At 38.0% G+C, this 1153433-nt stretch overlaps 1 protein-coding gene, 2 non-coding genes and 1 pseudogene across 8 annotated transcripts; 1 reads left to right on the top strand and 3 right to left on the bottom strand.

Moving 5' to 3' along the window:
• Positions 1-55460: 55460 nt before the first annotated feature.
• Positions 55461-55542, bottom strand: TRNAL-AAG (transfer RNA leucine (anticodon AAG)). The gene has a single exon. It is a non-coding gene; the product is annotated as a tRNA-Leu (tRNA).
• Positions 55543-170730: 115188 nt separating this feature from the next.
• On the bottom strand, positions 170731-170812 carry TRNAL-AAG (transfer RNA leucine (anticodon AAG)). Its single transcript has one exon. It is a non-coding gene; the product is annotated as a tRNA-Leu (tRNA).
• A 136749-nt stretch (positions 170813-307561) lies between these two features.
• TAFA5 (TAFA chemokine like family member 5) lies at positions 307562-823942 on the top strand. 6 transcript variants are annotated; one of them, XR_008575467.1, is made up of 7 exons: positions 307562-308793; positions 419046-419132; positions 549149-549298; positions 662605-662732; positions 670194-670313; positions 739828-739920; positions 741228-743516. XR_008575467.1 is itself a non-coding variant. In XM_054813305.1 (5 exons), the coding sequence occupies exons 1-5, from the start codon at positions 308682-308684 to the stop codon at positions 823844-823846; spliced, it is 486 nt and encodes a 161-aa protein (XP_054669280.1). In that variant the 5' UTR covers positions 307562-308681; the 3' UTR covers positions 823847-823942. The 6 variants fall into 6 exon arrangements, 3 of the variants coding, with proteins under 3 accessions (XP_054669280.1, XP_054669279.1, XP_054669281.1); XR_008575468.1 differs by lacking the exon at positions 739828-739920; XR_008575469.1 differs by lacking the exon at positions 670194-670313.
• A 12212-nt stretch (positions 823943-836154) lies between these two features.
• Positions 836155-838219, bottom strand: LOC129197276 (uncharacterized; annotated as a pseudogene).
• Positions 838220-1153433: the final 315214 nt, after the last annotated feature.

Here is a 1153433-nt window from a genome sequence, read left to right on the forward strand (position 1 = left end):
GTAACCTTTTACTTCTGTGATACTACGCTGGTTTTACTTCTATTTGTAGCGCTCCTTTTATAACTTTCTTCACTTGCAACCCACACACAGACATCTCCTCTCTTGTATTCAGTGTGGTACAAATACTAATTTCCTGTCATGCATTTCCCATCCAAATTTTTTTTTTTTTTCAATTTTGGAAAAAATGTATATAAATACCTTCATTTTTGTTTAAAAAATGTAAAGGACAAAGTTATTTTTAAATATGCCTGACAAATACATTAAGTTTGGGACTGAGGACACAGTTGACATGAATTTTTCTATCACTGAAGCAAAGCAAAAGAAATGCAAACTAATAGTTTTCTGAGACCCTAAGAAAAAAGAACCAAGTTTAAACATGACTTTTACATTTGTTTTTTATGCCTCTTCCCTTTAAAACACTCACAACACGCGTCATGTTTCTGGAGATGTCTTTTAGAGTCTTCTACTCTCCTTGGTTTCAGAGGGAGGCAGAAGTACTTGCAACTCCCCTACAAACAAGACACTAGTTTTTATTTTGGTCTTCTGTTTTGTATTTTATCAAGCATTACAGGAGTTTATGGCATTTTAACAGCATAGAAGATATGCTATCACACTACGAGGACTTATAAAGGCCAAAGCAATTTAATATCAGAGGCTACAGAGACAAGTTGTTAAAGGGCCATGGGACCTGAACTGCATTGCAGGAAGAGTATATTTTAAGGAATATTACAGCTTGGTAAGGAATTTGGCTTACATTCATCTTCCTAAAATTCAAATTTAAATTTACATAACTGGTTCAGCAGCTCTCTGGCTGCAACTTAAATGCCCAAAACAAAGATTAAATTGCTAACAAGGATACTTTTAATTTTAGATTACTCTTTGAAATAATAGAAAATACTGGAATATATATAAAAAAAATGAGAACACTCAGAGTCTTGGGGAACTATTAAGAAAAAGAGTAAAATACAAAACCATTTAAATGATGACCAGAGAAGACCAAGATCTTTTGATGGAAAAATGCTCCTTCCTGACTTTTTACTAACCTTATAAGACAAATGATCATATCTTACCCAGGCTATGTACATCACTAACAAAACAAACAAACCAACAAAAACAACAACAAAAAATCTGTAGGGCTTTTTTTACTATAAGGTGTTAACTTTTTTGTGTATCATCTGCTTTTCATACCAGCACCCTCTTATGTTTTGTCTTGGAACTGACTGTTCCAGAGGTAGGTACGTAACACTAAACATCACAAATCATGTAAGAAACATGCTAATAACCATGACAATCCAGTCTTTTACTCTCAAAGTTACAGAAGAAGCAAAGAGGGCTCAAAACGTAAACTGCTATATATTCTCCCTAGCAAAATCTTTCTTGTGGGTTTATATATGCCTACAGTTCCTAATATTAGACTCCACTAACTCCTTTCCATGTGTATATATGAGATAGGCATCAAAGTAGCATTAATTATATCATACTAAAACATGTTTTAGAGGTGTGGAGTGATTTGACTCTGAAGGCAGCTAGCCAGAAATACCCTGGATTACTTAATGTGAAACTCACCAAAACACACAAATTCAGAAGTTTCTATGTGTTAAAAAGGAGTCAGCATTTGATGTTTCAGCAGTAAAGCATTTTGCACACAGGTTTCATGAGAAATCTTTGTGACTTAACTGTTTTGTACGATATGTTTAGCAGATACAATTCCAGAATTATAATTCTTAATTTTACATCAACAGCAGTTGATTATATGTCATTAGTTTTAATTATAGATGTGAAGATTTTCTTGATTTCAGGATTGGTGATACAAAGTCATGAGCACTCTTAACTCCACCAGAGCCAATGTCTTTGCCATTCACATGTTGTTATTTAGGTACAGCCTTTGTAAATCAGTATCATATGGAGAGTTTTTATAAGGCTATTTTAAAATAGATCCTAGGATATAGACAGTGGATAAAATTTCCACTGATTTCAGTGAAAGAATTATGAAGTATCATTTGGAATCAGAGTTTTAGAGAATGTGAAAAAGCGGAAATAGTCATAATGGAAGATACAGGAGAGTTAACACTGTAAATTCTAATAGCTCCTTCATCAGAACCATATTCTATTATCTAGATGTATAATAAAAACTTATTAAAAACATATCTTGTGTGTTATATGTCTGAAAAATATTTTGAAGAATGTTTTTGTTATTAGGTTAATGTGTCCTTGTAGTCAATGAATCAAGTGTTTCTTTTGTGTGTCCATTAAGATGCTTATGAATCTACAGTTTCATGTGCCTTCATAGACCTACTGCATACATAGATCTACAGTCTAGACTGACTGGCAAAAAAAGTGCAGTATGCCATAGATTTTAGTTCTAAAACAGCAGGCCTGCTATCTTAATAGTAAATTGCTCCCAGGCCAAGGATGTGTACACCAGGTTTAATCCACAAGTTAATTAATATGACTGACTAAGAAGCCCTCTGAGAAAAATTTTAAAAAATGGAAAGGACAAGACAAATCAGCCACTGCTGCTGGGGCAGCAATAATTGCACTACTGCCTTAGATAACTGTTTTTCTGAATATCAGGACTACTTGAATTGAGATTTTTCAAATGTACATGATCTTCATGGCCATTATTCCCAATGAGATGTTTTCAAATTGGCACATTTATCTACAACACAACTTCCCTAACATAATACCAAAATTTTTCTTATTTTAAAATTGTAGAAACTATTTACCTGAACCATTTGAAAGAATCCTGTTTTTTTGCTGCTGTTTAAAACAGCATTTTACCGCTAGTAATATTGCAATGATATTGCCAGCTAGGTCTGAAAGCCAGACCTGTTGCACAGCAGGCGTTCTGCTTGATTACGTAAAATTAGTTTTCTTGCTAATAGGAACTACATGAAAGATTCCAGAATGATTTTGCTATCAATTAGAAGTGATGAAACATCTGGTTTCTTGAATCAACTTTTTTTTCTTTCCAGCAGAATTTAGATTTTTTAAGAACTGAAGTAGAAAATTTATAATTCAATATTTCAATAGGAGATCATTATTCTGTAGAAGTAAATGAGATGTTATACAAAAATTATACAAAATTATATATGGCTTTAAAGAAAAGAAAAAAAAAAAAAAGCAAAAACCAACAGTGTGACACTTTTGATAAAAACAGTCCCCCAGAGCTTTAGTATGTGTATGCGGTGGGGAAATTTAAAACAAAAACAAAAACAATAAAAAAACCCCCAAACAACAAACAACAAGCTCTGCTTGCGCTAAAACATCTGCATGTACTTTGCAAAATAAAGTATACAAAGTAAACTTCTATACATTTGGTCCAAAGAGAATCTAAACTGAACAACACTGGCAGACTCACATTCCTGGAGTACTTGAAAAAGTAGAGACAACCATATTATTCACATGAGTAATCATTTCAAATATAGGAAGTTATTACATGCTTTAAGAGACAACATTGGCTATTTCAGAATACAACCAGGAAGAATTTAACTACATTACTGAGAAATAAATCTTTTAGCATGTAGGTTTCCTGAACATTTTCTTATGGTAGAAATTTGAGCAAGTTGCAAATGATTCTGAAACTTTTTTTTTTTTTTTTTTTTTGGTGATAGAAGCAGTAATTACACAAGTATCATTACATTTCAGTAACTGTGAAAAGGATGCTACATAATTTAGGAAGCTATTTTGTTTTTATTTTCACTCTAGAGATGCTTCTAATCTTTCACTGGTAGCTATCTGCTCTGCACCTGGTGAAATTGATAAGAAGCTCTGTTGGGCAGACAGATAAGTATATGCTGTAAGAAAATAGAGTAAAAACACATCAGAATTTCAAAGATGTTTGTCTTATATGTACATTTAAAAGTAAATCCATAACCATCCCCTTAGGTTCTTATGTGATTTAACATTACATTTAAGTCAATTCTTAAATTGTAACACTAGACTTGCAAAAAATGTTTTATGTCCACAAGAGGAGGTTTTGATCTCTGCAAAATTAGGTAAAACCAGAATAATCCCAAAGATTTAACTGAAACAGAAATTAGCCCGTAGGTTTTATTACAAATTGGAAAAGAACACCTATAAATCCCTTGTCATGGCTGTTGCTTTAAAGGAGAAGGGATGTAAACATAGATAAGAACAATATTCATGGAAGAAAAAAACCTTCACAACTTTTCCACTGTTGAGTTTATGTTTAAAATTATGAATTCTGAGTAACTTTGTTATAGCTGTGAAAGCCATGTATAGTCTTATTTCTCATTAAAAATATTCAACTTTTTTAAACTCTTCAGATTTGATATGCATAATACATTGTAAGTTAAATCTGACTGTAGCATTCCACTTTATAAAGACTGAGAGGGGATCTCATCAAGGCTTATAAATATCTAAAGGGTGGATGTCAAGAAGATGGGGCCAGACTTTCTCAATGGTGCCCAGTGACAGGACAAGGGGCAACGGGCACAAACTGGAACACAGGAAGTTCCATCTCAATATGAGGAAAAACTTCTTTACTCTGAGGGTGACCGAGCACTGGGACAGGCTGCCCAGAGAGGTTGTGGAGTCTCCTTCTCTGGAAATATTCAAAACCCGCCTGGACACGATCCTGTGCAACCTGCTGTAGGTGATCCTGATTTAGCAGGGGGGTTGGACTAGATGATCTCCAGAGGTCCCTTCCAACTCTGACCGTTCTGGGTGATTCTGTGATTCCCATATGCACTTTTTCTGGGAATCATTCTGCAGAGTAACTGTCTTCCTGGGCTTCTCTCTGCCTTTGGACAAGTGAGGGAGAACAAGGCAGCAAAGGAGTCTGGAGTAAGAAATTGCGTATCTCTTGCAAGTTACATCCCCAACTCAAAGTCTGTCTGTGTATGTACCAAACACCAGGAAGAAAGCAGTAGATGGGGAACTGAAAAAGATGTATAGCCTTATGCCTAAGAGTTCAACAGCAACTCTGTACGCAGCAATCAAAGATTCAATTAATACATTTACCTACTGAACCCACCAGAAGTTTCTGATTCTGAGTTCTTCCTGGCTGCACTGAGGCAGGAGCTCTGCTCTGTAAGGAGCTTTGCTCTAAAAAATGAAAGTGTGCTATATCTGAATCCCATGCTCAGGATCCCAGTGAAAACACAAACAGAAACAAAGATCCACGTTTAAAAGAGGAACATCCTACATCTGTAGCAAACGCAGGGATAAATATTTTTCATGTCTTGCTGTATACTGAATGCTCATGCAGAGCCATGCGATCCAGCCGGGGTTCAGCCTCATCTCAGGTCTGTACAGAGAGCAGAAAGTGTCAACCCAGATTGTCGCAAGCAGAAAGTATATCCATACTGCCTATGAAGAGGCTGAGAAGAATCAAATAGTAGGGCCTTTGCTAGCCAATAAAGAAAGTTTTCTTTCTTCTTTCTCATTCTACTTCGTTTGTTTGTTTGTTTGTTTTCTGAACTGTAACTGTTCTGCACAGTTGCCTGTGCAATGTACCAGCATTAATTTTAAATGCCTTCACTCCTTCCACACCCTCAGATGCCAAGGCAAGGGAACACCACTTTGAAGAGGAAATGGCGCCAACAGGACACACAGGAAACTCTGGATGAGCCCAGATGACTCTCAAAATTGCAGGAACCAAAGGGGAAAGGGGAAATAAGGTCTAAGCTCAGAATAAACTGAAGAATTAATTTTAAGAGACAAAGGGATTACCACACAAAGAGCAGCTGTTGCAGGTGGAATTACTTGTAACTGAAATGGAGACATGCATGTTGAACTTGTGTATAAAATGAGGTCTGCTACATACACCTTAAGCACCACCCTGATGAATCCTGCCAGCAGCTTGGAAGAGACCAGGCTCCCGGGTGCCTTGGCCATGTTAAAACACATTTGTTCCACTGAAAAGCACAGACACCTTGCTAATTCTTTGTTTCCCTGTTGCAGGTAGTATTTATTAGACTGCCCCAAATTTGTATAGTCAAGATGCCTTTAATCATCTGGGGAAGGAGGGAGGAAAGAATGAAAGGAGAAAGAGGAAATTAAACCAACACTAACTAAAGTCATTGTCTGTTTCCAGGGCATGTAGGCAGCAATAAATGTCTCACACGGATTTTTATGAAACAAGGTGTTTGCTTGTTTGTTTTTCTCAATAGGGTGTACATGAAAAGCATAAAGAGCATTGAAGTTTAGGGGATGTTTACTATTTAATTCAGTCTAGAGGACGGCATGCATTCCTTGACATTCATAGTGCTTTACATAAACTACCCTAAAGACTTTGTTTCTCACTTTTTGTGTCAGTGTAGTAAATATTTGGGGATTTTTTTCATTTAATCTTCCCCTTGCTTTCTGGAAATAAACATTTATTTATTTATTTTTGTATGAGTGAAGAGTCATTCGGTTGGGAAGTTCACTAAGGCATTTTTGAGAAACTGCTTTTCCACCCAAATACTCAATTATATATTATATAATTTAATAATCATACTCTATCAAGGCTCTATATGCATGCTCTAACTATGTGTAAAATGAGTTCTAGAAACTTCTAATGCTTCTACCGAACACCAGAAACTCACAAAAATATCTAGCATAAGTTTTTTTTTTCTTTTCTTCTCTCATAATAATATAATTTCTTTGTTTAATGCTATATACCAAACAGAAATTAAATCCCTGGAGCACTCTTCTGTTTTCCCTTAATACTTTTAATTCTAGGTTAACTTGGGAGGGGAGTAAGGCAAAGGGATGAAATAATTTATATTAAAAATTTTAGATGAAACAGGGAGAGGACTTCTCTTTTGCTCTTGTGTTTAGGGCATAAATTCATATATCACTGTCTTGTATGCTTTAATTCTCTGTGGGCTAAAACAATTCTGTATTACACACAGAATTTTTTCGGGGGGTGGTTTGGGGGTTTTTTGGTAGTTCTTGTTGTTATTGAATTGGCTATCTGATGGTGTACTCTATCACATTATGGACATGCAAGCTGATTTTTCATCAGGCAGCCATTAATAAAATCCCCATAGCATTAATTGACCTATTGGCAATGATTTCAGTCTACAATAAAACATATCCAAATTTGTCCACCACCCTGAAGCCAGAAAAGTGTCATTTCCAAGTGGAAATGATGTTTTGCGATGTATGTTTACTGCATTTTGCAATGTGTATATTCATAACCATTCAATTCAAGCCAGCCACCTTTGTCTTTAGTTCATAGCAAGAAAGAGTCTCACAGCAAAATCTCTTGCTAGATTAAAAAAGCATATCTTTCTTTCTTTGTTTTGAAAATCCATCTATATTAAGACTAAGCAGGTAGGCATGTCATTTTGAATTTCAATATTTTCATTAAAATGCAAAAAACCTAGGATAAAATTACACTAACCAAGTGACAAGCTAAAATATGTAGCGTTACATTGCAAAGCAAGCCCGCCTGTCATATCTGGCAGAGGGGTCTTGGCATCCATTCTGCTTTCGTCTGCGTTTCTCATCCCATCATCAATGAAGCTTACAAGAGCCACTGAAATCATAGAGTAGAAGCATTTGTAAATCTGAATTCATAGGTAAACTGCATCCAAAATCTTTACAAATTGAAAAACATGTATAAAACATTTACATATATACTTTGGCACCCAGATGCAACTATGACAGATACCTGAGAAATTGTGTTAGTGAATTAATATTACAATGTCAAACTGATGGTAGAACCACATCTTTAGACAAAGAAGAAATGTCTCTGTGGTCTGAACAGTAATGGAGTCTGACCACACATTATAAAACAAAGCTTTACTGAGACAGTAGGAAAGATAAGTAACAATGCACCCTTATAGCTACTCACCCAATCACTGGTAGCAAACACAGGATCATAAGCGATGCCATGGATCCAGTGGACTGCCAGGAACACATGGTGTCCAGATCATCTGGTAGCAATAGCCAATCATACAAATACCTTTTGAATGCAGGTAAGAGTTGCACCACCCCTTGACTCCGCCAGTGGTGGTGTGATTGGAGAGAAGCATACCCTACATGAATATTGTGCGTGGCATCCTGCCTATGCTGCCGATGTCAAGCAGGGGGCAGGGTGTTGGCAGTCTGTCTACACTGCCAATACTGGTCAAGGGGCAGGGTGTCAGGAGGCAGGGTTTCAGTCTCCTAATTCAGTATTTGCGCATCTAGTAAATACAATTTTTTCAAAAAGTGAACACTAAAACCACTGAACTGGTATTACCTGAACTGTCAGGATGATTCCATACTATACAGAATCCTGTGTTATAGACTTGTGTAGAAACATTATGGCCTTCATTCAGCAAAGGACTTAAGTCTATATCTTGTATTGCACTGTGAGAGGCTTTCTAAACTGTGATGATTCATGTTTGGAAAAATGCCACCAGCTTAAATGCTCTGCTGAACATGGTTCTACAAAAAACTCCACAAGAACTAATTATCACAGCAGTAACTGGTCCTGAGTCTCCATGCAAGGTCCTCAGCAGTTGAAAACCAGGATCTTAATGCCCACTATATAGTAAAATACACCCTACTCACTATCACTTCTGTACACCTCCTTTGGAAAACACTTCTGGCATGTCTTTTATTAAAGCGTGAAATCTATTTATGCATCTTTCTGATTTTTTTTTTGCAAAGATTGAAATTCCTTATAGCCTTCATCCTTTCCAGTCAGTATTTGGTGTTCAGTCTGCCATTTCTGGGAAATATCAATGAAAAGATAATGACAATACAATATGAGAAAACTTCAAGCTTCTTGGATGACCCTCACATGTTTCAGAGCAAATCCTGGCAAAGGTAAAGGAAACCACCTAGATGACCATTGATCAATACAGGACAGCTATATTGAAGCTTGTGTAGTGATAGGACAAGGGATAATGGCCTTAAGCTGAGGGAGGGTAGGTTCAGATTAGATGTTAGAAAGAAATTCTTTACTGTTAGAGTGGTGAGGCACTGGAACAGGTTGCCCAGAGAGGTTGTGGATGCCCCCTCCCTGGAAGTGTTTAAGATCAGGTTGGATGGGGCTTTGGGCAACCTGGTCTAGTGGAGGGTGTCCCTGCCCACGGCAGGGGGTTGGAACTAAATGGTCTTTAAGGTCCCTTCCAACCCAAACCATTCTATGATTCTATGATTTTTTTCTGGTTTTGATCTTGTTACCAATACGGTCATAGACTGAAAAGAAAATGACAATACAATAATTTCATGAATTGTAATTTCATCCAGTTGCAGCATTTTTGCCTTTATGTAGCATTAAAGATTAATACTTTGTCAAACACCTTCATTACATCACCATTAGAATATTTTTGGTACAATGCTGACAGCATAATATGTGACACATATATATGGGAAGATTATCTACAGTTTTTACCCAAGGGATCTCATCCAGTTAAACACACAACATAAATGTTTTTCAAGTATTTTATTGGTTAAAAAAGACACCATCTTGAAACTGAACAAAATTTTAGGTAAGACCATTGGTGAATTCTTCAAAAAGCAATTTGTTTAAAAAGAAGTTAAAGGAAAAAAAAAGTAATTCAAAGTACCAGGGTAGCATGAAAAGGCAATGCCAGAAATTTTGCAAGGGATGCAGGTAGAAGAAGGGTTGCATGTTGATGTGTCCAAAAAATATGTAGCATTGATCCTGGGATCTTTGTGCTTCAATTTTTTCCTCTCAGCTGAGAAAGCTTGCACTTCTACTTTGATTATGATGACAGCATTGAATAATATCTCAATCTCTCTGATCTGCCAGAATTTCAGATTCATATCCAGGACAGCCATAGCAGATCCTCCAGAACTGATTACTTCTTTGATAAGACCAAGTGGCAGTTTGGGGAGGAAAGCTGGAAAGAGGCAATGATATCACGGTATGACATAAAGAGTGTTTCTCCTCCTCCTAAAAAGATGCTTAAAACAAGTCTGATGATTCTCATTCAATAAGTGCTTTATTTCTCTCCATTGACTCTATTTAAAGACCTGTCTTGGATGTTGAAATTTACATTGTAAAAATCTAGTCAGAAGAGAATAATCTTATTTCAGGACACAAATTAAAATATGAGTAGTTTTTCATCATAACTGGGTTTAAGTAACATCACCATTAAAACTGCCCCAATTTAAAATACATTACAATTAGAAGTTTCAAAATAGACAAAGGAATAGTGTCAAAAGGAATAAAGGTTATCCATTTGCCTAACTTTTGAATTGTTTGAATTTTTGTCCTATATTTTTTCAATGTCATAGTAGTGATTCTGGCCTTTAGCCTTCAAGAAACAAATACATCTCCCAGAAGACTTCACTCGTACCTGCCAGTCTCATGTAGATGTTTCAGTACCTTACAATATCTTAAATCACACTGAATACCTAATGTTTAGTGAGCTGAATTAATTCTTCTGTGACTGCATGACGTACAGGATAATAGAGAAAAAGGATCAATACCATGGGATTTTCCTTTCCTTAAGAAAGGTTTAAAGTATCTTCATAACTTAATAGAGTAACTATTGCAATCCACCTTTTTATAGGTTGTCTTAAAACATCTGAAGAATAATATATTTTAAGACAAATGCACTCTTTATTACACGTGGCAGTAAGGAGCAGTTTTATATGTCTGAAATTTTGCCAGTAATATTTTGTAATGAAAAGGCAAGATTCCATGCCCTCATCTGTGTATGAAGCTTTAAAGAAAGTGAGAACACTGAAAGAAGTGAGCAGTTGGCTAAATGTCTGGGGTATTACAGTTCACCATCAGCAGAAAGCCAGAGCAAAGAGATGTCATTTGGAACTCTGTCTAGGTGTAGACATGGTCATAGGTGAATATGCTTCTGTTTCAAGTCAGTTCCAGAGAGTGCCTGGCTTTTACCTCTCCAATGATTTTTTCCCATGAGCTAACCACCTCCAACATGATAGGAAGTCAAGCCTGGAATTTGTTTTTGGGATAACTTTGCCTTTTAGAGTGTGATAAGCAGTTTTGACTTCACGCGCATGCCTTAGTACCCTGCAAACCTTGCAGAGCCTGGGTGGAACACTGTTTCTCCCCCCAACCTCATGCAGGAGGCACCAGCTAAATCAGACTTAAAGAAGGGGCTCTCTGGACAGACCCTGATCCCATCCCCACTGGAGGCAACCAAAGGATTCCCGGGAGCTGAATCAGATCAGCAGTAGAAGGAAGTCAAGCATTAAAAATAAGGGGTGAGTGTATCACAGAGCCAAAGCAATACTGTAGAAGGTGTGGTGATTCTGCAACGTCTTTCTTGAACTGAGGACCCCAGAGCTGGACGCAGTACTCCAGGTGGTGTCTCACAAGAGCAGAGTAGAGGGGAGAATCACCTCCCTCGACCTGCTGACCATGCTACATACATGCTACCTCTCCATCTTTCTTCCAAGCTGTCAGGGTGAAGAGATCACTGCAGAGCTATCAAGACTTGTCAGTTTGGTTGGTTTGGGTTTGGTGGGCTTTTCTGTGAGCATTCTTATGTTGTTGCTGCTTTTGATTTTATAATCCTCCCACTAAGTGGCCCTAAACTTCAGAGCACAGCAGAAGAGATTTTTCTCCTGTCCTCTGAGGGGACTGGAAGTCTAGAGATACGAGCCTTGCTATCTATACATTCTATCTTCTGACATGTGAGTTAGAGATCTCTAGAGTCATGTAATACTGCTTCAGCACAAAAAAAACCTGTTGCTAATAATCCTCCACTACACAGTCAGTCTTCAAAGCAAGATGTTTTTGAATAAACACAAAAGACTGGACAATACTCTAACACAGAGACACCTTTGCTACCAAATTACATACTGGGAGAAGAGGATGCTCACTAAATACTAGAGGTGGCAAGAGATTGTAGGGAAGATCATTGCAATGTCAGAAGCATGGCTTTTGCTCTTAGTGCCTATTTTTGTCTTTTTTTTTTTCTGTTTCACTTACTGTTGAGTGCTACTAAACCTCCCAGCTGTTTTATTACATGATGTACTGTGCTAACAAACAATTCTGTTGGAAGGCTGTGGTTTTTTAAGCCACCAGCTTCAAATGTGACTGCATCTCACAGTATGTGGTAAGCATAGTGAGGTTCTTAAAAGCACTAAAGGTGATTAACTGCTGCCTCCTTCTTCAGCACATTAGTCAAAAGTAATCGTACAAATGTTCCAGGCAGGCTAACATATAGCTTCTGCTTTTGTGGATGCAGCATTGGTGACAGTGTTTGACTTGGCAAGCTCAATAGTGTTTGCCATCAGAGTAGTCTCCTGTGCCAATAGCATGTTGCACTTCGAATAGTGCAGTCTACATCAACTGCGTAAAGGACTACAGTGCTGTCGTTCTTAGCCTGACTTTGCCAATGACTTCTGTGAATTGCTTACAGCTACATTTTTCTGGTGTGATATAAATTCTATTTTAAAATTTAATTTATGCTTAGATTCACAAAAGCTCCTAAGTACCCAAAGCAGCGCTTTCACACAATTCAAGCAACGCAGTCCAGCCACACCTCCGCCTCTCAGGTGCTTGGAAATTTATAGATCCCCATATTTTCACTACCTTTGGAAACCAAATGTGTACTCTTATATCATGGTTGGGCATTGCAGTTTCCTGTTTATTTCTCTCATAAACCTATTTCACATATTACATATCTCTGTAACTAATTTTTATAGCAATAAACTCACCACACAAGTGAAGAAATCTCACCCACATTTTAAAGCATGTCACTGCAGTAATATATGTAATATTTCTCAGAAAAGAGAGAGAGAAAGCAAGCAAAGACAGGCATGATTGTAGACAAAGGAGGCATCAATTAGGAACATGGGACTTAGATTCTGATCTCTGTTTTTAACACAACTTCTCCATTTTCTCTAAAACAAGCACTGAACAACAAACACAGTAGGGACAGGGGTCCCTTAATCTCATTTCATTGACAAAAGTCCTCAAAAGTAATCATGATGCTTCTGCTTTCCCATCACCCAAACGTTGATATCCTTCATGTGTCCTTTGTGAGAGAGCTTGCTTCAGGAGTCTTTACAAACCCAACGACAGTAGGAGTGAGATAATGTGAGATATCTGGGGGATGGAACCTCTGGTCCACTGGTCTTACTTACAAGCTTGGAATAACACAGTTCAGTATCAGAAAACAGCCATTTCTGTATTGTTCTGTCACTCCCTCTTTGCTGACAGCACTCAGCCCTTCCAGTTAGTAACTGCATTACATACCTTACCATGAATAAGAATAAAAAAGGAACTCAACTTTAAAAATTAAACTATTCTTTCATCAAGACAATAATTTCAAAGGTGCTAAAATTGATGCACATCCTGTGAACAAAATCTGGCTTTTCTATGTAACTTTGGCCTTCCCTAAGCTTATAGGACATTCCACTTCAATTTCTCATGTCTTCACATTCAGTTAATCTCTTACATTGTGACCAAATAGGCCTCAGATGAGAGAACATTCTGTTACTTAACTGTTCCTGCAAATTCTTTCATTCTCCTTGGGGATGGTATAATAAATGATAGAACTAAAGTGATGTTCCTATCTAGGCAATCAAAGACACGATAAATTAGTATCCATGAAGAAACTTGACAATGCAAAATATAGAACAGAATCTTGGTCTGTGAATCATCAAGGATTTCATTCTTTTCATTCAATGGGCCTGAAAAATTAAGAAGTATTTACATTGGATGTAAGGGGTTTAATGCTTCAGTGTTCTATTTGTCAACTTAATCAAAATGCATTGATCAATGTAAAGACATAAATCACTGCACAGAAAATAGATATTAGAGTATTTTATAGCATCTGCTATTTTTTTATTTCTGTAAATGATCTGCCAATTATTGTTATATATACTATGTGCATGTTTAAACTGATGATGCTTTAATTTACTTCAGATTGTGTTAACATGAATGAGATGGTATTATAAGATGCCTTTAATTGAGTTCAAATTGGTTGACTGGACATAAAATGATGTTAAATGAAATTTTAGTTTACAGCTAAGTAGTTTATTATTTGGCTGTAAACCAAATTGGCTCAGATTGTTAAAAGTTAAACATCAAAACAAGTGAAGGTGAAAATGGAAAGCAAGTTTACTGCTTCTGGTGTGTGAATTCACATTTTTAGCTTCTGTTTGTACTGTACTTGTTGATAATATCAGTGCAATGAACTTAAGAAAAATATCTTAGATGAGAAATTAGATTTATGACCACAATAATAGAGTTATTTTTGTTGCAGTGAATCATTCTACCCTTACTCAAGTAGCAGCTTCTTTAAGGGTAAATATATTCTTCTAGAATATATTCTTCTAGAGCTTAGGTGGAAAAAGAAAGTGTATGCTCACTGGAAGCAGGGTCAGGCAACGTGGAAGGACTACAAGGATGCTGCTCACCTTTGTAGGGAGAAAATTTGTGCGGCCAAAGCTGTTAGAGTTGAAGCTGGCCAGTACTGTGGGGGACAATAAAAAGGCCTTTTTAAAGTACATTAATAACAAAAGGAGGACCAGAGAGAATATTGGCTCATTACTTGATGAGAATGGTCACCTTACAAACAGGGACATAGACAAAGCAGAGACATTTAATGCCGCCTTTGCCTCTGTCTTCAATACTGATGATGGGCTCTGGGACCCCAGTTGCCCCAAGCTGGAGGACCATGACTGCAGTAACGATAAACTCCCAGCTGACCCCGAACTTGTGCGGGACTTGCTGCTCTACCTGGATGCATACAAGTCCATGGGGCCTGATGGGATTCATCCTAGGGTGCTCAGAGAGCTGGCTGATGTCATTGTGAGACCTCTCTCAATTATTTTTCAATGGTCTTGGGAATCTGGAGAGGTCCAAGTTGACTGGAAGCTGGTAAATGTTGATCCAATCTTCAAGAAGGGCAAGAAGGAAGACCCTGGTAATTACAGGCATGTCAGTCTCACTTCAGTGCCTGGGAAAATTATGGAGAAAATTATGCTGGGAGTTATCGAAAAACACCTGAAGGACAATGCTGTCATTGGCCACAGCCAACAAGGGTTTGTGAGAGGAAGGGCCTGTTTAACAAACTTAGTTTTATTTTATGACAAGGTCACCCACTAGTTGACCAAGGAAAGCCAGCTGATGCAATTTTTTTAGATTTCAGTAAAGCTTTCGATACTGTCTCTCACAGTATCTTTCTGGACAAAATGTCCAGCATACAGCTTGACAGAAACATAGTGCAATGGGTGAGCAACTGGCTGACGGGTCAGGCCCAAAGAGTTATGGTAAACGGGGTTACATCGGGCTGGTGGCCAGTCACTAGTGGGGTTCCCCAGGGCTCCATTTTAGGGCCAGGTCTTTTTAATGTTTTCATAAATGACTTGGATGTAGGACTAGAAGGTGTTGTGAGCAAGTTTGCGGATGAGACCAAATTTGGAGGAGCTGTTGATTCTGTCGAGGGTGGAGAGGCCTTGCAGAGAGATCTGGACAGATTGGAGAACTGGGCAATCACCAGCTGCATGAGGTTTAACAAGGGCAAGTGCCAGATTCTGCACCTGGGAAGGGGCAACCCTGGCTATACATACAGACTGGGCGATGAGACGCTGGAGACCAGCCATGCTGAAAGGGACTTCGGGGTCTTGGTCAACAGCAAGTTGAACATGAGTCAGCAGTGTGCCCAGGCTGCCAGGAAGGCCAACCATATCCTGGGGTGCATCAAGCATGGCATTACTAGCCGGTGTAGGGAAGTGATTGTCCCACTCTTCACTGTGCTGGTGCGGCCTCACCTCAAGTACTGCATGCAGTTTTGGGCGCCACAGTAAAAAAGAACATAAAACTATTGGAGAGTGTCCAAAGGAGGGCAACAAAGGTCGTGAAGGGTCTAGAGGGGAAGACATATGAGGAGAGGCTGAAGTCCCTTGGTTTGTTCAGCCTAGAGAAGAGGAGACTGAGGGGAGACCTCATCGCGGCCTACAGCTTCCTCATGAGGGAGAGCGAAGCAGCAGGCACTGATCTCCTCCCTCTGGTGACCAGTGATAGAACCTGAGGGAACAGAATGAAGCTGCGATGGGGGAGGTTTAGCTGGATTTCAGGAAAAGGTTCTTCACTGAGAGGGTGGTCGGGCACTGGAACAGGCTCCCCAGGGAAGTGGTCACAGCACCGAGCTTGACTGAGTTCAGGAAGCATCTGGACAACGCTCTCAGTCATATGCTCTGATTCAGCTGGTCCTGCATGGAGCCAGGAGTTGGACTCGATAATCATTATGGGTCCTTTCCAACTCAGGATACTCTATGATTCCATGACTCTATGATATTAACATCTACATTGTGATCTGAACCTTTGGTATTGCATTTTACACAGTAACTATTGCAGATTATGGAGGAGAGGAAGAAAATGTATGAATTATTGTTTCATTTAAATACCTTATAGGTATACCATTAGGATTTGCAGTTAGTACATAAAATAACACCCTATCAGATTGTTCTGACATCATCTGTGCTGAAAATATTTTAAAATGTAACTTTTATAACTAGTTATTCTCTGATTTGCACATTCTATGTTGCTTACACTTGCACCAACTAGGTGTGAAAACTAGATGATAGCATTAGGAAGGCATGGGACTGTGGAGGTAAGGGTCACTTTTCTTGTCTCTGGTCAAACCGCACTTTGTTTCCATAATGTGGGAGGACAAGGAAGGCCACACCACTGCTAAAAAGCAGTTCTTGCGTTCCCTAGGGACACAGTCTGACACTTACCAGGCCAGTTTCCCACATTCGTTACTCTGGAGCATCCTGTCAAGTAGATACCCTGGAGAGTTCAGTCTTAAAAAATAATAATAATAAAAAAATCTTTGTGAAAGTTGGGATTTTATTCCAAATTGAAAATTTAGAAATATAAAACAAATCTGAAAATAATCTTCTCTCTCTTTACCATGTAAGGATTATGAGCATTGCTAGAATCAACTGGTTTTAGATGTTAGGAGGTTACCCATTTGCTGGCTTTATAATATTAAAATAAATAGAATAAAAGGTGCTTTGATAGTGTGAACTATTAGGTTTCTGTTTGTTAGACAACTTTAAATTGCACTGTACAAAGCAATTTAGTATAAATTCACTAAATAACTTATAAAATAGGGATCCAAATTTTTTTTCAGTAATAAGCCATTTTATCGTAATCTGCTATGCAAACCTCAGTCCAAATACATTTCTACCCATACTGCGTAGAAATACCAGCAGCCTGTTTCATGTAAGACCTCTGAGCAGGTAAACCCTGGTATGCCATGTATTTCAAACATATACTCTAAATTGTGCTATGATGCTCTTAGCTACCACAATGAAAGACACTATACCTACCCCACTGGTTTTTGCCAGCACGTCGTGAGAGGTCAGTTATGAATGCATCCTAGAAGACTACAGCATCATGTGCTCTAAGGGAAAAGATTTATAAGTAGCCTAAATAGAGATTACATATTAAATTCAGAGCAAATTCAGGCTGTCTCTGGGGATAATAGGGATGCCAAACATCGAATTTAAGGATCATTCTGGATTAAATCTACTCCCTGGACTGGGCAGCATTGTTAAAATGTATGAGTAATGCATGTAACGAACATTCTTTAAAATACGTAAATACATTTCTATTGTATTCTAGGAAATGTATTTGAAATGCACTTCCCATGTATATTAGAAACTCCAGGTTTTCAGAATGATACTTGAAGAAACTGAAACTTTTTTTAGCTTAAGAAAATTTTGCAATGCTGTGTATGCTTATTTTCTTATTGCAAGCCCATTTTATAAAACTGTGAAAGGGTTAAAATGGATTTATTTCTGGTAGCATATAAGGAATTGGATTTTATTAAATAGCAATTTCATTCAGAAGTGTTTTATTATTAGAATATACAATGTAATCCCTTTTATAACAATTAATATGCAAAAATGATACAATAAGTTACAAAATAATGAAAATGCTGTTCCAAGCTGTAGCAATAATAGTTGCAAATTTTCAAATTTTTATTGTAATAGCTCTGCTCATGATACTGAAATATGAGCTGTATTGCTCTTTCTTCTATAATAACTCTCTAATTTCAGATGTTTATAAACCAGTCATAAAAAGTCTGCTTCTGGTTTTCTTGGAATATGTAGTTCAAAACTGAAGAAAAGAAAAACTTATTAGAACTGGTTTGGTTGCCTTTGGCATTAAAGCTTTTTTCCTAACACAATCAATAATCCTCACCGCTGGAGGAATGGTTGGATAGAATACTACCCGCAAGTGTGTACATACAGGAACTGGCCTTGAGGTTTGGTGGAGGTTATAAATACAGTCTATAGTGGCAGATGTATCAATTTTATTTTCATTTTAGTCTTACTATCTGTAATTTGAGAATTTAGACATTATCTGAATTGAAATGTGTATTTCTGATATTTAAATAGAAATTCTAAACTCATAATATTTCCTTATTTACAAAAAAGTATATAAAAGTTCATTTAGCTGGCAAGTGGAATCACAATTGTAGGAGTTATTTTCTTTGTCCATAATTGGAAGTTTTTTACTTTTAGGATTCATCCTTTAAAATTTTGTCTAAGATTTTGTTTTGTTTTGTTTCCCCAGGTGTTTGTACTATACATGCTATACTATACAAGTTTCACTTTTCCTGTGTTTCTTACTGTTTTGTGAAGAAATCATGATCAGCTATCTTAAATTGGATGGCAACTTCTACTGCATTTGTTGTTATTTGGTAACCTTAAAAAAAGAATTGTTTATTTTTTAGCTTGAACCTGGATCTGGCATCTTCAAAGTTAAAAATGAAAAACTACTTTTTTTTTTTTTTTTTTTAAACATAAAATGTTTAGAAACCTGGGGTTTGTTTTGGTTTGGTTTGTTTTGGTTTGGGGTTTTTTTTTCCTGAATTAATCATTCTACTTTTTTTCATATTAAAGTAAACTTCTATGTGTCTACAGTGAAATGTAAAGGAAAGAATTCCCATATTCATAGAAAATATAGAACATTCCCTTATCTATTTACACAAAATATTATTCTATAGAAATAACTTAAGGAAAAGTATCTGTGTCAAAATTTGAGGTTGAATAACTTCACAATCAGTTATATTTCCAGACTTAATGATTGTTTGATGAAAAAATAATTATTTGAACTATAGGTTTGAAAGTTTTTTTAAAATATGGTAAAAAATCTTAGTGTCCTTAAGCAAAGTCATTGATTTTATAGGATAATAAACTTAAAGAAAAAGAAGCAAAGAGGTATAGACAGTTTTCAATAACAAAGGATTTACAAATTCAGCTATATATTTGAGTAGAAGTAAAGATCTAGACAAACCAGTCTGACTACTGTGATAGTTGGCAGCTTTGGACCAGTATTTCTCATAAGCAAATGTTTCTTCCCCTGTATCACATACATAGAAATCCAGTTGGGACACAAAAGCAAATTTGTCTGGCAAATGATCAATTCCATGCAAAAAATGTTACTACTATATTACAAATCAGAGTGTATTTCTATGTAAAATGGGTGCAGCAATTCAGGCTGACATTTATACACCAACAAATAATTTAGTACTTAGTCTTTTTTAAGTTTAGTAAGTCCATTGCTGTGCTTTTCAAACCTAAGTGATCCAAACAATCTTCACATTTAGGAACAGATGCGCCCCCCCCCCCCCATCTTCTTTTTTTTCCCCCTTTTTTTTTTTTTTTCTCTCCTGGTCATTCTGTCTAAATATGGTTGCAAACTTCAATTTCAAATTTGGATTTTGCTTCATCAGTTCCATTCTGTGCTATTAAAACTTAACTTTGGACTCTAACAATACTTAAAACTGTCAACTTCCTCTGAGTTTAATGTCATGATCTTCCAGTTCCTTTTTTGCCACATAGCAGAGAACCAATGCAGCCAGTGTCTACCTTTCAATTCTGCTCTAAGCTTCATTATACCTAAAAGTTTATTATGTTTTTCGAAATAATAGACACACATGGCACTATTAAATTTTATTGAATTACATTAAATTGACATATTTACTACCCTATAACTTAAAAATACCCATTTCATATATTGGTAATGGTTCCTTTATAATCTCAGTAAACAAACAGAATTCTAGTGGTTAAGCCTTCAGAGAACAAGAAATCATTACACCATCCATTTTCAAGGTCAGCTTCTGATCACCTGCTTTGTATTCACCATGACAATGGGTAGATCTCTGTTTAAAGTTTCTCATGTAATGGAGCACGGGGTTGGCTGGGGCTTTGGTTTCTCAGGCCAGTTTTCTACTATTCATATAACGCTTTTTCATAAGCATACTAGATTTCATGTTATAAGATGTCAGGGTGTTTGCTCTTGAGTCACTGTCAGTATGTTGCTCTGAAACCTATTACTCTGTTGCTTAAAAAATTTAATAAAAGAGAATCACTCACTGTATAGCTTTGCAATGTCTGTGGTAGGAAGAATATTTGACAGGAATCGGGAATTAGAGGGTATTGTGATCTTGTGAAGTATTCTAATTTGTATGGGAAAACCTTCCCTGAACAAAATGTCCTAGATTTTCTCATGTACAATGCTAAAAAAAACCAGAGGCAAGAGAGAGGTGAATTTGAATCCCGAAGAGGCCATCTGTGCAGTCCATAACCATACGCACTCATTTGAATGGGTTTTCAGTATATATAGCTGCTATAAAACCAGATTATTAGGTAACTCTGTATGCATCCCAGCCTGGTATTTACTACTTCAGACATCTGAGAAGCTGTATAGATGGAATGCAGCCAGACATATATTTAAGCTGATTTATCTCCTGCCCATTTGTGATGGGATCCTTCTTCCGGTACTCTTCAGGGAAAGGGTTCAAAATTCACAAGGAGAGAGATGCAATTTCCAAAAATCCCACAGGAAAGTATGGAAATTACATTGGCATATTATTCTGTCTTGACCAGTAGAATGCAAAAATATCCACAGTAATTTTTATTACAGCTGAGGAGTTTTCTTATGGATAAAGAAACAAACTTATCAACTTCCTTTCAAACCTTACCAAGTTGCTAACCCTGTAATGTGATTCTTCACTTTATAGGAAGGAAGGGGACATTATTTGCTAACAACTGCCATATAACATGTATGGAAATTGATGCATATCACATCAGTTCAGCTCCATCCTCATTACCTATATAAGTTTAGGTATAATTTTTTTCTGCTCCAAATGATTTTAATTTGGATAGCATCATGATGCATGTTGCAACTTGCTGAACAATTTAATACTTAAAATTATATAGATACTAAAATACTCCTTTGAGCCATGAATAATAAGTAAACATTTTCTGCACCTTAGAACATAAATGTAAATCTAGCATTTCATTACACCTTTAACTAAGAAGTTATTTTTATTTTTCATGCTAATACATTCCACTATTTCAGTTAAAAAACAGAAAAATTATCGTGCCAAATTTTTCCAGTTAATTAGCAAGCAGAAATCTTGATGAACAGCAGGTATTTTTATGTTACCCATGAATAGTTCCATCTACCGTGCATGCTTATTTCTATTATCTGCCCAAAAATCTATGAGCAGAAAGCAGCTGCATGCTGGGTTATTGACAGGATTAAAGGAAGCACACAGATAAAAGAAAACAATGTGCTTGGGGAAATAACTCTTTTTGCCCATAAAATATAAATCACATATTCATAATTGGAATGTGCTTTGGGATTTCTGTTCTTCCTACACTACATAAATATCTGCAGTGCTACTGCATTTCTTGAATAGAAAGGAAAACAAAAAAGTCTTTTTAAAAGAAGCATAAGAATACTTTCTTGAGTTTTCCTTTACTTTGCCTATGCTATGTGCTACAATATCACTGAGATACTGTACTTGCCTCGAAAGCAAGTTCTGTAATATCAGAATTCCATGAACTTTTCAAAGTATCATCATAGAAGCAGTAGTGCATCTTGCCAGAGACAGACACGCACTGAGCCAAGGTAAGACCCCTAGAGAAAAAACACCTAAGATATTTGTTTCATTTCTCGTACAAGTATTTAATCATTTATTTGTTGACATTTGTAACAGCTCTCATTAAAATCAAAATTATCTTCCCTGAGCGTCTAGCAATGGAATTATCACTCAAGCTAATATTGACTCAGTAACTTCATGGAATTCATTTGAAACAATCAGTGGGTAAAATGGGAAACAAACAGTCCTAGCAGCAGCATCTGCATCCAGGACTATCTTTTCCTGGGTGCCTTCTACAATCTGTGAAAAAAATCATCACTATTTTTACTTTCCTTCTTTTACTGGGCAAGTTGTGCATTCCTTTCTACAGAGCTCAATAGCTCTGAAGACAGCTGCCGCCTGGCCATGCCGGGGGAGTGGGCAGCCTGCTGGGGAGGGCACTGCCAGCGTGCTGGGGAGTGTTGGTTTCAATTCTTTCAAACAGAAGGGGGAAATGAACTTGGATCTCGCCTATTTCGGGGTAATGTTTCAAGTGGTAAAGTATAACATACAAGCTCTGCGAAGCTATCACTGCCACTTGCTGCCTGCTGTGTTTTAGAAGAGTAGGTCTGTCTGAGCTTTCAAAAGAAAGAAAAGGCTCAGCTGCGCTCCTTTGAAAGGAGATGCAACCATTAGACAAGTAAGCCATGAAGGTGGACAACAGTTAATACTGCCCTGTCCTCAGTATGTCCCTGCTGGATGGCTGTAAGTAGATCCCCTTCAGCAGCCTGATTTCTCTGGGGGCTGTTCTGTCACCTGTAGCCTTTTCTGTGCATTGTGTATGGATCCTGTGATTCCAACACAGGGCTCTGCATTTCAGATGGCTCATATGGAAACAGCAGGCATTTGAATCCCTGATATTATGGTACTTAAATCCTTATTTAGAAGTAACTCAGGTACCTAACTTTAAGCACTCCTCCCTTATTACTTTTTTTCTTTCTTCCTGTATTTTCTTTCAAACGTCCTTTTTTTGGTGTAAGTTTTGACTGTAGGAACATACTACAGTTCTACATTGTTAGAAACATACCCGTATTTTCATAAAAAATAAAATATGACTTTGAGTGGTTTATAACATAGTTGTAAAAAATGAGCTTCAGTAGAAACATGATATATATATGGCCTGCTTGGCCCAGGGGGAACACAATAGTCAGTAAAACAGCATGTATTTTTTTCCTTCATAGAATGTGTTTAGGTATATGTGGCGAGCTGTTTGAGATCATGAAAAATGGAAGAATAACAGTTACCAGAATACCTAATAAACCTATATGCCACAGTTTGCTGGTACCTTCAGCCTTGACCTAATATAGTTCAGGTTATTTTCCTAACAAGACTACCCAGTAGTGCAAAATAATCCCAAGATTTATTGTTGGACTCTGTAATGGGTGAATTTAATGAACTGTTCACTGAGATCACCAAATATATGTGACCTTGAACAGATTTTATATAAGGAATCCAAAGCAGAAAAATAATTAGATGAAAATAAAATGCAGTATGTCCCCATATCAGCCTTTCAGAGATTTTCATGCTGAACAGACATTATTTTCACACGTGATTTGGAAAGTAGGCTGACAAGATGAGCTCCTGTTTAATTCCTGGATTGGTAGAAATGGATCCCTAGAAAGTCTGTCTTAACCCTGGGAGAATTCTCCCATGAGAAAATGAAGGGGAAAGCAGTAGGTTGTTTTTCTCAGACTCCCCAGAAGGTTTGGTGCACCATGATAGATTAGCAACATAAACCCTTCTGAAAGTTCTGGGCATTACTGATGAATTTAGCATTCTGCAGGGCAAGCCAGAAAGTCTAAACTGTTCTACAATCCACCCTGTCCTTTACAACAGACCAAAAAAAAAACAGGAGAAAACAAAGTCTACCTTTGCCTTATCTTCCCTGTAGCTGCATACTGTCTGCATTTTGAGAACATAGTATAAATGTTATTTAATAATGTAAGAAATTACATGAAGAACTGCTTATTTTATACACTAAAAAAAATCCTATCAGCTCAGATTGATAAAAACAATTATGCAATTAATATTATTCCATATATACCTAATCAGATCTAAAAGAATCGTGTGTGCTCTACATCACACTTTGACTTTCAGTAATTTGGGTTTATGGCAAATACTAGGAAAGCCTACGTGTTCAGCTATGTAGTTGGCTGTTTTTCCCTACTTCTGATTTTGCAGAAGTCTTTCTACATGTAACCAACACAATCCTGCTTCTGTCATAAAAGAAGAAACTTGGATGAGATAATTCCATTCTTAGTGGCTTAATGGTACCTCCCTGGTTTTCATCAGTACCAGACTCTTACTATGACTCCTCTTGTAGTTTTCACATTAAGAAATATCCCAAGGAGCATTGTAAGCTATTGGCCAGAGGGGATTAAGAAGGAGCAGGCAGAATAGAAACATCTGTGTGAAAGCCTCTTGTGACAGTCTGTTATTCCTGGGCGTATTCTGCTAGAGTGGAGATGGAGTCTAAAATCCAGTACAAATAATTGATCTGAAGACATCTCTAGCATGTGAAACTCTAGTTTTTCACTGAATTGGTCACTTTCCATGCTCATAGAGCAATATCAGAATTCTAATACAAGGGCATCCAACATTAACATGAGACAATCTTTCTACTCTCTTGTCTTTTGTGTAGCGATATCAAAGAAGTCTGAGACTATAAACAGTTGTGACATCAGTATTCAGGGTATAACTTCTGTTACAAGAGTCAATAAATAATTCAGGACTACATTCGGAACTCAATTCTTAGCACACCATGCTGTGCCTGTCACACTCTCTTTTGGTGGTGGTGTGGCACTAGGGAAGCCTGGTGGCAATTTTTCTGAAGCTTTGCAGGAACCATGACAGTACTGCTGTATGGTGAAGCAGGAGGCTTCACTCTACTCTGAAAAAAATGGCATTTGTTGACACAATGTAATTAATTAGCATTGGTCAGAAAATGAGGAAAAACTCAGGCTGGAAATGGAAAGAAATGAATTATGAATAATCTCAGAAAATGGAGAGTCAGGGTACAATGATCAGAAGGTGACTTAAGGCTAGACCCTGGAATAAGTTTGCACCAATGTGCATACGTCAGGTGTGATAGATGATCTGAGCAAATTAATGCAATATTGCTATGTGCACTGAACTTCTTAAATACAACAGTAGGAAGAATGACAAAATGACTGGTCTTTCAAATTTAGATATTACGATTAAATCCACACTTTCTCTGACTCCATAAGAACTCTAACTGTTGAAGTCTGCCAGTAGGTAAAGAGAGAGATGGCATTGTTGGAATACAACAGAGTAATAAGTATATTTTATGTCCTGAAACACATACTAGAACTTTCCTAGAATAAGGACAGATATCACATTGCCTGGGAATCCTACGAAAGGTTAAAATTTGAAACAATTATTAGAAAGGACATCCCACAGAAATTGTGACTGCTGATTCAGAGTACTTTGGGAATATCCATAGGGAAGTGCTGCATAAAGCCAGCCCCAGATAATTTAAATAAATGGACTGGAAAAACAGGACAAGAAAAAAAAAAAAAAAAGAAGTAAGAATTAAACATTCTCTGCAGAATTCTCTATAACAATAGGTAAGCATAGAAAGACGATAATAACTACTGGATTTTAAGATTCTGTTTAAATATGTCTAGATTTATTCACACATAGAGCTTTGTAAAACAAAAGAAATAGCACTGAAAGCAATGATGACGTGTTATAAAATTATGTGATCCAGAAGATAATTGTGTCTAATATTTTCATCCTGGTGCAGGACAACTGCTAACAAAGGTTCCTGAGCCTGTTCCAGAAGATAGGATATATACCTGTAGGATACTATGGGCCCATCACATGGTGGAACCAAAGAACGGACACTGTTCTTCAATGAGAAATGCTTATGAGCGGAATTTATGTTGAGAAGTAACTGCGGACATGGTGGACTGTAAAAACTAAGCACCATGTTTACGCAAGATGATTTATGCCTACACAAGTACAATAGTTCTGTCTGCAGATAACTAAGGTGAAAGGTGAGAATTTAGTTTGGTTAAGCGGCATGGGAGAAGAGAGAATTTTAGCTGTTTTCTAGGGCTTGGACTCCTAAGAACTTCTTTGAGTACTTAAGTGGAAGATATTTCAAAATAATGACAACAAAGTACTAACTTTTTCAATTCCTATCAGGACTGCATAGAGTCTTTCATATTTGCTCATATTGGGTGTCCACGGCAAGGTTTTGGCAGTGGGAGGAATGGAAGAATTGTCCCTATGAGAAGAGGTCAAGGGCTGTCCTGTGCCAGACACAGCCCCACCAACCGCAGGATGAAGCTGAGCCCATCAGCAAAGCTGGCGGTGCCTCTGTGAAAATGTATTTAAGAAAGGAGGAAAAAAAGATGGATAAGCAGAGAGAAAGGCGGGGGGTGGGGGGAAGAGGAACATCAGAGGGAACATCAAGGTCAGAGGAGGTGCTCCAGGTGCTGGAGCAGTATTTCATGCAGCACAAGGAGGACTCTGCCCCGGAGCAAATGGATATTCCCAAAGGAACTGTGGCCTATGGAAAACCCCCACAGGAGCTGATTTTCCCTGACAGGACTGGAGCCCATGGAAAAACCCATGCTGGAGAATAGGAAAGTGTGAGGAGGAAGAAGAAGCAGGGAGAAACAGCTGTGTACTGACTGTAACCCCACACCCCGGTCCCCCTGCACAGCTTGCGGGGGCAAAGGAGACGGGAGCAAGGGAAGGAAGTTGAGCCTGAGAAAAGGGGAAAGAAAGGTGGGGGTTTTCAAATATTTGTCTTTTTAATTCTCACTACCCAATTCTACAATTAAATGCCAATTTTCATTGGCAATAATTTAGTCAATTTTCCCCAAGTTGAATCTATTTTGCCTGCGACGGTAACTGCCAAACAATTTGTCATCATTTTGACCCACGAGTTTATCGCTCCTGTGCATTTTTTTTCTATTTTCACCCCTCAACCTGCTGAGGGAAGGAGGGAGGGAGGGAAGGAGGGAAGGAGCAGCTGGGTGGCAGTTTGGCTATTAACCAAGGCTAACCCCCCACATCTCAAGACAAATTCAAATCTATACTTGCTAGCATTGCTTAACCATTTAGTTACCTCATCACTACAAAAACAATGCTTTTGTGATATGCTTTTTTGTTTGTTTGCAAATTTGAGAGCAGTAGAGGATTTTTGCTGACTTTAAATGATAACATATTATCTAGAGTCCCATATATACTTTGCAAGTTTTTATAAACAAATAAATATTTCATAGAATCTATAAAAAAATCTTTTAAGTAACTCCATCTCTATATGAAATGCAATATGGCTGTAGCTGTTGACAGAATGGAACTAACCTCTGCAGCACTTTGCAACAACTTGTTGCTTTGTTCCTCCAGTACATTCATCTGGAAATTTTCCAAGATGTCAACCACATCTGTGGTGACTGGGGATCTGTCATTGGAAAATTTTCAACAGATCGCAGACACAAGCTATTTTCTCCGCCAGAAATGCCAGCTCTAGCTGATGTATCAACAACTACACTTTGTCATAAAAAAAGTTTTGAAAAAAAGAAATCAAAATATTGATTAAAATGCAGTGGGCGTAACATGTTTGTTGCATAGCATATCTTGGGTTTTAAGAAAAAGATACCAATATAAACAGTGTTCTCCGTTTCACTGACATTTATGGACAGAAGGCACACGTCTTCACGTGTCTGGATAACTGGCATTAGAGCTGTGCAAATAATTGTGGAGTTTCTTCGTTTATCTTAGTAACTAGAGTTATATACATATATATACACTAACAGAATTACTTGAATTAGAAATATGGAAGTTTTGTGGTAAATCATACAAATCACATTTCTTCTACCTGTAAATCATATTTCTTATTCAAAATAAACATTTTATTTGCCCAACAGCTAATTACTTTGTTTAAAAGCAATCAAATGGTTTCATTGCAGCATGGGCAGGGAAAGACGTGAGTGTGTTACAACTAGCTACCCAAACCAGGAAGGAGAGGGCAGCTGAGGCTATGCCACGTCTAGCTGTATGATTCAGATATTCCCATGGAAGGTAAGGGACATGGAATAAAATCACCCACTTGTTTTATTAAAAACAAATATTTACAACACTACTGGTTTTTTGCTCTTTCTCAACCCAGTGAGTGTGCTAGCCACTACACTATAGAGCATCCTCAAGCAGGGCTTTTTTTGGTTCTTGCTGCCAAAGATGTCCTGCTTTAATAAAAATATTCCATTTGATCAAACTGAATCTGACTATATAATGTAGCAGTAAGGGTACAGGAAAAAAAAACCCCACAGACCCCTTTATGTTGGAAAACTGGATTATACAAGTGTATGCAGTGTTTAAAAGGCATTTGAACAATGTCCTTAATAATATGCTTCAACTTTTGGTCAGCCCTGAAGTGGTGAGGCAGTTGGACTAGATGATCATTGTAGGTCCCTTTCAACTGAAATTTTCTCTTTTCTTTTCTTTTCTTTTCCTTTCGCTTTTCCTTTCCTTTCCTTTCCTTTCCTTTCCTTTCCTTTCCTTTCCTTTCCTTTCCTTTCCTTTCCTTTCCTTTCCTTTCCTTTCCTTTCCTTTCCTTTCCTTTCCTTTCCTTTCCTCCCCTTTCCTCCCCTTTCCTCCCCTTTCCTCCCCTTTCCTCCCCTTTCCTCCCCTTTCCTCCCCTTTCCTTTCCTTTCCTTTCCTTTCCTTTCCTTTCCTTTCCTTTCCTTTCCTTTCCTTTCCTTTCCTTTCCTTTCCTTTCCTTTCCTTTCCTTTCCTTTCCTTTCCTTTCCTTTCCTTTCCTTTCCTTTCCTTTCCTTTCCTTTCCTTTCCTCCCCTTTCCTTTCCTTTCCTCCCCTTTCCTCCCCTTTCCTCCCCTTTCCTCCCCTTTCCTCCCCTTTCCTCCCCTTTCCTCCCCTTTCCTCCCCTTTCCTCCCCTTTCCTTTCCTTTCCTTTCCTTTCCTTTCCTTTCCTTTCCTTTCCTTTCCTTTCCTTTCCTTTCCTTTCCTTTCCTTTCCTTTCCTTTCCTTTCCTTTCCTTTCCTTTCCTTTCCTTTCCTTTCCTTTCCTTTCCTTTCCTTTCCTTTCCTTTCCTTTCCTTTCCTTTCCTTTCCTTTCCTTTCCTTTCCTTTCTTTTTCTTCTTCTTTTCTTCTTTTCTTTTCTTTTCTTCTTTTCTTCTTTTCTTTTCTTTTCTTTTCTTTTCTTTTCTTTTCTTCTTTTCTCTCTTTTCTTTTCTTTTCTTTTCTTTTCTTTTCTTTTCTTTTCTTTTCTTTTCTTTTCTTTTCTTTTCTTTTCTTTTCTTTTCTTTTCTTTTCTTTTCTTTTCTTTTCTTTTCTTTTCTTTTCTTTTCTTTTCTTTTCTTTTCTTTTCTTTTCTTTTCTTTTCTTTTCTTTTCTTTTCTTTTCTTTTCTTTTCTTTTCTTTTCTTTTCTTTTCTTTTCTCTCTATATTCTATTCCTGAACCTGAATTCCTTCTGTACTTCAGATACACACTGTAATATCACAATAGGTCTGTTTTATTAACAGTGACAAAATTCTGGTGTAAATCTAGTTCCCCTTTATAATAAAGCCTTTTGTAATTGTCATTTTCAAAATATCCTGACTACTTGAATATTTCTAAAATTAGATCATTTTTTTCCCAGAGAAAATTATATGCAGAATTTCAGTGATATTTCTTATGAGTTTCAGGCTGACCAATATTTAATTTCTTGGAAAGTGAACTATTAATCAAAAAATATTCATCCAACCATGCTGATAATGAAAACCTTAACTGACATATATTCTCAAAAACTCTTGAAGACAATAGTTTTCAAGCCTGGCAAAATATTACCCTGTCTTTATTTTTTAGTGCCAGTTATGTTTTTTTTTTTCTTAGAAGTCACCTTCCACACATTTTTTTTTTTTTTTAAATTGTTTACCAGCACACAGCTGTCTTCATTTCATGTTGCTGGAATAATGTGTAATAGGCATGCTGATGCTAAATGAACTGATGGTTTCATACACCCAATTGTCACTATTAGTAAGTCACAAATTGCCAACTGTTACCACATCATAAAATCCCTGAGAGATATAGTATGCTAAGTACAATCAAATAGTCCTGGTATCTAAGATACCAGTGCGTGGTAACTTTTGGCAGACAGTAACTGTTTAATAGCTCTCAAAAATCCCAATAATTATTACTTAGCCTGCTATCACAATTGATATCCCTGCTGGCAGGAAAAAGAAGCCAAAAACAAAATAGGCATGGAATCCAAACTAACCCTACATTCTTCAAGTATAAAGTAACTCAAACTGGAAAATATTGGAAGTTTTCCCTGGTGCTGTCTGTTTTCTGTATAAACACAACTTCTCACTTTTTAAGGTTTTACCTGTCACTTTTCAGGAATATAAATATATCTTTAAATTAAACTCAGTGAAGAAGGGAGTTAGTGTAATGTGATAATGATTAGAGGAGCATCTTGACTGTGTTACTGAAGACAGGTGACTTCATGAGTGTCATTATCAAAGGATCCCAATATTTGACAGTCCTGCTGTCCACACTATGGCTGATACAAGCCAGGATGCTCTTGGCCTTCTTGGCCACCTGGGCACACTGCTGGCTCATATTCAGCCGGCTGTCGACCAACACCTCCAGGTCCCTTTCTGCCGGGCAGCTTTCCAGCCACTCTTGCCCAAGCCTGTAGCATTGCCTGGGGTTGTTGTGACCCAAGTGCAGGATGCGGCACTTGGCCTTGTTGAACCTCATACAGTTGGCCTCAGCCCATGGATCCAGCCTGTCCAGATCCCTCTGTAGAGCCTTCCTATCCTCAAGCAGATCAACATTCTGCCTAACTTGGTGCTGTCTCAAAACTTACTGAGGGGGCACTCGATCCCCTTGTCCAGGTCCTTGATAAAGATACTAAAGAGAACTGGCCCCAGTCCTGATCCCTGGGGAACACCACTTGTGAGTGGCCACCAACTGGATTTAACTCCACTCACCACAACTCTTTGGGCCCAGCCATCCAGCCAGTTTTTTACCCAGCGAAGTGTATGCCCATCCAAGCCATGAGCAGCCACTTTCTCCAGGGGAATGCTGTGAGAAACTGTCCTGGTTTCAGCTGCGATAGAGTTAATTTTCTTCCTAGTAGTGGATATAGTGCTGTGTTTTGGATTTAGGATGATAATAATGTTGATAACACATAGATATTTTGGGTGCTGCTAGGCATTGTTTACACTAAATCAAGGAGTTTTCAGCTTCTCATACTACCCTGCTAGCGAGGAGGCTGACAGTACACAAAAAGCTGGGAGGGAAAATGTCCAGGACAGCTGACAAAAATTGGCCAAAGCAATATTCCATACCATGTGATGTCATGCTCAGTATACAACTTGGGGGAAGCTGGTCAGGGGTTTAGACCATGGCTTGGGAACTAGCTGGGCATCAGTGGTATGCAGGTGGTGAACAATTGTTCTGTGCATCACTTGTTTTGTGTATTCTATTGTTATCGTTGTTGTTGTTGTTATTATTATTATTAATCTTCCTTTTATAGAATCATAGAATCATAGAATGGTTTGGGTTGGAAGGGACCTCAAAAGATCATCTAGTTCCAACCCCCCTGCTGTGGGCAGGGACACCCTCCACTGGACCACGTTGCCCAAAGCCCCATCCAACCTGGTTTTAAACACTTCCAGGGATGGGGTCTCCACAACCTCTCTGGGCAACCTGTTCCAGTACCTCACCACTCTAACAGGAAAGAATTTCTTTCTAACATCTAACCTAAATCGACCCTCCTTCAGCTTAAACTCATTACCCCTTGTCCTGTCACTACACTCCCTGATAAACAGTCCCTCACCATCTTTCCTGTAGGCCCCTTCAGGTACTGGTAAGCTGCAATTAGATCTCCCCGGAGCCTTCTCTTCTCCAGGCTGAACAACCCCAACTCTCTCAGCCTGTCCTCATAGGAGAGGTGCTCCAGCCCTCCAATCAGCTTCGTGGCCCTCCTCTGGACTCGCTCCAACAGCTCCATGTCTGTCTTGTACTGGGGCCCCCAGAGCTGGATTCCAGGTGGGGTCTCACAAGAGCGGAGTAGAGGGGCAGGATCACCTCCCTCGACCTGCTGGTCACACCTCTTTTGATGCAGCCCAGGACACGGTTGGCTTTCTGGGGGGCTGCAAGTGCACACTGCCGGCTCATGTTGAGCTTCTCATCAATCAATACCCCCAAGTCCTTCTCCTTGGGGCTGCTTTCAATCCATTCCTCGCCCAGCCTATAGTCGTGCTTGGGATTGCGCCGATCCATGTGCAGGACCTTGCACTTGGCCTTGTTGGACTCCATGCGGTTCGCACAGGCCCACCTCTCCAGCCTGTCAAGGTCCCTCTGGATGGCATCCCTTCCCTCCTGTGTGTTGATCACACCACACAGCTTAGTGTCGTCGGCAAACTTGCTGAGGGTGCACTCGATCCCTTTGTCCATGTCACCAACAAAGATATTGAACAGTGCCGGTCCCAGTACCGACCCCTGAGGAACACCACTCATCACCATTCTCCACTTGGACATTGAGCCATTGACCACAACTCTTTGAGTGCGACCATCCAGCCAATTCCTTATCCACCGAGTGCTCCATCCATCGAATCCTTGTCTCTCCAATTTAGAGACAAGGATGTCATGTGGGACAGTGTCAAATGTCTTGCACAAGTCCAGGTAGATGATGTCAGTTGCCCTTCCCTTATCAACCGACGCTGTAACCCCATCACAGAAGGTCACCAAGTTTGTCAGGCATGATTTGCCCCTAGTGAAGCTGTGTTGGCTGTCACCAATCACCTCCTTATTTTCCATGTGCCTGAGCATAGTCTGCAGGAGGATCTCCTTCATGATCTTGCCAGGCATGGAGGTGAGACTGACCGGCCTGTAGTTCCCTGGGTCTTCCTTTTTACCCTTCTTAAAAATGGGTCATTTTCTGTCATATTAAATTGTCTTTATCTCAACCCATGAGTTTTACATTTTTTTCCAATTCTCTCCCCCATCCTACTGCATGTAGGGAGGTACTGAACAGCATTGTGGTTATTTCAGCCACCTGCTGGGTTAAACCATGACAGAAATGGTGTCAAAGGCTTTACTAAAGTCCAGGTAGACATCATCCGCAGCCTTTCCCTCATCCACTAAGCAGATCACCTCGTCACAGAAGGAGATCAGGTTGGTCAAGCAGGAGTTGCCTTTCATAAACCCACGCTGACTAGGCTTGACTACCTGGTTGTCCTGTACATGCCACATGATGGCACTCAAGATGATCTGCTCCATAACCTTCCCCAGCACCAAGGTCAGACTGACAGGTCTGTAGTTCCCCGGATCCTCCTTCAGGCCCTTCTTGTGGATGAGCATCACATTGGCTAACCTCCAGTCCACTGGGACCTCCCCGGTTAGCCAGGATGGCTGATAGATGATGGAAAGTGGCTTGGTGAGCACTCCTGACAGCTCCCTCACCACCCTTGGGTGGATCCCATCTGGCCCCATAGGCTTGTGTGTGTCGCCAACCATTTCCCCCTGGGTTATGGGGGCTTCACTCTGCTCCCCATCCCTGTCTTCCAGCTCAGGGGGCTGGGTACCCAGAGGACAACTGGCCTTGCTATTCAAGACTGAGGCAAAGAAGGCATGAAGTACCTCAGCCTTTTCCTCATCCTTTGTCACTATGTTTCCCCCTGCATCCAATAAAGGATGGAGATTCTCCTTAGCTCTCCTTTTGCTGTCAATGCATTTATAGAAACATTTTGTATTGTCTTTTATGGCAGTAGCCAGATTAAGTTCTAGCTGGGCTTTGGCCCTTCTCATTTTCTCCCTACATAGCCTCACGACATCCTTGTAGTCCCCCAGAGTTGCCTGCCCCTTCTTCCAAAGGCCATAAACTCTCCTTTTTTTCCTGAGTTCCAGCCAAAGCTCTCTGTTCAGCAAAGCCAGTCTTCTGCCCCACTGGCTCGTCTTTCATCACATGGGGACAGCCTGCTCCTGCACCTTTAAGATTTCCTTCTTGAAGAGTGTTCAGCCTTCCTGGACTCCAGTGACCTTCAGGACTGCCTCCCAAGGGCCTCTGTCAACCAGGCTCGCCTTTCTTTCCTTCCTTCCTTCCTTCCTTCCTTCCTTCCTTCCTTCCTTCCTTCCTTCCTTCCTTCCTGTCTCACAGGCAGAGTCATTTGCAGCCAAACTCTGGACACTGGTATGAGCAGAGAACCAGTGAATAGCTCACCTTCACCCTTCCCAAAATTAATTAGTCAGAGGAGTATGTATATCCATGCTTATGGTCATTTCTATACCCCTACACAATATTGCTAGATTTTCGTGTTTCGAAATCACAGGACAAAGAGGCAGTAAGACTGGTTTAAAATACATCAGAAACCATGAAAAGATTAAATTTTATTTAGGAAGCAGCATCTGGATCTTCTAGAAAAAAAAATCATCAAAGATGATTTTTTTTTTTTAAAAAAGAAAAAATTATTAGTCTAAAAAACCCCATAGGCTACCTTGGTTAATGTCCTTAATCCCTATATTTCACAGAGAGTAATTTAGTCACTTATGACTTCAAACCTAAATGACCCAATCTCTATTCTAAGCTACAGCATTGACTTTCAGTATGAATTCAGAGTGAAAGCTTTAGGTCCTTTGTAAGAAGCCATAGAGCACAATAAACCTGTGAGAATTAGCAGTCTCCATAGACCTGGAGCAAGGAAACGGGCATGCTGATGGGAGAAACAAACACACAGTAGCAAAAACAGTGAGCTGGAGGCAGAAGTCCTACAGCACAAATACCAAACCAAACGCACGGGGCATGAAGCAGAACGTGGGCGAAGAAGGCAGAAGAAAGAAGCAAGAGGAAAACAGCAAAAGAAAATGTGAGGAAATAGGACAAAAGATAAGTAAAATCAAGGAGATTTTCTTCTCCTTTCCAATACCTTCCCAGTTCCATTCCCATTCACATCTCCATAATGTGCTGCAAGCTTACTCCAGGATGAAGAACCTAGAGATTAAGCAGCACAGATCTCATGAAAATCCTATTACTCTACAAGGAAACTATTTTTAGAGCTAAACATAATTACAGTGCCAAAGTATTACATTATTGCAATTTTTTTAGCAACTAAAAACAAATCAGCTAAGTATTCTGGATCAATTTTTCAGAATTTATCTCATATATAAATTCACTCAACAAGCTTTTACATTCTGATAAAGCAATAAGCAGAGGGCATAGTCTGTAAAATGAAGACAGGCAGACAACAAATCTTCAGCTATGGATTATGTTCAAGAGATGACAAGGAAAACAGCATTTTAAGGGATAACTGTTAGATTTCCTGCACTGAGTTTTAAGCTAGGTGAGACAAATAGACTCAAGCTTATTCTACTAAATATCTATCAAGCATTTCCTTAAATGTGATTATTCTAGCTTTTCAGTGGAAGGCAGCAGGATAAGGGGAGTTTTTAAGACCATCTCAACACTTCATTATCCTTCCTTCTGGCAACTGGTGGATGTATAGAACCAAAATAGTGCAAAACCAGCATAAATTGTTACAGGATGCTGACAATTTTCTTTCTTAAAGATGAAAAAAGGAAATGGCCTCAGTGCTCTCATTGTACAGCAGTAGATTATTGTAAACAGAGGCTTTCATCCCTTGATCAGAAGAATTTTAATGTGGGGACACAGTATTAGAGTTTTTCATTTTTATCATTTGGTCTGGATAAGTCTTTCCACGCAAGGAGAAGATCTACTTCTGTGTTTTCTTTTCAAGAGTGATTTATATTTGTGAGGTTTCACCTGTGTTTTTCAGAACATTCTATAGTCTTCTGTTTCACAACAGTCCTCTTTCTTTCTTTTTTCTTTTCCCTATTTAGTTCCTACTTTCCTCCATGTCTTGCTCTGCAAAAGGTGTCAGTTCTCTTCTTCCCTTTTGTCTGGGAAATGAAATTCCAAAAAGGTAACAGTACCTCTTTCACTTAGCAGTCACCAAATACTTTATGTATGAGTAGAATATATTTTTCTCCCCCCAAGAGTATCCTCCATAAGCAAAACATGCATGTATGCAATCGGTTGCCAATAAAAAGCAGACAAGTAATATAGAAAATTAAAATGTGTTTCCTAATCCACTGAAAATTTATTATTTTCTTATTTTCTTCATCTGTTTGACTAGTTATTTGTCTTAAGTGTTAACGGTTATGTTACTAGAAAGCAAAAGAGAAAACCAGATAGTCTACCATAGTCTTTCTGTGTAATTTAAGCAATAAAAGGCAGCTGCAATTCAAAATCTTCAGTTTTAGCTAAATGTATTTTGGAGTCAATTGGGTTAGTATAAATGCGTTTCTGCAGGTACAAAGCATAAGCCTCCATTTGAGTCCATATGACCATGGCCACATAAAATCAAGTATCTATGAATTCTTCATATTTAAGTGATATCTTGTCCTAAATGCATTTCACAGTAAGAACACACTGTAATGCATGGGTGAGGGCAAGAGATGTTCAGAATATTAAGCCATTAAAAACATAAGAAAAGTATTTTCCACAAACTGTTGTTTCTAAAGTAATAAATTTTTCATGATTTATTTTATTATAAGAACATTATACCTGTTATTCATTTATCTATTAGTGTAATATAGATGTATGTGTGTGTGTGTGTATGCAAAGTATGCTTCCATGTTAAAAGAGAAAAGGCTCTTTGTTTTATTTAAAGGCTGATGAATATCATTAATCAGTAGAGCATTAGGGCTTTCCTAATGCATTTTTTAAAAGAACAAACCTCCCAAGTCTCTTTGTATTCAAAATATATTTTAAAAACCTAGAGAAAAAAAAAATCCATCTTCGGTGTTACCTCATTAATTAACACCTGAGGATAATCTGGTTCCTAGGAAAGGACAATTATTCAAAAGTAGGAGAAAGAATTATTTCTTGAAAGTGCAGGGACTGATGGTATAAATATTTGTAGAGAAATTGCCTCTCCACAATGTTTATGGATGTGGGGCTAGAAAACCCCCTTCATTTTCCACTTTGCTTTTCTGTCTGTGACTCAGTCCTTTAATTTGGATGGTTCTGGGGGCATTAATAATACAGGGAAGCCAGTGACACAATAAATCATATGGAACAGAAAAGTAGAAGTAAGAGAAAAGGTAAATAATTTGGAAAAAAGCATAGCAACCACATATGTTCAATAAATCATTGAAATGTAGAGATCGGAGTTTTGAGGGAAAGGAAAGGGCAGCAACAATCACAGTCCTTCCCCTTCTTTCACATGGATTCTGGGGATATTATCACACACCTAGAAAAATTTTTTAATGAAACAAGGTTATAGAAGCTCCCTTAATGCAAAACTTATATTTTTTTGTGTCCCCAAATAATACGGAGTAACTTCATGTCGAGTCAAAATCCTTCCTTCCCACAAGACTTGAATATACTGTACATCATGTGGTAAGATTACAAGTTGTCAAATAGGACATGTATTTGCATATGTTTTTATGCTGGTCATACTCTCTTTAAAAATGGGCAGGTTTGTAATATTTGCCAATTTATAGTATTTGTAAAAGTTATGACATGCTACCTTGCAGCATGATCCAAGACTGGATGATGAAGATATTATTTCCACCTGTACAGCCAGCGCTATTGTCTGGCTGAATATCCATAATATCCTATCCTGGATCAGCTTCATCTTCTCTGCCTTTAGGCACCTTGCAAACATTCCTAAATTAGGATCCTGCTTGCTACAGGTTCTTTATTTATGATACTGGTGAGAACGAGAGGCATCCCCAGAGGAAAATACCTTGTCTTTGATCTGAATCTCTCCCTGGAGATTCGTCTCTCTCCTTGCTGAGTATACAGGGAGCATCCATTAGCTATGTTTTAAAGCACAATGCCTGGAGATAGATGGGATGAATCAGGACTCTTGAGCCTTTTCTTTCCCTGTTACAATACTTTATCTATTTGCTCTACTTAATCATAAACTCTCTGCAGAAAGGATTGAATCTTCTGTCTTTTCATATCCAGTAGCCTGGAAAAATGTTTTTAAAAGACAATATTAAAAAAAAAAAAAAAGTATTTCAGAGTTATATGAATTACATACTTCAAACACAGCATTTTCTGTTATGCTTATCAATAACTCTGTACTTTGAAAAAGCCCATTCTCCATTAAGTTTATACTGTTGACTTAAACCTTCCACTGACTTTAGTCAGAACAAGACTGGACACTTTTTCATTACATGAACATTTTATTCAATCAGCTGTGGAATAGTTGTAATTTTGGTTTATTAGATTTGGTGCAGCTGAATTGGAAAAGGGTGACAAAGCAAGCTAAATTTTATGGCTGTTGTTACACTAGTTACTTGTAATAATCCTTGGAGTAGAAACATTACAATATTTGAGGATCTGAGATGTTATCAATCATTTACATCCAGCATTTTTGTTTGACAGCTCTTGATTAAAATCACCAAAACCCAAACAAACAGAAAGATTACAATATACAACATTTTAGAAATAAAAGTAACACTATCTAAATTAGACACATAATTATTTTTTTATACATATCCTTTTACTATTGTTTACGTGCATCGCGTTTTGTAATCTGATTGCTCAGGTAGTAGTGCATTGATCCCAACTGCAGGTCAGTGCTGTATTTACAACACAGCAGAGCTTTTCAATCCCAATGTGGAGACGTAAATCTACACTCATAGCATTCAAGACAGTACTCCAGATGCTGAGATATATCCTTCTCTTCTCAACAAAGTTTTCTTTCTTGAACCAAAAACTTTATAGGCAAAATTTGTATGGAAACAGTTACTTCTCTGTGGAACACTGAGGCTTTGGTGAACCAGTGTATTTCACCAAAATGTCACACAGGTGAAAATGTTCCAACTGCTTGTAATCCTATACCATATATTTAAGTCTTCACTAAAATATTTAAACCTTCCTTAAAATATTTAAACTGGTACAATGCAGAACTGTTAGTGCTATAATACATAATTAAAATGTGCGATCAGTTTTGAATTCTAAATTCTGCCAAATGTGATCTTAAAATGTAAGCTGAAATTCTAAAGGTTCTTTTTCATGGTCAAAGAGATTATCAAGTGTCAGTTCACAGGAAAACTCTTGCTGGAGCAAGTTAGATAATTTTGTAGAGTAATCTCTAAAGGCCATGTAAAACTTAAGTCTTTAACAATCTTCAGGGAAACTGTCTCTTCCTGATAGGAAAGACGTGGGATTTTTTAAAGCCAGTTAGATGAGTTATTATTTAACCTCTCTTGGTGACATTATTTTAGGCTGCCTTGTTATAAATTCAAAAAAGACCCTATGGATTGATTTACATTGTGAAGGTTATCTTGAAACCAGAAGACTAGAAACTTTTTTTTAAACATCTTAAATCCTGAATTATATTTGGTAAACTCTCGCAAAGGGTTTAACAATACGTCTTCATTGAATCCAGTGTGAATATCAAAGGTATTAATCTGGACTTTCTGCAGCCAATGCACAACAAACGGAGCGAGTGAATTTATACCAAGCCTGACTTCTAGGACAATCTCTATTCATCCTGAGGTTGTTGCCTCAATAGCCACATAATTACACACATCTCTGCCTACAATCATATGATTCTGCAATATTTCTTCACACCTTCATGAAAGTCACAATTAATACACAATTCATCCATTTTCTTGTTATTCCTTAGCATATGCACTCCTCTAAAATAAAAAACCCTAGTTGTACATTGCCAAAATACAGAAAGGCTGGAAGCTTGAAATATGGTTTTGTTTTTAACAAAAGCTTTCATTCTGAAGAATACAGATAGTTCAAACTGAAAAGTCTATCACTTAAAAAGATGAACATTGCCAGAAAATGGCTTTGTGGTTACTGTATTGAGTTTATTATTAAAGTAATAGGATCTTCATGCAGATTTTATCATATCTTCTGGAAGTTTAGAAGCAAATAAAAACATTAAACTGTCCAGCCCAGGTGGCTGCAAAATCATCCTGGAGAATGTAAATAGTTCTGTGTGTCTCATTTTCAAGTTGGTGGAAAGCAAGACTTAAATAATACAATTGCAACATTACTTGAAAATAACAGGAAAGTAATATGAATGAGCTAAAGGAAGGTGCAGCTGGAAAAAGAAATGCTAGAATAAGCAATGGAAGAATCACAGAGTCCTGAAGCTGGTGAATGTGAGCTTAGAGACCTGAAAAAAGCAGCAACCCTCAGCCAGACTTCTATGAGCAGAGCAAAGGAACTACAGGATATGTGCTGCTGAGGAGAGCTCATGAGTTCCGTAGAAAGTCAAATACTTTGATCTAGTTTTCTCAAATTCCTTCTTATATATCATGACATTGAAAGCAATTTTTTTGTGTAGATAATATCTTTCTAACGGACTGACACAGCAGGATCCACTTGCCCGCAGTGGGTTGCCCAGGATCTTTGTGATATTAAAACCATGCTGTGCCAGAAGTAGTTCAAGTCTGACTCAAGAAAGTCTCATTTAAGAGTCAAATGTAATGTTTACTGAGATATAAATAAATAAAAAGCACAGGGTTCATGACAAATTTGGGGGTGTTCACTGAAATTTGGTATAATATTATCAATCCAGGAATAAACTTTTTCAAATGTGATAATGCATTTGGAGTCAGGATGAAGAGGCAGAACTCAAAATCTTACGTACTAAAGCAAAAATACTGCAGTTTGAAGTGGTTTAAGGTGAAGTGGAATTGTTATAAATTTCTAGGATATGGCTGATAATTCTGATGTCTCATTTGTGCTGGTTAATATACTTCTTCCTGTATAAAATTCTCCAACCAGGTGATAAGGCTTTGAAAGGTCAGTCCTCCCTTCTTAACAAAAGCTTACTAAAATTTAGATGAATAGTCATTACACTTGGCAGTTATTATCATTCTTTCTTCAAGTTTTATTAAGGAGAAACACATTAATGTATTAGAAGAATTACCATATGTCCCATTTGTTCCTTTTCTGTACCTGTTGATATTCTTCCAATGGAAATGCACTTCAAGAAATTTTGTGGAAACTTTGGGCTGGGCTCACCAATAAACTCTATCAATCCATACTAAGCAATTAGGTAGTATATTTAATCTGTTTTACCTCAGGAGAAGGCCTGTAAATCACAACCATTAGTTAATTAACTGGCCCATTAGTTGAACTGACACCAATTTAAGGGGTTGAGAAGACAGCTTTCCTTTCACTTGCAAGTACTTTTCAAAGTCAGACTATGGTACACATATAATTAAACAACAATTTTTGCCATAGATTTTTGGGAACAAGCTTTACCCCTTAAGCATAGTCTTTGATTTACTAGGGTCAATGTGTAAGTTGCAAATAAAATCCTTAAATTTGACAGTGAAAGATATAGAGTAATGTACTTTATGTTGAATGCTAGAGGAGACTGGAGGGTATATAAAAGAACGAGCTTCCACCCCCTCTCCCTTTGACTTTATATTTTTTTCTACCCTCTGAGCTTAAAAACTCTCTTAACTAAGATTCTCTAGGACCTCAAATTAGCAGGATTAAAATAGGAATATCTTATATTCAGGTTGTCAATTTTTTTTGTATTCCTGCACAATTTAGTCCTTTTTGAGATGTTTTTGAAAGCAGTATTACTTCACTAGCTACCTCTTATCTCAATCTATCCCTTTATAAATTCTCCTCAGCAGCACATATTTTAGTCAGCTACTTGTAGGACTTTGGGAAAATTCTAACATCTTTTGGTAAAATCTTTCAGGCAGTACCAGATTGAGAAAAAACACATTTCAACCAATAAACCTGTAGTAGACATTCCAGCTTTGTACAATTCACTTTCTGTGACGATGCTGTCTAGCATGTCCTTTAGAACAAATTGGCATCTGGACAATCAGTCCAGATTGTATTCCAAATGAAATGGGAGCAGTCAGTGTCCAGATAAATAAGGACAAGGATGGGTAGTATACTGTCCTTGAAATAATTCAAAGGTTTTCAGCCATTCTTAAAATTTCTGCTAACTTCAGCAAAATGACTGTACAGCATTGTGATCGTATCTCAGTCTTCAGATTTCTGAATTTTGTGGCATGAAAATCTATTTCAGAAAATACAGCAAAAAATTGTTGCAGATTTTTTTCAGATTTTTTAGTTAATCAAAAAATTCAAGGCTTATAAATGTAGTTTGAATTGGTTTGCTCTTGTGGTATGGCTATGGTAGATATGTTTTGAAGTAACTGCATTTGTAGTTTACAGCATGGTACTGTGATATTGTTCTAGTTCCGGTTTTAGCATATTTTCTCTGGTAGGACTATATACAAGTATGTACAGTGACAGTATACAGAGAGACATTTGGGAAATGATTTATGAAAAACAAGCTGATCAGTATTCAGTATTGTCAGGATGACATCTGATTGCTCACATGGCATTCTTTCTGTAGTATGCCATCAGAATACAGTCCTTCACGCTAGATCTGGATTTAGGGTAGTTTATGAGAAAATTGCAGGCTATACCCAGAGATTACAGAAGTATGAATAGCTCTAGCAAAATTATATTGATTTACATAGGTTAAGAATTTTCCTGTGCCTTTATTATGAAGCTAGCATACAAGGCACTGAAATCTTAGTGAAATAACCCTCTCGTCATGTATTGTGTAAACTTACCTGATCATATCTTTGTTTGTTTGTTTGTTTAATTAATTTAACTATTCTGCAGGAAGGAATGAAACCCTACCATCCCAAACAGGAGGGCTATTACTTTGGGAATAAATAGTATTGCCACTAAATACTTCTAGCAAAGTGAGCACTCCAGTGTGTGCTCTAGCAGAGATCTTCATGTTGATAAGACTTAACATACGACAGGAGATTGCAATTTCTGTCCTACACCACATTCTCAAATACAGTGCAACCCATTTGAGTGAGAAATAATTTGGTCTTTATGCTATTTCCTTCCTGAAACTCTCTTCAAAAGAGACAAATTGTGATAAATTATGTGTGGTGGTACTCTCTTGTGATTGATGGCAGAGAAAATCAAGCTATTTCACTTAGGTGTTCACTGTGGAATTGAACCAGGCTTACCAGAAATGAGATAAACATTTTACATTGAGTCATCCAACCCTGTTCCTTAGTCTAGAAACTCTGTTTTTAAGTTCCAGTCACCCCCATTACTCAACAGGATCCACTTCTTTCTTTCAGTGGACTGGTAATTAGCACAAGTACAGTTATTGTAAGCTAATTATATGTTCTAAAACTAATGTACTTACGTGAACCAGAGGGTAGCTTACAATGTGAGCATTTGATAAGCAAACAGGTGCTTAAAAGATTTAATGGGTTTGTAGCCATCTGTAGTGATTAATGATGTTTGAGAACCTCACTGCAGCTTATAATATCATCATAAATGAACACTGGGACTTTTCAGTTTAAAAAAAAAGTGTAAATGATCTTAGATTTTCCTGCTCAAATCCCTTATGCTGAGTAACAATTTTATATTACAAGGGGCTATGAATAATTGAACTTTCCTGGAAGCTATGAAGAAAAAAGTAAAAATCTTCCCTCTAACTTCTCCCCACTTTTTATTGCAAGGTAGAAAGAACTATATTTTTCCCTATATGGAACAGAAAAATGGAGCAGATTTTCCTTCTTCATAACCAATTTATAGCCTCTCAATCCCCTTACTAAGTCTGAAACCTGGGTTAAACAATTTCTGCTCACCACACCCTTTAGAAATTTTGCCCCTTTTGAAATCAGTGGCAAAATTACCACTGTGGCCAGGTACTTCTCCCTATCTGGAGATGGGGAGCAAGTATGAGTAAAAGAAATTGCCCCTGCCTGTGATTGAGAAGTGATTATCATAGAATCATAGAATGGTTTGGGTTAGAAGGGACCTTTAAAGATCATCTAGTCCAACCCCTGACTGTACAGCATTAAGCTATGCATTAAGCTATAGCATTAAGCTATGGACCCACAAAAGACAGAGTGGAATACAAGATATGGGTACATCTCAGATCTTGATATCCTACAGAAGGTAGTTTTTTCTCAGGACTAAAGGGACCACATCCTTCAAGTCATGATTCACAATGTTGTAGGTCTTTCAAAATGAAGATGACGCTGTTGAGGTCCTCTGCAAGATAACTAAGCGGACCATCAATTTCAGCCAGGCTGTGGGAGATCCAGGCTACATTACTTTTACAGAAGCTGTTCTATGGAATAAATCAATTGCTGAGGCAAGGCAGAAGGTAGACTAGTCTTTATCTGGAAGGCTAGTAAACTCATATGAGAAGAACAAGTTGCAGGGCATTCGATCTACTCAAAGAAGTTTTAGTTTATGAAGTCCAAAATGGACCAGTACATAGACTTAGATCTGCATGGAGTAGAAGTTCCATTACCACCTCAACAGAATAAACCCAGTTTCTTACCCATTTGTTCCATATGGCTGCATGACTTTAGCATATAACAGAAAGATTACAAGTTCTGACTGATTTTTTTCTTGCTCACCAGGGATATTTATAAGTGTGAATTCTATGGGGCTTTCACAATGTCCAATAATGCACTCATGCCTCAGTCTTCAAAATATTTGTAGCACTTACCTGGTGTCTCCCAATACCAAAGTTCACAAACATTGTAAAAATTCACTGTCTTTGAGATCTAGGACCCTCTTTCCACTTGGGTTTAAGTTGCTTGATAGTTTCAGAAGTTTGCAAGGGAAAACATGTAGGAAACTAAGAAAAAGATTTAACTGGAAAAGGCATTTATTTCTTTTATACATATACAAATTACAGATAAAAACCTGCATCACTAGGGGATCTATAATGTTCTCAGGTAGGAGATGAACCAGAGAGAATTCTATCATTTATCTCCCTCTTATTCCCTTTTCTTTAAATGATTCTAGAAATGTTTTTAAATGGAAGAATTAAAATAGAAAATAAATTCTAAAATGCCAGATTTAACACTTAATGTATATATTATTGCAGTAATAAGAAATGACCTATTTTTAATTTATTCAAGGAATTTTCCAGTGGCCTGAAATAACTTTTCCATTCATCATTATTAAATATGATGATTAGTTGTTCATTGATATGTTGTATATTTCAGCATCTCAAACCAGGTTGCCTACTGGTCTAACTCGGCACAGCTTCATTGATTTTATTGACTCTGTTAATGGAAAGGTGACTGCAGTGCAGTTTTACCAGTTTATTCCAGCAGATTACCTGCTCCCCAGATTTTCAAGGAGATGTACCAAGTTTTCATAGAATCAGTCTAACAGGGTATATAAATTATTTATTTTTCATAAATTGGCATCCAACCAGCAACTGAGATGTATAATTTTATCTCAGATTTTTCACACATGCTTGAGTCAGCTCTAACCCAGCTAGTTTAAGTACTCTTGAATATATGGCAGCACAGCTTTCAAATGTGCCATGGTGACTCATGTAGCCCAAAGCCAATGATTCTGAAGTGTCACCTGGAATACCAACGAACTGCCAACAGTAACCACGTAGCCCTGTAATACAGTAGAGCCATTGATAGCAGCAGGCTGTATGCTTTGTACGCTCAATGGAGTTTGTAAGACCTCAGACTGAGTCTTTCCTTGACCTACCTGCAGCTTTGTTTCGCTTGGTTTAGCTACGATGGTAATTTCTCTAACTGATCAGGTGTACATAGTTGTACTTTTTGTTAGGTTATGTGATAAAAGCTCATCTGCACACCCACAAAGGAGCACAGAGGCACAAGGGCAGGTGGAGGAGCCCAGCTGGCTGCTCCCAGGCCCATTGCCGAGGAGCCACCAGCCCATCAAAAGCCCATCTCTACAAACCCAGAGAACAGGGGCACAATGGCAAACGGGGAACCTCAGAGGGAGGGACATCCTATCTAAGCCTCTTCCAGCAGAGCCTCAACCCCATTGTCCAGGTGTGAAACCCATCACGATGAGTCACTGGGACCAGACCAGACCTCCCTGTCACCCTATGAACCACAGGGGAGTTGCTGCCTAGGGGTGTGGGACACAGTATGGGAGGCAGGGAAAGAGCATGTTGGGATTGCACAGGATTTATTAGGGCATGTTTAGGGGAGGAATCAAAAGTGAGAAAAGGGAGGGGTTTTGGTGATTTGGGGAGAAACAGTTAGGGGAAGGGTGAGGGAATAGAAAGGCCTATTTAAGTGTAAGCAGGGGCTGGTCAGTACGCTTGTCTGGCCATGCCCTGTGCCTGATCACTGCATTCTGTCCTGTCTCCTTATTAAACTCCATCTTCATCTATTTTCCACTAAGGGGCTCTTTACTCTGTGTGCACACACATGTATGCAGTCTGTGGTGCCAGTGACTGGAGTGAGTGCGGGTGTGCAAGCAAGTGTGTGATCACTAGTGAAGATTAAGCTGAATGAGCCAGCGGGAAGGTGAAGTGGCCTGGGATCAAGGGGGTGTGTGGGTGCCTGTGGCCAGCTCTGGGTGTGAGAGTGCCTGTGTGTCTCTCAGGGTGGTCGGCTACGGGACCAGGGAGTCATGGACACCTGTGTGTGCATGTGTGTGTGTGTGATGGTCTGCACCAGCAACTGGAACAAGGCTGTGGCCTTGGGGGTTCATATGTCCATGTCCAGCAACTGGGGAGACTGGGATCCAGGGACAGCGACTGGGAAGGCTGGTGGTATGAGGGCAGCTGCTGGAGGGACTCACACTGTTTGTGTATATGTGTGTATATATATATATGATATATATGCCTACTAACAGGTCTCCCTCCTGCTCAGCCAGAGCTGGGAGCAGGATGAAGCCATTGCTTCTGCTTATGTTTGCGTGAGTGCTCTGTGTGTCTGTCTGTTATTTGTGTAGCCAGAGGCATATATATGTGGGGTATACCTGTGCTCAGTGTGCATGTGCCTACTGGGAATACATTTTCAGCCTCATTACTTGTTAGACCTGGGGGCATGGAGCTGCAGCAGCCTTGCTGTTGGATCCGGCATGAGATACATTTTCCTCTAACACTTTATTTTTGTGTGGTACAACCATAGTTTTATATCAATAACAGTAATAAGCAATTATTCTGTGTAATATAGAGACCTGGTACGAGAGCAGCAGCTTTAGAATTGGAGATACAGGATGTGGCATGGAGGAGTGCAGGACTGGGATGGTAAGAGAGCACAGCCTTGGCACTGGGGACCCCACAGCTGTAAGGAATTGACCAATGGTCAGTTTTAGAGATGCAAACCTGGAGCTGGACAAAACTGGTTTTAGGGGTAACAAGGAGAACAAAGAAATGGTATGCGACATACAGAAAAGGCACCATATGTAGTAAGTTTGGATGTAATGTGGAGCTGCAAACCCATGAATAAAGAGAAGGATGTAAAAATATTTAAGCAAACATATAAAAATGATTTGGAGTGGGTACTGGAGGAGGAAGAATAAAACATCAACATCACATTACTCCTGGCACAGGAGCCCAGCTACTACTGACTTTCCAGAACAGCCCCCAACTCCCACCCATAGTAGATTAAAACCACCAATATTAGGACCCAGACGAGCAGGGGACAGGTGAGCATAACACTAGGAATAGGGGTAGAAACTAAGAAGTGTATGTAAAACAATTTTAACTTTATTATTATTCTTTCTTTAACAGTTAGATCCACACTAATAATGGTTAGATTCTTAAGATTTCCATTATATGAACAATAAAATCATGGCTTTATTTACACATAAAGTTTGCTTCCTCTTTGCCCATTAACAAGATTTTGAGCATAACACTACACGTGCTGAAAGGCAGATAACCTTTAGAAATGGATGTCAGTATAAATCTGGCAGTGTGTGGACACACAAGAAGCGTGTATTCTGAAACACTGGAGGCACTAAGAGAAGGGCAATGAGAAGGATGTTGTGGTACTGCAGTGAGGTAGTCATGGTGGAAATAAAGGGAAGAAGACAATGCTGTGGACAGAGGGAAATGTTGCAGGAACAGTACCTGAAAGAAACCATGCTACATTAGTAGCAAAGTTTTAAAAAGGAATTTATCAAAAAAGTATTGTATCATTTCTATGAATGCTAGTGACAATATTCTGTTAAGTACTGTCTGCCTTTTGCCAAGCTATGAAAGCTGTTCCAAAATCAATTGGATCAATAACATGGCCTCTACAAATAAAATCCCCTACTGTTGCTCCCTTGACAGCTGTGGATCAGAGAGTCGCTTTATATAGCTGATACTTACATACAATAATGTCAGTTATATGAGTTTGAATGGACAATACCACACTCAGCACAGAAACTGTTCCTGCTGGATTTTGGATTTTGGAATTTGAAAACTTGCCATTCCAAAGTTTTATACACAACTTTTATCCACAAAAGACAAAACATTATTTAGGTTTTTTTAGAAAAATAATTACCATCTTCTACTAGGCTCAGCAGGAGCAATGTAAGTGAAAATAAAATAATTGAGATCTAAACATCTGTTCAAAGGTTTTTACTATTCTGACCTAGGTAGCTACTCATTTGAGGGTGTTTATTCTGAAAGTCAAATAACTGTGGCAGCGCTTATTTGCAGTTGCTGCTAATTCATGGGTAATGCTAATCAACACAAGAGCAATGAGCTCCAACTTGGTTGGTACCCATAACTACTGCCACATGTACTCAAGCAGTATAAACATAGGATCCTTTTCTTTGGCATGACTATTGTCACACCAAAATGAGCTGATGTCATCTAACCTAAGTAATCTCTAATCTAGTCTTTTCTTATTACCTCCCAATATTTATATGTCACCAGTGATGGTAATTGTGTTATCCATCTGATCACTGCTGACCTTTTTAATGAAAATGAAGCTGAAGGGACATTAAACTCCCCAGTCTTCTTCACATCATCTGATATTGACCCTTCTTTGTTAATAAGTATTGGAACATCCTCTCTTCAGTTTTACTGTCACTCTTAGTTTACATAAAATCTTTCTTCTTATAACCCTTCATGACCTGTGCTAGCTGTAGCTCATTTGATGCTGTACAACATTGCTACACTTCCTACTCTTTTATTCCTTGTCATTCAGCATGGGTATGGAAAGCATATCCTCTCAGTACATACACCTTTTAGAATATCATCTGATTCATATTGACAGTTCCTAGATGTACTAGTTTGGTCTGGGATAGTGTTAATTTTCTTCATAGCAGCTTGTATGGTACTACGTTTTGTATCTGTGACCAAAACAGTTTTGATAACATAGAGTGTTGGAGCTGTCGCTGAGCAGTGCTTACACAGTGCCAAGGCCTTCTCTGTTTCTCACTCTGCCCTACCGGCAAGTAGACTGGGGGTGCACAATTGGGAGGGAACACAGCCAGGATAGTTGACCCCAACTGACGAAAAGGATATCCCATACTATATGGCATTGTGTGCATCAGTAAAACCATTGATGTTTGTCTTCCCAAGTAACTGCTATACTTGATGAAGGCCTGCTTTCCTGGAAATAGCTAAACATCTGCCTGCTGATGGGAAGTAGTGAATGAATTCCTTGTTTTGCTTTGTTTGCACCAGCAGGTTTTTCTTTGCCTATTAAATTGTTGGAGCAAGTCCAGAGGAAGGCCATGAAGATGATCAGAGGGCCGAAGCACCTCTCCTATGAAGACAGGCTGAGAGAGGTGGGGTTGTTCAGCCTGGAGAAGAGAAGGCTCTGGGGAGACCTTAAAGCAGCCTTCCAGTACCTGAAAGGGCCTATAGGAAAGCTGGAGAGGGACTGTTTACAAGGGCATGGAGTGACAGGACAAGGGGGAATGGCTTTAAGCTGAAGGAGGGTAGATTTAGATCAGATATTAGGAAGAAATTCTTCCCTGTGAGGGTGGTGAGGCACTGGAACAGGTCGCCCAGAGAAGCTGTGGATGCCCCATCCCTGGAAGTGTTCAAGGCCAGGCTGGATGGGGCTTTGGACCACCTGGTTTAGCGGAGGGTGTCCCTGCTCATGGCAGGGAGGTTGGAACTAAATGACCTTAAGGTTCCTTCCAACCCAAACCATTCTATGATTCTAAACTGTCTTTATTTTGACCCACAAGTTTTCTCACTTTTACCCTTCCAGTTCTCTCCCCCATCCCATGGGGGGAGTGAATGAGCGTGGGGCGTAGCTGCCTCCTTTGGTTAGACTACAACAGTCCTTTTTGGCTCCTAGCTTGGGGCTTGAAGGGTTGCAGATAATGACAGATTTGATTGGAGTGTGCTAGACTGAAACTGTAGCTGTTATATCTGTTTAGCTACTAATTGGCAGGCTCCTGTCCTTGCCAGGGGCCTTGCTTGCCTTACTGTGTTTTAGAGTCTAGTGCTCGTTAGTGGCTGCTTTTTGTATTTGATTTTTGTTTATTATTATTATTATTATCATTATTATATTATCTTACTCTACTTAAATCTTACATTTTGATAACAGTAATGGCAATGCACCTGGGCTGGCTGATGGCCAGGGCATGGCTGCAGTTCCTGTGCTGCTGTACTGGACAAGCTGGAACTCCACTGTGAACTCCACTCGAAGGGACTGTGACCTGTGGATAAGTACACACAGGAGTAGGTACACATCAAAGTGTCTGTGGCTGCAGATATGTCCACACTGCAGCAAGTACACTCCTGAAGGGACTGTGGCCCAAGGTTAAGTCCACGCTGAAGCAGGTACACTTTAACACATCTGTGGCCATGGGTAGGCCATGCCAGAACACCTCAAAGTGTCTGTGGATGTGGATAAGTCCATGCTGCAGCAGGTTTACCCCTGAAGATACTGTGGCCCATGGTCAAGGCCACAACACAGAAGGTACACGTGTAAGAGATGGTGGTGTAAGGCCATGCTGGAGCAGGTACACCCCTGAAGAGACTGTGGTTCATGAATAAGTCCCTGCTGGAGAAGGGCCAAGGTAGGAGTTCCATGTTAAACCCTATGGCCTGATCCAAAAAGACCAGGAATGGAGATTGTAATTGATATACCTTTAAATTGTTGTAACCTATGATTTGAGTTGCATGTTATAGGAAATACTATAGCAGGAACCACCCAAAACAATGGAGGATGAGCGTCCTAAGAAACAGTGCAAATGCTGCAGTGACTTGACCTGGGGTGGCTTTGGTGCCCAATAGCTCCATGGAACACACCACCTCTCCTGTCCTCAGTGACCACCATAACAGATGGAGCCCAAAGTGTGGTGGGTTGACCCTGGCTGGAGGCCAGGTGCCCACCAGAGCCGCTCTCTCACTCCCCTTATTCACTAAACAGGGGAGAAAAGGCATAATGAAATGCTTGCAGGTCAAGATAAGGACAGGGAAAGATCACTCACCAATTATTGTCATGAGCAAAACAGACCGAACTTAGAGAGGGAATTCATCTGATTTATTACTAGGCAAAACAGAGTAGAGGAATGAGAAATAAAATCAACTCTTAAAACACCTCCCCCCACCCCTCCCATCTTCCCAGGCTCAACTTCACTCCCAGCTTCAACCTTCCCCCCCTCAGTGGGGCAGGGGGACAGGGAATGGGGGTTACGGTCAGTTCAGCACACGGTGCCTCTGCCGCTTCTTCATCCTCAGGGGGAGGACTCCTCTCATCGTTCCCCTGCTCCAGCATGGAGTCCCTCTCACGGGGTGCAGACCTTCAGGAGCAAACTGCTCCAGCGTGGGGTCCCCCACGGGGTCACAAGTCCTGCCAGCAAACCTGCTCTGGCGTGGGCTCCCCTCCTCACGGGTCCATCGGTCCGGCCAGGAACTTGCTCCAGCGTGGGCTTCCCACGGGCCACAGCCTCCTTCAGGTGCCTCCACCTGCTCCAGCGTGGGGTCCTCCACGGGCTGCAGGTGGAATCTCTACACCCCCTCATCCTTCCTCCATGGGCTGCAGGGGGACAGCCTGCTTCACCATGGTCTTCACCACGGGCTGCAGGGGGATCTCTGCTCTGGTGTCTGGAGCACCTCCTCCCCCTCCATCTGCACTGACCTTGGTGTCTGCAGAGTTTCTTACATCTTCTCACTCCTCTCTCCGGCTGCAAAAGCTCTCTCTAACTGTTTTTCTTCTTAAATATGTTATCACAGAGGCGCTGATTGGCTTGGCCTTGGCCAGGGGCGGGCCTGTCTTAGAGCCGGCTGGCAGTGGCTCTGTCAGACACAGGGGGAGCTTCTAGCAGCTTCTCACAGAAGCCACCCCTGTAGCCCCCCCCCGCTACCAAAACCTTGCCACGCAAACCCAACACACAAAGTCATGGACTAAATGAACTCAATGCACATTTTATGGACATTTTACAGGGATGGCCCATAGATGAAGGGGAAAAAAAAAAAAAAGCTGTCTATTGGGATTAGTCCACAACACTTGTGATGTGGTTAGTCGAGTTCTAGGCGTTAATTTACTTGGTATGACATGGCAAGGCAAAGTTGATTAAGAAGCTGAAGTGATATCTAACCACACGGAAGATGGTACCTGGATTGAAATCTCATAGGATTCAAACAATAATTTTAAGCAGGTAATTAGAACTGATTGTGCTTTCACTGAGGTCCAACAGGATTGGCTTTTATTCGGCCATACGTTATTTAACATCTTGAAACACTTGGAATAAAACAAATGACCAATAAAGCTGCAGATGAGCAAAGAATGCTAAATAATGAAGCAGAAAGGACACCATGTTACTTTTAAACAATGCATTACCAAACAGTATACATTTTAGCACAGAAAAATAAAGACACAAACCTTGGAGCAAAGAACACTGGGCTCTAGAGATGAAGCCCTGGGAAGCACTGTCTCTGAGTAGGACACAGAGATCATAGTGGATAAGTAGGCAAATATGAGCAGAGAATATGGCCACTGTTGCAAAAATCTGTCAATTTACAAATTAAAATATTGATAAAAATACCTGACTTATTCTGCTTTTGCATTTGACACTATTTCAGCTTCTATTAATATAATATGTCCGGTTCTGGTATTCATAATTCAAGAAGTAGGTTGTAAAGTTGGAGATGATTCAAAGAAAAGCCTCAAGACTAATTGTGGTATTGGGGATAAAGAGAGTGGGAGTATTCACGAAGCTAATCGCTTTAGCATCATGTAGTCATAAATGGAAAAAGATTATTGGACCAATGCCTCAGTCCTGTTCTGAAACTATCTCTGAGAAAGAGTCTGTTGAAAATAGAATAAATCTAGAGAGTATTTGCCTCTGTAGGCTAAGATAGTTTCCGTGAATTTCTCTCCTGTTATAGCCGTAGGAAACAGCTATGTGATAAGAGCAGATTTTTCAATCTAGTAAAACAAATTATAACAGAACCCAATGTCTGGAAATTGAAACCAAAAAAATTCTGCATATTTTAAAGTTGAGAAATTAACTACGGGAAAAGTTTACAAAAGATCACTTGGCAGTTCATCACTAAAAATATGAAAATCAAGACAATTTTTTTCCTCTGAGATATATTCTCACTTGAACTGAAATCAGTACAGGAAAGTTGTGTAGAAAGTCAGGCTAGGTGACCACAATTTCCTTTTCTGATTTTATGGGTCTGTGATGTTCAGAAATTTGAATTAGAAACATAACTTCATTTCAGTCTAGTTAAGAGATGGCTACCACATATCCTGAGCTGGTAAAAATCTAGGACCTAGACACATACTATTTTGAAATTTTCAGACTTAAACAACAAATCATTAGTTTTATGAATCTCAAAGAAGTTGATGAACAGTGTTCAAAAAGAAACTACTTTCCAAGCAAATATTTCCATGTCTAATAAGCCATAACGTAGAGATGTATTACTGATATTTAAATTTATATATAAAAGAACCAAGAAATAAATACATTTTTAGAATCAGCAGGAGAAGAACATTTTCAGACAGTTTCATAACTGCTGAATGATATTTAAACATTGAGAATGTTAGGCCCAGATGGGCATGCTGTGAACTATTCATAATGTTAAATACTAATATTCATAAAACAACAGCTTTCACCCTTTATGGACTGAAATACATAAAACTCTTGCTGGTCTATTATTGTTGCTTTCATCTGTGAACCTTGAAGAGGTTTTGATTTAGCAGTTAATTGTATATCAGCAGAGAATTTCCCCCACTTGTCCTACCTTTAACATGTAGTAAAGTCATAAGTGCCTAAGAGTTAAGATTAGTGATCTGTGTGGGCTTGAGAGTCAAGATATGAATATTGTGTCATTGCCCACAATGCACTATAGGCTACCCATGCCAAGGGAATGGGACAACCTGCTCATGCATTTTCATGACACACACCAAACATAACCAACACACATACCAAACCTCAGCATACTGCAGTATTGGGTAGTGCTGCTTTAAAGGACAGTATTTCCTGAAAATCTGTGTGAAGTATTGTGAAGCATCTGTTACCGTGCACAGTTCAGTAGAACAACACCCCAAATAAAGCAGGTCATGGTAACATTTTTAAATGGTAAGTGAGCACTAAGTGTTATTTTACTCATACTGCCTCTTTAGCAAGGAAGCAAAACACAGTACAAATTAATCAGAAAAGGCTAGAAGACACAATTTTCTTGAAAAAGAAAAGTAGGGTGAACCAAAATTGTCTTTACCTGTACGTTGCTCAAAACCATAGTTCTGTTTACTGTGTTAACTGCATGTACAGCTCAGAGGTCACTGATCAATTTACTAAAGCAAATAAAGACAAAACTCACTTTCCAGGGTCAGGAGGTGAGGTCTGGGGGGCACCAATTTTTATTTCAGTGAAAGACTTAAATGTCTCCAGGCTTAGCTGAAAAAAACCCCAAAAACTCTTTCTATTGCAATGATTTATGGGAGGCATATCTGAGTTGCTTTTTATCTCCATTTTCCCCTGTGTTCTCAGTTCCCAAAACAAGCTGCCTCTCCAATGATTCACTGGGGTCATGGAACCATAGTGCATCATGAAAAAATGCAGCCTGGTCAGAAAGCTTAATTGAGCTGATTGTGAAGACAGAAAACAACAAAATTAGACTAGACTATTTCAGTGGGACGGGACCTACAATGATCATCTAGTCCAACTGCCTGATCAACTCAAGGCTGACCAAAAGTTAAAGCATGTTATTAAGGGCATTATCCAAACGCCTCTTAAACACCAACAGACTTGGGGCACCAGCCACCTCTCTAGGAAGCCTGTTCCATTGTTTCACCACTCTCTCCGTAAAGAAATGCTTCCTAATGTCCAGTCTGAACCTCCCCTGACTGATGTAGCTTTGAACTGTTCCTTTCACTGGATACCAGGAAGAAGCATCTCCCTCCCCCCCCCCCCCCCCCCTCCTCAGGAGGCTGGTAGCGAACAATGAGGTCACCCCTCACCCTCCTTTTCTCCAAACTGGACAGACCCATAATCCTCAGCCACTCCTCATAGGACATTCCTTCCAGCCCTTTCACCAGCTTTGTTTCCCTCCTCTGGAGGCATCTAAGGATCTTCATCTTTCTTACATTGTTGGGCCCAGGACTGCAGGTGAGGCTGTACCAATACTGAAAACAGTGGGATACAGCAGGCTAACCACCTCTTCTGATCAGCTGGTTAAGCCGTGCTTGATGCACCCCAGGAAGCTGTTATCCCTCATTTGCCAGGCAGCACTGCTCACCTACATGTAGGCTGCTGGTGGGCAGATCCCTCTCTGCAGGGCTACTTCTCCAGCCTCTCCTCTCCCAATCTGTACTTGTGCCTGATGTTACTTCCACCTAGAAAACATTCCTGAGTCCTTGCACCCGGTGTTACTTCTGCCTACAAAACCTTCCTGGCAGCGGTGGGATTCGAACCCACGCCCCCGAAGAGACTGGAGCCTTAATCCAGCGCCTTAGACCGCTCGGCCACACTACCTTGCTGGTTAAAGCTCCTCCCTCTCCAGTAACTCTATGTCCCCGCCAGAATTCAACCTCTCACACGATGGTTTTAAACAATAATCCTCATACATGACCTAAATATAGTAGGAAAAAGGCTCAGGAATGGCTCTTTCTACAAGTAGAGCTAAACACTCTTTGCAGTGCACCACATATTTCTAGTCCCCTCCTTAGCTGTCAGGGAACGTCAGCTGGAAAGTTCTACAAATATCTCCTTGCCTGTGAACCTGTGATCCCTTTTCTGAAGAAAAGAAAGGGTGATGGCATATTTTGGGGAAGAATGCATGTTGACTTTCCATTCAACTTTATATTTTCATATTTTTGGAGTGTAATGAGACTCGGGCAATGAAACATTAGTCCCTTCATGAAAACACAGTCACTGCAGTGACCCTCTAACAGACGCCATTTGGAGGATCGATGTTAAGTACCAAAGTCCCCTAATGAATGAATGAACATAAGTCCATAGATCAAAGCAAGTCAGAGCATCAAAATTAGATATCTAAAACAAGGAATGTGGGTACTCTGCTGCTATGCAATATGCCATGGCATGAAGGCAAAACCAGAGCGAGGTCCTAAGTGTTTATGCTTTAATCTGTGATGTCTGTAGAGCATGGAATTCAAGGTCTTGTTTTATGATCATTTTGACATTTCCAGGGACATTTCCAGGGATCATTTTGACATTTCAGTTCAACTGAAACATGTATTACAGATATCTTTGATTCTACTTAAATGCTTTGACACCTAGGTAGCTGCTTTCCCGATTCTGGTCTTCTTTGGTGCTGGATTTGCTCTCTGTGCCCTCCTGCCAAGTAGATAATCTGTTGTCAATAACTCAGCAATACTAGATGCTTCAGCAACTTTAACAAACTTCGTATATATGTAACTATACAAAAGCTGGATGATGAAATTTCTTTAAACTTGTTAAAGTACTGTATAGCACACAATTGTTCCAAATACTGGATATAACATATACACTTACCAGGGGTAGAGTGTGCAGATGCTGCATGTAATTTTGTAGGTTTATATTTCTGGGCCAAATTTTTCTTAATCCTTCACACAAACTAAGCCAGTAACAGAAACAATTTAAGTCTCTTATAACATGAAGAACCCTACTTGGATTATTTCTAACATTCAGATGCTGATTCTGTGTATATAGCTAATAGCCCAGTCTCCTATGGACCTGATCTTCCCAGATGGACAACTGTGTAAGATTCAAAACATATGAGCCTCACCAGGAAGTGCTAATAGCCTGATGTCTAGGTTCTGTGACATCGTATTAACCTGTAACTTATGACACAGTTCTTACAAATCCTGTCCTCTTATCTTTGTGCTAGAGTCAAGTGAATTTTTCTTTTTTCTTTCCTTTGAAGGGAAGAAGGAAGTTTACAGAATGTGGAAAAAGGGACTGGGCACTTGGGAGGAATATAGCAATAGTCAGAGTATGTAGGGATGCAACAAGGAAGGCTAAGGCCCACTTGGAATTCCCTAGGGAGGAATAACCCCAGGCGCCAGTACAGGTTAGGGGTTGACCTGCTGGGAAGCAGCTCTGCGGAGAAGGACCTGGGAGTCCTGCTGGACAACAAGTCATCCATGAGCCAGCAATGTGCCCTTGTGGCCAAGAAGGCCAATGGTATCCTGGGGTGCATTAAGAAGAGGGTGGCCAGCAGTTGAGGGAGGTTATCCTCCCCCTCTACTCTGCCCTGGTGAGGCCACATCTGGAGTTCTGTGTCCAGTTCTGGGCTCCCCAGTTCAAGAAAGACAAAGAACTACTGGACAGCGTCCAGCGGAGGGCTACAAGGATGGTGAGGGTACTGGAGCATCCCTCCAATGAGGAAAGGCTGAGAGAGCTGGGGCTGTTTAGGCTGGAGAAGAGAAGACTGAGAGGGGATCTCATCAATGCTTATAAATATCTAAATGGCGGATGTCTAGAGGAAGGGGCCAAACTCTTTTCAGTGGTGCCCAGTGACAGGACAAGGGGCAACAGGCACAAACTGGAACACAGGAAGTTCCATCTCAATATGAGGAAAAACTTCTTTACTCTGAGGGTGACCGAGCACTGGGACAGGCTGCCCAGAGAGGCTGTGGAGTCTCCTTCTGTGGAGATATTCAAAACCCGCCTGGACACGATCCTGTGCAACCTGGTCTAGGTGATCCTGCTCTAGCAGGGGGGTTTGACTAGATGATCTCTAGAGGTCCCTTCCAACCCCTACCATTCTGTGATACTGTGATATAAGCTGCCTTGATGTTTATGGAATGGCATTGCTCCTGGGATTCAGCTCCAATGCCTTGATGCTTTCGCAATATAAACTGATACCATCTCTCTACTTGTTTTCAATTATATTAGTAGTTGCTCCCTCTTGCCTAAGTAAATTTTGCATTTAATATTAACTGCTGCATAATTAAGGTCTCTAAGGAGTCATTAGTGAAAAATATTTTCCAATATGCAAGTGAACCTAACTTTTTTCTTACATGAAGAATTGTATTTCTACTCCTCTTGATTTAGGTGTAAGCACACAGTTTATATTCTGTAGCTCTACATTAGGTTTTTCCAGCTCTTTTCTCTTTGTACGCTTTTTTTAGATCATTCCCCCAGCATGCAGATGCACAGCGGAAGACTTGCTAATATGGAGTGCTCTGTTCAATCAGGAAGTGTTTAATCAGGTCACCCATTTTATCAGGTTATCTTTGCAGGAGTTGGTGTGCATAATGATAATGTCAATGATTAGAGACAAAACCTATGGCAATGCGTTATATTTGGCCAGTGTTATATTTCAAGCTTATTTCAAGCATTTCATGTATCTTTATGGACTTTATATTGCTGCCTATCATAGAATCACAGAACCATTTTGATTGGAAAAGACCTTTAAGATCATCAAGTCCAACCATTAACCTAGCACTGCCAAGTCCAGCCACTAAACCGTGTCCCTAAACACCACATCTACATGTGTTTTAAATACCTCCAGGGATGGTGTTTCAATCATTTCCCTGGGCGGCCTGTTCCAATGATTGATAACCCTTTTGGTGAAGAAATTTTTCCTAAGTTTCCTAATTTTCCTAATACCATCTAAGAGGGTAACATAAAGTAGACATCCTGCAATAACTAAAGACACTAGGGATGGAAAATAATCCCTGCAGCTGAAGCAACATTTTTTTCTTGGGGCTTATATGCATCTGGCTTGATATGCCAGCAGGAGAAAAAAAATTGAAGAGGATTATTCTATATGAAAAGACAAGCTAGATGTGGAAGAGGAACACACTCTGGTTAAACACACAGGACAGAAAGGCCCTGGGAAAGAGTGTACAGGAAGTTCAAATCCACTAGGATGTTCAAGCAGAGGAAGAGTGACTATGTAGGAGGCTCATGTACACCCAGCCATATAAGCAGTTTCTCGTTTTAGGATCATGGGATCGTAGGATAGGATCTTGTGATAATTTAATGTGGAAGGCACCTGTGCTGATTTCTAGTCCAAATTCCTGCTCAAAACAAGATAATCTCTGTGATCAGACCAGATTCTTCTGGATTTTATCCTGCTGGGTCTTGAAAACCTCCAGGGAAGGACAGAGACTGCACAACTCTGATTAACCTGCTTGCAACCAAAATTCCACTCCTTGCTTCTGCAGAAGTTTCTCCTTATATTCGGTATGAACCTTTTTTCAACTTACACCCATTGCCTCTTCTCTTCCTTCCACTCACCACTATGCCAAACTTAGCTCTGTCTTCTGTATAACCTCCCCATAGGTACCGGGGGCGGGGGGGAACGGGGGGGGCAGCTGTTCAGTCTCCTTGAAGTCTTCTCTTCTCCAGGCTAAACAAATCACGCTCCCTTTGCTTCTTACAGGGCAGGTGCTCCAACCCCCACCTATCTTGGTAGCCCTTTGATGAACTTGCTACAGTTTGTCAACGTCTATCTTGTACTGGGGAGGCTGAAACCAGACACAGTACTCCAGATGCAGTCTAATGAGTGGTGAATGAAGGATAACCCATCCCCTTGATCCACCAGTTCTTCTGTTAATATAGCCCAGGAGGCTGTTGGATTTCTTTTCTGCCAGGACATGCTGTTGGTTCATTTTCAGCTAGCTGTCTGACAAGACCACAGGGCCTTTTTTCACACAGCTGCCCTCCAGCTGGACTGTCCCCAGCCTCTGTCACTGTAGGGGGTTCTTCCTTTCCATGTGCACGTCTTCGTATTGGGCCCTGTTGAAATTCACAAGGTTCCTGTCAGCCCATTCCTTCAGCCTGTCCTTCTATATGGCAGCCCTGCTGTCAAGCATATCGACTGGTTTCCTCAATTCTATATTATCTCCAAAGCTGATGAGAGTACACTTCATTGCCTTTTCCAGACCATTGATAAAGACATTAAACACAACAGTTCCCAGGTTAGACCTCTCTGGCACTTGATTTGTTACCAGCCTCCAATATGAACATGACCTATTAACATCTACCTTTCGAGCCCGATCATTCTACTAGATTTTTCCCTATTGGTTGATCACTCACCCAGCCTTTAGTGTTCTAACTCATGGGCAAGAATATGGTAGAAAACAATGTTGAAAGCCTTGCTGAAATTTATATAAATTACATCCCTCATTCTCCCCTCCTCTATAAATCTAGTCATTTTATCACAGAGGAAACCAGGTTGGTCAGGCATAATTTACCCTCAGTAACACTTCTCCTTCATGTGCCTAGAGGTGTGTGCCAAGAGGACTTGCATTATGATTTTCCCAGAGACAAAGTGAGGTTGAATGGCCTGTAGTTCACCAGCTTTTCTTTTTTGATCCTTTTTGAAGATGAGTGCTTTTCTTCACTCAGACATTACATGTTGTGTTGGGTTTGCATGGCAAGGGTTTGGTAGTGGGGGGGCTACAGGGGTGGCTTCTGTGAGAAGCTGCTAGAAGCTTCCCCTGTGTCTGATAGAGCCAATGCCAGCCGACTCTAAGACGGACCCGCCCCTGGCCAAGGCCAAGCCAATCAGCGCCTCTGTGATAACATATTTAAGACAGAAAAAAAGTACCAAGTTAGGGAAAGCTTTTGCAGCCAGAGAGAGGAGTGAGAAGATGTAAGAAACTCTGCAGACACCAAGGTCAGTGCAGATGGAGGGGGAGGAGGAGCTCCAGGCACCGGAGCAGAGATCCCCCTGCAGCCCGTGGTGAAGGCCATGGTGAAGCAGGCTGTCCCCCTGCAGCCCATGGAGGAAGGATGAGGGGGTGTAGAGATTCCACCTGCAGCCCGTGGAGGACCCCACGCCGGAGCAGGTGGAGGCACCTGAAGGAGGCTGTGTCCCTGTGGGAAGCCCATGCTGGAGCAAGTTCCTGGCAGGACCGGTGGACCCATGAAGAGGGGAGCCCACGCCAGGGCAGGTTTGCAGGCAGGACTTGTGACCTTGTGGGGGACCCCATGCTGGAGCAGTTTGCTCCTGAAGGTCTGCACCCCGTGAGAGGGACTCCATGCTGGAGCAGGGGAACGATGAGAGGAGTCCTCCCCCTGAGGATGAAGAAGCGGCAGAGACACCGTGAGATGAACTGACCGTAACCCCCATTCCCTGTCCCCCTGCCCCACTGAGGGGGGGAAGGTTGAAGCTGGGAGTGTAGTTGAGCCTGGGAAGATGGGAGGGGTGGGGGGAGGTGTTTTAAGATTTGATTTTATTTCTCATTCCTCTACTCTGTTTTGCCTAGTAATAAATTAGATGAATTCCCTCTCTAAGTTCGGTCTGTTTTGCTCATGATGATAATTAGTGAGTGATCTCTCCCTGTCCTTATCTCGACCCACAAGCTTTTTGTTGTACTTTTTCTCCCCTGTTTAGTGAATGAGGGGAGTGAGAGAGCGGCTCTGGTGGGCACCTGGCCCCCAGCCAGGGTCAACCTACCACACATGTATATATGGATTTTTTTTTCAGGTAACACCAGTCTTGGTTCTCATCCACTATTAATAGTTCTTTCCCTCTTTCAAGCTTTTCATTAATCACAGAGGCCTGAGAGACCCCATTGATGATAAATAAGGCAAAAGTGGCACTGGGTAACTCAATCTAGTTTGCATCTACTATCTCTAAGTCACCTGTCCCATTCAGCAATGTTCCTACATTTTCCTTTAGAATGTTTTGCTACTAATGTAGACATAGACATTAATTTCTTGTTGTTTTTTTGTGTTCCTTGCAAGTATCACATCTCAATGAGTTTTAGCTTTCCTAACACAGTTCCTACATGCCTAGGTAATGATTCTAAATTCTTCTTTTGTAGCTTGTCCAGCTTCCACCTCCTCTTTTTTCTGCTGGGACAGATCCTACAAGATCCCACCAAGAAGTTTCCTGAATACCCTTAAGGATACTTGCCTGAAGTCCAAGGTCAGTATTCATGCTCCTCTCTTCTGTCACTCCCGTAGCATTCTGAGCTCTACTGCTTCAAGGTCACTACAGCCACGACTGCTATTGGTTACCATCTCCCCAACCAGTTATCCCTTGCCTGTGAATAGCAGAACCAGCTGCATGTCACATAGGGTTTGTCCACCCTGTACTTCTGTCACCTTCAGAAATCTGCTTGACTGCTTGCATCCCACTGCATTGTCATTCCAGCAAGGAACAAGGAGGTCAAAATCTCCCATAAGAACCAGGACCTGTGATACAGAAACTTCCAGGAATTCTTCTCCTTTTATGCCTTCTCTGAAATACTATTTATTTGAATAAATCGAATGAGAGGAGTCTGGCCACAAAATAACCTTGCCATTGCCCCTAAGAGAGCAGAAATTCAGATACTGAACTGCAGTGATGTGCTGTGGTGAACAAGGCAGATTCTCAACGTGGAGTCCAGGGACTGCAGTCCTGACAAGTGCAGGCTTGAAAACTAGGTGGGTTAGCCCTTTCAGCATGTATGAGAGTCTTGAAGGTAGGGTAAATCTAGGACTGCAGATAGATGGCTATAGCCTGCACTCTGAATGCAAGTACTTCACAGAAACAGAGCACAAGATCAAAGCCATGGCAGAGCTGAATGTGGTGGCTTACATTCACCTTGAAAAGTCATAGCAATGACTAATGTTAAATTTACAGAACTGTAGTCAGTCATCTACTTAAAATATTCAGGATTCATGGTTTAAATGGCAGACCCACTGCCTAGGTGGCATAAACCAGTCATACAGTCAGCAGATCTGACCCTTTGAGTACTGCACTTCCAGTGAAGAATATTTGGACAGCAGTGGGAAGTCATTCAGCACAAGATTCGCTAGCCTCAGTTATGAGTTTCATTCAGTCCCAAACCTTGGTCATTTTAATAGCAAAAAGATACAGAGAAAATGCAGCAAGGAAATTTTCCAAGCCTTTGTGGATTTCTGCCAGACTTCATTTAATTTTAAATCTTAACTAAAAAAAAAAAAAAAAAAAAAGCCTATGCCCTTGGAGTTCACTTACAGTTCCTATGATGAGAACCACAACCAGTTTAGGGTTGGAAGAGGTGCTGTGAACAGAGGATCTGTACAGGAGTCCAGGGGGAAAAAAAACTCTGGCATTTTAAAGCGGACTAGCTAATCTTTAACAGAGAGATGTGCTGCACCTCATTCAGACACTTTCTGGGTCCATAAGAACTGCTGACCACAAACACCTAAGAGGTATGCACTTTTACTGATTACAGACAATAAATTTATGACTGCATTGGAATGGAATAAAATTATTATGCTTTTCCATCACCATTAGGCTTGAACAACCATGATTAAACTCATAATCCTTAACACTCTCAAGTGTTGGGATAGCCTCTTAGATCCCTGTTGTGCAGATATACTTGAGTGAGTTCTCAGACAGCTCGACCTGAACTTTGAAACAGTACACTTATAGCAGCACTATACCTAGCTTTGATTTATTTTTTTTATTTCTGAAATACAGGCTTATTACTTCAGGATGTTGCTTTGCTGGGTCATGCAGAGGTACTAGCTCACTCAGAGGTAACACAGGACAACACTGTTTAGTGTAGAATGATGTGCAAATTCAAAAACCAGCAAATTAAACCTCCAAATTTAATGTGGAAGCTGCATTTTATTTGCCACTTCTACCTGTCAGGGCCTACCTGTGGTTATTCTAGTGTGGCTAGATACAAAACGGTTATGGTAATGCTTTCTTAAGGTACTGTATTTTACAAAAAAAATAGCTTTCCATTATGATTTGCATTACATCTTGATCTTAAAAATTTTATTTTTTTTCTAGTAGGGATGATATTTTACAAATCTAAACAGTTGCAAATACATTAAGTTATATCTGCTTTGAGGATTTTTTTATATTATTATTTCTTATCAGATTTGCAATAAACTGCAGGAGTCTGCACATCTGTTATAAGATTGCCCCATTGCTTTTCCACATAAAGCATGTTTGAATTGATAAAGTATGTAATTTTAATGCTGCCTTTGTTTTAATCTTAATCTTGACTTCACTGCAAATGGAGTCTTGGTAAATAGTAATGTTAAGTGATGTAGTTTTTGTTACCAAGAAAGTTTTTCACTGATTAGTAAAAATGTCTGCATGGGGCAATGTACAAATCCATGTATATTTACACATATATATGTATGTATGTATGTATAAACATTTTGAAAATCACATTGGTATTCTGAAAAGTTTATTACTCAGGATAACTTTCATGTGGTTTCATTTATATTATCCTCTGAAGTAAAATATAAAGGCAAGCTCAGATGTTACCCTGTTAAATTATTCTATGATCGAAATATACTGAAGTAGAAAACTATCCAGTCAGCTAATAACATGATGCTGGTTATTCTATAAATACCCACGAAATGCTAGAAAATTTAAAATCATAAATTTTTATTCTTATTGGACACATTACTGCACTTGGAAATATAAACATGTATTACCTGAATATCGACTTGTAAATTACATTTTCTATAAAGATGAATAGTAGTACCTAGATTTCATGGAATGGCATCCTTCTGGGGTATCATGTTGCAATTATTAGTACTGTGTCCTTGATGCTTGAAATTTTGATTCATGCACAAAGTTTAAATATTCGGACACTTGAATGGAATCATTTACCATATGTCAGAAGTTCAAAAATCTCTATTACTTACACTAAAATTGTGTCAAGGGTGTGTTTTTTTCTGGAGCAAGGGATAGGTTGTTGGCTGGAATGTTGAATGTTTCTGCAGGAAAAACATATTTTTCTATGTAAGTCTTACTGAAAAGAAAGAACCTCCAGATGTGACCATTTCCCTGAAACATTTTAAAAAATACTCATTATCTTTTTGTTTCTCTCTTCTTCATGTTTCTGACTTTTTCCTCAACCTCCCTTTCTTCTCACCAATTAGACTGCCTTTTTTTGCCACTATAATTCATCTATTCTAAAATCCTCCCAGCTGATTCTTACTTCAGCCTTGATTTCTCTTCGTTATCCTCAATATTCCTTTTTTCTTCTCCAATAAAAATTAAGTCTTCTTGACAGCTTCCAAATGTTGTTGTGGGAATTGAGCCAGTTTTGCAATGGCATTTGTTGTCTCTTTTGTCTGGTCTCAACCTCAGCTTGCTGATGTTTTCACCAATCTCTTTCCCTCAGAGACTCCTTTGGTCATAAGTGTCAAAGACAAACCTGAGTACCTCCTGCCTGGTAAAGCCTCAGGGAATTTAATAAGTACTTTCAAATTTGAAAAGTGTATATATGCTTAATTAGTACACACAATAAATACACACTGTAGAAGTCAGGAATTCTCATATTCAGAGACGGCGGTTAATGAGAAATCTTTTTTGTACCTACAATGACGCTTTAGTAAAAGAACAAGTGGGTTAATAAACCCTAGACGGAAGAATTTTGAGGAATCAGATCCATCTGTCTGATTCAGTCACTCTTCCAGCATATTCTAACAAGCAACGGAATGAAGGTATTCCAGGACCTGGAGGATTTCAGCTCCTGCTTCTGGAAGGGCCAGTCGCCTTTAGAGATGCTCTTTACATAACCCATAGAAGACCAGAGTTTGCCCTGTCTTCTTGTAAGGACAGCAACACCACATCTCTTGGAGGGAAGGACAAGTCTCAAGTACATGCAGAGCTGTCAGATAAAATATAACTCTTCCCTCTTTCATGTTTGGCCCTGTATTTCTGCAGAAAGAGGAGAAAAAAACAACGAAGGAATACAGCTGACTGAGAAATCAATGAACTCTGCTAAGATTTAAACTTCCCAATTAATAACCTGCCCTGCTTTATTTTTAATTGTGTGTCCTGTGAACTGGTATTACTATGGCATCCAAAATCTTTCAAATCTTATTGTAGCTATTACCTTTTATGATTAGCTTCCTATAAGTACATCAGAGCTATTAATGAGTAAAATAAAAATACTTCACAAAAAGAAGACATTGGCACTATGTTTCTTGTGGGTTTTTTTAAATGAATCTACAGTATAAAATGAAGCCACATTGTTCCCCTTAATTTATGAAGAGAAGTACAAAGAAATATCATAGAGGTATACAAAAAACTTAATATTATCTCAAGTTGCTGTTATTTTGTGAGCAAAGCTTAGAACTCCCTCAGTTTTGTTACATTTGAAGAACAAAGCCAAGGAAATGGAATAATTCCAGCTAAACTCATATAAGTGTTAGATTCTACAAAATTTCTGCCAGGCTTTTATTATCTGCTCGTACACAGATGTGGTTGCTTAGCATCTTTCATATTATTTTCTTAGTTTTCTCTCACCAAATGATAGAGTGAAGCAAGTTTTTCAACCACACCAAGTAAACTCCAGGGATATTTCTCCTGGTCTTCCGAAACTGCAGTTCTAGCATCTTTGAATAGAAGCAAAAGCATATATTTAATTTTACTAATATTGCAGGAAGCTAGCAGAGGCAAAATAACATTATGACAGTAGTTCTTTTCAACAACTTTGTTATTCTGAAGAAGTCAAAGCATTTTAGAAACACTATTTTAGTCTTGAAATAACTACTGCCTACCTCTGTTTAAAAGATTCATACACTAAAATCCCATAAGGTTTAGTGAGCTACTTGAAATAAATAAATGCGTTAGAGAGAGCACTTAGGGAACCTAAACTGGTTATAAACTTACGAGAGTTTGTGTGAATAAGAAAATCTTGAACTATCAAACATATCGTAATGGTTAAACGGCAGTCAGAAATTAAGTGGAGAAATGGAGCTGGGGACGATTCAAGCTTTGATTTGGTCTTTTCAGCAGGTGAGGAGACTGCAGAGGGGGCAGCTGTTCTCCAGCCTCTTTGCAGCACCTTCCGCCATGGCAGAGACTCCCAGCCCTGGGTACGCAGTGCCAGAGCCATCACTCAGCAGGCTGGGAGACATGTAGTGGTCTTCATCTCACCTTGCTGCGTGGACATACAACGGAAGTTAACCAAAAGTTGATTGCTAAAGAAACTACAGAAGAAGTATGACAGAATAGCATAAGGTAAGAAACATAAATTATCCTCTGTATGCTCTCATTTCTGATTATTAGTTTTGGGGGGTTCATTTGTTAGTTTGGTTTTGGGGGATTTTTTTAAAAATCAAGTTTCTTCCCTTGCCAATTGCATTTTTCTGAATTTTTCACTTGCTTTTCACTTATGACGTATTTATTATAGAGTGTATTGAATACTAAACTGGAATTCATTCCGACATGAAAAAGAGGAGAGGAGAGGAAAGGAGAGGAGAGAGGAGGAGAAAGAGAGAAAGAGAAAACTAAAGAAAGGAAAAAGGGAGGGGGAGGGAGAGATAGGAAAAGCGCAGCCCCAAAAATAATTCCACAATTGTTTCCAAAGTTACTTTCAATTCTATGCATTTAAAATTCAACTTAATCCATGAGGTGACCACCTTCTGAACACTGTGTATCAATTTGTCAACATACCTCTTTTTTTGCTGCACAGTCTAGCATGATGCAAGTTTTTTTTCCTGTATCATGACCAGTTTCTTCCACAGCAGTACCAGTTCACACAAGAATGACAGCAGGCACACAGCTGTCAGACTAAAGATATTTGGTTTGTTTAGTTTTGACAGTGAGAAACCCAGAGTATTTGTTATTTCATGAACGGTACAAACATCCCAGCTATTTTTAACCTATGTCATCATGATCAAAAATAAAACTTACATGAAACACAGCATGAGCCAGGCTGCTTTGGATCCATTTCAAAAATTGCACCCCTTGGGGTTTCTGTTCACATCTCAGCCAACTGGGTAGAGCTTGAAGGCACAGGGACAGAAACAGCTGCCTACAGAATAACTGATCATATTCACCTCACATGCTCAAAGCTAGAATCAACTAAAGCTCTCGTCTACTGTAACCAATGGCTATCTGAGTTTCCTGTTTTCTGACAAGTTATTTTAAGCAATGAAGACAACTTAAGAGACTTAGTGCTGTGTTGCATGAAAGCCCAGAAAACCTTTCTCGTGCCATTGGGTAGTCTAACAGCTTATGCTTATTTTCATACAGTGTCATCCTTTATCATGATCCCATGGCACATGCAAAACAAAACCACTCTCCATTCCCTCTCAACAAAGTTTTTATTATTGTATATTTTCTGTTTCCTGAAAGAAATGCAATGTGAGGAAAAAAAATAATTCAGAATTCCAGAACACAAAATGCAACATACATCAGTTAGGAGGAATTCTTAAATTACTCTCTGAAAGAATCTAATTGGTAGTGTATCTCTAGATTATAATGAGGCAGAAAAAATAGCTGGTTTGAAATTTAAGGATTTGTGATCTCTTTGCCTTTATATCCTGTGGCACTTGCAGTAAATCCAGAGTAAAACACTGCGCTTGGTAGCATTGCAGGCAGACTAACATCATGGTTAGAGAGAGTAGAATCAAGCTGAACAAGTTTAAGGCTTTATAGTCCGGTCACTGCATTTATTTTACTAGATAGTTCGAGAGGCTTTCTTGCTTCATTCAGTGTTTTACCAACTATCTCCTTTGTAAGCTACAGTTAGTTATTTGTTTTTATATTTAAATAGGGCCCTGTTTAAAACACCCTTGCCAAAATCTCAGAAGACGGTGCTCTTCCTGCGAGTACTGATACAGTGCTGTAATCAGTGCTGCAAGCACCACAACACTGCTGGCAGCATTAATGGGGGAAACACAGAATACCTTTTCTCCCTTCAGGCTTACATAGATATTGTAAGAAATATATCATTGTTGATTTACAGGACCGCTGCATAGCTTCCAACATCCTATCAATTCTTCCCAGAAGGTGTCACAGAAGCAGCACTTTCAAAGAGTGATTTAGCAATATAGCATTTTCTCTAACAAAGAATGTATTTTTAATGACATTTCACCATTTTTTGACAATGGCTTTTCATGTTCATTTATTTTAATTATGCTGTGTATGTGTTAAAAGATCATTCCCAAATCCATGAAGACAAGACTCATCTTTAAAATTAATCGATTACATTAAAAAAACCCAACACCAGTAGTAAATGATTTTACTGAAATTTAAGAATAAGGTGAAATGCTCTGAAGACATTTTAATAACAAGGAGGGGAAAGTCTGTGTGACTCCCCCTTTCTCTGTGAAATGTCTGGACAAGGGGCCATAAGTATACTCATGGAGCAATGCATGTGTAGCAGACTCAGTTAAAAATTAAGAATTTTTATCTGATTATTATAAACCTAGTATACAATTTCTCCTGTAGGCTTCAGTATAGTCATTATCTCTCACATTTCTGTTGTGCAGAGTTATCTTTTTACACCACAAATTTTTTCTCTAGTCAGCATATTCAAACCCATTCAAATAATTAAGATTTATAATACACTACATAAGTGTGACCGGTAAGACAGCGCATATTAGCACAAGCCTTCTAAAGTTCTTAGAAATTGAATTTTCCAACAGTCTTTCAAAAGCAAAGCCTAGCCTGGTGTAACAGATATAATGTTTTTCCACATTGATAAAATGGAAAAGGTTTTATCCACACTTAATAAGTTGCAAGTTTTGCTTACATAGACATAAATGTTTGAAATAATAAATCAGCATATCCATATACATGAATCTAATCATAGCAAAACAGAAATAGGGGATACGGGCAATTCCCACTGACTCATGGCCTGAACTGTGGAAGGGATGAGCAGCTGTGTGTGGTGTTCAGCTTTTCTTGAGCTGCATCAAAACTTCAGGGTCTTTCTGCGGTACTCTAACTAAGCATTTATTTACAAAAGACCTGGCTAGGATCATGGCATTCGATTATGATTGCTTTTTTTAAAGGCTTAGCTTCATTTTCATGAGTCCAATATTCTTGTGTAAATTTACTGCTTAGTTTGTGTGTTGTAACTTCCTCCATGGTGGATCTCTGGGAGGCAAGAGTATCTTAGAGAATATAAGTTTGATTGCTTGGACTGGTGAACCCCAGAAGCTGATTTCTGAGCTCTCAGTAAATTCCCAAGTGGGTGCCCAGCCATCTGAATGACCAGAGTGAAGAGTGGGGATCCACCCATTAGGTCCTTGGTAAAATAATTTTCATGATGCCCCAGATTGAGCTTCGTGAAAGAGACAGCTAACGATGAAACATGAAGGATGCATTCAAAAAACCATGAGGTTTTGTGATAAGTTGCTTGACATATGGTAAGTTGACATATTTACTGTAACTGAAATGAAAATTAAAGATACACTGTAAAAAATGTTACAAAGTCATAAAAACAGATATTCTTTTCTCTGCACAGGTTGAAGTGTTAGTCATAACAGAAGCAGAGAAACTACAGAATTACATTATAAGGATGATCTTTTCCTTGTTGAATTAAAACACCAATTATTTCAAAGATCAGCTCAGGGGGTTATAAATGTGTTTTTTGATGCAGTATTCTGTATTCTGTCTTTGAAGAAACACAGTAACATACTAAATTTGAAATAACTAGTGTATGAAGTGACCTTAATTTAGAGAATTAAGTTAATTCTTTTCAGTAAATTTGATTAAGTCAAATACATGGATTCAATATGGTTTAACCAATGAAGCTTAGATTCACATCTTTAACTAATTCCTTGAATGTTATATGTGGAAAAGTTGTAACTGATGATGACTGAGGCCTGAGAAGAATGAAACAAAAACACTAACTTGGTATAATGAATATTCTTTGTGTTTCTTCTGTTGCATGTTCCCACCACTTTTTAAAGCTAGAAGGTAAGTGCTTCCTTTTCTATCACACCTGGAGGCATTTTTTTTTTTTTTTTTACTTGAAAGTCTCATAGTACAGACTGAAGGCTGTACAGGGCTGTTGCATAACCTCCCACTAAGGGACATATTGTCAATTATTTTGCCTAAAAAAACAGCCGGTATGGAGTGTCTCAAATCCATATGACTGAGATTTAGCTCAATCTAGAGCACAATACATAGCATAATACGTACATAACATAATTCATAGCACAATACATAGCATTGGATGGGGCTTTGGTCAACCTGGTCTAGTGGAGGGTGTCCCTGCCCATGGCAGGGGGGTTGGAACTAGATGATCTTTAAGGTCCCTTCCAACCCAGGCCATTCTGTGATTCTATGATAATGTGCAATTATCATCTTAGATATGTTTTCCGTTCAAAATATACTAAATAAAAAGAGGTGTGTCACAGGCAACTAGAGTGAATTTTATGATGTGAAACTAAGAGTGTGGGTTGTCTATACTGTGGGCTGGCATTTGAGTGTATGGAAGTTCTTGAGGCTGCAAAGCCTTCTCAGATAGCACTGGAGGACTACATTGGGCATCTGCTGCATCTTCATCCTCATTGCTAATTAGAGATTCCCTGGAACGATCTATCTTCCGGACAATGTCCAGGCTTTTTGTCCTACATAGAGCTAGCTGAAGCAGTACCAAAAAAAAAAAACCAAACAAAAAGCAAAATAATCATTCTCCAATGTGGGCAAAAGAAGATCCAGTGTTAGAGTTGTCTCCCTGATGCTCTTTTATTTTGCAACATAGACATACTCTCTGCGTATAGACAGTAATTTGGCTCATTAAAGAGATCGTAGGACACTCCTCTAAGCGGAACTTAAACATATCTAGATACAGTTGGGACTGTGCATGAACAATGGCAGAGGAGTAGCAGTGACTCTTCTGTAGTCCAGCCTCTGCTATCATGAGTAATATCTCCTAATCCCTTTACAAATATGCCTATCTCCATCACAAAACTACATAGTAAGGACAAAGTATGTCCTCTTTCAAAACTTACAGAAAATTATAATTTTGAAATTGAAAATTATTATTACTGCTTGGGTTCCTCTCGAAGCTTCAGATAACTCATGAACAGTTTTATAGCCATTAATTTCTGTGCAACTACTGTTTATTTTGCTTAAATAACACTTTACAACCATGGTCAGAAAATGTGACCAGTAGCAGTTCAAATGATGTTTAGCTTGTGAAAATTGTCACTGAACACTACTGCACAGGGGCAGTCTATTTCCTGCTCACTACATATTTCGGTGAGTACTTCTTGTTTTGTTGTGTAGTGCCATGCTTGACACTAGCTCTGCACTTTGCATAAGAGGGAAATAAGGCTCAGAAAGACTTTCTTGAGGATTATAAAGTTTTGACGGGTGTGGACTCCATGTTCACAAGGTAGTGGACACCCCTTGCACACCGATTGCCTGGTTGCTCTTGTAGCATCAGACCTCCACAATAAGAAAAACGAGACATTCCATATTTGTTAAAAAACCCCTGCAATCTTTTGTAACATGGATATGAATGTATAAACAGAATACATGTCTGAAAGAGACAAATTGAATCTGTCTCTTCCGTTCAAATTTAGTTTCTTGGAACCATAGGATGCATAGCACATAAATTGAGCAGACTACTTACCAGACAGGAAAGTAGAAAGTTCATATGTAACCATGACATTTTGAGAATGAAAAAGCTTAGTATGCATAGCAGCTCCACATCTACATTGTGCATTCGGTGGCAAGAGGACATGTGGAAAAAAATAGAAATGTCATTGCATTAGTCACTGAATTAATGTGGTGGCTGCCTGTTACTATTAAGGTTATGACTTATACAGGACAAACTCTTAATTCTTTTTGTTTATCAGCACTAGTTATACTATTTACATGTCTTTACTTTAACTTTGTTGACAGCAGAGATGTTTTCTCTAGACTTTTACTTTTATCCGCGCAAGCAGAGCTACAGAAGCAGTCGCTTCAAATAATAAATAGCAACACAACATTTCTATGTGCAATAAACTATAATCAGTTCATGTTTTATCTAAAGCATAAGAGATTGGGGGAATATATCCTTTACTATGGAATACACTGCATTTTGGGCTTGTGGGTACATTAGTAATGGGAGCTAATAAACTAGGCGGTTTAAACTACATTTCAAATTAAGGAGGTATATTGATTATAGTATGTGTAAGCTTGAGGAACCTTCCCAAATTTTACGCAGAATATCAACACATTTTATGACTTCTTTTCATGATTTTCTACTTTCTGTTCACAGAAAATATACTTCAAATCTTATCTTTCAGTTATATAAACTAAAACTTCCAAGTTCACGTCTTGAGTAATTTAAAATTCAGTACTGTCACAGTTCTCTGAATTAACTCTTTTTCAGCTGCTGTTCCATACACCAGTATATCTGTGACATAGCAGACATCTAGTATAGATATTTTTATATCCATATTGACTGACAAGTTTAATTATCTTTCTTAAAATGTTTGGGAGAAAATTGATCATGTGATGTATGGTACTTATCTAAATCATTATGTATTTAAATCTAAGTAAAGCATATGTCTCATTTTTTTTGAACTGAAATAACATTAGCACATTTTATTAATTCTACTTAGCAGCATTTATGTCAGCAATTAGTTTAAGTGGATTTATCATGTAAGCAACATTGAGGATAGGTAAAACCTGCAAAATCACTTGCCACTCAACTAAACACTTTGAGTCTATAACTTTGCCAGAGTTGCAGAAAGAAATGAAGGTATGGCACCAGCTTCGATAAATAGTAAATCACAGATGCTTTATTTCTTCAGAACTCAAATTTACTTCTTCAGAACTCAAATTTTCACATGTTCGCACTCGCTAGCAATTTACAGAGTAATCCTCAGGAGAGCATACTGTCGTAAAGCTCATACCTGCTTCACAACTGAGACACAAATGAAGCTTAGTACTGAGTTATGCAGAGTCTGGGAGGAACATGAGCAGGCAGTACAGTAACAAGAAACAGGTTCAAAGTCCTGAGCTCAGGCAGCGGCTCAGGTAGAGAACTATCCTGGGAAAACAGCTTGCAAGAGTCTGCATTTAGCCGTCATTACGGGACTGCAAAAACCTAGGTCCTATACAAGCAGGGACTAGTATCTAAGTACAAAGCTCAGCAGCAATAAGCAACAACAGGCTCAAACTCCACCTGGAGCCAGTTGTAGGGAGTGAAGCCCAATCCACTGCAGGCATCCAGGCTACACCTGGCAGCAGCAATTGTCTGTGGAGTGGTCGGTCTTCAATGGAGGACTCAGCCTGGGTACCACCCCAGGAATTAGAGCACTTCTGGAAGCAGTTCAAGCTCTGTCAGTCTAAAATCCAGGATCATCTTTGCACAGAGAGGGCTCTGTTGTCTTCCCTTTCTCCTTCCCCCTTCTCCTTTTCTTTCTGCTCTTCTTTTAATTCCATTTCTTATTGGTTTTAAGTCACTCTCCTGAGCATTCAGGAGCCTTGCAAAGTCAGTAGACAAACACCTTATTAAAGCCTCCTCAGGCACTGTGGAGGCTGTGGATCTGCCTGTCTACACTCACTGAAGGAAGGTGCTCTGAATCATCTGGCCAAACAGACAGCAGCTCTTTAAATATTACCAGACCTAAAGTACCCATAATAGAAAGTGTAAATGTAGACAGAAAAACTAACAACACGGTCCCATTTCACACCAGAAATCTGGAACAGATAATAGAACCAAATTAAGACCAAGACCATTGTAACTTGCCTTCTCCAGCTCATCAAAACAGCTTTGCAGGATTTTCTTATCACACTTTCCATGCATTTTCCGCCTGTAAGCAGAAAGCTTTTCCACAAGCTTTACTTTGGCTCTGCAGGTTTATAGCCCCAGTCACAAATGTGTAACCCACTTTTTAATCTATGCTTATTACAACCTCTAAAAAAGTGAGCAATTCACTGAAGAAATTAGGTTATGGACAAGATTCTGAAAATCAGCATGAATATAGTACGACTCTATGTCTAACCAAAGCTTTGTGTTGTAATTGAAAGGAACAAAATACATAGTGTAATTCAGTACAAGGAAAGTCAGTTTACATTGTTAGCGTTTGGTTGGGGTTTTTTTCTAAATTAACAGCATGACATATTTTAGAATTACACTTCAGTCGTTCTGCTGTGCTCGTGTTTTAACCAGCTTGCACAACTGCTAAACAATTACATTGGCTTCAGCAACGTGTTGAAGGTGTTAAAGCTTCATTGTATTAGGGTGAAAAGAGAATGTGTCTGGCTGTAATACTGAGGTAAGAATGCTATTTCATTGATGTACACAATGGTTTCAGAGCAGATTCCAGGTTTTTAAGACAGATGTATACAAACCTGTATAATATAAAGAGATGCTCAAGCTGTGGCAGAAAGAGCTGCTGTGGCCGTACTTGGAAAATGGTACATCTGGGACCAGTGGTGTTAAGGTAGGAGTATGTGAAGCTGCAGTGTCTCAGTACCCTTGAAAATCCCTCAAAAGTGCTAAAGATGACAAAAGCATCAGCCATTTCTACAACTGAGGCAGGGAGGGTGGAGGTTGAGTCGGTGGAGAGGCAGTGGTTCTCCTGTGCCTGGTCAGAGGCAGAGCACCGCACCAGGAGAGACATGAGAAGCAGAGTGGTGGGGAGAAGGACCTGACAGAAACAATTTTTAAGAGCTGGTCTGTGAGCTTTACCTGTAATTTTAACATACAGTCTGCGAAACCAGCCTTCAGCATGGTTCTCTCCTAAATTCATAATCAGACAGGTTAGGGGTAATCAGAAATACATGCTTGGGAATGAAATATTCAGCCTAGAATAAAAATGCAATGAAGAAAACACTGGTCCTAAACCCACTGGACTTCTGAATTATCCATGAAATGATAAATGGCTCCCAGAACTTTTTTCCAGGCAATTACCAAGTATATTTCTGTGTGGAAGAGGAGGGATAAAACCTTTGGGTAGTGAAAGTTTTAAATGCCAGAAGCTATAACAGACAAACCTTTATGTGCCAGGAGTTGCATACAATTTCCTGTGCAACAACAGCTGAACATAAACTGTTATGTGCTGCTTATGCAGAGTTGTACATAAATAACACAGGGTTCATGCAGAGCTTCATATAATGAAGTTTATGTGCAAAATCTTTCCACCTCACTAACTTTTTGTGGATACATTTGTAATAAATTGAACAACCAAAAATAACCTGAAAGGCAATTAAAAAAGAAAAGCAAATGAAAAACCATGCTGCATGTTACATAATACAATTCAGAAGACTGAAATTTTGTAAAATTTCGTGTCAGAAGGTATCCAGCTTTTATTAAGTTTTCTCTACTCAGTTATAACCACAATCTGTAACACTTCCTAATTATACAATTGCCAAGAGGGAACCTCTGTTCTGGGGTTTCTAGGGAATCTGAACAAAGGATTCTTGAAGATTTGTGCAGGGAGCTGGGACCTTATTTATTCCATCCTAGCACCGTCTCTTCCGTCATCTAGGTGCACTCTCTGGATTCAGGCCTATATTTGATGAAAGTCTTTATAAACTAACAAGAAATGGGAAATTCAACAGTAATAACTCAGTTTTCCACCTGACCTGTACTTCATACAGAAACTTATGTGTCCAAGTTGCTACACCTTTCATTTCCCTTCCTATGTATAAAGCATTATAGCTGCCATAAATTCGTTAATGATGGAGTATTGTGCTTTTAGCAGCATAACAGATTTTGAAAACCAGGCCAACTATTTTGATTTGTCTTCTGTTTCAATCTCTGGAGTCCTCTTTCAAGCCAGTAAAGGTAAACTATGGCACTATTTATAACATCAGCATATTTTAATGTATTGTTTCACAACTTCCAAAGGTTACTTTTCGCACTTCATGTTTTCTATTGTGGTCTCTACAAATTTCAGCATTGTGCTATAGGCATTGTGTTACAGCTAAAACATTTGCATAGGTCTTATCTTCTACAGTTAATTTAATTTATCGAGTTCTTGAGGAATTTATGACTTGCTACACTGTGGCTTACATTTCTATTCAGGAATGCACTCATCTGTTTCATAACTAAAAATAAGCAAACATGTATTTTTGCTTTTTATGACTTGGGACTTTTCTGGCTTGTTATGTATTAAATTAGATTTCTTAGGTGTTTAACAGAAAGAAAATAGAATAAATGGAAGGATGTTAAATATTCAGTTTTAACACAAGGAATATCTAGTCGTCCTAGATTGTGGCTTCTAATACAAATTCTTTCTCCTTCTCCAGGCCCAACAGGTACTTCAGCCATTTTTTGAAGCGCTCTTTTGTGTATTCTCCTTAATAGAGACACCAATCCAAGGCCCCTAAGAAGTTCTATATTTGCTTGAAGGCTTCCTTACTCCAGAACTACTTTCTAATAACCCTCATTACTAATGCCCTACACCAAAACAGTGCTATTATTGCTTAGTTATTGCTATTTAGTTTTTGAAAATGTGATGGATTCCCTAACTAAATTGTCATAAATAGGTTAGTTTTCAGAGCTACTATTTGTCTACCAGTATTAATTCAGGTCCTTATGGAAAAAAAAAACAACAAACCAAACCAAAAAAACCCCACAAGATTGAATTTTCAAGGATTCTTTGTCAGTTCTGCCTAGCAAAAAAGAGTATTTGTCAACTTATCGAACACCACAGACTCCTGTGGTGCCCCTACTCATGCTCTTATTCTAAAAAATCGTGTTTACTCTCTGCTATCAGGGCAGACATCTTCATGACCTAAGGAGCTTCTGGATAGCTTTGGAGTGTGCTTGTGAGACATCAAAGGATCCACACCGCTCGCCCTGACAATAGTCAAAGGAGAGGGGTTGGTGTCTAGGGGAAATATTTTCTCCTGAGATGAGCAATCCATCTTTCATTGATAAACAGGAAAATGAGCATTCTCTTTAAAGCATTTTCTGCGCTAGATGTCTACCTCTTAGATGCAAGGCAAAGGTCTAAGTTATGTTTTGGTTTGTTTTTAAATTATTAAGGTACCAAACTTTTTGCAGCAGTGCCCAACAACGTAATTGTGTTAGTGGTAACAAACTGCATCTTGGAAAATTAAGATTGGACATTGGTGGGAAAAAAAGTCACTAGGTGGGTAGTACCTCACTGGAATAAATTGCACAGAGAGGCTGTGAAATCTCTCTCCTGGGCATCTTGAAGACTCTGCCAGACCCAGACACAGCTGCCCCTGTGCACTGCCGGCAATAGCCCAGGTTCAAGCAGGAGACTTCAGCCAACACTTCTATGATACTATGAAATAATTCCGGTCCCTTACTACATCCCCGAAGTAGTAATAGTTACTGTCTAGCACAGGAAATAACTCACTGTGTGCCTAAAGACTGCAGTACCTTTAAACCTTAGTGTGTTAAGAATAATACAGAAAGGAAAAAAAAACCACTAAATCCTTGCCTTTTGTTGATTGTATTTATATCCTTAATATTATTTTAACAATGCTCTTCTGTGATTTAATAAATGTTATCTTGTGCTGATCAAAGTGGAAAAAGATCTTTATAATAGGACCTGATCTTTTAAAGCTGTAAATGCTGTACAGTCTGTACTTTTGATCAGCAAGAAAAAGTAATGCATAGCAGCAGCTTTTGAGAATTACACAGATCTTGTAAGAAAATAAAAGGCCATTGTGTAGACAATGGCACAGAAGTCCAGCTCATTATTGATTTGACAAGAATGATCCTCATGGTTTGATTTTCCAGAAGAACTGAATGCATTTGAACTCTTTTATACTCTTGATAATTACCTTTAGTCAGACATAAAGTCAGGTCGGAACTGCAATCAAAAGTATAAAAGCAGAAGTTTCTGATTTCAGGGATCTTTGTTCATTCAGGATTGATCAAACTGATTTCTTAAATAAATCCTTATTGCTCTCATTTTTTCAGGGTGTTCCTTTTAAAGGTCTGCTGACAAATGAAAACAATGCTGTTGTTCCTTCACAGACCAGAGTAAATAGATGGAAACACTGATGGAATTTATATAGGAGCACATTGTCAGGAGATGGGATGTCTTATAAGGAGGAGTGTTGTCCCCTACTGTGGAGCAAGGGACTGAGACTCAGAGCTGACCCCGCCTCTACTTCTCTCTCATTAGTCGCAAATTTCTGTACCTGGTTTACTCAGTTGTTCCTGGTACTCCAGCAGACTTTCTGCAATAAGGCCAATAATCTATATAAAACCTTTTTGTTTCTTTTGATGAACAGTGCTGTAAATGCAGAAACTGGTATTAAATGCGGTCAACTGCTGTGTCTGTAAAAATGCTGCTACAATTTCTGATAAGTATACATCTCAATTGCAAAACAGTTGTAGTTCTATGGACCTTTTTACTCATTTATTCACTTTACAGAAATAATTTAGAAGAGGAGTTTACTGGCAAATGTATTCATAGAAGTAACATATTCCCATGGGATGTCTCAAATCTTTGGAAAAGAAAAATCAGAGTGGAAGTAATTTCAGATGGAACCTGATTCCAAATTACGTGTTTGCCCAAAGAGGGAACAGGAATGCAAATCAAACTAGACTTATCTAAATGATTTCCAGGAATGTCAGTAGTGACTATGATTTTGTGTAAGACCATTCACTGCAGCAAAATTCAATATCCTGGCCCCCCAAAAGATGCAAATTTCAAAAAGTAAGTTTTAGGACTGATTTATCCATTCTCATAAATAATGAGTGTCTTAAGCAATGAAGCAACAAAGCAATAAACCAACAAAGCTTCAACTTCTTCCTGAAGATATTTTTAATATGTGAGTATGGAGCATCTAGAAACAATAGAAAATATTTTAGGCCACAATAAAGAAGGGTACTTGTTTTCTGCACAGAGATTTCTGCTTGGAAATTGAGTAAGTTTGTCTTTTGCAAATTTAATATCCACTCAGCTGAAAAACTTTCTTGCCATCGATGGCTAAAAAAAGCTAAATATTGAAATTATCTTGTTTAAATTGTAGAAAAGCATTGGATGAATGACAGATTGCTAAATAATAATTAAATTTCAAATAACGCAGAATGTTAGTCAAAATAATGAAAATATCAATAATAAATACATGATAAATTTTATACACAAGCTTTCCCATAGTTCCCATCTATTGATGGTTAACTACTACACTACTACGCTTTCTAGAAATAATGACTAAATATTAACTAATCAGCATTTTTAATGATAAATTATTGGAACATATGAAGATTTCTGGAAATACCATATAAGACTAGATGAAAATGAGTGTAGTGAAGCACTAATATAGCTGGAGAAGTTTTTCTTAAATTCATCAAATTGATATGAACAGCTGCAAATTGAATTTAGAGTATTTTGGACTTTCTTAGATTCCCAGTTCCATTCGACACCTGAAGTAGTTAAGTGCCTGAATACTCTTGTGCATCTAGACCTAAGATAACTGGCAGAGAGCAGATGAGGATCTGAACTGAGCAGAGAATGGTGTAAGAATAGAGACTATATCAGCAGGAGATGGTAGACTGAGTTGCTGCTGATAGAATACAGACTATCAAGAAAAAAACTATTATTCCCACTGTGCAGGGAAAGGTATTAATTTCTTTAAAAATATATAATCTTCCAATTCTTAAGAGAGCTGTAAGAGTTCTGATTTATGCAATCAAGGTTATTTTATATAGAAAAAATATAGAGTGGTTTAAACACAGAGTGGAGACCAGTGATGAGTGGCATTCCTAAAGGGTCAGTACTGGGACCAGCACTGTTTAACATCTTTGTTGGCAACGTGGACAGTGGGACTGAGTGCACCCTCAGCAAGTTTGCCGATGACACAAACTGTGTGGTGTGGTCAACATGCTGGAGGGAAGGGATGCCATCCAGAGGGACCTTGACAGGCTGGAGAGGTGGGCCTTTGTGAACTGCTTGAAGTTCAACAAGGCCAAGTGCAAGGTCCTGCACATGGGTCAGTGCAATCCCAAGCACAACTACAGGCTGGGTAGAGAATGGATTGAGAGCAGCCCTGAGGAGAAGGACTTGGGGGTGTTGGTGGATGAGAAGCTCAACATGAGCCGGCAATGTGTGCTTGCAGCCCAGAAAGCCAACCATGTCCTGGGCTGCATCAAAAGAAGCATGACCAGCAGATTGAGGGACACCCCACCTGTAGTACTGAATCGAGCTCTGGGCTCTCCAGCACAAGAAAGACATGGACCTGTTGGATTGAGTCCAGAGGAGGGCCACAAAGACGATCAGAGGGCTGGAGCACCTCTCCTATGAAGACAGGCTGAGAGAGGTGGGCTTGTTCAGCCTGCAGAAGAGAAGGCTCCAGGGAGGCTTAGAGCAGCCTTCCAGTATCTGAAAGGGCCTACAAGAAAGCTGGAGAGGGACTGTTTACAAGGGCATGCAGTGATAGGACAAGGGATAATGGCCTTAAGCTGAAGGAGGGGAGATTTAGATTAGGTATTAGGAAGAAATTCTTCACTGTGAGGGTGGTGAGGCACTGGAACAGGTTGCCCAGAGAAGCTGTGGATGCCTCATCCCTGGAAGTGTTCAAGGCCAGGTTGGATGGGGCTTTGGGCAACCTGGTCTAGCGTAGGGTGTCCCTGCCCGTAGCAGAGGGGTTGGAACTAGATGATCTTTAAGGTCCCTTCCAACCCAAACCATTCTATGATTCTATGATTCTATGAAACAACTGCTGATGTCATAAAACCAATAGGATTTTATATATATGAAGGTTAAAACCAGACATTGTTAGAAAACATCCAAGATGAGACAATAGTTAAGAAGTGGAGAAGAATGTGGCATCCTGGCTATCAGCAGGATAAGGAGCCCTGTATTCACCAAAGATACTGTTGCAGTATTTATTAACATCGCTGCATCTGCCTACTTGTTCATAGACATTTACTGTAACTGCAACAGCTGTTACAGATTTCACTCTTCTGGTCAAATAAAAGAAGCTATCTTTCTGTTGCTTGAAGAAAGTATGGATACTCTCATTCCCAGTGCCGCCTCTTTCCTCTCACCTTACTCACTACGTGTGTATATCCTTTATAGCTCCCCCCCCCCCCATCTATTATTCATAAAAGCTCCAGCCTTTAAAAAATGAAGTGGTGCCTTTTTTGTGGGGAGAGAGGTCCCCATACCAAGGGCACATTTAAACAGACTAGGTTCTCAGAGATCTTCATCTGAGCATTTTCTGAATATCAGCTCTTTTTTGCTTTGGAAAATCTTGTACAAAAATGATAACACTTGGTGTTACTTTGGGAAAAAAAAAAACAAAAGTAAGAGGAAAAAAGTAAAAAGGAAAAAGGGGAAAGAAAAAGTGAAAAGTAAAATAAAAGAAAAAAGAAAAAGATAAAAGGAAAAAAGAAAAAAAAGAAAAAAGAAAAAGGAAACAAGAAAAAAGAAAAAAGAAAAAAGGAAAAAAGAAAAAAGTCAGAAGGAATTGAACATATATGTGACTTGGAATTGCAATAAAAAACAAAAACAAAAAAATTCTACTTCAGATCTGTGACATTTTCAGCATCTGAAATGTACTTCATTTATAGCAGCTCTCACACCTTCTGAGAGTTCTGAGTTACCTGCATCTCTGTGTCCTTCCTGCTGAAATGCTGATGAAATGTTGAGCAGAGAAAAGCAGACCTTGGAGCTATGGCAGACAGATCGCCCTCCAGCCTATATCCTTGCTGTATACAGAACCGCTTTGTCCAAACCAATAAGAGTGTGCTCTTAAAGGTGCCTCCCTACCACCAGCAGCTGATACACTGTTTACAGATGTAAATTTATTGGTGCGGTTATAACATCCAAGTCCCAGTTCATGTTCAACAGGTGTAACACTAATTGCAAGAACAGTCAAGACACCTCTAATTAGGATAAAATCCATAGACTGCATATAGGTTTTTTGTAAGGTCTGCTGAAGCAGGTTAATTGGGAATTCCCTGGTGACAGAGGATGTGTCTCATGGTCACACTGAAATGCTTCTGATATAGCACTCTTAATTCATACGCTATTCACACCATCGGCATGGTGATGCACACTACGGCTCTGCTCTGCAATATGCAAGCTGTCCTTTCGGCACGGAAGTCCGGGTGAGAAGGAGAGAGGAGTGAAGACTCAAATCCCAACCCTAGGTGCAGCATAGACAAGCTACTTTATCAGATCTGGCTCCTCCTAACTTGCTCCGCTAAGGGGATGGCTGCTGCTTGGTGCAGTAAGCAGGCTCTGGCAGTCAAGAGGCAGGGATCGGCAGGGTTTAACACTCTGCAGTGAGGTGGGGGTTTCAGAAGCAACTCTCCCTTCTCTGCCCCCAGCACTGACTCTGTATGGGGAAAAGCAGTGACGGGGTGGCAGTAACAAACACGTCACAGTCTGGACTAAATGATATGGTACCTTTGAAGTGGAAGATTACTTGCATCTCCGCCCCTGCCCCCCCAAGACTCCTTTGGTGTTGGACACTCATATGGCACATTTGCAAAGATATGAAGGATTCGTACACCCGTGCAACTCTGGGAAGTGTTTGGTCCATTCTTGGCCTCTTCAGTTCACAGATGGTCAAATCACAATGTATGATTCAGGTTTTGGCATGGTCACTCTGGTTCAGGTGGAAAAAGTATCCTTTGAGATACCAGGATGAAGCGGAAAACTTTATCTTCATCATGTAAGGCATGTTCCAGACACAGGGACAGAAACAGAGGTGTCTTTACCTTATCTTCTCTCACAGTCTCCATGGCTTCAGCATCCAGCGTAGCAGTCCGTTTGCAAACCAACAGATGCAGAACTGTTCATCACAAGGACTGATTGCTAAGGTAACATGTAGCAGCACCTCCAGCTAGTCTAGACTTCCATGAGCAGCTTATCATCATTTCAGTATTCCCTCCAGTTTACATTTACTTTCAATCAGGAAAAGCATGATGGCACAGCTGGAATAGCCAACAAGTCAATACTGAAATGTCCACTCCACTTTCAAGTGAATTAAATTCATTACTATCTCCTCATCATCATATAGAACAAGATATGGAGACAAAATATAGAACCACTGCAGGCGTGGTGTTTCTCACACAGTGCAGGTGGACCAGCTCCTTTTTTTCTGGGCAGAGATCTCAAGACCACTGCTGATACCATCTGCTGTGGGGCGGGGAAGGAGATTGATATAGGTCTTTAGTGAGGGATTAGATCATCTTGCCTTTGTAGATAGATTTGCCGACATAGCCATTTACTTCTGAATTGTGAGCCTCCTCTAGGTTTATAGTGCTGTGTCTGCTCTGTGTTGTTCACCCCACCTGAATCTGATAATTTCTGGAAGGTTTAATAGTTGCTTTCTTCACCTCTCCAAAGTTTTTTCTTAGGAAGAAGCCAACCTTAGGCAACCCTGCTGTGAAAAAACCTTTTTGCCATCAGACTATAACTTATCTGACAAAGGAGTAGCCAGTGGCATATCATCTAGGAGACACATAAAACCAGGGACACATTTCTGCCTGGAATGTGACTTTAGACTCAGGTGACGTGGAAATTTTAAGCATGGTGACTTTTGCTATTGGAGCAGTGTCCACTTCGTCCCTGTTACAATAAATATGTTTGAAATGTTCAAACTCCGTATGGATTGCCATCCACTCTGCACATTATTAGAGCCACCTTTAGAGAGGACACAGTAAAATGATAGAATGGCAGTACTGGTAACATAAGATCTATCTCTGGTAGAGGTAAATCTTGTGAAAGATACATAGAGTGTACATACAGTGGGTTTGTTGGTTTGGCTTTTTTTTTGGCGGGGGGGGAGGGTTGTTTGGTTTGTTTGGGTTTTTTTAGTAAGAGAACTTCCTTGCCACAAGAATTATCCTGCTAGACATGCCTGACACTAGACCATGGGAGACCACATGCTCTTGTTGACTCAGACTGCTGTGGGGCCTTCAGCCTTGTTTAGTGGGTGCTGAAGGGACGGAAACAATATATGGAACAGCAAAAGGGAGCAGTGCTTCTAACTATGGCCAGGAACGTGAGTATAAAGGCATTTTGCAGACAATATTTCATCATCACATCACAGAAGACAGACTCAGTGCCTGTGGTTGTGTTAGGCTAAGTGAAAGTGATCTGCAGTTAGGATAGATTCTTGGCAGCTCTGCACAACACCCTGCTGTAGGATACAGAATGACATGATGATTCACAAGGCATTTGGGATACTGTCGTTGAGGCTGTACCTGAGGACACAGTATCTCATAGTCAGCTAATTGAAAGCACACTTGACTGCTACCCAGCAGGAGTTAAGCTTCAATTTCATTTTTTCTTCAAAAAAAGGGGAAAAAAATCTCCAACTTCAGGCATTTCAAAATCTGATTCTCATCTATAAAACATTCATTTCTGATTGAACTCCCTGTGAGGCCTGGATGTTTGGGTAGAGAACTATACGACTGAAGGCAGCAAGGGATGCAGCTCATTACCCATGCAAAGATGTGCACCCTGATTTCATTCATGTTCTGTCTGTTCACAGACAAGAGTGCTAGTCTGTTTGCAGTTTAAGACTGGGAAGGTTTGTAATACATAGGTAGCATATGTTTTACATGTATGGTAGGTGGTAACTGTATTCTTGACGCAATTTGCATAACCCATGAGGGTCTATGGAATCAAAGATTCATTTCCCTGCTGATAGAGCTGTAGAGCAATGTGTGGCTATCTATTTGGGGAACCTTTCTTAAAAAGAGCACAGACTCATATCCACTCTTGCACAGCCACTGACAGACAGAGTGCTTCTTCCGAAGAAACTACTACTCTGATCATGACATAGAGTAATTCTTGGAGGAGTAATCAGGATGGTCAGTTCCTATCGGGACAGACATGGGAGCCTCCATCGCAAGGGTCCTTGAAACAATCCTTGAAGCTGGATTGAGTGAGACTCTCCAAACCACTGCTCTTCTCAGTTTTTGCAAACCAGCTGTTCTCCTATGCAACTGCCCCAACACATGCATGATCCATCTCTATTAGTTATTTTAACTGCAGGCAAAACATCTCTTGAACATCTTTACAACTTACAAAAGACAATTTCTTCATATTTGAGAATGTTTTCTATTTACTATTTACTTATCTATGAACAATTTGATAACTTCTGCAGCAACAGCTACCTGGGAATCTCTGGGAATTTCTACCCAGGGTGTTAATCAACATATAAATTAGATTTGGTGTAGCAGGAGCTGTCTGGGGGAATCTTGAGAACTGTCCAAAATCCCACGTGAAGAGTTCCTGTAAAAATCGTCCAAATACTTATTTGCGAAGTTGGCTAGGAGCTGAGTCAATCTCCAAGTCAGGTCCATTGTCTCAAACCAGCCAGCATCACACCTATGCAAATAACTTGCTGTGGAGTTCCTGGACCATCCAGGGAGTTCACGTCTTAAGAGTGCTGGATATACATAAAGGCATAGCCTTGATCATCAACTACATCTGAAATATAACAAAAGAAAAAAATTATTTTCATACATACAACTTGAAATTTTAGTTCCATATATCTTGCCACACTATTACCATATATATTAACTAATATCTAATATATTATACTACTGTGTTTACTACTCAGTAAAATCCTAAAAAAAATGTTTCAGTTATTTATGTTCTGTGTTCAGAGTCTCTTTGCTTATCGCAAGAATTAACCAAACAAAGGTGAACCAGTGACAGAGAGTCGCACAGGCCTGGAAGCTCTGAAGAAGGTCCCCTGTTGAAGATGGTTCTTCCCATGCACCTCTTTTCAAACCAGGTCAGAAGGACAGTCTATAATGATCAGTCAGTGCTGGTCTTCCTTGATTAACTAAGGGGACACTGGCCTAGTCCAAAGCTGTGGTCTAGCACATCTTTTGAGGGGAAGACAGAAGCAGCTTTGCTTTCAGGATAGTCTGTATTTCCACCATTGTCAACGATGTAACAGAAAACAGCATATTGCTTGAGTCTTTATTTTTTTCTTGTGATACGTCTGGATGGATGAAATCTGCTTACAGACCTAACTTGATGTCCCTGGTGCAGCAATAGGCAGCATAGCTATGTAGGAATTTCAGTATGGAGATGGAAGAATTTTTATATAAATATGATAGGTCCTAGGGTGTGTGAAAGGGTTGGCCACACATTTGATATGGCCAGTGGTGTTAAGATACAAAAGATGTGATGTAGTTATCAATAACCAGTGAGTTCATGCTAAAATGCTGCATGGTTATACATAGTGAGTGTTACAGCCACAGCAGCATTTATACAAGCAGTATACATCCACTGACCCATGAAAGTAAACATGTACTCAGGTACTGCTACCAAAGGCAGTATAAGTGTTAGAAGAGCTATAATATTTACTACCATTGCTTCAGAACCTGCAACATAGAGAATAATTGCTTCTCTCCTAATGTTAGCGGCAGATTAATTCAATCCCTAAGAGCTATAAACATGGATTCATGGTTCCAAAGCAAGCTTGAGTGATATTATGCAAGTAGTGGAGGTGTGTTTCATTGCCAAGAATTTCATGCAGCTCTACTGGAAAGGAATCATGGATTTACGAGGATGGCACAAATCTAATTTCTCATGGCTTGTACCAGATGTTGCTTAGAGACCAGGAGGCAACAACTGGTCATTGACTTTTGTCTCTTTTGTAACAACAAGTTTCCTTATGTTGGTCATGAACAAACATCAAAACAACTCCATAGCTGTTCTTATTTCATTCCAGGAGCTTTCATCAGTGTAAATCGGTTACGCCATATTTACACAGGCGCAGCTGAAAACAGAATGAGTTTCCTAGCAACCTCACCTTCATCAAAACTTGAAGGAAAAATAATTATATTTAATAGAAGAAATCTCTTCTAAATGAAAGGATATGACACTTCAGTTTCACTCTCCTAAAGACTACTCACAGTTCTTCCCTTGTTCTTGTTCCCTTCATTTGCTGTCAGTTACATAACTCCTTTTTTAGCTCATAGGCATCAGCATCAACTATGTTAAAAGTGTACTTTAATTTTGTTGAAATTCAAGGTCTCTGTGCCATGATACATCTTTTGTACATTTTCTTGAGAGGTGTTCAAAAGACAGAAGGAAAACACATATATCAGAGCTCAAAATATATTCAGTGGATTCAAGTTTAAAAGTTGATGCAGACGCATCATTATAAGAGTTGGATAGCTTCTTATTGTATTATTTAGAATGCCTATCTTTATAATGCAGAGGCTCAACAACTTTTTTTTTTTTTTTAAACAAGATGTGATAGAAGAATATTCTGGTTTTATGTTTAACCCTGTGCTGATGTGCAGGATGGCACTTCTGAAAAAGAACTCTAAAGAAAGTATTCTTCCATGCATTGGGTAACAGCTTCTGTCAATCTCCAGGCATGGAGGAAAGGAAGGAGACCGTTCCAGATCTGGGACTGGAACTTGAATGCCTCTCTGCTATGGTATATGTGCCTGCATAAGATAAGTACAAATTTTCATGAGCACAGAAAAGCAGATATTATGAGGCTAAGGAGAACTTTCTTAACCAAGAAACAGACATAGGTGACTGAAGAAAATAAGTGCAGTGTAGACTCAAGTTATGGGACTGAAATGAAATTAGAAGATCAGTTAGTCAAGTCTCTTGACATAGAACAGGGTACTAATCTGATACTAATCATAAACTTAAAGCCAGAAAATGAAATCCAAAGTGGAAAGGAGTCTTATGAATAGGAAGTGTAATTATTACACGTCATTATGTCTATACAAGAAACATTAAGTAGCTTTATTATTTTGTTTCTCAACTGTTTAAGACCAATATGGGTATTGGAGCCATACACAAGAGGGTTTTAGGATAACTAAGATTTATACACCTAGATGCTTTCATGTTATTCTATGACAGCTAAAATCAACATTAAAAACAAACAAACAAAATAACAAAAAAAGACCCCAAAACAATCCACCACAACTAAGCATCACAATTCTGTAGCTACACCTGATCTTCTCTATCAGGCCCTCACTCAGATTTCTTCCAGAACCAACTTGTTCAGGATTCATGGTCCAGAACCACAAAAGCAGTGACGGGCTGATAGAAAGTGGTGTGTAAAAAAAAAAAAAAAAAGAAAAAAACAAACAAACCAGGAACATTAGCTATTTTAAATAATGGCGTGTTCCAGAGCAGGAGAGTGAATGCTTATACCGGCAGCCAACTACTTCCCATCCCCTTCCCTGTCAGAGGTGAGCTATTATCATCTCGACTGAAGAGCAGGAAAAGGGGCCTCTGAAATTTCAGAGCCGACATTTTTGAGAAGACTGTTTAAAATTACATTAGTGGTGCTAATGTGTGTTCATCAGAATGCTTTCTTTACTTATTTGAAATAAAGTGATTTCACATGAAAATATATTAAATCAGGCAAATACCTTTCTTGAATAGCCAAGGCCAATTATAGGGTATGTTAACTCCATACATTATTGCAAATGCATAAGGATGTAGTGTTAATTTTGCAAGCATCTTTCTACAAATAAGATTTTTTTAATTTATACTCATACATCCATTATTGAGATCTTTTTTTTCAAGTACTACTTCTGAACCTTGGTCTGACTGTAGTATGGATTCATAAAACCAAGTCTTGAGGCCACATCAGGCTCTGACCTATAACTTTCTATTGCTGTTACAGTAGTCATTTTGTCTTGCATATAGCAGCACTTCATCCCTAATACTGACCATAACTGTCATTTTCCAAAAGCAAATAAATCACACTTACATATACATATACACATACACTTGTATTTTTATATAATAAATTTATTAAATAGTAAATAATGTTTAAAAATCATTAGAGGCAAATAATGCAAAGATTTCTTTTTTTTTTTTTAGAAATATCCTCAAAAATCAAAAAAGATGAAAAATCTGTTTTTACTCATACTTTGAAAATTTTTGCAAGATCTACATCTCCGTAGGTATCTTTATTAATTTTTCATTTATTTTAGACTAATTTTCTAGTCTTTCAAGTGTACTTGGAATTATGATACTTTTCTCCACAGTCATTTCCTTCATTTTATTTGTTAAAATTATTTATACATATCACTAAGGTACATTTTAAACATTGTAGTATATGTGTTGCTTAGGGCATTCTTTCTGTAAGTACTGTAATTTCATAGGTCTTGGGAACAGTGCATCCACTGGCTAGGGACTCCAGCTCTATTCTTATCTCATTGTACAATAGGCAAAAGAAAAGAAATGGACAATGGCAAATAGTGGGCTAAGTTCATTGTCTACATGGCATGACCCACACAAATTCATCATCTAACAGCCAAAATGTTGAAACATCTGTACCAATATCAAGCCATTAGCACAATGCTGTGCAGGCTTCTCTACACCAATGCGCATCTTAGAAGGTTTCTGAGGTGCGGTTTGTTGTTTGTTTTTTTTTCCCCTCCATAAAGTATATGTTAATATAATTAAATATTAGATTTCCCAATCTGTATGTCTATATTCCATCTGTATCACAGGGCACTGGTTCATGTTGAACTCAGCAAATGTCCTCCTTCCTTACCTTCATTATTTTATAGGACAGTTCATCTTGCACCACCCTCCAACCCTGCCAGCACATCTCTGTGTACCTCTGTTGGTTTCAGCTTCTATGGTTCAGTAAAAGCCCACACATAATCACATGTAATAACCCATGATATAGTAAGGCCTATCACAATGTTTCCTTTGGTTTTGGTTTTGGTTTGGTTTTGGTTTTTTTGGTTGTTTGTTTTTTTTTTTTTAATAAAAATGCCATGTAATTATAAAAAAATCATTCTAAATGTCAAGTTTGTATCTCACTGAAATATCTTCTATTATTATCCTTAGCAAAGTAGCCATCTTGGTGAAAATATATCGAAATCTGCATGTTTCAGTGTAAAAATATATATGCAAATGTAATAGCAGTATTAGTGGATAAGAAGACAATTTTAAGATATTCTTTTAATTCATATTGAAAATACTATTGTTAACTTGGGAGGGACTGGATCTAGACTTGATCTAGATTTAATGAGAATCTTTCTTAAATCTGATCTTGCCCCTTTTGGAAAATTTTATTCCATAGGGCACAGCTCTGGATACCTTGGGCTGTTCTGACACTGAAATTAGTTTATTGCAATTATTATGGAAATAAATAGAGTGTGAACAAACAATTCTGCACACAGTGGGAGCCTCATATTAGAATGAAATGTGACTTTGTGAAGAACAGTTCACAGCTTTTATATATCAGCTGCTGCAAAATAACTATGTGAACATCATAGGTCATTATTTAAGATAAAAATTGACAGCACTCACTTTAAGTAGTCAGGTTTTCAAGTTACTACCTAATGTATATAATTTAAAAGAATTCAAATAACTTTGGCTAAGACTCCAACCTCACAAAGACTTCCCATGGGGCACAGGATCATGTATAAAAAGTTTATTGCTAGATCTGAATCTGAAGGATCTACTTAAAAAATATTTGCTGAATGTCATTGAAGACATTCCTAGCAGCCTGTTTGAAAATCAGTCCTTAAGAACTTAATCTGACACTAGCTATATATATTTGGAAATCACCCCCTCCTGAGAACCCGGAAAGGTCTTTGCAAAACTGAAATCTCATTTAAGAGCTTGAGGCCTAATGGGATTTTAAACTTTTTACTGACACAAAAATATTTTCTTGGCACAGGCATTCCATGGGGGGTCTTTTCTATTCACACACAATTTTTTTTTTAATAGTTCCAATTACTTTTTTCCTCTACTACTAAGTAAAACAGAGATTAGAGGCAGATGAATCTTCATTAAAATTTTATACTCAGTCAGAAAAGTAGGGAATAAATACTCTAAAAACTACCATTAACAGGGTAAAAAATGCTAAAAAAAATCCTAATTAGTCTCTATTAATTAAAAAGCTCTAGGCATAAGATTGGATTGCTAAAAAACAGTAGAAATATTAAAGGGAACAGATGCCCTCCTAGAAAAAAATGATGTATTTATTTTCCCACAGTAGATGTTTATATGTAGTTCATGACATAGTTTTGTAGGAAGATATGAAAAAACAAAGGAAATAAAACCCATCTGTGTTGTCCATGTTTTTTAATAAACACTGTATTCTTACGATTTCTATAATTCAATATTTATTTACAATAGTAAATAAAATCCCTAGTAAAATTCCTAGTACCCATCTTTTTGTATAGCTATAAATACACGGCTTCCTTCCTCTTTAGGTATTGTTGGGTTGGAAAATGGAATAAATGAAAGAAGAATAAATGATTGTTTAGATGTTGCTGGCTAGTCTTAGATGGCTGAGTCACAAGTGTTTTAAAAAGATTAAAAATTTAACATTAAATTACAGTTACTCTTTGATTTATAGCAGCATAAAGAGAAATCAGTTTTAGCGTGGCCCATCCCAGCACTAGAAGTTAGGGAAATGATCTGTGAGAGGTTCCCTAAGTCTCCGAAAGTTAATATTCTAGCAAGACAAGAGAGACTAAAAGAAATGAGTTTTACCTAATCAAAATATTGAGGGATTAAAACTGGTGCAATTACCACTGAGAAGTGAAAAAATACACACTCTTAAATATGGGCAAGCTCTTTTTTTTTGCCTTGCAAATAATACCTTATTAATCAAAGAAAGAAAATTATACAGCTCTAAGCTATCTCCGATGATATGTAAACAGAGGATTTTTAGCTGCAGATGGCACATACTGCATCAAAAGCACCTCAACGACACATCTGGACAAAGAGTTGAGGTCCTCACACCTGTGGTTTTCATACTAACTCTATGTTCTCCTCATCATACCTCCTGGCAGCCCAGCCACAGGCAGTCTCACCCAAGGCAGGAACAAGAACGTCCCCCCTGTGTACTGCCCGGTGTCGAGCTGGGAGCTGAGGCAGGCTGGGGGAAGGCGGGAGAGTGAGAGATCCAGCTGCCACACCAGGCACAGCAGCAGGGAGCCTGGAGACAGCCCCAGGGGAAAACGGTGGGACATGCTGGAGAAAGGCTGTCTGCCACAGGCCGTTCGGCAATGGCTGTCACTTCAAGGGCTGTTTCAGTCAAACTCTCTCTAGCGCAGCCTTGTATGGGAAGATGAGTTTATTTGTCTTTGGTAATGTCCAAGACTCAATATATTTTGGCAGTGTTCTGAAAACAGACATGTACTTCACACTTAAAATCTGCTGGCTGCACGCTCCATGCCTTCAGAGCGCTCCTGGTCTGGTCTCCTGTCCCTCCGTCCTGGCTCCTCCGGGCATCGCATGTTACAGCCCTCTCCCCATCCGCGGGGGTGGCGGCGCAGACCTCTCCTCGTTGATCTCTACAAGTCTGCAAGAACTCAGAAAGATGCTCTTTCAAAACACGTAGAGGGAGCCTCTGTATATTAACCAGGAATTCCTTTTTTACCCTTTCTTTCTGCTTTGCTACGCATTTTGGGAAAAAAAAAAAAAAAGATAAATTTTTTCTACAGAGTTTCTTTATACGTTGTGAAGTGTACCAGTGCTGCCTTGACAGTTGAGCACTTTCAAAATTAGTGTTAACAATTGTTAATGACAGCCAAACAATATTATTTCTATTTTGTTTTCAGTGTACTGTTTTGTTTTCAGTGTACACTGTATGTAGTGTACTTAAATACTGAATATGTATTTCAGAATACAACTATCCCAGAAGTCAGAAGCTGGTTTTAGCTTTTAAAAATCTGATTTTAGGATAATATTATCTATTTTTTCTTCTAAGTACTACCTTTGGGAGTTTTTACAGTGCATGCTGAATGCCTTTACACAAATCTTTACACTTCAAAACTACCATGACTTCAGAATGTATCAGAATTCCGCTGCAATTTAGTGTTTTAGAAAACCTGTGAAAATATGTCTGGAAGGAATCCATTAAAATAAGGGCAAGCTGTTTTGACCTGTCTCTGTAGCCATAATCATAAACCCACATTCTGCCGAGGCTGACATATAGGGAACTGGAAGACAAGAGTGGCAAAGCAGTGCTGTAGGAGAGAAATAAAATGTTGTATTTTGTCCAAGTGCTCTTCTTGTAGCCCTACAAGAGATGCTCAGTAAAAATAACACAGCCTGGGAAGAGACTGGGTTTTGGTTCATTTTTGGTTTTGTTTTCTGTTCTGTTTCGGGGTTTGGGTTTCTTTTGGGGAGGATTTTTGCTGTCAAATTATTTCAGCTTTATCAGGGTTCCTAATTGTGTCTAGAAGGAAGCTAGAGTAGCCACTGCCCTTGTAGTTAAATAAACTGGTCAGTGAAAGAAATTAAGAAAATCAGTTTTCACCCCTATTCCAATGACATTTTCAAATGTATTCTTCTATGGAAATCCATCAAGGTCAATACTAGTTTATTGTTGAACGGTGGTGTGATACAGGAAATGTTTTTATGTTGTAATTCTCAGGGCAGATTAGAATAACTGTAACAATATTTTTTTTACTCTTTATTTCAACCCTGTAAAACCAAAATGGATTCTGAAAACAAAACTCAATTCTTTCTCAGTTGTGTGCCACTGCCAGTAACAAAGGTTCTTCAGACTGATTACTGCCTTCATTTACATCTGTGCAAGCCCGTGGTCATCAAATTACATTTTTTGTTACGCCATGGAAATGCTCTTCCTTCCTGTGGGCTGCTACTAATGCATATCAACAAAGAATTACATGCCCTGAAATACTAAGTAGAATATTAACAATTCTGCCAGCTGTGTGTGAACACCAGTGAGGAAAAAAAAATCAGTCAATTCTTACAGAGTTGTGTTAGTTCTACAGCCCTGATGGTAGTAAACAGTAATTTTGGAAGATATACTCCAAGTACGCAAGATATACTCCAAGGAAATGAAGATATGAAACAAGAAGGAGCATATTCACAGATTTGTTTTTTCAGACAAATACCTACATCTTATGGAATTCAATTTTTCCTATTGCATGAATATTAAATAAGTGACTTAGATAATGGATCCAAATAATACAAATTTTAAAAATGCCTTTAGTAATTTTGTTTTTATAATTGCATTTCAAAATTATTGCATTTTAATTTTTTGAAAGTTTATTTAAGACAGATTGAAACTACACTTCTACAAATCAGATAAACTGGTGAAACAGCAGGGATTTTTTTTTTTTCAATTATATTTTATATACAGTTGTACTTAAAAAGCTTTTTGTATGAACCTCTATCCATTTGTAGATCATCAACAGTATTACAACATATTCTAATACTGGAGTTAATTTTTAAAAATAACATTAAAATATCAAATATTTACAGATCGACACAATCCTGTTTAACATCTTCATTAATGATATGGATGACAGAGGAAAATGCAGCCTCAGCAAGTATGCAGACACCACTAAACTGGGAGCAGTGGCTAATACGGCAGAGGGTCATGTTGCCATCCAGAGGGACCTTGATAGGCTGGAGAAATGGGCCAACAAGAACCTCATGCAGCTCAACAAGGGAAACTGCAAAGTCCTGCACCTGGGGAAGAACACCCCCAGGCACCAGTACATGCTGAGGGCCACCCAGCTGGAAAGCAGTTTGGCAGAAATGGACCTGGAGGTGCTGGTGGACACAAAGTTGAACATGAGCCAGCAATGTGCCTTTGCTGCAAAGAAGGGTAGTGGTATCCTCAGCTGCACTAGACAAAGTACTGGCAGCAGGTCAAGAGAGGTGATCTTTCCTCTCTACTCAGCAGTGGTGAGGCCACAGCTGGAGTACTGTGTCCAATTCTGGGCTGCCCAGTACACGACAGACATGCACATACTGGAGAGAGTCCAGTAAAGGGCCAGGAAGGTGATGAAAGGATTGGAGCATCTTTCCTATGAGGAAAGGCTGGTGGAGCTGGGACTGTTCAGCCTGGAGAAGAGAAGGCTCAGGGCAGATCTCATCAATGTATATAAATATCTGAAGAGAGGGTGCAAAGATGACAGAGCCAGGCTCTTCTCAGTGGTGCCCAGTGACAGGACCAGAGGCCATGGGCACAAACTGAAACACAGGAGGTTTCATCTGAACATCAGGAAGCACTTTTTCACTTGAGGGTGACGAAGCACTGGTATAGGTTACCCAGGGAGGTTGTGGAGTCTCCATCCTTGGAGATATTAAAAAAACATCTGAACACAGTCCTGGGTAACTGTCCCTAGGTGTCCTTGCTTGAGAAGGACCTTGGATGAGATGATCCCCAGAGGTCCCTGCCAAGCTCAACCATTCTGTGATTCTGTGACTGTGCAACGTTGTCTCCCTCTATAACTGACATGACATCAGTTACGTCCCCTCTCTCAGCATGCTTTTTTACTGCAGTTTATTGCCCAGAGAGTATTTTAAAACAGCAGCATGCATATTGAGAGACTACAAATGGAGTCAGGAACTCACCTTTTGGCCCTGTGGACCCAGAGACTGTAAGCACATTTGGAAGTGACTATCTGCCCACAGATGACTGTCATTCAGATCATGTTTTTAGTACAAGTTTTTATGCATTCATCTAAAGTTATTATCAAGTTATTTGATTGTAAAATGAGTAACAGGCAGAGTAGTATCTTCCTACTATACAATCGAAGCAGTGGGTAAGGACTAACCAGTTAACCAAGGGAATATAAAATTTTTAGGGGCTGAAGTTTTCTAGTGTCTTCCTTTTACTCTTCAGACATTTTCAAAGTGCTTACTCAAAGTCAGCATAAAGATAAGCAAGGAAGTTAAGAAAAATATGAAGACATTTGTCGAAGGAGGAGTATTAATGTTCAAATCTGCCTACTAACATCTCCAGTAAAGAGGCTGTAAAGCTACTTGCTCTGCTAAATAATTCCCATTAATAAGCATTTTCTTTACATTTCTTCCTCCCCCCCCACCTCTCCATCTCCCAAATGCCAAGGACATTTGAGATTTGCAGCTTTTATATATGCTTAATAGTCATAAGTTTTTAGAAGAAGTGTCACGATTTCTCATGTCTTACTCAGGGTTTTTCATCATTTAGGATTAGCAGGACTAGAGATACATTGCTGCATTAAACTGCAGAAGGAGAGAATGCTCTCAGCATTATCTTGTCTCAGTTTGTAGGAGATAAACATTCTCCACCCTCATACAGATAGAGATAGATCTTCACTCTGAATCTAGACTTAAGGCCATTTGTCAGGAAGAGACTTCCAGATTTCTATGTGTCCAGACAATATCCCTTCATGGAAATGTAGCGTAAGACAGGGACATTTGCACTCAGAACTTAAGGGTGATTAAAACCAGATAGACCTATTTATAGTGAACCAAAAAAGGAAATACTTTACTAGTCTGGAAAAATAAGTCTGCAGTATAGTCAAGAATCCGAGAATGTTATTCAACTGATGGCAAAGAAAAGGAGTAGACAATCATAAAGTCAGGCAAACCAGTCAGCAATTACAAAAAGGATTAAAGGAAAGAGATGCAGAGATCAGAATTGAAGAGCAAGAGCCTAGAACTCACCTGTACGTAAGAAGCATATCATACAGAAATCACTGTGTTTTTTCTATACTAAGTGGATGAAGCAAAGCATCCTACAGGGCAGTCCTTCATTTCTTTGCACATTAATTACAGCCAGCTGTAGCCTGATTACCCAGGTGGAACTCACCCAGACACACAGAGGCTGGACTTCTAATTTCTTTTTGGAATAGAGGTTTCGCAGAATGCTTAACCTAGTCTTTCTTTATCTCTGAGTGTTGTTTTTTTTTTTTCCCTTAGAAACTTCCAAAGGAAAAAAAACCACACACACATACAAAAAAAAAAAAAAAAAAAAAGAGGTGGTTTGAAGGATAGCCACTCTCTTTTTGTTGCCACTCAGAATTAGCAGATGGAAACAGCAGGCTTCAGGAACTGAGCTCTCAGTTGGTGTCTGAGCAATGTTCATGCCGAGAGAATTGAGAAGGCCACAGAGGAACCAGCTCCCAGCCAGCATTTGGACAACAGCCATGCCAAGATGGTTAAGCAGCCTGCAGGGAAATCTGGTTTCTGCCAGTGTGTAGATGAAGTGCAAGGCACAGTGAAATGTGGCTCCCAGCTGGCACAAAGGCAAAAATCCATGCCAAGATAGTTGATCCAGTCACAGAAAGACTGCCTTCATTGGTACCAGGCCAGATATCAATAGCACTGAGTTGGGGACAGCTTTCAAAGCTCTCTTGTCTCTTGCTTCAAATATGAGTCCCTCAGAGCAAGCAGAAAGAGTTCATTATCATTTCCGAATCTCAGGAGAAAGCAGAGTTCCAACATCGTTTTTATAGCAACTAGGAGGAAGAAATTTCTATTCCCAGACAGAACATACGCAAGGCCAATGACGACATGCATAGCAAGGGGAGAAAAGTTCATCCTGTAGGCTGTTTACATGCACATCCTTAGCTTCCTTGAAACATTCTTAGATCTTTCTGACACCAGTTATTTATTTGCATCCAATGGATGTAATTCAGTTGCCATTGTATGAGGTTATTTCTACTTCATTGCAGACTGAAACGGAATGAGGTAGTGTTTTGTGTCTCCTGTATATGGAGATAGACCTACTTCCTTTTCTCATTGTCCCAGAGGAAATTATGGAATGGCTATTGTTTTCCTTAAAATGTACTCATACATGTCCAGAAATTGCTTGCAATTTCTCTGGTAAAAATACTCTTCCACTGAAAGGGCACCTTCCTTACACTCTCAGAAGTTTGGCATGTGGACCAATGAATGACTGTTTTCAAAGTCATCTCCTAAAGAGTGAGCAAAAAGTCTCATGAGTAAGGATCTCCAGAATTCTGTGAGGAGAAAAAGACACCTTTCAAGCTGAGACATTACTGATGCTATCAGATATGCAGATAAGATTTTCATTCAGAAGCACAAATAGAATCTAATTTCATGTGTGTTTTCAGAAAAATAACTTTCCCTTCTTCCAATCATAAATAAAAGGGAAGGGAAGGGAAGGGAAGGGAAGGGAAGGGAAGGGAAGGGAAGGGAAGGGAAGGGAAGGGATTGATAAGTCTCTTCATCTCCCTCTGTACCTTCATTGCCTTGGAGAACCTGGAAGGAACTGAAGCAAGAAACTGAGTTATTATAAACAAATTAAGAATTTTCTTTCAGACAATAACTAACTTTTCCTTTTGTAACCTCTTTTGATGTTAGACCTTTTGTCCTTCCTTTTTTTTAAGACTGAACATTTGTCTCTAGGTAATTTTTATTAAGCAGTTTGAATGGTAGAGGGATATTTCTCTAAGCAACTCTAAATTCATGTCAAGACTCCATGCTTGAGAAAAAAATTATTTGCTAGTATTTTCAACATTAATTCTGAGCAGTTTGACACGAAGGGTGGTCATAAAACAAATTCAGAGTACAGATCTGTCCTACCTGTAGTCACCAAGGAGATGGGAATTACACACTGTAAAAAATGGCTGATCTTTCCAGGAAAGTCTGAAAATAATAGCTCATAGAATAAAGGAAATATTTTCTTATCTAATATTCCCTAGTATGGACTTTACCAGGATGGATTTATCTCACTTTGCTACTTGCATTGTCTATATTATATTTGTCATATATCTGAACACCTTATACTCCTTCAAGAATGGACAATTTGTGTGCTAGGAGGGTAGATGGCACATGGCCTAAGGCTACTCAAGACGGGTACAGGGTTCAGAAGCAGGACAGAAACTGCTCTTGTCCATGGTTCTCTTCAGTGTTAGGAGCCCACCTTTGCAACGAGACATGCTGCTGCTTTTGTTTCTTCACTGGGCATCTGTGGCAAAGTTTTGGCAGTGGGGAGGCTGCAGAGGTGGCCTCTGTGAGAAGAGGCCAAGGGCTGCCCACATGTCGGACACAGCCAATTCCAGTCAGATCCAACAGAGCCCCTGTAGGACACAGCTGAGCCTGTCAGCAATGATGACGGTGCCTCTGTGAAAAGATATTTCAGAAAGGATAAAATGTTACATGTCAGTGAGGAGTGAGGAGAAAAAAAAGTGTAAAAAGGACATGCAAACACCAAGGTCAAGAAGGAGCTGAAGAGGGAGGAGGTGCTCATGCACCAGAGCAGATATTTCCCCGCAGCCTCTGGAAAAGACCATGATGGAGCAAGTATTCCCCGCAGCCTGTGTAGAAGACCACACCGAAGCAGATGTCTATGCCCTGAAGGAAGCTGCAACCTGTGTAAAGCCTATGCTGGAGCAGGTTCCCCTGACAGGAACTGTGGCCTGAGGGGGGATAAACGGTGGAGCAGGTTTATCCTGAAGGACTGCAGCCTCTGTAAAGAACCCATGCTGGAGCAGGTGAAAAGTGTGAGGAGGAACGAGAAGCAGAGAGGAACTGGTATGGACTGACCACAATCCCCCATTCCCCATCCACCCTGTGCTGAGCAATGAGGGAAGGTGGAGGTAGAGGAGTTGGGAATGAAGGAGTGAAGTTGAGCCTGGGAAAAAGAGTGGGGGGAAGGTTTTTTAATTTGCCTTTGCTTCTCATTATCTTCATGTGTTTTAACTGTCAGTAAACTAATTTTACCCAAGTCATGTCCATGATGACAATTGGTAAGTGATCTCCCTGTTTTTATCTTGACCTATGAGCTTTTCCATCTTATTTTCTGCCCCATCCTGGTTGAGAAGGGGGAGTGAGAAAGCAGCTGGTTGGGTCTCCGCCAGCTGACCAAGGTCAAGCCACCACAACTTATTTTTCTTTCTATCCTGACTTTCCAAAGGAAAGGCAGTTGATCCAGGCCATACCAAAGGGCAAATCTGAGGACATGTTTTCTCTACAGTAATATTTTCACTTGTAGGAATTTTCATCAGGAACCAAAATTTCTTTCTACTTTATCAGTCAGTCTTCATTATCACAGTACTGTTAGGCAGACAAACATACCACTTTGAAGTACCAACATGGAGTAATGTTTATGACTAATAACTTTGGGGTTATGAATTGAGATACATAAACAATTGTTTTATATTTGTGGAATTACTGAAATGAATCCTTTCTAAACCCTTTAGTCAGAAAACCACTTTTTTGATTTTGTGATTATCAACACTTCAATACATTTTAGAGTGCCAAGAAAAGATAGTTTGACTGAAGTTACTGGTTTTCAGACTAATGAATGTTTGTTACAGCTGATTTTCTAACAGTAGATTCCTAAATATTGCCTTCTAAAATAATTTTTTTCACCCATTCATACTTTCCTGAAATATTTGCCTTGGAGATTAAATTTTTCCAAGCCTAGTCTAAACCTGCAATTTGTTTATTTTTCTGCAGTGTTTGGATTAATACTGTTCAGTCCTCTGGAATATAAGAACACTAAAATTGACTTCTTCTGTTATAAACTGCCTTATGACTACTTGCTGAAGAACTGTACTGATGAATCAGCTGAACCTAGAAAATTAGAAATTGGCAGATACTTATTCCTTATTGAGAAGTAGTGCATTCAAGTGTTCCAGGAAAAATTGGGTTTGATTTGGCTGAGCTGTGAAGGTTTGAAAATAGCACCTCTAAAAAATGTCTTGTGCTTGGAAACTGATTTCTTTTAGCATGTCTCACTTGTGTTCTTAGTAAGTCAGGTTGCACTGACACCCAGCAGACTGCCCAAAGTGCAAGGGAAGCTCAGAGCATTTCTGAAAGACAAGATGGTTCCAAAGATCCTTCCTTAGTCAATCTGTATTGGCACACATGCTGACAACTATATGCACCATGTGCTCAAAGGCTTCCCGGATACTAATTGCATTCCGCTTTGTTTCGTGGCTGCTAACCAGCAAAGAAATGTATCCTCTATTTTTTTTTTTTTTTGTGATAGTGCCAGGTGGCATCTGCTGAATTGTGCATTTGGAGTTATGTTTATGTTCCCTTAATAAAGCAATTGGGTACAAAGAGTCTGTTGGGAGGAGAAGGGAGACTTTTCCTTCCTTGAGGGAGTTACTGAGCATACTCCAAGCAGAGGATCTCAGAGACAGTGAGGTATGGCTGAGACAGTCAGTTACAGTCAACAAGTAAGAGCTTTAAACTCATGAGAGGACATTACACAACTACAGTGGAGACTAGTTAGCAAAAGGCTTCAGAAGGCATCTTTGTTGAAAGAACGATGCCTAGGGTCTAGAAGGGTCTGAGATATATTTGGTGTTACTCAGAAAATGGTTGAATAGGGAAAAGTGAGGATAATGGACAAAGGATGTCTGCAAGCAAATTTTCCTTATTTGTCTTCTCTATAACTAAATTTTTGCTTTTTATTTAAAGAAAATATGTTCTTTGAGGGTTTTAAAATATTTTGATCTTACAGGGGATTCGCTAGATGCAGAAGGCACAGGCACGTCCACCTTGAAACTTTGGCTTTCATGACACCAGATCCCATCACAGTTAGAGCAGAATAAAAGCCACTGATATTCTGTGGAAGAAGAAACATGTTAGGATTTCATTCACAGAACAAAACGGAATATTCTGAATAGTATGGCCAAAACTCTCTGTTTGAAGAAAGGTTTACATTTATCAGTGTTCTAAGTGTAGGAAGAACCAATGCTTACTTAAATGGGGGTGGCTATAAAACAGCAGAAAAATGTTCATAAAACTATCTTTTGTCAATGTTACAGGATCACAGTAAAGAAAAGTGCACCAGGTGTGACACAACTTGGATTGTTGTGACTGGTTTCACTCCAGCATGCGTGGCCTGAGATAGCTATTTACGGTAACATGAATTTCTTGAGCTGGTGCTGGAATTTTCAACCACTATTCTTTTTAGATTGATGACTTCCACAAATATGTTTTAAATCCTTGAAGTGAATATTAATGGAGTATACAATGTGTTTTAAATCAAATGCATAATGCTTAAAGAGTTTAAGAAATAAAAAAAAAAACACTCAATGAAATATTGGCAAGGAAAGGGAAAGATGCATTTTCTTCTTTTCTTACAGTTTGAGAGTTATAAATGAAATAGACGTTTTTAGTTGATAATAAAGTTTATAAAGAGCTGATAAAAGGTTTCATATAGGAACTTTAATATAGCAGTTAAGCAGATGAGCCCACAAATGTACTTTTAGAACTATAGCTTCTGTGCACATACAGTTCATTTTCCCAACACAAAGGCTTCTGCAAGGTCTAAGCATGACTTCAATCCCACATGAACCTTATTAAAACATCTTTAAAGGAACGTAGTTTATTTATGGATCTTGGAAAATTCCTTGAAATGAGGATAACATTTATTTGTGATCATACAAGGATGCAGATTAAATCTCCTGACAGCCAGACAGATATAAAATAAAAGAAAATAAATGCTTTGTTTTCAAATTTGTTCTTAATCACAAAGCCCAGGAAAAAAAGAGTAGTGTTTACTGTAGAGAACAATTCAAGGGAACTTATCTGGACTAGGTTTTCTATCTGCCTCTCTGGACTATTTTCCTGTTAGACAGGTTTGCTCCTAATCATACCATCAATCAGCAGTGAAAGTACATAGGTTTAGTGTCTCAAAAGTTATAATGATTTTACTTGGATGTGTAAATTTATCCCAAGGCCCATTTTTTCATTCTTGTGTTGATCTCAAAAACAACTTGATCTCTTAATTTTCTCAAATAACTTTTGACATTGTAACTACTAGATTTGTGTTGGAAAATCTCCTGAAGGCATTAAGATTTTTCTTCTTTATAGTCGTAATAATTCATTATTGCCTAAAATGATTAACATTCTCAGGTCACTAAATTCTCTTCCATTTCCATTATGCATAATAAATACCCTTTATGAGTTGATAGCTGTAAGCTTTCCACTTGTACTGAGAATATGCTGAACCTACAGCATACTTTGATCATATTGCCTTTCTTCTAGGTTCTGATATACCCCCTTTTTGAAAACTTCATCAAATCTTTATGAAACATATGTGTATATATCCTCTCCTGCTTGGAAATTTCCTGTAGTGCTGGCTAGATAAATTCTCTGAATGGTTCTTCAGAACAGACACATCAGAAAAATGGAGACTAATGCATGCTGACCTGCCATATGGGCAGGATTTCACTGAAACCCTTCTTTTCTCCTTATGAGACATATATACAAATCCCAGAAGCTATGTACACAGTTTCGTGTTTAATAACATAGTGCAGCATACTGTTCATAAGAGTATGTAGGCACAGATGAATCATGAACATAAACAGAGGGAGACAGATTGTATACATAGAGCCTCTCTTACTGTGTCTAACTCTCACACTGAGCACAGTGGATGCCAGTCCTTATGCCTGAGGCAGCAGCTACCCAAAGAACCTCTTCCCTTGTCCTCAGAAGCATCTTATTAACCTCAAAAGAGCTGCCAATTCTGCATTACCTGCTGTAAGTCTCTCCATTGTAGACACCTGCAGCCCTCCTGTCTGCTGGGCCTTCAGCATGGAAATGATCTTCACAGTAACCCTGAGAAGCTTTATTAGGTTCCCTTGAGCTACTGCACACACAGGCTCTGCTCCTTGCCTTTTCACTCACAGCAGAATGAAGGTTCCAAAGCTGGTAAATTTTGTTGTAGAATCAGCTGCTGTGCTGCAGATGGGCACAACAAAATCTCTGCTGAACAAGTTTGAACAAGGTGAAAAAAAAAACAACAACTAATTAGGAAAAGACAAGAAAGAAGACATGCTTAAAAGATGGGAAGAGTGGAAAGGACACTATAGACACAAAAGAGCAAAAGAAGGGGAACATGCAAAAAAAGAGCAGCCAGAAGACATGAATGACAGAAGCATCTCTGCTGTGAAAGGATGAGACAAGAAGGGTTTGCAATTGATTTCTTTTTTAGAAGGAGCAAACAAAAAAATTCCCAAAGAACTGGAGTGCAGACGTCCATCCTGTTTGCGGGGGGGGGGGGGCGCAGAATAGAGCAACATTCCCTCCTTCTGCTAACATCTGGCCACAAAAGAAAGCCAAGAACCAGTCAAAGATGAGCAGTTCACTCTGGCAAACACGTGCCAGTATTCTTGCAATTACTATCATACTCACAGGTCTGACGTGTCTCAGGCACAGAGATTTAATGACTATGTGACTTGAAGGAAATAAATGCACATCAGAGTGCTTATTTTGCCCCCAAAATTATGAGGTTTGAGGTGAAAAAAATAATTTCAACCCAGAAAAAGGAAAAGAGTCAATGCTGTGTAGTCAAATTCAAGATGTTCCTCAACATGGGGCCTTTGATTGAAGTCTCTGAGAAAAGATGAAGATCCCAGCATGCCATGCAGTAATTACCTCACCTCAAGGCACACATGACACATTTCAAATATCCAGCCACAAGATGTCAGCACACTCAACAGGAATTCTTACAAAAAGAAAAATCTCTATGAATGGGATCTTTCTGTGTCACACATCTCTTTTCCCTACTAGTAGTGAAAAAAATAGATGTTTCTGAGGATTTACATGAAATTTAGCATTCATACAGTGCCTTCTAAGTGAAAATAGGTGTTCATGATCTGATCATAGTATCTTAATCACAGAATCACAGAATCACAGAATGGCAGGGGTTGGAAGGGACCTCTGGGAATCATCTAGTCCAACGCCCCTGCTAGAGCAGGATCACCTAGAGCAGGTTGCACAGGACCACGTCCAGGTGGATTTTGAATCTCTCCAGAGAAGGACACTCCACAACCTCTCTGGGCAGCCTGTTCCAGTGCTCGGTCACCCTCAAGGTGAAGAAGTTTTTCCTCATGTTCAGATGGAACTTCCTGTGTTCCAGTGTGTGCCCATTGCCCCTTGTCCTGTCACTGGGCACCACCGAAAAGATTCTGGCCCCATCCTCTTGACACTCACCCTTTAGATATTTATAAGTGTTGATCAGATCCCCTCTCAATCTTCTCCAGACTAAACAGCCCCAGCTCTCTCAGCCTTTCCTCATACAAGAGATGCTCCAGTCCCCTCATCATCCTTGTAGCCCTCCGCTGGACTCTCTCCAGCAGTTCCTCATCTTTCTTGAACTGGGGAGCCCAGAACTGGACACAATAAATGAGAGTAAAATTCTGGGACAGAATGGAGAACATGGTTTTCTCTTTTCATTGTGAAACCAGAGGATGTTGGAGAAGGATCTAAAATAGTTCATAAACACCTAACATGATTTTCAATGACAGAGTGAAAGCTCTGGCCAGCTGCTTAGATGTTTAAGACTGCAGACACTGAGCCTTGAAATCCTGCTCCAGTACCTCTCCAGAGATAATTTCATCTTAGTAAAATGTTCAGATACCTGTTTCGTGGCCTTTATAATCACTGTATCTATAAACCTTTAACTACAAATCCTATAGGTGTGCTCTGGCTTGTGTATTAAGTGCTGTAAGCAGAGAGCATATGGGATGTGGGTGTAGCACAAAATAAAGTAATCATGGCCACATTCTTTCAAAAACAGTTCAGAATCAAGATGTCATGATATCAATAATCTTTTGCAATTTGCATACTGATCAAAATATTCAGTGAGTTATTCCTATTATTGCATTTCTATCTATAAATATTCAAATATTCAGAGTCTTTCTTTAAAAATGTAGTCAGAATTTCCTCCACATTCTTTGAAACCTTTCAGCATGTCACTGTAGCCACAGCAGATGGTATATCAGAAGCTTTCTCAGGAGATTGGGGTAGCTAGATTCTCTAAGCTTGACTTCCATATTAGGTAAATTAGTAGTCAAAATGTATAGCAGAATAATTCTGGAATTATTAGTGAAGACCTGGATAAATACAAGTTACTTGGAAAGATCAACATGCCTTCTGTAGAAGGAAGTTCTGTGATGTAGATGTTTTGGCATTTTTTTGACAAAGTCATCGAACATGAAAATAAGGATAATTTAATTGATATAGTCTATCTGTATTTCCAAAAGACTTTTGACAATGGCCATTTCTCAAGCCTTTTAAAGCAAATGAGGAGTCACAGCTCATTTCAGAGCTGGGGAACTTTCTGTGGATAAAAGTATCTGATTAAGAGATAAGAAGCAGGGAAAAGGAGTAAAATGCTAATTCTTGTCAAGCAGAGAGGTGACTATGGAATTTTACAGGGGGCTGAGGTGGGACTTGTGCTTTTCAATGTCTTCATGAAAGTCCTGGAAAAGGCTTTTTGTAGGGAGCTGGGGAAGTTTGCTGGTAATACTAAATTATTCAGAATAAGAAAAATGCAGACTGACTGTGAAGAATTGCTGCAGAAACTTATGAGGCTGATTGGGCAATAAAATGGCAGATGAAATGCAGTGCAGAAAAATGTAAAGTGATGCACAAGGGAAAAAACCACACAAATTCACATATAAAATTATGAGCTCTGAGCTAAGCGTTATCACTCAGAAGAAAGATCTTGAGATAATGAGAGTTAGTTCCACAAAAATGTCAGTCCTGTGCTCAATAGCATATGAAAAAAGCAAATCAAATGTTAGTAACTGTTAGGAAAAGAATATAACAAAACAGAGAACAAGATAATGCTGAGTTAAATAAATCATGAATCACCTTTAAAACTGTGCAATTCTGTCCTCTGTTCCATTGTCCTTCCACGTCCAAAAGGATATAGTAGAATAGGAAACTATTAGCAAAATTGCTAAAACAACAAAAAATTGTTAAAGATGTGGATTTATTCACAAATGGGACAAAACTGAAGCATTTAGGGTGAGCTAGGACTCTTCTACCTAGACAGGAGACAAATTAGGAGGAAGACAAAAGGGGTTCATAAATTCAGGACTGGAGGGAGAACAGAAAGGTTTTTTTCTCACCATATCTTCCACTATATCTCCAGACTGAGCAGAGAGACAATCCTCAGCTGGATGGCCCTTTGGGTCTGACCTAGTACAGCCATTCCATTGTGCTGACCACATCCTGGGCAACAGGTAGTATGAATTGATAATAAGCATTTTGCCCATTAATTAGGCTGTTGGCTAGTATCACTTCCCGGGTTTTTATTACCTGTAATGCTGCCATTTATCATCTACATTTTGCTTAATGAATCATCTTTTTGAAAGAAAATAAATAGATAGCTTTTAGGAACAAAGTTTAGGAATAACGTAGTGATGGTGTTATGCTTATTTTAAAATAGAATTAAAATATCTATAATCTGGGAATCACCTCATATTAATCATTACCCAGGTAAAAGGATAATTGAAATTAATGAACATTTTTCTCAGAGGAAAGGTTTCAGGATTCTCTTCTATATAAATTATTTATATCATGCTCTTCACCATAGTTTCTGAATGTGTTCCAGTAGTACATTAAGCAATGTGACTAACATCTGTCACATATTTTTTTCTTCAGTCTCTCTCCAGGGAGATAAATACATGCAGTAGAGTATCTTGTATCCTTAAAGGAATTTTTCCAGGTGAAGAGGGGAAGAGAAGATAAAATAAACAGGATGGGAAAAATAAGTTTTGTTTTGTTTCTATAAATATACAATTTATTCATTTTTAGATCAGTGAAATCATGGACAAAATTATGTACTATATTTAGACCTTGTTTTTTCAATTTTATAGCCTTGCTTTTGATAAGCTTGATGCTGAATTGAGCTGCATGTACAATAAAGTTATATCTATTAATCTGACCCTCTTTCTTTCCTGAACTAGTAGCGGTAATCAGAAGACAAAAGAAAAAATATGAATCATATTTTGTTAACAAAGAAGAAAAGACAATATGGCACTGATCATGAAGTATTAAAGATTTTTCCAAGGATGATAATTGCATTGTATCTAGTTACTAAGAAACTACGTTAACATTTTAAAATATTTAATTTCTTTAAATTGTAATTGATTTGCAAAATATATATATGGATTAAGAAAAAAATATAAAAAACCCTACGACGTTTAGCAAAACCAGTACCACTCACTGTTTAACTTGGAATGCATCTGCATAATTTTTGAGCTGTACGAATTCCTAACATAGATTGATATGTAATTTTCTAAGCAAATCACTTTAACATATTTTTTCAAGGAGCAGTTTCTATGACCAAATTCTGCATTTTACAGATCAGGCTAGTGAAAGAGGAAATGACTCATCTAGTAAACCAGCAAACTAATGCTAGATTCTGGGATGCCTGTGGCCCACATTACCTCCCCAAACAAAGGAACGAACCTAAAGCAAGTAATAATGGGCCATCATGGATTAAAAGCCCTCCAGAATTTTTTTCTGAGCTCACTGTAAGTTTTTCTTATCCTTCTTTATTTAAAGGAGAAGAGGGATTGTAATCTTACCAGCAGATGAGAAGTGGAGTAGACTGCTAAAAACCATCCCATCATGGACATGACCTTGGTTGCCCCCCAACCATTTCAGATATCCAAAACCAAAGGTTGGTTTCCAGGAGGTGTATATGGCCTGTTAACAGGTACTATTCCACATACTGTGCTTGAGAGTTCTGGTAAGGATCCTAAGGAAGGACCCCAGTAGCACACATACAAAACCACCCCTACCCTGGTTTGTCAGGCTTTTGTTAAAGACCTTGATGAAATATCAGGTTGCTTAGCTCCATAATATTAAAGGAAGCTTGGCCCTGCTGATATTAAATAGATCTTCCTTTTCTCAGTGACAGTCTTCCTATTCTAGCTAATGACAGCAAACACATCTGAATATTTATTATGTGTTGAAAGCACAAATGTTGGAGAGAGACAGAATATAATAATGCCTTTTATTTTTCTTGAGGCTATCTGTCTTGGCATTCTAAGTGTCACAGATAAAAGCAGAATAAAGAAAAAAAAAGAAAAATAATATCTTAATTAAAATAACAAAGCATTACTGAATAAAATGCTAAAATCGTCTTAATGCACCAAGCTGAAAGCCATCCAAAAGTGACCTATGAGTGCATCCTGTAAAATTAGAAACCTATGCCTTTGCCAGAAAAGAAACCCTTCCTTAAGCCCCAGACTGCAAAGGTGAATTTTTTCGGAGCTTGGTTCTAGAAATAGTTCATATCTCCTAAGAGGGTTAAAAGGTAAAGAGAGTGCCAGAATTTCTGTAAGAGGTGGAAGTTGCATAATAAAACCACTGACTATGGATCTGAGACTATACCTCATTTTCTTTATGCAATTTAGTATGGCTATGTGCTAAATGAGACCAGAATTATTCATGCTGATGAATACCCAAGTAATTGCCCTATGGCAGTTCTGCATATTGTGTGTGCCAGATACACAAGAGTTAGACATGCAGTTTAACTGGGTCTAGTGACCTTTAAAATCATGCCTGTTTTTTATTCATGAATCATCACTTTGTTTAGCAAGCAGTTAATGTTCATTCACATTTCTTGCCTTTGCTGACCTCCTTCCAGCCTAAGTCACTTATTGCAGCAGATGAATGTTCTGAGGTAAGCGTAAGCCAGGGTAGAAAGCAGCAAGTTGTAGCTATTCAATGACTCTTTTATTTAAATACTCACAATGAGCTTACCCCCGCTCTGGAATTATAATCACAGAGCTCTCTGTAGGAAGAACAGTGAAAATCTTTTCCTGCAAGTTTTGTTAGTGTCTCCAAAATGTAATTGATTTATTTTAGATAAAAATGGACTGGAGAATACTGAATGTCTCCACAGTCTGTTCGCCTGCTGAAGCGAGGGCCCTGGTCAAGGTCTAATTGCCAGGATTTGATATTCTTTCCAAAGGACAATTCTTGCTAGACAACTTGTCTGATGATTTTGGCCTTCTGGCGTTATATTTCGCTAAACCAGAGAAAAATTATTTTGAGCAAAAAGAAGCACCAAGCACAAACATCTTTGCCAATCCTTTGCTTATTTCCCCTTCAGCTTTAAACCTTCCTTCCCTTTCCCATTCTGTGTATGCCCAAATCTCTTCCCCCTCTCTTTTTCCATCATATTTCTTTCACTTTGCTTGTGCAAACAGCATTTATTTTGTTTTCATTTTGCACTTACCTTATTGTTTTGCTCACTGCAGTTCCTTTGGCAGGAGGCATTCTGCTCTCTGTCTTGCTTCCCATCCACCTTCCTCCATCTTTTTAATTTCTCATCCCTTTACTTCCAACGTGACTATCTCTTTTTATACTCCCCAGTGTATCCTTTGAATGTATGTATGTAGAACAGATGATCCCATCTTTTATCACACTCTTTAAGCTGCACAGAGCTTCCAGCCCTTGATCTCCTTATCTCAAACATTCTGTGCTGTGTTCTTATGTTGTGATTAATAGAAAGTCTGTGTTGGAAGCTTTTAGCTATATAATAGCAAGTAAACTGACACTTTTTTTTTTTTTTTTTTTAAGAGACCATTAAAAAGTTAGCAAACTATCAACTCCCATGTGGCTGCTATCAGATACCTGACTGAAAGCCTAGACTTTTAGGGGTGTCTCAGCCCTGTAAGTAACAACGACCCTTGCGGCAATCCATCCAGACTTCTTCCCCACCACAAGTTCTTGCGGAATTAGAGTCCCTTCATTTCCACCTTCCTCCAAGGAAGGCACTTGCTCTTGCTATGAGTGACACAGTATGGTGAGGCTGGAGTCAGTCAGGGGTGTGAGCTGAGCTGCCACATCACTGTGCTTGGGGGATGAGGTCAGCCCTGGAGCAGCTCACCTTCAGGCAGTCAAGGTGTAGTGGAGGGGAACTTATAGCACCTGTACTAACGTTAGGTGAGAACACGATATGCTTAAGGCAGTATTTTAGCCAGGGTCTTCCCCAAAATACCTAGATCTGGAGAAGATGGTAAACTATTACACTTGCCGGTGACTTTCACCTTTAGTAATTGGTTTACTGTCTTAGTAATATGTCATCAGAATTTATTTTTGAAACCTGAGATAAACACTGGCATTAATAGGACACCAGTTTTTAGAGCTATTTAAAAAAAACAAAAAAAAAACCAAAAAAACCCACAAAACCCAAACAAAAACAAAAACCCAAACATTAGCTCTGTCTTTGCTTATAATCCAGAAGACCTTTATATGCATATTTATTGGTGATATATCATTACCTGTATGCAATAATAGCATTAAGAGGACAAACATAATTCTCAGTGCTCAACTAGTAAAAAAAGTATAATGCTTTCATCCAAACCTCAGATACATAATTTGGATAGATCCATGAGGGCAATGTTCGCTCTCTGCAATAGACCATCTGGCACAGAAGAGTCTGTGCCAATTAATATAGATGGAATGACTTTTAGCACTACAGATAGTAAATATTTCAGACTAATATTTTTTGTCATTTATCAGTTAATTTCATCCTTCAAAATTTGTGGTCACAGTCTCCAGCATTTGAAACAGATTGATCACATCCAGATTTTTACTAGCCTGCAAACCCTTTGCTTTGTTTTTAACTTTTATACAGTCCTGGTTTCCACTTATTTGTACAAGGGAGAGGGATTATTATGAAGCAGCAGCACAGTTAGCACCATTACTAGGCTGAGTTGCCTGCCTCTCTCATTAAGGTATAAGTATTGCCTTGCTAATGTTATGCTTAATTCAAAAGATTGTGGTTCACCTATTTTTCTCAAAGGAAAAGGAAAATACACTTTGAGTAATACGTCCCTAATGGCTAATGCAAAAAGAGAGAGTAAGACTATGTTTCCAATACTAACTAACAAGTTGATCCCGAGGAGGCTTGGTCAACTTTTCAGCTCTGCTAGCATCATTTACCAAGACCATATATCAGTTCTTGTCTAAAAAACCTGGGCAGTTCTTTTGTAATACCCAGGAACTATTCTTTTAATGGTCCTCAGAGAAACTTTTTCAATGTTAATTTCTTTTCCTCATCCGTTTGACAAAGCTCTAAACAAAGGTGTGTAGGAGCTGAGCCAAATATTTTTCAGAGTGTTTAGAATGCTTCAGAAACATCAGATTTTTGAATCTTAGCCTTTCATGTTGGAAACTTAGTAATGAAACATTAAAAATATTTCTCTTCAAAATACAATACTAGCAGTAAAAGAAATTGTGTGATGGTGGAAGCAGCAGAGCAAGAAGATTGCTTTAGTTTTCAGGCCATCACCTAGCAATATAAAAAAAAAAGTGAGAAAAGAAGGAAATGATCAAAACCCAGCTGATTTTGTTTATTTTCTAGTTACCTTTAAAGGTGTAGAGAGACAGGCGAAAATTTTGCATATTACTCATAGGGAAACTTGGAGTATGCATATGGAGCAGTGCAGAGCCATCCTTTGTGATATGATCAGAGAAGCATTTGCTGGGGTAGAGATGCCTTCAACACTCCTCACGTCTGACCATGTTGTGAGTTGCATCACAAGGAGCATTCAAACACATTATGAAAAAATATAGATTTTTTTAAATAACAGGATTGAAACATACCTTCACGAATGCGAGTAGCACAGGATTGTATAATAGAAGTCTTATAAAATGTCTGATTTGAAAGTTTTCTGCAAATTTTGCTATAACTGAAATCATATACTGATTTCACCAACCTGACTCTCACTATTACCTGAGGCCAAAAGTAATGCAACAGGAGTTCTCAGTAAATGAACAAATAGCTGTCTTTGGCTATTTCTGGAATCTGTGATACAGACATTCATGCTAAGCAAATTATTGTTATTTTGCAACAAGTGCACTTCATTGCTGTGTGAGAAGACAGAAATTTCTTGAGATTTGAGACATACACATACGCAAAGAGGCTTTATGAAACACTAACTCGTGCCATTTTTGTTTGTATTGCCCTTGATGAGCTGTTAAATTCCCAGAAATGAACCCTCTTTTTTCTCTTCTAGGGCAGTTAGTACTCTATGTATTTGATGGTATTGAAAGAAAATGAAATATAATAACAGGTGGGAATTTAAGATGAACTTATGCCTTTTTTTTTTTTTAACCTCTGTCTCAAATATATGGCTCTGCTTTCTTTTACACAACAGAGGTTGATGAAAAACAATAGATATCTTACAAAGAGACAGATTAGAATTTTATATCCTCATTATAGCACACATGCACGCCTCGAGAGATTGCAATCATTCCTGTTATCATAAGTAAATTTGTGTTTAAGCACCTAAAAACATAGCTAAGCCCCAGGGAGTGATTAAATTATGTCTGAAGAATTGAGTATTGCTAGAACATTGTTCTCTATGCAGACTTCGTAATTCAGGCATGACCCTGCTTGTCCTGGGTGACCTGTGGGCCAACTAATGTTATTAACTATGTGTTTACAAATGCTCATACTGGGGACACAGCCACTCACCGGTCTCCTGCATGATGCTCATTGAGGTTCTCCGTTAGGTAAACAGCAACTCAAATCCTTCAGATAATGCTGATGGCAGTAATACTGACTATCTTTTGTTTAATGGTTTGTTATTTAGATGCCTCATCCCTAAACCAAGATCCCTAGTTTCTGTCCCCTCCTCATCATGTGTTATTTAAATGTGTCTCCCAAGGAAGTTGCTTTAAGCACCAGGTATGTTAAGGTTATGCTAAGAACATGAACTTCTCCTTTTGAATCAGAGCTACCACAGGGGAATCATAGAATCATAGAATATCCTGAGTTGGAAGGGACCCATGAGGATCATTGAGTCCAACTCCTGGCTCCACACAGGACCAGCCAAATCAGACCATATGACTGAGACCATTAAGGGAACAGGGAGAGAGTTCAAAAGTTAAAAGTACCTCCCTACTACAGAATGTAGATACAGGGAATTTCCAGTGCTGGATCTTATGACGATTTTATGTACCCCGTTCTGAGGTGCCTAATTCTCCTTTTGTACTTTATCTGAAAAATATAAGAAAATTTACTTGCTCTACAGAGATTTGAAGGAGAATAAAAGAAGAATTCCAATCTCCTACTGCTGTGAATTTAGAATAGATAATATTTTAGTATGATTTATAGAGCAAGAAGTCACAACCAAACATTTACTCTTTACAGCCAGTAGTGATCCAAACTTCATGAATTTTTCTAGTTCTTGTGATTTCATCTCTATTGTGGTTTTTTTATTGTCTAAAATGTGGGACCATGTCTTGCAGAGTTCAGTTATGCTTAATGTAAAAGAAGGATTTATTTTGTTCCTGTATTTACTGTATCTGAGTTCATTCATTCATGGTTTGTAATGAAATTTGGTACACTACACAGTCACCATCTGAGATATCGTACTTGGTATCCTGAAATCACAAATGTGGGCAAGTGTGAAGAGGATTTCTAGTGTCATGACTACCTACAGGTATTCATACCCCATCACTAGGTTTCTGTATGCCACAGAGATAATGTATTTAATAATGAATCATAAAGATGCTTTGAAATGGATCTGTTTGCTTGCATCATTTAAAGACATTTTAGGAAGAAAAAGATGTGATAGGATGACAAAGTTAGATTTAAAACCCATTTACCATTTCCAAAATTATTTCAAGGTAGGGTTTCATTGTCTACATCATGTATATCTTGGACCTTCTCTTCGATTCCCCTAGTTTCATTTGTTTTCTTATATAGAATTCATTTAGTTGTTCATATAACCATCTGCTTTCTCGCACATCTTCATTTTTCTTTTTCATGTCAGGGATTTTTGCTTTTCAGCATTTTTATTGCATGTTTGCAAGTTCTTAGCTTTGAGCTATGGAAGCAACAAGAAGACTTCAAATCTCTTTTTTTTAAGATTGCTTACTTGATAATCTACTGACACGTTTTGTAGAGTGCAAATATACAAAGGCTATATTCCAGAGCTTTAGAACACTACCTAGAAAAAAGGCTGGGAAATCTCAGTTATAATAAAAAATAAGGATACTCAGCACTCCTAGGGCTAGGATATTCTCTGAACGATATGACTCCTATGAATAGCAAATGTAATTTTTTTTGTTTGTTTATTTTTGGTTTTGGAAAATAAAACACTATAGTCTGCTATTTGAAGTGCACAATTGTTTTGCTTACGTATGTGTAAAATGGGTATAAAACTTACATCATGGATCTTGCAAAGGAGTCATAATTAACTGACAGTTTTAAAGTACTTTGAGATAATTTGATGAAAAATGCTATTAAAATGTTATTATGATGATGTTTTACCATGATTTAATGATTAAATTTGTGTCTCAACATGAAAATATATTGACTTATAATTTTGAGTCTCAAACTTTAAAATGTAATTTTTAAGATCTAAGACTGTATGAGTACTTTTTTATCACTACACTGAAAAATAAATTGTACATCCATTCCATTAATATATGTTAATAGTTTCATCCCCTGCACTGTAGTTACTAATAGGGGGGTTTTAGCTGTGAACTGAGATCTGCTGCTGGTGAATGAATAAAAAGTGAGGATGCAATTTTTTATTGTCTGACCAAAGCATAAAGGAATTCACCTGTGCTGATAGCTATAAAATTCTTGAAAATGTTTACAAATACTGTCCTTTACATTTGTCTCACTAAAATCATTGTGTCCAGGCTGCCTACTGTTCTCTACCGTATACTAGCTCTTGGAGTTGAGGGGATACATTTTTTATAATGCAATGGAACAGTATGCTTCAAAGTGACTTTGTAGGCACTATTACTTTTTAAAGAACAAATAACAGGTGTGAGATATTGAGGAATTCAGTTTTGTATGAACTTGTGAATTCCATTTTATTTGGAAAAAAAACCATTTTCATTGCAACCTACACTTACATTGTAAGCTGCATCATGATTAAGATGTTTAAGGCCATGATTCCACATACATTTTTCTTGGTGGTAGAATAGCTTAAGTAGTTCTCATCTTCTCCCTCTCTTAACAGTTTACTCCTTCCCTTTCTTTCCCTTTCAATTGTCCTATGGGGTAAACCAGCTTAAGATGCAAGTTCAAGAGAAAACTATCCACTTTCTTGGCAAAACCTGGCAGAGTTTGTTTTTCTGAATATCATTTTCTGGACATTGGGATAAAATACACAATGACAGAGGCATCAATGATCCTTAGTCCTGAAAACTCACATGCACTGTAAACAGACTCCATTTGCTAAGACACTAATTTTAAAGGATCATCTTTACAGAAGCTAATAGGCTAGACTGAAGTTCCTGCTGGGACCAACCCCCTAATCGAACCTCATAGGAGCGTGTCAGAGAGATGTAAAAGGAGACTATTTTTCCAACCAGAAGTGATTTCATAGCCATGAATAATCAGGCCAGGCTGAAAAGAGATGCTATGAGAGATTATACCACTTGCAGCTGAGAAACATAAGTAAAAGTGGCATGAGACAGGTAAGAATTTATTCAGACCTGGATTTTGTTTTTCACAGATTTCTCAGGCGTTTTTTCTCAAAGTCTATGCATGCTTCAGGGATTTATTTCTCGCTTTCCTGCCATGTTCCCATATTACCTCCAACTAGGAACGCAGAATTCCCATGGTCTCCATGCAGAACAGATGTTAACACTAGATCCTTGGAAGAACTGTGACAGCCATCCTGAAAGTGTGTTCCTGAAAGTCACAGTGCTGTGAGCAGTGACCATCACTACTCACGACGTGAGACCTTAGGACCGTATGGAATTGAGTGGTTGGATCCAAGCACAGCAACCTAATGCCTGCCCAGAGACTGGACATGTGCCAGGGCGAAACAGCAATCTGTATCACTGCTCTTTAAGAGGTACCAGTTTATTGCTGAGTATTGCCAGTTTCAAAATAGCGCATTTTTATCATAAAATCATAAATATAAAATAAGATCGTGAAATCAGAGTAAGAAGCAATGAGCTAGACATGCATGAAAAACATGAATTTTTGTGTCTCAGGGCACGTTTTCCCAATCATTTTAATCTGCTTTTTCTTAAAGAATTACTTCACTGCAGGAATAAATAAAAAAAGAAACATAAATATTTTCAAAACAAAAACTGAAAGAAGAGTTATCTTGCAGTGTGCACTGTCTTCTCTGTATCCTGTCTTTTCTGAAAATTTAGCCCATGGCAGTTAGACTGTGAAGGAGGAAAGAGAAGACAGGCTCTTCTGAGTGAGCTAGAGGGAGTTCTAAGAACATGGGGTCAGATGGTGTGAGAAAATGTAAATTCAAGGGCAGAAGGAAAAGCCATTAAGAGCAGTTGAGAGCAGGGAAAAGAGGCAAATGAAGATCATGAGGGGGTGTAACATTATTGTTAGCATGATGATTAAATGTAAGGAGGGGTGGAGTTGTGCTGATAATTGAAATGAAATTAGAACACTGTAACAGCCTTCTGGAAGAACTATACTGTGCTGTTCTTACCAACAGCAGATTAATACGGGAATATTAAAAAAAAAAAAAACAAAACCAATCCCCCAAAAATCCAAACAAACAATAGCAACAAAACCCCACAACCTTTTGGTACAATTAAAATGTGACCAGATGTTTCCTACTAGAAGAATAATAACATCTTAGATTAACAATCTGATTCTTCCAAGTGAAAGGTAAGATAAATCTTCGGTGAACTTGGTTTGTTCTCCTTGCTTTTAGGAGTGCAAGGCTCGGAGTGGGCTGGTCCTTGCTGCCTGCCAGCACTAACGTGAGAAAGTTCTGATCTGCAATTCAGTAGCTGCATGCTACAACGAGGCTTTTTATGAGGAGAGGTCCCAGGCCTTTTATAGTTCAACCAGGTATCAAGATCTTTGTTTAGAGCTAGCAAACCCAGACTGTTTTCACTGCTCTGGAAGCCCAGGTGGAATAACCTTTGTAGACAGGAAGCACACAACGAAGTCCAGAGGGTTCCTTGAAGCATGGCTTTAAGCAACCAAAAATGAGAGAGGGAAGAATTCCTGCAACTTCTCCAAGGACCGAGGCAGAGTGTGCCTTTCCTCTTTGGATCTCTGATTCTGGTTTTCAAAGACCACTGTCACAGCAGTCCTTCTAAGAAGAGAGATCATTCAGTGTACTTCCTCTGCCTTAGAGGATTCTCTGATTGTCCGTTAATGTTTCTCCCTTTGGTGCATAAATGCATGCCATAGGGGGTAGATACTGATTGATATGTTTGTTTTTTTCTGGGGATGATGCATTTTTAAGCATGTGGGTTTAATGTTCTGGAATAAGCACACTGACATAAATACGGTTTTGTATGCCCACAAAGAAGATCAAGCTGCTCTTTTTCTGGAGGACAGACAGATGTAACTTATGACGGGGGACGCTAGACTGTAGTCATGTCATGACCTTGTTTAGAACCATAGTACCCCAGGGAAATCATCAGTGAGACCATGCTCTTGGGGGTATTGCTTTTTCAACACAGCGAGGACAAAGACTGTTCTGGCCTTTAACTTTCCATCTGACACATTCACCATTTATCCAATATTATAGCTTTCTTCTGTGGGTATAAGAACAAGGTATTCAGGATCTAGTATTTTGAGTGGCCTCCAAGAATCTGAACAAAGATGAAAATATATCCTGATGAAACAGGGCTGACACACAGAGCTGGTCCCATGAGATGATACTGTGCATAGTCTGAATTTATTGGTGAAATGGTAATGCAAGTTATTAACTGTCTGTCACACGAAGGTCAGGACAGATCAGCATGCGAATTGTTGCAATGGTTGACAAACACACAGTATATGGGAATGTGATGACATTTCTGCATGTTTGCACTGAGGCAGACAGTTAAAGAAAGCAGCTGGGTACATTTTTAAGAGTAGTTTATCTCAGTTAAATTCAGTAAATAGATTCATTTTTAAAAAAAAAAGCAAACAAACCACAAACCAAACAAAAACTATTTTTTTTAAGCTATTAAAAATGAAATTTAAATAAATTAATTTTAAATATAAGTTATACTCCTCAACATCCATGTAATTCCCCAAGTGAAAATACAAGTCACATAACTCTGATATGGAAAGAGATTCTGAGAGTTTGAAAAAGGGATCAGACAGAGGAGGACAGAAGATACTTTTGAGAAGAAAAAGAATAGACAGAATTAATCACTGAAATGACTCATTAAAATGTTATGACATGATAGAAAAGTGCACTCTATGGCAGGTCACACTTTGTTAGGAAAAGAAGTAAAAGCAAACTATTCAATTAACAGTGGAATTATGACCTTAATGCCCTTTATCCCTTGTGTCACTTTATTCAAGCAGACTCAGCTCTCCTCAGTACCCCTTATGACACCCCAACCTCATTTCCTTCCTTCCTTCCTTCTGTATTACTCCAACAGCTCACCATTTTAATTCTGCCAGGGCGCCCAAGTTGCAGACCTTTATCTGCAGTATATCTGGCTTCATCTACAAGTACCCTAGACCATACAAATTTTCTCATTTCTCTCCTATTTTACATGAATACCATGTAAGTAAGAGGCAGCATGTACCAGTTTTTTTCTTGAAGATGTAATTATTTTGCGAGGCCAGCCTTCCCTGGTTAGCCAGCCAAGTAGATAGCTGTTGAAGTCATTCACCTTGTAACTTTGCTCAACAGGAGAACAACGCGATGTGCCTCTTCTCTAAACAGCCACAAAGGCTCATGACAGTTGTAAGAGCTCAGGAACTATGCCTCTGTCAAATATGACTGAAATTAGCCTGTGTTCTAAGGTTATGAGAGGGTGGCTCACAGGTGGGTGGGCAAACAGCACAATCACATAATCTTTGCTTCCTTAAGCAATCAGGCTGAAAAAGAAGGCAGAAATGGAAGAGCTGAAGAAAGATCTGAGAAAGTAAGATAGGATAGGGGAAGGGGAAAGGGGAAAGGGAAGGTAAGGGAACAGTACATTGAATTTCAGATTGGTATATGGAGCTCTTATTGAGTTCAGAGTTACAAATATGTAACTTTTTTAAATAAAAAATGGGATTTAAATTCACAGCAGAATGCATTTGAAAGAATCCTAACAGGTACAAACTAAGTAACTGAGACAATATTTACCTTCTGCTAGAACTGAAACCCTTCTGTGTATTCAGAGCCATTCATGCTTTGCAGGATGAAAATTGCCTTACTCTTGCCTAATAAACAACATAAGATAAAATTATTTTATCTTGCTAATAGTGAATTTGTGGAATACCTTCCAAAACTGTTCTAGGAAGGACTTGCTCCTACTGTAAGTGTTACCTATTAATTCATGAGCTTCTTGAATGATATTGTCCAGATTGATTGCACATGTCAGTCAGGCCTTGGTACACTGTCTCATACTATTGTCCTAAATCACTGGCTGTGCTGGAATGTAAAACTCTTATGTTAACTGTTATCTTCTTTTCACTCTGAAGAATATAATCCTTCTCAAAGGGCAAAAAGAAGTATATGAGAGAAAAAAAAATTAAAGATATTCTTACTAATTTTTAATTCATCTCATGAGTGCTAATATTGCAAGCAGTTAGGTTTCTAAAATCCCATACAATCACATAGTGAAGTTATCTTATTATTAAAATGGTCATACACAAGATGTTGAAGCGCTAATGAATGAGTAGTGCAGTGTATGTTAACACACTGGCAGCTGTTTGCAAAGAGTTTAGAAGGATAAGCCTGGTGGTATTTGTATTAGGAGGCTGGAAGGCAGGTACATCTTTCTACTGAGTTGCACAATGTTTGGATTACGAAGTCCTAGAATTGACCTCAAGTGTCAAAAAAAAAAAAAAAAAAAGGATCCAAATTATCCATTTTCTCTGTGTACTCAGACAACCTGAAACTGTACAATGGCTTTCCTCAGTTTCTTTTCCCTTTTCTTACAGTTGCTTTAATTGAAGCAATGATGCAACAATGCTCTTGGAGACTGTGGTGGGTTGACCTACCTTGGCTGGATGCCAGCTGCCCATTAAAGCCGCTCTACCACTCCCCTCCTCAGCAGGACAGGGGGGAGAAAATAAGATGGAAAAATCCCTGTGGGTCAAGATAAAGGAAAATAAAGCAAATAAAGCAAAAGCAAAATGTCACACAGAAACAAAGGAAAATAAAAGATTTATTCTGTACTTCACATCAGTAGGTGATGTCCGGCCACTTCTCAGGAAGCAGGGCTTCAGTATGTGTAGTTGTTGATCCGGAAGACAAATGTCGTAAAATAACAAATGCCCCTCCCTCTGCCCCCCCTTCCTCCCTTCTCTTTGTTTTTATTGCTGAGCAAATGTCATATTGCATGGAATATCCTTCTGGTCACTTTGGGTCAGCTGTCTTGGCTATGTCCCCTCCCAAGATCTTGCCCACCCCCAGCCTACTGGTGAGAGGCTGATGTGAGCTGTGTGAGCACTGCTCAGCAGTAACCAAAACACTGGTGCGTTATCAACACCTTGCTAGCTACCAATACACAGCACAGCACTTTGAGGGCTGCTATGGGGAAAATTAACACCGTCTTGGCCAGACCCACTACCTGCCAGTGCAGGCTGAACAATACTGTCTTTTCCCTTCTCCCAGCAGTGATTGGGAGTGGACATGGCAAAATACCGCAGATATTACTATGTCATGTATATTCAGATACAGAACTTGCCTCTTTTCCCTAGATTCCCTTTGGGGTCAGTGAAAAGAGATGGGATCCTACCTAAAGGCACTTGAGAACAGAAGTCTTATACAGGCTTATACAGGGTTGTAATCCCACCTTACATTACACTCCTGGTCTCTGTTTTGTTGTAATTGTCCTTACTGTAGATGGTGTGATTGATATCCATGGCTCCCTTCTGAAGTGGATTTCCCTGAGACCAGCCTTGGAGTAATGGACAGCACAATCCTCTTGTCTAGCCCAGCTCCATCACCTGGCCCAATGGCCCTGGACAACCCTTAAGGCTGGCAAAATGTCAGTGTAAGCATAGCATTGAGTCCTTTCCCCTTATCTTTCATTGAAAATAACAGGACTCCTGGGAAGCTAAGTTGGGTGACGTGAAGAACCATGATAGCATCTTGAAAAAACATTGCTGATGATTTTTGTAGTGCTTTGAAGAAATTTACAGAACTGATCTCTGCTTTCCTCTTGGCAAATAAGAGAAGTAATCCATATCCGGTAATATGCACAGGCTGAATATTCTGATCTTTCTTTTTTCAGACAAAGTCAGCACTTTGTTTTATAAGCTTGTGACAAAGGACAACAGAAAAGGGTGCAAAGTGAAGCCATAAATAACTATGTAACAATCAGATTCTTCAAGATTAGCAATCAAAGAAAATAATGTAAAGAAGACAAAAAGCAAAGGTGATTGAACTGGAAAGGCTGAAATCTTTCAGATATGATATTCAACTAAAATAGGATTTGCTGCCTCATAGCTATCCTATTTGACACTGTTACTGGGACTTACTAAAGCTCTACCAGATTACATTTCATTTACATTCCTGAGAGTTGCCCTGTAAACATAAGACACAGCTATGACTCATGAAAAAGGAAAGATTATCTTTTGGAAGCCAATTCTTACATGAGGAATGGGTTTTGTTTCAAATTCCAGCATTATAGAATCACAGGTTTTACCTTATTGAAATTATTACTCATATAATATTTTCATGCTCTATTCATTAGTATTTCTTTATAAATATTGAGGAAAACTATACCACATCTCTGAAAGTTATAGTTCCTGTACCTTCTCTTCAACCAATAGCATTGGTTACTATAGTGTATGTTCTAAATCCTATAATGGTAACTCTACTTCTGCACATTTCATCCTTCCATCTTAAGCATTCAGGCATGGGTGTGTATCACTGTTGCTATTTGCAGTTGATTTTCATGTACTATTAAGATTAAAGGGAATTTGCGTGTTTTGGAAGTAAAAACTGAGCACTAATGAAAATTAGAGCTCAGGGGGTTGACTCTTGCCACAGAACAGAATCAGTCCTGAACAGGAGGAGCAAAGCAGAAAATGGATGGATAGGCAGCTTTAAGGAATGTTGTTGACATAATCTTTTTTTTGTCAATAGCTGCAAGGCAGAGTCAGTAGGCACTAAGAACAACTTCAATTGATAAAATGTAACTTGATTTATTACTTCTGAATATTCTATATTTTAAAGGAAGATTACCACACGACTGAGACCTAATATCAGCTTCTCCACCAAGAGAATACATGCAGCCAACAAAAAATATTTAATCATATTTTCCTTCTTCCTTTATAGTATCGTTATTATTTACGGAGATAATACTGCAGCATTTACGTCTTTTGCAATATTTTTTCTTGTTCTGAAGAGCTCTTGTGTAAATCTGTTTGCTAACCCCATGTGGTTCCCTGAGATGAATATTTTAAACTAAACATATGTTAGTAACTTGACCCCAAAAGTGTATGAAATCTAACAAAGATGCTTATATCATGCATGAAGGAAACCGTGGACCAATCAATCTATTGTATAGGTGAAATTATTATCTTATGAAGGGAAGGCAGTGGATGTAGTTTTCCTGGATTTCAGTAAGGCTTTTGATACTGTCCCTCACAGCAGCTTTCTGGACAAGTTGTCCAAATGTGAGATGAGAGGGTTTACGGTGCTCTATAAGGCCTCCTCAGAGCATTCTCTTCTCCAGGATGAACAATCCCAACTCTCTCAGCCTGTCTTCATAGGAGAGGTGCTCCAGCACTCTGATCATTTTTGTGGCCCTCCACTGGTCCCACTTGAACAAATCCATGTCTTTCTTATGTTGGGGGCCCCAGAGCTGGACGCAATACTCCAGGTGGGGTCTCACAAGAGTGGAGTAGAGGGGGAGAATCACCTCCCTTGACCTGCTGGTCACGCTTCTTTTGATGCAGCCCAGGTTACAGTTGGTTGAGCTTCTCATCCAACAAGACTCCCATGTCCTTCTCCTCAGGGCTGCTCTCAATGCATTCTCCACCCAGCCTGTAGCTGTGCTTGGGATAGCCTTGACCCATGTGCAGGACCTTGCACTTGGCCTTGCTGAACTTCAAGTAGGCCCACCTCTCCAGCCTGTCAAGGTCCCTCTGGATGGCATCCCTCCCCTCCAGCGTGTCAACTGCATCACGCAGTTTGGTGTCTTTGTCGAACTTGCTGAGGGTGCACTCAATGCTACTGTCCATGTTGCCGATAAAGATGTTAAACAGCTCCAGTGCCAATACTGACCCCTGAGGAACACCACTCACCACTGGTCTCCACTTGGACATTGAGTCGTTGACCACGACTTTTTGAGTGAGAGCATCCAGCCAATTCCTTATCAACCAAGTGGTCCATCTGTCAAATCCATGCCTCTCCACTTTAGAGACAAGGATGTTATGTGGGTCAGTGTCAAATGTTTTGCACAAGTCCAGGTAGATGTCAGTCATTCTTCCCTTATCTACCAACACTGTAACCCCATCGTAGAAGGCCACCAAATTTGTCAGGCACGATTCGCCCTTAGTGAAGCCCTGTTGGCTGTCACCAATCACGTCCTTATTTTCCATGGGAGCTGCTGTTGTCTGTCTTGAGGGACAGGAGCCCTTGCAAAGGGATCTAGATAGATTGGAGCGTCGGGCAATGATTAATGGGATGTAAATTTCATCACTTGTTAAATTTACAAGTCAAAATGCCATATTCTGCACCTAGGATGGAGTAATGCCAGGCACAAGTATGCCTATGAGGGAGAGCAGCCCTGCAGAAAGGGATCTGGGGGTGCTGGTTGACAGCAGCCCAATATGAATGAGCAGTGTGCCCTGGCAGCCAAGAGGACAAACTGCATCCTGGGGTGCATCAAATACAGCATAACCAGCCAATCAAAAGAGGTGATTAACATGCTGTATTTAAGGTTGGTGCAGGCTCACCTTGACTAATGTGTGCAGTTCTGTGCCCCACAATTTAAGAAGGATCTGAAGGTCCTTGAATGTGTCCAGAGGAGGGCAACAAAGCTGGTGAAAGGGCTAGAAGGAATGTCCTTTGAGGAGTAGCTAAGGACTTTGGGCTTGTCTAGTTTGGAGAAAAGGAGGCTGAGGGGTGACCTCATTGCTCTCTACAGCTTCCTGAGGAGGGGAAGTGGAGAGGGAGCTGCTGATCTCTTCTCCCTGGTATCCATTGATAGGACATGTGGGAATGATTCAAAGCTGCACCAGGGGAGATTTAGACTGGACATTAGGAAGCATTTCTTTACGGAGAGGGTGGTCAAACACTGGAACAGGCTTCCTAGAGAGGTGATCAATGCCCCGAGCCTGTCATTGTTTAAGAGGCAGTTGGACAATGCCCTTAGCAACATGCTTTAACATTTGGCGAGTTTGAATAGGTCATGCAGTTGAACTAAATTATTGCTGTAGGTCCCATCCAACTGAAATAGTGTATTCTCTTCTATTCTATCACCATTGGTGACTTCCTATAGCATGTACAGTTTTGCTTAGGAAAGACTTTGTTTGCAAAGAAATTTTTAAGATAGAAAAAGATACTTTTTCCTGCTTTTTTTCTCCACTTAAGAATAAATACTATAATTTCCCGGCAAAGCTTTCTAAGATAAGGAAGATTTAAAAAATTGAGATAAAAATAATTTGAATACATACTGACATAAATGGCAAAGAATTGTTGAGGCTAGAAGGAATTTAATATCATAATGGGGGTCACATGAAGAAGTGATCTGGCACAGCAGGAGAGCTAAAGCCATTAAAACTACTGTAGTCACTGCCACTTTTTTCCTTGATTTTAGTCTGTGAATCATCCACAAACACACAGAATCACAGAATCACTCAGGTTGGCAGGGACCTCTGGAAGTCATCTAGTCCAACGCTCCTGTTCAGAGCAGTGTCAGCTAGCATGAGTTGCTAAGGGCCATATGCAGTCAGGTTTTGAATGTCTCCAAGGATGGAGATTCCACGTCATCTCTGGGCAACCTCTACAGGTTTTTGACCATATTCACGATTTAAGAATAATAAAAAAAAAAATATATAAAAAAAATCTTATGCTTAGGTGGAATTTCCTATATTTCAAATTGCATCCATTGCCATCCCACCCTCTTTAATCTCCCCAAAGATATTTTTATATACATAAGAGCCTCCTGAGGCTTCTCTTCTCCAGGCTGAATAGTTCGAGCTCTTCCAGCCTCTCCTCATATGACAGATGCTCCTGGTCCTTGATTATCTTTATGATCCTTGGCTGAACTTGGCTCCAGTGTGTTTATGTCCTTCCTGTACTGGAAGCTCAGGACGGGACACAGCAGTGCTGAGTAGAGGAGGATTACCTCCCTCAACCTGTTGGCAATGCTCTACCTAATGCAGCCAAGGAGGCCTGTTTTGCTGTAAGGGTGCACTGCTCATGTTCAACTTGGTGTCCACCCACGAAATAAACATAGCCAAGACATTGGTATATTTTTATATCAAATTGAAATGAATGTGCAGTCATCACAAATTGTAGGACCTTGGAGGAGTTTAAAGGCAGTGTCAGCACTGAGGTTGTCCTATTAATAGTTTAAGCTCAAGCTGTTTTAACTATATCATCAGTTTTTTGAACTTGGCTTTGGCTTGGGGAGAACTCAAGCATTTCACAAAACTGAGTTTTCAATCAAATCTCTCTTATTTCAAAACTCAGCTCCAATCGGGGGGGGGGGGGGGAGTTTAATTACATACTTCAGTGCACTTCAGAATAGCAACAGGCCTTTGTTAATCACCACTGCAAGCTCTCAAACACCACTAAGATTCATGATCATCATTTTAAGATGAACTAAATCCACGATAACAGGGAAGTGCCCATAACAGAGAAAGCAGAAACCTGAATTCTACCTTGGATGTAATGTTGGTAGTAACAGAGCAGAATACCAAGCACCAAAAATTTGGTGGCTTCAGTCACTGCCTAACTGCAGGATATTTTAGTATTCGTGTCATGAACTGTACACAATTCTGCTTTTGCTTTCCTTTTCAGAAGAAATACCTAGTCTAAAACAGTATCTCCTTAAATCACTTTGTAAGTTTAGAAAGTAGCATCAAATTTTTATTTCTTAAAAATCGTAGTATGGACTGTGAAGAGTTAAAATAAACCTCAGAGTACATTTAGAAGATATTTTTAAAAAGAACTTGACAAGCAGTGAGCCTTTTGGAGCATGATGTTAGTTTGTTATTATTTACAGGAGCATGCTTGGAAATTAACAGAGTCTAGGCTCAAAATTTCTAAACAAAATTGAGCTTTTTGACACTGCGATCCCTACAAAGACTAGCTGTGAGAGAGAGTTTGAAGTATAGTTTACACACACCAGGAAAAGAGTCAACTACAACAGAGGAGACGTACAAGAAGGAACAGCAAGCAAGGTTAGTAGCATTAAAATGTCTGTTAATAGTTTGTCAGAATCATGATGTGCATCATTGTGTATGAGTAGAAAACAAGCAGTAAAAGAGGACTGTCAAGTGCTGAATGAAACTGGAAAGCTGCCTAGATAACACAGCAAAGCGTGCAGAGCAGGAGAAAGCCCAATAGCTGGCAGAAAGGACTGACAGGTAGAAGAAAATCCTTGATATATATAAAAGAATGCAGGATAAGCTTCAGGAAACAGTGGTATTTGCTGTTGTTCCTGAAGTGAAAAATAACATTTAAAATGTATTACCAGGGAATAAATCATTGCTTATTTTGATAGTTCTATGTACTGCCAATTTTTTACAATTTGTGTAAAAAAGGTAAAAAATAAAGATGTGGTTTTACTATACTTTACTGCAATTTTTCATGCAAAACCCAGCACAAACCATCAGATTATATGCTGTTCCAGGCAATGGTTACTCTCCCGGTTACTCTCAGCTTTCAGCTGAGACTGGGGCTGCTATTTCTTGCCTGGCTGTAAGCTTCCCCTTGCTCAGTACATGGTAACACCGAAATAGGTGTGTATGCTCCAAGGAGTCAATGGAGAGAAATAGTTTGCTAACCAAAGTAAGTACTCATAGACCCTGAGAGGGGCATACCTCTCTCCACTGTCTACTTACGGAGTCTAGACTGCTGATTTAGGTGGTTTGGATTATCCTGCTGAGGCCCACTAACGATACTTTAAGTGTTGCTTTGGCAAAATGAAGTTCCTAATGTAGTCTGAATACTGCAGACAGGTACAGCTCACAAACTTTTCTGGATCTGTCCCCAGAAGCCTCATCAAAAACTGTGCAAGAAGTTGGTACTGAGAGTGAGCTGAGTCCCTTGCACCCAGCCTTGAGCTGAAATTGCTGCCTGCCTATATACGTTAGCAGAAATCTGAAGTAAAACTGGGCTCTCTGAGTGCTGTATCCACATATAAATAAATCAGCATACATCTGTAGAATTAAGCTGTGATTTATTTAGTTCAGTTTCCTATTCATGTTTAATATTTTGATCATAAATCTTTCAGGTGCCAAAGAAAATTACCCATAAATTCCTCTTGGGAGGATCGTCTATTAACATTGCTTGCAGGACCTCACACTAGAGAGACAAACCAAATGAAACCACAAAGAATATGCAATCAAGCAAACATTGTGTGGGAACTGTAAGGCAGCAGGGAAATTTAAACATATATTCCTAAGGAAGAAAGAATAACAATAATCGGCACACGCATACGCACACACACGCACACACATGTACCAAAAAAAAAAAAAAGACATCAGCAAAACTGGTGTAAAAGCTACCAGAATAATTTTGGAGCTATTCTAACAGAGCTAAAGATGCACAAAATGATAAAGACATCCTGTGGTCCAAATGTGAATGTGAATGTTGTGCAATTAGGGTGAAATCCAATCTACTCAATTTATGCACTGTCTCACAAATAGGTTCAGAAAATGAGGACAATATAGTATGTCTAACTTCACATTCCAATAAGCAGAGAAACTTCCCTACTTGCAGAGTAGGCACACCTGAAAACCTGCAAAAGTTAAAATAGTTTGCTCAGTCTGTATGCCTACAGACTAGTGAACTGACAGGGATGTTCCTGGGATCTTTAAAAGATGTAATGAAAGAGTAGAAAGAGAAACATGGGGTGGTATTCAGCTCAGTTTCAAACATCTAGGCAATCACAATGGAAATTTTCTGCAAATGAGCCAGGTGCCGAAGCTCCCAGTACAGGCAGAGACAATGTAGGTAGCACAGCCAAGGAATCATGGAGAATAACTCAACTCATCCTGAGGAAAGCAGATAGCCACGGTTACCTCTAGGTTACACTGACTGTTAAGGATCCCATTAAGGATAACTGGAGCTTAAATTCTTAATCTATAGACATGTGGAGTCGTACATTTAGATATCATAACCTGCAAGCTGATTCCCCCTCTAAGAGTCTCCTAAGTGGAATACGTGAATTCCAGACACTATTCATCCTGGAAGGAATTGAACCTATACCTACTATATCCAAAATCAGTAGGCCATATAACTGCTTCAAGTGGAATATTCCCTACTGCTCCTGTGGAAGACACTGAAAACATTTTTACCTAACTCACATGGGCTAAAGAGCTCAGAGAAGGCCAGAAAAGGTTTCGAAATCCAGGTTCTTGACATGAGTATGTATTTTATATATGATCAAGAAAAAAAAAAACCACCAAAAAACCTCAAAATTAAAAAAGGACCATTTCCGTTCTGAGTGGCACAAAAATTCAAGTAGAGTCAGATCGCCTCTTATTCTTTCCTTCTCATCTCATTATTTTGCATCCCTGGGCTCATCTCTCCTAGGAGAGATGGTAAGGTCTGACTTAGGATGTTTTATAGGCTTGGTTAGAGCAACAATTTTGAGGTTCAGAAAGAAAAGGCTGTTATTCTCAAGTTTTAGCAGAGGCTGTAATGCAGATACACCATTTCCTGGATGAGTACCTCAAGCACTAGATCATTGTCCAAAAGGTAGGAGCAAATACTGCAAAATCAGGTGGTGGCAATTTCCATCCTGATGCCGTCTAACTTTTCAAATTTCTTCAAATGGCATATGTAAGATTTAAATGGCAGATGACTCTGTGGTGGGTTGACCCTGGCTGGAGGACAGGTGCCCACCAGAGCCGCTCTCTCACTCCCCTCATTCACTAGACAGGGGAGAAAAGGCATAACGAAACGCTTGTGGGTCGAGATAAGGACAGGGAGAGATCACTCACTAATTGTTGTCACGAGCAAAACAGACCGAACTTAGAGAGGGAATTCATCTGATTTATTACTAGGCAAAACAGAGTAGAGGAATGAGAAAAATAAAATCAACTCTTAAAACACTTCCCCCAACCCCTCCCATCTTCCCAGGCTCAACTTCACTCCCAGCTTCAACCTTCCCCCCCCCTCAGCAGCACAGGGGGACGGGGAATGGGGGTTACGGTCAGTTCATCTCACGGTGTCTCTGCCGCTTCTTCATCCTCAGGGGGAGGACTCCTCTCATCGTTCCCCTGCTCCAGCATGGAGTCCCTCTCACGGGGTGCAGACCTTCAGGAGCAAACTGCTCCAGCGTGGGGTCCCCCACGGGGTCACAAGTCCTGCCAGCAAACCTGCCCTGGCATGGGCTCCTCTCTCCACGGGTCCACCGGTCCTGCCAGGAACTTGCTCCAGCATGGGCTTCCCACAGGGACACAGCCTCCTTCAGGTGCCTCCACCTGCTCCAGCGTGGGGTCCTCCACGGGCTGCAGGTGGAATCTCTACACCCCCTCATCCTTCCTCCATGGGCTGCAGGGGGACAGCCTGCTTCACCATGGTCTTCACCACGGGCTGCAGGGGGATCTCTGCTCCGGCGCCTGGAGCACCTCCTCCCCCTCCATCTGCACTGACCTTGGTGTCTGCAGAGTTTCTTACATCTTCTCACTCCTCTCTCCGGCTGCAAAAGCTCTCTCTCTCCAAGTGTTTTTCTTCTTCTTAAATATGTTATCACAGAGGCGCTGATTGGCTTGGCCTTGGCCAGCAGCGGGCCCGTCTTAGAGCCGGCTGGCATTGGCTCTATCAGACACAGGGGAAGCTTCTAGCAGCTTCTCACAGAAGCCAGCCCTGTAGCTCCCCCACTACCAAAACCTTGCCACGCAAACCCAACACAACTCGAAGATGAACCAGCAGAGCACAGGGAGGCACACAAACTGCATTTCTTTCAATGATCATTGATTTGAATGTTTTTTTCCCTGCCTTGCTAGACTAGCTTGTAGGACTACTGTATGACTAGTTTCTATTGAAAGGTCTTCACTTTCTTCTTTCAAGATCATTCCCAGAAGATTTTTTGTAAATGAATATTGTGTCCAGGTCACGGAAACTGCTCTCTGCTTTTTCTCTACAAGTAGGGAAGAAGTCATTCCTATGATACCTCTTGGTGTGCTGAACCAGAGAATGAATCCCAGAAAGAGCCCCTGCTGAATCTGAGTCTACATCATAACCTCAGAATGACACTGCAAAGGGTAACTTACTCGAAAACAGAGAAGTGGAATAGAATAATATACGCATCCTATTACAGTTAACAATGAAAGAGAAAAGAGCTTTCTAAAAGCAAAGGTTTTCAGAAGCCATGTTCCAAATATCAGTGGTTCCTAAAAGACAAGTCATCTGTGGCACCTAAAGCTAGCCACACAGTTAACCCAGCCCTCTGGTAACCATGAAGAATGTCATTATTCTTGAGGAAGAATTAATTCTTCCCCAAGAACTTGACAGACAGGAAAAACAAGCAGAGACTGCAATAGAATTATGGGGTGAATCAGTCTCATTTTACACTTCAGCAGCCTCCAATTGCTTTGCTAGAGTGATAATCACATGGACTAAAGAACTAAGAGAAGTAGCCTCACAGGACTTTGCAATCAATTCCCTCCTAAATAAGATGTGCTTATCAACTATGTTCATGGGAAAAGTGTCTATGGACTCTATCAGCTCTTCAGCCTGCATAATGGGAACACATGCATTTGCATCTGTGGCTACAGACACTGGAGGCACAGTTGCTGTGCAAAACCTTAGGCAAACTGTTTGATCAACAATTTGAGCAAGGTAGGGGGGAACTGAGATGAGAAGGAAACAAGCCAAGCTTCTTTATTTTAAGAGTATTTAGAGATAAGTGAGAAACAGAGCAATATTTTCAGCTGAAATACTCATGTAGCTGAAAATGCAGGCTGAGCAAAGCTGAGTGTTTTGTGAAATTATTTCAGGTTGACTACGCACCTAAAAGTCAAATCTTTCTTTTTTAAATAAAAACTTTTTTGCATTTCAGGTTGAAATTTCCTTCAACTTTATGTTTAAAAAGTCATTATTTTTCTTGAGATTAATTTTTGTTGAAATTATTTTCTAGTCAAAACTTTGTATAAAAAATTGTTGGATCTAATCAAAGCAATTATTTTTAGATGGACAGAAAATTTTAAAAATCATTCTAATTCTGCTGAAAATGAGTGAGGTTCACATAACAAAACTTCCATTGAAATCAACAGATTCCATTGACTGACTGGAAGGGTTTGTACCTGATCAGCAAACAAAAATGCTCCTTGTGATTCTGCAATCGTACTGAATAGCTGAAAAAAGATTCAATATTTAAAGAAAAAAAAAAATCAGAAGAAAAATCTTCAGAAAATAATATATCTTGCATTAGTGATCAGCCTCATTTCCATAAAATGTTATCTCAAAATGAGGGGAAAGAAACCACCCTAAATGCATACACATCTCCATTTTCTCCTATGGAACAGGAAATTAAACTACTCTGTTAAGGTTGCTATAAGTAAATCTGGGACAAATTTTTTCATCAGAAAATAGAGAAGTACCAATATGTCAGTAATATTTTTAAAGGAAAAGCATAAAATAAATGAGCATTACCTTCTAGTTTTAGGTTAGTAATGCACACTTATTTCAGTAAGAAGGAGTTATTCCATTTGAACTTTATTATGGAATTTCACTTTGATATTAGAAGTTGATATTTTGTGTTAGACTATTTTTATCACATGGAATGCAAACTCATAAAAATGAAACACAGGAATGTTTAAGTGACTATTTTTTTCCAAATTTCTCTGCAGTAAGAAACACCTACACTTTCATTTTTCAATCCAAATAATAAATTTTACAATGTCAGAATTTCCTGCAGGATGGAAATAAAGTTTTTAGATCAACTATACTGATAGAAATATAAAGAGCTTTTATTCACTCTCCATCTTCCCAAGACACTAAAGAACATATCAATTTATTTGAAACTGTTGAGTGCTTCATTAAAATTAAATCAATAGAAACTTTTCAGTTGAGATTTCTTTTTAATTCTTCTAACATTGAACAGATTAAGGAACCAAGGAGAGTTATACATCCAAAGAAGTTACACAGATAAATTTCCTTACAGTTACTGAATTATTTGAAAGGATTTTGAAATGTTCTGCCCTTCCAATTAGACAATGTCATTTTAAAAGAGTTCTTGTTGACAGCATGTGTCTTATACAAGACTGATACAGCATGAAGTATCTCAATTTAGATACTTTAGAATACAGAACAATTGTTCTTCTAGTTTGTCCTCTGATTAACTCTACGGTTTGTTTTAATAACACTACTTTCCAATTTTATTTCACAACCATGTCCTTTTTTAATGTAGTGAGAGGCAAGTCTTATTTGAACTTTGTGTACTTGCTATTTCTGAGAAAATAAATTTGCATTGTACAGCTATGTTGGTTTAGAAAGTTAGTATCACCAGAGCTCCAGCTGCATCATGATGTTGCTGTGTTTTCATAAAGACGCACTGCCTATTTTGCAATAGTGGCAAGTGGCAAGAGCTCTGAATTACATTGGTCAACTATATTCATTCAGTTACACTGAAAAAAAAAAAAAAAAAGAACTTTGGATCTGAGATCAATAACCTGTAGCCCTCACCAGAAGACACAACAGTAAGTTACATACTGCATACTTTTCTGTTGAATTAAGATGTTCACTGTGATTCTTCTACACCTGAAAGGTTACAGAAGATAAAGGAATGAAATTTCCACAAAACACATATTCATCCCAGAACATGGAGCTAGATTGAAGATATTCAAGTTTTGTGATAAAATTCTCCTTTCCAGACTTAATCATGGTCATCAATTGGTCAGAATCAAAAGCCTGTGATGCAAAATTCCACATGGACAATAAATCAAGTTTATCTAAATGATCTTCCCAATGAGAAAAAGAGGTTCATAGTGTAAGCTGAAAGAATTCTGCTTATAATGTTAAATATACATGAACAATTCTGAACTACAGAACACTGTAAAATGAAAAAGGTTATGTGACAAGCTTACAGTTTTCAAGATTGCTATATGAAAGATACATATTTGATTTAAAAGTCAAAGCTAAAAAAAAATCTAAAACACACTTTAAGTAAAATAAACAAGAATACCTTCCTCACATTAAAACCACATTTCTTGATTCATCTGACTTCAGTTTCCTCAAAAGAACTGTTTTTCTGGCTCATTTCAATATTGTAATTTTGATAGATTAAAATTGTGAAGCTGTTGGATCTGTTTCATATATTTGATCAGTGTAATTGTATCATTTCTTCCAAAATTTGTTATTTGTCTGTAACATGATTAAAGCACCTGCTGTTATAAGCTTCTCATTACAATTACACTGATGGGAAGTTCACATTCTTCAGCTACTCAACACAAATCTGTTTAAAACAGAAAAAAACAAAAATACCTGACTGACATCTGGGAAATAATGTCGCTATGTTCTGATTAACAAATGAATCATGCCGTGATGTAGTTACAGACATAAACCAAAAATCTTGGAAAAAGGCATTTCCACAAACATATATTGAACACAAGTTTACAGCAGCACAAAAATTTTGGGAATTACTCTAGCAATTCTACAGTTGATGGAGCTTTAGATAAAAACACACAGGTATGTCTTCATAAAAAACTAAGGACATACAAGCCACATTTGTCAAAACAAAAGTTTTGGTATTTTTGGTGTGATACAGCCTTTAGAAGTTGTCAGGTGATAATGGACATACTCAGAAGCAAGCAGATAAAAAAATATTTTCAAACTAATATTACAATCACATTGTCATAGCCACTTCTATACAGCAACTTGGTATGTTAAGAACTCTCTCATGTGCTTACATCCCGGAAATATATTCTGGAACTTTTGTACCACTTTTACCGTAGAAATTACCTGCTGATGGATTCATATAGTACGGAAACTCCTATAGCCATCTCAACCCAAAAATCTGTCCTTTACCACAGTGCTGGTAGGTGCATCTGCGTGCAACACAGTTCTCCAAACCTAGGTCTTTTTACATATAGATAGGAACCCTTAATCCCACATGCAAAGGAGCAAGATTTAAGTCCAATAATTATTAATAAAAGTAGTAAACAATTTACTACACAGAAATCACAGATAATTTTTGTTCAACACTCACAAAAGTGTACTTTTATCTCAGTCACTTTTGTTTGTCTTTTGTAGCGCAAAGTGAGCTATTATAGAAAATTCTCAAGAAAGGTGGCATGCTCTGTCTCTGTTGTATACAAGAGTTAGACTTCTAGAGGACAAAAAAGGAGAAAAGAGTATCCTAATGCCTCAGTGAGCTTGAAAACACAGGGCAGGGATCTGAACCTTCAACAAGTGTGTGAAATATGTGACAGGTCTGCAGCAATGATTTATTGGATAGGGTGTGTTCACCTCAATATTGCAGTATAAATTATTACCTGGGTGATTAGGTATTAGTGGCAGAAAGAACTTATGATCTGTAACGTTGCTGCAGCTGAAAACTTAAGAAATGAGAGTAAATATGCACATTAATTATCATTTCAAAGACCTACATATATTTGCATTTTTTAAATAGAAAATTTGAGATACAACTGCACTGTGCTAAATATGACAAAAATGTGTCTTGTAACAGAAATGTAAAAAAAGCAGTTGGTAATATTTTAACATAAAGAACTCTGCTGTCATGTCTTAATATCTATTACAGTTTTCAGCTAGACATTGTAAAATTGATTACTGGCAAGAACACCCAGCAGAAAAACTACTGTACTGTTGAATAAAGTGTTTCTTGTGAATTTGTCCTGACTTTCGTCTATTAATTGTGGACCTATTCCTCAAAATAATAATAATAATGGTTTTGTCAAATAAATGTTCTTAAGCAGTTGAACATAAAGATACATGTAAGTCTTCTTTGCTTCCCCAACTATTTCAGCTCTGCAGGGAAGGACACAATGTTATAGTCAGCAGGTGTAATTATTGCACATTCTGCTTCCCAAGGTGTGTCTTAGTAACCTATGATATGATAAACCCATAAAGTGTCAGCAACCAAGAGTTAATTTGCTGTAATGTACATCTTAGGTGCTCAAAAAAGTCAAACCAGAAATGTCAAGGGCAGTGTGAGCCAGTATTAGATGATGTGACAATTGTTTCCATCTATACTGTTTTGTTGACATTCAGTAATAGAGATGGTCATTTCTCCTCTATCTTTTCTCTTCTACTTTCCTGAATAAGCCTTGTTGAAAATAGTTGCATTGACAAAAAGGTATTACAGAAGTGACCCTACACCTTCATCTGACATCTGTAATATCTGGCTTCTCTTAATAAATACTGTCCACATGCTCCCACATAAAAGCTAATGTAAGGGTTGGAATTACAGAGATGAAAGCAAATAGGTTTTTTCAACTCCCTTAGCTGTTTTTTAATTTTATCTTTTGTTACAACTTGCTGTAGTTTAAGGAATGGTGTATGATAAAATATGGTTTCCTCACTTGATAGTCATATATTTCTTCAGAGCACCTTTTTCATGCGAAGCTCATTTCAGTTTTCTAAAACAAATTTGGGAATGGTCGGGAAATAGAATACAGCAGCTGTGATATCTATGATAATCCATTATAACACAGCATCTGTGATAATTTCTTTTGGAGTCAGCGGAGAAACAAGCACCATAGATGTGCCACAGTCACTGAAATCTACTGAGTTCTTCAACTATTCAACTAGTTCTTCAACTATTCAACTAAACAGCTAACCACATTAGAGCTGTCTCCCCTACACCATTCGATACATTTGGAGGGAGACTTGATAGCTAACTTGAGCTGTGTAAACTAATAATCTATGGCCCCTCAACTGTGCACCTGAAGAAACTATGCATTGCTGGTGGATAGTTTACCCCATTCCAAACTAGTCTCTGAGACATGAGTCAAGGCACACTGTGCCCCTATTGCTATCTGACAGAGGGAGCTTAGGCAGCCAGCATAGACTAGTTGCCCTGCTTTTGGATGACTGAAGTTATGTAAGATGAATCCCACTCCTGATCACCTTCTGTCAAAATGTTTGTTCACATCCGCAGGGATGGCCATGGAGGAACATGACAAACTAAAAGTTTCTTTCTGCAGCAAATGTACAATAGCAAACATTTTTAACTGAACCATTTCTAAAAAGTTTTTATAAAATAGTTTCTCTAACACTTGGGGGAAGTGGGGAGAATTCAATTCTTTTGATGTTAAGACAAAAGACCATTTCTATTTAAAGAGTTTTTGTGTCCATCTATATTGTTGTGTATCTAAAATGACTACTTCACAAAAATCTATCCCTCCAATCACTTGTACCTGTCAGAATACCTCTCTCCAGCTCAGCAGAAAAAACAGCCAGAGTTTAGATGGTGGAATACTGTGAATTACCCACTCCTTAGGAAAGGTCCTTGCACAAGCCTATCAGGCCACTCTTTGACTGACTGTGATAATACAAGCAGTGCACAAACTTGAAATCCTAATAACTATGTGGTGACTTGACACTGGCTGGAGGCCAGGTGCCCATCAAAGCCACTCTGTCACTCCCCTCCTCAGCTGGACAGGGGAGAGAAAATATGATGAAAGACTCATGGGTCAAGATAAGGACAGGGAGAGATCACTCACCAATTACCTTTATGAGCAAAACAGACTTGACTTGGGGAAAATTAATTTAATTTATTACCAATCAAATCAGAGTAGGGTAATAAGAAAATAAAGACAAAACTTAAAACACCTTCCCCCTACATCTCCCTTCTTCCTGGGCTTGGCCTTGGCCAGGGGCGGGTCCATCTTGGAGCCAGCTGGCATTGGCTCTATCAGATGCTTTTAGCAGCTTCTCACAGAAGCCACTCTTGTAGGCCCCCAGCTACCAAAACCATGCCATGCCAGCCCAATACAAACTATTAGAAAAATATTGACCTATTCAGCACACATTACCGTTTATTATCTGCACTTCTCCTATATAATATATGTATTCTAATAGCATTGATATTGTGCTAGATGGAGCTGTAAACCAGGAAGACATCAGGCTAAAGACCTTATGGTACAGGAGTGAAGTTCTATAAGAACTGACAGAGCTGAGGAACCTGAGAGATTCAAGGTATCTTTGTGTCTTTTCAAGTCTGAACAATTTTGGAGCTGAAAGATGGTCTTCGTATAATTCAGAGTGTCCTAGCGGTCTTCACAGGTCATGATAACTTCATTGAACTATTTGATGCAATATTAGGCTTCCTTAAAATGCTTTAAACTACAGGTTCATACCAAGCAACAATTTTGTCTGGCCCCAGGCAGCTGGTACCCCTTACATTGGTGTTTGCAAAGGACTCCTTACCAAACAGCCTTACCATTCGTTCTCTTTCACAGTTCCTCATGCATCCTGGTATGGCTCTTCAGATATTCCCAGTCATGTGGAGGTGCATGGGGTGACTGCAGTCAGGCCACAGAGAAAGACTAAAGATTTCATCCAGCTACCCATTCACTCATCCATCCATACATGGAATCATAGAATCATAGAATAGTTTGGGTTGTAAGGGATCTTCAAAGGTCATCTTGTTCAAATCCCCCTGAAATGAGCAGGAACATCTTCAAGGAGATGGTCTATCCATCCATCCATTTCCATACTAGCTGAAGACTTCAGTATTCAAGGCTAAATTAAACTAAATCATTCAGCAGTAAAATAATAAAGTATTTGGAATATATTCCAGACATTCATTCCTTATGTATCTCATGCAGGTATTTTAATGAGGATAAAAATTATATAAGTTGCAATTCCAGATAAAACACAACTACTGCTCTGGTTTAAATGACAAAATATAGCTTTAAAAATTAATCATTTTTCTCTTTGCTGGATGGTGGTGATTCCTTTAATAGATTGGCTAATGCAATACCATTTGGAACTTGATAAGCTTTGTAGCAGATGGTAGAATGAGTTTTCTTATGTGCTATGAATTCCTAGCATTATGTCATGACACAGGCAGGATTATTTTTCCAACGTGCTAATCAGAAATGTGGCAAGCTTAATTTTTTTATTCTTTTAAAAGAAGATCAAGGTTGCTGATTCTTTCCTGTGATTTCAGAAAATTATTACTCAAAATGTTTCCTTAGTTCTCTAAAAATAAATTTGTAATTTTACCTAGCATGCCTCCCAAAAGTGTTGCTGGTTTTTCATGTTTAGTCACCCTCTTGTGGAAGAGTTTGACCCTAACTTTAGAAATTCCTTTTATGCTACACTTTACAAACAGCATGTTATTGGCTACGCTGTCCAGAGAGATGTTTGTATCTAATCTATGTGCTGTTTGGTAGAGAACTGATATTGTGATTATTTTCTGTGTTCCAGGCAGTTACCACTTGGGAGTGCTTGTAAATGAGAGGCTTATTCTCTTGATATTTATTCACATAAATAACTGAGATGTATCAATCTGCTCTAAAACAATTTAGGTGGTCAATAAGTAGGTTTTTCTGTTCAATTTGCAAGTACTGTGGGCAATTTGCTGCTCTTCATCTGTCCTGATGGAAGAAATCACACTTTAATCACATGCAGTCATAACAGCATTTAAAAGGCTCTCTGGTGAGAATTTTCTTTTATGTATCTTCACATAGCACCATGTAATTTAGTACACTTTTAATTATTATCATGGAGATTAAAGGATGGATATACAAAGTTGCAATAATTAATACATCTCAGACATTAGAAATATGGGGATGATTTCTGTATTCTGACTTGTGAGCAGGCTGAGGATTTTCTTAAAACTAGTCCTAACATTTATTCAAATCTCTTCATTTTACTCAGAATATGTCAAAATATTTTCTTTGGAGTCTTATATTTTAGTTAAAATAGTGAATGATGTCTGATATTCTCTGGGATTTTCAGATAAGATCTAAGGGACAGCAATTCAAGTGTCCTTATATAAATGTCTAGATTGATTTTAACTGCCCTAAGATAGCGTGCCTGACTTCCAGCCACTTCTCCATCACAAATCCTTATTGCTGCCAATAAGAAGGATTCCTCAAGCATTCCTTCTTCTTGATTGCGGCTAAGCAGCCTGCCTGTCTTCATTCAGATCCTCCTCAGAGTAAGTCTCTGCTCTTTTTCTAGTTCTCATTTTTTGTGTTACCTAGGCTTTTATTCTCTTTGCATTTTTAGTCCATGTTACATCACTATACAACACCAAGCTAAGTCATAGGCAGTGTTCAGTATCTAGAGGAGAGATGAGGGAGCTGAGCACATCCCACTCTAAACAGTGGGAGGAACTTTTTGGCAGAAGAAAACTACTGTGTTTCATCAAGAGTATATTGCTTATGTCTGTGGGAGCATTTTCTTCATCTCTGCATGGAATGGACTGATTGTCTTCCTCAAGAGTCTTCACTACTAATCCATTGACCAATTCCATGATTGCCTCCAACCCCCAAAAGACAATATTCTTTATGAGTTTTACAACAGCTGAAAGTGAAACTTGGGTTCATTCCTTCAAGCTCTTCTTCAGTGAACTCTTGGCATCTCATCAGGGTCTTTCATTGACCTTGATGGGCTTTGAACAGTTGTATCTGGATCTCTCTGTCTAGGGTATGAGAAAATTCAATAAAACTTTATAATCCTCCATGTTATTTAAAAGATTACTTCTTTTAACTGGGTGAACATTTTTACAATTCTTAGATATTTGTGTTATTCCTGTTCTCTGGATAGTTCTTTTTCTTTTTTAAAAACCAAAAATTTTTCATTTCATTAGATTAACCACTAATGCTGTAATATTACTGCTGAAAAAAAGAGAAATATGCTCAGAAGGTCATTGAAATTGTGTTCTATCCAAGGTATCCTTTGTACATTGTCTTGGTTTCAGCTGAGAGGGTTAATTTTCTTCACAGTAGCTAGTGTGGGGCTGTGCTTTGGATTTGTGCTGGGAACAGTGCTGGTAACACAGGGATGGTTTCGTCACTGCTAAGCAGTGCTTACACAGAGCCAAGGCTTTTTCTGCCTCTCACACCACACCACCAGCGAGGAGGCTGGGGGTGCACAAGGAGTTGGGAGGGGACACAGCCGGGACAGCTGACCCCAGCTGACCAAAGGGATATCCCATACCATATGACGTCATGCTCAGTTTATAAGTGGCTTGGGGAAGAAGGAAGGAGGTGGGGGCAGGCAGCAGCATTTGGAGCGATGGCGTTTGTCTTCCAAGTCACCATTACATGTGATGGAGCCCTGCTTTCCTGGAGATGGCTGAACACCTGCCTGCCCATGGGAAGTGGGGAATGAATTCCTTGTCTTGCTTTGCTTGTGAGTGCAGCTTTCGCTTTATCTATTAAACTGTCTTTATCTCAATCCACCAGTTTTCTCACTTTAACTTTTCCAATTCTCTCTCCGATCCCAATGCATGGGGGTGAGCGAGCAGCTGCGTGGTGCTCAGCTGCCACCTGGGGTAAAACCACGACCCACATATTCTTACAGTTTGTCTTACTCCCCTGGTTTTCTATGTTTCAGTTTATAAAAGCTTTAGAGTAATGAAACCTTTTGGAATTTCATTTAGTCCATTCCAATATACGTGTGCATGGTTAACACTTCTGTATTGTTTCATCTTCTGCGTGGTAAATATTAAGTATTTTATTTTGGTTTTTACTTTAATATTGAAATTTCTTCCTGCATATCAAACAGCTATGTCTGCAAACCACAATGGCCAAAGGTCAACATATGTTGCTCTTGAATAGATCGCTCTTCCTACGTGTTTACCTTTCTTCATGCAATGCAAAATCTTTGAACTTATTTGCACTAAACAGATCTTGAAAAAATGCAGTTACTTGAAATGTAACTTTCATTTAGCAATAAAGAACTTGTTTAATGAATGAGGTTGTAGAAATGTGAACCTGCAGGTCTAAGGATGCTAGGTACTTAGAGAGATTAGAACCTAAAAGAAAAAAAAAAATATTTTTTTCTTTAAGGCAAACCCACAACTTCATTAGCATCTAAGCTTCCACTGTGTTTCTTTAGCCCTGTTACTGATCTGTGTAAACTTTTCGGGTCTTGCAGTGATTATGTATCAGAGACCAAACACTTAGCTTTCATGTTTAGCTTTCTAAATATTCATTAAGGTATTCATATCTAACCAAATGATAGTATGTTACAACCTAAAGTGAGTTCATTTAATTTCTTCATGTGTAGAACTACTCTTTAAAACTATATAATAAGGTACACCTGAGGTAAAGATTTCCTTCTGTTTCTTTGTCATTACTGCTAGGCATGTGGTTGTATTAATTGAAGCAAATTATAAAAGTTCTGCCATTCATACAGCATGTCTCATATATCACTTAGACTATTCAAATATCCGTGAAGAAAACAGCTTTAGGCAAATATAAGTGCATTTGTTTTCTACATACTGTATTTCTATCAATCAGCTGTATTCACAGGTCTGCTGTGGTACACAAGTGAAGAAACATACACTCTCTCCTTCAGGGTGTCTTTGCTTGATTTATTTCTTGTTTTCTTGTTTCTGTAACTCTATAATAAAAGTCATACAGAATGACAGTGTTGTCTACAGGTGCCCTTCAGGTGTGGAAAAACATAACAGCTCTAGTTACAGATATGGGATTGTGAGTAAAAGCAAGGAACTCAAAGAGATTTCTCTGAAAGACAGTGCTGAGAAATTACTGGGTTTCCACAGCACTAGGTAGAAAAATGTAAGAGCTAAAATTGTATTTTCTATACGAAATAGATAAAGTAGCTTACAAGGCTTGGAGAAGTACTTACAAAGAGTTTTGTATCAAACCCAGGCTTTCTGTCTTTGCTGTATGTATTCTTTTAGAGATCGAAATCAAATGGCTACTAAGGAAGTAGGGCTGCTGTAAAACGTGCTCACCTTCTTAAATAATCGTACAGTCGAAGGACAGAAAGTCCAGCATACTTCCACAGTCCAACTGTGTCTCAGCATGCAGGATGAAGTTAGAGCAGCTCTCAGTCTGTCTGAAGTATACCAACACTGACCTGGTACCCAGACAGTCCACTGACCTGTGCCAAGCACACACTGGGAAGACAAGAATTTGGTTCTAATTCTATGACTTTTCAGCAACACATGAAAGATTTTTCCAGTTCTGTCAGCTTAAAGAGATTTGGCGGAGGGCCTCGGTACTGCTGAACGGCCTTTTACATATTTGGTATATTTAACCTTACTACTCACAGTTACACAAACTACACAAACCAGCAAACCACATCAAGTTTGATTACTTACTAGATATGTAAAGATTCTTACCTCTGAACATGTTTGTCTCAATCCCCTTTTTTTTTTCTCTGACATTAAGTTTTTATATTTATTCTATTCAGGAAGAAAATTAACAAGCAAGATCTAACCTTATGTTTTCCCATAGCACTCCAGAAGTAATAGATGAAAGAGGAAGAAAATCCTGAAATATTGTGGAAATAAACATTGGTTAAGTTTACATCCTGACTTAAGATACTATTTTAAGCACCATTCATGCAAGAAAGAATTATTTTGGAAGGTATACCATCAGACAAGGGCTGTGTCTTTAGACCACACAGAGCTCTTAAATCCATTAGAAAAAACTGTCATGCTTGGAGTAAAAACAAAATTTACTGACATTACTGATGTGATTCCCAGATTGGTGAAGACATTAAAATATGCGAGGAATATAGCTCCAAAAGATTCCACCTAGAAATGAACCTGTATCTATTTGGAAGCCTCAACACATATTTATCATGAGTAGTAGCATCTATGAAAGCTCACCTGTCCGAAAGAAAAGCAGAATAATATTTCTGAGAACCTCTCATGGCCTGCCCCAGCTATGGGCTTTCAGAGTTATTGATCTACAGAGAATATCCATCAGTCACTAAAATCTCCTCTAATTCCTTGCCTCCTCCATTATTCTGCTGTTTTTCAAGCTCTGCAGTATGGAAATAGGGAGCATGGGGGAATTTGGGGAAGATTTGTGAGACTAACAGATTGGGATCCAAAAATTAAATGCTTTAGAAGATTAGAATTAAATAACAAAATCACCTGTTTTCTCCTTCTCCTTTTATACTGTTTTATTTGTACAGTTAAGCAAATTTATCATCATGTATATTAGTTGTGTAATAATGATTTGAAGATGCACTTGGAATAAGAATCAGCTTCAGATGTTTTCTTGCTAGTACTGAAAATGACAGTGTATGGGTACAAATATTCACCAGATTATGAGAATTAAAGTGTGCCAAGGGTTAAAGAGTGCAAATTTTTTATTTGGATGGGGTATTGGTAAAAAGGGAACCTAACAGAGAAAGGAATCTTTAAGCACAAGTACAGACGGACATGAATGTATTCTGTTCATCCTCTGAGCAAGGCAACAGCCAGCCTCATCCTGGCCAGAAGCCGCGGAGCCGCATTAGCTGCACGGTGTTGTGTTTAGTTCCTGAGAGGTCGGGTTTATTAGTCCAGACTCAGTGATGCTCCATCACAGCCACATGGCTTTTAGATGGGAGCTGGAGTAAGGCCAGACAGCTTGCAGGGTGGGCAGAATGAATTTGGGTCTATCTGCATCTGTCTGCGTAGATGTGCCAGATGCTTTGAAATGGGTGGTTTTTGCGTGTTGGAAAAGCAAAAGCATGAGGAAAGCAAGGGTTGGGTTGGTTTTGTTTTTTTTCCCAAATCTAGTTTCTTAGTCAAGGCACAAGACAGAGTTAAAAGGGATGCCTTCCTCAAAAAAAAAAAAGACCCATAGAATATGCGACTGTAAACCCTCTCCCCTCACAACCCAGTGCCTAATACTTGAGGTATTTTTCAGAATTCTTCCAATATTAGAGGAAATTGATTCCTTTATATATATATATATATATATATTTTAATACTCATAGATTCTGAATGATGCAAAATAGGTTTGGCATGAGAAACTAAATGCTCTTTTCAGAAAGAAAGAAACAGAAGAGCTGTAGTGCAGGAAATAGCTCTGACAGACCCGGTAGCAGAGGAGAAAGGAGGAGGCAGGTCAAGCACCACAGGGTAGACATGTTACTCCTTTGTAGCTAAAGTTAGCTGTACTGCTAACTGTAGCAGAGTTCATTGGTTAGGTAGGCACAGGTGAGCGATTGATTGATCATCTAGATTGTCCATCTAGGTTGGTGGGGTCCACCTGGATGTCAAGAAAAATGGGGAGCTGCAGGCTCTCTCCTGCCAGATGACATGGCAGGTTAGCTGCGGAAGGCCTGGCTATTGCCTGAAACTATACCTCTGCCTTTCCCCACTCTCTCTCACACACAATACATGTGCATCTGGAAACAGCTTCCTCACTGCGCACCCAGTGATGCACCACTAATTGGAATCTCATTTCACACATATGAAGATGGGAAAGAAAACTCATCTTTTGCTTCTAGAGATCAATCATGGCAAACAGCAAGAGGCAATCATCAGCTCTATTTTTTGGAGTAATGCCATTTCATTTACATCTGTTAGGAGAAAAATTACTGTAATCATAGATAACCCATACTGCTTCCAGAGACTGGCATGTCTCAATTATTAACAGTGGCCAAGGAGAGGACACAGGCTTTGATAATAGCTGCATAACTCCATGTCATCAGGTGCAAGACTGTTCAGAGGAACATGAAAACCCAGTGTGGTATCACGATTGCCTTTAATAGTAATGCCTAGCAGAAATAAAATCATTGTTCAGATTTTCCTTTCCAGAGGACCTCTCCCTTATTGCCAAAGAAAAAGAAAAAAAAAAACCAAGCAACACAAAAACCAAAAGAGTGGTGAAATGTATTCTTTTTATATTGTGAACAGGTGAGAGATTTGGTCTTTATTAATTCAGGTGAATAAAGTAATTAATAACGAACGACTGTTTACAAGAGGACATATGGACAATGACACGCAAAAGAAGTACTTAAGGATTGTACCTGAATTGCGTGAATTTCAATAAGATGCAGTAAAATTGAAAAATTGGCCAGACTGAAATCAGGATAGAGAAAAGGAAAGGTATTCTTGATTCTTAGCAATGGTCATTAAGCCTCAGCACAGTTTAAACATTTATTTTAAGCATGAAATTAGAGTTACAGTAAGTAAACAACTTTAGCCAACTGAAAGTCGATGTTACAATACCCCATTTCTATGACATCCTACACGGGAATAAAAAGCCTAAATAAGACAAATACTATAAGTACGATGTAACCAATATAAATAATTTTCTACCTTAAATGACTTTGGGCAGACAAATATTCCTTGACAAACCCATAGAACACCATGTGCACGGCATAAACCCATAATCAGGGATGCAGAAAAAGATATATGGATTTGGGTTCCACATCTGTAATTTTCTTCTGGAGGTAGCTTTCTCTGATGAACTGAGCAAGCTTTTCTACCATTTAATAAAGGTAGAAAAAGTACACTCAGGTCAGCCTGAATGGAGTTGAATTCTCAAGAATGTCCAAATCCCATCACTGTATATTAGTCTTGAGAAGGGAGATTTCTGTTGAAGCTGTGCTCCTGAGCAAACAGAAGTGAAAATTCATTGATTTATATCAATGGCTAAGGGTTGGGTCTGTTAATACGGGATGAGTGGGGCTTGTGGTTGTTCCACCACCACTTCCCTCCTTCATCCAAGCCTGTTGAAAGACATGTCAGTAACAGGGAATGTAATATGGTGTTTAGTTTTCAGGACCCTCAGTGCTGAGTGTCACAAAACCTTCTTTTTCACCTGATGTCTACACTTGGTACAGCATCTTTTTAAAAAATCTTAGCCTAAAATACTTTTCCTTAATACAGAAAGCTTTTTCTTCTTTGAGTACTGACAGCCCAACTTATTGTCTTAGTAAAAGTTCTAAATGTCTAATGTCATCATTTCAATGCAATTGCCAGATATTTTGATTTATAAAATTAGTTTCAGATGGTATTAACATGGTTCTTTAATGAATGAAATGTGATATATGTGTACTGAATGCAGTCACGAACATTTAAAATCAGAAAATAATAAAAAGCATAAAACATCATTTTCACAACTCAAAAGGTCTGCATGGCTTTTGTCAGTGTTTCTAGCTTAGGGAAATTTTGAGGGATTTTTTCCAACGGCAGTTAAAATGTAATATGAACTATTAGCATGAGCTGTAGTGAACTACTCCATTTCAGCTAGTTCTCTTTTAGATACAGGGAATGGATTTGGCTTAAAGGAGATGGATCAATTTTGTAAACTGGTGTGATTACAATAGGTCAAGCATTTCTAATATTAAACTACTGCAATGCATTCATACTAAAAAAAAAAAAAAAAGTGAAGGTCTTTCACATGGAAAAATATTGAATTAAAATGCCCTTAATACTTTATGTCAGTGACAACATTTTCCATGATAAAGTTTTCTCTTTTAAAGCACCTATGGATTGTCATTTGCAGGAAAATGAAAACATTTTAGAAATAATTTTAAGGATGTTTTAACTGGAAACCCACACCTCATCACATGTTTTTTTGGGGGGGTTTTTTGGGGGTTTTTTTGGTAACAGCTCAGTTCATCCATTTATCTGTGAATAGCCAGGTGGGACAGATATGTCAGTCTCGAGCCATCTCTAATAGAAAATGGTTGAATATTCACTTGGCTAGATGATGTAGGTATATTATTTTGATAGAAGAGCAGTTATTTAATGTCATAGGTGATGAATGGCACAAGAACAGTTAGAAGGGAAATAATGGTGATAATTTGTCAAAGACGCTAAGAGATAGAGTGGTAGGGCAGGTGAGGTAGAATGATACACTATGTAGTTAGAATAATATGATACAATGCTGGAGGGTTGGAGAATAACTTAGTAGGACCAAAAAAAAGAAAGAAAAAAGAAATGGGCAAACACTACTGTGAACTAGAGGACTGAGAAATATTTAGGAAAATCTGAGCGCTTGGAATACTTCTGCTACAGCACAAATAAAGCCTAAGAATAAATATAATGGGAATTATGGAAATAGAGAGAAAAATAAGATACACCAATCAAAAAGATGCATGTGGGAAAAGCAGAGTAAGGGATATTCTTAACGTCAGTGGAGGGAATAAATACAATAAGAAGTGATTTTATGTATCATTCTGCTGGATTAAATCTTTCTGAGTTAATCAATTTACATGTCTCAGTACAGTCAGTGGGTAGACAAAATAAACATAGACAAGAACAGAAAGGTGTGTTTCTGGAAAGTTTCAAACAATTTGTGATTATTTCTAGCTTTTAAAAGACCTCTTTAAAGCCATTTATGACTAATCAGGACAGTGGAGTTTTTTGAAATATAATAAGTATTTGGAAATTAGATTTTTTTTATTACAAAAAAAAGAGTAAATAAAGCTGAAAACTCAGGTTATATGAGTTTTTCAATGCAACATGCAGAAATTGAAAAGATTGAACAGAGGTATGAGTCACACATAAAACAGAGTAGTTATACGGCAACAAGAGACAGAAAGAAAAGTAAGAATTTTGAGCAGCTGGTGAGGTTGCTAAACGTCTCATCGTTGTTACAGAAAACATCCCTGTGAAATTTAAAATCTAGAAGATATAAAAGGAACGATGAAGACTTCTGTTTCTGACTGCTGTGAATAACCAGTTATGTGCAAATGAGAGGAAGTGCTTTTGAAAGACAGAGTTGTCCTTTGAAAGGACAGTTCAGTTCAGTTCATTCAGTTCATTCAGCTTTCCATCAAAGAAAATAATTTCAATAATAAATAGAACCCAGAGCAACTCAGTTCCCCCCAGGCAGTGCAGCCTTCTTCCCTGGACCAGCTATGTGGACTGTTATGAGAAGGTACGGTAATGTCTCTGCAGCCTCACAATTTTCTCGTCTTTCAGGTGATTATGCCCTTTATTGCTAAGGAAGCTATCCCTATGCTTTCTCAAATACACAGACCGCGCACAGAGTTGCCCAAGCACAATACCCAATTTAAGTGCCTGGCTTTTCTCTGCCTTCATAGTTCATGCACTGGGATAAAGCAGGGATTATTCCACTGTGGTAAATACAGTTTCACCACTGCAAAATCAATAAGACGGAAGAGTCAGGCTTCTCTGTTCTTGCTTCAGCAACCAATTTCCATTGTGTTTTCTTTTCTTTTTTGTCTGAGTTCATGCTGATAACTAGAAATCTTTCTTTTTTGGGTGAGGGGCAGGGGAGGAATAAGGAGAAAGAAAATGAATTCAGAGCGTTAATAACAATGACATAAATTATGCCAATATACTTTTCTCCAGACTGGAAAGATGAGCCAGGAGGTGATCTGTCTCCAAAAGTCTAATTATTTTTGCCCCACATTGAAAAATAGACATTTCTTGTGGGATCAGAAAAATAAAAAAGTAGCAATGGATTTTCAGTGCACGTGCAATACAGATTCCTAAATCTGTTCCTGCATACCAGTGTTTCTTGCTTGTACTATTTAAGTATTCTTCTTTAGATACCTGAGTGTCAACAGGTGTAATCAAGTGTAGGGAGTCATGTTGAGAGGCAGCCTTGCTGTGACAGAGCAGAGGCTTCCTACTGAAGAACCAGCACATGCAAAGCTCTGCAAACAGCAGAATTTACTTGGCACCTATGCCCTAGCGAAGCTGACATACCACCTTGTGTGTGGGCACAGTGCCATCCTGACAGATGGGGACGACTGCAAGCAGCCAAGAGACCATGTCTGAGCATCAAAGATGTTTGTGGAGGGCAGGATTCCCAGTTAGAAATGTCAAAACAGCTGTTTGTCCTGAGTTTTGCGTGCCTACAGGTTAGGTGGTATATGCCTTTGCTAATTCATCACTGAGCTTGATCAATTTTTTAAGAGTTTCTACTATAGCAGCCAGTCGTTGAGGTTTCAGACTAGTATTGTGTACAAAGAAGCAAAATCAGTTTCTTCTTCTTTTAGACTGCTCATGACAAGACTGAAAATAGTGTCACAATAGGATGGAAGAGCTTTTCCTAAGGAAGAACTCCTTTCTGTGCCTTCTGCAGTTTCCTAAGTTATTTTGCTAAATTTACTCTTATAATATTTAGTATTAGTTCATCTCAAACCCAGCATCATTAAGCTCTCATACTCAAACCCATTAAGAACTGCAATAGTTATTTAAAACTGTTTGCCACTGTTCACAAAATAACATAGTAAAAAGCAATCAGGGCTGAAAAATAAGAAAAATGGCAAATCTTTAAAATTATACTATCTCAACCTTTCTCTAACTGTAACAATACCTACAACTTCCATTTTCATAAGAACAAAATATATTCTTTCCCACTAGATAGAGGAGTTTCAATGAATTACTACTTTTTAAATAAATATACTGTTTCATCACTTCTTAACCTTCTCTTTCAGAACTGATTTCAGACATGACTGTACTATGACTACCACTAACACAATTTTTATAATTCCTTTTTGTAACACCTCAGTTTCTATGACTCTGGTGAATAGCTTCATAATGACAGTGACGTGATTCTTTTTTGTTTAAGGCTGAAAAGATTGCCTTTCCATAGGCACTATTATAATAGCTACTTTTTGTAATTATTTTAGCTCCAAGTGCAGTGCAAACTATTACTTTACAAGGATTTTAAAATGTCTGCTATATCTATTGCCCCAGTTTGCAGTCTTTAAGTAATATCAAGCTAACTACTGAATGCCTTTATTTTTGAAAATAAAAAAAAAAAAATTGAAAATAAAGTTGTGCTTGACTTGTTTCACTATAAAACCTTGTAGAAATATTGACCCTACATAAAAGGTGTAATTTTAGAACACAGAGGACGTTCTGCATTGTAATTTATGGAATGAGGTTAAGACTTTCATACCCAGGCTTCTAAAAATGTGTACTCCAGCAAATGACCTGCCTTCGTATTCTCTGTCAGGTGACACATGTTCCCTCTGTAAAATCTTTCAGAAGGACTATGCTGACCTTGAGCAGCAATAGAGAAATGTATTTCTTAATGGGGATACAAACTGTGCTGACAACTCAGTCTACTGCTTGCATAAGTGCTATATAGATTACCAAGGGGACAATGTTTGACCAGGGGATGAATGCATGGGAAGCATTACAGTTTCTGAATGAAGAATGTTGAAGATGACAGACAGTAAGATATCATGAAAGTCAGATCTGTGTGGCTTAATCTGCTGCAAATACACCCCTATGACAACACGCCTCAGGAGATCCAGGCACCAGACTCTTTGAAACAAAGGTTGAGTAAGCAACCTCACATTCTTATTCAGAAAATAAAAGCTTAGTGGAGGGAAAAAAAAATCAAGTTCATCTAAATCATAAAAGCTATATGGGGATTAGAAATCACTTTGTTTTCTCTGTCTCCTCACTTCAATGGAAAGCTTTGACTTCTCCTGTCAATACATGCTGCCAACAACGTTCACAGCCACTGACACATATCCTGAATGTATGGTTGATTGTTAACTCTTGATAATTGTGGCACATTATTTAACTGGCATTTTGGTAACTGTTTTATATTTTAAAAGGATATCATGCTTACAGTTTGGCTGTAGCTTCTTTCCCTAGCCTGCTTGTCATCTTCCATTCCCCCTCCTGACAGCATGACATGTCTCCACTGCACATTACAGAGCTCTCCAGCTCACTACTGCAACTATAGCTGCCTGTGGTAAATGCAGTTACACCGGTATAAAACCACTGAGACTGAAGAACAGTGTGTCTGTCTTTCACTCCCAGGAGTAACGCTACCATTCAGATGGCACCCTTTAATTCACATCTCACCAACCCTTCCAGACAGACATGGGGCCTCAGGGAAAAGGACATTGCTGTCCTCCCAACTTTCACTCTGAAATTAAACACACAAGCCAAAGGATGGTGGACAGAAGTAATTATAGCTATTATTTATGACTAAACATCTGGAGATGTCATTATATCAACAAGGCTAGGTAAATAGCTTCGAGTTTGTTTGTTTGGGTTTTTTTTAACCAGAATGTACAGAATGGTTGAAGAAACAAAAAAAATCAGTGACTAATAAGAAGCTAAAGATCCAGTCTTGCAAGTTTGGTTACATGAGGAAAGGTTTGTAGATTGGAATTTAATGAATAAATGCAATAAAATACTAAGCTGTAATTTTCATTTGAGACTAAAAAGTCAGGAATACTACCGAAAACCGAAGTCTGGTAAAGCATGAACTCATCCCAGTACAAATGAAGCTGCAGACACTGCGGCAAAATACATAGGCCAAAACAATTTGGCAGAAGGTATAAAAAACCAGAGTGGGTTACATCACCTTGCAAGGCTTTGTCTCTACCTCTTGTTGGTAGAGAGCACAGCAGAGACAAATCAGGTCCACAAGCAATGTTAGAGCAATTCTTTACAGGATCAGGGCAGAGCGCTGCAAAAGAATGGAATGAAATGTCAACAGAAAAATATTTAGGACACTGACTGATTTGAAAAAGAATCCAGCCAGAACTTCTTAAAACACTTCTATGAGCATTCAGAAAGTTACTGACATTCAGGAAGTTACTGACAACATAGCATAAATAGGCAAAGCTAATAGCTCACTGCAGTAACGATTTTTTTTTTTCTTTTATGAGAGATTGGTATGTAGACTAACAAGATGTATAAATGAAAAATTGAAGAAAATATTTCCTCATCCTATTACACATTATACTATCCATTTTTGTTGAGCCCTTGATCACTTCAAGAGGATGAAGACATGGAACAGCAGAAGACAAACTCAACAGAGGGAAAAACTAAAAACAGTTCCTGGGGTTGAAGCTCACAGTGTTGCCAGATAAATAAGATTCTTGCCATTCCTAGTAAAGTGCCACAAGCTCTGCACTGACCTAAAAGCACACGTCTCAGGGCTGGCCTGGGCTCACCTTGGCGAGAGCTGGGCTGAGCTGGTTTCAGCTCCTGCCTCGGGGCCAAGTGCCTGTTGCCTGAGCTTGAGCTCTGCCACTGCCTCCGTGGGAAGGGTCTGGCAAACCCAGGGGACAAGAGACCCTGCGCAGGGGGGGAAGCTGAGCCTGGGAAGGCTGTGGGACCATGCTCACACTCAGCTGGGAGCAGCCAGAAAGCAGCAGCATGGGGCAAGGATATATTTGAAAATACACACAAGCAGGTGCCAGGACTAAAGTGGAAGACACTTCATAGAATCATAGAATGGTTTGGGTTGGAAGGGACCTTAAAGATCATCTAGTTCCAACCCCCTGCTGCGGGCAGGGACACCTTCCACTAGACCACGTTGCCCAAAGCCCCATCCAACCTGTGTTGAACACTTCCGGGGATGCGGCCTCCACAACCTCTCTGGGCAACCTGTTCCAGTGCCTCACCACTCTAACAGTAAAGTATTTCTTTCTAACACCTAATCTAAATCGACCCTCCTTCAGCTTAAACCCATTACCCCTTGTCCTGTCACTACACTTCCTGATAAACAGTACCTCTCCATCTTTCCTGTAGCTGTACTTGGGATTGCCCCGACCCACGTGCAGGACCTTGCACTTGGCCTTGTTGAACTTCAAGCAGTTCACACAGGCCCAACTCTCCAGCCTGTCCAGGTCCCTCTGGATGGCATCCCTTCCCTCCAGCATGTAGACCGTACCACACAGCTTGGTGTCGTCGGCAAACTTGCTGAGGGTGCACTCTATCCCACTGTCCATGTCGCCGACAAAGATGTTAAACAACTTCCACCATTAATGTCAACCTTCTGCTAGCAAAGACCTCCTTACACTGACAGCTCATTAAAAACCCACCACCACCTGCAATTCTTCTCAAGAAAAGCTGGAAGTCTCGGTCTTAAGACCTAAAAGGACACTGAAAGGGCAAGCACAGCACCAGGGTAAAGAGTAGGTACTAGGAAAGTTTTGAGTGTTGAGGTAGGGATTTTTTTGGTATAACAATTTAAACTGGTGTGTTGGGTTTGTGTGGCAAGGTTTTGGTAGTGGGGGGGCTACAGGGGTGGCTTCTGTGAGAAGCTGCTAGAAACTCCCCCTGTGTCTGATAGAGCCAATGCCAGCCGACTCTAAGACAGGCCCGCCGCTGGCCAAGGCCAAGCCAATCAGCGCCTCTGTGATAATATATTTAAGAAGAAGAAAAACACTTAGAGAGGGAGAGCTTTTGCAGCCGGAGAGAGGAGTGAGAAGATGTAAGAAACTCTGCAGACACCAAGGTCAGTGCAGATGGAGGGGGAGGAGGTGCTCCAGGCGCCGGAGCAGAGATCCCCCTGCAGCCCGTGGTGAAGACCATGGTGAAGCAGGCTGTCCCCCTGCAGCCCATGGAGGAAGGATGAGGGGGTGTAGAGATTCCACCTGCAGCCCGTGGAGGACCCCACGCCGGAGCAGGTGGAGGCACCTGAAGGAGGCTGCGGCCTGTGGGAAGCCCACGCTGGAGCAAGTCCAGGCCAGACTGGTGGACCCATGAAGAGGGGAGCCCACGCCAGGGCAGGTTTGCTGGCAGGACTTGTGACCCTGTGGGGGACCCCATGCTGGAGCAGTTTGCTCCTGAAGGTCTGCACCCCGTGAGAGGGACTCCATGCTGGAGCAGGGGAACGATGAGAGGAGTCCTCCCCCTGAGGATGAAGAAGCGGCAGAAACACCGTGAGATGAACTGACCACAACCCCCATTCCCCGTCCCCCTGTGCCGCTGAGGGGGAGGAGGTTGAAGCCGGGAGTGAAGTTGAGCCCAGGAAGATGGGAGGGGTGGGGGGAAGTGTTTTAAGAGTTGATTTTATTTTCTCATTCCTCTACTCTGTTTTGCCTAGTAATAAATCAGATGAATTCCCTCTCTAAGTTCGGTCTGTTTTGCTCGTGACAACAATTAGTGAGTGATCTCTCCCTGTCCTTATCTCGACCCACAAGCGTTTCGTTATACCTTTTCTCCCCTGTTTAGTGAATGAGGGGAGTGAGAGAGCGGCTCTGGTGGGCACCTGACCCCCAGCCAGGGTCAACCCACCACAACTGGTAAGATTTTTCTGTGTTACAGAATTTGGACTATTAGACTGTTAAAACATTAATTGGACTAAAAATCCTTAACTCCATAGATGCACTGAATTCTTCCTTGCCCAATACCAGGACTTGGAGTATAACAAGAGTACACAGAATAGAGATGAAAGAGACCAACTGCCTTGAAATTTATATCCATTAGTAAGTTCACCTGGCTCTAAGATGAAAGAGAAGCAGGATAAGTTCATTTTTTAGTAAGAAGTTATAGAATGAGTAAAAGAAATAACACTGTGTACTCTCGTTGCTCACTGTAAGGAAAAAACATGGATATCTTCACTTATTAATTGACTCAAAAATATATATACATGTATAAGAATAGTTCTCCACTACCACAGTAGGAGAAATTCTTGGAAAGACAGCCAATACCAAATATTTTTGTGTGGTGCATAGACGACATTTTTTATGTCAGATAAAATAGTACAGAAGTCTCAGCAAAATTGCAAAGTGCTATAACTGCTCTTATAACAGCAGTATGTTCAAAACTCAGAATAGTTTATGTATAATAGGTAATAACAAGATATAAATGTTAGTATATTAGTATATACTTCAAACAGAGAATAAAGTTCTAGCCCTAGATTATTTTTTTTAATATCTATATAGATAGATAGCATTATCAGAAAAATGGCCATGTAGTATTTATTGCCACTGCCAGAAAAGAATGCCACTGCTTGGTAAAAGAATGGCTGGAAGATCAAATAAAAGCATGAGATATGGTGGATGTGGTACACCATATCGCTGTGTACACGTGTAACACAAGTGCAATGGAATAAAATCCAAAGAGTTTGTAAATGCCATGCAGATGACAGAACTATGATCCAAGACCAATGGATTTACTGCTTCAGATCAAATGCACAATGGTTTATTATTTTGTTTACTTAATAGACAAACATAAATAATTGCACTTCTCACTTATGTTAATACCATTCGTTGATTGTTAATCTTGCTGTATTTGGGTAGGAAAAAAGATATGGGAAATGTGCCTTTGGAGAGTCTCTGGAGAGAACTGTCTGGATTGCTCTGCCCAGATCCATGCATATGAGAGGGCATTAGCAGTCAGAAGCACAACTGTGACTGACTCACTGGATCCTGGTTCTTTTAGATTTAACTTGATGCACTTGAACACCCAAGTCAGCTTTCTACTAAGAGTACAGTTAATTTTTGTAGTAGGTCACAGAGTAGCAATCTCAGGAAGCCATGGAAAGCTCAGTTCCTTGTTTGCCATTCCCTTTCTCCCACCTCTTGGGGCAATGTCCAGCAAGGAAGAAAATAAAAGATTTTCTACCAGGTATAACTCCCAGCCCATCCTTTAGTAACTGAAACAGTAAAGAAAGTCTAATAGATTGATCTGGTAATTAATTCACACAGAAATTCACCAGAAAAGAGGAAAATAAAGGAGAACAAAGAAGACCTGGTCCCCAGTCTTGCTGCAATTTATACCCAGTATATGGTTTATGAACATGCATCCTCCTTCTCTTCTTTCTTTGTTTACACTTTATGCAGGTCAAGGGAGAAAGAACATATGCTCAGGCTTTGTATCCAGCTCCTCAGATGAGTTAAGTGGAAAAACATCTTGTCCCTGACCAGAAAGTTTGATGAATATCACTTGTGAGCCAAATCCTAAACTGTTAAGCTATAGAATATCCTAAGCATGTATGGATGCAGGCCTTTGTGTGCATAGGAATCTGTAATAGTGGAAAGTGAGGTGCCTGGAGAATTTAGGCTCCACCACAGCTGAGAGCTACAAGAAACTCACAGGCAGAGTACAGGCTCCTGCTGACACAGACAGGCAGTTTATTCTTCAGTAATTCCAGCTTTTGGTTTGCATCCTAACAGAAAAAAAGTGTTTTCAGATAACTTGATCTTTGGTCAGACACTTTATACCAAGCTAAGGATTTTTTTTATAATTTCCATCATCCATGTGTCCTGAGAGGTGTCAAGGCTTTCAGTTCAATGTGGCCCTGGCTGCAACGAGCTGCCATGAGAACCCTGCACCATATCATTTCCAAAGCACCTTTTTCATGCAAACACAACAAGGCACTGTATGCTTCAAAGGGATTCAAGAGAGTCCAGATAAGAGCTATATGAAAAAGTAGACCTTCAATCCGGCCCTTAAAAGAGGTGGCGAGGGAACATTTCCTAGACCCAAAAGGCAGCAAGATCATAGAATCACAGAATAGTTTGCATTGGAAGGGACCTTTAAAGGTCATCTATTCCAACCTCCCTGCAACGAGCAGGGACATCTTCAACTAGATCAGGTTGCTCAGAGCTCCATCCAATCTGACCTTGAATGTTTCCAGACATGGGTCATCTACAACCTCTCTGGGCAACCTGTTCCAATGTTTCACCACCCTCTTCATAAAAAAAAAAAAAAAAAAAAAAAAAAAAAAAAAAATTCTTCCTTACTTCTAGTCTGAATTTACCTTCTTTGAGTTTAAAACCATTCCCCCTTGTCCTATCGCAACAGGCCCTACTAAAAAGTCTGTCCCCATCTCCCATATAATCCCCCTTTAAATACTAAATGTATTTTATTTTTTTTTTTTTTTACTCAGAAAACATGGATTCTTTTTAATGTAGCCTCCCTGAGGTTCTCTTAAATGTTGTTCTGTGTGGATTATTCCATCAAACCGATGAACAAAATTTTTTTAGGCAAAATGTGTTTACTTAAATAAAAAGTCTCAGTAAAATAAATAGATGTTTTGCTTACAGTAGAAGTCCTTATATTTGTTGAATACAGCTTTTCTTTTTAATTAATGTATACAATGATTTTAGAATGGTCCAGAAAAAGAAATATGGAGTACATCTGATTCAGGGCTCCAAAATACAGTACTTCCACCATTACCAAATTGTTTCCTTTTTTTTTTTCTATGAAAATGAGGCAAAGTCAGACTCCATGAAAGAGCGAAAGGAAAGTTTCTAATTAGACATATATATATATACGCTTTTAGAGGTGAGAAATATCAAAACATTTGCAACTCTTTTTTAGAACAGGCTTCTCAATATAGTCCATATTCTTCTTATAGAGAGATCATGAAGGAAGCAACAAGCAGCATTTATAACACAAAGCACAGACTATCTTCCACTGATGAACGGTGGCGTAAGACTGAGAAATGATAGAAGTTCTAATCAACACTAGAGACAAGGAGAGGGAAAAAACCCACCATCTTTAACAGGGTATCAAAGTCCATTTCCTCCACATTCAGAAACAGTTGCTGAATCTTCGGCCTGTTTGCACTGCAAAATGGATGGTCCTGCTAGTAACAACCTGTGGGTCAGGAAACCTGAGATACAGTTACCAGCCTTGAGAGGGCTCCTGTGTGCTCATGGACAAGGTAACCAATTAATCAGTGCACTACTTTCCCTATGTATTAATTAAGGATAATAACACTTGCTTTCTTCCTCCTTTACCTACACAAGGACCTGGAACAGCTGACTCAGATCAAGGAGAAATGCCGCTAAGCTGTAAGAGCCTTGTGCTTCTCTCAGGAGATACAGAATCTCTCTCTACATTTTCTTATCACATGCACCAGTATCTCATACGAGGAGCCTCCAGTCTCAAATGGGGCATGGACGTGCTACAGAAATACAAAGATTAAATGCTCTATTTGCTGCTTCAGTAGTTTACAGCTTTCACACACAGCAAACAAAAAGTCATTGTTCATGCTAAGCATTAATGGTTACTCTAAAAAGTTTATAGAAATGGCCAAGGACACTTTTTTTACCCAGACATTCATAGCAACTCTGCTTCACTATTACCTGATATTTTACCATCAATTTAAAGAAAACCCCTGGCTAACACCACCCAGCTGCATTGACTGACCAGTGGAAGGCACAAACACCATCCTGAAACTGGGCTAGGAAATGAGTTGCTCACTTCACCACGAATTCCTCTGACGCACAGTAACGTGAGCGTGTCTGAGGAGTAGCAGGAACAGTTCAGTTTACCTCCTTTGCTTGAGGTATTTGTGAGCTGTAAAAACACAGCGTCACCCAGAGAGGCCAGGAAATGAAGAAAAAAAAAAACAGTTGTATGTACTTTAAGAGCAAAAATCTTTTTTCATAGGTCTTCTATGTTTTATAGACAATCATTTACTTAGAAATAGTACTTGCAGTGAAGTTTTACAGCCACAGCTTAGACAGTGCTTCTGTGGATAAATGGTTAAGAGCTATTTTTCCATAAATTAGCAAGAGAGAAAACCCATAAAATTTGTCATCGGGCTTCAAAAGTGTGCTATTTTCAAGCAGTACAAATTGTGACTGGCTCGACACCATATGGTATTTAATTTTCTCTAATGTATGCATGTGCACAAATTGCATTTAGGTAACTGGAATGCTGTCAGTCTGAAGATAATTCTACATTCACTCTAACAGGTGGAAAGCAAAGGTCTCTGATAATAACTGAATCATGTCAAAAGATGGACGTTCATACACCATTCAAGTAAACGTGAAGAAATGTTAAGAGCTAGGTTCTTGGCTAGATCTGAGATTTTATTTCTGAAACGTGGCTTGATTCAAAAAAGAAATGCTCAAAATAAATATATGTGGTTTTCAAAACCATCTTCCTGGATTTTTATTAAATACAGCTTTCATGGAAACCTGATGAGTTGCTCCCACTAAGAATAATGTTCGTATTGTACCCTGCCATAGTAACATGACACAATGCAGTACAAATTCTTCTGCCTTAGGTACAACTATTATGCAAATATTTGTGCTGTATTTCCTCCCCTTTGTTCTTTGAAAGTTTTAGGAAGTAAAACACCATAGCCAGATCTTAAGCAGGGGCTATGTATGCTGCTTCACTGCCTCCTTTACAACCATACTGACATGCACCATTTGAGGGTCAGCACCATTTAAGTGTGAACCGACTGTATAATTTCTATCTATTTTAAAAACACCTTTTTGTTTACTTTATTCCTTAATAATGATTGGAGACCAGCCAGTTAAAACTGCACTCTGAATCATGTTTTAGAACAAACATAGTTTGTTTTCAGAGAAGTTCTATTAGCCTAGATATTCAGAAATCACTACTGTGATAAAATTACTTTACTGACTTGAGAGGAAGGATCATGGCTGACGTGGAGCAATGTCAGTTGAACCCATGATGGCCTCTTTCATCAACTTAAATCTCAATCACCCAATCACAAAATAAATGCCAGGAATAGAATCAGAATTTGATCAGAAAGAAAGAAATTAGACATGGGCATTCGATGTGTAATACAGCAATACAACGGAAAGCACACAAGTAACGGGGGAAATAAAATTTTACCAGATGGCTGGTGAAGAGATGCTCTGCTTTCTACTTAGGATAGTGCCCATTGCAGCTGTCACACACACACACAAAAACTTACGACAGAGAAGAATAAAATGACACCCATCAGTGGATGCAACTGATACATGAGACAGCTTGGAAGGAATGGAAATTTGAAATTTAGTGATAGCACTCGTATTAGAAGCTGCGAGCCAGTGATAAATGGCCAAAATCAGAATAATGTGCTCTGCCCTGCCAGTTAGCCAAGAATATCCCCCCTCCTTTCAAGCTCTGAAAGAGATATGGTCTAGAAATAAAAGGCAATTCTTCCCAAACTCTGGGCGGTCAGCAATGGTTAGCAGTTGACCTTGAACCTTCCATTTACATAGGCTGTTTTATAAACACAATTTGGAGGAGCAGCTAGACTTTCTTTATAGCTATGAACATTTAGATATCATTGCAGTGATTTAGAAAAACTAATTTTATTGAAATATAAAATGCTATATTATTAACATATACTCAGAATGGAAGTTAGCATTATGCTGTTGAAAATGATTACCCTAGTACTGTGTGTAAAATCAAAGGCAACAAAGCCCTAAGCTAAGACAGTGTATTTAAGTAGGTTGACTTCTCTGAGATGATGAGAGACAGTCCATAAACATACTGCATCTGAATTGGTAAGCAGGAAAAGGATCACAAACGTGCAATAGTGAAAAATTCTTGACTTCTCAGCAGTAGGTAACACTGATCTAAGGTCAGTAAGGCTTAAAGGTCTGAAACTGAATGAAAGACTAAGTCTGGGTCACAGAGCAACTTCTCAATAACTTTATTATGTTGCTGATAGATGTCTGTAGAGAAAATGTTTGAAAACACTATTATCCCAGCTGCTCCTCTGCAGACTGTGAGGAAGAATGTATGTGTGGAGCTCCTATTCTCTTTCAAGGCAAAGTCACTCCTGCTAGCTCATGCCATCTGCAATGGCAGTGTCAACTAATGTGGCAGGTTTTGCACTAAAACTAATGAGGGATACACACATGATATCTTTCATAAGCCCTGCTGTGGGCAGTCATATCCAGCGGAAAGCTAATGACAAGTAACCAAGGAGGAAGAGATAAAAGGTGGGAGACTCAGCATAACAGTTTGCAAAGTGGATATACACATAAATCTTTACAGACAAAAATCATAGCTATGTGCATTTGAGGATCAAGATAAATAATGTATGTGATATCAGTTATCCTTCTCAGAAATTCTTAGTTAATAATTTCTTAAATTAAGTTGGAATACTTCAGATTGAGGAATCTGAAAGCAGTATAATATAACCTCATTAACAGACATTAAAAAGATTTTGAGGTACATTGAAATATAAAACAACATAAGCGTATGCAAGCATCGTTTTATCCTTTTTGTTTATTCATGTGAATTTATCATAAGTTTCATAATACGTGCTATAGTTAAAATCTCCTGGAATCATCTGATTACTTGGAACCTCAGCATTTGCTAAAAATAAGTAGATGTCATATGATTATGAAGAAAAACCAAGACAAAAAAAAATTAAAAATCAACTAGGTACACATTACGAATTTACAGATGATAAACTCTGATAATTATTGTAATAGGCAGACAAAAAAAAAAAAAAGTTCTGAAGCCAGCTAGCAAACAAATCAAGTTCCTTTCATACCCTTCTTGCAATCCTTTGGGAACAAAGGGTGCAATAGGAATTCTGTACTGATGTATACGGCACATTGAGATATAAAGGAGCACTCAGAACAAAATAATTTTGCAGAAGCTGAATATATTATTTTAACTGATATTCACCTTAAAAGGAATATAGAAGGTTCCTGTCTGGATCCCTTGACAGGTTTGGGGATGGAAGGACTCAGGAGAGGCGATACCTGAAGTTGAACTAATGTGGTTATACACAACGACACAAAATGAATGTCAGCAACTCACCAGAACTAGATGGCATTCACCTAAGAGTTCAAATGTACTCAATGATAAAATAAATTAATTACTAAAAGTAGCATGTAACCTGTCACTTAAAGCTCAATACATGAAAGATAGAGGGTAGCATTCATGATACTGATCTTAAAAAAACCCCACAAACAAACAAATATAAAACCCTAACAAAAAACAACAAAACACAAAAAACTTCCATAGCAAACCAATCAGTAAAGAGCATAGGAAAGCATAAATTACTGAATGTCTCTGTATATATTTTGTGAAAATTAAATCCAGAGACTTCTGTGAAGAGTTCTGCCTCAGAAATATACTCATACTCTCTGTCAAAGTCAACAATGACAGAGATAGCAGTGATTAAGTTAATATAGCCGGACTGGATTTCCAAAAGACTTTTTACAATGATCTTCACTGCAGACTCTTTAAGGACAACAAGCAGCCATCAATCAGTGCAGGGGATCCTTACATGGACAAATGTAATGAATAAAGGGTTAAGAGAAGAGAAATAGAAAACAGGAGTGAAATGTTAGTTCCTGTGGTGCAGGGAGATCAGTAGTGGAATTCTGTGCTATTCAACACCTTCATAAACAGCCCAGTAAGGACATTGAAGTGGCTGTGCTTCCGATGATGCAAAGTAATTCAAGATACTAAGGATGATGGCAGATTGTGAAGGATCTTACAAACTGAGTAACTGGATATACAAATGGCAGATGAAATTTAGTGCAAGTAGGTGTAAACTGATACACACATGGAAAAGCAATCCTAGATTCACACACAAAATAAGAGACTTTCAGCTGACCAATAGCACTTAGAAGCAAAAGTTTAGGGTTATTATAAACCATTCTATGAAAGCTATCCAGCTAAATGCTGGATAGTATTAAATAATAATAATAATAATAATAATAATAATAATAATAATAATAAATCAACTAAATATGCAACGTTCTTGTTATACCAAATGTTCTCTGTTAGGAAAGGAGGTAGTTCCTCACCCAGCAGGTAAAACTGTAGCACTCCTTGCCAAAGGATTTTGTGAATGCAAATGATTTCTCTGAGTTAAAAGGATGACCAGACAATTTCTTAGAAGAAACATTCATCAGAGGCCACAAAGAGAAACTGCGAGAGACTCAGGAATCCTCCCCAGTTGAGAATAGTTGGAGTGTTTTAGGGACTATTACCCTATATGTTTGTCTTCCTTTTATTCTTCCTCAGGTGTTCTCTTCCTGGAGACTTACCTATCTTCACTAGAACTTTGGTTTGAATCAGCACACTGCTCTTATATTCATATGTTAGCTTCATTTTTTAACCCATTTAAACACAATTTGAATAGCAACTCTGTACAACAAAGTCATGTGGTACGCTATACGCCACATTTAGGAAAGCAGTCCCTCACACGGTTTCTCTACTAGTGACTCCCTATGCTCAGAAGACTTGCTTCTGTTTTAGTTGGTAACATGCAAAAGGAATCATTTTGGAAATCCCTGAAACATTAACTTTTATTAAGAAAACATGCAACAGCAGATCTGAGAACTTAGAGGGAAGGATGGGATGTTTTAAAAAGGTTCATAGTGATAGAGCGCAAGACCTCTTTTCTTTAATATACACCTAATTCAAGGCTCAAATAAGAAATAAAAGCATGCTCAGCAGAGACTGCAGTAGGGAAAAAAAGTCTTGAGTTAATGACCCTTTGTTTTAAATGATCATGGATCATTTTTAAAGAAATTGTGTCTTAAATAAATCAAAAAAAAAAATCAGCCCTTCCAGTAAAAATGACATCACATCAACAAGAACAATGATTTACTGGAAATAAACAGTAAGATTCTCCTCAGAGAGGCTACGGTGCAGAAGACTAAGTAAAGGCTAAAGCACCTAATACTTTTCTCCGACATATATAGCAAAATGTGTATAGTCAGCATTATATACTCTAAAATGTATTAGAGACCAAAAACTAATGTCAGAAAGAAATCTCAGAAAATGGAGATATAGATCAGTATCAAAGCAACAGTAGAGGTATTGCTTTTGTTAAATAATTTGATACTTTTGCACCTTAAATAGTGTGTGGGTTTTCTCTCGATGTTGCTCCTTTTTTTTTGTGACTGGTAGAAAAGAGAAGAGAGAAATAAATGGAATATAATGATATCCTAAATACTATCCTTGAAAGCAGATTCACAGGCTGTTTGATTTTCCAGATTTCAGAAATGGTTTCTTGGCTTTCATTTGCCTGTTGGTTTTCCTTTTAGAGGATTTTAAACCTGTATAAATATGAGCAAAAATAACTAAACCTATCTAGCATGTTGGTAGATTTTTGTAGAATAGCTTCCCACTGGCAAAATATGTTCTTTAACAACAAGCTGTACTTATCAAAGTCACAAAGCTTCACATACTGTAGGGTTTATCACTAAAGACATACTCAGAGATCTTTAGAATATTATCCTGACAGTGAACAAGAGTATTCTAATAATATTCCATATAAAAGTTCACAAACTTTATACTCACCAAAGGCAACTTTAGCCATAGGCCTCCTAGGCTTGAATTTAAGGAACAACTCAGAATTACAGAAGTTACATCTCTTCAAATTCTGTTTAAAATTAATTATATTTAATTACCAGAGGGATCTTGGACTAGGTATGTCTGATGAAGCTGCTATGCTTGGTGTCTAATAGAGTGAGCTCTACTTTAAATTTTATATCCTTGGTCACAATCTGGCTTCCTGATATATAAAAAGGACAGCACAGCATGTTGTCAGAAGCGACCATAGCCCACGCAAAGCAAGGATTTGCTGTTTTATTTGAAACCCTGTCAGTATATGAAAGTCAAAAGAAAAATGAAGAGTACCTAGAAAACATTCTTATCTTTATCTCAGTGAACTTGCTGAGGATTGGAAATAATAGAAACAAGGTTTCCACATCCATGTGAATGCCTTGGGGGAAGACAACAGAGAAGAGGCCCTACAAGTATCTCTTTTATTGCACACAGTGGGCAAGGAAGTCCTGGAAGTATTAACTCATTTTATTAGAAACCAACTGAAAATATTCCACTTCTTAGAATGAAATCCTAATACTTAGGAACTACTGTAATCCAAGAAAAGTATTGTGTTTGATCAAAATTGTGTCCTTTTCTCTTCTATACCTAGGGCTGGAGCACCTTTCCTATGAGGACAGGCTGAGAGAGTTGGGGTTGTTCATCCTGGAGAAGAGAAGGCTCCGGGGAGATCTAATTGTGGCCTTCCAGTACCTGAAGGGGCCTACAGGAAAGATGGTGAGGGACTGTTTATCAGGGAGTGTAGTGACAGGACAAGGGGAAATGGGTTTAAGCTGAAGGAGGGTCGATTTAGGTTAGATGTTAGAAAGAAATTCTTTCCTGTTAGAGTGGTGAGGCACTGGAACAGGTTGCCCAGAGAGGTTGTGGATGCCCCATCCCTGGAAGCGTTTAAGACCAGGTTGGATGAGGCTTTGGGCAATGTGGTCTAGTGGAAGGTGTCCCTGCCCGCAGCAGGGGGGCTAGAACTAGATGATCTTTAAGGTACCTTCCAACCCAAACCATTCTATGATTCTATGATTCTATGATTCTATGACAAGAGCAGATAAAACATGTAACAAAGCTGAAGGGGGGGGAAAAAGTGCCAAGTTTGGAAATACTAAGAATGGCATGCTCATATTTAGTGCTCCTACTGAAAGCAGCCTAAGAAGAAAATAGTGAAGGAACTCTAATTATAATTTGCAAAAAAAAGGTGTTACAAAAACACCACTAAGTCAAACACATGGGTTAACAGTTTCATCAAAATTAGGAAGAGAAATGGCAGATAAGAAATTCTGTATTAACAAGCATTCACAAGAGAATATCAGGTTTCTCTTGAGGTAGCATCATTCTATCTGCACACTAGTTGATATACGGCACCAACAGGCTGATAAAAACATTTTTACTGAGAACAAGGACAGGTCCTGGCAAACCAGATTGCATAATCAATCAGCTGAAGTGAGCAATTTCAAACACTATAGAGTAGCTACAAAATTATCCATTTACTTCTTGCAATGCACTGATATAGGGAATATTTTAATAGAAGAGCAAAGAAATATCTGCAGATATTTTGAACAGCCCCATGATGATGTAATAATGGCTGTATCAGCCCCAGATGAAGGCAGACACTGAGGAAAATTATGACAAGGACACAAGGATGATGTACCAAGTTCATTCTCAAAAGATCTCATCCATGAAAAAAACATTCAAATACATGGGACACATATATTCATCAAGGCATTTAAGAGCATATTGAAGCTGTAGCTGACATGAAAACCCTCCCAGAAATGTGTAGAATATCCTTGAGAATTTGCTGTACAGTACTGCACAGGTGTAACAGCTTTAACTGTTCCTCTAAAATAATTGTTTTGTGAGATCACAACTTTGCAACAGTCATGAAAAAAACCAGCAAAGTATTGCAGAAAATAAAGACAACACTCTGACATGCCCCAGTACTCACATTTAATGTTCCTACTAAGCCAGTCACCACTCAAGCAAACAAGCTTAAATATGATTTAGGAGCCTGTCTCCAAGTGGAAGCTTTGATTCATACATCTTTTGTACTCTGACAGAGAGAAAAGAAAATGATGCACAAATTGAGAAGACTCTGCTAGCACTTGTGTTTGCCACAATGATATTTCGTAAATACGCATATGTGTCAGATCACATCCAATATAGATGATAATCTTAAAACATCTTGGAAGAACATTTAACTGCTATTTTAGATGTTTCATTTGCAGAAATAATTTGAAATCTCACATAATCCAGAAAATTTAATTGCAAATAAAATCATCCAGAGTAATACAGGAATAAGATAATAAAATTCCTTCAGAAAAAAATAATCTATGTCATGGAGTCAATCCCTGTATTTATTTCAGATCTATTCTACAAATAAAGGTGCAAGATAGCCATGTTTGGAAACTTTGACATCAACCTTATTTGACTATGAAACCCACTATGACTTTATAATAACATTTGTTGAAGTTTGATCATTTGTTGCTAGTGATAAATACTTTTTACAGAAATCACATAAAACTACCAGAAAAACAATTCTTGAGACGGGCAGATATGCTGGGCTAGTGTGATTAAGCATACAGAACTGTTTTTGCATGAGATCTTTATGGTCTCAAAAGGTCCTTACCTGTCCAGTTACACAAAATAGCTGAAGGGGTTTTTTTATTTGATTGGTTGGGTTTGCTTGTTTCATTGTTTTTTGGTTTGGTTTTACTTTGGCACATAAAACCCATTTAAGGATTTTTTTTTCCACTTCCCAAAACTTTAGTCTCTCCCTGACATGTCAGTCCATTCTGCCATTGCTAAACGGAGTGTTCTGTCTTCAACACATGGCATCCCAAAATAGGTATTGAGTGATCTTCTGCAAGCAGAGAAATGTTTGACTTAGAATTATTTTAGAACAAGAAAATCAGTCATGGATACTCCCAATCTAATGAAATGACTGAAAGACTGTTCAGATGGTACAACCCATGATTTGCAATATAGCTGCATCAGACAGCAGAAGTATTCTGGCTCTTTTAAAGCTGAGAAATTAAATAGGACAGGTAGGAAACACTGTCCTGCACAGTCTCTGGTTGATAGGAGATGATTGACCAATGCTTTTGTCCTGTTACTCCTATGACCCACTGACTCGAAAGAGCTCATGATGGGTTAAAGCACTTATAGTAAAAACTGCAATGATAATGTGACCAGACAGCAAAGCTACAGTCTCTTTCATCCTGAAGATTAAATACATGTGGAAAAAATATACATAACTGATGGTTCTGAAGGTCACAGCTGAGAAGTGAAAAGTACACATCTAAAAACTGGCACCTGACACTGGGAAAAATTAAGACAGTAAGAAATACTCCAGCAGTGCTTGTGTCCGAAGAATGAGATAATCAGGTATCATGATGGAACACTAACAGCATCTGAGGAAAATCAAGAATTGCATGGGCTTGCCAGTCTAATATGAAGAGTTGCTGGACATCTGGAGCTGTTTGGCTGTGTTATCTCCCTTTGACTGACACAAAGAGCTATTAATCATAAAGTTGTCTTAATTAATATAATCATCTCCTCATGCCTCAGGTTAGATGGTGAAGATATTGAGAAGCTGTTTAACAGGAAGGGTTTTAGGAACACAGAAGGGAAATCCAGTACACTGTCCTACATTTTCTTTAAAAATAGCTATGTGTAATCACCAGAATACTACTGTTGGGAGAAATGTCTCACATGATTTTAGGTGCTGACTGAGTCTTCTGCACTGCGGTACTGTTAAAAGGTATTACTGTCTGCCATCTAATAGGGACCTCTGCTCTAAACTTAAATAGTCTTGGTGTCATTATGAGTTGCTCACACAGTGAAGATATGACATTTAGAAGCAGACACACTCTCTCTTTCTTTATCTCTGTAACTGCTGGCGACTCTGGAAACTGCTGCCATAGGGAGATACCACAATGTGCAGATACCATAATTACAAAAAAAACCCCATGCCTTCATCCCTTCCTGAAGGACTTTATTAGCTTATTTAATAGTGGTTGTACTATCTAATTGACAAGACACAGAGCTATGATTCCAGACACCTGGGCTATGCCCCGTCCATTTGGGCTAAAGGGATGGATTCCCATCAGTGACAACAACTTTCAAAAATGTTTTTTGATGTCATATTCTCTACAGCGTGATTTGGGATATTTTATGGCCTTTAATTAATGAAAACACAACTGTATTTTCAAAGATTTTGTAAGCAACTGGAAATACAAACTTTCCACAGCCAAGCAAAAGAAGGGGAGATGTCTTTAAAGGCATCTGTGGAGGTGGGGAAAGACAAGAGGATAAAAAAAAATAACATCAAAAAAAAAAAAAGAGCTAGGTGGGGAAGGTGGGAGGGAAGAGAGGAGGGAGGGCAGGAATGGGATGGTGCTCCAGGGTCTGTGGCAAACAGTAAAGAAAAATATTTAGAGGTGTCAGAGAAGTAAAGGTGTCTCCAGTGACATGATCATTTGAATTTTAAAATAGGGTCTCTGTAGGCAGTTAGGTAAGGAGATGCAGAGGAAAGGGGTGTGGAGGAGTTAAGGATGAAAGGAACTTTTTAGGATGGATCTACCTTTCACTATCATGAGCACTGAAAGGCTAGCATAAGTATGCTGCCATTTTAAACACTAATTGCTCTGTGCCAGTCAGCCATATTTTGAGATCAAGTTCCTGTAAGAGCAGGTATTTAGGCCTGTGTGAGGGTATAATTGCACATTCACAGGAAGAATCCAAGTGATTCTTGCAAAGGCAGAAATACCGATGTTTGAGATACAGTGCGGTTCTGAAAGAAAGTATGATTTCTTAGACTGATTGACTTGCATATAGATATCGGAAGAAAGTTATTTGTGACACCTGTATTTGGAAGTTGGCAGTAACCCTGAGGTGATGGGTTTGCTTCAAAATTCATATATAATGTCAATGCAGAACTGGCGCATGGACTGGGGAAGCTGGTTACCCAGGTTGACCTTGGAGACTGAGTAGTGGGAAATCAGCTCGGATGACAGCGTTTCATGGGGCTTTTCACAGCTGGCCCTGTTAGGAAGGCAGATTGCCTCAGTGAGCATGGAGTCATGAAGTCCACAAAATGGAATGGAATGGAACAGAACAGAACAGAACAGAATAGAATAGAATAGAATAGAATTACTTCATGTGGAAGGGTCCTATAATGATCATCTAGTCCAACTACTTGACCAATTCAGGGCTGACCATGTTAAAGCCTGTTATCCAAACACCTCTTAAACACTGACAGGCTTAGGGCATTGACCACCTCTCTAGGAAGCCTGTTCCAGTGTTTGATCACCCTTTCAATAAAGAAATGCTTCCTGATGTCCAGCCTAAACCCTCCCTGACTGATGTAGCTTTGAACTGTTCCTGTCACTGGATACCAGGGAGAAGAGATCGGCATCTCCCTCCTCACAGCCCCTTCTCAGGAAGCTGTAGAGAGCAACGAGGTGACACCTCAGCCTCCTTTTCTCCAACCTGGACAAACCCAGAGTCCTCAGCCACTCCTCAGAGGACATTCCTTCCAGCCCTTTCACCAGCTCTGCTGCCCTCCTCTGGGCCCAGAACTTCACACAAGGTGTACTCCATCAGCAGTCATACAGCCAGGCATCAGGCTTCACACTCAGAAGTGCTTTAATGGGCACCACTCACAGGAAGCCAGCAGAAGCATCTCCGATGCCAAAAGACCTGCAGGGTCGGTGCACAAAGCACTCCAGGTGAGGCCACATCAACGCTGAACACAGCAGGATAATCACCTCTGTTTGTGCTGTGTTTGATGCACCCCAGCATGGGGTTTGTCCTTGGTTGCCAGGGAACACTGCTGACTCACTTTGAGGGTGCGGTCGACCAGCACCCCCAAATCCTGCAGAGCTGCTGCTCTCCCAACTTTGGGCTGGTGCCCGATGTTAACTTCCGCCTACAAAACGTTCCTGGCAGCGCTGGGATTCGAACCCACGCCCCCGAAGAGACTGGAGCCTTAATCCAGCGCCTTAGACCGCTCGGCCACACTACCTCGCTGATGAGCACTCCTCCCTCTCCAGTAACTCTATGTCCCCGCCAGAATTCAACCTCTCACACGATGGTTTTAAACAATAATCCTCATCCATGACCTAAATATAGTAGGAAAAAGGCTCAGGAATGGCTCTTTCTACAAGTAGAGCTAAACACTCTTTGCAGTGCACCACATATTTCTAGTCCCCTCCTTAGCTGTCAGGGAACGTCAGCTGGAAAGTTCTACAAATATCTCCTTGCCTGTGAACCTGTGATCCCTTCTGAAGAAAAGAAAGGGTGATGGCATATTTTGGGGAAGAATGGGTGTTGACTTTCCATTCAACTTTATATTTTCATATTTTTGGAGTGTAATGAGACTTGGGCAATGAAACATTGGTCCCTTCCTGCAAACACATGAGGTTACAAATATGTATTGACCTGGTAGAAGATCAACTGCAACAGTTACGAGATGTTGACCTCTGGAGTTGAGTACCCTCGATAGAAAATAGTGGGATCAGATGGTCAGAAAGAAGGGGTTTTTTAGTGTTACCCTCTATTATTTTTTGTAATCTATCAGAGTGTGCCAATTCTGTCCTCACGTGTTTTTGTTAAACTTCCTTAGGCTGTCTCAGCTTTTAAGTGGATGCATTTATCCACATATCTACTTATCCAAGTTAGAGGATACATACGAAACTATTTTCCATCCTTGTTTGTGCATGTATCACTGCACATACAGTGGCTTGAATAGCAGCAGTATTTAAAAGATATGAATGAAAACTAAAGGAAGAAAATAGTCAGTATTATATAAAGCAAGGTAGAATTGCAAATCAGAGAAAAGAATTTTTTTTAAAGACACAAGTGATTAGGGCAGATAATGTAGGCTAATTTTGATTTCAAGGCCACAACTTTGACCCACTGACTGGGATATTCCACAGAAGCATTCAGTCTGGCTTTGTTAAGATTGAGATATGGGGATCTACCCTTGCCTTCACACTTTGCTTTAGTGGATGTTCACCTTGCATGGAAAAAAAAAAAAAAAAAAGAAAAAAAGTGTCTGATAAGTAATTTCATTTTCTCTGTCTGAATTCTTACATCTTTGGTTCCCATAGTGTTGTTTGTTGCTAGATGAAGCAGTTTTTTAATATCCTGTACTTTCTCCCTGTGAAGATAGTTAGAAACTATGATCAAATAGCCCCTCAGTCCTCTTTTGGTTGAGATAAATATATTGATCTCTTAAAGACTCTCAGTTAACACCAAATATTTTTTGTGTCTCCAAAGATTTTTGACATTCTACAATTTTCCAACTTTTCCTTCCATTGTGAAATATGATATTGGAACTGTAGCACTCTAGTATTTGTGTAGTATTCCCCTATCCGTCTGTTTCTATACCTGTAGGAAGAGGTGAAAATATCTTCCTACTTGCTACTTCCTCTATGTGCAGCCAGGGATCATTACAGCTCTTTTTTGCTATTTGTAATTCTTTCCGAACATGTCTTTAGGAACTCTTGCCAAATTGTTGGCACACTACAGCCTCCCCAAATCAATTCTTGCAGTATGATTTCTAATTTTCTTCCTAGACATTCCAGAATTATTTTACTTCTTGTATGAATCACAACACCCATCAAATATATTTTAATTCTATTTTTAATGGAACTATTTTTTAGAAATATAACTTCTACATAAACATTTGCAAGAAAAGCAATCTTTTTTTTTTTTTCTGTCTTTCATTCTTTGCCCATGTAGAGTTCTTGGAGAGAGTTGGTGTTGGGGATCCAAAGCTCCAATGGCCTTGGAAAGATTTTTATTTAAATAGTAAAATGGTCATTTTACTTGTGTGTTCCTTTAATTACTGGTGCCATGGGAAAGATATTTATTACAAGAATGTATCTAGAACTGTACAAAAAATAGAGAAATGTGTGCTCTCACAATTTACTTTGATCATTTCAAGGTTTTTGCATCACTGTATTTATCTTGCATTGCCTTGACTGTCAATACATCACTGTTTTTATGTTTTTAGAGCAACAAGAATGAAGAAGCTCAGAAATGGCTTTAGAATTCCAATCAGGGTTTCTTCCAATACTATTCAGCATAAGTAGCTGAAACAGAATATTGTATTTTTATATACTCTATAGCATTTCTTTCAAGGGGCAACTTTCTATTCACTTATTATTGTGTAGGTTATACATTGTAGTCTGCATTTCTTCTATCAAAATGCACAGCTAGTGATATTTAACTGTAAAGAAATATATCCTTGGGCAATGAATATAGTCAGAAATTACTAGATGAATTTAACCAAGAAGAGAACAATCCCATAATGATGTAGTGCATAAATTTTCAAGTGTGGGACAATGGCCCCTATTTATTAACATTTTATCTCCATATTGAAATGCCTGACCTTGCTTCAGCAGTTTTATGGCTAGCAAGATCTCTGGAAGTTCAATTTTTCCCTCTAGAAAAAGAAAGCAGCTATGGTGATGGGAATAAATACAACTCAGACGGAATTTTTCTGTTTTTCTCCAGATGTAGCAAAAAGATTAATACCTCTATAGCATAACAATTCAGATAATAAAAAGACCAACTGTCATAAAAGCGGGGAGAGGATATGCTTTGAAATAGATACCCATATTATACAGAAACAAAACACTGAAAGTATTTTTTTTGTTATGTGAATGCCGAAAGACATAGGTAAAGATTGCCTACTATCTATCTATGTTTCTCAGAATAGCCAGGCAGGCATGTAGCAAAACTTTTGGACAACCAGTGGTACTGCAGGTGAAACAGAAATCTAAGTTCAGGAAACACATTCAGGAAAAGTAAGACTCACGACCATAAGATCTTGAAATGCACAATATTTGAGGCAGTTATTTGTCAATGTCAACTTTCATCTATTTTAAGTTGGAAAGGTCACCAAATTAAAGACAAAATAACTCTGAAAGCAAAGGTAAGAACTGCCCGAAACCCATTCCCAGGGAGGTGCTGGGTACTTCAGGGCTAGAAGTGGTGCCAGGGCTCTGCTGGACTGAATCTGGGTCCTAGAGGAATGTAACCTCTGTTCTAGAGAGATACCTAAGCTCTGCTACAATGAGTGTCCCAGATGCTCTTTACCAATTCGGATGAGTAGCATGTCAGAGCTTTACTGTCCCGCATATGATGTATCTAGAGCATTGATGCCTAGTTTAGCATGCTATGAATTGCTCTCCCAGAACTGGGTGCCTGACTTCTGAAGCATAGTTTGTCTGCCCACAGGTTTTGAAAACCACATCAGCACTTTAAAAATAATAAAACAGGAAGAGAAACTCTAAACCAAAACAACAGATAACAATATCAAAAAGCTACTAGTCCCAGCATTGCATAGAAAGGAAAATAAATTTGGTATTTTGTCTGAAAATTCAGAGCAACTACTATTTACTGAGGAAGAAAAGCTCTACTTTTATACAGAAAGTTAATTTAGCATCACCATCTGACAGATGGACTCCCCAGCAGGAACTTAGTCTTCTTTTTTCCCTCCTGTTTGACAGACCCACACAGTTTTAAAAGAAGTCTGAGACAGTGAGAGGTGAGTATTCTTTCAGTATGAAGCAGAGGGCCAGTTTCCAGGCAACCTAGTATAGAGGCAACTTTATGAGTCAAGCCATGACAGACTAATCAATGGGATTTGTTTTGAACTGATCTTCAAAAAAAAGAGGAAGATATTGGTTTAAATTCTACACAGTGAAAATACATCTGAAAGGGTGCAGAGTTGTGTACTCTGAGCATCGCATTGTGGCTTTGGGCTTTCTCCTTCCAATGACTGTTTTCTTTAAACAGAAGCAAAAGATGAAACTGTTTAAGGATCCTTAAAATCTCTGTTTGATACACAAATGTCAGACTTTTATTAGTCCTGAGACTGCCACTGGGAGTCATAATCTATATAATCCTGTTGATGGTAGACTGTTAGCCAGAATAAATCAGTTTACATGGTCCTCAAACCTGAGAATTTTAGAGTGACAGCCTGCATACAAGGCAAAAGCAGTAGGCCAGGACAAGAACATAGAAATATCATTGCATAGGGAGAGGGAAGAAAGAACACGATTCACAAGAAGAACCAGAAGTGCCTGAAAATTACACTTCCAGAAGCTATGATCTGGGTATTAGCATTTCACTGACCTGGTAAGATTAATTCCAGAGATAGCCTCCACTGAAGGAAAAGCTAGATAGACTAGGACTCTTCAGGATGAAAAACAGGTGTGATAGAAGTCTACAAAATCATGAATAGCACTCAATAGGTGAACAGAGTATGAAGTTCCTACTTAAGAAAGCGAACAAATTAAACTAAGCGGCAGTTTCAACATAAGTAAGAGGAGACACTTCTTCTCATGATGATGATGAAGTAATGGAATTCTTTTCCACATGATGCTTGATTACCAAAAGATTACATAGCTTCAGAAAGGAATTAGATAAATTGTTAGAAGAAAGATAATTCAAGATTATTAAACCCAAAGACATTATCTTCAGTGTGTGTAAATTTGAACCACAAAATGTTGCAGCTTGAGAAAATATCCATAAATGCGTGTGTTCCTATATTCACAGAATCATAGAATGGTTTGGGTTGGAAGGGACCTTTAAAGGTCATCTAGTCCAATTCCCCCTGCAATAAGCAGGGACATCTTCGACTAGATCAGGTAACTCAGAGCCACATCCAACCTGACCTTGAATGTTTCCAGGGATGGGGCATCTACCACCTCTCTGGGCAACCTCTTCCAGTGTTTCACCACCCTCATCGTAAAAAATTTCTTCATTATGTCTAGTCTGAATCTACCCTCCATTAGTTTAAACCCATTACCCCTTGTCCTATCGCTACAGACTCTACTAAAAAGTCTGTCCCCATCTTTCTTATGAGCCCCCTTTAAGGGTGCTGCTGCTATAAAGGGTCTCCCCAGAGCCTTCTCTTCTCCAGGCTGAACAACCCCAACTCTCTGATCCTGTCTTCATAGCAGAGGTGCTCCATCCCTCTGATCACTTTTGTAGCCCTCCTCTGGACCTCATGTCTTGCTACACATTCATTATTGGCTGCTGTCACAGGGAGTACTAATCATTACCTATGCAAGACTTAATTACTCCGTCTTAGTTTGCTGTATATACTAAACAGGATGTGAAGATCTGTAGTAGGTTTTAAGGCATTGAGAGAACATTAAAAGCATCTAATCTGAACTATGGCAGAACATAAGACAGATCTATATTATATAATATCAGTGTCTAGCCCATAACTTAATTAAAATGGAGTATCTAAAAACATCCAGTACAGATAAGAGATTTCAAGTGCTGGATGTCTTTTGAAGAAGCAATGACAGGCCAATTCAGTAGACTTTCTTCATGGAATTTGGCTCTCACTTGGTAGCTTGTTCTCTGAGGAACATGGCTAAATTTGCTAGTCTTGAAACACTGCCATAAAAGCAAGGTTTAAACAGGACTAACTACCCATTCGCTCACAAAAAAACCCTTATCTTGCAGTTGACATCTGCATAGATGCAAACATGAACAGATCTCAACTTGCTTATTTTGATGACAATGTTCTTCTGAAGTTGACCCATTGAATTGCATTGGCAGACAGGCTACTCGGAATAGGAGTCTATCTTGTGAGCAAAAGCATATTGAATGTGTTAATAAGATTATTTTGAAAGGAAATGGGAATATAGTAGAATTAAATTGTGATGTAAATTATACTTTTAATCAGAAGTAAGCTGCAGTTGCTTTTGGATTTCAAATATAATATGAGTAAAAAAGAATAGAAACCTGAGAATGAGAAATTACAATGGTGAATAAGAACTTTACAGATATTTAGAGGACAGAAAGATATTGTAAGGATTTCAACAATAGAGTTCAGATTGTTGCATCTTTCATTTTGTCTGTGTCCTTTAATTTTGATTCTTGATTGATGAGTGAGTATTTTCCAAACAAGCTATCTGATCATTTCTTCTTTTTTTCCCCTGCCAAAAATCAGATCACAGTTTCCTCTGCTTGTTTGTTTTTCAAATTTGTTCTCAGTGTCTTCAAAAACCTTAGGGTTTTGGGGTTTTTTTTGCATGGAATGTATCTTTTCCAGAAATCAAGCTCTCTTGTTTGTGGTAATTGCCCAGGTAAGTTACATGCTGCATTTCCTGTCCCATATTTGAATGATCACAATTATTAATACAGAGGCGAAAAAAACCCCAACCACCTGACAGTTTATATGGCTGAACATCCTTTCTCTAAATGGGAATTTCAAAGACTATTTAAACAACAAGAAAAGCAGCTTATATTCAGGGAGGAAGACTGTTTCTAAACCATAAGAATATTGCAAGTAGTATACTGTCTTAGACCAAAAATCAGCCTGGGCCAGTACCCGGCTTCTAACTGTGGGCAGTAGGAGATCCTTGGGAAGGGAACAGGGCAGGCCTACACACTTATATTCTCCCTCAGCCCTTCTTCTAGTCTTCAGCCTTTGCTGCTTTTGAGCTGGAAGTTTTTTCCAGATAATTAGTAACCTTCTTCTTTTACTGCTTCCCTGTAAACCTATGTAAATTTTTAGCATGTTTAAGATCTTCTGGCAAAGAGCTAGAATGAAGTATATAGTAGAATATTTTCATCATTTATCTCCTATCCTATTTTTATATATCAGTTCTTCTTCTTGCTCAGTTTGAGGGGAGAAACTAAGGGGAAATGGTCACAGAATGAATATTCACATATGCAAATATAAAATAAAGTGTACATGAATATTAAATTCTGTGATTTTCACATTTGTTTGCCATTAACATTTTCTCCACTGACATCCAATAAATCAACATTGGTAAACTAATGCAGAAAGCAGATGCGCATGGATGCTCAATCCTGAGCTGCTTCCACTGCTGAGCATATAATTCCACTGTCTGGAATTCATTCACAGAATACAACCTTGTTCTTACCACTTTAATAATTATACTTAAATTGGAAAGGTGGTGGGATCAATTAAATTAACAATTATATATATAGAATAATATCACCTACTTAATCTCTTAAGCAGAATTTTGATAAATTGATTTAGGGAAAAAATGGCAATGGGCTCTGTTAGGATTGTAGGCAAATGTCCCTTGCCTGAGGCTGAGCTGACTGGCTTGGGCATGGAGAACTACTGGATGTGAAACTGCTGGACATAACAACCCAGTGATGTTCTGACACAAGTTACAGTTAGTGCCACAAGGATTGGATGGATTTCACAGGTCAAACGGAGAGACAGTCAAAACTGCACAGGAGTTGCTGAAGGATTGCAGACCTTTTGGAGAGTACGGTGCTGCAAGACCAACTGTGGCTAGGTAACTGTACCAGTAATACCACATAAGGATGAGATTACCTAGGTAATGTTGTCATAAATACTGAATTTGGGTTCTGTTGTAGCACAGCTGGGACAAATAAGGAAAAAGTAATTAGGATTGGATGTTTATTCGAGGCCAGAGGAGGGCCACAAAGCTGATTGGAGGGCTGGAGAACCTCTCCTGTGAGGACAGGCTGAGAGAGTTGGGGTTGTTCAGCCTGGAGAAGAGAAGGCTCTGGGGAGACCTTAGAGCAGCCTTCCAGTACCTAAAGGGGGTTACAGGAAAGCTGGAGAGGGACTGTTTACAAGGGCGTGGAGTGATAGGACAAGGGGTAATGGCCTCAAGCTAAAGGAGGGTAGGTTTAGATTAGACATTAGGAAGAAATTCTTCCCTGTGAGGGTGGTGAGGCACTGAAACAGGTTGCCCAGAGAGGTTGTGGACGCCCCCTCCCTGGAAGTGTTTAAGACGAGGTTGGATGGGGCTTTGGGCAACATGGTCTAGTGGAGGGTGTCCCTGCCTGCAGCAGGGGGGTTGGAACTAGATGATCTTTAAGGTCCCTTCCAACCCAAACCATTCTATGATTCTATGATTCTACGATTTGGGAGGAGACAAGGACAGAGAAAGAGAGAACAGTGAAAAGGCGCATCAAGAGATGGGAAAAAGGACCACAGAACATGTAACTATGTGACTGGTGCTGTCTGGGGGGGTACCTGTGGAGCAGCCCTGTGCTTGATCACCACAGCTGGAGCAGGACAATAAACCAGACCTATTGTTATGACCGTATCACATGAGTCAAACCTGCTCCTGCTATCCAGAGGATGGGGTTGTGAGTAGGGTGAGGGGTTTCCCTGACCACTGAGGGAACACCCTGAGAGACAGTCAAGTATCCAGCTACCACCATGTCAGTGCCCATTCCAGGTCTCATGGCATCAGCAGCTACTTCTCAATTTGGCTTTTACCTTGGTTGCATTGTCAAGGTAAAAATTAAGAATGAGAAAACTGCTGTTTAAAATATCAGTAGAAAATAATTTAACACTGTTTAATGTGTTAAAAGAGGAAATTTATCTATTTTTGTATAAAGAATGAGGATTTGTTACTATTTAGAACATAAATTAAAGCCAGAAGACTAATATGAAAAAAAAAATTAATTCTTTTCTAAGACTGGAACAGAAGTATTGTGTATCAGACTCTTTTTTTAAACATAAACCAGAATAAAAATATAAATACACGGTATTAGTCAATGAACTGTTTTCTCATACATGTTCAGCTTCTGGAATGATGGGAGTGGAAAGTGTATAAATGCTACTGAAATGTCATTCTATCTCTGCCTGTTCCCACAGTCTCAAAAGCAAACAAATGTTGTTGCAATGTTGCAGCAGGTGAAATGAGAAATGATGAGTTGTTGTATTTATAACATATCGTTCCACAGAATTCTACCAACTGGTTCACCAGTTCATCTGAAAAGTAGAACTACAAAAATATCAGCATATCTGGTGTGCAATCATTATTACTGTCTGGCAGCATTAAATCAGAAGAATAGAAGCTTATCTAAATCATTTAGGGTAAATACATTAAATAAAACCCCAATGCCCAAAAAAACCCCAAACCCTGCTATTTACTAAGCTTGTTTTTAAAAAAATATTTTATAGAAATGCAGGTCAAAGAAGGTTTAATTTTGCCCTCTTGACATAAAATATGAACTTTAAACAAGACTTAGGTGAAGCTCACCTGTAGATGGGAGGAGTCTAGCTTAAAACTTAAACCAGAAAAAGACATTTCAAAATATCATTTAAAATATTTCCCTTAGTTGAAAAGAATGATCATAGGTCTTCCCATGGCAGAAGACCCAGTGACAAAAGGGAAGCATTGGTAATGAAGTAGTGAATGCTGGTTTGTCATCATCAAAAATCAGAACTCTGGTTAAAATAGGAATATATTTCAATGAAATGTTCTTCATATAAGTAAGATCAGCATTACTAAGATTTAATATCTGGACATTCAACAAGGTGGTAAGGAGAAAGACTGACATCTTCTGTTAAATCCTAACTATTTTATATTTCATATACTGAAAGACAATGAGACAGAAAGCAGAGAAAGACAGGTGTAAAATGGGGCACTGTACTAAAATATCATAGTTTATGGTGAAATAAACTAGATTACTGTTGTTAAGTGAATATGATGAACTAGCATGCCCACAAGTCCGATGCCTTTTATGGCAAGGAAACAGGTAAATGAAATTAAAGTGCAGGGACATGAACCAAAACATCCAGAGCCTTAAGTCAGCACTTACATTTGAAACATACAAAATGGAAAGTAACTCAAGCTGCACAATCTTATCAGAGAGGCTCTGTAGAATATGTCAAAAATCTGGAAAACCTCTGTGATCTGTTTTAGTATTGTGGATTCAGTATATGACCATATTTGTTCCTAGGAGGATAAGAGACGCTCTAAGAAAAGATAGAATGGATCATAGAAAAGTATTGCAGTTTTGATAGAATAAAGTGCTGGCAGGAGGACAGAATAGAAACTACAGTGGACATTTGCCACCTCTACTCACTGTTATATCTAATTATGTATAAATAATGCACAAATGTTAACTGCAGTATTTAGAAAAAAAATCTCTTGTATGCACATTTTGAAAGGAGAGAGGCAAGTATTATATTCTCAGAGGAATCCACCAATATTTGGAACCTCTGAAAAATGAGTCTCTACGTATTTATACTTACATCTTAAAAATAATCACAAAATATCTAAATACTCAACAAGATTACACAATTCAGCTAAACAGATTTTGAAATTTGGGAGCTGCAGAAGATCACACAACATGTTATCAGGAAAGATACTGATTCACTATCTTACGCCAAACTTATTCTAATGGTCTCTTCCAATTCATTTCTGGACCGACCCCAAATTAACTTTCTATCTTTTATTACTCAGAACAGCATATAAGAATTCAGCTATTGCCTTCAAAATTAACTCACCTTTTTTGTTATCATCTTAAACAAAAGTCCTCTAAAACAAGTCTCCTTACCATCTCTCTGCTGGTTTTCATAAGTCTTTTCAATTTACCACAGTTGCAACATCCTTAGTTCTCCATTTGAGTTTTCAATGGTTTGTAATTCTCCCCAAGTCATCTTACCTTCTCGGATCTATTTCCGTTTATGTTTCTGGCAACTCTTTGCAAGTTGGCTACTTTTTTCCTGAAGGTTTCATTTTCTACAGTTGCATCTTGTGAACTGTGGCTAGAAATATATGGAAAGGTAACTGGATTTCTTTCAAACTACCCCTAATTGAATATATGTAGGATTTTTTTGTTTGGTTTGGGTTTTCTTTTTAGACTTTCTCAATGACTTTCCTAATGACTTTCCTTAATTATGTGTTTCCTTATTCCGTGGGGTGACTGCTTCTCAGACCTGACATGCAAAAAAGTGTCACTGTCCCAAATGCGCTGGGACACAAGGACAATGCTACTTTCACCAAATAGAGATGCTTCTGCAAATAACTTACAAATGGAACCACTTCAGAATTTTGTTTACTACCATTCATTCCTACATACCATTCATTTTTTAAAGTCTGAAACACATTATTTTCTAAAAAAAAAAAAAAAAAAAAAAAAACCAACCAAATCAGTGGGAAAAAAACCCCCAACCCACAGATGTCTCCTGCTTCCTGATTATTTTGTACTGTTTAATGCCTTTGTGCAAATTTATTAGAAAGTCATTAACATATAGTTAAATCTCTCCATTAAAAATTTTAGTTCATCTACCCAAATTTCTTTGGTGTATGAATACCATAGATTTTGTTTTGTGTCTCACATATGAAAGGTCAATAATTCTTTTAGATGTGTTATAATAAACTGGCTTTTTTTTTTCCTTTCCATTTGGAAGGCACATAATAAATTCTTCCAGAGGTTAAAAAGCCCTTGAAACTGAAGAACAAGGAGAACATAGAACATTGAGGCAGTGAAGATCTCAATGGGATATAGAACACTACAGTATGCAAATTCATATGCCTTGATTTAAATAAGATATTAGCATATTAGTTTGGCATAAGTGTATAAATCAAAGAAAACTGACCCTTTATCTACTATCTTTGAATACTACAGGAACAAAACAGATGCCCTCGCAATTCCCTTTCCCAATCCCCACCCACACTTTACAAAAAGATAAAATTTCATAAAGCTGTTAAATTTAAGATCACCATTTCAGAGCTCAGCTACCTGGGGCTAAGCTCTGTCAGATTTGGGAATTAAGCTCATTAAGTTGCTTATAAAACCCCTTTTCTCCTCTAGTAGGATGGTGGTGATGAATGGTTGCGTCTGAGGAGCTGCAGGTGTCTTTGATGGACAGCCTGCTTCAAATGAGTTGAAGTTCTCTCTTTCTTTCCTTCCCCTCCTGTCTGCTAGAAAAAGTGTTATTACAAAGAAAGTGCCCTCTCCTACTCTTTTATCCCCTTGTACAAACTCTTAGAAAGTGGATTGTTATTTTTTTCCCTTTTATTTTTAAATAAGATTAAGGTTAAGAGAGATTTTTCAGCATCCTCCATCTGAGAATAACAATATATATGAAAATATTAAAAGAGGATGTTAAAAAAAGACCAAGTTTAGTGTTGGTCTTTTGAGAGAGAAATTGTGCTTTAATCACAAGTCAGAAAAATTCCTATTCTCCATTCGTGACCCATGAAGTTAAATATCTATTGGTAATTTTAACAACATCACGAAATGAATGTGAATATACACTTTGTCCTTGAATGCTATTTGTTTGTCAAGGTACCTACTATGTTTGTACAATATATTTATTTGGACAGGAAAATCTACTTTACTTTCAAAGTCATACTATTGCTTGACTGAGGTGAAACTTCCAATATGTTTTCTGCAATAAAAATGCTCTTTACAGAGGAAGTTTCACTTTACGAATTTTTTTTAAGACAAAAATGTACAACCCAAAATTACCCTGGCTTTTTTCCAGTGCTGCAAATTCACAATACGAAGGCCCGTTGGTGATGTATCATAACAAACCATGAAACAGATTCACACAACATGATGCTAATAATGAATTTTGAAAAAAAAAAAAAAAAAAGAGGGTGGGGGAATAAAAGCATTTTTTTGGAATCCAATTTAAAATGATACCAATGGATGAAGGCAGATGGGACAGTGAAATATTTGCAGATTCCAGCTACCATCTGTCCATAATTTATTATCCATCTGATTGTAGGTTATTATTGTTTTTCTGCTATCATTAAACACTTGTTATTTATCTTGTTACACCACTTCTGCGTTTAACATTGAGACCTTCACAGATTTGAGTGCTGTTATCTCCAGTCACCTATAATTTATGTAAGTCCTTTTGGTGTCCTTACTTCTGTTCACCAGGCATCTAAAAGTGAATATTGCTCTCAGCTTAGATTGCTGATTAATTAATTTCTACCTTCTCTCTTCCTGCATTGCAGCCTTGGGTTATGAGTTTAAAGTAATAATTCACTGTTGCATATAGTTTGTCAAGTTAAATTCTGCAGACTTCTGATAGAGTCCAATTTCCATGCTACATTTAATAGCTGGTCCCTTAGAAATTAATCCCTTTCTATCTGTGATTTATTTTTTCTTCTGCTGCTTAGTGACAAAAATGGATTTTTCCCCCTGATCTGCTGTGATCTGGCTGCCTTTCCCGCAGTATTCAGTGTAAATGACGTGACTCCATCTGCTACTTTTTTCTCCCTTGTGTAGTTTTAGCTCTGAAGATTACAACGCAAGTTGGAATGTCACAACTGCAGGTGGTGAAACTACATACAGCTCTAAATAGAGACTGGTAGCAGTGGCAAAGTTTGAGTACAAATCTAAACATTCCCAACACTTGTGCAGATAGGAAATTCCTCATCCAGTCCCTACACATAAAGTTTCCACAAACCACCCAAATGCCAGCTACCCTCCATTACTATTTTCTCTTAGCGCATTGTTTGTTTCCATGTTGCTGAACCCATGCAACTAATTATGAATTCAAAATGACCCGCTACCTTCCCTTTACCTGCACATGTTCACTAAAGGTTATCCTTTAGAAATTAGCCTCTTTTGGTCAGCATCAACCTTCCTACCCTTTCCATGTCTATAATGAAGACCATAATTAAAGATCTGGATTTAAAGTTACAGACTCTCTGGAAAATATTTTACTCTTTTTCAAATTCATATTCATCCTGAATTGAGACAGATAATCAAGCTACCAACTCCTCTAAGAGAATGGAGTACTCAAGAAAATTAAAAACTTTGAAATATTTCACTTATCTTTCTTGAATGAACTCAGAACACCATTACAAGTTTGATTTAATATTGAGTTGCATCCTCCCAGGTTTCCACAGTCTCAAAAAATTATCATCTCATAGAGTGGTTCAAACTTCATTTCCCATGTTTCACCACAATTATTTCAATAAGGATGACACCACACTGTAGGAGATTTCTTTGTAGCCTCCAAGCCTTATTTCCTCACTTTCAACTCCAACAGATTTATTGTTCTGTTTTATAAACTTGGACTTTTGTCTTTCACTACAGACTCTCTCCCTCAAGCTTTTCATTCTTTCCCTCTAGTTCTCATTTCCATACATCACTGCCAGTCCTGACCTTCCTGTCCTCCTCTCCAACAAGGAAAACTATCAATTCTGCACAAAATTCAAACACTTAAACAAGGAAAATTACTGACCTAAATGTGCACACCAGTGTGATAACATTCTTGGAACACAAATCAAAAAAATTAGAGTTGCATTTGTAGACTATCGATCCTCAGATTTGCTTTCTTGGCTGTATTTTGCAAAAGTGCATTCTTTCCCCCAGAATTTTCTAGTTTTATTTCATGGAAACAGATCTAGGGCTAGTCAGGACCTAAGCATAAAGCTACAAAATAAAAAGAAGAAATTTTCAAAAGGTGTTTATCCAGTAACTACCGAAGCATTTTGATTTCAGCAGGCACTGGCTAGCATCCTAAGCTTTGTTTAATATTGTAAGTAGGAAATTGGTTCTAAATCATTCATAACCTTTTGGAGACAGTACTCAAAATGAAAGTTCCCTAACTATCACATAGATTAATTCTTTAGCTAAAAATGTTGTCTGTGTCTGCTGGTAAAGCTAGGACACTGGGCAGCCAGAAATGCAAAAGCCATTGACACAGGAAAAGGTAAGAGTGTAACTGTGACCTAAATTTTACAGCATTTGCTTGTGAATCTCCATGATCCTAGGTCCAGTTCCAAAATTTAGCATCATTTTAATGTAATATAAAGTATGTTTACAAACCTAGGAACAACTTCCAGCAAGATAAACCTTAATAGTTTTAGAAATTCTGATCTTTTACAGCATATTACTTGTATAAATATAGCATCTCTACCCTATTACAGTGTGTAGAAAGCACTCCAAGATCAACTGATGTTATTGCAGTAATGTATTGAAGTGATAATACGATGGAGTACTGGAGTAAATGGTGTACTCAATTAAAGAATGCAATATCCTGAAAATTCTTCACTGTTGTTCATAGAATCATGCAATCATAGAATGGTTTGGATTGGAAAGGGCCTTTGAAGATCATCTAGACCAACCCTCCTGCCATGGATAGGGACATCTTCTACTAGACTAGATTGCTCAAAGCCCCATCCAACCTGATCTTGAACGCTTCCAGTGATGGGGCATCCACAACTGCTCTGGGCAACCTGTTCCAGTGCCTCACCACCTCATAGTGAAGAATTTCTTCCTAATACCTAACCTAGACCTACTCACTTTCAATTTAAAACCATTCCCCCTTGTACTGTCACTACATTAAAAAGTCTGTCCCTATCTTATAAGTCCCTTTTAAGTATTGAAAGGCCACAATAAGGTCTCCCTGGTGCCTTCTCTTCTCCAGGCTGAACAACCCCAATTCTCTCAACCTTTCTTCACAGGACGGATGTTCCATCCCTCTGATGATTTTCATGGCCCTTCTCTGGACCCACTCTAACAGGGCCACGTCTTATGTTGGGAATCCCAGAACTGGATGCAGTACTCCAGGTGGGAGGGAGTCTCACAAGAGTGGAGTAGAGGGCAAGAATCACCCATCTCAATCTGCTGGCTGCACTTCTTGTGGTGCAGCCCAGGATACGTCTGGTTTTCTGGGCTACAAGCATACATTTCTGTCTCATGTCCAGTTTTGCATCCACCAGTATCTCCAAACCCTTCTCCATGGGGCTGCTCTCAATCCATTCATCTCCCAGTCTGTATTGATGTTGGGGATTGCCCGAACCTAGGTGTAGGACCTTGCACTTGGCCTTGTTGAACTTCATGGTGTTCACATAGGCCCACTCCTCAAACTTGCCCCGGTTCCTCTCAATCGCATCCCTTCCCTCTAGAGAATCAACTGCACCACCCAGCTTGGTGTCATCTGTAAACTTGCTGAGAGTACAAACAATCCCACAGTCTATGAAGATATTAAATAATACTGGTCCTCATATGGGCCTTTGAGGGACATCACTTGTTACTGGTTTCCGCTTGGACACTGAGCCATTGACTGTAATTCTTTGGACGTGACCATTCAGTCAATTCCTTATCCATCTAACAGTCCCTCCATCAAACCCATATCTCTCCAATTTAGAGGTAAGAATGTTGTGAAAGACCCTACCAAAGGCCTTACAGAAGTCTAGGTAGATGACATCCATAGCTCTTCCCTTGTCCACTGATGCAGTCATCACATTGTAGAAGACCACTAAGTTAGTCAGGGATAATTTGCTCTTCGTGAAGCCATATCGGTTGTCTCTGATCACCTCCCTGTCTTCCATAGGTTTCAACATGTCTTCCAGGAGGATCTGCTCCATGATCTTCCGCACATGAAGGTGAGGTTGCCTCGTCAGTAGTTCCCAGGGCCCTCCTTTTTGCTCTTTTAAAAATGGTGTAATGTTTTCCTTTTTTCAGTCACTGAGGACTTTGCCTGACTGCCATAACTTTTGAAATATGATTAAGAGTGTCTTGGCAACTACTTGAGTCAATTCCCTTATAATCCTGGGATGCATCTTGTTGGATCCCATGGACTTAAGTATGCTCAGGTTCCTCAGGCGGTCGCAAACCAGATCTCCTCCTACAATGAGAGGGATTTCACTCACCCAGTCCCTGCCTTGAGGGTTCAGGGTCTTGAGAGATGCGGGAAGAGCGATTGCCAGTGGTAACTGAGGCAGAACAATTGTTGATTACCTCAGCCTTCTCCATGTTGATTGTCATTGGTTCTCCTGTCATATTTATCAGGGGCTGTGCATTTTTCTTAATCTTCTTTTTCTGGCCAACATACCTGTAAAAGCCTTTCTCATTAATCTTCGCATTCTATGCCAAATTCAGCTCCAACTGTGCCTTAGCTTTCCTGATCCCTACACATCCGGGCAGTGTCCCTACATTCTTCCCAGGGTACATGTTCCTGGCTCCACGTCCCTGGCTCCACTGCTTGTGTATTTCCCTCTTACACTTTAGTTTGACCAGGAGGTCCTTACTAAGCCACGCTGGTCTCTTTCCTTCCTTGTCCAATTTCTTACACATGAGAATCAAGAGCTGTTGCACTCCAGAAAAATGTCCTTAAAGAGCTGCCAGCTGTGTTCAGCAACTTTGTCCCTGAGGGCAGTTTTCCAAGAGATCTCATCCACTAATGACTTACACAACTGAAAGTTTCTTCTAAAATTCAGTGTCCTGACTCTACTCTTCCTGAGGTCCATATCCTTCAAAATTGTTATGGATTTCTGGAAACTGGTTACAGACACAGTGACGGTATGGATATATCCGCATTAGTTGTGCTGGTGTTTTTGACATATTCAGATGTCCTCTAAGGGCTTTCATCTCTGCTGGGATGAAGTCACTAGTAATACCAACAGTGGACAGTGGTGTGAGGAACTGATACACAAAGATGAGGAATGCGGCTATGGACAGATTCTAGGTGGGAAGTCACTTACTATATGATACAAAAACTAATCAAAGCAACCCAGTGAGATACTCGCTCATGTAGAAATCATTGATTTGATCTCTTTTTATTCCTCCTGTATTAATTTCTGCTTCCTTAGTCTAACCCAGTCTTTACAGTCTGGATTTCTATTCAAATGTTGGCTTTTTTTAATAACATCCATCCTCGGGGATATTCAGGAATGCCTACCACTGGAAGTGTTCAAGGCTCAACTGGAGATGTCTTTGAATGGCCTAATCTATGTAGACCTGCTATGAGCAGTGGGTTACACAAGATGACCTCTGAAGGTCCCTTTGAACCTAAATTACTGTATGATTCTATAAATTCTAAATCTTCTGGCATGCCAGACTTTATGTCAGACTGAACTGTAGGACAGGTACTATAGCTCCATGTCAGGTAAAAATCACCTGCTTTGAAACATACCGATATGTAATTCCATCTCTGCTGCCATGCAGCATTTGCCATGCTAAATCATAATGATTTGCAAGAATGCAAGTTAAATGTTCTAGCTTAAGAAGTCAGTAACTGTGGAAATCCAAATACTATTCAGTCTGATGATATAAATTTAAATTAGGTCATTTTAGCTATGCATTACACCTCTATCTAATTTAACTCCTTTTCTGTAGCTATTTTGGGGCTACATTGTACAACCTTCATTCAGGCTGATTCAACATTAATTCAGAGGCATAGTCGCATTTTACTCATCCATGAAGCTTCCGTCATTTGAAAGAACCTACTCAACTAGTAAAGAATTTGACAGCAAAAGGGTTACACACTCTAGTCCTTAGGCAAAGCTATTTCAGTTTAGATTTTTCTATATTGAAAAAAATACATTTTTTGTGACACTTTAACTGATGCTATTTATTAGTGCAGCTCGACTTTATGCTACTCTGTGCAGTTGGGGAATACTTTATATTAATAACAATTATAGTAATACAGAATGGCATAGTGTGCTTGGGGATCCATATTCTGCATTCTCTGGAAGACAAATTGTAGTCAGGATGGAGACTCCCATTAGAAAGCACTTGAGCAAATGGTGAAAAATGCTGTATTCTGGAAGTAAATTCAAAACAGGTGGATAGGGCAGCAGGAGGCCATATTGAGGAGAAATGGGCAGCTTCAGTCTCTCTCATTGCATATTCATCAACTCCACCTGTTTATGTAATGACAAACAGCCAGACATTAATAACTGAATGGAAAAGATAACGTCCTATTGAAACAGAGATGCTATTCTAAAGTTGTATATGAAATTTCCAATTATCACTGGTAATGATCTGTCATATACCTATAAAACATTTATTCTGAAGTAGAATAAGCATGACTGTATTATCAAGGCAAATACTAAGCTATGCTTAGTATACTACTCTGCTTCAATCTAGTTAAGGATCCTCTTCCGTTTTACTCTTGGCCACATCTCTCCCTTCTGTTTGCCAGTGGCAACCTGTGCTGAAAGTTAGTAGGGGAGATGATTTTTAACTTGTTACCACCAGTGAGCTGATTGCCTTTCAAGCCTTCCCTAATCTGCACGTTCACTGCAGCAGTTGTATTCTGCCTGGCACAAAGTTTTAGAGGAGCTGAAGCACTGGCTTCCTGAATGCTGGTATCCCAGATTAGATTTAACTGTGCGCTATTTAAATTTGGAGTTACACTTTATCATTAGTCAATTAAACCAGCAGACATGCATTAGTACTCTCTATATGAGTCAATTTATCCACAAAGTACAGTCATCTTGTTTGTCAGCTGGTAGATGGTTTATTCCATTACACACCTGAGACATCTGCTTTGCCAGTTAATCAGCCAGTCATTTTGTATTAGTTTTTAAGCAACAGACTGTATTTTCAACTTTAGTTTATCCAGGTTGTTTGCTCAGAGATTTTTTTCTAGTAACACATCCTAGAGTTCTCTTGGAGATTTATCCTACAGCTAATTAAGAAGCTGGTTTTATGATTCACTTTACCAAGGCTGAGACACAAGCAGCTCTGCAGCAAAGCAAACCTTCTGGGGGAAAGTGAGGCCAAACCACTCTTTCAGCTGAAAGAATTACTTACTTACTAGTAAGTAAGTCTGGAAGAGAAATAAAATGGTTTTAGTTCTCTCAGAGCCTGGAATTAAGTGTTTGTGTTTGCTTTGAGGCATGTAACTAATCATCCTAAATTAAAAAAAAAAAAAAAAAAAGATAGTCTATAAGTAATCTTAAAAAAAACCCCCAACCCCTCAAACAAAACCACAAAAATAACGCACGCAAAAAAATGACAACAACAAATTTGCCTTTTCAGATTGGTCTTCTAGGCAAGGCTGAGAGACTTTGGAGTGTAGTAAGGCATTAAACCACAATCCTGGAGCCACTTCTAATCCCAGCATGCCCTGACCCATCCCAAGTAAATTGTACCAGCCTCTTGCCCCGCAAATTAATTATGTGACTGAGGAGGTAAGATTAGTCTGTGTAATGGGGCAATTTCTTAGGTATTTGAGGAGGAATTTAAACATGCTCCATCAGAAATAGGGAGAGTTAATACTAGAAGAGAGAAAACACATTTATCCTGCTTCCACAAATAGGCAGATGCACTCAAGGACAGGTGAGGCTCTTGTAGTAATTGGTTATTCTCTAAATGAGGAAAGCATCAGTGTTTTCTTAAATGCCATAAAAGTTCCCAGGGAGTCCTTGAATCAAGCATATTTATTTGTCATTTACAGAAAGTATACTAATTACTCAGATAAAAGTAGTTACTGAGTACTGGGGGTGGGATTCCTTTTGATATAAAATTCTCCAATAATTTCTTTCTAGTCAGGGCCAGTGCTGTCACCCCTTCACAGAAACTGTATGTACCACATGACTAAGATCAAGCCTTAAATATCTCCTGCTCTTGAAGAATAGTACCTAAAATTACACATTGATTTGTTTTTACCAGTCAGGAAATTAATTATTGTATCATCATGTGCTGCCATCAATCATTATTTAAATGAAGTTGTGGGTTTTTTTCCTTTTTGTCCCTGGAGCCTACTTTTATTACTTAGAACTATATTAAATATCACATTAACATAGCACCTTTTCTCAGTGAGCATGCCAAAGTGGTGTACACACCTTGCATACAGAATGTTTAATCAAATGAACATAGCTGCTTTTTGAAATTGGGGAAAGGTTTAGGAGATATACTACATTCTTAATAACATTTGACATGTGAAGTTAAGAAGAATACCCTATCCAATGGTAAGTATAAGAAAATTTACAGAATTCAACTGCTTTACAGAAGAGGGGGTTTTTTTATGAAAAATGAGAGATTTTTGATTAATTCAAATGATCAGACCTGTTACAATTGGCTTTCAAAAATAAAATATCCTTTAGGAAATATTGCCTTAGGCGTTGTGTTTTGGCCTTGTAGATATGGAAAGAAAAAGTGACAGACCTGCTAAATGACAAGGTTGTTGGCTGTAATAGCAGTATCTCCAGGATTCGCATCACAGCATCTGTACACAAAAAAGGGGGGTTTGCCTGTTGTGACAGCTTTGTACACCATTGGAACGTAGGTGGATGTAGATGTATATACGCCAGGCAGGAAGAAAAGATGCCTTTTCTGTACAAGACAGTTACTAGTGAGGAAATATTATGGGAACTGGAAGGAGATTTTAAATCATTAGAAAAGCTTTGGAAAAGAATTCAGTGAGAAAAATAGAGGAACTTTGTTCCAAGTTCTGCTTGATGTTCTTCAGTCTAAAACAGAAGCAATGTCTCTGTTTCCATCTGGACCTGTAGTACGGTCTCCACATATTCGTGTTTCCCTGGATGTTTCTGAAAGGATTTTCCAAAAGTTCACCTTCTGGCAAGAAATATATGCATGTAAAAGCTACTCAGCATCTCTTCAGCTACACAACCCATTTCTCCAATTTCATAAAGCTGCCCTATCACAACAGGTGAAAAAAATGGTAAATCAGACCAAGGTAATGTGGAAAGCACATTTTATACATACATTTAGTGCATGTTACTGACTCTTCCCAGGAGTGTTCCCAACATCTTCCCTCCATTGCCACTAGCCCATCATTTGCCAAAACCTCACTCTGGTTTGCTTGGGACTAGATAACCTTCGGCATCAAGACCCTGAGTTCTCCCCATGCAAATGAATCCCTTGCCAGTATTAGTAATTACCCGATAAGTTTAACCCTTCTGACTTCACGTTAGTGTCAGACAGCTGTAAGACTCTCTCTTTGTTAGCCATGCAAATCAGACATGTCTATTAAAACTACACGTACCTTGTAACTTTGTCTGCGGTGAGAAAAGGACTTCTGGGGTTTGATGCATATATCTTCTAAAGATCATCTTCTAACAAACAAACTGAGAGACTGTCAGGCCAAATACCTTCTGTAGTTTGCAAAGTATTAATATCACTTGTAAGAAGTCAGTTTTTCATAAGGAAACATTTGTATATACTCAGACTAATCTACTGCTTACTTCTTTGTTTAGAGAATGTTTCGTTCCCTTTTCAAGGAGCTTCTCTCAGGCTATATTATATTATATCTTCTTCTTAGATGGCACTGAAGCACTTCAGCTTAATGAAATTTTGTTTCCTTCCAGTTCCAACAATGACTGAAGTTTTTTTCCTTTGGTTTTGTGTTTTGCTTTCCATTGGTCAAAGAACAGATTTTCAGCTGATTCTTTACTTCAAAAGAAACTCCCCCTCCCTATTTATGATTTTCTGAGGGATTTTTCTCTAGTGGTGGCTCATTTTTTTACGAGGGCACTTAAAAGCATTCACCTAATTTGATTTGTACTTGCCAGTCTCACTTTGAACAGAGATATATATAATACATTTCCTATTTGATTTTTTCATAGCTCTAAAAATGATTATTTTATATTGTTATTGCTGTAATACATGTTAGTTCTAAGTCATCTTTAAAATAACATACTTTAAACTCGGAGGGAGATGGAAAAGGAGAAAAAAATACCCCTCTTTCCAATTTAATTTTACTTTTTAGCATATGTGGCAAATGGGACGTACAGTCCAAATCCAACATTTTAGTAAGCAGCATTATAAGACTTTCTGTACTGTGCTGGTTTTAGCTGGGACAGAATTAATTTTCTTCACAGTAGCTAGTATGAGGCTGTGTTTTTAATTTGTGCTGAAAACAGTGTTGATAATACAGAGATCTTTCAATTATTGTTGAGCAGTGCTTATACAAAGCCAAGGCCTTTTCTGCCTCTCACACCACCCCACCAGCGAGGAGGCTGGGGATGCACAAGGAGTTGGGAGGGGACACAGCTGGGACAGCTGACCCCAACTGACCCAAGGGATATCCCATACCATATGACGTCATGGCTCAGCATATAAAGCTGGGGGAAGAAGAAGGAAGGGGAGGGGGGACGTTTGGAGTAATGGTGTTTGTCTTCCCAAGTCACCATTACATGTGATGGAGCCCTGCTTTCCTGGAGATGGCTGAACACCTGCCTGCCCATGGGAAGTGGGGAATGAATTCCTTGTCTTGCTTTTTTTGTGTGTGGCTTTTGCTTTACCTGTTAAACTGTCTTTATCTCATACCATGAGTTTTCTCACTTTCATTCTTCTAATTCTCTACCCCTGTGCCACTGGTGGGGGGGAAGTGAGGGAGCGGCTATGTTGTGCATAGTTGCTGGCTGAGGTTAAATCATGACAGTCCTTTTTTACACCCAAACTGGGGCTCAGAGGGTTCAAGATAACAGCACATTTTATTGGAATGTGCTAGATCAAATTTATATTTTTTTTTAATTGCTGTTTAGCTATTAATTGGCAGGCTTTTGTGCTTGCCATGGGGCTTGCTTGCCTTACTGTATATCAGAGTCTAGCGCTCATTAGTGGCTGCTTTTTGCCTTTTCTGTACTGCTTATCATCTTGCTCTGCTGTGCCTGGGAACATTTTGATAACAGCAATGGCGATGCGCCTGGGCTGGCAGATGGCCAGGGCATGGCTGCTGTTTCTCTGCTGCTGTACTGGACAGGCTGGAACTCCAGTGTGAACTCCACTCGAAGGGACTGTGACCTGTGGATAAGTCCACGTGGGACCAGTTACATCTTGAAGCATCTGTGGCCATGGTTATATCTGTGCTACAGAAGGTATACCTCTGAAGGGATTGTGGCCCAGGGATAAGTCCATGCTAGAGAAGGTACACTTCGAAGCATCTGTGGCTGTGGACAAGTCCTTGCTGCAGCAAGTACACCTTGAAGCATCAGTGGCTGTGCATGAGGTCATGAGGGAGCACCTCAAAGCATGTGGCCAGGGATAAGTCCACGACAAAGCAGGTACAGCCCTGGAGGGACCATGGTGAAGGCCATGTTGGAGAAGATTTACTTTTAAAGGGACTGTGGCTTCGGGTAAGGCCACGCTGGAGCAGGTATATCTCTGAAGGCATTGTGGCCCGTGGAGAAGGCCACTCTTGAACAGGTGCACCTCAAAGTGACTTTGGCTGTGACTTGTGATATCTGGTGAGGATATATCAAGCTGTAGCCCTATATGTAGTACCGATGCCACAAGAAGTATACCCCTGGAGAGACTGTGGCTCATAGATAAGGCTCCACTTGAAGCAGGTACACCCCTAAGGGACTGCAGTCTGTGGATAAGTCCAAGCCAGAGCAGGTGCAAGGGGAGGAGTTCATTGCAATGTTAAACCCTATAACCTGGCTCAAAGGGGCCAGGAGTGGAGATTGTAATGGAAATACCTTTAAACTGTTGTAACCCAGAATTTGAGTTGCGTGTTATAGGAATTACTACAGCAGGAACCCCCTGAACCACTGGAGGCCAAGCCTTACAAGAAAGTGTAAGTGCAGCAGTGGCCTGACCTGAGCTGGCTTTGGTTCCCAGTAACTCCACACAACACATAACCTCTCCTGTCCTGAGCGAGCACAACAGATGGAGCCCAAAGTCATGCACTAAATGAATTTAGTGGATATTTTGTGGAATCCTTGGACTTTTATGGACATTTTACAGACATTTCACAGGGGTGGTTGTCATGGTTTAACCCCAGCCAGAAACTAAGCACCACACAGCTGCTCGCTCACTTCCCCCCTGCCAGTGGCACAGGGGAAGAGAATCAGAAGAGTGAAAGTGAGAGAACTCATGGGTTGAAATAAAGACAGTTTAACAGGTAAAGCAAAAGCCGCGCATGCAAGCAAAGCAAAAGAAGGAATTTATTCACTGCTTCCCATGGGCAGGCAGGTTTTCAGCCATCTCCAGGAAAGCAGGGCTCCGTCACGTGCAATAGCAATTTGGGAAGACAAACGCCATCACTCCAAACATCTCCCCCTTCCTTCTTCTTCCCCCAGCTTTATACACAGAGCACGATGTCATGTGGTATGGGATATCCCTTGGGTCAGTTGGGGTCAGCTGTCCCGGCTGTGTCCCCTCCCAACTCCTTGTGCACCCCCAGCCTCCTCGCTGGTGGGGTGGTGTGAGAGACAGAAAAGGCCTTGGCTCTGTGTAAGCACTGCTCAACAATAATTAAAATATCTCTGTATTATCAGCACTGTTTTCAGCACAAATCCAAAACATAGCCCCATACTAGCTACTATGAAGAAAATTAGCCCTATCCCAGTCAAAACCAGCACAGTGGTCTGTAGACTACGGGAAAGATATCTGTGTATTTTATCAAAGGATGGAAAGAGTGATGATGGGTAATGAGTATGTATTGGATAGTGTGAGACCTGAGTATGATGTAAGTGATATAGAATAAGGGGTGGAGAATGTACTGGTTTTGGCTGGTGGTTTTGCCTGGCTTGGCTGGCTTTGGAGCTCTTCTGTAGCCCAAGCTGCCTACAATATATGGCCCAGCATGTGACACCCATATCTGCACTTCACAGAATAAATTCAGTCTTCATCTGATTCTGCCTGTACTTCCTATCTGACCTTGCAGCAGGCTACATCCAAGCCATTGTGGGAAAGTCATAGAAGCATCTTCAAGAGGGAATTAGAGGTTGCTTTATTGCATTCACAAAGCAGACTGATGACAAACGTTCATTAAAGACTTCTTGGGAACAGGAGCTGTTAGCAGTAAAAACTAGCCATGAAGATACACCTGCAGATAAGTAATACAGACATTTGGCTAACCTAGACCTGAGCACTTCCTTGGAGCTGTGTGCGTAGCATGACAAACAGGGAATGGCTGATAAAAATGATCTATTCAGAAATTGGTAATAGGACATTCATCTTCATACAGTTCAGGATTAGATAGAAAAAACACAATTGCACAAGAATGTCAAAGGCAAAACCAAAACAATTTAGAAATTGAGTGTTTCTGCAGACAGCCACAATATCAATAATTATAGAGAAACCAGAAGAATAAGAAAGAATTAAATATGACCATGATCTTAATATTTGTCAATCCCTCCCTCCTTTCCTACTCCCTTCCATTAGAGGGCTCATTTGCTACCTCTCCTCCAACATCTTTCACTGAGAAAACTGTTACTTGTCACAGAAGATGCCATAATACCAGGCTGCATGGTCCATACATCTGAGCATCAACGATTCGGTGCAGTACAACCATAACCATAGATGCTCCCAGAATGTACTCTAGAGGTTCTTGAATTTTAGCACATCAGACTGTAAGGGGCTTTTCTCAGAAAACCAAAAATTTAAAATAATAAAATAAAATAAATAAAATAAAAATAAAAATAAGAAACTATGACTCTTCTGATGGATAATTAAAAGGTTCTATTTTGGAAAAAAACCCAACTCCTTAAATTTGCAATTGTCTACCAATCTCCTACTTTCAAGGCCTCAGAAAAGTCCTTCTTTATGTCTAGAATCTGGGTCTGCTGGTGGCTTGTTTAATGGAAAAGATGAAGTGGGAGGAAAAGTGGACATTGTGCCATGAATAACAGATTGTATGAGGTTTTTCCAGCTCTTATCTACCACTGACAATGTGTTGGTGTTTTTGATTGTCATATCAGTGACAGTGATCTTAGCAGAAGAACAGGTATTATTCATTTTTAATTGAGCTTCTCTTGATCTTTTGCTTTCCTGTCTATCTATTTTTCTGCTTAATCCATTGCTTGGCCTAAAATGCCTACTTACAGCATGTGATCAACAGAACGTAATTTTCTTTTGGGAAAAGAGAGAAAAAGCCTTTCCCTAACCCCACCTGTGTTTATTCCTCTGGAATAATCTGAGTAGTTACACACAAACCTGGCAACCTCTGGCAATCTACCAAGAAGGTGAGGCTTCACTGGATATTGAATCAAAATGAGACAGACTATTTGTGAAAAATTTGAAATATTAAGACTGCAGAGAGCTTACAGTGCTATAATATATTTAAATAAAATATACAGTATGTGTTTTAAGCATCTGAATAAGGTTTAATAAATATTAATGGCTGGTTCTTGTCCTAGCACTAGCATTCCCATTCAAAGTACTGTTAACATACAAAAAGGCTGCAAAACCCATATTTGTTGTAAAAGAGCTCTGCTACCTGGCCAGTCATACAAGCACAGTTCCTTCTCACAGCCCTTGACATTAAAGATAAGGAGCAAGGCTCAGACAGGATAGGATGTGATTATGGTTGTGATAAGCAGTGTGGAGTCTAGTTGGAAGGCTGTAGCTAGGGGTGTCAGTAGCCAGTGATCAGTACTGGGTCTGCTCTTATTCAACATATTCATCAATGACCTGGACGAGGGGACAAGTTTGCTGATGATACAAAACTGGGAGGAGTGGCCAATATACCAGAGGGCTGCACTGCCATTCAGTGAGATCTGGATAGGCCAGGGCAAGGAGAGTTGGGCGGAGAAGAACCATATGAAATTCAACAAGGGCAAGTGTAGGGTCCTGCATCTAGGGAGAAATAACCCCATGCAGCAGTACAGGTTGGGGGTTGACCTGCTGGGAAGCAGCTCTGCGGAGAAGGACCTGGGAGTCCTGGTGGACAACAAGCTCTCCATGAGCCAGCAATGTGCCCTCATGGCCAAGAAGGCCAATGGTATCCTGGCATGCATTAAGAAGACTGTAGCCAGCAGATCGAAGGAGATTATGTCCCCCTCTACTCTGCCCTGGTGAGGCCACATCTGGAATATTGTGTCCAGTTCTGGGCACCCCATTACAAGAGAGACAGGGAACTACCGGACAGCGTCCAGTGGAGGGCGACAAGGATGACGAGGGGACTGGAGCATCTCTCTGATGAGGAAAGGCTGAGAGAGCTGGGGCTGTTCAGCCTGAAGAAGAGAAGACTGAGAGGGGATCTCATCAACACTTATAAATATCTAAAGGGAAGATGTCTAGAGGATGGGGCCAGACTCTTTTCAGTGGTGCCCAGTGACAGAACAAGGGGCAATGGGAACAAACTGGAACACAGGAAGTTCCATCTGAACATGAGGAAAAACTTCTTCACCTTGAGGGTGACCGAGCACTGGAACAGGCTGCCCAGAGAGGTTGTGGAGTCTCCTTCTCTGGAGAGATTCAAAACCCGCCTGGACGCGATCTTGTGCAACCTGCTCTAGGTGATCCTGCTCTAGCAGGGAGGTTGGACTAGATGATCTCCAGAGGTCCCTGCCAACCCCTACTATTCTGTGCTTCTGTGACCATACCATTCCGTAATCCAAAGCCATTAAATAATTTTGACACTGTAACTACCAGAATTCGGCTAACACAAAAATAGTTTACAACTACTCCTGGTTAAGTATACAGGCCCTGCAGCTATTAGGAAGGCATGAGCAACAACTGACCTGTTATCAGTATTAGCCATAAAATGAGGAGTTGAAAAGGCAAGAGTAGAGTTCATTGGGGCTCAGCCATTGGGAAGAGTGTATCAGCTACCCTCCTGCTGTGACGTGCCTGTTTGGAATTAAGAGCTAAGGGAAGATTGCCTATGAAAATATTTTTTCCAAGCAGAAATATGGAACAGTATATTAACCCAATTTCTTCCAAACAATACAGTTGCTGACTGTATTAGGGACACTCAGTGGATTCACTCTGGGTCTACACTTCCACTCCCTCCTTTCTCTTAATGCATAAAACTGATTGTTTCAAAACACGGGTTTGGATTCCAAATAATAGTTAATTACTAAATTACAGAAAGCTCTCCTTTGCCTAAGGCTTTTTCCAGAAGTTATTAACTTGACTCAAGTTTAAAGACATTCTTGGTTTGGCGTTTGTCTTTTCTTTGGTGACTCAGCTCTTTTTGGAAAAATAATCAAAGTAAATTCATACCAAGGAAGACAGTTTTGCGTTACCCAGTTGCATGCATAATCCTCACTCAGGAGCAGTATGTGAGGATCAAAGTGAGAGAGCAGAAAGTGAGCAAGTCAGGGAAAGGCCTTGCATCTTCTAATTACAAGGAGATGGTAAATGTAATTTCTTTCTAAGCACCTGGGATAGTATTATAGTTTGCTTTTTCAAAGGGAGATAACTGTACATATTTGAAAGGGAGTTGAAGCATTCAGAAGTCAAAAAATACTCGGGAAATCATATTTATGAATCTGAGGCCTGGCTCTTATCTTTGTGTCCTTTGACACTGCTGTTTAGTTACCTTGCTCTCTTCTTTCTGCTATGAAAAATTAGCTGAATTTACTTTTCGCAACGCTTTGGCCACCTCTTTCTGTCTCCTCATGCACTGCAGGCAGGGGGAGATCTTACTTGGAAATAGGGGGTTAGCCCCCGCCAGAACCTTGTGTCCTTTGCCTCTGAGTTTTAATTCACTCTCACAAAAACATTAGAGCTGCTGCTGCCTGCAGGCATATTTAGCTGCATTTTCACCAATGTGCTAACTCTTGAATCCCTGTAGTCCTTCCTCTGCTCATTACTCTGGGCTTCTCTTCTACAGCTGGTTTCAAAACTGCTGGGTTATGCATAATGATATGAGGTCCTTCCTGCTGGAAAACTAGTTCATTGAGATGTAAAATGAGTCTCTCGTACACTTTTGAAAACTGTACATGATGCAAAAGTTCAGCACGGTTACTTTATAATATTTGGTTACAGCACACAGGGTGGAAGCCTGCATCGTTATTAGTCCTCGCCTGCCTGTATTCTAGTCACACTCTGGGTGTAGCAGGCTGTGCACAGCAGGAAAGTAGTTTTCTGGTAGCAACAGCAACACCACTTCAGTTGTAAAATTTGTTTCATGGGAAATGTAGCAGGTAAGGAAATCCTGGTCAGCCCAAGCACTACTGAGGCAAAGACTTCAAGACAAAAGGGATCTCTGAAGGCCTAATCTGACTAAGTGTTAGCAAAACACAAAATATACCTATGCTGAGAATTTCCTAGAACTCAGAATTTGTTAAACTTGTTTCAGACTGTCATTATGATAGCAGAAGAACCCTAAGACTAATGAAAAATTTTATTCAAAGTAAATATTTGTGTAATTTTGTGTCTTTTTCCTTATTATAATTCACACTGTCATACGATCACATACTGACTCTATCTAATGCTCCAAGACAACAGCCTGCCTGTATTCTTATTAACTGTTAGTAGTGAGGTAGTTAGAAACACTGGCCCTGCAGATTTCAGTCTGACTCAGCAGTGCGAAACCTTTAAGTGCCACAAGTAGTCTCAGAAACATTACTTTCTTGTATTTAAAGGTAATTCGAGTTTGTAAACTCTGTGTTAAGTCTAATAGCATGTTGAGAATGATGAATGAAGAATGCTTAGCAAACTAATAAACAACTTAAGACATCTAGAAGACCTACTGTTCTTCACACTCATGTATTTTTACAATGGTTTTGTCTTTCTTGTATTTTTTAGAATAGATAAGCTTTTGATCAATAACATGACTTTTCAATGACAGAATTATCTCTGCTCTAAATTGCCATCTGATTATTGCATGGGTCAGAACTTCTTCACCCACCCACCTAAACACTAGCACATAACCCACTCTGTGCATGTAAAGGGGGCTTTTCCTGCAAAGCTTATTAAACTGTGCAACTTGAGAAGCAAAATAACTGCTCTGACAGTTCCTCTCTCTAATCAGAGATAGCAAGTCCTACCTTTCTTTCACATTCTTCAGCTTCCAAGAAAAAGCTGTTAATAGTTAGTAATACGGTAATTGTTACATGAGATGCAATTGTATGTTCAATTGTTTCTGTCAGTGGCTGCTTTAAATACAGTAGAAGAAATTCCATGGAACTCCATAATATTCAGTTCGGAAATAACCCAAGAAAAAGAAAACTTTCCTGCTAATTTCATAAATCTGTGATTCATTTATGGCTAGCAAAATGAAAGACAACATATTCAGGAATTATAAAAGAATTAGTTGTAATAGGATATTCACAAAAAAAAAAATCTTGTACTTTCTTTTAATTTGGTGACATGTACAGTGGCTTTTAGCAACTACATTGATAGGTCTTGCTTATGAATTTGTTCCTACTATTATCATAATCAAAGCTGTTCTCTCTACTCTGTGGTTGAATGCTCAGCTGAAACATGTTTTATCTTTCCCTAATAGTTAGTGAAGGCTTTTCCTTTTGTTTTGTTTATTTATGTAATTTGTTTAGCATAATTTTTTCCTTTAGATCACGAACAAGTAACTAAGTTGCCTGTTTCCCCATTGACGGCAGACTCCTACACAACCAAACTCTTCTGTGATCTTACCATTAGTTTCTTCTGTTCCATCTAGGGATTGTCTTATCTTATGCATCTGACTAATATAAAAGAAGCTGTTCCTTAAAGAAAGGTTGTATGAAAGTATGTATTGTTGTTTCATAACCTCTGATCTTTGGCTACTTAGTCTAATAAAGGAAAATGGGGAAAAGTGACTGATAAAGGTAAATTTAAGCTATGTTTACAGCTCAATATGCGGTCATCTGCACTCACAATGCTTTTGACTCATCTACTCCCACTCTGAAAGAAATTAATAGTAATGTTGCTCCATGAAATTTGGGGCTGATCTGCTTTAATTGATGCCTGTTGCTCTGAAGAAATGGTCTACAGGAGTCATCAACTGAAGGGCTGTGCTGCTGCTGTTCTTGTACTGAAGGCAATATAAATGGCTGTACAGAAAGAAAAGAAAAAAATAACATTATTTATAAAGTTTTAGTGAAATTACATGGGTTTCAGCTAATTTTCAAGTGAATAATAAGTGTATCTCCATCCAGCTGAAATAGTATGGTAGAACTGATAAGCACCTCTGGGTAAGATGTCTAAATGTGCAGCAAGATCAGTGTCTAAGGGGTTTAGCTTCAGTGATTTTTCACTTTTGCTGGAAAGTCTGACTTTGCTGAAACAACACAAGACGCTTAAGTGCTCTGCAACTTCATGGGAAAGCTCGTGTTGTGCAATATGGGAGATCTTGACTTACGTTACCACTCTTGTCAGCATAAATTGACATATGGCAAATTCCCTCTGAATCAGCACCCAAATGTCATGACTAAGAGCCTGTCTGAAGCCTTTGCTCTAACCATAAGGATAAATATGTGCTGTTACCAAGTGGAAAATCTCATGGTGAAATTTATAAATTGAGATTTAATTTTCACTTAAATACTTTTTAAATCTTGTTTTTATTCCAGTCTGTAATTAAACAAATGTCAAAGTCTCAAACGTTACTACAAAATAGAACTGGCAGCTTCTGCAAAGCTCTGATCTGGCATGCTCTGCTAACATTATTTGCAGAGGATGGATGGTTTGGCAGATAATAATCACAGAATTGCTATGGAACCACCATCTTCATCTGCAGACTTTTCCAAGCTGGTTCTCCCAATAGTAAGCCACATAAATTTAGACCCTCAACCATTTACCAGTCACTTAAGAAGTGACAGTTCAGGATTTATCAACCAGGTTACATTCATAATATAAAACTATACATATGCCTATTAGAGAGAATGCTGTTTAACTACAACAATAAATTTTATCCTTTCCAACTAAGCATATTGATAAATGTATAAACACAGTTTAATTTTGTATTTGGCAACATCCTTTATTACTCTGTTGACTGATAGATACCATGACCTGTTGGAACATGCTACAGCTTCTAACTGGTTTCAGTTGAATGTGAGGAGGCTTAGTTGAAAAGGTATTATAGACATAATCCATTCAACTGTAGTACTTAATTTGTTGGTTTTAATTGCATAATTGGATCTTATAAATAAAGTAAATCAGATATAATATACAAATAGGATAAATATTTTTTTATATATATAATAGGATAAATATTAAATAAATATATAAAGATAAATAGGATTAATACTCAGGGTAAATGCACTGTGAACATTTTCTTGGCAACAAACCTCCACTAAAGGAGGTCTCCAAACAAAGATCCACTTCCTTTGTCTCCAAACAAAGATTTGCCTTCTGGCAAAGTAGGAAAGGAGGCTCCTGGGGTGGAGGGGAGCCCTGCCAGGAACAAGGAGTCACACTTCCAAAGTGCAGGAAAGAAACACACTTCTGGAAGTCCTAGAGGGGAATCTGGAGCTTTTTGTCATCTGAGTGCAACCCTAGAGAAAGTTGTTCTGTAATGATATGTGGGAAATAGAGATGTGATGATTTATAAGCCTGTTTTATTTCTATTTGATCTCTCTGGATTTCCTGTTATTTTACAAAGTTAAACGCATTAGTTTATGTTCTGATATATCTAATTTAAAGACTACACGAAGTTCTGTCCCATCATAAGTACTTCTGTCTTTTGTTTTTCTATGTCACACAGATACCAAATATGCTGGTGTCCAGCTTCCTAATAAATAGCTTTCCCATTTTGCAGATGAGACTGTCCTTCATTGTGGATTACTATCAATGTAGCTAAGGAACAAGAAGAAACATTGTTATCCTTCCTTCTAATCACTTAATATATCCACTCATTGGACAGTTAATAAAATAACTATATATTAAGTGTCATAATTTACACCACTGTTATATTTCTGAAGTAGTTAGTGATTGTTTCTGCTAAATTCCTTTAACTGCTCTTAAGTGAATAACTTGAGCTACCTGCAAATTACAAAAATTATTGTTCTGGAATGCAGTCATTTATGGCTGCATGCTTAAAAATCTTACCAAAACCTAAGCATCGGATACCACCATAAATTTTCAAGTTTTTATCCTTTTTTGTTTGTTTGTTTGCAAGATTCAGCAATTTTTCTACTAAAAAGTTGTCATTCATTTTAAAATGTTTTAATTATAGCAGTGGAGCAGAACAGAGCAATAAATAGAAGAGATACTATGGAAAAATAATAGCATAGAAATTCTGGAAAGGACCTCATATCACAGTATTTTTCAGTATTTGCCTACAGGTACAGATGAATCAGAGGGCTTTTGAGTGACTTGCACTTCCGAAGTCCAGTAGCTAAAGAATTAGTACCAATACCAATAAATGGGAGAAGTATAGCACTGTGACATAACACTGTGGCATAATTATCATGCTGAATAAGAGGCGATAATAAACAAGGTTCAGGAAACTAGGCCTTGGGAATTACAGACGAAGAAACTGATTCAAGGACGAAGCCAATCAGAATAAAATAGTTCACGGACTTTGGGTTGGGCTGAATGTTGACTGTAGGATTGGGCTATAAAACTTGTCTCAAAAATTGTCATTAATTATCCATTTTCAGTGCCACATTTCAGATTTTAATACTGAATTATTACAACTAGACATTAAACTATAATGCAGTGGACCGAGTTATCTATCTCTAAAGAGACAGCTTCACACTCAGAGCTTCACTGATACTATTTTGACAGACAATGGAAAAGTCCAGCATACTTGCCCTTAATGGGCTCAAATTTTTCATTCTTATTCTATGTTATGGGTATATACCATACTATGGATAGATATCATATTCATAGAATACTTCAAGTGTTTTGGTTGGTTGGTTGGTTGGTTGGTTTTTTCCAAACCTTATTTTTAAATGATTGGTAAAAAAAAAATATGATCTTTACTGTCCTAAGTATGCAGGCAACACTTATCTTTCTGCTCTGTGACACATCTCATTTCCATTGGTTATGTCACCTGAGGAATCAAGTGAGCCTTGACATTTTTCACTTGAGGTTGACAAATAAAAGAGTGGCAGTAAATAAGAAGAACTAGAACCCTATGCAGTAGTAATATGGTACGTTGTCTTAAACTTTTAAAGACCAAAACCATGCCAGATTTTAGGAAGAATTTCTGCTTCTTCACTAGTAGATGTTAGAACAATTGACCAATTCACTAAATTTTACCTCTGAAAATGATCTATGCATGTGGATACAATGGTCACGGGGAAAGGATGAATTTGGAGTTGTCTTATGCAGAATTGTTTCACTACTTTTCCCTTTTGTTTCCTGCCTAAATAACCCGTTCTGCATAAATTTGAGCTCCTGTGCTTTTTATAAACAAATGCTGATTTCAGACTCATCTCTTCAAACTATTTCCCCCACCCAGCTGTATTAATTAAAAGCTAACATATGATGAACTTTAAAATTTATCTGCTTTACATGGTGTTTAAAAACAAGTGTAACTGAATACACACAATTTTTGGTACCTGAAAAAATGAAATCCTTGCAATTTTTTTCTAAATATTACTTAATAATTCCCTCTAGATTCTCACTGCTTGTTGTTGTGAAGGTATTAAGCTCAGCATTCCAAGAGGACCTAAGTAAGGAAAGACCTAACTCCTTTCAAAGACAGTGTGAACTGAGGCACACAGCTGTACTCATGTACAAAAGCAATAAACATATTCAACAAACTATTGGATAAGGAATTGGCTGGATGGTCGCACTCAGAGAGTTGCAGGTCAACAGTCAATGTCCAAGTGGAGATCAGTGATGAGTGGCGTTCCTCAGGGTTTGGTACTGGGACCAGCACTGTTTAACATCTTCATTGGTTACATGGACAGTGGCATTGAGTGCACCCTCAGCAAGTTTGCTGATGACACAAGCTGTGTGGTGCGGTCGGCACGCTGGAGGGAAGGGATGCCATCCAGAGGGACCTTGATGGGCTTGAGAGGTTAGCCCATGCAAACCACATGAAGTTCGACAAGGCCAAGTGCAAGGTCCTGCATGTTGGTCGGGGCAATCCTAAGCACAACTACAGGCTGGGTGGAGAATGGATTGAAAGCAGCCCTGAGGAGAAGGACTTGCGTGTGTGGGTGGATGAGAAGCTCAACATGACCTGGCAATGTATGCTTACACAGTTAAACCAACTCCTCTTTCAGCTGATTCAGAGCAGATATTTGTATGCACTCACCATCTTGGATGAACACCCTTATTACTAAGTTGCTGAATAAAAAGCCTAAATTTTATGATCTGTCCTGTCTTCCTTCACTTTTACCACATATGCCTGAAAAATACTGTTTAAAAAAATTTGTACTTTCTTTTTCCCTTCGTCCTCTCATGGAGCTTACTTAGTTTAGCAGTCAAAATGAACTAGTACCACTTGCAGCGCACATACTGTTGGTCCCCCTGTTAGAAGAGTTCATATTTTTTGACCCATCTGAGGGAGGCAACATGAGCACATTAAGAAGAGGCGCTTGTTGCAGAAACGAAGCTGTTACACTTGCAGTAGAATGCTGCATCCAGCTGTTCATTTATTGCAGCCCTGTGTCGGAGCAACGAGGCTGACAAGAAATGGAATCAGCAGGTAGTGGTAAGAATTGTATTTTTAAAAGACAGTGGTGGTTGTTGAGTTGGAAGAGAGAAGAAATTAGTCATTAGTTTTCCCACCTGTTCCTGTGCTAAATATTGGCATTAATTAGCTAGTTCAAAAATGCCAAGCAGCTGAGCACAGGAGGTTCAATCTAAGTGGTTTAAAGTGCTACCTGGAGGTTTATGATGTTGTTCCTTCAGTAAGACAGGAGCCTTTAATGGGAACACTCTAAAGCATGCCTAATGTTAGGTATGTCTCTCAGTACCTTCTCTTTACTGAGAGGACTTTCTTGCTGCACGTTTATGTTGGTTTGTTTGTTTTTCATTTAACTGTTTGTCAGATTCATGATACTTAAGAACCAGACTTCTTTTTTTATGAAAGTTTGTATGAAGAGTATTAAAAATAAACTTCTATTTTTGAACGCAGGAGAATTTAAGAAAATAGTACCTACCTTTTCCCCTCATAGTTTCAAATACTTTTAGTCTTACCACGAAAAGTATTTTTTTCTGTGTAATTAGTTTTAAGTTTGGGTTTTTTCCCCCTATCAATAATCATGAGTTGAATATCTGGAATAACTCTGGCTCTGATCCGACTCATTAGCTTACAGCAGAACTCCCTCTGGCTGTTGCTCTTGCAGTTTTGAATTTGTTTTCAACAGAGAGTGAAACTGAGCAACAGTCAGAACTATAGAGATCGTTTATTTTTCTATTCCTGTTCTAAATTAAATCAATTTTTAACTGGTTGAAATGTCATTGTGACAACACAGATGGCAATCCACAATCCAAACTACTTGGATGAAATGCAAACAAAAATTTAGCAAGCTATATACTGTTCCTAACTTTCTAGCTTTTTCTTTCTAATAAACAAAATCCAGGCCTAGAATTCTTATTTCCACTGCTGTAAACTGCCATAGTTCTGCATCAGCTCTAAATGATCTCATTAAGTTATACAGGTAGACAGACCCTCAATATTAGTAACTTCAGAGACTGATGGACTCTATTGCCCTTATTCAAACTGTGCAAAGCAGTCATTTGGTCAAGATGACTTGTGGATCTAGCACTGCTCTCAAGAGAACCACAGGGGAGTTGTTTTGTTTTGCCATCTCTCTGTTGTTAGCTTCAAGTGTGCTGCTAACGAATGCCTTAGACTGAGGCACAAATACAAAGCAGATATAGATATTAGTGAACAAGGAGGGGAGAAAGGGAGCAATCAACCATGAAATATTTTTTTTCCATTCTGTGCCATAAGTGGAAAACTTGGATTTTTCCTCCTAAGAGATGTAGGAAGTTATTTATCTGTTCTGTCTGGGTTTCCTGTTGGTTGTTTTTGGTTTGGTTCTTTGGGGACACTTTGCCCAGAGAGGAAAAAATTTGCTTCTGCCCTCTTTGATTTACCTTCAGGAGTGGTCGTACTGCCCTACAAATAGGGTGGTTGAAACTGGCCTTCGGGCATCAGGTGCGTCGTTATTTAAGGAAGAACCAGAAGCTTGTCATTTTCTGCAAAAATATCCTGCCCCCACTGGTTTAATTTCTCCTGGCAGTAAATGATACTAGGAAATAAGCCATTGGGGTAGTCATTATCAGGATTCATGCTGCTGCTTTCAATTTCTCTTTAGTTTTTTTTCCCCCAGAACACCACATAGTCTGCCTAACAATTATTTTATATTTGCTGCAGTGTGGGGCATGTTCATCAATGCTTCAATTAGAAGTGCAAACCTATAATTACCGTCTCCACAGCCAGAAAAATGTGAAGTTTCATTTGTAATGATGAATATGCAGCTCTTTTTAAAAGTTCCTCAGTGTATTATTAGAAAGTAAAGGAGAAAAAGAAACAGAGGGGGATTTGTCTGACATTTCCACTAGGGAAATGGCAGTTATATTGAGACACTTTTGTCCCTTTTGGTAGCAAAACATCAAAGACTTTATACCTTTTCTTCAATGTATAGGACATGAGTATAGAGACTACATATAATCTACTTAAGATAACTTTACTTTAAAGAACATACCATTTATACAAATGAAAAGAATATTAACAGCATTGAGATGAGCATTTGTATGCTTTTGTAAAGAAAATAAGAGCATGCCTCTGTGCAGGAGCACATTCTAGCCATTGGCTAGGATTAGGAAGGCTTTTTTATGTATTGACTATGTCCAGTCTTGGGGTACATCTCAGTTTCATAATACTCAAGCGAGTGGTCTAAGGGAAGAACTATACTTCAGAGAGCTCCGGTCCCCTGCTCCCACTTTCAGCTTAGAGCTTCCCTCCAAGGAGGCCGCACCATGTTTCTGCCGCTCACTACTGCATCCTTGGTTTTAGCCAGCCAGGAACCATTGCAAAAGCTTTGTGCTTCTCTGTCTGATCTGCCTGTATTGAAATCGCTCCTGTTGTACAGCAGCATAAGAGATCCTTTTAGACCTCAATCACTGTGCACTGCTCTTGTTCTGCTTGGAGCATTTAGACCATAGGTCATCCCTGTCCCTCACAGGCCCAAGCTACTGCAGAGAATCAGGACCGTCTTGGCCCACCTTCTTCATTTTTCTTAACCTGTGCTAGGTATAACTCCAGTGACTACTGTTTTCCATAGCCACTGGTGTCCAGCAGCAAGTGGTACATCTTGCCGATTTCTTTGACACCTCCATTTTATAAATCCTGCATAAATTGTTTCAGGACAGTGTTGTCTATTATATATATTTTTTTAAGTCTTATTCTGCTAAAGAAAAGTAAGTAAGTAGTGAACAGGCACATCTAAGCTGTAGTCAAAATCAGATAGTGAAGAAAGGTTGCAGCAGAACGTGACTGCGTGGAAAACAGTGCTGATTCTCCAAAGATGTTCACAATTCACAACAGCCAGGTACAAGCAACTCCCGGGCTATTGTCAGTTGGCCTCTGCTAAATATGATTTGTAAGTTCCTGCTGTTTGAGATGTAATGGAGAGCATGTGGCATTGAGAGGATAATAAAAAAGAAGCAATGGAAGATTAAGGTTACTGAGTAAAAGAGTCATTGTCAACTAGATTTGTAACAGAAAAGGTACTGTTGATAAATAAATGGCAGGGCTATATCTCAGTGGGTGGATAGGACTATTCACAGGGTGGACCTCTCTTAATTCTTATTCATAAATTCAGAATTGTTGAAAGTCAAGCAGAGATAGACCTTGCAAAGGAAATTACAAGTGAAAAAGGTTCTCTAGAAAATAGGGAAAAAAGTGGAGTTGCAATGTGTTAAAAGTGGGTATTGTCTAAAAGATAATATGGGTCTGGCTCAAAAATTAAATGAATACTTCATCTTAGTTTTCAATAAAGAGGACTTTATAACACTGGGACAAAGGCAGGATGGCTAAAGGGAATGACTATACAGAAATGCAAATTACAATAGTTAAGGCGAAATAAAACTCAGATGGTTGTGTTGGAGTCAGGAATATTGGGTAATCTTTATCAGAGATACTGAATAATTGGCAGGTGAAAACTGAGTTCAGTAGCATGGATTCTTATTAAACATATCAACAGGTTTCATACTTAATGGCTGAAGAAAAGCAAAACTAGTAGTTGCAATTAGGAGAGGGATAAAATGTAGAAAAATAACTATAAACACATTAATTTTGATAAAAAGCAAAAATTTAGAAGGAAAAATAAAGGAACTATTTGACTATAGCTATTAAAAGAAATCCTGATTTACCAAAAGTGGATTTTATCCAACCATTCTGGCATTTTCCTTCAAGTTTAAATCTTTGTCTTAATGAAGTTCTCAATATTAGAGTTGGGTATAAAAAAACCTAAAAATATTTTCATAAATAGTCAACTCATTTTAAAAGATTTTGCTTTAGTCATGGCCAACATTAATAATCATCCTTATTTTATTGCCATAAACACATCACACTATTCAACTGTACTTTTCAACTGACATTTTCCTCTTTGTAAACACTACCACCTTTACCACGTTAACATTAATGGATTTTAAGCCCACAGCAAAACTATGAGAATGGGAAATACTATCTTAATTTTGGAGACAAGAGTTGACCACCACAGGGTAAATGAAGAGAACCAGCAAGGGAATTTGTGAATGAGGCAGGGTTTGAAACAAGGCCCCACTCAGTTTCTTCTCCCCTAAAGCCTGCCTTCTGTTTTACAATTTTCATAAAGCAGAACAAAGGAAACAGTCACTCCCAGTGCCTTTTCTGTTTCTAAATTGCTGATTTCAAAATATCCATATTCGTTTGCACTTGCTTTTGGATATGGCAGCACTACAGTCCTTTCCTGCCAGAAGTCCCTGCAGATATGTAACCCAACTTCAAAATAACTCGAGTAACAGTCACAGAGCAGCTGGGGCAATACAGCACTGATTCAAACCTCACCTGAGAAGTTGGATAAATACCGAATGCACTAGTACATCAGTTATTTGAAAAGCATCTGTACAGAGGAAGATTGAGTTCACCTAAAATGAGGTTTCTACAGATAAGCTAAAGGCTCAGTTCACTATCCTAAAAGTAGATGCTCTGGGATATCTTACCTGGCTTCCCATTGTTGGTTCAGAAGGAGAAGGTCATCTCAAGACTCCTGTGTTATGCAATAAAGTCTAAAAATGCTTTTAAAATTATTTAATAAATTGTTCTTTCTTGTTTACCAAATATGGAATTTGTTTTGTCAGACGCGGTCCTCAAATTCACAGATAGGCTCCAATTAAGAACATGCACATACCAGGAATTTCTTCTGTAGAAGACGGATAGGAGTAAAAGCAAGTACAGGCTTCTGGGGACTAAATTTGGTTCAAAACTCCTTTTAAACTTTTGTAAATGGTAATTAACTTCCTCAGAAAAGATTTTTTTTTTTCCTCAGAATTCTGAACATACGGGAAAAATACTGGATCCTAAATGCTGACATTTTCTATGTTCCAAGTGAAATACCACTTAAACTGAGACTTATGGTTCTGCCCAGTCCGTTTTGTCATTTTCCAGTATATGATTGTTCATTTTGAGACTTGAGAACTGGACAATAGTGGCTGGCAAACTTGCTTGCTTAAAAGTGCTGGTTTGAAAATTACTTTTACTCCTTTAAAATGCCTTTTTACTTTTTTCTTGGGTGAGGGACTCTGGTGTGTATGTGTGTCTGGGGGTGAGAGTGCAGTCAGACCATGAACTGGGGGGTCTGTGTGTCTGTGGTGCCAGCAGCTGCAGAGACCCCAGTGAGTGGATGTCGATGCCAGCAACTGGAGTGCGATCTTGGGTTGCAGGAACCCATGTGTCTGTGGTGTCAGCCACTGGAGCAAGTGTGGGTGTGCAAATGAGTGTGTCAGCAGCAGTGAAGATCAAGGCAGGTGAGCTAGTGAGTAGGTGAGGTGGTCTGGGAGCCAGAGGAGTGGGTCTCTAAGAGTGAGATCACAGAGGTGGAGGGCGGCTATTGGGGACCAGGGGAGTCCCAGGTGGCTCTGTGCATGTGCTTGCATGTGACCTCAGAGGCTCATATGTCCAGATGTCAGCAGCTGGGCAGACTGGGTGTCTGAGCCCAGCCGTGCGGCTACCCACATTTTACATACGCACATATACGTATTCCCACTAGCAGACCTCCATCCTGCTCAGCCAGAGAGGGAAGCAGGATGAAGCTGTTCGTGCTGTCTGTGCTCATATGAGTTCTCTGCAAGTTTGTTGTGCTGATCTGTGTGGCCAGACCTGTACACATGTGTTGTATACCTGTGCTCTGTATACCTCTACGTGTGTGTACTGGGAATGCGTGCTCAGCCTCGCTACCAGTTGGACCTGGGGGCATGGCGCAGTGGCAGTGTTGCCTCTCTCAGACTATCAGATCTGGTCCAGTTTTTCCCTAACAAAACCAAAACACCCCAAGTCTCACTTTTTGGACAAATGGAGGTTTTTCTTTTGTGTAGGACTGAGGCTTTTCCTTTCCACAGATGAATATAGATGCATTCTTTGTTCTACCAGAAGTCAACATTTGCACTGCAGTTGCTAATGAATAGCTGTTTATTTCAATGAGATGTTAAGCAATTCCTTTTCTTTGGTAGCTGTTTGGCATTCCTGACTGATGGAAGCCATCTTTCATTGGGTCTCTCTTTCTCTGCCTGCCCAAGCATTAAAATCACGCATGCCACCAACAATAAAACATGGTAATCATATGCAGAGTAAGTGCTCTTGACTGCAATCATGTCTGGCCTCAGTCAATCACTTTTGGGTGACAACAGGGTTGAGATCACTGATCTCAGTTTACTGTAACTCCTATTCTTCCCAACCACATTACAAAAATGCAACATTTTGAAGCTTTTGCAAGAACTGACAAAAGAATGAGAAGATAAGCTTTGAAATCGAAAAGATCATCAGCTGTTGGACAGAAGTCAGAGCAGGCAAGTTGTTGTTCCCCTACGCCCCTTCCAGAAGAGTGATGCAGTTGAAGGTAGGAACAAGTTAGCCATTAGCAAACTTCTTTTACATCTTCCTCCTCTGAAAAGTGGAATAGATATCCTGTTTGCTGCTAGCATGTGGTGCTGGTGTTACTAGCGGAAGACTAAAGACCTAAGAGGATGTAAGTGGCTGCACTCGCTGGAATGGAATTATGGAATAGCTTTGAAATAGTCCATTGGTATTCCAAGAACATTAAAAACATAAGTTTAACCAGTCTTTCTGCCACACTAGTGGCTGATTACTAAAGTAAAATTCTTAGCATTGCTTTTCAGTTACTAGAATTTACAGCTGGCCTCAGGTTTTTGGGGGGTTTTTTTGCATATGCCACACCATGTTTAGAATGGATTGTAATTTTACCTTTAGTGAATTTCATAGAATCATAGAATGGTTTGGGTTGGAAGGGACCTTAAAGATCATGTAGGTTGAACCCCCTTGCTGCGGGGAGGGTTTCTCAACTGAAAAAGAGACATTCAGTATATATGGTTCACTGCTGTCATTCTGAAGCTGCAATGACCCTTTGAGTCCGAAATGGTTTTCTGTCAAAGGACTTGCAAATGGACTCATTTATACCTTACATGCCCAACATTTTGGATTTATGCCAGGATGGAGCCAAGGTTTCTGACATTATAAATCTGTATCTTGGCCTTAAAATACCAAATAGAATGCATAGTCAAAACCCTGATTTTTCGAGACCAATGGGATGTTTGCCATTGACTTTAATCAGCCCCAAACTTAATCCTCTATAATATCAACTTTCTATTTTATGACTACATATCAAAGGTTAACCACACATTCATGCAGCAATGTTGTGTGCTATGAATATCATTCTGTGCTGTAAATTTTTCAGTTTTGAATTATTTCCTTGCTATCTGACAGAGTAGAAAGCAAGTGGAGGAAGGAGAGAGGGAGAGAGTGCCACTCTGTCAAGTGAAGATGTGTTCTCAAAGAACTTAGACTATCTCCTCTTCTGCCATAATTAGATTTATAGAACTAACAGGTAGCTGTACAGCACACATTTATCATATTCTTGAAGTCAATTTTTGTGGTTCTTTCACTCACTCATACTCTAAAGTTCACATTTAACTTTTAATTAAATCTAGAGAATATACGATTGAGTGAAAGTAACATTTATCAGTTTAATTTTTGAATGCTTACTGAATATACATTATTGCTCTGTGGTTCAATTGAATTTCATTTATTAAAGATCCTTTTTTTCCCCCCTGAAACTACTTAGACTCCTATGGCATCTTGATTTCTTCAAAAAAGAGGTTTGATTTTGTAAGTAGTAAATGGTCTCCATTCAGGCTCCTGGTTTCAGCTCAGACAGTTAATTTTTCTTTCTAGTAGCTGGCATAATGCTATGTTTTGGATTTAGTATGAGATTAATGTTGATAACTCACTGATGTTTTTAGTTGTTGCTAGGTAGTTGTAGTGTCTACACTAAGTCAAGGACTTTTCAGCTTCCCACACCCTGCAGGTGCACAAGAAGGTGGGAGAGCACAGCCAGGACAGCTGACCCAGCCTGGCCAGAGGGATATTCCATACCATATAACGCCATGCTCCGGATATAACTGGGGAGGCTAGCCGGGAGGCAGGTTCACTGCTTGAAAACAGACTGGGCATTGGGTTGTTCTATTTTCCTTTTGCATGTACTGAGCAATTGCATTTGTGAATTTCTTGTATTGTTGTTGTTGTTGTTGTTGTTGTTATCAAGTTCCTTGTTATCCTATTAAACTGTCTTTATCTCAACCTGCAAGTTTTACCTTTTTTTTTTCCTTTTCGATTTTCTCCCCCATCCCACCGAGGGAGGAGTGAGCAAACAGCTGTGTGGTTGTTTTAGCTGCCTATCAGGTTAAACCATGACAAAATATATGCTAAGATTTTTGTGACAGACTATCCACTTTTTGATATATATCTGTTCCCTTGTGGACCTCTATTGGTAGTAAGTTTGTCCTACTGCAATGAACAACATTTTTAACATATTTAAAAAAAACTGTAACAATGATCAATAACAGATTCCAATTTTCCCATAAAATGTACTGATAAAACCAATAACATTAGTTATTACTAATCATCATTTGTAGAGAATTAGCCATGAAAATGCGAACGTATTACTGAAATGTTTGAAATTTTTTTTTATGTTTATGTTGAGTGTGTGAATGCACGGCAGCTTACCTATATGTTATCTAAATGAATTAGGAATGAAGGGCTAATGATGTGCAATGAAAGATTAGTGTTTATCTCTGTGTGCTCTACAAAGGGATACCTGAGCTAGTTCTGGGTGGCAGTTCTCAGCAATAGAGGAAGAGGAGCTGTGCTAGGATCTTGCTTTCTCTGGGTTCCTGGTTTCTCAGGTTTCTTGGAGTACCTAATTACCTCACTTCATGTTGTATTACACTGCACCCACACTGCATCTTCTGAGACCAGTGCTAGCTTTGTCTTTGTAATTTCCTTTACCAGTAGACATACCTAAGGTAAACAGAAAAATAACAGCAACAAACAATAACTCTAACTCATTTTGTTCTTCCATGGAAACAAATAGGATTGTTCAAAATTGCCAATATTCAACTTCACTTTCTCTTTAATGGAGTTCTGAATCACAGTATGAAGGTTTCTTCTGCAATCCAGAATCTGCCCTATGCTTCTGGCCAAAAGCTTTGCAGAAAGAAAAGAGGACAATCTTTGCCTCTACAAAGGTTAAGGTCTCTTTTAACAGGCTTATTCGTATTTACCTTCCTTCTTTATCAAGGACATCATCCAGTTCTCTCAGCAACCTTGGAGGCAGACTCTTGGGTCTCACGGGCACCTATGGGCTGACTTCACTCAAGTAATCCCAGCCTCGACTCTCATTTCCTGCTCGTCATTCTCCTCCTCCTTGAACCCCTTCTTCTGAGGACAGAGGCCTAGGAGACCTTGTTGATGAGGAAGACTGAGGCAAACAATGCAATTAATACCTCAGCCCTATTGGTATCTGCTGTCACAAAGTCCCCCACTCCATTCAGCAAAAAGCCCACATTTTCCTTGTTCAGCCTTTTACTACCAATGTAGCAATGGAAGGTCCTCTTTTTGCCTTTGATATCCCTGGTAAATGTCGTCTCTAGGTGAGTCTTGGTTTTCCTAAAGTCATCCTTACCTGCCTGCATTCAGCTGTCCTTAGTCTGTATGTTGTGTTCTCTTACAAGTGGCATGGCAGTGAGCTGGAGACCTGTGGAGGAGAGCAGCAATCCCAAGACAGTAGCTGAACTTGCATGTGTGGTGGGGAGAGACTTCCACATGATGTGTCAGGAGGGTGAAGCTGAGAAGAGAATACAGGAAGGAGATTTGCAGGGGACTACTGGGAAAGGCAGGAAAAAAACCAGACAGGACATGTAAACAGAGACATTTTCTTGGTGGCGGATGAAATTGTGCCAAATTTTGAAAGAAATGAGCTGACTACAGCTGAGTTTGTATCAAGGATAAGGAAATAAAAAAGTGTTTACAAGTCCTTTACTCTTTTTGTTCCATCTTCCCAGGTCTTTATTCTTAAAAGACTAGTTATTCTAACTTATTCTCTAATAAAAACTTGAGGGGGTTTTGAGTTAGAAAATGTTCTTATCTCAAGGGAACTTACTAAAGGAGAATGCAGATACACCTTAAGGTGGTGCCTGAATGGGGGGTCAAACACACTTGCTGTTCGAGAATAATTTTATTTTTTTTACTTTCTTTTAAATTTGTGCCAAGACTATTCGTACTGCACAGCCCAACTTAGAAGTGTGTTCCATTTCTGTCTAATTAACTCTTAAATACTATTGGTGCTGATATAAGTTGCCATCATCATAATCTCTAAATATTAAAAGCAGCCTGATACTCCTCTGCTTTTCGCCTGTTGAAAAGAACATGTTTCACTAGCTTATCACACTGAACATTACCATATTTATTTGTACAAAGAGACTCATATTCTCCTATATGCTACTCTATTTAATGCATGGAGAAGAGCTAGAGAAATACATTTGATCTCATGATAACAATGCTTAAAAAGAGATTTCAGGATCACATAATCTGTGTTTTCAGACTTTTATGTATGTTTCCAGTATTTGGAACACAATCTATTTAAAATATCACTAAATAGCGATCCATTGGTTAACACCTACCTACCGTCTCAATGTTGCTATAAGCTTGACTCTACCAGATGCTGAACTGTGTTTATGGCTATTCTTGGCCCTTCCCCCTCCCTAAACAAAACCAAAACCAAAACCAAACAAACAAAAAAAATGAATACAAAAGAACATTAAAGTTGCACTTAAATATATTTCAATGAGCTGGATTCAATCATAACCCTCAAAGATCTACATGCATCAAATGTAGAGAGAAAGGTGATGCATAGTAACGTCTTCTGCAGATACACCACAATCTTTTGTGTTAAGGGAACAAGGAATATTTCTTTAAGACTGGAATAAAAGACATGTTAAGATGGTTTGTCAAAGTAGTCCAGTCGAGGTGTTGATGCAGTGTGAAATATGTATTCTTAGAAATTCAGTTTCGCATTTAAGGCCAAATATATATATACACACACTATATACTGGGTATATAGTATTATTTTGGTAGGTAATATATTAAAATATAGTAATTTTCTTCAACAATTTTCAGATTTCAGTGAGTATATTAAATTTGTGTATAGAAACATGTGACATGTTTCTATGTGCAATTAATTCCTTGTTTACTTGGAGACATTAGCCATCTATAAAGTCTATGAGGAAATCTTATTAGAAAAGGCATTGAAACAGTTATATTCCATTTGAATATAATCTTTATAAAGGTGATTCTTATCTTGGTGGTACCATGCAAGTCCTGGGACCTTTAACACCATTATTGTAATAAACTCCTTAGAAAGCCATTGCTAAAACTGACTTTTATGTGTCTCAGAAAATGAACTTACTTCTCTCTGATGACATATCAGAGTTTTTTTGATATTAACTTCCTTGCAGAACTATGATGTATTTTTTAAATTATTCTCTTTTCTAAGTTATTGTTTTCAATAAAGATCAGTTTGATATCAGATCCTGCATTCCAAACAGAGGAGGAATGAGTCATTGTAACTTAACTGCAATCGTATAAAGTTCTGCTTTATTTAAGGTTATAAAAATAGTGAAGGTAAAGAAAACAAAAGACCATCCATTCTAAAGCACATTCATAAAGAAATAGAAAACAAACAAAGTAGAAAAGTATGTCTTCTCTTGCTGTGTCTCCCCCAGCTTTTAGCAACTTCTTCAGCAATGTTTCATAGATATGGACTTGCACATTATTTTTCAAAATTTCTTTTTTTATCTCATCTCATTCTCTGCAAAACCTATGGAAATAAGTTTTGCAATAAGACAACTGCCCACAGCAAACAAATACTGCAGAGATTCTCAATGGGATATTTTTCCCTTTGGTAGGAAACTGATTTCTGTTATCCTCTGTAAATACTGAAATTGAGATCTTCTAAACCTACTTGTCTAAGCTTCCTACACATTTCTTGGGGTCATGACAGATTTTCAATTCTATGCAAGTATGCAAAGAACACCATAGCCAAATCACAATAACAAATCTAAATAATGACAGCTTCCACCAATGAGTTGTGAAGGAAAAAATGGGGTTGAGCCAAGTCAACAGGCAGTGGCAGAAAGAATTTTTTGTGATAATAAGTGATTTTCTGAAAGTTCAGAGCTGTTTTTCTGCTGATGATCCCTTTTCATGCAATGAATTATGCCAGCCCAAGGAAACTTCTACCTTTTACCTGGCATTTGATGGTACCGGCCCTAATACCCACCTTGTAACATAGCAGGGTCTGCACACTAAATTCTCCCAAACATCTCTTTGAGAAATCCAATGACTTTCTCTTAACTTCTACCTTACCTGAGTGTTTTGCATCTCTAAATGCTCAACATACCTCAGGTTTGTAGAAACTCCAGAAAAATTATTTTTATTATTATTCTGCCAAAAGAAAGTATTGGTTCTTATTAAATTCCAAAGAGTTAAAAGGAAAAAAATAAAAAGGTTATAAGAACTTCAAATATACATATAAGTTATATATAAAAATAATCTCCCAAAATGTGATTTAGCTTTTTGATGAGATAGTTCTTAGTTCTTGAAATATTCAAAAAATCCACTCAAGATCTGGGTGTTCAAAACCCTGCAGAAGATTCTGTTCATGTCTATGAGACTGTTCAACTGCTTGTTTCTGTGCCAGGGTTGACAGCTCTGTTTCAAGCACGTTCCTATTCAGTTTAGTAATGTCCCTTCTGAGGAAGTGGCTTGTCACTCTTTTGCTTGGATGCCTTGTGTGCAAGTAAATCTTCAAAGTCTGTGGAGCTACCACTTTCTTTTACTTACTCAGGAATTTAGTGAAAAGGGAAAAAAAGTGCAATTTGGATTAGATCTGGATTTTTGTAACAACACACAAAAAATATTCGAAAAATGTACATTTATCAAACTATGTTGGGTGAATTCTTTTGAAATAGTTCTCACATCAGACATGAACTTCCAGAAAGTGTATTTATTTGGATTCTTTCTCATGTCATCAGTCTCTAATAAAATGATACACATTGTGAGTCTTCTCATAGCTTCATAAACATTTGAAATTTTGACAGTTTTATATAATGAAAATTCCATATAAATATATTTGTGTCTTTTCATAGAAACCACAGAAAATATATATATGAATAATGGAGAAGATTCACTTGGCTTTTGGTGTCTCCATCTGTACCTCACAATTCTGCCAGATATTCAAGGCTTGCACCAACACATTCATAATACTTATTTTTCTACTGCCTCCCTGTACTGTAATTCAATAGGAGAGTTATCTGTCACCTAGCAGTTGTGAAGTGATGTGTGCTCTCTCTCTTGTATTTACTGTTTTTACAAAATTGAATTAAAAACCCACTAACTTTTGAAATCATCTGCTTTGTTCCTCTGTGCAATAGGAAAACTTTTGAATTTTGGTGTATCACATAGGATGGGAATGTATTTTTTTCTTATACTGCATGTGGGTATATTTGTGGATGTTTTATCTTATAACTAGCAGTTAACATACATCATAAAAGGGACCTTGAAGTGCTTGGCTATCACACTGAAACAAGACGATGCAAATACTGTGTCCTGCCCTACTTGGATCGTACCAATTTCTGACAGACACCTAAGGGACCTGCCTCTTTTTTTTACACTTTAGCAACGCTTGTAGTACTTGTCACACCAATAAAATCTATGAACTTGAAATCTATGAGTTTCTAACATGGATGCATCCTCCTTTGAAGCATAAAATTACGGCTTTGATTCTAATGCAGTGTATTAGAAAGAAGGCTAAACTTTTTAGAAGTTTTGTATAATGCTGTCTTTTCTTTGTTTCAGCTTAATAAAATATGAAACACTTCTGTATTAAAAGGGTCAAATCATCATCTACTTTGTAAGTGAAGAGGAATTAAATGATGCCTTTTGGAAGGTCACAGAATGGTTGTATGAGTAAAAAATACCCACACTTAGTAATTACAGCCTAGCATCTAACTCATGACTTTCCCATCATTTCCTAAAAGGAGTAATTTGGTTAATTAGCCTTCCTTTTTTGTTTTGTTTCTTGTTTACTTATTTTCTTATGCTGTTCATTTATTGGATTTTTGAAGCGGTTATTTTCTTAACTGAGCAACGAGATTTTACTGTTTGTAATCAATGCACTCACTAGATTTCCTTAAGATTCTAGATAAGACCAAAATCATCAAGTTTTGTTCCTTATTTGCATCCAACAGACATATTGCTATCAAACCTTATCTATGAATTAAAAAATCAGTATTTACAGGGCTAGAAAAGGGCTCATAGGCAAGAAACAGACTGGCTAGAAGCATATGGTATGGGCAAAGACAGTTAGCTCCTGACCATCTTGACAGGTCATCATTTACTCATTTGTACACTCTTTAGGCTTCAAACTGTTTTGCATGTTAACATTTACTTAAGCGCATAACCCATTGAATGGTATTATCCAACAGGAAGAATTTTCCATATTACCTGTAAGCATTGAAAAGGCTGACACTGAAAGTTAAGATCAGTAAAAACATTAGGAGGGGTTTTTTGTTTGTTTGGGGTTTGGGATTTTTTTTTAATAGTGGATGCTATTTTAAATAGTTGTAAAGCAAGATTTTTAAACTCCTTAGCATATGTTCTCTCTCACTAGAAAAAAATAAAATTAAAGAAGAAAAAAGGGAAGAGAAGAAATTAATCAGCCATTATCAAATTCATTTCTATTTGTTTCCTAGTCAAGATAACAAAATGTACTGATAGACAGCCATAGGGAAAGTAAAAACAAATATTTTTTACCAGCTGGCTAAAAAATATCTTTGGGAGGGTTATAATATTTGCCTCAATAAATTTATCTGAAAGGTAGAATGATGATGATGAGTTTCAAGCACCTTCCATTTTTGCTCCTAGTGGTACTTCCCCGCAGGGGGATGGGAAGAAGAGAAAGAGAAGAGACAAGCAAACACGGGTTTCCTTACCATGATCTGAAATATATTAGTGATAATTGGGGGGGGGGGTCAGCTATTCATATCAGTTCCCATATGGTGAACTACTGGAGCATATCTTTCAGTTCAGTTCTATTCAGACTTAATCAAGTTTGCGCCCTTTGAGTTTGCTCTACAAATCAAAGTAAAGTGAACTGTGGACATGTAAGTATCAACATATAAATGGAAAATAAGATCTTGCTCCAAACTAGAAAAACAGTGTATACATCTCTCATAATAGACATGGAGAAAATAATCTATGGGTTTGACTACTTATGTTTATATATAAATTCTTTGCAAAGCTATTTCTAATCTGAAAAAAAAAAATGTGGCTGGAGTTATACTTTCCTCCATCCTGTTATGACTGCGTATTGCTATGTTAACTACACTTCACCTAAAATAACAAGGATTTAGGTAAATTGTTCCTTTCATTCTTGTGAACTTTTATAATAGTTGCCTAATGAAAAAAATAATAATGTTTGCTTCTAACAAGGTCCTTTCATCCATAGTTGGGCCTTTTTTGTGTTTGACTTCGGTCAACACTAAAGCTATAAAAAAGTTATTACATTTTCTAAAATGCCCATGTGCCCAAATTCCAAATTTTTAGGTGATAGATTTCAAGCTGCAGTGGCATTTCTCTGCAATTTGACAAAGTAGTGATTAAAGCATTTCGAGCAAGAAAAAAAGCCCAACAAAACTTGTATTTAATACTGGATCTACAGACATGAGAAATTAAAATAAAATTTACTTAAAGAAGCATACTTATTTGAAATACTCTAACATTTGCATGTAGGGAGTGGATGGAAAAGAGGTCATAGCGTTTGTGCTGGTTTTGGCTGGGATAGCGTTAATTTTCTTCATAGTAGCTAGTGTGGGGTTATGTTTTGAATTTGCACTCAAAAGAGTGTTGATAATATAGAGATATTTCAATTATTGTTGAGCAGTGCTTACACAGAGCCAAGGCCTTTTCTGCCTCTCACACCACCCCACCAGCGAGGAGGCTGGGGGTGCACAAGGAGTTGGGAGGGGACACAGCCGGGACAGCTGACCCCAACTGACCCAAGGGATATCCCATACCATATGATGTCATGGCTCAGCATATAAAGCTGGGGGAAGAAGAAGGAAGGGGGGGATGTTCGGAGTGATGGCGTTTGCCTTCCAAGTCACCATTACATGTGATGGAGCCCTGCTTTCCTGGAGATGGCTGAACACCTGCCTGCCCATGGGACGTGGGGAATGAATTCCTTGTCTTGCTTTGCTTGTGAGTGCAGCTTTTGCTTTACCTATTAAACTGTCTTTTATCTCAACCCATGAGTTTTCTCACTTCTATTCTTCTGATTATGTCCCTCCATACCACTGCCTGTGTGGTGCTTAGTTGCCAGCTGGGATGAAATCATGACAGCTTTGAAGGGGAACTATCTTATCATCTCCTTAAATTGAACATACTAAAAAAAAATATTATCAAAGCACTTCCAGTCTCTAAAACTGCAGCATAAACACCCCAATACAGAGGAAGCATAGCTCTTTATAAGAAGTCCCCCTCTCCAGAGGATTTTGGGCTCCACCTAATTTGGGCTGTGGTTCCCAATATGTGGCTTTTCCATTGCACTCTCCAAGCACATCCATGCTAGAAAACACATGGAATAAGCTGTGAACCGCCTTCCAGAAAAGATACTTTCCCATACCATGAAAAATGGGGTGTTGGGTCTTTTTCTAACAGCTACGCCTGGGAAGATTAGAAACACATGAGAAATTCATGATGTATGGAAATCATAGTCTTTGTTTTTATAGGTAGTCTTTTTTTAACAATAAAAACACCTCTTGCTAAGCAGAAGATATAGAAGTTCTTTCAAGTTATCTGGACTGAGCATGTTCTTAATGGTGCATGACACATGAAATGCACAAAGGAAATGCATGCACTTAAAGCTTAGTCTTGATTTTTACTATTAAAGCACATTTAATCTGGTGCTCTACTTCATAAAATCTGGCTTTATCAAATGACAGGCAGCATGAGTATGAGTAAAATTTCCTGTAAATACGGCTGAGGGTAAGAATGTAAGTTTGAATTTCATCTGGCAATTTCAAAATAAATCATAAAATCCATATTTATAGATGTTAACTCTTTTATATAGAGAACAAAACAATCAGGTATAAGATATCTGAGGTGATAAAATCTGAGGGGATAGATTATAAAAGCAATTTGACAGAAATACACAATAATGTATTAGTTTTTGAACATCTACAGAAAGGAAAAAAAACCCAACTCTACAAGTGGTAGATTGTAGATTCATCTGATCAGGGATTAGGAAAAAAATTATTTACTGCTGGATGTGACTCACTGGGTATGCCCATCGTTTTTTATAAACTGTGACATTTGAAAAGTGCATGGTTTTCTGATTCTTTATTGGTATTGCATGACAGCTACCGAACTTAAAAAGGTAATTGTGGTGCTAGACTTAACTGTACAGTAAATCAAGAAATTTCAGGAAATTAATAGTTTTGTTTGAAAACATGGAGACAAATTAAAAAGGAAATACTTGAACTATTCAACCAGAAAGAATCTGGATGATGTAAACTATAATCTCCAAGATTGAAATAAAGCAGAAAAAAACATGCATTATTCTTAATGAAGAAAATTTTATATTATACTGAGTATATTTCTGATGAAATGATAAAAGGAAGTGATAATATTTGTGCAAGGCATCACACAGACAAAGGAAACTAAATGTAGAGTGTATTCAAGCATCCTAAAAACTATCATCCATTTTGAATCATTCTGTGAAACCCTGCCATGAACAAAGCCATACAAAGAATGTTTGATTACATGGCAGAAGGGAGGGGAATGAGAAGGAAAGCTGGAGATAATGTTTTTCCAGCTTTCATGGTAAGGCTATGAAACATGTGGTTGCTGAATAGCTGTAAAGGGTCCAGCAAGCATCGAATACTTACCATGTTCAGAGAAAGTAAAAGGCTATTTGTGAACAAAGGCACAAAAATGAAAAACGCCTGGAAGAAAAGATCAACAAAAAGACTTAGATAAAAAATGGAACCAATGAGGTACCAAAAGATAGCAAGAGATATTTAAAGCAGTGCATTCTTTTACTGTCATCCAGTTGATATAGAAGGGGAAGCTGCAGCAAGACCCAAAATATGTGGCAGCAGGACATTTTACAGTCAGCTTCTAGAGGTTTATTTATATCAGCTTCCCAGGCCTGGCTTCAAAGCAGGTAATAAATTTGCCCACATCCTTCTCCCTCACTCACTCTTTCCCTACGGAACACATACTCAGGGGAATTCTTAGCCCCTTATAGCCCACCTTCACAGGTCATTTTAGTTACGATTCTTCTGCCATTTACAAAGAGACTCTGCAAGCAGGATCTAAACAACTCAAGAGTACATAGCAGATATTTTTTGGTTAACACAGTAGCTAGCTGGGACTTAAGCATGCCAGTAGGTGAGGCATTAATAAGCTCACCTTACCGAGCAAGATAGGTGATGAGGCTGAGCTGGGCAGGCAGTTGTCGGTCAGGATAGGAAGGGTTGATTTTGGTTGCTCCTTGGAGTGGGGTGATCCTTCATGTTGCTCATTTGCTCTTTTCTGATTCACTGTTTTTCTTCTTAGGGATTTGCATCTTCTCATGACAGTATTTTCCTTGTGAATCCTTCATCTGCTAACAATCCCTGACTTAGCAATTGTCCTTCTGTGGTTTTACTTTTCTTATGCTGCATGGCTTAGTTTATGTACTCTCTCATAGCTTTTTTCCCAATAAAAAAAAATTCCCAATAAAACTGAGCCAAGGACATATGACTGACATATGGATTTTGGAGCACAGAGCGCTGAACTCCTGAGATGAAGGCTACATGCAGGAGCAGCGCTCTGTTCCCATATCTGTCCTCACTCTGCTGTGAAATCACTGGGGCTCTATTGCAAAAGGTTCTGCAGTATTGAACCTAGGACTGTGATTACCCTAGCTTGATTTTTTTAACTAAAAACATTTTGTAATAATTCTGTTCCTTTGGTTGTCACGTACATTATCAACAATCTGTGGGGGTTTTATTTCTCTTACATTTTATGGAAGTTAGCTGTGAAAGTCTGAGATATAAATACATACATATCGGGCTTTCGCAGCTAGCTTATCATGTGATTGACAGAAAATGATTCATTCATCATTCATTTCAGAGAGCTTTTCTGACTTGCAAATGTGATAGTGAATTGGAACTGAAAGTGGAGATACCTGGGCTGATTTTCTAGCACTGGAGAAAGATTTATGGTCTCTAATGGAAACCAAACAGAACTCAGTGAACCTGACTCCCTGTGCTGACATAACAAAGTTTGTAAAATTACACTAGCATAAATTCAACTTATCAGGGTGGAGGATCCACCTCTATGGGTTCCACTATATTTTTCTTTGATCATGTCCTAAATACAAAGTGAAATATGAGGAAAGAGGTAAAAATGGAGTCCATGCAGGTAAGAGTAATAAGAGTCATGTGAAGCACCAGTGAACATAAACTGCCAGGTTCTGCATGTCTCTCACCTTGAGCTGAAATTACTGACTTCCACTGTATGAAATAATGTTACAGCTTCTTTTCTTAAAAAAACAAACTAGGTAGCATAGTCTATACATACCAAAGGAATTTAAGTAGTGTATCTATCTGTTCGTATCACCTCTGTGCTTTCTCAGTCTTGAGCTATAATTTTTATATGAACATTTACATAGTTAACGTTCAGTTAAACAATGAAAATTTTTAAGGAAAATTTTATTCCCACCTTTCAATATCAGAGTGAGGGAAATTAGGAAGCAGTTATAAACTACAGAGTTCATAAATTACTGTAAAGTAGATAGTCTGCTCGCAAAATAATAATAATAAATTCTTTTCCATTTTCACATGCTACTGTTCTTTTTGTTTTAATTGGAAGACATAGGTGGAAGATGTAGCTTAGCTATTAAATATTTCCAAGTTTAACACAAGCAAATATTTTCTGAAATATTAACCACACTTTATTCTTTACCATATAAGTTTTTTCTGAAAATGTGGCTTGAGATCTGCTGAGCATATGCCATCATGATTGTTGGATTTCCGTTTTCTTCTTATTTCTATTACCAGAGTTTCCTTTTAAAGATTTTTTTTTTCTTTCAAGGAGTTTCATGGATATCTTATTTATCCAGAAATATAAAACATGGTAGTACATCTGATTGATTGGAAGAAGGAAGTGGATAAATTGTCTTAGAGACAATGAGTTTTAAAACAGTCTTCAACATAGAAAACTTTGAGCTGGTTCCTTAATAGCTTTCATCAGTGCATACGTTTTTCTCCATGGAAAAACTTAGTACAGGCCTATCTTAAAGTATCATATCTTAATTTTATGTCCTAAAGAACTAGATACTTCTAGTTTCCTAAAAAAAATCTGTTACTTATTAGATAAATTTATCATAAATTTCTCAGAAAACGGTTTTCTAGAAAATAATTTAGACTTGTGAGTACTCACATAATTCATTACTAAAATATATTAAAATACCAAAATATTCATATTTTTAAAAGAATAAAATAATTAATGAAAAATTAGTTCTCAGGGAAAAAATATCTGTTTAAATAGTGGCTCTTTGTTAATGACTAAGAGATCTCTCAGAGCTAACCTATGGCTTATCATTAGATCATTTACCATGGATGTGAAAAATGATGACACACTTTTCCATTTCTTTACCATGACTGAATATTGAAATATTATTCAGTTTACTGTTCTGGGTAGTGTAACATTTGTATTCAGTGGTCTTTAAGTTGTTCTATTTTAAATGCTGCATATTTCAAAACTATGAGATTTGGGGTTTTCAGATGATAGGAAAAAGGACTTATATACTTGGAAATTCAGGGATTTCAGATTCCTTCAGTACGTCCTGGGAAAAAGAATATCTGCAATGTTCGTGCACACAACATTCAATTTCATGAAATAACAATTTAGTCATTGCTGTTGATGCCACAACAGCATTTTAAGAGATAAGATGTAGAGCGTTATCTGTCTCATCATTCCAACAGGCAGTAAGATACTGCTCAAACAACCCGAAGTTATCCAACTATTAGTGTGGCTCTTTCTTGTCCCTTTACTCCTGCAGAGATCATATCAACCAAACATAAAAGGAATTTCTGGAGAAACCAGTTGGAAAGTTTCCTTGTTTTCTGTTACTGAATCTATTTTTGACAGGCGTCTCAGGAATTTGTGGATTCCTTTTTTAAAAAAAATATGCAGCATATCTCTGAAACTAGGATCACAACATTTAAAATGCAGAGCACATCAATATTGCAGCTAAGTTGTTATTGTTGTATGAAAGAAATAATCTTTCAAATGTATATTTGAACATGCCTAAATTCATGACTTTGCGTATTTTTATAGATACAGTGCCCTACACATTTAAGAGCTTTTCCTATAATGCTGCCAATAATGATGAAAGGATATTCAAAGCTTAGAAGTTAACAAAGAAGCCCATTATATGAATTTTAAAAAATGTACCTATCATCATGTGGTGGGTTGAGCCTGGCTGGGGGCCAGGTGCCCACCAGAGCCGCTCTGTCACTCCCCTCATTCACTAAACAGGGGAGAAAAGGCATAACGAAATGCTTATAGGTCGAGATAAGGACAGGGAGAGATCACTCACTAATTATCGTCACGAGCAAAACAGACCGAACTTAGAGAGGGAATTCATCTAATTTATTACTAGGCAAAACAGAGTAGAGGAATGAGAAAATAAAATCAACTCTTAAAACACTTCCCCCCACCCCTCCCATCTTCCCGGGCTCAACTTCACTCCCGGCTTCAACCTTCCCCCCCTCAGCGGCACAGGGGGACGGGGAGTGGGGGTTACGGTCAGTTCATCACACGGTGTTTCTGCCGCTTCTTCATCCTCAGGGGGAGGACTCCTCTCATCATTCCCCTGCTCCAGCATGGAGTCCCCCACGGGGTCACAAGTCCTGCCAGCAAACCTGCCCTGGCGTGGGCTCCCCTCTTCACGGGTCCACCAGTCCGGCCAGGAACTTGCTCCAGCATGGGCTTCCCACGGGCCGCAGCCTCCTTCAGGTGCCTCCACCTGCTCCGGCATGGGGTCCTCCACGGGCTGCAGGTGGAATCTCTACACCCCCTCATCCTTCCTCCATGGGCTGCAGGGGGACAGCCTGCTTCACCATGGTCTTCACCACGGGCTGCAGGGGGATCTCTGCTCCGGCGCCTGGAGCTCCTCCTCCCCCTCCTTCTGCACTGACCTTGGTGTCTGCAGAGTTTCTTACATCTTCTCACTCCTCTCTCCGGCTGCAAAAGCTCTCTCTCCCTAAGTGTTTTTCTTCTTCTTAAATATGTTATCACAGAGGCGCTGATTGGCTTGGCCTTGGCCAGCGGCGGGCCTGTCTTAGAGCCGGCTGGCATTGGCTCTATCAGACACAGGGGGAGCTTCTAGCAGCTTCTCACAGAAGCCACCCCTGTAGCCCCCCCGCTACCAAAACCTTGCCACGCAAACCCAACACACATCATTAAAACAGAATACTGAAGAAAAGTCAAGGGAACACACACCTAGTAATTTTATAATGCATTGAACTTTAAGGTATTAATTCTGAATGCTTGCTTGCTGACTGGAGATGTTCTACACTCTCTTCCTCTTTAGTAGCTGCTGACCTTAGTCCTGTGCCAAAGCCAAACCATTGCGTCCTTCCTGCCAGATGAGCAAGTCCCTAAGCCTGAACTAAGCTGGCTGCTGGTTGACTGTTTTGGTACAGCGCAAATATTTCCAGCCAATATAGTATTCTTCACTCAGCCAATGAAGTGAGCTGTCTCGACATGTTTGTTTAAGGCATATTCAGGAGAATCTCTTACCCTAGGAAGAATGGGGGTACACACCTACCAGAACTTTGTAAGTCTCACTAAAGTCTTTGTCCTGTTTTTTATAGTGACATGAAGGGGCACTATAATGCAGTGGATGCTTGAGACAACAATACAAAGCAAGAACAACATGGGTTATTCATTGTCAAAGTAATACTAACAGGAGAAGAATATGTACTTGTTGCTTATTGGAAAACAGAAAAATGGCCATTACCTGGTCAAGGACTTTGTAACTTTCTGGCCTATGTTTACTTGTTTCCGGGAGCCTTAGAATAGCAATTTCCTGCGGAAAATTCCTCTTGCAGGCAATTCTGCACCAGTCTGGATAACACAACACACAGAAAGTACATAAAAATGCTCCCAAGTAGTATCCCTCAACAAGTATTTTGTTAGGCTTATTTATTGCCCCTCTTCCTCTTCCTAATGAATTTCCTATGAATCCAGTATCTCACTAAATTTCAGGTGGGCAGGGATTGTACTTGTGATTTGGAACATTCTGTATGCTGGGAACGGGATACAATAAAACGCTTTCTTTCTATCACTAATCTCTATTTCTGCCCTTATGATGGCTATTGCTGCACAGTGTTTCCATGTAAGTTAAAAACAGAGAGGTGAGAGGGCTGTATCAGTTAAAGTGAGGGTCAGCTGCATTTGACAGGTCAAGAAAAGAATGTTTACTTCCAAAACCAACACAAAGAGGAATTAGAGAAGTCTCTGATCACCTCTCCTAATAACAGGTGAAATCTACTGCTAGCTTGACCACATCTCCCATTTCTCAAAAACCACAACACTTACTAACCCAGATTAGATGTTTAAATTATTTCTCAAAATCATCTAAACCCTCTATTCAATTAAATGTTAGTATTTTAAGATAAGCACTATTTTAATTTCCTGTTATGCAACATTTGCTCCCTAAAATTAATTTGCCAGTATATAAACAAGTGGCAATAATTAACTTATACAACAAAATGTGATACTCTGAAGAAAGTTAGCAACTTTTAGACCTCAGATCATATCATTCTACAAGCAGGGAAACTATTCTAATGTCAGGGCATCCTGAAGGATGTCATTCTCTGTTATTTGAGTTTCTTTGGTCAAGTCTATTACCACAAGTGGCAATGTCCTAAAATTTAAGAACATAACTATTTACAAAAATTAAACACAAATAAGATTCATAAAATGTGTACAGAACCATTACATTTCATTGGCTCATGAATAGCAATAGCTCTCACTACTCCTGATCTCTTCTCGCAATCTATACAGACTGCTAATACCTTCTGGGTGAATGTTACTAACTGACAGGAGAGCTAATACTACGCTGAGACCATAATATGAGATTTACCTAAGACTTTAAAATTCAAGCCTCTAGCTCCCTCAAAGCAATCACTGAAGGGTAGGAAACAATAACACTGCAATATAATCTGCACTTTTTCTCAGTGTGTTGCCTTCAATCCTCCTCCAGAAGATTTGGGTCACCTTACTCCCATCTGAGACTTAAAAGCACAGAAAAACAAAACAAAATAAACTTCCCTATATGCAGACTGTAAGTCTGACATTTCAAACAATTCTACATCTTTGTTTTCAGAGTATGTCTTTAAAGCTTTCTTTTGCAGCCAGAAAATAAGAGAGTCTTATTTTGGAAGCAATCCATATTTTTGTTGGAAAAATAATCAGAAATAAAAGGAAAGGTATGTAAAGAAAACAGCTGTTCTGAATCTCACAGATCTTATACAGAGCTCTGAGAACTGCTACACAACACAGTAAACTGTCTGTGTTGCAAAATGATTAGTTAGGATACTTCTGGTTAAAAATAAGGAAAATGGAATCTGTAATAAGCTCTTGGGGAAAAACAAACAAACAAACAAACAAACAAACAAACAAAAAACAACAACAACAAAACTCCCCCCACAAACCAACCAACAAACAAACTATACCAAAACAGAGTCGGTCAAAAACCTGAAGTTTTTGAAAACCCTCAGCTATTCAACACATAGACCTGAACTCCAAGCATATAGAAACATCAGGAACATTCATCACACTGGAATTTCAATCTGTCCCTGCTTCAGTGGGGCACTTCAGGATTTACATAACCTCTTGTCCTCCTTCCCTCCCTTATCTAGCTACCCGTATGACATTACGTAACTCACTATGCTCAGGAAAGTTTTACAGTGAACAAAAATTCATTAATGTTAGTAAAGGTCATGGATATCACGGTGATACATGTTGTAGAAACAACTCTGAAGACAGACAATCAAAGAGGCAGAAAGGAAAGAAAAGGGAAAGAAGGGGATACCAGGTAACACAAGTAACACGTGTCGGTGTGGATGGCACTGACACTTGGGAAGCACAATGTCAGCACTCAGACGACTATGCTGCCAGTCATACAAATATGACTTGACCGTTGATAGAACTGACAGTAGAAAAACAAATACTTGACTAACAAAAGAAGTGTCAGTGCTTCTCTTACCATGTATTTAAAAAAAAAAAATGTTAAAGGTACCTGGTGAGCTCACAGCAATGGGTGATAATTATATGCTTAAAAGCTTCCTCTGGAAATGATCAGACTCAGTTTCCAGGTTCTTCATGACATGTACAATTCTGCATTCAAAAAGCATGACATTAAATATATTTTTTTCTGAGAGAAAAGATACTCAAGGATTTTAACAAATAAACATACAAATAAGCAAATAAAGGAGCAGTAAGGACATTTTGTTTAAAACATACTGTAACAAATAATACTAAAAGATGCATCAGAGAAAAATGCAACAGTGACCTAGCTTTTGATTATAGACAAACTTGTCTTTGGAATTGTTAGCAACAGAGAGTTTAATGTTTCTAATATTCAGCAGTATCTACCAAAGAGTGATTCTTCTCCTTACAGATCTTTGGCATTTTTACGGGGAAAGCTTTCCTGAAGATTCTGTCTTGGTGGATGTTCTTTTCTTGTCTCTGGGATTGGCTAATTAATGTAGGGCAACCATCCTATTTTGGCCTGAATTTCAATCTAATATTCAGTTATATATTATGACTACTGATCTACCATTCAGAAGTTTTCCATTATTTCTTTTCTATCATCAAAGGGCAACAATACCCTCCCTAGCATTCTGTGATCCCCACATACTGTATGAATTATTTAATTTCTACATTTTAGATTGATTATAAACCTAAACATATCAAGCTTATTAAGACAGAAGATACATTAAGAGAGGTTATACCAATACTATTGCCAGCATGTTGGAATAATAATTCATGGCCAAAAAAATTTAAGAGCATGATATGAAGTAATTTCTCTAAACTCTTGTTAAAAATATGTAGGAGTGATATCAGTAACATTTTGATCCATACACATCTTTCACAGCCCTCTCAGTCTACCTTTTTCATTGCAGATTGCTGCTGAGGAAGCTGTAAATTAAATCCTCAATATGAGTTCAAGCTAATTATCTACTTCAAGGCAAAATTATTTGCAAAGTTGTGTAGGGGAGTTAGGCACGTAATTCTTCCTGAATTTCAGTTCTTTTGGGAAGCTTTTAAAGTTTAACTTTTTTTAAAATCTCACACAAAATTTTCATTCTGTTCCATGGATTACTATACAGCACCACGGATTTTCAGAGTCTGAATATACTGGGTATTTTTTATTCGTACAGAAAACTTTCAGTTATACAGTGAAGGAAATGGTAAACAAAAACCTTCACTGTCAGCTATCTTTTCCTTTCTGTTCTCACTGCAGCTTGCCACTCTTTCCCATGACCAAAATGCCATGGAAAATTAGCATGACTAATACATAACTTATTCAAGCAGGCATATAGTATGCAAATTGTACCTAGTGACTGATGGACTGACTAGTCCAGGATTTAAAACTAAAATTCCTTTTCCAAGTTTAAATTTTATTTATTTAAAAGCAAGATCAAGCACAAACTGTTAGAATACTAAAACTGGACAGTTAGCCAAGAAGATGCATTCATTTATACTGCACTTCAAATTCCACTCCATGCTTTGGACCCTCGTAGCTACTTGCATGAGTAGTCCTCAGTCATATAAGCCAGTTAACTGAGATTTACTGGGAGAGCTTTCCTGATTAAAGTGTGCTCACATTAGAGGCACATGATGTTGAAGGTCCTCTTGAAGCAAAATGTGTGCTAAAGCTGCTGCTTTTACTTATTCGAACTTCCACATTAGCGGGCTGGTTGCCCGAATAACCTGCAGATTTGGCCTGTGATATATAATCTCCCATGTGATCCAGCTATAGCAGAGGGAGATAGGTTCCAGCCTTAGTGAAACAAGATACCTGAGCTGTCAGTCATTATGTAAACTGTCCAACTTTTGGCTTCCAGCATTCCCAAGCTACAGATTACTTTCTATCCAAGAGTCCCTGAGTGATAGCAAAAGCTCTGAGATTTTGATTAGCTTCTTCACCCAGCAAACACAAGGAAGAAGCTAACACTTTTATAAATAATGAATGAATTTTAAACTGACATGGTGTCTCCCTAGTTTGGGAATAATGACTGTCAGTGACTGTGTGTATAAAACTCTTTGGGCTAGTTTAGCTGTGGCTTTCTGCAGAGACTACAACACACATCAAAAAAATCTTTCTAGCCTCTTTAGCCTCGTAAGAAGTATCTACAGAAGACTGAAAACAAAGACTGGATCTAAGTTATGCTAGCATGATAGATCATTCACATTTCAATCAGTTGAGCTATATTGCTGTAATAGGTCTTATGGGCTAAATATTACTCTAACTATTCCAAGATAAATACAGCGTAAACAAAGAAGCTTATGAGATAACATTGATTTTATATCAGTACATCTGACAGAAAAAGTTGACCCCTGGGTTATTTTCCAACATTAATTTATTTTATTTGCTTTTCCTTTGAATTAACGTATTCCTCTCTCACTAAAAGAGGGAAAATATCCCTGTTGATTCTGAAGAAGCAAGTACAACATTATCTGAGAGCTTTTAAAGGCACAGTATGACTTTATTCAGTGAAAGAAAATGCAAAAGATGATGTGGAGGATTTAAAAGGGGTTTTTTAATCAACAGAAAAGTTACTGGGGGCAATAGGTGAAGCTTTTTTCCAACTAGAAATAAGATGTCCCTGTCATAAATGTTTGTTTAAAATTATTCCAACACTTGCTATAATTAGTATATCTATCTAGTGATGAAGTCAAACTCAAAATCTACATTTAAATGAAGACATTAAAAAAGAGTAACACAGATTATTCTGACAGTATTCATTTAACCACTCTGTAGATATGTGTTTGCAGGTCTTGTATGTAGACACATTTTCACAGAATCATAGAATCATAGAATCATAGAATGGTTTGGGTTGGAAGGGACCTCAAAGATCATCTAGTTCCAACCCCCCTGCTGCGGGCAGGGACACCCTCCACTAGACCACATTGCCCAAAGCCTCATCCAACCTGGATCCATCCACATGGATTCAGAAATGCCAATTTTTCATGCTGGTGTGAAGTTTTTGCAGTGTGAGTTAACAATGTGTTTGATAATACTTTCCTGAGTTTGGGGGTTTCTATAATGTTTAAAAATGCAGGTGATTTAGCCTAAGTGATTCAGAAACAGAAATGAAAAATTAATCTCAAATACAGATAGACCACTAGTATCTAAGATTAACAAATTGCCACCTCTTAGCTTGCAAACTTGCTATTTACTATAAGATTTAGAGCACAGATATTGTTTCCTTTCTTGAGGTTTATTTTCCTGTGCATTGTAAATAAACTATTTCATAGCAATGACTTCTATTCCCTAAAATTTAGTTATTTCATGGCAACCATCCATTCTATTATCCTACATCTCTTCATTGCAATACAGTCGAGTTATGAAAGAAGATTTACATTTGTAAGACTTTACATTTCTAAATGTAAACTTTAACTCTAAAGAATCTGTGTATCAACTGTAAATCTGTGTGTCTCTACTGTTTTGAGTAATTCTGATTACAGCTTGAATAGCTGAATTTAGAACGTAGTAATTTCGCTGAGTCCGGATCTCAAAGACTTTGATGTAACATGTAACTTCCATCTGCTTTCAAGAAGTGCCTTTTTTTAAAACTTAGGAGAGCCATAAAATATTTGTAAGAAAAGAACGAACCCCACTTTGAGAAGAAGCATCTTACTTGTCCAGAACCTTAACCAATATTTACCAATGCAGTTCCATGGACCTAACATAGGAATGCTTTTTCTTCAGTATAGGCAGCTGATTTTTGTAATGATAGCAGCTGCAAATTAGGCCTAAAACATGCAGTATATGTTTTCTTCCTTATGGATCTACCTCACCCCAAGATTACTTTTACATACACTGATTAGCTTCTTATTCCTTGAGCAATTCCACTACTTTCATTTACGCTGTAAAGGTTGTTCAGCAATAACACATTTCAAAGCACTGTTATATGAAAAAAGACCACTCGGACATCATTTTCTTTAGATCACATTGATTTTTTCATTTTCCTCAAAACAATTCGCTACGAAAGCAAACAAAACAACAGGAGCAATAAAACATATGGGATGTCTCATATCCATTGTATTTATATATACATATATATGTTTTATCTAAAAAAAATCAAACAACAAAACCATTTAGAAACAGGTTAATTAGACTTTTCAAAGGATAAATTATATTATATTTAAACTCTTTGGACACCTGAGGATCAAATTGAAAATTTCTTAAATAAACAGCACTCTGGATTTAATTGTGAAAGTAGCTTAGAATATGTTATCAAAATCAGGACTTCTCTGCTGTCATTTAAAAAAAAAAAAAAAGAAAAGAAAATCTCACTGCCTTCTAAGTATGAAGAAATATTTGGTATTACAGAGTCTTTGTAGATTTTTCTTTGTTCTTTTGCAGCATTGCTGTCTACTATCTGTGTATAATGGCAACATTAACAGCAAACAAGTCATTTTTCATTCCAAGTAATGCAATATTTGGCAGTACTCCCAAAAATTCCTTTTCCCTTTTATTCTTGTACTTTCTCCACCATAGTGGTGATGGGTTGATTATTTGTTTACACAAGATGAAAGAGTCAATAAGTGAGTTTTCAAATCTGCAAGCAGAGACATTTGTCATTTAAATAGGAAGTTCTGTGCCTGCAGCAGAACAGAGTTTGATCTGCTAAGGAAAAAAATCCATTTGGTTAAATATGCTGCTGAGGATGTACATTGCCTCAGCAGAGGGAATAGATTAAGAACAGATATACACTTTAGCTCATCTAAAAATATCAGAAAACATTATGACATATTTTCTAGCAAAGTACAGTCTATATGATATTTCAAGGGAAAACATTACAGAACTCAACATTAACATGCAGCAAACACATCCCTTAAAATGGAAACAGAATGGGCTTTTTTTTTTTTTTTTATTTTGATGAGCATATTGTCTTGAGCACTATGTTTAAATTTAAGAAGATTCAGTGCTGTTTATGAAGGAGTCAGTACTGAATCTCCAGTTAAGAAAACCAGCTGCAGATTTGATTAGAATGATAAATATTGTAGTGATGCATTGTAAATAAAGTAATGTGTTGGCTTAAACAGCTTAAATGGTACAACGGAAATCAAGTAGATAACGCAACTCAAACCTAGCTTTTTCAGAAAAATATAATTCTATTTTCATTTGAGTTTTCTTTAAACCTAAGAATCCCGCTTTCAACTTGGCATACGTTTAGTCTTTTTACAATCTGAGAGGCCTTCAAAATGCAGTTAATAGCACTGCTGACTTCTAAGTGTTGGATTTAGTAGAAGATGTAGGCAATGTAACACCTTAATGACATCCAAAGCCTTAAGCTATTTCCTTAGATTGCCCACAGTTTGCATGGAAAGTTAAATTAGAATGGCATCCCAAGGGAACAACAGCCTAAGCTGAGAGACTTCTGAAATCAGCACACTCAAAATGCTGCTAAATAAAGGTAACTAAATAGAAATAGTTAGGAACGGAAATTCTTAAATTTGGTCTCTGAAGTGGATTACCCATATGTTCAGTCACCTGACTATCACAGCACCCTAAAGCACTTCTTGAATTGGCGTTTTTGCCAATACTTTTTTTCCTCCTCTTTGATGGTAGAGACGACAGAATAGACAATATTCGCTTATCCAGGAAAAGCCTGTAGGTTTTTTCTGGAAAGGGGTCCTTCCCAATCAATGGGAAATAAGTCTCCTTCAGGAAAAGGAAGCAACTGACTCTGTGCCTCACACCCTTAAATGCTCCAACAAATATACCTTTCCATAAAAAGGGGGTGTCACTTATAATAAAACAATTCCTATAGATATGTTTTTACAGGGATGATCTCCCACTGCATTTGGAGTGTCCTACAAACCTACACAGGTGTTTTAGGTGTTTGCGCAGTATTCTGTGTAACAAGCCCTTTTGGAGACTGAGGAAGAATTTAGTATGTTTCTTGGGCATGAGCTGAGTGTAGGGCTCCTCAGGATATTCAAGATTAGGTTATTTTTGGATGTGAGAAAGTTGTGACTTTGTATGCTTACCAAAACATAAAGGAAAAAATGAGCAATACTTACAAAATTTTAGTCACATTCTGCCTTAGAATCTGGAATGGAGTTTTCAGATAGCAGTTTGAAATAAGGTGCTTGAGTTCATTTATGGGTTGGACCTAAATTATATCTTTTGATATCAAAAAGTTAATCAAGGAGCTTTACCTGCAAGGAGAGCTTGAACTAATGTTTCAGTTCTCTAACTTCTCAGGAGATATGGGAGTAAAGCCCAGAGAGAAGGAAAAAAAAAAAAAAAGAAAAAGAAAAAAACCCCCGACTTATCTCTTCCTCTTACCTCTTAAGTGGAAGTACTTCACTGAAGCATCAGAATTGTTCATAGCTGCATATCGCTCAGAAAGGTCTATAAAGGTATGTCATGTCAGACTCACAGCCATTGTCCCACAGATTAGCATGGGGGTCATGCAGCTTCCTGGACTTAGTCCTGTGGAGCTTAATATTGATCCAAAGGTAAAAAGTAATGGCTTGAGAAGAATGTACCATGGATTTCAGTAATAACTAGGGTGATTATATTGATTCACATACACCTTGTACATGTAAACAAAAAAGTTCATGGTAGTTACAAACTAAGTAATGAATATCACTGAGATTGCTTCTGCACAGATCCCAGAACAGATAACAAATGCCTCCATCTTTGCTGGCAGCTCTGCTCTACACTGAAATTGTGATCAAGGGAGCAGAGGATAAACTCATGTTACATTTCTGTTATTTAAAATCTGGAGCTGAACATGGAAACCTTCAAAATGTTCTGGATTTGCTGTAAACAAGCTACATCCTGTCTTTAGCTCTTTATAATACCATAAAGGAACATGTGAGGATGCAGTAAAGATTTCTCTTCCCTACAGATGCAAGCACAAGAAATTAAGATTTATTTGAAATGAACTAATGAGTTTTCCTCTTCACTTGGAAACACAGTGTCCTGGAATCTTCTCTCCTGAAGCGAAGATTGTGATAGCAAGCATCTATCAGTGAACAGAATAAGATAGAAAGCTTTGGTAAATGGGCCATGTTTTATTTTAAGAGAGTTGCATATAATTTTGAATAGGCTTTATTGCAGTGAAAGGGGGAAAAGTCTTCTAGCTGACGACCTGGTTGATTGAGTCAACATAGCATTAAAATAACAACAAAAGGAGAAAAAGAAAAAATGATCACTCATTTAGCACTGAATCAATATGTCAAGAAGAAAATTCACTAAATCGCTATTATACATGAAAAGAATACAGTATTTAATTTCCTATATATCTCTGCCAAGAGATTGGCTTCTAAACAGAGAGAATTTGAGCTCATAAACTGCTCATTTATAGGCATAAAGTCAATCTTGTTGGTATCACTGAAACCCAGTAGGTAGAATCACATGATTAGAATTTCAAAATCACAAGTTACAACCTGCTTAGGAAAGCTGATATAGGCAAAATGAGAAATAAAAGAAATGGATGGCCTTATCTCCACCTCATTGAAAACTCAGTTCCGAATATTCTTGAATACTTACAGATTGGTATCCTAATGTATAAAACTCAAGCTGTACTAAAGGTGTGTGCTAAAGACCACAACATCCCATTAGGAAAGAGCTGTGCTCATTAAGTACTCTCAGTAACATACAGAAAAAAAATAAAAATAAAGCCATGAGGAACTTCAGTTTGTGCTAAAGCCTGGGGTTACTGCTACAAAGTTGGTTTTTGCAATTTGTAAACACTTACATCAAACAATTGCTACATCTAAGGAGAATCAAGAATACTCTGAGTCAAATTTTACCTCAAACTTCATTCCAAGAAACAAAGGAGAACGGATCACAGAACTGCAAGTTAGTTGTTGATTAGTTCCAAGTGGTTGTAACTTGTCTACATTTGCAAAAAAGGCAGAAATCCTAAGCAGTAATATATGCCTGTTTATACTCTAGAGGTGCCAGTTTCACAAAGTGGAAAATAATTATAAGCCAGTTGCACAGAGAGAGGATAAACACCACAATACAATCGATATTTGGGAGCTGCTTAAAAGGATTTTACTAGGCTCCCCAAAAGCCTCAGTCTTCATTAAAAAACAGCTTTGCCTAAAAGGCAAAGAGAAAGCAACAATAAAAAATTCAATAAAGAGAAAACTGATAATACTTAGCATAAACTATATGCTAAAAATTGCAGAAAGCTCGTAAGGAAAAAACAGAGACAATTGTATGGCCAGCAGAGCTAGAGAGAATAGTTAGAATTAACAATGGCTAATTACCAGATAGAAATATGACAAATTATAATATTATAATTCAACAAATATTTCTGTTCTGTAGTTGAGCAAAAGACAGATTATACATATATATATGTATGTATGTATATGCATATATTACACGGACTTTGGATTAGTGTGCATTAGGGCAGTAATTAAGAACATGTTGAACAGCAAGTATTGAAGCTGGACATCTTGTAATCAACAAATCTGAATAAGTTTGATGTAAGAGTTTTGAAATAATTGGCTGATGTCTGGACAATTAATTTTCAAACTTATAAACATCTTCAGCTAATGCTGCACAGATTTCATGAATAAGTGAAAGAAACATTGGGTTGAAACACCTCATTTATCTCCACTTTATAAAGTCAAAAATCTGTGTATTTAAAAAAAAAAAATAAAATTACAATCAGTAATCGCCACAGGTTTTGCTTAAATCTTTCAGTTTGTACTTCAGTACACCTGAAATCAGTCGTTAGCTGAGTCATGATTGCTGCACTGGGAACAATGTTTTAAAGACAAGGTGGAGCACTAAGATAATTACAAACAACAATTTCCACCAAAATCATTGTTTGGTGAATGAGTAAGAATGCAGACATTCTTAAAATGCAGACATTTTTAAAAGATATTGTTCAATAATGTTTATGCAAGAATTCATAAATAGCTTTGCAATCCTTCTATTAAAAATTAAATACTGGGCAATGAGTAACTTCAGAGTATAAATGTACAAATAATGCTATTATTCAAATATGAATAGCTATATTTGCCTGTTCCATTTATTTCAGGGTGGGGGGGGAGATTTTCTTGGCAGTTTGAATGCTTCCTGACCTACATACATTCTTCTGGTGAATTCACTCCAAGAGTAACTTGCAGGTTCCATTTGATTGCTTACACTGAAATTAATTATCATTTTAAAAGATACTGGTTTTTCATTGTGCAACATCTGACCTTTGCAGATTTTGACACAGTGCCGACTATGCTTAGGACTCTGCTACATTTCATTTACAAAAATAGATGTTCGGCTTTTACGTTTGAGCTGCCCTACTGCTGATTTGTACTCTCATTTCATATGGCCACTATTTTACTGGTGAAATAATAAAACCACAAAGTTCTAGTACGTATTCATTACTTCTAAGATGCTTTCAACATGGGAATTACCATACCACTGCAATTAATTATTACAGTAATAGAAATCTTCTTTCAAATAATGAATTTTGATGTCATAAAATGCCAGACTGCAATGCACAGCTGTGCAAGTGTAATGATACACCTGGTGAGCACCAGCAGTTGCTTTCACCTGCTGAAAAGCACTTCTAGCCAGATATTACTATATCAACTTCAGCTTTCTACTTTTTTAAATCTTGGCTTTCTTTTTTTCTACACTTAACTGGTTTTAAATTTATTCCAACAGAATATTTAATATCTGAATTGCAAAACTCCTAGAAGCTACCCCAGCAGTAGTGGCCCTTTTATATTACACATTTTGTAGGCTGTGAAACTTAGTAATAGGTATTGTTCTTGAATGAGATGACTGCATCACAGATGGCTTATGCACCTGCAGCAGGCATGTATTAGCCCTTTGAACCTCTGTCTCTCACTGGATTGTCATTTGAGCTATTACACAACAATTACACATATTTGTTATTTCTTAGAATAACATTCCCATTCTGAATGTATGGCTGAACCTATTTGGTCCTGGATATCCAATTTTACTTGGCCATTTTGAAACATTCTGTTTTACTTCGACTTTGTCATTAAATAAATCATATCATTCTGTATCTTTTACCTGTTATTATCATTATTATGGCATTTTCTACCCTGTCTTATCCAAAAATTGGGCATGTTCTTGATACATACTAAATAGTGTATAGTTTATAATTGATCTCTTGAGATCAATATTGAAAATATATTTGTCTGGCAATGATTCCATCAAGGCTCATATTCAGACTGCAGTCACTCAGACATTTATTAGTCCATTTAAAGTGTATATCATGTTGATTTTCTGTTGTTCTTTGTTTTAAACAACAACTTAAGCCACACCAAGTCCAGTGGAACTGTGAAAACGTTAGTGGTGTTGTACAAGCCACTTGGTGGAACCTCGTCTGGAAAGTGTTTGGATGGTTCCGGCCACTGTTTTTCAATGAAAAGGAGTTCAAACTGGAACAGCTTCATGGGAAAACCACTAGCATGACTGAAACCATAAGCAACCATACAGGAAGAAATTTGAGAGCTCAACTATTCAGGTTAGCTCAACAAAGTCAGAGGCTTTAGCCTTCACCTTTGATTTCACCCTACAAATACAGCAGGTGAAAACAGAGGGGAAGAACTGATCCCTCCAAAGAATCATAACAGCACTAGAAAAAAAAATTGTCTGTTAATTAAACTAGGACAGAAAGTAGAAACAAATTTCTAATACAAGATGAATTCTGGAATAGTTCACCAAAAGGAGTATCAAGAGACAAAAAATCCCATAACTATACTTAAGAAATAGCTTTATCCATCTGTGAAAATTATAAATAGCATGCCAGTTAAAGAAAAGAACTTAAGTCTGTAATGTATCAGACCACATCTGATACAGCGTTCCTAAGCAGTTTATAAAAATATGTAATATTGACACTTTTACCTTTAGGAAATTAACTTGCCAGAAAGCTCTTTCTCTTCCTAGGTATGCTTTCTCTAAACTACTCCTGTAAGTTGCATCTCATACCTTATCGCATAACTGCTCCAGTAACATTCAAAAAATACATTTAGTGTGTAAGCCATTTTCTATTGAAATGATTAAAAAAGTTTTTTTTTAAAAAACAAACCTTCTTATATTCTCATAGTTTGCATTCCTGTTTTGGAATGGGATAATGGGCCTGTTACAAGTAAATGCACACTAAGCAATTCCAGCAATGCTTATTCATAAAGAATTGTTCATGTTATGTTTTGGTTCATGCTTCTGAAAACTTGCTTTATGGGATGGGTGATATTTTTACCCTACAGAAATCACTTGCAGAATGTAATTGAGGTTTATACTAATTTTTTACATTGTTTTCTACACTTATATATGAGAAATAAACTCCTTAGTTAAGTTGTATGGGATAGTGTAAGAGGACTTTTTTTTTTCCCAAACCTTTGACAGATTTTTAGAATAATTTCTGCAGAATTTTGCATTTGAATGACATTTTAACCTAAAAGTAAAAATAGAATATGTCCTTTCCAAAATATGATGGTATGGTTTCTACAGATACAGATTTTGATGCTGATGGTGGTGAGTGGTATGTAGTGTCAGTACAAGATGAGAAGCTATAACATCAAAAGAAATTCTCTGAACATGAATTCCATGGTACAATTGATGCACTGATTTTGTGGATGGAGAGATGACTTAAAGACATGGTATTAATATATTACTGAGTTGCAAAAAGAAAAAGAAATAAAACCACACACACACAAAACAAAAAAAAATCCAGAAAACACAAAGAATTACAGATCTTCTTTACATCTTTCTGCCAATTGCTATATTTAAGGGTAAAATCCTGAGCTCTTTACTTTAGAAAAAATGTTGCTTAAGTGAGTCAGAGGTTTGCTTAAGTAAAACCAGTACAAGTAGGATCATTGATAACTTACATCCTGAAAAGTACATGATAAAGTCAAAAGTTAAGCTGAATTTTTCTGACAGTTGGATCATATGCATAGTTATGAACTACATATGTTGTTCTATAGTATTTAATGTTATATCTAAGAGAGGAAATATATTAACGTTCGATTAAAATTCAGAATTTTGCAGGTCAGTTGCTTGTTTAAAAAAACCCACAACTGTCATCATTGAAAACTTACCAAATCAATTTATATTCTTTTTTGGGAACCACATCAGTATTCACTGGACATCTTAATTGGTGTTATTTACTTATTGCAGCAGTTTCTGGTGCTAGATATTTTCCTAAGAAAAAAGCCCATGTATTCTATGCTTTTAAAAAATTATAATTCAAAATTAAACCATGTTGCTTCTTATCTGTTTTCTCAGTATGCACCTGTGAGAGAATGTTTCCTCTAGAGTACAATGATTAATCCTGTATAGACTCTACTACTCACAACTACTGAAATTACATATCTATATTTACTTGTGCTGAGTTCCAAATTTATCTTAATTTCTTTCGCTGCTTCAGACAATCTCACAGAGACACAAAGATTTCCAGTCTTCACACAATTATTGAAAAGTAAAATGAGACTGAAGCAAAATTCATTTTTCTTCATGTAATACTCATTAGTGTAGTGGACTTCAAAACTTGTACAGGAATAAAGACATGGCAGCCTTTAATTATGAAGACCAAGATCTCCACCCCTTGAAATTTTGCTGATTTATTAATATGTGTGTGGCCTTCATAGTTCTTTTATGATCAGTTAAAGGTGCTAATATAATCTCACAGATTAAGTAAGAACTTTCAGAAGGTCATTTCAGACAGAGATGGCAATGAGATATTTGTCTCTGATGTAACAGAACAAAGACTCTGCCACAAAGACTTGCAGAAAAAGTATACGACATTAAGTTCAACTTTAGACAAGTCTCTGTATAGCTCTGCCATTCAAAGAACTCTTTTCTAACTGAGCAGGGCATGAATAAGATAGAGAGCATCCCATTGCCCATGCAGGCAGGCAAGTACTGCTGGGGTTTGAGAAGTGGACTGGGATTTACTCCAGCAGTGAAAAGCCTGAAATGAAATGGCTTCTGTCTGAATGTGTGTATACCATGTATGAATGTATGTATATCATACATGCAGAAAGCCTCTTCCTTTGACTGTATTTTAACACTGAATTCTTCTCCAGTTCTTGAAAGGCTGTCTAGGTTGTAGATCCTAAGTAGATGGAGATGCCCTGTAGCCTGAAGTAGACATCTGGGAACACATTAGAGATTGCTTTTAATCTCAGTGTTTCCATTCTGGTGTGCCAGCTTTAGCTACTGACTCTTCAGAATTCATGTATCTTAATGAGACTTGGAAGTCGTTGTTACTTATGACATTTCAGACAGATGTTTAGATTCCAATTAGTGGTCATCATCTAAATCTTAGGATTATCTAGAGTAACTATCAAAAACTCTGTTGACCTTTATGAAGTCATCACTTCCAGATGAAGTCAGACACAGTTTAAAGATTATGTTTAAAGACCTCTTCATAGGAAACCTTTTCACTTATTTGTTTTCATAGAACAAGTTTCAGAAAGTTTTCTCCAAAGGAAATCTCAACAACAAATAAATTAAAACCACAAACTGGCATTTCTTTTCATTACATTTAAGCAGTAGGAAAACAAACAAACAAAAATAATCAGAAAATCTACTCAAAATAAGAAGGGTCTGTCCAAGGCCTTGACATAGAATGATTGTCTCCCAGCTTCACTGTTATCCCACCACACAACTGCACAGTGTACAGGGACACATTTGGTTATTCCTGACTGTCTTAAATTCTCCTGAAATAGCGGTTTTGAATAATGATTAATAGAGTATGGGACAGGAGCTTCTCCGGAGTGCCTTGTTTGTGGTAATAACACTGCAACTACATTAACAATTCGGTTTGGAGCAATAGCACAAGTTTTTAGAAAGTCCTCTGGCTGCCCCCACTTATGACATAGTATTTCAGTTCAGTAGACATTTTAGTGTACTTTAGCTAAATTTCACTAAGTAGAAACTAAAGAAGTTTTTCTGTAGGTAGACACCGAATGCTCTTTAGCACCTAAAGGGAACATAGGGGTCAAGCATTCATTGATCCCTTGGTTACCTTTGAGCCATGTGCATTGTGGGGACATCCAGTATAGGGAACCAGAATAAATCCAGACTGATCTGAAGTAAGGTCTTGAACTTCATACAGTGAAGCTGCAGGAGCTTCAGCACCTACTACTTCAAACTACTGATCCTGTGCCTTGTGCTAGAACCAAACTTATAACCATTTAGATTCTTGGATCTGAAGTCCTACAGCTGAATCATCATAGACTAAAGTCTTCAGTTAAATAAATGCTACTTTTGGGAACTGGGAACAGTGCACTGTGAAGAGGGATGTGCTTTACCTCTATCAGTTCTGCTCTTGACACTTTGCTCTTCAGATGCTACCAGCCGTAGATTAGGACTCTGTATCATGTCAACCTTTCTTTTGACTTTATCAGCCACCACAGGAAGATCTGTAGCAGACAGCACTAGATTGCAGATTGGCACTTTGGGCGCACATTGCCAGTAGGCGCTGACTGCTTTACTTGCCATTGAACAGGCACTTGCGGAAGATAACAAAGATGTGAGCATAAGAGTGCGTATGCATGAATACAGCTATAAAGAAGGGTATTCAGAAGTTTTGCTTAACAATATAATCACAGGCTTATACTGTACTTTTCTATGACCTAATTGTAATAATTCAATCTATTACATTTAGAAGTTGTGAAATTAAATTTAAACTAACAGTAGATAATTATTCACCTTCCTGAGAAATTCTAAATTAAAGAAACAGTTTATTTCAGAGAAACAGTTAAGACTACCTACCTTCTTTAAATCAATGAAACAGCTAGTATCCAATTATTTTGATTAGAATCACAGCTAGCACCATTCAGAAACCTCTCAACCTTCTTGTGAAAGGTTAAAGTTATTAAAAAGAAAGAGAACTGCATGGATGTGCTAATTTTCTTAGACTAAGAGAACAATGTCTTCCTGTAATAAAGGAATGTTATTTTCTTTGACTAACTTATCTACCTGCTTTGTAAGGGAAAAAGAACTCTCCAAAATGTTGGTTTCAGTCCTTCCCAATATATCATTTTGGGGCTGTTACCTCTAACTGTATTACAAGTTTTTGTTTTGTTTTTTTTTTTTTTTGTCAGGAAAGTTGTTAACAGAATCAATGGTAACAGAATGTTGTAAGAATTAACACAATTTTTTGAACAATTTAAGGGAGTCATTAACTCAGTTTGCTAATCCAACAAGAGATTTCCTGGTTCAAATGATAGGAAAAGATAACATGAATTATAATGTGGGAAATATTCTCTCCACAGCCTGATTGTTTGCTGTCACATGCAAATAATCATGAATACATCAATCTACTAATTGCTAATCAGACCCCATGCTGTTTTAATAAATTCATCTACTAAGGTTGTTCTGTCAATATTTAATTAATGCAGCTTAATATAATGACTGTTCCTGTTAACATCTGTTCGTAGCGAATATGGAATTCAGACATTTTGTAGCACAGCATTGCTTTTCTTCACAGGAAAGTAGTGTTTAAACAGTGTTTTCCTTTACATAGCAAATATTATCTAAGACATCCAACAGCTTACTATTCCATCCATTTTGAATGTAGCAGCACTTACATAACAGCCTTGATGCCGCACCATTTTGGGTACTCTAAGTACGCTTTTGAACTGTTGACTTAGACATTAAGTTTATCACAAAACCTGTGTTGCAAGTGATATAACAAAATTATATAACAAAGAACAAGTTATGTTATGGCAAAACACAACTGTCTGAATATGTGTGCCCATTTTTCAAAGTGATTTCAATCTGGTCATAAGGTGACCTCCCAATTTAAATGGTCAAATAAAGCCAAATAAAAGTAAACCTTCTGTTGTGTGGAATACACTAATTGACATTGGATTCACTAGAATTCAGGTTAATAAAATGCTGATTTTAATTAAGTTTTACAGTTTTCTTCATTGTCTCTCTATTGTAATTATGCAATATCTCAGATGCAAGAACATCATATGTACATTTGCATATTGACCACATTAATTCTTGGGATTTTATTCATTATAATGCAAATAATTCATTATAATGGAAAGCCATCAGTAAAAAGTATCAGATGTACTTTATTTAAAGCATATAAATGCAATTAATAGCACTTTATTCACTCAAAAGATAAGTGACTACAGGAAATCTTAAGGAATGATCATGGTTTGGTTGCATTAAAAGTTAAACAACTGCAGAACTTGCTACACCTGTTCAGCAGTTATTTCTACTCTTCTTAATAGAATAGGAGTGTTTTGGAAAGAGAAGAAAAGTAAGTCTAATTTTTTTCATATATTCATAAGTATAAAAGGTGTTTTCATTTAAGTGTGCCATCAGATTTTAATGAAGTGATAGAATACATCAGTTATCACTTATATATTATTTTTAAACTAATGAGACTTTATGAACCCTATACATGGGACTTGACCCCTCTATTTCCACACCCAGATTCTATACAATTTATCTTATTTTTTCTTTTTTATTGATTAATTTTAAAATCATATTTTTACTCAATATATTTCATATTGAGAATGTTTTTAATTTGGGGTTTTTTTACAGAATTTGGTTTTTTGCAGAGCTGAGTCAGAGTGCACAAATCACAGCAGAGCTGCCAATTCTATTTGGAGAGGGCGTAGGAAAAAATGCAGAAAAAAACTTTTTAAAATTTTTCTTCAGAAAAAAAAGGTAGATATAGCAGTCTGGAAAATTTAGATGAGCAGAAAAATCACTTTGTCATAGTTTGATATGGGGGGGTTATGTGGGTTTTGTTTTGGTTTTTTACTTTAAAGAAAACACAATAGAAAACATAATGTACTGATAAGGGCAGTAGTGAGGGAAAGGGTGAACAGAAGGACTGTTCTTCTGCCAAAAGTGTCATGTCACACCACAGTCTGTTAGCTTTATCAGATGTAGGCACAATAAATACTTTCTCTATGATAATCAATTTATAAAATGCTGTGACACTCTTGAAAATCCGATTGGGAAGAAGGCTATTTGGGCTCAGAATATACTAAGCTAAATACATAAATAATGGGATCATGTGTCAAAGAGGCCCTCTGGGAGACAAAATGCCCTTTTACATTTTTTCTGAATTAATTGGGTTAAAAATAAAAGCAGGTAAGTAAGAGATGCTGTGAAGCTGTCTTAAACACAGAGGAAGAGATTCGTCCTTGGAAAGCCAAGCCCCCATTGGGGATCTAGGCTTACTGGGACAGAAAAGAGCAATTCCCCTCAAAGCTAGTTAAGTCACTGGACCAAGTAAAGAGGAGCAGTAGGGCTTTATTATTCCTTGTGGTAAGAGTAATTCTGATTTTGTAATAAAAAGTTAACCCCGTACTGGAATAGACTACTTCTGTAAATTTAGCTGATGCTATGTGTGATAACACAGGTTACTTTGGGGAAAACAGCATCTATCCAGAAAAACATGAAATTAAATCAAATGTTGTTGCAGGATAACCCGAGATGTTTGCAATCAGGCACTTATTTGAATGTCTCAGGAAGCCATATTTGTTTCACACCATTTTGCAATTGGGGATCTGGCTGTTATCAACTGTTCGGCATAAAGACAGCTCTCTTGATAAACATTATCCAGTGGAAGAGAGAAAGGTAGTTCAAGCAGGATTCAAATACCCAGAGAATGTACTTTTAGTATAGGTAGCTCAGCTGGAGTAAATCCTAGCCCTACTCATTGCAGACCTACATGATGAGATGCAGACAGTTCTGCAGCTATTCAGTTTTCCAGTCTGGCAAGTACTTGTCTTAAAGCTGCATAACTTAGAATACTAACTGTAGCCTCTGTTTTCATTCATTAGTGTTTAATTCGTCAGCATTTAGTGCTTTAGATGCATTTGTAAGTGACTTTCCTGATCAACCTCATGTACCAAGTTCACAACAAGAAGCAGCTTCAAAGGTTACAAGCAGGATTTCTTTCAGAGCAAACAGAACTAGAAGATGGACTACTGGAGTGCAACTAGTGCACTCTAACTACTATGGACACTAAATCCATAGCACAAGACTAGAGCTGAGGTAAAACTCAGTAAAAGGCAGATAGAATGAACATGGAGACCATAGTACTGTTTTAATCTACAAAAATGCTCCTATAGTTCTGTACTACTTTTTAATGTAAATGTAACCTTACAGGACTTACTATTTACAACAGCTAGTCCCATCTCTCAAGTGAGATAAGTGGTATGCTAACGTGGCCATAAATATTCAGAGCTGGAGATGGTTCATGTCCCACATGCTTACAGGACAGGTGAAACCCTGACTGTGATTCTTCACCCCTTTGTAAACATAAGCTTTGAGATATCTCATAAATTCAAAATCTCCTGAATGGTAAGGAACAGGAAAATGCAAGTCCTGTAGTGATGGAGATCTTAGTATTCTTAGTGGTATCATTAACGCACTTTGAATTTTGAATTACTACAGAAAAGCATTCATTTCTATTATCACTACTTTTTCTCACTCAAATACTTTTGAAATCAACCTTTGTTCTTGTTATTATCTTTCCTTGTCTTAAGTCATGTATGACAAATTCCAGGCAAAAGCTATTTGTCCTTCTATAAAAATAGGAAAAAATACCATAATTTAATTAGCTATATTACAAAATTTCAAATTACTTTCAGTGTTACACTGTTTCAGATCTCCAACCAATATGAAATAGCATCTCTTTTTTCCCTCCCTAGACAGACAATCTAATAGTGCTTAATTAAATGTTCTGAGGAGGTCACAGGCTATAAATCCTCAGGTAACATTCAGTCTTCTCCCATGTATAACAGGCTTTATCAGTTGTTCCGTGTTTTAATAAAATATATTGAAATTTCATCATGACTGAGAAACATCAATTTTTTATTTAAAATTTGCCATCAAGAGAGACAACTCTTCATATGTTATTCCACCAGTTAAATGCTGTCACTATTCAAAATAGTGTCTTAATTCTCATTTAAATACACTTCCTTATACTAAACTTTGGTTTACTTTTAGTCTAGTACTTTGAAGAACATTCAGTAACCAAATACCTGTTTTCCACATATGTATTACGCTCAAATCAGCTCATAATGTTTAAACTTTGAATTCACCATAGACTCTTGAAAAAGAAAAGTGTTATAGTTGCTCAGCATGTTTACACCTCAAAGTTAGACATTTGGATGTGTGAATCAAATCCATGTTGCTAAGTAAGTATTCAGGTTCATAAATTCAGGAGAAAAGCAAACAGTAGTAACCCTTGTTCCATAGCCTAGTGGTTATGACATGCAACTGTGAAATAGAAGAAAATCTTGTTCTCATTTTATTGGTGTCATCATTACCATTAGCCACATCTGAAAAAAGTGGAATTTTTTATTTGACAGTGTCATTATATCTGACCTGCCATGAGGAGACAATATGTGTCATTGATCCCCCATGAATAGAAACATCTATTGTTTAACATCTGAGTTAAACAATTCTGCCTCAAGGAGAGCCAGGTATCATACGTATTTCCTAACACTCCTTACTTCATGCTTGCTAAATGTGTATTGGCCTTCTGCTCTGCATGCTGAGGATCTCATTTGGATGTGTCCAATTCCTTCATGATCTTCATAAGGGTCCCACTGGTTTACTTAGAATCATAGAATGGTTTGGGTTGGAAGGGATCTTTAAAGGTCATCTAGTGCCAGCCCTCCTGCAATGAGCAGGGACATCTTCAACAAGATCAGGATTCCACCCTAGAAGTTAACACTGGATGAAAGTAATGCTGCCACTTAAGTATTAAAACTTTTTACTGAACCCATCTTCACTGAAGATGAGGTAGCTAGTAACTAATGATTAGCCATGACCATTGTAATATTTTAATCAATTTTGTGATCTCTTCATCTTAATATGACAAAATCTATTTTTCAAAAAACATTGTTAACAAACTACTTATACACTTCCTTAGCTCTTAGCAAAAATAATCCCATGTCAGCTAATTCATTGTTTTTCACAAAATTGTTGTCAGCATGCTTTACTTAATTTAAAAAAAAAAATAAATTGAAATAATCTCATTTATAGAACTTCTTCAGCACTCCAAATACAAAAGTTCAGAAGCATTTGTTGCTTGCATGTGTTTTTTAATATTCTTTGCCATTTCTATAGTTCTTTTATATATACTTTCTGAAAATAGGACCAAAATTGACTAGCATTTCTGTTTGTGGCATAATTCTAAGGTACAAGAAAAGGCCCTTAATCTGAGCCACCATAAAGTTTAATTCTGCCTCAGAAAACCAAAGTTTTCTTATTCTTATGAGAATTCTAAAACAGGACATGTCAACATTGTCTGCAATTCTAGAGCAGGTAATGAGTTATACTGCATCCAGTGAAATTATGGGAAGAATTTATATAAGAAAGCTATCATTACCTATCTTGGATTTTAGCCAATGTATGCAAGTTAATAGTTTTATGAAACAAGTCTTGGGAGATTTAGTAATTTGGAAGAGTTTAGATGGTGTTTTTTTTATATATATCAGAAAAAAATGGTACCTTTCTTAGTACCATCCAGCTCACTGGAGAGACTGCACTGAAGAGAAATGACACTAAATGACCAACTTCATTTCCTGTGACACCTATAAATTTTCTGAAGCTTTCCTACCCAGGTGTTAAAATTAGCCCATGCTTCTTTAGCTCTTTATGAGATTTCAAGAAACTACATTTACAATTACATTTTAACTTAATACTTACTTTCTATTTATAGAAAGTATGCAGAATAAATCACAGTTGAGAAATTTTATTTACATAAAGAGAACCTTGTTATTTTATTTTGGCTACTTAAAACCCTAAAATTCATTTCTGTTCGTGACATTAATTGCACATGGAATTAGATTTTTTTTTTTTTCACTGTTAAGATACTGCAGTGGAAGAGAAGATCTATAATTTATACTGAACATACTTTACTGTAGGGTACCTGAAGGCTGCCTTTGGCTGGAATGCTCATTTGCCTCTACACTGCAGGTTCTAGGACATCTCTAGAGCATCACAGATCCATTTGGTGCATATTCATGAAAACTTTTATCATAACAGCCTTTGTTGTACCTCCCTCAGAACACTTTTTGCATGAACCACTTTTTAAAGGACTTTTTCCTTCCTTAACAACCATAGTGATCTATCTTCATCGGAATGCTTTTCTTAAGGTAGGGGAAAGATGAAGACTTCAACATGTGACATCTTTATTACAGTATATACAATAAATATGACAGAAAGTGTCCTTTGTTTCTGAAGGCATGACTCATCTCACATACGTACAGATAAACCACCTCTTTATCTCAAAAAAACAAGTGATAAATGAAAAGAAAATACAAACAAAATAGGCCACCAAACCTAAAGTGGCTGCATCTAAACTGTCAGTTAAGAATACTCCCTGATGTAAGTTCTTTTCCAAACCGTGCCTCAACACTTGCAAAATCATATAAGTATTCATTGGAAAACACCTCTTGAAGACATCTAGCCCAGCCCCCCACTAGAAGCAGGACTCTCACTAACACTGTATCAGGTTAGCCACAGATTTGTCTAGCAGTGCCCTTGAAAACCTTCAAGAGTAGAGATTACAAAACCTCTCTGGACAACCTTCTGAGCAACCTGTTACTACATTTCACTTCTCCCCTAGTGAAAAAAGTTTTCCCTAGTGACCAAGATGAGCCTCCCAAGCTGCAACTTCTGGCCATTGCTCCTTATTATATTGCTTGCTTCTGTTGGAAAGATCTTGGGAGAACCATCCATGTAACTGCCCTACAAGTAGCTGCAGGCTGCTATTGGATCACATCGTTGCTCTCCTTCTGGGCAGGTATTTCCACTCCAGTCTAAGCAATTATGTTGGCCAAGAATGCACACCTTTATCAGGTTGGTTCTATGTAAATACAGTCACTCTGTGCACAGGAATGAAAGAAGTTAGTCCACAAGCTGGCCTACAAATCTGTGTGTACTGTGATCAGAAATGAAAAGTCAGCTGCCGTTATGGTGCATCAATTGAGCATACATTTGTTGTTAGCCAAAGTCTAGTGGTAGGGAAGTGTGGACTGCAAGAGCTACTCAGCTTAACATAGTATAGTCATAGTGTATGTTAGTGGCCGAATGTTCTTAATCTGCTAATAAGTCTTTGAAGAGAAATGTTCTTTGTGGATGTAGGACTTGCATGAAGAGTTTGACTTCTAGAATAGGTTCTGGCAATTTGGGATTAAGGTATGTCAGGTCTGAATGGACAGGATGAATTATAAGGGCCAGAAACATGTATGGTTTTGACTCCTAATGTATGGCAATGGTATTTTCTAACAGTGTGCCTGTGGCTAGACAGCGTGTCCAGTTAGAGTGTCTGGTTCTACAGTGTCTTAAGAGCCAGGATATTTGCAACAATCCAAAACACCATCTCTCCTGTTATACTCCTAGCATGCTTCCCTCTTCTTTCATCCATCATTCATAGATGTGTGAATCATATTCTCTTATGAGACCAAAATTTTTCAGTAACAAAAGAGAGGCTACTGTACATAGGCCATCAGGGATGGAATCAACATTATGATAACCAGCTTCTGCCAATATGAATGATAGTTTGCCATGCTTTCAAAAGAGAAATCTAACAGTCCAGTTTTCCTTCCCCTCACCCTCAAAAAGATTCTGCTTATTCTGTTTGCTTCCCTACCACAGCCTCTTTCATCTTAACATCCCTTTTTCCTTCAAGAGTAGTCAATAATGTGGGAAAATAGAAAGTCTTTATACTACCATGATTATTCTATAGTTTGTTCCTTGAGTCACTGCTGAAGCAAGAATACTGGCAATTTCTCAAAGTGCTTGCATTTGCCTTTTCTGATAAAGTTCTGGGAGGTCTTTTTTGCTTGGTTTTGTTTATTTAGTAAATCAGAGAAGCCCTAGAAGAAAGTAATAATCAAATCTAGCACTTTTCCTGTTGGTGAAGCCTATCACAAGGAAAATCTTGTAGATACAGTAGTAGCCATTGGCAAGCTCTAAAGTCACTTTAATTACAAATCCTCAAGGACTGCATATAGGTGAAAAGGTCAACTTGTACCTGTCTGCCCTTCCTGACATCCAGTACAATGACATTTCACTTTGTATGAGGTGAAGCTAGTGTATAACCTCAATACTCTCCTCATTTACATACTTCTACCAGGAAAAAAACTGTCGGTTGCTTTAAAGTGAGTCTTCTGAGATAGTGGCAGTCGATAATGCAAATTGAGGTTTCCACATACTTTTCTTCTGTGACCTGTTTGTCTTTTTTTATCACCAGGAGTTATCAAGGCTGATTTTTCATAATGCGTTTTCCTATGGTTTTTGACAATAATGAAAGCCCATAAGTTAAAGGACCGAGGGTAAGAATGCACAAAGGGCATGATTCTTAGGCAACCTAGTATGTTAATGATAGATTTAAACAGTCTTTATAACTGGAGATCTTTGAGTTGATATATGACCTTGCAAAAGAGCAATTCATTACAGTTCTTGCAATGGCAGCTTCAAAAAAAGTCATCAATAACTGCTTGGCAGTGAACACAAAAGAGTTACCAGAGAGGGCAAATAACATGGTCTTACAGTCAAGGAAACACTGGAAAATATGCTAGCTTCTATCAGGAATGCATATTTAGTTCTGAACCAATTAACCTAATAAAAATTGAATAAGATAATAAAATATTGTATTAATCTAGAAGACTAAACAGTTTATTTGACATTATTTCTGTATTGCATTTGTTGCTCTTACTCTGTATGAAGGATGAAGTACTGCCATCTCCATTTAAATGGGACACACTTCATTGGAGTATTTGCTTAATTGGGACATCTTCCAGAGGAACAATTGGGCTGAAAGACAAAGTGTTCTACTTAATTCTGCAACCAAAACCAGCCGCCTTCTCCCACTGAAGTCAAAGGCAAAAATTCCAATGATTTCAGTTCTTGCAGAGATGTTGATAAAGTTGATGAAGATTGAAGTAAGTATGAAGAATAGGGTATGCCTTTTTGTTTTAAAGACAGAAAGATTTTTTCTGTATTAGAGTCAAATCCAAAAAGGAACTTGTTCACCTAACAGTTAGATGCTGAAGCTTTTAGACAGCAGGACCCTGGAAGAGAACCCAGAATGCTGTGTTAGTTACCTGTGCTACACCCGAGAACCAATGTGGAACGGGATCTGAAACACATAGCATCGACAATTAATGCAGTTAATGCCAGTGTATTTTTAGCCACTTACCAGCAGAAAATATGAAGGTCAGAGTGTTTCTGAAGTGCCACCCTCTTCTTAGACCCGGTTAATATCCTACAAAGCTGTAGAGATATGCTTCTCTGTCCCTCTGATACTTTTTTTCCATATAGATGAAAGGAATCTGTTGTTTCAGAGCTGAATAGTACTCACTCTTCTCTCAAAATATGTAGGAACTGTAGTTTTGTTGAAGCTCTGTCACAGTTCAACAAAGATTATGAGTTTCTGAAAAGCAGAATGGTTATTTATAGGTGAAAACAATGATAGATTCCAGAATTTTTACTGTAATAGTTTTTATATAATATGCATTAGAAATTTGTTGGAGATGGGTATGTCTGTACCAAGACAAAACGCAGGTTACTATTCCGCCAACATGTTCATTTGCACTTTTGCTAGCTCACTAAATTTGATGGCTTTTTCCCCTATGAGTGATATAGTTTTGAGAAAAAAAAAGTAAAGGAGGATATCTCTATTCAGATAAGTCTATAAGCTGGTGGTTATTTTTTCAATGTGGTTGTGTTTTTTCTTCTCCTCAACCTGAGAAGAGTTCATACCTGTGGTTAATGCTATGACAATGCTATGATAACCATTTATGCACATAAACTACAAGTTTTTTCTCTAGACGTATTTAATAATAGAATTCCATCTGTTTTAGGGTGGGTTTTGAGGCTCATGAGAGTAGAAAGTATCATAGAAGGGCAACTGTGGACTTGAAACCCTTGGGGAACTTAGATTTCTTTATATTTATGGCTTGTTTCTTAGGGAAGACTGTTACTTCAATTAGACAAGGAATAATTAAAATGCTTTTATTTACTTCAGTATAATTAATCCAAATACCTGCTGGAGCAATTGAAGTAAAGTTCTGACTCTCAGGACAGACATTTGTTTAGGATGATAGGTTGCCAACAAGCATGATTGTAAAATATTTAAATATTACAGTCAAGCACCCATACAGAGACCAAATCCCAGTTTTCAGCACTCTATTGTGCACTAATGAAACAATAATCATATTGTTTCCCTCCCTGTCTCAATTGTCTCAATTGTCACACTTTCTGAGTAGCTGAACATTTATACTTCATGATTAGGTTATTTTCTTATTGGGAGATAAAGAGCTTGACAGGAACACAGTGTATTATACTCTAGTCTAAATTTATTTCAAATATGTATGCTTTCGAGAAGAGATATTGGATAGCAATGCCAAATCAGAGCTCATAATTGATACAGACAGAATTCATTAAAGTAAACCTGAAACAGTCTTATCCTAGACCTTTTTATAGGTACGATTTTTCTTTAACTCACACTAGCTTTATACATTATAGCAATACCAACAAAACTTATATCAGTGTTGAAGACAACTATATACTATTTAATAGAGTCAATCCCTATCTTTTCACTATGTAGAACTTTCTGATCATTTAATATCTGATATGATTTTGTGGACCCATATAAACTAGGAATCTGGCTCTGTGTTAGTGTGTTTTTATTGAAAGACCAGTACCAAAATGGAAAATAGTTGAAATGCGTCATATGATCTTTTGACTTCTGCACTCATTTTTTCCTGTGTAAACTATGGTGCAAGAAGGATGATGTATGCACAGATCATGACAAAATACATACTTGTCACAGGCATGTCATGCACATAGTCCTAAGAGCTGTGAAGCACTTAAAGATGTCACAGTTCAGCCACAGCATGGTAACCTCAGAGCATATAATCTATATGGCAACATGGCCCAACAGAGAATGGTTCAAACTCCCACTACTAAACACCTGGTTTTAAGCAACAGTGAAGTCAAAATCATAAAACTTGGAAATTAAGTGATTCAATTCTCAAAAATTACCATACAGATCCTGATACTTGTGTCATATTTAATAAAAAATAAACCATTTGTCACACCTGATTCTTGGCTTCTCTTCATTTACTGAACTTTTTTCTTTAACCCCAACAAGTGTTTTAAGTTTTATAAAAAGTAAAACTGCAAAATAGCAATATGCTACTACTTAGACACAGTCAAGGACTTAAAAACCTAAAGAAAGGGAAACTGAGAAACCTAATCTAAAATTGCTTTCCAGTTATATTTGAGTCACTTGCTACCAACCCACATGGTAAGTGGATTCCACAAACACCCTTTAAAAAAATTAATGTTGTCTAGTCTACTAAAATCCTACTCTGCCCTGACTAAACAGCTTAGGGAACACCTCAGCTTAGTTGGGATTTAGAAACCGAGGATGTCAAACTGTCAGGGCATAGCACAGGCCAGCTTCTCCCTCGGGGCAGGGAGATGGCAGCCAAAGGGGACAAGGCAAACGGCTGGGCCCTGCAGCCAGGGCCCATCCCAGCCCCAGCCAGGAGCAGGGCAGCCGGGGGGGCAGCCCCAGCCCTGGGGATGGGGCAGGTAGAGGCTGGGCTGGGGCATTGTCCCAGGGGTGGGAGTCAGGATCAGGCCCGTGAGGGTACCCAGTGTCAGACAGGGCCCCAGGGTGGCCGGGCTCAGACCCCTGCTCATGAGTCGGGGTGAGGATCAATGGTGCCCATGGCCAGGCTAGGCCCAGGCATGGCTGCAACACAGCTGGAGCTGAAGGCTGGTAAACCTACAGCCCATCTGCAACAGGAACTGAGCTGAAGTGGGGCTCCTGGGGCCATGGGTGTGGGGGGTCCCCAGGTGAGGCTGTTCAGAACCATTAAAGCCCATTAAAGTGCCCTCAGGACCTAGACACAAGTTCCCTTGCAGGAACAATGAAGGAATAACATTCATACAGCTTGCCTTGCTGTGTGTCGACTGGATTTACCTTTCATGTTCAGCTTTCCTTACTGGCAAGCTAAACCAGCTCCCCATTCAGCATTTTTCTTCTGCTTTTGGAAGCATCTTATTCTACCTAATTGTAGGTATCTTCACTTCCATCTAGTTTAGATAATTATCATCAAGGTATGAAAAAGCCATGAAATTGAAAATAGTGTTTTGTAGCAGTGTCTTCAGACTGTTTTTTAATATCAATTTCAAAAAAAAATTTTGCAGTGCATTTACTATTTTATAATATTCCTGGTTTTTGAAATATGGTCTCTTGCTGAATATTTGTGTACTTCTCAGGAACTGCTGCAATCACCCAAACATAGATCAGACATTAGTGTGAGGCCAGATCTGCTATATCTCCCAGTACTGCCCTGGAGGTCATCTAACATGTTGGATTACACAGTTCTTACTATTGCTTGCTGTTGTGCCCCTATGACACTAGCAGGAGGTGATAACAGGAGTCTCTTACCTTATTTCATGAACAGATGAAAATTTTTCTTTCCAAAGAAATAAGAGGTATATCCTCCTGATGTGTTTCTTTTATTTTTCTTGTTTACTGTTCTAAGAAAGTTGTGGCAGAGAAAGGATAAGTATTAGATGCATTTTCTTCCTCTGAATATCTGTTCCTTTTTTTTATGATATACCTTCTTGTGACTTTTTTCTCTGTGCGTTTTACATTTTCATTTTCTTTTTATACTTGATTTTTTTTATTGTGACAAGGCATAATTGAAATTAATTTAAAAAATAAAAAAATAATATATGAAGTGATGACTCTAATTAATTTTGGCCTTTTTTAGACAATGCCCATTCCAACATTTAAACAATCTCTCTCTTCTACTAAATGGAACCTGGTCATCTGCATTAACTGCAGATCATATCTTTCCCTTAAGTAGTGTATCTTTTTTCAAGACGCATTTCTCAGTGTGTTTATGGTGATATGCAGTTTTTTAAGTCAGTAGAGCCAGGATAATTAATGCCATTAAAGCCCAGAGCCCATGGTGTGATATAGTACCTGGAGCAAACATCTGCCTTGAAAGTCATGCGGTATTTTCTCCACTATGGTGGCATTGCTGGGTGAATTTAGGCTGTATTGGGCTTACATGGCAAAGTTTTGGCAGTCGGGGGGCTGCAGAGGTGGCTTCTGTGAGAAGAAGCCTGGGGTTGCCCCCATGCCAGACAGTGCCAGTTTGAGCCAGCTCCAAAATGGACCTGCTACTGGCCAAAGTTGACCCCATCAGCAATGCTGGTGATGTCTCTGCGCCAGTGTATTTAAGAAAGGAGAAAGAACTCTGCAGACACCAAGGTCAGTGGAGGAGGGGGAGAAGATGCTCCATGCACCGAGCAGAGATTCTCATGCAGCCATTGGAGAAGACCGTGGTGACACAGGCTGGCCCCTTGCAGCCCATGGAGGACCACACTAAAGGAGATTAATTCACACTGCAGTCTGTGTAGGACCCCGTGCCACAGCAGATGGAGGAGCAGATTCCTGGTAGGAGCTGCAGCCCATGGAGAGAAGCCCATGTAGGAGCAGATTTTCTGGCAGGAATTGCAGTCTGTGGGAGACCCACACTGGGGCAGTCTGTTCCTGAAGGACTGTAGCCCATGGGAAGGACCCCATGCTAGAGCAGAGGAAAGGTGTAAGGAGGAAGGAGAAGCAGAGACGAACTGCCATCACCTAACTGCAGCCCCTATTCATCCTCCCTGCACTGTTGCGCCAGCGGGGAGGAGTAGAGGAGTCAGGAAAAAAGGAGTGAAGTTGAGCCTGGGAAAAAGGGTGGGTGAGGGGAAGGTGGTTTTAGTTTTGTCTGTTTCTCACCATCTTACTCTATCTTTATATTTGTAACAAGTTAAATTAATTTTCCCCAAGTCAAGTCTGTTTTGCCAGTGACTGTAACGGGTAAGCGATCTCCCTGTCCTTATCTCAATCCATGAGGTTATCCACCTTATTTTCTCTCCCTGTCCTGCTGAGGAGTGGGAGTCAGGGAGCGGCTGGGTGGGGGTCTGGCAGTCAGCCAAGGTCAACCCGCTACATGGGCAAACAAACAACTTAAAACTTGCAACCTGAAATAAAAGGTGATGCGAACCACATCAGTCTCCAAACTCTGTGTGAGCTCAGGATGGTGCTCAAGGGCTGCTGGCAGAGGGCAAGCTTTTCCCGTAAACCAGTCTTTTACTAAACAACATTGCATACTTCACATAGGAGCTACTCGTGATATCCAGTCTACCATTTAGCTATCGCATATTGAATTGTGGGATAGTTATTTATCTTTATCAAAACGCTATGTGCAGTAAAGTGGCTCTTTGTCCAAGGATTACCAAGTTCTTGGCTAATATTTAATTCTCACCTGACTTTATAGAATGTCCACGTCCCTATTCCTAGTCTTACACTTTACTCCTTTTCTCATACACAACATCTCAGTGAAAGACTGCTACCTAGTGCTTGAAAGGATCTTGAATCAATTTTCCCAACCTACAGTACCTAAGCTGCCCTTTCTAATAAACTTCAAGCATGTCTCCTTTCTTACCAAGCTATTTGCCAATTTGTCAGTTTTTCAGTTTACCAATTGGTTTATTTGTCAGGTTTTGTTTCTTAATTTGTTAATTTGTCAATTTGTTAATTGCTTGACACTTTCACAGTACTTACCTAGTTGCTTTCACATCTTCATTCTAGTGATTGCAGTGGGAAAAAATGCAGATACTCAGTTCAACCCAATACCTTACAGTTTGGTTTTGAAGGGCAGGATATTGACATGTAGTATTTTAAAACCTCATGTTGTATGGATTTGTAAATATTTTAGACAAGACTTTTTAATTTTTACTCAATACGAAGTTACCCAAATACCTCCACACAAGGAATTATGAAATCTGTGGATTCTATATATTTGCATTCCACAACATGATATACTTCAGCCAGTTTATCATATGCCTCTACAGAAATCAAACTGGATTCATGAACTAATATGACTAGTTATAAGACAGAATAGCAAGCTGCCAGGAAATCAGCTTTCCATGAAAGAGCCACTTTGACCTTTAGGCGTGGTAACAAAAGCATAAATACTCAAAACAAAAAGAGAAAACATACTGGAGAAACAGAATCGTTCTCTGATAACATACCACTCTAGTACTACAGATTCCAAGGTACGTTTTTTCTTCTTTTTAAGGATCAACATTCACATCTCCCAACTCCTAAGAAATTTTATCCTGAGTTGCTCTGTTATTGTGGCATTATCAAGCTAGTCTGCTGAAGGCAGTTTCTTTGCAGAAAACAATTTAAGATTTATTGGACTTGAAAAAAAGAGAGTTTTACCCTATAGCTCACTAGTTACAGCCCTTGCTGTGGAAAGAAGAGGCATGGGCTCTGATCACTACTCCCCATGCTTGTTGTTCTTTAAAAAAAGAAATAAAATCCAATAATGTTTAAGTACTCTTGTGACATGTGCTTTTAGTTTCTTCTTGTTATTCTTTCTTTCATGTAGTGTCGGTTTATCTGAACACAGCTGTTACTCGAACTATCTTGGCAGAAAAACGGTTTTTCATCTCATTCTCAACATGATGGTCAATTTGATGACTTAAAACATTGAAACTGAAAATCAAGATGGTTAACTTTATCCTACTTTAATTTGTACCTTCTGATGTCATGGCATATAACACAGACATGACTGAGACTGTTAGTCTTTGCAGAAACACAGACAATCATAACTTGAAATTCCTCATGCCACTCGATTGTAAGGAGATCAAAATGGCACTAAAATGAGGGAATTAAGTAACTGCATAAGGGAGAGCTTGATCTAATCTACTCATTATTTATGAGTGATTCCAGATTTACTAAATACATCAGGATTAATCACCAGTTACAAAATTTCTGAAAAAATAAATTTTGTACACTGAAAGTAGACAGAATGACTGTGATAATGTTTGAATGCTCTAAGAGAAATTGCAGAACCTGGCTAACAAATTTCTACTGTCTCTATGTGAATATTAATTATAATATTATATGATTTTTAAAATTTATGTTTTAATACACATTTTCTTCATTGTGTTTCTACACCTGTATCTAGTTTTATCCATTCTAAAGCACAAAAGCAGAGAAAAAAATGACACATTTTTATCACTTATGTCTTCTTACAAATTTTTTTATAGTTTTTTATTTGGTTTGTACAAATTCTTAGTTATCTGAAAATTGCAAAGTTATCCAGATATTTCAGGAGATACAGAATGCCAACATACAGGCAAATCGTGCGTGTAAGGATATTTCAAGTGTAAAAATGTTATAATTTATATTACATACTTCCCTTTTGAATATCAAAACTTTAAAAAATAAATTACAGTAAAGAACTTCATTTATTTCTTAATTACATATCCAAAACAATAATTCACCACTCAAACTGATTCTTCCACTAATAATGTCATATATATATTAATTTGACATCATCTTTTGGAGCACTGATTTTTTTAAAAAAAATTGTTCATGTGATAAAAACAATAGATTATGGATTTTAATATCTAATTATTAACCTATGAATACATACTATCAGACAATAGCCTGTATATAAAATTCTGTTCTACTAACTAGAAATGATAGCAGAGGAAGATTTTTCTCTAAAAAAAACCATATTCAAGAATTTATTCAGAGCTGAAAAAACTTATTGAGAATGGTTGCAGCCTGCTATGCCAATATGCCATCAATGAGTCTGGTTGGCAGGATTTCACACGACTGCAAAGAAGGGAAAGGCCTGGATTAATTCTGTGTAAGTCTTAGGTACCTAACTCAGGCTCCAACATTAGGCTCATAATTGCTGTTCATTAGCATTTGAATAGCAACTTCAGAAAGTGGTTTGGTCATAGGGGTTAAAGTCAGATGAGATCGGGTTAAGGGAGGCACAGAGACCAGTCTTTATGATAGAAGTAGTCAGGTTTGAGCCCTGAGTCTAGCAGAGCATTGCAAGGCCATCTGAAAACTTCAGTTCACTAGAGGCTGAAGCTTTGGAAAAGATTTCTGTGGAGTACACATTTGATAACAGAAGACCAAAACATTGCTACAGAGTTCTAACAAAGTAGTCTGTCTCTATGGCACATCTGTTAAGTGCTTCATGGTTCTCTCCTGTGAAATCAATCAAAGCGTTTCCCTACCATAGGCAAAGTGGCTCTGTTTGTGGGAACAAGGAATTTCTTCTTGATTGTGAATACACTGGGTCCTTCTTATTCCCTAATGAACTAGCTTTCATTTCCTGGCGAATTATACATATCCATCTGGAATTTGTACAAAGGATATTTTTTAAATAACGCACCAATTTTCAGGGGAAAAAAGGTCTAGTACCCTTATCATAATCATGGAAATTGTATACTGTATTATTTTTGTAGATGATTGATTTTCCATTCCAGAATGTATTGGACATCTTTAGAGAAGCACAGTTGTACATATTAATCCATCAGATTCCTTGTATCATCTGTTTATATTTATTGCCTCTGCACACTTCCCTGATGTTTATCGTATGTGCAATTTACTATTTCCCTTTTTAACCTTATACTTTCAATTTCATTTCCAATAATCATAAGTGAGAAAAACACAGCAATGTTAGCAAGAAGTGAGATGAAACCTGGCAGAAGGAGACAATTCATTCAGACATTTAATAATTGTACTTTATGAAGGTGTGGACAAGCTGTCCAACCTGTCAGTCTGCGGTCAAATGGAAATAATCCAATTGCTCAGAAAAGGCATCACTAACTGGGCCAGTGAGGTGAGGAAATCTATTCTCATAATCTCCTTTAGCTTTAAGTTCTGTATATGTATTGTTCAAAAATAGCACATTTATATGAGTGTTTGTCTTGTGGTCATACCTGGCAAGGTCTTGGTGGCAGGGTGCTGGAGGGACAAGTGGAAGGAACCAGGAACTGCTCTGAAATGGAGGTAAGCAACCCATCATGTGCCAAATCTGCTGCCAGTCCAAGGAGAACCCAGTACTGCTGCTCAAACATATTTAAGAGTAGCAGTTGCTGGGTGGATAAACAAAACAGAGGAGACAGGAAAGAGACATGGAGGAGACAGGCGGAAGGAGACATTGCTGAGGACACAGCTAGAGATGCACCCTTGGAAGGAGGCACTTCATGCCACAGCAGGGACAACCCTGAGGGACTGTGGTGCATGGGTGACCCATCCTGGGATGCAGACACCCCTGAGGGACTGTGGCTGTGGGTGAACCACTCCAGGGCAGCGACCAGCCTGAGGGTCTGCAGCCATGGGCAACACATGCTTGAACAGAGGAGAACGAGAAGCCAGGAGCAGAGAGACACTGATCCCAACTTTCTGCTCCACCTGTCACCTCCCCAAAGGAACTGAGTAGGACTGGTGGCAAAAACAAAGGAAGCTGAGACTAGGAGATAAGGTACTTAATCCTCTTCTGCTTTAGAATAACTAAACAATAAATAAAAATATAAATTAATGAACATTTAATTTCAGTATGAATTTAGGAAACAAAATGTATTTAGTATGATATTAGTTAACAGTCTATTCATACATTTTTTTCTCATAATATTTTACAAAGGAAGTCATCATTTTTATCCAACTATCAAACAGGACAACTGAGACAAAATGATCAACAATGATTTACTAAACATCAGTTACCCAGTAATGGAACTGGTAACAGAATGTAAATCTGTTATGTTGCCAGTTATCGGTTCATAAACTTAGCCACTGGTTTCAGCTATCATTATATTAGCAAATTACTATCACTAAATATTACTATTATATTACTATTGTATTAGCAAATTGTATTACTAAATATTATCAAAGTCCATGTGTCCCCAACTCCCTGCATATCTGATATGGTCTTGGAAAATAGACTACATAGGAAGGAGAAGAAGAAGGTTTTATTTTTATTTTTTTTTTAAACTGAGAAATTTATGCTAAATTAACTGTATTGAAAAAGCTCAACTAGAGTTGAAACCAGCCACTGGTATGTCAGACAACAAGAGGCTTTCTAAAGTATGTTAGTAGCAAGAGGAGGTCTAAGGAAAAATATTGGACTGATACTAGATGAAGATGGTAACTTGAAAAATAGGGATTAAGAAAAGGTGGAAGCATTTAATGTTCTTTTTTGCCTCAGTCTTTAATATTAATGACAGACCTTGTGATGTCCAGTCCTTTGAGTTGGAGGACAACTTAAGAGTGCAGGAGCAGGCAATTCCGAAGTGTCTGAAGTCAAACAAGTGGGGCAGAAGGCTGGCTTGGCTGAGCAGGGATCTTCTTCTAGGTGAGAAAGGGAAGTGCATGGACATTGGAAGCAAGGACAGGTGACATGGGAGGACTACAGAGATGCTGTTTGCCACTGTAGGGAGAGAATGCATGTGGCCAAAGCTCAATTAGTGTTCAAGCTGGCCAGCACTGTGAAGGACAACAAAAAAGATTTTTAAAAATATGTTAATAGCAAAATGAGAATCAGAAATAACATTGGTCTGTTGCTTGACGAGGTTGGTGAAGCAACTAGGGACATAGACAAAGTGGAGACATTTAATACTTTCTTCGCCTCTGTCTTCAACACTGATGATGGGCCCTGGGAACCCTGGAGCCCTGGGTTGGAAGACTGTGACTGAGGGGATGACTAACTCCCAGCCAACTGCCCCTAAACTTGTTTGAGACTTGCTGCTCCAGCTGGATGTGCATAAATCTATGGGTCCTGATGGGATTCATCCTAGGGTACTGAAAGAACTGGCCGATGTTATCATGGGACCTCTCTTTTTCAATAGTCTTGGGAGACTGGAGAGGTCCCAGTCAACTGGAAGCTGGCAAATGTCCCTATTATCAAGAAGGGTAAGAAGGAAGACCCTGGTAATTTCAGGGTGTCAGTCTCACTTCAGTGCCTGATAAAATTATGGAGAAGGTTATTCTGAGAGTTACTGAAAAACACTTGAAAGACAACACAGTCATTGGTCATAGCCAACATGGGTTCATGAGAGGAAAGTCCTGCTTTGCTAAATTTCCTTTTATGAAACAATATCCAGCACACAGCTAGACAAGTACATAATATGTTGGGTGAGCAATTGGCTGATGGGTCAAGCTCAAAGGGTTACAGTAAATGGGGTTAGATCAGGCTGGTGGCCAGTCATCAGTGGAGTTCCCCAGGAGTCCATCTGAAGGCCAGTGCTCTTTAATGTTTTTTTTTTTTTAATGATCTGGACACAGGAATCAAATGTACATTAAGTATGTTTGCCAATGATACTAAACTAGGAGGAGCTGTGGACTCCCTTGAGGGTAGAAAGGCCTTACAGAGAGATCTGGGTAGAATGGAGAGCTGGGCAATCGCCACCTGTATGAAGTTTAAGAGCAAGTGAAGGTTTCTCCACGTGGGATGGGGTTATCCTGGTTATATGTGCAAATTTGGAATAAGAGGCTGGAGAGTAGCCCTGCAGAAAGAGATCTGAGGGTTTGGGTTGATGGCAAGTTGAATACGAGTCAACAGTGTGCCCTGGCAGCCAAAAGGGCCAACCAGGTCCTGGGGTGCATCAAGCACAGCGCAGCTAGCTGTTTGAGGAAAGTGATTGTCCCACTCTACGTTGCACTGGTGTGGCTCCATCCTGAGTCCTTGTGTGCAGTTTTGGATGCCTCAATATAAGAAGGACATCAAACTATAGAGTGTGCCCAGAGGAGGGTGACCAAGGTGGTGAAAGGCCTTGAGGGCAAGATTTACAAGGGGTAGCTGAGGTCATTTGACTTGTTGAGCTTAGAGAAGGCTGAGGGGTGACCTCATGGCAGTCTAGAACTTCCTCAAGGGGAGCAGCGGAGGGGGATGTTCTGATCTCCTCTCTCTGGTGACCAGTGATAGGACATGAGGAAATGAAATGAAGTTGCATCAGGGGAAGTTCAGATTGGACATTAGGGAAAAGTTCTTCACTGAGAGGGTGGTGGGTCACAGGAACGGGATCCCCAGGTACCTGGAAAAAATTATGGAGATGGTCATATTGGGTGCTTTGGAAAGATATTTAAAGGACAATGCAATCATAAGGCACAGTCAACATGGGTTCACAAAGGAAAAGTCCTGTTTAACTAATTTGATATCCTTCTACAATAAGGTCACCTGCCTGGTGGATGAAGGGAATACAGTGGAGGTAGTTTTTCTGGATTTTAGTAAGGCTTTTGATACTGACCCTCACAGCATCCTTCTGGACAAGTTGTGAGATATAGTGAATGGGGCTACATCTGGCTGGTGACCAGTCACAAGCAGTGCTCCTGAGGGCTCAATTTGAGGGCCAGTTCTGTTCAATATATTTATCAACGATCTGGATGCAGGAGTTGAATGCACCATTAGCAAGTTTGCTGATGATACCAAACTGGGAGGTGCTGTTGACTCTTTCAAGGAACAAGACATCTTGCAGAGGGATCTAGATTGATTGGAGCATTGGCAATTGTCAATGGAATGAATTTTAACAAGAACAGATGCCAGATTCTACATCTGGGATGGAGTAAAGTTGGACACAAGTATAGACTGGGAGAGGAGTGGCTGGAGAGCAGCCCTGCAGAAAGGGATCTGGGGGTGCTGGTTGGCAGCAGGCTCAATGGGTGAGCAGTGTGCCTTGACAGCCAAGAGGGCAAACCCCATGCTGGGGTGCATCAAGCATGGTATAATCAGCTGGTCAAAAGAGGTGATTATCCGGCTGTATTCAGCATTGGTGTGGCCTCACCTGGAGTGGTGTGTGCAGTTCTGGGCCCCACAATTTAAGAAGGATCTGAAGGTCCTTGAATGTGTCCAGAGGAGGGCAACAAAGCTGGTGAAAGGGCTAGAAGGAATGTCCTCTGAGGAGTGGCTGAGGACTCCGGGCTTGTCTAGTTTGGAGAAAAGGAAGCTGAGGGACAACCTCATTGCTCTCTACAGCTTCCTGAGGAGGGGAAGTGGAGAGGGAGCTGCTGATCTCTTCTCCCTGGTATCCAATGATAGGACATGTGGGAATGGTTCAAAGCTGCACCAGGGGAGGTTTAGACTGGACATTAGGAAGCATTTCTTTATGGAGAGGGTGGTCAAACACTGGAACAGGCTTCCTAGAGAGGTGGTCGATGCCCCAAGCCTGGCATTGTTTAAGTGGCATTTGGACAATGCCCTTAATAACAGGCTTTACCTTTTGGTCAGCACTGACGTGGTCAGGCAGTGGGACTAGCTGGTCATTGTAGGTCCCTTCCAACTGGAACTATTCTATTCTATTCCATTCCACTCCATTGCATTCCAAACTGAAAAATCAAGCACTGAAAAACTTTTTACTAGAATGAAGGTACCCACTATAACCTTAATTCAGTCCTGATGCGTGTATGTATTGTGATGTACTAATTACATCTGTTCTCCTTAGGATCCCTGTCTCCACAAGATCACTGTCTATTTCACACATCTGTTCAATATTTTGCATTCTCCTCATTGTCCACTGCCTGGCCTCCTCCCTCTGGCCCTTTCCCTTACTTTCTCTGTAAGACTGAAACCCTGGTCTAGCGAATGAATTCTTAATTTCCCCATAAGTGTTTCTACAACACTTATCACTAGAGTGTGTTACTGCTTCATAAACATTAATAAATTGAATTTCACATATAGGTACTGTCACCATTTCAGAGAGAGAGAACTGAGACACTGAGGGACTGAGATTAAAAAATCTCTGGCTGGAATACCTATGACCTCATTTTTCATTAATGGATCTTCATATATTCACAGCACAGCAAATCAACTTTAATTACATCTGTGAACAGTCAATATTGCTGTAACTGAGGTGCAACATATTCAGACTATTACGAACACGCACCTTTAGAAAGTATTGTTGAAGTGATTTATCAAATACAGTGAAACTCAATGGCAGAGACATAGACAGAATCTAGTTTCCAAACAACCATTCAGCTCCTGTAAATCTAACATCAGCCTTCATGTATTTCAGCTTTTGCAAGAAATGAAGCATGACTCTGTATAGGTGATGGTCCCCCCTCTCCTGTTGCCACTTTCCTCCTCTGTTTCCATTCTCCTTTCTGGTCTTGCCTCCCTTCATCCTTTGTCTCCGTGCTTACCCATTCCCTGTGGACTATTTGTCATGTAATCTCAGCCTCCCAAAATTCCTTGCTTTTAACCATATCTCCTGTCTCCTGATTTTTCTTCTCTGCTTCTTTTCTTGGCCTCAACAATCTCTTTAGGAATATTTATTAACATTCTAATTTGCTAACCGAATCTCAGGCCAAATTTACTATGGGCTTGAGCCAGTAAAGGAAGTATGTACAAAAAGTGGGATTTGGATGGCATTTAGGTGCCTGATTAAAATTCTGAAAGCTGCAGTCTGCACCTGGAGAAAGCTAAAACGCAAAAAGCCTTTATTGTTTTACTTTTCTGTTTTTCTGGGCCATATCTTGTGCTGTAGAAGTGGGCCTGGCTGATAATAAAAGTGATACATGGCAACAAGCAGGAAAGTTGCTGTGACCTTTTCTCGTTGAGGAGTGCTGAATACTGTTGGGTCATGCTGACACTAACAAGTTAATGAAAACAAAAGGCCTGCCGTTCAAAGGAATTATCTATACTTGATGAGAACCATGCATACATGCTTACATACATACATACACAAATGCATACAGACAATTGCAGTTCAAAATATCCTTTCAATGTTACCAAACATTGCAGGTATGCCCATGACAAAAGCATAGCAAGACTCCCGATTAATGTGTCAGACAAATTATGTAGTCAATTAGCAAACTGAGTAATGTGTAACAATGTAATTATATAAGAAGGAAGTTAGTCAAATTCAGATTTTAAAAACCGGACAGTTATTACAGTTCTTGGCTGCAGTTTGGCTGGTAATATGCAATTTTACTCCATTTTGCTAATTGCCATGCTGTCTGGAGTCAGGAAACCTGAGTGACAATTCTTACAGAATACCTGGTTGTGGCTGAAGAAATGAAAGATTTATATTGATAGGAGGGGTAGACTTTGATAGAAAAATAACCCAAAAAAACAGTCACTCAAAAATCAATAAAAATATAACTGTCAATGTCTTGACAGTATAGCATGGCTTGAATTTAAGACTGATTGGAAGCCAGAAGATAAAATGTCCTCTACTGATGTCTCCAAGGACTGTATGTAGCATCTATGGCCACAGTGTGGACTTGAGCTCTTGAAATTATGTGAGAATGGGCTTCATGCTGTTTCACAGATCTGTTTCCTTTATAGTCCTTCTGCTATTAAGGTTATATTTTCAGGGTATCAAGTAATTTAAAACCAACCAATTCTACTACCTATATTCTCCATCAGTGATGAAACAAAAATTTTTCCTTTTTACTTCATTCTGGTTTATTCTTCTAGAATCAGTTTGGAAATTGAATGAAGAGGGTGCTTTTCACCTAGTCTAGTATTCAATCTATCTGACTCTTCCCTCAAGGGCTTAAGCTCATGATTACTTAAGGATTAGTATTGAAATATACTCTATGATCTGTGTGTTTATCACTTAGAAAATGTGTCTGGTTTCAAAATGGGAATTGATAATGCATGAAAATGATCTTAGCATCTGTGGCTGTGCTGGTTTTGGCTGGGATAGAGTTAATTTTCTTCACAGTAGCTAGTGTGGGGCTGTGTTTTGGATTTGTGCTGAAAACAGTGCTGGTAACACAGGGATGGTTTAGTTGTTGCCAAGCAGTCAAGGACTTCTCAGCTACTCATACTGGCCTGCCAACAAGGAGGCTAGGGGTGCACAAGAAGCTGGGAGGGGGCACAGCCAGGAAAGCTGACCCAAACTGGCCAAAGGGCTATTCCATACCATATGATGTCATGCTAACTGGGAGGAGTTGGCTGTGGGGGTGCCACAGCTCTGGAACTAGCTAGACATTGGTCAACGAGCAGTGAGCAATTGTGCTATGCATGACTTGTTTTGTATAGTCTTTTATCATTATTATTATTATTATTATTATTATTATCTTCCTTTTCTGTCCTATTAAACTGTTTTTATCTCAACCCATGAGTTTTACTTTTCCTGACTCTCTCCCCCATCCCACTGTGGAGGGGGAAGTGAGCTAATGGCTGTGTGGTTGTTTTAGCTGCCTGCCGGGTTAAACCACAACAGTGGCTTTTCTGCTTCTTAGTTAATAGTTAAATACACAATAAGAGATGGACTTCTGTGGTGATAGGGCCAGGTGCAATACCTGGATATTCATCTTTCAGTTTTAGACTTCTATTAAAGAAGTTAACACATACTTCTTGTTCATTTGGTTCTTCTGGAGACTTCGCAATCTTACCCGTAGGCTTCCATTATGAGTCAGAAATTATTTGTCAGGAAACATTTTATAAGAATAACCATTTTCAAAGAACCTCTGACAAGGACTTAAAGCTTTCAATAATAAAAAGTAAAAAATACAAATCATAAAAAGCTAAAAGAGAAAAAAAAAACACAAAAGAAATATAATCAAGCATTAATCAACAAAGATTTTAGGATGGGCTTGAAGCCTGATATTCACACATGATCACAGCAGAATTCATGGCAACAAATCAGCACTGGGCAATTCTTGCTAGGAGAACAGTGGATTGTTATTGAATTGTCAGTACAGAATGACAGTACTCACTGAGATGGAAAAAACCCCTGCACCTCATCCTTCTGTTTGTGTCAGGTTTCAGAGAGTGTCTTCCTTGAAATATGGAGTTAACAATGCAGTTAAGATCAGTTAAACCTATAACAAAGAAAAAGTACATCTACAGATGCAATGGAAGATACTCATGTTGATAATGCTATGTGTAAACTCATTTTTGCAAGCAGTGTCAAATACTTAGCTGAAATTAGACCCATAATATGCATTTAAAGGAAAAGTGATAGGGGAAAAACCCTGAAGTACTATGGTTAGTTTCTATTTAGAAATCACATTGCTATAGGGAAAATAAAGTAGGAAAGCCAATACTTTTTGATTAGAAATAAAATGGATGGGGTTATGTAAAGAAAGCTAAGGCTTGTGTCTATTTAGACTAGTGCCAGTTGGTTAAATGCAGGGTGTCTTTTTAATAGATTACACATTGCCTTTAGCTAATTTGAATTATATTGAGGCAATCAGCTCTTTACTGGGACATACAAGCAATAAAGTCAACACGAGCTCCACAGTGGCAGTTATTTCCATTGACTTGAGAAGCTTGCTCTAGAAATATGCAGCTCTCTGGAGGCTTTGGTGATTTTCTATATCCACAGTCTGGTTTCTACAGAAATTATTGTTTTTCTGACATTCTACATGTGAAATATAGCCTATATCAACTCTGAATTTACATATTCAAATAAATGTTTTCCATGTAAATTTTAGCATTGTGTGCAATAGCTTACACTAAACTTTAAAAAATTCCTTTCAGATAAAACATTTGGTTCATGGAGGCTATATCTTTTGAAGTACCTCTCAGTGCTCTTGGGTAATCAGGAGCCTGGCTTTATCCTTTTTCTGCAAGAAAAGAACTCCACTACAAAAAGTAGTTTACCACAACATTGCTGTACTGCTTCAGTAATGAGTTAAAAACAGAAATGGCATTCCTGGTAAAACCAATTCCATACAGTACAGCAGCCCAGGCTTTCATGGGAAGACTATTGAATTTAATCCTGTTTTATTTGCAAATTCTGAGAAGAATTAAGATCGAGATGAGACAAAAGAAGCTAGCAAAAAGAGATTTTCATTTTAGCATGACCAATCTCTAAACACAAGATAGATCATATCATTATCGTTGTACTTGAGAGTGGCATGACTTACAGTAAAACAATAGTCATCATTTAGAGGTAAAACTCTTGGAACAGATGTTTCTCTATTCTTATAATGTGATAGCAGATTTTTCACCTTGCTTTGGGCATTCAAAACTTCCATGAATACTGTTTGGTAGTTCAGAAGATTGTTTTGGCAACAACACTAACGGCAACAAAAGGTTACTCAAGGTCTTTTCAGCACTGTTGAGGTGCATCTATAAACCAAAATAAATACAGATTATATTTTGAATTAGAAAGCAGGGGAATTTATTGCAATTATTTTAACAATGTGGTCGGGAACTAAATGAAAACAATGGAACAAAAGAAATTATTCATAACAGTAGTAAGAAGAAGAAAGCTTGTTTAGTTATGCATGAAGAAAGGAGATGGAATGTGGCCAACGGCACTGCTTCAGTGGACATGAAAGAAAGAAGGACAAAAAGCTGGAAAATGGTGGAATGGGCAAATGCCATTAACAGACACAGTAGCTTGTGATCCATAGATGCCAAAGCAGGAGTAAAAAGTAAATTGTAATTTATTTAATGGAGACTTCTGTGAAATGAAAAATTACTTGCTTTGCAACTTAAGTAATACAGTACTAAAGTAATCTAAACCAAGCCTGTAAGTAAAAAATGAACCACTGGAATCTTTAAATAAAATTTGATTTCACTCACCCAGGTTTCACCTCAGGAGTTCAGAGCAGCTCCTTCAGCCATAGCAGTGATGACTGTTACTGTGTTACTTACATAAGAAATAAAAGCAATTTTTCATGAGCAATACCAAGTTTCAAGTGTCCCAAGTCTCTTTGAGGAAAGTAGATAAAATCATAGGCTTCATTCAGAAATTATTAAGTCATTTCTTATTGGCTTTAAAAAATAGCTGCTCAAATATTATGGCACATGTACTTGGCACAATACAGTGCTCCAAAGATATGCCTCTCTAGTGTCTCTACACGACACTGTGGTACACTGTGTATATATTTGAATTTCCCCCCAGAAGAACTTCCAAACTTCACTCAGAAACATAGTACCATAGGGTAATTTAGGCTAGAAGGGACCTCAGGAGGTCTGTAGTTCAACCTCCTGCTCAAAGCAGGGTCAGCTGTAAGACCAGACCAGGTTGCTCAAGGCTTTATCCAGTTAGGTCTTGAAAACCTCCGAGTATGGAGAGAGGTGGCACAATCTCTCTGGGCAACCTGTTCCACTGCTTGGAGCTACAGAAGCACAACAGATGTGAAAGCCAGAACATATACTGATATCCAGTATGAGCTGTAATGAACCACTGTATGTACACAACTGTGAAAGACTGTTTGGTATATTATTAGCCTACTTCCCAGTGGCTTTCCAGAAAAAGGAAAGAGGACATGAGTGGAGAAATAAAGGCTGAAGGTACAGTCTATCTAACATCGATCTTATTTTATAGAGCAAAAAAGTGTAATTCATTAAAATTCTTCTCTGGATTTTGTATTTGGATTGTTTAATGGTTTTGAGTTGGGGCAAGACTGGGAAAAGTATGGTATTTGGGCAGCCTGAAATCAAAGGACATTTTACATCAATTATATCACATGGAAAGTAAAAAAAATATTGAAAATTTGCTATGCATGGGGTATATTCTTCTTTCAGAGTGTTTTAAAACAACCTTGTTCAAATCTATACTTTTTACTTCATTTTTTATAAACTAACAAATTACAGTTTACACAATATAGATGCTCAAACTAGTGACTCAATTTCTGAATTACTTTTATGTGACCCTCAAAAACTAAGTGTTATTAAAGTAATGATTATCTTATGGTTTGCATTTCATTTAATATAATATCAAAATAATATAACATTAGTCTTACCATGTTAGATGATTTAGAGTCAAAGACACAGTTTTGAATATATTGAATGAGAGGAGCTATATACCTTCTCATAAAAGGACTGTGCAAAAGGAGAACTTCATTTTTACTATATTGCTTTTCTGTCTAGAGGGAGTTCTATATCTGCAATATATATTTTCGGAAACTCTGCTGTTTACTAAATTTATGGGCTAAAGAGAGTAGTACTACCTGTATATCTAGATTTATTGTCATCAGAGCTGTACACCACCCCAGGCAAAGAAAATATATGGTTTCTATGCATTAGAAATACAATGTATGTAATAAAAATATTTCAATATAAATTAGTAAATGAAGCTTTCTGATTTATAGACAATATGCTGTCACACCTTTTTTTCCATTTTCTTTCAGGACACTGTGATTAGCACCATCTTCACAACAGGTATTGGTCACCTATCATGCACTAGTATTAGCTGTTATTGTTAATTGTGTAGAATTGTTGGGGGGGTTTGCCCTTGAAATAATACAAGTAAAATGAGGGCGTAAGGCCATTTTTAGAAAGGCAGCAATATGCACAAAAAATATGTGGTTCAAATATCATCTAAACATAAACATACCTCAGCCTTATTGAAGAAGACAGAACTGTGTCAGACTCCGTAAGAATGCCACCTGGTTTCCACAGCCGATCTGTGACCATGCAGGTTACAACAGAGGTGTCCTCAGTAGCAGTGTCTAGGTGCTGTCTAGACTTTGAAGTCTGAGTTCACAGACTATCTGATTCCTCTCCATAAGCCTCAGGGCTTCTCTGATCCTCACCAGTGGCATCTACATTGTGCATGAGTACGTGCACACTTGGCTGTCTCACAACCTATTCTCCTTTACTAAAACTTATCATCTCCACTACATTCACAGAAACTTATAAAGTAGCTTCATCAGCCAAAAGAGTTGACGGGTGTCTTGTGCCAAGGATCTCTGCTAGGCTTTTGAACTGAGAATTATTTGTCTTGCAGGGTACAAAGTTGAGATATTGGGATGAGAATCCAAATTTCTTTATTCTAATCTATGTTCAGAGACCTTTATGTTGTCATTTCATGATAAATAACAGTCTGGATCGAATTTTATTCAGACAATAGCATCATATCTTTTTAAAGAAAATTTATACACAGTATTATATTTAATTATGAACATTATAATTTCCCCTTTTACTTGCGGGCAAATTATCTCCTCAAAAACTATTCCTGCAGAGGATTTTGGGGTTTATGTGTTTCAGGTGACCTCCATGAGGACATAAGCTATTCTCATGGCTTTTAATTAGTTTATTATTTACTGTTCATTTTACAACAGAAAATATTTGATTTCAAGATAATGTGCAGAGAAGGATGCATATTTCTCAATGTAATGCTAAAATAATAGATTTGCACTAAATTAGATTTACTACGAGACTTGACTAGAAGCTACAATCTAGGAGAAAAACAGAGTCAATGGTTCACATTTTCCTTGAGTGGATTTAATTTGTGTTATCTCTGTACCAAGAGCATCTTCTGGCTCTTTGCATTGCCTTAGCAGCCCCTATGCACTGGTTTCACTACTCTTTCTGCTGTTTATCTACCCTCCCTGTACTAGTGGGGGAGAGAGTACGCCAGCCCCACCGTGATGCTGGTCTCTTCAACTCCTTAGGCATGATGGGAGTAACCCATGTACACGTCATGATCTGCAAGAGCATACAGGGCCATAGTAGGGTCACTCTTAGTTTTTATTTAGCAGTCCTCTGATTCAATTCTTTGCAATTGGTGATGTAATGCTACCAAAATCCTAAAGCAAATAAAAAGCTGGGAATCTGGTCCTGAAATAATTGCTGTCTTCAGGAAGTGAAGATTCCCTAACAGAGAGGGAGGCCCTGAATGAGCAATTCGGCTCAGCATATTACAGAAACAAAGGGATGTGGCATCATTAAAATTAAAATGTACACATATTCTTACATAGTTTATTAAGTAAAAAATTATGGCCTATCTTACTCGAGAAAATAAATATGCCATATTATGAGGTTGCTAGTAAAAACTGTAGTTATCGCCAATGTAAATCTGAACTATTCCCTGGAAAAATGTTCAAGCTGATGTTATACAACAATTCTAATAATGTTTAAAAACAGTGTGTGTGGAGATTCAGCACATATGAAGGAAACTTAAGAAATATGAGGGATTCTATAGAATAATAATTGAGGTAAACTTTATATGTCCAAACCCAAATCCAACCCAGACACCAAATAAATTAAGTGTAAATATATCTAAATGTTAATGAAAGATTTTTCATGTGTATTTGGAGACAATAAGGGGGGGGGGGGAATAACAAACATGCCTACAGGAGTTTAAAAAAAAAGAAAAAAAGAAAAAATAGGGCAACATACTATTACTGACAGTAATTCTATGCAGGTAACAAATGCTAAGGGAGAAGATCAGCCCTCTGAAGAGCAGTGGGTACAAATTAGATTTTTGGAAACACCTGACAACGTTCCACATCACAGATTAATGTCTAAAGCAAACAGTCAGAGGAGACAGGAAAAGCTGGCCAATTGATTTAAAAAAACCCTAAACAATTGCCTAGAGTGCTGATAAGAAAAGGTATCAATAAACAGAAGCAACAATGTGCATGTCCTCATAAACAAGGAACACAGAAATTGCTGTCACATCTTTGGCTTTCTGTTATTGACCCTAGGATTCCTTAGGTTCTATATCCATTTCTGGTGGTTTAACCCCAGCCGTCAGCTCAGCCCCACACAGCCACTTGCTCACTCCCCCCATGGAAGGATGTGGGACAGAACTGGAAAGGTAAAAGTAAGAAAACTCATGGTTTGAGATAAAGACAGTTTAATAGGTAAAGCAAAAGCTGCGCACACAAAAAAAAGCAAGACAAGGAATTCATTCCCCACTTCCCATGGGCAGGCAGGTGTTCAGCCATCTCCAGGAAAGCAGGGCTCCATCACATGTAATGGTGACTCGGGAAGACAAACGCCATCAGTCTGAATATCCCCCCTTTCCTCCTTCTTCCCCCAGCTTTATATGCTAAGCATGACATCATATGGTATGGAATACCCCTTTGGTCAGTTGGGGTCAGCTGTCCCGGCTGTGTCCCCTCCCACCTCCTTGTGCACCCCCAGCCTCCTCGCTGGTGGGGTGGTGTGAGAGGCAGAAAAGGCCTTGGCTCTGTGTAAGCACTGCTCAGCAGTAACGAAACCATCCCCGTGTTATCAGTACAGTTGTCCCTTTCTCTCTTCCCACAACAGGACGACATCATTCTGGACAGTCTCCTGTGGAAAGTATTTTCCTTATTGAATATATACTGAGCTAACCAAAGACTAACAGATCTTCTTGGACATCTCTTCCAAGTTAATTTTCTCAGTTTCATTTAAACTCTTAAGACTCTACAGGGATTTCCAACATGTTGTATCATATGGTATACAATATAGCAACTCCATGTTCACAGTGAGGACATTACGGTTCTTGTCACATTACCAGCTTTCTACAGAAGCTATCTTTGACACATTTGACATTATATTTGACACTGTCAGACAGATTATTATTTTTGCTAGTAATAATTATTATTTAGTACTTGTTATAATTGTTAATAAGAAGGTTTTTTGAAATTGCCTTTCAGGACCTGTTGTAGCCCACCATAATCACAAGAGAGAATATAAATTGAAAATATTTTCAGCAAACTCAAACTACAACAATTTATAGGGAAATCCCATCTATGTTGCCACATAATGGATCAATTTCAAAAGCAACAATCTCAAATTTAACTGTGCACCAATTTATACTACAAAATTCCTACCTGGATTCTTACATTGCTGGATCCTGGTGGAAATGCTTATGGATATATAAGTAAGTATCAAATTTTTATATAATTATTAGTCTATTAGCTGGATCTTTGAGCTATGTTCTCTGTGCTATCCTGGCCCTGTTCATTGAGTCTATAATATCTTCAGATCTAAGTTTCCTTGTTGTCACCCAAGGTTTAGATGTTCTTTCTTTTTCTTATGTAAAAGGAATTATATTTTATTTTACATAATGCATGTTGAGAGATACAGTTTATTCTTGAAGATTACACTAACAAACAAGAAGGGTTTGTTTGTGTTTGTTTTCCTGATAGGCAGTTGCATGTAAAAAGGTGTATGCATTATTTTCAACAAGAATGTGAAACAGCTATTCCCAAGTAATGAGAATTTGAAAGATGATTCTGTTTTAAATGTCTATATAAGTGATTCACATTCAGAAGAGCTCAGAATAAGCACCAGCTCTTAGACAAACTAATTTATTAACAAAGCAGGCTGAAAAACTAGCCCTATTGTTCTCTTGCAGATTACACCAAATTATATTAATTTAATTAAAACCTAAAATCATGTTTATTAATTAATTTATGCTGTCAGCAATCAGGAAGATTGAGTAGCTTCTTTAGTTCACAGGCTGAAAGCAATGTGAGATTATGTGCTGAATTGAGAGGTAACAAGGTAAATTGCTAATACATTACCTATGCTTGCTTTTGTATACCACTAGAGCCATGTATAACCCAGATTCTGCTCTCTCCCTAGAGATTTTCTCTTGGAGAGAGATATGAATAAAGAGAAAACATATTTATACATATTTATGATGATCTTTACACTATTATTCTTTGAGTTACCCTCATGAGCTGAAGAACTAGATTCCTTCTCAAAATATCTAACCTTTGATGTGATTTCTAAAAGAGGAATCGTGGCATATTTTGCCACATATTTTATAAGGTTTTGAAAATATATTTACCTTAATAAAGATAACAGAGATCTTCAAGGCATCAAAAAAGGTCAGGGCAATAATGGCCAAAAGTTGACATAAAATCCACACAAAGCAAATAGAAATATGCATTTTTTTTAGATATAATACCAAGGGGAAAAAAAAAAAAAAAAAAGAAAAGAAAAAAAAAAAGACAGACCAGGATTAATAAAAAAGAATAGAAGAAGATGAACTCTGATGATATCAAACACAGAAAACTGAAACATAAGTTATATTAAGAAGAAATGTGATTACAAATCACGGTCCCTTAAACCCTTTTATTAGGTCCTTGTTAAACTGTATTTTAACACCTAATAAAGAATTTGGAAATAAGTCTAAAGTAATCTAGTTTACACCTAATTGAAGGTTTTCCACTAGTGGGGTTAGTGGATAGAGCACTTCACTTCCACTTCCCCATATGTGTCCTCAGGTGGTTTACTTTTATGGCCAAGAGTTTATGGCACAGCATGTGAAAACTATGGTTCCTGATTCAAATAAAGTTTATGATAAATTTGAGAATCTGCTCACTCAAATCCAAAGACTCTAGAAAAGATGTTGTAACTGAAGATTAAATGACCTATTTCCTCTTCTCAGGTTCCGAGATAAGAGGAGAGGTGACAACAATCCTTTGAGGCGTTCTTTCTTTAAAGGTCTCGTCCCTAAGGGAAAGGGCTACTGCCTTTGTATAGCAAGGTATAAGGACAAACTACAGTGACTCCTGAGGCCACACTACCCTGTGCATTAAAAAATAACCTCACAGTCAATAATTCAGAGTTTATCCCTACCATACAGTCAAATGTCCTCTCTGCACATGAGTGCCAGTGTATGATATCTAACGGAGAAAGTAATATATGTGTTTTAGAAAAGTTTTTCCCATTTCCAGAAAGGAAGGAGATATTGAAATGCATAAATTATTTCTGATTCACAGTTCTGAAAACAGTACTAGATCCCACAGTGTTGCATAGTTAACAAAAAAACATATAAAAATTCTTAGAATTTTATCATCTTCAATATTTTACACACTATTTTATAAAATTTGTAAATATATGCCTTGTAATGTATTTTAAGGCCCTAACTTATTATAGAATGTTCTCTCATTTCAGTACAGTTTGGTTTTCCATTTTTTCCCCACTTTTGCCTCATTTGCTTGACCTTATCTCTCGAAGAATAATGGTACTATCTTAATTCAATTGCAATCGTTTGAAGTGAAAAACTGCTCATCATTAATCTTATAGTGACAGGCTCTATTGTAATTAAACTCCAAAGATAAGTAATTCCTTATTAAGAGAGATTATTTTACTGCTCAGCTCTCAATTCAAATTTATCTGTTCTCATACGCTTTGCCATTTCATGGTAGTAAGTTGTCCCTTATTTTACCTGAGTGTTTTAAATGTGTTGATTTTTGATGCTATGTTTATGCAGCTGTGAAATTAAATCATAAAAGAAAAAGCTTTGTAGATAAGTCAATGAAAAATACTGATTTATTATATTTGTGAACAACTAATGGCATGAATAGGTTAAGAGATGTTTTTTATTACTAAGATTTTAAAGACATGCTCTGATAACAGTCATGCCAAGTATATATAGATCACTCTTGACACTTTGCTATACTATTGCTGAGAAGAAAGAGGTGTTTTTGTATAGCAGTGAATATCTGAAAGAAAAGGTAGGAAACAGATAGTTCAATGAGCAACATACCTCATTGTTTTAAGCAACTGCAATACAATCCATGAGCAACAGCTCTTCATGTTAAATAAAATGGGGGGTGGGGGGCAGTATTTGATTCTTGAACACCAAGAGATAAGTAAGAAGTGCAATATGCTGACTTTTGAAGTTACCAGAATCTATAGTGCTTTATTGTGAAATTAACTTGTTTATTTTAAAAAATCAATGACAGACTATATTTTCATCCTTTTTTTCCCCTAGTATAGGTAGGAAACATTGAAAAGTGGCTCCTCAGGTTATGTTTCTCTATTTTTCCTTGCCAGTTTATCTTTGTGGAAACAACGTGAAAAGAAAGGTCATCAGCCTAGAAGATCAAGAAGCATGTAACCATTCTTTCCGATAAAGACAAACTGACCTTTAATGTTTTACATAGGGGTCATTAAATGTCAGGGCACTGAGGGCAACAATGGCCCTCAATGGCCTCATCCAGCCCCCCTCGGAGCCTCCCCCCACCCATGCCCCATGGCCCAGGACCCCATTTCAGCACAGCCCGGAGCTGCCAGTCCCGTCCCAGTGATGCTGTAGGAGTATCATTCTCCAGCTCCACCACAGCTGGGCGCTGGCCCTGCTGAGCTGGGCCCAACCCGAAAGCTGACTTCCCCATCCCCTGAGGTGCCTGATGGCATCTGGGGCTGCCCGCGGCTGCCCTCCTGGCCTGCCCTGCTCCCTGGCTGGGAGCTATGGAAGGCACCATGGATGGTGAGGCCCATGGGGATCCCCTGGGTCTCCTGGCACTCAGCCCCAGGCAGCTGCTGGTCCTTGCAGCACCCCGACATAATGCACGCGTGCAATTAGTAATCTCATGATGATTTGTGTTCCTCCTTTCTCCACAGAGGCTAAGTTCTCAGAGCAAAGATTCCAAACAACTCAACTATAGCAGTGTTCTCAACCCCAATTATTTTCATTTAATGCAATAACAGAACAAAATCAGTGAAGGAGGAGGAACTGTGTGTACTGGTTTGCCACCTCACGACAGACCCCAATAAAGCTATGTGGTTGTCTAATTTTCAGGAGATCTGAGTAGCACACAAGAGCTAACACCACTTACATTTCAAGGTGTGCTATCTAGACTCCACTGTACTTAACTCAAACCTCGTGTCTTGTTGGCCTGTATGTTACATCCATTCAGACTCTTATATGTATCAGCAGAGTAGGCAGAAGCACGATAAGTGTGTGTGTAACAAGGTAAACCTTCTTAATTGGCACTTAAATCAACATTGACTTTGTAGGGAAACTGGATAACAGCCTTGTGAAACTCGTGCTAGAACAGGAAGATGCCTGTAATGACTCAATTGGACTTCTAGCAAGTCAGAGTTATTCCTTTTTCAGATTTATTCTAGTTCATATGTACCTTTCTCAATTAGATAATTTCTTTTATATTCCAAACTGGGGTACCTCAATTCTGAACATCACTTCCTACATTTTTACTTCCTGCTAATAATGAAGTTCAAGATTTAAAATACAGTACAGTCAACAATGGCTTTTCACTGGCGAATGATTCATGCACCCTATCATCATGCTCTAAACAGGCCTATAAATAGGATTAGCATTAATGGAAGTAAAAACTTTTACAATATTTCACACCACTGTGATCTCAATTGGCAAAGCCTCCTAATTGGAGAGACAGTTAAAATGGCATTATATATAAACATGGCTTATTTAAGGTTGAGATGAGATAGTCTTACCCTCTATAAATATGTGGTGGAGAAAACAATGAGAAAAAATAACCTCTTTCAAACTGCTTAGGTATAAGCAGTTAAATATAGACTTGCCATTAATATATTGAGATTGTAAATTCAATTCAGATGAGATTCTGGAACAGTTTCCAATGGGAACAATGTGGTCAAAATGTTCATGGAACTATTTTTTAAATCACCTCAGGAAAACAGGACAACAGGATAAAAGCTTTTTAATTTTCTTTCCATTGTTAGTAGTTCCAAGTAGATCCAGCAGCTAATGTTGGTACTTCACTAGGAACTACATATGGATTTTGGCCTTTATATGCCCCTCAGAAGACACAACAGATGAATCAAGGTTTTAAAGCAATCATCTTTTATAAATTCTACTGACACATGAATATTAACTCCAATTTTCACTCCCAAGAAAGCATTTAAATTCATTAAAATATTTCAATTAAGTAAGTCCAACGTCCAACTGGTTGCTCAACTATTGGTATGGACCAAACCTGAATTCTGCAAACTGCTCCAGGAAAACAGTAAGTGTCTGAGAATTTAGAAATGAGACAGACTGAAACTCTCAAACAAATCTGCAGAACAGGGTTATTGTGTCCCCATAGATGCCACCTCCTCTGTGCAATTATTATTTCTCTGCTTCCTGGACCTGGATTTTCTAACTCTCACTGTGGTTCTATGCTAAATGACTACCAGAATGGATGTGTGTTGAGGGACCTGATAGCAATCAAGCCTTTGCTACAGGAGAAATTAAAACTCCTTAGCAGGGGAACAGCTGCAGACAGATCAAAGCTGTCACCTACACTGTTCCATGTAGTCAGGCCTGGGTATATTAATGCGGGCTCCTCTGGCTGCAAATGCAGGAGCTCATGTATTGACTATGGCTTGTCTGAGCTGAGGAAAGAGGTTTAGAAGTCCATCTCATCTAACTTTAAATGTCTATAATGTCTGATCTAGTCACAGGTGGGCTACCTTTGCAATCAATAGAAAGAATATTTAGTTCCCAGTTGAACTCACCAGTGTTAAAGAAGGCATGATAAAACCTGTGCCCTAGTCTCCATTGATTATAGTGACTAGTTGAATACCAATTTAATTAATTTTAAGCATCTTAACTGGCCCCAAGCAGTGTCTAGTGCTCTCTGTTGACTGTATAATGAACTTCTGCTCCTAATGTAGCTGCTCTGATTTGTGCCAAAGTAGCTGAAGTAGCCACACAGTGACCAGAAAAAAAGAGTAACAATATGACAGCTTCTTGGGTATGAATCTCAATGGAGTAGCAGACTTCAGAGTGTCAAGAAATTGCCTTCTGTTAGAGAGGGTCTTACAAAACTAACTTTACCTTTGCTAGTCTTCAGAACGAATAGATTGCATTGTGCTCTTCTGAACAACATTTGGGAGAAGGAGGCAAACAAACATGTTCTCAGTCACCTCTCTTGATTAGCTAGTTTAATTTTCATAAAGTTACTTGTACTGAGGTTTGAGAATAACCCGTATAACAACCAGCACAACTAAGAAAAGGCAACGGGTGACAGTAGTGGGTGACAATCTCCTGAGAGGTACAGAGGCACCTATGAGAGACCGGACTGTAAGAACTTTTGTCTCAAAGATTGTTTGCTCAAGCAGAAAACCCCTCCAGCTACTGAATGCGATAAGGACGATTGCCAGGTCATAGAGACCTTCAACCTGCAAAAAGCGCCCTGCGCCATCGCATGCCATGGAGTCAGATAACAGTCGCGTGAAGAACGGGGCTGGAACTGCAAGAAGTGTGTGCACGTGTGCAGGAACGCAGGGCCGGGTCGTACATGCCGTCATGAAAACACGGCACGTGTGGCATGTGCCATCGTGAAGACCACCACCAGTATAAAAGGGGACTGCCAAGATGAGGGGGTCTGTGCCTTCACCCACCACCGCAGAAAGAGATTTGGATCCCCGAGACGCTGTGGATCCGTGGCGGTGACTATTCTTGCGATTCTATCCCAGAGTCTTGCTTGGTTTTCTGCCTTTTTTTTCTGCTCTGTCCTATCGCTCTTATTGGTTACCTTTACCTTTTTTTTTAAACTTTTTTTCATAATAAAATCTGTTTCTGGTATATGGCATTTGACCTTGTTTGTGTCTTAATCTTGCTCTTGGGTTCATATTGAAACCTCCCCGACATTGGATCAGGACATTACCATTTGCCGACCTGACACGCTCACTAGAGAGGTGTGCTGCTTCCTGGGGGCTCAGATCAGGGATGTCACCGAGAGACTGCCAAGCCTTGTACAGTCCACTGACTATTATCTGCTGCTGCTGTTTCACATGGGCGCCAGTGATACAGGCAGGAGCAGTCTGAGGAGTATCAAGGATTATGGAGCCCTGGGAGCGGTGGTAAAGGACTCTAGACCACAGGTAGTTTTTTTCATCAATCCTTCCAGTCAAAATCAACAGATGGTCACAGGACTGGTGCCACAGCCAGGGGTTCGGCTACTTAAGATCATGGGATTTGCTTTGAGAAACCTGGTCTGCTGGGGGCTGATGGGGTCTATCTCTCGAAGGGAAGAGCATCGTCAGTCATAGGCTTGCCAAACTGTTGAAGAGAGCTTTACACTAAAGCTGTCAGAGGAGAGGAACCTCAGTCCATTCCACTCCTACCAGTTTGATGCCAGTGCCAGCAATAGATTCCCAGGGCTGGGAGAAGGATCACAGATCAGCAGGAGAGCACCTGAAGTGCAGCACAAAGGAATTCCAGCTGCATGTGCACACCTGCAGGGCTATGATCTCATTGGCATCATGGAGACGTGGTGGGATGGCTCCTATGACTGGAGTGTTGGGATGGAAGGGTACAGGCTCTTTAGGAAGGACAGGCAGGGGAGATAAGGAGGGGGTGTTGCCCTCTATGTCAGTGACCAGCTGGAGTGCATGGAGCTCCACCTGGGGATGGATGAGGCGCCCACCAAGAGCTTATGGGTCAGGATTAAAGGGAGGGCAAGGAGGGTGACATTATAGTCGGGATCTGCTACAGGCCACCTGACCAGGAAGACCGAGCAGATGAGGCCCTCTATAGACAGATAGGAGCAGACTCACATTCACAAGCTCTGATCCTCATGGGGGACCTCAACCCACCCAATGATACCTGTTGGAGGGACAGCACATCAGGGCATAAGCAACCCATGAGGTTCCTGGAATGCATTGATGATAATTTCCTTTTCCAAGTGATAGAGGAGCCAACAAGGAGAGGTGCCATACTGGACCTTGTTCTCACCAACAAGGAGGGGCTGGTGGGGAATGTGAAGCTCAAGGGCAGCCTTGGCTGCAGTGACCACGAAATGGTGGAGTTCAAGATCCTCAGGGCAGTGAGGAGGGCGCACAGCAAGTTCACTGCCCTGGACTTCAAGGACTGCTCCAGAGAGCAGACTTTGGCCTCTTCAGGGATCTGCTTGGTAGAGTACCATGGGACAAAGCCCTTGAGGGAAGAGGGGCCCAAGACAGCTGGTTAATATTCAAGGATCACCTCCTCCAAGCTCAGGAGCAATGCATTCCAGCAAAGAGGAAGGAAGTCAGGCAAAAATGCCAGGAGGCCTGCATGGATGAACAAGGAGCTCCTGGGCAAAATCAAACACAAAAAGGAAGCCTACAGAGGGTGGAAGCAAGGGCAGGTAGCCTGCGAGGAATACAGAGAAATTGTCCAAGCAGCCAGGGATCAGGTTAGGAAAGCTAAAGCCCTGAGAGAATTAAATCTGGCCAGGGACATCAAGGGCTTCTATAGGTATGTCAGTGATGAAAGGAAGACTAGGGAAAATATGTCCCTCTCCAGAAGGAAGACCTGGATACCCGGGATATGGAAAAGGCTGAGGCACTCAATGATTTTTTTTGCCTGTCTTCATTGGCAAGTGCTTGAGCCACATCGCCCAAGTTGCAGAATGCAAAGGCAGGGACTGGAAGAGTGAAGAATCACCCACCGTAGGACAAGATCAGGTTTCAGACCATCTAAGGAACCTGAAGGTGCACAAGTCCATGGGACCTGATAAGATGCATCTGCGGGTCTTGAGGGAACTGGCAGATGAAGTTCCTAAGCCACTATCCATCATATTTGAGAAGTCATGGCAGTCGGGCAAAGTTCCCACTGACTGGAAAAGGGGAAACATAACCCCTTTTTAAAAAGCGTGAAAAAGGAAGACCTGGGGAACTACAGGCTGGTCAGTCTCACCTCTGTGCCTGGCAAGATCATGGAGCAGATCCTGCTAAAGTATGCTCAGGCACATGGAAAATAAGGAGATGACTGGTGACAGCCAACATGGCTTCACTAAGGGCAAATCATGCCTGACAAATTTGGTGGCCCTCTACAATGGGGTTACAGCATTGGTAGATAAGGGAAGAGCAACTGACATCATCTACCTGGACATGTGCAAGGTAACTGACATCATCTACCTGGACTTGTGCAAAGCATTTGACACTGTTCTGCATGACATCCTTGTCTCTAAATTGGAGAGACATGCATTTGATGGATGGACCACTCGGTGGATAAGGTCAACAGCTCAATGTCCAAGTGGAAAATGGTGACGAGTGGCATTCCTCAGGAGTCAATATTGGCACTGGCATTGTTTAACATCTTTGTCAGTGACATGGACAGTGGGATCGAGTGCACCCTCAGCAAGTTTGCTGAGAACACCATGCTGTGTCCTGTGATTGACAAACTGGAGGGAAGGGATGCCATCCAGAGCGACCTTGACAGGCTCAGGAGGTGGGCCTGTGCGAACTGCATGAATTTCAACAAGGCCAAGTGCAAGGTCCTGCCCAGAGGCCGTGGCAATCCCAAGCACAACTACAGGCTGGGTAGAGAATGGATTGAGAGCAGCCCTGAGGAGAAGGACTTGGGGGTGTTGGTGGATGAGAAGCTCAACATGAGCCGGCAGTGTACACATGCAGCCCAGAAAGCCAACTGTATCTTGAGCTGCATCAAAAGAGGTGTGACCAGCAGGTCGAGGGAGGTGATTCTGACCCTCTACTCTGCTCTCATGAGACCCCATCGGGAGTATTGCATCCAGCTCTGGAGTCTCCAGTACAAGAAGGACATGAACCTGTTGGAGTGAGTCCAGAGGAGGGCCACAATAATTATCAGAGGAATAGACTATCTTTCCTGTGAGGACAGGCTGAGAGAGTTGGGATTGTTCAGCCTGGAGAACAGAAGGCTCTAGGGAGACCTTATTGCAGCCTTTCAGTCTTTAAAGGGGGCTTATAAGAAAGCTGGAGAGTGATTTTTTACAAAGGTATGTAGTGATAGGACAAGGGGTAGTGGCCTTAAGATGAAGAAGTGTAGATTTAGATTAGATATTAGGAACAAATTTTTCACTATGAGGATGATAAGACACTGGAACAGGTTGCCCAGAGAGGTTGTGGAGGCCCCCTCCCTGGAAGTGTTCAAGACCAGGTTGGATGGGGCTTTGGGCAACCTGGTGTAGTGGAGGGTGTCCTTGCCCATGGCAGGGGGGTTGGAACTAGATGGTCTTTGAGGTTTCTTCCAACCCAAACCATTCTATGAGTCTGTGATTGTAATATAAACCAATATTCAGTAAATAAAAACAAATAAAAAATACTGCTTTCCACTGAAGTGTTCAGTCTACATGCTCTGGGAGTATATATGCATCCTGGTGATTTGCTTTGCTATTGAGCTACAACTGCTCAACTATTGTAAGTGATAATAGAGATATGTTATATTAATAGTATTTAAATTGTAAACTGATTTTTTTTCTCAAAGATTTCTTGCTGTTGATGGAAGCAACATTTCATCCAGGGTTCCCCTTTCAGGAAAACAAAACATAATGGAGCTTAAACAAATTATATTCATTAGCCTGAGAACTATAGTCTTGCATTCCATTTCTTCCTTCTCTTTATCATATCTTTCAATCTTCTCAGGTTAAGTGAGTCTATTCAATTACGTGATATTTTTCTTTTTGTTTTCCTTCTTTCTTGCCTATTACCTTGTAATATGAGTATTAACCAGAAGATGAAGGTTCTTGAGCCTTTTCATAGCAACTACAGTACTGGGTTTAAGCAAACAAAATATAATCAGAAAATTTAAATGTGAAACTGTGCCATAGGTTGTTCCTGCTTCATGTCTTGTTTGTCATATGTCCCAGCAGTTATGGTCATCCAGGCTCCCCTTCTGCAAGGAAGAACCTGGACATCTGTAAAAGGTGTTTGGCATGACAAAGGAGGAGCCAGAAGCCAGTGGCAGATCGTCACTTTGCATATCCACCATTGTGTGCTGTTTGACAGCTAGTGCATTAGATATTCTTTTGCTTGGGCTCTGGCAGAAAGCCAGCCAGTTGTTATGCTTGCGTGTTCATTAGCAAGTTCAGATACATAAGAATAACATGCAGAACATACTTTTTGGACCTTTGACCTAAAAAGAGTTGGTATCTAGAATGGAACAGTTCAGAACAAGAATATCAGGGCAGGTTTTCATGGTGCTGCAGATTATGTTGTACAAGAAAACAAGTGTCTTACAATACTGCCTGTACTGTAAGATCCTATTTACAAATTAAATGTTATATGCCCTTCTGGGTCATTTCTTTCTCTCTCATTTGTACATTTTCCAAGACAGCCACTGTGTGTGTTGTTTCTTTGTCAGCACTGCCACAAGCTGTGGTATGCCAACACCCTGCAGCTACCCATTCAATTGATTGTATAATAGCAGTGGGCCATTTCCTGCCACCCTTGGTATCATAGAAAAAGTCAAAGTCAAACACTCACTTTCTAACATTTGCATTGGAAGCGTGAAGTGAGCATCATATTAGAACAGCAAAAACTACTGAAAAGTGAAATCCCTGCAGAGATGGATTTATGTGACTCCACAGAAAATCAAAGCAAACTTTTTAAAAGCAAACATCACTTTCTTTCAGAAAGTGTTCCAGTTGAAATTACTGAATAAACACCTGTTTTGACTCAAGCCAACCATGTATTTCCACTTGTTTTAATGTCCTCTAGATCTGGATAATAACTGCCCAATGTTCTGAGTTCTGAGTCCATTAAACAGCCACAGGTGTGTGGACTTTATTTCTGACCTAATAGCACAGTACAGCCCATATGCTGCCCCTTACACCAGTCCTTCCCAGTTCCTCAGACATGTTCCTAGTTTCTGTCCACCATACGACACTGGGGTATACAAAGCTGTAGCTCCTTGGTTACGAATACAGGTTTACCAATAATTTTTCTTATTAATGAACTCTTTACACTTACACATTACAAGCAAGTTACAAAATAAACTAAAGGAATCCTAAGTGCAAAAAATCCCAGTCTGCTCTCACCCGTGTGAGTCTTGAATTGGGTCTCAGTCTTTAGGCCAGGAAACTCCTCTAAATTTTGCTTGATTGACATGTTTCTAGAAGAACGTTCTCCTTTCCTTAGGGAAACATTCCTTCCAAATTTTTTTCTTCACATACTACAAGAAATGGAGAGGATCCAACAACTTCTGCATGGAAAGACTAAAGTCAAGAAATGGCTGACTAGAAAACACACTGAAGATTTGTTCAGTACTGAAAATTGTTGTAGTTTCTCAGGCAGACTAGGTATAGGTATCCAAAGGCCATCTTCAATACCTGGCCTACGTACAATGTGAACTGTGAACCTAAAAATAGAGTTACAAGTGCAATTAAATGCTCTCTCTCATCATGCAGATTTTCCTGTGACCAAGTGTGCACAAAACTAGTTAGTATCAAGCTGAAACAAGCTAACTGTTCAGCCACTGACTAGTCAATTTTATGAGCAAACCCACCTGCTGCAATTTATACAGGTGGAAGGCAAGAAAGAAATACAATATGGCCACTATGGCATTGTGTTCTTTCACAGAAGCACAGGCACAACCAACATGACCAAGGGCCGTTGAGCCTTTACATTCATATGGATGCTGCAATCTGTGGTGAAAGTTGTAATCCTACTAAGTGTTCAAAAAATAAAGTTGAATTCATAGCTTCAATTAAGTTTACCTTAGAGTCTCAGCAGAATCTAACATGCTGCTGCCAGTGTCTTAGAAGAAAATGCTTTTCACTTGGTTCATTCCGCTTTCCTCTTTTTCTCCTTCCTTCTTGCCTCCCTCCTTCCCATGCAGACATGAATGAAGTAAGTAGACTGACAAGCAGTGCTGAGTGCAGTGTCATGGTTTAACCCTGGCTGGCAACTCGTTCACTCACATGGAATAAGTGAGAATTGGAAGGGTAAAAGTGAGAAAATTTGTGGGTTGAGATAAAGGCAGTTTAATAATTTTAAGGAAAAAAAAAACCAACCCAACCCCACAACAAAACAACAAAGAGGGAAGAAAATAAAACCTAAGAAAAACAAGTGATTCAAAAGAAAACAATTACTCAGCATCAACCAACTGATGCTCAGCCAGTCCTGGAGCAACAGTAGCACCCACCCACCTTCCACACCCCCAGCTTTATATGCTAAGCATGACATCATATGGTATGGAATATCCCTGTGGTCAGTTGGGGTCAGCTGTCCCGGCCGTGTCCCCTCCCACCTCCTTGTGCACCCCCAGCCTCCTCGCTGGTGGGGTGGTGTGAGAGGCAGAAAAGGCCTTGGCTCTGTGTAAGCACTGCTCAGCAGTGACGAAACCATCCCTGTGTTATCAGCACTGTTTCCAGCACAAATCCAAATCATAGTCCCATACGCCTCATCAAGCTACGATGAAGAAATTTCACTCTATCCCAGCCAAAACCAGTACATCCAGCAAGAATCAAACAATCAGTGTGTTACCTTTTGCCTGCCTATTGGAGAACAGTAAAAAATTAATTCTCTATATGGCAATATGGTCAACACTGTTACAAAAAATGTTCATAATCAATTTACTTTGGAATGAAATGCCATTAAGTACTGTGATGCTTGCACTTTTGATGTATGCATTTTTAAATTGTTTCTTTCATCAACAATTATCAAAGTGTTTGTGTAGAGGTGTAATTATTTTGGCCCTTTGATAAATGAGAGATTAATAGACGGAGTCACTAAAGGAATTAAGTGTTACAATACTTGCATCTCAGGATGCATATAAAATTTCCCTTAAACAACTATTAATGAAAAAAAGAAAGAAAAAAAGAAAAAATAAGAAGAGAGGGAAGGGGAAGGGGAAGGGGAAGGGGAAGGGGAAGGGGAGGGGAAGGGGAAGGGGAGGGGAGGCAGAAGGGGAAGGGGAAGGGGAAGGGGAAGGGGAGGGGGAGGAGGGGGGAGGGGGAGGGGGAGGGGAGGGGGAGGGGAGGGGAGGGAAGGGGAGGGAAGGGGAGGGAAGGGAAGGGAAGGAAGGGAAGGGAAGGGAAGGGAAGGGAAGGGAAGGGAAGGGAAGGGAAGGGAAGGGAAGGGAAGGGAAGGGAAGGGAAGGGAAGGGAAGGGAAGGGAAGGGAAGGGAAGGGAAGGGGGGAGAAAGAGAGGAAAGAGAGGAAAGAGAGGAAGGAAGGAAGGAAGGAAGGAAGGAAGGAAGGAAGGAAGGAAGGAAGGAAGGAAGGAAAAGGAAGGAAAAGAAAAGAAAAGAAAAGAAAAGAAAAGAAAAGAAAAGAAAAGAAAAGAAAAGAAAAGAAAAGAAAAGAAAAGAAAAGAAAAGAAAAGAAAAGAAAAGAAAAGGAAAAGAAAAGAAAAGAAAAGAAAAGAAAAGAAAAGAAAAGAAAAGAAAAGAAAAGAAAAGAAAAGAAAAGAGAAAAGAACAGAAAAGAAGAAAAGAACAGAACAGAACAGAACAGAACAGAAAAGAAAAGAAAAGAAAAGAAAAGAAAAGAAAAGAAAAGAAAAGAAAAGAAAAGAAAAGAAAAGAAAGAAACCCTGACAGTGCAGCAAGTGACCTAAACCTACTCTTTGTTGCAGAATATCTTGTTTGATCACTGAGTTATTCTTCAGTTTAAAATGTTTTCTGTGCAGTAAAACTCACTTATTTTCTAGGGAAGCAAGAAAGGTGAATTTGAAGATGCTCTTTTGGAGAAAGGTTTAGAATATAAGTTACCTCAAGCTTCATGAATGAATGGCCATAATCCTTTGTTTATTATCCAAAGGTGAGAACTAACAACTTGCCCTTCTACATCATGATAATGGGTTTCAGAAAGAATGTGGATATGATTACACTTCGCAATAGCTCTTCTGATAATGTGCATTTAATACGCTGTGAGAGTATTCAGCAGATCTGAACCCTGACATGACTGTGTCAAACCATGAATTCCAGCAGGGTGCAGGCAGAAGGTAGGTGCTTGTTCAAAGTAAGGCAATTCTGGTCACGTACAGGTGTAGAACTCTAAAGCCTTACTGAAAACTGGCAGTAGGCTAAACAAGGATTTGGCTACTGGAATTCAGTGATCTTGGGATGGATGGCTGCTAAGTAGTAATTAATAAGGTTACGGTTTTACACTAAACCACCTTCTTCTTTGTTTCATTAACCCAGGGCTTCAGGCTTCCTATGAAGACAGGCTGAGAGAGTTGGGGTTGTTCAGCCTGGAGAAGAGAAGGCTCTGGGGAGACCTTAGAGCAGCCTTCCAGTACCTAAAGGGGGTTACAGGAAAGCTGGAGAGGGACTGTTTACAAGGGCGTGGAGTGATAGGACAAGGGGTAATGGCCTCAAGCTAAAGGAGGGTAGGTTTAGATTAGACATTAGGAAGAAATTCTTCCCTGTGAGGGTGGTGAGGCACTGGAACCGGTTGCCCAGAGAGGTTGTGGAGGCCCCATCCCTGGAAGTGTTCAAGACCAGGTTGGATGGGGCTTTGGGCAACCTGGTGTAGTGGAGGGTGTCCCTGCCCACAGCAGGGGGGTTGGAACTAGATGATCTTTAAGGTCCCCTCCAGCCCACACCATTCTATGATTCTACAGTTCTATATGAAAAAGTAAAGAGCATTTTGCTCATGGTCTACATAATGTCTAGTCCAGCTTAAAAGGCAAGTCATATTTTATTTTTTAATTTTCTAAATAAATACTCCCTTTATTTAAATATACGAAAAGAACTATGTTCAGTAGTACTATCTATTATTATCATAGCTTATTTTAATTGTAAAAAATAGAAATAATTTGGGGTTCACATAGTGTGTTCTTAATTTCATTCTAAATAGCTAATTTTTAGTAATTCATTCCCAATAGCTAAGTGTTTCACAAATGTTATGTTCAATCATGTATCCCGTGACATTTTCATATGTACAATTGCCTACTTGACAGCTCTAATCATCTCACACAGTTTTGAGTGTGTCAGATTAATTTAGAAGAAATGATATTGTGTAACTTGTGTTCTTAGTTCACTGTTGTAACAGAAGCTAACAGCAATGTTAATACTCTTCATTATTTAGAACCTACTTGAGGACTTTAATTCCTCAATTATTTGGTTAATTCCTTGGCTGATTTTGTAAATGATTGTGACATGGAGTGTTAGAAACTAAAATCTATCCAAGAAGGAACTAGCATAGTATTGTAAGCAGAGAATTCGTATTGCTATATAAAATATGCATAAAATTGTCTACTAAAATGACACATGCAAATAATTTTTTAGTATTGACTGAAGTTTTTTTTTTCTTTGTGAAAGCTTATGAACAGAAATGCTCAAGCTTTCTACCTGTACCCACAGAGACAATCCCTCTTAAATCAAGGAGAATTATGTGTTACAAATCAACACAGAGCTGTGATCTCAAGCTTTAAGCAGAGTTTCAAAGTATGACTCTTCCTATCTAAATGCATCCAAACAACACCTTCCAAAGAACTTTATTTTAGTAAACATAGTTGTAACAATTTATTTGTTTTACCTCCATGTAAGAAAAAAAATAAGATATTTAGAAAGTTCTCAAGAGATATTAAGGGAGACTGAGAGAGATTTACTCCAAAAACCAGCATTCAGGCACTGAGAACAGTCACCTTTAAAGTGCCAGGCTCAGCTACCTGCTGCAGCTCAAAGAAAGATTTAAACCTAGGTCTCCTAACTTGCCCTGACCACAGAGATTCTGTCCTGGATCTGAAAAAAAATCTTCATTATGAAACTTTTATTGAAAAGATATACATTTCTGTGAAAAATTTTGTTTTCACCAAATCAACATTTTCTGATGAAAAATGATCTGTCAAAATTATTCTCACCATATCTTCCAGAAAGAGACAAGATGACAACTTATTATGACATTATTTAAGATACCTACTCTTTGCTTCTCATTTGGCATTAGAATCACCTTAGAAAAATGTGTATGATTCTGCAACATTGGAAAGTATCACAGTTTCCGAGAATGACATTTTAGTTTATGGGAAATCTCATAAAGAATGTTATCTAAGTTTAAAAGTAGCTTAGAAAGAAGCTAAGGTGGATGGACTGCAATTAAACTAAAAGAAATGTATGCATTGACAGGCTCAGCTCTTGCCATATTAAGCTTGTAATGGCTTTGCAATTAGGTGGAAAGTCTAATGATTCAAAAGCTATCTCTTAAAATTACATTGGAACTAAAACTGACAAGACAGAAAGGAAAGAAAACAGCATAGAAAAGCTTCATCCAGCACCACACTTAATCATAAGGCAGGAGACATCACCTATGAAGACATCATTGAAATGTCCTGTCCAAAAAAATTCCTTTATCTCCAATTTTTATCATTTCTGAAGTTTGAAGAACATCCAGATCAGTCGAAACCTGTACAGTTCTCATATCTCAAAATTTCTCAGAATAGCATTTTAAAATACGTAAGATTTTTACTCAATCTGTTATCAAAGCCAACGCTTCTTATGACTTGCTTAAAATATTGTGTAGATCTGACATAAAGCACAGAGATTTTGGGGTGTGTGAGATAAAAAATAAATAATAAACAATAGATAATAAAGACATTGTTAAGATCCTGCCTGCCTGACAAAGATGGCTCACACAGCTGATGAGATTTAAATATCTATTGTGGAATGAGTATCAGAGTAGCCCCTAATAATGAGGGCTGGCAACTTGTCAAGGAATTCTACTGATTGCCTTAATTCATGATGACACAGAAATGTGTTTGGGTTCCATTTTTATTGTCCTGCTAACCTCAGCACAACAATAAAAATGAATTAAAATATTCATTAGTGGTCTTGTAAACAAGTATATTGTTTCCTCATTTTAAGCTCAATCATTTTTAAAATTTTGCACACCATATTTTCAGTTCAGTATCTAAAATTGGATTAACAGACTCTGTGGCTCATTCTATTCCAAACACAAAGCAGTTCTATTCAACTGGAGATAATATTGCAGGATATTGGCATGATGGAGGCAATGAAGCTCCATAGGGAAGCAACAAAGCGATGTCTCAAAGAGACCTGCAAAATCAATATTCCCAGCCTTTTGTTAGTGTGCCCGACAGAAGACAGAACCAAGCTGCCCTAGGCACAGAGGCCTTTCTAGGCTACCGATGAACCAGTTCTGATGAGCTGAACACTTAGGGAATTATCACTTATTAAAGCCTTGGGAATCAAATGTCTCTATGACAAGTTGATACGCAGAGCCGAGCCATTCTGTCTTCCTACTTACACTGCTGTATATCCAACAGGTTTCAATATAATACAACATACATTTCTATAACAAAGGAAGGTGAGACTGTTTATTCACAAGATCATACGTTTAGGCTGGAAAGGAACCTCTCCAGACCATCTAGTCCAACCCCTCTGGTCAAGCAGGTTGCCCAGGACCATGTCCAATTGAGTTTTGAGTATCTCCACAGATGGAGAACTCCACACCACCTCTGGGCAAGATTTGCAAAGGATAGTATTCTGTAGCTTCCTCCATCCATCCAGCCAGCTGCCTCAACAACATCCACAGGATCCACAGGCAGTTGTCTCCACCATCCCTTTCTGTCACCATCCCAGGTCCCCACCCTTGTTCCCCACCAAGTCCTGCTCTGAAAACACAGGACCCCACCAAGGTGAGACAGAGGTAGGGGGGTCCCCATTAGGGCTGGCACCAGTGGTGCAGGGCCACTGGTGTGGCAGAGCATAGTGTGTCCATGTCCACACTCCCCATGGGGTCTCCAGCACTAGATATGGGTGCTGTGTAAAGAGTACGTGTAGTTTATCTACAAGTACAGTTTATACGCAGAAGTGCTAGGCATAAACACTACATAATACAGCTTAATTTGGATTGTTATAATCCCAAATGCAGTGAAGAAGCATCTGACTTCTCATTTTGAAACTTGTAGATTTTGAAGGGTAAAAAATGAAGGTGTAGGGGAGAAGGCAAACAAGCTTTGGACAGCTGAAAATTATTTTTTGTAAGAAAATTATTATTTCCAGTAACCTCACTTTCCTAATTAAGTGTCTGTTAATAAAAGAGAAACAAATTTGGTCTGGGTAGGATGAAGAAGAATGTAAGTCTAAAGAAAGAGAGAGTTCAGAGGAGTGAATAACGGTGTATTAATTGTAAAATTTCTTTGATCTTGTCAAAAACATTGTTGTGAATATTAATGTAATAATTTTAATTTTGGTTCATTTAATGAAACCTGTCCTAGATGTAACTATTCAGAAAAAATAGCTGTGTGTTGGTTGGAAACTGATTCAATGTCAGAAAGTCAATGCCATGAGTAATCTCATTATATGCAATGTGATACCAAATTTGCCATGAAAGTTACATACTTACACTAGGTATTATCCAATCCATGAACAAAGAGTGGAAGCTAAGGCCAAGTAAATCAAAGTATTCTGATATCAATCTTCTTCAATGGCCTGCCTTTTTCATAATTAAGAACATTATACAGTCATTGTTAAAATTACAGAAACCATCCTGGGATCAGGCAAGAAAAGACTGGTCTCCTCTCAAGGTGAGTACCCACATCAATAGTTAGCTACAGAATCGGTTTCACTTCTATACTTTCTCCTTCTGCCCTGTAAGTCTTGATTTATTACACGTACAGTGACACTGTTTCAACAAGGGTATTGCAAGTGCCCCATTATAGAACCATTGATTGATGCAGATTTGCCCATGGCAGAGAAGAGAACTGAACTGAGTGCCCGTACATCCCGAACAGATGTTGTAATGACTAGGATGCCTTGAGGACATGGTGTGGCACCTGTCCTATCACCACCACTTCATTCTCCTCTAAACACAAGACTTGGTAAGAAGGAAGTATTATAGGTGACAACCTTCAGGAGTAGAGTCTGGGATAAAGACCCAGGTGGACAGAAATCCACTTAGAGTCCTAATGAGAGGACAGGAGTTACCCTTGTCCTCAGCATTGTCAAGTGGCTGTCTACTAGTTATTACTTAAGCTGCACCCATTTGCTGACTTTATGTTCAGATCCTGTGCTGAGGTACCCAGCCCTCATCATGCTATCTGAAAGCACAAACATTGCTCAAAGTCTTAGATAATAGTTAAATACCTTTAAAAGAGGCAAGACAGCATCTACCTTTTATTGCTTATTTATTTTTTTATTTATTTAACATTATTAAATTACTTTTTAGAGAATAGTTGAAGTTGGTAAAGACCTCTGGAGATTGTCTAGTCCAACCTCACTGCTCAAAGAAGGCTCAATTACAGCAGGCTGCTCAGGACCTTTTCCCAACAGGTTTTGAGTATGTCCAAGGATGGAGACTGCACAATGTCACTGCACAACCTGTTCCAGTGTATGATCACTCTCACAGTAAAATATTTTTTTATGTTTCAGTGGAATTTCCTGTATTTCAATTTGTGCCTTCTCCTTTCAATTTTGTCTTGTCCCTTCACCGTATATTACTGCGAAGAGTCTGTTTCTGCCCATCGGGACCCATTGATAAGAACATATCACCCTCCCAGATCCTTCTCCTTTTGAGGATAAACAATCCGAACTCTCAGCCTGCCCTTGTACAACAGATGCTCTAATTCCTTAATCACCCTCGTGGCCCTTTGCTGCACTGTGTCCAGTATGTCTTTTGTACTGAAGAGAGAGACAGACATGTCTCTCTTGTACTCTCTTGTACTACCTCTTGTGGTAGTCCAGCTTGGGACACAGCACTCCAGATGTGTCTCGCTAGTGCTGAGTAGAGGGGAAGGATCACCTCTCTCGACCTGCTGGCAATGCTCTCCCGAATGCAGCCCAGGAGACTGCTGGCTTTCTTTGCTGCAAGAGCACGTTGCTGGCTCATGGTCACCTTGATGTCCACCAGGGCTCTCAGGTCCTTTTGTACAAAGCTGCTTCCCAGACAGTTGGCCCCCCATCCATACTGACGCATGGAGTTATTCCTCTGCAGGTGTAGGATTTTGCACTTTCCATTTTTGAACTTCATGAGCTTAGTGTTCTGTGAGAGACAAACAGAATCACACAGAATCACAGAATGGTAGGGGTTGGAAGGGACCTCTGGAGATCATCTAGTCCAACCCCCCTGCTAGAGCAGGATCACCTACAGCAGGTTGCACAGGATCACGTCCAGGCAGGATTTGAATATCTCCAGAGAAGGAGACTCCACAGCCTCTCTGGGCAGCCTGTCCCAGTGCTTGGTCACCCTCAGAGTAAAGAAGTTTTTCCTCATATTGAGATGGAACTTCCTGTGTTCCAGTTTGTGCCCATTGCCCCTTGTCCTGTCACTGGGCACCACTGAAAAGAGTCTGGCCCCTTCCTCTAGACATCCACCCTTTAGATATTTACAAGCATTAATAAGATCCCCTCTCAGTCTTCTCTTCTCCAGGCTAAACAGACCCAGCTCTCTCAGCTTTTCCTCATCAGAGAGATGCTCCAGTCCCCTCATCATCTTTGTAGCCCTCCGCTGGAGTCTCTCCAGTAGTCCCCTGTCTTTCTTGAACTGTCAAGCTCAGAACTGTATCCAAATATTGTATCCAAAGCCATTCTTCAGCATGGACATAATTTTGCAGGATGCACGTGGAGGTGACACTTTCAGAATCAAATAGGTCCAGTGGCTAATGAAAAAATAGCCCTTCCATAACTCAGAACTCCTTGCCACTCCACCACCTCTTGTTGTCTTTCCCACTGCCCCCTCAAAAAAACGCATACCCAAAGTCAAAAATCCCAAAGGAAAAACAACGTTACCAGCAAGATCTCTAGTAAATCACTGATCCACCTCTGGACCCTTCCAAAGAAACTGTAATTGTTCCTTTTTGTCATTTACTGTTGTCCATTCTACTTTCTAGTACCCTTTCTTCTCATATCATTCACATCTAAAATCCTATTTTAGAAGATAGAAACAGAATGTGTTTGATGATGAACTATGCATTTCAGCTGACCAGAAAAGCCACTGGAAATTTCAACCCTTGTCTGCTCCTCAGCATATCACTTAAGAGACAGCTTGTCTACTTCTCAAAAAAAGGCCATCAGGTTCATAGTTCGTACACTGTGATTTACAGTAAACCAATAGCTTCTAATTTCCATTCAGGAAAGCGATGACTTGTTTGAGGGACTTCCTGGTTACACAAAGTTGGCTGCTTTCTGAAAGACACCATAATGATACCAGAAACACCATTTAATTCTACTCTAAAGAGCCAACAGTTGAAGAGGCAAATGGGAGAATGCAAACAAATGACATTGTCAGTAAGTCTTATCAGCTCTAGATGACAATTTTAGCTTTTAAATCTGCTGCTTTGCTTAATTGGTCAAGATTCTTTTTTTTACTGGGGAAATTTCCTACTATTCGCTGATCAACCTTATTGCTGTATGGTGAATTTAACAATTCAAGTACCAGCACAGGCAGAGCACAGCTCCACTCACTGCCCTGCCATTGAGATGAGTTCTTAACAATACCTTTGTATAATGTTTGTGCCTTGCCTCACCTTCAAACAGAACATTTCATCAAAAAACTCTAGATCTTTACAGAAAAACCATTAACCATTCATGGTTCCAGCATAAATAAAGGCAACAAGAAACATTGAAACAATTGTCAAAGAGCTGCTCAGAGAATTTACTGGCTTCGTTAGCAACAGAAGTCAGCTCTCAGAACGTAACTGCGCTCTACATCCAGAAAATACCACCTCTTTCTCCTCCTACAGCAAGGTTTGTGAAGAAGTGGGGAGATTTCCAGAGAATGCCAGGAAGACACAAAGTTAGCCACATATGCCCTTACCTCTCTGCTCTGTGTTAAAACGTCGAAGGAAATAATGATTTACATAGTAAATCCACAGGTGGCTTCAGAGCACACTTCCTGAATACAGGATCATGCAGTTGTCAGACCTGCAATGATGTTTTTTCGCTCTGACAGGTAGCTCCTGAGTGTATATACAGACATGTATAGAGAACTCAGTGCACAGAAACTGATACAGGACTGAAAAAGACCAGGAGTGACCAAAAAAAAAAAAAAAAGAGGTCTTTGTGACTGTACACTTCTTAACACCTGTACGATGTGTAAGTTATCAAATTGTGGTATGTCATTGAAGGAAAACTTATAAAAGGAAATCAGAGCAAAAAAAGACAAAATGGAATAAATTCCCAAATGAGTAGTTTATTCTTTCCTTGCTTTAAATCTATTGTAAAATAATTGCATATGTTATTGGCTATGCATCAAAAGCAGTTTTTTCTGGACACTTTGGAACAGGTGCTGAATTCAGTATCCCTCTCACTTGAATACACAGAAAGAAACTAGACCTAACCCACAACAGAACTGATTAATAATTTATGTAATCTCCGAGACAGAAATTTGCCCATAGTTATAATTTCATATCCCTCTTATTCTTTATCTATTTACGGTAATGAAAGTAATTTGCCATATTTGGATTTATTTCAGGTTTGTTTGCTGTTTCATGTTCCTATTTCTTTCCTAATTTTTTAAAATACCTCACCTTCCTAAATTATCCATGTATGCAAGTTAGTTATTTCTGTTCTTGCTGTCAAATCTAGTATATTGCATCACTGCAGCTCAGGTAATGACTCACTTCTGAATGATTTGGTAATCTGCTAAACTCCAGACACTTTCAATAATAGCATTCCAGATACCCCCAAATTTTTTTTTCCAAACCAGTGAAGGTTGCTAAGTGACAGAAACGTACTTATGTACCACATCAGTTGTAGACATTTCAGTGCAAAGAAACAATCTTACACACCCACATCATAAAAATAAACATTTTATTAGTATGTGCTATAAAGAGCTGTAGTTTATTATAACCCAGCCTTAGTTCTGATATTTGGGCTGCTTGCACATCAACTGTAAAGTGTTTTTTTTTAATCTCAGTATTTTAAGGATCAGAGTGAGAATGCACTAATTTTACAAAAGTTCATTTAATCTCTTGGTCATCTGTAGCCAGGATTTCTTGAAAAAATGGCAGCAATATTGTGATAGGATATTATATTGGTGCCACTTTTTTATAAAAACTGCAGACTTGCCTTTGACACGAAGTGGAATTAAAATGCATCTTTAAGTGTTTCTCCTTCATGCTTTTTCTGCATTTTAGTGTAAAGTCTATAAATAATATTTGGTCAGAATGATAATGTGGATGTTGTGACAACATATCAGTTATACAGACAGGTATAAAAATGTTTTGTATTGGCAGCGTATTTCCACTGTCACTCTCTTGCTTTTTTATGATTGGCTTTGCAAATAATTGGATAGGTTAACAGAACTGTCAGTGAACAACTTTACATATTTTGTTTTACGTGGTGAGGATTTCCCATAACTTATGAAAGCTTTCATGTTAAATCAAAACCGCATAAGGCTTTTCAAACTATACCTATATCAAACTATATCTATAATGTCATTAGCAGGCAGAACAAAAAAAGTTAGAAAAAACTCCTGCTAATTTAAGAATGGTTAGAAAAAAAACCACTACTAACTGGTAGCTTGAATCTGTTACAGAAAGAAGATCAGTGAAAAGGCGGAGTCTATGAGTACCACATGATAGCTATAGGTACGTAATAGCCAACAAAAGCGCTCCTTGGTGAGAGCACCTGGCACATTGATGATATAATGCAATAAAGCAACATGACTTACTTAGCTTTGGTCACTGAATGGTCAACAGCTTCCCTCTAAATATATTTTGACTACGCATTGAGAGAATTGGGGACAGTCCTTAAGGCCCTTACTGTTACTGACCTTGATAAAAAGCCTGTTGCATGAACATGTATCAAAATATATCACTATGAGTAAATAAATACTTTCACTGAAATACTGGGTGAGAACTAAGTTCCTGATCCCATAGTTTCACATAGATGCAGTTCTCTGCCATTTAGAGTCAAATATAATTTCTGCTATTGAAGGACTGAACTCACTCTCCAAATTATAATTTGACAATGAAAGCAGCATGCATCTACACACTCTGTCTCTCCTCCTTCCTTCCTCTTTCTTTGCCACAAATACAAAAATTTTCCGCTTAATCTGAACCAATAGCAAAATCTTCCCTATTAAATAGATAGTCAATATTATGTGCAATACACAAGGTATTAAAAAATTATGGAGGTATGTGTCTAGTTTAATGTTTTTCTTCAAACATGGCCTAAGATTAGTAAATACAAAGACAGACAATCTTCTCACAAAATCTAACTAAAAATGTTGTTTTTCTTTAACCATGAATCTGTATCACTTTACTGGTCTCCACTGATTCCTTCTTCTCAAGAAAGACGGAAGAAAACTGCAATTCCATTGCATTTTTCTGATACTTGCTAGGGCTGTTAAAGAGGTGCTATGGATTGTTATAGAGAGACGTACAGAGTCTGTTAACTATTTTGCTGAAAATGTAAATGGTTAAATAAAGCTGAAGAGCTTACTTTCTTAGTATTAAGCTCCACTGCTCTTCCTCTGAAAATTCTGTTGAGATAAAACAACAAGCTGATGTTACATAGCTCTTGTATGTAATTCATGTTTTTAACACTGTAAAAAAAAAGTTTTCATTGATGCTATTCTCTTACATCTATTTTACTCATATTTATCTCAAAATTAACAGATATAAACAACAATGTGCATTCAGAGATTATTCTGCTCTTTCTTTAAAATCAGTATTTAGAATCAACTGAGGCATTTTACTTTATATAAAGCCAAAACTCAGTTGTTGGCTTGAATATTATTGGTTGGTAATTCTTTATGAAGTACACTGTATCAGTGTACTGCCGTAGAATTTACCTACTTTTTACTTAAAACTTCTCTTTTCAAAGTAAGAAAACTCAAAAAGAATGGAAGGTCTCTCTGTAAAGATCTAAAGAATGTTACCTTCTTTCTACCATGTACATGTTAGATGCTAAATGAATGTTAGGATTTATCCTCTGCAGGCTGCAACTGTAATAGAGGTCAACGTCACCGCACAGGCTTTACAGGTCTGACATCCTAGCAGAAAGCAGTGGTGCGGATACACATCATGGACAAACTGACACACAGCTACAGCATACAACAGGCTTCAAACTGTGCCTGTTTCAAGTCAATAGAAACATTTTGTTTGTAATTTCAGTTGGAGGAATGGCACAACCTATCTTAGTAAATAGCTTAAATATTATTTTAATTTCCTGGTAGATATTAACTCTTCCAACAGCAATGGCAGAAAAAGAGATCTGTGTCTTTGATTGTAAGGGAATAAATCTGATTTCTGACAAGCTTATTTCACTTTGATATACAGCCTTTAACTTAGGTTTCTATTTTCTTGTCTGCTTTCAGACATCTGTCCATGAGTTTAATCATTGTTTCTACATCTCTGCACACACAAAGGTCTGAATACTGGGAATTTCTTGGGAGATGAGGGAGGCATTAAAGACAGAGGCTTCACACATTTTCCCTGAAAATCAATATGAAGGGAACATCTCAAGAAAGAGGCAAGCAAATTAATTTAAGATCACATTCTGCCAGTTTTTCATTGAGTAGAATTTTACTCAGTGAGTAGTGTCACTCTAGGCTGAGGTACTTTTCAGTACAAGACAGTAGAGAACAGCCGGACCACTGCTGGTGATCATCACACACCTGCAGAAGAAATCAGCAGTGACCTAAAGTTACATTTTTAAAGTGTGGTTTTAAGTCTTATCTTGTCTTTGACAACCAAATCAGAATGTAATGTTTGAAGATCTTTCTTCATATAAAATGCCTTATGTAAATTACGGGTAGATGTAGATAGAAACACAAAGGCCCCAGCTCGGTGGTCCTTGCTCTCAGTGAGTGGTACCTTACTTTCTGAGTAACTGAGTAGTTCTCTGACATGAGAATTAACCTGGTCTCAAGTGAACAATGTCAGTTTTCAGAACTAGCAAAGCAATACTTAAGTTTCTGCATCAAGCTTCAGGCTTTATGTCGGTGAACAGTAATCACGACTCCCACTCCGCATACTGAAAGCTGGATGTATTTCCAAGGGAAATCCTCTTGTATAACCACAACTTAATGGGTAAACTATAAGATTTACTATAAAAAATTCTGTGGACTACACTGAAAGCTATAGCAGCCTATATACTGTTGCAGCTATCCCTTGTGCCTTTAAAGTCTCTTAATCTATACATCATACTATATTTCTCCTGTCAAGATACTTGTGCTTTTTCTTTTCAGTAATAGTTAAAATATATTATTCAACTGTACATTCAATACTTGCAGCTGTAATGGAAATCAAATTTCTTTTCATACATACAGAAAACTGCTTAATTTACATGTTAGTCCTGGAATTGCAATGAACAGCAGCACATCATGCTGAGGTGTTTTTGTTGCTTAATACTTATTTACATATGTTCTGAGAATAGAAAATTTGAAAGTTCTATTTTTTTAAAAAAAAAATCATTATGAAGTAGTACTTTACAACATCAAATTGAACTAATACTTCAGGATACCAAAGGAGCTATGGAATTTATATTGACTTACAAAGAAAATCTAGTGTCTAAGTCAGGGATAGAAAGTGTTACAAACATTTAGTCTCTAAATACAAAATAATAATAAAATACTCTTTTAAATCATGTGAGGGAGAAAAATAAAGCTCAGCATGTTGCCTTAATGCTTGGGTTGTGCTCTATTCTAGTTTTTAAATGTAATAGAAAAGCCCACTGAAAATAAGGGAAAGTCACATCTTGGAAGGGGATGTTGTGCATATACCCAAATGATAGTTAAAGCTTCATCTCTGTGAAGCATACTTGAACACATCAGCCTACTGTCCTACCAGTTCAGCATGCAAACTACTCTGGGAGAAAATCAGATCTGAAATCAGAGAGATTACATCGACGAGGTCCTCATGGTGCAAAACTGAACTTAGCTCCAAGTAACTAGTCAAGTGCAGCTGTACTACAAAAGTCCCTACGGTCCTGTCTTGTAAATAATGCATCATTCATATACAATTTTAAGCCCAGGTATTTAAGTGGCAAACAATCAGACAAACCTCAGGCTACTGAAAGAATATGGATCTACTTTTTCATGGTATTTTTGTTATGCAAGCAAAACACAGGAGGAGATGACTGGGACATTTTGTGACCAAGCTCCTCTTCTAGTCTGCCAACCCTGCCTCTACTCAAAACGTGACTGCCTTCTGCAGAACTCAAAATATTAATTTGAGGACATTGCTACGAAGGCTCTGAATGGAAAAGCTCAACTACCTGGTCTCTCTTAAAACATTTCAGCTTTTTATTATTACCAGCAAGGCTACCGGCGCACATGGGGACTGGAGCCCTCTGAGTTTCACATCGATATGTCCCTGCCGCTACAGCGACAGAAATTGCGTGCCGACAGGCTCTGTAAGGACCACAGATGAATACGGGAGGAATGTTTCCATTAACGCCTCAGGCCATGCCTCGGCAGAATACACCGTGGAGACCTTGAGCCGCACCGTGCAGGTGAGGGGACGGGAAGAGGTCCCGGGGCCCCTTCTACTTCTGCCGAGACTCCTTCTCAGCCGAGAGCAAACCCGAGGGGGCTACCGGCGGGCGTCGCCTCCCTTTCCCTTTCCCTTTCCCTTTCCCTTTCCCTTTCCCTTTCCCTTTCCTTCTTTCCCTTTCCCTTTCCCTTTCCCTTTCCTTCTTTCCCTTTCCCTTTCCCCGCCCGGCGGCTCCTCCGCGCCGCCGCTCCGCTGAAAGCCATGTTGAGACGCTGGGCGCTGGAGGTGGCTCTCCCGCTGCAGAGCCACAGGGCTCGTCCCTCTCCGGCCCGCGCCCCTCGGCCCCCTCCGACCCACACCCCCGGCAAGGCTGGGAGCAGCCGCAGCGGGGTGGCTCCCCCCGCGGCTCCTCCCTCCTCACCGCCAAGGGTTAAACCCGCCGGTCGCAGCATTGCATCGGGGGAGGCGAGCGAAGGAGCGGGGCGAGACGCCGCCGGCGGCGGGCAGGTGCAGGGGCCATGTGCGCCCCGAGGCCGGGAGCGCTCCTCCGGCGGGGACGCGCAGGTGGCGCGGTGCCGGGGGAAGGACCGCTCCGTGCGCTCTTCACCTGTGGGCGTGACCGCCGTCCCCCTCCTCCTCCTCCTCCTCCTCCTCCTTCTCTTTACTTGAAGGGCCGGCGCTGCTCTAGCGGCAGAGCCTAATAGCGGGGCTGGCGGCGCACGGAGAGGAGGAGAAGACCTGCCGCCGCCGACCCTCCTTGTAAAGTGTCCCGCCCGCCGCGGATCCGGCTGCCCTTCGCGCCTTCACCCCGCCGAGCCTGCAGGACCGGCCGGGAGGGGAGATCAGGCTGGACTCGCCTGGGGGGGACGGGGCGCCTCTCCGCCCGGCGGGCCGGGCCGTCTGTCTCCTCCGCCGTCCTCAGCCATTGGCGGGCACCGCTGTCCCCCGCTCCTCCGCGGGCGCTGGGCTCGGATCGCCCTCGCCCCGCGGAGCTGCCTGGCGGAGCCCTTCCCCGCGGGCGGGCGGCGGTGGCCGCCGGGGTGCCCTCGCCCCTCCGTGCCTGCTGCCCCCGCGGCCATGCTGCCCTGGGCTGGCAGGCGGCGGCGGCCTGAGCGGGGGTCGCCCTAGAGCGGCGGGCGGGCGGGCGGGGGAGGCCTCCCCGCGCTAGCACCGCCTCGGCACGGGCCCCGGCCTGCGGAGGTCTGCCCCCGGGGGAGCGGGAGGAGGCAGGGGAAGGGACAACAAGCGAACCAACTTCTGCAAATTAAAAAAATATAAAAAGAGGCTCGTTCGTGGGACATCTTCAAGGCTAAGCACCACGCCAGGCATCCGAGTCCCAATAAAGCCCACCACGGTAGTGAATCTCGCCACAGTGACAAGAGGGAAGCTGGCGGCAGCCACTGCGCCAAAGTCCTGCATGCTTTAGAGTCGCCTTGGCTTTCTGGCTGGAAGATGGTTCCTGCAACAGGACCGTGTTGCTGCTGACGAACGGCGGGGTCATTGGAAGATGCCTTCCTTGGGGATTACACGTGGAGAAAGGCCATCAGTCAAGGGGAGAGCTGACTGGTGAAACTGTCTGACTTTCTCCCCCACCGGGGAAGTGGCTTCAATGGCTCCATCTCCCAGGAGAAGCAGTAGGAAAGATGCCAACGCCTTGCCAAGCATGTCCTCAACTTTCTGGGCTATCATGATCCTGGCTAGTCTCCTAATCGCTTACTGCAGTAAGTACCTATTTGTCCTGGTGCTTTTGCTGGGCGTAAATCCACGCCCTTCCCGTCTGAGGTAACGCTTCTGGCAAAGGCCAAGCTCTGAAGCTGGCAGGCGTAGGTACTGTGCCTTAGACTTGCCACCTCAATGCTTCTCCTCCTACTCCCCCATGATAAAGCAAGTAGACTGACACTTTAATACTGCTGCATCTCGTGAGCATGAGATGATGTCCTTAGGTGGTAGATGTGGCATTTAGAGTCTGAACAGAAACATCTCTTGGATTTTAGGAACAAACTTTTTAGTGGTGGTAACCATGATCCACTGTTCACTGTTTATTATCAGGTGTTACCAGCTATCCCAGACTGCTTGCTCGCTCCATGTACACACTCTCCTGCCCCCATCCACCTTCCATGGACAGGAGCTATTTTGCTTATGTTCATTCCTTTAGGAAGAACATACTTAGTCAAGTGACAGATGTCTTAACATCATCGGGATCATATGTGATTCTCGGACTGTGAAATTGTGTTGGAACACCCCACCACTTCCTTAGCATATCCTCAGCAGTTTAGTAAGCCCATGCTATCAGTTTTAGAGCTGCATCACAGGTTATCAGTAGAGCTTTGTATATTCTTTTTCAGGCTTGATAGATTGTCCATTAATCACACAGAGTTGCAGATAAAGAATCTGTAAGAATCAAGTGCCTGGACTATTAATACTGTTAAAGATCTTTATTTTTTCTTGTTCGTTTTGTTTTGGTTTTTGGTTTTTGTTTTTTTTTTTGTCTCAGCAACAGTTATTTTCAAGCAGTTATGTAATTTAAATACAGTTAATGTGCAGACTTCTGGGGAATGCAAGTTAGTCCATAGTACCAGAGTGGGAATCTTTCAGAGAGAACAGAAAAAGCAGTTTCTATGCAATAACGGGAAAATATATAATTTATCAGGAGGGACCTGCTCAACTTTGCCAAAATGAATCTACACTGTATTTTCCAAACCTGAGCTGAATGTGGTCTGTAATTTACACATAGTGCGTATTCCTTTCATTAGCTGTAGCATAAAAGACTTTGCACTAGGCTTGTCTTTTTGAGCTGTAATAGGTGTAGGTTATGATGAATAGGAAATGGATTCTGGTTTTCAGGAGCATGCCTGCTGCATTTCTTAACCCTCTATTCCATTCCCTCCAACCATATTATATTCTCCATTTTTCTGTGTTTTTTTTTTTTTTTTCCTGAAACAAGATCGTAATTGGTTAAGAGAACCTTTAAGTCACTTTTTTTGCATGTTAACAGGGACTCTTTTTACTGACAACAATGAAAGAGGCTTATTACAAGAAGAGTAACATATTTTGTAATTATTTTTTGTAATTTAGCACATTTTGCATTACACTTTCATAAAAAAATCATATCAAGCAGGCCACACTTTTAAATAATTTCATTTTGTATATAGTGTCAAATTCAATGTGCTAATATAGAGGGTATACAAAACAACATACTTACTTAGATTTAAAAGAATTTATGTGCATGCTGGGAGATAAGTGACTCAGTAAATGCATATTACAGGATGAATAGTTCAAGTGTAAAGGGAATTCAGCTGGATATTAGTAATAGCAAATATTTTATTAAGTTTGTGCTAGAAATGTCTGGAGGGTCCCAGGCTTTTTATGAGAAGATACAAGTTCTTTTGTGCAGATATCTTCTATCAACACAGCCTCAGAAAGAGTTAACTGTAAACTCTGACACCTTAAAAATTACTTATATTCAACAGCGAGAGGTTTGTCAATGTTCTCTTCTAAGGAATGAAGTTGTCCATTTGAATTGTTCTGTATTGTTCTTTTTTTTTTTTTGCATTGTTTACTGATGCTGAACAGTGCAAATGTTAGCTGATAATATGAAGGCAATTTCTAGTGTGCTTAAATGACCAATTTCTAATTGGTTCTCTCAGCCAGTGTAGATGGTGTTTCTCAAACATGTAGTACGCTCTTCATTCCATATAGTGCTGAAAAGCACCATGTAGCTTAAAATATGCAGTGTCAAAACACTCCACCATTTATGTAATGTTTCACTGATTTGACAACTGCAATTCCAAATGTTAATGAAGCACCGTGAACATTTTCTCTAGCGGTAGTATTTGAAAAATTGCAAAAAATGTTTTTGCTCTGTGGAAAGGGTGAAGATGTTTAAAAATCAAGGAAAAAAATGCAAAGCTATTTCTAGGTAAAGCAGTACTGCAAATTTTATGAATTCTTTTTAAAAATACCCAGGGTTTAGTCAGTCTTTTTTTCATCTGATGCCTTATTTTTTGAAGACAAGCATAACTGGGTGTGTGTGGGGGTGTCAGTTATGTTTTAAGAATAACAGCCTTGCCATATTTCTTAGGAAGTAAAAGAAAAGAACTTGACAATGTAAGGTGTTCTGTATTTTTCCACACACCTTATATTCAGGTATATGGTAGTATACCAACTTAAATCTCTGATATCAAGCAGACTTCTGTAAAAAAACAATACAGTTGAACACATTATTAAAGTAGTTACAGGAACCTCATATCTGATTGTCTCTCACTGTATCATTTTTCTACATTTACATCAAACCCAGCAGCTCAAAAAAAATCAGAACTTCTACATATTTCCATTTTTTCAGCACTATAAATAAAACTTTTGATGTACCTTGCTTATTGTTATTTTTAATCTGTTGGTCTGACAAAGCTTATTCCTGAATCAGCTATATGAATGCTTCTTCCCCTTCCCCTAATTACTTTGTGAATCTTTGTTTCTGGGAATGTATTTGTTGTACAATAGTCATCCCTATTACTGGGAGCAACCAGTAAACACCATACTCTGAGTTCCACTTGACAGATAAGCATATTTATAAAGCACGTTCTGGATGTATATGTATAGTCCATTAGATTTTCATTTATATTTTAATTTCTGAAGCCCAATTATGTTTTCTTTGGCAAGGTAAAATGATAAACTGATCCTATTTTCTTTCTTAAATGTTTAGATTATATTTAGGGATAGTGGCTCCATCCTATGGTGGAAGAGAAACCTGCATCAAATCAACTAGGTTAGTTGCTATAGTGATAAATATAATGTAATATTCTCCTCCTGAAGAAAAATGGTCTGATTTGGTAGGTTGTCAACAGGAGAAGGCAAAAATGAAGTCATAGAAATAGGCTGTTTATGGTCCTTGGTGTAACCACCAAAGAGTTAGTTTACTTAACAGAAGCATTAGTAAATGTAAAAAAAGTCTTAGGAGGGTGAGCTAGAGGGTGACCACCTTCAATGACAATACAGAATTAAAGGAGTTGTGACATTTTTGGATCCCAGACACGCATTCTGCATACTTGCTTAATGAAATTAGTAGACAAGAGAGAAGTACCTACAGTGAATTCTTTAAGTTACTGTTTTTATGTTGTAAAGGTACATTGAATTGTTTTTTTCTCCTTCTATAACTGGGATTTACATTTTTCCATGTTAGAAAGTTTGGTCAAATTAAGGAAATTTTCTGTGGCATCACAGCTGCATGCTATATCAGAAATCTAAATAACATGTTTTTAATTCAGAATGATTTTTTAGTGCATTTATTCAGTTGGCTTTGCTATAAATACTGAGGTGCTTTTTATATGTAAATAGTGACTTTTTAAACAACATAGGATTCAGCTTTAGCAAAGTTGTGGCTGTTATGAGCTTTTGGCCTTCTTTATTTTATACTGTTTTGTAAGCATAAGGAATAGAACATTAGGCCCCTGTGGTGTTACAGGTTTTGCTGTTCTGTTAAGGTAATGTTACTAAGGGCAAGCAAGTGGGTTTTTTGAAAGGAACCACCACAACTGAATGGCACTTGGAAAGTTCACCTTCTTGTTTTAAATATGGTATATGGAAGACAGCAATATGAAAGCCAGCATTTATGCTGACTAAATGGTGATAGTACTAGGAAAAAAGAATCCAAAACTCCAAAATGCAAAATATTTCCCGTAACTCTACAGTTTTGCACTACAAGTACAAGTTCTTTCGCAATAATAAGAAATGGAAAGAAGACATGTTCTCCTAATTCATTATTTCTTTTGCTTGCAGAATACAAAATAAAAACATTGTAATGATGAAAGACTGGTAGGTTATATTAAATGACTGATTCTGCAGTCTACCATTTAAATTTGTGGAATTTGTTGAGCAGGAAAATCAATCTCTTAGGATAAATAAAAAAAAAGTGTCTCAAAGATTTTGCATGGTACCATGCAAAATGCAGATAATTGACCTCACCTTAAATTGAGATCCTGTTGTTACACATTGGACACTGCTCATTTGAGAAATACCTTTTCATCATCCTGTTGTGGAATTGCTTTCTATCTAGAAGACACAGGCTACTATGGTCTCTAGGTCTTATTGTTCCCTTACGCTATTTGAGACTACCAGCAGGGATGGCAGTTAGCTGTGACTGTCACCTGGACGCCTCTCTAACAAGAGCTACCATGTCATCGTGCATTGGCTACTGAACAGCTGCTATATGATAAATGGTCCCTGCTGATTTATGTTGGATGTGCAGAAGTCATCTCTGAATGAAGGCCTACTGCTCCTGTTACTGATCCTATATCATTCATTCTCTGTTTTTTACAAATGAAAAAGATTTTCTTAATCTGTCCAACTGATCTGTAATTTTATTACATTTTCTGCAAGAATTACTGTGTTTGTATTTCTCTCAAACTCTGCACACAGAATAAATGTGACATGTAGGGCAATTGTCATTATTCAAACTTTTTTTCAGTCTAGTTTGTGCATACAAATGAAAAATAATGCTTTTATGACATTAAATAAGAAAAACAAGATACTAAAATTTTATTTATATAACATCCTAGCTGCTCCTTTTTCAGAAGGTTCATTTTTTGAATTAAAACCAGTGCTTTGAACTTAATGGCCTCTACAACATACTACCTGTCAATGTGAGTGCCAAAGTGACATTGAGATTGTCTCACCAGTTGTGTTGTAGTCTGTCCAGATGATGTATTACATAGAAGTCGTTGGCATTGACATAAGAAATGTCTTCTTACCACTTTTAATGTTGCATTCAACCCTTTAAGGCTAAGTAAGCATCATTTACAACTTCTCAAATGTATTTGAATTATGGCTCTTACTTCCATTGCAAGTATAACCACAGATATAGATGGATATAATGGGAAGCAGGTAGGGAGGGGGCGATAGAAAGAAATGGATGTTTTCAATTAAATATGTGACAGAGGAGTATTCCGTTTTTTTCCCAGAGTTGATAGGAGAGAGACTGAGACCTCTTTGACTTGCTTTTTTTTCCTCTCTTTATGCAATGTACTGTATTGTTCTTACCATATAGTGTGAAAACAGTGTTGGGAGCATGGAGGAGAGCCCCTCTGCTCTGGCAAGGTGCGTAAACATGGGCTAGATTGTATTTTCTTTCACTGGGATCCCATTAATCTTTCACTCTGTCTAGTGACTTCATTGAAGAAGTAGTAGCAAGTCCTTCACTGAGATTAGCCTTATGAGTGGGCATTTTCCCACTCGTTCTTCTCTGCTAGAAGCTGGCGATATGAAATCTCTCAGTTTTTAGATGTAATTTAGTGCTTTCTTAGTGAGTACTCTAACTATAAGGCTATTATGTGGGAAAACCCCCACAGCTAGTCCAGCATCTGGCATGCCAAATAATGTTTATTAGAGGTATGCCTTGAATGTTGTCAATAACTCAAAAATGCACTTGGATGCTGAACTATGTACAGAAGTGTCAAATACATAGGCAAATCTAGACAGCAGTGATTAACCAGTCTTCCTGCTCTGCATATTCTTTGTTGCTAAATTCAAACCAGTACGTTTTCATGCTTAGGCTCATATTTGACCAGGTGTGTTGTTCCGCTGTTGGGCTGGGGATTTGTTTAGGGTTTTTTTCTCTGTTTAAAGGGAAGTTACACTGCTTTTTGCACAGATGGCTGGCAAAATTGCTTATTGTAGATGTTTTGGGAAGTCATCTCTTCATGGATATGCTTTTATGTTAGCCCTGCAAATAGGAAAATGTTATGCAGTGACTATTTGAAAATATATGAGCCGTATTTAGACTATGTTTTCCAATATTTTTGGTGTAGAGGTTTATTTCAAATATTTTGTGCATGTTTTTCAATAAATGGACTTTGGCTACAGTACAGGAATCACAAGGTTTTGCATTCATGTGCTGATCTATTGATCTCCTAAAAACTGTGCAGTCTGTGTTTTATTTCGGTCTCTGGATGGACTGCTTCTTTGGACACCTTTCTTCAAACACTTGATTGCTTTCAGACAACAGGAAAGTATCTCATCTAACTCTGGGGTGAGGAGTATAACCGACTATTTTTCGAAGGACTCTCTCTGCTACAGCCCCTTTGGTTCTTTCCTGAGTAACAGCTAGTTATTCAATATCATCCTGGGTCTTGTGTCTCCTAGCACTTCTTTTAAGTGCCCATGACCCAGTACAGCAATAAGGAAGTTACTTCTCTAGAACAAAATGTTATTTATTTTGCCAAACGATATGCTGCTGTTGGACAAAACGTGAACTATATCTAGAGAGACCTCTAGCTACTATTTTTTCTGTGGTTGCAATTCCCTTCAAGGATGTAGGTTGGTAGGATTTATTTTTAGTTTTGATGTTCTCTGCCTCATTCTTTTGCAGCCCGAGTTAACACATGCTTTCAGCTGACCCTTGTCTTTAACGGCCCTCCACCACTGGCATCTCCTGCTCTTGCAACTGGAGAGTGTTCTAACAGGGCTGGATCTTAGGATATTTTTTAGGATTACTTACCTGGCAAAATCAAGCTTCCTTCTGTCTTTGCCTGTGTGTGAAAGTAGCAATTTCAGCTATGACCCCGTTGTTCAGTTTGGTGTTTTGAAGGTCCAGAACTGACACTGTCTCTGGTTTTGTTTTGTGTGGAGGTTAATTCCAGAACATTGTTAACAGATGTGGTCTGTTTGTATTTTCTGTACCAAAAACTGAATAAAAGCCCAGAGCAGAATCCCTAAGAGATTGGTAACGTTTCAAATTGCAAGTTATGTTGCTTGGACTGATTCCTGATTTTTCATCTGTTGTAGAGAAGAATTGTAGTGACCAACTGTTCTCAAGCACAGCGGTAGAACCTGCTGGTTCTGTTAGCTGACAAAGCTGCATCATCTGAGAGAAAGGTCCTTAATTCTTACAGAAACAAGAAATTACTACATCTGAAAAAGAAATTTTGGGTTCTGAAGTCTATCTTACTGTGTTCTTGTTAATCATAGTTTAATTTATGGTGGTTTTTACCTTTGCTCTTAGAACTCTGTTTGGTTTTGTTTTTCTGATTATCTTAGAACTCTGATGTTGACAAATGTGTTCTAAGAGATGATACGCTAACAGTATGAGATACTGTTAACCCCAAATGCCTGTATCGTTTTTGGTGCTTTCAGATGTCAGTATCCCTTTTAGCAAAATGTTTAATTTTTCCATTGAACTACACCAGTGCAAAGTCTGGCAGAACAGCTTAGCCAGATGATAGAAGTGGATTTAAGCTAAGCTCTTGCACTTTTTATTAAATGGTTCAATTGCAAGCAGAAATGTCGAAATGCTGTGGGAACAGTGACTTCTGGCACTTCTTCTGGCAGATCTAGAGGAGGCCTGCAAAACTGATCAGAGGGCTGGAGCACCTCTTCTGTGAAGACAGGCTGAGAGAGTTGGGGTTGTTCAGCCTGGAGAAGAGAAGGCTCTGGGGAGACCTTGGAGCAGCCTTCCAGTACTTAAAGGGGCCTACAGGAAAGCTGGAGAGGGACTGTTTACAAGGGCATGGAGTGACAGGACAAGGGGTAATGACCCTGAAAGAGGGTAGGTTTAAATTAGATATTAGGAAGAAATTCTTCCCTGTGAGGGTGGTGAGGCACTGGAACAGGTCGCCCAGAGAGGTTGTGGAGGCCCCATCCCTGGAAGTGTTCAAGACCAAGTTGGATGGGACTCTGGGCAACCTGGTCTAGTGGAGGGTGTCCCTGCTGATGGCAGGGGGGTTAGAACTAGGCGATCTTTAAGGTCCCTTCCAACCCAAACCATTCTATGACTTCTGTTCTCTCGCTTTAAAGTAAACTAAATACGAGTGTAACAGATATTGTGAGAGGTTACCTGTTACTAATAGCATTCTCTGGTGTTCCTGAAAGTTTCTCATTTTTTTGAACCAAAATGAACTCTATATTTAGTTATACCTTGGATAAACACTTTTCTTCTGTGCAACTTAAAAGAAATGTGACTTTTTTATTATTTTTTTGTATAGTGAACAAATTCCAAAGTAGTTCTATATATAGGCTTGAATGATAAAGATATAAAATTTTTTTCTAAGTTAGCTCCAGCTAGAAAAAAGTAAACATGTATGTTCTGGAACTCAGATCCTTATGGGTTAAAAGAAATGGCTGACAAATAGTTTCAATTCCATCTGAACAGGACTGGTGTTTCCTTACCTTAGATTTCTGCAGTATAGTCACCTATATTCCATAATATAAATATATATTCCATCCATAATCTCCTTTTAAAGTCAGTGGAAACATAGACATTTTTACAGTGCAGTTCATGTGACCTGTTTTAGATACATAATGTAGTTTGAGGTAAATTGTGCTGCAGAAGTGCTTGTCTTTGTTGACTATAAAGCAGATTAGACAACTTGCTAAAATTTTAACATATATGTTATCACATTAATCTGGTCCTTCAGTACAGCATCTTTAGAACGTTGCTGGGTTTATTTTCAAGGCCCATGCTTAATATTTAAATGTTTAATGCCAAGTAACTGGTTCCATTTTTCTGTAAGGAAGAAAAACCATAGATAAATAGCCTTGTGATACAGATTCATTAAGACTGTAGGTCAAGATATTGAACTACTGCAGCAAAGGATTTGTACAAATTGAGGGATGTAGTTGGCATAAATTACTGGGATCTTCTGACGACATCTTTGCAAACAGCTTGTATCCTGAACATTCTTTGCAATGTGTTTTGTCTTACTGTAAATTCTCCAGTTTCATTGCCAATATTTTCACACTCTGGGCACTCTAAAAATACTGTCTTTCCCAAAAAGTTGGAAACTAGGTGAATTTTAGATAAGTATACCAAAGGTTATCAGCTTTACCATTCTTTTTCTCATTTTTTTAAGCCTCTTCCATACGAAACAATATTAAACACATTTGCACCATGCAACCTTTTATAGTGTGAGTAATATATTTGAATTACCTTCATCTACTTGTGATTTAGGTAAGAAAAGGTTTAAAGGTGAACAATGTGTACATATATATAAGAAGCTGCAGGGGCAAAGGAGACTAGAAATGCTTCCCTTGAATATAAGAGCAAATACACATTTCACTGAGCATTAAAGTGCCACCCCATCAACTCCTCCTGCCCTTCCTTCTCCCCTCACCTGGAAAATAAAAGCTATATATGAAAAAAAGTTTTATGTTATGTGGTTATTTTTGGTAGGTTATTGGGCTTTATGACCCAAGTGGTTCCTCCAATTCTACGTTCTTCAGTGTAAGTGCTATTTTTACAGTCCTTTTCATCTGGAGAGATTTGTTGCCTTCTACACCTCATTCTTTTATCAATATGTTTTTGTTCAAGGAATATATTGCTGCTTTTCACCTTTTTCCATGGTATATATCTTTATGGACATTTTTTGTCTAACAGCTGGCCAAATCTGGTTGTGCTGCCTGTATAACTAGAGATCTCTACCTTAATCCTGTGTATAAATTTAATTATTTTCTAATACAGTCTTCTTTACAATGCCTTACTGAAGAGACTTCTTAACAGTTTATGGTGTTATATGGGCTCCCTTCCCCATGCTTTGCAGACTTCTGTAAAGTGCTGCTGTGAACTTTCAGGGTGATAACAAGTTGCACATACTGCCACTTGTAATTATGATAAATGGATTTGAGGTCTTTCAGATACAATTCCAAGGTATTAGTTTAAAAACAACTTACAATACTTGAGTTGGTGGCATTTCAAAAGTAATTCCTACAAAACAGCTTAACGCTTATCTTTTTTCATTTTGGCATTTGACAGGAATATAGGCAAACCAGTTTATTCTTTGGCACAAATGTTACATTGACTTCATAGGACTGACTTTGCATTGAGCATATGTAGTACCAAGAATTACTGCTTAATGCTTTCTCAGGTAATTTATCTCTATGTAGAAAAAAGGGATGTCCTTCAGAATCCTCAATTGCACAGAATGAAAGTAATCTTTTCCTCTTGATATTTTAATATAAGCACAGATGCAAAATAAAATGAAGCAACTACCTATCTCTTTTTTTTTTTTTCCAGTTAATTCCCTGAAATTTATAGGGGATTTTTTGTCTCCATCAAAGACCAAATTTATAGAACTCAAGAAAATGTTTCCTACATTACCTTATTAGAGCATGTTCCCAATATATTTCACTGGCTTTCATTAACTGCTTGTAGTAACTGATGTCCATTTCCTTCCTGAGAGCTTCTTTTAGAATTTAGTGCTCCATGTTGGCACAGAGTCCCAATATTAGTTTTCTCTATTTTTCAGTTTTGCTTTCTTATTTTTCTTATCTAAGGTCAGGTGAATTGGCCCTACTGTTTGTCTTGCCACTTCCTGAAATGCTTTTCTGTTAGTCGGTCTGACAAGTACAGCTATGTGAATCACGGTTTGCCAGTGACTTTTCAGACACGTTAACTTGATATATGTGTAGAGACTTTTTCTCCCAACTGCTAGATCTGCAGAGATTTGAGAATTGGGCTTGGTTGGTTTTCTTCCACATGCATCAAGTTCTCTGAGACCAATTATAAACCAATTATAAACTGTGGTATGGCATACTGTAGGCTTGCGTATATGTACCTTATTAGAACTCAGTAAACTGGCAGTGCACAGAGAATATAATAGATACCTGAAATTAGAGTTTATTTTTTTCCTGTTTATTTTAAATTGTCTTTAATTATTTTAAAAGTATATTAAAGCAACAGACGTGACTATGCACAGAGGGTTAGAACTATTGAACTGTTGAGAAAAAATATGCTTTCAGTTTCAGCGCATGTAATTTGAACAAAGATTTTAAGTTGCCACAATGCTGGAGAGCCCTGCTATATACAATGAGTATACGTCATTTATCATGACAAGGGTGTCTAAATTTCAGATGCATGTTAATATTACTCAGGTCATGTATGTTTTTTTGTGACAAAGGGCTGGATAATCTCCACTTTTCCAGTTGTGGAAGAGGAACAGCTCTCTTTCTTAAAAGTGGGTGTCAGGAAACTAGAACTTAAACCAGAGCTAGTTGATTTTGGTCTTTGTTTGAAAGGAATGGTCTTATAAAGCATATGGAATAAAAATTTCAGAGCTCTTCTGTAAAATGAAAGAGCAGTGTTTCTAAAGTCTGCTTTTGACCAGTTTCATGTTCTTGTTTCGCTTTCTGGTTTACTCTTCTCAGTGTATATTTCTATAATGCATATACTTATTTTCAGGATGTAGCACTGTAGCTGAACTTAACTGATCAAAATATAACAGTTTTTCCCCACATCTCTAAATTTGCTGATTTGTTTTCCCCTGAAGAGCAGAGATACTGCCATGAGGTTGGGTTTTTTGGTTGGTTGTAGGGTTTTTTTGTTTGGTTTTTTTTTAATTGGATGGTAAGATGGAAAACTCAGAAGAAGAAAAGGTATAAATTTTAATAAATAATAGAGGAAGTAAAATTTTGAATTTTGCTTGCTGCGGTGTTGAAAAGAATTGGAAGTTGGATATTAGCTTTGGTTTGCAGACTCTGACAGCATTTCTTTAAAAGTCAACAGAGCGCCTTTCAAATCAGGTACAACTATGTGACAGACAACCTTCAGACAAAATTCTGTCCTTAAAAAAAGTAAAGCTTGTAAATTCACACTGAGGTTTGTTTGTGTGTTAGTTGCTTTTCCTCTTACTTACATCCCAGGATTGATTGATCTATAAACACAGGGATACACATATGAGAAAACCACATGACACTCTGGATCATCCATTTTAATTTTACTTCCTTGGAAATGGATGTATGATATTGGCTAATTTATATCTTGTCTGGAATTTTTGAGAGGAGTAATTTTGTTTATTTAGGAGTAGCTTGATCAGTAAATAAATGTAATATTTTTTCTTCTGTGGATCTTTCCTCCAAAATTATATAAAACCACTTAAATATTTAAATATTGATAACAGCAGTTCTTTCTAGGACTGTAAGATAAATAGCTTTAATTGTAATACAGTATGAGATATGTCTATGGCTGCAAATCATTTAAAGAAAGCTAAGAGCTGGGTTGAGTGCTTGCTTTCAGTTAGTAGATTCTGTGTTGAGCCTTGTCTCTCCTTGCCTTTTCCATGGGCACCTGAGTCTGAAATGTTACTGCTAGTCAGGAGGACGTAGTTGGTGAAAGGGAGAACGTACGCTTCTGTCTTTTTGCTTAATGCAAGAACTGCCATAGTGGAGGAATTAAAGCTGTTAACAAACTGTCAAAATATTAGTTCCCCAACATCGGTAGTATTTTAGCTGAGAGGCAGGAAAATCAAGATCTTACAGAATGTGTATGGGCTAACTCATTCAGTTGCTGTACATACTAAAACAAATCTTGGCCAGAAGCTTCATCCAATGTTGCAATGCTTGGCTTTATAAAATACAATAGTGATAGCCATAAAAATGTATTTCCTTTCACATTGAAAGTAGCTATTATTGGGAGTATACTCAGGCAGAAAGAATGTTGCTTGATAGATTTTAAACCTATGTATCTTAACATGTGATATTATTCCAGAAAAATTACCATAATGTTTATTTACAGAGAACAAGAAATTTCAGCAAGTTTAAACACACAAAATGAGGAATGATTTATTGTCTGTAAACAGTTGAAAACACTACTTTTAAATCAATCGCAAATAATGAAAGAGAATTAATGGTGAAAAGAGAAGACATTTTTTTCTCCTTAACTTGGATTTAAAATGACTAATGGTGAAACAACACATTGCAAGTTTGCGTGAGTGTCTGAGCCAGTGAAGCTAACAAAGGAAGAAGAGCTTCCACATGTGAAATTAATGCAAATGCTATCAAAATATCTGCCAAACTCTACCTTTACTTTTTTTCAAACTTGCCTGATTATTTTGTTTGATATTTCTTACTTCTGTTTAAGTTACATATATAGCTTTTTTTGAAACCAACTAGATTTCTAAATGTACTTCTGTGAAATCACTCTTAAAATGTGCTTTGGTTTTCTGTTCAATTCGGTGTACTATAATATTTGAAAACTTTTTCATGCATGCGTGGCACTTCTACAAATACTGAAAATTAATATCTTTTGTTCCTAGAATGTACTTTTTAGAAAGTGATTCTGCCTGTACTGATTAGGATACACGCATACACAGCGTAAGCCTCATTTTATAGGTTTTTTTTTCTCCATTGCCTGACTAGTTTCTATACCTATAAAAAGCAGATTTCTGTAAGATGAAGAATATACATGAAGAATATTGATCTTGCACTAACAACATGATTCTAAACATAAATGCATTTTCTATGTATGTTTTCAATAACATTGAAAAAGAGTGCTTGTGGCATGTTTTTTTTTTCCAGGACAGGCATCTGTTATTTTTGCCTTTGATAAAAGACTTACTACCTCAAGGAACTTAATCTCTATTATTTTTTAAAGAGAAGGGAGTAAAAATCTATGAAACAAATTCTCGTGAGCAGGAAATTTGTCTGGTAGATGAAACAGGCAAAATAAACTAGTCTTTTTGACACTTCAAGTATGAGGTACAGACTCTAATTTTGTGAAGCTCAAAAACAAGTGTCAAGGAGTTTTATGGACCACATTACCTTTCAGGTTCATAAAACACTGACAACAAGCATGTCCCTCTCTCTCTTTTGTAAAATAAATAGCTCAATTAATTTATAGAAGTCTTTCTATTTTGTCTGTAAAAGAAGAAAATTAGGGTAAATTAATCTGAATAAATTTGGTTTCTATTTTATTTCATTAATCTTGTGGGAATTAGTATCACAATGCTGCTAATACCATCATAGATTTTTTGTTTCTTACACTTCATTGTCAAGAATGACAAACATAATTGTTTTCTAGGAATGGCAATGCCATGAGAAGTTACTTTCACAGACCAGTGTAGGCCTTTGAAAGTTTGAACTAGACTTTGTACACATTCTTATTGCTTAGCAGATGTTTTATGTTGCTAAGCATGGGCTTTTGAATTTTGTCTCATTTGGAGCTTCATTTCCACATAAAATCACAGTTCCCTCTTCCTTCTGTACATGCAGTGCAAATCTGGAGGTATGAATGACCGCTTCACCATGACCAACCCACCCCTGAAAAGCGGGTAAGTTCCAGTAAGTCACAGCTGAACACCAGGAGGATATTTTTGCTGTCGTGGCCTTCTGAGCAATAGATGAAGAAAAGACATCTGAAGCTGTGACCTGATTTAGCGGCACAAAGACAAACCTATTCGTAAATGGGAGCAATTCTAGAGAAAGTTTGTTTTTCGGAGCACTTCTGTCAAGGTTCCAGCATTATTTTGGCCTTCCTTGATTCAGTTCTTGCTGCCTCCTCTTTAAACAAGAGCTTTTTATAGAGTTTATTATGTTCACAGTTGGAATGGGGTAGAGTTGAATGCAATGTGTGCATTCTCCTGCTCACACCTAGATCCTGATGAGGAGTAAATAGGAGTAGTATGATCACTGTAAGAGTCTGAAGGTGGCAGAGAAAAGAAATGCCCTATCCTGAGTTTGTGGTCTGAGCAAAATGACCCAAGTCGTTTCAGACTATTACTGTTTGCCCTCTGCAGCTGTCTTTGGGATGAAAGTAGGAGTACTTGGAGATCACCTATACCAAAGCTGCCAAGTCTGTTAGAATTCATAGGACTGTCTTCCTTTTCCCCGTAATGCGGAGGTCATCCAGCAGAGCCACAGGTGCTGTCTCAGACCGGTGGCCTGGTCTGAAGCCCAGCTGACAGGTGGTGTTAGACAGGAGGGTTTTTTACTACTTTGTTGAACACCTTGCTTAGAAAAAGGTGATCAGATTCTGGCCAGCAGCTGGGAACATGTCCAGCACTGGTGTGTCAGACTGTTGCATGGTTTAGTACTTTAAAAACTTGGTCAGCAGTCAAAATCAAACAAACAGTCTTTCTGAACTAAATACATGTGATGTACATTTCTGTACATGCACATTAAAACTCAAGATCTTGTAACTGCATTTACAGAAAAACAATTACTTCTCTAGTTAGAAAATATTGTGTCAGATTCTCTACAGGAAAATCATTCGTTTGACCCCTTTTCTAAAGAGCAGTACACTTATTAAAATGGTAGAAAAGCTGTCAATATTTTCTTGCACTTGATTGACATGGGAACAGAAAGACTGACCTAACATTCACTGAATCCCAGTGCATCTTTTGTTCCTCAAGAATGTAGTTCTCCACTTAGAAAAATTATGGCAAAAGGCATAATAATTCAGTATCTCTTGTTTCATTGATCAAGTTCTTAGAACGTGCAATAAAAGAGGGAGAGTGACAGAAAGGGACTGAGTGGTTACTTTCTACTTCAAAAGGTTGCCCTTTGCAACAGCTTCCTGCTGCACTTAGGTAGCTACCATAGTGTGTGAGTGACTGGAGAATGTATTTTAAGCTGGCATGGTGTATTCTTGACTGCTAATATGTGTGAACAGGCCAATAGTTGATATTTGTAATTCATTTTCACATTGATAATTATTTAAAAATCTTCTGAATCTTAATATATTTTATTTCAATGCTTGGCTGGTAATTTTCTAGCAAACTACTGACAACAGCAATTATTCCCAAAGTTGAAGCCATTTTTCACTAAAAATGATATGATTTTTTAAACAGCTACTTCTCCTCCTGTTTTCCAGATAGTGAAGTTGGGAGTGCAGCTGTTTCCTACTAAATGAAAAACATTAATCATTTTCTTTTACATATAAAATCAAATAGCTGTTGCAGTAGTCTCTGTATGTAGAATTTGTTGCTTGGCTGGTTTCACTGTTTTAGAATAAATGGTTCAATCATGGCATCATTTGATTCAATATGAGTCTGGGATATTTTGTATTGCAGTCAATAATATCAAAGAATGCCTTGTATGTAATGCTTCAAGAAGGAAGTATACTTAGGGTGCACGTATCTCATTTAGCTTGCATTTTAAAATCCTACTGATACGTCATAGTGTAAGAAAAAGTGTAACACCAGTGGATGAGATTGAAGACTTAAATAATAGAAAGGGGATGAACTACAGTTAGATGAAGTACAACATCATGTGTTTATTAATTGTCATCATGAATTTCTTCAGTAAAATGAGAGCTCATCTATCATCGTCCAGGAATAGAGATTCTTGGCATGTTGGTTCATTGCAGGAAAGCTATGAATCATTACTGGGATTGTGAAAAAGATGTGTGACCCCAAGGTGAGTTAGAAAATAGAGAAGTATTAATATCACTATAGAAGCATTGTTGAGACTTTAGCAGCAAAGCTGTATATAATTCCCTTTATTCAGAAACTCATACTGAACTAGGTGGAAAAGTGGTAGGATGTTCAGAAGAATGGAATGTCCACTGCAGCAATTAAGTTTAAAATTTCTTGGCTCGTTTAGTCAAACAACAGTTGAGAGATATAATAAGGTACATCAGGAGAATAAACAACAGGAAAGAAAAAAGAAAAAAACCCAAGGACAATGTTAGCTCAGGATTAAGTGGAAGTGGGATTTAATTGCTTTAGGAAAAGGATTTTAATACATAGGGGTCTGTGATAGCAAGGCGCTGGATTTGATGACTTGAAGAGATCTCTTCCAGACTGTTGTTCATCTAATGATATTGCTGTTCTTAATGTTAGGCATCTGTGAGATGGTAATATCTAGCTGTTAACTTATTTCCGTGTTGCCTTTTTTTTTTTCTTTTCCAATAATCAGTCCATTATATCATTCAACTGCTCACTTTTAATTTAAGCTATTATGTGCCAAATTTGTGCAGCACCTCATCAGAACTATATCCTTGACGATTCCCCTAACCCTGTGTTTCCTAGATGATGGATTGTGCCCCTTGTGGATAAGCCACTGAGGGAGAAGGATTATGAATAAGTTACTTTTAGGGCACGCATGATTTGCATTTGAGAAGGGCGGAACATGAACAGGCTGCCATTCCCTTGGAGCAGAAGACAGATGCTGTAATAGGCTCTAAACCATCCACTCATCCACTGGTGTTACATTCATGGTGTTGGTAATTGAATACAGGAGAATAGCCAGCCAGCAACATTTATTAAATGTTCTTATACCTGGGTATTTTTGTTTACTTGATACAAATTAGAACAATCTACAGTATCCAAATAAGAATATTTTACAGCCCTTGAGCCCATGGTTTTCAATCACTTCAACTCACCATGACTGAGCTCTTACCACACTGAGAGCCAGATCATGGAAGTGATTGCCATCCAATACATTTTTCTTTTTGTTTTTCTCTTTTTTCTTTTCTCCCTCTTGTAGTGAAATTGGTTTTCAGACAGATAGCTTCTCTGAGAGCTATGGCTGGCATAAGGTGTGTAGGAACACGTGGCTGGGATAACGGAGAGGTTACCCCTTCTGATAACAGTCTGCACTAAAATCATGGAATTGCCTATGGATTACTGTCTTTGTCTCCTGATATCTCTTACATCTTGATTAGCTCCTTTGGACTGGTTGATAAGGCTTTTTAAGTTCAAGTTTTGAGTTACAGCTACAATCTCTTCTATTCATCAATACTGTACGTCCTTATCCTTAGGACTTCCCAAAATGAGTCCTGGGAGAGATTCCTATATTTTGGGTAACATTTGTTCTATTGATAAAACACATTCAAGTACCTGAAATTGTCTGTTATCATTTATTTATCATTTTATGGGATGTAGTTCTGTTCTTTATTTATACTGAAACATAGGAACAAATTTACTTAGTTATATCAACAGGTCATTCAGCCCAGTAATCACAGCAGTAGCTATAAATGGATACCTAGGGCAATCGGAGGACAGCACAAGGTTATATGACACTTGTCCCTAAAGCCCTCCTGTCCCCCAGCTGTTTTCTGCTCAGGGAGTCCTGGGCTGGATGAGATTTGGAGGCAGTTAGTAAACCACAAATGATTTCCATTAACTCCATTTAGTATGGCTGTTGAGAAATTGTTATTTTTTGCCTCTTGTATTTCATGGTGTCACCAGACACCACTGTAAGTGGTATAATTTCAAATAGCAGTATTATGCCATAAATTGTATGCAGCTGCAATGGGCAGCAAAGAATTGGGAAAACACCTGTTTGCTTAAAGCAATTTAATATTTTTTTTTTTCAGTGTGACTGATATCTGGTCTGTTAATTCATGATCATCATGTAACATTCTTTATTACATGCATAGTTGAAATCCGGAATAGGGAATGAGAACACGTAATACTACATTTGAGAATGGAAATATGTATGTTATGATGATGAGAATATCAAGCACTCTCCTACCAATAGAGTATTCTAAATCTTCTCCCTTTCTTTTGCTAAATTCAGAATAGTATGTTGTGTGTTTGTGTGTTTCATAAAGTATTTCTTATGCATTTGTTGAGATGAAATTCTGTTCTAGAGTCCTCCCCCCCATATCAGAAACACCTTCAGGGGAAACAGAATTTTTTAGAGTCATAGGAAAAAGTTCAGCTCTGTGATAATTTATTACAGCGTTCTTTTTTTGTAATAATAGTTTTGAAGATAAACAATACAAAGTAATTTTTAGCTAGGATCTTAAACAATAATTAGGTCCTGTTGAAAATCAGCAGGAGTGGAATGGTGAACTTCACTAGGATTCTCTGAAATCGGGATTATGCAAAACTGCTTGAAATCACTTTTCAACTCAAAGACGTTGAAGTGAATCCCTAAATCCCTAGCTTCCCTCTGGTATTACAATGAATAATGAACACTCCATATTTCACTTCCCTAACTGATTAAAGCAGTGGATTTCAGAAGTCTCACTGGGCATATCTTTTCTTGCTGAAATGAGGACTGAGATTGACTTTAGTATTTTGTCTCTTTAATCAACATGACTTTTATAAACTGCAGTTTATTTCCTTTTAACAGGCAATCCTGTAAGATCACGTGTTTTTAATGCCATCATACCTTTTCAACTATTTAAAAACTGTATTTAAATAGTTTTAAAATTAAAATTCTACCTGAAACTCAAAATTAAAGGAGCACTCTAGATTATGACTAAATTCTTTCACTGAGTAAACAGATTTGAGTTAATCTAGAGGTGGCAATTCTGAGCTAACATCTGCCAAGCACTGGCAGTAATGTAATACTTATGCAAAAGCTTATTACATTGACCTCGTAGTCAATGGGTTTGAGAGAAACATCCTTGGTGAAAAATCACATCAGAAACATTCTTTCTGATTGGCTTAACAATACTGTTACTATTAACTTTATAGTGTGCTACCTAAGGAATAATTAAACCAGATGGCATGTTAAACACAACTGAAAGAATAAAGACATTTTTACTTTTAAGTTGATCAAAATTAGGTAAAACAACATATGTTCATGTGCATTACGATTCCTTTAACTACATATTAACTGCTTTGCTTAATATTCTTCCTGGTGATCTGAGAGCTATTCCTCTTGAAAAAACAACAGAACAATCCCTCTTTGGATTCTTCCTTTCTGACTCTCTGGTCACTCATACCCCTGTGTTGCTTTGTTTTTGACATAATTTAAACAAACAGGTTGCTCACTGCAGCGTTCTCAAATTAGGTGAAATTGAAATGCAGGCTATGTTGGGCCACATTCAAATTGTACAAATCGAGGCAGGTACATCCAAAAAGGGATTTGGAGATTGCCTTTAAAGAAGCACAGCTTGCACAAATGAGCAAATTACATTTTATGCAACAGATGTTGAGGAGGGAATTACAAATACTCTAGTTCCTGTTATATTAGTCTGACTTGCCACCATTTCTCTTTAGCAATGCCATGCAGGGCTAATAATACAGAATAACACACCACACTACGTACATTATAACTAAAGTCTCTCTGCTGCCCACAAACCAGAGCTGTGTTACATTACTCCCCAAAGCATAAAGCACTATTATAATTACCCTTGTCATACCAATAACTCTTTTCAAACACTGACAGTTTTTCCCTCCTGAAGATTGTCTGGTGAATGGAATGCAGCTCATGGAAATACGTAGTCCTGTTGCCTGAACTGATATAAAATGAAATGAGAGTGGAAACACCCAAATGAGATTGATGATCATAAAGCATTATGGAATAATGTTTTATTTTCACATCTGCTCCTTATCCAGGTACTGTTAAAAGCACTGCAAAAGATTCATAAAATGAAGCTAACTGTATCTTCCTTTTGTGGGGGATTCTGAATAATAAGCCATCATTAGCTTGACCATTTTATATGCTTCTGTCTTCATAGTGTAAATTACTCCTTAGTCACAACTACTTGTTCAATCAACTTGCAGAACGTAGAGTTAACAGTGAGTATCTCGTGTTGTGACTGAATGAATCTTACTTAGGATTTTTTTGCTGGGAGAACTTCAGATGGTTGAAGTGGGAGAGAACAATTATCTTTGTCTATTATCTGTAATTATCTATTATTTTTCTCAGCCATAAATTTCTTCTAGTTATAATGAAGTCCATAGGAGTAGTATGGGTTGTCAACTAGTCTAATAATGTTAATGTTATAAAGTACAGAAAGTAATTTAAACAGAAAAGGCCCTTGATCCCTTGTTTGTGTCTAAACAGAGAAACAATGTGATATAAGATAAATCAATATACTTCACAGGTTTAGCATTTTCCTATGAATATGTCAAGCAGGACACTTGCATCAGGTTTTATATCAAGGCATTTTTATCAGCAAAGTTCACACATAAATAATGTATTACCCAACAAGTGTGTTGGTATTAGTACATGGCAAAGAACTATATTTTATTGGATTTAATGTTCATTTAAGTGGAGGATTAATAGTATCAGATAAATCTAAGCCTGATGCAATTAGCATTTCAATTTGATTCTCTATAGGATGCTGCCACCTTTTCATTCTGCTTTGAACACTTTTGTTGAGTTCTGTACCTTCACTGAGCTTCAGTCATATATGATGCAAGTCTCTGTTACAGAATCATAAAATCACAGAATGGTTGATGTTGGAAGGACCTCTGGGCTCATCTGGTCCAACACTCTTGCTCAAGCAGGGCCACCCAGAGCTGGGTGCCCATGATTATGTCCAGATATTTTTTAGTATCTCCAAGGATGGAGACTCCACAACCTCTGGGAAACCTGTGCTAGTGCTCAGTCACCCTCACAGTAAAAAAAAAGTGTTTCCTGATGTTCAGAGGGAACCTCCTATGTTTGTTTGTGCCCATTGTCCTGTCACTGGGCACCTCTGAGAGGACCCTGTCTCTGTCTTCTTTATACCCTCCCTTCAGGTGTTTTTATATATCGATCAGGTCCCCCTGACCCTTCTCCTCCCTAGGCTGAACAGTCCCAGCTCTCTCGGCCTTTCCTCATAGGAGAGGTGCCTCAGTCTCTTCATCATCTTTGTGGCCCTTTGTTGGACTCTCTCCAGTATGTCCATGCCTTATACTGAGGAGCCTAGAACTAGATATAGTACTCCAGGTGTGGCCTCAGCAGCACTGAGTAGAGGCAAAGGATCATGTCCTTCAACCTGCTTGCAACATTCCTCCTAATGCAGCCGAGGATACCGTTAGCCCTCTCTGCTGCAAGGGTACTTTGCTGGCTTATGATCAGGTTGTTGTCTACCAGGACCCCCGGGTTCTTTTCTGCCCGGCTGCTTTCCAGCTGATCGGTGCACAGCATATACTGGTGCACTTCTTGATGAACTTCATGAGGTTCCTGTCAGGCCATTTCTCCAGGCTGTTGAGGTCCCTCTGGATGGCAGCATGACTCTGGCATATCAACCACTCCTCCCAGTTTTGTGTCATGAGCAAACCCGCTGAGGGAACACTCTTCCCCACCACCCAGATCATTAGTGAAGATGTTAACAGGACTGGACCCACTATTGACTCCTGGGGTACACCACTAGTTACTGGCTTCCAGCTAGGCTTTGTGCCACTGATCATGACCCTCTGGGCCTGGCCATTCAGCTAGTTTTCAGTTCACCTCACTGTCTAGTCATCCACCCCATACTTCAGCAGCTTGTCTGTGGCAATCTTAAGGGAGAAAGTATTAAAAGCTTTACTGAAGTTAAAGTAGACAATATCCATTGCTCTCCCTACATCTACCAAGCCAGTCATTTTTGGTTAGAAAAGAGACCTGCTCTTTTCCTCGAGCATGGATTAATGTAGCTTAGAACAGAGTTGAGTAAGACTTGGAAGTGAAACTTTACTAGAGAAGGATGCAGAGTAAGCTATAACAGGAAAGTAGACAATGCCAAATTCTGTCTGCCCAGAAATCACTACAAAATAACATCAAGAAGAAATGTTCTGTTAATGTAATTTGAAGAAATTTATGGTTTTAACCTACACAGAGATTCATAGGATTTATAAAGGACTAGATGGAAAATCTTTGCCCAAGTCCTCATTAAGTTTTGTGATGATGACTGCTTTGAAAAAGCTGACGATAACATGTGTTGTAGAGACGTATGAAATGAAGCAGTTCTTAGGGAGTCTTCTATTCAAATGCTTTCCTTTGCAGCTGGTGTCCTAAAGCACAAGTCTCTAGCCATGTCACAGTCTCATTTATCTTTAGTGAGTTTTCAAACCAATGTGGTAAAGAAATGCAAAAGTTCTAAAAGACCTGCACAGAATAAAAACCAATTGCACAAAAAATGAGATTACACCAAAGTACAAAGTTTTCATTTCTGACTATTTGCCTGAAATCAATCACCACATTTTGCAGACGTGCCCTATAAATGTTAATAGAGATAAAACTAATTAAAGCCTTCAGAAATGATGCTAAAACAGTATTCAAATTCTTTCATATTTCCGTATAACCCTTGTAGAATTCTACATGAATATGATTGTATATTAAATTCAGCAAGACCTTTTCAGAAAAATTTGACCTCGTTTTACTAGTCAGCAAGAAATCTTGCCCCTTTCTATCTTCAGTTACGTTGTGGTTTAACCCGGCAGGCAGCTAAAACAACCACACAGCCATTTGCTCACTCCCTCCTTCTAGTGAGATGGGGGAGAGAATAGAAAAAAAAGTAAAACTTGTGGGTTGAGATAAAAACAAGTTTAATAGGACAGGAAAGGAAAAAACAACAACAATAATTATAATATACAAACCAAGTGATGCACAGTGCATCATCAACTGCTGATCAATGTCCAGCCAGTTCTCGAGCCACAGCCCTCCCTGGCCAACTTCCCCCAGCTTATACACTGAGCATGACGTCATATGGTATGGAATATCCCTTTGGCCACTTTGGGTCAGCTGTCTTGGCTGTGTCCCCTTCCAGCTTCTTGTGCCCCTCTTGCAGAAGGCTCATGCCTCCTCACGGCAGGGCCCGGGAAGCTGAAAAGTCCTTGACTTAATTGTAAACACTGCTTAACAGCAACAGTGTGTTATCAATATTATTGTCATACAAAATCCAGAACACTGCGCTATACCAGCTGCCAGGAAGAAAATTAGCTCTATCCCAGCTGAAAACAGGACAAGTTATTAGTAAAAAACAGTGGTTCGTATTGCTAAAACATGTTGCTGCCATGGCCAATGAAAGCATTCAACAGTCTGAAAGGAACAAGGAATATTCCAAAATTTTTTCACACTTACACACTGAAATAGATACCTTTTTCTTTCAAGCTAGTTTTTCTCCCTTGCCTTGGCATTTCAGTTTCTTTTAGCAGTTCTGTTCACTTACTAAATCTTTCTACTTGATTTTCCCTGTAAAGGAATTGGGATAAAATACTCACACGAAAGATACAACACTACATTTTGTATACATTAAACACAGCATAATTCTGCCCTTTATACTGTCTCAAGGTAATCCAAATGTAAACCAATAAAGTGAGAGCAAGCTAGTTCTTTACAAACAAGTCAGTGCTGATTGTAAGTAGACCCAGCCGGATTTATGAAAAACAAGGTTGTTTTTGAGAGATGATATGACAGACAAATAAGCAGGAGGGAAAAGAGTAGTGCACAGTAGCGGACTGAATCTCATAGCATAACAGTAAATTGCATAGACAAATTAAGAAGTTACATTTATGGCAAGCCTGCTTTCTCACTGAAGGGGTCTTTACATTGCTAGTTGTGTTTCATTAAATAGTGTGGTAAAACATTGCTGCCGTTACAAAAACCAAACAAGCAAATCCACAAATCATAACAGAACAACTGCAACAGTTTGTATGAATATGTCTTCTCTTTGGAATTTGGGTCTAGATCAAAGTAATATTTTTCTGTTTGGATGTCTAATTTTCTTCTCAAACTCCATTTTGAAAACTGAAATGGTGAGTGGATAGTTGTTTGCTGCAGTGTGTTTCCCAGCAACTAGTACTGTTGACAGTAGACAGAAGTTTCCCACTTTACAGAACAATGAGATGGAGAAGAATAAATGCAGCGCAACCACAGGGCTATCATCAGAAGAAGAGGAGGACTTAGTACAACTTACCATAGAGATATTTTGTTCTTCAGTTCCAGGTATTCTGTCTTATGTACAAGATAGGGCAAACTGAATGCTAAATGTGTTTGTTGATGCTCTGGATTAGAAAGGGTTGGGGACAGCAAATCCTTGAATGACAAGCATGCTCGCTGACTTCCTGATATAGAAGTAGTTCAAAGAAAACTCCACATAGAAGTCTTGCAGAAAAGAACTCATTAAAAATAAAAATTAAAAAAAAAAAACCCCAAAAAATCCTACTGTAGTTATCTCTAAATTCCCCAGATTTGTCTGACATGTCTGAAACACCATTAATCAATTCATTGTATTACTTCAAAGGTGCTGTAAATATTTAAGTGGTATAGAATGCCATAGCGTATTCAAACCTAGAATATAATATTCTTATTTGATCTAATATTTGAAAATTGAACTCAAAGGTAACACTATAAGAAATGCCCCTTTTGGAGACCAAGGGTCCAACTACTCTAGTATTCCATCTCTGACAGTTGCAGGCGAGACTGGCTTTCAGTCTGTTGGCGTGATTTACTTATCCTGAGCATCTGTGTCCACAGTAGATAACCCAAGGCAATAACTTTTCATATGTATTTGGGTTTTCTGACTTCCATGCTATCTGAAGAGCACACTGATATTCCCCCATTTCTGTTAGGACAAGCACACAGCCTGAATGTAACAAAGAGCTTGTTTTGAGTTAAAATGTGGTTTGAACACCTATCTCTAAGACATTTGCATAACAGTGCAACTAGGAGAAGACGACCTATTCTTGTTTCCCATGAATATTCACTTGATGATTGTTTTGTTCAATGCCTTAAGGTCTGATACTTCTACCATTGACACAAAGGTAGCTCTTTAGCTCTTTCTTGACTAGAGATGGGGATATATGTATTCTTGAGACATATACCTACCAGCACATTGTGTTCTCTTAAAAGAGCTTAAACAGGATGCTTGAGCTTTTTGTGTTTAGGTCTGCTGTTGTAAGCTGAATATTTTACGGTTTCGATATTTAACTCAATTTTTAATATTAGGCAAGTTTTGAAAGTGATAGAAACTTAGGTCAATGGTGTTTAAATGTAAGAAAGTTTTCTGTTTGTTTTTTATTCGGAACAACATTCTAAAGCTAAGCAGGGCAGCTATAAAGTCCCTTGGATTTACAGAGACTATAAATAACCAGATTTTAATAACTTTTCGAAGGCAATTCACATTCCCACCCCCGACCTTGTTTCTGCAGTTTCTGGTAGTATCTGCAAAATCTGTTCTGATGAAAAGTTGAACCACTTCAAAGACAATTTAGAAGTCCTTAGTCTTCAGCCTTTGTACTTCAGTATGGAAATACTGTTACATAGTGCCAGAAACACAGCTATAGCCAGCTTTATATTATAATAAAGAAACCTTCTACTCAGGAAGGATCACTGACTCTTTTTGACTTTTGATGCAAGATTTTGCTTTGTAATAGCAATTGGTGTAATAACAGTAAGGGATTTCTGTGTTAAGGTCCAGCATAGGACCTATCTTCCTATTAGTTAAAGTCTGATAGAGAAAGGTAGTGGATGAACCTTTTCCCTGTGAATTTTACCTCTGCAGGTGAAAGAAAATGTTATGTATAACCCATTTGCATTATTGTCAAATTGCCATAAGCCATTGAGAACAACAGAAAAAAGATGAAACGCAGTCAGATTTCCAGGAGCAAGTTAAAATCTTGGAAGTTCCCATCTCTACTTTGGTGTAACAAACAGTACTTTAACAAGGTGCTCTAAATACGTAACTGCAGGTTACTTTAAATTTGACAATTCACACTGAATCAGGAGAGACAGGGTAATTTTTCATTCAACCTGGAGTGTTATTTACTTTCTGAACTGGTACTTAAAATACTGATGTATGATGCCAAAAGGTAAATCATTCTGAGCTAGATTTAATTTAAATTTCATTGCATTTTTGTTTGAAATAGAGGATTTGGCATTCATTTCTTTTCCTGCATTTTGAGGTTCTTTCACTTTTAATAATTCTGTTGCCTAATGCCCTAATCTGTTTATTACACTATAACTTAACTTGAACAATGCTGCTTCTATTCAAAATAAACAGATTTAGTATGTCTGTGAAATAGACTTATGTGTAGTAGGATGCTTTACCATCTAGAAAAGCTTGGAGGTTTCCGAATGCTTAAGAAATGATAATGCCAGTGGATTTAGCATTTGTATATCTGCAGGCTCATGCTTATTCAGTTGTACCAAGGCAGCTTAAGCTAATATCTAATCTTCTTATGAAATAGTTCTCCCTATAACAACAGGATTGTGCATAACAAGCTTGAACAACTGTTTGGCTACAACTGTTGTGTGAAAGGGAAGGAGGGAGGAGTTGCTTAACTTTTTATTCTTTACAAAATGTCTAATTATCATTATCCTTGCATATATAGGAAAACCCAAGAGTCATGCTGTGATGCCATGTACTTCAGGCAGCTCAGAGGAACCAAGGAGTCATGAATAAATTCTTCAGAATTGTCCACCTTGATGCTCTCCCTTATGCCACTATTCCATCAAAAGGAGAAACAGGCAAAAGGCAAAGAAAAATTATTTTGGTACTGTATTGAGCTTAGGTATATATGACAATGGAAAAAAAAATTGGATAAAATTCAGTTCTCTGTGTATTAGAAGGGAAAAGAAGTTGAAAAATTTTAGCAATGTTTTCCTGAAAAATAGCATTCATTACATACTAATTTTCTGTTTCTGACAAAAGATACACTATTTCCAACTGCTTATGAAGAAAATCTAAATGACATGATCTTATTTCAAACACACATTTTAGGAAAAAAATGAGGTGACTTAGTTGTATGCAAAGATTATTCTAGGTTCTTTGTTCATTTTGCTGAGCACTTTAAGTTGTACTCCATTGGCAAAATTCCCTTAGGCTTCAAGGAAAAGTGTAGATCCTCTGTAGTGGAAATGATAAGCCAAAGGAGTTAATAACTAAAGGAGTAGCATGTATTGCAACAATCTAGGAAGAGATTCAATGGGTGGTGTAGGGAGGAAATAATGTGGGGAGTTGGGCAGCTTTTGCTTTTTTTTAGTATAAAAGACTAAATAAATCTCTTGTGCATTTCATTGATCTCATCGATGAGCTGAAATAACACAATAGCCAAGATGAATCTACCTCCTGATCTACCTCCAGATATTGTCTTCTCTTTAACAAGCAGTGCAGCTAGAAGTGTCCAAGGAGAAAACCAATAAGATAAGCTTTCCTATGCAGCTCCTGAACAGGTTCATACCATCTATCAAACTAAAATGACTTAATCTTGTCCCCCTTGTTGCTTCATATACAAAACCCATGGTTTTTTTCCTGTCACTATTTTCTAAACCCATACTTATTTTTGAGTGTGTTGAAAGAATGCTTAGTAAATTTACTGTAAGATGTTGTTATAAAAATATTGATTAACATATTTAAATCAAGAAACAAAGACAGCGTAGTACAAATTTTCAAGATTTTTTTAAGCTGTACTACTATGATGGGAAGTCATAGGCTTGTGATAAAACTGATTATTTTTTTATTAATGAGATATGTATAATACAGGTTTTCTAGTGTTAGATAAGAAAGGGAAAGAAAGATCATACTATTGATTAAATAGCTTATATGCTTCTTCCTTATACAAGAATGTGAAAAATAAAATTGAAGAATTTATCTATTTGTGCTAGAGATCCAAGAAATTTGATTTCCCATTTGCCATAAAAATCCAAACTGAATTTAAAATTAAATGCTTTTTTCTTTCTTTTAGGACAAGAGGAAAAGTATTTTGATGTAATGCCTTGAAATGTACAATGTAGGAAATTCTGAGTTTAGGATAACTTCTAAGGAAAATACTGACACTACAAATAATTTATTTTGTTGCTTAAAAAGCTTGTGTTGCATATGTGTCCTCATCTTATTCATAATTTTTCTTCAAATTAAGATTTTGTCCTCTACCCAGTACAACTTTAACACAGCAAAACTATAAAAAGGTAACAAAATGCAGACAAGAAGCTTCTTGAAAGTAGATGTTTAACATAAATTTAGTGTTCTCTTTATCTTACTGGAAACTAACCAGACTTTATTTTGCCTGTAGAGTCACCTTAATTTAGATAAAACACGATCACAATATGCAAAAAGTGCACATCATCTCCTTCACAATTATTGCTTCATTCAGACAACTTGCTTTTAGTAAAATATGGCTTGATTTTCTTTTAAAAATGATTTTTGATGCACAAGTTCACTCAGACTTGTTTTGTTTTGTTCATAGCACAATGGGGCATGAGGTTTTTCTGTAACAAGTTTAGAAGGCTGCAGGTTTGTGAATAAGCTTTGGAATCATAGAATGAGTGTGTTTTAGAGTGGCTGCCTATAGAAAAGCTATTTGCAGCTTGTTTGACCTCTCATTGATGTAGTATTGCTGTATCTATCTCTTTTTCTCCGTTGTCTTCAGCTTTTATTCCTTTATTTCAAACACCCTTAATTATATTTTTATTCTCATCACCACATTAAAGGGAAAGGATAATAACAGATCCATTAGACTTCATTAAACTGATGATTAAAGCCAGAAATTCTAAAGGACTATTTACAAGATGAAGAAGTTTTATTTAAAAGTATGGTTTCTTGGATCTGTCATATCCTAATACATCTTTAGAGCTGTAACTAAAAAACAACAGCAAATGTTTTTAATCTATTAAATATGAAAGAAAAATATGACAGAGGGATTAAAATTATAGTCAGACTCACTCTATTTGTCATTAAAAAAATCATTAATTGCTCCAGGCTGTTCATTGTTATTAGCAGTTGGTTTCTTATTATTTCTTTGAATTTACAGTTTGTAACTCAGATATCTGTTTCAAATTGCATTCAATGGGATGAATTGCAAATATAGTTATTAATTTATTTTCTTTTTCTTGAGCTTCTAAAATACAAAGAATCAAATCTTTAAATGTTTTGGTTCATTTTTCCTGTTAGATAAATGAGAATTTATATTGTCCAAATAGGACAATAGTTACATGTATATTTTTGTGGATGTGGACTTGTCATGTATTACAGATAAGTAGAGAGAAAAAGTGGGCAGTGTATTGACCAAAGATGGACAGACTTATATTGTGGAGAGCTTAGATGGTGGAAAGCACAACGGTGGTATAAAGATAACAATTTTGGTATAGAAGATGTATTGTAACTTTCTCTTTCCTTGCTAATAATTCAAAAATGAACGAATGTTTACAAAAAAGGAAAAAAGCAAACTCAAAATTGATAAAGTGATCCTTTTCTTAGATAGCATGTGATTAATACATTCAACTTACTGCGACAAGGAATCAAGGAGGTTGAAAGCTGGATAAAATTGAAAGTATGGTTATTTAATTCTAGGCAAAATAGAAGTAAAATTACGCTTATGAAACCTCATGATTTACAAGATAAGCCTACCCATAGCTTATGATGGCTATGGACAGGCCTCCACATAGACATTATATTCTGTTTGTGATAGAAGCAGAATTTCCTCTTAGAGGAAAGTGAACCTGACCATTGTCAGCAGCATGGTGCTAGACTAGATGAATTGCCAACCTTATCTTGTGTAGTAACTTGCTTCTTGTATTGCAAATAAGTGAGTGATGTTTCCAGTTTTCATGAGATGCTTTATAGGATTATTGGGAGATAATAGGATGACTTAGTGAGAATCTTTAGATGTGACAGAGGTCAGTTGGCTTAAATTTTCTCTTATCTCTTGATGTTAACTGAATATATGGGATGTACATCTGAAGGTGTAACAGTAAGTGTCAGAAGAAAGAAGCAGATGTCAGATTATTGTTGAATTTCTACACTAAAGTTCTATAAAGTTTAGTTCTTGCAACCTTTTGAAGCTTTCCAGGGTTTGATTCAAATTAGCACAGTTGCAAATTCAATCTGCACTTTTATGTTGCTCTCTGTTATTTTGCTAAAGATCTGGTTTCCTTTTTTTTTCTTTCTTTTCTTTTTTTTTTTTTAATATAAGGCATGAGTCCAAAGATCATTTAAGGGATGATATATATATACACACATATAAATGTCTTGTAGACCTCCACATTTCCTAGCTTTTTTTTTCCCCACAAGTTTCATCATGCTGACCTATTGTTCCTTTTCACTTTAACTATATGTATGCTGCGCTTCTTAGCAGTGCACCAGAGACACAATAGTTAGGTTTTTCTTCTCATCTTTGCAAGGCATAGCTGAAAAATTGGATGCAACAGTATGCTATCTCAAAGGCTTATATAATCTCACATCATTGTTAGTGTAATATAAAGAGTCTTCTAGTATAATTTTGCATTTCAGTGAGGTTAATTCTAGTCTTTCATTAAAATGCCTTTGTGATCTAAGCTTCTAATGGAGATTTAGAAATATTTCATCACCTGCATATTTTCAAGGCCATAGCTATTAGGCCAGAAGTGTTAGTTCCTTACATAGACATGAAGAACTCTTTGAGCAAGAATGATAATTGAAATAGGGTTTTGAATTTTTAAATTTGAACTACATAATGTTTGCATTATATGTTTAGAAATGAGAAAAATTTCCCCCTCTTTTTCTCTCTAGAAAAGGAGACAGGTTGCTTAAAGAAACTTTCTTAATATGAAAGTATGCCTGACTAGTCTTAATGGTATCAAGAGTTAGGAAATACCCTCAGGACCTCCAAACAGAGAAGGAACAAAAACTTAGGAGATATTTAGAACAGCAAAGGCAAGGCATGAGAGGGTATAGCATTTGTGACTAGAATAGAGAAGCAACAATGCCATTTGGAATCAGAACGTCAAGGCCGATATATAAAGCAAACTTCTTGCGTAACTGGTTTATTTCAGTGAAGAGGCATCATAATACAGAGGTGGAACAAGTGCTCAAAACAGAATCTATAGCCATGATGGCCTTCTGCTGCACTTCTGTGAGGCTTAGCTTTTTATTTTTCTTCACCCTTTCTGTTGGTCCTGTTTGGTGTCAGATTCTCTTGGGAGGGGAGGAAGGAATATGGAAGATGTGTCTGCATGTAGTACGAAGTTGCAGATCTGGGCAGGTGGGAACATAAGCTTCAGAGAGTAATACACATTCCCACCTTTCCTAAGGCACTCATTGTGTATACTGCAGTTAGTAATGTAAACTGGTGCTCATTAATGTCTCAGGTCCTGAGTTCTGTACTGTGAAAGCTCTGTAACGAATCCTCAGCAAAGAAGATTCCTCATGAGGAAGGGATCAGACAGGGGTCAGACAGTGGTCTGCTTATGCTGTGGTCCAAATTGGCTCTAGCCTCATAGTCTTGTTAAAAATTTCTGGACATCTGCTGATAGATTTAATTTCTTTCCAAATGTGCATTAAAAACCTACAGAAAATGGACACAGAAAATAAAAAAAAGACCAAGAATTTGTGCAGATATGGATGTTGTTCTTTTCGCATTACATCAAATTCACACTTAAGCTGAGTTGTACTTAATGGCTCAGAGGGATGCTCTAGTCTTGGTGACTGACAGAAATCCAGTGACTGTGACTATTAAAAATGAGTGCTTAGGTTCAGTCCAATTTCACTTAAGAAAAAATGTCTCTTATTCTCTGATGAAGTGCTGAGGGTTTTAATGAGCTCAGACATAGGGATGAGTTAGGGGTAATGGCTTTAAGCTGAAGGAGAGTAGATTCAGATTAGATATTAGGAAGAAATTCTTCATTATGAGTGTGATGAGGCACTGGAACAGGTTGTCCAGAGAAGCTGTGGATGCCCCATTCCTGGAAGTGTTCAAGGTCAGGTTGGATGGGGCTTTGGGCAACCTGGTCTAGTGGAGGGTGTCCCTGCCCATGGCAGGGGGGTTGGAACTAGGCGATCTTTGAGGTCCCTTCTAACCCAAACCATTCTATGATTCTATGATTGAGTTAATTAACATTCCTTTCAAATACTGTCCAATGATTGTGATAGAAATACTTAGAATAAATAGAACAGAACAGAGCAGAATATAACAGAGTATTTCAGTTTGAAGGGACTTACAATGATTGTCTGGTCCAACTGCCCAGCTAATTCAGGGCTGACCAAAAGTTAAATTATGTAGTTAAGGGCATTGTCCAACTGCCTCTTAAACACTGACAGGCTTGGAACATCGATAGCATCTCTAGGAAGCCTGTTCCAGTGTTTGACCACCTTCTTGGTAGACAAATGTTTCCTAAGCATTTTGTTGCTCAATGCATGCAGTTTAAATACAAGTCTATTTAATGAATGGTCTTTCCTCCCTTCATGGTCAATTGAGAGATTTCAGGTAACTTCAAGGATGTTTAACTTACTCCAGACACTATAGTACATTTCCAAGAGGAGAATTCAGGATATTTTGTGTTAAAACATAGAAAACTAACAGTAGTTTAAGAATTCTAGAAAACCTTAAATTATAGGATTTCTTTCCAAATGTTTAAAAATGGTAGAAGAGTAACAGTTCATACTACTGTTACTAGACTTTCCCCATCAAACAGTTCTCTATTTCTTCATTTATGGAAAGATTGACAGATCTACATCCCTTGGAGTCTTGAAGTATCTGGCTGTGTTCTGTCAATTAGAGTGTCTCATGTTGTCATTGGTATAATAAGAGATAAATTCTCGATGCTTTCTCCTAACATTAGCTTTAGCTTTGTAAAGATGATGTGAGTCTATTATTTGTACAGTTTGGGTACAGTTTTGCTGAATTACACTTGCTGCTTATACAGCAAAATAGCACATTAATAGTCAGCATATATTATGTTCACAAGCTAATCTATTCATAGGATTTGAGCTAAGGATCGCTTAGCTTCTCAGTCAGGCTTTAATTACTTCAGAGGCTTACAAGGGATCTATGAATCTAATAATTCAGGGGTTTTGAAACTGGATTATTCAAGGATTATTGGTTGTCTGTGGTTACTTGTAATTAGCCACCTGATTTTGGCTTTTTCTGTCTCTAAGGGAGGGACGTAGCCGTATTAATACAGTACAGGACTAAGACTCAAGAGTCCTGTTAGCTTAGCTCTGTGATTTGTGTGCTGAGTATACTTTAAAAGGCACTTGACCTTTCTGTGCCAAAGTTTCTCCGTTGATAGCAATGGAGATCACAATACTAAACCTTTGTAAAACATTTTGTGAGTATTGATAAAAACACTGCATAGGACTAAGTACTTTTCTTATCATATCCAGTTAGCAGAAACAGATCAAGTGGGAGAAACAGTGAAACAGAGAAAATAAATACCATGTTAAACTTGTTACATGTAAATTACTTTTGGAATATGACTTGATAAGTCATATAGATGTTAATGAGGCCAATCTCAACTAAGTGGAGACTTAATGTCAAAAATCTTTGTAGCTGCTGATCTAAGCTTATGTATGCATCCATTACTGTACAATATGAGAATCGCAAATATTGTGTATTAAATCAGTATTAGGCACGAATATTAAGAACCCAGCATGTATAAGCCAGCACTGATGCTCTTGCGTAGCTCACCAAACTACCAGCTCACTGCTGTAGTGTGCGGACTTCATGGAAAAAGCTACATGGTTCAGTGATACTTTCTAAGAATATTTTACGTAGGAGTACCTCAGCTCATGAAGACAGTAATCAGGCAAGGAAATGGGGAACTGATTGATATACAGCAGAATTCTCCTGAACCATGAGCTTGTCTGTTCACTGATGGAGAGTACCTATTATTTGGTGCAGAGCTGTCTTTTACCAAACACGTTGCCATTTTTTGTATGCATAAGCTGTAAAAACACATGAAGCTACCAGAGATTTTCTGAGGAATATATAAGCTTGGCTGTCTGCTAGAAACTATTTAATTTGTGTTTAGAATTTTTGCAAGGACAAGGGACAGAAGATAGCCAATTAAACAGATGTAGCACTCCAAGCCAAGGAGACCATTACTTCCCCTTTTTCAGGCTACCAGCTCTCCAAACTATGGAGTCATGTCCTTTTATTAAACAATTTTATTTTTTTCCTAGCATTTTTTAATTCATTCTTTTTCTTCTTTCTTATGGCATTAATCCTCTTCGGCTAGTTTAGCCACTTCTTTCTCAAAGTCTAAGCAGAATTTAATAAAATCAATAGATTATACAATGAAAATATACATCTTGTTATTTATAGAATCATATGATCATAGAATATCTCAAATTGGAAGGGATCCATAAGGATCATCGAGTCCAACTCCTTGTTCCTCGTGGAAGTACCTAAAACTAAATCGTATGACTCAGAGCATCATCCAGATGCTCCTTGAACTTTGACAACCTTGGTGCTGTGACCACTTCCCTGGGGAGCCTGTTCCAGTGACCTTCTCAGTGAAGAACTTTTCCCTAATGTCCAATCGGATGTTCCCCTGACGCAACATTTCATTTCCTTATGTCCTATCGCTGATCACCAGAGAGAGGAGATCAGAACCTCCTCCTCCTGCTCCCCTTGAGGAAGTTCTAGACTGCCATGAGGTCACCCCTCAGCCTTCTCTAAGCTCAGCAAGCCAAGTGACCTCAGCTGCCCCTCATAAGTCTTGCCCTCAAGGCCTTTCACCACCTTGGTCGCCCCGCTCTGGGAACACTCTGTAGTTTGATGTCCTTATATTGAGGCATCCAAAACTGCACACAGGACTCGGGGTGGAGCCACACCAGTGCAATGTAGAGTGGGACAATCACTTCTCTCAAACAGCTAGCTGCGCTGTGCTTGATGCACCCTAGGACCTGGTTGGCCCTTTTGGCTACCAGGGCACACTGTTGACTCGTATTCAACTTGCCATCAACCCAAACCCTCAGATCTCTTTCCATGGGACTGTGCTCCAGCCTCTCGCTCCCCAGTTTGTACATAGAACCAGGATAACCCTATCCCAGGTGGAGAATTCAACACTTGCTTTTGTTAAATTTCATACAGTTATGTGAAATTGATGGAGCCTCAGAAAGATTAGACTTCCAAAGGTTAACTGGGAATTGCTATTGCCTAGGACAAGACTTCACTCTGGATAGTCTACAAATATACACCAGAGAAACACTTTCTGTTCTAAACACTCTAGAATAAGCTAGTCCGTTGCCTTTGTGTTATGCCATCACATACAGCCTAAGCTTTAGTTCTCTTTATAATGAAAGAAAAATAGTATTTGTCTATTTTGTGTTGCTGGAGTGACAAATATGTCACTTTAAGGTAAAGATTTAAAAGCGTGCCTTTTCAGAATCTGTTGTGGGCTTGGAACAGTCATGGGATAGGAATTCGATTTCATTTTAGGTACTGAACAAGTTGTTAGTAAAGACATTTCCTTCCAGAGAATTTATAATTCAGCTGTAAGACTACAGATAAGGAAATAAATTCTGAGAGGACCAGAGGGAAATAATGTTACTTAGCATGATGAATGACAGTCACAGCATACTATGCACATTGCTAAAGTGGAATATTTTCTTTATACAGACATTTAATGTAGGGAAGGGGAACGACAGTGTAGGGGCTTTTCCCATTTATGTCAGAGCATAATATAAGTCCTACAAAGCTTGAAACTTGACTTTCTAGAAACTGCTCCTCTGAGGCAATGCAGTTAGCAGCTCTCTGAATGGAACTAGTATCTCTGTGTATTTCATTGAGGGATGATAAAGACTAAAGATCCTGAATGCTAGATTAGCATCCTTTTCTCTGGTGCACTTTTCTCTGGTGCAGAGATAGACTCTCTGGGTTTTCAGGGCTTTGATGCAAAGTGTAATCCTTATTTGTGTGGTTAGAGGAGAGTTTAGTTATGTGGATCTTGATGGATGAATTATATCAGTAGTTTTGATATATCCATTTTTCATATAAAAATATGAGGCTACAAAATCTGTAACTTCATTGTTTTGAAAAAATGCATTTTCAAAAAAATAAATGAAGTTCGTACTCAAAATAAAAAGTAGGTGTGTTCTAGGTTCTCTTATGTGATGAGATAGATAGAAATAAACACAGCAGGATTTGGATGAAACATTAAAGTGAATCTTGCATACCAATCCTGCTAAGTGCCTGCACCTCATTATGAATGATGTAGAAGATGAGGAGACTCAGCATCAGTCTGGATGAGGCTGTAAATGCTGTTTATCTCCATTATCTCTCTATTCATTAATTTCATTTCAAACTTTGAGATCGTCAATTTTAGGAAGCTTATCCATACAGGATAGTGAAGAGGGTTTCTATGCTACTTATTGTTACATCTTTCCTGGTCTTTACAAGATTAGACAATGTCTTGTGAATTCATTTAAATGTTGATTACACTGTCATTATGTGTGCTCTGGGTTTTTTGCGAGAGAAGAATGAGATGATCAAGTTGGTGTACTGTGAATAGACTTAACAAGATTGCAACATGGCACTTTTATTGGAGGAGGAGATTTCATTTAAAAATATACTATCAAATGTGGTTTTTCTTAAATGCTGAACTGATGATTCCTTTTATTTTGCTTTTGTTTCTTGAATGCATCATTTAGGAAAATTAACAGAGATCTACTGTTCGCTGGAACTGTGGTTTGTCTGACAGTGAGCACTCAAGGCGTTGTAGTGACTTTTATATTTTGTGAGTTTTTCTTCCTTCTTTATTTATTCTTCTGTATTTTGACCGTCCAGCTTTTATAAAACATCATTCTCATGAAGACAAACTAGGAATTCAGTGACTATCACAATCTGTGAAAGTAATTTGAACTGGATGGAGAAGTACTCACGAAAAAGGTTAGCCTTAAATTTCCAATCCAGCGCGGATAGCTAAATAATGGTCTTTTCTGTCGCAGTTGTTCCCTAATCGTGACTGTGACATGTTGCCTTGTAGCCATGATGTTGTAGGGCAAGGAAAGCTCTCTGATAGCACCTTCAGTAGTGCTTAATTACTATGCAGATGAGGGAAGAGTCTTTTCGTAGACCATATGTTTCCCTTAAGATAGGGGCATATATCTTTAAGCAGCTGAGATAAAGAATACTAATTATTTATTGCACTTGTTTATAAAGCAGGTTAAAATAAAATTAATAATAATTAAAAAAAAGATCAATGGGAGTCACACCTCCAGGAAAAGTGCCCAAGTCTTCTCCCAGCCCCTAAGTCATTGCATATTTTAGAGAGGATAGAAGTCACTGGAATTATTAGGAGAGAGTTTTATGTGTTAGTGCCTGATCTGTGTTTACTAGACATCTGGAGTATTTCCCTGGAGTCGGTGGCTTAGTCAGAATTTACAGAGATGTAAGAATCAAATTTGACTTCAGAATTTTTGTGTTCAAACCTTCTTAACTCTCTTACACTTTGCCGCTCCTCCCAAATATTCCTGTGTTTTCAGCTGCCAGGACTTGTGATCTCCTTGAGAAAAGGAGGTTAGTGTGTAAGAATGTACTACATACATATTTTTTATTATCCAATTGAGTAGCTATGTTTGGAACGGCTGAGAGTAGATTGCACTGTGGTCTCTGGGATTTTCACTGAGACCTGGACCTCACTTTAAATAAGCTCTTGTAACAAACTTGGAATGATTTAAATGAGGGTCTGTAGTCCTCTTAGGCAGATGCTTCTCTTAACTCTATGTAAAAAGCAGGTGAAGTTTCTAATTCCTGGTCATCTGAGTAAGAAAGAAATGATGACGTTGAAGAGTTAGGTATGTTAGGTGTGAAGCTCTTAAAAACAGTGCCAGGAAATATTAAGGATTGTGTACTTTTAAAAAGCTGGGCAAGCAGATTTTTAAGTGTCATGAATGGACTGCACCTGAAGCTTATTCAAAAATTTCTACTTTCACCATTTCATTTTAGAACATATCTTAAGTGTATTTCAAAAAGCAAAATTATGGCTTTACAGTGGTGTGTTCTGGATAAAATATTACTAACAACATAGATATTAGTAGAAATAAGTTTGTTACTTCAAGTCTAACGACTGGTATTTCAACTGGAGCATGAGGTATCTTGGTTACTGTGTTGCATCTGTAAGTGCAGGTTCATTATGATTATAAGAAGAAGGGCACTCACACTCTGTAAAACACCACTTAAAATGCCATTTATTGGAGCTAACACTGTAAAGAAGAAAGTCTTTTGAGCTCTTACAGGGTTTTCTTAAAAGAAAACAGTTCTATTAATAATTTCTGCTGTCAAAAAAAAAAAAAGGGTGTTCACATGAGAACTTCTTGCCGCATTTTTAGATAAGTGCAAGGACACACAGGCGGTGTGATCACCAATAGCGGGTGGGAGCTGCCTACAGGCTCCTCTGTTACTGTGGGGGCACTAAGCCTGTCCTGCAGCCAAGGGATACGGACAGCACAGTGCAGGCATGCGCATTTCTCAGGTTAACAGTTGTGTGGATCACTAACTCCTCAATGCACAATGGTCTTCTGGTTATGATCACTACAATTACAGTTCTGGAATTTTAGAAGGCTCACTTGGTGCAGTGATAATGTAAAGAAATATTATGATATATTGTAGAAGTAGTTAATACTATTTTTATGCTCAGTTTGAGATTCAATCTTTGTGATAAGGTCTGGACTCTGATACCTGCTTAACTCCTGTTCTGTCTGAGGCTGACTTTTTCATCAGTTCATTCCTAGTGATGGAAATAAATGTCAGCATGATATGTAACAATCTCTGATAGTCGTCTTTTAGTTTGTTTGAATTTTTTTTTACTATTTCTTTGGTGACTTGAGGACCAAAAGCTGTACCTTGGAATTTATCTGATGGTTTTCAAAGGATCAGGGCCCACACTTTGTGTGTAATGAACTGGTACCTTCTAATTTGGGAGCAGCGGGCTTGCACATCTCAAACGAAGTGTAATTTAAACACAGTGGTTGTATTTGCTCTTGTTTCTCTTTTGAAAAGGTGGTAAAAGTTACTTAGATCAGTGAGCCATAGCATTATGCATTACCTAAAACTACAGGCTGTTAGGAGGAAGCTGTCGTGGTGTCCTGCCTCTTAAGGGTACTTGGAGACACAAGCATTCAATTCCTTCCTATGCCTTGAAGCAGGAACTGGACCTGAAGTTCCTCACTTTTAAGTGCCTTACCTGATTATTTATGCAGCCATTTACACTTTCTGTCTTTTCAGAATCTTACTGGATGAATTCCTACCTGTACTAGGTCAGAGACAGGGTGTATCCCTAGCCAATGCAGCCTTCTGTTTGAAGAGTTCACATATGAGAAATTGTCTTGTTTCCTGCTGGTAGGCATTAAGCCATGGCATGAGCAATGATCACTGCTATGGATATCCCCTTCAGCTTTCCTTGAAATATAACCCCATCCTTTGTTCTTTGGGAGTAAGATCATGACCTCAGGAGATTTCAGCTGTGAATGAGACATCTTTATTTCATCATTTTCATAACTGTCCTAGTGTTTTAGCTTTATGTAGGTACCTCAGGTGGCTTTGCTTTATTTCACAAAATTACAGAATCACAGATTGGTAGGGGTTGGAAGGGACCTCTGGAGATCATCTAGTCCAACCCCCCTGCTAAAGCAGGATCACCTAGAGCAGGTTGCAAAAGATCGTGTCCAGGCGGGTTTTGAATATCTCCAGAGAAGGAGACTCCACAGCCTCTCTGGGCAGCCTGTTCCAGTGCTCTTTTGGTTTCTGTTCTGGAAAGCCTCACAGTTTTTGATTCTGAAAACAACCAAAATACTAAACTGTCACTAATTTTATTGAATTTGGACAATTTGTAGCCATCTAAAAATAAGTGTCCAATTTGAGCCATTTCCCTAGACTTTCTCCAGAGTTAATGGAGAAGAAGAGGCACAATCAGCCATGATTCAGCCTGTTATTTTGGGCATGTATCTTGTGACAGAAAGAATAGGTTTTTGGAGATGTCTCTGTGGTGGCCCCTGATGCAACCAGGAAGACTAATGTCAGCTAAATGTGTTTTAGACTGCTAAAGTAGCTGCACTTACGTCTCAGCTAAGTGGTTTGCTGAAGGAAATTAAAAAACCCTGTGGCAAAGAAGGGATTGACAGTCTGCACTCTTGACCATTTTACTGCTAGTTTGGAAAACAAGTTTTTAATTGGGTGTTTACCCAGCTATCCTACTCCTTTTCACATAATTGGATTTCAGTATATGATATAGATTATGTCATCTGTGTCTTCATTTCACATTCTGTTAGTTTCTTCTATATAATGAGAACTTCTCAGGCATGACCTTTCATTAGAAGACTAATCACTTAAGGAATATTCTTTGAATGCTGGAAAAAACCCACCATGAATGTGCATGCCAAAGAATAATTAAATACTTTTTGCAAAAAAAAAGTAGAAGTAGAGAGCAGGACATATGCAAGGAATTTGTGACTAATTGTTGGATTTATTCTGTAACTGTATAGAAAATAGAATGTTTGTACTGTGCTGAAGTACTCACGCACTAGAGTATGAATCTGACCAATAGATCTTTCAGGGAGACAGCAAAATCATCTTTGCGTCTAAACAAAATAGTTGAATCATTCTTTAAAAAAGAGTAAAAATAAGTAACTATCGATGTTAGTATTGTCTCACCTTTGTTTCCTGAGGATTCACTTCAGTGCTTTAAGTTGATCAGTCCTCTAATGATCCCCAGAATGTCCAGTTTAATTTGCATATAGCTGTTCCTGTAAACTGCTCTTTTCAGTTAAGCTTATTTTTTTTACTCTGCATTGTGCAGCTTCCACAGGTTCTTTCTATGCAGGCCCAGCATCTAAAGCTTGGAAGGGAAAATATTCTTATGAGAAACAAACTTAACAAAAACGTAACCTAATGGTTAGGCTAGGAAATTTCAGTTTGTGTGACTGTTCTTATGTCATCGGTGTATATAATGGCACTAATAATACAAAAATATTCTGATTTCAAATGTTTTTTTAGAATGCATCTCCTTTCATTGGCATATGGTTATGGTCTGTCTGACATGCAATTAGAGGGCTGAATAAATTTATGTTATTGGAAACTTCCTAAGAACTGCAATGTAAAAGATAAAATATAAAGGTCTCCATTAATCTTTATTATCTACTCTAAAGATCTGGAAGGCCAGGGTTCATCCAAAAATCTCCTCAGTTACACGAGGTAGAAGTGCAGTCATTGAAAACTCACTAATAACCTCCACCAAAAAGAACCTATCTCTCTCCACTGATTTTTGGAAAAATCTAGGTACCTAATTTAAGTTTAAATTAAATGTCCAAAATTAAAGGAGATGTACTCAGGCATACTTTTGCAAATAATTTTTTTTCTCCTGAATGAAGGTTTGGACTAACTTTTTGATATCTTAACTTCTCCATCCCATACAGGATTATCTGTCATTAAACAGTTACATATTCCTCCCACCATATCCATATCCTGTTGCTGATCAGAACCAGTTCGCTAGTTTGAGCCATTAAGTTAGCTGCAGTAGATCTCAGCAGTCACTATTTTCAGCAGTAATCAGAACTTTATGATAGCAGAGGCTCTCTCAGGCTTGCTACGTACACCACCAGTGTTTTACGAGAGGAGTGCATTACTGCTAATGCAGTGCTTCTCATCTTGAATATTTAGGACCAGGTGGTATATTTGGAAGTAAATCAGAGAGTAGGGGTCTGGCTTAATCGTTTCAGACTAGTACTGCTGCAGCTGCAGAAGAAGTGGCAAGAGAAGCAGAAGAGGAAAAAGTTGACCCAAATGTAGTCTGTAAAGAACATTTATCCAGTGTGAAATATTGTATTTTTCCCTTTTTTAAAATTTTTTTTTATTTTATATTAGAAAATGCCCTCCTTATCCATAGAGGGAGAAACAGAAGGGATTATTGCAATATCTAATCACTTCTCATGTTGAGTAGGCCATAGAATGTCACCAAATTGTCTATATACTGAACATAATATGCGTTTGTTTGCTGGGTTTTCCCAAAAACATTTTTCTGAAATCTGAGTAATCTGTTTAGCACATCTGTAAGTGAGAAATTTTATTAACCTTGATGTCTAACTTATTTGCTTGTTTAAAGAAATAGGATAAACAAGTGTAACAACAGATGCTTTTTAAAACACATTATCATAGTTTCAGTCAGTTATCGGGTGATAACACATTAGTAGTTGAAGATGCATGGCCTTCTGGTCAAAAATTTGGGAAAATATTTCTGATTTGGTTTGAAAGAGAAATTATTTTAAATATTAAAATAATATATATTACTTTAGAGATGTGTTCAAAATGATCCAAAAAATTTTAAACTTCCTCATATAAAGTTCTGTTTGAATGTGATTGTAATTTTTAAAAGATCTCTTTTTCCCTTAAACAAAAATAAGAACACTTTATATATGACAAGCTTTCTGTAATAAGCTTTCTGAATTCTGATCATGACATCAAGAATCTATGATGATAAAGAAAAAACCTGCGATTTAAAAAAAAATAAAATAGCTGGACCAAAGGATTAGTGAGGAGATGGGAGAGAAAGCAAGTAAGTAGAGAGTAAGGACTTTAAAAACTACCTTTGAATGTTGCAATACAATGAATATTGTGAAAGAAATTAATCAGATTCATATTATTTCCCAAAATGTTCCAACAAATGAGGTCAGTCTTTTGATGAAATTGTATTTTATGAGTTTTACTAATATTACATTTTGGACACAGACAATACTAGTAGGCAAGCAGGAGGAGAAGATGCTGAGGTACAGTAAATCTACTAACTACATATTCAGATACAAAAGTTAAAGAAAAGTACTGCTCCACTTAAGATTACTTTGGGGGAACACAGTGGAGAATAAGGTAATGGAGACATTTAAAAACTATCTATCTGCCATCTGCCTCTGACTATAATGGAGCCTGATTTTGCTAACTAATTTGTGGCCTTCTGCATTGCAGAAGCCTTGGCAGCTGGGAAGAGCAAAGAGGAACATTGAATCCCCTTTTCTGGACAATATTTCAAGATGCTATTGGTGTAGTATGAAATACATAGGTTAGAAAAAACTTAAAGGCTTTTCAACACAACTGGAACTTTTTAATCTCGAAGCTTTTTGAATACCTAAAGTTGAACATATAATTTGCACCATGCAGAGTGGTAATAAGAAAACTACCTTTTGCTAGGATTTTGCAGGCATCTTGCATAAGCAGAAATAAGACCGAAAACAACGAGCAATCAGACCAAAGTGCTCCATTTATTTTTTGACATCTTCTTGAAGCCCAGTAGTTTTATCAGCTGTTCAGAGGGGAAATGTATTAGTTTGGGTACACAGCAAATCTAGTGCTCCTCTAGGTTCAATTGGCAGGCACCACTGGACAAGATAGAAATTACAAACACAAAACATTCAGGACTTTGTTAAAAATGCTTTTTCTTTTATTTAGAATTTTTATTTCCCACTCTGATTCTCTTCAAATGTTCTGCTGGCCAATTTTGCATGGCTTCACGGTCCTGGCAGAAACCTGTTGTTCAATGTTTTGATACAGCAAACACTTTCCTGTACATCCAGAATGTGGGTTTCCAATTGCAATTAGCTACTTAAAGAGCAGCATCACCAAAAAGCTCTTCTCTTCCCTCCACCCATCTGTGTAACTCTGTGAGTAAGCATCTCTTCAACCGTTATCTGACCATGCTGTCATGTGAAAGAATAAAATGTCTACCACTTAATTTTTATAGGACAAAACAATCTATCCTATGTGTAATATATACAATATCTCTATGAAATTGAAGCATCAAAATAATACTTGTAAAAGTAGGCTATTTTTTATATAGATGGAAAAGATGAATTTAAATACTGTTTTAGGAAATGGTTTTCTGATTGAAAGAAAAAGGAGGATACACTAGTCAAGAATTTTTTTCAAATAACATTTGACAAACTTTGCATAGAAGGTGTTTAAAAAAATAACTAATATCAAATCCTTTTGATTGAAAAGACATTTCTATGAAAAAAATACACACACCCCCCAAAATTAAGCATATATAAATATTTCCAAGATGTAATAACAAGAGACTTTTTTTAAGGGAGCACTGATCTTAAGGTCTTTTTCTAATCAATTGGAAGAATCAAACATATCTTTAGAGAAACATGATCCTTAAATTTTGTTTTTATTGTGTGTGTATGTGTGCAAGACACACAGGTATGTGTGACAAAATTTTTTTCCACAGATATTATTTTAAAACTTTAGGAAAATGTATAGATAGTCCAGAATATTTCTTATTATTGTATTCCTCATCATATATTTCAGCTCCTAAGTCACTGAAAAGCAGTAGCTACCTAGCTACTTCTTGAGCCCTTAACAGGATCTTCCATGATAAATGTTAGATATACAAATGTGTATGAATCGTATGGAAAGGTACTTTGGCATGTCATATATTTTCTCCACTCTGACTCGCCATCTCAGTACATAATAATGACTACTGTCTACCATCCTTATCAGATATACTGGTCAGGTTCAAAAGAAAATTTTTTAAATTGTAGTTTGTTCCAAGTAGGGCTGAAGTAATCACTAATAGGGCTTTCCTAAACTGCAGTTTATGTAAGTGCTACTTCCATGGTGCTTTCATGGAAACTAGAACAAGGAGTTTCTTTGTTTCCTGTCATAATTTTCTAGGTGGTTCCTCACAAGCAATTGTCTTACTTCCACCTCCAATGTGAGTACGTAAAGATGGAACACTACTTATCTTTGAAGAAGCTTGGGAAGGAAGAGATTCGTATACCACCATCACCACTATGAAGATACAAAAATAGAGAAGATGTTAAGTAGTGTAGATAAAAGGTGTTTATCTACATTAATGTAAATCAGGAGGTTTCCCAATCCTCACTTACTGTTTACATTGTGGAGTGGTCTTGGAGCTTGGGAGTTGGATTCCTTTCAAAAGGAATCAGAAGATGTGGGACCAGGCTTGATCTGGTCAGGAATATAAATTTTTCAGGGAGATTTAATATGGATCAGATATTCAATACCATCTGTCTTGCAATACAGATGTTCTTCTATTGGACTATACTGTTTGCTGACGTAGACATAGCCAAAGGCTTCCATCCTTGAAGCGCTTCCTGTTCTTTCAGTCCTGAAGGGAGAGAGAACCCACCAAGCATGGCCTTAATTATTTTTGTCTTTCATTCATTACTGCCATATTCCAAAAAATTGTAGTCTTCCTTGTGAGAATGAGAGCTCTACAATGTCTACTAAAGCACACAATAGTACTTGTGTCCTGTCTTTGTGTATTGTGGCTCTGTCTAATCTATCAAGACCTAGATCAGTTGTGGTACTTAGTTGATGATCAGCAAGCCCCAGTGGTGTTGGGAGGGAATTATAGGTTGTGTGTGCCACAGACGTGAATGCAACTTGTAAACACAATTTACAAGTTATCTTAGGCTGTGGGTGCCAGTCAGGTTAGTTGTTCAGTCAAAGGATTGTGTAGTTCAGAATAGGTTGTCTACTGGGGAGTGTATCCAGAGCCCTGGAATAGTTTTACAACTTGCACTGAATTGCATGCAGCTGTTAGTGCTTTGAGCTGGCTAGTTTAATGATGGTACATCTGCATAAGACGCAGTCATGCTTCTGGTCTGGAGGGGAAATAGTATTTTGATAGTCTCAGGATTTGCTGGAGGCAAGGTCATATTAAAGCAAGAAAAGAGTCTCAGAGACTCTAAGAGTTCAAAGGCCATATTGGCTTTTGCTAAAATCTTCTTTTTCCATTTCTCCAAGACTTGGAGATATGACTATGTCTCTAAATAATACAGAGAACATTTTCTAGACCTGAGGCACAAAGAAACAGACTGACCAAACCCACACTATATAGTACTTGGCCCTGGGTCTCTGCTAGCCTCATATGATGTCTCTGTGGTCCTGTGATATTAAGCATAATATTTTAAGATGATTATTTTTAATTGAAAGTATTTGAAGTAATCCAAGGCCTGTAGTGAAGCTCATCAGAAAGATCTGCTTATAGCATTAAACTAAAGGAATGTGTTGTATACCTGGTCTCATCCATATTGGTCTGTCAATGTGCTCTGGCACATTTTAATTCCGAAATTGTTGTCTGGGAGTCTTAGCTGGCATGAAGTGAAACCACGCCAATTCAACACCAGGGATTAGTACAGAACAGGTACTAGAGCCTGTGCCATGAACCTGTTTAGCTTATTGGCAGAGATATACCTCAGGACACTTGAAGACTGCCCTGTGGTTTCATTTGGCATTTTCTTTCATCATAGTTTAAAGCTGTGCAGAGGTCTTTGTCATGCATCGTGTCAAAGGCTGTAATAACACATATTGGCATTTCATTCTCATTAGAGCTTTAGGAATATTACCTCTATTAATGGCAATCTTACCTGCTTTGGTACAATGAGATATGGGGACAGGTTTAAGAAATACAGCTGTTTTAGTGACTCACCACCGTGTACTTCGGAATACCAAAATGTATTTACATATTTTCTGTTTTACCATGTACACTACTGAAGTTCTTTAACAAAGAACTGTATTTAAAACTTTGAAATAAGTTTCAAAAGAACAGATAATCCCTTCCTCTTCATTCCAACCAGTCCTAATTATTGCTGATTTTTTTGTAATCACCTAACTCTACAAATGAAACCTTAGGTCAGTGAAAATCACAATCTGAAATGCATTCATTGACTTGTAATTTCTACAGAGGAGACAAATTTGTAGTATTAAGAATGGGAGAGGTGGCCTGAGATTTGTGATTTCTTGAACAGAATATTTTCCATATTTTTGTATGTTCTTACATATTTCTAGATATCTACAAATATAATATCTTAGATATTTATATATGTAAATGAATAAAAATCTCTCCACACTCCTGAGTGCAGTCTCTGTTTAATCTGTCTTCCGAAAAGATTTTGTATATACCATAATCTTATGATAAACAGAAAGAAAATGAATAAATATAAAAATAATACTTAGACAAGAACAGGTGCTATTCTTATTATGTATTGTTCTTTCCATTTTATTCATCAGGTCTCAATTTATCCTGCACAAGCACCAGGGCTTAAGTCGTATTTTAAATTACTGCTTTTTTGCTGATTTTCTGACTAGTTACTAGCTTTGAGTAATAAAATGTCTAGAACAATTCCAGATCTTAAAATATTCACTTATACTCAAAAATATTTGTCATCTGCAGATGGTATATTATATAATATAGGAACTGTGATATGCCGGTTGTTCAGTACTTTTAGTTCTGTTTACTACTCTGTACTTAATTCAGAATTTACTGTTCTGCAGTGACCATACTGCATAATGGGTGTATATTCCATGGCACAAAAACTATCCTGAATAGATATGTTAAATAAATTCTCAGTTTGCTTAGGAGCACTACAGCTTCAGATTTAAGTAAAGTTCTCCAGTTCCTCCACAAGAACACCGAAGGGTCTCATCTTGTATCGCAATTGAAATTACTGCCTCCTGACCTGGTAAGGAGGACTTTTGACATAAAGTTCCTTAAATCCACTTGCTGATGTTCTAATTTGCATGTAAGCACTTTACATTATTTATTTCATTTACATTCTAAATAGAAAGCTCGACTGGGTCATCATGCACAGAACAAACTTCCTTTGAAAATCATGTTGTAGCAATTATTTCTAACTCAAATGTGCGTAGGATAAACAGTTTTACAGAAAGCTTTAAAGATAAAAAATTAAAATAGGATTCAACTGAAGTATGTATGAGGCACTAATAATCTCGACACTCTTGTATGTATATTTTATTATGACAGTGTGAACACTGTATTAGACTGGTATCAGGAAACTTTTGGTCATTTTTTGGCAATGGCTCACTAAATGACCTTAGATAAAAAGCTTTTTCTCCATCTCTGTGCCCTAGTATTCTCATCCTCAAAGGAGGACTACCGTAATATATATATACTGTTTTGAATCTATCTGTCACTGAATCACAGAATGGTCAAGGTTAGAAGGGACCTCTGGACATCATCTGGTCCAACACCCCTGCTCAAGCAGGGCCACCTAAACCAGGTTGCCCAGGACCATGTCCAGATATTTTTTGAGTATCTCCAAGGAGGGAGACTCCACAACCTCCCTGGACAAAGTGTGCCAGTGCTCGGTCGCCCTCACAGTGAAAAAGTGTTTTTTGATGTTCAAGTGGAACCTCCTGTATTTCAGTTTATGCCCATTGCCTCTGGTCCTGTCACTGGGCACCGCTGAGAAAGCTTGTCTCTTTCCTTTTTGTGCCTTCCCTTCAGGTATGTATATACACTGGTAAGATCTCCCTGAGTATTCTCTTCTCCAGGCTGAACAGTCCCAGCTCTCTCAGCCTTTCCTTATAGAAGAGATGCTCCAGTCTATCAACTTTATGGCCCTTTGCTGGACTCTCTCTGATATGTCTATGTCTCTCTTGTACTGAGGAGCCCAGAATTGGGCACAGTACTCCAAGTGTGGCTTCTCCATTGCTGAACAGAGGGGAAGGATTCTCTCTTTTGACCTGCTGGCAACATTCTTCCTAATGCAGCCCAGGAGGCTGTTGATCTTCTTTGTCTCAAAGGCACATTGTTGGCTGATAGTCAGATTGTTGTCCACCAGGACCCCCAGATCCTTTTCCACCAAGCTGCTTTCAAGCTGTTTGGCACCAGGTGTGTACTAGTGCATGAGGTTTTTCCTCCCCAGGAGCAAGGACTTTGCATTTCCCTTTGTTGAGCTGTATCAGGTTCCTGTGAGCCCATTTCTCCAGCATACCAAGGTCTTTCAGGATGGTCCCACATTTCCCCTAGTCTTTCATTTGTCACCTATGTACATATAGAAACTTTTTTTGTTGCCTTTGACATCCTTTGCCAGATTCAACTTCAGGTTGACTTTACTAGCTGCATCTCTGCATGTTCAGACAGCATCTCTATCTTACCTGTCCATGCTTCCTTATGTGTACTACCTTTTTGTGTTCAAGTTTTGCCAGAAGCTTCTTGTACATCCATGCAGGCCTCCTAGCATTTTTACCTGATTCCCTGCTTGTTGGGATGGACTGCCCTTGGGGGATATTCTTGAATATCAGCCAGCTTCCTTGGGCCCACATCTTCCCACCAGGGCCTTATTCCATGTGACTCTTTCAAGTAGATCCTTAAAGAGGCTAAAGTCTGTTCTCAAGTCCAGGGTTGTGATCTTGCTTTTTGACCTGCTCCCTCCTCTCAGGATCCTGGACTCCACCTCATCATCAGGACAGCCAGGGTTGCCTTTGACCTTAACGTCCCCAACAAGCTCTTCCTTGTTCGTGAGTGTGAGATTTAGCCAAACGCCTCTGCTCACTTGCGTGACAAAGTTGTCATTAATGCTCTCCAGGAACCTCCTGAGTTGCTCATGCCCTGCTGTGTAGTCCCTCCAGCAAATGTCAAGGTGGTTGAAGTCCCCCATGAGAACCAGGGACTGAAAATGGGAAGCTACTTCAGCTGTCTGTAAAAAGCCTCATTCGCTTGTTCTTCTTATAGGCAGCCTATAACAGGCACCTGTTACAATATCACCAATACTGCTTTGCTCTTTAACCCTTACCCAGAAGCTCTCAGCTGGCCCATCATCCATCCCCAGGAAGAACTCTATGCCCTTTGTGGGATAGCAGCTGAAATGCAATTCCACCTCATCTTCCCAGCCTGGCCTTCCTAAGGAGTGTGTATATCTCCATTGCAGCACTCCAGTCGCATGGGCCATCCCACCACATCTCTGTGATCCCAACAAGATCGAAGCTCTGCAGCTGCACATGGACCTCTAATTCCTCATGTTTATTCCCCATGTTGTGTGCATTAGTGTAAAGGCACTTCAGAGAGACACCCCAGCATGTTGGTTTCCCAGAATGGGTTTGGGGAGTTTTCCTATAATGGTGCCTTGTATGCACTTCCTTGCTTACATGCAAGTGCATGAGGTAACCCCATTGAAACCTTGCTCTGCTGATTTTGTGTTCCTTTCATTCCTATCATGCCAGGTCCTTTGCTTGTCAACTCTGTCTATCACTCCCTTAGAGGTATGTTGCAAAGTCTCTCCCTCCCACATTGTTCCTAGTGTGAAGCCCTACTTAGAAGGTCAACCATACCACTGGCAAAGATATTTTTGCCCCACTTTGCAGTGTGGATCTCAAGCAGCCATTGATCCTCAAACACGGTCCCATGGTCATAGAAACCAAAATCCTGTTCTTGATATCAGCTGTGCAACCAACATGCAGTATCAGTCCTATCCTCCTCACACCCTTTCCTCTCACCAGCAGGACTGAGGAGAACACCACCTGGGCCCTCATGCCCCTGACTATTACCCCCAGTGCTCTGTAGTCACTTCTGATACTCTTAAGGTTGCCCGTGGTACTACTTCTCATTGGCACCCACATGGAAGAACAGCAAAGGGAGAGAGTCAGCAGAGGCTCAGACAAGCTTTGGCAGCCTTCCCACAGCATCCCAGATGTAGGAGCCCAGCAAGCAGCAAACTTCTTTAGGTGATAGATCAGGTCAATAGTTGGGGGCCTCAATCCCCTGCAACAGGGAGTCACCACTGCTATCACTTGCCACTTTCTCCTGGTGCTCCTGCGATGCTCAGGGTCAGTCAGCCCAGATGCTTTGCTTGAAAGCACACTCAACTCCTCCTCAACTTTAAGGGCAATGAACCTGTTACGTAGTTGTAAGCCTTCAGGTGGAGCAGGAACCTTCTTCGTGGTGCCAGAAGTCACCAGCTTCCAGCCTTTGCCTTCCTCAGAGTTTCTACTCGTGGTTCTACTAGGGACCGACACTGCCTATGTCTCCACTGCAGTTGGAGTTCAGGGCTCAGAAGCGGTAGGATCTCTGAGAAGATTCTGTCCATCTCTCTCTCATCCTCTCTGACACTGCGCAGCCTGCTCACTTCCTCCTCCACTTGGTGACACAGCTCTTCAACAACAGCGCATCTCCTCAGGAAAGGGGACCCAGGGAGAGGCCCCAGACACTCCCTGCAGCCTGGGACTCACAGGGCTGCTCCCACCTTCTGAAGCTCTGTCTGGGTTGAAGCCTCTGTCCTGGCAGGGGCAGCTGCTGCAACACCTGCTGGGGAATGTGCTCTATGGCACATCACTACTGTACCTGAAAACATTTAGGCTGGTCTGAACTGAGATGAGATGAGGCCTCCTTCTTTGTGCTCCTGCATCTGTTACACTCTGGGAGCTGTGCTTCAGCCCTGGCCTCTCCCTAGCAGCAGCTGAAAGTGTCCTTGACCCTCCCTAATTGTGGGGCATCTGTAACAAAGGCTGCAGGTATTCTTGGGTCATGGGCAGCTGATTCAGCTTGTTAGAAGCTGCTAGAGCTTCCTCAGGCTCACATCTGCATGGCTACCCTTCCCTTGTCTTCACCTGGCAGCAGTAGGTACCCTCACATTTCTCAGAGAGGCTCCTAGGAGTCCCCTGGACTCCAGAACATCCAGAAGCTCCTAAAGCAGAATCCAGCTAAAAATTTTGTAATTCTGTATCAAATTGTATTTTCTTGGCAATGATCAATCTTGATTGATATAGTCATTCTCACAGAAGTGTTAGGACAGGAGAACATGAATGCAGGTTTTTGGATAAAGGAATTCATTGTGATGGTTCAGAAATACTGTATTCTAAGAAGCACAAATACATAAAATGGCCAGACAGGGTTGAATACTGAATACAAGCTGCTTCTAAGTCGGCACTTACTTTTGGATCATAAAACCTGAATGTTGTCATAAAACCATCTCTCTGGAACAGTGGGACAACAATTTTTGTTCTTGTTTTGTGTTTATTGTTGGATATTTATTTTTAGAGTTGAAAAGATAATGACATTTAAATCATAACATAGCTACGACTTGTATTTACAGTTCAGAGTTAGCATTTTTATCCATTAGCAAGTTTTTTGTATTAGATCACTGAACCAGTATGATTCAATAACTCATCTTCTTTGTGATACCTCTGTTTCTACTGCTACCTATGTAGCTTTAGCAACTCTCTGTCCTCATGCTTCACCGTTAGACATATCCTAATGCCTTTTTCCTTTGGTTTGGATAGAATACTTCCCATTTTCTCACCATGCTTCTAACTTCAAAGATGTGTCAGATAAATGTGATTTTCCCTGACATCCAACTGATTCTTCAGGGGAGGGAAGAGAAGAAGGAGCAGGAGAGGGCAACAGCAGTGTTTTACTCAGTCGCCAATGTGTAGCAAGATACAGCACGTATTTCATCAAGGAATTGATTGTGACTTTCCTTCTCCATGATGAGGTAGTTGAGGTATAAAACATAAAACTGAGAAGGGATGTAGTATATGTTTCGCTTCTCTGAAGCATCTTTTGATAATGTAAAAAACATTGCCCCTATTATTCAAAGGTGAAAACTGAAGTTGTAAGAAATTAAGTGACTTTTTCTGAAATCACACATTATTCAGAATAACATAAAATTAGGTCATCGTGTTCTGATTCTGGTGCACAGTTCAACATACCCCAGTAAGAACTCTGCCTCAAAAAGACTTGGGGAAAAATAGAGTCAGTAATTCAGGATTTCTCCAATTTTTCTTCTATTTTAAGATATGTACTTTATATAGATTTCTTATGCATTTTATTATACCTTCTAAACAATTCTGTGCAACCATGTGCAAATTTTCATGTCTTCCATCATTTGCTAGTAAATTAATTATTGTTAAAAATAAAAATCTTACGGAAATATTAACAATGGCAACTATAATCTTACCAGATGAGAAGAGCTTCCTTAAAGGGTTTTTTTTTTTCTGTTTCTATGAAAAATGGAGGCAGAAGGCAGACAGAGCATGTTTTTGTCAGGAACATTATGTATTTAGTACTAAAGGTTTTTATGTGGAGATTTTCTGAAATGTTGTCCCAGAAGTGATCACTTGGTGGTAAAAGCTTTATATGAGATCCCATGAAAATAGAACTTTAATCTGTCAAGCTAATCTAAATAATTTAGGCAGGTTTATTTACAGAAAGATTTTCACAGAACACAATAAAGATTCTGGAAACAGATTGCTTGTGGTCTCTTTTGGATTAGGCTAGACCTTGAAATGCCATTTAAAAGAACAGTCTTTTTTTTTTTTTTCCTTTTTTTTGAAACTCTTATTTTGAAGAAAAACATGAATAAAGAGTTTTGGTGAAAATTAAGTTAAAGGAATGTGATAGTTCTCCTGCTGGCAATCAAGAGAATTAAGTGACACAGAGAGTTGTGTGAGCTTGTCTACTTTCTCTTGGGTTAACCATCTTTCAGTTCATTGATGTGGCATATCCTTTTTCTAAACATTCCCAGAGCACATATGTTCAGACCTCCCTACCTTACTTTTCTATATTTGGGCCCTGAAGCTTGTTTTGCAAACATATGAGAAGCAGAAGATTGCACTTGTATGTCCCACTTTCAGGGTCACATCCAGTCCAATTTGTAAGCAGTTATCGTTGTTGCTGTATTAGCCTGGTAAAGTACAACATAAACAGGCAGTAAATTTTGTTTATCATCATGCAAGAAGTAATAGTGAAATTTTCACTAAAGCCCTGTTAGAATGGCATTCTTTTTGAAAAGCCTTGTAATAGAGGGTACTCTTCAGCTACAAGGTGTATTGTCTACGCAACTTGCCCCAATCTGGCTGTTTCCCTATTTTTTCTGTTCGAATGTGAATTGCAATTCTTGATGCTTTCCCTTCCCAAAACATTTTTTTACATTAGTTTTCATACCAATACGTAACAGCAGTACTAACTAGGTGAGCCAAATTCATTACTGCTACAGAAAGATGGATGCAACATCACATATTGCAGTAAGGTTCTGCGTTCTTCTGCCAATAGTAAACCTAGACCTCTTTCTGGTTACTTATTTTTAAGCTTTCACAGCAAACAAGTTTTTAGTGAGTTGTCTTCATTATGTACCAAGACAGTCCTTTTTGGCATCAGAATTTTTAAAGGACATAATTATATTTGGGTTGTCTTAAATTTTATCTATTTTGATTTTTTTCCTAGACATATGTTTAGTGCAGTGATCACTATGGCTTAACCATTTATCCCTAGAAAACTGTGAAGTGGCACCTAATGCAAGTATCAGCTGAACGTCCTGTATGTCAACTTACATTTTATTCGTGCAGCAGGATTAGGTAATATCCATCTTTTGCAGTGTTCTTTAATTATATTATGGGTCAAAACTTCAGCTGATGGTTCACCCAGCTAAGCATCTAATTGTGGTGGGTTGACCCTGGCTGGAGGCCAGGTGCCCACCAGAGCCGCTCTCTCACTCCCCTCATTCACTAAACAGGGGAGAAAAGGCATAACGAAATGCTTGTAGGTCGAGATAAGGACAGGGAGAGATCACTCACTAATTGTTGTCACGAGCAAAACAGACCAAACTTAGAGAGGGAATTCATCTAATTTATTACTAGGCAAAACAGAGTAGAGGAATGAGAAAATAAAATCAACTCTTAAAACACTTCCCCCCACCCCTCCCATCTTCCCGGGCTCAACTTCACTCCCGGCTTCAACCTTCCCCCCCTCAGCGGCACAGGGGGACGGGGAGTGGGGGTTACGGTCAGTTCATCTCACGGTGTCTCTGCCGCTTCTTCATCCTCAGGGGGAGGACTCCTCTCATCGTTCCCCTGCTCCAGCATGGAGTCCCTCTCACGGGGTGCAGACCTTCAGGAGCAAACTGCTCCAGCGTGGGGTCCCCCACGGGGTCACAAGTCCTGCCAGCAAACCTGCCCTGGCGTGGGCTCCCCTCTTCACGGGTCCACTGGTCCGGCCAGGAACTTGCTCCAGCGTGGGCTTCCCATGGGCCGCAGCCTCCTTCAGGTGCCTCCACCTGCTCCGGCATGGGGTCCTCCACGGGCTGCAGGTGGAATCTCTACACCCCCTCATCCTTCCTCCATGGGCTGCAGGGGGACAGCCTGCTTCACCATGGCCTTCACCACGGCCTTCACCACGGGCTGCAGGGGGATCTCTGCTCCGGCGCCTGGAGCTCCTCCTCCCCCTCCTTCTGCACTGACCTTGGTGTCTGCAGAGTTTCTTACATCTTCTCACTCCTCTCTCTGGCTGCAAAAGCTCTCTCTCTCTAAGTGTTTTTCTTCTTCTTAAATATGTTATCACAGAGGCGCTGATTGGCTTGGCCTTGGCCAGCGGCGGGCCCGTCTTGGAGCCGGCTGGCATTGGCTCTATCAGACACAGGGGAGCTTCTAGCAGCTTCTCACAGAAGCCACCCCTGTAGCCCCCCTGCCACCAAAACCCTGCCACGCAAACCCAACACACTAATCAAATGAGCTTTCCTCTGAGAGAAAGAAAAATGCTCCAATCTGTCAGTCTTTCCAAATATGGGTGATAAATTCCAACATCCTAGATTTCTATTGTTCAGTTTCTAAAGAGTTAAGCTAGATGGCTATGTAGAATAAACATTTAAAAAAAGAAACTTTAACAGTCATTTTAATCTTATTCTCATGTTGTTTAGTATAATTTTATGTTGCTCTACTGGTATTTTATTTCTTCATAAAGACAAGATACATTTCAGGAACATTACATTTAAATGTTAAGCAGCCAAGCTAACAAAAATGATCCTTCCTTCCTGGAGTAAAACATCTGCCGAAACTACTGAAGATTCTATTTTCTCTTAATAATATGATGCATATATTACTTCTATTGATTGAGTTACATGTGCATTTGAAGAAGAGTATAAAATTCTAAGGAAGCCTGAAGATATTTCTTCTGGTCTAGGTTTCTTGTGTGATTACAGTTTTGGATAAGAATTACTAAGCAGTTTGTCCGTAGATTTCTATTACCATTACTTCTAGGTGTGACAATACATGGGCCTTGGGTTGGAAAGAAAAGTATTGTTCTAGTGTCATTCACATTTAAGCGCAGCAGTTGTTTTCCATCTCTTCCAAAGACAATGATTGGTTGCAAATCCTCTCTGAGGGATTCGGATAGTATCATTTCTTTTTCTACTGTTCAATTACAGTATCATTGTACTGTTCGTGATGCTAGCCTTGGGGAAAGATAGTGATGAGAAATGTTGCCCTCTACACACAGAGATCTACTGTATGGCAAAAGCACTCCTCCCTTCCCCCCGCCCAATCCCAGTTCTCCCCAATTTTAAATACAGCAGCCAGGTTTGGGGCTAGATACAATCTTTTGCTCATATGAAAATCAGCTGTTGTAAAATAAAATACTCCCGCATGGCTTTGCATTTGGCTTTGCAAAAGAAAAAGAAAAGAAAAAAAAACAACAATAAAATAAAAAAGACATGTCCTTGACTCTGAAGGCATAAGGCATTTTAAGAATCACTGTTCAGCAATAGACTTGAAGAGATTTTAGCGTATTTGCTCTTTAGCAGACTGTTTTTTCCTTATTGTGAATTATCATAAAATGTTGAGGTCCTGGAGATATTTCTACCTTTGCAAACCCAGCGGTACCCAACCAGAAATTGCCTACTAGTGAAAATTCTGATTCTTTCTTCCCATCTCTAAAAATTAAAATAATGTATAATTCCTTAGTAGTTCTGCCAAATCTATAGTGGCAGAACCCTCTCCTCTTTTCCATCTAGACCATTGCTGCTTTTTTCTAAGAGGGAGAGGAGGCGATGAAATGGTTATCTCCTATTTTAAAGTTAACTGATCTTCAACTTAAGCTGCTTCATCCTACCGATGATTCTAGAGATTATTAGAATTATGCTGGAGAAAATGCACACGTATGTTATAGATATGTTCATTACCAGACCTCATCTGAAGTATTGTACTATTCTCCATTTTGCTATGGCAGCCATTCATAACAGATTCGATGGGAGAATATTGTGCTTCAGGCAAGCATGCTTCTCTGGCCAATTTCATAGAGGGGTCTCCGTGGAGCCAACCCTAGAGAGCACCGAGAGCAGATGAAATAGCTGAGCTAAGCAGAAGTCAATTTGTAACAGTGCTGGCAGGCTATTTGGAATATCTTCCCATTTCTTTTTCCTTTTGAAATAACTAAGTACTGGTACATCCAGATGTGCAGGTGTTGGAATACTTTGGGTTTGCTCAATTAGTCAGGGCCACAATTCATTCAATAACTGCCTTTTAGAACAGAAGTGTGACTAGCAGAAATTTGCACTGCTGGGAACATTAGAGTAAAATGTATTTTAAATAGTTGTTATTCTGTATGCAAACAAGGAGCTGAATTTAACTTATGTTTGAGCACTGTAAGGATAGATGAGCTTCTGTAAAACCCAAGTGATACCTTTGTCAAAATTACAGGATGTCCAAAATCTGAGTTTTGTATGATAATGTTGATGTTTTTCCCCCACTGTGCTGTCCAAGGAATTTGAGAAACTTCTGCTCTTGTGCTACAGTGCAGTGTAGACATATGGCTTTGCTCAACCACTGAAGAAGATGTGCTGTCAAATATTCATGCCAGCACTTGTTTCACCAAATAGTTTACGATGAGGAGCAGGGAATCCAACCTGGTTATCAAAATTTGCTGTTTTGAGAGAGCATGAGAAATTTTTAACTGTTTTGTTTCCATGCCAACAGCTTTTCTTATTTCTAGTTGTCTTCATGATTTATCTTTGCCATTCATGAAACTACAAAGCAGACTATTTTGTATTTAACCATTATGACACTTGCTTACCTCATCTTCATTGCAGAGAATTCACACAACTGCAATTGCTGCTGTGTAAATTGTATAGTACCTAAACTATCTTATATCACTGAGGCCAGCATATTTTTTATGTAATCAGCCTGATTAAATGATAATCAGGCTTCAATGATACTTTATATCAAGAATTAGATAAGTAAAGTTTTAAAGTAGCTGATACAAGAACAAGATTAGGAGCACAGAGGTCAATTGTCTATTTTTCACTGTGCAGATATGAGTAACCATAAGCAAAAGTGTGGGGTTCTTCTGAGTGCCTCTGATTTTGGATGTTTAGTTTCAGGTACTGAATAATTTTCATGGTGCTGAGCAGCTTCAGGTCTCATTTAAAAGAATTTGAAAGTACAAACATACACTATCTGTCTTTCCTAATAAATAAATAAACCAATTTCTTACCACTATCATACCAGAGAAAATCACAGTGAAGTAATCAATCTCCTTCCAACTCACAAAAAAAAAAAAAGGAAATGAGGAGAGAAAAAGTGTCATTTGTTCTCACTCCGTAGTCAATGTTGTTGCCTTAGGGCTGCACCAAGCTTGCTACGCTCTCCCCTCTGCAAGAGAAGAGAGGAAATCAAATGTGTCTGTAGAACTGAATACATTATCACCAGACTCTGAATGCCTTGAGCAGGTGATGCAGACACACGCGTAGGCACTCCGTATTGCCCCCGCGTGAAGACAAAGCACCGTTTCCCATGGGTTCAGAACCTACTTTGGTGGTATCAGACTGAGAAATATTTTTCCTTGTGGATTGTGTACATTTTGTGTGTAAATATAAAAGGTTGAAAATACCTGTTTACTCTTTCACCAGTGCTTTAGGATTTGGTTTCTCCGGTGACAGTTAATAAAAGTACATGAGAAACGCTTCGTTCCACGAGAAGCAGAACTAGTGACACTTGGTTTCTTAGGGATTTGTATTCTTTATCCCTAAACTTTCCTTCTTTCCTGCTGCAATAAGCATAGTTCTCTCCTTATAGGAAAACCTCCCGGCAAGAGACAGCGTATGCTGTGGCTCATTTAGAGCTGTTCCTGTATTGATCAGCTGGCCAAAGCACATCTCTGACCGGCCAGCTGGTTGCTGCCAAACAGTGTGCTACGATCTCTCTTCTCCCTGGATCTCACTTAGTCAGACTCTCTACCTAACGACCCATTTTTATGAAACTTCTAGGAAAGCAATGGACTGTATTTTCAGAAAGACAGAAATTGTCCAAAAGATTAAAAGTTAAGGAGTGCCAGATGGAAAAACAGACAATGATCTACAGGGTTTTTTTTCTGGAAGAAATAAGCTAAAAATATACTTCATCAACGTTATTCATGTCTCAATGTCAAGTCTACAGAAATTAGAAGATGTAAGAATTAAGATTGTCTCTGTAATGTGATTTTAACCACTTTGTGAATATGCTGTATTTTTTAAAGCATTAACCATTTGAAAACATACTGTATTTCCCATTGTCATCTGGAATTTATGTAATTATGAGGACTGCAACTTGCTGAAATATGTTTTAGATATTTCTCTGAGATTTCACACACAAAGGTCAAAGTCCCAAATTCAGGTTCTTGAAAAATGTGCGCACACACACAAACACAAAATCTTGGTAGTGTTTTGTTTTAAAGTACCAGTACTTTTCGCAGAGATACTTAATATTAGTAGCTATTGATTGGGCTTGATTCTGCTCTTATTTAATTGACGTAAACAGACGTTACTCTAACTGAAATCAATAGGGAACACTGACCTATGTTAAGTTTGATTTACATACAATTCAAACACAGAATGCTGATTTTTTTTTCATAATTTTCATGTGAATGGCAATATGTTTCACAGTAAGAAGTAGATATAGGGAATTGGAATAAAAGATTTGCAAATCCTAAGATTAGCTCTGATGTGGCTAAGATCATCGAAAGACAAAAATGGTAGAAGTGGCAGCTGTCTTTGCTTATCAGCCATTTTAACATGCCACTTCAGTTATTTTTCTGAAAAAAGCCCCCTCTTTTCTTGAGGGTAAAATTTATCATTTGTCATTGTTTATATTTTATGTAAATAAATATTAATTATAAATATTTATGATGCCTTCTGTATATCAAGTGGAGTTTTCGAGTAAAGATTTTCATGGACACACATCAGACTGTTTAAATCAACTGTAGCGTTTCAGATTTGATACAATTTGTACCATGACATCTAAGCCATTGCTTCTAATTTAGCTGATCTGCTTGCCTGAGAGGGAAATACATTTCTTACATGCCTCACCTTCTAAGCCCTCCGTCATGTAATCTGGTTGATTTTGGCACCTGATAGGTGTAATGTCAGGCATTTCAAGGAGGACTTCTAGATGGATGCAGACAACGATTGACAATCTGTGTCCTACTAACATATGTAAAAAAAATAGCTCCTTGAAGGAAATATGGTTTCTTTTGCTTCCTTAAAAATGTGCATCTTTCTGAAATGACATTCATCCATTCCTTGTCCTATTTTTCCCTTAGATAAGAGGGATGATCACATTTATGTTCCAAATTGACACTGAAGAATGTAGTGCATATATATTCTGTGCAGAGATTATTTCATATTTAGGAAAAAAACCTGAAGGGCATAAAGGGATAAAGTCATGTCTTGTCCTTAGACCCAGAGACGTTTTGAAAATTTCTCTACTGGATGATTGTAGTTTGATGAATGGAACTTCTGATTCTAGAGACAACAAAGATTAGTGACTGAGTACCATTTTGTAGGTGTAATGTATGAAGGTGATCAGAACACAATGAGCTTGAGTCTCATCTTTCACTTGGGGAAAATTGCGAGTAATTCTGCTGAAATCAGTAGAATTACATTAGAGCAAAGTTATGTCTATGAAAGGGAAATAGACCAGAATAAACTAGACCAGAATAAATTATTCTACTGTAACTATTTCCAAATAATTCCCATATGTACCTTCTGTTATGGAAAAATTGTTATTGTATTAAGAATAATTCTAGTAATTTTTTTCAGGTAAACCAGGCCTAATGCCCTAATATCCGAATTTTTTAATCTGAGGAGATCAAGTGGTTTGAACGTTAGCAGTATGACACAGAGGTTTGGATATTGAGTTACTGATTTAATTCTAAAATTATATTCTGGTAATTAGGAGCTTTATGTTGACTCAATTGGTAATCTCAACTGGTAGTTCCCTTTATCCCAGACATTTTCTATTCAGTATCTTACTTGACTGTTGTGGCAGAATAATAAAAGACTAGCTTGTTCTTCATCACTAAAAAAGATATATTTTTGCTGGAGTATAATTAATCACAGATATTATATAACCATAAAAATATTGATAGAGGCAAAGCCATATGATTTTTTCACTATTTTGTAAACGTGGTGTCAAATGCATAGTTAAAAAAAGTTTTTTTCAATGGAGACATATCATACAGGAGACAAAATTTACTGCCTGGAGAGAAAAAAAAACCACATCCTTTCACTCTTCTGGCCTGTTAAAACTTTGGGCTGTCAGTATTGTTTGTCAAGTTATGAGAACCTCCTTATGCTGTTTTAGGGACTAGCTTGTTTCAAGAATCTTGTCAGCTTGTCTCTATATGACACTGTCCATATGCCAAGCCTTAATCTGACTCCTTAGCAGGCATTATTAAATCTGTCTTTTGTAGTACCTGCACTGGCAAAACAGTCCTCGGTATGGCAGTGGGGATCTTTGGCCTCTTTAGATGATTCTGAACATATGATCTACACTATAATGACAAAATGTAGGGACAGATGAGCTTCATCTCACTTAACGTATCAATCACAGTGCAGATGGTTACATCTGAGCTAGTCCTCTAGGGTTCCTCTATAATTAATGAAAGCAAACAGGCATTTCTGAGGGTAATTCAAATAGCCTTTCCCAGCCATGCCTTGTGAGAAGCGGTAAGTGGCATTTCCAGAAGGAACCATGTCTCTCCATTGGCTGTCAGTTGAATCTAGACAGGTAAGATATTGAAATATCTATATTGTGGAAGTCTCAATTCAGGTGAGAAAACTTAATTTGTATGTCACAATGTCATCCTTAAGATCATCCTCAAGATCATCCTCACTTGCCTGGTGGGTGGGCTAATGACTTAAGAGACAGCCAGAAGTGAAGGTGCAAGAAGGAGCAGGCAGAAGAGCAGTCGGACGTGCATGGTGTGCTTACAGCCAAGCTGAAAGCTGTTCACGCACAGCAGCACTGGTGAAGCCAGCAGGTCGGGTATGGGCAGGAGGGATGCCTCTCTATCCTGTCAGGTGCTGTCCTTGTGCATTGAGTACTAAATTCTGCGGCTTTGCTAATCTTTTCCAATGATTAGCCTGCTTGTGGGCATGCGTCAATTTGTTTAGGAACTCTAATCAGGGAGTAAGGAGTCTTTCCAGATATTCCATGTGTTTTGCATAGACCTGGCTAAAAAGAATGAAATTGCCCCTCATTACCAGCTAACTGCCAGTCTTTGTCTTCTGCCTTCCTTTATCTACATAATTTAAGACCTGGACCTCTCTGGGTTTAACACCTGGTCAGTTTGCTACTGACTTAGTGTCATTAAAGTAAATGACACTTGCACAATTAGCCCTACAACCTGCATACAAGAGTATTTAAGTATTGAGCCATGTTATCTCCTGCATTTTAGATGTCTGACAGGACAAGGATGCTTCCTGTAGCACAAATCTTGTACACTATATTCTATCCAGTACGCTGATCTTAAAATGTATTTTGTAATTCACAGAAGAAGGATCAATCTGAGTTGAGTTGAAACACTACCTTTCATGAAGACAGTCTAACAACTTTTCTGGGGGGAAGTGATACTGAACAGACTAATAGGATGATACATAGACAATAAAAACCAGTACTATGTTTATTGAGAAATCATTTGTTTGATGAGTTTTAAGATTTCTTTGGACATTAGCAAATTAGCTTGAAATAGAGTGAAACAGCTGCTAGGAGAAACTAATGAATCTAAAGCCGTGAAGGGAGGAAGGTTAGACATCACACCCTCGCTTGCTGGGGTGCTGAGATTTGTCAGTGTCGATCTGTTCACTTTAGGAAGTGAATGTGGCTTGCTAAGGATATTTTGTGTCTTGCGAAAGAAAGCTTTAAATTTAGTGGTAAGAGTATTTCTCTGTATGTAGGAGGAAGTGTATTTCACTGGAAAACCTTTGCTCTAAACAATAGATAATGAAAGATCTCATATGAAAAACTGGTGGAAGTAGGCCAATGGGTAATGAACTCATTTAGAGCTTGACTATATTGATGTTAGAGAATGTACTTTTATAGATACATTCCAACTAGACTTGGCATGGAAGAAAAATAAATATATAAAGAAGTATAGATTAAGTACTAAAAAATAGCAAAATGGAATTTTAGTTGCTTTTTTCAGTATTTTCAACTTTTTAATTGCAAATATTCCTGACCTATTCATGTTACAGATACAATTAGAACACTACTGTAGCAGAATATAATCAAAACCTGCTTTAATTATCTAACTAAACTCAACCCAAATCTGTGTTAATTTGGGCCATACTTCCTTGAGTATTAATGTAATTTGTGGAAAGAATGTGAGTCTAGAATGAAGCAATAAAAGGTAAGAGCATTAATTTCTTTTTTTATACATTTAGCAATTAATTTGTGTAATTCAGAAATTCTTTTGACTGATACCACATAATTGGCAAGTGATTCTCTCCAAGAGGGTGGAATCAGTGCTTGCTTGTCAAGCTCTGTTCCCCACTGAAGTCTGCCCTGACAACACATGTTCCTCTTGGCGGGGCTTCGGAGGCAGTGTGGTAGTAATGCTTTCTGTCCCAAAGTTACCAATGGTGCTGCGATTGATGCTTTGTTAACTTAGATGACAGTCATGGACTACTACTGTGGTTTTACTTTTCCAACTGTTTTCCAGGATGAAGAAGCTTGATGTCACAGACATCTATATGTATCTCTGTATGTATACTTTTTAGCTGTTGGCACACAATTGTGTTTAAAGCACACAGATGGGCAGCTCAGTTCCATTTACCTCTGGTGTGCGTTCTGTCATTGGCAGCCGATGTGAGGAAGCCACAGGGACACATCTCCATACAAATGTGATTTTAAAAAGGCAATTTTCATTTTTTTATGGTGGCTTTACAGAGTTTTCACAAAATTTAATGTGCAGATGACTTGCTACAGCATATTGAGAGTCAAAAGGCCTTATTCAACTTTTGTGTTTAACAGATTACATGATGTCTCAAAATTAAAATAACTGCAATTATAAAATGTTATTTGTGGTTAGAGACAGTGGACTTCTTTGCAGAGTTTGGTATTTAATCACGCAAAATACTCAACTGCTCTGAAGAAAAAAAAAGGCAGATAATAAAACCAATGTGCAATAGTTTAATCAGTATAATTACTATTTAAATGCAGGTTTAAAGTTTTAATGCTTTTGAATTATAGTCCATTATCCTTGCAGTGAGTGAAGTCTATAAATTGCAAGAAAGATTTTGAATCTTTGTTAATATAGTTATTGCTGTTCTTTAGTACTGTTGCTCTGCTAAGCACTGCTTGAGCACAGTGTTCAGGGAACACCAGCCCTGGAGAGAGGAGACTCCTTCGTGGGCCAAGGTCACCTAACTTCCCCTTTGGCTGCCCTGTGCTGGGCTGTGCATGAGTAAAGACAGTCTTCTAGTCTTTAGTGCCATTAATGACAGGAGTAGCAAAACTCCCGTCTAGCACTAACAGGGCTCTGGGCCACTGGAAAAGACATTCTCTTGTTTACGTTTGCCCACCTCTTTAACATCCATTCCCTGTATCTTTCAGAATAGCAAGTGAAACAGAAGCATCTGTTTGTCCCATAGATCATCATCTAGACTGTACTGATTTATTATTATTATTAAAAACTGACTGAAAAAGTAAATAATAAAAATCAGGGACATGAAAGAGTTCATAAGTGTTCAAATATTTATGAATTCATTGCAAACTCTTCCTTCAGTTAACTGAGCTGTATGTAGCTACGAAGTCTCAATAGTCTGTGAATTCATACAATTAGTTGACAGGAGAGATAATATATTTACTGTCTAAATATTTCATGTGCTGTCATTATTCTTAACCCTGCAACATATCCAAAAAGTAAATCCCTGGCATTCTTCATACTAGGGAATTCTTGCTTTTCCAAACACTTCCCACTTGACCTAGCACTTGATAATTATTTTATTGGTTTAAATGGTAACAGTAATAGAAGAAATAATACATTCAGTAATAGATATTTGAGGAATTACTCCTTAAAAGAAAGATGCTAATAAGATGGGACAAGTGGCACCACAAACAAAAATTGAAATAATATAATAAAATAATTCTCAGTTCTTCTGGACATAATGAAAAGCATCAGTCTTTGGGATTTTTTAATAATGAGTGAATAAGGTTTGTTAAGTGAATAAAATTATAAATAGTTTTCCAATAAAAATAGCTTTTAGTTGAACCATAAGTATGCTGTTCATAAATTGTACAGTTCACCTCAGTTATTTTAAAAGACCAAATTGCCTTTTTTTTTATATTGAACAATTTATAGGATCCATTATAAACATGGTGTTATTAACTTTTAATTTACAATTTTTCTTTCAAAATAGTTAAATGGCTCCAGACCCTTACTGGGGATTCATTTTTGCTGACGTCACCTTGGCTTTTCCCCCTGCCTTGTGTAAACATTTGCATCATTCCAGTCAAACTTTGAAGATTCCAGAGAGCTTAAATGTCTTTACTGTAGTGGGAATAGTTACATGTGGTACTTTTGTATACAGACAAATTCATAAAAAATATTTATTATAAATGATGGTCACCTGTACAGTAACCTCTAATTAAATGAAGAGGCATCAAGGACATCTTTTTCTGAATTAATTTTCCTATCATTTTTTGAGATTAAATGTATTACAAAATCATCCCCAGTAGTCTTAAATTTATCTTTTACTTGCAGACATGTTTATGTCTTGCATTCATTGTGTTTGATATTAAGTTCTTTTCTACATCTGTTTGAAATAGCATCTTACTACATGGGGTATTGGATTCATTTGCCTCATTTTGAAAACCTTGGTACCCCCACCAAGTTGTTTCCTCTTCCCATTTTAAATATTTTAAAGTCTGTCACTTGTTCATGTAAATACTGGCTCTGGACAAATTTAGATCTTATTAGGCTGAGTCAGCTACAGAGAAAATTATTTACTAAACAGATTCCCCAGGGAAGTGGAAATCTAAAAAAATTTTCAAGCTTTCTGCATTGGTCTGGCCAAATCAATGACTTTGGAAATAAGTGAAAATAAATCAGTGGAAACCATCCCTTTATACTGACATATCAAAATTTACCTGAAAAGAATATTACTGAACATTCTTTAGTTGGGAAACTCTAGTCCCAACTTTGCTGGTGACCTACTGAAAGATAGTCAAGTCACTTCTCTTCCTCAGGTTTTCTGTCTGAAAATGGAGGTATTGATGTTTCTTTCCATATTAGAGTGAGATCTGGAGATATGGAATCACAGAGTCATAGAACAGCCCAGGTTGGAAGGGACCTCAGAAGATCATCTGGTCCAACCTTTCATGGAAAAGGGAGTCTAGATGAGATTATCTAGCACCCAGTCCAATCACACTTTGAAAACCTGCCTCAGTGGGGACTCTACCACATCCCTGGGGAAGTTGTTCCAGCGAATGATTTTTTTCTCACTGTGAAAAAATTATTTTTTATATTGAGATGAAACCTCTCTTGGTGTGACTTGCACCCATTGCCCCTTGTTCTCTTCATGTGACTCCTTGTAAAGAGAGAACCTCTATCTTCTTTGCAACCACCTTTTAAGTACTGGAATACTGTGATGAGGTTCCTCTCTGAACTTTCTCTTGTTTGGACAGAAAAGACCTAATTCCTTCAGTCTTTTCTCATAGAGCAGGTTCTCCAGCCCTTTGATCAGCTTTGTTGCCCTTCTTTGAACCCTCTCCAGTCTGTCCACATCTTTTTTGAACTGTGGGGACCAGAACTGGACACAGAACTCCAGGCAAGACCTGACAAGTGCTGGGTGGGATGATCACATCTCTGTCTCTGCTAGTAAAGCCTCTGGGGATGCAGCCCTGGATCCAATTTGCCTTTGTTGGGGCAGCAGCACAATTCATGCTGACTCATGTTCAGCTTGTTGTCCACCAGGACCCCCAGGTCCCTTTCAGCAAGGCTGCTCCCAGCCACACAGGTCCTAGCATGTACCGAGCTCTTCGGTTATTTCATCCCAGATCCAAGACTTTACACCTGTCTCTGTTAAACTTCATACTGTTCTTGCGACCCCACTCTCCCAGCCTGTCCAGGCCTCCCTGAAAGATGGCTCTTCCTTCTGATATGTCCACCTCACCACCCAGTTTCGTGTCATCAGGAAACTTGGTGAAGGTGCTTTCAATTCCATCATCCAGATCATTTATGAAGATATTGAACAACGCGGGGCCCAGTATCGATCCCTTAGGGACCCCCACTTGTGACAGGGTGCCAGCCTGAATAAAAACCATGGATCATCACCCTGAGTGTGGCCTGTTAGCCAGTTTCCTATCCATCTTGCAGACCACCCTTCCAGCCTGTATCATGCCAGTTTTTCTAGGCTGTGGGAAACTGTGTCAAATGCTTTGCTGAAGTCCAGGTAAACAACATCCACTGCTCTCCTCATGTTGATGGAAGATAAGACTTTGTTGCAGAAGGTGATCAGGTTAGCCTGGCGTGATTTGCCTTGGTAAATCCATGCTGGCTTTTCCCAATCGTCTGCTTCATTTGGTTTGTGATTGATAGTTTCTGAGGGGACTACTTCTATTACTGGTATATAAACAAGATACACTAGAAAGATAAGCTATGTAAGGGCTAGACTGTGATATTACCATTTTATTATATATGTATGTTCTGCCAAAATATATATATATATTATACATATGTATATTTTACACTAAATAAAGTTTACACTAAATAAAGTTTGCCCTTTATTTTTGTAGCATGGTCTTGATGTTGGTGTTTGTGGCTACTTTTCCTGAAATGAAATCCCCAATTATCTTGATAGCCTGGAGATATATCCCTAACTGTATTTGATTGATTGTTCCATTTTTTATTTTAGTCCTTGATTCAAGATTTTTTCATTTACAGTAAACAGAGAAAGCAATGCAAATGAATTGAAATTGTAACTGTAGAATTGTAATTGCTAATAATTCGCTAGTTTTGTGAATTCACTGTATTGTGAATTATCTGGTGTAGAGAAAGCTTGCTGACCAGGTGCCTTAACCAACATAGATCAAATGGAAATGTGACTCATCTTTCAAATTCCAGAAAAGTAAAATTCCATCATCTCCAAGTTATTGAAGTACCTGCTATAAAGATACAACAAAAATTTGATGGAATACTGAGTAATTTTTGAGCCTGGCCTCTTATATTTTACAGTGTCATTACTGGTGGATCAGAACTGTGAAGAAAGCATATAGTTGTGGCATACATCACACATAAATTTAGTTTCAATGAGCTGTTTGGATTTTTGTTTTACTAACCTATCCATTGATTATCATTACCAAAATGTAGCCTAATTTCTCCATATTGGGGGAAAAAGTATTGGGAAAAAGCTGAGTATGTCCTGCACAACTCCTTTTATCTTTAATGTAGCTTTTTTTCTTTTAGGATTTCTGTGATTCAATTTCAATTTCTGCTATACAAATTTGTATGGCAAGCTACAATTCATATTTTTCAGAAACAAAATATCTGGAGCCATGCTAGGATCATGTTGCCTCATTGATTCATAAATTATATGGTCTTTAAAATATCCTCTAACATTATCCTGAAACTGCATTTTAAAAAGATATTATTAAAACAATAAAATCCTGTCATGGGCCATGCCTTTTTCATTTTAGTCATTAGTTTTAAATTGTTTCCAGGAAAATAATTCAGTTTCTTGGCATGGCTTTACTTTTAGCTTTTTTCTTTTTTTCTGGGGTTTTTTTTTTTTGGCCCTCTTTGGCTAGTATTAAATTGTAATATTTTTAGTTTTACTCATGATCAATAATAGCAATGCGGTTTGTTCCAAGTGGCCAGCATTAAAGATTCTTTTTCAGTCTCTTTGTAAAGCTTCTGTAGGCTTGACAGCTTTTCTTCCGAATCTTCAGTGCGTGTAGGTTCATTCACATCTATTTCAGTACAAACTGATGTTGAGCCAAGGGAATGTTATATCATATTTTGGAAACAAGAATGAAATGAGACATTGAATTTACTATAAAAATTCTGATTGTTTTGTTGTAAGAATACAGAAATTAAAGGAACAGAACCAAGCCAGTTTTCAGGCTCACTCCCCTATAATTTTAGCTGGTTATCCCATAAAAAATTATATTAGGAGGGTCAGTGAAACCACTTGCAGAGTTTAGAACATTTCGCAAGACCTTGTAACGAACTTTAGACCTGGTAAATGATGAAGCAGCACAACAACCATGTGCTTTAAGAACAGGGCAAGAGGAATTTGGGTACTGCAAAGGCTCTCAGTCTCTTTAAAAGTAATTTTATCTTGGAATGCAAACCAGAGTTTTATTAGGTGAACTTCCCAAATAGAAAGCCAAAGTGGACTGTGTATTGGACAACGAGGAGCCAATGTTTTGTGCCCATCTGACAAGAGGAAAACCTTTTCCTGATGGAGAATCCTGTGTCTGATTAAGCCCTGAACATGTAAGACACAAAACCCAAGTACTTCAGAGAGTCTGGTACCTGCAAAGTACAGGCATAACCTACTTTACCTTCTCTTATGGCAGTCAACGCCCGCTGGTTCAAGGGGAAGCAGTCTCTAGCAGCCACATAATGAACCAAGAGAAGTGATCATTTTCAACCCTTGCAAGTATCAGAAACACTGAGACGTGGTTCATACAATATAAACAGTACAAACAAGTGCAAGAAAACAGCAATCAGTATTACTTCTTTCATCTGCCTGAATTTTTTGTTGTTTCTACCGTAGAATCTAACATGAGAAAGTTCAGTTTTTTACTGTGGTGTTCAGATGTATTAAGTGGTAAATGAGATCTCAAAGATGAAAAGACTGTGGTGCATCTAGGATCAGAAAATGTTACCATGTACATGTTACCTCTTATGAAGTGATACGAAGTGATATGAAGTCCAAAGCAGAAAGGACCAGAGATGAAACTGTGGTTTCAAAAGCACCTATGATTTTGTCCCAGTAAATAATGATAGGAGAATTATACCAGAATTAAGTGCTGTTGAGAATACTGTCCCAGATGTGCTGTATGACTGCTACTATCCTTTTTTATGGGCTACCCCACCCTGAATAGATGAAGCAAATTAAATCCACATTTTTTTAATTTAATGACAAGCAGTATATAGACTAAATGCTCTGTTTCTATTTTTTAATGGCTTTTTAACAGAGACTTGCACTGACATGCTCCTTTAGAAGACTTCAGTTCTTCATTTCTTTGAAGTGTACTTCTCTGACTATAAATGTTTTATTACTCACAAAGAGAAAGTATTTGAACCTGAACTCATGTTTGAGTGTGAGGTAAAAAGACGGAGTTACTTTCCTTTAGAGTTCAATTTACATTGGAATACAGAAAAAGCAAATGTCACTAATTTTCATGAGCAGCAATAGGCGTCAGGTTCTGTTCTGTTTTGCTGCCTGAATAATCCAATCCTCTTTTTACTTATCAGCATCCAGCAGTGCTGTGAAGCATCTATCTACCTACCTTGCCACAGAATGAATTTATTCCCTGGCAGTGATCCTCTGTTGCTTTATACTTTAGGTCATTATTTTCTATGTGCTATACAAATGGAAAATCTGTTACCTAATTGTGATGCTTGGGACAGTACCATTTTTCAGGGGTAAAATATTATGAAGTGATAGAAAATAGGTTTAATGATGTTGGTCATTTGGGATCTGACTTATTGTCATTACGGTCATGCTCTTCATTTTACCTGTATTTTTGGATGAGAAGAGCATAGAGGCAACAGCTCAGTTGATCTCTGTTTCTTTAGTATCAAACACTTAGGTCACACTTCCGCTAAAAACACAGTCTCTGAGATTATCCCAGACAAAATTATCCCATCCCACCCACCCCAAGATCCTGCTCCTCAAAGGGAACAGTGTCATCTGTGGCCATGGTTACACCTATTCCATCTTTATTCCCCAGTCATGCTATAAACACTACCCAGAAATTTCCAACTGTTCTAGCATCCAGCTCTGATAGCCCTCAACATTTTAATAGTCGGGTTTGTGGCAGCTGTCTTCAGCTGCTTAAGGAAGGATGTGAAGAACACAGGATAAAACATATATTTAATATGAGAATCGTAAACAATCTTAGTATCTATCAGCATCGTTCCACAAAGAACTGTGAAAAACTCGCAGTCGTGATTGCTTTTGTGCCATTGCAACTGAAAGTGGAATCTGATTCTGCAGTCAGTGTGCAATCAAAACCTTTCAGCAATCAAAGATCAGTTGTGTTAGACTTCAGACAAAGGGAGCATAAGCCTAGAAGAGGTCATTTTTCCATCTAAGATCACTTGGTAAGGGCAAAAGTTGTCTTACTAGGATATGAAATTCATAATGGTGACTTAATTCAGACTAATGAATCTTTTCTTTTTTCATATCTTTCCTAATACAGTACTTCTAGATACCTGAAAATTTGCTTATTGTTTATTTTTAAAATGTTTTGAGTTGGATTTTTTTCACTAATGGGTTTTGCAATTTTGACCTCAATTTTTCATTAGTGTTTGCGTTGGGTTTGTGTGGCACGGTTTTGGTAGCGGGGGGGCTACAGGGGTGGCTTCTGTGAGAAGCTGCTAGAAGCTTCCCCTGTGTCTGATAGAGCCAATGCTAGCCGGCTCCAAGATGGACCCACCCCTGGCCAAGGCCAAGCCAATCAGCGCCTCTGTGATAACATATTTAAGACAGAAAAAAAGTACCAAGTTAGGGAAAGCTTTTGCAGCCGGAGAGAGGAGTGAGAAGATGTGAGAAACTCTGCAGACACCAAGGTCAGTGCAGATGGAGGGGCAGGAGGAGCTCCAGGTGCCGGAGCAGAGATCCCCCTGCAGCCTGTGGTGAAGACCATGGTGAGGCAGGCTGTCCCCCTGCAGCCCATGGAGGAAGGATGAGGGGGTGTAGAGATTCCACCTGCAGCCCGTGGAGGACCCCACGCTGGAGCAGGTGGAGGCACCTGAAGGAGGCTGTGGCCCGTGGGAAGCCCATGCTGGAGCAAGCTCCTGGCCGGACTGGTGGACCTGGGGAGAGAGGAGCCCACGCCAGAGCAGGTTTGCTGGCAGGATTCATGACCCCGTGGGGGACCCCACACTGGAGCAGTTTGCTCCTGAAGGTCTGCACCCCATGGAAGAGACCATGCTGGAGCAGTTCGTGAAGGACTGCACCCCGTGGGAGAGACTCACGTTGGAGAAGTTCGTGAAGGACTGTCTCCTGTGAGAGGGACTCCATGCTGGAGCAGGGGAACGATGAGAGGAGTCCTCCCCCTGAGGATGAAGAAGCGGCAGAAACACCGTGAGATGAACTGACCGCAACCCCCACTCCCCGTCCCCCTGTGCCGCTGAGCGGGGAGGCAGAAGTTGAAGCCGGGAGTGAAGTTGAGCCCGGGAAGATGGGAGGGGTGGGGGGAAGTGTTTTAAGATTTGATTTTATTTTCTCATTCCTCTACTCTGTTTTGCCTAGTAATAAATTAGATGAATTCCCTCTCTAAGTTCGGTCTATTTTGCTCGTGACGATAATTAGTGAGTGATCTCTCCCTGTCCTTATCTCGACCTACAAGCATTTCGTTATGCCTTTTCTCCCCTGTCTGGTGAACGAGGGGAGTGAGAGAGCGGCTCTGGTGGGCACCTGGCCCCCAGCCAGGGTCAACCCACCACAGTGTTTTAACAAAGTGCTATGGTGTTGGAATAACTCAAAATTAAATATGCAGTTTTAGCAAGAGCTAGGAGATTGGAATGTGAAAGTCTTTCACTCTGATTATCAGTAGAATTACTGTATCTTTGTTGTCATTAAGAAATAGGAAAAACAGCCAAATGAAGTACACAGTTCTTAGAAGTCTCATTTTTGTCTATACCAAGACATTCTGTACGTTTGGAATATACTATTCATAAATTTCAACAAATAGACCATCAGATATTGCCTCTAAGAGTAAAGGTAAGACAGTATTTAGCTAAGAGAGTAGTCATACTGTTTTTCATCTGAAATTGTTATTAAGGTACCATTTGGAGGGCCTTTTTGCCATTTTAAACATCTGTCATAAAGACTGGAATTAGTGTTGAGCTTTTATAGCTTTTTAGGTATATAAATATTTATGCATATGTATGTGTTCTTTTAACATAGTACACAAGAGGGTTTTTTATAACTTCTAATGGTTTTGCTTAGTTATTTAAAATTTGAACTAGTTTTAAGTCTCACATTTCATGTTTCTAGTATCAGTGACAATAGTGCTGCAGGTTGTGCTTTTAAAGTGGCAAGTTTTAATATACTTTCATCCTCAAACAAATGTTCTCTGTAATATTGTTGAAAATATGACCTTTTTAATTCCCCTGAAGTGACTTGTTTTGTTTAACCATTTTATTGGACAGCATTAAGTACTGCATATAGGTAAATCTATTCCCTAAGAGGCAAAGACTCCTTTGCTTGTACTTGAGTGGTTGTGGGCATTTACTGGCATTTGCAAAACTGCCAAACTTTTCAGTGTCCCCACTGGAGAATGATTATTTTCATATTCTTGTGTGGATTCAGTGATGCATTCAACCTAATTCTCTACATTTTTAGTTTTGTTGGGAACAATCAACAGGATTACAGGGAGAAAGTCTGCTAATTGCAATCTCCAACTACCTTGCAGGGCCAGTGGTGTGAGAAATACATAATTAGCATCTGCAGTAGTTTACTTCCTAGCTGTTCTAGTAAGCAAATGCAATTCTGAATTCAATAGGTAAGTCAACTATGCCACTATCTTTTCTATTAATTTTACCTTCTGTTGTTGAGTATACATATTTCTAAATCACTCCTTGCCTGGGTCAGGAATTTTCACGCTCTCTCAAGTATTATGCCTACTAGTTTCGGCAGGATATTAAGTTTAAAATCTATTTCAAAAGCAGCTGTGGTTGAAGATCATAACAGAAAGCTTCTTTTGGTGTTCAGACCAATAAATAAATTAGAAGAAGGGCTTTAAGCTCTGCATGATAAAATGAACTGAAAGCAAGACAGAGAAAGAACAACCTTTCTAACGAGCTTAGCCTGAGGCTAAGGAGAATCAGAAGTTCGTTGTGTATTTCAGAACATGGTGCAACAACGGTATGAAGAGCTGGTGACTGAGGTTTTTTGCTGCCTCAGGATACCAATGATTCAGCTGTATATAATGGTAGGGAATACTAAGAATGCACTAAATAAATCCTGTGTCCGTAAGTCTTAATTTCGTACTGGAGCTATGGGCAGGATGGAAGGCCTGACAAGGATTCCTAGCCAAGAGGGTGGGTGCAGTATGGACCTGTTTGCTATATTTACTTGATCACTGGGGAACGCAGAGTATATTTTATTAGTGTGATTATGTAGAAAGATGAAGTAAAACCACAAGAGAAATAAGGTGTGAATTGATAATGAATAAAATATTTACTTGTGGACTAAGACAAGCATCAAATTTGTGAATGGTAGCACATGTTCTCCTGAAAACCAGAGCTATCTAAACCACATGACAGTTGAGAACCCTCAAACTTCAGGCTCCTGCTTATTTCTGAAATATATTTACAAGATGTCTTATCTGATCCTCCTTACTGCTGTGTATGTTTTGCTTGTGAAAGCATGGTAAACAGCACAGATGTATGTGTTTGCATAAAACAACTTGAAAAAATGTGAATCTGTTGAGCTGATTTTTATTTATATGCTTGCAGTTAGCAACAAAATTAATATGCTTGCAGTACTGGATTAGAACTAGATTTTTAGTTTGAACTATTGTATTAGGACTTTACCAGGATGTGATTTTTCATCCTTTTCTGTATTTTAAATTTCTTGGGTCTTGGTTTTCTACTTCTTTCTTAAACCTCTCCAACTATTAAATATTGCATTAAAAAGATTGTTACTAGGTGAAAATACAGGAATACTTGACATATAAATATGGCTTGGAACAATTGATATCCGAACTACAGTATTTTAAATTGTAAGTGCATGGATTTTTCCTTTTACTAATGTGGTCTCTGTAGAAAAATCCCAGCCACTTGAAGACAGAGGAGTTCCAAGTGTGTAACTCGCAGCAGTGACTGTGCTAATGCTGTTCACAGTGATTTTTGCTTAGAGGCTGAGTGAAAGAAGCCTTCAAGAGTGTATGGTTATAACTTAGTGACAGGTCTGAAAAACAGAAACTGCTCTCCCTGCCCACTGCCCTAGCAGCAAAATTTCCCAATGATTAAGATGTTCATTTAAAATGAAAAGGATCCTTCTGGTTCCATTATTGTAAAAAACTGATTTATTTAAATGGAGTTGTTTGTTTCTCTTCCTATTCCACTAATTCCCATCTCAGCTTCATTTACATGAAATCCATAGCACTATCTCACCTAGAAATGTAAAAAATCAGTCATGTGAAGTGCTCTTTCTAACCTGCTGCTACACTTTTGCGCAAAAGTCAGTCAACTCTTCAAAACAGAAACAGCCAGATTCCCTGGGGCAGTTGGCAGTGGGCAGGCAGGCTGCTCAGGCTGGCCAGGTAAACAGGAGAATTAGGCTGGCATAAAGGAAAGCTACCAGTCTGGAAGAAAATCTTTGTTATATCTTTAAACTTCAAAATGTCATGGCTCATAGTAAGAACTGCGACAGTCTGAATATCAGGTTACTCCATAAGGAGGTGGAGGAAAAGTTCTTATGTCCTGTGGTGTAACTATACTCACACAGCTACTGGTATCGGGCCTACAAATACTGCTGGTAAATGGGTGAGAATGAGGCTTTTAATGGCCAACAGGCAGTGCACAGAGGTGAAAAATGCTGGGGCAGAGGTGAGCATTGCACAGTGGTGCCACGCCGCACTCGTATGCCCCGCTCTAGACCTTCACCGGAGTCTTCACCTGAGCCTGCGTCCTGCCTTTTCAGCTCTGCCGGGCTCACCATTGTATTCTTTTTTTTACTGGATGGCAATAATTCCCTTCAATGTAAATTTGGTAATTAATATATTAATTTGTATACTTGTATGACTGTCCTTGATCCCAATAATATACACTTCTTAAATATTTCATGTGAAACACATACTCTCCAATTGCATTCATTGTCCTCCTCTGCCTTGAAGAGAGATTTTAAGCCCACCTAAACCCACCCCAGACAGTGGCCCTGTAAAGTAGGCTACATGGAAGAGAAGAGGGATGAACCGTTCCACTTCTTCTGGGAGTGCAGAAGGTGTCTCTGTGCAAAACGGAGTTGAAGAGTCTGTGGGGCAGAGAAGAAGCAGGTGAAAGCCAGACTCCGTCCTTGCTCCAGGTAATGTCTGCCCGGGGACTGTGTCATGTAGGATGTATAGCCAGGTCACTGAAGCACCTACCAGATGAGGTCCTGCATGTTGTCCTATGGTTACATCCAGGTGCAAACTAGCTCTAACCTGGCTAAGAGAAGAGCTTTTACTGATTCTGCTATGGCCATCTGTGGCTGGAGCAGCCTACAGAGTCTGGAAAGCTGCATAAATACTTATCTGCTATGTAGTCTATGCCGACATCTGGCTTCTGAGACTGCGTTAATTGTACCGTGTTTGAAGTTATCTAGGTTATGTCTATGTGAGCTTCAGTAATTAAAATGCAGGAAGATTCCTAAATCAATTCTGAAAATGAGATTTATCCTGTGTCACTGTGGTACTTCCAAATAGAGTTTCTCTCAAGTTCTTCATCAAACATCTTCCTGTTTCCAGTTAACTTAATACTCAGCTTTTCTTCTTAAACTTTGGACTGATCCTGAGTTAATACACATTTAACTTTGAGTTAAATTAGCCATCGTTGTACTGTATCTTGGATGGCAATTTTAAATAGCTGGTGACATTTCATTTTATAATGCTACTGTATCTGTAAGATGAAAAACTTCATCAGTAGAAATTATGCTTAGAAATGCTAATTTACTTTATTAATGTCCATAAACAGAAAAAATATCAATCTCAAAAACCAAAACATAAAAAGCAACAGTTCAACAATAATTTAACGTGTTGAGTTGAGAAGCCACTTACAGATGTTTCTAAACTAATGATGAAAAGACAAGAAACTGGGAAGGGAAATATTTTCATTAAAATCAGAAGGAGACAGGGGATTGTGTATGTTTATGTTTATGAGATTCAGTATGTATTAAACACTGAGTTTAATGCTAAAGAGTTTACCAACCTTCTTCATTATCTTAATTTCTCAGCAAGATATTAATGTTTTGATTCATGTTTGTGGTTTTTAGATCTGAGTCAACACAGCAGGGAGCTCTTTAAAGGGAATGGCTTGGCTCCTCCTAAGCTGCTCTCTCCCTATGTTAAGTAGGAAGGTAGTGGTTGCCTTTCTGCTCATCCTGCTTCCAGAAAGCATCCTTCCTCAAGTTTTAGAATTGGTGAGTCACTGCTGCTTGGACCAACAGTCAAAGAGGGGCCATTTTCTAAGGCGGGATGGGGGAATGACATTGCTGTCATGAATTTGTCCTCTTTCAGGGAGCTCATTTTAAGCAGCTTTGCAACATTTCTGTGCTAAGGCCAGAAAGGCACAGTAGTTATTTTGTGCCTCATTTACCTCAAATATCCCTTAATTGTTGCTTGAGGGTTTTAAAATAGAGGCATGGCAATAAAGGGATGCACATAACTTTTCACGGTTGCGGTAATAATAATATATTTAGTATTTATTGCATTAATGGCCGGTAATGGATAACTCAATTAGTTCAGACTCCATTTGTTAGGACACCATTCAAATAGGGTACCTCAAACAGCTAATAACTTAAAGGATTAGAAGATGACAAATACCAGATAAGCTAAAAGAAAGGAGAGTGGATAACAAAGATAATTAGAGGTTTTAGCACAAACAAGTAGTGTGAAATACTTGGTTGTTAAGCTTTTTATTACTCATTTTCTGCCACTGTGTATGACAGCAGGAGAAACTTAACAGTGGAGGAGATGCTGGCTTCATAGATTCTGACTGGGAATTCTTTGCATGTGGAACAATCTGATTTTTTGCTTTAATGTGACTGGCAGCTAAAACATAGAGGCTGGCCTTGCAGGAAGATAATATGATAAGGAAGGTACAATTAATTTTCTGAGTGTTGGAATTTAGGGCAAAAAGTTCTGGGTTTGAAATGTAGAAGTGAGATTCAGTGAAGGTAAATAAAATTTTTTAAAATATATAGTAGTAAGTGATAATCTAGAAAGTTATTTTACTTACCATCATTTTGAAATTATTAAAAGAGGAATGATCAGTGAGTATGTTAAGGACTTGAGGCATCAAGGTCAGTAAGAAGTTGATGACTAACTATTAGATGATAGTTCTTGCAAAAAAAAAAAAAAAATAGGGACAAGTTACAAGATTTGAACAGTAGGATTCTCTCCTGCAGAAAGCAGTGGTTCACTTACTAGTATTGTACTCCATAGCTAATTAATAGCCTACATGAAATTATTGTAGTTAATTATGCGGTCATTAATATCCCACAAAGAAGGACACTTGGTTTCAGTACACAAACTGCTGCAAAGAAAGATTCCAGTTTAATTACAATGAACACTAAAGCAAGAAAGAGAAATCATTGTTAATTATATTTATCACCACGTTAATTTCTTCCTATCTTTCTGTAAAAGGACATGTCATGAGATATATTGGGTTTTATTGCCATGGTTTGCAGCAATATTCTTTTTTTACTGCTACAGACATTTCTGCTTTTTGAACAACCTTCTAAAAATGGTATTTTAAGTATTTTTTGGGTTCTGGTCCTTTAAAGACCTTAGTATTTGTTAACTATCCTACTCTTTATAATTTAAAAATTAACAAGCATAACTACAATGCCACTAATTTTCATTTAAACTACAAAGGCAAAATGGGCTTCCATATTATTCTTCTACAATTATGTCTTGCATAAAAATTAGATTAGGATAGTCACTTTGAGATTAGATGAGAGATCAATGCTGAATCATGTCCAAAATTTGTATTCAGACTAGCTACTACTGGAATCTTCTGGGTTGTTTTTGTGAGAATTCGATCAGCTTGGCTTGAAAATAATCATGTACAGAACTGAATCAAAACTGAATGGAATCAAAACTGAAGGGATGAATCCATTTGCGGAATTTCCCATTCTAAATTATTTCTTCTTGCCCCTATTTGTTTTAAGATTCCAATGACTATCTTATCCTGTAAGGTTTGTGTATCATGTACAGGCATTATTTTAATGCCTATTCAGTTATGTATCTTGCCTCTTTGTTTGCAATTAAATAAACAAGAAGGGCATCTTCCAAATGATAAACTAGTACATCCATGCCTAGAGTATATAAAGTTTAGGAATAAATCAGAACTGGTATTTTTAAACTATATCCCGTGTTTCGTTTTTTGAAGTTTCTATAATATATGAAGTGTGCACAAACATTCTACAAGCGAAATATAAGCCTGTAGTATTTTGTGCCTTTCATTACTGAACTGCCTTCTAAGCCATTAAAAACTTGGCACCAATGTAAAAAAACATAAAAGCAAGAAAATATTGCAGCATGTTGGGTAATCATTAAATCCAGTTGGATGAATATATTTACTGGCAATACAGATGTATTCTGTAAAAATAGTACTTTATAAGGTTTTAGGAGTTTTTTTTCCTCATATGAGGTCTAGTTCATTCATATAGTCATCACTTTTATTATTTAAAGGGATTTATCACTCTATTTATTACTCAGAGATTATTATTAATCTTCTCCCTAGTAATCTTTGCCTCTAAAAAATGCTGACATGAGATCAATTTGCCTGGTTTCTTCAGTGCACTGCTACTCCTACTCTTGTTGGCTTTGTCTTCAGTAAAACTCAATATGAAAGAGAGGTAATTGGGCCCAAACTTAAAAACTTGGTGTGTCTCAGCCACTGATTTGGCAAGGCCAGATCCCTCACGGCGCTGACTACACTGAACTCTCATTAAAATGTTTGAACCATAGGCTGTATTTAACTGCAAAGCTCTTAGCAATGTAAGGTTTCAGACTCATTTGACTCACCAAGATTGCCTGGATATCAGTAAATGTTCAATCTATCTCATGCTTTTAACTCTAATATATGAAAGGAAATGAGTTCTTGAAGATGAACTGCCTGACTAAAAAGTTCTACAATAAATATACCCCATTCACTTTTCTAATGATGCATAGATATCCTCTGCAAGTATTGTGACCAGATTCCATCTGAATATTTGAGTGAAATTATTTTTTTAGCTTTTATTGAAGAATAATTGCCTGCAAGCCTGTATTTAGGAAGTAGTCCTTGCTTTAACCCTCATTCAGTACTGTTGTTCAGAAGAGTACCTTTCATGTAACGTTTTTCCCATTAGCAGCTTTTAATCATGTAAATATCTTCTATAGCTGTAAAACTTAACAAAAATGTAAAATACAAAGATCTCAAAAAAAACGTAATTTAGTGCTGCACAGTTATGCATAACTTTTCTGTGTATGCATGCACTTTTCTATACTGTTAAAGCATCATATTCATATCTGGAAAAGAAGTCTTATACTGAACTATTCAGCATACTTTATGATAATTATTACTACTGAATATCACTATATTGTAATTTGCATAATCAATTTATTTTTAAATGAAGACTTTCTAGAAAACAATTATTAGGATATGCAAAAATTAGAAATTATATATTCATTATAATGTGCATACTCTGGTAGGTGCATCTTTTAACATAATGAATTTAATTATAATAGGAAAATAATTCAGAATGGAAGTGACACAAGGTATTTAGGAATACTGCAATCTAAACTAAGTGGCCTCATATCCCATACATCTTTACAACAGTTATGGATTAGTGATATAATATCAGTCTTTAAGTGTTCATTTCTTTCTCCTGTTAGTACTAATACTAATTAGCACTATTAACCTCAGGCAAGGTAAATTCTTTGTGACCTAAATAAGAACGCATGTCTGCTCAGTGTGACACTTGGGTAAATAATAAGTAGACACTCATATAGACCACATTTCCCACCCCTGAAAAACACGAGGGTGAGGGAGTTGAAGTGTTGTTTAACCTTCATGAAAACTATTATGTTCTAAATAACTGCAAATTGGAAGACACATCGTACTTCTTCTTCCTGGTTTTAATGATGGAAGGGTGGTCTATCCTTCTTGTCAGCATCCTGTATCCTGATGACTACAAGAAGCAAAACATACAATTTTTTCATAAATCGTTATCCACGTTGTTTACCAGTGGTTTGGTGTACTTTCTGCCTGATAGAAGCCTTAGAACACTTTTTTTCTTTTTTCTTTTTTCTTTTTTCCTTTTTTCCTTTTTTTTTGAGAAAATAATGACATTATGATTGTGAAAATAATATATGTGTGTCAGAACTGAGAAACAACTGATTTTTTTTTTCTTTTCTATTATTAAAAGCTGAACAAACTCCAACTGCCAAGAGTTTCAGGGAAGTTAAAGGCAAAAGGGGAAAATAGCCAGACCTACAGCATTCTTCTTTTGTTTGGGATACTACATGATAAAGGGCTGATAGCAGCTTTTGAATGAAGAAAAAATACCCAGATATTTTTAACAGAAGCTACATTTTTAACCGATGCTGTAAGGTACCTGAAATATATATGCACCAAGATTGTATAGCCAATCTTGTACAAAAGGACAAGGTGATTTACCAAGCCAGAAGAAGGTAATTGAATTTCACCTGGCATGAGTGTATTCAAGCACAGCAAGTTCAGAAGACTTACTATCCAAGGTTAGCTGAATGCAAACTAGAAAACACGGAAATGCAGGAACACAGTCTCTAAACACATATCACAATTTAAAACATCAGAGACAATTAATCAATATGTGGACATATTACATGCTTTCCCAACATTTAGGAAGATTTATAGTCAGAAAGACATCTATTCCTGTGGATTTTTATCCCAACCTTCATATCGGGGACGTGAATCTATCCTTTAACCTGAATTTAAGAACTTTGGTAATATTGATAGTAAACTAGGTGATCAGGCTTGTGGCAGAGAGGGGTCTAATGTTCTGCAGAATAATGAGGAAGAGATTGTATCATGGCTTTGTCCTGTTAGACAGAAGAACTATTTCTTGGTTACTTGTACTAATGAACGAAAAAAGATGCAACACAAACCCTAACGGCTGTTACAGCATGGGTCAAATTTATAAGAAATGTAATATCATAGTTCTGTTGAAACCAGGTAAATACTTCTATTCTGCTCACAAATCATCGTCATCTGGCAGGAGACTGGATCATAGCCTGGAAGTGCCACATCATTTCATGAAATCATGTTTACTATTTTTGAGACTTCTTTTAGAGGACAGAAGAGCATTTAGGAAATGAATTTTGTTTTTTATAGCTTGCGTGAACCAGTGTAAAAGAAATGCCTATGCATATTTGGTCCAGTATTTGTGGAACAGATTATCCTGTAAATAGTTGATGTTTTATTAGCTAAAGCATTAGCATCCCATTGTGATGAAGGTGACCAAACATAGGCTAGATTTGTAGGAAGGTTAATTAATCAACCAAACTTCCTTACCGGTCTATACGTTCTTCCATTCAGTACTGTGTTCTGTTTGAAATCTGCCTCCAGTTAGATTATCAGCTCACCTTTCTGAAATTATTCTTCTTGAAGATGATCACTATGTATTTATACTTACAGGAAAGTTTATCAGTGTATGGGATGAAGAACTAATTAGATAAGACAGTTTCTTAGTGCTCTCTCAGACTAGCTTGTTCTGTCTTTTTTAAGTAGATCAAAATGAGGAGTTGACCTTCATGTCAGCTCAAGTGTAAACCTGCACTAGCAAAATAATTGCTCAATAACTTGCTTATAAACTGTACAAGTATTCCAGAAAGCTTCTGTACAGGCCTGGAGTGAGTCCTATAAATTAAGAAGTAATATTCTTGCATCTCCCATAGTTGGTGTATTCTTAATGCCATGCTTATTGCTTTAATTACTGTAATAGTTATTTATAAAAGATAAACAATTTAAAACTGTAAAGGTCTTGATCTCAAAATATGATCAGTGTATTCAAGATATAAGCATGATATTAGCTACTATAATTCATTAGGTCATGCTGACCCATGGGGAATTCCTTAAGGGACCGTGTCAATAAATGTCTGAAAGTAAGTCTCTATTCACGTATTAAGCTTTGAAGACTTCTTCTGCTATCATTTCCCTAATGAAGAATGCTGGTGAAGTGGTTCACCCCCAGAAAAGTATTCCCAGAGATATTTGTAGTAATACATAAAACAATATCTGATTCACCCTAAGATGTGAGGTAAAAATGTTTCCATCCTTTTTGTTCTGGTGGTATTTAGAACTGCTGAGAATTCTTACTAGTCAATACCTTCTCAGTTTGCCTCTCTGTATGGGCAAAATAAATTGAGCTAAAGAAGATGCAATGTGATAGAAACAATATCATGATACCACAGGTATTTCCCATACATATGCCTGTTTCCCAATATAATGATGAAGTGTTAGAATTTTTTAAAGAAATTTTATTTAATTATTGGACACATACAAGGAGAAGACATAAAAGACCTCCAAGGCATGACCATCCAAATCTCTCAGTGCTAAGCAGCGGACCGCTGCAGGAGAAATGGTTTGTAACTTTTTATGAGAAATTTTCATGTTATTTTTAAAAATATTTTTTCCAGAAAGGATTTTCAAAATAGGATCTACTCAACTTGACATGTCTGCTGGGGTCCTTAATGATGTCAGAGAAATTCTTTTTCTACTCAAAGCAAGGAAAGGCATTCAGTAAAGGTAAAAAATGAAAGGTTATTCCTGAAATGTTTGAAACAGGAAAATCTAGATGTGTTCTTTGTTCACTATGAAGGCTTATTCTTGAGTGCCTACTGGGAAAAAGTTGCATATCATGAGAATTTTTACAATATCTACTGGTGATGTTACCATAGCACACTTCTTTCTGCTGGCCAGAATTAAGAGACAGATGTGAAAGGAAAGATAAAGCTGTTACTGGAAGGGCTCTGGTGGAGAGTCAGGATGCACAATATGGATAGCTGTGTTGCAAGCAGAAAACTGAGGTGGGTATTGTAACTCATGTGGCTCCATCCAGATGAGGCCAATGCTCAATATCAAAGCTGTCAGTGTTGGACAGACAAAATGATTAAAATTTAATACATCCCAGGCATAGAAACATAGCCAGCTTCATGATAGTTTTCCCTAAGTAAATTGTATTATATTTACATAGACACTGAGCATGGATTTCTGTTGCTTCATTAATTCTTCTGAAAGCATGTACGAATTACAGTTCCAACGTGAAGTCATAATATCTAGTCATTTGGGTTTGTGTTTGGGTTTCTGTGTAAGTTTGTGGGGCCGGAATGTAATACTTTTCAGTGTATTCCAGTTTAGGCTTCATTGGTATTCCCATTTCTGTTGCCTTACTCATCTAGCTTTTTACTTTCCTCTCTGCTCAGTCATGGATATTGAATTAGTTAGAATTTGTTGAGTACATTTAACATGTACTTGATTAGGTCAATCATTTCAAATACCCTATCAGCATTTTTGCTAAGCACATGATGCTTGAAATAATAGTTTCAGGATGTTCTAATATGTATTAACTGAACCTATTTGGGGGTTGTGCTGGGTGGTTTTTTTAATTATTATTTTTGTCAAGGTTCAGTTTTCTTACAGGAACTGACATAAAAGAAAGAGTCTGAAGAAAATTTCAGTCACTTGCCAATTTTTATAATCCTTAAAGAGAGAATATTTTTTTGGAAAATAAGATGTTTATATTTGACTTCTCTAGGTCCTTCAAACTAATGAAGATACTAGAAATACTTTTGTATTCTTACAAATGAATTTAAGTTAATTTTAAAGATGAATGTCAAAGTAGGCCTGGCAAACAGCTGTTACATTTGTCTCTGTTTAAATATCGATTGTCCATAAAAGTTGATTATTCTGCAGATTTTCTGTCTCTGAAAGTAACATAAAATCAAAATTAAGAATACTGGCATACTTTCCTACACCAGAGACTCTGAATATATTTTGTCATATAGTTCACCTATCAGCTTGCCACTAGAAATAAGATGTGGATTGTTTTAATGTATGGAAAAGGCTAAGATTCCAATGACAAAATTATCTGTTCCTTTTTGAAAACACTTTTTTTCTGAGGATTAATTTAGTGCATTGCAGCTATATGGAGCCATAATCCTGTTTAGATTCCAAAATTATTCAGATGGATATATGACATCACATTCTTTGTAAAGAATTATCACACGCTGATATCAAAGACCCTTTTATAATAATTCTGTTAATCTTTATGTTCAAGAAGGAAATGCACAGTACTTGCACCAGTCTCACCACTGCTGATCCTTACTGAAACACAGAAAACTATCGGGTCCAGGCCTTTATCACTAAACTTGGGTCTTCTTTGACCTGTTTTTGAGAAGGGATCCATTCTTTTATGAAGAAAGGCTCAGTAAATTAATTCTGGCAAACTGCTCCGCTTAGCTGTCCACCACAAAATCATATAAAATACTTAAACAAATATATTTAAACGTATATATAAAATTGGAGTACTAAATTTACAGAAGAATACCAAACTAGTTCATATTATCCCAAATAATAACTACCCGTGGCCATTTTCAATACTATTCCAGTATTCTCCTCTTCATTTCCCTTGATTTAGGAAAAAGAAATAAAACCATAAGCTTCAATGGAAGGATATGTAATTGTATACATTTTAACTTGATATCTGTATCAATTTAAACATTTTTTATTATTAATATATAAATTAAACATTTTTTATCAGACCAGTTAATTGCTCTTGTGGAAGTATAAAGACTTGAGTAGGATGGTATTACAGATTTGAAAAAAATGAGACTGAAGCCCAGCTTTAATGAGAATGCAAATGAGAATTACTAAGGTTCAGTGAAGGTCATAGCAGCTTAATCATCAATTTATGTCAGCAACTTCTCACAAGTAACAAATGAGTATTAATAAAAACTGTTGTCTTAACAGATTATACCACAAAATTATGATTGCTCTAGAATTTGACCAGCTGTCTTCATACACACACAGTTCAGCTTAAGTTGGCTCTTTTATCTACAGATTCAAGAACAATCTATTTAGGGATTGTTTATTTATTTGTTTTAAAATGAACATTTTGAATGACTTTGTATGGTCTTCTAAAAGGAATCCTAAAACCACATTTTGGTTGTGCCTAAGGAATCATTTTTTTCCCTGACAAAAAATTTTGATTATTCTCAGCTGAAACTGTAAACTATTTGTTTCAATTAAAAATAGATAGGTTGCATGGATATGCTTCTACTAAGTTAAATAAAACCCCTGAATTTCCTAGGGCAAAATAACTTAATTGAAATTTAATTTGAATCTCTTTCTACCTTGTAACTTACACCCATATGACTGTATAGTTTTCAAGACCAGAATGTAATGTTGAAAGGGAAAGTAGAAAAATGATCTCCTTTGTATCTGAAACATTCATGAAAGAAACCCAAACAGAACAACCCAAAAAGGCAAACTTGGTTTTAGCTCTTTTACTTAAGTGTATATTTTGACAGTTTGAATATATTAACTGCTCAACTAATAATATTCCTTTGATGGAAATAAAATATAAGCTTAAAATAATATAATTCAGAAAGATTAATTTTATTCTATGCAGTTATAGATAAATGCATAAATAATTAGCCACTAAGAATATGGCCAGTTATTACTGTAAGCAGACTTTTCGATTTTAAGGAAAGCTTCCTGATGTTAAAATAAGCCAGTCATGTCACGGTTCCCATAGTTTATACTCTTTTGAGTATCTAGAGAATCGGGTAAGAGGAAGGATTCATTAACACAGGCACAGTTCTCTGCAAACACGACTTAATAGCTGCTGGAGCATAGACAAATCCCACTCTGACAGCTTGCAGTGTGGGCTGTGCTTATGAGCTACTTTCTACACCAAACTGTTTAGACAAGCCCACTAAAACATGCGCAAACAACCAAATTAAGAAAACTTTTTTTTTTTTTCCTTGAGGAAGTTTCCAGTATCAGACAACCATACTCAAGTATCTCTTGCTATCTTAGAAACAGAAAATAAGTGAAATCAAATCAATAATACTTCATATCTGTTATGAGGCCACCCCCTTTTCCTTCTTATATCAAGACCTGGAATCTAAAGTTAGAATATTAACTTCATAATGCATGAAACCTCCCAATGGGTGAGGTTAAATAATCCTAAAAATTAAATTTTAACAGAAGGGAAACTTCAGACTATGAAATTGGTGAAAAATCCAGAAAATATGGAACCTTGCTTCAGTATTCAGTACAGGTTGGATTGGTAGGTTGGGTAGATGAATCCTCTCTGCACCTCATTACCACCACACGGACCTATACTTCTTATAATGGGCTAGGGAATTTATTGCTGCACATCTTTTCTCACTGTCAGTGCATCTTTAATCTTCATTTATGTGCACCTTAAACACTGGCATGGTTTTTTGTTGTTGTTTTTCCAACTGAGGTTGTATTATACATCTGTAACTGCAGAAGTTAGTCTTTCTTGGCAAGTATGTGCACTGGTGCTTTAAAGTTCTATGCCAGTGTGCTCACTCCGTGTGACTCACCTCATCTTTAGCTGCTTCCCACAGGGGTCTAGCTTAACCTGAAGAATGTATGAAAAGAGGCGTGATAACACCAACGAACTGCAATACTCTCATTCTAGACAAACCACCAATGCATTAGAATAGTAGTCCTCTAAAGATAAAGATATTATATCTCTACCTACAAGCTTTGTTTTGTCTATGTTCTTAGACCACTGTAGGTAAAGCAACACAGGTGAACATCTAGGCTGCGCTTAAACTTGGAGGAGAGAGGTATAGGCATCTTCAGGCAGGAGTCAAACATAGCGTGAAACCGTCTAGGGTACTCGCCTTCCCGCCAAGGCCAGAGGGAGTCTAGATGGGCACCTGAGGCTAGGCGTCTGAGCTTTGCAAAGATGAACGCTTGGTGAGATTAATCCTGTTTGTACCAGTTTTCTTTTATCTGAGTCGAATAGTAAAAACATTGTGCTTTGCATTACATCTTTTCTGTACAGTAGCACTCCTGAAGTTTATGAAGTTTATTTAAAGAAGTTCTCTGACTGTAAAAATTAAATTTCATGACAGGGTCCCTAATTGCATCTACCTCTCTATTTCTAACTTTTTTTTCACTTTATCTCATTATAATTTCATTTTTTACATCATATGTGATTGAGATATGATTTATTTACACCATTTGATCCTGTCTTACTAACTGCACATCAAATCAGTAATAGCTGAAACACCCTACATTGCTGTTAGAACCATCATACTGTATGTGTAAAGCTAGTTCCTTCAATTTGTCATTTTAACAGTCATTAGCCAGCATTATGTATGTTAACCACGCATAAATTCAAGGTGGAGTGCTTAGATAACCATGAACTTCTCTTAAATTCTGTGCTTGTTTTAGAAATAATAGAAATATTTCACATTTAAGACAATGCTAAGAGGAATTATGAGCGTCACACCTCATATAGTAATAATGCTTTTAACTATATTATCCTACCTGTCTTAGGAGTTTGTGTTTTCTTTTTTTTTTTTTCTTTAAAACAACTTTAGTATTGAATTGCATTATAGGATACTATCCATACTTTACTTCCAGTGAATTTTTATTTGGTGTGTTCAAATATGGCTACTGACTTGGCAGTTAGTCTACTTTAGCTGAATAGAAATACACCTCTCGTGCCGTTAGTAATTGAATTAATGCTGCTTTTATTGAGCTACATTTCCTGTTGAAAATGCTCAATTGAGTGAAATACTCTATTTTCCTCCCCAAAATATCTTGAATTCTAGAATTTCACACCTGATTTGAGTATTATTTCTAAACTATCCCTTCACTGTATCATTCATTTCTAATTTAATGTAACTTATTTTCTTGTTCTTTTAGTTATTAATCCAATCAATCTAATAATCTTAATTCCTGACAAGTGGTCTAATAACCGGGCTGCAGGTATCACAGATAGGAGTACTTAAACTGATCCGTCTTGAAGTCGAACCCATATGCCAACAAAGGATGCAATAGTCATGGTGCCAGGACAGAAAGTAGAAAAGATCTCATTTTAGTCTAATGGTATGAGCAGTGAGTTTGCATGAGCTATAGATTCGCTCTCAAATACAGTTCCTTGAATGCATATCCACTTAACGTTAGACATTAAAGAAATGAGCCCACCTCTGCTTTTAGCTACTACTATTTTAGAATGAGCGTTGCTTGCTCTCCTGGTTACACAGTAGCCTAGTTTCAAGAAAATAGATAGAAAGTATTTCACACAAGGTGATTACTATGGATGTCTTGTAAGACAAGGATTCAATATTTCTGAGGTGAGTAGAGATGGAAACCTATCTCACAATTCCAGTATGAATGCTGTAAACACAAAGATGGGTTGTACGACAACAAATACAATCTCTGCTAAGTCTGGTATTTTCATCTTCTTCAGACACACGCAGGCAGCGTGGACCTAAGCCAGGATAGCAAGGAATGTAAAGAAATCTATCGCCTTAGAAATGTGGGTATGGGCAAATATCCTAATGAGGTTAGATTACAGTATACCTTGCTAAAAAATAAATTGATTTAATGAAATTTTAGATGTTTAAGTCTTGTTTTAGGAAGAATTCTTCTGGATTCTTCTTCCAAGTCACTCTGTGTAAATGAATCAAATAAAACCATAAAAAAATAAGCATATTTAAATGATTTATTGCTTATTCATTATGACCCATAGAGGAAGGATATATATGATCTGTTTAAAGAATAAAATGATTTGAATAGGTACCATCCCAGACATGGTGCTCCTAAAAAAACTCATAGCAGAGAGCTTCCTCATAATAAAATTTCCCTCTATTGTACTATGAAAGTCTAATGTTCCTAATTTAATTAATTTTACCAAAGAAGGATTCCCAAATGTCTTCAACAAACTTTCCATCATAGCAATTTTTAAGCACTTAACATTTATGATTAGCACTGTTAGGCACATGTAACAATGTATTTTCAGATTGCCACCTTTCTGCTCTATCTAGGGGTTGTATCTCTGGGGATAATGCAAAATATGGGTCAGTTTATTTATATTCTTGTTAACTTTTAGAAAACTTCTATTTGAATTTATTCAGTTCATCCAAAGTGTAGAATCCATCCACAGAAACATTTTAAATACCGAATGACCTTTTCTTTTTAATAACAAAAGCTGACATTTTGTGAAAGAAAATTCTTTATACGTTTTTCTTTACAATGTGTATTTACTGTAAATGTATGACATAAAACATAACTTTGTTCTAATTTCCATAAATGCTGTTTATATTATTTTACAGCATTTTTAAAGCATTTATATTATGTTTGAAAGAAATGTTAACAGCGTAACGTATCAAATGGTCAAACTGTTATATGAAAACATCACTTTTGTTGAAATCATAAATGTATTTTCTCTTTAAGAACAATCTATAGGTATGGTTAATGCTTTGAAAATGAAGTATAAATATCACAAATCCTGTCTGAAGTGCTGTAAACAAATCAGTCATGGAAATGATCTGTTGAATTTGAGGACACAAGAGTGAACTAAAACTGCTTGACAGACCTTTGACTAATCATAAATCCATTCTGTATTTCTCAGGATTATTAAAAAGTAAAATTTCTTGGAATCTAGGATGTGAATGCAATAGTAACAATAAAAGCTGCATCTTACACAGTGGTGAAGAAATAAATGTCTGCCTTGGTAACATTGCAACCTAAATTCAGCAATACCCAAAAACTTGGAAAGTAGATAATCTGACAGTCTAAATGCGAAAAGAGCATGTTTTAAAAGCTGCCTTCCACAGAAAGGACTTCTGCATTCAAAACAAAACTAGCGAAGAGTTAAATCAGAGAATAGATACCAGCGATGTTAACTATTTCCAATAATGCAAAATTGCATGTCTCAAATCACAGAAAATGATTTATCTGCATACTGGAGAACTGATTTACACCCTTTGTGCACCACCCTGGAACTTTCATTGCATTCATTATGACAAGAGTCAGCTAAACATAATTTATGATGTATACCATAAGCCAACATCTGATCTTGGACTGCAACTGCTTTAAGATCCCTATTTTTTTAATTTATTAAAGGTAAGTGAAAGTGGCAGTGAAAAATTGGCTTGGATTTTAAATGCCAAGAGTTCTTTTTAGTGTGATGCTTACTGCAAAAGGCCACAAAAAGAAATGGGTGTAGTACTCCAGTATGAAATTACTATTGGCTTCCATGCTGCTGTACCTTGATGGGAATCAGGCTTTCCCTATAGGGACACCAGAGACCTATTGAAAATATATAGTGAGAAGAGATGTGTGGAAGTACATCAGCGACTTGCAACCTTAACCATTATGACACTGATCATATAAAAGTGAAAATGCACTGACAAAATGTCCCGGCCATCCCAAACCCATACTAATAAGCAGGAGTACTTTAAAGGTAGTCTGTTGAATAGAGACCATTGAAATGGTAACATGCAACTGTAAAGTGTTAAGGACAATGTTGGGGTTTTTTTATTATTTCATTCCATTATTAGTTGCAATGAAAACAGATGCTTTTAAGCAACAATGTAAGAACCTAAAAATGACCATATGGGTTCAGTGCAATGGTCCATCTCCTCCTCTGTCCTGTCTCCAACAGCACTCATAGGTTGGTGCTCAGGAGGAGTGAAACAGGACAAGCATATATAGTATTTCCCAGTACAGCTCTTCCAGTTTTTCCCAGATTAGGAGTTTCCTGAGCCTGATGTAATTTGTCACATTAGTAACTCTCAATGAAACTTTCTTCTGCATACTTGCTCTGTCTTCTCTTGAATCCATCCACGTATCACAAGGTGTTCCACAGGTCTGCTTGTGTTGAGAGCCATGTACTTTTGTTTCCCTAGAGCATGACTGCTGCTCACTTCATTTTATAGTCCCAAGTTCTTGTACCAGAAAAGACAAGGAATAGCTGGTCCCTATCTGCTTTCCCCAAGTCACTGTGATATTGTCAACCACCATCATACCCTCAAATTTTCCTTCTTCTAAGCTGAAAATCCTTACCACTTAGAAATGTCGTCTTTCATGACTCAACACTGATCCCTGTTTTGGTGGTTATATATTAATATATTTTTTAATTTCTACAAGTTAAAACATCTGCCCCAAAACATTAGGCAGAGTTATCCAGGCTAATAACCACAAAGTTAGTAGACTGCTTTTTATAATCCCCTATATCATGATATAGGGGATGATATGTCATGACATTTTCTTTTATTTTTTTCTTGCTTTCCAGGTTCTCCATAAATTGATGCAGTAGGAGAATTGATGGTGTAAGCAGAAATAGCTTTTAAAAACTATGGATATTTGCCTAGTTACTGTTTGCATGATAAATGGTGCTGCATGTCTCATCATCGCTAGGGACTACTGACTACTCTGCCCTGCAAATAAACCGGCAGCCAGTGTTTGAGCCTATAGGCTAATGACAAAAAGTACTTATCAGAAATGTCTCAATTAACGGAGTACTCTATTTGTAGTGTTGTAACCTATGCCAGAGATATTCTGGTACTGACCCAGGAGCTGGGTCACACTTCTATTCTCACATCACCCTATTTGTGCAACTTTCCTGAGAAGACCTTATATACCGAACTGTATAGTTCAGGGCTCAGGAAGCTTTCTATCTTTAGCACCGTTTCAGTTTGCCTGCCACTTCCCATTTTAAGGTGTGAAACCTCAGTTTTGTTCCTGTAATTCAGCTGAATGGCTAAGAGCTGTGTACCATATTGGGAGGAATTTGAGTTTCCTGTAGTTTCTTATCTGCAAATATGAATTACAATTGTCCGTTTAAAGTTAGGGGGATTTTACATTAAAGTGCTCTTCTAAATAATAGAAATACGTAAAAGGCATAGAAAGGCAGGGAAGTTATGTTGCATTATTTCCCAAGTTGTCTTCTATTGTTAGATCACTGATGTACAAAATTCCACATTTCCCTCTGTGATACACTTTAATGCTGTGCTTTTGTAGTGAGTATTTTACACAGTGGCTATTGGACATCAACACAGTACCACTGCTATTAAAGCAGTGTGGAAAATTGATATTTTAAAAAAAAAAAGTGATTGAAATGTGAATAAAGCATTGTTTATGACCCTTTTATAAATATAAGCCCAGCGATCAGAGGATTTTTTATGAGTAACTATATTTTATGAGCAAGTGCTGTTTTCTACTAGCGTGATTTCCCTTGGATTCTGTATTTCCGAAGAGAGCCGTAACATTTTCTTGTGCAGATTTCTGGTTTGGCACATTGCTAACAGCAATAGATGTTAGATACTGTCTATTACCCTGCTGCTGCCAACAACCACGAACGGAATGTGTGCATCTGGTTTGAGCCATGCACCAAATTGGAAACAGTTGTCGTGCTTATATTGTGCCTGCACAACTGACTGATGACAGCTACCCTTCAGAGTATATGGGGGGGGGGCTATGCCTAATTATTTTTACTGCAGAGCTGGGAACTTAAGAAAATCCTGTGAGCAAATCTTGGATAACCTGAAGTTAGGAATAATAGGGTAGTGAGAAGAATTGAGAAGAGAGAGAAATTTGTCTGAAGCCAGAAAACAACTTTTCAGAAGTAGATCCATCCTTTCACCTTGAATATTTTAAATGTTTCAGAAGGTCTGTAGATGCTGATTTTTATTTTAATTTCCTTTGTAATTGCTATAAATGCAGCAATCACTACTATACTTTCCCATGACATTTTAAAATTACTTTCTGGTACCTCCTCCTCCTTCCCTGGAAGTAATAAGGTTTTCTATGCATACATGTGGCTTTGTGGTACTAAGCTCAGTAATTTTCAAAATGAACAAACAAACAAGCAAACAAACAAACGAACAAATTTTACTTAATATTGGCACATTTTTCTCACATAAATTCTGTTAGTTTAACCAAACCAGTAAGAAAATGAGCAATGAATTTTTCTTGGAAATTGAAATTCGCTTGAGACATTTTTACTTTTATTTAAAAAATACATTACAGTTCATATATCTGTAACATGTATCTGAAACCAGAAATAGCAAGATTAATCTAGATTTTGAGTCAAATGAATGGCAATGCTTTTGGTCATAAGTTATGTTATTTGCAATCAAAATATGAGCTTCAAAACAAATTATTATTTTCTTAATTTATTTCAACACTAAACTAAATTAACAAGTAAATTATCTGATTATCATATTTGGATTCAGTTGGTACTTAATTTGGCTTGGTTTTAAACATACTTGAAATTTCTATAAAGAAAACTTGTTTATATATTCATATAGTGAGAGTGTGTGTGTATATGTGTGTATATATATATATAATTCTGAAATACTTTTAAAAATGCGGTCATAGTTGTGTATTGGCTTCTGTGATTCTTTTTTTTTTAAATCTAAATAAAGCCAGTCTACAGTATCAGTCATTTTAAAGTTGTCATTCCTAAGCAGGAAGAGTTACTGCTTCTTGGAAATGAGATCATACCCAAGTGAGAAGTTGGTCTGGTGAGATACCATCTCAGTTTCCAGGTTTTGAATGAAGCTGCTTTAGGAATAGGATTTTTTCACAGAAAGGAAAGTTACCTAAGACAGTAGCCATATATATCAGAAATATTTGATAAATTAGAAAAGTTTACTCTTTAGAAAATGAACATAATATATGAAATGCCACATATGTTCCAATAAATTTTGCATGTATATACTTAAAAATATTACATTGCAAGTGTTGAACTTAAAATCTCATCAGTGTGAGCAGTTATCCTGACTACCTGAGAACGGTGACTAACCATGTGCAAGTAACCAATGTGTTGACACAGCTAATTGTCCTAAGTTGTGGGCTTGCTTTCTGGTTCACAACAGAATACACAGTTTCTAACAAGGATACTACTGAAGAATTTTAGCAGGCAATGCAACTTGAGATCATTGAGATAGGCATATAGTTTCTCTAAAAATGTAAAAGTAAAAGCAGTATGTATTTCACCAGAAACACTGTTTGGAGTTTATTGCACAAGCCTTATTAAGATCCTTTCCTTATATATCAGCTTTTTAGAATTTCTTAATTGCTTTTGTTCAAGAAACAAAAGTTCTGCTTACAGGACTTCTTTATTTTATTTTTTAGTTTTGTAGGGGTTCCTTTTCAATTTTCAGTGGAATTTCTACTGTAATATATACTTTCTTTAACTACTTCTATATTTTTTCCCAATCCAAGGGACTGTCAGTAACATTGGCTAACGGTGCTGCGTACAGCATAAATGGTGGCTTTGCAAAGAAAGAGTGAGCAAGGGTAGCATCTCGCAGTCAGCAAGTGACAGTGCCAGAGCAGGAGCAATACTTGAGGTCAGCGCAGGAGAAGGTGCCTAGACACTGCGCAGCTGAGCTCCTTGGTCCTTAGCAGATGAGTGGAATCCCTGAGAAACTGAAAAAAAATCTTGCTAGGTTGAAGAAAATCTATAGTTACAGACAGTCCATATCCAATTACACCAATGAAAGCAACCAATTACATGAACACCGATTATTGTATCGTGTAGGAATTTGGCAGTGATAAAGGCATGCAGGCTAAGTTTGTTGAGAAGAGAATTTCTCACTTAGAAATTGGCCCTAAATTATTGCCAGTGGATTCCTTCTCTAGAACTCATTGTATCATAAAAATTGTAATAAAAAGTAAGTACTGTCACAGACACAGTACGTACATAAACCATCCTTAAGAGTGGGCATTTGAAATACTGAAACAAAAATAATACATTTACAAGCTATGGAAAGCCATCACAGCCAAGAAGGTAATAACCCAGTATAGGGATTTACTTGCTATTCACTACCACCAGAGAGAATGCTGCATAAAATGTAGAAAAGATACATGGGTATCTGGTGGATTTTGAACTTGTAAATTCAGAAAATAAGATGCAGAAAAGTGGAAGTCCCAAAGGAAACTTCTCTCTACTTTGCTGTTGTGAGGAGAGCTCTGTGGGCAGAGCTGGCGGCAGGAGCCTGAGGGTAGCAGAGAGAGGGAGGCTTCTTGCTGGGGAAAAGATGAGACTGAAAGGAGAGGGGATCTAGGAAACCTTTGATGACACTGGTAACTGATATACATAAAAGTGCAAATTTACGTGTGCGTTGGTATGACGTGCTTTTGTGCCTGCCCATTTTGCCTAATGCCTGTTATGTTTCAGTAATTCATACACTGAGCTCAATTTTAAATCAGCTGCTTCAAGGTAGGACGCATTGGTCATTAGAGGAACCAAAAGAAGATAACAGAAGTATTTAATTCCTTACACTAAAACTTTTATTGTCTTAGAGAATTCTTCTGCAATTGCATGCATTCATTTGGCAGGCCTTCATTCCTGTTGCTTTGTTTGTGCAGCACAGAATAATGGTAGCTACATTTCATTAAGAGGCAGCCATGCTACAAACTAATAAACGCTTACTATTCTTTACAGCTACTTTATAGATTTGACTCCCCTTTAGCGGGTATAACTTTTTTCCTGTCATGACCTGACTGTAATTGCATGCAATCCTTGTAAGCAAGCTATTTATTGCTTTTGCTACTAGTTTCATGTCAGAATAGATATGTACCAGTGTATATGTGGGTTGTATGTTTGGTTTGTGTACATTTATTTATACTAGTGGATTAATTTTAAAGAGTTTATTGACATGGTGTTCCATCAGAGTATTTCGGAGACAGGAATGAACTAATTGATTTGTGGAAAAGGTTTGGACCTTGTTTTTTTAAGCTTTACACAGTGGTCTTCTGAAATAATACCTACTCCAAGGGTGCACAGCACTCGCGTGCAGACATTGTTTTGAGCACGAGCTGTTAGGGGACAATGATTTGATGTGCCGTAAACACAGGAAGACTTTTTTTAAAACTATTTCTAATGTCTTCTGTAAGAAGATTAGCGGAGTGTCTTTACTTTGCTCTCTGTGTCCTCCTTCTGCAGGAGACTCCTGATGGTGTATGAGGGCTTAGACGTGCACACAAAGGAATAGTTGATGATGTCTTCTCCTTCAGTTTGTATGCGATGATATGTAAAGCTATTCATATCTCTTGCAACACACTGGTACTTCCAGTAACGAAGGCATGTCTGTCCAGGAGTGGGGGGTTGCTACTCACACTGAAAAGCTGAGGATCCCTGGCAGGCTAGATTAATTGTTTTTTACCTCAAGCATTTCTGTGACTGAAGAGGTTGAAATAGCAGCCTTTTCTTCAGAAAAAGATTTTCTGTGGCATGATAGTGCTTTTTCCATGTAAATTAATTAGTTAAACTAATACGGTAAGCAAACAAACAAACAAAACAGTATTAGTAGACAAATTTGAGGTATTTTGCTTTATTTTTTTTAATAGCTGAGCTAGTTCAATTTATGTTTTCTACAAAGATACATCAGCAGTAGAGCCTGTGATGCTCAATTACAACTCGGCAGTGTAGTGAAAGGAAACATGGATCCCCCAATCCGCTGTACTTTCCGCAAAATAAACAAACAGATAAATCATAGCATCTATAGAATTGTAGGAATTTGGCATATTAATTTGTTCTGCCAACTTGTCACCCTTAAGCCTCCTATTCTATAGTATAATAAAAATTAAACCACCTCATTATAAACATCCTTTTTTCTTTTTTTCTTTTTCCATAACCATGGGGAGAAAATGGCAGTGCCTGAGACTTTTTAAAATATGCAAATGCATTTTTCAGCTTCTGTGCATCAGCCTGATCATTTTATTTTAAGTTGGGGAAAATTTCCAGAGGTTTAAATCCTCTGTTCCCTTCATATTATTTTAGTAATAAAGGAGGAAGGATATTTTACTAGCAGAGTATTTGCTTTTCATATAAGAACACTGAGCAATGGAATTTGTGTTCTTGATTATCTGCTATTTATTGAGTCTGTGGTGGGAGACGGTCAGTCTGGATTTCCTTAAACAATTCAAGTCCAGCAGAATGCTTAGCATTTGTTGCTAGAAGAAAGCTAAAGGAACCCATAGAGTGGTCAGTGTGCTAACTTTCAGTCATTTGGCTTGACAGAAAAAGTGGAGCTGTGATGGAAACTTATCTGTCTTCGCAGTGAATATTACACATTAAATTGTTCTGCAAATTTCTTCCCAAAATAAAGAAAATATTCTATGGTTTTACTTTGCCTCACATGTCTTAAGTGAATTTGAAGGCTTTTCCAAATAAACCTCCACCATAGTTCAGACCTGAATTTATCCTGCTTTCAGTGATTGCATCTCAGTGTTCCTTTTCTTCTCCCAAGTTCTTTTCAACATATAGTTAAAATTATCACCACAAGGTGGAGTTCTGAACTTTCCAGCATGAACAATCTCTTCATTATATCATCAGGAAGTAGACATAATTTCTTCCTAACTATTACATTTTAATTACATCTGAAATTTGAAGGAGTATTTAGAGGTATAAACATTCAACAGAAGGAGGCAGTAACTTTGGAACTATTTCTATGGTCAAGATAGAGTCTTAATGTGGAGTTAATGCTGGTTCTAAACTTGGAATTTTTAATCTCTTCTTGTCATGTATATGCATAGTTGACCCAAAGGAAAAAGAAAAAAAAAAAAAAAAGAAAAAAAAAAGAGCAAAAAAGAAGAAAAAAAAAAGAAAAAAGAAAAAGAAAGGTAGTAGATTTACAGTCTAAGAATATTTTTTCCATTTTCTTCTATTCACTAAGAACCACGGTCCTGCAGCACATCAAAGATGTTGCTGCAGATGATCTTGTTAGTATTTACAGAGAAGCAATTTTCTTTCACATAGACACTTAAAGTTTTTGGAAGGAAAATATGCACTTATCAGCTATATAAACAGTTAATTTTTGCAACATGGGATTTGGTATAATTAGTTGGCTGTTTAAAGGAATTCTATTATGCATGCTCAGTTGTTGAGCTGAAATGATTTCTTGCTTCACAACTCTGATAGGGTTTTCAAACACGTATAGATTTAACAGATACATAGTTTTAAAGAAATTTCTTTGTTGTCTCCTATAAAAATAGTGGTTTATAAAATTATCAGCGTTTCTAGTTCATTGTAAACGACTACTTTTACATACGTGTAACTCAGATCTCAGTTTGAATAGTTTCACTTGTGTCTTTTAAACATATATCTCTAGAGTCTGAAAACGATGACAGCGCTTTTCTTGTTTCATAAGGTAATTGACTGCTGGAGTTAATTGGAGGAGTTCAAGTAGCGCAACAACTGCTCGTGGTGTGGCAGGCCGTGGTGCTGAAAGGACAGCTCATGGCTGCAGTGATAACGTGTGGGCAAGGGGCACTTACGGTCCTTACGTAGACGTGCTCAGTTAAAAGCTTTTAAAAATGCATTTATAATAAATCTTACTGATTATAAACAATTACTGTAGTGTTCTTATTCTTTATGGAATACACTACAGCCTCTGAGGTCATACAAACCTGTCCTTTAGGAGGGCTGTGATAAAGTCCTTCCTTGAAATGTTTCTGCTTTAATGCTTAGGAGAAGAAGCAAACTAGGATATTGGGTATTGTTTTGGGGTTTTTTTCTCACTTTTTTTTTTTTATTCTTTGTTGCATAAATTTATAGCATGATGTGATATTGTCCCTCAGCTTCCTTGCAAATCCCTTGTTTTGGGATGTCATGCAATATGATTTTAATCTGTTATGTTACTCAGTAGTGATAAAAAGTTCAAACTATTAAGCTTTAATTGAACAAAACAAAACCAGCAGAATTATAAAGATGCAATTAACACTTTGCTCTAATTTTCCTTACCTGTTTACTCATTCATTAGGAATTTAATCTCTGATATTTTGAGCAAACTTTGAAAATCCTATTGATCTTTTCACTTTTCATATGCTATACTTGTGTTTCTCAGTTTAGAAGACAAGTAAGCAAACCCATCAAACAAGCAGACTTTGCTCTGGAGGTAAACATGAGAAATACTCTCACAAATATATACTAAATTCAGTAGTTTAACACATATAAATGTGAGGATATGCCTATGAGGGACAAAGAAGGCTGCTTTATTATAACTCTAGAAAATTATCTAATTAATGACCAGGAATGATGTATTGATGGGCAGGGACAGACAAAATTCTAATCTAACTCTGCTACTAGCTCTCTCTGTGACCTTTAATGGCTCACAGTGTGTTCAGTGTCTGAGCTCAAATTGTCCTGAAAATGTTTAAAATAAGTATCTATCAGACCTTGTGTGAGAAGGTTCTCTGCTTAGTACATGGGCCCACCTTCTTTTAAGCTTCAGCAGGAGCTAGAACAAAAACAGATTTTAGAACAAAATTTGGCCTTGTATATTTGAAATTCCTGAATGAAAGTTGCAGTTCGGTTGATATCCCTATTTGTTAAGGATTAGTTGTAGAAATATTTCTAATAGTGTATTGTTTTCCATGTGCCGTAATTCTAACCTTCTAAATGAAAGTTTTATGTCTTTGTCTTTTCACATTTCAAATAATGCTGCATTCCATAAAGGAATATATTAACTAAATTCAGACTCAGTCAATTCTCTGGTATTAAAAAATAAAAAAACAACCAAACATTCACTCATTACGGAGCTAAATATGGATTTATGCAAAATGCCAGCTGTATTTTTAAGAAATCTTAATGATGCAATATATTTACAGAACTCTTAAGATCTAGATTAAATTTCACAGATTTCTATTTTATTCATCTTCTAGCCATTTGAAAGCCTTGGGCTAAGCAGAGAGAGACCTAAGAAATTGTCTTTAAAAGCAACATAAAATGGATGTACATTTAGAAGAAATGTAATATTCTCAGCTAACTATTTTGGCAGACCACTCCTGGATAGCTGTCCACACTGGCTTTCAAAGCTGAAATGACTTTTTTTGCTACAGATTGCAGGTACAGTTCTAAGTCAGATGCACTTTATAAGGAAGAAGGTGTTTATTAAATAAAAGCAATGAGAAAAGCAGAAAAACAATTAATCCTACAAGTACACAGTATTTTCCAACTCTGACAAATGAACAGTGCTGATCCTTGCATAGTTTGGTTACTATTTCCATAAGTTGAGCACCTACCCATTTCTTCAAAAATGCTTCCTAATTACCATGGTGAAATAGTCCTGTTGGTAAGAATGTAATCTAGAGTTACACTTAAATATATCAGCCTTTTAGAAACTGGCATATGAACGAGATAGCAAATGGTCATGTTTGAGACAGGACCATGATGACACTGGCTTTAAAATGTTGCCTTGAACCTCCAATTTTAGTGATAGTCATTGTTAGCTGCCTTAGTTCAGGCTTTTGTCAGTGTTTTGAAAATCTCTGTTTCTTAGATAGTCAGGTAGCTGTAATTTTCATACTGAGCATGTCACATAAATATTATATAAAGTTTTGGAGCGAGAACACTGTATCTACTTAGCTTAGTGCCAGGATTCATGTGGAGTTGACTGCAGTATCATTTCTGCAGTCATGGAAGCCCGTGGAAGAAACATCTTTGCCACGGTGGCCTGTAGATACGTGTGTTTAGCTAGTACTGCATGCTACCGTTAAGCTGAACAGCACTGCTTCTGTCACTCTCTTCTGTTAGAAATGGTTTCCTATGTCAGAAATAAGAGCAAGGCTCCGCTTAAAAGTATTATTTGTTGGAACCTTTTCCAGAAATTCCAGGGAAGAAACCCCTTCCTAATTTGTGGACAGCTATAGCCATCACTTTTTCTTTTTGCTGAGAAATAGATCAAGGACAATACAGATCCCAGTCACAACTGAACTGGAATGGCGTTTTACGGTTCTTCTCTAGTTTAATGTTGACCCAGTGTCAACTGCAAATATTTAATAATCTAGATCAAAGGTCCTGTTTTGGTTAGTTCCATTACCTGACTGCAAAGAATGTACAGTTGTCTGTCATGTGATTTGAGACTTTGGATGTTATGAATCTGAATCGTTCATTCTCACCATACTGAATATGACTTATTTATTAAATTCCTAAACACAAGCCATGAACTTTTGGCAAAGAGCAAAAAAATCTTGCTCTAATAGTGGCAGGATCAGAAATGGGTAAACTAAGATGGTCTTGCAACTTGTGTTTTAATACCAGAAGTACACTATAACTGTACGTACTCACCATAACTAAATATACTGTATTCTGTAACAATATAGCTCTTGCATATTACAGGCTTAAAAATATTTATTTTTCTTGTGTAAGTAGGACAGAAAAGTCTCACAAGCTTCCCCTCATTTCTCAAGTGGTCTCACAGTAGGTTTGAGAGCAGATAGGCACCAGACTTTTCTGTTGTCTTTATCTTTTGGAAGATTTTATTCCAGTTTAGCTATTCCCAGGAGCTCCCTACCATTGCATGTCACTTCCATGTCTATGGAAATTCTTATCTGCACATACTGAACCTTTTCACGCAACCACAAAAAGGCAAGATCACAAAACTAGACCTATACACCAAAGATTACTCAAATACAAGGAATGCAAAATTTAACTGAGAAAGTAGGTGACCAGCCCAACAACATAATTTTGCAATATCCTGGTTATTTCTACCTTTTTTTGGTTTTCAGACTGAACTACAGGCTCAGTTTCTTCTTTTGAATATATTTTAATTTCTTCAGTATTTGTTTTAACTTACCAAAGTCCATCAGTTTATAATTAAAATCGGGTGGACTACAGTAAAATATAAATATATGCTATGTGCAGGTTTAATAGAATTTCTTTGGTTTCATTTACTGTTATGGTGTAGCTTTTATTGCAACTGGAGTAACATGAGAAGGTCATGCTATTGCATGATTTCTTTATCCTACTTCTTGGCTTCCGTTTGAATTATTTGCTGGTCCACATCCACTGTGGTGCAGGTGGAAAAATGGATCATAATAGTTTAGTCTGTATGCTTAGCGCTTGAGTACGAGATGCATAGTTCTGTGTCTGCTGGGTTCCACTTAGGTTCCCATCGTGTGACTGAATTACTCACTGATTTCCTTAGGGTGTATCTGACAACATGCAGTAGTACCATTTTCATGGAAACAGCTGGATAGACATGATTTTCTTGAGGTTATCACCAGTTATTTTGTTATGGTACTTCTTCCTGTAGACTGAACTGTGTCATTATACACATATTACTGCACATATCTATGAACATAACTATGACTCTTTAACCACTGACCATGCAATTAATTTTTTTAATTCACTGAAATTAATACTAGATGTGATATGAAGTATCCTTGCTTTCAAGAAAGACTCAACAATTTGACCTACATAAAGTTTTGCTATCAACTTTGATTAATTCTGTTTTGCCAAAGCTGTGGTTAAATTTTGCCCGAATTATGACAGGACAAGAGACAATGGGCATAAATTAAAACACAAGAAGTTTCATTTAAACATAAGAATTTTTTTTTTGACTGTAAGGGTGATTGAACACTGGAACAGGTTGTTCACCAAGGATCCTGACATCTGTTCATCCTGAGAGAGAAACAGTCCTGAGCAACCTGCACTACCAGTTGACCCTGCTCTGAGCAGGGAGATTTGACTAGATGATCTCCAGAGGTTCCTTCTATGCTCAACTATTCTGCGATTTTATGATTCTATGAAATTAGAGGAAATTATCTGTGTTTCCCAGTGAAATGAGGCTACGTGAGGCAGTCTCATGTTTTCACTTTCAGCTTCTATGGGATAGCTACCAGTAATTCCCCAGATTTTTCTCATTCATTGGGCTCTTGTTTTCTGACCGAAATTCAGAAAGACTCTGCTTTCCCATAGTCAAGCACAGACACAGAACAAACCAAACCAAAGCCAACATAATAACCGCCCCAGAACTAGATTTCTGACTGTCTTTTAGAATGCATTTTCCAGATGAGATTATTAATGCAGGCAATGAAAGTGAGACCTTTCACAAGAGAGAATGGATTTGCTTTGCTTGTGCCATTCTCTAAGATCTTATCGCTATATGTGGTTGACAATCTGTTAGCTCCTGGTAAAATTAGCAGAATGCTACTTGTGACCAAATGTCAAGTAACATTTTATGACTTTTTTGTTCACGGAGTCATCATCGTTCCCTTTGCTGGTTATGTTGATAGTCGTCGTCCATTTTAAGTGAAGCCATCCATTTTAACTGATACTCACAATTTTGAGACTCCTTTTGGTGATACGATCTTCCTATGAGGAATGACAAGTACTATTGTCTAAACCATCACAACTAGCTGGGACTCCTACAGCTTGCCTAGCTCCATATGTTCATATTTAACAGCTTAACTTTCAGTTTCCAGTATGGGATTCCCGTGGCTTTCTTCATTAGTGCTTGGCCAGGCACTCCACAAACTTCACAGCAGAGGGCCCTTGCTAACATCTTGTAAGTGGGCTCTCTGGTACCCGCTTTGAGCTTCAGTAGTCTTTCTTTCCAGATTTTCTGAAAAGCATCCTGCAGGTTCCTCCACATTCTAGGCAAAGGCTCATTTTCTCCTTGAGTGAGGAGTTTGCTCCATGTGTGCACTTCTGGACTTGCCAAACGGTGCAATTTTTTTTAATGAATCCTTTATACAGTAAGTTGTAAACTGCACATAAATATAGCCATTCTAATAAACTGTACTCCAGTGAATATGAATTGTTCGTATAAGGACCATACTCCTCCTTAGCGGCAGCTGCGTAGGCTGCCATTTCACGTAGTGAAAATACACCTGTTGATATTAATATGGCTTTTGTGTAATTTCAGCTAACTGAATAGTTTCTCCCAATCAGCTGTATATCTCGGGGGACAAAGTGGGATGAAGAATACAGTAACCTGTCCTAACCACATAATGTAGTGTGAGCTCATTTTTACAAAGCAGTCCCAGAAGGCATTAGATCTCCAAGAGGGTGCTCCAAGTTTAAAGTCTTCCTTTAGTTCTTCCCTAGAAACATTTCCTGTTTAAACGCTGCATCCCACATGGAATGTGGAACTATTTAATCCTATTTTTCTGTTATTTGAGTGCAGTTCCAGTTATCTCCATCCAGGCCCAGTTTCAACAGTCTCAAAAGAAATGGAGATAAAGTGATGGTACAGCACATCAGTTTGTTGTCTTTCATGTGACATTTGTTTGGCTCTTATGAAACAGAATGATCTATATTCATCATAGTGAATCAGAGTATGTTTTTGCATGTGCAAATGTAAGAAGGCAGCTTATAGGACCAGGCAAAACCCCTTGCCCTGGACTTGGCAAAAAAACCTCACCCTAGACTGGGGAGAATCAGAGAAAATTAAAAGCTATTCCTGCAACCTCACTGAGCACCTAAGCTCTTTAATAGCAAGAGTCTCTGTTTCTCTAATCTGATAATTTTCCTAATGTACAGTCTATCTTCATAATTTTTCTATTACTCAATGGTAATAAAAATGATAATAAAAATTACCCAGAAGTACCCAGTCATTACAGTTTTCTGGTCCTGTAGTGAAGGTATGATAGGAACTTAAATCACATTTTATCTAAATTTGGATCTTTATGTAGTCTTATAGGGAATAGATATCTGGTCCTGCAGAATAGGATGTTCCTTAACATGCTAAGGTTGAGGAGAGAGCGAGCTGATGGGGGAGGGAGGGAGGGAGGAAGAAAAGGGGAAAGAGAAAGGGAGAGCAAGAGAGAAAGAGGTGGGGGAGAGGGAAAGGAGGGAATAAGGGATTATAGACTGGGGGTTCTTGGAGAGTAAATGATCTGAATACATGTTTGTACTATTTGTATGATGATTAAATGTATGTGTTAGATTGAAATGAATCTGAGGACACAATCTAGTGTATCCTCTTCCGTGAATTAGGATCACCCCCAATGGATATTTATTTAACTTGCTCTTAAACACGCGTTGAGATGTGGATTCCTTATCAATGATAATCTGATCCATCATTTAACTGTCCTGATAGCTGGGCTGTTTTCAGTTAGCATCCACTCTAAATTCCCTTTGCTATACTGGTAGCTCTAATTAAAACCAGGTCCAATGTATCTATATCTTTCTTAAAATGTGAAGCCACAAACTGAGAAAAGTGCTGTTAATGGAAGTTCAGGAGACACTATTTACCTTGTCTTTTGTTTCTGCCAATGAATTCCAAAATTATACTTCCTTTCATTGCAACAATATTGTATTTTTTTGATCATTATTCACTTTGTGATCTACTATACCTTCATATCCTTTTCCATTATTTATGCAGTTGTCCTCTACTTTCTTTTTTTTTTTAAATTATTTAGCATTTGAGGAAAAATGTAATGCCTCTGCTCCCCCCATGCTGAAACGAAAGACGAGTTGCTCTGTTCTTGATTCAGAAGAATCCTGTTATCATTTGATCAGATGTCTGAATTCATTAAAATTAATCTAAATGACTGCAAAACTATATATATTTATAAATGTCATATCTTTGTATTATTATTATGATATGAAATTTATAAGCCAAATTCTATTCTCTTATATTCAGGTGTAAATACACTTACTGTGGTTGTCCCTCCAGATTTGACCTCATTAAAACTGAAAATACTGTGTATGTCTTATTACAGAAATAGTTTATCCAAAAGGACCTATGTAGGGAATACAGCTAGCCTGCCTTTTGCCTTTTTTTTTTTTTTTTCCCCTCTCCAAAGCAGACTTCTCTGTATCTCATAACACTTTATCTGAAGGAAAATATTTTGGTATCAAAATCATGTTCTGGATATGATGCCTCCTGTTCTGAATGTGAAGATCAGGGAGTTCTCTTTCACTGCTCTCATATATCAGAACCAGTTATGGCCCATATAACTGTCGTTGTTTCACTAACCTGCAAATTTGTTGCTGTAATGAAGCTTCCCGATAAACAAAGTTATTTTTATTTATTAATTGGATCTACAGCTGAACAGAAAAGGCTTATTGTATAAAGATCTGAGGTTATATGTAACATATTTTGCAATGCTGTATATGCACAGGAGAATATAGTCATGGTTACGGCAGTGGGCAGGAAATCACAGTTTTGAGTCTTGGCTGTGCCACAGACTTTCTGTGTGACTTTGGACAAGCTACTCTTTGTGCATTAGCTAATAATACTATCTCTATCTCCCAGGGGTGTTGTGAGAATACATTCATTAATGTTTGTAAGGCGCTTGGATACTAGAGCGATGGAGCCATATAAGCACTTAGAGAAACAATCCATTTTTGCAACAATGTGCATCTCCCTGACTAAGGCCTTTTTTGCTGGAAGTTTTTCATAGACGCTTGTTATGAATAAATCTACTTTATAATGATACAGTGAGGTTAAACTGCCTTTTGGAGTGCAGTTTCACTTTAGTATTCAGAACAGGTGTAAACAGTCATAAGTTTGAAAGCTGTTCTCAAGGAAGGAGAATAGAATTTTTATAGTCAGACATTTGAATAGAAAAGATACCTCTCCTGATTCATCTAGTTCAAAACATGGAGGATTATTTACATCTGTATCTGTCTTGCAAATAGTTTATTCTATTTTAAGCACTTCTCATTACATTGTCTAAACTACCTCCTCAGGCAAGTCATTCCATTGCCTAATTGCCTTTAAAGTTAAACAGTTTGCTCAAACGTCTACCCTATTTTTTCCTTGTGGATATAAGCTGCTCTTTCAGTCTGTCCTTTCCTTCTGAAATAACCTTCACTCACGCGTGTTCAGTTCAGACACACAACACGGTTAGAGCAGGTTAACAAGGTATTGCTTTAGAGCTGATGGGAGGTGAATTGGTAAGGCACTGTAATTTGATTTGATAATTTGCCTGGCTGAGTGCTGTACAGTGTTAAAATCTGAATATGGGGCTCAGAGCATTAGCGCCAAGGAGAAGTAAGAATATCCAATATTCCCAAAGCCTTTGTGAGGACTTGTTGGTAAGAATGGGGGAATAGGTGCTGCAAAGGCTTCATAAACACTTTTGGTTTGTTATGGCTTGTTTTGTTTTTATTTGTAGAAACTAGTGGCAGCAGATGATAACTAATGGAAGTAAGGGCTTTGGAAGAGTGTGAGCAGTCCCTGAGGACCGTGAAGAGGGCTCTGCAGTTTTCGAGGCTCAGGAAACAAGATATCTGTTGTTCATCCATGTAAAACTTTTTAATTTGAGGGCTGATTTCAACCAATTTTATCAGAGAGATAGAAGTATCAAATAGAAGTTTCAAAAGGTTTATGAATATTAGAAGACAGAGACCTTATAAATGTCCCAATGGTGGGAACAGATACTATGTCCTCTCCTACCATATTAAATGTAGAGAACCAACATGGTCTTAAAAAAAAAACAGCTGTAGGAAATCAAAGCCTGCAGTCAATTGCAAGATGTAAACGTACAGGAAAATAGGCCTCATTTGTTCTGGGGTTCACAGAATTGCTTGCTATTAATTAGCAGTTTGCTGTGAAGTCCATCCCTCCGCTGTTGTTGTTTGAGTATGTACTGAATAGGATTGCTTTTAATAAAGTTCCCATACGAGTGACAGTGGAAATGCTTCTCAAGATGAATATTGTTTTGAAGCTATGGTTAGACTTTCCTCACAATGCAGAAGAGACCTTTGTCATTTATTTTTTTTTTCTCTCTATGAGTATTGGGGATTGAATGGGGTTGATATTGTCCTCTATTATACACATACGTAACATAGACTACTCTGGCCAGGAGAGCTAAAAATGAAAGAAGTACGCTGTTGCAATGTTACAAACTTATTACAAAAGGAGCCAGGAGCATCAGCTCCTAGTCTTAACTTGGATTCACAGCCATCAGGCTGCTCCCAAGCTCATGTATTGTATCCTGTTTTCGGGATTTAGCTAACTGGTCAGTACAGCCGTCTTTTCTTTCAGTTTGTCAGTCAATGCAAGACCTGTATTAGGAGATTCTTAACCAGTATTCCAGCTTTTGTAATGTAACTTGATGCAGGACTGAGTAAAAAGTATCAGTAAAATCAAGGAGAAGAAGCATCATTAACAATTGTTAATGAAATATTATTTTCTCTCAGTTGTTTTATACCATAACATCTCTTTTCAACTTTTAGTTTGTTCACATTTCTGTTTGTTAGGCATTATTTAAGTCAAATCCTTCGTTACCAAAAACTTCCTGTACGAATATATTTTCATAGTAGGCTACTGCAATGACAATAAATTCTCTAGCAAAATATTCAGGAAAAAATGTAACTCAAAGGATTACTTTTATCTTCTTAAAAAATAGGAAATATTTTACATTTTGTGTCAAACTAATCCTCTTTGATACACTGTATGCATCACACAGAAAAAATAATTGGGATGATAAAGATTAATATAGTTTGAAAAAAAGTTTAAAAAAACAAAAGATGCCTGTTTGCAACACTCAGTTCTGATAGCCAATTAAAAAAGATGAAAATTCAAACAGGGGAAAATTCAAATTTCTGTTAAAAATTTTTTGTCCTGTGTTGTGTCTGTCAAAAGGGAGATACACATCTGGAAAATAAAACAGTTAAACTTACTCAAGCTATTACAGTTGCATTACTATGTTTTAATGATTGCCTTCATGAGGACGTTTTTCTGTACGAGAAGCAGCAGGGTACATAATCTGGAAAGGGGAAGGCCTTCTCCTGACAGCAACGTAAATCGCAGCTGTTTCTCACAGTAGGAGGTCATTGGCCATACACTGATTCTATCACTCTGATAGGACAACATTATTGATAAATACCTTCCTACCTATGGCATGTCTTTAGGATTGATGCCAGCTGCACATATTTACATCAACAGAATAACTTTATAGATCTTTTTCTGGCATTATTTCTTCATAAAAGAAAAAATACCACAAAGCAAGCTGTTGGTGGATCCAACATTTGGTGGCATTAGATTTTAAGTTTTTATTTAACGTGTTTTTGCTCTGAGTGCTATGTACTATACTATATTTCCCTTACAGGGAAGATATGAATACTTGACCTCTTTCAAAGAGAGAAGGGGGGGTGGGGGGGTGGGGGGGGAGAAAGAGACTGTTTTACCAAATTTCAGTTATGTCAGATGCAGTTGGATTTGTTTGATCAACTTTTATCTGAAATGATGCAAAAAGCTCTTCTAAAATCAGTGAAGGTCAATTTTATGAATACTGTTCTCAGCATCTCGAAGCAGCTGTTACGTACAGTAGGGTGATTCCAAGGGGAAACGCCCAAGTCTTCACTTCCAAATCTCCAGGTGTGCAGGCTGTTAGACCCCCTAATGTTGTAGTGTATTCTTTGTTCATGTCCTTTTGCATTTTCAGAAGTGATTTCAATTGAATCATTTATGGTTCTTCCATTCAGATTATAACAGCTATTTTGGAGCGGATAACCCTCAATGGCTGTATATGAGACATTGCCCGGGGTGCTTCCAAGATGCTTTTGAGCTGGGTAAGGAAATCACTGAGTGTTGACACATTCTCAAAGCACTATGGCATGGATAGAGAGCATATAGTTTATAAACTGTGTTACTGACCTATTATTCTGTGTATTACTGACAGAATAGACTATACTAGTTTCCTCTGAAATATTAAACAAAACAAAATAAACACTTTTGGGAAAAAAAAAAAAAGTAACAAGTATTTTAAAAAATTAAATACCTAATCTGTATATGGTAATTCATACACAAAGCTTTAATTCATCATTACCCACTTCTGATGTGTCTACTTTTTCTATAGTAGCCATTCAATGTATAATATTATACTGATGTCGTGTCATAATATCACCATTATATTAGCATACTGGTGAGGTAAACAATACTCACATTTTTACTGTGACTTTAGGGTCAAACCTAACTGCTTCTGTGGGCATGGCTTAACCAATATGCTAGTTTAAGACTTAAACTCACATTCGAGCTGTAATTCCTGGATCATCTCTACTATCTATATATTACCTTATCCACTCTAGTTCAGCTAGGAGAAATGAGTTACCATGACTCATTCGCCCTTTCAGAAATGGACACAGGCAGCTAAACACACACAGGCCAGCGAACTTGAACCTGTGCGTGAAGGACACTATAGACATGGAGTGGTGGTGTGGGGTTTTCAGTGAGTGTGCGTTAAGTGAAGAGATCAGAGCAAGCTTTCTGTCTCTTGTTCAAAAGCCTGCTGATGAGTATGATGATCGGGACGGTCCAGCACTGATGCTAAAACCTCCCAGGAGCTGGCACAGGGGGTCCGTGTTCCCCTTCACTCCTTCTCTATTTAAGGTTAAGCAATGTCCAGGGAGAGTGTATATTCTGCTGTAGAGAAGGATGCTTTATCTCTTACGCTGTTTGTCTACTGCTCTTTGTAATGTATTATCCAGCTGAAATCCAGCTGAATCAGCTACAACGTCTCCAGGATTTTAGCAGAAGTTAGTTCAGGCTGTCGCTAGCTGAAGTTGCAACTTAACCAAGATAATACTGCCCCATGTGCCAAGGGTACTATGTTAATAGCTGGCTTTTTGTTAAATGCCAAAATCTTAGATGCTTTTTTTCATGTTGTAATTAAAGCTTTCTATTTTAAAACCATATAAGCATGCAGAAAAATGGTTCCTATTAGAACAGCACAATTCAAGACAGAACCAAAGAGGATGTTTCCCTTTAAAAATACACTTTTCACAAAAATTTTTGTGGAAAGCTGCTACGCAGTGGCTACTGCAGTAACTGTAGTAAGCTATAGGCTGCCTGATGTATCTGGTAAATAGAAGTAAACTTCCCACCAAAACAAACAGACAAGCAAATAATTAATAGGTTGTGCATGAAAAGGAAGGTTATATTAATCTGCTCTTCCTGCCATTATCCCACCACAGGTGTACATAGATGGGCCTCCAGTGTGTTAATTCCACACAATTCCAGTACTAAATCTCAGATTAGCTTGCAGTAATCCATTTTTATCCTACTGAACAAAATATGTTTTACACTATTTAGTATGAACTTGCCATATCTAATAAAAGCTAGAGACTGGCTAACACTTTTTTTCCTCTATCAAGAACTAGTGGGCTATATTATACATGAATGGCTTGTAAAATTATTGGTTTATATTTCAGAATTATAAACAAGTTTGTATTCTAAGATTTAAGATTATAAATTTAAAAAACACTTTCTCCTTTACTTATTCAAGATTTTTGGACGAAGTCCTGAACACAGACCCAGAAGAAACAATGTATAAAATTCTGGGCCTCCTTTAACATCACAGTCTGATGCAGGTGTATATCTCTTGAAAACATGAGAGTTCTCAGGTTAAGAAAATAAAGAGTGCCATAGTGGTAAATCCATTTTAATTTATACTTAAAATGTAATAATTGTTCATTTTGTGCATGTAACAATTTTCAACTGTTTATTTGAGGTTTTGAATAATTTTTAAAGCATCTGCACTTAACCGTTGTCTGAAAAATATTTGTTTCCCCTCCACTAGCTTATTAGCAACCAAAGATTACCTCTTCCCTTAGTAATATCACCCAACATGCTCAAATATTACAGAGGCAGTCATCGTCTCTTCGTCATATGTTCAGAACGTGTTCTAACTAATTGCGGAGGTGCCTGGTTTGTGCTGGATATGGACCATTTTTGCTGCAGCTCCCTTTCCTACTTACTCCAGTGAGAATCACTGATGGGAAGAATTAAAAGTCTCCATTGTGGCCTGACTTCAGCTCCTGATCAATTTTTGTGATATCCCAGTTTTGAGGTGGAAAGTCAACAGCCAAATAAATGTAAAGAAAGTTCTCTGGTTAAAGTTCAAGCTATAGGTCAGAGAGCTTATTGCTTAAGTTGCCGGTGCGTATGACTTTGTATATTAGTGTTCAGTCCAGTAGAATTTGGTTTTTTGGGGTTTTTTTTTCCCTCCACTAAGGTGGGAGGAAGCACCAAACCCCCAAATATATTAGCTTATTACCTTTTCCATGCAACACTGCTGTTGGCCATTTTATAAAGGTTTGCTGTGACTTGACTCAAAGAGTCACTGCTTATTCAGCATGGCTTTCTCCATGGGTCTCATTTACAACTTACTCACTGAATGCTACAGCATTTTAGTTGTGTACATTTAGGCTAGACCCTTGGGAATTGATGCTGGCTGTGGATCATAACTAAATGTCATTAATCTCATGTGTTTAATCATCCTGGTCATAATACAAATCCTTTTTTCTAAAAAAAAAATAATAAAAAAATGTCATTTTTGTGAATAGTCCTATAGTCACTGGAACAGTCAAGCCTATGCCTTGCCCGCCAGTCTTCACTGTGTTTCAATACTTGTATATTCTCTCTGAATTATCACAGAATCATAGAATCATAGAATGGTTTGGGTTGGAAGGGGCCTTCAAAGATCATCTAGTTCCAACCCCCCTGCCATGGGCAGGGACATCTTTCACTACATCACGTTGCTCCGTCCCATCCAACCTGACTTTGAATGTTTCATTAGCATTTCAAGGAATAATTTTACAACTGGAGGCAGGTAGAAAGGCCCTTGAGACCTGGTAGACTTTCTCTTTGAGAGTAGTAGTTCTCGTCCCGGATGTAAATTGCTACCTATTCAGGTCTTTTGAGCTGAATGAAGGCATATTTTGAAAACAAGAATAGGTGAAGGCCATAAACAAACCAGAAAAAACTGGGAGCAGGAAAGGATGGGCAGACAGACACTGTAATATTTATTACAAGTTCTCCATGAAGACGTGTGGTTCTGTCAATTTAACACTGAGTTTCTTTTTCCCCTCAAATATATAAAACTATCCATAGGCAGCCATAGCATATGTAATCATGTATCGCAGAAATTAAATCATCACGTCATTTAGACAACTGCTTGGAAGTACTTGCCTCTTTCTTCAGACATTAGAATATTTCTTCCTGAACAGGTTGAGTGAAAACTTGGTACATCTCGCATTAAAAAAAAATAAATATCCGTACTCTGAAAGGCAAGACTGAGTTTCAGCACTGCAGGTTCTTCACACAGGATATGCTGCCCTGGCTCCCTCCTCACTGGCAGCTCATTCATTACAGCTCATGTATTTTCTCATACGCATACTGGCACTAGTTCCTTTGGATCTGCACCGGTTGCAAGTACCATCAGTGTAGGAGCTGGATTTTTTAAGGCTCTAAATTTTGTAATCCCAGATGCCTTGGGGTTTTTCATGTAGAAAATTCCCCAGGTCATAATGCTGTCATCGTTCTCAGTAGGAAACCTTAATTGCAGAGCTAGTTGGATAAGAGTTGGATTAGCTGGCAGAGTGTTGTCTGGAAAATCTTTCAGCTGTGCAATGTTATCGCTTCCCCTACGTCCCTCCGCCCCCACCCCCGAGGATCCCTAGCCTGCTGCATTTGGTGAGATACATATGTTTTCCCCAGCTACAGGAGCTGTGAAGGGTTCCTCTGGGATATCTAAGTATAAATACCTAAGTGTGTCTTCAGTTGCTAGGTTATTTTTAGTCAACGGGTGGTTACCAAGTCATCTATAATTGTGCTGTTAAATGTGTCAGAGCAGCTACCGCAAAGCTAGGTGCTCCCTGTAACAGGTTGAGTGTATAAGGTAAAATGAAAGAGGACAAAAGCAACATTTCAGAAGTGAGCTGTTTAAAGATTTGAATTAGATAAGGACAGATTGCTTGATAAGCAGATATAAGGAAGATGATCCATGAGTACAACATGGGAGGAGGAGCATGGTAACATACTTTGACTATACTATCCATTGTATCTCTGATTGGCATATCGTGTCATTTCAGATTTATGTTTTGAGGGAATTTACCAGTGGTTCAAGGGACAGAGTGGTCTTACAGAACCTTTCACTTCTTCTTAGGCAGCTCCTATCCAGCCTTCGTCAGTGGTGTCCAAAACTATTACCAGCTGGTGACTGCTGTGTGGGAGAAAGCACAATGAGTACCCAGTGGGCAAGCGTCCACATGACATGAACTGCTAGCACAGTGCTTTATAAGTAGAAAAGAGGAAGAAAATCATACCTGAATAGCAAGTCAGTAAGATGGTAGGAAGAGGACAAGAACACCAAAATAATACAACTGAAAAGCCAAAAGAAACAAAATGACTTAAGAAGAAAAATACATGAGAAGTTCTAAGCAGGCATGATGCGCTGTAGCAAGGAAATTGCACATTGGTTATTCTAAAATATCCAGGCTGCGCTATCCCTCTTATGAATCTGCCACTAGGAGAAAGAACTGGACACAGCGTTTGGTCTGTCAAAAATTATTAAAGACATATTAACATAGCATCTAATTGGGTAACTGAAGGAAAAACAAAGTGAAACTTTCAGATGGTCAAACGGATATGTATTTGTGGTTCTTATGGTAGCTGCATCATGTCACCAACCAGAGATTAACAGAATCTTTTTAGAGATTAATTTCTACTCCAGTGGCACTTGCCTGGCATCAGCTAAAGATCAGGGATAACATTTTGAGGACTACTGTAGCTGTGACTAGCCCAGTAGCAAAGAAATGTGAACCAGCCATTGGTATGCAGGGAACAGTGAGAAAAAATACTTAAAGGCTGCAAAAACTAATTGGTGGAAATATATCCATCTGTATTCATTACTATATATTCAATATATCATCTATTTTGGTTAGATTCAAAATGGAAAAAGATTTATAATGCCACTTCAGGCATATGTGAAGGATGAACTGGGTGAATTTCAACAAAATAAAATGTTAAACTTAGCATCAGGAGAAACATTCCAGCTGAGAGAACCACTGGGCTGGAATAATCGCCTCAAGTGACTGGTGACAGACTATTGCCTGAGTAACTCAAAAGTAACAAAAATGAAATCCAGTGGGCATTGGCAAAGGTTTGGTGTAGATAACCTAATAATAGATATCGTCTGCTCTATTTTTTGTGATTCAAAGCCAGTAGTAGTTTCCAAATTCATTAGTGAAAATGGGCTAACGTCATCTCTTGTGCTACTGCATTTAGATCTGCATTGGCCATGCATAATTTCAGGTTTTATTGCGTGAACAGGAATAAAATAAATATGCAAAAGACATTTGACACAACTGAAAATATTAGGGGCTTAGTTATAGGTATATGGAATAGAATCTGAACATGGTGGTGTTCCAGGAATTTTAGCATGTTTTTATTTATAAAATATCTCAGTAGTGAAGAATAAATCTTTTAAAGTTTGGTAGAATCTTCTCACAGAATTAAATGCAAAGTATAGATCATATTTTTAGACCTCTAGAATTGAGCAAAGGCTGCTGTCTTTGCTACAGAGTTCCAGTTTTAGTAATTCTGTAGAACTAGATTGAAGTTTTGGTAAAAAGAACAAATGAGCTGTATTTCCAAAACAGAACATACATTTGGAAATTATGCACTTCATTTTTGTGCTGCTTTCCCATAAGAACTCAGAAGAACTTGCATCTCATACACATTTGCTCTTGCTGCTTGATCATCAGGAATACGAATTCCTCACTTCCTCACTACTTTTCGCAGCCGCAACTGTCTTCTGTATTGGAAATGTCTTCCAACGCCATCACCATGCTTTACCAGCTTGCACGTGCTAAGCATTTCTCCTTTAACAATAAAACACAGCTGGGAGAGTTCCTGTGGAGTGGTTCCCTGGCAGGAGCTACTGCTGGGGCCACAGCTTCTATATTGCTGGAGATGTATGGGGTCAGAGCTCTGGCAAAAACCTGAAAATTCACAGTGAGATAGTTCAGTACATCTCAGCAACTTAGAAGTTGTTTGACGACTGTTACTCCATTAGTTGGGAATGCAAATCGTAATAGGCTGAAAGATAAGGGGGAATTTTTGTCAGGGGAATTGATTCAGAAAAGCCTTCCTGAGAAGTCTACGCTGGTAACTTGAGATCTCGTTAATATTTGTATAAATCTTTATGCAGGTGACAAGTGAAGAAATTGAAGATGAGTATTTTTGAATAGGACTCACCCTATTTAAAAAGGTCCAAAGCTATTTAGAAAATACAAAACCCACAGCGTACCATATTTAGTACAGCAAGCGGCGTTGCCAGGTACCACTGTCCTCTCAAATGGGAAGTCTTCTGGAATCCCTTGTTGCTATGAGACTAAATAGCGCTGTACAGTGTGAGCACTGAACCAGATTTTGCTCCCACTTACACTAGTGTGCATGTAGAGTGACTCCCCTGTGGCCGGGAAGCACGGTGCCGCATTCTGATGTCTTGCTTACGAAAGGGTCTGATCTAAAGCCCGCGGAAGCCCGGGAGCATTCATCTAATTCAGAAGCTCAAAGAAGTAAGACTAAAAAAATGGGAGAAGGGCTATCATCTTGCACCTCAAAAGGAGCAAGCAATGTGGGGGTTTTGACCCATCGACAGGGTGTCTTCACATGCTTTTACTCAAAAAGGAAAGTAATGTGTAAAATTTTTCATAGGATTTTGCTCCAACCTCAGCATGTTCAAACTGAAAGATACATGTTGCTTATAAACTCTTGCATAAACTTTTAAGTTTGATACACTTTTAAAATCCACTTATCTGTGGACTTAAAAGCTGCTATGTCAGGGATTTTTGTGTGTGTGTGTGTCTGCTTAAGTATAAAATGTGTGAATTTTCTTTAGCTACTCGACACTTTTTTTCTTTCACCCAGAAGACAAATAAACAAACAAAACCCAACTTGAACTGCGCCCAAGCATGTCCAATTTCTCACCAAAGTGTACATTTCAGAATGAAAGATTTACAGGGGAATATCTCTAGTGTAGCTATGACATTGCTTTAACATTGCATTGCTGTAATCTTCAAATATAGTAAATGCAATAAATGGGTTTATAGGGATTTGTGTGAAGTTTAAAATTCAAAAGATAGTTGTTTTTAGTGTTTCTGTGCGCTATCAGTGAAAAACCAAAAAGCACAAGGATGAACTTAACACACATCATCAATAAGGGAGATGATTGCCCAAGGAAAATATTGGTCTTTAATCTGTCCTTCCAAGCATCTGGAATCCCTCCCGTTTTTTAAATTAAGGAAATATTTAAATATTAAGTATTACAAAAAAATAACATAAATGCAAACATGTAACCAAAGAGCTATGAAAACAAAGCTTTTAGCGTGCAAGTATTCCCTTACTTGGTTTGTATCATCAGAACTATGGGTGCGCTTTCATGTCTATCCCGGCCAAACCGGGGTAACGCATCGGCCATCGGAGCGTTACTATCTATTGCTAACGCGCGGTAAATCTACGGCCAGCCTGAGGAGCGCGGCAACTTTCAGCTTGTCGCGGAGCTGCACGGCGGGGAGGACCCGCCGCCGTGCCGTGCCGTGCCGTGCCGTGCCGTGCCGTGCCGTGCCGTGCCGTGCCGTGCCGTGCCGTGCCGTGCCGTGCCGTGCAGCGCCGCCCGGCGCTCCGGCCGCCTCCTGCCCGCAGCTTCCCGCAGTGCTGCGAACCGCACCTGCCCCTGCCCGGTCCTGCTCTGCTTTACCCTGCTCTCCCCGCGCTACGCGCCCGTCGCTCGCACCCTGCCGACACCCGCTCCGGCCCCGCCGCGCCGCTCGCCCGCTGCTGGCCTCGGTCCGCGCTCCTCCCCGCTCCTCCCCGCTCCGCGGTTTCTCTCCGCGGTGCCGGGCACGCTCGCGTCGCGGAAGTTGCGCGGGGCAGCCGGCGGCGTTTGAACGCCAGAGGCGCGGAGCCGGACCGCGTCCGCGGGCAGAGGGGCACCGGGCGGGAGCCCGGCACGGGCACCCCCCTCTGCCGCCCGAATACCCGCAGCCGGCAGCGCTTCGGCGCGCAGCTGTTCCCGCTGCCCCCGCACCGCCCCATCGAGCCGCCGCCAGCCGCGTGTGCGGCACGGAGCTCGGTGCCGCCCGCCCTTACCGGGCAGCCCCCGTCCGTCGGGGCGGCCCCCGCGGCTCCCGGGTGCGGAGCGCCGGGGCGTGCCTGCCCCCGGGCCGGGCTGCAGCGCGTCCCGCAACGGCGGGGACGAGCGCGCAGCCTGCGCGGAGCGGTTCTGCACCGCAGCACCTCCTCGGCCTTCCCGCCCCCCTGCCCGGCTTCTCTACGGCAGCCGGCCGCCGCGGTTCGGTCCTTCCTCTGGAGTGGGAGGGCGGCAGCAAAATCACAGCCATGGCCTTTTTTTTTTTTTTTTTGATTTATGGCATTCTTTCATTTGCGTTCCTGTTTTCCGTGGGGATGGCTGCAACGGAGGCATCAACCTGTAGACTGAGAGAGCTCTCGCCGTAGCCCGGCGCAGCTGCTCGGAGGGCGCTCTGCGGTGCCACCGCCGGGGAGCGGCGCCGGGACGGGGTCGACCCCGCGGGGGGGGCGGCAGGCGAGGGAGCGGGGCCGGCCGCGGCGCCCGGGGAAAGCTCCCGGAGCCGTGCGACGAGGAGCTCCTGCGGCGGAGGCGCGAACCCGAGGGGAGGCCAGCGATCTTTGCCACAGTCTCCGAGCGGCCGCGCGTTTGCCCAGGATGAACTGAGCGCTCCCCCCGCCCCGCACCAGAGAGGATCTCCGAGCCGGGGGAGGAGGAGGGGGGGGGTGCAACAAATTGCCGCCAGCCGGGAGAAGTTGCAGTAAAGAGAGATCCCTCCCTCCCCCCACTCCCTCCCCTCCCCGCTCGCTCTCTCCTCCCCGAGCCGTGGCAGCGAGCAGCGGAGCGGCGGCCCGACGAGCGAGCGAAGGAGCGAGCGAGAGACCGAGCGAGCGAGCGGCGCCCGCAGCCCGGCGATGCTGCAGCGGCTCCCGCGGAGCCTCGGCGGGGTGGGCCCGGCCCCCGCGCGCCCCGCGCCGCCCGGCGGCGGCGCGCCCTGAGCGGGCGGCGGCGGCGGCCCCGCGCCCCCGCGGCGCAGCGGGCGCTGTTGCGCAACCCTGCCCGGCTCTGCCGGCCTCCCTGCCCCCGCCGCCGGCTCGGCGCGGCGCGGCTCCCGCGGAGACGGAGGGCTGATTCATGGGGCCCCGCGCCGGCTGCCTCGGCGAGGAGAGCGCGGCGCTGCCGCTGCCGCTGCCCCCGCGCGGGGTGTGAAGCCCCGGCCCCTCCTCCGCAGCCCCGGGCTCGCCCGCCCTGCTCGGGAGTGTGGTCCCTGCCGGGAGCCGCCGCGCCTGGCGCACAGAGGGAAGCGTTGATGCATCGCTGTGGAAATTCATTGTGTGACTTTCTGGGTATTTACTGAGTTTCAGACCGAGATGCAGCTCTTGAAAGCTTTATGGGCACTAGCAGGAGCAGCGATCTGCTGTTTTCTTATATTTGTCATCCACTCACAGTTTCTTAAAGAAGGTAATTATATCTGCATGTCTACATACCCTGTTCTTTAATACTAAGGTCTTTACGAGGTGCCTTAATTATTTTTACTGTTTCCAGTATGTTCTATTTACAGCAGTGCTTCCACGCTATTTTTCCTTTCCGTTAAAGCCTTCTCATTTTTGTTCCTTTAGATAATAGGTAGATTTAGACTTACATTCTTGGTAAATGTGTATATATATATATATAAAAATCTGTGTGATGTTTGTATTCAATGTTTTAGCCTATGTCTCATTTCTTTATGGGGCATGCATAGTGTATAGAAAATATTTGTTGCTATCAGATGACCACAGAACAGTAGTCATCATGTGAGTATTAATAACCCAAAAAACCTTTAACAAGTAAACGTCTTATTTTTATACCAAATCAATAGGCATCCTTTCCCTCTTCCTTATTCAGTACATTTTCAATAGATGGCACTAAAGTTCTATGGAAAGGGCAGGGCAGAGCAAATCCTGGGCATTCAGCATCTTGCTTCTCCTCATGGGTGCCCCAAAACTGGAAGAGGCCTTTGCATGGTTTCAAGGCTCCTGTTTTTTCCACCTTGTGGTCAGAAAATTGAGATTACAGTTTTCTGGAGAAAATAGTTTGGATTATGGGGCAGGCTTTCTTCTTTTTTTTTTTCCCTATGTGAGTTGGGTGGAAAAGAATATATTTGATTAGGTGGATAGAGGAATTTTCTTGGGGAGTAACCCTCATATTGCTCTTTTTTTGTTTTCTTTCCTCAGGGAATTGCTTTTTTTTTTTCCCTCTGCTAAAATAATGATTCCACTGCTAATTTGTAAAGCAAACTGTAGTCTGAGAGTCAAGTGTGAATCCTGAGAGATGTATATATATTTGGTGGTGTGTGGGGAAGCCCAGTGCTGTTCTTTAAGCAGTGTTAACAAACATAACACAACAACATGGGGCTTTTGGTGAACCCGTTAATTCTTTCTTTAGGATTGTAATATAGTTGAGATTACAGCTGCCCGAAGGAGCCCAGCTCAGCTTGGAGTGCTGGCTGCGCAAAGCATGGAAAAAACTTTTATGTGACTGGGACAAAGTTTCACTCAAGACTGGGCAAAGCGACAACCTTGCAACCACTGAAGTATCGCTACTGGTTTTAATTTAGTGTCAGTCCAAAAAAAGGACAAGACTGTACATTTTCACAGATCTTTTCTGCAATGAATAAACACTGATTTGCCTGATTTGGTTAATTAAGAAGCGTTATCCAGATATCTCCAGTGCCAGAGATTTCTCCTTTAAGAAACCTACCCATGCTTTAATTGCATTGTGTGCAATGCCTCCCACATAGTCACTTATTTAACATTCTTTTAAAATGCTCGGACTAGTGTATTTATATATCTCTGTCTAATGAGATGACTCGTTTTGAGGAGATTTTGCAGAATGAAATATTGCCAGTCATTTCAGGCTATTTTTTGTCAGTATTTGCCATCATGCTGCCTTTTTTTTTTTTTTTTTCTTCAGTCTTTCACTTCTTGATTTTGAGACCTGTGTTACTGTAAATAATCCGTAAAGGTAGAAGCATTTTGTTTTACTTACAGCATTTCTTCTTGCATTGTAGGAGTAGAAAGCTAGCAAATTAATATATAAAAACAGAAACCATGGCCGTACACCAAGGACTTTCTTACATTGCTTCTCCTCCAGCAATTATAGCCACTCTTAATGTGGACTGCAGAGAGAAAACTGAAGCTCTTGAGCTTGTCGGATAACTTAACGGCATCAGTTTGTTTATATTTGTGAACAAAATATTTCTGCTTTGTTTAACACTGAGAACTATATACTTACTGTAAATACAGATTGGGTGTATTGGACTAGTTGTCAGCCTTTTTTGACGGGTGCTAATCTCCACAATAGCATTTTGACCCCTTTCGTATAATTACTTCAGCAGTGTATCTGTTTCTCCCTGTAGTTTCAATAATGACGCTGAATAGTTTAGTGGAATTGATTGAAAGTCTACATGGTATAACTGAGTTTCTTCTTTATGAAGAACTTCTAAAATACCCAATTAAAAAAAAGATTGGTTTAAGCATAATATATTCGAATGCAGGCATCAAGGAGAAGGGGAAATAGATAACAGAAGATTTAAGCTATATATTGTAAACAGTTTGCAAAAGCAAGACTTACATTTCCTTTCTTTTTCATTTTATAACCTGGAGTTTTTTTATTATTTTCAGTAAGAAAGCAAGGGAAAGAAGTGTGAGGAAAGGACTAGCAAATCATTTAACCATATGCCTACCACATTAGTTTACTAAGTAAATACACATAAAGAAGAATACATGTGAGATGGCTATTACCTTACCTTCAAAAGATTTGAAATTCTTTTCTGACATCAGAGTTAGCCCTTTACATTAAAATTTTATAAAAAGTTAGGAATGGTATGTCTCATTGCACATAATGTTCTTAGACTGTTGATTTCCTGGCAGAAAGATTAATTTCTCGTCAGAGCCTAATGAACTACAGGGGCTCATTTTAACTCAGCTGTGCAGTCGAAGTCCTAAGTTAAATGTTTGGACATTTTCATTTGATTGTTTCTTGTGCAGAAAAATAATTTCCTGTAGTCCCAAAGAACAAACAAGTAAGCCACCAGTTTGCATAGCCTGATCATATTAGCTGATAGCACATATCTCCTGAGACAATTTGACAGTGCAAGCTCACACACCAAGCATCTCTTTTGTATGCAAGACAATTGATTTAAGAAGAATGACATGTAAAATTAATTAAAGCTCTGACTTAATTTAGTGATGCACACTTTTTCCATTTTTGATTGTTTTGTAATATTTACTGCTTATTATTTTTTCCAGAGGCAGGTCTTAATAGAAAACTGACATAATCTTCACTTCTTGCAACATCTCAAAATGATATGATTGCCACATGTCTTTTTCTGTATTCATTTTCCTTTTACTCACTTGGAATTAGTAATGTTATCTGTTATGTTAAACTGTTAGCAACTATTAACACAAGATATTTTTATAATTTCAGTTGTACTGCATGGCTATAGTGTGTAGAACTTTGATTACCAGCTGAAACTTGTAGCCAGAACCAAATCCTCCTTCAGTCACATTCATAAATATGAGACTATGTGTTGCAACAGTCACCTGAGAGTTTTCACACTGTTAATTCTTCATTTGAGTTCCTATGATGAGCTTAGATTTTTCTCTAAGTAGCCCTGTCTTAATTCTTAAATATTTTTATATACATTTTTGAATTAAGACAGTTTGGTAGTAGCATTACATGTCTGCCATTTAAATGGTGTTAAGAAACAATGAATGCTTGTTCTGAGATGAGTGGGAAAGAGCTGTTTAAATGTCTATTTTCATGAATATGTTTTTTTCAGGAAGTGAAGAATGGGTGACACAGGGTGCCATTTTTCCACACTTAGGCTTTTGTGTGGAAATACAGGTCGTCCTGTGGCTAATCCGTTCCCCTATGTCCAATCTGTCCTTCAGTGTTTCTAAAAGATGAAGAGAGCTGTGAACCCAGAAAAGGGTATTGTGGTGTATAATTGCAGTCCCATGCCTGTCTGATCTTCCTGCAGAGCAGTTTAACATACTCTAGTCAGCTGCAGTCAGTATGAGGGGGCATTAAAAATTGAAATATCTGAAACTTTTTGCATCCACCATTGAGAATTAAAAGAAAGGAATTACATTCACTACTCATGACTGATTTTAAAGAATTTGTAATCTATTATTGTTTAACACATTTATTCAGAGAGAACTGAGAAACATTGAGTTGATGCTACACACATTAATTGTGGGAACTCCTTTGCGCCCAGACAAGTACCCTTTTCACCTAGTAGAACATTTTAACCATTCAGACACAGTAGTGATGGGGAAAGGTAAAGGATACAGTTTCTAAATGTCTCTTTGAATCCCATGGAAAGTAGTGCAGTTAGGGAGTAACTTCGGAAGGGTATGCATATAGCGCAGCCAGGGAGTCTTACAGCCCGGGATATACTTTAAAGCTTTGTTTCTCCAGTGATTGCTCATTAAGAGACCAGAATGTGTTATCTGTCAAGGGCAATTTAATATTTTGAATGTTTTATGAGATTAGGGGGGTGTGAGCCTTGTTTGGAGAAGGACTACAGCATGGATTCAGTCTCAAGAATCTTACATAAAGCATAGAGGATTGGAGCATTCAGATCTCAAACCCCCGTTCTTAATCTGTTGGTTAGATGTTCAGTACTAAGCTGTGTAAAATGGGGTGATTTTCTGTTGGTATGCTGCAGCAGTTAAGTGGAGACAAGAGAATTCCGATACTTCTGTTATAACTGGCTGATTATGGCTATAAACCAGAATTTTAGTATCACTTGTGCAGATTTAATATGTACTTATATATATGAATAGGGTCTCTGTTTAGCACATTTTTCATAATTACCATTTTTTTCTGCCTTAGGCAAAAGTTAGCAATTATTGGTTACACTGTTGTTGGCACTTCTCTGTCAAACACATTAGAGGAATTAGTGTCACAGTAGCAAAAATAATGCAGCGCTTTCTTTAAAAGAATGCATTTATTACACATAACAACTTGGTTCAGTTTTATACTTAATATCTTTATTCTTTAACTTTTTACAGATTTAAATATTTTAGCCTCCTATAAAAGTATGGGAAAAGCTTTATGCGTATTTTTGTGTTCTTGGGGTGTACATTTTGACACTGAAAATAATAAGGAACATTATTGTATTTAGCTGTGTAACCCCAAACAACTCTGCTGCTCCTCTGCTAATGTTTGAAAATGTCTACTGACAGTATACCCAAGAGAATTATTTCAGAGCTTTCTGTTCATATAACCTGATCGTTCTATAAAGTTGGTAAAACAAATGTTTACTGCTGTGTAAAACAATTTGAGGAAAGGATTTGTTATATTCTAAAACTTTTTGAGACTTTAGCCTCAAAATTTTCCTGGAAAGAATTGGACTGGGACTTATTACAACAGATGACATTGCCAGACTTTCGTAAAATTTCTTTTTCTTTTATCTTTTAAACATTAAAAATAAGGAAGATTGAAGCAATTAAAGTGAGAAAGAGAATTGCTCTTATGAATGTGGGAAAAAAGTTTGGGTTTATGTTAGAGTGTTTGTGTTTTTTTTTTTCCTCCAATTTGCCCTTTTATGCTTAACCTGTGTCTCAAAACAGTAAGATACCTTGCGTACCAGATGTGCTGCATATGTTACCTATATATAGTAAAACTGAGTTGAGGACGGTATGTCCCAGCTGCAAATTTGCCTGCTTTTGAGGGGTTTGTTACTTTTAACATGCTGTGGTATAATTCTTTTCTTCTGTTTATCTTCTATACATTTTTTTTTTTTGGGGGGGGGGGGAGGGGGAGTTGTGGAGAGGCAAATTTGAATGAGATTATGAAAGCAGCACATCAGGCTAGAGAGAGGCACAGAATGCAGAAATGAAAGGTTTCTCTTCCCATCCAGGAAACAGATTTGGCAATTAAAACCCCGTAAGCTTAAATAAATGCTGCACAAGGAAAGAAAATGTGAAAAATAACAAATCTGGGGGGTTTGTTTGCCATTTTTTAGGGGTTTATTGCAAATAAATAAAATCAAGAAGACCCAGTTCAGTGACTATTTGATAGTATGTGGCACATTGGGACTGAAGAAAAATGAGAGAAGATCCTGCTTTGAGATGAAATAGTTTTGGTATTTTCAGAAGGTCTTTTTAAGATAGGGTTAGAGAAGTGTAGCAGTGAAAGGAAGCGATGCAGACAAAAATTCTCAATAATTTTCTTTTCAGGGAGGCGAGAAAGATGTTCTCTGTCCGGCATCTGCTGTGCCGGGATATACCAAGAGGGGGAGTCTGACATTTTTTCTACCCATAGAAGGCAGTTTTGAAATAGGCTTTGGTTTTGGGTGATGAAAATGAAAGATGTGTATGTCTTCACAGGGAAGTGCACCATAGATGGTATTAAACCCCCTGCTTTTCCCAACTGAGCAACTTGGAAAAAGGAATTAGTAACAGATTTTCAGTAGCCTTTTTACAACTGCCTGTTTTTGTGCCCCAAGAGCACAAAGGAGGAATTATTGACCTTTCTCAGCATTTATCAGCATTACCTATTCTTAAAGGCAGTACTACAGACTGATGTGAGTCACACCACACAAAAGTACATGCTTTTAGATCTGTTAACTAATATTTATTTTTTCTTGTTTCTAAGCAGGCATACACTGTATCAAAAATAAAACTGGAATAAAAACAGGACATACACAATTGACTTTTCTTTTTAAAAAAAAAAAAAAACCAAAATTTAAAAGGGGATTTGAAAAAAAGCATGCATTTAAAGGTCAAGAATTCAAAACAGTGTTGGTAAGAAAAGCCACATATGTCTTTAATTCACTAATCAAAATACAGATAAAATTATTCTCATATATATTTAAGAATGTCTTTTTATAATCATATGAAGAAGAGGGCAACGCGAGTTTTTGTACTAATGATAACAACAGTATTTGTTTTCTGGTAGTATTTAGATATCCCAGTTGGAATCGGTGGCTCAGCCGAGTATGACTGGCCAACTGTAGTGTACATACAAGTCCAAGCCAGGGATCTATTCCATCCAGTATCTGGATTTTAGCAAAGATTTATTTTGTTCTGAAATTATATCCTCTTCTCACTTACAACCTGTAGTGATAGAAGGTTCTGTTTAATAACAAAATCCGATTATTTGCCTAAATGTGCTTTTTATGCCTGTTCTAGAAATCCAACACAATATAATGAATCTGGCTATTCATTATATTGTACCTTTGGCACTACATCAGTTCACAAGTAAATGCTAGTCAGAACAATAGATCTTCCTACTAATTGTTGTTAGTCTTGCGAAAAGCAATAAGTAACGTGTTTGAAATATATCCAAACAGCAAATTAACATATAAATAACCAGAAAAGAAAAAAAAATAAATGTAATGGATCAATACCTATTGAAATATTTTCTAAAAGCAGATGCTGTACTAATGTGTGTTTTCATGTGAGTGATTTATTATTTTTGACTGTAAGGAGGAAAGTAGACGATTGTGTTAATATATAAGGTGAAAAATTGTATTTATAATAAACCAGTACATTCTGGATCTCAGTTTCTTTCTAACATGCCACAAGACTATATGGTATTCTAAAGTCTAGATGTTTAATTGCAGTCACACATGGGGAAAGATGTAGGCCAAATTAAGTGGATCCACACAAGAACAAAGGGAATAACTGCAACTTAAGAAGGTAAGCCCTAGAAAGAAGTACTAAAGAGTTACTGAGTTTAGAGAAGACATTACTAGCATGCTAAGAGTTTTCAGTGGGTAAGATTCTGCCTTAGGAGTAAGAAACTGATCTTTCTGTAAAGTGAGAAGATTACAAGAAGCAGTGGGTGCAAAGTGATTTGAGGGAGATTTAGGTTAGACTTAGGAAAGATTGCAGCAAGGCAAATTTGTGCTGTGCATCAGGGAACACTTGCCAACGGCAGAGACAGTTAAGCATTGGAATAGATTTTCTTGTGAAGTTGTGAAACAGGAGAGTTTTACTTTGAGGTTAAAATATTATCTGTTGGGAATAGTATCGTCATGTTGAAGCAGACAGGTAGACTAGGTGACCTCTTGAAATCCTTTCAAGTCTTATCCTCCAAAACGTAGGCTAACCTGAAACTTACTTAGAAAGGCGAAAGGTATTTAAACATCTGACTTTAGGACAGTTTTCTGTTGACTGCTGAAGTGAATAGGCTTATGAGAAGATACACTGAAAGTGTATCCTGAAAGTACTCAAGGGACAAATAAAACCTCGAAAAGACAACCAGTATTTTAAGTATTTTATTAGCTACATCATGCCACTTTTTCAGTTGCAGTTTTATTATTTTTTTTTAAGAAAAAAGAAAAAAGGAACAGAAAATCTCATGATTTATGTAGTTAAAAGATCACTCTTTTAAGTGCTGTTTATGTTGTAAGCTCTTTAGGACTTGAAAGCATCCTGAAGCAGGGCTTTGCTCTGCTCACTCTTGTTTATATACAAAGTGCAGTGGAATGAGAATCTTAGTATCATTCACTTTCTGGTATTTCTTATGGGATAAGGATTTGGGTTAATGATTGTTGAGCTCTCCCAGTCTGTTCTTGTTATCCCAGCACCTGGAGGGCTTATCTCCAGGTCCTGTGGCTGCTGTGACCTCTGGTACGGGAAGCACAGAACCAGCCCCACAACAGGGTGAGCTGGAAATGGCTTCAGAGAGGTTCTCTGTCAACCTGCGCCCGTTTGGTGCTACGGGTCATTAAGAGCTTTGTGCTCTTTTCTGCCTGTAACAGTGGCACCTTGATGCAATACTGTCCAATTTTTATATCTGCATGGTTTAAAATCCGATAGCAAAAGGAAAATTAGCAAATCATGCTGACAGACGATAAGCAGGAAAGCAGTGGTCACTCTTGTGAAATACAGATGGGCAAACCTAGCTGTACTCTGTGGAGCGGTGAAGTGTCATACTCCCCAACTCGTACTTGGAGCAAGTCCTGTCTGGAATTTGTTTGTGTCTCTGGAACAGTTACCTACTACAAAGTTGTTCTGCTTAAAGGTGTAGAAGAACTGGATGCAAGCTATTGTTTCCTTGAGCAGCAACATTTCTTTCAAGACAGGAAATAGGAAAGTTTTTAGAAGTTACTATATTGCAAGTTAAAATTTCTTTACCCCTGTACACTAGTTTGTCAAAAAGCACTCACATTTTACGTGTTTCTGCAGTGACTAACTGCTAATTAATCACAACAACGATGTTATATATCTTTTGTACTTTGCTCCAGTTTTTATTGTATTAAATTACATGGTTTTCTGCATAAATTCTTTCAATACAAATTTATAGCTTTAAGGAAGAAAAGACAAACCATCGCTCCATTTATTCAGAGTTGTACGTGTTTTGGAGATGTGGATCTGGGAATAGATTTAGCCTCAAGAGAACCAAACGGTTGTTTGAAATGGTCACTGCTTGAGTATCACCTTGCTTACGGCTATGAACTAATTGAGATTAAACTAAAATGATTGTGAGATGCTTCCTTTTCCTGTGCATCGGCAGTTCCCACTATCTGTTAATGCTTTAAAAGTATTATTTAGTCATTAAAAAAAATGAATGTGCTTCTGGGTTCCTCTTTTGTTCTACCTTTTGCCTTTGCTTTTCTAAATACATACTGGTAGATGAAGTAAAGAGTCTTTGGCTTCATTTATTGTGAGAAGATCTCATAACTGTTGTAAGCATTTTTGTATGTTTGGCTATAAAACTATATAGATTGTACCAGATGCTGCCTTAACTTATTTTATAGAATTATAATGGAAGCTGATGAGTCTTAGAGTCAAGCCTTTAAAGACAAAAATCCTTTTGCTTTCTGGTCCTTTTTTTTTTTTTTTGGTAGCATATAGTAATAGCTTCTTTTTATTGAATCTTTCCACCTTTCTGTTATTTTGATTAACATTTTCATAAAACTTTATATTTTAATATTATAAATTTTATGTCTTCCCTAAAGACTATAACAACATCCAAAATGTACTTTACCTGTTATTTAGGTAATAAGTGGCATGATTTTCCAGTGGGCTGAAGACCCGAGAACTCCCATTGCCTGCAATTAGAGATTGTGGGATAAAACATATGGGTTGAGCATTTTCTTGGCCATGTCCACCTACCAATTTTATGCCAAGGCTTGACAGGTTTATTATTATTATTACTGGTTAATTTGTAACTAGACAAACATCCATTTGTTGTGAGATATATATATACACACACACACATCACTTGTGTTAATTATTTATAAAAAATGCGTTGTAAGATCAGTATATAAATTAACAGCAGTTTTTCCTTTTTGTTGCACTTTCCTGACCCCAGAAGCATTTTGCAAGCCACACATGGCTTTTCACTTTTAAGTAAATTGTCTCTGGTAACAGCCTTTAGAAAGTAATCTGTAAGGTATGAAAGTTGAAGGAAGCAATGCGATTAGAGAAAATGAGTACACTATTTGATGTTCGGAATGAAATTTTGTCTCCATTCGAGTTGGTGGTGAACTTCTTGCTGTTTCCACTGAGCCCCCAGTTTTAGCCGTGTTGGGCAGCCTGAGGTTGTACTTTGGTATACTTTTGCCTTGGTTTATTGACTTGTGAAAGTGTCCTTTCCTATCTGTAAGATGTGTGAGGTAAATGACTTTGAAAGATAACTCCTACTGAAGCTCTTTTTAAATCAACTAATAAAAGCAGGTTCTGCTTCGTACTACAGTTCCTTGTCCCATACTCGGCCACTCCAGCTCCTGGTGACACTGTCTTGCTGCTGGTAAAATGAGGTTATTTTCCTTGTTCCATAGATGCTAAAAACTATGGCTGTTGTGTAACTGCATACTCCAATGCAGTGAATTAGTGTTAGTAGTACGTGCTTCTGTTTAATTATGTACTGAGGCCTTACCTAGAGCCAGAACCGTACCCTTGCAGTCACTTAACAAATCCAGAGATGCTCGCAGTTCACAGAAGAAGTGCAGGAAAAAGATTGTTAAATTATACATGAGCGAGTAGTAAAAATAACAGAAGTTATGAACTATCATTTCTCCTCAGTGTCTCTTCACAGGCTTAATGCTTCTCTCCAGCTAGAATTGCCTAATTTCTTCAGTGGCCCTTGTCTACTTCTAGCACGCTCCTTCTGCCTTCTGTCCTGCATGCTCTCCTAGGGGAATGCAGCTGCATTCTGCACACACGTGTGGGAACATGGGCCAAAAAGGAGATGGTCAAGGAATCTGTTATGATTATGAACATTTTGCTTTTCTTCCCTAGTTTCTAGGGTCTCTTAGAAATAACTTCTATATTAGCTCTGCCTGTATGCTTATGTATATGCTATATGTATAGCATAGACTCCCTCTACCCATTATAAAATTCTTCCAGTCTGATTTTTAGGTTAGAATACGGCTGGCCATATAATCTAGTTCAATGGGCATTAGAGTGTTGTGTATTAGCTAATGAATTACCAGTATTCTGATTTAGTTTTGTTAGAATACAGTTTGAAATTTTTCTTTTCTAGTACTGACAGAGAACTAAGATGAACAAAGAATTTGTGCCCTTTTTATAATTACTTACTCTTTGTTATATGGGAATTTTCCGCTAGATGACTCAGTTGCAAACTTCCAGGCATCTGGTCCCTTAGGAAGCCGGTGCAGATCATAGAATCATAGAATGGTTTGGGTTGGAAGGGACCTTAAAGATCACCTAGTTCCAACCCCCCTGCCATGGGCAGGGACACCCTCCACTAGACCAGGTTACTTAGATGCCCACACTGGGGAAATCAAGTCTATATGTAGCTAAGCTCGTATATTTTCACATGCATTTTATTGTAGTGTTACCCTTTTAAGTTTTCTTCTTCAGTTTTGTGACATTTATTGTGGTGAGAGTGAAAATGCATTAGATTTATAATAATTCTTAATATTAAACCCAGTTCACAGAAATTATGTATAATGAGTAATTTGTATTATGGTGTAAAATGAATGTAAAGTCTCTATTTGTTGCAGGTATTTTAATGAGTAGTTTGAAAATTATTTTCAGTTCACAAGATGAGATTTGCAAACCTCCCTTTTTCAGCAGACAAATGATCGAAGTCAAGTTAAAAGGAGTAGCTTGTCTCTCAGATTCATTCTAATGCTGTGACTTTCTGACATGATGTTGAAGATGTCAGATCTGTCTCTAGGCTTATATAATTCCTGTTCACTCTTACGGGAACTGCAGACACCTGTGCATCTTTAGGCAGGCAGGTTCTTGAATTCAGTAGAGCTGTCCAGTACTAGAGTGGCATGTCAAAACACAATTTTCTTCCTAAGAAAACACAGCAATCATATTTTCTTCTCCAGATTTTAAAAAAAAAAAAAAAAAAAAAAGAACAGTAAAATTTCAATGGAATTAGTAGTAAAAATAGCAAGAAAAGGACTGGAATTTTCAGCATATTTTAATTTTATAATAGTTTATAAATATAAAAGCCATGCAGAGAAACCTTTGCCATAGAAGTACTCATTTGTTTGATTGCTTTCTCCTGCATTTGTTTATGGTTTAAAAGTGGTCAAGGTTAAGCAGAGATGTGCTTACTAGCTGTGATTTAATCATAACTTCTTCTCAATGTAGCTTCACCTTTCAATATAAACTGTAGCCATTTAAAGTAAAAAAGAGCTAGTCTGAATCTATACATGAGAAAAGATTATGTAACAACACAAAGGAAATAAAGAGTTTGTAATGAAGCCTCACTGTTAATTTACATTTTGAAAAAACAAAAAGTTGCCATAGTAACATGTAAGTTGCAAAAATTTTCTAAATCTGATGTATTAGACTGAGGAAACTCTTAACTTGCATGACATGCTTCTCAAGTTTTGTGAATAAGAAGGAACATAATTCTGTGCATTTGTGGGGTTGGTCTCAAATAATTTACTTTCGTGCAAAACATAATAATAAAATATGAAGGCATTGGTAAGTTATGCAAACTGAGCCTTTTCCAATCAGCTTTCTGATTATGTTGTTCCTAAGATAATTGTTGTTTGGGTTTTTCCCCCCCAAAAATAGTAAAATATGTAGATGTTTTTCAGTATAAGAATTTGTTACGGCTCTGCTGTTTTTCAGCAATTGTGCATTTAATATTGATGATTTTTAAATATGCGGGGCAGTATATTCTGTCTTTTCTCATAAATTTCTTTTTAATTCTATTTAATTCACTAATTCTTTTTTTTTTTTTTTTTTTTAGAACAAACTTACCAATAATGTTTTCTTTATGAAACAGAGCTTTGGTAAACAGACCAAAAGATAGAATTAATAGTGAGATCCATTTTTGCTATTTTAAAAGGCCAGTTTTAGTATTGTGCACTATGAGTATTGTAAACTCTAGTTCTGAATGCCACGGACTGCACTGTTGGCTTTCTAACTCCATGTGCATCCAAACTGAGCAAATTGCTTTTATGGAGCAGTTTGCAGGGTCAGTTGTTCAAACTAGTTAATTTACTGCGTATCTCAAGTCTCAGCAGACAGCTAGTTTTTATTTTCAATGCTATTTGTATGTTTTATACTGCTTAAGAAATACATAAGAAATAATAATGTTTGTACCCAATCCTCATCTAATGCTTTCTAGATATCATTGTGTTGGATCTAGCTCTACTGACGATGGCCAGTGACCTTTTGACTCATGGGATGTCTAACCTATTTTAACTTCTTAAGGTGAAGTTTTTGCTGATGCATGATCCAGTTGAGTGTTACAGCTTGAATAATTCTTCCATACTGGTATGTTAAATTTAAAAATAGGTCTCATTTTTGAATATATTAAATGTAATAACAGAAACTATTTATCACTAGACAGCACTAGGGTATTCCACCGTTTTCCAGCTGCAGTTCTATTCCAAAGTCTCCTTTGCCATTACAAATTATTAGTATCCTTTTTTTAAGTAACATTTAAGTTCTTTTCTAAAGAATCATAAAAAATAAGTTGAAAGCCCAGAGCAGAACTGAGGATACCTAAACCATTGCTCTGCTTTAAGACCTCTGATGATGGAGATGCTACAGCTTTTCTGGATTTTCATGCTGCACTCATCTATTATGTCTGCATTTACTCTGGGTGGCTGCTGTGGTATCAGTCATTTTGTCATGTGGGAAGGCTGGAGCAAAAAGCACACACACACACAGAGCTCTCTGAAATCCTGACATACTTAACACAACTAAATTGTAAAGATAGTGCTTTATGTATGATTGCTGGGTTGCAGTTGCAGAATGTGGTGAACGGCAAATCAAAAAGCAGTGTTTGCTCCCTGCCAGAGACGAAGGAGGACCTGCTGGGAACACCGAGGATCAGCTGTGAGGTGTGGCATCCCTAACTGGGGAGACAGTGCTGGGATAATTCTTCTCCTGCAGTATTCTTCCTTGGCTCCTGCCCTTGAGGGGGCTGCAGCCATTTTTTTATGCCTACTTGTGTCCACCTTTGTGTTTGCACCTCATACAAGGGCGTTTCACATATGTGAGATACATGGTCCTTATTTTCCTTGTTGTGCTGATTCTGCCGAACTCCTGAGGCTACATTCCTTCAGTAACCAGCAACTGGCTGTGATTTGTGTTTATACCCCCGCCTCTGCCATCACCCTGTGATTACACCCCGGGGGGCCCCTACTCCACATCACTGCAGTGTCAAAATGGCTTCTGGTACTGCCCTCAGTGCTCTTTCTCTGCTTTTCCAACATATCCCAGGTCCAAGACCACTGGTGGTTTTAGACTTTGCCCAAGGTTGCTATCTAATGATATTTCAGAGTTTTTAACTGTAGAGTCCATGCATGACGCTGTTTAGAAGTAGCATCCATGAAGCTCTTGACCACCTACTATGGTTGCCCAAGACTTGCTGTATGTCTTGGGAGCACAGTTCATAACAATGCGTTCGATATTGTGACTAATGTCTTTCTTGTGTTGCTTTGCTTGGTACTGAAAGGTAAATGTGTAAGGGAGAATTTTTTATTGATTTTTTTTCCTGTTTTAAAAATACACAAGTTCCTCTTCATTTGAGGTAGAGAAGGCATTCAAAGAAGCATGCCTTGCTCTTCAGCAGTATGATTTCTGACAGTTTTGAAGGAGATCACTGGCAAACCTCTGTCTAAAAACTGGGAAATAATAGGATAAAAAGTGAGGGTTTAAATTCATTTTTATGTAAACATTTGGTTCTTGGAAGCATTTAGGACACACAGTTGCTGCTGTTGTCAATCTTGAATGTTTCTGAAAATCATCCATCTCTAATTGCTACTCTGTAAAGTCTAACTGTGTTTGTTTTCAAAAGTCTTGGCAAATACATAGCTTATTTCTTTATGTTAGAGATGGTAATTAAATTGCATGTTAGAGTGCAAAATCCATTAGGAACTATTCCTTGCATGCACTAAACTAATGTCCATCTTCTGAATTTTTGTATGTCAGGGCACCATAAGGGTCGGTGGCTCCCCAGGGTTGGGGTGCTGGTGATGTTGGGGCTCCCAGGAGAGCTGGCAGCCAGGGTCCGTCCCACCCCAGCTGGGAGCGGTGCAGCCGGGGGGGGCACCGGGCAGCCCCGGGCACCGGGCACCTCCTTGGGGACAGGGACAGGGCGAGGCCGGGCCCTGGGCCCACAGGTCAGCCCGGCTCGGTGGGGCCCATGGCCGGGCAGGGCTGTGGGGAGATGGAGACCGGCCCTGAGGTGGAATTGCTGGGGCGGGGGCTGACGGCCCTTGGGGGTGGAATGGTGTCCTGGGCCGTGGGCAGGGTGTGCCAGGCAGGGACATGCATGCCTGTGGGGCCCTGACCTTGTATCTGCTTCTGTAGCTGGTCCGGTAGTAAGAGAGCTGCTTTGAAAGTATTAGAAGTGCAGCATGAGAATACCAGCATGCATCAACACACTGATTTACTTTGCATATTATGTGGCAGACATATTCTTGTGTTTTAAAGACCATACACATTACTTTATGGATGCGGTAAAATGTCCCGAACAAGCTTGATCTGGACTGGCAGTTGAAGAGAACTTGAGTCCTGCACTTAGGATGGTTGATACGTGGCTGCTTGATGTCAGTACTTCGGGGACATAGGAACGGTGCTGCTGAAAGCGCCAGTTCTTCAGAGAGATAGAACAGGAATCCAAAAGAGGAGAGGTAATACTGAATGGTACTGTATTGGACTTTCTGCAAGTCATGACTAACGTATCAGTTAGGTCCTTCTCTAAGCTGTGTACAATAAGAAGCCTGTTGTGGTTTAGTAGTATCTAAATGTATTAGACAGGCACAAAGTTGTCTTCTGCAGATGTGAGTTTGCAAAGTGCCTTGGGATGCTTCTGAAAAGGCAATGTTATACCACTGCAGGGAACTTCTAAACTGATAGTTTCATGTCCTTTCTGATTTCCTTTCTTCCACCTGATGCTTCAGCCATTGAATAACATTGAATATAGGACATCATAGTCAATCTACAGCAATGAACTGTGTTGCCCTGACATAGAGTTTAGGAATCATTGTAGTATCACGCAGAAGGAGATGCTCAGTAGTAGTGAAAAGATGTAGTTGTATGCAGTAATCTTAAAACAAATTGTAGAAGTCAGGAGCAAACTCTGTATGCTTAAATGGCTCTTTCCTCTCTCTCTCTTGCTTATTATGATACAACAATATGACTTGCACCTCCATGAGTAAAGTAATATTTTACTGTATTTATGAATGTGATAGCTTGAATCATATATAAATATATTGATTCATTTAAACTGCAGTAAACCAAAGTGCCCTTTGTATTCCTGCATGCAAAAGACAGCTCCTATGTAAATGAAACCCACATTGTCCTTCTGTGGGATAATTTCTGTAGTTTGCAATTATGATTTCTCTTCTGAAATGACATTTGATAGCACCGTGATGTGCTGCTGGTAAATCAGTAACCAGAAGTCTTTTCTAACCCATCCAGCTAGAACAATGTGTACTCTTTTTAGATTCTGCAAGGTCTCTGTGTACAGATATGTGCAATGAATCTTTCTGGTGAAACAGTAGTTGTCTTTCCCTCACCCCTCTGCTACGAAGGCTTTACTTTGCATTTTGGATGGATCACAATCTCAGCTGTCCTGGAGCTTTGTGAAGCTTATGTACAGTTCTGAGGCTTGACAGGCTTAAATGCACATTTGTGGATGGTAGTCTGACCAAATTTTGTTTCAGCTGTAACAGTAACTGCTTGCAGCAGTGTGGATGTGCTGTACTTGTAAGAGAGCTTGCATACACGTTCATTTGCATCTCAGTATATGGAACGTGCTTTTGATTTTCAGTTGTATATAATGACTGTAATTTGGATTTTGGATGGAAATAGTAGATGTGACCACATAAATGCTATACCTAGTGAATCTTTAGTTCAAACAAGTGCGAAAGGTTTACTTGTATTTTGGAATCCATGCTTTTTATATTCTGTACAGGCAAAAACATTCTTAGTTATATATTCTTAATGTTCAGCATCGTGAAAATTGAGTAAACATGTTTAAAGGGCATATTTGTGTTCTGTGGTATTAGGTGTACATATACCGTGAATATGAAGATGAGGAACATTTCATAAATACAGTATGCAAGGGACTTGCATATTCTGACTAAATGCTTATTAGTATATGTCATTAGTTTTAAGGAACTTTGTTTTTCAAAGGTTTGTAACGAGGTGGAAGATGGAGAATAATTATACCCCTGTCAGCTAGTCAAAGACAATTGCTGCCTATCAGTAAATTCTGAGCTTGCAGACTGAAGCATTTGTTGGCATAAAGTTGCTTCAGCCCTAACTATATGTATTGCATGTTTCCTTATAAATGAAAAGTTAATAGTCTTAAACACTGCAGGTCCCATCTGTCTTTTGATCAGCTCCGCAGCTGTTCTGTTGCTCAAGTCCTTTTGCTCTCTCTTTTTCCCCTTCCAAACTTTTATTCATCTAATTAAATTTTTCAAGTTAAGCACCTGAATAAGTCATAGATCATAACAGTCAACTACATTATACTCTGTCTATAAACTGAGTTTGTGGGGGGTTTTCCCCCCATTACTCCTATCATGGGCTTTTGGTACTGGAAATCTGGTTTTTTTCAGCCTTAATTTCTTTGTAGCATGTATCCATTTGTTATTTTGCATTTTCCCTCCTTCCAGTGTTTATCCCTGCTGAAATTATGAATATGATCATATTCCTTCTTATCCTTTGTTTTGCCACACTAAACAAAAAAAGTTATTTTTCCAGCATTACTTCAGAACCTGTACTTGCGGTTTTCTTAACCATCTCATGCCTTCTTTCCTGCACATACAGTGTCTTGAACAGGTATAACGTGAATTTTAACTGTCTTGCAGTGGCGTTGAGCACTAATGTTTATACTTGCCTCCCTCTTTTTAGCAGTACCTCTCCTGTTCTCGTTTGTTAGGATAGTAGTTGTCCTTTCACAGCCTCACAATGGTGATAGTGTACAGTGAATCTGTCATCAGTTCATCCTTTCAGCCCTTTTTTCTCCTCTGTCATTTCCAACCAGTAAATTCCCAAATTTTTCATGTAATTTATTTTAAGTTCCTGCCTACTTGGCTTTCCACTTCATTGTTCTCATCCCACTTCTGTTAAACCCATCATCAGAAAGGCATTCAGTTTCTTCCTATGTTGTATTTTGAGCCTTTTCTGTATTAACAATGCCTCTGAAATTTGTGTCTCAGAATTCTTTTGAGCTTCTAATTTAGATGTACAATAAAAAGAATTCAGTAACCACATTTGCAATAACATTTTATTTTGCACATAAAAAAGCGCTGGGCCAAAAAGCAAGATTTAAGATCTGATATGAGTTTAAGCTGGCATTTGAAGGTTAGATTTCCAAATTAAAACTGGTGCCTACGTCAAGTCTCTAAAGACTTGATCAAAAGTAATACAAGCTTGTATAGTTAGCTCATTTTTTTAGGACTTGTATCTTATACAATAATATTCCAAGTCTTCATAATTAAATTAGAAAAAACATGTTCGTTCTTTTTCTTTTTTTCAACAGAACCACATAGTGGTTGGTTTAGCTATTGCAATTAATAATTAATGAATTGCCTCTAATTTTATACTCTGTATTTCATCTTTCTGTTTGTAGCTATAAAACCACTCAAAATGTGCGATGGTTTCCACTTGGTTTAGGAAAAGTATCAGCATAAGAATCACTGGGGTTATTTGTTCTCTGTCAGCTGCACAACAATTTTTTTTTTCTTTTTTTTGATACCTGCTGTTTGAGAAATATATTTTGGGATTGCTAGGGCTTTTACGTCTACAAAGAAAAGCTTAGTGTCTTGCAATTTTGAATGCATATTTTCCAGTGTACTAGGGATGTGGGCTTTTCAAGTTGGTTTTGTATTTATAAATATTTTTACTGTAAACAGATGATCAGGGTGGATCAGGGTGTAGAGGAGGAAATATTTCAGAGTTTCTCATGTTCCTTTTTTTTAAATTTAAGAACCCCTTTAAATTTAGGAGCCCCAAAAGACCTTACTGAATAAGTGGAAATTATTAAACATAAATTGCAACAGAAAAGCTTTGGGGTTTGGTAATGAAATATCTGTCTTGATTTAAAAAAAAAAATATATTTTTAGCAACTGAGTAGGTGAAATTAGATTTCCCAAATACATGTTGTTTCCTAGGGAGGATTGTTCCACATTGCTCACCTCTTTCATTTGTGAAAGAACATCTCAACTTTCTCTTTCAGACCTGCGTAAGTGGCTGCAAATAGTAACATTTTACTGTCTTTGGAGTGGAAGATTAGTACAGTTGTATGGTATGAAACTCTAGTTTCCATTTTTTTGTAGGAACCACTTGCTTGACTTAACTTCACTGAAAGGTTGACAGCAGTTCATGATGCTTTTAGATGAACCATGGCTCAGCTTTGAACCAAACCATGTATCAAGGAGAGATTTCTGATTTTATTCAACGCCAGCATAATTTGGATGGTTTGAGATCCTGAGATGTCTAATCACGAAATTCACTGCAGAATTTAGGGCTAGGAGCTCATATGAACTACACTGAGCAAAAAACCCCACATTGTTTTCCTGTAAGCTGTTTTCCATCTCTAATTCTCTCATGCAGTACGTCCTTTATCTTATGGACCGATCTCAAAATCCTGTCCTGACCCCCTGTGTCAGAAAGAGTGATGGAGTGTTACCTCCTGCTGGCCCTTCCGTTCTATCATTTGCCCTCAGGAGGATTTTCGAGGCATGTGCTTTATAAATGGCACCTTCTATCTTCTTTTGAAAATTGTTAATACACTTTTAACAGGAACAGTCTTAACACATTTACAGCACAGTGCAAACTATAAACTTGATTTATACGGAAGTACATATTTTACTGGAGAAGGCAGTGTACCCTTGCTGCCTATAATCTGACTGTAAATTTAGGGGGGGAGGGGTTTAATACTACAAACTAAACTAGAATTGTGAATTTCTGAAAATGGAGTATTTTGGCTGAGTTGTGTGACCTCCTTTCATCTGTAAATACATCAGTATTTACATTGCTTCACAATAATCGCTGATTAAGGATTTCTATTTTAGGCTGTGACTTTTTTACTGTAATGTATGTTTCTCAAATACTGCAGCAAAAGCTGGAGATATCTTTATGCCTTTCAAATAGAGTTTTTTTCTGTTGAAACCTTTGAAGGGAAAAAAAAAAAAGTAAAACTGTTATAGAATTTAAACCCTGCAAGTGTGATTTGTATATGCTATGACTTTTTCATTATTTACTAACTTTAGATGCTATAAATCTTATCCTTGGAATCAAAATATTCTGCTCAGTGGCTGCAGCAGTAGCAGCGCTTAGACAGCAAGTAGCGAGTTCAGCTGACAAGATTCTGGCTTGTGTTTCTCTAACACAAACATGGCTCATAGAAAATGGATACATAGACTAATTCTGGCAGGAGCAGCAAGAGCTTGCAAAGGAAGAAGTTCTGCGCAGGTTGGAGAGCTGTGCAACTGATCTAAACACTGCTCATCTGAGTCACCGAACAGGCTGGGTTAAAATTCCTCAAATGTAAATAAGATTTATCAGTTTCAGCAAGCAAACCTGCAGAATTTGATAAATGTCTACAAAAGATATTTTAAAAGATAGCTAGAAAGCTTTCTTGGCCTGAAATTCAACCAGCTTTGAACTTATCTATATACTGTTTAATTAATGCCTTTGTGGAGCAACATTAAAATAATACTGTGCTCTAATCCTCTAAGAAGTAAGGCTGTCTCGAACTACAGCTGAATTACATGCTGCATAAATTAAAATTCGCAGTGCACAGTATCTTTCTGGAGCTTTATTAAGTGGTGTGATTATGCAAAAATAGAAAAGTATGAAAATAAATGTTTCCATATAATCATTACTGTGCTGTTATCTTCCTTTTTTTTTGAACATTTAAGTCCATTTCCACTTAGAATTAGCATGTTTTCGTTCAATTATTTCATCTATTACTGTTAAGAAGAGCATGCTGCGCAGTTTGCGTCCTGCATCTGGATTTTTTTTTTTTCTAAATTCAACGTGCTTAATGGAGGGAAAAAAGTCATTTATTTCAACATGTCATTAATTTTCTCAACTTATTCTGCTTCTGGGTCAACAGAATAGGGTTTTCTATGTAGTGTAAACTAATTCCAGTTGGAAGAAAGTGATATTAACACAAATGACACATTTTAAAATAAGAAATACTACCAAATACTCAATGTATTTAGTCTGTACAGGACTAGGCTTTGAATAAATCTGGAATATAGCTGGCATATTAACACTGCTCATTGAGCAGAAAGACGGAAAGGCTGCCCTTCAGAGACGGGGGTTAATTTAATCTAAACTGCCTGATGGTCTTCAGTTCGGCAGCTCCGTTTTGCCTGATGGAAGAGCAGAGGTGAGCCATCATCACCCTGTCCCCTGCCCGTCCCTGCCCCAGCACAGATGGGCCCGGGGTAGGCTGGCTCACGCCGCTCCGGGTGAAGCGGGCAGCCAGAGCAAAGGGCTGCTGAGAGTCTCTGCAGCACCTGTGCTGCCGTGCCAATGGTCTGCAGCAAAACATCAGCAGGTGGGAAAAACCCCATGTAAATCTGCTTCATTGCTATAAAATCAATAGGGTTATAGATTCGCCTCCCCTGGAGAGTACCTTTTACTTGATGGTAAACAGTAAAAACTGATTCCAGGATATTAAACTGAGATTATCCTCCTTCATTTAACTGTCATAGAAAAGCTGACTTCAGTCGCAGTGAACCCCAAGTATCCAGGGTCTTCCATGCAGGGGACGAGGACCTGGATTATTGCTCTAGACCACAGAAGTCCACTTCCTATGGCTTCTGTGCTCCTCCTGCCTGGGACTCAGGCTGGCAGGGCAGCTGTTAATATGTAAGCAAAGAAGCCATCAATTGCCTGGAAAATCTGAAAGAATTGCTGGCAGCCCAGGCTCTTCCATACTATATGGGAAGGATGATGCACATTGAGAAGGGTCTTTCTATATATAGATCTGAAATCGAAGAATCTGAGAATGGTACCTATTTACTCTTTGTTTAAAAAAAAAAAATGTATTCACAAAGGTCAGTATCAGGCAAAGAAAGGCACTTTGTTGTTATTTTTGCTATTTTGATGGTTATTTTTGGAAAGTAGGAACTAGTAGATTCAGTTATCTGTGATTATAGTGGTAGGAAGACATGAGCCTTTGCATCTGCTTTTAAGAGTCCAGCTGTGCGCACACTGACACTGTGATTCATATGCTGACCTTAATTCATATTACAGTGCCCCTTGACAGTGTGCCAGCTGTGAACACGCACATGAAGTATAACGGGATCCGTCCTTGTGTGCTGTCATGAAAATACGAAGCTTGTCAGCCTTCTCTTCGTTACCTTTGCCTTATCAGATACTGTAAACAAGGATATTCAATGTCACAAAGTATACAGAAGATACTGATACTATCCGTCAGCAAGATCTAATTGGTTCATGTTGGATCGGAATACTAATTGCATATAATGCAACCAATCGGAGAGAGTGAGGCAGAATTTGTCATCATCTTTTTAAACAAGACCTCACAGACAACTTCATTGTATACCCATGAAATGGTAGTTACCTTTTCATTAGATGGAAATAAGATTAGAAGTTGTTGGAATGGACCGTTGCCAAAGTTTTCACCTCCTTATTTTACCATTGGTATTCAATCTAAGAACTGAGGGAGCCCTGTTGTTTTTAAATTGTTTAAAAAACTAATTTCCAGTGAAAAATTCCAGATGAAAATGCTTACTAACTAAATTAAACCAGCAGATAACTTGGTTTGCACCTGTTTGATTTTAATGAAAGGTAAGGATGTAGTTTTTTAGGTAAATGGCCCATTTGGAGAAAAGGTTTTGTAATTCAGAATGGAATATTTTCTGAACTGGAAAAAATAGGGGGGGAGAAGTATCACAAACAACTGCAATATTGTCGTTACCAAGCAGTAGAAACAGTCTTTATTCCAAAACTTAGTAATTGCTCATCCAATATCCATTGCAGGAAACAGTCTCTGGTGGACATATGGGGACAACGGCCACCTTTCTGCACTACGGTTTAGTGTAGGGACAGCATCCTGTCCAGCTTTCAGCTCAAAATAGCCAAAATAATGCAGCAAAATGATCAGTTTACCATTTGCCATGGTTATATGTCTGTACGGGGAAGCTTCTTGTTTGGGCTGCATATCCTGCCCTGCAGCACTCCACTTCAGGGGTAGCTCTGCTTTGAGAGCGTATCTTCAGGACCGCACAGAGTCCCACCCCAAAGCCAGAGTATCCAATTTGGTAAAAACACTGCTCTTAATTTTGTTGAGAGATGGATGCGAATTTATGTTGCTCAAAGTAGGGATTTGTATGCTGCACAGTAGCGTCCAGCATGCTGCAATTTGTGTTTCATGAAGAAGTACCATTTTTTATGTATGGACATAGGCTTGTGAGGAAGATGAGGAAGAAGAGGTCCTCTGCTTCTCAGAGCTTTAGCAAAGGTAGTATTGAATTCTCACTGTTGTGTCATCTCGTACAAAAATAACTTCAAAACTCTTCCTGTATTGCAAGGACGTGCATCAACCCCTCAGTTCCTGCTTCTGTCCTTAGTTGAGCTGTATCTGGCGCCTAGAAACTCTGCTTGTGTTTAACATTTTTCTGTTGTATTGAAATTGGAAATATATCTAGGAAAATCCAATCAGTAACCTTATATTTCATTTTTTGGCTTAGTAAGTACTGAATTCAAAGTTTGTCATAGCTATCTTTCCCTGACATTATTTCATATGGTTATGATGTTTTACATTAGTTATGATCTGTGGATTGATGGGGACAATGTTACTGTCACCAAAGGCTCTGCCCTAAAAATAGGCAGACATATGCTAAAAGGAAGACAAAGGCAAAGCATGGGCAGATCAGTTAAACTGTTATTGCCTTGGATATCTGAATAAGGAGGTCAGAAAGAGCAGAGAAAAGGAAGCATCTCTGCTCAAAGAGACAGGTGAGACCAGCCCATGTAGTCTGTGTTTAAAAAGAAAAAGAGCGTATCTGGTATTTCATCACCGATTCCTACTCCTAGTTGAAATGTTGGTTGCAGTTTGGCACTACACTGAAGTTATTTGTTTGTAGGATAAGTTCATCACTGTTGAAAAGGGGAAAGAGACTTAGGCTTTCAAATGTTGCAAAACAAAACCGAACCAGAACCAAAAATAGATGAGACCTGATATGTTCTTTAAATAATCTGAGATCTCTTTCACTGAAGATGCATGTTGACTGGCTGAGTAAATACCATATAGTTTTTTTCCTAAGTAATACAGCTCCCTCTATAGATAGAAAATCTCCATTTTTCAGACAGCTAAATCTCTCTGTTGTGTTGGGGTTTTTTGGTTTTGTTTTTGTTTTTCCAAAGACTAGAACAAAAGGGTTGAGGACTTTAAGCATTGTTGTAGTCCACCTGATATTTTTCACATTATATGCACTTACAGGTTTTTTTCAGCAGCTTAATGAAACAGAATGATTGCACCAGAGCTTACTTCGTAGTGTCAATTGAAGCATGTACAAGAAGAATCAGGCAGATTGGTACAGTCATGCTATTAGCAAGAAGTAACTTTATCTGGTAGACGAATTTTTAACCATAATACTGTGGTGGTAGGGTTTTTGTAAATCCATGATTCTTTATTACAAATGTTTCAAGAAACAGTCTTGGGTTTAAGGGAATGGGCCTTGAATATATTAACGTTGCTTGTTTTACAAGTTTAAGCCTTATGGGTTATGCACACATTATAGAGCATTTGGACCCACCGCTGAGAGACTTATAAATGTCTCACGTATGGCACCATGAGACCTTGTGTGTGAGTTCAGATAACTTAGAGGTTGCTCTGTTTCACACAGCCTTCTTGGAAGAATAGATTAGGTCAGTGAGTATCAACATTACATACTGTTCTTTGTCCTTCCTTCCTTCTGACTCATCTATTGTTAAAGGAGAACTTAGATTGGACTGGGTCTAGGGTTTCCCTTGTGTAAGCAGGGAGAATAATTAAACAGGCTCAGTTAATTAGTATTTGTGAGTTGTTCAGACCTTACAGTGATAAGGTCCATAAAAAATGCCAAGATATAAAATGAAAATGATTTACATGAAGGCCGTAATCCTCTCTGTCCTTTGTCAACATTTGTCCTGTGTAGACTGTTATGGTTTCATAGCAATATAATATCTTTCTGCAGCATTTCTCTTGTGAAGAATTCAGAATATAATGAATGAACTAATTTTCACAATACCTTTTGAGGTTGATGGAGGTTTTTTTTTTTTTAATATAACACTTTGAGAGCTTAAACTACAATATATGCTAGTGAGTTGTCCATGAGAGGCCTTTGCAGAGCTAATAATAGAACACAGGCCTGTTGAAATTGTCGCCCTCTGATTTTACTCTTTTGCTTTGACTTGTGAGGAGAGAAATTCATAGTATCAGATGGATGCACTTCTAGCGAAGAAAGCGTAAGGAGCACTGGAGCGTGGGGAATGCATGTGCAGTTAGAGGTTCACCTAGAATTTGTGGCTGTGCTTGTTTTGCTTCCTTAGAAGTATAGCCTAAAAGTCTATGATGGTAGTGATAGTGTCTCATGCTGGAGAGTTTGTTCATCATTCAGATTTATAGGTTCTGTAGAATGGTTCAGATATGTCTTCACGGGAAGTCAGACCGATGCTTTCAGAGATGCCACCAGTCCTACAAGACTTAGTATATGACTTTCTCAGGTGTGCTGTTCTTGATCCACCTGTACAAGCCTTGAGACCTCATACAGCTCTCAGGAGATCTGATTACTACTGCAACTCAGCATCCTCTTCATTATTACAACCTTAGTAAACCAAACTGTTATTAACATTGAAAGAAAAGGGCAAGAGGTGGAGCAGGGATCAGGCCCACCAGCTAGCTGTCTGTGCTGCTATCTGCCCAATTTATCTCATGGGTCATGCTGATCTCTCAAGAGGCTGGCACAGAATTGTAAAACTTTGTATTAAGGGCTGTCCATATTGCCAGTAAACCCTGTGGAATCAGACTTGAGATAACCACCCATTGACTGATAATTTTCAAATGTGCAAGATAACCTTTGTGGCTCTCTGTGATGAATTGCCCTTGACATGAGAGAGGTTGCACATTTGTTTCGAGTTCTGAATCAGAGCCCAGAAGCAGAAAGGAATTGTGCCCTGGAAACTAGCCATAACCAGGCTCATGCCAGTCTGTAGCACAGCAGTTCTGCAGTGAGTCTGCATGGTTATCGTTGTCATTACAGCTCATCTACATAATACTTTTCCTTGGTTAGTGTCTCAGGAATCATGGCAGCCTTGCTGGAGGCATTGCAGAGACAGCCTTGAAAATCCCATGTCCACTCCATGACCTTATTGATCACTGACTCTGTCTTCTCTCTGTCTGAGGTTTATGTGTCCCAGAATTCTGGTATTTTTTTCTCCAGGGACATAGATGAAATGAACATATATCACGTGAGGACACCTACCTGCTTTGCTGCTGTTGTTTACCTGACAAAATTGTGATGAATTACTGTGTTCACAGGGCCTCGAGCCACATCCTCAGCTCTTACTGGGTGCCCAGAGATGGAGCGTCTGATAGTTGAAGGTTTGCTTTGTAGAGAAACTGTTCAGCCCATCTTGCCCTGAGAAGATACCTACCCTTTTAGTATAGTTAACAAAAGTGACTTTTCCCAATGGCCTTACAAGCAAATGCTTCCACTCCTTTCCCCCTGGTGCTGCTTTGACTATTTCAGCTACTGCCAATATAAGGACCTTCCTCGATCCCTGTTTGGTGCTTTCCCTGTCCCATAGGCTGTGGATAGGCCAGCTTGTGAAGGCGTACTGTCAGCAATAAGAGGAGAAATACAAATCCCCGTGGCCCAGGCAGGATGTGGACATGGAGATTGTGAAACTCCCTTCAGTGCTGTGTTGGATCACTGCAAGTGCTGGGGTATTCCCAGCTGCTCATTAGATGGACACTTCCATTAGGCTAATTGTGACCTGCCTCAGTGTTCTCCCTATAGTAATGTTTTCTGTGGCCTGGTGGAAGTACTCCTAGTCCTCTTCTTATCAGGCAAGTTCTGCATGTTTTGGTGGCAGCATGTCCTGGGTGGTCTTCCAGTGCAGAGGCAGCAGGGACAGCGTGGTCTGTGCTAATCCTGGTCCTCCATCTGAAAAAAATTGCCTGTAGGAAACCTGTTGCAGGGTTGGCTTTCTTTGCTGTGTGCTTTGATTGACTAGGAGGTTCTGCCATGCTTGCACTCAGGTTTTTGCTGGATAAATGCAGTTTGCCTGTACAGACCAAAGACTACGTTAGTTGCGTTGGAGAGCATATTGGGTGAACGGATGGTGTTCTCTCCAGGGCTTTAAGGATGCCTTAGCTGGAGACAAGACTAAATCTTGGAGGTGGGCAATCTCCTGCAGATGCTTTGCAGCTAGGCAGTATGCACAGCTGGAGATTTGCTCTTGTGGTTGTCTCTTAAGATGCTCCTAGAAAGTAGTGTAGATGCAGGCCATAGAGCTAAGTATGTATGAAGTGGAAGGCTGAACAAAGAAAGAAGTGAAGTGGATATTAATGCGTAAGGATGGAGGTAAAGAAGAACAAGAGGACGATTATGCCATTGTTTGAGATTAATATAAAAAGCTCTGCCAGATGAGTCTTTTATTTCTGTGGCCCTCGAGAGTTAAAGGATACCATAATTCATGTAGAATACAGTCTGCTTTACAACTAAATACTTACTATTTTTAGAGGCAGACAGTACTTTCAAACTGTGTTACATTTTGATATAGTTACGTGGGATTACATAGGAGTCACTAAAATTCCTTTATTAAATTAGTAAGTGTGTATCTGGATGCATGTGATGCCTATATTTGTAGATTTTCACAGTTTTGAATCTGTCCTAGGAAGTACCTTGGTTTCTAGAGTATGATGTAAATTTAGTTGGTATACTGTGTATTTGCCAAGAAACTGCATCCATGTAGGATTTTGGTTTTCTGGTGGTTCAGAGATGTATCTAGTCTGTACTGGAAGTAGAGTCTATACTGGAAAAGGGCATGTAAGGTTCCAGAGTTTTAAATGACGTATTGTGCATGGAACCTTTGTTTCCAGAAGCAAATCAGAGAAATAATTTTTCTTGACACCAAATTTAGGATTAGACTTTAGCCCCAGTGAACACCGCCTTTATTTCTTCTTGGATTTGTGTTAATACGTAATTGTCTTCTCACAGTTTATTTCCATTTATTTTGGGATGACATGGTATCACTGGGGTAATCTGGATCATAAACACAGGAACACCCCTTTGTTAGATGGCATGTACTTGGTATGTTTGCACTGTTGTAGTAGCACATAGAAGTTTTGAATAATCAGTCAAGCTTCCGAATACAAGATTAAAAAATGCTTTTTTTTTTTTTTCCTTAAGGGCATTTTACTAGCTCCCATTTCCCTTTCAAACAGGGAGTTATTTTTAAAACTAAAATGAGAATATGTGGTGAAGTAAAGTGCATTTGTTTCCACTTAATTGGAAAAATTAATTTTGAAGCATAATTAATATATTGCCAATATTTTTTTTGTTTGTTTTCATTAATCTGTAAAGAGTTTTTGATATATCTGGATGTGGTTTTCTAAATAGAATCTTGGCAAATGTCCACTGCAAGCTAGTTTTTACTGCTATTCATTAGCTGACTTATCAAAATAGTGTAATCAATGCCTGTCATAACATAAATACATGACCCTTTTGAGTAGCCCAAGTGGCTATGTTTGCTTCTCTCTGAGAGGAGTATTAAATTCCTAAGGGAATCAGAAGGTCAAATTAACATTGACAAACTTAGCTTCTATCAGTTTAGAAATATTGAATTTTTTTTAGAGGCTCATTTTTCATAATTTTCCTTGTAAGGCACCTGGGGACATACCCAATTTTTTTTTGCTGATAATGCATTACTGAAAATTATTAGATTCTACTGCGACAAAAATATGGCATGGCTTATGAACACACAGCAATCAATGGATAATATTGAATGAGATGTATGACTACTGTTACAGAAATTTGAACTAATCTCGAGTATCATATGTGCCTGGACAAATTGAAAGAAGTTGCAGTCCTACAAAAATACGTCTAACATTAAAACAATGAACAGGATGCTGAGTTGTTATTAAATAAGCTCCTTAAAAACCTGAAGAAATAATACATTGTTTTGATTTGAACTGTGGATGACAGGGAAATCGACTTGGATTCTTCATAAGGATTTTGTATCTGATCTATGATTTCTGTGGTCTGTTTTAGGTTTGACAAGATTGTTTGGGGTTGGGTTTTTTTCGGCTTACTTTTGAAATTTTTTGGGTAATTTGCCTACAATAAGAATTAAGTGTGTGGGTTTTTTAAAAAATGCTCAGTAAAACATTACCTGTATTAATATGTAACATACTTTCACATGAAATCCAAATACAGGAAGTTCTTTTTGATATTATTTTGCTAGTTTGAATGCATTTGTGGGTGGAGTTGATGGATATAAGTTAGTTTTTGTAAGGTTACATGTTTTTAATACAAATTTTCTGACATTAACTCTGAGGTGACTAGTAGTGTAACATCAGTAATTCTAGTTTAGCTAAGGTATTTGAAATTTTCTTTTGGTTATATGTGTCATATGATGTTATAATGAATGTTTTTCTTTCTTTGTGAAAAAATGAACTCTTCAGCTGTAAAGCTGTTTTATGAGAGCTACTTTCTGTAAATGTCTGAGGGGACTCTCAGAGGTATTTTAAAGCATGAGGTACTTAATATATCTCTAGAGAGTTTTGGTGGTGAAGACTGGTATTAAAATGTTTTAAATAAAATGCCAGACTCTTGCTAATCTATTTTTGCCAGTTGAATATTAGGGTACTTTATGGAAAGAGAGTTGCTTCTCTGATATTTTTCATTCATAGACTGGTTAGTGAATAATGTTAGACCACTACAGCAGGAATTAAATATTGTAGTTTTAACAGTAATATCTATATACTGAGACATTTCAGCATTTTACTGATCTTGGATTGCCTTCTTTTTTTTTAACTTGCCAAAAAACAAAGTCAAAATGCATTACCCTATGTGTTGTCCAGATGTTTTAAAGATTTGCAAAAATACAGTCAAAAGAGTTGGAAATTATATTTCATATATATTTGATTTTAGTTCATATCTAAAGCCAATACAGAATTGCAATTTTTTAGTTATATTTAAAATATACCAAAAATATTAATCAATAGCAGAAACTACAAAACATGGAAAAAACACCTATAGGTTATGCTATGGGTTTATTCTAATTTCTTTTTTTTTTCTTTTTTTTTTTTTTTTGCTAGGAAGACATAAATTGGTATTTGAGATACCAGATACCAACATATATTAGTAAAAAGGACGCAAAGTGTGTGTCAGCAGCATGGAACACATCCTCAGAATCACACCCAAGGAGCTAAAAGTGAATGAATTCAGAAAGCGAATTTTTGCTTGATAAAAGAATAAGGTTTCTGCAGAGACTACCATTTAGATGTAACATTTATTCTTTGTCTCTTTTTCTTTATGTAACTATGTATTTTTTAAACTACTGAAAAACATGCTCTTTTGTTTAATTCTTTCTTTCTTTTGCTCTCATTGGCATAATCAGAGCAAAATGACTTTCTCTTAATAGAGCCTGACAATTCTGGATCTAACTTACTGCCTCTCTTTCTCAGCCTATCATCTCTATAATGGGACAAGGCAGTTGGCTTTAACAAATTCTTATTTCATTACTTGTCTTATATGTTTTGTTGTTGTTATGCACAGTGGCATAAATTAGCTGATCAAATTGTGTTGAATAACATCACCAAATTGAAAGTTAGAGGTTTTCACAGTGTGAAACCAATAAAGAGCTGCAATATTTCTGTTCACATGACTGCACTACTACTGAGTTTTTGAGAACATTTTTATATACCTATTAGTATGCTCCATTTGGAGTAGGAACTTGTTATTGGGCTGTGTGATATCTACAATTAAAGTTTCAGTGTGATATGTTATAAGCGCATGATTATCTCATTTATCTTAATTGCATAGGCATTACATTGCCAAAATAAAACATGCATTTATAAAGTTAGAATACATTCCTGAGGGCTTGTCAGAATATTCAATAACTTGTTATATCTCTAATTTGCTAACAAAGAGTTTATGACATGCACATAAATTATTATTTATTATATTGCTGGTATGAGGGCAGTTCATATTATGAAAGGAAATCATAGAAAATAGAGACAATACTGAAAGTTTTACGAAGTTCTCCGTAAGTAGTTCAGGGTTCCCTCTCTAAACACCCCTCTAAAGGTATGATTTGATTTTTAGTTTTCACTGATCTTTTTATGCAGCATAATATCTATTTCAGAAGAAGCTGATATAGCTAGAAGATTCTGTTCCCAATTTGAGACTGGAAAATTTGTTATTTCTCAAAATTTTATTGAAATAAATGGAATTTAATAAAGCAAACAAGACTGGTTGAAAAGATGCTACAAAAAATAGAAACCCCTTTACATTAATGTCTTTGTTTGCTTAGTAAAGAAATAGAGAAATTTACTGGGCCATCATGGAAAACTTCTTGGAGGTTGTCTTTGGTGTTTTAAAACAAAGCTTGCAATATTTCTTCTTTTAGAAGGCATTCTCTCAGTATTAAATTTCACTTTTAGAAGTCATTAGTTCATTGTATGGAAATAAAAAGAAAAAATGCATATCATGTTTGGTTTTTTTTTTTTTTCCACATGAAAAGAAATGTTTACATTTCCCACCTTGCTCAGAGAAAACAGACAAGTAACAATACAGGTGGCAGTGGGAGGCAATTATCCGATACCACTGAAGCTTCCTGACTGAAAACTTTGTCTGCTGCTTATGCCAAGGATCTAAAACAGTCTAGAAGGATTTCCCAGGGATGTTTTTCTACTGCTTTTGCTTCTTTTTTTTCCAAAATACATTTCACAATGGACACAAGAAGTAGCAGATTTATTTTTTTTTAGAAATTCGACAACTGTTTACTTCATTTAAAAACCTCTAACAAAGACTTCATTTGAGACTGGTATTAGGTCCTGTGTTTTAATGAGAATTGCAGTTTCTAGGGACTTGAACATTTAGGTTCAATAAAGAAATATCCTAGAGCTTCTATTATAGTTATCAGATAGGAAATGTATATGAACCTTTACCAGTGTATATTCTCAAGTTTGAAGACATGCAGATCCAGTGCCGATGCTACACCTCCTATCTTTGCCAGTGTGCACAGGAGTTGAATTATTGCCTCTGTTTCATACTTGGTTTCTCTTTGCTATTTTGAAATCTCTATCTGAAACTGAAACCTGCAAGTTTTGGACATTTGCTACTGGCATTTCTGTGTAGTAACTGGAGTTATTTATAGACCGAGAAGATTTAAGAGGGAAAAAACTGGTAAAAGTTATGTTGAAACAAAGTGTTTGGGGAACTCTTCCATCCTTCTCTTCTAGCAGTGTTTAATGTCTGTAGAAGAAGTGAAATGTTCCCTTCTGTGGAAATGAAAAGATTTAGGTGAGATGTGCAGAGTTAGGTGCACTACATATAAGGGGGAGTCTGATAGCAAGTCAGGATCTGGGGAATAGTACCTCAGCTGAACTCCTGGTACTCCTCCTCATTCACAGCTGGAAAGGGAATAAAGATTTCAGGCATAATGTTTAGGGTTCTCATTTCATAGAATCATATAATCATGGAATCATTTAGGTTGGAAAGGACCTTTAAGCTCATGAAGTCCAACCGTAAACCTAACACTGCCAAGTCCACTACTAAACCGTGTCCCTTAGCACCACATCTACACGTCTTGTAAATTCCTTCAGGGATGGTGACTCAACCACTCCCCTGGGCAGCCTGTTCCTGTGCTTGACAACCATTTTGGTGAAGAAATTTTTCCTAATATCCAATCCAAACCTCCCCTGGAGCAACTTGAGGCCATTTCTTCTTGATCGATCACTTGTTACTTGGGAGAAGAGACCAACAGCCACCTGGCTACAACCTCCTTTCATGTAGTTGTAGAGAGCTATCAGGTCTCCCCTCGGCCTCCTTTTCTCCAGGATAAACACCCCAGTTCCCTCAGCCACTCCTCATAAGACTTGTGCTCCAGACCCTTCACCAGCTTTGTTGCCCTTCTTTGGACATGCTCCAGCACCTCAATGTCTTTCTTGTAGTGAGGGGCCCAAAACTGAACACAGTACTCGAGGTGCAGCCTCACCAGGGCCGAGTACAGGGGGACGATCGCTGCCCTAGTCCTGCTGGCCACACTATGGCTGATACGAGCCAGGATGCTGTTGGCCTCCTGGGCCACCTGGGCACACTGCTGGCTCATATTCAGCTGGCTGTTGACCACTATTCCCAGGTCCCTTTCCATCAGGCAGCTTTCCAGCCACTCTTCCCTAAGCCTGTAGCATTGCCTGGGGTTGTTGTGACCCAAGTGCAGGACCTGGCACTTGGCCTTGTTGAACCTCCTACAATTGTCCTCAGCCCATGGATCCAGCCTGTCCAGATCCCTCTGTAGAGCCTTCCTACCCTCCAGCAGATCAACACTCCCGCTCAGCTTGGTGTTGTCTGCAGACTTACTGAGGGTGCACTCGATCCCCTTGTCCAGATCCTTGATAAAGATACTAAAGAGAACTGGCCCCAGTCCTAATCCCTGGGGAACACCACTTGTGACCGGCCACCAACTGGATTTAACTCCATTCACCACAACTGTTTAGGTCCAGCTATCCAGCCATTTTTTTACCCAGCAAATCATATGCCTGTCCAGGGCATGAGCAGCCAGTTTCTCCAGGAGAATGCTGTGGGAAATGGTGTCAAAGGCTTTACCGAAGTCCAAGTAGACAACAGCCACAGCCTTTCCCTCATCCACTAAGCAGATCACGTTGTCATAGAAGGAGATCAGGTTAGTCAAGTAGGACCTGCCTTTCATAAACCCATGCTGACTAGGCTGGATCACCTGGTTGTCCTGCATATGCCATGTAATGGCACTCAGGATGATCTGCTCCATAACCTTCCCCAGCACCAAGGTCAGACTGACAGGTCTGTAGCTCCCCGAATCCTCCTTCAGGCCCTTCTTGTGGACGGATGTCACATTGGCTAACCTTGAGTCAACTGGGACCTCCCTGGTTAGCCAGGATGGCTGGTAAATGATGGAAAATGCCTTGGTGAGCACTTCCGCCAGCTTCCCCAGCACCCTTGGGTGGATCCCATCCAGCCCCATAGACTTTTGTTGCCCTAACTGGTGTAGCAGGTTGCTAACCATTTCCCCTTGGGTTATGGGGGCTTCACTCTGCTCCCCATCCCTGTCTTCCAGCTCAGGGGGCTGGGTACCCAGAGGACAACTGGTCTTACTATTCAAGACTGAGGCAAAGAAGGCATGAAGTACCTCAGCCTTTTCCTCATCCTTTGTCACTATGTTTCCCCCCGCATCCAATAAAGGATGGAGATTCTCCTTAGCTCTCCTTTTGTTGTCAATGCATTTATAGAAACATTTTGTATTGTCTTTTATGGCAGTAGGCAGATTAAGTTCTAGTTGGGCCTTCTCATTTTCTCCCTACATAGCCTCACAACATCCTTGTAGTCCCCCAGAGTTGCCTGCCCCTTCTTCCAAAGGCCATAAACTCTCCTTTTTTTCCTGGGTTCCAGCCAAAGCTCTCTGTTTAGCCAGGCTGGTCCTCTTCCCCACCGGCTCATCTTTCAGCACATGGGATGGCCTGCTCCTGCGCCTTTAAGATTTCCTTCTTGAAGAGTGTTCAGCCTTCCTGGACTCCAGTGACCTTCAGGACTGCCTCCCAAGGGCCTCTGTCACCAGGCTCCTAAACGGGCCAAAGTCTGCCCTCCCAAAGTCCAAGGTGGCAGTTCTGCTGACCTCCTCCTTATTTCTCCAAAATGTCTATCATTTCATGATTGCTATGCCCAAGATGGCCTCCAACCGTCACATCATTCACAAGTCCTTCTTTGTTCACAAGCAACAGGTCCAGCGGGGCACCTTCCCTAGTTGGCTCACTCACCAGCTGTGTCAGGAAGATACCTTCCACACACGCCAGGAACCTCCTGGACTGTTCCCTCTCTGCTGTATTGTATTATTTCCAACAGATGTCTGGTAAGTTGAATTTCCCCAGAAGAACAAGGGCTAGTGATTGTGAGACTTCTCCCAGCTGCTTCTAGAATATTTCGTCTGCCTCTTATCCTGGTTGGGTGGTCTATAACAGACTCCTACCGTGATATCTGCCTTTTATTTGTGGAAACTTTTCTCTTAGTTTTACTCTTTTACTATTCTTCTGTAGAGGTTGCCGTTCTGCTCACAAGATCTTAAGTGTTGACATGTAGCTGTCTTTATGTCTATGGAACTATTTTAAAATAGAAAATTGAATTTGTTCAGCTTAATCCATAAATTCAATCCTACTCTGAATATCAGGTATGTTTTCAGTGCTGGCAAACTGAAGAAAATCTGGGAATAGCAAGAAGGTGAATCAGAAAGAGAAAGAACAAGACCCCTTTTAGGCACTTTATCATGTTCAGAGCAGGTGTCAGCTAGTTTATGCAAGCGAGATTTACTAGGATTTCTATAGAGTCAGTGGTAAAAGTGACTAAATGGATGTGTAAATTCATCAAGCCTCAGCAGAGGTGACCAGAAGAGAAAGCTAGGCATAAGCTCAATGTCAGGCACCTCTCTTTTTTTTGAATGCCTGCACTGGAGTACTTATCTGAGTTACATGAGCAGACCTTCAGGTAGCTTCTGGAGGAAGGGTTTCTGTCTCTCTGCACACTATCTTAGAGCAACTTGCTGTTCACACTTCTCACCCTGAGGAGTGACTAAACTAAAGGCACCCCTGGTGCCTGTCAAAGCTGAACCCCAGTGGAACCAGGGATTCAGGCATTTTTGAAACAGAAAGAGCCTGTATAAGGGTCACTAGGTCTCAGCCTAATGAGTCAAGCAGTCTTTGCAGATACTGAAATCCGTTTTGGTCCCTGATCCCTCAGTGTTCAAGTGCAACAACATCTATCATTGTATAAAATACAGAGGTTGTCCAGGGATTAGTTTTGATGAGAGAATTCATATCTATGGGTAGATGGGACACATACAGACTATGCATCATTGTGTAATCTTCTATTGGTTAGTGCTTTCAGTTAACAGTTTAAATTAATAGAATTATTAATATTTACATTCCAAAGTTTATACATATTAAATAGTAATATCTTTCTTCATTAAAACAAACACTGTACATAGATAGCATGAAAATAAAACTATTATGATACAAACTTTTATAACTACTTCAGTGAGAGACAAGCAGTTGAATTAGCTAGTCCAGAAAATTAATATTTAAAGTTATTAAAAAGCAGCACAGGGAAAAAGTTAGCATACTCCACTGAATTACAAAAACACCTTTTGGCTAAACTAAGTACAACCTACTGGAATTGACAACTCAATTGTTTTCCTGTTAGTGTCATACTGCACATTGCTCATATGCAAACATGTAATTTCCCTCTTTCATCCATAGTATTCCTTTAATTTTTAATATGCTTCAAGAACCAAGTGTCTAACAGCAAAGCTAGTTTTTCATTATTTATGCATACTCATATCTTTAGCATATACAGGCCAATAAAATGTACACAGGCTTTTCTGTCACTTTCCATTTACACATTCTAACTTAGAATTAGTTACATAGGACAGTTCCGTACAGATGTGGTCAATTACAGTAAATTCTGCCCAATAGATCCTGGTGTTAGGGACATGGCTTTATCTAATATTTTCTTATGGATGTAAGCTCTTGGTAATTTCACCAGAAATCTGAGGATTTTGGGCCATTCCTTCTCTCTGACTATCAAATACAGAACATTACTCCCTGAAGGTTAAATGAAAAGTACTTCTGTGCTTATGGTAAGCTAATGCTTTGCTGAGAGCACAGATTCATTAAAAGCTTTCCCAAACTCATTTTGTTACATTTTGTAGTGTTTGCATAGTCTTGTAAAAGTTTATTACTATGGCTGATGTAATTCTAACTTAGGGTTTCCTTTTTCTTTTCATCTGGGCAGTGTCTTGTGATAAAACTTAACCCAGAGGTTTCTTTTTTAATAAGATTTCCTATGTTAATTATAAATGTTAATTATTTCATCTGAGATTTTTTTCTGTTGTACCAAAGGTAAATACATGACATATTACACTCGAGATATTATTATGGGCAAAAGGGAACATACTATACATGGACCCAAGAATTTACTACTGGTCTGTTTGAAATCTTAGCAATCTAATCAAAAGACAACAAGCAGGTTTAAAAACATGAGTATAAGTTAATATAGAAAAGTATTTTTAATAAAAATACTCTTAAAATTGTTATACAGGAGAAGTTGCTAATTTCTGCCTTTTTCTCAGGTGCTATGCTCACCTTTCCAGCATCCCTCTGGGTCAATGGTGTCAGTTTTCCCCAGGCAGAGGGGTGCTAGGAGGGATCACAGGGAGATGGCAGGATGCTCGTTGTCGCTGGGGGCATTTCAATGTTGGTTGAACTCCTTCCTCAGCAGTGGGGCCTGCTCCTGGCTATTGCAGTGTGATGCCCAGGCTGCTGCCTTCTGGCTGCTCCCAGCTGAGTGTGAGCATGGCTCCACAGCCTCCCCAGGCACAGCCCCCCCAGGGTCTCTTGTTTGTTGGGCAGCGACCCCCTGGGTTTGCCAGACCCTTCCCACGGAGGCACTGGCAGAGCTCAAGCTCAGGCAGGGGAGGCAACAGGCACTTGGCCCCGAGGCAGGAGCTGAAACCAGCTCAGCCCAGCTCCGGCCAAGGTGAGCCCAGGCCAGCCCTGAGACCTGTCCTCTCAGCTCAGGGCAGAGCCTGTGACACTACTAGGAACAGCAAAAATCATATTGACTGGGCTGCAGTAGGCAAAAGCTGCAAGTAAGTACTTATATCTGATTACTTATATCCAGAAAGAGACATTGAACTCAATGGTCAACTCTTTGAAGGTCGTGGAGACTCAAAATTTTGAGTGGTTTCTCTTTGAATTATGATAGTATCCCTGAAAATCAAGCTACTATATTTCAGCATCTTTCTTTAAAGCAATATACAAATATAGGCCAAAGTTCATAGGTAATTTGCTTCATCATAGTTAATCTTACCTCTCCCTGACGGTCCTGTCCTGTGATCATGTTCAGTTTTTACTTTTTAACAAGTCTCCTTTTTCTCCTTTAATAGCGTATGCTGTCCTCTCAGATTAGTTAGCTCTTTTGACATGAGTCTAGCAAAAAGGACAGCGATGTGAAGGGTAGGCCAGAGGGTGAAATTTCGGCAAAGGTGTCACAAGTTAAAATTGTAATTTATAGGAACACGTGACATAATTTTGTGTGGAAATTTCTCAGAACTAATTTCTAATAAAAGTAATCAGAGAGGCTATTGAAAAGATTCTACCTTCTCTACTGTTATGAGGCATCCCACGTGTTTTCAGCGCTTCTTCGTAATCATGACATGTTATGATTCACAACGGTGGGTGGCAAAGTGGCATGTCTGTTCCATGGCACATGTCTGTTCCCGGGGAACTCTGAGTGACAAGTTCCATGTCAAATTTTTTGGCTCCCAATTAGTGATGAGACCAATGTGCAGAGCAAGGAACTGGGTTGTTTTGAGAGAGAGAGATTATCTGTTGTCTAAAAAATTACAGCAATTATATGTTCCTCAACATTGGGTTTGACAGGGTAGAACTGAGGCTACACTGAAAGGTCAGTGAAAAATTTGTTGTGAGTTCAGTAGGGCTAGTACTGCACTGTAGCAGGAATAAAGCCAGAGCAACCTGAATTTAACTAGTTGGATACTGTGGTCAGTTGTTTGGTGGCAAATCTGTGTTAAGTTATTTTTGGAGTAATTTGAAGGAACTTGAACACTGAGAAGCACAAGAGAAGGCGTAGGAAAGAAAGGGAAGACTTGCGGTCATGTGAACCGAGTCAGAAAATAAGTTTGGGAAGGTGTTTTACTCCTAGTCTTGTTATTGCCCAAAAGGGCACACGTTATGAGAATAATAAAGAACTTAGTGTATTTTAAATCTTAACAGTCTAATCAAAGAATTCTTTTTAGTCCAGATCTAATTATTACAGAAAAAAGAGAAAAGAAAATAAGGTAAAGAATACTAGTGAAGGAAAAAATCTTCATAATTAGACAGTAGTCACCTGAGACTTAGAAACTTTATGTTTCCATGAAAAAAAGTTAAAGCAAAGCTCCAGGCAGACCAGGACAAGACCAAACAAAGCAAGTCTGGCAGGCGTCAGTCCCAAGGACGTGCAAAGGTACTTGCAAAAACAGTGTGGCTTGTTACCAGCAGCAGCAATATGGTGTTTGCTGGGCTACAGAGCTGCAGAGGTCTAAAGGGAGGGGTAAGTCTGTAAAGGAAAGGATGACAAAGAGAAGTAAGACTTGAGAAGCATCCACTGTTTTTATTCTAGGAATAAGCTGTTACTTGACTGCTCATATCCAGACTGTTTTACCATTTGGGCAAATTTTTTTTAGAAGGTTTCCTGTTTGCCACACCATGGCACAAAGACTTTATTGCTTAAAAGGTGGTAGTAAAGTATCTTCACTGAAACAAATACAGTCACTTCTGAATCTGTATCGAACTCGGTTCAATGATCGTTCTGGCTGCAGTTATGCCTGCTTTCTGTCAAACAGTGGGGTAGTTTACTCAAAATGTTCCAAATAATTTTCACAGAAAGATGTTCTCCAAATTTATCATGCAAAAAGTGAGCTAGAAATTTTATAGTGAATTGTATTTCTGTAACATTTTATAGAATAAAATAATCTATTTAAACTAGTCTTTTCTATCCTTTTTATGGGTGTTATGCATAAATGCCTCCGTACAAGAGATGGTAAAAAATAAATAGTAGTTCTGTTCATTTGACTTAATCAGTTATTAACGCTTACAACATATTACAGTGGGAATTTGTGATTTTAGTGTGCCTTTTCTATTCTTCAGCAGATTATGACAAAACCTACTGAGGTAGATTTTAGTTGAAAGGACAAGAGAAAGTTCTTGCACTGAACAGCTTCAAGTATGACTAGGCAAAAGATTTAAAGATTGACGAACAGGAATGTTAATAGTCTCATTTTACAGCTGAGGAGACTGTGTTATAATTGGTTGCAGGAAAGTTGTCAAGCTTTACTTTAATTCATTGTTTTTGGAATAATATCTTGGCTTTTCCATACTGAGAGCTTTCTCTCTCTCTGAGGTATTTCTTTAAAGCATGTTTGCCATCATATATTATGGGTCTGGGACAGTTGCCTGTGATTATATGATTGCTCATGAATGCTCTGCTAATGGTATTTTTCCTGAAGAAAAATATTGACTCATTTGTTTTGAACTCCTACTCCACCCACATATAGTAGTGTAGAATTATGTAAATTTTGTAAATGAGAAAAGTAAAGTTCTACCAAGTGTAATAATGTTTATTTAAATGTGCGTATCTCTTATTTCAGCTTGTTTTGAATGACTGTTATGGAAGTCATGCAGCATGTGTGAAGATTTAGCTTTTTATATTTGATTCTTAAAAATATTGTCCTGTAATAAATTGTAACATATCAGAATATCGCCAGTAGGACACCTTTTGGTTCTAATTAAACAAGCTCAGTCTTACTTCCTTTTATCCAATTCAGATTTATTTTGTTTATTAACATTTAAAGCTTTTCATTTTACATTTTAATTTATGTGCTTTTATAAAATACCTGGACTTACAAAATTTATATTTCTCTCAAATCAAGACTGGCAAAAGTAAGAAGGATTTTGTGTTAATTTTGGCCTATTCCAGCATACTTTGTTCAGGTGAAGTTTCTATGCTTTTTGCTTGATAAGAATAGCAGTTCACACTAGGTACGTTAAACATATTGCAGCTGTTTTAAATCACCTGTCCATTTGTTTCAAACTCTTTATCAATTAGAAGGACTGTGTATTACATTGAATTTAAAGTATTACTTTATCAAAAAAGGCACAAAAGAGTTAAAAATGCTTCATTGCACACACACACACACAAAAGAGTAACATTGTAAGGATTTCGGCAAAAGAAGATGGTGTTGGTCTCTTTTAGTACATCCTTTATTTTTGTTGTAAAATCTATATTGATTATACAGTCTTTTTATTATTACTGATTTTTTTAATAGCAGATTTGCTTGTGACAAAATTGAAACTTAGCTACAAAGGATGAATTACAGTACATGCTATTCCAGGAGTACAGTAACAAACATACAAAGCTTAAATGAATGTGCATTTAAGCTTCAATACAGGCAAAACTTTGGGGAACTACTGCAGAAACTATCAAAGTCTTGTCATGGCAATATTTAAAAAAAAAAAACATAAATTTGCTGAACAGAACTATGGAAGTTTGGAAATTTCTAGAAACTAATAAATTGAATGAATAAATAGAGAACAAAAGCTTCTGTTTTGATATTTGTTTGGTTTTTTAATTGCTAAACATTTCCTTCGCTTCATTGGCAAGTTAAGAGTTGGTATTCTTGATTTTTGCTATTCTTGACTTCTTGATTTCAATGAAGAACTAGCAAATCAATTAAAACCAGTTGTTTTAATTATCTTGTTTTAGAAGTCAAAAATCTGTCCAAGTTGAATAGCAGACTTTTTCAGAGCAATGACTTTATATAGCATATAGGAATTGTGATGTTTTGTTTAAAACTTGCAAGGATAAAATTTTGGCATATAAATCTCCTCCATTTAACTCTTACATAGTTGAGAAGTTTACTTTTATCCTAGGAAATGTCTTTCTGATATATGGCTTTAGTGCCTGAAGGGAATCAGCAGGTATGAATCACACCAGGTGATAGAGGTATGATGGAGACTGAAACAGTGATTAGGGTTCTTAATTAGCAAGAATCTACAGGCTACAAATTAGTACCAGCAGAAGTCATTAAACTACTTTATTTGAATTTAGTGACAAGCATACCTAGTTTTAGGAGGCAAACAGTGTGAAGATTAAAAGAAAAAGATAGTTGTTTGTGAGCTGTAATACAGATGTGTTTCAAACATTCAGAGGCAAACTCATTTTTTTCTGCTGCTATTAGAAGCTTTTGTTTGTTACTCATTAAATGTTTTTTCCTGTTCTATTTCTGTTTTTATATATGTACTGTCTTTGCTTTATTTCTTTATGACGACAGGCGTAAAGGATTTGGAGTCAGAGACACGTAGGGAATAACACATCTTCCTGGTTTAGCTGCTTTTACACTCACTTTACATGCAAATACCTCCTGAGTCCAGACAAGCATTGTATTCTTGGAAGATGTTCTTGGTCAGAAGACCCAGTGGATATTCAAAGCTCTTTTGTGTTTCTGTTATGGTAGTCTGCTCTGATGGAATATAAACCTAGTGGGTTATCATATAGTTTGCAAAAAGACTGTGGCCTGATCTTGAGCAAATGTTTGGTCATTAGGGATCTCCAAGACCTTCAGAGTTTTTTAATTACTTTAAATGTGATCATTATCCTTCTGATTCTCTCTGTAGCACTGTTACAGGAAACAAAGTCCTGTTGTGGTGTGGTATGGCCAACAGACATTAAAATTTTCTTGGGTATTGCTGTTGAGTGATGTTTTGTCTCAGTCTAAGCAGCAGGTTGGCAGAATAGATTGGTTTTGGTTTTGGTGGTTTTTTTCCTGAATAATGAACTTTCTGGATTCCTCCCACCACTTCTTTCCCTCTTTTCTTTAGGAATATAAATCACCATTTCCAATAACTTCCCTTTTTGCTTTCCTTGTATTGAAACTGTACTGTAATCCTACTATCTCATCTAACTATAGGAGATGGAAAGATATATTAACCGTATCATCTCTAATCATATCAAAATGACCTCTGTTAGTACAATAGACTGGTGCTTTTAGTGACCTTGCATCCAGCCTAGTTCAGATTCCTTGTTCATCATCCATGTGGCACAATCTATTGTTCATATTTTTTATTAGAGTCTTCTTGATGGATAATATATCTAGAGTTTGTTGAATCTGACTCTCAAGATGAGTCAGTTTTACTCCTCCTCCCCCTCCTACTCCTCCTGACATTTCTGCATCAGAAGGAGTAATATTCTCTGACTTTTTTTTTTTTTTAAGAGATCAAAGGGAATTCAGTCTGAGGAAACCATATCCACACGCATCAAACAGGAAACTTTCAGAATATTAGTGCAACCTACTGATCATTTTTGTGGCCCCTTACTTTCTGGCTTCTGATAGCTTCCTAGGAAGTTTTTTTCCCCTCCTTTTCTTTTTGTTTCAAGAATCAGCAGATCTGAAAAGCAGACTGCTAAGGAGACTGTTCCTTTTGATTAATAAGTGAATATATTTGCTGTAGAGCCAAGAATGGAACATCTTGTAACTGTTGGCAGCAGTACTAAAAGAATAAGTATCCTCATGGAAAGGGGGCAGAGCATAACGAGAGTTTTGATCAAATGGAGAGAAGACAGTCTTAGAAAGGCTTTCAAGAGTTGTTGCATTACTGTAAACAGCTATCTATTTTCTTCTGGACATGGTCCAGTGACTGCTGGAACTAAACAAGTCATTTTCAGGCTCATATGATTTTGAAACCGGACATTTTTTTTAGCTACTTGACTTCCTTTCTTCCTTTCTGGCAGAGTCAGCCTGACTTTATATGTCTGATGCCAGGAATGTGGCATTCATTTTTTTTAGCTCGGGAGGTTGCCACTGCAAATCTGCATAAGACGGTTCTCATTTTCCGTTTTGAAGTGCTCGTATTTGCACTGCTAAAGAAAACTGGAGCCTATCGTATAAGACATTTGGGGAAGCTGTTTCAGTGATTTCATCCCAAGATTAGCAGTGAGAATGAAAGTCCCCATTTGAGCATCTCCCACGCAGGGATGATAAGCGCAGGATAGTCCCCTATTTCAACTTCTCTAGTGGCTGCAGAGATACAGTAGGTCAATGCTAGTCCTCCTTCTCCACTACTACTCCTCTAAAGGAGACACCAGGAAAATAGCTGGAGCACAGCATACTCTGGCTGTTTCCTTAGTTGTGTTACGACTGGATGTCGTTCCTGAATGTGACAAGTAAAAGCATTTCCTTGTGTAGGCCTTATATTCTCTGAGCTTGGGACAGAAAACACTTCCTGGCTGCATCCCGTCATGGATCTGCTGCATCCAGCAGATTTTTGATGCTGCAGAAAATCTGACAGTCTGTGTAGATTCACAGATTTCACAATCATCTGCACTTAAGAGCCAAAGACTACCATGCGTGAAGAAGCCATATTATTGAGGAAACCATTTGTCCAGGAATTACTTATTTTAACACTTTCAGCTGTTTTATTCCCCTTCCCCCCCCCGCCCCCCAAGAAAAGAGAAGGAAATGAACAAAAAAGAACACGAGTATTCATCTCAAAATCTTCCTTGAATTCAGTGGATTCTTTAGGTTGTCACTACAAAACTTGTCCCTCAGACACAGCAGTGGCTTTTTGACAGACATTAGTGGAATATATTTAAAGCACATTTTTGGTACTCATAGGCAACAGTAGAATGCACTTGTTGAACCAAAGTCCCATTGGATTTATCGGGAGGATTCTAGCGCTTGTACACAAATTTCATCAAGGAACATCAAGAAACTTCCTCAATTTTCTGCTATTTCTGGCTGGTTTGAAAAACAGTGAGTACAATCTAAGGGAAAGCTCTCTCTAAGTATTTAGAGTTGTAGTCCTGACTAACTCTGTGTCTTAGAAGGGAGTGCATGTAATATAGTCTGTATGAATATATGTGTATGTGTGCATGTAGTTCTGTATCTTTCAGGATCTGAGCATAACTAATTTGGCATGAATTTTGTTATTTTAATATCTGGATGCTGTGGTAAGGTTCCTTTCTAGATTGGTGGAAGTGATTACCAAAAGAGTGATGCTCACTGGGTGATTCAAAGGAAGATTTTGCATAATAATTCCTGACAAGATATCTTCTAGTATAATATTATAAAAACAGAATATTTGGGAAGACAAGGAAATTTCATTAACTCTTAAAAAAAAAACCCCTATGCAACAGAAACTTTTAGTAAGATGTTAGAAATCCAGAAAGGGGATGCTTTTGTTGGAAAAAAAAAAAAACCAAAACCAACAACCAAACCTACAAATTATAATTATGGTTAAATTATATAACCATAAATTAACAAGATAATTATAATATATAATTTATAACAATTATATACATACAATCATGTATAAAATATTATATTTTTATACATATATAAACTTTAGGCATATTCCTAAGTCTTTCTTTAGTCGTCGTCTTCTTATTAAAAAGGTTTTTTGCATTTTCTTTTCTATGTTTGAGACAGTCTGAAAACCTTTCTATGTAAGGATACCTCTTAAATATTAATTTTGCTTGATGTGTAATGACCTATGTCAAAAGAGAATTCAAGATAATACAATTCTTTCTATCATTATATGAGTAAATGGATACCGTGCACATGGAGGAACGTTAGTATACTAATGTGAGCTACGTTATTGGACTCATAACCTGAGTCAGAAGTGACATTTCCCAGATCAGGACTTTAGGCATGTGCCAACTCTATTAAAATTGTGAGGCTTTCACGAATTCAGCCCCATGAACACTAAAGTTTCACTGCTGAGGAGTTGCCTGATTTGATTGCTCCGAGCACTGCTGGAGGCTGTTTCCTCTGAGCCACAAAGGCTCCTGCTCTTGGGCCACCGCAGCCCTGTCGCTTGCAGGCTGGCAGCTGCGTCTCCTCAGCTGCTGGGACCGGGCTGCAGCTGGTCCTTTTGGAGGCAGCGAGGCCTGCTGTGATGCTGCCAGAGCTGCATGGTGTCCTCTTGTCGGTAGGAAGGGTGTAGGATCTTGGAAGAAAAGGCTTCTGTCTGCTCACGTGGAATTAAGATCCAGTTTCTGCACTGGCAGGAACACAATGTCTTGTAGGCGAGATGGGTATTTGGTTTCCTACCTGGTGCAGCATTTCTGTGTCCTTTGGCAGATAGCAAAGATGAGGGACCTGCTTCCCTAAGTGGCAGAACATCACTGCATCTCCTGGCTGACAGTCAAGACTCGATTCTCACCGGCTTTGAGGAAGGGGGAGAAGGGGAAGGAAAGCTTTTAGTGTTTGATTTTGCACTGAAGTACTTAATTTGTAAGTAGACAGGTGATGGTTCCTGCTGTGTATAAAATAATGCCCAACACTGATAAAACACATTATTAATTTCAGTTGAAAATGGCTTAGCTTCTCCATAAGACTGAAAAGAAAATTAAGGGCTGTCTAATATATGTTTTCTGCATAATGCTCATTTTGTTCCTTATCTTCAGTAAACAGATCTTTTGATGTGATTTTATCACAAATTTTTATCATAAATTTTATTAGTCTTCCAGTTTTCCTTTCATACTGCTAGCTATTCATAGAGTGTCTAAAACATTGCTGTGTAATAAAATTAAAACTTTGTGAAAAAAACAACCCCTACTAGCAATAACAAGAAGAATAAATCTCTTGTATCTGGTTGGGAAGTTGACTATGCTTGTGAAAATTTAGACTCGTCTTTATAGCAAATGATGGCTTTGAATTGCTTTGGCATATTATATTCTGTGGACTTACAATGTCACTAGTTTAATATTTATTATGCTTCATTAACTATATACAAGTTGCTAAATGAGTTCATTTTCATAAATGCAAGTTATCTTTGCATAATTCTAATAATTAGGACATTTTACTTAGAACTTTGTTCTGTCTCAAAGTCAGTGAGAAGAAAATGACTGTTAATAAGAAAACTTGCTACTATTAGAGAGCTATTTAACACAGTTGAGTATTTTTCTTGGGGCCCAAGCAGATGTTGAAGCAAGTGAAAATAATAAGATTTTTATATTAATTTGTAAATACTAATGCTGCTCATTTTGGGTAAACAAACCAATTTCATATGTTTCAAAACCATTTTGTGTCAGTAACCTTGTTTCCTGGAGTTAGGAGTTACTTCCTTCTGGTAACACTTCATGTTGCAAACATGCATGTTATAATAAACAAAGCGCAAGCACAAGCTGATGTTTAAAATAGACTATTACAAACATGCTTTGCTTTTAGATGGATTTTGTATGTACCTGTCATACTTGTCATGAAATACTGGGATTTCTCTGCAAGAAAAGATGTCATCTTTGGATAAAATGATCTCAGGGTAAAATATCAATAACTTTAATTATTACTGAAAACAGGGCTTTTCTTGGCTCTCTTACACATTGTTTTTATTAACTAAGTTCCACCAGTCGACACACAATGAGTAACCTGTCCTGTATCTTGTTAATAAGTACAGCAAATACCAGTGAGAATACAAAAACTTTTTGTCTATGGTCATGCCTAGGTCTGTTTTCTTGTAGAGCGGACCAAGAGGAGTTTGGAGTCACGATGGTTAATGAAGCTGTGAAGGAACACTGTTACCCTGAGTCAGACGTCAGCAAGGAGTTTTTGTGTACCAAAGGATTAGAAAATGCCAGTTATAATTGAGGAAAATCTTTTAGTTTGTCTTAAAATTTCACCTGCAAAAATTGGCTAGTATCTGATAGACAAAATAAAAACTGATATAAAATAAAAAGAAAATGGCTATATAGGTCTTACTATTCAAGATTAATGTATAACGCAAAAAACAATAGTAATCAATAATGTGACAAAAGTGAGTATTATGATGGTTTCAATAATTCAGAAGAGTAATAACATGGAGAGAAACTTATCTTTTAAAAATGAGTGATCTTCAATTTACTATTTCTCTTTAAAGCATCGTTTATTTCTACTAGCCTCCAGCTGAGTTACAGACCAGGAGGATAAGCACTAAGGACTGCAACTGTACCAAGTGTCCCTGCTGAGATACTGTTTAGTTTCTTGTAGATGAGGCTGTATTAATACTAAAATAACCTTTAAAAGGCTTCTACTCTGAAATGAACAATGTTTAAGCCAATGCTTTCTCATATTTAGCGTATGTAATTTTCTGCTCATTATTGAATGATAGTGAGATATTTTTTAAATGCATAGTTTTGGAACTTTTCCCGTCTTTTCCTATCTAATTATTATATGCTCTTTTTTTCTCATTTTTACTTTAAAAAAACCCAACCCAAACCAAACTGCTTTCCCAAAAGGATGGTTATTTTTGTTGCCCACTGTTTTGTAGTCAAGGCTTGTCATTGATAGACTTACTCTCTGGACATCATGGAAGAAGCAAAACGTCCAAACTGGTACTTGTAGATATCTTAGGCACATGGGAAGAAGACCAGAACAGAGGTCCAGATGCAGAAGAGTGAGGCTTGCAAAGCATTTTGAAGAATAGACTTATAATGGGACCTGGAAAGTCATGATGTCGCTGACATGTAAATATGTGTCCGTGTGCAGAAACCAAAGTATTTTTCTTCTGAATTTGTACACTTAGTTGTTTGGTTTAATAGTCATCCTGGCTTACTGTATCAACGACTATGCTGTAAAAATATCTCCCCTCAAAAACCCCCTCCTTCTGATGAATACAATGTGTCATTAGCTCTCTTTATGTGATTTAAAATAGAAATTATTTTAAACAAAGTAAACCATAGAATGAGTTAATGGCAAAATGAAGCTGTTGCCAGCATACCTTGGCCCTCAGACCTTCTAAAATATCAAGACCACTTTGAAAAAAGCCCTGAAGCCCAGCCTCTTGATTTTAGCCTTATCCTTCCCATAAGATTATTTATTACATAGAACTGAATTTCTTTTTTTTTTGGTTAACATGAAATACTTGATGTGATTTTCCTAGAGGGACCACTTGAAGTTTGTGGTAAGCTATTGGTTTCTTGGAATTTACTCCTTTTTGTATCCTGTTGGAATTGTAGCTGAACTTATTACATCTTCCATTAACTAGTTTTAATGTACTTTCCCTTGTCTAGTCGGTCGTAAGTGTGGAAGTAAAATTCTTTTTCCCTTCCCAGTATGTTGAACTTGTTGATGGCTTTTACTTTGTTCTTTTCCTGTGCTTTCCTGTTCCTTCCACCAAGTTCATTTTACAAAAGCCTCTAATTCCTTACTGCTTTCCCTTCGTGTAAAAACGAATACAGGGCAACTGGTCCAATAAGTTACTTAGACATCTCATGTGGTTTTCTTTGTATACTGTTTTTTTCATTGTTTAACGTATTTTTCCTAAAAGTTTTGAAGTCATATGCAGTATGGTATTTTTTAAGGAAAAATATGTAACTTTTTTGAATCAGAAGCTGAAAGCTAAAATTCAATTTCCTTCCTCCTCACACTTTTCCCCTGCTCCAGCATGGGTCCTTCCCAGAGTCTGCAGTCTCCGTGGGCCACAGTTCCTTCGGGAAATACCCACCTGCTCTGGCATGGGGGTCCTCCACGGGCTGCAGTGTGGATATCTGCTCCACCATGGTCCTCTCCCTGGGCTGTGGAGGGGCGGCCTGCTTCACTGTGGTCCTTTCCAGGGGCTGCAGGGGAATCTCTGCTCCAGTGCCTGGAGCTCCTCCTCCCCCTCCTTCTTCACTGACATGGGTGTCTGCAGGAGTGTTTCTCACACTTTTTTTCTCTTCCCTCTTCACTGGTCTTTGGTGGTTTTGCCCTTTCTTAAATACAATTTCCCAGAGGCGCCACCATCTTGGTTGCGGGGCTGAGCCAGGCACTGTCAGTTGGAGCCAGCTGGAACCGGCTGTGTCCAGCATGGGGCAGTCCCAGCCTCGCCTCACAGAGGCCGCTCCGTGGCCCCGCTGCCAGCGCCCGGGCACCGACAGCCTGTTCAGTGGACCAGAACTGATTTTGTCCAACAGCTTAGTAAGTGATTTGTCATCTTTCCTTCTCTTCTTTCCTTTGTTCCTGATGCATGTTTGTAGGCAGGTGTCTAAGTGAAAGGTGGGACAGTGCATTGCATGTGATTGATGTTAGGGCCTGTGCCATTGGAACTGACAGTGGCACTGTGGATCGACCACCACAGTGATGGGACCCTCATGCTACATGTGAACCTACATAGAGTACAGTAGGGTCTTAATTTCATTCTACAATTTGTCAGCTGATAGTGCTGAAAGAAGTTGTCTGGAAAGGCCTCGGAGATACATCCTTCTAAAGTGTAGTGCTGCCTTAGAAGCTTCTGAGTCTCTGTTGTTTGTCACACTGAAGTAACACTGCCGAAGACTGAGTATCCTGAGTGATAAACAGTTTCCAGCCCTGACATCTCTGAAGAGAACTAATGAAATAAAATTTCAAGTTGCTTTTTTATTGAAATGCAAACCAAGTGTTGGCAGGAGAGGGGAAAAAATCCAGAAGAAAATCCAACACAATACAACAAAAAAACCTTCTCAGTCCTTGAAGTATCAATTGACTTTTGATCCAGTCAGCTATTTCTGCTTTCTGCAAGAACTGATTTTTGTCTTATGTAGAAGGACGTAAGCTTGATCCTTGAGGCAGATTCAGGTTGATAAAATCCTAACATATTTCATTCAGTGTTATCTTGAGCCTGTGTTACATTTTTGTGTTACGTGTTGAGTGTGTTACATTTTTATGCAAATATATTAAAAGTTTTGGGGACTGGAATGAGAGAGAGTAAGCACTACAAATTGAATCTGGTGATAGGGAGGTGATAAAAGTTTATCTGGAATTGAATTAGCAGCGTGGACCTTTATTCATTGGGCTATTTGAGATGCTTGGGGCTGAGATTTTGTGTACATTATCGGTAATTTTATTCAGAATTTGGTATCTAAGTCTCATGTGGCTGAAAAGATACTAATTCTGATTTTCTTAACAGAGTGAGTAATATCTACTGTTATTTTGTAGACAGCAGATGGAATGGAGGAGCAATAAAAATTTGTGTTATTTTTCAATGATAATCTTTTTCCACATGTCTCAAGCCCCTGAATTTCAGGGCAGGGACTGCGGGAATGAAGTCCCTCCTGTTGTAGAAGAGTATCACGTTTGAGACCACCTTGAACAACCGGTTGGTTTGAGACCAAGTTGAATATACATAAGTCCATGGCACCAGCGAGATGCATCCCAGGATCCTGAGGGAAATGGCTGATGTAGTTGCCAAGCTCCTCTTAATCATATTTCAAAAGTAGTGGTAGTCAGACAAAGTCCCCAGTAACTGGAAAAAGGGAAACATCCTGCCCATTTTTAAAAAGAAGGACTCTGGGAACTACCAACCAGCCAGCCTCACTCTCCATGCCTGGTAAGATCATGGTGCAGATCCTCCTGGAAGACATGTTGAAACCTATGGAAGACAGGGGACGTGATCAGAGACAGCCAATGTGGCTTTACCAAGGGCAAATCATGCCTGACTAACCTAGTGTTCTACAATGTGGTGACTGCATCAGTGGACAAGAGCGATGGACGTCATCTACCTAGACTTCTGTGAGGCTTTTGATATGGTCCTCCACAACATTCTTGCTGCTAAATTGAATAGATTTGGGGTTGACGGCTGTACTGTTAGATGGCTAAGAAACTGGCTGAAAGGTCGCATCCAAAGAGCTCAATGAGACATCAAGAGAGTCAATGGCTCAATGTCCAAGTGGAAACCAGTAAAGAATGGTGTCCCTGGAGAGTCCAGACTGGGACCAATACTATTTAATATCTTTATCAATGACATAGGCACTGTAGTGCACCCACAGGAAGTTTGCAGATGACACAAGCTGAGTGATGCAGTTGATTTGCTTGAGGGAAAGGACACTGTCCAGAGGGACCTTGACAGGCTTGAGAAGGGGGCCCAGGTGAACCTCATGAAGTTCAACAAGGCCAAGTGTAAGGTTCTGCACCTGGGTTGGGGCAATTTCCAATATCTATACAGTCTGGGGGATTAATGGATTGAGAGCAACCATGTGGAGGAGGACTTGGGGATATGGGTGGATGCAAAATTGGACATGAACCAGCAGTGCTCGCTTGCAGCTCAGAAAGCCAACTGTATCCTCAGCCGCATCAAAAGAAGCATGACCAGCAGGTCGAGGGAGGTGATTCTCCCCCTCTACTCTGCTCTGGTGAGACCCCACCTGGAGTACTGCATCCAACTTTGCAGTGCCCAGTACAAGAAAGACATGGAGCTGCTGGAGCAAGTCCAGAGGAGGCCATGAAGATGATCAGAGGGCTGGAGCACCTCTCCTATGAGGACAGGCTGAGAGAGTTGGGGCTGTTCAGACTGGAGAAAAGAAGGCTCTGGGGAGACCTTATTGTGGCTTTTCAGTACTTAAAAGGGGCTTATAAGAAAGATGGAGAGAGACTTTTTACCAGGGCCTGTAGTCACAGGACAAGGGTCAATAGTTTTAAACTGAACGAGGGTAGGTTTAAATTGGACATAAGGAAGAAATTCTTTATTATGAGGGTGGTGAAGCGCTGGAATAGATCGCTCAGAGAATTTCTGGATGCCCCCTGCCTGGAAATGTCCAAGGTCAGGTTTGATAGATCTAGCTGAAGATGTCCTTGCCCATGGCAGTGGGGAGTTGGACTAGGTGATCTTCAAAGGTCTCTTCCAACCCAAACCATTCTATGATTCCATGATTCTGTGAGTAAACCACAACATTTTTATAACAATAGCTGAACTACTGATAAGTCATGTTATTTTAGTACTTAAATGTTACTGTGGTAGATATGAAAGATATGGTAATACAGTAACTTTGAGAGAGAAGGTAAATTAGAAGACTCAGTAAATTCTCTCTCTGTCTCTATATATACATATAATTTTTTAATAGTGGTATGCCTTTTGGCCTATTTTTTCCAGTATTTCAGTTGCTGGCATAATACTGAAAAAAAAAATAAATTCTTCATTTATTTTTCTGAAGTCAGTTATCAATAATTTACTTTTTATTTATCTATTTTGGTAACCACAGTGAGGGAATAATACATGAATTGCAATTACTGGAGTTGTAAACAAGCCTTTCTCTTTAAAAGGAAAATGTAGATAGCTTACATTGAAAGACTACACTTACTTAAAAGGTATTTTTTGTGGCTGAAAAGTAACGTATAAATAAATGCATTCATATAGGTGATACCATTGGGATAGAAAAGGAGGAAGCAATTAACCCCGGTCTTTTAGCTACTTAAAGTAGTGATTCTGTAATGTCTCCCTCTTTCTTTATCCCTACCCTTCAGCATGGAAGAAATTTTTTTAAATGAGTAATGCTTTAAAAATGGTGGCTGAGAAAAAAAGGATTCTCTCCATGCATCTGTATCATGACAACTGAAATTTACAGGTAGCTTGGTATCTGTGCACATCCTACAACATATAAATTTCAGCTAAGAACTTGAGCAAATCTACTTTTATTGTGATCTGTTTAGCAACGGAATGAAAATAATAACTTGCCTCTAGAATGAAGTTTCAATCAAGAATAGTTGCTTGGATTACTTTCTGTAAACTGCAAAGCCATGCTTCTAACAAACATAAAAACACGCTCTCTCCCTCTCCCTTTCTAATGTCAGCACTAAAACCCAACAAAAACATATTTACTTTAATAAATATACACATGCAGTAAAAAGAAATTGAGACAGTTATTACTCAAATTTGGTATTAAAATTCAAACTCAATTTTAATTATAATATTTCTTTGATGTTTTATTCCACTTGTTCATTTTGTTTATATCTATGCTTAATGCAGTATTTAAATAATAATGAAAAAAAAAAGGGGGTGAAAATTACTTTGTACTACTCAGAAATCTAGCCCGGTTGATCTTTGCATAAAATGTATTGATAAAGAAGTATGTTCATTATTCATGTTCCAGTAAGACTCAGTGATTTCTAAAATTGAGTAACCATGGAAACACAACTGGGTAACATAAGGAAGAAAGTACAGGGGTAAATTTACAGTTAGTCTTTTAATCAAAAATTATTATGTTTTTATTCTGTTTTTACAGTATAATTGAGCACAGTTTTTTAACTAATCTCTTACCAGTTTTTCTATTTTTTATATATATATATGCATACAGATATAATGCATATATATGAAACATAGTTGAAATAATTTTTTATTTACTTTTGTTACAGCCTTTTTTCTGATTTCTTTTAATTCAGCAAATTCTAGCCAGAAAACTTATCAGCTTTTCCCCCTTCATTTTTGTTTCATAGAACTTTTTTTTTTTGTAAATGAGAATTTGAGAACTCTTCCTGACTTCTAAATTAATTTTAAAAGCCGAATTTGTAAAGCATTATGTGATAGAGTAGTCTAGTAGTCAGAGCATTAGGAGGATCACAGATGGATTATTGGACAAAAGTGTAATAAAAATGTTACAAATGTAAGGTAAAGTCAGTTTCTTGTTACTGTATAAAGCATATGTTGTTTTTAATGTGATAAATTGCAGAACTCATAGGGTTTTGCGCAGTACTTGGCACACATTCCAGTGTCTGTCTTTTATATTGCTTGTGATTGTGGACTGAAAATATGTATTTGCTTTTTTAGAAGAGTATGCCCCAGGTATTTCTGGACTATGCTATTCATATAATGACCTGCTGGGTAATGTTTTCTCTTCCGTATGTCACTGTGAACCTCAACCTGCTATCTTTTCTTAACATTTTTAATCCACATGAGGATATACCTCCTTGTATGACTGAAAATGTCTTGAGTTCTGTGGGGTTAATAGCAGCAATTTTTAAAATTATTCTTGCTTTCTCTCACTATCTAAACCCCATAAGATTAAATATGCTAAGCAATAAGGGCAAAGAGAAGATTTTGAGCTTCTCTACTTTAAACTTTTGAAATTTGTAGTTTGTGACTTTCTTTGGGATAAGGGTGTTTGTCTTTCTGTCTACATTCAGCGTTTGTTGTGAAGGAGGTCTTTCTTCCTGAATCTTTTCTTTTGCCCACATTTTCCGCACTTGTCTTCTCCTGTTACGTATAGGAAATGAAATAGGAAGCTAAGTCCCAAAATGTATTCTCTTGGTTCTGGTGCAACCTCTAAAATGCATCAAATGTCAAGCTATGCCCACTGTGAGCAACTCATGAAGAAATTGCCTCAACATTTTGATCACAGTCAGGCTTTTATTATAAAAGTAGCTGGCATAGAAAGCCACCTTTAGAAGTGTGAAAACAAGCAACACAATGAAGTAAAAATGATAAAATTGAGCACAGCGCTGGCACAGTACAGCTGCTGTCCCTGGCAGCAACTGCTGCCTTCAACAATAGTCTACAACTGCCAGGAAAACCCCACTCACTATGGGGAAGTAATTTCTGCTGGTTAACTTTCATTTTAATATCAAAGAAGAGTTCAAGCCAGAATTCCATGTGTGAAAAACTGTGAACTTTGACAGTTTTTGTGCCTCCATAAAATGGTCTTATGAAGGGGCCTCCTTTATTTTTGAGATTTACCTAAAGGAACACTTTATCCCGTCTGGCTCCGTAAGTAATTTTCTCTGTATTCTGAATGAATGTTGGTGACAGGGCTTTCCAAAGAATATATTTGGAACTTTAACTAAGAAAAAAAGAAAAGAAAAGAAAAAAAGAGTCAAGTAGACATGCAAATCATTTGCACTGTAGAAGGTGAAGTCACTTCTTCCTTCCCTGAAGTTTGTTTGGTAGTGGTGACACCTCATTTTCAGTCGAACAGTCTGTGGTATGGCAATACAAAAGCACAATACTGTCTTATTTTCCCATAATTTTCCTAGTAAGGGTTTATACACTTATACTTGCTACTGCCTTTCATCTCACTGAAGGGTGAATTTAAGTCCATCAGATGTCTTGTATCTTGGCAGTATTCTGAAGTTCTGCAAACCAGGGTCAACAGACTCTGTAGCTCTTTGCCTATCACTTATAAGCTGGCTCATGTGCTTTATAGTATACAGAGGAGGCATATATGCTGATGAACTCTAGATCTGACCTGCCTGTTGGCTTAAAACAAGTAAGTGACCTCCTCGTTTGGACTTGCTAGTCACTATGGACCCAATTATCCCTTGTCTGCCACCTCTCATGGCCATTTATAGCTATGTGAGAAAGTATGTAATACTACAATGATTTAAAGTCACTTCGTCCTTGGTATGCTTATATGACAAAGACTACAAAAATATGAGGCAATGGAGTATCAAGCAATTGATATTTGTGATATCAGACCTTCGGTGTTGCAGGAAATCTAAATTTAAAATTGATGAGTGTCAAACCTTAGAAGGAGCTAGCTATCTTCTAATGAGCTCGCAGAGGTGAGGACCAAAAAGCACTCATACTATCCTGAAATAGAGGTTTAATCTGGAGGATCATTTTGTCTCATGAGGGCGTCAGGACACTTTCTAGTGGAATCATTACACCAAGGAATAAATCGCTACATCATTACAACTCTAGAAATAAGACATCTTTAAGACACCTTAGCTATATGGAGGTTGAACTTAGATTGGGATATATTAAAGACGACACTAATTTAGATATCTTCAAGATTTTTCTTAGCCGTATCTAGGAATTTTTCTGTTTTTTTTTTTTCTTCAGCCAGACTAATTTGCCCAAATGTGTTCTTCCTTCCAAGCAGTTGTCAAGACAGAAACACCCAAGAATTGAATCTCTGTTAATTTCTGCAGCTTTGTAAACATTAACATTTTCTAAATTTTAATTATTTGTATTCCTTTTTTGAAACCTCTGTTACTTACATTTTAAGTTTGGTTTTGTTTGTTTGTTTTTTTCTATATTACCATCTTAAAACTACTGTGACTCATAGTTTGGGAAAATATATGCTGTTGTGTCTTTTTCATTTTCCCTCTTTTTAAAATGTGTCTCCTGGAAATGTAATGAAAAGATGTCATCACACAGTGATTCTTATAACCACTACTTCACATTACCTGCTAAAGTCAATGAGGTGAAAACCATTCTAGCTTCCTGTTGTAATGGAGTTTGTTCAAAATAGAATCCTGTTATGGTCAAAAGACAGCATACCACATATAGAGATACAAGAACTTAGTCTAATTAATATTTTCACAAGCATGTTTGTATGTAAACAAAATGCAAGAAGTAGTTATTAGTCCAGTTACAAAAATGCAAACACATTCTGTCATTAATAACACCCTTAAAATGGTTATAGGAATGGTTTTAGAAAAACTCCACCCTCGTGTCTTTATTCTGGTGTTGTGCTCACCTTTCCAGGCTCCTTTTGGGTCCTCAGGTGGATGGTTGATGGCTTCTCCCAGCCTGCAGTGGGTACAGTTGCACAATCACCATCCTGAGGCCTTTGCTGGGTGGGGTATGATGTTCATGGTGGAGGTCCTCACCTCCTCAGTCCTGGGACCTCCTTGGATTTATTTTTATGTGTTTCCTTGCCCTGGGCTGCTGCCTTCTGGCTGCTCTCAGCTCAGGGCACAGCTTGCGGCCCTTACTAGGAGTGGCAGAAGTTGACATTACTGGGCTACAATTTATTTTTAAAAGCAGTTTTGGATAGAGTCAGCCACATTGATTTTGATTCAAGCAAAACATCTGCCCCACTGATTCAGAGAGCCAGGTTTATATTTCCGAGACATTTTGGATTTTTTGTTCCAGTTTGTGTCATGGTCTGTCTCCCCATTCCCTCCAAATACAAGCTCTTTACCATGGAATTAGCTGAGTAGTTTTTATTTATGGCAGCAGCTTATTTCCTGCAGCACCCGGGTGTAAAGCTGTCTATAAGCACTACCTACAGCATAAGAAACATGAAATAGAAGATGGGAACTGCAAGGAATACTGAAATCCTTCTGAAAGTTGCATGGTAAGTCAGAACAGCGATGCGTGAGTGGCTGACAGGACGTGGATTTAGGTAAGCAAAAAGGAGGAACCAAGGTCAGTGATACAGGTATAGGATGAAAGAGGGTGGACAGCAATTCAGCGCTGCTCAAGCAATGAAGGGAATGACTATTTGGGGATGGGTGAGGTGCAGGCTGTTGTTACTGAATCAGGATTTGGTGCACACATGTGCACGCGTGCGTGTGTGTAGGGAATCTGCAATAGAGCTGACTAGCAGAAGTTCTCGTGCTGTTTCCAGATGTGTGGAAATGGAAAGAGTGCTGGTAAAAGCTGTAGCTTCAGATTCAGCAGCACAGCTTGCCTGCTTCTTGATGCCCCATGAGCTTCCTTCTCTATGTAAGATCCACATTTTTTTTCTTATTGTTTAATCATATGATAGCTCTGTTTAATAGCCCTAATACAGGATGGCAAAGAGTCAGGACAGCAATAGGAGATGAATGGCATTTCTCTGAACTTAAAGATGAACAGTGGGTCAGTGGAGTCTCCTGTGGAGCAGATAGAGATATGTGCATATTAGAGTGCATTAAAATTTGATTGTTCAACCTTAAGTTATTGTACATACACAGTGGTAGAGAAGATAAGGAGAAGTAAAAAGTCAGGAGATAGACTAACCCTTCTCTTAAAACAGTTTCATCTTCTGTAAAGGAAATGCGTGATGAGTTGGAGGTCAGTCTTTTGGAGGTATAGGGGACAATATATGATTTTCTGGGGGTTCTTGAAATAGTAATATTATTTTCCTTAAGTATGGTATTCTGAAATACTTTTCCAGGTTCAGTAAAAATTATTCTCATTAACCCTTAAGACTCTTGGTGGGATTTGTATTATTATTGTCTCTCAAGAGACAGGTAGGACAGGATATACTATCTTAAAATAAAATTGTAGCATTGTGCAAAGAAGAAACTGGTATGTAATAACTATATCTTTAACTGATGGCTTGAAACTGATTTTCAAGCCAAAGTACATATCTTCTTTGGATCATGCTGTTTTCCCCAGTTTTCTAATGCTTATGTAGCTCCTACATCTTGTTTGTAAAGAGGTAGCTTTAGTTTGAAGTTTTGTTTCAAAATGGAATTAATATTAAAATCTCAGAAATTTTCAAAACTGGGGAATGTCTCCCTAAGTTAGCTTTAGTTCTGCACTGGGCAATAGCAGTGCTTCTCTCAGTCTGAGTTTCCAAGGGTAAATTAGTACAGAGAAACATTCTTCTGGAAGTACTCTGTCATGCTCTCTGCAGACACACAGAAATGGTATTTTACCAGTTAGACTCTGTAAACTTTTTTTTTTTTCTTTCTTCCTCTTTCCAATCAAGAGAGCTAGTAAAACTTAGCAGAATCCCAGACTGGGTTTCAGAGAGTGGTGTAGCATATCTCAATCCATCCTTACCCTCAGAAGCAACAGCTTCAAAACATGAAAGTGGCAGTTTTTGTTTGCTGCACTGCACTGCAGTACCAGCTCCTTTCCAAGCAACAGCTGATCACTGCACCCTGCTTGGTGTGTGGTGGCAGTGGAAGAATCTGTGTGTATGTGTAGGTGTAAACATGTGTCAGCCTATTGTGCCAGCTTCCAGTTGTAAAGGCAATAGATGGGGCTTTACTGCCTGTTTATTAGTAAGTCCTGATTTATGGAGAAGTATTAAGAATCAATGATCCATCAAATGTAGGACCTGAGTTTCCTAGAATACTGCTTGTTAGTTTGCTTACTGCTTCTTCATACTGATAGGTATTTCTGTATTGATATATTTCTGTGTATTAACTGCTTTATGGCTCCCCATGGTGGAACAAATTTTTCGCTTCTTAACTTGTGAAATGCTTGAACTGTTAATTCTAGAACTGTTTTATTCAGTGGTTACAGAATGCATCATTTCTAGTAATTTCGAAATGTTTAACATATAGAAACCTTTGAACCCTCCTCTTCTTCAATTTAGCAAGTAAACAAATTTGCTGTTGGAGGAAGGGTTTGAAGATGACTGCCAAAGATCAGTGTCAATGAACTGTTCTTAAGCAATTAATTCTACTGTTGATCGACTTAACTTATGTTTTGCTGTGAGTATGAGCTGGGGTGTTTGGAATCCTTTTAGCTTATGCATAGTAAAACTGGCAGAACATATATGCATCTATTTTCAATACTGCCAAGCTTCAGTTGTGCACCTATAAATGAATTTTCTCAGCAGGTCTTTTATTCCAAAAGAGGTGGATTGTATTACTGTGTTTGCATATCTAGTGGCACAGTTGAGGGCACATAGTGAAAACAGAATTTTCTGCTGTAGGTGTTGTTGTTAGTGCCAATCTTCAAAAAATACTTGGAAAAGTGGAGAAGAAGGATGATATTACAGATGATGAAGAGAGTGGGGATTTGAAATAGTTTCATCCTGCTGCATTCATTGTGTGAGACTGTGAACAATTCACACTGTCTCTGTCAATGCATTTGTAAAGTGGTACAAACTATAGTTACCTTGAAGAGACTTAGTAAAGATAAATGAATCATCTTTGAATGGTGTTTTGGGAGATTTGAACCAAAGATACTATCATTTACTGTAAGTGTTGAATAGGATTTAGGGTGGAGGAATGTTTATTGCGATATACTGGGAAGACAGCATTTTTGGGGTATTTATATGCATTCTTTTGGTATTTGATCTACTTATCTGTTCTCCATCCTTACCCTGTGCAGTTCAAAAATCTTTTACCATACTCTTTTATTCAGCTAAATTTCTTCCTCCAATTGTTACCTTTCCACTTTTTCCGGCTCACCTTCCTGGATCAACATGACCTTTCTTAGAGATGACGTGGTTGACAGTTGTCCCTCATGAATTATCTCCTTCTGTCTGCATCTCCTCTTCTATTCCTCCACTGCCTGGACCTCTACAGGTACAAAAGAAACTCAAGACTCTCCAAAATTATCACGTACTTTTTTTTTTCTTCTTAAAATTTGTTTTTCCTTAATAGGAAAAGCTTATCTAGCTCAGTAGCTATTTTTTTTTCAGAAATTTTGTGCTGACCAGTTCACATCTATTTATTTTTAATTACTTATTTGAAAATCTGAAGGTAATACAAAGTTATTTGAAAATCTACTTTGGAGGCTGTTTTGACATCTAATTTTGAATTTGGTGATAGATTTGTAGAATTTTCTGTAGACAGTATGTATTCTTTCATGTTCAAGGAACTATGCAGCAAAGAAAACATTTTGTGTTTTTTGAATTAGCTGTTGTTTTCTTTTTTTTTAATATAATTTCTCTTTCCAGTACAACATAAGCACTTTCGATAAGAGATTGAATATGTGCATTACAACATATGTACCATATTTAGACAATATGTGTTCCATGAACTCAACTATGATCACAAAATTCATTAAATTTAGAGGATTGTATAATACATTTGATCCACTAGTATAATTAGATGCAACTAGAGAATGGTAAAAAGATCCTTTGTTTGGAGTAGAAAGCATTTTTATAGTTTTGTGGATAGCATGGAGATGGGAAGAGTACTAAGCACTTCTTAGTGTCAGATTCAAAATAAGATTGATAAATTGGAGGAGTGCTTTGAAATCAGTAAGATGAGGTTCAATAAAGACAAATGCTAACTATTACAACTTAGAAATGAGGAATCAAATGCTTATGTACAAAATGAGAAATCAATGGGTAGGCAGCAGTAGTGTGTAAATATATCTTGGTGTTAGAAAAGACCACAAATTAAAATTAATTAATGATGTGATTCTTTTGCATAAAAAAGGGCAAATAGCCCTGGGACATGCAGACAGGAATGTCATCTGTAACCATGGGAGTTGCTACCAAGCTTCCTTCAGTGGGTGGGATGTCACAGAAGTAGTTTGCCTGGTCTTGGGCATTCGGCTTAGAGAAAGAAATAGATGAATTGGACAGTGTCCAGAGGAGAAAAACAATAACCAGCACCAGATATTATAAGAACAAAAGAAGGTTTGTTAGTACTGAATAGAAAGGTTGAGAAGTATATATGTCAATAATATTGAAAAAAAAATTGCCTTCTAATGTATGAAAGACTACTACGAGCAATTATGGTTCAGTTTCCCAAATCATAACAAATAGAACGATAATAATCAGCATACTTTATAACACTGAGGATTTGGGACAAGAAAACTCTTTATATGTGACATAGCAAAATACTTGAAAAAACTTTTGGGTATCTGGGTCTCTGGAGGCTCAAAATACGTGAGGCAAATCTGTATCAAGAATAGCCTAAGGGTATGGTGTCCTCCCCCAGAGTAAGGGGGATGGATGAGATGAGGCCTTTATTTTTCACAGTCCTAATTTTTTATGATTTTTATCTCTTCTTGCCTAATTAAACCAGTACGTGTGTGCGAGGTGTGATAATGTAAGCTTTGAAAATATTTTAATGATTCTGTAAGGCAAGGTTTTTATGAAGTTGTATTAAGAGGTTTTACATATGTATGTATGTAAAATATATAAATATGCATTTACATACATACATTATAATGTGCAAATATATATTTGTAAGTCTTCATGATATATGGTTTGATAGATATGTGTGTGTGAGAGAGTTTTTATAAGCGAGTGAAGTTGGAAAAATAAACCAGTTCTTGGATACATTTCTTCAAAACTGAAATAAAGCACTACATGTTGAAAATAGTTGCTCTGTTTAATTTAATTATGTTCATTTAATATACAGTTTGAGAAACAATGGTAGGGGTTTTTTTACCTGTGGGACAGTAGAAGCTGCTAGCAAGGCTAGAGGTATTCAAGTTGTTAGCTCTGTGGGATGAAAAGAGACAGATAATTATTACCTGTGGAACATGGAGGAGTTATCTGGGGAGAGAATGTGAGAGAAATAATAATGCGTCGCTTTTAGGTCCGTGATTCTTAGTATCTGGCAAAGCTAGAAGCTTTAGTTCCCAAGCTTATCTTTTGGAGGTATTTGGTAAGTCTCTGCTGAGAAAGAGGTTGAGTGATCATAAATGTAATACAGGTTTTGTGGAAACAGTTCTTCCATTAACTGCATGCCCTGCCTTTTACTGTTTTCATATGAGTTCATTCTGGCATTGGAAGGTCTGTTCACTTTGACCTACATAGTTTTATAACAGTTTTTGGTGCCCTGCGTGTGTGTGCACGCATAGGATCCATGTGTTTGATGGCTCTGTTACATCAGGTGTTTATCCCAGTTGTGAAGAGGCACATTTTACATTTTTCATTCTGGTGAAGATTTGTTTGCTGCAGTGTGTGTTGATGGCAATTTTGATGATGAGTCTGCTAAGGTGGAGGGTTGTTTTAATGTTAGGCACATGTGAGGAGGAGATTTGGGTTCCTGATTAGCTCTTCAGTTTCAGTGAGACTTGCGTACTGAGGTCATTCTTTGCATTTTGAAAATTAGACCTTAGATTCATAGGTATGAAGTCTTTAAATCAACTTTAGTTGTTATTGAAAATACTAATGCATAGTGATTATCCCAGGAGTTTAGTAACAGGAGTGGTTTGAGTGCTTTAAGCCTTCTCATCTTCTGAAAGAACATAATGTTTTTTGACATTAGTAAACATTAGTTTTTGCACACATTGCAATACAACAAATATAAAAGCAATTCCAGGCTAAAGATATATATAAAAAATAAATTTTCTAATTAATGATTTCAAGGCATAGCTATAATCTGTTGCAGAAGGTCTTTTAGTCATGGATTAGGAACCTTCAGTCTGAGGAACACAGAAATTATGATTATTTGCCCTTCTAGTCATAATAAATGCAAAGGACATTCTGCCTAAATGGCAGAAGGATGTTGGTTTTAAAACAGTAGAAGTCACTATAATGTTAATAGTAGAACAATATACAAATATGGTTGGTCCTATAATAGCTTTCTGTATGAACATTTGAAAATGGTTATCAGTTCTAAGAGTAGGTGTGTAGCTCTGTGCTGGCAGCATGTCTGGAAACGGAGGATGGAAAGAGAAAGAAAAGGTAGTTACTGCATGCTCTGCTGCAAGGACAAGGGCCACCATTGCGAGCTGTAAATGCTACAGCGATTCAGCTGTCAGTCCAAGGGAACGACCCACTTGGGCCTTGTTGGACTTCCTGCTGGAAAACCACTTTGAGACAAAAGAAGGAATCATAGAATAGAATGGTTTGAGTTGGAAGGGACCTCAAAAATCATCTAGTTCCAACCCCCCTGTCATGAGCAAGGACTTCATGTCTAAGCCTGGTAATAGTAGCCATTGCCACATATAAAAAGTGAGCTACCTTACCTGGGCAGGACCGGTCTTTCTGAAAAGGGGGTGTCCCTTCACGTGAGCAATCAATCTCCAGTGACAGAGATTATCTACAGAAATTCAGACTGAATCATTTATATTACCATAACTCAAAGGAAACATAGACTGTATTGAAGTATAAGATTAATAAGCTTAGACAAGCGTGTAGGCTTTTTGTTATTTTAAACTAATTTTCTATAATGCTTTGTTTGATTTGCCAAAAAAAGGCTTCTGGATTCACTTGCTGACTGATTTTAAAAAGGCTATTTGTCTATGTCATGGCCACCTGAAGGAGGGAAGGGTTTGCACTTAAGACTTCATGGTAATACGTGCTTTGATAGACAAGCTAAAGTAGATGCGGCTGCAGCCTTGTAAAATGTTATAGCTCTCAGGTATTAACAGGCTTCTTTTGGAAGTTACTGTTCATTGCAGCAGAACTGGCAGCGCAGAACATACACCAATCACGCCAGTGCTGTATTTCAACTATGCCAGCAATTTCCCCAGCATTTTAGCTTAAAATGTCAAACTGAAGGCAGGCTTGTATTAACACATGTTGTGATCTGGGAAGGGTGGGCATGTCCCAACATGTTCTGTCCTGTTGAGTCTTCCATTGTCGACGCACCTGCTGGCAGAGCAGCCTGGGTGCAATCCTGTACTAGCACAGCAAAATTTCCAAGTGTTTTAACGTGAAAACTGTTAAAACTGGTTTAAGGGCAAGTGAGGCAGTTACCTGTCTGCACTGCTGCATGCAATTTAAATATCGAGGCTAACTAAGCACATTTTAAAGACAAGCTTAAATATGACATCCAGACTAGTGCTGCACTCACGTTAGGCTGTAGCATTTTGGGAATTGTAACCACTAGTTCTTACCTCCAAAAATCTTGTTGGAATTAGGCAGCCTCTCTGGTCATGGGTAGGGAATTACAGGGAAAAAATAAGGACTAATATGTTGTTAACCAACCTTCTGCAGAAGCTTAGCTGTACCCCAGAACAGGCCACTGGGACTGTGTATTTTACTATCTTTGGCCCAGGTACTGTTGGATGAGTATAAACAACACTGGCAATGCAGCTCAGCAGCATCCAGATTGTGGTGGGTTGACCCTGGCTGGGGGCCAGGTGCCCACCGGAACCGCTCTATCACTCCCCTCCTCAGTAAGGCAGGGAGGGGAGAAAGGAAGATGGAAAAACAACCCCAAACTCGTGGGTCGAGATAAAGGCAGTTTAATGTAGCTAAAGCAAAAAAGCCGCACGCGGAAGCAAAGCAAAAAGCAAAAGATTATTCTCTACTTCCCATCAGTGGGCAATGTCCAGCCACTTCCTGGGAAGTAGGGCTTCAGTAAGTGTACCCCTCAGTCCAGAAGACAAACATTGTAAAAAAATCAGCAAATGTCCCTGCCCTGTTCCTCCCCCTATCTCTCAGGTTCTTATTGCTGAGCGGACGTCATATGGTATGGAATATCCCTTTGGTCAGTTTGGGTCAGCTGTCCTGGCTGTGTCCCCTCCCAAGATCTTGCCCTCCCCCAGCCTGCTGCTGGGGGCGGGGAAGAAATGTTGGAAAGACAGCCTTGATGTGCGCTGGCACTGCTTAGTAGTAGCCAAAACACAGTGTTGATAACATTGCTGTGTTATCAACACTTTGCTAGCTACCAGTACACAGCACAGTACCATGAGGGCTGCTGTGGGGAGAATTAACTCCATCTCAGCCAGACCCAATACACAGATTTACGTCTGCAACGGAAATAAACTGCAAAAACTACAGATTTGAAAAAATATACAAGTAGAGAAACAGGGGAACAGACAGCCTTGAAATGCTGACACAGAGTGTGAAAATAGGAATGCATTGTTTAACAATTAACAGTTTAAGTGGTAGATTATTCTGCAGTTACATGATCATCACTCTTCTGCAAGTTTCCATTTCTGAGAACTGACTTTTAGGCATTGTGTTTATATGTAACATTGCGCATAACCACTACAAAATTTTACAAATTTCATATATAGACAGTTGTGGTGAGTTTGTGCTTCTGCCCTTTGTATGTATGCATGATGCAAACCTGTATGTAATCCTCATGCTGTGCAGATGGCAACTACATTTCTGATTGCAAAATTTATGAAATAAGCGGAGGAAGACTGGCTGGCTTAGCCTGCACTGTACCATGACTCATAGGAGTCTTCCCATTTGCCTCAGTGAATGTCTGTAGGGAGAGGACGCTGGCTGCATCTTTTAAATTACAGAGCCAAGTATTGGAAGAGGGGATCTTTTCTAGAGCTGCTCATGCCTGTGAGTCTCTAGAGACAGCTGTTTAAAAAACAAAACAAAACAAAAAATACTGGCAGCATAAAATGTTAGAAGTCAGAAAGGAGATTGCCTAGTGTTCAGTTTGATAATAAGTGCCATCAATTTTCAGTGTTCACAGGATTGTGTTCTGCGTCTCTACAATTAGAAAGAAAATAAGAAAAATGCATCATAGAACATTAGCATAATTGTCGTAATGCAAAGACTTTGCATGCAGTCTATTAGTATTTTCCTAGCCGTCCAACTTGTGTTAATTAGCAAAGGAGCAATTTCTACATGATTTATTAGATAAGCACTGCATTTCAAAACCCATATTTGCAGAAATAAGGCCAGAGGTTCTCTAGCTCATGAAAGGAAATAGAAACTCCCTGAATTTTCTGTAATTTGAGGATGTGAGTGAAAGTAGTCATTAATGAAGGATAACAAATTGATTTGAGAGATACAGAAAGAGACAACTGGAAAGATGATGGTCCTGATACAGACAAGATACTAAGGCCTCTCAAATCTTGTTCTCAAACTAATTTAAACCAGCCGGTATGAGTACTGGTAAAAGTATAGCCACAGCAGCAGGGAGCTTGGCATTCACTAGTCACAAAAATATTTACCTGAACCTAAAAGCTTTGAAGCCTGAACTGAACTCTCCTTAGCAGTCACACTATGGTTTTGAGTCAGGTAATACCAACACTGCCTGGTCCTGTCTGCAGGACCTCGAATGTCTCAGGGACTATTATAGCTGGATGCTGGAGTGTCCAAAATAAATGAAGGCACAGACGGTACTAATCTGAAAATATACTCCCCAATGGGTCATTTTCTATAGTGCAAATTGGGGCTGTGTTTTAGGCCTGTCCCAAAGATGTCTACTGATATGATAACATTTTCACATGTTATGCTTCTTTGGCTACACTCCCTCTATATAGACAGATGAAGATCACTGTATATGGGTATTTTGATAAATTTATTTTTGCTGTCATTTTGCTGATGTCTGAAATATTTTTATTTACATTACAAAACCAAACATTATGATCCAGTTGGGACAGAGAGACTGTAAATATAGAGATGTCAGCATGCTTTGTTATCTTGGACACCCCACCGCAGTGTCATTAACTCTCTTTCTGGTTGGAGATGATTCCCATTCAGCCATCGTGCAACACAGTCAGAATGAGTTCAGTGTCTCTCCACATCTGTGCAGATATTCAAATTGCCAAAAAAAGTAAAAGAAAAGAGAGGTGGAGAAGAAAGAGGAGGAAAATATGCCTAAGGTTACACGCTGCATTACTGGTGAAGCTATTGTGTTAGTTTAGTCCTTTCTCAGTGATGCCACATTGCCTTCTACTGCCTTTTAACTCTCCTGACCTTTACGCAAAACTCAGTCCCTTCAACTCTTTCATTATTTTAGTAGCTGTTCTCTGAATTGCTTCCATTTTCTCTCCATCTTTTTTTTATGGAGTTCAGGTACCCAAACCGAGTGCTATAGTTTAGATTAAATTACACTGGTTATTATACCACAGACAGGCTATCACATTGGAGGCATATGATGGGATACCCTTAGGAGTGTTTAGCTCTGATCGCTATATTTACACAGTTGTATTGGACTCACTGTTTACTAGCACCTCTAGCTTTTTATTGCAGTATTGCGCTTACTTTGTAAGACAAAATCACTTGTAAATTAACCTTCCAGCTGTACTCAATTTTACTTTTTCTAGTTTTAATTTCCTTATGTTGCCCAGGTTTGTTTACTGCTCAATACAATGTTCTTCAATTATTTTTACAGTATCATCCAAAAATAATCATAGTTTTTATTCTTTTGTTTTTACTCATTCAGATAGTCTATTTCTCCTGGAACAAGTCCTTTAAAAGTTGTATTTAAAGACAAATGGTTACTATTTTCAAGTCTGCCAAGTATAGATTGCATTGCTACTTACATGGACATGTTTATTGCAAAGATAATATAATGGTAAGCTAATAAATCCTAATAAATCTAATATAAGAAACATAATGAAGGAAACTTTACTGGATGTTTTCTTCTGAATGGTAAAATGCTTGCATCCATAGTAGGGAATGTATGTATATTAATAAATATTTCTATAAAATTTTACTTCAGCTCAAACTCACATATTATATGTTATTCCTGGGTATTTGTAATACCACAGTGCCCAGCCTTGGACCTAAATCTCTTTGTGCTGTACAAAAACAGAAAAAAAAAGAAATAATTCCCACCCCAAAGAGTTTACAGGCTAAGGTAGGAGAAGAAGAGATAAGAAGAGTTGAAGGAGACAGGATAGTGTTACTGTGCACAATGTGCTGCGGTTACAGCACATTGGCAGCCTATTGACTCTTGTTGGGTGCTCTTTGGAAAGAGTATCTTTTACCAAAGTAACTGATACACTTGGAACCCCCGTCCTCCCCGCCCCCCCCCCCCCAAATTTCAGATGAATGGCAGATCTGAAACAGAAACTAAGTATATGCTGAAATAATTTTCTCTGAAATTGAATAATTAGTCAGATGATTGGAGAGGCAACAGTAGCTGTTTCTGTTGAGCAGAGTTTTATGTTAGGAAAAGAGAGAGAGGGGCATCCTAACAAGAAAGTTTTAAGCCTGCAATGCAAAAAGTATAATGAAGTTTTGGAAGGAGAGTTCCTGCCAGTTGGTGTGACAGACACAAAGGTGTGTGTTTGAATTTTTGGGCTTGTCCGAGACACATAAAACAGCCATGGTTTCTATTTTAGGTTGAAAATTCAGTCTTGTCTTCAGTTTGGGAGTGTCTGATATTTACAAAATAGTATGTGAACATTTACAGTAAGTATTCTGCAATGTTTAGGAGGTCTTTTATGGGATATCTAAGAGATCTTTTGTTGCAAAGGAGATGGCATGTAGCCTCCTCTGTGCTTCCTGAAGCCAGTAGAATTCTGTTTCTGCCTGTATAGATTGAGGTTGGGTTACATAGATACAAGGGAACAAGTTGCACAGAAAATTATATGGTTTGATTATGATATATAATTTTCTGTGTCTTAATTTCTGATTTCTATTGTCTATTTTCTCTTTGGGTTTGGGACCTTTTTTGTTTGTTTTCTTGTTTGTTTTGTTTGTTTGTTTATTTGTTTGTTTGGGGTTTTTTGTTTATTTTAGTAAATTATTCTGTCGAGTGTTGCTGGAATACTGGATATTGTTTCATGGCCATGTTAACTTTTTAACCTCTGTGTTTTACCACCTCAAAGTATGACAGAAATAAAAAAGACAAATCTTTTCACTAAGCTGAATGGCTGCCAGAGCTGCTTCCTAGGCTGCCTAGGAGTTTTGGTGCCTTGGAGAAGTAGTGTAAGTGTCTGTATTGTTGGGCAAGGGCTGGTTGCTTAAATGAAGAGATGCCCAGATAAACAGCTAGGTGATTCAGGAAAAGAGTCACCTATGACTTAGTTCAACACATATTTGCTGAGCAGGCAAACAGGCTTGTTGGGGGTCTGGCTGCCCTTCTTCCTTAGTAGCCCAGAAACCTTAGGAGCTCTGCTCCACGTGAATACTCTTGGCAGCCTTGTGCAGAGAAGGGAAGGGAAACCCTGGACAGACAGACCAGCTGATGGAAATGCAGTGCTGATGGAAATAGTCCTGATATTGGCCTTAAGCTTTGAGATATAAATAGATTTGTTTATAAAATTTTGTTTATTTTGGACCAAATAAGATTAATGGATATTTCCAGTTAGAATAAGGAATCACAGTAATTCCCTTCTCTCTTTAGAATATGGAGAACTTCCAATGGTCCAAACATGCATTTTGAGAGGAAATTAATAAGGATTTGACATTTATATTTTTTTGTGCAACCATTTCTCATTATTTAATGTTCACACTAAATTACTTTATTATTTTTCTTGTGCTTCTACTTGCATGGCTGGTAGAGCTACATTTTTATGCTAAGAATGAAAGAACGGATCCTTATTTTACCTTATTTTCATTTTAGCAGTCACTAGAGCACCTCTGTGAGTATGCATATACAGTAAGATAGACTACCAATTCCTCATTTTCTTCTCTTTTTTTTCTTTTTCTTTTTTACGGATACAGAGCTCAAGGAACTCTAGTTACAAAGGGATTGAGTGGTGTTGTTTCAGTTCCCTATGGTCTTATTCTTGCCTTGAGTTTCAGAAAATGCCTGATTTAATGGATTGAGACTTCCAAATGTGACTGTAGGTAGGGAAACAAGTTTTACGTCATACAGTGCTCTAGGATCTATGTGGGTTCCAGTGTTTTGTAGAAATTCCAAAACTATAAGAATGTTGAAGTATTATGATTTTTTTTTAAATAATTTCTGAGAGATTTGCAGCTTTTATGTTGATCTTTTGAAAGTTAAAAAACCTCAGCAATAAATATTTTCTGAACAGCAACACCTAATTTTATCTGACATGGTGATTTGTAAATAAGACTTCATATTAGCAGGACTATTACTTTCTGAAATGTTTATATAAAATGTATATATATACATAATAGAAATAAGATAGGAAAACCTATAATATTGAAGAGGCAATGAATAATCAGCAGTAAGTGATTTGAAAACAAATGTACCTAACTAATCTTTGGAGTTGAAATTTATATGAGTTGTTAATGGAGAGAGTTAAGCAAGTAGTGTTTTGACATGAAAAGTAAAATATACTTAGTCAGTAAGACTCAAATATAACTTCAATTAATTAAATGAAATTTTATTAAACTACACAAGAGATACCGTCTTTGGATCATGAAAAAAAAAGAAATCTGTTAGGAGTGTTCCACACATCTCAATGAAATCCATTCACATGTTTTAAATCTGACTATGAGTGTTCACATACTATAACTCACTGAATAATTCTATGTGTTCCATAAATAGAATGAATATTTTAAAGTGGCACATATGTGGATTTGGAAAAAAAACTTGAGCTGTCACTAACAGAAAATTTATGCTGGCAAGTGTGATAAAGTTTCACATTTAAAAGGGCTTGGGGAGAGGTTGTTTTGTTGCATTTTGACTTTGAGATTGTGTGACGATGAGAACCACTGAAGCATATTGCATTGATTAAATGTAGTACATGGGAGTCTCAAATGTCACAAAACATATGGAATACCAGGAAGATTCATCACTGTTTGAAGGGACTGTCTAAAGCCTTGATAGCCTGGTCTAACGACAGTGCCAGTAAAGTAGTGAATGAAATGAAGATCTGGTAGCATGAAAAAAAGAGAAATAATGTTGGAACCAAGAGCATTAGGCTGCTACAGAATTACAGCTTCTTCTTCCTCCTGCTTATCCTCCTGCTTTTTTGAAGGAAGAACTAAATTGTGGTCAAGAAAAGCCATACAGATGCTATTAGCCTTACTCTAGCAATAAACAGACATTGAATCTGCATATACGTTTGGGATTTTAAAAAAACAAACTTTGAATACAAGAGGGAATGGCCACAAATTTTATTTCAGTGAGAGCAGACTTGAACATGTGAACATTACTATTGCTAAATCAGATGTGTTTTTTTCCCAGTAAGGGGTAACAGTTATCAGTCTAATTTTGGTGGGGAAGGGAAAGACTGTTGTGACAATTTTTAAAATGTCTGTAGAACAGTGTTAAGGAAAGAGGGAGAAGGCAGCTTCCTGGAAGCAGTCCACAAATATAAAGATTTTCACTCACTTGCAAGACCATATTTTAAATGAATTTTAGGTAAAATGGAAATTGGGTAGGTATTTATTGTCAAATGTTTGAAATCCTTACAGGAGACCAAGTCCGTTTCCTAAAACTATCCTGATTCCTTTTCCTTCTGGTATCCCACATTGAAACTTTACATGATGTAACAGCAAAACACATTTACCATTCTGTGAGGCAGACCTAGACTTTTTATTTTATATAAAAAATAACTTTTATTGAAAAGAGGAAAAAGTATGAGAAATTTTCACTGTTACAAGACAATATATGAAGAATTTTTAAAATAATGTAACTAGCAAATTGCAATGCTTTACCATAACATTTTTTGTCAGAGGGATCTGACAAACAGGCAGGGCTTCATCATGTGTAACATTTACTTGGGAAGACAATTGCCATAACTCTGAACGTCTCCTCCTTCCTTCTTCTTCCCCCACCTTTTATTGCGGAGCATGACATCATATGGTATGGAGCATCCATTTGATCAGTTGGGATCAGCTGTCCTGGCTGTGTCCTCTCCCATCTTCTTGTGCACCCCCAGACTACTTGCAGGCAGGTGAGTCCGAGAAGCAGAAAAGACTTTGATGCTGTCTAAGCACTGCTCAGATATAACTAAATCATCTCTGTGTTATCAGCACTTTTCATCATAAATCTAAAACACAGCCCCATACCAGCTTCTATGAAGAAATTTAACTCCATCCCAGCCAAAACCAGTAGGGCGTTTATTTAATGTGTAATATTTACAGATTCAAACTTCTGTGCAGGAATATCACAAGTCTTCAACAGGAATATGTATCTTTAATAATTCCATTAGTGCTATTTTATTCATGATATTCAGTTGTAGATAAATTTTATTTTAATACTATCGGACAATGCTACCTTGTCTTTTCCTGGTGTAGTTTCTATTGAAAACAAACTCTTCAGACTAAGTAGTCTTAGCTTTAGCCTGCACAAACAAGCAAGTATGCATTTTGATTACTGAAATGCCAGGGATGCCAGCAAACATATAGTTATTGTATGTCATAGAATCATAAAATCATAGAATTATTTAGGTTGGAAAAGACATCTGAGATCATCAAGTCCAACCGTAAACCTAGCACTGCCAAGTCCACCACTAAACCATATCCCTAAGCACCACATCTACATCTGTTTTAAATACTTCCAGGGATGGTGACTCAACCACTTCCCTGGGCAGCCTGTTCCAACGATTGACAACCCTTTCGGTGAAGAAATTTTTCCTAATATCCCATTTAAACCTTCCCTAGTGCAACTTGAGGCCATTTCTTCTTGTCCTATTGCTCGTTACTTGGGAGACCAACACCTACCTGGTTACAACCTCCTTTCAGGTAGTTGTAGAGAGTGATCAGGTCTCCCCTCAGCTTCCTCTTCTCCAGGGTAGAAAACCGCAGTTCTCTCAGCCGCTCCTCACAGGACTTGTACTCTAGACCCTTCACCAGCTTCGTTGCCCTTCTTTGGACACGCTCCAGCACCATGTCAGTTCCATAACAAACATAAATAGTAAATACATAAATAAGTAGTAACACTACCTGTAGATTTAAGACATTTCATTCAGATGGAAATTAAGCACCTTTGTAAGTTAAAATTACGTTTTGATCAAGAATAAGATGTAATTGCCTATTTTTGTTTCCCTATATTAAATGGACATAGCACAAACTTTTTTATATTCACTTAGGAATTGTTTTCAATTTAAATTACCATTCAAAGAAGCTTCATAAAAATAGACAAGTGCGATCTGAACTAAAAGAATTTATAAATGCAGTGTATTAATTGACTGCACCCTAACATGCAATTTAACAAATAATTTTCTGCATAGATAATGGAAGCCTCTTTTATTTTCCCAGAAGGGAAGCCAATTTTCTGCCTTCTTGTTCAAGAAATATATCTTTAAATTCTTCTGTATTTGGAACTAGCTAATGTTTCTTTGAGTTACTGAGGAATAGAAGTCAGAAAATAGTGTTTTACATGTCTATATTAGATATGTACGGCATTATTTGAGGATCTAGACGTAGTTTTTGAATATTTGCAGATTCAAAATACTATTCTGATTTATGTAACGTAAATTATTGCCATTTATCCTTTGAATAAATCAAAGCATCAAGTAATATACTGATTATTTTGAGCCTTATCATCAAATCTTGTTTATGCACTGAACCTGTTGCAAAATAAGCTGGCATATGAAATTTAAACATGGTCAGTATTCTGTGCTGTCTTCAGTTAAATTCTAAAGCGAACTAAATTACCTGAACAAAGAAATTTTAGGACTAATGGAATAAGAGTGTCTGTAGGAGAAGCTATTACAGGTTGTTTTCCCTGGGTAGATAAGCCCTGAGTCAGTAGAGGAGCTGGGTTGAATCTGGGTCATCTGACTCCTGCTTTCGTAGCCAGTTCTCTCCACTAAAAGCCTCTTCTTGTGGAATTACGTGGTGATGTTTTCTACATTTGCGCTGTGATGTTAAAGATTATGGGATATCTGTTGTTATGATTTCATAGTATCCTACTGAGACATCTACTGAGTGAATAAGTTGCAGTTTCTGAAAAATAAATTACTCACCTACTCTTGTGTTGTGCTTATAGTAATACATGCCCTGTATTTTCATTGTGTGACATAGGCAAAGAATACTTTCTTTTTTCTAGTATCTTTATTATCATTTGGAGTAAAATTGAAATACTTGCACATTTCCTTTTTGAAAGCTGGGTAACAATCCTATTTTGTGGCAGTTCAGGACTCAACAGATGATGTAGATTTTAGAAGAAAAAATATACTTGTGAAATCTGTAGCTAGTGCATGTAGAATATCTTTCTACAGATTTTGGACATGGCAGTTGCCAGGTAAATTAAAAAAGGAAAGAAAAAAAAAGAAAAAAGGTGAAGTAAAATTTCATAGTTGACTGTTGATGAGGTACAGGAAAAGGTTTTGGCAGCTAAATCCAGAAACCTACGTTACGATTTCTTGACTCTTTGTATGTTCCTGGGAAAAATAGGTGCCTCGGAATGAGGTCTAAAGGAAACGGCATACCTGCTGCCTACCCTGCCTGGGACTGCCTGCGAGTGGCCTGTAGGAAACAATAAGCACAGCTGGTTTATCTGAAACCCCTCTTCTCCCTGGAGATCAAACTCCTTGTTCAGATTGTCACAGGATGTTCAGCATGGCACTTTCCTCCATTTGCCATCTGCAACCTGATAGGTACCACGGCACTTCTGAAGTACTGATCAATTCTTATTGTTGCTCTTGAACTGTTAATGTGAGATGGGGGTAATACCTACCTTTTCTATATCTTAGACGTTATGGCTTTTACTGGGCTCAGCTTCTTTTTCACCTTGAGGAGGTTCAGTTGCGGCTCTCAGGACAGAGACTGGCACCTAGTTGTTGTGTATAATGTGGTGGGAAGTTCCGGCACCTGTGCAGCTATGTGAAGTCAGTTGTTCCTTTATGCAGCCAAGAACGGCCAATTTGTGGAGCAAAGAGGGTTGTGAAGCAGCATGAGTCAGTGTCTGCTGATAAAGGTTTTTACCTGGGCTGTGGGAGATCTGGCTTCAATTCCTGTTCCAGCAGCGACAGCTTAGGTATAGTCTCTGGAGGAATTAATATAAGGATAGAAATATTCTGACTGAAGCAGCAGCAGAAACAAGGGAGAGAATACTCTAGGTGTCCACAGATCATGAGGTAATGCTAGGCATGATAGAGGTAAAACCCTAGGTGCCCAGAGATCATTACACTGAAAAATACGACACTGAGGCATATAGAGCCTTTTGCCATGTACATTTGGGCACCAAATTCCTGACTAAAATGTACTTAGTTCAAATGTATCCTTGTATCAAACTTTTTTTTCTTCTATTTCTTTTTTTTTAATTATATAAATATATATCAAAACTTTGCTTAATGACTAGTTAGTTCTGTCAGATTCATCTAAAACCTTTCCTTGGTCAGTCAGGATTATTGGATTTGGTAATGCTTCTGAATGTTCTGGGCTTTTGTTACAAATTCTTGTCTGTCTTCCAAGTTTTTATCAGAAGGGCCAGATATTGCAAATAAATGAAAACAAATCCACCTATTGTTCCTTAAGCTCTCTGCTGAGTCACTGTAAGAGATTTCTGTGAGGAAGTTTTCACTTCTTCTATATAATATATCATTATATCAAAGACAAAGGCTTTGTTCTTTTGAGTTTATGGCAACCAATCTGATAAATTACATGGAGACTGACATTAATTTTAATAGAAAAAAGAATACTTTTAAAAACACAATTAGCAACAAGAAAGAAAGAAAAAATCTGTTATAAAGAATGAGTTTATACAGTTGCACAACTCAGCTATGAAACAGCAGTAGTATCTGGGAGTTCATAAGGTGGTTGTAACATCTACAAATATAACATTTATTTGGAAAGTAGGCAAATTTCCTTCTTTATCTGACTTACAAGTTTGTTATATATTGCCTTTTTTATAGTTGTTTGAGATTATAAGCAGTATTATATTTTGGATAACTACTTACAGTGCTGACTTTATGCATTAAAAAAATCTGTTCTGGCTTAAAATTAAGATTCATTTTCATTACCGTGTCATGAGAGATGCCTGGGGGTTTTTTAAAAGCATTGCATCTTTTTTTGGACTGCTGTTATCGTCTGTGACATGATTTATTAAGAAAAATTGTGTGCAAAAATACTTGTTTAGTTAATATACTGCAAAGAAACTGATGCCTCACTACTGAGAGGTAATGTTGAGCACTATAAAACCAAACATGGTCTTAGAATCATAGAATTGTGTCGGTTGGAAGGAAACTCCATATGCTATCTAGTCCAGCTACTTGTGCACAGCCGGTGCAGTTAGAGCAGGTTACTCAGGGCTTGAATCCAGGATTTGAATATCTCGAAGCATGGAGATCCCACAGCGTCTCTGGGTCCCTGTTCCACTATTTGACCACTTGCAGGATAATTTTTCCCCCCTTGTATCTAATTGGATTTCCCATGTCCATTGGCTCTTGTCCCATTGCTGTGCAACTTCAAAAAGAGTCCGGCTCTGTCTTCTCTGTATCCTGCAACTTGGTAGATGTAGACAGTCAAAAGGGCTCTCAAGCCTTCTTTTTGCCTGGCTGAACAGATGCAGCTCTCAGTCTCCTCTCGAAGGTCCTGTGCTCAAGCTCCCTGACCAGCTTGGTGACCTCCAGAGGACATATTCTAGTACATCCATGTCTTTGTTGTACTGGGGAGACAAAAACTGGGCTTGGCACTCAAGACGTAGTCTCACAAGTGGTAAATAGAGTGGATGGATCATTTCCTTATACCCGTTGACTACAGTCTTACTAATAGAGCTCAGGAGGCTGTTGGCCTTCTTTGATCCAAGACCACACTTCTGACTTGTGTTCATTTTGTTGTCCACCGGAACCCCACATCTTTTTCAGCAGAGTTGCTTTCTAGGCCATAAGCCCCTCAACTGCAATATTACATGGAGTTATTTCTGTCCAGGTAAAGCACATTTGCCTAGGACTTGTCTATATCTGTCAAGGAATCATGGAATGATAGAATGGTTTGGGTTGGAAGGGACCTTTGAAGATCATCTAGTCCAAGCCCCCAGCAATAAGCAGGGACATCTTCAACTAGATCAGGTTACTCAGAGCTCCATCCAACCTGACTGTGAATGGTTCCAGGGATGGGGCACCCTCAGCCTCTCTGGGCAACCTCTTCCAGTGTTTCACCACCCTCATTGTAAAAAAATTCTTACTCATTTCTAGTCTGAATCTACCCTCTTTTAGTTTAAAACCATTACTCCTTGTCCTATTGCTACAGGCCCTACTAAAAAGTCTGTCCCCATCTTTCTTGAAAGCCCCATTTAAGTACTGAAAGGCTGCAATAAGGTCTCCCCAGAGCCTTCTCTTCTCCAGGCTGAACAAGCCCAACTCTCTGAGCCTGTCTTCAGAGGAGAGGTGCTCCAGCCCTCTGATCATCTTCGTGGCCCTCCTCTGGACTTGCTCCAACAGCTTGATGTCTCTCCTGTACTGGGGCCCCAGGGCTGGACGCAGTACTCCAGGTGGGGTCTCATGAGAGTGGAGTAGAGGGGCAGAATCACCTCCCTCGACCTGCTGGTCACACCTCTTTTGATGCAGCCTAGGATATGGTTGGCTTTCTGGGCTGCAAGCGGACATTGCTGGTTCATGTCCAGTTTTTTATCCAACACTACCCCCATGTCTTTCTCCATATGGCTGCTCTCAACCCTTTCATCCCCCAGCCTGTATTGATACTGAGGGCTGCCTCAACCCAGGTGCAGGACCTTGTACTTGGCCTTGTTGAACCTCATGAGGTTCACATGGGCCCACTTCTTGAGCTTGTAGAGCAGCATGTGATGTTTAAAAGTAATGTTGCTGACAGATAAATCTATTGTTTGTGTGTTAAAAACCCAGAAACACTTTCTTGTTTTTTATATGGTGAATGATAGCACAAAGACTGTTCTGGACATTGTTTGCAAAGAAAATGAGGTTAATTGCCTGTTTGTGCTTCTATGTTTATTGCATTCATTAAAGCTTGCTGGATGCACACAATATTCTATAGTTAGCAAATTAGTAGTGCCCTATCAGAGTCTCATTTTGAGGACAGGTTTGCAGTGATAGTTTTCTGCTTTCAGTGTCAGTAGTTTTCCAGAGAAAGAAATGCTCTTGAGCTCAGAAAAAACCTTGGAATCAAAATGACTTGCAAACTTTACAAGCATTTGGTCGACAGAATTAGGATAGTCTTCAGATACCTGTGTTCCCTAACTGCTAGTTATGTTTGAAAAGAAAAGAAAAGAGAAAAACATTTTATTATCTTAGACTTACAAAGAGGATAGACATTTTTGACTACAGGCTTTCTGAAGGAATACAGTTTAGATCAACTGTGATAAAAAATAATTTTATCTTGGCTGTTTATTAACTTATATGACAGAGGTTTGGTTTTGTCTGTTATTTAGTAAACTGAAACAATTGAAAACCAAATTGCGTTTGATGTTGAAGCCCCTGTCTTAATTAACCTCAGAAGCCTAGAATTGCCTTCTTCAAGACAGGTTTTAACATACTGTGTTCTGAGTGCCCGCTGCTAATAACATGGTTACCATGTAACAGTGCAGAAGATGCCTGACACATGTTTTTGTAATATGCATGTTTTTTATTAGAACTCCTGTGTTCAAATCAGGGCTTAAATTCTAAAATCTTGGAATTACTAAAGTAGATAATGCTGCTTCATCAGCAACTGTATGAATTGAAGTATATTTCAATATAGGTTGATAAAGTGATGCCATGGATTTACATTGCTCTTTAGAGTCGTCTTTAAGAGGTAATCTAGAGATACAGCTAAGTATGAAAGTTGCTTCACAAGAGCTTTTTATATGATTCAAGTTTCAGTTTTAAAATGTGCTGGTTAAATGCTTTTAAAATGTACACCTTCGATCCTACTATAAAAGAGCTTTCAGTGGCCAACCGATTCACAAAATTTCTCTGCTGGTAAATCTTGCAGCATGGCATATTCTAAGGTCACTCACTTCATTTTTAGATAGGTCTGCCCTTGTACAATAGGAATCAGTGCTACAATTCCAGATATACTTGGCCAGCAAGGCTGGCTGGAAATAAGGAGGTAATTGTTTGCCACCCAGTATCCTGCGGAAGGCCAGGAGAACATGAAAAAAGATGGGCTCTCCTTAGGTGTTTGAGGTGCATCGCATGATTAGGAAACAAATTATTTCTCTGCATGGGTTTGGATTTTCATCAATTTAGCTATTTGTTGACAAATTTTGCATGGTTTTGGCCTTGTTCACAATTATGGACCAAAAAAAACTACATCACTGCTATTAACTGCAGGACTCGTGTAAGCTTGGCTTTGGTTATTCAGTAGTGTCATTGAATGATTTCATAGCCCTTCTGAGCCTTGGTTTGCAGAAGGTTCCTGAGGCTCAGTGGTTCGTGCTGCAGGCTTCAGGCACTCAACCTGTGTGTGCAATACATGAAGGTAGCTTACAGAGGCCAAAAGACTCTGTGTCACTAGGTGATTTCTGTTATCTCATTGGTTTTATGAAGTACCTTTTAAAGCAGGTGCCCTTATTGTTTTCATGAGCTTGTAACCTTTTAAAATTTTTATCTTTATTATTGAAAATATTCATTGATTTTTTTTCTTCTCTTCACAAGGTTTTCTGAGTGAACCTTTATCTTATTCTTGAATTGTTTAAAATTTTTTTTTTTTCCTTTCTTTGCTAATGAAAGAAGGTATGTATTTCTCTGTGTGTGCCTGCAAATTTGTCTTTGAGGAGCAAAAATGTCTGATGTCTATTACAAACTGAAATTGGATACTGCTTTACATTACATTAAAAAATGTTTCAAGCAATTAAGAGTCATTTGTGGGGATTCTCGGTAAATGCTTACAATACTTTAGGCTGTAGCTTCCCACTAAAATCAGTGTTTCCTTCCTGAATTTCCTATCTTGATTTGAGAATTATGTAGTAGAGGCAGAGCATAGGCAATTTTTACTCTCCTCTTAATTGAGGTCAACTCAACTCATGCCTCATAACTTTCAGGTTTTCTGTGTTAGTTGGTGTGCTGGTCCCTAGCAGAGCTTCACATTGAGATATTTCAGTGTGAAGACAGCTTTATTTTGCAGAGAGGGCCTAACCACTATCAGTATTTCTTTCTTGGTATTCTGTTTATGCCAGGAAAGCTTTGTGTGAACCATTTTTAGTTTCTGGATGAGAGGACTAGCACATTTTTTTACTTATCCTTCTTGCAGAACAATAGAAGAATGAAGCATACAAAATGTTGAATCATTTAAATGTTAGCATGTGTTTGAGACTTTTGTTTCATTCTACAGCACCGGCTACATTCTGAACTTGCAATGAGAAAACAAAAATAACTATTCGCCGTGCAATGATAAGGGAAAGTGGCATCTGCTGCTTGCTTGGGTAGGCCAGATTTGGAGAACACAGTATAAACCGAAGTATCAGCAGAAGGGAGAAATCTCCTTTCTTCTGTTTCATTTACCATGATGAGACTTGGAATTGGAAGGTGAATCAAACCCATTTTAATACTGCTGTCATTAGGTGAAGGGAATTTATCTGATGTCTTCCTTTAGAAGAAAGAGGGGAGAGAAAATTAACATAGAAGTAATACAAAGGTTTAAAAAAATCAATTTCCCATTAATTTAAGACCCTTGCAAATGTTTATAGGCATTCAGGAGATATGTCTAAAGCAAGAATGATATTTTTTGGATACATGTGTAAACCAACCTATTTTTTTCAGTGAATACAATAAAAAAAATATACAGTCAGAAAATGCTATCAGAGTCAAATATTTGCAACCTTTTGTATAGTTTTAAAGAATGCATGTTTCCTATTGATGCTTTCTGTGTATTTCAAATGATTAAACTTTAACTCTTTCACAACCTGAGTCGCACTCAATTAGAGAATGGATTTTCAAGTCTGTGACCACAGCATGCTATCACTTTGTTCTTCGAAGCAGGAAAGGTGCTAAATGTACAAACCCCAGTTTTTCTAAATTCTCCAGTGACCTGAATTCTTGTGCATTTTTATATTTTGCCTACTCAGATCAATCTTAACTGACTGGAAGTCTACAGTGATAATGCAATTGTCATGCATATATCCAGGCTGCAAATAGTCTAAGCAAGCTCTTACTGCGTCTCATCACCTAGGTTCAGGCAAGGATGGAGTAGGAAGAATTTCACCTTTGTTTTACTTAGCATTTTGAGAGAATTAATAGCGTCTTGGTTTTGTTGGGGTTTTTTTTGTTTGGTTGGTTTTTTGGTTTGGTTTTTTGTTTGGGGTTTTTGGTGGGTTTTTTTTTTTTCCCTGTATATTAAATAGTTAAAATTAGACAGGTTATCTGTTAATTCTGGCACTTTGACGATGTCTTCCTATGAAAATTGGAACTGTTTCTCTCGGAGTATTATGCCCTGCACTTCTGTGAAAATTACAGTCTACTGTATTAGAAACATATTTATGAGGAAACTAGGAAAGATTTAATACAAGAGAACCACAGTAATAGATAAAATTAGAGAACTGCATAATGCATGTGATAAATAGCAGTTTTCAGCTGTAAAAATGCTCATGTAAAATTGACATATTCTTCTCAGAGCAACAATATTTTTATTCCTAGTGCTGTAACTAGACATGTCTTTCATTGGAAGGATACTTTGAAATATGAGTTCCTCATGCCACAGTCATATCCTGATTAGAGGCTGTTTGGGTTTTTTTTTTCTGCTATCAGTAACATTGCGAAGTAACAATATGCTGAAGTCTCAGTTGTACCCTCATAAAGCAGTGAAGCTTAGGAGCACCCTCTTGTCTCATTTCTGCCCCCAAAGCATACCTATTATTCCTAACACCTTGAAAAATATATTCTTTCCTTCTTTGCCAGTGTGGAGCTAATGGAATTACCTTCATCTAAAAAGGGGCATAAAAGTCAAGCTAGTTGCATGGTGCACAATCTGTATTCAAGCCATGGTATTCAGTGATACTTCCTGAGAAGCGTTGCTCCTGTGGCATGGGCTGCCATCCCCTTCATCCCTGGTGACTTGAGATACAGACACATTGATATTAGTTAATACTCTGCCCACAGTCTGCAACAAGGATGTACTCATGGTTTCATGAGTGGTAACTTAGAGGATATATTCTGGTTGAAAATCTGCATAAGAAACAATGGAGCATGTTTTGCTAGATATCTCATTTTCTGTCATTTCCCAGTATTCTCATCTCCCAAGTAGATTCATCTTCATAGATCTGTGATTGTCTGTTTTTCATGCATAGCAGCCTCCATGGCCTTTGAATCAAAGAGAAATCTGCTGCAGAAGTACCTTTGTGTTTTGGGTGTATTCTTTTTTCATATATCTTCTCTTCCAAAACACAACATTGCTGGAGTGTGTTGATTTGCTGTGGGGAATATTTGCATAATAACTTTAATAACCAACTGAAAGTGATCCTCAGTACTGACCAGGCACAATATTAATAGTTTTAGTCTGTGCATTTTTCTTTTTTTTTAATGACATCTTGAGTCTTCTTCTCTTGAATAGAATTATCTCTTTGCTAAAATAAATAACATGTTACAAGTTGCTTTTATTTAACTCTGTTTTAATTTTAATGAACTGAAACATAATTAGAAAGTGTTTGTTGTATTATGCCAACAAAGTACTAATCATGAACTGAAGACTGACATTGGAGCGGACAGTTTGTGATTATAACTGTATGTCAAGATCTTCATTAAGATGCACATTAACTAGACATAATTGACTGTAAGGCAGCTGGACAGTGGTAAAATATTTAGTAATGAACCTCTTCACTGCAGTATTTTCTGCCTGAAGGAGAACAATAAAAGTGTCCATATTTTCTTTTAATACCCTTTAGTAAATGCTGCCATATTAGCAAGCAAAATGATATGATCACATGAGGGCTTCATAGTTTCTGCTTCTCTAGTTTGCTAGGGCTATTAATTCCAAGACTGAAAATTTATGAAGGAAATAGAGCAAAGAGTTCATTGTAGCCAAGGTCTCTTGTGCCTGTTTCACTTATAATCAAAATTTTAAGAGCAAACAAAAATAATAGCTGATTTTATTCCATTAAAAGTTGTACTCCAACAGCAATTTTCAATTTGTTACAAGTAACAGTGCATCCTTTTAGGAAATAAGTGCTATTGCCTGAACACAGGCTTTATTTGGTCAGCGTCTTTTTTAAAAAAAGCTAAGTGATCTCACACTAATGTTTCAGAGATGGTATCTACCCATCAAATTGGTTTAATTTTTTTGTACCAAATAATGAATCTACCTTTATTGGTGACATACTTAAAAATATATTACTAGTAGTTGTTTCAGAGTTATCTTCGGAATAATGTATTTTTGAAATTTGAATTTGTATGAACTTTTCATCACATTGTATCTATAGAATATAATGGACTAGAGGCAACATATTTATGATTATTGGCTTTTTGGATTATGTAAGAATTAAACCTCTCAACAGCGAAGGACTGAAGATTTCAATTTTCTTTAGGAATCATAATTACATAATTGCACATAAAAAGTCTGTTGCACAAATGAGAAACAATGTAATAGTGTTGTGTTTATTATCACCAATTTCCACCATAATCTCCCTTATGCACTTTCATTATAAAGTGTTATCAGTGTAATACACTAGAGCACAGGAATGGCCATAGTCACCTAAAGTATTTGGTGTTATTGCCCCTCTAGTTGTCATTACATGGATCCATTGAGGCCTTTGCTTCACGCAGGTCTGTAATATTCCTGTGTTAAATACAGAACAAGTGAACTTCACCAGAGTGATTTCAGAACAGATCAATTCTGCACTGTGAGTTTTGAGTGGCTTTTGTTGGACTTTGTTGTATTTTAAAACTTGATGGGCAAAATTTATTCCTGCAGGTGCAGCCAACTGTCATCGGTAATTTATTTTTTTGTTCTTTGAGTGGTGTTCTAAGGCTTCAGAAAAGACATGTTACTTCCTCTAATTTAGATTTTTGAGAACAGATAAATAGAATAATCTCCTGAAAAAGATTTGCCCTGGTATTTCATGCAGCTTGATATAAATAGTTCTATTTAGTACAGATAGTATGAAAACAAGCCAAAAGGTGTTGGTTTTCCTCCTGCTTTTGTGATTCCTTCAGCTCTGAAGCTTCAGCTCAGATGTACCATCTGTTGGGTATTTTCCTTTTTTTTTTTTTTTAAGTTATATTTTCCTTTAACCCTTTATGTTTTCTGATTTATTTTATTTGCAGGAAAAAAGGTAGATGATTTGCCCCAGTTCACTTAGTGAGTTAGTGGCGTAAAACCCCAAAATACTGATTTGGGGTTTTTATTGTGGGGTTTGGTTTTTTTTTCCTCCTTTTGCTGATAATCACTACAAACAGACTTTCTTATTTTGAAATATGCAGCAACATTTTGAGAGAACCTTCATGCTCAGCTCTCCTCTCATTCAGAAATGTGTTGTGATATGGCTGCATATTATTACTGTTATTATGTCATCAACATAAATAGGTCTGTAAGAGTTCAAAGTAGCTGTCTTAATCTGCATGCTGAATATGTGTGGAACGGATTAAGAAGACATCACAATATATGGTGTGCATGGCACATTTCTGTGCAAGTAAATGTAGAAACAATGAGTAAATCTCTCTCTCTCTCTCTCTTAGATTCTGTACTGTCGTATATTATGTCATGTAAATATTTGCTTTTTAAAATGTGTTGTCCTGACATTTAGGTGTTGAATTCTTAGAAAATTTTCTCTTCATAACAAATTTCTAGTTTTTTTAATGTAGTAACTTTTTATCCTGGCTGTATATTACTGTTACAACATTCCCTGGCTTGCATTAGACCATTCCCAGTCAGCAATTACCTGAGAGAACTTTGTTGGAATGGAAAAAGTTATATTTCTGGTCAGTTATTATGCTGGAAGTCCTGACTGTTTACATGGAAGTCAGATGAGCTCCACTGGAGCTAATGAAAGGCTTATGAAGCCTTTTACATCTCCTATCCCCAAGAAAGCTTTGGAAGGATTATGTAAAGCTCTTCTTCCTCTGTTTTCATCACTTCATCCCCATGAAGATCTGGTATGATACATGTCCCATCACTCTTTCAGCACAAGGACTCTTCACAGGAAGCACAGACAGCACTGTCTTCTGTGGTAGGATTATTCAAGCCATGTTGTATCCCTCTAAACCATCACTGAAAGCTGAGTCATGGAAATCAAAAGGAGTTGCAGCATTTGAGAAAGAAAGAATGTAGTAGGTGTTACCCTAGCATTTTCTTTTCCATAGCTCCCAGACAAATAGCTCCTTATAATATGTTATTTCTTTGTGCTCTTGTGAGAGTGGTACCTTTAAAAACACTGTATGACATTGTCCTAAAGAAAGAACCTAAATATTAGTGTTTGTTTTAAAGAAGCAATCTAATTTCTACTCACTTTGTTTGAATAGCAAACCCTTATTATCTGTGCCATGAAGAAAAAAGTGGGCTTTTCATCTGCTGTCTCCTACTCATCCCATGAGTAGCTGTCCTATTTCAGTGCCTGAAAGACTGGCCTTTTCTTCAGATAGACTTAATTTCTATCTGTATGAATGAATAAAAAACCTAGAACACAAAAAAACACCCACCCCAGAAAATGGCTGGAATTTCCAAAAATAGCTTATATCATGACATCAATGCTCTTGCAGTCTTGTATCTGTCAGTTGCGCAGTGTTTATACTGTTTGTTCACTATTCGTTTTTCTGATAATATTTTTACTGTACCAATATTATGATAATCTCTTTAAACAGTTGATTCTGAATGACCTAATTTTTAAACTGCTGAGTATTTATTGCTCATACTGAAGAAAATCTGGTTAAGAAAATGTCTGTTCTGCAACAGTGTGGGGTGAGGATGTTTGTATTTGTGTATGCATAACTGTCTGTCTCTTGTAAATGCTCCCTGGTATGTTTTTACTGAGATTCCGGATAGTGCTTAATTTTGGGATCCTTATTCTTGGATTTTGTTTTCTTCTTTTCTTGTGAGGAATAGGGTAGTTGTGCTTTTGTTCTGGAAAGAATAACATCATTTCAAGAAGAAGAAATAAAGGGGTAGATGGAAAAGGACAACTTTTCAAACTGTCAATTGACAATTTAAGTGTTACTGACTTATTTTCCAAGTTTGTGATTTCATCCCCAAATAAATCAAATAAATGCAATTTAAATGCTGAAACTCTTTTGTTGTTGTTATTGTTATATAATTTGTGGAACACTTTTTTAAGAATTTGTGAATGTAGTCTATCAGTATTTTTGTGTTTGTATTACATTTACATATTTTAATAATGTGTTTCATATGAACACATATTTGCATAGTTTTATGTTAGTATCTTGAAATGGGGTTTAGACAGCAAAATGTGTTCTGTTAATAAGTGATTTAATATGACATTCTTATATTCTGTTGGAATGGAGTGTGGGAGGTAGTACTTTTTGCTACTAAATTTATCAGGCAATATAGATAAAGATTGTATTAAAAGTTGTTTTGCCTAAAGCTACAGGGTAGTAGCTCTTGGGAAAAAATACCCTTTTTTGTTAATTGTGGCACAATTTATTGAGAAACTCTTGCATTTTTCTATCAAGTTGGTTCATACGCTATGAATCTTTCTGATATGAATTATAAAGCAAAGTACAGAACTTTCCAAAATAAACAATACAGGCAAACACATAAGCACTGGATGGTGTTAAGACATGATATGATTATATAGAGAATTCTCTTCTCAACCTGTGTTTCTGGGTACATTTTAAGTACTTACGCCATCACTACAATTACTTTTACATGGTTCCATGCACAGCACTGAATAAATCTAATGATTGTTTATTAAAAATATAAAACTTCTAGCATGGGCACATTTTTCATCACCTTTCCATGCTTAATAGCCAACTACGAAATCATTTATATTATAAGTAAATCAACAAACCAGAATCAATAGAATGGAATTCTTAGTAGACTACTCTTTCACAGAAACTGTTGTTTGAGGAAAATAAACTATTTTTTCTTCATTCCATGGACAATTAATTTCATCTATGCCTGAATTTTGTTTTAATTCTGGCAAAGCTAGATATATAAGAGGAAACTATGTTCTTCTTCTTTTCATAAGGAGTATCTATGAATGAGCTCAGTGAACAGTCAACAATTATTGCTGGACCCAGATTTCATATTGTATAGTTTCTTTTCCATGATTTTCCACATGAAGATGAACACAGCTGCTGTGTATAACAAATCTAGGTCAAGCAGCCAGATTAACGATGTCTGGCATATAATCATGAACATTAAAGTAACATTTTATTTTCTTTCTTAACATGATTTCTATACATAATATTATATAGTTTACAGGAAGGCAATGTTGGTTTATGATATAATTTTGCATCCAGGAAATACTGTAATCATGAAGCACTTCTGTGATATGATGATAAAAATTGCCATGTAGCCTGCATAATCCCTCTTCAGATTATAAACAGAAGTGTTCATCTCATTAATGTTTGTCTGAACAGTTCCTCCTTCATCTGAGTTTAAAAGAAAATAAATTAATCTTTCACTGTAGATACTTTTAAAAATACTTTAAAAAATAATAAACAAAAATCATCACATATAAAAGCTTTTTACCCCTTAGCTGTGCTTATTTTAATCAACATCAGATTTCAATTCAATAGAAAAGCATTCAGTTGGTAATTTTTTGCACAGATTCTCATTCTTTTTCAGTAGAAACAAGGTTTCAGTGTAGAATATTATACATGCACCAAATATGTTTTTATATATAGGGTGTTTGCATTAGTATGACTTCAAACACTTAAATAAGACAGTCCGAAGTAAATTGTTTGTATGTATATGCAGTATTTTTGAAGTGTTTGGAGTTACATGTGCTTTATTGGTCATTTCATCTGTTGTTTATCTGAAGGAAGAGAAAGATCCTTAGTTTTCCTAGTTTTCTCAAGTGTTAATTTTCCTCGAATCACCTTGGTGAGTCTGTACTTGTTATTTAGGAGGATATATGTAATATTCTCTATACAATGAATCTCAGAGCTGTGCATAATCCCTTGTCCAGCTCTTCCTTATGTCTTTTTATCCATGGGGGGGAGGAGGGGAAGGAAATAACCTAGTTTACTTCAGAGATTACTCCAAACAGGCAGCGGAAACAAAATTGTGCCAGTTTCAGTTATTTCTGCCCACATCATCATTTAGATCTAACCAGGCAAACTTTGTCCTCTGAAAGAGAGATTTGCAGATCACACCTAGGAAATATGCAATTTTCTTTCAGTGTGACACTAGGAAAAAACCATTTCGTTTGTATGTTTTGAACTGACTGTCCCTCTGCACCCCTAATGGAAATACAAATTATGTTTTAGTGTCGCAGGGGCAGCGTGTGGGTCCAGAGGCAACTCAGACCCAAATACTAGGTAATGCAACCCAGTGAGTTTGCTCTGGAAAGAGGTAGCCAAATCCATAGCTATTGGTAGAAAACTCTGTTCCATTTGACTTTAAGGCCAAGTATGTGTAATGAGACTCAATTAATAGAGCATGAAGGGAAAAGGATGTAGTTAAGAGAGAGTAGCAGACTTTTCTAGGAAGTTAACATTTCACAGATAAATTTGGTTTTCTTGATGAGATGACAATTTTGATTGATAAATGACAATGCAAATATAGCATATTTTAGCTTTTGTGGGATGTTTCATTTCATGCCAGCCCATACCCAATTGTTGATCATATGTACTTTTTAAATTGCAGAATCAATTGCTGAATCAGACACTAAATATTTTTGGGAGGGAAATTTGAAACAAAGGAGAAAAAGGTATCGGTAGTAAGTCTTTAAATGAGGCTGCTTCTTTTGAACTTCAAATTAGTTCAGCATGAACATCAACAGTGACAACAGAGTAAATGAGCTATTTGAAGGAGTAAAGCAAAGTAATAAATAATGATTGTGCAGTTATTTTACCTCAGTATAAAGCAATGGCAGAACTAATACTTGATTGTGGCTGTTCTTTTTAATATTGGAAATAAAAAGGGTGAAGAAAAGAATACTAAACCCAAGCTTTTGGTAGGAGAAAATGACATACAGTTTCATATGCATCAGAATAGGTTTAGCTTATCACAGATGTGATTGAGAGGTGGTTTGCTAACTGTGTCTAAAACACTTAGTAATAAAAGGCTTTTTAATTTAGCAAAGCAAGTTAGTAGAAGCTGAAGCCAGAAATTCAAATTAATATGTGGCAAATACTTTCAGTAGGGAGGTGATTAACCGCTGGGACAAATTGCCAAGAGAAACAAGTGATTTTTCCATCGCATGAGGTTGTCAAATTAGAACTAAATAACTCTCAGGAAATTATTTGGCTCTTGCCAAGAACAAATTATTGGTCTCAGTACATTGTTAACTGGATGAAATTTTAAAGCAGGTGGTTCGGACAGCAGATCAAATAATTCTTTAGTTTTATAATGTAAAATCAGAAGGAATATTTTATCTAACTTGCATTTGTTGAATCATCACATCAGGAACTTCATTGCAACATGGTACAATTTCAGGTTGGTAGAGTATTACTACTTCATGGCATATTCCCATTCATGCTATACCTTATGCAGGAGATACTCTCTTTTATCTCTCTACTTGGTCGCGTCCAATTTCAATGACAAACTTTTAATTTATTTTTATTTATTGTTTTTTACTTAAGTCTAGGAGAAGCAACTGGAAAAACGCAATAACTTTGTCAGTAGAGCTAAACTCAGTTCTTTACTCCAGTGCAAAATTATAAAATACTGTCTTACTGGAGCAGAATCACCGAGTATCAGCAAAATTTATTTAATACTAGTATGCTGAGTCAAATGGGAGGGACATGCCTTTAAACTTAGGGAGCAGGCTAGGTTGCTATGAGTGGCATGCACGCATCTTACTGCAATATGCGAGCACGTGATGTAGAAATAATTGAAAGAATTAGTGCAGAAATTCTGCAGTCCCTTTTCAACTCTCGTTTTGTGATTCTGTGTGTATTTCAGTTGGCTATCATTGGATTTTCTTCAGTACTTCAACCTAAATGCTGCAGTGTAATTTAAGAGTCTTTAACTGCTTGGAAGATTCATTGAAGGAGTGTCTGTTAAGTGCATGAGCATATTTAAATAGCAGGTGATGGTATTGTATTAACGATCACTTGGGAAATTCCAGATCGCATTAGCCTGTTGCCAAGTGTAAGTGTGTGATTTAGTAGATGCCTCATGTCTGCAGTCCCTGGACATGCAGTGGGAGTGCCCTGAGCAGAATACTGTGAAGTTTGATCTTAGTGATGCTTCGGTAGGCATTGTAAAGCTATTTGGAGTCTCAGTTTCACTGCAAGGGTTTTAATAACAAGGCTTAAGTTCTCAACCATTTAAGTTCAGTGCATTATTTCAAATATAGTTTGATATGTTTCAGAGATGCAACGGTATTGTGCCATGTTGAAGGGAAAGTGATGCAAAGTGAATTGGATTCATCTGCCAGCCCTAGCAGTCACATGGCTGTGCTTTCTAAGCTATTAGAAAAATTAATAAACTCACTCCTTGAATTAATGAATGGGCTTGCAGGACACCATCGGACATAAATTTTGAAGCTGAATGATATTTACATTGCTATTTGTACTGTAAAATTAGTAAAGGTTATTAATTCTATCTGGTCTTCATATTACCAGTTTTATACCATAATTACATGCACAGACACACAGAACCTCTTGAGAGGAGTGCTGAAACGCAGGTACTTAACAGTACATGAAGGGCTGAAGTAAATGTTCACAAGTTATCCTATCTGTCAGTTTTACATTTTTTTCCCTTTGCCTATCGGTCCTACTGCTCATCTTGATGGCAAGATGGAATCGCTACCTTTTCTGTGATTGTGTAGTACCATTCAGAGTGTAAGGAGTTTCATTTTGAAGACAGAATCCCACAAAATCAGACTCTCTGTCTGTAGTGCCTCTAGATCTCTGCTGCAGAGATTTTCGGGTTGCCCAAGACTCTTCAAATACCGTATTTTCTTAGCATTTAAAAGATGGTAGTGATGGTGCAGTTCTTCTCTTACCAGTGATGGTATCATGCTGGACAAGATATGAAATGTTGTCGACAATGCTATCATGCGCACATGCATGATAGATATTATTATGAGTAAAGAAGTGTGTATGGAAACAGGGGAATGGAACAAAACTGCAAGTGTATGACTTAAAGATTCCATATGTGTTTTCACAATCAATTTTCTATTTTTGTTGTTTTGATTTGGTTTGGTAGTTTTTTTAGAATCTATTGTAGATTTATTTTATTTTTTTTTCCCACTTGTGAAATGCAGATTCCTCCAAACTTCTGTGTGTGTGTGTGTTCCTTTACTTCTTGGCTTTTCTGTTGTGTTAGAAGTTTCCAGCCTCCTACTCACTTCTGGATCATATTTTAATAACTATTTATTTTTAATCACCAATTTAATGAGTTTCCAAATCACTTTTAGGGAGTGATGCTCCTCAGATTGAAGACAATGCAGGAAAATAAAATTTGAACATATCTTTCTGTCGTTGGTTCACATTTTAGAAGTCTCTTCCTATTTGAATCATAGGCCTTTATACTGTTTTGGTTACAGTGTGGTAAATATATTTACTGATCTTTAAAGGATCTGCTTTCTGCAGAGCAGCTAGCAGGGCAAAAGGTATCCTAAATTAGGAATATCCAGTCTTTCATCACTTGATGTGCCCTTACTGTTATAAGAGATACATTGAAGAACTAAAGAAAGATCTGAATTTGCAATTCTGGTTTCTTTTTTTGGCATTTACACCAGGGTAACTGAAAGTAGATCACACCCTGTAGAAATTAAAGATGAAAGTTACTAGATTTTTCAGTGCACTTCCCACCATATATTTTCTACTTTTAAATCTCCCCAGGGAAGATGCCTCTACTGCCTGTGTCATGAAATTATACTATAAACTATATTAGAGATCTTTAACAATGAGTTTTTATAGCATCATACTACTTTTATAGCATCATACTGTTTTTAAAACATCCTATTATTATTAATGTTTTTCTGCATTGCTGTAGATCTTCATACTTTCAACCTTTGGCTTAGATGCTCTCAGTTTGTCCCATTGCAATGACCATTGTACCCAAATCTGTATGCTGCCATAAGACAAAAGAGCACAGATATAGTAAACAGTTGTGTTATTTTTCAGATCTTGTTTTAAGATAAGATGGGTACATTTTTTATAGATTACATTTTTATAGATTGATATCCCATGGCAAATAGTAGTATAAATGGCCTAAAAGCTATTCAGCTACCATCGGTATACATAGTTTGCCAGTCTTTAATGTGCTTAATTCCTAGCCAGAAAATATCCTGAATTCTCAATGACTTGTAACTGAAAAATAAATTATGGTGGCAGGAAATTTTAAAAGAAAACGTCATTTTGTATTGCTGTAGAAAAGCCAGTTTCAGTGACATTTTTAGGATTATCAGTGAGAAGACATCAATCTGTGGTGACAAGAATTGAACAGAAGTGTAATCATGAGAATGTTTTGGGTTATTTGTTTAATAACAGGGGTTGTTAGGCTGATATATGGAGGAATGATGTTTCAGAAATATATTTATTAGTAATAAATAGTTGCTTGATGACAATGAGACTTTACAATTTTATTTAGATAATTGGTCATTGGTGATAGGTACTATAAACAGTTTCCAATGGTAGATGGAATCATCATGGAAAACATAGCTTAAAAGTTTTTTCTAGTGATCATTCAAGAATTTTTTGTCTCTGAAATTCCCAGAAAGCCTGCATTTTAAGTCCTATACACCAGTGTTTTGTACCCATTAGTGGAAATGAATGGTGCATACCACATCCTCAGTTCTTTTCAACTGCATTATTAAGATTGAACAGAATGTAAAGTACTAGTAATACAGACTTAATCTACCACTTCTTCCACTGCTCCTCAGAATGTTGTACTCAGATTAATTGCTTATTCTGTCTTAGAGGAAATCATATTTGAATGAATCACACCATTTAGACTGGATTTGAATTTTGGACAGTACAGATACCAAGAATATTACTGAGAAAACATGCAAACAAATGTGATGGACTTTAGTAATTAGTGAAGTTCTGCTTCAGTTCCTAGATCTTACAAGAAGCCTTCAGGTAAACAGTCTCTCCAAGAACATGCTATGAGGGGAAAATGCTCCCAAAATCACTGGTCAAATGGATTGGCTCCCCACAGGTTCCTGGTACAATTTTGTGAGAGTGTTATTAGGATCCTGCCATTAGGCTTATTCCAGCTCAAGTGGAAACACATTCAAATAGTTGGCACCTCAGCACTTCCACTGGGAATTGTCATCCTGAATGCAGTGAACTGCATTTGTCATTTTTGTACCCCAGTTTTGGCAGGCTGTGATATGCCTTCCCCTATGATATTAAATCTAGAAATCTAGGCTAAGGATTGACTCCATACCCTGCTTCAAAGTATTTCAAACCCAGGAACCCTAGAGATGTATCAGTGATCTAGTCATGGATGTTCTTCAGTGCTGCACTTTCCAGTATATATGCAGATTTTGAAAGAACGATGGATGTGCTTAACCTCATTTTTTTCTTTAGTTCCACCCTCTGTGTACCTTATCCGTCATGGAAATCTTAAACTCTGGGGATGTACAGACTTCATATTTCATCCCATGGATATTTTACTCATTTTTCAACTTTTCTGCATCCGACCCTTTTTCCTGGTTTTGGAGACCTTGTCCATGAGGGCCTGCCCTGACAAGGTACAAATACCTATTGGACTAGGGAATAATAGAACTGGTCTAAGTTGGGGTTTTTTTACAGTAAAGTATTCCTGGTATTGAAGAGGCTGAAGACATATTCTGAAACTCAGAAATTCAAGTTCAGAACACTGACCTTGACAGTCTGCAGCTTTAAAAGGGATCATTGCTCTGTGTATCTTGACCGACAAAATGCTTACTTGAAGGTCTCAATCACATTTTTAGAGTGAAAGCATCTTCGTTTCTGTAGAGATTAAATACCTCTGTGAAGACCACCATGTCAGTACAAGATCCAAACACTGGAGTCTCTCTGGCACCATATACCTTAAAAAAAAAAAAAAAAAAAAAAGAGTCTTTCACCACCAGTAAAAATGGAGTGATGCTCTTTCCTGAACAGTGGACTCTGTCTTTTCAGTTCCCTGGGGTTCAAGGTGAATAGACTGAATGTCCTTCTAGTTTTGACTCTACATTTTGACTAAAGATGGTCTTTCCTCAGCTTTCTTTTGCCAGAGCCTCCTTTCTCTTTAGTGGCATATACTATTTGAATGCTGAAACAGCTGAACTTATTATCAAAATAACTGGTTGGGGTTTTTTTCTGGTTTTGTTTATAAGGCTTGTCTTCTACAACAGTGGACTTTTACCTGTTCATATAGTGTGTGTCTCTGTAGCCGCTAATGGTTTATTTGCTTAATCATCCTTCCCTGATGGGGTAGTGAAGAGCTCTGCAAGATCTCCCTGTGGGTAGCACATAGTGGATAAAGGGATCAGTCATCTGTTCCACTTACTTTTTTAAAGTTAATAGTGATGAATTCCTCTTTCCCTGGATGGGTATTTCACTTCAGTGATCTCAGAGATCAGAGTTTGTAGTTGACCTTGAAGTTCAGTATATACATCACTGTCTTGGAGCTTACACTAATGAGATGTGTCAGGCTTTCTGTCCATGTGTAGAAAGGACCTCAGCTACAAATAACATACACGAAATGCATATTTTGCAACTTGTGCTAGAGGAAGGAAAATCACGTGAAATTATTTCTGGTTGTGTCACTGACTACAAACCACTAGCAGTTTTGAGGAATGTTGCATCAGTCACCAAATAACTTAATCAGGGGTTTACCCTTGTAATGACAGTTAAGTAATTGTAAACTGTGTGAGCCATTGCAAACAGGAACATAAATGGAGGTGAAGAAGGAGGAGGTGCATCATGAAGTCAGTGTTTCTGACTGAAACATCAAAAGAAAATGACAGAGCCAGACCAGCTTCAGGGGTCCTGCAAAAAATACATGAATCTGCAGTCAGAGAAACTAATAGTATTTCCTCTGGTATGTGAACATAGTCCATACCTTAACCTAATTGTTAGATTAGTGGTGGGCCAGCCATGTGAGTCTTCAGACAACTTTAGGCTCTGTCATCTTTCCTTAAGGATATTCCTTTCCAATCAAGAGAGGGGGAGAAATCTGGATCCTTGTGGCTGATTCTTTATATACGAATATGGTGTATATACATATTTACACCCTCCTCCCCCACATTTTCCTGTGATATGTTATCCTCAGAAAACATCCTTTATTTTCTAACTAAGACTCTGGATTTTATTTAAGCCAAGGCTGCCTATCTTTGCCCCAGTGTATGTGCTAGTTCTTCTTACACTTTTCCCAGGCAAGCTGTCTCTTTTTACATTGCCAGGATGAGGCCTTTCAGGAAGAATCCTTGTTTGTCCGTATGACAACAAAGTGAGCTAGAAATCAGCTGTTTCAACAGATTGTCTTACTGGATAGCTAACCGTGTGGGAAGCAGTTTGTCTGCTGAACTGGAGCCACCTTAGATTAACATAGCTGTCTTATTTTCTTCAGAATCCCTAGCATATGGAGGCTGCACATCTAGCTGCCACCTAGAGCTTCATTCTGAAATCCACCAAATCTTACAGACCTGCTGAGGTGATGCTGCTTTTGCAGGAGACTTTTTCGGTCCTTATTCAACTTTGGATATAGCCACCACTGTGTAACAGAACATCATCAGAGAAAGAAAGATCACGTCTCTAGCAGTTCTTCCTCAGGTGATTTATCTGACTGTAAATTCAAAACTTTTCCTCCTTCCCATTTTAAACCTGAGACCTGAGTGGAATTCAGATTCCTTACCAGTACTGTGGAGAGGTGGGGGACTGGTCCTCATTTGCCATGTGTACTTCTGAAGCAACATGGGCATATGGACCCTGCACTGTGAATGCACATATAGGCAAAATATTTTGAAGCAGGAATTAAAGAGTGAATAACCTTTCTTTTACTTTGCTGCAGGATAATAAATGAGAAAGAAAGGGAATATGCATATTTTTCCAAAGTTAGAAGAGATCCTCTGGGCTGTTTTAGTTTGTCTCATCTGATGCGCACTAGCAGAATGGAATGATGTTAACTGAAAGAGGTCAGCATACGCTCCAGCTAATCATGGTTGTCAGTAGAGCTCTTATAATGCTGTTATAAGATACTTTGATATCTCAAAGATACACTCTCTGAGTTTCTCTGTAGGCCATGTAGGCCCTGACACAGTTCAGAATATGTGTTTAAACAATTCCTGTTCCTTCCTACAGCTAAGCAAAATCAGGATCCAGATTAATTATGCTTTGGTTCACAGTTTAATGTTGTGTCCTAAATAATTTATTTCTTTCAAAATAGACTATTTAAAGGCAAGTGACAAGGGCAAGATTGTTCTCCTCCTCATAAATCCCTTTAATTGCTTCCATAACATGTAGAGCATGTATTGAATTTTGTATTAAAGAGCAAACAGAATACATTTGGATCTTTTCTTAAAGTAAAGTAACTTATCATGTTATTGCTATACATATAACAATATCTACAAACATTATCTGTTTGTTTTGTAAACAATTATGTGTAGATACAATAATTTAATCTTTAGTTTGAGGAAGAAAAGTTTGTGTTTCATCATAGCACTTTCTCTTGTATGAGTAACAAACCCCCCACGCCACCCCCCCCATCCCCCCGAATTGTATAAAATACAGTGTAGAGTAGATCTTAATTGAGTTACCTGATGCGCCTGGGAGAGGAGTCTGAGATTCATAACATTCTTGGACTAAAGGCTACTTTTCTTTTTTCTTTTCTTTTTTTTTTTCTTTTTTCTTTTTTCTTTTCCCGTCTTTATTTTTATCTTGCGTTAAGACAGGGACAGATTCAAATGAGACCTCAGAGCACTTACTGGCCTGAAGGCATGTTTCCTACTGAAATAAGCTACAGTCTTAAAGTTCAAAGCTCTTAAATCAAAGCTGTTAAAGTTCAGACACTTTTGCATAAATTAATGTCTATTTATTTATTTTTCTAGTTGATGTTGTTCACAACATCTTTACCTGAGCATTGCCTCAGTTACTTGCTGTACAATCCTATATATGTAACTGTGTAGATGCACAGATTGTCTTACTTCTCAAACTTGTGATTAACATTGTAAATTCATAGTCAAAATGTTTCCTTTAACTTTTTTGCTTGCCTAGGCTATATATAATAATAGTTAAAGCCCAAAGTAATATTTAAAATGTAATGAAATGATACGTGTTTAAGAAGATATGATTCCGTCATTCAAAAATGTTCAAGATGAATGAATGAGAGGGACAAAAAAACTACAGATTGAATCTGAGCATAATCATCCTAGGGAATGCACTTATGTGATAGAAAAATAAGAAAAGAAAATTTGTTCAAGACAAATTAGAGAGTAGGAGCTCAAAAATAAATGCACTAGAGGCCTTCAGAAGCTATATGCTAGATTTACCAGAGAAAAGTAAATAACAAGTAGGAAAAAAAATGCCGAAAGTGATATTTGCATTATATCCGAAGATTTTAATTATGTAGTTTTTAAACAGAATCATTATAAAAGAAAATAACCACTCGATGCTGTTGGAAAGAAATTTTTATTTTTAGTTCAACAGAATTGTTAAAGTACTATTTTTGCTAGTCAAAAATGATTGACATGTAAATTTGACAAGTATTTAAAAAAGTTGAAGAAGATACAAACCATATCTTTACAAAGGTAGGATTCATACTGAAGCACATATATGTATTTTCAGATGATTTAAAGCTTTCCCTCACAGGATTAGATATTTTATTTTGTAATTTATTTTATTTTAGTGGAATGGCACTGACACCAGATGGAATCTGTCACAATTTCCTATAGTAATCTTCAAAATTTGCTCCAAACCTTTAAGTAGCATGGAGAAAGATAGAGTTTTCAAAATATTCTTGTCTAATGTATTGCCCAGAAGAGAAGACTAGGGTTAGTGGTATACTTGCTGCTAAAAGGCTTTCTTACTGTTGAGAATCTTCTTAATTTATGTGTTTAGGGCATATATAATATATATGCAGTTAATGCTTTCATGAAAAATGTGGTTTGCTCTTCATGATAATAATAATTGATTTTGTCATAGCATAATAAAGAAAAGATCAAGATTCCTTCTGAAGCCTGTGATTTAAAGCTTCATTCTAGAAAAGGCTTTAAAGGATAATAGCGATGGGATTAGACCATTTAGTCTAGGTTTGAAATATAAGCTTTTCTGTAAGCATGGCTAATGTATATCTGTTAATAAATGGCTGTTTGGGGAAAGAAGGAAAAAAAAAAAGGTGATTTATGTAAAATTTTTATATACCTTAAGTCTCATAAAACAGCAAAGTATTTATGAAATTCGTACTCTATATGTGGCTTTTGAAGAGATTTGGAGAGGAGTATTCAGTGAGTTCATACCAGTACTTTGTGATTTGAATGACAAGCATGTAGCTGGATTTGCAGATACAGTGCTAGTCAAGCATTTTGTAAAATTTTACTTCATTTTAGTGCTTGTTGTTTCTGACTTTACTATTTGGGATAGACAGTATTTTTTGTTGATGAAAGTACTCTTCATTGATGATATTCACTGTCATAAAGGCTATCACTCCACAGCACAGATTTTTCTAAAAAGTGGTTTTGCTGCCTAGGATTTAGTGATCCTTGGAAGCATTTAGCAAGTGCAAAACTAATCATTATCTTATGGGCTATCTCAGTATGATGGGAAAGTGATTGCTTAAGGCATCATACCATATATTTTGCATATTTTTTTTTTCTGTATAAGGCATGTATAAATGTTGCCGCATCATCAGTCCTTTGCCTCACAAATTTTCTTCAACATCAGCTAATTTCTGAAACTCTGAACACCAGATTTAATAACTCAGCATTATGATGTACTGGATTCTTATTTCATTGGCAAAGAGATTGCCTAGCATTATGGCAAATTCCACAAAACCTGATCTACATTCTAAATAAGAATTATTGTGGCAAGCCACATAAGCCAATGATCCCCAAATTTTGTCTGCAGATGGTCACTGGTCCACAATCTGCAGCAGGTATGTGCAACCACACTACAGTAAAATTTACTATTTACCTCCCTGCAGCTGTATTGATTGTTTGCAGAGAATTTTGCAGGGTGCAATGAGAAATTAGTCCAAAGAGCCTGGAAACTACTGGTTTAAGTTCTTCAGTAGAACTGTTTCAATGTGTCACAGTTGACATGTAGATAAGTTGCTTGCTTTCCATTTTGTAATCAGGGGAACACACAATTTGAGAAGATAGGTTTCCATACTTCTGTGTCTATACTTGTATAGCATTGTGAATAATTAGAGTAATAGTATGTGGTTTGAAATACTGTGCCAAATTGTCACGTATCTTGTTTCGCTGATACCTAGGGGTAGCTAAGTTTTCTAAAAAGCAGAATATCAGTAGTATGCACTGATGTTAGGAAAGAATACTGATCTTCCTTAATTAAATTAGCTTAACAAAATTACATTAGAATGTGCTTATACTTCCATGTAATATAGTCATTGCTGTATGTGTACCTGAGTTCTCCAAGGAGCATCTCAAATGCACTCACTGTTCCTTAACGTTATATTTTGCATTTGGATGTCTGATTTAGCTGACAAATGTGAAGAAGCACATGTTGCCAGAGAACTTTCAAGAGACAAGCTGTGAAGTCTAAAGAACACAGGTTATTCCAGCTAAGCTTGGCACTGACTTCTCCTCAAAAGTTTTTCTCCTAGCATGTAGTTTTTAAACTTGTACCTGCAGAATATAGGTTAGCATTCTTCTGATACAGATTTTTATTTCCCAGTTTTGTTTTACAGAGGTATAAGTATTACTTTTATTTTCAGTCATCCTCTTCTGGTCAGATGCTGAAGCAGTTGAGAGCACTCCAAACAGTTGGAGAACAAGATTACATTCAAATTGCACCATTTTGGTGATTTTTCAAACTCTGATTGTGGAGGAATGTAAATTAGTAGAATAGAAGGGCATGTTAAAAATGACATTTAACCATTTGTGTCAGCAGTATGAATCTCTCAACGCTGAATTTGAACGACTTTATATGAGCAGGAAATAGTATCACACAGGGGTTTATAGAGTTCTTACTGAAGCCAGTGGAAAAATCCTGCTGTCTTCTTGAGCAATACTGCAGAGCATTCTGAGCTCTGAAGTCTTACTCATCAAATTGCATTATACGTCATCTGATTTGATTGTCCTCTGATAACCATGTGGCTTTGTTGTTCTGTATCATCTTACACGATGAGTTACTTAGCTTTATGTCTAGCAGTTAGCTACATAAGTTTCTTCAGGGAACTAAATATCTCTTCTGTCATTAACATTGATATGGTTGTGCAGTATCAGTAGAAATTTAGACTGATGGAATTTATGGCCCATGACATCCAAAAAGAGGACATGACAAATAAGACCACATCTGAAGTGTATTTAAAGGGGGGAAAAGTACTGAAATACACTAGCTACCTTTTGTTAGTTTATTTTAAAGGCAGAGTTGATATCTAAATTTCAGTGATGTATGTTTTAAAACGAAAACACAATCTCCCTAAAATATTTTTTAAAACCACCAGAATTTGTTCATTTTGTTAGTAGAGCAATAAAAAAACTTTCCAGCTAAAATGGAAAGAAGAGTTTCAGTCATCAACAATCATCAGCTGCCTCTGAAGTCTGATAACGTAAATTTTAAGTTTGCCCATAGTGATACTGACTTACTGTTCTGTTGTCTTAATATATTATTTCTGGAGTCAGCAGAAAAAAATGGAAAGAAATACTGCAGATGAAAGGAATAATGACTCATTCGGGCAATTTTTATTAGCTCCTTTGTTGTATGTAAGCAACTAGTGTGGGGATTGAAAGTAGCAAATGCAAAATACCGAATATAATTTGTTTCATGCCTTCTCATAAGGTACTAGGCAAAATGTGGACACTATTACATTTTCATTCAAATTACACCTCCAAGGCCATTTCTTCAAATCCTCATTAAACTCATTCAGAGCGATTTTCTTTTTACCCAAGGTCAGGATGGTTGTCTTGCAAATCTTTGGACACCGTGAATGGGAATTCATAAATCCTGACATTGGGAAGCAAAGTTGCTCTCGCCCTACATTTAATGACGAAAGGAAGTAAGATAGGAAAAAAAAAAGAGAAAAAAAAAAAAAAAGGAAAGAGAACAAGCTGCTTTGCCTGATGGTGTTAAAAGGAATATCTAACTCTGTTGGAATAAAAAAATAATACTTTTTTTTAGCAGGTCACAATGCACTGATGATGTCTGCTGTGATATTCATCATTTATATTTCCAGTATGCTGGTATGTTACCTGCAATCACTTGTCATTTTTCCTTTTCTATGGTCTGTTAGCCCACCAGTTAAAATACATCCTAAATTACTTCTACATTAAAAATATGAACAGTTGATAGAACAGTTACTGTAAGAGATAGATGTCTCATGAACAGAATGTTTTTTTTCATATCTGTCATAAATAAATCAGATTGTGCATCCTGTTGAACAGTTGTGACTTTTTTTTTTCCTTTTGGTTTTGGTAGTACATTTAACTTCTTGGCAAGGAAACCTGTTGTTTTTAATTAAGGAGAAATTATTTGAATTAAGCAGCCAGTACGAACATTTTGGAGCGGGATCCAAAACCTGTGTTTTTGTGGTGGTGACATTCTCTGTTTTTAAATAAAGAATAAAAAAAAATTGTAATGTCAGCTGGTATAGTCATATCATTCAATATTACTGACCAATTACTACTAGGGAATGGTTGTTTTCAGGAAAGATAGAACTATCACAGTAGGAAAGTGTTGAACAGATATAGTTGTATCAGTCTTTAGCTGACAATTCAATGTATTTGCACTACAGTGGAGATGGAGTCATCCTAGCTCCCTTTTCTGTAAGGATATAGAGGTCATAAGATTAGCCTGTCTTACTATGTGTGTTGTATTCCTTTGTTGTTGCTGCTTAGAAGATTTTCAACTCTCACAATTGATGGACTGATTTTTTTCAGATTCAAGGGTTTTTTCTCTGATTGAAGTAAATAGGTATTGAAACTTGTTCCTTAAGACTGCATAATATGATAAGAGTACTTAGGAATGGAAGTTGCTGGATTGTTTGTTGCTACTTAAGTACAGAAAAGCTCAAGAGGGTCTTTTCAAATACTTAGTTTTCCACTTCTCTGTTGCTGTCTTTGGTAACATTTGAATCACAGAGTGGTTTGTATGCTTTAGAAATCTAGCAGACTTTATTGCACATTCAACCTGGATGTAAGGAGAAAGTAGAAAATGCAGAATTTGCTTTGTTTTCTGGAGACAGATTTTAGATCCCTTCCTTTAGGTGGCATTATAGTTGACTGAGTATTTTTACTTTAAAAGATTTATTTTAGGTGTCCCAAGGATATTTCTGTGTCTCCCTGGGAAACTACAAAGTTCATCTTTTCTATCTCCTTCACTCAGTGATCTGTTTGCTGTCTCCAGATTTCAATGCAGCCTATCAATTGCTCTTTACTTAGTTGAAAGAGATGGTGTTGAATGTTGCATGAACAGGGTGTGGTTTGTTTTTTCCTCTCTCTCTCTCTCTTCATTTTTGTTCTGTTGGCTGCTCAGTAACTCTCTGGCAGCGGATAAAACTTAGTGTAAGAGAAATGGCATCTTCACATCAGTAACAGGCACTCTAGCACCAGCCCTCCACAGGGCTCTGTCCCACTTATGTCTGAACACTAAGGGATGGCCACATGCTTTCACTCAGCTAAAATGCAAATGCTTTCTCGTCTTAGAGTGGAGAGTGTTAAATAGGTTCGTTATTGTATTTTTTTTGGCTTAAGATTACCTTTTTTATTAAATTACAACCATTGTAGTGATCAAACAGCATCAATTTAAATACAAAAAGTGAGTGTAAATTTGTGGTAGTTTTGTGTAGCAGGCTAGTGATTTCAGGGAGTCTGGCATACTGAGCAGGAGAATTCAGCCTAACTTCTTGAAGCAGACCAGGCAGATTTCCCTGAAACTATTAGGTATTTTAATATGAGGAAGGGGTAATATAAAATTAGAAGTTATTTTTTTGACACAATTGTCACATCAGAGGAACACTTGCTACCCAGTTGCAGAGTTGCAGAAGTAGCTACTGCTTACTGGTATGTAACTCCATTAAATTTAGCATAGTATGTTTAAGCTACCAACTAGGCCCTAAGCCACTCAGGACCCTTAGTACCTGCTGAGTGTAAAGCCAAGGCAAATTCAGGGAAGTGGTGAGATGGAACTGCATGTGAGCTCTTCTTGGCGAGAAGGTGGGTGATATACAACAAAAATTTAAAAAAAAACCAAACAAAACCACAAGACAAGAACAAACAAAAACCCCATTGCTGAGTAATGAACTACAATTTCTTTAACATCAGATTTTTCTTAACATCAGCAATAGTGTTAAAATTCTGTGAAACACTTTACTTATTATAAACTTCATATATACTTATAAACTTTGATATACTTTATTTATTATAAACATACACATTCACTGTATATATGCAATTTTTCACAGAAGGTAGTAGAAATAATTAGTATTAATTATAAATTTACCTTGTTTTCTTTTAAGATGTCTGCAGAGGCGAAGTGAACAGGACTTAGGTCCCCTTCAGTAAAATAATGGTGCTTTGATAGTAACAGTAGTAAACCTGTAGATTACCCACATCTAAATATTTATTGCATTTTTGGGGGGTGGAAGGAAAAAAAAAAAAAAAAAGACTGACTATCTTCCCCACCTTAAATACGTAACAAACATGCACACAGCAATCATGGGATTCCAAAGGAGGGTGGGCAGGGAAGAATGTCAGAGTGTTTATCATACAGCTGTGCCAAAAGTAAAGGCTGAATGAATGAGATGGAGATTAAAGCCAGTAGTCTGAGCCTGTATTCAATCACTGCAGTCACTCTGTTTGCCTCCTGCATGCTGATGAAATGTCATGAATGGTCCCATGTACTTTCATTCCAATATATTTCAGGCAGTAGTCATTATTGCTTGTACTCAGCTAAAGCTTGAAATAACTGGCAAACTCTTGCTTAGCAACAGAAGGCCTCATCTTCTCTCCCTTGGGACCACTAACTCAAAAATGTGCTGCTACTTTTAAAAGTTAAAGTTAGGAGGGGTAAATACTTTACATTCATTGCTTTCCTTGATGATTTAAAGAAGAAACCACAAACTAAAGCCCACAAATGAGTCTGTTTCATAAATAATTATTGACTGGTTTATGAAGTCCAAATCCAATTTCTTTTATCACACATTAAACTGTTCTGTAGTTGGGCTACATGGCAATTTTGATAAAGGTATTGCCTTTATATGTGCTGAGAGAATAGAAGCACTTCCTTTAGAAAAAGATCTCATAGTGTGCTTTGATAAAACCCTTTGGAAGATATTTATGTAATATTAAATCATTTCATGTTTGTGCTTATTTTAAGTGTTCAGACTATGGTTTGTATTTTTCAGTGAGCTCAATCATCAAGGGAAAATGAATGCACATTTGTTAAATAAATGACAAAATGCAGAGCATGGTTGGAGTTGTAGATCTTAAGCATGTCCACTGAAGAATTCATTAAAAAATGCAGCAACATTATTCTGGTGTGAATTATGTGCTGCTCTGTAGGTTTCTATTTTTGGTCACCACAAGATGGCAAAAGCAATGAGCACAGAAATGCAAGGACGAGTGAGTTTCATAATAATGTGTTCTGCATTCACACTTTATGCACATCAAGAGAGAATCCAAGCACAGCAGGGGTGACAATCACTCCAACGGTCTTTTGAAATCAAAGTACTTCCTTGAGAATGTCTTTCCAGCGCTAATTACACCGTTCTATTGTGGTTCTTATATTGTGCAAAGTAAAATGTTTACACTGTCACTGGATACAGCTCCATCACTGGAAAAATGGAAGGTAAAACCTAATCAGATTATTAAATAGATTTATTTTCTTTTATGTTTTGCTGGTTCTACTTCCTTGTGTTTAGGGCTGAAATATCAAAATCTGTGTCCTTTGTCACCAAGGGACTTTGGCAAAGATGCTAATTTTTCCCCAACTCTAAGGAAGTCTCTTCACTCAAGAGAGCTGCTACAATGCAGAAAGGATTGGTTGCCTAGATATCTTGAGGGTTTTCTCTTTTTTACTGTTGTGGGGTTTCTGGTTTGTTTTTTTTTTTTTTTAATTGTGTACTGATCACACAGTAACTACTATCAATGAATTTTTCTAATAAGAGGAATGCAAAAAACCTTGAGAGATTTCCTATCATGGGATATGATAGGATATGATATGCATCTCTGTGTTTGTGTGTATGAGCAGGCATTTATGTGTATAAGATTGTATGTACAATCTCAGTAATCGCTATGATACCCTCATTGCGTAGAAGAGGATGCAACATAGCAGTTAGGTAATCATATTAAAAAAGAGGAGAAAAAGTGCTCTAATTTTATAACATTTGCCTGACTATGCAGAAGTTTATGTGAAGGGTTAAGCAACGAGTCCAGTCTTGGTCTTTTATTCTTGTCTTTACTGCTAGGGTTGGTGAAAATGGTAATTGGTAGGAAGGATTGTCAGATGTAAGTGGAACAGGGAACCATTAAATATTCATTGTTGACAATGGAGCCAAGTTTCCCCTTCCTTGCAGTTCAGAGGCCTGGTTCTTCACTGCTTTGCGTTTGTATAGCCATTTACAGCTAGGCACTTTGCATGGGAAATAGTATTGCTGATCTCAATAGGAAAATGTGAGTTAGTAGCAATATATACATTTTTGTGCATAAGGTTTATATGAGCCATGCATACATGTCAACTTGATGCAATATGTGCACATCAAAACATCCTTTCACAATCTATATATTTCATTCATAATTTACTCTTCTTTCCTAGTAGATGCCATCTATGATCTCTCCATAAAACATATATAAACACATATATATTCATATCTATATATATACACACAAGTACATATATATGTGTATATTTGCTATTTAAACAATATTTTTTCTTGTGTGTTCTGGTTGGATACTACTGCAGATTTCAGTTATGTCGTCAAACAGTATTCCATCATCTCTGAAGTTTTTGCGTATAGAATATACCCTAACAATTTTAAAGTATAGACAATTTATATTATGCATACAGATACTATATGTATACACTATTTCTTTAATGCATATAGTTTTATATTCTCTGAAGGATTTTTGCATAGTCAAAAATAGTTTATGTATACACTTTGCTCTTATTAAGATCTTTCATCTTTTACCAGATTTGCTTTTCCAGCAATGATCAGCTGCATTTGATAGAAGATATCAGAATTCAAGTATTAAATGGAATGGTATTGGAATAAGGTTATCTCATATCAACAGAGCAGTTCTGTTACAGCAAATTGATATTAATATGTGAAATCGGGAAGCAGTAGAAAAGAGAAACTGTCTACTTGCAATTGGTGGAGTAGAAGTGGTGAACCAAATTCACATATTTTAAAGACTAAATCATCAATAGCCAAAAGCAAGCAGCTATGTATACAAGAGTATAGACACAGTGTACTAGTGTATACACACAGTGTATATTAGTGTATGCCAGTACATTGTTTGAATCATTTAATCATAGAATAGTTTAGGTTGGAAGGGGTGCCTGGAGGCCATGTAGTCCCAAAAAGATATAGAGACAATAAAGTTGTCATACAGTGCATAGCCGAGTACAACCACTGAACGAGCGTACCTTTGGCTTTGCATCTATCTCTGCTTCCTGATCCCAGAGCACCTTTGTTCAGAGCTGCTGCCATGACTTGTGGTACATACAAAGTCATACAAAGTGAATGTTTCTTAAAATAGAGCTTTCCCTTGGATAAGAATTCATTTGACAAATGTCTTTGGTCAGAATCACAGTTATTTAAGATGCAACACAAATTTGCTAAAGGGCTGGTGCTGGGAGTGCGTAGAATTTCTCATTATTCCATTGAACTTGCTGTCTGTGAAGTTAGTGGTAAAACTTCCATTGATTTTATTGGGAGCAGGATTAGTCATTGTGCAAAGATTCATGTTGTTCAGAAGATGTACAACTGTTTTCACTTGCAACTAGTGAAGGATTGTAGTTCTTTAATTCATTAGGTTTCAGCAGATTAGAAGAACTGGATTTTGATTAATACTATAATTCTCATGGCTTCAGCTCTGGGCTACTGTGAGTTTGATGGTGGTGTAGTTTCACTGAAAATAGCACTGTATCCTCCTGTTAACAAGAGCAAAATGGTTAGCCAGTACAGAAGATATATGGCAACATCAGAAACTGAATCCTAGTCTTTTGAGTGTCATTCCTGTTTTAAACCAGGACTGTGTAATTGCTATTTAATACATTCCTCTTAATGATAACAACACAATCGCTGCTTTCTGTATATGACTAGGCTTATGTTTCTCTTGCAATGAGGTTATGTGATGTTTTCTTCTTTATTGCAAAATGACTGTCTCCCTCTGCTGTTATCCTCCCCGGCATGAGACCAAAATACACATGTGTGTGCATCAACATATACACACAAATAATGTGATGTGTAGTTACAGCTGTGATTAATCATTCAGTTCACTACCCTTAGTTGCCTCGTAGGTAATACACGCTTGTGTTGGCCTATTTTCTCTAGAGGTACCCAGCCCAATCTTTGGTCTGAATGATTGGATTTGTCTTAGTGTCATAATGACTGTTCCTTTAACGGTTGCTGTATAAATTCAGATTACCTATACCTAATTAAATTAACTTTATTTTGTTTTAACCTAATACATTTTGGATTTGAAGCATTTAGACAAAAGGTTATATGGCCTTTCAGAAACCCTTTTTTAATGAAATATTTATTGCCAGCTTTTCTGTTCTGATTCCTATCAGCTTATCCTCACTTTTCATTCAAGCTGTTATATTGCCATTGGGAAAATTAAAATAAGAAGGGCAGGCCATAAGTAGTCAACATGACCACATATATCTCATATATGTGCATACATTGCTTGATATCATTCAAGTTTTATTATATCTGGTGAACGCAAACATTCATTCAATAACTCTCTCTTTGCTGTTTTCTTACTCGTCCCTGAGGGATCATTCTCCTGTCCATGAATTTTATACTTCCTCCTGCCTACATACCATTACCACAGAAACACAGTATCAGTATCACAGACCTAAACAACTTGAGTATATTCACCAAAGGGAAGGCAGAAAATGTTACTACTTCTCCATAATGTTAATGGTTCTCCTTCAGCATTTCCTCTGGACAAAGAGCAACACTTAGTTATGCTCAGTGCTCTTTAACTTAACAGCTTTCATGTTGTTCTCTGCACCAGAGAACTTCTGGTCAGTGCTGCTTCAGTGTGACCCAGGGAGCTGATAAAATCTCACATCCTCTTAGTTTTTCTTCTTAGAGACTTAGCTGATGAAAGATAGAATATAGTTTATGATAGTTTATGATACACCTAATCCCAAATTTGAGAGGATAATTTAGTGTTATCCACCAAACACAGTCAGAACACTGAAATACTTACTTACAGTCAATATCGTGGTGTTAAAGTTCTAGCAAGTAGGTGAGAACAAACAATGCAAAGCATAGCCAAAGCCAGACTCGCACCTGACTTTTTTTTTCATATGGCATTCCCTTAGAAATCAGTGGGAATTGAAAATACTTTGAAATTTTTCTCTGGGTTGGACTGAAAGTTATATATTGTAAAGTGAAAATATTGCATCCATTGACTGCCGTATCATAAAGAACCGACTTACTGATTCCCTCTGTGGTATTAGTATAATAGCTATTGTGAAGGACCTTGACAAATTGTTTATACCTTGTGATCAATCTGAGAAGCAATATATTCTGAATCATCTTCAACACAAGGTCATATAGTACAACACATCCTTCTGTGAAGTATATGTGTGTTTGTGTGTTTATCTAAGTATACATTTTTTGTGTTTAGAAGATGGTTAACTACAGTCTATTCTATGTCTTAGGAAGCATATTTCAGGAAGGTACTCTATGAGTAATAGTAAACTTAGTTCATCAAAATGCTGAGTAAAACAGTGACAGGCCTCATTTTTGTTGCTTTTTATTAAGGACCTTGATCTGAGGAAGTATTATTTATTAGGCATTCATTGGGAAATTGATAGCATAATTTAACTTTTTATTAGCTAGTAAAACTGATAAGCAGTACATAAAAAGATGGACCATGTTACAGAGGGAATAATAATAATAATAAAAGGTTAATTTAAAGTTTTTTAAAAGGTCATCAATGTAAAGACTTTTTAACATTGCCTTCTACGGTATGAACACCTACCTTGAAGTTCTGCTTATGTCAATAGTTTTGTTTGTGTCTATTTTACAGCTGTCTAGCACAGAATGGATTTGTACACTTAAAATGTTTTCAGATTTTCAGTATCTTGAGATTAATTCTACATGTATGTGTGAGCATAGATGACATAGCTTCTTTGAGCATAAGCCCCTTTGTATGGTGTAGAGGTGAAATTATGGATCCTGTGAGTATGCAATGATTGAACACTTAGTTGTGTAAATGGAAGACATTGTTCCTGATAAATGGGACACAGGAAGAGGTATTGTGTACGTCTCTAATCTTGAGCCTTTTACTGAGTTGTAGAGGTGGGTGGGATGACTGTAGTCCTTGCTCACTGCACTGTCTTTGGGCAGCCTTGGATATATGTGAGCAACTTAAAACTTCTTTTGCTGTCACCCTCCTCGGAGTTGTGCAGAAGAGAATCTTATCCCATAAATGGCTGTCTTTTTGGAGAACTAGAAATGAGGATACAAAAATCATGGATTTCATCCATGAAAACTTTTAGTTTCAGCATGCACCTGTTTCATAAGTCATTTTGAGCAAAACGGATAAAAATGGAAAATGCAGCAGTGAAGCTGGCCCAGATAGAAAATCACTCCTCCAAGTCTGTAGAACAGCTGAGAATAATAGCCAGCATACTCATGCTTCTCTGTCATACTTGCGTAAAGCACTCTTCTCAGACAAACCTTTAAAATGAAAGCCATCACTCAAATCCATCAGTTAAAAGGCCTGTCAAGTTCACTTCCTCTAGTTAATGCTAACATTTGGTATTAATTTAACAGAAAGGCTATGTTTATTTACCATACTACATCTGTATTTTTCAACTTTTAAGACAGTGTAATTGTCTAAAACCCTGGTGAAGTACCTGCGATAGTGAGGCTAGTGTGCTAAATCTAGCCATGTGCTCAGCACAGCACCTACACGAGGGATTTCATTGCTCCATCCAGCAAAGATGGAGAGGCACGGACCGCTGAGGAACATTACACTGTTCTTGTGTGCTCAGTAATGAAACTCTGGGAGCTAAGCAAGAAGAAACAGCAGACACAGCAGATACATGCTATTCTGTTCTGGTTCTTATGATGTACTTGATTTGAGAATTCATGCTAGCACCCAGATTAATCGAACCTATGCACTGTAAACTTCCTTTACAGTCACTCCAGAGAGAGAGGCACTTCAAGAGATGCAGATTCTGCCTGTTCAGCTTTGGGCCTCAGGATCCTTTGTCTGCTCAAGATTTTCAGCATCAAAGCCTGATTTGGATTCATCCATAATACTTCTTATTAATGTCATATATTATTCAGTGGGTTTATTTTTCTCAGGTGTAGTAAGACATTCAAAATTGTTGAAATTTGTTTCCTTCTTGGATGCAGGCACCATGCTTCTTCAGTGCTTCTGTTTTTCAGTGTTTACTTTTGCAATGTTCCTAAGATAAGTTTATATTTCCGTGTGGTTATGTGTGAGGTGTTGTACCTATATGTTCTCAGTAAGTGCAGTACCACAGAGTGCAAAGTCTTGAGAGACTATATTTTGTATGGAGAATGTTTATGGACTCTTTCCGTGAAAAAAAATGGCAAAAGAATGATACTAGCTACTCAAACACTTTTTCTCTTAGCTAGTGATCTCAGGATAAACCTACCATCTAGATTACCAAAAAACCCAACTGCATCACAGTGCCATCACTAGAAAGAAAATGAGGTTTTCTGTCATAGGGTTTTGCAAAAAGGGAATAGTGTTACAGGCAGTAGTCAAAATAAACAAACAACAGGCTTATTTTAAAGCAATTATTGAGATCTCCTAAGAGTACAGTGGATGATTTAGTGTGATCATGTTTGTCCTACAAAAATGACAGAAAATTTCCATCATTTGAATTTTTTTATTTATTCATAGATATGAGTAGCATATGGCATGTTAACAAGGCTGGATATTGTTAGGTAGCAGTTGTTTTCAGCTGCATACTTTGTCCTCCAGGTTTTTGAACCTGCCACAGGCACGGACTAATGACACAGTTCTTGTTGCATAGGATATAACTTACTTCCTGGTGGATGGTAATTAGAAGTTTGGGGTTATTATTACTGCAGTTTAAGGAGTAAGACGTACTGACAATATCTAACACAACAATATTTTAGCATATTGATTCTCTTTTCTCACATGAATCCTACTGGACCGAATTTTACCCCAAATCTGCTCTTGAACCCAGGATCTTGCAGTGCAGATCTGGATACCAGTAGGAAGGGTACTTGTATGATGACTTTTTTAAGTCTGTGTTATATATGTAAATAGTATTTCAAGTCATTCTAAAATAACAATCAAGTCATTCTAGAATAACAAATAGTTTGACTGTAAAAAGGAAAACCTGAGAAGTGAAAAACACTATTTACCGGTGCTGTTACATTATATCTACTTCTGATATATGGCTTTATCTGCATGTTCCTTCAAACTGATTTTATGCTCCCTGCAGTGACATATTTTGCTAACACAACAGACTTGTTCCTTCCTGACATACAGCTTCTGGCTTCAACAAATGTCAGTAGCTTTTTAGACAAACCTGTGCTTTTTATTCCTGTCTTTCTCAAGAGAAATATCAGCATCCCTCCAATAACATTTTCCCCCCTATGGCTATTCTGTTTGTTTTATAAACAGGCTAGGTTTATTTTACATGTAAGGGCTGGTAAAGACATGGAAGGATGTTTTTCTTCTTTCTTTTTTTAAGAGTTTTAAATATTTTTAGGAGAGTAATAGCATGAAAGCCACTTCCCAACTTATGCAAATAAGCATAGCTTTGTTTAATCCTGAATTCATGCAGTTGCTTCCTTTTTGTAACCAATAGAGGCCTCCAGAAGCAATTAACTAAACCTGCATAAAGAGAAGTGAACAGGAGGCCCTCGGAGCTGCAGATCCTCCTTGGAGAAGCCCTGTGTAGCTAAGATTTGCAGTCCACACTTATTTACACACAGGCAGAACTTACTTAAAGAGAAAGGACTCAGATGCCATGTCATTTCTTTTTGGTTTTGGTAGCATTGGTTTTATGATTTCCTTATATGTAACATCTGCTTTTAGGTCACTATTCAAAAAGAAACATGGAAACTCCATAGAAAACCCCATAAATCAGTAGGCTAGGGGGGATATTTCTATAATAATCATGAAATCAACATTAGTGGGATTCATTCGGTTGATTTTTGTGTGAATATGCATTAAAGACATTTCTCAAAGATGGAAGCTGTGATCTCTGTCACTGAAATGAGGGGTGCAAGGGTCACTGGCTCTCCTGGTGCTGCAGCTTCATGGGTTTCCAGTCTCCATGCTGGAATCAGCGCGATCCTCTCCAGGAGACCTGACAGGGCAGGGCCCTGCAGCCAGGGAGGCACCGGGCAGCCCCGGCCCCGGGCCCCGGGCACCTCCCTGGGGACAGGGACAGGCCGAGGCCAGGCCGGGCCCTGGGCCCGCAGGTGGGCCCGGCTCAGCGGGGCCCGTGGCCGGGCAGGGCTGTGGGGAGATGGAGATGGGCCCTGTGGCGGAATTGCTGGGGCGGGGGCTGACGGCCCTCAGGGGTGGAATGGAGTCCTGGGCTATGGGCAGGGTGTGCCGGGCAGGGACAGCGAGGTCTGTCATAGCCCTAATGGCCCAGACGTAAATTTATCTCTCAATACGATACCAGAGCCATGGTTTTCTTTTTCTTTATTTTTTTGTAAAATGCAGCGTATCAAATGTGTAGGGTTTGACCCGAGACTGTATAGGAATTTAAGAAATGACATCGCCACATCCTTAAACCATAGGATCACTATGAATTGCTTTTTAAAGTAGTGTACCAAACAGGAAAATATATTTAGAAGTAAGTTCATATATATAAATGTCTTGCTTCAGCATTTATTTATACAATATATAACCTTGGCTTGTTTTTTCAAGCCTTTTCTGGTCTGGAATTCCCCTTTGTAACAATTTTGTTTGAGAATTGCCTTCAGAAACTTAAACCTTGAAGTTTGTTTTTTACTGAACTTTGGTTTTACATTTATTTTTCTTTCTGGTATGTTTTTAATAGTAAGATATAGGGGAAATGATTCATAATTATGCAACATAATATTAAGCAATTATGTACAATAGCAGTATCAGGTGCAATAAGGTAGGGCTTTAGTCTTATCTGGGAAAAAAAAAGAAATCTCAAAATGGGTCCTGAATGTATCATCTTGAATCTCCACAGACTCTATTTTCTTTCCTGTGCAACTATTTAGAAGAGTAGAATCTATCTTAATTAAAATTTACTGCTTATTTCAGAATGGAAGGGCTGAAAGCTATTTTCCTATCCTCCTAATGTCTGTGCTGTTTATGTGCTTGAGATGGCTAAGTGGTAGTCTGAAAACTGCAATAAGATTAGTAATTACTAAGGGGACATAATGTACTGTTTTGTTGCAGTGGAACTCTGAAAATACTTAAACTGACTCAACATCATATTTTTCTCTTGTTATTTATAAATTTTACTTAACTAAGGTCTACAGTAAGTTTTCCTTCATAAAATGAACGCTAAACCCACATCTTTTGACACAAATTCTCTTCTTCTATACCACTAAAATCCAGCATCGCTCCTTTTAAGATTGGGAAGCTACAGAGGTCACAGGGTAAGGCTGGTTCCAGCCAAATATAGCTCTGAACCTGTAATGAAGTAAATCTATGGAAAGTTTTGAAAAATTTGGTCTGCTGCTTTATAGTTTACTGGGCACCTATGGGCTACACCAGTAAATTTGCATTATCCAAATTACTTACTTACTTTTTGTTTCAGACAGTGACATTGGTCCTGTCTTCTACTGACAGCATAATCATACCCTGGAGAAAAACTGGTTAAGACTACTTTAAACAGGTTGTTTAGCTGTACTAGCATGAAGAATTGCTTTGTGTAGTCTGATACTTCAATGGCCATGTTTGTTTCAATAGAAAGATACAAGGTCCTAAATGATTATACAAAGTATCTTGGAAACAAATGCTTTCAATGTCAGTGACAGTAGCAACAGAAGAGGGATATATTTCCAAGAGTATGTTCTATTGAAAAATTGAAATTCCTTTGCATTGCATAAATTCAGATTGAAACAATGTTCTTATTTGATAGTTATTCTGAAATTGTGCTGATTCATTTGGACAGTTTTTCCCCATACTGAGTTACAGAAGCTGAGCCAATTCTGGTCTGTTACTTTAGATTAAATATGGTTTTTTTAGAAGCTTTGTTGGAGTTGCTCTTTCTTATTTTGTACTAGCTGGATTTCCACAATTTTTGCTATTGTAGCTTAAAAGTGAGTGTGGTTCTTTGGGACAAACCAATTCCTTGCCATAATCTCTCTCATTCTGAACTAAAATTGAAAGAGAAAAGGTAATAGGACTGTCTGAAATTGGATGATATTCAGTGTAAGAGATCTTCTTTCTGGACATTTTCTTTGAGGAATGCTATATAACATAAAAAATTTCAAAGTCTACTTAAATATATGCCTTTTTTATATATTGAAATATGTTTAAATATTTGTTATTCAAGTTAATGTCCAACTGCAAATCATGAGTGACACTAGCTACTTAAGTTCCCCTTTATTCCAGTAGGAATTGTTGATATTCAACCCTGCTGAGGACTTGGCATGGCTCTGTTGTCAGAAAGACTTCAATATTGTAATAGAAAACTACTGAATGTATTCCTATGATCTGATTTTGAAACAACTCCTGCATTGTGCTCACTGACAAAAGAGTATCTGAATCTAGCCAAGATTTTTAATAACATCTAACTTGATGCATTTTGAACTAAAAGAGCTTGTGTTGCTAGGCATCAAATTGGTGATGCATGGAAAAATTGTTCACTGAAACTGTAATATCAGCCTGCATGTACAATTCAGAAGTAGATTTTCTGGATGAGCATGAAATCTAAAACCCTGGAAAGACCCGTATATTTAGATCAAGTTTTATTTTCATTGTACCCACAGATACCATGCATTCATCATCTGATTTTATTTCTTTAAATGAATTTGAGGGAAAGCCTTCAGCTTTTCAGCATGCATGAATTAAAAATTCATCGTATCTATAACTTGCTTGCTGTAATCAATGTGGATTAGGCAGGTTTTACTTTCTATTAGAGAACAGAAATATTTTTGTCCACAGAAAATTAAAATATTATCCCAGGTACCCTCCATGGAATATGAAAACATTTACTATTTGAGGGTTTTACCCTATGACAGACAATACAGATCTTTCAGAAGCTTTATTCTTTCAGCAACATCGTATAGTTGACAGAGGGCTCTTAGTTATACATATAAAAATGCCATTTACTTTTCAACTTTTCAGTAACGAACTTTTCTTTCAAGAATGTAAGTATTAAAGAATTTTAAAAAATATATTAGTTTTACCTTGAGATGTTTCCTGTGCCATTTGCTAGATATGTGTACCTAAACTCACTGATTCCTACAGACTTCCATGAAAGTCTCACAGAGACCAGTTGCAGAGTTAACTTCATTCAGACAACGAACAAACAAACAAACAAAAAGCCTAATCCAGTTGTATTTGGAATTTTAACATTTGTGGGGTTTTTTTGGTTTTGATTTAGTTTTACTTACATTTTTAATTCAGAATCCTGTAGTTTTCCCTTTTCCTGAAAGAATTTCATGTAAAAGCATGTGTTCTTGTTGTGGGAGAGAGAGAAGGGATATTTTTATTGGCATTTTAAGAATGTGGTACAACATTATAAAAGAACATTGAAGAACCTGAACCTTTTCTCTTTTTAGTACCTAGATGGTGGCAACACAAAATCAAATAACTTCCAGTGAAGTCTTAATTACTAAAATAAACTTATAAAATAAATATTTATAAAATATAAAATATTTATATATATAAAATAAATTTTAAAACAGTAACAGCAACAAAGAAATACCCACTCATTTACTTGGAAAACTGGATGGTGGTAACTCTGAAACAATGTTTATGCTTGGTCCATAAAACATTTTTTTCTTGGAAGAACAACTTTCAGACAAAGCTAGAATGAATCAGAGTTCTCTGATGATGCTTGCCTTTTTCCCCCCAAGATTATTTCATTCCAGTTGGAAGATGGTGAATTGCTTTGTGTACTGCAAGTACATAAATATGGTCTACTGAAAATATGGAGTTCCATAGACTGTGGCTCTTAATCTCTCAGCTGGAAAAGCTCCAGTGAAACTCCACCCATTGTTGCCTTGAGATTTCTTCTCTGTGCTTAGAAGTGGAGAGTGTTCAGAGGCTCACAGATGAATGGCCTTTTTTCATTAATATCTTTGAAAGACGTCACTATGTTAACTTCCCTGAAAATGAAAGGTATCCTAATTCTTAAAACTTGGTACTTACAAGAAGTATATTCTTTGTTCTGTCATTTTGTACCTTACATTTCTAGATTAAATTCTTAAATAGCAAAAGTAGCACACGTCATCTGAGCTTCTCCTGTAGACTTACCCTCTACTTAATAAGGGACAGAGAAGACATGCTTTACAACAGGATGTCTCCCTCTCTGGAGATGGGCCTCCGTAACCTTAACTAATACTTTTCATGCTTTACAGCCATCTGAAGCCAAGTGGATGTACACTGCGTTGTAGCGCTCAGTATACTAGCAGTCTTTGCATCCTGTGACACAATGACTAGGCAGTATTTATGTCATATATGTGGGAAAAGCTGCTGCAGCCCTACAATAACTTTTAATTTTCTTCTGCTATAGAAACAAGAATGGCAACAGAGAAATGATCTTTAAAAAAAATAATTATCTAACAATTTAAAAATCTTTCCAATTTTCCCTTATTTTTAATAGCTGCTCAAAATTCCTTGAAAGGCAGTGTGACATTATCTTTGTACAGCAATTGCTCTCATTTAGGTATTTGAAGTTCATCAAAAAAATGAGGTCATTATGCTGAAGAAATTATCATCTCTATACAAAATAAACAGCTGAAAACAATCATAAAAAGCAAATAGCCCAGCTGGCTCAAAATAAGCCTTTGCAGAACTAAAACTGCATGGGTCCAAAACCAGAAAAGATTATAGGCGTTCTTATTGATAGTCACTGCTTACATTCCCTGGAAAGCTTTTTGCTTTCACAAAATATTGTTCAAGGCCAGGTTGGATGGGGCTTTGGGCAATGTGGTCTAGTGGAGGGTGTCCCTGCCCATGGCAGGGGGGTTGGAACTAGATGATCTTTGAGGTCCCTTGCAACCCAAACCATTCTACAATTCTGTGATTCTATGATTATCTTGACATAAAGCTTCATTGTTCTTTTTCTCTGAATGTAGTCCTTATTCACTTTCACTGTGCTGTAAAACTGGTTCCTTTCTTCTGAAATGGGGTTTTATATAATTATCCACTTAGATTATATGATTTACCACATCTTTTAACGAATGCAACAACAGTATAAAGACTTACAGATAGTGGAGAATATGGCAACCCATACTCTCAGGAACACTTATACTTATCATGTTTATGCTTCTACTTTTTCTCTGGTTTCCATTCAATTTCTATTCTCAATGCAGGACCATAATCATGATGTTCAAATGCCTAAGGGGTCAAGATCTAAATACACCTCTGATTATGTCTTTTTTACATGATGTACTGAGACAGCTGTATTCCTTGGGAGCAATACATCTCCTGCAACCCAGAATGAAATATATTGGTGATGGAGGAAAAAAGAATGCTTTTTTTTTTTTTTTGGTTCAAGACATTTCAGTGTAGCTGGATTTCCCTTCTCCATATCTAGAAAATCATATTCCTCTATCTTTCTTGCTAAATCTTTGCTTTCTGACCCAAGATTTCAGAGAAAACAAAGAAAAACCCAGCATATAATAGAGTAAAAAATCCACTCATCAGTGTGCTTATCCTAAGATGTTTTTATTAACAGAGTGGGTAGAAAAGAGTAGAAACCCAGGATTGACCATAGCTCATAAGTCTAGTTGCCAGCAGCCATTAAACACTATGGTGATAAGGTTCACTATCATGAATTTCATATCTGTATTTATAAATGCCTCGTGTATTACTTATGTGTATGTCATATCTTTGCATGAATTTCTGGAGTACCTTGTTCCATATTCATCTTTGAGATCCTCAGTTTTGCCATGTTGTAATTCACTGCAGTGTAGGAGTCACAGCAGCATAAAATTTAGGTGGCTTAGCAGTGAACCAGTCACAATGCTGTTGACAGCCTACAATATTCTGCTATTCTGACAGTTTCCAAACAGTATCCACACATACAAAGGAAGCATACTAAGGTGGTTCAGAGAAGAATATGCTGTGTAAACTTGTATTCTCAATAGAAAAAATGCAGTATACAGAGATATCATTACACTTTTAGATTAAATTAAATGTCATTTATATATGTTTCAGGGGTTTTTATGTTGGTTTTGCTTTTTAATTTTGATTTTAATATAGATCTAAAATTTCTGCATTTTGTCTCATTGTTCTTTTTCAATATTTCAACAGTATAAAAATAATTTACTGTGAATATTATTTAAATTGCATAACTTTTTTATAAATACAATATTGCATGTGTTCCAATCTCAATTTTTTATGAAAACAAAATATAGTAAGCTGGTGATTTGCAGATATATTTTTTGCACATATTCATTTAAAGGGTTATAATAGATTGCCTACAAAGACAAAATCCAATAGAAATTATATTTACTACTGTACCATAAAATCCAGAAATTATATGTAATGTAAAGTGATAGCTGGGATTTTTTTTTTTTTTTCAGTCTTACTATGTATTGAAATTCAATAATGTATCTTTCTTGCTTGTAAAAGGTAGTATTTTGGTATACTAGTAGCCTAAAAGGAAGTGCCTAATTTTAAATGTATAACATTTACTTTAGACTAATTTTCTTCATAAAATAATTTTTTTGCAACTTTTTGTTTTGTCTGTCATAGCATGGTCCAAATTCACAACTAGGTGCTGTGGATTTCCATAGTATTCAGGAGAAGCTACAAATATTGGAGAAGTCAATAAAAAGCAAACAATGTTACTGAGCTAACTGGTGGTGTCATTTTACTGTCTTTTGCAGGACGGTTACATAGTAAATTTAGTAAAAGGAAAAAGAGCAACTACTTCAAATATGAGTCAGGTAGAGAGCCAATTACTGCTCAGTTTAGACTAAGCAAGAGCCAATGGACTGACAATCTGGTCAAACATGGGCATACTTTGAAAGACTTTTTCTTTCAGGAGCAACATGCAAAGCAGTTAAGACTTCTTAATATCCATGGACATGAGGGGAAGCTTTTTGTGTTCCATATACTTTATAATTTATTTTCTGAAAGTACATAAAGAGCACACCATTTAAATTTCATTGCCGTAAAACCAGATTGTTCCTTTACTTAGCCAACATAAGTAAAAGTAACCTGTGTGACCTCAGCTCTCTGGCTTTTATGGAACAATAATCATTTTGTGACAGAAACAGTTTGCAGGGTTTTCATATGTCCACCACAAAGAAAAATTGTATGTCATCTCAGTTTTATTATATCCATCAGCTGGCTGCCCATTTGTTGTGGAGTGTCTGCTGTGACATAGGGCCGTGACTCTATTCGGCTGTAATAGATTGCCTGTAGTGCATTCAGTGACTCTGGTACCTGTTGCTGGTTCTTTTTCCAGGTCAACTGGCTGCAGGTACATGTGAGATTGTTACTTTGGACAGAGATAGCAGTCAGCCCCGAAGGACTATAGCCCGACAAACAGCTCGCTGTGCATGTAAAAAAGGACAGATTGCCGGTACAACAAGAGCAAGGCCAGCCTGTGTTGATGGTAAGAAGCAAAGATCTATTCAATCAGTTTCTGCCAATACAAGAGTGGTGTAATCTGGTAGTGTCTCATAAAAAAATAAAAGCTCTATAGAAGAAACTTTCATGTGTCCCAACTAGTAATGGCAATACCATTGAAATTCCTCAGAAGGATATTACTGACTAATAGCATAGATATTTCGGTTACCATTTTTTAATTGGAATTTTCACTTTTGTTTTAACTTGATATGCAGTTGAATGTTAAGGGCATGGTGCTGTTATATATTGCATGCGATGATAGGATCAGCCATGAAATGGCATTCTTTTTTCCCCTACTTTTTATTTCTTATAACATTAAGAACTACACTGCAAAAGAGCCTCAAAGGTTTTATGCCACTGGGAAGCTAATGTGACTGCCCCTGTGTGATAGTTAATGCTGTTGAAGAAAACACTGACACTATAGTTGGAATATAGTATCTGAATATACCTCACGTCCAGCATTCCTTCTCTCCTTAAAATGATGATTCTGTGTGATTCACTGCAGATGCAGTGGTAGCATGCAGCTGGAAAACTGCTAACATACAGGGAGGTATGAAAATATTTCACTTCAAAATACTTTTTTGAGATGAATTTCTGTGTTACAGTTAAATAAGATGTTAACAGTGGGACAATCTTCATGACAGGTCTGCCGGTGCAAGGCTACTAGCAAGCATTCATATTAAAAATAAAACTGGAGACATTTTGAAAATAGTTGATGCAAAATGGTATATTTTGATCAAGGCTCAGCTAACAAAAGTAAAAAGAAGATGCTTATGTATAGACCTATAATAAATTCACAGATTGCCTTTGAATACTGACTGGTTTGAGTTCTCAAATAAAAATATTGCTGAGAACACCCTACTCTTGCCTCAGAATTTAGTCTTACCAATGATTATCAAAGAAGACAGCTCAAAGGAGATTTCAGAGCCTATCCACAAAGCTAAATATAGAAGATCATGCACATTCTATTTTTGCATTTTCCTTTCACTGTTTTTGGTACTCTGTAAGACAGTTTCTTAGCTGTCTCTTTTGTAATGTGATACTATATCAAATAATTCTCTTCTTTCCTGTTTTATTGTAAGATCATAAGACTTAATTGCTTAAGGAATGATTTTATTGTGTCATTTATAGTTGTAACTTAAGCAAAAATACTTGTTAGCAATTAAAAAAAAAATCAACATGTGTTTCCCATTTTAAAACAGCGAAGTTCTAAGGGAAAATATAAATTTTGCATCATCTGATGGGAACTAAGCACAATTTTTCCTCAGTCAGTTATGGCCTATGGTGAGATTCATTTGCTGTAACTTAGCTATCCAAAGTTAGTTGTCTAACCTAGTAACTCCGTTTTTTCTGTATACCCAATGGAGAGCAAAAGGCACCTTCTTAGAGTAATTTAGCTCATCCTAAGTGCCTAGGATAAATCAGATGTAGCACTCCTTGGTACTCACTGTTTCTCTGGCTTGCCTTAAGACACCTGTGGTGATGAGACTTTAGATAGCTAGAAAGTACGTGCCAGTAAGAAGACACGACTGCACCTCATAGTCCAATTGCTATATCTTATGTTAGTTTCCAAGTATGGAAGGTTTGAGGTCATTTATTATTAGACTTTTTTTTTTTTTTTTTTTACTCACAAAGAAGGGCTATTTCAAATTCTGCATTTGCTTTTGGGATCTATGGTTAGGTACTGTGTAATCAGAGCAGGTTCTTTATGTAAGACACCACATTTGAAAAATAAGTAGGAAGTTTATCAGTTAAAAAATAGAGCTTCCCATTAACTTATGTGTCCAAGTGTTATCATTCATTTTTTAAAGCTTTTCTAATAAGATCTAATAATATGGTTCTTTATTATTTTGTGAAATGTTTATAGTTAGGATGTTGAGCCCTTTGCTAAGAATGCTAACTGCAAGATGTGTAGGACATGCTACTTAGCTTTCCTGGACACTGTTAGCGATGGTTTGTAATCAAAGCTCAAAAAGGTTAATGATACCTAGAACTGTATATCGAGTTCCAAAATTAAAATAAGGCACAAGCCATATCTTTGATCTGTACATTTTATTCATGAATGAAGTTAAAAAAAATAGTTTTACATACCATAAACCCAATGATATAGGAAATAATAAATTAGCACTTTACCTTGTCTCTAATCTTCTGCTTGCAAATAAAGCTGGCGGATAAATTGGCCATCGACTAACAAGTATCCATCTTGTTATCCATCCAGTTTACCAGGTTCATCGTTTAAAGAATACACACTGAATTTTTCCATACTGTTTATATTCATTTCTAGAATAAAGTGTTTCAAACACAGCTACTAAATGCTTTCTTCTGGACATGAAATCTACATAAAATTATGTCTGAGAAAAGCTAGTTTTGTCTCTGAAATTAAGTCAAATACTGCTGGTTTAGGAATGCTACAACCAAACTTTCCCCCCACCCCCACCCCCACCCCACCCCCCAAATAAAGAAGGGTATTTCACCTATGGAAATCTTCCATCTAGCAGGCATTCCATTCATTTTTTCTTATAAATCCCATTTTCCAAACAAACAAATAATCCTTCTCTGAGCTTTCTTAAACAGGACATAGAGTATTCTTTTGCAAATTTTCTTTATTTATATTATAGTTGATGTTAAGATGTAATTGCTATTTGAGATTTCATTTCTGCTATCAAAAAGAAAAAAATCTCATTGGGCAGTAGTTTTCTCCACGCCAGTTTACTTTCCAAAGATTTGGTTCTTTTATTCTTTGTATAGTTTTGATTTTAATGAGATTATTTTTGAAGTAAAGGTAGCAGAGCTAGACCTTAGACCTTTAATAATTAATGTAAAGTCATTTGTGAAGGAAGCAGGCATAGTAAGCGTGACCTGCTAACCTACTACCAAGAAAACATTAGCTAACAATTGTGTTACAGCTTCTGGTGAGAGAGTGTGTGGAAGATTCAGTACCAAAGCTGGTAATTTTTACTACCTTAAAATGCATCATGTTGTACCTGGCTACCGTTTGTTCACTGTTTAATGGAGAGAAGTGCCTTAGAATATATTCAGTTATGCAGTATATTTCCTGGACCTCTGAAATGCAGGTGTCAATTATTGCAGCAAAAAGAGTAAGTAATTTAAGGGCTCTTAAACCTCACAAGCATTGTCTGAGATTGCACTTGTCAACGTAGCTCTTAGAGTAAGTCCTGAGCTGATTACCAAAATCCACTCTGATTTCCACTGCTACTTCAGCTAAGGTCTTTTCCTAAGAAATGAAAGACAGTATATGTCAGACAGATAAAAGTGGAATTGTTAAAAATGAAAATGCAGTGTTTAGGCCTTGGTCTGAGCAGAGCATGAAGAACAGAGATTTTATTGAAATGTTTCCCTGTGGTGGAGAGTGCTGATTTATTCTTAATTTTTTCTAGCAGTCTTTAAATATGGCAGATTGCTAATGTAATCTGAAAAAATGGCATCAATATTCACCCTGATTTCAAGCTTGATTTAGTGTTGATTACTTCATTCCTAGACCCACAAAGTCATAATGTATGTTTGGTATGTTTGGTTGTGATGTAATTTTTATTCATGAATGTAGGTTTTGTGATATTATGACAGTAGTTAGCCTGCACTTTTAGTTAAATTATTATTATTTAAAACTAGCATTCCCTAGTCCCTTTTTTGAGATCAAATTCCATAACAATGACCTCAGTTGCATTACTTTGATAAGATATTATTTTTCAACATAGCATCTGGTTTATCACCAGAGTAATTTCCCTGTGTGTCAGTCAAGCTTCATCAGTTTTTTCAGCTGGAGCCTGTGAGAGATTGGAAGATAGCACTTATTCTCTATTTTTGTCCAGTACCTTCTCTAATTTAAACTTGTTTTAAAGCAAGTGACAAAAAATCTTTGTAACAGTGTGTGTACATGTGCACTCATGGTTTGTGTTTTTTTGCAAGAATTGTATCAATCTGAAAATAAAATTTGTTATGCTGAAGCATTTCATAGAATGCAGGTATATTAACCTGAGAAGAGTGGGATGAATGTTTAAATGTTCAGTAGATTCCAGTAATTCTGTCCAATATATATTTATAGCTCAAAAATAAACAGTAATTTTCTCTAGAAAAAAGAAGCAGTTGATGAAAGGAAAAGTGGTATGAGAGAAGTGGTTTAATTGCTTGAGAAAATTAGAATGGCAATCCTTAATTTGCTTACCTGAATTATGTGATTAGAAGATTCTCATGCTCTGGATTTCAGTTCTGGCTCCTTTTATGTCCACAAAGTGCTATGAAAAATCCCAGGACATTGATCCTGATATCCAAAATTCCTAACTTTGGAATAGCTCACGCTCAGGTAACTGCATTCAAAGTGTTCAGGCAATTTATGTTGTGAATCAAAGTTGTGTTGTTTTGTGTTTGTTTTTTCTTTTCACTTTTTAAAGTTTTCATAAAGTTTTAATTATTTTGCAAACATTGTAATGATGTTATTTTGTATAGAATCTTAGTTAGTATAATTTGTTCATACATTATGATTAACATGCTTTTCAGTTGGTGCTGATTGATTTTGTTTAACACAGAAACTCAGGATCCGCAAGGAAGCCACGTTAGTTTCGGTCAATAATTCCCTGCTCTTCTCATTATCTCTAGGAGTCTACAGGGAGGTGTAGAGGTCAGAACTGATCATTAATAAAATCCTAGATCATGCACTTGAAACAAAACTGCCTAATACCTGGAGAGCTTCATCATTCTAAAGTATCTTATCCATACTGGGGGGAAATAGAAAAAAAAAGAGGACAATAATGATTTTCAGAAATGGGAATTTTAGTTTTTACATAATATTTCATATGTTTGTTAATATGCTATTTATATTATTTTATCCTGGGTTTATTGAAGATATTTGCAAATGTTTCCTCACTGTAAATATTATACATTTAACTTTGTTGCATTTAAGATATGTCAATTTAAAACAAGTAAAACCAAAAGACACAGCAGGATGCATATGAAATTAAAAGGAGACTGAATAATACCACGTAGACATTTTGCTAGGCCAGAAGCAGTGTACTGTATAGTGTGGAAGATTTAAGTCTGGGAGGAGAGTGGGACTCTTTGGCCATGAAAATGATCAGAGGGCTGGAGCACCTCTCCTGTGAAGACAGGCTGAGAGAGTTGGGGTTGTTCATCCTGGAGAAAAGAAGGCTACAGGAAGACCTTATTGAGGCTTTTCAATATATGAAGGAGGTATGTAAGAAAAACAGAGGAAAACTTTTTAACAAGGCCTGTAGTGACAGGACAAGGAGCAATGGTTTTAAACTAAAAGAAGGTAGATTTAGATTGGACATAAGGGAAGAGTTTTTTTATGACGAGGATGGTGAGACAAGTGTGGTAGAACAGGTTGTTCCATGAACAATGGAGAAGCTGTGGATGCCCCATCCCTGGAAGTGTTCAAGGCCAAGTTGGATGGGGCTTTGGGCAACCTGGTCTACTGGAGGGTGTCCCTGCCCATGGCAGGGGGGTTGGACTAGATGATCTCTAAAGGTCCCTTCCAATCCAAACCATCCTATGATTTTATGATTTTATTTGACCCTGAGCAAATGATATTAATTGCATTATGGTGGTAGCAAAACACTTGGGTATTCTGCTACGTTGTTATGAAGTTAAACAGGTTAGAACATGTATTTAGATTGCCTTGCTATTCTTCTTGAGAGATTGGAAAGAGTGACAGTTTAAACTGGGGAATATTTTGCCTGTAATGAACGTTTTGGAAAAATTATCCTAATAAAATTCTGCTGGTTCCCTGGGGTCTGAAAGACAATATCATCCATTCTCTGTTTTTCCTTTCCCTGTTTGCATAGAGAGCCCAGGTATCAAAACGCACTGTCAATACTAACATTTCAGTTGTAGAATCACAGAAAAGGTTAGAACCTTCTTACATTATTGAAGAGTCAGGTACACTAAACACTTAAACCCATTGAGTGGCCAGTTTGTAAAGAAGACCTTCTGTCTAGGAGATGTCTAGCAACCCTGCAAATTAAATCTCTAATACTTAATATTACTACTGAGTGAGAGGCCACATGGAATAGTAAAGAAATGTGTATGTGATGGTTTAATATTTGCGTGGGAATATTCTGACTGTGGTCATGAGTTTAATTGCCAAAGAATAAAGCCAGTTTGTTTATAATCAAGGCTTTTAAACAATCCTAGAACTTGTTAACTAGTGGTCATGCGTATGTTACTGGTAGGATGTAATAATACACTGCAATATTAGAATATCTTTCAAGGAATGGAATAAATAATATTTTGGTCATTGCTTATATACCCTTATTTTAAGTTTTTAGCATGCCTTCTTGAGCCTCGACAGTCTTTAAATTTTTTTTTTATTATGATGTATCTGAAGTGTTCCAAACACTGTGTATGTTCATTTATGAAATAATTGTTGGGTAGTCATCTTACATCATACCTTAGAATATCGATAATTTCTATTTACTCCTACCTAGAAAAAATTTTAAAAGAAAAAAAAAAAGGACCCTTAACTATATTCCTTTGCTTCAGCAGTGGGGAAAAGATAGCAATTATGCATTTGCCAGCACCATATGCATAAAACTTAGTTTTCAACATGGCCACAGCACCAAGGCTGTTGGAGTTCAAGGAGCATCTGAAGGATGCTCTTTGTTGTATGGTTTAGTTTTAGGTAGTCCTGCAAGGAGCGGGGTGTTGGATTCAATGATCCTTATGGGTCCCTTCCAACTTGAGATATTCTGTGATTCTACGACTGGACATTGCATAAAGATGCAGACCAAGATTTCGCATAATGCTAGTGTTTTCCACAGAATTATTCATTCTTCAGCAGTCAGGTAGCAGAGAGTGAATACTGATCACAGCTTGAAAGTCAGGCCCAGCATGGGTTTATGGGTTCTCAGGCTGAGTACTTACTTTTTTTTTTTTTCTTTTTTGGTAGAGATCAACTGCTTCCTAATCGCAAGTAGATCTATAGGTCTCCTTCCATGTTCTAAGAATGTTTATGGAGTAACAAATCAGGGATGTAGAGGAATTAGGTATAAATAATTATGCAGCAAATTGGCAGATTATTTTCTACAAGATTCTGAAGGATTATGCACCGCAGATTGAGAGGAAACACTTTGGATATATAAAGGAAATAGATCTAGGATAAGGGCAAATAAAATGTAATTGAACATAAAATACTTTTCTAAGCCTTGTACCTATAACAAAGTGACCAGACTGAAATTACTTTTCACTCATAAGCATCCTCCTTTGAGGTTAAACCTGGCATCGATACACAATTTCAGGTTAAGTGATGGCTGTCTTTCTAAATGATAGTGCAGGGAAATATTTAGGAAAGCAGAATTTAATTATGTGATTTGGAAGGTGGCCAGGAACCAGGAGTTAACACTGGTACTGTTGCAAAGAGTGCTGAGAGAACTTTAATTGCCTCTAATGCTTAGTGCCTTGCTTTCACATTTCATCTGAAAGACAACACCTTCAGCCTCCTGGTGTTTCATTGGACGCATTAGTTCATCAATGCTAACAAACAACTTTGTTTCCTTTAGTTCCTTGACGCTCCTAAGCAGCCACCCATGTAGTCTAATCCTCTTTCATCTACGTGCTCTGATGGCAGCTTCAGCACAGAAAAATGGTTGGAGGTTATTGTGACATTAGATTGTGGAAGAATTTTCGGAGGGAGTGGCCAGAAGCCTAATTACTACAGACATTTTAAATTGAACTGGACAAAATACTAGAGAACATATTATGCATTAGCATAACTGGATAGAGTATTCTGTGCTTGATTTCTTGCGGCAGAGCACTACCAACAACCACAGCAGTCTGATTGCAGTGTGATTCATTAGCTAACTTCAGGCAATAGGTCAATGTGACGTTCCTAAATTCAGGAGTTTGGTCACTCTAAGCTCCCTCTGCAGACTGAGATATGAGATGGGCATGTCAGAGGTCACGTAGTGGCATTATTGGAATTGCCTTCTGAAAGCTTCTCACTTTTTCTCTCTTACGGGATTAAAGGGAACATAGGATGACTAGCAGAGTAGGTTTTCTGCTTGAATGTGATGTGTGTAAACACTTCAGGCCATCAGCTGCTCAGATTGCCTTCTGGAAAAGCTACTGTCTTCGCTGATTAGAGGCAGTTTAAGGAAAAAATGTAACAAACATATTTATATTACCCTCTCTGCTTGTCATCCTAGGTTCTAGTTATCCCCAGAAGAGGGGGAAGAGAGAAACTTTCAAAACTGTTCATGTGCGAAGGTGGGCTTCTGTTAGGGCAACATGTTTGTCTCCAGTGAGTGCAAGAGAATATAGAGAGATGAGCCTTTGTAAATACCTCTGCCGTCAATGGGTGAGATAAAACTATAGCTAAACGACATTTCTGGCACTATGTGAAAGCAGCATGGTCAAGGAGTACTTCCCCACCCCCGTAAATAATCTCATTAAGCATAGAGAACTATAAACAGAGAAACAATATGTTTCATGAAAGTGAATGAAGACAGACTGTAATATGGTTAGAAATGGCATTTTAAAGCTATATACTCCTTTATTTTTAACTTACCTTAGATTTAATATCTGTGATGATAGATGGTGTGTCAGAAGACTCCTAGAAAATTTTAAAATTGATTGCTAAATTAGTGACAACATTAATAGCATTACTACATCCAGCACCTGGAACAGAGTAGTTAATGCTAGGCATTTCTGTATGCCTCTTTCAGAATACTCTGCATGGGGCTGATTCAGAGAAAATACCCTCTTTGAAGACAGAACCTAAAGCTACCTATTTAAGGTGAGGCAAAGGAGTTAGATTTCCCCTGCTTTTAAGGGTTGAGGTCATACTGCAGGAGGAAGAAAATAGTTTGTGGCATTAAAGCTGGCATTTTCATATTATAAATAAACGTTAGGTATGACTGTATTTATGTGCAAAAACTTGTTTTGCTTATGTCTTACAGTTGTATTATTTTTACAATTTCATAGGCATGCAAAGTGCTTCATAAGCAAGTTTCATACAGTCCTAGACTGAAAGCATTTGCAGTCTAATGACAGGCTGAGTTCTTGTTTGTACAGCTATACAAGGAAACAAGGATATGTAGATGCTTCTTTTTGTTAATTATGCAGATCGTGGGGAGTAGGATAAGGACAAAAGCTCTCAAACTTCTTTGTACTCTCAGATGAGGTGGAAGTGGGAAAGTGAAATTTCCATCAACTTGTTTCAGAGTATTTCTTTGAGACTTTCAGTTTTTCCTCTAGCATCCTTCCTAGGAGGGCATACACAGAGCACCTCCACCCTTGCTCATCCCTTTTGAGAGGGCAAGGTTAAGCCCCAATTGAATGTGAAGGAAGAGGATATACAACTAGTCAAGGTGGGACTCTAAGGATTAGGTAGAAGGGAAGTGAAAAGGGTTGAAGGAAAGAATTGCCTCCCCTTAAAGGAGAGGAAAGAGATGATATCAGAACTAGGCTGTAGTCAGCAAGAGGAAAGGTGGTATTGTGAAAGCAAACATGACTTTGACTTGGTGCGAAACAGAGTGATTTACTGTGAAACAGACTCATTTCAAGGGAGAGTGGCACATAGGACAAGAAGGGAGCAGAATACATGAAATAAAGAGATGCAGTACAAAACTCAGGTAAGCCTGAAGGTGATAAGAATTTTCTTGTCCTTTCCATATTTTCTAGAGCTTACAAAAACTACCTTCTGTTTATTGTTCATTCTGTGAACTCCCATGGTAAATTCATCTTACATGAAGAAATAAATAAAGCTGGCAGTTACCAACCTCCTTGAGTCAGACACACCTTCCAGCCAATTAATTCCCACTTCCTTCCCTGAACCTCTTCCTCCCACAGCAATCAATAATTTTTTTTTCATCACTGAGGCTTAAACAGAATTGGACAATAGCTTTGATGGGCTATGTGTTAACTAGGAAGCATCCAGTCTTCTCCCCTATACTCCATATTATACTCCAAAGTTATTCAATATTTCCCTGTGTCCTATGTCATGCACTGACTTTCCAACCTTCGTGCCCAGTGCCATTACTGCACATCATAGTCCTCTTTGTTCAGTACCTTTACGCTACAGCAGTGGTGTTCCTCTGCCTCTCTGACACTGCACTAAGCAGTTATTGCTGTACATCACCAGGGCACTCAGCACAGACCCACCTCCAGACTGTCTCCAATGCTCCGCAGAATGTAAATCTCCCTCAGCCCACACAGCGTTCCCACATAGCTCCCCACTAATGTTCGCTGATTTGATGACGTGTGGAGAGGAAGGTGTGAACTGCAGGACCAACAGAAGGGAAGCAGTCAAGCCATGGGGCAGTATTGCTGAAGCGGTGCATTCTCAAAATGAAAAGGTGGGGGTTCAGGGAAGATACTGCTAGTATAGAGTAAAGCAAAGGCAGGAAGAGACATAGTGACACAGAGCTGTGTGATATAGAGTGGCTGGAAAGAGCTAGAAGAGGGAAGAGCAAAAGACAAAGAGGTTGGAGAGAGAGAGCCAGGGCAGTACAGAATGAAGTCAGCTCGAGGGCTAGAATTTCCTCACCTCAACAAAGAGAAGACGTAGCAGTCTAGACAGTGCATCACAATGGAGAAATAAATTATTATTTGGGGTAGAAAAAAAATAAAATTTTTCAGATAAAGAATAGAACTGATTTGGAGTTTCAGTTCAAAAAAAAGTCTATGATTTGTTTTTTCTTCAGTTGTAATAGGATGTTTTGATGCACTGACTAGCACTGGCATTGCAATAACGATAGCCAAAAATCACCTGTTTTCTATCCAATTATCATTTTAAATGTTTTCCTTTATTACTGTTTTGCTGTTTAGATTTTAAATATCTCCTTTAACAGTCCTACATAATTGGGAGACTCAGTCCTCCTGACCTTGAGAATAATCAGCTTTTTTTAAAGATATTTTTAGAGTTTACTATCTGGGGTATATGTAATACAAATTAAAACATTTTAAGAACAGGCTCTTTGGTAACATAGATGTCTTCTACATAGAGCAGCAAGCATATTTTAAACTTCAGGCTTCAGCTTTGCCTGCATTATTGAATTTTTAATTTTGCTAAGCATAAAACATTGAGTGTTTGCTAAGAATACTGACCAGTTCTGACCAGCTTTTTTAAAGTAGTTACTTAGACTCAGTATTTGCATTCTTCCTTTAACAGCCTTAGGTCAGAATACTTCAATTTTGACATAAGTTTTGAAAGTCTATTCATTATATACAAGTATAAAGCCAAGGGAAATTCCAACTTTGGAGTGTGAAAAGAAGGGTGGAGCACTGAGCATAGGTTGCCGCGTAGCCCTGCCTATGCTGTATATGAGCCAGACTCAGTGTCAGCTGCTTACATGCACTGACATGTCCTCCCTCTGTTTTACTGTGTGGTCATGTGGGGGTGATACCTGATGGGTCCCTCTAGAAGGGCCTGTTGTCTGCATGAACAGCATCAGCAATTTGTGTCCAGCTGGAGTTTAAGCTTCTTTGGTAAGCCTAAATGTTTCCCATAAAGCGTTTGGAACCCAATTTTAATGTGATACAACTTTGTGAAACTGGATCGGGTATGCACCATATTTTAGCTAATAATATCAAGGTTTTCTCTGTGCCTTTCATCTCAGAGGACCTCACTCCCACAGGTGTCTGTTTGTCTCTTTTAATCTGTATTTTTGTACAGTCTCTATCTGAAGTTCAGTTTTGAAATGCAGACAGCTTGGTTAGTAATTTCAGCTTGCATGTTGGCAGCTCTCTGTTGAAGTGGTGGGTAGCAGGCAGACAAACTGCCAAAGCATACTAGCCTCACAGTTTTGGGGCAGGAGGAGATCCAGGTTTAGAATAGTGGGGTAGGTCTTCACTGTTAGGAAATTACTACTAGACTTTTAGTACCAGATTTCCTGAAGAGCAATTCTTAGACTCTTTATGCAGAAGAACTGGGTTTTGCAATTTTGCATTTGTCACACCTCAGAAGTGGAAGTCTCAGTCTGTATGAATATTTTAAATACCTGACCTTTGTTCATTTTGATTCAAATCAGAATTTAATTATTTTGTGATTCACTATCATACATTAAAAACTGCTGTGTTGGTGTTGGCTTCCTTTACTGGTGATATGAACTGCATTATCTGCATTTGTTGGTAGCATTGGGTACTGGTCTAGCACATATTTGTGTATTCTTATGGGTAACATAGAGTTCAGCTAGTTTTGAACCTCCTTGCACATTATAGAATGTTTTATGTATTTAGAAACAAAATGTATGTGCTGGGTTTCATGCTGCCTTCAGTCCTGTAGATACTTTACACAGCATAAGATTTTATTTTGTGGTAATTATATGATGTTTTTCAGATTTACCTCTATGTTAATTTTATATATAATTTTTATATGAAAATAGTTTTATGTATAAATATATGGTAAATATAAAATCCTTTTATATTACTATTACTATGTGGCATTAGAGTGAATAAATTAGAAGCTGAAAGGCCAAAACATAAAGCTCTTCCCCAACAATTAGTGCTTCTGCTACAAAATTACTTGCCTGGTCGAGGATGACTTTGCAAGTAAAAAAGTTGCTAAGAGAGAAACTGGACAGTACCATTAAAAGTAACCTATCAGTTGTAATTGTCCTAAGCTGTTAATTATACCCATGAGAGTAGTTTCCGGGACAAGCCAGAGGACTCAAGTCAGGTTTAAACCTGTGTAAGAGGCCATCCATCTATTACAATGGCTAAACTAATTTATTATGAATTAAGTGGTGCCAGTTCTTTGTGTAGGAAATTCTAAAATGACATTGTGTCCAGTGTGCAAACAAAGATTATGGAAAGGTTTCTGTACTTGAAGTAGTTTTGGCTTTTCTTTCAGATGTTGATGACTATATCTGGAACATGAACATAAGTTTAGATCCTATTATAGAATTAATAAAAAAGCCTACTCAGACAGAGAGACATGATTCCTATCTTGAGATTCTTACAAGGTTCACATACTTTAACCTCTTAGTCAAATTAAGAATGCTATTGAAGCTAATGAACCTGTTTCCTTGAATTTGAATTTACTGGATCAGTACGCTTTTGGATAGACAGATATAATAAAAAAATGATGGAATCAATGCAGTGACAAGCTTCCCGTAAGAAAGAAATTTGAAGAGGTTGAGATTCATGTATAAAATAATTTGAATTCTGAAATTCTTTGTATTAATGGTTTCCATTTATTAATTTTTATGACTATTACTTTAGATAGTATACTTTTCACTGTAATCTACTAATAATCTACTGCAGGCTTTTATTTGGTATAGGGAGTTTTATATGAAAAACAATATGTATGCATACGTGTGAAACCTTGGACCACTTCTGGATCTAATGTTCTGGATGAATTTGGGTGAAAAACAGAAACAAAAATCAGAAAAAAATGCTCTTTCAACTGTGAGATTAATGAAACTTTGTTTCCTCTAGGGATGTCACCTTCAACTCTATATCCCTGCCACAGTAATACTAGATCCCTACCCACGCTTTTTACTCTTCCAAGTTCACAATAGTTTGTTTCCGAAGTCATATTTCATTTGGACAAGTTATTTCTTTCTCCCTCGTGTGTGTTTATGTCTTTTCTGGCAAAACACCAGAGTTAACTCATGAAATTCTCACTTCTTCTAGATTTTCATATAGATATGCTTTTCATGGAGTGATTTAGGCTATGTAATGCTATGGAACAAGCCACATGGAGCAGGTTTTGGCATACAGGTGAAATGGACTGCACGTGGGAAATGCTGCAAATAGCAGTTTGTAGTCTATTGGTTCATGTAAAAAGAGGTTGCATAAAATCAGCACATAAAGAAAAATAAGCAGTTTAGAAGACTCAAAGTAACTTTTTTTTTAAGAATCAGTATACAAAGGTGAATACTGGAGGAGCAATGGTAATTTAATTTTTTTATACAAACTGGTTGTTTACAGCCTTACAAAGCTGCATTTCTAACCACTTTTTACTTGAAAAAATTACACCTTGAACCTCCTGGTTTGAAAAAAATTGATGGTCTTGCTTACACTGTAATTCTGAATCACCCTACTGAAGTCTGGATGAACAGTTTTCTCAGAGTATGTAGGTCAAATGAAAGATTTGGGGTGTAGCTTCTGTTGTATCCTTAGCTTTGGGGTGTCAAGCCAGAAAGCTTTTGATTCTGGCTCAGGTGAAATTGTAGCTGAAAATATTCTCTTTCAGTTCTAATGCTAAGGAAAACTTTAAATATTTCTGATTCAGTTTATGTTTTAGAAAAAAAAAGAAAATATATAACTTTTTTTTTTAAAAAAATTATTTGCTGTCAGGTTTGACAAATATTGCACAATATTCTAAAATCTTGTTATTCAGTTTTGGTTGAAGAGAAAAGAATAGTTCAGACTGCTTTTCAGTTTGGGTTGGATTCTTTTACCTACTCTGTAATTTTTTACTTTTACTGTGCCATGTTAACATAAGGTGTTTTTTTTTCATATGAGTTTGCTTATTGAAATAGTGAAAAATAGCATTCCTGAGCGTTTGACCTTTGGGTTCATATCATATTATAATGAGATTTAGAGGTGTTACATCCTGCCAGTGTGCTCCTCCTAGCTTCCTTTTTCAACCTCAGTTTTTAGTCTTTTTCAAAATTATGGAACTTTACTGAAATGTTAATTTGTGCAATATTTAAGACAAATTTTCTATTATTAAGAATACTACACCTACATATTGTATTTGCCACAGAGAAGTTCTTGCTTTTTATTTTTATTTTCCCGTAGCCTAAAATGTCCTGATTTTCTGTACTGAGAAACAGTTGAATAAGATATTTCAGCCAAAATGATAAATTGCAGAAAAGTCGGGCATAATATTATAAGCACAGGATATCTGTTATGAAAATACATCAGGGTAGATATATACACATGATAAGCATTAAGGAAAAAATAGGGTAAACAGATTGAAATTACAGCAATATAAAATGCTTATGATGTCTGTGAAAGTGAGGTTTAAGAAAATCATGATAATATTAATAAGCATGTACAGTAATATATAAAAACCAGATTGATATTAGCACATTCTTTATCACTGGAATTAAGACACTTGGGGTTTTTTTCCCCTCCTAGACTGTACCCTTATGATATAGAGCCAAAACCACTTGAATAGTCTTTAAAAGATGTTACCAATTTAAAATAAAAAATTAAAAAATGTAGTTATTCATGAGAATGGAGCAGACACTCCTTTCCCCCTCTTTTCCCTATCCCTCGCCTGCCCAGATTTTAACAGTAAAGGCTTCTGCAGAATACTGGAGTATGCTTTCTACAAAGTTATTTGTGTCCCAGATTTGTTGAGTCTAAGTACTGTATGATATCAGCTAGAAAATGGGCCCTGGTGTTTGGCAATCTGTAGCCTCGATAACCATCTGTGTCCATAACACTTCCATTAATAGGATGTGCTATCCTCATACTAGAATTTCATTACGCTGCAGAGGCAGAGTGGCTGAGTAAGTAGGGATAACTAGTAGCTTATAAGAGTTCCATTAAGAACAGTTGTACACATTTCGAGAAAAATAAGGCATAACTGTCTTTGAAGGCCTTCCCTGTTTTCTGTAAGATATTCGGTAGCTACTGAAACCAAATTTTTATGGGTTTTTAATATGTTTTATAGGGATTTTTTTATCTACCAAAGTTTTTTATCATTGCTTTCAGTAGAGCAGTACTGATTTTCATTTCAGGTGTAGATTGCATAGCTACCATTTTCTGGAAGTCATTCAATAGTACAGTCGCAGATATAATCATGAATACAGTTCTTTTCTGAAAATGGAGTGTTGCTGCTACATCTGTATCAATACTCCATCAACCTAACAAGAAAATAACTCTTTCCATACCCTTACTCAAAAAAAATCTTTGGACTGGGAGAGTGTTCAGTAGCCTATTTACATTAGTTATCATAAATGCGTTTTAGGAAGAGCAATGATGTGTTCATAATTTATTCTACCGTTGTTTTGTTATCCCATCACCAAAAGTGTGTCACATCCTGTAGAGCAAAATGAGATCAAGTTCAGGGCAAAGGCTTTGACTTCTTAGGTGACTTATAATGAGTAAGGTTAGAAAGAAAACTGGTGCATTTTTTTGCAAGATTCTTGTTGTTATTGTTGCTCATGGCTGCCTTGGTAGTGCATAAGGACAAACAATCACAGTCCTTTATTATGTTGAACCCTGTAGAAACTCAAAATGGTAGTTTGTCCCTGTCCTGGAGAGTTAAAGAGAAAGAAGATGAGGAAAGGGCCAGAACTTACTAGACAAATCATGAGATCAAATAATCTTGTTCCAATTTTGTTCATTTCTGTAGTGTTGTAGAGGAATTCAGTTCTGCTCAGAGATGGTAGAGCTAGATGATAAAAATTTGTGATGGAGATTCTGAAGGGAAAAGGTGTGAAGGGGATACAACCATAGAAAAGACCCTAAGAAGTGTGGGTACGCAGTGAAGCGTGCATAAGAGAAGGAAGAATGAAGGACTTCAGAGCCAGTCAACACAGAGCAGAGGAAGTCCTAGCATCATTTTAACAACTTTTTTGAGTGTCCAAAGATCTTTTCTTTTGCTGTATAGATATTTACTTCTGTTAGTTTTAGGATATTATCCTAGACTGTAGTGTTTTCATGATGTTTACTTTTTAGGGGTTTTTTTTGTTTGTTTTGTTGTTTTTCTTTTTTTCTTTAGTAGTATTATTGGATGCTGGACTACTACATTTTTATGAAAAGAAGTAAGAGTGTAGAAGAAAGAAGGAAGACAGAGTGACACAGAGGATGAGCAGAGGGTGGAGACAAGGACAAGAAGCTAAATATTGTGGCCCGGTTAAGTAAAATTAGAGGTTGTCTAATGAGGTGAATCAAAAGGCAATACAGAGGAACTGAATAATTGCAGTGGTAATAGCACACATTTCCAAGAGAGTAAAAGCTGTAATTACCTTTGAATCTAGCTGAAAGAAAAAGAACAGGTATAGATTCACCTGTAGATAGAAATAGAAGCCCATTTTGTTCTCATATTTGTGATGGATGGGAGAACCTCAACCAGGAAGGTGAAACAGGGGAAGTCAATATTGCTATACATCTCTGAAAATAGCCCTACTTTTGCCTTCCATTGAGCTGCTTTTTAATTTCTTTTTGTAAGAAGAACAGTGTTTCTTTTTACCCATAATGCATGCTTCAGTCAGCTGGACTAATTAATCTCCTGAAGGAAGACATTAGTGAACTAATAAAGTTAGTCATGTTAGTGCAGCTCCAGAGTTTCCTCATTTCTGGCCATCTTTTGTATAAGTCACTTCTTCAACCTTACGCACTTTTCTCACACACTCATTAACAGATTTTCATCAATTATCACCTTATGAAGAGAACCAGGAAATGCTACCAATTGTCTAAAATACAAGATAAATATCCCTGCTAACCAAAGAGTTACTTGAAATCCAAACTGGTGTAAGACTTTTCATTTCTTTTCACCTTGTGTTTGGTGACAAAGAGTTTTCACAGTTTTACTGATGAAAACTTCTTGTGCAAGTAACTGTTGTGCAGAATTTTCTTCAGCTACTTCTTTCTCCCATTTATCTTGAGTAGACTGTTCAGACCAGGGTGGTGTTCTTTTGTTGCCAATTACTTAATAGATAATCATATTTCTAAAAATAATCTTAATTAAAATATGAATAAATCTGTTCCTCATTGCTTGGCAGTAGGACAAGGACGTTGTAGATAATGTTTCCATAGACAAACATCTTGTTACCCCCTTTTTGCTCTCCTGTGTATGCTTTATATATATGTATTTTATATATATATTTTGTTTAAAAAAAAGTGAATCAGTCCTGAGCTTCATGGGACAAGGAGATTGGATGGAGAGTTTAGGGTTGAGGAGACTGTTCAGTGTAAGGATGGGGAAAATAGAAGATGTGATACTAGATTTCTCATATGGAGAGACAGGTAATTTAATAGAAAGTAATTTACAGTTTTGCCATAATGAGAGAGGAGTAACATCTCACATCTGTTTCAGAGTATTTGCTTGCTGATAACTCTAGAATAGTTAATCAAATGCTAAAATCCATTATTACTCATCCTTCTGCTCCTGTCATAATACTGACTAGTGATCTTGTCAGGAGTTATCAAGTAAATTCACAAAAATCTTACCAGTGACAAGTGAAGGGTGATGTGACCAGTAAGGGTCATATTATATTGGCTTACAAGACAAAGTAAGAAGATGGCAGCTCTGTGCAGTTCATTATCCTGTTGTGCTGGAGAGAAGGAAGCCTAAAAGGGCAGCAAGCATTTAGCAGTACCCTCTTAGCTCTGGTAGTCTCAAACAATTACTGGTGAAAAGACTGCATCTTCCTCCCTTCCTTCCTTCCTCCCTTCCTTCCTTCCTTCCTTCCTTCCTTCCTTCCTTCCTTCCTTCCTCCGTCCCTCCCTCCCTCCCTCCCTCCCTTCCCTTCCCTTCCCTTCCCTTCCCTTCCCTTCCCTTCCCTTCCCTTCCCTTCCCTTCCCTTCCCTTCCCTTCCCTTCCCTTCCCTTCCCTTCCCTTCCCTTCCCTTCCCTTCCCTTCCCTTCCCTTCCCTTCCCCTTAGACCCTGAGGGCTTTTTCTAATGGTTGCTGTTTGAACCCACGTACAGTTGGGCCTTCATAATATCTTCAGCCAATTAGTTCACAGTTGGTTGTGTCAGGAAATTTTATATTATGTCCTTAGTTCTTTTATTGTGTGTTGTTGTAAGCCATGGTTCGCTTTTCCTATGGCACTCATAATTGTGTGTGTGCACATATATATGTAGTCTTCCAGTATATTAGCTTGTTTAATTTGTCCTCATCAGGTGTCCCAGTGATTTGACCCTCTTTGAACCTTTCTGTTCAACTGTATCTTTTCGGTTTTAAAACTGCCTAGGTAGTATGGCTTATGTGCCTTCTTAATGGTGGGGTTGGTTTTTTTTTTCTGTTTTGTTCTCTGTTCTTTTCTTAGTAACTTGTATCATTCTGCTTCCGATTCTGACAGCTACTGAGCGCTGGGTTGATGTTTCTTTTGAAACGTTTCTAGTTTGATTCCCAGATCTCTCTCTGAGATGATAATAGCTAATTTAGAGTACATTTCTGTATATCTATAGTTAGAGCTGGGTTTTTTCGATGTGCATTGCTTTGTTTTTATTGATATTGGATTTCAGCTGCCATTTTATCATCTGGTTTCACAGCAGTATAAGATCTCTTCGTAGCTCTTCACAATTTTCTTTCTACCACTCAGAATAATGTGTTTTCATCAGCATATGCACCTCACAGTTCCAGCTCAGTAAAAGCTGCAGCATCACAACTTCCCAGTTGTTGGACATTCTGATTCCTGTTCATCTGTATTTTGTCCTGGTTGTTAGCAAACTTAATACTAAACAAGCTTTACAGTTGTGCTGTTTTCTCAATGTAAGAAAGATTATTAGACTTCAGGTTATCCTTGGCTTTTTTTAATTTACTTTTTCTGATCTCTGTGTTCCTTTGTATGGCAAGGATGCTAAAAGCAGAGAGAACATAACTGTGATAAGGTAGTTTATTTAACATAAAGAAATAACAACACCCCCTGTTGTTTGAAAAGGGAGATTTCTGAGCTGGGTTGGGAATTGTTGCCAGTATATCAGTCTTATATCTCCAGAACTGGATCTTTTTTCCAGTCTGGTGTCAATTGCTGTTGGAAAATTTCTCTTCATTGTGGAATAATCAGTTGACTATGCTGACCAGTATTTAACCTGATTGCTTTCCACATTAGGATTTTTTTCTTATTCTCTTTTCTGTTTTCTTTTTTCCTTTTCCTCTTCCTTTTTTTTCCCTTGTCATTTTTCTGTAATGTAAGCTTTAATTTATTGCAAGCTCAAAGGCTATTATGATTATCAAGTGGTTGGAAATGTAGTTGAGGCTGCCTATAACATAATATTAGTTCATGCAAATTCACACAAAAAACATGCACCGCTTGTTTACAAGAATCCTTAACCCTTAATAAAAATTCTATACCCAGCAATTTGTTAGTTACAGCATGAGACCTAATTCAAAACCTTGCAAGTCAAGGTTGTTTCTTTTCTGTTAAATCAAAATACACAGAAACAGTAGGGTTTGGGTTTTTTTTTACCATCAGCAAAGTTATAAATGATCTCACAATCTCTTAAGTGCCTGTGTAAAATAATGAACTGTAAATCAGAGCTTCTAACCAAAATGACTTCTGACCTCATATCTCTAATATGGCATGTTGTCATGTTTGAAACAAGCTGATGAGACTAAAAAGTTACTTTTTCAGTTTGTTTATTTTGGGTTTTGTGTGTGACATTTTAAAACAACTCTCTGGAAATCACCTGTATAGAAAATAAATAAAGTTTTTTTTATTAATAAGACATTAAAACATATTGTGGGATATGAAATAAAAAAAAAAGTTGAGTTTGGAAATTCATAGTCTTAAAAAATCTTCCTTCCTTGGCATCCTAAACTTTTGGGTTTTATTGTTATGTATTTTTTGTATTATTTTTTAATCTAGATTATACTTTTTTACATCTGTATTGTAGAAGAATATTATTTTAATTCTATTAGCTTAAAAAGGCACGTTTTATAGATATATTACAGATTCATTCTTCATTATTAATGGACTTTTTGCACTCTTTTTTCAGTTTTTTAGATGCTAAGTGCTTTTATGTTCATTACTGAATTAGTGTTACAAGTTGTTGAAGCTTTGAAAGAATATAAAACCTATTACTTTTGAGGCATCATCATTCACTGCTGATGATTAACAAAGATTAATAGTATTTTAAATTATAATTTAATTAGATCTATCAAATAATTCAAACAGGAAATTAGTTCATATATATGTATACAGTTAGTGTAATTGAATGTCAAACTCATTATATGGTATTATAATTTTGCCACATTTAGGGTAACTTTAAGAAGAAATACTTGAACTAGTTGGCATTTACAGCACATATAATGTCTCTGCCTTTAGGCATAGCCTAAGGCTTAGAGCATTTTTAGCAAGTGGAACTCTAATAGAATCCATTTTCATAAATAAAAACAGAATTTAAGTTATTCTTCCCAGGGATTAGCTATCTGGGACTATTCAGGAATGTATTTATATTAGTGTTAATTTCCTTAGCATGCTAATTTGATTTTATTTCACATTTGTATGCTCAAGTACAGACTCCTCCAGGACTATCCCTATGTCAATCAGCACATGCAAATACTTTCTTTTGGTTCTGTTTAAGCTACTCTTGAAAGAAATTTAGAGAAGTAGATCTGTAAAGTATTTCCAAGGGATTTCATTTCTCAACGGTTAGCTTTACGTTTGCTATCCATATTAACAAAGTAACATAGTCACGTATCCCTATAAGCTTATCTTAATTTTACATATGATGTTAGAAAATATAAGTCTCTTAAAGCATTACTAAAATAGCTTACTTTTTATAGCTGATAAGAAATATTAGTCCCTTGAATTTCCTTCCAACTATTATGTCCTGGTAGAAATCCCTTCACAATCCTATTTTCCAGCAGTGGGGATGATTTGGACAGGGCACAGTTAGGTTTCTGCTTGAACATTAGTCTGGATTTCAAGCAACTCTTTGGTTAGCAGATATATTTCTTTTGTCTTTTAGGTGACTAGTGGTATTTCTAGGTCCTCTTTATAAGATTATGAGTAGATGATGAATGTATGTTGTGGGAGGTACGAAAAAAGCAGCAAAGGTGGAAGAATTAACTTTTACCAAAGATAGTTGGGAGGAACAGAGATTTGGAGTCAATTTTGGAGACAGAAGGAAAGAGACTAGCAGCGGAAGAGGTAGACAGCATAATGTAAGAGAATGGTATGTTTAGAGGATGCAAGTTAGAAGCAGAAAGAAAAGGAAATACAGCATGGGAAAAAAAAATAGGAAAAAGATGCAGCAAACTGTTTTAAATATAGTTAAGTCAATAAAGATAAATGATGGTGTTCCAAAACAATAAGATGTAGTAAGTCACATACATAAATTCTGTGTAATACACTGGGCCTGTTCTTTCTAGAGTGTTTCTGTTAGCATCCCTTAGATGCATATGAGCTCAATGAGTGTGCAAATAAGACATGGATTGATGATGTATTAGAGCTAAAAGCATAATAAGGTGAACACCAGTATTCTGTTGCTGTGAACTGCAAAACATAGGGATTGAAAAGCCTCACCTGAGGGAGCGGTAGTGCAGTTATTTTCGTCTTTTCCTTCAGCATTTCATTGTATAATACCTCTTAGTACTTCTTGTTCTGCAACTAGACTTTACATAGATTTTCTGAAGATCATTTTTGCTACATACACGTCCCCTGTGTAGTTTGTCTTCTTTAAAGAGTTGGTGCCATGCCTGTTTCTCTGACTTCTGTTCCAAGCCTGTGTCCCAGACCCAAGACCCGTGTTCTGCACTGTCTCCTCTGAGTGTGCAGATAATCCAGTTGACCACAGCTTGAACTCCTGAATGTGTGCCTCTGAAGGTCAATCAGAACTATCTTGTAATTTTCTGGATTATTGACCAAGACACTGCAGTTTCTTCTGTGTTGTAGTGTGTGATGTTTTCATGATACATGCATTTCCCCAGCTTCAGGCAGTGGTCCTCCCAATTAATTCCTTATTTCTCACATGATTTATGACCTGGAAGATGTTCTCAATATAAATTATTACTTTTGAGTTTTCTAGCGAAGCAGGGAGGAAACTTTTTTTTTCTAATATGTTTTTAGTTCACAGAGGAAAAACAAAGTCCTTTCTTCACATTATTTTTTTTTAAATTTTATAAATAGATTTTAAAGATTTCTCTTATTTTGTTTCCTTAAAAAATCCTGTAACTTCTTCAGAACCAGAAAATTCAATATCAAATCTGTTTATCAGTAGAAGTCCAATTCTGCCAGAGTCTTTATTAGAGACCTTTGTCTGAGGAAGCTCATGGCATTTGTTCATTAAATGAAAACATTTTTTTCAGTTATGCTTCTATAATCTTTGATCTTTGAAAATAATGAAAGATGAAATAACTGTACAGCATTTCCATAAGCATATGATAAGCTTTCCTTATGGACTGTAACTTTATTACCAAAGATTTCAAAGACAGGGCGAGCCCTACGCTCCAGAAAGGCTTCTCCTATAGGTATGTATGTAATTAAGAGATATTCTATATGCAAATCCCATTTCCTGTGCAGCAGAACACCTCAGTCTTTTCTTATGCCTGTGGGATCTAAAATTCAGATGTGGGAATAATGGGCACTTGTTTTCTGATCCCTATCTATTTTCTTCTTTTTGAAGTAATTCCTGAAATTGTTTGGGCAGTGGTTCTACTATTCAGACTGGTGATTGTTGATTGTATTTTACAAGATCACTACTTTCCATTTTATGAAAAATAGGCTAAAAAAAGCTATCAGAAATTCTAAATAATACAAAACCATAGCACTTAAAGATTTGAGGCTTCTCCAAATTTTTGTCAGTTTGTAAGACTTTCCTGATTGAAGAAGCAGCTGTAATGTTTTTATATGAAAAATCAATGGTGTGTCCTTTCAAAAGTGGAAAGATCTGTATGGCTTTCAGCTGCAGGAAAGTTATCATATTCCCTTAAATCTCAACACAGAGTTACTGAGATTGTGATTTGCCGATAATAATTGATTACTGCATTCCCATTACCACGTTTCACTGTTTGGGATATCAAAACAATCTGTCAATTAGCTATGAGGATTCATCAGTCAAAATAAACCAGAGCTTTTTGTGGATAAGGTAATACTAGGTTAATTTTAAAAGCTACACTTACTTTAATGTTTTTCATATTTTCTCCTTCTTTTAGAGACTTTTAACATTTGTGATTGTTTGTGTAACAGATTAATTATGGTTCGCTCCACAGTGCATGCTGAAGTGTAACACTCTGTAACAGAGCGCCAAGCTTAACACTGTAACTGAGGACAATCACATCTAACATTTGTTTCTGTGGATACAGTAGCTTTATTTGCCAACTTTGTGCTCAAATCCTTCACATACAAATTAGATCTGTACATATGCAGCACTTACAGCCTTTATTCATGCTGCCATATTTTGATTTAGAATGCAACATTTTAGAATTTGACAATTTATAGGAGACAAGAGTACAGAACATGATAATTTCTTTCACTGTTAGTTGCTTACAACAGTTGAGGTGACAGTAGTTGAGATGAATCCCATTGTCTTGTAGCAGACATTGTTCTTCTGGGTTTACTATTACTGGTATTACAATGCTGGGACAAAATATTCAATAACAGCAGATACCTCACTTCCAGAGCAGGAAGTGGAATGAACAGCAAATCACAACACTTGGCAGAAGTCATATATTCCATTTTCATTTCTCTAAAGAGTTATTACAAAGAAGAGTGAGGGAATAAAAACTATGTCTAGCAAATCTCAATGTCAGTGTAGAAGACAGACATGAACACCTACCTGCAGTAGCAATATATGCAGCACTGGTGCTCAATGCTGCCATAGCTCGTGCTCTGCCTGCGCAATTATTTTTTGTTACCCAAAAGGTAACAGCTCTGGTTTTTGTCCTGCCATACTGTTTCAGCTCTTTAATGTCTAAATGGAGTATCAACACTTAGTATATGTTTGAAAATAGGTGGCAATGAGGGCAATCTTTTTTGTTTAATTGTCATGGCTAATCATGAGTCATTAAAAATGTCCCCTTAAGTTTAATATGTTTACCAATAGAACTGTATTTTGCTAGGTGGCACAGGGAGAATTCTGTTAGTCAACTGAATCATCGGTTAGATTGAAATGTCACTCTGAAACTTCATTGATTTTCAGAAATGTTGCTCAAGTTGTTTAAGAAGGAGTCAAGGGAGTTTGAGGGAAGGGGCAGGTGAGGTTGCAGTAAAAGTAGCATAAGGAAGTCCCTTCGTGCCACATGCTGTTGCCCCTCCTGGCATTGTCCAGACTAGCGCGCACCTCACCTCTTACACTGCATGAATGCAATACAGAGTGCACCCTGCTGCTTCTGCTGCTGTGGACCGTAACACAAACAAAGTCAGCAAGGCAGCTGGAGCCATTTAATCAAATTTGCGTTTCATCTAACCTTTGCCAGAGGTGCCCCATAAACAGAACAGAATTGGGAAGAATAAGAGCAATGTAAAATCCTATTTAAACAATTTATTTCTGAAGTCTACTGAAATGTTATTATTTTTACATAGCACTGATGGCATTAGCTACAAGGCATGAATGTAAAAATTACTATGCTTCTAAATGAAAGTAGGATTACTATAGATTACATGAGAAAACAGCAATTTCATTGGACTTGATGCAGCACTATCTTTACTCATTTTAATATTGAGTCTATTTAGTTTAATGCTTATGCCTAAAATCTGCACCTTCTGATTGAAAACTAAAATATCTGAACAATTTTCTAACATTATATGATATTGATAATATTATGGCTATTCAGTCATCGCCAGATACGGCATTCAGTTAAAGTAGGAACTCTTGTTATAAGAATAAAAAAATACTTCCTTCCATGTCCAATGCAATGAAAGTGAAACAGGTAATTTTCATTCATTGTGTATATGGGAAAACAGATGAGCATTTTTTTTTCTTTCTCTCCTTACTGTTTATGTTTCAACCTATATTGAAATATTTATTACTCAGTGTTTTTTCACATGTTGTCCAGTGAAACAACTACATATGCCATAATATCACTGGTTTCTTAACCGGATTATTACAGACAAGTTGCAGAGAGACAGGTTTTATTACAGCAATTTATCTTGAATTTCATACCTCCAAAACCAGGATGAAATGGCCTCTTAACATAATTGTATTAATAAGTTCTCCATAGAATCACATTCCATGATGTGAACAGAAATTCACTATTGGATTAAACTATTGCAATATCCTCACAGCTGGGTGGTAAACTCAGACTGAGCTTCTTGGTCAAAGTATGCATTTAAGTAATGTTAGCTCCAGCAAACCAGGCTGACCTTAATCATCTTTTTGTTTTATGACTTTGTGTATGTGAGAGCAGTATTTCCTCAACAGCCTCATAATTTATGATCAGCTTGAGCAATTCCAAAGAAGTAAAGCTAGAAAGAAAATGGAGAAGACAAGGGAAAAAAAACACATAGTAAATCCACTTGCTAATGAATGTCTCGGATATCACTGCCCATTAAAAGCCTTTCTACGATATCTGAGGCTAGTATGGAAACTGTCTAAATTTAACTGTCTAGAATTCCCTGCCAGGGAAGGGCGGGAGTATACCAAGAGTGACTACAGAGCTCTAGGGCTGAAGGACATGGGACCCCAGATGTTATCTCTTCAATCCTGCTGGTAAAAGGGAAGAGCTTAGGTGGGAACAGATGAATCTTGCTGGATAACACCTAGTTCAACAGCTGATGTCAACAACAGGGATTTGGCTTTTATGACCATGGGATTCACTTTGAGGATTGAGGACTCCTGGGGAGAGACAGGATCCGCCTGAGAAAGCGGACAAGAACTTCCTTGCCAACAGTCTGGCCAACCTGGTAAGGAGAGCTTTAAATTAGGAATTTGGGACAAAAGTGAGGAAGTGGTGATTGAGGGTAGAAAGCAAAGGTTTCTGAGCTATGGCAAGAAGAGAGTCTTCCAAAGTGACAAAAAATAGCAAAGCAATACCTTCCTGAGGTGTATGTACATGCAACCTGTAAAACAGGCAGGAAGAACCAAAGCACCAGGTGTGGTCACAAAATGCAGATATCTGCAGATAGTCTTGTTAACACCTTTATCTGGAGGAGCTGATGGTGCACATTCAAGTTTGCAGATGCCACCAAATTGAGAGGATCAGTTGATATGCTTGAAGGCAGGGCTGCCATCCAGAGGGACCTAGATGGGTTGGAGGAATGGGTCAACAGGAACCTTATGAAATTCAGTAAGGACAAATACAGAGTCCTGCACCTGAGAAGGAAGAGTCTCTTGCACTGATACAGGGTGGTGACTGATGGGTCTGAAGAAAAGGCCCTGGTGGTCTTGGCAGATAGCAAGCTGAACAGGGAGCAGCAAAGGTGGCCATCAGCCTCCTCAGCTATATTAACAGGAGCAGAGCCACTGGATTGGGCAAGGTGATTATTCCCAATCCATTTAGTACTCCTTAGACCATATGTAAAATACTGCATCCTGTTTTGGCTTCACGATATAAACAGGCAACGATAAATGGGAGTAAGTTGAGGGCCACTGTGGCAGTTGGGGGCTGGAGCACTTGCCCTGTGGAGAGAGTCTGAGGGAGCTGGTCTTATTCAGCATGGAGAAGAGATGGCTGTCGGGGAGACCAAGGAGGCTAACAGCAGCCTACAAGGAGGTTATCAAGAGAACGGAGCCAACAGAGCAATGTGGGAAGATAAGGTACAACGGACATAAGTTAAAATGGCAGTAGTTAGGACGAGATAAGGAGAAACTTTTTTCCCCGTGAGGCTAGTCAGGCAGTGGAACAGGTTGCCCAGAGAGGTTGTGGAGTGTCTCCCTTTCTCTCCATCCTTGGAGGTTTTCAGGACCTGACTGGATAAAGCTCAGAGCTGCCTGGTCTGACTAGAGAGCTGCTTTGAGCAGGGGGTTGGACTAGAGACCCTCTGCGGTCCCTTCCAACCTGAATTAGCCTATGATCCTATGAAATCCTATCCATTTATCTATATGCCTTTTTTGATTATTAAGAAAGCCCAGAGTAATAAGCTCAGATTTAAGCATGTTAACTTGTATAAATCTACTATTACATGAGATTATTCCCATTCTCACTTTCTGAAAACAACAATCACTGGTCTGCAATTAGAGCTGTATAAAGTAGAATTAGTCTAATTTAACTTAGAGTTTTAGAAAGTTTAGCACTTCGTCTGAGTTGAAAATTCCGTATTTGAGTTTTTGACAGCTTAGCCCAGTGAAATTCACTGTGAATTCAGTGGATTAGTGCTATAGACATCTTTGAAATTATTTTCTAGTAATGAGATTATACCAGGCACCCCACATCTCTGATGGGAGCACTTCAGAGATGAAAACATTGATGGTGTTGACATTATACTAAGATTCTCTTATCAAAATAATTCCATACCAAGTGCAATCATGTGTAAAAGGTTACAGATACCTGACACAAAAAATATGTCATTTGATAAAACAAATTGCCGTAGAATTTAAAAGTAATAATTACTGAGAATCAGATTGTCACCCAAGAAATGTCATTGCTACATCCTTTTGGCCTGTAATCAATCTTTGCACTTGGTTCAATCCTGCAGAAAGGCTTGAGGTACACAAGTAATGGGCAATACAAAATCCTTATAACCGTTCCATGATATGAATTAAGTAACATAGCAGTGTTCCAGATATAGTAGGTTACAAAAGTTGATCTGCTTTCTGTCACTTTTACCTTTACAATTTACCTTCTGGGTCTTAACTAAATCTTCCTTAGAAAACTAAAATTCTTATAAGCCCTGCACCATCTTCATCAGAGCAATTTTACCGTAGGACACAATTACTCACTAGGAGCAATATGGTGTACTTCTTGCAAGGTGAGAAGCTTATTTAAATGAAGTAAAACCCGTCTTTTCCTCTCTCCTTTGTCTCACATTTTGAGTTCAATTTCAGCACATAAGAAAAATGAGTCTGCTTGTCTCTCTCGTGGACAGTAGTCCACATCGTAAAGCATCATGAATTATTCAGTTAAACTGGCAGACTTTTGGCAAGACAGCCTAAATCCCAGCCAGCAGGCAAGCTGATTTACTTCATAGACACATTCAGGACACCTGTGGAGTTATGATATTAAGTGTACTGAAAAAGCTTATCCTTTCTTATATGTAGAATAGAATATATATAAATAAGATATTCTGTTTCCAATATTCATAGTTTTTTAACCTTCATTAAAAGTAAAGCCAAGTAATTCATAAGCTCCTGGCAGGTTGCCGATCACTTTCTACTTAAGATTTACGAATCAAAAAGCAACAAGGTTTATTTGAAATCTGTGTGAGATTTCCTTTTTTAATTGTTGTCTGTAATGAAGTAGTTCTACAGATTATCAACTAAAAAAAGAATTAAAGTCTTAAGCATGCCTGAAAAGAACATTCAGGATTTTCTTATTAGGAAAAAAAAGCAGTTAACTGTCTTGTTTGTTTGTTTTCCCTGTCTTCAATTTGTCTTCACTCTGTCTCTCTCAGAGACATTACCTTCATCTGTCTTTATAAGGGATCAAGTTGTAAGAAGTTTTGATCAAATCACCACTCTACGTGCCACAGTTTAGAAGAGATGAAAGAAAACACTGAAGTCCATAAAAGTGTTAGAGCAATCATTTGGAAACAAGAACATGCTTTTGTGTAAATCCCAAACAACTTTGCTATTTTAAGATATCACATTTAAATCTTAGAATAATATTTACAATTGATTAAATGTTTATATTTCTATGGTCTATTCCAAAGTTTGGAAGTAAGGTAGAATGAAGACATGAAAATTAAATCAGAGTGAAGTCTTACTGATGAGGTAGATTTTACCTGAGACAGAGCTATAAAGTAAGCTTGCCAGAGCATGCTGACACTGAACAAGCTAGAGTTCTACAGGTGATGTTTTTTAAGTGTACAGATCCATTTCTATTAATAGTAATGTTAACTACTACATTTAATAATACAATATTAATTATTTTTCTAGCAAACTTGCAGAAAACTTGCTACTGAGATAGAGACATAGACCATGACTTATGAAGAGAGTTTGAGAAGGCTAAGGAGCAATATAATAGATCTTATGGAAAGGAGGCCAAGAGGCAACCTAATAGAAGCCTATGAGTACTTGGAGGAGAGCTACAGAGATGACATTATGAAACTTACCTCAGTAGTGGTAGATTGAAGCTGGAACAGGTTACCCATCCTTAGATGTTTTCAAGACTTTAAGATAAAGCCACTGCTGATCTTATCTGGGATTGAAGATAGTCCTCCTTGAAGCAGAAAATTGAACCATATGACCTTAAAAGATGCCTTTCAACCGAGATTTCTGTGATTCTAAATGGAAAATAGAAAAATAAAAAAAAATCTGGGATGCATAGTGTTTGAAAACTGATCAGTCAGCTCAAGTAACTACTGGCTAAGCACATTTTCCCTATCCACTAACCCAGCCAAGAATACTTACATCCTTGTTTTTGTGTACTGGCACAATGGTTCTGAGAAGTACTGTTACACTCTTTTAACTCCTTTAGATAAGCAGTGAAAGAAGTGGAACTATAATTACATTTAATATAGAATACTATACAGAGATTAACTGTCTTTAAGAAGCACACTCTCTGTTTAACTCTGTAGGTGTGCATAATACTGTATTATGTGCATAATACTACGTTAAATTCCTCCCATGTTTTTTTTTTTCCTACTCGGTAGGATTTATTTATTTGTTTGTTTGTTTATTTTTTATTTCCCCTCCTGTAAGAGCTTCCATATGATGCACTGGTCTGTTTCCCATTGTTATTCTCAGTAGTTGCTAACTACTTTGTGGCCAGGAACTAATTTTCCTTGGAGTTTCTTTTCACTTTTTATTTTCCTTTTTTTTCATGAAAAATTGCAAGTTTAAAACAAAAAAAAAAAAAAAAAGGGAGCAGGCAATTTGATTTTTGCTAGGAAATGAAGAAACTTTGTTCCCATGGCATTTCTATTCCAACATACCTGTGAGACTGTAAGAGTGTTCAAAAGAAGAAGAGAAACCATTGTATTGCTTACAGGTCCTTATTCATTACCTTGTTGAATACAAAATAATAATAACAGTTTGTTTAATACAAGCAGCATTGTTCTACTTTTTCATTGTAAGTGTGGATCATATTTAGAGGCCAGAGTATGAAGGAATCTTCATAGAATAATTCATTTATCTGCATGGCAGTATTTCTTTTTGCAGACTGAAGATAATACATACCTTTGAGGAGACTGTGGTAGGGAGGGAAGAAACAGAGAAGAAATCACAGTCCTATGAAATGTCAGGATCAAAAGAAAAATCACATCTTAACATTTTTACTCACATCAGATTAGCAAAATTGAAAAATAGAGGGCAACATTTGCTTGTGCAGAGCTCATAGTTGTTATGTTTCCAATACCTGGTTCTTGCTCTGAGCTAGCTTGAGTATATCCGTACTACAGTGCGGAGGGCACGCTGTTGAATGCTGAGCTGCGTGGTGCTCTGTGAAATTCTTAATGAACAATTACAACCCAGCTCTTTTCACAGATCAGGGCTTACCTGCTGAACATGTGACATATGACAGGATCACAGTGTGGAATGAAATGGCTCAGATCATCCTATCACTTGAAAAAGGCTTTTTTTTTATTTTGGTTGTTTTGATTATTTTTTTTCCCTTGCCAGATATTATCTGTAATTGGAAAACTGATAAATACTTATATAATCCAAATTTATTAGATTTCTTTAGAGAACTTCTAGGTTAAATGGATTTAACTCAACAAACAGAATACAATTAACAAGATGACTTATAATTAAAAATCTATTTCACATTCTCCAAGCAGTATAAAAATGTAAAGGAGCTGGTGTGATATTTGTTCAGTGGATGACAAGCCACTGCTGCCACCACTCTCCATAGGGCTGGCCTTAAAAAAATGGGGAGATCAGAGAGCCCAGAAAACAGATGGTTGGCTGTTGCACACACAGGCTCTAGAGAGGTGGGCCATCATGTGAGTGACTTGCAACATCTGCCTGACAACTTTAGACCTATCAGATAGGTACAACATACTATGTGCCCAGAGAGAGGACATTTTGTGAAATGCAGTTATTAACGACATCTCGAACTATAGATATATACAGTTTGTAAAGTCAGAGTTTATCCTAAAACAATTGTGTCCAATCAAGTGCAGAATAGTGGGAGAAGAGTTTCATATTTTCCCCCACTCTTTATGTTTCTTCACAAAGTCTTGCACTGGCTTCAGCTTTAGCAACTTTTATTACACCCACAAAAACAAGAAGTCAGTGTAGAAGTGCCCTCTCTTGCACATATAACTAACAAGAAGTGTGATGCTCATCCAGAAAATCACAGCCTGTATCTAATTGTGTGACCCTTACTCTTTCTGAGACATCCACAGTAGCTCTCAGCGCTGACTTCAGGTACTGGAAGCCATATAGCTAGCTCTATTTTATCTAATTTATTTAGGTTACCATCCTGAAGATCTTTGTTCTTAGGATTATGTGGAAACACCCCAAGTATGACCGCCCTGCACAGCCGGCATGGAATACTGTATCCCACAGCACAGCCCTTGAAATACTCCCCCCCTAGTTTAATAGTTGCTTGTGATTTTGTATGTCCAATTTGAGGAGCTCCGAAGGAAGCTTAACTTCCAAAATGTCTTGAATATTAACTGAGTTGTATGACCAGTACCAGAAGTTAACAATCGGACTGTTGACTAGAACAAGATTCACATTCTGAAATGTAATTTTATTTTAGTATCTGCATGATGATAAAGCCTTGCACTACCCTAATAACACTGATGCAGGCACTGCAAAATGTACAAGAATTATATTATAATTATGTATACTTAAAATTCATTAGTTGAAAGCACATGAGTTCTAAACCAATAAATTTGTTTCATTTTAACCTTTTCCCCCTACATGATGAGGAATACACATGGCAGAAGTCCTCAGATGAATCACAGTTTATATGTCTTTCTGTTACAGTGCACCAACGCTCAGCTATGCAGTTGTAACCTGGGATTAGTATGGAGCAAAACCACATTTCATGGAGTCTAGGACTTCACTTCTAAGGCATCTTAGTTTCAAAAGACATTACAGTCTCTTTCCTTATTTTTAAGGAAATATAAAGTTAGTAGTGAACTGTTTGTATAGTGCATTAGAGGACACAGCAAGTTCCACAACAGATAATAGCAAAGGGCACGTTTTCAGTTAAACAAAGCCTGATACGCTGAAGTGTCCTCCCCACTAAGGAAGTTCAGCTGGTTTAGATCTGTGAAAATTTGCTACTTTTTCCTTTTTCCTATTCAAAATTGTTTTGACCAAAAGTGCTATGAAACAGATGAATACTGTGTACAACAAGGAGGTGATTCCCTAAGCAGTTTTGGAATCATCCATGCTTAATATTTTTAAGCCTTATTTTGAATGTCTCGCACACATGACTGTCTTGCCCTTGACAGATCTAGTGCATACCTCAGCTTTCGTTCGCTTCATTTTTGTTTTGGGTCTTTGTTAATTAGGAGGATCAGAAACAGCAATCTCTCTTAGTTCTCAGGTGATTTACCAGGGCTGATCATTGTCTTTTCTCAGAAATGAAACAATTTCACATGAGCAAAGAGTCATTTTCATAGTTCTGCTAACAAGGAATGGTCATTCTTTCTAATTTTAAAAATCTTCAAACAAATTAAACTGCTCATGTTAACAGGATTAGGTCCTGAGCTGTGAAGATCAAGAAAAGATAACCCAAAAATGCCAGTGAGGAGGAGAGTTGACAGTTATCATTATATAGGTCTACAAAAGCTGATGTTGGAACCATTAAATAAATACGTACTGTTTGCTGATAATAGCCATATGTGTTGGCACATGTTGCATGTAAATCTGTACAGCAGATAAAAATATTTGAACAGGAAATGTTTGTAAAATGGCTTGAGAGTCTAGGGCACAAATCGAATATTTACTAACAAAACATGATTACCAATAATATGTCTTTGCCAGTTAGTTTTCCTATTTAAATCTTTTATTTTTTCTCCCAATCTTTGCAACAAATAAGCTTTCAAAACAGACAGAGAGGATCGAATTTCTATTAAATGTGAGAGTTCTGTTTAGAAGATATTTAGATGCAACAAGCTTGACCTGTCTTACTTAGTTCTCTATTTCTACTGCATTTTTATATCAAAAGTCTGTCATAAACAAAGGAAAATTGTCTAGTACTACAAAAAATATGACTGTGAGAAATGTTTATATATTTTATGAGGGATTTGGTAAGAAGGAGTCTCAGCATTTTCTGGGGTATTGTTTTGATTTGGGTTTATCAAGAGTATATTCTCTGTATAGAAAATATATTAAAAGTAATTTAAAGTATTCTTTTAGAATTTATCTTACAAAACTACTAACTCCTTCTCCTTTTGAATTTATAAAGCAAGAGTGGGAAAGATAAAGGTGGTCTATATACAGAGAAGGCAGATATGAGTTCACAGTGTTTCATGTCCAGCTATTTCTGCCACGTGAGCAATTTCATATGAAGATTTTAGTTATTATTTTCAGTCAGTCAGTATATAAAGCACTGGCTTTTTAAAGTTGCCTTAAGGTTATGATGGCAAAAAATTGCACAGATTCTTAGAAATGCTCTTTAAGAACATTTGGATTTTTTATGATTGAAGAACCCTGTTCTGCAACAGACCAAATAGAACATTTTCCAATTAGGTTATCTTTTGATAAAACAGTTTCTTTCAACATTTAATTTCTTTAATATAATAGCTTGTTTCGTCATGTTTTAAAAAAAGCAGGAAGAAATGAACACATTTATCTTTTTTGAAATTTCTGCGATTTTTCTGAAGCCCTGTTCACTATTTTTCAGGTTCCTTATTTGACCTTTCTAGTGCTTGTCTTGAACTTACTCAAAACAAATTATAGCAATAATGAATAATAATAAATAGCAATAATCAATGTAATAGTAAGCAATAAATAAAGCAAAATTCACAGCAGAGTATACTATATGAGCTGGACCTTGCTGTGTGCCTTTGTCTTCACACACATAATAGCATAGTCAACAGCATCTGTGAAACAATTGTGAACCAGGACAAGACATTACAGGAATTACAGGAATGTATTTAAAACAATAAATTGTTTAAACATTATTTGACATTCAACTATTTTGAACACGGAAGGCAATAATTAATTAATAGCAGCTCCACTTATAACAATTATGTATATAATGCTCACTTGAAGCAACGTACAGAGGAAAGACAATCAGTTTCTCAGATCCTCCTCCTTTTTGGAGGGGACATTTTTTCCCCTTGACCATTTTTGCTTGCTTTCCTGTCTGTAAGCTGTTTGTGTGTAGTTCCAAGAATTACTCATATAGCGTTACAGTTTTTATTCACACTAACTAATGGATGCTTGTAGTCTATGTTTGCTTTTTTTCCATGCTTTGACAAGCAGGAAAAATTTGTAGAATATACTAATTGTTTATCAGAAATAATGCCATAGAGAGGTGAATGGGGTAGTTCATACCTCTCCACAAATGGCATCACTTTATTTAACTTTAACTGGAGTTAAACCATGACACAAACTTAGGTTGCAGGAAACATATTTGGTTTATATTTTGAAAGCTTTTATTGCATTATAGTTTTTAAAGGGGATTTTGGTGGTGGTGGTTTTATTTTTTTCATTAATTCTGATACTCTGAAGTATAAGAATACAACTTAGAGATGGTTTTATTTTTTTCTCTGCATAAATGCCTCTACTCTTGGGCTTCTTATGTGCGCTTTCATATCCTGCCACAATTATAAAGTTGGCAGTATTTTGAGATAAAATATTTGCAATTGCCCATCTATTACCATTTATGCACAATTATACAATTTCTCTAATATTACAGATAGTCTTTCCTATCTTTTAGTCAACTTAAAACAGTTTCATTGTGTAATGCCATCTGGTTTATGAGGTAGTCTTGGTGCATTCATGAAAATGCAGATTGCCAAAGAGACAATGAAAATGGAGCATGTAGACTATTTCCATCCTACGTCTCATTGGCATGCTGTGAAAAGTAAGAGATCCTTTTTTTAAGACATAGCAGAGTTAAAGAATTGTTTTAGCAATATAAGTATAACCACTGCCTCATAACATCCAATGAATAACATATCCCTTAATTCTTCTCACTTCTGTTACACATTTGTGCGCACTAATGCAGCTGTGAAGTTCTTTTGGTTGAATCTTAGATACCAAATTTAGCATTCACACTAACTTACACAGATTTATCACATTCACTGGAGGGATTTAGCTTTCAGATGCTCAATTAATTTGATAGCTTTATATATGAAGTGTTTAATTTTGACACTGTTGTTCTTGACTTTTTACATTTTTTCATGTACAGCAATTTAGTATTTATCATATGTAATCAGGCCACTGCTCACCACTTTAGTTTTTACCTTAGCTAGTGGCACAAAGCTGGTAATTTAAAGGATTAAAACCAAAACTTGGTGCATTAAGACTCAGATCATTACTTTGTGCAAGTCAGTGATGACTGTAAATTCCTTACTTCTGTAATAATCTTCTGGCATTCTTTAATCTAAGTTTAAATTATCTTACGTTGCATAGATATAAAACCTCATATTTCTTTTCTAAGATTTTCCAGTCCTTTTAAAAATCTTCCCCCGGATCTTTGTTTTGCTGTCATGTGAGACTGAATTTAGCATGTGATTGTACCAGCCATTTTCATACTATTTTAGGAAGAGCGGTCTTATGTCTTTGGAAAAAATATACTTCCATTTTCCCTGGTTTGTATAACTTGAGTGTGCCAAAAAGGAAAGAATCATTGATTTTTGCTTCTGACAAGATCCTTTTCTTTTTTTTTCTTTTTTTTTTCTTTTCCTCTTTTTTTTAAAGTAAGCTATCTCAATTCTTATGTCACTGCTGCCACATCTCTCTCCTATTTAGTGGTATATCCAGCAAGATGCTGGAGAGGAAATGAGTGTAATTTATTCTCCAGGGTCCAAAGGTCCCTTGGAATTGGAAGAATTGTAGGGCAGGGTTCAGAGTGTTAGGTGACCTGTGAAGCAGGAAATGGTTTTTTTTTCTTCTTGATTAGGTTATCTCATTCTGCCCTTTTTTTTTTTTTTTCTTTTTCAGTAATTGATCAGAATATACTCCCCATTGTTGTGTTTGCAAATGATTTTCTAAGCTAATTTTAGTCTCAAAGGTATAAATCTTTCCATTCAGACTATACTGCCAAAAGGATGTCAGGCATAGTTGGGATTTGGTTTTTTTATTTATTTGTTTTGAGTATACATTAGGCTATGTGTATTATACGTACATCTTTTAGCATATTACTTGTCTAATACAAAGGTGGGTCTTTGTTTTTGATTGTTTATAACTTTACTAAACTTTAATCTTTCAGACTGAATTTTTTCATTCCAGCTGCTTGCCTGCGGCTAAATATGGTTCATCTGTTTCCAAGAAAGAGACTAGGGAAATAATATGTTCTGCTTTGTTAAGCATGAGACTAGGAATGGGTAGGAAAGGGAGGAAACTGGGAGAAGCCATTGGAGGGAAGATGGGAACTAAGTGAGCAGAAAGGGGCAACAAGGAAGAGCTAGAAATTAATGAAACAGTTTGGTATAATGTCAAATTGAAGAGAATTAGGCATATGGACTTAATTTGGAGAAAATGGGTAGAAGGATATTCCCATATAAATATATTTATGATTTCCAAACTTTACTGTTCTTTCTCTGTTAGTCGACATCAGTGAAACCTATTGGACAATTTCTCATCTACATCCAGCTCCTCTGTCCATCTCCCAGCTGTGCATCCTGCTGGCTCTACGGCAGGGATCTATATAGTAAGTAAAACAGGGCCAGAGCACCAGCTTGAGCCCTGGCCTGCACTCATCCATCCTGCTTATTAGCATGGTCCCTGACACATCAGTGGTCTGGGCCAGCTAGTGCTCTTCGAAACAGTACCTGAGGGAGTAAATGCCAGGGGCCATTCCTGAAGGAGCAGTGTGAACAAGATAAAATCAAGTTTGACTTCCTCCACAGTTTTCCATCACTGTCTCAGCACACTTTTCACCTTCAAATACCCCCATGTCTTGTCATGTCTTATCCCAGTGCATGGCACACAAGCAGTTGCATGCTAAAAAAACCCCTGCCACTGTGAATGGCTGCAGCCCACCCTCCTATTATTTTGGACACTTCAAAACAGAAAATTAAACAAACAAACAGAAGAACAGAACTAAATAATAACTTTGCCTTGGAGCCCCCTGTTTACTATATGAGGCTCAGAGAAGATCTAAGCTGATGCCATCTGACTTCAGGACTAGGAAATGTTCCCTGGGACTATTTTATTTCAGTGTTGATGTAGACAATGCACATTACTGGTGCTGTTAGTTAATTCAAAAGGCAGAGATCTTTGTGATTAAGATGCAAAATCTGCTTATCATTCTTCTGTGTTCATGTTGGTTTGATGTCATATAGTGGGATTTCTCATTGTTCTAATCGCTAGCTTTCCTGCTCCTCCCCAAAAAAGTAAAACTACTAAGCAAACCATGCACAGTGGAGCATGGTTTCCAATCAAGTCATGTCTCATGATGGGCTCAGGCTGCCACCTTTCCTTCTTTAGGGGTACACAGCATTTCTTTTAACCACCTAGATACCTGTTTTCCCAACATTTATAGAAAAATTTGTTGGTCTTTGCCAACCTTGTTTGAAATCAGCCAAATAACTTTTGGGTTCAAATGCTAACAGCAGGGATGTCCAGTCAACATTATTCTACAGTATCATGTCTTTAGGAAGAGAGACTGAAAAAAAGTTGTTAGAAGAATATTATTAAGGTGGTGAAGTTGAGCTGGAAAATTGACATAGGGCTGTCTGTACATTTGGCTAGGCAAGGCTCTACTTATAGGAGCAGATACTATCATGTGGTCAGAGCAGGCAGTGATGTCAGAGCTCATTCTCTGTGTTGTTAAACCTTCAGTGGTGAATTAAAGAAGCAGAAGATCTGCAGAAAGGTTTGTTTCTTGAATGATACCCTGGAAAATTGAATATTATTCCTAACGGTGTCACAAATTTCTAAGTCATTCCAGACAAGTCACACTAAACTTTTCACAAATCATTAATTTAGGTATGCCTCATTTTCTGAGGAACCTAAGACGTGAGATTGTGCTACTTCTCAGTATGCCAGCCTAACTTCACTGAGGGTTACCCTGAGTCAGGGACTGTCTGATGTTAATTTTCTCTAATCAATGGAAAACGTGGTGAACTCCAAAAGAAGAGTTACAAAATGGTAAATCCCAACAATTTGCACTGAGAAGTTACTGCAGGTCTCTGAGCGTTCTCCCTTCCTGCTGATTTCCGTTCAGAGGAAGGGTTTTCTTGACAGTTTGTCTTTTCTCTTTACCAGGCCTCTCAGTGCTTCTCATAATTGTTTGTTACAGTTGTGACTCAGATGCTGATCATAGCGTGCCTCTTTCCACTGAAACACCTCAGCAACCTCTGTGCCATTGTGCTTTAAAATGCTGTAAACAAAATGCCTTAGAGGCCAGATGACTGAAAAAAACAATCTGGTTCTAGCAAAGTAAATGAAAATTTCTGTAGATTTTTTTTTTTTTTAAAGGAACAAGAATAGCTCTGAACTTTTCTAAATTTAAGAATGAGATCCTGGTCCAACTGCAATGAGTTAAAATTTTGGATTTTTTAATGACTAAAATTTAACGCTCCAAATTTTTGTGGCATATGATATCCTTCATCCACCAAAACTTCTCAAAGTAGTGGAATTCATCTATTACTGATGTGGCAGCCCACTGTTCCTGTGTGCATATGCAGAGAGTTCTATTATTAATAGAAAACAAAGCAATATTAAGAATACTAGGTATATTTATAATTGAGATTTCTGAAATTCCTTTGAGTGTGATATATCTTTCATCTGTTCCAGCTACTGGTAAGGAATAAAGTTTCTTAAAACAACTGCTGAGTTGTTAGAATTTGAAAGACCTTTCTTGTATCCTTTCTTGTTCTAATTATAACTTAGTAGTGAGTAACATGCATTTATATATGCTTACGCTTTATCCAAAACTCTGATTTCACCTAAAGAGAGTTATATGAGGAAATAAAAATGTCATATAAGGAAATATCCACTTGAGTCCGGCACTGGTTTCATGAGGATGGGCAGCATCTTCCCTAAGCCTGAATAGCTCTTTATAAAAATGTATTGTCTTTTTTCAACAGTATTTTCTGGAGACTAAAAATGTCCTTTGAACTGTCCTAAATTTGAAAACAGTACTTGATGCAGAAAGTGGCTGCTCTGGGCTTCTTTGATACCTGTGGTTTATATTTTGCAAGAGGGTCTTGTGTTAGAAATACATTATTTTAATTATTAATCACATCTTATTATTGCTTTATCAGTCATTTTGTCATATATTCAATAACTGCTACTACTGTGCAGTACTAAAAACTTTTTAGTTGAGCATGTCCAGAAGGAGAAGGAAAATTAGGTTCTTAGGTGGCAAGGCAGAGACAAAAGCTGAGGTAGTCCTGTATTTGCGCCCTTTATTTTGAGGTGTTTATTGTGTATCAGTAAACGTCTTCAACGTTGATACTATTCTCAATTTTCATACTTGCTCTGTGTCGCTGATGGATCTTTATATTACATATGTTACTTGAATAAAAATGTTCTTTACTGCATGTACACTGCACTGAAGTCTGCTACTCATTTAGTTGAATTCCTTTTACATTCTCACACAGCTGACAAAAGTAATCTACTTCTTGCAGTCAGTAATGCAAAGTTTAAATTGGAAACTCAGATCCTCAGGTCTTAAAAATAATTCCCTAACATTTTAGATCTGCTAATCAAGTTATCAGAATGGGGATATTAAGGACTGCGATGTGGCATCACCTTGTTTCCATGATTAACATACCGTCCCAGGTTTTCAAGGAGATTCTGCTGCAGATGAGGTCTAAAGCATTAACTTTAATGGATTAATCAAGATGAAAGAAAGAGAGTGATCTGTCCAAATGTGCATTGATTCATCTCAAAAACACTTAAAACTGAGAATGCTACCGAAAGCCCAGCAGTTGTAGATTTATCAGTATATAAAACCTGAGAGACCAATTCATTCTGAATTGTCAGATTAGTGGATCAGACGCCATTTTCAAACCCAATTAGATGTGTTCCTCAAACAAGGAGAAAGTCATTTCTCTAAGGGCAGATTTTATCAAGTGCTTCTCAATAGTTTCTGGGATTAATGCTAAGTAATAAGTAGATTTAGCACATTATTAACTTACTAATACCATATCAAACAAGCATCGCTCTCCTCTGCCCTACTGTAATAGCTACAAGTCTGATGTCATGCTTATTTTTGTTAAAAATGTTAATTAAAATTTCAGACATATAGAAGAGAAAGTGCTCTGGGCTTGATAGGTTGTATTTTTATTTTACTTTTAACATCAGTGTTCTTGTCTTTGTTTTATATATCTTTTCTCTAATCTAAAATGATATTATCTGTGATTGCACTTACTTTTGAATGTCCAGTTTTGCTTTTCTACAGGCAGGTGGCTACCTTTCACTGCCTGTCAGTCCCTTTCTTCAAACAAAAGCGATCATCAGCCAGTATTAGGAAGATACGTCTTTTTGCAATAAAATCTTGCGTAATTGTCTAAGGGCAGAAGGCAAAAGGAGAAGAGACCATTGCTTTCATAGCTTTTGGAGTGAGGCATGATCTGAAATAGCTTTGTGGTTACTGCATCTTTAGAGCAGCAACATTCCTTTGGGAAACGTATAGATTATAAATCTTTTACTTTTTTAACAGACTGGACAGATAGCTTTCTGTGAGTACTACTCTTTTAGACTTGTAAGAATTGATTTTATAAGAAGGTGAAGTGCCAAACTCTTTAACAGGAGAGACAAATATGATATTTAAATATATCATTAAAATGTTAATAAATTATTGGCAACACACTAGCGCTCTTGGAAAAGAACACTGTTGGTATATCTTAGTTACGTCCTTTTTCTAGATTTAAGCTTGTTCTATCTCAGAGGTGGGGGGTTTTTTTTATATTGTTATTACATTTTCAACAGCCATGAGTCAGAACACCAAGTCCTGATCTACACATTTGATGGTTCAAATAAAAGTCTTTTGCTTTGCTATAAAATATTGTTTGTTAGCAGTGTTGAGAGATCTAAAAGATAGGCTGAAAAATCTAAGAATTGAGGAGTGATCAAATCAAGTATTTGAGTTTCTGGAACAGCCAAATCTCCTTTTATTGTTAAAAGAAGGAAAAAATAGTGTTAGGTGCCATGTTGTAGCTCTCTTGCAACAGCAAAAAAAGATTCTAATCTTACATTTTGCAGCTCCACAATTTTGCTACCTCAGTTAGATGTGGAATGTTGGTTCTGAGTTACTATATACTTTCTTACAGTCCTAGTAATACCACCTGAAGTGTATGAGGGTAGTTTTTGTGTAGAAGTTGAAAAAATAACTTTCATTAGAGCCTATTTAATTCATCTGTTGGGTCTGTACACTATATATTGCAGTAATACCAGTGGAAACAATACCTTACTAGCTTCCATGTTTATGACACAGTGTCTTTTGTGGTTATGTTTTTTAATTATGCATTTAAAGATAATTTTTTCCCTCTCCTTTCCTCCCTGTTGTCTCTCCATGCCACAAATTTTCATTTTAGGACAAGATACTTGGCAGGGTCAGAATCACAGTCATGGTCATAGTCATTATCACATGCTGGAATTAGGCCAGGAATAGTCAGGATATTTTAAATTAATTTTTTTGTTTGTTTTTTGTTTACCTGGTCTCACAATAGAGCTTTTGTTTCTATTTTTGCACTTTCAGTATATTTTAGAACAGCAGTAGCACTGGAAAGTTGAGGATATTGGGTCACTTTTTCTGGCGTTTGATGTAGGTTGCATTATTTTCAGCATGATGATGGATAATCAACAACAAGAAAGGAGAGCATACTGGGGCTGTTTGACAAGGCACTCCTAAAGAGCAAGTGAGGTGTGTGTGAAGCACTGTGGGCAAGACAAGTGTTGAATCTATACCTTGCTGATTGCAAGACCATGTGAAAAGTCCTGTCTCCCACTATGCCCCTTTTAAAGGAAAACAGCTATCAATATTGCATTTTACCTGATATTGTAAGATTATACATATGTATTTGGTTTTTTGCGTGCGCGTATGTGTGTAATACTTAGATTTGCTTTGGAAGTATCTGCTGTATCGTGTGAGGCAGAGTACTGAGGTGTACTGCCTAGTCTTTGATCCTGATCTGGTTTAGGTGTCTGAAAAAAGATGCTTCTGGGCATCAGGAGCTCTAGAGTGTCAATGCAGTTATGGCGCAACTGCACAGGGCTGCACAACTTGGGTAGAAGTTTCTCCTAAGGCTTACAATATCATTTCTTTGGATCTAGCCCAGTGAGACTTTAGGTTACTCTTAAGGCACTTTGTCTCGTTCTTTTTCTTTTTTCTTCCTGAAGTGTAAACTTTCCACTGAGACTTTCAGTTGTAAAGATTATACATTATTAGCCTCATTAAGAAACCAACAGGGAACTTGCTGGAAAATAAGCTCAGATGAATGAATTATCATAATTATTAATTTATTTTATGCTTGAAGACTGTGTTACCCTCCTATCTTTTCAGAAAACAGCAGTCAACTTGCTTTCGTTTTGTCTGTTTGTTTTTCTTAAACAGCTGTACAGGATTATAAGCCATTTTGTTCCCTGTAGAACAACACTGTAAATCTCTATGTCTTTGTACTTAGGTTTGAGTCATTTTTCCTTGCATCAGTCTTATTTTTAATGTACAACATCTTAATGCGTGGTGCTGGAAATGCGTGATTTATTTGTGATAGTCTACTGCAGTGTAGGATTTTATTTCCTTTATTAATAGAAACTCATCACCTTTACCTTTTCTGTGGGAGGTGAAAGAGCTTAATTCTCTCTGACTCAAACAGTACTAATCTGCAAACACAACTGAGCCAAGAGACGTTATTTGTCATTCCTCTGTATAAACTCAGGCTGAAAAAGATACAGATATTAATATTTCAAGATAAAAATACTTAAGTAGGAGCCCATATCTTTTTTTTTTCCTAACTCTCTGAGGGATCTAAAGAATGTTATATTATACAGCATTTATGGTTTTGCTTTTTTATTTATTGCCATGACATTAACTGTAATAATAAACTAAAGGTCAGTAAATCAAAATCTCTTACCTTTTCTTGATTAGTTTATGACAGTTCTGCCATCTCAAAGGCTTTGACGGTATGGTGAGAATGGAAACATCAATTTGTATGCAATTTCTATTTTCTGAATAATATTCTATAAAGCTAACTATGGACAAGTGACAAATAGAACTGTACATGCTTATAAGTGTAATTAATTTTCAAAGGAAAAGGAAAGTAGGATGGAGGAAAGAAAGAAAGAAAGAAAGAAAGAAAGAAAGAAAGAAAGAAAGAAAGAAAGAAAGAAAGAAAGAAAGAAAGAGAGAAAGAAAGAAAGAAAGAAAGAAAGAAAGAAAGAAAGAAAGAGGGAGGAAAGGAGGAAGGGAGAAAATAAACCCAGAGTCCATTATTTCTTTTTCAACATAAAACAATGGGTGGGCCCTTTAAAGGACTGTGGCTAGATCCTTTGGTTCTTAGTTACTATTTAGTTCCCATTTGTAAAACGTTTATTTAAGGAGGAAGGGTAAGTTTCTAAAGCTGACAGTATTTGTGTATCAGAAAGGTACACATCAAAGTACTGTATGAAAACCATATTAATTTTGGACACATCATTTCTCACCAGGTAGACACTCACAATTTCTTTTATGTTTCCTTCAAATCTCATTTTCCTCTTGACTACAAATGTGACAGATTCTTTGCTGACTCTGTGGTCTGTTGGGATGGGCTCCTGGCTTGTTTATGAGTTACCTTACCTCAGTTAAGTTGTCCTTGCAGAGACCTCCTTTTCATCTTTGCTTTTATATAATGTTATCCCAGAGAAATGGTTCAAATATAAACAGAAGAGTCCACCTTCAGAGAACTGATACAAGCATTTCTCACAGCATATCAGAATAGTGAGGAATTGTCAAAAGGAGGTGGCCATAAAGGCACAGTTCAGATATCCTGCTACCCATGTGAATGACAAATAAATAGCAGTATTGAATAGGCATCTCATGGAAGTTAGACTCCTACCCTGTTACTAGAACGCTATGTTTATTTTATCGACATTCACATTTTGCAAGTCTGCATTTATTTGTGCATTGATATTTTGACTAATCCATATTAATGAAATTATATAGAGAAAACTGTAACTTAATTACATGGTAAGCAGGAGTGATGCATTGCAAAGTCATCTTAATGTACTTGCATGTCCCCAGAGACTATTGGCAGCATCTGTTAATCTACTTACCATTGTATTAGTAGTGGTTGGCAAAACCAGCAAAAACCAAGCCCTCCCTCCTATCGTTCACATAGTTGTAAGTATGTATTGCATTTAACTTTACACTGGGAAGACGTTTGAAATAGAAGTGAATGACACATAGTTAATGGAAAAATGAAACCCTTTCTCTGGGTGTTGGAAAACATAACCCTCCTATTTTTTCTTTGCCTTTGAAATTTTCATTATTAGGAAGTCAGAAATTCAGAGTGAAAGTAGTTAGATCTACTGAGCACATCCTTGAGTCCTTCCAAACACACCTTCGAAGAACGGCAGAGGTAACAAACTGCTTGTTCTTCCTTTAGCACTGAAAAAACTCGGTTGAAATTACAGCTGTGGTCACAGAGGTCAAATTCTTGTACTACCTGTCTTCAACATAGTATCTCATTATATGAAGTCAAGAATTAATAGTTGTCATGTCTAATATCCTATTTGCCTTTGAGGATCTATTTCATCATAGTACAATTTCAGATGTTTTCCAGTTTGGTGGTACATTCCCAACCAGTGATCATTGCATTGCAATAGCACACATGAGAAAAACTGTAGAGACAAGAAAGTCAATACAGGCAAAGACATACTTAGAAAAACTTTTGTGTTTGTTAGCATATATACTATGATTCTAGGGCTGACTTCAATTGCAATAGGAACTGATAAACACTGGGGAATTTGGTATGCTCCTACCTGAATTACAAGAGTTGAATGATACTTCTTATTCTCTCTCCTCTCTCTCTCTTGTTTTACGTTTTCTTTTTGAGGAAAAAGAGGCTTAGGAATTGTAACTTAAAAGGGAGAGATAAAAAAATATATTTTACCAAAAGGAAATTGTAGATTTATGGACCTTGTTGATTACCAATCATTCTGGAATACTAAAAGTGATACTTGTGAATATTTTTAATATTTTAAAGTGTTAGAGTTTGGGAGTTTCTAGGGGGTTTTGGGTGGTGGTGGTGTATTTTTTTTTTTTTTGTCAAAACAAACAAGGAAAATTAAAGTCTACAATTACAAGCCACCTAGCAAATTATAGACTATCCATCACATCTTCTAATATGGCATGTGATATTGTGATATGTCCATTCTAGAAAAAAAGTGGTTTTAAAAAAATTTTACTATTTACTGTTTCTACATGTATTTCTTGACCTGGTCCCTTTTTACTTTTAATCCCTTTTAATCACCTCTGTATATTGCAGTCTTCAAAGTGATTCTGAGGGTAAATCAAGGTAAGTGAAATAGAGAGGATGCTTATGATGGAGTTTAGCTTGTATAGAAGTGAGTGCGCATATAAGTTTAAATTAAATGCTCATTATACAAGCAGAACACGCTGTTTTGAGTTGCTAGAAATAATCACGAGGACTGAAAATGTTATTCATTCCAGAACAGTTCCAGTGTTTTAGTATACAGAAATGCTGCATTTTTTTTCTTTTTGAGGAAATTGGAGATTTTCTGAGAATGGATACACCTACAGCTTTTAGTTCTATTACATTTTGTAGGCAAGTATTCTTTGATAAGTACAGTTTAGAGAAGACACGTATTTAACTGGTACAGAAATCTATTCTCAGATTGTAGTACAGGAGGGATTCATGAGAAAATAAGGTAGATGGTAGGAGCAACCTCTTTAAGTTGCTTTTCTATGAGCTAAATTGTTCCCATGTAAGATTTAAAAAAGCTTTCATCCTTTTTAGCTCCATTAGAGGGCATAGTTGCAGCCTTCCTGGTCTTTTTAGTAATATTTAAAGTAAAAACCATTTCAGAAGTGGCAGGAAAAAAGTGATGTCATATCTTTGCTTCCCCTGTATGTACCACATTTTGCTGAGAGGAAGAGTTTGTTATGCAATGGCCATTGAGAAATTCTGGAGAACCTGGTACTAGAACAGCTCCAAGAGCTCTACCTGTGTAATTCCATATCAGTCAGCCCCTATTAGGACTGTCATAACATGCTATTTATTGTTAAAGGAAAAACACTGTTTAAATAAGTAAATGACTGACACAAGACACTTGATCTTTCTAGGAGTCTTGACCAATTTATGCCTTTTGCGAGTCAAGACTGGGTTTGTCACAACTGTGTATGCTCAGCTTTCGCTGTACATGTGTAAATTCTCATTTGCAAAATATAGCAATTCTAACTGTTACAGTTGCACCCCTGCAATGGAAGCTGCACAGAAAGCAGCTGTACAGGAAAGACATGCTTAGGATCTGTTTGTGGCTAAATGGTCCTAATGTTTACAAATAAAATGCAGCCCTTTGTCTTCCATAGCAAACATCAGGTAAAAGGACATTAAAGCCATCCATAAGATGAAACAAAGCGAACAATGCACCATTCAAAAATATGTGAAAATAATTTCAGTCCTTAAGAGTGGATGTGAACAACATATGAGATTTTCGTTTTCAGTCAGTCACTCTATTACACTACACTGTCAGGCCAGAACCCGATAAGTATGGACTAAGTGGATAATTTGGAAAAAAAAAAAATATCTTTAAAAAGCAATTAGTCTCTGATGTTGTCATTGTCTTTGCCTAGTAAGAACTGGAATTTGAACTCATTCTGTGTTGGCTAATAATTCAACCTTATGCTAATAGGAGTCACATTTTCAACTGAGAATGACAGTATGTACTATAAAAATAGTGTGAGAGCAGGACATCAAAGTGAATGAAAGGATAAATGATCTTCTTTTATTCACTTCTAGCCATATCTTTTCTTCATCCGTTCTTTGGTGCTTTCATATGCACTGTTAACTCATTTTCAAAGGACTAGATCATGGAATGTCACAAAGATGTAAAAAATATCAGTAAAACCAGTATCAGGTTTTAATATAGGTCCACTAATACACTTTTTTGCATAAAATATCATTACCTGAGTCAACAGAATGTGTTATTCAGTATAACAGAGACATTCTTTATTGCTGTACAAGTCAGATCTCGGCCTCAATTATTTCAACAGCATTAAGATCCCTTTTTCTTGTACAGCATTTAATAAAAGTATTCACATATTCATTACTTGATTCTTCATTTTGTTTATGTTTAAAGTAATAAATGGACCAAGATGCAGGGAGATCTCAAATCTGTGTATTTGATTTTAAAAACTGTAAACTTATTTTTTAAATGCACTTCCTTCTTAAGGAGCTGGTTATTTTAAAGAATTTAAATTAATAACATAAATCATAACTATAATTTCTAAAATTTTGAGGAGGATGAAAGTAAGTTATATCAAATGAGATTCTGAAGACAGTGGGGTTTTGTCTCCTAAAATATGACATCCATAAACTAAAAGTTTTCTCTCAGTTCATAAGAGCACTACTACACTATTAACCCTTTCTCCTTAGTCAGACAAATTTATTCCATCACTGTACTTCTCAGGTGTTCCAGCATACAAAATACGAACCTGAGATTTGAGTTAAAATGTCTTTTCAGACTTCTTGGATGACCTTGGACAGGTGGACTTGGATTCATCTCCCTTAACTTCAGATGACTGCATCTCAGCTAATCGTCCTAAACTCCCTCTATTCTTTGGAGAGAAATGGGCACTACTGGACTTTTGGTTCATCTGAACTGTTTTAGACAGCCACTTTTAGATGAGATGAATGTCTGAAGTTGCACAGGATATATTCAATCCCCTTTGTTGCATTGCCCTTCTGGGAAATGAAGAAAACGGTGCTGTTCCATAACTGCCATATCAACGTATAAGAACGGATAAATAATAGTAAGAGGTGACTGAACCTTGATAGTCCATCAACCCCAAAAGATTCTGATTTATTTGTCCCCATAAATGTGCAGCAGTATGGACAATGAGTCAAACAAGAGGAAAGCTACAGAAATAGGATGAGTAATACATATCTGTAGACTAGGAGATTGATCTAAAGTGCTGATGCACTCCATGAAGCATAGCAGGGTGGGACAGCTGAAAACTAAAATGCAGCAGGATCATCCCACCAAATAAGGATTATTTTGGATTAAGAATAGTGATACGAGTTGAAATGACAGTAGAAAAGAAGGTGGTGTAGAATGCCATGAATAAACAGATGCAGAAATGCCATATTTTTCTTAATTATTGCAGTTTATTGATATATTTAGTGAGATATAATTTTATGATGATTTTTTTAAAATTTGTACCGCTAAGAAAAACTGATTCTGTGTGTTATGCTGATCACATATATGGATGGTAACACTTGAAGGACAATGTAAAATCTTGTGTTACATAATAAAGGTTGTTCCTCACCCTCTGGAAGAGCTTGCACTCTCCATTTGAAGACATTCTATTAAGAAACTTTTGTCCTGGCTACACTGCTTCTCATTACAGAAGTTCTCTGTGTAGCACTCAACCAAATCTGTCATTTAAAACACTATCTTTTAGAGATTATTATATAATAAATCAGAAGACACTTCTTCGACCATATGGACAGGTGTTTTGTATTAGTTTCTCAAAATGAGAAAACAGAATAACCTGGGGAACTAATGAAAAACTAGGCCTGCAAGGTGTCTAACCTGGAATCTACAGTTCAATATATATAATCCCAAATTATCTCTGCTGTCTAGTAAGTAAAACTATATCATATAAATTGAAATATAATAAAAATGTCAACGTTGGGCCTAGTGTGAAAACTACTTGCATGGCACTTCATTTACATGTGAAGCTACAATCTGTACTAATTAACTACATTAAAAAGATCTTCCTCATATTTCTATGTTCATGTGAAACTCCACTACTAAATTACTCTCCTTTTCATGCGTAGCCCTAATGGATGTTATCTTATGCTACAGGAAGTGTGAGGCCCTCTGAGGGCCTCTGTGTAGCAAATAGGCTTCTTCAGAATGTAGTTCAGAAGACCAAGTTCATACTCTGGAGGGGGTCTTCTCTCCTTTGGGTGGGAAGGGAGATTAGCCCCCAGCAGGGGACTCTAAAGTTAACAGCCTAAAGCTTAGAGCTGATTTCTTCTCTTCTTCTTCTTCCCTCTGTTGTTACCCAGTTTTAAGAGAGAATTACTCAGCTAGTGAATTGTACTCCCTGAGAAATATGCAGAAATCTGTCAGGGGATCCTATTATTACTGTCTAAAGAGCAGAAAACTTTTTTGTAACTCCTCATAAGCCTTTGCTTTTTAAGGTCAAGCAGTGACTATCGGGAGGGTTTTGTCTGTGGGTTGGTTTTTTGGTTTGTTGGATTTCTTTTTTCCTTTGTTTTCTTTTTTTGATATGCACACACTCCATGCAATATGTATAAGCTTATCATTATTATCAATACTTAAACGAACCAAACCACAAAACTTTTACTATAGTAAAACAGCAAAACTTTTCATCGCTCAAGTAAGGCCTAACAAAGTGAGAAGAATGGAAAGAACATGGAAAGGTGGATTTTATTCTTTTTTTCTTCTTTTTTCTCTACTAGTGAAAAATAAATGGAGTTCTTAGTTAAGGTTGATGAAGCTGCCTTCATGACATTGATTGACTGACTCTGTTGTACTTGGTTGGTTATATTTCAAGGCTAAAACCAAAGCTTCTCTGGAGAGTATGGGAATTAGGTCTGTATATGTAGTGAGCCAAGGATTACAATTTAATAGATATTATATTCTTTCCCATGGATGATTCGCCAGACGCACTTGTATATTGAAGATAAATTAATAGTAAGAGGGCCTTTGTTGTTGTTGCTGACAAATTCAGAAGTGGTTTATCAGATCTTTTCTTCTCCAAGAGTGTGAGAGGGGGAAAATTCAGTAACATACAATCAAAGTGTCAGGTTAGCAGAACTGGAAAAGTGAATACCATTTTTAACAAAAAAAGACAAAAGCCTGAAATCAAATAGTTGCTCAGTCTGTGCCAATGGGAAATTTCTCTCTGACTCATACGAAACCAAGCTTTTATGTCTTGTTTTCTCACAGAATAGGCAATGTCAGTTTATTTCATTTGTTGGCATATTCTACCAGAATTTGTTTTGAACTAGATATCATTTGACCTTAGATTTATTTTTTTTCTGTCCAGCAATATTATCATAAATACTGCATTTTATTTTTTTAAGGATTGCATTAGGCTGGTGACATTTGTAACACTACATGCATTTAAATAAACAGGTTTTATTTCATTATTAGGGTTAAAATATGTTGTGGTTTAATCTGGCAGGCAGCTAAACAACACACAGCCATTTGCTCACTCCCCCCCCGCCCAAGTGGGATGGGGGAGAGAATTGGGGAAAAAAAAAGTAAAATTTGTGGTTTGAGATAAAGACAGTTTAATAGGACAGCAATTGAAGGGAAAATAATAAAAATAACAGTAACAATAACAATAATAATAATAGTAGAATATACAAAACAAGTGATGCACAAGGCAGTTGCTCACCACCCACCAACCAATGCTCAGCCAGTTCCCAAGCAGCGGCCCTCTGGCCAGCTTTCACTTTAGTTTATACACTGAGCATGACATTATATGGTACGGAATAGCCCTTTGGCCAGTTTGGGTCAGCTGTCCTGGCTGTGTCCCCTTCCAGCTTCTCGTGCAGCCCCCGCCTCCTCACTGGTGGGGCAGTATGAGAAGCTGAAAAGTCCTTGACTGCTTGGCAACAACTAAAAATATCAGTGTGTTATCAACGTTATTCTCATCCTAAATCCAAAACACAGCACTATACCAGCTACTTGGAAGAAAAGTAACTCTATCCCAGTTGAAACTAGGACAAAATATTTTAAAATATTTTACCAAGATGCAAAATTCTTAGCAGGATTTAGAAAAGAGTATACCCATAAAACTGATGACTGCTGTCCCACAACAAGATGTGATTACTGCATTCCAACAAAATACTATTTTTACTCATAAGTAGGATATACAATACAATGTTCTGATGGTTTTCCCCTTTAATATTATATCTAACAGCCTTTTAGTATAATTTCATAAGTTATACAGTACCTGCAGTAACTGTGATTATTCACTCTTCATACTGTTCACCATTCACTTAAGCAAATAGCCTCTAGTTATCATTTTGAAAGTAGATGTGAAGAAGATTGCATTTCCATAATTAAAAATAAAAATCAAATCCCTCTTCTGTCTTCATTTTTAAATTGCTGCTGTCAAACTGTACAAATGTACCAAAGAAAAATGATTGAAGCACTTAAAAAAAATCATTCATAATACTTAGTCTTGTATGAATAATAAAAAGGTAGAACATTACACATTGTTATTTCCTCATTCTAATTATATTATACAAATCCTTAATGCTTTACATGGCTATACTATGGTATAGCAATCATAGATCCCATGCATTTTTACACTGCTAAGCATATGTAGGATAGCTAATAAGTAGCTCAACAATCAATGTAATCATGCAATTAAATCTTGAAAATAATATATTTTCATGGTAGCTACTTAAAAGAAAAATAATAGTCAGGATTATGCTCATTAAAATTAAGCTATCTTCCAGTACCTGATTTGTCTTAAGTTGGAACCTGACTATGTTTTTCATTCTCGGATCCAGCTGTTACTGTGTTGTAGATTGAAAGTGCTTTTTCTTTGTATATTTTATTTTATTCATGATATTTTCTTTGACTTCCAATTAACATTTATTCAACATTTCAGGGCTCACTGATATGTCCTTTTAAAACAATTGCAGCTTTAATAGGGCACAGAGCTGACATTTGTCTATGGATCAAACCAATTTCACAGTCAGAGTTTTGGTTTCGAATTACATAGTCTGAATACTGTCATCTTGTCTGTCTCTACCTTTCCTTTAGCTGTAGTAATTGTATTTTGAAGATAGGATACTTCTGATACGTGTGTGTATGTGTATTTTTATAGTTCATGCAGCTTTAGGAAGTACATGCATACCTGATCATGTATTCCTGAGTAGAAAGACATCATGAATGACATCGCTAAAGAAACGACTAATATAACTCAGCATGGCTACGCTGAGGTTGGTGAAGATGTACTGATTTATGCCAGCTGCAATTCTGGCCAATAGGGATAACAAGCAAACTTTTTTTTTCGTGACTCCTTTTGTGCTTTATTGCTTAGTGCACCATGAAGCATCCAGCACTAAGATTTAATGTTGAGCATAGCAGCAGTGCAGCAGTGGCATCTTGATTGACAGATATGGTTACTACCACCCCCACAAATGCTGTTCCGTGCTCAGATAGACTTTCATCTGTAAGCATCTGCAAAATCTAAAATCTAGGTTTGAAGTATATACATTTAATATTAGAGTCCACAGCCTATTTTATAAATAATTACCATAAAGACTTTTTTGTTTTAAATTTTAGGTGGAAAATTTATAAAATCATTTTTTTGCTGTTTTAAATAAGAGGCACATCTGAAATTAATGTCATGAAAATAATAAAAAAAAAAATCCAGATTGTTTCAATGTATCTACAAGTGTGCCTTTTATTTATCTTTATCTCTAATTGTTTGTACAGTGTAATATAAATTTTCATGAAAAGGCTGTAATATATAGATAGCAAAGGAAGCAAAACAAACATCCCACAGGCATTTGAAACAGTTAAAAATTAGTTTTAGGAGGCGAGCCGTGGAGATCTCTAATTGGACATCCAGCTGTGACAGCTTTGCCCAGAGTAGCCACTGTGTGCTGAGATATATGTGCTCTGAAGGAAGTTGTTTCAGCGTGTTGAGTCCTCTGATTTCTTTTATAGTGGGCAGGATGACACTCAGGGTGTCTGTCTAAGGGCATTTATTTACTTGATTCTCAAGTAAAACTACATGCTAGGAATTGTACAAATATAGTTCCTAACTGAATGGTGTTATTGGGCATTACAGTGCTATTTCTGTGTAATCACATAGGCAAAATCAGAAATAAGAGCACAGATGCAGGAAGTAAGTAATAATGGCCTAATTATTTTGGTGTGCTGATATCAGTAAATTTCTGCGGATATTCTCCTGACAAGGTTGTACTATTGATAAACCATCTCGGAGATGAAAGCTGGTGTTCATCACAAAGTATTTGGATTCATTAGAAATACATTATCACCATTAAATTACTCTTGTTTTGAGTGACATATTTGAAAACAGTGTCAAAAACTAGGAAGAGGCATGGCTGTGGATCTGTTCAGATTGCTCATGTCCTTCCTGCCTGTATTAGTAAGCAGTGATTCATCAGAAAAAAACCTCCCACAAAACAAAAGCAACCAACCAAACAACCCCCTCCCAAAAAAATCACCACCAAATGAACCCTCAGAGAAATACAAATTAATCTTTTATCTGTCTGGCAAAACCAAACTACGCATAAGTGTGATACGTTCAGTGACACCTGTAACATGTAGCTTTCGCCCTCTCCCAAAGAAATATATCCTCCCCCCTGTAAAGTTTAAGGAAGAAGTTCGAGCTGAACAAAAATGTTTGAAAAAACCCCATATTGATTCTTTTGCATCTGTCTGTCTATATATTGATTTATCTGTACCTATTTGTGTACACACACATGAACATACATAAGCATGCATTTATGGTAGATGGGGTAGGTGAGAGAGAGAAAGAAATAATTTTATTTTCTTAGCTAGACAGAGCACATATATTTCACTTCTGCAACTCCTTTAAACTTACAGTTTTATTTCTAGTTTTATTATATCAACATAGGTTCTCCATGTCCAAGTGTAAAACCCGCAGTTATTAAATGGGAGCAGAGGACTTCCAGAGATAAGCTCTGTTACGGCAGCCCTAATCTGTTGGACTTTCCAGTCCAAGTGATTTCTCCTCTCAGTCTGTTTGCTGCCGTTCCCACTTGCAGGTCCAGCCTGTGGCAAGGACAACATGTATTCCAGAGGTATACGTACATACACACACACAGATACACAGAGGTGCATCTGTACACACACACGCACAACCACACACTGTGAGGCACAGCCAGCCACATGGACCAAGAAAGCAAGCCATGCCCAAAGTGGCACCCGCATGAACACTCACAGCACTCTTTTGTCCAGCTGATGAGGTTAAGAGCTTGCTGATGGCCACATAGTCACACACACACACACACACACACACACACACACAAACGGATCAAGAGCTGACCCCACACATGTGGTCTATCCAGAGGCCAGTCCCAGAAGCTTGTCTTCTCAGTTGCTGACCTCAGTGCTCCTGTCCTACATCCATACCCAAGCTTGGTATTTCTGATACCACTCCCTAGGTAATCTTGGCCTTTTATGGCATTACTTGACAAGGCCTTGCAAGGCACTTCCCTCCACCAAAGGTCCACAGTGCTCCCCTTCAAGAACCGGCGCAGTTTGGTCTTCCTCACAGGACTTCCCCTTCACCACCTGTGAAACTCAGCTAGCCCCCGCACCAGTCTGTGTCCCTTTTGTCACCTTCTCACGCTGTTCTTTACTATCTCCAACAATTTCTCATGTTGTGTTCAGTAGTTTCTGGTGACCTACTGAGTTAGCTAAATCTCAGGCCAGGACATCTGTCTGCATGTCATAACAAGCTCAGTCTGTGTGTCTGTCTATAAATCACATATGCACTCTGTCTGTTGCCTGATTGACTTGGATGCTGCCTTGGCGACTGCCCCTTTTCTTCCATATCTGGACTTTGCAGAGTGAGGTATTACAGGTTATTGCACTGTTATTTCCATCATCAGTATTGGGATCCTGCTTTTTCACTGATTCCTTTCATGTCTGATGCCAAAGCACTCCTTTCTTGTCCTTTTTTAAGCAGTTTCTCTACTTCGCTTACTCTCAACTCCAGTCATCTTGCAGCTAGGTCCCTGCCAACTGACAACTGTCAGCAATTATGAAATCAGTGAGAATATGCTTGCCAAAGCTGAAATTTATTGAGGATGCTCTGCAGTCCTCCTGCAATGTATGCTAACCTACCACCATCCCAAATTCCTCCTACACAGAAAATACTCAGAGGATTAGGGCCACTCTTACTTTTTCTACACTACTGCTTTCCTGTTCTCTGGTAAAGGGGCATGATTAGGAAGAGGAGCCATTGCTAGTGGTGGCTTTAGTCAGTTTGACGCTTTGGCAAGGAGACATGAATGTTAACACTGAGTCCTTTCTAGCCTATTTGGAGTACAACTCGGTAAGCAAATACTCTTAGAAAGGAGATGGATATGCAAAAAAGACTTAAATTCACCTTTCTGTGAGCACACACATTTCAGCTTCTGGGCCCAATGCATTAATTCCAGACAGGTTTTGCTGAATTATATCTCTTCATGTTAATGAAAAGCTTTATATAATTAAACATACATTTTAGGACTTTCAGGTCCCCTGAGATAGTGCCACTTGAATTTGGAGCCAGAAGATCTTTCAGATAAACCCTGTGCTTCGGCTATTCTGTCAGTCGGTAAAAATATTTTATAAAGCTCCTTACTTCTCTTTCCTTTCCCAGAAATATCACTGTGGATATTTTCTACTGAAATAAGATGGTAGGTTTAAGCAACTATTATTTATATTGGTTAAGAACAGTATTACAGCTGGATACATTATGCAGGATAAATACTTGTTACGTTAGGGTCTACATGAAGACACCATAGTACTTAGATTCAGAAGAGCTTTCGTTCTTTCAAAGCTTACTTTGTAAGATATGGCCTGCGGGAGAACAGTAATACCATAAACAAGTTTTATACAACCAAATATATTTGCATATTTGTCCTCATTTTACATGTTTATAATTAATCCAGGTTGCAGTTTAAATTGTATTAAATAATTTCTTATAGGCATTAAGTCCAATGTAAGTTTTGAGAGATTTACAGAAAAGTTTAGAGACTTTCTTGATCTTTTGAGATATTCTATGAATAGAAGACAGGGTGTGCTTTATCATAGAAATACTTTTATGGAAAATGAGAAACTTGGGGATAACCTGATACTCTCAAAATATGCTTCATTTATTTATTCAAGATCTCTGAAGAATGAAAAGTATCGCCTAAGATGGTGTTTGCCCAAAGATACTATTCCTAATATTTATTGTGTTAACCCAAACATGTGTCATACCTTTTGTAAATCTTACTATGGAGAAACAAATAACTTTGCTCCATCCACCTTGAGCAAATGGAAAGTCAGTGAGAGGAAGTTTGTATTTACCTCCAGTCTTACCACCCAAGTTACCTGGCTGGAAAAGAAAAACATCATAATAATGTGGAAGTTGTTTCTGCCATCCCTGCATTTAGATAGTTCCAAAATACTGAGAAAAGATAAAATAGCTACTGAAAGCTACAGAAGCTTTCAGCTTGTTATGGATGCTTGGCAAGGTAAAGTAGAAGAGCTGAAATAAAAACTTTGTTAGTTTTTTGATAAATGTGCATAGGCTCTTTTAGTGGCCTTACTGATTCAGAATGGGTCATGGGAAGTGGTCACAGTTTGACCACATTACTCTCTCTCTTAAAAATATCTACATTCTGACTGGCTTTTCACTTCAGCAATCTTTTATTGGTAGAAATATATCTTTAGATATGCCTCTCTGTATTTAGACATCAACTCTATATGTATTTATATTTTATGTATGTACATATGTATAATAAATGACTAGAAAAAGTGCAATGGAAGTGGGAAGGCAAGAGTTCAACAAATTATTTTAATCAGCTTTCTTTTCTGCCCATCATTAACATTTGTTTTTTCAAGTCACTATTGCATTCATAGTCAGATCTCCATTTTTATTATACCTTCATTAACCTTTTAAATCTCCTGTCTGTGTACAGGAGCCTTTCTTTCGTTTAATTATCTGTTTAAAATTCACAAATGGTAGCTGCTGCCATTTTGGCTTTTTGACATTTTTCACCTGCAGCCTGTAAGAAACAGATTTAAGAGTCTTGTTCTGCTGTTTTATGTTGCATCCTGATTTTAACTGAAATACTGAGGCTGGAATTCAGTCATTCATTGTCATTCAGGAGTTGTTTGAGTTGTGCTTTTGTGCTTTGTGGGATCCGCAGACCTCAGCTGAATTACAGTCTTGAATTTTGTTTTGCAACCAAGTATTATTTTCCTTGTGCTGTCACTGTTTCCTCCTTTTTAGTATGATCATAAAATATCCCAGCTTGAACTTTTTATACAGGAATTCCATTTCTTTTGCTTGTAGATAGGATCACTTGGTTTGCAAGTCATTCAATTCTCTTATCTATCAGTCGATCTACACTTTTCAAGGCACACTCGTCACTCTACTATCTAGCACACTGCTACCTCGCAGCAAATATGAGATAGCAGTATTTGTTCCACCATGCATTATTTGATGTACTTCATTCCTTTTTTCTTCATGTCATCAACAGTGTTTTCAGTTGCATTTCCTAGAACCTCAGGTGTAAAGATATGCAGCCTTATCAGGCTTGGTGTAAAATGTTTCTATTACTTTTTAGTCATTCAAGCAGTTCTTTCTTTTCTCCTAATCATATTATTAGCACTTAATGGCAGTTGCTATGGGAGCTGCAGAACCAAACAGTGGCTGAGGCTCAGTGGCAATACATCTATGTTAAAGGTAACATCTGGTCTTTGCTCCCTTGAAGGTAAGAGATGTGGTGAGAGGAATTTTAACTACTCATTCACACACTAGCTTGTCCCTCAGTACACAGTAGATTCACTGCTAGGGAAGAAGTGGTGTTGCCAAACTTCTGTGATCACATTTAAGGATTAGAAAGGTAGGAGGCAGACTGAGTTTCTGCCATGGCTTCTGTCTAAAGTGAGGTGGTTAAAAGAACACATGGTACTTTTCCTGCCTGTCTGGATTATTCATTAATGTTGCCACTCTTTGGCTCATAACCTGCCTTCTTCAAACACACTTTCTGTTATTCAGGACTCAGCCTGACTGAAAAAGTCCTTGTCAAAACCTGCCCTTCATCATCTTTGTCGACTTTCTGCTTATTCCCAGCATGCAGCTTTTCTCATAGTCATTCCTTATTATAACACATAGGCACACTGCTTGCCAAAATTCCCGTGAGATAAAACCTTAGCCTTCTTTTACAGGTATCGAATATCTCTTTAATACTCATCTATAATTCTGATAGTTCATCTCTCTGGGTGCAGTTCCTTGAAACTTATGCTTTAATAGTTTTGAATGTCTGTTGATGAACTCCAAAGTTTAACTTCTGTAATATCCATCAAAAACTTTAACAGTGGAGCTGTATTTTTTTAACTGTCAAGCTGGTAAAGATTTCTCAGAGGTGCATTTGTTTCTTTGTCCCTCGGACTTCCTTTTTTTTTTTTTTTTTGGTGATAGAAACACTGGAATATGTATAAATGTGAAGTAAGCTAGCCAAAATAATTCTTTGTTGTCATGCTACAGTCTTTGAACCACAGTTTCTGCAGTACGTGGTGTCAATTGACAACCTCATCATTATAAGCACGCTTTTATGTTATACTTAAAAGTTTTCAATCTTCTTGTCATACCAATTATTTTTACTTAGACAAAAGGGTCTAATTTTATAGGAAAATAACTGACAGTTTAATAATATTTCACATTTCTACAGTACCATTCTAAGAATTGCTCAGTACTTTACACACATTAATGAATTAAACTTTCCAGTAACCTTATGAGGAAGTGTTATTATCTTTATTATACAGACATGGAAACAGTGGCGTAGAGAAAAGATAAATAAGTTCAGACAGCTTGTTTGGTGCAAGAACGGGAACAAACCCCATAGTCTTAGTCACTAGGTCATTACTTTTGCTCAGAGGATGCTTAACCCCATTTCTCTGCTGTTTTGGCTTAGGAAAGCAATGTTTCCCACACCCTTCTCATCCCATTATTAAGTGAAGGTTTATCCTTCTCCAGTAATCTATGTTACTGTCTCTACTCAACTGGTAAGGAAGAAGTCTGTGAAAACAAAAGGAGGTGAGAGGAAGACTTAAAAAATCTTTGGTGCTGAAATCCCATAAAATAGATGCATGTCTGTCCATCTTTCTTGCTGTCTTTCTTTCTCTCTCTCTCTTTTTCTCCCTATCTTTCTTTCTTCAAACCTTTCTTTCTTCTAAAACCTACTTAAAAAAGAATAGGTTGAACAGGCAGCCTTTCAGAACGGAAAGACTTGAGATACTTGTGGTGTGCTATGAACTCTTTCAGACTGGTTGGAAAATCTGCATGAAATTCCATGAGATGACCATCCATGCCTTGGCTGCATGCTGCCCTTTCAGTATGTCAGCAGTGCTTAGGGCCAAGGTTGATCCCGCCTAACTTCAGGTGTTTTTCAGAGATCCCAGTGTTAGGATCTTAGTCTCTTTAAACACCCTTTATCATCAGTAGAGAGACATAAGAACCTCCAAAGAGAAGTTCTGAGTTGTGCTGCGTTACTTTCTATGGAGAAAAGGATCTCTCTCCATGCACAACAAAGGAAACTTGTTTGACTATGCTCCTCATAATGAGTGAATGTGTAAAATCAGAGAGGCTGCAGAAGGGATTTAGTACAGAGAACTGAATGAATGTGCAAGCAAAACTTTCTAGTACGTGCAATGAAGCCTAAGCCTGAGCTGATCTCTCCACAATGGAAACAAATCTGCCAGTACATCAGTGCAGATATGTGGCATCTCCCTGCTATAAACCCCTGTGTTTCATGAACATCTGTATAAAGTGATAGAAGCTTTTCCTACATATGCAGGTTAACTTTGTGGGAGAACGTGACTGGCTGAATTACATCAGGCTCTTAAGTTTTCTTTTTTAACTCTGATGCATAGGATGAACCAAAAACAGCATTGCGGAAGAGCGGGAAGATGTGCAGAAATCAACAGATGAGTAAATCACGAAGTGAGAAAAATCATGGGGTAGCACTGCTTCTGTAAAACTGCTAAGACACCGGTAAATTAGATTTCTGGGTTACATTAGTGAGTCAAAGAAAACTCAGAAACACTGTTGTTTACCTACATTCTGAGCAGTAACTCTGCAATCTTACATGAGTGTTTTTAGTCACTTTTCAGAATAGAAAAAACCACTACTTTCCTGTGTAATATTTTACTCTAAACTTAAAATACAATTACAATTGCATATTATCTTTGAGGGCTGTGTAATCAAAAGTGCTGAGATTACTATTAGAACCATTTTCTCTTAGCTATCATCCCTGGAAACTTAGTCTGGACCCACAAGAGACAAATTCTGTATTTTACATCTCATTAAAAAAAATGAAGAAAAGGAAAAAAATACGGAGTGTACCTTCCCTTCGGTGCTGTACCCAGGCCTTTAATTTATATTAGTAGCTCTTTACTCTTCCTGCCGCCTTCAGTAGACTTGCACATGCGTCACTGATTGAAACACCGCAGGTATTTCAGTACAGAACAAGCTAGAATGGAATGCGCTTATTCATTTAGTGAAAACTATTTGCATCACTTTGCTACAGGCAGCTAACAACTGATGAAACTCAGCTTAGTCAGAAGAAGAAATATGAGACTAAACAGATATGGGGCAGGAGAGCTGTGCTAATTTTATGACTTTAAAATAGATAAAAAAGGATCCATTTCTTAGAGGTCCTAGTTAGAGGCAATTAGAAATTATATGAAACTGAAGTCTTTTACTTTTTGAATACTATCAATTTGCAGTGATAAGAGATTTAATTATTTTTTTTCATTTGCATTGGAACACAGTTGCTTGTCATAATTGCAATTCTTACTCTTGTCAATCTTGTTCTTTAACATAATATCAGTATTTGCACTTAGGCTGCTTTTTAATGATGTGATTTATGATTCTGAGAAGCAAGTGGAATTTGAATTAGAAGAATATTTGAAACATTCTCATCTTTTATAAAAAACACTGTTTGTTTTTTCTGAAAGTTAGCATTAATGTAAATTATATGATGAACAGTCATCACAGTCAGAAACCACTAATGTCTTGGAAATGTTCCTGAAAACTGTCCAAAACTCTATCTTAAAAAAAGAACAAGATCAACATTTCATGCAAGTCAAGGAAAATTTCCTTGATGATAAAATCCCAGTTAATGTTGATGAACTTCTAGTAATTGTATGAATGTGTTTACCCAAAAAGGAAACTTTGAGGCAGTGTGTGGCAAAACATGATTTACATGTGTCCTAACAAGGGTATCAGAGAATTAGGTCATTATGTTTGTCATAGAGAAGAAACTGCAAATAGAAACAGTATAACAATATAGGCTGTTATTCCTGGGAGGTGGAATAGATGCTGGACTGTAAAATTTAAATTTCAATAAGTGAACACATGGAGTTAAAACAGGTTTTCAGAATTATATGTTTGTTTGGTTTTTTTTCCCCATTTTGACATTTTTGGTTTTGGGAAGCCCTCCTACAATACTGTTAAGCAGTTTTTATTTTTATGAAACAATAATCTGCACGAACTCTGGCTGTATTGACAAGTAAGATAAACCAGGGTCTTTCTGTCCAATGTGTAGGTTCTTTTTCTTACAGAAACCTTATAATGCAGTTCTGAACTGTGGAGGCAAATCATACAGTTGTGTAGGGCATGAGGAATATTTAGATGTACCTTGGGATGAACCTGAATACAGCAGAAGTTTTTTATGAGAAATACTTTTTTTTTTTCATTTACAGAAAAGAAAAAATTACATTAACAATCAATTAAAAGGACTTCAAGTTGCAGTGCTTACTATTCTCACAGGCTTCTGTGTGTAAGAGAACACTTGCAGGAGAGGAATAGCAGTTTCTGTAAAGGACCATGCATCAGTAGCTACAGATTTTCCTGGTGTGCAGTAAGCTGCAGGAATGCTGCACAGACTATTCCTATGCATTCCTGTACTTTAGTTTCCACCTAATTTCAGTCTCTTAGCTGCTTTTATTATTTTTTTTCCCCCAAGTAAATTAGATTGATGTAGAGAGCTTGAATTAGTCTTGACTTTGATATCAGTCATAAGTTTGCTGATAGTTCAGTGTAAAGCAGAAATAATAACAAAGATCTAGTAAGTGTGCTCTCTCATGGCTATGTATGTTTGTAAAAATTTACCTAAGATAGGTTGATAAATAGTTCCAATTCTTTATTCAAAACATCTAGGTAATTTAATTTAACTCCCAGTTTTACTGCTTTGAAGAGGTTTTTTTTACTCCGTTTTAGACCGTATTTGCCATGAAATGTTTCAGGCTGGGATCAAAGCCATTTGATGGTCAATTCTCTTTTTTTGTTGTGTGGCCGCTGATGTCATTGACAGCCCCTGACAACGTGGGCTCGAGCCTTGGCCAGTCAAAGATGATAGAACCTCATTTATGCTCAGTAGACAAAACGTTGGAGCAGGGGTTTCTGAAACTTTTCCAGTTGTCACACCACTTCCAGGCTAATAATTTAGTGTAATTGTAAAAGCTAAATAGCAAATAACATTATTTGCAACTCTTTTGTGCCTTTGAGGACCAGGTAGGAAGGAGATGAGAAGGAAATAGCCATATGCGATAAATAGGTACCAGGTAGGAGAGGCTTGAAGAGATTGTGTCTAGATTAAGGGTTGTCAGAAGACAAAGTCCAAGGAACAGTATAAGATGTTAGAAGTAACAGGAAAGAGATCTTCAACAGAGATTTTGAGGTTAATGAGGAAAAGAAAGGGGTTGAGGACAAAGCAGAAAAAAAAAAAGATAAATGGCCTCAATTATCTCTTTTAAAATTTCCCTCAGATTCTTGACAGAAATGGAAGGAAAAGCTAAAAGTGCAGAACAGCTCTTACAGGCCTCTGTCTCCAAAAAAGAAAAGCTTTAATAGCTGTAAGTAACATTTATTATCTCAATTTTTAGTGGTGTGCTTGACATACAATCAGTGATACCACAGTTATATCAGGTTGGCCTAACAGTCAATTCTGTACGTGAAAGGTGAGTGCTCATTACTTCGCTTTTTAAAAAATCTTTCCAAGTGAGCTGCTTTTGATCAAAGACACATAATTAAAGAATTAAGCAAGTTTACATCTAATAGACTGCCTGCAGTTCTCCACTGCATTTTTACCAAGCAATAGTCTACTTTACATGATTGTCTATTATACTCATTAGGAAACTAAGCAAGCTGATTGTGTTTCTCTGAGAGGAAAGTAAATGAAAGCTAGAAAAGGTGTGTAATGCTTTAATGAGATGAGTGTGGTGCATGCTCACAGCCTGCTTGTTTTCATTTAGCACATGCATCAACTTGTAAATTATCTTCAGCTTTCATGTGGTGTAATGATCTTTTGCCATTTTGGTTGTGCTGCACTCAGTGGTTGGCAAGTTATGGGGATGGCTGGTGTTCTGGAAGAGGCTTCATTCTCCCTGACAACAAAAGTAACAGTGATTAGTTCAGCTTCTTAGTTGGGGCTGTATGGTATAACCCAGCTTGACATCATAAAGGCAACAGTTTTTTATGGGTTTTTTTTTTTTCCCTTCTTCTTTCTCTTCTCTGTCTCTTCTGGAATGCTTTCTGAGCAAATTCTTTGCTTGTGGAGGAATGTCACATTCTCTTGCACTGGTTGATAAATATTTATGCCTGAGAACAGCATAAAGCACTCTTTTGGATGCTTTCCCATTTTACAGTGTGCTGGCTTTTGGCCTGATCTCTGTATTTAGAAAACACTGTGTATACCTGCATGCTTTCTTGACTCAATTTCCTATTCCTAATGGGTCTACAGCCAGTACTGCATGAGAACCATAGTGCATATTGCAATATTTTCCATAAATTGTCAGGATACTTAAATAAAACAAAATGAAAAATAGTTGGCTTCTTTTCTGGGTGTACAACCACTTTTTATGGAGAACTCTGTAGATATGCCTGGAAAGGATATAGTGCACAAAACATAAAAACATTTTGAAAGCACTTCAATACCCTGATAAAACTGAAAAACTATGAATGGAATTAGAAACAGCAATAAATTAGAAAACCTATGTCAGTATTAATTCACCCCCATTTCACAATTATGGGTTGGTTTTTTTCCTAGCCCTTTTCTTCAGTGTATTGCTGAGTTTTGCTTTTCTACATAGATTTTCTTGTTAAATTCTGTGTATATCCAGTGAAAAATATTTTTGTTATTAAAGAAATTGTTCTACCACTAATAGAATGCTGATGCTTTCTAAAAGCATTGGTTATGGAAGCAAGCTTCCTTTGTCCTCTTTAAAAGGAGTTACAGTCTATTCCGGATGTACTGGGTGTTCCCTGTCCTCAGTAAGGGACCTCCAACAGATGGTTCCATGGGAGAAACGCATACCCTCGTGCTGCACACATACATGGTATGCCACCAGGTGGACGGACACTTGTGAGAAAGACAAAGACTGCTTTCTATGCTGCATCTACCTCAAGGCTGAGTATACCTCTCCTTGAAACTTGTATGAGACCAATAGGTCATGTCTGATGTCTCCACTTTTGTGTATTATATATGCTTTTGAGGTATTGGTATGTGACCAGAAAGTTTGCCTATAGTTCCTTCCTGGAAGGGTACTGGTGTCTTTCATTGTTAGGGCAAAGAGCATTGGTAGGTCGCCTGAGCTCAGGCCATCTCTATGAGTCAGCATGGATGGGCCGAGCGGGCCAGGGAGCTCCCCGGAGCTTCAGACCACTGTTTGATGTCTGCCAGCTCAGCTGTGGGGTGGATTAGGCTGGCCAGCCTTCGTGGCCACATGAGCCACATTTCAACATCTCCATCTGGACAAGATCCAGAACTATGTACTGCATGCTTCGAGGGGCTGTTTCGAGGAGTTCCTCTTTTAAGTGGGCTGTTAAAATGCTCCTAATGTCTGCTCTGCTGTGAGGTAGGGCTGGACTTGGTGTGGGGCTCGGTACTGGAGGAGACTGCAGCGTTGCTCTCACAACCTGGCTGCTTCACTTTCTCTGACAGAGAATTTGATTCCCCAAAATCTTCATGTCAACAGACTGGCCACATGCTGCAGTCCCAGCATGGGAACCAGATGTGAATTGCTCGTGAACTGTATGTGGCTACCTGTTTCCCATCTTGAGATAGCACTGATCACTGACAGTGCTGTGAAAACTCTGTGATTGCGTACCTAATGGGCAGTGTGATCTGTGTGTGTACACACAAATATACATATATACTCCTAAAAATAGCTTACAGGATTGAGACTTTAGTTAAGGGTCAAAAACTTTCACTCTGATGTAGGATATATAGCGTGGCCACTTGGGCAGGAACCTTCATGCCAGATTTAGATTTAAATAAAATATTAGCTGAACGTTTCTTTTAATGTAATTGGTTTTATATTGTTATTTTCTTTGTTATTTTCAAATAAGAGAGAAAAGGAAATTGTTTTACTTATTTTAGAATTTAATCATCCTTAATTGGGGGTGAAATTATCATTTTACAGAGACAACTGATTGGAGTTGTGGTGAAATTCCAACTTTTTTCCTAATGGTGTTTCTTTGCTAGGTAACTTGATTGCTAAGATTCATTCAGTTTGGAAGAGCAGGTTGATAGGGCAAGAAGCATTTCAGTGTATGCTGTAATAAAAATATTGTTGCAAGAGGAAAGAAAAGGATTAATTTAGAAAAGGAAAGAGGAAGAGATTAAGTTTTGAAATATGTAAACCAAAAGATTAGAAATACTTCAGTATTGCTAGACCAATTATTATTTTCTCAGACTTGCATTTTTCCCTATGTCTGATGCAAAAGCAGGGTTGGTCTATTCATTTTTTGCAGACTATGGCTATGTGTTTCAGTGACTCAATTAAAATTTGCCTCATGCAAATTGTTCCAGGAGCAGATGTGCCTGCCAAGCTGGGCAGAGAAAATGTGCAGCGAGGTCACAAAGAAGATGGGTCTTCATTATGCTCTGCCAAAATCTTAGCAGATCATTACTGAGCATGTCCAGATGTAAAATTTCAGTCACTGTCTGTTTTATTTTTGTATTGTATTTTTCATTTCCTGCATTCCCATGTCTACTGATGGGTGAAATCAGTTCTTCCCCTGTCAGCCAAGCAAAGTATCAAGTTGCAGCTTCTTGTTGATTTTTTTTTTTTTTTAAAAAGAAAATAGGGTAGATGCATTGTGTATGTGTTTTTAAAACAGGACAGTGTCTCCTATCATCTAGGCTGATACTGAGGGGTTGAGGAAGATGTAGCTATGGTATAGAGCAAGCTGCACTTAATGTGCTGTGGTTTCTTCACTATAAAGCTCTGTTAATCATGTGTTTCCACCCCTTCCAATCACTGTGTCTCGTCATGTCAAATTAGTGAGTCTCAGGAAGACATTTCTGATTTTTGTTCGAATTACTTTTGGGCTGAGAATGAGCTTTGACAGTTTAAACTGAAGCTGATTTTTTTGAAGTCATTAAAACCTGGAAACAAATGGAAATCTTTTACCAATTTTCAAGGGTCAGTGATGGCTTAAAAAGTCACTTCTGCCTGAAAAATAAATAACTGGAGATTGCCTAAGATTATAGTAACTGCAAAAGATCTGAGGGGGAAAAAAAAGTTCTTTTCAGTTTCTTGTCTTTCAGAACCTGGTGGTATATCATATAAAATGCTTTCCCTGCTTCTTTAGGGGTCCAATCTTCAGAAAAAAACCAAACCAAAACCCAAAAACCCCCAACAGACAAAAATTAAATATAACCCAAAATATAACATCATGCACTTGCAGAGTTGGTAGAAGCAATGAAAGTGTCCACTGTATTTTTAAGCCATTGTTTAGTTTCTCACTTCAAGTAAGAATTCTTGTAAGTAAATAATTGCGACAGAGATATTATTATTACTTCATGACATTAAATCTTACTTGTAGGAACTCTCAGGTCTAATATATGTGGTCTTTCAGGCAGCCCCCAGATTTTTTATATGCTGTAACATATCTGAAAGAAAAATAAATGGAATTTAAGACATTGAAAACCCTGCCTGCTTGTATTAGGAAAGACATTTTTCATCTTCAAATTTTATGCACATGTGAACTAATTAAGAGTGTAATATGAAATAAATCCATGGCAGTGCAGATGTTTCAGTTGCAAGAGCAATAGCTTGAGTGATTTCCTGTAGGTTTTTAGAAGAATAAATGTGAATCTCAGGCACTGGTCATGCACTCATTTATACTGGCATAATGTATTACCAGAGGAAAAAAATGCAAATAAACAGGGAAACAAGCCTATACACTTCCTGACTTTTGTTCTATTGTTTGCTCGGGATTTTTCAGATCACTTAAGATTGATAAATTTTAGCTCCCTTCTTGGCTGAGATGCATTTCATATTGATTGAATGACTATCCATTGAATAAAAGAAGTATCGTTGGCAGAATTTCTAGCTAGATATCTTGCTGTTGATTAGGAGACAGGCTGCTTGTATCTGTCAGATAAAGAAAAAGACTCTCTGTTTCCAATATAGCTTCATCCTGGACTATTATTTCTTCATTAACTTGTTGAAAGAGAAAAAGCATCTATAAGGCTTTTTTTTTTTCTCCTCAGGCATCCATGCACAAAATGAGTATGAGCCAAAAGGGAAAAGAGGGGGAGTGAAGGGAAGAAAAGGAACAAGTGAACAGGGAAATAAGTAAATCATAAAAGCCAGAGAAAGAATATCAGTATTTTTGTATTTCATCCATACTTTCAAAATCAAGAATGACCTTTCTGAAAGCTGAAATGAGTAGGCATCTTCAGCAAGGTTCATTTGAGGAAAAAACGGGCAGTTAACAAAACACAGTAGCAGTGACTATGCAATAGCTCCTCAGGGACTTCTGATGAAGTCAAGCAAGATAATATTATATTATATAAAGAATATTAGATCAAATCATTTGGGTCAAATATCTTAAGACTCTTATTAAGTATTTTTTCCTCTGTATGATTGTGGGATGTGTGACTGATCACCTTTCTTATAGCAGGCTAGAACTCAGATGTTTTTAAGTAAGGCCCTTAGGGCTATGGAGCTGTTTCTGTTTGACAGTCATGGGCTGGATTCCCTCATTTATATTTAACTGTAATCATCAGCTTTGAGAAGAGTTTCTAATTTTAAACACATGGTGCTCCCCCACCCCCTCCTTTTGTCCTCAGGAAAGCTATAATTTGCTTTGGTGCATCTCTACTGTAACTACCAACACAGTTGAGCTCCAGAGTGGGCTTCACACATGAAAACTGTGCTGCCAAAAACTGTTACCTGCTTGTCTTTGTGTTTGTTTACTACTCCTTTTTTTTTTTACCTTTTTTTTTTTTTTTAAATGCCTTCTACCTGCATCTTGAATGTCATCCAAGCCAGATTGCACTATTGTAATTAATGGTCTTGATAAAATATCATCACATTAGTATGGGTATTATGATATCTAAGTATCTTTCTTACAAATTGATCTTAATGTTGAACTAGTCACTTTCTAAACAAACAATTGGAAATGCAATGAATTGTTATTTCCTGAACTGGTAGAGACCCAATCAGATGTCTCTTCTTGAGCTATATATGAAATAGAGGGATTATTGTTTTAAAAAAACTCAGTATCTATTTTTACTCAAGCAAAGTTTTATCCAAACTTCAGTCAGACATCCAGTTCTTAATGAATTGACCACATATCAGTAAAAGGTTCTGTATAAATAAAACTTTAATGCAAAATTATAACATTTGCTTAGATGTCTACATATTTAAACATCAAAAAGCTTTGTAAACTGTCTGCCTTTACTCTTAGTACCATGCTAACCCCAGAGGGAGGGAAGAGTGAAGGGCAACAGGCTCTCTTTGTGTTTGTACAGATTGTTATCCTTTAACAAAGACCAATGCAAAACATAGAAATCCATATGTTTGGATTTGTTGCTGCCACATTAATTATACATGCGCTCACAGTGTAACACAGTGCGAAATAATCTGAGATGATATAAAAAAGGAATTTCAGGACTGGCATCTTTTTCTTTAGTTAGAAATCCCAAATCCTAAGCTGACTTTTCTGAGAGTATCTTTTGCTTAAAAGTCTGTGAGAAATACCATTAAGAAAACATTTCCCTATTAGTTTCACCATTGGCTCTAAGAGCGTGTGTCAACCACAGAATTGCAAACCAGAAGTGAGATTTTTCAGCTTTGTGAAACAAGTTCATTTATTTGATTTTTTGGCAACCATTTTGTGCTGAGGCAGATAATTTCATGGATAAATCTTCCATGGAATCTAAATCGTGCAATGTTCAGTATTGTGATAAACCTACCTAAATTTTGGTATCTTAATGTCTAGACTGTAGTCAACAAAGTCTGGAGACACATTCAGTGCAAAATAAATGCCTTCATTTGGTCAGGTGAATAACTCTCTAGACTCTTTGGATTGCATGGACAATGGGCTCTGCTTGGTTACCTCGCAATAGGTACCAAACACACCTGAGATGCTCTACAACATCAAAAGCAACTTAGGTTGACCTAAGGCTGGCAGTTTTGGCAGCAGACTCGCAGATCTGTGCCTTTTTGAATCACCAACTGGAGGCCAGGGAACCTAAGGGCACTTCAGAAAGCACTAGATAGCTGTGTGTGAGCAACTGAATGGAAGTTTGAACTCAGGTATCTAAATTTGATCTGGAGTTTAATTCAACTCTAAATCTGCATAAATACAACTGGTAGTGAGGTGTCTAGTTCTGGTCATGCTTATTGTTGGGATCCTTGATGTTTGTTTTTTAAGACAATCCAGTAGTTAGTTGTGACAATTTGAAAATAAGCAACTGTTCCCTCACCTGCGTAAGATGCTGCAGTCCTGTGGTTATCTCCTATTGATGGTCAAACATACTCTTTGTAATATTGTTCTGAGATGAAGCAACATTTTGAACCTACATCTCTCAGGCTGCAGGAAATTCCTCAGTCTTCAGACAGGGATTATTTTGGAGTAAGGCTGTCCTCGTCCTTTCTGCTGCATATGTTCCACTTGGTAATTATTTTGTTTTAAATAGTCATTCAAATAAAGAAGGCTACAGAGACAAGGCAGATGTATGTCTTACAGCTTGAAGGCTAAGGCACTTACAGTCCAGATCCAAGCTGTGCTTCATGTTAGAATGGGAGCTTGAAAACAGGGATCCTACTTCTTTCTCCACTGTCCCTCTCACGGAGCCATTTGCTGCAGTGTACCTGCTAACAAAGAAGTTCACAGGTGGTCTGTTCCTCCTGCCAAATCTGTTCCAGGGTGTATGTTTTACATACACTTACTTGAGTGTGAGAAGATCTGAGGTGCAAAAGAAATGAACTGGCTGATCTGCTGGGGTTTGGTCACCAGACTTCTTTGGCATATCAAGACTTAGTTGTATGCACGTTACTTGGCAAAAATGTTGGCTTCTGTGGGGCTTGAAATGATTATGGGATTAGGGAATAATTTAACAAGACTTTTGAGCATCTCATTGGCATCTGAGCAGATCTTGTTATGAATTTAGGCTTAACTGCAAAAAGTAAGTACATGCACGGATTATACTGAAACTTCAATTTCTGCTTCAGCTTCTAAGTCACACTATGCTTAACCAAATAAATAAGAGATACATGTTTGACTGTCTTTGAAGACCTGGTCTGCAGGCCCTGATAAATTACATGCAAATACAAGACTTCTGAAAAATAATCAATTAACTTGAGAAGTGTAGGTACTCAACAAAATTGGGCCACCTAAATTAAGTATAGTGCCTAATTATGTAATTATCTGATTACATTTAGATTGCCCCACTTTTAAAACATTATCCTGAAAGACTCCTTTCCTTGGTTTCCCCATTGGTAAAAATAACATGCTGGTTTGCTGCCCTTCAGAAATATTTAACTCAATTGGTCCTTTACAGAGATGTATAATTGTATATCTGAATAAAGTAACAAAATGTCTGTCTACAGAGATGTACAGGAAACTTTAAATGGCTGTACCAAATGTCCTTGAGGTCTTTTCACTGATCAACGTGTTACTTGTATTTGTTAGTGGAGAGAATTCACAACATACATCATTAAACCTCATCATCTGTCTAACCAAAGAAATCATTTAAGCAGACAGAAAGTGTTCAGAGTCTTCATTGTTACTAGGGGCAATTTTTATTGGAACCATCATAGGGTATCCACATGCCTGAGAAATTCATTTTGCTGTCAAACAGCATGTGTAAGTGAAGTAGCATTTTCTTGTAAAGATTACTGCAAATTGATATAAATTAAGGTCTGCTTTCTGCGAAGAACGAAGTTAATCGAAGTGGGATTAAAGCTATAGGTTCCTTTCATTTAGTAGAGTTACTACACTGATTTGTTAAATAATGGGTTATTTGATGTACTGTATGGAGAGTGATATAGGTCACTTTCAGCATGCAGTGCTGCAGATTTAAAGAAAAAAAGAAAAAAAAGAGGAAAATACCAGTGCTTTCTAGTTTCCCAAATACCACATAGGAATATTTGTAACAAACACATCCCTTTTACCCCCTCCTCCCCATTTTTTTTTGTATTATTTCAAGGCATGAGTTTCTTTTATATCTTCATCTTATTTCATAGCCCTAAGATTCAGTCAGAAAAACATCTCAGGAAGATGGCTTTTACTTTTTTTCTTATCAGAAAGTATGTCATCACCATCTCATTTGACCAGCAGATTTGGGTAAATATGAGCCTCAAATTGTTCATATGACATTGAACTGTATTTCTGTTGATGGGTTCAGAATGTTTAAAGTGATATTGTCCTTCCATGTGTTTTGATGGTTGGTTTTGTTTTGTGTTTTTATGCTTGCAGAGTCCATGCATTTCTGTATTTTTTTTCTCTTGAAAAAGATCCTTTGATGCTTGTAAAAAGAAACATAAAACCTAAAGTCTCTGACTTTAAAAGATTATTACTGCTCATGGAGCTTTTTGTAAAGTCATCAGCTTCTGTTCAAATCCAAGTTATCATGTGTAAGCCTCAAAACACACCCATCTGAACTGATATGAAGGAATGAGAGGCCAGTTCAATAGCTAAGAGAAAACAAGGGTGGGTTTCAGCTCTCGGTTGAAGACATCTGTACTAAGGTATTTAAATTTAAGTATCTACGTGTCAACAGGTATCTAACCTCCCATTATAGTTGATGGAGCTCTAGCATTTGATTAGTTGTCCGCTCATGGGCATTTCTTGCCAGGATACTTAAGTGTTTGAAAAATTGAGGTTGATCTGACAGATATGAGATAAAACGTGCAAGACTTGTGCCCTGCTGGAGGGTCAGAGGGAGGGTAGGCAGAACTCCTTGTGCCATGTTAGAAGGCACAGGATGTCTATGTGTGAAAAATGAAGCAAACCCTACTCTAGTCAATGGAGCGCAAGGAGAAATCGAGTTTACCTAATATTAGGCGTCTAAGGTGAGCTGAACTGCTTTCAGCTACCTGGCTGTATTGATTACATTTCCACTGATTATACTGGGGACTTCAATACTGTTTTGTATGTAAAAAACACAAGTAGACATTGGATCCCACACGGCAAGACATCACAGGACATCATTTCTGTTAATGCAAATTTGTACTTCTGGTGACAGTTTCAGCAGAGAGACAAAGGTTGGCTATAGGGTTTTAGCATAGAGACATAAGATGATACTGGAGACAAAACTTCCCTCTAAGAAGGGAAGTTCAGGTACAGTAGTAAGCGTTATAAAAGACTTTATCAGCAGTCTTATCTCTTCTGTTTGGTAAAGAATCTAATTCACACAGGAGTAGTTTATGTCTTCACTGAGAATCTGAATCATCAATGATGTTTACTTGATTCTGCTCAGGAACCTGCTTTGTATTTGGCTCAGTTTTAAAATATGTAATATAAGAACTTTGTATGTTTACTGGACTGATTTTCCAAAGTAGTTTATCTACCATGAGAAAGTAGGAATTTGCTTGTAAAAAGTCAGTCAGTTGACATTCAAAATTAATCATTTGCATATGCAGTTCTTACTGTAAAGGTTACCAATGGAAACATTCTCAAAGGAATTTTTTTCCATAATATGCTATAAAGTAGCAATAAAAGTGAAAAGTACAGATATTTGTATATACGCAATTTAAAAAAAAATTAGTAAAGCCAAAAAATTGTATTACAGGTGCCTGTTTAAATTAGTTCTTTCAGTTAATTACAGATTGATTTATTTTAAATTATTTCTAATCTGGACAAGTATTCACCGTCAAATTTTCCCACATATCAGTGCAATGAGAAGTTGATCAAGTCTAGCTTGGAATTATAATTTAATTTTATAGTATGAAACATGAAGGAACTTTGCTACACATAAAACCTTAGTGAAAAACAATTGCCTGGGAGGCTGCTCTGGCTTAAGTATGTATTTATGCATACTCATATCAGATGGCACAAGAATTACAGAGCATTCTTATCTCTTACAAGGAGATTTTAGATATGGATTCATTATACTAACAGTTTATATCAGGGTATATAAAGAAAATTCAATTAGCATTAAAAAAAGTTAAAAAATAATATATCTAAAGCTGTACACAATGCATTTCCTTTTCCTTACTGTTTAAAACATTCTTGTTCAAAAACACATAATTATTTCTGGTTTGGATGCAGAGTGACTCTAGCACATGGTATTTTATGGCAAAAGACTCAACATTAGGCCTATCTAAATGAATCTACTTTTTCATTAAATCGTTTCTGGAAAGCATAGCCTAATTAGTAGACCAACCTTGTAGCTGATTTCAGGCAAAGTGAACCTGACTGTAAATGGCCATTTTAACCTAGGAATCGGGAAAGCCAGCGTGGTTTGAAAACAGAATTTACTTCGTCAGCTAAGAAGGGGTTTGCAGAATGTGCATGGAGAAATTAGTCATCAGAAAAAACTGCTTTGTGGCAGTACTACTCAGTTTGTGGGAGCTGAATGATTGTCCCGAGCCTTGTGGTAGAATGGGCATGTCTTATTTCTCGTTGACTGACTGAGGGGTGAATTGTATCTTCCTCACTGATGAGCATTCAACACCTGAAAGGATTCCCATTACTAATACCAGATTTCTGGCTGGCTTTGGTCAAGGCCTGAAGTGATAACAAGATATAATGAGAAGTGAGTGTTGTGTTCATTATGAAACAAAGTGCATTTTGGAAGAAGACTCCATACTCACCTCGGTGTGAGGACAGTCTTCCCTTCTTTATTCACAGCAGCAGTCTTACCATGCTGTTTCATTACCACATTGTGACACAGTGTTAGGATTCACAGTACATGCCCTAGTTTTCTCTCCCTCTGAAACTGTGTAGCAATAGTCATGGTTCACAATAGCTACATCATCTCATTTCATCCACTGAAAAATCTCGTTGCTTCCCTGAGATCATGGACAAAACCTTCCAATTCACATAAATGTGTGGAAGAATTAATCACCTGATTAGAGTTGACAAAAAGTTAAGCCTATTTTTCCAATAGTTGCAATGATTCTGATTCAAATTTCGCATGTATTAAGATTCAGAAACTAGGGCAGAAGTTAGTATCCCTCCATATTTACGTGGCGATATGTAGGTACTCTGTCTTACTGGATGATCCTCACAATGTGTGAATTCTACCATGTTTAATGGGTACATTTGTATATTCATAGTCTGTTCAGAGACTGGGTTGTCAATTCACCCAATAGCCAGTAATTTTAATCACACACTTTCTGGTGTGTGAAAGTAAAACACTTCTTCTTCTGCAGAGAATTTGGTAGGGTTATAAAAAGTAGCCTTCCTGTCACTAAAATTATTTACTTAACATAAGGCAAATCTTTGAATTGCTCTTTAGTTTTGTATGCAAAAGAAGCAATTTAATTTGACTGCTACTCACCTAGGACAGATCTGGAGAACTGAAAAAGGGTGGATTTTTACTCCCTGATTGTTCCCAGGATACTTCCTCATCTGTAATATTAAGGCACTAGATATTTTTATGGCTATGTGATACAAAAAAAAGGTACGAGGTGCCTTCTGTTCTCCTCCCTGTATTCCCTTATCATGAACCTCTAGCGGAGTGAGAAGTGTTGTTCTCCCTCCCTTGAGTCACCCATACATGAATGTAAAGGTAAAGATGTCCAGTTGGTCACTCCCCAGCAGCCACAGCTCTTATTCCTCTCATTTCCTTAGCACTTCTTGCTTCTCTCCACCTTCATCTTCAGTCACTCTCCCAAGTCCTCTGCATCTGATCCAAAGCTTGCCCCTATTTTTAATTTACACTTCTCTGATTTGTGAAGGGCATGGGGAGAGAAAAAGCCTGTCGCACCAAAGCTGCACTTATTTTGTAATGGTCTAAGAAAAGGCTATTTGAGGAAAGCCACTGTGCTTACTTTTTATTTGATGTCCTGCTCGTATTAGTCTGTAATAATCACTGATGTCCTGGCTTCTGCTGACAAGACCATATTGGTCATCAGTTGTGGAGAAAGCCTTGCAGTTGTGTGTACCTGCAGGTAAGCTGCTGCCTTGCAGCTGCTAATTCAGTGTGAAGGGATGTTCGCATTAGAGACATGATGAGATGTCTTCCCAAGGTATTGGAAATGGCCTGAGTCCACTGGCATGCACACTCACTCAGGCAGGTCTTTGCATCATTTCTAAGCATCATTGTCCACAATTGCTGTTTTGCTATTGAGATGTAAAACATGTCTTATTAGAGGAATGACTGTATTTGCAAATCAGAACAAAAGTAGGTAATAGTTTATACTTTGACTGAAAGCCACAGGTAAATCATTTTAGTTAAGATGACAATAACATTTGGGGATACTTGCCAAAACTGGAAAAAACAATAGGTGTTTTATTGTTTATAATTACGAATATGTATACTAATATTTTTTAAAAAAACAATATCACAGTATTATAAATAGTTAGTAATTCTGTTTACTTGGTTAAGATTCTTTAGGAGACCATAAAGCAAAGTTTTAAAACAAATTACTTGCCCACTATGATTTGACACCAGCTATATGGAGGCATGCAAAAACCACCATATGTATTAGTTTGTTTCAGGATGCATGAACTACACAAGTCAACTAGGCCCTTCCATCCTTAATCAAGGTAAACTACTAAAAATGCCCAAAGCTTCTTTTCAGTAATGATTCAGCAAGCCCCTGAAACAAAATCAAATGCCAGGATTATGAATCAAACATTCTAATGTCAGGAAAGGTAACGAGTACATCCTTGAAGTGATGGCTGCCATTGCACGTTACCTTTTCCACAATACCTCTCCCCTGCTCGCTATAAAAAGCAGAACATGGTCTCTGCACGAGTTAAAAATGATGAAGAATCCATAGGGTCTATACCACAGTTTTTCTATGTTAGGAGGCGTTTGATAAAAAGCAAGGGCTTTCGGGGGGGTAGGGTGGGGGAAGAGTAGCTTCAAGGCAAAGGCAGTGAAAAAGGGTACTGGACGATCTTCCTGCTAGTGCTACAAGGTTCCTAGATATTGCAAATCATTTAATCAGGCTTTCCCAGAAAGTGACTGGTGACAGTCTTAGGTTATTTGTACCAGCACCAAGAAGTACATGACACATTTTTCAGGTGTTTCAGGTCATCTGCCACTTGAAGGATTCCTACTGTGGTTACAGATCCACCTGGTCTTTGTTGCTCATCTGAATCCTTCCTATGCTGAGTTCTTCCACTACCTTGTGCCAGTTTTCTCTCTTTGAGGTTTCAATAACAAGAACAGCAAATTGTGAGGAAAATCCTTCTTCAGAATGGGGCTGCTATCCTGGGCCATGAAATAGCTCTGCTCAGAGATCATTAATATGTAGGCGAATCATGAAGAAAGGGAACATGTTCAGTAGAGTGTATCTTTAGAGAATTTAGCAGCCAAACTCCTTTATTTGCTAAATAAAGACAAAGATTTATTTTCAAGTTCAATGGTGGGTTATTTTTTGTTTGTTTGTTTTTTCCCCACAGAACATCTCAGACATATTTATAACATCCTTGCTATCGATTGCCTGTTGAGGAGCACAGAACTATTAGAAATCCCCAATGAAACAAACGGAGGACTTTTTTCTCTCTTAATACAGATGACATTGTTTTTTTTTCTTTTCCTAATTTCACTCTTAGATACACTTGAAACAATCTTTTAAAACTTTCCAGACCCCATCAGCCCTAGGCAATTATGCATTAAGGAAATCTTCAGGTTTAATATTTTTTATTTAGATGTTATAATAATGTATTTTATCGAAACAGTGGATTACGGAATACTTCATAAATATGCAGAGCTCTTACTTTTGGTCATCGTAATTTGAGATATTTAAATTTGCTTTGAATTGCAGAGTAATTTTTTCTACTTTTCCACTTTTACTATCCACTTATTAATACCATCACCACTACCAGAACATAAGCAGGGCTTTTTTGAAGGGAGAGGAAATTAGTTGTTCAGGCAGAATGATTTCTCATTCTCAGATAGCTCAGATATTCTCAGATAGCATCTCAGAATTCCACACTGAGGGAGGAAAGATTGGGGAGAAGGCTAGCACAGGCTGAGGTTTGTTTACCTTTTTAAAGTAAAGATATGGAGGTAAATTTGAAATATATCCTATGTATATATGTCAGTGCAGTGCTGGGTGGAATTACCAATTGCTTACAGAGGAATTTTACCTTGCTGTTTGAAGAACTCCTCATTTTTCTTATCTTTCTGAATTCTATAATCAGATAAAGGGCTTAGGATATATTGTGGAGATGGAAAGTCTAGATTATGACTGAAACTAATGCTGCCTCTACTGCGGACACCTCCTGCTGCTAGCTCTTTACTTCCTCAGTTGTCTGTTCTTGAACTATTGGTAGTTTCTTCAGTATTATAGTTAGACACAGTGAGATGCCAAAATTATTCAGCTGACTCGCTGGATTTCAATTTGCATTCAAAATTAAAATGGATTTTTTCTCTCTTTTTTTTAATTCTCTGGGAGCATATATACTCATTTGTAAATATTTGTGTAATGCTTAACAAGTAGAAATAAGTCCAAGTGTACTTGTGATTTTCCAGCATAACTGAGTTAGTTAGGGATACAGTTTTTATGTTTCAACTGGCACTGCAGACAAAGTTGCATGTGCGTCTGTTTTTTACTGATATAATTTATGCCAGTCGGAGGAGCCTCTAGTTTGTACAGACCTCCAGTGTATATGCTTGATGGGTAAAAGCACGCTATAATAGCACCACTGTTTAAAAGATTTATGTATTTAAATATACCAATATATTTATAAGCAAAAGTGTCGTCTGGTGTAGGCAAGGTTCAAGCCTATAGTTTTCACAACATTTGTGATCTCATTGACATTAGTGAAACTACCAGGGTATATAAAGATAACTTTAGTAGGATGGAAGCCCAAGTGGATATGTTTGTTACTTGTATGTAAATACAGTTTAAAATCTCTTTGTTATTGTTGCCTGCCTGATATTATAGACATGATTTTTTTTTCACTTCTGTGTCATTCTTATCATGTTTCAACAGAAGTCATGAAACACAAAGAAATGTGCCGACTTCACTTCTGCAGAAACCGCCCTAGAGCGGTGTTTCCAGGGAATGTGGCCCATTAAGTTTTCACGTTATTACAGTTTCTTTGAACTTCTTTCCTTTAATGTTTATGGTTTCAGAGGCTTGAATTGTTTTTTTGCCTTTATTTTTAAGGATACATTGTCCAAATGATGTAATGGACAATAGCTTGAACTTGGAGTTTGCTGTTTCCAGTAACAATAACATATTTTCATATTGGAGACTGGGATCAGACAGCAGTTACTCTCATTTTAAATGTGAAATTTTAAGGCAGTGTGGAGTTGTTTGTTATTTACTTTCTGGGTAAAATCCTTTACCCATTTAAGTAATCAGGCATTTTGGCATTGTCTTCAAAGGGATTAGACTCTTTATCAAAAACAGACACCAAAAAAAAAAAAAACTTTAAGAGGAATATTTTCACTTGTTGCTTTGGAAAATGTTCATAAATTCTAGGAAACAACAATTTAAGTATGTTTGTGATGGATCATTATAGCATTTATAGTAACATTGGCATCCTGTTATGTTTTTACTATCATTTAATTAAAAATTTGGTAATTATGAACTTTTGTCATAAATAACCATCACAAAAAACTAAAGGTAATTAGTATATGTCTTTGTAGATTTGTGTATTATCCACACTAGAATAACTTCATTTGCAGATAAAAGTGTGCCTGGTTTTTCATAAATTATCCAGTGACCTTAGCTGTGTGCAGAAGCATTCTTCCAACTTTCAAGTAAATTATCATTGAAAAACTATTGAGGCTGTATCATCTGTTTACCTTTGATATGATATAATCTTAGTTATTCTTTAAGCTCTTGCAAATAGAATCAAGATGCAAATAAACACATTGCAAAATTGCAAAAAAGCAATCATTGGTAAGGAAATTCTAAGTAGTGTAATCAAGCATAATCAAATCCTAATCAAACAATGTAAGTCAATGCAATAACCAACATATACATAAACTCATTTCCAATAAGAAAGCATCATCTCCTTCCCAATGACCTTACCATCATATAAAGCTGTACTGAAAATTTCTCACTGCTTTAACTTAACTTAAATGCTAACATAAACATTGAAACATTGTGACTTTGATGAATGAAAATGATTCAGAATATTTTGCTTTGCAAAAAAATTTCTGCTTCCCATTTCTTTTATTTAAGTGTTGATAGAAAAATGGATTAATCCATTTGGGGGATTTCTTAGAACTGCTGTGGAACATCACTAACTGTCACATATTTGGAGCATTCCTATCTATTCTATCTTTTGCTATTTCAAAAGGAAAGAACCTGATAGGTTTGGGGTTTTTTTACCATAAGCTATTCCTTTGACTAGAAGGGTTATGATAGCAATAGGCAGTATTTTAGTTCTGTTAAATAATTTAAGGAGTAAGTTGTTATTTATTCTAGTACCTCATAGGATTCTATCACTTAATGAATGAAGATTAAAAGAACAAAATCTTTTTTAGTTAGTCTAATGAAAGAAAAAAAGCACCAAACAAAACAACTCACTAGCTTGTAGTCTGGTAAATCACCACTTTGATTAGAATGATTTGTCTCTTTAGGTAGTGCAAACTACGATTGATTTATTTTTGGCCATTTGCTAAGACAAGCTGATGTAGCACTCAATTGCAGGTAGGAAAAGCTTTCCTCTTTCCCTCACAGTGGTGAAACTGTACCAACAAATTAGAGACCATTTTAGGGGACTTTTAGTGGGAAAAGATATGGATGCAACTAATGAGCCAACAGTAGGAAAGAAATAAATCATGATTGGTGATTTAGAGCTATAACATTCGCCAGCCACACAATAAGAACTGGTGATTCTTCTTCAACCTGTCTTTTTCAAGAGTGTTTCTCTGAATAAAAAGAGGATGTGCCTTGTGGAAGAGGATCCAATATCTTCAAAATATGCATAGATCTGAAACTACATTATGATACAAATCAAAGATAAAGTTGGGTTATTATACAACAAAACAAATAAAATTCTGTCTTGAAGAACTCAGGAAGAGCTAAGTGAAGACTGAATTTATAAGTTATTAAAGTTGATGCATACTAAGACCATGCCTTTTCGCAATCACATACCTGTCTTGTTTTTATTGGACCCTTCCCCAAAAACCTCTTTGATTTTTGCCAAAGAAAGAAAAAATATTATCTATTTAATGAAAAGAATAGCACCAGACAGTTCTTTCTAGTATAAATCTAGGAAAGCACACTGTATTTAAATTACTAACCACCAGAGGTGGCAACCAGGGTATGTAAGTCAAGCCTCTGTATTCAGTTCTTGTAAAATAAATGCTGTATATCCTCTTTGATACTGATCCTGTCTAGCTAAATTAGACACTGTACAGTATGAGAAACCAGTGCCAGAAATTTCATTCCTCTTGCAATCTCATCTCTATACTGAATGAAGGTCCCAAATATCAGGATCAGATCTTTTACAAAATAGGGCAGCAGCTGCACTCACCCATCTTTCACTTAGTAGTTGGAGCACTGATCTAAGAAGTGGGACAGAGTCAGAGTCTTCTTCAGCCTGATATGTTCTTGAATTGACCTCAGAAGAGAAGGCACTATTCATTGTTTTCTAGGGCATTGGTACGGTAAAAACATTTACTATTTGTACTCTATGAAACTCAGCTGCTGTGCTGTCGTAAATGCCAGAAGGGGAGCAGACATGCACAGGTGAGCTCTGTAGCTCTCATCCCCTGGAATAGAAAGGCATTTTTAAGACTTTCAGTGGGTCTGGAAACCTTACATCATTACTCCTATCACTGAATACAAGCAAGGGTCATAGGATCAGGATATTCTTTGGGTATTTACATCCAGAACAAGCACAGATGAGATGCATATTGGACTAAAGCATTTTCAGAGCAAATCTCCCAGTCATCCCCATTTACCATGATTTACTTTACATGGCAGGTCAGTCTCAGAGCTTACAAGCTAAATTCTTTTTGGATGGAACTCAGCTGGAAGATGTGTTCCATGATTGGATCTAGTGTGGTACAGTTATGAGTGGATCTTCAGTATGTTGAGCCAAGATAGATCTAGTCTGGAGTAAACCCCTAAAATCCATATGTGGTTAACACTGGGTCCTTGGCACCATCTGTCTTACTCTGCAGCCTTGATCCCTTGAGTCTTACTGACTTTTTTATATAGATGCAGCTTCTATGTGCTCCCAAGGACCCTGCCTTAGCTGAATTGAACTCTCTCCTTTATCAGGGGAGTTTGAACTTTCAGTCTTGGCAAAATTCCCCTAGGTGCAAATCTTCTTGCCACAAAACAGAGAATTTATAATGCTGTGCATTCTTTGTTTTCTAACAAATATATATTTCCTCCTCATTTAAAAATACTTTCTGTAGCAGTCACAAATCTGAAAATGGCAAAATTTCTGTGGCCCGCTTTGTGAAAACTGTTGTGCTATATGTTGTGTTTCTATCCCATAAGTTGAGAATGCTGTTAAGAATGCTCCAAATTGAATAAAAATTTAGTAAAATCATTTCTTATGAATAGTGCTATTGGGACTTCACTGCTGACAGTTTTTAATCCAGAGAAACCTTATTGGAGATTTACTGATAGTCAGTAAGCGATAAGAGAAATAAACTCCTAACTGCAATTGTGATATCTCAGTTTTGTTAAGTCAAGAAAGCAATGTCAGCAGTGCACCAATAAAATTATAAACATACATCTTGAGGTCTGCCTTCCATTCGTTAAAATAAAAAGCATTTTCAAGGAGCCAAACCAAAACACTTGCAATCTTTTTAAAATATTAATTTAAAAGATTAGAGTCTAGCTTTGATGTGCCATATTATATTGATGTATTACAGGGGATAAAAAAGCCAGTGAAGTGACATCTAAGATGCAGGTTTGAAGCGCTGTGCTTTAGCAACTTGCTTGTAAGCCAAGACTTTTTTTCTCCTTTATTCCTTATGGTTTTGCTTAAATTGACAGCTACCAGATGAAATGCACGGCCTGACCCATGTTATATGCACCCCTCACTGAAAGAAATGTCTGTTATTGCTGAGCAATGAGTGTGTTGTATTTTATTATGCAGCTTTTTGTATCACTGCAGAATATATTTTCTCAAAATCCTTTGAGGCTTTATGCTGTATTATTTTATAAAACCTATAAAAGCAGGTAAAAGGAAAAGCGTTGGCTTCAGAAGGCCTTAGAATTCACTGTACTTTGCTGCTTTGCTTTCATGTTCTTGATTTCACAGGTAGTCTTGATCTGAAATCGATCCTTGCAATGGTGAGAAAAAGAAAATCCTGATTTTTATTTGCACTGCAGCTCTTTTGCAGCTACCACAGTATGAAGCTACTGCAAGACTGCATGAACTGCATTCCAAGGCTGCTACCTCTTAGCAGATTGATACAGTGCAGCTCTACTGTAAATGCAAGTTGAATTCAAATTAGTAATTTTTTGTGGTCCTGTATTGTCCCAAAGAAGAGGTTTTGAGCCTGCTAGGTTATCTAGATAAGTTTGATAGGTAGGGCTAATAGAATATGATGCTTCTCACTACCAAGCTTGCTTTGTTTAAGTGTTATATGTCATTCCAGGCAGCCTGCTTTGTCCTTAAGCAGCGGAGTGGTTCCCGAGTGGTGGAAACATAGTTCGGTGAAACTGAAGAGCTCAGCAATGTAGAGAAAAAGTCAGCAGGAAAAAAATTCAGTGTCTTTCATTGGAATATAGTGAATAGTTAAACAGGAATGTTTCATAGAAATGGTCCAATTTGGCCAAAATATCAAGAACAAATTATACTGGCAAATTGCCAACACAGCTTCTTAGCTGCAGGAAATCTGGGTTTTCTGAGGCTGCAGCCTTTCAGGAGCTGACCTTGTAACCAGGAACTTTTATGCAAACTGCTCCAGGGCTTTAACGTCCAATAAATGTGTCCCTTTTAACTGAGCATTTCAGTATTTGAATTTTGTTGTTGTTGTTGTTCTTAATCAGATTGAAATTAGATTTTGGAATATTAAGTTCCCCCATGAAATGGAGTGACCTTCTGCATAGATGAGATGGGAAATAATCTTGTAATACAAGAGAAACACTGTAATTTGCAGCAGCTGTTAGACTTTTCAAAGATATCTGCTTTTATTACCGGCTTATTTATGTAGGAGCTGATGGGGTTCCCCATCAAACATGCACAGTTAAGTAGTCAGACTGCTGACAACCAAATCCCTGTTTCACAAAATATTATACCTGTGGCGTGTAAGCAGCCAAATCATGGCTTTCAGGTACCTTTATCACTTTTCTTAGTGACTGTATTGTCCACAATGTTTACAGTATCTGCAAGTAAACGTGCTAAAATTCAAGTCAGGTTTTATTCTTCTGCGGCTTAGTGAAGCTCAGAATAGTGGCAGAGGCACTAGAGCTGGCTGTTATGAGGATTACAGAGTCCCAGCTATATCCATTTACACTCAGTTCACGTTTGGGTGGCTGATGCTACAAAAGAGGCCCAGAATGCTTGGTTTTTTCAAATGAAAAGGAGGTCCTGCAGCATTTGCACTTGACTAAGAAAGAGGTTGCACTAAAGGTGCATGCAGGTGAGTGGATAATTCATGCCAAATCCCGATGCCATTTTGTGTCATCGTTTTGTTTACATGCTCAGATACAGTATCATAGCACAAACAGTATGAATTGTAAGAATTTCAGCAGTTCACTAGACTTACAGGCATGTTTGAATATCAGCATGTATATGTAACACATCTGCTAGTGAGCCAAAAGGGGGAAGAAGATTCAGGAGAGACTATAGGTAATCTATTAATTACCACTGATTATAACTGTAAATGTATTGTGTAACAAAGGCAATGAGAAAGCCCGGCATATGTCTTTTATACCCAAACCCAGACACCATTGAAACTTCTATCATCTTGTTTATGTTGTCTTAGTTTTCTCTTATCTTTGTCAGAGATAAATCAGGGGTGATGCTGTACGTTTACACAATACCTATGTCCTGGAAAATGGAAAGTCAGCTTAATGTATTGACTTCCTAGCCTTTTCTGAGGAAAAGAAAAAGAAAAAAGATAGCAAGGGTGACTTCATAGGCTCTACCGTTCAGCAAAGTTAGAGGAAATATTTGTACTTTTGAACATTTTAACAATGTGTGCAAATTTTCCATGCTTTTCAGAAAAATACTGGCAGTTTTGCCATTTGTGGCATGTATGGATTTGAGACTGTGCAACAGTATGTGCAGAACTTCAGTGCAATCTCATAGGTCTTGTTCTAGATGATTCATCTTTTCCAGCTGTTGGTTAAAGTAAGCAGATTCATGTGTTAACAGAAACCAAGAAACAATGAATTCCAAGGGGATACGTTCAATTTGCATAGCACGATGAAATATGGTGTTGCTTTGAAAGGCATAAATTTTCCAGTTCAGGAGTATTTATGTCTATACTATATTTCCAACATGTTTATTTAATGTGCTTGTTTTCTTGTTACATTGCATTCTGGTAATTTTAAGGAGCAGAGAAAGGTATGGCTCTTATGTAAACAGAGAACTGAAAAGGAACACAGTTGCAGCCTTGGCCTGTGATGCAGGAATGTGAACCATCATGGACAGTAAAAGTAGTGGGGAAATACAAACCTCAGAATTCCTTCTATCCCTGGCATGTCTGTGCCCAAGGAATATATTTGTGAGAAGCATATTTTGCCATGTGTTCAGATATAGATACTCTGTGGTCACGTACTCATCCATCCTTCTGTCAATGCAATGTACTTCGTACTGTCAATAGTTAGGAGCTAAGTGGCACTTGGAAGGACAGTATTGATAGAAATATGGTATAACGTGGTATTTATCAGATGGGAACTGTAATGGGAAACATGTCTGGGACAGAAAGATGAAGCTGGGACAGGGAAGGGTAAACTGTGGGTAAGCTAATAGTCTGAGGAAGAAGAGTAGACGAGGAGTTGGGTCATTATACAAGTAGTGCATCAGCCTGGACATCTCATCCTGGTTTGGGTTTTTTCCCCAGTTGTAATAAAAGGGTAGAAAAGGGACACCTTAAGATCAGAAACTATCTGATCTTAGTTCTCCCACACACTCACATGATTGCATATTTTGTTCCTGAATATGATGGAAACATCCATGTCTGCGTAGATGGGATCAGGAAGGGTCTTCTGCATGTGCTTCTCTGTATCCAGTTGAGCATCCTGGATTATGTCTAGGTTGTTTCATTTGTTGATACACAATTACAATACGAAATACAAGATTTAAGGTAGGAGTCATAAGCAACTCATGGCATGAGATAGATTTAGTTTGAGGCTGTATTAACTACTCTAAGATAATTGGCTTTGTGTCTGCTCAGCCTGCTTTTACTGAAGGTAAAATGTCTTCTATTTATCATGGGGAAACAAGGGATTAGATTTGCATGGTGTTAGGCTACTCCATAATAATGGGACATGTAGTTTAATATGCTGCAAATCCTCATGCTTCTTTCCTGTGATAACTTTTTCAGGAAACAGTATCCGAAGAGCGCTGTGGATTGTTTTGGGGTTTTTTGGGGTTTTTTTTGAAGGAGGCATAATCTTTAAAAACAGCCTGAAAGCTGTTATACTTGAAGTACTGATAATTAATCCCTCCAAGATAATCTAAAATCTGGTAGCTCCACTTGTATATTTGTGATTTGGCCCCTTATGAGAAATTAAAACCCTAGCAAAATATATCATCTGCAAAATTTTCTTGCCCCTCCCAATCAGACTGTTAGCTGTCTGAAAATATGCTGTAGCAGTAGGGGGATCTAGAGAGTAATGAGCCATTCCCATTAAAAGAGAGAAGCTTTAAATCTCAGCACAGATACATACCAGACTAAATTCTGGACATCTAATTTTTCAGTATTCTGGGCTTAATTAACATTTCTGCCTCAATTTCCCCATTAAAAAATGAGAAGCAATAAAATGCTTACCTTTATAGTCATAGGGATGCTCTGTTGGTAATTAGATGCTGTCAGACAGAATTGCTGTAAATTACAGTAATTACTGTTCATTAATTAATTCTGTCAGTTTTATGTTTTATTGTAATGCACTGTCATAGTGCTATAGTGTTTAAATTGGATGCCTTTAAAATGAACATTCCCATTAAAAAGGAGTGAAAGAGAACCTTTTATTGAAATTAAAAAAAGTTCCAAAGAAATATTTTATTATGATCTAATTTTGGCTATGGGATTCTGAAGCTGAAAAGTGCTACATAGTGGTAATTGCATGTATTATTATAATTAAAAATGATAGAAAAAATATGCAAGAGACATTCGGTATTTAAATTGAACTGCTTATTTTAGAGTGGAATTCAGTATTTAATTCTAGCATTCTCTGTTGAACCAGGTGTATTTCCAGGGAATGATTCATGCCAAAGAGAATTAAGGCAGGAAAGTTGACATTTCCCTCGGGAGCAGAAGACTAAATACTAAATCTGTATCTCCCACTGCTGGAAGTGAGGCTTCCTTTGGCTCATACAGCTCTGAAATACTGTACATGTTGGTTTATTGTAGTAGTAGTAGTGTAATTTACACTATTGCTATAAAGTGATGATAATTACGCTATTGCTATGTAATAACATAATTTTAGAGAAATTATGTTATGATTTTATCAGTGTTACTGATGTGTAAACATGGAGAGAAAAGGATCTGCTGTTTCCACTCCTAGGTTAAGGCATGGTTGGCAGAATATATCCATTTCAAACCTACTAGGTAGAAATGAAGGTTGAAAATGAAATGAGGTTGTAAATTAACAGGGTAGTAGATGTGTTCTTTACATAATGAACTAAGCAAACAATGTAGCAAGTTCTACAGCAGGTAAAAAAGAGTTGTACCTATCCTCTGTCCATGGAATCTGTGGTGTAATTTAAATGATATTAGAAAGCAGAAAATAAAATTGCGATTACCCTGCACAAATATAGCCTCTGCCTGCCCAGGAGTCCTGGGACCCACCAAGTGAGGAGGAACGTATGCCACACCAATCGGTGCCAATATCCGAACTGCATGCAGACTGTTAGGTTTCTCTAGAAAATCTGTGTCTGGGTATCTGCAATACTAATAAAAAGAAGCACCTGTTCCAAACTCCAAACATGATCTGCAAGAAAAACTAGCAAGCTGAAATAGCCACTGAAGCAAATAGTCAGCCAAAGTCAATATTCATAAGCACCGCACTTCACTCCAAAGTATAGATCTCTCAACCAATGATGTTTTCTAGAGCAGCATGCAAAAATAAATCTTATCTTGCTGTATGAACTAAAGGTTGGAATGTACAAGGGAGCATGTTTATGACTAATGACAGAACTGTTTGATGTTTATTTTGTAATAAATATCTGTTCACATACATCATGTATTTTGTTAGAAAGAGTAGTGCTGATTAGAAGGGAGCAGTACTGATCTCTGCCTTGCTCTGGGGCAACAGGCAGATTTTGTGGAAACTGAAGAATCACAGAATCACAGAGTAGTTGAGGTTGGAAGTAACCTCTAGGGGTCAGCTGGTCCAACCCCACTGCTCAAGCAGGGCCACCTAGAGCAGGTTGTCCAGGACTATGTCCAGACAGCTTTTGAATATCTCCAAGGATGGAGACTCCACAACCTCCCTGGGCAACCTGTGTTAGTTCTCAGCAACCCTCACAGTGAAATAGTGTTTCCTGATGTTCAGACAGAACCTCCTGTGTTTCAGTTTGTGCCCATTGCCTCTGGTCCTGTCACTGGGCACCACTGAGAAGAGCCTGGCTCCATTCTCTTTGCACCCTTCCTTCAGGTATGAATATACCTTCATGGTATCACCCTCAACCTTCTTTTCTCCAAGCTGGACAGTCCCAGTTCTGTCAGCCTTTATTCATATGAGAGATGTTCCAGTCCGTAAGTCATTTTAGTTCTCTTTGCTGGACTCTCTCCAGTATGTCCATGTCTTGTACTGGAGAGCCCAGAACTGGATACAGTACTCCAGATGTGGCCTCATCAGCACTGAGTAGAGGGAACGGATCATGTCCCTTGACCTGCTGGCAACACTCCTTCTAAGGCAGCCCAGGATACCATTAGCCCTCTTGGCTGCAAGGGCACATTGCTAACTTATGGTCAGATTGTTGTCTCTCAGGACCTCCAGCTCTTTTTCTGCCCAGCTGCTTGCCAGCTGGTTGGCCCCAGCATGTACGGATGCCTAGGGCTGTTCTCCCTCAGGTGCAGGACTTTGCACTTCCCCTTGTCGAGCTTCATGAGGTTTCTGTCAGCCCATTTCTCTGGTCTGTCAAGGTAAAAACTCACTAAAGTTATCACACTGAAGAGGAGAGCCAGAAGAAAGGTCAGCTCACTCTCAGAAGAGTAAGCAGGGATAGTTTTATTTACAAGCATCTCAAGTTTCACCCAGCAGTTCAGACTTTTCTGTGTTTTAAGAATTATTTTGTTCTGGGGTTTTTATTATTCTGCTAAAACATACCTTAAGGGAATGAAAGCAAGTGTCATTTGATGTGCTCACTTCAAGAAGACAAGGGAGACGAAGGTAATTCTGCTTCAAGAGTCTGGTTGATTTGGGTCCCATAGAGCAGAAAGTTGCCATAAAAAGCAATGTATTGACACTCAGATGTCTTTAAACTGGAAGGAATTTGGGTTAAGCCTCTCTATTGATACTAGCTGTGGTATCATTTCAAGTAGGTGGAACGCAGCACATTTGGAGTTTTTTTGGATCAAAGCTCCCTTTAAGTTAAAACCAAAGTGGAAACTGTGCAGGTCATGAAATCCTGGAGCCACGCTGTGACTGTGCAACACTATTACCCAAGCCAAATGGCACCTTTTGCTCTGATTTACTTTCTGAATTGATCAAAAGTTAAAGCATTGATTTCAGTGGAGGTAACTGAGGCTATGTGGATATGAAGTCCTAGTACAGTAAAGACAAATGGTAAAATGCATTCTAGAATATTACTTTAATGTTCAATCCTCTAAAAGGAGCTGTGAATGGAGTAAAACTACTGGGCTGCCAGTATAATTCATAACTGGTAAACAGTCTTCAACAGTCAGTGGGGAAGGAGAAGGAATCCTGATAACAAGTGATCTGCCTCAAATGTAGCAGCACATTCTTTGTTTTGTCTAAACGGACATCAATATTTCATCAATATTCCAGTCTCTCAGTGATGCAGTAGGTCAATGATATTTTTATGTATCCCAAATTATTAGCACTATTTTAAACTATCATTTTTTTAAACAAAATTTTAAAAAAATATATATAATGGAAAGTAGATTTTTCTCCACAGGAACCTGAGTTTTGGCCTTTTTTCTTTGTTTTCTTGTTAGTGTTTTGTTTTCCAAAGTGGTATGAGCCTGTTATGCTAAAGATTATGTATCTCTTCTTAAACAACTTCCCCAGAGCTTTGTTTTGATGTCAGATGATGAGATAAATTATTACTTCACTAGTTTTAAAAAGGACTGTGTTGCCTAATTTGAAAGTAAAATTGTATTGAACAGTAATAAAATCAAATCCTTTTGGTAAGCTGATATTTTCTTAAAGGTTTATTTTCAGAGACTGCTTGAGAAAAATTGCACAGACTGATCTGTTTTAGTCTGTGTAAAACAAAATTATTTTTGTTTATAAAATCTTCTATTTAAAGGCACCTGTTAAGTGAGATGGAAGGCATTTTTATGTATTTCTGTTTGTCTTTGTTGCTTTGAATTATATTGCTTGCATGTGTCACAGCAATGAATGACAGATAAAACAGTTTCCTTTGTGGGTATGTAAACAATGGTATTTGACTACTTAATATTATCAAGTAGTCTTTACTTTGGTTTTATCTTATTATTTTCCTTAACAAATTAGACTTTCACAATAAATGCTATCTCAACTACTGAACAAACTCAATGTATTTCTTGTACTTTACCTAATAGCTCTAATTATAACAGCCTTTTACATTCAAAAACTTTTTTTTGTGTCTACAATTATAGAAAAAGATAATCCCATATTAGATGAAGATTGTAACAATTAAATACTTTGTTACAACAGCAGCTAGAGTTGTTTACTTTGGAAGCAGTAGTAGAAAATAACTTCTTTCTTATAATTTTAGGATACCCAGGTAGAAGATTCTCTTCTCTGGCTATCAATATGGTGTTTAGGAGTCTAAGAATTATGGGAGAAGACCAGGGATGGGTAGAAAGAACTCATGGGAGTGGAGGTTGAGCTTGTTTATATTTGCCTGATAATCTAATGGTAGCTTGGAATAAACAATGGAATGTCTGGTACACATTTAGATAAGTAAGTCCAGTAGGTGGAAAGGTAATTCCAGGTAATGCAATGCCTATATCTTTAACATGTCAAACAACCACTTGTGTCAGTCATTATTCTGAGGAGGCTCTCCTAATCAGTCCTGCTGAAATTCTTCCATCTTCTTTAAATTACTAAATGTTCATTGCACTGGAAAGAAACATGTGAAAAGCATTCTGAAAAGGTGTGGGGTAGCATATTTGCTTCAATCTGTATATCAAAAATAAATAGAGATTAAAGAGATATAAATTAAAATAAATTAACCAAAAGAGGGTCGATTTAGATTAAATGTTAGAAAGAAATTCTCTACTGTTAGAGTGGTGAGGTACTGGAACAGGTTGCCCAGAGAGGTTGTGGATGCCCCCTCCCTGGAAGTGTTGAAGGCCAGGTTGGATGAGGCTTTGGGCAACGTGGTCTAGTGGAGGGTGTCCCTGCCCACAGCAGGGGGTTGGAACTAGATGATCTTTGAGGTGCCTTCCAACCCAAAACATTCTATGATTCTATGATTCTATAACAAGTTGAGTTCAATTTGCAGATGTTTGGGCTAGTTTAAATTCCTGTTTTTCAGCTAGTATACTACTCCCCACCCAATTTTTTTCCAAAATCTATTACATTTTTATGTAATATGTGCTAATGTTGATATAATGTACTTACAGAATCATAGAATGGTTTGGGTTGGAAGGGACCTTAAAGATCATCTAGTTCGAACCCCCCTGCTGCGGGTAGGGACACCCTCCACTAGACTACGTTGCCCAAAGCCTCATCCAACCTGGTCTTCAACACTTCCAGGGAGGGGGCATCCACAACCTCTCTGGGCAACCTGTTCCAGTACCTCACCACTCTAACAGGAAAGAATTTCTTTCTAACACCTAATCTAAATCGACCCTCCTTCAGCTTAAACCCATTACCCCTTGTCCTGTCACTACACTCCCTGATAAACAGTCCCTCACCATCTTTCCTGTAGGCCCCTTCAGGTACTGGTAAGCCCCAATTAGATCTCCCCAGAGCCTTCTCTTCTCCAGGCTGAACAACCCCAGCTCTCTCAGCCTGTCCTCATAGGAAAGGTGCTCCAGCCCTCTGATCAGCTTTGTGGCCCTCCTCTGGACTCGCTCCATCAGCTCCATGTCTCTCCTGTACTGGGGCCCCCCAGAGCTGGACGCAGTACTCCAGGTGGGGTCTCACGAGAGCGGAGTAGAGGGGCAGGATCACCTCCCTCGACCTGCTGGTCACGCCTCGTTGATGCAGCCCAGGACACGGTTGGCTTTCTGGGCTGCAAGTGCACATTGCCGGCTCATGTTGAGCTTCTCATCAGTCAATACCCCCAAGTCCTTCTCCTCAGGGCTGCTTTCAATCCATTCCTCGCCCAGCCTATAGCTGTGCTTGGGATTGCGCCGACCCACATGCAGGACCTTGCACTTGGCCTTGTTGAACTTCATGCGGTTTGCACGGGCCCACCTCTCCAGCCTGTCCAGGTCCCTCTGGATGGCATCCCTTCCCTCCTGTGTGTTGACCACATGACACAGCTTGGTGTCATCGGCAAACTTGCTGACGGTGCACTCGATCCCACTGTCCATGTTGCTGACAAAGATGTTGAACAGTGCCGGTCCGGGTACCGACCCCTGAGGAACACCACTCGTCTCTGTTCTCCACTTGGACATTGAGCCGTTGACCACAAGTCTTTGAGTGAGTGTGACCATCCAGCCAATTTCTTATCCACCACGTGGTCCATCCATTGAATCCATGTCTCTCCAATTTAGAGACAAGGATGTCGTGCGGGACAGTGTCAAATGTCATTGACTTCCTCTATAGACACAAAAACTGGAGACAAAGAAGAGCAATTTAAAAATAGTCATTCTATGTAATAAGTGAAAACAATGATTAATTAGTAGGTCCTGGTAAGTACATGTAAATGGAAGATCCCATCAAACAGCTGTATTTTTGATGGAAAACTATTTTTTAATCTGTAGTGCCTAATATTCTTCGTTGTTAGCTTGGAAGAAAATGTAAAGTCACTCATAGTGTTTGTGGATGAATCACAAACTAAAAGGAGGTAAAAGAGGCCTCAGTGGCTACAGTAGTTCTAATGGCTTTATCCATCCTGCTGTGCCAGATAAATTCTTCATGTGACCCCTGTGATGGCACTACATGCTAAAGTACCTATTGACATTCCTACTGCAAGCCCTTAAGATGACTCCAGGCACTGCGTACTGCAAAGGAGAGCTTTCAAGAGTGACAGAAGCCATTGCCAGCACAATGCCATAGCTGCAATTTCAACACAGCCTTTCCAGAACTTGCCCCTCCACTAGCTTCCCCGCATGCTTCAAGTTCTACCTGTCATGCCTCTGTGAATACCTGATTTGTGCTATTGTTTACCAGCGCCTGCTGGCAGACCTACATGAGTAGGACCAGGCAGCACCAGGCAGTGGGTCCACAGGACATCTAATGTACAGACCAAATAAGGACCATTTCTGTTAGCTTCTCTCTACTGTGTGTTGTATTGGCCTTGGTCAGTGCTGCTGGCTGTCAGAAGTTGGATTGCAGGTCCAGCTGGCTTCTGATTGTTGGCACCAGGAGCCAAGGTTGAGCAGGCATCATGTGCATCTGTTTTCTGTAGCTGCCAAGGAACAAGATGATGCCATGGGAAATAGCAAACACACTGTGATGACCTTGTTATGCATGCTGACATAGGTGGTTGCTAGACAGATTTGAGTTGCCTGGGAAACCCCCATTTCAGCTCTCAACCTACAATGTCAGGACAAGAGCCCAAATAAAGACTAACATTTATAGAAGCTAAGCTGAGCATTTGTAGAAGCAAAGTGCTGGAAGGTGTGAGGTTGCTCTATTCTTAGTGATCATTATGGGCACTTCTTATGACTGGGTCTCTAATTGTGGTGGCACATGTAGCGCTTTTCCTGTGCAGTCTCATGTGGTGTGGTGTGTCATGCAGTGTTGGGCTTTCACAAGTAAGAGTTTTACTACGTCCTTCCTGTGAAAAGATAAATCATATGTGACGTCATGAGGACATGGAAGAAAGATTTGGAAGGATACGGTTGTGCTGCATTGCACTGGAGGATTATGCTTCCATGAACTCTAGGAGCTCTAGGAAATCACTTCCGAGTGTGCGGTGATCCAGAAAGTATGCAGTGGAGACTGCTGTAAAGACTACCCAGATCAATTCCCTCCAAAATGTTTCAAAGGACAAGACTGGGAATGATAAGGAAATTTATTCATGAATGCTGTGGTGGCATTGTCAGAAGGTAGAATGTATGTAACTGTGCGAACTGTATCTTTTAATAGTTGTGGTGGGTTGATCCTGGCCAGTAACCCCAGCCCCCACAATCACACAGGAGAGAGAAGAGCAAAAGCAAGAAAATCTTGTGGGTCAAGGTAAAAGCTGTTTATTAAGTGAAGGAAAGAGAGGGAGGGAGCAATGCAAAGGCAGTCACTCACCACCTCCCACAAGCAGACTGATGCCCAGCCAGCATGTCTACCTTTGAAAAACTACCCCTCATTTTTTATTGATATGCATGACGTTATATGGCATACAATATCCTTTTGGTCGGTTTGGGTCAGCTGTCCTGGCTGTGTCCCCTCCCAACCTCTTGCCCATCCCCAGCCTACTCACTGCAAGAGGTAGAGTGAAAAACAGGGGAAGCCTTGATGCTGTGCAAGCACTGCTCAGCAATAGCTAAAGCACTGGTGTGTTACCAACGCTGTTTTAGTGACGAACCTGAAGTACAGCACCATGCCAGCTGCTATGAAGAAAATTACCTCCAGCCTAGCCAGAACCTGTACATACACTGAAATGAAAGATGTGGAAAATGGACAGTGCTTATAAAGGTGAACATCTTCTAGACAACAGCCTGAAAAAGCTAATGCAGCCTTGGGTGAATATGGGAAAACCTATTGTTACACATTTGTGACACGGAGTAGATTTTAATAGACTAGTGTGTTCAGTTCTGATGTTCACAATTCAAGAAAGATATTGAAAAATTGGAGAGAGTTCAGAGAATGGTCTTGGTGATGATGAAAGAAACATATTTTTCTGTATGAGGCTCCAGGACTCAGTTTGTACTAATCAAGACACTGATAATTAAGAGAACTAGAAATCTCCTGAGGCCTCTTCCAGTCCTAACTCTGCAATACAGAGTTAAAGGAACTAATGTTGTAACTTTGACTTTAAAAAATGCAGAATGAGCACAAGATTTTTCTAACAGCAATTGCTATTATCCTTTGGGACAAGTGACCGAAGTTGTGGTTTGAAAGTTTTAAACTCAGAATTTTCTGTTTGTTTTCCAAAACAGTCCTCTAGTGGCGGGTAGGGTGATGAATGCAGGGCGCTCCTATGGGTGACATTGTACAGGAGGTCAGAATATAGAATTACAATGGATCTTGCTGGTCTTACAGTCTGTCATCCATAAAATAAGTGAACAGCTCCTGTGTTTTCCAGTTTCATATTTTTTACTCAACTTGTATTGGGGTTATGTTTCCATATATAAAAGTTTTTTTCTTTTTTTTCTTTCTTAACCTAGTTAAGTTCACAGATTTTAATAATTGTGATTATTTACACAGTTTTGCATGCAATTGATTTCTGCTTCTATTATTTGCTATATTAGGATCAACTGTTACAGTTAAGACATGAATTGCAGCCGTGTTTTCTCTCAAGTAACAGATTTTGAATTTTCTAGTTTCTGAGAATAACTATAATTTTGTTAATTGTAAGATATGTTCATGTGTATGTATAAACATAAAATCTTAGTGAATTGAAAATCTCAATCCTTAATAAACACCAGCAGTTCTGGATTTAGCACTATGTAAATGGATTTCTTTTGTTCAGTGGAATTATTCTGGTTTATACCAGATGAAAAAAAGGCACAAATACTCTTTATATTGGTAATAACAGCTATTAAAGTCACATCTTGCTCTAGTAGCTTGCTAAAAGATATCACAAGGGATATAAAAGCAGACATCTTAAAAACTGTTGTGGGAAGTTTGGAATTATACTTCAGTGATTCTTACTGTGGGATAGTCATTGAGAATTGCATTTCTGCTAAGCCTTTGATGTTAAATCAGACTCAGTAAAAATGTGAAGAGATTTTTCCTAACCAGGGCTTATTTTTATCCACTGTTATATTCAGACATTTCTTTTTACATTATCTTTAAAATCATCTTTCAAAATCCTTCTTCAAGGTTACTCCTGGCCCACTGTTTTTATTAGTCAGTTTTATAATGACAAATCACTTATTTAGTTGACTGACTGAGTTAAGGCCGTAGCTAGTTTTACTATCTTTGACTGAAGCATGAATCCTGGAACACTTGAAAAAGTCTTCCACTGGTACGTATCTTTGGCAACATACTTCACTACAAGATAAACATGCAAACTCATCTTCCAGTGCCTACCTCACCTTACCAGAAAATGTTAAGTCGTATTTACATTTTACACTGTATCTTAAAGAAACTGAGTGATATAGCCAGTATAGTCAGAGTGTCTAGAGGGGGTTCTTGGTTCCAGGCCCTAGCTTCACATGCTCAGAAGAGAGGAAGGAAGGAAGGGGTGAAAGCTCAGGAGGTGTTCTAAATGCCAGAATGGCTGTCTTGTCATTCATCTAATGTGTGTGGCCCCTATGAAGCTATTGGGAAAAGGTAGAGGCTACACATTTTCTAGGATATTTCATTTCTTGCATGCATGAATATTTACATGAACACGACCTATGCATGAACTGCATCAAAAATGTATGAAATTATAGGATTAAAAGTACTAAAGGATATTAGTGTGTTCCTAGAGATTTTGCTGAGGAGATACAATTCCTCATTTTACAGGGTTTTTTTTAACAGAATCAGAAAAAAAATAAATATAGAGGGTTCCTTAAGGCAGTTCCTCTCTGTTAAATGATGTGGTAGAACACTAGCACCCCAAGTGGGGTAAGATACTGGAGCAACCCAGTACGAAGCTGGATATTAAGATCCAGATTTTTGATATATATATATTTTATTTTCATGTTCCCAGTGTTAACACTTTGCTTTATTAGAATACATGTGGTTTTGTCTTTTAAATTGTCCAATATTAAGAGTAGGTGCCGGAGAGCCTGATGAGAGCAGTCATGCTCTTTCTCCTGAAGCAATGAACCCAAATAGAATAGTCTGTGCAGACAGAGCTTTCAGATGCCTAAAAACTGGGGTATATTTAGGAATTTCAAGAGATGAATGTGATTTCTTCCAAAATTTGAGAGTTATTTTGAGAGCTGCTATGACTGAGAGGATAGATGTTTGGAGAAGTGTCTTGAAGTTAATATAATTAAACATGTATTTATTTACAAGAGTGGGCAGGAATGAGAGTGCATTCAGCGGCCTCATTTGGCGCGTGGCTGTGCTAAGGAAAGCAGTCAATGGCCTAGCTTAGACTGAAAAAAGATTTTCCAAAGAACTAAGGACAAGACTCAGCACCTTCCAGTCTCCGTACAGGATTTGTTTTGTCAACTTGCTTTCCCTAACTTATATATATATATATATATGTATGTATGTATATCTATATATGTGCATTAAGAAAAACAACAACAAAATGTTGAACAAAACATTCATGACATACATACACTTTTTGCCCTGGGGCGTGAGAGAGCAAATGATAAATGACAGTCAAATCCTACACTCCAGTACTGTTGAGTGCTGTCTAAGAAGCTGAATGGAACAGAACAGTGTATTAGCAAGTCAGGCTTATTCATGAAAGATTTTGTATTGGGGGGAGAATAATGTAGAAGGTTTTCTATTCACAGACAGTACTGCCTGGCTGAGAAGAGGTATGTCACGTCTGTGAATAGAAAACCTTGCAGATTCTACCCTATAGCAAATTTTTTTTAATGTATTTTAGGCAAGGAAAGGTACACACTACGGATAACTTTCATATAATGTATAGAGGAAGGTGAAGCAGGAAAAATTAAAGACAGTTTTCTTTCTTAATAGCTTCATGATGCAGCTATATGTTTACACATTTTTGTGAAGTATTAATGGCAAACACAGTAGCTAATGACGTATACAGGCCTCATGCTGAATTATATCTCAGGCAAAAGGATATGTGATTTATCATATTTGTTTTTCTGTGTCCTTAATTTTTCTGTGATTAATGTGTGATGCAAATGCAATTCTTTCTATATTACTATGAAAAAAAATAGGTTGGTTTTTTTTCCTCAAATTGGGAATGCAAAATCCTTTTTTTTTTTTTAAAAAAAAAAAAAAGAGGCACTTTTAAATACAAATGCATGAGCATTTTTTAATGCTATCAATTTAGATCTATTATGACAAATTCTCCTTGGGATAATTTATGGTATTATGGCTTACAGTACACCTCAGGGGATCAACAAAGAAGTTAATTGTTCCTCAGAGATGTACAATTTCCACCCTTTGCCCCTCTATCAACAGCTTGCAAAGCAGTAACTGAGAAAATGTGGAGAAACAAATCTGAGCATTTTAAATTATTTCTTCTTGGAACATTTCTTGCTAGAACATACAGAAATAGAGGTAGCTGGCTGGTGCGGGGTTCTTACACATCCCTCCAGCTACTTGCAGAGACAGGATCTTAGACTAGACTGATTCAGGTCTGATCCAGTATAGTAATTTCTGTGTTGCTTAGCCTTAGCCTTTGTTATTCTGGGTCAGTTGATCAACACATTAGGAGCTGTAACCAAGAGTCTATCCATGTTTTGACCAACTGGTAAGGAAAAGCTTAGCAGCAGGCTGTACTGTGCCTGCTTATTCAGTGTGAAATAAAGGCACACAAGAGCCTTTGAGGGGTCGTTTCTTTTTTGTTTCTTGTTTTACCAGTGTGTGTTGTGCTAGTAGGAACTCAGGGTAAAACATTCTAGACAATGTTACAGCTGTTACTGAATGATCAACTTTATTAACATGTCACAGGGCTGTGCGGTTCAGGTATTTGGAAATATTGTGACTATCTGATATTGAAGATATTTTGGGGGCAGTTAGATTCTCATCCTACATCTTTATATCACTGTAAAATGCTTTGATATTGCTTCTATGCCATTGTTGCAAATGGGTTTGTGTTCTGTGTTTTTCTGACCAGCTCTGTGCTACTTACATTTTTGCCTTGTGGAATTGCCTATAAATTATTATTAGGAGGAAGTATAAAACATTTTCATTTTCTCTTGTTCTTCGCTAATTAATATGATTGTGGCATCTACAGCATACTATAAAGGAACAGACTTACCTCACTGGGAACATCAGTGTTCATCTCAGTGCCAATGTGGCAAATTGGTGTAGCACTGGCAACAAAATCCACCAATTTATAGCATGATGTAGCTGCAGGTTCTCCCTCCTTCTCACTTACTATTCCGTGTTAGCAATATTTTTAGGAATGACTGCTGTAAATGACTCAAGGGTAATTGCTGTCCTTTCTGTGTTTTGTCAATTATTCTTGTGACAAACCCAAAAGTGTTTTTTTCTATCCTTTACAGCAGGGAAAAAAATAAGAAAAACATCCTGTGGAAGCACACTGCCATTTCCACACAAAATCCTGCATCTGGTTGTTAATATGCAATTCCCGATACCATGAACTTCCATAGAGGTTAGAGATGAGAAAGATCTTTTAGGTCACCTAGTCCTCCCCTCCGTTGTACATACAGTAGATTCACATAAGGCACAGTCATGTCCCCTCCGCACTGAAAGGGAGCATTCTTTTCACATGGCATGAGTGCTTCACTGATACTGGAAAGAAGAGAAAAGACCTTTTTCCTGTAAAGGGTGTGCGAGATGAAGTTGTAGCACGTTGGCATAAAAGGCTCTTTGTTAATTGCTATTGTGCTAATGGTGCTTTGAATATGAATGTTTTGTAAGCAAGAAACAGGCAATGATTCAGATGAGCAGTGCCACAAAGAAAACTTAAGCAGGACTGGAAGTGAAAGAAAGTCTTTGGCATTTTGCAGTCTGTTTTTGAATGGGTTGCACAGATTCAAGTAGTCAAGACCATAGATATAATAAACACAGTACTGAAGCTGTAGCGTCCACTACAAATTTGTTAAAAAAAAAAAAAGGAAAAAAAGAAAAAAAAAAGAAAAAAGAAAAAGCATTCATATCACACTAAAACTGTTGAACTGCTGAAGAATTTGCTGGCAAAATTGTATATGTGTGTGTGTTATAATGCCTCTGTCACAAGTGGAATGAGGGTGAGGCATATATTTTCAGCAGGCTGAAGTGCCTGCTAGCCCACCTGGCAGAAATTGCCAATCTCCATATTATCAGACTATTACGTGTGTCTTCATGAAATGATTCTCCCTTATTTTGAATATTTTACAGTTGGTGAACTTACAAATCTTTGTAAGGTACAGTTAAAAATAGCTACCTTTTCACTTGGCTGGCCAAAATTTAGGAATTTGCAGATTATTCTAGGATACAGAAAGGGCTGATAATGGCATAAGGTATCTGAATAATCTTCTGTTTACTAACAAAATATACATAATTTTATTCTTGAACAAAGAGGAATTAAAAAACTCAGTAACCATTTTCCTCCCTACTACCAGAAAGCCAATGCACTTACTAGCCCTCTCCTTGGATTTAATCTACATGCTGCAAATTTTATGGATAGGGATACCTGATCTATCTTTAAACAAGCTTGCTCAGGCATGGAAAGCTGTCTATAAAAGCAGTAGGTAATGTATATTGATGAGAAATGTGCTAACAAAAGTGCACCTCAAGCTGTAAAAAGCAGAGTTAGTGAAGAGTGGCTAGTGTGTTGTAAATTCACTATTTAACTTTCCAGCAACTAGGCCCTGTAAATATGCTCTAAACTTTTGAACACATGAAATTATGGAAGTGTTTTTTTCAGTCCAACAGTAGAAAGTGTGCACATTATTCTACAATTTAGTAAAAATTATTTTTCTTATTCCCATATGACTGCCATGGTTAGACAGGATATCCTGCTGACCAGAGATAAAACATTGCAGAGGAGTGGTGACAGCAACTTTTATTCCTAATACAGTAGGTGCATAGATACATGCATACATAGATGCTTATATAATTATGCATATGGGGATAATTTGAAGGGCCATTTTTAGATCTGCTATGTAAAAGTATAGAAAATTTGTGAAGTTTCCCTGGGAAGACCTCTTGAAGATTATTTTATTGCGGTATACTTAAAATGTTGAGACTATATGAACACTTAAGTAGTTCAGTATTGTACTTAAGAGAGGCATAGAGAACTAGCAGTTATGGTTTCTTAATCTGCAAGGGGCTATTTCCAAGCTGTGGACTCAGTCAAGCAGCGCTTTGTAGAGAGGAACCCTCAAGAAACCCATTGCAAGTTTTGCCTGAGTCAGGACTGCAAAGTTGTATTGTTCATATTGTTACACAATATAAACGTTTCCAATAAGGCTTCCCCATTGCTGCTGTAAAGCAAGAGTTGGTTGAGAAAGCTCTTTTGCAGTTACTGTTAAAAGAAAACTATGAAGTTCCTGCAGGTGGAGAATTCTAACTTGCTTCCATCAGCATCTTTAACAGCTAAGATTCCAGGCACCGAACCAAGCTAAGTTTGTGGGGTTTTAAACTCTTGTTTGTGTCCCGTCTTGATGTGCAGTTTGTTTTACTTTGCTTAAGATGCTTTTCAATGTAAAACAAAAAGCAACAGTGAGAGATTCAAAATTTAGATGATTAACTTCTAGGAACACAGAGTGTTTTGTCAGGCACATGGCCTTATTATAGCTGACAGCAGACCACTCAATCATTTAGAGGGAAGACGAGTATACTCCTATAAGAGTTAAATAGGACTCCCATAGAAATAATACTAAACCATCTAGAACTGAGGAATTTTGCCTTTGCTATTGAATTGTACAAGCTGCCTTAAAAGTTTGTGGAAATGTGAGTATTCTCTAATAATCAGCACTGGATGTCTTTCTAAAAGACATGTTGCATCTCAGCCAGAAAATGTTGAGATTATTACAGAAATTGGTGGATTAAATTTTTTGGCCTTCGTAAAGCTGAAGATCAGATTAGATGATTAGTGTAACTAGTTGTTTCTGTCCCTAAATTCTATGACTCCATCATATTTCCTGTAAAGCAGCGCAATACAAAAAAGTGGTTTTAACTCTTAATGACCTGTCCTGGTCAACTGTTTTGTGTCTGGTGGTCTGATTTTTAACAAAGTGAGCAGTTGCTGCAGAACCACAAGTGCTTATGGCACCTTATTCTCAGAGTTCACGGTTTAGAAAAGTAAGTCAGAGTATATTGTCTGTGCTATTACTGTGTCCTTTGGCCCAACCAGCCTCCACTCTGCTGCTTTTGACAGGGGACAGAACTCCTTCTTGCAAAGGCAATTGCCGTAGCATATGAGGACACGCATTGCCTGCCCTAGGAAAGAGGCAGCATTTCCCCCCTTTTTCACCCTATGACCAATCCCTCTAGTCTGATTTCACAGAAATAATTTTGAAAATTTTAAATTATATTTTATGATGGTGAAGGAGACAGGGAGACTACTGGACTTTAAAATACCTTCTGTGGCTGTTCATAGATTTGCTGGATGTGTTCCAATAAATAAAATATTGCCTGTTAGGTGAAGAAAGACTATTCCTTCTAATCAGTGACTATTTCTGTTATAGAGCTCCTTCTGAACTGTAGTGTATTTACTACATAAAACATTTGAAGAATTTTTATGAAGTAGAATCTGATGAATCTTTGAAAATAAATTCCTCTGTTCATTACCTACACAAGGTAAAAACATTCATGCATTAGCTGGGGTTTGGAGATTAACTGCATTTGTCTTTTTAAGATATCTGTCACCTCATATTATGTGCAATATTATAAAAATAAATTAAAAATAGAAGCCTTATATAAATATAAGGCAGTAATTTATATATTTTTTTTAATTTTTACCAAATACTGAGGTATATGTAGAGAAAGCTTTACTAAGTTTTGAGACCAGTAATTGCCCAAATTAAGTACAAAAAGGAGGAAAAATGTTTCAGATCGTATAAGTTTTGAGTAAGGAACAGTACTATTTTATGTATATATGAAAAGCTACATTAAAAAAAATCACATGGCTTCATCTGTCAAAAATCATGTTCTGCATAGTAATTATATCAAACTGCCATCTATCTGACAAGGTGTCTAATTGCCTGTGCAGTCGAGATATAACACATCCACCTGTAACAAGGTTTCCCATGGACAGCACACCCGTCCAGTGCATGACATATAAACTAACATCTTTGCTATATTTAAACACATCTGTTCCTCTGTTGGTCAAACACTGGCTAATGAAAGCAGAAGTCATGAGAAAATGCCAGTTTTCAAACTATCTAAAAGTCAACATTACAGTTCACTATGGCAAGTTTCCTGGGGCACTGACAAAGTAATATTTATGAATGCAAGTTTCAAAAGAATCACAAGTGGTTATATTAATTATATTCTCTCTGTGAAAGCTGATACCATATAATTGTCTTCTATAGTTATCTTTCTCTTGTTTTCACCTGTTTCACTCATTTTATTAAAATTTTTCTTAATTTTCACTCATATAACGTTGATTTGTGTTAAAATCCCCAGCATAACCATAGCTTATTTTTACTATTTGATCAAAACAAGAAGTCACAGCCTTACCCCAAAGAGCATGCAGTTTACTGTAACACAGCATCTAGTCATGTGGAATAGGAGGGAAATCATGGCAGGGGGGCGGGATAAGTACACCCTCATTGCTGAGTTTCCTTTTCTAATAATTTTAATTGTTCTCATAACAGCAGCTGTTCATCTCCTGTGCTGGTCATTGAGCTCATTTCAACTCAATTTGCTTGCATGTTGTTCTTACGTACGTGACAAAAGGAGGGCAAAGTTTCCCATTGCTGTGGTTGTTGACAAAGGAAGCCTATTGTACTTGAGAACAGCTGAATTATTATCTCTTTCAGTGCATGATCAAATGTCTCCACCATGTCACAGCAGCAGTGTATATGTTGACACCGGACTTGGAAAGCACCAAGAGCAATGAGGGCCGGAGCAGAACCACTCAGCTAAATGCTTGTCCTTTGAAGGCGCATGGAGAACATTAACTAAAATTCCCAGAAATACCTTGAAAAAGATTAAAGAATAACAGATTTCAGTTCTTGTGCTAACGGAGTCTTACATTCTGATTCTCACTGCTTTGTCAATACAAAAGCATTGTCAAATGGAGTGTTTTTCTTTGTTATTCTGTTGGGGTTTTTTTCTTTTCTTTCTTTCCCCCGCCCCTTACTGACCTTGTGCAGAGTTTGTTAAACATTCCCAGTAAGGGTACATGAGCGCTCCACAGCTAGTATCCCAAGGAGGGCCTTGATCCTTGGCCATCATTTTAGTGTGTGTTTCATGAGTACAGAATCAGATATTGTGCAGTCAGATGTGAAGCTGCAGGTAGGGTGAAGTGTCCAGGAATCCTTTGTCACCCAGATCCATAGCTACCTGCGCTCTGAGGCTCAGTCTGTTTTCAGACACTTGTTGTAAGGTTGATTTATACCCTTCCTTCCACCCTTCCTTCACTCCCTTTCTACTACCAGCCTCATAACTTTTTATTCCCAGCTTCTTTCCATGGAACTAATCACTCTCTTCCGTGTAACCTAGAGCATATTTTACTCCTGCTGTGGCTTCCTCCTTTAAATTCCTGCTTTGCTGTCTACTCAGTGGTTATCCTGATATATCCATGCTTCATAGAGAAGAGTTCTTGGGGTCCTTCTTCCTCTTCCACCATGCCCAGCCATCCCTGCATAACATATGGTCCAGTTCTTTCACGTTCTTCTTTTAACCACAGTAAATCTGGTCTTCCACTGCAGTACTCTGCTCATATCAGGAGGACTGAAGTTGGTGTACTTAAGAGAAAAAAAAAATCGAACAGTTCTGGTCTTTAGCCTTCACTTATGCACATTGTCCTACTGACTCTACTGAACAAGTTGCGCAAGTTTTTGACCTTACTCATCTGCTTCAGTAGCTACTACATATAGCTGGGCTTTGCCCTCCTCTTTTTCCTTCCTTTCTTGCCTTATTCTTTATTTTCTTTTTTCTATTATCTGTTTTCTTGTTACTTTCCATTATATCCCTCCTTTGTCTCTATCCTTTACTGTTGTCTTCAGATTCTCTTCTTTGGGTCTGAAATTGCTGTCCCTCTCCAGTTAAATTTACTGTTCTCAGTGTGCTGGCAGCAATGTGAAATGTGATGAAAACCTGATCTCTGAAGGGTTCTTTGCTGGCACATCACAGATCAGATTTTTAGTAATTTTTACTTTGCTTCCAGCACACTAATTGAATACAGCAGAGCAGAACAGCAGGGGACAGAAACAGAAGACACTGAGTCCTGACAAAGGCTTTCTCTAGGGGTAGGTGTTCAATTAGCATCTCTTATTAGACAGCAAATGCTAACTACCTGCAGACAATGAAGCACTAGATCATTCACAGATTGAAAACCAGTGAATATGTACATCTGTGGATATTCAGGCAAGTGCTGAAATCCTGGGCAGAGTTGTGGGCCAGGTTGCTTATTGAAAGCATTGGTATTTTATTGTATAGCTAGAAACCACCAACTTAGAAGAGGCTAGGAGCACATGCATTGTATGTAAATAAAATTCAGTGTGTAGATCTTATCTGTATCTATTATGACTCTGAGGGCACTTGTTTTGACCCTCTGAGATTTGGTAAATGGTACTGGATTTTTTTTTCTCTGTTTCTGTTAGATTGCTTTACAAGCAGTTGAAAAATATGTGTTGTATTTGCTGTATTTCTTTTCAGTGTGAGCAATTGTAGTAATTGACAGAGAAAGGCTAAGGGGTTGAGAACAAATTCAGAGATATATTACAGTCTCAAATGAGAGCAATTATAAATAGAATAAAACTGGCCCTTGAAAATTAAAATGGAAACAGCCACAAGTTGACTGTGAAGCTGATTTGTAAGACACTTCCCATTTTAGGATAGTGCTGCTGTCATACAAATATTTGAACATTTGGATGTAGAAAAATCTAAGATATCTATCACTACATCAGTGAGTCACATAGTATTAAGGTTTTCAAAGAACTGAAAAGAGAGAGACCGGGTAAATACACGCTTGTTTACACTAGAAAAAGGTCAGATATCTTGTGTTACTGTGCATTTACTCTTATATGCTTATTTTCATGTTTTATCTATTTATTTATTGTTTGGGTCATCGTAATAAGGAAATTCTGCTATTCGCAGACACAAACAGGAAAGAAGATAAGAGCTGTTGAATTTCATCAGAGTGCTCCTAGAATCTGCATTCTAATTCAGCTTTTATTTGCTTAATTGGTTTGTTTGTTTGTTTTTGGTTTTTATCCTCTGCCTTGTGTTCTGGGATTTATTATGTATTAATAATAACTTCTGATTTGTGAAATACCTTTGGACCTTCTCCATCCTAAGCTGTCAGTATATATTTATTTTACAGAGCCTTACGAAGATTCAGCAAAACATTAGGTACCTTCTTAAAATTAAACAGTTGTCTGGATGCCTTGCTAAATGCAGTAGTTCTAAAGTTAAACCTATGTCATTGTGGTTTACTAAGTAAGTTCCTATATTCACACAGCTTAATCCAGCAACTTCTTATGCCACAGTTGAATTCCTAGGGACCATTCATGTAACTGGCAGGAGTGCCCTTTAGACAGTCCTAGTTTGAGATAATAGGGATAACTGCAAAATTAGGAGATCATCTCCTGTATATTATCCTGCTCCTCCCAAATATATGTTGTGCACTGTGCAATCTGCACTGTTTATGGTAAAGCAAGATTTTCATCCTTTTTCAGGGAACAGGTCAATATTGAAGGTCTCTTCTCAACCCTGGTGTTGCAATAAGATTTCTCCCTTACAGGAACTATGATTGGGGTGACCTGCAGGAAAAGCCTCTGCCCTGTCATGCAGTTTTTTTACTCTTCATCTAGTTACCTGGTCTCAATTTGTAGCCTCTCTGTAGCCCACAGGAGATCACTTTTTTCCATATATTTCTCAACTTCAACTCAAGTATCCCTCCGAATCCTGACAGCAAGAGCTAAATGATAAAATGGGTGTCTAGACATTACTATATTGCTGTTCTTAGAACTAAATAGTCTTTGGTCTAGATGCCCTATAAATAATTGAGACGAGCTAACTCTTTGTGAATTAGCACTGCTTCCAGTTTTTTAAGTGGAGCAGAATGACTGCTGTAAAAGGCATCCAACGTTTGTGATGTTTCCTTGCTGTATAGTAAAATAGATTAATGTTTGAGGCTTATACACTACTACAGTCAAATTCCTGCTCTAAAGACAGTTCATGATTGCAATGCCTTATTACAGTACTGCGATTCAGTTTGTGTTTCTGCTGGCCTCTTTCCTGCTGCTGCAATTTAATTGATGTATATTATTAAGGCCTATTACTTTGCATATTTGTGTTGTTGTTGTTTAATTTCTTATATATATATATATATGTATTAAAGCACGCTCCCTTTCTGAAGGTAAATGGGACAGAGAAAGGTCTCCAGGCTAGTGACCACTAAGAATCCATAGGTTTTGTTTCCAGGTCTGCAAGAAATTTCTTGTGTGACCTTGGTCAAGTTGATTAACCTCTGCACAAAATGTGGACAATGAACAGCATTTACCAGTCATAGGTAAAACTAGCTAAATGTAGTAAGTTCTGCAAAGTGTTTTGGGATCTTTGATAGGTAGATAGTGTGTATGTACTGAATCAGGCAGAGGAGAGAAATTGTTGGAGCAAAAAGCTACAGCTGAAAAAAAATGGAAGAAGGAAAAAGGAAAAAATATGAGGTAAAGAACAGAGATGCTGAGAGAGGACTGGGATGATGGAACCAGTTGGGATCAGTTGGAGGTGATTCATAATAAAAGATGTGAGTCCTGTGGAGAGTTAATAGGGCAGGAGAGGAACACTACGATTAAAAGTGTTTGTCAAGCTACACCTAAACTGATGAATCCAAAGGCATTTCTGAACTTTGGGAATCAGCTATGCTGGAGAAATTTCTTCAAAGTTCAAGGAAAACAACAGTGAAATAATGTATGAAAATCAAAAAGGAAATATTTTCTCCAATGCATACTTTATGTCTTGCATTAAGTGCTAAAAGTTATCATGGAAAAAATATCATGGAGAACATCATGCTATAAGAAGTATAGGTGAGCTAAGCTCTCATTTAAGAAGCATATTTCAAAATGTTATATTTGGCTTGGGCTTAGGAGAAATTTTCCCTACTCCTGCCTACAAAGAATTTTCCATTCACTACTTCAGATATCTGGAATTGACTGATAAACATCAACTAAGCCATCTTTTTTTTTTTTTTCTCTCCTTTCTTTCTTTTTTACTTTATTTAGGTTCTTGTACCATGCTTTTCATGATTATTTTTAAGTATTCATTTCACACACCACCTTTTATACATTGGAGCACACTGTATTCTGAAGTCATGTCTCAGTATCCAAATGCCGTTTTAACCAATATTCTTATTCAATGAAAAAATAATATACATTTTTACTTTTATTTCCAAGTTCATTCTCCAACATTTAAGAAAAAAGAGAAAACAAAGTGTAACAATCTTCATGTTTTAATCTAACATATTTCAGACAGCTGTAATTTTTTGCATTTACTGCTGCTGAACGAGATTTATCTTACTTCTTTGCTGTCACAAAAAGTTCATGAGTTTCAGTTGAGATTGACTAGATATGCAGCAATTGATAACTGCCTGAATATAGAGTGAATGCCTGAAAAGAAAGTATAGAAAGTGAAGCTGATTTTTTATAGGAAAGTATCTATATATGATGTTGAACCAGGTGAGAAGCTTAGTGACAAAACCAATCTAGTTGCAGTATTTAGCAGAAAATAACCTGTGGTGTTCTGAAACACTACTCAGTTAAACAGTCTTAAATTGGACTATACTGATGATGAATAGAGACTTTATTCATTTTTGCTAATAACTGGAAATCCATTGCAAATTGCTCTGTCTTACAAAACAGTTAAGAACACTTTGGTGGGTAGCTTGGCGTCGTGTTGATATAACTTCTGCCTGCCTGAAACACCTCAGAACTGTTTGTATGAACCCCCCTTGGCGAGACTCCATTTGTTCTCCAGTTCAAATGGTGTTACCCGGGAAAGCAGCTCTTACCGTGTGCTGAGCACCGTCAGTTCCTATTAACTTCAGTTTAAGTGAAGGGGCACAGCCCTTCTGAGGAGATGCAAAGTAGTGTCAGCTCAGATTCTTAGGATGAAATTCAGTTCTTTGCAGAAAGTCTGCACAAAGCCTATGTATCATTTAAGTGCCACTTAATTCTTTATAATGGAGCTTGGAGTGGGTTTGAAGAATCTGATAGGCTTTTTGCTGTCTTGTCTGCAGAGGGCTGAATTTCACCCCTGGTGAATATACACAGTAAAAAGGCAACTATACTGCCTCAGGAAATACATTGTGTTCCTTTGCTTTGACTAGTGTAACTCAGTTTCAATTACTGATAGAAATTCCTGATATTATGCTGATAAAATAGTTGTATACTTCGCTCCCTACATTATGTATTTAGCTTCACCGCGATACTCTACTATAATGGGCAAACTGAAAAGTGAAGAGGCAAAACCAGATGTAATCGCACAGGCACGACTACGGCCTTCCTTTCCCAACTGTGGCTCCATGTGTTCCACAGAACAACGGGTCTATACCGGCTTCAATGTGTACCTGAGCGTGAGGGTGCCCGCCTGGCCTGCCTCTGCCCGGTGGCCCAGCAAGCAAGGCCTGTTGCGACGGGAATGCGAGTGTGTGTGCGTGTGCGTGTGTGTGTGTGAAAAAAAAGCGAGGGTCGGGGTGAAAAGCTGGATCAAACAGGGATGAAGATCTGCAACGGGGGAGATACCCCGGGGACAAACGGGGTGGGCAGGCGGGTGGGTGCTGCCCGCTCCGCGCAGGCCGGGCAGCGCTGCCTCCCCCGGAGCGCCCCGGGGCGCTGCCCCCCGCGGGCAGGGACGGGACGGGAGGGGACAGGACGGGACGGGACGGGACGGGAGGGGACGGGACAGGACGGAGCGGGAGGGGGCGGGACCCGCACCGGAGTGTGCCCGGCACCGCCGGGGCTGCCTCACCGCGGGGGCAGCGGGGGCGTCCCTGGAGCCGGAGCGCCCGCCTGTGCCCGGGGGGTGCCGGGGGGCACCCGCACGGCCGGGGAGGGAAGGGGAGAGCGGGGTGCGTGTGCATGTGTGTGTGAGAAGGGATGAGTTCTGAGGGGGTGTTTAGCAATTTCCAAGTGATTATGAACATTTCATGTCTAGTGCTACGGTTTACTTTTTTGCATCACTGTATTGATCCTGCATGTATAGTTCATTGTTGCCGGTTATGTGTCATTAATAAATTAATAAACCGTTTTGATATTGATTTGCTTTAAACCGTGCGAGCCAAGTAGTTTTTCCCTGCGAAATAAGTTACTCGGATTCTCAAGGCCTAAATGCATGAGCTAGTCTATACACTTAACACAGAAATGTTTTAGGCTTTATGTTCTGTAAAATACTCTTGGTCTGTTCTAAATTCGTGTGGATATAGCCAATACCCAGAGCAAGGATTCCATATTTTTGTGATATTACCTATAGCTGCATTCTGAGATAGCAACCAAGCAAACACTAAGAGTAATTCACAGAGGAGAGAAATATTTTTTTAAAGATTAGTTTAAATTATATTTCCAGGAAAACCTCCCACCAGAGAAAGTAGAGGCAATCTACTACATATTTTTGAGTTTAACTGACTGTTCAGTCTTTCGGTGATCCTTCATATTGTTGAAGCATTGATAGAAATAGCCATTTCGATATGTGAATTGCAAGATATATGCATGCAAATGGGTAAGATTTGGTGTTAACATTTTACTGAGCTTTTTCTGTAAAGCTTGCAACTGGATGCATCCCTTCACTCTGGAAGGATGAGGCTGTTATCTGTTACGTAGGAGATGTCAGCCTTGAAAACTGGTATGATCCAGTTCTCAGTAGAGCAGTACCTATGGACCCCAAGCACAATGCAGGTTTCTGTATATTACACGCTGTAAAAACTTAGTGGATTTGCTTCAAAAAATTGTAGTTATGAAAATTGTTTGGGAATCATTCCTCCAGCGATATATATATTGCCTAATGAACGGTGCAAATTCCTATGTAGACATTTGGGAGCTAAAGTGTTTTTTATAATGAAAATCTTAATATGAATTTCAGATTGAGCTTCCACTGAAAGAAATCAGTGTTCGTTATATTGCTAGAGCTTACCAACAATTGTACCGGGACTGAGGACACAAGTTGTTTCATGTCAAAATATTGGAAAGGATTTTATTAAAAGACTTTAAATTACACTTCTATTTCTTACTATAATCCAGTGGCACTGGGAATTGTATTCTTAAGTAGTTCCAGACAGAGGAAGTCAGGGGCATAGGAAGGCTGAGTCACACATTCAGGTGAGCATAAAGAACTGCAACTGCCACTGCGTATGAATGCCTGCTTTTAAGTTCTTTGGACCCAAAATTAATTTGGAGCATCATAAGCTATCTTGCTAAGTATTTCTCCTGTAGTTCTCTTTTTGTTGGGCTCATGATTGTTGAGGATATATTGTGTGTATTGGTGTCACACATCACCATAGAAGAAGGTGTGATCTGTGTCCCTGTATATGGAACTTGTTCTGCCCTTGAATCCTAGGACACTTATATACAAATTAAGGGGGTGAAGCTTTCCTATAGTCTAGCCCAGGATTGCTGAGATAATCTCTAAAGGAACTGAGGACCATTTTCTGTGGACTGCAAGCCTTACAGTCTGAGCAAAAGATGATAGATTGTTTGGTGGGGGCTTACCTTGTTTAGCATGCACATAAGGCACCATGCAAGTGTGTGCATCTCCTGATATGTATTTTATAAAAAGTATGCCAAACTAACACTCCACCCTACAATTTTGCCTACGGGGGAGAGTGAAAGAATAATGAAATGTTAGGTATTAGTCATATTCCTTAATATGCTATGAGAAGGAACACAAATACAACAGAGGTGAACTCAAAAGAAGTAGTAGTATAATCCAGAAGGAAGTCTACAGGAATTAAAGCCCCTTTTCTCCCTTGAAGAAAAATCTCTCCCTGCAGCTCCTCTGCATTTACTTTAATGCAGTCAGAGCTCTGTTGGTCCAAGACTACTTGCTCTGTGACCTTGAGGAGATTTGCAGAACCAGCTTACCAGAGATGCAAGCATTAAAAGGAGCCACAAAGCGCGCAAAGCACCACCTTTCAGACAGTTAGGGACCTTCCTGACTAGACTTCCTTTCCCTTGTAGTAATAGGGCAATAGGGTGTTTGTACCAGTCTTTTCCCTCTATTTACTGTCTCCTTCCCCGTGATTTCCCAACCTTTAGTTCATTCAACACCTGTCCTTCTTGTGTTCCTAGTTCCTGCCCCTAACTATGCCCCTACCATTGCAAGTATCAGAGTTTCAGAATTGTTGTCACTATGTTGACCCCTCTGCCTGTTTATTATAGCTTTTCTCCCTCCGCTGTTTGTCTCATGTCTATTTACACTGTAAGCACTTCAGGATAAGGAGTATCTGCTCAGGTTTATACCAAGTCTAACACAATGGATCCTAGCTGTAGGTCACTTTTAGACTACCATAATAATTAGTTAGGAGGGTAAGTCTTCAGTTGTCAGCCTTCCCACTCCCCCCCCCCCAAAAAAAAAAAAAAATATTCCTTGACTGTAAGGAGCATGGAATTAGAAAATTAGCTAACTTTTATGTTCTTTCAATTTACAACAGAGCTAGCTGTCTTTTGTTTGATCGTTGGTTTTTAAGTTCTATTTTTATTATGAAATTTGTTGGCACAGCAGGTGTTGTAAATAATTTTGTAAATCGCCTAGGGCTGTCTACATCATAACCTATGACTGCATTATCAGATGATGAAAATAGACAACTCAAATGAGAAAGTGTTTAGAGATAAGTGAAATGTGAATTCTCCTGCCAATTGGTTTTGGTTGTTGTTTTTTGTTTTTTTCTTTTCTGTTCCATAGCACGAATTATCAAAACAAAACAGTGGTGTGAAATGCTTCCATGTTTAGAAGGAGAAGGCTGTGATTTGCTAATCAATAAATCAGGCTGGACCTGTACACAACCAGGAGGACGGATAAAGACAACCACGGTAGGTCACTTCTCTGTTCTCTATTTCTTCAGTTTCTCATTCACTTTAGTTTATTGAAAAACAAAGAGTGAGATTTCTAATTGTTTTTCAGCATAGATACATAAAGTCTATTGCCTTATAATTAAGCTATATGCCCAAGTGTGCTTACTGAAATTCACAGCAGTGTTATCACAAAGACAGGAAAAATGTGTAATTCCCAGTTACTAAGAGTGGAAACTATATCAAGGTTTTGTTAAAAGGTACCAGTGGTTTAACTAACATTTGTATTCAGTCTGAAGACAGTATCTCATTGCTTCACTGTACAAGAATTTTCTTATGCTGAGGAAATGTAGGGTATAACACATGGTCTAGCAGGGCAAAAAGAAAGTTTTCATTGGGAAGTGGGGAGAAATTATTTTTGCTATTCCCACTGTACTGGAAAAGCAAGTCGCACAGACCTTTAGTTTTCAATGAGACAATCAGTGAGACCTATAGAAAACATAGTAAAAGATCCCTTTTTTCAGCTTCTTTTTGGTCCTTGTTTGCTGATAAACCCCTCAACTCTCTGATTTGGCGTCTTGGGGCATATGCTTGTAGTGAAGCTGAGAGTATATATGGCAGTAATAGTTTCTAGGGCGTGTAATATATCAGATTTCTAGAAAATGTTCTCAAATGCCAATAATTCTTTGACTTCAAAAATGGAAAAAATCTGAAGAGATATAATAGAGCAATATTCTGATAGCTTGCTAGACCTCTTGAAATGATTTTTCCCTCCTATAATCTTTTTTTAGATTTACATGGAGCTTGAGTGTAATTTAAGTAAGTGCAATTTTAAGAATATTTAGTCTTAAAAGTACTTATCAGTGAGGACTAAATTAAGGCCCGTCATCCCCTGTACAATTTCTCTGTCTGAGCAGGAGACAGACACCAGCACAAAACCTTTTATTGTTTCAGAATAACAATATTTTGGAAAATTAACATGTTTTTCACTTTTTAAAAAAAAAGAATGAAGATTTGATAGTGCTTTATGAGATACCTACAAAACAAACTTTATTAATTGTGATCACTGCTTTGATGCTCCTGTATTTACTAGACATAATATTCATTATGGATAGGGCTATAAAGCTTAACTCAGTCTCTGAGGTCTTACTTAAATGTTGTTTGTCTTTAGATCTTTTGCATTCAAGTTATCATAGAATCATAGAATCATAGAATGGTTTGGGTTGGAAGGGACCTTAAAGATCATCTAATTCCAACCCCCCTGCTGTGGGCAGGGACACCCTCCACTAGATCACGTTGCCCAAAGCCTCATCCAACCTGGTCTTAAACACTTCCAGGGAGAGGGCATCCACAACCTCTCTGGGCAACCTGTTCCAGTGCCTCACCACTCTAACAGGAAAGAATTTCTTTCTAACATCTAGTCTAAATCGACCCTCCTTCAGCTTAAACCCATTACCCCTTGTCCTGTCACTACACTCCCTGATAAACAGTCCCTCACCATCTTTCCTGTAGGCCCCTTCAGGTACTGGTAAGCCGCAATTAGATCTCCCCGGAGCCTTCTCTTCTCCAGGCTGAACAACCCCAACTCTCTCAGCCTGTCCTCATAGGAGAGGTGCTCCAGCCCTCTGATCAGCTTCGTGGCCCTCCTCTGGACTCTCTCCAACAGCTCCACGTCTCTCCTGTACTGGGGCCCCCAGAGCTGGATGCAGTACTCCAGGTGGGGTCTCACAAGAGTGGAGTAGAGGGTCAGGATCACCTCCCTCGACCTACTTGTCCCACCTCTTTTGATGCAGCCCAGGACACGGTTGGCTTTCTGGGCTGCAAGTGCACACTGCCGGCTCATGTTGAGCTTCTCATCAGTCAATACCCCCAAGTCCTTCTCCTCGGGGCTGCTTTCAATCCATTCCTCGCCCAGCCTGTAGGTGTGCTTGGGATTGCACCAACCCACATGCAGGACCTTGCACTTGGCCTTGTTGAACTTCATGCGGTTTGCACGGGCCCACCTCTCCAGCCTGTCAAGGTCCCTCTGGATGGCATCCCTTCCCTCCAGCGTGTTGACCACACCACACAGCTTGGTGTCGTCGGCAAACTTGCTGAGGGTGCACTCGATCCCATTGTCCATGTCGCTGACAAAGATGTTAAGCAGTGCCGGTCCCAGTACCGACCCCTGAGGAACACCACTCATCACCATTCTCCACTTGGACATTGAGCCGTTGACCACAACTCTTTGAGTGCGACCATCCAGCCAATTCCTTATCCACCGAGTGGTCCATCCATCGAATCCCTGTCTCTCCAATTTAGAGACAAGGATGTCATGCGGGACAGTGTCAAATGCCTTGCACAAGTCCAGGTAGATGATGTCAGTTGCCCTTCCCTTCTCCACCAATGCTGTAACCCCATCATAGAAGGCCCCCAAATTTGTCAGGCATGATTTGCCCTTAGTGAAGCCGTGTTGGCTGTCACCAATCACCTCCTTGTTTTCCATGTGCCTGAGCATAGTCTCCAGGAGGATCTGATCCATGATCTTGCCAGGCACAGAGGTGAGACTGACCGGCCTGTAGTTCCCTGGGTCTTCCTTTTTACCCTTCCTAAAAATGGGGGTTATGTTCCCCCTCTTTCAGTCGGTGGGAACTTCGCTGGACTGCCAGGACTTCTCAAATATGATGGAGAGTGGCCTGGCCACTTCATCCGCCAGTTCCCTCAAGACCCGTGGATGCAACTCATCAGGTCCCATGGACTTGTGCACCTTCAGGTTCCTCAGATATTCTCAAACCTGATCTTCTCCTACAGTGGGCATTCTGCATTCTCCCAGTCCCTGCCTTCTGTGACCTGGGCAGTGTGGCTCAAGCATTTGCCAGTGAAGACTGAGGCAAAGAAGTCATTGAAGAACCTCAGCCTTCTCCATATCCTGGGTAACCAGGGCACCCGTTTCATTCCGGAGGGGACCCACATTTTCCCTCGTCCTCCTCTTATCACTGACCTACCTATAGAAGCTTTTCTTGTTGTCCTTGACATCCCTGGCCAGACTAATTTCTATCAGGGCTTTGGCTTTCCTAACCTAATCCCTGGCTGCTTGGACAGTTTCTCTGTATTCCTCCCAGGCTACCTGCTATTGCTTCCACCCTCTGTAGGCTTCCTCTTTTTGTTTGACTTTGCCCAGGAGCTCCTTGTTCATCCACGGGGGCCTCTTGGTGTTTTTGCTTGACTTCCTCTTTGTTGGGATGCATCGCTCCTGAGCTTGGAGGAGGTGACCCTTGAATATTAGCCAGCTGTCTTGGGCCCCTCTTCCTTCCAGGGCTTTGTCCCATGGTACTCTACCAAGCAGATCTCTGAAGAGGCCAAAGTCTGCTAACCTGAAGTCCAGAGTAGTGACCTTGCTGTACACCCTCCTCGCTGCCCTGAGGATCCTGAATTCCACCATTTCGTCGTCACTGCAGCCAAGGCTACCCTTGAGCTTGACATCCCTTACCAGGCCCTCCTTATTGGTGAGAATAAGGTCCAGCATGGCACCTCTCCTCGTGGGCTCCTTTATCACTTGGAGGAGAAAATTTTCATCGACACATTCCAGGAACTTCCTGGATTGCTTGCGCTCAGCTGCGTTGTCCCTCCAGCAGATGTCAGGGTGGTTGAAGTCCCCCATAAAGACCAGGGCTTGTGAGCGTGAGGCTGCTCCTATCTGCCTATAGGGGGCTTCATCTGCTCGGTCTCCCTGGTCAGGTGGCCTGTAGCAGACCTCCACTATGATGTCCACTGCCCCAGTGCTCCCTTTAATCCTGACCCATAGGCTCTCAGTTGGCTCCTCATCCTTCCCCAGGTGGAGCTCCATGCACTCCAGGTGGTCATTGATGTAGAGGACAATGCCCCCTCCTTGCCTGCCCTGCCTGTCCTGCCTGTCCTTCCTAAAAAGCCTGTACCCTTCCATCCCAACACTCCAGTCATAGGAGCCATCCCACCACGTCTCTGTAATGCCAATAAGGTCATAGCCTTGCAGGCACACACACGTCTCCAGCTCCTCTTGTTTATTCCCCATGCTCCGTGCGTTCGCGTAGAGGCATTTCAGTTGTGCCCCCGATGAGGCTGACCTATTGGCTGGGGTGGCTGGGACTCTTTTGATGTATTCTCCCAGTGTTACCTCGTTGGTTCCTGTTGCATCCGGAGCCCCCAGCTCGTCTCCTCTAGGCTTCAAGCGTGCTGTAGTGCATCCAGCACGTCTCTGAGCAGTAGGCCGAGGGCCCTCGCCAAGCGCCCCGTCCTTCCAGCGTGGGCACATCATCCCACAACATGTTGCTGGCAAGCCCCTCCCCCTTCGAGCCTAGTTTAAAGCTCTGTGAGAGTGACATAAAAAAAAAAAAACAACCCAAAAAACAAAGGAAGGAAATATGTTTTTGAAACATTAATGCCAACTTCCAAGGGCAAGGAGACCTAAAACAGCAATTTTGTCATGCATGAAATATTATCTTAAACCTTGTTAATTCGAGGATATTTCCTGTATCCAAGGTAAACAGAAAATCCATGTACTGTGCCAGCTGTCATTATAGATCTTTACTTGATGTTTTATGCTAATGGCATGATTGAGTAATGCAAAGTAAGCAGAGGATCTATCCTTCAGTATCTATCTTTAATGAAGTGATTCAGATACCCTTTCAGATTAAACACCAGAAGCCTGATTCTGAACTCTTACTTGTCTGAGTAGCTCTTTAATGCTATTGACATGAATGGAATGACTCATGATTTTGATTAACATAAATGAAACCATAATCATGGCCCATCAGTAAAATTAAGGTGACGGCAAGTGTAATACTATATACCAGACTTTCCCCCACACAGAGACATCATTGTCATTGGTGAGGAGAGATTCTGCCAGAGAAGCAACGGTAGAACAGTTCTGAGCATAAGCCCTCATCTAACATCAAGCAGTCTTCAACAGTTGGTATCACACATGCAGACACACAACAAACACACAGTGCTTTTCAGTCAAGCCAGACTAGCAACTCAGAATACTTAAAGAAGCACTGAATACAAAAGGGGAAGTGGGAAAAAAGGAAAGAAAAATAAATAAATAAAATAAAATAAAATAAAATAAACAAGAAACCCCAATCTATGATACAGTTTTACTAAAATATTAAGAATAAAAAAATACATTCATTTATTCTTTAGCCACTTGGTTGGAGGGTAAGCTTTGGGCAATGGTAATAGGTTTGGGAACTATGTCTTAGGATGAGTCTATGAAGTGCACGACTGTGATTAAAAGAAAAGACATTTTCTAACAGAAACACCAAGACGCATTATTTACTGTAGGAGTACTCTTAGTTCAACAGCTGCTGATGCAGTCAAGTAATTTCTATTTCTGCTCCTAATCAACACACCTGAGTTACCAGACCCATCATGGCATCTAAGTGTAACACGAAGGATTTCTGGCTGGAAAGGGCCAGAAAAATGGCCACCAGGTAGTATGGCAAAATGAATGTCCAAACATATTGGGTAATTATTATACACTAAAAGTCTTTTATTAAGTAGAAATAATTCTTTACCATATCTCCAGCAACAGCCAGATTAGGTCCTTAATTTTTTAACTATCAATTTTGTCAACACACATTTGTAATGTAATATTTGCAGGCCTTTCCTGCTAATATTAGTTTGTATCTTGAAGATGCTCGGCAGTAGGTCTTGATTATCATAGCGGTGGTAGATCATATAACAGAAATATCACTGGTAAATGCTGAGACAATAATTTGCTACCCATACTAAAGCCAGAACAGTATTGAACTCTGACAGACTGAGACCAGCTGTTGCGATAATACCAGTTTTCACGTTGATTCCAGGAGGTTGTGTAGAAGTGTAACTTTTTAAGTACTGGGTTTAGAAGTAGCACGTGGAAAGGTAGAACTAATAGAGATCTCATGTAGGACATGAGTTCCTTCTTATGTGAGAATATTCTTTAGGGCTCACAGCTAAATATGTTTCTACCAAAAAAAGGAAGAAATAGGATTCGTTTTCTGTTTAACATTTTTCCTATGAAAATACCAAGCAAACAGCAAATGAAAATACCCATTGCTCCAAAGCAAAAGTGTGATTTCTGTGAATTGTTTGGGAAGTGATGCTGCTACTTTATGCTTTGTGTCAAAATTGTTTAGACTTTCTATGCAGAGCCAGATTTTTTCACTGCCTGGCACTTTTTGTGATCACCTCTGGAAATAATGCAACCAAATCAGAATTCTCTCCTCACATGGGTAGCAGTGTTTGATATCCATTTTGTGCTCACTTTGCACAGCTATAAATGACTACACAAGGTGCAAGGCAAAGGAAAATCAGACTCAAAGTATACTCTAAATGGATCTGGATGTCACTTCTGCCCTGTCATCCTTTCTACAAGGTGTGAATGAACCAAAGATTTTTCATCTGCTGAGAGGCTTTTAGAATTGAGGATTGACTGGGCTAACTGCCAATCTATGTATTAAGCAGCTGACTGTCAATACAAGGAAACAATATGGCAACTTGTAAAAGAAGATAGCAAGACAATACTACACAATTGTTAGCACTTTCGACGTACTAAGTACTTTCATATAACAAATGTCCTTACAGTCACTTTAAAATCACCTGCCTTAAAAATTTCTTCTCCTTTTGCTATTCTCATTACTCTTTCGAGTCTTTAAAAGATGAAGCTATATGATTTTTAAAATAGTATGCAGTTTCAATAGTGCCAGAAGATATGCCTTTTTTTTTTTTTTTAAGATATTGCTGAAGGGCCTGTCCATTTTATATTTCAAGTATAAAATTTGCCAGCGTATAGATGAGAAGATACACAATGTATTGGATTTACAAGGGAGATTAATTTTAGCACCAAAGTGTATATATGTTGTCAATGATCCATCACTACCTAATTGTTACTTAATTAATTCCTTCTTCTACATGATGTGATTTCAATGCATGGAGCTTAACAGAACATTCATGCGCCAGTTCCTCGGTAGCTAACCTTTTAAAACCTTTGCGATTTTACTGCTAAATTAGCTGAAGTGGGAAATTAAGGAGTATAAAGAAGCTAAAAGAGAGCTCACAGTGGATAAAAGGTGTAATTACTCTGACATGGAGCTCAGTGCTTAGCTAGTAAAATTTACTAAGGATGTAGCTTCACCAAGGGACGTGACTTTCTTAATAGAGTTTACTTACACACAGAGCAACTTAACATTCCTCACCATTAATATAAATGACATGCTGGCTGGGTTGGAAAGGCAATGTGTTCCTTACCCTGAAAAATACAATAGCTGTTTGTATTGGCTGCCATTTAAATCAAGATTTTTCTGCAGAGCTTTGTCATACACGTACGTATGATAAAGGTAACTCAGATAAAATGTACTGGTTTGCTTTTCATCACTGACTTATGAGCAATGTGTTCTCATTCATACCATTACATTCAAAGTAAAAAAAAAAATATATATATATGTTACATATTTGTAACATACTTGAGAATTTACTTTTTTTTAGACTGAAGACCAGCTGGAAATGTCCTGAGGCCATGGTCTAGTGGTCTGAGCTTGGGGCTGGGAGCCAGAAACTCCTGAGCTCTAATCCCGGCTCTGACAGTGACTCCCTCTGTGGCCTTGGGTAAGTCACTGAACCTCTCTGCCTCAGTTTCCCCAGCAGTAAAAATAAGATTAACAATCCTTAGCTACCTGCCTTAGTGAATTTGGGAGTCCTGAGCTAATACATGAAGAGGTTTAGAAATTCAGAGTAACTTAAAAAGAAAACTACTGTTATTTATAAATGTCCTTATTGGTGATATTCATGTTGTTGTTAGATATTCACATAACCGTGGCATTCCTGTACTTAGCCTCACCTACATTCCAGCTCTGAGTGTTTCTAAATGTGCATTTCACATCTCCACAGGTCAGTTGATTTTATTCGTTTAAACTGGTTTTGGAAGTTTTTTGACATCCCAGCAGTTCCAGTTCCGTGTCATTCCAGGACACAATACCCACCAAAATAAGCTTTCAGGCAGCACCATATTAGAGCAGTAGAATGATGCAGGCATGCATGCCATGCCAAATTAAGTTTCCCTCTTCCCCTTTGTCAGAAGTGCTCAACTTATGAAATGGATGATACATTAACTCCACTTGTCAGCAGTTCATCTACCCAGTTTCCTCACTGTCCTAACTGTAACAGGAACATTACATACACACCAAGATTACAGAGGATATTTTTCAAGAGGCTGGTGTATCCCCTCATCCCAGTCCAAAGAATAGCTTTTAGAAAGCAGCAGGAAGTTATGAACCTGAATTTTCCATCATTCATAGCCAATACTATTGGGGAATCAGAATCTTTAGCTATTTTTAGGCCATGGGACCAGGAGTACATCCTCGCTTCAAAGTCCATATGCATGCACAATTGTGAGTCCCAATGTCTTCTCTGTCTTCTCTTCTTCTGTGTGGCCCCCTTAATGATGGCGTGCCTGCCACTGCCTTGTGAGAGATCTTAGCAGCAGCAGAAAGGGCTCTCACAGACTCACTTATGTGGTGAAATAGATCAATAACTCAACCTGATTCTCTTGCAGATCATCCTCAGACATGCTCACTCTGAATTTCTTGTTGGATTTCTAGAAATCTGGCTTAAGAAAATCACTATCCTTATTGTCACTAAGAACTATCTGTATTCTTAACTCCTGCTGTCAGCCAGTTAGAGGTTCATGAGCTCCGAAACCATAGCTTCATCAAGCATTATGCATCCAAAGTCCTCTAAAACTAACTCAGGTCTCAGTAGGGTGGTCCTGAAATTGCTATTTGAATAAAGTTTTCTGAGACCACTACCACATAATTGGATGCTAGCCTGAAATACCTTTTATATGTTAAAACATTTATAAGTTCTACCTTTTATATTTATATACCAAGTTGAGAAAGAGTAGAACATGAACACCTTCTGCAGAATGTCTTCTGCAGATATTATTAAGATCAAAAAGTCATGATATTTGGATGTGTGACTGTACATATGAACTACCAGAACTAGGTTACTCATAATTAATATCTCATTCTAATGTAACTGCATATCTACAGGATCAGTCCTAGTCATGGTCCAGTGCTTTAACTGACCCTTCTAATATTTTTGTATTAATTTGATATTCTTCTCAGTAGTACTAGCATTAAGTATGAGAGAAAATACCAATTCTTGACACATCATAGCCATGTGCTTCAGTGTACACTCTATAGATTTGTACTCCAAGATTCAACCTGTTGTTTATTTCCATGGCTTGCAAGAGATTTTTATGCTCTGAGCAGAGTTTCCATTGCTCTAATTGTCTACAAAAGGCAATATAATTTACAGATGGGTCATCAATGTAGTACTGGAACTAGATTCCTTTCTGTTAATTTTGAAGCAAGTTAGCATGTGAGTTAGATGTCTTAACTCTCTGAGAGGTTAAAAGTCGTGTTTCTAATTCTTGTGTTAGAAAAGAATAGTAGCTCAAGACAAGCTTACAAGTAGACTGGCGGGATGGTCTTTGTGGCCCCATGTCTTAAGTCCTTCACGTACTGAGGAAGCTAAATAGAAATAAAATCCTCATGAAGCTGAAGAACCTAACCAGAGTGGGGCCATGCTATTCTTCGTAATATGCAAGTTCTCTTGCATATTAGTACTGCTTCAACTAGTACAGTCTTTTCAAAGCCATGCACTCCTTTGTCGTACCAATGTACTGAAACCCACCCATTCTGTTCGCCATCATCCTTATCAAAATACACTTCTTTGTGGCAAATAACTGATCTTCAAGTCCTAAATCCAAAATGCTAGCAAAGGTTTTGTGATATTCGTAGACTTCATATCGAAAGGAGCTGGCAGAAACTTGAAGAACCCCTTTAAAGCGATTAGGTGCCTTCCTCTGCCCTGAATGCTGAGTACTGGTTCTACTGACGTTCAGTGATTCAAACTGCCTGAAAAGAAACCATAGTTTTCTCCAAGAATAACTTGGAGTAAAATGTCTAAGTTGAAATAATGATTTGTTAACATCTCAGATAATTCCATGGAAGAAAATAGGGAAACATAGGTTTTGTTTTTCTCTTTCAGAACATGTATTTTCAGATTTTAATGGGGAATTGTAATAGCCTCACATTTCATTGTGCTTTATAAAGTTACAGAAAATATGAATGCCTATTTCTGCATGGGCTAGTTTAAAGAAATTGCAATTTCTGAGCAAATAAATAAGCAAACTCAATTTCCAGATAGATAAGATTTCTAGAGGTATCTTTTCTTTCAGGAATCCTTTTTCTCAATTCATATTCATATTGGGAGGTTGCTTTTAGAGTTCAGTCCCGTCTTAGCATGCTAACTTAGGGACTGGACAGATTTAGATTGTGAGGTAAAACTTCCTTATTGATTAATGCTTAGGATTTTTTTTTTTTTCTATATCTCAAACCAGTTCACTGTAAAATGAGCTACATTCTGATCCATTTGAGGTCTGAACTGTCACTTTGAGTAAGTAAACAAAAGCAGATTCTACCCCAGGCAATAATAATAAGTTTCCAATCATCTATTTCATAGTTTTCTGGAATAAATTTTGTTTTCAGTTAAAAAAAACACCGCACACAACCCCCCCCCCCCAAAAAAAAAAAAACAAAACAAACAACAAAAATGACATGGGTTGGTTTTATTTTTTCTATGCTTTGAGAGCAGAATTCTGAAATGTAAATAAAACCACATCTGTAACTTGGGAAGTTCATTGACTACTATGTCATAGTGTGAACTCACCTAATAAATTGTGGACATCTAAAAATGTTCAAGTGTATGGAAAACTTTAAAAGCTGCATTTTAAGGAACGCCTAAATTGCTAAGTTGGTCCTAATTAAAAAAAAAACAACTTAATTTGAAACTCTTTCCAAATCCCATAATTTTGCAGTACATCAGTAAAAAATACATTTTTATTGGGGGTAGGATTCTCATTGATCTCCTCAAACACAGAAAAAAAAGAATCTGAGTTTTAAAAATGGAAGGCTCAAGGCATAGACAATTGAGATCTATAATGGATGATTCAAGTCTCTGCGTGGGAAAATTGCAGGCCCATCAAAGAGTGAATGTGAAGAGACTGATACTAGATCTCGTTACTATTGTTTAGCACTTTAGTCACCATTTACATTTAGGTAGGTCTTTCCAAATACTGAAATAGCATTGTAACTGGTCTAGAAATTACCATGTGAAGAATTAGTACATTAGTAAACTGAGATTGACAAAAAGGGAACAGGAAGATTTAAACCACATTCATATTAGTAATGGTAATACTGGGTCTTTTTGTGTTTTGACAATTCTTAACATAATAGATAAACATTCTAAATGGGATTTAGTTTCCTCAACTTATCACTTTAGTGAATTCAGATACTTAAGGTTATAGAAGATTTCTTGCAGAGGGTGAGCATAAATGACATAGAACCTATAGACCAGTGCCATTGTGGGGTGGCAGCGGTAAGCCATGCAGGAGATGCTAGTTCACTAGCTGCCTGTGTTAAGCAACTAAATCTCACTCCTCATCTGCTAAACCAGACAATTTGATACGGCACAGCCCACTCCTACTGTGTATGCTTCCTGATAGAGTGACACTGTCTGAAGGTTCTGATTTCTTGCATGAATATGAGAAAATCAATTTTCATTTAATAAGTGATTGCAAAGGGAGACTATCTGAGGAAACAACCCTGAAGATTATTTGTGCAATTTCTTGATTTATTGTAAGTAGCACAACACATTGTAAGAAGTGATTCAATAGATGCTATGTGCTATGTAGTTGAACTGAAGGGGACTACAGGATACATTGTATATGCGTAGCAAAAATAGATTTGATAATTCAAATGAGAAAGCAAGCTGGAAAAGACAACACAGAACTTGAGTATATAGTTTAAATCATGGGGGGTTTTGTGGGCACGTGCTGGAAAACTATGAAGGTTGGAAACTGGTATGTCACATCGATATCAAGAATTTAAACTTATGCTAAAATTATTACATATCCATTTCACACAGTGAGAATGTTCATGGTACAAGTGTTAGAAGATGAAGCTGTTGCACATGTATAACCATTTTGGAACATTTGTTTTTTAAGAATACCCCCAAAGATTTCTGTTAAATCATGCAAAGCAAGCTAGAATTCTTGAACTAAACAAAACAAGCAGTGAGTAAAGGAAATTAAATAGGTGTTATTGTACAAGGATTTTTATAATCCATTTCACACATTATTTCTTACTTGAAAATCATACTTGAAAATTAATTCAGGAAGGCCTGTCACATTGAAAACTGCCATTTCAACAAGGTACTGATGGAGGACCTGTGAACAGCACATAATAACAGTTAACAGGAGTGTATTGATCTAGGTCAAGGTGGCCCAGGAAGTGACAGATTTGTGAAAGGTCTAATGTTATTTTATTAAGAATGGTTTCAAAAGCATAAAAGATGTTAAGCTCTTAAGTGTATTGAAAATCTGTGGAAGGCAGGCACATAACAGACATTCCTGCTATATTTTCATTAAGCTCCAATACTTAGTAGCATTTTGTGGGCACACAAGTTTCTTTACCTTGGGGTAGACCTAAAGGATAAGGCTGCCTGTTTTTTGATCTAGTTAACTCCTGCCTGTGAGACTGTTCTCACCTTCTTCTCCTGTTCAATCGCATATGAGCAGGCTAGGGTATGCAGAAAGACGATTCAGTTTACAGAGTCATGGTAAAGAGGTAAACCTTGGGCTCTTCCTGTATTTCATTAGAGATTAGTAGTCTCATTACATGGCTGAGGTTGGAAGTGAACAAGACTGGCTCATCCTTGATCCAAATAAAACCGGGCAAGAGTGGGACAGTGAAATCAAACAGCAAAATATAGAAGAATAGGACCTTTTATTTCAACTGACAGTGCAGCTTCATTGTAGCCTAAACCAATCTAAATCCAGATTGCCCCAGTCCCATTCTCCCACCCCACTCTGGCTGTACATGCATGACCTCTGTTTTGGGCGGGCACTAAGTGCTTGTGGAAATGTCTGGGGTGCCAAAGAGGCATCACTTTTTGCCAGGTTAGTTTTCAACCACATCAGCTTCTGATTACAATACTGCAGATTAACCCAGAATAACCCAGATACAGAGCAGTTTAAATTATTCTAGGCCAAAACCTTTGGGGTATGTCTGCTTTTATTATGTAGTTCCAATGCCTGTTGGGCCATCAACAACTTCTGCTGGATACCTAGTTAGTTTTTTCAGCTAACATCATTGCTATTCTTCCCAATTTGCACTTACCAAAGAATTCTGAAAGTTGCCTCTGAGGTGCAGACAAAGCATATGAAATACATCCCTCATATGAAATACACTGGTGTACCCTATGCGAAGGGGATAAAATATTTGAAAGCCCGTGTCCTAAACTGTGGAGGGTGCTGTACTTTTCTGGAGTGGGGATTTTCAAGGTAGCCTCTCTACTCTCTAATAATATTCCCCATTTACATGAAAGCATTTGTAAGGACATACATCGCAATTCTAAATTTATATCCTGTCCCTTTGTGAATAATGTGGTAACAGATTGATTTCTGAAGAAATATTTATTCCTACTGGTGGATATTGGACATCTCTAGGTACAGTAAAGCAATCTGGATTTCACCTAAGACTGAAAGATATTCTCTTAAGGAAATAATTTTGGTGGTTGGAAAGGAAACAGGATGTTGCTGTGAGGAAACTGTTTTGGAGGAACATTCCTGAGACCTACCTGGACATGTGATAGTACAACCAAAAACAGTTTGCAAGGAGCCAGTTCTGACCAGTGAGTCATAAAAATAAAAGTGGGAGGGAGGGGAAGGGGGAAGCATGGTATCAGTGAAAATTGAGTATTTAATCTTTGTCAGTAGCTAAAAAGAAGTTGGCTGAGATCTGCAGGGCTTAAGTGTGTTGTAAATTTTGGAGGCCAAATGCAAATAATAAAGACCCTAAATCTTGCAATAGAGGCCAAATTTAGGAAGGTAATGCACTTAGGGAGGGAAGCATGTTGGCCCAGTATGGTGTTTCCTTTAGTGCTTGAGACCCATATCAACCCAGCAGAGATCAAGGAAAGAAGATAAGGACATTCACAGAGTATCTACAGAGCATCTAGAGCAGGTTGCCACACTACTCCATAAAACACACTGCCTGCCAGACTGGGGCATATCCCAGGTGCGGCCTCTTTGCAGTTCCTTTGGAAACTTTGATGCAGAAAGCAATTCAAGACTGATGGGTCCAGATGGTGAAAATAAGTAAAAAGGAACCTGAGTTTGTGGCCTAGGAAGAAGGGGACTCCTCTGAGCGAGAAGGAAGCATTGAGTGCTGATCTTACTGCTGGTTTGTTGGGGGGGTTTGTTTTATTTTTTTTTTCCATTGAATATGTGTAAGACCTGAGAGATGTACTCCTCTCCCTTGGTCATGTTTTTCTGCTGGATTCAGAGCTGTACAGGTGACTTAGGAATGATTTGAGCATTGGTAGCAGATTAGGAGTCCCCTGGGGACTCAGGCGTATTTTAGGTGCTGAAACACTCATTTCAAATAGTGTTAGAGCTTATTCAACTTGTTTCTCAAACTAAGGCATTTCTGAATATCTCTGGAACTTCTCCACAGGTGTTTGTGAATCTTCGTGTCCTGTTCTGTCTCCCTCCAAAACTATTTTACTTCAGTTTGCCTTGGGTGGAAGCTTGGTAACTGAAGTCTGACTAAGTTAAGACTGAAATGGAATTTAAAAGAAGGATACCTATAAAGATTGAGAGATCATGTAAAAATTCCTGAAGGAACTAAAGTGTAACTGATGATAGCTCCTGTGAAAATGTAGGTAAAACACATCCTAATCCCACAGGAAAATCAAAGAACAACCAAACACATGTAGAATTATCTGTGTAGAGTTACATAAAGCACAACAATTTGTTGAACTGACCGAAATGGTGGCTAATAGGGGAGACAGAGATGAAGCCAGTAACAATCCATGACTAATTCAACACTGTAAAATCATATAGGAAGAGGAAGCATATAAGGTGTCCTGCAGAGACAAAAGTATGGATAGAGAAAAATTTATGAGAAAAAAAAAAAAAGCAGCTCAGTCTATTAGGCTGTGGAGTAGTTTCTCAGGGCTGGAAACTCCAACAAATGTTCAGTTCAAAGCTAGCTTGCACAAAGGCCTAAAAAGAGTACTCTGGGGATTAATCTTCTATTGGTAGGATATGAAATAGATTAACTGATTGGTCTTTACCAACTCTAACACTCTGATTATTTTTTAACCATCTTTATAAAAACTGTAGTGGAATAACTCATAAACCATATGAGGGGAAGAGTTGTGATACTCTCAGATTGCTTTCAATCATCAGATAGACTTAATTTTTCTCACAGAGATTAGTTGCTGTTGAGCCAGACAGGCATTGGTCAAAGAAACTTGTCATTGAATTGTGCTGTGAAGTAATATTTCATCTTCTTTTATGTGACTGAAAGCGTATAGATGGATGGTAGGGTTCATTTCAGTATTGCATCAGTCTTATGTATCCTGTAGCCAGAATTAAGCCTTCAATAGAATAAGTCTATAATTATAGCAAGTTTGGACTTAGCAGTTAAAAATGAGCAGAGTCAAGTCTTTAAGTAGAAAGTTGAGGGTGTCTCCACTAAATTTCAGGAAACAGAATACACATTGATGTGGGAGATGTTCGCTTAAGGCAGAATGAACTCACTTTGTATATACTTGAAATCATTAACAATAATAAAATGACCAGCTGATTACTTTGAAATAAAGTGACAATCGGTAAATGTCCACAGAGGCCAGTATCCCTGAGGGCTGCTGCTGCTTCTTGTTCTTTTCCTTTTTCTTCCTACTTCTTTTCCTTTTTCTCCATGAAGACCTGAGAATCTCTTTTGAGAATGTTTTTTTCTCTTACAGAAGAATTCTTATTGTGGCTTATAAAGCCACAAAAAAAAAAAAAATTATACACTCTGTGGTGTGTCAATGTCAAATATGTAGAAAGAAAAAACATTGTCAGGGTTGTGGGAAGACTGATACTTAGTTCTTGTAACAGTAGAGGTAGCCTTCTGAATCCTTTTCCCTCTAGATAGCCCTTAAAGGAGTTTTGTGACCATTTGAAAGACGCTTTAGGCTCGATGGGGTGAGGTTGAATGGTGGTGTTTATTATGCACAATCACTGATATATTTTAATGAAGGATGGTATTTTGCAGACTTCTGAGGTGAATTCTTGTCTTCCTTGTGAAGTGAGTCATGCAATTGAAGGTGCATTTAGTGGTCTAGGTGATGTCTTAAGGAATGGTACAACCTCAGGTATGGGGATTACTATAGCCAAGAGGTGTGCAGGGCTGCTTTGTGTGAAGAGGGAACATCCTCCTTCTGTAACATCCTCTAGATGTTTGACACACAGCTCTAGTATGGGAAAGATCAGGTAAAGCCAATTATATGAGTTTTTCAATTTGTCTGTGGGACTTGACACACTTGGGGCTTGGACTAGGACATCAATTATATGATGAGATTTCTTTCTGAGAAATGCAAATTTTGAACTGAATTCATAATTAGCCTCAATGTCTGAGCCAAGGACATGAGCAAATGTGCCCAGCTTTACTATCCAGCCAGAGGAGTAGGTGCCTATCTAGATCTCCATCACGACATTGAATTTTCTGTCCTCAGTGGCTATGTAGACAGGTTAGGTATCTCTACAAGACAATTAAATCTCTCCAGGCTGTTTTTTATCCAATGCCAATATGAAAATGCATATATGTTTCATGGAGAGAGGTCTGTATTCTGTGTTCTGTTCCTTGATGAGTGTCACCTACTGGGCTGGGACAGACTATCCTGTCTGTTCTCCAAGGGACTTCAAGATTCACTACACAGCGGTTTGGCTTCTGGAAGAGGAATGAAAAATAGTCTGATTTGAGATATTTGCCTGGTGATTATGTCATTTTCCTGGAATGCTGGATCTGTGGATTCAATCACCTTTGCAATAAATAGGCCTAGATGCATCCTAGATGAATAGTCTAACTATTAGACTGATATGCAAATGATGGATGGCCCTGCAGTCATCATCCTTGGTTGAGGTACAGCCATGTCTTTCCTGACCCCTTCTGGTAGTTTAGCCAGACTTCATATTGTTATCTGCCTAAATCTGCAGGATAGCAGAGGGGCCTTAGTTTAGAAAGACAGATGTCCATCTCCTAGGAATACACACTTCTAAGTAAGCATTACCAATGAAATTTTGAATTTCATAAGATGTAAATTTCATGCTAACTTCAGAGATACCTAATAAATATAATTTGTAAAAGACATTCAAATCAAAAGATTAGATTTAGCAGGTTGTATTGGGTCTGGCTGAGATGGAGTTAATTCTCCCCACAGCAGCCCTCATGGTACTGTGCTGTGTATTGGTAGCTAGCAAAGTGTTGATAACACACCAGTGTTTTGGCTACTACTGAGTAGTGCCAGCACACATCAAGGCTGTCTTTCCAACATTTCTTTTTCCCCAGCAGCAGGCTGGGGGTGGGCAAGATCTTGGGAGGGGACACAGCCAGGACAGCTGACCCAAACTGACCAAAGGGATATTCCATACCATATGACATCTGCTCAGCAATAAGAAACTGAGAATAGGGGGAGGAACAGGGCGGGGACATTCGTTGTTTTTTTTACAATGTTTGTCTTCCGGAGTAAGGGGTACACATACTGAAGCCCTACTTCCCAGGAAGTGGCCGGACATCACCTGCTGATGGGAAGTAGAGAATAATCTTTTGCTTTTTGCTTTGCTTCCGCGCGTGGCTTTTTTGCTTTAGCTACATTAAACTGCCTTTATCTCGACCCACGAGTTTGGGGTTGTTTTTTTTTCCATCCTCCTTTCTCCCCTCCCTGCCTTACTGAGGAGGGGAGTGATAGAGTGGCTCTGGTGGGCACCTGGCCCCCAGCCAGGCTCAACCCACCACACAGGTTAAGATGTTTATGACTTAACCTAGGTTCTATGTGGCTTGCCTTATCCTTTCATGTTACTTGTCAAGTTATCATTGCAGAGTTTTTTACTCAGACTTTTGAAAATTTTCCATAGGAAGTTGCTATTTGTGGAAGAAGAACTTGGAGCCATTAGGCAATTTGAACCTAGGCTGTGGCATTTCTCGGGTACTGCAGGCAACCCAGAGGATCAGACTTACCCATTATAGCACTGGAGTAGGAATGTTCACTGGAGGCTGGGGGAGTAATGCAAAATGCATTCGAGGGAGGCAGATACCAAACATTTAAGCTTGATGCCTAGCTTTATTTTTATAGTCATATTTTATGTCTTTATTTTTAAGTCAAATCACCCCCTGGTGCTCTCATTCCAGGAAACAATTTGACCTGGAGGAGGACAGCTTTGCTTTCACCTCCATTTCATTTGTTGTTTGGGAAGGGAGATTAAGAGTGTACTTGCACTTTTTAGGTATGGGAGTCATCCCATTTTTCAGTAGGCTGTGTTACATTAAACAGAATGCCTTTCATCTCTGTTTTTCCTTTGTGAACTGCTGTCTTCTCTTTCTTCTTATTCTTGATGTGACTAACTCTACTGAAATCAATGGTATTACATCAAGAATAAATGTGTGTATTTGTATAATAATGCTAGATAGTAGGCCCTCTAATTACAATATGAATGCTTTGTGAAATGGCTGTGTTTCATCGGTAATCTCTTCATCTTTCTTAATAACTGCTAAAAAATATAAGACCACTGGCAGATGTTTAAAATGTTATTAGTAAGTGTCCTGGTTTTGGCAGAGATAGAGTTAGTTTTCTTCCTAGCAGCTGGTATAGTGCTGTATTTTGGATTTAGGATGAGAATAGTGTTGATAACACACTGATGTTTTTAGCTGTTGCTGAGCAGTCAAGGACTTTTCAGCTTCTCATACTGCCCTGCCAACGAGAAGGTGGAGGGCGCCCAAGAAGCTGGGAGGGGACACAGCCAGGACAACTGACCCAAACTGTCCAAAGGGAAACTCCATACCATATGATGTCATGTTCCATATATAACCAGGAGGTGGGCTGGGAGGTGGGTCAGCTTGGGGTCTTGCAGAGCATTGACTTCGGGTGGTGCGAAATTGTGCTATTCATCACTTGTTTTGTATATTGTATTATTAATTATTATTACTATTACTATTATTATTATCATCATAATCTTCTGTCCCATTAAACTGTGTTTATCTCAACCCATGAGTTTTATTTTTTTTCTTTTCCATTTTCACTTCTCTCCCCATCCCACTGGGAGTGGGGGGAGTGAGCAAATGGCTGTGTGGTTGTTTTGGTTGCCTGCCGGGTTAAACCACGACAGTAAGTCAAGTCAAGAGTACTTTGGTAGCATACTCTGCAGCTGTTCTGCTCAAGGGACTGTGAAAATGTCTCTACCTGCATTACTGAAATAGTCACATGGTTCTGATGTTGTCATCTGAGTATTATGAGATCAATATGAATATACTTAGTAATGCAGAAATCCACTCCCATTCCATCCCCTCAAAGTTATATTTTATTTTTCATTTAGGAAAATCAGAAGAACACTGGGCCAAAACATCCTCTTACCGTATGTTTTGTGCCTAGCTTTTATTTGTTTTTGATTCAACATATAAAATCAAACTCTAACTCTAATAAAAGAATAGATATGTTGTCTCTTTAATGGTGCACTCGAAAGAAATAAAGGGAACTGTCAAAATCACATTCTCTGCAATATAGACTTTTTAACGAAGGCTAGAAATGCAGGGTTTTATAATGTACATATATTTTAAATGTGTCAAATTAATGAACTTTAAAATGAAACAAAAAATTTTGGAGCATCTCCCAAAGTGTTGCAGAATTTGCTGACGAGGCAGTCTATATCTGAGTGTTATTCCTATTGGAAGATACAGTACTGAGCATATTTGTCAGCTCTTAACAAAATTATTGAAGTACAGGGAATTTGCATAGACATAACACAATTTTTGAAAGGAAAACAAAAAACAGACATGCACGAAACATCTGCCATATAAATGTCTGTATTCATACAAAGAGTTCTGCCATGAAACCAAGCATTGCGTTAAAAAATTGGCACCATAGCTTGAAGAGTATTGCAGCTAGGTTGTAAAAAGTGAAATATCTGCACAGCAGGGTTTATATGACTTTTCAAGGAAATCTTCATTACAGTGTTATATAGCTTAACCAAAATCACATAATCTGAAAGAAAAAAACACAAAATACCAACAACCCAACAAACCCACACTTATTCACAGTTACCAGCTTTAAAAAAATGTATTTTTTAATATATGTTACATTACAAATTCAAGTGTGTGGTGCTTTAGTTGTAAGGTTGTCTTGCGAACTGTGGGACTAACGAAGCAGTAGTCTTTATTCCCTGCAATTCTGAGTAGTTTTCCTTCATGCCAATACTCCAAGACCTCCAGCCCTGCCCAGAACCTACAAATACCTCTAGTTCTCTTCTGTGTCCCCTGCTTTCCCTCCCTACTATGTCCTGTGCTCCTTCCCTCCTGCAAAATCGCAGTGATACCCTATCTGTCATTTTTAGCCTGCTGGCAGTGAGAGCAGGCTGTTTGTGCTGACCGACCATCCAGCTGCAGGCCTTCCCACATTAGGAGCAGCAATAAACATTAATTTGTCATTAGTCATTTTTTTTACTCTGCCCTATTGCTGTGGTGGGTTGACCCTGGCTGGAGGCCAGGTGCCCACCAGAGCCGCTCTGTCACTCCCCTCATTCACTAAACAGGGGAGAAAAGGCATAACGAAACGCTTGTAGGTCGAGATAAGGACAGGGAGAGATCACTCACTAATTATCGTCACGAGCAAAACAGACCAAACTTAGAGAGGGAATTCATCTAATTTATTACTAGGCAAAACAGAGTAGAGGAATGAGAAATAAAATCAACTCTTAAAACACCTCCCCCCACCCCCCCCATCTTCCTGGTCTCAACTTCACTCCCGGCTTCAACCTCCTCCCCCCTCAGCGGCACAGGGGGATGGGGAATGGGGGTTACGGTCAGTTCATCACACGGTGTTTCTGCCGCTTCTTCATCCTCAGGGGGAGGACTCCTCTCATCGTTCCCCTGCTCCAGCATGGAGTCCCTCTCACGGGGTGCAGTCCTTCAGGAGCAAACTGCTCCAGCGTGGGGTCCCCCACAGGGTCACAAGTCCTGCCAGCAAACCTGCCCTGGCGTGGGCTCCCCTCTGCACGGGTCCACAGGTCCTGCCAGGAACTTGCTCCAGCGTGGGCTTCCCACAGGCCACAGCCTCCTTCAGGTGTCTCCACCTGCTCCAGCGTGGGGTCCTCCACGGGCTGCAGGTGGAATCTCTACACCCCCTCATCCTTCCTCCATGGGCTGCAGGGGGACAGCCTGCTTCACCATGGCCTTCACCATGGGCTGCAGGGGGATCTCTGCTCCGGCGCCTGGAGCTCCTCCTCCCCCTCCATCTGCACTGACCTTGGTGTCTGCAGAGTTTCTTACATCTTCTCACTCCTCTCTCCGGCTGCAAAAGCTCTCCCTCTCTAAGTGTTTTTCTTCTTCTTAAATATGTTATCACAGAGGCGCTGATTGGCTTGGCCTTGGCCAGCGGCGGGCCCGTCTTGGAGCCGGCTGGCATTGGCTCTATCAGACACAGGGGGAGCTTCCAGCAGCTTCTCACAGAAGCCACCCCTGTACCCCGCCCCCACTACCAAAACCTTGCCACACAAAACCCAACACAATTGCGAACCTTTCAAACATTCAGGGACTTAGTGTTTTTGAGATATCTATCAAATTTAGTTGAAAGTGGTCTGCAGACACAAAAGTTAATAGCTTGAGAAGGGTTTATCAAGCCCCATGATCAGAAACCAGGTTAGGAGTGTTAAGTAATAAAGTTAGTGTGTTATTGTTTATGTTTTCAGACTTTTTTTTATTGATCAATTTTGTACATATCACATGTTTTTAAAGTCCAAACTTGTCACAACTTTGCTGACAAAATGATGCACAGGAAAGATATAATGGAGCTCCCAAGAGTATTATAAATAATTCCTACTTCTTTTTTCTTTTTCTTTTTTCTTTTTTTCATTTTTAATGAGACTTCGGTCCAGGCACAGCCTACTCACAAATCATGTACAGGTTGTGAAATTTTTGCTAGCATCAACAAGACTGAAGACATACTGTACTGTATTGACTACAGCATCAACTATGAATCCTTGGTACAAGTTCTAATTTGTCAGCATATTGCATTAATAAAATTACATTGAATTCTCTGTACCTTAGTTCAAGTATAGCCCCCTAATTCCATATTCAGAGAGGAGAATGTTCCCAAATAAACTTTCTTATAAGACAAGATTTCCTTTTCAATGATAGTTTCGTGCCTACTTATGAATGCAGAGGTAGACAATTATTATTTTAGGAATATAGAACTTTGTCTGTAACCACATACTCCTGTGCATGAGGCATCTCCCACAGACCTGAGAGGCTCAGGAGTTAGCCAGCCTCTTCTCCTCCCCAGCTGGGTCTGGCCTATGCTGTGGTCCAGCCTTAGAAGGCCGGACCCTTATGCTTGGCCAGTGCTTCCAGGGCAGCCAGCAAGTGAAGAAGTGATCATGAACTTCGCATGACTTTTTCTCAGCAGTGTGGGAGCAGTTTCCAAGCATGTCATATGTGAAAGAGACAATAATGTATCAATTACTGAGAAATGGTTTTCTTTTTTTGTTTTTGTTTTTGTTTTAGTTTTGGGTTTTTTTCCCTTTTCCATTGAGGCAGGATTGAAACCCCATTCTCTTATCTTACTGCTGATGGTGATGTTGTTTCCTCTGAGTCTTACTAGTTGTTGAAGAGCAGAATTTAGAATGGTTTGGGTTAGAAGGGACCTCAAAGATCATCTAGTTCCAAATTTATTTGGCTTGGTTCAGTAATATTCTGTTGACCAACACTAAGTATGTATATTTCATCATATTGCACTGTTTTATACTAATTGTACTGCATAATGTAAGAAAAATCTAGGGTTTTCACAGCTAGTATATAATGGCAGCAGTAATTGAATTGCAGCAAGGGATTTGGTAATCTTTGATGTGCTCTTCATTCTATTACTTCTTTATGTTCTGGTTATGATTTCCAGGTGTTGTTTTTTTGGGGGGTTGGGTTTTTTGTTTTGTTTTCTTCACAGTATGTGTAAAAAAGGTCTGTCATTGATGAATAATCAAACATTTTAGAAGATCTTTAACCTTTAACCAGTAAATGAAAAAGATCCATAAAAATAAAACTGAGTTCTATAAATGCCCATAAGATAGAGATAATACTGTTCACAATTTATTTCCAAGTGGGTTATCCTTAAATTGCCTAATATCAGTGCAGAAAGAAACTAATAGGTTATATTTCTTAATTCTCTGATACTGTCTTTGTGTACTATGAATTATGGAACAATCCTCTTTAAAAATGGTATTCCATTAGGAGCCAATAAAGAGAAAAAGATGAAAGAATAAGATAACTGCAGCAAAGATGCCATCCAGAGGGACCTTGACAGACTTGAGAGATGGGCCTGTGCGAACCACATGAAGTTCAACAAGGCCAAGTGCATGGTCGTGCACGTGGGTCAGGGCAATCCCAAGCACAACTACAGGCTGGCTGGAGAATGGAATGAGAGCAGCCCTGAAGAAAAGGACTTGGGGGTGTTGGTGAACAAGAAGCCCAACATGACTCGGCAATGTGCACTTGCAGCCCAGAAAGCCAACCGTATCCACAGGACTGTAAAAGACAAATCATTCCCCCTTGAAAGATCAAACTGCTCCTGCGACCAAGTCAAGTAAGTCAGCTTGCTCAGGCTCTAGGGGAGGCAGAGCACTGGAAGAGCAGCAGCCCCTTAGACTGGGGTCACTGGGCCATTACGCTATATGAGCACCTAACTCAGATGACCCAAGTGACTAGCCACACACTGTAGATAAAAACTCTCTGATTAACCCTTATCAGGGCTGTAGTATCATCAGGGGACTCAAGAGCGTTAATGAGATAACTAATGTTTAAGATGCTGTTCATGATAAAGCAGAAAGGGGGATCTACAGCAAGACCTTAACTGAAGCAACACTGGATGTATGTTTGTGGGCCAATAACCACCTCACCTGAAACCTACCTGAAAGTTGGCAGATGATACTGCAGGGTTTACATTGCTTTAAGGCAGCAATACCACAATCTAAGATTTTTCAGGAAACTTTCACGAAGATTTTTCCAGAAAACTTTTAGGACAGTGTTAGCATGCATGTAGTTGTATTAATACTTCTTGTATTAAAGTATTAATACTTTTTCCCCTTTCCAAACCCTCAGTTCGGTTCCTACTCCTGTCACCTGCACCATGGAGTCCCCTTTAGGGGTTAGATGCAGGAAAGTATATCACTTCATGGTGGCAATTCTATCATAAGAGCTATATGAAGATTCCTGGAGCGAAGAGTTAGACCAAAACCTTCTACTGAAACATATACTATAAACACTACAAACACAGACGTTAGCCCTGTTTTGGGGGGTTAATAATCTTAGAATCATGGAATGGTTTGTGTTGGAAGAAACCTTAAAGATCATCTAGTTCAACGCCCCCCTGCCATGGGCAGGGACACCTTCCACTAGACCAGGTTGCCCAAAGCCCCATCCAACCTGACCTTGAACACTTCCAGGGATGGGGCATCCACAGCTTCTCTGGGCAACCTGTTCCAGTGCCTCACCACCCTCAAAGGGAAGAATTTCTTCCTAATATCTAATCTAAATCTACCCTCCTTCAGCTTAAGGCCATTACCCCTTGTCCTGTCACTCCATGCCCTTGTAAACAGTCCCTCTCCAGCTTTCTTGTAGGCCTCCTTCAGGTACTGAAAAGCTCCTATGAGGTCTTCCCGGAGCCTTCTCTTCTCCAGGCTGAACAATCCCAACTCTCTCAGCCTGTCCTCACAGGAGAGGTGCTCCAGCCCTCTGATCAGCTTTGTGGCCCTCCTCTGGGCTCGCTCCAACAGCTCCATGTCCCTCTTGTACTGGGCACCCCAGAGCTGGATTCGGTACTCCAGATGGGGTCTCATAAGAGTGGAGTAGAGGGGCAGGATCACCTCCCTCAACCTGCTGGTCATGCTTCTTTTGGTGCAGCCCAGGATATGGTTGGTTTCCTGGGCTGCAAGTGCACATTGCTGGCTCGTGAGCTTCTCATCAACCAACACCCCCAAGTCCTTCTCCTCGGGGCTGCTTTCAATCCATTCCTCGCCCAGCCTGTAGTCGTGCTTGGGATTGCACTGACCCCTGTGCAGGACCTTGCACTTGGCCTTGTTGAACTTCATGCGGTTTGCATGGGCCCACCTCTCCAGCCTGTCAAGGTCCCTCTGGATGGCATCCCTTCCCTCCAGCGTGTTGACCGCATCACACAGCTTGGTGTCATCAGCAAACTTGCTGAGGGTGCACTCAATAGAAGAAATACAGTTTTATTTATTGCACCAAAGGAAGAACAAAAGAAAAAAAAAGGCTGCTTTCATCTTCGTGGTGTGAAAGATGTTGGGGGATTTTATATCACTGCAGATGTTAGCAGATTTATGCCATGTAAATTGGGTATGTTAATGATGTTCCAAAATGTTCTACTCAGTGTTTATTCTGTCATATTTTATTTATATTTGTTTTTCAAATTGTATGTGCGTGTGATACAGGAAACTTGAAAATCATAATAAAGCAGCCAGATTGAAATATAGGTTTCAAGTTAACTACAGAGATATGTGTTTTAATTAAAATAGTTGGTAAACATGTATTATGAATACTCAGAGGACTCCTTCTAATTTGTTTAGTAAAGTAGTGTTTTAAAATATTTCTTCTGCAATTATAACAGAAGTCCTTTTCAGCATAAACTGGACAGCGTGCTTGCTGATGATCCAGGAAAAATGCGTTGATGTGCTTTAAAAATATCTGAAAATTAATATTTACATTTTTTTATTCAAACTCCTAAGCTGAGCTCTTGGAAATTTTTCAATACGTTTTAGGCTGTTAACATAAAGTTGTATAGATATATTGCAAGGAATATGGATGATAGCCATTAGCTTGCTACCTAGAAGTTACAACACTTCCATTTCTTTCCAGATTGTGGCTGACCATAAACATTTTTGCAGGTTTTTCGGGGAGTTAGGTGGAATTTAGGTTAGGTGCAATAGATCATAGAGAAGCTTAGGCAGGAGAAAGATAGGATTGGCCCCAGAACACATGCTTGCCTGTGTTTCAGTATCAATGCACACACACTGATATTTCATATAACACAGGGAATGTTGAGATCAAACTGAGAAATGGGTAGAGAATATAAGTGCTTTCAGGACTAGGTAAAGCTGGATATTAGATGAGGTAAAAATGCTGTCTTGATGTAAGGTATCTAAATATTACATTCGGTGCAATTTAATTTAGCCTACTATTAATGTCATCATAGCGATCTCTTTCTCCTAGGAAGAGAAATAATTCAGTCTGTATTCTGAGTATTATTGCACAGCTATACCTTTGAATCTCTTCCGTAAGCATTGTATCACAGTAAGCCCAAGTGACACAGAATTCATATACTGAACTTGCTAGTAAGTAGTTTATGTCATCTTGAAATCATCTTTTGAAAAAGAAGCAATCACTAAAGACTGCAGCATTGTTCAGAATTTGTGTACTTAGCTCTCCCGCAGAAGTACAGGGTATACTTTTGGTGACATTTGAAAGCTAAAAAGACAGAATCTTTTGCTTTTTATTTAATAGGCAAGTGTACTACACATTGCAGAACAGTTTGAATTGTATTCTGGTTTATGGGAAAGAAATTATGTTCCATTTGCCTCCTCACATATGCTGTTGTGTTGGTGGTTTTTGCGGGTTTTATTTTTTCTTTCTTTCTTTTTAATCTGTATCAAGTGCTTGTTTAAATTAAATTATTTGCTTAAATATTTTTTTTTTTTTTTTTTTAAAATGTCCAAACTAATTTACTGCATGTTAATGTACTGAACTTGTTCAGGTCACTGAGTGATAACAGGATTTATGGTGCAGACCCTAGAGAGGTGTTTTATAGAGTCTGTGTGTTAAACCATGATCCCACTGAAATCAATGGAAGTCTTCCTGTTCACTTCAATGAAGTCAGAACTTCACCTCAGTTTCAAGATCAGCACAATCTACATGTTGTCATGTGGCATTTGTCTCTGTGAGGCAGCTGAAGGTGTGATATTAAAATTAGATTTATCAACAAGGGTATTTGTGAAGCAAAACTAATGGGGAGATGGATTTGCTGAAACCTAAATGCAGTCGCAGAGAATAGACTAAAGCAGGAACTGGCAGAACTGAAAAAGCTATTTAAGTCTGACTGTATGTGATAAAACTCAGGTTGTTTCTTCTGCAAGTTTGATGGAAAAGTTATAGCCGTCTTTGGATCTCTCTTGAGCTAACACTACAGGCACTTGCTCAGCAGATAACCTCTGCAGACAGTGACTTTGATAATATTTCAAAGGCAATATTTGTGCAAGGATGAACAGTTCTGGAACAATTTCTCAAGTGAATGAGAAACAAACAATTTTCTCTGAAGATCGGACCATTTGTTTCCACTGTTTTGTTTCAAACAAAAGTAGTTTTCTAGTCGACTAATGAAGAGTACTATATTACTTTGTATCTTTTGGCTGTTCTCTTTATTATTCATTTTTACCAGTCTGGACTTCTTTCGTTACATCAAAAGACAGCTTTGGACTTTTTTAATTGAGGGTTTTCATTATAATCATCATTCTTCATAACAGTAGTGAAGGGTAAATGCAAATAAACACTTCTAATAAGTCTCTCTGGGTTTTTTCCATAGACCAAACAGATTCCCGTCTTGCATTTTGCACTACTGTACCACTGCTCCACAGCTGTGTTCTGTATAACAGGAAATGAAAAATCACACTTCACATTGTGGGAAAGTGGCTTTAAGAACTCTTGAGAGAGAACATGAAAATATTAAAAGATCCAGGCTAATTGCATAAGAAGTGCATGATCTTAGTGCTTTCCCTAGAATTCCAGGCAATTTTGTTTGATCATGTCACCTTTTAGGATGTATTTCAGTATTTGATTCCCTAAGAAAGCATAGTAATGTATAGAGATTTTGTTCATGGTTTCTGATCTTTGCAAACTGAGGTTGGTTTTCCTTACCTCACCACGTAACTGCATCCATGTGCCCAGGCACCGACCCAAGCCAGTAACAGCCTGGAGTTTTGGTAGGACCTAGAGTTATGTGCAATATTCTATGATTCTTTGATTATTCTTCTGCTTGATAATAAGTGAAGTTTATAGGGGTCTTGATAACTACACTTTCTAGCAAATAGTCAAATACCATGTTCCAATTCTCTTGTTTTCATTTCCAGTTGCCATTATTGTTTTTGGTACATATTTAGTATGTTTTAACATTCTATTGGCCAACTCACTCCACCACCACAAGCAGAAATCAAATAAGCAATGAACTGAAGTCTGCAAAATTTGAACTTCTTGTACATGAGAACAAAACCCTGTGTGTTTGTACTTCACAACTGTACGTTATTTTCCTTGTAACACAACTGAATTTACACAGTAACAATAGAAAGAATTTGTTTTCTAATACACTTTGGAAACCTTTCTTTCTGTATATCAGACTGGAGTTTCACCGCAGATTTTGATCTTGACTAAGATATCAGAATTGCAAAGACAGCGTAAGTGTTTAGAGCACAGCGTTTTATTACTGCAGAGCACAGAATTTGGGGAATTGATCATTTTTCTTCTTTCCCCCTTGTGGTTCTGCTTTTGGCAGGTCGGCTTGCTGCATACAGAGACTGATTGATCCCTCACCGCATGGAAATGGCAGGTGCTTGTTAGGCCCCCAGTGGGACTTACTTCAGTCTGCAGTGATTTCTCTTTCTTCATACAGTATTGTTAATAGGCTCCATCTTTTGGTCTCTCGATCTTTAACCAGCAAATAAAATTGAACCTGTTAAATATATCCAGCATTACATCTTTTAATTAAGGTGCTTCAGTGCACCATCACAGACACCTGGAATTTAAAAGTGAATGAGTCCTTGCCAAAGGATAGAAGATTTTGTTGTTCAAATTATCTATAGTCCACATCCTACTACATTTAAACAAAAATAAAGCCTGAATAGACAGGATTTGAACTCAAAATATTGCCTTCACAAATGATGAAATTACAATGGATGCTATTTTTTAAAGAACTATGGAGTCATGAATAAAGAAATAGACTTCTTGACAAAAAAGAAATGAATATTCATTTAGGAGATCTTGCAAAATTGTGTTTAAATCACAGATCTGTTCACGAAATAGAGGTTTATAATGCTGATTTTTTTCACTTTGGTTATTGGTGAATTAACTTTGTATTTTCTCTGAATCATTCACTGAATGAATTTACCCTCTAATATTAGAAGCACTAGTTATCAGTTAAATCGTCTGTAGATTATTAATTTAGAAAAGTTCATCATGTTATTAAACAATGCTCTAAAAAGTAAATTTTAGGAAAACTTACAAAATTGATTTTAAAACATCGAGTGATGAGACTCAAAAGTAATACTAGATAGATGCTTCTAATAGTCTTCAGTTAGAAGATTTCACTGTACTTCTAGGGCAAACTTGTCTATCGTCAACTGCCGATCACGGGATCTTATTTTAACTTTCTTTGCTGGATGGGAAAATGCATGATAAAAACTGTATAGGTCTGTACAGGCTGTGACTGAGTCACTTCTTGTCCATTAATCTTTTCATTTGATAAGGTATGTTGGACTCTCTGAATTGCTCAAGTCTGTTTTCATTCCTTTCGTTATTTTCTTAAATATCCTCTGAAACCCCTCCATTTTATCAGAGATCTTCTAGATGACAGTTTTAGCAGAACTGAACTGACTGTTCCAAAATTGGTTGTCTCTTGGACAGCAGAGCTCTACTGACTCAGTAGTGAAGGTCCTCCCTTTATTAGGTAAGTCTCTTGCAGGAAGGTTGTGTTCAGCCCAGTCATAGTCCCACAGCGCTTTGCAGACTTATTTTAGCCCAGAACGTAGTATAAGATCCTGTAAGAATGCCATTCATTCTTTATTCATGTAAATATAATATTTTCTCTTTTTTCCCCCATGCTAATATTCTTTTTTTTTCTTTTTTTCCTATTCACACTTTACCAAGCAATCACAATTTTTCCGTAGCAGGGATCAGACCTGCGCATTCAGCTGCTCACATCTGCTCACGTTATTTGTGTTACTGTATATTTTACCGGAAATTATGTGGGGTGTTCATTGTGTTGCAAGTTACTTACATATAGGTTAAAAATCATAGGGCCAAGAAATGACCTATTTGCAAGAGAAAAAAGGTAAGGTTTCCAGAAGCACAGTCGGTGAAGGCGCTCCATTTATGTTTGCAATTTGATAGGCAGCCAGCTAGCTAGTTTTAATAAGGTGGGGGTTTTTTAACCTTTATTACTTTTTAAAATCCAGATGTTTTTCCAGTAATCATAATTTCCAAACTGAAAGTTATCAGCATTTTGATTGAATTGGGAATCCCTTTGCATTCACAGAGAAAATGTAAAAACTATGAAATAAAAATTCCTGTAAAATGTATCTTTCTTTATGATCTTCCAGTTTAACAGTAGGCTGGGTTAAGTGGGGCTTTCTATTTATACTGCATTAAAAATCTGATGCCTTCTACTTTTTAGAAGCTGGTGGGAGAAACTTCTTCCTTTGTAAAATTAAAAAACATAGTACGACTTTTGGTAACTAAGAATGTGAGAGAATAATTATGATTGGATGCTGGCTGCTAGTAATTTCTCCATGAGGTTTTTAGATATTGATTTGCATAAAAGCATGGCAATGCTTTGTATAACAAGAAAGAAGATTCTAGTTCTACAAGTGGATTCTTTATAGAATTTAAGTTTTAGATTTTCTTATTTTTAATTTAAAGAACAGATTTGTAGACCTCTACATTAAAACTGATAAGGTTGTTAAGATTTAGCTTTGCTGCTGGAGTATCTCATGCCTTCAGCATAATTTTACAACTTGAACACACACTGCTTTTCTTTTGTGGAAAGGAATAGAAAAACTCAGAGAGTGTTAGTCCATAAGAGATATTTTATACATGCTTAAAATGTTGTAGTAAAAGTAGGAAAAAACCTATGCAAAAACTTTGAGGACTGCTTAGGGAATCTTGACAGTCCTACACGTGTCCATCCTGATTTTATTGTAGGAAAATCTATTCCTTTAGATAGCTACCCATGACCATCAGAGAGGTAATAGAAGATATAAGTTAATCTACCACATAAAGAGTTAAACTGTGTGAAATATTCAACTTGCAGTTAAGATATAAGGAATCGAAAGACCTCATCAATGGGGCTCAACATTTCATGGGGATCAGTCTCACTTCCGTGAAGAGGTACAAATAGGAGGAAACATTTCTTTTGCCCTACTAAGAGTGTTTACTATCAAAGTATGACATTTCCAAGGTCTGCCTGTCTATGTAGACTCTCAGATTTATGCCAATGAAGGACAGAGCTACAAACATTGTTACCATTACTTCTACCCATTTAAGTGCATAGAACTGCTCTGTTGGATTTCTACACTTAAGGTCACTCATGGGACTGGAATTTGTCATTCTGTTCTTTATTCCAAAATATCCAGAATAACAACCACTCCTGCCATCATTTAAGTACAAAGTTCTTTTGCAGAGTGAGTAGTGTTTAGAAAGTTACTACAAATTTGTAAATGTGTGGTACTGAACAGAAACATGGACATTCAAAAGCCTGTAGAAAGATTGGTATTCTTCAAAGACAGACATCTCAGACCATGCCATACAGCATTACAAATGCTCCTTAGCCAAATGTGAGGTCTTGTCTTAATTCCTGCGACTCCCCATGGGAACTAGCCTGAATTAGGGCTAAGTACAAAGTGAAGTAAAGTTTTATTTACAAGTTGTTGTTGTGGCTTTTTTTTTAAATGTTTTGTATTCCTTCAACTAACAAAGATTATATGAATTTGTTAACTTCATTCCTTATTTAGATAAAAATATAAGTTTTGAGAATTATGAGTACTAAAAAACCCCAGCGATTTTAACTTTTAGGATGAAAAAAACCACTTGAATGTCATTGATCAAGCTGACATTCATCTGTGCTCTGATTTGTGATAACACAGGGATAAAAAACATCGCCGCTACATTCCCAAAGGCTATTTACAGTAATTGTACAACATTAGTATCAATTTTTCATAAACCAGTATTTCCTACAATCATTTTAAGTGCATAAATGGTAAATAATTGGAATAAATGAAGACATACATAACTTCATTCACCAGAAGACTTTTTAAATACAAGCCCTTTTATTTTAGTGCTAGACAAGGCAATGCACATGAGGCGAGTAGCTCAGTAAATAAAGAGGGATGATCTTCTACAGGAAGGTAAATCTTGCTTGAAGGTATAATCAGTACTGTACTGTTAGTGCAAATCCAGCTTATGTACAACAATATAGAAATCAATTCAGCTCACTGGTGCCTTCACATTCAAGACCATATTCAGCAACAAAAGGCGCTGCACTTAATAATTTTAACCTCCTAATCTTTTGACTCTACCTCAGAAATGACAGGTATGCTCCTGTTTTAACAAAATGCGCAAGCTGTCAGACAGTAAGTGTACTTAACGTGCTGCACTGTATGAAGTGCCATTAGGACACCTCTGTACGGTAGAACACACATATTCTTTGCAGTACTGAGAATTTATTTTGATTTCACCTGAGGCAGCAGGATTTTATTCTGGCAAAATTAGAATGCAAAATCGCTTGATTTTCATCCCCTTTGAGCAATGTGTAGTCACGAATTGTTAATGGTATTCATTTTAAAGCTGAAGAGTGGTATTAAGTACTTCATGTCAAACACCAGGAGTGCTTTCACAAAGGAGAAAAAAAAGATGTGATTCTAGTCTCATTTCTAGAAGGTGAATTCAGTCATCACCACTGAAATTAAGAGAACCGACAAAATTTTAAAAATTTTGAACGGACCTTTGAAAGTTAGTGGAGTTTATTGTTTAAAGTTTAATTCCTGATAAAATAGTTCTTTCTATCTTACCTACTTACACCATTTGTGTTATAATACGTATACACAGACTACAGAAAGAGCCTCGAGGTGTATGTTTCTTACTGCGAACAGGAGTCACCATTAAAAGGTCAAGATTTGCCAACATTTTCAAATGCAGCAGCATACCATAATTACTTTGCTATTCTAGGCATAGAATTGGGTTGTAACTGTTGGCAAATGCAGATTTTTTAATAGCGCCTGCTTTAAGTAACAGCCTTTCAATTATATGCAGTAGCAAAAAGCTGCCGATATCCTGTTCTAGCAACCCAGGTATAAAAGAGCATTTTGAAGTGCCACATGAAATAAGATAGTGGTGAATAATAAGCTAGAAAATATGCTTAAGGAATCACTCTACTATCGTTACCGTGTACAATTTATACAGGCAGAGCTGAGGGCTGGCATCTGTTTCTTAGCTCACTTCTGTGCACTGCGAGCTTAGTATTGTTGTTTGCCTACAGCTATTTTTGCACTTATTAAGAATCAGTCAATCATACAGCTCCTAAACAAAAGAAAATTATTTGGTGGCTGCATTAACTTAGATGGCTCTCCTAATGTGCAAATTATGGTTTTTATACGCCAGGTGACAAAAACCTGAGCTTCCTACATTTCTCCTAATGACATGTATTATATTGTTCAATCTAACTACACACCATTAATAACTCTTTGTAACTTTGCAGTTTGACTCATGAGAAACAGAAGGTTTGGTGTTAGATAATCAACTGCATATCTTATTTAAAAATGTCTAGAATTGTATCTAGGTTTCCTTTTTCAATATTCATCCAGCAATATCTTCTCTCAGATACAGACTGATGTAAAATGTTTCCAAGAAATCTATCCTGGCTCCACTGAATTTTTGCTTTTACATTTGTTCTCCTTCCTGAATAGAGCAGATTCGAGAGGTTAGAAGGTGCCATATCTTTTCAGTATTTTTCATTTGGAAAATAATTGTTGAGAACATTATTACATGAGCGTTTGGTCATAGGATTTCAGGCTTTTTGTTTTCTGGTAAGATTGGTGAGCCATGTAGTTATCCATACGCAATGTAAGGCTACATACTAACTTTGATCTTCATTCAACTCTGTAAACTGCAAGCTGAAAAAACCTCATGTAGAAGGTTTGTTGTTTCTTGAAATTATACTGTCTCAGCACTGATTCTTTAAAAAGAAATAAATTGTTTACATTGAACCCGAACGAGGCCCAAACACCTTTGTTGTGGGAAAGGCAAGAGAAGTAGATCAGCATTTAAAATGCTCAGTGCTGTTGGCATACAGTATAATTCCAGCTCCATGCATTCCTGGACTTCAACATCAGAATTTCTCTGCTTGGCCCCCAGCTTACTAAGAGTCATGGAGAAGGCTGCTCAAGAGCTGATGTATCAGGAAAGACTGATACTACGATTTGGAAAGCTCCTTGAGCTGCTGTTCAACATGACAGTTTCTTTCTAAACATTCTGGGATTTGTTTTCAAATGTGAATCAGGAAGAAGTTCAATTTTGAAATCAGCATGGTTAAATTGCCTAATTAAATATGATAAGAGGTTTTAGTTTTCAGTTGTTGACTAGACTCCTGTAGAGTGATAAAGGCATGGTTTAATTGCACATTAGGCGAGTTGTGGATGAAAAAGACAGACATGGAACAGGACTCATCAAAGTGCAGTCATCGAGAATCCCATTTAGATTCTACAGAGAGAAGCAGACCCTAGCAAAGAGTGATTTCTCTCATCCTTAAAGTACCTCGGGTATATGGTAAATCAATAGTTTTCTGTAAGTTTTGGCTGTAAAGAGAGCCTGAGTGTGACTATCTAAGGATAGAAATAGAGTATAGGTAATGCGAAGTCTAACTTTAGTTAAAATATAAGAGAATATATCATGTAGAAAGCACCCATATTCCTTGCAAAAAATCTGAGATGAAAAAAGGAGTATGTATGCAGTGCAGCACATGTATATTTAGTCTACAATGCACAGAGTCTGCACAGGCAAACAGTGCACGGGATAAATATGACATCCCTGAATGCCATGGCTTGATGGAGAAGCAGAACATGTACCCAGAAGTGACAGTCTTAGTAAAGAATGGCATGACTGTTGTGTAGCTCCTGCACTTTTTGATTTCTTAGTAAGAAATCTAATAAAAATAAATCTGAAAAGAGGGGGGTTTTAATTAGATCAATATCCAGGTCTCAGAAAGTTTAACTGCATTTCACTGTCTTTAATGATTCTAATGCTGATGAGCACAAGGATGAAATAACTGATCCCACTTTGTGAAGAATCAGAGATAAAATGTCAATAACTTTAAAGAAGACCAAAACCTCCTGCAGTTTCTCACTTATGACATATTTTCAAATAAACTGAAACATCTCCTTGACTTTGTGATTAAAACAGGACATGATTCTTTGGCCCTCACTAAGAATAAACTGTGCTGATGGCAAAGCAGGCGTTCTGCTTTTCTGGTAGAGTAACAAAGAGGAATTTGGTGGAGCCTTAACAGTAGTAGTCCCAAGAGGAACATACTATTAATTCATTTAGATTTTCCTGTGTATTATTATATTGTCATTTCTTATGGATTTAAATAAATCAAATCACAGTCTGATTTAAACTGAAGACACTGGGGGAACAGAACAATGATGCGGAAAGGGCTGTTGGATGCAGAAAATAAAGACTGAAAATCCAGAACACTGTTTTTTTCTCTCTCTCTGAGATGATAATCTCCAATGTTCTTTTCAAGAAAAAACTATTCACAGTTCATATAGAAGTGTGAATTTTACACTGGACTGATCCCTTTAAATGATTACTTGTTAACAGGCAGTCTGATGGAAAGTTATATTAGAATTAGGTAGATATAGGTAAAATATATGCATGATTATGGCAGAAACCCATTAGAAGGTTAGAAATAAAACTTAATCAAACCTTCATGCTCACATTCTTACAGTCATTGCATTTTTCAGTGGCAGCTTTGGTTTAGAGAAGGAAAGCTCACAGCAGACAAATGGTTCTGAGATAGACTGCTGAAGAAAAGCTGTGTTAATCAGGGGGAAAGACAGCCCCTGTAGAAAGCTGTAGGTTTTCAGATACAAGTCAAAGGTGTTGTGTTATTGATGCTCCAATGTCTAGTCCAAACAAAGAGGAAGGGATGTTGGAAGAAGAGTTGCTATTTTGAAGTAACAGCAGCATCTACTGCCCACGTCGTTGTGCCTGCTGTGGGTGTGGATGCTAGACGGCAGCCTCAGGATGCAACTGGCCATCATGCCTTAATCAGCAGTACAAGTGCAAACCCTCATCTGACTCCAGATAGGTCCTACCAATCCATTTTGGTCCAAGTAAAATCATGTACTATCCTATGCTCTTTCATCAAAGGAGCGTAGCAATAGTAGATGTCAACAGCCCTTCTCTGTGGCACCAAATTATGCTCCTATGATTTAAAAAAATAAAAAGGAGACAAGTAATGTAAAAATCACCTAACTGATCAGTGCTGTTCAGGTGGAAACAATGACAGGCAAGCGCTTACACAGATTGCTTGAGGACAGGCTTGTAAGGAAAATAGTGAACAGTTCACACAGATGAAGGAAGCAAGAACGTACCATAGGAGAAAGTAATTTAGTGAAAATGTTAATGGTACTTTTTAAAAAGAATTGCAGTGTCTTGAAATCAAGGAGGAAGTTGAGGAGCTTTTGGAAACCTGTACAACCCAGGACTTATGTGCCTAAACTCTTTTTTTAAATTGGAATGTAAACCAGGGATTTTTGTGGTTGGTTTTGGTTTTTGGGTGGGTTTTCTTGGTTTTGTTTTGTTGGTTTTTGGTGGAGTTTTTTGTTGTTGTTGTTATTGTTGTTGTTGTTGTTGTTGTTGTTTTTTAATATGAGAATGCAGTATATGGTTTAGCAGAAATATTGTTTAATATCCAGTAAGATCCTCAAAAACTGTCATGTTCTTCTAATTAAGGTTTGGTGGGTTTGGTTGTTTGTATCATTAGAGATTTACATTTTTAAGTGTAAAATGCTTTTTCTAAGTTGTTTCCAAAAAAGAATTAAGGCCTCGTACAAATTCTGTAATACGCTCTGACATTTATTACGTTGTCTACTTTGTCCTTCAATAATAGTCTACCAAGGACAGAAAAAAATACTAAAACAAATGCACAGCCCTTCTGCATCGCTGCAATAATTAAGCCCAGCAAAGTGACTCCTAAGTATGCCTTACTTATGCCAGGGGCCACTTTAGTTCCCAGCAGCCTTAAAAAATTCAGATGAGAAGGTGACAAAAAGGTGGAGGAAAGTATGCGTGACTTGCAATGATTGGTCTATCTCAACAGTCTGCTTTTGGCATTATATAGTGTATATTGCACAAGCTGACCTCTTTTCAAAGGGAGTCACACCTCTGGAGAGGGCACGCCAGAGGGGGAACTCTGTCATTTTTTGAAAGGGTTATTGAAGGCCACTGACTGAGTAGATGGAAAAATGAATGAGAATTTCAGAACCTGGCCTAATAGAACAATCTGTGTAACAATTACTCTTATGACAAAGTTTTTGGGAGCAAGAGCTCCAGAAGGAGTCTAACATAATAAGAATCCATCATAAAATCCTACCTTGAAACAGTACTTCTCTTCACGAGTAGTGCAGGGTTTCTTACTTTAGAGATAAGTATTTGCAGGACCAGTTGGGTGCAAGAATAGCTCTTTCTTGTTTTTTTCTTTTGCATATAAATTTCCACTTAGCCTAGTTGTTCCTTTAACTAACATAGCTATATCTTTATTCTTCAATTTTTGGAAAAGACCCCAGAATTCATACAGTTTTGTGACAGAATCTATACTTTAATTACAAGCGAGTTTCATGTTATGATTTTAATGTACAATCTGTCATTGGACTTTAACCTGCCAATGGCAACACAAACATTATTCAATGACTTGTGCATATGATAAAAACAACTCTTTTCTGCATTTACTCCAGAAAAGATCCAGATTTACTGACTTCAGTTCTGTTCTGTCTTTGTTGAAAGCTGCCATTACATGAACTCTTAAAACTGCTGAAAGGATGATAGAAAATGTAGCTTGTATGAAGCAGACTTTAAAATCAAGCCTATCATATGTAGTGTGCGTGGAAAAAATCAAGGCAGATTAAAGGTAGTGAGTTTGACTGTATGTATGAATAGTGAATATTTACCACACAGGATTTATAAAATATTCCAGAAATGCCTTTAAAATATTGTGATTAACAGTAAAACTTTTTGAGACAGTGGATAAGCTAACTAAAGACTAAAATAGGATAGCAAAGAAAAGATATGCCTTAGAGAGGGGAAAGGTTGCCACTTGGAGGAGCATTTGCATTTTGGACACCACGGATCAAAGAAGAGCTGAGTACCACCACAACCATATTTAACAGAGATTTAGTATCCACATTCTCTTGAGATGAGAAAGCATAAGGCATTAAGACTGAATTTTTGTGGAGTGAGACAACATGTTCAGCATACAGAAAACATCAAATACTCTCCAGTCTGACTGGCCACACATGTGGAAAGAGATGCATCCCCTTCTCTCAGACATTACTTGGTAGAATAGAGGGATGAATTGCCCTTTGAAGCGGTTTCACTCTTTGAATTGATTTTAGGGATGAATTAAAGGACTGGATTAATTGACTTCTTGATGGCTATAATGAGTTAAAGTATTAATCTTGTGAAGTTTAATGAAGGAAAATGCAGGGGTTTGCATCCAAGGAAGAATAGCCCCATACCAGTACAGGCTGGAGGCTGACTGGCTGGAAAACAGCTTTGCAGAATAAGGCCTGGGAGCCTTGATGGACAGCAAGTGGTGCATGAGCCAGCAAAGCTCCTTGCAGCAAAGAGCAGCAGCCTCCTGGGCTGCATTACACAGAGCGTCACCAGCAGGTAAGAGGGAGGTGTCTTCCTCTCTGCTAAGCACTGGTAGGACACACTGGGAGTGCTGTGTCCAGTGCTGGTCTCCCCAGCATGGGAGAGACATGGACTTACTCGGGCAAGTCCAGCAAAGGACCACAAAGATTGTTAAGGGCTTGGAGCATCTGTCATATGAAGAGAGGCTGAGAGAGCTTGGGATTACTTAGCCTGGAGATGAGAAAGCTCAGGTGGACCTTATCCATGTCTGTAAGTAGTTGATGGGAGGGTTATAAAGAAAAGGGAGTCAGGCTCTCCTCAGTGGCACCCAGTAAAAGGAGAAGAGACAATAGCCACGAACGGAAATACAGGAAATTTCACTTATACATAAGAATTATTATTTTTTTTTTTCACTTTGAAAGTGGTCAAACACAGTGGGGTTGTGGAGTCTCCATCTTTTGAGATATTCACAACCCAACTGAACACAGCCCTGGGCAACCTGCTCTAGCTGACCCTGTTCTGACCAGAGCTGTTGGATTAAAGGATTTCCAGATGTCCACACCAACCTCAACCACTCTGCGATCCTGAGATTCTATATGATTCTGTGATGAAGTCTATGTAAAAAAGGAGGAGGACGAGCACAGGGGTACATTTTGGTAACTGGCATTGGACATTTGGGTTTGTGCTGATTTCTCTAACCACAAACATCAAAAATGTAGATGTACAAGTCTTAGATATCTGCCCTAGCCTCTACCTGTAATTTACACAGAGAAATGAGCACTTAGCAATGTGCTGACCTATCTCAGATGCTTATCTGAAAATAAGATAGATTGCTTTCTGGAGGTGAGGTGGTTTTTTCCCTCCAGTGACTGCAATGCAAGCTCAGTGTCCAGTTTGTTCCAAGGTATTTAAAAGTCAGAGATCAAGAAAACTGTATTCAGTCAAGGAAAACATTCAGTTCTTCACTGTATTTTATTAACTACCAAATACTTACTGTAATACTTTTTTCATGCTAACAAATATGTAAGATTTGCCGTATTCCAGTATGTACAGTATTAAAAAAACTCCAAACAACAAAAACTCCCAGCTTGGAACAACTGAAAGACATTGGTATTTTAATGGTTAAAATACACAGACTGTTGATCTGAGAATTGTTCCATGAAGTGTACACAAAGTCACATTGCACATCCTCCTAATTTAATTAGACATTAAAGGCCAGAGTCATTGTGAGCATACCCTAAAAAATGGAGGTGTAGTCATTATGCAGATGCAAACGTCTGTATTTGTGTGCAAATCCAGGGTTTGAATATATGAACGTGGTAACTGCATGCCCTGTGTTACACTTGAGGGAACAAGAGACAAAGAGGAGCCGTGCAACAGCGGAATTCCCTCAAGGAATACTCTCCGATTCATTCGTCACATACTGAAGCCTTTTCAGAGGGTGCCAGACCTCTGGAGAGGGGATGCTGGAGGAGGAGCTCAGCCACAGTTTGCAACGGTTCAGAGCTCGTTTATCGCTGCTCGGCTCAATTCTGCTAAGCTCGACTGCCCTCCCCAGTATTCCTGTGGCTCTCACCTGCACGAGTAGCTTTTTCTGTCATCCGCACACCCACGTGTGGCCAGCCACAGCCTGGAGAGTATTTAATGTTTTCTTTATGCTGAACATACCTGATTAAATGAATCGTCGGTATAATCCCACTGAATTCAATACCACTTGCGTTTAGCCCATTCGACCTCGTAGTCATCAATGGAGATGTAACATGTAAAGCCAACTAAACAATAGCCACTGGTTTGGGAGGATTCAGATATCATCTCCATTTTATGCTCTGTTGCTACACAGCAAACAGAGGGAAGTAATTTTAACTAACCACATCCAGCACCGCTGTTGTGCTGGCATCAAGGTCGATATGCAAACAGAGTAAATAGGAAAGCGACGTTAATGTTGAGCATCATTAGAAATGAAAGCATATAGGAAAAAGAACAAACAGAAAACCTCCACAAAACAAACACAACATGGTTTCCAAACGGAAAATAACATGTATTTTAAAGCATCCAGCAGGTGATTGTAAACAAAAGAGAAATCCTATGAAAATGTAATTGAGAAAGTAATTCAAAAGTTGTGTTGCATTCTACCGAGAATAAATCAAGTAACTTAAAAAGACATGCAAGTATTACATAATTTTTGTTGTAGTTTATCCCTACTTTGAATTACAATGAAATCAGTGCTCTTAATTTAGTATAACGAGTCTAAGAGAGCAAACTCAGGCCAACAGCAGGGTCTCGGTTTCTCAGCTATATTTTTAGTTGCATTTTAGTTTTCTGTAGAACATTTTGTTTAGATCATCACCACAGGTCTTCAGGTTAACCACAAGGGTTAATGCAAGTCTATATGTATATATACACATATAGGCCAGCCTATGTGTATAAAGCTGACACATATATGTAATATGTATCATGCAACTGTTTTTTGGGGGTGTTTTTATGTATGCCAGGAGCAGAAATTGGTGGGGTAAAGAGGAGGAGAGATGTGGAATGGTTGAAGGTATTTCCTTCAAAACTTCACACATCATCAATTGCTGTGACTTACCTGACCTGTCTATACCAAAGTCAATCTAGCTACATTACATATGTGATTGCAAAAGTGAAAGAACAGGTTAAGAGTAAAAGAAACGGCATCATTTTATTACGTATTTTTAATGTAGCCTCTCAGCCAGAATCCGGAACTTCATTTAAGACAGACAGTAAAAGATGTGTTAATACAAATTTCATCCCATTAAAAAAAAGTGCATTATAAGCAATATTAGGAAACGTTGCCATTCCCCTCCCCCTGCCGCTCCTTCTTGGGTAAGACCTATTTTTGAGCTGTTCTCATTCAGAGAACGAGTTGCTACTTTTGGCTTTGTTCCCGGAGTACTGTGTACTTGGTGGTGTGTGAGGCATTGCCTCTTGGGGAAAAGGGAGGAGGGGGACTGAATCACAGCATTTAATTCTTAATGATTGTTCTGCATGGTCAAGAGGACACAGAGCAGGCAGTGCTCTTTATTCATTACTTACTGTTATAGCTATTGGCAGCCAGCCCTTTTAATTTAGTTATCAATACTCAATGCCTTTAATCTTTTACTTTAAAGCCAGTCCAAAATAAGTACTAGCCAATGAGCATCTGCTAAACAGAAATATTGGAGGATAGATATGATTTAAGGCAGTGCTGGTAAAGGCCTACCAGTGTGAGTTCTGAGTAAGACTTATTTGGTCTTCTCTTGACAAATTTTATTTCTTTATCAGGATAGTTGCTTTTCTGACAAAATATCTGACAACTAATAGTGTGTGGAAAAATTCATAGGTGTTGCTAATAGATGAGCTCTTCAGATCATCCCATCCATCTCCCTGTTGTTATAGGACACTCTTCTGAAGTACATTTTCTATTACTAAATCAAGCTTGGATTTCAGTATCCCATGGAGTGGGATTTCTACATTTCAGAGGTTACCGAATAACTAGAAAAGTGTCACTGACTGGGAAATTTCTCTTTACATTTCTTGTCTTTGTTTTCATACTCTGTCTTCTAATTACATCCCAGAGTACTGTATACTATAATTCTCTTCTTTTCTTGGGAGTTCTACTATTGCAAGCTGATACTATTCCTCCTTTTCGGCACTTTCCCATGGTAGTTAGAACAGTCAGTTCTTTGGAATATTTAAGTGATTTAAGAAGTAAAGATCTAAGCATTTACTCTTAATCTCTTTCGTTCTCTAAAGAACTTTTTTTGCCAATCTATATCTGAGAATGCAGTTCCTTTATTTGAACATGGTATTCCAAATAAGGTGGCTTCATCAGACAATATAATAATCCTCTTTCTCTCCAATGATTTACCTGATTGTAAAATTTACTGCTGTGGAAGTTCACTTGATTAACAATGAATCCATGGCTTGGCTCATTTGTAGAACGTGCACTGCAGAAGAACCTTTAATGAACCACTTAATATGTATGCAGAGAAGAAAGATGATGTGCACCATTGAATTCAAAATGCTAATTTCATCCTGGTCCTATGCAAGGGTATGTGGGGAACCGTTCAGTTGATCTGCTGTAGATGTCCACTTTAGAGTGGGTTAAATAGCTTTCTGGATCCATTGATTAAATGGACTAAGGCTTCACTTCAGTTGTCCATGCACAGATGTCTAATGCTATTAGAGATGCCTCAGGTATACCTGCCTAGCCTTCAGCCTCTTGTTCAGAAGAGTGTCCCTGAAGTCCTCTGTCATATCTGCCAGTCCCATGAGGTTGTCTCAGATACCCTAAGGCGGCATTTCAAATGGAAAGGCAATAGACATGCGTATGTAGACAGTTCACTGAAACTCCAGTGTTTTACTGACTAGACTGGGGTCTTGGATACCTAATTCATGTGTAGATATCTAAATTTGGTGTCTCAATCTGCGAGTCAAATCTCATTCACCTCAATGTCTACAGCTGAATGAGAGGAATCTCATCACCAGATGAGGTTATATTTTGCTATCTGAACTAAAATACCCAGTAGGTATTGAGTAGAACAAGGGACATTTAGAGGAGAAAAGTTTATCACCTGGCTTACTTTTTGTTGTCTTTCTTTTCCTTGGTCATGATTTGCAATTAAATAGTATTTTGCTAGGTTTTTTTACAGGTACGTTTTGCTCTGTTACTTATTTTGTTAAGAAAATATTCTACAGGTGAGATCAAACATGACAGCTGTGCCAGTTTAGGAGTATAATCTAGTATAAAATTGCTCTCACATTGTCTCCTCTTTGTTCTTGTCAAAATCTTGTCTTCACATTGAATGGGTTTCTCTAATGGTTTAAAGCCATGCTTTTCCAATAACACTATTGCAAAATTATTTTCTCTGACTTCCACCAGTATATTTATTTCTTTGTCCATTTCTTTTCTGACAGCCGATTTCTTTTTCCCATAGCGAGTTCAGTACTGTTTCTTTGAAGCCCTAAAGAACTTAATAGCAGCTTCACTCAACATTTGCTATAATCAGAAAAGCAGTATCAACCACACCAAAGGGAAATTTAGGGATTCTCATTAAAATTCATGTGTTTTTTAAAAGCTCTAAAACATATCTTCGCATTCCTCCTGGGCGTCTCTGACTGCAAACTGAAGAAGAAAACCCAACGCCCGTTTACTACTATATCACATTTGGAAAGTTATCTCCAAATCACAAAGATCAGAAAAAAATGTAGTGAATGCATGGTGCTACAGAACCTGATTGTTCTCACCTGAGAACATTTTCTAATTTCCATGGTTCAGTTGAATTTTCAAGGTATCTTGTCTGCTTTTTTTGCCTTTGATCTACCTGGAGAATCCAGGCCATTAACAGTGACTCCAGCATCTTTGGGAGTACTTTAGCTATGAATTGAATCTTATGCCCTGTTTCACACACTTCTGCGCTCCCACAGTGTAACTATTCTGTCCCAGCTGATTAACTGATGATCAAGGACTCAGTCCAAGGAAATACTGGTTTAAAATCTTGTGTAAAATATCATTTAAACCCATGCTCACAGATGTGTTCTTCAATTCACTTAAAATATGTCTTTATATTTAACAGACTTTCTGGGGCTTGGAAGTCAGCTAGCTACTTTGTGGGGTAAAGAAAGTACTGGTGATTGTAGGTAGAGATGAAGATTAACAAATTAACTCTGCTAAAGTTTGTGTAGTTTTCCACTTCATTCATTCTTTACCCAGTATTTACACCCTTTTTCCTACATTCCTGTTTTAAATGTCACAAGTATCAAAGCTGATCTCCTGCAGAACTTCTCTGACAGACTGTTATTAGCTGTTAGTTCCTTTTAGGAGGTGGGCAGCTAAGTAGGCCTGTGAGTGTCACCAGACAATTCTTTGTCAAGAAAGAGTCTTTGTATGATGTGCTTCTCATATAGTTATTTCTTGGAGTTTTTTCCATTCACTATTTATCTAAGCTGGAATAATTATAGATGGCTTCTTTAAGAACCATACAGACAGCATCAGGTTTAAACTGAATGTCTGCACTGATTTTTCCCTTTAAAGATTTTTTCAAATATTGCCTGTTACCCTTTTTAGAGAATGAAAATGTACAATCAGGCTAAAACTTTCTCATGCATTCAGCCCTTTTGTCATTCCTGCTTATATACTTCTGTGAATCTTCTGCATCAGAAAAGAAAAAGAAAGAGTGATAGCACAACCATTTTCTTAGGAAAATTATAATGGTTTAGATTTTTTAAAAGTATCCATTAAACAAAAAGAATGTCAGTGGCTATAAAGTGTAATGGGGTTGTGACCTGTCAGCTTCAGTCTCTGTCGCCTTGGTTGCTCTGATTGAAAGAACTTGTGCATAATGCTGCAACCAACGATGCCTTGGGAATCTCAGGGCTACCACAGAGAGAGCTTGTAAATAACAGCTCCAGAGGCTGACATTTATTACAAGCAGAGATCAGTGGGCATTCTGCAGCTGGGCCTGCAGCTCAGTGGGGCTTGACCGCCCTCTAGTTAGGGGTCGACTCCTTCCCATTGACAGAAAGGAGGATCCATTGACCCACAGTCCCAGGAACTCCAGCAAACACATCATGATCAAACCATCATAATTTCTCCTCCCCAAATGACCGCTTTCCTGTCTGTGACCCTCATCATAGTGTCCTGTTCAAAACTGTTGGCTTTAAACAGCTACCAATAAACAGCTCTTTTTTTTTTTAATGCACTTCCAACAATCGTGTTTGTAAAGGTAAGTATTTGTGAAAAAGTACTCTTTAAAGTCTGAGAAATATTTTAAATTCGATAGCCCTTTCTTCAGCAGCAGTAACAATCAGTATAGTTTGAAGCAGTTAGTATTTAATATGCTTGTTCACTGTGTTAATTTTCCTGAAGTCAATTCTTAAAGCTAAAGTAATCTCCCTCTGGCTTTCTATAGCTAGCATTATAACTGTAGCCATTTTTAAATTAAGCTCCTTATTGTCTATGCATATGCGAAGAAGGTGATATTACACAAAAAAGGCATGGGCTTAAATTGACTTGATACAAATACATATTGAAGAGCTTAACAAGCCTGTGAGAAAAATAATGGTCTTGATAAACATTAGAATGGCTCACTTGCAAGTCTTTTTGTTTAGTTACGTTTTCCTACTTGCACTTTCAAAGGAATGATAAAGAAATAAAGCCTATTATAATATCCCAGTAGAAGGGAAAAGTTTATTTTAGTTCCACTAACAAGTTTAGAAACTCTTGAATTATTAGATTTGCTGTGAATTAAAACGTGCAACGCCTATTAAAAAAAAGTGGGAGATTCTGTTAAGCATGCTAAGATGTTACGCTACATAGATACATCTATGCCTAGATAAGAAACATTTGTCCAAACATCCTAACTATATAGCTGATTATGAAATATAGACTCCTATTGTGTATATGTAATTTTGTCTGGACTTCTGTTATAGTCAGTAATTAAATAGCATAGTGATGGGTTTATTGCAAGTATGAGAAAGTGCTAAGCAAAACAGAAATTATAATGAAATTTGAGATGTCAGTGACAATTAGCTGTGTTATGAATATTCATTTCGTATTCATTCTGGATAGTGCCATTTTTCACTATCTTTAATGACTGAATAGTGTTTCAAGAAATAGAGATATAAATAATAGTCATGTGATAATTAACATGGTCTTTCCTGAGTGTTGTAGCACTTGTCAAGTGCCACGTGGGCTAGAGCAATGACTAGAAAGTTAATTTCGAACATGGCCAGCTCAATGTGTTTAGCAGGACCATTTGACATTCTTGCAGAATTGCTAATTTACAGGAAGATAAAAATCTGCTTGCCAGTGTTTTTACTCATGCTGCAGTCTCATTACAGAGGCTGAGTGCCACACTGGAATTACACAAGTGTAAATCAGGACCCCACATGAGGGGTGAAATGAAATGGAGTAATATTGAAGCGATGCCCTCGAAGAACAGTCACCTCCAATTAATTTGGGGAAATGTGATTCACTGTCCCGCTTTCAGACTAGCACATATTGACAAAAAACTAAGTATGTGCTTAAATGCTTTTTTTTCCGTGAGGATGGAGGCATCCGTGATAGTGAAGGGAGCAGCACTATCTGCGCAAAAGGTGGCCATTAGCTACGTGATCTTAATCTATTTTGAACACTTTTTTTAGCATTAATAGTCTCCTGCTAGAATTCCCTACAAAAGTTATGGTATAACCTCCCAATGTTGTGCTAAAAAGTACTGGTGTGCACTCATACTGATGAAATGCATTGAGTCTTTCATTCAGTACCAATACGTGAAGCCACACAGTCCATGGAGCAATAATGGGATCTTCCCTGAGTCTGAATGTTTTGGAAAGAAAGTCATGGTTTCAAAAGAAAAATTACATTGCTCAAAACCCAAAGCCCTCAGAGAAAGACCATCACACAGAAATTTTCCTTTTAGATTACAGAGTGATGCAAAAGACCATAACATTTGTTAAATTAATTCTAGAGGACCTCCTTTGTGTAAGCCTAGTATGAAAACAAGTAAGACAAATGTATTACTGCCACTTCTGCATCTCACAGATACCTGTCTTTTATTCAGTATCCTGCTTCATCTTGCATGTGAGGGAATTGGAAACAGCTTTGAAATCACTTTGTTACAGCATGGCTAGTAAAAAGCATACGTGTTAGTTGATTATGTCCATAGAATATGGGTTTTCATTGTCTGAGAGAGAAAGAGAAAAAAAGAAAAGGAAAAAAAAAGATAAAAGCAATGGGGAGAACATTCTCGCTTTGTAGTGGGGAAAACTAAAGAAGCAAAGTATAACAGACATGAAACTGCACCTGGTTGTGAGGGAATACTGTAGGTAGAGACCTACAAATACTGCTCTGAGCATCCCAGGAAGCTCCAGGGTAATTGTCCCGGAGCATTCAAGAACCTTCGCTCTCAGTAAAGTGAATGCCTCAAAGCAGCTTACCTGTCATGAAAGAGTTTTGTGCCACTCTTAAGACTGAATATGCAAAATCTTGTCAGTGTGTACCCTGGGAAAATCATAGAATCATAGAATGGTTTGGGTTGGAAGGGACCTCAAAGATCATCTAGTTCCACCCCCCCCCATCATGTGCAGCAGAGTTGTTTAATTCCCTAACTAGAGCTTCTGACCAAAAACTACTCATAAAGAACGAGTTCCCTCGGAATGTGATCAGGTTCCTTCACCAGTGAACCAACAAAGCTGATTCGCTTTTAAACATGCCTTTTTTAAGTAGTGAGGACATTATACAAAATGTCAGTTGTAGAAAATAGACTTGGCTTGCATGATTGTAAGGTAATTGAGTTTTAATTAAATGGAACAGTAAATAGAGGCCTGTAATGAAGGGTATCAGTTTCAAATAGGCAAGCTAAGGTAGACAAAAGTTATTAGTTACTTTCATAGGCAACAGAGCTCAGATTAACATTTAACTTGAATGTGAAAGAGGTCTGGAAGTCCTTTGTCTTGCATGTCCCAAAAATGTTCTTGAACATGTATCCCAAGCAGCAAGCTAGAAGACATTGCAGAAAAGCTCAAAACTGGATAAATAATGAATACAAATGAGACATTAGGATTAAACAGGGCAACTGCAAAGGATGTAAAACCTTACATTTTGTAGAATAAAGTGGGAATTTCCAGAAATCAAACTGAAATGAAACTTTTATGGGGCATTAGACTCGACAATGTGCTTACTAGCCATGCAAATACAAAATTAAAGGAAAAAAAGGGGAAAAAATGTGTTGAGGACATTAGAAGTAGTACAACTGTTGCCCTTAAATGTAATTAATTTGGTTTTGTTTTCAGTACAAGTAATGTTGAACAGTAATGGTAGTATGGCTCTAAGTTTCAGTGTTCCAAATAGAAAGCTTTATATGTTTAAATTGTTCTATTTGAGAAGTGAAGTTAAATTGGATAGTGGACACTACACTTCCTTATTAGAAACACTGGTGGCTGATCAATGCAACAGCATATTGGGAGACACTAAGCAAAGAACTCCTGCCCAACTCCTACCTTCAATTATAACCTCATAGTCACAATGCAGGACTGTTTCCATCCTTCGTTATTTGGTTTAAACTGCTTAGCTAATCTTCCTTATATTTATCTATTTCTAACTGTAATAATAACTCTTATTTCCCAATTTGCTACTTTTCTTTTCCCAAGGCTAAAACAAATATTATTTTAATCTAGGTTATCTGACCCAAAGCCTTAGCAACAACACTTTTTATTTGTTTTCTCCTTTAACCCAAAGTTAATAGTCTTATAACAGTTTCCTCCATCTCCTCAGGAGTATACTCTGTTCATATGCTTTTTTTGTCATTAACTCCATCACTTCTGCATCAAGTCTTCCAACAAATGTGAGTCGCTCTGATAAGGTAAATGTTACTTACCCATGGAAGCACCAGGAAAACCACATCCTGGAGTTAAAAAGAAGCACCAATGCCATTGCACAAGACACAAATGAAATTTCATCTAGAATGCTATGGTTGGTTGTACTCACCATTCAAGGTTATTTCAAACTGGAACATGAAAAGAAAAGGCTTACCATAATAATCAGAAGAAAGCCTTTTTGTAAAATAAGCTCTTTTTTCTTTTCTTTTTTTTTTTTTTTCTTTTTTGAAAAAAAAAAGGGGGGGAGAGGAGGGGGATTTGTGGCTCAGTCTAGAGAACTGAAGCCTGTGAGGGTATATGATTGCACGTTAGACATAGGCAAGAAAGTAAACACCAAACAGAATGAACTGTTTTAAGGACAATGCCAGTACAAGAGCAATTGGACGATAATAGTAGCCATGGACTACTGTGATCTTAAAATTAAAAAGTTTCTGATTGTCAGTAGAAGTAGGCTTTGGAGTAGGCTCTTAACAGAAGTAAGCTAAGATGGTATAACCAAACTTAATGTATAGTTTGATTGGTGTGATTGGTATATGAAAGGGATGAAATTGATATATTCAGGAGTCTGATGGACCCTTACAGTCATGTATTCGTTTGCTCTTTTTAAAGGGTGTAATTTGCATTTCTTAAGCACTGGCCTTTCTTGTTGCCTATCCTGTGTAAAAAAACCAGGTTGTTTGTTTTTTTTTAAATTTTGCTGATCCAATTGAAAAAAATCAAGACAAAGTGTCAGCTGAATCAGAATATTTAATTTTATTGTCATTGTATCCTTTTTTTGAGGGGGCATGGAAATGTTTTACTTGGGGTTTTGGTTTGGTTTTGAAGTGAGGGGTAAATCTAGTCAAGAAATTCAAACTACATTTGCTAGTATTTCTAGTTTCTTCTGGATCGTATTTCTGAGTGAAGTTCATAAAAAAATGTCACCTAACTCTACTGCTGACCCGATCAGAAGACCATGGCCTTAGTTCCTTTTTTGGCACTCAGTGCTTCTATAAATATTAAATATACCAATTGTGCACATTCAGAGCTCTACTAAATCAAGGCTGAGATTGCCTGTTGTGTCTGCCCCTTGCCTGGAAGCTCAAGGAGGCAGGAAGAGCTCCCTGTACCCTTTTGTCTGATTCACTGCAAGCCCATGCAAAGCCAGATACAATCTAGCCCAGATTTATCATCTGTCCTTCAAGTACCAGGGGGCAATACGAGGAAAGAATAACAGATGTAGCCATGTGTATAGTATCAAGTGGGAAATAACTCTGAGAAATGTTTTGCATTTAACTTTAAAACGTTAAGAGAATCACTTGAATGACTGTCAGGCAGAAGGTCATTCAATCCTTGGAGAAAGAAGGAAAAATGTCCTGTGCTGTGTCTGGAGATAGCTGAGATACAGATGGTACTTAAAGCAAGCTCTCTGACCCAGAGCACAAAGCCTATATTGAAACTGACTCCTAGACCTAAGTATTTTCTGTTCAGTCTAATAGGGTTGCGTAACTGGCAAGATGGTATGTATTTATACATTAGAATCCAGGAGAGTTCTATATGAAAAATGACTACAGGCAGTGCATGCCAAGTATCTTTCTTCCTATGCGTATCTAATAAATCCACTTCTATAAAAGTTGAAAATTATTCTTACATGCCAGAATGTATTTTGATATTATGTGGATACATATGGGAAATGAAGGGCTTAGAGAGTTTTCCAAGCCTATGAGGACCTTTTAAGGACTGAGCAAAATTACAGTTCTTGCATTCAGACAAGTATAAAGCCTTTTTCCAATTTCACCTGATATCCTAGGAGTTGGGAATAAGGTCTGGTCGTGGTTCAGCTGACAGTGACTGGTATCCCTAGCATCCTACCAGCTGTCAGAAGGGCATAAAGAGAAGCAATTGGTAAAACAGCAAGGTCTGATAAAGGGAAACAGCACCATGAAAGACTCTGTCCATGGATGAAGCTCAGGTGTGCTGTCTGCAGGAGCAGTGAATCAAGTGCCTTACCAGAAATGTCAGCCTGAAATGTTACAGTACAAAATGCTGAAGACCCAAAGCTTGGGAGGTTGACGTGGTGCAGTATAAGAACAGCAGCAATAAAGCTGTGTGGTCAAAAATCTCAGTGCTGTATATAGGGACCCATACACTTAACAGCTGACACTGTCAAGCTAGCAAGGCAGAAATCATAAACAGTCATTGCAGTAATCGAATTTCCACGGGACTAGGCACAACCACAGCATTGTCCAGTATTCTGCACCAATGTTCCTAGACAAGTCATGACCTGAGCTTTCAAAAAAAGGCTATGCTTTTTTCTCAGTACTCTGTTTGCATCATCTCCTACATTTCTCTGTGTTTATGAGATTACTGTTCATCTTTGCTCATTTTGCTAATAGCACCTCACAGTTTGTATTACAGAACACTGGTGCTATTAAAATTTGCATTGTTTTATATATTCACTTTCAGTTTATTTCTTCCACAATGTTGTTTTCACATTGTGTCTTTACACCTTCTGTGTGCAGCTGTGAGGTTTTTGCTGTTACTTTAAGTCTATAAGACCTTTTCAAAGAAACTATAGTCCAATCAAAATGGTTAATGTTTTCTTAAGAGATATTCCAGTGTGCAAAGCTCACAAACATCACAGCCTGATCCAAAGAAAAATCACCAGAAAACTTCTTTTACAATTAACGCTTTTTCTGTATTAACAGTTTACCGAGACATTTTGCAAGCTGTGGACTAAAGCTAGTAATAAATGGAGTATGTGCTAGACAGCTTGCATTTTCCAATTAGAAAAATAGCCTGACCTAGTCAGAAAGAACAACACAGAATGAAAGGTGTAAGCAAGCCAAGAAAAGATTTAGAAGGTATAGGTTCCTTATGGAGAATAAAGATTAAGAGACCTTGTATTGGTAATGATGAAGCTTTCTTAAAAACCATGTTGCACAAATATTTTTCTCTTACATTATGTCATGAGATCAAGAAAAAGTAAAGAAGATCCCATGGAAAACAGTTTATATGTTTAATTGTTAGAGGAAATGAGAAATTTGATATTGAACAATCTCAAAGACATAATTTGATAGAGATACATCGATTATGCAAAAAAAATACTGTTTAATTTTTTGTTTTGAACATGATATCTCACATGTAAGGGAGAGAAGAAAATGTCCATCAGAGTGTGAGTGCCAGGCACTTACACAACAGACACTTTGATAACTCTTCCTTTATCTGTACCTCATGTCCTCTGAAACAGTAGTGAAAGATAATAAAATTAAAAAAAAATTAAGCCTGCAGTGAAAAACTAAGAAGGACATCTCTGGTCAGGGACCAGCACAGCTGGAGGAAATCTGTAAAAGACTCCGTGGCAGCTGTCCTTTCTCAGTATAACAACACTTTACTCAAAGGGCCAATGCAAATGGAAGGGCCTCCATTTTCTAACCCAAGACCCAGAGCATGAAATTAAAAGGTCTTTCCTTCTCCTTCGCATCCATCATGCCGGGTGGGGAGAGATACAGAAATGTTGATCCATCTTTCCTACCCACTTGCTCCAATAAAAGCTATTGGAACAATACAGGTGTTTACATCTGTAGCTTGGTTAGAGAGTGAGAGATCTTAAAATACCACCAAAGAACTGCAGCCGCCCTTTCTTACTGTGGCTGTAAGACACCCTGTGGTCTTTGCGGAGGCCTCTGGTACAAGTACAGATGTTACAGACTCAAATGTAATTAGCCACACATGTCCATGCCATGCATTACCTGCAGGACTGGGTATTCAAGTACTGAAACTAATTTCCAGGGTAAAAACTACAGTGAACACCCATTTTACTTTCTCAAAAGCTGCTTGTGCTACAGGCATCCATGAAAATCAAGCCCTCTTTTGGGTGAGTGTCATTATGGCAGTCACAATACCGAAAATCCCCTTCAAGGACTATCTGTAGAGGCTCGTAAATCCTGAAAACCGTTGCACCTGTGCTAGAAGGGGGCTACCAGCTTGTGATGTCATCAGTTTCCTTGGAGTCAATGCACAAGTCAATATTGCCTACAGTAACCCCAGGAACTCTATCTACTCTCTCTTCTCTCTGTTGGTGAAAGAAGCATTTCTTCAGTTTGGCACAGAGTCAGCACTTGCAAGTGATTGAAAACATCCTGGATGCCATCAATACATACTTCTTGAGAGGTGCAGAATACCAGGATATCATCCAGGTATACCATGGCATAGCTATGAAGCAAGTCCCTGAGGACAGCATTTACAGAATACTAGAATGTGGCTTGAGCATTGCAGAGACTAAATGGCATCACAGGATGTTCATAGTGACCTCTTACAGATCCACCATGGTGAACTAGGGAGCCCACTGCTGATGTTCAGAGCACTTCAGGATAAGAGGCAGGGGGTGCTGGTTCTTCACTCTGCTGTGTTTCCACCTCCTGTAATCCCTGCAGAGGCAGAGACTCCCGTGCTGCTTTATGAGAAAAAACATGGAAGCCCTCACAAGGAGTTGAACCTGTATACCAGATTGTTCTTGAGGTACTCCTCAAGGGCTGCTGATTCAGAATCTGACCAGGCATAGGTGCTCCCAGAGAGCACCTCCTCTGGAGGGTGCCTGAGCGGGGGGTCACAGGTGACAGTCTCTCGTGCCATCAGAAGGGTGAAAGTCTTTTTGTATTAGATATGGGAAATGTGGAAGGCAGCGGTTCCGTAATTCCTAACACGATTACAGCATAGTCTCTGTGTGTGCACATAGCTTAACAAAATGTCTCCCTCAAACTAGAAAGATGCTGGGGTATTGCAAATGCTTGACACTAGGGTAAAAACAGTACTTTGATAACATTTGAAATGCTAAATCTAGATATACACATTAAACCCTATATACATCCTTCTAAAATCACCAAAAAGAAACCTGAGAGCCCCTGTTGGGAAGTAGCATGGCTGTATATGGTAGCTATATGTAACCCATAGAAATCAGTATATCACCTCAGCTTGAAAATGCCATCAGAATGTAATGCAGGAAAAACCAGTAGTGAAATGATGCAAAATGAATGATACCAGAGGCCTGCTAATAAGACAATATTATACCTTCTTGGTCAGTATGCCTAGTATACCTTACAGAAAATCCTTATTTATGATGTACAATATAGACTGCAAGTAGTCATGTGTATAAATATCATATTGAAAAGTACCGTTGAGTTGGAACACCAAATGCACCCATTGTAATTGGTAACACCCACAGCACTCATTACAACCCATCATGACCATGTTGCACGTGCCTTTCAGTCTTCTTGGCAGCTTGTTCTATTTGAGGGGTGATTTGGAAAGGGAGCATTTTCTGAAAAGGACAAATTGTTCCAATGATGGGCCAGGGGAGAAAATGGAAAGGCAGAAATATGATGACAAATATGATGTTTGGCTTTGCTTCAGTCACTTCAGTACTACAGTATGTAGCATGCTCAGAACTGCCAGCTTCTGAAAGAATGGAGATTTCAGCATTGTCATAGTGTTTTAAAACAAGACATCTGACAGTGAACAAAAAAAACCCTCAAGATTTTTCAGTCTTGGTGGATCAACAAGATTTGATTACTTAAACTGGCACTGTCAACACAAATGCCCTTCAGGTATTTTATTTGGTGTCTCTATGTATTGCATTAGTGTAAGGTATGTGCCATTCCAGAAGTTTATCCTATCTTACACCATAGAATGGTTTCTAAATTTATACAGCCTGAAGCAGCTGTTGAATTGAAAACAATGTGTTTGTCAAAGAACAATGCTTTGTGTCATAGAAGGAAGATATAGTTGATCTTGAATGCAGGAAAACTAGCTACATAGTAATTCAACTCAGTAAGTCAACTTTTACAATAAAATTTCTAGTTTGAAGTTTCTTTTCAAAACAGTTTGTATTTTTGGAAGAAGATGCAAGTAAAATATGTCGATAAACAGGCAAAAATTACTACCTTTAGGTGATATGACAGTACATCCTTCTGTACATATACTGCTCCCCAACTGGTAACATGTATGAATAGTGACCTGATTACTTGGATTTAAAAGCATCCCTTCCAGTACCTTATGTTTGATATTGCCAAATTCTTCTTCCTAAGCTAATCAAAAGAAGCATTTAAATGGTTATTCATATTCCTAGTTAACAGTACTAATTCCTTCAGTAGTAATGAACTTCATTGAAGGCTATGTGATATATTCTTAACTGTATTGCTTTGTCATGAAGAGTTCTTTCCAATAGAAATGCTTTTTTTGGGGGCTGAAAGGTAACATGATGACTTTTTGAATTATGGACAGAAATGTACATTTTCATGCTTGATCAGCCATGTTCCCTTACTTTTTGCTGCCTGTATTCTTCAAGTGTGTTTACCCAGATACTTTGGTCATGTAAACAGAACAAACTCTCTGGAGTAGAGTATGCTGTTGATGAACAGCAAAACTGTAGCAGCCATCAAACAACTTGGAAATTAGGCTTCTTGAGAGCAAGGAAACTATGGGTTTTTCTTAGCTCAAACTATAGTGAGGGAACTGAAGAACTAACAGGAAAACATCATGAACTATTAATCATAATCTGAGAAAACTTCAGAGGCATCTGTGGGAGTGTTTTAGCTATTGATCCACATAGTGGAAAGAGGTGATTCGCTAATCCTTTCATCCCAGGATGCTGTGGACAGTGCAGTACAGGTTGAGCCACTGCAACAATAGCTGACAAGCTTGACCTCTGATAAGACAATAAATTCAAAGTTCTTTAGCCAGGAGCTGGATATGCTTAGTCTGTCTCTGAAGAAAGATTGTCCAGCTTGAGTTGTAAACATTTTATCCTGTTTTATCCACTGTAAATCAAAATGTTCTCAGTGTTGGCAAAGAAAATGAAGCAGTTGCTTCTTAAAAGGAAAAGGACTGAAGGCCAATACTTGTCTTCATCATTAAACTTTATTTGGAACATGTTTCATGGATGCTGGTGACGCTTGTGAATCCTTTTAAAAACTAAAACCTTCTTGCACCTTGATATCAGCTGTTACTTTTCCTATTAATATAGAAAATCAATGCAGATTAATATAGAAATCATCTAAAATTATCAGCAGCCATTATGTCAGCTCTTGTACAAATATGACAGAGATATTACTTGTCCCCAAAACTTGCCATTACAAATGTGTGGGAAGTGATAATATCAGATAAAGAGAAGGGGGAAGGAGATAAGTAAAAGTTAAAAAGACCATTTAACACCTGGTATGTAGCATTTGTAAAGTGAAGTTATTTTTAGTTAATGAATGATTATATTGTGAAATATATGGTAGTCTGCAAATAACTGGCTGGTTCCTGGGAAGATGGGAAACCCAGTCCTCATGAAAATGGCATTGTTTGAAATTGTGTGATAATTGTTTCAAATATAGTAACCTTCTGCTGAAGCTTATGGTTCCTAGAAAGTCCAATTCCAATATGGGAAACCTACAGATCTGATGAAATGTCTACTTTGAGTCTTGTATGTACAAACTCTGTAGAAAGCAATTCCTTATTTTGCTTATGTAAAAGCTGCAAGATAACTTTTGATCACTAAGTTTTTCTAGCATATTACATCTCCCAGTCATTACTCTTGTATATATCTTTCTCGGGACATCCTGTAAGATTGCCCCTAAATCAGTACAGCTATCTGTTGCCTCTGAAAAGAAGGTTCTTCTAGGCCTGGCTGGAAACTCATGTCCATCTCTTGCAACTAGCAATTCTGTGCATAAATCAGTTGAGCTCACTGATCTGACAGAAAGTCTTTTTTCCCTTTTTTTAATGGGTTAATTTTCTATCAGATCAGTGAGCTGTTCCACTTCCTTCTTTGACTGCACCATAATTAGATTTGAAACAAATGAATAAGCAACTGCATAAGGTGCAAGAAAGAAAGGGAAGAGTTAACTACATAGCTGTGCTAGCACAGTATGTAATGAAACCACACCTTTACTTCTATATCTGGAAAGTCTAGTCATCAAAGTAAAAGAGTTAGTAAATTGGCACTGGCTGTACTATTGCAATCAGTTATCCCATTTCATCCTTTTGTTTTATTTTACATGTACCCTTTTTTGTCTAAAGATGGTGAAGCGTCAGTCCCTTCAAATTATGGTAACAAGGCAAAACACTGGCAAAAACATTTACCATGCCCTTAATCTGATTGGTTTTCCTTTCAATAACAGGGAACAAAATTATATTATGGAAACATAAAGAAAATGTTTTTGTTACAGGATCCCATACAAATCCTACTATTTGTGTACTGCTGTCAACGTTTACCCTGTGTAGGAAAGTTCAATGTTATTTTCCATGCTGTTACCAGTTTCTCATAAACACGTTTTAGGTTTCACCCTATCTGTATCACTGTACGTAAGTAACCCTGAGTTTGTACTCTAAATCAGATACAGTTTGCTGCCTTGCTCCATGCCAAAAAAATACATGATTTCCATTCACATGAATCAATTTAGCAGCCTCATGGTGCCTTTGATTATCTGACAATGGAGAGTTTCAACCTGGATTCACCAGCCAGTTGTTCACCAGAAAGTAAAGCAGTAATAATAATAATAATAATAACAATAATAATAATAATAATGATATACCAGATTTTTTTAAGGATTGATGAATAGGAACCACATAGATGTGACAGTTGTCACTCTAGAAATAATAATCTTCGAGCAAACTAGCACCATCACATATTGTTAAATTATTAAAGGAATTAATATTACCTTATCTCTCACTGGTTTCAGATGTTTTAATCCTGTATTTCCATAATAAACTACACAGGTTTGGTAAGTTTTTTAAGACTGAGGATAGGGAAGGTGCTTTAATCTTCACAGTCATAGTTTAACTTAGATCTCTATTTTTGTTAATGTTCATTTCCACTGTGGGAATCAGTGCAAAAATGTTCATGCTTTGCTTCAATTTCTCAGAGAGTAATAACTATCTTAGAACAGAATTGTGATTATTTTCACCAATCAGTAGATATTGGAAAGATTTAGTAGAGGAGCTCAAGAGCGAGCAGAGACTTCGCTTTTGCAGTTCAGGTCTCTGCAAAACAAAGACATGACAGTGAAGAGGAACTTGTACTAACAATATTCATACTGTAGCTATTAGTGAGTTAATAGCAATCCTGTTTGAAATTACATCTGTGCACATGAAATCATTAATCTGTACTTTCCCAATGGGAATTTAGACTGTACTCTCTACCATTATAAATCAAGCAGCTTTGAAATTAATGAAATACATTTTTAATGGTTTAAAATACTATATTAGGGACAGTATCAATTAGATGCAAAGGACGAGTTGACTAGCTCAATTTTCACTCCTTTAAAACATATCTCAGGATAGCATTACATGCTACATATAGTATGGCTTTCCATTTTTATGGTTCCTCTTGCAGTGTCATCTATTTTGATTTAAACAAAGGTTAAGAAATACATTAATTATTTCCGAAGATATATTCATACCTTTATTTTAAATTTCCCAGTGATTTTGTTGTATATTTTTCTAAGTAATGAAGAGATTTTCTTGATTTGTTTTGCAACACACGGCACTAGGGAAAAATTATGGCCTAATCATCTTAGAAAAAATAAGAATAGTAGCAACATTTATAAATATATTAAAGGAAGAAAATGTTCGGAAAAGATCTATTAAAATATATTTCCCTTGAGGAAATATAATATCAGCTTGCATGATTAATTTACAGCATCTCAAGAATTCACTAAAACGCATCTTAAACTTCTTTATGTGATCAATTCCATTTTATTGCTGTGAAATTTATGCAATAAAGCAAATAAATGGTTGATTTATCTCACTGTTCCACTTGTGTGACAAAGCATAAGACAGAAAGGATGAGGAGAGATGAAATCAACTGATGTACAGAAAATAATTGATTGTATGCTAATGTTGTTTAGATTTGTGAAGATAGTTATTTTAGACTTTTTTTATCATTTTGAATGTTTACTTAACATATCAAGCACACCAAATAAATGATTCAATTAAAAGAATTATTTCTTCATTCAAACTTGAATATAATTTGTGTCTATGTAGCCCTAATATTTTAGAAAGTTCAAAAATTCTGCCCTTTGAATGAAAACTGAAGTTCTCTGTTTAGATCAAGAGTACATAGTGCAATGGAAATATGCTATAAGCTTACTAAGTGTTGCCCAAAGTACCTGAACAATGTCCTGGTGATACCGTCACTAGGAATGAGAGTGTCATCTACTTTCTCTAGATATATTACTCACAATAGTACTTTTGTTCTACAAGAAAAAATAAGAATGAGTGAGGATGATACTTGTGTAAGACAGAAACAAAAATTAAGTCCAGATGAGATAAAAGTTTGGAAAAGATACCATATAAGAAGAACATTTGGAAAGCTTGTTTTATAAAATGAACATCTTTTGTCAAAGAAACTGGGTTTAAAAAGGAATCTTTCTGATAGGCTTTTCCTGAATTTTCAATCAACTTTAGTGATAAAAGGCACTGTAGTCATTGTTTGTGCCTGCTAAAAAAACTTTTATACAGACATTTCCTTAGGTCACTGTCATGATATTTAGTGATGTCAAAATTGTATATGATCTTCTGCCTGTGGAAGGTATTGTAGGTCTGGAGCCTGCAGCGTATAGTGCGTAATACGACTTTTGTACACATCCTTCCCCACCCACACATAATGCCAAAGTCAGGATCAACAAAGCTTCAGACACGGGTGGTAAGCACAGAATGCAACTCCCCACTGAGACAAGAATCAGTGGACAACCACGCCTCCCCTGGATGCTGCCTTGGCATTTCATGTACTTCGGCCTGCAACTGAAGGTGTGGCTGATTTTTTTTTTTATTAGGTGTAAGTAAGTTGGGCAAAGGGCTGAAGAAATGGCAGGTCAGGAGCTGAGTGGAGGACTCGTCACTCTGCTGACTACCAGATTTGGGAAGAACTCTTCATTCCCTGAGCTTATTAGTAGAATTGAATATTAAAACTTCTTAATATTCTAATTGTGCTGTTATCTTTTTTTTTTTTTTTTTAGTATGCATTTCAAGATCCCATATGCTAAGGGACTTAGGCTTTACCTTGAGGTGTATAGCAAGATTTCACATCCAAACAAAATGTTCTTGAAACCTTTCATGAAATACAGGATAGTCTGCAATTCCACTTCCCATTTTGTTCCTCATTTATTCCACTTAAATTTCATTCAGCAAGTGGTAATTGTGACGTGTGTTCGAAGAAGATGGAAACTGATTCCCTTGAAAGGCAGTCAACATGTGCTTACAGGTATTTGGGCTCTACTAGCTATCTCCCTGCCCTCAGAAGATCTGGTCAAACACCTGCATTGCTTGTAAGTGAAAGTCACAGAGGAGAAAATAAATAATCTTCTGCAAAGTAGTATGCAATCTTTACCATTGTGGTGGGTTGAGCCTAGCTGGAGGCCGGGTGCCCACCAGAGCCGCTCTATCACTCCCCTCATTCACCAGACAGGGGAGAAAAAGTATAAAGAAAAGCTTGTGGGTCGAGATAAGGACAGGGAGAGATCATTCACTAATTATCGTCACGAGCAAAATAGACCGAACTTAGAGAGGGAATTCATCTAATTTATTACTAAGAAAAACAGAGTAGAGGAATGAGAAAATAAAATCAAATCTTAAAACACTTCCCCCAATCCCTCCCATCTTCCCGGGCTCAACTTCACTCCCGGCTTCAACCTTCCCCCCCTCAGCGGCACAGGGGGATGGGGAATGGGGGTTACGGTCAGTTCATCACATGTTGTTTCTGCCGCTTCTTCATCCTCAGGGGGAGGACTCCTCTCATCGTTCCCCTGCTCCAGCACGGAGTCCCTCTCACAGGAGACAGTCCTTCACGAACTTCTCCAACGTGAGTCTCTCCCACGGGGTGCAGTCCTTCACAAACTGCTCCAGCATGGGTCTCTCCCATGGGGTGCAGAACTTCAGGAGCAAACTGCTCCAGCGTGGGTCCCCCACGGGGTCACAAGTCCTGCCAGCAAACCTGCTCTGGCATGGGCTCCCCTCTCCACAGGTCCACAGGTCCAGCCAGGAGCTTGCTCCAGCATGGGCTTCCCACGGGGTGACAGCCTCCTTCAGGTGCCTCCACCTGCTCCGGCGTGGGGTCCTCCACGGGCTGCAGGTGGAATCTCTATACCCCCTCATCCTTCCTCCATGGGCTGCAGGGGGACAGCCTGCTTCACCATGGCCTTCACCATGGGCTGCAGGGGGATCTCTGCTCCGGCGCCTGGAGCACCTCCTCCCCCTCCATCTGCACTGACCTTGGTGTCTGCAGAGTTTCTCACATCTTCTCACTCCTCTCTCTGGCTGCAAAAATCTCTCTCTAACTGTTTTTTTCCTTCTTAAATATGTTATCAGAGAGGCGCTGATTGGCTTGGCCTTGGCCAGCGGCGGGTCCATCTTAGAGCCGGCTGGCATTGGCTCTGTCAGACACAGGGGGAGCTTCTAGCAGCTTCTCACAGAAGCCACCCCTGTAGCCCCCCCGCTACCAAAACCTTGCCACACAAACCCAACACACCATTAAGCGGCTAGGTCAGTATAGCAGATTTTCTTTTAATACATATATCATAATTCATAGGACTGTACTTTGTTTCTGATATGAGCATGACCAGAGGTCCCTCTAGCAACATAGACCTGCATATGGAATGCTTTTACTTTCATTTTTTAATAAATAAAATATGTGAGCAAAATGAAATTTCATCAGACTCAGTTGGGGTTTGTTTGTTTGTTTGTTGGGTTTTTTTTTTTTTTTTTAATACAACATGAATGTTAAAAACAGTCTTACCGTGGAGAAATTTTTGGTACATCTGCTGCCCTTGATACCTACTCACCCACAGCAGAAATGCCTTAAATTTCACCTTCGTTCTTTCTAAGAAGAAAATAAATAAATGTATGTGACACTGAAACTAGTAGGAAGGGGGTTGAAAGCAGGAAAATAGGTTTTAGATTTGGGGTTTTTTTACTTCCCTGGGATCAAATCAAGGCCCTGAAGTTGCTACGTGCTACTGCGGCTGCTGGAGAGAGGGTGTTTTCAGGATCTTGGGTTGTCTCTCGGTCACCTCCTGTCTGTCCTGTTGAGTGTGAATCTTGCGTTCACTTCATGGGCATTAAACTGGTGGGCAGTACTGGGCCCCAAATTAGCTTTAGAAATAAATTGGAGGTTGACTGTGTCATAATATGAGATAGGCCTCGGTGAGAGGGAAATTCACGTGAAGCTGGCAGGTGCTATCAGAGGCACTGTGCCGCTGACGGGCTCCTTCTCATGTCCCTGGGATGCACCACAGACAGGGCAGTACTTCAGGCAGCTGTATGGGACAGGGCAATACTCGCCTCCTTTTGTGCACTATAGCCCATTGTTTGTTGATGACAAAGGAGATGGAGCTGAGACTCCACTCTTCCCACCCATTTTTGTGTGTTTGTTAGAGGTAAGATGTGATAAAAAGCATCCATTTACATCTCCTTGTGTTTGGAGCTGAGACGTGAAACAGCCTGGAGGTGTCATACAGGAGTAGCACATAGCCCGTGCTATCTGGAGCGGTTTAAAAATTGCATCCAAAAAAAAAGGTCTTTTAGATGCTACACCCAGTCCAAGGGAAAGAAGTAAATGTTGAGTGAATTTTAAAATGTAATAGTTTTAAAAGACAGAACAAGATTACTTAAGAAGTTGCCGGCACCTCTTTTTGCAGTCCCTTTCCCTTGTATTTTCAATTACTTATTTTTCATTACTACAGGTAATATGGAGCAAATGCTACAAAAATATATTATTCTTAGATCTAACAAATACCAGGATCATACTGGCAATAAGACAGAGTTTGCATTAGTGGGTCATAAATGCAGTCCTCAGAGGGTATGATACATTTATGAAAGTTTCTGTCATTTTTTTGTCCCATCTTAGTGTTTCCAGAACATCTTGTAGAGCTTGTTGAGAGCATCCAGTTGCACTCTTCGAGAGCAGGTCTGACCTCAGGCATTCCAGTCAGTCCTGCATGCCTACAGTGTAGCTTTGCTATGAAAAACATCTGCAAAATGGTTTTGCTGATTTCCACTCTCTATGTGCTTCAACAATTCCAAATCAAGTTAACTTCATTAAGAAAATAAAACTAGGTCTCCTTCTCAATTCATTCTTGGTGAGAAACATCTTTTGTGGAGACATCCTTCAAAGACAGTGTGGGAAGTGAGACTGGTGAATGGTGAGGATGGAAAGTTGCGCAGTAGGATATCTGCACCCCCATCACATGCAAAACCTGTCAGCATTCCTTGCTCCTAGGACAGACGTTCCTCTTGAATCTTGTGATGCTGTATTGATCATATTTACACTGAAATGCACCTGTGTGATATTTAATGAGTAAATATTCTTTTATGCCACAACATTAAAAATGTTCAGGACCATTTTCAAAAGCAATTTAGGCCCATGGTGGTTAGAACACGTTTAGCTTTATTTACTCTGACTTCCTTTTCGTAATTCATGAGGAGTATAGCCCTCGGTCAACACAGAGGTGAGTGCTTTCTAACAGAGAGGTCAAGTATGTGTATTTAAAATGTTTTTCAATAGATTTGGTGTGATGATTAAGGCACAAATGTTAATGGACCCATTATCAGAGGGAGCACACAGGGAGATAGGCATTCTTGAATGGAACCATGCTTTACTTGAATCCTCTAGTGCAATATATCTGTATATCTACTGTCCCTGTTTTATTGATGAAATCCAAGACTGCGTTGAACAAACATCCTGCCTAGTATCTTTGGTCCTTGTGATTTGATAAACAACCTGTTTTCCCTGGTAAAGTTGCTTACAGGCATATCATTTTACCTCTGCACATACAGGGTTGTGGCTACTCTGGCAAAGCTGAGCAATTTAGCGCCTGTCTTACAGCTAAATGTGTTTGATATCCACTAAGTGCGTATTCGCTCACTTAAGTCTGAACTGAGGCTGACCCAGTGCATATTGGTGGTCTGGGCTGAATCCAAAGGTAATTTCCTCAAAAAACAGCAGGAGAAGAATGCACCAGCCATCTTTTTTGTAAAAATACCACAGAGAACTCAAAGTCAAAGCCAGAATCCAATCCCTCAGGAGGTTTCATGGAGTCTGAATGTCGTTTTGCAGGTTAACTGCCTGGGGACTAATAGTTCTGGGAACCTCTGGGGTTTTGGGCTGTCCAAACTTCTACTGAGTTAACTTATCAGAAGTCAGGCATTCTGTTCTACCTCTCCCTGTGCACTTTTGTCACATAGTACATGTGAGGCAGAAGATTGTAGAAGATTCATTCTTTTCAAGGAAGTGGCTGGTCTGCTGCAGTTCATTCCTGTGTGAGGTAGTTCCCACAGCTGCCACCACGCTTCACTACCAGCAGCTGCGGTTCCTGGTGACCAAAAGTAGGCAGGCATCCCCCATCACTGGGGCCTGTTCAGGTCCATCAGCATTCAGTACACTAAGGCATCTCCACATGGCATGCTGGGGTTAATGAATTGAACCCTTAGACTTAGTGGTTAGACCTAATTAAAAATAGTCACCAATGAGGCAAGAAACTTGTATTCTACTCTCTTTTCAGTGTGGGAATTGAAATCCACTTTGTCTCTAGTCTAGACTTAAGGTAAGGGAGAAAAACCACTAAACCTGTCTTGTTTTAGCCAGGAACATTGCAAGGAGGAGGGAGAACATGACAGTGCAACCTAGCACAGAGAATGTTCTTTTGAAGGGATCCTTAAAAAAAAAAAAAAAGAAAAAAGAAAAAAAGAAAAGGAAAGAAGAAACTACTTGAGTAGTTCTTTACACATCATCTGATTAAAAATAGACTTGAATCTGTGAACAGGTTGACATTGCACTGTGCGACATCCACCAAAGAAGTACTAACCAGAACCTGCAGACTCACACAATTCAGCTAAGTGCTCCTCTGATGTAATAAAATTTAATAACTCTGCTATGCTAACAGCCATACCGCTTCCAGATACTGCACCTAAATATCTCCTTAGTCCTCTTACCTCTTTCTATGATTTAAAGTGTTACAGAAATGTGCGCCTTATTCCCTCTTCAGAATCCCAGTGAATAACTTTCTTTTCAGTTTATATGTGATAGATATGAACAACGTTTAAGGTAAAGTATGGCCATTAGCTGATGGTTTAGATATTACAACAGACCATATGCCTTATTTTCGGTAGGAATTGTGAGATCTACAGTCTTTGTTGATACAGTTGATCAGTCATAAAGCAAAAGCTTGTAAATAAATACATTTATGTGGCAAAAGGACCAAGAAGCATTTACTTTAATTATTTGTCATTTTGTGAGCCTTAAGGGCTTAGCCAAGATTTCAGTTTATCTTTCTTACCTTGGGATTGAAACACTCACAAACTTTCCAAACAGAAGTGTTCTGCCATGCTTTTCACTTTAGGACACTATATGTTATATTTTCTATAAGCAGAATATCCTTTACAGAGATGTCTGGGAAATAAGCCAGTGATAATGGTCTCAGGAGAATCTGCAGGACTGCAGAAAAACAAAAAAGTATACTTAAATATAAGTACATGAATGTCTCAAATTAGCACAGCAAATGGCAATTGACAGCTTTTGATGCATCTTGGCACTAATTTCAGATCAAACTATGCATGAGGCTTTAAATCAAAATGTATTTATCTCTTTGCTGACATTAATACAGATCTAAATCTGTAGCTTCTGAATTATGTCTACTTATAATCCAAATTTTTTTTCCTCCTAATTTTAATACTGTTTGTGTGGTTTTGGCCTATTGGACAACTGCGTATCTCGTAAGTGAGCAGAGCAGTGTCATTGCTAGGAATGATAGGATCATTTTCAAGTCACCCTATTTGTTAATTTTGATGGCAAAGTGCTTAACTGTAGTTTATATGTGCTTGGCCATAGGTGCCCGGTCCATCTTCGAGAAAGATGACCTCGGGCGAATATTGACAAGTTTTTTTCCCCGTGTGGAGTCAGCCCAAAAGCGTTCCAGATGTCAGAGCTCTAACTTACCACTGTGCCGGGTTTTGAACAAAAATTCTCAGGAACAGAGCTTATTGGTGGAATATGCAGATACTCTACTATTTATAGAAGAACAGTAGTGTAATCAAATATCAACATAAGTACACCTTTAAATGGAAAATCATGGTGAAAAGGTCTTTTATTAACAATTGATACAGCTGTTGTGCATTTTGAAAGACTGTATGAAGAACTAATACCACAGGTTAATTAAGCATACTTTATCAGGGTAAGTTTAAAGACTTGACAATGCATATATTGTAAAAAAGTGAACCCTCCTCACCCCTACCTTTTAAAGAACCACAGAATCACAGAACGACAGAATGGTAGGGTTTGGAAGGGACCTCTAGAGATCATCTAGTCCAACCCCCCTGCTAGAGCAGGATCACCTAGAGCAGGTTGCACAGGATCGCATCCAGGTGGGTTTTGAATATCTCCAGAGAAGGAGACTCCACAACCTCTCTGGGCAGCCTGTTCCGGTGCTTGGTCACCCTCAGAGTGAAGAAGTTAGTGTTAGTCAGATAGTGTGCCGGTGTGGAGTTTTTAAAAGGGAAGTGAGAAGATTCAGGAAAAATTTCAAACTCTCCTGACCCAAATGTTAAATCAACAAGCAATCAGAGCAATAACTAATTGTATTTGTTAAAACTTGGATTTTCCAATTCTTTTTGACATTGAAGCATTTCAATACTTTTAATTTTGGAATTGAAAAGAACCTTCTTAATTGTATCGCATTATTTCTCATTTTCATTACTCTTATGACATCGTTTTATGGCATATCAGTAGCAATTATAATGTGTTTCATTCCTACTGATGTGTTATAATAGGATGTATTAATCAAATAATTTTTTAGGTATACATTTTATTTTGTGATTGTTTTATTTTTAAATTATTAGGGCTTAATGCTACTTAACACTGATTAAAACATCTACATCAAAGTATCCCCTGTCTGTGCTGTAATGAAAAGAAGCTAAGCATCAAATATACTAATTAGAAAAGCAGCTGTTTTCCTGTTATCTTAGCTTGAAATATTTTTTCTAGGAAGATGAAAACATCATCTTGTCTTTAGAAGTTGCATAGCATACAGTTGTTTATTAAAACAACCCAACAAACAAACAGCCAAAAAACCAAGGAACATATTTTTTAAAATATCAAAAAAATAATTAGTGACATCGAGATTCATTCCTCTATATAAGGCACCTACCAGTCACATGACTTCAGAAATTAGTTGCTGTTAGCCTTCTCTGTCATCAATGGAGAGACACGGGTCCTTCCAAAAGGTAAGGTTTCATTTCATTTACCTGATAAAAGCAATTGTATTTTTTCCTCAAAGGCTATCAGGCTCTACATTTTCAGAGCATTTGATATGAGGAGGAGGCACCTAAATAAGATAACCAAGATAAGTGTACGTAGTTGCAGTATGTGCTGAAGAAACTGTATTGCCACCTCAAAATGTCTGTTTTTCCATATAAAGTGTCCTTGACTAACAAAATCTTGTTAGGCTTTTAGATGCCCAACAGTAAATGGGATAATTATTAGAGCCCAGGTTTTTGTTTTTCAGATAGAGGTATTATATTGTTTCACTGCAGCACATACAGATTACACTGTGACTGAAAATAAGACAACACAACCAGTTCTTACTAATAAGTGATGCTAATTATTTAAGTAATAAATGTCATAATTAATAGTATATATTCATAATAGCATATCTTATTACATAGTACTACTCCTGGTATGCAAAATGAAAAAGTAATCAACTTTAAAATGAAAATTTAACTTTTTGAAATACCATTTTTTTCTTAAGCAAAATTATTCAAAGTAATTTTTACATGTTCTTGCACCTATTGAGTCTAGCGGTGATAAAACACTTTATGAACAGAGTTAATCATTGCGTGTAGAGGAGAGCTGCAGCTAAGCCTTCCAAACAGATGTGACTGCTGGGGCAAATTTTATGGTTGTACCTTGCAAGGCTGTCTCTCAATAGCACTTTCCTGCCTATGTTGTCATTCCCACAGTGGTCCCTGTGAATCTTACAGAATCTGTGGAACACACCCACACCATCTCCTACACAGAGCAGATTTCCTCTTCTACTTAAAAGAAAATTAAAAAAAAAATATATAAAATTTGCTTCTTTTTTTCCATTTCTGTTTAATTAGCAAAAAAGGGCCAATGTCAGAGAAACACAAACTCTTCCTTGTTCATTAACCCTGATACAGTGACATCTCTGAGAAGCTCACAGCCTAAGCCAAGACCTGTTCTGAGGAGAATACACAGGTCTCCTGTCTGACAGCAGAATCTCAAACCATATGATGTCATTTGTGCATTAGTCCTGTTCTGTGATGTGGCATGTAATTCCTGACCTCAAAGGAAAGATTGATCATGACTTCTTCCATCTGGTATTTATGAAATGTTGCCTAGCATGTCTGGCAGAGTCAGTAATACATTTTTCCTCTTTTTCTGTTTTGTCTCTTGTTTCTATAGCATCTGAGTTTTGTGTGATTTCTCATAAAACATTCTCAAGTTTCACCCACGCAGGCCATCTGGACTGTAGTTAATATTTTAGGACCTATCCCCTTAACTTTGATGTACTTTCTTGTAACTGCTAAAACATGGTGATATCTCTTCCTTCTGTCTTGAGAACCTCCCCCTCACAAACCCAGACATATCAGAGGAACCAAGGGCTTGATACTGCCAGCAGCTGAAGTCTTTGAAATCTCTTGTATAATTTTTCAAATCTGACAAAATCCATGATGAGAAAAAGAAATCTGTGAATTCTCAGCAGCAAAAATCTTACCATAATGAAAACAGTGAAGTCCTACAGTACAAAATATTGTATTAAAAAATAAGTTTCTTGTTAGTGGTTCCTGGAGTTGGTTTGATTATGAACTCAGAATTGGTACTGTGATGAACAGTGCAGGTATGGCGTGATCCACCACACTGGATTCACTAATGACATTGTCAGTACTATAGCTTGATCCTTGTCTTCACCTGAAGCTTATTTGCTTCTCAGGTTCATTGAATTTTATCTGAGTAACTGTTTTATGAACCAGCAAGGTCTATTCTACACCTACAGTTGGAACAAGTGAGGAATGGAAAACTGCATTTTACTCTGATTTATCTCAGAAGTATCTCTTAAATAGCTCAGTCATTTTTGAGGTATTCTCAGGGTCTGATGTTACTATTTGTCATTCTTATAATGTGAAAACAAGCTTGAAAGATAACAAAGGTCAGATAAATGTTTCTAAGAAACAAATTGACAGCTCTCATAACACTTGTAATGACATGTGCTTAGAGTAATAAGATGCTTATCTGTGATCCCATCCTCCTGAACTTCTAGGATTGTGTGATCACAGCAATGACACTTCGCTCTTAAGGATGGACCCACACAAATGTTTCATGGTCTGTCTTGTAGCCTTAGCTAACTGAACTATGATTGCTTGCTGCTTAGGCACAGGGACTGATCACAAGACAGTATCTTATTCCTCTTCTCTCTCATCTGCGTGACTCAACCCAGAAGAAATGCTCAGTCACAAGAATATAGTTTGGGCAGTGATGCATGTGGAGTTACACTAGGGTCTAGTGGGTCACTCATGACCAAATGAGGCCCACTGAGTCACAAGCAGGGGCTGCTTGAGACTCTTCAGCTTGAGAAAAGAGAACGAGGGCAGAATTCAGTTCCCTGATGTGTCCAGGGCAGCCTAGATGCTCCAGGAGATGCGTTCAGGAGCACAAATGTATGACACAAGGCCTTTTGAAGGAGCATCTGGAGATCAGGGGAGATGCCCAAGGATGTCTCACAGCACTAAGCGTATATGTTTAGGCAGAATTGAACTCTAGATTTTGTTGACCCTGACTGAGATCGCACTTAATCGTCACATATAGATACCAGCATTTACGTCTAATCTCTGAATTTGACCCAAGGAGATTGTAATATTGGGAGCTGAAGGTCTGTTATGAAAGGGACAGTGGGCTAGGAATCCCTAAAATCCGACTGAGAAAAGTTACTACAAGACAGCACATGAAGCTAGATAAGGTGGTAAGATTCTCCAAGATGGATATCTTTGTGTGTTGAGAGATCAAATTCACTTCCTCTCTTGCTCCCCAAAAGTTGTAATGTAGCTACTTTTATATCATTCTGTCTTTTGTGTGTGTGTGTGTAAAATTTATTGTAAATTACAGAAAATTCCTTGACATTTGCCACAGTTTATTTTTCCTCTTTTGTTGTTTGTTTTCAGTCTACTGCAGAAATCTGATCACCACAGCACTGCTTGCCAAAATATCACAGAAACAGGGTAGGAAGAGTAATGGTGATCTTGCCAAAGAATTTAGATCCAATGTGCGGCACAGTGTACAGAGCGCTCTGCCTCCAGTGACACACTGGTTGGTTTTTGAACTACTGCATTGTATGCATCTCTAGTTTGTGTTAGGTCTGAATGTATTTGCACTGTTAATCAGAATGCTACACAGTATAATGCATTTAGGGATCTGCTTTGCCACTAAGGGATTAAAAATGTTTTAATTGGCTAGTTTGGGATAATAATCCTTAAATTCCCTGTCTCATCCTTCTTCCCAGCTTTGCTATAGTCATGCAAAACTTAAAACTGGAGGATAAGCATAGATGTACAAAAGGATATTTAAGTTGGGATTATAAGAGTATATCACGAAACCAACATAAAGTATTTCCTGAAAGGAAGTACAAGAGAGCTTGAAAGTCTGTAAGGTGTATGGATATGTTGTCATTAAACAGAGGATCAACATATATTGTTGTATGCAAAATCCTCTACTACTGTCAATTTTCCCCTTACCCTGTCGAGAAATATTCCCCCCCCCCCCCCCAAATCTTGAAGAAAATACTTAGTTAAGTCACTACATTTTCCACTGTCCCTTCAGAATGTTTATGGTTGGATGAAGGATTGAAGGGTCTCTAAAAAAACCTTGGTTTTAATCTGATACAAGACACACCTTACTGTGTCTGTGATGAGGTGTTTCAGGGAAAGATTTTTCACATTTTATAATGTGTCTTTGAAGCCAGGAACTAAATCTCATAAACCTGTTAACAGGGATGTAACAATTTGTTAGGCTGGGAATTTTTTGTTTTGCACTGAAAGTGAGTAGAATCCAGGTTTAAAACTAATTTCTGCTGATACATGCCTGTGCTGTTTTGCATGTACATATTAGAGGAGTCTTTGAGAACAATTCTGCTTTAGGAAATTTTACCTTTAGAAAATGTGCTGCTCTTTGCAGTGGGCATAAGGACTAAGAGCAGTGGTGGGCTTTCTTGTATTTGTGTGTCCACATACCATACATTTGAGCTTTGTTGAAGACCACACTCACTTCCTCTTCTGCATTTGCAGTGGATGCCTGTATGTTATTTCTACAGAGGAATCCTATGTGTGTTCTTGCTTTTGTTTCCAAACAGGGCTATGACAGAATAAAACTCCTCTTGCATTCTTCTTACCTGACCTACCCATACATATTCCTTCTATGCTCCCATTCCCCACAGTTGTCCACCTACTACTTTCTCCTCAAGTCATAGGCAAAGGCTAAGCAGAGTAATTTTAAATACTGAGATTTATTTCCCATATACAGCATATTTATAAAGATTGCTTGTTAAAAGCCATCTACTGTGCTACATTGCTTTCTGGAATGATGCGAAACATGACTGCTTTCTTAAGCAATAAATTCTCAGATGGAATACATAAAGCAGACAGTATCTCGCTGGTGAACACTGACTATTCAGTTCTGTCACTAGCAGTTGAACTTCCTATTTAAAGCTTATGCTTTGTAAGTCAGAATTATCTCTTCTAATGGATGAAATATCCTAAATATTCTATCTAAAATCATGTTGCCTTTTCGATGTATTATTCATTTAAGTTTAGCTATTTTCACCATCAGTCTTAGGAAATCACTGTTCCAATTTTTATTGTGAGCGTGAGACTAACCTTGCTCCAGACCAGCTGCCTGTCAATCAGATGTCACTCACAGATGCCCCTGAACAATCTTCTCCTCTAATTAGAGAAGAAAAAGTAACAGTTTAGATTTGTCTGTGGACTTCAGCACTGGCTCCTGTGGGTTGTTGGGCTTTTTTTCCTTTTTTTCCATTAAGTAGACTAGTAAACTTCAACTATAGGCAAGACTGGTTTTTTAAACTTTATAATTAAAACTCACATCACCCTCTTCATGAGATTTTTTTTGATTGTGGCAATACAAGTATTATTTTATGGGAGATCATTATATTTAATAGATTTTATTAGCACACGGAAATATTGAAGGCATTTTTTTCACAGGAAGATTTAATGTAATTAAGGCTATGTCTGTTAAGATTTGTTAATCTGTAAATGGTATGCTTTCAATATAGGTATATAGGTATGAATATTCAAAATTCAGTAAACATTAAGTTACTGCATTTAAATAAAAATTGTTTCTTAGATGCATCTGTGATTTAATCTGAACCTGTCTCCTACCTTAGAGAAAAGTCTCAGGAATGGTAAATCCTGGGGGTTTTTTCAGTACCCTGAGGAAAGCCCCTGGCTATCCTTATACACTTTCCATTGTGCTAATACTGCAGTTGCTTTTATTTGAAGAGTAAAAAGGAGGCAGAGAAGTAGTCATTTTTCAAGTTTACAATTCCATGCCAGTTACAAATCTTTCTTAGTTTTACCTGCTACTAAGCTTCGTATAGGTGCACGCCTCTAACCATTTTAAAAGAGAAAAAAATCAGATACAATCGGGTTACTTGCTCAAGGCCTTTAGCCAGACTTATTTTAAGTACGTTTGGTTTTTTACCCAGCACATGAGAAATAAAACCGCACTGTTTTGCGTTGTTATGCCTTATAAAATGTGTGGCGATCTTCATCATTCCCCCTTTCTATCCACGTTGCTTCAAGGACCTGACTTTAGACTTCCACGCAGGGCAGAATGAGACCTGCCTGGCTCTTTTGCTCCACAATAGCTCCAAGTGTTACTCCAGCCGAAAATCCCCCATGATCACCTTTGTGCTCAAGGGCTTTAAATGTGCTGAGCACAGATACTTTTGCCACCTCCATTGCTTTTCCTTAGCATGTATTTAGATGTTGCAAAGCAAGCTTGCATTATTATATATACTTAAGCCTCAGCTCTTAAACATGGGTCACCTGTATGACCCAGGGTCAGATGTATTTCAGCTGGGTTACAACCCTTGGTTCTAACATTTTCATTCATTGTAAGGATTATCTAATTATAAGCAGAGTCCCACTGCTTTCACTAGTATTGCTTGCGAAGTAATGGGTAAATCAGTAGAAGGAAGGAGTGTTTGATCTGACCCAGCACGTTCCAAGATCTAATAAGTTCAAAAAAGGTAAAATGAGATGACCGGGATTTTAACAGAACAGGAAATAAATAATCAAGATGACAGTCCTGGCAGATGGTCAGGGGAAGTTGAGAAGATAGGGCTGGGACTGTTATTTAAGGGCACATGGCACTTTTTAGGTTTAGTTCTGGACAGATTATTGATATTAAAATAATTATTATTGGGGAAAAAAATCTCATTTGAAAAGAGTATCAGAGTTGGAATGAATAGTTCTTCCCATGTCTGACTTGAATGGTAGAAGTGGGGAAAAAAACCCAAACAAACCCCAAACAAACAGTGGGTGATAAAGAAAAGGCATAGTCTCCTAGAAGATGGCTAATAATTGGACTCTGCTATCTGTAACTCATGAATGCTACCTTGCTGGAGTGCAATACAGGAAAGCATACCCATGTATACACTACCTAATATGCTAGGCTGCTTTTTATAAACATTCACCCACAAGCACAGACACTCGATTTGACCAACCTTATTATTCCTAGTTCTGCAGGTATTAGTTTGAACTCTGAAGATGTCCTTCCTGTGGCTAGCTCAGTGAGACAGAATACAGCACTACTAAGTATAGCAGCTTCCATTCTTTTTCGTATTCCTAATAGCTGCAGACACTTTAAAGTTAGATTAACTTGTCTGTTTCTGAAGACTAAACAGTTCAATTTGCATATATGAGCATTGAGAAAGGAAGAGGAAGGGAGGAAAACAGAATAAATTTTCAGGAGGGACTATGGGAGTTCTCATAAATGCAACAGGTCGTTGCTACTGCTTGGATCATCACCAGAAATTTACATTTTTATTCCCGTAAAGCATGAGGTATCTTGCAAGGCAGTGTAAGGTTTTCCTTGGGCATTTTAATGCTTTTATATCTTTCTTTCTGCATTATACATGCTTAGTTGTTCAGGGACCTAGAACTGATAGCTGCAGAAGCAGAAAGGAAAGACATGCTGTTTATCTGACTTGCAGTCAGTTGGTAAAAGGTTTGGAACCGTTTCCATTATGAGTAGATTTGTGAGACAGAGACTGGGCCAACCTACATCAATCTCCGTGAATTATCTTTGTGCAAAATGTTGTGGGGTTTGTTGGGTTTTTTTCATATAATAGTACCAAAAAAAAAGCAAGCCATTTACACTGATGGGTGCTACACAGAACCTTAAGACTCACAGAGGAATTTTTAAGACTATAGTTGAAAGTGTAAAATACACAGTTTAGACAAGTAGTTCAGCTGTTAGGCAACACCAAAACCTCTTTGATATGACCAATTACTTTGTAGGCATCCAGAAAATTTTCAGAAATCAGTGCTGGAAACATGATAGATAGTTCAGTCATCACAGAGTGCCAATATAAATTCAACAGGCGGTCATGTAAAAGCACTTGGCTACTGTAGCAAAAATAATGACTTTGGTTCACTCTAACTTTCATTTTTATTCTGAAAATACAGAGTGGAAACCAGATGAAACTGCTAAAGCTTTACCAGGCTTGACATGGAATTGTTGGTATTTATGTGGATTCTATTTAAAATAAAAGGTCAGGCCAGACATGCTTGAAACTCAGTCATGACTCTGAAAATATTTGCCAGTCACAGTAAGCTTGGCTCAATTTTCTGGTTTGTGATGAGAAATTCAAACATTTTGCCACTAAATTCAATCCTACACTGAAAGATAGACAGAGGTTTTTGGGTGGGTTTCTTTTGGTGGAATGCCTAAGTCAGCAAAGCACCTCATATTCCCATCTTCTCAAGGTTACTTGCATAACTTGTTTCCTTTGTCTTTGACCACAGGAATAAACCAATGAATTATTTTATTTTATGTGCCATTAGGGCATAGTTGGAGATAGACTGGCCCTTATTCTACTCCCTCAAGAATAAGACAAATTAAGTGGACTGTATTATAATTGCTCTAATAAACCAAACTTTCTCAGGACATATTCAAGCCATCCCAGAACTACAATAACATATACATGGTCATATGAAATATATCGTTTCTTATGCTTTGGATTATCTATTAATATGCAGTCAGGAAAATGATTTTTTCCTCTTGAGCAGAATTCTGTGGAGCACACAGGAGCTTGGGCTTCCACCATGCAAACAGTCAGATAACGTACAGTAGTATTTTACTCTCTGGAACTAGATGCCTGTTCAATATCTCAAAGTTGAACAAGCTCAAGAGTTCTCCAAACTTACAGACAGATCATCAGGCTCCTTCAGAAGGAAGCAGAACCTGAAGCACTGGGGAGAAATTCTGACTTCATTGAAGTCGGTGACAAATAGACCTGTGCAATGGTACCTAGAACTGACTTAAGTCCTCTGCAGAGATGGACAGAAAAGAAAATCTTGTACTATGTGATTGGTACCCAGGCTCTCTTTAATTTGATGCTGCTGCAAATTTCCTAAGTGAAGGGAAAAAAGGAACAAAACCATGCCAACACACCTTTCCCAAGCTGTAAAGCAGTTTTGTATACGTAGTTACTGAATTTACAGTTTTCATTGCAATTTATTGACCTAATTAATATTCTATACATTGCTGCCAAACAGTCATCAAGAGCACCATTTTCCTTTAAACCACATCAGGGAGGTGGTACTTTTCATGGTTTGAACTACTCGTATAAAGAGTAAAGAAATCATTTTTATGGTCATTTTGTGAATCCCTCTTTTCTCTTGCTTGATCTGTCTGTTCTTCTGGGGAGTGATTAATTTACCTGTAATGAGGAATGAAAGGGGAAGAAACAGGAGGTGGGAGGGTAGGTGTGCATTCTCTTCCTCTTCTCTGGACTCTTCATGCTCTCTCCTATCTTCTCTCTCGTTTTTATTTGTTGTTCCTATTACCTATCTTACTTCTTTTTCAGGTCTTCATTAATAAATGATGTTTAAACTTCCCTGGCTAACCTACGCCTTTTCTTTCCCCCTCTCATTCCATTTTCTCCTGTCATTGTCCAAAGTTGTAAATTCACCTCCTGTTCTCTAATCTGTTCCTCTTCCTGTCATCACTTTATTTCAAGCCTGCTCACTGCCCTGCCTCAGCATTTTTAAAATGCGTAATTGTGCCCCCTCTTCTCTCCTTCTTTTAAAGTGTAGATACTATATTCACACAGCAGGGATGTGCAAAGTGGAGACAGGGATAGCAAGTCAGGAAGGAAGCTTTTATATCCGTAAAATGACAAAGCAGCAGGTATCTGCAAATGAATGTGGTTGTACTTGAATTCTCTCTCCATCCTGGGACCAATATGGTAGAGAAGCACGCTATGAAAACATCGAGCACACAGTCCATCAGCAGTTTACACTGTTGCTTTTAGCTCTGGGCCACTCCAGCGTAATTCAGGAAAGATGGAGCTAAGTCAGCCTAATTCTTAACACAATAGTAGTTTACTTTCAGACCTAGTAAACCACAAATCTTTTGCTTTGTGTCTCGCTGCCTAAAAAGTATTACTACCTTAAAAGCTGTGTTCTGTTCTAATGGGAAGAAAAATAGGGGGCATAGCAGAAACCCCAAGAAAGAGTATAAAGGGGAAACAGAAAAAATAATAGAAGCAAAACTTTAAAATAATTTCTTTTGCTGAATGTATATTTAAAAGGGGGAATATACCACAATAATCAACCAGGTTTTTTGCCTTCAGCCTGTCTGAGGCCATGTGGTTTGGAGATCTGATCACTAGTCCGAAAAGGAAAGGCTGTTTGCAAGATTTCTGGGGTGTTTTTTCCTGGAAAAGGTGAGAGGTTAAAAGCAGAAATCTATGACATACACTTTATGCCTTATAAGGAAAGTATTCATCCATCTATCTATCTATCTGTCTATCTATCTATCTATCTTTCTACATACATATAGAGAGAGATCCATATGTTTCAAGCTGTCACTAAATTGATTTGGAGGCAGGTATTTCTTTCATTTGCCGCTCTGAGTGTTAGGTTAAAACCTCTAAATTTAATACATGGCTTGAACCAAGTGAATTGGATTTTCTTACTTGTTTTGCTCTTTCACATTCACTGTTCAGTATTTTCTGGAGTTATGCATGGTATTTCCATCAGTAGTAACAGTTCTGACTATCTGGAGACAGAACAATGCCAAAGCAGAAGACAGTGTTTGAACATTCAAACGGCATTTTGTAACAATCATGCTTGCTTAATACACCTCAAAACATTTTGTCTTGTACAGTAGCTGTGTAATTTTGAAACCATTTCTAAACTGATACTTTAGGTGAGCATGAGTAGCTGGCTCCTTGTTGTATAAATCAGTCATTACTTTCTCATTTGTGTTTGTGCTGTCTTCCAGTACTCTTGTTTTCTTTAATAGTGTGAACTTTGGTTCTGTTTCTCTTTCAAACCACTGCTTCCATTCCATTTTCTTTTAAACAGGTTCATTGGGCAGTCCTTTGCCCATTTTCATTCTTTTGTTGTTTTGTGTTGGTTTTTTTCTGCTGTGTAACTAAAACAATTTTCTGATTAAATTGACTATTAATAAACGTTATTTACATTAATTTCCACTCGTGATAGCATCGCTAGAGGGCAGTATTGATTAAATTAGGTGCACTCTAGCACTCATTGGAAACTTAAAGGCAGAAAAGCCTCCAGTATGAACACCCTTGCATTTTTAATAAATGGTCATGGCTTTCATGTTCATTTTTCATGATATCCTATATGTAAAAAGTGACAGTCATCTCCATTGCCATGTGTATTACATATTGTTATATATAACTTTAATGCAGGTAAAAGAACATTCTGTGATATTATATTTATGAAAAAAGAATGTGCATGGAGCTTGATAGTAGATGGCATTGAAGTTATTGTAAATTATCATTTATGTTCATGATTTTATTAGAAATAATGATTAAAGTGTTAATTTTTTGTAATAAAATATAGGGGTTTTCATATTTTGTTTGCTGTGAAAAATAAATATCTTCTATTTCATTAACTGTCTCCTTGAAAAATCTCAGTAGCATATATTTTAAAATAATGGACAGCAAAGATAACCAGGATTGTAAATTAAGACACTGACTCATTTGTTCTTATTGATTTACAGGTCTCCTGACAAATGCAGCAACACAGAATCCTCGTAGGAGTGGTTTAGGCTCTGTGTGAGCTACTTAACTTAGTCAAGTTTCACTGCTGTGGATCATCATCCGTTATATGTCATCAACTCTACTGTCTGTTTCTCTGTATCTCATGAATGACAGCATAATTCCTCTACATTATGAGCTAAAGTTTGTTCTACCATACTAAGGATCACTGGACTAAGGAATATAGAAAAAGAGATATGCTTGGGCATTAGCAATACAAAAAAGTTCATGGTTAACGTTTCATCTGCGTTATACACCACTGCTGGACTTGCTGTTACCTACATGTTTTAATCCGACGAGTCTGCTACAATGAAGAGTATCATCCCAATCAGCCTTAGAGAAGACTGTTTTGCCTATGGGAGGACACTGAGGTGCAAAAGAGAAACTCTTCTTGTGCCCTAAACTGTCTGAATTGCTTTTATTTTCTTATACTTTCAGTATATACAATAGACCAAAGAGCAAAATCTATTTTAAAGTGGACAAAATCTTACTGTTAACAGAGTTATGTCATTAAATTGTAGGAGGTCTCCACAAAGACATGATTCCAGCTTTCACAAAGCTGAGATGATGTTGTCCAGCAGAAGTCTTTACGGAAAGCTGCAGTAAAAACTAACTCAGAGACCTGCTCTTGAAATGCCACGTTCGAGAGAACATAATGGAGCACTGAGAGAAAATGACCTATGTTTGAAAAACTTGGACAAAAAGAACACAAACTGTCTACACGGCACCTTTATTCCTCTGTACTTAGATTGACTTTCTCGTACTAAAATCATTTTCAGTTTTAACCAGTTAAACATGCCTCTTCTACAGTTCCATTTTTGATAGTTAAAGTTGGATAATACAGTATTTGCAAAGAGCATGTTTGGTCATCTGTGGCCTATGTCTCATCTGATACACCATTTAGCACCAGAAAGCAAATTAAAGAGAAAACAAAAGTAACACTTGTTTGAAAGAGATCATTAAATGTATTTTGAAAAGCCTAAAGTTATATATTTAACAGTTTTTATATGTTGTATATTTGTAGAAAAACCTATTTAACAATTAACGTGATAACTCTGACAGTCATGACAAGTGGTTCAGAGTTAAGTTGTGTTTTATTACTTCAGTTGTCTCTGAAGTGACTGGTGTCGTTTGCTTTCTTCCATTGGGACATTCTGGATGTAAAGCATGACCAGAGAGGACTGTGTAGAAAAAGCAAAGAATAATGTTGTTTATATTACATAAATGCATTCAACCATTGCACTGTTGGAAGGCATTTTTTATTTTTATTTTATTTTTATTTTTTGTCTTTATGTACTGATAAAAATAGAGTGTAAAATATTTTACCCATTGCTCTTCATAGCAAGGTTTGGTTTTCTTTCTTTCTTTCTTTTTTTCTTTCTCTCTCTCTCTCTCTTTCTCTCCCCCTGCTTTTGTGTAAGGGTCAGTTTGAAGCTTGTTCCTTGATCCCATTTTCAGTGTTTTACCTCATTGTTAGAAAGCCCACTTTTTTGAAATTATTGGTTAGTGAAAAATTAGCAAAGACAGCATAGACAAGGGGGAAATTATGATAAAACAGAGAAACAAACAAAACCTTGTTCCCTTTTAGTGTACCCTTTGGTATGTAAGTTTGGTACATATTGGTATGATGCAATCAACAAGGGAGCTTAATTTCTTCCTGGCAAATGTATTATGGTTTCAAGTATACTACCTAATACTCCAATTAACTTTTAGTGTTATGCTAGTTCTATTCTACTAAAGAAAAATATATAGAGATTGTTCGAGTGACCATAGATGAAAGGTACAAAAATGAAAAGTTGATTAAAGAAATTTTTTTTAAGGCCTGCTCTAATACTGAGGCTTATTTAATGCAGAGGTTGCGGGAAACATGAACTATAGATCATTTTGTCTTCAAGTAAAATAAATATATACAAAATTCTTATTTAATCTTAGGATTTTGACCAGTGTCAAAGTAGCAATTAAAGCCCAGCCACTTGAAAAGTGTTATGGACTGACTGCACTATAAATGACCAATGTCAGGTTTAAAATGTCATGCAATAAATGATGGTAAATACATTTACTGTACATGTAGACCTCAAGAGCCAGATCCCTCACTCTACCAACTCTCTGTTTTGATTTATTTTAAAGGGAGTGTAGTAGCCTTATTTAGTAAACACAGAACAATTAAAGATGTTACATCATTTTTGTTGCTTTACAGTATTCAGTTTTGTGTTGGTTCAGCTAAATTATGAAAAATAAAGAAAATCCTTTTATAAGTGAGACTTTTGTTCCCTGAGCATGACATCACCAAAGGAATTTCACCAGATGATAAGTAAGGTGGGGGCACAGAGAGGAAGACTTAGCAATGGAATGGGAAATTGAGGACATGGGTTGTGTATTGAAATTGAAGTTTTACCCTTTCCTTTTCAGGTCTTGAGTACCTTCATTCTGGTATGCTCAGTTATAGATCAGATTAAGGTCATTTATTTTCTGGCAACCAGATCCTAGTAGAGGATCTGAGAATGGAGAACTGAAATCTCTACATCTAAACTCATACCTTCCAATCCAAGTTCTGAATATGCAAGCTAATGTCTTTGTTTTCTGAGTACTTTAAATGCTCAACAAAAGGTAGATGTACATCGTTTATAAAGTCTACTCTGGACAACAAATATCAAAGACAAAAGATTCTGATTATTCATCAGAGATGAATTCTAGTTGCTGAGTCTCCTGTGTACAACAGACACCTCAAGGCACTTAAAATGTGTTTTGTACTTTTCCCTCCTCCCCCCAAATGTACAGTTTCAAACAAACAAAATATACCGGCTGCCTTTGTCACTGTGAATTACTACTCTAAGAGCAGTGGTGAAATGTTTCTCTCTCAGGAACAGTATGTTTTCAGAATATTGTGAACTTCTAATTTTACAAAACTAAGTTACATAAAAAAATTGTTTGTTTCTGAAAGTATTTTATGTGCCTCTTCCAAAGCAAAATTCGAGACACAGAGGGGAATGTCTTATTTGAATGCTATTAAATATCCTTCATTTCTCAGCTTGCAAACAAGTAACTTTTTCAAAACACACTTGAAGGGGAACAGAACAACACAGAAAAACATGTAATAGACTAATAAAAACAACCTCTAGAAATGCAGTAAATCTTCAAACATTTTTTTTAAAAAAGCTTCTCTGTAGCATTCTGTTAGCCCAGGCAAGGACAGATGTAACTACTGCTTTAAACATCTGGGATATCAAATGGAGCAAATATTAACACACTATAGCAATCAATATGACACATCATTCACCAATTTCATAATTATGCTTTTAGCTTTTCCCTCCCCTCCCCAATTCATTTCTTCTCTGCCGTAGCTCAGGTTTTATGCATGTGGTATCTTCAATCATTCACTTGTTTACTGAAACTGTACCTACATGCTGTTGCATAAATCTTTAACCCAGGCACTTACTATCTAATATAGCCTATTCATCACAATCGTAAGTACTAATTAGACTTTCCAGAAGAAAATAAAGAATTCAACACTGTGTCTGAAGAGCCTATATGGCTATGAGGAACAGCTGAACTAGAAGGTGGTTAAATTGATTGGTTGACAGGAAAATCACAGCGCTGAGACTGCCCCGGCTACCAGACTAGTGGAAAGAAAAAAAAGTACAAGCCAACACTGGATGTAGAAATAAGAAGCCAAAAAAAAAAAAAAAAAAGAAAAAACAAACCAAGAATTGGAATATTAGTTCAAGGGGAAAAAACCAGAACCAGCTTTCATCACAGAAATCTACACATATGCAATATCTTTCCCGATAAAAAAATACAGAAGGTGGCATTTGCTTTTAAACCTCTTTGTATGATTTATATTAAGAATAACATATACGTGAGTAACCAAACACCAGGAATGGGTTGACTAGGGGTGTTGCATACATCTACGCAAGCAGTCACTCCTCCCATTAAAGGGACAAAGTGTGAGATGACAGAAAAATGGGAGCCTTTGGCACATAATCTTCCAAGATTTAAAACTCTTTCAGATGAAAGATTGGATTGGTAAGATGTAGAATAGCATTTTCTATGAGGTTTGGAATGGACCTAGTGAAGATCGGGTTAGAACCACCGTGAAATACTGGAAAATAGCCACAGTTTCTGACTCCCAAGGCAACCTTTAGCAGAACAGGCTTAGTCAGAGGACAATTCCTCTAGTGGCAACAATCCTTGGAAACTAAAAGACCCTCGAACTACCATACTGCTTCCCAGGGAGCACAGGCAGAGGTTACCATCGCTAAGGCTTGTAAAAGCCATTCTCCATCAGTATGAATTATATTAGCCTTCAGACCAGCTTGTTTTTCAAGCAACTTCAAGATGGGCTAAGGTAAAAGTGATTTCCAGGTACTTTTATTCCTCCTGCTCCAAACATGCAGAAAACACTTACCAGATTTCCCAATAATGGCAATAATTTTGTGGCTGGAACTAGGTAATGATTTTCTGAGAAGAATAACTAACGCAAATGAAAGCGATTTGCCACCATTGTGGTGAAAATCCTAAAGGCCTGAAGAAGGTGGTGCATATACTTAATTCAAAGAAAATAAGTAACTTGTGCTTTTTTATTTTTTTCTTCTTTCAGGTATATTTTATAAATTATGCACTTTTTTTTTTAATTTATCCCAATTTCTAAAAGAGAATTTATGTCAATGGAATGTGGGAACTGTCAAAGCAGTTCAGCCAAGTGCTTCCTCTCAGTTGATGCCATGTCTTAACTGGAATCTTTTAAAAATTACTGGGTTCTGCAGGGGGCAAAATATATCATAGCCCTCCTGAAATGAAGTTTCTTCTGATGTTCCAGTTACTGATTGGTGTATGCTTTACACCCTAGAAGAATGCAGTTTTTATATATATTTTTGCCTTACGTAATTACAGAAGTTATAACTAAGTAATTATTTTTTGATTCTTTTTTCTATTTTTTTTTTCCTAACATCACAGAATTGATGCTACATTGAAGCAATGAATCTCGGACTGGGCTTAAGCAAATAAGGATGGACAGAAACCATCTGATTTCAAGCTGGGGCTTGAATAAAGAAAGGAAGTCAATAAGGAAACTGGAATGAAAACAAGACCTGAGAAAATTAAAGACTTTTCATTTCAGAGTGTTTAGTATTTAATAAGTGCTAGGAGCCAAAAGGAGTAAATTTTGAAACAGCGAAATAAGAAAGCAAATATTTTAACTGCAGACATGAGAATTTTACTGATAATATGGTTGTCTTCTTTTGAGATATAAATCCCATTAAGATTTGAGACCCATGGGTAATATGGAAAAGGTAATTCTGACATCGATTAAAAATAAACTAAAATATAGGAGAAAATTGGAAGTAAATGATAATAAGCCAAAATAGACAGTGACTAATAATGAGCCATTCTGTGGGAGGATCGACACAAGTTCCTGTACTGCTTTTGACTATGAATGAAATATGAACACTGAGATTGCATGGCCTGTTAGAATCAGTAAATTACAGAGATTAATGATGATATGGGAGGCATATGAAGATCTGCAGAGACAAAAATGGGCCACAAAATATTACAAAAAATGGAAAACTGAAAATCAGGAGTTTCAGTTTATTATTTCTCATTCTGGCAAAGCCATTATGGCCACAATTACATAAAACTTTAGGACATTCGTGAAAAAGGGAAAGATTTATTTCATTCTGCTCTTGAGACTGATATTAATGTTGTTTTCAAGGTGCTCAGTGCCTAGATCAAGTCACTGATTTCATATGATAAACCCATGTTAGCTACGCCTTTTCAGAGCCCAAGCAAGCCATTGGAGGACCCCCAGGACACATATCTGTAGTAACAAGGCACAAGGTGCTTGTGGCACTGATCTCTTCCACAGCTGGCTTGGACAGAGCATGATCACAATTTTCTACGTTTGATGTTGCCAATATTAGGCTAGTGACAGTGATGTTAAACCACTCTAGTGTGCTGTACTGATCCAAAATGACCTACGACAATGAGCAAAGTTGATTAGCATGGAATCAAACAGCGACTTTTCTAAAAAATATTGTTAAATATCATGCAAAGAACAGTTGAAGTACAAAACATAAAGACTGTTAATGTTAAAAAAACAACACTAAAATGGCAAAAAAAAATGTAATAAAGGGGGACAAGTTCTGTAATGAACTTTCAGAACAACCACAAAAACATTTAGTAGTAGAAACTTCAATGGTGTCTGTGTTAGGAGTATAGAGTCTCATATAATCAAAGGAAGAATGTAAGCATGTGCAGAGAGCAATTTACATTCGCTAAGGAGCCTGAGCACTACCTCAAACAGTGGTTTAAATCACCATGAGCAAGGGTCTGTCTTCCTTCACTGCAGAGGAAGAAGCCTATATAGATTGCTATGCACTCAAGGAGAGAGACAGGTGGTTTAGTAGGGGTTCTTACACAAGCATAACAATACATGTCAGCCACCCAAGGCAGAGACTGTAATGACGGGAAATGTTGACATCAGCTGTCATCCAAAATTACTTACTGAGTTGTGAAGGTGCTAACAGAACGTTGGCAGTAGCAACCTGAGCCAGTTGTTAATTTACAAAAAACATTGCACAAAACAGGAGCTCGCAGAGCCCCAGTGGCAATAAGGAGGGCCTTCCCATCACAGTGACTAATGCAAAGACAAGGGTAATATATTTACTCCTGTATATGCAGAACATGTCCACATGGATATGAAAACAAATGTGGGCTAATTCTGTCCATACTCCCCAGTCACTTCTACACAAATGTATTTAAGCAGCCTCCAAAGCAGAAATGCAACACAGACTGCAACTTTACTATGTATTAGCCTGATTGATATGCTATTAGAAAACAATAAAAAAGTATAGTGAGGCTTGAAGAAAATTATGTTTAATTTGGGACAAGTGTTAATTCTTCCTCAGTGAAGATATGTAGCACTTGGTTTTCACCACAGACAGATTTTTTTTCTTCCCAGAATTTTGAAGAGAGCAACGTGACAGTGATAATGTAACTTCCAGCCTATGCAAAGCAAATCAAATGAGCTCTGAAAGGGCAGGAATTCTAGCTGAGTAAATAACAATGACCTTGCTTTGCACAGCAAACCAACACTCACAAAAATGAAAAAAAAAAAAAATCACAAATAATTATAATGCCACTCCTTGTTATCTCATTTTTACTCAAACTATTATAATCATGGTGGAATCTGCAATATAGTATACTCACTAGCACTTAGAATTCCATGCAATCATGTTCTTGTTTTCATTTTAATACTTTTTAAAAGCTGATAGGACATGTCAGGCTCCTCTTCTCAAAAAAAACCCAAAAAACGTCCACCCAAAAAACCCCCAAACCAACAAACCCCCCAAAAACTCAAAACAAAACAAAAAACCGACAGGGGTCCATTTACTCTACTAGGAAAGAGGAATGCAGAGAATACAGGCTGCATGTTACTCTGTTCCAGGTACTTCTCACTCCATGGAGACTCTGGAGACAGCAGAACAAATGTGGGAAGAGTAGGAAGCTTTGCCTCAGAACAACTGAACCTTGTGGCAGAAAAAAAAATCTATTTAAGGGCCTGAAGCCAGAAGCTTTGCAGATGGATTAATCAACTAACTGTCCAACCAGTCAAGAGAAACCTGAAAGGACAGGGGATATGTATAGCATTTAAGGGTATTATTCTTACTCTAGAAATTAAGGTTTTTCTTATTCAGCTTATTTGTAGACAGAAAACAGTAACCCAAGGTGGATGTAGTAGTGTCCAGTATCTTCTCAGGTAGTGGAAAATCAAGAAAAGGAACATGTATGAAAGATTGCTGGAATTCTGAAAGGAAGGACTTTTCAATAATTATTTTTAAAATAACATTTTTTTAAAAAAAAGTGGCAAGCACATAGTGTAGCCTCAGTTTAATTTAACAGCTATAATACTGGGATTGTTGTTCATGATGGTAAACATCTCCATAACTTCCTCAGGAAAAGTTTCTATGCAGACACCTAACTACAGGAGCAGAATCACCTAACCACAGGAGCAGAATCAAGTTATCCCCATCAATGCTGTTGTCTGGAGGCAGGGCTGGAATCTTTGGAGGTACCAGATGCAAATGGGAAATACCTGTTGCCAATATATTAACAAAACACTCAGATCTTCTGGAAATTCATTGCTACAAAAGTGATGCCAAGTCTTATTTGTTATTTAGTCCTCAGTTAATATCACATAGTTAAAGGCCTTCAAGTCCAAAGAATAGCTCTCAGAATCTGAAATATCACATGTGATTGATTTCTTTAGGCTGTAAAGATGTTCCAGTGTTTATAGGAATTACGACTAACTGCAACCATACCTTTAAGTTTCTGGCACAGCAGAAACAGAAGATGAATGCTTGTTTCCTGTTCTTCTAATGCAACAGCCAGCAGCATCTGCTATTTTGGACATACCGACTAGTTATGCTTGAGTGTGACTGAATCTTGCCTTTCAACTGTTATGATGTGAAATTTCCTTTGGATTATATTGTCCCATAAACCTCTGGCCTGGGAACAAGTTGCTTTACAATGGGAAGTCATTCCTGATGCGCAGTTTTAGTTCCCTTATGTATGCCCAGAATTGCAGTGAGCCATTCAGAAATAAAGATTAGTTATATAGCTGATCAGTGTGATCAGCTATATGCATTTTGGTGAAAAAACAAATTTTTCATTTAGCTAAGCCACTAGTAGAGCAACTCTACGTAACAGGTTCTAGCAGAGGTGGAATAGGAGTAGCCAAGGATAGTTTGAGTCCCTCTCTTTTTATATCATCATAAACACCAACATATTCTCTTTTGGAAGGTGATAGCTAGTAAATTGACTATTTCTTAATAGTTCTCTTCCAAAATATTCACTTTACTGCTGAGTAGACCTTATCTATGTTTATGAGATGACTGAGCAATTTAATTTCAGGTTACATTTAGTATAATGGTTGTATATTAAAAGGAAGAGAGGAAGGCTGCTTGCTTGCTTTGCCCTGGCTGCTTCATTCTGTTTCAGATGTTATAATGGAGGAAAAGAGCAAGTTTGGAATTACAAAATGCAATCGAGTCACAGCTGAACACAAAGAGTGTGGAAGTTCCTGAGAAAAGTAAGTGGCCACACCTTGTACGTGTTGAAAAGGAGACTCTTCTAGGAGCAACCTACATGGGTTGCTGTAGAGCTTCCTGCAACCCAGGAACACATGGAAACTTTCTAAACTAAAAGATAAATACAGCAAGTCAGAGGGGAAAAGCTGTTTTGAAATCTTTGTCATTTTAATTGTACCCATCAGGTTAGAGTTTTCTCTACTTCAGAAATGCCTTGTTCTTCACGGCCTAACAAAATCTAGTACTACAAGCTGAAAGCCCTGCTAGATCTTGTTGTTTGCTTACTTGAAGAAATGTGTGTAAGTGGCTCCACGGCAAGACCAGTTTGCCTTATTTTGATGGTGAGTGTAGTCTCCTTAGGCATTCTGAGGCACTCAGCAAGCTTCCTTTCCTCTCCTTTTTCTCCCACTTGGGAGCCACAGCAACAAGTCAGGTGGTGGGTCAGGAATGGGTGCAGCCTGTAGTACTGTGCAGACATATTCCCTGCAATGACTACAAGCAGTTCTAAATGAATTATTTTAAGGATGTTTAGCCTGATTTGACTACTGGTATGATTTTGGCATTGGGGAGTGCAGTGCAAACTAAAAGCCCACCTTGTGATATTGCCTCTATCTGTGCACTTGTGTGCCAAATGGCTAGTGGGCCCCAGGTTTGCACCTCTGAGGGGATTTTGGGTAGGCTGCATAATCTGAAATTGCTGTGTTTTGGCCTTTCTGAGAAGATCAGCAATGAAGGGTTTCTTAAGCATTTCTCTCATGTTTAAAAATGAAAATTATGCTTTTCCAGAAGTCTTGTATCATTCTTTCATTGCCTGTCTTGTGGAGAAGAATTAGGAATATGAAGTCTATATATATGCACAATAAAGCTTGTTGGCTTCCTGCTTACTTGTAAAGATGCCCTGGGTTTGGAAACAAGGCAATTAGCTTGTAAGACAATTATTTGCATCCAACAGTATTTTCTGATGCTCTGAGAACAGCTCTTCCTCAAGAACCACCTTGAACTGGAGGTAAAAATGGAAAGAAAATGTTTGTTGCTTCTCATTTAATTTCTTAGGATTATGCCTAAGATTAAGTTCAGAGGTGAAAGCTTTCCCAAGTTTCAACATTTACTCAGAGCAATAATTCCGCAGTCTGTGTATAATAATGCCATCTGGTGATACCTATCACAATGATGTTTAGCTTTGTCTGTTATTTTTGCAAACACAGTATAAAAGCCATACCACAGCTTCATCAGCTGCTCAGTGCTCCTAAAAGTATTGCCATCTACAAGAAGGAATATATTGCAGAGCCTTCTGATATTAATACTGAGAGAGGCATGTGTCTGAGGACCACTCTGCTTTCATTTTACCTTCAAAAACTTCCTTACAACAGGGTGCACCAGTTCTGAGGGCATTAGGAATGTATTAGTTCCTTAGACAGTGAGTCGGCTGCAGGGAATAAATGCTGCACAATAATCTATTGCTCAACTATAGCATGTATCAAGTTCCAAGGCAATACTATATTGCTATATTCATTTCACTGAAAGGTTTCCCTTACTAGAGTACATTGACCAATATTTCAGTCCTACCATGAGCTAAAATATCATGTTTACTACTGTACTGAAATAATTAATTCAAAAAGTAAAAAATAAAATTAAAATAAACCTACACTTAGTTATTAAGAAGTCCAGCAGAGAACTCTTACAGTGACAGATGACATTAGCCTATAAGCCTTTATAACTTACATGGTAATAAAATGGGGTTACATTTTTGAATTAAATTGATAACATGACCAAATCGATTTCATTAGTGTATCTGTCATATTTGCTGTTAATGATGGCTAACAGTGGAATAGAAACTGACAACAATTCCTGAAAAACTGTGCAGATCAAAATTATATTATACTGGCAATTCATGAATTTTAATACCCTTTTTTATCATGGTTTTTTTGAACTCTCTTTCTAAATTTGAAGCTCACAAGAAGAGAATTAAACTTTCTACACCTGTCTCAGCTCCTATTATTTCTATTGTTACAAGTTAATAGGCTCAAGAATGGAAGACAGTTCCACTAACTAAAACAAAAAAAGGCCTTGCTTGAGAGTCTCTTGTGAGTGCTTATGGGGAATGGATGCATCTCCGCTGCTAAAGTGTTGACATCAGAGTAATTTCTCTTGAATGACTAGAGAGCTTTAGGACACCCAAATTGCTGTTTAGAAGACTGTTTGTGGAAGACACTATTCGTATTAATAGACTCCAGTCCTCTGGTGTGTAACTCCCTTTAATGCTAATGGCAGTTCTGCAAAAATCTACAGGAGAATATACCTACTGTCATGAATCATCATAGTTCTCTAATCCCATTAGTAGGGCTTAAATGTATGTGAGTTAAAAGTGTGCAAGTAATGAAATGCTCACCTCACAGCAGCTATTGAGAACATCAAAATACTCTTACGTAATGAGATAACTTGACCTCTCTGCTACTTGAAAATGTGACAAGGTATTAGATATGTGTCATATGAACTGAAAGACCATTAGTCTTTCCTATTGGAAGTCCTTGATTAGGACTTCTTTCTTGGGTTAAAAGTACGTGAAAATGGATAATTAATAAAGAGAAGCTGTTGGGTTATCTGGGTGTGGGTAAGGTGTAACTTTATCTTTTATTAGTTAATAACTTTATCTTAAATATATTTCTATATACATAGAGAATGGCATTGTGTCTGGTTTGAGCTTATTTTCTTTCTTGTTCTCATAGATGATATAAACAGGAGCTATGATAGCAATATGGGTAAACAAATTCAGAGATGTGGTCTGTACAGCTTAGGCGGTAAAGGGAGAAATATTGAGCCTGCCATACGTGGGGGCTCTTCTGGCCTTGTGGGGATGTTGGTCTTTGCAAGAGACACTTCATCTTTACATCTTCTGTGCTACTATTAACAAAATTAGGGAGGTTTTAGTGAGAATCTTCCTATATTGTACATAGACTCATAGGCTGCAGACTCTTCACAGAGAAAATATCTTTCTGTCTGCATGTTGACAATGTCTACCAAAATATCGCTGCTTTTGGTATTAAAAGTAATATTATTTGCATTGTATATATGTGGTGGGTTGACCTTGGCCTGCAGCCAGATGCCTGCGCAGCCCCTCTCTCACTCCTGCTCCTCAGCAGGACAGGGGAGAAAATAACATAGACACAGGGGGATAACTTACCAACTAATGCCATGGGCAAAACAGACTGAACTCAGAGAGAGTTAGTTCAGTTTATCGGCAATTAAAATATGTTTGGATAGTAAGAAAAAAAGACAAAGTAAGAGAACACCTTCATTGTCCTTTTTCCAATTTTTTCCCTCACTCCTCACTGCCATGCAGTGTTTTGCCCTTTCTTAACTTTGTTTTCCCCGAGGCACCGCCACCGCGGCCGAGGGCTGAGCCATGCCCTGCGGGGGGTGGGTTGGAGCCGGCTGGAACCGGCTGTGTCCGGCTCGGGGCAGCCCCGGCCTCTCCTCACAGAGGCCGCCCCGCAGCCCCGTGCCAGCGCCCGGGCACCGACACCCAGCACATTACGTCTTGCTGTAAGTGTTGTTTCGTTGGTATCTGGCACTACTGTGAGAGTGTGAAGTAAGAAAAAGCAGAGAAACGCACTGGGAAGAGACAAAAGGACAACTGTGGGGAGACATTAACGTTTCTTTACTGCATAATTGGAACAATCTAATGCCCCTGGTGGTGTGCTCTGCAGAGATAGCAGCAACAACGTGCACGTCCAGCAGTGCGTATCCAGCAGGGAAGTTATCTCATTTGGGTATTTCCAGACAATCTGGATGTTCCTTGCCAGTGGTTCCACTGGACAATTTCATCCAAAAAGCTGCACAAACCCACATGCTGTCCTACCTGCTGTGAATGTGTTTGGGTGTTTTCTTTTTTCCTTTTAATTACTTTCTTTTCTCCTCACAGCTTTCTTCATTAATTGCAATACAGGGGATTTAGTCTATAATCCAGTACATTTTAATAGCAACTGTCTTCAAAAGAAAATTCCACTGATCCTCAATGCCACTTAAGGAACAACTTTTTTAAAAAAATAAGTTTGAAACTGCAGACATAAATGTAAAAAATTATGGTACAGTTTCTTAACAGAGGCACTGAGGCCTGAAGGAAATCAATAAATAAATAAATTAGTGAAGTCAGTAGAGTCTAGTTTTACTTCCTTGACAATCTCAGTTTGGACTGAGCAAACTTCCCTTCTCCCAAGTCTGTTTCATTTCCTATCTTTGGGGATAATTGTATTTTCACTGGATTAAATACCAAACCGAAATTGGAATTTAGAGTTGTATTGCAATAAATAAGGAAAAGCAAGAGCGTTTGAAAAGGTACTTGCTCCCGTATACAGCCAACTCTAGGTATCTGAGACATAGACTTTAGAAGTTCTTTGACTGTAGATTTCAATCAATGGAGAACTGTATTGCACTTACTGATACAGAGCAGCAATCCATGACTTTTCAGTTGCCCATCTGTGCCAAAGACAGTCACTTTGTTTAGACTATTCCATTTATACCATCTTATTGAGTTTATTTTAAGATTTAATACTCCTGCCTATTGCATTCCATGTGAAGTCAATAGCAATAGGTAGTCCATAACAAAAATCACTAGGAAATGAACCTCCTACCTTCTCCACCTCCTCCCTTCCTCCCAATCCCTTCATAAAACTTAAAGTTTGGTCTTTCTTTGGGAGTAAGGAACAGCTAAGTACATTGCATATTATGTGGAATAGATATAAAAGCAATGAATAGTATTTTATAAGGAAAAATATGGATTTGCTAAATCTCAAGAAACTTGGGGGGTTTTGGTGGTGGTGGGTTTTTTGGGGGGTGTTTGTTTGTTTGTTTGTTTGTTTGTTTGTTTGTTTTTAACTAGATGGCCTTGAGCAGGAATCTCCGTAACTCATATGTGTGGCATGCTGGGCTTTCTGATCCATCCCACCATTGTGGAGTGCAACCCATCTTTAAAAAAAAATAAACAGCCAGTTTTGATACTGTAGTAGGAAATATTGGAAAATGTGGCAGCAGCATATTCATGCAATGATCTTCAAAAGGAAAGCAAATAATAGTGTATCTTAAAAATCACTTGACTTATTCACTAACATGTCTGTCTTTTCACAGAATAACTGAGGTTGGCAGGGACCTCTGGAGATTGTCTGTCCAACATCCCTGCACAACACAAGGTTAGCTACAGAAGGTTTCTCAGGACCTTGTTCTGTTGGGTTTTGAGTGTTTCCAAGGTCAGAGACTCCAGAACCTCTCTCAGCAATTAATTCCAGTGTATGATCACCCTCACAGTAAAAAAAAATTAAAAAAATAAAAAAATTTCTTGTGTTGAAATGGAATTTCCTGTCTGTCAATTTGCCTCTTGTCCTTCTGGGCACCACTGAGAAGAGTACACTTCATCACTACTCTACAACACTACCTGACAGAACGAAAAATTCCAAATTATGTGTAACTTTAATTACACATAATGTTAAATTTCATTTTAGGGGAAATTTTTCTATGTATTTGTTTAAACCACAAATGGTCTTTTGAGATTAACAGAACAAAGACATGTTAGACTGACTAATTCAGTGATGATAGGTAAGACAGAAAGGTACAGAGAAGTAACAAATTGACTTAGGTTTCTATTTTTCACAGAGCAGACCTTTGATCCAATTCACTTTTGTTTATGTAGCATTTCAGAGCCTGCTCACAGCATCATCTTTCACTCTCTTGTGCAATGGAATTTTGTGTTAGCATTTGATTGCAATGGTCTCAACAACCAATTTGAGAAAAGACTTACCTGGTAATATAGTCAGGTCTCCGCCAGTGAAGGGATTTCTCTTCTCTGAAAGACATTAATCTGTAATATAAACAGGAAGAAGTTCAATGATCCATAGAAAGGAAAAACAAGCATAATATTACTGCTTTCAAACATGAATTGTCTCTGTGTGGAAATTCTTGTGTGTCTCTGCACCAAACTCCTGAATCTGGGCTATCTTACTAACTGATAGCTAGGATCACCTGTGTACCAGGAATTAGCATAGCACCCTATGTAGTGTAATTACATTCTGCAACACAGATCCCTTGCTAATAGGCCCTCCAGAATTCAAAGTGTGCAGGAGAATTATGCAGACTACTCAGCTGTCTGCTCAGGGCTGCTGCTGTTCTGGCAAAACACAGGAGCCTGGGATCAGTAATATGTCAATATGCTTTGCTGTAGCAGGGAACTGGTTCTGAAATCAGAGAGCTATCCCTGTATGACAGCAGATCTAAGCTGATAAGCTCTGCTGGACTCACATTGGCTCCATGAAGGATAATTTTATGATGTACCATTGTACGTGTAAAATGGAGAGACATATTTGCTCGTTTGCTTGGTACCAGCTTGGCAGATGCTGATGTAGCTACAGTGACAGCCATGGCATAACAAAAGGACAGAAATCATGACCTATTGCTGCCCGTTAGTCTGCATTGTCTGCATGCTTGGAAGATAACCTTTAACAATGAATCCTTCTATGAGTTTCTTTGCTTCCCTTTCTTAAAAGACAGTTTGGTATATTTCCCTATTTGCATTTAAAAGTGCATTCTGCTTTTTTAAAAAAGTAATTTTTAAGAAACTTTGCAATATGACTACAGGCATATATTTCTAATGCGTATAAATCCCAAGCACTTAATTTTACTAATACCTCAAAATATACATAGACATTTTTCAGGCCACCATTTAATGCATACAGCCACAAGATACAATAGCATTGTTTACAATCTAAATTTAATTAAAGGGTATGCAGGAATGAGAAAGGGATCAATATCTAATATGCTTTTTCCATCTGCTTTCCTCATCACTGCTAGCATGTCAGAGAAAATGCCAATACTTTGATCTCATACATGTGCTCTGTTGCTTTTCCACCGATACAGACAAGGTCAGCTGTGATATAGGATGATCTAAATTCTCTAAAAGTTCCTCAATTAATAGGTGGTTATCAGACAGCATATTCCAAAAGTGACAGAAAATATAAATGAATCACAAATACTAACTCTGGGATATCTTCAAATGAAATACATCTTTGATTTTAAGCGTAGAAACATCACCTGATTACCTGCAAAAAGGTTTGACAGTTCAGAGGTTAAATACTTGTTGGATGTTTTTCTGTTGAAGGCATCTAAAAGCTGTCAGTTTTATAATAAATTTCCATGAATGTGGTTTCACAATAAATCTGGGGAAATCTTCCTGTGATACAGCAGGCAATTTATTCAGAACACAGGAATGTAATCTTTATTGTTCCAAAAACTTGCAGTTGACAGTCTTGAAAGTGGTAATCAACCTTTCCCTTATGCTAATGGTTGCTTTTGTTAGACTGAGCTCTTTCCCCAATTGTGCAAAGGCTTGTATGATTATTTCAAGCTAAACTGTTATTGAGGATGACTTGTGGTCATACAGATATAAGAAATATTATTTACCTTAAAGTGATTGTTCCCCATGTGCATTTCCTCATATTGTTCCTCCAGTTTGCACGGCATCCTACCTCTAGACTCTGTCAATGGTTCTTTTTCCTCAGTGGTTGGCTCTTCACTTTTTTAAACACAATGCAGCATTTATAGAATTAGGTACAATGTTTACTAAGAATTAAGAATGTCCCTGTATCCGTGGAGGGAAGCATGTTTGCAAAGAAATTTAAACAACATATGGAAAACAACCCAATATTGTAGAAGATGGCTGACTGCACCTAGGCCTTCCAAGACATCAGATGGATGTAGTTCTGATACAAATAGAAATGAGATTTCTTTCAGTGACTTCAAAAAGGCTGCAATTTCATTCTTCTGTTTAGGCTTCCATATACTTGTTAAATATGGAGTTAAATGCTTGTAATAGTAAAGGAGTCAGGTCCACAGTGAGCACATGAGTAGCACTAGCAATGGTGCTTCAGACTTTCTGTGGTAAACAATCCATGAAAGGCAAAAGAACACAAACAAGGTGAAGATCAATGAAAGGATATAAAAATATGGGAGTATATGGAAAATTAATCAATCTGTTTTCACAGTAAGGGTACCATTTGCCCATGAGGTTGTAACAGGTGTGAAATAATAAAATGCACCATTTGACTTTATTTTCTTGTAACCTTGGACTTCAACAAAAATCTTATAGCAACTTACTTGGAAACTTATGTTATCATCTGTAAAGTGTTTTTACAATAATTTCAGGTGACTGTATATTTTCTCTTTAATATTTTTTACTCTTACGCTGAACTCAAACCCATCATCTTAGAGAAATATCATGGTTTAACCCATCTGGCAGCTAAAACAACCACGCAGCCATTCGCTCACTTCCCCCCTTCCAGTGGGGTGGGGGGAGAGAATCAAAAATGACAGAAAAAAAGCAAAACTTGTGGGTTGAGATAAAGACAGTTTAATAGGACAGAAAAGGAAGATAAGAACAAGAACAAGAATATACAAAACAAGTGTTGAACAGCACAATTTCTCACCACTTCAGTCTGATGCTCAGCTAGTTCCTGAGCCACACCACCTCCTGGCCAGCCCCCAGTTAAATGCTGAACATGACGTCATATGGTATGGAATATCCCTTTGGTCAGTCTGGGTCATCTGTCCTGGCTCTGTCTCTTCCCAGCTTCTTGGAAGCTGAGAAGTCCTTGACTGCTTGGCAACAACTAAAACATTAGTGTATTATCAACATTATTCTTATCCTAAATCCAAAACACAGCACTATACCAGCTGGTAGAAAGAAAATTAACTCTATCCTTACCAATACTGGGACAAGAAGACAGGTATATAGTCATATTATGTTTTTTCCCAAATATGTATAAAACATACTGCCTAAATGAATACTTTACTTCCATGGCAGAATTTTTATAATAAATAAATAAATAAATAAATACTGGCATTTTTAGAATTTTGACTCCTATTAGGCCTCAACTATTGTAAATAAATAAATGTCACTCAAATAATACTAGTGTGAAATAGATTGTGTTTCATTAAACTTCTTATGGATGTAGCCTAAAGTATTGTAACTGAATTAACCTTTAGAATTTAAATACATGGAAGGAAAATAATACATTCACACTGTTAATATAATGTGAGTGTTGATGTATATGAGGTCAATGATTAAAAACTGAAAGAACTAAGTGAAAATAGGAGCCATGTGGTATGGCAGAGTCATTTAAAAGAAATTTCAAGATAATGGGCAGATAAAGGTCTAGTGTGAAATAAATACTGGGTAAAGTTCATCTAATCTAAATTTATGTTAAAAGTTAGGCATTTGAGTGTGATTTTTCTTGCCTCAGCTTTAACTGCCTCCAGCACAGGTGAGCTTTTCTCTGGGCTTCTTACAGTCAGTGGAGATCTTGTAAATACAGTTAATAGTGTTCTGAGAGCAATTTACTTTATCCTAAGGGAGACACCAACATTTGGCCCAGTGAATTGCCTACAAATTACTAGCTTGATCTTTGTTGACTGTAATGAGAGCTTTAAACAACTAGCTACATAGCTGCTTACATTTTACACTACTAAAATTAGGCCACAATTTTCCCCTACTATAAGCTGCTTATAGCCCTTTTACAACCAATAGATCAACTCCAGAAGATAAGTTACTATTCTGTTGTAAGATATACGCCAGTGGTCAGAGAACTGAATCTCTTTGTAGAGACTTCAGAGGAAGCTTAAGTGTGTAACTTAAGCCAGATACCTAACTTGCATTTTTTGTACTTGTGCATTTCAAGATTGATAGGTGAATAAAAGTAGGACAATTCCCTTCTGCCTTAGTTAGGGTGTCAGTTCCCATAAGTATGCTCTTTGCTTTATAGGGTAAATCATTATGATTTTATGTTTGATTTTCCTGATTAGCCACGTTTACATTGTTAAATGGATGATAAAGATTCTACAAAATACAGAAAGTAATCTAGGACTGCTAATTTCTATAGTGTTTTTTTTTTTAAAACAAAACAAAACAAAACCAAACCAAAACCTTGTAAGATGAAGTGTACTTTTATGCTTATGAAATTCATGAGGCACAGGAGGAGATAGACCCCCTACAATATAAATTTTGTCCATCAAGCAGTTCAATTAAAAGAGAAAAAAGGATAATATTCTATATGAAATTTTTGTAGTTCTTTCCACTGATCTCAGAGGGGCTGAAGGTGGCTAATTTGTTTAGTTACAGAACTAGGATATAGAATTATTCTTTCCTTTTGTCATTGTAAATATTCTAGAAAAAAATGTTTTCCATAAAATTTGTAAATATGAAGGATGGATTTCTAATCAGCAGTAGGCACACATGTGTGCGTACACAAGCACACACACAGAAGCCCAAAACCCAGCTCTGTGAAAATCTCTTGTTCTGCTCCTGTAAATTACTTGCATAAGAATGGTGACAGGACCATAGGTCAGTCCACTGAGTAGGAGGATGTCACAGAACCACCAAACCCAGAAGCACGAGGTATCTTTTTTGCCTTCATCATGTTAACTTTCCAATGTCATAAAAGCAACATAGGTGGAGGCCCAGATCCTGCAAAGCATTTACATGCATTTGAGAACTTGAGAAGTGTTGCTGACTTCAGTAGGAATACTAATGCTTTCAAAATTGAGCAATTTGTAAGACCTCAGTTGGATAATAATTCCACAGCTGGTCATTAAAAATATGTACATACAGTCTGTCAAAAATTACCTCTTCCTCTTTCCACTCCCTCTTTCCAGTCAGCTATTTAACCATAATGTAGCTAGCTGGTGGCCAATATGAATGACATTTTTCTATTGTGTCACTGAGTCAGATGACGTAAACTTGAAATATGCTGGACACATCACTGGACTTCACCATAAAAGTCTTCCATAACTTCCTATTCCTTCTAAAGGCAATGGAAAAAATCCCATGGACAGCCAAGGGTGTTTGACTCTCATGCTTGGTGGCTTAAAGGGGAGTTCTTTGTGCAGATGTGTTGTAGAATCAAATCTATAATCTGTGATTCAAACAGAAACATATTACACAATCACCTCTCTCCATGAGTATTGAATAGCAATGTAAATCAGAGGCTTCTGAATGAAATAATTCATGTGCTTCTCTCTTTGTAGACTGAAATAAATGAATGTGAGGTCTAAAGGTTCACTAAGGTGGTGTGGTTTGAGAATAATTTATTGTGTAAAAGAGCAACCAGCCAAATAATGTTAATTATAACATTGTTAAAAGCTGAAATGCTTAAATCTAAATCATTTAAAAGTTATGTGATAGATATTAAACACCTCTGAGATGGAAAAATGCTGTAGGCAAGTGTTCTTAATAACTCTAGTTTGGTTAATTATTGCCTGAAGCATTTCTGAACTAATTATTTACCTCCAAAGGGGGCTCCATGTTTTCAGCATTGAAGTGCCAGATATTGATTTTCTTTAATTGACAGGGCATAGTACTAGACAGACCACACAAAGCTGAAGGTTAAGCCATTTATAGAAAGTGATAGTCAGGTCCTGCAGTGTCACACACTGCGTCAGTGTGAAAGGGAGACCCAGGCCCTGAAACTCTGCACTTTCAGGGAAAAGGATTATTTGTCTCTGTCATCTGCCCTTTATGGTTCATTCAACATCTTAAATAGCCTGTGCAAATTAAGTGTGTCTAGTAGCTGCACAACTCCCAAGTCAAAGATAGTGTTTTGTTCAACAGGAAAACTGGAGTATTTAGCCTTTTAGCTAACAAGATGTACATTGCTCAACAAATAATAAACATTGAATTATGCTGTTAATCAGTTTTACTGTAAATGGTTTAAAAATTATTTTAAGATGCTTTTTCATTTCCTGCACACTTCCCCCACCACCACCTCTTTTACAGTGAGTGAATATACATATTGCACAAAGGTTATTCATGGGAATTTTGACATTGGTACTCAGTAGCGTCTGGGTATTTACCATAGGTGCTTCGAGAATTTTTGCCTGCCTGGATGGATGTAATGTTTTTTGACATAATTTGAGATGTTTGAAATATTGCAAGTGCCAGCATACTTCAAACCACCGTCAACTTTATATCTCATCAAACCACATGTGATGCATGGACAGACATTTGCCAATTAGCTAGAGCTATTTCAGCCTACCATAATATAAAAGTAATATAAACAATAGTAAACGCAGTATGGCCTCTTAATTCACTCTATTAGTGCCGGCCCTGCTCATTTGAACTTATAAATAAAAAGAAAAGCTTTTTACTTTTTCAGAATTCCTTGTGATTTCTTGCTTTTTTCTTCAGTCCTTCATTTTCCTTTATGTGATTTTTCTCTGCCATGGTGATTAACTTGTGCTTAATCTTTTCTCTTTCATGCTCTTTAACTTTTGCTCATTACGAACTACCAAATTCCATGTCCTACTACTTTCTTGCCATATTGCCCCTCTCTTATTTAAGCTCAAGTACACCTACAGGAATAAAACTGAAATACCCTAGCTGGGAGCAAGGGCACTATAGGTTTTCCTTGTAGTTAACAGTGTGAGACATACCAACAGAGATGACTTGGTTCTTAGGTGGGATAAATTGCCCTCTGAAGGTTCCTATCTCTAATTTGTTTTTCTGTAGAGAGAACCTAGAGTGACTGATGCTCCTAACCTAGCAGGCTATCTCAAGTTAAGTGGAATGAATCCAGACCTCGTTCATCTCTCTCTCTTTTTTTTTTTTTTTTTTTTTAAAGCCCCAAAGCATTCTAACTTTTGCTTGTTATATATTTTCCTTTTTTTTCCTTTTTTTTTTTTTTAATTTTTTTTTTCCCTTTCTTCCGTCTGCATCGCCTGCCTTCACCTGTGTTTGTTCAGAATGAGCTCAGACTGCAGAAACCCTTAACTGCCCATATGCCCAAACTGGGCATCGTCATGACTGAATTGTGTTCCTATGTATGAAACAGAGAAAGAGAAGACAGTCACAGAGAACAATTCAGATCACAGATGAATTGGATTCTCCCTCGTAATGTCTGCATCTCTTCGCTGGTTGCATATATAAATACTAGAGTGCTCGTGATTATGGTGTAAGCAGTTTATTTTGATGTGATTATTTCCCACCCAAGCTGTAATGGCATTCGTTCTCCTGGGCTGTATTAAAATGGAAAATTTAGTGAAGAAAATGTATCTAATCCACATCATCTAAGTTTTTACCAGTTTCACTCTAAGGGAAAAAAATACCTTGTGTTAAATATAGTTGAGAGAGTGTGTTGAGGAATAATACAGCAATTTCTACTAATAAACAAATCTAAACAATTATTCTGCAATGCATTTCCATGCTAAAGACATGGCATTTGAAATAACATATCACTATGACAAGCTTTGTAGAATATTTTGCTTAAATAATGACTAATCCATTATTATAATTATTGTATTTCTGCCTTATAAAGTTGTTTAATTACTTGAGGTTTTTTTCCCATCATGTCAGAGTGAAATCTATTGAGGATATTCCCATCTCAAACTCCCCCCTCCCAGTCCCAGCATTTCCCTTTCTTGGTAGTGTTGACAACAATTGAACCACTGCTTTCCTTTGATCCAGACAGGACATTTTTATGGAAGAGATATACAGTAAACAGAGAAAAGCATACCTGCATAAAAGCAGTCATCCATTCTTTCCCATTCCTTTAAATTGGGAAGTACAGACGAGTTTTATGTTCATAGCAATGTAACAAAATAACCATGAAAACTTACTGGCTCTCTCACAATTGTCAGTTATCCATTCTTTAGCATAGAAAATGATGGTAGGAAGAAAAACATATATTTGCCTGTTCTTTTTGGTATATAAAATGGGTTTATGTGAAAAATATGCTATCTACAAAGCAGGCTGAAATCCCACCCAAATCCCAGGGCCTATTTTGAAGACCTTTGGTTTTGGTTCTTATTTCACATTTGCATCTGGAGTCCATCTTGACCTAAAGTGCATATGTTTGTGTAAACGGAAGTTTAAATACCACTATATGCTGAAATTATAGCATCTTGGAAAACATTGAGTCTCTTTAGTGGCAAACAATAGTGTCTTTGAAATTTGCTTCACCACTACTTGAAGACTAAATTAACAACAATAAAATGGCTGTTCAGCATCTCTTACACATTTATTGGCTTATGGACAATGTCCACTGTTCTTGAGTAACCATTGATACCATGACAAAATAGATCTCTGAGGCTCTGATTTGCTCTATAAATAGTATGAATTTCCTTTCAAGTTGTTGAATTAAATGTAAGTTCAGTGTTTTTTTACGCTATTCAAGCCTGTTGATTTTCATTCTCCTTCAGTGAGGTACCCACGATATTCACTTACAATACCAGGATTAAGAATTCAACATGCTCGATTACAAAGTGGTGATATAATTGCAGATGTTGTTCTCATAGAAAGGATTATTCATATACCACTGAAATAAAGGTGTTTTCTATCACTGTCAACTAATGAAAACATTTCAAATAGCCTTATGAACTTCAAATAACCTTATGAACTTCAGTAAGGAGTTGACCCATCAAGATCTCATGATAACTGACTTTTCCTCCAAATACTTCCTTCTGAAGACTAATTATTGTACTACTTGCTGATATACCAGTTGACAACAGCATTAAAAAAGGACTCACATTATCAGTATACGTAAACTAGAGTAGATGGATACTGAAGGATGGTTCCCAAATCTGCTAGGCAGGTATTTGTGTTGGGTTTGTGTGGCAAGGTTTTGGTAGCCGGGGGGGGAGGGGGGGCTACAGGGGTAGCTTCTGTGAGAAGCTGCTGGAAGCTTCCCCTGTGTCTGATAGAGCCAATGCCAGCCGGCTCCAAGATGGACCCGCCACTGGCCAAGGCCAAGCCAATCAGCGCCTCTGTGATAACATATTTAAGAAGGAAAAAAACAGTTAGAGAGAGCTTTTTGCAGCCGGAGAGAGGAGTGAGAAGATGTAAGAAACTCTGCAGACACCAAGGTCAGTGCAGAAGGAGGGGGAGGAGGTGCTCCAGGCACCGGAGCAGAGATCCCCCTGCAGCCCGTGGTGAAGGCCATGGTGAAGCAGGCTGTCCCCCTGCAGCCCATGGAGGAAGGATGAGGGGGTGTAGAGATTCCACCTGCAGCCCGTGGAGGACCCCACGCCGGAGCAGGTGGAGGCACCTGAAGGAGGCTGTGTCCCTGTGGGAAGCCCATGCTGGAGCAAGCTCCTGGCTGGACCTGTGGACCTGTGGAGAGAGGAGCCCATGCCAGAGCAGGTTTGCTGGCAGGACTTGTGACCCCGTGGGGGACCCATGCTGGAGCAGTTTGCTCCTGAAGGTCTGCACCCCATGGGAGAGACCCACGCTGGAGCAGTTTGTGAAGGACTGTAGCCCAGGGGAGAGACTCACGTTGGAGAAGTTCGTGAAGGACTGTCTCCTGTGAGAGGGACTCCATGCTGGAGCAGGGGAACGATGAGAGGAGTCCTCCCCCTGAGGATGAAGAAGTGGCAGAAACAACATGTGATGAACTGACCGCAACCCCCATTCCCCATCCCCCTGTGCCGCTGAGGGGGGCGGATGTTGAAGCCGGGAGTGAAGTAGAGCCCGGGAAGATGGGAGGGGTGGGGGGAGGTGTTTTAAGATATGATTTTGTTTCTCATTCCTCTACTCTGTTTTGCCTAGTAATAAATTAGATGAATCTCCTCTCTACATTCAGTCTGTTTTGCTCGTGACGATAATTAGTGAGTGATCTCTCCCTGTCCTTATCTCGACCCACAAGCTTTTCTTTATACTTTTTCTCCCCTGTCTAGTGAACGAGGGCAGTGACAGAGCTGCTCTGGTGGGCACCTGGCACAATATTGTTGAGAGAATTGCTTATACTTTTCATATTGTATAAAATAATCGTTAAAATTCTCTTTCGTGAGTTTTGATTGTTCATTTTGTGAAATGATGGTAAGAAACACAAACGATAGCCATAGATACTTCCTTAGAGAAAGATTTTTCCTAGTTTGTGAACTGAAGTGTACAATGATGTTTCTGATTGCAGCACAAATATTCATACCAATATATATAAAATACCCCAAACCAACCAAGTATACTGCACTATTTTCTTGTATATGTCATTTTCTGTAACTGACTACAGCACAGTGTGCAAAGTGTATGGGTTTGGCTATCTATTGTCAAGCTGACTTGTTACGTGGGCAATCAAAGCAGCTTTTAATTGAGAATCAAGAGCAATAAAATGTATGTGAACAACCAAGAGATCAAGCAATAGCAGCAGTCATTCTGCAAAAAATTAAGCAAAAATAAATTGAAGTGGAACAATCATGAGTTGCTCACCAATAGTTTGAGAGCAGGAAAAGAAGCAACATCCAACTGAGTTATCAGTCACAAATATTCAAAATATGAGTGTCTGAATGCAAAATCCCTCCCTACACCCCCAGAGATTCTATTGTTTTTGTCTGATGTTTTATGAGGGACACCCACAAATGATTTCAAAATTTTGCTGTTTATATCTCTGTATTGATTACTCTTCCCAGAGACTTCTTGAATTTTATGGAGATGTTTAATTCTTTTTCCTGCAGTCTTTTCTTCAACTATGTCATTTAGCAGGGCATCTTTTTTTTTTTTTTACATTTTTTAAAAATCTAAAATCATATAAATGGTCTTTGAAGAATATATGCCTGATGTTGTAGGATATGCCATCTTTCAAAATTGCCTCTCTACTAATATCCATTAATTCTAAAGAGCTACAACTGTTGAAAAGACAGAAATTATTTTGAATCATTATGTTGGCTAAAAGTTTTGGAAATTTTTGGAAAATTAGTAGATTAAAAAGTCACTGTTAAACTACAGATCAACACTACACAACATAGATATTCAAACTACATTGAAACATTCCATTCAAAATGGAATGCTAGTTTTTTCCCACTCTTTCTTGTTTACTTTTCTATTTATTAGTTTATTTAATTCCTGTTTAATAGCACAGTGATGTTGTTTTGTGGCAGTAAACAGACTACATCTTAAAATGTTACTTTAAACATCAATTAAAAATAAAATTCTAGTTTCTTCAGAAGTCTTTCACTTGTCTTATTTTCCAGTGCCCATCTTATTTTAAAACAGAACTAAGAAAGTAGTGATTTTTTCTCTCAGCACTAGGTGGAGTTAGATTAACTTCTGAAATCAGTTCCCAGGAGTCTTAAACATTTTCTGGTTTTCAAGGTTTTTTTCCATAGACAGTATAACTAGAGTATGACTAAGAGAAGAATCAGAGATAATTTTTTCTTTCATTGTAAGCTTACACGATGTAAAGGCAAAGAGGTAAAATCTTTTTAACCTTCATTCATATTTAGGTGGTGATCTGTACTGAGCCCCATGGAAATAAATTGGGAAGAGGTGCATATAATTCACCCAGTGGTGAAGCTTTCTGTTTAAAACATTTTCTTGAAAATCTGTGTGTATGGTGGTACCTTTCAAGCATGTCTAATTCTACTGTGATATTTGTCCAAAATATTAACTTTTAGAAATAGTCAGCTTGAATTCATAACTGCAATCAGGGAAATATAACAACATCTTATCAATTTGTTTAATAAGAATTTGTAATATTGAAAATTGCTGACCTAAATGATCTGAAAACTCTGAAGGCTCCTATTCATTAACATGGGACTTGGCATGCAAATAATTTGTCTCATTTTTAATGAACTGATTTCAGTTATCCTTTGAGACATGTTCCCCCTGGGAAGTACACAAAGGATTTCTGTGGGAAAGTTGGAATAGGATTCTCATGTTTGTGATTTTTTTCTGTTATTGACTGTGGTGGGTTGACCTTGGCCAGCTGCCAGCTACCCACTCCACTGCTCTCTCACTCCCCTCCTCAACAGGACGGGGGGAGAAAATATGAAAAAGCTCATGGGTCAAGATAAAGACAGGTAGACCACTTACCGATTTCTGTCATGTGTAAAACAGACTTGACTTGGGGAAAGTTAATTTAATTTGTTGCCTATTAAAATAGATTTGAATGGTGACAAATAAAGACAAAATTAAAGCAACACCTTCTTTGTTCCCAGGGTCAACTTCATTCCTTCATTCCCAACTCCTCTACCTCCTCCACTCCCCACTGAGCAGCACAACTTGAGTGGAGGGGTTGTGGTTATTTCCTCTCTGCTTCTCCCAATACATTGAGGTATACCTGTAGACCAACAGCCTGATTGTGAGCAAGATCAAGTTTGGTCCACAGAGGAACTTATTCACACATTCCCATCTTTATTTAGGGAGTCAAATCCGCAGGCTAGATTGGAACATGGCATTTCATTATGGAAATTCATGCTCTGTTCAAATAGGTATACCAGTTCTACATTACTCTCTGCAGTTAAGCAATTAAATATCACATGTTAATGCAACAAATAATTTAATGTATATATGATGTTTACTCCATGATAGTATCCTTAAAGTATTTGTATGAAAGATATGTTTGCTTTTGTAGGATAGAGTTCTTCCCACGAATTTCATTCCACCCTTTGAGAGCAGCCCCAAGAAAAAGGCGGCCATATCAGAATGGTGAAATGTTAAGGCATCTCAGATTCAGCTCCGAGCTATCTCATGGGTTAGTACAGCTCCATGAAAAGGTGTCTGCTCAGGTTTTGAAAGCTGTATATCCACATTAAGCTGCTACTGAGAATAATTAAAGGATGAATGCATCCTCAGCTATTCTCACAGATACGGAGATATGAAAAGAAAGACTTGCTGTAACAAAGGACGTGGGCCTACATTCTGCAAACTATTATTTGACAAGGGGCAAATGTAGAGACCAAAAATGTTCGAGTCTAGAAATAAAGTTAACTCAAATTGTTATTGAAAATATTTTTGGGGGTAAAAATGTTTCAATACTTGTTTTAAAGCAAGTATTCAAAAATAACAAAAGGAAAAAAAGATCTGTGTCTTTGTATTTATATTCCACTTCATCCGTGGCGCAGAACATTTGTTAACAAACAGTCCCTTGCACTGTGTACTCAATAGCATAGTGTTTATATGTGTAATCAGCTGTATGAAGCAATGAGAAGTGAATTCTTAAACACTGAACTACTGAGATATGTCTGGAACATGACATGAAACTACATAATGGGGTGTGCAAACATGCTGTCTTGCACACACACGGCTCGTTTCACCTAGATAAGGGAGTTAACACCATAGTTGGCCTTATTAACACATTTTCCAGGAGCCAATGGGCTCAAGTTAATGCTTGGCATAAGCTGGATGAGCTTCAGAGGTATTCTAATTTGCACTGCCAAATTGTACCTTTCAAGTTGCTGATCTTAAAGTCAGGATTGTTGAAGTAAGTCATTGTTGTGGTTTAACCCGGCAGGCAGCTAAAACAACCACACAGCCATTTGCTCACTCCCCCCTCTCCCAGTGGGGTGGGGGAGAGAATTGAAAAGAAAAAAGGTAAAACTTGTGGATTGAGATAAAGACAGATTAACAGGGCAGAAAAAGAAGATGTTGTTGTTGTTGTTGTTGTTGTTGTTGTTGTTGTTGTTGTTGTTATTCAAACCAAGTGAATCAAAGCACAATTGCTCCTCATCTGAAGCTGATACTCAGGTAGATCCTGAGCCGCGCCACTTTCCGGCCCACCCCCCAGTTATATACAGAACATGATGTCATATGGTATGGAATATCCCTTTGGTCAGTTTGAGTCAGCTGTCCTGGCTGTGTCCCCTCCCAGCTTCTTGTGCAGCCCCCACCTTCTCATTGTCAGGGCAGTATGAGAAGCTGAAAAGTCCTTGACTACTTGGCAACAGCTGAATACATCAGTGTGTTATCAACATTATTCTCATCCTAAATCCAAAACGCAGCACTATACCAGCTGCTAGGAAGAAAATTAACTCTGTCCCTGCTGAAACCAGGACAATCATGAAATGTCCTTTTCCAAGTGCCTTAAAAACCTATGTCAGAGTTGTTAAAGGGAGACACCTCCTTGAAGAAATGCCAAAGATGCATGGAACGTTATAAATACTACCTAGACACAATGCAACAATGATCCAAATCCATTAGAAGATCTTAGTCTTTTCAGTAGTCTGGGAAAAAAACTTGTTTTACTATTAAGGCAACTCTTTATTTACAGTTATGCAGTCATTACAGTCTACATGTATCATAGAATTCATAGATCTGAAACGTATTAAAAATGCTTTGTACTCCATGTAACATATAGTTAGAAGGCTCATGCAGAAAACATAGCTATTATCTATTCAAAGTAGTATATATATGCAAACTAAATGGATATATGCACACTGTCCTCCTCCTTTCTTCATTGAATGTATATAAAGAGATGTATGTGAGATAGTTTGCAACCTTGCTACATTATAGAGTAAGGTCTTCATATTGATTTGTTTACAGATATTATGTTTGAATCCTAATGAGTATAAACAACAGGAAGATTTATAAACATATAATATATAAAATCTAACAGCACATAGTCACAAAGAAAACAGTATTTTCTAACAATTATACATTTCTCTCATTTAAATAGATCTGCTACAAAGTGTAGGCTAGTAGTATATTATGCAATCTGTATATTGTAACCTCTCATTACAATGGAGTTTTTATGTTTCACTAATTTTATTCTATGGGGCTTTATCTCATTCCCTTTTCTCCATGCACTTAATCTTGTTCTTCTTTCACAACTTAAAGACTTTCATTGAATTCAATGTCTCACTTTCACATCACCATTCTTAGTACAAACCACCGCTCTTCTATTGCTGATGCTTTGTCGTTGGTACAACATCTCTTGTTTGATCTTTTTAATGAAAGTTTACAGAGCTGCTATAAGTTACTAGAAATTCCACCAGTCCCATAAATAATTTTAGTTTTAATTTAGGATGTCTGAAGAATAAAGGCATTTATTTGGCTATCAGTTCAAACTCGCTAGTGACTGTTGATCAAACTGTCATTGCAAATGTTCTGTGCATACTGTCCGTGAACAGTCTTGTAGGTGAGCGCGATTCTCCCAGACCCAACAGAAGGGGCATCTGCATTCAAGTCCCTAATTTCTTTCTGATTATGTTGATTACCAGCCTAGTGGGAATTCTGTAGTGGCTCTTCTTCAGTCTTTCATGCAAGTCCTATTTGTATGAACAGTTGATAACAGCCCATGCCACTGGATTGTGTGCTTAGTTGTTCATTCTTCACAGTCTAACAAGTATGCATTTACAAGATGTGAAATATCTTCAGAAAAACAATATTTTTTCAAGGTGTTTAACTCATAACCTGATGTTTGTGAAACTCATTTGGGATGATGATACATGTGTTTGCTCTTTACTAATCTAGATCTCCTCTGTAATATGCTGAGTATCCTAACAGACTGCCTTCATGCAATCTCTGTTACTTGCTTGTTATTTATAGGTTTGGTTGTTTTTTTTTTTTTAAATGCATATCTAAGTGGATGACCTAATTCACATCGGTGTCCTTCTTGTTGACTATGTTACTCAAAGCAAGCAAGGGGCAAACAAGCCAGGTTGGCCTTGGGCTTATAAGAAGCTGTAATATTATATAATTAAAGACTTAGCAGACTAAGAAATTAATTAAAATAATTAGAACTGTATATGCATCTCTTGCGCTTTCTCTCTATATATAGAAACTTTTTTTTTCTATAACTAGCTAATACCAAACGATTTTTTGATTAGCTTTGAATAGAAATTACTTGACTGAAATTGATGAACAGCAGGGAACAACGTAGCAATGTGAGAGTTTTTTCAGTAGTATCAGGACACCGGAAATAAAACCCCAAATTTGACACTGGAGAGTGACAAAACTAAGGACTCATAAGGAAACTGATGAAAACAAGGAATTTGTGAATTTAGTCAAATGCAGTGAATAATTAACTGAAGAAACCTGAAGTAAGATGAAGACGACAACTGAAAATAAGAAAGGAAATAAATATAATGTGATTTTTAAGAGATAGGAAGATAAAAGAAGAAATATTTTGCCCTAGTTAGAACAACAAAGGAGTCCACCTGTTTGTCTTTTGGTCAGCTATCTCAGCAACCTTAGCAAACATACATGTATATTCAGAGTTCATAAAATCTGCACATGTCATGCTTTATGCTCTGCTGTAGTATTTGGTTAAGAGTCTGTGTTCTACTAAAGTAAAGATATTTTCAAGGGTATTTATTTATAGTATTTAGTATAGTATTTAGAGTATTTATTCTGCTTATAGATATCTTACTCCTCTCTCTAGTACTTCAAAGTTTAGCAATTTCTGTGGCTAATCAAAAAGGAAGCTGAGCTATACATTACCTTAATACATATTGATGACTGATTATAAATCATTAACTGACCAACAAGGACAACATGATGCTTCTAATTTCAGAGAATATCAAACTGAGGGAAGCATCTTTCTAAGGCTGTATTTACTCTCCCATAGGCATGTAGATGTGTAGATTGCATCCAAAGTCAATGACAGGGAAAAAGTGTTAGAAGGTATTTCATTCCATCTTAAAATACTGAAGATAGATATGAGAAATGTACAATGAATCAGATGTCTAACCCTCCCTTCTATGTGGCCGGAACTGTGAAAATTAGTTTAGATTACATGACTGATTTGTAGATCACTAAAATTAGGCTAAAATTAGCTAATATTATAACCAAAGTTAAAGTGATTTCAGAGGCTTTTACCTGAGGCTTTTTCTCATCTCTCTCTTTCATCTCCCTCTACCGTTAAATTTGCGTTTTGTGGTATGGTTATGCCAAAATCATTCTGATTTTAGGCCCTTTTGCCTATTTATTAGGAGGTATACCACAATGAAAAGAAATAATAATAAAAAAATCCCAAAGAAACCACTAAAATCCAAACTCTCAAGTTTTTAATGTTTAGTGAAAAGTAGCTTTAAATCACTTGGGTATAATCTTAATACTCATGCTCTTTGGGTCCCTTATTTGAGAAGAGAATTAGTGGGATAAAGACTTGCTGTTCTCTGCACCTGCATATATACCATGGAGCACCTGTTCTCTACTGAGTCCTGAGCAGGAACCAGCCAAACCTTTTCCCCCTACTGTTATGTGCTTCCAGATTACTCTCTCATGAAAATGAAGATCTGGGATGGGAAATATGATGGGAAAATTGCAATCTTGCCTTGATATGGGGTTGGGATACAACTAAAGCAAGGACTTAAAGCCAAGAACCTCTGGAGTTTCTTTGCTTAATAAGTTCAAAAGCTGTGATTGATTTCAGTAAACCTCATGGATGATCTCTAAATCATCAAGATTGGTTTTTAGGATTGAGGCTTTATTTAGCCTCAGTTGGGTCTCAAGTGTGTTATTTTTAGAAAAGTGATGCTCAAATGGCACTATAAATTTCATACAAACTGCAAAGTTATTAAACCAAAGTAGATTATTATGATTGTACAAAGTTCTGGAGAAGCTTCTCACTATTTTCTTCTCTTGTTTCATGCTGCTTGCTCTGTATACTTGAAGGACATGATGAGTTTTTAGGACCCTACAATGTCAGGCTAAATCTAGAACGCTGTGTAGAAGGACCTGACCAAAATTGCTGAGTCCTGATGGCCATTCACCATGAGCCACTTATGTCAACTATTCCTTTAGGTCCAAGGAACCCCATACCTCATCAGTCTCCATGACATAGTTCTCCAGTAATTACTTCCAGTAACCATGTTTGCTGCTAGTCATTCCCAGTAACCATGTTCTTTTTGTATGGTAGCTGATCTGCTGGCAATGGTTTTGCTCCGCCATTGCTTTAGGTTATAATTTACTGTGGAACGTTGGAAAAGATACTGATAAGTAAAATACAACCATCGGCCTTATAACAACATACAAGTTTCTTGACCAATCTTTCCTATCTTGTAAAAAACATTCAAACTGACTAAAATTTATTTATTCAAAGTATACAGATGCAGCAATTGTGAGAGAACTCCTCATCTTATGAGTACTGTTTCACTCTTGCGTTTCACGGCATAAATATAGTTCTTTGATTTCCTTCAATGTTAGTTGTTTTCAACAGAAATGTACACAAAATATTGCAAACACACGTGTAAAGTTTGATCTGTTCCCTTGCCCATTCTAGTCAACCCTTTGGTGCAACATATTGTAATATGTGCTTTATGTTAGCATTGTTTAAATTATATTTATTTGTGTGAAGCACCATGAGGAGTGCTACAAAGGAACAAAACATATTATGCACCCCAAAATGGCTGGAACTGTTGCCAAGAAAACAGCAGATGTTCACTCAATTGACAGCAAGAAAACTGATATTCAACATCTAGAGAACTTATTTCAGAGAATTTATGAACTTTTATTGTGGATTTTGGAGACAATGTGAACTGAAAGACAAGAGACTCGTTCTATTTTTGGTTTTGTTGTGACTTGCTGTGTGGTCTCTAAGCATCACTTCACCTTCCTCTGTCTCCATTTCTCATTTTACCCTTTGTCTCCTGTCTTTAGAATTTAAGGTCTTTGAAAGAGTCTATATTACACATTTGTAGCATGCACAATGAAACCACTGCAATATAAATAATAATTATAATGAGGCCAATTTTAACTCTGCCCTCAGCAGACAAATGAAAGAAAATTCCTCATTTTCTGTAATTTCAGAAAAATTACTTGTTATTAATGTTCTTGTGAACACAACAGGAGGAACTGGAGTTCGATCAGGCTCATGTCTTCATTCTATAAACTTTTTGGCTGGTTTTCGTGAAATCAACTCACAGCCGAGCTGGAGTCCAACCAACCAGCAGAAAAGACAGGCTTTTAATCAGGCTTCTCTACAATGGAACACATCCATTTGATAAATGAACTAATTAAGCAAATGAATAAGTATAACCTACCACTGTGAATGACATTTATAACTACGAAAAAGCTTCAGCTCCACATTAATAGTTCTAGAAACTCAGAGAAAGGAATGGGAAAAATACAAGTTCAATTCATGAGGCACATTTATGTAAATGGAGTTTTACCATGGCTAGCAGTCCGGTATAATGTATGCTGTGTGTGTACAAAGATGACAAGGGGGAAAGAAGTCTGAAATAAGGTTATTCCACTTCTGAGTTTTTTCTCAATATCAGCCATTTCACAGACTACAGAATGTAGCAATGACTCATGCTCTTTCTGAACATCCTTTTGTAAAAGCAAATGGAATGCCACAACACCTGTATCCTCATCTTTCCTTGAATATCACAAATCCATGTTTAAACTCTCTAGCAAAAAAGCTTGCATGACACAGAAAAATGAGAGGAATGAGAAAAACAACTCAGACTCAGTTAAATCTAGCTTTATAATCTCAGCTGTACTTTTCCTGCTTTGTATGATTAGACATTTCTAGGATTGATCTGACAGCTTTGGAAGCAACAGAAGTCATCTCACTGATTTCAGAGAAATAGCAGGGGTCCCTGAGGCTGTGTGACTTTCTGTCAATGGGCTGCCTCTCCCATACAAAACCCTTGAAACTGTGGGTTTCTCTAAAATATTATACATATCGGACAAGAAGAACCATCAGTCAGGTAAACTGAAATCATATGAGGAGGTAAGAGTTTCTTATTGGAACTGAAAAATGGAATTTGTATCATTGTGATACAGACACTATATGCTGTTCATGGTTGTCTAATCTTCAGGAACTACAGGCCGATCAGTCTCACCTCTGTGCCTGGCAAGATTATGGAGCAGACCCTCCTGGAGACTATGCTCAGGCACATGGAAAACAAGGAGGTGATTGGTGACAGCCAACACGGCTTCACTAAGGGCAAATCATACCTGACAAATTTGGGGGCCTTCTATGATGGGGTTACAGCATTGGTGGATAAGGGAAGGGCAACTGACATCATCTACCTGGACTTGTGCAAGGCATTTGACACTATCCCGCACGACATCCTTGTCTCTAAATTGGAGAGACAGGGATTTGATGGATGGACCACTTGGTGGATAAGGAATTGGCTGGATGGTCGCACTCAAAGAGTTGTGGTCAACGGCTCAATGTCCAAGTGGAGAATGGTGATGAGTGGTGTTCCTCAGGGGTCGGTACTGGGACCGGCACTGTTCAACATCTTTGTCAGCGACATGGACAGTGGGATCGAGTGCACCCTCACGACGACACCAAGCTGTGTGGTTTGGTCAACACACAGGAGGGAAGGGATGCCATCCAGAGGGACCTTGACAGGAGGGAGAGGTGGGCCCATGCGAACATTATGAAGTTCAACAAGGCCAAGTGCAAGGTCCTGCACATGGATCGGTGCAATCCCAAGCACAACTACAAGCTGAGTGGAGAATGGATTCAAAGTAGCCCTGAGGAGAAGGACTTGGGGGTATTGATTGATGAAAAGCTCAACATGAGCCAGCAGTGTGCGCTTGCAGCCCAGAAAGCCAACCGTGTCCTGGGCTGCATCAAAAGAGGCGTGACCAGCAGGTCAAGGGAGGTGATTCTGCCCATCTGCTCTGTTCTTGTGAGACCGCACCTGGAGTACTGCATCCAGCTCTGGGGTCCTCAGTACAAGACAGACATGGAGCTGTTGAAGCGAGTCCAGAGGAGGGTCATGAAGAGGGTCAGAGGGCTGGAGCACCTCTCATATGAGGACAGGCTGAGAGAAGTGTCCAGGAAGACCTAATTGTGACCTTCCAGTACCTAAAGGGGGCCTACAGGAAAGATGGGGAGGGACTGTTTACAAGGGCATGTAGTGACAGGACAAGGGGTAATGGGTTTAAACTAAAAGAGGGTCGATTTAGATTAGATGTTAGGAAGAAATTTTTTACTGTTAGAGTGGTGAGACACTGGAACAGGTTGCCCAGAGAGGTTGTGGTTGCCCCCTCCCTGGAAGTGTGCAAGGCCAGGTTGGATGAGGCTTTGGGCAACGTGATCTAGTGGAGGGTGTCCCTCCCCATAGCAAGGGGATTGGAATGAGATGATCTTTGAGGTCCCTTCCAACCCAAACCATTCTATGATTCTGATTCATTTCAGTGATATTTAATGAGGCACTTGTTTTCCTATTTTTATTACTACCTTTTAGTAAATTTTTGTTTGTTGGTTGTTTTTTTTCTTTAAGATACAGTACCCATATTAATAACTTGTTTGACAGTGTCTGTTCCCAGAACCTATTTTTTTCATTTTCAGATTAAGAATCATCAGGGAGTTATCAACCAGGAACAGAAAACCAATTAGTGAGAGCCTCTGAACTGAACCATCGAAACAGAAAATTGACCTAAAAAGAGAGCAAGAAAAACAAACAAACAAACAAACCAAACAAAAACCAACCACAAAACGTCCACACTTTCTAGCTAGCTATGAAGTCTTTTGCAAAGAACAGTTTTGTCCATTGTACACTCCCAGTAAATGTGCAATGAGATGCCAAGACCCTCATACAGTGTACAGGAAGTTACTGTGAAAAGTGCTCTAACCGTGCTTTTTTCTACAGCATGTGAACAAAATGAATACCCCTGAGGGTAGGAATTGATTTGTCTGAATTTGTGAGGGAACATTGACAAACATAGCTTGAAAGGAAAAGGCTGCTGTTTTTTCTGCCACATTCAAGCAGAAGGCTGACCATGACTGGATCTCATTATAATTCAAAACAATATACCATATACCACAGTACTATAGTTAAAAAAGGTAAATCCCCCAAATTATACCTGTTTTGACACAATAAATTACTCTTCCATAGACTGTTTTGGATTTTTGTGCATCATTACTTTACTGGGGTTATTTTCATTAACCTTATTTATCTTTTCCATTTTCCATATATCAGCTGTCCTTGTTATGTGCCTCAGACCTATATTTTGGTCTTCCTATCTATGCAGCACAATTTTAGAGGAAACACCAAGCACCATAAAGTAAGAACTTGGGAAAAGTAGGAAACAGGGTATAGAAACTGGAAAAATTAATTACAGCAAGCAATAACACAACTAAGGCAGAGTTTAGATGATTCTTCAGGAAAGAGACTATGATTGCACAGATTGTTAAGATTCACTTACTTCTATGATATGTGAAATCTTTTACCACTGACTTGACTTTGATATATTAGTATAGTGGTAACCTGTTGAAACAACTGCAGCAAGTGGAGTTTATTGTATGGTTGACAAATATAATTTTAAAGCAGGTTAAATTGACTGTAAAGGTGCTTTATGGGTTATTAGCTATACCAAATGCATGAATATGGGAAATGAAAAACAGTCCTGTTAAAGTCACTTGCTATATATGGAATAATAATGACTTTCTGTGGTTATCCTGCAGAACCTCCTGTAAAGTAATAACATATTCATAAAGTACAGTTGTGTAATAAACAATTCTTAATTATGGTAGTTTGGAAAAGTGGTAAAGAGCTCTGGTACAGTTACAAGTTCTTCAGACAAACTGTAGGCTATTGTATTTATATATCTTGTATATTTCAGACTATTAAGCAGGTATATAATGTGAATGTTCTCTTTAAGCCTATGACGTGAACCTGTACATATGATACAGCATACAATTTGTCACCATTCATTCTGTGTTTTATATATATATATATATACACACAAATTAAGACTAGCTGAAAGTTTACTTTTCATTCCTTATAAGTGCCTGATTGGAAAGTGAGTGTTGAGTTTAATTTAGGAAACACAAATGACATCTGTATGAATCTGTATGATTATTCCTTATTTGTTAATTTTTTTTATTTTTTATTTTATTTTTTTTAAGAAATCCTTTTGCTCCACTGGCCATAGAAGTGAAAAGGGATTACAAAGCTATTTTGGCACCAAGTCCTCCTCTATTCAAGGAGTTCTACTTATTTCCTGCAACATCTTGATTTGTAGAAAGAAAATAGCCATCTGACCTTGAACAACAGGTTTTCTTTTTTAGTGTTAGCTTGTTTCTTCTCTTTTGTACCATATGTCCAGTAGCCAGTGTATCAGGTTATGCTAATCTCTGTTGTAGTACATTTACCTTTGCAAACTGCCCCACGCCATGAGACTGAGGGATAGGAAGTAAACATCATTGTCTCTGCTCAGTGCCTCTGCGGCCCCTTAACACCCATGTCAGAGGTTCCTGGTGTAAAATTGCATTAAGTTAAAGTGGGTAGTAGTGTAGAGAAATCAGAGTTGGAAACAATCAAAATGTTGTGTTGCAAACTGAGAGCAATGCTCTTTTGGGAGAAAGAAAGGGAATGTAAAATGTTAGGCAAAGTCACTTAGAAATTTCAAGACTGCTGTGATGCATTCAGTAATATCACAGGGGAAAGGCATTTTCTTTACAAGAAACAAGCTGCCAGTTGAGACTATTAGCCATTCTGTTAGCCCTACATAATAAAGCTAAATCATGTAAACTGCACAGGTAACAGATGGACCAACAGAGACAAATTATTTGTGATGTAACTGATAACTAGGTCGAAGCTGAATTATTGCGAGAAATAGACTGTACTTTAAGAGAGCAGGGGATAGTTTGCAATATTAGTCAAAACTTGACTTCCCAAATGAAAGCAGTGAGAGAAATGAAGTGCATCTTGTTATGAACATGCACTGATTCATAAAGACAAAATACAGGGGTAAACGAATGACGGAGAACAGATTTGTTGGTAATAAATGTGGAGGCAATCACAGCACAACACAATTGTCCAGTGTCAAGGACATAGAGTAAAGGCAACAATTAAAGCCATCTCCTGCAGACATATATAATTTCCTGGACAAATTACAATGTATAGAACTATTTTTTTTCTTTGTATATGTACAGTTGGGTGACAAAGCTGTGATGACATCAGTAGTCTTCATAGATCTTGAAACAGACATAGCTGATTGCTTGATTAAGAACAAGTGACAGAATAATGAATATTGGAGGTGAGCATAGCATGACTGCAGGGAAGATATGGAAAAGATTATATTTATCCAATGTTAATATTTAAAACTAGCTCATTTTGCATAGCAGAATTAATTAGTGGTTCTATTGTTTTGCAGTATATTCTACTTTTTAAAAATTTAAATCTCATATATACTCTTTATATTTGTTTTGGGAATTCACAACAGTCATTGCTGGATACTGGCTTTTGTCATTGGGCAGAAATATTTATCTTTTCTAACATGTTTTATGCTAATAAATAAGGTGTAATCTCTTTCTAGCTTTCCTACATAGCACATTTTTGTTACATTGCTGATCTGTATAAGATGAACTTTTACCAGACTCCAAAGATAGATGTAAGTTTTCTTCAGGGTAAGAACTGACTGTTCTGAAGCCTGCCAGTTTTATTCTATTCTTTTCTTTTTTTATTGAGCCAACTCTGCATTGTAGAGTGATTTTTACTCAGAGTATCCCAAAAACCTCACTCAAACCAATAATCATGTGTTGATAGGTGAAATTAGTTTCAGAATTCTAATGAAGCTCAGCAGCTGGGAGACAGACAGCTCATCTGAAGATTAAATGAGAAAAATTGCCACTTTTGCTGGTTCCTTTAGAAACTCATTTACATTCTGTCAGCTCCCATTAGGAATGGGAACTGCGAATATTGAGGGAAATATGCATGAATTCAGTGCTGAAATGGCCAATCGTGATCAGTTCCTTCTTGCTTACAAAGCTGCCAGAAGATTTTATGTAGTTATGCCTTCTGGAAACAGTGGGTTATAATCTGCTTGCTTTCAACTGTCTCCTTACATTTTGAATTTAGCATAACCAAAAGAACCAACACCCAGTACCACAAGGAGAACAGAGGATAACAATGTAATCCTGAAGTTTGGGATTAAAATTCCTGGAGCCATCTACACACTATTCTGTCCCTTTCTGTCCCTTTTCTTTTTCTTGTCCCTTTTTGTCAGTATTTCTTCTTATGTGACAGTAGAAACAGCAATGACAACTATTTTACTTCATTTGGTACCCCTCCTGTACCAGAAAGGTACCACGCCATTCTTCTTTCCCTGTCCTTCTTACAGCCTTGAATTTTTGTGTAGTTTGGTCCTCATTGTATTGACAACTTTTCATGACTTCTGCTGACAGAGCCAATAGTAAACTAGGAGTCTATATTATGCAGGTGTTATCCATTTCTCCACTGACTTTGGAAATACTTATATAGACTACAAGTAGAGGTGACTGTGCCAATGAAAGAAATGCCTTTAGGAATTTATCCAGGGACAGAGAAGACAGTACATAGGTGAATACAGAAAAAGTAATGCTACTATTGAACGTGGGAAAGTGTAATGCTGTGGTGTTGCAGATTTTTGTTGTTCTCAATTTAGTTTTCTTTAAATAAAGGTTGTAGAAGACTAATAATGACATAGAAAGATGGTATAAGGGGTTCAATAAATGCACCTGCAGGAGAGTTTGATGAGAAAATCATAGTTTCAATGAAACAGCCATATTTTCTATTTCAGCAATAATTAGGAAAACTGCTATATAGAAAATGTTTGGGTTCTGGGTTGGGGTTTTTTTTAGATCTATAGGATTAAAAAACTTATTCCTAACAATTCTAAAAGAAAATAAGATCTCTAATGCTGTTGTTTTTTAATAAAGCTGAGTAGATCATGGTAGATCATGGCCTGGCACTCTGAAGAACTTACTAGCATCATTGGAATGGCACATGACAAGTACAAGTCAGTTCTACAGAGTATATGAATCACACAGGTAGAAACTTAACATTTTGCATTACATTTGAAAGGAGATGATTACCTTAAAGGAAATAATGCTGCAAAAGCAGTCATGATAAACAGCTAAATTAAGCATATATTTTGAGAGTGATGTGGTGCAACTCTGTGGTGATACTAAGTCTGAATACAGAGATGGCAAAGACTGGGAACATTTAGAGATGTTGAAGGATACTTCATACAGCTGCATATGTGGATTTTCAGCTGGTGCAATGCTTTCAATGTATCACCTGATAATTCTTACTTCCTTACTCCTTACTTTCACTATTCTAAAGGATATAGAAAAATAAGACAGGATTTAGAAAAGAGCTGTAAGAATGACACAAGTCTTGGAAAACGCATTTCAGAGCTTTGGAGAGAAGGGCTTAGCCAGCTAACCTTCATAAAGTAGTTTAAGAAATGACATGATCACAAACATAAATATTTAAAGCAGTAGAGAATTCTGGAAAATAAAAATAAAACTACCAACACATTATAGATGCTTTATGGAATCAGATTACTTATTTAAAATGCATGAAAGTAACAATAACTGAAAAGAAAGGGCAGATTAATTTAGGCTCAAGAAATTAGCTGGTGGATGCTAGTGGACTCTTCAACACTTGAAATCTTAAGTATGTTTGTAGAAAAGTATACATTACTTTCCACAACATCTATGTTAAAAAGTATTTAATGAAACACTAGTAGTAGTATTTATGTGTATGTTTAACATTTCAAAAATTGAAAATTATACTAATTCATATTTCAGAAATTTTAGAGGATTTATAATATATATAAAAAGGGTAAAAAGGAGGATCAAGGGAGCTACCGTCCAGTCAGCTTCACCTCTGTGCCCAATAAGATCACGGATCTGTTGATCCTTGTGGAAGCTATGTAAAGGCATAGGGATGCTGGAGAGGTGATTGGAGACAGCCAGCATGGCTTCACAAAGGGATAATTGTGCCTGGCTAATCTGGTGGCCTTCTACGAAGGACTGACCACATCAGTGGATGAGGGAAGAACTTGACTTCTGTAAGACCTTTGACATGGTCCCACAGAACATCCTTGTCTCTAAATGGGAGAGATATGGGTTTGATGGATAGACTATTCGATGAGTAAAGATGAGTAACAAGGGATGTCCCTCAGGGGTCTGTACTGGGACCAGCACTATTCAATATCTTCATTAATGACATAGACAGTGGGATTGAGTGTACCCTCAGCAAGTTTGCAGATGACACCAAGCTGGGTGATGCAGTTGATTCACTTGAGGGAAGGGATGCCATCCAGAGAGACCTTGTCAAGCTTGAGGATTGGGCCCATGTGAACCTCATAAAGTTCAAGGCCAAGGTCCTGCACCTGAGTTGGGGCAATCCCAAATTTCCATACAGACTGGGGTGTTAATGGATTGAGAGCAGCCCTGAGAAGGACTTGGGGATAGTGGTGGACAAAAAATTGGACATGAGCCAGCAATCTGTGCTTGCAGCCCAGAAGGCTGACTGTATCCTGAACTGCATTAAAAGAAGCATGACCAGCAGGTTGAGGAAGGTGATTCTGCCCCTCTACTCCACTCTCATGAGACCCCTCCTGGAGTACTGCATCCAGCTCTGGGGGCCCCAGCATAAGAAGGACATGGAGCTATTGGAGCGAGTCCAGAGGAGGGCCACGTAGATGATGAGAGGACTGGAGCACCTCTCCTGTGAGAACAGGCTGAGACAGTTGGGATTGTTCAGCCTGGAGAAGAGAAGGCTCAGGGGAGACCTTATAGCAGCCTTTCAGTACTAAAAGGACGATTATAAGAAAGATGGAGAAAGACATTTTATCAGGGCCTGTAGTGAACAGGAGAAGGGGCCAAGGTTTTAAACTGAAAGAGGATAGGCTTAGATTAGATGCAAGGAAGAAATTATTTATGATGAGGATGATGATACACTGCAACAGATTGCCCAGAGAAGTTGTGGATACCCCATCACTGGAAGTGTTCAAGGTCAGAGACTTTGAGCAACCGGATCTAGTTGAAGATGTTCCTGCCCATGGCAGGAGGGGTTGAACTAGATGATCGTTAAACGTCCTTTCCAACCCAAAATAGTCTATGATTCTATGATAAATCACTCCTTTCATGTTTTTCCCATTTATATTTAAATAGAGAAAGTAATGTCTTCGTATGTCTTAGTATTAAGATATAATTATGTTGCCCTCAGAACTGAGAACTAATATTGGTTTTAATTACGCTTGCATTTACATGCAAGTGTTGTTTCAGAACTTTTGTGATTCATAGATCTTAATTTTTGAATGTTACCCTAAGTTATAAGGAATAATATCTAAAGATCATTTTCTTGTTTGCCTGGTTTTGTTTTTGATACCTGTAATAGGGTGCTTGCCAGGAAAAAAAAAAAAAGGTTGAATTTATTGATTTTTGTCTGAGATTTGATTTATATAGAGGAGATTTACATAGATAAATATGATCTATTTGCATTGTTGACATGTCTTATTTTTTCACTGGCACTTATAAGTTAAGAAGCTTTCTTCATTAATTTCCATATAGGTCAATGACCTATATAACAGCTCTGTACTGTAAGCACTTTTACACTCTATAAATTGCATTACATATTAAAAATATTATCTCTACATAGCAAACTATCTGTTAATGAATAGTTGAGTGAGTACAATGCATGTTGAAAAATGAATAAAGATTTCATAAGGCAATTAAGCTCAGCATTATGTTTGCATTACTCTGATATTTGCATTACAAAAGAGTATTGTACAGTCAGAAAAGTGATATGAAGACAGATGTGTTATTATTGTGAAACTCAACAGCTTTCATAACTAAGTTCTCTGTTCTGTTTATACCATGCTGAAAAATAATTTGTTTTGAAGCTATAACATTCACTATGTCAAGAATAAACATTTATAAATGTGCTACTGATTTACAAAAGAGGCTAATAAGAATGTGAAAACATATTGACCATTTGTACTAGATAACTATTTTACAAGAGTGAAAAAATGAGGCTGTCATACAACAGGCAAATATATTATCCTCTTTCAAGTAAGAACCAAAGTCTCTTCTGATATAATTGTATTTTGCATGAAATTATTCTTACTACTATTTAACATTTGTATTGAAGTATTGCCTGAAGAACAACTCATTGCACTACAGGGTGTATAAAATAAAACTCCACAGTCTATGATATAGTATTTTTTTGAAAAGGAATGTGATAGAGGAGCAGGGAGTTTGAAGCTCAATGAGGACTCTGCAGTAGAGAAACAGACTGAACCAAAGCCTCAGGTAATTGGCATGATACATACTAATTTGGTGTCATATTAGCCCAAGCACAGTATTTTGCTGAAATTTGGGAATTCTATGAAAAATAATCTGATGGAAACCTTGTAAGCTTTGTAAATCAGTCCTAAATCTATGGCATAACTCTTTTGGGAATCTTACTTAGGCTCGTGGTAATTTACCTGAACAATCCATCAGCAGTTTTGGCTTCCTAGGTGTGCAGTTCTGCAAGCATGGCTCTCCATGGTGCCGAGAGCCATGCTCTGGTGCTGAGCAAGCAAGACCTTGAACTGAATTCAATATATCTTTGAATATATTGCTTTGGGATTTGTGCTAATGTATATGCATGGTGTTACAGTGTGCCCTGTTGACATTTTACTTACTCAGAGATAGGTTGGCTGAGGGAGATAACTTGGCTGATGCAGCTGCCAGCCACTTTGATTGCCAGTGGGCTGAGGAGCCCACAGATCCCCAGTACTGTAACACCAAGCAGTTTTTCAAACTAATTGCCAGAATCTGCAGCCTTAAGACAGTTATGCATCTCGAGACATGTGGGTTGAACCCAGAAGCATGGATTCTGGGATACACAATTTTAAGGGACCCATGCCTTCCACCATTTGAGATAGGGCTCTATTTTCTTTCACCAAGAAGAAATGGTATTTTTGGTTTTGTTCCAATTCTGGATTAAACCTAAATTTCACAATACAGAATCTTTCATGAAATGGAATTACCCCATTCTGCACAGTTCTAATTAGGTATGAAGGATGGGAAGAATGATGAAGTGATGGGAAGATTAATGATGAATGCTTGCTACCTCAGGGCCTCTAGCAGCTACCTTTTTTCAAGCTGTGAGGTAGAGAATGAGAATTCTAGCAATGAAAAAAGAAGCCATAACAAAAAATTATAGTAGTTCCCCTAAAGCGATGTTTCTCAGCCTAAGTAGGTGTCTGCTTATTCAAAGTTAATTTTTTATGAGTGCGTCCCTTACAGTTGCTGTAAAAGCAAGTAAAAAATCTGTCAGTGGGAAGTCAATATAATTTACTTGTGTGACTCTGGAAAGGTCATCAGAGAATACTTTCTCCTGAGATTAGGGTGTTCAGGAGCAGAGGAGTGAGATTATCTTCATTTCAGATGGTAATTACATTTTCAGCACTTCAGAAGCACCCAGTTGCCTCTCATGACACCATGGCTCTGGGAAGGTAAAATGAAGTACCTTTTCTGCACTTATATCTATTAGATTGTATACTGTGATCCTCATGTGTTTGGTAAAGTGCTGAACCTATAAAACATTATTAGTCTGGTCAGTAAAGGAGCACCATTCTTTTTCCCACTGTCATTTAAAACTTCTAGGAGGTTTGAAAGGTTTGCCCTTACAGAAGCCATACCCTATTGGGCTATAATTGCATGAATGCTGTATCACTCTGTCTTTAATTAAATTCGGAACCAGTTTCCCTGGAGCAGATATAAGACTCACTGGTCTGTAATGCCCAGGATCATCTATGGCTTTTTTATTTTATTTTTAACCTAAGATAACAACTTCCCAATCTTTAGGAACAGTGTGTGGTTTATTAAGGATATATTGCATATCTTCATTGCTACCACTGCTATTTCACACTTCAGTTTCTTCAGAATTCTTGCATCAGCACCATCTGGTCCCAGTGATTTACTGCCCTTGAGTTTTTTTGAGTTGCTCAATAACATCTTTCTTAGATGCATCAGTCTTTGTTAAGTCCGCATATTAATTTCTTACAAAAATTTTCTTTGGGTCAGGAAGTTTCCTTCCTAGTAAATATGGGTGTAGAAAGCTACATTTAATTTTTGCCTTGCTTTGATTGCTTTGTTCATTACTTGATATTTCAAAAGACTGGCAGTTGTTACACAGTTTCTGAAAAAGCTTTAGGTTTCTTCTCACCTCTTAAAGACATTTTGATGATCTTACTCAAACTTCTTCCTCCTTTATTGTCTTCCCTAATTATAATTTTATTTTCCTTTTATGCACATTTCTTCTGAGTTTAATGGGATGTGGGTAGGATTTTGTTTATGTTGATGTGTAGCTATATTATGTTACTAGGCTCTCAAAAAAATGAAGATTAGGTACATTTTGGAGCTCAGGCCTGTATAGCATGCAGAATGATTATTATTATGAATTTCCCTTGCAGAATCAACCATGCTGTGGTAAGTGAGGTGTGCTTTTGCACCTACCTTTCTTACCGAGTCTGTGGTAAATTATCCTAAAAATTTCCACCTTAACTAAATTTGTGCATATGTGCGTAAGTGCAGCTTGGGGCAGGGAGGGGAGTCTAGGGCAATGCTAGATCTCTAAAGAACATCCTTGGTCTTTGTCTCTGATGTCTGTATTTCATATAGAGTGCAAAAGAACTTCAAAGTTTTAGAATAGGTGACCATTTTTTTCCATCCAAGTTACCAGAAGGAAAGCTATCCACTTTAACAGAATGTGATCAACTTGAAAACCAAATGGAACCTGGTCACTTCAGAAATCTCTTTGCCTCAAACTTTCCCCTCCAAGCCCTTTACTTTAATAAATGTATTTCCTGATGTGTTGCTGTCATTTATAGAAGGAAAAAAAAAAAAAAAAAGAAAAAGAAATATTTTCTTAGGACTGCAAAGAAATGCTTCAGTGACTTTGTACACCTACAGAGATCTTCTGAATGCAGTGGAACTTGTGTGTATAATGTAATTTACATAGGAATGTTAAATATGCATATGATGGCGAGACAAGAAGCACAAGGTAGACTACCAAGTTGTGGTTGAAATATAAGCAGAACAATGGAATACAAAATCTGCTTCTCTTCCAATGTTTATAAAAATGTCAAGATTTTTTAAAAAAACCCTGAAATTGAGACAATAATATACATTCATTGGGAAGGATGGTTGCATATTCATGCTTTTCATAACTACAATATTTAAGTACTTAGAAATAAACATGTAACATAAAGCTGTTTATAGAATCATAGAATCATGGAATCATAGAATGGTTTGGTTTGGCAGGGACCTCAAAGATCATCTAGTTCCAATCCCCTTCCATGACACTGTCTACTAGACCAGGTTGCCCAAAGCCTCATCCAACCTGGCCTTGAACACTTCCAGGGAGGGGGCATCCACGGCTTCTCTGGGCAACCTGTTCCAGTGCCTCACCACCCTCACAGTACAGAATTTTTTCCTAATATCTAATCTAAACTCTCTTTTAGTTTAAACCCATTACCCCTTGTCCTGTAACTCCATGCCCTTGTAAACAGTCCCTCTCTAGCTCTCTCATAGACCCCTTTAGGTACTGGCAGGCTGCAATATGGTCTCCCCAGAGCCGCCTTCTCTCCAGGCTGAGAGGAGCTAGTTAGTTGGAAGGCTGAGGGTTTCTTTACTCCAATGAAACTTGAGGTATTACTGGAACCGTATTTGTGCTGGGCTTTTGTTTCTGTCCATTTCTGTAACTTAATTTCACTTTTTTTCCTAATTACAATTCACCATTTACTCAATAAAACATATATGCATGAGTGTTTGATTGCAGAGGGAGACTGTGAAAATCCCTTTACACTTCTAGAATCTGAAATTGAAGCTAGAGAAATGTACTTTGTATAGCCTGACCAATAGGCTTTGGCAATCCCAGTAAGAAATCACAGGCTGTGCCCTGAGCTGAGAGGACAGGTCCCAGGGCTGGCCTGGGCTCACCTTGGCCAGAGCTGGGCTGAGCTGGTTTCAGCTCCTGCCTCGGGGCCAAGTGCCTGTTGCCTCCCCTGCCTGAGCTTGAGCTCTGCCAGTGCCTCCGTGGGAAGGGTCTGGCAAACCCAGGGGGTCGCTGCCCAGCAAACAAGAGACCCTGGGGGGGCTGTGTCTGGGGAGGCTGTGGGACACGCTCACACTCAGCTGGGAGCAGCCAGAAGGCAGCAGCCCAAGGGTGAGGAAGAATATAAAAATTGCCTGAGCAGGACCCCCAGGGCTCAGTGGAGGGGATCCCCACCATGAACATCATATCCCTCCCAGTGAAGGTCTTAGGATATTAATGGCATATCAAGTATCATCCGCTTACATACACCCAGTGCTATTTGAGAAAGACTGAAACTTTCAAACTTAAGATCCAGAGGGAGAATGGAAAGGAGCAATAGTAGATATTGGGTTGTTTACATACAATTCTAATTGTTTTATTAACAATTTTTTTTTCTGTTCCAATATGATAATTTGGACTTTTAGACTGTAAACGTTAATTCAACTGCCAATAAATCCCTAGGTCCATATATCTAGTGTGGTTCCTTTTGCCCGTAACAAGATTTTGAATGTAACATTTCTAAGCCTTGTGGCTTGCTTTGATTCAGCAGTTTCCAGCTGTGTCTGCTTTGAAAGAAACTCTATACAATCACCTCTCAGCCCCAGACTGCTGAGCCTGCCCTCTGGTTCATCTCAGAAAGCTCCATCTTTCTCTGGGTGCCCCAGGTTCCATCATTACTGTCTTTCTGTCTGCTTGCCCTACTCTGTTGTTTTCCATACGTAAGCAACTCCCCTTTCACCTCCACTTTCTGGAGGATTTGGATGACTCAGAGTGCAGTAGCTGAAACACACAAAATAGGTGACTTTCTCCCAATGACCTAGCTGCAGCTTGCTAGAGGAACAAAGCCTGTTGGAATGAGTGACCATACAAGCGGCAATAGCAAAATGACGGGGTCTCAGGATCCTTTTGTAGTTCATTTCATACCCAGACTCACATCATTCCCTGAGAAAGCTTTTCCCTCTAACAAATAATTTTTAACTGTAGGGTAGAAATTTTCATAATACCTGAGAAATGTATTGACTATCCTGATGCAGACAGACATGCCGTAAGAATGCAAATTGCTTTCCTTTGATTGTACTATTTCATAAAAAGGTACTGACAAGAGGAAGCTTGATGTTCCTACGGTGGCTTTTTTGACTAGGAAAGCACGAGTTTTCTAAAAGCTGATCAAATATTGTCCTGATGCCGTACATTACTATAACCCAAGCTCAGGCCAAGCATATAAGAAACAATTGAAAGTGCTAGTACACACTGTGACAGTCGACCTTTTTTTATATGGACACAAGGTTTTTGGCCCATTAACATGTATATTTAATATGATGCAAAGCAAACAATGCAATTCAAATAGGTAATTATTATTACCTATTTGGAATTGCTGTCTATATGTAATTCACATTCTATGTAATATCAGCACTGCATCAGAAGCCTGTTCCCATGCCCTCTTCTCTATTAAAATAGTTCCTTTATTGTACACAGTGCTGGCAGTTAATTTAAAAATAGACATCACCTTTGAATTCATTTACTTGATTTAAAAAAAAATATGATAGCATGATTTGATCCATTGTTATAAGTACAATGTTCAAAATCAGGCTTTTCTGAATAGGTTTTAAGGATTTAAATGTTAAAAAGTTATTGTAATTCTAAGCAGCCATATCACAGGCAGTGCCTGATTGTATTTTGTACACAGATATGAATTAATACGTCTATGCAATTAGTTGGTACTGTCCTGTTTTTCAGCTGGGATAAAGTTAATTTTCACAATTTCACAAGGGACACCGCCAGGACACCTGTCCCAAACTAGCCATAGGGTATTCCATGCCATATGACATCATGCTCAGTATATAAAATGGGCTGGCCAGGGAGGAGAGGTCGCTGCTCAGGGATGGGCTGGACATTGGGCTCTGGAGGTGAGCAAATTGCATTGTGTATCACCTGCTTTGTATAGTCTAAGTACTGCTGTTATTTTCCTCTCCCTTTGCTGTCCCAGTAAATTGCTCTTATCCCAACCCACAAGTTTTACCTTTTTCTTTCAATTCTCCTGCCCATCCTACTGGAGGGGGAGGAGTGAGCGAGCAGCCGCATGGTGCTCAGCTGTTTGGCTGGGGCTAAACCACGACAGTACTTACACAGCTATTTGCACAAGTAGCCAGCTACATGTATTTTGTGTATTGCGTATTTCTGTGTAATCATATATCGACAGCATTTCAAATGCGGATATGGTATAAAACAATATACATACACATGTATAACTCAGATAAATGTAAACTTTTGTATCCTCTACGTGAACCTGCCTTATCGGGGGGTTGGACTAGATGATCTCCAGAGGTCCCTTCCAGCCCCTGCCATTCTGTGATTCTGTGATTCTTCATGTGTATGTGTATGTTAAAGTGACAGTCCAAAGTCTAATAACAATGTTCAAACATAGTATTCAAGCAAGAGCTGTGCATTGCTTGCATAGGTTCACAAAGTAAACCAGGTAAATTCTGGAAAGTTGTACACGTGCACACACACACACACACACACATTCCTGTGGCCACAGATGAAGCGGTTCAGTATTTAGCACTATAAAATGGGCCATTAGAAGGAAGAGTTCTAACCTCTAGTTTTGTATTTTAAGCTGAATTCATGTTGAACAGTTTGTGAAGTGGTGTTCAAAGAGACTTTGCTTGTTTTCTAAACCTGTCTTTCAGCTCTAATCTTGAGCCAGTGAGAAACGTGCATATTCACTGAGCATACACATTGTGACTTGTGTTCATTGGTTAGTTCAAAGAATGGTCTTTTCACTAGTGTAATACACTCTATAATATTTGACTTGTTCAAACTTATTCTTTGTCCTCATGCAATTCATAGCATTATCTGTAAGTAAAAAGAATCATAGAGTAGTCAGAATAGAAAGTAGCTAATCCCATCTATTTTGCATCCAGCCAAAACTTGATTTTTCTTTAGAACTTTGATCTATGCATTTTAATTTTGAATGATCAGGCATTAGCATTTCACTTTTACCGGTGGGAGACCACTTCAAACACTGTGCAGCCTAGGCATTAGAGAATCTTTGTCCTATGTATCCTCAGTTATCTTTGTGTGATTTTAGAGATTGTTCCAGATATGCACAAAGAATTTTCAACTTTCCAGTATGGCTGTTGTGTCTTTGCTTGAGTATTTAGTCATGTTAAATATATTTGGCTCTTAAATCTGTTTCAGATTGCTTTGCTGTTTCAGTACTGAAATTCTCAGAACTACTTAGTGTGCCCTACCATCACATATTCGTTTTGCTGTAAAGATTTACTCTTGCTATATGGTGATATAGGGCATCTAAAATAATTAGTACAGTTATTTAGGAAAAAGAAAATTGTAATCACAATAATGGTAACTGCTCAAAATGTTCAAATGACCTAACTCTTGCTTTTCATAGGAAACAAAATGTTTCACATTTCTGGAAGAATTAACATTTTCTTAAAACCATGTACTCTTGACTTAGACCCACAGTAGCTACTGCAGCACTTTTTCAGCTCTACCAAACTTTAATACAAAAGGTGATCTGAATTTGAATCAGTTCCAGGCTTTCTACCCAAATATTGCAAATCCACCAGAATCAGCATCACTAATTCTTTAATAAAATTGATATTTTATGAAACCTGACAACATTAGTAGAGATTTTTTACAATTGTAGATTAAGCCTTTCACAGGGAATCACTAATGACAGTCAGGTTCAATAGAACAGAGATTTCATCTAATATTAGTTTCTGGCAAGTCAATTTGCAAGGTTATTTTTGCAGATTAAATTAGCTATATTGGGAGGTCACCCTCTTGCTTCTAAATCAAGAAGGAAAGACAGATGCATAATAGCATAATGCTGTAGATGTATTATTAACCAATCTTTCACAATAAGGAAATTAGCTATTCACTAAGAAGGGGTGAATAAAATAAAAAGGTGTTTTATAACATAATAAATATCTCTTGGAAGACATTGGTGAAAGGCCAGCTGAATATCACTAAGTGTGCAACCTATCTATATCTTAGCATTCGATCTCTGGAAAATGTAAGTTCTTAGCTAAGAGTCAGAGAAGCAAGATACCACAATTTAAAATGGCTTACGACCTGTCTGTTCTGGGCTACATGATGTAATTGTATTCTTAAAAATGTGGCTTCAAACTTTTGGTTACTGCCTTAACTAATCATGAGCTACCAGTCCATTGTTAACTGGTGACATAATGTCCAGTCAAAGTAAGTAATTTGGATTTGAAAATCATTCACCAAATTTAAACTGATTTCTAATATTTTCTTTATGTTTTAGAAGTCAATGATTTTTTGCTTCTAAGAAAGGTCATGGATATAAGTATGCAGTATATTATAAGACGTGCCCAGAGAATGAGACAAAAAATTCTGGGAAAAAAGAAGAAAAAAAGAAGCAATCCAGCTTAAAGATGAGTCGTATCTCGAATTAAAGAATCTCTTGTCTGTTTCCTGGAAACTTTTGTCATAAATCAGAAAAATCCATGTTTGAATCTCTGCTTCCATTTGACTTTTGTCCAAGGACTGACTATCAGTTCTATCACATCACCTGCTTACACTGAAACAACAGTCTGTTATGAAGAAAAATGAAAAATCAAAAAGCCTAGAGCATTTTGGGGCTAACTGAAGAACCTTTCAGCCCTACTGAAAAGGGCAGTGGGGCTCAAAAAGGCATGGAAAAATAACAGCAGGACTGCACCAAGATTCCTCCCCTCACAGCTATCTCCTCTGGATAAGTGATGGCATCTGTGAGCTCAGGATCAGCCCACCTCTATGATTAGGGTTAGGGTTCAGAGAGTGGCAAAGCCTAGAGCTGCAGGGGCAGTGAGGCTGAAAGGTTCTTTCAGTAGTGTAAATCTGTATAGCTCCAATGGTTTCAGCAGAGAAGCTTTTTAAGTCCAAGAGCTGAGCATCTGACTCTTATTTTTTTCTGTATAAAGTGCTATCCTGTCTTGCTGAGTGAAGTTGCTTTTTTATGTGATAACTTCCAGTATCAGTGAACATTTGGTACGGGAAAATTAATTTAAAAGCAAATGCAAGTGTTTTCATAGACTTGGTATAAAAATGATAAGGTTATTTTTACAGATAGCTTTTGGGGAAGGGCACATGCTAATTAACTATTCTTTTCTTACTAAGTGACAAGATAAAGTTTGGGAGTAATCAATTTGCCCTCAAATTATCATTATTATGATAGCATAGTGGGCTGCTAGCAAGTTCTCATACCATCTAGAAACAGATACTGTGGGTCACCTGGATCTATAATACACTAAGCACCCTGCAAGGTGGTGGAGTGCTTAAATCTCTTTGAAATCAATTAAACTTTGGTTGTCTGAACAAGACTTTGATGTCCTTATCAAATAGCTGATATAGCATGCCCTCGAATACAGATACTGTACAATATATTAAGGAGGTACGTTTACTTTATCTGATCTCTGTGGAATCTCGTGTTATTCAGCTTTTGACAAAAATAAATGGAACAGAGAACTGTTATTTTTATTTGTATTACAAAAGCATCTTCAAACTCTGACCAAGAATAGGATATCGGTGTATTAGATAGTGAGACAAGCTGTGTCCTTAAGTACTTACAAATTACATAAGGTTGATGAAAAAGGGTATTATTACCCATACTTTTCAGATGCGCCACTAAAACACATGGACAGTGTCATTTGCCCAAGGCCAGCTATCTGAATTTTTTTATTTAGTTTTTATTTAGATTTACCAGCAATACAAAACACCCATACAGAAGCATTCAATGTTGTTACCCATCTAATGCATTTATAACAATCAGGTCCTTGGCCACAAGAGGAACCCAAAGGCGTTGTGTTAGTCAAAGGACAGATGATAATAAATGCCATGGTTTTTCCTCTCAAAAGCATTTGTGATTCCTCTGTAAGTGCAAATGAATACAGACTAGGAAAAGGTATTCTGGTTTATAACAGTGTCTAGTCAGTGATATTATCTCCCCTCCTACTTGCCTGCCTCTCAGTACAGATCACTGCCAGGGCTACTTTCCTACATCTTTCAACTGCCTTATTCAGAAGACTTTCTCGGATAGTGTGATAGAAGACACCTCTCCGATAGTGTGTTTTCTTCCCTAATAGCTATGTGTGCCACATAACTGCAGTCCCTGACTGGTAGGTAGTGAGTAATGGATTGCTTTATTCTTAGAGCAAATGTGCATAATGGCTGTGTTCTTGTTTCTGATGGCAAAATCAGGATGGAACTATGGTCATTATAATAGCAAATAGGGTATCTGTGGATTTTGCTTGCTGTAAGTTATAACAAATAGACATACGGAGCTTTGACTTGCCTTTGAAACAGACAGTAAATGGTTCTTTTGAGACAATCTTAGGCACTAACTGCTGATCACTGCAGGAAAAACCCAAGTACCAGATTGGTGAAAGAAATAGAAAAATGAGGGGGGAGAAAACAGGAATGGTAATGAAGACACGGAAGATTTTTAAGCAGCATTTAGTCAATTACATCCTTCATCCTTCTACTTTTGTTGCACTTTTCAAATTTCTGTTTAAAAGGCAATTTTCCCTTTACTGCTTCTAGCTAATTTTTGTGTTGTACCTTCTATTGGTTATGTGTCTCACATACTTCAGTTCTCATTCCTTTCATTATCTTCTTGTTCATTGAGCTATTCTCCTTATTAATTTAATTATCTGCTTTTGCTTTCCTTTCATTCAGTTCTATCTTGGATTTGTCTTTATAGTCTTCTGTCATGTCACTTCCCTGCTGTTTAATTCTTTCCGCTTTCCAGCACTGGCAAAGGGAACATTTGCCTTGAGTTCAGTGAGCTTTGGATGGACCTTTAGATATTATTAAGGTTTTATATGATAGCTGAAAGCTATTTGATGACAGTAACTTCCCCTTGGAGTATGCCATGAGTGGCTGGTGCTGATCTCAGGAAAAAATTTTCTTTATCTGTGATATATAGATTTACTGTATCAACTCTAGAAGGTTTTGGTGGGTGATATAGAACAGTAATAAGAAGAGTTACGGCAATCCAAGATCAAAAAGAGCAACTGGAACCTGTGCTGCAAGATCCCTCACTACCTTGCTGACTTTACCTTGGCATCCCAAAGACAAGGGTAGGCTTATGGGACCACAGAGATCCAGAGTATGAATAACACAGACACTAATGTACTAATACAATAGTCATCAGTATTGCTTTTGCTCTTAGTGAATCTGTTGAGACCTCTGTGCACTACTTACATCTGCAGTGCCTCATCTCCGCTCTTTTCTGTGAAAGTGAAAAACAGCCCTTCCAAAAGAAGAATCAAGAGAATATTCCATCCACTCTTTCCCCTTACTGAATCATGAAGGTGTACTGTAGAAAAGAACCCATATTCTCAGGGAAGGTCTACATACTTGTCCTGTTTTTCTTTAAAGTTTTGGCGTATTTTACTGACTTGTGAGGAGCAGCAGAGCAGCCTAATAGTACAGACGGAATTAGGGTGCAGGTCTTTCAAGTTTCAATCTGATGCCTATTTACCTTAAAAACGGAGAAATTAAGTCTCATGTACACTAAATTAAAATTTCTTTACTTGATCTATCTGGAAACAGCTGTCTGAGGTAGTGGCTGGGTAATCCACTCTCTGTCAAAGAGATAAATTGTGACTTTACACACACAGACATATATGTGCATAGGTATTGAACAATTTAACTGATCTCAAACAGTAGGGCTCAGAAGTAAGGCTTAACTTTATAACTGGTTTATCTTGAATATCTGGATTTTAAGTAGAACCATGTGAGAGGCAGAGTACCATCAAAAAGTACTAGCAACAAAAATATATCTGCAAGTAAGCAGACTGGATGCTAATTAAGTCTTTTCTCCCCTGCCCTAGTCATGAATCTTATCTTATGCTTGGATGACTATCAAAGGCTAATCATCATTTTACTACTTCAACACCTTCTTTAAAGCACTACCAAAAAAGGACCAAGGATGAATAGAATTTAAATTCTGACTTAGTAATAACATATATATATTCACAGAGACCTTTCCCATTGGCACATAAAAATGTGATATACTACTACTTTATTACTTTCAATGTTAGTGTACTTTCTACTTATTTGGCCCCATTGCTGCAAACAATTCTATATATTCCTGAATTTAGAACATGTCTGCAGTCCCACTAAATTAATGGGATAGTCCACACATTTAAGGGTATACAGTAGTGTTTGCATGAGAAGAGCTAGAAGTTTGAATTTATAAGATGTTATCACTTGGCCTGTCAGCTACATTAGTTAGTTACTCATTTGACAACAATGATTTATAGAATCCATCTAAATTCCTCAACAGCTTTGTTTTCATAATCTGTTTCATAGGAGAGAACAAATAAATGGATAAGTGGAAAATACCTTCCCCCCCCAACTTAAGTCAGTTTCATGGCTAAGGAAAATGAATTATGAAACTTTATCCCTAGGCTTTTCAATTAAATATCTGGAATCAGTGAATAATCTTTTTCATTTACCTCCCTCCTGATTTTCTTCACAGCTTCATTCTCCATGGAAAACTATAGACACTTATGCTGTGAAGTACAACTGGGAATGGGACAGCATAAGTAGGAGGTTCACTATATCTTCACCTGATGGTAAAACAGAGAAGAAAAATTAATTGCAATTAATAATGTGTCTTGTGTAAGTACTTGTTCCACCCTTACTGCTGTGGTTCACTTATTTATATCCTTTTAATGATGGTACAGCTTATTTATGAGTTAAAACCATATCCAGAAGAGAGGCATGTTTGTATTCAGTAATAAACCAGACAAAATCTCAAATTTCTCCTAAGTCAGACTTATTTCGGCAGCTCTGTAAAACACTGAAACTCAGATGGAGCACAAAATTGCAGACATTAACTTCTTCATCATCTGATATATGCAATATGCATCATTTTAAGAGATATAGCTATAGACCAATATTTCAGTCCAAAAATTCTAATATTACTGCAAACCAAATAGAATGTCAATACATGCACTTCTAACAATAATAGGTTTACTTCCAGTTTAAATCACATCACTCTCGTTGTCCTTGCTAAGGTATTTTAGGGTTTGATTCAATAATGGGAGTCATACTTTATACTTAAAGTTACTTATTGCCCAGCCCCAGTACAATCACTCCCAGATTCTCTTTGTTCACTCCTTGAGTTTACACTGTCCCCATGGCACCAGCATCATTCTTGAGTTTTTCTATGTCAAAAAGCTGGCATGAATAGTGGTCTGAACACCCACAAATTCAATTATTCACTGAAACAGCCCACAGACAAAGTGTTTATATCATAGTTTTACAAAAAGAGGAACTGATGAAGAAACATGAAGTGTCTGGTCCAGAACCATGGAGCTGTCAATGTTAGTGCCAAGGTTGGATTCATTCATGATTCATATTCCTGTTCTCTAAATACATGAAGGTATCACTCAAGGTCTGTGAAAACCTCTGACTGCAAAAAAATGAAACCAGCATGTTTCTGTAATGTCTCATAATATTCTAAAATCTTTGGATGCTGAGAAACACAGGTAAGCATGGACCAGGACATAGGTATGAAAGTCATGGTTAAGTCATAAAAAGGGACAGATGCTCAGGTCAAAATCTTAGGTTTTGAAACTGCAGAAGCATAAGGCATAAGCATATAAGGCTCCACACAGAAAACTTCATATCCAAAAAAGAATTCCATCCAAAAGGTAATGAAATCCAAGAAAATACTTATAAAAGCATTTGGCATTTAGATTTGTGAGTTGGCATGGGTGTAATGCAAGATTAATCCTGGACATTGACAAGGACATAGCAAATGATCTAATACTGTGTCTTCCTTCTTGAAATTTATCAGTCATAATTCAGCTGTCTACTTCTATTTCTCTCTTCAAACTATATAATTTTTTTTGTTAATTCTACTCCAGTTCTTTGTTTCCAGTTTTCTCTTTAAATCGCATGGGTTTTTCAGTTGCACCTCTTCTAACTCTCTGCTTCTCATTTTAAAACTCTTCAAATTTTACATCGATCTTATTTGAGCTCACCATTTCCATTGTTCACTTAGAACTGCATCAGTTTTTTGAATTGCTTTATTTTCCCTGTCTGCTTCAATTTCTGGGCTTAAATCACATCAGTTTTACATCAACTTTTCAATCACTCTTATCTCAGACATCTATTTTTACTTCTTACTTTAAATCGCATCAACTTTCATATTGATGTAATTTATATAACCATCTCCTATTACTTATTCTTGGCATATTGACTTAAAAAGGATTTCCAATTTGTATAAATCTCTGTGTATTTTTTGTGTTTGCAGTGACTGTATGTGATATGCTGAATTCAAACATAAATTTAAAATTATTTTCTATATGGAAATATTGTAACTGACAACATTGAATTCTTAAAATAGAATATTTTTCCTTAACAAAGGACCTAAACCAAATCTTCTGAAATTAATGGGAGTCTTTCCAAGTAGCATTTAGGAAAAATGCAGAGACAGCATTTTAAAAGAAATATACTCCCACGCTATTAAACTTAGATAGATTTTCATAGGAAAGATCAAATATGAGATAAATTTAGGATAGACGTTAAACTTTAAAATAGACATAAATTATAGACTGATGCTATTTTAGTAGCACCTGTTTCTAAATGACTAGATAAGTAATGTAAGCAAATGTAGCTTACCAAGCTGATCTGAAAGAAGGAAAGCAAGATTGCATTTGGCTTTGACTTAATCAGAAAGGCAGAAAAGCGTTGACTAACTCCACTGCAGTTACTTCCCCAGGAAAGAAATGTATCTGTCTTTTTTTCTGATTCTGAAGACAAGGAATGCAGGGCCGGAATTGGTACCACGCCAGATGTCCTACAGATTTTAATGGGTTTGGATTTTCAGCTATTTACTACCTGCTATATTGTTACATTTTGCAAGTTAAACATGGAGATGTTAGAATCTTATTGTTCAGCTACACAGGCAAATGGATAGAGATGCAGACTACATCCTTTCAGGTCGAGTGTCCTGCTAAATACAGATATCTGAGCTAGTTACCCACAGTTTCCTTCATAGCTAATGGAAAGAAAATGGCATGTCATGGGTATGCCTCATCTCATCAGCTGAATGACACCCTAAAAATATCTCTTCCTCTGTGAACAAAAAGTACTGACTAAACAAATCCTAAGGCAATTAGCACAGTCATAGAAGTTTACATTGTAGATATCTTCAACCAGGCAAGATGAAGACCAACCGTTGTGCGTAAAGCTCGATGCCACACTCAGGAGCTCCCATGGGGGATGAGAATTTCCATTATTCTCTGCTGTTGAATGATGTGGTAACTTGGCTGCCAGTTTATGCTGACCACAGATTTTCAGGTACATAATTTTGATACATTAATAAGTAAGAATGATCAACTTCCATACACAAGAAGATTCAGATGATTTCTAATGTGTATTAAATGGAAATGGTTGAATATTACACACACACACACACACAAGAAGAAAAAAAGCCTTGGTTTCCACATTAATCTGTTGATCATAAGTCAGAACAGACTTCCAAGGATGGGATTGCTCGAAAGTTGCACAAGCCCTGACATTCATTATCTCTGGCAGATGTACAGGGGGTACTTCTTTTGTTAATATTTCTTTCTTTCCCTTTACTTAAATTACATAGTTTTCCTTACCCAAATTTGCTCAGAATTCAATTGCTTGTTATTTTCCTTACCTTCTCTTTTCCAATATTTGTACTTATAGTTGTTCTCGGTTTTGCATTGCAGTTTTATAAAGTTGTTTTATAATTTTTTTCTTCTTTCACTTGGCCAAGGTGTCATATAAAACATTTATATCCCAGGAAATTCATGGGTCTCAAAGTTGATAACTATGACTACCAAACAAAAATACTGTAATCACAGTTATACAGCTCAAGCAGACTATATAAGTATATAAGTACTTTGTAATATTGTAATAGCATAGCCAAATAAAATGTATAGACATTTTTCACAAATATGTATACAATGTGTCAACCTAAGCGACAAGCAAAGACTTTGGATACCTCCTAGGAGGCATCCAAATCATAGGTCTTTAAAGTTAGAGGATAAAAAACAAGGTAAGCACAAGGGACTGCAAAGAGACGGGACTTCTTGCCAAATCCACAAGGATGACTGAAGAAAACCTGTGCAACATAAGCAGCATCAGGAGCAAATGACAACCCCCTTTGGGGCAGAGGGTTGAGTAGTATAAATGCATCCGGCATAAGTAAGGAAGATGGAGAATTCCACTTCATAGTCCTGACTTTGCCAAAGAGCTTTCAAGCCTGCTCACCTTGGCTTCAGGTACTAAGCATCACCAAGGACTGCAACCATTGTTGCTAACAATACAGCATGGGCTCCATGGACCTGACTTTTTGGTCTTCTTAACATCACTCCCATCACAATTTATAATTCCCTAACCGATACAAATCTTAATCTACACACAAATATATTCAGTTGAAATACTCACAAACTTAGCATATAAATTATTATTACTTTGAAATAGATATGTCCAGAGACCTGTTCAAAAAGGCAAAAAAAACCCCAAAACCAACCAAACAAAACCAACAACAAACTCAAATCCAAAATTTGTGAATTACGACTGCTGCAGTTATTTGTATGTCAGAAAGTCCTTAGTGTCTTGAAGGGTAACATGGTATTTTTTAAAATTATCTGGTTGAGATTGGAGGCTTAGAGTAATTATAACAAGAACAGCTGAATCTACAAGTTATTGTTGCCTAGTGCATAAAATGAAATGTGTAAGAAATCTACTTATATTATATGCCTAATCATGACAATGCTTCCAATCAACAGTATGAAAATATTAATAATAAGATTTTTGTCAGGGACTGAAAAGATTTTTTCAGTGACATAGGAAGTTCCTCTGGTCCAGTAAGTTTTCTTAAGGAGAAGAAGACTTTCTCCACAGGCCTGTCTCCTTGGGTGGTATAAACAATGAAGTTTTTGTTTTCTAACTTAAATGGGAAAGGAGATACAGAAAGAACAATGTTATCGGGGCAGATTCTTTGTTCACCCTTTTAATGCAAGGATTTCTCCTCCTTCAGTTTGTTCCTTCTCTGTCCTTGCAGCTCCTCCTAAGAAGAGGAAAAGGTGATCAAAAATCTTTGAAATTGCTTCGTCCTCCTTCAATCCTGGATTAGATATGAAGGTCCTGGTGTAAATGATCGCTGCTTCTCCCCTTGATTGTAGGAGACAAGATGGTGGGGAACAGAAGTGAATCTGTCACTATCCAGCTGATGTAAAAGTGATTGATGTAGGACCTACATATGAAAGTGGAATCTGTGAAGTAGGTAGTAAAACTGGGAAAATGTGAGAACTGGACAGCTTAACTGGTGAAAGGAAAGGGAATGATGGTCTGAGGGGACAGGACCAATTTGGAGAAACAGACCTAATTCCAGAGTATCATTGTGAATAGCTGTAGGAACAAAACATCCTTCAAGGCTGTCAGAGGGATAAGGCAGGAACCAAATTTATCTTTCTGACATGTTCAAGGCAAATTGTATTATGACATAAATCACTTTAGGAGTAACCAGGAATTCCAGAAGCAGAAGACAGAAAAAAAGAAATCCCCACACAACATCATCTTAAAATAAATGATGACAAGTGCTCAATAAGTGGCAGAACTAATGAAGCCTGGTTTCCTATAACTTTTTGTTCTGTATGTGTCTGTATCATTCTACTGTAGCATGCATAAGGCATTTCCTGCAGTACCTCCCCATGGTCCCAAGCTCTTCTCCCTGTGATGCATTCACTGCCTCTCCATTTACCTGCTCTGCCCTTCCTTCTCAGCATTCTTAACTCCTCTGCTACATCTTCATCTCCTTTCTGTGACCTAATATTAACAGCTGAGTAAAAGTCCACATCTGTTATAGCTGATTCTGACCCACATGTGTGGTGATTGACCAGACTGTGACAAACAGGCGAAACTAGACAAATAAGCATTGACTCCATCCTATAGGTTTTTGTCAGTCGGGGAGCTGCTGTATTTTTCTTTTCAGCTTGGTTCAGTTACAGATTTTCACAAAGTTGTAGGAACTTCAGAAGAGGTTCAGTTACCTAAACTTAAACCTGCAGTTGCATTTGAGACGCTTTATGTCTGACAGATATGACACAAGTTGTAAATGAGTGTGTACCCTTCTGCAGTGGCTGCTGGAGACCAGATGTGATTACCTGATGACACAATACCTGTGTTTAAGTACCTTGAAAATACAGGCACAGGATGCTATGGTAGGCCCAAGAACTATAAACAACTTATCGGTGAGCAACCACTTCTTATCATAGGAATGCCGTGGTGAGAGATGGGTGAAAGAAAATTTAGGGAGTGCGGAACAAAGAACAAGTATCCAACATAAGTGAAACACACCACAGATGACAAATTCAGGTCTATAGACTTGCAGACCAATGAAGAATGAGCAAAGTGTGAAGTGTATCAGCAAACATAAAAATGTTCTCAAGCCAGTCCTAGAGGGAAGAGGAGGAAACCACTAATATCGGCATCATAGTTTTAACAGACTGAGGATTCCCCTGCAAACCTCTGCCTTCTGCACTCAAATCAAAGTTCCTACTTAGGACTCAGAGGGGCAGTGAATAGATGAGCACTACAGCAAAAAAAGGCAGTTTGTGTATTTATCATTTTAACTGCATATAATTTGAACTATACTTGTTAGTATCATTGTAAACAGAGTAACAATAATTCTTTGGTTAGTTTGTTAGGTCTTTAATTACACTAAAGATATATTCTTGATTTTGAATTTACAGTGTGTTCCTTTTATCCATAACATGCTTTTAAATAGAAAAGACTGGTGGAAATTCAAGCAACCTACTCTGTGTATCCTTTTGATAAGGGAAAGATATTATACTCTCCAAGTTTAAAAAAAAAAAAAAAGAAAAAAGAAAAGAGAAAAAAGAAAAAAAAGAGCTTGAATGAGAAGTGTTTCAAAGGACATCTTAATCTTAAATAATCAGATTATTTTGGATGTAGAGTGAGATATGAAAACCATTTTGTGAGTTGGTGTAGCAAAGCCTTTTGACCCAAGAAAGCAAGGACTCTCCAGGTGTCATCCTAAGTAGAGGACTTGCTGAAGAGGGTTAAGCTTCTCATGTGCAAAAATAGGAAATAGGGACCTCTGAATAAAATGCAAACAGGTTTTGTTTTATATTCACAGTAAGATTCCTCATTTTTTAATGAGGTGATTTTGCCTGGAATAAGCAAATTTACTATAAATTTGCACGTAACTTGTTCAGTTACCACACTTACTCTCAAGACATGCTGCAGAATTGCCAATGTATATACCGTTACTCAGATGGACTTAGGTCTTTGTGCAGAATAAATGCTATTTTTGTAACTGTAAGTATTCCTTTACACTGAATTAATTCCTAATTCCACAAATGTTTCCATAAGTTTCAGCTGAGACTATTTACTACCTTAGATGACTTTAAAGCCATAATCTGTCTAAAAGCAGCTTTGCTAATTAGATTGAGCTAGCTATAGAAGCAGTTGTTACTTTTATTGTTGCGATTACACACTCTTCTTTAGGAATGACAAAATGATCGAACTTTCTTCAGAATTTGAAAAATGAAAATCCTTAACAGCCAAGAGGTGCGCAGGTATTTGATACCAGGGCCTTATACACAGAAAGGGCAGTTTCAAAACAACTGAGTCCTGACTGCAAAAAAATGACAGCAAAATGTACCATAGAGAGTTTTGCTGTATTATTAGGGACATGGAACAAGTGACATAATAGATTGGTCCTGTTTTTAACTTTTGTGAATAACTTAGCAAAATGATTCAGTCATCAGTTATGATGTTGAGGAAAGCTAAATTTGCACATTTTCCTTTACAATTCAGAGATGGGTTTTAGCTCTTGTTATTTTTAATCACACCTCTACTTTGGTTACAGTTTAAAATCTGTCATCCAAAAATCCCTGAGGCTTACAGTGTTTCTTAGTCTGCCGAAAATACTTTTGCCTTTGGCTGCCCTTAGGGTTGAGGCTAGAAGAGCACAGGGAAGTATGCCAAGATTTTGGACGGATGCAAAAAGAACTCTAATGGGTCTGCGGTACTTTGGAACTTTTTCTTTGAAGGAGGACAAATAATCATTAGAATGTTTGAATACTGGGGGAAAAAAACCCAAACAAACAAACAACAAAAAATCACAACAAATTCAGTGAGGGAAAATAATACAAAAGAAAGTACATGTATTGCTTTAAAGCTCTTGTATTCTACACCTGAGTGAAAATGTTTTACTCTTTTAATAAATATGTAAGGCCTCCGAGAATGTAATTTATGAATGAACCATTATTAACTACTTTGCTTGAAAGAAAAAAAAAAAATCCTCCAAACCTCCAGGTTGTACTAGTTTCTAGATCTGGTAGTAATTTTGTATTCAGTAGGACTATCAGTAACTTTTACATTTCCTCATGAAGCAATTTTGCTACCTTATTTTCCTCTCCTCATCTTTTCTCTTGGTTGCAAATAGAAAAGGTCAGAATCCAAAAGGTAAACTAAACAGTTATTTTCTTCAGTCCTAGAACATGTGGGTTGATCTATATATGTTGCGCATTTAATCATAGAATCGTAGAATGGTTTGGGTTGGAAGGGACCTTAAAGATCATCTAATTCCAACCCCCCTGCTGCGGGCAGGGACACCCTCCACTAGACCACGTTCCCAAAGCCCCATCCAACCTCATCTTAAACACTCCCAGGGATGGGGCATCCACAACCTCTCTGGGCAACCGGTTCCAGTACCTCACCACTCTAATGGTAAAGAATTTCTTTCTAACATCTAATCTAAATCGACCCTCCTTCAGCTTAAACCCATTACCCCTTGTCCTGTCACTACACTCCCTGATAAACAGTCCCTCTCCAGCTTTCCTGTATGTCTCTTCAGGTACTGGAAGGCTGCTGTAAGTTGTCCCCGGAGCCTTCTCTTCTCCAGGATGAACAACCCCAACTCTCTCAGCCTGTCTTCATAGCAGAGGTGCTCCAGCCCTCTGATCAGCTTCATGGCCCTCCTCTGGACTCACTCCAACAGCTCCATGTCTCTCCTGTACTGGGGCCCCCAGAGCTGGATGCAGTACTCCAGGTGGGGTCTCACAAGCTTTGGAATTTAGAGCACTGTGAGCAGGGCAGTGGTGCTATGCCACTACTCTGCACAGAAGTGAATTTTGCCTATTCAGGAAAAAAAGGGATGTGATGAGCATGTCAGTCTGACAGTGAATTTCCTGCTTATATTCACTTCAGATTAAACAGCAAAGAGTAGTTGAGCTTCTGGCCATGCATGCTACACAAGGTATGTAGATTTCTATGTCTTTGATATGCCTCAGCTGGGTTTGAGGACAAGTAAAAGTGAACACCATAGAGATCCACACTGAAACTTACTGCTGGAACATATAGGCAGAAAGTTAAATTAGTATGTCTTTCTGATACTGGAAAATGTTCTGATATTCAAAAAAATTGAAATTTATTTTCTGAAGTTAAAGAAAACATATCATTTGTTCTAGGAAATCAGAATGTTAGAAAAAAAATTCTACACTTCATGTTTACTGTGTAATGACAATGTTTATTTTAAAGTAGGTAGAATGTGTTCTACATATATTTAAATCTCATGGTTTGTTGAGCCACATATAAGTGAAGTCAGTGAATCACTTTATTTGCAGCCTTGAGAAGAATTAATTATACTCCCGTATCCCCAACAAGCTTTAAACAGTTACATTCATAGAAAATGAAATAACATTTTCCAAATCTTGACTGTCTCAAAACATAAAAATAATTATATTTTCAGTGGGGAGAAGCTAGGTATTTTGCTTATCTGTCATATGGTAGAGTAGTGACTTCCTCCATCCCTGCTGATCACACACTTGAAATTATGATCTCAGTCTTTCTTCTCAGTCTGTCCTCTTAGGACATCAGAGATACTATGCCTAGTAATAGCTTGGTAACTTAAAAAATAGTAGAACATACTGCTTAGAGTCACATGAGACAGCTGTGATAATGTAAAGAATGCTGGCATCTTCCGTACTTTGTGCCTGTGTTTTATAGAGTATTTTATAAAAATATCTAGAAATATCTGCATAAACCAAAATGTCCATAATTCAGTGATATACCAATCTATTATTATTATTATTGTTGTTATTATTATTATGGAATTTAACAACAGAAGGATTTACATGAATGTGTATTTAAAATTGTTCTGGATACAAGTAGTTTATGGTTACTTCTTGCTTTCCTTGATCAAATCCAGAAAAATAATCAGTACTCTTGTGTTTTTTTCAGCACATGAAGCCATTGAAGACATTTTCAGTCAAGTAACATATAAAAATAAGGATGTAGAGGAGTATGAAAACAGTCATGAATATATCATATCAGAAAGAACTAGTTATTTTAGGATATCAGAGATGTTTTTCGATTTAAAAATGCATTGCAGTGATACCACATTGCTTCATATAATGTGTTCATACAATTTTCTCTAATTGTAAATACACCATGACAAAAGATTCCTGATTGGATTTTTCATATATTTCTATGGAGCTCTGCAATATCCTTAATGATAATTCTATGATGAACAGAAATTTGCAAATTCATTTTTTTCTTTATTTACTCTTCTGATTGTTCTCCTTACACAAACATAAAAGAACACTGAGTCAGCGGTAGTTAAATTTCCTTCAGTACACTGGATAGTTAAGCATATTATGCAGTTGGACTAGAAATGCTGGTAATTAGAGTTATTGAATCTGGCTGGAAACAATTACATTAATTTCCTTTGATTTTATCAAAGTGCTCAAAAATGTTATCAAACATAAAGATAAATGCATGAAATCCCACTAATACAAGTTTTCATTAAGGCTGTAAAACAAAACTAGACAATGAGAGAGAGAACGTAAAATAACCCATATTCTTAAAGGAGTCTCTGTTTTTCTCTAACCTCATGACATACGAGGGGACATAGGCCTGGATTCAACCTTGGTGTAACTCCACTGAAGTTAGCTGAGATACACCAAACATGGTTTTGCCCCAGAGGGTTTTAGATTAATTTATTTTAAATGAAGTCTATACATATTTTAAAATGAGCATTGCCCTTCAGAATGCCAAAGTAGAGAGTGTAAAAAGAAAGACATTCTGAAAGATTAAAGAAAATGGGTGTGATATGAAGTATTTTAGGCCAGAAAGTCAAATAATTTAACTACCTTTCCAGCGTCATTCATCTGACTCTCACTTTGCTTACACAATGGCTGTGAATTAAACTCTGGTGAAGATAGGAGAGGGCAAATCATATGCCTCTTATGCTTCTGGCTGACTTGGATCCTTCCTAAAAGAGACTGCATCATTCACTTGTTGCGTACTCTGCCATACTCAGAAAAATAGAAAGAGATTGTCACTTCAGATTTGGTGCCATCCCCCAGGACAAAAGTGTGACTAGAGTCTTTAGGTCGCTTTTTTTTATGCAGCTATAGCCATATAACTCCTGTCTGAAGATAGTTATGCACTGCACAGAGACCTGCATGTTCAGTTCTTCCTCCAAGTCTTCCTTCCCAGTGCATAGAAAGGTGAGAGAAGATGCAGAGGTCATGGAGTGTTACCTGACTCTGCTGTTGGAGATGGAAGTTAATTTGTAAAAGGACATAAGGATCAGTTGCTGTGTTCCTGTTGTTAGATGAATTGCAGATCTAGCAATGAACTTTTAAGCGTTCAGAGTCGCCTCTTGCACCCACACTGTTTGTTAGCCAGGTGTACACCCTAGAGTCCCCCTCCTGGCTTCCAGCTGATGCTTCAAAAGGTTGCTGGTCTCCTGCAAGTCCTGAATTGTGTCTGTCAGCTTCATGTTAATGTATGAGATATCATAGGACATAAGAATGGTTGTAGCTGGCTATGTATGGGTTACTGTATGTCTTCTTATGAAACACAATGAGGGTACCACTACCATTTGTTATAGTCTGAGTGGGATGGAGAAGAAGGCATAATACCTGTTTCTTTTCTGCTATCAGATTGAAAGGACTGAATCTACTTGCATGTGAGGGTACAGTACAAACCATACCTCCTTGAACATGAACCACAGTTAAAGGACTCTTTCCCTGAAGCAAATGCTGAACATGAATTTCTGCTACTTGTGAGAGGGTTCTAAGGGGGTACAAGTCCTCTGAAAAGTGAGGAGCTTTTTTAGATTTTTTTCTGTGTTTTTTTGCTTATGCAAGTATCTTCTCTTGTGACATATTCAGCAGGATTAAATTTTCCTACAGCAAAGGGGAGCTTTCCTAGAGTTTTAAGTCATGCTAGGCAAATTTACAAATACATACATTATATCTAAATAAGGAAGAAGGAGAACAGCCTCTTGCGCTGTAGCCAACCTCCCATATAAATAAGCATATATACTACTATCAGCACAAAAAATAAAGCCAGCTAGGATTTGTAAACATGCTGCTTCTGTTTTAGAGAAGAAACTATGCTATGTTCTGTAGGAGAAGATGAGGTTCGAGAATATCTAAGGAACCTGAAGGTGCACAAGTCCATGGGACCTGATGAGATGCATCTGCGGGTCTTGAGAGAACTGGCAGATGAAGTGGCCAGGCCACCCTCCATCATATCTGAGAAGTCCTGGCAGTCCGGCGATGTTCCCACTGACTGGAAAAGGGGGAACATAGCCCCCATTTTTAGGAAGGGTAAAAAGGAAGACCCAGGGAACTACAGGCCGGTCAGTCTCACCTCCGTGCCTGGCAAGATCATGGAGCAGACCCTCCTGGAGACTATGCTCAGGCACATGGAAAATAAGGAGGTGATTGGTGACAGCCAACACGGCTTCACTAAGGGCAAATTGTGCCTGATAAATTTGGTGGCCTTCTATGATGGGGTTACAGCGTCGGTGGAGAAGGGAAGGGCAACTGACATCATCTACCTGGACTTGTGCAAGGCATTTGACACTGTCCCGCACGACATCCTTGTCTCTAAATTGGAGAGACAGGGATTCGATGGATGGACCACTTGGTGGATAAGGAATTGTCTGGATGGTCGCACTCAAAGAGTTGTGGTCAACGGCTCAATGTCCAAGTGGAGAATGGTGATGAGTGGTGATCCTCAGGGGTCGGTACTGGCACTGGCGCTGCTTAACATCTTTGTCAGCGACATGGACAATGGCACCCTCAGCAAGTTTGCTGATGACACCAAGCTGTGTGGTGTGGTCAACATGCTGGAGGGAAGGGATGCCATCCAGAGGGACCTTGACAGGCTGGAGAGGTGGGCCTGTGCAAACCGCATGAAGTTCAACAAGGCCAAGTGCAAGGTCCTGCATGTGGGTCGGCGCAATCCCAAGCACAACTATAGGCTGGGTGAGGAATGGATTGAAAGCAGCCCCGAGGAGAAGGACTTGGGGGTATTGATTGATGAGAAGCTCAACATGAGCTGGCAGTGTGCGCTTGCAGCCCAGAAAGCCAACCGTGTCCTGGGCTGCATCAAAAGAGGTGTGACCAGCAGTTCAAGGGAGGTGATCCTGCCCCTCTACTCCGCTCTTGTGAGACCCCACTTGGAGTACTGCGTCCAGCTCTGGGGGCCCCAGTACAGGAGAGACATCAAGCTGTTGGAGAGAGTCCAGAGGAGGCCACGAAGCTGATCAGAGGGCTGGAGCACCTCTCCTATGAGGACAGGCTGAGAGAGTTGGGGTTGTTCAGTCTGGACAAGAGAAGGCTCTGGGGACAACTTACAGCAGCCTTCCAGTACCTGAAGAAACATACAGGAAAGCTGGAGAGGGACTGTTTATCAGGGAGTGTAGTGACAGGACAAGGGGTAATGGGTTTAAGCTGAAGGAGGGTCGATTTAGATGAGATGTCAGGAAGAAATTCTTTCCTGTTACAGTGGTGAGGTACTGGAACAGGTTGCCCAGAGAAGCTGTGGATTCCCCATCCCTGGAAGTGTTGAAGGCCAGGTTGGATGAGGCTTTGGGAACGTGGTCTAGTGGAGGGTGTCCCTGCCCGCAGCAGGGGGGTTGGAATTAGATGATCTTTAAGGTCCCTTCCAACCCAAACCATTTTATGATTCTATGATTCTATGAGTCTTGAATATGCCTTGCCTGGAAGAATCGCTATGAAGAAGGCAAATTGCTCAACTACACTACTGGTAAAATGATGGTTGAATTTAGCTGTTTATTTAGAAGTCCATAATTTATAAATTCTACATATTTTCTTGTGGGTGTGTCTGCTTGCATCAATGAATTAATTATCACTATTTCCAGGAGCTACAAGGAACCTACAAGCCAGTACTGAGATATCAGAGCTTGGATATACAAAAGCTTTATGTTAGGAATTCCCTAACCTGGATTAATTTTTTGTTTTACCTCTACTACATGCTGGAAAATGGGAGCCACAAGAACCAATGTCCCAAATGATAGGAATTTGAGAGTCTAACAGTAGAAAACACAAAAGAGAAAGAAACCTACAGCTAAAATATGTATGATAAATGTATCTCCCTCCTTTGCTTAGGTACCAAGCTAAAATACTCAGTTAGGCATTCAGGTAAGACTTGGTTTCAGACCAAAAAAATTGTTTCAGCATATAGCTATTTCAGTTAGTCTGTTGAAAAGGTTCAGCTAGATGCAGACAGGGTGGAGATGCCACTAAATTTTGTGCCATAATCTTGTGCCTAGAATGTATATGTTTTTAATGAACTCTTCAATCCAGATTCAGTTGAGGTTACCCTCTCATGACCCATTTTTCTGGAGCATGCCGTGAACTCTGACACTGTCTAAAATTCATGGGATACATAAAAGAACAACAAAAAGAAAGCAGGATTTTGTAGCCCAGTGGTGAGGGATTCCTATGAGTCAAAGGAGTGTTGGGATCTTCTCCCTGCTCCATGGGATTCCTGTGCATTTTCCATTACACAGACTCAATATCCAGCAAAGAGGAAGTAAAGAAACCAATAACTGAAGTTAAAGTGTCCCTCAAAGAGTAATGTCCTCATTACAGAGTCATACTGGAGACAAAGCAGGTGAGATTTAGGTGTGAGGTAGGCATTAAGATGCTTTGACCAGCCAAGGTCACATCAGTTCTAAGAATGTTCTCTAGATATCTGGGTAAGTTTAGTGACCAGAGCTAAAAGCCACATAGACTGTGTTATTAGGCAGAGATTTTGTGGAGTAAAAAAAAATATGATAAGGGATAACACTGGAAAAGGTTGCTCAGGGAGATTGTACAGACTCCATCCTTGGAGGTTTTCAAGAGCAGGTTGGGTAAATCCCTGAGGGACCTCATCTCACTTTATTGTTCACTCTGTTTTAACCAGAAAGTTGGGGCTACAGATCTCCTGAGATCCCTTCCAATCTGAATTATCCCTTGATCCTATTATCCTAATACTAATGAGACAGACCAAAATGACTGCTTTAGACACAAATGAGAATTAATTTAAAATAATAGATAGATATTTCCACTGCAGATGTTTAATACATAGGTGCCATTCTTGATCTGTTATACCTTAAAACTTAGTTAACAATTTAAAATAAATATTTCATAGGAGTATGTTTCCACTGCAAGCAGAAATCACATAATCACTAATGTCTGTCAGCACCTGGAATTCATGGGATTGACTAGACATCCTAATTGTGGATTTTGAAGTGGTGTTATCTCAGCCATTGAAATATAATAGGAAACAATTGAGTTATTTTTTAAAGCACAATGCTATACAATATGTGAACAATATGGCTTATTTCCTTGGAGTTTGATCCATAGGTATTACAACAGAATGAAAGCTTTAAATTTTTCTTTAAATTCCTGTCAGTTTCTTCTGAGTTCTGAAGTTAGTTTAGAAAAAGTTCACACTTAGACAGGTGGTAATACATTTTGGGATGAGATTTTGCAGATCATACTTATGCTGGCATGCTTCTAGAGCAGCAGGTATGGACACAGGTGACTGGAAGTCTACAAGCTATGCTGACTGCATGCAGACACCTGCCTCTTCCTTTCTGTATGCTCAGTTTGCTGTTTGGAAGAATGGTACTGACTTCTCATGTTAAGTACATACAGATGCATTAAGAGCCAGAAACTCTTACTGAATGACTTCCTTTCAACACAAATAAATTTGTAAACTCAATCCATCTAATCCAGCCAGAGAATGTTTCTATCACCCATCTCTTTCTCTTTCTTATAACTTTTCTCTGGAACCGCAGTTTTCATTTCGATTTCGGGAGTGGTAAAGACAAAGGAACCTGTAAAGTGCTACATAAATCCAAACTGTATTATTCTTAAATTGAGGAGCACTATACTGTTTATAATTTATTAAAAACAACAGTGCTATTACAGAACTAAAGCAGATGTTAACAACAATCTAACATAGTTCATTGGCTCTTATATTTTGACACTTAGAATTAGACCTTAACAGAAATAATACTTGGGTGACGAAGATCATAGATCTGAACTCATATCTAGATATGTGATCAGATATCAGTTCTTGCTGTGAGTTAGAATTTTACTGGGGGGTGGTAGTGCTTGTTTTTTGTTTGTTTTTGTTAAGTATTGCTGTAAATTGCTGCTTTTCATTTTCTAGGAAAAATGCAAAAAAAGATTGTCCTTTTAGTTTTCTTTAATATAAAATACCAACAATTAGTATTTCTCACTGTTTCACTAAGGGCAGTACACAATCCTTTAGCTGTTCTTTATAAGTAGTACACTCAATTATAGCTCTGCACTGTATTCTGACCTTTTTATTGGTGCCCTGTATGTCCTTTTCACTACATCTGGGATATGGTAATCAGACTCCTGACACAGACTGAAATTTATTGATCACATTACCCCTGAAATGCTTTTTTTTGCACTGGCTCAGCTCCCTGTTCATTGTGCTGATTTTAAAATGTGATTCCACACCAAATAGTGCATGTCATTAGTTGGCATTAGCTTATTAATTCCTGCTTGAGTCAAAGAGTTCTTGGGAGTCCTGTTTCTTTCCTGTGACTCCCTTCCTGCATCATCCACTGTATATATTCCATTGAATAGTGTCTAAAGACCGTGGAAATTTCAGGAGTAAGAAATTTGTTTTCTGGTAGTCTAGATCCACCTAGTGAGCATCATTTATACTGATTTCTAACCAGCTTCTAATTTAGGTATTTGTTGTGGAGGAGTATCTGAAGAGAAAGAAGGAGAATCACCCTGGCAAAATTGTTCTGGGGAGCTCTAACGAGTGGCAAGACCTGGGATGGGAATCAGAAAAGGTGAAACATGACTTAGAAACATCTTTGTTCCTTTCTCCACACCTGAGGCCTTTCAAATGATCTCAGAGGCTCTGGTTCCTAATGTGTGAGATGTTGGCTCGGTGATATGCATTTGCATGATGTCCCTACCTTTGCAGCATCTTGGAAATGCTCTTTTGGATGCTCTACAAGAGACACCAAACCATGCACATTTGTTATAGCCCAATGCAACTTTGGAAAGAAATTTTGTCATAGACTGTAGTTAGGGAAAAAATGGCACCCTTCCAATGAAATGATCCCTTATTCCATAACATGAACATTCAGTTCCTACACAAAGCTGAGCTCTCTTCAGAAACAATATACAAGTGGTCTTTGATCTAAGTATTACAAGTTACATCAGAATTATTTATCCAGTGGATTTCCATGACTTCAAAATCAAATTTGACAGATACTGTCTTAATTAAGTCTAAGAGAAAAAACGAAGTACAATCTTAACATGAAATTAGTCATGAACCTATTTTTGTATTGAATCTATTTAGATATGTAGAAATGTTTTTGCCTTCATTCCATTTACATATGGTGAAAGAAATCATATTTGAAGAGGAAATGCACAGTTTGATTTACTAGTGATTTTGAATCAGAATCTGGACATCTGTTTGGCTTCTCGGTCTGAAAACTTTACAAATAACAAGTTCATTGACTTATATGTTACTACAGACTGAATATCAAGACTAGCGCTGTTAATCTTTTATCCATAAAGGGTCTACCATTTTATATTTTCATGACAGAAGCAGAAATTTGAAGCAAAATAGATCATTATGACACATCCAAACAGCTCACCCATACTGCGCTCTTTTAACCATCATTTGAGAGGCAAATCAAGAGAAAAGGCTAAAATTACATTTTTAACTTCATACATAAGGTTAAGACCTTTATATATCTTAATAGGAACCTATTTAATAAAAAGTAATTGGTAAGTATTTTATCATCCTTGACAAATCTGCATTAACAACATACAGTTTTTTCAACTGAAAACTGCACTGAATTAAAGAAGAGGGTGTGGACATAACGTCCACATTATTATTTATTAAATAATATTATAATATTAATATGTTATTTATCAAATAACACATTTAATAAAGAAATTCTGCATTACAGTATGTATATTATGTTAACTGATGTTAAGAGTGTGGCTGGCTCCTCCAGCCGCTCTGGCCCAGGTCTCCCTCCTGCCCGGCCGCTGGAGCCCAGCCTGGGGACCTGGGGCCTCTGCCCAGGCTGAGGGACACAGCTGCTGCTTTCCTGTTTGCAGGTACAACCAGTAGCCACACAGACACACAGGCACACACAAGCAGGACACGAACACGGCCGGTCACACAGGCTGCTGCAGACAAGGCGCTGCCTTCACCAGCACCTGCACAGAGGACTCACATAAACACAAGCACAGACAGCCAAGTCCCCTCCTCCTCTTGCGCTGGCAGAGGCATGAGGTCACTAGCGCAGGCGCACACATGCGCTCTCCAGGTTCACATGCACACGCACATTCATGGCTCCCTTGAGTACTGGCAAGGCCCCTCTCTCCACTCGGCACCCCTGCCCACATCCTGGTCCCCTTACACCAGTTAGTCCAGCTCAGCGCTCGCTGCACACACGCAGTGCTCACACACTTGTACCGCAGGCACCCCACAATCACAGGTCCCCCAGGTACCAGTATGGACCCTCCACCCACTTGATACCCTGGCCCAGACTCGAGGCCCCCCTGCTCGTCAGCTGGTCCAGCTTAAGGTTTGCCAGTGAACATACATGCACACTCCACGCGCACCGGGACTGGGGAAGATAAAGATGCTCGAACTCCCAGCAGCCAGCATACGGCACACGGGCTGTGTCCTGTGGTCCCGCTCCAGCCACCGGCACTGAGCCCCTCACTCATGCTGGTCCCCCCATTAGCTGTTTTTTGGGACACGCATCATTCTCACCCCATGGCTGGCAGTTAAAGATGCCAATTGCTCTGGTCGCTGATGCATAGACTGCAGTGATCAGACACAGGGCTCAGCCAGACAAGTGCATTGACTGGCCCCGTTTTACAGGTAGCCACTCCCTTTTGTACCCTTTTCTTCCCCTTACACTGCACATTGCCTCATCAGTTGGCATAGTCCTGCCGACCTCCCCCAACATCCTGGCCCCTCAGGTTCCTATCCTTATCCGCTGCAATGTCCTAGTTTTCCTGCAGTTTCCTGCTAGACCATGAATTAGTGCTAATGACCTGGTTTGTTTCCGGTTGTCTTTGTTAACCTTAATTGGTCAGGTTTTATGTCCCTGTATGTTGTCTCCCTCTCTTTCCTCATCCTTCCAACTGAATAAAATAAACCTTCTCACTCTCCATATATCCTTGCTGATTTGTGTGACTGACCACGTTTGTTCGTATCGCAGCCCCTCTTATCATGTGTGGTCAGGTTTGTTCTCAGTTTTGGCTCCTTTGACCAGATACCCTTAAGGGAGCAGACGCTCTCCTGCCATACGTCCTCGCATATTATTTTCAACCAGACTAAAGCCACTTCAGAGGAGAATACACATATAAATTAGACAATACAAGGAGACAGAGCAGAAGAAAGACAAGGAGGGAGTGTTATTGAAGATGGCCCTTTATGAAACCAATTTGAATTAGTATTACCTTATATAAAGCAGAATCATCCTACAGTGAGGTAGGATGGTGTAAGAGGAGTATCGTAAACAGAGGAGGAAGAGGTTCTAGAAAGGTTTTAAAGCAACTCCTTTGATAAATCTCTCAAATGAACTTCTTTCTCAAATGTGCAAATGCTTGAACAGCACTAGAAGCCTTACCTGCATTTACAGTTGGAAGCTGAAAAACACTTAAATGAATACACTTTATACAATTGGTTATACTAACACGTGGTTTTAAATACAAATGCATATCTGACATTTCTCTGTTTCAATGATCTTTTGTGACAAAGTAATTGTCAGAAAGAGATTCCGACATGTATTTCCTATAGGCATTTTTCTCTGAAACTCAAGTTTAGGAAAAAACCCCCATCTTTAAACAATATTAATTTAACAGAAAACCTTGAAGTAACCCTGTGCGCCTCTGCTCATCCAATGGTTTACACTAAATATCTTAACATAGAGAATGAAAATGTATTTAGGCTTCTGGTGGGGATAAAGCAAAGAGCAACAGTTATTTCTTTTTCTTCTCTGATCTCTGACATATTCTTTCATTTGTTCCTTAATGAATACCTTTACTGACTCTCTTTACCTCATTTCCTTCTCCTTTCTTCTCTAACTCTTGAACTCGGTTGTTATATTGATTGTTATCTTCTTTCCCCACAGCTATAGCTTTAGAAGCAGAATCTTCTGGGAGAATTTCTCTTGCTGTGCTCCCAAGGGTCTAGTTGTGCCCCTTGCAGTGATGTCCCTGGTGACTATTTTGTTTAGACTTGGAGAATATCAGTTTTACTTTTTTATTTTAGCAGTGAAAAAATAGTATCAGTCACAGTAACAACAATAGCAGAATTGAAAATCTGTAGGGAAAAAGAAAGAAATCCACCACAGAGCGGTCAATAAGCAAAATCCAAGATTAAATTTTAGCCCCAACATTACCAATGTTTCACTATGGACACAAATTTGTAGGTGAAAAGAAGATAAGATGGAACAATCTCATCATTAGCTTGCATTGTCATGCCGCAATGGGGGTAGAGATGGAATTTTTCCTTCAGTTAATCCTGGGCTGCCACTTGTTTGGAAATTATATATTAGATGCTCAATTTCTTTGAGTAAGTGCCAAATATGTGAGCAGGAAAGCTTCTACACAGAGAAGTTAGATGCTTCAAAATACTCATGTGTTGATTAGGGATTTAGGAAATACGGAGGACCACAGAGTTGGTACCTGAAAGCTCTTCAGGCTTAGGCCTCTGACTTAACTGCAGGTGGATATCTTCATCAAATTCAAAGGAAGAGAATGGACTTCTCAGTATTTAAGCATCTATAGCTATTACTACCCATGGGCCACTATTTTCTTTCAAAGCATAATCAGAAAAAGAGAAAGTCTTGCCAAGTTTTTATATAATGTTTTATGAATCATGCAAGAAATTGGTGATAAAGGTAAAATATCCATTTCAGCTCAATGGTTTCAGATCCATATCTCACCATGACCACTTGCTATAGGCTAATTATATGACAAAGCTCCATCACCATACAAATCAAAGTATATGATTCATGAGACCGGGGAAAAAAAGAACAAAGTGGAAGCGTAGCTGAGGTGCAGTTGTTAAGAATGATAACTTAGGAAGAAGGCAGAGCAGCTTCTAATTGCACAATATTCCAAGCCAGCTTCTTGCTGGAGTCAGAAAACCAGTCATTGCACCATTGCATTCCCCGCTGTGCCAGAGCCGTGGAAAGCTGGGCTCCCTTTCGCTGCCAGCTCCAAAGAGAGAAGCTGGAACAACAGCTACTACTAGAGAGTGAGGAGACCCTCCTACCCGAAGCTGTCACAGTTCTCTCTTCTTTCCCTCTCGCTCCCCCCAGCTGTGATGAGGAGACTATGAGCCTTACCTCTCCACTATATCCTTTCTATGGCATAACTGGCCCAGCCCCTGTTCTTCGTTCTTGCGGTAGCAAAATTACTCTTCATTCAAAAACTCATGAAACAGCTTAAGAAGTCCAGAATTTCAGTCCCTGCTCAGTGGGCTGCTACTGCCTTTTGTACTGGATAACAGTTGAGAATTTCTAAGTTCTTGCAACCTGGCACTCTCAAAAATGAATTTGGAATCATTCAGACAATGTTTCAAACTGTGAAGTGTAAAGCCAGCTATCAAAGTTTTAAAAATGCCACCAAAGAAGCTTTTGGGATTTGAATTTTCATTTTTATTGAGAGCAGAAGAGACATAATATCAACTTGCTGTTGACTATGTATGTATGGAACTCTGTTTTTTTAAGTTTAAGAAGGAGCTTTTTTTAAAAAAGACTGTACAATCAGAAAAGTATTTTCATGCGTATGATATTTAGAATAGTTGTTCAATTTTTGTAGCTCTTGGTTATTTTAAAAAATAGCCAGTAGGAAGCAACAAGTATTGTCTCTGTTATTAAGAAAAAGACATTTTTCATTGTTTTAAAGAAATAAAAGTCTGCAAAGCAAAGCAGTGGTACTCTTTATTGCTAATTCCTGGTATGCAAGTTTCTTTAGGTCCCGTAAGATTGCATCAGTCACAGTAACAGCATGTCATATCTGAAATGCTAAGGAAACAAAGTAAGAAAGTCACCAGAAGTGACACATTGCAGTATAGCCTAGCATGAAGTAATACATCAGAATGCGTAATGTCTAGAACCAATTTATCCATTTATTCTATAATCCTTTAAAAGAGCAATTTATTTAAGCGATGTTTTGGGAATGTTTTAAATCATTTTTAAAGGATCTGCACAACAGCTTCCTGTATTGTATAGCAAGCTGCTACTACTCAAAAGTTTTGGGGCCAATTCCTGGTTCACATGAGAGAAGTGTTACCAGTATCATAAAATAGATGCAAACATATGTTATGAAGTTAATGCTAAGATAGAAACAGATTGGGCTGACAACATCCTGGAGACTGCATTAATGACTCATTTGCATAAAGTCACTTCAGTGGAAAGCTTTATATTCCTTTTACTAATTTTCTCAGCCTGAAGAGTTTAAAACACTAGTGAAAAGAAGATATCTCAGAGAACTGGTGATAAAAGAGCTGTACTGTGTATGGTAACATAACCATTTCCTCTGCTATGAGTCTTGGTTTTTTTAGATCTCCTTCATACTCTGTCCCAGTAATTTTCTAACATCTACTCTCCTTTCTTTTGGATACAGGGAGACAGAATCCTACCCTTGCAAAAGGTCTTAGCTCTCAGCTTTCCTCCCAGTTTTAGGAACCTTTCAACTGATACAGTTTTTGCAAGGCAATGCATGTGTGTCTGTTCAAACAGTTCCTTCCCGCATTTCCTGTTTTGACAGTCATACACTCAAACAGACAAAAATTTAATTTTTTGTAATGATGTTTTCTTTGTTGTTTGACCTTCCTTTTACGTAGATGCTCCTATATTTAATGAGAAAGGAGTTCAAAATTATATATGTACCACTTTAAACAACTGTTTTTCTGATACCATCTTTTACATTTTCGGGGGGGGGGGGGAAAGTGTTATTCTGACACAATATGCTATAATTCTTATTCAGATAAATGCACATTTACTTTAAGAAAATCACTTTTAAAGTAATGAACATATAAAATTGGAATGGGCTGGAATCTCCTTATTTCAAAATTGGTCATGAAGATATGTAGTTTGTTGTATTATACAGAGCTATGATAATGTAACACAAGCTTGTTAATAGCAGATACTTTTTGCTGACTAAAGCCTGGAAAACATGGAAATAAATAACTAATTATAATTATCTGCTGATTTTACATTGCTATTTATTGCCTGCTAATTATGGATGTGGCCTGTCCCTTTTACATTTTTTAAAGAAAAATATAAACCGTTAAGATATCCCAAAGCCTTTGGCCTTTTAAAGTAAAATTGTTTTCATAATATTTTCAAAATTCAGGCTGTAATTCCTAAGCTGCAGCCAGGGGTGTTACTGAAGAAAAGAATCTCCAGTGAAAGACCTTGGGGAAGTTTAACATTTTGTTATTGAGAATTTCAATTTAGTCACAAAAGAAAATTTCTCTTCAGAGATCCAAAGCAAAATCCAGCAGAGATCAATACCTGAAACAAAATGGGAGGGTTTGTCAGGACGATGTGGACTGACATGAAAAGGTATTGCAAAATATGCACAACACTTAGAATAAAAATGTAACGGTGTTATTCATGAGAGAGGATACAGAAAAGGATGAGGCTCATAAGTCAAAGACATATGATTTCCAGGGAATCAGAGATGAAATTAAAAGCTAATTCATCAGATTTTTAACACTGGAAATTCCAAGAGAAGACAAACATTTCCTGTACAGATTCACTGTGAAGGATTATTATATAGACTTTTGATTAATTAACAGACATTTAAATCTCTGCTATGAAACAGTTCCCATGTGTTTGCTTAAGTACCTTTCCCCAGGCCAAATACAAAAAAAAGAGAAAATTGGAACACAGTTATAAAAAAAGGACACCAAACCTTTTTAAAGTGATACTTTAGAGCAGCTTGTAGCTGCTTATAGCTTTCGACTTTGAAATTGAGTTTTCACTTCAGGCTGCCATGCCAGGGTCACATCACGTGGGAGTCTGCCAGTAGGCAGCATGCTGAATAATTCAAATTTCCAAAATGGAAGGAGAAAACTAGTAATCACTCCAGTTCATTTTTATCTGTAGTCCTTGTGACTGTCATTTGAAGAAGTCTGGTCACTGTCTTTAAAAGAACAATTCCTGTATTTATCCAACGCCTTGTCCCTTCTGTATTTTTACTTCTTGAAAAGTAATATTTATATTCTGAGACACCAGTTAAATTGAAACATTTTGATCCTGCTATAAGTATTAATTCTAATTAAAAAGCTCTTCAAAACTAAACAGCAGTTTAGTGTGAAATATGAACTTTTTTTTTTTTTCCCTGAACAATGGTAGTTATATGAACTCCTACAAACAGCAAATATCCAGAATTTAAAGGCACTTAGGTTCCATATTTTTGATGAATGAAAAATGAAATTACACACCCAGATACATTCTTGGGTTCTATATCTGCAACACTGTCTTTGTTTCTTTGAAAACCTGGAAGTCTCTTTTAATCTATTATGAAAAGAAAAAAAAATATTCAAAAATCCAGCATTTAATCCTAATTCTTATCTCAATTTATCCAGTATCTAACATTAATTAATTTGGAATACTTCAGTTTGTTCTTCTCACCATGTTATATCAAGACACAGAATTATGAACTTCTGACCCTAAGTTTTTTTCATTCATAGGTAATTATATAGGAAGCTTTGGGAAAACTGATGATATAGATACATCACATGGGAATAAATTGCCCATTTTACACTCTGTAAGCCAGCAATTAGTTGAACAAGTTTTCAAAGTATACATTAAATTCACTATTGCTTCAAAATTTTAAATTAAATTTGGCAGCCCCACAGTAAGGCACAGGGTGGAACCCCATTCCCACTGAAATCAATTGGAATGTTGCCTTTTTTTTTTTTTTTTTTTTTTTTTTTGTCAGAGAGGGTATTCACTTAAGGATGAAAATAGCAACTGTTCACTGGTGTTCTGGTATGTAGGTTGTTAAAAGCAGCTATTGGACTTTCAGGACTTGAACTTGCATTTCAGCAACTGCATGTGCCTGAGCCAGCCACTCAGCAGACTTATCTGTATTTTTTCTGGTATGCCCTGCAGAATAGTACATACATGCCCATAGTATGACATTCATATTTTCTACAAGTGTAGAAAAAAAGAGATTAAAAGGTTCTGTATTTAACATATGTATTAAATCCATCTGGGAAATAGAAGGAGTCAAATTTTCATTCTAGACCCTTTCTTTTCCATGTAAGCTAATATTTAAAATGGCAAATAATTAGAATATGGCCATTACCCTTTGGTAATTGTTGTAAGATGGCAAATACAAAATATGGCAGAAAGTAAAAGCTCCTTCTCACAAAGACAGCTAAATTCATGACTGAAATTGTATCATCAGGTTTTTTAGCCATTTTGCATTCTTTCCCACTGAAAAGCCCTATCAGAGCTTTGGGATGTGACCAACTAATCCACTTAATACTTATTTAATTATCTCAGCACTTTGTTTCATAATTCTCTATGAACTAAGATGTGAACTGATGATACCTTCTCATCACAGAGCTTAGTATACAACCTACACAAAATTTAATCAAGGGGAAAATTAAAGTAGAACAATATAAGAAAAATTATATTACCAATATGCTAGCAATTTTGCTCATTTACAGTTATTCACAGAATGTATATGAACAACATTTTACATCTAAACCTCATAATTTGACTATAAATTTCAAAGGAATAAAGGCTTTAAATAATAATTGAAATCTCATAGATAATTACAAATGAAGGGTATAGGAAATCATAATGGTAATAATTTAATATATTAATACCTGATATATTAGATAGCAAAGATACCTTTTTTTTGCAAGTATATATTGTCTGCAGGATCTTGAGCTATTACAGTTAAATTTGTAAGGTCAACAGCAAGCACTACAAGAACACTATGTGAGTGATACTGGTGTGGTTAACCCTGTTAAATATAATAGGAAGTAGACCTAATACAGATATTGCAGTGCCATAAATTGGATAGGTGTCAACAGTTTGACCACAGTTTCAGCAGAAAATGTTGAATTGGCATTAGATTATGTACACCATCTACTGGAGATGCACATGAACATATGATTGAGAACAGTCATATCAAGTAAGAAAGATTTCATGACCTTTTGTAACAGTTACAGTTTCATCAAGACATATTGTGTATTGACATACTGTTTCTAACACACCCATATCTGTAAGACTATCTTATTTTTCTGTCCTTACCTAACAAAAAAAAAAAAAGCAATCATCTCTTACAGTCTTTTTTTTTTTCCCCCAAGTTCATTCAGACCCATGATGAGCATGAAGTTTCAGAGATGTGACTACAGTTTTTAAGATTTTAGTTTTATGTTCTTATTCTGGCTATGGAATTGAAGTTGAAATTTATAACATCACTTTGGAAACCAAACTGACTACTTACACTTGTGAAGTGTTGTTAAAATATAAAAGGTGCTGAATAACATTTGCATTATTTGAATCTTACTTACATTCCTTTCTCTCTGTTCACTAGGAACGATGATATTCATCTGGAGTATGAAGCTTCCTAATCGGTTCTTACATCTTCATCTCCTTCAGCTTTCTTTCAAGAGCCACAGAATTATTAGATTCAGCTGCCTATTTGTATACATATCTGAGAAACACATCAATAAGTGTTTGATATATATTCTCAAGAGTTTTAAGTCTGTAGATTTTGCATTTATTGACTTTTTTCTCCCATGTTGAGTTTTTTCATACTTGATAGTAATTATTTTTTATCCAGTGGAAAGATTCAGTGCATGTGCAGATGAGCAGAAGCTCAATTATTTAAACTAGAATTGTACCTTGTTGAGAACCAAAATGAATTTGGGTTTTTTTCACTATGTATGCACGCTTTTTTTTTTTTTTTTTAATTAGCTTTAAAATCTTGCTAGGTTGCTTTTGGAGTTTGTATACAACTGTGGTATCATCAAAGTCAGGCAATCAGATCCCACTCTGATTTGGAATATAAATGTGAACAGGTGTGAAAGGTTTATTGATCATCGTTGTCACTAGCTAGAAGAACAACTTCTTAGAGAAGAAATAGAACTAGCTACATTGTGCAGATTCTCCTTTAAAATGATTCCTAGATGGCTCTTAGCCCTCCTGAAGTCATCATCAAATGAGTATGCACAGGTGTACTATAACAGATGGAGATTAATGTATGCAGCCCAAATTCCAGTTATGACCATAAAAGGTATTTGTTCTGGAAAGTATTTTTATCTGCAACTATCAAAAGAAAAGTCCATTATATTTCTCTACTGCAACAGGTGAAATCAGAGGTAGCCTTGCTTCATATGGGCCATTCAAAATATTTAGAGTAGAACATTCTGACACTGATCATAGAAAGAAAGAAATTCACTACATAATCTCACTTTATAAATCTGATTTTTTTTTTTTTTTTAAATTTTCCTTTATGCCTGGCATTGTCCTGCTGGCAATATCCATTGTCTCCGAGTCATTCTTCACAACGTGGAATGTATTGTCCTTTCTGCCTACATCCAAATTCTGCACCATTTCATCCACAGACTGTGTGTTACCACAACCTTGCAGTGCTGTAAATGATGCTGAACTTTTAAGACTAAGCTTATGCTGCTATTTAATTGGTCCTGCAGTTAAGACACCAGCTTTCACTGATAACTACCACAACCCTGCGTATAAGTTGGCATAGACTTCCATAAACAATTTTGCCATGCTGTGTAACTCTTCTGTTCATTGTGCTGATCAAAATCTTGACCATAACCATGAACATTATCATACAATTTACCAAGGCTTCCCTCATTCCAAACAGTTTATTATAGGAACAAATTCTGAGTTCTGAAACTTTGAGCCTGGTATAATTTTTTATGTACTTGAGCTCAACTACATGTTCTTTGAATAACTGTCTTTTACAGAACTGGATAGCAAACAGCACATAAGGTAATTTTAAATCATTCTGGATTTTCTCTCTCTTATAAGATGGGGTTTATATGTTTATAATAGTTTTTAATAACTATTAGTATTCAATAAAATATCCATTTTTCTCATATGTTACTAAGGTGAAATAATGCCCAACATAGTAGGCACTGCAGGGAGAGACCTAATTTTAAATACAGTTGAAAGTAGTGGAATATGTACCAGATCCCATATTTTTCAAAATTCAGGTGATTTTATCTCTTAGTTATCATATAGTGAAGAAAGAGTTCATTTAAGTATGATATTCAAGGATTAAAACTTGTTCTCTGAGCACAGAGTAAAAACATTATGTTAAAAGAGAGTTATATGAAGCTATTTATTGCAAGGATTTGAAAAAAAATCTCCATTAAAAAAAAAAAAAAAAGAAAAAGAATGTGCCACACATGTCACTATGTTGAAAGAAAACCTGGAATCACTTGGGTGGGAGAACTGGAAACAGACTGTCTGTGGTTTACCTCCTGAGATTTGTGCATTATTTCAGGCTTCCTGTGCTTATGTTTGAACAATTACGTGTTTCGGGCTCATGACTGACTATTCTGCTATATCTTTTTCTGCCAAGACAAGTTTCTTGGTAACTGTAACTTATATGGAACTGTATGTTTACTTGATTAAATTCTCATCTGAGAGAAGTGATTTTTGCTTGCTAAGTGATTTTTTTTTTTTTAAATCATATCATATTTGAATTATACCTCTTTTTACCTCTTAAATCAATACTAACCAAATGATACAGGGTGATATAAAATACATTTCAATTCAGAGGTGTTATTTTATTAAAATTAAATAGATTTCATCTCTATTTCAAAAGTGGGATATAATGCAAATAAAACAAATCTATTATTCTCTCACTCAGAGAAGAGGCAATGGCCAAATCATGATGGCAGATGCAATCTCTTTAACAGGCTATCAAGCAACAATAGCTGTTATTAGTCTCATCTGTCTTCCCTCTATGAATGTGTGGCAGTGGTTTATAATTAAGTTTCAGTTTCAGTTTTGAGACTATGCAGCAATTCTAGAAATCAAGAAATACAATCCTGAGTTCAACATTCTGATGTGATTAAGCTTATTGTGATCACAGCTGCGCTAAAGAGACTGTATCTTGCTTTTATTTTCACTCCGGCCAACACTGGTTTATGTGGATAGGTTTTGAAATGGAAATTATTTAGATCTGTGTCTAGTTTTATCTAAACCACTAAAATTTGAGAATGCTGGAGAAAGAACAGTTTGGAATTTGTAATGAAACAAATTTTGTCAAAATACATCTATTAATCAAAACTGAAAAAGTTAGTGGGAACATATAAAATCTCAGGGGTTTTTTGTTTCATTTTGCTATTTTTTTTCTATTTAGAAAGTAATTTCTAGTCAAAACAAATGAGAATTATAGATAGAGCCTAAATTCTCAACTATCTGATGGCTTCAATTAGAGCAGCTAGAGCAAAAGCTTGATGTGCATATCTTTACATGCATTTCTTTATGAAAAATTGAAAGATCTCAATTTTGTACAGTTACTGAGTAAATTGCAAACTTCAATATTTTTTCCATGGCAGATTTTCATTTTCTGTTCAGGTCTAATGAATTTAAAATATTTAATTTCTGATCCACATCCAAGTTCTGGAATATTGCAAAGCACAACAGGTAAATTTTGTTTGGGTATTTCTGGCACACTGTACAACAGATGGACAGCTAATGTGTTTGTATTGGCCTTGAAATTACTTTTCAAAGAGAAATAATAAATCCATAGATCATTTGACCCAAACATTGTTATGTCTAAGACATTTTTTAAAAAGGAAGAAAGTATGTATTTACTTTATGTTGCAACAAATTGACATAAAGGGGGGAACATTTTTCTTGATATCTACCTAGATTTTTTTAATATCTCTGTGGCTTGCAGCTTGGAACTATTTTGTTTTTATACCATTACATGCTTTTTTCATTTCTTTGAAAGGAACAGAAATAGTAGTTCATCCTGCAGTAGCATTTTCAGCTCAGGCATGTGGATCCTTCAGCTTAATTTCTGGCTTTTGTGTAAAAGCCCAGATGCTATAAGCCTTTGTGCAGCGCACAAGACTTGCACTCTAGCACAAGTGTGACTGGAAACTTTGTCCTTTGCAGTCAGCAGGAAGAATTCCAAGGATGTTTTTCTGGACACTGGCTTTACTTACATAAGCTGAGAATATAAACCCACCCTGACTCTGGGGGCAAAAAAGGTAAAAATTCTCCCTTCACCTTGGTGATCAGGCACCTCAGCACACGCATCCTTTGCTGGCAGTAGTGAGTAGTAATGATGGCTTCTCAGCAGCCTCCAGCATGACTTCACCAGTAGAATTCTCTGCCTCACACTCCATCTTCTGATTACACATCAAGCTGTGCCCTACTGACTGAGGAAAGGACGAGGTTAACAAGAAGTTGTGTGTCGACACTCCTGCAGGAAAAAAATACTTATGCATTGTTTTTTGCTACCAAAAGAGGGATCATTTAAGACTTTAATTACATTGGTCGGTTCTAGATTCTTTGTGCAAATTCTCCTATCAGCAGCTTAGACTTTCAGTGTATAAGCTGTTTTTGTTGTTTTTAATGCTTTTCTTATAATGCAGCAGAGCCCAATATTGCAACGTAACATGCCGCTTAGCTGAAAGCCTAAGCAAATTAGAGAAAAAGATCCATAAAGAAAAGTTCAAGGTACCTATGACACTTGAGCAGAACAACAGGGACACTCCCCATCCACCCAGATGTTTAACTACAAGATTTAATTAGACAAAGTTTCAAACTAGAATTCGCAATTGGATGAGTTCTTAGAACTGAGTTTATTTGAACTGTAATTCGCAAGGAGTCCTTACCTCTGATCAGCCTTAGAGACTTTAAATAAAATTTGCTGGATGTACCAAAGTGCTACACAATTTTGAAAATCCTGCCCATCCCTTGCAGCTATTGTTATACACAGGTACTTTTATATTCTTCTCTATTGCTTGTCACTTAATCCAACGTGTATAATTTATTCTTCTTGTCCATTCAATGCAATGCCAAAGTGCTGCAAGTGCAAACACTTACAGAAAGTCATAACTGTGAGTATTCAATTGGCCTAAATTAAGATTAGGAATTAAGAATGACTGTAATTCTGACGTAAAGAAATGACAACAGTATGGCAAGACAAACCTCTCTTAAAAGTAATGCATTTCTTACCAGTTCAGTAGTTGTATTGATTCTTAAGATGCATATCATAATGTATCCTCTGATGTTAATTTTTTTTTTATGTTGACATTCCAAAAGGGTGAGTAAAGAAGGAAATTACTAAGAAGAAATTGATGGCTTGGCTTGGTCCTGGGAAATTATTATTAGCATTCTGAGAACAGGAAAAATATCTTCTATGTTTCTGAGTTAAGTACATGAACGGCGTATTAAGGCTAATAGTCCGTTCAGAAGAGAGATGCTGTGTGCCACCTGAAAAGAGCACCTTGGTGGTTATCTTTTGGAATTAAATAGGAAGCCTCACATTTCCCTGAATTTCATTTGGATCAGACAGCAAAAAGCAGATTCCTCAAGGCATTTCACATACACAAATATAAACAAAGTCCCATTGTATGAATTGTTAATTTATTTAGATTATTGGACAAGAGATGTCCCCATCTGTGTCCTCAAGTAAGGGAAGGAGTACCTCAGAGACAGAGTACTTAGAAAAGCAGCCACTGCTATAGACTCACAATTTCTGGCTCCAGTTTGTGACTCAAAACATTCAGAACAGAGTCCGCTTCACCTCACATAAGCCCTAAGCTCCAATGAGAAGATAGATACTTATCAAAGAAAAGTCCTCTCACCCAAAACCATGTGTCTGAGACAGGAAAAAAGAATTGCATTCAAACTTTTTTTGTTAATTTTGGAGAGCTTATCCAACTAAAGGAAGGAAGGAATCCAACACTAATTATGTGACATTGTGAGTTCAGCCTGCAATGAAAATTTTTCAATCAAAATAAATTTGTTTATGAATATAAAATAGTCTGAATGGAAAAATTTCAGCTCCTTACCTCAGAAAACTCCATAATCAAATTCTGCAATATAAAAAGTCTAAAATCCATTTGAAATTCGTATTTCAAACATTACATAAACAGCATTATTGTTAAATTATTAAAGTGAATACAGATTTGAAACCTTTTTATGAGCAAAATTATGATGTGAATCTTAGGAAAAATAAAGAAATAAGTTGCCAAATGAGAATAAATATTATCAATATTGATAAATAGCAGGAAAAGGTCATGTCTGAAGCAGCATTTTTAATATTCCAGCAAAAAAATCCATAATAGAGACATAATATATTTGCTTTTAATCACTAGGTAAATAACTGGAAGATTTGTGTGAAATTTATAGTATCACTTCAGCATTACTTTTCCAAAACTAACACATTAGACACCCAACTGGGACAATTTCGTGTAGAGATGGTATTTCCACAGTGTTGCTTTAGCAACTTTTTTAAAAAATTATTTTCTTTAGAAGCAATTTTTTTCCCCAAAAATTACTTCTATGCTTTAAGATATCACTTACTGTCACTTCTTTTTTTTCTGGTCATAGACTTATATGGCATGTAATTCTGGCACATGATGCAATATGTAATTAACAACAACTCAAAATTTTCTTATGAATGACTTGGGGTAAAAGGGAAGGTGGACTGGGTGCTGAGCACCAAATAGTATTTTGTCCACATTTTGCTGTCAAGCTTTTAACTTGGTGTTCAGCTCCAAATTGTTCCTAAGGATGGAACTACAGGGATTTGCCAACATCCCTGCTTTTCCATGAAATTAGAATTTACAGAAGCGGAAAAGGTGAGATTCTTGGTAGATGCAAGAATAAACAAGGCAATACAAAAGCTGAAAGACTCCCTAAAGTGGTAACATACTTGGAGTTTCACTATGGGCTACCAGGCCAATACAAGGACAATACAATGAGAGTATCTGCCAGTAACAAACCCTGTCAGGTTAGCTTATCACAGGGGAAGAAAATTTTTGGTGGGAAAGGAAATGTCTGCTTATTCCTGTGCTTCAGCCTCTTCCTAAGAGAGACTGTGCAGACAAAGCTGTGAAATTATGATTGTCAGAAAGGTTTCACAGCAGTTTGGGGATGTTGTAGGTAGAGAGTCTGTTAAATAGCATTATCTTTACTCTGTAAATGGGAGGCAGAAACGCAGATCTGCTCAATGTTATATAATGAATCTGTTATTGAATCAGGAAATGAATATTGGTCTCCTGAGGGCAAGTCCAGCACCTGACCTACAACTCTTTTCTTTTTCAGATAACATTTTCTTTCACTGCTTCTGCCTTGTTTAATGCCTTGTGACAAATTCTCACACCTCCTATGTCAGGTCAGTGACCAAATCTGGGAATCTGAATGTTACATTTGTAGATGTATTTTTACACACACCTTCCTAATTCTTGTAAAAGCAAGCTGAAGAAACTAAAAATTTCCAATATATGATACAATATGCATTTCCACCCAAGTCTTCAACTGGATGAGAAGGACCTTCAATTCCACCAGCTGGACCTCTTCTAATGAGCGTGATGGAGTAAAGCAATATCCCTGGTTTGAGCTATTACATGGGTGAAGAGAGAAGGTTTCAGTGACTTGTTATGAAGGCCATCAATCTTTGTCCACTTTGCAAAGTGAACGGTAAGAACTAATTGCTCAGACCAATATTGCTTCCCTTTATTTTTCTTTCCTCTATAATTTTTTATAAATTAAAATTATTGCACCTTTCACGGTCCCTATGCACGGGTATTGTACAGGTATTTCCAACTGTTAGACAAATGGAGAACAGGCAGGTGCTGCTAGTGGTGATTTTTTTGGTGACATTTCTCCATCTGACCATTTTGCCCTTTTTAATTGAGGGGGTTTTTTTGTTTGGCTGTTTGGGGTTTTTTTGGTCTCCCCAGAGCCTTCTCTTCTCCAGGCTGAACAACCCCAACTCTCTCAGCCTGTCCTCATAGGAGAGGTGCTCCAGCCCTCTGATCATCTTCATGGCCCTCCTCTGGACTTGCTTCAACAGTCCATCTTATGTCCTTCTTCCACTGCTCCTTGCAGTTGTCTTACAAGGGTAGGTCCAGTCTTTTCCTAGCTCTTTCCTCAGTTCCATGATCCTCTCAAGCAAGACCCCTAACTCCTCAGTCCCTATCTTTAGTGTCTGTTTCTCAAAATCTAGTAGCTTTGCTCAGCCAGACTCCCCTCCCTTGCCTCTTTATAGTCTGTTGAATCCTGAATCTTAGGTTCAAGAAGAAAGCGCTGTGTTCAGTTTCATTTTGAAATATGTAAGAAAATAAACCAGCATGAGTTTTCATGCATGCATGTTTAGTATTAAGAAAGAGTTTTCTAGCTAATCATGCAAATTATCTTGGTGATTATACTGCTATAAGAGTAAGATAAGATACAAATAAAAGTTTCAGATTATATTAAAATTAATTTACTTCAGGCTAGTTGTCAGTGTTTCTAGATTTATAATTCATTAGGTAATTTGTTCAAAAATGAAATTAAGAATTCTTGCTGGAGGACATCAATACAAAGCAGTAGTAAGTTGAAGATGCCTAGGACAACAACCTCCACGTATTTCTGATTGCAGTTGCCTGAAGAACAAGGTATTTTCTGGCCCACATGCAAAGAAATGTTGTGGTGTTTGTTTTTTTTTTCTTTCAAACATCAGCGCTTGGGAAGCTCTATGCAAACTGGCTTCAGTGACAGAATAGGAGATTATTTCAACTGAACTGGCTGTATAAAAACAACTTTAAATACTGGGCTTGTGCCATGTCATAATTTATAGTTTTCAAGAGAATGAGATGCTTTTAAAGCTCAGACTTTGTCTGCTGGAGCTCTAGGAATGGCTAACGGTGTGTTCAACTACACAGGGAACTGTCAGTTCATGCTGAATACACACTCTTGTATAAGATGCTTAGAGATATATTAGAGCTTGTAATAAAGGTCCAAAAGCTTTTGCACAATTCAAGATGTATCTTCATACCTGGACAGTTGTTTTTTAATCTATGTCTCAATTCATCCTATTCTTTTCTCCATATAAGTTTTATTCAAGACATTGTTACATGCACTTCTTTGTGTATGACATTAGTAACACAGAAAAAAAAATTCATGTCTTTTCCAAATGTCAGGAAGAAGAAGAAGAAGAAGAAGAAGAAAAACCCAACAAAACAATGAGAACTTATATATGTGATAGATCTGGGACCTTATTATCTTCTCATTTAAGCTCCTCATGGACTGACCAATAAAATGGACAGCATTATGGATGCTCTTTCCATAGCTAGAGAGGTTTTCAACTGGTGGTCAATGGGACTCATTTGAGTCATGAAGAACAACCAGGCTGCCCAATCTAAACTACCCAGAACATACTCATTATCTACCTGGTATCTCAGCCTTCTCACAGACCTTATTCTTCCTGGTTCTGGGCACATGCTAGCAGGGACATAGCAAGAAGGAGACTGTCATGGCAACCCTGGCATGCTGAAGGGATGGAGGTAACTACTATTGTTACCTGAACGTAGGGGAATTCAATTTAAGCCAAAAGCTTGGCCCATGATGCAAGCTTCCTAGGACAGGTATAGATAGATTGATTTTCCTAGCCTGATGAGAAGATAACTTCACTGGGTAGTCTGTGATGATCAAGTTATTCTTGCTGCTTTCTTGCTGATGGGGTGGAAAACCTGCATCTTCCAGAATGATCCCCTTAAAAAAGAATAAGAAACTTAACTGAAGTTCTTCCTGTAAGAAATGCCACTGGTTTTGGCTTACTACCATTTCCTTGAGTTGAAATATGAGCATAATCTGTCTACATTCATGAGCAGCTGACCCTGACCAAATATCCAAACAGATACTTTGTGATCAGTACCTAGCCTTAACCTTAGGGTTTTTTTTCCATTTCATAATTTTTACTGTGTAATTTTAGAGCATACATAATATTGAACCAGCTTATAGTTTTGCAGTCAATGTATCAGCATAATAACAGGCTTTAGGCCAGTAAAATATATGACCAAAATATTGCAGTTGGACTAGATGACTGTTGTAGGTCCCTTCCAACTGAAGTATTCTATTCTATTCTGTTCTGTTCTGTTCTGTTCTGTTCTATTCTATTCTATTCTATTCTATTCTATTCTATTCTATTCTATTCTTTAAATGTATTCCATGGCTTAGTGTTCTGACTGTGTGCCAGACTGAAATTCCTTTAGCCATACATTCACCACGCAGAAATGCTATCAGGCTTATATTAAAAAAAAAAAAAAAAAAAATCAATCCCATCCCAACCTCAGCAGAAAATGGAGTGTTTCCACACTAGTGGATGCCTACATTGGCTATATCCATGCAGATGCTGTTAGCCTGGAGTGATCAAAATAGAGATCTTTAGCATTAAAATTGTTACCCTTATCACCTAATGTAAATGAGTAATTGTTCTACTCTGAGCTTCAAGTTATCATTACTAGGATCATCTCTTAGGTATAATGGTATTTACAATGTCTGTATATTGCATAAGTGCTTCACTAATTTCACACTCCAGTACCTTGGCAGTGTGTGTCTGTGAAATACCTAGGAACCAGGTACATTATTACATTTGTAGTGATTTTGCTGGTTTTTGTCAATCAGTTAATAGTAGGATAAAGCATTTTTATCTTATTATAAATTCATTCTCCAATGAAAATTTAATTCTGGCATTACATCTTTGGAAAGATGTATTCTTATGTACAATTCTGTTGTTTGGGAAAAAACTGCTCTACCAGATTTCAGTAGCAGTATTTAAGAAGTTTTATGCAATATTTCATAAAATAAGACTTTTATTAATTACTGTCTTTCATCAATGGCATTCCTTACTTGGAAAACCTCTAGATATTTGTGTGGGCTTCAGTTTGCTTTAAATTGTTGGTAGCACACAGTAGCATTGGAACTGCAAAGCCAACTCATTTTTGTTCTAAGGTTGATTTTCAAAATATCTTTATTTTTGAAGATTTCGGTAGTTTGGACATTAGAGTTATATTGTTTTCACAATGAAAGGACAGCAGCTGAACACATAGCATGGAAAGAAGCAGCTATTTTTTCAACTACTGTTTCATCTGCTGTGCAGAAGAGTCCTGAATTAGTCAGCATTATGGAATCAAGTCATCAAGTCTCTCCTTGACATTGCTGCTTGAGAGCTTCAGTTAGTATCATGTTGAATTCAGTGGAAACTGATATGCTCAACATCCAGTAAAGTAAAATTCTGTGGTTATAATATCTCAATTTTGATTTACAGAAGTTCCTTAGAATGGGCTGGGAATGTTGTCAAAATTGTGTATTTTAGTGTAAACTATAAGACCTGAAATCTTAGAGAAGCAGTAGAAGTTCAAAACAGGTTACTGTATAGATAGCCAGGTGAAACGGAAGCATTTCAAAACATGTCTTTTTAGTCTTAAAAAAAAAAAAAAGAACATATATTCTTTATTTCTCAAAATACAGAAATATATAGTATTCTCTAGAAATCAAACCAAACTTTTGGAATATAAATCATTCTTGTGTTCTGATCCAAAGAAAGGCAAATTTGTTGCAAGCTGAATGAAAACCAGCTAAGCTGAGAAGCAAACCATGACTTTACAGATTGCAGTTTTACTTTTTGCTGCCCAAAGAAGTAATCTGTGCTACTTTTTTTGCTGCTGGCTACAGATTATTCTGTAGAATTTGGGTGGGGGTGTTTTTTACCATTTTTGGTGATTAAGATGGTAACAAGAGCAGGAAATAATTTTTGGAATTCCACGCATTCCCTGTCTATTTCTATACACCTTTATGGGATGGGAGTATAGCAGAGAACTTGAATGGACATCTCTAACCATGCAGAAATGTGAGAGGACTGTGTGCATTCTCTTATTCCTCTGAGTACTCGGGCCACCAGATTTACAATGCTGTCTTGTGCAATTTGGGGCAAATTACCTAACTTGAGGACATCAGTAAAATTACAATTCTGGTATCTTACAAATCTGCAAACATTCTATCTGCTTTCTTACCTTCTTCAAAGCCATTTCTTTGTGTTCTATCAGAACTGGCATGCTCTAACAAAAGTTAGAGATGCCTTAGTCTAATCAGAGGTCATTATTTCAGGAGGCTTCTAAATCATAAATTATGTGAGGTTATAATTTCATTTGATATCTCATGTAACACAAGGCACAATATTTTCCTGAATTAATTCTTCTTTGAACTAATTTTTGGAAAATAATTTCATCTCAGTTAGAACTCTTTTGTGGATGGGGAATCAACCATAAATCTCATAAATGCTGTTGAATTCACTAGGACCCATGAAGGACAGTACATAGCAGCAAAGTCTGTGGGAATAATATGTCAGTGCTGACTCGTGGAAGTCAATTAGTAGGGGAAATGATTGCAGTCAAACAGGCTCACGGCTAATGATTTAACTACACTTTCTGTTAGAATTAGAGTCTGATTTGGGGGGGAAAAAAAGAAATAAAGCCTCACTCTCTGGTGAATGGATTCTGGTTATCACGTTTTTCCACAGCCATATTTCTGTTCTGAATGTAAGTACAAACAGCTTATGGTCAAATGAATCCTTCACTTTCTTTTGTAATTCTTAAGCAGATTGAACTCCTTGGGGATAGTCATGAATGCTGACTTCTGCCTACCAGCATTGTTGCTATGTCCTCTATGCTAAAAGAGGTGAAAGAAATTGCTGCATCAGAAAATTTAAAGCAGCACCTTAAGTTTAGGTGTAAGATTTATTTTCTTGTGTTTTAATAGTTTTGTCATGTTAGAATCATAGAATAGAATCATAGAATCATTTAGGTTGGAAAAGACCTTTAAGATCATCAAGTCCAACCACTAACCTAGCACTGCCAAGTCCAACCACTAAACCATGTCCCTAAGCACCACATCTATGTGTGTTTTAAATACATCCAGGAATGGTGACTCCACGGCTTCCCTGGGAAACCTGTTCCAATGATTGACAACCCTTTTGGTGAAGAAATTTTTCCTAATATTCAATCTGCACCTCCTCTAGCACAACTTGAGGCCATTCCCTCTTGTCCTATCTCTCGTTACTTGGGAGAAGAGACCAACACCCACCTGGCTACAACCTCCTTTCAGGTAGTTGTAGAGAGTGACAAGGTCTCCCCTGTAAGGCCCTCATAAGAAGTGAATGTCGCAAACACCTGTCTTGACATGGACAGGGATGGGCTGATGATGACCAGGGAGTGTTGAACAAGAACGGAGCCTGCGGAGGCAGGATAACGTCTTGTGAGACCACTCCTCTATTCCTGAAACATGTAAACAAAGACCATCTGTGCCCTGTGCGCCATGTGCCTGTGACAGATCACCACTCACTTGGTCAGCCCTGAAGGGAGGGGGCAGTGAGACCCCCAGGACCCCCACAACCCACCAACTCATTTCTAGAACGTTTCTGAACATTCCTGAGTGCATACTGCGCCTGCTCAGTGATGACAGACCCCCGCCTATAAGGTGGGCACATAGGGTTATAAAAAGGGAAAACGTAAGTTTTTGGTGCGCGCCCACCACCTGAAGACTACAACTACAAGCACAGAACATGGCTGGATCCAAGGGTGGTGATATCTTTTCTGTCTCTCTCTCTCTTTTCTTTCTCTCTTTCTTTTCCTCTCTATCACTCTCTTTGTCTCTAACTTAATGCTTGGCACAGTAGGATAATATCATCACATGTTTTGCTAAACCCTTACCTTTCATAGTTCTGCTAAGTTTTGAACACTGTTATGACTTTTGCCAAGCCTCTATCTTTTGTAGTTCCACTGAGTTTTAAGTAAATTTATGATTGGTTTGAATCTATAAAGTAATTGCCGTTACTCCTGATTACTGCGCAGAGAATTAAAAAGTTAACCTCACCCTCACCCCCTGAGTGGGACGTGACATCCCCTCAGGCTCCTTTTCTCCAGGGTAAACAACCCCAGATCCCTCAGCCACTCCTCATAAGACTTATGCTCCAGACCCTTCACCAGCTTCATGGCCCTTCTCTGGACATGCTCCAGCACCTCAATGTCTTTCTTGTAGTGAAGAGCCCAAAACTGAACACAGTACTCGAGGTGCAGCCTCACCAGGGCTGAGTACAGGGGGACGATCACTTCCCTAGTCCTGCTGGCCACACTATGGCTGATACAAGCCAGGATGCTGTTGGCCTTCTGGGCCACCTGGGCACACTGCCGGCTCATATTCAGCCGGCTGTCGACCAACACCCTCAGGTCCCTTTCCATCAGGCAGCTTTCCAGCCATTCTTGCCTAAGCCTGTAGCATTGCCTGGGGTTGTTGTGACCCAAGTGCAGGATCCGGCACTTGGCCTTGTTGAACCTCATGCAGTGGGCCTTGGCCCATGGATCCAGCCTGTCCAGGTCCCTCTGTTGAGCCTTCCTATGCTCAAGCAGATCAACACTGCTGCCCAGCTTGCTGTTGTCTGCAAAATTACCAAGGGTGCACTCGATCCCCTCATCCAGGTCATTGATAAAGATATTAAAGAGAACTGGCCCCAGTGCTGAACCCTGGGGAGCACCACTTGTGACTGGCCACCAACCAGATTCAAGTCCATTCACCATAACTCTTTGGGCCTGGCCATCCAGTCATTTTTTTACCCAGGGAAGCCTACTCCCCTCCAAGCCATGAGCAGTCAGTTTCTCCAGGAGAATGCTGTGGAAATGGTGTCAAAGGCTTTACTAAAGTCTAGGTAGACAACATCCACAGCCTTTCCCTCATCCACTAAGCGGGTCACCTTGTCATAGAAAGAGATCAGGTTGGTCAAGCAGGTTTCTCTATACTTGTTTTTCAATATATCAGTGTCTTTCTTTAATTGAGAAGTACAGAGATAGACTTCATATTCCAGCAGAGATAGTCTGAATGCTTCACAGGTCAGGAAAACGTTAGGCTTTTCCAGCTGTATTATGTTACTGCTTGTCATCTCCAAGGTTTTAGAGTTTCAATTCTCAGGATAAGTTCCCATTCCCTAAGTGTTCTTTATATTGTTGTCCTGAGATACATCATTTTCTTTGTCTATAATAAAATAAATTGTTGTATCCCTGATGTCTGGTGAATGCCAGTTGCTTGTCAACAGCCTTTACTTTTCCTTATTTACCGCTCCTCTGGTTACCGTGTTACGTACATTTTTTTGGTAATAATGCTCTGTGGTTTACTGAAACTGCAAGTAAGGTAAAAAATACTCCCTCTGGCATTTTATTAGAAAAACACATGTTCATTGATGGTCCTTTAAATACAGTTGTATATTAAACCCTACATGTTTGAAGCTTTTATTCAGTTTAATATGTGTAATGCTGCTGTTTGCAATTTCTTCTTTTTTAATCAGTATATTCAGTATGAAACTAAATGACCTATAGAAGTAAAACAAGATCATCAGCATCATCCTTATCAGTCCAATGATAGTTTTTCCTGATCAGCTTACAAGTTCAAAAGTATGTCTTTCCTATAAGCCCATGCTGATTGCCATTAATTATATTATCCTCTTTTAATAGGTTATTCATCAAATCCCATATCTCTTGTTCCATAATTTGTCTGGGATCAATGTCAGGATGACAGGCCTATAATTAGATGTCCCATTTATACTTTTAAAATATTGGCATAACATTAGCTTCATTCCAGCCCTTTGGAAATGCTCCAGTGCTCCAAGACTTATTGAAAATCATCACTGATGATCAAGAGATCTCCTCAGCTGACTCTTTACAGCACTTGGAGGCAAAATTATCTGGACCTACTGATTTAACAACATCTATCATACTTTTATTTAGCAGCCTTGTTATTTCCCATTACAATGGAAAGCCTTTTACAATTTAAATCTCATGCAATTAGAATGTCTAGCTTTTTCACAAAACCATATATTCCCTCATTCCTAATGTTACAATTCAAAACAACTTGTTCTCTACTTTCTAGATTTTTCCCTTCTATCATTTTGTTTCTACTCATCTTTTTTTCTTCCTATATCCAATTTCTGATTTGTCTGAATTTCTATAAATTTCATTTTTCTTTCATATCCTTTCAGTCATAGAGACATGCTCACTTTATATATATATATATACTCAATATAGTCTTCTAGGCTTTGGGGAATTTATCTTATGTTTTGAAAATAATCCTATGGCTCTGACTTTCTTAGGTAAACCATGATTAAATGCCTAACCTATGGTGTATTTGAAAAGGCAGATTAACTTAGTATGAAGAATACACAAGATTCCTGAAATTTGGTTCTGTTTAACACCTCAAAACTAACAAGTAAAATTGATCAGGTCCTGCTTTCTGCAAGGTATAATCTGGTATCTTTATTGCCAAAGTTAGATAGAAAATTCAAAAGACAATATTTTTTTTTAAACATACAAACTCCATTTGAACATAGAGACTCTGATTCCAAAACACTAATAAAAGACAGTGTAATCACAACTTCCTGCACTTGGTCTTTCTGACTCTTAACTGTTTCCACGGTATCTCTGTTTTTGTTTGTTTCTTTATTTTCTAGTTAGAGTTTTATTAAAGGAAGTTGGAGATTGTTCTGTAAGAAGACATGTTAGTGGATTATTCACTGATCAAACTGAAAAATCGACCTGTTTTACATAGCTTCAGAAAACTCTGAGACATCACTCAAGTAACTGGAATGTCTGTAGAAGAAAATACAGCGTCATTACTAGTGAAGTCAATGGGTGACACAAATATTGGCTGTTGTACAGACAACTCTGTTCTACTCAGCAACCAAACTCACTTGCCCTTTAAAACAGTTAAATGCAAAACCAGCTAACCAATCAAAAATTGTAGGAAAACACAAATATTTTTTGAAAAGTGAGTAATCAGAAAGCACTTTAAACTTCCCATGGCAGGCAATAGCTTGAGACTATTGAGTCTCAATAAGCAAGAGACTGTTGAGTAGAAAGAGGGAGATTACATTACTACAGTACATTACATTAGTGAGGTCATTACCTGAATACGGACTGTGTGAAGCTCTTTAGAGCAAAAATGACAGATTGGAACAGCCTCAGAAAAGGGATATGAAAGTATTCAAGGCCTGATAGTGTGCCTTAACAGACATGCTTTTTGGTTTATACGAGAGAAGTTTAAGAGGTGACCATCATAAATGAAACATACTGAAAATTGAAATGTAACTGTTTAGTGATTTAATGAGCCATTGGAACAACTTATCAAAAGTCATGACAGGTTCTGCCTTATATGATGTCATTCATTCAAGAGAACGTGACTTTTGAAAAGAGGAGATATAGTTGAAAGTAATGAATATATCACAAGAATGAGGTGAAATTATATGCTCTACACTATGCAAGATACTAGATTAGCTGATTATGCTAATTTATTCATGCTTTAAAATCTGCAAGATTAGTGAAGAATTAATACATGAAATATACAGCTAGAGAAGAGTATTCAAGTCTTAACAGTTTAGAGCAATGACAATAAAAATTTTACTTTGATAGAGGTGAGCTTGATACTGGACCATTGCTGTCAATGAGAATATTACTGCTGAAATCAGTGAAACAGCATCAAGCCCTCTATGAAGGTGCTTACTTGAGGGGGGGAAAAAAAAAAAAAAAGCTTACAAAGCAGACGCTAGAGTAATGATAAAAAGAGGGATGCTGGATGGAATAAAGCATAAATTGAGTCAGAGGTAAAATTAGAAGAGATTGTCAGATGGATGGTTTTCAGTTTATTAAAACTAGGTGCTGCACTTTGCCTGTCCTCCGACACTGCACATTTGTTTAAGTTTATGCTGTCCATACCCTATGCAACTTAATGAGAAATATTGCCTAAGTTGGATATTGGATGTTCATGCTGACAAGATAATGTCACAATCAATACCAAAGAGCTCAGCTTAAAGAGTTCACCTCCAAAGAGCATGTTAACTTCTGGAGCTTTTCCACATTTACAGTGAACCAAGATCTTAAATTTCCAAAGTGAGAGATTTAACTCTATAAACATTCAGGCTGTTTTTCATAAAGAAGAGTGGAGAGAGAGAGATATATATATTTATGTTTTCTCTGGCAGAAAAAAAATAGCTGCTACTCATGTTCATGTACTGCAGAAGTTGGAAACAAATAGTTGTAACAGGCAGCAGCAGCTAATAATTTACTAATAATTAACTATTTTAATTTGCATGTAATGGAAGCAGAAGTTTTCTGAGTGGAAAATAAATTTTAATCCATGCATTTTCTGATGCAAAAGTAAAATAAGCCTAGAACTCTAATTCAGTATAGCTCTCAGTTATGTGATTAACTTTGAGCAGTCTGCGCTCTGTCCCAGAAAACAATCATATCAAAGGTGAACTGGTTAATTCATCTTAGTGTAGGAAGAACGTGAAAGTAATAACATATCCTCAAATTTTAGGACAGGAGATGAAACAACCTACAAATGCTAGTGTATAAAGTTCCGTAAAGATCAGCCTTAATACTCACCCCACTTACTCCCTTTGGAAATCTCTGACAGAGGCTCTGATTTGGCCGTGGCAACACATATATGGCTGGTTTACCTCCTGATCCTCTACAGAACTGATAAAATCTCTCTTTCTTGTGTTCTTGTGTTGGAAATGTGGTAAAGTTAAGGCGATCAACAGAACTGTTATTGCATTTTCTGAAGTCATTAAGGGGAAGGTGAGTGGTGGAAATGATGCATAATAATAATTGAAATTACCATCCTTTATGTGGATAAATCAAACAGATCATCTTGTTTTGAATTTTGCATTAGAACTTTTGTAGGGTAATATTCCAGTCTTATGGTCTGTCCTTACATGAGTATGGCCTAGAAGATGATGCAGATTCTGAATCCACGTAGAATATGAATGTACACCTAGAATATTTTAAAAATCAATGTTGAATATAAATGTTGTAAATATTTTTGCACATGCAGGGTAGACAAGGCCTGTAAAAAACACAGTTAACCATTGTCGATCAAGAGAAACCCAGCAGACACTAAGAACTTGATTGCTAGTGTCCCTTTTCCTTTGTGACACATACAAGTAATCCTAGTCATACTATCTGGGAGCGGATGAGGAGAGTTTAGATTGTATGGCACTTACAGCTAATGACAGCATGGTTGAGATCCTCTGGGTAAGGATTAAGGGGAAAGCAAATAAAGCAGAAATTGTTGTAAGAGTCTACTATTGACCACCCAGCCAGGATGACAACACCCTTGCAGAATTATTCTGCAAGGAATAAAGGGATATCTCGAGATCAGTTGCCTTGGGTGATTTTAACTTCCCAAACATCAACTGGGAATATCATACAGTGGACAAAAAAAGGTCCAGGAAATTTCTGAAGCATGTGAAAGATAGAATCATATAATTGTTTAGGTTGGAAGGGATCTTTAAAGGTCACCTAATCCAACCCCCCCTGAACTGAGCAGGGACATCTTCAACTAGATCAAGTTCCTCAGTGGCCTGTCCAAACTGACCTTGAATGTTTCCAGGGATGGGGTATCTACCACCTCTCTGGGCAATCTGTTCCAGTGTCTCACCACACTCACAGTACAGAATTTCTTCCTAATATCTAATTTAAATCTACTCTTCCTCAGCTGAAGGCCACTACCCCTTGTCCTATCACTACATACCTTTGTAAAAAATCCCTCTCCAGCTTTCTTATAAGCCCCCTTTAAGTACTGAAAGGCTGCAATAAGGTCGCCCTAGAGCCTTCTCTTCTCGAGTCTGAACAATCCCAACTCTCTCAGCCTGTCCTCATAGGAAAGATATTCTATTCCTCTGATAATTTCTGTGGCCCTCCTCTCTCCAACAGGTCCATGTCTGTCTTGTACTGAGGACCCCAGAGCTGGATGCAGTACTCCAGCGGAGTAGAGGGGCAGAATCACCTCCCTTGAACTGCTGGTCACCCCTCTTTTGATGCCGCTCAGGATACAGTTGGCTTTCTGGGTTGCAAGCGTGCACTGCCAGCTCATGTGGAGCTTTTCATCCAACAACAAACCCCAAGTCCTTCTCCTCAGGGCTGCTCTCAATGCATTCTCCACCCAGCCCGTGTTTGTGCTTGGGATTGCGCTGACCCACATGCAGGACCTTGCACTTGGCTTTGTTGAACTTCATGCAGTTTGCATGGGCCCACCTCTCCAGCCTGTCAAGGTCCCTCTGGATGGCATCCCTTCCCTCCAGCGTGTCGACCCCACCACACAGCTTGGTGTCTTCGGCAAACTTGCTGAGGGTGCATTCGATCCCACTGTCCTTGTTGCTGACAAAGATGTTAAACAACATCAGTCCCAATACTGACCCCTGAAGAAGGCCACTCATCACTGTTCTTCACTTGGACATTGAGCCATTGACCCCAGCTCTTTGAATATGACTATCCAGCCAATTAATTTATCCACCAAGTTGTCCATCCATCAAGTCCATGTCTCTCCAATTAGAGACAGGGATGTCATGTGGGACATATTCTTCCTTATATCCAGTTTAAATCTACCGTCTTTTAGTGTAATACCATTACCTCTTGTCCTATTCCAAAAGGCCCTGCTAAAAAGTTTTTCCCCATCTTTCCTATAAGCCCCCTTTAAATACTGAAAGGCTGCAATATGCTCTCCCCAGAGCCTTCTCTTCTCCAGGCTGAACAACCCGAACTCTCTCAGTCTTTCCTCATAGGAGAGGTATTCTGTCCCTCTTATCAGTTTTGTGGCACTCCTCTGAACTCGCTCAACAGCTCCGTGTCTTTCCTCTGCTGAGGGCTGCAGAGCTGGATGCAGTACTCCAGGTGGGGTCTCACCAGAGCAGAGTAGAGGGGCAGAATCACCTCCCTTGACCTGCTGGTCACACTTCTTGTGATGCAGCCCAGGATATGGTTGGTTTTCCAGGTTGTGAGCGCACATTGTTGGCTCATGTCCAGCTTTTCATCCACCAGTACCCTCAAATCCTTTTCCTCAGGGCTGCTCTCAATCTCTTCATGTCTCAGTCTGTATTGATACCAGGGGGTTGCCCTGACCCAGGTGCAGGACTGCACTTGGCCTTGTTGAACCTCATGAGGTTCACATGGGTCTGCTTCTTAAGCTTAAGATAACTTCTTGGTGCAGGTACTAAGGGAGCCCATTAGGAAAGGTGCCGTCCTAGATTTGAGTGTTTTAGAAGTAATAAGCACAATCAGTTGCTCTGAACTGTGAATTAAAATGTATTTTCAGCAACTATAGATTTAAACAACTAATAGGTGATACATACTTTTAATACTCTCTTCCTAGCTCTGTTTTACACAGACAAATACACAACCCTGCAGTCAACTGCAGCACAGGCACAGTACCTCAGTAATGGCAGTGTAGAGGTTATTAATCTATGTAGTCCCAGATCTGCATTAAATTCATGATGTGGGGGACATTTCTACTGTATTTTATACAACTGTTCTCCTTAGTTTTGTCTACAACAAAGAAATGTCAGATTTCTTTTAATTGATTTTCCAATAGATATTCTTTGGCCTACATTTGGTTCTAAATTTTGTCATTGGGATTTGGGAAATTAATGTTTCTTCTACTTCAGACACCTGAATTCATTGCCAATGTGTGACAATGTCTATTTTTTAAATATATTGTATATGAAAGATCAATCTAGAAACCAAGCTGTGCTTCATTAATAAAATAAAAGCTTCTTGATGGGTGACATTTAGAAGTCAGTATAAAACAGAACTCATTCCTCAGTTAAGGGAAACACTTGTTTAACTAGAATTTGAAAGCCAAGAATTTTTTCCTGTGCTGAACTAATTCTATGATATTTCCTTTTCCTCTTTTTCTTGCAAGTACAGGGAACACAGACGATCAGATTCTGTAACCCTGCTCCTGCTCAGCTGAGTTCCTTACCCTGTTTAATACTTACAGAAAGAACTCTTTGACTTCTTCATGTATATATCTCAGGCTGAGGTATCAACAAAACTATGCTTCTCCTGTCCAGTGGCCTTGCTTGGCTTGCAGCAAGGCAAGACTGGACCCCACTGAGAGTGGCCTTGACCAATGCCATTAGTCTAAACAGGCTGTGTAACCAGGAGCACACATATGCACACTGGACTGTAAAATGAAGACACTGTAGCCCATTTACGCATAAGCTCTTATTTTTCTTCCACTCCCTAATATGTATGTATCAAGATCTAAGAAGTTTGTAGATATTTTTCTATGTATTGAATTTACTTCTTCCTGAGAAAATTTTCTTGAGCACCTTGGGGTCTGCTCCTCCTCCTGGATAAAATCTGAGCTTAATGGTGGGGGGCAGCCACATGATCAGTGATCCCCAGAGCCTAGCAAGCAAGGAAGAGCCATCAGCAAAGGAAGCAAACACAAGCAGAGAGCAATTTGAATGTGAAGTGCTGATTTTGGTGGAGTTTTGCTTGCTTTTCTATAAGGGAAGATGGAGATGACTGCTATGGTACTAACATATGGAAACTAATTGCAGAGTGTGATGCAGATACTGAAGTGAATTGTATCTTGAAGCTACGGATAGTACATCAATCTAGATACTTCATCAGTAAAGTTATTTATAACTGAAGAATCACCTGATAAAATCCTAGCAGGAGAAGATCCCAGAACCTTGCAATTAAAAACAGTGATGGATTTCAGAAATGGTCTGTCCTTAACCCCACAGCTCTCCCTAGTCGTCTGCTGTGGTTTTGCCCCAGCCAGCAGCTAAACACCATGCAGCCGCTCGCTCACTCCCCCCGCAGTGGGACTGGGGAGAAAATCAGAAGGCTAAAAGTGAGAAAAATTGTGGGTTGAGATAGACAGTTTAATAGGTAAAGCAAAAGCTGCACATGCAAGCAAAGCAAAACAAAGAATTAATTCACCACTTGCCATGGGCAGGCAGGTGTTCAGCCATCTCCAGGAAAGCAGGGCTTCATCACATGTAATGGTGACTTGGGAAGACAAACACCATCACTCCAAACGTCCCCCCCTTTCTTCCTCTTCCCCCAGCTTTATATGCTGGGCATGCCATATGGTATGGGATATCCCTTTGGTCAGTTGGGATCAGCTTTCCCTGGTTGTGTTCCCTCCCAGCTTCTTGTGCACCCCCAGCCTCCTCGCTGGTGGGGTGGTGTGAGAGGCAGAAAAGGCCTTGGCTCTGTGTAAGCACTGCTCAGCAGTGATGAAAACATCCCTGTATTATCAGCACTGTTTTCGGCATAAATCTAAAATGTAGCCCCATACTAGCTACTATGAAGAAAATTAACTCTATCCCAGCCAAAACCAGCACATTCTCCACCCCTTATTCCATATCATCTACATCATGCTCAGGCCCCACGCTATCCAGTACATCCTCATTAACCACCACTCCCCTTCTCATCCTTTGATATAATGTACAGATACCATTCCCTTAATCTGTGGACCACTCTTGTACAATGTCCATAAAATGTCCACAAAATGTCCATTGAGTTCATTTAGCCCATGGCTTTGGGCTCCATCAATTATGGTGGTCACTCAGGAGTGTGTTGCCTGGAGTTACTGGGCACCAAAACCACCTCAGGTCAGGTCCACTGCTGCACTTGCACTGCTTCTTGTAAGGCTTGTCCTCCATTGGTTCAGGTGGTTCCCGCTGCAGTAATTCCTATAACATGCAACTCAGATCATGGGTTGCAACAATTTAAAGGTATTTCCATTACAGTCTCCACCCCAGTCCCTTTGGACCAGACCACCAGGTTTAACATTGCAATGAAATCCTGTCCTTGCTCCTAGCCTGGCTAGTAACAAGGAGTTCCTGCTATAGCTTCCCCCCTCTCCGCCCTGCCCTGCTCCCTTGTTATTGGACAGTGGCACAGGCCTGGGATTCCTGTCAACTCCCATCTCTCCATCCTCCAGGAAAAATATTTTGCCTATGTCTCTGAATCTAATTTACTAGTTATGGTCTTTAATATTTCAATTTGTCATTGAGCTGGTGCCTACCTTTTATATCAAACTCCCACATTTATTGCTACTAGAAGAGTCATGGGTCCCTGAGAAACTATGACAGCCACTAAGAGAGTGTGAAGACTGGTTTGGGTCCTCCCTTAATTTGAAGTGATATTGAAAAATAGCTTTAACATCCTAAAAGGAAACTGAAACCACAGTGCTATGGTGTATGCTAGGTAGAAATATTCTCCACTTCTGCTGTAGCTTGGCTATGTAAGCTCTACTAGTCTGCAGTATGTAGAATAGGATGCTGGTCTCTGTTCCCAGAGGGTTGTTTGGGTTTTTTTTTTTTTTTTTTTTTTAATTGGTGATGCCATATAAAATATAGCTAGTTTTCATAGAGGAGAGTCCAACTTCAGAAAGAGAAACTGAACATGTTTGTTTAGGTCATGCCTAACTAATTTGGTGGCCTTCTATGATGGAGCTACAGCATTGGTGGATAAGGGAAGAGTGACAGATGTCATCTACCTGGACTTGTGCAAAGCATTTGACACTGTCCCACATGACATCCTTGTCTCTAAATTGGAGAGACATGGATTCGACAGATGGACCACTCAGTGCTGGGTGGTCACACTCAGAGAGTTGTGGTCAACGGCTCAATGTCCAAGTGGAGAACAGTGACGAGTGGTGTTCCTCAGGGGTCAGTATTGGGACTGGCACTGTTCAACATCTTTGTCAGCGACATGGACAGTGGGATTGAATGCACCCTCAGCAAGTTTGCTGATGACACCAAGCTGTGTGGTGGGGTCGACACGCTGGAGGGAAGGGATGCTATCCAGAGGGACCTTGACAGGCTGGAGAGGTGGGCCCATGCAAACTGCATGAAGTTCAACAAAGCCAAGTGCAAGGTCCTGCACATGGGTCAGTGCAATCCCAAGCACAAACACGGGCTGGGTGGAGAATGCATTGAGAGCAGCCCTGAGGAGAAGGACTTGGGGTTTGTTGTTGGATGAAAAGCTCCACATGAGCTGGCAGTGCACGCTTGCAACCCAGAAAGCCAACTGTATCCTGAGCGGCATCAAAAGAGGTGTGACCAGCAGTTCAAGGGAGGTGATTCTGCCCCTCTACTCCGCTCCTGTGAGACCCCACCTGGAGTACTGTGTCCAGCTCTGGGGGCCCCAGTACAAGAGAGACATGGACCTGTTGGAGCGAGTCCAAAGGAGGGTCATGAAGATGCTCAGAGGGCTGGAACAGCTCTCCTATGAGGACAGGCTGAGAGAGTTGGGATTGTTCAGCCTGGAGAAAAGGCGGCTCCGGGGAGATCTAATTGCAGCTTACCAGTACCTGAAGGGGCCTACAGGAAAGCTGGAGAGGGACTGTTTATCAGGGAGTGTAGTGACAGGACAAGGGGTAATGGGTTTAAGCTGAAGGAGGGTCGATTTAGATTAGATGTGAGAAAGAAATTCTTTCCTGTTAGAGTGGTGAGGCACTGGAACAGGTTGCCCAGAGAGGTTGTGGATGCCCCATCCCTGGAAGTGTTTAAGACCAGGTTGGATGAGGCTTTGGGCAATGTGGTCTAGTGGAAGGTGTCCCTGCCCGCAGCAGGGAGGTTGGAACTAGGTGAACTTTGAGGTCCCTTCCAACCCAAACCATTCTATGATTTTGTAATTCTACGATAAGTCAGGGTAAGGTGAATCTAGAATGCAGAGCTCCCTTACCAAGTATGTTAACCATTAGCTAGTGGAAGGAAACAAAATCCCAGTCAGGCCTATTTAGTTACTTATCATTAAAAAAAAAAAAAAAGGTTAACTAATTTTGGTCCTACGTGGGTGGAAGTATCTAGCATTTCTTATTTACTCCCTCCACAATCCATGCAAAACAATAAATTCAGTGTCTCTGCTGTAGAAGCGTTCAGAGATTCCTAGACACAGCCCATTGTGTCACAACTCTGTCTTCTGCTACTTTCTTTCTGTTGAAAGCAGAATCTTACCATAACATGATGTACACACTTGGTCAGGCAACAGGCAGAACTAGGACTCTCGATGCACTCTGGGACCCTTTCAGGATCTGTGAGACTTAAGAGCTGGCCCTCAGAGAACTAGATGCGTCTGCCAAAGGCAGCAGTCAAAATAAAGATGTATTTGAGCCAGACTTGATGATCTAGGCACAGTTATTTAGAACAGTCATACTAGATAAGAGATAAGAGGTAGTGCTTCAATACAGGACATAGTCAATGAACCAAAGAGAGTGATTGTACTTTAGACTTTTTAGTCATCAGCAAGGATGATACAGGAAAACTGATTCTAAAAAGAACCAAATGAGAAACCTCCAAGTGTTTGAGTTGCTTTGATATTTTAGAAGGGTAAGTTTAAAAAGACAAAGAAAATTAGATTGACCAGACAAATGAGATCAAAAGGATCCCCAGATCTGAATCTAGGTAGAGATGTCACATTATTATAAGTCACAATGGAAGTGTTCTTTGAAGGTGGCATCTTGAGCTCAATTAAAAAAATGACAGAGAAGAGCTATGACTATCTCAACTAATAAGCCTACTACAGAAAGGATATTTCAAATTTCTTGAACAGGGTATTAAAAGATTAAACCCACAAGGTATGTAAAGGTTTACTAAGAACTGTGTCTTGAAAATCATGTAAGCTCACAAATCAAGTGAGAGTGGCCAAAAATCACAGAATTGGAGAATCATGGTATGATTGAGGGTGGAAGGGTGCTCTGATGGTCATCTGGTCCAACCCTCCTGCTCAAGCAGAGCACCTAGAGCCAGTTGCCAAGGATCATGTGTAGATTGCTTCTGAATATGTCCAAGGATGGAGATTCCACGACTTCTCTTGGCAACCAGTGCCAGTGTTCAGTCATCCTCACAGTAAAAAAGTGTTTCTAAATGTTCAGATGGAGATTTCTGTTTTTCACTTTGTGCCCTTGCCTCTCGTCCTGTCAGTGGGCACCACTGAAGAGAGCCTGGATTCATCTTCTTTGTACTCTCCCTTCAGATATTTATATACATTAATGAGATCTCCCACAAGCCTTCTCTTCTCTAGGCTGAACAGTCCCAGCTCTCTCAACTTTACCTCACAGAAGGGATGGTCCAGTGCCTTAGCAATCTTTGTGTCCCTTTCTTGGACTCTCTCCAGTATACCCATGTCTCTCTTGTACTGAGGAGCCCAGAACTGGACACAGTACTCCAAGTGTGGTCTCACCAGTGGTGAAGGCAAGGACCACCTCCTTTGACCTGCTGGCCACACTCCTCCTAAGGCAGCCTAGGATACCACCAGCCTTCTTTGCAGCCAGGGCATGTTGTCGGCTCATGTTCAACTTGGTGTTCACCAGGAGCCCTGGGTCCTTTTCTGCCAAGCTGCTTTCCAGGTGAGTGGCCCCCAGCATGTACTGGTGCATGAGGCTGTTCCTCTCCAGGTGCAGGATTTTGCACTTCCCATTGTTGAGCTGCATGAGGCTTCTGTCAGACTATTTTTCCAGTTGAGGTCCCTCTGAATGGCAGCATGACCCTCTCGTGTATCAGCCACTCCTCCCAGTTTTGTCTCATCAGCGAACTTGCTGAGGGAACATTCTGCCCTATCATCCAGACCATCAATGAAGATGTTAAACAGGACTGGATCCACCATTGGCCCTTGGGATACACCATTAGTTGCTTGTTGCTATATAGCTAAGAGGAGCTAAGATTAAATATTGCTAAGACTAGGTTAAGTCTGACACACACACACACACACAAGCATTCTGTCCCATCCCCCTCCCCCCCTCCCCTCAAATAACAATAACAAACCAAGGAATGCACAAATGCAATTGCTCATGAAATGGAGAAGTAAAAAAACCCAAAACAACAACAAACACCCCCACCCCCTCCCCACCCCCCCCCAAAACCCCAAAAACCCCACAAAAAACCAACCCAATGCCCAGTCTGTTTCTGAGCAGTGATTCTGCCTCTTGACTAGCCTCCCCGGTTTTATACAGAGCATGATGCTGTATGGTCATGAATATCCCTTTGGTCAGTCCGGGTCAGGTCTCCTGGCTGTGCTCTCCCAGCTCCTTGTGCACCTGGCAGAGCGTGGGAAGCCGAAAAGTCCTTGACTTAGTGTAGACATTGCAACTACCTAGCAACAACTAACACCATCAATGTGTTATCAGTATTATTGTTATAGTAAATCCAAAACACACCACTATACCGGCTACTAGAAAGAAAATTAACTGTATCTCGGCTGAAACCAGGACAATATCCATCCCTTATTCCATACCATCTATATCATGTCCAAATCCTACACTTTCCAACACATCACAATTAATCACCATTACTTTTCATGTCTTTTGATTTGTATACACATATATCATTCCCTTAGTCTATAGGCCATCCCTCTAGTATGTCTGTTGAGTTCATTTAGTCTACAACTTTTGGGCTCCATCTGTCATAACCGTGTCTCAGGGCAGGAGAGATGGTGTATGGTATTGGATTGTTGCATGCTGCATCCAGAGCTCATAGCTGATGTATCTGGCGTGGTCCACACTCACAGTCTGCAGGTTGAAGATGTCAATCTTGAGGAAATTGCTAGGTGCTCGTTACTGAGGCCAGTTCTGGTTTCATCACTTCCGCACCTTGCTCAGTTTCATCAAAGTTCATTCTTCACTCTCCCATGTATGCTACTACTGCAATTTCATTGAAAATCATTCATAGCAATTTGCACAGAGAATGTCTTCCAGCGTGGTAAACACTTGTCTTATGTAACCCTATCTCTGCTGAGTTTTGAAGTTTTGCCCCGAGGAGCTTGGCTGCAGCTCTTGACATCTTGGGAGAAGCATGGGGAGAATGATTTGCTTTCTCATATTTAGAAAGTTTGTGATACTGTTCTCAGATGTACCCTGTTTTCTCTCATTTTGATGTTCTTGATATTATTTTTTCCCCATGGCTTAATTGCATTACTAATCTTCTGGTTGATTTATTCACTATATGAGTCAAGAACTAATGTAATTTGTCATTCAATGACATAAACATTGAAGTATGAAGTGTATTCATCTGCTATCACACACTTGCCAACTAAAAACATTTTAAGTCAGTTTACATATGAAAAGGTTTTAAGTTTGTAGGTAAGATGGGGCTTAATGTTTATGATCTTTGAAGATTGCTGACTAATTTATTTTTAATATTTTCCCTACAGAAGGAGTGAGAAGGACATTCCAAAGTCTCCTGAACTGTTTTTTGTACAAAGGAATCTCATTATTTGAGTATCAAAAGTTTCTTTTAAAAGTTTGTATTGCAGCCTCCTAACCAGTGCTGAAGGTAAAATATATAAGATAAATGAAGGTAGAATATATAAGATAAATGAAGCAATACTTCTTAATGGTATCAGTGAAAAAGGAAGAAATATGTTCACCTGTGCTCCATATCAATGTAATAAATCACTTAGCTTTCATAGTAGAATCTTCCACCATTTTATACAGTAACAAAATAATTATATCTTGCACACATTGAAAAGACAGGATTGTTTGAGTTGCTTGCTTTCATACTGTCTGGCTCCCTGAACTGAAGCTCCTATCATTGAAACAGACTCTACTGTTAGGGAGAATGGCTGAGTAAATACTACGATCCTTTAAAATAATGTCTGCTTTAAAAACAATACTTGACCTTGTTATGTATCACATGGCCTTTTCCCAGACACTATTGGCCATGGGAGATTATTACCTATGCAGTCCATTGACAAAGGCATCATATTTAAATTCATATGAAACACACAAACTTTCTCATCCCTCTGAAAACCAACAAGCATTAAAATCTGTTGTGAGAAACATAGCAATGCTCATTCATTGTTAATTTCATCAATGAAAATATTTTAAGGATGGATTTTTTCTCCCTTTTCTCCGTGGTTTCTCTTGTATCTAGTATCTTTGAAATATTTTACTTTTATGAAGCATTTCAAAAAAACATTTCTTTCAGTCGAGGAGCAGGAGAGAGAATACAATACATGGTCATAAGCAGCTAGACATTGCTTGGATTACTCAATGCCTGTACAATTGCTAAAATGGAGAAAGAAACAAATAAGTCAGGCTTGAATGTTTTACATGACATACTATGCAACAGGGCAGATTCAAAGCTGGTGTAAGATGTTGTTGATCTTCTGACCTTAATGAAACTAGGACATATCATCAGCTGATACCTATCTCAAACAGCCAGAAGAGAAGGAAAAGAAATTAAGAGGTGCAAAAAATACAGTAGAAATATATTTTCTCTTTCTCCCTTTTTTACCCTCTCTTCCATTTTACCTCTTTGTCAAGGAAGAGTTATGAAGCAAAAAGAGAAAACTGAGTATAAACCAGTGAAACTTATGTCATAATGATCTAATTATTGTCTCTGTGCTTCCAGTTTTCTATTGGATGCAGCTTTATGCAATATCTACCACACAGATTGTTCACTTCATATTCTTTGTTGTGATTTTGTTTAGTTTGACAATGATGGCTTTGACAGAAACTTTTTTCTCTCATCCTTTGAGTGTGATTCTCTACTCCATTTGATGCTTGCATGAGGACAACATTGGAGGCTGTATGTGAAATTATGTCCTACCATCTGTTGAAGACAGACACCTGGCTAATGAGAACTGCACAGGTAGAATCCAGGGAGGTTTCACTAGGTTTACAGAAGTGACCTTGTACCTGCATATCCCAGAAAATTATCCACTGGTATGGTTTCATACTGTCCAATGTTACCCAAATATTTGTTCAACAGCACTTTCAGATGCTCTACCCTGAATTTTTATTCTGCAAGAAAGAGAAGGCAGGGTTCTATGTCTGGTGTATTTTAGAGGGAGAATTTCAGAATATTCATAAAATTTCATAGAGTATTGTTATTTTTGCAACTAAAATAGCAGCATGGAAGTCAAGATTTATTTTCACTGACTCAAAAGCAAACACAGAATTTGATGTTTCAGCAAGTAATGGCCTTTTTGCTTTCAAAGCACCTCAAAACCTGGTAGTGCCAGAGTAGATGATACATGTTTCTGATGGAAACTTTGTGTTCTTGCTTTTTCTTAATCTAAAGTAAATGACTGCTAAATTTTTTATTAAAAACATATGGCTGCTCTGAGTGACTGGAAAACTGAACAACAGCCTCTTTGCTGTGAATTCAATAAATCATTCTTTATAGATAAGTTGTTTTACAACAATATGATCTTAATTCATATATATATATTTTTTGTAGTAAGGGATGGTGCATTATATCCATATAACTTGTATTGAAGTTACCTCTGGGATGTTATCTTTTGCTAGGGGCAACATCAGGAGCATGAATTACTGAAGGAAAGCAGAAATGTAAGCAACAGTTTTGAGTATTTTTATAGTATTCAGATAAATATTGGTTGTGTATCGGTGCTCCTGTAAAATCTGACAAAACATCCCTCTTTTTTATAACCTTTTATCTTTAAGCAACTGCTCCAAAGTGTTCCCAAAGATGCTGAAAACTATTATTAAAAGAGCATTTATATTAAGTGGGTGATTCTTTTATCTCCATTGTGAGGTGTGTAAGACAAACTTTCGTTCTTTATTTGTAGATGTCTTATTTTTATTTACATTTTTGGTTGTGGCTTTTTTTGAGAAGAAGTTTTCCATATTTTTTTGTTTTGCTGCAAGGGAAGTAAAAGCCTATAAGATGTGATGCATGCTCCTAGCTAATACAATAAAAGCAATTTCCATTGTTTTGTCATGTCCTGCTTTATGTTTTTCTTTCTTTCTAAAGAAAATAAATTAAGGAAATACTTTTAGAATAATAATTTTGATTTTACTAATAGCATCTCAGACAATCTTCACAGAAAAGCTGCTGCTGTTCCTACTGCCAATTTTGCTGATGCTTTACATCAAAGCTCTAAACTTGCAATATGGAAAAGTTTGTTAAAGTCACACAGGCTTCAGCCAAATGCCTCATATTGTCTTTAACTGTTAAACTCATTGTATTGGGTTGATATGGCAAGGTTTTGCTAGTGAGGTGTGCTGCAGGAGTGGGCTCTGTGAGAGGAGGCCAGGGGCTGCCCTGTGCTGGACACAGCTGGTTCCAGCCAGCTCCAAAATGGACCCTCAACTGGACATAGACCAGCCCATCAGCCAAGCTGATGGCCCCTCTATGATAACATATTTAAGAAAGGGTAAAACATGCTGTACAGCAGCTGTGACAGAGAGGAGAAAAAAGTGAGAGAAACAGCCCTGCAGACACTAAGGTCAGTGAAGAAAGAGGGGAGGAGGTGGTCTGGATGCCAGACCAGAGATTCCCCTGCAACCCATGGAGAAGACCATAGTGAAGCAGGTTGTCCCCTGCAGCCCATGGAAGACCCCCCACAGAAGCAGGTTTTCTAGCAGGAGCTGTGGCCCTGTGGGGGACCCACATTGTTCCTGGAGAACTGTACACCGTGGAAGGGACCCACACTGGAGCAGTGTGCGAAGAACCGCAGCCCGTGGGAAGGACTCACATTGCAGAAGTTGAAGGACTGTATCCTGTGGGTGGGGACCCCACGCTGGGGCAGGGGAAGAGTGTGAGGAGGAAGGAGTGTCAGAGACAAAGTGCTATGAACTGACTACAACCCTCATTCCCCACTCATCTGTACCGCGCAGGGGAAGAGGAGATAGAAGAGTTAGGAATGAAGTTGAGTTTGGGCAGAAGAGCAGATCAGGAGTAGGTGTTTTTAATTTTGCCTTTGTTTCTCACTATCCTTCTCTATTTTAACTGACAATAAATTAAGTTTATTTCTCCAAGTCAAGTCTGTTTTGCCTGTGACAGTAATTTGTGAGTGATCTCCCTGTCCTTATCTCAACCCATGAGCTTTTTCATCTTTTTTTGTCTTTCTGTCCTGCTGAGGAGGGGGAGTGAGAGAATGGCTGGGTGGGCACCTGGCAGACATCCAAGGTTAACCCATCACACTCATTCATATTCCTTCTGTAGTTATGGAAGACTGATTTTGATTAAAACAATTTTTTATAATTTTTGAGTAAGGCTGGGCTGAAAGGGTGTCTGTTTATGATCTAGCTTGCTGCAATAAAGACAGGCTCATGGGGAAAGCTAATGTATGTTAAAGATGAGTATGTGAAAAACATTTCTGTATGAGCATAGTCATATCTTCCCCTATACTGCTTATATGTGACAAGATTGTTTTCTGTTGGAAAGACTGGCAGACGTAAATTCTGTTGAATTAGTATACTAAAGCTTGTACTTAGCAGATTCAACATTTTCTTTTTACCTTATGTTATTAAACTATTAATTTCTGATAGTATCTAAAACAATTGATGTTTGGGAGAATTTTTGTTTCAACAGCCAATAACTTGGAAGATATTGAATGCAATTTCTTCTACAATCACACAAATTAACTGCCAAAACAAAAGTTTCCTATCTTCATACGAATTACCAAAGATCTGTTCCTCGTGGCAATGTTCCAAGGGATTACAATTCTGCTTAGTTCTTGGTTTTCAACATAATTTTGTGCCTGCACAGATTAGTTCTGTAAAATTTTAGGACAGGCTTTGCAGTCAGACTTGACCAGCGTTGGAGAAGAGATGACAGCAATGTGAAGCAAAGTGTGCACCGATCACAGATACATATTCATTGTTCGGTAGACATTGCCAACCTGCACAGGGCTGTGTCATCTTGCACAAGGTTAAATTTGGATACTAGTGTTCAGTCTTCCATCCTAGCTTTCAACATAAAACATCCTAGCATACAATGTAAAAAATATAAAAAGAATGAAATGAGTTGGAGATGCCTGAGATTTGACAAGCATGACTAAATCATGTTAACAAATCTTTTTAAGATTCCACATTCCCTAGCACTAGCGTCGATGTCATACTGCATACCCATGGATGTACCTTCTGTTAAGGTCAATGATGGGAATGAATATAATACAGAATTTTATTTGACTGAAACATTTGAGGCCAGGTCACATGCTATGGATTTCTCCATAATGCACATAGTTGGCATGGGTAGACAGGAACATTTCTGATAGAGGAGAAGAGAAAAACTGTCTGTTCCTTCCTTTCTTTCTCTCCACAGTGAGGAATTCCCATTTTTTAGGTTCTGTATCTTGTAAGAAATGACCCTGAAATACAGTTTGACCATTCACACAGGTTGAAGTGGCACTTTAATAATGGTTACATATATCACAAAAAAAGCAACATACAGTTTCCAACTTCCCTCAGGTGTTCTTGGCAAGTCAGAATTTAACAGGTATTTTGGACATATGTCATTAAGCCATAGTGGGAATACTGACAGATCAAAGGTTAAATAGAAAGCACGATCACTGTAATTTTGTTTGTTGCTGATGAGTCTTCCAAAACATGGACTATTCACAGTCTATAGCACAGCTGTATTTTATTGCATTCAATTGGTTTGAATTCTAGCACTATTTTCAATTTAGTGAGGTTTATGTTATTCAGTGCTCTAGTGTGCTGCGTACAGTGCATCACCCCTGCTGGAGCCTGTCCTGTTACGGGTAACAGTTAATGCATATGTCAATAGTCTTGTAGCCTGCTACAAATGATTTGTGTGTTCAGCGCCTTTACATATGCAAGGAAGCAATGTTAATCACAGAGCACTGAGCTCTGGAACCTTGAGGACTCAATGCACTAAATCATTAAGGAAAGTGAATTGTAATGACTGAAAGGATTCCCGAAACTAAACTTGTGTGCGTGCAATTATTATCAGACCAATCCCAAAAGAAGTGTCACATTATTTTTTACCTTGTGTTTTCACCTGTTTTGCAACAAGAGCTTGCTTTACTCTTCCGTTATGAAAGTTTTAAAATAAAAATCACAATAAAAAATAATTACTCCTTGAGATTTTAGAGATTCAAATAATTCAAAGTAGATTTGTTAATTTATTGCTTGCTCATAACCTGAATGAGCTTTCAAATATTCAAAGAATTTAGAGAAGTTATATTAGGTGAAAATATTTATGTAAATTGTGATATAACTTTCCAATCTGCTTACTGACCCATCATGTGATGATATGAAATACACCTGTAGATGGTGACAGTATGCTGTGTAGGTTAGTGGTAGTTTCAGGACATTTTGTTCTTAATCTTTGAAGATAGTACATGGACATTACATGAGGAGGTGAAGACAGTACATGGACATTACATGAGGAGGTGCAAGACAGTTTTGTGTTTACAGAAACTTGGAAAATTTTTTCAGCTCGATGATGAAATCATTGACATTGACTAGATCTTTCCTCTAAGGCCCAGTGAATCCAATTGCATGTGACTTTGCTAAGTGATGTAAATGAGTGATATCAGGGTTTATTTCATAAAATATGATTTATTTTTCAGAAACCTTTACCTTTAAAGGAGAAGTTAATTTGAAGTGCAACCACATGCAATAGAGGAACAAAAAATAGCTTACCAGATATTTTAGTGGGCATTTCAGGAAAATAAAATACTTTGAAGAACAACAAAAAAAACCCGTAAAAAACTCCAGCTGCTATTAACATTTTAACTCTTCTTAAGACATTACTAAAACTTATGACAGCTGAAACTATCAACCTTTCAGCTCCTAACATCCAATAAAGTCAATGAAAAGATTCAAGGCAATGGTTTCTGTTGCTCATGAACTTAAAATTAAGCGACTGGCTAATGCATCAGCTTGTGGCAGTGACAGATTTCAGGGCTGGGTGAGTCTTTTGGAGGATTTTGCCCTGGTAGTTTTACCTCTTGTCAGTCACAGTAGTTTCAAGTTAAGTGTCTCAGCTGGAGCAGTGGCACACAGGTAATTGCCATTCCCTGCATTTGTAGATAAACTAAGGTGTATTTGAAAAAGCTTTGACTCCCCTTTTGGAACATGTTTTAATGGAGCACAGTGCATGAGCAAGTGCAGATGATCGAAGAACACAGAACTGATATAAGCCTTCTGAAATACTCCCACAGTAACATGCAGTCTTATCCTGCCAGACAGCATCATTACAAGCACAGCTATATTTCATGCAGTTGCAGAGTGCTTTGTGACATTCATGCTGTGTGGCTTTGTTTTGTACTCTCTTTTACTAACCTTCTCTCCCAGGTCTTATCCTGTCTCTGGAAAAATTATGGCAAGCATCGATACAATGTGCATTTCAAAGTGATCCAGGTCCCCGATCCCTGTTACAGACAGGAAACCAATGCATGTCACAAAAGGATCGAGCTCTGCAACTCTACATGCTACAAACACCATTGCTTTAATAACGGCAAGCTGGAGCTGCGGACAGATTTGTGTCATTTAGAAGCAGGGAGGGCTTAATTATCATCCAGCTAATCCCATAAGGAGACATAGTTTGATTTCATTAGTAGAGTATAATTTTGTACACTTCACAGTAGCTGCACAGCTTGCCTTAGTTACTCACTGGCTCTACAAAGTAGTTTGCACAAACCTATCCTATTACAATAAAAGTCGATGCCAACAGAAAGAGAATTAAAAATGGGTTCAGGTGAAGAGGTCTAATCAGGAATGTACTGTCAATTCCTTTCAGTTGCTTTCCTTCAAAGGAATTTAGGCATTTCAAGTTAACTCTCTCCAGTATTCATTGCCCTTTTCAGAGCATCTGGAAAAGTGAATTGACAGTTATGTCATGTTACATACTGCATATTTGGAGGAGCATTTACAGATGGTGCTATGAACTGCAAAGGAAAGAACACAAGGGTGGATGGAAGGTAAATACATACACAACACACGCTGTACTACAAATGCACATTTGTCTATATACAGTTATGTACCGTGTGTATATGAGTTCTTTGTTATCTTTGATACCAATCATTCTAGCTGTGGAAATATGTTTTGGCTAATATAAAAGTAGTTTAAATATGGATTTCTATGTAGAGTTAAAACTTCATGAATTTGGATTATTATAATAAATACCTTTATATTGGGAAAAGATGAAGAAAAATTGTATGTTTGGAAATGCTGTAATAGTTTTTTTCAATGTCTTTTGAAGGAACTCTTTCTCATTTCCTGTTTTGAAATGGAATTAGAACAGAAAATTAAAGTATTAAAGTTTCTGAAAATGCAAACCAAAAAATAAATATTATTCTTGACAAAATGTGTGTATTTGGAGATTATTTTTGTTTGCTGAAAGAACTAAAAAAAAATTATTTAAAACTTCAATGATTTATCTCTAGGTTTTTTGATCTGTATCTCTCAGGTAAAACAATATTAACTTTAAGATGTATTAAGCTACTGAAAGCTGAGGCAATGTCATGGTTTAACCCCAGCTGGCAGCTAAGGACCATGCAGCCGCTTGCTCAAGGGGATGGGGGGGGAGAATGGAAAAAAATCTGTGGGTAGAGATAAAGACAATTTAATAGGATAACAAAGGAAGATAATAACAACAATGACAACAGCAACAATAAACCCCAAGTGATTGTGGGAATTGCACATAAGAGCTTAAAAACACCAGTGTTCACTTATCTTTTATGCAAACATTGTGGATGGAGATCTGCAAGGTTGGTATGAGAAGCAGCCGAAGGAGGGAGTCTTATGGTGGGAAGATGGCCCTGTTTTGGCTAGAGAATGCGGGATAAACCGATAGACAGTTTCTACACACAATCTTGAAGGCCATGGTTCTTGGAGTGAGATCTTTTGCTTTATTATCCGTGAAATTAATATTAAAGTCAACACCCCTAAATATGATAATGAGCTAAAAGGAGTACATGTTAAATATATATGACTATACTACTCGACTCTCCACCCAAATCATGTAAAATGTCACCCCAGGGAGGGAACAGCTAAGGTTGGGGTGTAAAGGATATTGAGGAAGTTACTCCCGGGGAGGGAGAGAAGAGATTCAAGACCCTGAAGAGGCAGTCGATGGGCTGTGCTCCTTCTCCTCCACCCAAGACAGGGATGCCTTCATGGTAAGCATTGCAGTGTCACCTACTATTTTGCTAGTATTATAATTATAGTCATAGTCATATATTAACACTATTGCAGTAAGTGCATTTATCAATGGTAATTCCAAACTCTTTATATCTGGCACTTTAATAAACTTTCTATTAGTTTCAACTTTGAGAAACTGTCTCAGTGAAAGTCCTTTGGGGGCTCTGACACGCAAATGTTGACTCTGATATGTGGCTATATATATAATCCCTTAGACATAAACCATTGACCAAGTCTGGGACTAAGACTGGACCTGGCCGCACCTAGGCTCTTCTCTGAGAAGGAGTTTAGAAAGCAAGGGGGTCCTTTCTGAACCTTGTGACTCAACGGGAGGGCCTCCCTCGGTCACACATCACACTCTCACCTTTTACATAACAGAGATGCACAAATGCAATTGTTCACCACATGTGGGAAAAAAAAACCCAACAATGCCCAGTCTGTTTCCGAGCAGCGATCCTGCCTCCCAGCTGGCTTCCCCAGTTATATCTGGAGCATGACATTCTATGGTCAGGAATATCCCTCTGGCCAGGCTGGGTCGGGTCTCCTGGCTGTGTTCTCCCAGCTTCTTGTGCACCTGGCAGGGCGTGGGAAGCTGAAAAGTCCTTGACTTAGTGTAGACACTACAACTACCCAGCAACAACTAAAACCATCAGTGTGCTGTCAACATTATTCTCATAGCAAATCCAAAACACAGCACTGTATCGACTATTAGAAAGAAAATTAACTCTATCCCTGCTGAAACCAGGACAAGCAACTATAAGATTCAGCTAATTGAAGTATTTAGTGTCAAGAGTCTTATAAAAATGAAAGTAGAGGCATTTGAATAACTTCTTAAAACTATGTGAAATAGCATCTCCTTTCCCAATAATTCCCATTTTCTACTTTTCTGTTTGCCCTTGTTTCATTGTCTGCTGCTTGCCCTCTCACTAAATTTGGGTGCTAACCTAAGAAGACATTGAAGCTGATTGTGAAAGACGAAGAAGAAGGAATAGTTTAAAAGCAATAAAAAGGTATGAGAAAAAAGAAATTGAAATAATAAAAAAAAATGTTTTGCAGTGTAGTGCTACTCAAGGAATAATTCCAACAGAATTAATCAGCCACAGTACAACAGGGACTTGGTTTATTGCAGGCTTTAAAAGAGCCTTTAGGGTCTTGAGTAGGCAGTAAATGAGGCTCATCAACAGGAGTTTTGACATTGACATTTGTGCGAGGATTGGTCCAAAGATCACGTGCAGGGGTAAGATACAGTATCTGGTTTAGCACTGGATGTGAGTTAATCATTCTAATGTATTTCATTATGCAGAAATTAGAGCATGTATGTAAATCATGGCATTCCTGGATCTTTACCTGAAACATGGCAACTACAGAGAGCAAATGAATAAATAGAATTTTTCATATTTATCACATCCATATGAAACCTAATTTCAGAAAACTTTATGTTATTTTACTGAGGCCATCCAGACAAAACAAGTAATTTCTCAACAGTAAAATGTCTCAATAGTAAAAACTATCCCTATAGCTCACATATATGGATCGATGTATCACAGAGATTAATTCTCCATAGTTCTTTGTATCTTTATTAAAAGAACAAAAAAGGAAAAATGGCTAGTTCTAAAAATTTTTTGGATAATAGTCTAACAATGAAATATGTGAGCAGCTCTCAAACTCCTACTATTTGAAGACTGTTGATTACAAGACATTTCTATGCAGCCACAAAGCTGTTTTTTCAGATGTATTACTATGGTTTACCATGCTGTTGACTGTGGAGTTGAACTAAGACAGCAGACAATGATCTGAGGTGGCCCAGATTGTACAATACACTCCCTTCTGCTCACGGGACAGCATGGCATATCAGTTGCTGCAGGTGGTAATGACTTTAATCACCTTAGCAAGATACTATTCTTTACTGACATTTGGAGAGTGCCTTGTTTCAGCTTTTTAAAGGTACAACACAGAACTTGGGTCTGGAAGGACAGACACTTAAAGCAGCCCTAGCCAATGGTACACCTTCCCAATTTTTGGTTTATGGGAGCCTGGACAGCCTTTGGAATAATTTAGGAAATACTGAATATTGCAGTTATGGCAGTTTACTGAGGCCAGCTCCAGTATACACTCGCATTGTTCCCAGTCCTAGATGAGCTCGTGACACTGGAGTTGTGATAAGGCTTCTGAAGGGCAGTGCCATGGCTGGTTTTTCCACTAGCCTAAACGAGAAGGCTCCTTGCATAACTTTGACCCTTACCATTGTTTTTAATAGAATTGTTTTGCATATGATATGAATTGATTAAAGTATGTCTACTGCTGAATTTGTTGATATTTTTTAGTGGAACAAATCTTTTTAAAATTCTATTTCACCTTTCAGGTATTGGGATAACCTCTTGAGATGAGCAGTTACATCTCATTTTCATTTGTATCCCAGGGTCATTTGTCTTAATGAGAAACATATCAATGTCTCAGCTACACAGACCTAAAGGGTTATGTCTTCCTTTCCACAAGAGACCTGCAAAACTTTGAACTGCACAGCTACAGAAATCGAGATGATCTATAGAGTTCAATTCTAAAGCTATAAATCACAGTGGCAGAGACTTCTGGTCAATAAGCTCATGTGAACTTGTTTCCATTTCTAACCTGCATGTACTTACATCATGTGTTCCACATAAGTTCTTCTTTGTCCTACTTCAGGGATTTCCAACATTACCATGGCACAGACATAAGATTAGAAAATAAAAGGTCACATGCTGTAGAATTTGCACCACAGATGCTGAGCAAAAATCTCAATCAAATGGTAGTGTGGATTGTTTCTAGTGGTATCAAGGAATAGGAAACATTAATGAGAAAAATGATGTAGGACTGTAGTGCTGATATAATATAGCTGCTGTGACTTCAGTAAGAGTTTTGAAATTTTGTAGACCCCAAATAAAGATAAAGGATCCCAATTTAAGGAAATCACATTTTAAAACCTTGACCTGCAGTTATTTACTTCACAGTAATAATGTAATTAACATTTACAAGTCTAGATCCTAATGACTGAGATCAATGATATAGTTCTCAGAAAACAGTTAGAATAAAGCCAGACTCAATAGCTTGCCACTGTTGCTTAAAGAACAGGCTTCTTTTGTCCTTTTGCACTGCTATTAAAGTTTATAAGGGATGAAAGACTCCTCTACTTCCTACTTCTGAAAGAGAAAGAATAGGGAGCGTTCTTGAAATTTGTTTGGTTGGTTGGTTGGGTTTTTTTAAATTATTATTTATAACATTTGCAAATTGTCAGTGTTTCTAGAATTTATGAACCTTTGACATGTATACTGGGACTTCTTCGGTAGTCAATATGCCATTGAAAATAATGATTCTGCATTAGAATGGTAAAGATTCCAATAGATGATTTTGATATCAAGTGGCAAAGGTGACATTTTATGAATTGAACAGGTGTAAAACCACTATCCTATTTTATTTGAATTGGGATTATATTTTATGAAATACATGAACATTCCATGATTCTTTCTTACTGTACATGACGGCATGTCTGACATTGCATTCTGAACTCAAATAAAGAAGTATACATCTGCTTGGGCTATGACATAAAAATAACAGCAGCCTTTAAACTAAACTGAAAGGGCATAGGGAGGGGACCTTAAAATCCAAGAAGATTTCCCTTGTTACAAGTGCTCTTTGATTGCTTTCTGATAGAAGTCTATATATTAAATTGACGAGATATCTAAGATTTTTCTTGCTGCAAGTCAAAGAATAAATGGCATTTTTAAAAAAGAATTTATCCCAATGGTCACACATGATTCTCCTTGAAATGCCCACTACTTCATACTAAATACATCCAATTTCCTTCTGAATTATTATATTCATAGACTTATAGATGCACATTGGTTAGAACAATTTCTCATTATTCTTTTTTTTTTCAGTCTTCCCTGCCATGAAAGTCAGAAGGTTGAAATCCTTCTTGCCTTTTCACCACTTCTGCAAGGTTTTACATGCCTAAAAAGTTGCAGTTGAGTGCTTTTCCTTCAGATTTAAATGCAGACAGTCACACTGACTCATGAATGAGCAGGTAACTCTGTAAATATGTATCTTCTTTCTCCATGATCTCACACACTGGGCACAACAGGGATTCTTGTTGCAAAACAGCAAGGACCAAATGGTGTTGAAAATGCTCTCATCTAATTCTACCACTTTCATCCACTTAGCGATGTAGTGCCAGTGCTCCGACTCAGCAGTTCAGCATCCTGCAGTCCCTCAGGGAAAAATTCTTATGAAGTTACCAGTGGCTGGCTGGTAAATTATCTGAAATCACCAGGGTCCTATTAATCTAAAATGGCTTCAAAAGAAGAATGATGGAGTTCTAGACCTAGACTTTCCTTTTTTCCCCCATGGAGGCAGCCATCTAATAAAAGTAAATGATTCCTGTGAAGTATTTAAAAAAAAAAAAAAATTGTCAAATACCCTTATAGAATTTTGTTTATAAGACTGTTTTCAGATTTTGGTCATCATTCTGCTGCAAAAAGGCCTGCTGTGACAATTATCATTTAAAATATCTGAGGGGCTGCCTGTTGGTCTCCTCATGACAGAGGTATTTTTCATTTATCAAGGACACACTGAGGGCTCAATTTACAAGGTGGAAAAAAAGCCATTTATAGAATAGTACATTCTTGCTGTTACTAAATAGCAGGCCCATTAATATCTCTTGCTGCTTTTCAGCTCTGAGATTGTTTGCCCCATGATGTATCACAAAGTATCTTTAAACTGAAATTACCAATAGAAAACTGAAAGAGATGAAATGAGAAATGAAGAAAACATTTTACACTATTTCCTCTTAATCTGGACACTGTTGATGCCTTAGCTCTCTAATGTGAAATTGTTTCCTCTGATGGAAAAAAAAAATCTCTTAAAGAGTAGTTAGAAAGGATCTAGTTTCATTAATTTTGTATGAACCTCAAATAAAATTCTGAAATAATGTCTAACAATACCACTTGAACTGTGAAAAGTAAGAGAAGTACTGCTCTCATCTTTGTTTTGTGTCCTATACAACCATATGTATCTGTAATGTTAATGGAATATAATATCAAGTCAGAAATTACCTCTAAAATTTGGGTAGCATTTTAATTCCCTTTGGAGAGTAATAAATGACTTTATGAAAAGAAAACCTTTTGGAATCTGGCCCTAACTTCATAAGAAATCTTCTCCTTAGTAAGTCCTTTGAAAATGTTACAGGTAAAGTCAATGAAAGTTATAACTCTTGATACATTGGTCTCAAATTAATACATACAAAGGTTTTTCTTTTTTCTTTTTCTTCTTTTTTCTTTTTTCTTTCCTTCCTTCCAGTCTTTTTTTTTTGGTCTTTTTTTTTTTCTTTTTTTTCTTCTATCTTTAAGAGGTACTTTCACAATGCTGCCTATTACTACCAAACATAATATACAGAATATGAACTTCATTTCAGTGGTGCAATTGTTTGGATATTTCATACAAGTTTTCCACTTAGGTGTTTCAGGACCTTGTTCATTGAGGAACTTCTGCAGACTTGTGTATCTTCAAGACGCCTATGACTTGGATTATAAAACCCTTGCTTCTATTCCCATTTAAATCAGCAGAGTAGAGAATTGTTGATCTCAGTCATAGACTAGACAGGGACCGAGTTTTTTTAAAGACTTCTAGGCACACAGGAAACCAAAGATAAGTGTTAGATTCTTAGGAGTCTTGTAGGGGGTGAATTAGGTGCCTCACATTGAGTTTAACTCTCTTCCTCTGTGCTGGGTTCACTCACCTGTTGCACAGTGTAAATCTGTGGTGGCAATCTGTGTAAGAACTCAACACCCAGAGCCCCCCGCTAAGTGTAAACGCCAATGAATGTTCTAGCAGGAAGGAGTTACAGGTTTGCCTTTGACATGCAGCTGCAGGAGATACTTTTTCATTTAGCCCAGTGGTTAGTAGATTCACACAGCCATGTCAGGGGATTTGATTAATATAGCCTATATTCTGTGAAAGTTCCCTATTTATCAGACCCAAGCTAGTGCATGCGGATCCTTCTCCCATACCTTGACATAGGGCTTTACAGGCCCAAGGAATGATTAAAGAAGAAATATAGTTTTCTGACTTGATAGCTTTGTGGTTAGGGCAGTCAATAGCTGAGAAATAATCAAGGTTCTAGGCTTTACTGTCAATTTTCTTTAAAATCCAATTAGTGTTTACTGTAAGACATAAATAGAATTAGAACTGAGGTTTCCTTCATCTCCTTGTTGAACCCAGTATTGGGTTCAACCCTGCTTGACTCCTTTTGGTTTTTTTTTAACTGCTCTGAAACCATTCAGTTCCTTGAATTTCTCATGCTTTGTTCATTAATTTGTGGCTATGCATTCATATTAGTTCAACCTCTGGGGCTTCACACATGATACTATTATTTGTATTTCCACAGAGTATAGGATTTGCATTGAGAATGAGGACCTGTTATGCAAGGCTCAATACAGCCACATGCTACAGTTTGTTATCCAGAGAAATTACAAAATGCATTTGTGTTATTTCTATTTGCTACTTCACAGCATATGCAACTATAAACAGGCTATTTGAAATATGTTAAGTGTTGGTGTGGACTGAATTCATTATTAGAAAGTAAGCATTTGCACTGGCAGAAAGCCAGATAAGAGACTGATAACAGGGTTTGGCATACAGTACAGAGTAACAGTAATTTGCATGTCAGTAATTGGAAATATACACTCATGAATGCCATTTACCTTATCAAATATGTCATTGATGAATATGTAAAAGGAAGTGCTTAAAGCTCTCTTCTCCAATATTTTTTGGAAATATAACGTTTGTTTTATTGACTAAAATCTTGTATAATTTTCTGCAAACATATAAAATTGCTTTTTTCCTTGACTTTAAAGAAAAATATTCTTCACATTACTTTGTAGCACTTCTTGTACTTTTTCCAAATTCAGATTTCTTTCTAGTGGCTTCATTTGGTTTGATTTCCATTGGTTCAATCTTCTAGAACGAGGTAAACTGCAAAGCAAAACATTAAAATGGAAAGTAATTTCTTTTCTATGATACGTCTAGCTTGCATATAAATATGCAGACACTAACTGTTACTATTTTAATAAAATTCAGTGTCTTTTTCCTTTTCTTTAAGGAGTCAATATCTTGTGATTTAGAGGTTAAGAGTATAACAGGGTCTATACATAGTCTGATGTAGGTATTTGTCCTGGTTTCAGCTGGGATAGAGTTAATTTTCTTCCTGGTAGCCGGTACAGTGCTGTGTTTTGGATTTAGGATGAGAATAATGTTGATAATACACTGATGTTTTGTTTGCTGGGTAGTGTTTACACTAAGTCAAGGACTTTTCAGCTTCTCATACTGCCCTGCCAGCAAGGAGGCTGGTGGTGCACAAGAAGCTGGGAGGGGACATAGAGTGGACAGCTGACCCAAATTGGCCAAAGGGATTTTCCATACCATACGCCGTCATGCTTCATCTATAACTGGGGGAAACTGGCTGGAGGCATGACCACGGCTTGGGAACTAGCTGGGTGTCAGTTAGCAGGTGGTGAGCAATTGTGCTGTGCATCACTTGTTTTATATATATAATAATAATAATTATTATTATCTTCCTTTCCTGTCCTATTAAACTGTCTTTATCTTTGGAATGAGTGCATAAACGGCTGTGTGGTTGTTTTAGCTTCCTGCTGGGTTATACCACAACAGTACTATAGACACTTCATGTTTTTTCATAATTTTGTTTCTGATATTTGAATACGTTTTTTATAAGAATAACTTTGAAATTTTGTCATTTTTAAAAACCGAGACTCAAAGTGAAATGACATTTAAAATTGACAAACCTTATGGGAGCTGAACTTAAAGAACAAAATATTACTTGAGGTGAATATTAATAATTGTTCTTTGGAGATATATTCAGCTGCAGAATATCAGTCAAATTGGGGATATCTTCCCTGGTCAGGTCATCACAAAAAAACTTGGAGAGATTACAAAAAGCTAGAAGTACTGAGTCCTCACAGCTGTACAGAAAGCAGTGCTATATAATGAAAAGATCAGATCTTCTGTTTTTCAAATAATGCATCTATGGTGATGGGATATGGCCAGCCTTAACCTTTGTATTTCTCCATCCTGCATCTTAAAATGGAAACAATACATATTCATCTCACAAGATGGTAATGGACTAAAGTCACTGAGAAACATAGACAATTTATTTTGAAAAATGGCCAAGAAAAGTCCATAACAATGTTAAGTATTCTTCCTTCAAAGTAGGTTTTGAATATAAAGCTGTAAATTTAGTTGAGATAGGGAGGGGCATTGAATAACATAAAGATAACAAAATACTGCATACCCACTGATTTACTAAACATTATCCATTATACGCAGTGGCTGCAGCATCAAATGCTATAGAAAGTAATATGCAATCGTTAAGTTACAGGTTGTTTCATAATTCATAACACAATGGGGAAAATTACTCTTTCTAATTTATTTTTCTTTTAATGTCATTTTTATGTTAAAAATGCTGGGTTTATATAATCAAACTCATGAAAGGATAGAAGCAACAACAGGATAGATAAATTCTCAAAACCTGTGAAATTTTACCTTTAATTGTCTTTCCTTCCCATGACATATAAAAACAGAAGTACAACTTCTGTCTAAGCATCTCTCTAATAAACTGACTTGAATGTCCTTCCGTTGTTCCACTGAGTCTCCTTAGAAAGACAAGTATTTCATTATCATCCAGCTCAACTCTAGTACATTAATGTAACAGCTAAATAATAAATGGAATTATTCCAGTTAAATTAAAGCATATACAGTTGCTTCAGTGGCTGTTGTTTCACTCAGGAGATTCCAATGGGAATAGTTCCTAAAGAGGCACTTTCGAGAGGATGCACCTACTCACAAAAATAAGAGGATAAGAAGTGGATTTTTGCAAGCAGTGGGAGAGAAAGAATAGGTAAATTAATTGTGTCTATTCATATCTCTCATTCACACATTCCATTTAAACCACATAGAAAAAAACAAACCACCCCACTCAAAACACAAGTTTCCAGGCTTTTTTCCAAATCAGAGCACTCTGGGTTAAAACTATTCCAATACTTATGCAAACCTGGCATAAAAACTGTGGGCTGAATTCATGCTCAAGCAGGTCTATGCAAGTCCCTTGTGATATGTTAAGCTCAGTGTTGTTAGGCTCCATAACTGAAGACCCTACAGTACATAGGAGTAACCTTCTGTGGGTATGTGTCAGAGAAGTACATTTCAGCCTTGTTGTTATGATCACTGTGGGATATTCACCAAGAGACCTTTGGTTTAGGAAGACTATTAATAGGGAAAGACTGCTCAGAACAACTGTTACGGGCTCACACTCTGAGTAACCCCTTAGAGAATCCTCGTTTTCTCTGAATACAGAGGGAACTCAGGGAGATGGGACTTTAAGGTAAAGGAATGCTCAGCGAATATTGCTTCATCTTTGTTTTGCAACAGGGCATTGTGCTATGGACTCTATTATTTGTTCTCAAGCTGCAAGTAACCCGCTACATATAGTATACCAAAGGTGCTTGGTAAAAAAGGAAGAAGTCCCAAAAGGTAGCCTTTGTTTCATCTCAGTCCTCGCTGCCCCCTTTCTCCATGTCCCATATCTGTTACAGTTAACACATTCATTCTGCACTAATGAAGATGGAAGGATAGGAGAAAATTAAGCTCAAAGGCTTGATCTGGATCTCAGTTAACCTGTGGTGGGCACTGACTCACTGGATATAACTGCTGCTTCTCCTGAAAGGCAAGTCTACATCTTCTTCAAGAGCAGCGGGCTTTGGCTAGTCAGCATAAGGCTGTTACACTAGCCTTGAGCCAGCTCCCCAGGGATTTCTACTGAGAGGCTAAAAGTGGCGGAGAGAAGACTTCTGTGGGTCCCTGAATGCTGGGGCTTCTGGGAGCTGCAAGAGAGTAAAGGCAAATGAAGAAAGCCATCCAAAGTACTACAGATAAACAGAGCAGAGCCTGGTCCGAAAGCCTGAGAACAGCTGTATCTAGGCTGTATAAAAATCATAAGAAATTAATAATTCCTGCCCAAAGAACTTGTATTGGGTAAAGGGCAGCACTGCACATGGATGCAACCACTTGCTTCCAATTAGGTTTTTACACCAGCTGAGAATACATTGATTGAAGAAAGATTTCTTTGCAAGGAGGGAAGAACAAACAGCTTTGTTTGTAATATTCAATGTTCCTTTCACATTTTGCATGTTTTCTTCCTTTGCTTATTTCCTCTATCCTGAATGAGAAAATGTGTTGAACAGCTGCCCACAATTCAGAGGTGGAAACATGAATAAAGGCATAGAACGGAAATGAAATAAACTCATGCCCTTCTCTGCTGTAGGATCAAAGGTCAACATTTATGTTTTTCAGCACATTCAGACTATTATGCATGTGCTTTATTTCTTAAGAAATAATTCCAAACAGTCTATGATCTTGGGGCCTGTTACGTAAATTACCAGGCAATACCTGGCACTCTTCCCTTATCTGTTTTGAAATTTGTATTCTGATTGATACCCAGGAAATTGAAATGCCTTCATATCAATATTATAAGTATTTACAAGATTCCCTTAGCTGCCTCAACACTTTCTGATCTCTTATTCTACCCTTGAGCTCTATAATAAGCTGTCTGTGAACACTGCTTTCCAAATTTAACTCTCCCCACACTCTAAACTCCCATCACTGTAGTCATCAAACTACATATGTGATATCATCTCTTCAGATACAATGGAGAACATTGTATCTTGTACTATTGTATTATTGTACTCATGTTTACCAGGTTAAGACTCACCTTTCCGTATATCAAGGACTGACATATTCCTCCCAATTTCACAATTTGTCTCAGACTTGATTGCAACAATAGTTCACAAATCTCTTTGATTTCATGTACTTTCCACTGAAGTATTTGTCTGTTTGTTTGTTTATTAGGATTAGATTATCTCCAACTACATTACTGTTTTCCTAGTCTATGGTATTGTCAAAAGTATTCCACACATTGCTTCCACTGTGATCTTCCAGTGCTTTTTGTATTTTTATGAATTGGTGAAGTGTCTTTTCTAATTTCTAACAATGTAGCTGGAATCACTTTCAGATAACATGTAACTTCTGCTGGTAAGATATAAATATAAATAGAAAGATTATGATTATGTTTCCATGTCTTCATAAAAAGAAAACAGCGAGATCTTCTCTTTGGGTGGGAATTGTTTTAACTATAGAGACTGTTCTACCTAAAATGTTAAGTAATTTAGGTCTATTCAGGAATCACTGCTGTAAACTTTGTGTGCTGGCTATTTCTTCACCTTGTGATCCACAGTTCATTAAAATCTTTGGGTACTGTAGAAATTATTACTAATATATCACACTATTATAAACAATGACTTTTAATGTTATTAAGTTGAATTAGATTCTCATTGCCTAAACAGAAAAACATGGTAACACTGGAATTCACTATTTGCAGTTCTGCATTGTCCACTGCTATGTCATCAACAAACATGCATTCAGAAACAAATTTCATACAGGCTAAATAAAAACACACAATGTCTTCTAATATTTCAGTCCATTATACAGGCAGTTGTATAAATGTAGGAGAATATCACTTGGGATTAAACTGACTATATGAATGTTTCCAGATTTGGAATTTAGGGATCTTTTAGTTCTGATTCAACTATATTGGTATGGTTTTTAATTACTCTACTGATGTCTGTGTAATTACTGTGTCATATACCAGTGAAACTGAGATATCAACTTATTCCTTCAAAAACAGAAAGCATTTTGTCTCTTAGCAGCTGATATAGAAAGGATATCACCACAAGGGAAATGAGGAACACTCATTTGAATAAGAATAGCAAAATGTGCTAATTATTTATCTTCAGTGTCTTTGTTTTATTTGTTTAGCTTGTCCATAATGTAAATTAAGGTATTTTAAATGTTTAAAAATATGATCATAATGTAGTTTTATGTTAAATTATTTTTTGTCTGTAAAGATCACAGTAATTTGTAAACCAGCCTCATGACAAATGTGGAAATTTTAAAAATGGCTTGTGCAATATAAGGAGGGAGATCACTTCGTTCACTGCTGGAATGCAGATTACTTCCAAAGTGTTGATCTGTTTTCTGAGTGCAGCAATCTTGTATAGTTCAGTAATGAAATGAGAGATAACATTTCTCCCTTTTGACTAATGTTCATTAGTATCATTAGTTCACCTACTATTTGTTTAGCCCACTCACCAACATTACACATTACTTCTAAGACTGAAAATTTCTTACAATATTTGTGCTGTTTCATCTGTAAGCATATCACTGGAGCTTGGCTGTGCCATTTGGCATATGACTGCAGAAGGGCACCTGTGATGTATAAAAGCACAACCCCAAATGCTGTAGGTGCAAATCATAGCACTCTGCACAGAATTGTATAAAACTCACTGTTTCACTCCATGTGAAAGAAATCACTGCAAAGCTATTAAGGGAACTGATTGGGAGATCCCTCTACTTTGGATGAAAGGATTAAGCAAAGACAGCCAAGTTTGTTCACAGGTACACATTTGCTTCTGTGATGCCACATGTATATTCTGTTGCCGTGCATGTTTTAGCTACCTGCCTTCCTTACCTTGTGTTTCACTGGTCGATGTGTGTTGGAAAGACAGCCCTTCTTCGCAAAAAAAAAAAAAAAAAAAATTCATTTGCACTAAATCATAAGGCATAGGGAGTGTATGAGAGCAGAGTTGAGGAAAACAGAGGGGCTATTACCTATGACTTTTTAATTAATTTTCCCCTTCCAAGTTTCTCATTCCCCGTGTGATGACTGCAGATTTTTTTCATTGAACTGGGAAAACAGCGAACCAAAAACTTTCTTCTTTAGCAGTTTATTGCCTTTTCACTGTGTTCCGTTACCCTCAAAATCTTGTTGTAAGCAAAAAGGAACATAATATACATTCAGTTATGAATTTATTGTTAGTCCAATTAACTACTTAACAGTCAAATAGTCTAAACAAATAACTGCAATATTGAAAGGTCTGTAATAATACTTTTTAAATTGTTGTACGTGAACTGACCAGGATTAGTCCCTGTTACGTGATCTTACTCTCACCCTTCCAGTGTCCCTTTGGGATCTATGGTCAGCACTTCAGTATGCCTCATGAGCTGCAGGGTGGAAAGGTTTTAATGAGTTTGGAACATCACAAAGACTTCACCAGGATGAACAGATTATTTACAAAGTGCATGGGAGATTTGTGTGTGGAGTGGGATGGGTCCTTCCTCCTCAGTTTGATATACTTGGATTTATTTTTAAATGTTTCCTTACTCAGGCTGCTGCCTTCTGGCTGCTCCCAGCCGAGTGATGGGTGTGACCCCCGCAGTTACCCCATGCTTGGACATGGGGAGTCCCTGGATTTGCCAGACCCTTCCCACGGAGGCACTGGCAGAGCTCAAGCTCAGGCAGGGGAGGCAACAGGCACTTGGCCCCGAGGCAGGAGCTGAAACCAGCTCAGCCCAGCTCCGGCCAAGGTGAGCCCAGGCCAGCCCTGGGACCTGTCCTCTTAGCTCAGGGCACAGCCTAAAGTCTTTTACTAGAAATGGCAAAAAATTATATTTACTGGATAACAGCTCTGGTCACAGATACAACAGTAATTTTTTTATTTTTTATTTTTTCTCATCTATCTATTGTTATAGCAAATATGTTCAAAGTCACATTTTACACTCATGCAAAAAGACCTATTATAAAAAGCTTGGATTGACATGATAGCTTGTATCGAAATATATCTTAATGAAGACTTTCCTGGAACAGATGAACACATCTACACACTACTAAGCTGTTCTTCGCATGGACTTTATTTAGTAAATTAATCTGTGATCTGTTAGCCACCCTTCGCATTAGTAAAAAAGAACTGCATTTCTTGAAATTAATTACATCCAGTTTTGCTAAAGAGTTTTGGAGTCTTTTTTTTCTAAAAGTAATAAGTACATTATGTACTCATACATATATATATCGTAAAAGCTTTTTTGTAACCATTTGCTTACACATTACTGAATAACATGAATCTAAAACTGTGATTTATTGCATAGACTTATCTCTGCTTTTATCTGAATGCATAGCATTTATTTTTAATGCTAATGCATCCTCTCTGGAAATATCACTAGTCTGTAATGACATCTTTCTTTTGGTTTAAAGATGGGCATGCTTGCATGAACTCAGAAGAAAAAGTTTCTATTTGTTTGCATTATTGCTGTTGTGGATTAAAACGATGAGAGATGAAATGTACAAAATGTTTATAAAACTTTAACATGGTGCATGCATAAATTAAGCTGTAAAAGTATGATTTGTCTCATAAAAAATGTATGGTTACAGGAAGGTGAGGTCCAACTGAAAGAATTCACATACAACAAGAAATAAAGAAAAGCTTTATGTTTATTCTGTCTCTTCTTGCTCACCAATTTTTGGACAGTTGGGTTTTGTGTTTGGGGTTTTTTTGTTTGTTTGGGGTTTTTTGTTGTTTTTTTTGTTTGTTTGGTTGGTTGGTTTTTTTTTACCCTGTCAAAACTGCTGTAACCGTAAGCTTTTTCACACAGTAAAGCAGTATGGAAGTATGGAGAATCTTGATCTTTCACAGTTGAGTAAGAAACACCAAATACTGCTAAACTGAAATTTCAGAAAGGCAGGAAATGATTGGTTGAAGTCAAAGGTGAAGGATATCCAAATAATAATAAATTAAAAGTGTCATCTCTTTTTTTTTTTTTTTTTACCGCCTGTGGTGATTTTTGACATGAAGTTCATGGCAGATTATGTTGATTTGGAAGAGGAAGTTTATTGAATGCAGTGGCAACATGTGATACTTCTGGAGACCATACAAAGACTGTTATGAGTTTAACAAACATTAATTAATTTCTATAATGTACCATATTTGTATAGCACAGCTTAGCCTGGATGGTTGATACATCTGAAAATGGGTTAGAGTTGACCTTGCATGTGGGCAGGTATTATGCAAATGACAGAAAACTGAATGAGCTGGTCACTTAACTTGAGTATCTTTCTAGACTTGTAAACTTTGAATAGTATTTTCAAAAGTGTTTATCATTGGCCAAGATTTCCATCACTGCAATCAACAAGACGAGACCGGGGTAGAAGTAAGAGAAATGTACAATGCTTTTCAGGTCTTTACTTTGGCTTAAGATCCAGCTCGGTATAATTGACTTTCCTGGAGATCAGACATCTACTCCAAACTACTTATCTGATCATCTGGGGAGAGGAATCTGCATGAGGCAATTCATCCTCATGTGGCTTAGGTATACAAAATAGTTAAAGTGACTATAGAATAACTAATAATAAAAGGTTAAAATTAGGTGGGATGAGACTTTCTCCTAGGGAACACATTTCTTCAAAGGCAGTTGATCTCACAAATTGATTCTAGTGTTCTAGTATGTACAAAGACAAATGGGATTTTGTTTACAGATCTACCATAACATGAAATTGCTACCTTGGATTTAACATGGCTTTCTTCAAAATTCACATTAAAAGACTGAGAATTTTGCCTTAGAGTTCCTAGATATATAAATACGAGTTTGTTGTGAAAATTACTTGTCTGTTGTTTGAGTTATGTGTATTTTATTAGTATGTTTCTGAAAAGGGTTTTTTGGTTTTTGGTGGGTTGTTTTATTTGGTTTTTTTGAGGAAGAAAGTGTAAAGAAAGAGATAAGGGGTAGCTAAAGAAGGATAATTTTTTCTTCAATATGTGGATGCTGAAAAACATCCAGATGCACCATTAATAAAATTATGATACTTAGGATTTAGAAACCAAAGGATAAAGGAATATGCAGTGGGAAACATCATTATGTTATTCCTGGTTCCATTATTAAAAGCCATAATTTTGAGTCATGTATTTTAGCAGTTATAGCTGTATATCCTTAACAAATATCTTCAGCAATGTACTGTCAAGAGATCATAGCCTATACATAATGGACATAGTCTTTTTCATGTATGTCTTCCAGACTGAAGAGAAAAGCAACTGTAGTCATTATAAATACTCCTGACTCATGGAAAACACAGTGTTTAAAATCTCCAGCATTGTTCACTCCTTTTATTCTGTAGGAATACATAAAAAAATAATTGTGTACCTTGCTGTACATATCAGCCAAAGTCAGCATAATGCAGTAACTCACTGCAACACACTTCTTGCCTTACAAACTCAGTGAAGTAAGGGGTAAATATACACACGATGAGTACTGATGTTAAGGAGTATTCTAAAGAAGGATAATCCCATTTGTCAGGACAGCTATCACATGGAAACAAAACCCCAAACAACTCCCCAAATCAACCAACCAACCAAGAAAACCTTAAAATTATATACCATTGATTTTCCTTTGTATCAAGCTACCCAGGTTAATAGGATCATATATATACAAGCAAGAGCAGAGGCATGACATGTAGAAGGTACTTTTGTCTTGCCTCTTCTAGACATCAGAACTGAAAGCTTGCTTCTGTTCCTTGTTCAACAAAGCATTTAAGACTGTGTTTCAGTTTAGAATTCTGTAGTGTTACTGACTTATCCAAGAAATGGATATATAAGCTCAAGCTAAGTATATGCTTAAATTCTTGACTAGATTAGAGTCAGATTTTTCAGAAATTTACTTGATTAAACCTTTGAAAAATGAGATATTAACGCATAAAATTTATGAGAAAAGGAAATGCAAGCAAGATATTCCTTTATATTTTCTGTGTACTTTCTTTTCCAAACAATCTTTCTGTCTGTTCTGTGTTAAATCTCTTATTCAGGTCTTAAAACCTAGTGCAGCCTGACTATTATCTTCTGAAGATGAGCATTAAGAAGGAAAATTAGAGTAGGATGAAAGGGTGATAAAATTTCTGTAGTGAAAGTGAATAAAGACAAACTATAGGCAATAGCAAAAGAACACTAATAATCAGCACTGGGAAACAAGGCATTCTATATTGATAAAGTCCTTTTCTTTTTACTTTGAAATACCATTTTCTCAGCATTAGTAACAATAATAATGGTTCTTTTCACTGCCTGAGAATGCACACAGAACTTTTACAAGGATAATCACATGGTTTTATGAAGATGCCCTGCTGCTCCATTGCTGCAGTATTAAACTCAGTGGACCTTTGTTAAGATGCATAACCCTAGCAGATGGGACAGAGAGGGCTGATAAAAAAATGTAAAGTATATATGTTCAACTCTAGTGTCATGGTTTAACCCCAGCCAGTAACTAAGCACCAGGCTCTGCTTGCTCACTCCTAATCAATGGCTGAAATCTTTTTGCATATCTCGCAGCTCACTCAGGTGGTTATCTCTGGCTCTGTCTCCTCCTCCTGTTCTTGTGATGGCCCCGTTTCCTCATCCTTTACTAAATAAGTTGGCTTTCGTGTCCATTTCTTCTTATGTATAGGGGTGACTGGTACCAGTATGGGTTGGTTCTCTGTTTCAGCTGCAGTGCTTGTTGCCAGGGTTTGAGTAACCACAGTGCATGTCACCAGGGTCTCAGTAACCTCAGTGACTATCACCAGAATTTAAGTAGCTACAATGCCTGTCGCAGGGGTTGGAGTAACTGCAGTGCCTGTCACAGGGATTGGGGTAGCTGCACTGCCTGTCACGGGGGTTGATCTCTGGGTGATATTCCTAAATAGTTAACGCTAAAGAAGACCTGAGCCACATTCAGGAGACCTAGCAATGGAAGCATGCTGGTCTGAACATCCCAAGGACATTCAATGTTCTCAAGAGCTATTGTAATTAGCCTGGAGTAGGAGAGGAAGGTGAAGCAAGGTGTGTCCCCCACACTCCACATGTTGGATCTCCAGGGAGAAAAACTAAAAAGTATATTTATTAAGTTTTCAACAGATGGCTCCCAAAGTACGGAGATGAAGCCATTGCTGTTGCTCCACTGATGCTGAATACATATTCAGACAACGAGTACAAATACAAAACTGGTCTGACTATCAATGATTTTATCATATCATAAGCCAGTAGTGGACCAAACACCAGTGTGATAACTTTAATGCAACGCCCAGAGGTGACAAACCACACATAAACTCTGATAACCAGTATATATTGCAAATAAGGTATTACATAGCATATCTCTGAGAACAACTCTGTGAACAAATAAAACAAAATTGTGACCAGTGAAAATTAAATGCTCATAACATTTTTTTTCTTTTTTTAACATGCTCCGGTCAGATCTGTCATTATCTCAACCCTTCGTGCCCCACATTGGGTGCCAAAAGGACTGCTGTGGTTTAACCCCAGCCAGTAACTAAGCATCATGCAGCTGCTCGCTCACCCCTCCCACCCCAAGGAGGGAGAAGAATGGAAAAAAAACCCTCATGGGTTGAAATAATGACAGTTTAATAGGATAACAAAGGAAGAGAATAATTAATAACAACATCATCATCAACAACAATAACAATAATAACAATAATACAAGTGATGCACAAATTCAATTGCTCACCACGTGCGAAAGGAAAATAAAACGATCTGATGCCCAGTCTGTGTCTGAGCAGAGACCCCACCTCCCACTAGCTTCCCTAGTTATATCCAGAGCATGAGGTTATATGGCAGGAAATATCCCTTTGATCAGTCTGGGTCAGCTGTCCTGGCTGTGCTCTCCCAGCTTCTTGTGCACCTGGCAGGGTGTGTGAAGCTGAAAAGTGCTTGACTTTGTGTAGACACTACAACTACCCAACAACAACTAAAACCATCAGTGTGTTATCAATATCATTCTCATAGTAAATCCAAAACACAGCGCTATACCGGTTACTAGAAAGAAAATTAACTCTATCCCAGCTGAAACCAGGACACAGAGAAAATAAGTTCTCTGTGTTTTTTACATATTTATGTGCATTCAAAGGAAAATAAAAAGGGAAAATTACATTTAAATACATATTTCTTGAATTTTTTACATTTTCGTCTCTGCTTTTTAGTGAATGGACTGTGTTATCCACATTTTGACCGTGGAAGTGTTTGCTTTTAAACCAATCACAACCAAGAGAGTTTCTGGAGACTAAACCTATGTCAGAATAAGTAGATGGTTTATCACAGCTAGCATTTACTTTCAGGACAGTTGTGGATCACAAAGAATGCTACATTGTTCTGATAGTATCAGAAGGATTGGCTATATGGACTTGCTGTGCAAAATCAGAATTATTGAGAGAAATTGTTTTGAAAAGTCTGTATAGGTAGTTACCTGGCATTTTCCTAGTCTGGTAGATGCTATGAAAAATTTCACATACTGAGAAAAGTGAAAAAAAGTCACGATTGATAGTTGCAGAGTTTTAGTCTCATTGGCAAGGCCTCTCAAACTGCATCTGAGATGTGTAAATAACACAGAGAACCTTTGTTTTTCTCTCAGATTCTGTACCTGGTTATACTGCTTGGGTCCTACGTACTGTGTTGAACAGTTCTGAAGACTTGCAGCTAAGCCTTGAGATCTTAGTGTTCACAAGGTCAAGTAGAAAGTGAGTAAAGACCTCCAAATTTGATCAGTGATGATGAAGTGTTAAGTAGTCAGTTTTCAATGGAATGAGCATTTTTGTCACAGGCTGTCTAGTCTTACATTTGATAATGTTTCTTTGAATAATTGGAAATGGCATGGCACACAATCTTCTCCCCTTCTTGATATGATACCCAGGTAACAGCTGTTGCAAGTGTCATGTCCAGAATGACAGGAAAGAATAGTTTCTCTCCAGAGCTTTCACTTAATTTCTTATGTGACTCTCTACTTACCGTTTCGTAAAAATAGACCACCAGCTTAAGATATTCATAAAAATTCAGTATCAAAGTAGAGCTACACTAGGCAAAACCAGATGCCATGCCCTCCACTGAGGTAGACCTTTTAACAGGAATTTCTTATAGCAGCTGTGTTTTGTGATTGCATTCCCAGTCCTTCATTACGCTGAGATTAGTGAATTTGCAGCACTGTAGTACTTGGTAAAAACAACAGCCTCCCTAATATACAAATAATCAAGCACATCCTTGGCCTGCATTCTAGGCGCCTTTTTCATGATTGTGTAGCAGAGTGTATGCTATTCCTCTGCTCAGAATCATGAGAGATGCTCAGCTCTAACTGAAGTCACAATGCTAGAGAGCCTCAGAAAATGCTAATGCATTTCAGAGACTATGCTTTCTGGCTGTGGTCCCTGAACATGGTGACAGCTATTGTGCTGATGCTTCCCATTCTCAAAAGTCTGTCAAACCCAATTAAAAACTGCATTCTGGTAATCCCTGTCCTTTGCAGTAGCAGCTTGCTGTGGAGATATTTAGCTTATTTTCTACGTGCTACAAATAATCCTTCTGTGTTTATTTTCTGTTCCCATAAGTAGACATGCATGTACCTACACAAATCTTCTAGGACAAAGAAGACTATCTGATTGCTCTGTCATCTGTGTCAATATTTCATTATGCATCTTATTTTTTTAATGTAAAGTTGGTAGGTTGATCACTTTAAACAGGTAATAGCATATTTTCCTTTGCTGTCCTCCTTCCACACATTACCTGTTTTAAAAATGCATTCAGACAACATATCAGGTTCTACGAGGCTTCCTAAAATGATACATCTAATTTAGGTGTCTATGTTATGATGGTCTTTTCCAAGTTTTCCAATATTCAGAAACTGGCTCCTCTGCAGGGTGATTTGGAACACCACAGAGAAACTCCCGCTCTTTTTTGCCTTCTGGAGGAGTCTGCCTCTCTCTATCAACCACAGAAGGAGACTAGAAAGATTGGTCAGTCATACCAAGCCTCAGATTAGTTACCCTTTTCAATGCGATCACTGTCCTAATTTTGCTGAAATCAGTGGAATTTTGTAATCTCAGACTACAAGGAAGCATTAAGACTTCATTAAGGAAATCTACTGAGTTCCCTATACTTCAGTGAAATCCAGATTCCTAGGTGAGAAACACAATTTTGTGTTTATTTTAATGAAATCTGTGAAATATAATATCCCGAAGATCTTCTCCAAATGGGAACTGGCATACCTCACAGATGAAATTTTTGATCTTTATCTGGCTCATTTGTAAAGTATTTCTAGCCTGACTGTTTAAAATCCCTTTATACTGAAACTAGCTAAAAGAAAAGATTGTGCCACCACTCTTTACAGTGACTACTAAGAATGTTTCTGACTTCTCTGGCTTCTGGTACAAGTCTAGTGAGTAGAACTACTTCTAATATTAATGAATATTGTTATATACAGAGTAGCCAAAGGGGCAAATATCAAATTTCTCTGATTTTGCTCTATTATTATTGCATTTGGGGAAGTTCTTGGAAGAAAAATCCTCTGAGGGGTACTAAATAGAAAGAAATTCCTTTTAACTCAAGAGGTTTCTGTATCGTGAATAGTTGCAAGTGGTGGAAATAAAATGTATGCATATACACATGAATTTTGTTCTCCACTTGAAGTGTCTACTTGAAGCATGAGGTGCTAGGAGGCAGCTGAATGAGTATTTGAATGAGCAATGGCAGTTAGATGTGTCTGGATTCTGCTATGAATTTAACACTAATGCTTATGGTGTGAAGCATTTCTACGGACTCATGTAAGAGATGTAGTTCCTTGCCTTGAAATTCGGTACTCCAATGTAAAACTCTGGATATACCAAGTTGTGGTATTATCTTGTCATAGTTAATATATCCAAGTTCTGTTCCAGAGTGAGAATCCAGATTGGAAATTATAGGAATGTGATTTGCCTACAGTTCTGTGTGTTTTGTGGATAACACAGCGTGTGTTAATGGTGGCAAGTCATAAATATGTCCCTATTCCACACTTAGCTTATGCTTGATATTAACATATTTTTTCAGATATTCTGCAAGGATCTTTCTTAAAATGTTAGAAAATGCAATTGAAGTAGCTAATAACAAAGAGTTTGAATGTAGTTTTCTTATAGCTGCTTTGTTTTCCGTTTAGCATCTTGTGAAGTTGGCTTGTTCATTACTCTGCTATAGAGACTAAAGAATAGAGTTAAGATCATATCAGGAACTGAAAAGAATGAGATATGATTCACCCAGCACAGCTCCTCTTTCCATACCAGTTTTGTTTGTGCATATAAAGTTGGCAGGTACACTTTGGAATTTTATTCCAAACAGACTTTGTGATAACATAATTTACTTGCTAATGATTACAGATGAGATGGTAAAGAAATTATCCAGAAAATGTAAAAAGCCATTGGCAAACGATTTGTCTTAAAAAGGGATATTCTTCTGGGCAATGAGAGAAACAAAAAGAGGAAGTGCCAACTGGCCGAGGAAAGTTGCACAACTAGAAAAAATATTTTAAATTTAAATGTACATATACATTACATATACATTAAAAATAATTTAATTTTTTTAATTCTGTGTGTACAATATTATTTCCTAGATACACCATGCTTTGAAATCAACTGATTCCATATTTCTGAGAAAACCTGGATTCAATACAGACTAAAAAAACCCAACCAAACCAATTCTGAGTCAGCTAAGTAAATGATTGTTGGGCCTGCTGGCTTAAAAGTAAAAGAAAAGAAAAAAAACCCCAACACCCCAAACCCAAAGTTTTTTTTATTTATATAGTCTTCTCTTTTCTTCTCCTGTTGTGAATAACTACTGATGGCTATATAAGGAGAACCTTGTTAAGGAGGAGAAACTCACTGTTTGTAGTGTTCAGTAAACTTTAAACTACATACAGGATTTATCTGCTAATGTTCTTGTGTTACAGTTAAAAAAAACCCCCAACAAGTCAACAAATGAGTAGAAAGCTGGAAACATGAATTTCCATATCTGTTGAGCTGCTGGGATAGATGGCTGTTAAAGCTAAATGATGATAAATTTACATAGCTTTATTAGGATATTGACATTAAAAAAAAATATATTTAGAAAGAAAATTGGATGCAAATTCCTAAGACGCTTTTTGGATTAAAGAGCTATCATATCTGCATGTATTTCTTAGCAGTGAGTTCAACATGGTGTACTTAATAATTCTGAATTAGTTTCATCTAATGTCTTTATTATACATCAGAGATAGTTGTCCAGACTCCCTTTAGAGACCAGGACATGATTCATATCATCCCAGAGTAAACATTTAAATTAGGTCTAAGGAGCATCACCCTAAGAAGCCTTTTGATCTCCCCTGGTTAGCAAATATACATGCCTAAGGTGACTGAGAGGAATGCCATCAAATTTACCACTCTCATCTGAGGTGTATCGTGGTAAAGCCTATTTCACATATATAGGCCAGATTTGATTACATGCCAAGATATCCCAAAGAAGCACTTGCTGTGGGAGAAGGTAGGATGTCTTTTTAAGCTTAAGGCTGAAAAATAATACAAAGCTTTAAGCTTTATTGTTTTCTATGCTGTCTAGAAGTTTATAGTGTTATAAATGCTGGTCAGAATATTGGTATCAGAGAAACTTGGTCATTAAAAATTGACGCCACTAACCATTACCTTTACTATGGAATTTTCAGTACTCTTCCCTGAGCACAGATTGAGTATTGGTGGAAATAATGTGAAAAAAATCATGTTTGAATGTCTAATTTGTAGGCAATATCTATTGCACTGTCACAGATATGTGTTGGCATGTCATAAAATATGCGATTAGACAAGCTTCTTGACCTGAACATTTTATTTTATTCTTTTTTTACAAGGGCAAGCTCAGACAACAAGAACAAATATAAAAACTTGAGAAAAGATCACTGGTAAGCAAGGTTTAACAAAGATCATGAGTGATGAGATTAAAGAAGAGGACAAATGATTTTTTTTTTTTGGTAAGGGATGTTACAGTAAAGAGGGTATTTAGGTTAAGAAGTAAATGACAATCTAAACATAGGAGGAAATGATACCAGGTTGTTACCATTTGTTTATTTTCAGCAAAAGAGGTCAATATAGCTAGTGCCCTCTTTACAAATAGCAAAACTGTTTTGAATGTGCATTGATGAAGTTGAAAATCTTGAGTGTGAATTCATTAGTTTTTTTAATAGGCACAACTTTGCCAGTCATAAAGTCCTCTAAGACCGAATATAAAGAAGGAAATTGATACGAAGGTGAGATAACACCATCATAAACATGAGAGAAAACAGTTATAGATTCCATGTCACATAACTAGCCTTCACTCCAGTTTGAATCAAGCATTATCAAGTGTCATGTTGCAGGTCAGTATCTAGACCTCAGGAAATCACTTGCCAAATGCCATTGAGAAAAGCTCTGTTCAATTATACTTACTGGTCGGCTTTTAAAAAAGATCAGCATTAAAAGGGGATCTCAAGGGAGTCCTTTAGCTCTGCTACTGCCCACTGTGTTATTTCTCGCATGATCTTTATGACAGCTCTTACAGCAAATACCTCACATGAGAAACCTTTATGAAAGGTTCTGGCACTGCATACCTTTGGAGACAAGAGTGCTTAGGGCCTCTGAGAAAAATCTCACTGCTTGGAAATAAACCCTTTGGCACAAGAACAGAGCTCTTTCCCAGGCTAACAGCACTCTGGGGGTCTCTTTCACCCCTTTACATTCCGTAGTTAAAAACTCCCTGGAGAAATTATGCAAATTAAATTCTGTGGGGCAGTACTTTTCATTTTTCAAAAAGTAGTAATAAAAGCCTCTCTGGACCTTTTGGCTTTAGGACTAAAAATTTGAGGTAAGCTTTGTTACCAAGTAAACTCAAATAAGACTACATATGTCTACTTCTACTTACAAGTCAGCATGAATTTCATGCTAATTTTGGCACTGCTGAATGTAGTACCTTGCTATCACATTACATTTTGGATTTGTCATTATTTTTCATGAAGAAACAAAAAAGAATTCAGAAGTTAACAAATAAATAAAGGAACACATGATATTGAAACAACTGATTTAGGAATGTAGATTGCTTTGTTTTCTTCGCGTGTTCTGATAATGATGCATTGATAAAATCATATAAAATTCACAGTACATTTTGTCAGCTCTTCTTTTGCTTTGAACCGAATTGGTAAGTGGTAGTTTCTCATAGCTCTGTGATTTGAGGAAGTATTTTTTGAGACAGAGATTTTGAAAGCATATTTGAAATTACTTTTCTCTAATTCACAATTTCTCAAAAACTGCAGATACTTCCAGAAACGTTCTTCCAGTTGTTTTGTATGAACAGCAGGTCACAGGTACATTTCTGAGCAGCAGCAGGTCGCAGGAATAAAAGAAATACTGGAAAGACAAAGCCACTGATTTCCTACTGTTGGTTGCTTACTGTATATTAAAGAGCCTTTGGCCCTTTACATGTTGGGAGGATTAAGGCAGCAACAGATGATGGGATTGTTCACTATAATAATGAAATTTTAAAAACAGTATTAATTTTCAACTAGCTTTTTATTCATTCTCAGAATTATCTTATTTATTCCTTAATATTCTGCCACTTTCGAAATACTTTGCAATAGAGCTGGAGGAACAAATCTGTTAGTGGTTAGCTGAATATAGAGGATAATATAATTTTCAGTAAACAGATACAGAAACAAGCAAATATTTTAGTAATGGAAAAGAAAAAACGTGATTATTCAAAAAACATTTCAGCTGATGCAGAAAATATTCAGCTCCCCAGAAATATTTAGTGTCATTTGAGCTTTCCTCTTTAGAACCTTATTTTTGGTTGGTGGGGTTTTTGTTTGTTTGGTAGGGGTTTTTTTGTTTTGTTTTTAATTATAGCAATTACAGAGGTAGAATTTTATTCTGCAAGAAAACCTGAATGACAAATTTGGAAAATGTAATGCTTCAAAATTTCTTAAATGTAATATTTAATTAAAAGTATTTCAAAATTTTGGTTTTTGTGGTTTCCAACTTTTTCCTTTCTTTTCTTTTCAGTTAAAACTATTTGGAAAAAATTATCTAAAATCTACTCAGACTTTATTTTCAAAATTTTTCTATAAGTTTAAAGAATTCCACCCACTGACATTGTGGGGGTTTTGTTTGTTTTGTTTTGTTTTGAATTACTGTCATGTTTGCAGGCCCTAATTGTAATAGAGAATCTATGCTGTCCTGAAATTCTTTAATCTGCTTCATTCACTTCTCAATCTATAATTCAGAGAGCAAGTTATGTATTTACTATAGCATACTGGAAGACAGAAGTGGAGTTGATCCAAATTCCCTTGAGTTGTTAGATAAATAAAACAGAGAATACACTCTTTAAATAGAATTGAGAAGTAGTCACTGCTGAAGCACGGTCCTGTCTTCCATCTCTTTCCAGTTCTCTTGCTGCTTTTAGTGAAAGGTGGGGAATGGACACTAAATCCAAAATGAGTTTCAGTAGGAAAGCCATCATCTATCTATTTTTAAAAAATCAACCAAGTTCTGCGATCTTACTAGCCTCATAATACTAATACTGATGTTTTATGAGGTGGAAAGTGATGCTGCTGTTGTCAAGATCTACCTAGAATTGAACTATTAGAATTACCAAAAAGATGACAGTTTTCTTTCTTTTTAGGAAGTTGGCTAATGAAGAAAAGCCTGATTTAATCCTTAGTCTGATTTCAGTGCAGGATCAGGTATATCATTTTGCTTGATTTAGTTCTTCTTTCACAGTCTGTGAAATGTAGATGTAAATGCAATACAGCCTAAACCTAAACTCTCTCTGAATATGAAATTTCCAGTGAAATCTGTGAAAATATTATGCAAGGAAAGCTTTTTATAGTGATTGAATATGCCTAATTGTGAAGACTATGCATCCTTTCTCTCTTTTACACTCACATATCAAGCTCTCTGTAACATGCACTAGAGAGTTATCCTTGCTAATCAATGGCTTTTTATGTCCAGTAAATTTGGCATAATGTCTGTTCTAAAAACTTCATCCTTTCAGCCTTCTATCCTGAAGCTGTAGTATAATCCTTGTTCAAAGCTAATAATGTTTTGCATGCCACTTTTCTTCCTTCTCTTTTTGACAAGAAAGCCACGTCTATTGTCCTGTTGCTCAGGTTTGTATCACATATTGTTGTTGTTGTTGTTGTTGTTGTTGTTGTTGTTGTTGTTGTTGTTGCTGTTATTATTATTATTAATAAACACAGCCTCCTGCCAGCGGGGGTTAAATGACTTTGCTGATAACTATGTTGAATATGTAGTGGAATTTAGAATTAGCATTAGAAAGTTGCCATTCTGAAATGACACTAGTATATTTTCTGTTGAAATATTTTAATAGAAGAAATTGAATAATTTCGTAAGGAAAGACAGCAATAATATCTATGTCTGCTGCATTTGGTTTTACAATAAGTTTTGATTTTGTTCATACAAGCATTGACTTTTCAAAGATGAAAACATAAATAGACTCTTATATTGTCCGTATAGTGCTGATATAGTTTCAAATGGCTCTTAAATGATTTAACACAGAGAAAGTAAATAGGAAAAAAATGTGCATTGTTATTCAAGGAAAGTAATGTCCAAATTTCTGTCAGGGTACTCATACATGCAATGATCATTATAAACTATACTATTGCTCCACTTCATATGAGTCAATTAGTCACTCTAAATAAAATCTGCTTTGCATTCATGTTCTACTGGTTTTATTTTACATTCATAACAAACAAATATGAATGAATCATTTAAATTCATGTCTAATCCATTCTTTAGATATGTTATGAAGTGTCTCATTTCCTTTTTTATTACCCTGAATTTTCATTTGATCTGCTAAAGCATTGTAAGATAAGTATCTATTTTAATAATCATAAAAAATACATTTCAACTTCATTTTATAGTATTCTGGTTGCTGCTTCAAGATAATTTCTTTAACATTAATGATATGTTTTCTTCCATGTATTATGCTTCCCTTGTGTATCATCTTGGGATAATCTTGTCTCCAGCTTACTGAAAAATGTGTTAGGGGACTTTGATGTGGTTTCATATAAATGACATTTATAAAGTTTGTACAATTGATGTCAGCTCAATTTCTTTATTTAGGCTGAGGAAATAAGTAGTCATACAGAGGGAAAATAGTTCAATTTGTCCACACTGCATTCCAATTTAATTAAGCTTCTGCATCTGAAACAGTAGAATTCTGGGGAATATATTAACAATTGCACATAGCAAAACCCCTAGAAAATCTTGCCTGTAAAAACAGAGGATAATAATCAGGAATTTTTCTGTACCTCAGAAATCTAGAGATGCTTTTCTATCTAGTGATTTTTAAACTGTCGCAGGCTGTGAATTGTCTAAATGGTTTGTACAGGAATACACATGCAACTGAAGTTAAGTATCAGCTGAACTGAGATTGCACTGCATCACAATTTAAATTACTGCAAGTACATAGCATTCAAAATTGCCATAGGAAACTGTTACAGCTAATTAAAATGAAAAGGAATCAAAGACTGAACTGAGTCAATCCTCAAACAAAATGATAAGTCAAAATTAAAGTATATATCATAAAAAATTCTGAAATACATTATTCTGCATCAGTGAAAGCATTTTTAAAAATAATTTTAAAATATTTAATATGAATTTGAAAGTAGGATGTTCTCAAATGAAAATTCAGAATATTTTTAGCCACATATGCTACAAGACCGTATGTCTAATATTCTGTCTAATCAAGAATATGTTTTTTTGAAAAGTACTGCTAAGCTCCAGATATATATATCTTCATCTAATAGTCCATCTGAAGGTCAATACAGTACTACCTAAAGTGTGCTGGATTTTGTACAAAATATCTCTGGCCTTGGACACTCCTCTTCTGTCAAGGCTTCTTTCACCTTTTTCTGTCCCTGTGAAGCTCCTTGGCATGCCTGTACCCGGGATGACAGAACAGAGACTGGAACATCCTGTGGTTGCATTATGCATGGACTTTGAAGGAGATGGAAATTCAGGACATGGAGCTTTTAAAGGCACCTGTGCCATGTCTGGGAGGAGGAACAGTGACCCCTTCTCATGAAAGCCAGGGCTAGATATAGAACAAATGCAGCACATGGGTATTTTTGAACAGATAATTCCTACCTGTAATTGCCTACCTATATTTAGAAACATGTATTCATGTATGCATGTATTTAATACTCCATCTTTCCTATTGGCTACTTCGCTTCTCTCTGCCTTTTGCCTGACAATCTCTGTAGCACATTCTGCTTTCAGTCTCACTTGAACTACTTTTCATTTGCTGAGCACACTTTATCCTCCTTAAATCCTTTCTTCTTTAGGCTCATCTCCTCAAACCATCCTTCCTGCTTTCAGATTTAAAGCGCACATCAGCTTTCTCTTGAAACATTATGCTGATATTTGTCCCCTGTTAAGTTACATGTTAATTTTGTTGTAGCGTCACTGAATTAATATATGTAAAGCACATCTGTACTTTGTTCAATCTGCTTGAATCCTAAAAGGATGTGGCACATCAGTTTCCAGACTGAGCGCACACAGGAAACCTGATATTAACCTCCAACCAACTTGTGTTCTACAACTTAAAAGACATAGAATGTAACTTTAAGGCACTGTGCATAATGAGTGTGAAGAACCAATCTACATGGCTGGTAGCTTTAGCGATGCTATACCTGAGACATGTGTGATGCTGCTGGGATCACTGAATTGTTACCAAGTTGCTCCTGATACACCTTTTTAAGGAAACAAACTTGTTCCTTGTATAGTGATTCAATTTGTAAATTTCTCTTGACATATTCTTTAAAATACTTGTGTCTGCACTGTCAATGATTTTATATTGGGCTAAGTAAAGGCACAAAATTAAGCAACAAACATTTTGATGACAAGGCAATAATCGGACTAGGGTTTGTGTGATTGCTTTTGAAAATATTTGTAAGGACCTACCACTTCACAGTCAAGGGAAGATCACAGAAACAAATTGTGTGTTTTCTTATGCATATTCCCTTTCCTTGACCTTGCTGACTCTAATGGAAAGGGGCAAGCCTTGTTTCCAAACTCATTATCTCCTTCATCTTTGGCTTACAGAGAAATCTCTCCAGTAAAGGAACAACCCCTTGTGTTTGCAGATTTTGACATTTCTGTCATTCCTATTTGCAATCTGTTAAAACTTATCCAAATATACATTTCACATTACAGTACATTTTTAACATGTGAAACAAAGCATTGGAGGGAAAAGTGTGCTTCAATATTAAATCCTCAACAGCATTCCAGTTGCTTTTTGTGTTTTCATAAGAAAAAGCTCTCTTTAAAAAGTGCCAGGGAAGTCAGGCAATTTAAACATATGTATTTTAATCTTCATAGTGTGTGATTTCCCAGCAGTAGCTTCCCTTTGGAATGTTCATAGTTTTAATTTAATATTTGTGTCTGATCAGTGACAAGATCATTTCTCTTCTCCTCTCCTTGCCCTGCCTTGTCTCCCGTCATTTCTTCTCTCATTTTAACTTAACGACAAGTAGTTTCCTGGCTTCAGTGGGATCAGAACTTGTTTCCTACATTTAAATAGAATTTGGAAATGCAGAAAACATTCACGGTGCTGGAAGAAAATTGACTTGGTGCTCCAAATACACCTGTTTTACGTTTCCATGAATGGTTGCTCTGTCAGTTCCAGAAATAATGTAGAATTATTTAAGTCATGAAAAGGAGGACAGATACAAAGTCAGAGATGTCATGCCGGTTGAAAGGATGCCATAGAGATTATCTTTGTCTGAGCTTCAGTTGCTGGAAAAGGTTCAGAATGTTACAGCATCCTTAGTCCCAACATCCAGAAACAAGACCCAGAGATGGTCTAGAAACCAGACCATAGCAGATGTTTGTATTCTGGTCCCTGAGCTGTGTGCAAACCTCAGTGGTTTGCTTGCTGTTGTAATGGGGGGAAAATCCATTTTTTCTGAAGGAAAACTACATGTATTAAAAAGTATATTTATGAGAGTCAGTTTATAAAAATATATGAAAAACATTTTTTAAAAACAAACAAACAAACAAACAAACAAACAAACAAACACACCCCAAACCACCAAAAAAAAACCCCTACAGCCTGGTTCTTCCTCTATTGCTCCTGCCAGCTTTCTGGTTAAATATTTATTTGAAGGTAAAGAACAGTTTGACCATGAGTGACACGATCTTTGGAATAAGTTGAACTAAAAGGTGGAATTTCAGGAATGCTCTTAAATGCAAAACTGTGTCAGGCCTGCAAGTTTCTTCCCTGGAATAGGATAAAAATTGACAGCAGTCATGTCACTCTGTCTGGCAGAATATCACTGCAGTCCAAGGGTGTTGCATAACGCTATTCAGAAAAAACTTGTTTTTCCAAAACTGTTTGGCTGACTGGTGATGATTTCTATTCTAAAGTTATGCAAGTCTTTTGCATAGTCATGAAACAGAGGAAGGATTCTTCCATCCATTTGATTTCAGATTGCAACTGCTGTCTGCTTCAGCTCCATCTTTATGCAAAGAAATTTTTCTTGTCTTGTTGATCCATGAAGTAAATTTTGCATTTCAGAAAATGAACACTACTAAGGCCAACCCACAAGAAAGAAACATAACAGGTGCAGAAGTCAGGGATATTTTTTTCTTTTCTAACAGTTTTAAATCTGGATGATTTTTTATGAGAAACCAAGTAAATGTGTGGAGATTAGTGCAGTGAAAACACCACCACTTTTAATATTGGAGGAAATAAATGAAGGAAAACATTGTTATTGGGCAAGGAACTTTTCTCATACTGAGTAATTAAAAACAAGTTTTGTATCTTTAACAATAGCTCAAGCTATTCTGTCGTGTTGCAAAAAGAATAAAATAACTCAGACAAAAATTAATTTTAAAGTGAGTTACATGCAACAATAGAGATGATTCAGAAAATAGTACTTTCTCAGACAAGCCTTCCAGTAAGCAAAATGTTATTAAATATTTTACTACACATGGTCAAGTGTATTGAGGATGGCTTTCAGTCCTTGTTAGCCATGTGCCATGTTCTAGAGAATAAATACAAAGACTGTCAAAATATGCTTACGTACACATAATAATAGACCTTTCGAATATGAATATTAATAAGATATAAGGACATGTGATTAAATTTAATTTGGTACATTTTTATGTTAAAAAATGACCATTTAATCAAATTGGAATTTGATTCTAATTAGTTTGCAGAAATTGCAGAAAACAAAAAGCTCTTGGCATTAGTGCAACTTGAATAGTATCCCTATTCAGTTAAGTATTTTTCTAAAGAATTGTGTGCTTGTATACAAGTCTGTTGCTCATACTTAAAAATAATTTTAAATGCTTTATTATATGAAATTGGTATATTCTATATTAATATATTCTATAAATTATACTATGATTCTATCCTTAATGGATAGATGCTTTGACAGCGTCTGATTTACACACTTCCCTGGCCACATGGACTTTATTTAGGCATCCTTGTGACAGCCATGACTTTGAACAAGTAAAAGGGTCTTGTGACCTGGACTGTAAAAGCAGCATGTTAGTGTCTACATGCCTTTTGCACTAGATCCTTGAAAGGCAACGCAGAGACTTTGGCCTCTTCAGGGATCTGCTTGGTAGAGTACCATGGGACAAAGCCCTGGACAGCTGGCTAATACTCAAGGGTCACCTCCTCCAAGCTCAGGAGCGATGCATCCCAACAAAGAGGAAGTCAAGCAAAAACGCCAAGAGGCCCCCATGGATGAACAAGGAGCTCCTGGGCAAAGTCAAACAAAAAAAGAGGAAGCCTACAGAGGGTGGAAGCGAGGGCAGGTAGCCTGGGAGGAATACAGAGAAACTGTCCGAGCAGCCAGGGATTAGGTTAGGAAAGCCAAAGCCCTGATAGAAATTAGTCTGGCCAGGGATGTCAAGGACAACAAGAAAAGCTTCTATAGGTAGGTCAGTGATAAGAGGAGGACGAGGGAAAATGTGGGTCCCCTCCGGAATGAAACGGGTGCCCTGGTTACCCAGGATATGGAGAAGGCTGAGGTACTCAATGACTTCTTTGCCTCAGTCTTCACTGGCAAATGCTTGAGCCACACTGCCCAGGTCACAGAAGGCAGGGACTGGGAGAATGCAGAATGCCCACTGCAGGAGAAGATCAGGTTTGAGAATATCTAAGGAACCTGAAGGTGCACAAGTCCATGGGATCTGATGAGATGCATCCACAGGTCTTGAAGGAACTGGCGGATGAAGTGGCCAGGCCACCCTCCATCATATCTGAGAAGTCCTGGCAGTCCAGCGAAGTTCCCACCGACTGGAAAAGGGGGAATATAACCTCCATTTTTAGGAAGGGTAAAAAGGAAGACCCAGGGAACTACAGGCCGGTCAGTCTCACCTCTGTGCCTGGCAAGATCATGGAGCAGACCCTCCTGGAGACTATGCTCAGGCACATGGAAAACAAGGAGGTGATTGGTGACAGCCAACATGGCTTCACTAAGGGCAAATTGTGCCTGATAAATTTGGTGGCCTTCTATGATGGGGTTACAGCGTCGGTTGATAATGGAAGGGCAACTGAGATCATCTACCTGGACTTATGCAAGGCATTTGACGCTGTCCCGCACAACATCCTTGTCTCTAAATTGGAGAGACGGATTTGATGGATGGACCACTTGGTGGATAAGGAATTGTCTGGATGGTCGCACTCAAAGAGTTGTGGTCAACGCCTCAGTGTCCAAGTGGAGACCGGTGACAAGTGGCATTCCTCAGGGGTCGGTACCCGGACCTGCACTGTTCAACATCTTTGTCGGCAACATGGACAATGGGATCGAGTGCACCCTCAGCAAGTTTGCTGATGACACCAAGCTATGTGGTGGGGTCAACACACAGGAGGGAAGGGATGCCATCCAGAGGGACCTTGACAGGCTCGAGAGGTGGGCCTGTGCAAACCGCATGAAGTCCAACAAGGCCAACTGCAAGGTCCTGCATGTGGGTCGGCGCAATCCCAAGCATGAGTATAGGCTGGGCGAGGAATGGATTGAAAGCAGCCCCGAGGAGAAGGACTTGGGGGTATTGATTGATGAGAAGCTCAACATGAGCCGGCAGTGTGCGCTTGCAGCCACCCAGAAAGACAACCATGTCCTGGGATGCATCAAAAGAGGTGTGACCAGCAGGTCGAGGGAGGTGATCCTGCCCCTCTACTCCGCTCTTGTGAGACCCCACCTGGAGTACTGCGTCCAGCTTTGGGGGCCCCAGTACAGGAGAGACATGGAGCTGTTGGAGCAAGTCCAGAGGAGGGCCATGAAGCTGATCAGAGGGCTGGAGCACCTCTCCTATGAGGACAGGCTGAGAGAGTTGGGGTTGTTCAGCCTGGAGAAGAGAAGGCGGCTCCGGGGAGATCTAATTGCGGCTTACCAGTATCTGAAGGGGCCTAGAGGAAAGATGGTGAGGGACTGTTTATCAGGGAGTGTAGGGACAGGGTAAGGCGTAATGGGTTTAAGCTGAAGGAGGGTCGATTTAGGTTAGATGTTAGAAAGGAATTCTTTACTGTGAGGGTGGTGAGGTACTGGAACAGGTTGCCCAGAGAGGTTGTGGATGCCCCATCCCTGGAAGTGTTTAAGACCAGGTTGGATGGGGCTTTGGGCAACATGGTCTAGTGGAGGGTGTCCCTGCCCGCAGCAGGGAGGTTGGAACTAGATGATCTTTGAGGTCCCTTCGAACCCAAACCATTCTATGATTCTATGATTCTATGATTTATTCATGTCAGTATGAACTTCTGTAAGGATTACCAAAATCTATGTCATTTACATTACATTTCAAATACCAATCTTTCTTAGAGGTCTTTGAAGGGAGAAAGTAGAAAATGAAATGGTAGTTTCTTTTACTTGTTGGTCAAGCAGAACACAAGTCCTCTAGTGTGAAAAATTAATCTCATGTTGCCTTATCTATTTTTCTATTTTTCTGTTTACAGCCCTCTGTATTTTCTAAATATGTAGGGTGTTTTTGTCCCTGTTCTGGTATAAAATGTCTGGTTGAGGAGAATACATGAAGAGACCTTATTTTTTTACACTCCATTATACAACAGCCTCATTTTCGAGGGAACACTATGTTCTTCTCAGAATAATTTCTCAAACAACTCAGCATGTTTAAGATGTTTAAAGTGAAATTACTTAATTCTGTTTTGCTATCTTTGGAGACACTGCATTTTGTTTCTGGAAGGCTGAAAAATTGAAATATGAATCAAAATGAAAAACAATAGATGTAAGTAATATCACATACTGCAAATTTTAATCTGACAAATGTCAGGACAGCAATTTTGATGATCATGTTTATTAGGAGAATGGAATGCTGCTACATATGGCCTAATTTTTCTAGAAAACTTACGCATGTTCTTATCTGTAAGTTACCCCTCTGGGTTTATCAAATCCCATCTGTGTACACAGCAAACATTTATCCTATTGAAAGGCAGGGTTATGTTTTTATGCTGTTTCATTTTTTAAGGCATCAGGACTTGCAAGGAGGAAACTGTAACAGGGATGACTGTTTCCACACTGAAGTTCTTCTGCATAGCCTCTGTTTCTCAGCTTCTCTGAATTTACTTCAATTACAGTGTTCCTTGCATGTGAGCAGAAATATTTCTATTTTGGAAAACTATCTATATGATGACAAGTGGAACAGCACCAGTGGGAGAGATCTGAGCTATGTGTACATAAGCAAATGACGTGGTTCAGCTGGAATGGATTTATACACTGTAATAGTTGGTGCTGAGAGCCTGATGTCCACACTGCTATCATTTCTAAGAGTATACTTCAGGCTGGCTTTAGTACCTTCTTATAGGCTGAATCACTGATAACAGTCAGAGTGTATTAGGCATCCTGGACTGCATTTTCCAGTTTTATTTCATCCAGAAGGAATGCAGCTGAAGCCATCTGAGAATGCTGCACAGTGTGAACCAATCAGTAATTAAGTGGATTCAACTTGAAGATTCACTTCCAAAGTGCACTTCTGATTTGAACTATGAAAAATTAATAACGTAGATGCAAACAGTCCTGATTTCAGAACATTATGACATTACTAAGGCATAGGACAGCAATTTAAAATCACTTCCCTGAATCACAGTATAAAGAATATTCAAAACCTGGTTACCTACAACTTTTAGGTGAACTATTGTTCATTCTGAGATAGGGCTGTCTGGGACATAGCTTGTCAAAAAGATAAATAACAAAACAGATATACTGCAAATAGCAATTTTATCATGCTTCTCTCTGACTTGCATGGGGAAAGTTGTCAATGCCTAGGAAAAATATGTTCCCAGGAAGCTCAGGGTTTGGGTTTTTTGGAGGTTGTTGGTTTTTGTTGTTGTTGGTGGTTTTTTGTTTGCTTTTTTTAAAAGGACTTTCCAAATACTATAGACACTGAACTTTCAATTCTTAAATTTTAGACACAATAAAGGTAGAAAACCAGCAGCATTATTAGAATTCTCTTGTGGGCATCACCATGTTCTGTTCATCAAGCTGCTATGCCCATTTTCTTAGACCTCACTGGGAAATTAAATAATCCTGACTGACAACTGACACATTAATTGCCTTTGAGGGAGCACACCTTTAAAAAGCAGTAATTTAAAGTCTTCTGCTTTGGTGGAAGAACCAATTTGCAGCATCATCAGTCAGGGTTTTGACATGTAACTTTGCACTTGCCATTTTGTTAATAAAGAATCACACTTGAATCCTGAGAGAGTGTTTCCCTAAAGAGAAACTTAGATGTCTTTGTGAAATTAAGATGACTTTGATAGGGACATGTAATGAATGTTTAAATGAGTTATTAACCTTTCATGACTTCAGTGAGTGTTACTGCAAGACAATTCATCATTATATTGTCATAAACTGCAAAAAGGTGAATATCACAGTAAGATTCATTTCTTTAAAAGTTTGTTTCTTGCTAGTTTTGTGCATAACAAAACCAGGTTCTTGTGCATCTAATGTTTAATAAGCCGCATGAAAAAAGAAATGTTGATAATAACTTTGAATATATATAAGTAAACACATGAGAAAATTAAAAAAATATTCCTCCAGTAATTAATATTTTCAAATATTTAATTCAATTTTTCATATGTGTGTTGTTTATTAAGTTGAGAACAGTTATGTTCCTTTCCATTAAAGATAGTTTATGTACATATATCAGTTTATCAGAAAACAACTTTCCTTTTTCATGTCTTGCGCAAAACATCAATGAAATGGAAAATTTTAGAAATTCTATAATTCAAAATCTTCATATTCGAATACATGTTCACATTCTGAAGAGGAGTGAGTGCATTTTCAATACTTTAAGCTTCTATGCACGGCTTGAGTGCATTCAAAAGTCACATTTCAGGATAAAAACTTGGGGGGGGGGAGGTTGTTGGGTTTGTTGTTAGTTTTCATAAGCCTAGCTTCCCTCACACTGAAGTTTTGATGGATTTTCTTTTTACCTTCCTATTTAAAAAAATGGTTTAATTATCCCATGGCTTGGAAAATGGAGAAAACTGTCATGTAAATTCTTTTCAGGAAGAACAGTCTTTCACAAAGGAAAAAATCTACACCTACCAATGAACTTGTTTTCAGTGCAGCTTTTAAGTCTATTTAGAATAGGAGTTAATAGGAGGCAAACTCTTTAATAGTTTGTAAATCATATCATGTCTTTAGATCCTCTGTTGACCTATCTGCAGTTCTATTAAATCATCTCTCTCTCTCTCTCTCTCTCTTTATAAAGGAACAATTATATGTCACAACAGTAAGAATGCCTGTTTCTGGAGCAAGTTATACACATTCTTTAATTCTCTTTACACAGGTGGAAAAATGTCTTGAGTCAATAGTTTCTTCTAATGACTAAAAAAGAATGATTCAATACTAAGAAATCTTTATATTAAATTATAATAAAAGAATAAGATATAAAATTTCTTATTCATTTTCAAAAGAATATTTTAAAAGGAGGCGAGAAATTGCTAATACTTTGAGGTTACTAAAGGCTGTTTCATTTGGAAATACATTGTAAGTACATAGGAAACAAATAATGGAAAAAGTAACTAACTCATGTACAGAACAAAATGCTGGGAATGAAGACTTTAAGCAATAACATTAAGGAATATGTAGGACTGGAAATGCACTGTTTTGGGGAGATGACACTTGTTCTCCAAGAGCTGTAAATTATTATACACAGTATGAAACTGGAATTGAACAAAGGTATGAGATAATTATCCACAACAGGAGCTATATGTCCATTTGACACAATTCTGTGACAATTACAAAAAGGATGTTGCCCTTTCTTGTAACATATTTGCTTTTGTTATTTGTCATTTTTGTCATCATGTCAGCAATTTCCAATTTGAAAGTTAAATCATGGCAAATTGTCACAGTGGTAGTTCATGCAGTGTTAGAACTACATTTATGCGATTGTTTTAGTAAATGGCTCATTGGAAAAATATTTTCTGCTCAGTTGAAAGTTTTGCTGCAGGGACTAAACCATATGAATCTGAAATACAAATTCAAGTTATTCATGTGTAAAAGTTGACCTTTCCCTGATATATTCTTAACAAAAATGTTCACTAAGTTGACTATGAACTGGAAGTTTGTGTGTTTCATATTATTATTACCATTGACAAGAAAATTAATGCAACTTCATTCCATTTAAGATATTTAAAAATTATTTTAATTTAGCAAAACCATAAAATTCACATAAGTAAAAAACCTAAAACCAACTTCCATTTTATAGAAAATTATTTGCTTAAAAATGTTCATATCCATTTCTGATGTGCAATGATCTCATATTTGTTATGTCCTGTTTATTCTAAAGCAACATATAAGAATAAGAAAAAGCAATATTTCTGCCTGACTTTTAATAGTGGGATGTGTTTTTTTTCAAACTTATTGCGAATGCATACAAAAGCTACCCTAGAAATATTGAAGAAGTTTTCGTTCAGAATTTCTTATGGCTGGGATCATCATCAGAGATATGAAAACTCCAGGGAATTGTGTCATCTTTACTGTTTGCACCTGTGGCACAAAGTAAATAAAAAGTTTTGTCACAGATATGCACATTTGCATATTCAAGATGTTTTTGATATGACAGTCATTTGACTCCACCCAGAACTCAAAGTCTATTGTTATATCATCATATGCAAAAAGCCTGTCACAATGTTGTCAAAAGTAATCCATTTTTTTTTTTTTTAATCTGTTCCAAACTGTAATTACCTTTCATATGAGATGGAAAGTCAGTCTTTTAAGAGATCTTCATACCTGATAATGTGTGAAAAGGTTAAGCCACTGCATTGGTACAGAAGAGAGAAAAGGGTTAGAAAATACATTTGAACACTGAAACATTAAGCTTAGTATGGCAATAGACACAGAATCACTTCCTGCCCAGGGCTGTAATCGACAAAAGGGCAACACTTTTTTTCTGAAACCAGTATCTATCTAGTTACCTCAACATGATTTGTGAAACTGGGAAGCATCTAACATCTCTAATACAGAGCTTCAGAGTAAGATTTTTAAAAAATCACAAAAATTATTCGTGATTTTTGCCTTGCTAATTGGCCAAGTCACTAATAAAACTGTTTTCTTACCTAGACTACAAGGAGCTGTCAGAGCTAAGACACGCTGACTGCTGGGTCAACCTGAGCGTATCGGGAAAGGGGTTTGTATGTGAGAATGCCTGCTGCGTGCAAGAAGCCTGGGAAAGGAGGGATGAGTGTGTGCGTTTGTTAATGTGTGCACAAGAGTGGCAGTTCTGGAGCCATAACTTTCTCTCAAGGAAGTTTGTAATTACACGGGAGGATACTACTTCCACAAAGGGTTTCTTTTTCTCACTGTGTAGCAGAAATGTGCTAGAAGCTTGAATTTAGCTTCTACAGGGAACAGGAATCTGCTGGTTCTTAGCACTTGAACACTTGTTTTTGCAGTTTAAATAATATATTTTCAAGATAGCTCTTTTTGATGTACTCTCAAATAGATAAGTAATAACATTTTTTGGGGCTCCGACTCCACTTTCTGGTTGAAAACATCAACCTGCTTAGCTGTTCTCGGTGGAGGGAATAGGCAAACAGGAGACAGCCTAGCTTCTTTGCTTCCTTGGAGGGCTGGTTCACTAGACAGATGAAATTCTCTTCATAGCTTGCTGCCAATTCTCCTCCTGCTGGAGGATGGAGGACTATTCGTACAGCAGATGAAAGCACATGCTGTTGCACATATGCATCAAACTCACATTTTCTGTTTGTGGAGATGCTGTGAGTTTTCACTCCATTGCTCACAAGACTCAGACAAATGAAAGGTAGTGACTCTTGCTGAAGGGAGAAAGTTGGAGTGACCTTTGGGTGGTTTGACAGCATCGTGTTGGAGTAATTCGTGGGTTAAGTACATTCTTACAATATTTTACTGAACAAGACAGTGGTTAAGAATTTGTAACATCATATCTCTAGGACATCTCTAGGAGATCTCTGCACAGAATGAGCTCTACTCTCTTATGCTGAAATAGATATGAAGAAAATGATAGTGTAAATAAACTCAGCAGATTTTTGAGAAGAAAGCTGCACTAATTCTTTCCTGTTCTATGAGACTTATTTTCATACGCTTTACTTCCTTCTCCCACACTCTCCATTTTCCTGTATTTAGTATTTTCATTTGAAATAAAACACAGAGCAGGAGGCATAATCTTACTTCATTGATATTGGTGCGACTTCAGCAAAATTGTACAAGAAAAATTTGGTCCAATGACTGACAAACTTTCATTAAATGGGAGTTTGCCCAGTAGCACATTTGCAATCTGTTCAGATTTCTGCTAAGTTAATCAATCTCCGTAACAAGACCCTGGTTTTGTGGAATGCCTGAGGCCCTCTGATTCCCTGTTGGTTTCTATAAGGCAAATCTCAGGTTTGGTCAACTTTTTCAGAGGAAATATCATAGAATCATAGGATGGCCTGGGTTGGAAGGGACCTCAAAGAGTATCTAGTTACACGGGGAGGGACACCCTCCACTAGACCAGGTTGCCCAAAGCCCCATCCAACCTGGCCTTGAACACTTCCAGGGAGGGGGCAACCACAGCTTCTCTGGGCAACCTGTTCCAGTGCCTCACCACCCTCACAGGGAAGAATTTCTTCCTTAATATCTAATCTAAACCGACCCTCTTTCAGCTTAAGGCCGTTACCCCTTGTCCTATCACTACATGTCTTTGTAAAAGTCCATCTCCAGCTTTTTTTAGGCCCCCTCTAGGTCCTACATCTCTGTCCTGGCAACTTTATCCGTGCTAAGAAAAAATCACTTCCTGTTGCTTGGACTAAAATGTTTTCTTAATTCTTTCTCTATTCTACTGCACTCTGTTTCCAAGGCACCACAAGTCATTTCAGCTATGCCCCTGTTCAGCTACAATTTTACAACTGTCTTATTTTGTTGAAAGAATGATATTTCAAAGGAGATTTTGATAAAAATTTTTCTGAAGTTAGGTGGAATCTAGAAACATATGTAGGCTTGATCTCTGCACAGAAGACATTCTGAAAAACATAAAAATATAGAACTAAAAACAAAAATGGGGGAAAAAGTCCTGAGCTGGCTTGTCCATGTTTAAGTGAAATGTATTTGTCACAGATCTTTGCCATTCTGTTTTGTGAGACTGAAGACAAAATAATAATAATAATAATAATAAATTTCATGAGGTCTTGAAGAGTTTCTGTCCTTGACGTATGTGAAGTTTAATTTCCAGTCCACAGTTTAGTGACTTTAAAGAAATTCTAGACATACTACTGAGCGAAATGGAAGCAATGTTTTATTTGGAATTCAGCTGTTCAGAATGAAGAAACTTCAGGTATAATATGTTAACACTTACCTTTCCGAGTTGATAGTACATAGTCTTAAAGGAAGGAAAAGTGGACTGTTGCAAAGTAATATGCTCTATTTGATATGCTATGGGAGTTTGGCAACAGAATTGAAGTAATTCTAATGGCAGACGTTACCCCTTTGATTTTTCTAGTCACTGATGAGAATGTGTCATGTTTGAAGAAGGGGAAGGTATGGTTAAGGTTATGAATCCATTGGCATGACTTTGTTGCTGCCTGAGACCTGCACTCAGTTTAAGATAAATGTTTTTATCTTACTTCATTATGAGGTCCTGATTCTTTTCTCAAGTCTCTTCTAGTTCTATTAATACAGAAGTCACTCTTCTTTTTTTTTCCTTTTTCAAAGTTCTTTCTTTTTGCTCTTTTTTCTTTTTCCCTTTTTTCCATTTTCTTTCGTCCTTCTTCCTTCATTTTCCTTTCTTCCCTTTTCTCCTTCCTTCCTTCCTTCCTTCCTTCCTTCCTTCCTTCCTTCCTTCCTTCCTGTATCTGTCTCTCTTCGTCTCTTTTTCTTTTTTCTTTTTTTCCTTCCCCCTTTTTCCTTTTTTCTTTTTCCATTTTTTCTTTTTTTTCCCTCTCCTCTCTCCTCTCCTTGCCCCGCCCTGCCCCACCCTGCCTCCCCTCGCCTTGAAATTTTTGCATTTTATATGGCAGAAACCCTTTCAATTATTTTGCAAGGATGATGTTTTAGTTGGACATGTTCTTGGGTATGTATATTTAGCATGCATTTTATTATTAAGAATAATATTTAATTTTTATTGGGGGTTTTCGCCTGTGAGTTTAAGACCTCTTTAGGTTCCAATCTTATTATGAAGAGGAAAATTAATTTAGATTTCCTGTGTTAACCATTAAGGAAAAATAGAGGAGGAGTACCTTTTCCTTTCTCCATTGTGAAGGTGATTTGGCTGATGATGCTTGCCTTGTGAACCTGATGGAACATTGCTGATAACTATATAGCCAGTCATTCCACAACGTCAATATACAGCTTGTTATAGCATGTCTATGAACACAAAAAGATGTAAGCTCTTTTTGAAATACCGGATATGGTATTGAAATACCACATAGATGCTCAGGTATTTTAGAAGGGGAGGACAGCTGCAAAATGTCTTTTAGGGGATCTCAATTTTGGAATGATGTCCCTGAATGGACAAGAGCTAAGTTATGTGAAAAAAGACTCCACTCTACATGCACAGAGAAACACAGAGGCACAAGGGTGGGTGGAGAAACCCCAACAACCCAGTCAGAGAAAAAGTCCCTTCCTGGCTCCTCCAGGTCTGTCCCAGGAGAGCCTCAGCCCCATGGCCCAGGTTACACCAATCAGAGGCAGTAGGAGCTTCTCTCCAGGTCACCTTTCACACTGAGTATCCTGACTGCCTAGGGGTATGGGACATACTGTGGGATGCAAGGGGAGAATATTATGGGATATTATAAGACTTTTATGGGATGTTTGGAGGACTGTGGTGGGTGGACCCTGGCTGGATGCCAGGTGCCCACCAAATCCACTCCATCACTCCCCTCCTGAGCTGGACAGGGGAGAGAAAATATAACAAAAGGCTCATGGGTCGAGATAAGGACAGGGAGAGATCACTCACCAATTACCATCATGGGCAAAACAGGCTCGACTTAGAAAAAATTAATTTAATTTATTGCCAATCAAATCAGAGTAGGGTAATGAAAAAAAAAATTAAATTTTAGAACACCTTCCCCTCACATGTTCCTTCTTCCCAGGCTCAACTTCACTCCTGAATTCTCTACCTGCTCCCCCTGCAACAGCACAAGGGGACAGGGAATGGGGGTTGCGGTCAGTTCATCATACATTGTCTCTGCTGCTCCTTCCTCCTCAGGGGGAGGACTCCTCACACTCTGCCCCTGCTCCAGCTTGGGGTCCCTGTCACAGGAGACAGTCCTCCATGAACTTCTCCAACATGAGTTCTTCCCACAGGCTACAGTTCTTCACCAGCTGCTCCAGTGTGGGTCCCTTCCACAGGGTGAAGACCTTCAGGAACAGACTGCTCCAGCGTGGGTCCCCCACGGGGTCACAAGTCCTGCCAGCAAACCAGCTCCAGCATGGCCTCCTCTCTCCACAGGTCCACAGGACCCACCAGGAGCCCTCTTCAGTCCAGGCTTCTCACAGGATCATAGCCTCCTTCAGGCATCCACCTGCTCCAGCATGGGGTCCTCCATGGGCTGCAAATGGATGGTGCTGCTCCACCATCAACCTACATGGGCTGCAGGGGTTCAGTCTGCCTTACTGTGGTCTTCACCACAAGCTACAGGCGAATCTCTGCTTCGGTGCCTGGAGCACCTCCTCCTCCTTCTTCACTGACCTTGGTGTCTGCAGAGTTGTTTCTCTCACATAGTCTCACTCCTCTCTTCTGACTCCTGCTGGTGTTGTGCATTTCCCACCCCCCTCCCCTACCCCCCCTTCTTAACTATGTTATCACAGATGTGCTACCACCATCACTGATAGACTCAGCCCTATTGGACATGGGGGAAGCTTCTAGCAGCTTCTCACAGAAACTACTCCTGTAGCTCCCCCACTACCAAAATCTTGCCATGCAAGCCCGATACAGGGAGGAACCAAAGGCAGGGAAGGGGAGGGATCAAGCTGATGTGGTGAGGAAAAAACAAGGGTAAATAGAGGCACAGAGGATAAAAGGGCTGGTTGCCCGTAAACCATGGCCAGCTGGAGAAACTTTGAGGTCTGGAGTTTGACTGAAAGACCCATTTACATGTGAGCATGTCTCTCTTCAGGAGGCAACTGGAAATGGGAGGATTCAAAGGCCAGCTACTCGGTAGACTGGATGACTAAGCACAGTAACAGGAGGCATCATCTCTGTGTGTGTATGTGTGTTGGTGTAAGGCAGGTCTGCACCAGCAGCTAGATGTGGGGTTAGATGCCTTGGGGCTTTGAGTGCCCAGGTGCCAGCAGCTGGGAGAATGAGGATATAGGGGTTAGTTAGTACATAGACTGAGTGTGTAAGTCCAGCTCCTGGGGAAATCCATATTATACATATACAGATGCAACACCTATATAGATGTACATAGATATGTTTCTCATTAATGGACCTTCAGCCTGCTCAGCCAGTGAGGGGAACAGGATAAGGCTGTTGATGCTGTTTGTGCTTGCCTGAATGCTGTGTTTTCTGTCTGTGCTGATCTGTGTGGCTGGCCAGGTGGATATGTATATGTATTAAATACATATATTTGTCTGTGTGTATACTGAGAAAATGTGCCCAGTCTTGCTACTGGTAGGACCTAGGCATGGAGCTGAGTCAGCCTTGCCTCTGTCGGGCTACTTGGCTCAGCAATCCCCAACAGCAGTAAGGCTCTAGCCATAGAGTCTATAAACTACAAACACTTCCAGTGTGACCCTACACTAACACTGCAGATCAAGATCACCTATAAGATTCAGCCTGCTTCCAAGTCTGAGGTTCTTCCTATGTAACACAGTTTGCAGGACCTTGACCCTCCATTCTGTTTGTAGGCTCTTTATCCTTTGATATCCACACCTTCTAAACTGGAAATACAAAGCAAACAGGAGTAATTTTTTTTTTTCTTTTTAAACAACCTTCTGAATGCATTTTCAGCTGGATGGCTGTATTTAAAATCAAAAATTGTCAGTTTGTGTTGGCTAAAAGCATTTCCAGTGCAGACTATAAAGACTTCAAAGACAGGAGAATGTTACAGGCTTTCTCTTGTGATTCATTCTCAGCTGTCTGTGGGAACTTCTTTTAACTATCAGAGATTTCACAGAATAGTTACTAAATGTACATGCAGCCAGGCTTTTATAAAGGATGTATTTTTCCTAAGATGAGTATGGTTTCATATCCATTTCTCAATACAAAACATACAGATATCTGATACTCGCGGTGAAACCTAAGGGGCTGTCTCATCCTACTGTGATACTTTTTTACACATTCTTGCAACCTCATAAGTGTGTGGGTTTTTTAAATAAGTTCAAAACAGTTGTATGAAGCATCTTCCCTTCCTTTCCCAAAACCAAAGAGCTCTAGAACTAGTACTAAGAGCACTAGAAAATGCTAATGGCCACAAAGCTGAGAAAAGATAAGATTATGATTCTTTTATGGCTCTCCTAGGTTGGTAGAGCATCATGCAAAGCTTTACATAATTTACTTCACTTCTAATTAACTCAGAAATATGGACAGTTCACAAAACTGCAGCATGAAAAGTTCTGTGGCTGCTAATTCCACTCTGGCCAATCACTCAGTTTCTCTTATTTTGATCAAATAACAGAGTATCTGAACAAGTATGTTTATTTTCCCTCATTTCTAATTTTCTTATCACTCTAACTTTCATATTCTTTTAAAGACAGCTATGGCATGCAAAGTGGATGCTATAAAACACTCCAATGGAAGAATTAAAGACAGCAGTTTGTTTATCAGTTTATCAGGATAAAATCTGACCTACTGCAACTAAGCATTACAATGCTAACAAACTACATTCAGCAGGAAACACAGAATTCAGGCTGTTAATGTAAGTTGTTTTTTCCTTTAGCTATTTCTGCTACATGAGATCCCATCTTCTGAGCCATGTGATATATTTCCGTTTCAAAGACTGCCTGGGGTGCTGCTACATGTGATGAGGAGAGGCTGAGGGCACTGGACTTGCTTAGCTGGAAAAGAGGCAGCTTTGGTGGAACTGAACAGCACTCTAATAATACCAGGGAGAAAGTCATCAAGAAAACAGAGCCAGGCTTTTCACAGCAGCGGAAGGCAGGAGGACAGGAGACAATGGATATTCAATGAAATGGGAAAAATCACAAACAGCAATAGGAGTGCCTACCCAAGTAGATATAAGGACAAATCTTTTCACCATGAGGATCATCAAGCATTGGAACAGTTGTCCAAAGAAAGGTGGTTTTTTTGGGTTTTGGTTTTTTTTTTTTTTTCCCCAAAGTCTCCATCCTTAGAGGTTTACTCAACTGTATAAAGCTCTGAGCAATCTGGTTTGATCTCACAGCTTACCTCTATTCTAAGAAGTTTTGACTAGAGGTGTCCTAAGGTCCCCTCCAATCTAAGTTATCCTATCATTCTGTGATTTACACTGAATATCGTCCCTGAATTTCTGAAAAGGATTTTTCTCTCTACAGAAGATTGGCTAAAGATTCAGGCTTTCACTAGAGAAGTATGGTAAAAGCTGGGGCTTGGGTTTCATTGTTAGGCCTTTTAGGTGTTTGGGGTTTTTTTTTTTTTTTGGTCATTTGTTTGATTTTTTTACATTTTTTAGTTAAATTGTGAATGCTGTGTTTTGCGAGATCAGGTGTTACCAAGCTGGTGAATTTATGTGATATGTGGGATAAGTCAGTAACCCCATGCATGGACAAGCCTCAGAGCTGTAATTTCCAAAAAAAGGCACACTTGTCAGAAGGCAGAGGTGGCTTACGTTATTCTGGAAATCCTAGCTTCCTTCTGGATAACAGCTTATGTAAGAGCTTTCAAGGTCATAGTCAAAAAGCTCAAACTACAGAGATTTAGGGCTCCATCTAAAACAGGACTTTCACAACCCAAAGCACAATTGATGGACTGGCAGGGAGGGAATTGTAGAAAGAGGAGACAAGAAAGTCTGTTTTTATGCTCTCAGCATTACTAGCAGCAGAAGTTGCTGGACTGAGGTCTGGCTAGAACAACTGATCACTGTCCCTCTTTTGTACTGTTTTGCCACCTTGACAATTTGCTGTCTGAATTGCTGTCAGAGGGGGTTTCTCAACTGAGAGGGAATGGAAGAGGCATTTGAGATCCTGATCCCTGACAGGTATATACATTTTGTATTGGATATTAAAAAACAGAAGCAGTTACGGAAACAAAGATTGCAACCCCCTCCAACTCTTTTATAAGAAGATTGTCTTGTAGGTTGTCTCTCTGCAGAATACTCTTCATTGTTCAATATTACCATTTTTGTCTTCCTTCACAAGACCTGTTTAGATTACTAGACTCAGAATAAGGATAAAGAAATCGGATTCCCAGTGGAGTTAAAGATCTTGTATTTTCCTCCAGAACCCTCTTGGATCAATGGATAGAGCTGTGTATCTTAATTTTGGAGCACCAAGCAATTTCCCAAGATCTGTGATGTGACTCACACTACATTTGTAGAGGAAGTATACAATTATGTTGGAGAATGTAAAATCAAACCCTCTGCTATTTGACTGTCTACCAAATAGGTATCTAATGGTGCATTTCTCCTGCTAGGTGTGTAATTCAGGTACACTGAATCTCACATGGGTATTCCTAGTCCCGTGAAAGTAAATGTCCAGAAGTTGTATGTAGACAGTTTAAAACTCTGTAGTTCATTAAAAAGGGATTTGGAATTTAAGTACTTCTGAGTTGTGCAAGGGCTTTTTCATAATCTCAGTCTCACATTGACCTGCATAATTTTAAGTCCCTCTTTGGAAGTTTGAATCTTTTTTGGACCTAGGCTTCCAATTTAATTCTTTTTTTCATCTTGCAAATCAAACAGGGAAACAAAAGTTTAACAATGGCAAAGTACTTAGAATTTTATATTTGTGTATATAAAAATAGGGATGGAATTTAGCAATAAATTTGTGATCTTTGTCAAACAGTTTAAGGGGATTTCATTGCTTGCATACCATGCAGGATTCATCTTTGAGAGAGTTCTATGACATTCTATTTTGTGTTTATGTTTATATACATCTAAAAAAACCCCCACACCCCAAGCCTTAAACGTAAATCTACAGAGCTGCCAAATAATATTTGTCATTGTATTTTGGTTAGATAAACCTCCCAGACATACTAAAATCTCTGAACTGAACACTGATTTATGCTTCACTTGAACCCCACACTACAAGAAGAACCACAAGGAAACAAGTTAAAACCAAGAGAAGCACCCCAAACTGAGCAAAAACTGAATATGTTTTTAACTTAACCTTTCAAAATGTGAGGAGTATCATTTACATTTATATTCCATTAATATTTGAGTTTCTGTACATATCTTTCATAAATGGGTGTCAATTTCAACCATTAAGACAGCAGATGATTTTAAAGCTACTGAACAAAGTTCCTTGTGTAAAGATATCTGATTTTTTAGTCTATAAGGGTAAGAATATTTGAAACAATGTAAATGATGACCCTGTACAACATTCCACAGGAAGCAACATTTATTTTTAAAAGTAGTATTTTTACTAAAAATGCGTAACTTATATTTAACTCCAGATTTTTTTTTTGTCCTACTTTTCTTTTTTTCCCCTTCTTTTTTTCTTTCAAATCCTAAATCTGGAGTTGGTTTCCTGCAGGAATTAATGAATTGTGAGTTTTCTCCCTGTTTTTAATCTCAGGACTAAAATTAAATTGTGTGATTAGAATTGGCTTCCCATTGAGTTTTATTAGGATGTGTTCTGATTTCTCTGTGAAACCCTGATGTTCTCCCATGTTCCACTAACAGGATGTATATTTTGGTGGCATTTTGTTATCCCACAGACTTGTGTTAAACTAATTATAAAGACATAGAAGTTTAGATTTATTTTAAGTAAAGCTTTAAAACTACATCAAGTGCCCTCTGAAAGTGCATGAAATTGCTGTATATTGGCAGGGGTCCAGTGAGGGTATCAGATCTTCGCTGTGGTCATTGCTCCAGGCTGCAGTTATTTCCGTGCCTACTGAGCATGGATAGTGAAGCACTGGATGAACATTCTATCAAAGCATCTACCAGTAGGTGATAAACTGCCTTCCCAGATTGCTCCTGATTGCCCCTAGGTTGTCCCACTCCCTTGCCAAACTCTCCTCCAGTACAAACTGTTGGCTGAAATCTTTCTGAGACTCAATACACAGTAGCGCAGAAAACACTATATATAAAAATCAGTTTATCTGTGCTTTTCCTGATTACTGATTCACTGGTAAAAAACAAAACAAAACAAAACAAAAAAACAACAAAAAACTTGTTGCTTGTTAGTGAGAAAGAGATTATACACCCTTCCCTCCCTTCTCTTTCCCTCTCAGTTTTTCCTGTCTCCTTACATTTTTTCTCATTTAAGTCAGCAACAGCAAGGATAACCCAAGACATGACTATGCACATTTATTTTCTTTTGCTGTTTATTAGTATTTCACAAGAAAACACTAAGGTCACATTATTCTGGAGAACTGCGCGACTAGTACTTGCAAAAGTACAGTACTTAAACATATCTAAAATAAGGACATCACCAAGGTAAACTACAAGAAAACAAGGAGAGGCAGTAGTTTAATCTTGCTTCCAGGAGTTAAATAGGAGCTCAGGTTTTCAATCTTTGTTAAATTGTTTGCAACCTTAAAGGACCACAGATAATTCCCTCAAGGCAGCAATGAAAAACAACCACCACTGTGTACGGCTACTGAAAACTCTTATTTTAATATGAAAGATTCAGTTTGAACATGAGTCTCCGGAGTGCCTTTCTAAGAATGATGCAATTAAGTCACAAAAGAGAGTGTTTCAGGAAATATTGTCAACCTTACAGCAACCTGAGCAGGAGACTTTCAGGTGCTTTCAGCAAATAGTAAAAGCAATCAAAGGGTGACAACTGTGACACTTGTTTTGTGAAGCCTAATTCTGAAATCGTCAATGCAAGGAATATTTTTTAGTCCTCAGAAGCAAATGTTGTTGCTTCCAGGCATGCTCTGCAGCAGCCGTTAAGCAGTGAAGATGACCTGAACAATTCCAAACCCAAGAATTATCCAATGATATTGCTGCTTTATCCATTTTGCATAAGTGCACCTTGAAATATATAGCCAGAAGTTTTACGCATTTATTGAGAAATCATATTTCAAACACACTTTCCAGACTTTAAAAATAATTTTGGGGACATTACAATGCCATAGATGCTCACCAGCAAAAGTAAATCTGTATCTTTCAGCAATTTTTGAACTTTAATACATAAACAAAAATTTAGCCATACAGCATATATGAAGTGGAGAAATAGACATATTTAGAGAGTTTGGGGTCTATTCTGCCTTGGCTGTGCCCAGTAACTTCTTTAAATACTAATCAAGGCTTCAAGAGATTACTGAATGGATACTTCATAAAATATAGCTCTTCTGAGGAGCAATTAAAAGCAATATAAAAATTATCATTTCAACAGACAAACAACATAAAAAATAAAGAAAAAAGAAGTTTGGCAAAGTCAAGTTTTGGAGTTATGTTTAGAGAGAAGATTTATGGGACTTGGTAGGTATATAGCTGTACATAACATAAGAAAAAGGTACAGAGAACAAGTAATGTGAAGAAGCAACTCATTAATTGTAGGGAAAAGCAAATATTCTGATTTTATCCAAGTTACAACAATATCTTTACATGATATTGAAAGACAATACTTTTCTATAGAGTTTAATACAGAATTTTTACTGGAATGTATGATCACATGATAGATTTAAACATTTGTGTCAGTAATGAAAGCAGCTACACAGAAATATAAGAACAAAAATAGCTTACTAAATTAATGTAAATTTTTAAGCTTGTATTTTGAAGACTATATACATTAAATAGCTTTAAAATATGTGCTATTTATTGAGGTCCTAACTAGAGATGATCTCACAGGGAAATTATGAAACTTAGTACTGATATCTTGCATCGAATTTAAAAGTTAATCATGATTCTGTAGCTAAGAAGTTACAGATAGTTTTTCATAGTTCCATAGTTAAGTATGTCACAGATAGTTTTGTAAATAGTTACTAGGTACTACTAAGAATGGCTATTGTACAGTCCTACCATTATGGTAGTTAGTATTTACCCCAAACAATGTATTAATTAAGACTGATTGTCAAGAAATAGAAGCATAACCAATAAATTGTTAGTTTGATCAACAGACCCTGAAGAACCACTTGGAAGTGCCAGAAGTATTGAGAAACTAGGGGAGAGGTAATTTGGGCCAGGGTCTCCATGACCACCGACCCATGAGCCCCCTCCCCAAATTATATCACCTACTCAAAGGATAAAGGCAGAGAAAAGAACTGAGCATACATTCTGGTTTGCATACTAGGCGAAGAAATATGAACCAATCATTGTAACTGGGAGTGTACTAATTTGTGACATTTGTGTATAAATATGACACGAGAACCAGCATTAGGTGTGCTTGATTTGTGGAAATCCACTGAGCACCCAGGTCTGAATAAAAAGCAATAACTCTCCCGTGTGTGTGAGAATTGGCTTATTACACACCCGGCAACAAATCGGCCTTTCAGACAACAGTACTATCTCATTGTGCAGAAGGACTACTGAAGTAAATGTACAATTAATATAATGTATAATAGTCAGTTATTACAAGCATGTGTACTTTCCCAATGAATATCACCTAGCTGTAAAAAAAGAACCCTTCCCATTTATAGGAAATCAAGGAAGTGATTTTTTTTTTTTTTTTGAGATTTTGTGTGTATACAGATATTCAAAATATATAATTAAGAATTATAGAGGCCTTTAGGAAACCGTACAACAAAATCTTGAAGTTACATTTATGTTAAGTATAATAGCTTGAGATTACTCGCTTAATACTAATTCTAATCCTATTTGAATGAAATTTACAAATTGTCTGTTTAATCATTACTATTGACACAGTCAGCTGGTTAAAAATCATAAAAGACTATTTTCCAGTGCCCCAGGTACAATTCCTCTCTTTTAACTCCTGAGAGTGCATTGGTTATATCAGTACACTGACTGCACAAGGCAGAATTGTATGAATTTTACTAAGAGATTATATTGAGGAGAAGAAACGTATTTGTGCACCTCATCCTGTTTTGAGAAATTTTTTCCTAATCCTGAACTGAATAAGCATTTCTCTTAACTATGTCAGAACATTTGTTAAATGTTTCCTATGGATTATACTGTAACTACATAATGTCCATGAATAAAATAAGGCTGGAAATTAGAAGACAATTTTTAACAAAAGTGTTTATGAAGTTCTAGAATAATAATCCACTAGGCAGACACTTGAATCATAATCCAGCTATTGTTAAGATGTTCCATGTTAAGTCACACACTACTTTTTAGGGATGCTGAAATCAGTCTTATACCATTTTGATGCTTTTTAGCCAGTTTCCATATTTCTTCCTTCTCTCCTATAGAGTTTTGATATTGTACTGCAAAAGATATAAAATATTTTATTCTACAACTGCAGTAATTAGATAAAAACCAAAAATAGATAAAAACCAAAAGCTGATACTGAGACATTAGGTTCTTGTCTTAGGACTCATTTCCTGATGGCTTTGAAGCCAATCACAATTGATAACTTAGAACTGCTTGTCATAAACTTAATTCTTGTTGAATATCTTGTCTTTCTACATTAAAAAACCATGGACCTTTTAATTATGAGGAACCTATTTTCTCATCATCTAAATAATGAAAAGGAAGTAATGGGTACTTACTCCTGGCCTGTAAATTGGAGATCTCAAAACATGATGTATTCCCATTTCACAGCTTGCTTGCTTTGTTTGGGGGTGGGGTGAGGTGTGTGTGGGTGTTGTTTTGTTTGGTTTGGTTTAGGGTTTTTTTTTTTGGTTTTGATTTTATTTCAGTTTTGGTTTGGGGTTTTGGTTTGTGCTGTTTGGTTTTTTCCTAGTACTGTTATTTCTGTTTTCCCAAGGCTTATTTCAGAGTTTATATAAATTATACTCTCTCCAAGAGAAGATCTTAGATTTCTGCCATCCTGAAAATCTTCACAACGAAGGTTTGAAACTTATTTTACTTTTAGTGCATTGAAATTTCTGTCTGATTAGCAGCAAAGGCTCTGCCGGCACATGTCTCAGGGTCATTGGAACAGGCTTCCAAGTAGATCCTATAACTCTTGAACGGATTCGAGCCATTCCAATCTGAATAAGTAGTTAAATATTAGAATCACAGTATCATAGAATGGTTTGGGTTGGAAGGGACCTTAAAGATCATCTAGTCCCAACCCCCCTGCCATGGGCAGGGACACCCTCCACTAGACCAGGTTGCCCAAAGCCCCATCCAACCTGGCCTTCAACACTTCCAGGGATGGGGCCTCCACAACCTCTCTGGGCAACCTGTTCCAGTACCTCACCACCCTCACAGTAAAGAATTTCTTTCTAACATCTAACCTAAATCGACTCTCCTTCAGCTTGAACCCATTACCCCTTGTCCTGTCACTACACTCCCTGATAAACAGTCCCTCACCATCTTTCCTGTAGGCCCCTTCAGGTACTGGAAGGCCGCAATTAGATCTCCCCAGAGCCTTCTCTTCTCCAGGCTGAGCAACCCCAACTCTCTCAGCCTGTCCTCATAGGAGAGGTGCTCCAGCCCTCTGATCAGCTTCATGGCCCTCCTCTGGACTTGCTCCAACAGCTCCATGTCTCTCCTGTACTGGGGCCCCCAAAGCTGGACGCAGTACTCCAAGTGGGGTCTCACAAGAGTGGAGTAGAGGGGGAGGATCACCTCCCTCGACCTGCTGGTCACACCTCTTTTGATGCAGCCCAGGACACGGTTGGCTTTCTGGGTGGCTGCAAGCGCACACTGCTGGCTCATGTTGAGCTTCTCATCAATCAATACCCCCAAGTCCTTCTCCTCGGGGCTGCTTTCAATCCATTCCTCGCCCAGCCTATACTCATGCTTGGGATTGCCCTGACCCACATGCAGGACCTTGCAGTTGGCCTTGTTGGACTTCATGCGGTTTGCACAGGCCCACCTCTCGAGCCTGTCAAGGTCCCTCTGGATGGCATCCCTTCCCTCCAGCGTGTCGACCACACCACACAGCTTGGTGTCATTGGCAAACTTGCTGAGGGTGCACTCGATCCCACTGTCCATGTTGCCGACAAAGATGTTGAACAGTGCCGGTCCCAATGCCACTCGTCACCGTTCTCCACTTGGACATTGAGCCGTTGACCACAACTCTTTGAGTGCGACCATCCAGCCAATTCCTTATCCACCAAGTGGTCCATCCATCAAATCCCTGTCTCTCCAATTTAGAGACAAGGATGTCGTGCGGGACAGTGTCAAATGCTTTGCACAAGTCGAGGTAGATGATGTCAGTTGCCCTTCCCTTGTCCACCAATGCTGTAACCCCATCATAGAAGGCCCCCAAATTTGTCAGGCATGATTTGCCCTTAGTGAAGCCATGTTGGCTGTCACCAATCACCTCCTTATTTTCCATGTGCCGGAGCATAGTTTCCAGGAGGATCTGCTCCAGGATCTTGCCAGGCACAGAGGTGAGACTGACCAGTCTATAGTTTCTCAGGTTTTCCTTTTTCCCCTTTTTAAAAATAGAGGTTATGTTTCCCCTTTTCCAGTCAATGGGAACCTCGCTGGACTGCCAGGGCTTCTCAAATATGATGGAGAGTGGCCTAGCCACTTCATCCTCCAGTTCCCTCAGGACCCACAGATGCATCTCATCAGGTCCCATGAACTTGTACATCTTCAGGTTCCTTAGATGGTCTTGAACCTGATCTTCTCCTACAGTGGGTGGTTCTTCATTCTGTCCCTGCCTTTGCCTTCTGACACTTGGGCAGTGTGGCTAGAGGACTCGATGGTGAAGACTGAGGCAAAAATGTCATTGAGTACCTCAGCCTTCTCCATGTCCTAGGTAACCAGGTCTCCTGTGATTGAAGTCCTCCATGAGGACCAGGGCTTGTGAACATGAGGCTGTTCCTACCTGTCTATGAGGGCCTCATCCACTTAGTCTTCCTGGTTGGGTGGCCTGTAGCAGATCACCACTATAATGTCCCCTGTCCCTGCCCTCCCTTTAATCCTGACCTTTAAGCTGTTAGTCAGCTAATCATCCATCCCCAGGCAGAGCTCCCTGCACTCCAGCTGGTCATTAATATAGAGGGTGACACCCCATCATGACCTCCCCTGGTATCCCCTGCCTGTCCTTCCTAAAGGAGGTCCTTCTTTTTAATTCACTGTTTTGATCAGGAATTACATCCTAAGAATCTGTTATAGAGATTTATATTTTCAGCTTCAAACTACTGATGTTTCTATTTGTTGTGAAGAGGTGCAGAATCAATTGTAGGTCTGAATCATGTAGGAGGGCTTAGAGTGGAGCATACATCAACAATGATGACAGGATCATGATTGCTGTTAGCCATAGTCTGTTTATTTCCTTACTCAAATTCAGGCTTGTATTCAGTAATACCTTAGTAAATTGGTTGAATAAAATAAAACTGCAGCATTTTATATGCTTAGCTGTTTATGTTTCTTCTAGGACACGTCACAGAACTCTAAATATTTCAGAAGTCCTTAAGAAATAAAGCTATCTTTCTTTAGGGAAGTCAAACAGGCTGATAAAAAGAGAAGCAAAATGCCTTAACATCCCCATGATTTTGGTGCTAAAGGGAAAGCTGAATGAATTTGTGGAATCTGAAACTATCCTCCAGAGCCTCAGTTTTACATTAGAAAGTAACATTTTTATTTTTTTTTACTATTGCACTTCACATATTTTCAAGTTTACTCTCAGTCTATGATTTAGCTTTCTTGCTGAATGAAAAGGTTTTGGTGTCTATGTGCCTTATCCTACATTATTTATTGCATTATTTAAGCATTCTGTGATTTTCTCTGCCTAAAAGGGAAACCTTTCCCTTATTTTTATGCTGGATCTCCTTCATTTCTCTGTATACTCTGTTTCCTCAGGAGCATTTGTTCCCCTCTCCCTATTTATTACCAACACTGAATCAGAGATCAAGATCATAGTTGCATTTTGTTGTGATATTTTTCAAGCAATCATATGTATGTAAGAAGCAAAGAAAGACCTCTCTCCTAAGTTGAATCACAGTGAAATAACGTACCTTGGTTTTATTTAGCCTTTTCTCTTTCAATAGCAGTAAGACAGAAAGGGATCTCACAGTATTTCACTGTGTATTTCAGAGGATTCAAACCCATGAAGTAAACCAGTGCATCAAAACATACTTTAAAATTTCTCATACCTATAATCTTAACAGGTAACCATGACTAAATAGGAACAACAGCACTTGTGAGACAAGACGTTGGTGTCAGGGGCTTGAAATCATAGAATCATAGAATCATTTAGGTTGGAAAAGATCTTTAAGATCATCAAGTCCAACCACCAGCCTAGCACTGCAAGTCCACCACTGAACCATGTCCCTAAGCACCACACCTACATGTCTTTTAAATACCTCCAGGGATGGTGACTCCACCACTTCCCTGGGCAGCCTGTTCCAATGCCTGACCAGTCTTTCGGTGAAGAAATTTTTCCTAATATCCAATCTAAACCTCCCCTGGCACAGCTTGAGGCCATTTCCTCTTGTCCTATTGCTTGTTACTTGGGAGAAGAGACCGACACCTACCTGGCTACCACCTCTTTTCAGGTAGTTGCAGAGAATGATAAGGTCTCCCCTCAGACTCCTTTTCTCCAGGCTAAACCACCCCAGTTCCCTCAGCTGCTCCTCATCAGACTTGTGCTCCAGACCCTTCACCAGCTTCATGGCCCTTCTCTGGACATGCTCCAGCACCTCAGTGTCTTTCTTGTAGTGAGGGGCCCAAAACTGAACACAGTACTCGAGGTGCAGCCTCACCAGGGCTGAGTACGGGAGGACAATCACTGCCCTAGTCCTGCTGGCCACACTATGGCTGATACAAGCCAGGATGCTCTTGGCCTTCTGGGCCACCTGGGCACACTGCCAGCTCATATTCAGCCGGCTGTCGACCAACACCCCCAGGTCCCTTTCCATCAGGCAGCTTTCCAGCCACTCTTGCCCAAGCCTGTAGCATTGCCTGGGGTTGTTGTGACCCAAGTGCAAGACCCGGCACTTGGCCTTGTTGAACCTCATGCAGTTGGCCTTGGCCCATGGATCCAGCCTGTCCAGGTCCCTCTGTTGAGCCTTCCTATGCTCAAGCAGATCAACACTGCTGCCCAGCTTGCTGTTGTCTGCAAAATTACCAAGGGTGCACTTGATCCCCTCATCCAGGTCATTGATAAAGATATTAAAGAGAACTGGCCCCAGTGCTGAACCCTGGGGAGCACCACTTGTGACTGGCCACCAACCAGATTCAAGTCCATTCACCATAACTCTTTGGGCCTGGCCATCCAGCCATTTTTTTTTACCCAGTGAAGTGTACTCCCCTCCAAGCCATGAGCAGTCAGTTTCTCCAGGAGAATGCTGTGCGAAATGGCGTCAAAGGCTTTACTAAAGTCGAGGTACACAATGTCCACAGTCTTTCTCTCATCCACTAAGCAGGTCACCTTGCTTAGTGGGACCTTGCAGGTCACCACCAGGAGGAGGACAGGTTAGGCAGGCAGGACCTGCTTTTCATAAATGCAACCTCCAGTGCAGAAAATCCCTATGCCTCTGGCTGTTGGCAGGTGGGAGGTTATGCCATAGGGATGACATACTGTGTTGCATAAGTCTTAGACTCAACCCTTTGACGTCTGCCACTGGTCATTGTTTGAGACGAAAGTACTGCTCGTCTGACTCACCATAGCAAATCCTGAGGATTGATCACACATTCTGGATGCTGTCTTGCTCATTCTGAAGTAAATTACAGATCTTTCATGGACCTGACTAGGGCATTTAAAATATATTTATGTATTTATTTCAGATTAAAAAGAACAAAATAATTGAAAATATTGACATATAGAGGGTACCTGTTTATTCTATGGCCATGCTGAAAAAATATTTGGAGCATCTACAAACCCTGACTGAGATGAAGTCCCAAGCCTGCTGTGAATGCTATTCCTATCAGAAATGTGATAGGAATGCACGTTACTGAAAGAAACTAATATACTAATTCAAATAACATCGGCTTAAAACAATCCATCATGCTGAGTTGTATGGCAGGAGTGTTAGCTTCCCACTTTGGTGGTTTGGTTTTTTGTATATTTGTGGGGGTTTTATTTATTTGTTTGTTTGTTTGTTTGTTTGTTTGTTTGTTTGTTTTAAAGAATGTGATTCAGCTATTTTTCTGTGCTGAGACACCAATTAGTTTTAGTTGTGACTTGATTCAGTAAACCTAGCAATATTTGACCCCCAAATCAGGATTTTATTTCAAGTTATGTTCTCTACAATATCTTTGTTAGTATTTATTGTGACTTCATTTTATTTCATGAAACATTGTATGACCTTTCCAACTAGTTATGATGACATTTTCCAACTAATTTAGCACAAGCATTTTCATGCATTTTTAGAAAAAAAAATAATGAACACAGACATCTAATTTCTTAAGGAAAACACAATGGAAGTAGTATTTATAGACAAAAGTAAAGCATAAAAAAAAAAAACCACCAAAAAAAACCCCAAACCAAACCAAAAACCAAACCCAACCCAAATGTAAAATCTCATATTTTTATCTTTTCCTATCAGGAATTTCAGTTCTCTATCTTATCCTCTTTTTGTCATTTCAATATGTATTTTACCCTCAGTTTAAACTTAATATTACAGTGTTGGAAATCTTGTCTCAATCAAACTGCTTTCTCATCTTTTTGGGTTTTGCCACTGTTGAAAATCTGCCTTTGGTTTTCCAGTCACACTGCCTTGATAAAATTCTGGCTACAGAAACACAAGATACATCTACATCTATTGTTGCTACGTACTATCAGTAGTATCAGCCTTTTCTGATAACTGGAATGCATTTCTTAGCACATTTCTTGAGCTATAGTTACCTTGTTCCTGTCTGATCTAGGTAGTCCATATTGTTCTGGTAGCATATTGAAATGTCACTGTATTCAGCTTCTCATTTTGCAGGTGATCTGGCAGGATCTTTTGGGAAGAAACTCAAACCATTTTCTGTATCTAATAGTTGTTACCTAATATCCAAATTCAGAATGTTGTGATTTATGATTAACCAATGTGTTCTTGATCGTTTTCTAGATCTAGGTAACATCCATGGTTTTATTTTCCCCAGGAAAAGTTTGAATTGGCCCAGAAATAATTTCAGGGATATTCCTATACGCAAGCAAATTGCCTTGGCTGTAAATCTGACCTGGTGTCTGGTCTCAGAGAAGTTCCTGTGTATCCACAGAGACCTTTGAGCTCTCTGTCACATTTTTCTTATACATTGATTTTGCCAATGATCTGATCAAATTATACACTATATCACTACTTTTCAGATTGCTGTTTAAGACACATTACTGCTTTGGTGCTTGTAGGACACTTTCAGTGCATAGCAACTGCATAGTTGGGACCTTTGCTAATGCCACAGTTTTAAAAAAAGCTCAGAGGTAATGTGTTTTTCATCTGTGGTTTCCCTGCACTGGGAGCACTGATGCAATGGTAGTTTCTTCATATCCTCTTCAGAAAAAACATATAATTTGAGAAGCATATATGTAATACACCTATGTGGGTTATTAAATATATAAGCATTACTAAAAGTCTATTGTTGTAAAGTTTAGCTGGATAGATGACAAAAGCTGTGTCATCCCTCAAATACTATAAACAGAGAGTGAGGTAGTAATTGCTAGTGTAGGACACTGGTGGTCATTATAAATTCTTACATATCTCAGTCCTGATAGTGCCTCTATCTAATATTTTTGGACAGTATTTTCATTTCTACCTTTCTTCCCTTACTGGAAAAACCTTGAAAGAAGTCTAGTTATATTATAGGTAACAGTACAGTATAGGTTTTGCATGAGGTCTAGCATGACCACTCTCAGTACCTACTATCAAGTAAAAACTATCTTCAGCATTCACACACTCCAGCATTTGATCAGCAGGAAGAACATAAGAATTGATGTTATCTGATGCTACTCAAAAATCATCTATTTCAATGATATTTCTGATACAGGTGACTCCATTCCACCAACAGAAAATGCATAAGATTCCTACTTAGAATTTTTGCTCTTGCTTACCTCAAGACAATGCCTTAACTTTAGTTTGGCTTCTGGTAGAGCTGTGTCCATATCTTGTGAAGGGTTTGTGCATTCATTTTGAGATGCTTAACTATGGAATCATGCGATAATTGAAGTTGGATTGAGTTTGGAAGAGATCTCTGGAGCCCAGCTGGTAAAAGCATTCTCCCCTCAGCCCTCCCCTCTAAAAAAAAAAGGCCAACACCATTGCATTCGGATAGTTCACCAGGGGCCATGCTGTCCACTTCATACAGATAGTCACCTTCTTAGAGAACTCATTTATTTCCCTCCTCAAGCTGGAGAGATATGAAATCAGATCTTCCACTTCCCAATGATATCAAATGTTAAGAAAAATGTAATATACACCATATATGAAGTTTTCTGCAGTTGAGAAACAATATAACAAAGTTTGGAAGATTCTTGAAGTTAGAGGAAGAGAAAACAAGGAGCCATGTGACTAAATCCAGTGGAGGAAGCTCTTGTGTCCTAGCTTAATTTCTCAAAGCTCTTTATTCTAGAGCAATAAAGTAATCAGAAATAATGCTGAGGACACAGCTGAAAGCCAAGATTAAGCTTTCTCAGCTAAATGCTATATCAACTTGCTTTTTAGAGTTCTGTCACATACTGAATAAATGTCTGCAGTGAAATGAATATGGTTTGAAATTTTTCCTCAATTTGTTATATTTTGTTATATTTATTTATTTATAAAATTGAACATGATGACAAATCATGATGATACATTCTGCTTCCTAAAGAGACTAGTTACAAAGGCAAGAGGCAGGGAAAAATAAAATAGAAAAACAATGTTGGCTTCTTTGAAATGTTCCATGGTAGGCATTATTTAGGGAAAGCTGTGTGTGAATCCCAGGCCTCCAATCATAACAATACAAGTCCCTTTCTGAAGTAACTAACATAGCAACAAGCTATGTGACTACTTCAGAAAGTCATGATGACATTGCCATTCAGCATGACCAAATGCTGTCAAACACACCAAATAAAATAAATTATTCTATAACATAATCCCTAAGTGATAAAGATTTATTCATATTTTACATTCAGTGATCTTTAATTAGAAGTATTTTTGTGTTAACGACGCAGAGTAGTAAAGCAAACAGAATGCTTAAACCTCTATGATAATCATGCATTACTCAAGCAATTAAATAATAAAAAAACCCATAAACCCTAAAAAAACTCAAACACCAAATCCACAAACAGAATAAAACTATCTTAAAACTCAAAAATCTATATAGTAACATGAGAAGCGCTTTAATATTACATAATTTTCTTAGAGAAAATAGACATGATTTGTTAGTGTGTACAACATGAAATCATTTGATATGGGTACTAGATCATTCTTTCTAGTTGCATTCAGTGAGAAGGCCCTGTCATAGAATCATAGAATGGTTTGCGTTGGAAGGAACCTTAAAGATCATCTACCTCCAAACCTCTGCCATGAGTAGGAAAACCCTCCACTAAACTAGGTTACCCAAAGCCCCATCCATACTGGCATTAAACACTTCCAGGGAGGGGGCATCCACAACTTCTCTGGGCAACCTGTTCCACTGTCTCACCACCTTCACAGGGAAGAATTTCTTCTAATATCTAATCTAAATCGACCCTCCTTCAGCTTAAAGCCATTACCCCTTGCCCTATCACTACATGCCCTTGGAATGCCCTCTCCAGATCTCTTGTAGGCCCTATCTTTTAGGTACTGGAAGGCTGCTATAAGTTGTCCCCAGAGCCTTCTCTTCTCCAGGCTGAACAACCCTAACTCTCTCAGCTTGCCTTCCTAAGAGAGGTGCTCCAGCCCTCTGATCAGCTTTGTAGCCCTTCTCTGGACTTGCTCCAACAGCTCCGTGTGTTTCTTGCAATGGTGATCCCAGAGCTGGATGCGGTACTCCAGGTGAGGTCTCACAAGAACAGAGTAGAGGGGGAGGATCACCTCCCTCGACCTGCTGGTCATGCTTCTTTTGATGCAGCCCAGGATATGGTTGGCTTTCTGGGCTGCATGCACACATTACTGGGTCATGTTGAGATTCTCATACACCAAAACACTCAATTGCTTCTCCTCAGGGCTGCTTTCAATCCATTCTCTACCCAGCCTGTAGCTGTGCTTGGGATTGCGCCAACCCACATGCAGGACCTTGCACTTGGCCTTGTTGAACCTCATGCGGTTTGCACGGGCCCACTTCTCAAGCCTGTCAAGGTCCCTCTGGATGGCATCCCTTCCCTCCAGCGTCTCGACCGCACCACACAGCTTGGTGTCATCAGCAAACTTGCTGAGGGTGCACTCGATCCCACTGTCCATGTCGCTGACAAAGATGTTAAACTGTGCTGGTCCCAATACCAACCCGTGAGGAACGCCACTCATCACTCGTCTCCACTTGGACATTGAGCCATTTACTACAACTCTTTGAGTGCAACCGTCCAGCGAGTGGTCCATCCATCAAATCCATATGTCTCCAATTAGAGACAAGGATGTTGTGTGGCACAGTGTCATATTCTCTCCTGCAGAAGCCCACAGAAAACTGGAAATACTTTGAGAAAAAAAGAAAAAAAAAGAAAAAGGAAAAAAAAAGAGGGAGAACAAAAAACCCAGGTACCTGAACTGAATCTTGAGTAAAGTTTCACAAATCTGTTCATGCATAATTTTCCCTGATATTGGCATTGTCTGGTGGAGTGTTGGCCTGTTCTTCTATGGCAGTTCCGACATTTTCCTGTGGAGTAATGAAAGCAATTTTATGAGAGTGACATCTGATACAGGAAACTAAATTACAGTCTCTCCTTGCACTGCAGTGTCCTATGCTGATAATGTGAATTGCTACAGAATGTTATTTACTCTAGTACTTCTTCCAAAAAAAAATTTGCACATGGTACATAGTTTATAACAAATTTGCTTTTTGTCATGGCAGACTGAGAATAGCAAATTATCTTGCAGACAGACATGTTTTTTCTTGCCAGGGTTGATTCAGGTGAATCCTACACACTTCTGCATTTCAGGCCTGATTCTATTCAGAGTGCTTTCATAACAATGAAAGTCTTTGGACTTTAATGAAATTCCATCTCAGCTCACACTTTCTCACAGAGAAAAGAATTAAGCCCTTCTAACAGTTTCCTGGATACCATCTGCTTGATGATATGTGTGGTCCATTGATAAATGTTCTAGATGAGGACTGAGGGGCTGTCAAAACTGAGGTCTTGAATGCAGACTTTTTGAATGGGAGTGAATTCTGTAGTATTTCTAGTAATTAATCAGAGGATGCACATTTTTAAGTCACTACAATGCTTTTAAAGTAGCTTGTTTTTATAGCAGCAAATGAAAGTATAGTTATAATTGTAGTTAATGAAATCAAATTAAGTACCTCATTTATTATTTATATACACTGTATAGCCAACAAGAAAAGAAACCCAAACCCAAACCAAACAATGACAACAAAAAAAACCACCTGAGAACTTTATTACAAGTTATCTCCCCTTGGCATGAGTGATTTTGGGTTTTTTTCTGTTGGAGACAGAAAAAAGATATAACCTCTATTTATTATTTAATACTCTTGAAAGGAGATTCCAGTTTCCTGAGACTGCATTTCTAATCTATGCTAGGCATAAAAGTATCATCAGCTGAGTATTTCACGTTGTGTTTTAGTACCAAAGCAAGTAGTTAGTGTTGGGAATTTGCTGGACTTTATATTGATGTAATGCAGCCATCCTGGTCTTGCTTTAGAAACAGTCGTGCATCCCCTAGTTCTGTCAATGATCAGACAAGTTACTGTCATGTTTGAATTTACTGTTGATGACACCAACTTTGGGATCTTCTTCATCTTTCTCACACTACCATACCTATAGTTCTTCCAGGTTGTCCATGTCTTGCCAGAATCGCCTTCTGAGTTATATGTGTGCCTTCATGTGTTTCAGATCACTGCAGAGCAATCACATCTGCCATGCTGTCTGCCAGCAGGATGACACCTACACTGCTAGGTGAAAAATACATAGAACTGACGAACCAGTGTGCGTCTAGATGCTGTGATTATTTTTCCTTTTAGAGCAGGGACCTTTTCTAGCTATTCCTTATATCACCTCTATCCTCATTGCCTACCTTATCAACTATTCTGTAAGCTTTTTGAAACAAGGTCTTGTCTTTATATGTTGCTTACAGCACCTGCTAGACTTATAGATTTGGTAAAATAATTGATTTACTATTTCTCAGTGAAAACAGTTTCTGCTAAACTGAAATTCAAGGGGATTGTAATTCCTGTTTAAGAAATCTTAGTAATCTTTAAAAAGCAAGATATATAACAACCATTGTTCACAGAAAATACATTCCTGGATGTTTAGAAGAACCAGTAGCAAGTGAAAATTCTTCTCTCTGGATATTTCAAAGGCTAAATCAAGATGGAAATACACATAGAGAGAAAAGACACTAGTGAAATGATGCAGACATTGCTTCCCATCTCCGTTAATTAAAGACTAGCTCTTGAGTGGTTGGGTTGCATTTTGAACATGATTTTTTTTTCTCCTTTTACAACCTTTTATTAGTCTTGAAAATGCATATGGAGGAAATAACTCAGCTTGATTTGATTTGCAGGGCCTAGATGGAGTCCATAGCACTGTAGTTAATAAATAGATCAATACATTATTCATAAACTAAGCTAATGTAAGCAAATTTGTTATGGGATCAGTGAGACACAATAAACACAAAACCCCACAGAACCATTCTGTAGTCACTTCACTGTAAAACTGCATTTTAATTTCTTACTCCGTCTGCTATTGCACCCCCATAAAGTGCTTTGAGATGCAGTTTGGATGAACAGTGTTACAGAAAATTAAGCTCTATTGTATTACAGATGCAGGAGCTGCAGATGTGTATCTATGAAAGAATGGCAGCCTTTTGGAAGTAGTTTTCTAAAAGATCCTATGCAATAAAGTGATGATCTCATAATATTTAGTTACAGAAAGGTTTGGTATGGTCTTTAAAAATATTCCAGGTTGTCAGAACTCTCCAGATTTTTGATTTATCATCAGTCCTTTTCTAGCATTGGATGTATGTGTAAATGTTAGATACTCAGGTACCCTTTAGTGCTTTAAAATTAAAAAGTGGTGAAAGTCAAATTAGGCAAATTAAAGCAGTAAATTATTACTGTATCTATATATCTAGATGTGAAATAGTGGCTATGGTATACGTGTGTGTGCATATACACAAATTTTAATGAATGAATTTAATTGTGAGAAAGCATCACTTTTGCTACTGCTCAGAGAATAAACTGATCAGATTTCCAAACTGAGAGCTACTTTTCTCTTTCCCCTGTGAGGACAGAAAAGCTATTCTTTAGAACTTCAGAAAGATATCTACAGAATCTGTGTTAAATTCTCCTTTCATAAGAAAGGTTTCAGAGGCTGCAAGCCCTGTCTAGGCAAGAAAATAAGTTGATCATTACAAGATAGCATATTGTAAAGGTGCTATAACCTGTGTACTTCCGTTTTGGGATATGTTTACTAGTGAATCTCTTAGCTTGAGATATTTTAGTAGGTTAGACATGGCTTCAGAATGAGGACCAAGACAGAATCTATCTGTTATGTAGGCATCAAGGAACTCAGCCTGCTCTTCTCAGAACTATTTACTGAAAACTGATGAGTGCTGAATCCTAGAGCAAATCCTTTTCTGTTACTCATATTCACTGATTCATCACCTCACCTAGGTGGTCAAATATGTGTGTGTATATATATATATGTATGTATAACAGTCAGTGTGCATGAATTAGTGTAATTTTTCATCTGCCTACTAAATGAATCAGTGAAGCAGAACTATGTTTGCAGTTGTATAAAAGATGCTTTGCTGAGAGGAATTTCTTTTCCCCAAGAAACTTAAAACCTGAACACAGAGAAGAACATGGCTAACAGGGTGTCGTGGTTTAGCCCCAGCCGGCAGCCGAGCACCACGCAGCCACTCACTCACTCCCCGCCCCCCTCCCCCCCCCCCCTCAGTGGGATGGGGAGGAGAATGGGAAGGAAAAGGCAAGACCTGGTGGGTTGGTATAAGGACAGTTTACTGGGATAGCAAAGGGAGAAGGGAAGACAAAACAGAACAAAACAAAACTGTACTTAACAGAGTATACGAAACTGGTAATACACAATGCAGTTTCTCACCCAAGGACCGTACAACTCAGACCGCATGCTCAGACCTGTCCCGAAACCGGACTGTCCCCAAGCCACGCGTCCTGGAGCTGCTACTCCCCTCCCCGGCTAGCCCCCCTTTTATGCTGAGCATGATGTCATATGGTATAGAATACCCTCTGTGGCTAGTTTGGGTCACCTGTCCCGTCTATGTCCCCTCCCAACTCCTTGTGCACCCCCAGCCGTGCCACTGGCAAGGCGGTGTGAGAAGCAGAAAAGGCCTTGGCTCTGTGTAAGCACTGCTCAACGATAGGTCCACATAACAAAAACATCTCTATATTATCAGCGCTGTTTCCAGCACAAATCCAAAACATAGCCCCATACTAGCTACTGTGAAGAAAATGAACCCTCTCAGCTGAAACCAGGACACAGGGTCTTGACTGCACTCTTGACTGCACAAAGGCATTATTCTGATAATTCCAGACTAAAATATGCTAAGAAAAATGTGGAGAAAATTGTATAGATTAGATGTGTAGACTTCTGCAGTTTGCAGGAAGGGAGTGGTATCATGGCAGTAAACTCCTCCCTGTCTCCTACAACCATGTATTGGTTTTGCTTATTACAGGGCCTTCAGTTTTTTTAACTCATCCAAGTAAGCACTCTGTAGAACCTTCACATTCTTTGTGAACATTTTAGTTGAGCTCGAGTCTAAATATAAAATGAGCACGCTATTTACAACACATGCAAAACCACAGTGTTATAGAAGATTGATGTTTGAAATTTCATCAGCACCTGAGAAATATCAAGGTTTAATTAACAAGTCATGCAATAGGGTGTAGAGTCTTTGAATATTTATGATGACATTATAATTTTTGGAAGAGACCAAGACAAGCATGACATGAAACTGGGAAATGTTTCAAAATGTTTTCAGCAGAAACAATTGCTAGTGAATGCAAAAAAAGAAAAAAAAAAAAAAAGGAGGCACTGATTTCAAAATTTTAGACAAATAGAATGACCAATAAATACTTAAAGCAATGGAAATTTGTTTCTCTAGTGAATTTTTTGGGGGATTTCTCTGTTTTTATGCTATCAGATATATAGTGCATGCAAACCAGTGTTTAAGTCCTAAGACTTAATTTGTGCAATTAAGTATGCAAAATGAGGAAACATACTCAGTAAGACTGTAAATGTATCCTTAATTCCACCTCCAAGTGTATATTATTACAGGGTGGATAATCCCAGCAGCTTGTGGGAATTTTTGTACACCTACTAGAAAAACAAAACAAAATTCCCACTGCCAATTTTTTTTCTTCCATAGAAACAATTCAGTCCTATCCAACCACAGCCTATATTTCTCTATATGAGTTGCGGATTGCCCGCTGGCTTAAACAGTCGTCTTGTGTCCTGTGTGAAGTGGATAGAACTGATTGTCTAGCATACCTTGGTACCTTTGATTTCAAAATTGTAATCCTTTTTAACATGAGAAAAAAGAAAATATATCTGTGGGCACTACAGGAAGAACAGATTGAATAGGAAGTAAAAAAGGAATTTCCAAGCTTACTTAATCTTTCAGCTAAACTCTAATCTTTTTTGCCTTCTCCCAAGGTTCAGGGATGGAGCTACTAAATGTCTGAATTAGATTTCATTTTTAAATCTCTTTGAGTCAGAGCATATGTAGAATTATCTTTTGAAAGGTGGAAATGTAATTTTTTTCAGATAGTCTATTTATTTTAAATATTTTACTCATTTTGAAGTAGTGTTTAAAGGTTTCTAAACTGATCCTTACATTCATAACATTAAGAACTCTTGTGCTAGTCTACATCCATGGTCCAGCCAATTTATTTTGCCTCTAACACACATCATTTACGGATGATGCTATGAAATAAATATTTTTCTTGAATTTACCTGACACATTTTATTCAGAGAGGAAGTTTCTGTACTTCAACTGAAAGAGTTAGCAATTGGTTTAAACAAGAAGGAAATGGGGGTAAGAAAAAGAAAAAGAAAAGAAAAGGAAAAGAAAAAGAAAAAAGAAAAAGAGAAAGAGAAAGAGAAAGAAAAAAGAAAAAAGAAAAAAGAAAAAAGAAAAAAGAAAAAAGAAAAAAGAAAAAAGAAAAAAGAAAAAAGAAAAAAGAAAAAAGAAAAGAAAAACAAAAAGAAAAACAAAAAGAAAAACAAAAAAAGAAAAAGAAAAAGAAAAACAAAAAAAGAAAAAGAAAAAGAAAAAGAAAAAGAAAAGAAAAAGAAAAAGAAAAAGAAAAAGAAAAAGAAAAAGAAAAAGAAAAAGAAAAAGAAAAAGAAAAAGAAAAAGAAAAAGAAAAAGAAAAAGAAAAAGAAAAAGAAAAAGAAAAAGAAAAAGAAAAAGAAAAAGAAAAAGAAAAAGAAAAAGAAAAAGAAAAAGAAAAAGAAAAAACCCCCCTCCTACAAAAATATTTTTTATTTTTGCTTTTCAGACCAAGCTATCCATAGATTCCTTTTGTTGTATCAAACATTGCTATTAACAAAAAAAGGTTTATAACTATTGTCAAGACACAGAATTCAGACTGAAAACCTAGTTAAAGCATTAAAAAATTAATTAGGGATTTCATGTGAGCAGTTCCTGTTTTCACTTTTACTTTAGATGGCATTAACGATCCTCAGGGTGAAAAAAAAAAAAAATTCTGAAGACTGATGCTACTTTCTCCAACAGAAAACATCTCTAAATCCACATGAAGTAAAAAGGGATTAGAAAAGATAGAGCATACAATTTTGGTCTTGAATCCTACTCTCCCATGCATCCTTGCTGGTGGAAAAAGACTGGCATATCACATAGTCTTGTTTGCCACTCAAAGAATTGAATTTTCTGGTATGGAATTTTTGAAACGATTTATTTTTCTAGCCATAGGTTAGCAATACTGTTACAGAAGATGAACTCTTTTACTTTGGCTAAGTCAGAAGTTTTATAGAGAGAAGGTAAAAAAAATCAAAAGATAAACAATAGGATTAATAAAAAGATACGGTGAGGAAAAAAAATATATTAAGGAAAGACTGCTAGCAAGAACTTTATATCTACAGCCAAAGTGTTACTCAGTGCTCAGGTAACTGAAATGAATATAGTGATGTAATCCTGTTTCCTGTCAGACTGCTACTGTCTTTTTTTTTTTTTTTTTTTACCAAACAATTCTGTACAGCAAAGTTAATTGCTCTTTTGCTTTTTTTCATTCACTTTGGACAACTTAGGATCCAGGACAACCTTGATAAAATTCCACAATTCCCATATTAATCATGGTAAGCTGACAGCACCATGCAATGTTCAAGGTTGCTCAAATCCCTCAAAGGATTGAAACTGTAACTTCAGTACAAATTAAATAATACCTTAAACTTTTGGGAGGTACTAAGTGTCCTGAAAAATGGTCTATGAGTGAATTTTAGTAGTGATTGTCTACATGTTCTGATATTTAAGCATGTAATTTTATTTGCATAATATGCATCTTGACATCTTATTTATTAAATTATTTACATCATCCTTCTTAATGTTCAGAATTGTAAGAAATACACCTATATTGCATCATTGGTAGTCAGTGAGTCCAAGAGAAAGTGTACCAGAGGCTTCAGATACAGAGGAAAATATTTACCTTCAGTTATCTGGTCTAGAAGAGGAACAGTTTCATTAAGTCAGGAGGACATCACTAGCCATGATTGTTTAAATTTAAAACTTTATCATGATCTCACTGAACCACACACTCCACAGATTTGCCATATTTTCTGTGTGCTGCTATGTTTTTTTTAATGCACTAGATGATTAAATGAGACATGGTTGTCCTGTAACAAGATAGGGTATCTTCGGAGACAGAAATGTTGTCCCTGTGGAAGACTGCAACAGGCTATTGAAAATGTTAAGGGATGTTATAGGTGGCAGACAACCCATTACCGGATTCTCAGGTGGCATGAAATGCTGGATATTTATCATCAGACTTGATACATATTTTACAGATCTATCCAAATGATATAGGCCATAGCTCTCTGTAATTAAGATTTTGTAAGAGCATATACATGTAAAGAATGATAGACTGATCTTTATTCTTTTGTACTCAGTAAGATAGTGTTGATTTCCCTTAATCAAATGCAAGTTCCTTCTTGATTTTAAATTAAATAATGGGTTAGTGAATTATCGCTTTTGTTTCCATACAGGAATTTTCAGGGATTCTTTTGGCTTATACGTAAAATTTGCTTCCAAAATTTGATAAGATTTGGTAGCAGAATATTTGGCTGTCTTTGAGAAGTGACAGGTGGAACACACTTGCTGTTCTACCAATACTACAACTAATAGGCAGTAATATTGTTTCACTTTATTTCACCTTATATTTGATTTTGATGACATTAGTATGAACACGATAATCCAATATTCAATATTACATGTTATTAGGGAAAACACATTTATTTGTGTTGATGTTTTTAGCTGTACTTCATGTACTCTAGGAACTGACCACTCAATAAAATATTTATCAAACTTCTTACAAGATACTATTATGTAGCAAGCAGTTACTAAACAAAATCTCCTTCAGATAAAGCAGTTAGATTATTCCGATAGTGTCTGAAATCATTATCCTGGTTCCAGAGTTTAGTAATGTTTTACAGAATCATTTTTAACAGCTTGTTGCTCCTTGCACTTATACTTAAAAACGCACAGTAGGCTCATAAAAGGCAATTCTCCCAACTGTGGAGGTGTCTAATTCAATGAGAGATTTATCACTTGAAGGGTTTCAAGCAGTAGTATCAAGTGACCTCCCTCAGGAATGAAATTCTGACACATAAAGTTTAAGCTACAGACCATTTGCAGCACAAGGCCCTGTTTACATTTTTAAATAGAAACCTTGCTTATTTACATATAGTTCTGAAATGGAAGAGGAGGCAAACAACGCTGAATATAGAGAAGTTAGAAAAGTAGAAATGTGAGACAAAATCAGCAGAAAGATTATGCCATTGGGCGGGGGGGAGGGGTGTTGGGGAGAGGGGGGGAAGATAGCTAGTTGAATAACAAATTATTAAGACATATTCTTACATAAAAGTGATTTTGGCCATTTCATTAATTATAAAAGCAAGGCTGGTGCTTCTGTTTTGTGTTTCCCCTTTCTTTTGATCCTTCTTTGTGTTGTACGTGCAAGGCAACCTGGTGCTGCACCTGGACTGGGCTCAAGAGCTTTTCTTTCCAAATAATGCTGTAACTGAGCAATTAGGAAAGTCTGATGCCAGCTAATTAGCAGGTATGGGATGGCAGAAGTGATAAAGAAATGAGATGAGGTATTCCTTCAGTTCAACTCTATTACCTAAAATGAAATTATTTCCACCCCTCTCTCCTTTATTTAGCTATCAGATCTCTGGTGGTGTGTAGATGTGTCTGATCTCAGGTTTTACAGCACAAACCACTAAATCTTGTAGTTTTATATAGTTTATCATGCTTGGTAAAATTTATTATGACCTTCATTTTAACTATAAAAATAGTGGCTTTGTGTCATTGCATATTCACACACAAGCATCCACACAATTACATGAACCATTTAAAGATCCTTGTCACCTTAGTATCTTAAGCAGAAATAAATTCTGAGAAGACAGGCTGGTTAAAATTCCTATAAGTTTTCATATTAAAAAAAAAAAAAAGAATTACTTATATTTACTTTATTAAGCGGATAAAAGTCAATGAAGAATGCAGGAAGGTTATATGAGTGGACTAGAATGTATTGAAAAGCTCATGAGGATGTTCTAGTTTTGAAAAATAAGGAAGTTTTAATAAGACATTTCTAAGATTACTTTGTTCTCATTTGGAGGATTTTGATAGTATTTTGAGAAAATTATTACAGCTCTAAAAGATAAAGTCTAAAGGCTACAACATGACCTCACCTTTTGCATAAAATCATTTGGATTACGAGCCTATTATTGCAGTCAAAAATTAACAACTGTTATATCTCTATGGAAATCTAATATATATATATTACAACATCATTTTCCTAGGGACAATGGTCAGCATACAAAAATGATAACCTATAAACTACAGTATACCCATAAGCTTGCAGAACAACATCCATACCTGCAAGAGTATATGCAGCCATATGAAACACACTGAAGTGTGCTCTATACAGCCTTAGACACAGATACATTTTATAACCGATACTGGAAGAACTTACCTTGAAAGAAAATTTTCCAGAAACATGCTTCCAACAGATCCCTCTCCATTTGCACACCAGAGACAAATTCCCTAAAAGAATATAGGACCTCCAGCATACCAGGTGCCCTCCTGCTACCTATGGAAATGAAATGAAACAAATAATACCCATGAACTAGTGACCACCTCTTCCTACTGTTTGAAACAAATGACAGCGTGGACTTGGCACTAGAAAGTATGCCTTTGTTGATACTTTTGAATGAATTTCTTGACTTGAACTGATACATTCTTTATGTCTGTTTAGTTGTGGTTTCAGCCATGCATTAGTTTATACAGTTGGATAATTAGGTTGACATCAGACTGGTTATTTGCATCTCTTCATATTTAATATGCTCACACAGTTACATTTGCACAAGTTAGATCTGTAACTATGCTGACACTATTTTGTGGGAGTCAGGGATTCAGAATATGTGAAAATCAGGCTTGATAGGTCTTTTATATCTGCTCTGGTTTTAGATTTTATAACAGTCAAGAGTTTTTGTTCAGTACATTTTAAATTTCGCTATGTCTCTCTCATCATAATATAACTAGAATGTATCTGACTGAATTACCCAATGAGATGCCTAATACATAGTAATTTGGGGTTTTGTATGTAATCATACCCTCCTAAATTATACACTAATAACTTCTTATTGATGAAAACTTTTTGCCTAGAAAATTCCAAGTGCCATCCTCCTACAATATGAATTTTGAAATAATTCACGGAATGAAATAAAACAGTCAGTCTTATCTCCTTGAGGTATAAAAACCAATGTAGTATACTGAGATATGCCCTATTATCCAAAGATTTGCATTGTGCTTTGTAAATTATCGTTCAATGAAATTGAATTTATTCTTTATCAAGTATTCAACAGATGCTTCTAATACCCATCAAATTCACTGTGTTCAGACTCATATTATTTTAATGTAAAAACTTATAAAATATTTATAAGGAGATGGTGCAACAGTACTTTTAATTATGTTTATGTCTTTCTGCTCCATTTAAAATATTTATTGCACCATGAGGAGATATGTAAATTTGGAGAGACCGAGGAAGAAATAAAGGAACTTTGTACAGCTTATATAGATTATGCCAACATCAATACCTTACATTATTTTATCTAATTAAAGCATATTGTGGAGAGTTAATTGGAAAAATTCTTGTGTTTTTATCTCATGAGCAGTAAATCCTTTACAAGATTCAACAAAGAAAGGGATTTGGCATTACTGGAGGAGGAATCTATTTTTTTTTTTAAATTGTTGGTTTCTTGAAATGTTTATTTTCTGTAAGCTTTTAACAGAGGGAGATGTATTTCATCAATAATTTTTCCTATCTGTTTCAAAAATGTAAAGAAAATTGAAGATTACTTGAACTCTTATATACAGAACTCCCTTCAAAGTCTCTCTAAATTCCAGCATCAGCTTAGATTCCATAGTCTCCACGTATCTTCTAACAATGCAAGATAGCCAAAAGGCAGATCTCAACACACCTAAGCTGCTAAATTAATTAAGGATTTACATTTAGAAATGGACCTCTTCTTTTAAAATAAAATACTATATCTATGCCCTGTAATTGGGTAATTTAAATACCAAAAAACCCTAGAAAGTGTGTGGGGGAAGCTGGTTTCTTATGACTGGTCCCCTGTTCTTCCAACAGAACCAGAGGGGGATTAAACATATCTGAGATGCTCCACACTCTGAAGTTTTGAGTAGTTAAGTCAGTATCACAGCCATGACCAGGGTTACAGGAATTTGAAGTCATGCTTTGGAGAAGGCCGAGCTAAGAAAGCCAGTGTCAGGGCAGAACATACTGAAGTTGGGAAGCAGGAATAGGAAAGTGACAGTCAAATGAATCAGTATTAAAGATAAATACAAGTTCACAGCTGAGCAGCAGGAAATAGTGTCAGAAATGCAACAAAGAAAAGGCAAAAATAAGGAATCTAACCCAGACGTTAAGTTCTCAGGATGCCTTTTTTTCACAGATACTTATTTGGTATCAGCCTAATGATCAGAAGATTTTACTTGGTGCTACACCTTTTTCAGGTCAAGATTCCATGATTGGTAGGCACTTTACATGACTGCTGGACACCATATTCTGGTAGTAGATAAAGACTCATAATCCATTGTAATTTATTTTTTCTCCAGTGTAGAAAAGCCAGAGTGTGAGAACTTTAATACCCATACATCTTCCTATTACACCCCCATCTTAGATGGTTTTAAAAAAATGAAGGTTTTAAAAAAATCAATTGCATCTTACATTCAATAACTTGGCTCAAGCTTTTTTTGCTTGATATGATTTCATATGACTAATTTAAACATTTAGCTAAAATACTCAGGCTTTTTCTTCTGAAACTTGTTTGCTTTTGAGATCAGCTGTCAAAACGAGAAAGATATGCCAGCTGAAGTGATTGTTTAAATTTTCCAATTTTTCCTAGAGACCTGTCATTATTTTTGACTTGCTTCACTTTCTTGTGAAAGCCAGAAAGACTTGAAACTAGACAATAATAATGTAAGCACAGGGTATCTCAAGGAAGAATAATCCATGTGAGGCATTAGGAAAGATAAAGTGCTAAATCCAAACTCAATTTCATTTGTGTATTACTGGCATTTTAAATGGTGTAAGTATATTCAGTCTATATTGACCAGACCGAGAGGCAACTGACAGTTTGTTTCACTGAGTTAAATTGATTAATCCAAATGTATCTGTCTATATTCACTAATATAAGTAAATGTGCCTCTCCAATTCTTCAAGCTTCCGAAGTCTGGTGTTACCTTTATACTACATGGCAATCCTTCCAGATAAAGTAGTAGCTCTCAGGACAGCCCCCAGAGTTCACCGCCCTTCAAAAATGTTCCTCTAAATGAACCTGCTTGGAGAGAAAGATCACTGAGTAAAGAAGATTTTCAAGACATTGGAAGTTTTCAAGGAAAAATGAAAAGAATTCTGCAGCACTGCTTGCTTTTACCTGCCTCTGTGACAGAACTCGTTCTGCTGGCATTGGCCCTCACACAAGTGCCAGTGTTTGTATTCTGCCACTGTCTGAGGAAACTAAGAGCTGTCAGTGCATACTAAATACTAGCAACAACTTTCTTGAATGGATAGAAACTGGATATCCACCAGAGGCTGCACAACCATTTCCACCTTGCCTTTTCATCCATATTCCTTCCCTTCCTCCCAGTCAGATAAGAGACGCTTCAGGATCAGGTAGTGTTTATATAGTAGTACATCACATGTTTGGATGCATCAGGGCTCTGTCCTTCTCTCAAAAATCAAAAGTCTTAAGATGTGCCTATTCTTGCAGCACTGACAGCTCATGTCAAAAGCAAACAGATTTTTAAAAAGAAAGGAAGGAGGTAGGGAAAGAAGCAGTGTTTAGCAAAATGTTTAAGTTGGTCATATGTTATTATCTCAAGCAGAATGATCTTGAGCCAATTTAATGAGGCGAAGTTACAATTGACTTTGAAAGGATTAATTTATACTCTTGAGTCTCCTCAGATGTAGAGCTAATAGAAAGCTGTCTGGGTACATGAGTTCTCACACATCTTTCAGCTCAACCAGAGATTCAAATGCTAAATCAAACACCCCGGGACATCTGGGAGAACTCGGAACGCATACGGCAGTGATCTGATTGTTCTGATCAGGAGGTTTTTATTACCATCTATAACAATATTGATAATGCTCCTCATGTAATCTCTGTTAATATTATTCTTCTAATAATTAGCCAAACAATGTGATACAAGTTATATATATTAGTTAAATGTTACTGATTTTACTCTTTCAGAATGCAGTGGTATCGCAGGAAATGGAAGGTTATTCACAGTATTTATGGTGCCTTGTCACTGCAGTATCAGAGCTCCTTACAGTTTTGAAAATATTGATCCTCACATCTTGTCAGTTGATGTAGAGTAGGAAAGTGTACTAAGTAAGGAAGGAAGGTTAAGTTTGTCTGGTCTCTGCACTGGGGTCTGCATGTATATTATATACTAACAAATTCTTAGATAAAAAGTAATTCAGTAAGAGGAACAAATACTAGGACTCAGGTTTTCCTGCAGAGTGCCTTTAACCCTGCTCAGGATGATACTCAATTTTGTTCACTCTCTCTCTGATCCTGTGAATTGACTTAAAGTTGCACTTAGAGTGACAGTTGGAGCCTGGACTGTAGTCCAAAACATCCGTTCTCCTGGGGGAAAAGTGACTAATTGCTGTAACATGGAATGACTGCTGTTCCATCAGATGCAGGGCAATCATATGCCACCAGTCCTTGCACTGAGTTTCATAGTGGAAGTCAGACAGCTCTGCAAGACTTCAGCCAAGGTGGCAGACAAACTGCTATGCAGTGCTACAGACTCTCTCCGTGTTCTTGCACTCGATCTGTGAGTTGAAATTTCAGACAGAAGCCTTGTTGCTGTCCTAGGAGCACGTGAATTATTAGCAGAATGGTGAAGATTGCTAATGGTGACCACCAGCTATTTGGAGAAAAATAGTATGTACCTCTGCATATAAGGTGTCCATCATCCGCTGTCTGTGAGTTTTAACAACTGAATTCCCAAATAATGTGTTCAGAATTTTCATTGGCAGAACCCAGAAAAAAGTCAAGGTCCAACATATTCCCTGATGCAGCTCTCACTGACAGAATTTAGGATATTTGCAACGTGGCTACCTGTGATTTCCATTTGCTCGAGTCCTTCAGTGTTGTGGCCATTTTTGGAAGGACTTTTCTTCTCATTTTACTTTGTAATGCTGATGATGAGGCATTTATGTAAGGCGGATGAGATACATGTCCCATATTGTAGTTAGTTATGGAGGGATCTGAAATACCTATCTTAATCATACCTTAATAGTTGAGTGATAAACTTTGCTGACAGATGGCAAACACAAGGTTAAAGTTGGTGTCTAAACTTGGTACCTAAGCAGCTCTCTAGACACCTAGATTCTGCCAAAATAGTTAGCTGTATTGTTAGCTTCCATGGTTTGTTTTTGCTGTTTAATGCCATCTGTATCTGAAATAAAACACTATGGTCTTTCTAAATACTAATTTAGAAGTGTTATATGATTTGCCTCAATTGCATAGTTCATTCTTTAAAAGATATTAATCCCTGCAATTTAGGAACACAAAATGTCTAGACCCTCACAGCCTTGGCACAACTGTGACTGGAGGCAAAGATTGCTCAGAACCTCTTTCCTTGATCCTGAGATTGTCAGATTGGCCAAACTGGCTTCCAGTATCAGCTATAGCCACTGCAATGCTGTCCTAATTTGCAGTGTGACTGGTCCTCAAGCAAGTATGCAGCTAGCAGGGGATAAAATTGCATTTAAATTCTAGACTAAGTACACCTAAAGATGGGAAAAAACCTAGACAAAGATGTTACTGAAATAAATCCCTTGTTGCCAACAGTGTAAATTTAAGATCAATTTACATTTCTTTGGCAGTGCAGTGTAACTTTATTGGACCAAGAAGAGTAAGATATCAAATACAACTAAAAATTGTAGGACATAAATCCATATAGCAAGTGTGTGACTGAATTTTCTCTTACTCCTCTAATTAGCTCAAGCCTGAAAATATGGGATGAGACACTTCTTGATATGAGTGAACTTTTCCAGAAGATGGGCTTTAGTGGTACACAAGTTAACAGGCATCATACAGAAATATTGTGGTGAAATTTTGCATTTTGGTTATAGAAAGCTCCATATATTATTATCTATTAGTCCTTTCTGTCCTTCCAATCTGCAGAAGAATAGGGATTGCTCTCTTCTGGTGACCAGTTGAAGGGTATTAAGAGCATTAATTTCATTCTAATTCCTTAGAAGAGCTAGACTTAAATTCAGGGTTGGAACACAGTTTGATATATTGTTTCTATTGTCCTTATGCCTTCTCACTCTTTTACATAATGCTATTTATGCCTTCATCACTTGAGGCAGCCATAACTACTATGCTTTCTGAAAATCAACTTTTCTGACTGAAATCATAGTAAAAATACTTCTTGATTTTGATGCTTGCATAAGTAGCATTTGACATTTCTAAGCCATGTTAGTACCTGAACCTGCTGCATGCTCCTTGAATGAGCATAAAGAGGGGAGTGCTGCAGAAGCACTGAAAGATCTGCTTTGTTAATGAGCAATGCTTTACTGACTCTGCCTTGATTAATGTCAAAGACTGCTGATCAAAACTCTCTCTCATATTCTCTTGCTGACTGATTTCTAAGTATCAATTTAAAAAGTCTCATGAGGAAGGCATTAGTAAAGGGGTGAAATTCTGCCTGATAGAGAGGGTCAATCAGAGCCATCTAAGTCTTTGTCCTGTTTTTGTCTGGGATAGAATTAATTTGCTTTCTAGTTGCTGGTATAGTGCTGTGTTTTGGACTTATTGGAAGAATAATGTTGATAACACACTGATGGTTTTAGTTGTTGCTCGGTAGTTTGCTAGCTTAGTGTCTACACAAAGTCAAAGACTTTTCAGCTTCTCACACTGTGCAAGGTACACAAGAAGCTGGGAGAGCACAGCCAGGACAGCTGACCTAGACTGGCCAAAGGGATATTCCCTGCCATATAGCATCACGGTCCGGATATAACTGGGGAAGCTAGCTGGGAGGCAGGACTGCTTCTTGGAAAACAGACTGGGCATCGGATTGTTTTATTTTCCCTTCTGTGTGTGGTGAGCAATTGCATTCGTGCATCACAAGTATTATTGTTATTATTGTTATTATTGCTGTTGTTACTGTTATTATTGTTGTTATTGTTATTACTGTTATTACCATTATTACTATTATTACTATTATTATTCTCTTCCTTTGTTATCCTATTAAACTGTCTTTATCTCAACCCATGATGTTTTTTCCATTCTCCTCCCCATACCCTTGGCGGGGGAGGGGTGAGTGTTGTGCTGTGTCATGCTTAGTTACCAGCTGGGGTTAAATCACGACAGTCTTCAAAATGGGGCTTGAGTGGGGATTAAATTGTGGAGGTAACTCAGAAGAGCCCTGTGACCTAAATTTTGCCATATCTATGTATTTTCTTTCTATTAATTTTGTTTGCTCAATTATTCGTGATTTTCCTTCAGAATACATGGCAGACAAGTCCTACAAAGCTAAGACATTTTTCCAAACTCAGCAGAATTTATTCCAGGTTTTTGGATTCTTCCCACAGCATCTCCCTTACTGTTTTCCTTTGCCAGCTAGAATGAACGCAGGATGAAAAGGCCTTGGTGAAGATCTAATTAAATGTTGAGAATACATCAAAACAGAAAGCTTTTTTTCTTCTCTGGATACATTGTTTTCTTCCAATCTTAAGTTTTTTTTCAGGCTCTTTTCTCTGTGTGTGCATGGCAGATACCTGAGAAACCTTGAGAAGACTTATAGTGGTCCTAGTTTCATTCAATCCCCACATTTGTTTCAAAACGCAGGTGTTATTGCTAAGGAATGAGGAAAAGGATTTATCTTCTCTTTCGACACTAACTTTTTTGGTGAGAAGACAAACAGAAACAAATCATTCTTAGTTCACAAAATATATCTGCAAATATGCTTCCTTTTTGCAGTGTATAGCTGATTGGCAGCTGATGGGCAGAATCACCAATTCCTTTGAGCAACTGAAGGAGAGGCAAAGTAACACCAAGTGACATTCAGAGGACTGACTCCTGATGCCCTTCAGCTGTGCTGCTATGGTGAGAAAGAAACATTTCCCAATGGCCTGAGACATTTGGGATGAATGAAAAACACCCCTCCCTATTTGTGATTGCTGCCTTCCTCCTGGAAAAAGAGGACATAAAAGGTGGAGAAGATGCACAGTCTTCTGTAGAAGACAAACAAGGCAGAAAATATTTTATAGAAAAAACAGATTCTTGGAAGAAATGACTCACAAAGCAGCAAGTGTGAGTCGAAGTAGTGGGCTGGGCAAGAAATGCAGAGCTCTCTGCATGTTTCTAAATGTAGGACACAGTAAGGATAGTTAACAAGAAGAATTTTTGGAGAGACAATATCAAAGCACTTCTACAGAACTTTGTCAAATTACTCCACTTGTTCCTATTGTTTGTTGTCTTTGATCTTTCTTGCTCACCTTCATGCACCTGCTGGGCTTTTATCTTTTTCTGGCTTCCCAAAGCTTCAGTTTGATTGTTTCTATGTCTGCTGCACTCCCTTCAGATATTCTGGTCATTTATTCACTCTGGTTTTCTCGTAGCTAGCCTTTTGATTACTCAGTTTGTAAACCGTGCCTTTACTATGTATCTAATGAAATTGTCATGACACCAAATAGACATTGTAGAGTGTCCTGGGAAAGTTGGTTGTTTCAAAGAGGAGAGAAAATGGATGGGCAGCAGATGCAGGATTAATACGTTTTATTTCAACCGCTTCCATTTACCAGTGTACAGTTTTTGCGGCTGGAACCTGAACACAAATTTGTTCAGCTAACACAAAGTTGCTAAGAGCAAAAGCTTTTCTCACTAGTGTCTTCTGGGACACTTCTTATTTCCTCTTTCCAAAACAACCAGATGCTTTTTATGCCCAGCTCTCCTAGTAGAAACTGCTAACTCATAGTTCAAAAAGTCTGAGCCAAATGTATGCCTAGTGTAACTCCATAGCCTTATATCTGGCCCTCTGTGCTTGAAACCACTTCGTGACACATTCAGAATCCTCTTTGTTCTACACTAGCTGGCATTCTTCAGGAACTATTGCACACAGGGATATTTCCTGCTAGTAGGTTCATGCCAACTTTCTGAAGTACTTGGCAGCAGCAGAGGATCATTTGTAAAATTAGTAGCCCACTTTTATCTGTTCACTTACAGCTTTATTTTGTTAAGTGGTCCATTCTCTGAGAAAACCAAGCAGAGCACAATTCTGCTCTTTGTTACAACAATTGAGCAATGCTCAAGCTTTGCTACTGAGCATAAATGCAATACTAGGAAATGTTAAGAACTCTACCGTGGAAATTTTAAGGTATGGGTTTTTTTTTTTTCTCCTCAGACATACTGTTCTTCTGCTTAATTTATCTATGCAGCACAATGGTGCCTGATTTCTTCCTCTAGAGAAATCTGCCTAATTCCATTTGTGTAGGAACATTCAGGAACAGAATTTAATCTTATATGCTTTAGAGATCTAACCTGCTTTCATCGTAGGAGCAATTGTGTACATATTGCATAAAATAAAAGAGAACAGATTTCTCTCTTTTTAACTATCGCTTTCAAAATAATTTCTATCCAGGCACCCATTACCAAGTCTTAACAGAAAAATTTCAATTTCACTTAACTTTTGAGCACTGCACTCATAATGAATAGTGTTATGCCTTTGAAATTGTTACATAAAAAGGTATTTGTACTAGTAGTACCATAAGAAAGTACTAGACTTAGTTTTATTATCCTATTTGGACAGTGTTGAAAATGCAGGTTCTATTTGTCTTCCTCAAGGTCTGCATTATTTGACTACATGAATATATGCAGAAAAAGGTAGTAAAATATGTTAATATGACATTTTAAAAATGCATATAATTTAATAAGGTTTGTCAGGATGTTATGAACCTGGATATGATCAAAAATACTCTTGGCAGTCCCAATGACAACATAGAGTTATTTTAATCACTCAAACATGGTAATCTGAATGCTTAACCAATACTCTTAGACCACATTCTGTTCTGAGATAGGAGAAGGAAATGTGGCTAAGCTGGAGGCATCATGCCTGCTCCTGACATTTGTAGGCAGAAGGCACACAAGGTTGTTGGCGAGATCGAATGTGCTTACTATTTACAATGCAATCTGTTTGCAGTACTTGCCTTTCACTGCAGCCTTGCAGCCATTTGCTAAAACACAAGGGTAGAAGAAAAAGCAGTTGCAAGAATATGACCATTACTATACTTCACCTATACAATCTCCTTGGGCTGCTGAGTGCTGGTGGCACTATTCCTTCTATGTCCTCTGGAATTTCGATTGATTATTTCCTCTTTGACATGTGATACAGCAGAAGAGAACTTTGTTCATGGATTGTCCTAGATTCTGTATTACTTTTGCAGAAAGTGAATGAAATATAGGAAAATTCTTAAATACATAGCTAATACAGAACCATCAAACAACCTTTAGACCCTGACAGAGTCAGGCCAAGACAAGAAACTTCCTCAAGGACTTGCTCGAGGGTCCAAGATAACTTCCCAAAACAAACAAGAAACAACAAAACTCATACAAATAGATGCTTTTGAATAGCTGAATTTAAATGATAGGACATTGTCCTTTCCATACCTTTTTGGAAGATATTCAAATATATGGTGATGCATGTGATACAAGAACTTGACGAAATCTAAGTGCTGTATAGGCAACTCCTGTGCTTTCCACTGTTCCAGTTCTTTTAATAAAACCAGTGAGATTTCTTATGTAATCCAATTGAGCAAAGACTGTGGAAATTGCGCCATAGGAAGCTTGTCTTTGGTAACAAATTTTTACACAGTGTGATGAATACAGACAGAAAGGCAAAGAAAACTGGAATTCTGGAAAATTCTAAGGTTTTTTAAGGATCTCATCCTACCATCCTTCATGCAGGAAAAATTATTGGATGTAATGGAATGCTTCTATTGAAAAAATTGCAGACCTGGGTTTTCAGCTAACTTGCTCACAGCAGAGAAATTCAGTACAATGTACATCAAATAACAATATTAAAAGTTATGCCTGGTGTTTTCTGCAAATGTCCCCAAATTAGTCAAACAACTATAAAAAGTTGTCGGCTTACATACATTTCTTACTGTGCAAATCTGTTCACGTCATGTTAATTTCCTTCTACTGTGAATGAGCAAAAGCAACTGTTACCAGCATGATTATGGGAAGAGATTTTCATAAACAACTAAGCTGGCTTCAGTGGGAGTGCCCTTATTCATTGTACACACGTGAAAATTCTGAAATACCTTATGAGAGCTAGAACTTACTTTTTTTTTTTTTTAAGAGTAATTCACAAATATAATAATTGTGCATGTAGATTATTCCATTACCTACTGATAAGGAGTCTGTTATTTCCCATCACTTAGTAGAATTTAAGATCCATCTGTATGTAATTTTTTTTTTTTTCCATTTTTATTAATCCTCATTTTTTGGTTAATTTGTTCATGCCTGCTCTCTTGTTTTCTGTTTTTCACCCACGGAATAACTGGAAAGCTCCCAAATCCAGCTGCATGTAAAATAGAAGAAAGTCACAAGTATTCAAGGATCTTCAATATGACAAAGTATATCATAAACTTTAAAAATGTTCGATTCCTCTTCAAGATTATGACTTTTGCTTTCTTGCTATTGGTTGGCTTGTGGAGTGGTTTGTGCAATGAATAACAATATTAGGCATTGTATGCAATTAGAGAGAATGCTCGAGTCTTGATTAATTATGAATATTAACCTAAAAGAATATTTTAAAGTATTTCCATAATAATTTTATTTCTAAAATCACCAAGTCTTTCATATTTCACTCGACAGCCATATGGTAACACTGAATAACTACTTTTTTTCAGAACCAGGACATCAGCTATTCAGTTTGGTTTTGTAACATTTGCATTTATTTATTTTACATTTCCTTCAGCCTCCACAGCATTTACAAAACACTAGTGTCCAGCAGTAGAGCTCCAAAACAGTGAAACAAGATTATCATTAATAATTTCCGCCCCTGAAGAAGCTGCTTGGGACACAAACCCAATTAATTCCTACAATATTTCCCATGACAGATTTTACTTTTCAAACCAATCCCTTTCAGACCTTTTTCATCTATGTCTTGTGACACTAAACTGTTCCGTGGATCCATTCTACCTCAGTCAATTATAGGAAAGTGGGTGTTTTTATTATCTCTACTTTCTACTATCTCTATCTCATTAGTCCTGCACCTTACAAAGCAAGTCTGAATGCAGACTTGGGTGTTGGTTAGCTGTAAAATAAAATAAAATAAAATAAAATAAAAGTAATTCCCCATGATTTTTTTTCATTCTCTAAGTGACAAAATGCTAAGAAATAACCACCCAGGAATACAAGTGCAAAAGTGGAGGAGGTCTGTCTGTCAGGAAAGTCAGGAAAGGCACTCTGCCCAAGGCCTGCAGCAGCTGAGGTGTTGTGAGGAGTATATGACAAATACATCTGCTTATTTATATCAGTGGGACTTTGATAGGACATTGTTTCCCATGGAAAAAATTGATTTTTTCACAGCAGTAGTGAATAGAATGTCATAATGCTGTTTCATAAAACGACTGAAGCACTGACACCAGCCATTTCATGAAATGCCTGACACTTTTAGGCATTTCATATAATGACTCAGTGGAACAGTTAAATAGTGTAATAGAATGCCTATAATTCCAGGAACGACTTTCAGTCATATCATGAAATGAATGATTTCACAAGATGACTGTAAGGTATTTATAAAATCTTCACTGTGAGCTATGAAACAGGTGCTGTAAGCTGGGAGTTTGCCAGTCAGTGTTGCAGGCCAAAGACAAATTGTTTTTGTGAAGAGGCATCATAGATTTGACGAATGATCAGAATTAAAATGTCTCTTTCATCATTTAACCTGATGTACCTTTTGCAGAAGAACAGATTTCAAAAAATAATAATAAAACCAATAACAATAACAAAAGAAAGTTATTGCTCCCAATAATTTGTAAGAAAAAATAAACACTGTTACTGTCCAGAAGCTGGCTGAAATATTTCTGGGAAAATGCATTCTTGCTGAAATTTGTTGTTCTAATGAAGTAAAAATTTTCATGAAAACTTGAGTCCTGTTAGGCAAGTTACCCATAAGGCAGCAAAGTGCCCTCGTGGCCATGAAGGCCAAAGGTATCCTGGGGTGCATTAAGAAGAGTGTGGCCAGCAGGTCAAGGGAGGTTATCCTCCCCCTCTACTCTGCCCTGGTGAGGCCACATCTGGAGTTCTGTGTCCAGTTCTGGGCTTCCCAGTTCAAGAAAGACAGGGAACTACTGGGGAGAGCCCAGTGGAGGGCTACAAGGATGATGAGGGGACTGGAGCATCTCTCTGATGAAGAAAGGCTGAGAGAGCTGGGGCTGTTTAGCCTGGAGAAGAGAAGACTGAGAGGGGATCTCATCAATGCTTATAAATATCTAAAGGCTGGAGGAAGGGGCCAGACTCTTTTCAGTGGTGCCCAGTGACAGGACAAGGGGCAACGGGCACACACTGGAACACAGGAAGTTCCATCTGAAATGAGGGAAAACTTCTTCACTTTGAGGGTGACCAAGCACTGGGACAGGCTGCCCAGAGAGGTTGTGGAGTCTCCTTCTCTGGAGATATTCAAAACCCACCTGGACGTGATCCTGTGCAACCTGCTCTAGGTAATCCTGCTTTAGCAGGGGGGTTGGACTAGATGATCTCCTGAGGTCCCTTTCAGTCTTTACTGTTCTGTGGTTCTGTGATGAAGTGGTAAACTTTGAATTAAATTTTCAGCCAGAAGATTGCTGAGGTCCAAAGTTGTCTAATCACTTCTAAAATGTATGTGTGTATGTGGATGTGTGTAATAGGAGAGAAAGCATGAGAAGAACTGCAGGTCTGACCTTTCTGAGCAGGATTTATTGGCATGAGATGTACTTACTTTTGCTAAGCATATTTGGTAAATTCCGTCTTCATTCCCACGTGGAAAAGCAAGTATGTTTAAAACCCTAAAACTGATACTAACATATCCGAGTGGAGATTGCTCTGATTGGTGTTTTAGGAAGTGGTGAATTTTATTGTACAGTATTTTTTAGAGAAAATGTGATTCAGAATGTTTTAAATCACTTCATTAAGAATGTTCATACATGTTAGATACTGTTACTCTGCAAAGGTCAAAACATCAAACGTTTTAATCAGTTTCAACTGACATTCAAAAGCCTCTAATCTGCATATACCAAAATAGACAAAACACTAAAAACTTGATTATGAATAACTACAACACCACTATTTTCTTACACTAGAGTAGTTGCATTAATTTCAATAGAATTACACCAGCACAAATGTGGAGTAACAGCTTAGTAAGCATGGACCCTTGTGTTTAATTATCTCTTAGAAAGTCTCGTTTGGATCTTCCTTTTAAATAGGAGTTTCTATCACAATATAGAGAGGCAATGAAAGAAAGATCCATACTCTGAATAAGGAATTCTGTAATTAACAGCAGATATAGAAATAAGCTGATTTTTTTAAAAAAATATATTGCTGGATTACAATATGGAAGATGTTTTTGCAGTACCATGGAAACAAGTGAAAAGCAAACCCACCAGTCTTTTCATGAAAGAAATTAGCATTAATAAGATAAAAAAGTATTAGCGATATGCAAGAATTGTAGGTGACACCTCTGATGGATAATATTTTAATCTGCCTCTGGGCAAATTTAATACTACAGTTTTACTTTTAAACATTACTTACATGAGAAAAGCAAACGCCTTAGAACATGAAAGATAATTTTACCTAGATAGGGATATATGATGCAATTGGAAGCAGAGAGATATTTATTGAATAGCTCTTATGATAGTAATTTATGTATCTTTATAAGAAAAAAATACCAGAAAGATGACTGAGATCTGTAAAGATAAACACACAATAGTATTGGATCACATCTAGATAACAGAGGAAGATTGAGTTGTTTGTGACATTGTCATAACCCAACAGCAATGTAGTCTTATTAAAATATTCCATGTTTTTTGTAAAGCTATTACCAAATAATGTTAATTTTATATAATATTATTTTCCTTCAAATGTAAAACTTTATGCACAAAAATTGTTACTCCATATCTGCTTGTTCTCAATAAGTTCATTTTACAGGTTTGCTGGTACTTCACTGTACCCACTTAGAGTTCTCAACAGAGCTTTTTGTTAGTGTGACAGAATTGTGACTAATGTCTTTATTCTTGGTAAGGTAAGAGCAATAGGCACAGTACACGTATGCAGTCTTATTCACTTTTAAAACCTCATGTCTTCTGTTCGTAACGTTGCCAGCTCTCTCTACATCTTACTCATTTTGTATTAAGATTTTTCTTTCTCTACAGGGAATTTTTATCAGGAAATTATTTACATCAGATTCTTTTACATCTATTAAAGATGATAGCACCATCCTTTATGTAGGAAAATAGGTACTTTGGAGGATTTGCCTTTTGAATTGCCTACTACTTCTACTGCCTGCTGATGGAGTTTTAATTTAGAAGTTTAAACACTAAATTAGGGCAGATGAATACAGGCACCTAAATCCACTTCTGGATGATGTTACTTGCCTAACAACTCATGTATCTTAATTTTCTCTTGAAGATTGTTCTGCCTTTTCTTTCCTTGAAACACATAAGCCAAACAACCCTTGTAATCAAATTTCCTAGAAATCTTCAGAATTTTGGTTTGCTCCCTGCTACCTTCTACTTACCTATTCTGATCATTGTTACTGCCTGAAAGACATCTCTTCTTCTCAGGAACCCTGAGATAACAGCACTCACATAGGTCTGGAATCTTACATTGACACATGCTGTTACTCTTTGATAGTCTGGAGAATGCACTTGTGTGCTGTTACCCTGATCTAGAGGTATGCCAAAAAAAATGTATAAGGTATCTCTTGTCATTCTAATGTCAGCGTAGTAAACTTTTTACTACTAATTTAATTGGACGAGTGTCTTTTCAGTCTTCTAACTAAGCACTACCACAATTCTTTGTGAAAGCATTACTTTTTTTGAGGAGGTGTCACATGTAGTGTTTTACATGTTAAGTGATTTCTTAAATTCCTCATTCTTTCATTTCTTTCTCAGTGAGAAATGTCTCTGTGTACTACACCTCTCACTTTCATCATATTTTATGTAAAGAAACATAACTAGTACAATACATGTTTAGGATAAATGCATGATTGATACCAACTTTAATAGTAATTAACCACTAGTAACAATAACAATAGGTAACCACTAATAACAATAACAATAAGTTTAAATTTGTCTTTTAGGAAGACCAGTATTCCACATATAGCTAGTGTTTTCAGACCATAATTATTTCCCATCTTCTCCTGTGCAAGCTTAGTTTCTTTCTCACTCTTATCATACATATCTTGTTCATTGTGTTGCCTGGCTGCATAATAGTGCCTGCTTTTAACCTTTCTCCTGTGGGATCTGAAAAATATCCTTTTTTCAGAACCTGGCCCCACCTGCCACACAGGCTTCTCTGCTTAATAGTTTGGCTTCAGGATCTCTAAGTTAATCTAGGGCTCAGAGTAATGTCAGTGCTTAACCTGCTTTAATGATATCAATAGACAGAATTTTGATACTTTTTGAAGCCAAATAATATGGATGTTACATTAGCTGCAATTTTTGAGATGTTCACAGAGGGCTGATGTTTTACTGCCTATTTACATTCTTAAAACCCTGCAAAATGCTGAGCCTTAGTACAGAGCTGCTCTGCTTAACCACATTGTACCTGATGTATCTTTTTTATACCCAGCCAGGTGGTAGATTGTCATCCTTCACTGTCAGGCTAAAATGGTTGGCATAAAGAAGTGGTATAGAGTTTTCAATCACAAACTGGGATATGGGCATTAGGACCCAATTTGTTATACTTGAGAGCCCTAAGTGCACTCTGCTATTTACTCAGCCTATAAATATGAAACTGGTGTCTTTCTTGACACAGCACAATAGCTGCTTTAGTTAACTTACAGTCTCCAGAAGACAAAGTGGTCTATATTTGGTTACATTACTTAACTTTCATAGAAAATTTTTCTTCATATTCACTGACTCTGACAACCACTGAGCACCTAGACTGAATGGTATGAACTATTTAGTCCTGAAAGATTTAATAGGCTACTGCTTTTCCTGCTACTTTGGTTTAAGGGAGGACTCTGATCATGATCACTTCTCTTTTCATCCCACAGAAAAGTAAAAATGACAAATGAAAAATATTGAGGTATGATAAATGGAGAAGAAACAAGCTACATGAAAGAAATCAGTGTTCTAAAGCTCTAAATTAAACTTTTTCAAATAATTTAAAAGACTAGACTTTGCTTATCTTTCATATTGACTGGGTGACATGATCTGAAACAGCTTCTATCAGCAGACTCCAGCTTTTGAGATGATACAGGAAAAAATCAGAATCATTTTCCATAGCTTTCACCCTCTTCCAGAAGAGCATAATCTTTTCAGCCTCTTTAGTCTGAAGTTTTCTACTTAGGAGAGGAATATTTTTTCCTTGCTTCCTTTTCCAGAGGAATAGGCAAGTCTGTAAAAGAAGGTTTTTTTAAAATAAATTTAAAAGAATTTCCACGGCCTCTTTGCTATCGCATTTTGGAAATATTTTCCACAGAGGACTGTGGTTGTGAATGGAGAAAAAGTGATATTTCTTTCAAAATGTGGGCTTACTGCTGACGGAGGGAGGAATTTTAATTTAGAAATGGGGTACTCAGTTGCTCTTTCTGCCTTGCCACAAGTAGAAGATGCACCTTTTACAGGTTTGTTGCATTGATTTCCTTTCCTGTATAGGGTATGATCAGTAGCTTCTTTTTTCTGGTCTAGATATAATCAAATCCCCCAGTGATTTGAGGATGAGCTGTCACTGCTCTATACCTCAAACATCTTAAAAATTAAAATTAAGATTAATATAAACTAAATCTAATGAACTGCCTGCTCCAGGCTCTCTATAGAGTTTTGCACTAATCTGTTGCCTGTAGCTTCAAAAAAGCTCACAGCACTTAAGAATAATGACCTAAATTTCTATACCAACATTTCATTTATTCTAAAGAAAGCAGTCAGTCTAGTGCTGCAGAGCTTTTCCAAAATTTTTTTCTGGTGTCTAGCATAGTATTATGTAAAAGTCTGGTGTTCTGTAAGTACATACTGTAATGGCACAGAAGTTACTACTCCATAGGTAGACAATAATCCATCCACTCTGAAATATTCTGTCCAGCAATAGTGTCTTGTATGCTAGATAGTTTAAGGTTTAGGTACACTACAGTGTTATCATTAGTTATAAAACTATTTCTATATCTGTATTAATTTCATTTGGTGTAAGAGCTTAACTGAGATGGTAAAATTGGTGTGTACATATCTTCCTTATACAGTCAAGTGATACAGAAAGCTCTGTCACTTGATGATAATTCATATTTGAGCTATGTTAAACAACTGCTGGAAGTATTGTTAATCCCTATTGACTAGAGCTAAACAAGGGTGAGTAGGCTTCTGAATTTGATGTCTCAGTTAGGTGACATGAATGCCCATAAAGTTCCCATTTCTTTACTATAATTTGCCTTTGACAGTTACTAGCTTCTCATACTTTCATTCTTATTGAATAACTAATAAGAAAAGTTCTTCAGCTGATCTAGTGAGAAGCTATCATTCTGTCTTAGTTTTTTATCCTTCTGGGTCTTCATGAAAGGTCATCCTAAAATGTTGTTAATTATGCAAAGTGGGTAGAAGAGCCTACTTGAATATTACCTCCAATTTGCAAGCAAGAGGGGTTATTGGGGATTATGATCTCTGGCTGTACTGATTGGAGAACAGGTTTCACTGTTCTGACACACAGTCAAAACCCAGATCTACCTGTGTTACTGACAGTCCCAGGCAAGACTAGGTAATTTGCTAATAATTTACTAATCAAAGTGACTTACTTAATGTCACTCATTAATTGCCATTTGCAATACTTAGACTATGTGTCCATGAATATATTTTTCTAATGGTTTCTAGTTAGGATTCCTGAGAATCAAATATGTAGATATAATATTAATCATACATTCTGGTATTGCTAACATTTCACTGAAAAAAAATTTGAAAATTCACAGACCTCACCTTTTTAATCTCTTTACGTTAAGTTGTGAAGTAATTACTCACTAGAGAATGGCATTATCTGTCAAGATGACCTGAGAAATTCTTTAAGGAAACAGCATTGGTTTTGAGTCTAAAACCAGCACAAGCAACACATTTTGTTTATATAGACTCCACTTTGCTTAAATGAGGAGGTCATGAGCTGTATCCTCTTTCTCTCCTTTTTTAACCGTTATAACAGTACAATGCAAGTTTGATTACATCTTTGTTATGAGTGTGATATACAGAATGAGTTGATGTAAAATGATGTGAAACAAATAGAAGTGACACTGTGACACACATGAGACAGGACATCACAAATACAGAATTTCTCCAGACAGAAATAGAAGAAAGATAAGAAAAAGAGAGTCTACTTTGGTTACCTCTCGGGGAAAGAATGGAGCATGAGTTCATCCCTTAATACCCCAATAATACACAAAGATGAGGATTGCTAAGAGAACTCCGGAAATAAGCTTGAACAGGAGTTTGTGCTTATCAAACAGATACCAGAGAATGACAGAATGATAGAATCGTAGAATCATAGAATGAGTTGAGTTGGAAGAGACCTGAAAGATCATCTAGTTCCAAACCTCGCTGAGATGGGCAGGGACACCCTCTGCTAGACCAGGTTGTCCAAACTGGCATGAAACACTTCCAGGGAGGGGGCATCCACAACTTTTCTGGGCAACCTGTTCCACTGTCTCACCACCTTCACAGTAAAGAATTTCTTCTAATATCTAATCTAAATCGACCCTCCTTCAGCTTAAGGCCATTACCCCTTGCCCTATCACTACATGCCCTTGGAATGCCCTCTCCAGATCTCTTGTAGGCCCCCTTTAGGTACTGGAAGGCTGCTATAAGTTGTCCCCAGAGCCTTCTCTTCTCCAGGCTGAACAACCCTAACTCTCTCAGCTTGCCTTCCTAAGAGAGGTGCTCCAGCCCTCTGGTCAGCTTCGTGGCCCTTCTCTGGACTTGCTCCAACAGCTCCGTGTGTTTCTTGCAATGGTGATCCCAGAGCTGGATGCAGTACTCCAGGTGAGGTCTCACAAGAACGGAGTAGAGGGGGAGGATCACCTCCCTCGACCTGCTGGTCATGCTTCTTTTGATGCAGCCCAGGATATGGTTGGCTTTCTGGGCTGCACGCACACATTACTGGGTCATGTTGAGATTCTCATACACCAAAACACTCAATTGCTTCTCCTCAGGGCTGCTTTCAATCCATTCTCTACCCAGCCTGTAGCTGTGCTTGGGATTGCGCCGACCCACATGCAGGACCTTGCACTCGTTGAACTTCATGTGGTTTGCACGGGCCCACCTCTCAAGCTTGTTGAGGTCCCTTTGCACAGCGTCCTTTCCCTCCAGTGTGTTGACAGTAACACACAGCTTGGTGTCATCATCACACTTCCTGAGGGAACTCTCAGAGAATCTACTCCTCAAAGTTCTCTCTCTCACTCCTCCTCCTGTCCTCCTGGATTCTCTGATGTCTGAGAGAGGGTAATTTATGATGCAGTCCTAACAATCAACAAGCACAAATTCATTGGAAAACTGGATTCAATATTTTTGTTCAGAAAAATTTTTGCTGTTTCTCTGGCACTTTTTTTTTTTATATGATCAAATTTTTGTGTCTTTGGGCTTTAAAATTAAAATTGATACTGAAATTTCTGCCCATGTTATTGCCATTTATTCAGAAACAGAAGCATCTACAAACAAATCTATTAACCCTCCATGGAATGAGCAATCATCTGATCGTTCCTGGTATAACAGGCTTGCTAGTAGAAATTTTGAACGAATGGGGAATATTTTCCCCAAAGTGCTTTTCTCTCCCCATTAAACCAAGTGCAAGCAGCTAGCCTCTGGTTTAGACTCACTAGTCCTAAAACCCAAATATGAAAGCCAAATTTGCTAATGCAACTGGAAATATAATGATCGAGAAAGGTGGAAATTCAAATTTGATAAGAAGTTTCTTTTCTATATGCTTTTGTAGCATACTAATACGTCAAGAAAATCTGTATCTATTACAGAAATTCAGAGGAAAGAGATAAGTCTTTATGACTCTCTTTTCTTGATTTCTAAGCATTTAGCTGTTTAGCTTCATATATAAGCAGTCTGCTAATCATTAATTTATCATGAAATCCAAGAGGGAAGGTTTATTCCTGTGTTAAGATTTATTCCTTTTTCTGTTCTTGTATTTTAGAGGATTTCAAAATAAATAGATGCTCTTCAAAGACTGCAGCCAAGTAATTATTTTCTTTTAACAAGCTTATTAGTTTATTGACTTATGTTGAAGTGGGCTTCTCAGTTATTATATTTCATTTGCAGAACATTATTTTTTGAAGAATGATAGGATGATTAGTGTCATATTAGAGTGTCATCATTTGCAATGCTATAGTTAAGAATTTGCCAGAATTTACATTTCATATCCCTTTGGTTCAATGGCTTCTTACAACTTAAAAGAACTTTTCACTGCTGGCACATGAGTCTGTCTTTCAACAATTTAGTATAAAATAATTTTTCTAAGTTTCATTAAGGATAAAAGAACTTGTATCCTTTTTTGCTAATTTTTATATAACCAAAGATTATATTTTTTATTAAAGCCACACTTCAAACAGCATTTTAAAGGAACAAACAATATTTTAAAGGAAAGTAATATGCATGATAAGGATTTGGATACTTCATGTAATAAAGGGCATAATTTGTCTTTTTCTTTGGATATATCATGGAAAACATGTACCTTGATGTAACTTAAAAGTTGCCAACATCATTATGATAAAGACCAATATATAGTTAATGAGGCTTCAGACAAGTTGAAAGCCTTCAAAGCATACGCAACAATAGGCTACCTTATTTTTGGTAGCGCATCTTATCTAAAATGATGCAGTCTTGGCTCCTGACTAACATATTTACAGTTTCCTGACAAGATAATTTTCTTTATACTATAGCTGCTTCTCATTCTCTTCAAAAGCAAAGGCACTGATTTTTCAATGCAACTACTCAACCATTTATATTCATATATACGTTCACTGGTATTCACATCAAAGGGATAAGGGCCCACTCTCCTAGATTGGCCTGCAATACTGAAGCAGTAGTTCCCACGCAGCTGAGTCAACTATGACATTCATCACAACTGAGCAACCATCTGCCCGGATATAAAACCGTTTTTACTGTAGACTAAATGATATACAGAAAATGGGCTAGTTCTCAAAACAGTCTGAATGAATTTTACTTAATCTTATTATTGTTGTTCTATGGAATTGAACAAGTGTAGCCATACCCTACTACCTGTTGAGGTTGTGCTCCTGAAAAGCAGAGGCTAGAGATTTGATAGCAAAGCAATTTTTGCTGGTAAGCATTATTGTAATGAGGGGAATGCATCCAAAGACTTAAGAGATATGCATTATTTAAATGCATAGGTACTGGGTATATGGTATGGAGGGTGGAGAGGCACAAGCAGGACCATCAGATTTGTCAAACGTTTTTTCAGAGGCTGGTATTTTTTGTATTTTTTTAATTTTTTTTTTTTTTCAGAACGGAGAGCATCTTCTTCATTTATGAGACTATCTTACAAATATTTCTGTGAGCATCCTTGTTGCCTCTTTGTGAGCAGTTACATTTTCATCATGTCATCCTCTTAGATGAATCAAGGTCAATCAAGGGTAGAGGATATATAAAAGAGGTATTGACAAGAGTTAGCAGAGCAGAGTATTAAACAAGACAGAGAAATGATGAATAGAGGAGTGAACAGTAAAAGCTAACAAAGGAGCATTGGAAGCATGGCCTCTGCTATGCCCTTTGGACATAGAACTAAGGCCTCTGTAGTTTTGAGGCCATCTCTACTCTCTGATGGTGAGCTTAAGGAAGACATGGACCAATTATATACCCACTCTTGACTTTGGGGCTAACTAATGATTTAAATGGAAGCAGAAGTGGCTTCTTAGCAAAAGTTGATTTCTTTGTTTTTTTCTCCAAGGTGGCATGAGTCCTTTATCTGTCTCCAAAGTACTCTTAAGGTCTGAATGATATGTTTCTCCATTTTGCTACTTTCAACAGCTCAATAATTTAGTGAGTGCAATCAGCAGTTTGGGAGATTAGGACCACAGAGGGTTTAATTCTGCTTTAGAGCAGGATTTAATGAGCTTGCAACTTAACAGAGACCTTCTTATTATAGTCAATGCCTACAGATTTGATTATTGAGTTCCAAGAAAACATAATATGGACAGCTTCCCAGAGTGTTGGTGGACACAGTGAATGAATTCATTCAAGTCTCAGAGGTGACAAATAGCTCCTAGTCCATGCTTTACACTCCAGCTGCAGTGCACTCACCACTTATTTTATTTCAGTAGTGTTATCTAACAGCCAATACATTCAGAGCATTCACTAAACTAGTACTGCAGATAAATTCTATAGATGTCTCCAAAGTGAAATATGGTTCTGGACAGGGGAAAATTTGAGCAAAAGAAATTTAAATCTGGACCTATACTACCCAGAGTTTTTCCTATGGTTGTTGTTTGGTTTAAAGAGCTAGATGAATTTCCATATAACTTTATGACACAATACACTGTAATAATAATTCAAAATTCAAACAGTTTTACATTTAATGACCCATTGAATATATATAGCTGTTAATTTTCTAAGCAATAACCCTTTCCAGGGTAGATATGCATCAATTGTTGTGCCTGATCTGGAAACCAGTGATACAAAGCATGGCCAAATGGTTCTCCCCCACAAAATTGTGCAAATTGACCTAATTTTTGTATCTATTTTTCAGGGAAGTATGATCCAAATGACAACAAAATTGGCATATCTCCATTCTGCGCATGGGAAGGCTGTCAAGCCCTAATGAACAGGAGTTTGAAACCCCCTATCTTTGCCCTGTTTGTTATCATTCTTTTTGCAGGGCAACATGATGAGCTGAAGTAGTTGAAGGATAGCTGTGCTTCCAATATAAGAGATATCTGCTACAGAAAATGTCACTGCAACTACTGAGCTATGGTTTACAGGACAGGTGTGCCTAGGAACAAGCTGTTCCTGGATTTTTCTTCACTGTCCACCCAGCCATTTGTTGTATGGGAGAAGCTTCTGTCACCTCTTGACTCTGCTCAGGCTGGGTCCCAGACTATTTTATCCCCTATGCTGCAGTTTTGTCATAGATATAACATCAGCAACTGCATCCCCTCAAACTGTTTCTGATGATAGAGTCATTGTCCCTATCTAAGAAAAAGCTATGAAAGTTTTGGTACATTTTGGATTTTGTAATTTTTCCTTGCACATAGATGTAGTGTCTTTTTATCATGTCCAAACTTCACTCCCATTACACAGTGATGTGTTTTCAAGGTGGAATTAATTTCAAGGCCCTAAGTTAGGTAGAGAAGATCTTCTTCTCTACTCCTTCAAAGGTATTTTCTTCTTTACCTTGCCCACAGGCATGTATTTAGGATGAATACATCCCTAGAAACTTAAAAATTTGGGACAAGATAGTTGCCTAGGTTAGGCAGATTTGAATCCATTCTTTCAATTATTTTCTCTTCCTTTTTGCTTTCTCTAACAGTTACCTCTGTAGTCAGGCTTAACCAGCTGAAAAATGTAATAGAAGTATCCATGACACTGATAAGTATATACAATATGATGTCTCCCATTTTTCATGAAAGCTACCAATAGCTTTTGTTTTCTGGAAGACTAATATTTTCCATGCAGCCCACTATAAATGTATAAACACGTATAAACATTGCAATACATTAATCTTTTTAAAATTTGTGCTTTGATTATCCAGTGTAGCAAGTACCAAAGTCTTGGTGAAAAACATGTCTTTCAGTCTCTACTGAAGTCATGTTCAAGTGCTATGTATCCCTGACCAGCTTTTGCCAATCAGATCATGTGAAGCTACTTACCGCTAAGCTCGTGTTTGCCAACGTTGTACATGCCAGTCAGGCTCATTCAGTCACTAGCCGTAAAAGATTAATTAATATTTGCAGTCTTGGTCATGCTACAGGTATAAATCTGACATCTGCTTTCAGGAAGAGAAGAAACACTTAACAGGTGCAGCTGTAGATATTGTGCAGGCACTAGACAATACTATTTGGAGAAGAGCCATTCTTTCGAAATGGTTGTGACTGGTATACTATGGCACTAATTCAGTCTTTTAAGATCCTGTTTATATGCAATGTGCTACAAATGAGAAGTAGTGCCTGAGAGTTGTAAAATGTGTTTCACATTTGCATGCCGTTTGATTATTTTGGTTCTGCATTTTAAGAAGATTAATCACCAAGAAATATATCTTACCAGCATTTTTTTTTCAGAACTGTTACAGTACACATGAAAACTAACTTTGAAATGTATTTATTAACATTCTCATTTCCAAAGGAAATAAATAACAGTGATCATTTCAACTGCTCATTTCCCATGAGACTTTGGAAGCCAAACTATAACAGATTCATTTATTAATGTTATAGTGGTCTTGGAACATAACACAGCCCTACAGAATTTTAAGTCTAAAATCCCTCATTTTCCCAGGTGTAGGGTTGGAAGAATAAAAAAAAAAAATCCTAGTAGGTAAGAAATTAATTTAGAATCAGGGAGATCAAAGTTCAAGTCTCAGTTCCACTGACTACTTAGATATTTAAATTAAATTGAAAGAATCCAACAGAAAGTCAGTACTGTTAACCTATTTTTGCCGGGAGTGTTTGAATGCAAGTCTGCATGTCAAGTAAGTTCTCTAGCCTCTGGGACTCTTTGAGGGGATGTGGGGCTCTCTTTGCTTTCTATTGAAAAATCTTTGGTTCATCATGAAGCTGGATGGGAAATCTTTCAGATTTTTCCAGAAGTTTCACTTTAAAAGTGGTTTCTTTCCCAGATTTACGTTGTAGATTCCCAATTAGTTCAATTCAGGATTTGGATTTTACATACCAATATTTTCCTGTCTCTCGTGACAGAAAACTCTACTCCAGGTGCTCTGAAACCGTCGTTTCTTTAAAGAAGAAAATACATTTTTTTATTTGCATTGAAGAAAGGAAAAGTATGCAGTGAGATATGCTTGTTCTCATGAAAACTTTGATAGATCATCACAGCTATTATATTAGAGATATTTTTTCATCAGTTAAATTAATTATGTGGGTGTAACAGTTCAAAAACCTTTAAAAATTCTGTTCTGACTTTCCACTGTTTTCTACGTAAAACTTTCTCTGTTTGCATTTGATGACAAATCTGTTTCCTCCAATAAGAAGTAATTACCTTTCCTGATAAGGAATGTTTTGCAGTGCAAATGTACTGTTGTGTATGAGCGTGGATTTGTTCTGGTATAGTTGCAGGGATTATAAATCGTCACATATTCATTAAAGCAATGTTCTATCTTGCAAATTGCCATCAAAACTGGGATTTGATTGCTGTTGTGTCAGAGCTACTTAATGCCTGTGTAAAGCAAATGTAAGTATTAAATAAAAATTATCCATGTTTCAAGGAAAACAACAAAGCTGCATACTAAATTTGACCAATGATCTATTCTATCAATTTGCTACTTTCTCTTTGACAATTAACCAGTATCAGATACCATAATTACATTATAATCTGTTTATAGAACAGTTTTTCAACTCCGAATGTTTAAGAATGGATTCTAAAGTGGACAGATTTATATCACAGAATCACAAAATGGTAGTCCAACCCCCCTACTAAAGCAGGATCACCTACAGCAGGTTGCACAGGATCACGTCCAGGTGGGTTTTGAATATCTCCAGAGAAGGAGACTCCACAACCACTCTGGGCAGCCTGTCCCAGTGCTCGGTCACCCTCAAAGTGAAGAAGTTTTTCCCTCATATTCAGATGGAACTTCCTGTGTTCCAGTGTGTGCCCATTGCCCCTTGTCCTGTCACTGGGCACCACTGAAAAGAGTCTGGCCCCTTCCTCCAGCCTTTAGATATTTATAAGCATTGATGAGATCCCCTCTCAGTCTTCTCTTCTCCAGGCTAAACAGACCCAGCTCTCTCAGCCTTTCCTCATCAGAGAGATGCTCCAGTCCCCCCATCATCCTTGTAGCCCTCCACTGGACTCTCTCCAGTAGTTCTTTGTCTCTCTTGAACTGGGGAGCCCAGAACTGGACACAGAACTCCAGATGTGGCCTCACCAGGGCAGAGTAGAGGGGGAGGATAACCTCCCTTGACCTGCTGGCCACACTCTTCTTAATGCACCCCAGGATACCTTTGGCCTTCATGGCCACGAGGGCACTTTGCTGCCTTATGGGTAACTTGTTGTCCACCAGGACTCCCAGGTCCTTCTCTGCAGAGCTGCTTCCCAGCAGGTCAACCCCCAACCTGTACTGCTGCATGGGGTTATTCCTCCCTAGGTGCAGGACCCTACACTTGCCCTTGCTGAACTTCACATGGTTCCTCTCTGCCCAACTCTCCAGCCTGTCCAGGTCTCACTGAATGGCAGCGCAGCCTTCTGCTGTATCAGCCACTCCTCCCAGTTTAGTATTGTCAGCAAACTTGCTGAGGGTACTCTCTGTCCCCTCGTCCAGGTCATTGATGAATATGTTGAATAAGACTGGACCCAGTACTGACCCCTGGGGCACACCACTAGCTACAATGCATCATAACATATAATCCTAATTATATTATTATAGAAGTTCATGTTTAGATTCAGTCAATTTTTTAATCCTGCTAAACACTTAGCATGATAACATTACAGCATTGGGTTCCACTGTTATTAAAGGTTAAAAAAAAAAAAAAAAAAGCTATGCATCAAATTATTCAACTTTTAGTTTTGTGGAAAATCAGCTTCTCCTAAAATACGAGATTGGAAGGATCTGACTGAAATATTTTTTTATGTTGCAATAATAAAATAAACTTTTAAGGAAAAAAGTTGAGAGATTTTTAGCTAGTAAAGGTAAGATACTCATCTATTACAATGGGAAGCACTACAGATTGTACAGCTTGTTCACATAGTGTCCGGTTTGTTAACAAAAGGATGCACAATGTTGTATAAGATACACTCACTTTCAGCAATGTATGGAGATGAAAGGTGATGAAACTGCTGTTCTTTTTACAGTACAAAATTCTATGGAAGAGTACAGAGACAACTTAATTCTCTTGATATTTTACATCAAGCAAATTACACACTTTTCAAATTATAAATTATTATATACAGGAGGTAGAAGGGAGTGATGGGCTACAAAGGAGAACTTAGAAACATTGCCATGGTATGTAAGAATGGTGTTAGGAAGGGCCAAGCTCAATGAGAGATGAAGCTTGGCAGGGACATCAAAGGCACAAAAAGAGCTTCAAATGCTACACTAGTAGTGAAAAGCTGAACAAGGAAAATGTGAGCTCTTTGCTGAATGGGGTAGGTGATTTAGTGACAATGAACACAGACAAGGCTGAAGTATTCAAAATATTATTTGCCTCAGTCTTTGCCAATAAGACCTTATTGCCCAGGTCTTTAGAGAAATGGTTCCAAGAGAATGACTAGCAGTAGATGAGAGTCAGGTCCAGGATTGCTTGAGACGACCTGAATCATACAGGTCCATGGGACCTGACAGCCTGCATACAAATGTGATCAGACAATTGGCTGATGTTCTTCCAAGGCCACTCTACATCATATCTGAAAAGTCATGCAGACTGGGGAAGGACTCCAACAAATGGAGAAAGGGAAATGTTCAACAATCCATCTTCAAAAAGGCCAAGAGTAAACCAGGGTAGCTAAAGGCCAGCCAGCCTCACCTTAGTCCTTAGGAAAATTATAAAGTCCTCTTGGAGCACATTTCTGGGCTCATGAAGAAGAATGTGTTTGGGAACAGTCAGCATAACTTACCAAAAGGTATATCATGTCTGACTAACCTGATTGATCCTGAAGATCAAATGACTGGATTTGTGGCCAAAGGGAAAGTTATAGATATCATTTATAGGGTAAAGTTTTGGACGTGCTCTGCCACAATATTCTTGTATCCAAAGTGAGATATTAGAGTCTGTATGGGTAGATAAATAGATGGGTAAACAAATGGGTTGAACGATTAAACTCTATGGTTATTGAGGTTTACTCAACCTACAGGCTGATAAGTGGAGTACCACAGGGGTCTTTATTTTGGAGTCTGTCTTGGTTAACCTTTTTATTAATGACTTGGAAGAGGTAATGATATATACTCTTGGTGAAGTTTGCAGCTGACACCAAACTGAGGTGACCTACTTTACTTCAGGCAGAGGGACCTAGAGAAGCTGGATGAATGAGGAACAGGAACGTTGTGAAATTCAGCAAGGACAAATGCAAACTCGTGCACCCAGGAAGGAAGGACTCCTTCCAATGATACAGTCTGGGGACTGATGGTGGGGAACAGCTCTGCAGGAAAGGCTCTGGAGGTCTTGGCAAACAGAAAACTGAGGATGGACTATATGAGCAGGAACACAAAGAAAGTGTCAGAGTACCATAGGAGCTGGAGGCTTCCTCAGGGTCAGGAATGCAAGTCAGTGATTAAGGATCAGTATCATTGTGGTGAGGGTTACCAGGGTTAAAAATTACCCAGTGATGGCTGGGCAGGTCCATGATGACTAGAAATGTCCAGAGTCAAGCCAGGAATTCAGTCCACAGGTTGAGGTCTGAATCAGCAGGGTCCATAGGGGTCCATACATGGGCACGGCTGAGCTGAAGACCTGTCTCACTGAAGATAAGGAGAAATTCTTTCCCTGTGAGGACAGTGGAAAAGGCTGCCCAAAGAGACTGTGAAGCCTCTCTCCACCTTGAGAGGTTTTCAAGACCCATCTGGATAAAGCCCTGAGCTTCCTCATATAACCTCTAAGCTGACCTCTGAGCAGGAGGTTAGACTAGATTTAATTTTATTTCTTAAGCTACTATTCTCTATTTTTGTTAAGTAGGGATTTGTGAATGCCTCACTGAAGAGGAAAACACACTTCTTTTATAAGAAGAGAGACATACAAGAGGTACTAAAACCATATCCTACATACAACAGAATCAAGTTTGCCATTCTCATGTGACATACCATATAAAGTGCTGGATGATTTTAAGAGCCTTAGTAAGCAGGGATGGCAAAACCAGAGTCAGAAGCAAACAAACAATATCTCAGAAATAGTTTGAAGATGAATTTGAAGCAGACTTTCAAGTTTCCTTTGTACTATTTTGTCAGATCCAGAACTGATCTGACTCAGTTTAAGGTCTTTCATATCTTGTTTATTATATGTCTGCTAAATAAATGTTTTAACAACATCATCATGATAGTTGTATAGCTTCATCTTCATGTTTTTGCCTTGTTTTTGTTCTATTTTGAAATGTTCTCTTTAAAGCTTTGAAGGTCTGCTGTGCCTCTTTTCTCAAATATTCTCTCCATGTTGAAATACAGTATTACACAAAATCCTGTAATGGGTTGACCCTGGCTGGAGGCCAGGTGCCCACCAAAGATGCTCTATCACTCCCCTCCTCAACCGAACAGGGGAGAGAAAATATAACGAAAGGCTCATGGGTCTAGGTAAGGACAGGGAGAGATCACTCACCAATTACCATCACAGGCAAAACAGATTCGAGTTAGAAAAAATTAATCCAATTTATTACCAAGCAAAACAGAGTAGAGGAATGAGAAATGAAACCAAATCTTAAAACACCTCCCCCCACCCCTTCCATCTTCCTGGGCTCAACTTCACTCCCAGTTTCAACCTCCTCCCACCTCAGCAGCACAGGGGAACGGGGAATGGGGGTTACGGTCAGTTCATCACACCTTGTCTCTGCTGCCTCTTCCTCCTCAGGGGGAGGACTCCTCTCATTCTTCCCCTGCTGCAGTGTGGGGTTCCTCCCACGGGAGACAGTCCCTCATGAATTTCTCCAATGTGGGTCCTTCCCACGGGCTGCAGTTCTTCACGAACTGCTCCAGCATGAGTCCCTTCCACGGGGTGCAGACCTTCAGGAACAAACTGCTCCAGCATGGGTTTCCCACAGGGTCACAAGTCCTGCCAGCAAACCTGCTCCAGCGTGGGTCCACCATGGGTCCACAGGTCCTACCAAGAGCTTGCTCCAGCGCAGGCTTCTCATGGGGTCACAGCCTCCTTCAGATGTCTCCACTTGCTCCGGTGTGGGGTCCTCCATGGGCTGCAGGTGGAATCTCTGCTGCCCATCATCTTCCATGGGCTGCAGGGGGACAGCCTGCCTCACCGTGGCCTTCTCCACAGGCTGCAGGGGAATCTCTGCTCCAGCACCTGGAGCACCTCCTCCCCCTCCTTCTTCACTGACCTTGGCGTCTGCAGAGTTGTTTATCTCACATATTCTCACTCCTCTCTGTGGCTGCAAAAGCTGCTGCTGGGGTATTTTCCCCCCTTCTTAACTCTGTTATCCCAGAGGCGCTACCACCGTCACTGATGGGCTTGGCCTTGGCCAGTGGTGGGTTCATCTTGGAGCCGGCTGGCATTGGCTCTACTGAACCTAAGGGAAGTTTCTAGCAGCTTCTTGTAGACGCCACCCCTGTAGCCCCCCCTTGCGACACAAACCCAATAAAAATCCATAACTTAATATATTTTTTTTTTCTTTTAGAAAGCCAAATTTGTTCCGCATCCATTAGATTTTCTGATTTTTTATTAGTTTGGTACAGATTCTACTTTTGTAATTTGGCTGTGAACCTCTTAAAGCAACAAAAAACCTCTGGTAAATTAGTGTTAGAAGTGTTAGACGTGCATGGGGTGGAAAAATATTCATGCACCTTCATTATTTTGTTTGGGCAGACAAATGAATTTGTAGAGATTGCAGAGGAGAAAAGTGTGTCTATAATCAGAACAAGTATATTGAGGCTGTACAGCATTTTCCCATTTTGGAGTGAGCCACAGGAACTCCTGCACTTTTGGAACTTTCTAATAGCCAAAATAAATGCATCTGATGTGTCCCCTAAGAGAAGGCTGCCTTTTGTCATGAAGTAGCTCCAGGTAACTTTGCAGGATGGACCATGGTGCCCTGCTTCTCTTCCTAAGAGCTTTCCTTATGTGGTCATTTAAAAGCAACGCAGAAATAAACTAGAGATTCTCATAAACAATATTAAAAGTAAATGCGTAATCTATGTACAAATTTCAAATTTATTCAACTTTAAATACTTACTGTTTGAACTTGTAGAAGACTTAGAAAAAGGCTATTATGGTACGTCATGAATGTGGTGATTAAGCATATGAAGTCCAGCTAATAATAGTACGTCATGCACAGTTGTTAGACTTACATCTGGATTTCCATTTATACAGATATTGAAGTTGGATACTTTGATTTCTGATAAATACATGAGTTGATTACTAAGTGTACTTAGGAGCAATCATAGGAGGAACTTAATGCAAATTACAAGGGAAAATTATTTTCATTCTTATTGTATTAGACCTTGAGTTATTATCAGACACATTTTGTTGTTTACAAAAACACAAAGTAGCTTTCTAAAAATTGTCAGCTGAATGTTTATATTAGAGATGTAGTTTTTAGCAGACCATCTTTTAAGAAGGAGTTATCAGAAATTATTACTGGCTGCCAAATAGTTTTAATTTTGGTGTTTTGATTTCAGACACGTCTAGCTGTAAAGGACCCATTTTTTAGAAAAGATAGAGCCTTTTTTTCCCTGAAGATTAAGTTCAGTGTGACTACACTGGACATTCAAACCCTCTAGCTGCTTTTAAAAATGTCGATGTGATACCTTTATATGTTAAAAGTCTCTACCTAATTTTGAGGAATTGTTAAACTTAAGTCATGTATATTTACGCATCCATGCTAAGGCACTGTATCAGGATTCTGTATATACCATATCTGAGAAATGGGTCTGTTTTTCACTTATAATCAGTAGTCTGGAAACAGTAAAAGGGCATTCAATTCTTTAATGTAATTTTTTATTATAATGGCGACTAGAACAAACAAACTTTGAGGAAAATGGGTGAATGAGAGTAAAATTAATGACTTAACCCCCACATATATCCCTTTACTGGGGGCAATCCTTCCCCCCTTACACTGGTTTTTGCTCCTGCAGCTTTGAATGGCTTCCCAGATTGCTGGAACATTACTGTGTCTTCCAATTGCCCATAAAAATAGGTCCCTCTTTCTGTTATCTTTGATGTGCTCCTTTTTTCTTCCCTCTACTTGGCTCAGAAATACCTCAACCAGCATTTCTCCCATAGGCTACCTCCTTGCTGTGAATCTCGGACTGCTTTTTGTCATTATACTTAATCTGGTTTAGCTGTCAGTTCTCACTAGGAAGAGTTCTTTTGTTTCTGTACTTTCTTCCTATTCTGATACAGCATACTCTTTTTTTCCTTTGCAATGGCTTTAGTGCTTGTCTGGCACCCACTTCAATTGAGCTCATGATTGCTAAAGCAGACACAGAAGGGTTGGGAACATGCAGCTGGTGGCAAAGAGACTAATCTTTTCAGCAGCAACCAACAGCTGGATTTCAATGTGAAACCCCGTCTTTACCACCCCTACACTGCACACCAGAAGTTTTTCCCACTATGCAATTCCTGTTTTTTTCAGGAAGGCATCACCTCCCCACCTCTGCCCGAATAGTTGCACCTGACCCAGAGCACAACAGCCAGGACAGAACTACCAGCCAGCCTCTCCTCTGCTGTTCATCTAGGTCCTTTTGACAAAATACTAACTCAAAAAAGATTTTTCATATTTGCCTTAATTTGGAGTAAGCAAAGGTTTGAAATGGATACCAGATTATTCCCTCAATTGGAAATGATACATTTTGGGAGATGGGTATTTTATTTGATGATACACCCCAGTATCAGGAAGAGAAACATTAATTGCAACTACTCCAGGATAGAAAAGGATTACTTGAACATCTTCCACATACCTCACAAAATCCTTTCTTAACAGTGCCTACTGCTTCCTTCCGAGGAGGGTGTACTGCAGGGCAGCTGTGTTACAGCTGTGAGTGACTGTCACATCCCTATTCTGTTTCTTATATTGTGTGAGGGCGGGTTGCATTAACGAATACCAGGTAGTTGTAAAAGACTCAGCAGCATTTATGTGTTCCCAATTAACTGAATTATTTTCTTTTTTTTTCCCCTCCCAAAGATCAAGTTTCATTCAGAAATTGATCAGGCACACTCAGACAGAATGTTCCTTTTCTTTCTCAGATGCAGGTAATCACTTTTTTTTTTTCTTTTGGCTGTGGAGTGTTGACTTTTCTTTCTTTCCATCTGAAAGAAAACATTTTTTGAAACATTAAAAAGCTTCAGCTTTCAGCAAGTTTCATCCACAGGGGGAAAAAACAGCAACAACCAATTAATTTTACAAAAATATTGTCTTTTCAAGAGATAACACAGATATTTGGTTTTGCATTTTAACTCACTGTTCTTAATATTTTCTGTCTCTCATTTCATTGTTATTACCTTTCAGCTTCTTACAGAAGAAATTCTAATAGGAACTGAAAGTAACATAGAGGAAGGCTGTTCTTTCAAGATGAGGGAAGTTTCTGAGAAGAAGAACAAGTACAAACACGTTTGAATTAAGAAGAAGAGTGGCAGCAGGAACAAATAGGAATTTCAGGTAGTCTGAGAGCCAGCCTGTGTCATAGAAGGATGCTTGGCTTTCCAATTTTAAGAAAGAATGATAGCAGTTATATAGGATTTTTGAATTATTTTATGCTAGTACTATAGCAAGAACTTATTTTTCAATTTTATTCTGATATTCTCTGAAGGAAAAAACCTGAACCATAGGACACAGTTGGTCGACTTCTTCACTCATCTGTCAGTCAGGAGAAACGCCACAACATTCCATCTTCTCATAGCTGGAATAAAAGTGACAGTGATATTCCCTTTCTTGATCCTCTGTCTGAGAAATGAAACAGTGCTGCCTGCCTGTAGTCAGTCAGGTGAGAGAAACCAGTGATAAACAGCTGGCATGACATGCACGTTTGCCAGATATTTAGAGAAAAACATGCTTTATATACCTCATATAAATATATGTTTAAAATCCATGCTACTAATACCTAAATTACAGTTTTGGAAGTGGTTGTTCTTTTAGTAATTCGATCAAATCATTGAAACCAGTGAGGCTTTTGTCTGTGTAAATTTAGGCAAATCAGTTTGGATGTATGACACAAACCTTGCCACTCCTGTAAGCAGACTTCCGTTCAACATTCTATTGATTTCTGCCATGAAGCAATGCTCTCCTTGCATGGTTCTAAGTACAGGATGAAGCCTTAATCTTCCATGTATTCCTGTGTGAACACACAGAGCTGTAACACCTAATTGGGATTCATACTGGAATTGCGTTTTAAGCCACTTAAGCGGCTCTCACTCTGGATATATGCTGGCCATTAACAACATTACCTGAACTTGAATTTACTTGATTTCGACTCTTCTAAAAAGAGCTTTGACCCAGCTGGAGAAAACATCCTGGAAATATTGTTTAATTTTATTGGGAACATATTTTTCTGATGAAAACTAGGAAAGCTTTTGGAGACAGTGATTGATTATAATTACTGAGACTAAAAGCACTTAAATTTTGAAGAACAGCTTTTTTAGCACACAACATTTAAAGTCCTTTCTCCCCTTCCTTTTCGTGGATGTTTTTAGCAAGTCTAGAAATCAGATTGTAATTAATCATCAGGAGAAGGGTAATACCTAAATTTATAAATAAATCTTTTGGGAAGAGGTGGATAACTTTTATCTATCTAGTAATTATGAATTATCCTGTAAATTCAGTGTAATTAAATGCAACAGTAAGTTTCATATGTTTTCTTAATCCAAAGTTATAGCCTGGATGAATCCTTTTGTTTACAGCCAGATAGACATAATAATCTCTGTTTGTCTGTAAGCTGTCAGTTATTAGGCTCTAAGGCAATTTTGGGGTGTATGTTTTTGCATTTCCTTAAACTGAACTCTTATGTTAGCTGAAGACACTGTAACCTTGGGTTTAAGGTACACTTCCTGCTCATGGGTCTGTTCTGCAATGTGTTCATAGTCGGGGCGGGCCTTAACATTTTGAACTGTATGCAAAAGATTCTCTATTGGTCATCTTTGAGCAGATTTGGGATGCCAAGGGAGCACAGCTGAATTTCCACAGCTGAGAATATGGCACAGGAGTGTTACTATTACAGCCAGAATATCTGTATTTTCCAGCTCTTCCACAGACTTAATTTTTGACTTAATAAAGGGGCTTAATGACTATAAATCATGGAAGACCAAGTGCATTCTCTATCACTAGCAATATTAAAATCATCTCAACATCAACATTGATGGGAAGTATTGCCATCTGTCTTATAGATTAGATCAGCAAAAAGGTCTCTTTTTAAAATTAATTAATTAATTTATTTTTTTATTTATAATCCATGAAGCTAAAGACAATAGAAGTTTTGCAATGTAGAAGCTCAGGAACTTAGTAAAAGTTGTTTTGCTGAAATTAGTAGGTCGAACAACACAAAATCTTTCTGACTGTTCAGCAGAACTTGAAGGAAGCTGTTTTTTGATTGTGGGGCCTTAATGACAGAGTGGCCAATACAGGCAAGAGTTTTATGCTTTAAGTTCTGAGGGGTTTGGGGGACATTCTTTTGTTTGTTTTTTGGTTTGGTGGGGTTTTTTTGTTGTTCCCCCCCCCCCAATTCCTCCTACTCTCCTGTGGTTTCCCTTGGCATTGACAGGAAACATGGAGGAACCAATTGACTTTATTATGCATAAATTATTCCCCTGCCTGAAAGGCAGTTGCAGGGATGTAAATGCTGCATTTGTTAAGCAGATGGATCTGTAAATTGGTTTTAGATATTAGCAGTTGCTAATTTAACAGGAGGAGGAGAAAAGAAGAAAAAGTACCATAACATTTTACATCTCTGAAACATTTCTGCATCTATTATTCCTTCCTCTCTTTATCTGTGGGGGGGAAAAAAAAAAAAAAAAAAGGTGGGAGTGGTGCGAATGGTGATCTGTCAATGAATTGTAAATGGATCCTGCTTCTGCACTCTGCCACAGTCATTCTCTTTAGTGCTGGCACTTTGAAAGACGGCACAAATCCTTGTTCCTAGATGCCTGGCATCCTAGAGATGTCAGATGATAAAATGTATCCAGACCTTTGAACAGGGAGACACACTACGGTTCTATTTATTTAATTATTTATCCTTGTGTATGTGAATAATCTAAATTAATCTAGCTGCTCCTCTAGATTTCTCAAGATTTTAATTAAGGTGTCTTGAGTACATATACTATTTTTGAGTGAGCACCTGCAATACTTTTTATCTTTCAAAGATTGAAAAGTTTTCCTATTATGGCTAACTTTGTGTCCATAGAAAGAAAGGAAAAAGTGAGCTCTCCATACTCAACAGAGAAAAATAAGCTCAATTATTTTCCCTATTTCATTGTTTCTCTGTCGGTTCAGTTTCAAAGTCAATAGGTGAGATACAGCAATGCTTTATTTTCAGATACCCCTTTTTGAGAATCCCTGATTTAATTTAATCATTGACAAACATATCTGGCTAAATAAAACACAAAAAGCAGCTACTTAATCTGCACTTATCCTGATTCAGGGAAATGTTTTTAATATATAGTTTTATTGTCTGTAAGCCTTCTGGAAAAGAAGGTATATAAAGCAAAAATCAATATTGACTTGCAAAAAAACCCCTTGGACTTTTAAGATATAACAGGAAGGGGAAACTTTTATTGCAGAGAAAGAGAGATAAAATAGCTGCTTAAAACTCCTGGCACTCACTGAGTCAACAAATTCTAGCATAACTCAAAACTGTAAAAGATTTTGTCTACTGGAGGGTTTGGGGTTTTTTTTCACAGCTAATAATTTAATTTATACTTCAAAGCCTACCTCAAATGAAGAAAAAAATCAAAAAACAAACCCACAACCTACAGTTATTATAACTCCATATGACAACATGTCTCATTCCACCCACAAGTAAGAGTTGCTTTTGTCTTTCTTGTCATCTTCACTATTTCCTACACTGATTGTGAGAGGAAGAAAATAATCTCTACCATTAGCAAATGGTCTGAGAATGATGTCTGGTTACAGAAGTAGATTCTCTGTGTCGCTTAAGAAGAGGAGGTATGCGGATTGAGGGTGTTACTTCAGTGACAGCTGAGACATTTTTAATTTCTGATTAAGTTTTTCCATCATTACCTGTACTAATACTGTGTCTGAGGAAAGCAATGCTTGCTAGTTCCACATAATTTTCGCCCCCACATCAACTGTGTTTTTGATTTTGTAGCTGAATGCCTGTATGGTTGAATGTGATAACAGGCAAAACAATCTAAAGATGGTCTCAGCTGTAAGAATAGCTATATTCCTTATATCTTGATATGTAAATATAGTTTCAAACCTAACTATATTAAAAAAAAAATCATCCCTTGCCTTATCTGAGTCTTTGTTGCTCCCTTCTGCTCTGTGTGTAATTCAGTGCACACTTAAAGTGACTTTGTTATGTTAATTTGTTAAACTGGGTTATTGCAATGTAACTATCATCAGTCCTCATTCCTAATTGTCAGATGTGCTTATGATGTCTGCATTTAATATGTGTTATGTCAGGTTTTGATTCATGTATTGAATTCGTAGCTAGATAACTAGCTACTGAGCCATAGGCCACAGTTGTCATTGTCTGTCATCTAACATAAAATTCTGGTTGCTTACACAGTTCTTAGATTTTCTTGCTCTGTTTGTTGACACAATTGTTGTCATCTTTGTCTAGATCTTCCAGTCTGTCAATTATTAAGACAGAAACTTCAGGCAACTTTTACAACTCAAAATCCTTTAACTTTACTTTTCCTCCTCTGATCTGCTTACAAACTCCTACTCACCATAACCCATCCATATTGCTTTTGCCTCCTCTGTTGTATTCACTTCTAGTTTCTCACCCACACATTTATTTTCATAAACAAAATATATTTATGAAGAATAATAATGAAAATATAACCTTTCTCATCTTCATCACTGTGTCTGTAGAAATTCCCTTGAGAAGGGAGTCACTTCTTTATCTATCACTTCTTTGCTTACTCCTTCTTCCCTTTTTCTTTCCCCTACAATTTCTACGCATATTTAAATATCTGTTATTCTTAGCTTGATCTTTAAATAGCATTTTCCTCAAATTTAAAAGGGAAAAAATAGATCTTCAGTATTCCCTTATCTGTTATTAATCTCCATAATCTGCAATTTATAAATTGTGCATAATTTTCTTGAATTTGTTACCTTTGACTCACTTCTCTGTCTAGAGTGTCAGGATATACTAGTTATTAAATATTTTGACTATCAGGACCTGTCATTTGCCTTTCATATTCCTTCTCATAAACCTGTCTGACACCTCTCCCTGTGCATCCCTTCTCACTTCATGTTCATGTAAAGTATCTTCACATATGTGGATCCTAATGCTTATCCCTCTACTTCTGGGTTATGTTCTCTACTTTCCTCTCCTCTCCCAGATTCTCTTTGTTGGAGGTACTTGTTTCTGAGTTCTTTCAACTGTGCATTACTTCAAACTTACTTTTGTAGTTTTGCTTAAACTTAAGCTGTCTGTTTACACTTGAGTAGGTTATAGCTATAGTGTGTTTGTTTTTTTTTTTTTAAAAGACTATTTGGCTGCAGTCTGAAATAATCCTTGGGCACATCCCATCCTACAACTGATCACTGAATTGAACAACAAATGATGATTGGGCATGAACTGAGCTGAGATACTGTCTGGAGTTAGTGGTAGGAGAAGAGTTTAAGTCTAAATCTCACTACTGCCACCTGAGAATTGCTAGTATTTCAGCATAAAGTACCCTTTATTCTGTCTAGACACACCTTAAACAGTGAACATAATATATTTCTGTCATTTCTCAGTGTCATCTTCTCTGAACTAAGCAATGCTAAATTTCTCAGTCCCTGTCAATTGTCCTTCCCATTTATCATCCCACTTGCCATATGCTAAATTTTCTCCATATTACCTAACTGGTACTGGCTATACAAAACTGATTTTTCTGATTTGCTCTCAAAGCATTCCATAAACCAAGGGCAATTTCTGCATCCATACAGATCTAGAATAACCCAGAATAAAATAGAAAGGCTCCAAATTTGTACCGCTGTGTCACAGGGGAATTTGTGCCTCAGTAACAGTAGATGCTTCTTCACTTAAAGATAACCCTGTGAGTGTATAGCTACAGAAAATGTTTTTATGTGGTGTAGCTAGATTATTAGCTGCATTCTAACTGCAAGCACAGAACTTTGTGTCTGCTACTTTGTCTCATTTCACTTTGACTGTAGTGGAGATGTACCTCCTATATTACCAGATTTCTACTGGAAGACTAGAAGGTTATTACGAGCACCTTAGCTCTTCTAAATTATTTTCTTAGCATTACATCAGATTTGTCAGTGTTTATAGGTTTTTCCTTAGGTTCAATATCTACATTTTTCTTTCACTCTGTCATTCAGTAGAACGTTGCCACAACTGTGAACACTTGCAAACATGACTGGAAGATCTGTTTTATATTGGCTTTTCACAATTTATGGTCACTTTTGAATTTGCTTTATTTCACGTTTTGCAAAAGAACAGTGCCAAAATGAGCTCAAATTTCAAAACACGAACTTTTCCAGCAAGCCAATCAAATAGCAAACCATATTAAAGTAGCTTTGGACCATGAATAATAGCAAAGCTGCAAACAACAGTACACTCCTGACAATATTCAGTCAGTTCTTTACAGAAATAAAGTATCCTTAAATCAAATACACCATCAGTTTCAAAAATAGTAGATTTTTTTCTCAGTAATTAAAATTGCTGCATCATATATATTATGCAAAGATCAAAGCCACTTTGAAAACTTTATAATAATGCATGCTAAACATAGAATTTTAGAAACAATGGTTTGTAATAACTATTATTTTTACTGAATTAACCCAATATCATATGATATTGTACCTAGTTTTCCAGCTGTCACTGAATGGAATGACTGTGTCTGACGTGTGATACCACACTTAGTAAACCTGTTGCAAACACCTGACTCAATATCATATGGTAAACTGTTAGCTGCTCTTTCAAAAATATCCTATAATTAAATTTCTTAATGAGTGTGACAAATGTTACAGAACTCCACTTGTCCTGAGGTAGAATTTACCCATCTTTTCTGTAAAGTGATCAAATGAAAAGTAATAGAAACTAGGTTTTCTTAAAATGCTATGTAGCTTTTTAAAATAAATAAATAAAAAATCAGAGTTATCGGTGAGAGATTAAAATAGAAAATTTGATATCAAAATTCCCCTTTTCTACTATGTCTTTTAAAAACATTTCCTTCTCCTGTGCTCTCAGTCAAGCAAATTTCATGGTGTTTTCGGTTGCAACAAAACTTCCCTGCAAGTTAAAATCTTATTTCCATTATCTCAGGGTCTACCTGAATGACTACCTCTATTTCCATAGACCTTTCTCCTGGTTTCTACCGGTGCTGTCTTTTTTCCAGGTACTACTTCATATTATTAGAGACTTAATAAAAACCTGACAACATTTTAAAGCATATTGGGAGGTTCCTAATTCACATTAAAATCAAGGAATTAAATAGCTGAATATCTTTGAAAGTGGGACAGTTAAATCATTTGGATGCAGACTATCTGGATCCAAGATAAATTTGGAAAATTAAACATAAATCACTAGACTAGTGTTTGTTGTTGCTAGGCATGGCAATGTCTCAAGATCAGAGATCAGCTCAAACCAAAGTTAAATGGTAAGGGATAAAACAAATTGATAATCCAGTATCTATAGTAGTGTAACAGCAGGAACATGAGGCTCAGGTTCCAGTTTTCCCTCAGACTGTAGCTGGTGTGAACATGGGGGAAAAGTCATACAAATTCCTCATAGTTAATCAGGAAACTTTTCAGGATTGGGATATCTAATTCAAGGGCTCAGGAAGTGATCTGTTAAACTACAGACTAGTAATTATAATTTACTTTTAGAAAAAGGGGATTAAAACTGTAATAAAGTAAAAAGCATCAGTGGAAACTTGGATAAATAAAGTATACAGAGAGAATTCAATATGGCAAAAGGAAAAACATGCCCCTCATCCTTTCGAGTTCTTTGATGTTGTTGATGGGCATGTGTATTTAGCAGATGAGGTATACTTGCACTTTCTAAAAATACTGAGACTGTCCCTCACCAAAACATAAATGTAACAGAGGACTATAAAATCACAAATTGTTTGAGGAATGTGAATAGAAAATGATCATTTTCTGTTTCTCACAGATTGAAAATTGGGGGCTTTTCTATGAAGCTGACAGACAGCTGGTGTAAAACAGTAAGAAATTCTTATTTATTTATTTATTTATTTATTTTTCCTAGTACACAGTTCAGCTGTTGTACTCATTGATTATGTCATAGCGCTCAACAGGTAGACAAGTCAATTACACTAACTAATGGCAGTACACTTTTTTAAACCCGACAATGTGGACATCCCTAAGACTCATACAGTTGACAGTTGAGAGGATATACCAGAGGAGATATCAAAGACTTCAGAATACCTAAATATTCCTTCCTCACCAGCAATTTGTGTTTGATGTCAGGCACAGAATATAAACTAAAATTGGGTCTTTAGATGGACATTGTCTGCGTGATTTATATTCTTATACCTTACTATCCAAACCATTGAAAGACTGATTTTTTTTAAATATTTAGAGATATACTACAGATTAAATCAAAGAATCATAGAATCATAGGATCATAGAATCACAGAATCATAGAAAGGTTTGGGTTGGAGGGGACCTCAAAGATCATCTAGTTCCAACCCCCCTGCCATGGGCATGGACACCCTCCACTAAACCAAAGGTTGCCCAAAGCCCCATCCAACCTGGCCTTGAACACTTCCAGGGATGGGGTATCCACAGTTTCTCTGGGCAACCTATTCCAGTGCCTCATCATTAACCGGCAAACAAAATACTACAGAATATTTTCTGAACTATGCAGGACAATGGTTTATCTCTGTTGTGTTATCTACTTTTTTAAAAATTGTGTCTCTCAAACCAGGGATTTTTGAAATGCAAATTAACTTTTCAAAGTCTGTTTAGTTTGGACTTAAACTGAGAATAAAACACCTAATTTGAGGTGGTTTAATCTGATATAGAAACCCATCCTGTAGGATTGGTGTTTGAGATCTTCCTGCTGAGAGTCCAAATATGATTCAACAGAATTTCACTGTTCCTCCTTTCCTTTTTCTTCCTTGTTCTCTTTCCTGTTTTTCAACAAATAAGATCTATGTAAGAGAAATAGAAGAGTTATCTTTACATGTTGTGTTAGCATGTGGATATGAATAAATGGGTATATATAGTCTCAGAAAAATGGGTATATATAGTCTCACTGTGGGTCAGTGCTACAACTTGAAGTTTTTATTTTGACCTAGAGAAGCTCGTAAACTTTTAACTATTTCTAAACCTGTAAGTAGTCCGGTTGGATTTAGCAGGAGCCTTTCAGACTACAGGATTCATTTTTAGAAATTCTTGGGTTTTTTCAGTGGTTTGGGTGCCTTTCTCTTCTATCTTCTCTACTTTCTAAGGTTTCACTTTTCTTTCTCCCCCCATTTCCCTTAGTCTTACTCAACATACTTCCTTATGCCAGATAAGCAATTCTTTGTAGGTTGGTGAATTGTCTTGAAAAATATACATTCTGTATGAACACCAAAGTAGTTTCACCAGTAGAATATGTGTTGTCAGTATCCAAGACTGCACAAATCAGCTATAATGTGTACTAATATTTTTTTTTTTTTAGAAAGTAATAAATATGTTAGATACTAATAACCTTGAAGTTTTTTTCTGTGTCATTCTACAAAGAGCAGCACCACATGAAGCAGAGTTTCATGGCAATTTCTGTGAGAACCTTTTCTTTTTAAATGTACCTAACTCAAATTTCTTGCTTTTAACTTCTGCCTCCTGTACATTTACATAAGATGAGAACATTTTAAAAATAGACCATCATATACTATCAGGAAAGCAAATGTTTTAGTATAGTAGCCCTTAGATACATAAATATTTTTATATATTCCTCTGTTTACTAGCATATAACATTACATTATTAATGCATAAAGTGCCCTGCTAAATCAGAACTTCAACAATTTTCAGTGCAAGTCTTAAAATATTCTCTGCCTGCTGTTTAATTACTTGATTTTGTTTGATTTTATTCACAAAATAATTAGTCTACTAGGCATCTAATTATTGCCAAGGCATGCATTATACAGGTCTTTACCATCGTGTAAACATTGCGTTAGTGAACACTGTAACATTTGAGATGTTCACTCTCTGACCTAGTAAAAGTAAGACCTTCTTGAGATTAGTAATATCCTTTAAAAGTTTGTATATAGTTTGCCTGGCTCCATAATATTTCCACATAATTTTTACTGGAGCATTATTCTTACTGAAACAGAAACATTTTTCTAAATTGAAAGGCAGGTGTAGAATTTTCTGAACAGTCTTTTGAGGCCCAAGATCAGGGCAGGCTTTAAACCCATTATTTTCAGAGAGTCAAATCAGTGTATTTGCCTTCAAGTTTCTTGAGTTGGGATCAATATATGAGGGAAAATACCGTATCATGGAGTATAATAGCTAGAATTATGATTAATTTATTGGCTGAAAGGCTCATTTATTTATAGATTCATCAGAGAAGCAATTTATTTATTCACTAATTTTTTGTCTATTAATAGTTCTTTGTAATTAGTTTACTGTTTTTCTTCTGAACTTGCAAGATTTCTTATCCAAAAGCTATTTGAAAATAAAATCTTTCTTACTTTCCTTTCCTTTTAAATATTAGGTAAGCATGTTATCGCAAGTTAATGTTACATGTAAGCATTATTTAAGAACAGCTGAGAAAATGCAATGTACTGTAAATTGTACCAAATAGAGTCCTGTCATGACTAAGCTTTCTAGATGTCTTTGACTCTTATTTCTTGGGAAAAAACAAAACAAAACAAAACAAAAACCAAAACCAAGCAAACAAAAAACCCCCAACCAACCAAACAAAAAACCAGCAACAAACAAAGCCCACAAAAACCCCCAATCCTCAAACATAAAAGCGTAATTCAAGGCTCAATGCACACCAGGCCAAGTGAGGACTGCTCAGTCCAAGAAAGAGTGCTTAGCCCTAGGGAGAAGATGTGAATTCTTTCATTCACTTGTGCTCTCTAGGCAGATGAAAGGCTGAAACTGATGGTCTCCCCAGAGAGCTTCAACTATTCCTTCTCAGCTGGATGAGAAGGATAGTGATCATGGGAGGTGATCAGGGAAAAGTGTGTGCATCTAAGAGAAAGAGAATAGGAGGAAGTCCTCGAGGTAAACTAATGCATACCATCAAATTATATTACATGAAAAAAAATTCACATATGTAAAGTACTTAGAATATACGGTACTTCTAAACTACCATATGATTTCTTCTCTCCATTTCTGTTACTTCTTCAGATCAGAAAATCCACTTCATAACTGCCCAATATTACATTTGGATTGGATTTATTATTTTATTTTAATTGATTTATTACATAATTCTGAAAATAAAGCTTGGACAGCTTGGCAAAAATCTGTTACAAATGTGATTATGCTTATTGTGCAACGCTGAATAAAAAGCACAGTATTGTAGTGAAGCTTTTTTTATGTCTATTATTTCCTTATGTTAGTAGCATGAGACATTTCACTTTATGAAGAACTGTGTAACTGTTAATAACATGAAAAAATCATCAAAATCTCTGTATGGATAAAAGTTCAAAAGCCCTTATAAAAACAATGAAGTATTATAAAGAAGGCTATATTTTACTCAGCGTAAAAGGAAATACAGTAATCTGTGCAAAAACCCCAATATAATTTTCTAGCTGGTTTTGGACATCTTTGACATGATGTCAGCATCCAAAATGGGCATGCTATAGTCTGCGCAGTTCTAATTATCTTTTAGATGGCTTTGCCTGGTATTGATTGCTGAGCATAGTTCTCAACACATAATAGTGATTTAAAAGGATAATTCCTGATTAGGTCTGTGAAATATTTATCTTCACACTTATTACCCTGCTTCTTATAATTAAATGACATGATGTTAGATTTGCATGCAAACGTACATCAATAGAAAGCATAAACTAGGTATTTATAGAAAGCAACTCTGCATTCACTGCTGTGATATGAAGCTAACAAATAACATAGAATCCTGATGCACCCTCTTTAGCGCATTTAGTGCAGATCTGAGATTGGGGCAGGCAAAACAGTCTACTTCAGGGTCTTAAATTTTTTTACGTCATGCTTATAATACAGAATGCCAAATGGAAGAGCTCTTTTGCCCATGTAGATCTACTACTTTCAGAACACAATTAGAGGCTTAGTTTTACTGAAGGGCTGATGACAGCAAGATAGTTCAAAGGCCTCTGACATATTTTTTCCAGTCCCCAAGTATAAGCTGGGTATATAAGCTATAGTATAGTAGCTAAGTATCTAATTAACATTATCTCTAAACAGCATTTATCAGGGAGTTAATTAGACTTTGAGCAGAGCTACTCTGTTCTCTCACCAGCATATTGCTATTGAAGAAACAATTTGGCCCCTTTGCTCCTATTTGTCTATCTTGGATTTAGTAAGGATTCTTGTCACCATGGTATCCTTACTCTTTCCCCAAAAATGAAATAAAAATGTTTCTGAATTAACAAAAAGCAAGTGGCAAAACAAACAAAATACATTCTGGCATATGAAAGGATGTAACATTTAGCCCTGAAATTTAGCACAAGAGACAGGAAGAGAAAACATATTTTTCCTCTCCGGTGATGTAGTAATGGAAAGTTTTTATGCGTTTACTTTAGTATTGCATCTTTTTTTTGCTAAAATGATTAAGTTGGTCACGAATTACTCCATAACTGCTGTAAATGCAATGAAACTTTCCAATTTCTTCATTCATCGGGTTGGCCTTGTAATGGCTTCCTTTCTCTTTTTCAACTTTGATAGAAGCTTTTGGTAAAATGAATAAATAAGTTCTGAAAGAGAGCAACCTGGCTTTGTGTTGCTTGCCACGAGAACTCAGGTATGTTTCTTTCAATACCTCAGAATGATCGCTCAACTACACTGTCAAATAATCACTCATTAGTTGGTGCCTCATTAGGGATCACAGAGAGTATATTTAACACTTAATTTTCATTTGTTTCTCAAGGACAATGGGACCCCAAATAATTTTCTGATCTGCTTCCACACAGGAACTTGGGAAATTTCCAATTCTGAACTAAAAGAAGATAGTAGCACAATTCAAAACCACCGTACACCTTTTTCTTTACCACCTAAATAGATTGTGGCCACCTGGTGTTTGTCAGATTCAGCAGCAGAACAGGTCCATCTGGAAAACTATAGTCAGAGACTTTTGGAAGAGACAGTAGCACAGGGTGGAATTCCCTTCTTAGAAAATCCTCTTGTCTGCTGAAATCACAATTATTTTTCAATTTCATGGTGAGATGTGGGTAGGATTAAACTCCTCCTGGTTTGTATGACTACAGCAGTTTTTATACTGTAGTGCTACTAGGAAACATTCCTATTCCTCTATTTATAGCCAGTGGAGATAAATATGTATGATTTTTGTCCTGCCTTAGTCTTTCACCCCGAAAGCACATTTCACTTTAAAGAAAATAGGTTTTGACCTGAAAAGAACTTTTCCTGAATTATCTTTCAGGTTGTAGGTGTGAATTCAGTAAGTGTGTTTGTCTCTGCTCACTATGAACATTCAGCAAATTTTTATCATACATATTTCTTATAAACTCACAGACAAACAAGAGTGAATGCAACTAAACATTCAAAGAAGTGTTTGAGAAGATCACACTTAGTGCTAGGTCTTTGCTTTACTGGCTTAAATGCTCTCTACACTGTTAAAGTAGTCTTTATTTGACTTCACTTAGTTTTGCCTCAACAACACTCCTCTTCTATAAAGGCCAGCTCAGGCACTTGTGGTTTTGATCTACTGGCTTCAGGATGTGAAGAAGGAAATTAAATTAATAGAAAACCACCCTTTCCTCTGCATGTATCCCTATCCTGAAGATGAAACAGTTGGTTTCTATCAGAGAGTAAACTTGAGACTGTATGTGTTCATTTAATGTAAAGACAGGGATTTCACAGACACAAATTGGTCGATATATACTCTGCAGTGTATATACAGGGAATCTGACATATTCTGAACATATCACATTTGCTTTATCTTCTTTGATCACCTCTGCAATGTATGAGCTAAGCTCAGTATCCCTGCATAGGCTGCTGGTACTTTGCAGCTTCATCTGATACATCCTAGATGTCCTAGACAGATAGTTAGACCTGCTGTATAGTCATCATAGCAATAGTGTAATTAGTAGGAGAAATGTATAGATACCAGTCAAAACTCAAAAGTCTTGCAGATCTACCTGGTCAAGATTTCTTTATTTGTGAAAGGAAAACATGCCAATGTTAGAATATTGTAATCTGTTATGGTACTAATACCACCCAACAGCTTCGCATGTTTATGGTAGCACATCCTGGTGTGCTACAGTTTCTTAGATAATGCAAAATATGCGTTAACCTAAGTTTTGGAATTTAAAATGCAGTTAGGTCAAATGAGTAAAGATAGAGAAAAAAAAATGAGGTCCTCCTGATCTCTCTATGTTCTTGTTTTCCAGTGTGTTCGGAAAGTTAACCATGTATGTAAACTCAGACCCAGTGACAGATTTAGAATTTGGCTGTTGTGATGGTGTCTTTAGAATGCCAAACCTTCTACATCTTTTGCAGGAAGTGAAAAAGAAAACACAAAGTTTTTATTTCACTTTCTAATAACTCCCACAAAGCTCTGAAAGGGTCAGATAAAAGGTTCCATTTTGGTTCTGTATTTATTTCTGGACTTGGAGAAGGCACTTGTCATAGCTCTGAACATTGATCAGAAATGTGCTAAGAAAAGTTGACATCATGGTGAAATTAAAGTCCTTGCCATTTCTTGACGGAAGGTGACATGCAAGCTAATACATTTCTTTCAGTTTACCTGATGAAATTTTTCCAGACACTGTAAGGATCCAACTCAGAAGTGAAGTCTAAATTCAAGCTGCTTAAGTGAAAAGAAACACCTGGAGGTGAGTCATATGAGTTATTGTGAGAGCTCCTGTGTTGCCAAAGAAGAATTTTCCATCAGCTGATTATATTCAACTGAGTTTTTTTCTGCACTGAATCTTTTGTAACACAAGACAAAGTGCTTTTGGCTGTTTGGGACAAGCCTCTGGGATTGTTCTTTGTTCGTTCTACCATTTATTTATTTTTTTAATGGAATGCAAGGTCAAACCATGCGATTAAATCTTACTCAAATGTCACTACCTCTTTGCTTATTTTGCTGATGACTTCCTGGGAACCTATTCTCTCCTGCAGTAGATAGAAAGCTGAACGTAAAAGTTGAAAAGAATTCCTCCCTGTAGGGCAAAAATAGAGCCCCTGGAGTGGTTAAACCTGAAAGGAAGAAATAGAAAACGAATTAAATATTTTCTTGTTTTAGTTGAACTTGTGACTGCCAAGTAGTGTGCTTTGGGAAATCATGCTTTCTTTGATTTTTCAAAGGAAGGAAGGAAGGAAGGAAGGGAGGGAGGGAGGAAGGAAGGAAATTTAACTTACTAATATATTTATTAACAACTTCCTGCTATTCATTACTGATGGAATTGTACTCCTAAGAACCATACCTCATTGGAATCTGCTCAAAATAATTATATTAAAAAAGAGTGGCTGAAATCTGTGACATGAAACATTTGCTTACTTTTATAGAACAAACAAATTGTGGTCCCAAGGTCAGTAACTAGTGTCTTATTCTAACAAAGTTGTGGTCATTTATGTATGTAAAAATATATTTTTTAAACTAGGAATCCTAAAGAATAGAATAGTAGCTATTTACCATACGCATAACTAGCAACAATACAGAAAAAACTAGATTGGTTGTAATAAAGCCTAAAAAGGTTAAATAAATCAGCAAGATTATAATTATATTTCACATATTTAAAATAAGATTTCATTTCAGTTTTTAAATAATATCTATTTTAAAGAGATATAACTGATATTTCTAGCCTAATTAATTTTAAATAGTATTCTTGTGGCCAAAGCAGGGACATCCAAGTTTCTTGTCTTATTCTTTGTTTCATTGATCAATACATTAGCACAGAAATGGAGGAGAAAAGCACAAAAACATAAAAGTAAAAGCTGATCAAACTCACTAGCTTTAGAAAATATAAAAATTTGAGAGTCTAAACCTGTATTACCTTATATCTAAATATTTTGATCATGGCTTCATAGAATCATAAATGTGAGCCAATATTGAGATATTTAATTAAGAACAGGTGGAAAATCACATAATGATTCAGCATCTGGAGAATGCATATTCCGACAACTTTCCTCAGAGCAGGATCACCTAGAGAAGGTTGTTTAGGACTGTGTCCAATTAGGTTTTGAAAATCTCTAAGGATGGAAACTCCACAACCTCTCCGGGCTACCTGTTCCAGTGTTTGGTCACCCTCACAGGAAAAAAGTGTTTCCTGATGTTCAGACAGAACTTCCCGTCCTTCAGTTTGTCCCCACTGCCTCTGGTCTGTCACTGGGCACCACTGAGAAGAGTCTAGTTCCGTCAACTTTACACCTGTCATGAGGTATTTATACTCATTGGTAAAATCCCCTCAAGCCTTTTCCTCTCCAGGCTGCACACTCTCAGCTCTCCTCACAGGAGGGATCCTCCAGTTCCTTCATCGTCTTTACGGACCTTGGATGGATTCATTCCAGTACGCTTGTGTCTCTGTTGTACTGGAGACAACAGAATTGGATCCAGCAATGTGGATGTATTTCACCACTGCTAAGAGGAAGAATCACCTCCCTTGCCCTGCTGACAACATTCCTTCTCATGTAGCCCAGGATACTTGTGGAGCTTCTTATCTGTGTCAAGATCTAAAGCCATAGATAAATGTATTCAGGACCTAGGTTTACCTTGCACCTGACACAGTGTTCAGAAGATCATCTTAATTTTTATTACTATCAATGACCTATAAACTGTTTAGAGATATTTTTTTCTCTAACCCTAAACTGATCTATATGACTGAAAAATGGCTTACAATGATTCTGTTTGGCTGCATAAATTAGGTAATCATATGCCTATTCTCCTTGAAAGTTGGAGAGTAAGAATTATGTCCTCCCATGGATAAGAACAAGAGGTATGTGTCAAGATCTTTGTTTTCACAGTACCTATTATGTCATCAACCTTAAGCCTCCAAATACTGTTTTAAAAGGTAGGATTACAGTTGGAGGAATAGTAAGAAACATTAAGAGTTCATAAAGAATCCCTTCTCCATCTCATTCTGAGAGAAGACATTAACTTTTACAGAAATACCAGGCATATGCAGTGAATACTCACTTTTCGCTAGCATGATATGATACCAAGTATTCATCTGGTGATTTGGCTGAGGAGAAATTTGGGCTTTGCTCCAACTTGCTTTAGAAACTGAATGAACATGTTCATCCTAGGCTCTTAGTGTTTTATCTTCAGATTTGACCTAAAGTTACTGGACATAATTGAGCAAACATATGATATAATCAAGTATATGTCTTTCTTTTTTTAACTCTGATATAATCATACTTCAACTTGACTATTGTGTGCTTATTTACAATTTATAATGCATAAATTCAGTTTGAACAACAGATCTGTGCAAATTCACTGGTTTTTTATTATTATTATTGTGGGTTCTGTCGGCCAGTGGGTTTTTTGCTCAGAAGCAGTTTTTAAAAATAAAACATAAAATCTTTTTTTCTTTTTTTTTTTTTAAAGTATGTGAGCTATCAAACCCTTTTAAAAAATCATTATATGAACTATTAACATAAACATTCCAGTTCAATGAGATTATAATACTCGGACTGAAACAAGTTGTGATATTTTCATGTCATAGAATACATAATGAAGAACAGTTTTTAAGTATGCAAGATTTTGTAGAGTGGGTCTTAATGTTTTAACTATTCCACTGAACTTATTTTGGCTTCAAAGACCTGAAGTGCAAGTTTGTGAAGTTATTATTAGTTTTACATTATGTCTGCTGAAAATATATAAAATTTTAATATGTCTTCAGACCAAGAAACAGGTTTTTTATTTAACCGTTCAGGTGTCTACAGATGCCCATATCTCTTCCCTTTGTTATAGTATTCTCTTGCCAATGATTTACAGACAGTTTTCTAAGCATTAGAAGCATCCTAATGTTAATGAAATATTCTCAAGTTCACCACACTTGGAAGAACACTTTTAATAAAAATGGTCACACATGGCTTCATTGCATTTAGAGATCCAAATTGTGTTTTTACTAACTCTAGAAGTAAACCCTTATAACTACAGCAGAGGTACTATGAAATTACAGATAGGTAACAAAGCAAAATGTAAATGATAGATGTTGTAGGTCCATATTTGTGTTTTCTCTCTTTCCATAGCTCTGAAAGTTTTTCCCATTTGAAAATTAGTTCAGTAAAGATGTCAGAATACAATGTGACTGCAATGCAATCAATACATTTTTATTTCTACAGATATTATACTTTTCTATGGACAGATGACTATGGTTAATCAAGTTACCAAGTAGCAGCAAGTTATATTATGTTAGGTGAGCAACCTGATTTATGAAGTAAAACATTTACATTTTTACTTTGTAGGTTAGCAGCTTTTGCTCAGTTATATGCCTCAGTTGACTTAGGTGTAAATTGTTATGCTGTAATAACTGGCTTACTACCATCCATGTTAAGAAATATCCCATTATACTTAACATTGATTTCAGGGGAAGTATTTCTGCATAGTAGATACTATCAGGCTTATAATAACTCATTCTTAGTAAATGTGAATATTAATTGCATTCTCTGAACATTCTTGTGAAAACAAAGATAGTGTGATTGAGATTGGAATAACCAGCAGCAAAGGTATCAACATACAGTATAGGGAAGACATAATTCAATCTTTATTAAGCTGTGAAAATATCATGAGGTTAAAAAAAAAAATCTGATGCAAGAATAATTATAAAGTTCATGAATATTTGCTTGCTTCAGTACTTAGGGAGAATATCTACTAAAGGGACTCTTTTAAGCTGCTGTCTCAGTGAGTGACCTTCTGTTTGCCAAATTCTGCCCCTGTAGAAGCAGGGTCCAACAGCATTCACAGTATTAATTCCAATTCACCTATGCACAATATTAGTTCCAGTTCACCCTCACTGCAGGTGCTTATGTAAGGGAATATTTGTAGGAAAGTGTCATATTCACTTGCAGCTCATTTTTATCTGCAACCTTGCTGCACCAAATTAAGTGGGAAATCTTATTTAAAACATCTTCAAACAGATGTTGGAACTGACTTTAAAAAAAATCTTCACTAAAACATTTAAAAAATCAAATATATACATATAATACAAGGAACTAGAATTGCACAAAAAACCCCACTCCTGAATTTGTGTCTCTCATGTTAGAGTTCAAGCCATAAGTCAGACGAGAGAAAGAAATTGAACTGATGCAGTTCCATTTATTTCATCACTTACCATTGGCCCTTACTACTATCACTATGTCATATTAAGCTACCAAAAGACCATCTAACAGCCATGAAACATAAGGAATTTCAGTGCATGGAATTTAAATGGTACCATTCTGCTCCGTATTTGTTTTCATCCCTTATGCTTAGGTTTTATACATGGTCATGGTCTCTTGTGAATGTTCCAAAATGCTTAGGGGAGCCTCAGCATGGATGACATATTCTGATAAACAACAGCACATCAATGTTGCTGTCTAAGCTTTCAAACACCCAAGGCAATGACTCCTCTGAACTCACTGACTATGAATTCACTGGCTGAACTCCCATGTCTCAGTACAAAACTTCTCTCAAGGGAAATGTGGAATTTCTGCAAGATAATGCTGCAAGGTCTGGAAAGAAAAAATGTCAATGAGAGCTGCTGTCTTCTGTCTAGATCATCTACTTTCAGAACAGTCTGTGCTTAGCTTTTCCAGATTTTCTATGTTTCACCCAGAAGGAGCAGTCCAATTAAATTCTACCCTAGTCTTTGTTTATGCAAAATTAATATAAAAAGAGAAAAATGAAATTAGATGAATGCAAAGAGAAAAAAAAAATTCTTTGTTGTTTTCGACTGTTTTGACTAGCATGACTTTTGCCTTAGACCAAACATGGGAGTTCACAGCTTGTTTGCAGCCAAAGACAAGGCAATAGACTTTGCTGCCTCAAGGCACCAGGCAACATTGACAGGCAGAAAAGCAACTGAAAGACAGTATTTTAAAAATGTTCATTTGAAAAATGTTTATTTTATCCTATATAATACTACATTTAGTATTTTTCTTCCCTATGAACATAATTTCCCCATGCTGAAGGATATTCAGACTTCACCTGAAAATACTGTTCCTGACCTTCACCTCTTTTGTCAGGACTCTGAGTACACCAATAAGCTTCACAAGGTCTTCCTCTTCTCTACAGGTCAGCTCTGATATGCTACATCTCATGAAGTCCCAGAGGGTTTGAGGTTGGAAGGGACCTCAGGAGGTCATCTGGTCCAACACCTCTGCTCATGTACACTCACCCAGAGCAGGTTGACCATGAATATATCCAAACAGCATTTGAATATCTTCAAGGATGGACACTCCACAGCCTCTCTGTGCAACCTCTGACAGTCACCCTCACAGTAAAAAGAAGTGTTTCCTGATGTTCAGATGGAACCTTCTGTGTTTTGTATTGACTCCTGGGTAAGTATTGACCCCTGAGGTACACCACTAGTTACTGATCTCTGACTAGACATGATGCCAATGATCATCTGGTCCTTCTGGGCCCAACTGTTCATTCAATTTTTGATCAACCTCATTGTCTGTTCATCCAGCCCATACTTCAACAGATTATCTATGATGATCTTATGGTAAACAGTGTCAAAAACCTCACTAAAGTCAAGGTAGACAATATCCACTGCTCTCCCTTTATTTACCAAGTGAGTCATTCCATAACAGAAGTTTCTTGAATTGGGCAAGTGTGACTTCCGTTTGGTGAAGCCATGCTGATTGCTCCTCATGACCTTATTGTCCTTCATGTGCCTGGAAATGGTTCCCAAAGTTATCTGCTCCATCATCTTTGAGTGATGGAGTGATCAAGGTGATGCTGATTGACTTGTAGTTCCCTGGGTCGTCCTTCTTGCTCTTCTTGAAGATTTGACTGACTTTTGCCTTCCTCCAGTCTTTGGCCACTTCTCCCAACTGCCATGGTTGCTCAAAGATTATTGAGGATGGCCTTGCAATGACATCTGCAAGCTCCCTTAGCATTCATCGGTGTATTGCATCAGGGTCCAGGGACTTCAGTATGTTCAGTTTGCTTAAGTATTCTTAAATATCTATGTTACCTGGGATCAGTCTGCTGTGAAAACACAAGCTGTGAGAAAGTGTTGTAGGAGATTCATGTGGGGTCTCTGTCCCCCTGCTTGGTTGCTGCATTTTAGCTCAGAATCTTGCCCTATGTCCTTGTGTAAGTTTTCTTGCAGATGTGCCTCTGCTCAGCATTGCACCTTGCTGTCCCTGATTTGGCATCACTGACTTGGCTTTCTGGCCTGATCTCAGACCTGCATTGTCACTATGGACATGGCTGGCAATAACACGAGTTTTGGCTGACTTGCTGGTCCCTGACACCTCTCTTCATAAACACTTCTCTTTACCAGCCACTTTCAAGATTTGTAAAGCTATTGTGAACAACAGCATATTCTCCACATAAAAGAGGAGAATTCATGATACACTGCAATAGTCTCCTTTAGTGAAGCTTGACTAGGTGTTTGAGCATTCAAGTACTCCTTTCCTTTTCCAATCCTCTATGGAAAAAAGAAAAAAAGAAAAAAAAAACACCAGAAAAACCAAAACAAACCACCAAAGATGCATGAAACACCAAACATTTCCATTTAGATGCCTAATTTAACTGGTCAGGATTTTGAAAGGTGTAGGTGAAATGGTATCAAGCACTGTCTTAACATGTAACCAAACAGTACTATGAGAGATCTGAAACTCAAATTTTTATTTAGGTGTAAATTAATATGTAATGCCTGATTTGCTTGAGTCAGCAGCAAAGATTATCTGCCTGGCACTAAAATAATTTTGCCCTTCTCAATTTAGAGGTACTCAGAGATACTACTTGATTAAATGAGAGTATATCTGACATTTGATTACAAAGAAGAAGCAGCTGTTGTAACTGTGAATATTCTACATAAGGTACTAAATGGTTATTGTGATTTCCTCCATTTTATTAAGGGAAAAAACAGAAGCAGAAAAAGACAAATAGTTTGCCCAAGGTTATCTGGCAGTTGCAGATCTGGAAATAAGCTTAAGCCTTCGTAGTCTTAGAAAAGGTGAAGAAGACAAGATGGGTTTTCTTATGGAATTCTGTGTGTTGCACCTTCATTGGAACTATTTTTGAAATCAATGAAATTACATAATAATTTTTTTTAAAAAATGTATTTACTAGCAATTAGGCACAATGATTCCCCCTTGCCCACCCAAATATTCTTCATTTTTCTGGGTACTCAGCAATTATTTTTTTGTGTTCTGTCTCAGGCATTCCTTTCTGAAAACACAAGAAAATTTTATTTATTTATTTATTTATTTAAAAAAAATCCCCCAAAACCAAAAAACAAAACCCACCAAACCAAAAACCCAACCAAAGCTTACTATATTTAAAATGTTTTTCCATTTGGCAGGTAAATTATAAGAATAGGTTGCACATGTAACATTTATAAAAAGGTCTTCTTGTGTAAATAGACAAATACAGCCAAAGTAAACGAAAGAAGCTTACATTTTTATCACTTCTCTTGTATTTAGAAACTCAAATTCAAGTGAATTATAACATGACATTATACAGCAGTTGCCGATTTTAATCAGGCCAACATCTTTACCTTTATACTAGAAACATTTTCTTTACTCATGATAATGTAAAAAAGACAGTGCCTCAGGAACTGAAATAATTTTTGCTGCTCTCCTTTAGTACTTGAAAAAAGTATCTGTTTTGGAACTGCTGAAGAGAATACTTAAATCCATTGTCTGAAAAGTGATATGTTTTGGGCTTTATATAAATATTTGGGCTTATTTTTCAATCTGAAGTAAAATTATTTGTTTTCTTGTCTGATCCTCTTTCTTCTTACCCCATATTAAATGTCTGTTCTGGTTTCCTTCACACATCTAATCTCCTTTCTCACATGTTTTATTTTTTCTACCACAAGGTTAAGTTTTTCTGTGCCAGAGTCAACTGAAAAAGTGAATTTCTTTCAGCCTCAATATCCAGGACCACAGTTTCCATTCTCCAGGCTTCATATTTTCATGACAGTCAAGCCCAGTATCATAAAAAGAGCTGCGAAGGGTGTAAGATTTGATCATTTGAAAGTGCTTGGAGACATGCTTTTAAAAGCATGGTCAGGAATTCTTCAGTGGGGTGGCCTATGAACCTTAGGTAGTTTCAAGAAAAAGTCTGTTTATAGGTCCTACACAGCACACAAATAACAAACATGATGTTGTTGGAAAGCATAACTTATTCAAGTTCATTATATATTTTGCATATGCAGATCATCGATAAAGATAGAATCATAGAATCATAGAATCATAGAATGGTTTGGGTTGGAAGGGAGCTCAAAGACCATGTAGTTCCAATCCCCCCTGCTGTGGGCAGGGACACCCTCCACTAGACCACGTTGCCCAAAGCCTCATCCTGATGCCTGATTCACTGGGCATGCACTAAAGTATTGCTGTCTGCATGGATAGTGTACATATTTAGGATTACTGCATGGAAATTCCAGGTGAAAAAAAAAGAGCTAAATATGTTGAAGACTTAAATTACTAACTGCAGGAATCTATCTGCAATTGTGAAAGCCATGGATGGCATCAGTTTCTAGGCTGCTTTCTCAAACGTGTGTCAAGTTCCTAATGAGCTAGAACTTCTTAGGTTGAATAAACCATACATTGAAATCAGCTCGCACAACTTGACTTAGCTTTTGAGTTTGTCTGACATCTTTATTGCTTTTTTCACATGTATCTCTATATTCTCTAAGCAAGCGGTTTTCCAAGTCCTACATTCTTCAAGAGTGTCTGCCCTTTCTACTGGTAACATACTGTGGGACTGGGGACACTGCTTAGATCACTGAGCTCTCCAGGCTACTCTAACCCTGGAGTTTTTGAATTAAATACTACATGAACACTAGCCTTGCAGGCTTTTTATCACTGTTTTCAAATGAGAGAGTATTACATACTCATTTGTTCTCCAAAGTAATTTGTAGATCTGTGAATGTGCCTCCAAAATACTAGGAGCAGGATTATCAATTGACAGGAAAATTTGGTCAGAGGTGAACTGATGAAATAAAGCACACTGAAAATATTGGAGACAGATGATGATCTTACTGCAAGGGCTAGTCACAGATAAAAGATGGACTCTCGGTACCAGTGGAAAGTTAGGGAAAAATGTATTACGTTGATAATATTAGTCAATAATTCACTGAATAGGTCTGATCCATCTCAATTTTCAGTAGAAATTTATTGTGCAAATAATTAACAAGCAAATAAAAAAAGGACCCCAAAAATGTAAAACTGTAAACAAGCAGCTTCATCAAATAAACTAATACTCTTCATGTCATTGTGATTTCAATGACAATGAAGTCCTTTCATTCTTTACAAGCAGCTGAACTTCAAGTCTTTGGAGAGTTGACTCTGGAAATGTTCTGATGAGACCTATACTGTACATCAATGTTGTGAATTAATTGAGCAGTTACTGGGAGACATGCAATAGTAGGCAAAGTTTTTGTTTCTAGATTAATGTACAACTTGTGTACTGTTACTGACAGAAATATGGGTAATTTTTCATGGTGATTAGGCAATCAAACAATGTAACTAGTCATTGAAAGGTGAAACAGAAAGGTTTACACAGCTTTTTTTTTTTTCTTAATAGGGAAAAATGAAATAAACAGACATTTTCCCATCAACTATGTATTTGGAATTGCTCATTCAATATAGATTCAAAGGGCCCTGAGGAATATAAAATGACTCGTGATGATCCCTATTCCCATCAAGCCTGACCAAGTCCTAAATGACTCTTCTATAAGACTTACAGATAACTTATTCCTGGTCTCTTCATTAATATTAATAGTGCTTTCACACCATAGCATAGAAACAATTAAAGCCTGCAGCTTCTCCACATCTGTGTGAGACCTGTGATAGCAGGTTGTTTTTGTTCACTTCAATTTTCTGTTTGAACCATACTATAGAAGGTATTATGAAATATTAAAATGAAAAAGTAATAGGACAGCACCCTTCTGCTTTCTGTTCTATTTAAAGCTTTTGTGTACATTTCATTAAGTCAAGGAGCTTACAGAAAAGAAAGAAAAAAGACATTGCTCGTGTTGAGGTTCTACAGTTATTTTCATTGACATAGTTTTCTCACTTACTTAGGTTCTAATTAACATGAGGGAACCCATAAATTTCTATAGAGGCTAAGAAGCTAATAGGGAATTCTCTGCGAATTCCACCAAAACAAAACATAAATGTTCATGGGGGGAGAATTGCTGATGTGAATCACGCTTACCAGACCATGGTAAGTGTTCATCAGAAAGCATGGTGAGTTTTACATTCGCAAAACTACAGAGACAGCTTTTAAAGATGTGAGATACAGTATCATTTTGGCTTCTTGGCTTTTGGTGCTTTTTTATTTATTCTATTTATTTATTTATTTATTTATTTATTTTTATTTCTTTTGAATGACTTATGCCTGTGCAAGTCTGTCCACAAAACCAACTTTAGTGAGCTGTACACAGAATTGCAAGTGTTCACAGAATGAGGCTTACGTTAGTAAAATGCTTTTATTTGATGTGATGAAGTCATTCATTCAGCCCATGCATAAGTGAGCTGACCAAATTAATCTCAGGTGTAAGTGGACATAAATCAAGTTAAGTCATTGGAATTGCACCCATTTACATCAATGTTGATTTTTTCTCACTCTATCAAGGAGTGGTTAAGGACTGCTCAGTGTAAATAGCTTAACAACATTGATCCAGATAAGATGAGTAGCCCATCATTTTATTACATAGAATGCTGAGAATACTTCAAAATTTCTAGGTTAATGTCTGAAAAATCATAAGAAAGCACACCTTTTCCCATAGCTATTAGTTTTAGAGGCATTGTTCAAACTTACAAACACAAGAAAAAGAATTTAATGCCTTTACAGTTTGTTTTCTCTATACTCAAAGACTTGCGCTTGTAAAAATATGAAGTCATGAATTATATGTCTTATGGGTTTATACTAGGGGTGTTTTATTTTTCAACTCTATGTTCTTTATTTGCTGTGATATACACTGAAAGTGAAAAAAGTTTGTGCATGCATTATGCTGGTCTGAGAAAATTTATCTCAGTATTTAGATAATTGGGCCTATAGTCGTAGAATTTCTTTTCTTTAGTATATAAGAGTATCTGGATGTAAAATTATAGAAATAGGTTAATGAACTTGTATATTGGCCTTGTATATGGGATTGTGCTAGCTATAGCAAATCAAATCTGATCTAGTTGACATCAAAGTAAATTCAGCGTGATTGCAAATAATTTTCCTTAAGTCAGGGAAGGTGGTAAAAGGTATACCATTCTGCTTTTTAAAAAGAAAAAAAAAAATTTCCCCCTACATATCAAAACTTCAAATCAAGAGAGGTTTCTGTTGTGCTTTATGATAGGAACAAAAATTGCAATGGAAACAATCCATTTTGATTCCATACAGGGAGAGAAATCCTCTATGCATGTTAACATAAGAAGCATATATCAGTTCACTCTACAGTTTTCCAAATGTACTAATTTCCCAGATGACATTGTTAGATGTTTTCTATTACTTGCTGAGGGAAGTCAGTAGCTGAAAAATATATTTACATTATTTGCATTAAAAAAAGTTTCTTCATAATATTATAAAGAAATTACTTCTTGTTTAAGCAAGTCTTGAGGCAAAAAGCCCTACACGTGATGCTATGTATAAAGATAACAATACTGTTTAGCATGAAATATGCATTCATTCTATTAATGCAAAGTGGTAAGTAAAAGAAAGGAAGTCTATCATAATAGAAAGGAGGGGAATATTATATGCATATGTCTACAGAGACAAAACAATTGTAAGCTTCTCCCCCCACAATTAGAGAACCTTTCCAACCTGGTCTAGTGGAGGGTGTCCCTGCCCGCAGCAGGGGGATTGCAACTAGATGATCTTTGAGGACCCTTCCACCCAAACCATTCTATGATTCTATGATTCTATGATTACGGTATGCTGCTTACAAGACTAGAAAGGTATACATTTTACTAAGTACCTAGCAATACAATATATTTGAATCCCAAAACGTCGTACTGGCAAAAAGTTGGCATGAGGTTATGTGCACAGCACTGATCATCAGTGGCATCCAGGCAGAGGTTGCCACCCCTGCTGTTAGCAATGTGCCATCTTTTTCTGCAAGTGCACTGGCAACGCAGAAGGGGAAGAGGAACATATGTTAAATCAGCCACAGGCAGCTCAAAGATACACTGAGTGAATGAATTTGCAATACAGGCAGAGCAATGAGGCTAATTTCTTCCCCAGTGGGAAAGGGAGGCCAGGATACAGAGATGCTTATATGAGAGGTAAAGTACATGTCTGTGAGAAGCCCATGGGAAGGCTCACAAATTCTCCTGCACAAGGTGCCTGGTCCATAGGAATAGATCTGGCCATGCAGATTCAGAGCTGTGGCAGATGGCAGATGGCACGCCAAGACACCACAAGAGATATGCTCCTACTATAGATTGCATTCACAGCCCTTTCTGTCTATGCTTTTTTCTCACTAAGAATTTCAGGGAGCAGAGAGGTGCAGCTGAGGAGGTGGGAGCGAAGGAAGAAAATGTGGCCATGATATTTCAAAATGAATTGACTGACAAAAGGTGCCGATTACACTTCTGCTTCTAATATGTGTTCAAGAGAAAAGCACATTGGTTTAGTGTTCCCTTGAATAAAATAGAATACAATCAACTTGTATTACAGCAATCTTCAGTGGCATTGCCTTACATCCATCATGATTATCCTTGCACTATAGACCTGTGTACAACAACCACTTATAACTCAGCAGTCTAGTGAGGCTGTTTTCCATGATCCTTGTATGAATGCTGAAATGAGAAAAGGAGCTGCAAGGGCTGCTCGTCACCAAAGATATTAAAAATTACTATTTATTTTACCTTAATTCTCAGATCAATCCATTCTTCAGTGCCACTTTAAGGAGCCTGAACAAATAACATATGCCAAAGAACAGTTGCCAAGGTCTTTTTAAAAGGCTGCTATTTGTGAGACTCCTTTTCAGTCTAACTACAATCTTGAAAGCAGTAAGCCTATGTTGCAATTATTCTTGTTGTTAGGATTCCACAGTCCAGCCAGCCTCTAAGTAGATAGCCCAATAATATCCATCTCTTATTAACTATTTTGTTGCTTTTGTTTTCTAAAATCATAAAAGAAAATATTTCAGATCTCTTTCTTCATATTATTCATTATCGTATCCACTTTTTAAATGCATCTGCCTCTCATCCTGTCACTCCATGCCCAGTCCCTCTCCAGCTCTCTTGTAGGCCCCTTTAGGTACTGGAAGGCTGCTATGAGGTCTCCCTGGAGCCTTCTGTTCTCCAGGCTGAACAACCCCAACTCTCTCAGCCTGTCCTCATAGGAGAGGTGCTCCAGCCCTCTGATCAGCTTCGTGGCCCTCCTCTGGACTCGCTCCAACTGCTCCATGTCTCTCCTGTACTGGGGCCCCCAGAGCTGGACGCAGTACTCCAGGTGGGGTCTCACCAGAGCGGAGTAGAGGGGCAGGATCACCTCCCTCGACCTCCTGGTCACACCTCTTTTGATGCAGCCCAGGATGTGGCTGGCTTTCTGGGCTGCAAGCGCACATTGCTGGCTCCTGTTGAGCTTTTCATCCACCAACACACACAAGTCCATTATCCACCCAGCCTGTAGTTGTACTTGGGATTGCACTGACCCCTGTGCAGGACCTTGCACTTGGCCTTGTTGAACTTCATGCAGTTTGCACGGGCCCACCTCTCCAGCCTGTCAAGGTCCCTCTGGATGGCATCCCTTCCCTCCAGCATGTTGACCACACCACACAGCTTGGTGCTGTTGTCAAACTTGCTGAGGGTGCACTCGATCCCACTGCCCATGTCGCTGACAAAGAAATTAAACAGCGCCAGTGCCAGTACCGACCCCTGAGGAACGCCACTCATCACTGGTCTCCGCTTGGACATAGAGTTATATTATATTTATGTTGATAGAAATGTCTTCACTCTTTTTGATCTCCCTAATCACTTATTTTTTTAATCTATTAATGTGAATTTTGAACAATCATTAGTAAGTCCATCTCCTCTACAAGCAATCATAATAAAAATTTCTGAATTAGGGCAGCCACAAGGCTGCTTTTGCACTTTGTATGTAAGCTGTTCAGTTGATTAACACATCTCTTGTGAATGTACACGTCTCCTGCTCATCTGGACTACACACTGTTAGCTTTTACTGATATGATGTGTATGGAAATACCTACATACTCTCTTATATTTGTATTACTTATTAGCATTCTTTTTAGGATTTGGTGGCAAAATAATACAGTCAGCATTTCAGAATCAGGAGAACCTGCCAGGAACAAGTTGGGAGACAGGTGTTAACAATCATTGATCTTATTGGGAAGGAACTGGAATGATTCAGCACCTCCTCTGCTACTAGCTGTCCGTAGCTGTGTAGAAAAGGAGGGCTTGCTGTGGAGAAATAGGATTTAGACTGTAGACTTAGAGACACTAAGAAAGAAATCTTAGAGGCAGACAAAACCGAGAGCAAATTTGAAAAGAAATTTTTTGGGTTTTTTGTGGATTTCTTTGCTGGTAATATCTGAGCCCAGGAAGAGAAAAAGCATAGATAATGCCTACCACAGGAACTGTGTCTTCAAAGTGTGTTAGGAAACTCATCTTCCATAACAGATATGTTACGGAAGTATATTTTCTCATATATTTGTTTATCAGTGTGAAATAAGGCTAGATTTTGGAAAGAGAAGAGCAAGCAGTAGACTCTGTGCACTAAGATCTTCTGTGCTCTCCCTTGAATAACATCTACAAGTCAAGATATCACTGAAATATACGCTATTCTATCCTGTAACAAAGTCAATCCCAGCCCAAGAGGACTGCAGCCCAAGTCTTCTAGTCAAAAGATGAAACTATAGTTGCTGGAATGACAATAGCTTATATTTCATTATCATGCTTCTTTTCCACACTGGTTCATGTTGTGAGATTAAAATGTACACCCGTACTGTCTTCCTGCCTAAATCAGGATCCACTGTGACATTGTTTAAACTGTCTTGAATGATGAAGTCTCTACAGTCTCCTCGAGCAACCTAATGCTTCAGTGAAAAGTATTAACTAATGTCTCTCCTGAATCCAACTTGCTGCCATTTAAGGCCATTATTTCTTGCCTTGTGCTACAAAATACCCTATTGCCTTGTCTCTTCACAGTGGCTTTTTATACAGCTTTATCATGGAGTCTCTTAATTGTCTCTTCCTTTGACTAAACAACCTCTGGTTTGGGTTTTTTTCTTGTTGTTTGGTTTTTTTGGGTGGGTTTTGTGGGGTTTTTTGGGGTTTGGGGGTTTTGTTTTGTTTTTGTTTATTTTCTTTTTTCTTTTTTTTTCTTTTCTTTTTTTTTTTTTTTTTAAGGCAATTGTGTTCTCTGCCTCACTTATCATTAGCAGTACTTTCTACTGAGATTTTTCCAGATGGTCCAGACTGAATACAGTACTCCAGTAGAATTCTTGTTCAAAGTATATTTATCAAAAATGTACCTCATGTTCTGTGGCTTCTATATGCTTATTTATCATAAAATCATAGAATCATAGAATCACAGAATGGTTTGGGTTGGAAGGGGCCTCAAAGATCGTTTAGTTCCAACCCCCCTGCTGCAGGCAGGGACACCCTCCACTAGACCACGCTGCCCAAAGCCTCATCCAACCTGGCCTTAAACACTTCCAGGGATGGGGCATCCACAGCTTCTCTGGGCAACCTGTTCCAGTACCTCACCACTCTAACGGTAAAGAATTTCTTCCTAACATCTCATCTAAATCGACCCTCCTTCAGCTTAAACCCATTACCCCTTGTCCTGTCACTACACTCCCTGATAAACAGTCCCTCTCCAGCTTTCCTGTAGGCCCCTTCAGGTACTGGTAAGCCGCAATTAGATCTCCCCGGAGCCGCCTTTTCTCCAGGCTGAACAATCCCAACTCTCTCAGCCTGTCCTCATAGGAGAGGTGCTCCAGCCCTCTGATCAGCTTCATGGCCCTCCTCTGGACTCGCTCCAACAGCTCCATGTCTGTCTTGTACTGGGGCCCCCAGAGCTGGACGCAGTACTCCAGGTGGGGTCTCACAAGAGCGGAATAGAGGGTCAGGTTCACGTCCCTCGACCTGCTGGTCACACTTCTTTTGATGCAGCCCAGGACATGGTTGGCTTTCTGGGTGGCTGCAAGCGCACACTGCCGGCTCATGTTGAGCTTCTCATCAATCAATACCCCCAAGTCCTTCTCCTTGGGGCTGCTTTCAATCCATTCCTCGCCCAGCCTATACTCATGCTTGGGATTGTACCGACCCATGTGCAGGACCTTGCACTTGGCCTTGTTGAACTTCATGCGGTTTGCACGGGTCCACCTCTCGAGCCTGTCAAGGTCCCTCTGGATGGCATCCCTTCCCTCCAGCGTGTCGACCCCACCACACAGCTTGGTGTCATCAGCAAACCTGCTGAGGGTGCACTCGATCCCATTGTCCATGTTGCCGACAAAGATGTTGAACAGTGCCAGTCCCAGTACCGACCCCTGAGGAACACCACTCATCACCATTCTCCACTTGGACATTGAGCCGTTGACCACAACTCTTTGAGTGCGACCATCCAGCCAATTCCTTATCCACCAAGTGGTCCATCCATCAAATCCCTGTCTCTCCAATTTAGAGACAAGGATGTCGTGCGGGACAGTGTCAAATGCCTTGCACAAGTCCAGGTAGATGATGTCAGTTGCCCTTCCCTTGTCCACCAATGCTGTAGCCCCATCACAGAAGGTCACCAAATTTATCAGGCACGATTTGCCCTTAGTGAAGCCATGTTGGCTGTCACCAATCACCTCCTTGTTTTCCATGTGCCTGAGCATAGTCTCCAGGAGGGTCTGCTCCATGATCTCGACAGGCACAGAGGTGAGACTGACCGGCCTGTAGTTCCCTGGGTCTTCCTTTTTTACCCTTCCTAAAAATGGGGGTTATGTTCCCCCTTTTCCAGTCAGTGGGAACATCGCCGGACTGCCAGGACTTCTCAAATATGATGGAGGGTGGCCTGGCCACTTCATCCGCCAGTTCCCTCAAACCCGTGGATGCATCTCATCAGGTCCCATGGACTTGTGCACCTTCAGGTTCCTTAGATATTCCCAAACCTGATCTTCTCCTGCAGTGGGCATTCTGCATTCTCCCAGTCCCTGCCTTCTGTGACCTGGGCAGTGTGGCTCAAGCATTTGCCAGTGAAGACTGAGGCAAAGAAGTCATTGAGTACCTCAGCCTTCTCCATATCCTGGGTAACCAGGGCACCCATTTCATTCCGGAGGGGACCCACATTTTCCCTCGTCCTCCTTTTATCACTGACATACCTATAGAAGCTTTTCTTGTTGTCCTTGACATCCCTGGCCAGACTAACTTCTATCAGGGCTTTGGCTTTCCTAACCTGATCCCTGGCTACTCAGACAGTTTCTCTGTATTCTTCCCAGGCTACCTGCCCTTGCTTCCTTTTTTTTGTTTGACTTTGCCCAGGAGCTCCTTGTTCATCCACGGGGGCCTCTTGGTGTTTTTGCTTGACTTCCTCTTTGTTGGGATGCATCGCTCCTGAGCTTGGAGGAGGTGACCCTTGAGTATTAGCCAGCTGTCTTGGGCCCCTCTTCCTTCCAGGCCTTTGTCCCATGGTACTGTACCAAGCAGATCCCTGAAGAGGCCAAAGTCTGCTCTCCAGAGTAGTGACCTTGCTGTACACCCTCCTCACTACCCTGAGGATCCTGAATTCCACCATTTTGTGGTCACTGCAGCCAAGGCTGCCCTTGAGCTTCACATCCCCTACCAGGCCCCCCTCATTGGTGAGAATAAGGTCCAGCATGGCACAATGCACATCTGCATGGCAAATACCTGACTGCTTTCTACAAAACTGGTTTGTAGCCAACTATTCTCAATCATGTATCTGTGTAATCAGTTATTGCTGCCTACTTTTGGTAGTTTGTACATGTTACTGTTAAATATATTTTTCTTCTGCTCCAGAGAGAGTATCTTTGTATCAAAATTCTGAGACTGCTTCCAATTTTTCGACAGTACCAAGTAGATTAGTTCATAAGTAAATGTAATGAAGATAATCTCTATACCTATCATCCAGACCATTAGTAAAAATTATAAATCATATGGGTGCCAGTCATGGGGCTGAGTAATGGGGGTATGCAAAGATTTTTTTTCAAAACGTACTCAGAATTGTTTTGCAAACAAGACTGACTATGTGGTACAAACTTGTGCCTGTAGGTCTGAAGCTAAGATTGAGGGTATGTTTTCCAGTAGGATTTTAGTGAATTGTATATCTTTTTTTTTTTTTTTTTTTTTAACGAGTCCTTTAACTGATATTAGCTCAATCTGTGAATTACTTTATCTTTTAATGCATGTATCTTTTATCTGAGAAAGTATGGAAGGATGCATTGGTAAATGCATAGCGTAAATATATAAAAATGAAACTCATGAACAATGTGTAAAAATGGAGAAAAAAGACCAAAACCCACCAGCAGGACATGGACTTCATTTTCATACAGAGAAAAGCTGAAAATTCTGTGTAATATAACTGACATCTATCCTGTTTCATTTTTCTCTGTTGAATTCCAAACATCTTAAAACCATTTACATCATTATATAGTTTGATGCTGCAAGTAATTTCCTGCTATATACTAAGGTCTTGTCTGATTCCCTTTTATGAAAGGCTGTACTGTAGCATCCTTAAAATTGACTGGCACCATGGTCACAGCTAGGAAGATTATCTTTTGTCATAGAACAGAATCATCTCAGTGGACGTATTTAGATCTTAGCTTCATTAAGGGATAATTCACACACTTTGGTTATTAAAATAGGCTGAATGAAGTTCATGTGGTGAGAAGCAATCTACCTAAATTGCCAGTAATATTTATATCTACTTTTCTGTAAGCAGCATTGGGCAGAAATCATCTGCAAGGGTAGCAGAATATGTGGAAGATGGTACTTTTACATTGCAGCACTTCAGTCTAGTATTTTCCAGTAGTGTAGACACTTTAGAGTAGTTACAGTTCTAAATTCAGGGTCACAGAACCATTTTGATTGGAAATGGCTTCTTGAGATCAACTAGTCCAAATTTTCTACTCAAGCAGGGTCAGCTAGAGTAGACTGGCCGATGGAGATTCCGCAGTCTCTCTAGACAACCAGCGCTAGTGTTTGATCACCCTCACAGTAAAAAAAGCGCTTTATGTTGTTCAGATGGAATTTTACACTTTTTTCTTTGTGTCCATTGCCTCTTGTCCTGTCACTGGGCATTACAGACAAGAGCCTGCCTCATCTTCATTCCCTCCCATCAGGTATTTATGCACACTGAGAATATCCTCCTGAGCCTTCCCTTCCTCAGGCTGAACAGTTCCTTCTGGATGGCAACACGACCTTCTACTGTATCAGACTTCTCTCCCAGTTTTGTAACATCTGTAAACTTGCAGAAGGTGCCCTCTGCCCTGTAATTCAGGTCATTAATGAAGATGTTAAAGAGTATTGGTCCAGTATCGACCCTTGGAGCACACACTAGTGGTTTGCCTCCGACTGGACTTGGAGGCACTGATCACAACCCTCTGGGGATCATCCATTCAGCCAGTTTTCAATCTATCTATCTCAATGTCCACTTGTCTAACCCATAAATTGCTACTAAAGAATCCATACATTGCTACTAAACAAAACTTCAGAAATTACACGTTACAAGAACCAATAAACATACCACCATATGCACATAAATGCACATAGACGAAGCAGATGATCAGCTATATCACAAGTGTTAGTACTGGAGGGAGTAGGACAAACCATGGAAATGCAACAGTTAGCAGTAGAAATTAACTTTTAAAAATCAGATTTAAGAAGTGTTTCCATGAACTGACAAATATTAAAGTATACTGCCTGTCTGTGTCAGTAGACTGAACATTTTACTAGGGAACTTTCTTCCATTTTACAGGAGGAGCAGAAGCAAAGTAATAATAATAAAACCTCATATTATTCAACAGATCAATAAAGGACAGGGAAGAGAATTGCATTTCCCATCTTGCAGTCCTATACCCTATTCCCAAGGTCAAAGTAGTTGTTTTTGAGAATGTGGGTCATGTTTAACGTCCTCTTGGAACTCCAGAAAATTATTATAGTAAAGATAATGTGTTGTTCTGTAACTCTAAAAAAATAAGTAAATAAAGCATTACAACCAATTACTACACCTCCCAATATTCTTCTGATATCATTAACCCTATTTAACAAATTTGGGAATCGACACTCAGGCACATAAAGCTTTTGATTGAATTCAATTTCCAAATCACTCACAGACCTCTAAATTATCATTCTTATCTCCTCTCAGTCTTCCATTCAAATCACTGACCCTAACAACAAACTGTTTATCTCCACTTGAAAAGTTCTAGAAGTAAATTTACTAAAACCTCAATTTATATTCTGGTAAGTGGATCGTGATGCATCTGATTACATCATCCTGTCTTTAAATGTTAAATGGAGCTTTTCTTTAAAACATCTTTCACAAGTTGAGGAGTGATTTGGATTAATCAAGTCAAATTTTGCTTTCTCTGATACTTGGGCAAAGCAGAGTAGCTCCATTTACATTGATTTTGTTCAGATTTCTGGAGATAAAAGAATTAGTACCATTATATCTCATTTTATAGATTTTGATATCTCTATGATCTGCACATTTGGGTAGACATTTAGTTCTGCTCACAGTGGGAGTAAAATATTTACAGTAGTGATCATCATAGAAAGATTATAGCACATTCTACTATGAGATGATGATCGCTCTCTTATTAATTATGAATGGCCTAGCTAGAGACAAGAACAAAACTCTACTGACCCCAGAAAGAAATATACAGCACATGGATCAGTCTTTGTCTAACTCAAGTTTAAATGTTCTTTCCAGTGAAAACAATTTTTTATTATTATTATTATGGTAACATCATCTTGAATCAAAACCAGTGCTTATTTCATTAGGCAAGAAATGTACTTTTGCTCTTATTTAATAAATAAATAAATAAATAGAAATCACTAGATGTTGAAGTTTGCAGTGCTTAATTTCTTTTCCAGTATTGAGTGACAAGTCTCATTTTTACCATGGAATCAAAGGTGAGTTGTTTCTTTTATTTTCTTGACAGGAAAAGAATTGTTTGGATATGAATATCAGTTCGGTGCTGACAACTGAAAGAAATTGCCAGCTGTCAGTAACTGATTAAAACAAAATTGACCTTGGAAGATGAAGATACAGAAATAGAAACTTCAATATATCTTTTTACTTGAGTATTAAAAATGCAATGTCTTCGTCCTGACAGACACCTGTATATAATCTGACTAAATAAAGGCTGTAAAAGTACTTAAGAACATTGACACATGTCTTAGGAACCTGTTTCTGTGTGACAAGGCTCATCATTACCAAATGCTGATCTAAACACTTTTCTTTAGAAACTTTAAAAGTATATTTTAATGTGGGTGGAACTGAACCCATTCTGAGGCTGCTCTGCTCACCCTACAAAAATAATTATGATGACTGTTCCTCACTAGGCAGAATGAGTTATGCAAGGTTTTTGAATATTTGTTGTGAAGCATGGTATGGTTGGATTTCTATATGGCAGGAATTCTTAATGAAGAATTTGAGATATAAAGAATTACAAATCCAGTACTGTCAAAGAAATATATGGAATATCACTCCTCTATGATGTGATGGACTTTCAAGTTGAAGAAATGATTCTGGTAAAAGGCAGTTGATAAATAAATGCAGTCTTAGGAGCAGAGACATTTTTTATTTTTCTAATCACTGACCTAGTAAAAGGATTCATTCAGTTTCATAGACAACTAAGTCAAAGCATTGATCTCACAACTGTCAAACCTTTCAGTGATTACCAATGGGCCTTGACTTTTCATTGTTGTCCATCTCAGTGAAAAAAATAAGAAAGATGTTTCCAAAACAAAATAAATTCTTAACCGATAGGTGATTAAACTGTCCTGACTAGAACAATTAACAAGTTACAGTAGGCAACTCAGTAGCTAAATAAAATATTAAGCCACAGACCCCTTGCGACTTTTTCTAATTCTTGCAATATGTGCATGAGGGAGAAAACACATTATTTTGCGTACCTCGTTCTCAACCAGGGAATAAAGCTATAAATTGCCAGTGCTGTCTCATTTCATTTAGCATAATCACAAGTAATATGTCATATGATCCTTAATGACGTAAGGTGATCTAAATGGATTTACAGTCAATAGATAGCAATTATCTTTCCTTTTCAAAATGTGATATGTGATGTTCTTTGAGTATGTTCCATTCTTGTACTTCTTTTCTATCACTAAAATACCACTTTTCATTAATTTAAGTATTAGTATTGTCAGGTTTCTACCTGTACAAGCTTTGGAGAAATCTCACATAAGTTCATTTACCTCTCATATTGTGGTTTGGTACTTTGGAATGTCTTTAGAGTATGCATTGAAGAAAATATGCTTCAGAAAAACTCAGAAAGTTTCAACGAACTCCAAGAATCAACTGTCTGTTAGGTTCAGACAGACTCAACTTCTTTGTCTAAGACTAAGGTTCCTGGAATATTGCTAGCTTCTCACCCTTTCCTCTTCCTTTCTGCATCTTTGTCTGACAAAAGCTGTCTAGTCATGCTAGCTTCCATGAGCACCACCCCTTCTATCTCTGCCAAAGCTGTCTTGCCAAGGTAGTGCTGGATACAATGGTCTTTATCTTCATTAGATATAATTTGCTCAAAGGAATTTGCTTCTCTGAGGGCAGCCTGGACAATGAGACAATGAAATTGATGTCTACAAAAAAAGTCTTGATTCTTAGTGGGCTAAGACATGCTAATACTGCTTTATGGATGTTAGACAGGATTTATAAGACTGGATTTTATCCAGACAGTCCAAAGCATGAGCAGGGAGAGCCAATTTGTCTCCAGGAATCCATACGGACATGGTCACAGAATGTAGAAATGAAAACATCATTGTTATCACTGAGCCCTGTGATACTCTTCAGTCATCATGGATAGACAAAAGCCACCACTACGAGGATAACAAAGTATCCTCAAATACATTTCTATTGAATCCTCCAAACTAGCAGAGGGGGGAAAAAAAAAAAAGGAAAAAAAAAAAGTAGGGAAAAGTTTTGTACCCCTTCTTGATTTAAATCACTGCAGGAAGGTTTTGCTTTTGGTAGACAGTAAACATATTTGTTATATTTACATTTGCGTTCTGAGGTTCTGTTGGGTTGATTTCAACTCAAAGTATTTTATGAAGTAATTTGGTGGGAAAACAAGTTACCATTTTAGAATATTTACTAAAATTTAATTGTACAAGCAAAATTGAATTCTTATCATTTGTAGACTATTCTATTTATTTGGAGATGTATGAAACAATAATCTTTAGCATATGGGAATATGCTGAAAGCACAGGAAGATTACTAAAGGGGAAAAAAGGAGCAAAGGGATACAAAACAGCAATTGACCCAGTTAGTACATCAGATCAGTTCAATGCTACTAACTACATCTCATAACAGTTTAATTTGTGCAGTCTTTAATATCAGTGAGATAGAAATAAAGCAAGGGAGAGAAATTATTTTCTCAACTATAATCCTGATTTATAGGAGGTTGTGATAAGAATCAGTTCTACAAGAAACAAAGAATCATATCCAAATATATATGTATTTCACAACTTGTAACAAAAAGTAACGTGTTCCTTAAAACATGTGAGAGGAGCTGACTGCCATATTTCTTGCAAATTACGTTCCCATAAAAGTTGGTGGAGTTATATGGAATTTTTCTTACTGTGTAAAACAGGTTTGTGCCAGTCTTGGCTGGAATAGAGTTGATTTTCTTCATAGTAGTTAGTATGGGGCTGTGTTTTGGATTTGTGCTGGAAACAATGTTTATAGTACAGGGATTTTTTAGTTACTGCTGAGCAGTGCTTACACAGAGCCAAGGCCTTTTCTGCCTCTCACACCACCCCACCCGCGAGTAGGTTGGGGGTGCACAAGGAGTTGGGAGGGGACACAGCCGGGACAGCTGACCCCAACTGACCAAAGGGATATCCCATACCATATGATGTCATGCTCAGCATATAAGGGGCTGGGGGAAGATGAAGGTGGGGTGGGGAGGCGTTTGGAGTGATGGTGTTTGTCTTCCCAAGTAACCGTTACACGTGATGTAGCCCTGCTTTCCTGGAGATGGCTGAACACCTGCCTGCCCATGGGAAGTGGTGAATGAATTCCTTGTCTTGCTTTGCTTGTGTGTACAGTTTTTGCTTTACCTGTTAAACTGTCTTTATCTCAACCCACGAGTTTTCTTACTTTCACTCTTCTGATTCCTTCCCCCACCCTGCCAGGGGAGCGTGAGTGAGCGACCACGTAGTGCTTAGCTGCCAACTGGGGCAAAGCCACAACAAGGTTTTAATTTGCTTCTCTTCATAGCAGTTACATACCCCAGAAGGCAGAGGACTGGATCTTAAGCTTGTAGAAGCTGTGCCAGGAAATGTCTGTGTTACCTCGGGAAATCGCTAATTAATAGATCTAGAAATATGGCACCATATACATCAGGTTACAAACACCAATGTATGTCTCATTTTCAACAGACATCCATCACACAGGTGATTTCTTTGCTATAATTATTCTCTAGATAGTATGAAAGCAAGCAATTTCTGACTTTTGTTATTCATACTGTACTGGGTGTCCATAGCTAGGTGTTGGTAGCGGGGGTGCTGAAGGGGTGGCCTCTGTGAGGCAGTCAGGGGCTGCCCTATGCTGGACGTAGCTGGTTCTCAGGGACCCACAACAGGACAAAGCCGAGCCCATCAGCCAAGCTGGTGGTGTCTCTGCGATAACATATTTAAGAAAGGTCAAAATACTGCACGGTCAGTGAGGAATGAGGAAAAAACATGTGATATGTATGCCCATGAACACCAAGGTCAGAGAAGAAGGAGGGTGAGGAGGCACTCCAGGTGCCAGAGCAAAGACTCCCATTCAGTCTGTGGAGGACATCACAGTGGAGCAGATAGCTGCACTGCATCCCATGGAGGATTCTATGATGGAGCAGGTGGATATGCCCTGAAGGAACTGCAGCCCATGGAGGACCCATGTTGGAGCACAGGAAAAATGTGAGGAGGAAGGAGCAGCAGAGAGGAACCGTTATGAACTGACCGCAACCCTCCATTCCACGTATCATCTGTGGCACTTAATAGGGGTGGTAGAAGAGTTGGGAGTGAAGGAAAGAAGTTGACCCTGGAAAAAAGGGGGATAGGGAGGTGTTTTAATTTTTTCTTTGTACCTCACTATCCAAATCTATTTTATCTTGCAATAAAATGAATTAATTTTCCCCAAATCAAGTCTGTTTTGACAGTGACAGTAAGTGGTAAGTGATCTCCCCGTTTATCTCAACCCATGAGCTTTTCCATCTCATTATTTCCTGTCTTGTTCAGGAGGGGGAGTGAGAGAGCAGCTGGGTGGGCATTCAGCAGCCAGCCAAGGTCAACCCACCACACCTACAGAAGATTCTATTGTATCTTAACAGGTCCTTGTTACTTCTTTCATTCTAAAATAAAGTGCATGATTAATGGTGAAGCTGAGAGGTAGTTAATTAATTCAGATCTCTGAATCATTTATATTCTTTCAAGTGGAGTATTCTAAAAAGATATGAAAAGAAACAAATAGTATTACATCACATTTGACCATTCTTGAATTTGGAACAAAAATAGGTATTCAAAAATGTAGGAAGAATTGTCAGTCAGGTTCTTTTGTTCACTTTCTCCAGTGCCATATGTGAAATAGAATAATGAGAAAACAATGCTGCAAGGAAGTAAAATTGAAAGGCTTCAAAATATTGTGTTAATGAAGGTTTTTATATATTTTCCTATGTTGATTAAAATATTATAAATAAAAAAGATTATTTGCTTTGTCATACAAAGCACCAAGTGAAAGGACAGGCAAGACATACAGTGCTAGATTTTTGGAGGCTTAGTGTAAGTGGTGGATCAAGAAAGTTGCAGGAAAAAAAAGGACATGTGGTTGTTCAAATGGTTGAAACACTTTCAGGTTGATTTCCATATTTTTAACTGATGCATTTTCATTGTTCTTGGACTTGAAGGAGCCACCTTAATATCCCATGAAATTAATGTGCCTGAAAGAAATATACCACAGTGAGGGTATTTTTTCTGTAACAAAAGAGAAGGCCTGTTGCACACATAAAAGTAGAAGTGCGTTCAGCAGGCATTTGTTTTGAACCCAAACACAAGCACACTAAAGTAGCATAAGTATTTAAGCTGCAGTTTTGCACCCAGTGGCCCAATAAAAAATAGTACTGCTGTCGCTAGGAATGGACTTCACACTAATTGCGGTCTATGGTATTTGTGCAAGGGCCTAGGTCTGACCTGTTAAGTTTGTTATCAATTTGTTATGAGAACTAGTTTTGTAAACCAGAACTTGGTGCCAGGGGTGTCTTATCATGTACAGTTTAAACAAGGAGTAACTTCAAATGCCTTAAAAACATGGGCACAAGCTGAAAGAAGAATATCAAAACCATGAAAATTCACTGATGGACAATTTATGGTCACTGAAAAAATACAACTTTGAGAGCAGGGAAAAGTCTGCTTTTGCTTTAAGAAAAGAAGTGAAGGGACTCTGCTCACCCCCAACAAAAATTCACCAAAACAAACAGCTGAGCAACAGGATAAAGCAGCTGCCCAGGGAAGTAGCATCTCTGAGGCATGCAGTCTGGATATGAGTGCCGGGGACTGGGAATTGCCTAGAAACTCAGTCATCTTATAAAGGGATTAGATATGAAAATTAGAGAGGGTAGAATAAAGATGTCTGTTTCTGTACCACTGCTCCACACTCACAAATTTTCAGTTCTGGTGACAGAGATCATGAAGGACTACATCCACCAAACAACCTGTACAGCAACAGATCCATGGTATTGCATACTCACAGCCAATGCATGATGCAATATTTAAGAACTGGCTGCTTTGAACAGGCACTGATAGTGTGCGAGAGCTAATATTTGGTGGTGATGGTTAATAGTGGGTAAAAAATATCCATAAGCACAAAATGCATTGTAAATGAATGTCAGTCTAGCAAGTTGGGTTTTTTAAAAAAAAAAAAAAAAAAAGTTTTAAACTGGCTTGATTTATCAATCTTCTAAACACTTCCATTACAATGAGCTCTAATTCCCTAACTATGTATTATATATACCTAAATGTTTCTTGATCTGTTTATATGTCTAGATATGTATGTCTGTGTACAGTCATAACATATCCACTATGAAAACAGAATGATATACATCATCAGATGGTGAGTCAGAACTTAGATTGGCCAAATCACCCTTGGGGGCATTATGTCATATTGCTAAATAAAATCAAGCAGAGACCACTGTCTGACCCTGAGGCCAGCTGGCACAGGCTTGCTAAATTCACACTGTACAGCGTTTGGCCCAAGGCTTCTTCTGGGCCCATATGGTACCGCTACAGCCAAACAAATAGTTCTAATTCTGTGTGTGTACACATGTGTGTCTGTGCGTGAAGGAGGAAGTTCAGTTCAAAGTCAGTCAAGAAATTGAAGAGATGTGCTACAGTTCATTACAAGGTTGTTTTCACTGTAATAAACTGATGGCTTGTACGACGAGCCCTGGTGTGTGGGGTGAAATGATGCAATGAGTATTTGAAGATACAAAGCCAACTGGGCTAATGTTGGAGGACCTTGTAGGGCAGAGAAAGACAGATGGTGCATTATTCTCCCTACTGTCTATGGCAAATGAACCCTAGCATATGTTAACACCTAAATCATGTCCAGGCAATGTCTTGGAAAGCGCTAATTGGAATGGCTCAAAATATGCCAGGGAACATGCAAACAGTTAAGCAGTATGGATGATCAGCGGTCCAGTGCTGACTTTGCCTCCTGGCGCTGTTTTATTTAACAGTACAGATGTAAGCTATCTGTCTCCATTGGCAGTAGAGGGAGGTTTGGGTGAATAGGTAAGCTTTCCAAGGAATGTCTTTATTTTTAATTTTACAGTTCAGACCCTAATGAAATTAACGATCTAGAAGCTGAGAAGTTAGGTAAACCAAGTCCAGAAAAAGTAAGCTCATGGGTTGATTTCTTTGTCACTTTTCAGTCTTTTTGTTTTTTCTTTTTTTTCCCCCCTTTTTCTTGATACGTTGAGTCATACGCTGCTCATGATATACCAGATAGCCTCGTAGCATAAGTAGCAAAAGGAAAAGGAAGATTATTATGATATTCCATAATTCTTCGGTGCATCCTGGCACTTTGAATTTCTACCTTTTTTTTTTTTCTTTCTGTGCTGCATGTATGAGCTGTCTAAATCTCATTAAGATATTGGTATGTATAATTTATGATTATTTCATTTTACAGAAAGTCTAACAGCATTCATTTGTGTGTCAAATATTGTTGAGTATTTTGCTATCAGCACAGCAGTTCATAAGTCTTACAGTCTGAAGTTTATTTAAGCTAACATCAGGAGAAATTACATCAGGTAGGAATTCTATAAATGTTTAATAAAAAGTAAAGAGAAAATCACATCAGCAACAGCTCCTGCCTTGCAGTCCTCAGACAGTGCCTAAGGTGAAGTGGATCAAGTGCTCTGTGCCTGAAACTAATGTTAAATGTCATTGGGATTCTATATGTGGACTAAATGTTATATGCCACTGGGTCAGACCAGTGGCTTGATGCAGGTACGTAGGTTTGAATCAGGTACTTTGCTGGACAAATATGATGACTGAGATGGATCAGTTTGTTTCTAACTGCACCATAGCTGAGTAAATACTTTTTTTTTTTTTTTTTTTTTTTTTTTTGCCAGTATTAACTATATAACTATATAACTATAGACTTCAAGCTCAGGGATCAGAACTCATGTTGGCCGGAGCTGGGCTGAGCTGGTGTCAGCTCCTGCCTCGGGGCCAAGTGCCTGTTGCCTCCCCTGCCTGAGCTTGAGCTCTGCCAGTGCCTCTGTGGGAAGGGTCTGGCAAACCCAGGGGGTCGCTGCCCAGCAAACAAGAGACCCTGGGGGGGCTGCATCTGGGGAGGCTGTGGGATATGCTCACACTCAGCTGGGAGCAGCCAGAAGGCAGCAGCATGGGGCAAGAAAACATAAAAATAAGCCCAAGTAGACCCCAGTAATGAGGAGGAGGGGACCCTCTCCATGAACATCATACTCCTCCCAGTGAAGACCTTGGGATACTGAGGGCTCTTTGTGTTGTCCCTTACTTTTCTGCTGGAGAGTGTCTCAATTGACATTGGAGGGACATTGCAAGGGTAAGAACAGCATCAAAAGAAGGGGTAGATATTAGTAAGTTTTCTGTATAACAATTTAAAGGGTATTAATGAGGCTTTTCTATATTATTTATACTCAGAGTGCTAGTGTCTAAGTGGACAAATGGTGACTATTCATTGTATTTTAATTAGATTTTTAAGATGTTAATTACACAAAAAATAAATTGTTGTGTCCATATATATGGTGTGTTCCCTTTTACCCGCAATGTAACACTGTTGGTCAGAAGTTAACTTAAACTTGAATACAAATAAGTATTACAATAGGTTTGAAATTTCTTTGGAAGATTGTTAGTAACACATTCTAGTTACCAACACTAGGTAAAACTCTAGGACTGCTGAAGCCGAAAGTAGTTTTATCATGCACTTCAAGGGGCACGCATTTTATTGTTTATTGCCCCTGAATCCTGATAATTTTTTTCATCTGAGTGATAACTCACTATAATAGTAGGCTACTTATGCTTTCTGTGTAAATACAGTCCTTTGATCAGTATTAAATATTTTGCTTTGCATTTTTGCTGCATGCTCATTTGCTACTATTCAGGGAAATGGTAAATAGGAAAGGGGCACATCTTCAGAGCTTTTAAGTGTCATTATCATGTAAAGCTCTTTTCTTAAACAAAATTGTTTCAATCTTAACTTTTTCTTGTGTCTATCATCTCTTTTGTGATAGCATGTCTATAAATGAATGTAACATTTCTGTTTAGTATATAAACTGATTTCAATACTGTAATAGTAATGTCCATCACTATTTTATATTTTGTATCTTTTGCACCAAACTGTTCATTTGAGTTTTTTCTTAATTGGTTGGGGTTTTTTTTCCCCTGAGGGGAAGCTGTTGGTTTATTTTGGCTTTGTTTTTACAACTGAATTATACTCAGAAAAAGTTTTTGATAGAGATGTTTTTCTTTTCTTGTTACAACTGAGGACATCACTCTCCCAAATGCCTTTCAGTATTCACTTTTTTTTTTCCAATCTGTAAGCACCTTCCTTTTTATTTACACTCAGTTTCAGTTGCCATCACATTGCATATTCAAATACTTTTACTGATCACTATAAGATTGTGCATAATCCATAATTTCAATTAATCTAAGTCATATAATGATATTTTTTAAAGTTTAGAACACAGGGGGAAATTTAATTCATTTTGGAAAACCATATCTACCAAGTACTCCACACCCTATTAAGGTTTTTTATTGTTTTGCACCATTTAAACAATTTAGTTAAATATATGTATATGCAGGTAGGAACTGCTGACACTTTTTCTTTGTCCTGGCATGGACTTACTATAGAAAGGACACACCATTCACAAAATATTGATATATTTCCAATTAAAGTCAATTTATACTGCCTTCCAAGAGGATTCAGCACAAAACAGCAATTAATCTTTGTTTACAAAATAGGTTAATAAACCTAGTCTTTTAAGTCAACAAAGGTACCTGGCCTTGATGGTTTCAGAGCAGAGGTTAATAAACATATGATTAGTCTGTCTTCCTGAAATGTTTAATACTTAATTTTGGAAAGGCTGACATCTTGAGTCATCAAGTGTATTTGCTTTTAAAGGCTTTTGAAGGAACAACAAGAACCCCTTAGGATTTTAGACCATGCCGAATTCCTCAATAACTATTTGCACAAAAAAAGGGTTAGGATTTGCAAGCAGATTTTTCAGAAAGTGCTCTTGGGGCTTGCTAACTCCAATCAAACAGGCTTCATTTCTAGAGGGCGCTTGATGTAATATTCTTTATAATTAAAATACATTTGGTTCCAAGTACAAACTTTGTTCTTGGCCTTCAGAAGCCAAAAGGCATTAGGATCGTGTTAATGAGGCTAATTAATTAAGTCATTGGTTAAGATTTAAAAGCATATTTCCAGCTAGCAATAACTGGATATGTCATTCTGCATAGCTTTTGGGGTTTAGGTTTTGGGGTTTTTTTATTTGGCATATGAGACACCCTCTTTCAACATTTACTGGCATCTTAGAAACAAAATATTTTTTTAATAATAAACATAGTGGGTTTGTTTCTTTGAAAGGAGATTAGATATAAATAGAAAATTAAGATGTCTCTTTTTAACACAGTCTCCTAGTATTTATAGCATTATTAGAGAAATCGGAATGCTGTTGTCACTTAATTAATTGACTCATTGATGCATTGGTATTTGGCTAAGAGCAGATTTGAAGCTATTGTAAACACCCACTGCTACAATATATAGCATATTCCTTAGAATCTCTTACTTTCCTCTACTTTTACTTTCCTGTAGGTTAAGTCTTCTTGTGCTACGTACCTTCTGGATGAAACAAACTATCACCAGCCATGGACTCAGATGATTTAAATGGTCCTGGCTCTAATTATGGATTCTGGAATATCTATTTTTTTCTCTGACTGTTTCATAAACTAAAATGCAGAGTGTGAACATAAATTAAGGGTTGCTTGTAAATGTAAAAACCTGAAGCCACATCCCTAATAGAGTTCAAACATGGAGAAAGTATCAATATTGTTATTTGTGTTTTATGTGATAACAGGCAAATCCATAACTGCAGACTTAAAAATAAATACATAAACAGAACAGACAGTCTGATTACTGCAGTCTCAGAGATACAGTAAGTAGGAAGAGAAAAAACCCCAACATATCAGTCTTTGCAGATGCTTTTACTTTTTATGTAGTCTTTCAGTGGAAAAAAATTATACATTTACCACCAGCTGAAAGTATTCCTGCCACTCTTTGCCTTTTTCATAGTTTCACTGTATGTGTTTGGATAGTTTTCAAAAGGGTAAAAGCTGATACATAAAGGAGGTCGTATATATAGCTGTTTTCCCATGGAGGTGAGCTTGCTGGGCATAAACAGTCTCTGAACAGAAATTATCTTGACATAGTCAGAATAGCACTGTACCCCAACAAATATGCCTGTCCCAGGGGAGGAAAAAAACCCCACCCAAAACTCCACATCGACAACCCCCTCAAAAAACCCACCACCTTAGAGGTTTGAAATTTTACTTGTTCTGGGTTTCATAACCACTGTTTAATAACAAAGTGCAGACATAACCTCAGTTGCAAAGAAAGTGCTTTTTGATACTTAATTATGGAATTGCCCCCTAAGTGGAATTCAAAGCCATGCTGTTAGTTACTTGCTCTCTGTACACATTTATGAAGACAGTAAATTACCTCAAAGTTGGACACAACTTCCCCAAGGGAACAGGATTTTACCTAGAGTAGCCAAGGCATGTTGACAACATAAATTAAAAACCCCACGCTGAGGGGCAGATGGATGCTACTATTCCCTTAGGATTGCTTCTAGAACGTTTGCATCCAGACGCATTCAATACTGAGAGGACACTGTTCTGTTCTTAATGTAACGAAGCTAGCATTGGAACAGAGTGACAAGGGAAGTTGTGCAGTCTCTGTTCTTGGACACTTTTAAGACCCAACTGGTAAAAGCTCTAAGCAAATCAATCTGATGCAGAGCTGATCCAGTTTTGAGGAGGAGTTGAACTGGAGACTTCTTGAAGACCTTCTGATTATCATAAGATCCTATGATCAGGTCTAGATACCTATGTCTGAGCTGATCATGTGGATAATGTTTACAGTAACGGAGTAAGATAGTTACTTTTAGCACAACACACGTCCCACTGTCTAAAGTAAGTTCAGAGATGTATTCCTGGTGACTAAGGCCCTTACAAGAGGGTGCCCAGAATTCCAGGGTCTGCTTTCAGGTTCTTGACACATTTTATGTTAAAGTTATTTAGTAAAATACACCAAAATCTTAGAATAAGAGTACAATTTGAGAAGCCTTGGGGTTTTGAGTGTAATGAATGGAAACACAGCAGAACTAGGATGTAGTTAAACAGACTTTCTTGAGATAATGGTTAGATTAGGCGTGTTATGTTAGAGTCAATCATTTTCATTCGGATCTATAAGGTAAATGTTAAAGACTCTGTAAAAATTACAGATTTCAAATATTAAGTGGACACTCATTAAAACACAAATGATGCTACTATAATAATAGCTGGGTAATAGAAGTGGAATACTCTGTTGTGATAGTACCATGAATCTTCTGTATGGAATTTTCAGTACTCAAAATTTTTGCATGAAGTTCAGTTACTTTGAAGTGCATTTTGGATCTATATTTTTTGAAGGTAACTGCAAAATATCTAATCCTGCATATGATTTATTATCTGGCCAGTGTTGATTCTACAGCGTCTACTGTCTTTCAGCTGTAAGTATTCCTTCTAATTTTTTTCCGACTTCCCTGTCCCTTTATGAGCAAATATGAGGAAACAAGATGTTAATAGAGATTGTTATGCTAAAACTCAAAACTTATTCTTCAGGAATGCAGACTGACTCACACACTGTAGGACACATATTCTCCACAATGCTTATGTCAGTTCATGAATAGTCTGGTTTAATATATATCATCAGATAATGAACGTATTCAAAAAAAGCAATGCAACTCAGCATGAGTGATCGTCATGCAAATTAAACTGGCCTTCACACTTCCAGGTCTCTAGGTTGCCTCTCTGGGGCTTACAATTATGAATTTGTTAAAATAATTGTGCTAGGAAGCTTGCTTGTGTTTAGATCAGCTCACTAGAAAAAGGTAAACAATGTTTTACATAGCATATGAGTATACATGAAGGTCCTTCAGCAGATGTAAGAATTATGTTGTTGATCCTGCAAAGCCTTATGCATAATTTATACAAGTGTTTCAGTGAGAGTATGCATATCTGTACGATTATGCATGTGTAAGTCTTTTCAGGACTGGAAAGATACAGGTCAAATCAAAGTCCTCAAGGGTACGTTAACGGGGAAAACTGGAAACTCCACTAGTTTTATAAATAAAAGTACTTATGAACATAACCACATAACCATTCAGGGTATGAACTGGCACAAGGATTTGCAGGAAGATTGTAGATGACACTGCCAGCTATAGTGTGAGAGAAGCCTCGTTTTACTTATGGAAATCCAAGAAAAGGTACTCCTAATATATAGAAATAGGAATTTCAAGAGTTATACTATAGTCCATTAAGGAACTAAAGGTAGAACTGTTACATGGACTCAAGGATGGGGCAGAATTATATGAAATGTGTCATAGAAAGAACAGATACACTTATGAATGACAAATGGAGATGAGTTATGAATTGAATGCTATAAAATATAAAGAAGACTGATATCTTCAGATAAGTAGTGATGGTTTATAGAGATAATACAGTTTAGGTTATGACTGACTTTAGGAGCATAGACATTTATTGGAATAGACATAGTATAAAATGAAAACATGAAAGATGGATATATTAAAATTGGGAGTTTTGGAAGGGAGAGGAGAGGCTGAAGCATTGTGCCCTAGAAACCAGAAAAAGCGACCCAAGTAAAGGTTGCCATTTTCATAGCGAATGCAGTATATAAACCAAAAATAGTTGAAATGCTAAATTGTACTGTGATCACTGGATTTGTGTTTGTCCAAATCTTTTTCAGTCAGGCATGAGTAAGTACCAGAATGAATGTTTAATTTCAAGCAGGCCATATCCAACGGGATGATTAACGAATAAATGTAACAATATTTAGGAAGGGATCAATTAACAAGAAAAGTTTAGTGATTTAAAAAGTTTACAGTAGATGGTTATGTTGAATAACTTAATGTCATATAATTATAAAGTCAACAGAAATAAACATTCTCTAAAATTACTAGATAAATCTTCCTTTAAGAGCTATCAAATGAAAAGGAAAATTGTGAACTGCAGACCTTGAGAAGAATGCTAAAAAAGACAAAAAGGATATTAAAAATGCAGAGAGATATGAAATAGAAATCTGAGAATGATGAAAAACAGTAAAACAGATAAAGGGGATATCAGAAAGGAAAGAGAAAATTGAAATAGATATGTGTATTAAGAGATGCTAACCACATTTCTAAAAAGATTTTGAACACTGCGAAATAAGAGATCAGTGAAGGATGAAGTTGAAAATTTCAAGATGGAATAAGATACAGAATAAAAAAGAATAGTAAAAGAGATAAACCATTAAATTGACTTTTCTTCCATGGACTGCACAGTATTTATGAGAGAATAAGAAATCATGTAATCTGATATTAGTTGGGTGTCCAGTATCTTGAAGGTTTTCAGAGAGTGAAGAAGTATAATGTTTGGGCAACCTACAACAAATCTTGAGGGGCAAAAATAACCCCCTTATCTGAGACAAAAAATGTACTTGTAGTTAAAAAGCAGAATTTTCAAGATGACACCTTACATCAGAGAAGATGAAGCTGGACTGCCATTTATACAGTATTGTGGTGGAGCAACAGAATTTTTGTTAATAAGACCGTATTTTGCTCTAAATTCATGAAACCTTTGTGCTACAGTCTACTTAAAAATCCATCTCATGGAAAAAATGGATTATGAACAGTTTTCAATATAAAGAAGTATTGCCTCAGGAACACAAATTGGTATCTTTCAGAAAAAGAAACAAGTAAAAGAAGATCACATATTTATGAATGATCTGAAAAATTAAGATAAAATAATTGTTTTTATCTTAATTCAGATAAAAACATGAAGGAAAGGGGAAACCAATAAGGGGGAAAAAAAAAAAAGGAAGGAAAATTGTAAGTTTATTAATCATTATGGTCCAAATACTGAAAAGTATTTAGTTTAATTCTAAGTTCCTCTTAAAATCCTTCTTGGTATTAGGCAGCTTACAAGATGTTATGGGAATTCATTCAAAGTTTTCTGTGTTATAGCTTTCAAGGTCCAGACCACAAGCAGTTATGCCAAAATCCAGGAAGAGCTTCGAACTTAGTCTCAGGACAGACTTTCTGTACAGTACACAAGGAAAGTCAAGAACTGCAGAATATATTCTACTTGCCTTGCACATTGAGTACTGAGGAGTAATCTAAAGCCATGTGGAAAAAAAAACCCCAACAAACCCCTGTCTAAACTGGCTAACGAGGGAAGAAACAAACAAGCAAGCAAACAAACACTGCTTATGACAGAGGTGCATCATAAATCCTGTTTCCCTGTTTTCATGAAGAGTCTCAACCTGAAGCCTTCTGATGAAAGTTATGTGTCCATACCTTTTTCTTCACCCCAGAAAACTGAAGTCAGTGCTTTCTTTCAGAAAATAGCTTCTAAAAGAGGAGATTTCACCCCCTGTACCTTTTATGTAATGATTTGGTAGGTGATGTTAATTCACACTTCCCTTTTACCTCCAAAAGAATGTCTTAATAATCAGAATATACGCTCAAAGTTGGATTATTTTTGATGCTTTCTGCTGAAGATGATGTGCTAAGGATAAAACAAAAAAGCTTGTAACTCATTAGCTTCATAAACCTGCAGCATCCATTTACCTGAGAACATGCAATTAGATGCAAGTTCTGATCCCATGTCTTGGTACTATGTATTAATTTTTTAGTAACACCCCCAGCCCCCACCCAACACAAAGCCCCACACACCTATAGTCTTTAAAGAAAGGACTAGAAATTTTGTTGCCCAGCCAACCACATATACTCTAATCATAAATCTTAGAGTTTCATCCAGGTTCTTCTTTCTGACTCACAAATTTTAAATTTCATGTAGCTTCAACAGGAAATGTTTAAAATCCCATCTCCTTTGAGACTTTAATCCATAACAGTTAGAATACATTCTTTGTAGAAGGTTTGGAAAAGTCTTTTCTCAGAGAAGGAAGCAAACACCTATCTTGAATGCATTTAACTCAGCATGGTCTCACTATAACTGGCAGAAGTAGTGGCTAATGTAGTTTGTTTGGGGCCTGATTTGTTAGGCTGAAAAAAATTTAAATCGACATACCTATTTTAAGAAATCCCTAATTACCAGAATCAGCTAAAGTTTAGGCACAAACAGCCACTTATTTCCCCAAGGATAAGTAGTATGAACATAAAAAAATTAATTCTCAGGTACCTAGGAAATTTTAGTATTGAAAATTGAAGTAGATACAAAACTTTAGACTTTCCACGGTGAGATGGCAAGAAAGAAAAGTCATCTGAGCATTACCTGTAAAAGTTAAACTTCACCAACTTCACTTTCTCTGAACTTAGCTTTTAGCATAAAATCATATTTGGCAATGGGAAGAATCACAACATTTTGTAATAGCTGCACTATTTCATTCAGCTAGAATCTAACCTGTTTCTGCAGATAATTGTGTAGTTCTCACTGGGCATGCCTGAATGCTTAACAAGAAATTTTGTGTTGCTGTTCTGTTCATTTGTGCTTACATTATATTCCTTGATTTACATGAATTTCCAATATATGTATCTTGAAATCTGTCTCTGCAAGCACATTTACTGTGTGAAGCAAAACGTGAAGCATTTTAGTGTTAAATGCAATCACATGGATAAATGACTTTTAGATTAAATAACACAGTAAAATATGTTGCAAAATGTGAAGTACCTTTATTTACCTAAATATGTCTTTAAATTCAAATCTCTTCTTGAAAATCCATGTATTAGGAATACATTTCCATACCATCACCCATAGCCCCAAATTGCACATAAAACCTCCCTAAATTTAATTTATAATATTAATAAAAAAAAGAATAATAGAGATCTTGAAAACCTGGATGGTTTTGTACTTAAAATACTGTTTTGGGAACCAAAAAGGAAGCAGGGGATAATAAATACTGTATGCCTCAGAGAAATTATGTGAGGATTTGTAGCATTACTGCACATAATGCTTAGTATGATTTTTAGATAGAAGTTCAATATATTATTACTGTAATTTTCTATGTTCTCACACTCGTGGAGAAGATTTTTGTTTTCATGTATATCTGGTTTTAGATCCCATTTTGAAGTGAAATTGAGAAGAGAGTTTGTCTTTCCTTCCTTCTTGAACTTTATAGCATTCACACTGTTTGCAGAAAACATGGTATTTGTATTTAAATTGTTTTGTTGTTGTGTTTTTTCTCTCATATGTGTAAGAGATTACCTAAATGCCATTCTTTCTTTTCCATGTCTTAATCAGTTGTAATAGCAGAGTCCCAGTAGACAGCCATCCATTTGCAATTCAGTGTTATGAAAGTAAAATAAGCTTATTCATAATTTCTTCTCATTTCTTGCAGTGAATATTTATATATACATGCAGAAGGCACCCCAAAATTAGAATCACCTTCAGCTCTCTCTAAACATAACACTGCCTGACTCTCTCAGTCTGAGTGACTTTGTTCAGCCACTCTTAGCTGTATGCAAAAACACTCTCCAAAGAGAGAGAGACACGTACATACATATACACACACACACGTACATATGAACTAGTTACTTACGAATACACAGTATTCATAAGGGAAAGTGTGAGCTTCGGCTGCCTGCCGGAAAGATCTTGAATGTTGCTTAGTTGTCGTCTTTCAATTTTTATTTTTTTTTTAATAATGATTTTATGGTCTTCCATATTGATGTTTTTCCTTTTGAAACTTTGGACAACTACTGATCAGTGCCTCCGTAGTCATAGTTTTTTCTGTACCTTATCTTTCTTTTCTTGCATGACTTAAAATTGCCTCGCAGGTTATGCAGCTGGGTCATGTCAGAGCTTGGCACTTGGACCATGTACGGCTGAACTAGTGGTGGGATGGGGCAGGTGAGTGAGAAGAGGAGTGAGGACAGGGTTACAGAGAGTCACAAACAAACAGAGGTCTTGAGCTGAAATGGGGATCATCTCTGATATTCAGGAAAATTGTGAGGACAGACATTTTAGAGCAAAATTGGTGTGCAACACATGAGATCTAACTCTAGGCAGAAGAGGTATTTGTGTCAATCTTCAGATAGACAGTACCTAGAAGCTGCATATTAAGTACTTCAGGATGGACTAAGAGCGTGTTCCAAGTGACATGGCAGAAGGCAGAACAGTATGCTTATGCATCAACAGTTCTTGGCCTGGGAGTGACATCCTCAGCCAGCATCTGATACGAGCTGCCTCTTCCACAGGAGAGGATTCAACATTAGGAGGAAAATCAGCAAGGGGTTAGTACCTCCACTGCTAAATTTCTGGACCTCTGGTTAATCTGAGAAAGGCTGGCAAACATATGAAACATGACTGTATCAGTAGTTATGTCTTCACTTTGATCAGACAGACACCTTGGATCCTGAAAACATTAATAAAAATTCTTATTCCACTCCTCTTTAGGACTCTTTCCCCCACCCCCCTTTCTCCTTCTGCTTTATCAGTGAGCATTATCTTCCATTCTGAACTGAACAGACTATCTCCCTGAAATAATTCCTCTGCCTTGTAATTTTTTTTTAAAAATATTTCTTATCTGAAAAAACAAAACCTTTAAATTTATCATTGAATTTATTTTGAGGACCTCTTTAGTTTCTTTTTCAAAGAAAAAGATTTTTTTTCTAATTTTATTGTACTAATATTATTATACTTTTTTGAAGTATACTGTGTCCTGTTTTGATATGCTTTCGTGTGTCAGTCACATGTTTCTAAAATACAGCATGACTTTCTTTCCAAGCTTGGAATGGTTGCCACACAAACTGAACTCTCTAAAGTAGAAATATCAAACGTTAATTAACAATTCAATTTTTTTTTTTTTAAGACATCCCTTGATTATCCATGTCCATTTATTCCATCAGAAATAAAATAATAGTTTCCGAGTTAATCTTATTTCATCCTCTCCCCCAGCCCTCACAAAGGAATATGTAAGTCATATGGAATCATACAATCATAGAATGGTTTGGTGTGTTGGGTTTGCGTGGCAGGGTTTTGGTAGCGGGGGGGCTACAGGGGTGGCTTCTGTGAGAAGCTGCTAGAAGCTCCCCCTGTGTCTGACAGAGCCAATGCCAGCCGGCTCTAAGACGGACCCGCCGCTGGCCAAGGCCAAGCCAATCAGCGCCTCTGTGATAACATATTTAAGAAGAAGAAAAACACTTAAGAGAGAGAGCTTTTGCAGCCGGAGGGAGGACTGAGAAGATGTAAGAAACTCTGCAGACACCAAGGTCAGTGCAGATGGAGGGGGAGGAGGAGCTCCAGGCGCCGGAGCAGAGATCCCCCTGCAGCCCGTGGTGAAGGCCATGGTGAAGCAGGCTGTCCCCCTGCAGCCCATGGAGGAAGGATGAGGGGGTGTAGCGATTCCACCTGCAGCCCATGGAGGACCCCACGACGGAGCAGGTGGAGGCACCTGAAGGAGGCTGCGGCCTGTGGGAAGCCCACGCTGGAGCAAGTTCCTGGCCGGACCGGTGGACCCGTGAAGAGGGGAGCCCACGCTAGGGCAGGTTTGCTGGCAGGACTTGTGACCCCGTGGGGGACCCATGCTGGAGCAGTTTGCTCCTGAAGGTCTGCACCCCGTGAGAGGGACTCCATGCTGGAGCAGGGGAACGATGAGAGGAGTCCTCCCCCTGAGGATGAAGAAGCGGCAGAAACACCGTGAGATGAACTGACCGTAACCCCCATTCCCTGTCCCCCTGTGCCGCTGAGGGGGGGAAGGTTGAAGCCGGGAGTGAAGTTGAGCCCGGGAAGATGGGAGGGGTGGGGGGAGGTGTTTTAAGAGTTGATTTTATTTTCTCATTCCTCTACTCTGTTTTGCCTAGTAATAAATTAGATGAATTCCCTCTCTAAGTTCGGTCTGTTTTGCTCGTGACGATAACTAGTGAGTGATCTCTCCCTGTCCTTATCTCGACCCACAAGCATTTCGTTATGCCTTTTCTCCCCTGTCTAGTGAATGAGGGCAGTGAGAGAGCAGCTCTGGTGGTCACCTGGCCTCTAGCCAGGGTCAACCCACCACATTTGGGTTGGAAGGAACGCCATGGGCAGGGACACCCTCCACTAGACCAGGTTGTCCAAAGCTCCATCCAGCTTGGCCTTGAACATGTCCAAGGATGGGGCATCCACAACTTCTCTGGCCAACCTGTTCCAGTGCCTCACCACTCTCACAGTAAAGAATTTTTTCCTAGTATCTAATCTAAATCTACCCTCCTTCAGTTTAAGGCTGTTACCCCTTGTCTTGTCACAATATGCCCTTGTAAACAGTCCCTCTCCAGATTTCCTGTAGGCCACCTTCAGATAAAGTCTCCCTGGAGCCTTCTCTTCTCCAGGTTGAACAACCCCAGTGCTCTCAGCCTGTTTTCAGAGGAGAGGTGAAACTCAACCCATGAGGGGTTTTTTCCATTCTTGTCCCCATCCTCTTGAGAGCTGCATAGTGTTTACTTACTGGCTGGGGTTAAACCACGACAAACTGATATGAATATATACATCTCTTCATATGTCTCTCCTTCTCACCAATCTTAATTCATTTTTCTTTCATAATAAAATTATTTATGACTGAAAAGTGAATTTATTTAGCCATAGGTGCTTCCTTCACTCAGTCTGTCCTTCTTTTGATCCCCCTCTCTCAGCTTACTCAACCATTTTGGGTTTCTTAACTTTGGGAGTTAGGATCCTTTCATAGTCACACACAAAGGAGAGTCAGCAAAACTGAATTGTAACAAATCACATCCTTCTAAGCCTTAATATATAACTTCTTTATTTATATCAATCTACTGTTATGCACTCCCCTGATATGTTTTATACGACTGGCTTGCCTTGTCCATTGTTTTATTTAAGTCTGTAAAGTAGCTTGTAAGAAAGAATCCACATAAGATGTAAATCCAGTTCGATTCCAAAGGAGCTACCTCAAATTACATCAGCCTCTATTGTAGTTCATTATGTTCCTTTTCATATCTACTTTGCCTTATTTATAGCAGGACAATAAGCTATGATTTACACTAACTATTAAATTTTAGCCTGAAATGACTAGCTTTATGTATTCTATTTGTCAAGGCTTTTCTATACCCTGGTGGCAGTTCTGAGAGGAATGTTCCAGGTACAGCAAAATACAGCTGAAGTGTCTTACAAGTTAGAAATTTCTTTCTTCCTCCAGGCATCTAACTTTCACAGCACTACCCTTTAATGTTAACAGATTCAATAATTCTCCTTTGACCACTATCTTATAGTAGCCCTACTGTACACCTTGTGTGACCCCCTGATAAGGATCATGATCGTACCTTTATTCTTCCCTGTCATTTTCATCATCCAGAACATTTACTTATGTGATTTATCAGATATGTTTATGGTATTAATGGTGAAAGCATGTTATCTTTTTCTGTATTTAATCATGATAACTTGCTGCTGTATTAAACTACTACCTTTACCTGAGATTCATATTTATGTATCTTTTCTTGTGGGTAAAGATTTTTTTTCTGCATAAAGATGGCATAAAAATTAGTTTAGGTTCATACAAATATTTAATGTGAATATGACCATCAACATATTGTAAAACATAGTCATTATTTTTGCAGTACGTACAGACTTTTGGATGACAAGAAGAAAGGGTCACATACTTGCCTCACATAATCACTCAGAGCTATACAAAATGTTAATGTTAGACATTAAATTCTAGTTCTTTAGCTGCAACAAAAAATTGTTCTGCAAAATTGGGAAGCATCTGGAACATGATTCCTTTTCCACCACCTATTTTCTTGCCACTATGTAGCTCGTTTAAGACAATTTTGTTATTGCTGCAAATTAAAACAGTTCTAATTTGTATATTGCTGCATAGCACCCTGATAGTTTTTTCTTCAGACAGGCTTCTTAAGAGTATAGGAGCAATGCAACTTTGTTTATGATAACCTCTGCACATGTATCTGTAGGGACTCATTATAACTTCTAACAGCATTGAAACATGTTTGGGACACTCTCTGTGGAACAATACCAATATTTCCCTGCTTAGCCATTGGAAAAAGCATAACAATTATAAACCTTTTAAAAGGTATTATATCCCTGCCTGGTATGGACAACATGTATATTTTCATAGGATCTTGTTTGGCAGCTGGCCCTCAGAGTTTAAATCCCCTGGGACCTTGCAACTTTTGGGTGGTGGAAGGAACATCCTACTGCTCTGGCCATCCTTTTTGCATTGCGTGTTAAGGCTATTTCAGGAGAGCAAGAAAGGTCATGATTTTCACCTACTATTGCTTTTTGACTGCTACACTTTTTTACATGCATTTTTTGTCATGAGTTAAAAGGCCAAACTTCTGCTCATGCCTGCCCATCATCACACACAGGGAAGAGACTATTGTAAAAATAGAAAAACAGAAGAATAATAATTCAAATAAAGTCAGCTAGTGAAGTGTCCATGTGGATTTATGCCTCTGTTCAATCATAACCATAGTCAGAATCATTCTTGGAAAGATCTGTTAAATCATAAATAGAATATTGATTTTTGAATTGTTCATAAGTAGTAATTAAATAAATATGTAGATGTTGACAGGCTGAGAGAGTTGGGATTGTTCGGCTTGGAGAAAAGAAGGCTCTGGGGAGATCTAATTGTGGCTTACCAGTACCTGAAGGGGCCTACAGGAAAGATGGTGAGGGACTGTTTATCAGGGAGTGTAGTGACAGGACAAGGGGTAATGGGTTCAAGCTGAAGGACGGTCGATTTAGATTAGATATAAGGAAGAAATTCTTCACTGTGAGGGTGGTGAGGAACTGGAACAGGTTTGCCCAGAGAAGTTGTGGATGCCCCATCCCTGGAAGTGTTGAAGGCCAGGCTGGATGGGGCTTTGGGCCACCTGGTCTAGTGGAGGGTGTCCCTGCCCATGGCAGGGGGGTTGGAACTAGATGATCTTTAAGGTCCCTTCCAACCCAAACCATTCTATGATTCTATGATTCTATGTTGTTAGTCAGATCTTTTTGTTTAATTTCTTAACTACATTATTGAGATAATAAAAAATCATCCTACATTTTTTGTACCTATTTCTTATGAATATTTTAATTTCAAAAAGCTATATCATTTTTACAGGTATTTTGACCTGGATTGAAAGCAAAGCTTATAGTTTTAAAGTAATATATTTTTGAAATCATTCATTTAAGAAAAAAAAAAAAAATGTTCTGACTGATATTGAATGATGACTACCTAAATTGCTTGTAGATTTTCAGTGTCTCTCTTTTGTAAAAATGACTATATACAGAACTCTCTTTACCTTTGTGAGTCAGTAGCAGAGACTTTCACACTTGAACTACTTCTTCAGAAGTTTCAAGTACAGTGATTTTTTATTAAAAGTACTGTGGAAATTGATTCCCCTCCAAATATTTCAAAGGAAGTATCTGTCCTTTGTGTACATGTTTGTTATAAATCCTCACTGGAAACCAGTTGAAATTCAGTCATATCACAGTTGTCATCTGTAGATACAATTATATAGCTATATTTAATGCCTCAGTGGATAGCCCCACATTACAGTTTAATTTTCCACAGAAATCTAAATTTGTTCTTGGACTGTGTATTTTTCTATCATATTAGATAATCAGTCTGAACAGAAATCCAATTTTAACTCAATCAACAATACTTTGAAGAAGGTTACGTAAAATAACTTGCACAGCTTTTAGTATTTCACCCAGTATGTGACTAGCCTGTTCATTTATTCATTGCTGGAAACATATTCTGGCATGAGACTGAAACTCTTACTAGTAATCTCCACCTGGAATATTTTTTTACTGTTTTGAGAAATGTTCTCCTGCTACTTTTTTTTTTTTTTAAATTTTTTATTTCTTTATTTAATTTTTTAGTATAGAATATGTAAGATTTCATAGAATCATAGAATCATAGAATGGTTTGGGTTGGAAGGGACCTTAAAGATCATCTAGTTCCAACCCCCCTGCCATGGGCAGGGACACCCTCCACTAGACCACGTTGCCCAAAGCCTCATCCAACCTGGCCTTGAACATGTCCAGGCATGGGGCATCCACAACTTCTCTGAGCAAACCTGTTCCAGTTCCTCCCCACCCTCACAGTGAATAATTTTTTCTTACTGTTTAATGTGGAAATTTCTAGTTCTAACTCTAAGCCCCAAGACAAAGCATTCATAGTGCCATGAAGTAGATATGCTATTTATTTTGCTAGATTGTTGAAGAAATTCATATAAATCACAGTTCAAAGTTACTTATTTGTCTATTTCCTTCAGCTGATATAGGATTGTTCTCTACAGTATATCCCTGTGTACTTATTTTAATTGGTTTTAAACTGATGGAAATTATTGGACTTCACCAGCTCTTCACATACAGAGTCTGATGTATATGGTTGTACCAACATTATCCCCATGACATTCATCTTTCCTTTTCTTTTAGTAGTTATTTTTTTATTATTAATCCTAATGACTTTGAGTGCTAAATACTACCTTTTTCTTCTTGCTTGCAAATACTTAAAAATAGTCATATTGCACTTACACATGAAATGCTTATTCTGAAACAGGTCTGTGGGTCAGTTAGCTTCATATTCATTCTTTAATAATATTCAGCTTTAGAAGAAGATGTAAAAGGATGATTGCCTTGTACCATGAGACAAAATGATTAGACTGATTGGAATCATATGCCTGAATCTGGCCAGTGTGGGGATTTAGAAGTGAGCTGCTATATTTCTTGTCAAGTTCAGGTGACCCACATATCTAAACATAAATTAAATACTATCATGGATCCTGAATGGTATAGACTTGCAGCAGATTCCTTTTCTATTCCCTAACAAGGTGATTTAATAATAGGGTTGGTACAGTTCCTTCTCTAACCTGTCCCAATCCCATGGTCTCTCTGTGAAAAGAAAACAAGCTCTGTAGTTTCCAAAGCCTGCTTCCTCAGCTAGCCTTCAGTACACTTTTCAAGGTTACCTGAGAGCACTTTGGTACCGAAGTTTGAGTACTGTGCGCTGGCCCTATAGAGAATTATTGTGGCTGCAGTTTTCAGATTTTATTTCTTTTTACTAGCCTTGTATGATACCAGCAGTTTGCTATACTTTTGAAGAGGAAAAAGGCAACTTCGTAGCAATATTTTTTTTTTTCTTGTCATAGAGTCCTGTTCTCTTAAGTGTTTCCCCTCTAGGAAGTCCACCTTCTTATCATGCTCTCACAACAAAATGCAAGGTCTGCCTGATCCAAAGTTACATGCCTACAGCAGGTTGAAAGCAGACTATAGAGTAAAGCAGGGAGATGTCATTATAGAAGAGGCTGATGAAAGCATGGATGGTAGCTGTGTTTTACTTTTTTCTCTTCAGTCGGAATGTGGAGAGTACTACTCTCTTTGCTTTACTATAGATATCGGGTGGGACCTACATGGTTCTTTCAACAAGTCATGGCTTAAACATGAAAACTGGAAGAAAACTAAGTAGGAATGAATAAAGACCAAGGGAGAATGAGAAAATTTTTGTGTATATCTCTGTGGGTATATGAATGTGGCAATCAGAGAATCATAGAATTGTAGACTGGTTTGGATTGGAAGGGACCTTAAAGATCATTTAGTACCAACCTCCCTGCCATGGGCAGGGACACCCTCCACTAGACCACATTGCCCGAAGCTCCATCCAACCTGGCCTTGAACATTTCCAGGGATGGGGCATCCGCAACCTCTCTGGGCAACCTGTTCCAGTGCCTCACCACCCTCACAGTAAAGAATTTCTTCCTTATATCTAATCTAAATCTACCCCCCTTCAGCTTAAGGCCATTACCCCTTGTCCTATCACCACATGACCTTGCAAACAGTTCCTCTCCAGCTTTCCTCTGGGCCCCCTTCAGGTGCTGGAAGGCTGCTGTAAGATCTCCCTGGTCTCTCCCTTCTTTTCTCCAGGCTGAACAAGCCGAACTCTCTCAGCCTGTCCCTATAGGAGAGGTGCTCCGGCCCTCTGATCATCACGTCATGGGCTGACCCTGGCTAGCAACTAAGCACCCACACAGTTGCTCACTGACCGTCCCCCCACAGTGGCACTGGGGAGAGAATCAGAAAAGCAAAAGTGAGAAAACTTGTAGGAGATAAGAACAGTTTAATAAGTGAATCAAAGCTATGTGTGCAAACAAAGCAAAATAAGGAATTTATTGACTATTTCCTATCCACAGGCAGATGTTTAGCCACTTCCTGGAAAGCAGACCCTCAGCACAGGTAACAGTTACTTGCAAAGACAAACATCATAACCACCGATATTCCCATTTCCAGCTCCTTCCCTTATGCTTTTATTACTGAGCATGATATCATTCATATGTTATGGAATATCTCTTTCTTTGATTCCAGTCAGCTGTCCCAACTGTACCCCTCCCATTTTCTTGCTCACTCCCAGCCTACTTTTTGGGGGGATGGAGGCAGAGGCAGAGTGAGAAAAAGAGAAAGCCTTGAAACTGTGCAAGCACTGTTCAGATATGGTCAAAACACTGGTGTGTTACCAACATTGTTTTACCCACAAATGCATAGCAGAACACCTTACAGGCTGCTATAATGAAATTTAATTTCATCCTAGCCAGACCCAGTACAGACAGAGGCTCAAATGTGTCCATTCTGGCAAAGCTGTCTTGTGGGGTTTAAAGATTAGGAGAAATCTTGTGTGTAGGACTATTGGTACTCCATATAAAGAATATTTTCCACTCGTTGCCAGATGATAGGCAGCCAAAATAGGATAAGTCAACACAAGGCCAGATTGGATGGGGCTTTGGGCAACCTGATCTAGTGGAGGGTGTCCCTGCCCATGGCAGGGGTGTTGGGACTAAATGATCTTTAATGTCCTTTCCAACCCAAACCATTCTATGATTCTACGATTCTATGATAAGATTAGAGGGAATTAATTTTTTTTATATGTCTGAAAATGTTTTCAGTGAGAGGTACAGAGAAGTGTGGCATGGGATATTAAATATATCCAGGCTTCTGCTGTTATCAGAACAACAGAAGTGAAAGTCTGCTCTTCACAGAAAGTTTGGAAACAATAAGGAAAATTGGAGAAAATTGTTTGAAAAAGGAAAGGAGGGAAAGGAAGAGGAAAAAAAAGGAGCTGGATATCTCTGGGTCAAGCAGAATGGTTCATGACCATTGCGCTTTGTAGAATTTCCACTGATATAAAGTCAAATTCTGTTATATTTTGCTAAGCCTGGAGATTGAGGCTGCATTCAGGGTTTTCCTGCAAGCGGGTTTGGAGGACTTTCTGTGTTTTCTTGCTCAGGTTTTGGTATATGCATAGTGATTCTGATTATATTCTCATTTTTGACAGCTACTTGGTATCACAGACATCTCCTTTAGCTAATGAATCACTTAATGGCATATATGAAGGTCATTGAGACAGAGCTGAGGGTAGTTCCTTTACTACCTTGACCACCAAGACTGCAACATGACAGTGGGGGTAATTGCCATTGCTAAGAATTCAGACTGATGTTTTCATGCCATAGAAATTGATTTTGTAGGCTGAAATAAGATGTTAATTTGTACCAGGAGCTGTCAAATATTCAGGCATGAAGAATAATTTTAATGTAGGTGATTCTGGCATGTCTAAATCTTCTGAACTGATAAGTAAAGTCCTAAAATACCTTAAAATACTGGTAAGTACTGGCCTTCTCTGGGGCAGAAATATGCCTGCCATTAATGGTCTGCTGGGATCCACTGGGTTGGGGACATATCTGCCACTGATGGTCACAGCAAAGTTGAACATGCTGCTTTACCAGAGTTTTGCAATGAATACAGGTATGCCACAGGTGGTAATTTCTGATAGGTAGACAAGATGATGGTAATATGGCCTTGCAAAAAGACAGCTGTGAGGGCAGATTGACAAGTAGTTGATGCACAGATAGTTGTGTGTCAGATATCTAGAAGGCAAAACAGAAAGCTTCCTGTGACCTGAAATGATCAAGACAGGAACTCAGAAATGACATGCCCAGAACTAATAATCTGTTCATTGCAGAGGGCGATGAAGGCTATTTCACATCTAGAAATGAGTGACCCATGCTAGCTGGTATCTAGAGTGAGATGTGGTCCCGACAAAAGCACTTGTAACATATTCATTTTATCTTGCCTGAGGCTGGTGGCTTCTGTTACTCAGATGTGCTCTTGAAAAAGCTTGTGAAGTGCTGTAACTAGCGTGTCCTTGTGATAAATTATCCAGCACCTCACTGTTGCTGGAGACAGCTTTCCTACTGCTTAAGAGCTCTCAGGAGCTTGCAGCCTATGACAGCATATTACAGCACACAGAAGCAGTGAAATCGTTGCTGAGGGGCAAAGCAAGGATTGGTCCCTTAGGTGGATTAAGAAGTGATGATAGATGTTGGTGAGAGCAGGGCAGAAATCCTTCCATAGCTTTATTGGGTACTGATGCATTTATGGTTCCTGTGAGGTAGGCAAGGCCTAGGAAGGACTTGGAAACACTGTAAAAATGTAAAGTCTTCTGGGACAGAAGGCATGGGGTATGTTGTATGGCTAAGAGTGAGGACCTTTGGAATACTTGGATGGCATGTGGTATGATAAGGATACTAGGTATGAAAAGTTTATATCAGCTTTACATATCCAAATTCCTTTTTATGCGACCCTTAGTTTATATATATGTATATGTATATGCATATGTGTGTGTGTGTGTGTGTGTGTGTATTTGTTGTACTTTTTGTGGGCTATTTCCAGAAAGAGCCAGTGGTCTGTAAAGCAATAGAATCATCTCAGTATAGCGTGTGTGATTATGCAAGTCTCTGCAGGAACTGTTTTGCTACCTTATTGCATTCAAACTTATGTCTGGTTTGCTAGGAGTTATCCTAATCTTTTTTGATTGTTCCTTTGTAAGCACATTCTGTGAATACTTTCCTCCAGAATATGTTAGACTAAAACATTTTATGTACTGTAGAGAGTTTTTACTTGTTTCTATTTGTTTATTATTTCTGCATATTTCAATGGTTAGTTCTACCTGCTAATATGTTATGGTGCAGATTACTTCTGTTCCAAAATCATGAAGAAACGAACTTAGTAAAAGCAGACACAGCAACAGTCAGTGCTTTTTGACTGTAACTGAACTATTTTTCCCAATTCGAAACATTGTTATCTTTTAATTTAATAATTTACCTTGGTCTTTTTGGGTTTTTAGAGGGATATGTGTGCAGATGTTAAGCAGTATCTTAAGCTATGCCTTTCTTACAAGAAAATTTGTGCAAATAGTCTCTTTGCTCAAGATTATAAGAGGTAATTGTGTGAGAAAGGGTTAGGTTGAAAACAGGAGTTTCGACTGAAAACAGGAATTTGGTTTTGTAATCTCTGTGTGGGAGTTCTATACTGACACAATATCTACTGCATTTGCTGTACTCACTGACTTTGTAATCAAATCTGAAAAGCATTCAGCTCTATTCCATGTTCATGATGAACTGGAGCATATGTCTACTTCTTTGTAAATCTTTTGACAGAAACGTAATTTCAGAGATGTCACTCACAGTATTTAACATACCATGTTTCCTTCATTATCATTCCAAGAACAAATTAGGATCAGTGCTTGAGCAATTAGTATCAATTGCTCTGTGCTTGTGCATGTGAATGACTTTTATATTTAACTTCATATGTTGAGTTAAAACAGACTTATATTGCCCATCACAAGAAACTTTTAATCCATTGGATTTCTGTAACGCAATAGTTTAGTTCTATGAGATTCTTACAGATCTCTGGTACTACATGTAAGATTTCCTTCTATTATTATTCTTAGAAAGAGAAATGTTAAAAAGATTTTCAAGAAAAAAAATCCACATCTGATTTTGTCTATACTAAAAAAACTTTTAGAAAGTAATACTAGTTACTGAATAATATCTATTGGTATTATAGTTACATGAATTATAAATTCCTGAATTATAGGTGACATTTTATGGAAAGAAAAATTTGAAATGTTCACTATGAATTCCTTTTTATGATGTGAATCTTGCTATTAATATTCTTCTGCTGACATTTAGGAGTCTTGTGATGTGAAAAGCTAGTAAGAGTTAGGCTAAAAACAAAAATGTCCCCAGTATCAGTCCTGTAGAACTCCTATCTATAGGATGCTGTGTATGTGGATTCAGGAGGAAATTGAACAGCTAATGCAGGAAGTACCTTTGCTGCAAACAGTTGGGGGTTAGAAGAGACTTAGGTCATGCATAATTCCTCTGTTCTTACTCTTTCACAGGCAGCAGTTAATGGACACTGTTGGAAAGACAATGCTAGGCTAGATGGACATTTGGTCTAATGTAATATGTCTATTTTTATGAATAGACTTATGTCTTTGTTCTTCATAACTTCCAAGATAGATTTTGGAAAGAAAGAGAGATAAACTTTCCTGAAATGTACATTAAGAGGTAAAAATTAAGAAACTGGGCTATAAAGAGATTTACAATAATTTGTCTTTTAAAAAGGAGGTGTTATTAAAAAAAAAAGAAAAATTCTAGAAAAAATGTGTACCATTTTGGTTGTTTACTTGATGGGCTGTCATGTTCAACCCCAATCGGCAGCTAAACACCACACAGTCGCTCCCGTCACAGTGTGATGGGGGAGAGAATTGGAGAGTAAAAGTGAGAAAACTCGTGGTTTGACATAAAGACAGTTTAATAAGTAAAGCAAAAGCCACGCACACGCAAGCAAAGCAAAACAAGGAATTCATTCACCACTTCCCATGGGCAGGCAGGTGTTCAGCCATCTCCAGGAAAGCAGGGCTACATCATGTGTAACGGTTTCTTGGGAAGACAAATGTCATCACTCCAAATGTCGCTCCCCCTCCCCCTTCCATCTTCTTCCCCCAGCTTTATATGCTGAGCATGACATCATATGGTATGGGATATCCCTTTGGTCAGTTGGGGTCAGCTGTCCCGGCTGTGTCCCCTCCCAGCTTCTTGTGCACCCCCAGCCTCCTCGCTGGTGGGGTGGTGTGAGAGGCAGAAAAGGCCTTGGCTCTGTGTAAGCACTGCTCAGCAGTAACGAAACCATCCCTGGGTTATCAACGCTGTTTCCAGCACAAATCCACACCACAGCCTCATACTACCTACTGTGAAGACAATTAACTCTACCTCAGTCAAAATCCACACGTGGACAGAAGCACTCTTTGATGTTAACTTTAGTTATTAATATTGTGTATATCTTGGCCATGAACTATCTCGAGGAAGACACATGCTGTTATATGTACCAGAATCTTGGTACCTGCAGCCAGCCCCAGGAGAAGATTTATTGGAACATGTCTCATCATAATCCTTTCCCATCATCCACTATTAATCTCTGTAGTTTTTTTTCCATTTCTATTTAAAATCTGTTAAGAGAATTTTAGTAGCTTTGCCTTGGATTCATGCACATCATTTTAAGTGTGATGCCACTCCATTAAAGTCTTATGGTCAGAATCTTTGCATTTCCAATGCAAAAAGCTTTAGGAACCTTGGATCGCCTTTTGTCAGAAACCCCCAAAAAAGGCTTTGGAGGCACCAGCGTTCACTCTACTTTTGCTGACTTTGCTGACTCTAACCCAAGAAGAGAACAAGGGCCATAAACCAACAGGATTACTGGGAATGTACAAGAAGTAGCTCCCGCGAGCGTGTAAAAGAAGAACTTAGTATCCCCGGAAATGCTAGAGCAAGGCAATGGTATCTAGTACACTGCAACTCATTGTCCATCCTCTTCAACACTGAAGGAGACATATATCTCAGCACTTGCCAGTACAGCACTGACACCTCAGTTTAGTGATGCTGCTAGAGGAATAAAGGAGCTATGCCAGCATTTGTTGAAACAATTCTCTGGCATGAAGGAAGATGGAATGATGAAGGAGAAATGGAAAGTGGAAGAAAAGAGCTGCAACTATGTAGTGAGTTCTCCACTTTTTGTAGGCAAAGCTCAAGGAAACAACCTAGGGACTAAGGACCCTAAGTGGACTTTCCAGATCATGTAAAAATTCCCTGCACTTCAAAAATAAGTAGACGGGGACTCTGACCATAAAGTATTTCAGTTCAATAGTCCCATGTTGTTTACAGTATGGACAGCATGGGGAAAGGAACGGATTGTCTCTGCTTATTGACCTAGGATCTCACTGGACTCAATCTTTATGTGCCAACATTTCCTTATTTAATACTTCATAATATGTAGTCTGATATAATCTATTGAACTACCAGAAAAATAAATAATTATTTTTAACTTTCATTATTTATTTATTTGTCTCATCAAGGGGTTTTCTTGGGGCAATATAGCTCTAGCTTGGTATATTATGGCTTTATATCAGTAAGGGCTAGTCAAGGGTTGAAAAGATTAGGGACACTATAAGGAAAACAATTGGCAGGGGACCAATCTCTGAGCCTTTGTGAGAGAAGACAAGGTAAATTGCCTAGGACCTTTACAGGTCTCATTCTGCACGGTTATTAAATTTAAATACATAGTGAGTTTCCAAAGTGGACATGACAGAAAAGGTGAGGTGAGCTGAGTTACCAGATTTAATAAAATAAATCACATCTGAATGTCTAAATTATGGAGATCAGTTCAGACTTTTGCCTTTTTAAATAAAGGAATTAAACAAAAGGAAGCTTTAGTTTTCTTCCAAAAGATAGCTTTTAAAGGGTAACAGATTTCTACAACAATGCAAAGACCCTTGGATGAATAGCATTATAAACTATGAAGAACTAGTGTGACTGCTATCATCATTCTTTTCTTTAGACTTTTGCACACAACCTTTTGTTTGCCTAACTGCACAGGAGATGTAGAAGTCTTTTCGGGGAACACATCCTGGTCTGACAAACTTAGAAGCTTGAGCTCAGTGCACCTTTTGTGTTGTGTAAACATGCAAATCTATGTGACCAACTTGTGGTTGTTGTAAATTTTCATAAGGCTTCCCACAGACAATTTTAAGTGCTTTCATCCTAGTTTTGGCAAGGGAGTTCTCTGTTCTTATAGCAGTTGCACAGCTGAAATAATATAACAGACCATTGCAAAAGCAAATGCTCACAATGGATTTTCTCCTACTGTTCAGAAACAAAAGTGAAGGCCAGTGTGAGCAGTAGGAGGTCAACCTGTCTTTACTTGACTTAATTCTGTCTGAGTCGTCTCCTGTAAAACCTAATGAAAACTCAATATTGTCAGCATGGTGTGGCAAACTATTCAACAGCTTGAACTTAGAGAGAAAGTTCTAAATGAATGATTCTTTCTTCTACGTGCTCTGCATAAAACTGCTAGCCAGATGTATTCAAATTAATTAAAAACCAAACACAAGAGATTCCCCCATGCAGAGTCCTACACGTGTTCTCATATGACTTCTACTCTTAGAAAAGAGAAATAGGAAGCAACTAAAACTGCAGACAGTATGAAAAATGCATCTTGGCAACAACTCCCAAAATTACAGTAACATGAGTTTATTCTTTTAATATTATTTTTAAAAGGAGCTGTCTGTTTTGCCATTTTAAAGTTGTAGCTTGAACCACTTTTTTTGTCAAGTCATAGATTGAATCTCAGACTTCAAATCATATGAGAGATTTATGCTTTATCTCTTTGTTAAGGTTTCTTTCACAGTTCATGAAATGTCATCACCTCTGGAGACTGCTTACTTAATCTAAACAATGGTAGCCACCTGCACTGAATAACTGACTAATTGGGCATGTCCTTCCTTTATTTTTTCCTTCAGCTGATAATTGCCTCTTCAGTGCACACTAATTCATTGCATTAGTCAATATATTAATTTACTTAAATAAATTCACAATTCTTTTTTTTTTTTTTTAGTAGTAAACAAAGGATGTTATTTAACTTTTACTTAATACCATCAGGGACACATGTTTTCCTTGAAGCAGTAACATGATATTTGCAAATTTTTACTGACAATTTTGCTAAAAGATTATTTCTTCAGTTTCTGTTCTTCTAGACACCTAATTGGTCAGACGGAAACAAAAACACTGCTTTCTCTTTCCTGCAACTATCAGAGAAAACTGCATACCTTTTTTCTTTTTTTAAATGGTGTTAACTTTTATGTTACATTTTTTTCTCTCACTACAACACGCTAGAATAAAAGTAAAACCAAGATTGCTTGATCATCCCTGGAAAGAAGGTCAAACAAACTGCCAAGGAATTTTGTGAAGGAGAAAATCAATGGATATTGTTGTTGAAACTACCTATGTCTCTAGCAGATGGACAAAACACTGTGTTAGCTTGTATGTGCGTCATGGTTCAGCCCCAGCCGGCAGCTGAGCACCACACGGCCGCTCGCTCACTCCTCCCCCTCTCTGGTGGCATGGGGAGGAGAATGGGAAGGCAAAGGTAAAACTTGTGGGTTGGGTAAGGACAGTTTACTGGGACAGCAAAGGAAGAGGAAAATAACAACAACAGTACTTAGAATATACAAAGCAGGAGATACACAATGCAATTTACTCACCTGACCAGACACCCAGCCTGACCCTGAGCCACTGCTCCTCTGTGGCCAGCCCCCTATATATGCTGAGCATGATGTCATATTGTATGGAATACCCCTTTGGCTAGTTTGGGTCAGCTGTCTTGGCTGTGTCCTGTCCCAGCATCTTGAGAAAATAAACTCTATCCTAGCTGAAAACCAGGACAATGTGTCTGTCTGATAGTAAATGAAATATGGCATATAATTAAATGATGACTTCACATGTGATTATGAAGTATAATCTTTTAGATTAGAAAATGGAACAAAATGGATTTTGTTATGTCATACTGTTTGATATTTTCTTCCAATGCAGGTCCAGATATACAGCAAGTAGTTGGAGGTAGTTCAGGTAATACAGCCACAGCATTGCTTCATGATCACTTTTGTACCCTTGAGTGAATAAACGATGAATATCTTGGCCAGATTTTACAAAGTGACCTTAAGAAAGAACTTCTGTTTCTTATAGACCTTGTAAATTAGTTACTTTCTTAACTGGACTATCTGTCAATGTCCTCAATCCTCTTCTATCTTGCCTGTCAGAACTATAAAGAACATCCCTTACTTGGAATTGCTGTTTGTCTTGGGCTTGACTGTAGCTTTGCCCTGGACATGGGGCTGCAGATTGCTCCGTAATGCAAGATGTAAATTGTCATTGTCTGCTCCCATTTGTTCTGTGGGGAAGTTACCCTGTGACGAGCCAGTTAACTACTTCATCCTTTGCAAGATTATGCTTCTACAACAGCCTGCACACACTGGCATGAACCCTTGCACAAAGAGCATAAGCACTGACCTGAGGCACTCCTTTCCAGAGGCCTAGATTCAGAGAAGGAAGATAGGACCAGATCCTGTCCACGCAAGCATATAGATTGATATCTGCCTTTCCTACTTTTTAGTCATTTTATATCCATAATATTTTCTCATAATTGCAATTCATAATTTTAATTTGGCAATGTGAGACAGGAATTCATAACATCCAGAACACTCAACAGAGTTAGATTAAGCTAACTCAGATTATGAAGAGCTTGTTATAATGAAGACTTTCACTTTCCTAAAACATTCATATTAGGAAATAACTCTTTTTTTTTGCAATTTTATATCAGGACCTTCCTTTAATGGTTTAAATCATAATATAATCAACAATATAACTATACCTTTAAAAATAACAGAAAAAAAGTACTAGCTCTCATGTGGACCTTGGTGCTTTACTGTCAACTTCAGATATTTTGTTGTGCAAGTTATCCAAAATCAGGCTCATCTTTTTCTTCTAGAAAATAGCTAGAAGAGTCCAGTGGGCATTCACCTTTTATATGTAATTGATTCAATTGTTTAGTTGTTACAGTGCTTGTCAAGGAGGTGAAAAGTCTCTGCATGAAGGGAACTGACCTATAGCTCTCTTGCCCCTCAGCAGAGTGCCTAGCGGCAAGCTATAGAGGAAAGGTGACTACCCTTCTGTTCACCATATATGCTAGTATAGCAGAAAGCAAATTTCAAGGGGCAGAGAGTTAGTGAATAAGCAAAAGGGAGCATGGCTCTATGGCCCAGAAATAAGGTCACTTCTTGGAAAGGGAAGTTTTGGCTGTGATATGTGGTCATAATATTATTTATTTATTTTATCCCATAGTTTTTTAATGCAAAATGCAGAAGCAACCCCTGACTTTGATGCTGCAATGGTTACGCTCTTGTATGTACCAAAGCTACTCTAAAGATATCTTCTGTCTGTTTACATAAGTTGCAGTCATACAAATAACTGCAGCGTAGATTTATCTTTAGGCTGTCTGTCTCTCCTCAGGCATTGTCTAGAGAACCTGGATACGTAAATCCAGGCTCCGGGAATCCCCTAAGCAACAGTGCTCAGGTGCTGCAGTGTTCAGTGATGCCATAGCCAAGTCTGCCTGCAGCTCCAGCTCTGTATGACTAAGCATAACTGATGGAAACAGTTCAACAAAGTATCTCTTAGCAAACTCTCATAGCCTATTTGCCCCCTGCTTATCCATTGTAACACTAGGAAAAAAATCAGAGCTATATTTCTATGGAAAGCGCTGAGGTACCTGTTTAGAAAAAATTATAGATATCTATGAACAAGCAACACATTGGCTGTAGAAAGCTCCAAGATATTTTAACTGGACATGGTGACATTTTCAGCTCTTAGACTACAGCATAAATAGCATCATTTTTATTTCTCTGTATAAGGCACAAAAGCTACTTCAGCATATTTCCTTATGCTTAGTCTCTCAGCGTTGTCACTTATAACCAGCTGTATACACACTCTTTGCTGCTGGAGGCACTGCAGACTCTTGGGAAATAAGAGGTGGAATCAAGGATTTCCTCTTCCTAGGAAGATGGTAATAAATTTTAATTGGAAAAAGATAAAATAACTGGTGCAGGGAGTTGCTAAATACTAAGTTCTTTTATGGGACTGGATTCTTGAGAAGTTTTATAAAAGTCTTGCATAGAAGCAGACAGGAATCTCACCTTCATCTGAACTTTGGCATATTGTATGGTTAACATCTGCACTGGAACAGAGACAGAAAACATTAGTATCAGATGTAACTGACTTACATAAATTTGCACACAGAAGATACTTTAGAAAAAATGTTAACACTATGAAATCAAACACTTAGAAGCTAGAACAAAAAAACAAAAAGGTCTGCCTGGGCAACTGTAACTTAGCTATATCAATTTATGGTTTATGTGTTACTTAATATGCCTCAATTAGATGATCATACACTACCATTTTGAAAAAGCTCTAGCTTCACTCAGTACTTGCAGTTAATATCTCCAGTACTCAGAAACTGATCTGTTTCTCAAAGTATATTTTTATCTTTCTCAAAATACCTGTTGGCATAAAATCTTCTATCTCTATTTGTCTGAATATGAGGTGTTGAGATGCTGTAGTTCTAAAGGAATGGAGTCTACCTGACTCAGCAAAAGTGAATACAGCTTTACTCTTATTACTGTGAAACTTCCAAAATTCACATATACACGCTGATATTTTTCAGGAAGTCTTATGATGTGGTCAGCATGAAGCAGAAGACCGGTGCTATATTGCATACAAAGAAACCAATAGACAATGTTATAAAATTACATCATATTACACATCTTACAAAGCTGTATACATCTTAAATTTGTAAGTTAATACAGAACATTTAAAAAATATTTAATTAGGAACATTCCACATAACATCTGCAATACAAATTACAAGTTCTATAGCAGATTTTGCCATTCATAGCTTCATTCCCATTAAAAATTGACTTCAATGGAAGCACATTAAGCTACACTGTCTTAATATGAACTTTAACAAAACCTCACATCACTTGCATATTTCTTCCTTAATATGATATCACAGTGCTATAAATCTTCTACGACAGTCTACAGATCAGTTTGCAAATTGAGCCAGGGGCCTAAATTCTAAATTTTGTATTGTTGATGTGAATACTTCTTAAACCATGATAGCTTCTCATCAGCTTGGTTTAAAAGCACTCGACTTTCATAGCTTCCCTGGGAAATTAGCTTTTTGCTGTGGACACAGGTGTCTTGGGTCTTGGTGGCTCACATGTATTCCTCTAGTGCCTTTTGAGCTTCACAGCTTTTAATCCCAGGCTTTGATGCATCTTTGCTACAGCAGATCATCTAGAGCTGCAAGTTCCCCTGTTGCAGAACTAAGGCGACAGCTAAAGATATGTCCTGTGGGTGTTTGTAACATTTCATCGTCTTGCCTTTCAGTCTTCCACCATATTTCAACTTGCCATAATAATAGTTCTGGGCCATCTTTTATCAAAATACATAGCAGATGCCCAAAGCTGTGTTAGCTGACCTACAGGAGTACTATATGGTGTGGAATAGTGCTTAAGGTCTCATTGTCTAGGATCTGACCCTGTCATTTTATGCCAAGAGGTGCATGAAAAAAAATGCATTTGGAATTAATTGAGATGCTTAACATAGCAACAAATAGTTCAAGTTTCTTAGCTGTACAAAGAAATGGAAGTCATTACTGTATAATACACAGTTTTGTTTTGATTTGGATCCTCTTTTGGATAAGACAATTTAATCTCCTCAAAACTTCATTGGTGTTTACGTTGTGTGACTTTCTTATCTGTCACAGAGTTTTGAGACAGAGGTGGCCATAGTAACAGAATTTATCTGCAGAGACCAGTGCATTACTGACAAAATTTGATACTGGTCTTGACAGATTTTCCTTCAGATCATGGCTAGAACAGGACTCCTTTTTCTTTATGTTGATACTCAGACTGAGCTTCCTAGCAATGTAGTCAAAATAGTAATATGCTGTGTATCTTTTCAGGTGTTTTGCAAGCAATATGTGGGTTGTTAGAAAGTGGTTGCTGGAAATAACAGATCACATGTAGCACATCATACATGACTTTTAACTTTTGCTTATGTATAAGGTCTCTGAAAATTGAGTCTTCTCATATGCTGAGTTCTATCTTTGAGTGCAGAAAACAGCACTGTTCTCAGCACATGACATTTATAAAGGAGTACCAGTCAAGCATTTTTACCCACGTCATCATAAAATGGGATTGCCCTTGAATTCATAATTCAAGTCCTCAGCAACTGTACATTATCATTTCCCAGTATGATAATTATTTCATTTCCTGAAACTGACTTGTTGAAGAGAGATGGCAAATGACCTAATGAGTATAGATCATACCTGATCATACTGGTTGTGGTAAAATGTGAAAGGAATATTAATATCTTAGTCCATTATTCCTTGGATTTTACATCCAACTTGCATTCCAATGACATGTTTATGGAAAAATTAATTCCACATTTTTTCCTGCTCATCTTCTAATCTGCTTATTCAGTGGGAAATACAGATGAAATTGAGTATTTTTTAAGTAAAGTTTCACAAGCTAAGTAGATTTCTCTACATATACTTAAGCCAATTTTATAGTGATCAAGCTTATAGTACAGGAGTGCCATGTACCTTTCAAATTTTGTGTCAGAATTACAAAGTGGTTGCACATCTCAGTAGAATTAATTCAGTTCAAGCTTAAGAAACCTGTATTATCATGTCTTCATGTAGGTGGTTACAGGCATGTTTCTAGACATCTAGTTAATACAGTGAGTGGGGCATATCAGCTGCCACTAAAGTAGACTTCCAGAAGACCATTCATTGGGTAAACATTGCCACCTAAATTAGTCATGATGTCAGAACATGCCTTGCCTGGCTGCCCAGTGTTGCTCAAGGTGGGAGTGAGTCTCCCTTTTGTCCAATATTATAACTGCCATGTAGATATCTCAGGTAGTCTAGGACCTTTCAAGCAGCACTAGATGTAGTCAAATAGAGCTTTTCAGACTCCTATGGTTAGCCTGAGTGTGGTGGGTTGACCCTGGCTGGAGGCCAGGTGCCCACCAGAGCCGCTCTCTCACTCCCCTCATTCACTAAACAGGGGAGAAAAGGCATAACGAAATGCTTGCAGGTCGAGATAAGGACAGGGAGAGATCACTCACTAATTATTGTCACAAGCAAAACAGACCAAACTTAGAGAGGGAATTCATCTAATTTATTACTAGGCAAAACAGAGTAGAGGAATGAGAAAAATAAAATCAAATCTTAAAACACCTCCCCCCACCCCTCCCATCTTCCCGGGCTCAACTTCACTCCCGGCTTCAACCTTCCCCTCCTCAGCGGCACAGGGGGACGGGGAATGGGGGTTACGGTCAGTTCATCTCACGGTGTTTCTGCTGCTTCTTCATCCTCAGGGGGAGGACTCCTCTCATCGTTCCCCTGCTCCAGCATGGAGTCCCTCTCACGGGGTGCAGACCTTCAGGAGCAAACTGCTCCAGCGTGGGGTCCCCCACAAGGTCACAAGTCCTGCCAGAAAACCTGCCCTGGCATGGGCTCCCCTCTTCACGGGTCCACCGGTCCGGCCAGGAACTTGCTCCAGCGTGGGCTTCCCACGGGCCACAGCCTCCTTCAGGCGCCTCCACCTGCTCCAGCGTGGGGTCCTCCACAGGCTGCAGGTGGAATCGCTACACCCCCTCATCCTTCCTCCATGGGCTGCAGGGGGACAGCCTGCTTCACCATGGCCTTCACCATGGGCTGCAGGGGGATCTCTGCTCTGGCGCCTGGAGCTCCTCCTCCCCCTCCATCTGCACTGACCTTGGTGTCTGCAGAGTTTCTTACATCTTCTCACTCCTCTCTCCGGCTGCAAAAGCTCTCTCTCTTAAGTGTTTTTCTTCTTCTTAAATATGTTATCACAGAGGCGCTGATTGGCTTGGCCTTGGCCAGCGGCGGGCCCGTCTTAGAGCCGGCTGGCATTGGCTCTGTCAGACACAGGGGGAGCTTCTAGCAGCTTCTCACAGAAGCCACCCCTGTAGCCCCCCCGCTACCAAAACCTTGCCACGCAAACCCAACACACTGAGTTTATGAACTAGCTCTTGTACAGAAACCTACAAGAACATACTGAAGTTTAGATGTCCTAACCTCAAGTTGAATCCATCCTTGGAGCTCAACTTGGGACCAGGGGGAAACTTGCACCCTTCTGGACTGTCAGCTGGGGACTACATGGAACATATGCATCTTAAATTATTCTCAATGTAGACCTCAAGCATCTTAATGAATCCTGTCATTTTCGAAGATTAAGTCCTTTCTTTGTTTCTATAGAAGTTTCACAACTGATTGACAGTGGTAGAGCACATAGACTTGCTTTAAATGGGCTCTGCATGTTCTCCTGTTCAATGACAGGTGAAAATTAGGTAATCTCTAAATTATACCTTATAATACACTGGTAAGGCAGAGGAAATGAAATTAAAATTTAAGGTATGTCCCTATACCTGTTGAAGGTATACTGAGACCTGTACCTTTATTTCTCAGATTGCATAGTTCAAATCACTACGACTATGTAGGTATCTTTCATGGTTTTAGGTGAAAGTTGTACTCGAGCTGAAAGCATGCTAAGCGTTCATTTTCCAGTGACAGTGTTAATATCACAGGATATCACTCCCAGATACTTGCTGTAAAAAGGAGAGGATCACAAGGAACGAATGGCCTTTGGATGCAGAGCGAAAAAACAATCTAATTATTCTGCTCATAGTCTGCTGAGAAAATGGAATAGACACATCAGCATAATTTAAACTACCTTCTATTTATCAGCACTTCCAGCCATCATTTTGCTGGACTTGCCCCATTAATACAGATAACATTTTTATGTAGCTCAAAGTTCTTCTCTTGTTGACTCATGCTTTTTCTTTGAAGCAAAAATGAAATTAAGGGCTTATCAATATGGAATGGAACTCCACTTCCAGTACCTTGTGCTCTTTGAGACATTTCAAGTTTGCTGCAGGGAGATCTGAGGAGGTTGAATACTTAATAATCCCAGCTGTATTTTCTACTCTACCCCTAGTACTACAGTTTTAGTGCTATACTCTCCTACTACTTTATTGCTGCATTATCAGCATCCTCAAACTTTACAAAATGACAAAAATATATTATGAGTTTTCAGGCTAATCAAAACACCATAGCTGCCTCCTCAGCAGGTAAGTGAATAAATCACCTCATTTCTTGTCAGTTGTTGATCCTTAGAGGTCTCTCTTTCTGTTTTGCACACATTTTCCATACTTTACCAGGTCTGATTAAATTCAGTCTTGGACCTGATACCAGGAATGTATCTGGACCTGCAGTGCACAGAGATGTGGGAATGAGGGGAAAATATACAAAAATTCATATCGACATTGCATGTCTTCAGAGGAGGTAGGAAAAAACATCAATTTAGGAGTGTATCCTTAACACTTTTAATAACTAAAAAAGATAGAAAGAGTGAGATATATAGCCTTCAGTCTTTTGTAGTATTTAGCTGACATGGCCGAGAGCAGGAAATTTAGTGGTGTGTTTCCACTTAAGTTACTACAATCTAGAGAGCTCATGTGTCTGATATCTAAATAATTTTTTAAAAGCTACAGTCTGCTTATAATGCTTACATTGAAGGTTTTATTCTGCCTTTCTGTTACCTCACAGTGTTGGGTTTTTCATATTTTACATATTATTCTAGACATTATAATAAAATATTTTAAACATCTTTTCTAACCTAAAGGATCCTATGATTCTATGATTGTCTTATTTGTTTTATCCCTTGCTCCTGTGCATAATGTGGGAAGAGATTCCATGATCTTGGATATCTCTTATTGAAATACTTTTTATTAATTTCTAACTTGATGAATATGTACCTTGGTGGAAGCAGTATGTATCTAGATTTATGCTTTTGTAAAAAAATATCCAAACAGAAAAAACAACACAACACAAAAACCTGAAATCAAGAACTTCCTGCTTAAAAATGTGCATATTATGGGAATTACAACATATCTGATGACATTTTCTATGAACTGAAATTCAGCAATTAGTCTAATCTGCTGCCTTTAGTAGGGTAAGGACAGCACTATTGGATTGGTGCAGCCTTTCTGGGATAATCTTACCAGAAAGATGAAAAGAAAACTTACACACTCATGAGAAATTATTCTTGCAGTAATTGAGTATGATTTTTCTGTGCACTTTATCTCAGTGAAGAATCATTTCTCCTGTCATTTCATGATGTGTGGAGCTGTTTAGGGAAAAAATCCAAATAATCCCATCTCTCTGAAATGGACTCCTGACCAGTCATTACCACATATTTCCATATTTACTTCTTGTGGTTCAACCAACCATGTCAGTTATAGAGATACTATCAGATCTATATGCTGTCATATGTAAATTATTACATATACACATCAAATTCTATATTGTTTCTTCTATATTATTTCAATGTCTCACTGTCATTCTTGGATGACCCATTAAAGAGGCAAAAAGTAGCAAAAAACCAGCAGGCACTACACAAGCAATGGCATCCAATGCACTATTGTCCTTTAACATGTCAATACACAAGGTATTATATGCCACAGTCATGAAATACTGTCTGGGAATACAAAATCTTTCCAAAGACAAGTAGAACTGTCTTCTATTTTGCTGAAACAGCAGAATGAATCCACTCAGTTTCTGAGGCTCTATTTCTGAGCTAGTCAACTTATTCTCCTTCTCAGTCAACAGAGAGAAAAAAGCATTTCATAAGATGTATTTCAGCTGCCTACCTTATAGCTAAATGTGCTATGCCCTACAAGTGCCTATTACTTTCTGATGAACCAGAATGGTTTAATTTATAAATAAATAAATGTATATATAAAATTATGTCTTATATATTGTATAAATATATATAAAATATATACTTTCCTGGAAGCTGAAGACATTGTATAAGCAAAGATTGAGACTGTTTGCTTTACATGAAACAAGACTGAATATGCTGGAAAAAAACCCAAAATAAATGCTGAAAGCCACAGGGAAAGTGAATTGCATTCTCATTTTCCCTCTGACAGTACAAAACCCAAGGATATTCAGTGAAATTAAAAGCAACGTATTTACAACTTTTGGAAAAGTTCTTCCCTCAGGATAGATTGAGGAGTATTCAGCATGGATTCAGAGCAATATTTAAAGACTATCTGCTATACATGAGATATGTAGGAGTTACAAAATGAAAGAAAATTATTAGTAGCTTGGAAAATCAAGTATATGGAAGAAGTATCTTCCATTGAGTGACAGGATAAACATGAAGTGATTTAACTACAAAATTAATAGGAACTTTTCATGTGCAACAGATCTGACTGTGACTTTCTGCATATGTGCAGATCTACCATACAAAATGTGTACAGTAAGTTAGAATCATAACATCATAGAACAGCCCAGGTTGGAAGGGATCTCAGATCATCTGGTCCAACCTTTTGTGGGAAAGGAAGCCTAGATGAGATAATCTAGTACTCTGTCCAATCACATCCTGAAAACCTCCAGTGATGGAGACTCTCATCCCTGAGGAAGTTGTTCCAGTGATTTATTGTTCTCACTGTAAAAACTTTATTTTATCAAGATGGAACCTTCTCCCTCTGCAACTTGTACCTGTTACCCCTTGTCTTCTCACTGTGACTTTTCGTGAAGAGAGAGCTTCCATCCTCTTAGTAGCTGCCTTTTAAGTTCTAGAATACTGTGATGAAGTTTCCCCGACTTTTCCAGGGAGAAAAGACTGAACTCCTCCAGTCTTTCCTCCCAGGGCAGGTTCTCCAACATTTTGATCATCTTCATGTTTTACCGCTCAAACGGCAATAAAAACTTTCCAAACAGAAATGTAATTTAGAAAGCCAACATTGGTTTATTCAGCGCCGGGGTGCATGGGGGGGTCTCTCCTCCTAACATGCACACCTAGCCTTTAATCCCTTATACATTTATACCCTTAGGCTACAAAATCACACTTACATCACTACAAAATTACATTTACATCACATAGTTACCTTATTGTGATTGGTAAAATGTTTTCTCACTTTGATTTAAAGCTATATACTTAGAGAAATTCAAAGAGCATGCCCATTGATCATACCTCAAAGGTGGGTAGCTTTTAGAATGGAAGTGTGTTTTGGCTTTATAATTAGATTATAATGAACAAAGTTCAGTCAAAGGACATAAGTTTGACAGAAAATAAAATATTACTTGCATCCACTGCCAACTACGTGCTTTATTCTATGGTTCAAGTCTGGTTAGGACTATACAATGGACATAATTAGCAGCCACAAATTGGTTAGCAACATCAAATGAAACACAATCACCTAACCATCGCCATACTGTTCTGCTCAGAATGTTCCCTTCCCATCACCATGATTACTGATTCAGTTACAATGGCCCTTCTTTGGACCTCTGTCCGCTTCCAGTGCTCTCCCCATATTGACAGATGATGCTGTTTTGTCATAGAAAGTGATTAAGTTAGTCAGTCATGATTTACCTTTGGTGGATCTGTGTTTGCTTTTCCCAATCACCTGCTTTATTTGATTTGTGATAGTTTCTATGAGGACTTCTTGTAGCTACTTGACCCTGTGATATGGGGTCCAGCTACAGGTGAACAACAGCTGTTCAATAACTCTGCACATTCTCAGGCAGGACTAAAGGTCTAGGCTTCACCTATGACCTAATGTGGCACTCAGAAAAACAAACAATGAGACTGAACATTAGATTTAAATCTGATATAATTTTCCATATGATTTTATGCAAATCCCTTCTGTATGAGATTTTCACTGACAGAAAGAGAATAAGCTTCCCATAACATCCATAAAAGAGACAACATCTTTAATTCTCTATTTGATCTCAATTTTTTAATGATCAAATATAAGTTCTCTTGCATCAAAACACTCCAGAACAGATTGAACAGATTATAAATGAGAAGCTAGATTTTATTGTGATCATTTTTTCATTAACAAAAGAAAAACCCATTAGGCAATTGACTGATTTAGCTTTATTTTATGCATATTTATGTACTTAAATGTTTATGTTTCTTGGAAAGCTGCATGTGTTAGATCATCACTACTCTTTTCCATTTCTTAGATAACTCTAAAATTCCCATCTTCTAAGACAGAACGTTGTGGCTGTCGTTCAGTGTACCAAGATTAGCAGAGATTCTGTCATGCATCCTGTCTTTTGACAACTTAGTGGAATAATTGCTTACTACGTTGTGGTGGGTTGACCCTGGCTGGAGGCCAGGTGCCCACCAGAGCCGCTCTCTCACTCCCCTCATTCACTAAACAGGGGAGAAAAGGCATAACGAAATGCTTGTGGGTCGAGATAAGGACAGGGAGAGATCACTCACTAATTATCGTCACGAGCAAACCAGACTGAACTTAGAGAGGGAATTCATCTAATTTATTACTAGGCAAAACAGAGTAGAGGAATGAGAAAATAAAATCAACTCTTAAAACACTTCCCCCCACCCCTCCCATCTTCCCGGGCTCAACTTCACTCCCGGCTTCAACCTCCTCCCCCCTCAGTGGCACAGGGGGATGGGGAGTGGGGGTTACGGTCAGTTCATCACACGGTGTTTCTGCCACCTCTTCATCCTCAGGGGGAGGACTCCTCTCATCGTTCCCCTGCTCCAGCATGGAGTCCCTCTCACGGGGTGCAGACCTTCAGGAGCAAACTGCTCCAGCGTGGGGTCCCCCACGGGGTCACAAGTCCTGCCAGAAAACCTGCCCTGGCGTGGGCTCCCCTCTTTACGGGTCCACCGGTCCGGCCAGGAACTTGCTCCAGCGTGGGCTTCCCACGGGCCACAGCCTCCTTCAGGTGCCTCCACCTGCTCCGGCGTGGGGTCCTCCACAGGCTGCAGGTGGAATCGCTACACCCCCTCATCCTTCCTCCATGGGCTGCAGGGGGACAGCCTGCTTCACCATGGCCTTCACCACGGGCTGCAGGGGGATCTCTGCTCTGGCGCCTGGAGCTCCTCCTCCCCCTCCATCTGCACTGACCTTGGTGTCTGCAGAGTTTCTTACATCTTCTCACTCCTCTCTCCGGCTGCAAAAGCTCTCTCTCTTAAGTGTTTTTCTTCTTCTTAAATATGTTATCACAGAGGCGCTGATTGGCTTGGCCTTGGCCAGCGGCGGGTCCATCTTGGAGCCGGCTGGCATTGGCTCTATCAGACACAGGGGAGCTTCTAGCAGCTTCTCACAGAAGCCACCCCTGTAGCCCCCCCGCTACCAAAACCCTGCCACGCAAACCCAACACATATGTCATTACTGTTGCTGCTGCTATAATCAGCTTCTGCTGTCTTTCTTCTCTCTTATTCTACTATCTTACAGTGCTACCAAGAAGAACCATGAGTAAACCTTTCTAACTTGGCCCTCAAAAGAGACTTTTCTTTAAACATATTGGATAACCTGCAAATATGCTGGCTAAAGACAGGAACTTCAAAAATCATCATCCTTGTCACTGGTAAAAGGACTGACATTGCCAAAGTATAATGATAGGTGCTCTGATAAAATTCAATAGCTTTATCACATCATCCATTTTTTAATCACCGGTGCTAATCACAGAGGGATTGTTACTGTGAGAGGAACCGTTGCCAGAACAAGAGCATGCCTAGACATTTTTGTATCACTTCAGCAAAATAAATATACAGCAATTGATTCATGTTTAATCTTTTGCAAATATGGTGGGTTGACCCTAGCTGGACACCAGCTGCCCACCAAAGCCAGTCTATCACTCCTCTCTTCAGCTGGAAAGGGCAGAGAAAACATAACGAAAGGTGGGTGGGGTCCTCCATGGGCTACTGGTGGATATCTGCTCCACCATCAACCTCCGTGGGCTGTAGGGGGACAGCCTGCCTCACCATGGTCTTCTCCAGGGGCTGCAGGGGAATCTCTGCTCTGGTGCATGGAGCACCTCCTACCCCTCCTTCTTCACTGGCCTTGGTGTCTGCAGAGTTGTTCCTCTCACATATTCCCACTCCTCTCCTCTAGCTGCTCTTCCCCAGCCATTTTTTTCCCCTTCTTAACTATGTTATCCTAGTGATGCTATCACCGTTGCTGATGGGCTTGGCCTGTAGCCCCCCTGCTATCAAAACATTGCCATGCAAACCCAACACAGCAAAGGTCAGCTTGGGCTCCTGAATAGTAAGCTACATACAACCAAAAGACTTTTACATTTCTTTTTCTTTTGGGGGCAAACTGAGCATACACTGTAGGAAATATTTGGTATTTGATCATTTAGGTTACTGAAGAAGAGCTGAATGATCTCTATCTAGAACAGAGTAGGAACTCATGTAAGCAATCTGGAGGGAAAAAAGAGGGGAAAAAAAAGAAAGAAAACAATCTAAAGAAAGCAAGCCAGCACTCCAAAGTTTTGCCTTTACATAGGGATGCTAGCTAACTGAGCTTGGGTGAGAAAGTTCCACAGATATAATTAATAGCTTGGTCTTTGTGGCTGATTCTGGGGAGGTTTCTATTTTTTTTTTTTTTTTTTAAGTTTGGTCATTATTCTTTATAAAGGACAGCAATGGTCTTGACCCTGATTCTAGGAGTAAAAAAAGAACAAACTCTGGACTGATCCACATACAATGATCCTGAGAAGGGAAGGGAAGGGAAGGGAAGGGAAGGGAAGGGAAGGGAAGGGAAGGGAAGGGAAGGGAAGACTGTTGTCTTTTTTTTTTTTTTTTTTTTTTTTTAACCCACAGGAAGAAAATAATGAAATCAGATCTGGTGAGCTCCATACCTGGTATACTTAGCAGGATGCGGGTGTAGACATATTCCATTATACAAAAAGTTGGAAAAAAACAAAGTGCAAGGAAGTAGATTTTTCAGTTTTATGAAACCAGATAAGCACTGTATTTTAAAAGCCTGGATTTCTGATTCTTGTCTCATTTACTTTTTCTGGGCCTAAATACTTAAGCTGGGCCTTTTCGACTTTTTTTTTTTTTTTCCTATTTCAGAGATTCCAAACGTCCTCTGCAAAGACCTGTAGTCACTCTGCAGACATACGTTACAAGAGATATATATCCTTCCTATCTGTGGCTTAGATGAAGTGGTATGCAGAGGTGCTTACCCCTTATTACGAAAGGACACTAGGTATTAGACTTAAATTAGGCTTCTGTTTCTTGACTCCAAGATAAATGGCATGAATAACATAATGAAATGGCAATAAGTAATAATTCCTCCATCGAGATTAGGGTGAGATTTCTGTCAGTAGTCCTACTCTTCTGTATAAACCTTTGTATAAAATACCATGTCAGTATTTCCTTAAATCTTCTTTCACTGAAACCAGAGATATGTAATATAAGATGAATACTTGCTAATTTCCACCTTAAAAATGCAACAGTTAAGACAATGAAAATATTTTTTATTTAGATAGGGACATACTGCAGCTATATGGTTATATCCCTCAGTGGATAATGAAAAGTGCAATATGTTTAAGATTTTCAAAATGGTCTGGATGATGGAATATCACTGGGTATATTCCCAAATTCCCAGTATCGGAATATGGGGTAAAAAATGAGGTGATATCATTACATTTTTTCCTCTACTTCTTCCCTGCCTGTTTCCACCCACACCTCCTGTGTTCTTCTCTCGTATTTTTCAAATAGAACAAAGAATTTTAAAAAAGCAAAAGAAAGGAAAGTACAAAGCACAAGATTAACCCTGGCAGAAGAATAGACATGCATGACTGGTTGTTGGCAATGTCTCTAAGATGCAGCCCACATTTCTTCAGCGTACTTATTTTTAAGTGTGATAAATTGCATTCCCTTTTCCTTTATGATGCTTTTTTTCTTGCAAATGTGGTAACATGTAAGTATTCCAAAAAATTTTAATTACATTTTGGCAGCTCATCGAACGTAAACACTACATCCTCGATGGGCTTTTGGACTCTGCCCATATGACAAGAGTGGCAGACTAGAAGGATTCTCAGTCCCCTGATGTTTACAGGATTTAATAGTTGTATTTCGAAAAGCCATTATTGCAGGTCATTCTTACAGCCTACAATAAAATATGAAGAAATTTAGCTTGTCTCTTAGCATTTTTAAAGTCAGATATATGACTGAGGATGTGGTTTTGGGAGAAAGTTCCCCACGAATCTTCTGGTTCATCTTCCAGTATATATTTTTTAATAAAATTTTGAGGGTGGGAAGGTCTTACAGTTAAAGTCTACATAGTTTCTTCCTTACAGAAAGCTAGAATGTTATTTAGATTTTTCTGCCCCATCCTGAAAATTGAGGTGCACTGAAGGGAGAATTGTTTGAATCTGGATTAATTTCTCTATAGGAATGGCACTTGGGTGCAGATCCAAATTAAATTAAACCTCAGATGTTCACGTGAACTTTTGTCTCCAAATAGTAGAAAACTTTTGTGTGTGTGTGACTTCATCTGACTAGATCAAACCTGAAAAATGGATACTGTAAGTTTTGGCTTCAGCTACAAACTATATCAGAATAGTATCAGAAAGCGTATTTGCATTCAAACTCCTCATTTGCAGTAGCTAGTGATCAAGATTAAGTTTTACTTAAAGGAAAGTCAAGATTTTGTCTCATTGGGGTTTTTTTTGAAAATCTATATGTTGATGGTAATTGCAGGAATAGAAGAACTGAAGATTTTTTCCAGTATACATTAATAATTATTTGAGTTATCAGAGGCAATAGTCAAATCATTATTGTAGTTTCAGAAGTTGTGTGAAAATATAAAACACAGAACGTATTAACTTCAGAGATAAAGAGAGATGTAACCCCATTTGGAAGCTGTAGTGTCACTTTTCTCCTCCAACTGACACATTTTTGCAATTGTATATTCTTGCTGCATATATCATAGCTCAGAATGAGTATGCTCATTCAGTGCTTTTTCTGTGTAAAAAATGCAGTTTCAGATTTCTGGAAAAAAGTTGCAGCAGCAAAAATCCCCTTTGTCAGTCTATAGTTTCTCTGATAGGTTTGTTGGGGGTTTTTTTGTCGTGGGGTTTGGGTTTTTTTTAATTATTATTTTTGTCCTGGGGATGATTATCTTATCTGTAGTTTGGTAGCTCCTGTAATACTGTTATAGGCATAAGGAGAGATACTAATACCAAGAAAAGAGGCTGCCTTAAAACCTTGTGAGGGAGGTTAACTTTAATCATGCCTGGGAGACACAGTCAAGAAGTCTATTTATAAAAGTTCCTAAATATTAGCCTATAGGCAGAACTGCTTTGAAAATCATGACAGCTAAATTCATCAGATGTGTTAACACACAGGCTGCTCTCAGATACTGCCTCATTGGTTGTCCTGCTTAAAAATGAATTGAAAGTGGCTTTTTTCCTCCTTTCCCCCTCCTCATCAATAAAATGTTAAAACAGCTCTTGCATCTTATCTCACAGGAGTAAGAACCTTCCTGTCCCATACCCAGCAAAGAGGCTCCAGTCACTGTAATGTCAGATATTCTTTAAGAGCAAAAAGCCTCAAAATATTGGATGCTAATTACAGTGTTTACTAACCAATGGCTGTCTTTTATAAAAGATGTTCATGATAGCAGGCAAAACCTCAAATTCGTGTACACAAGTAGATTTTTTTTAAGTATATCTTTTACTGGATAATAGCTCTAATGAAACTCAAAGCAACAGTGCTAGCTTTTGGAGGACATTTTTCATGTGCTTCATGCATCAGAGGTAGCTGCTAAAGCTATAATTTCTTTTTGTTCACCAGCCTACTGTGACACTGACAAGTGAATGACTCAAGCAACAATACCAAGAAGAAATAAAAACAACATTCAAGACCTAAGGATGACAAATGCCCCTCACTACTCCCAAGAACCATTCAGAATAGAAGAAGATGAACCTGAGTGCTTCTTGTCCACTACACATGCAAATAATCAGTGATCAATTAATGAACAGTGCTATTTTCCACAGCTGTGAGACTGTGATTACAAAAGGGATCGAAACACAGAATTGACTCAGGAAGGACCACCTTGCTAACTTGACAGGGTCACAAGAACACCAAGGAAGTAATTTATTATTGCTATTCATTAAAGAAAGGTTATAGTCATCTTTCTAATTACTTTTCTTACTTAGGACTCCTAACTTTTTCACAGATTGCTTGTCACTTGTACTGACCTCTGTATAAAATCGATACATATTTGCATTTTTTTTTAGTGCTCATTATGGTGGAACATGACACAGCCTGAAAATAAAACATGTCTTTATAACAGCAGGCAAGCACTGAAAACACTAATGACAAAGGTTTGGATTTTCTCTTTTATTGTTTCATTGCTCCTTTCATGTATTCTTGCAAAATTCGTATATTGTGACTGTACTTACCTTGAAGTTTCTCAAGATCCTTCAGGAAAATGAAGCCAAGATAACATGCACGTCATTCCAAGAACTAAGATTTTGTGTCCATTGTTTCTTAAAATTTTGAAAGAAAAAGAATGGCTAAAGAATTATTTCAAAGTAAACACCTTTATCTCTTTTTCTTTACCTTTATGTCGACCTATCCAAAGCTCTTTTTAAATGAAAAAATAGAGCTGACCCCATGAAATTTGGAGCTAAATGTGGATTTAGACTGTAATGCTTCAAACATCAGGTATGTTTAGATGAAAAATGACTATTAGCAGAGTAAGTTTATTCACAGAATTCAGATTGGAGTCCAGTTTTTTATTTGATTATTAACTTTTGTCCCAACCCAATCTCTTCTCATACGGCACAAAGTCACATTTTTACCCTTGTTCCCAGCTCTGTCATTCTAAAAGCCTCAAAGACAACTTTCAGCTGTATCAGGAGCTGAGAGACTTAGGGATCTTATTTTAAAAAGCAATACTAGCTGTGGTACCCTTTAATAATAACAGAAACAGTTAACATTTCAGGTAAAACATCATCCTGAGTTACGATCAACGTACACCAAGGAGAAAGAATGTTAAATCCTAAATGGTTCAAGGTGATTATTGCCTGTCTTTTTCAAGGGGATGATTTGAAACAATACAGCTGGAGAAAGTCTCTTCATTGCGTCTTTGCCTTCCATATCTGTTTTAAATTCATATTTACAGTGAGCATTTAAAATGGGGCAATTACTTAAGCAATTCACATGATTAAGAAAACATAAAGAAAGAAAAAAGCCACAGTGGTTTAGAAGGAAATAAGGTAATATCTTGGTTTTGAGACTAAGACTGACAAACAGCTGCTTTTTTACAATATGTTTCTGCGTGACTGCATGAATTTGAAAACTGTAACCACTGGACAGGTATTTATACACATTGCAAATGGGTATTTGATTTAGTAGTAAAGAATGCTAATTACATCCTCAGCTGTATTATTATGGAAGGTAATTTGAGGAAACTGGTTATCTCCTTTCATTCAGCATTTATTCGTGCTATACATCTCACGTACTGCATCCAGTTTTCATCTTTCAATAAATGAGAGGCATGGAAAAACTGGATCGAGTGCAGTGTAGGGCCACTGCATTGGTGGGGGTCTGGAGCAGTTTTCCTGTGAAGAGATGCTGAAGGAGCTGGTTTTGTTCATCCTGGAGCAAGGACAGCTTTAGGGGCACAAAACAGCAGCTCCCCTCCACCTACATGTAGGTAGTGGAGCAGATGGACCCAGGCCCTGCACGGTGGCACAAAATGGTAGAATAGAGACGAAGGGCATACATTGGACCAAGAGAAGTTCTCACTGGATGTGAGGATAAACCTTTTCCCTGTGAGCACACTTAGGCCATGACACAGGCTGCCCAGAGCAACTGTGCAGTCTCTCTCCATGCTTGGGAGTGGATAAGGCCTTGATCAACCATGTCTGACCATATACCGATCATGCTTTTGGTAGGAGTTTGGACTGGGGATCTCTTAAGGTCCCTTCCAACATGAATTATTCTTTTATCCTCTGGAATAGCATAGACATGTCAGACACTTAAAGTAGTCCTAAAAATAATGATGAACATTTTAATTTTAATTATGAAAAAAGTCAGTTTGCTTGCTGGTGGGTTTTGGGGGTTTTTTTTGTGGATTTTTTTTAATAATTTTTTTTTTTTTTGTAACAAAAGATATTTGGCATGAAAATTAAAAGTCTGCATTACTGGTTCTGCCCATAAATTAAGTATATTCAGAAAAGGCATGTTATGACTTTATGCTGTTACCAACTTCTATAAGGAATTATTTGTATTTTATTGTAGCTTCAAAGGAGTTGCCATTTTATTCTCTTACTGTCCAACGTTTATCATTTTGACAAATCAGGGAATACAGCTATTCCCAAAGGATCTCCTGTGCAACATGCTCTAAGCGATCTTGCTTTAGCCAGGGGGGTTGGACTAGATGATCTCCAGAGGTCCATTCCAATCCCTGCCATTCTGTGATTCTGTGATCTGATTCTGCTCTCATTTATACTGGTGATGAATATGAATATGAAAATGAATATGAATATGACTGAACACTTGAGAGATATGTTGTTTGAGAATCTTAGAGTTAATAGACTTACTCTAGATAGTGATCACCTGAGACAAGAGCAGAATGTGATCTTTAGACTGTAGCACTGACTGACAAAAAGGATTTGTGCTATGTAAACAGGGTCAGGAGAACTTTGTCTTCTCATTCGTTGTAAATCATATTGAAAAGCTGTTGAGTGAAGTGCAGATATTTCTCTAGGTACTTTTTTTTTTCCATGACAAGAAGAAGAACAGGAAACACAGCTGATGATAACATTTTTTTTGGCAGTATGTTACAATTATCAAAGCTGTAATGATTTATATTCATGATATAGCTTCAAACTACCAGTAGCTGTAATTCATCATATTTCTAATTTTGCAGAGGCACAGATGGCTGTCCACTCTAGTGGTCCCAACATTAGTGAGTTAAACATGGAATAGCATGATTGATTAAAATTTGTAATCAGACATTACTACTTGTAATTGTGATTAATATGAGTTTACTATTTCTGACAAAAATTACTTTTCTTCTTTCTTTATAACAGAGGGAATAGAAAGTAAGTGGATTACAGGCTTAAGAAATCAAGACTTTAGGGCCAAATGAACAATTAATATTAATTGTAAAAAGAGAAAACTGCTGTTAGTACTTCACTTTTAGGATGATTTAGGGATTCCTATTATCCTTTTGATAACTAGGTGACTGTTGTTTCAAGGCTAACAATTGTTCCCTCTGGGAAAGTGACAGCTAATAATTTACTTGTATATTATCCTTTGTACTGTTTTTAAGTTATTTTACATGCTTACAGTTTCAGTAGTGCCTAGTAACAGAATTTTTTTTAGGAACTTTGTGCATGCCTTTGAAGTTAAAAACAATTAAATTACCTGAGGCAGTGAAAAATTAATGAACTGATTTCTATTAGTGTTTTTAGCATTCACCAGAAGCACAGGTAATGGGTTCATTTGGCTTTGGATCAGGCCTGTGTTTCTTACTTACAGGGTCCTCATGGCCAGACTGAAACCAAGCACGTATTGTGATAGAATCCATGACTTCTGTACCACTCTCTTTTCTTTGGAAGAGCTTGTAAAATTTTACACTTAAATTGACACTATGTCTTAACTTGTTAAAGTATTGGGTTTACGTGGCAAGGTTTTGGTAGCAGGGGAGCTGCAGGGGTGGTTTCTGTGAGAAGACACCAGAAGCTCCCCCATGTCAGACAGAGACAGTATCAGTCAGCTCCAAAGCTGGCGAGCCAAAGCTGGGCTCACCAGCTAGGGTGGTGGTGTCTCTGTGATAACATTTAAGAAAGAGTAAACACTGCACAGCAGCTGTGAGAGAAAGGAGTAAAAAAAAGTGAGAGAAACAACCATGCAGACACCCATGTTAGTGAAGAAGAAGGGAGAAGAGGTGCTCCAGGCACTTCAGCAGAGATTCCCCTACAGCCCATGGAGAAGATCATGGTGATGCAGGTTGTTCACCTGTAGTCCATGGAGGACCATACTGGAACAGATATCCACACTGCAGCCTGTGGAGGATGTGCCCTGAAGCAGATCGATATGCTCTGTAGGAAGCTGCAGACCATGGAAATCCCACATAAGAGGCGGATCCTGGCAGGAGCTGCAGCCCATGGAGAGGATCCCACGCAGGAGTAGGTTTTCTGGCAGGAAATGTGACCCTGCGGGGAACGCATGCTGGAGCAGTCTGTTCCTGAAGGACTGTATCCTGTGGAAAGGACACATGCTGGACCAGTTCTTGAAGAGAAGAAGAATCCGTGATGGAGAAATTTGTGAAGGACTGTATCCTGTGGCAGGCACTTCACGCTGGAGAAGGGGAAGAGTGTGAGGAGGAAGGAGCAGCAGATTTTTTTTGTTTCCTAATATAGTATGATACAATTTGTTAATGAGATTCTTCATCTTTATATCTGGTCTTCCAACAAGCTGTGGGATGCACATGGTGAAAACACAAGGAGGAAGCTAAACAACATTTGGGCAAAGACAGTGCACAGAGAAGGGTTGCTGATTCACAGCATCTCTTGTGCTGCCTTTGGCAGCCAGATCTCATGAAGCCCAAGGCAAAACTTAGAGCTGCTTCCCTTGAGTAGAATCCTTATAGTTTGCTTCCGTTGTCTTGTTACTGCTGATTCTCCAAAGGTGAAACAGGCAAGTACGGTTCTTTCCTCAGCTGCAGGTGAGTAGATTTTCTCTTACTTTACTTGTACGGATAAATCCTTATTACTTTACTCTCCCCACATTCCCCTCCTATTTTAATCTGCATATCTCCAAGACTTTTATTTCTTTTCTCCTTCTTATATCATTGTGCTGCGGCCCATATGATGCTCTTGTTTCTTTTTATCCTTGTGCCTTTAACTAGGCAACTGATTGATAACAAAAATAACAAATGCTTTTAAGAAAACTTATTGAGTAGACTTTGTTAAAACTGATGGAAATTTTCTTTCCAGTTTATGGGGTTTTTTAAAAAAAAAACAACAACAAACAAAACCCATATCAAAACTTTGTTCTTTATTTGATGTTTAACAAGATCTGCTGCATATTATCTTAACTGTGGTTTTAATTTCAGATAGCTACTTCTTTCCAAGACACAATGATTCTATTAAATTCATCGCAACAGGAGGATGGATGGTAAGACATCATGTGAAGAGGAAGGCTGGGTGATAAGACTTCTGTGGCTATGTGTAACTTTTCCCAAAAGATGATCAGTCCTGTATAATTACAGCTGGTATGTGCTGCATCACACAGTGTTGAAGGCTGCTATCATGAGAGATGGCTAATTGGCTATTTGATTAATAGCTCTCCACCAGACTCCATCTGTAGTGAGATTTAGCCTACTGTTCTCAAAGCTGGCTGAGGCATACCTCACTGCAGCCTATCTGCACGGCTACATGGAGCTGAAAAATCATTACACAGTGAAAAAGTTATGATTGAGCAAAAAGTTTCAAGTATATGCAGCCACCGTGAGAGGGTCATAGTTCTTTGCCATTGACCTGAAAGTCTTTTCCCAATGGTACAGTGCCTAGTTTCTCCTTTAAAGAATTTCCATTTTCTTGCCTTGTAAAGAGAAAGGAAAGAAAATATCTGTAACAGGCAAAAATCCTCTCCAAAAACACAGTGCTAGAAAAGATGATAATAGGAAGTATAATGTACAGCTAGAGTAGTCAAAATGAATGTGGGAAGAGCAATAGTATGGAGCCAGCTGTAACCCCAGCTATGCAATAATGAAATTGCCTGTGGCCCTGCCCTCCTTTTTATGCTACATAGAGACAAGCGTAGATGAGCAGGTAGCTGTCTGTTCATTGCAGTATCCAGGTTTTGGTAAGTGTTTTAGCAAGCTGGCATAGAATGCTAGTTAAAACTAAAGCCAGGACCTAACAACCCCTTACTAAAGCCACTAAACTGATGAGGGAGAATACAGCAAACTAGATCTATAACTTATACTTTCTCCATATATGCCTTCTTATCATGATGTCCTTTTTTTTTTTTTTTTGCAATGCATATGTTAACTTGGGGAAAATGACAATGAGTAAAAAGAAATGGCCTATAAAACACTATTGTCAAAAAATAAACCTGCAAGAAATAAAGAACATATGTAAGTTTAAAAGATGATGGATATATTAATGTGGCACAGTGGAACGGTCTTACAGAACAAGTCCTTCTACATTTTAGATCAAGTCCATAGAGAGACAGTAGCAAAGGCTGATCCAGGGTATATTCAGCTTTAAAGTTAGGTATTTATGTCAAAATTTAATCTTTTTCTCATTCTTCTAAAGAGTCTACCCCATCCATTCATGTCACAGCAATATTGCCGGTTCTCACCTAATAGAGAACAGTTCCTGGTACAGCGCTGTATACTTTAAACATCCCTCGGGAAGGTATTCCTTCACAAATATACAAACTGTTTTGCTGATGTACATGGAAATTCCTGCAGCAGTAACACAGGAAAAAAGTAGCACATCCAACTGGACATGTAATTGTTCTCCATCTGGTGCCTAGTACTTGTCTATAAATTAGACCGCAGATAAAATTTGGTACATCTTCTATCTTCAGCCTACTCGCTGGTGGGGTGGTGTGCGAGGCAGAAAAGGCCTTGGCTCTGTGTAAGCACTGCTCAGCAGTAACGAAACCATCCCTGTGTTACCAGCACTGTTTCCAGCACAAATCCAGAACACAGCCCCATACTAGCTGATGAAGAAAATTAACTCTATCCCAACAAAAACCAGCACAATGTTTCACCCACTTCTCCCAGTGGTGTGTTCTTTTTGAGTATTTAACAAGATTGTTACAACTTTAGAAAAATGCCTATCTCTAAGTCCTTAATCCTTATTCCCACTGAAAGAATTTTTATTCTAAGAGTTTAAATTTATATTTGTACGTAAACTGCAATTTCATCTTTTTTTGAAATGTATTTATATATAAATATGTATAGAGACATATACATGCATATATGCACAATGTTACTAACTGTGTTGGGTTTGCGTGGCAAGGTTTTGGTAGTGGAGGGGGCTACAGGGGTGGCTTCTGTGAGAAGCTGCTAGAAGCTCCCCCTGTGTCTGATAGAGCCAATGCCAGCCGGCTCTAAGACGGGCCCGCCGCTGGCCAAGGCCAAGCCAATCAGCGCCTCTGTGATAACATATTTAAGAAGGAAAACAAAACAGTTGGGGGAAACTTTTGCAGCCAGAGAGAGGAGTGAGAAGATGTAAGAAACTCTACAGACACCAAGGTCAGTGAGGAAGGATGAGGGGGTGTAGAGATTCCACCTGCAGCCCATGGAGGACCCCACGCTGGAGCAGGTGGAGGCACCTGAAGGAGGCTGTGACCCCGTGGGAAGCCCACACTGGAGCAAGTTCCTGGCCGGACCTGTGGACCTGTGGAGAGGGGAGCCCATGCCAAAGCAGGTTTGCTGGCAGGACTTGTGACCCCGTGGGGGACCCCACGCTGGAGCAGTTTGCTCCTGAAGGTCTGCACCCCATGGGAGAGACCCACGCTGGAGCAGTTTGTGAAGGACTGTAGCCCATGGGAGAGACTCCATGCTGGAGCAGGGGAACGTTGAGAGTCGTCCTCCCCCTGAGGACAAAGGAGCGGCAGAAACACCGTGTGATGAACTGACCGCAACCCCCATTCCCCGTCCCCCTGTGCCACTGAGGGGGGAGGAGGTTGAAGCCGGGAGTGAAGTTGAGCCCGGGAAGATGGGAGGGGTGGGGGGAGGTGTTTTAAGATTTGATTTTATTTCTCATTGCTCTACTCTGTTTTGCCTAGTAATAAATTAGATGAATTCCCTCTCTAAGTTCAGTCTGTTTTGCTTGTGACAATAATTAGTGAGTGATCTCTCCCTGTCCTTATTTCGACCCACAAGCTTTTCGTTGTACTTCTCCTCCTCATCACGCTGGGGGAGGGGTGAGTGAGCAGCCGCGTGGCGCTCAGCTCCCAGCTGGGCCTAAACCATGACACTAACCAAGGCAAGAACTTTTAAGAACTTGGAAAGTTTTCCACATATGTATGATTTACAGTACCTGTGATCTACTTAATGTTAAAAACATCTCCCAATCTTCTCTTCTTTTTTTTTCAATAACGCAGCTTAATTCACTGTAACTATTTTCAGCATTGTTTTCCTGCCTGTTGTATGTGGACCATGGGTAGATGTAAAAGGAAAAGGAGATACCACAGCTGTTTAATCTTTTTTCAGTTAAGCACCCTAAGGCTCCAGTATTTTTTACTTTCGCTTCTGTGAGAAATTAGATGCTTTTTCAGTAAAAGCAAAGAAATACCTTACAATACACAATGAAAAGTAAAAAGAAATAAAATTGTTTTCTTCAAGTTTTTTAGGCTATATATTAAATAAACCCCCCCCAAATTTTCTGATGGAATTATTTACTTTTCAGAGCACACTTTGAATTCAGTAAAAAAATCTATAGTTTTATGCCTTGTCTGTTCATTTTGGCAATGTAAATAAATGATTTACTGGCAAATAAGGGTTTCAGTCTGTAAGAATGTCTAGTTGTAAAAGCAGAATTAGGGTTTTTTTTTAGAAAAAGGAGATACATATTACTTAAATGTAGAAGAAATTCTTATGTATGTGTTTTGGCTAGGATTACATTATACTTAGTATGATCCTTTAAATTTTACATACATAGGAAATAACTTTTTTTTCTTCTAAGTACATATAACAACAGTAGATGTGACTTAGATACATTGGAATGAAATCCATGCCAAAGCAGCACTTACTCTGCGGTTGTTTAGCCTGGAGAAAAGGAGGCTGAGGGGAGACCTTATTGCTCTCTACAACTACCTGAAAGGAGGTTGTAGCCAGGTGGGTGTTGGTCTCTTCTCCCAAGTAACAAGAGATAGGATGAGAGGAAATGGCCTCACGTTGTGCCAGGGGAGGTTTAGACCAGATCTTTGGAAAAATTTCTTCACCTAAAGGGTTGTCAATCATTGGAACAGGCTTCCCGGGGAAGTGGTTGAGTCACCATTCCTGGATGTATTTAAAACACACATAGATGTGGTGCTTAGGGACATGGTTTAGTCCTTTTTTAGGACTTGGCAGTGCTGGGTTAGTGGTTGGACTTGATGATCTTAAAAGTCTTTTCCAACCTGAACAATTCTATGATTCTACTCCTCTGTTAAAAATATAATTAATTTTTGCTGTTTTAAGAACAAAGCAAATTTACTAGGTATACTTTCACTGGTCTAAATTAATATTATAAGTACAATGGGGAATATACAGTAACTTCTGTACTAGCCAGTTAAACTTACCATGGACATTGAAAAATATTTCAACATTAAGGATTAAACAAAGGAACACATTTGATAAAGACTCCTATCTTCGGGGTAAAGTCAGAAGAAACATTCAGTGTCAGAAAATGTCAAGGAACTCTGACATGTAAAAGAAAAAAAAAAGAGGGAGAAATTACAATATGAGTAATAGTGTAGCAAGATATTCTGTCACTTGTTTGGTTGAAAGGTAATAACAAATTTGTGAATCTATTATTATGATAACTTTAATATATACTTGCATCCACTGCAAACTTATGTTTTTCCCAGTGTAGTATACTGTGGTGGGCTGATCCTGGCTGGGGGCCAGGTGCCCACCAGAGCCGCTCTATCACTCCTCTCATTCACTAGACAGGGGAGAAAAAGTACAACGAAAAGCTTGTGGGTCGAGATAAGGACAGGGAGAGATCACTCACTAATTGTTGTCACGAGCAAAATAGACCGAACTTAGAGAGGGAATTCATCTAATTTATTACTAGGCAAAACAGAGTAGAGCAATGAGAAATAAAATCAAATCTTAAAACACCTCCCCCCACCCCTCCCATCCTCCCGGGCTCAACTTCACTCCCGGCTTCAACCTTCCCCCCCCTCAGCGGCACAGGGGGACGGGGAATGGGGGTTGCGGTCAGTTCATCTCACGGTGTTTCTGCCGCTTCTTCAGCCTCAGGGGGAGGACTCCTCTCAACGTTCCCCTGCTCCAGCATGGAGTCCCTCTCACAGGAGACAGTCCTTCATGAACTTCTCCAGCATGGAGTCTCTCCCATGGGCTACAGTCCTTCACAAACTGCTCCAGCGTGGTCTTTTTCATGGGGTGCAGACCTTCAGAAGCAAACTGCTCCAGCGTGGGTCCCCCACGGGGACACAAGTCCTGCCAGCAAACCTGCTTTGGCGTGGGCTCCCCTCTTCACGGGTCCACAGGTCCAGTCAGGAGCTTGCTCCAGCATGGGCTTCCCACGGGCCACAGCCTCCTTCAGGCGCCTCCACCTGCTCCGGCGTGGGGTCCTCCACGGGCTGCAGGTGGAATCTCTACACCCCCTCATCCTTCCTCCATGGGCTGCAGGGGGACAGCCTGCTTCACCATGGCCTTCACCACGGGCTGCAGGGGGATCTCTGCTCCGGCACCAGGAGCTCCTCCTCCCCCTCCATCTGCACTGACCTTGGTGTCTGCAGAGTTTCTTACATCTTCTCACTCCTCTCTCCGGCTGCAAAAGCTCTCTCTCTCTAAATGTTTTTCTTCTTCTTAAATATGTTATCAGAGAGGCGCTGATTGGCTTGGCCTTGGCCAGCGGCAGGCCTGTCTTAGAGCCGGCTGGCATTGGCTCTATCAGACACAGGGGGAGCTTCTAGCAGCTTCTCACAGAAGCCACCCCTGTAGCCCCCCCGCTACCAAAACCTTGCCACGCAAACCCAACACATTCCACCCCTTGCCTCTGTGAATCACATATTTAAGAATGATTAAAATATACATTCAACACAAAAACTACACACACACACTAATCACATCAACAAGGAAAACGAAAAAAGAATTCCCCACACCAAAATCAAAACAACACTATCACAACACCAAACAAGAGTAGACAATACACACAGAATCCACCTCTCGTCCCTTCACCACTATTTCACTCTCAAGCTAAGTTCAGTCAATGTTTTGCCCGTTACCTCCTCCAATTACTATCCTTATCTCGATTTTCTCGAGCCCCACGTTGGGCGCCAAAAAAGACTGTGGTGGGTTGACCCTGGCTGGAGGCCAGGTGCCCACCAGAGCCACTCTCTCACTCCCCTCATTCACTAAACAGGGGAGAAAAGGCATAATGAAATGCTTGTAGGTCGAGATAAGGACAGGGAGAGATCACTCACTAATCGTTGTCATGAGCAAAACAGACCGAACTTAGAGAGGGAATTCATCTGATTTATTACTAGGCAAAACAGAGTAGAGGAATGAGAAAAATAAAATCAACTCTTAAAACACCTCCCCCCACCCCTCCTATCTTCCCAGGCTTGGCCTTGGCCAGCGGCGGGCCCGTCTTGGAGCTGGCTGGCATTGGCTCTATCAGACACAGGGGAAGCTTCTAGCAGCTTCTCACAGAAGCCACCCCTGTAGCCCCCTCCACTACCAAAACCTTGCCATGCAAACCCAACACATATACACACAATGGTGTGCGTAGGGTCGTACAAATCACAATGGTTGTCAATGCATGTAAGCCACAAGAAAATAACCACAATATTATAGGTGAAATGGAACAGTGTCTTAAAGGCCCTGCCTCCAAAGGAATCAAATTTGTCAATGGTTTTCTTATACAGCACTCTGTTGACAGCTGTGCAGTTTATTATCTTTTTTCCCAAAAAACTTCTGCAGTGTCATTCAGAACAAGTCCACTGCCTAAGTACTTCTCAGTCACTAGGTTTACATGTACTATTAACACACCAACGTATTAAAATACTGAAACTACAGATGGCAGTATTGCAAAGATTGAGCTATGTGAATGACCTTTTCTCCACGTCATTGGATTGGGATGTTGTTCTGTTTAAGGGCATTTTGGTGCTGTTCATTAATACCAATGTCACTTTGTTCAAATAGCGAACATGCCAGTGTGCATCTGGTGAGAGGAAAAAAAATAATTGTATGCATCTCAGACTCATGCCAACAAATGCAAGAACCTTCAGTTGTGTCACTGCGATTTACATTTACTTCAAAACACAAACTAATTGCTCACTAAAATTTCAATTTGGATCACAAATGCCTTTTTAGAATCCAAGTGGTTTAGTTAGAACCGTGATATATTTATGTTAAAGACTTTTTTGATGTCTTTAAACAAACTATTTTCAAAGGTATAGAACCATAATTTAAATGAAATGCAAACATTTATAATGATTTTTAGCTTCTCTATCTTCTTGTTTGACTTACCTTTGTCATTTTACTATTTATAACAAAGGGGGAATGCGAAAAAAATGGTGAAATGAGAATCAGTAAAAAGCAAAATACTTCAAGAAAATGCCTGAGGGGCTGAGGAGCTATATAATGGTTCTAAAAGTGTCATCACTTGTCAATAAATAGATGTGTCCACTGGAAATGATAGCAGGTGTCAGTTTCATGGAGATCTTGAAAAAGTTGGAAAATATCCACACAAAAAAATGAATTGTATATTTAAAAAAAAAAATCTTATTTAATATTAATTCTGAGTGGTTGGCATGACATAATATAACTCCACTGCGGCCAGAGGAGGCCTAACCTTTAAGCTTGTGGTTTTTGAAACAAAAAGCCAGACAGAAAACCAAGGAAATAAAACTTATAGCTTAACAATACCAGCTGGGAAGCTGAACTCAGATTCTTCATCTTACCAGTGCTTTGCAGATCAGAAAGTTAATATGAATTTAAAGCAATACACTAAAAATAATAAGAATTTATTATATGTGTGGCCTAATATGAGAGATTATAAATTTGAATGAGAAATGAATGTGTGTCTATTTATCTATGGACTAATTGACTCGAAGACTTCACCACTTTTCTGTAACTTAGTATATCTAAATTTAAGCCACAGTTAAAACCCATTTTACAATATAAACACCTAATAATCTTACCTGATATCATTGTAATTACCCAGTATGACACAAGTTGAGCTCTATCACATGATTTACCTAAGTCATAATTGTGATCATTGTCACAATACACTCTGTAAAATCTTTTTATTTTTCTTTTACCTTCTGACAAAGCAATTTTTTGTATGCATTGATGCTAACAAATTCCTATTTGAACATCTAGCTCTTGAAAGTGTTGCTTAAAACCTCACCTGTGTTTTATAAAAAACAGTTTAGAAGATTGAATGTTTTTATTCTATGAAAGGTCAAAGACACTAATGCATTTTTTTTGAAGTACTGACCTAGACAATGCATAAAAACTATAATAGTAAAACCATCTTATTTAAAGTGAGGTGATTTTCAGACTTCTGACCCTTTACAATAACTGATCGTTATAATGCTACTTTTTCTTTCTCTGCTTTTAGGTCAAGTATAGCATTAACTCATTCTTGAATTTAACTCTTGGCAATCATTTTTCATCATTTTTTCAAGAACTACCTAGCACTGCAGCTTGAGATCCATATTTTTAATTTCTTTGATTCTAACCTAGTTAAAGGTTCTTGAGAGTAATTTCCCTTGCAGAAAATAGAGATGCAAATAACACATATTTTTAGTGCTGGAACTCTGCCAAGGTATTACAATATAATTGATTCTCCAAATACTTTGTTTTGTTTGAGTATATGAAAATAACATTTTATGAGATTCACTAATTTTTTTCCTTCCTGAACTCTTTCTCAAGTCAGTCAAACTTTTTGAAAGATAGGAAAGACATAACATAATAAAAACAAATGCTTCCCAATGTTCATGAAATGATCCAAAAAGTAAAACCTTTCTGAGAAATCAGAAATAATGTATGAACCAAAAACACATGAAAATGAATGTATTCCAATAGTTCTAACAAAACTGAGTAGCACTGTGTGAAAATGTAGTGTAACAAATATAAAACATTTTTTTCTGTCTTTCCCTCTACTTAACTGCCAATCACAATTATAGCCCAGTTAATGGGGTTTTCACCATTACAAGTCGTACTGTGTCTGGCGGGATGGAGCTAGCTTTCTTCATAGCAGCCCATCTGGTGCTGTATTTTGGACTTGTGGCTAAAACGGTGTTGATAACCCAACAGTACTTTCGCTGTTACTGAATAGTGCTTGCACAGCATCAAGGCTTCCATTTTCCCCCAAACATGGCATCCCAGAATTAGTCTAGGGGTGGGCAAGAGATTGAGAGGAGCCCAGGCACAACAGCTGATCCATATTGGCCAAAGAGATATTCCATATCATATAATGTTATGATCAGCAACAAAAACTGTGGTAGAGGAAGAAGTGTGTGTGTGTTTTTCCAAACGGCTACTGCTCAGTCATCAGTCCAGTTGTGAAAGGTTGTGATTGCCTTTGAATCCCTTGTTGCCCAACCTTTCACCTATTAAACTGTCTTTATATGAACCCACAAAGTTTTTTTATTGTTTGGGGTTTGTTTGTTTGTGTGTGTCCCCCACACGCACAGTTTTTCTTTTCTTCTTCCTATTGCCCCTTCCTCCTGGCAGTGGGGAAGACTTAGCAAGCAGCTGTGTGGATGCCCAGCTGCTGGCAAGGGTCAGCCTACCGCACAAAGTCCTCAGGCTGTGCCCTGAGCTGAGAGGACAGGTCTCAGGGCTGGCCTGGGCTCACCTTGGCCAGAGCTGGGCTGAGCTGGTTTCAGCTCCTGCCTCGGGGCCAAGTGCCTGTTGCCTCCCCTGCCTGAGCTTGAGCTCTGCCAGTGCCTCCGTGGGAAGGGTCTGGCAAACCCAGGGGGTCGCTCCCCAGCAAACAAGAGATCCTGGGGAAGGCTGTGGGGCCACACTCACACCTCAGCTGGGAGTAAACAGAAAGCAGCAGCCTGGAGCAAGAAAACAAAAATAATCTCAAGCCAATGCCAAGAGTAAGGAGGAAGAGAATCCACCCAGCAGTGGTGAACTCCTCCCAGTGCAGGTCCCAGGGCAGTGAGGGCTTGCTGTGATACCCCTCACTTCTGTTGGAGGAAGTCTGGCCCCATCAGCATTTGGGGAGAGAGTGAGGAAGGGTAGCATTTTTGGGAATCAAATCATGATATAGCTGTCCACAGATATTTTGCAGGCTACTATTTGAAATTGATATTTTGCCTTATACCTTATTTGGAACTAAAGCAATTATTTTGAGATTTCCTTTTTCTGGTAGTAGGAGAGAAGAATGTATTTCCAACTAATGTTATAGTATTGGTAGGTATTAAAGATTAAAAAAAAAAAAGAAAAAGTAAAACTCCTGATGAGAGGAAAAATGCTTTTCTTAAAGAAATTGTTTATGAATTTCTGCAAAAGGACATTAAAATAAATAGCGGTCTGATGCATAGCAATGATATTTTACTTTTAGAAGAAAAGTCTTAATCATCCACTGATAGGTCATTCACTGAAACTATTGAGATTTCAGTGTATATCTGTCCTGATTTTGACAGGGATGGTGTTAATTTTCTTCCTAGCAGCTGGTATAGTGCTGTGTTTTGGATTTGGGATGAGAATAGTGTTGATAACACACTGATGTTTTTAGCTGTTGCCAAGCAGTCAAAGACTTTTCAGCTTCTCATACTGCCCTGCCAACAAGAAGGTGGCGGGCACCCAAGAAGCTGGGACGGGACACAGCCAGGACAGGTGACCCAAACTGGCCAAAGGGATATTCCATACCATATGATGTCATGCTCCATAAGTGGAGGTTGGCTGGGAGGTGGGGCAGCTCAGGAACTAGCTGACCATTGGCTTCAGGTGGTGAGAAATTGTGCTGTTTGTCACTTGTTTTGTATATTCTGTTATTGTTATTATCTTCCTTTTCTGTTCTATTAAACTGTCTTTATCTCAACCCACATGTGTGAGGTTTTTGTTTTGTTTTTTTATTCTCTCCCCCATCGGCACTGTGGAGAAAGGGGATGGGGAGTGAGCAAACAGCTGTGTGGTTGTTTCAGCTGCTGGCTGGGTTAAACCATGACAATATCTGAGGTGATAGCTAAAGTACTCCTGGTTTACATTCTTGATTTAGTATTTCACAAATTACATCACTATGCCTTACTGTATCTTGCACTGGACTACATTAAAATAAGCCATTGAGGCAATGGATATTACAATAAGTGTTGCGTAAAGACCATGACTTATCATGCAATCATAGAAATGCCTGTCAATGCTACAGTTACTGATTCAGTACTGGTTCATGAGGCCAGGGTAATTGGCAACATGAAATACCTTAAGAAAAAATCCCTATTTAATACACTTGACTGGCCTCCAAGTTCATTCTTTCTTGTCAATACAAATTCTTTATTTTCTGGAATGTAATAACAAACAGAATATTAGAGGAGTTGTTTCTTGCATCTCTTCAGTTACAGGTCTGGCAGTATTTTCTTGAAATACGGCACCTCTGGCTTTGTAGTTTTATAACTGAGCTGTAGAGATCTGTATTGTGCTAGAGCTTTTATGAGCTATTTTCCATAGGGTAAAAATAATGTAGAGATGCAGCCAGCATATGAAAAAAACAACAAATGAATGAAAACTCAACTTTGGAGTCCAGTGCAATAAACCCAGCAAATTCTAAAGCATGTCAACAACAGAATAAAAGCAGCTAAATTGGTTTGTTCCCCTAGTATGTTCCATGTACAGCAGCTACAGTCCAAACTTAGTAACATCATGAGTGAAATAGCTAATTAGTAAGACCTAGCAAGAAGAGTAAACAGACTGCACTATTCCCTGGTCAATGCTGCAAGTCAAAGAGCTGTTTCACACTGCTTCCTGCATAACCTCCAAAATATAGTGTTTATCAAAATGTGCAATAATTGAACTCACATCTGTATATGAAAGTTAGTCATCTAATGTTTTCTCTCCCTCAGAGAGGCCGCTATCATTTTGGACAGTTCACTTTTCAATTAGAGGAATTAAAATAGTAGTCTCTTTATTTCTAATTAGACTGATTGGGTGAAATATGTTTATGTTTGTGAACCTTAAATTTGAGGAAACAACTGGTAAACATCACACAAGAATGTAGTAACTAGCAAAACATGAAGCGTTTCACTCTGACCCCGCTCTTTCCTTTACAACATACCTTAAAATTAACATATGTAACTATCATTTCAGTAGCTTTTTTCCCATTGCTTTATATTAGCTATAGATACTGCAAAGCTCTAAGTATAAATATTTAGCAAAAAATTGATTAAACTTTTGGTGATTATCTCTAAGTGGTTATCAACTTCCAAAGGGAGTTTAATCCCTCTACCTTCACATTTTAAAGTGGCAGGACCCTTATACACGGCCCTAGGGAAAGAGTTTCTTTGTACATTTGCCATTGATTTTTTTATATATATATATTCAAATCCATATTTTCAAACAACAGAATCCAAAGCACAAAGAATTTTACCCATAACAATTTTGCCAGCCCCTAGATTTCAAAAATCATGATCAAGGCCACTAGGACAATGGGCTAGGTCTTAGAAATCCTAAATGCAGTAGAAAATTCTGAAAAACATATTTCTGTTCTCATTTGTTTTTCAGCTTTCATTAAAGATCTTTAGGTTCTCAGTCATTGCAGAGCCCAAAAACCAGCTTTTTTTTTCCTACTGTTCTCCTTGGTTGAGACAGCCAGGCTTCCTATGTAAAAGATGGAAAGATGCAACAAAAGAATAAATTCCCAAAGTCTTTTATATTAATCTTGAATATGTGTAAGCTAGTTCTTAGGAAATACTTATGAAGGGATAAGTTCCTACACTCAGTAGAAGTTAGGCATCAGTTTCAAGAAAGAGTGTATATCACTCTTCTCTAGTTTCATAGCCAGCCTCAAAAATAACAAATGTTCTTCACCTCCCCAACCTGAAACAGTTTGACCTTCTTTTGTAATATGAATGAACAAGGAATAAAGTTAAAACAACAAAAAGGGGATTTCTTCATGTTCAAAAGTTAGAGAACATCCCTGAATGTAGTGGAAAACTTAAATCCAGTTCTTTGAGGTAGAGCGAATAGTTACAAGTTCGTATTTCCTACCTTCTTTGATACCAGGTTGCATATAGAGGTCTAGTAGTATCATTCTCCTACTTCACAACATGATTACTCTGGGATCTTGCAAGAAAGAAAAAAAAAAAAAGGAAAAAAAAATACAAGCTATTAAAACCCTTTGAGAGTTATCAAGACTTTCTTGTGCAATTATATGCTTTGAAGCAGGAATTCAAGCATCTGCTGACTTTTCTAGTGGATAAAGAAGTAATCTGGGAGCGTTCCCCAACCAAATAGCTGGTTTTCATGTTTCGTGATACCTATAGACATTTCTAACACCTTCCTTTGGGATCACTGATATGACATATATATTTAGGCATTTTAGTTTTCATTTCACTTTCAAGAATGTTGACAAATAACTAAGAAGTTGTTCAAACCCTGAGTGGTTTCGAATTTAGCATCTCAACTTGGCTGAAGTAGAGAGTGCAGTGAGTTTTGCAGTGTAACATGAAATATTTATATTACATACCAGAAATTCTTCCTGCAGAGTAACAGCAGAAGTATGACCAAGTTAATCCCTGACATGGCTCTATGGTGCATTACAAACACAACTTTCACCTGTACTACTAGAGATAAAAATCTCAGGGACTCAGCCTTCCAGTTTGCTAGAACATATTATTGACTTAACTTACAGCAGTTAATTCTGGTATAAAACAAATACATCAATATAAGAGAGAAAGTCAGAAAAATTAATTTTGTGACATACCATTCAGTACCTGGACATCTATCCTCTTAAGGAGCAGCAAGGGCTAGCTGCTCCGCAAGGGCTGGGGAGCCAAGGGGATATCATGGCCAGCAGGGCCTCACAAGCCAGAGCCTCATCCCACAGTACCAAGCAAGACAAACAGGACAAACCCTGAGGTGGTGGCCATGTCCAGCCAAGAGCCCAGATCATAAGGCATTTTGACAGTGATGAGACAAGTCTGAGGTCAAGCCATGAAGTCAGTCCATAGGTCACAGTTGGGATCATGTGCATTGGACCTGCCAGACAGAACTGAGGTCAAAGTCCAGACCCAGGGTCCCCATAGCCAGGCACAGCCAAGCAAGAGACTAGCACTCCCCTAGCATAGCTAGGCATAGGACGGCAGACATGCTTAGGATTGAGCTTAAATAGAGCTCCCGGGCCCATGGGTGCAGGCGGAGGCCCCAGGTAAGGCTCATCAGAGTCACTAAGGTTTACTGTTGTACTCAGCACACTGACACATTCATTATCTATCCTTCTAAAAGATTTTCTGCATGTACTCGTCACTTCAAGTGGACATTATTAGAGTTTTAGTCAAGATTTTAAAGTGCTTTCTTTTCATGGAATAGAGTTTACATTCTGGATTTTTTAGACATTATTAATTTGTGATTGTCCTATGCTTATCCTGTAGCTGCATTATTATTTTATTTTATTTTATTTTATTTTATTTTATTTTATTTATTTTATTATTTTATTTTTAAATTGTGAGTTTGTTATGGTTGTTGTTTAGGATAAATATAATTCTCTTCATAATTCATTCATTTTTTCCACTTCTTTTCACTCTAAATTGAAAAACCCTGACTCAGTCAAGCCTGATACATCAGGCTGGTGCTTTGACACTGGCTAAAAGATTTCAGGGATCAACATCAGCATCGGAGACATACAGACAGGCTATACCATGGCCACAACAGCCCAAGGAATAAAGGGTCCTTTCAAATTGAGCTACAAATGTAGTAGAACCAAAGAGCAGTAAGGCTAAAGGGAGTCCTGTTTTTTCTGCGCAGTCAAAACCCCATAGGATACACAGAATCAGAGGGACAACTGACAGTAACTTTTAGACTTCTTGCAATTGCTGTAAGCCAAACAGTTGCTGTTGACAAACCAGGGAATACAGTATCTCCGTTCTGCCCCACTATCTCATATCTCAGCTGTAAGGTATACCTGCACAATTCATTACAGGTGGAAATGAGTGTGCTCTGGATATATTCTAAGCTTGAAAACTGAGATCATTTCCAAACCAGAAGCTGTGTGGCCACGGTTAGCATGGTCTTGAGCTAATAAGCCATGCTGAGAAGCTGCACATTAAACACAGGTAGGTACCCTGAGAGTGAAGGCTGAGTTGTTTCTCCCTTCCTGCAGAATATTATATGGATTTACATATACATAAGTCCCAGTTCTTCATATGTGGGTTGATAGGACAGCTATTTTCAGTGTTTTGAGGATGTTTAGTAATTCTTCACATGAATTAATGTCCAGTGTCAAGTACAGAAAGTCTCTGAATTCATAAAATGTAAGAGAGAGGCAAAATGTCTTAGTTCATGACTTGCTTCGGGAATGAATTTGTATATTCATCCTTAGAATAGGGTTAAAAATCCCTGCACACACAGGTATTTTCTGCCCATTCCTACTACTAAGCAGTTTAAATAGCAGAAGATGATTAAGATTTGAAAAGGAAAGGAAAAACCCCAACTTTTCAAGGCAGATAAACAAAACTTAAGAAACCCAAAATGCAGTCTCAGATAATAGGAAAAAAATCTGAGAAACACATTAAAGGATAAATTTGCAGTGAAGCACTTGAACAAAGCAAGTGTTTATAAAATGTTTAACTGCTTTTGTAATTTAAGATACATTGCATGATTTACTTTTATATAATGAACTTTATAAGAGTAGCAAAAGTCATTGTACAAGAGCGGTGTTGCCTATGCTGACAATTTTATTGTTATGCTCATGATACTTGGTGTGTTTCCTAAAGCTGTAGATTCTAACATTATTACATTTCATGAGACTCTCAGCTTTAATTTAAAAATAAAAAAGGTTTATTGGCCTTGTGATTTAGAGAAAAGCATGCGCATATACTAAATGTTCAAAACCCAGAAAACAAATAAGAAGTATGTAGTAAGTATGGCTTAACAAATTAGTAAATATACAGGTATTTTAATCCAGTCAAGTCTTTTTATAAAATCTTGTTTTGATTTCTGAGCAGCTGCGATTATCATTTATGCACACTTTCCCAAATCCCCTTTTTTGCCATGATGTTTTTGTAACACAGGGAGCTGAACCAAAAGCTTTGTGTAACGACTTCATCATTGTGTTCATATTTATGGTGTATCCTTAGAGGTTTCTCACTCATGTTCCACATTTTTTTGCAAAAATGCCACACTATCAATGTCAGAACCCTGTCAGGAGCTCAAACTTTAATATAAAGACTTTTGAAAGTTAAATTTCTATCATGAAAATGGTGCCCCCTCAATTCGATTCCGAAAACCTCCCGGCCCTCATCCTGTCATGGGCCTGTCATCTCCTAAATGGAGAGGGTGAGTTAATATATCACTGTTGTTTCACATTTGCAAACATAGACAGAAAAAACAACCTGGTAACTTTTTCTAATGCCTTCTTAATGACCGTATTGGTAAAATCTTTAGGAAAGGTTAACGGGTTACATTGGAACTTAAGACAAACATAGGCACAGAAGTCTAACACTACATAACACTCCACAAATCTTTTCTGGTATCATGAGAGTTTCAGAGGCATCTAAAATTATACACTGTGCAAAATAAGACAGCACAGATATAGGAGTATACTGCATTTAATCTGTATCTTAAACATCACCTAAGTCATGAGAGGAACCTAAACATGCTTGGCATATGTCAGGAATGATTTACTTCTCTCATTGAACTCTCAGCGATGACAGGGCTGTGTCAGGAAAGAAGTGTTCTCTTCTTCAGGCTTGGGAGGTTTGAACTGATAGCTCCCTCCTCCCAAATTTGACCTTGACTTTGGAAGAAAGTGTAATGCAGGGATCAAAAGGAGCACAAAGGAAGCATTACTTTAGTTTCTGTTCCTAAAATTGCTCTGGTTTTAATCAAGTGACCACTGAAGTATTTCAGTTCTTTGGGAGAGGCAGAGGTACGAGACCTTGTACATTCTTCTCAGTTTCTAAGAATAAGACAGCCAGAGATTTTGCAAATCCTGGTGTTCTTTGCAGGCTTTAGGACAATTCAGAATTTTGGACTTTCCTGTGGTACAGATTCTAAGAGTTCTGTTCATCCTAAAAAGTTTTATTTATCAGCTGCTAGTATCCTAGAAAGCATATTTATTTTGGGAAACCTTTGAAATATTTTTCTGACGTTCTATTTCACAAGCTGTTTCAAAATGCTGAATGGGAAATTCCAAAATTCAGCCATTTCCCCCAGGTGCCTAAGTCCTAGTTCCTGTAGGATGTTTCCATGGCTTTTTTCAATTTTTTTTTTCTTTTTTTTTTTTTTTTCCTGAAGGTAGGCAGTTCAGCACCAAAACACCTTTGAGAGCTTGGGACTGAATGGGATGTAACAAGACTTAGTCACACAATGTACACAGGTGCTTTGAGGACACATGCCTATATATTCTTGTGCCTGAAAACTTTTAGAAAATACAGATTTTTGATTAATGTGTATAGAAGCAAACAGCTGAAATTGTTTCAAAGGAATTAACTCTGAGCTGAGGTAGAAAACAGATCACTGTGGGGTATTACCATCTTCAGGTGCTGAAGCAATTTTGCCAGATCTCATCTACCAGCCTGGCAGCTCCTAAATCACATAGATATTTTTGAAAATGTTACCTATACTCTGTTGGTAATAATGAAATCTGAGACTCTAGAGAGCAATTTGGGGGTCATTCTGTGCCTGCTGCCTCTAACTACTTCATCAGGCCTCTCATGGGGCACACTCCATGCTTTGGGAAATACTTAAGAATTTGTTGTGTCTGTAATGCTTTGAAGATGAAAACCACTGTAGACTAATAAGCTTTAGGTTGCAATTACTCTGAATATACTTCACAAAATGTTCTTTAATAGCCTAAAAAGATCATATTACCACAGCTAGAGTATTTCTTTCTACCAGAAGTACTATAGATCTTGTTGATATTATGATTTTGATCTCACCGACTAAAAGGAAGGCTACACATTTCTAGTTCTTTTCCATTTACCCATTACTCATTTCCTTTTTCCATTTAGTCATTACTCTTTTCTCTCTGTTTTATATGTTGTTTGTAAAAAATGGAAAGGTAAGATCTTAGGTGGTGCTAAGCCACTCTCAATCATCTTTGAAAGGTCATGGATAACAGGACAGATGCCTGAGGACTGGAGGAAAGCCAATGTCACTCTGGTCTTCAAAAAGAGCAAGAAGGACCCAGGAAACTACAGGCCAGTCAGCCTCACCTCCATCCCTGGAAAGATGATGTCATCTCTAAGCATGTGGAGGAAAAGAAGGTTATCAGGAGTGGTCAACATGGATTCACCAAGGGGAAATCATGCCTGACCAATCTGATAGGTTTCTATGACAGCAGGATTGGCTGGATAGATGAGAGGAGAGCAGTGGATGCTGTCTACCTTGACTTCAGCAAGGCTTTTGACACTGTCTCACATAACATCCTCATAAGTAAGCTTAGGAAGTGTGGGCTGGATAAGTGGACAGTGAGGTGAATTGAGAACTGCCTGAATGGCAGGGCTCAGAGGGTTGTGATAAGCAGTGCAGAGTCTAGCTGGAGGCCTGTAGCCAGTGGTGCTCCCCAGGGGTCAATACTGCGTCCAGTCTTGTTCAACATATTTGTCAGTGACTTGGATGAGGGGACAGAGTGTACCCTCAGCAAGTTTGCTGACAATACTGAACTGGGAGGAGTGGCCGATACACCAGAAGGCTGTGCTGCCATTCAGTGGGATGTGGACAGGCTGGAGAGTTAGGCAGAGAGGAACCTAATGAAATTCAACAAGGGCAAATGCAGGGTCCTGCACCTAGGGAGGAATAACCCCATGCAGCAGTACAGGTTAGAGGTTGACCTGCTGGGAAGCAGCACTGTGGAGAAGGACCTGGGAGTCCTGGTGGACAAGAAGTTATCCATGATCCAGCAATGTGCCCTCATGGCCATGAAGGCCAGTGGTATCCTGGGGTGCATTAAGAAGACTGTGGCCAGCAGGTCAAGGGAGGTTATCCTCCCCCTCTACTCTGCCCTGATCTGGAATATTGTGTCCAGTTCTGGGCTCCCCAGTTCAAGAAAGACAGGGAACTACTGGAGAGAGTCCAGTAGAGGGCTACAAAGATCATGTTTAGCCTGGAGAAGAGAAGACTGAGAGGAGATCTTATCAATGCTAATAAATATCTAAAGGGTGGATGTCTAGAGGATGGGGCCAGACTCTTCTCAGTGGTGCCCAGTGACAGGACAAGGGGCAATGGGCACAAACTGGAACACAGGAAGTTCCATCTGAATATGAGGAAAAATGTGTTTACTCTGAGGGTGACCGAGCACTGGAACAGGCTGCCCAGAGTGGTTGTGGAGTCTCCTTCTCTGGAAATATTCAAAACCTGACCAGATGAGATCCTGTTCAACCTGCTCTAGGTGATCCTGCTTTAGCAGGGGGGTTGGACTAGATGATCTCCAGAGGTCCATTCCAAGCTCTACCATTCTGTGATTCTGTGATCTGAAGGACTTGGGGGGTAGGGTCCAAAATGACAACACTCACAACATTGCAACCAACTGAGGAATAAGCCAGGCCATCCAGAGCAGCAACAAATGTTCCTTAGCTGCCTCCCAAGATAAGAACCAGAAGACCAACCACCTCAAGTCTATGTATACCAATGCATGCAGCCTGGGGAACAAACAAGAAGAACTGGAGCTCCATGCCCAGTGAGAAAATTATATCATAGGAGTAACTGAAACATGGTGGGACAACTGGAGGAATGCGATGGAAGGCTATGGGTTGTTTCATAAAGACAGGCAGGAAAGAAGAGGAGAAGTAGTCACACTTTATGCTAAGGAGAACCTTGAATGTATAGAAGTCAACTACAGCGTTTGTGGAAGCCTTATCTAATGAGTCAAAATCAGAGGGGTCATCTCCAAGGTGAATCTTACAGTAGGCATCTGCTATTGACCTCCAAACCAAGACGATAAGGCCAACGAAGTAATATTTGGATCACTTAAGCAAACTTCAGGTCAACAGAACCTGGTTCTTATGGCTGACTTCAACTACCCAGACATTTGTTGGAAGAAAGTACAGCAGCTCACATGTCATCCATTAAGTTCCTGGAATGCGTAGAGGACTGCTTCCTCATGCAACTGTTAGATGTGCCAACCAGGAATGAGGCACTGCTGAACTTGTTACTCACAAACTAAGAAAACCTGCTTTGTAATATCTCAGTTAGTGATAACCTTGGCTGCAATGATCACAGTATTGTGGAGTTTGGGATCCTGCTGAGCACTCTGAAGGTTAGTACTAAGACAAAGGTTTTAGATTTTAGAAGAGCAAACTTCAGCTCACTCAGAGCTCAGTTGTGAGGGGTTCCATGGGAAGCTTCCATGGAGGATAAAAGAGCTAGCAAGTGCTGGGAGTTTTTCAAGAATGCTCTCGTGGAAGCACAAAACCAGTTAATCCTCTTTAAAGGTAAAAGAAGAAGGTGGAGCAAGAGACCCCCTTGGCTTAAATGTGAGCTTCTGAGTCTGCTCAAAACCAAAAGATAAGCATAACAGAGATGGAAAAGTGGACAAATACCTGTTGAGAACTACAAGGGCATTGCAGGGTGTGCAGAGATGCAGTTGGAAAAGCAAAAGCTCAGCTCAAATTGAAATTGGCCAGAGATGTCAAAAACTACAATATGTCAAAAACTACAAGAAAGAACTTAAATAACAAGCAGAAACCGAAGGAAAATATTGGCCTGTTGTTAAACAGGAGAGGTGAATTAGTCACCAGCACTGCTGAAAAGGCAGAGCTTCTCAACACTTTCTTCACCACTGCCTTTACCAGCACCATTGGATCCCAGGCTTTGGGAAAAAAAATCCAGGTTGATGCAACCAGCTCTGGGGTCCCCAGTACAAGAAAGTCACAGACCTGTTGAAGCGTGTCCAGAGGAGGACCAAAAAGATGATCAGAGGGCTGGAGCACCTTTCCTATGAAGACAGGCTGAGACACTGGGGGTTGTTCAGCCTGGAGAAGAGAAGGCTCTGGGAAAACCTTATTGCAGCCTTCCAGTACCTGAAGGGGTCTACAAGAAAGATGGAGATACACTCTTTATCAGGGAGTGTAGTGATAGGACAAGGGGTAATGGCCTTAAACTAAAAGAACATAGATTTAGATTAGATATAAGGAAAAAATTTCTTCACTGTGAGGGTGGTGAGACACTGGAACAGGCTGCCCACAGAGGTTGTGGCCCCTCCCTGGAAGTGTTCAAGGCCAGGTTGGATGGGGCTTTCGGCAACTTGGTCTAGTGGACGGTGTCCCTGCCCATGGCAGGGGGGTGGAACTAGATGGACTTTAAGGTGCCTTCTATGATTCTATGATTCTATGATTCAAACACAGACCAAACATCAGTGAAGGTAGAGTTGATATGTGAACTATTACAGGAGCTTGACCCCTGAAAATCAATGGACCCTGATATCCACCTAAGGGTGTTACGAGAGTTGGCTGACATTGTTCTGAGGACAATCTCCATAACCTTTGAGATGTCGTGGAGATCGAGCGATGTCCCAGAAGACATTAAGAAGGCTAATGTCACCCCTATCTACAAGAAGGGCTTAAAGGATCCAGGAAATTATAGGCCCACCAGTCTTACTTCAGTCCCTGGGAAAGTTATGGAACAAATCCTCCTGGGGGCTATCACAAATAAAATGAAACACGTGATTGGGAAAAGCCAGCACGCATTCACCAAGGGCAAATTGTACTTGACAAACCTGATCGTCTTCTATGACAAAGTAACTTGCTTGGTTGATTTGGGAAGAGCAGTGGACATTGTCTACTTGGATTTCTCCAAGGCTTTCAATATGGTTTCCCACAGCCTCCTCCAGAGAAACTGATGCGTTATTGTCTAGACAAGTGGTCTGTGCGGTGAGTGGGGAACTGGCTGGCAGGCTGCACCCAGATGGTGGTCGTAAATAGCTCCTTTTCAAACTGGCAACCTGTCACAATTGGTGTCCCCCAGGGACTGATACTGGGCCCAACACTGTTTGATATCTTCATAAGTGATCTGGATGATGGGATCAAGTGTACCCTGATGAAATTTGCCGATGATAAAAAACTGAGTGGGGAAGTGGACACTTCGGGAGAGCCACCCTGCAGGAAGACCTACATAGCCTGGAAGAGTGGGCTAACAGGAACCTTATGAAGTTCAACAAGGACAAGTCTAAGGTCTTGCACCTGGGAAAACATAATCCATCAGTGCAGCACAGGCTGGGATCTACTCAGCTGGGGAGCAGCTCTGGAAAGGGACCTGGGAGTCTTGATGGACAACAAGCTCAATAAGAGTGAACAGTGTGCTGCTGAGGCAAAGAAAGCCAACAGGATGCTGGGTGGTATCAACAAAGACATCACAAGCAGAGATAAAGAAGTCATTATCCCACTCTACTCAGTGCCTGTCAAGCCACACCTGGAATACTGTGTTCAGTTTTGGTCCCCAGTATACAAAAAAGATGTGGGCAGGCTGGAGAGAGCCCAGAGAAAGGCCACAACGGTGATCAAAGGACTGGGAAGCCTGCCATAAGAGGAAAGGCTGAGAGAACTGGGTTTGTTCAGCCTTCAGAAAAGAAGACTTAAGGGAGACCTTATCATGATGTTCCAGTATTTAAAGGGTGGCTACAAAGAAGATTGAGATTTCTGTTTTACAAGGAGTCACATGGAAAAGATGAGGGGTAATAGGCAGAAGTTACTCCTGGGGAGATTCAGTTGGATACAAGAGGAAAATTTTTCACAATGAGAACAAACAGCCATTGGAACAATCTGCCCAGGGAAGTGGTTTATTGCCCAATTTGGACACTTCTAATATTCAACTGGACAGGGTGCTGGGCCATCTTGTGTAGACTGTGCTTTTGCCAAGAATGTTTGGACCAGATGATCCTTGAGGTCCCTTCTGACTTGGTATTCCATGATTCTATGATTCTATGATGATCTGTTCCCCTCTTCAATGTAAAATTTGTCTTGTCCATCGTATAACTTGTAACTTGTAACATCTTGTACTGGCAAAATTAGTTGATTTGGCATAAATTTGTAGCATTAAAGCTTTTCAGCATTTTTGTGTTAAAAATCTCTTTAATCAGGAAGTCCAATATTCTTGTAGCCACATTTCCCCATTGAAATTTTTTAACAATCTATGAACCCACCTTGCACTTCAGCTCCAGACCATCTTCCCAATGAATTCCTTTTCAAATTCTGTTCCCTGACCTCTTTTCCCTCTCAACAATTTTGAATTCAAACTACAAAGATCCTTTTCCTTTCGTCTGTGGCTGAGAAGGATTGTAGGTGGATGACTGTGGCATTTCAGTGCAATTAGACAAAGGGTCGGTCCTTTGCTACCCCCTCTAAAGCCTGATCATAGTCAATGCACAGTACATAGAAAGAAACAGCTAGAATGACAGGAACAGCTTCCTCTGGTTCTCAGGAAGTAGGAACATGTTAAGTGTCATTGGAATCTGAGGAGATTTTGGCTGCTAAAATCTGCTGACAGTGCACTGCAGTGATTTTAGGTGGTAGTTAAGGAGCACCCTGCAATAGGAGCTCTCAGATAAGATGCATCTGTAGTCCAAGGCAAACATGCTAAAAGGTTTCCAAACACATAAGCTAAGAACCATGTCTGGTCTTTCTGGCTGCACATGATATTTCTATGTCAACACACAAAAACCCCCATGTGTTAATTAATTCTGTTAAGAATTAATATCTCTTTACAACACAGACAAAATAAAGAGAAGACCGCCTCAAATGCTGTCATAGAATAGTGTGAAGAGCATGACGAGGGCTGTGACAGGAGTGTGTTTGGGAGTGGAAAGCCAGCAAGAATACTTTTGGAGATCTGAACCAAGAGGAGGGAGCAAGATTTAGTGTTGTCTCATCCTTATTTCCTGTGGCAGTGGAATGAAACAAGGAGCAATCAACCTGACAGTGGAGAAACACTGAGATCTTATTTCTGGAGTCCTTCTGGAATGTCATACTTTCACAAATGTATATTTCATGGTATTTGCTGCCAATCTGTGTATATTTCAAAGTTTTGCTGTTTCTTTTGGGCTCTGCCTTGTATCTGATTGTGATCTTTCAGGTTAAGACAATAGTAACCCATTAACATTTAACATTTTGCTTTGTATGCATTCTCCATCCATGCAGTAAATCAGCAGGTGTTCTTTGAATTGCTGGATGACATGTAACCTTGTAACTTTGTAGGAAGTCTGGAGTGAATAATTTTCAAGCTTTTCCTTCCAGGTAAGCAATCTTTTTCAAACTTTTATTGAGACATTCAATCTCTCTGTTGTCTTGAAGGTAGAATGTTCCTCATTGCCTGTATATAAAATCTTTCCTTCTGAGAAAAAAAGATTTTGAAGATATTCTGAAAAAAAATAAGATTGTTTGTTGTATGCTGAAAATAATAGGTGGGTAGCTGATTTTAACAGTAGATGTGACTCAGATCCAGTTTATGAACATTTTTTCAGATAATCTACCAAGGCAACAGAATAGCAAGTATGTCAATATGTGATCAAACGGGGCTTAAGTATCAATCAAAACATTTTCTGATGCCTAAAGCGTAGGAATACTTTGAGATGTTAGCATATAAATTTTTAGCGTAAGACTGGCTTTGAGTTTAAACTAACTTTAACCTGAACATACAATTGTGGCCACTGACAGAGTTCTCATAGTTGCTGTTTTGTTCTGACGGTTGTTGATGCTTGTCATGAAACAACCGTATACATTGGGGAAAAAAAAAAAAAAGAAAAAAGAAAGAACAAAAAAGAAAAAAAAGACAAAAAAGTGAAAAGAAAAAAAATAACCCAAAGCAGTGATCATGAATCTCTTGTAAGAAAAGTTAATTTTGTAGTGTAGCATGCTGTTGTAGAAATGAATCAGGATTTTTGGGATTGTTAGGCCACCTTGATGTCAGGAAATCACATAATTTTCTGATGAATGAGATGTGTTAAATTGTAGTTCTAAATTGCTCTCCGCACTGTAGTAAGTATGCTTGTAATCTGTGCAAGTACTCTATATCATCATTTATCTCGGCATCTGGTAGAGATAAGGGCAGATGAGATAAGCAGTCAGCCATCACATTTTCAGTTTCTGGTCTATACTCCATGTCATACATAAATGGAAGTATTCTCACTGATCATCAGGCAATTTGCATTCCTGCTCATCTGAATCCTTTTATTGCTAACAGTGTCATCAAAGAGCTATGATCTGTATGCAGTTTGAATCTATATACCCAAAGATAGTTTCTTCAATTTCCCAAAGCCCATAAACAATATAGTGATTCTTTTTCACAAGGGGGACACATTTTATGAGCTGCTTCTCCTTAAGTGTTCTTGACATAAATGTTCTTCTTGGTTTGTCTTCATGGGTTTGAGTAGATGTGAAGCCATCTCTGTTGTCTTGTCACCCATTATCATAATTGTAGGTAACATGGAATCAAACTGTAAGTGCTTGTCTGTTTACAGTGAAGTCTTTAATCACACTGAAGCTTGTTTGCGTCTTATCTACCCAAAGGCAGGTTGAGGTTTTCCTGAAATAATTATCTCGACAGCTAAACATATTAAAACATAGGTTGGAAGTAACTTCACTAGAAATGTAAGAGAATGTAACGATTATTATCTGCTGTGGGATGTGGCCATGGTAACAAATTTCAGTTTCTCCTGAGAAAGTCAGCTGTCTGCATGAAGTAACATTTGACAAAGTTCAATTTCAGTCTTTCAGTGTTGTGGCACTGCAGAATGGACTATGCATCAGGAATCTTTTGAAGTGCAGTAACATCCAGATGAAACTGGACTTGAGGATGGTTATTGAGAATTATGGACATAATTTGTCCAAAAAGCACTTGATGCTGAAGCACGTTTATATAGCACACACTTAAAATAGAAAAATCCATCACTTGTGGCAAATATTGGGACATTTCTGCTGCCTTATGCAGCACAACTTGTTGATGCACAGTCTTGTAAACCAAAAGTAGAAAATATCTTGACATTGTGGGTTCCTACAACTGCTTCTGTGTGTGGCTTTCAATCACCCCTCCAGCTGACCTGATTCTAATAGAATGATTGTGGCCTGTCAGGTTTCAGCATGTATTTAAAGTGTTCTTACTTGTGAAAACTGCAACGTTTAAATACCCTGTAACTGGGCTGAAATGAGATAGGTTTATTCATGGGTGGAGGTAGACATATCTCTTGTACAACTGTCACTCCCCTGCTGAATTTCTATATTGTATACATGAAAACTGAAAAGGGGAATATTAGCCTGTTGCAATAAAATGCTTAGCAATGTTTAATATGGTCCAAACAGTCTATTTTGACTTTTTGAGAAGGAAGAGATAAGACATTTAAACTAAAAAATCATGATCATAATCATCACATCTGGAATGAGAAATGTCTGAAGTTTCACGTCGTTATATGAAGCTGAATGTAGGCTCCACAAATGGGAGCCTGGGTTATTCTTAATAAAAGGTAGAATTCAGCTACTAAGATAATTAATTGCCAATTTTCTAAATTCTGTCTTTTGATGCTTAATGTTTAATATTAAAAAGGAAAACAAAAGTCAATTCTGCAACTCCCTTCAGTAAATCAAAAAGACCTGAAGAAATCTCCCAAACTGAAAATCTTTAAGTAGCATGTCAGCTTATGTTTTCAGTAAAAGTATAACATTAATTATAGACTTACATGCCATCATATCTTATAAATCATCTGATAGTTTGGATTAAGATAATAAACAAACCCAATAATTTTAGATCAATTATCCAATACTGGGACCAGGAGCTATAGATGGAAGATAAAAGTGTTTCTGCAAGTTATTTCCATTTTCCAGTTCTAAATGTATGTTTTAAACTTGTTATGTATAATAATCTGTCTCTTCATGACTAACCAACAATTACTGAGTCTAAAGATACTCTACACTGTCTCACAAATGCAGGGTGGGTATTTTATTTTTTAAAAATATGAATAAGTGTTGGGTTAATAGAATTATTACTGCTGGATTAGTGTTCCTCCCATTTAAATGACTGCATTTTAACTGCAGGTTTGTAATATATTACTGTTGTACAGTGAATTGATTTTTATAGAACAGTATCATTCACTTGAAAAATGTCTATCCTTTTAATGAATGTGAATTACAGTACATTTAGATTCAATTTTCAAATAATCTATGTTAACTGTGCACTGTTAGTGTGTCACTATTTGTTACAGAACATTTTAAGAAGCAGTTTTAATTATTTGGAAAAAAATGTTTTACATGCCAGTGAACGTATCTTGTAATTAAGAGTAATATCCATCTTTAAATAGTAGTTTAATTGCATTGTCTATAATTCAAATTTTACTGAAGTAAATTACTTCTTTGTCCCTTGAAGTCCTAGAGCAGTTCTAGTGCAGAAAAGTGTTACTACTACTCCACTAAAATTATTTTATGTATTTTTGTGGTATATATAGAATGATAGAATCTTTAAGGTTGGAAAAGACCTCTAGGATCATCAAGTCCAACCGTCAGCCCAACACCACCATGTTTACTAGACCATGTCCCAAAGTGCCATGTCTACATGCTTTTTGAACACCTCCAGGGATGATGACTCCACCAAATAATAAAAATATATATATTTTTATATATATTGCTTCCATGAAATTTTCAGCCCTCTCTAATACAACTTTCCAGTCCCAACAATTAATAGATTAGGCACTGTTAGAAGTGGGATAGTGGATTAGCATTGTGACTATATATTAACATATTTGGGGTCAAAATAGGTGCCTGTTTTCCCTTATGGTTTCTAGAGTAAGTTACTATTTTTCACACAGTAATTACATGGAGACAATCCTTGGAATACTTTTATCTAGCCGTGGGGAAATGATTCTTCAGCTTGCATCCAAAAAATTGGAAACTGACCATGCCTAGGGGACCTTGATTCTTAACCCCACTCCTGCATTTGGAGCACAGAGCACATTGACAGCTGCTGAACAAGCTGCAGTAGAAGCTAGGCATTTGATGCTTCTCTTTGCTGTCAAGGAAATGGGTGAAATAAAGTCCTGGGCTGTTCTGATGACTGGCTGATAGGGAACAGCTAACTCTACCTCCATGTTCATTGAAAAGGGTATCATTTAAACATTTTCCTCTCCAAAGATGGGATTATCTTCTGTCGTTCAGAATATAAGAGGCATAAGAACATTTGAGGTTCATCAGTTTAGAGTCAGTTCTCTACTGAACTGAAAATGAGAAATTTTCTTCAATCAGATAAGCTCTCAGTGGTTTTACTAGTCAATTTTCACTGCTGGGATGTTAGTTTTATCATTTTATCTTCTTTGACAGAACAAAGGCTTTCTGATTACATTTAAGAAGGTATAACATACACAAACAATAGACTTATCCATTTAAGTTTTCATCTGATAACCATAAAACTATGTTGTGTGGTGTGGAAAATTTTACAATTACAAGCTAGGTTCCAATATGTACGTTGAAAGAAGAACAGCTGCCATACAAGGTGTTATCCTGCCTTTAAGGTGCATTTTCATGCAATATCTTTGGTATTTTTCTATAAATTGACTTTCTAAAGCTAACATAATTGATATATTTTTGTCACCCCTAAGGAAATCTAGATGGGTCCTCAGACTTCTTTCTTCATCCAACAGGAACTTTTCAGCTGTTGTGTAAACTGTTTGTTTTGTTTTCTTTTCTTTTCATCTTGACTGAACATGGATAAAGAAGTAAGGAACTGTCTATAGCTAAACCTATACAGCAAGAAGGGTGTAACTAGATGTCACAAATGGGAAAGAATGTCTCTAGTATCACATTTAAATGCTTGAAAGATCGAATACCCACTTATAACTGGGATGTTTAGAGTTATCCATCAGTGTAAAATCAGAACTAGGATAAATCACATGTAAGTTTAAAGATTCTATTTGCAACTAGAGGAAAAAAAATAACAATAACATTAATAAGAACTTTAAAAACTTCCCCCTCCCTCCCCCACCCCCAAGAACTTGAATTCTTTCTAGCTTATTTCTATTTAAATTGAGTAGAAGAAGAAAGTTCACTTTTGGTAATGGATCTCATGGAATCCAGTCAAGGGAATCAGAATAAATGCTTCTCTATTGCTGTCTTTATCTTACAGTGGAATATTTCCCCACAATTAAAATAGTAATGTCATCCAGACTTGCATGTCAAAAAGATCTATATGAGAAAGAACACATACACTTTTTTAGTTGAGCTCGCTATTCTTAAGTCCCACTCTACCTATTTCTCAGTGTTAGTTCAACAACAATAATATTAAAATATGATGCTCTTGTAACAAAATAAAGTATTGGAGTCAGACACATGTGGTAGCCTGTAGTCAATAACCTTTAAAAGTAGAACAAGCATATGTCTTTTCTGAGTATATGGAGATCTGACAAAGAGGATGAAGTGCTCTGTTGTAGAAGCCTGTCCACTCTGTGTTTCATTTTTCAAAAATTTGAGTTATTTTAATATTCTGACATGGCAGAAAATCCCACTGGTAACCTTATTTATCATTCATTAAGTTTTTAACTAGGAAGAGTAGCCTAGTTAATATGTGTTGTGGTTTAACCCTGGCTGGTAATTGAGCACCACACAACTGCTCACTCACGTCTCCCCCCACAAGGGGATGGAGAGGAAAATGGAAAAAAAACCAAACAACCTTATGGGTTGAGATAGGATAACAAAGGAAAATAATAATAATAATAGTAATAACAATAAACCCAGCAACAATAATAATTATGCAGAAATGCAATTGCTCACCATAGGCAGAAGAAAACCTGAACCCCAACGCCCAGTGTGTTTCCGAGCAGTGAATTTGCCTCCCCAGCTTTATCCAGAGCATGACGTTACATGGCAGGGAATATCCCTTTGGCCAGGCTGGGTCAGCTGTCCTGGCTGTGCTCTCCAAGCTTCTTGTGTTCTGAGTTGTAGTTTTCACTAGGGTAGTAGCTGGTAGTTTATTTATGCGTCCATTACCACTGCAATATCAGTTCTTGTGAATAGTAATATCTTCAGCAAGTGTTGCAATGCATTTCATGCTGTTGTATATTATGGGTTACTGGTAAATGTTCTGACAGGGAAGCTGCAATGGTTTCAGTTGAAGTAGTCAAAACCTTTTCTGCTCTTTGCTGTACACATACCCTTTAAATCATTAGTACTTCTTCCAAAGAAGCATTGGACAAGGGCTTCTGAGCTTTTGTTATCTTACTTTAAAGCATTCTCTTCATCTTGTATGTATGCGCTGTCCCTTGGCTTGTGTGGTGCCTTGGAAACTGCTAATCTCCCTCCATGGTTACCTCACTGCCCTGCAATTCTCCTTTTGGTAATAACTTCCTCCAAGGGATATCTACAGGAGCCAGAGGTCTTTTCCTATTTATCCCTTGTGCTCGTATAGGACCGTAGTTTGCTGCTGCTGGCCTCTGCTGGTGACAAATTAGCGTAGTCTGCACATTGGCTCTTGGGCCCTGTTTACAATCTACTTCTTCTAGGAAGCAGCTGTAAAAATAGTTTCTTCTCCTTTTGAAGATCTTTAATCTTTTGAGTAATAACGACAAAACAAAATTTTCACTCCTTGTGAATCAGTGCACTGTGCACAAGGCACAGTTAGATTAGATCTGAATTTATGGTATCCTAACTGGCTGATAGTATGTCTGTGTGCAGCCATTTGAAGTGCAATAATTTCCTTCTTTGAGGGTGAGAAAGTTACCCCTCAGGAAAGTCGTCTTTGTGTACACATGAGGAATTAGCTGTAAAGCTCATAGCCTACTTTGCTTTGCACTATGTGCCTCGTGTAGACAAGCTCTGCAGCACAGCTGAACCCTCAGGCTGCACATGAGAGTGTATGTGATCTCCTGATATGCAGATCCATTTCTTGAAAGAATTCAGTGGGAAAACCCTGTAAACTTAAAGCATACTCTCTTCATTTTGTAGTGGCAATCTCTCCCCAGCAGAAGTGAAATGGCAGTAGGATAACACCTTAGATCATCTCTGGCTCTGGCATTTGCTTCACTCTCTTATTTTTCCATAGCTGATGTTTCATCCTATGTTTAAAGAGACCTTTGAAATTAAGAATGAAAGGGAAAGGCTTGTCTGTTTGTATTTTTTTAATATATGAATCGAGAAGATATTGTTATAATTGTAGTATTTCTCCTTGATTTAGCTTACTGCTGAACAAATAACTAAGTACACAAGATGTTTATATGCATGTACTGTCATGTACTGTTAAAGCTAATGAAAGCTTGTACAAATAACTGTAGGCATCTTCTTAATGAAGCTCATTGCAGTTTTATATGTGGTTCTGTAACTAGTGCATTGAGGTAAATGTTATCATTCATAATTTACTAATAGTTTAAATTCCCCAAATAACATTATAGCTAAAATGTGCTGAACAGTTATTTCAGTGAAAGTTTGTTTATATAAAAGGAGAGGTGTTTATAAAGGAAAATGGGTGCTTATAAAAACTACATTTTAGTATCTTTCATAATAAGTAGCATCCTCTCATTCTTAAATAAAACTACAGCTTTAGTTCTAGAACTCACAGGCAGCAGAAATGTTGGTGTTTGTTAGATTTAAAATCATACATATCATGGCTGTCATTTTTTTTTAAATTAAATTTGACAGAGAAAGCATTAATTAGATATTAAGTATTTCAAAACCTTCCATTAGAGATGTGATGAAAGTTACTTGATAAACCTGAGCAATGCAGATAAAAATTTATTTTATTTGAAATAAAAAAGTTAAGTATCTGTTAATTTGTGCATTTACAACAGTAAAAACAAGCAAACAAAAAAACCTCAAACCCTTGAACACTCTATTTATAAACTTCTAAAGACTTTCAAACAAACATGTACCATTTTTAATATCTGATATTAAGCTTTATAGGGGCTTAATTTCTAATCTCTTTGATAATTCAAGTTTACCTGGAATGACAGGGAACTCCCCCTGTTTTCAGAGTAAAATACGTTTGAAAGATTGGCCTGCCTTAGGATGCCTCCATCTGTGTATCAAAATGAGAAAGACATTTAGCGTGGAAATTGTCTTGGCTAATATCGATGTTTAAAATTTAGACACCTATAGCTGAGCTACTCTCTCATTTTTAAGCAGATGGAGAAGTACTCTTAGGATATGATTCCACTGGCATTTTTTTAATGTCTACCTTAAGATGAACTGAATGATGCCTATGTACGTCTGTTCATCTCCATTATATGTAAAAAGAACTTCTGTCTGACACCTGTGATACGGCTGTTTACTCTATGGATGTCCCAATCCACACAGAGGAAACCAAAGCTTTATGTTAGTAAGCCTTCATAAAAATGTACATTGTGGTGTAAACCTCCATGCCTTGATACACATATGGTATATTTTACATAGTTCATAGTCACAGTATGGCACATATCTGTATTTTCAAAGTGCAGTTATGACTCCTTCTGGGAGATACAGGAGGGTTCAAAATGAGTTGGAAAGTATTTACAGCAGCCAGTGAAAAGCTAGATCGCCTCTGCCAGAAATTAAAATAATTAGGTGATCCCCAACTAGGATGACATTTGGAATGGCTAAATATCATGTGTCTCATTCCTTCAGTTACCAAGGAATTAAACTCTCAAAAGTAGGGGTTACCCAAAAGCCATTCAGACTAAAAAGAAGGACCATTATTAAAAAGATGAAAAATGTTTATCTAAGTGATCTTAATCCACATGTGTATTGTCATTGCTAAATCTTTTCTGCCTTGCACTGCTGCTTTAATTAGTTACTCCTCCTATGCAGCATGGTAACAGGGAGGGAATTCAAATCCCCTTGTTCTACTGGAGAGTATAAAAACTGGTGTGAATAAGAGTTGGCCAAAGCAGCAAAAAAACTCTCAAACAAAACAAAAAACCAAACCAAATGACCAAATGATTTCAAATACTTTCAAATGTATTAAAACTTTCTGATGCTTAACACCTGTTTGGAAATTGTTAATATCTACCTAGTTGTAAATGCATTTTCCTATTATTGCTTTTTCGTCTTTTTTTTTTTTTTTTTAATAAGATCTTTTCATGTTAGAGCTTTTGCAGTGATGAACTTTCATCTCAAAAATATCACCATGTTTTATCATTCAGACTGTTGAAAAACGGCTGAACTTCTAAACTTGTCATGTACCGTAAATAATCCTTGTTAAAGAGCAGATCTACAGCTAAATTCATACAACAGTCTTAGAAGTCTCTATAACATGGTGCGTGCATTTGTTGTGGTTTAGCCTCAGTCAGCAGCTGAGCACCACACAGCTACACAATCACCCCTCCCCCCCTCTGGTAGGATAGGGAGGAGAATCAGAAGAAAAAGGTAAAACTGTGGGTTGGGATAAGAACAGTTTACTGGGACAGCAAAGAAAGAGGAAAATAACAACAGTACTTAAAACAGAATATACAATGCAGGTGATGCACAATGAAATTTGCTCACCTCTGGAGCTCGATGCCCAGCCCATTGCTGCAGGAGCAGTGGCCTCTCCTCCCCACCCAGCTTCAGCATCCTCCCCCCTCGCCCCCCTCATATCCAGACCGAGACGTCATGGTATCAAATACACCTTTGGGTACTTTGGGTCAGCTGTCCTGGCTGTTCCTCCCAGCTTCTTGTGAAAATTAAGTCTATCCTCATCGACAATCAGGACAGCATTATTGGATGTGGTCAAAAGATACATACCATCCTGCTAGGTCTAGACCCTAGCAATTTTCCTTTCTTATAGGGAAATGTGACACGTAGACCCTCGCATCTTGCACATAATAGTTTCCTGCTTCAAGTCTAAAAATTGTGCTTCTAAGTTACAGTTTCAAAGTGCAAACTTCTGAGGGTGAATTGATAAAATTCAGAACAAACATAAAACCCCCATAGAAACCTACCTTATCTTAGCACTTTTGGCTTGAAGAGTTGAAGGAGGATGATGGCATACTAAGAATACAAAATGTTCACAGCTGTAAGAGTACAGGTTTTATCTAACTGGTGGAAGGATGTTCGTGTTCTAGGAGTTTTCCATTTTCTGAATTGGCATATGTTTAAAACTCATGTACATAGGGAGATAACAGATAGTAAATGGTTCCATTGGGTTTATCAGAGCATTATGTGATGCCACCTGGCTACTGTGTTTACTGCAATATAAAATTTCTTGAAATATCAGAAAGTGCAGTTCTATTGAAACAGAAAATTTGGAGGAAATGTTCTTGTTACATGAATTTATTCACTATGAAGAGAAGAGCAAGAATAAACCATTCTGAAATATCCAGAGAGTCCCATTTATGCATTTTTCAAAATGAAAAGTTCAGTTTGCTCACCAAGTGGTCTTCTGTTTAGAAATTTGAGCTGAAAATACATAATTTAGAAATCAAAGCAGCATAAAAAGCTGAAACTGACAAATGAGATACTGTATGTTTTAAAAATACACAGTAATTATTATCACATATTATTTTCAAAATTTTGACTTTCTGTCCCACCTTGGTATAAAATTTAAAAAAAAAAAAAAAAGGGGGGGGTTTCAGTGTGGACATACCACTTTTTACCCATTATTAGAGTAGCATGCTCCAGTTATTCCGGAAGGTCTCTAGTGCGTAACATAAAATTAACATGTATTCTGCATGACCCACAGGATTCTTAAAGGTCAAAGGCCTTATGATCACTTTTGTGATACCATTCCTCCACCTCATTTTAGTTTCTGGCATGTTTCCTCAATATCTAGTGGAAAAAAGGTGTTACATAAAGGCTGCAGTTTGTTAGTTATTGATTTTTCACTGCTATTTCCTCCTGACCACAGTCACTCATTGAGCTTGAGGTAAATGGCAGTTCTCTAATGGAGAGTGTTTTGTGATAAAACTAAAAGGTGCTGCCGTACTTAGCATTGCAAATTTAGCAAGTATGTGATGCCAGAAAGGATGGTGGTTGATTTATTTTTGTTTGTTTTGCTTAGTTTTTTGTGGGTTTTTTTTGTTTGTTTTGAGGGGTTTTTTTAAATAATTTCAGCTAGCTTGCCATCCTTTGGGATTTCAAGTGGTTGCGAATAGTATTTCAGAAGCAGCTGGCATTTTGCCCCATAAGGGTGCTAAGGTTAAAGTAGCGTGTTCTAGGTCATTGGATTTTACCTGTGTGACTAGAAAATAGCAGCAGATGTGAATGATGCTAAAACAAGATGGTCTGGCACTTCATGCGATCAATGATTATACAGAATTAAAAGCTTGACATATTTGATCAAAGGAAAAACACTTACAAATTTATCGGAACAGGGATGGCCAGTAATTGCTGCCACCACAAGCTTCAGCTTTGGAGGGAGAAGCTACAGCTGCTGGCAACAGAATTAACCTTCACTCTAGAGGCTCTCGTGGTGATTTAGATTTTGTAAGAATGGCATAAATAATTCTGTTTAAAATAAAGCCCATGGAAATCACACTGTGGCAATGCAATTTTGCCAAGATGTAAGTCTACAATGATAGAGAGACAATGGCTTTTCAGAGAGGGAACAGCAGGACAGCTCATATGTGAGTGGTTGCACTGAGTCTGCCAAAAGAGATCTAATTCCATCTTTTTCCATCCAGCAAAATTATGTAGCACAAGAGGTTTTGTTAAGTGCAGAAGCATTAATTCAGATAGCCTCCTACATACTGCAGGGGAGAATCTAGCTGTGCACTGGGAAAAGCTCGAAAAAACAGATATGTAGGCTAAACTCACTGATAATAACTTCAGCTTGAAAGGGCTTTTTATGCACCTGATGTTTATCAGAAATCAGGATTTTTACGGTGTAACACATTTTAACATCGAACTCCTCAATGATTTCTCACTGCAGTTTCTATGCTGCATCCCATATGGCAAAACTCAACACTGGGCTAGACAACAGCTCAGTTTTTATTAATAAGGAAGGTTTGGGCTATAGAGAGGTTCCTCTCCATAATCAATTTATAATTATTTTTTTTAAAAAAATTAAAAAAAAACCCCCTATTTCTTACTGCTAGCATACCAATGAATAGATCATCACTTTAATTAAAAAAAAAAAAAGGAGAAACAAATACAGAATATCATTTAAACCTGAAATATTTGTGTGCTCCTAAGAAAGTGTTAATAAAATGAATTAGGATGTGATTGTCTAAAATTTCAAGGGGCAAGAAAGGAGGACTAGAAAACTAAAGGATCTTTTTATGCATGATCATGAATACCAATTTTTCTGACTCTTATTTGCATCTCTTTAGAGAGAGAAGAAATAAGCATGTTTCCTTTTGGGGTCTAAGTTTAAAATACACCTATAGGGGATTTAAGTCCAACAACAGACTGGAACATGAAAAACAAATAATATTTTTCTTCTCAAGATAGAAATGTATCTCCATTTTTTTCTGATGTTCTAATGTAACATAAAGGTCATTGGATTTTTCATAGCAATGCAAATAGCAAGAAGTCAAAGCAATTAAAGTCTGAACTGAACAAAAATCAAGTGTTGACATCTATTTTTCATTTACCAGGAAGCAAAAATGATAATGGCATTATGGATTGGACTAGTGAAGAGGTAATTATTTGCAACATTTTCACTAAAAGAAAAACCTGTTTTAAAATATTTTCTAGAGTTTAGATTTTTTTATTTGCTATTCTTATATTTGTTAAACAACTGGAAATTATCCCTAGCTGATTTTAACCACTTATACAGGTTCTTAATCTGTGACAATTTTGTTAAAAATTACTATCCACCATTCCAGGTAACATGGAGGTGACATTGTGTAGCAGTTTGCCTCTTCATGAGCTACTGAAAACTATTAACAGTATCTCACATGAAAGACTTTGACTTCCTATTGTTAGAAAGTTTCCCAATCTAGACTTAATATCACAGATTCTTCCTTCGGATTTATTTCTCTGTGACGTATCTCTGGAGCCAGAGAAATGAAAATCCGTATGATTCAAGTTAGCATGCAAGCACAAAGATGACCTCTATAGAAAAGATAATACTTTTTCTATAAATTAAACTCTGGCTCAATAGTCATGCATTATAGATACCTGTGCCATTGGTATTCCAAGGCTCATAACTTGAAAGTCTTACATCTCTTGTCATCAAGGCGTATTCAGCGCTGAATTAGACACCTTGCTCTGGAAACAATGAGTGCAGGGGTTTTAATGTCTCTTGTAGAATCTCTAACAGTCAACAAAACTGTTGTCTGAGACAACAGAAAGTGCATGAGAGGATGATGGGACTTGAACCTGTAGGCTAGATTTTGAATTATCAAAAACTAGTTCTTAGCACATTTAATTGATAAAGAAAAAGGCAGAAATTCAGGCACTGGGGGGAAGGTCATAGATTTGAACTCCTACATCACACATACTAGGAAAATGAATTAACAAATAAGCTTTTGAGCAGGAGTGAAGGAAATTTCCTCTTTTGGTTTTGTATTTCATCAGTGGATGTCTGGGAAAAGTACTGTGAAAGCATGTCCCAGAATAGTTTGCACAGGACTGAGGGATGCCTAACTTGTTGATCTGAGTGGAAGATAACCCCATACATGGCAAATCCAGCCAACCTTAAGGGAAGAGACTCCAAGACCTTTATGAAGGGGGTAGTGATTGACATTCTGGAGAATTTAAATTTAATGCTTAAGTCTTTAAGTGTTTTGGGTACCTCTCAGATATTGTCCTTTTGTGGATCTAAATCTTTAATTATTAGTATCATGGGAGATTGATATTATATGCAGTCTAAGTGACATGAACGAAAAAAGAAAAGTGCTATAAAAAATGCCTTTGCTTAAGCAATGCTTGATTCTTGGAGATAATGTCTTAGTATATTTCTCTATTTGTCACTGTAAACAGGGTCTTTACTGACCAAAGTAACGACTTTATGGAGGTTCTAGGAGGGACTTTATGTAGGCTCTAGAAGGAATTCAGCAGTCATGTGCCCCTTACATATACAAAATGTGGTGATTGACATGACTGTAAATTGATTGCTGGCTTATTCAGAGACAAATCCCTCAGTTTGATACTCTAATTCTATAAAGAGTTCACTTTGCCATATTAGAGTTACTCAAATGAGTAAGGAAACTGGACTTGGCCCTAAGTCTTTTGTGAATTAGGAGCTTTTCCTGAAAACCTGACATATTTTTCTGACTAATGAGAAACCCTGTATTCAAGATTAAATAGATCTTGAGGCTTTTGTCAAAGAGAGATTCTGATATCATTTGCAAAAGACATATCTTTCTGTTTCAGAACAGTAATGATTATTGTCCAAGTTTGTTTAATGCCAGCATTCATTTATTATTTTAATGGGTAGAATAGTTTCCTATAAAGTCTAATTAATCCTATAATAGCCATCATTACATATGTATCAAAGAGTAATGAAGATTATTGTACTGCTGGTGAATTGTGTCCTGGGAATTACCTGCATCAATAACAGTCACCATATGGGAACATTGCAAAGGAATATTATAAATTTCTTTATGGGTCCTTTGCATTGTTGCACAATTGTAAAGGCTCACGATGATTGTTGTTTGAACAGTGTGTCTGAATGAAGCTGTCACAATCACTCTAGAGCTAGCTTATGAAATTTCTAGAGCCATGTTTTCCAAACCTAGGGCATATGTTTTAGTCTTTGCAATCAATGAGATCTTCTTGTATCCTTCAGCGTGAGAACATGAAAATAGAATGTGAAAGGAAAATATGTACAGAGATTACAAAAGCATATTGAGAATCTTAATTCTGATTTTGTATAAAACCAACCCCAGGCTAGGGTCAGGAAACACACTAATGCAAAATGTGGACTTTAAGCAATAGTTTCTGGGTCAGTGCCAACAACACTGTAAAAACAACTATAATAGCAAAACATAGGTAAAGAAACAACAACAAAGAAAAAAAAAACAAACAACAAAAAGACGCCAAAGCAAACAAAAGTTATAAACACCTAACCTGTCCCCTCTGGCAAAACTCCATAAATATGTCACTTGCTGACCTCTTTAGAATGGAAAATATAACCTGTTTCTCTCTTAATAGAGACAATTCAGTAGACAGCCTAGTTATGATAAGCACCTTGTATTTAATTGCGTTTATTTTCAAATGGTAAATAACATACATTTTTTAGAGATTAAATACTGTTTGGTTGTTGTTGTCTTCATTGATTTTTTTTTTAATTTCCAGTGAACATTATTCACTTTGAGGTCCTTGCCAAGAATTAAATGGGCTAGAAAAAAAACTGTGTTCATTTTTTGATGATGGTTAAAACAGCTACCATTCATTTATGACTATTCCAAATGACATCTCTCCTTTTAATAAATGCACAAATCTTCGTTGACTTTTATTCCCGTGTTTCTGACTTTATATCATTCATTAATTCCATTGGAATGATGAGAAAAAGCTAATAAGAAAAGACATAAAGAAAAAATGCTATTTTTCAAAACCCTATTTTAACCTTAAGGGAAAACGAGCAAAGTAAATCCAATTTTAGGCACCCTATCCAATTCTCCACTCCTACTGTTAAGTTTCTAATTGAAAAGATTTCCCCAAAGTACTGATATTAGACCAATTATATGGGTTAATTGCAGAATTTATTGGGTGCTGATATGGAAAAATTAACATGCATCACTGTGTAATTCAAATAATTTTCTATGACAATCCTATGAAATCACTACAATTTTAATGCAGAATAATGTAAGCTTTTTTTCAATGTCAATTAAGGATGACACTTCATAAGCACCGGTGGGAGTTACACACCCAGATTCCACTGAAAGTCAGTGTGAGCTGGCTTCTGACCTTCCTACGACCCCAGAAAAACATTGAATTCGGTGTTTTGTGGTACACCCTCCCTCACACAAAAGGAGAAGACAGGGACCTCTGTTCTACAAACTGCTGAGTTCTTAAGTCATCCCTGTACTGGGTAAGAGATAAACACACACCATAGACACAGAGCTTTGAAATGTGATTCAGCATTACCCTAACTGATCTGTTTTTCTTCAAGTATAGACCATTTGGAAGACCAAGAGTGTGGGTGTCTTGTCACGTAAGTACCAGGGAAAACCCTGCAGTATGCCCAATTTATTAGTTTTGTTGCTATTTTCAGTGACAGTGTTATAGAATGTAATAAGAATGTTCCTTTAATGCTTTAGCCTTCTCAACTTGAATGTTACACACTATATAAAACATTAATATTTAAACTTTCTTAACTATTCTTAAATGTATTTTGAAGAAAAAAATGGGGCATAACTGAGATAAGACATAATCGTCATTTTTTTCCTAGTCAAACGTGAGAGGAAAATCATCCCTGACTGAACTGAGGAACCAAAATATAAATTAGATAAATAACTGCTTGATTCTGTTTGGTAGCCCTTGTCTGAGAAATTTTTTTCCTTCACTTCTATCTTCTGTACTTTTATTTTACACATCCTTTAAAATTAAAGTTGATGTTACTGACAGAGTACCAAATTTTGTGATCATGGGCCTATGGTTGGAGGTATTTGCTGAAGATTTCGTGAGCAGGGACCTTTTCTTTTAGTTTTCAATTGATACTTTTTCAGATTTAATATTTAACAGAAGTCTGGATGTACTCTAGAGACTAATTTTATGCATAAATAACAACTAGTACTGGAATCAAATACAGTAGTTCATTACAAATTTTGTCACTGGTGTCAGTTTTATCCTTTACCACACACTTGCCTTGAACTTCCATCTTGTGATTTGTTCTTTCCCTTTCTACCTTGCTCATTAAAATCTATATAGTAAAAAAATACATATAATTTGCAAGTTGACTTTTCACTTTGCCTACTTTTTTTTTCATCAGAGAGTGAAAGAAACTTCCTTAGAGGCAGTGGTCCTAGGATTTTGCCCTAGTTCTTGCATCATACCTGGGACGTGATACAAGAGAAGTGGCAGATGTGAAAGCTAGTAAATGGAGACAATGTTAAAATGGAGACAATTCCCGCTCCTGGTAGCTACACATTGCACTCCACTAGCAAGAAACATGATGAGATTATGAGTTTGACATGTTTGGTCAAGGTGAAAACATTTGCAAATGCATCTGCTCAGGAAGGCCAGGGGATGCTGCCATAAGTTTGCACCCAGGAGGATTTGGTTGCAATTGCTAGCGGCAATATCACCAATCCATCTGAGAGCCCTTGCACTTATTTAGCACCAACAGCAGGAGAAAAAGTGAGCTTTGGAGATGACCTAGTACTGACAAGAGCTATTGCTTTTGTGTAGAGCAAAAGGGGACACTTGCTTTCCCTTGAAGCTAAATGCTGTCATTCGGGGGGGGGGGGGGGGGGGAAAGGAAAAAAGAAAAAAAGAAAAGTTAAAAAAAAGTAATAATACTAGGGTCAGATGTATGTGTTAGACAAAATGAAAGAACCTAGTTCTTTCCAGCTTACTTTTTTCCCTGATAAATATTTATTTTGGAGATCTACACAAAAGATGGATATTTCAGCATAGTGTGAAGGCTAGATCAATCATATTCCTCTATATGGCCTTTTCATATACTGTAGAGACTCAACCGATTTAATTAAGCCAGATCAACTCACTCAGGACAATTAAATGAGTAAATTCAGACTAAAAAATTACTTCAGCATGCACAATTTTAATTCGTGTGTGTGTGTGTGTTGCTTTCTTGAATGTACCAGTCTTACCAATTTTCTTCCACTGGTTTCATAAATCTCTACTTTGAATCATATATATGTGTATATATGTATATAATTTAAAGTATTATATAAAATACACAAATGTAATTAGATTCTGTTCCCTAAGCTATACCTAGAAGAAAATGTGGAAGTATTTTTCTATAAAAATAAGAAAAAACAGTTAATAAAGTTACTGGTGTCCTTAGGGCTATGATCTCCAGTAGAAGTCTTCAGAATTAACACCTTTTCCTTTTCATTATAAACATCTGTTTTTCTTCATCTCTTCAACTCTTCCCCAAATTCCTTGAAACTTCCTGACCTTCTCTAGGTTGTCTCAACTTTTGATTCTTTATCTACCCTGGGCCTGAGCCTATCTATCTGTCTGCTTCTCTATTCATATTCGTGATTATTTCCTGCATATTCATGTTGTTCTTATTCATATTCCAGAAAAGGCTATAAACAGATAGGATCAATATCTACTCTATTTAGGTATTTGGAAAGGAGAAAAAAAGCAATAAAAAGATATAATTTTAGTAAAGGTAAGAGTGTGGCTTCTTTGCTGTCTGGTACGGAAAGGGATTTGTACCTGGACACCAGCGGCAGTCTTGTGAAAATTTCTTTTGGAGTCTTGAAGAGGGCTGTGCAGTTCAGTCCTTCCGGGAAAATTTTAAGTTCCTGCCTGTTTCATGGCATGACTTGCCCTGCTGCTCAGTGTGGAGATGGAAAAAGGGATACAGAGAGGTTCTCTTTCATCGTTGTCTCTCTGAAACAGTACTGGAAAGTTCCCCATACTGCAAAGTTCAGGGAAGCAGGATCTCAACTAATAAGACATTTTTTGTCATTTTTTTCTCATTTTCCAGACAAGTTCAAGGCATGGGGGAAGCTCCCTCTCCTACCTCTCTTTGCAGCTGCTGGGTAGAATGCAGGCCACAGCAATCAGTTTGAGATGGCTGCGGAGATACATTTGATGTTTTATTTCTCCATTTAGTAGAAATGCCAGAGCTGGCCAAAGATGAGATAGGGTACCTTAATTATGTTTTACAGAATGCTTTCAAAACAGAATTGCTGAATAGACCAGAAATACCTTATAGAAAATGGGACATAAATGTAAGAAGAGTGGTTCAAACAGCTATTTTACAGATATCATCAATCAGAAAATATCCTACTCTGGCAGTCTATGGCTGCCCCAAAGGAAGTGCTTAAATAAACAAAACCTTTTCTCTTTTTCTTATTTTGCTTCTCTGTAGCCTTTCCTTTTTTTCTCCTTTTTCCCCTTTTCTTCCTCCTTTTCCTTCTTTCCCTTTCCTTTTCCTTATTTCTTTTGCCTTTTTTCCTCTTCCTCTTCCTTGTCTTCTTTTTCTTTGTTTTCTTTTTCTTTCTTTATTATAGGTTTGTTTGGTTTGGTTTTTTCCTTTTTTTTTTTTTCCTCTCCAGCAGGGGAACTCTTGGTGCACTGAACCTTCATTGTGGAATGTTTTTTTGAGCAGTAGTTAAAACTCTCAATATTTTATGCTAACATGATAACATGTCATGTTATGATAACAAAAACTCCTATGCAAGAAATATAAAATCCTTATATTTCATAGTGATTTTCACAGTGAAACAGAATGTTGTTCATCTATTTGCCTTGTCTCTTTCTTCTCTTCCTTTCTTTGAGAATTACACCATAAATTCTAGATGATGTTCATAAGGATATGTAAAATGAAATTGTCTTTAAAATTAAAACATACTTGGTAATAATATATAAGAAAGGGACCAACAGTTAGGTAAGCAATGCAATCAATCTAGATGTGAGGGAGCAAGATCAAAGCATAGCTCTTGTAATTCTGTTTTTCTTTTATTCTAAATTAATGATTTAACTAAGAAGCAATAGAATATTCCAGGAGTGGCATAATATGTGCATTACACGAAAATTGCATTACTCTGTATAAATTTATAGTCCATAGTGTAGAAGCTATTTACAGCACTATGTACAAATTTCCAAATCAGAGTCCCTGCTAAAGATGCTGAAGTGAAATGGAGCCACAAGACTGACTGAGAGAGTCCTGCTTTGGAATAATTCGAACCTCAAAGTTGTGATCATCTTCCCACAGAACAGGAAATTTAATATTGACACATAGATAGTGCTCATATAAACAAAAAACTAATTGTAAAGTTGGCTATTTGAGGTGGAAATATCTAACCTTCTTTACCAGAAATTACATTTCAGAAATCTTTTATTTTAAGGGACAAAACTATTCCTTCATCCTGTAACATTAGAGAATTTTAATTTTTTAAAGGCAAGATGTTCTATTACATTGAAAAATTCTTGTTTAATTTATTCTTATGTCCAGAAGTGTGATAGTAATTATGAAGAGAATCTTTAACTGTAAAAATATTGTTTGTCCTGGGTGATAGAGTCATAATACATTACTATTTATCCTGAAGAGTATAAATTAGTAGTTCTTAGCAGAACAAGCCTTTTTTTTATCTTGAGTACTATAAGTCAACAATAATTCCATAGAAAAAGAAAGCTTTCCTAGTATTGTGCATGTGTTAGGAATGCAGGGAAATGTAATTTAATTCAATGAAGTCATCATCCAGCAGATAAATGGAATGTATCAGACTTACACATACCTTTGTTCTTGCCCTGTGTCTCTTTTTGACCCATGTATATGCAAGCTTTACCAGTTAAGATTGCTTTTGATGCACTCTAGATTTAACTAGACAACAAACAGGTTCAGAAATACCTTTGAAAAAGGTACAAGTAATACTTTAAGTAATACAGGAGAATATAGTGGTGGTGTTCTCTTAGTGAGAGAACAAAATAAACATATCACTTATATCAGCACAAATTCTTAAATTAGAATTCTGATATTTTACCAGATATCTTGACTACTTTAGTAGGCTTTATGTAGTATAGATCTGATCCATACATACTAAAAAACATAAAAACCCAAGACAGATAGGGAACCTTTCCTATTCTTTTATCAGGTATGTGAACTATTCATTGAACTACTGTTCATTTTCCTTCTGGGTGAATTGAGTTGTGCTTCACATGCAGGGAACATTTAAGCTAGCAAATATGAAGTAGAAATATATATTCCACTTTTTACTATTCAAAGAAGAGTTGGATTTACTGCATTTGAAATTGGGCATTTGTTCTGCTCTTGTCACGAGTATGATTGGTGCTGTAGAAAGGCTCAGAAATGCCTACTTTAATCAAACCAACACAATTTAGAGCATTCCTAGTAGCTGCTACTGTGTAACAAGGGAAAACTTATTTTCAAGCAGTCCAAGGAAAATGAATGCAGCTGTCTCTAAAGGCGTCTTGCTTTTTGAAAGTGAAATATGTGCAAATAATTTGTGACTGTTTCTTAAACTGGATACCTGATATTTTAAGTTATCAATTCATATATTCCAGATAAAATTATTTATTATATGCCTTGAGGGCCCTCATATTTCCTCATATTAGGTCACAATAATTACAAATTATGTATGGATCTGAATAGATCAATATTTTCACCGTTTGAATTCATTGTAATGACAATGAGATGAAAACAGAAATCAAGATTACCACAATAAGAAATCAAAGAGTTACACAGCTAAAACCTTTTTTCTCATACAACCAAGAGCAGGAAAAAGAAAGAAAGGAAAAATAAGCCAACAAGCTAGCTATACTAAAATAAATTATTGCACTATAAGGCCTTCAAATTTTTAACATATGCAAGTAGCTTAAATATGTCTGGGAACATTTCTGAGCACTGAGACCAACTGGCACAGAATGGTATGTGTCTATGCTAATAAAATCTCTTAATCTCCAGAACAAGGAGACGACATGCAAACTGCTGGTTGAGGATAGTTCCTGGGATAGTCTGGCTCCTAAATCCTGCCTGGGCTTTGTTTGGAAAACTGCTATCTGGCACAAATATGAAATATTTAATATTGATGACTGAGGTCCAATACCAAGGAACCTTCACTGGTGTCGTGGTTTAGGCCCAGCCGGTAGCTGGGTGCCACGCGGCCGCTCACTCACCCCTCCCCCAGCGGGACGGGAAGGAGAAGTATAACAAAAGGCTTGGGTTGAGATAAGGACAGGCAGAGATCACTCACTAATTACCTCACGACCAAAACAGACTGAACGTACAGAGGAGATTCATCTAATTTATTACTAGGCAAAACAGAGTAGAGCAATGAGAAAATACAATCATACAATCAAGCCTCAAAACACCTCCCCCCACCCCTCCCATCTTCTCGGGCTCAACTTCACTCCCGGCTTCAACCTCCTCCCCCCTCAGTGGCACAAGGGAGCAGGGAATGGGGGTTGCGGTCAGTTCATCACATGTTGTCTCTGCCGCTTCTTCATCCCCAGGGGGAAGACTCCTCTCAACATTCCCCTGCTCCAGCATGGAGTCTCTCCCACGGGGTGCAGTCCTTCACAAACTGCTCCAGCGTGCTCTCCCACAGGGTGCAGACCTTCAGGAGCAAACTGCTCCAACATGGGGTCCCCCACAGGGTCACAAGTCCTGCCAGCAAACCTGCCCTGGTGTGGGCTCCCCTCTTCACGAGTCTACCGGTCCGGCCCGGAACTTGCTCCAATGTGGGCTTCCCACGGGCCACAGCCTCCTTCAGGTGCCTCCACCTGCTCCGGCATTGGGTCCTCCATGGGCTGCAGATGGAATCTCTACACCCCCTCATCCTTCCTCCATGGGCTGCAGGGGGACAGCCTGCCTTACCATGGTCTTCACCACAGGCTGCAGGGGGATCTTTGCTCTGGTGTCTGGAGCACCTCCTACCCCTCCTTCCTCACTGACCTTGGTGTCTGCAGAGTTTCTCACATCTTCTCACTCCTCTCTCCGGCTGCAAAAGCTTTTTTAACTGTTTTGTTTTCCTTCTTAAATATGTTATCCCAGAGGCGCTGATTGGCTTGGCCTTGGCCAGGGGCGGATCCATCTTGGAGCTGGCTGGCATTGGCTCTATCAGACACAGGGGGAAGCTTCTAGCAGCTTCTCACAGAAGCCACCCCTGTAGCCCCTCCTGCTACCAAAACCTTGCCACGCAAACCCAACAAAACTGCCCTGATTAATTTCCTGGTAACATAGTAGCTGACTACTGTTAAGAAGTGTTGAAAGATAATGATGAAAAACAAGCTTCTCATCAGGCTAATCAAGGGTCTTAATCTAGATTGGAAACAGTTTTGGGTCCATAAACTGAAGAAGGTTGAAAATGACAAGGATGGAACAGGTTCTTCTGAACATACAGAGAGTGGGCAGCGTTGCACTCAGCCAGTGGTGAAACAAGCATGCTTTGGGAAACATACCTGTGAGCTGTTCTGAGGTTGTTATAACTTCCTCACAGGCTGAAGACATTGACTAGTTTGGTAGAGGTGTATTTTTGGCTAAATGAACTAAATTAAAAATCTTTAATTAGTGTCTTGAGTTTAAATTGACTGTGTAGTTAAGTACCTTTTTAACAATGATTGAAGCACAATAATTTCCAGAAATAAGTGGTTACAGGAACTATCTATGTGGTGTGGTATAATTTAAAATTCAAGAATGGACAAAACTCTTATGATACTCTGGGATCCAAGTTATTGTAGCTATATCTTCTTGATGACAGGCTAAGCTACTGAAATAATCAATATGTTTCTTGTGATCTCTCTGTGAGAGAGTGATTTATATTCCCTTTGAAATAAAAGCTGAGAACAGGACAAGAAAAGCTGTCACTTTGCACTCTTTATTGCCCTCTTTGCCCTATCTCACATATCAAAGACGATATTTCACCACAGGATCACATACTTGTCATAGGTGAGACTGGGAAAGAGTCATAAGGGCTATGTAAGGAAGCTAGAATGACTTTAATGCCTACAGAGAGACAGAAAGGAATGAAAGTGAAAGAGATAAACCAATGTGGCCCTGTGGCACAGGCACACGCTATGAAGACTAATGGGAAGTGGATTGCTCCCACCAAAGAGTTCTGGGAGAAAACTTTTTTGGGCATATCCTGTTCCAGCAAAATGAGTGTGGAATATTAGAAGGCAGGTTTTAAAACATACTTGCTGATCTTTTTTCATAGCAGAGCAGTGGATTTAATCATGAAATGTTTTCCCCTGGAACTGATAAGAATCATACAGCAACATCCTCAACTCTGCTTCAAAATATCCCTGTACTCATTAGTTCTCTTAATATTCTATTAATATCAGTGTTGTCAACATTAGGAAAGTCAATATTTAGAATGAAGTCCTGAGATAATAGATAATAAATAAATAAATAAATAAATATGTGACTAGTGGATATTGTCTGTGAGTGCCAGCAATTGGCAAACATAGAGGCTGTTACAAGTGGAACTTTCTGATACAGGCTGGTTTCTAAGCAGGGGGGTACCCAAGGTCCTTCTATCCCTGAACAGAGGCCTTACAGGTCGCAGTGAAACCTCGGCTAGAACTTTGAGGTAGATCTTCCTGCACTTTTTCCTTAAAATAGGCTTTTTAAGAATAGAAAGGTGCTTTTATTGTCTAAAAAATATATTTAACTATCAGAAGAACAAAACCAGACAAGTAAGTTCTGCTGTGTAAAATGTAATGGACTGGGATAAGTTTGTAAGCAGCACCCTGGCAGCTTTGTTATTGCAGAATAAACAGTTCCCACTATTTTTATACTCAGACAAGAAACTTTCTGTATCCTTCTGAGCTGCAGCAATCCAGATGTTTGTCTACCTTAATGTTTGGTTAATGTTAAATGATTTCCAGGATGTCTGGCAAACTGCAGCTACTTCATTCCCAAAAAGCAGCAATGTTTGAGAAGTAGTTCTGGTGTGCAGTGCTTGGGATTGCAAAACATGTGCGGCATGTTCCACATAATCCCCAGTAGATCCCGACTAGAAACGTGTTTTTCTTCCTCTTACATTACATATCAGACCTGACTGTCCACTTCCTACTCTCAGAAGTCTCTTAAACCTCCGTCTGTGTTACAGCCTTTCCCCCATCTCCCTGTCCCAAACCGTGCTCTGGAAGGTTCTGTCCCTCCTTTCCTTGCCCTCTCCCTGGCTTTCTTAGTCACTTCCAATGGAAGAGTAACATGCCCCTGCCTCCAGAGGCTCCCTGTCAGGACAAGGCAAGCAGGCAGCCTTTATATCCCTGCTGCACAGTCACAAGCGTTTTAAAGGATCATTACACATAGTACATGGTGAACAAACAAAACAGATATATAATTCATCTTAGGGGTAATTCACTCCAAAGACTGGGTGCTATCCTCAGTTTTAGCTCAGTCAGTGTTCTCATTTGTTTGTGTAGCTGCTTACGTACTTATTTAATTATGTGAAAAATAATTTTCAGAGTGTAAGAAATTGTGTACAGGGACTGAAAGTCTGCTTCACGAGTCTTCAGAGAGCATCTTCATTAGCCATTTGATTGGTTAATGAAGTGAATTGGTAAATCAATTGATTGGCATACTATGCAAGTCCTGACTAATTTAGTAATTAGTGAGTTTTATTTATTGTCTGGTCTGGCTTTACTGAACAATACACCTAGACAGGATATGAGTTTGTTTAGAGCTCCACAATGACATAATTTATTTCAGAAATGAGATGACTGACTGAAAAGTACTGATAACATATTGTGCTAATAAGTAGTATTTAGGACTGATTTGTGCCTAAAAGTACTCAGTTTGACCTGTGGATTGGATTCCAGATATGTAAATGCTTGTGTGAGCATTCTGCCACTTTAAACAGGATTAAAAAATTGTGGAGTGTAATGAAGTGCAGGTCATTTTAAGCCTAGCTTTGTTTTATTTCTATAAAGCTTTCTCAAAACGTTGAAACTGTTTTAGTAATCATTTTATTGTTATGCATGATTTTATCTTGATGTTTGTCTAGTGTTAAATGATTTTCAGAGAATCTGGCAAACTGCAATTATTTCATTTCCAAGGCAAGAGCAACATTAAATAAAGGCACTGTCTCCAGTTTTGCATTGGCCCATGCAACAGGAAGGATATTCAAGAATTATCAAGGTGCTGCTCCTCTGTCTTGAAAGCTAGTTAGTTTCTTTAAAATATTTTCTTGTGATGAACATCAGTTGGATTACCCTTGGCTTGAAACAGGACAGTGAGGAAGTGCTAGAACTTCAGGGATTTCCATCAAATTTGTAGGAAAGAGCTCCTGAAGGCCCCTACTCATTGTGACAGCAAGGGAATTGAGAATATTCTGTGAAGTTCATAAGAGTAAGTGACTAACTTTTCTTTTTCTTTTTTCAAAGAACACCATTGGTCACAATGGTCAACACAAAAGGTCATACATTTGAGTGTACCATTGGAAAAATATGAGAAAATACAACACATAGGCTGAGTATCTAGCCTTTTGAAAAATATTCAGTATGTCACCTTTATTTTTAATAATTTCACTAATTTGAACATTGAAGTGGATATATTTATTTTCCGGTCAATATAATGCAGTTCAGCTCAATGGAGTCAAAAAAGCACTACCTACACAGGAGAATATAGTGTGTAGTAGATATTTTGTATTATGAATATAATTTACTTGTGAATATGTACCACCGTGGTACAGCCTCTGAATCTGCAGTGAAAATGTTTATCAATAAAAGAAAGCAAAACTCCAGAAGCAAAAATCTGCTTTTCATACTATTTTTAATATTACTGCCGAGCTGTATAAAGTTTTTCTTCTTTTTTTTTTATTAATATAGTGATTCTGTTACCCTACATTACCATTGCAGGAACAGAATAACACTTAGAGAAAATAAGGACTCCATTATGCCAGGCAGTGTAAAAGCACTGAACAAAAAGATGGTCCCTTAGGCTAACAGTTTACAACTAGGCAAAAGGTGAAGCCAAGAGAAGTATTCCTCAATATATCTGTATATCCCTGAAGAAATTATGAGATTGTAATGATCAACAGTTCTATCAATAGACAATGGCAAGAACAGATTGTCGGCCAACTTGCTGTCAAATTTTCCATAGGAATCACAGGAAATAATTGCAAAGCTGGAACTGAAGAAGGTTTAAAAGAAGTATTTTTGCAGAAGAATCATCCCAAACCTGAGAAGCAGTACAGAAGCTCAGAGATGCTTTTTGAAAAATAAATCAATGGGTAAAGAAAGCTGGACTCATGACCCTGTTGGAGATGTAAGTTGTTCTTTTACTAGTGAATATGAAATGTTTGGTAGGCTAGAAGGCTCTGAATGTGAAGAAAAGAAATGGGGAAAAAAAGGAGGTATAATCAAGACATAGAATCATAGAATCATAGAATGGTTTGGGTTGGAAGGGACCTTAAAGATCATCTAGTTCCAACCCCCGTGCTGTGGGCAGGGACACCCTCCACTAGACCATGTTGCCCAAAGCTTCATCCAGCCTGGTCTTAAACACTTCCAGGGAGGGGGCATCCACAGCTTCTCTGGGCAACCTGTTCCAGTGCCTCACCACTCTAACAGTAAAGAATTCCTTTCTAACATCTAATTTAAATCGACCCTCCTTCAGCTTGAACCCATTACCCCTTGTCCTGTCACTACACTCCCTGATAAACAGTCCCTCACCTTCTTTCCTGTAGGCCCCTTCAGGTACTGGAAGGCCGCAATTAGATCTCCCCAGAGCCTTCTCTTCTCCAGGCTGAACAACCCCAGCTCTCTCAGCCTGTCCTCATAGGAGAGGTGCTCCAGCCCTCTGATCAGCTTCGTGGCCTCCTCTGGACTCTCTCCAACTGCTCCATGTCTCTCCTGTACTGGGGCCCCCAGAGCTGGACACAGTACTCCAGGTGGGGTCTCACGAGAGCGGAGTAGAGGGGCAGGATCACCTCCCTCGACCTGCTGGTCACACCTCTTTTGATGCAGCCCAAGACACAGTTGGCTTTCTGGGCTGCAAGCGCACACTGCCGGCTCATGTTGAGCTTCTCATCAATCAATACCCCCAAGTCCTTCTCCTCGGGGCTGCTTTCAATCCATTCCTCGCCCAGCCTATAGTCATGCTTGGGATTGCGCCAACCCACATGCAGGACCTTGTACTTGGCCTTGTTGAACTTCATGCAGTTCGCATGGGCCCACCTCTCAAGCCTGTCAAGATCCTCTGGATGGCATCCCTTCCCTCTTGTGTGTTGACCGCACCACACAGCTTGGTGTCATTGGCAAACTTGCTGAGGGTGCACTCAATCCCACTGTCCATGTCGCTGACAAAGATGTTGAACAGTGCTGGTCACAGTACCGACCCCTGAGGAACACCACTCATCACTGTTCTCCACTTGGACATTGAGCCGTTGACCACAACTCTTTGAGTGCGACCATCCAGCCAGTTCCTTATCCACCAAGTGATCCATCCATCAAATCCATGTCTCTCCAATTTAGAGACAAGGATGTCGTGCGGGACAGTGTCAAATGCTTTGCATAAGTCCAGGTAGATGACATCAGTTGCTCTTCCCTTACCCATCCGTGCTGTAACCCCATCACAGAAGGCCCCCAAATTTGTCAGGCATGATTTGCCCTTAGTGAAGCCATGGTGGCTGTCACCAATCACCTCCTTGTTTTCCATGTGCCTGAGCATAGTCTCCAGGAGGATTTGGTCCATGATCTTGCCAGGCACGGAGGTGAGACTGACTGGCCTGTAGTTCCCTAGGTCTTCCTTTTTTCCCTTGATCCAATGTAGCTCAGGCTGCCAGGCTTGTCAGAGGCCCCTATTGACAGAAGTCTACTAGGTAACAAAAATGAAGCAGAAAGCAGGCAATTATATGACTCTTTTTTGATTTCTTTTCAGTCTATCAGCAATCTTCAGTCATGGTATTGTGCTGGGAATAGCTTATTATTGCTAAATTTGTTCCTATTTTTTAAACAGAGGTGACTGACTTTGCTCTTTGAAAGTACTCATTTGCTTTTCTCCCTGTCCTTATTATTTCTTTGTTTTTTTGCTGAACACAAGAACTGGTACTCTAAAAGAGCTGTTGATTAATCTAATGACATTTAATGAAATAAATAGGTGGAATGGAAAACAGAAGAAGGAGAGGCCTTTGATCTTTTTAAGTTAGTAGACTAAATGATATAGGAAATTTCTTTCTCAATATATGTAGGAAGGATGCTTTGGCCTTTTAAGTCCCTAATATTGTCAGTTATTCAAAGACACCTCCCAAGCTTTTAACCTCAACTTAATTAAAATATGTATTATACCAATCGACTTCCATTATTTCAGCATCATAGAGTCTTATCATACTGTCATTATCTTAAGTAAATGGGTTTGTTTTACATAATGTGCAGTAATTATAGTAGTGTCCATTAAAACCATCTCTTCAATATATCTTCAAATTATTTTAGCCATAGACAAAAAGGAAGGGTTTTTTACATATATTCCAATCAATGATTCCATAATTGAGGATTTTTCCAGTTGGAAAGCTTATTCATTCTATGTACTTTTTTTTTTTTTAATAAAGGAAAATATATGATAGTTATTAGTGAATGAAATACTGTAATTTATTTCAACAGTATTCTTTTCTGGAAAGTAGGAACATTTCAAAATGAAGGTCAGTATGAAAAAACCTCTGAAATAAGTGTTTTGTCCTAAGAAATTCTTAATAGGTCTTCTCAATAAATTCTTATGTCATCTAATGAGCTAATGGTAATGGATTATTTTTTTTCTACATTACAGATATTTATTTGGGTGTACCCTTCTTTGAAAATAATCTACTTTTTTTCCCTTGTACAAAGGTATTGTTTAATTTCTTGACAGATACAAGGCTTTAATTTTTTATTTCCTCCCATGCAGCCCCGAGGAGAAGGACTTGGGGGTATTGATTGATGAGAAGCTCCACACGAGCCGGCAGTGTGCGCTTGCAGCCCAGAAAGCCAACTGTGTCCTGGGCTGCATCAAAAGAGGTGTGACCAGCAGGTCGAGGGAGGTGATCCTGCCCCTCTACTCCGCTCTCGTGAGACCCCACCTGGAGTACTGTGTCCAGCTCTGGGGCCCCCAGTACAGGAGAGACATGGAGCAGTTGGAGAGAGTCCAGAGGAGGCCACGAAGCTGATCAGAGGGCTGGAGCACCTCTCCTATGAGGACAGGCTGAGAGAGCTGGGGTTGTTCAGCCTGGAGAAGAGAAGGCTCTGGGGAGATCTAATTGCGGCCTTCCAGTACCTGAAGGGGCCTACAGGAAAGATGGTGAGGGACTGTTTATCAGGGAGTGTAGTGACAGGACAAGGGGTAATGGGTTCAAGCTGAAGGAGGGTCGATTTAAATTAGATGTTAGAAAGGAATTCTTTACTGTTAGAGTGGTGAGGCACTGGAACAGGTTGCCCAGAGAAGCTGTGGATGCCCCCTCCCTGGAAGTGTTTAAGACCAGGCTGGATGAAGCTTTGGGCAACATGGTCTAGTGGAGGGTGTCCCTGCCCACAGCACGGGGGTTGGAACTAGATGATCTTTAAGGTCCCTTCCAACCCAAACTATTCTATGATTCTATGATTTTATGGTGGTTTTTTACTTTGCTCTGAAAGAGCACATCATGGGTGTGTCTGGAAACAGGCTTACAGGAGAGTCAGATGTAGTGTGTCAAACTTTTATGTCTATTCTGCTGCCATTACCCAAAATAATGCAATGTGCAAACACCCTCAAATACAATTGTCTAGAACTGCAGTTCAGATTTACAACCATACATTTGCCATTTTAAGACGTACCTCTTTCTTCCAGGAGAGTTCAGTGAAAGACATTTCCATGTATGATTCTGATGAGAGTTAGCATGCCATCTTCTGTTTTTCTCTGCAGTAGCTTCCTGAACTCAGATTTTCAGAGGAGATATATTCTACTCTGAACTCTACTCAGGGCAATTATAGTAAAGAGTAAGACTGTTGAAGAAAGGGAGAAATTCCACCTAAGTCTCTTCCACTTTCACAAGAATTGGAGACCGTGTAAGTGTGATGTACTTTAAGAATTCTCTTTGTAATACAATCCAATACATGTAAAACTATCCTGGGGATTACCTCCTTAGTAACTATTAATTTTTAAAACATATTTAATTATTGTAATATTTACTTTTTTTAATTTATTTAATCTGTCCAACATTTACAAACAGAAGAAATAAACAAGTCTTCAGCTTCTGTGACATGTCGCTTAATGAGAAACAACATAGCTAAAGCAAATGAAAGTTCTGTGGAGATTTTCTGATAAGCTACATATGTACTTCAAAGGTTCCTGGAGAAATTAATGATCTTCATGTACTCCAAGACATAATTATAAACTCACTGAAGTGGAACACCTGGAACACCTGAATTCTTCTGAATCTGCTTAGTAAGGAAATGTTTCTAGATATTAAAAACATTTCTAAGGCTTTCCTTTGCTTTTGACTAAGAGGTATATAAATTTGTTTTTCTTGATTGTGATATTTAACTACATAAAACCTACTGCATTACCATCTCATAGAAGAAGTGTTATGTAAAGAAAATCAATAAATTTATAAACTTATAAATTTTGTAAGGCTGAAAACGGTGCTAACACTTTTTTTTCTTCTCTATTTTTACATGTTTTCTTTTGATAGATGAAAGAACTAAAAGGAGGGTAAGAACATCCACAGCCTACAGTTTTATGCATATTGTCCCTCATTCTTTCTATGTGTTAGTCGCAATCTAGGCATTAATCAAAATTATAGGAAACAGTGCAAATGAGATGGCATAATAATATAGCCTCAAATTAACACATTTGCTTTAACATTCGGTCACACAGAAAACCTTTCCAACTGTCAGATGATCCATTAGGTTGTTTAATGAGTTGTAGGGTACCTCCAAGCTGCATATATTACTAGACTATATACTGTAAGCATATTAAAAGACAAGGTACTTGCTGATTCAGGTCGGTAGTTTCTTGGCTGACACAGTTGGTTAGCAGACCCCTGTGGTGACAACATTTTTGTTTAGGACCTTGGATGACTCTCGGGTTAATCCCCACTGCCATGACAGGGCTGGTAGGGTGAGTCATTGACAACTCTGGTGACTTCTAAGGGGACAATTAGCAGTTCTCTCATGACTGAGCAGATATTCTCTTTTCTTACTTCAGAGCAAAGCACTAACAATCAGAGTGTGTGCCCACGAAAACGGAAAGTGGCCCTGTGAAAGCCACAGCAGCAATTCAAGAATCCAGAAAGGAGATGAAAAAGACAGAGATGCCAAGTTGGACAGGAAAGAGGAAAATCTTGGAGTGTGCAGCTGGTGAAGTCTGGCCAGCTCCGTCTCTGACGGGATGACTCAGCCAGGAATCTCAGCTGTTCAGAAGAGATAGTAGAGCCTCCAGGCTCTTGGGACAGTGATACTGGTTCACAGGCTGAAGGATTAGGAATATTGGATTGTTGGAAAAGACTGATTTTCTTAAATCAGTGCCAAAGAGATTGTTTCTACTCAAGCACTCAGGAACTATGACTTTTGATCCTGCATCCCCAAATTAGAGGAACTTTACTTACTGTAAATTTTTTAATTAAAATATTTGTCTAGAAATCTATCTGAATCTTTTTCGGTATCAAATTTGAATGTTTCCTTTTGTATCAGGGATGGGTGTGGTTTTAGGCTATGATCCTTCTAAATAATCTGCTGCACATTTGCTTGTTTTGAGGGGCAGAGATTATTGGTCTTTAAACTTATTATCTGATTTCAGCATAAAATACCAAACCTTTGAAATAGGACAGTCATGAAACCACAATGTAGAAGAGTAAAAGTTTAGAAGGTAGAAATTAAGTATGGATGTACAAAATAAAATGAGTTATATAGCGAAGTTTATACTGCACCAAGCAAGCACAAACCTATTACCCAAGGCAATAGAAAGCTGATTGATGATATCATGATGACAAATGAATTCTCATTTTGAATTCTGCCTGCTAAGTAATTAGTAATGTCATCAATATCATTACTAGCTCTTCATTCAACTTCATCAGCAAGCTGTTCCCGTTGCTCATTTTTCAGCTTTTCCTTTCTGTGCTTCAGTTAGAGGATGGATCTACTTTGGGGACTGTTTCTAGCCACTGCCCAAGGGAGCAACAAAAAAATTAGTTGTCAGGCACAAGCGGTCTATTGAAAGGCTGAATTACATTTTAATAGCAACACATCATGTTATTTTAAAGTGGTCACTAACCTAAGAATTAGTGTCTAGGATTTTTTTTTTTCTATATTATATTTAGAAACTGATATAATATGAAATGGAAATAAAATTGACAACAAATACTTAGTGATTATAACTGAGGAAGTGACTGTGGGACAAAAGCTCATTAAAAATGTCTTCTCATCTTATTTTCTCGTGCTTCTGTAATGGAAAGCAGCATTGCGAGGGAAGGGGAACAAAATATTGCCAATGTATATTTTCCCTGATCTTCCAGTGAAATATTCCATTAAAAAAATGAACAAACAAAAAAACCCTTTTCTTAAAAAAAATAAAAATAACATTAATCCTAATGAATGCTGAATGAAATATTTTAAACACTCACAACTGCATCTTTGAGGCTAAGCTATAATCTCAGCTTCGTTATAATACATTAAAAAAGGCAATGGGATTGCCAGTATTTGTCCTTTCTCATTTTCTCTGCAACCACCTCTGTATTTTAACAGAATGTGATTAACTTATAGACACTCTTCAGGGGTTTTTTGTTGTTGTTTGGGTGTTGATTTTTTTTTTCTTTTAAAGTAACTTAGCCATTGTATTTATTTCATGTCATTAGGACTTTTCAGAGTTTATTTTAGTTTCACAAGCAGACTTATCTACCTTTTTATCATTTTGCTATTGTATTTTAGGAGCTCTGAAACTTGCCAATGATGCCAAATTTTTAAAAATATAATTCAGTACATGCAGTAGGTTTTGCTCAACATAACTGGATTTAAGTCTGTTAGTTTAAATATGTATATATCTACACAGTTTATTTGCAGATTTTGCTATTCAGAAAGAATTGTAGCGAATGAGTGAGCAAGGATGTGAAAGGATGAAAGAAATAGCTTTCTACTTAATGCTGGAGTCCATTTGAACAAAAAGTCAGATGACTTTAAACAAATGTAATTTTATTCCAAAATATGCAAAATAAAAAAGACATTTCAGTCAAGGTAGTCTTCAACATTGGAATCCTTTCTCTGGTCTTTTGTTTGTGCTCTAGCTTTTAATCACATTTTGCATTGCTTAACAGAAGAGAAAGAAAATATTTAAATTTTGTACAACGATGATCAATAACTAATTCCCCATTTCCAAGTTATTTTATTTCAGACTGTCTGGTTTACCTGATCTTTTGATATGATAGGAAAATATTCCAGTTTTGATGATAAATCATCAATCTACTTGTGTCCAAAGCAAGATTTCCTAAAATTGTCTTCCTTACAAATTCTCAGAGTAAAACAGTGGAAAAATAGAGTTAGGATTCATGACAGACGATCAGTAAACCCCAGGCCCATCTGAAGTTTTGCACTAAAACCTGTCACAGTGACTTCCTACCTTCCAGACTTCTGTGACTGTCCCAGGCAACCTCAGGCACCAGATACCGATGTTTAGGCAAATGAATTGACCCCTCAATTTTCCCCACATTATCAGTTGCTGAGATTAATTAAAAAGAAAGAAAGGAGAGGAAAAAATAAAGAAAAAGAATCCATTAGGTCCATGAAAATGTGTTTATCTCCCAGCTGACTCTCCTTTTAATGCCTCTTAATTCATCAGTACCTTGAACTCTTTTGCAGACCTTCAGCATCTGATATACTGAGGCAGGGGAAAAAAGAAGAAAAAAGCTTCTCTTTTTTTTTTTTTTTTTTCCCCTCTCCTATTGGATCATTGAAATCCACTGTATTTCCTTTAATATTCTTAAATGTGTTTTTTTTTCTAAATGCTCTTAATTGCTATCTTCAGTAGGATCAGAGTTGTTACTTCTGCTAAACATTTTTTGGATTTAAATACCTCATTGAAATTTACCATTTGGTCTTACTAGTTTATTCTTTGCCTGATGGTAAGAATACAAGATATTCTGATATATATAACTTTTTGTTTGTTCTGGTTTGTCGTTGTTGTTGTTGTTGTTGTTGTTGTTGTTTTTAAATGGGATCCATTTTCCTTTTTTTGGACACTTTAATTTGATATGCACTTTAAAAAGCAAATAAAGCAACCGTCTGAATTTAAATACCAGTCAGAAGAAACAGAAGTTAGATGATTATCCTCATAGTTAATGTATTAATTTTGTTTAACTATTATAAGCAACAAAAATGCTTTATTTGCCAGACAACAGTATGTGACTTTGTGTTTGGTTTGTCTTAAAGAATTTTTCCTATCAAGATACAAGTTCAGTAACCTAAGAAATGAACTAAGTAACAGAAAGTTTTAATACAGTTATGGAACTATCCCACAATAGTAGCATTTTTTAAAACCTCATTGTACCTGCAACTCACCAGCTTGTTAAAGGAATGATATTGACAGGAAACATTAATGAAACCTAAATTCAAATTAAATTTCAGACTGTTTTACTGTAGTTAGTGAATAACATGAGAAACTGACTTAAACCAGCATTTCAAAACTCATTAAAAATAATTTTCAGTAGCAGCATTAGCCTTCGCTGTTGCTTATAAAAGATTTTATGTAACACGCTGACATCTAGGAGTCATGGTAGCATCTTCTGCAAAATGATAGTGATTTTTATGGATTCATTCAGACCATTGTATTCTTGTGATAATGGTTCTTCCTCTATATGAAGTTTCTTTTATTTGTTCCAAGTTTCTCTATTCATTATGCAGTGATTTGTATTTGTTTTTTGTTTTGGATGACCCTTTCAGCACTCCTGAATTACATCATTTTCAAGGAGTGAACTGGCTCTCCCCTAAGTTTTTTGAATATGAGGAATGTACCTTATAGGAGGTGATTGACTCCAGATGTTACTGCTTCTCAGTTCTCCATTGACTTATTTCCTCAGGGAACGTTTTCAGCTGCTTCTTCAATTCATGCATACATAGATATGTAACAGAGGGTATAAAGGCTTGCCAAAGTTATTATCTTTTTGTGTTCTAGGACAGAAAGTCTTCAGAACCCGTGAGATTTTATCTTTGACTTTTTTCTATTATACAGTCCATTTCTCAAGCTGCTATTAGGTTTTAGAAATGCACAAGAGTATTCAGAAGAGCTTTTTTAGAAAAATAAATTTATTTATTTATTTATTTAGCCTTTTAGATATGATACCCTTTTATTTGATTTTTTAGCCCAGAACTTGTCTTCGAGCTCATTTTCCACTGCACAAGTCCAATCCTCATCAGGCTTATTGTATCAAACATTGTCACCTGATATGTCTGATTTTTCCACTTCCAGTGGAATTGACGTGACCACCCTGGAGATCAAAGGGTAGTACTATGTTCTTCAGACCAGGGAAAACATTAGGAAAAAAAAACAACTTTTTTTTCTCTTACATCTATAACATGAAAGTTTAAAAATATTTGAACATGATTTGCTTTTGCATATTGTTTTCTTCACACACAGAATTTTTTTTTACATTTAAAATAGTCTTTTCTTCTTCCATTTACATCTATATCTTTGTTGTACTACTTGTTAATACCTATTTATAGTGGAATCTAGAGATGTAACAAGATCAAAGATCACCTAATTGTGGCTTTTAATAGCATATGATAGGAAACAGATGCCCTTTTTAAAAAAAAAAAAAAAGCATTCTAAATAGATAACATACTACATGGCGGAGGAAGGAAAAAGGAGAAAAGATGCAAAGTGGTATAGTGGGAATTAAACCTAGATCTGTGTCCTTCGCTGTTGTCTTTCAACTGTGCTTGCCATCAACATAATAAAGCAACAGCACATGTGTAAATTATCTTTTACAATAAATAAGGAAGCACGTGTGTATCCAAAGATGCATCTGCTAACCTTAACATATTTGTGAAAATATTTTGGAGATTCCAGATGAAGAACTGAAAATACCATCTCTGACACTGATTGTAAATCTTACGAGGAGGAAAGCACATCTGAATATGACATCTAGAAAAAATATGCTCAGACCACAGTATGAGTTTGTGATAAAATAAAGCAGATATTAAGTTGCTACAGTAATTAATTTTAAACACAAATTATAAGAATGAAAACAAAAAAAATCAGTAGTAATTTCCAAACATTAAATCCTTCCTTTCTAGAAATTCTTAATAATTTTAGCTAAGCCACCAGCTTTCCTGAAAGCAGCAGCTTGCTGGGCCATTGGTGTGCAAAATTTCATACCATGAGTTACTGGTAACTACTGAAAGGCATGAGAAAATAAAAACAGTCATATCATGAAATTAAATTCTGCATGTGAGTGTGAAAGCTAATAGGTAAAACCAAGACATGTTCAACATTTTTCAAACTTTCTTGTTATACATTTAAGAGAATAAAGGAGATGATTGACACTACAGGGCCCATGGCTGTTTCCAGTCCAACTGCAAATCAGTAGCTGACAAAGTCATTTGGAACCTGGGAAAGAGAGGCAGTCTGATAAAGAGTCAGCTTAGTCACACAGCTTCATTTAGAAGGATTGACAAGCAACAAAGCAAATTTTATGGCAAATAAGCTTAAGTCAGATACAATCTCCTTGTTTTTAGCACAATTCGAATCCCCTAATTCCAGTCTTATTTAAAGTGTCTGCTTATGCTGAGGTTAACTCTTCTTTCAAAGGTCAAGAGAGAGAGTTTAACAGTGTTTTTTCCTCTTGACATGAGTAGTAATGCTAGCTTAATTAAAATCCACTGCCATAGTTTGAAAGGGATTAATTTTAAACACCTCCAAAGGGAAATAATATCTTTCTGGAAATTTCCAGTCTGAAATGGTCTCAGCTAACTGAAAGGCCCAATTTTTCCCTACTGTCTTGAGACAGGAAGTGCTTATAAGATGTAAGGAAATTTATGGAAGGATAAGTTGCAAAATAAAGGAAGGCAATAAAAAGCAACAAATTTTTCTTGTAAAAAGAATGCCTTGATTTACAAAATGCTTAATTTATAAACAATATGAAAAACAGAGTTATAAATCCAATGTTTTTATTAAGAACAACACTTGCATTATTAAAAAGTTATCCTAGAGTTTTAAACAGGCAAGATTTTTTAAATGTAGACTCTCTCTTTTTGATTCAATTCATTTTGACTGTTGCATGTAAGACATCAATCTTAATATATAAAAAGGTATGTAATATTTTTCTGCTTAAGAATCTTCCCCATTTTTCTGGAGTATAGTAAAAAACAGTCTTAGGATTACCTTAGCTTGATCCCATTCCTTTTGAAACTAATAATGGTAAAACTCCAGTTATCTTGAAAGAGAATTACTGTTAAGCGGTTTCCCAGAGAGCTCTCCATCACTGAATTTGGATCATTTAAGTTTCTCAATCAAGAATGCCATCAGGGAGGAAACCTACTATGTAACATTTTGAGATATATTCCCACCATACTTTTTATGATGTTATGAATCTTTCACTACATCCATGGACTACATAGGTAACATAGTCTTTGCAGGTGGAAGAAAATTAATGTAAATAGTCCATATTCCCCACCTGTCTTGGAAGGACTGACAATAATCTGTCAACATACATGATTATACTATGTTCTTCTTCTGAATAGAACATAGCTAGTAGTCAAACCAAAAATCAATAAGTAAAATCATGCAAAGAACTATGGAGTTTGGGAATGAGAGAAGATAAAACTAAAGTGCTAAGACGTTAGGGTGGAATGTGGGCAAGAGAAGCAATGAGGCTTGGTGCTGGTAAATGTCAAAAGAGATACTGGGGAAAAAAGTTGATGTGAGGCAAGGGATGGGAATGTGGCTATGCAATGGTGAAGACAAATAATGGCAGATATGGGAACAAGTTGGCAAAAGAAAGCTCTGAAAAACCCAGAGAAAGTATAGGTTAGGACTATGTGTGACAAGCAGGAAAATACAGGAAAATCTGAGATAAGATGTGGGATTGACAAGGAAATAATATTAAAAAAAGAAAGATGAGGTTAATGTGTGTTTGTTCATGTAAGACATGATTGTTTGCATGTATGGCTTTAGTGTATATGGGATTGAATTTGAGTGGGAATTGGTTATGTAACAGAGACTTTGAGTAGGTAGACTGTTAACAGCTCAAATTAGATCAACAGCCATTTCCTTCAAGTCCTCCAGAAACATTATATATGCTTTTACATTAAAATGAAATCTATTATTAAACACGTGATGTCAGTTATATACATTTCTAATGGTATAAGCAATTGTATAGTGGAAATTAATTGGAAATTTCAGATTTTTGCCCTGAATTTCCAGGCACCTGAGTCTTGTTGAAATAAGACAGAAATTAGCTATTTCTTTCCGTGTTTTAGAAGGGTCTCTAAATTATGATATCAAAGTTTGACTGTGGGTTCCTCAGATCCTTGAAACTAATCCTAGGCAGGATGTCAATGCTTTTAAATAAAAACAATTTAGAAGTTAATTGTTTATATCTAGTCATATTAATCAATTTATATCCTAAAATCAAAGGGTAAGAAAGGTTAGAAGAAACATGGTAGTCAAAACCTTAATTGTGACCTATCTCATACTTGTCTCCTAAAAAGCTAATACATCACAAACTGTAAGTATACAGGTGTTTCAGTCTCAAATTTTGTTGATGTCACTAAAGTTATAATTACCTTTGAGTGATGCTATGGAGGAGATTAATTTATGCTGTGTTCTCTCTTATCTGAAAGAGACAGAAGAGAGTTCTTTGTGAAGGTCTGGTGTCTGTCACTTGAGGTACGTGGACATCATGTTGTAGTTAAGACTTGCAAGAAAATGTCACATTTCTTTACTTGCAAAGGATTATGTTGTGGAAGATGTCACACATCATCAATTTTATTTCCTTTTATAGGAAATAGTAATTCATGAAATTACTATTAATATATTACAGAAATTATAATAGCACCCAATAAGGACTCATGCTGGTAGGCACTGTATAGGCACATAATAAGTAGCAATAAAGAATTTATAAACTAATCAAATGTTTATTTACAGGATGATTATGGTGGTTATGGTTCAGAAAATATCAATACCTAAGGGACAGGTCAATAACTAAAAGTATGTAAGTGGAATTATCAAGAGTGCTACCAGCAGGACCCACAAAAGCACTACAGATTTATTTTTTTTTTTAGGTTCATAAATGCTGGCAAACAAATCACAAAACCTTCATATTTTTCTTAGGCATTCTGGTGACTTTTAAGTTCTACATTTTCATCTGAAGGACTATTTATATTTCATAACAATTCAGGGATACTGGAACTGTCTAGAGCTGTGCATCTCACTTTGCATTCCAGTTCTCATTCTTTAAAAAGTCTGTTTATATTCTAGACATTTACTGGGAAACATCCTAACACCTCTACATTATTTTGACCAAATTGTTTGGCTTATTTGGACTTTCAATGACATTTGTTGTCTTTAATCACCTAAATTCTTCTAAAAAATCACTGCTGAGTTACCAAACTCAGCAGTTTAAATCCTCATATTAATAAGATTTTGAATTCTTTAGAATTCACCTAACTCTTCTGAATGGTCAGGAGCACAACACTATTCATTCAGCAAAGAATTTGTGTCTCACTATACTGTCTTATAATGAGGCATGTATGGCAGTGGTTTGCCATTCATTGAGAAATGTGTTCCAGATATCCTTTATTTACAGGTTTTTTAAACATATCTACTGTCTACATTCTCCCTTTTTTTTTCCTTTTCTTCTTTTTTTTCTATATGTATACATTAAGGAAGAAAAGAATAAATGTGAAGTAATTGATAGTTTCATATATGGCAAACAGTAGATTACTTTGATCACCAAGTAGGTTAAGAGTATTTCAAACCTTTCAAATGAAAACTTTGGAGCCAGAGAAGCATCGCTCATCATAAAGGAAATGGTGTTATTTACATATACAGCTGGAGAGGGAAGGCGAAGGCAGGAGATGTTTACTGGTGAAGCATAAAACAAAGAATAAAGTCAGACATCTCAGGATTATGTATATGGTTTCTTTTGGTGGGCATAAGGAAATTCCCTATGTGAATTCTGCTTCTCTGTGAATTTTGGCTGCCATATTTAGCAGAAATATTTGATTGCCATGCTTCAAGGAATGGGAACAAAGAATATGTAGTTATGCTAGCAATTATGTGCTAGTCTGCACAGCAAATTGCATGCTCAATATTCTGCAGAAAGCTGAATTCTGCTTCAGCCAAAGCATTGATAGATTGAAACTTCTGTGGCATTCCCACAACAAAAGTTTGAACCTCCATTCAAAGTCCTGTAGTGTACCTGCACAAGTCTTTTGCTTGGTAGTTTTGTTTTAAGAGATTGTATGGAAATACATTCTGTTTCAGTAGCCACTAGGATTTGTCTTCAACACATTCAAGTGGTAAACCAATGTAATAACTTTAGCCTGCAGGTGGGTGATGTTACCTAGTGGTGGAGTTTCTTTGAGGCTGATCTGCTACATTAAACTTCCTTCCCTCTTTCCTCTAGCTAAAGCATAGCAGCACAGTATTTCTCCTTCTTCTGACCCCCCATGTGACATAACTGTTTGACAGATCACAGCTAAGGCATGCAGTTGTGATTGGCATGTGGGATCACAAAGTGTGACAAATGATCTGGTTTTGCACTGTAAAAACATATGGTACAGAAGTGATGCTGTGAGAAGGTGCAAACCAAATGCCATGTGTCTGAGTCTCGTGCTCATTGTGTGAGATGTGACAGCTCTGTTCATAACATTTTCTAATATCCTGGGTTAGCTTCAACCATACAGAGTTGAATACAAGATTATTGGCAAAGAAAAAGGAATTAAAGTGAGGCTACAGTGTCAAGTATCATTTTAAAATTATACACATATAGTATATGTATATACACACATGTGGGCACACACTCATATACATGCATACACACATACATACATACACATGCATACATCATTTAACCGTGAGGACAATCTTGATGGTAAAGCACAGTAAGAGTAGTCTAAAGCTAACATACAATATCAATACCAAATGTAAAAAGTGATACCAGAGTTCCCAACATGTATAACCTAAAACTTATTAAGAAAGCCTGAATCTTAAGGATGTGGTTTTCTTTTTACATATACTTTTTATGCTAACATTTATCTAACTTCTCCTTGAAATGATAGACTGAAATGATTCCAACTTGTAACACTGCCTTTCATTCAACCATATAATATTAACAAAATGCCACAAATTAACTTTTCCCAATATATATGTGAGATAAAATTAGTTTCTAGACTGAAATGTCATACTTCATATGCCAGGTTTTAGTCTCTATGGAGTTTCTAACATGTAATAAAACCTCTAAAAATAAGGAAATATAATGAAAATGCTGACATTTTGATTTCTTTCTCTGATATTTCATTTTGTTGTTATTTTATGAGCTTGTGGCTTTTTTATATCTATTTCTTTTTATACTTTCATTTCCTTTCCTCTTAGCATATATACTGTAAGTGGACTCTAACCAAGCCACCTGTGCTTATGTTAAAGCTTTCTTTCAGGAGGCGGGGCGGGGGGAAACCTAATTTGCAACACTTTCTTTTAAAAACAGGGGCAGTGGAAAGGACTGTTCATATGGCTTGTGTTTTCAAATGAGTCAGCTGAGAATACCAGAGAAAAGGACCAATAAATTAAGTATGCTGAAATCCCTTAAGATCACCGAGGAAGAACTTTTAAATTAATTCCAAGATGACTAATGATATATTCAAATAATTCCCTTGGTAGACAGAGGCAAGACTGTGACAAAAAAAAAAAAAAAAAGGACTTTATGTCCTTCTTTATGTTCCTACTGATATCTTCCCAGAATCACGGTTCTAGAAAGACAGACAAACAAGTGAAAATAGTGATGCCATAATCGTTGGTATACTCAGTGGCTTTATCTCTGATGATAATTTAGAGCTTGAGGTAATTCTGCTCTTCAGTTGCGAATTGTGCAAACTGTCAGAGTCCACTCCTCTCACTTTTCCAGAATTCTTCACAGTATCTGAGTCAATGCAAGCATGACTTTCATAAGGATAATCTTCTGTTAGATGTGGCTCAATTAAACACCAAGGACTACAAGAAATTATAACCTAGTTTAACATGAAGGACAGAGCAGAACGACGAGTACAGCTTTTCCAGCAATTAGTCTTTGCTGAAAGAGACCGCATGAGCCACACCGATGGAACAAAGAAAAGGGCAGTGGATTGCAATTAGGGAAAAAAATGGGTTACTAAACACAGTGTGTCCCCCCTTGGTTAGAGATTTCTCTTACTGTGTACGTAGTGGTGTCTGTAATGGAAAGGGAGCTTCTGCTCAAAAAGTAGCTAAAGCCAACTAAAGTTGAGAAGAAACCCAGAACCCTTTCCAACCCAGCACATTGCAAAGGTTTCTCATAGTAATTCCCAGAGGAAGATGTGATCAGACATAACTATTATTACAATGTGATGGAGACACACTCTTAAGAGAGTAAAATGTGCTTTCTTATGTCCTAAAATCTAGCCTTTTTCTGCCTCTCACATGTGGATATGTAAGATAGGGACATTTAGAAATTGTTGTGCCTAGATTTGGTTCCATAGGGACTGAAGTGTTGGGTAAGGGTCCCTGTAGCTTCAGGACAAGCGTTTATGCTTGTCCAGGCACAGTCTAGCCTAAAGAAAGATGACCATTTTTGGACTAAATATAATTTAGAAGTTGAAATGAATGGGACTTGAAAGGCACCCTTAGGTGCCCATGAATAGAATTAAAAGCCTCGAGGTAGGCTTCTATTTTAGAAATGTTATAAGTTATTTTGTTCAAAAAAACAGACTGAAGCTGGCTTTTGCTAGTTATTTGTAAGGAAATCTGTTACAGTGGACTATTCATTATTTAGGAACACCTACAGATAACAGCCTGCATTATCAGTATGCAATCTATATTACACGATCTGCAGGGGTGGTAGAGAAAAGCACACACCTGAAAATCATGAACAAAAGAACTGCAGAAAACATTATCCTTTCAAGGCATGCTCAGGATTATCTTTAATTGCTTTATACTGCTAAGGGCTAGTCTAAACTAGAGAGAGATTGCTAACACATCTATCTCAGCAAAAGCTCTAAATGTAGATGCAGCTTTTACTGATAACAATATGTTTCTGTGGATGTAGTATATACCAGCTTCCCACACAAAATAAGCTATATGAGAAAAGGACATTTTTTTTGTTCAGAATTGCTGTGTCTGCATTAGGGCCTTTGGTGGTCTAAGCAATATCATTAAAAAATTCCCAAATAGCTACAGCTGACAACATTGTGCCAGGCAAAGTTTCTAGGGTTGACCCAAGGCATAGTTACCATGGTGACAAAGCAACTTGGAGTTATCTTGGTTATTGTACACGTTTGGGCTCAGTGTAGTGTTCTGTTTGAGTGTTCGACTGCAATTTGGAAACATGAAGAACGCTTAAACTGGAACCAGGCAAATGCATTTCCTAGGTGACAGCTCACATCTCGAGTACAAAAGCATTTTCTTCCCATTAACATATATCAGTTTCACAGAGGAAAAAACCTGCCATGTGAAAATAAATGTCTGGAGTGTCCTAAACATTTTGTTGTTCAAGAGGAACAGCGAGAGATTATGTGTTACATCTAGGATATATGCCAGGCATCAACTGCTAATATTACTATTAAAGTACACACGCATCTTGAATTGAAATCAGTGTAGAAACATGATGTAAACCAAATAAAATGGGTGCATCCAGAATTTTCTATAAATAAATAAACGTGATATTGTAAGTGAAACTTGATGATTGCTGTGTACTCTCATGTGCGTTTCTACAGCAATTAAGTTTATCTTAATTATCAATAATGATTGCACTTTTAATGAAAAATATCCAGAAGAATTATATAAATATAGGTTTAGAATTGTGAAAACTCTCATAGTTTTCCCTGATAAAGTCTTTTTTTTGCAGATGTGACATATTCCAGATTCATAATATTCTCCTGATTAACTTCATCTAAAGAAGAGAAACATTTTTACCACTGCCCCAGAATCCGCATACATGTTTCTCTCTGTGTGTATACATGTTCAAAGAACAAATATGGTTTTCTTCGTATTTTGTGGTTTTCTATAGAGCTGTACGAAGCAAATATCCCATGTCCTTTATTACCTTACATGAAGGAAGAAATACCTAAATGATGAATTTAGATACCTGAAAGAAATACTGTACCATGTACTAAGTAAAAATGAGTTTGTGTAAAAACTGAAGGACCTGACAATGTGCCAAGGTAGTACAGAAGAAAGCTAATATGTAATGACACACATGGACATGTCTTCTTTGATAAATAAGATTGACACCAACTCAAAGCAGTGCCAGCTTATCCTACATAATTTCATAAGTGATCATGCAGAATGTTGTAATCGACAGCATTCACATGAAGCAAAATTAAAATGCTTGAGCAACCAAAACCAGATTGCATTAATAAATCATTATAAACTGTAACCATAGCAGACTGTGCTGTAACATGATTGAAAAATAGATTGTTATTTCTCCAAGAGTTTGTTTCCCACTAAATGGTGATAGAATTGGGAAGCATTGACCTGCTTAAAGGTCTTGTCCAGAACAGGCAAATCATAAGCATATGGTAATCCATTCAAATTTTAAATACACTGGAGCTTTTCTACAGCTGAACAGTGTTGAGAGTTTGAATAAACACAAGAATAATGTCACAAAAATACCTGAAAAACATGGATTACATATGGATGTAATTACATATAGATAAAGGGACCTATTGTGGCTACAATGTAAACAGGTGAAATCCAAAATTTGGTGGGAAAATAGACTGGTGGAATCCAAAGATGAAATAGATAACTAGGTAGGGTTTTGGAATTTTATAGCTGCATGTAAACTCAGGTTATTTTCTTCCATGGTAAAAGCCTATGTAGCTTTCTTGTTCACTCCATCAGGAACCAAGATTTCTCTTCTATTTGAATGAATCACATAACCTTCTTCTAGCTATAGTTGCAATAAATATTTTAAAATTCTAGATAGTATTACAATAAGGTTGAGGTATGAACAGAGGGAAAATAAAGATGTCCTTGGGTCTTCAAAGGATGCTAGAACTGCTGAGTAACAGATCAATAAATATAGCATAGACAAATACTAATTCTAAGAAGCAAAGAAAATTTTAATAATTCACAATAGTTGTATTAGTATCTATCCAATGTAATAGAAAAATATCAAGACAATGACAAAAATCTCCACATATAGAATACATTGAAGAGAAAAATGCCATGAAATAAAGAAAAAATAGATTCAGCTAAATTTAGGAATGTATAGTTCAACAAAAAAGTCAAAGCTACTGAAAACATAAAATATGCAACCACGGTTTGTGAATCAAACCCATCTTTGTATGTCAGGATCATGGAATCAAGGAATCTGGAATCTCAATGAATATTTAAATGTAGATTTAAAAACATCAGCTATTCATATTCTGGTTTACAATATATAAGAAATCAGTAATGCTAAATCCTCTTTGTGAAATGTATCACAAAAATCTGCATTTTGAATTATAAATCATAATTGTGGGGCTTTTTTCATCCTAAAACACTGAAAAAAGAGCACAACTGTTTCATTTACTGTCACTATGTTTATTTTTAATTTTTATTTTTATTTGTTTAGTCTATATACTTTGCAGCAGCAGCAATATTAAAAAAAAAAAAAAGTTTCTGACATTGGTCTGGGAAACTGTTTTCAAGGTCATGCAAAGTGTAAATGCAGTCCACTCTCCACATGATTACGCCAGTGCGACAATATCCAGTTCTTCACATTGGCAATTGTGAGGCTTCTCAAGCATGAACTATCATATTATTATCAATTCAAGTCCATTTGATAAACATTCATTTTTCTAAAGTAAATAGTAGGCTAAGATTCTCTCAACTTATTTCAGTGAATGTTTCTTAACTGATAAAAAATATCGGAAAAATAACTAGGAAAGGTCACAGCCCATATACAACCTATTAGCATTTTGCTGTTTATTGAGGTTTTATGCATGGTTTAAAACTGAATTACCACTGCATAGAGCTGAAATGCATTTATGCCCTTCAGGAAATTTTGTACATAAAAATTAAATTATATTATGAAATGCAGAGACAGTAATACTAACGCTAAAATGAAAGAAAATTTGATTGTGAGGTCTGATTGTGTATGTCTATGCTCTCCAATTATTTAGTTTTGCACTAGTAATTTTTATTCATAGAATAACAGCTGTAACTGCAATCATATTGTTTCTTGGTTTGTTTGTTTTGTTTATTGTTAAGATTTCAGGGGGACTTTTCAGCAATTGACACAGCATTTGTTAAGGTTAATGGGTACTGCACTTCCATGCTATTGCAAGAATAAAGCCTTTAGTTTGCTAACTGTTTGTGCCTAGATCATAGATTATCAAACCAATATGGGTTGATATGGTCAAATCAAGTTATATAAGAAGCATTACAATAGTAATATTTGGAAAACTAAATTATAAGGAATAGATTTATTTCTTTATTATTATTATTATTTTATGGATTTTTTAGTATTTGTGATAGAAGCTTATCTACTTATCTAGTAGAAAGAAACTTATCTACTGCGAAATCTGCAAAAAGTCCCAGCTTCCACCTGGATGACATAAGAATAACTTTTTCATGATTTGACATATATGAATTCTCTGAATGTTGCAAAACATTGCGTCTCTTAAAGAGCAAAGTTCAGAACCTGTAAGCTGTTACAAATTATCCTGCAGTGTATTCCAGGTATAATAGCTATTTGTTGCACTTTTTCAACAGACTGAATTTTGAAAATGTCCAGCTAATCTACAAAAGGTTTTACTCTGAATTTGCAAATTATTTACAGAAGAAAATCAAAGCTATTTTTATATTGTTTTTTGTCTTAGCTCATTGAAACTGTCTTCTGACATTATATCCCAGTAACACTTCTTTTTAAACAGATCAAATGCACTTTATGCATTATTGAAGAGAACACACTTTTAGCATTTGATAATGCTGTCATTGGAGAATATCAGGATGTGTTGTCTGACCTAAATATCTTATTTTATGATGGCAAAGAGGTTAAATTAAACTCTGTATTCTGTTTTCTCTTTCATCACCTTTCACATCTCTGTCCTCCCATTCTGCTCATACTATTTTATCTTTAATGACTCATTCCTTGTAGAAAAAAAAGTTCTGATAACAAATACCACTCTATTTACTGGCTACAAGACAGTAAACCATTTGACCATGTCAACCCATATTGGTTTGATAATCTATGATCTAGGGACAATCAGGTAGCAAATTGAGAGGTTTATTCTTGCAACAGTGTACAAGTGCAATTCCCATTAACCTGGTATCCCATTCTTTCAAATAAAATGTCTTTCCATTAGGTCCATTGTTCTAAAAGCCATAGCTCATGACCTACTTCTGACCTAGAAATAATTATCCAGAACAGGAGGAGCAGAGGTAAAATAAAGATCAAATGAAACCTAGAACTGATAATGAGAAATATCTTTATATGCATAAATAGTTTACAAGAATATTATTAATATATGGTGTTCATGGTTTTATAGGCTTCATAGCATTGATAATATTTTCATTTCCCACTTTCTTGTGTATGACATCTCTAGGAGAACCATAATGTGAATGCAAGTACAGCAGCTTTGAAGAACATGACATTATAATTTACCCTGTATGAAAATTTTAGATGCAGCAGACAGTAGAATACCCCAAATCGAGTCTTCTGCAGCTGCTGTTACTGTTGGAGAGGGAAAAAATATTTTTCTCTTCCCTCCTCCCCCAACCCCACAAACAATTTAGTATTTTATATTTATTCAAAGTGTGACATTACTCATTGGGGTGGAGGAGATTTGTATAGATATATGATTCCTGGAGTGCCCTACAAAGAATTATGATTCAAAGTTTGATAGTGAGTCAAAAGCATAATCTCATTCCAGCTTGTACTTTTTTGGGGATCCAGATTAAAAACCTTGGATAAACTAGGAAATCAGGAGAAAGTGGTAGAACTTTGGTACAGTGTTTTGTTCTACATCTCATTTTAAAGACGAATTGATACATGTATATAGTTGGACTTTCCAATTATCTTTTGCATTATCTCCATCGGAAAACATTTTAATAACTAAACTAAGGGTGAAAAAAAAGTGTTTACAACAGAGGACATCATATAATGGAGAAAAAGGTTGTGCGTTAATTTGTCATGGTCCAGCAATGAGCTCAATAACCCTTTAAATGTCTATTATCTTTATAATGAGGAGAAAAGTTTAATTAATGTCTTTCAAGTTTCTTAACATACTTTCCTTTCCCTGTTGGTACTGTCATTATTTTGTTTGAGCCAGGAGCCTTGCACTGCCTGGTATCATTTCTGTAATTGGTATATGATGGTCTCACTTTAATCCATGGAATTATTTACTTCTTAAGAAGCCCTTCACAAAAGAGACATTTCAGAGTCCTGTAGGAAACTGAAGATCAGCAGTCTTAGGGAAAGGGTACAAGTGACTGGCTGACTACTGAGAACTGTCTGGCAGGAATAAGCAGGGACAGCCAAGTCCAGCCTGATGTTATCTTGCACACAAGTAATTGAGAAATTGTGACGACAGCTTCTGACACATCCAGCTATATCAGCAGAGATAACTGTCCTTTGTTATCCAGGACATCCCTATCATCTGAACTATTTTTTTCAGCCTGCTTAGATTGCAATCTTCAAAGGATTTCACATTTATTTTGAATAAGTCTAGGTGAAACTTTTTTTATTAAATTGGTTTGGCACTGTAAAATGTCTTCTGCTAGGAGATAATCCACATGTTAAAGGGAAAGCAGCAAAAATTTCCCAATGTTTTAGCATTGAAACATCCTATTCTCTCATTCTAGGAGAAAGATTTCATTTTTTTTCTTTCTACACAACTTTTGAAATTAAATTCCTATTTATAGTTTGACAAATTGCTTTTAAACACTCGGAATGTTTTCATTCTGTGACAACAAAACTACTTGAGTGATTTCTATTTCACAAATGCTATATTTCAGAGGAAATTTTAAAAATGCGTTATCAGGATAGGAAAAAATGACAATGAAATTTCTTAACAATGAAAACTCAAATTATTATGATACATACATCCTTTAAAGCTGAAACCTTTATTTCAGTGCTTACCAATTGGAAGATTCAACAAAGAAAGTGCTAATATTACCTGGCATTATTTTTGTTATAGTTACACAGCTGGGACATGAGGATGAAATTTCTTCCCCAGATATTTAACAGTAGAGAGAACAATTACTCTGTAGACTGATATAGAGGAATATTCAATCCAGCAACAGTACTATTTCTTTCATGTGATTTATTATAAGCATGACATTTATAAGAAAAAAAAAATATAATCAACTCAATTTGGCATGCCTGTAATTTGTAAAAAGAATAACAATTAGGGTCTAACATTTAAAAGTTTTTTGTCAGCTACAGGATTTTCAAAATTATTCTTTTTTGTTTGCTTTAGAAACAAATTTGAATTAAAAATAATGAGTAAGATAAAGAACATCTTTCTTGAACATTTCACACTCGCAGACTATTCACTATGCTTAGTTGCCTGCCTGCAAGCACTTGATGTTAATGTGTATAGGCCTTCTGCATGGCCATTATGAAAACTGAATTATCTCAAAGTACCATAACTTGTAATGAAGTGACTATGAGCTGGCAGTAGAAGTGATTTCCCCACTAAACTAGGGTTAGGAGTCAGTACTTTTATTGAATGTCAATATCACTGTAAGAAGTGTGAGTGAAATACCTTCTGAGACACAGCCTGACTCTCCTGCAATTGAACATGATGTGGTAGAGAAGTTCAGAAACATTTTACTGAGTTTCCTTTTCTCACATAGCATCTGTAGTTTCATTGTTCTTCAGTAGGAGTCTGTCATTCTTCAAGCACAGATACAAAACCCTCCCTTGCAAAGAGGATAACAGAAAGATTTGTGTCTTTTATGTAAGTCTGGAGAAGAGGCTAGTGTCCCATCATTATTGCTTATAGCTTTTTGGCCTTACTTGTTTAATCGTTTGTCTGTTTGTTTTGCAAATGCATTAAGGGGATTTAGTTTATTCTAAGGTAGACATTATCTAGAGGATAATGCCTCCAAATATTTTCTAGGATAAACTGGCTGTGCTGAGTACAAGGGAAATAAAAACAAGAGTGGAGTGGCATGTGAAATGCCCTAGAATATATTGTGTGGCCTTCTCCTGCTGCTTCAGAAGGGTTGAGGTTTCCTGTACATCATGCATCTTACCTGCCAGTCCTGCATGGATGTCTTGGACATCTTAGGAAAAATTGTGTGGTGCTACATACCTACTCTTACACAACTCAGTCCTACCCTCACTTCTTTTGACTGTAATAGGGCCATAAACAGCTACCAATTAGATATCTGCTGGTAGATACCTAAAATTAGAGTCCTTAATCAGTGAACTGAATCACATTCTTATATTCATGCCCTCTATAGTTAGTCTCTTCTGAGTCTTGTGGGAGTATAATGACACAGTCTTAATAGGAAAGGACTGTTAAGGAGATATAAAGGAGGAAGTAATAGGCTTCAAGTGGGGGACAAAGCTTCCAAAAGGAAAGCTTTTTTAAGAGTCTAAAACCTACAATATTTATTCATTAAATACTGCTTAGTGCATACCCACTTGCATTCCATATTTAGTTAGACTAGTTGTGTGATATTCTTTTAATATCAGCCAGATAGAACCAGTGGCCGAGGAGCACAAATGTGAGATTAGGTTAGTATAGTGGGGAGAGAAACATGAGATGCAGGAAACTCGTCATCAGAATGGGATGGTTTGAGGAAGAGAAAATAGCATCAGCAGAGACTGGGATGTTACAGAAGCTGCTTGAGATAGATAATACAGAAACTGCTATAATGATCAAATAGACAGTTTGCTTGAATCAAATTGTCCTCCAGCAGTGACTCAAACTATAAAGTATAATATGTCCATACAACAGAGGACTATGTAGATCTCCACACATAGTAACCCCTACAGCACTTTTCTCCCTACATCTGTATTGCTTACTCTGAGCTTTCCTTCAATTCAAGGGTAGTTTAGTGTGAAGTCAGTTCATTCGAGATATACCACACAAGATTCAGCCTCTACGAGATTCATTTTTCTAGTAAAATGCAGTCAGTTGTTGCTAATCTACTTTGAGTAGTAACATACAAAACAGTCTTGTCACTGATTAAAAGCCATTCAATATTTTCTAAAAATATATGAAAAATGTTTGCTAGTTCAGAATGGATTGGTTCTAAATTCAGAGATCAATAGTAAATAGGAGATCCATCATCCAACGCATTAGCAGACCTCTGCCTGGCTTTTTTGAGAGGTTTATGATTTAAAAATGACTGTGTTGCATTTACTATGCATTCAGAATAGATTAAATTAAGCCACAAGTCTGTAACATAAGATTTAGATAAACAATATGCCTTATTTTCATCCTTTTAGCAATTATGAGGTGACAGATTTTTTCCTCTGATTAAAGTATCTGCTTGTAAAACATATCTGCTCATAAAACAAAAGTGGTTAGTGTGATGGCAATTTGGTGGTTATTATAAGGATACGTGAAACATTTATTATAATTAAATAAAATTATTTTTAACGCTAAAAGCAACAGTGTCAGTAGGATGTACATATTCTGTCTGTTAAGCTTGAAAGGGAGCAAGACTAATGTTTGAAATTTAAAGAATGACCACACTCCTTACAAAGACTTAAGCCATTATTTCCATGTGTGTGTGTGTGTGTGTGTGTGTGTATATATATATATAAAAAGTTGTTTAAATAAAATGTAGATGAGCAAGGCTGGTTTTCAGTTACAGCAGAAGACCCAAATTCCATGCAAAACAAGAGAGGTTTTGCATGCCTCGCTCTAACAGAAGCCACTTAGATGACAAGATATCATTGTGAACATATCACTTTAAAAATATTGCTTTGGTTTCTTGGATTTGTTTCTGCTTGATCTTTTGTCTTAGGTTCCTAAGGGGACAGGAGAATCAGACTCCTGCCTAATAGCTGGCTTAGCTGGTAACAGAAGATCAATAAAGGTGCAAGTGTTTTCCTAGACTTCCAGATTTAGAGTCCAGCAAAAGCTTGGGGTGCTTGAATGCAGTAAATGACCAATCTCAGTGCTTAAGGAGAGCCGAATTGAATATAAGCTATGTCAGGAGACTTCACAGCTTGGAGACATGGTGAGGCTTTGCAATCACTTTCCATGTAGGAACTATGAGACAGCTTTTCAGGTGGATTTGGGGAACAAAATAGGTGGGTCTATACTGTGCATTATTTTGATGCTCTTCATTCCTACATAATACCCTGTGAAAACGTTGTCAAAGAACCCAAATACCAGATGTGAACAACTCTCAGCAGCACAGAAGTGACTAAAGAGCCCTAGATTTCTTATCTACACATTACTTTAGTAGTTCTGAGGAAAGATTGCTTTCTATGAAGAGCCAGGATTTTGCATTTGGAGAAAATATAGCAGTCTTTGATTATAAAATTATACCGAAGTGTTACCTATCTATTCAAAAGGATTGAAAATAGTAACATTGATCCTGAAATACATTTGCATTGGAACACTAACTCAAGGCTTAACAATACATTATCAAAGAACACAAGCTTTTAATATCTGTTCAAATATCTAGAATGTTATTTGAAATCAAACAGTATTTATCTAATTCTGCAAGAAGTTCTGCACAAATACGTACACAATATATGCAGAATACTTCCCCCCATTCACCTCCAAAGCATTTTAGTCTGTAAAATTAACCAAAAGAATTTGAATTAATTTAAATTTCTGAACTATTTTCCTGTGAGGATCATTTATTTAAACCAAAAAGCAAGAAGTTTTGTTTGTTTTTTTTTAAAAAAAAAAAAAATAACCTGGATTCCTTCATCCCCTCTTTTTAAATTTGCAATATAAAACTTCAAAATAGAATGAACATAAAACTTTACAATAAATTATTCAAGTATTCTTTAATATGTAAATGCCTATATAAATATCTGACAGGATGGTATAAAGAAGGCAGATCCAGAGTCTTCCAGTCATATTCAGTGACAGCAAGGTGCAATAAGCACAAATAGAAATGCAACAAATTTTGTTTAAACATAAGAAAATACTTTTTTAGTGTGAAGGTGGTCAAACACAGGAACAGACTGGCGCGAGAAGTTATGTAGTCTCCATCTGCGGAGATATTCAACACCTAACTGGACACAGCTCTGGGCAACCTGCTTTAATTGAACTTGTTTTGAGCAGACAAGTTGGATTAGGCAATCTCTAGAGGTCCCTGCCAACCTTAGCCATTCTATGATTCTGTGATGCTTTAGAGGTGAAAAAATGAATAGCTGAAAAATGGAGATATATGTCTGTCAAAGTTCAACCAAACCCAATAAAACTGATGATGAAAACTATTAAAAATTGAAGAAAAGAAAAAAAAAAAGCAGAGTGGGGAAGCAGTATATTTGCAAAATGGAATGTATGTATACATAAACGTATGTGTATACATAAACATATGCACATACATTATTTTAATTAGATAATATAAAATACTCAGTTCTCCACATTGTCAGTTGTGAGGCTTCTCAAGTAAGTTTGGAAGGACCTTCATCTGGTCTAAAACCTGTGACCTCGTCCGGTCCAATAAAGTGCCTCACTTAGGTCATGAATTCACTGTGTCTAGAGATTGTTTTCAACTCTCCAAAACCCACCTGGATTGTGTCCCAAGTTGTCTTTATGGCAGATGTTGAGGTAGATGAAGTCTCCTGCAGGTAGGAAGGCCTTCCTCTAGTTGTCTGAAGGAGCTTTTGGTGCCCGAGAGTTCCTCTTTCTCATCATAAAGAAATTATATTAGTGTTCACAGTCTTCAAAGCTGTACTAACACATAGGCAGATATATGCAAACACACACACACACACACATATGCACAATTTCTAGCTATGTATCACTCTTTAGCTCTATTTAATTAATGAGAATGAGTACACACACATTTAGCTTTTTGTTATAAAGCCATTTCTTTACTGATCTTAGTCCAAAAATCTGTAACTTTTTGTTCTGTATAAAAATTACTGTTAAGCTAATAAATGATGAAACTTGGTGTTTACTTTGTTACATTAGGTACATTTGACAAATGCTTGATTATTTGCAGGTAAATCCTCCAAACTAAAACAAAATAGAAGAGGAAAGAAAGCAAATGAGGACATTAATTATATTATATAAATTCTATATGATTTCCAGATCATTGGGGTTTGGTGCCCTGCCTGGTGGTTGTTTTAACTTGAAACGCATACAGACTACTAATGTGCTGGTCTTTTTTTAGCATGGCATTTTGTGGGCAACCAATAAAGTTTGCTATTTAGGCATTTGTGGCCAAATTCACCCCCTGCAGGAAAACCACTGTGTTTAAATCAATTAGAGCAATGTGAATCCAGACAGTTTAGTTTTTCCAGAGAAATGACGGGGGGGGGGGGGGGGGGGAAGAAAGAAAAAATAAAAATTAAATCTTTCTCAATCAAGGCATTGGGCTGCAAAACTGAGGCCAATATTAGTAACATTCATGCCAGCTATCTTCTGATATGGATTATTCCATAGGTCCATTAGATATAAAATTATTTTCCATCCATTAGCTACTACAATTCCTTTTGTGTGAAACACACAAATATATTATGATGCACAAATTGTTCTCACAAGGGTAGAAATAAAATTGAGTCCAGCACTGCATTCTCCTTGTTTATTTTATTTTTCAACCGGTGGTGTACATCTCTCCTGGAGCATATATGATCCCATCCACTGTGTGAGATCTACGTACAGCGGCTCTTAGCAACAAAGCTATTTTAGTATTTTGTAAGTTACAGAGAATTTTAATCATGTGTTCCTAGTTTTCTTATCCTTTCTACTACTCTTCTTCTAGCTGCAATAAACTCAGTAATAGGAACACAGCTGAAAATTAAAAGTCCTTATAGAAGGAAAGCTTAACTGAGGATTGGAGAACATGGCTAAAGATAATTGAAGAGATGTTATACAAAACATCACAGAAGACCTCTGGAGACAGAAAACACTCAACTTCCACATACAAGGTATAGTAAATGTAATTTAAATTATTTTTGCCTTGTAGTTTAATAACTTATCATGAAAAATTCTAATAATTATCCCTGGACATTATTCCATATCATCATAACTCTGGAAACAACAACAACATCTGCCTATAATGATAAAACTGAAACCCTAGAATGAAACTAAAGAAATTACCTGCCCCTGTGAAGAACTGTAGTTTGCAGTATGCCCAATCTGAAATTATATCAAATCAATATTATAACAGCTTCTCCTAATACACTACAAAACTCAGAGGAAGAATCAGAGTCAGAAGGTCTGAGGAGAGCAAGTTAGTGCTAACCTACTGATATAACACATTAAAATTAGCAAGGGCTCAACTCTGCAAGTTGCTGAAGAAGCCATGAGTAATGTTGAGTATTTCAAGCTGCCCAAGAAGTTGATGAAATTGCCTATATAAGAACCATTTACATCTATGAGGGTTTCAGAAATTGTCTTAAATAAAGAGTCTAGGAGTAGGTGAATGTGGTGAATTAAATTAAAAAAGGCCAATAACTGCTCTATTCTCAGATCACAGAATCACAGAATCATAGAATGGTGTGGGTTGGAAGGGACCTCAAAGATCATCTAGTTCCAACCCCCCTGCTGCAGGCAGGGACACCCTCCACTAGACCAGGTTGCCCAAAGCCCCATCCAACCTGGCCTTCAACACTTCCAGGGATGGGGCATCCACAACCTCTCTGGGCAACCTGTTCCAGTGCCTCACCACCCTCACAGTAAAGAATTTCTTCCTAATATCTAATCTAAACCTACCCTCCTTCAGCTTAAGGCCATTATCCCTTGTCCTGTCACTCCCTGCCCTTGTAAACAGTCCCTCACCATCTTTCTCAGTGTTTGTGTGTACTTTTTTACACGTCAATCTGTTAATGGTTAAGAAGAAGTTCTAAGAATGGCAAAGCTTTTTCCTTCTTTTCCTTTTCCTTTTCCTTTTCCTTTTCCTTTTCCTTTTCCTTTTCCTTTTCCTTTTCCTTTTCCTTTTCCTTTTCCTTTTCCTTTTCCTTTTCCTTTTCCTTTTCCTTTTCCTTTTCCTTTTCCTTTCTTCCTTAATAGTATTCTTCTAATAACATTGACTGGTTAACATTAGCACAAAGGGCCTACGTTCTTTCCATCTTATTGCATGGCCTGTCAAAACTATAATCAAAGCTATTATGAGTAGAATTTTCTTTAATTTTATGCTGCTGCTATTGCTGCTACTACTACTAATAATAATTCCATTGTTTCATAATTAATTAAAATCTTAATATAAAAATATTTGTATGAAAGACACTACTGTAGACATAATCATTATACAGAAATGATGAAACAATTTTGTGGAAGTTGTACCTATACCTTAAATATGTAATATAAGAATCATAAGTATTTATAGTATAGCGAAAGATGCCAATGGTGTGTATATATCATGTACTCCTGAGGTAAATGGATTTCAAAATATATCCCAGAATTAGAAAGTAACAATCCCATCCTCTTCTAAGAATCCCAAACTATCCAGTTAGGCATGCTTATGTGAGTGGTATTTGTCTCTTCATTGCTTCTGTCTGCTTTTAAATCTTGTCTTAATCGTTCATTTTTGACTGCTACACTTTAATTTTGAAACTAAACCACCCTGCCAAGAAGTCTCTCATTTTACAACAGCTGCTTACCAAAGCTGTGTTTTTATCACCTCTTTGTAGCACTGACCTCTGTGGGTTCTTTCTTACCCAGCTGACGAAGTTCAGTTTTCTCCCAAGAGAGTGACCAGGAGTTTAGACTATTTCTCACGTTATTTCTGGCCCTCTTGATGGGTAGTTTGGATTGTGATGATTGGTCAGAGGGGTAAGTTAGAGTGTTGATTTCTGGGGCTCAATACAGTATAGCCTCCTGAGGATATTTGATATAGGGCTTGATATTGTATCAAAGTATCAGTAGTTAATCTGTATGAAGCTCATTACATATACATGCATATACACTTACGGTCTATTCATATACCAGATCTTCTTGCTTCTGCTGATGAAACTGCTGATTTGCACCAGTTATGAATCTGGTATGATGATATTTTATTATTTAAAAGATGTATTGGGTTTATGTGGCAAGGTTTTGGTAGCGGTTGGGGTGTGGGTAGCAGAAGCCGCGCCCATGTCGGACAGAGACAGGTCCAGCCAGCTCCAAGGCAGTCTCACTGCTGGCCAAAGCTGAGCCCATCAGTGATGTTGGTAGCAACTCTGTGATAACATATTTAAGAAAGAGTAAAAAATCCTATGCAACACCAGCTGAGAGAGAGGAGTGAGAATATGAGAGAGAAACAGCCCTGTAGACACCTAGATAAGTGAAGAAGGAAGGGTAGGGGGTGCTTCAGGTGCCAGAGCAGCGTTTACCCTGCAGACTATGGAGAAGATCATGGTGATGCCAGGTGCCCCTCTACAGCTCATGGAGGACCATTCTGGAGCAGATTAATCCACACTGCAGTCTGTGGAGGTATGGTCCTGTGTCATCACTGCTGCAGTGGATGGAGATGTGCTGAAAGAAGTGACAGCCTATGGAGAGCTGTTGGAGCAGGTTCCTGGCAGAAACTGTGGCCCATGGAGAGGAAGCCACACAGGAGCAAGTTTTCTGGCAGGAACTGTTACCCCATGGGAAACCCATGCTGGAGCAGTTCATTGTTGAAGGACTGCATCCCATGGGAAAGACCCATGCTTGAGCAGTTCTTGAAGAAATGCAGTCAGTGGGAAGGAGTCACCTTGGAGAAGTTCATGAAGGACAGTATCCTGTGGGAGAGACCCCATGCTGTAGCAGGGGAAGAGTGTGAGGAGGAAGATTCAGCAGTGATGAAACTGACTTAACCCTCATTCCCTCCCCATCCCCCTGCACCACTCAGGGAAGAGAAAGTAGAAGAGTTAGAAGCTTAGTGAAGAAGGGAGGGATGGGGAGAAGATGTTTTTAGATTTGTTCTTATTTCTCATTAGCTTACTCTTTTTAATTGCAATAAATGCAATTATTTTATCCAAGTTGATTCTGTTTTGCCCATGATGGTAATTGCAGAGTGATCTCCCTGTCCTTATCTTGACCCATGATCTTTTTGTCATATTTTTTTCCTCCTGGTCCTGTTGTGGAGGGGGAATAACAGAAAGACTTGATGGGTACCTGGAGGCTAGTCAAGGTCAACCCACAACAAAAGACTACATAGTTTAATTTTCTCACTTGCCATTTATTTATTTATTTATTTATTTATTTTCAAGGATTCTTGAATGCCAGAATACAGAGGAATAAGAAACATTCCTTCCAGCAATAATACTACTAATAAAAAGCTTTATGATTTTTGGAAGGTTATAAGAAGTCTCAAGATAAACCAGTCAGTCCATGAAAGCCACTGTGATTCTGTTGTCTTGCAGGAGATTCCTGACTAAGAAAGATACCTGAGACCTGAGCTGCAAGTATTGTCAATATATATGGGAATCTTTTTAGAAAGTACAGATTCCTCAGCATAATATAAGTGTATTTGTTCCTGACTCCTGGCCAAAGTCTCAATAACCAGAATGTACATTTGTCCAACTCTGCATAGCAGGAGAGGACCAAAATGTAGTGAATGATTATTTTTTTTTGGGGGGGTGGGGGTGGAAGGAAATGGAAAAGTCTTTTAAAGATTATATTAGATTTTTTAAGGTTAAGAAAACTTATACTTTGAATGAAGTGAATGCTTAAACAATGTTAAAGCCAAATATTAAACATTTTTAGTGAAAAGAAACACCAATTAACAAATCAGACTGGTTAATACAGGCATGAAGGATAAATGTTTAATAATGGTGTGGAAAAAAAGGACTTTTTTATATTAGTTTGCTTCAAAATTACCACTGGGATGGGATCCAGTATCTGAGAGAACACACATATCACACACACGCACACATACACACACACATACACATACACACACACACAAATCTTTGCCACTGATTTTGGACAGCCAAAGCTATTATTTAGGTGGATCTAGATTTACCTGAATGCAGTATGCTCTTGAAATTTGCTGTCTGAAAATGCAAGCTCTCTTACTGGATATATATTTTTTTTTTTCCTGTGCCTTGAATGGAGCAAATTATATTCTCAGCTACTGATTTTAATTTTATGTATCATTTTCAGATGAGTAAAAGGGTAATGATAGAGTTCAAAAGGGTAATACTCATATCACAGTTAAGACAGGAAATTACAAACTGTTACTCTTTGGGTGCTAATTCTTTACTTATTAGAAAACACTCTGGATAAAAAAGGTCAGGTAGTGGCAGCCACTCATAAATAGATTCTGACATGTTCTAGCCTTTCTGCTACTACCTCAAAAATATTAAAAGGGAGAGAGCAACAACATGTAGCTCCTGATATCTGCTGGTCCCACAAAGAAGTGCTTGGCAGGAGATCTGAGAGGTATTTAACTAAAAGCGGCTTTAAACTGACATTCTGTCCTCTGGATTTTTCAACTACTCTTATGTCTATCAGACATAAATAAGTTGTTCTAAGAAGTCTTTCAAGGGGGTCGTTGCAACTGCTGAGAACTATCAGGGCAGGGAAAAGGTTTTTGTTTTTCTAATTACATGTATTGCCTGCACCAGAGTAGACTTGTGGAAGGCTTAGACCAAAGATGGAAAAATCTTTGAGATGGTGAAGAGGCTTTTAAGATATAATTTGTGTCCCCAGAATGTGCTCTGATCCATATGACACAAGTGGGTGTGACCCTGAGCAAATCAGAGTCATACTGACGGAAACATAAATGTCTAAAATGTACTAGAGATGAATCTTGTGGTTCAGTGAAAAAACACTTTTATCAGCACTCCTTTTGTGACCTGGCTTTTGGAGATAGAATGACATGGAACTGCCTCATAACGTAGAGCATGGATTCAGTTATACAGCGTACATTTCACCGATATTCCGGATAGCATGGGGATGTATAACTCTTAAGGAGAAGGAAGTTGTAAGGAACCGACTGAAGTTTAAGTGTATTCACAACAGAAACAAAACTAGAAATCTGTTGTTATAACTTCTGCTTCCTTCAAACCACTTTGCTGGAATTTTCTGTTTGCTTTATTTGCAGATTCAGTCTGATGCTTCATTGTACTACATCCAGCTTATTCCTAGATGATTACAAGTGTTATTCGAGTCCAGTTGGACTGGCTGACGTGATAAGTCTATTCACAGTTCACTACGTTTAAAGTGTCAAATCAAAACAAGCAGGTGTGTGGCACTTCATAGCAATATTTCCTTCAGCACACGGCCTGTGATCTGCTAATGTGCCCAATCAGAAGTGAATATAAAGACACCTCTTAGTAAATAGAATTTTAACAAATGTGAGACTTGTAACTGTGCCTTGTACCACTAAAAACAACTTAATGTTCCCAAATGGACCTGCACTGATCAACTCAAGAGAAATTCAAATTGTATAAATAGCCCACAGTTTGCAAAATCATTTTCATTCCAACACACATTGTGAGTCATGTATTAGTCATCTAATCAAGAGCAAGATGAAAAAAAGGTTACTTGAGCCACCAGAAAATGACAGACTGGAAAACTGAAAGGAAAACACTTATTAAAATCTTCAACAGAATATGAGGATTTTGGGGTTAGGGGGATTCTTAATGCTGTTTCTGTTCATAGTTTCTCATCAATCAAGAATGCTAATTAAAAAATGAAAATGCAAAGTAAAACTATTTTTTAAATTATTTCCATCATATGAAAAATTACTTGCATATACACTTATGCATGTATATAAAAAAATATAATTGCACAAAGTCACTCCCTCAAAAGAGCGCATGAGCACACTTTGCTTTTTTTAGGCTAAGGCTAGCCATTTCTGAGCTATAAGTGTAGGATCTTTAGAGTAATAAGTGAGTAACAGCACTTGAATAAGGAAACTCACAAGACCAGTTTTAATTTGGATTTGCAATTGGAGACAAAGTGAAAAAATAACGTGATCATCTGGATTATATACTTTGAGTACCATTTTCAAAAGCAAGTGACTTCAGGAACTACTTTTAAAGTGTCTTTTTCCTTGGGGGTTTCAGTGAAGCATAGAGTAAGGATCTTCTAAAGCTACAGTACACAAAGCAGAGTTTCAAGGAAGGAACTGTATAGCTATGGTACTTGAAACAAATTTGAGAGACTTTGTACTTAATTATTCTGTGAGGAATTCTTACAGATATTTTCCAGTTGCTCAAACTAAGGGAAGAGCCAGAATCTTTTAGGGTTCTTTTGTAAGGCACTCTAGTTCTTTTATGTAGCATATCAAGGCCAGTGTGGCCTCTTTGACAGTCAAGCTAGTCAGGGAGTCTTGAAGATGTTCTTATTTTAAAGTTTGTTTAAAAATTGATCTTATGAAAACTAACAAATCAATCTTAACAATGTATATAATTTCCTAAAAAGTTACCATACATAATTCTGAATCTGTCATATTACAGTACACCTGAAAAAAACACCCTTCCGTACCGAGCGGTGAAAAAGTGTCTATGCTGACGATTAATTTTCCTTTTGTGTATCTGTTTGTATTTTATACCTTAAATCTTTCAATAGGAAGATAAACATTAAATGTGTGCATTAAATTTTTAAAAACACTACAACCTAGGATGCTTTTAAAATATAAATGCAAGTTTGAATAGTGATCGACAGTATAACAACCTCCATTAGTTGAGAAAAGGAGCATCATGATTGATGGAGGGCATTGGGGAACCATAACACACAGTAGGAATGTATTTGGCGGCCGTTACCATTGGATCAAATGTCTTGGGAACAAAAGCTAAAGTCAGAAAGACAGATTAGAGCTGAGGCCCATGCCAGTACATGATTGTCCTCTAATAACTGAGCTACTCTATTTGTTCTTCAGTTAAAACTCATGGTAATATGAGGTTATTCACTTTATAATCCTGCCTTCCTCTTTGCCCCCCCAAAAATGAAGTCCTAGAAAGTCTCTCAGGAGGCACTTTATTCTTGTGAAAATCAGAAAAGGAGCTTGAAAAAATTGCTGTTTAAAATTGCACCTATGGCTTGCCTTTTGATTTTTTTTTTTTTAAACTTTTTATATTGTATTAGAAATTATATAAGTTGGTACAGTTTTCCTACATATAACATAGAAAAAAAAATACACTGGCCTCTCTTTTCCTCCTACCACAAGAGTTTGTCTTTGAATGAGGAAATTTGGAAGGTGAATAAGGAGAAGGAGGCTCGGGGAGGGAGTGCAGGACTGAGATCCATGTCACTGTTGGAAGAGCAGTAGGGATGCTAAGGGAGATGGAGCAGAGAACGGAGGCAGGAGCAAGCACTACAGTGGGAAGTAATGGTGGAAAGGAGACAGAGAGGTTAGTGTGCTTCCAAGAAAAGAAAAGGGAAACTTGCAGGAAATTATTTGTGAGGAGAAGCAAGAAGACAAGGACAGGAGGAGAACTGGGAAAGAAAACAACAGGGATTGCAACAGAGACTTACCTTCATAAGAAATGGACAGAGAGGATAAGGTATAAAGGAAGGAGTCACAGAAAGAACTGTGGAGTACATCTGGTCAGGGAACAGCAGAATCTAAATCTGAAAGGCTGATACTGCCTCTCCATAAAGCCTTAATTTTTACTGCTAAGCAAGATGAAGATCAAGCTTTGAGCCTCTCATACCTCCTGCTGCTTATTGCTTCCTCTGTGATTTTCACTGCGATTGTACAGGCAGATTTCTTCATTCTCCCAGAGGACTTTCCACACCAAACAGTCCATAAAGGTTAAATGAGATGACAGGGACTGATAAAGACTTACACAGAAGTAGAGAAAATTATCTTTGAAAGAATCTTTCCGGTTATTTTTAAAAATATATTGTTTTTAGAAGGTAAACAGTATCTATGGAATGCAAATTTAGTAGTCAGTTACATGCAGTGCTTTAGAACTAATTTTTTACCTTTTTGTTGTTTTGTTATATTTTCCAGTCCTTTTATCTATTTACCCTTAGATATGGACTCTCACCACTTCCACCCTTTTTCATCTTATAGGCGAGGGATTATTTTCTGCTGCTCAGTGTAATTTATTTTTTTTTCCTTTTTAACTTTAATTCCTTTACTTCTAATTATACTCTCTTGTATCAGGCTAAATTATTCCTCTTTTTCCTTGGTGTTAGCTGCCTTCAGAAGTTTGTAGTTCTTTATTATGTCCTCCTCTCTTCCCTAACCTAATTACTTCACTAAACTATTTGTATTTATCCTTTTAATCTTTTCTAATAAGTATGTCCATTCATCCCTTTAATCATTTCCATGACTCTGCTTTGAAAACCCCTCTTTTTCCTGAGCTTTTCATGACTTGCAAAATGCTTTCCTTATTTTTTCTTGTTAAACACTAATTTAAAATTTATATTTGACATCGTAACCATGTAACTGTCCTTTTATATTTTTTCATTGATTTTTAATAACTCACTTTTTCTCATATCAATTTTCTCTTTATTTGCACGCCTCTTTTTACATGCTTTTATCTTGTTGGCTTAAGTATGGGTACTTGCCTTTTCATCCAATTCTATTTTACAGTTTCTTACCATCTAGGCAGCTGCTGGATGTATAGAGAGAGACAGAAATGCAGACACCCAATCCAGCTGTAAGTGATTTAGGAGTCAGTGGCAGAAATAATTTCTAGCATGTGTATCCTCTCTGGGCACCTCTTTACTTTGAGTTCTGTACTCCCTCCCATTCACATCACCTGTTTTTGTCTAGTACTGACTTCAATCCTGACATTATTTTTGCAGTCTCACTTTGTACACATACATACTTCATCTCCCATACGGCACAAAGAGTGTATTTCCTTTTTTGCATTTCAACAATGTGTCAACTAGTTTTACAGCATCTGCTGACTGATGATATTCCAGTGTGGAACAGTTTGGACAAAATTAAGGTTGAGTTACAAATATATTTTTGCAAAAGGCTTAACACATTTGCTGAAATGTAAATTAACTTGTTGTCTAATTTCACTGATTGACACAGTTTTAACTAGTTGGGGAGACAAGGTATTGTAAAATTTAAAAAAGCCTTTTGACAAATATAAAACTGTGACTTAATGTCTGTTGTTACTGAATACCAATTAAAAGTGCATCTGCCAGAGTGTCAAGAGACATGAGCAGGAGTTTAGGGAGCAGAACAGCTCAGCTAACTGATGTTGCTAAACAGACTTCCATTTCTGTCTGCCTCTAAGTGGGTGCAGCTGAAAGAGACTTGTCTGGAATAGAAAGACCTCACAACATTGCATTATACAGAAATGAAGATAATGGGAGACATGGTTTTGAATACGTGTCCTTGAAAATAGGAAGCTTCTGGCTTCAAAATGTTTCCTTCAGCCAGACCATGGCTCTTTCCTTTGACCCTGATTTGATGTAGATGCCTTCACTGAACACTTTGCTAGTTTTTGACTGAATAAACACCATTGTGTGTCAGTCACCAGTAGTTTCTCTGCAGTTCTCTTCCCCCTCCCTATTTCTTACATGCTTATTAGTTGGGGGCAGGGGGGTGTGTGTGTGTGCGCACGCAAATTTACTGGGCATGATAGGTGAATGTTTCTGCATTGTTGTTACTATATATAGAGACTTGGCCACATTGAAACCTCTCATATAATTCTCGTATATTTTGTAATTATGATATACTAAAGCATATATATATATATTACATTTTCAAAAGAAAAAATCAATTTGATTTGCTTTAAAGAGTTCTATCTCATTTCAAAATAGTTATATCGAATAAAATGTTTTGCAGAGCTTAAAATACTTTTAAAATTCATTAGTCTGTTATTCAAATGGGAATTATTTTTTCTCCAAATTGCCAGTTGTCAACCAACAGAAGTAACAAGTTATTTTAATCAGTTCTACTTTCCCTTCATTGCTGTGTTTTCTTCCTTCTAACACACCAGACTTGCAAAACACATATCTTAGAACATAGGTATACCCAAACATTCTTAATTATAGATTCAATTTTTAAAAGAGTGTATGCTTGGGCAGTTTTTTCTAATAACATTTTCAAGCAGTCTTTATTGCATGTTTTTCTTACCAGTACTGAATATGCGGACACATTGTGTGTTTTTCCTTCCTTCCTTCCTTCCTTCCTTCCTTCCTTCCTTCCTTCCTTCCTTCCTTCCTTCCTTCCTCTCTCTCTCTTTCTTTCTCTCTCTCTCTCTCTCTCTCTCCTTTTTTAATTTGTCTTGTTTTCACTGAATGCATCTTTTTGGTACTTATGCTGACTCCTTTCACTGTTCTTATGGTATTTCTGTATGCACAGGAAAAATAATTGTTTCCATAGATGGCATACCCTCCCTCTATTGGAAGTGAGAGTAGAAGTTCAATCTCTACATTCACAAGATGAGATACTGTATGCAGTTGGAGATAAAACTGAAATTAGGTATTGCTCCATCAACATGTAGCATAATATAGAGTCTTAAAATTTTATATATCTAGGTTCAGGATGAACACTGAAGTCTACCCAAATATGTCTTAAGCAATGAGGTCTAAGATGAAGTATTGTGTATTTTTATCAAAACTTAGATGTCATTGTACTTTAAGCCAGCTGACAAACACCATTCTAGTGTTAACTTCCCTTTCCTATATCTACCTAACTGTCTTTAAGTTGCATGAGCACAAACTTATACAAATATATCTAAAATGTACTTAAAACTAACAAATGCTTAGAAAAAAAATAGAATCTGTGTTACTTTAAAGATTATAGATTCAATTTATATAAAAATATTATAGCTGCAAGCACTTTTGCTCATTGCAGGTGTGGGCCTTGGTATCAGGGAAGGTTGGGAAGGGCAGCCTTTAGGGTGTTTGAATGAGAAACTGGCAAACTGTGTCTATCTGTTGGAATGACCTTTATGCCAATAAAACAGCTGCTGAACTAGAACAAAAGTTTCACAAAAGCACAACTAGATATGTGTATTGGGTTTATGTGGCAAGGTTTTGGTACTGGAGGCTATGCAGAGTTGGCTTTTGTGAGAAGACACCAGGGGCTGCCCCCGTGTCAGACAGAGTCAGTTCCAGCCAGCTGCAAATGGACCCACCACTAGCCAAAACCGAGCCCATCAGCAGTGCTGGTGGTGTCTCTCTGACAGCATATTTCAGAAAGGGTAAAACACACTGCACTAGAGCGGTGAGGGAGAAGAGTGAGGAAAATGTGAAACAGTCCAGAGTGGAAAAGGAGTGGGAGGAGGTGGTCCAGGTACTGGAGCAGAGATTCCCATGAAGCCCATGGAGAAGACCGTGGAGATGCAGCTTGTTCCTCTGCAGCCCATGGAGGGCCCCACCAACAGTGAAAGCAGAGGACAGACTAAGGGATTGTCACCTTCTTAGGTACTGAAGTTATAGAAAGAGGCTAAATAGATACATATATATTTCACAGCACAAAGTGAAGACATTTTTTAATTTATCTCAGTCAAAACACAAACAAGGTGTCTAGATATTCCTTGGAACTTCTGTTACAGTTCCCTGCCTCGAAAAGCAATGATCACCAAACCTCTTCTCTGCTTCTTTGACAAGACAGTTCCATGGAAATGGACTTTCCAGCACAAAGTGCATTTCAAAAACATGAGCAAGTGACTGATATCCAATTCCACTCACCCACTATGACCAACAGACACTACTGATTATCATTTGTGATGTTCCAGTCTATGGCATTGGAGTCAATCTCTGTTGCCCACAACCAGATGGGAATGAAGTGCTTATCATTTACTATTCAAGAACTTTGACACCAACTGAATGAAGCTATGCACGAGACGAGTGCTTGCTATTGAAATTCTAAATGATGTCTATAGTTATAAGGTGGATGTTCACACAGATCACAAGTATGTTCTAGAGAGAGACAAGCTGACATTGCCAGTCACATCCTGATGACTGCAGAGATGGTCCCTTTGATTGCATAGCTGTTTGCAAGCCAGAAAAATTGACATGATGAGCTGGCTGCTCATGTAAATGTCACAGTAGTTTCACCTCCATCTGAAAAGCTGATACAGGAATCATTCCCTGATTGGCCTCTTCAGGTCAGAAATGATTGTCAGTGATCCAATAAAGGCACAATTCAATCTGAAGAGGCGGCCAGAAGAGAAACTGGTTGCTGGAGTGATACCTTTTCATTCTTCAGCATGAGCAGACTGTGACAAAAAATTCTTGTGGGGAAATAGTATTATTCTTCCTGATGAGCAGTCTAGACCCATGAGTAATCTTTCTGAAGCATATCAGAGCTTTGTTCCCATGAAAGCATTGCTAATGAATCAACACATTTGTGAAGACAGTGGTAAATTAATGTATTGTTTTCCAAGTCTCTTGTTCTCGAGACTCTTCCCAGAACTTATGATTGCACTAGATTTCTGTTTAAAATGGCCCAGGATGATTCATTCTCATCACAAATATCTAATGTGACACTTTATGCACTTCGCCATCCTTTCACAACTCATATGTCAGCAGATACTGGCATATTCAGTAATAGAACAGCCTTCATCTCTGATTAGCTGAAGGACTTCAGAGGAAGTAACTTAATTCAAGTTTCTGCCATAAAATCTCAAGGCAAATAATCAACTGTACGGATGGCAATGAAAAAAACCCACTGTCCCTCCTTGTCCATTACTAGAGGCAGTCCTGCTGAACTTCTTATATCGTGATATCTCAAGACAAAACTGAGTTGTCTCAGTTTTGCTGTGTGTATAAGTGTGTGTGGTGGGTTTTTTAAATATATACATACACACATATACATATACATGAATCTATATGTATGTATATGTGCATTACTATTTTTTTAAGCAGGAAGTATTATATTTTCCAGATGTCCTGAAGCTGGATCTAAATTATGTCCTTTAAAAATTATCAGGGTCACTTGTCCTATCTCAAGAAGGTCCAGACTGCTACAGAGTAAATTGTGTCCTATCATATCAATGAGCTGAGAGTTACTCCTTTTAGAGAAGTGTTACTCTGAGGAAGACTGCAGATACAGCGTTTCTGGCACTTGCTATTACTGGTCTATTACTTCTATACTGAGAATTCTTTCAAAGATGTCAACACCTTCCCATATAGCTTGAGGTAAATTTGTGGCTCTCCAACATGAATGAGGAAGAATTGGTGAGACCAAGCTTGGCCCCAATAAGGACCTAATCCTGAAATGTATTGGCTGAGCCTGGCTAGGGTATGCAAGTGCAGCCAGACCTAAGGAGAAACCCTCCTGAAGGCCCAGAAGGTTAGTGGGGGCATGATCTGGCAGCCTAGAAGCTTAAAAAAAGGCAGAATTCAGGAGGTGTTGGGGATATTTGTCCTGTTGCACACACTGAACGGGAGCTGTGGGATGCATCTGCTACAGCAATCTCAATTCTCCATGGACCTTTGGCTCAGCCTGCAGAGTAGCCAATACCCACGTAAGTTTGGGTGTGTGGCTGTGCATGTGTCTGTCTGAATGAGTTTCCTCCTGAATTCTGCATCTTTCTTCCTTCTGCTTTGATTAGCTGCTCTCAACAAAAATAAACTGAAGTTAACTTTTGTTGGACTATTTACTTCTCTGGGTAACTGATTGTACTGTTCTTGCAGGAGTGCTCTCTGATGCGGTTTCCAAATACATGTATCTTAGAAATATTGTGAGCCTTTTTTATGGTTAAGGTTGCCCATAATGCACGAATGATTAAATCATCAAAAGGGGAGAGGAGCACAGTACATGTACAAGGGAGATAATAGTTTTGTGTGGCACAAATGATGACCTAAGATGTCTTGCTGAATGCATTAGACATTGTTTTCTGATAGACTGGAAAAACTCTAGATCATTCCCTGTTT

This window comes from Grus americana, chromosome 1, assembly GCF_028858705.1.
Source record: "Grus americana isolate bGruAme1 chromosome 1, bGruAme1.mat, whole genome shotgun sequence".
Lineage (NCBI taxonomy): Eukaryota > Metazoa > Chordata > Aves > Gruiformes > Gruidae > Grus > Grus americana.

What these genes read in the sequence shown, in the direction of transcription:
- TAFA5 (XM_054813305.1), top strand. Translation starts at nt 308,682, where the DNA reads ATGGCTCCATCTCCCAGGAGAAGCAGTAGGAAAGATGCCAACGCCTTG. An exon ending in TCTCCTAATCGCTTACTGCA is followed by an intron (nt 308,794 to 419,045) that starts GTAAGTACCTAT and finishes TCTTCCATTCAG; the next exon opens with ATTATAACAGCTATTTTGGA. An exon ending in AAGGCCAGCCTGTGTTGATG is followed by an intron (nt 549,299 to 662,604) that starts GTAAGAAGCAAA and finishes TCTGTTCCATAG; the next exon opens with CACGAATTATCAAAACAAAA.